Here is a 1,153,433-nt window from a genome sequence, read left to right on the forward strand (position 1 = left end):
TTATAGAGCTACAGGGAACAATAAAAGTGCTGTGGCAGCCTCTTCCTTGGGCTGCTCACCGTCTCAACAAACTCTTCTTTTATAAGAATAGTCTAAGCTGATTTTTAAACATTCTATAAAATAGAAAATTTCTTAAGTTTCATAAAGTCCACACTTTTCCCTTTGTAGTTTTTCCTTTCTAGGTCCTGTCTAATAAAACTGTAGTTACTCAATAGTCAAGATTTTCTCCAAAAATTTCTTCAAACATATGATCCATTTTGTGAAACTGTTTTGCACATAGTGTAAGGTCCAAAGCTGTGCCCCTCCTAAAGGACATCCATTTGTTCTATGCATATTTTATGAAAAGATTGCCTTTTTTCACACTGCATTCTATTGGCACTTTGGTAAATCACACACACACACACACACACACACACACTATTCTGGTCTCATTGTTCTACTCAATTGATCTATAGATTTATTTTAGTGCAAATATAAAATCACCTTTACTACTGTATATTTGCAATGTTGAAATCAGGTAGTATAGCTCCTCAAACTTGTTCTTTTCAAGATTACTTTTTATATCTTAAATGTTTTTAATTTTATGAAGGGTTAGTATCATATCTGCTTTTTTAAATGCTGTTCAGATTTTTGACAATGAATCTAATCTATAGATACATTTTGACAGAACTGACATTTTAAAAATATATTAAGTCTTCCAAATCATGACTATGGCATATATCCCCATTTATTTAACTCTCTTCAGATGTCTCACAGAAATTTCAGCTTTAGCTACTAGCTTTCAATCTATGCTCCATGCAATATTTTGTTCTAGTCACTCTATTTATATCTACTTTGTATTTTGATGTTATTATAAATGTTCTTGCTTTTGTAAGTTTATTTTAATTATTTATTTCTCATACATAGAAGTACAATACCAAATAGAAGAACTGAGAATATGTAATGTTGCCTTACTTACAATGAGGCATTATAGTATTCATTCTTTTAACTTTAAGTATAATTTTAGCTGAGGAGTTTTCATAAATGCTGTTTATCAATTTGAAGGAAATTCCTTCTTATTCCTTGTTTGCTTAGTTTGTATCATAAATGCAGAGTTATTTGTCAGATAATACCTCAGCATTTATTGAGATAATCATATGGGTTTTTTCCTTCATTTTATTAACATGGTAAATAAAATTGATTCTTGCTCAAATGTTAAAATAACTTGCATTCTTAGTATAAATCCCAATCAGTCACATATTATCAATTTTACATATTTTAGGTTCAATTTTCTATAATACTGTCTTAGAGATGTTTTGTCTATATTCATGAGGAAAATGGCTTGTAACTTTTATTCCTTAGAATTTGGAGGCTACTTAAAAAGCTGGACATCGATCTACCATTTGATCCAGTAATACCACTCTTGGGGATATACCCAAAAGACTGTTACTCCAGAGGCACCTGCACATCCATGTTTATTGCGGCACTATTCACAATAGCCAAGTTATGGAAACAGCCAAGATGCCCCACCACTGACGAATGGATTAAGAAAATGTGGTATCTATACACAATGGAATTTTATGCAGCCATGAAGAAGAACGAAATGTTATCATTCGCTGGTAAATGGATGGAATTGGAGAACATCATTCTGAGTGAGGTTAGCCTGGCTCAAAAAACCAAAAATCGTATGTTCTCCCTCATATGTGGACATTAGATCAAGGGCAAACACAACAAGGGGATTGGACTATGAGCACATGATAAAAGCGAGAGCACACAAGGAAGGGGTGAGGATAGGTAAGACACCTAAAAAATTAGCTAGTATTTGTTGCCCTTAACACAGAGAAACTAAAGCAGATACCTTAAAGCAACTGAGGCCAATAGGAAAAGGGGAACAGGTACTAGAGAAAAGGTTAGATCAAAAAGAATTAACCTAGAAGGTAACACCCACGCACAGGAAATCAATGTGAGTCAATGCCCTGTATAGCTATCCTTATCTCAACCAGCAAAAACACTTGTTCCTTCCTATTATTGCTTATACTCTCTCTACAACAAAATTAGAGATAAGGGCAAAATAGTTTCTGCTGGGTATTGAGCGGGGGGAGAGGGAGGGGGCGGAGTGGGTGGTAAGGGAGGGGGTGGGGGCAGGGGGGAGAAATGAACCAAGCCTTGTATGCACATATGAATAATAAAAGAAAAATGAAAAAAAAACTTTTATTCCTTAGAGATTGTTTGCTCTTGGGATAAATTTTGAGTCATAAAATGTGTTTGTGGATGTTTATTTCTCCATGTTCTGAATGAGTTAGTGTAGAATTCATAGTATTTTACCCTATGTGCTTGATAGACTTGACCAGCAAACCCAACTTCACCTATAGTTTTTCTTGAAAGTGAATAATTAATTCTGTACATTTACTATATATTGGGCTATTTGGATGTTGTTTTCTTCTTGTCCTCATTTGGGTCATTTGTGTCTTTTATGAAATTTTTACATGTAAACTAAGTTGTAGGTTTTTATTGTTGCTTGTTTTCTTTTTAGTTTTAGGTTTTTTGTGTGTGGCAGGGGTGAGGGGGTAATAGGGATCTAACCAGGCCCTTCCTCGTGCTAGGCAAGCACTCTGCCACTGAGCTACCTCCTCCTGCCCCTAAGTTATAATTTTGAGAGTACAAATACTGTGCTTCTCATATTGAATTTATTTCTTAGTATTTAATATTGTCAGAGTTATTATAAAGGAGTTGCTTTCTTAATTTCAATTTTGGATTGTTCATTAAAACTGCATAGAAAAGCAATTTCGATCTTGTATCTTCCAGTCTTACCAAACTTGTTCACTGGACCTAATAGGTTTTTAGGGAATTCCTTAGGAACTTCTGTATACAAGATGATAGTATTTGCAAATTAACATAATTTACTTCTCTCTCTGTTTTGACAGTACTGGGGTTTGAAGTCAGTGTTTGCAAAGCAAGCACTCTACCACTTGAGTCTTACCTCTACCCTTTATGCTTTAGGTTATTCTTCAGGCAGCATCTTCTGCTTTCTGCAAGGGGCTGAACTTGGGCCACAATCTTTCTGCCTACGCATGCCACATAACTGAGATAATAGCATATACCACGTTGTTCATCTTGTTTACTGAAATGGGATCCTCCTAATTTTTTGCCCAGGCTAGTCTTAAACTATGATCTTCCCAATTTTTGCTTCCCAAGTAGCTGTAATTACAGGCATAAGCCACTGTCCAAGCCCCTTGTTTACTTCTTTTCTGATCTGATGCTGTTCACTACAACCACCAGCATTTCCTTTTCCTTAGCAGTTACCTTTTAGATAACTAATTCAATCTCTTTAAACTTACAGATGTTATAGACTGAATTATGCATCTCCCCCAAAACCAAATTCATATAATGAATCCCTAAGCCTTAATAAAACTATTTAGAGATATGTTCTTTGAAGAAGTAATTAAAGGTAGTTGAAGTCAGAATATTTGTGCCCTATTGTTATAGGACTTGTGTAATTGTACAAGGAAGAAGCAATACTGTGGAACACATTCTCTGTCTCTCATTCTCTTTCTGTCTTCCCACCCCACGGAAAGACAATGTGAAGACATAGTAAGAAGGTAATTGTTACATTGTCTAATGAAAATTGTATCATGGACAATGTCCCATGTGCTTTTGAGAAAAATGTGTATTTTGCTGCAGGCAGTAGGAATGTTCTGTGCATTTTGGCTAAGTCTGCTTATTTACAGTGTTAGTCACATCTTCCACGTTCTTGTTGATTGTCTCCTTAGTTATTCTATTATTTAAAGTGAGGTACTGAACTTTGTCTGTTATTGCTAAATTATCTTCTTCCCTCTCCAATTCTGTAATTTTTAACTGTTACAAAATGTCGGAGTTCTCCTTTTATGAGTATACATTTGTAGTTGGTGTCTCTTCCTGTTGAATTGACTGTTTTATTATAAAGTTAGTACAGTCACTTCAACTTTCTTACGGCTGTAGCTTGCACATTTTTTCACTCTTTTCGTTTTCTAAGCTTAGAAACTAATGTGAGTCTTTTGTAAACAATGTTTAGTTTTATGTAAGTCAATGTTTAGATCTTTGGAATTTCTTCTTCATCCAGACAATCCAGACAAACAATCTCTGTTTTTTGATGAGATCAATGAATATGTATATTTACAGACATTGATATAATTGGATTTGTATGCCATTTTACTTTTGTTATCTATGTCTCATGTTTTTATGTTCTCCATTCCTTCATTTATTGTTCTCTTTTTTTGAGAGAGAGAGAGACAGAGAAACATAGCGAACAGACGGTACCATTCTGTAACCTAGATTGGCCCTGAACTCGCAATCCTCCTGCCTCAATGTCTATAGTGCTAGGATTACAAATGTGCACCACCACACCCAGACACATTTACTACTCTCTTTTTCATTAACTGAATAATTTTTAGGGTAGCACTTTAATTTTTTAAGTTTAAAATTGTTTTCTTAGTGTTTTTCTCTAGGGATTACCATGTATACTGTATCAGAAACTACTTCAAATTTACAATAAATTAATTACAGTGAACCATAGGCAGAAATGTTAGTACTACAGGTTTCTATACTATTTTCTCTACTTGTGTGCTATATTTATGTATCTTATATCTCTACAGGTTACAAACCCTACATATTGTTCTAACTACAACAATATAATTTTATGTGAATTAATGAAACTAACAGAAGAAAGAAGAGCAAGTATACGTTTATAAAGTTTTTCTTTAACTTTTTTATTTGCTGCTTCTTATTCTCTTTTATTCTTGAATTCAGGTTACACTATGGTGTCATTTCCTCACTCAAATATTATTCCTTTGTGTTTAAATGTAATATATTTCTACCTGTTATGGCCAAACAAAAGCTTGTTTTATATAATTGCTTTTAAAATTACTCAAGGGAAAAAGTATTTATTTCTATAACGATATAATTACCACACTGGTGCTCTATTGATTTTTTTCTTTGGTTTTTCTCTGTTTGTTTTTCATGTGTATTTGAGTTATTTCCTAGTGTCTTATGATTTCACTATGAAGAACTTCTTTTCTTGTAAGACAAGTTTGCAGTGAATTCTCCCAGTTATTATTTAATGGAATTGTCTTTATTTTGCTTTTTTTAATGCTAATTTTGTAGTATATAAGATTCTTTGTTGACATTTTTCTTATTTTGGCATTTTGAATATGTCCTCCCACTTCATTCTGGTTACCATTATTTCTGATGAGAAGAAACAATGTTGTTTTTGAGATTTGATTTTTTTGAGCCTGTTTGACTTTCAATATTTTTGCTATGATGAATCTTGTTATGGAATTCTTTATAATTATCTGCTTGGAGTTTCTTGAGTTTAAAGAATTAAATTTAATTTTTATCAAAATTAAAAACTTTTCATCTATTGTTTCACTTAATATTTTTTCTATTTTCTTCTCTCCTTCAGATATTCTCATAATGTATATACTGGTGCCCTTCATGGCATCTCATGTTTCTCTGAGGCTCTGCTTACTTTTATTCATTCTTTCCTCTTTCTGTTCTCCAAATTGCCCTATCTCCATTGATCTGTCTTCAAGGTTGTTAATGCTTCATTCTGTCAGTGTATTTAATTGTTTATCAGGAAAGTTTCCATTGTTTTCAGGAGTAACCTTACATTTTACTTTGAAGAGAGCTCTGGATCTCTTTGTTCTTAAGTAGCGCTTCCCTATGTAGGCAAAACTTCTGATTCATATCTCCAAAGCTGTGGACAAGGACAATCACCTGCTTCTCCCATCAGCACTTCTTTATGAGCAAGACACTGTGCAAGTCCAGCAGCTTCTGATCTTCCTGGCATATTTTTCCTCGCATGAAACCTCCAACTTACAAGCAAGCTGGTGCAAGGTCAATGAAGGTTCCATATTCTTAGCCTCATGCACCAAGGTAGAGCTCAACTCTATGATTGGAGTGGGTACAGAAAGAGATCTTTGACCTCTCAGTCTCACTTATCGGGTATTTAGGCTCTGAAACTTGCCTCTGGGGATTGGGTGTTGACAGGAATTCGGCCATCTTAGTGAGACACCATACCCTTTGACTAAAAACTGAGCAGAGAAGGAATGTTGTCTTCCTTACTATACCTATCCAGAGTGGTCTCACGCTGAACTAGGAAAGACAGAGAAATGGAATTTATTTTGGGTGAAGTATCACACATTCATTGTTCTTATTAAGATTTAGTAGATTTTCATGAGTAAAATTTTTTCATTTACTATATGCCCATTATGGTAATTTCCAAGAAATTTAAGTCATTGTTGATTTGTAATAATGTTCACAAGTTATGTTAGTTTCACTAGGAGAAGTATACAATTCTTGTCATGCAACTATTCCGGAAAAAGAACAATTCAACTTACTGTTTTATTAACAATTGTAGTATCTGTAATAATAGACCTCTTTTCATTCTGATATTGGTAATTTATGAATTCTTTTTTTCACTTCATCATTCTAGCTTTAAAATTGCTAATATTAATATTGTATTTTCAACAAGATAGCATTTTATATTACATTTTCTCTATATCTTAAATTTTTTCCTGTCTCACTAATTTCTTATTATATTGGTTTCTTCTTGCTGATTATTGTAGGTTTAATTTGTTTCTCTCCATTTTTATGGTTCAATGTCTCAATCATGGGTTTTTTGATGGCTGGTATCATCTAATGTAAGTATGCTATACATTTTCTTGTAAGCAATAACTAAGCAAGGTACTTAAAGCAGAGTTCTAAGATGAAACAGGAAAGAAAGTACATAGTTTGGCAAATTCTTTGTTAACTCAGCCTAAGAGCCAGTAAAAGGAAATGATCTGGTACCCCCAACCTGCCAGAGGAATATGGGTACTTCTAATTCTTTGGTGACAACAGAATTAGTTGATCAATGAGATGTCAGATTTGAGTAGGAGACCAAAACACCCTTCCAAAAGTATCTTCACTATCCACTTGCTCAATTTTCATTCAACCATTTTTTAATGTATACCAGTCTGTACCAGGTACTAGAGGGGGTTCAAGGCACTACACAATAAACAAGGCACTACTTTAAAAAGGATTTTTAAATACCCCAGCCACTAACTAAATTAAATTGCTGGATAGGATAACACTTAAAGCTCAGTATAAAAAAATCCTTATTTTTAAATCTATTTTTTTAATTATTAGCTGTATAAAAACAAAATCAATTATCTGTATGTGTCCAATTTTTTTGAAAGTGGATTAGAAATTCTATTTAGTTCATGTAGTTGCAGTCAAATTATTTACTACATAGATACTGAAGCATTGTCTACCTTCTATAGGTATTAGTTTGTATTTTCTATCATTATTACATCTATGGCAACCTTTGTGGAGGACATGGTAAAAAAGATTCACTGTGCAGGAATCTTAGAGAAACCAGTGGTGAAAATGTCTATATGGGTCAGATATGGGTGGGGTTTCAGGTACAAATTCATTTAGATTTTCAGGTTGTTGAGGAGATTACTTTTCATAGATGACACTAGGCATAGCACTGAAGAAATGATACAGTAATTCCTAAGAACTGTGAACATCTCAGGAATTCTGAGAGCCTAAGCAAGGACCTTTGTTAGAGTATCTGTCTGTCAGAAGATGAAGTCATGTATTTATATATCATTATGACACTTGGATTTTTTTCTCAATGCTTTATACTATGCTGACACACTTTACTGTTGAAGAATGAGTCCATCCTATGAAACTGGGAGTTAAAAATCTTAATTTACATTTCCATGAAGCTGGGGGTGCATCTTCCTTCAGAAGAACATGTCATATATTTGTGAGAATAATTGAGTCTTAAGAGAACATGGAAATGATGTGAATATTGTGGGCAGAAGTCACAGACAGATAATTCTCAAAGAGAGCACAATGTTGTAACCATCCATCTCTGGGAAAGACCTTACTGTTCACACTGATAACCATGATATTGGCTGCAACTTCTTGAAAGAGAGAAATAACTATCCAAAGGCTATTTGACATGCCAGGCCACATGGCTATGGGAGCCCATGGAAGTCTTCCTTCTTACTTTATGCCCACATAGAAAAAAACCTGATGCATGCATTGTAGGAAGAAAGAGGAGTTCAAATTTGTTCTATTCAAAATAGTAAACCAGAAGATTTTAAAAGACCAGCACCTATCAAATATCTTTATGTAAAATGTTGCCCAAAGATCATTTGCAGAATCACTATTTACCCATGCTAAGCTTATATGTTAGAAAGGGTTGGCCCTAGCCACAACTCCAAGGCTGCATAGCAAATTCCCAGAGTCAAGGTGTTGTCAAATCAGAATTAAAACTGGATTCTCAGTGGGAACTTAAAAAAAAATACTCACTCCAAGGTATTATAATTTAAGTTCTCTATGGTAGGGCACAACACAGATGTTTTCCAATGCTCCTCAGAAGATTCTAATGTGGATCCAGACCACAGAAGTTCTGGAATAAGCTTATAAGCAGATCAAACCTCACTGGTGATAGCATGGATCACAGATGGGAATTCAACCTAATTGGAGGTCATACACATCTGTCAAGGCCTAGAGAAGAGGGGTCTCACTCTGTTCAACTGGATCTCAAAGTAAGGTGAAATATGACATGGAACTTCTATATCATCATAAGGAGCATACCACCATAAAATAAAGCCATAGCAAAAGGAAAAGCAACATTGTGTTTACAGATGGAGAAAATGGACTCCTTGTGACATTTTTTGAGCAACATTTGAAATCAACCCTAAATCTAGAATTAAGAGTTCTAGGAGTTAGCACATTTCTTGGTTTTTGATAAACTTGGATTAGTCTCCTAACACTTGCAGTGGAAATTATCCTAAGTGAAATAATGTCATGGGAACTTAGACTAAAAGCTAATTTTCAAGTTTATCTCCAGAATGTGTAAGCCTATCATTCAAACACTATTATTAGGAGTTTTTCATCCAATGTGTTTAATTTAGAAAAGACTAAGATCAATAGTGATTAGTGATAGTTACATCAAATTCAAGGATATAGACAGAAAAACTAGTGCATTGTCCACCATTTTATATCACCCTAAATATATAAATATATAGTTAATTTTAGTTTTTGAGAGCTGACAATATTCTCAGTTGTATGAATTCTTTCTGGTAGTAGAGGAAGAATAAATAAATGGACTCACATAAAAACACCAAATATTGAATCAACTTTTGCTAAAAATCATCACTGTGTAGGAAATTTTAAGGTAATTAGGAAAAATACATGCACCACATTTCTATCTGCAATAAAGTTATATCAATTTAATAAACTAAGGAGGCATTAATTGGACATGCAATATATATATTCTCCAGCTTATAGAAGACAGGGGTGAAGCAATGCAGTATTAGTGGAATGCAGACTCAATGTCAAGCACACTCTCAATCCTGACTCTTCCATTGCTACTTTTTTGACCTTGTATAGTTAACTTTACCTCTCTTAAGGCCTCTATTAGGAGGTCTGGAAATTGGTGATAAAGATGTATAGCTTCCTAAAGTAAAGTTCAAATATAATACTATGGCTTTGAGTGCTCAACACATTGACAGATAAGGAATGCTCAATAAAAATGCTATTTTATGTACGTAAAAGATTACATAATAAAATGAATGATATAACTATCATAATGCTGCAGCATGCAAAAGATATCCCAAAGTGGCAGGTGCATGTTTTCAAAGGTTGAAAATTGACAGCTTGTGGGGTGAATGTGATTGGCAGGTGATTTTGTTTGTCCTATGCAGTGTTTTAAAAGCAGTCAAAGTATTTGAAAAATATCTAAAAATAAGGAATATTTTACATAAATATCCAAATTATTATCTTCTCCAAAATCAAAATATCTGAAGTTACTATAGTTAAATTTCTGCATGGCAAGAACCACTGGAGCAGAGAAATGGCTGCCTACTTTTAACAAATATGAACTTACCAATTTGCCAAAATCCCTGCATGTCTTCTTTAGTCATTTGCAATATATGCCCTGTCCTTATATCTTTCAAATTTGGGTGATTTGTAAATATATTTCAAATGTTATCAATTACAAGGTATGATAAATATGTGAGAGAGGGAAAGGGAAGAAGGAGAAGGAAGAGAGAAAGAGAATAGAGAGAGAGAATTACTCATTCAAAAATGTTTGAATTGTTCATAAAGGATGCTCCCCTTCTTGAAGCATTATAGTTGATTTAAGGCTCCAAGAAATGCTTAGGTACAGAAATCAGTTTTTCTAAACTTTTTTCCTCAAACAAGCAATAGTCAGAGCAGCATTTCTGAAAACAATTGTGGTTTGCTAGAATAGATTATAAGTAGACCTGTGACACCATAAGGGGAAGGACATTGCTTATATCACACATTTCTAAGATTTACATTCTCAAAAATAATATTGAGATTGAAATTAACAAATAGTCTAAAGCTAAGTATATTTGATGACGTGCAATGAAGAAATGCATGCTGGACTCTCATGAAAAGTAAAAAGATTATAGAAAATTAATTCAAGAAAAGTTTTGTCACTATTCATTGACATGAAAGGTCTCCACAGTAATTGCACAGCATTATAGTGGAATCTAGTCATAAACTGTTATTGTTTTTGTGCAGTTCTCCCTTTCCTCCATATTTCAAATTATGGTGATCACATGGTTCACATTAAAATTTCTCTGAAAGATTTCTTTACACTTTACTATGTGTAATAAAAAGAATTCAAAGATTGGGCAGATGAATCTTTGTTTTTTCTTTTCTGAACTAAGGCTGATCACTAAGCTTTTACTTAAATCTTGTGTCTGCTACCTCATTTTACTCTGTTCGCTTGTAGGCACACTACTCAGAGAAGCATGGTTTTGCTCTGCACCAATGGCTTTCCATGATAAAACTTTCAAACAGTGGATGTCAACAATCTATAAGAAGATAGATTGAGACATTCATTACAGATAGAAGAAAATTCCAAAAGCACAGAAGAGAATAAATGCAATGAAAAAGAAATCAACCAGCAATGGTGTTATCAGCCTATATTTTAATGATTTTTATGACTAGATGACTTGAATGTTCCTGCCCTTCAGCTTGACTAAACTTTAGGCAAGTTTCTGTCCTATTTTTTTTCAGAGAATTTTCTTTAGAAAACTTCCTATCATAAGTTCTTTCAATGAAAATACTCTTGTAGATTCTTGCCAGTTTAAAAAAAGAAAGGACTTTGCTAAGGAACTCAAAGTTTTTCTTTGTAATGCCACCATCGAGAAAGATAGCGAGGTCAGGCCTCTATATCTCTGACTCTGTTAGAAAGTGGGGGGTCTAGCTTTATTAAGAACTATTAACAAATACAAATGGTCTTATCCCACAGTCCAGCCTCCTCTCAATGTCTTCTGATATTTCTCTACTTGCTTACCCCAGGGATTAAAATTTCATTTGCCTTTTGCCTCAGTGGAGTTGACAACCATCTCTCTCACTTATTGCAATAATCCTGATTAAAGCCTTTGCCAATTTACTTCTGTCTGGTGCAATTTTTCTTTGACACATATTAGTTTGTTTCTTCCCCCTTCAAAAAACATTTTTACATGTTGTTTTGTGATCAATATAATAACTATTTCAACCACATGTTTATAAAAAGTTCATTCAAATGCCAATCAATAATAGAAAAAATAAATTGCAGCATATTTGCAAAATGGATATTACTCAAAAACTACTACGATAATGCTGCAGGAAAAGGCAGTTAAAAGAGAGTATATATTCTGTATTTCATTCACAAAAATTTCAAAAGAAAAAAGATTAACCCATGTTAATAGAAGTAATATTAATTGAAGTAGGAATAAGGGTTACCTTGGAGGTAATATAGATGGAAGAGTCTGGGTGACATTCTAGGGCGCAGGTAATGAACTGAAGTTTGATATTGGATGCTGAGCTGTATCCTGCAGATATGTACAAGCTTTCTTGCTTGTAACTTATGCGAATGAAATTCAGGTTCTCTCAGACCAATTTGTCTGAGTCTTGACATAAGTCACATGAAATATGTTTATTTATGCAAGTCATCAAGGAACAACAGAAGCCTAGGAATCATCACAAGTCAGTTCCCAAAGCTCGGGAAAGCTTTCCAGGGTAGATAAAGTCTTATCTATCTGCATGAAATCTACTTGTAGCACAGTTGAGGGGTCTTGAAAGCCTATCTGAGATTTCCACCCTCAGGTCCTATGACACATAGGCTAAAGTCCTGAAGGACATCTTGATTTCTGGAGAGGTCTGGAACAGAGCCCAAGCTGTTTCACACTGCTCCTCCCTATCTAGCCTTTATAGCTATTATTATAACTACAGAAAGAAATGGGGAACAACTGGATCAGTCTAAGGACATTCAGATAATTCTCATATATAGTAACTATTTTTATGCTATGTATCAATATATTCAATATATCATACATGCTTTATTATGAAAAGTATGTACAATATTAAGATACTATACCACACACTGTATTGTATATGTTATATTGATACCTTTTAAGTACATCCACCCAGAGGTGATGGAAATATTAGTTTTTAAACTTGCTTTAAAAACAAATGAATCATTTATTCTTTCTTTTGTTCCTCTTCTTCCCACTCTCTCCCTTCAGTCATTATCACCAACATTATCAGATAATACTTAACACTACTTCCTTCCTTAGGTTGTTATTTGTTCAGTGGTAATATTTAATGTCTATATGTACATATATGAATACGAACATTATACATATGCATGCACACATATCATATGTAAAATATGTGTGTGCTTTGTATATATGTATATGTATGTGTGTATATATGTGTGTATGTGTACATATATATAAATTTAAAATAGGATCCTAACTATAGTTTGAAGCAAACAACTTCCTTCTTGAAGATAACTTCATATTTTATTATCATTTTGGTGTAAATCCATAAATGAAATTAAAATTTCTATATTTAGAAAGATAATATAACCAAGAAGTTGTCACACTTCTCTCATTTAATTTTTAGATATAGTATTCTAACTTTTAAATCAGGGATAATAGATGCTTAGCTCATGTTTTTATTTAATTTCTTTTAGCTCCTACAAACAACAAATTATGCTGATTCAAAATGTCATTCCACTCAGCAATGGATATTGTACCCATGCATTTAGAATTCCTGGGTCAGCAGTGATCCATAAATACGGATTATGGTTACACGAGAATCATGTCAACTTTAGGGATCTATTTCAATATGTGTAATCATGGCAGGAACTGTCAAATGTAAACATAGAGTCACTTACAAAGTCAATACTACATTTCCCACTTCAAATTAATTCCTACGGCTCTGTGGAATTGTTTCTCTCAAAAGACAACATACTGTTTGTCCTTCTAAAAGTGAAAAATTGCTATCTATGACATCCAGTTGTCATATGTGATATATAAGAGATGTGCCCTTGAGATGGTCCTTCAAGCTGGGGATTGTATCCTATTATTAATAATTTTTAGCCAATTCACATACTTGGGATTCCTCCCTTCCTGTCTGAAGAGGTGAGATAGCTTTCTGATTTAAGGTTTCTGTAATTTTCATTATGAAATGCTTTCCACAGGGCTGCAAACTAGAATTTGTCTTCTCTGTCTAATAGGCTTTTGCCTATAAGACAGAACGAGAGGGAAAATTGGCAAAGTACCCCAGAAATTTTAGAATTAGAATGTATTATTTTGTTCATAATCTTGGCACTCGTCTTCATCTATTAATCCTCAGAAAGATGGACATTTTTCTTCAGTGGAAAGCACAGTTGTTTACTACTGCTGGAGAAAGCCTTGCAATTATAAACCTAATTACTATGAGAAAGAAACATAAAAAGAATTAATAAAAACTGTAAGTGAAGTTTTACAACAGCTAATTGTCAGAAATTAGACTGTCATAAACACTAATGTCCATGGCATTGTTTTTGAAAACTGGTGAACTTTTTCACTGAATGATGTCTAACTTTCTAGATATGGGGTAGAAATAAAGGCATGAGTTTAATAAATCAATAAAGATGCTTATCAAACTCAAAGTTATAATGATGAAACCTATATAAGTGTGCTGCCCCATATGGTAAAGAACCATTTTTCTACTCGAATATCATGGATTGGAAGATAAGAGATTTCTAGTCAATATGTTTTGGCAAGGAGATTGTTGTGTGCTTCAGTTTCAGGTACTTGTTTACTTTGTAGAAAGTCTGGCCTTGACTTCACCAACATTCAGGGTATATGATGATGCCAGTGGTTATTGGACATTAAAGATTAAAATTGACTTGGAGTGAATTTCATTCCCTTAGAAGTCTTTGTAAATAAACTTTATTTTATATTAAAACATATTTATGTGTTATAAATTCAATTGAGCAATTAGCTAAGAGATTTTCCTATCTAGTGTAGGCTTTTTCAGTTGTACTCCATCTTACAAGCACTTGCCTTCACTCCCCTCTACCATTAGAAAAGAGAAAAGAACAGCGTGAGTCACTTTTTCACCAATTTTGAGATGACAAAAAAAGAGGGCTTGGAAAACTAAAATAACTCATACAGACCACACAGTGTATATGGGAAAAGCTGGAGCTCAATCCCCTTTTTTTTCTCCCCCAGGAACAACTATCCACCCAAACTCACACCTGGGCATTAATGGGCAGATGCCTGACCTAACTTGCCCTAATCTGTATCTTGGGATAAAACTGATTCTTGGCTAAAATCAGCCCCTGGGTTAATAGTGCTGGGTCTTCATCTGCTAGCCAGTTCTATTCTGTTCTGTCCCCTGTCTTTATTCACCTATTAGCAATTCTCTTCCCCTAAAAAGAGTCAAGATAATAAGTACCAAAATGCAATTATTAAGGAAGAATAAGTCTGGCATTCTATAGCCCAGTAGAATGAATATAGCTTATAACAGGCTATTATATATTTTATGAAGAACTAGAAGAGAGGAGTTGAAGACTCCAAACATAAAATAATGATAAAAAGATAAAAATACTAATTACCCTAATTTAATCTTATAAATAGAATATATGTATTGAATTAATCACACTCTATCCTCCAAAGTTCAATTGAAAGAAAAAATTAACTAAGTTTTTAAGAGTCAAATTCCTTCTCTCTACCTGGGTCATCTTTAAGATCACTTATTTATTCATTTCCTCATTTATTTTATTAAACAAATGGTGTATCACATACCCTTTTATGTGTCATATACCCATCCATTCCTAAGTATATATCCATGAAAGATGGCACATATGACCACTAAAAGGACATGTAAATAGTCTTCACAGAATCTTTATTCATATTAAGACAATGTGAAAGAAGTTAAAAAAGTGTGTGTTGACAGATAAGGGGGACTAAGTAATCCCACCTTCATCTCTTCCATCTATGTAATTCAGGCTATGCTTGGAGGACAGCCATGTCTACTTCTCACATACTTACTCCATGAATCTCATCCCCCAATGTCCCATAGTTAATCACTCTTTAGATTTCTATAATTACATATTACTTTTGTCTATTCTTTAACTTCACTTGTGTGGAATCACTTTGGTATGTTTCTGTAAAGTACTGGCTTCTTTGCTTAATATTGTGTCTGTGAGTCACTCTAGTTATATCACTAGTGATAGTTCATTTTCATTGCTGAATGACACGTTTTTTTGCATATATGCCACTATCTTTTCCAGGCATTGTGGGTAACATTTAAGCAAGGGCTATATATCCTTTCTCTCCTCAGCTGACACCTTCATATGTGGGAAAGGAGTACATATGAAGCATTTCAGAGGCAAGCATGTTCAGCAAAGAAAATATCTATAAATAAGTGTGTAATGGGAATTTTTGTTAAAAATATAATATCATACTGCTATACCCTACATCTTTCCACAGTCTATATCTCCCTTGTAAATACCACACATAGACACTTCATACTTTTCTGTAACATAAGCTAGCCTATTCTTATTGAACAGCTAATTTTCACCATACCTAGATCCTAGCTGTATTCTTGGACAGCTTTGTGATTCCTCATACAAACTGTATTTGTCTATTTGGAAGATTATCATAATCTATATTTCAGTTGGTACAGAATTTTCATACACAGTATTTCATTTAATTCTCAAATAACTGTAAAAGGCAGAAAGCACAGATATCATTATCCTCATTTTACAGAGGTAGAAACTTAATTAATATTTATTGTCTGTTATGTTCCATCACTGTGCTAACAACTGAAAATATAAAGTTGAGTAAAGCACATTTTGCCCCCCTTATGAATTGCTCTTTTGCACAAAATTACATTATAAATATAAAAATGTAAATGTGAAATATTATAGGAATCTTAATACCACCTTGCAATCTTACATGCATGAAAAGAATAAATGTTAGAAGTTATCATAATATTCATGGATTTTTTAATAATTGAATTTATATGGGGAAATCAAAGAAAAAAGTCTATTAGATGGGAAAAAGAAAAATTCACCAGAAAAATCTTGAAGGAAAGGGATGGAAGCATTTTTGACAGAAATGATACCATGTGCAAATGCCTGGAAACAATGCAGTAATTTGCAATACAGTATCTTTCCACAGATATACAGGTATTTAAAGACAAAGCTTAAGTTCAAATTCACTGTTCTTTTTACAGAATCTTCCTACTCATTACTAAATGTTCAGTCTCTGAACAAACTGTTTTGAGCTTCCTAAATGAAACACTCACTGCCTGATGAATTGTGATATTCATGATTTTAAACCATATTAGTTGCAGGAAGAACTAGGTCTATACTGACAAATCACAACAGTTATGAACATAGCAGTAATGTGATAGGAATAATCAAATGCAATGGAAATGAATACACATCAGTGCAAGCCAGATTTTAGCTCTTGCTATGTTCATTCAAGTTTAATGTCCTTTATGATTTTTCTGGAATCTGTGATAGACTGACATCTGCAATTTAGCTTTGTTTTAGATGTGGTTGGTTCCCAACCACATCTTCAAACAATCCACATACTGTTATCTACTCATACACAAAACTAAGCTAGGCCTAGGTTAATGGATGTAGGGCAATTTATAATTATATTCAATCTATTATCATCATCAGAGTCAGATTAAACTATTGTAAATTTATGTATATGTAATATCTCAGAAAAAATTTGTTCAATAATTATATTATTTTGATAATTTTTTATTATCTTGATAAATTTTTTTCAGCTTGAAAGGCTGAAGGGAAAGATGACTGAGTTTGGTGGCAGCCAGAAATCTCCCAAGTCACCATGCTGAAGTCCAGGTTTCCTAGTTTTTGTTGCAAGTAGGGTGGGCTACTTACTAGGACTGTGTCAGTTGTGGACATATCCTATAAATAACCCAATGAAGACACTATGGCTGGAGCCAAACTCACATAAGAAAAGGAAGATATTTCCTTCCCTAGCTTCTCACCCATTACCTGTGTGTATAGAGAAAACAGCAAATCCCATCTCTCCTTTTCATTTAAGATTCAGTGGCCTAATCCTGGAAGACTGATTCAGTAACTGATTTTCTAACCAACCATTTTTCTTATGAAGAAACACAATCTGAAAACACTAGATTGACAAGCTGAAGTTAGTTATTGAATCCATTTATACTGGCTACATGTCCTAGGATGCCCTTGCAATTTACGACTTATTAACCTCTGTGCCAAGGATATATTTCTTGATATAACTAAGTCACCACTGTGTGGGGAAAGGTCAGGCCTCTCTAGAATTCCATCTGTCAGTTCTCGATGGAAAGAATAGTAAATTTACCATGATTCACCTACTACACTGTGACTGAATGCAAACTATACCTTCAATGAAAAAAATCAACCTAAGCACTTGCTTGTGTGTGTGTATGTTTCTGTGAAAGTGCATGTGTTGTTTATTTATCAAGCATTCATGTTTAGTTCATTATAAATATAGGGTGGTGCATCTTGGACACTGAACAGAAAATAAGTCTTTGAAAAGCATTCAAATGACATATTACTCAATGGTGAAGTTCACTAACTCAATGCTTTCCTGTGGTTTCACTTCCTCCAGTTCACTTCCTGTTTTTAAATAAAGTTTTATTGGAATAGAGTCATGTGCAGTCATTTATGTCTCAATTATAGAATGAATAGTTATGCCATAGGCCATCTGTTGTCATCCAAGCCAAAAAATGTTTACTATCTGATCCTTTATAAGAAAAAATTTTCTAGCTCCTGTACTAAGATTCAGGCACAATGATCTTAATCTCTTTTGTTATTTATAGAAATAAAATAATAACGGGAGTTTAAATATTAGAAATACCTTTTCCTTGCATTTCAAAGGAATCAAAAAAAATAGTTGAGGATGACTCCACTGAATTAACCTTAAAGTTACTGTCATGAGAGATAGGGGACAATTATTTGTATTACTGCTACTATTATTATTAAACATATGATTGATGTGGGTATTGCAAAAGATATTTTTAAGATGCTCTGCCTCAATTACAAGATAGATAATGTTATATCCATTTTATAAATGAGGAAATTGAAATTCAGCAATGTTGTATAATTTGTCCAAAATTCACATTCCTTTTACCTATATAATAGCAAAAACCAGAGATTTTTTGAACAAAACTTTATGACATAAACTACAAAGTCAAGCCACTATGTGAAGTGTGTTCCACGGAGCAACATTTATTAAGTTTAATTCCTCTTGATTGCATTAAACCAAAATTTATTTGAACTCCCTGCTTGCTCAAGGCCCTGTTGTGGATGCTGAGGGATACGGAACATAAATAAAATGTAGCAATGTCTTTAGGGAGCTCAGTCTTCTGCCAGTACGCACTCTCCTCTAAAAAAGTAAATATTCCATAAGTAATAAAACTACATTCTTCCCTTCAGCTGAATCTCTTACTAATTTTCTTTCCTGTAACTTATAGCTAGATAACCTTGTTTCAGTGGGGGTGTAACTGACTGATAGCATAGCACTCCCTGAACATTTGCAGGGAATATAAATTTGGTTGTTAGGACATTGAAGGAAAATAGTTCAGAAACACAGTATTAGTAGAACAGACGTGAGTCTGGGCTGGGGCTGTGGATGAGAGCATGAGTATCTTGAGAGTCTGTAAAAATGGGGAAATGAGAGGCAAGAGAAGACCAAGAAATTGAACAGGCGGCCATCAATAGAAAACTTGCCTAATGAATGATTTAATCCAAATCAAGCTGGATGGGTGATTTTGGATGAGAGTAAGTGCAGTGTCAGTTTTAAATATTTCTACTCTTTCTTGCTATATTTAAAAAGTTCAAATAATTACAGAGTTGTGTCAGCTCCTGAATCCATGAAACACTGATGTAGCTTGTGCAACTGAAATATGAAAAGTAACACAATCCTACCTCCACAGGCACCGTGGTACAGCAGTTCAGGGAGGTCACCTGGGTAAGTGAATCCTCATCCTGCCACCACCGCTGCCTGTTTGCTAAGACGATCCCTCCTATCTCTAGTCTGTTTGATATTATCCTGGGGCATAGCTCACTGGTCTGTCTCTCCACCTCACCTCTACCCCATCCCAACAACAATGAGGCCATCTCTGGGCCTAGAACTCTCTGAAGCTTTCTACTAAGAAAATTTTAAGTCAGTAAAGGGGAAGCATGATTTCTTTGACCTTTAGGCAGCCAGGCTTCATTTGTCCTGATGTCTTTGCCTCCAGTATCCTGAGCCTCATCTCAAGATGTCAGTCTGAAGACAAGGGCTTTGAATCCACTGAATCCTTCTTTAAAATTAATGAAAAGAAAAAAACCTCTTAGTTAGAAATGGATGCTGTACTGAAGCCATCAGGAGAAATGAAGACTGACAGTTTAATTTTACTAAATACTATAAGAGAAAGGATGTCAGCCAGGATGACTGGTAGTCCTGCCCTGGGTGACAGTAATGGACTATGCTGGAGAACATTATAGTTACTTTAAAGAAATATTTTTAAGACTTTACATGGAAGGAACTGGGAGTAGTCCCTGTGAGTGATACTTGAGGCTATGTTTTTCCTCTTTTCCCCTGATTTCCCCCCTCATAAGGTTGAAATGGGTGTGTTTATTTATAAAAGCATAAAACACAATTCCAAAATGCCTCCTTGTGTTCATCTTGCTCAGCTGGAATACCGCCTGTGCATACTCAGGTCATAGAATCTTTGAGAATGACATCTCAGCAGTGACAAGTGCATTTACCAGGCTTAGGTCTTCTCCATTCAGGTGCTTCTCAATTTAGAATCCATCAAACACATCAGGTGCAAGAGCTTTGACATTATTGGAACAGGCAAATAATACATACCCTGGTCTTACTTTCACTTGTACACTGGGATTACAACCTTGGAATTAATTGCAGAGGGCAAGTATATTGAAGGGTGTAGGACCAGCACCACAGATAGAAAATTAGTCTCCACATAGTGGAGCGGTAATGATAAAATTAGGAATTTCAGACAATTCAATCTGTATGCAGGTATGTTAAAGCATAGTAATAAAGTGAGTTTTAAGGTGGGAGTAGTATAGTTTGGTGGAGGCCAAATGTCAAAAGAACAGCTCAGCTCAGCGAGGCACCCAGGAAGTAAACTGTACATGTCATTTCTGAAGGTGGGTTCTCAAGATCGACACCTGGGGAAGAAGTGAAGGAAGCAGAAATGTCAGGGAGAAATAGAGTGTGATGTAGTCACATCTGAGAACTCAGCTGATTCTACAGGTAACCCTGAATCTGGGCTGACTCTATAGCATTGTTCCAAATTGAGATTTGAAGTTACTCAGCCTTTAAACTCTGCACATTTACACCCAGAAAAGAGGGCATGATGTTGGGCAAGAGAGGTTTCTGTTCAGCCAGTGGAAAGATCCAGCAAGCACTCAGCAACAAAACCTTAATCTCCAGAAACAGCATCAGCTGGAGAAATAAGGGCTTCATTCCGAAGTGGGAGAATCACACATGAATTTCAGCAGCCAGCAGTTTTCCCCATGAGTTCCTCAAATTTCTTTGCCTTATATAAGTTCTAGAAGCAACTCCTTAAGGATTCTGATGGCCTCTTTCATTAAAATAAAGTTGTAATGAAACTACAGTCTGTTTTCAGGATGTAGCCTCTCAATATACCACCTTATTTCAGAACTTACCTTACATTTCATGCTTCCTTATTAGCTGATCATAAGGGAATCCTCAAACAATCACCAGTGGGTACTGGTAAGAGGCACTGGTGAAAAGGCAATTGAGTCAGAAGGCTGAGCCACTTCTTCATGCAGCTTGCTTTCATCCTCTAACCTCATTTATGCCAATCCTGCATATACCACTTCCACCATAGGGTGTATTATTGCTGGCCCTTCCTCCCCTATGACATGGAAGGTTTGACTAAACCCAGCCCATGACAAACACTTCTGCCGCATGGACTTTAATGCTTCACCATTAGGTAACTCACCTCTGTGAGGGCTCAGAAGCCTTCCTATTTTTTTTTAATGTTAATGTACTACTGCAGATTGCATGGTCTCGTTCCAGAACGCTAGGCTACTGCATTGTGAATCTTCCACTTTGCCTTACCAGAAATTCCTCCTATGTCCATTCCTACCACAATCACCTCTAATTTGTAGGGTTGTTTGCAACAGAGCTTTGTTCTGCTATAGAGCCCTTTCCTGATGCCTTTCATGTGGTCCAATGTGTGTGTCAGTGCAGTATTCCTAAGGGTGGACTATACCAGAGAGGTCTGACAAGGCATTATGCTTTCTTCTTCGTGACAGACATTGTAAGATTTGATAGTGTCCTTTACCTTGGAGGTAAGTGGCATGCCTCACTGGATTCCTAAATAATTCACTGCTGTAGCAAGTTCCTGAATATTCATTGATTTTTTTTATCTCACAGTCACAAAAGTGTATGCCTTTTACTAAGTCCTCTAGTGAACTTGTCTGATTAGCATGAGTTCACCAATACGTTCATTACAATGATGCTCTGTGGGATGCCCAGATGTCCTGGATCTCTTCAGACTATCTAATTGCACAGAGCAGGACAGGGCAGGAACCTCACAGCCATTCAGTGAGACAGGCTGTCCACTCATCGCAACATTCCTTATCACTTTGATTAATGGATTGTCAATTCAAGTCTTCCCATGGAAAAAATGCTCATCTGGTAAATTTTCAAGACTTATATGATATGTAACTCTGAGACTCTCTAACTCTTAGTTTCTTTATATAGCTTTCCTCTGAAAAACTCAGACATATCTTCTTCACCCATTTAGTGGCTATTGTTTTATCTATCTCTGGAGAGAATACTCAGAATCATACACTTTATATATACATATATGTAATTTGCTACACCTTCAAACTCCTTTAGAACATATTCCTTAATAAACCTAGCATTTTCTGGATGGGTCATGGTGCACATTAACCCAGCTACTATCTAGTAGCCAAAAGAGAAATTGCTATCTAGAATAGCAGAGGTTTTTTCCATTATTTTCAAGTAAGGAAATGATGTGCGGATTGTACAGAGAACATGTGCATTTTGTAGGCATAGAAAATTTAGGAGAATCTATAGAATCAACACTTTTTAGTTCATCAACCCAATCCCATGTCTGAGAGTCTTATAGTCCCAAACATAATCCTGTACTTGGTTTAGCTGATTTACCACATCCAATAATACTCCACCCCTGAAATTGTGTTGGTCTTATGATAAATCCTAGAATTGACCTCATCTTTTTCTGCCCTCTAGCTTCAGGAGATGTGAATCTCTTTAAATAATGACAAAAAAGTTCTCTGGCTTCCATTCCCAGATTTTAGTTGAAGATTAACTGGCTCTCAACCTTTTATGATCTTGTTCAAAGAATCTACCACATCCAGTAACAATGCTCTTCCAATTCCAGTTTTCCAGTATTTCTCCCAAGTGTCTGATATGTGACATTTGCTAGTGCATTTCCTTTCATGTTATACAGTCTTAGTTTACCACCAGTAAATGTTTTAAAGATGTACTTCTGTCTTGGCCCAGTCTCCATTCTCCATATAGCACTAGTGATGTGGTCTTCATTATCAGCTTGCCAGTGGGTGCAACAGCTCCAAAACCCCATTTTAGGATTTTCCCTCTGAGACCACTCCTCAACACAAATCCTTGAGAGTCGGATTCTGGATCAGAGATCATGGTGCAGAAAATGTATTGGGAGTTTTCAGAATCAATTTCTGTGGGGAAGTGAAGGAAGTAAGCCTGGGCAGATGGAGAAGTGGGGCTGTATGGCAGTCACAACAAAGTCCTCAGACAACCCTGCAGAAAATTCTGATTGCCCTTTAGAATCTTCTCAAATTGAAGTAAAAGAATTGGTTGGACCTTTGCACCTCACTTCTATCAGTCATTTTATGTGGATGTCCCTAGGAAGGTTAATGTGATTTAGAACAGGCACCTGCCTGAGTCTCTCTGGAGGAGACTGCAGTAAGCTGCTGGCAGATCTCTTCCTCTGAGGGCATGGTTTCACCAGAAGATCTAGGCAGTACAGCCCTGCATCCAACATAAGAATGGCAACATCAATAAGATAATGATATAGTGCTTGTCTCAGGATCAAAATAATATCTTAATCCAATTTTTAAAAATTCAAAGTTAATGCAAAAACAATCTATCATGAACAATATACCAAATTTTAAATAAAGACAAGATCAGTATTACTGGCTTTTCTTTTTGACTCAGTACTAACATACAAGATTGGGTTTGTTTTATTTGTAGATAATAATTCCTTAAAATATACCCATAGTTCATTAACCCTGGAGATGGTGCAAATAATAATGAAACCACAATAAAAATTTATTAATGATCTTTGTTATACAGAGATTGAGTTAGGGACTTTAGATGAAGCACTGACCTGATATCTGTAAAATATTATAGTCCCATTTTACAGAAGAGGCAGGGAGATCATTGAAGAGGTTAAGAATTTTTTTGTGCACGAAAGACCCATTTTTATATGCATCGTGCTCTATGCTTTTAAATAAATGTCATAATCTCATACTCACATTGCAAACTCATGATAAAACTTCACACCATCTACTACAAAATATCAGTTGGATATAAGAACTCAATAAAACTTGTTTACTTGACATGTAATGAGTGTAAAACCATAGTTTTTAAGACCTTCTATACCTTTTCTGGTAAAAGGGATTCTTTGAGATTCAAGCCCACATTAAATTCCATAGTCCCAAGTATCTTCTAGGCAGCACATGCTGACCACCGTTTCTCCATATGCCAGGCACCAGAAAACTCTCACCTTCATTAGAACCCTTTTCACAGAGTGCTATGAATTAGAATCACCAAAGGTTAGATTATGAGCTTTCAAAAGGTACAGAATTATTCATTTATCATCATCCAACATATATGTTAAAAGGTCAATGAATACCTGTTGAAATGCAGTAAGTATGCGCCTTTCTGACTACTGATAGTCTGACCTCTCCCTCTTATTGTGTCTCTCTCCTTTCCTCTCCCTCTGTGTCTCTATCTCTTTATGTATACACACACACACAATATTTTTTACCTAACATTTCTTCAGAGAATAAATAATCCCAATCTTTCTGTACAGTCCCTCCAGAAATGTCTTGTTCAAAATGATGTGCTAAGACACCTCCAAAAGAGAAATTCTTTAAAAGCTAAATTCTTTTTAAAGCATGTGATATACCTCTCATTGATGGTGTTAAAGAGGAATGTGGAAAATAGATATTATGCATCTGGGTGTGTAACATTTGCCTCCCTGAAACAGTCTCTGAGATGAAGACTTGTGTGCACAAGATTTATTAAGGGTATACTCACAGAAAAAAATCAGGAAAAGAGTTGAGGAAATAGCAAGGTAAGAGAGAAAAGAAAGTAAGAAAAGTTGTGACTATTAGCCAAGACAAAAAATTAAAACAAACAAAAAACCCAGCATCAGCTTGATCCCATTGGGCATCCTAGGGCATAAATTTATAACTCAGATCCTCTTCTAGGCAAGAGACTATACCTGTCATTTAGTGGCTAATGACTGCTAAACAGATAAAAGTTCTCTGATTCTGAGCTTTCAGGTGAAGAAATTCCAATAGCCCAAAGTCAGTCCTCTGGAGAAAGTCAGTGGGTGAAGCATTGTGAAGCAAAACACAGAAAAGCTGAGAGTGGGTTCAGAGAATCAGTAACCTGCCTCTGAAGAAGCAGGAGTAAGACACCAATGGAGTCTACCACTGGCACTACTAAAGTGCATTCAGTTTTCACATCAGATTTGCACCCTGTGACACACTTTCAAAATTTTCTTTGGGCACAATATTTGAGAGAACATCTCTAGAGGAAGTTTAGCAAGATGAACTATAGCCCCTATTGTAATATTAATCTCTAGGGTGTGACTCTCTTCCCCCAGAATAGTTGACCCTCATTGTTCTTTCCTTCTGCTTGTATTTCTGTTGACAACATCATACTGGCCCTACTGAGGGGTCTGAATCTGGTTAGCGTCTATCTTTTAGGCAATTACTCATTTAGGGACAGACTTGACCTAGGACACATCAAGTAATCCTCAGTGGATCACCTGAATAATGTATTTTGCTCTAATCCCCAGAGAAAACAGTAACCCTTGCCAACCTAGCACCTGGCGATGATGAGGGTTATTTGCGTTTATCAGTACTTCCCTATTTGCCTCTGGCCCACTGTCCTAGGAGATCAAGATGACAATGCAGCAGCAACAGTTTGAAGTTTAGTGGGCTCAATAATGTACCTTTGGTGTAAATCCCTCCTCAGCCATGGAATGAGGACCTCTCTCTCAGTCTCCAATATGGCAATTCGTAGCCACCTATAGCTTCTAAGCACTTGAACTGGTTAGTGGTTAGTGTAACTGATGGACAGTATTTTTAATTTGAATTGATTTAAATTGAAAGTTAAATTTAACAACTTAAGCAAAATAATTTAATTTGTTTTTGTTATTGTTAAATACAACCAAATTGTTTCTGTGTGGTTGCATTCACTTTTATAGTGAAACAGGTGTTTTTGTTTTGTTTGTTTTGTTTTGTAATGGTGCTCATTGAAAGCATGTGTATATTTTCTAGTGTTATACATAAACACATCACCAATCTGGGCAATAGCAACAGTTTGATTTATGTAGAATTTTCTTTACTATGCACTAATGTAACATTGCAATGTACTTATTTGAATATTTTATGCAGATATCCTGAATTACAGGGATACCTATGTGAATCATTATTGGTAACTACATTGAAATACTTTTATTAGAAAATAAACTACTTTTCAAGTTTAAATAATCTGTATGAAGAAGACATTTGCATTTAAGTAGACATACAACTAGTGCAGAAAATATAAAAGGCATGAAAAATACCATACTACAGCCAGTACAGTATTTAGTTGTTGTTGTTGTTGTTGTTTTAAAGAAAGAGACTGGAAGAAATTGGGTCATAAATTTCATATTGAATTTCAATTATAATTTATTGAAGGTAAAGCAAAATGAAGCTGCTGTTTGTTCTTTGTATAAAAATTAAGATAATAAAGTGAGCACTATTAAAAGACATTCACAGCAAATATATACCGAACATGCTAGATACAGTGTAGGACCAGTGTATCCCATGATCATCACTGTAGCTACACTTTCCATGCCATAAAGTGACCACTCGGCTTGAGGCAATGATGTCCTCTATATATTGTTGAGTCAAAAGTTCCACAAATACTTAGACAATAACATGAGCTATTATAACCAAGAAATGCACACCCATTCTCACAATATGTATGAATTCAATTCAGAATAAATAGCTGCACTTTCCAAAGTGAAAGAGGACCCACATGACCAACCAGCTGACAAGTAGCTGGTTAATAACCTTGTGAGACAGTGTAAGACAATATTATGACTCAATAATAAAAATTTGCATTATTAATGAAGATGTGGACATTATGTGCCTTGAGATGTGATATGTGGAGAAAAAAACATAACTTCATCTACACACTATTCTGAGCAGAATGCATAACCTAATTGAACCATGGATATACATCAAATATAAAATGAGTAACAGTCTTAACAAAGGGTGTGTGCAATATTATTATTTAAAATTCCTGATGTTATAAACAACAAGAGCAACAACAAACATGGCTGTGGGAAAGTTTCAGATTAGAAGATGTTAAAAAAGTCCTCACAACTAAATGCACTACCTAACTGTTTTGGAGGAGTAAATGCTCTACATTATAGTCATTAGATGGATTGACACAATTGGAATATAAAAATATGAAAAAATATCGCACTTAGGTTAAATTTACTGAAATTGAGACCTATTGTGGTTATCAAACATAATTATAACCATCATTATATATTTTGTAATTATTCTTATCATGATCATTACTATTTATTGAACACACTATGTCAAAACCTTCATGTATTATTTTATTCAATTCTTACAAACCCCAAGAGGGAGCCAATCCAATAGATTCGTCCTTGTAAAGATTTTCCAGTGTGGATGTCTCTGGGATGCCAGCCAGATGCTTATTGAATCTGGACGAGTGAAAGTGTTTCAGTTGTGAAATGTATTTTAATTCTGCTTAAAAACAAATTCTGTTCCTCATCAAATCCAAGCACATCGAGGTGGACTTAATGAAACCAAAACTGGAGGCTCAATGAGAAGTGATTTGAGAGGGGGCCAGAAATCACAGAATGATGATGTCTTTACTTTATATCATGAAGGAAAGAGCATCACAAGATAGTCATGGCTAAACATGCAATATAAATCATGAGATGTGTGTGTTTTCAAGTCAGCTTGGGCATTAATCAGATTCGTTTTATCCCCCGTGGATGTCACTTAAATCTCAAGACTGACTTTCTTACACTTGTAATAGATAAAGTGAAAAAATGTCACAAAATCTGTGATGCATGACACTGCATACAAACTATAATCACCAGTACTTTCCAGAGTAAAATGGCATCTGGTCCCAAGGCAGACCAATTAAATAATTGTCCGGAGAATGGAGTATCAAGATCTGAAGATCCATGCTTAATATGGATAATATATACACACACATATGGATCACATATTTCTTACATATGTGCATATATATATCTTATCATTCTCTCATATATATGTGTGTGTAGTTAGATAGACAGACAGCTATAGATATATATACATACACATATCTTATTTATATGTATATGGCCTGGATCACTTTAGTCCATCAATACATTTTCATTGATCTGGCCTATAATTTCACAAAGACAAATAAAATGGTATTTTTTCACAACTCAAAAGCCTAAAATTGGGCTTAACACATAGTATGCTCTCACTATTTCTTTATTAAAGTAAATGTGTGGGAGATAACAGTATATTTATATATTATAAATTATACATATTTATCTTTATTCTATATACAAAACTTTTTCAAGTACATATTTGGCAAACATCTTCTCCCACGTGATTCACTTGCTCCTTTACTCTCTTAATAGGTTGGTGACAAAGATTTTTGTATTTGAATGACTTCTGACACAGTTTGTGCTATCCAGACAACAGGCTTTATGAGAGACTAGTGATCATGATGTTTATAGACACTTACCTTTGGATCAACAGTCATGAATGGAAAGGGGGTAAGGGAGAATTCAGGCAAAAATGCAGGCCAACATAAACAAGAAGAGTTCAGGACCGTGTAAATATATCCACATGTAGTTCTGCAGCCCTGGGCCAAAATGACAGAATGTTACCAGTTACTATGGTGGCTGCCCCTGTACATATGACTCTGAACCAAGGCCATCCCTAAAGCAGGATGAACACTGTATACCATGGCTGTCGTAGAAGCTGAGCAAGCCTGCTCCTGAGATCTCGGTGTCACATCTCTATGTGCAGCCAATATTTAATTCATAATTCTTTTTATAGTTAATGCTTTTTGTGTTATATTGATGAAATTTTTGTCTACTATTGTCTTTCTGTTTTCTTTCAAAAGTTTTAAATTTCTCTTTCATATTTAGGCTTTATAATATCACCAACTTTTGCATGTGGTATGAAGAAAAGTCAGTTATTTTCTTTCTTCAATATGGGAGTCTAATTAAACCAACACCGTTTACATAAAAGGCCATTGTTTGCCCACTGCATTTCTGAGGCACCTTTCATGGTTTTACAGCCAAGTATGAGAATTAATGATATGGGTAAATTTTAAGCTCATTGTTGGATCTAAGATTCTAGGTACAAAATGATAAGAATTTGAATTTGAATAAAAGGAAGTTATTGTTTAAACCAAAAGTGGTCAATGATAAAGACATGCAATAAATAATTGTTATGGCACCATAATAAATTTGGGAAAACATTTGCAAGGCTAACCCAAACGTGGTCAAATGTTATTTGAGTTTGAATGCATAAAGGTGAATTGGTAAATGAAGTTTATTTGGCTATGTATAAGTCATTAATTGTACCACAAACAGAAAATAAGGATACGCTACTAGCAAAGTCTTTACAGTATACTTAGAGAAATTTCAATATGCAAAAGAAAGACTACTAAGTTGTTCCATTGGACATCAGGAAATGTTTCTTGGAGAATATAGTATTTTACTCACTTATTTTAATAAATATTGAAGAATGAGGACTATGCATTTGGGAACTTTGGGAGTGAAGACACTCGACGTAGAAGAAACTCGGTGAGCAGAGTTTGGTACTCCACCAAGCAACATTAAACTCTAATTAGTCTTCCACTTCCTCAAGCTGCTTCAACTCTCCTTGCTCTTAGTATATATTTTGTTTTATCCTGCTGTTCTTTAAGAATCATATCATGGTTACTTCCTCCAGGAAGCCATCTATTTTCAGTCTGTCTTCCAACCCATCTCTGTTTATGATCATCATAACATTTATGTTGTCAAATAATCTGAGATTTTTAAAAGCAAGGACATGAATTATATACTCTATTGTCACGACATGGCCTGGATCACATGGCCTGAATCACTTTAATCCATCAGACCTATAATTTAATGATAAATGACATGGTGTCATTTCCCAACTCAAAAGCCTAAAATTTACCTTGACATATAGTAACCTCTCAATAGTTCTTTATTAAAGAAAAGTGTAATTAAGTATGTTGCACATGACAATTCATTCAATTTGATTAATTTAACAAGTTTGTGAAGTTACAGAAGTAAAAGGCCAAGTCTGACTGGTACCTTATTATGGCGTAAGGGTCTTTTCTTTAAATACCAAATCACTCCATCACCTATAGGCATTTTGTCTTTATAAGAAAAAAAGAGACCAGGCATGGTGGCTCAAGTCTGTAATCCTAGCTACTTGGGAAGTCGAGATTGGGAGGATTGTGGTTTGAGGCCAGATGGGGCAAAAAGTTTGCAAGGTCCCATCTCAAAAATGTCTTGGTGTGGTAACCAGCACCTGTCAGACCAGCAATGAAGGGAAGAACAAATAGGAAGATCACTATGTAGGCCAGCCTGGCAAGAGGGCCTGGCTCAAGTGGAAGGAAGGGAGGGAGAGAGGGAAGGAGGGAGGAAGAAAGGAAGGAGAGATAGATGAATTGGGATATACTTAGAAAATTTTGGAACTGACTCACCTTCTAGAAATACATATTTCACAAAAATTCTATCTTCCTCACACCCCTTGATTTTGAGCCATGAGTTAGCTGTGGCCTGGTATTTTAGCTGTCTAAGTCATCATTGTCTAAACAAGCAAGGTGTATTTTTAAACAACATGTTGGCTTTTGTTTGTTTTTGCAGAATTGGCATTTGAACTTAAGGCCTACACCTTGAGCCACTCTACCAGCCCTTTTTTTTTTTTGTGAAGGGTTTTTTAGAGATAGGGTCTTGCAGAACTATTTGCCCAGGCTGGCTTTGAATTGCAATCCTCCTGATCTCTGCCTCCTGAGTAGCTAGGATTACAAGCATGAGCCACCAGCGCTAAGCAACATGTTGGCTTTCAAAGCATATACTCAGAAGCTTTCAGTGACCCAGAGAAAGTAGTAAGTACCTCCTTCTTTGTCATTGAATCAGTAAGGAAATTAAGAACATTAACAAAAGTGATGGCTCTCAAAAGAAAACTGTTGGTTTTATTTTTGCCTTTACTGTTACTAATGACAAGACTTCCAATAGTCACTGAAAACAAAGGATTCTAGAATTAAAGTCATAGATAGATACAGAAAAGATATTGCTTTTGCCTGAATTCTGTGAAGCTGATATCAATCTTTTGTTTCATAAACTTCAGACCAGTTATTATCCTAAATGTAGGTTTGATGCATTAAAAGTGACCTTCACAGGAAAACAAATAGAGACATTCCTAGCTACACTAAGCAATGGAGCTAGGGAAGGACTTACTTCCCTTCAGTGCCTAGAAAATGGAACACAGAGAAGAAGGTCACAAAGAAGGTCTCCAGCCAGACCTGGAGATCACCTGAGATCACGCGACTCAATGAGAGACTCAGAGGTATAAGTTTTGCCATTATTTGTTTCTCAGAAAAAGGAAAAATATCAATGATTTTAATTGAGCCTCTGAACATGACTAGGGGTAGAGCAATTGAAAATGCCTAGCCTAAAGTCATTACTCAAGACCTAAGATTCATTTGACATTGGACAAGTCACTTAACTTTCTGGTCTTTAGAGGGATTTAAAAAAATTTTTGTTTTCTTAGGTTCCATTTGAGTTTTTTGGTTTTTGTTTTTCTTGATTTGTTAAATAACAACACTGAATAACTAATTTCTATAACCCCTGTCTGACTTAAAAACTTTTTTAAGGGTCTCTTACCAGCAATCCTTAATTGTTATGAAATACTTGACCACACTGAACCTGAGACAAATGAAGAGTAGATTATTATTATTATCCCAAATTCTAATTGAATAAATTGAAGCTAGCCTTGGTCAAAGGCATATAGCTGGCTAAAACCTAATGAATTTGATTTGAGATTTTGTAACCTAACCATGAATCTTTTCTACTCATAGTACCAGAAAATGTAAAAATAACTGTTGCAGAACTCCTACTAATAAGTGATTTCAAACCAAGAATCTGTGACTGCAAACCTCAGGTTAAGCAGAGGACAACAGGAACCACTAGTTGGAAATGACAGCTATTACTTTATTTCCTGTGATATGGATTGCCAGTGTTCACCAATGCAAGTTTGTTTGTCTTTTTTAAACACACTAGATGAAAGCTCTGCCATATGTAACATGTGGTTTTCCAGATTATCATGAGTTCTGTGGATCCCATAGAGCCAGAGGGGCACATCTGAGGGTTTCTTATGTGGGTCATTTACAGAAATATCTTACATCCCTGTTTATTTCATGATGAAAACTTGGCTATACCTAATGGCAAGGTGTGTGTCACACTCAGTCTAGCCCATACCCTTCTTCACCAGAGTCTTCTTCCTGACATAAATAAACCTGGCCTACAAGATTTTCTTTCTATAGCATTCAGTCTCTGGGCTGTATTACTTCTGTAAAGATGAGATGATCTAACTATTCTTTACCAGAGGTGGCTACTCCATTACACATAATTTAAGTAGATAATTTTAAGTGAGCATTCAAAAATATATAATAATATTTTAAATATATATGAAGTTGTTTTCCCAGAGGTATAACTACTATTTTGATGTGCTAAAAGTAGTTCTGGCTACATGAATGAGTGTATAGTTACTGGAAATCCTGGTGTTTATGACAATAGGCACTCAATAAAAAGAGAGAATTATGCCAGAAAAGTAGAGAAGGAGCCAAACAAGAAAAGCGAAAGTGGTAACATAATTGATTCAGATTTCAAAACCAGTGCTTTGGATTTCAAAAACAGTGTAGAAAGTTTTTGTTGGCATATATTCCTGTGACATACAGTATTATAATTCAATGCATTACTAAATGTATAAAATCAAATCAAGGTAACTAGCATTTCTATCTTCTCAAATACCATTTCTATGTGTTGAGAATCTTTGAAACTTTCTCCAGTTATTCTGAAATTTATAGTCATTACAGACTATAGTTGTCTTATTATGCTATATAACATTAGAAATATTTCCCTCTCCAATGGTGTTTTGTCACCCACAATCATCTTTACTTTCTATCTCTCTGTCCTTCCTAAACTCTAGGACCTCTATTCTGCTTTCTACTTCTATGTGATCAACTATTTTAGCTTCTAAAAATGAACACAGACATGTGATATTTGTCTTTCTCTGCCTGCCTTATTTCACTTAACATAATATCCTCTAGTTCTGTTCATGTTCCCACCAATAACAGGATTTCATCACTTTATGCCTGAATAGTATTGCATTGTATTTACCACCATTGTTTATACAATATGGAGATTTCTGAAGACCATGGTAAAAAGTAAGGAAAGTAGCAGAGCAGAACTGCATGGTCAGAAAAAGAAATATTAAGTCAAGGATATTAATAATATTGATACAGTCAGATTATTTTTTTCTGACTAGGTGCTAACCATTGTAAAAAACTGTCACAACTGATCCTAAAGAAAGATTCCACTTCAAATTTCAAATAATATTCCAACTTTGTCCTTGACAGCCCAACATCTACCTTGTCTTTCAGCCTACATATGTATCATCTTTTCAGTGAAATTAACAAAGAAAAATAATGGAGAAAAGATCACAATTATGTGGATATATGTTTAAAATATGACACTCATGTCAGTGGTCATTAATTATTTCATTCATCTTTAGCTGGAACTCAGAGGCCAGCTCTCAGGCAACTCCATGATTCCCTGGGCTTACCAGTTTCCCATTGTTTTTATACTCCAAACACCCTACTATGGTGACCATTTTGTGAATGTGGCTCATTGTCATGAGGCAACCAGCTGGCCTAGTGCCACCGCCTCTGCAGAATCTCAGAACATATGATTTATTGAGCATAGTACAATAGCATTATTGAAACCAGAGTTTTGGACCCTGGGTCCAAAGTCCTCTGAGATTCCATCTGTCAGGTCTGGCCACCCACTCCTAAATGCCAGATAAAGAGCCATGGTGAAGGCAGACAAAAGAGGTTTATTATATGACTCAGAACATGCTGTGGGAGGAGGCAGAGTAAGCACTCAGCTTGTCTTCAGCCATCTTTGAGGTACAGACATGAGTTATAGGTTTAAGTAGACAGAAGAACTGAGGTGAGCAGACAAAAGGTGTGCATAGCTAAACAGTTCAGTCACAGCTGTGATCTGGTTGGTCATTATCTCAGTCCTTGTTCTGGGAGAGGTTCCAGAGTTGTTATCTGAAGCCAGGCAGGTGGTCTATTGCTAGGTGTAGTTTCTGTTCCTTGTCATGAAGATGTTAAAAATCTGTCTTCCTGGAATCCAAGGTGATTGCAAAGTGACTGCAAAGAGAATGGCTTAGAGCAAAGGCAGATACAAAATGGAGGACAGGTGCCATGCTTCTCTCCTGCCATTAGTCAATTCATGGGCCCAAGAAAGAGTCAGTGCTTTTCAGCAAAAGCTGTTTGAGTGCCTCTTATGTTTGAACATACCTCAATCTTGAGGAAATTATGGTTTCTCGCCAGTGATAAATTAGCAGGAATACTCATTTTTTATGTAAATAGAAGGCCAAAAATAGATGTCAGATATATGTATTAATCCAGCTTTTTTCTCTTTGGAGTAAAATTTAGAATTTTTGACTAGATAAGATAATAGGTATATAGCACTGATAAAAGTCAAAACTTTTGAATCCTTATAAGATAAGGAGACAGTGCCTATGATCCCAAATAGCTTTATTTTCTAATATATAAGTGCATCTCATATGCACAGTAACACTCATCTAGTTAAGACAAATAATTTTAGGCCAGATTTTAAATAGGATGATTACCCAAATGGTAGGTTTTTTGAAGGTAATTGGTTGCAAACAGCAGAAATGCTAAAAGTTCTATTGCATTTTGATTTTACTTGGTTATTTTAATAAACTCATACATTTTTACTTCCATAAATGTTTGTACAATATTTAGATAAAGTATAGACTCACAGCTGTACATGTTTCTAGTCACAGATATATGGTGCACTAATTGTATTAGAATTACTTAGAATAATACTTGTTTTACCACACAGTATAAGGTGGTCATTTAAGAGACTTTTACAATAACTGATAACTTAAGTGAACTGCTTTAGTAAAGGCTTCATTTCCTAAGTAGTCTAAAGCTTGACAAGATGGACAGGAAACACAAGCAATTCCTTTGTCAGTTTCTTACAAATGTTACTAAGAGCAGAACAATATTAAGATAGCCTTGTTATTTTACACATAGAGAATTAGGTTCTAGTTTTATTTAGATACCAAATATTGACCTTAGAAAATCTTTAGGCAACTTTTAAATTATGGTTGACTCAATAACATATGTGAACTTTTGATAAACTTTAAGACTTTTTAAATTTGAAATGATTTTTACAAAATTTTAAATGTAGACAAAAATTTTTTTCAATAAAATAAAGTACTCTATTAGCCTTATATTTTAATATATAGTCTCAGGAAGAAAAGTAATGTTAAACTGTTTCTCTACATAAAAACAGCTTACAAGAGCACATTTGTTAATAGATCTGAGGCAGGATAGATAGATACATGAGAAGACAGCAAAATTATATTTGAATCAATATTTGAAGGGCCAGACTCTAACACTGGAATAAGGAGAGCTGGAGCAGCTGGCCCCCTCCCATCCTTTAGGTACTAAGTTGCAGAAACTGGTATACAAAGAGGAGCTACCTGCTTCTGCTTTCCTCATTGAAATGTTAAGGTACTGCAAGGATCCTTGGATAGGTGGAGAAATAATCATGTCTAAGAAAAGGAAGTTCTAAAGCATCCTGTTTTCTCTGATTTAGGGTGTGATTTGGGAGGGTGACCCCTCTCTGTCAGCCATCTCAGCTACCTGGACCCATTGTCTTTGATCATGTGTATTTCCACAGGTCTCTAGCATAAAACTAGGAGTTGGGGACCATCATTTTGAGTTTTCACTCCCATTTCCTGTGTGGGAACAGGAAATGTTCCTCTCTCTTTTCCTTTCCCCAACTGCCCCCTCCCCTGCCCCACCATCTATACATTATCCTGTTATACTAAAATAAAACCTTGCTAAAACTTTCACCTTGTGAGATTCCTTGTTGTGAGATACCTTGAAATGCTTTTCAATGTTTGTGGATCTCAAGGATTTGTGATTTTGTGTGGAAACTGGGAAGCTGTGGGAGCCCTTGAGCACTCTGATCCTCCGACAACAGGTCAAATTATAAAAGAAAGATGAATGCAAATTACACTTATGACAAAATGAATCAGATTAAGATTACTGTCCATAAAGTCCTTTTCTTCAATTCCAAGGCAGAGGATAATTCTTGAATATCTGCATTTTAGTTAGACCTGATTAAAATAAGAACTTTTGAAAATTGTTTTCTTAAAGTATCAGCAAAAGAGATGAGGAGAGAAAACTGAAGCACCAAATTTTTTACATTAATTCTACAATAAGAATCATCCTAATGATATTCATATACACATATGTGCATATGCAAGAAGTTCTAAATTAGGCATTCTATAAATGTCAATTTAAGCGTGCATACTCTCAAGAGCTCAAGAACATGCAAAAATGAATTTAGTGGACACAATACATTGGTCAGTTATTTCTCAAAATTCCAGGAGCAGATTTGAGATGTGCCCCATGTTCTCTTAGGGCTCATTTTGGGAGACTTGATAGCTGAAGCAAGAGTCAACACTAGAGAAGCTTTTTGAATGAGCCTCAGTTTCCAGTAAGACTGTTGCCACAGTTGCTAAAATTTTAGCCTCTAATAAGCCAGTCATCCTAGACATACAATAAGAGACACACAAAAAATACACACAAAACATATTCATTCTGATTGTACTCTTAGACACTATCTTTCTCTTTTTTAGTAGACAGCTAGAATTCTGTCTATGAGGCAAGAAGGACTTGGTGCTTCTCATTTGTAAGTTGTTATAGACTTAGTATTTCCCATGGTTACACAAATTACAAAAGAGACCCCCACACCTGGTCCTCATACTGTGTGTCCTTCCTTTACCTCGTGCTTCTGCATGTCTCTCTGTCTACAAACAAAAATGGCCTAAGCCTCAAACAGCCCAAAAGAGCTCAACCAACAGAGGAACAGGACAAAGGTCATAAAATTTCAGATTTCATGTCAAAACAACCGATCTGTACAAATTACGAGAAAAGTAAGGTCCAATTGTACACTATTGGAGAGGCCATCAGAGGTCCCAATTAAAAGGCCTTAATCTCAAGGTTCACTCATTTCTCCACTTCACCCAATATTGGTTAAAAGAAATAAAAAAGCAGCCAATGCTGGCTGAAGAAGAAGGATGAGAAAAGAAAAGTTCCCTGGAATAAAAGTAATTCCAGCATCTTCCAGTCTCCTTCCAAGATCAACAGGCTGCGGGGGGCTATTGCCTAAAAGACACATTTTCTACTGGCACATCTCACCAAGGCTGAAACTGGAGTTTTGGACCCAAGGCCCAAACTCCTGAGATCCCATATGCCAGGTCTGGCCACCCGCCCTAAATGCCAAATAAAGAGCCATGTGAAGGCAGAGAAAGGAGGTTCGTTACACAGTTTGGGACATAACATGGGAAGAGAAAGAGTAAGCACTAAGCTCATCTTCAGCCATATTTGGAGTACAGCCATGAGTTATAGGGTTAAGTAGACAGAAGAACTGGGGGGAGGGCACAAAAGGTATGCATTAACAGTTAAAGTCACAGATGTGGTCTGGTTAGTCATCATCTCAGTCCTTGTTCTGGGAGAGGTTCCAGAGTTATTATCTGGAGCCAGGTGGGTGGTCCATCCAAAGGAAGGTCTAGTGTTGGGTGTAGTTTCTGTACCTTGTCATGAAGTTACCATCTGTCTTCTTGGAATCCAAGGTGATTGCAAAGTGACTGCAAAGAGAATGGCTTAGAGGAAAGACAGACACAAAATGGAGGATCAAGGCCCTCCCTTTCTCCTGCTATTAGTTAACTCATGGGCCCAAGAAGGAGTCAGGGCTTTTTAGCAATAGCAGTTTGAGTACCTCTTACACTATTTTCTTAAAAAAAAAGAAAAACCCATTTGCTCACTTTGTGGAGCAATTAATGCCAATGATAGTGGTATTCTGAACTTCCAGTTCTTGTAGCAGAACTCTGTTATGTTATATAGCTTGATAAATAAGGATCTTACCTACTTGTGATTTTAATCAAGCGTTTTAGAGCTTGTGAGGTAGATGTTTAGATTATTATGAGTACTCTCTATGTACTAAAGGCATTCTAGTTAAATATTTGATTTGACTACTCTTAATTTCCATCTTCGTAATTAAACTGAACAGGTGCTCTTTTGAGGATGGAGTCTCATTGGTTACCAGCTCTAACATATTCATGAATCCAAACACAGCTCATTAGCTTTTCTTCAGTTAAAATCCCACCTAAATGTTAAGGTCACTCTTCCTGTAGTACCATATCTATTGAGTTGTTGCTGAAAACTAACCCTTAGGTGGTTCTGATGGTTTTCTCCTCTGAATCCTCTAATACTCGATATCTTGCCTACAAATTATGTCCTATATTGTTCTCTATAACAATCATCCATACATATTTGGTGCTATGTTCCTTAAAAAAGGAGATTTTTTTTTCCCTTCACAAGTACTTTAGGTAGCATGCTATACATGCATAATATAGAGTTTAACTTTAACAAATGTCAAGACATCCCTGAATTTGAGGCAGGGTCCTCCCACAACACCTGGATTTTGTAGGAAAATACACTTTTCATGTTAAAGCTAGGCCAGATCTCCTTCCTGCCAAACTAATAATAAACCTGAGCTTTTCGACTGAGAGAGGCTTTTTAGCCAAAAGGATTTCAATCCCATGTGTTAAAACATGAAAATAGCCAAAAATAACAATGAATGTCAATTACTGAGTATAAGGGATTTCTTTTTCATTTCTTTCCTTTTTTTTTTCAGCAGTTAGGTTTTTGTTCTTAGAGAAACACATTATAAAAGGGAGAGCTTTCTTTTGCTATTTGGTTATTGTTTTGTTTGTTTCATTATCTTAATAAGAAATGTTTAACTCTCTAGTATAATAGATGTTGTGAGGAGCTAATATAAAGAGGTTGTGATGTGGACTTGAAAATTACACAATACAGAGAAAAAGAACAATTATCTTCACCTATATTTTATATATATATACATATAATGAGCCAGGATTAACCTTAAATTAATCAGCCTATTAACAGGATATAATAGATATCTTTCTTTCTTTTTTTTTGCAGTACTAGGGGATGAACTCAGACCTCATCCTTGCTAGGTAGGCATTTTACAACTTGAACCAGCCCTTTTTGCTTTGTTATTTTTGAGATAGTGCCTCACTTAATACCCTGTCAGTCTGGACTACAACCCTCCAATTTGTGTTTTCCCATGTAGCCTGAATGACAGGCACGTGCCACCAGGCCCAGCCACTGGTTGAGATGAGGGTCTCAAAACCACTTTGCCCAGGCTGGCCTTGAACTACAGTCCTTCCCATCTCTGCATCCCAAGTAGCTAAGATTAAAAGCTTGAGCCCCCATGCCTGGCTAGATGGCTCTTTCTTATACCAGGACCTGCGACAGCTTTATTTAAAAAGAAATGCAAGTATTTCCATTGAACTTACTCTGTGAAGAGTACTGTTTTAAGTCCTTTCTGTTCATCATCTCATACATCAACTTTTTAAATCTTCCAATAAACTGTGAGCACAGATCTACATTTTGTAGATTTAACCAAGATACAAGATACTCCTTTTGGAGTTAGTCAACTTCCAAAAGGTCACAGAGATCATGAATTATGGAGCTGAGATACAACATCACACAGAACTAAAGATTTTACTAGATTATATCATAAAGCATCAGACTTTCCAAAGGAAAGTGGACAAAAGTACCTCCAATATATTTTAGACATGATACAGACACCGTATTAAAATTTTAAAGTCGAAAGATCAGTGCAATCTAAAGGAGAGAATTGGGAAGTCCTCTTGTTGCCAGCACCAATGCAATCTGTGATTAGAAGACTTCCAAATTTTGGCTCTCACTGGGAAGAATCCACTGCAGAACATATGGGTATAAAAGAAGTTTAGTAAAAGTTAGGGAAGGGAAATACAGAAGGGAGCATGGTGGGCACAGGTAGAATCTGCAGGCAGAGAGACCCTGCTTCTCTTCCCCAGGTATTTTTAAAACTTATTTAAAACTTATTTATGGAAAGGAAGGAACCAGATGATTTCCTTCCAATAATCAATGAGTAGGGAGGGGCTTGGGTGGTTCCCAACCAGGTGAGGGAGGTCCCTGAACCACAGCATGGTCAGTTTGAAATGTAATATTTTGCTATGGGTCCCAAACTCCCTAATTTTAGCCGGCTTCACACTTGAGCAGTGACAATAAAAAGGACTTAAGTTCATATTTGAAAATAAGGATTTAGATCATCAGGGGGAAGAGGAAAATTTGAAGAGAGCAAAATAGAGCCAATGAGCAGGGCATGGTGACCCACACCTATAATCTTAGCAATTTAGGAGACAGAGATTGAGAGGATCATGATTCAAAACAAGTCAGGCAAAAAACTCTGGAGATCCCATCTCAACCAATAAAAAAGTTGGGCATGTTGGTACACACCTGTCTCTCCAGCTATGCAGGAAGCATAGGAGGATCATAATTCAGGCTTGCCTGAATATAAATGGGAGCCTCAATAAGAATAAAACCTAAAACAAAAAGGGGTGGGTGTGTGGTTCAATGGGTCAAGTGGTAGAGTGCCTACCTGGCAAATCTCAAGGTCCTGAGTTCAAACCCCAGTACCACAAAAAAAGATAATTAAAAAAGACAAGAACAGCTCTAGGCATAGTCTCCAGTGAAGGGACTGCCCTTTGTGGAGGCAGAATAGAGAGGAAACCCTCCAGTGAAGGTAGTGGGAGACTACTCAGTTCAGTATTTACACTGTGCCAGACACTAGGGTCATTATTGTGATACAATTTTCAACTTAGAAAACATTGATATATATATATATATATATATATATATATATATATTTCAAGAAATTCCTCAGATTTTAACTTGTTGCCACATGTGCTCTCCTGCTCTATCTATTTACCTATCTGGATGTCTATCTGTATACATGCATATACATGATTCTCAAGAATCACTTAAAAACAAATTGGAACATTATGCCTCTTTATCCCAAATTCTTCAAGTTATATTTTTTCAGAAGCGCATTGCCTTACTATTATCAAAATTGTGGTGTAACATTAATTCAACATTATTATATAATCCACAGATGATATTCAAATTATACCATATTCTCCAATAATGTCCCCTATAGACATTTGTCACTAAGTCCAAGATCTAATGAAGAATCAAGCATTGTATTTATAATGTCCTGTCTCTTCCTATCTCTCTAGTCTTCCTCTTTTTTTTTTTTTTGGTAGTACTGGGTTTTGAACTCAGGGCTTGACACTTCTTAAGCAGTTTCTCTACTGCTTAGGCTGCACCTCCAACCACTTTTTTGCTTTAGTTATTTTGGAAATAGGGTCTTGCTTTTTCCCCAGGCTGGCCTGGATGGCATTCCTCCTATTTTAAGCTTCCTGCACTTGCTAGGATGACAGGAGCTTGCCCACATGCCTAGTTTTTTTCCATTGATATGGCATCTCACAAACTTTTTTAGCAAAGCTAGCCTTGAACCACAATCCTCCTGATCTCAGCTTCTCAAGTAGGTAGGATTACATGTATGAGCCACTGTTCCTGGCTTATTTTTCCTTAATATAGAAAAGTCCCTCAATCTGTCTTTTCCTTTCTTGATCTTACCATTTTTGAAAAGTAAAAGCTAATTATATTTTAGATTGCTCCTCAATTTGGAATTATCTGGTATTTTCTTCTAATCAGGTTCAGTCTGTATAATTTTAGCAGAATTATGTTATAAGACATTCTGGGTCTTTCTCAGTACAGCAAATCAAAGTTTAAAAATTGTAAATTTTCCCAAGTATCAGTAGTATTTATTTTGATCATCTAGTAATATGCATTCAATCCACAGAAAGAGAACACCAGGTATTAAACTCCAGAAGTATGACATAAAGAATTATTAACTAGGATGAAAGAGCAACTATAAGAGTAATGGAAACACCATGTGGTACACAAGGAAGCACCAACTCTGGAAAAGGTGTGGCTCAGCTCACCAGATAACAGGGAAGTCTGCTGCTTTTCCTGATTTGAAGCTGGGCTGGAGGAGCAAGTGACAGGCTGTTTTCTAGAGAGCTGGCGGAGTTATGAGGCCATCTGGGAGGCTACAGATACGTAGGACCTCTTTGGATACAGATAGCTGCTTGCAAGCAGCACCACAGGTGGCTTGGTTTCTACTATGAGAAAGCTACAGATTACTCCTGTAATCCTAGCTACTCAAGGAGGCCAAGATTGAGACAATCATGGTTCAAGATCAGACAGGGCAGAAAACTTTCGAAAGTCCATCTCACAACTGAGCATGGTGGCATACACCACACCTGTTATTCCATCTATGCAGGCAGCATAAGTAGCTGGTCACACAGGAATCACAGCTATCATTCTGGTCTCATCTACTAGATAGCTGTGCCTGTGTGTGTACTTCTTATACTGATATATATAGTTCTAATATAATGCAATGTAGTACCTTGGAGCTTTCCACCACTTTGATATTTGTAACTCCCTTCAACAATGAGACTCTAGGCTGCCATTATATTCAATATATTTACTCATTTGCTCAATACTAGATTATGTGAAGGAAGTCTCACAACACCAAACACATCATTAGCAAACATCTATCTACTAGAGTTCAATATTTGTGGTTTCCCTCCCCCCACTTTTTTTATAAAACACACATAAAATTGAATCCATAAATCTCAAGTGTGAGATCTAAGAATTTATAAAAGTGCTTATATTTTCATTACTCCAGAAAATTTAATTATGCCACTTATCACTCAAACATACTCCCTCTCTAACCAAAATTATATCCATATGTTATAAACATACTTGTTTTAGGATGACATGAAAATGATCTAATACTGCATGTGCTTTCCTATTTCCTACTTCTTTTGCTTAATATACCTGTGCTAGTCACTTTTCTCAACACTGTGACAAAATATTTAACATAAACAAATTAAAGGAGAAAAGATTTGTTTTGGTTCATGGTTTCAGAGGTTCAGCTCATGTGGCATCACACACTTGGGCAGAACATCATTCATGTGGCAGAGAAGGTGTGGCCTGACAGGAGTAGGAGAAGAAGACAAAGACTGGGGATCTGGTTATAACTTTCAAAACCGTGAGCTCAGTGACCTTCTTCTCCAGCTATGTCCCACCTCCAAAGTTTCCACAACCTCCCAAATAGTGCCACCAGCTGGGGACTAAGTGTTCAAAATATGAACATGTGTGGACCATTTCATATTCAAACCATAGTAATATTTTTTTAGGATTTATCATGCTGTATAGTATAATAATCCATACATCTTTATGGCTAAACAGCATTCTATTATTTTAATGCACAACAATTTGCTCACATAGCCTTCTATTTCTGTACCATTGGGTTTTCTCCATGTTTCTAGTTATTGACTCATGAATATGACTGTTAAAGATATTCTTGTTAAACTTGTTAGCGATATATATTTTATTTTTCTTGTATACTTACCTAGGAGTATATTCATGTTTGCCTTTATAAAAAAATTTCAAGAGTTCTCTTTTTTCCCTCCTGCCAGAAATTAATGACAGCATCAGTTTTACTACCTCAAAGCTAATAGTTGGTCTTGTAAGACTCACTTTAGTTTTGTTTTAGCCATCCTAGTCAGTATGACATTCTATGTCTTTGTGTTTTTAATTTGTATTTGCCTACAAAAGTCAGTATGATTTCTGTCATTTTGCTACCTGGCAAATTGGATACCTCTGATTTCCTCCATGACTATTCTCATTGTCCAGTGGAGGAGACCAGCATCCATTCATCATGGAAGTCTGGAGCAGCATAACAAGGAAAGAGCAATGAGTACTTTTTAAGTTTTTCTTGCTGATGGTTCATGTACAAAGGAGTTCATATGTCATGTTCAATTGCTGAGTAAATACATGAAAGACAAGAATACACCTCTTGATGACAGATGGGTATGTACCCAAGTCCCTATGACATTTTAATTTATAAAGGTGATAGAGTGATGTCACAGAAAGTCAATGTCATTCAAAGTACAGCTTATTGATACTCACAGGTCTCCCAGCAATAAGAAAAACAGGGAAAACCATCAGTGTCAGTCAGGAGACAGAGAGGACTAAAAGGAAGGTGTAGGCTACAGCCATAATTGGATTTTCTCTGAGAAACATGTGAGGCAGGTCAACATTTTAAGTTTGGATAGTTTTCATAATTCCAGAGAGCGTTAGGGCATTTTGTTCTGTCCCTAGTTACCTTGTACATAATCCTGGGTTCAATTTAAGGCAGAGGAAATATTGGCATAGTGTATGAGTTATATGAAGGAAAGACTGGGGTCAGGATACAAGATTGGTTGACTTACATATGAAAGGTGGACATTGACAAATGGTTTGCTGACTCCTGGAATTAGTTCCACCAGGGAATAGCCATCTTTCTCCAGCCAACAAGTCCCCCAAAGATGTAAAATATCACAAAATGTAGAAAGCAAAAAAATGCTACTAATACATTGGATGAGAGTCCATGCCCACTATTAATTCATCATATGTCTGGGTAACCCCAAGAGCATCAACATTCTGTGTAGCCCATGTTAAGAAGGAGCTAGGTAAGAATCCTCCTTTGAAAATAATAACAGTGACAGGTAATGTCTATTGAACTCTTACTAGGAGCCAAGCATATATAAATAGTCCATCCAGAATTAAAAGAATGATCACAATTAATTCTCATACAAAAATAATATAGGCACTACCATAATCTCTACTTGCAATATAAGTAAAACAGACTTATAATAAAAGGATATTTTTTGTCATGGATGTCAGGAGCAGAAATCTTAGTAGGTCATTTTTTTTTTTAGTACAGAACACATTATTATGATTGCCCTGTGCAATTAAAAGCAGGTTTTCAAATAAGAAGCAGTGCCTGGTGTCAAGGGTACTATCAAAGTCTTAACAATCATCACAGCAAAATAGGACACAGAAAAATGTTGAATAGGGACAACTATTTAAGAATTTGTGCTGAAATTCTCACCTTTGTTTGCCTGACTCTAAAGTTGAAGCATTGAACCACTTAACCCTGCTATCCTAAACAATGTGACGTGCAGAATATTTCTTGCCATTGCTCATTCTGTGCAATCTGCCTTCTACAGCAAATGTGGATAGTCTTATAGTTAAGTAGTTCCAATTCAACTTCCAACATCTGTTTCTCTTTACTACACTGAAATAGTCATTTCCAAGACACCGAGTGGGAAAAATAAATTGTGTGGAAAGTATATAAGACTACTTAGTTATTTGCCTATATGTAGATTCCTCTGTTACCCTTCCACTCTTTCTCTTTTTTTGAAATCAACATTTGTATATTTTACAAAATATGTGCATATACTCCTTCAGAGGCAAATCTGGAAAGAGAGGAAGAGTTTCTGAGTAACTGAGGCTGTTTTTGTTTTTGTTTGGCTTTTTTTGTTTTTTTGGTTGGGGGGTTAGAATTCAGGACTTCATGCTTTCTAGGCAGGCATTCTACCAATTGAGCCATGCCTTTAGCCCTTTTTTTTCCTGGTTACTTTTGAGATAGGGTCTCACTTTTTGCCCAGGGCCACCTGGTACACAATCCTGTTTTACACTTCCTGCATTAACTAGGATGACAGACACACCACCATGCCCAGCTTTTTTACCATTAAGATGGGGTTTCACTAATAATTTTTTCATGGTTATCCTAAAGCAGTGATCATCTTGATCTCAGACATACAAGCAGCTAAGATTACAGGCTTCAACCATGGGTGCCCATTTTGTTTTTGTTTTTTGAGGAAATTGAGTATCTCATTATATTTCTTTCTCATGAAAATGAAAACTCCTTGAATCAGGTGGTCCCAAGTGTGGTAATTACATTCATGAATGCTTTCGTAGAAATCCTGGGAATTATTCCCAGAATGTTTGGCACTGGTGGGAAAGAGAAGTAAACACAATTGTCTCCTTCGCACAGAGGCACAGGTCCTGGGAAATGCTACATTTCTGCTGGTGTCATGCTTTTCAGTGGGCAGCAGCATCTCCTCTCCATGAGAACCAAACAAATGAACCATGAACAAAACAAGGAAATTTGAAAATTATGAATATATTCTCATAGCTTATAAATCATACCACAGAGATGTTTCAAAATCTCCCAGAACGAATTTTTTAAAAAAATTACCAACTTCCAATCACTATTATCAACCCCTGAAATCTGTAACATCCTGAGATTGAATAAAATCTAGGACCTTCTGTGAGATAATCCTAAGCCTTACACAACAAAAGCATTTGCTAGAGCTATTTATTCCTCTAGCTAGGAAGTTACAATGGGACCATTCAAATGATGAGAATATTATTTGTTCTCTGGCTAAAAGTTTGAAGTCACAGATACAAGGGAGAATGTAGAACTAGATGAGCCCAAATTCAGAATACATTAGATTTCCAAATTTAGGAATTGATTAAGGAGATTTTATAGCAAAACAGAGGATCAAATAAAAATATCAAAGTTAACTGTGGCAGCTCTTTGTTTATTATTGTTGTACTGGCAGTGTACTGTGGCCTTTATAAAAGTTACACAATACATCATGGTTGAATTCACCCCGTCCATCGTTCTCCTCCTTCCATCATTCTCCATTATCCTCCCTCCCCCATTCCTGGAATACTTTCAACAGGTCTCATTTTTCCATTTACAGACATGTGTACATAATATTTCCACCATATTCACCCTCCTATCTAAGATGTTAAGTGAGAAAATTTTGTACATACAATATTATCATCATTCCTTTGATTCTTTTAACACTGTTAGTAGATAGTCATCCCACTTCGTTTGGAAATATTTCCATACTTCAGTTTAATTTTTAGGAAAAGATTAGGAAACCATTAGGAATCATTAGCAAATATATTTCCATTCAAGTGTCAATCATGTTCCAGCCAGAAGACAGAAACAAGACCAATTTTAATGAAGAGGATTTAATAGATTATATCATTAAACTGGTATTAGAAAATTGAAAAAAAAAAAAAGAAGAAGAATCTGAGGTGTTACAAAAGTAGTAGCTGAGGACACAGTTACCTACCCTAGAACTGAGTAAGCAAAAAGAAGATGAGTAGCCTCAGGGAGCTGGACCTCAGGTCTTTGAGAATGACCTGCTGCTTGACTGATACTGGTACTTTAAAAGGCCAGAGAAACGCCTGCAGAGCTGGGACTGAGACCACAGATGAGAAGTGACTGTTAGAGTAGTGATGGTAACTAATGAGTATGGAGGTCCAGTACCATGGACTAAAACTCAGATCACAAAAGAAGGGTACTTACTGGATAGCTGGTGTCTCTCCAGCCACAAGAGGTTTCTCAGTTAAAGGGTCAGTCTCACATTAACTGTTTAAGTAGCCAGCATTGTATCTAAAGGCTCATAAGCAATGTGTTATATTTAATAGTAATGGTGCATGATGAAGCAACTTGTCCTTCTCTTTGGACTTTAAAAAAGATCACAAAGATGAAGTGTCACTAAAATTTTCTAAGGTTATCTCCCATTATTGGGCTAACAGGTATCTTACAAAAGCAAATGAAGTAATGTTATTTTCTGCTCATATGGCTTGCAGGCCCAGTGTCATCAGCATGGTGTATATTAAGGCATTCTAGATCTCCACAGACTCTAGTATGAGTGACCAAAGATTCCATGCTTCCATGAGGCAACTTTGTGAACACAAATAGTGGGGTTCTATCAAACTGCCTCTGATAGATGTATCTCACAAAGGGGAGTAAAGGAAAAAACAATCCATGTTTTCTAGCTGAAGAGCAGTGCTCTGGATGCCAAGAGCTGGGTTGATTTACTTCTAAATTTACCTTATCATATCTGGAACACTAACTACAATCAGAGTTGCTACCTGATTGTCTTTATGATAATCAGTTATTTGTGAAGACCCATGTTGCTTTATCATAGGCTGAAAAGGATAAGAAATGAGATGTGACAAGTATTCACACTCACAAATATTTCAAGTTTAGAGTGGTGGCACTCACCTTTGTAATTCACATATGGATGTGGTATGGTCTTTCCTTTATTATGCTGTTAAGAGAAGGGAAATTTCAAGGGCTTCTACTTGTTTCTTCCTTTGATAGTGGTGGTCAATTTATGGGCCATAAAAATAGTATGTAGATTCTGATATTTTTCAAGTGTATTTATTACAATTGTGCCCTTGGAATTAGAGAACTATATGGTGTATTGACAAAATTATTGGGCATATTATAATTCAAACTCAGGTCAATATTTCATTTTTAATTGCCTAAACTCCATTGGCCCCTGAGTAACTTATAGACCACTATCATGTTGTGAATTCCCAGAAATCATTGTCAGATCAAACACAATCTGACAATGGCATTGACAAGTGCTAAATGCTTCCATTTGCCTTTAGTAAAGTGCTTCATGCTCCTTGGAGAAGGGTCAGAGGAATATGTATATTCTTATGGCAATGTGGTTGGGCTCATCCTTAAGGAAAAGAGTCTTCCATGTTAAATAAGTGAGTTCAGATCTGTGAACTGACTATGATGAAAAAGTTATGTTTGTGCCCATTTTTCACCATAATACCAATTAGGACACAGCAGACCTGGAAGTCTTTTTTGTTGATTTGTTTGTTTTATGTGAATCAAGTGATATTTATTAGGCCAGCCATCTTTTTTTATTCCTAGAAGCATCATAATCGGTAAACATCCTTAAAAGTTCCCTTAGTAACTGTCTAAATTCCACTACATCCTTACTGACTATTATGGTAAATATCTCTACTTAGTCAAAGGGAGTTCAAATGCTGTAAATTGTCTTTTCCCCTCTGGGATATTGTTATCTCCTTTGAATTCAAGGATTGATATCCAATCCTTACACCCAGCCTGGATAGAAAACCTACCTCTGAGCTTAGCAAGGGTACCAGTACTGGCATTACCAATGTAGATCTCAATGCAACATGATCTGATTGTCTTCTGAGTACTCCTAGAGAAAGAAATGTTGGAGTACAGAATATTCAGGTGATGGATACTAATTCCTTGTCACATTTGTATCTCTGAAGTTTTGGATTTCTTCTTTACTTTATTTCAGGGAAGTTCAGTATCTCTATGACGTTAAATAAGGTAAACCCTTAAATTTAAATTTTAGTCATTCAACAAAACTGTTATAAACTTGGCTGGATTAATAAAGGTGAAATAGAGAATTTCTTTAATGCACTTACATCATAACATTTGGCCTAATCAGGGTTATATTTTGTCTTGGTCAGTTTGGACTGTAATAACAAAAACTCAGTAGAATGAGTAGCTTTAAAAAAAATAGCCATTTTTTCTTGTACAGTCCTGAAGACTGGAAAGTCCAAGATATTCGGTGTTTCTTTAAGCACTTTGAGTACCTAGGAGTAATTATTCCACACCGAATCCTTATCATCAACTTCACTGAAATCTCATCCAAATCAACAAGCATTTACTTCAGAGGTCACCTAATTACAAACAAGAATGGAATTTAATTTAATTAATTATCATGTCACTAAATCTTATAGATTTAGCATTCCACTCCTATATCAAGAACTACAGCACTGTGAGTCCTAAGATATAGACAACACCATTCCAGAAGTCCATTTTTCATTTCCTGGGAAAACTCTGGTTGAAAATTTCTCTATCACTCAGATTCCAGTCAGGATACAGAGCAAGTAACCAAAATTTTAGCAAAGCAAATGTAACACATTAAGTCAGATTATTTGGTGAAGATTAAAAAAAAGAGATATCACTGAGGTGGTAACCAAAGCATGCAGATAAAACCCCAGGGGCTGGAAGAAGGAAGAAAAGAGATGGAGAAAAAGGGTCCCTTAAAGAAGAGAGCCCTCTGAGGTGTGGTACAAATAGGAAATGTCTAAGAATCTCAGAGAAGTGCACCATGAAGGTGGAACTCCAGATGCTAGGAAGGGACACTCATACTTCTGAGGGATACAAATGTTCTATATCTTTCACAAACAGCAAGCTGGAGCTAGCCACTGATACAGAAACCAGTAACCATGGTGGAGACAGAAGTTTTCACAGTGACACAGATAATAACAGCAAGTTTGTTAGTCATTCTCCATCTTAGAGTCCATCTTATTTTCTTTGCTAGTTGAGCTCAACAGCAACCCAGCTAGCAAAGAGAAATTAAATTCTCACAACCCCAGATTCAGCATCACAAAAGCAGAGTATTGAAGGGTGTTCTTCTCTCTTTTTTTGTGACCATATTGTAATTTAAATCAAATTTACTGTAACTGATAAAAAAAACATTAAACTTTAAATATTAATGAGGTAGCATATGATATTTTGATACATGTATACATTGTGTAATGCTTAAATTAGATTAAAGGCATCTATCTCCTCAAATGTTTGTCCTTTTTTTATAATAAAAATATTTAGCATCATGTCTTGTTGCTTTTTGAAATGCTTAGTATATTGTCATTATATAGTCACCCTATTTTGTAATTGCACATCATGACTTCATACTTTCTATGTAACTGTAGCTTAGTAAGAAGGGGGGATTCAAAAGAGATGGACTACCTTGATAACAGCCACAAATTAAATAATTTGAATACTCCCAGTATCCAAACAAATTGCAAGTGCTACCTAAAGGCTAGGATGAAGTAAAATACATTGTCATTATTAACTCACAACTCATTTAATGTGGGAACAGTTGTCCATATTGATATGTAAAGATGTTTTTCTCCATGGTAGCACAACTAAGAATAAAATAATTATGTGCTTTTTAAAAATCGGTCCTAATTAAATGAAATGAATTTTGCTGTAATAAAAATTGTGATATTCTGGAGTTGGTGACTAAGTATATTTGCTGAATTTCTGTGAGGGAGATATTTAAGAAAAGAATATACCATCTGGATGAGAAGAGTGGGCCTTGGAAGAAGAAGAAAGCTCTCTGGATACCTTTAGAATTTCTTCCCATTCTTGGTAGCATTCTGGTATGTTTTCTAAAAATCAGTGTTCACTTAACATCATTGTACAATATCTATCTTTACCAGCAGCGAAGCCTGCATTTGCCTAGGGTTTGACTATTTAGAAATGTCAAAAGTTGTATTAGTTTTCTGTGACTGTCATAGTAAATTACTACACACTCAGTGACTCAAAACAGTACAAGTTTATCTGGGGATCAAATGTCTATTCTGTCTCACCATACAAAAATCAATTCATTAAAAGGACAGTGCTCCTTTCTGGAAAATAAACTATTTTACTTACCATTTCTACTCTAGAAACCTAGAAGCCATCCCCATTCCTTGGCTCCTTTTCTCATCTTTCCATCTTTAAAACTTGCAAGTTTAGCAGGGCATAATCCCAGCCAGTAATTGCAGCCACCTGGGAAGCAGAAATAAGTACAAGATTCTATCTGGAAAATAACCAAAGCAAAAATGGATGGGGGCATGACTCAAGTGGTAGAGTACCCACCTAACAAGGGCTAGACCCTGAGTTCAAACCCCAATATGTTCAAAACTAAAACAAAAAAAAAACTGGCAGGTTTGAAATCTCTGTGGCTATTATTTTGTAGGTTGTTTCTCCCCACACCTATGAAGAGTTGCCTTATTTTAGAGAGCTCTGATTAAGATTAGGCCCACCCATCATGGACTGAAATTTTTAAAAAGCTAAGCCAACTTAAATCCTTCCTCCTTTTGAACTTTCTGTCCAGTATTTGTCACAGCAATGAAAAACTGGCTAATACACATAGAGAAATCAGAAAATTTGCCAAATATCACACTTCAAATTAATGATAAGAGCCTGAACTAAATGCATGTTTCATACATTAGTTTGCTTTTTGCACTGATGTCATAGAATCATAACTAGCAACAAGTAAAATTACCCATCAGCCCAGGCCTCTCTTACATGGAGGGAGGAAACTAAGGTCTTAGGTGTGTGATCACACATCAGTGAGTGGCACACCGAATACTTTAAGAACCAGAAGCAAAAGAACTTTTGTATTCATTGCATCACTTTGCCTCCATAAAATTGCCCCATCCTTTTATACATTATTTTAAATATAGAATTCACAGTCCATGTTTCTCTCTCATCTGGGCAGGTATCCACATGTAAACTCACTGTAGGACAAGCTTCATACACACAAAACTGCCTCAGCTCTATTTTTTTTAGAATTTTTGGACTTGACCCACATCATTTCAGGCTCAATATGTGTGTAACCAGTATGTTGAGCAAGCATGACTCTTGACATAATCAAAATACATATTTTTTGTCTCTCGACAGCTTTATAAAATGTGCTCAGTTCTGATAATGTTTTTCTACCCCAAAGTAAAAATTTGAAGTCCTTGAGCTCTTTTTTTTTTTTTTACTTCTTTTTTTAATTTAGTTTTATTTTTATGGCAGTCATGGAATTTAATTTCAGGGCCTTAAGCTTGCTAGGTAGGTACTGTACCACTTGAGCCACACCCTATTCTTTTTTTGCTTTAGGTTTTTTTTTTTTTTTGAACAGAGCATTGTATTTTTGCATAAGACCAGCCTCAGACCATGATCCTCCTATCAATGGCCACCTACATAGCTGACAATACAGATGTGCTCCACTATGCCAAGCTTGTTTGTTTAGATAGTGTCTCTTTTTGCCCAGGCTGGACTCAAACCATGATCCTCTCAATCTCTACCTCCTAAGTAGAAAGTAGCTGAAATTACAGGAATAAGCCAACATGCCTGGCTTCTTTATTCCCTTCTTTGTTAATAAAATAGTATAGAGTCACTTCATGTAATGAAACAGTACCAATTCAGAAATTAGAATATCCAGTTCAAGACATTAATGCAAATTTTGGCTTTGATTTAGCATTAAAACCCTCTTGTCTCCACAGTATCCAAAAGCCTACATTTTTTGGAAGGCTATGGTGGAAAAAAGGGGCATGGTTGACTTATGTTCTGCTTCATTAAGTTGTTCAATCACTCTCCCCCACCCTACCTGATTGCATAGTTGAAGCAAGGTGAGGGTGGAGTGGGAAGAAAAATGTGATCTGGTTTATTTATTTTTGTAGTGCTGAGGAACCAAACATGAGGGCCTCACACATGCTGAGCAAATGTGCTGCCACTGGGCTATCCCCTCAGCTCTGTAATCTTTTATTAAAAGGTAGTTCCTTAAGCCATTTCTCTGCTTCCTGAACTTGGCAGTTATTGAGAGCTGATCCATTTTCTTTGGATACTGTCAGAGATTCTGTGGTGTTTCTCCTAGGTCCCTCTGTCCACAGATTGCATACCCTGGGTAGTATGCTGTGAATAGTGTCTTGCACTAATTTCAGCAATCATTACCTATCTAGGATTGTAATTAGTGTTTGCTGCTAGGACCTGAAACTCTTGCTTCTGAAATCTCTTTGTTGCACAGTTAGACTGGAACCAAGATGACTCCAGCTGGATATTGTTCTCTGACATGACCCACCTCTGGTCCAAGAGATTGACCTACACATCCTTTGTGTCAGCCAATTCATGTACTGCAGGTTTACTGCAAGATAACCACAAAGCAACCATCCAGAAGATCTTACTAGTGGGAGTTAGACTGTGACCTTTGATCATCAAAGTCATATATTAAGATACCTTTGTTGTCTCAGGACTATCTTCTTCACAAAGATTGGTGTGACAAAATCCTTTTCCAGAGTTGCTGGATTTTTCTCACAAAGCTGTTACTTTGATATATTTGTTCTTGTCTGTGTACAAACACAAACATACATATGCAAACACACCTACAAAAATGCACATATTTTCCCACATGCGCACTTGTAAAGGATGAGTATGTATTTATACATACAATCTAGCTGAAAGTTCCAATATTTGTACAAATAGTTTAAAGAATTTCCTTGAACACTTGCTTATATTAATCTGGAGAGGCTAAAATTCTTAGTTTCTTGTACTTTGATGACTAGTGGTATGTCACTTTTAATTAACTTTCCCATGTGATTCATTGACAGGTTATTAAAATACATATCCTAGAACAGTGGTTCTCACATTATTGTGTGCATCAGAATCTCTGGGAAGTCCATTAGTTTCCTGATTCAGTGAATTTAAGTGAATACAAATAGTTTGCATTTATAACAAATGAAGAGGCGTCAGCTGCTGCTACTTGTGTGGAAAACATCATTGAGACTTACTACTATATGGCAACAGAATGCAAGGGTAGATCTGTCTTCTGTCGTACCATTTAGGAGTTGTGCAGCATTTGGGAACTGCAGAATATTTGTAACTGTTGATTTATTACATAAGATTCACTAAGTGTAACCCAAATTCCCATCGAGTGGTGTGTTTGGATTTCAGGACTCTGCTCCCAAACTGCAATCAGTTTAAAATAGCAGCACAAATAAATTTTGTCCATTAGTCCCATCTTTTAACTCAACTATTCAATAAACATCTATTAAACACCCACGGTGTGCCAGGTATTGTCCCTCTAGGACAGTGTTTGTCAAAGTGTGGTCTCTGGAACAGCAACATGAGCAAATGGTTCTCAGGCTTTGGCCAGTATCAGCATCAGCTGGAAGCTTCTGAAACAAGGGTGCTGGGCTGTGCCCCATGTCTAATCTGTGGGTACTGAATGGGTCATAAGAATTTATATCTCTAATAGTATCCCACTTATTGAACAAATATCAACAGATACTTCTAAATTACCTTACTGTAATAAACAGTTCTGCTCACTCCAGTTTTTTTTAACCACTTTGAGTACATCTTTTCTTTTTATTCACATGTGCATACATTATTTGGATCATTTCTCCCCCCTGTCCCCCTCCCCCAACCTCTTCCCCCCTCCCCCCTCAGTTCCAGGCAGGTCATGTTCTGCCTTTATCACTAGCTTTGTTGAAGAAAAGAGACAAGCCTAATAGGGAAGACAGTGTTTTTGCTAGTTGAGTTGAGGACAGCTATACAGAAATATTCCTAACATTGCTTTTGTGTACACGTGTTATGACCCATGTTGATTCATCTCTAACTGATCTTTACCTTGGTTACTGATCCCCTTCTCATGATAACTTCTGTTGCTTTAAGGCTTCTGTATTAGTTCTTTTGGAATGGGGACATCAAACTCCAGTGTTTTAAAGGAAAGAACAATGTATTTCTTTAAGATAAAAATATCCAGGTGACCCAAATAATGTATACACATGTAAGTAAATGTAAAATAAAATAAAAAATCCACCTGGGTCATTTTTTATCTGTTATATTATTAGTATGTATTAACTGTACAAAGTTTGCATTGTGATATTTCCATATATGCACACAATACACTTTGACCATGTTTACTCTACTATTACTCTTATCTCCCTTGCCCCACTTATACAATTTTAATGGGATTCACTATTTTCTTTTCATATAAGTATATAAAGTAACTCAATCAAATTTGGTCCCCCATCATTTTCCTCCTTCATCCTCCCCACTTCACAGTAGTTCCCCTGCAACAGTAACCATTTTACATTTCTGTCACTTTTTTTAAGATCTAGATTCCACATACAAGAGAAAACATCTTTCTCAGTCAACCTTATTTTGCTTAACATGATCTCCTGATCCACTCATCCTACAAATGACATAATTTCATTTCTTTATCCATTCATGGGTTGATGGGCATCTAAGCTGATTCCATAGTTTGACTATTGTAAACAGTGCTGCTATAAACCTAGGTGTATAGGTATCTCTATTGTATACTGATTTACATTCCTTCAGATACATACCAAAGAGTAGTATAGCAGTATCATATGGTAGTTATATTTTTTGAAGACTCTCAATACAGATTTCCATAGTGGCAACATTAATTAACATTTCCACTAACAGTGTGTAAGAGTTCTTTTTTCCCCTTCATCCTTGCTAGTATTTGATGTTTTCTTGATGCTAGCCACTCTGGGATGAGGTGGAGAGAATTTGATTGTATTTCTCTTATGGCTAAGTGTGTTGAACAATGTATTTATTGAGAATGTATTTTTGAGAAGTATATGCTCAATTAGTATGCCCATTTACTACGTGGATTATTTGTTCTTATGCTGTTTAATTTTTTGAGCTCTTTATATATTCTAGAAATAAATCGCTTGTCCAATGAACAGATGGCAAAGCTTTTTCACCCATTTGTTAGGCTATCTCTTCATTCTGGTAATTGTTTCCTTTTTGTGCAGAGACTTTTTGATCTGATGCAATCCCATTTGTCAATTCTTTCTCTTATTTCTTGAGCTAATGGAGTCCTATGAAGAAAGTTGTTTTCTGTTCCTATATCTTCAAGAGTTTTACCTATAATAGTTTCAAAGTTTCAAGATTTACATAAAGGTCTTTGATCCATTTTGAGTTGATTTTTGTATAAGGTGAGAGATGTGATTCTAATTTCAGTCTTCTACATGTGAATATCCAATTTTCCCAATACCATTTACTGAAGATACTGTCTTTTCTCCAATGTATGTTTTCAATACCTTTGCCAATAATAAGGTGGTCATAGCTGTGTTGGGTTATTCCTGGGTCTTTTATTCTGTTTCATTGGTCTATAGGTCAGTTTTTATGACACTTTCATGCTGTTTTGTTACTATGGTTCTATAGTATAATTTGAAATCAGGCATTGTGAAACCTCCAGCATTTCTTTTTTTGCTCAGGATTGCTTTGGCTATTTGGGGCCCTTCATGCTTCCATATGAATTTTAGGATTGGTTTTTCTATTTCTGTGAAGAATAATACTGGAATATTGATGGGAATTTCATTAACTTCTGAGTCATTTTAAAATTATTTCCCATTTAAAGAAAAAGTGATCATTTAGCAGCACAGACCATTCTATCTTTAAAAATAAAACTAAAAATAGAATACTAAAGTAATTATACTTGTAATTGTCTTTTCCTCATTATTCTTCCTACTTTAATTAGTTCTTTCAAAATCAAGTTAAGGGCTATAGGTGGTAGTGGCAAGCAAGAATTTCTGTTATCTTGTCAATAAAAATAAATCTTCAGCATAAAAAAAAGTCATAATCCTGTTGGCAATGACTAAACTCCATTGTGGTACTTAGAAGGGCCAATGAAGACATAAAACAGAAGAGCATTTACATTATTTTGGAATTCTGGTTATAGCCAAGATGTAATAGCTTGAATCTGACTAATCCCTCTGTTGAAAACAACTATAAAACTTAGGCTATAATATAAAATAACTGCTTAAAAGGGCTTGGAAATAAACTATGCATAGCAGACTCAAGAAGCTACAATTCACACAAAGAATTGAGGTCCACATTCCCAGGGTTTCATTCCTGAGTCCATTTGTCAAATCTGCTTAGGGGAATATTTTTACTAACAAAAAGTAGTAGTCATACAAGGCCCAAGAGAGAGAAGCTTGAGTATGTATAAAGTAAAGACTTTAAGAGCAGATAGCACAAATAATAAAGAAAACGCAGAGTAAAACAATCAAAAAATTTCTGTTTGTGTTGTTTTCAAACCATGATTTACACAGGTGTAGGGGGCATGGAAGAGACATGTAATCCCAGGTACTAATCAGGTAGAGATCAGGAGGATACCAGTTCAAGGCCAGCCTGGGGGGAAAATAAGTTAATAAACCCTATTTCAACCACTAAGTTGAGCACTGTAGTACACTCCAGTCATCTCACAGTAAGTGGGATGTATAAGTAAGAGGATGGCTGACCAAGGGCAGTCTGGATGAAAGCACAAAATTTTATCTGAAAAATAACTAAAGCAATAACTTTGGGTGTGATCAAGTGGTAGAGTGACTCCCAAGCAAGTTCAAAGCCATGAGTTTAAACCCCAGTACAAAAAAAGAAAAAAAGATTTGCACTGTGCAGGATAAAACTTCAAGGAAACCAATTGAAAGCAGCTTTGATTAATGAACTGAGATACACAGGGATTCCAGCCACCATGTTTTAATGGGGAAACAAATAGTTGGATTTCAAGACCCATCAAAATAAAGCAGTCATTTTCCAAGTTTTATTTGAGACCCCAGAGTGCTAGAAAACCTATGTCCGAGCAGTGAGGGCTAAGCAGACACAACAAATTCTAAAACTAAATCTTACTCAGATAAAGTTCATGTATTCAGTCAATCTTCCACAAGAAAATTTTAAGTAATTATAAGACGGTATCATTCAAATCCTCCAAATACTTGTTTATTGTCTGAGATTCTTTAGCCTTCTGACAGCAGTGAAGCAACATGCTCCTCTTCCTGTTGGGAAGAAGTAGATAAAACAGAATGTTTAACTAAGACTCAGATTCCCATAGGACAATATGCCAAATTTGAAGGTTTTAGTCAAGAATCTTTTTTTTATTCACTTATTCTTATGTGCAAACATTGTTTGAGCCATTTCTCCCCACTTCCCCCCGCCCCACGCCTCTCCCTTCCACCTTCCTTGCTTCCAGACAGAACCTGTTCTGTCTATTACCCAATTTTGTTAAAGAAAAGGCATAAGCAATAATAAGAAAGACAGTGTTTTTGCTAGTTTGAGATAAGCATAGCTATATAGGGAGATATATAGCTAGCATTGCTTCCATGCATGTGTGTACTACAACCCGAACTGATTCATCTCTACCAGACCTCTTCACTACTTCCCAGTCACCTTCCCATATTGGCCTTTGTCATTTTAAGGTTACTATATTAGCTCCTCTACAGTGGGCACATCAAACACTTTCAAGTTTTGGATTTCCTACCTTTCCCTATTCCTCATGTATGTGTTCTTCCCTTAGCATGTGACTCATGTCCAATAATATTACTGCATTTGTTTTAGGTCTAAAGATTTAGTCAAGAATCTGTCATCACTCCAAGAATCACTCTCAATGACAAAAAGACAAGCATTAGATGACTACACAAAGACAACAGAAAATAAAAATTTCTTACTGTTATAAAACAGTCATCAAAAAGCACATTGAGGAACAATTATGAACTACCTGAAATGAATATAAAAGAGAAATTCTTAACAAATAAACAGAAAATTGCCCAATGAATGGCACTGGGCAAAGGAATAGACAACATAAAGCACACACAAATGGAAATTTTAGAACTAAAAAATACAATAACTAAATAAAATAACTAAATTAAAACACAACAGATGTACTCAAGAATAATAGAGAGGACAGATGACACAAGCTGTTCCCTTAAGAGAAGCAATTGATATGACCCAACATGAGCAAAAAAGTAAAGGGCAACATGCATTGAGCCTAGGGATCTGAGCAACTACAATTAACAGTCTAGCATTTGTGACATCACAGTTACAGACTCATAGGAAAAGAAGGAACAACTGAAAACTCAAAGGAATAGCAGCTGAAAACTACAGATTTTTATTTGTTCTAAAAGAACAAATAAAAATAAGTTCCCATTTATCCAATTTGGCTTCTGTTAGCTAGGCTTTCAGTGTAAAGAAGGGTGAATCAAGTTGGTTTTCCTACCCATGTATGAATATGGACTATTGAAACCTGTCAGTTTAAGAAGGGTTTGGAGGAAGAGGGAGAAAAATGGAGGGGTGAACCAAACTATGGTACATTATATGCATATATGATAATGTCACAAAGAGCCCCCCTGTAAAACTATTATAAACAAATAAAAATGCTTAAAAATTATTAAAAATGAATAAATAAAAGAATACATTGAGATTCTATCTCACTCCAGATAGAGTAGTTATCATCAAGAAAACAAACAACAAATGCAAGCTGGATACAGGGGAAAAAGGAACACTTACATCCTATTAGTGGGAATATAAATTAATGCAGCCATTATGGAAATATATAGAGAGAATGCTCAAAAAACTAAAAACATAGCTGCCACAAGATCCTGTTATACTACCTCCAGGCATATATCTGAAGGAATGTAAATCAGTATACAATAGAGATACCTGCACTTCCACATTCATAGCTATACAATTCAAAATAGCCAACCATTAAAATCAGCTTAGATGCCCATCAACCCATGAACGGATAAAGAAAATGTTGTGTATATGTACATAATTGAGTGCCATTCAGCCATAAATAATGAAATCATGTCATTTGCAGGAAAATGGATAAAACTAGAAATCATCATGCTAAGCAAAATAAATCTGACTCAGAAAGACAAATATTTCAGGTACTTTCTCTTATGCAGAATCTAGGCCTAAAAAAAAAATAAGATGAGTATAAAATGGGACTGTTTTAAGGGGAGGACAAAAGAAGTGGGTGAAGAAGGTAGTGAATGTGATTGATGTACTTTATATACATGTATGAAAATAGAATACTGAATCTCATTAACATTATTTTAAAAACGAGGGATGGAGTATAAAAAGATTAATAGAGTGGATAAATTTGATCAAAATACATTATATGCATGCATAGATTTATCACAAGGAGACCACTCTATATAATTAATATATACTAATAAAAAATACCATATATAAGATAACAGTATTTGTCTTTCTGTGACTGGTTTGTCATTTAGAATAGTTTCCTTAAGCCTCTTCCAAGTTGTTACAATAGCAGGACTTCTTTTTTTTTATTTAGTTATATGAGTAACATATTTTGGATATTATCACATACATGGTTTGAAAATATTTTTTCCCATTTTGTAGGTTGCCTTTTCTCTATTTTGTTTCTTTTGCTTTTCCTAAGATCTTTAGTTTGATATCTTCTCATTTATTGAATTTGATTTCTAATATCTGGGCTTTCAGCGGAATTGGTAAGAAATGACACCATATCATGATTTTCCCCTATGTTTTGTTTACTAGTCTTACAAGTTAAGGATTTACATTTAAATTTTTAATTCATTTTCACTTAACTATTATGTATGTTGTAAGATAAGAGTATGCTTTACTTCTTTTGCATGTGTCTATCAAGTTTCCATTTATTAAGGAGAACATCTTTTCTGATTATTTTCTCTTTGCATCTTTGAAAAATAAGTTGAAAACATGAATTTATTTCTGCACTCTCTATTTTGTTCTATTAAATCTATTTATCTGTCTTTATGCCAGTATATACTCTGCACTGTTGTAATATGTTTTGAAATAGGGCTTCATGACACCTTCAACTTTGTTCTTTCTCAAGACTGTTTTGGTTTTTCAGGGCCCCTCACAGTTTGTAGGGTTTTTGTCTTTCTATAAAAATCATGACTTTAGTAAGATTTATTTTATTGTGGGGGGAGAGGTTGTTTTGCTTTGTGTTTTGGTGGTGCTGGGGTTTGAACAGAGGGATTTGTGCTTGCTGGGCAGGTACTTTACCACTTGAGTCACTTCTCCAGCCATTTTTTACCTGGTTTACACTGGAGATAGCATCTGAAATTTTGCTCAAGTCAGCCTAAATTGCAATACTCCTATTTTGCATCTTCTGCTGTCACTGAGTTGACAAAAGCATGGTACTACATCCAGCTTTTTCCATTGAGATAGGGACTCACAAACTTTTGCCAGATCTGCCTTGAAGCATAATCATCCTGATCTCAGCCTACTACATAGCTATTATTACAGGTGTGAGCCACTAGTGCCTGGTTGACTTTAGTGTTTTGATACACATTGCATTGAATCTGTAGATCATTTTGGATAGTATGGACATTTTAACAATGTTAAATATTTCAAACCATGAACATGGGATTGCTTTCATTTGTATCACTTTTTTTGTTTCTTTCATTTTTTTGCAGTTGTACTGGAGATTAACTCAGGACCTTGTGCTTGCCTGTTCCACTTGAACCATGTCCCAGTTATTTGAGTACTTTATTTTCTTTTATCTGTTCATTGCAGTCTTCAGTTAACAAGTCTTTCACCCCTTCATTGTTTATTCTTCAATATCTTATTATTTTTCATATTGTTATAAATGTTATAATCTTCTGAAATTTCTTTTTAGATAGTATTGTAAGAAATACTCTTGAAGTAGTAAGAGACAAAAGATACCTAATCAATAAGGTGAAAATAACAACAGACTTCTTAACAGAAATAAATTTAATGAGAGGACTAGATGAACTAATGAAAATTAGGAAAGAATGAAACATGTTGAACTCATAAACCCACAAATCCTAAAGTGAAGAAGGGAGAAAGAACAGAATAAACAGCACTCAAAAACAGTGGGAAAAAAGCCAACAAAATTATAAGAATCAATAAATACCTCTCAATAATAATTCTAAATGTAAGTGGTCTTAATTCTCTAATTTAAAGATGAAAAGGGACTGATTGGATTAAAAAGAAAAAACAAGATCCAACTGTGGTTGTCTGCAAGAAACAAATCTCACTGGCAAAGACACACACAGACTGAAAGTGAAAGGATGAAAAATGATATACAAAGCAAAAGAAGGCTAAAGCAAGCAAGAACAATCTATACTCACATATGATAAAATAGACTTCAAACCAAAATTAGTCAGAAGATATAAAGAAGGTCACTATATATTAATAAAGTGGGCAATATATCAAGAAGATATAACAATTGTGAAGATGCATATAGTAGATGTTGGTACACCCAGTTTAGTAAAACAAACACTACTGAGCCAAAAGGGATGGGTAGTTTCAGATAGAAAAAGAGTGGGTGATTTTAATTTGCCACTCTGGATAGATCATTCACACAAAAAGTCAACAAACTTCACCAAGTTAAACTGCAGCATAGATTTAAAACACTTAATATGCATCACTTCTCAGATTTTTTGCTAAGATCAAGTACTGAGAGACTTAACAGACCTCTATAGAGTATTCTATCCAAACAGCTATGGAGCATATTCTTCTCAGCAGCCCATGGAACTTTCTCCAAAATAGATCACCTTTTAGGCTATATATCAAATCTTAAGAAATGCAAAAAATTGAAATAATTCTATACCAATTAATAGAGAATAATGGAATAAAATTTGAAATTAATAGCAAGAGAAACAACAAAAACTATACAAGCACTTGTCAACTAAACATATACTTCTGGATGACCAGTGGACCATTGAAGAAATCATAAGGGAAATTCAAAATTTTCCTGAATCAAATGAAAATGAAAACACAATTTACAAGAACCATTCAAATACAGGAAAGGCAGTTCTAAGTGGTAAGTTTGTAGTTATAAGTGCCCACATTGAAAAAAATCTGAGGTATAGCAAATAAATAGTTCAAGATATTAGTGCTTGGTCCACAATAACTGATAGAATAACTAGTTGGGCAAGGGTATAGAAGAATTCAATCAATAGAATCAACTGTATATTTATGGAATTCTCTGCCCAATACCTGCAAGAATGCACATTATTTTTAAATGCTCAGTGGACATATACATAATTGTTCCTTGCTTTGGCCATAACAAACCTCAAATTAATAACATATAGATGTGTCCTCTGATCAGTATAGAATTAAACAAGAAATCAGTAATGGAACAATGACATGAAAAATTCCCCAATCATTAGACACTAAATAACCCACATTAAAGTTATCCATGAGTCAAAGAGGAAGGCAAAGCAGTATTTTAAAAATAATGTTGAATTGGAAAAAAATAAAAATACAACATATCAAAACTACACCTATAGCAATGCTGAGTACAAAATTTATAACAGTAAATCCATATATTAGAAAAGAGAGAAAGTCAGAAATTTGCAATCTAAACTGTCTCTCTAATCTAGAAATAAATCAAAGTAGACAAAATAAAAAATGACTAAAATTATATACAATATTAAATGAAGATTTGCTTCTCTAAAAATATTAAAAAATTAAGAAAACTTTAGCAAGACTGACAAAAAAGATACACTAAATATATATATTTATATATATATATAATATATATAATCAGTATTGGAAATGAAATATGTCAAAGCCTTTCAAGTAATGGTGTTAGAGCCATTGAACATAAACCAAGTAATAAAACAATTTCAACCTCAGTCTAACACCTTATATAAAAATTAATTTAAAATATATCACAGATTTAAATGCAAAATGATAATATTTGCAAATGACAAGACTATTTTGGGTACCTACAGAGTTCTTAAATTTAACAACAAAAGCATCATCTTTTGGGGTAAAGAAGCAATAAATTGGATTTTCACAAAAGTAGTTTTTTTTCTGTGAAAGACCTTGTAAGAGGGTGACAGAGTAGGAGAAAATATTTGAAAACCATGTATCTAATTGAGAACTAGTATCTAAAATATATAAAGAACCCCAAAGAAAAGCTCAATAGTGAAAAATTCAGACAATTTAAGCAGAATATGTACGAGTGAAGTTGTAATTCAATTCACTGGATAGATAGATAGATGACAGAGAGAGAGAGAGAGAGAGACAGATAGATAGATAAAAGGATTTCAAAACTGTTTAATGTTGTCAGTCATTAGGGAACTCCAAATATAAACCTCAAGGTGGCATCATAGTGCATGTATCATAATGGCCAAAATTAAAAATAGTGACAATACCAAATTCTGGCAAGGGCTGAGGAGAACTGAATTATATTGCTAAATGAGCTTAACAACCTAAATATATTTCCAGAGAAATACGCTGAATGAAAAAAGTCAGTCCCAAGAGGTTACGTACTTTATGATTTCCTTTCTACAATATTCTTGAAATAACAAAATAATACAAATAAAAAAAAGTTAGTATTTTTACTAGGAATTAATAAAGGTGTGAGGTGTGTAACAAAGGGCAACTTGACTCAGGTACACATTGTGAAATGATTAAAGTAGTTTATTTAGCATACACATTGCCTCTCTGCAGTGAGAATATTACAAATCAATTCTCATAGCAATATTGAAATAAACAGTACAGTTTTATTAAATATAGCCAGGAGTCTCAAAACACAAAAAAAGCAAAACAAAAACAAATAAATAAAATATTTTTTAAAGAGTAGTAAATAAAAATTTGAGGTGACAAAATGTTCTGTATCTTGACCTTATTAATGTCTATATCCTGCCAAGTCTGATGCCTTGGGGAAAATTGGCCAAAGAATATATGGAAATTGTTGGTGTTATTTCTTACAATTACTGTGAAACTATAATTATGTCAAAATAAAAGCTTTTACTTTTAGGAAAAGAAAAAAATGGCCAATAGAAAAAGGCTATATATTTCTTTAAAAGACACAATCAAGAAAGATTGAAAGTAAAAGATAGAAAATAAATATGTTACAAAAAATTTTAAAATAAGCAGAGCTAGATTAATACACAAAGTCAATTTGAAGGCAAGAAATAATACTAGAGACTGACAGGAGTATTTCATAATGATAAAAGTGGACTTTTGATGTTCATACGATGATCCTAAATGTAAATGGAAGTGATAATATGTCTTCAAAATATCTACAAGAACTGATTAAAATTCAAAAAGAACCACATAACTATAGCTGGAAAATTTGATGTACATCTTTTAGTAACTAAAATTTAAGCATAAAATTTACTAAAATCATGGAACATTTAAACACTATGCTTGATGAAATGAACATAAACAGAACAGTAGCTGTAAGTATTGCATAATATATATTTCTTCATATGTGCTTAGCACATTTACCAATATTCATCATAGAAGAAGTCATTAAGCTCATTTCAATACATCTCAAATAATTAAAATCATATAGCATTTTTTCTGATTGCAATGGAAACAATCTAGAAATTAATTAAAAAGTACTTAGAAAGTTCACAAACTTAAAAATTAAATATAATACTTGTTACAAGTTCACAAATCAAAGAATTTAAAATTGACCAATAAAAATGAGATAAATAAAAAACTATCAAATCCAGAATCAAAAAAGATGTAATTCTAGGCTTAATTTACAGCAAAAAGATGAGGAGAATGAAACAACATATATTAATAGATTTCAAAATTGACATGAAATGAATAAATTATTTGAAAACATATGATTAAGAGGAATATAAAATAAATGGACACCTAAATAGATTAATATACATTAAAGAAATTGTGTATGTAAATAATATTTCCCATAGTGTAAATTATGGAAAAGGTGACTTCTGGGGTGATTTCCTCCAAATGGAAGAGAAAGAAATAACACTAACATTACATGAACTCCTTGAAAATATAAAGAAAGTAGAAACCTGTACAAAATTGTTTTATAAAGCCAATATAACCTTGATTTCAAAATATGGTAAAGATACTATATCAAGAAAAATTAAAGTCAAAACATGATTATATTTGCAAAAGTCCAAAATACAACATAAGCAGATTCCCCAACATAATAGAATAATGAATTTGCTTAAGTGCAGTTTTTTCCAGGAATGCAAGATTAACTTAGCATTCAATAATCAATTAATATTAACAGAGTAAAGGGGGAAAATAGATGACCATCTTGAAAGATGTGGAAAAAGCAAAAAATGAAATTCAAAATCTTTTCATATATTTTAAAAGTCAAGAAATTAAGAATAAAAGAAAATTGATTAATATGATAAAGTCATTTTCAAAAGAATTCCCAGTGAGCAACAGACTTTATGGTGAAGTAATGAAAATTTACACCCATTTTGTTAGTTCATTCCCACCATACAACATTGTACATTATATTGTTCTATCTATACAAATAATAAGCAACCAATCACTCAATAAAAGATCAATACATTGAGAAAAAGTGAAATTTAATTTACCCATGATATCATTAGGTACATAGAAATTCAGAAAAAGTTGGAAAAAACAAATAAAATTATTTTGTAAAGTGATTAGATACCAAATCAATGTAAAGTTAAAGAATAGGTTTATTGAAAGTTATGCAGCATTTCCACATTGAAAAATAATAAATATCACTGAAAGAAACTAAAGATCAAAATAAATGCAGAAAAATATATATTTGTGGATGGGAGGAAGTAATATTTGGATGTTAATTTTCTCCTACTTTATATGTAGCACAATTCCAGTATTTTTTGACTATTTAGCACTTTATTTCTTTCTTTCTTTATTCATTTATTCACATGTGCATTCATTGTTTGGGTCATTTCTCCCCCCTGCCTCCCTCCCCAACCTCCTCCCTTCCCCCCACCTCAGTTCCAGGCAGGTCCTGTTCTGCCTTTATCACTAATTTTGTTGAAGAAAAGACTTAAGCATAATAAGGAAGACCAAGTGTTTTTGCTAGTTGAGTTAAGGATAGCTATACAGAAATATTCCTAGCATTGCTTTCGTGTACACATGTGTTACGACCCAAGTTGATTCATCTCTAACTGATCTTTACACTAGTTCCTGATCCCCTTCTCATGATAATCTCTGTTGCTTTAAGGTTTCTGTATTAGTTCCTCTGGAGTGAGGACAACAAACGCTTTCATGTTTTGGGTTTTCTACCTATTCTTATATCTCCCATTTGTGCTCTCCCCTTGTCATGTGATCCAAGTCCAACCACATTGCTGCATTTGCCCTAGATCTAAAGTCCACATATAAGGGAGAACATGCAATTTTTGGTCTTCTGAGCCTGGCTGACCTTGCTCAGAATGATGTTCTCAAGATCCATCCATTTACCTGCAAATGATAAGATTTCATTCTTCTGCATGGCTGAGTAAAATTCCATTGTGTACAAGTACCACATTTTCTTGATCCATTCGTCAATAGTGGGGCATCTTGGTTGTCTATAACTTGGCTATTGTGAATAGCGCTCCAATAAACATGGGTGTGCAGGTGCCTCTGGAGAAACTGTGTTGCATTCCTTTGGGTATATCCCCAGGAGTGGGATGGCTGGATCATATGGCAGGGCTATATTTAGATTTCTAAGAAGTCTCCAAATCTTTTTCCAGAGTGGTTGCACCAGCAGTGGACTACGGTTCCTTTTTCCCCACATCCTCACCAACACATGTTGTTGGTGGTGTTTTGATGATGGCTATTCTAACAGGGATGAGGTGGAATCTTTGTGAGGGTTTTAATTTGCATTTCCTTTATGGCTAGAGATGGTGAGCATTTTTTCATGTGCTTTTTGTCCATTTGAATTTCTTCTTTTGAGAAAGTTCTGTTTAGTTCAGTTGCCCATTTCTTAATTGGTTCATTGATTTTAGGAGAGTTTAGTTTCTTAAGTTCCCTGTATATTCTGGTTATCAGTCCCTTGTCTGATGTATGGCTGGCAAATATTTTCTCCCACTCTGTGGGTGTTCTCTTCAGTTTAGAGACCATTTCTTTTGATGAACAGAAGCTTTTTAATTTTATGAAGTCCCATTTGTCCATCCTTTCTCTTAGTTGCTGGGCTGCTGGGGTTGTATTGATGAAGTCTTTGCCTATGCCTATTAGTTCCAGAGTGTTTCCTGCTCCTTCCTGGAGTAACTTCAGAATTTCAGGTGTGATATTTAGATCCTTGATTCATTTTGAGTTGACACTGGTACAGGTAATTAACATGGATCTAGTTTCAGTTTCCTGCAGACAAGTAACCACTTCTCCCAGCAACATTTGTTGAAGAGGCTATCTTTTCTCCATCGTATATTTTTGGCAACTTTGTCAAAAATGAGGTGGATATAGTTGTGTGGATTCATATCCTGGTCCTCTATTCTGTTCCATTGGTCTTCATGTCTGTTTTTGTGCCAGTACCGTGCTGTTTTTATTGCTATTGCTTTGTAATATTTTTTGAAGTCAGGTATTGTGATACCTCCAGCATTGCTCTTTTTGCTGAGTATTTTTTCACAGTCTCTTGTGTTTCCAAATGAACTTTAGGATAGATTTTTCCATCTCTGTGATGAAAGTCATTGGATTTTGATGGGAATTGCATTAAACATGTAGATCGCTTTTTTACTATGCTTATTCTAACAATCCATGAGCATGGGAGATATTTCCATCTTCTGTAGTCTTCCTTAATTTCTTTCTTCGGGAGTTTGTAATGTTCCTTGTAGAGGTCATTCATGTACATTGCTAAATTTACTCCTAGGTATTTGATTTTTTTTTAAGCTATTGTTAGTGTAATTGTTTCCATATATTCCTTCTCAGTTTGGTCATTGTTGGTGTATAGAAAAGCTAATGATTTTTGTAGGTTGATTTTGTATCCTGCCACCTGACTGTAGCTGTTTATGATGTCTAAGAGTTTTTGGGTAGAGCTTTTTGGCTCTTTAAGGTATAGGATCATATCATCTGCAAAAAAGGATATTTTTGACAGTTTCTTTACCTATTTGTATTCCTTTTATTTCTTCTTCTTGCCTAATTGCTATGGCTAGAAATTCCAGTACTATGCTGAATAGGAGTGGGGATAGTGGGCACCCTTGTCTTGGTCCTGATTTTAGGGAGAATGGTTTCAGTTTTTCACCATTAAGTATGATGTTGACTGTAGGTTTGTCATATATAGCATTTACAATGTTGAGGTACATTCCTTCTATTCCTAGTTTTCTTAGATCTTTTATCATGAAGTGGTGTTGGATCTGGTCGAAGGCTTTTTCTTCATCTATTAAGATGATCAAGTGGTTTTTGTCTTTGCTTCTATTGATGTGCTGTTTTACATTTATAGATTTGTGCATGTTGAACCACCCACCCTGTATCCCTGGGATGAAGCCAACTTGGTCATGGTGTATGATCTTTCTGATGTGTTGTTGGATTTGGTTTGCCATTATTTTATTAAGTATTTTTGCATTGATATTCATTAAGGAAAGTGGCCTATAATTCTCCATTTTGGAGGTGTCTTTGTCTCGTTTGGGGATGACAGTAATATTTGCTTCATAAAATGAATTAGACAGTGTTCCTTTCCTTTCTATTCTGTGGAACAGTTTAAGGAGAGTTGGTATTAGTTCTTCTTTAAAGGTCTGATAGATTTCAGCAGAAAATCCATCAGGTCCTGGACTTTTCTTTTTTGGAAGACTCTTGAATGCTGCTTCAATTTCTTTTTGTATTATAGATCTATTCAGGTGATTAATGTCCTCTTGGTTCAGTTTTGGGTGGTTGTAAGTTTCTAGAAATCTGTCCATTTCTTCAATATTTTCAAATTTATTAGAATATAGGTTCTCATAGTAGACTCTGATGGGGGAATTTAGTCCATTAACATTCAGTATTAGTGTTGATAAGTACGTGGTGATCCCTGTCATGTAGTTGTCTTTGTTGATTAAGGGTTTGATTGTATGCAGCTTGAATCAGTGTTACTCTTTACTTTCTTGCCTTTTCTTCAACTGTGGATTTGGTATTGCCTGCCCTTTAATGATTTTGTTTGCTTTCATATCCTGTGTGCAGAATTCCTCGGAGAATCTTTTGTAGTGGTGTCTTGGTGGTCATATATTGTTTTAGTTTCTGCTTATCATGGAAGACTTTTATTGTTCCATCTATTTTGAATGATAGTTTTGCTGGATAGAGTATCCTAGGATTGAAGTTATTTTCATTCAGTGCTTGGAAGACCTCACTCCATGCTCTTTTTGTTTTTAATATTTCTGTTGAGAAGTCTGCTGTGATTTTGATGGGTTTACCTTGGTATGTTATTTGTTTTTTCTCTCTTACAGCCTTCAGTATTCTTTCTCTAGTCTCTGTACTTGTTGTTTTAATGATAATATGTCGTGGGGTAGTTCTATTTTGGTCAAGTCTGTCCGGTGTTCTGGAGGCTTCCTGTACCTGAATGGGCATATTTTTCTCTAGATTTGGGAAGATTTCTGTTACTATTTTGTTGAATATGCTATGCATTCCTTTTGCTTGCACCTCTTCTCCTTCTTCGATGCCCATGATTCTCAGGTTTGGTCTTTTGATGGAGTCAGTGAGTTCTTGCATTTTCTTTTCACAGGTCTTGAAAAGGTCTCCTATTGGCCTCCGTTACTTTTAAGGTTTCTGCTTTAGTTTCTCTGCATTGAGGGCAACAAATGCTAGCTAATTTTTTAGATGTCTTACCTATCCTCACCCCTCCCTTGTGTGCTCTCACTTTTATCATGTGCTCATAGTCCAATCCCCTTGTTGTGTTTGCCCTTGATCTAATGTCCACATATGAGGGAGAACATACGATTTTTGGTCTTTTGGGCCAGGCTAACCTTACTCAGAATGATGTTCTCCAATTCCATCCATTTACCAGAGAATGATAACATTTCATTCTTCTTCATGGCTGCATAAAATTCCACATTTTCTTGATCCACTCATCAGTAGTGGGGCATCTTGGCTGATTTCCATAACTTGGCTATTGTGAATAGTGCCACAATAAACATGGGTGTGCAGGTGCCTCTGGAGTAACCTGTGTCACAGTCTTTTGGGTATATCCCCAAGAGTGGTATTGCTGGATCAAATGGCAGATCAATGTTTAGCTTTTTAAGTAGCCTCTAAATTGTTTTTTAGAGTGGTTGTACTAGTTTACATTCCCACCAACAGTGTAAGAGGGTTCCTTTTTCCCTGCATTCTCACCAGCACCTGTTGTTGTTGGTGTTGCTAATGACGGCTATTCTAACAGGGGTGAGGTGGAATCTTAGCGTGGTTTTAATTTGCATTTCCCTTATTGCTAGAGATGGTGAGCATTTTTTCATGTGTTTTTTGGCCATTTGAATTTCTTCTTTTGAGAAAGTTCTGTTTAGTTCACTTGTGCATTTCTTTATTGGTTCATTAGTTTTGGGAGAATTTAGTTTTTCAACTTCCCTATATATTCTGGTTATCAGTCCTTTGTCTGATGTGTAGCTGGCAAATATTTTATCCCACTCTATGGGTGTTCTCTTCAGTTTAGAGACCATTTCTTTTGATGAGCAGAAGCTTTTTAGTTTTATGAGGTCCCATTTGTCTATGCTATCTCTTAGTTGCTGTGCTGCTGGGGTTCCATTGAGGAAGTTCTTACCTATACCTACTAATTCCAGAGTATTTCCTACACTTTCCTGTATCAACTTTAGAGTTTGTGGTCTGATATTAAGATCCTTGATCCACTTTGAGTTAATACTGGTGTAGGGTGATATACATGGATCTAGTTTCAGTTTTTTGCAGACTGCTAATTAGTTTTCTCAGCAGTTTTTGTTGAACAGGCTGCTATTTCTCCATCATATATTTTTAGCTCCTTTGTCAAAGACAAGTTGGTTGTAGTTGTGTGGCTTCATATCTGGGTCCTCTATTCTGTTCCACTGGTTTTCATGTCTGTTTTTGTGCCAGTACCATGCTGTTTTTATCGTTATTGCTTTGTAATATAGTTTGAAGTCAGGTATTGTGATACCTCCAGCATTGTTCTTTTGACTGAGTATTGCCTTGCCTATTCATGGCCTCTTGTGTTTCCATATAAACTTCACAGTAAATTTTTCAATCTGTTGAATGAACGTCATTGGAATTTTGATGGGAATTGCATTAAACATGTAGATTATTTTTGGGAGTATAGACATTTTTACTATGCTGATTCTACCACTCCATGAGCATGGGAGATCTCTCCATTTTCTATAGTCTTCCTCAATCTATTTCTTCAGAAGTTTATAGTTTTCTTGTAGAGGTCATTCACATCTTTTCTTAGGTTTACACCTAGGTATTTGATTTTTTTTTTTGAGGCTATTATAAATGGAATTGTTTTCATACATTCTTTTTCAGTTTGCTCATTATTAGTGTATAGAAATGCTAATGATTTTTCTATGTTGATTTTATATCCTGCTACCTTGCTGTAGCTGTTGATGGTGTCTAGAAGCTTCTGAGTAGAGTTTTTTGGGTCTTTAAGGTATAGGATCATGTCGTCTGCAAATAGGGATATTTTGACGGTTTTTTTGCCTATTTGTATTCCTTTTATTCCTTCTTCTTGCCTAATTGCTCTGGCTAGAAATTCCAGTACTATGCTGAATAGGAGTGGGGATAGTGGGCATCCTTGTCTGGTTCCTGATTTTAGAGTGAATGGTTTCAGTTTTTCTCCATTAAGTATAATGCTGGCTGTAGGTTTGTCATATATAGATTTTATAATGTTGAGGTACTTTCCTTCTATTCCTAGTTTTCTTAGAGATTTTATCATGAAATGGTGATGGATCTTATCAAAGGCTTTTCCTGCATCTCTTGAGATGATCAAGTGGTTTTTGTCTTTGCTTCTGTTGATGTGGTTTATTACGTTTATTGATTTTCGTATGTTGAACCACCCCTGCATTCCTGGGATGAAGCTTACTTGGTCGTGGTGAATAATCTTTTTGGTGTGTTGCTGAATTCGGTTTGCCATTATTTTGTTGAGGATTTTTGCATCGATGTTCATTAAGGAGATTGGCCTATAGTTCACCTTTTTGGAGGTGTCTTTGCCTGGTTTTGGGATAAGTGTAATACTGGCTTCATAAAATGTGTTTGGCAGTTTTCCTTCCCTTTCTATTTTGTGGAACAGTTTAAGGAGGGTTGCTGTCAGTTCTTCTTCAAAGGTCTGATAGAATTCAGCAGAGAATCCATCAGGTCCTGGACTTTTCTTTTCGGGGAGACTCTTGATTGCTGCTTCAATTTCATTTTGTGTTATAGATCTATTCAGGTAAGTAATTTCCTCTTGGTTCAGCTTTGGATGATCATATGTATCTAGAAATCTGTCTATTTCTTTAAGATTTTCAAATTTATTTGAATATAAGTTCTCAAAGTAGTCTCTGATGATTTCCTGGACTTCCATGGTGTTTGTTGTTATCTCCCTGTTTGCATTCCTGATTCTACTAATTTGGGTTTTTTCTCTCTTCATTTTGGTCAGGTTTGCCAGGGATCTATCGATCTCATTTATTTTTTCAAAGAACCAACTTTTTGTTTCATTAATGCTTTGTATGTTTTTTTTGGTTTCTATTTCGTTGATTTCAGCTCTTATTTTTATTATTTCTCTCTTTCTATTTGTTTTGGGATTTGCTTGTTCTTGTTTTTCTAGGAGTTTGAGATGTATCATTAGGTCATTGATTTGGGATCTTTCAGTCTTTTTAATATATGCACTCATGGCTATAAACTTTCCTCTCAGGACTGCCTTTACTGTGTCCCACGGGTTCTGGTAGGTTGTGTTTTCATTTTCATTGACTTCCAGGAACTTTTTAATTTCCTCTTTTATTTCATCAATGATCCATTCTTCATTAAGTAATGAGTTATTTAGTTTCTAGCTGTTTACATGTTTTTTGTCTTTACTTTTGTTGTTGAGTTCTACTTTTACTGCATTGTGATCAGATAGTATGCACGGTATAATTTCTATTTTCTTATATTTGCTGAGGCTTCCTTTGTGCCCTAGGACACGATCTATTTTGGAGAAGGTTCCATGGGGTGCTGAGAAGACTGTATATTGTGTAGAAGTTGGATGAAATGTTCTGTAGACATCAAGTAGGTCCATTTGATCTATTGTATATTTTAGATCTTGGATTTCTTTATTATTTTTTGTTTTGATGACCTATCTATTGATGATAATGGGGTGTTAAAGTCTGCCAGAACCACTGTGTTGGAGTTAATATATGCTTTTAGGTCTTTCAGGGTATGTTTGATGAAATTGGGTGTGTTGACATTGGGTGCATACAGGTTGATGATTATTATTTCCTTTTGGTCTATTTCTCCTTTTATTAGTATGGAATGTCCTTCTTTATCTCATTTGATCAATGTAGGTTTGAAGTCTACTTTGTCAGAGATAAGTATTGCTACTCCTGCCTGTTTTCGGGGGCCATTGGCTTGGTAAATCTTCTTCCAGCCTTTCATCCTTAGCCTATGCTTATTTCCGTCAGTGGGATGGGTCTCCTGTAAGCAACAAATTGCTGGATCTTCCTTTTTAATCCATTTCGTCAAGCGGTGCCTTTTGATGGGTGAATTAAGTCCGTTAACATTAAGTGTTAGTACTGATAGGTATGTGGTGATTCCTGTCATTTAGTTGTCTTAGTTGTTTGAAGGTTTGATTGTGTGTACCTAAGTTGAGGTTACTCTCTACTGTCTTGCTTTTCCTTTTCCTGTGGTTTGGTGCTGCCTGTCTTTTCATGGTTAAGTTGGATTTCACTTTCTGTGTGCAGAATCCCTTGCAGAATCTTTTGTAGTGGAGGCTTTGTTTTAGTTTCTGCTTATCATGGAAGACGTTTTTTGCTCCTTCTATTTTGAATGATAGTTTTCCTAGGTAGAGTATCCTGGGGTTGAAGTTATTTTCATTCAATGCCCGGAAGATCTCACCCCACACTCTTCTTGCTTTTAATGTTTCTGTTGAAAAGTCTGCTGTGATTTTGATGGGTTAACCTTTGTATGTTATTTGTTTTTTCTCTCTTACAGCCTTCAATATTCTTTCCCTAGTTTCTGAACTTGTTGTTTTAATGATGATACTTTGTGGGGTAGTTCTATTTTGATCTGGTCTATTTGGTGTCCTGGAGGCCTCTTGCATCTGTATGGGAGTATCTTTCTCTAGATTTGGCAATTTTTCTGTTATTATTTTGTTGAATATACTGTACATTCCCTTCACTTGCATCTCTTCTCCTTCTTTGATGCCCATGGTTCTCAAGTTTGGTCTTTTGATGGAGGTGGTGAGTTCTTGCATTTTCTTTTCACAGGTCTTGAGTTGTTTAATTAATAGTTCTTCAGTTTTTCCTTTAATTACCATTTCATCTTCAAGTTCTGAGATTCTGTCTTCTGTTTGTTCTGTTCTGCTGGATTGGCCTTCCGTTTTGTTTTGCAGTTCTGTTTCGTTCTTTTTTCTGAGGTTTTCCATATCCTGGGTGGTTTCTTCTTTAATGTTGTCTATTTTTGTCACGAGTCATTTATCTGTTTATTAATCATGTTCTCTCTTTCACTTTGGTGTTTATACAAAGCTTCTATGGTTTCCTTTATTTCTTCTTTTGCTTTTTCAAATTCTCTATTTTTGTTGTCTTAGAATTTCTTGAGTGTCTCCTGTACATTTTGGTTGACCATATCCAGTATCATCTCTATAAAATTCTCATTGAATACCTGTAGTATGTCTTCTTTTAAATTATTCTTGTGGGCTTCATTGTGTTGTTTGGCATAGTTTATCTTCATTTTGTTGGAGTCTGTATCTGAGTATCTGTTTTCTTCCTTTCCCTCTGGTTCCTGATCTAATTTTTTGCTGTTGGGAAACTGGTTTCCCTGTTTCTTCTGTCTTCCCGTCATTGCCCTTGGTGTTGTTACTGTCCCTGTACTGTGTGCTTGTAATAATAACAATGGTGATATTTAGAATGGAAGGGTGAGAGGAGATGGAAAGCAAAGAAGTTAAAGAAAAAGGAAAAAACAAATAAACAGACAAGTAGGAAAAAACAAAATAAAGAATCAAACAAAAAAGTTTCAAAAATATAAACAGGGAGCGTTAGTGTACTAATCGACAGTAAGCTGAGCAGGCATTAGAGAGACAGAGAGAGGATTGAAAATAAAAAATAAAAAGAGTAAAGATAAGAATAAAAATAAAAATAAGTAAACAAAAGAAATATGTATATATATAAAATAAAACCAAACGAAAAGTAGAAAATAAAAAAAAAAACCTCCAAGTTCAAATACAATGAAATTTCAGTCTTAATAATTTTAGTGTCCGTCTCAGCCTCCAATCCTGGAGATGGTGCCTCAGATGTTATTCTGTAGTTGTCTCATCAAAGGAAATGCATAAAGTAAAACAAAATTTGTCTTCCCAAGTGATCTGGGCGCGGGCGACTGGCTGCCCAGGGGCCCTCCTGGTTTCTCCATTTAACATGAAGTGGAGATTCTCTGTGCCGGCTTGAGGTGTGGAGGGGTCAAAGTTTTGCCTCTTCTCAGTGGTTTTGCCTGCAAGGTGTGTCTCCAGCTTCTCTCCAAGATTTCACTATAGGTGGCACACTTTCTGCTTCCTCCCTCTAGCCACCATCTTGGAATCCCCTCTTTTCACAGGTCTTGAGTTTTTTAACTAATACTTCCTCAGTTTTTCCTTTAATTGCCATTTCATCTTCAAGTTCTGAGATTCTGTCTTCTGTTTGTTCTATTCTGCTGGAATGACCTTCCATTTTGTTTTATATTTCTATTTCATTCTTTTTTCTGAGGTTTTCCATATTGTGGGTTACTTCTTTTTTAATAGTGTCAATTTTTGCCTTTAATTCATTTATCTTTCTGTTTATGGTGATCTCACTTTCAATTTGGTGTTTATTTAGGGATCCTATGATTTCATTTATTTGTTTCTCTGTTTTCTCATATTCTTTATTTTTGTTGTCTTGGAATTTCTGGAGTGCCTCCTATATGTTTTGGTTGACCAAGTCTAATAACATCTCTATGAAATTCTCATTAATTACTTGTAGGATTTCTTCTTTCAGAATGTTCTTGTAGGCTTCGTTGGGTTCCTTGGTATAGTTTATCTTTGTTTTGTTGGAGTATGGATCTGGGTGTCCGTTTTCTTCATTTCTCTCTAAATCTTGTACTACTTTATTTTTTGAGAGGAGAATTGTTTCCATCCCTTTTTCTTCTTTCCATATTTCCACTAGGTACCATTTCTGTCCCTGGGCTATGTGTAATTTAGTATTAGCTGTGTTATAATATTAATACTACAAAACCAAGTGAGAAGAATAGAAAAAGAGATACAGAAGGAAAGCTAAAAGGAAGAGAGAAGAGAGGAAAAGGAAATAAGAAAGGGAGAGATGGTAAGTGATTAAACAGCAAACCAGGCAGCCAAACCTTTAAAGAAGGGAAAAAAAATTACCAGTTCTGGAACAGTAGGATTTTTCTGATGTTACTCCTTTAACATCCAGTCCTGTCTGTGTGTGTCTCTTAAGCAGGTTTGAACCCCTCTAGTGGTGGTGGTCTGAGTGGAAGTCTGGTGGAGCAGTTACCTGGTAAGCCTGTAGAGCTGGGCCCGGTTCTGCCCCAGGGGCAGGGAACTGGTGTGTCAGGGATTTGGCAGGGCCCAAGGGGTAGGGATCCCAGTGGAGTGTGGTTCTGGTCGTTCCACATGGAGCTGGGGCACAGTAGGGCCTGAGGGCTGGGGGGTCAAAGGGTGAGGATCTCAGTGTTGCATGGATCCGGTGCAGAGCTGGGGCCCAGTGTGGCCTGAGTGGCGGGGATCCTGGTGGTGTGTGGCTCTGGCATGGGGATGGGGCCTGGCACAGCCTGAGGGGCAGAGAGCCCAGCATAGCAGAGCAGTGGCTCTGCAGGTCTACAGGGTGGGGACTTGACAGGCTGAATGTTCTTTTATTAGATTGTGGCATGGAGAAGCCTTCCACAGTCTAAGGGTTTAGAGTGCAGTATTTTTTGGCTCTCCTTGGTGCTTTGTCTCAGCCAAGTGTGTCTCCAGCGTCTCAGTAGCTTCCCTGGTTCAGGAGCTCACAAGGTCTGTGGCTCTGTCCCAGTTGCCATCTTGGATCTCCTCAATTCCAACATTTTTAGAAACAAGATATTGCCAAAGGAACTGGGAAAACTAATCAGGGGGATTCACATCAGATTTCAAGATTTGTTGTAATGCCAAAGTAATTAAGATGTGTTTGAGGAAAAAACACAAGAAGTGTTTGGGACTGAAGATGTAGCTAAGTGGTAGAGTGCTTGCCTAGCAGGTGGAAGGTACTGGATTTGATCTCTACCACCACAAAAACCAAACAAAACCAAAAGTGTTTAATCAGCACAAAGTTTACCAAACTGATCAATTGAGGATAGAAAACTTAGAAATAGACACACAACACAGTCACCTTATTTACAATAAACCTGCCATGGCAATGGAATGGGAAAAGGATGGTGTTTGTAACAAGCAATGTTGGGTTACGTAGTATCTGTATCATACAATACAAACCTTCAATTTCATGCTACATACCCAAAAAGGAATTCTGGATGACATATAGGCATAAAAATAACTAAAAGAATATAGCTTTAAAAATTAATATACCTGATATAGGAAAAGATTTCTTAAAACAGAAAATAAAAATTAGCCATAAAGAAAGGGTTTGAGGTAACTGTCAACTTGGATTATGTAATGTTAAGAATCTCTTTTACTTTTTAGCCTTCATTGTATGTATTTAAGATGTACAAAATGCTTTGATATACATAGTTAAGTGGTTACTACATTCAAGTAAATGAATATACCCCTCACCTTTGAAATGTTACACATGTACATGTGTATATGTGTGTGTGTGTGTGTGTGTGTGTGTGTATTGCTTAGGACACTTAAAATCTATTCTCATAGCAGATTGCCAGAATATAATACAACAGTATTAACTACAGTCCTCATGCAGTGTTTTAGAACTCTAGACTTATTTATCCTACATTACTATAACTTTGTGCCCTTTGACCTACTTCTCCCCATGTAACACCCCATGCCAGTAGATACAAGAGTATAAACTGAAATAAGTTCAAGAAGTAAACATTTAATTTACAGTTATAGAAGTCTGAATTATTATCATTATTACTGGGGTGGATGCACATGAATTTTATTGTCTGGCAAGGTACCTGCTGGGTTGCTGAAAGAAATTTCTATCTTCATTTTCGCATGTGTGTGTATGAGTGTGTGTGTGTGTGTGTGTGTGTGTGTGTGTGTGTGTGTGTGTGTGTGTGTTGTATAAAAATAAAATCACGAAGCAAATATATTGTTAAGATTTTGACAGTTTTGTGGATATAGATTAATTTCAATTGAATTTTTAAAATATTTTCATTGCTGACAAGCATGGTCTATGTTGTAGGGCAGGGGTTCTCTGACAAAGCTTTAGCTAATATCGATAATTTGGAAGACATGAGCACTCTCAGTTAGTGATGGTTTGCCTTAAATTGCTTTATTCATGGATTCAACTTTTCTCTTTGATGTAAATTTAGCTTCATGTGACATCTGTGGTGGGTGTCTATGATTCATACTAGTGCTGAATATCTGACCATATTAAGAAAGGCTATCAAAAATGTAAGAATGTTAGCTTTGCCGTTTTCATTCAACAAACACTTACTGAAGGTTTTCTCTATGCCTGCAATGAGTTATGAACTGAGGCTAGGAGACAGATATATGACATTACACCTAACCTACAGGAGTTTGCAGATGGATGAGTAAGACATAAAATAATAGAACTGCAATGCAATAGGTACCTAGTGCTAAGAGAACATAGGAAAGAGATAATGTTTACATATTAGCCTTGGTAAAGAAATATAGCACCAACTATTGCATTTAAAGATAACCTCTATAATTATAACTAATATTCTATGAATAAATTCCAAATGTTCCCACATATCATGCCATGATCTAGGTGATGATGTCACAGGACATGATAAGTAGAGGGATCAAGAAATAAGTTACATTGAAGAAGGGCCGGTAGAGTCGAGGAGGCCATGGATTCAGGGTTAAATCCATGTTCAGAAGACATCAAGGAAGTAAAAATAGGTAATGTAAATCTAAATAGGTAAGGGGTATCAAAATTTAGAAATATCTGTGAGTTGGTCTAGCAGATAGAGAAATATAATAAAAGGTTTTGACCTAAGGCCTCTGCAAAGTCTAGCATTTGGATAGCAGGTATATGGTACCAGCTTAATAATGAACCAATTGCCATTTTACACAGAGCTTGTTACACTACCTCTGTTGGGTCCACAGCTGATTTTTCTATTTTTTTTGCAGGACTGGGGTTTGAATTTAGGGCCTCACACTTGCTAGGCAGGTGCTCTACCACTTAAGCCACTCGTGCAGCTCCATAGCTGGCTTTTCAAAATGAACATACCTCAGCTAACAATATGATTCATATAGGCATATCTGATGATATAACTGAGCAGGTAAATGTAGCTTAGCACATCCTAATAACTTTTTCTTCATGGCAAACAATCATGGATTTGCATCCATGAATGTATCTAAACATATTCATGTTTTTAGACCCTGTAATGTGCCCACAGGACAAATTGCATATGTTCCATGATGTATTAAATAAAGGATTCCCCTTGACCTTTTCTAAAGTTGATTTTTCAAACCACAGAGAATAATTCAAGGACATAGTCAAAGGCTTTGTCTGTTGACCTCTGGGAAGCTTTGAGGTTCAGATTCTCTGTTGCAGAAGTTCACATAGAAGACAGTTGTGGCAAGAAATAACAAGGCAGTAATTTTTCTTACCCTTTCAATTTACTTCCAAAACAAAACCTCTCAGTTTCACCATCTCTTCTCTACTTTTTGTATATTCAGGAATATGGAAGTCTTTACAGGTTTTCTTTCTAGCAGAAAATAAAATGATTTTGGAAAATTTGAATGGGTTTTAAATTTTTTGTCTTTTAGAGAAGAATGCTGAAAACATATGATGAATGTCAAATTAAAGTTGCTATTTGACATGTGAAATAACTTTAAAAACAGTTAGCATGCACTGAGTAATTATTTGGTGCCATATAAAGAAACCTTAGTGTGAAAGTAATATAACTTCCATTGTATAGATTAGAAAATCTCAGATCAGAGATTCTGAAATCAAGGGATTATGTGCAGTTAGTAAGCAAAACCCAGTAGATTCAAAGGGATGATATTAACTTCAAAGTTTAGGATTTTAAGCCCTACATGGTAGTGCTTCTAAGTACTAGGAGCTGACAGATACAATAAACTTTATGCCTTTTATCACCTCTCTTCTCTTCTCCAGTGTCCCTACCTCTGAGCCACTACCAAAGATTGACATGCTGTTGAGGATATTTAGAGTTGGAGGCTGTAGCACTTCTGTCCCTTGTCCAGATTAAACAGAGAAATAGGAAGCAGCACAAAGTAGTTCATGTCTGCTCAATTGTTCTACCTATTTTTTTTCCCCTACCTTTTCTTTGCAAGATACTCCTGTGATCTCAAGGAGAAGTCCTCAAAACTTTGCTCTTCATTGGATCCTATACATTTTGTAGAGTAATATTCTTGTTGGGATATTTTGCCTAAGAAATCTATTGAATTGGTAGCAGAATTACCTCCATTCTTCTTTGGATCTGTTCTTTGTTTAAAAAAAAAAGGTATGTGTGTGTGTGTGCAAAATTAAAAGACTTGTCCTTGTGAGATGGAAGCTTTGGTTATGCTCTCATTGGCCCTTAAAGGATTTGAGTAGCTTCCTGTTTCTTTTACCTCCTCTCCCCCAGTCAACATTTCCAAAGAAACCAGAGGAAATGTAGTCTCAACTTTTGATATTTGACTTTATTTATTCTTATTTTTACTTTTAAGGAAGTTAGACTAGAAACAGTATTAAGAAGTTGGTTTTGTGATTTACAACATCAAAGCCTTTTTATGTAGGTTTTATACACTACAGAAGGACAGGAGAAAAAAAGAGTAAGCATTACTTTTTACAGTTTTTAGTTCGTTTTCATACTATAACAAAGCTATGTTAATGCATTCTAAGATTTTTTAGTGAAGGTATTTTTTTAAATCTAATAAAAACCAGCTCTAAATAACTTCCTTAGTCATAGTGAAAATTTTATCTGTTTCACACTCACATGTATAAATATTTAAATGGGAAAATACACATGTAAGAGTACACAAAGTGACAGTGACATTATTTCATGCCTTACTTTTTGTTTTAATTATAAAAAACATCCTTTGAAACCTGAAATAATTGTGTAAACAATACATAATAGCCAAATAAAAATAATGTAGAAATTTAATTCATGAATATATAAATTGGAGACAGAATAAGACTGAGGGAGAAAAGAATAACAAAATTATGTTGTACATTTTGTCTCTAACTCCATGACCTTGGATAAATGTCTATTTATTTTGTTAGATGCAGGCAAAAACTGCCCCCTACCTATCTTTCAGAGCTCCTGCAAGATTTATTAAACTACAAGAAGGAAAAAACATCTAAAACAAAAAAGTAGTTTAGAGATCTAGTGAAATAGAAGTTACTTAAATACAGGGCAGTATCATTATCTCCAAGAGGTATACAAAGTTGAATTAACTTTCATAACATCCTATAAGTCAAGCAGATAATCTAAGCCCTATTTTTACAGATAAGACAGCTTAAATTCTTCTGCAAAAGCCACTTAGATTGGGAACGTGAGAAGAGAAACAATGACTCATTTCAAGTTAAGGCCAGTATTTGTTGATACCCGAAAATATTTTAAAGGGCAATTAAAAAGATCTCATCATTCCCTTGGCAGGCAATGGGAATAGCCTGCATATTATTCTCTCTAGTTTTCTTTCTGTGGTTCTTCATGAAATTGATCTGAAATGCAAGACCCCTGTCCCAATAGTATCCAAGGGGAGCCAAGTCTTCAGAGCTATTAAAAAACATTGTTCTAATGATGAAGCATATAATGTGATTTAGTGCAAGCTGAAGCCAAAGTATACATCAGAAATGGAAAAACCTAGGAGAGGGAAAGAAAGAAAACCAGTAAGAGTTAACCTGTAACTCCTGCAGTGAGATCACTGAATATTCCACTCTCTTTAGCATTACTCACCACATACACCAAATAAAAGCAATTGGAAATAGAGTATGTGTACATATTTCCCCTCGCAAGCAAACTCGTTTACTTGTTTCCAACATTGCTTGTACAAATTAATAAAAGAACTCAAAATGCTAAATTCAGCCATAGTAAGTCACCAGCAAGTGTTATATGTTATAATTTGAAATTTCAGTAGAAAGAGCATTGCATAAAGTTAAGAACATATTAGGAAGAACAAATTTCTAAGTAGAAGTCTTGCCTCTTGCACTAAATTGCAGACCCTGGGTAGTTGCTTAACATAATCTGTAAAGTGGGGGAAATGATAATATTTGGCTGATATCAACACTATACAAAAACCATCAGTACATTTAAAAACTGTGACATACATTCTCACACACAATACACATCTGATTTACAGTGTTAGCTGCTAGGAGTAGTATACAGGTATTCTTGCTACAAGGCTGTGACTCAGCCAGTCAGCCATTTTTATTGAGCAATTAATGAGCTAGGCACTGAGGAGACACTGGGGAAATAGCAAATTAATAATGATGACATAGTCCTTATTTACATGTAGATTTGGGGAGAAGTTATTAACAAAAAAGCAGATGAAATATAGTAATTGAAAGCTGTAGATATTACTAAGAAAGAAGCAGTAGGAGAGTGACACAGAAAAATGTGAAAGGAATTTCTTGTTCAGGTAGAGAGTTGGGTAAAGTCTCTTTAATATTTTTTTTTAATTTTTATTATTCATTTATTCACATGTGCATACATTGTTTGGTCATTTCTCCCCCCTGCCCCCTTTTTCCACCCTCTTCCCCCTTACCTTCCCCATGTGTTCTTAAAGTGAGTGTCTCAAAGAAGAGTAGTCAGCCATGTGAAGCCAATGTGGTGGTGGGCATTCCAGGCAGGATAAATGACATGTGCAAAGGTTGCAATCTAGAGAAAACTAGGTACATTGGAAGAAGAGGTAGCTCTGGACAACTGAAACATATGGATGAGGAAAGAGAATACTGTAAAATGTTACTGAGAAATAGCCACTTAATAGGGCATGCCATGGAGTTAGCCTATTATTCTGTTTGCAATGGTAAATTGATGAAGGGTATTAAATATTGATGAGAAATTATTTACATTTCTGAAAGACAACTTTTTGCTTTTCTGTAACGTAAGGTGTCCAAATTTTTTTGATTATGAATACCAATCAGGCTATGGCTCTAAAACTTAATATTCCCTGAATCTCTCTATCAATATTTTTATCTGTGTATATGATTACACAGTCACACACACATATACTTATGCATGTATATATATGTATCTGTATATAAAAATTTTATGCTAATCTGTAATTAAATATTAGCAAGTCTAACATTTAGTTTTTTGATTAAATTAAAATTTCAAGTTCTTTTATTTTCTTTCTGAAAAAACATCAACTTTTGGTGATATTTGGACACTTATAACTTACTTTGGGGATTACTATTGGAGAGAAAGGATGGTACAATTGAGTGATAGGGAAGGCAAAAAAAAAAAGGCTGTTGTGCTCCTCCAGATGAGAAATGATGGTGATGCACACTAAACAATGGCATATTTTCATACACGTAATTTAAAAAAATTCTTAAAGAATTATTGATGTATTATCTCTGCTGGCTTTCAGTGTCAATTATTTTCCTAATAAATGGCTCATTCTTATTCTATTATACTGTAAAGCCTGTTGAGTTGCTTAATAGGTTCTTGAATGGAAAACACTGTGACACAGACCTTCCTCATCACTAACCTATTACTTGATGTCTTCTGAAAAGGGGAAAGGCTTAGGAAATTGCTGGTACTTTCCCTTTGTACTTGTTGATAAAAGTCAATGGAGTGTAGAGCTACAAGAAATAAAATGAACACACATGTATCCACAATATTACTTGGAGCCAATTTCATCCACATTTGTGTAATTTTGTTCTTAAATGGATAATTAAAATAAGGCATTAAAAATATTGCCTGGGCAGGATGCCGGTGGCTCACGCCTGTAATCCTAGCTACTCAGGAGGCAGAGATCAGGAGGATCATGGTACAAAGTCAGCCACGGCAGATAGTTCCTTGAGACATTATCAAAAAACAAAAACCTTCACAAAAAAGGACTGGTGGAGTGGTTCAAAGTATAAGCCCTGAGTTCAAGCCCCAGCACTGTTTAAAAAAAAAATTGCCTGTCCTCCATGAAGTCCCTTGTATGGACTGAGAATACGTTCACTTCAATGGAATCATTCTGACAGGTATGTGTGGGAGATGGAACTCTGGGAATGTATACTCTGGGGATGAAAAATCCACTCTACTTGAACCGATTTTCTTCAGGAACAGGTACATTTTAAAGCTAAAATAACCTAAATTTTGGTACAGAAATAATAGGCTGAGGCCAGAAAAATCTGAATCCACTATGATTTCTTCTTTTCCATTCTGCCTTTTCCAGTCCTCTGTTTGGAAAGGAATTTATTTGGGTTCTTATTCTTTAACTTGCTTTTTCTTTCTTGGAGGACTTCCCACACATTTACCCAGACTGGAAAGGAGGTTAGCAGGGCATAGAAAAAAAAGCATTAAGCAAATGATCCTGCAAAGCTCTAAAAAACTTTCTGAGGGGAGGAAAATAACCACAGTGGGTTTTGACTGAGAGTACTTGTAATTTGGGGAGGACAAGGGATCTGGGGCTCTCTTCTGTTTCTGTTTTAGGGGATCAGGGCTTGAGTAGTAAAGGTGTTTTTGGAATAACAGTCTATCCTTGTCCTCTAATTACAATAAGACATTCTTTTGTTCTTTCAAGTATTCATAGTTAATGGCTAAACCTTGCATCTTTGCATTTGTACTTTTCCTGCATTGGTCATAAGAACAATTTAGACTTGTATTTTTTATAACAGTTATCTGGAATGGATTGATAACATTGAAGTTTCTCTTCAGTGTTATTACAAAGAGTTTCGCTAATTGAAGAATAATTATCATGCTATGTTACTTTCAAGTGGGTCTCATCACAAACTCAGAATTCAAATTTTTTGGTGTGGTTACCATTCTAAGAGAAAATGAACAAAAATGTAATTAAAAACTAAAATTGGCACCATTTTGTAGTTTCATTCATTTATTCAATTAGTAAATATTCATTATATAGGTTAGTAATTACCATGAGCTTAAGAGAATGTTATTTGTTATTTTCAGAAATACCAAAGAAGTTTGAAGGCATTTCAAGTCTTAGAAGGGAGCTGTAAATTTGAAAAACCCTTGGGTTTTGAGAAATTCTTTGTAATTTTCAAAGCTCGTTCACCTACTATAAATCTCTACCTGAACTTTTGAACAGTAGAAGGAAAGTTGGGGTGGGTTGATATTATAATCATACAATTATAGAATTTTAGGAGTAGAAGGGATTTTAAAGGTCATCTAATGCAGCTACTTAATTTTAATGGCTAGGAAGCTCAGAGGTTGTGATTTGTCTGAGGTCCCACAATAAACTAGTGGCAAAGCATCCAGCACTGACTTGCTAATGGGGATCTCAAGGTATGTGTCACTGGGCAAGGCACCAAGTGACACAGAGTACACATGGCATTGTGCTGTCTTTCTTGCTTTTATTTGATACACAGATATATAAAATGAATATTTATTGAATTAATGACTGACAGTGTTCCTACCATCAGGGTACTGTGCCAAGCACTGAGGATAAAATGGCTAACTCAACAAACAGGTCACTTCTCCCAAGTTCGAAATTTGGTTTTCCTGTCCTCAGTGCGTTTTCAGTCTCTCGGGAAAGCCAAGATGTATATGCCTGCAAAAACACTTCTTGGAACATTGGGTTTAAGAAACATTGGGTTTAAGAAACTGTTTTCAAAAGTAATGGTATTCAGTAATATTGGGTTCAAATACAGCAAGTGCAGTAGGAGGTTAAGAAGGAAATGCAAGCTTAGTCATAGACAAAAAAAAATCTCCCAAACTACACACACACACACACACACACACACACACACACACACACACACACACACTTTAATTACATCACTCTCATGCTGCTTTTCTGGGATCTCCCTCTGGTCAGGACACTCTGGTTCTGCTCAGAGTGAGAGCTAGATGCCAACTCACTCAGAAAGAGCAAGAGCCCACCCATTCCTAGCTTCTAAACTGGAAGAGCCCAGAAAAAGAGAAAAAGGGAAACGGCAACAGAGGCTGATAGAAACCTAACAGGAATAGGGAAAAACTCCGACTCAGCGACAGCTCCAGGAGCCCCGGGCCAGGCGCCCCCACGGGAAGTGTGCTAGGGCTCCTCGCGGGGACTCGCTGCTGCGGGGGCGCAGAGCGGGCGGCGACAAGGAGCGGGCGGTGGCGGCGCCTGCGGGGCCAGGGTGGGTCGGCTGTTGTGCGTCCCGCGCCCACGGCATATCCAGTGCCCACGGAGCTTCCGTGCGCGCAGCCCCGGTGCGCAGCGCAGGGACGCGGCGCCTGGAGCCCAGGCAGCGCCCGCCCTCCTTCCCTCCCTCCCGCGTCGCCCGCCAGCGCCAGCGCCCGCTCCGCCTGTGACTTCAGTTCAGCTCCACCCCCGCGTGGCGGCGGCTAGCTCCGTCCGAACCCGCGCTCGGCACAAGCCCAGCCCGGGCGAGAGACCGCCACCTGCCCGGCGCCTCTGTCCCTCGCCCCACCGCGGCCCAACTTGGATGGAGTTGGGGTCCTGAGCGCCCACCTCGCCGCCGCCAGCAGAGAGCTCCGCGCCGCCACCTTCGGTCTGGGACCCCCCTCTCCTCTCAGCTCCGTTCCCGCGATGGGAAAAGTTGGCGCCGGCGGCGGCTCCCCAGCCGGGCTGAGCGCGCTCCTCGTCGGCGCGGGGCTTTTGGTCTTCTTAACCCCGGGCGTCTGCAGCGGCGGTTCTTGCTGCCCTTCGCCGCACCCCAGCTCGTCCTCACGCTGGACCACGACCCCAGGGGGCTTTTCTCACCAGGGATCACCAGAGAGGGGTCCTGCCACGCCCCTGCCCCTGCGTGTGCGCCCTCTGTTTGCAGTGGCCCCCGGAGACCGAGCGCTGTCCCTGGAGCGAGCCCGGGGCACCGGTATATCCATAGCGGGTGCTGCACGCTCTAGCCGAAGGAGAAGGAGGGGAGCTGAACAGGAGAAGGCAGATCGGGGAGAAGGTGGAAGTAGGAGCCCCAGGGGACTACTAAGGGATGGAGGGCAGCAGGAGCCAGGGACTCTGGAGCGGGACCCGGACAAAGCCACCCGCTTCCGGATGGAGGAACTAAGACTGACCAGCACCACGTTTGCGCTCACAGGCGACTCAGCACACAACCAAGCCATGGTCCACTGGTCTGGCCACAACAGCAGCGTGAGTAGAATGGGACTGGGGGCAAAGGGGTGAAGGTGGAAAGGGTTAAAGTCCACTGTGTGATCTGAGGGAGAAATCGGGTTTCTGGTTTTGGGAGATGCTGCAAACTGGTCTACCCTGCTTACCTCCCTCAGGAGTTAATATTACCTACTAAGAGACCAACACCATCAAAGTCCTCTGCAAATCTCTAATAAAGGTTTGAACTGGGCATACAAATCCGTCTTTTCTGTTTCTTCAGTCACATTGGTAGTGGAACTGAAGACCAAGCAAACAGAAGAGGGTTAAACTCTTCTTAGTGCAGAGAGTAAAGGGTTAAAATTCCAGACCAACTGACACTCCATCAGGTGACTTTCCCTTTACTTGCTAGACTTATGGACCAGATGAAGACTTAGTGGATGTAAGACTTTTTGTTTTATTTTATGCAGAGTTCCAAACCCATTCTTCCTCACAGAGAAGGAGAACTGCGGTGGAATATAAGATGCCCTTTAGTATAGCCTCTGTTTGTGGGGACCAAGTGGATGCAAGTTTCAGGGCAGGAACTCTCCAGCATCTTCTAACAGCACTAGCAAGTGTGTTTGAGAGCTGGGGCTTTCCAGTGCATGAAAGAGCAGTTGTTCTCTGGCATGATCAACGTCAGGAAGATCAGATATATCCCAGTGACAACAACTCCCTGTTCTCCCCCATTGCCTGACCTCCTCTAGTTAGGAGTAAAAATAAAGGCTTAGCATTCCCTTTATGAAGGCAGGAAAGGGATTTCTGGATTCCAGGAGGGAGTTCCATAGAACTCAGGGTACAAGTTCATGGTGGTATCAGCAAAGATTTTAGATTTTTGGAAAAGCCTTCATGTCTGGAATCTGAAAGAGTTGTTCCAGTTTAAATTGAATCTAGAAACTTCAATGAGCTGAAATAGTAAAGAACCAGCTTTGATGGCAATAACCGAAAACGATTTAAAAGTGTAGAAAGTTCTCCAGGCAGCTATTAAATAGACAAGAAGAACATAAAATCAAAGATTTATAAAATGAAAAAAATCCAAGTTGTGGCTGTAATCAGATAATAGAGATTGTAGTGTTTGTAATGTGCACACTTTAAGCAACCCGGTACCTTAGAAAATGTTTTCTGTTGTGGTATAACTGCCAGAGACCTTCTAGAGAAATGCCACTAGTGAGTTGTATCCATTTTCAGCCTTTTAATGAGAGTTGGGAGCATTTTTTAAAATATAGCCCGTCATTATGGATTCTTTGTATTACCTCAAATCATGACACATAGTACCTTATATTGATGTCTCTGTCTTGAGAGTACCAGCAGCGTTTTCCCTACAATGCAGATTTCTTAACAGAGACTGTGGTTTTATATAGTTCTCAGGAGTGGTTTAATCAAATAATTGAAGCTGAAATTCTTTCAATTCGAGTTCTGGACACCCATGCCCTCATCCCTTACCTTAGCTATTATACTGTTCATATCATAACCACTAAAATTAATCCTATAATTTGAACTTGAATCTTCTTAAGCTGATTGAATTACTTTCACACTGCTTTAAGTGATTAACTCAGAGCTCTGGCTTTAAGGGAGATTTTAAACACATCACATATGTTCCATCTTGTTGTATTAAGAACTAAAAACTTTGGACTCAAGATATTTCTAGCTTTTAATGTAATTTAGGCTGTAAAATATCACTTACCCATTAGACCTCTACTTCAGTTCATCTAGTGAAATATAAAAAGTACATATTTGGCAAATTTTAACCTTCATTGAAGAAATGGTGCCAGCTTTTTATGTACTTTATTTTTATTATAAAGGGTGCTTGTAAGTCCAGTGGGGCTTATTAGGGTTGGGGTTTAGGACAGGCAAGCAAGTCTGAGATAATGTGGGAAATAACCAAGGTGGTGAAGGTTGAAGATCTAAACACCCAAATCATGTTAACTGATAGCATGAAATTTCTACCCTTTGACAGTAGAAATCCGTAACATTTATACATAATTATTATTTTTTCTTTTTATGTATACATATTGCTAGTGGAGAAAGAGGAATAGTTTTTTATTCACCCCTCTCCCCAATAAAACCCATCCTAATTATCTGGACCAGACTCATAGGAAGTAAAGATTAATATATTTTGTAAAGGGAAGGGAGGCAGAAAGAAACTTTTTGGCAACTTTTGTGAAATGAAAACAGAGTGAAGAGATGAATTCTGGTTCTGCTTTTTTGTGATTTGATCATGGCAACTTGATCATGCTCTGGTCCTGGATTTTCCCAAATCTAATGGCAATGCCTGTCAGATTAATTAAAGAGTATTGAATGCCAGGATATACATATGTAGGCAGTACAACTATGAAGTCTTCTATAAGTATTTGGAATTCTCTCACATCTCCCTCCTCCATAGTGAGAAATCCACTAACCTACCTTGAGGGCAAAATTGGGGGCTCTCATCTTTTCATATTTCAATGTTCTTCTCCATAAATTCACCCTTTAGTCCATTCAGGATATGAATATCCTCTAAATCTGTCTCACCTTTAGCTAAAAACCTGTGCTAAGAAGAGCCTCTGATTACAATAACACCTGCATTCAAGGTGCAAATGTATGGTAATTATAGGCTGCCTGTCAAACTGGAGAGGAATTCTGGATTGTTCACTCATCTTTCCTTCTCTTTTCTGCCCCCTCAGCTGTTGGACTTAAGCAGTTGTGTAAAGACATGACTGTTTTGCTTCATCCGTGGGTGTGATGTGATTCTTCTATACTGCAGTCTTCTTGCTTGATGGAAACTGTTGCTAGAGTTGGTGGAACACCTGGGGGGATCTTCTGGCATGAAAGGTGCTGGGTATGAATCATTTGTCATGAGCTTGGTGTCGTAAGCAAGAACATATTGTTCCTACCCTACTCATCTCAGGCATGCTGTGCCCTGATCTAAATTTGTATAGTAATCCTTAGAGTGTTAAAAATATATTTGTCTGTATATGTATGCATGATAGTGTATGTGTTTTTTCCTTCATTCCAAGGAATTTCAAGTGCTATACTCACTAATCTTTACAAAGCCCTTGATAGTAGGTGACAAGTGTTAATATCCCTTTTTCATACTTTCATGCTGGAGTTAATTCAAATATTTCAATTCACCATACTGCCTCTTTTTCACTGGCAATAGTGTTAAAAGATTTGTTTGCAGAGACTTTTACTTGTCTTATATTTGCTATTAGAAGAATTTTATTGCTGCATTTGTCATGGAGCATGATGATTTAGGTGGTTTTGATATACCTCTTTGACTTTGGTTGTTCTGGGACTTGACATTTTCCATCCAACTTTGGTGAATAAACTGAGTCTCAGCTAAGGCCTGGTAGATGCCTTACAGTTATCAGCCCACTTAATTTTCATGAAAATATCATGAGTAAGTATTTTTTATTGCCATCACATAGAGGAGGAAGCTGAGGCTCCAGAAGGGCTAGAAGAACTGCCAAGAGGAAACTGGGGGTCTGTGGCAGAGCAGGGACTGGCACCCAGAGTGATCCAACTCCCAAAACCTTGTGAAGTTTTAAGTAGAACAGAAAAATTAAGACCTTTTAGAATCTGTATGATTAATAATCCTGTTTTGAGTTGAATTCTGACGATGGTGGGGAGGGTGTACTCTTAGCTGGAAGCTTCATCTCCTTGTAGTAAAGCAAGGATTTTACAATATGCCTGTCACAGTGCACTCTATCTTTAGTAGTGATTTGGTTTTCTCATCCATCTACCTCTTCATCTTTCACAAGATCAGGAATCTGTACATGGTGACTGAAGAAGGGTGGCCTGTGATCATTCAGCTATCAGGTCTGTTTTTTTTCAGGAACAGATTCCCTTTCTAATTTAATGACAAATCTGTTCCTATAGAGAGGTTACATATGAACATTTCATTTGTCTTTGTTTTGATATAGGTTTTATTTTTTTGACCTGAGTTTCTTTTTAAGGAACATGATAAAAAGATTTTACCTTTTTCTAGCGAGCTGACAAGATTACTTCTCTGACCAGTCCCTTATGCTTTTAAGTAATGCTAATGTGATGTGGCACAGAAGGCAGAAATATTGGAAGCAAACAGATTTGAGTTTGAATCTTCACTTTCCCACTTACCTGCATGTTGCCTTGAGTAAGACAGTTAAATTCTTTGAGCCTCAGTCTCCTCATTTAATATGTGAGGATAATATATGAAGGATTTTTCTTGAAGATTTGACATCGTGTATACAAAATATCTTGAATACAGTAAGTGCTGAATAAGTGATATTTACACTTTTGGGTGAAAAAAATGTTCTCCACTGGGAATTAAGAATTTGGGGCTATAGAACTGGCTCTATTCAAAAGATAGATATATAGTGTTAGTGAGCTGCAATTTTGTGGCCTCGATTCTATCCTCTGTGAAATAACTCTAATAGAGTACAACACCACTCAACTCCCTTAAAATAACTTTAATATTAGTTCAACCTGTAGGTATTGGGCACCTTTTAAATTTAACTAAAGGGGCTGGGAATGTTTGGGATGAAGAAATGACACAGCGACCTCATCTTTGACCTATAAGTGAGCAATCCTTTTATTTCACCTGATTCTTCCTTTTCCCACAGTTCATGTACATACTTACTTATAGGAGTTTAAGAACTTTGCGATCCAAGTAAGTAAGCAATCATTTCAATCTGGCACATAGATTCACAGCCAGAGTTTATTAAGTTTATTGTATGACATCTTCATGTTGAGTAATATTTGGACCCAAAGGCCAGAGAAGGGGCTGATGTGAAATTAGAGAGATGCATTTCTTAGATATTCAATGGGATTTTCTAGAGTAAATTGGCTTGAATGTCAACTCTGGAAATTATAGCCACATTCTTTTAAAGAAGAACATTAGAAACTTGCAGGCCAGGCTACAAAAGCTGGTATAAAAGTTGTATTTACATGTGTGAATAATAATTGCCCACATGTAAGGACTCGTTGCTATGTACTAGCAACGTTACTTACATCCTGGCAAGAACTTTAAATAAATTTTATTTGCTTTTAATTCAGCAAACACTTATTGAACTCTAATATTTGTCAGTCATCATGAAAAGAATCCCTGCCTTCAAAGAACTTTCATTCTTACACCTAAAGAATCCTCCTAAGAGATGGCGAGAGAAGCCTGTCCTCTGAAAGCAAAACATGCTGTAGGAGTTTAGAGGAAGATGACCATCTCCTGGCAAGGTCGACTTCACGATTTCTTGTAGAAATGGTACCTCAACTCACCCTTGAAATATAGAGGAAATTGTAGTTAACAGTTGGAGGTTATAACAAAGATATTTTGAGCTGAATGGACGGCATTAATAAAGGTCAAAAAAAGAGTCATACACATGACTATCTGTATCCAGGAAATTAACCTAATTTAGTTAAAAACTATGGTGAACTAAGGTTTTAATCTTATAAAGAGTTTTAAAATTATGATGTAAGCAAAAAATCACGCACAACAATCTTGTAGTAAGTTTGGGTATATTCCAGCATCAATCAGAAAATAGAAACTTATGTGGTCACTGAAAGCTGTGATTGCCTTTACTTGTACATTAAATCTCAGTTGAAGTCATCATTGTTTCAGTTTTACCTTGACATTTTTAACACACAGATTTTAACAAAAGGAGTTTCTTTTGTTTAAGTTCTGGATTGGGAAAATGATTGGCTGTGTCACCTAGATAATAAGTTAATTTGCCCCCTGCTAGCTTGTGTTAACTCACTAAACATATGTAAAAGATTTGTCCTGTCTTGTGTATGTCTCAATTCCCACCCTATATCCCTGGCTAGAAAGTGCGGATAATACACTTATTTCTTCTGGAAATGAAATTGTCCAAATGGCATCTCTGCAGTGGTCAAAGAGGATGATAGGTAAGAGATGTGGTCAGGGCAAGGTGGGGCCATTCATGGAAGTAGAATGGTTATTCTTGGGGAGCTCAAACTGTTCATTTGAGATGTATGGACTAGTTAAATGGATGGCATGAAAAGATGGTGGATTCTTAATTTGCACAGTCTTTGATAGAGCCTATTTGAAGATGCATGTAAGATTTTCTTTTTAAATAGGATGTGAATGCTATTTCTCTGTGAAAATTTACATGTGTATGAAAGATATTTTGTCTATTTCTATAGCTCTCCTGAATGTTGTTATACCACTTTAGTCCAGTTATAGCTCTTTTTTTATCTTTGCAAAATGCTTCAGTTTTCAGAGATTGGAACATTACTTCCATTACTTCAGTTTTATTCTCACCTCAATCCTATAAGATAGGAAAGACAAATATCATCTACATTTCTCACTTCAGGAAACCAAAGTGCTGTTAGCAGGCCAGTTAGTGTAACAAGAAGGGCAGAAGCAGTGCTCTCACTATATAACTAATGCTTGCTTTGGCCCACCACTGGCTTGCCACAGGCAGATGTTAGAACATAACTGCACCCTAGCCTCAGAGTTCAGTAAATTCTCTGCACTTGCAGTCATTGTCAGTGTGTGAAGAAATGTGCATATTGATCAAGGGACTCTTGAGTTCTAAGCTCAGCTATTCAAGTTATTTGTTCTGGGCTTCAGGACAAGTGGCCCCATCAAAGTCATTCTCTTGGTATGCTTCAAACCTTTAAAAAATGATCTTAGAGATGATGGGACTTTCCGGAAGAAATCTTCCTGGCAATAACCTATCTACCACATTCATTCCATTACTAATGGACTTCAGAGATGAGATTGCTTATGACTGGGTTTATTGCAAGAAGGAATGTGGGGTGTGGGAGTACAGCCATCTCTTCTTTTTTTGTATTATACAGGTGAAATCTAGTTAAAAATAATATTAAATATGGCTTCAGTCAAGAGAACCTAGAAAGGCACATTCTGGAGCAGCGGTAGTCAAATTGAAGGAGTTCAGATTGATGCTAATGGATTTTACTTGCTCAAAAATTAAACTGAGTCACTAACTATTACTTTTTTTTAACTTCTAACTTTCAGGGAGCAAAGGAAAATTTGCTAAATTCTAAGGAAGTTTTCTATATCCAGATGAAACAAACTGATGATCACAGAAGTCTGTCTTAATAGTAACATAAATAACCACTAGTTTAGTGAGCAGCTTACCTGAAAGTATGTTTGGGAGCATGACCATAGTATGTTACTCAATCTTCATGGAACCTTTACACACTAAGTCCAGTTGTCCCATTGCTAAATCTAGAAGTCTGGGCTTAGAGTATTTGGCCCCAATCGCCCAAATAGAAAGTGGCCAAGCTAAGATTTCTACTGGGTCATCCTATCCCTTTGTATGGGTTTATTTTTGATATCTTTAGTGAGAACTCCAGAAGTCAGGGGAGAGGCTTGATGAGGAAATGTTTTGGCATGAATGACACATTTGGGTCTATCCCCTCCACGTCACCCGTTTCTTATGTCACTGACCTATGACACTTTACTTGGAAATAAGCTCTCCGGCATGCACCTTGATCAAAGTCCCAACCTCTGCCCATCGCCATGAATGGCTCATCTGTCATCTTGTTATTCAGGGAGGATGTGTGGGATGTACTGTTTGGTTTCTCCCTGCTGGCTAATGACCCAAGAGTGAAAGTGTGGGCAACTTACATGCTTTTTAAAGAATGTACTAATAATAAGAATTATGTTATCAGACAAGCAACTAATCATGTGCTCTGGAGCTGATGGATTGATGCCTCCAGTCATCTTCCACTAACCAGAGTATCAGAGCTATTGAGACACAGTATTGTGAGTCATCAATCCTTAGGCTTCAGAGCCTGGGTGGAAATGTTTAGATGTAATGTTGTTAGAAGTGAGAGGTCTTCCCTTATCTCAGTAATTCCAGTATACTCTTGATTAGCATCCTTAAAGGGGAAAAGGCTATTTTAGGCACCTTCAACATCCTGGTTTAGAAACTTACCTCAAGCCATGCTTATCCTGAATTGCCTTTTGCTGAAATGATGGAAGGGATGCATACTGGGCATTCACACACTCTCTCATAGGTACCTAGGTCAGCATTTCTCAAAGACTGTGCTCTTGGGACTTGCTTTTGAATTCACTGATGAAAAGCAAGGCCAGGAGTCTTTCTGTTTTGCAAACTCCCTAGGAAATTCTTAGGTTCGCTTAAGTTTGAAAATCATTTCCTTAAGATTTTTACATGAGTTTTAGGGACTACGAAGTTTTTGCTCTATCTATACAACTTCAATTTGTGTTGATATGCTTTGTTCCCACGCAGAGTTGAGGCCCATAGCTTTCATCAATTCCTCAATGAAAACCCTGACTTTAAATGGTGGAGACCTGGTGGAAGGTTCTGTAAATCATATGGGCAGTACATGGTCCCCAGTGAATATTTTTGTCATTCTGTCTAGCCTAGGAAATTATCTTTCCTGGCTGTCCACACAACCAGTGGCAAAAAGAGTACATGATTTAAAATATAGCATAAAATTTGGTTTAATTTCTCACTTCATTATATAGCAGATATGTGAACCTGAGCAGAATTATGTGGCTCTGTGCCTTAGTTTCCTCGGTTGTAAAATGAGAAAATATGTACACTTTTTATATGGACGCTTGATAGTTCAAAGAGATAATAGCATAATAATCTTATGGTAGCATCTAGTGTCTAGTAAGTGTTGACTATCACTATTATTATCATTGTCATTCTTTTGTTAATATTAATTTTAATATTAATAGTGTTTAAGTATGGCTTATTAAAGGACGCTTGCAGTAGGTTCCTTGTGGCATTGCTCCTATTTCTGCATGAATCTTTTTTTCATTCCAGTTCTGTTATCTTATAATGAGGTCTTGTGATATAGTCCTAATCTTTTTGGCATCCCTTTCAACATCTCTAGCTCTTTACACATAATACCTGCATACTAAATATTTGTTGTTTTATTTGCTGTTACTTTGGGGAAAACTGACTTTTCATGTAATACAAACAGCCCATGACCTTATACAAGTATGCTGTAGAATACTGAGGCCGTTAAAAAAAGACTGATTGTATAAACATATTTTGAATTGGAAAACCTTTCACAAAGTAACAGAAATAGGTAAAGAAATAGATTAAAAACTAGTACAAATTGCAGCCCATGAGTTCAAGGATTCCTTTTGTTTGTGTTGCTCACTGCTATATTCCAAGTCCCTAGATATACATGCAGACATGTTAAAGGCTCAAATTATTTTCATTTATTATGTGTTATAAAATAGTTATGCTTTGCTGTATGTGGAGGTGCAGACCTGTAATTCCATTTACCTTGGAGATGGAAGCAGAAAGATTGTCAGTTCAAGGTCAGTTCAGGCAAAGTTAGTAAGACCCTGTTTCAAAACCAAACTGTAAAACAAAAGGACCGGTGTGTGGCATAAGTAGTAGAGTGCGTGCCTTGCATGTACAAGGCCCTTGTTACTAAAAAAAGTTTATGGTTTTATAAAAAATGTAGAAAGTAGACTCAAAATGTTTGCCTGTTATGATGATGAATGCTGAAACTGTATTTTTAAATAAAAACAATAAGAAAGAGCAAACAAATTTGTGAACTTGGCCTTATTGGTACTGAATCCAGGCAACTGAGTTAGACAAAGAGCTCACATTCAAGTTGCCTGTTTTGCTTCCAGTCACTCAGGGTATTGCAGCATCAAGAAGATCACCCCTTGTCTCTCTACTCTTTATGCAACAGTGTGTGTGTCAGCTTCCCTCCCCCCCTTTTTACATCCTCTTTGTTGATTCCAGGGAGAAAAAGATCTGGAAGTCATTTCACCAACCCAATTACATATTCCCCATAATAAAACACCATATATTTCTCTTTAAATCCCAGTCTCTTTTTTGATCTTAGCTTCTGTCTGTACATCATAAATGTGCATATGAATGCATACATAATAAATACATGCAGCCCTGTGTATTCCCATGTACACACAGCAACATAAGCATCGATGTGCAACATCAAAGTTTCTACTCTTGAAGATTAAATAGATTTGTCAGGCCATAGGATGGATGTTTACTGACTGAGAGAAATGGATTGAAGAAGATCTGTAGAACAAGGAGACAGAAAAAGAAACAGAGCACAAGAAAAAAGGGATTGAGACAATGGAGATAGATATGGACAGGAAGTGTATACAGAAAAATTGACACAGAGAAGGGAGATGGAGAAAGTTGGAAGGAAGCATATGGTAGAGAGAGAGAAGGAACATGAGTGAATGGCACAGGTAAATGAAGACAGAGATGAAGGTGGACAGTAGAGACAGGTTGAGAAAATAAAGGAAAAAGACAAAATACGAAACAGACACAGAAAGATAATAGTTAAAGAGATAGAGTTGCAGTAGAGGCACGTAGACAGATTGAAAAAATTCCTAAAAGAGAGTAAAAGACGAAAATAAGAGAGGAAAGGCATCACTGAGGGGAGGGAGTTGTGACATAATCAAGTCATAAAAGATGTAGAGAATATCTGGGTCCTAAGAATTTTGTGCTCTTCTTACTGTGCAAAGTTTCTTTGGCCTTTTGCTTTGTAGGATTATGCACCCAGCAATGTCAAGTGACTAGAAGGGGCAGCCATTCCTGCATGTGTGATGGGTTTGAGTGCCACCTGTATACTTAGCTGGGCATGGAGTGGAAGCAGTGCATGTGTGTATGCACTAAAAATTTCTTAAGAGTGGTTTGTTTTGGTGAGACTGTTGGTTTAGATGATGGAAAGACAACTTTTAAATTTTCTTTTCATTCTATGCTGTGCTGTTTTGAATGTTTAACATGTTCATGCATTTCTTTAATATTAAAAATGCTAAATCGTGTTTCAAGTGGCTATTTTGTCAGTGCTATGCTGAGTGCTGGAGATTTGAAGATGAGTAAGACCCGATCTTCACCCTTGAGAATGTACATCCTGACAGAAATAGGCAGATGTGTAAACAGATAAATTGCAATCTAGTGTGATAAGTGCATAATAACTATAATAGAGTTTTGCACAAAGTGCTATGGGAGCAAAGAGGAGTGAGGGACAAATAATTTTGCCTGAGAGCAGGACACAGGGTTTTAAAGGGAAGTGACATTTAAGTTGGGACTTTATTCAAGATTAGAACTTTTGCAGATAGAATAGGGATGGATAGTAGGAAAGGCCATTTGAGCTCATTTTTAACTCCCTATATCTGGGGCTTAAGTTCAACTTAGGTTATTCGCACAGTCAACAAGCTGTCGTTGGGATGGCACCCTTTCTTTATCATCTCAGTGCCCAAAATATTTAGGATCAAGACCAACAGTGTGTTTAAAATATAGGATTAGACTCCACATTTAATATTTTCTATTAATATTAGCCATGAATCAGACAAAGGAATCTGATTTTTTCCAAAGAGATAGATTGAAAAATTGCTCCCTGAACTCTTACACACACACACACGCATGCACTTATGCATACACATGTTTGTGCACAACAAAACATTTTTGACACATACGATCTCATCTTTTCACACTGAAGTTGGAGTAGCTAAACAATGATGGAATTTCTTTGTGGTTATTCCTGGTTTCTGATTTCAAGGAGTTAATGTTGAATGTTTATGTAATTTTTGTACTTCTTAAATAAACATGGCAGATAGGGAGCATTAGGAATAATTGGCTCATGCTTAATAATTGCCGACACTTAATATTGAAATGTAATTTTTTTATGGCAGTAAGACAGTGCAATAGAGTATTACACACAATGTTATGTAATTTAGTTGTCTCTTGAAAATAGGAGGCAAAATACAAATACATAAATTAAATGTATAGAAAATTCCCAGAAAACAAAATCAGCTTTTCATTGATTGGCCCCTTTTTCCTCTTGTTTACTTTCTAGACAAGAGGAAAATAAAAGAAAGAAAGGAGGAAACTGAGGATGGGAGGTAAAACCAGAGACAGAGGGAGTATGTACTCTTAAAACTGGTTCACCAGCTCATGTGAAGTTGAAGAGATACCTTTGTGGTGTTTCAGTTCCAATTTTTTTCTTGCACATAACTCTCAGAAAGACTGCTGCTTGAGATGATGTTACAAGGTCCGGATCTGACTTTGCGGTAAGGTGATTTTGGAATTTTAGCTTAAAATTTTGTGCTACAATATAGTAAAGAACCAGCTCAGAATCTCTTCATTCTAAGACAACCATAACTTGGAAATAAACTTTTCAGGTTTATTTCCCTGAGATATATAAATGACAATCCCCAAATAGTAGCAGTGAATTTCTTTTCAGTAAATTAAGCCCTGGCTTACATTCTTATGAAACTGTCCTCAATATTCATTTAATTTAGATTTAAAAGTTAGGGAAATGAGAATAAGAAAATTATATTTGTCTTAAAATCTCACTAACTTTACAAGTGCCCTAATATCTCTTACTCAACCTAAATCCATGTTGTGAATACTTCTAGAAATTCTAGACATTACTTTAGTTTCTCTGTTACAGATGGTATTTGAAGTATTTTAGAATGGGGTTTGACAAATTAGAATCTGTGGGTCAAATCTGCCCATCACCTGTTTTTGTATGGCTTACAAGTTAAGAATAGTTTCTGTACTTTTAAATATGACTGCAAAATCAAGAGAAGAATATTTTTGACGTATGAAATTATCTGATAAAATGTGCTCTTGGAAAACAGCCATGCTCATTCATTTACATATTGCTATGGCTGCATTTTTGTTATAACAACAATGTTGAGTAGTTGTGACAAAGACTATCAACTTAAAATATTTATTCTCTGACCCTTTACAGGAACATTTGCCAACTGCTGATTTAGGGATTTGTGCAGAATGTAAACAGTGAGGCACATTGGAGATCTTGTTGTCATCTGTATGCCAAATTGAGAGTGGTCCTTTGACCTTGGTTTTCTTGCCTATATACTCCGAACCATTGAAAATTCCTATTCACAAGTGGACCATTCATTCTGTTCCTGTCCCTTTGCTCATGCTGCTTCCTGTGTCTGGAAACTTAGTTTGCATGTTAAATCCTTTTCATAAGGATATCGCCTCTTTTCTGATAGTTTCTACAACACTCCTAAGAAAAGGAAACACCTAAATATTATGGAAAAAAAAGATCTGATGTGATGTGCTAGGTCACTCTCTTTATGTGTCCTTCTAAGCACTAAGCATCATTTGGTTTGTAGTTCATTAAGAGAGAGGTTCCATTTCATTCACTTCTATATATTCCTATGTGGCACATGGGAGGTGCTTAACAAGCATATATATATATATATATATATATATTTCCAGAACATTAAAGCAGTATAGGATAATTTTCTTTATCTTTCTTGGTATAGAAGATAAATGGTCGGCTTTGCTACACCATAAACATGGGCTGTCTATATTTTTCACTGTGTTGATTCATGAAGTGTAAACTCTCTGGTTTGGATCATCTAAATTATTATGGAAAAGGGCCCTAAAGTTAGACACAAAGGAATAGGAATAGAGAGAACAGTGGAGAGAGAGAAGCCTAGATTAGGGCCAAATATATACAGTTGCATTTGAAACCACAGCTTCCTTGTGGAAAAAGGAGTTGGAATGTGTTTTGATGATGCCTGGTGCTCTAGCTGTCAGGACAAGCTGATGGCTGGTAGGGGCTAGCATTGCCTCAGGCTTGAAGGAGAGAAAATGTATAAACTCCTCACTTAAGGAGCCAAATTGAGAACTGACTCCATGCTAGAAAGTTTCAGCAGGACTAGAATATTTGAGAAACGATGAGAACATAATGCATTATATAAGAGAAAACTGCATTTGTGATAGTGGACTGAAGTGAAAGCAGGGTGACCATGAGAAAAATAATTGTGGGTTAAACCTACATTTTCTTTCAAGCACAAGCTCAACAGGTAAATTCACAGTTACTGGGCTTTCCAACTGAATTTGGGAATAATAGGATTTGAACTAAAGGTGGAAAAGACTACTATTTGTTGTGCCTCTGGAAATAGTTAATATAATAATAACCAACACTCACTGAGTGTGTTCTATGTACCAGACACTAATTGGGCTGATACACACTTAAATTACAATAAGAGGTAAGTAATGTTATTATTTCCTAGAAATGACTACTATGAATTGTGCCATTCTTAGTATAATAGATAGTACACTTATATGGTCATTTTTAAATGCTTAACCAAGGTCATGTGGCTAGCAGACAATAACTAAGAATTGGGAAGTTGGGATATAAAACCCCAGTTAGACCTCAGGCAGTTAGAGTCTAGCAACCTTAGATTATATTTTACAGTATTTAGAGTTAGCCTGAGGTTGTTCCTGTATTTTGACTATTAATTGAGTGAGTAATTATGCCAGGCATGCCAGGCACTAAGGGTGATTCATGATCCAAACCAGCCCTGACTTCCATGAACTCAGAGCATGGTGGCCATCCTTTTAGAAGGTAGACGTTTTGGAATACCCCCTCTCCTGCCCCCAAGCTTATTCATTCTTTAGGAGTTAATTGACAAAGATTAGGAAAATTAATTTTTACAATAAGATGAACATTTTTAGGCAACAGGTAGAGTGCTAGTTATTTTGATTAAAGCAGTGTGAATCCATAAAGATCTATATCAATAGATATAAATGCTACAGTTTCTCTTTATCATGAACATTAATGAATTAGTATTTGTGGGTGTTGCTATGTATGAAGGACATTTGTATATACACATGTCTCTGCTTCTGCCTCTGCATCTATATCATCTGCTGAACTTACACCCATAACTGGATAATCTCATTTAATGTTTCTGCTTTGTATTCAAGTTTGGGGGCAAATTCTATTATATAAACATATAATAAAAATATAGAGTTACTTTTCTGTGAAAATGAGATTGCTTTTCCCCATTGTATGGTTAAACAAACATTTTGTTTGCATGTGAGGAAAAATGGTAAAACTATTTAAAATTCAGTAGTAGCTAAAGCACTAATTTAAACTTAGAACTGAAATGATAGTATTTTAGTAAAAATTTGTTGCAATAGCTCCTCTTTTTCTTGGATTCTGCTCCTTCCTGTGGAGCCATTGTTTTCTTTTTTCCAAGTTGCATACTGTTTAGGTTAGATTGTATAACCTGCAGTATTTCACCCCAAGAGCTAAATTGCTTTAATTCAAACTATTGAAGTTTGACCTTGATTTATTGTTTAAACTACCCTGTAGCCAACTCCTTTATATTTTTAATGGACTCTCTTATTTTTAGTCCTGCTTAAATTTTATTTATGTTAGATCATTTGCAAAATCATGAATTTATAATTAAGACCTATTCTCTTTCTTCATTAAAAACACATGCAGGTAAATTGTCCTACACAGTGATTTAGTGAAGGACAGAGTTTCTTAAAATGAAGTAGTTGGACTAATATCAAAACAGATAAACAGGATAATAAGTGAGTTTTCATCTTTTAGACAAGACCATTTCTGTAACCTGCCAGTCTAGGATCATTGGTGAAATGTTTCCTTCCCAGAAGTTGCTGGTCCCTGGCTTTTCTCCAGACTCCTCATTTTCTTCTTTAGATGATTCAATTCAACAACCATTTGCTTTTCCCAGTGTTCCGGGTAATTCAACTAACTTACAACATCAAGAAATACCTGATATGTTTGCCTAAGATTTGACCACCAAACAGTTTTATTATTGTTTATCACACTGATGGAAATGAGCAGAGTCTGAATACTTTCACACCTTCCTCTTCATCATTGGAAGATGTAGATTATTGCTACATTGCTGAAGAGGGAGATAAGTAAAGTAGCCACATGCATCCTGAAGGCTTAATTCCTTAAAAGAGGCACTGCAGAAAGCTTTGTTTTGACATAACCATTCTTTGTTCTTTCTTTTTTAAGAGATGGTGTGGCTGTTTGTCACATATATATCCTCATAATCTGTACAAAGAGCAGGCAAGTGAGTGAAGGCAAAATGCTTCTCTATCCCTATAGTAATCCTGTCATTTCTAAAAAATTGCAACTGCTTGAGCACTATATTGATTAGAAGCAACTTTACTGAAGGGATAGAGGAATGTCAAGGAATTCAGCAGGTGGAGCTGTTCCCTATGAGACAGTGCTGAACCTGGCTCCCCAATTGGGGCTCAGCTGTTCACTGTTGAGACCTGAGTAACTCAAGAGAAAGGCCTCTTGCTTGTTCAACAGAGGTTCTTAGCTGCAAGATCATGTTCTGTCTTTAAACCCAGGTGGTTTTTTTCCATAAATGTGTCTTGTATCTTGTGAGATGAGCACAGACATGTGCCTAACTCTGTGGCTGACCATTTAGTAGTCATGCATATCATCTATAGTAAGCCTCATGGTTTTGAGTTCTGTTTACTAACTCTGCACCTTCTAATTTATTATTACTAATTCTATTATGTATATAACTTTCTGTTAGGACTGAGAATAAATAAATAGTCCTCTTATCAGTTGGCTCACCATTTAAGCAGGGGTGGGGGACAGTGATGGGGGCAAACGAATAGTTGATATGTAATTTGCTAAGTGCAATACACAAGTACTTATAGAGGAGGAGAATCTAGTCAGAGGGCTAGTTAAGGGATAAGGTATTTTTTTGGATTTTTTTTTTCAGATGAAGAAATGAGGAAAACATGTTTTGGGTGAAAGGATTGGCGTATGTGGCAGACCAAAGCACAATTGGGACAGCTTATGAAAGGAAGAAGAGCATAGGATAGAAGGTAGGGAGGAAGGTGAGGCTGGAGAAGAGAAGTGACATCATATAATGAAGGACCTTGCCAAACAGACTGAATGGTTTGGACTTCATTCTGAAGGTGTTAGGGAGTGACATTGTCATCAACTCAGTTTGGAAGGAAAAATATATGTCAATCATGAGTTAGATGGGTGAAAGAGAGATGAATTAGAAAGCTACTTACAAATTTCATTCATCCTTGAGCCCATTTGCCAAGCATGTGCAAGCAACTGAGTGCTTGACCACAGATGCTGAAGTTCTCTTGTGATTTTCACAACACACTGTCAAGATCACACCATAGAGAGCAGGAACAATGCAAGTGGTCTGCCACGAAATGTGGACAATCGGTAGTGATATCTTTGGTATGTCACAAACCTCATCCGTTGCTTTTGGAACATAACACATGTAAAGTCAGCACTGCAGAAGCTAGGTAAAGGAAGGTCTGAGCTAGGAGTCAGGACACTAAGGCATTGGCCCCAGTTCCACCACGAACTTCCTGTGTCCCTAACAGTAATTATTTTAAGTCTCTGATCTTATTTTCTTCATTTCAGAATGAAAATGCCATAGCACACAATAGCTAAGGTGTTGCTCAATCTTTAATCTATAAATATGATACAACTTATGACCTGGTTATGAGAAGGATTTGAAATGGCATTTAAAAAGAGTTAGGGATAAAGCCACAGTTGAATCTGTGAAGTACATTGAAGTACTAGTGATTGCCGCAACTTTATAGGGGTAAATAGTATACATTTGCACCATACTAAACATTTTAATATAGATCAGTACACAAGTAAGGTATATAAATGCTGGATGTGGGCAAATCTACTAAGCATACCTGTGGAATTTAACAAACATTCGAAGTGAAAGTTAAGCAGCTATAAGGAACAGACAACATCTGTTTTCCTGTAGTCACCATGCCTAACACAGTGCCCTTCTCATGCTGGTGCATGACAGGTGTTGGTAAAGAAAGATGATTTAAATGCCTTCTGAGCACAGTGAACATTTATGCAAGAACAGCATGTGTGGCTTTAGCTTCGTTTTGCAGCCCAGCTTCTATATAACACAAAATCTAAGGTCCTACCCCAATCTAATGTTCATAAAATCAATCACCAATAGGAATTTTGCTAGTATCCATATCTCAGGGGTCTTATTTTAATATCTTTCCTCCTCCCATACCTTTGCCAAAGACCTCACTTGGAAACCGCAAGAAAATGGAGAATGGCCCCTGGGAGGCAGCAAATGAGAGACTAAAATAGGACCCATTTTCCAAGAATTAAATAGGAAAGAGTAAAGTAATGAAAGAGTAAAGTAATTAACTTGGTTGAGGATGATAATACAAGGTGTCCTCATCTCTTTTCCTCCTGTGCCATGCTTCTCTGTTCCTGAGGATGGAGGAACATCAAGTGTTTTCAGTTGACCACTGTTTTCCCATAGTTTTGTAAATCCAGGGGTGGGAGTGAAGAATGGTTTGCAAGAAGGTGAAAACTGGTGATTTTGATTGTATGGTATTCAGGGAAGTCAAAGGGTGGTGCTGCAGATAGGAAATGACCCTGCTGTCTCAGCATAGTTTCCTCAGTACAAGACACACCACTGGGACTGTGTTGGGGAAGCTCCTGTGTTCAGCATGAAGCCAGGCATCTGGGGAGTCATGATCAAAGGCAAAAACTCTTCTTTGCTACAACCAGCCTTTAAAACTAGACCCAATTAGGCCCTTAACTAGGAACCCCAGGGATTCCTCTGCCCCATGCTCCTCACCATTTCACACTACCTAGGATTTCTGCATGCACACAGCAAAGCAACAGTAATAATACTTTCTTTTTATTACATAATAAAAAGCCACAAGTAATTTTTAATTAATGTGTTGAGTGCTGCCCCAAAGCAAATATGCATAAGAAAAGTCCCACCTTCTTGAAAAATTGTTCATTAATTCCCACGGGCACACTGCATACTTTGTTGGAGAGTGGTCAGTGTTATCGGCTAGCTTTGGAGAGAAATGTCAAAGTTGGTTTTAAGCTGGAGAGAGAGATACAATTTTAATTTGTTTTAATGTTAAATAATATTTATGTGCTCTACAGTTTCATGGTGTCCATCTCTGGAAAAGTGGCCAAGATTAAACTTTGCCTAAGAGGATGCTCAGTACAGATTCTTATGAACTCATTTGGGTGCACATGGGATATTTTTACTTTTTGCTTTTCCACCAGTCCGATTTTTGTAATTGAGCATCACTAACTGTTGTGTCCCTTGTGAACCAGGAACATCTCTGAGGTCATTCTCTCCAATGTCCTCATTTTACAGATGAGAAATCTAAGGATTATAGATTCAGAACTAAATATGGTGAAGGAGTTGGGAATGTGGATGTCCTGGTATTTCATAAAGGGTTGCAAACACTGGTATTCTATTATGATGGATAAACATTGGGCTTGAGTTGCTCATTTCTGCCACTTACTAGTTGGGAACCATGGGACAAGTTATATAATTTTTCCAATATAGATTCTTCTTGCATAAAAAAGAAACTAATACTGTAACTGCCTAACAGAGGTAGCCTGAGAGTTGTAAGAGATCGTGTATGTAAAACATTTTGTCCAGTGCCCAACTCAAATTAAGTACAATGTATGCTACATGTCTGAATATTGAATGACCTATTAGTATGATTAAGCAGTGAGTCCTGAAAACATTTTTTACAAAAATACATATTTGATGCATAATACTGTATATATTCCTCATCACAAGCATATGTTTATACACAAATATATGTGTATATGTGTATATTCCTCATCATACGTGTTGGTAAGACATCTGGCCTGTGTAACAAGAATTTTCTACTAAAGGCAGGTTGTAGAATGCATTTCATTTAAAAAACATCATTATAGACTTTTGCTGAAAACATTCAGAGCTTTAGCTTTAGTTCTGTTTGTGACAGCATAGTCCAATAAGAACAAATGTTTGTTCATTTATTTGAAAACTCAGCACTTATAAGTCAACAACAAAGAAGCAAAGCACAAAATAGCGTGGAACTATTGCTGATAGTAAAACCACATGTCATGAAATTAGAAGTTTGAGTTTTAGCAACTTTTAACATAACACACTTTTTAAAGTGTTTTTTGTGACCCAGAATTGCTGGATGTTGATGGGAAACCTAACCTCACAGATTTTGCAAGGAAAATTTGGTTGTCCAAACTTGAGATACTTATCGTATATTCAGTTAAATATTGATATACCTTAATTTTCTTCTTGAATGGCAGACACATGAAAAATATGAATGACCATGAAATCAAGATCAGTATTGTTTAATTGCTGGATTTAATTTGATGCTTCTTCAGTGTTGGTTTTACTCATATGGAGGAATGGAATACAATGATTAGGAAAAATCATTAGGGGCTCAAACCTGGATTCGAGCCTTCTCTGTTGTACTAGTTAGATGACCTTGAACAAATTAGTTAAATATTGTAGACCTCAATTTCATTAAAGGCAAAAATGAGGCTGATAATAGTGACTCCACAAGAGTGTTACGACAGACAAATGAAAGAACATATATGAAGTACCTAGCGCTTGGCTGGATACATTGAGATGTAGGGATTGTGAAATCATTACAAACAGTCTATGAATAGCCTGCCAAAAGACTAGATGACCTGGATAGGTTTTATTTTGTTTTTTGACATATGGAGAGCATCATTAATATTTGACAATGAAACTACCTCATGTTTACAGGCTTCACTCAGCTTTAAGTTTTCAGTGTATGTCTTTGAGTGTCCACTCATCATTTTTCCCTCCAGCTTTTCTTTCTTTTTCCTCTTATCTTCTCTTTTCCCAGTCACCTCAGCATGCCCTAGGATTTTCCAGGAGTTCAGGGCTAAGTCACAAACTGATTTTTCCCTTTAATTTTCCAGATAAGCAGTCTTCTATCAATAAAGCTAAAACTAAGGGCCATTTTAGTCTGTTACTAGCTTGGTTTCTAATTTTAAAAACTGTGAGTATGTCTTTGTGAATGAGTGATTTGAATATCTTCCTTTCTACCTGGAATTTTGTTCTAAAGAAATAAAGATATACAGATGATTTAAGCAAATAGGAATTTAATTCATAAGATTTAATCTTATTTCTGTGCTTTGATTCATAACTTTCATCTGTAAACAAGCTCATCATTAGGGAAAAAGGTAATTACACAAATGAGATTGGAGAAACTTTTCGAGGAGAGATGGATTTTGTTTGCCCTCGTGTGTTTGGCACCAGAGGAATTTCTCACACAAACAGACTTCCATCTTTTGTGGCTACAGAAGAGAAAATAAATGGCACATCTTTGTCACCAGGACTAACACTTGTAGTGGTAAACTCTTGTTTTAGCCTGCTTTGGGGAGTCATCCCTGAGTGAAGGACAGCAGAGATGTGGAACACATTGAAACACTGAGTTTCCCATTTCCCCGGGCCTGGCACATACTCTTTGTTCAAAATATGTTCTTTGGCATAAATGCGAAGTCTCCTAAAATTTTAGATGTGCTCTGTTTATGCTGACATGCAGTCACGAACAACCAGGAAAATTGCCTTGAGAATCTTTAGTCTTAAAAGTAATATTTAAGTTTGAAAGAATATGTTTTCCTGAAACTGTACATAATCTACATGAAAAATAAAATGTAAATGGGAATGGATGTGTCCAACTGCACATCTTGAAAGTAAGACTGGGAAAAGATTAACAATTGGTTTCGACCATCAACTATGGGAAGAGTTCACAGGGAGACAGGGTTACTGGGTGTTAAGACAGACAGGGAAGAATCAAAGGGGGTATACAACATATGAAAAGGATATGGTAAGAAAATACACAGTTGGATCCACAGAGAAAAAATCAATAGTAAACATGGAAAATTACTTTGGACCCAGGTCAACAATTATTGCTCATCTTTTATGGGCACTAAGGACCCAGTAAATATTCTAAGAGTGAACCTAGTTAAGTTACCTGAAAATAGGAATGGTCAGGCATAAAGTTCAGAAGGGATTTGAGGGATGGAGAGAACATTTAGGATAATTCTTTTTATTTTAAAAATCTTAATTGAGCACCTAATGTGTGCTAGGTACCATACCAGGAACAGAGATTTCAATGGTAACAATGCAAATATGAATTTTTCTCTCAAAGATTACATTTTTATAAAGAGAGACCTAAGGGAGATGATTACAGTTGCAATTATTGTGGTGATAATGGGAAAATGGAAATAGAAAGGAAACTATTCATACATCCATCCAATAACTCATTTGACAAGCTCATAGAAATCTTTTTTCTATTCCAGGAACAAAATAATAATAGGTATCGTAAGTGTTTTAGTGAACAAGGTACACATGATTCTGCCTTCATGGAACACAGAGTAGAGATGATAAAGATATAAAATATAGGAGAATATTAATTTTTCCTTGATAAATATTTATAGAAGCTTAAGATACACATGGAAAATTAAAGCATAAGGCATAGATGGTACATTTTCATAAAATTAGCACACTTGCATAACCAGCAACTTGATCAGGTAGTAAAATATTATTATTACTTAGAAATACTCTTATGACCCCTTCCAGTCACTATCCACTGGGAGTAACTACTATCTTTCTGCTAAAGGCAAAAAATCCCCAATGTTTCCCAATACTTTTTACTGCATACACTGTTTTATAAGTACTTCTTTTATATATTTCATTCATGGCCCTCTTAGTTGTAGAATTTTTAATTCTTGTTGCTGTACAGTAGTCCAATGTATGTATGTTTCACAGAGTATGCTCTCTCCCAGTGATGAGTACTTGAGTAATTTTCAGTTTGGGGTCAAATATTGTTGCTAGGAATATTCTTATAACAGTATTGCAGTAATTGTGATAGTTAATGATATACATATTAAGGGGTTTAACCTACCCTAGCAAAGCAGAAAAATAATTTAGAGGAGATGAAATTTGAGTTACAGGGATTCAATGTGGCAGAAGGAAAAGAATATACCAAAATGCAGGATAGGAGGAGTTTGATTTAAATGCCCCTCTAGGGCTAGAATGGTTGGAACAGGAAGAGTCACTGCAGTGGGTCGTTAAATACCCCTAGAAACTGCATCATCTGCTGTTGACACATCATTTCACATCTACTCCATCCTCCCTGCCATTGCCATCTCTTGCTGTCTCCTTCTGTGCTGGTCTCAAGCTGGAGGAATAATGATGGTAATTAAAATATGAAGATTCTTTTGTGGTAGCCAACAAAGGGGAGGGGTTGTGGGAATCCGCATGACCACAAAGTCCCAAATTCTTTTGTTAGTGAAACACTTCCTTCCCAAAATGGAACAGCAGGCATGTTTTCATTAGAGGAGGGGTATACCATGGTCTTAGACTTTTCTAAATTAGAATGATATGAAAGAAATTTGTTCCTAAATAAAGTTAGGTAGAGATGACTTCTCCCAACTTGATTTTGTAAGGGAAGGGAGGGGAGGCTTTTGGGAGGTCGTTATTGTAGACTGGGTGAGCTAAGAATAAAACTCCTGAGATCAGAGGCCTACTCTTGAAACCTCTCACTCTCTTTCTTACTAGCTATTGATTGTGAGCATTTTAACTCTTTCTTGCTCCTTTTCCTCATATTTTACCTGGGTTTAATAATTAAGGTGGTTGTGAATATTAACTGGTGTATATGAGGCAGTTAGAACAGCATCTGCTATATCTAAGCATTTTGGGTTAGGTATTATTTTTAATTGGTCCCATAACCTATCAGCTGTGATTTTAGACAAGTCACTTCCCTCTCTGAACCTCAGTATTTCTCTGTATACAAATTCTGCAGGACTCTGTGGTTCCTTCCATCCATAATACTCACTGTTCTAAAGTAACAACAACAACAACAGCTGAACAGATAGTCTTGTACAGAAGTCTGTTTGGTATGATCTAATGTTGACAATTATGGCCCCAAAATTTTCTAGCAAAACTCATTGCTTTCAAACTTCGATAGCATGCATTCTGAATGTAATGCATTTTGTTTTATCACAGGTTGTGTGAAACTCTAGTTTGGCTCAGAAAAATAAAGATTTACTGCTTGTGTACTCTTTTTTTAAAAAAAACAAGATTTCAACAGATCATTGTGTGATGAGAAGCCAGGATGCTTCACCCTCTCTTGTGTATGCATTTGAAAGTTGATCCTGTGAAAAATCTTTGATGAAAAATATTCCCGTAAGTTTTGCATGAATGATTGCTGGATGTTGTCTCCTTGATTTGTCATTTCTATCCTATTAAAAGAAATTCTCACATGACTTCAGACTTTTCACTACTGAACAAGTGTTACCTTTTCCTTTCATCTTGATTAATGACTTAAAAGGATTACCAGAGGTTATTAATTTGAAAACAGGATTACAGTATGTAGTGGGGTGGAGAATAGAGGGAGATCATGGTGTGCTTTTGGTTGCTATAACAACCATTTGTAATATCTTATTTTTTTCTTTTTTCTTTACTTTTAGTACCTTCTCTAATCTATCTTCTGGTTTCTGATTGTAAAAATCACATTATGAGAGGTCATGTGATTTTAATACTTGAAAAAGAAACATAAATGGAACAATATCTATCAAGTACTTTGGGCCTTTTATCTGGCAAGTACTTTCCTAGGTATTTAATATATGCCAGTTCAGACTGTGCTGGGTGGCTCAAGCTTGTAATCACAGTGACTCAGGGAGCAAACATAGGGAGGATCAGTTTGAGGCCAGCCCTGGGTAAAAAGTTTGCATGACTCCATCTTAACTAATGGCTGGGCCTGGTGGCAGGTGTCTGTCATCCCGGCTATGGAGGAAAGCATAAATAGGTGGATCATAACCCAGACTGTCCCAAGCATAAGGTGAAACCCTATCTCAAAAATAAACAAAGCAAAAAAAAAAAAGACATGGCTCAAATAGCAGAGCACCTGCCTAGCAAGCATTACTCTCTTGAGTTCAAACCTCCGTACTGCCTCCCCAAAATGACTTGGGTTATTTTATTGTGTTGTCTTTCTTCTGCTGTAGAGAACATTGCCTGCACATACTTGTTTTCTGTATAATACAGTGTTAATCTGGTACGCTGGTAGATAACTGGAACTATTAGGAAACTTCTAAATGGAAGGCCTATCAGCTTCTCTAAGGAGCATCATCCACATGGGTAGACATTAGGCAGGAAACTAGTTTGGTTGATATCCATTCATAAATTTTCCAACAACATGTGTTCATTTCATACAATTAAAGTTGTGTTTTTCTGCCTCATGAACACTTAGTTAGAAGAGGATATGGACCATTGATATATTTCAGTGCATTAGTTTTGCACATACTATGCTTAGTGTTATGTGGGATAAGTAAACATAGCCTGTAAAATTCCAGAATTCATATTCTAATAGAGGAGAGAGGCACATATGTGAATAATGCAAATAGTTTTCCAATTTGATAAGTCAAGAAGAGATGAACACTGACGAAAGGAAGCTGGTGACCTTACTTTCTTTCAGAATAAATTTACTATGATAAAACTTACCTGTTGTATAATAACTCTTTTTCACAGTCCTATTTTTGCTATTTGGGTGTAGGTCATAAATATTTTGGGAACACCTAGTATGTGTTAGGCCTTGTGCTCAACATTAGGTTTATACTGGTAAACAGAACATGACACTCACTACATGGGGTGTAGAGGAAAGACCTATTTATACTTATTTACCTGTAGAATAACATGAGTCTGATTTCCACAGCATCTTCTCCCACTTCCCACATTTCTACCTTGTTGTGGTGCATATTATCTCATACAAAGCCAAAGTCATTCAACTAATAGCCCATGACATGCCCTTAGCTGGCAGAGTAAGGTTTTTCAAGATAAATTTGACTGTGTTACTCCACTTAAAATCTACAGAGCTGTCTGTGGCATATCTGGGAACAATAATGATCTTTCGTCCGCTGACCTTTCCATCTCCAACTCTGCCAGTCCTTGCATAGTGAGTCAGCTGCATTAAACTGCTGTAGAGTGATGGAATGTAAGTTTTAAATGACCAATTCTAGTCTAAGATGGAAGGAGGAAAGGTTGGTCAGTAGGAGTTAAGAAGGTGTAACTATTTGTAATAGAGTGGTAATTATTTCTTCATTGAATCAGTTATACCTACATAATTTCTGTTCTTCCTTTCTTAAACACATCTTTCACCCTGTGAGACTAAGAGCATGCCAGATATTATGCCCAAGACCAGTAAGACCCTTGACACTTATTAACTTACTATTAGTAATATGGTAATAGCAGTAGCAGCAGCAGAGTAACAGTGAGGGAGGGGAATCTCAATGACTCAGAAATGCTAGCAGTTTCTGGCAAAGGTGATTAGGATCTATTGTTCTAAATACATTTCTTTCTTTCAGCAGCCCCTTCACACTTGGCATAAAGGATTAGTCGAGTTACCTATTTATGTTTGCTAGAGACATAGACATAGGCAGAAGAAAATTATTTAACTGAAATGGAAAGCTAGGATCCATTTAAGATTACCATTATTTTTAAGGATGTGGCTATTTAAGTTTGCGAATTTCTAGAGTTCTGATTCATAGAGAATTGTTTCTGAATGCCAAAACCTGCAACCCAGGATAGTGAAAAAGACAAAGTGAAGTCTATAAGAAGGGCAATGAGGCTGAATTGAAGGGTTCTTTCCTTGAAGTCATTCCTGTGTTCTAGATGTTGAAATCCTTTAAAGACAATGCTCCCCTGACACCCTTCCAAAAGTTCGGTAGTTGTTTCAGTGCAAGGAAAAAGCCTGTGTGTGTGTGTGTTGAAGTAAAATGTACATGGACACATTTTTCTTGATTTTATTCTTAACATATACAAGAAAGGGAATAGTAGAAATATAATTACATGCATAGAGAACAACAGGACTGTTGAGCATGGTAATACCCACAATCAGCACATTGATTCAATGAAAGGAAGCAGGCACGGAAGTGGTGCTTAAAATAGTGTTGATTTTCACATTAAAGTAGGTCAAACTCTGTATGTGTATAGTATTAATTTGCTTAGCCAGCCCTTTATTTCATTTACAGTAGGGAGATAAGCGTTAGCCCAGCTGTGACTAAATTATCAATCAAGCAACAAGTATTTGTTTTCTACCGCCTGCTAAAGATTGCCAGGCACTAGAATGGATACATTATATAAATAGCATATAATAACTGCAGTTGTCAGGAAGCTTGAATCTAGAATCAAGAAGACTATGCTAATTTAAAAACTAAGTGCTTTGTTTGTTTAAATGAACACCTAGCATAGGAATGGAGAGTTGAATGTGTGGAATGAAGAGTTGAAAGTAGGGGCACATTGCCTTCAAAAACTAAGAAATTTTTCCTTGAATATTTAAGAATGATAGATTTGGATAGAAAATAATGTGAAGCTTCCTATCAATGGGTAAAGCTTAAGTAGAAGGATAAGTAATGGGATTGCCTGGAGTTTGTGCAAACTTGATTCTGAGGAGGAGGTAAACATGAGGTAAGCATGATGAGAGAGAGAAGAAGGGAGGAAGGAAAAGTGAAGAGGCAAAAAGTAGGAGGAAAAGGGGAAAAGAAACTCACCAGAATTAGAAACCTTTAAATGCTAGGCAAAAAAGAATGATCACAAATTCAACTGAGACAGAGATTTGATTTTAGGTTTTATCTTGCTGCTTTCTTCCTCTTAAAGGAAAATCACTGATGGAACACAAGTTTTCTGTATTGTTTTGTTTTTTAATTCACAGCGAGGTTTATGTTGGAAGGAGGTTGAGACAGTAGATAAGAAAGGAGTGGATAGAAGGATAAGTGATTTTTCTCATCTGGGATTGTGGCTTGGCTGCCCAGACTATAAAATGATGGAAAAAACTCAATCACAAAGGATGTTCATGATAGCATCCTTAAATAGCATAGCCTCTTATACAGAGCTCTCTCAAGCTCTGGTTCAGAGACCTAACTGGGGGAGACTGGAGATGCAGAAAGGACAATCAATAGAAGACAGACATGCAGAAAGTTGGGGCCAGGTGTGCGAGGCTCTCGGATGGAGATGCACAGCAGCCTCATTGCTTCTTTTCTCTAATAACTTTTCTTTTACTTTGCTTCTTTTCTCTTGTTCTTTAAAACCTTCCTTCTAAAGTCTTTCTTCTTTTCCATTCTTTAAAGTCTCTTTCCTTAGACTCACTCTGTCCCATGTTCTCTCTTAGCTTTTCTTTAGCATAATCACTCTTAAAGTCTTTGCCCTCAGACTTGCACTGTCCCATGTTCCCTTTAAAGCCTTGGTGCTCAGACTTGCAGACAAACAGCAGCTTTGTCTAAAAACTGCATTAGCATCTCTTAAAGTCTCAGTCCTTAGACTTGCACTGTCCTATGTTCTCTTTAGTTTTTCTTTAGCATAGCTTTTCTGAAGCCTATGTATAAAGTTCTTGGTGCAGAAAGCTGCTCTGGTGGAGACACACAACAGCCTGCAGCAGTGGCAGCCAATCAAAATCTCCCATCAAAACCCCCCTTTTTTTAAATCCCCCATCGAATAACCCCATGTCCTCCTTCAGTGAGTATTTTATATCAGTGTTAAACAAGGAAGTGGAGCAACAGTTCTTTGGGGGGGAAGGGCTGACATTGTAACAAGAGAAGCCTGCTCTGTACTTCTCTGAATGTAAACAACTTAGGAAAAGCAGCTGTGCTGCATTTTGCCTTCTCACTCTCTTTTGTGGCTGGGGCTGTGCTAAACTCAGCCTGTGGATCATAGAGCACAACTGTGCTTCTGTCAAGTTCTCATAGGCTTCTCATATTCTGCTCCACACAGACTCTGGTTAGAATTATTCCAAAGGGTAGAATACTTTTCTCCCAATACCAGGAAAGGCCCCACAGCCAGAGTGTGGGAGCAATTGCTTTTTTAGAGGGCTGTGTGGTTGGTATGTTACTCATAAGAGAGGAAGGCCAAACTTGAGGAAGTAGAACTTTACTACCTTACACTCAAGGATGTGGCTAGATTCCATTTAGGTTTGTAAATTTCTGAAGTCCTAATTCTTAAAGAATTTCAGAAGATGTTTCCAAGTGCCAGCACTTGAATGCTAGGATAATGAAAAAGACACACAGTGAATGACACACTATATGAAAAGCAATGGGGCTGAATTGAAAGATTCTTCTCACGCAGTCCTTCCTGCAGTCTAGATGTCAAATTCCTTTAAAGACATCTTATGTTCCTGACATGGGGGTAAATCCCAAAACTAAGGGAGGCAAAAGACCTGAAAGCTCAGGAGAGACCTGGGAAGGAAGCTAGTGCACAAATATTTTACAAAAAAAGAGGACAAATGTAAGAAAGTGTGCTTATAACTAGATTGTGCAGGGAGTAGAAGTGAGCAAATAAGGCCTAGGAACTGATGGGTGGTCTTTGCAACAAGGAAGCATCGAGAGTGAGCTCAAATTCTAGCCTTTTTGACTTTAATGAAGAACCTAGAAGAAGCAAATCAGGGAGACAGGAAATAGAAGTTACTAAGGGCTGGAGTAGGGAGGAATAAAGAGTTATTACTTAATGGTTCCTGTGGTTTTTTTTTTTTTAATGATAATGTAAAAGTTTCAGAAGCAGTGATCAATGTTGTGAATGTGTTTATTGTCACTAACATATAATTTAAAATGAATTAGATGTTAAATTTGGGATGTGTATATTTTATCACCATTAGAAGAAAACTCTAGTCCTTTTATGATAAAATAACTCCTTTCTGGGAAGGTGCTCTAGAGCTGAGTTCACAGGGAAGTCTGTCCACTTTCATATGATAAGGGCTGAAAGTGAGAGCAAAAGTTTATACCAGAGGTTTTCTAAGTCTTAAGATCTCTACATTTGCTACAATCATTGCCCAGTGCTGCATGGAAGCTCTTCTTGGCCATGTGTGGCCACTGTTATGGTTTTGAATTGTTCTGATGACTAATTGAATTGCCTCCAGCTTTCCCTCCTGGAGAGATTTTGTAAAGTTTTGAGTGTAATCATTTCATACACAGTTTAATGATTAAACTTATTTAACTTAGGTCACTACTTTGAGAATATTGGTGTTTTCTATTTTAAACATACAAGTATCAATCTTGATTTCAAGAAATGTGGATTGTTTGATATTAAGTAATAACAAATTCTACAGTCCAGTCACCGTGTTCCTTCTGCAATAAAAGTATCTGTTAGATGATTTAATAAATTATTGAAAAATTTACTCTGCCCTGAGGGCCCTTGACTGGCTAGGTTTTCCAGATTTTTCTATTTTTTGTTTCTACTCAAGATATTTGGGTTCTCTTAACACACAATGAAAAAAAGATATTGGGATTATTAAATAGCAATTCTTTCCAGTTGGATAGTCCTTTACTTTATGTGAAACTCATTCCTCCTCATTCCAGAGAGTTTGGCCTTTTTCTCTAGAATACATAGAAAACTTGAATGTATCTGAAAACAATATTAAGTTTGCATTAGTTATGGGTGATGGAAACCCTCTGTAATGTAAAACAACATAATACCACCTGTGGTAAATACACTGACAGGCACAGAAACTCCCACTTGAGCAATGCTAAGTTTTTGTGAAGTTAAGAAAAATGATCAATGGTCTCTAACATAGAACTCAACAATAGCAATAGTGTGAGTGATGGAGAAAGAAAAATCAATAAAGGAAAGTGACTTCAGCCAAGGCATCGAAGAGGTTATTAGGGCAGTGAGAAAGGAGAATTAGAAGAGCTGTTGGAAAGGGACTTTAAGATCTTACTTGGAAGGGTTTGTTCAGAGAAGCCTCTGGAATGTAAGATGACAAGAACATATTTCTGTTTTCAAATTAAATGGCAAAGTTTGGAAGAATGGGTAAAATTTTAAAAAGGAAATTGTGCTCAAGTGAATAATTTTCCTAATTAATAAGTTAATCCATCCCCACCTGGCTTCTCCTTAATGAACAAAGGCAATTGCATTTTTGTTCAGGCTTGTGTGGAGCCTTCGATAACAACGGAGTTATTTGTACATTCTTTTCCCTTCCTTCTTTTTATGCCAGTGAGCAATTGAGACCAATCATTGTATTTCTCTTAATGTTGAAAACTGGCAGCTCTTGCTTGAGCCTGACTGATTTATTCCATGTTCTTTCGTCCCACGGCAACTAAATTCCAGTTAAATTTATTTTTGAACAGAGGTAGTCAGCCTCCAAGAGATTCTCTTTTAAATGAATGACAGCAGACAGTTCTAAGACCATTCATTTGCTTATATCTATTTGCTGTATCTAGACAGCTATTATCATGCATGTGGCACTTCAGAACAATTTCAGCCAGTCTGCTGTCAGTAGCAACCAGCCAAGGAGCTGGATCCAGCAGGACTTGTGCTTGGTATCTTGAATCTGAAGCAAAACTTTGGATACTGTAATTGATACTTGTGCAAGTTCATGCTTGAACTGAGTTTGGGCATCCTTATTTGAAAATGATGTATCGATTCCAGGGGGCTTTAAGTATGTACTATATATGTTTAGGTAAGCATCTTGTTAACAGATTTGCAGAATTGAGATGTGTTCCTTCTCAGAGTCTTGTCACTAGAAATAGTGGAACTCTCTAGGTGTAAAACCCAAGAAACCTTATCAGATACAGATGATAGCTAAAAGGCAGTGAAGAAACATGCCAAAGAACTAATGCTGATCAACCACATGCATCAGCATTATCCAACAATAGAATAGAAGAAATGTTCCATCTCCAAGTGAATGAGATAATAGAATTAATGAAGTCCCAGCTAGGAAAATGTGGCCTGGGGAAACAATGTTGGCAATCATTCAATAACTCCCTATGCTGTGGCTAGGGGTTTTGTTTCTTTTTATGAAGCACATTGCACGGTTTTTGTCATTTGATTTAATCATCACAAAGAACTTTTCTTACTTCCATTTTATAGATGCAAAACCTAGGTCCCATAAGGTTCAGAAATTTATCCAAAGTCCAACAGCTGAGTGAGAGAGGGTACAGATAGAATCCAACACTTGTAGGCTTGGTGACTCCAAAATCATAACTGCACTGCAGTGCCTACTCTGCTTTTCCACCTTGTCCAATATCAGGAAAAGTTTAAGCTTAATTATCACAGTATTCCCTAAATCTGAAAAAAGATTGAGCAGAGTGTCAGACCCATGTCCAGTTCTCCCAAGGACACTTGAGTCTATTGATTCTCTAGTGTAAATGTTTTCTCATTTAGAGTATCATTTTGACTTATTTATACTTATTTAGAAGAAGGGTTTAATACTCCTGAGCAGAAATGGAAATTTTGTGGAATTTGCTTTATGCCTGTGAAGATTTGTAAGACTTTATGCTTGCAATCTAGTACAGCCTGCAATCTAAGAGTAACTAGAAGAGTTTACAATCTAGTGGAAACAATGGACAGAAAGTAATGTGTTGAGAATCTACTGATTTCCTGTCACTTTTGTAACTATTTTGCAGAAATGATTTTTAATTGATCCATGAAACAGCTAAACTCACTCTTAGTGTCCTCAATGTACAACAAGTAATGTGATGTTCTAAGATGATATGTTATTGTCCCAAGATCACACAACTAGTAAATGAGAGAGGCAAAATTTAAATCCAGGTATGCCAGACTCTAAAACCAGTTTTACTATCATATTTACTCAACTCCCTAGTCTATAAGACATTTCACCATCAAATCAAAAGCTGGAAGCAGGCTTTACCTATCAATTGAGAGCCGTCAGAGAGAAATCTATATACCCTTGGACAGAGCCATATGGAAAGGCAGAATTTACACATTAGATCACAGGGTGAGCAGTCCATGCAGAAAGGACAATTAACTGAGGTGAGGCAGATCCAGAAAGGTATGAGGTGCATACAGAGGACTTGATTAGAGTCCGTATTGTTGTCTAAGTTCCTTGGCTGTCTTTAGAAAATTATCCCATTTTCCTACTTTCTTGAGAATTAGCTAGACAGTAAGGATGGTTTGCCTTGTGAGAAAGATGCACAAAAAAACCTCAGAACACTTAAGGAAATGAACCTAAAGATATGTCAATTACATAGAAACATTACAAACAATATGTCTTCTAAGGAAATCAAAGTAATAGTGTGAACATAATCTATGTATGACCGGAGATCTATACTGGAGCATGGGAATTTTGAGATGACACTAATAGGAAGTTATATTTAAGTAAATGTGCATTCTTTGGTTCAAGCCACATAAGAAATACTGTAAATAGCAACATTGAATACCAAATCAGTTAATTTCACTCCAGAGTATCTCTCACTTGTTGGCAATACTTGGCTCATTATCATCCACATTCCTTGAAGAGCCAATGTAGCATGGACAATGTGGAGGGGGATAAGGAATTATACATCTCTTCTGAATAATCAGCCTGTCAAAAACAGGATTGTGGTTGGCATCTCATTTGCTGCCACAGTCACCAAACATCTATAAATCATGTTAATCACTGCTAGGCTCCCATGAGCAGGCAGGGGAGGAAAAACTACTTGCCCAAGGTGCTAACTTGTATTTCCTTTTCATTGCTATTTATGGCAAGTAGAGTGCTTACAAGTGTTCTCCCAATTTGCTCATTAGTCCCTAACAAATCTTTTTGACTCTTTTTTTCTGTCATGGGTAAACTGTGTCCCTTCTGCTTGGAATTGACTCATTAGTACAATTATATTGAGGTCACAGATCCTCTTTCATAACTGGGATGCAGGGAAATGCCCACAATTAGAGGAGATAAAATCCACATCCATCAAAAGAAGTGCCTTGGAGAGGAGCAAAATTGTTGTGTTCCCTCTGCTTGGTGTTTCATAATGAGCTGGAGATGTGGAGACAAAGCTCTTCACAGACATGCAGGGAAAGACTCCTACAGAAGATTTCTAAGTTCATTCCAGAGGCTGAAAGAGGTTTAAATCAAATTACTAAAATGCAGGATATCACAGGATCTTCTCCTTGAGTGGTGATCAGGAAGTTAAGATTTTTTTTTCTCATTAAAATTTGATTATAATCTGGAATTCAAGAATTTTAATAAAGTAGTTATCTGTCTATCTAAGATTGTGTTCATGTTTCTGGACCTAAGTTTTTTTGAGTGATGCAGGGAATTTCCAGAGATACTCACCATATGTCCTAGAAGTCTTGGAAGTCAGATTTTTTTGGCTAGTAATCTGTATGTTTTATTTAATTGAAAATTTTAAATTTAAGAACAGATATTGGAGGGTGTTTTATTGTTGTTCTTTGTTTTAGTAGGGATGAAATGATTGTTGGTTTCTTTGAAGGAAGTCAGGCTTAAAATGAGCTTAAAATAAAAAGGAATATTATCATCCAAACTCTTCCAAAGCAAAGACACATACAGGAAGGAAGGGAAACGGACATGTAGGTCAAAAGGATATAATGAAGTCAAGCAGAGATAAATGTGACTTTAAATAAGTATTTAATAAGATTGAATCATGTTTAATCGTGTGTTATGAACATTTATGCAACATGTTAGTTTATTGACAAATCACCTTAGGGACAAAGGAAGGAAGAACATTCCAATTTAAAAGCGTTAGTAGCATTTCTTCTGGGACTGAAGCATTTCCCATAATGATGGTTTAATATAATCTTGGTCAATTACCTCTTTTGAGAGAGCTAGGCATGTGTGCCACCTTGCTGGAAATGTTAAAATCCCATTAAACTTCAGTTATTAGTAGCAGAGGGAAAAAAGAAAAAGACCCGAGTGATTCAATTAAGACACAAATGACCAGGAGTCTGTGGCACTGCATTAGTTTTCTGGTTATGACTAAGAAATACCGATTTTTAAAGTTGGCTAAAAGCCTATTTTATTTACCTTTATTCTCCTTTATTTCACCTTTATTCTCAGCTTTTCAGTCTCCTAATATAGTTCCAATAGCCATATTTTCAGAGATTTAGCCCATGTTCAAGCACATTAAACAATCTCTTCTGTATGCAAAGATGATGTAGCCACGACCTGGGAGATAGGTGACAGTGACTGAGTGAATGTCTGCATTGCTTTTTCTTGCTTAGTTGTCAGAGTGGAAAGAAATTTCAAGGGTTTGAGATATTGCTTCCTGGAACTAGGATAATACATGCAGTTACCTGAATTATGTGTTTGGGACATTTGTTTATCACTCGCTAGCAATTTCTAAGAAACCAACAGATCATGTGTATCTTTAAGCTTTTAGAAACATAAGCCACTAATTGCAATGTTTGCTGGGAAAGGGAGAAAATCACCTCCAAAGAATGTTGAGTTTTATGACCAATTTTGCTAACATTCAATGGTGGGTAAAATGCAGAATTGCTGGGAGCCCTTTTGTTTGTTTGTTTCTTCCATTTTTCAAGTAGAAACTATAAATAATTTCAAAGTATCCTTTCAAGAACTGAACATAATTTTGCAAAATATGTCCACAAACACCAGGAAAGATAAAAATGAACAAATAAATAAAAATACACAAAAACCTTAGCATCTTCACAGTAGATATCATTAGGTTTTACCTTTGTAATTTATGTATCATTTTGTGTGTCTGTGTGTCCCTTAACATTATTTTTGTAAGAAATCTAATTGAACTTAATATTATTGTGATACTGATGAACTTTGGAGGATGGATTCATTCTGGCTAGTCATTACTTTGTAATTGATCTGCACTACATTGATAAAATAAAATCAGGCTGATTTAGGAAGATAAGATGAAGACCGATAATTATTAAAATGGATATCCAGAGAGGAAGCTCCTCCTGGTGTGACACTTCTAAGGAAGACTTTCTAATCAGAGTAGGCATCACCAGGCAGATGCTTCAAGTTAGTCCCAACTTCTATTTGTATAATCCTTGAAATTTGTAGCTGAGAAAACTGGTGAATTTTCTAGCCCTTTTTGAAATAAAGAAAAGATATTTTTGTTGTTGTTGTTTTTAAGAAAGTAGAGAGCAATGGGAAGTGAAGGAGAGAATTCACCCCTCAACAATTGCATTTTGCCATAAAAAGGCTGATACTTCTCTTGGTTATGTTGGAGAAAATGTATCTGCTTTGTGAATTTGGCTGGTTTACTTTTGTTTGTTTTGGCTTTGGTGTTTGATTTTGCTCTAACACAATTTCTTAAATTAATGGATTATTGACCTACAGTCTCAGATTACCTCTTTGCTATGTTTGTGTAGATTGTGTGTATGTGTGCATGTGTGCTGCTTCACTGACAACTATATCAATGTTCAGATTAAATTGACCACCTGTTCCCAAGAAAAAGTAGACAAGGAAGAATTGATGCTATGAATGGTTCCTTTTCCTTCCTTTTCAGTTGTCTGTGGTCAGTTATGGGCATTTTTCTGCTAACTTTATAATCACCAATTTAGGAGAAAAACTGAAATTTTAATAATGACCAGTTATGATTCTATTTTATGTCAGCCACCTGATAGTTTTCCCATTACATAATTGATCCTAATTTAATACAGAGTTGCAGAGGAAATTAGCCATAAACATACTTCAGAGGGTCTTCTCTCACTGCAAAGCATGGCCAGATTTTGAAACTGGTTTTTGAACTGCCAAGTGTGTTGATGTTTGCTGTATGCCTCTTCTGTCTTTTGAGGCTGCTGTGGTAAGTAATAACAATAGGCACACTAGCACTGAAGCATGGCACAAAGTAGTTTTCATACATTATTTAATTCTGACTTTGATCATAGTTTGTGTTGTCTCCATTTCTCAGTTGAGGAAACTGACACTGTAAAGTGTACACTAGTCACCTAAAGAGTAAATTGTTTTCCATTAGATTGAAATCCTAACTTCCTATCTTTGGAGCTAATTTAAACACTAAGCTATATCTAAGAAATTTCTCACATTTTAAGTTAAATTAAGCATTCTAAAACTTATCTAGTAATATCATCTTCAACTCTGGATACATGTCAGATTCTTGTTTATGATCCCAACATTAATTTATAATATATTTAAATGTATCACTTATGCTAGATACTGAGATAATTGCTGGGTATGTAAAAATTAATTTTGACACATTCCTGATCTCAGAATGTTCTGCCTTGTGACTCCATCTATCTACTTCAAAGTTTTCTACTTGAACTTATTTTCAATAATTGATTAAATTATTTTGGTCCTTTTAGTTTCTGTTTATTGAATGGTTGGGCTATCTGCTATGTCCTAGCTTCATTGCTTTGCACTAGTTCATTTTTTGCAAGCATTCCACACCAACTGTGGGTCAAGGAGTGAACACAAGTATCAATTACATCATTAATTAGAGAGATGTAACTTCCTTGAGAATGTTTTGCTGTGCACCTACCTGCTAGTGGGGACTGCTTTTAGTTCACCAAACATTTTGGGCCTCATTCAGTGTTATTGGTGTGTTGGCTTTGTCCTTTTTATTTTTTCCAATTTGTCTCTGCCTCTTCATTTTTACATGTTAGATGAAGAAAGAGAAAGAGAGAGAGGGAAATTGTGAGTAGAGTGGAACAAGTTTCTTGTCTTGAATGTGAATGAAACTGTCACACAGAAGCTATGTCAGTGAACAAAAGGACCTGTCAAAATGACTGATTTTGTCTGTGCCTCTCTAACAATGTCTAGGATGACAGCAGCAACACTGGTCATTTGCTTATCTACTCCAACTTGTGTTTTCTTTCCTGGTCTTCTTTATACCCAATTCGTAGCTTATGCCTAGCTGCAAATTCAGACTCTAAGAAGTGTTCAAATTGATACTTCACTTAAAAACATGAAGGTTTTTCTTCCCTTTTTTCCTTTTAATCCAAAGAGAGATGGTTGACATTGTATAATAGCACAAAGGTACCATCTTGCTATTGTGCCACTAATATCAGTTAAAGAAAATGAAAGGATAAAGCTATTTCATCCATAAAAATTATTAAATGCTACAAGTATTCATTATGTATCATTTAAGATTAGAGTCTTAAGCTCTTTCCTTCTTCAGATGTGTGTGCGCACACACACACACACATACACACACACACACGCTGCACTATTTTTTATCTATAATTAAAGTAGCTTCTGCCACACCTTCCTGTTTTAGCTCCTGGTTTAGAGGAGCTAGAGTAGTAGAACCCTACTGTTGAAGAACCCCAGCTCCTTTCTGCTCAGCAGCACTCTTTCTGAGTATAAGAATTAAGAATGGGAATGAAAAACAGATTTCTGGTGGTTTTGATTCAAGAAAAAAAAAACATGGAAAAATATCAGGCTTGATCAAGGTCAGGAAAGGCAAGCACTTGGTTGTATTGGGTTCTAGGAGTGAGGACAGAGGGATGGAAAAAGGATGTTATTTTGAAAGGATATTTTCCCTTATGAGGTGACCTCTTTGTGCCCCTTATAATAGTAGAGTCCAGAGTCAGGCTCTGTAGCACTTCTCAGGCCTGGCACGGAGTACAGACAGGCACATCTACATTCATAGAGGCATCTAATGGCTGCCTCCTTCCCCATGGGGCATGCCCTACCTACCAACCAGTTCCTGAATGTAGATATGCTTGCCTTCCTTTCTTTTTATTTTCCTATGTACTTACTATATGAACATATTTCTCTTGAGCTCAATAGACAAAAAAAAAATACCTCTTTAATGTAATATCTCCCCTCTTTATGTCCAAAACACAGTCCCCGTGTCAAAGAAAAGCACTGTGTATCCTTTCCATTATTTTACATTTGTTGTGCATGATGATGCAAATATATAGTGGAATAAAATGTGCATTATTTCATAACTATCTTCAAACTGTATGCTCTCTTCTTTAGTTTTGTCTTTTCTCTAAGTGACATTTTCTGAAGAATTGCCATGATGTCACCTAAGAATACCCTGCAGCTTTTACTGTAGAGTGGTGTTTTATAATGTAGTTAAATTGCAGTTAGCTATTTTCAGTGTATTTCCCTCTACTCTTCACAGTAATGTGCTAACAGGCACCATCTAACTTTCTTGTTGTACTTCTCATTAAATAACTTAAAAGCTAGATATGATGGTCTCATACACCTTTGTGTGAATTTTTCTCTTGAAATCTCAAGGCCTTGATTAAGAGCAGGGAGGATGCTTACATCCTCTGGTCAGTTCTGACCTCCTGCTTTGCCTGTGTCAATGCGTTTTGTGGAACTTTCCAACATTTTACTTGTTTTTTGCTTGATCCATAATGGCTGTTAGGATAAAGAGAAAGTGATTTCTATTTTACTGAGTTCCTGTTATATACCAGATACACCTGTGTATATCATCTTAGCATTATCACATAGCAATGCTGAGAAACAGGAGATTCTGTTCTCAGTCTATAAGGAAAATTGAAGCAGAAATTCAATAATCTGCCTGAGATTGTGCACATTAAGTAAGTGATGCATTGTAAATTTAAATATTCTGGCTACAAAGACACGTATGATTTCCACTGTCACCTTTGAAATTGAACTTCATTTTCAAAGTACTGTGTTTTTTCTCTCTCTGTCCTCTTCATTTTAGCATATAACCCTAAACAAAACCATTGTATCCCAGTCTTCCTCTGCATAAATGAATGCTTCTTGCTTTTTATTTTTGAGACCTGAAATAATGGAACCTAGGGATTTTGTTGCTGTGGTCTCCCCAACAGGAAACATGTTTCAAGGAAAGATGTTCTGTAGAAATTAAATGGTTTTATTTAATGCGTTATCCTGCTTTCCACATTTTCAGTTGTAGCAATTTGGTGCCAGTGATGCATGGCTGGTTTATGCAATCGTGCTTTGCCTCTCAAGTTAGTCATATCTAGTTTCATGGAAAGGATTCTCCCTTAGAGGAATAGCAGGTGGGAAGGACCTATTAGGTTATTGTGTGCAATATGAGATTACTTACTGCTGCGAATTTGCTGGGCCCTTGCTTTGTCCCTGTTTCGAGTGACCCTTGTTGTAAGTCTCTGGTCTCTTTCTATAAACTAATAAGTATTACTGCTGTGATTTGCTTAGTATGAATGTCCTCTTACTTTGAATCTGTTAGCTTCAAACTGATTCTTACTATAGTACTCTACAGGCAGTTCTTTCAGGCACTTACCTACAGGCACTAAGTTTTTAAAATTAGTTTCTTTTTTATTCATGTATTTATTTATTCATATAGAGAGAGGAGAGCACTGTAAGAGATACTTTTTGATGTATCAATGCATGATTATGATGATGCAAGGTATTTAATATTATTAAGTGTTGAAGATTACCTAACCTTCAAGAAGCGCTACTTCTAATTATTTCTGACATTAGATTTGCAAAGGTAAACTTTGAAGTTCAGTTAATAGTAAAGGATGATAACAACATAAAAGATACATTACACGTCAAATTATAATAGGGCCTGGTTGTCAATGTAGATGGTTCTGTGCTTTACGCCCTGAAAAGATAGATATCAGGATGAAGCAGAAGTCATGAAAAGGTTTGCTAACTGATCAGTCTTAACTCCAAACAGAAAATTCCACGCAGAGAGCGTTCCCAGCCTCCTTCATTTTCTACCACCACATTCCTTTCCTTCCTCCTTCCCTTCCTCCCTCCCTCCCTCCCTCCCTCCCTCCCTCCCTCCCTCCCTTCCTTCCTTCCTTCCTTCCTTCCTTCCTTCCTTCCTTCCTTCCTTCCTTCTTTCCTTCTTCTCTCCTCCATTTTTCTCTCTCTCTCTCCTTTTTTTTTTTAAACTCAGGGCCTGTGCCTGCTAGGCAGGAATTCTACCACTTGAGCGATACTCCCAGCCCCCACATCCCCCTTTGTTACTTTTCAGTAGCGTTTTGCTTTTTGCCTATATTGGCCGCAGACTGTAATCCTCCTACCTTTGCCTTCTGTGCAGATGGGATTACAACCATACATCAGCATCCCTGGCCCTCCATCACTGCATTTCCTTAATGATCAATACACTTACTCTTGTATCCTTCTGGACATTATTTTGGCTTAAATTGTGACAGATCTAATTCTTTGGTCTTTAAGAAATTTGAAAAATATTCAGCTTCTATGGATATATGAATACTTTTTCCTTACCATTTCTGACCAGCTATGAGACATAGACAAGTAGGTTAAACTCTTTGGATTAGAGTTTTCATTAGTAGAGAAAAAAAAAGCTTGAAGTATCTCCTAATAATTATCAATCTTCTTTCTTGGCCAAGATTTTTTTGTACTATTTAACCTGATTATTTCAACAATGCCATAAGGCAGGGGTGCTACCCTCCATTTTACTAATAAAAACAAAGGCCAAGAAATGCAAAGTAACTTTTTCAAGGACACAAACATGGTGAGATATTTCTGATTCAAAAATACCTACTTTTATTTTTCCTTTGAATTTTTAACTTTTTAATGGGTAGGGCCCTTGAAACACAAACCTTATAAGCCATACACATTCTTTTAACCAATTGCATGTGTCAGTTGAGTGCACCAAGCATCACAGTAGGTAAATAAATGATAAGTGTACCTTCAATATTTCTTTTCATTGTCTGCGTCCATCTTAACCACCTTTGTCATTCATCTCTAAACTTGTCTAAATTCTTCTGCACAGTTTTGAAAGCAGAGTTCAAAATGAGTAGTACAGTATAATTTTGATATTTTTCCTTTTTTCACTTTCTGTACTACCAGTTTAGCTACTTGGAGACTATTCTAGTATTTTTATTTCACTGGCTTTGTGCTGCATTTCATTAACTGATGCTGCAGCAACAAAATCCCCACATAATCAGCAGTTATAGAACAGCAAAGACTTATATCTAATTTACACCAATGACCAGTGTAGGTCATCTGGGAGCTCTGCTCTCAGGGCCCAAGTATTGAAGAGTCATCCTGCAATAACACTGAAGGTTGTTGAGGCTGGTAAAGGGGGACATGGAGGATCTCACATTGTTACTAACTGTTCTGATCTGGAAGCTGTATCATGTCTCGCCCAGATCAAGTTGCATGTCCTTTGTAGTCCCCAGAATTAGAGGGAACAACCAAGATTCTAGTGCATTGAATATTTTGACAATGGAAAAATATGATTGATATTGTAGGTATCCTAAAAAGACAAAAAAACAAAGAAGTGGAAGTGGATAAGGGAACCAAGACTTGAATAGGTATTATTTGTCTACCTATAAACCCATCTGTATAGTCCTTTCTGATTAGTTTATCTTTCATGGAAGATAACTTTTAGCTAAGTCCCCTTTATAAAGTTTGAAAAGATTTATTTTTAAACTAAATGACATTGGATTTTTAGGTATATCAGTACAGAAAAGTAATAAAGTCTAAGCATAATTTTGTCATTGGCATAAGCATATGATATAGTTCTACTGAATTGGTGAATTGTTCCCAAAATTCACTACAAACTCTCTAGCAGCTAAAGCAAACAACACACACACACACACACAAGTTCAGACAAATTATTGTCTTAGTTTATGCTGATATAACAAAATACTAAAATTTGATGGGTTAAAAAGAACAGAAATTTATTTCGTATAGTTTTGCCAGATGGTAAGTCCAAGATGAAGGCACCAGCACATTCAGTGTCTGGTGAGGAGAAGGCCACTTTCTGGTTTATAGATGGCTGTCTTCTTGCTAGGTCTTCACATGATGGAGGTTTTTTTTTTGATCTGGCCAAGAGATTCTTTATTGCCAAGTGGGAGAGGGAGAGAGGGACAAGGGCTTAAATACCCCTCAGTGAGGCTCAGCATGATCTGATTGGTTAGGATCTTATGGTTCATGCTGATTGGAGGTTGGAGCAGAAGGAAGATTCAAGCTAGACTTGAGGCAGGACCGTGACCCTGGGAAACAGAAGCTTCAAGGGTGCAGTAAGAGCTGAAACCTATTGGTGCCATTATTGCCAACATTCCTCCCTTTTTTTTTTTGTTAAGGAAGGGGGGGCGTTGTGTTCGCTCTGTCTTCTTCGAGCTGGCAAGGGGCGGCGTAGGGGAAGGGAGGGTTAGTTGGCAAACAATGTTGGGGTGCTGAGCCTCATGATGGCATACACCCAGGCTCTGAAAATGAAAATTTCTTCTTCCCTGAAGTTGATGAAGGTCCCTTGTAGCCATAGGTCGTAAAAAGTCTCGAGCCAATCCTCCGACCTCCGCATGGTGGTTATCAGCCAACTATCCTTGCGTTTTGGAGAGGTTGGTGTCCCTGGAGGTACAAGTGGTTAAATTTTTGATTAGCAGTAGCAGACATGCAGTAAGGGAGGAAGCTTAAGAATAGGAGAGCAAGAACACAGGCATTAGGATGGGCATTGGCCACGAGAACCACTGTGAAATGTTCCCGAGACAATTTCAAGAGTCCTCCAACCACAGAGAGAGAAATGGGTGGCCATACATTATCTAAGATCCAAATAGGAATATTAGGAGAAGCATAAAAAGGTGTCTGTTCAGGGACTACATACCTAGGGATCTAAATTCTGCAAAATCCTATAACTGCCAGGAAAGCTGTAAGCTGTCTAATGGTATGGGGGTTGGGAAACAGAAGATTGGGTTGATGCATTTATGACTCAGGGAGTGAGTCTGTCCCTTTAAGGCCACACCTAGGTAGGTGACCTGTGGGAGGCAGGGACTGTCAGGATTTAAATGTAACACTCTTGGATAAAAGAGAGCTTTAGCTCATTATTTTATATAAACTGACATTTTTAACTTTTAAATGTTTATACCATATTTAGATAAAGTATAACATAACACTCTTGCAAGGTGGTCATTTAAGACACATAAGCAAATATGTAAATGAACTGTGATTTAGTAGTACTTAAAGCTTGACAAGATCAGCAGAAAACACAAGTAATTTCTTTGATAAAATCTTTCTCTGTAACGGTTTTTTGTAGATGCTACTCAGAGCAGAACAATATTAAGATAACCTTGTTATTTCATAGACATAGAGAATTTTATTTTAGTTTGACATGACTCTAAAAATCTTTTAGGCAACTCTCAGACCACACTCAACTTTAACCTTATCACACACTGAAGCTTTTATTATACACTTTTCAAACTTAATCAGACCTTCATACAACATACTAAACCCTTTGGTGGTTTGTCCTTATCCTTCCTATTTGAAACAATCTTTAGGACAAATCCTTCTTTACAAAATCCCTTCTCATCCAAAAAAACATTCCTTTTTCCTTTAACTTCTCAAAAAATACATTTATTACCTATCTATATCCTTTGCAGTTGTTTACTTTGTAACTTGTATTTTAAAATTAACTTTTTATAAGAATTTTAAATTTATTATAGGGGCTGGAGCAACTAATTAGTAGCCCTTGTTGTTTTAAGGAATTTATGATTGGCATAAGGCCTCATCGTCCCTCAGGCTTGAGAGGATATTGTTTTGGGTGTGGAAACTGTGAGGGATTTTTGAGTTTTATTTGAATAGGGAGGGCCGGACTCTCTTTGTTCCTGAAGAAGGGGGCAGCAGAGATAGCTGCCTGGGGGGAGGGGAATTTGAGCTTTTAATTGAGATAGTAAATCCTGTCCCAGCAGGGACACTGGAGTTTTAGGTACTATGAGGAAAGAGTGACAGAAGAGGAGGTCTCCCCAAGAGCAGGCCAGAGGCCAGGTAAACTAGTGTTCTAGGGGCTGGCCAGATTTGCCCTGAACTATAATTTTGTCATTGGACCAGGGACCAGGAGAAAAAGGTAAAACAGAGAAATAGGCTCCACTGTCTAGGAGGAAAATGACCTTTTGTTTTTCTGCCATTATGGCTCCTCAACCTGATGCCAAGAAGTGGAGTGTGGACAGGAGGCCCCATGATGGAGTTTTGAGGAAGCTCTTTGAGGTCTCTTTCGTTGTGGCACTAATCCATTCGTGATGGTTTTGCCCTATGATCTAGTCACTTCCTCAAATCTCCACATTTAAATACCATTACATTTTAGATAACATTTCAACATATGGAATTTTGAGAGTCATAAATATTCATTCTATAGTACACATGTACTTATAATTTTTATTTGATTGAGAACATGGTAAAGAGAAGAATCTTTATTTCTGATTCTGAGAGTTCAGTGCAATTTTTCTTGGAACTCTGCATAAGCTATCCCAGGTATTTAGCAGATGCAATAGCTTTTACTCATAACATCATTCCATATTTAGATGGATGGTTTGTGGAAGAAAGTCATCTCTTTGGAAAATAAATCAATAAATGCAAAACAAATATGTGGTTTTCATATCTGATTTGATCCAAAATTCTAAGGCATTTAGTACTCATCTGTCCATAGCATCCTTTCAACAAACATTGAGTTTGTGATATCCCTGGCATTATGCTAGGTTTTGGAAATATTAAGATGATTACCACCTGATGAGAATTTGCTTGCATATAACCCAACAGCACAGAAAGCTGAGCTAAGAGATGGAGATGAGAATAAGTTTTAACAGCATCATTTGGTACCCAGAGGTAATCACATCTGTGGATTCATAAACTCAGGGCTTAGTTGGATTGGTTGACTACTGCATGATTACTATTGGGGAAAAGTGTCTTGCTCTTGTCAATTGTGGAAAAATGTACAAGTTTGTCCAATGTTATCTTAAAAGCTACTCTTGCTTATATCATCTGAACGTATGGGGAAAGTGCAGAAAATATTTGAAGAGAAGCTCCTACTCCTAATTTATTACTTTCACCTATCAGGAAAGGCATAGCTATTCATTACTTTCTTAAATTTTTTTAAGAGAGGATCTTGCTATATAGCCCAATCTGGCCTCTAACTCATGATCTTCTTGGGTCACCCTCCTGAATCCTGGGATTACAGTTGTGTGTCACCATGTCTGGATCTATCCATACTTTAGTCAGCTGTGGGGGTCCAAGAAAGTTCAAGTCCAGTACAGCTTGTTACTTTTCTAAAAGCTCCTCTAACATGTACTGTTTCTACTGTTCTTTCTCCTTTCTGATTTCCTCATGTGATGCTTCAGCAGCCATCAAGAGTATCTTCCCCGATCACTAACTTCTCAAACCTACCACAAGATTTTTGTATATTCCATGTTCAACTTCTAGATCAACTTCTCTCTATAATCTAAACTTTTCATGTCTTCATAACATCTATGCTAATGCTTTCCTGATCCTTCTAATTGGAGCCATCTATGTTTACTTCTCAATTCCCCATTTAGGCCAGATATATCAAGGGATAAGCACAGTTATTGGCACATAGCACTCTCTTAATGCATATTAACTGTTTGATTGGTATTATGAGATTATTATACTTTCAAAATATGTGCTAATTATTTCAAAATAAAATTGGGCTTTCTGACCAGTGTTTCTTTTCCTCATTGATTTTTCTGGATAATATGATTATCATTTAGGTCATTCTTGGCTCTACTATCTCTGCTCTTCCAGATTCATCTCCCGCACGCTTTAGGTTGCATCACACTTGACAGCTCCTTATGTATTAGCTCTGGACACAAACCTCTGGCTTGCCTATTCCTATCACCTAGACCTTCACACGTCTCTTAAAATGGAAAGCAATACCTGAGGATGCAGATGGAACTTCCCCACACTCAAGAGAACTTGGTGAAGAATGACTGAGTAAAGGAAGGGGCTCTTTCATATTAGGATCATGTGAGGCTATGGATTTTCTCCAAGTGCCAAATCCTGGAAGGCCTTTCAGCCTTCCCTCTCTGGAGTGGACATCTGTGGGTTTTTTTCCTGTTAAATATGCTTTTCTTTTGGGAACATCACACATGCCTTCGCCCTGGCCCCCTCCAGGTCCTTGTGTTTCCTTTAGAGAGGTTTCCACACTTCAAATCCTTAGTGACTCTGGTCTGTTTGTGAACATATAAGATGTCCCTTTTCAGGAAAAGCCACACCTTTTAATCCAGTGATACTTGATTTCCAAACTTCAGCTGAAACTAGGGGATAAGTAGAATTTGTTTCAAATTAGGGCTGCTAAGCAGGTGAGAAATGTCCAGTGCAAGATGATTACCACCTAATGAGAATTTGCTTGCATATAACCCAATAGTGCAGAAAGCTGAGGTAAGAGATGGAGAAGAGACTAATTTCTAGCAGCATCATTTGGTACCTGGAAGTAGTCTCACCTGTGGAATTAATTTTTCGAACTGCTCAGTTGTGCAGGCAACATTTCCTACTTGTTTAAGCTTTATAGAGTTGGGTTCCTGTCATTTGTGTCTGAAAGTTTTCTGACTAATCCACTAACCATTAAGGCAGAGGAAAAACTATGCCTGCAATTTTTTGTCCAAATAAAAGGGTGACCTTTGAGTTGACTCACAGTGAAATGATGGCCTGTTATACTTGAGTTTTCATTGTTCTAAAAGGGGCCCACGGCAGTGGCCACAGGTGGTGATAAGGATTTGTCTCTGAGTCATGCATGAAGGAGTACAACAGGGCTTTATCATAGCTAATGGATTCCTCATTGAGATTTCCTTCTTTGCTTCCTATCAAAATGCAAAAGCCTACACATGCAGATGGCATATTTCATTAATACAAACAGAAGTCCAGGCAACAGATGCTTCAGGGACTGAGGGGAAAGGAGATCTCTATATTTCTCCAACAGCAACAACTCCGATGACAAATTTCTCCCACTGAGCATATTGAACCAAGAGCAAGGAAACATGCAGTTTTCAAGCCTTAGGCACTTCATGGTATTTAAAAGTAGGAAGATCAAGAACAGTATTTTTGTACAAAGAATGCTTATGCAAAAGAAGTTATGGTTAAAAGAAATGAGCAAAAAAAAAAAAAAAAAAGCTGAGGCATGCTTTGTGAATTTCATAGGCCTTGGGGAATAGCAAGACTTGTAGAGTCTTATGGTCATCTAGAATGCATAGATGAATAGTCAGGAGCACTGCCCTTCACAAAGACAGAAGTCCAGCCAGATCAACTATTTGCACATCAAGGAGTCGGTTAGAATGACTCTTGATTCTTATGTTGTTCTGTGGAAAATGTAACTCAGAGATGTTTAATAAAAGAGCAGAACCCATTCTCTTTCTGCTTGTGATCAGTTTAAATGAAAATGCTGAGGTTGAAATTATGTAGTGATTTAAAAGCTGCTAAAAGTTATAGTATTTTTGATCACATTCTCCTGAGCTCATTGTGACTTCTGACAATTGCCTGGACAGTCTAGTGGAAAGAGAGTTATGGGGGCAGAAAGAAGACAGACAGAAAGTGCTTCTATACTATTTTGATGCTATTTTGCTGAAGAGAAACTATTTCCATCCTTTGCAAGCAATATTACTGCAAATTTGTATGATTCCTAAGTAGGGTAAGGATAATGCTAATAAAATGTTTTTGACAGTGGCTACAAGACATTTTTGTGTTCACGAAATGTAAAGATTTGACATTACTTTTCATAATACTTTTTAGCATGCTTGCCCTCTAATTATGTGTGCATTTGTAGTTGTTAGAAAAGTGTGAGTTAGGCTGAAAAACCACAATTCATAGTTTACGCCTAATAGGTAGATGCTCAGATTCTGCTGGCTTTGCAAGGCTTTTCCTTTCTCTCTTTTTTCTTTTTAGTGTTGAAGTAAAACCCTAATAAAATGCACACTGAACTGTAGGAAGTAAAATAAAGCATCTTTAACAAATCCCTGTTAGATCTGGTTTTTATGTGTAACTCAAACAGAGTGATACTGTTAAAAGTATCAACCACTGTTGATCTAAAACCACACTGCTGCTGGAAACCAGTTTTCAGTGGATGAAACTTGCTTGTCCCATGTGTCCTGACCTACATCTCTAACATTTCCATTGTCCTGGACTTCCCTGTAGTTAGAGGTCCCCTCAAATCCAGCTGGAGGAAGGTGAGGCATGCAACTTGGATTGCATGAGAAGAGCCACAAGCTTTCCTTTCTGTACTTTGAACCCTATTCTAGCAGAACAAGCGCCACAGTGATTTGAATAATAAAATAAAATAAGGAAGGTGCAACATCACGAGTCACTAAGTGCAGTGACTAATACTAACCATGCTTTTGTTCATTCTTCAATTGTGGATGAAACAAACACATGGTATGCATTGGACTATGCTAAAATAGTGGTAAACTGCAGTCTTTTAAGGCCAAGAAGGCTTTCTGTTTTATCTAATACATGTTGAAAATTCACACTGACTATTTCAGATCTATAAACAAAGGCAATGGGCAGTTACAGTTCTGGTATTGTAAACTCAAAAGACTGAAGGGGCCAGGGAGATTTCATATGTGTGCAGACTGGGTCAGTTGAGTTAATGGGGCCTGATAGAACTTATGGTTAATTGAATAATGTTTTACCTAAAGTCATTGCACTCATCTCTATTTCAAAGAGTATTGAGTAAACTTTCTACACACACACATGGGCACATATACATTTAGTTTATAGAAGACTTGTTTCTGGAAACATTTCATTTAACATTATTAAATTTAATGTTATTACCTTTTTGCCCATTATTTCTCAGTAGGAAAAAAAAAAAAAGAAACAATATTTTCTTAAGAAGGTAGAACTTTGATGTAACATTAAGAAACTTGGCAAATAAACTTTTGTTCTTATATGGGTATTTCCTTGTTCTTTCTCCTGAATTCTCTGTAGGAGTTAGAACTTAAAATAATGTCAGGAGAATAACCAGGATACAGCCCACTAACTGCCATAGTCCTGGGTTAGAACTGATGCTTGCTTCTCTGAGGAATATTTGGCTTCAATAGCTAAAGATAAGAACTCTTCTTCCACCAAGGAGGATGACTTGTGAGCCAATGCAACTAAAGGCTCATTTTTAAGCTCTTTCTTTGAGATTCTTACTAAATTCTGTTTTCTGTTGTGTCTTAGTCTCAGGATAGTTTTGACTGGATCATTAACCTGCCTAAGAGATGATTTACTTACTTATTATCACAATTTACAAAACACATCCACCTTTAAAAAACTCAAATATGAAAAATTTTGGAGTTAGGGTCTCACTTTTTGCCCAGAATGGCTTGGACTCAGATCCTTTTATTATAAGCTTCCTGCCAAATAGAATCCCAGCAGCCGAGCAACTAAGAGAAAGGGTGACTAAATGGGACTTTGTAAAATTAAAAAGCTTCTGTACAACAAAAGAAATTGGTCTCTAAACTGAAGAGACCACCCACAGAGTGGGAGAAAATATTTGCCAGCTATACATCAGACAAGGGACTGATAACCAGAATATACAGGGAACTTAAGAAACTAAACTCTCCTAAAATCAATGAACCAATTAAGAAATGGGCAACTGAACTAAACAGAACTTTCTCAAAAGAAGAAATTCAAATGGACAAAAAACACATGAAAAGCTCACCATCTCTAGCCATAAAGGAAATGTAAATCAAAACCCTCACTAAGATTCCACCTCACCCCTGCTAGAATAGCCTTCATCCAAAACACCACCAACAACATGTGTTGGTGAGGCTGTAGGGAAAAGGGAACCCTAGTCCACTGATGGTGGAAATGCAAGCTGGTACAACCACTTTGGAAAAACATTTGGAGACTTCTTAAAAATCTAAACACAGATCTGCCATATGATCCAGCAATTCCACTCCTGGGGATATACCCAAAGGAATACAACACAGGTTACTCCAGAAGCACCTGCACACCCATGTTTATTGAAGCACTATTCACAATAGCCAAGTTATGGAAACAACCAAGATGCCCCACTATTGATGAATGGATCAAGAAAATGTGGTACTTGTACACAATGGAATTTTACTCAGCCATGAAGAAGAATGAAATCTTATCATTTGCAGGTAAATGGATGCAACTGGAGAACATCAGCCAGGCTCAGAGGACCAAATATCATATGTTCTCCTTCATATGTGGACTTTAGATCTAGGGCAAATGCAGCAATGTTGTTGGACTTGGATCACATGACAAAGGGAGAGCACATACGGGAGGTATGGGGATAGGTAGGAAACCCGAAACATGAAAGTGTTTGATGTCCCCACTCCAGAGGAACTAATACAGAAACCTTAAAGTCACAGAGGTCAACATGAGCAGGGGATCAGGAATCAGTATAAAGATCAGTTAGAGACTAATCAACATGGGTTGTAACACATGGGTACACAAAAGCAGTATTAGGAATCTCTCTGTATAGCTATCCTTAACTCAACTAGCAAAAACACTTTATCTTCCTTACTATGCTGTGTCTTTTCTTCAACAAAATTAGTGATAAAGGCAGAACAGGACCTGCCTGGAACTGGGGGCGGGGTGGGGGGAGAGGATGGGCAAGGACAGCAGGGTGGAGAAATGACTCAAACAGTGTATGCATATGTGAATAAATGAATAAAAAAAAAGCTTCCTGCCATCACTGGGATGACAGGTGTGTGCCTTCATACCCAGCTTTTTTCCCTTGAGATGGGGTCTTATAAACTTTTATGCCTGGGCTGGCCTGGAAGCCTTATCCTCCATATCTCAGCCTCCCTCTAGTTTAGGATGACAGCCAACCAGCACTGTGCCCAGCTATTGGTTGAAATGGAGTCTCCCGATCAACTTGTCCCTCTGGACTTAAGCATCAATTTTTGTGGTCTCAGCCTTCCCATTAGCTAGGATAATAGCCATGAGAAACAGGTGACAATTTTTTATGCCTTTATTTTGCAAATAGAAATTTGAGGCCCAGAAAAAAAAATGAATGATTTGCTTAAAAGTATGAGACAGGGGAATCATAACAAAAGATTTCTGCTTCCAAAAATTGGTTTTTAAGTTCTCCTTTTCTGGCTTCTCTGTTTAAGGTAAAGTACAAATTGGGCTAAGCTCTCATTTCCATCCCCTGAGCTGATTCAGTTCCTTAACTAAAGAGTATGTCCTAACAATGGACAATCTTTCTCAGGATTTACAGCTCATCACAAATGGACACTGTGAGGGTGAGAGTGTGTTTCTATGGCTTTGAGCAAAGATATCAATACTGAGAGAGGTTATTCAGTTTGAAGTATGTTAATTGTTGTTTAAATCAATATGAAGGTTGTGGAAGTTAGCTTTGTGATAGCATAGAAAACAAGTGGAGGAAATGAGGTGAGCCCATCTCATCTTTCTAAATAGGAATCAGGAGCGAACGTTTATGGAGATAGTCTTGGGTTAAGAGTGAGTTTATGGTTGGTTATGTTATGAATTTGGGTTTTAAAATATTGATAGTTATCATGAACCTTCACTTAGTGCATATGATATGGCAAGTTGTTTTGCTAAAGTTAAGTCTTAATGTGCATAATATATATGTTGTTTGTAGTTAAATCTTTAACCATTTTCATGTGTTATAATGAAGGTATTAATTCATTAGTGTTACATCAATAATACTTGGTAAATAAAGAGAATTTGAACTTGGTCCATCTGGCTTACCTCAGAGTCAGTCCCTTCTACATTTTAACACTTATTAAAGCAAAGAACAAAGCCTTCAAGATCTTATTCCTCATTCATTAAATGCAGATATAGTATGACTTTATTTCTTTCTTCTGCTATGTAACAGTTACTTAAAGGTCTGCCTTTAAGGTGACTGAAACAGTGGATTAGATGTAATTCATCTATTAGTAAATCATGAGTAGCAGTGTCAACTTAGAATAATTTATAATGGATATATATATGGTTGTTTCCAGCTGTATGGGAGTGAAAATTAGGCAGTGAGGGTTTCATAAATGTAAGAGGAAAATTCCTAGGCAAGTTGTAATGTATGTCTTTATTCTTGGGCTTTTATGCAAATTGAATCCCACACACCATTTGGAAATAACTATGTTGAGGTTATATGGTTTATTGTAAGCAAGGCACAGAGTGTTTCCATATTTGGCTTTACAATATTTTAGCTGAATCACTTTTAATATGCTTCCTCTTGGCTGAGAGGTTAACTTTTTTTTCCATACTTCTCATGATTTCTGCCCTATACTTAGCTATTTGGTAAGTTTTTAAATTTTTATTTTACTGTGAAACTCAGTACTGATAAATCACTGCCCCTTACACAGAGTGGAATTAAAATTTATACACTGTGACTTAGGTGGGTAGGAATATAACTTTATTTCTCTATAACTGAAAACTGCTTGCTCACCAGCACACATTTCTACTTAAAGGAGGAATACTCATATACCATTTTAATTTATCTTACTCACTTCCAGTTAAAATCTATTGTTTTTAGGTTAAATCCAACTCTCTACAATACATACTCATGGGCTGGTGGAGGGGCTTAAGTGGCAGAGCTCCTGCCTAGCAAGCTGTGAGGCTCTGAGTTCAAACCCCAGTACCACAAAAAAAAATATATTTATATATTTGGGTTAAGAGTGAGTTTATGGTTGGTTATGTTATGAATTTGGGTTTTAAAATATTGATAGTTATCATGAACCTTCACTTAGTGCATATGATGTGGCAAGCTGTTTTGCTAAAGTTAAGTCTTAATGTGCATGATACCTATGTTGTCTGTACTTAAATCTTTAACCATTTTCATGTGTTATAATGAAGGTATTAATTCATTAATGTTTCATCAATAGTACTTGGTAAATAAAGAGAATTTGAACTTGGTCATCTGGCTTATAAATATATATATCATAGAATAGATAATCTTGCAGAGATTTTTTTTTTCCCTTACCTCTTCTCTTTCTTCTGCTTGGGTTTCAGGAGAATTCTGAGTTTAAGGGCTACATGTAGCAAGCTGAAGTCCAGGTGTGGTATCTGATCAATGTGTATTGTCTGGTTGTTGTAGGATTCCACTAAGGAATATTGCCTGTTGTACTTTCATATTGACTCTGTTTCTGCTGCAATTGCAGATGAGATAATTTGTCTTCTGTTATGAATTGGGACAACCCCACTGGAAGATTAAACTCCAACACAATGCTTGCTAGTCCTACATGTTTTCCTAAGACTGGCTATGTCAGTCTTTAAACCTTAGCTTGTACCATTTACCCCAACTCCATCTTCTCCACAGTCCCTTCTCCATACCCTAGCCTTACTGACCAGCCAGTGTCTTCATGTAACATGTGTATGCCACACTAGGCCAGGGGAAAGTTTCAGAACTTGTTAGCAACATGGTCTTATCTCATGTGTGAGACACCGACAAGCTGACTTCTCTCATGTTGTAGAAATAGATCAGCTAATGAGTCTTTCATGTCCACAGATCATCATCTCTGAGGCTTCTATTCCATGACGGATAATTTTCTTTCCAAAGTTTGCAGGACTAGCTTGCCAGGGCCTGTACTTGTATCTGCGGATGTTGCTTTTCAGATTCTTAGTGTTCTTCCCACCATTTCAAATGCTACACTTTATTTTGGTCAGCAAACGGATCCTGTATTTTTCCTACTCCATATTTTTTGTATTCTCTTATTCTACCAACCACTGACTAATACATGAAATCTTTAAAAAACAAAAATCAGTTATTTCTTGTGTTGTGTCTAGTTATTGCTTATCAAAATGTATCCAGATCTAAATTTCTTGTACAGTCTATAGTCCTGAAAAAAAAAAACCTAATTTTGGAAGTCATGATTGAATGATAACTTTCCCCCATGTTCCATTACCTATTGTCCCCACTTTTGGAGACTATGTGCCTTAGCCTCATCCTAAAGAGAATGAATTGCTTAAGGGAAAAACATCAAGTAAGAAAATGATTTATGTACTATTTAACAATATTATCAACTGCAATAATAGATTAGTGCTGATTAATGTCAATTTGAAAGAATACTTAACAGAAAGGATTTCCCAGTGAGTTAAGATTTCATATATGATTAGAAGATATTCCATAGACTATTAAGATTATATATTACATATTCATACATAAATACTATATGCTACTGTGTGAGGTGGTGGTGATGTGACAGAAAATAAAAGGAACAAAATGGCTGCCCTCACAGAGCTTATATTCTGAAGAAAAATAGAAGATATATACCTTTCAGCAAAATATTGAGGGCACTATGTGGACATCAGTGTTGTGGAGAAAACAAAGCAAGAAAGAAGGGCAGAAAGTTTGGGAGAAGCAGGATTTTTGCAGAAAATCTACACAGCAGTTTGAGGAGGCACAGGAGAAAGCCGTAAGTACAGCTTGATGGAGAGTAGTCCAGGCAGAAGGAACAATGAGTGAAAAATTTCTGAGGTGGGAAAGACCTTGCTTGTTCAAGAAAGAATAAGGAGATGAAGTGACAGTAGCTGAGGCAGAATAAGTGAGGGAGAGGATAGGAAGGATGATGCCAGAGAGATAGGAAGTTTGTGTAAGGTCGTAATAGGGAATGTAGCTTTTTTTTAAATTTAAGGGACATGAGGATCCAATAGAAGATTTTAAAAATGGAGTGACATAAAAACTCAATTTTTAACAGTGTTGCTCTAGTTGAGAACAGACTTGCAGAGGAAAGGGTAGGAGTCATGCAATTTTAGAGTCATTTCAGATATAGAAGCAAGTGATATTCATGGTTTATTCCAGGGATGTCTCATTCTAGGTAGAGGAAGGTGCATATCTGTTAGATACACAGGTGGAAATCACTCACATGTTTTGGAAGCCAGTACTGCATTGTGGTTTAAAAAATTGTGGCTCTGCAGACAGGCTGCTTGGGCTCAAGTTACAGTTAAAACACTTACTAGCTATGGGATCTCAGTGATGTCCACACAAACCTAAGCCATGTGAGACTTTTGTAAGAATTAAATGAGAAAGCAGAAGAGTAGTAAAGATAATTTCTAGCTTCTGAAATTTAAACCATTACCTGGCATTATTATTGTCATGGCTTCTTTGAATCTTGAGAAAAGAAAGTTGGAATCACAAAGGATTTAGAGAGCATTTTGTTGTTTTTTGGTTTGTTTTTAGGATCTCATTTCAGCCCATGAATCTGGGAAAATTTTCCAAAAAGCTGAAAATGCTTTCATGATTTATCCAGCACAAACTCACTTAGAAATAAAATGTAGAGCCTTTTGTTCCTCAAATCCTTCACTTGGTTCTCAAGTCAAAAGTCACAAAAGTATGCTCTTGGCATCTTATGGCTTTTGAGAAAAGAGAGGGTAAAAATAAGTTTGTAATGGCTCTGTCATCTCAAGTTGCTTAGTTCTTAAGCCAGCTTTTTGCTTACATGTAGTATACATGTGGTGGCAGAATGGAGCATGGTAAGAACGAAGAATATTGACATTAGGTTGGTAGATGTATTGGGCTGCAGCCTTCTCTTGTCCAAGGCTAGGAGAATGATATCATTGAGATCAGGACAGTAATAGCTGCCATGCATTCAGAGATCAGTGTGAGACAAGCCCTTATATACAGATTATATCTATTTTTCAGATATATGAGACTCAACAACTACTCAGCTTCCCTAGACATAAGCTACCATATCCTGAGGAACTTTTCTCTTTCCCATTCTGGTTTTCACTGCAGAGATAACTCACTTCTACCTTAGGTAACATCACCTTTTGAAGTGTTCTTTGCATTTTACAGCATAACATAGGATATCTAACAGTCAGTGAATCTTTATTTTCATAGCTAAAATATTTCCAGTTGCCTTTGTTATGGTTTCCAATCTTCCTATTTGAACATACATAAACTTCAGAAGTATGCACGTGCTCTTTTTTTTAATCACATTTCCAAAGTTGGCTTAAGAAAGAGATATTTTCACCTTCCTTCATAAATCAACTTTCAATATTCTTAAATTAGGTTTGCAGCTCTTCTTAGAATTCTCTTAGACTTACTGGCATTTTGTGGTCTTGCAGGTGCTCCCATATGTACTGATGTGCAGTGTTGTGCACTCTGATGGCATTACTTAGGGGTCATTCATACAAAATATGGGATCCTTAGACAGTGAGTGAGTGATAGGTCATGAAACTTTGTGGCAGATAGTTGGCATTTGGGGGCTACTAAGATTTTTCCATTTCATCATCTCAGTAGGGAGATGAGTTGAAGGAAATAAAATGTGGTTATATTAGCCCTTTAGGAGTGAACAAAAGGAACAAAATCCAGCTATTAAAGGCAGGTGAAGGCCTCTGGTAGTAACTATATCTTCAGCATTCAAAGCTTTTAGGCAAAGAACTCTCAGGTAAGTATTATTGCTGAAGGTGTTTGAATCTCAGTGACTATTTTCCACCTGACTCCCTTCATGTAGCAGCAAATGAACTCACTCAGAGTCTGGAATTTCAAGTCCATGCCCATGCATAAACTGTTAGAGATGACTTTAAAACCTACACTCTATTCATCTTCCTGAGTTTATAGGACTGTCCAAAGGCCATATGCATAGGTTTAGAAACATCAGAAATATTACCCTCCAGAAAATGGAAATCAATGTACCCTGTTAACTTCAGCCTCCCCTTCCTGCTTATAAGACCCTATTAAATGATGAAACAATGGATTGTGATCATCAGAAGGCTGAGTCCATAAAAAATGGAGTGAGAACTGATCATCAGAAGGCTGATTCCATAAAAAATGGAGTGAGAACAGGATCATTCACTGATATCCTAAGGTATTAGTCATCCTTGGTGCCATGGTCTCACAGGCAGGCAGAAAGGATTGTGGGATTCTCAGGGAAGGGTTGAATGGGGTCACTCACCAGCTCCATGTGCAAGCAGGAAACAATTAGTAGAGGAATTGTGTCAACAACAGCTGCAGGACAAGATTTTTGACAAAATGTAGCAAAGGACAGCTGCAAAAACTACTTTTGTTGGTGTTTCCCATGTTGTACCCTCACAGAAGGCTTGTAACCTTGCTTTTTCTTCCAGAAACCATATGGAAAACAGAGTTGGTTTGGATGTGCTCCACTCCTTTCCAGTTCACTATCTCTCCCTCCTTTCATTACATTCACTAGATTTTATGTATGTGTGTGTGTGTGTGTGTGTGTGTTTGTGTGTGTGTGTATACATTAGAATAAATTTCTGGCCAGGTAGATTTGGCCTATCAATCCTAGATCCAGCATTTTTTCTGACAGTGTCTGTCCATATCACTTCAGCTGCCAGCTCTGTAATGAAGGGCAGGAGAGCATAGAGTAAAAAGTTTGGCTTTCAAGCTTCACAGACCTGGATTCTGCATCTCATCCCAGCATCCTCCTGGCTAACTTTTTCAGGCCTTATTCATCAAAATAAAGACCTTGGTCTAAATTAAAAGTTCAGCCAGTGAGAAGATGATTGGTTATACTTTTACCATCTCTCCCATGCCTAGAATTGCCTAATGCCAGCTAAGCATCCAGGTTTAGTATGGAAAGATTCCACACTCTTAGAAAATAACAACTAACATGTACCCACAGCTTTATGTTTTATAAAATAATTACCTTCTCTCATTTAATACTCCCTAAAACATTGAAAGACAGAAATGATTATCATTGTCCTCAGTGGTTGTTACCATCATTCTTACTACCATTATTTTATACATGGGAAAGGGAAGGTCAGGGAAGTATTGATTCAGTCCATGTTACAAATCCTGTGCTGTCTTCCTACAGGGCCAATACTAAAAAGATAAGCCCCACCAAGGAAACTTATTTCTCCCCAGATTACTTGGTAACTGGAGGTTGACCCTTCCTCTCCATTTTTCCCTCTCCTTTGGTTCCTCCCTACTGGTATCATGCAGCTCATACTTCCACAGGGCTCTCTCTGGAAAGAGAGACTGGGGCAGACCACTGTTTGGTGAGGTATTCTCTGTGCTGGTGCTGCCCTTACCAGTAATTGTGAATGAGTGGGGAGCAGATCCACGAGGCTTATTTATCACAGAGAGAAGCCTGAGCCCCTTTGCGTGGAGCCATCGGGGCTACCCACCTCCTGTTACTTTTTTATGCCTCTGTGTCGTTGTCGGCAGAATTATGAAGTGAAATAAACAGACTTAAGGGATTTGGTGAATCTGTGAATAATTCTTTTTTCTTAGTTTCCTCTTCGGGATTTCAGGCCTAAAAAGAGCTTCAGCAATCTTAAAGCTCTTTAAAAATTGTAAAGATAGATGGAATGAGTACTGGTGGGTATATTTTAAGACTATAATAACTTACAGTAACTTTGTCTAGTTTTGTACTATTTTTCCTCAGTTCAGTGTTTTATGTGAGTAGAGATGGGGTTTGGAAGGATAGAGAGGTGATAAAAATCATGGTATCAATTTTATACTTGGAAGAACTGGTTTGTCCTCATCTGACAGCATCAGACTTAAATCCTGTTGTCTTTGTATTACTTACCTATTTTGCTCATTTATTATTCCCTCTCCTTCCCTTTCATCCTTCCTGCCTTCTTTGTATATGAGAACTAATTTGTGCCCCATCAAGATTTGACTTTGTGCTGTGATGTGGACTCAGCAGAGAGAAGGACAGACATTTCAACTTCTCAAAGATAGGTAGGTGACATTGTTGAAGGAAACAAAGTCACTGAGACCATTTTCACAGGAAGCAGGGAGTTTATTACGCTAGCTGACTCAGGGTAGATAGTTTCTCAAAGCCCTCAGCCCCAATCTGTGTCAGGAGCTGGGTTATATACTTACAGAGTTTGTCCCCCAACCCCCTACAGAATGTGGTCACAGTTACAGGAAACATTGCAACACTAGCTGGAGGCTTGCAACTTTGCAGAGCCAGTAGAAAGCTGCTTGTAGACTCAGAGTGGGGAAACCAAGGTGAATACCAGACACAATAAATCCCAGGAAAATAGCCAAACTGGCCCCAACAATATCTGTTGCATGATATTAAACCATGTAGAAGATACGTGTTGGTTTCTGAAAAATGTGTAACACAATAGGTTTTTGTATGTGTGGGATAACTTATGCTAGTATTTCCTGAAGGTCGAAGAATAAACTATGTACATTATTCGTATGACTTAAGTGGAAATCACATAAAAACTTGAATATTTATGCCATTTCTTAATTTATTACAGTAGGCCTTTTTGATAGTTCATGTGAAAGAATATCAGCTTTACTCTTTGTTAATTAATTTTATAAAACTCTTGAGTTTTTTTTTTTTTAGCAAAGTTGACAACCAAACAAACTTAAGAAGTTAATATTGTTTAAAAAATAATGAAGTTCATCATACACTTAAGAAAAATATAGGAATTTGATTTTGGATTTTTTTATTGGTATTGAATAATTTAACCATTGGTTGATCTAGTTTATTTTCCAGGAGTGACTTTTGCATGTAGCAAGAATATGTGATTCTAATTGCAATTTGAATAATATTAAAATAACTATTAATATCATTAAGAGAAACATCTTATAATAACAAATAATAGTAATAAGTAGTATAACATTGCTCAAATTAGCTTAGATAGAACACTGATTACAAACACATTTCTCTAAAATCCTGGGCTAAGCTGAGCAGGAAGCTTCCAGGAGAAGTGGGACAATGGCCACTGTAGGGGCTGCAGTAGAAGTTGTTCATGAAATTTGATTCTAAGGCTTTACCACTGATGTGACTCAAACTCTGTATCCAACTTATGAGTGAATAGGAGAGATTAGTTGTGTCACTTTAGTTCACCTGTCTATAACTTATGTATAGAGGTCAGAGGCAAAATCTGCTGATTTCCTAGTTGTTGCTCTGAGAGCCAATGTTCCAAGATAAGGTGGTTCAGACAATTGACCAATATGCCTACTTCATTGCCCCTTCTGGCCTGCCATGTCCATAAACACTACTTTCCTTATGCACCAAGAGTACCATACTATACTCCAACAGGAGAGCAACAGGCAACCAGAATGCTTGTCATCCCTTTTCCAACAGGGGAAACCCACAGTACCACCCAGAGGCAGAATCCAGATGCAACGTTGTAAGTAAAATCAGGCACTGAGTTTCCTGGCTGATGAGCTTGCCTCCCTCGTGTTTATCTCGATCTGTCTTCCAGTTCTAAGATCTGTGGATTCAGTGGTCACTTTAACTACCACCATTACAACCTGAACACATTATGTGAGAAAAAGTGTGGGGCATAACAGCAACAAAAATCAAACCATTAAGAAAAAATAAGAAATTCAGTTGCTGAGGCAATTACCTGACCCATAGCAACTGAGAAAGTCTAGCACCAAAAGAGAAATGAGCAGAGGCTATAGGAAGGTTTTTGTGGACATTTAAGAGGCTTTAGCTAATATATCTTTTTCTTCTCTAAAATTCATTCCATCTTTGTCACATTTTCACAGTAAGTGACATCTATATTCCTTAAGAAGTTGAATCCTTTATGTAAGGTTCTAGTAATCTTTTCCCTTAACTTTTACTTATTACTTTTACATGTTCCCTCCACTTAGCCCTGTTCCTTGACATATTCTTCATCATCACTATTGCTAAATGCTGAAAGTCTATCAGGAGCTAGAATATGAACTTAGTGTACGGTATATATTTTCTTATTCAGTCTTTATAACAACTTAAGAGATTGGTACTATAGAGGGGAGGAGTTAGGTTAAAACTTTGCTTCCTATTACTGTTAGGAAGCACTAGAACTAGTATTGAATTTGTACTAGAACTGATCTAATAATAGAAGTACTAGAACATAGTGTAGATGTAGCATGGTGTTTCCACTATACTATATTGACTTTTGTCCATGAAATAAAAACATCTTTCCTTTAGAAAAACTGCATGTATGGATCAAGGATAAAACTACTTAGTAAGACCAGACTGGCTGGTACTTTAAGTTTTCCAAAGAATTAATGGATGCCCTAAAGCCCCTGATAAACCCTCCAAGAGTGAGGAGCCAGTTGCCCACATGGTGGCAGGTTAAATGTAGAGGATTACTTCTTTATGTAGGGAACAGTTGTCTTTACAAAAGATAAAGCGAAGACTGACTTTAGGTAAAAGAGAGAAAGCCTCTGAAGAATTAAAATAAAATCCAAATTTTGTAACCATCAGTCTCATGCTCTTTTCATTTCTGGTACTATTTTCTAGGTGAAATTAAATAGTGTGACAGAGTGCTGTATTCCCAGTCCATGCTGACAGGTCACTTCATCCACCCAGTAACTATGATGGTGGTATTTGTTCTGTTCACTTTTTTAATGAGAAACTAAGAATCCAAGAGTTCTATTAGATTTGCCTAAAGTCATGCAGTTATCATTGGCAAAATTAAAATGTTGAAAATGTAGAATCTAGATCTACCTGATTCCTAATTCATGGTCCTTCACTCCATCATATTTTTTTCTTTTCAGTATTGGGGTTTGAACTCTTGAACTCAGGGCTTTGTATTTGCTAGGTAGGTACTCTACCACTTGACCCACCCTCCAAGCCTTTTTTGCTTTAGCTGTTTTTCAGACAGTTTCACATTTTTGCCTGGGCCCTATCCATGGGCTATGATCCTCCAATATATGGCTTCCATGTAGCTTGGATTAAGGTATGTGCCATCAAACCTGCTTGTTGGTTGAGAAAGAATCTTGCTAACTTTTACCCAGACTGGCTTCGAACCTCAATCCTCCCAGCCTCTGCTTCCTGAGTAGCTAGACTATAGGCATGAGCATGCCACTCAACTGCCATACTTTTAATGATTTGATAAATTTATTATTTGAAGAGATAAAATATCCAGGATAAAAATTCTAGAATATTCTAACTTAAAATAGCTGATGTATACTAACTTTTCTCAGTTATTAAAAACTAATCTCTTAATAAGTGTAGATATCCCCACATAACCTTCTCACCCCCAAAATAATCCATCTGTGGCATTAAATGCATGGAGAAGTAGATTAATTTTGCATCTGGATGTTTACATCTTGGACTTTTGTGGCCTTGGCAGGGTTTTACGACAATCTGCAGTAGATTAGGACTTCTGTGTGAACTGTGAGGCTATTCAATGACTGCAGCTCTGGAAAGCAATGAGCCCTCCAGGTATTGTGCTTAGGCAAGATTAGGCAGATGCTCCTCTGGTGCCTGAATTTTCTTCCCTGTGAAAAACGCTTTGAAAAATCCTTATTTTGACAACATCCGTGGAAGCTTTGAACTCTGAGTCACTTCCAGGCTTTGGACTTCTTTATTCAGCCGCATTCTTCTTGTGAACAATGCAGCTTAGAAATTTGTTTGGTAATAGAGAAAAGGCCTTGGTTTGTTTTATTGTAAAATTCCAATTGCTTTGTGAGTAATCGTAAAATGTAGAGCTAGTGTCTATAATGTGATTGCCTTGGCATAATACAAAATGCTCATTGTCAACTCCTCTTGAGGAAAAACAATGTGTAGCTGTTAAAAAGGATTCTGCTTATACTTCAACAATGTTCAGCCAAGTATGATCTTTAAAGATCAATCTTCAATGCATGACATACTTTTTGGTATCACCAAACTGGTATTTTCTGTGCTGGGAAATGAACTAACTGCTCTTGGGGACTTACTTTCCTTGCCCTATTTCTCTTCAAAAGAGTCACTGGCATTTTTTTTCTCTCACATTTCCCTGTAGTCACATTGTTTCTCCCTTATTGTAGCCTCTAATGAAGATGCTATTTGATAGGTAATAAATTATTTAAAGGTTTAGTAAAATAAAGCAGTGCATGAATTCTCCATAAAGGACAAATTACACAATGAACTTTAATCATGTTCATGTGTTTTGGAAATAAATTTCACTTTTATTTGCAGACCAGCCATTTTCAGTTTTCAGTATTCACTGAGGAGACCTGTGTTCAGTCCGTTCAGACATTGTATATTGATTCTATAACCAGTTTTTGTTGGCTGAGATTCAATAGGATTGCCAGAATCAAGCTTTCGTAAACACTAGAAAACTAGACAGTGTGGATTTTTAGAGTTCTTTAAACTCTAATGATTTCAAAGCTTAGAAGCAGAAAAGACCTTGAGTGACATCTCTGTCCCTCTGTCTCTGTTTCTGTCTCTTCAAATCTGACTAGACTAAGGAATTTGTGTCTTTTACCTCAAACATTTTATGAAAGTGGGGTTTATTTAAGAAGACACAATTTTGATGGCCTCATACCACTCCAAAGTTTTAACAAGACCTGTTATTAGTTCCAAAAGAAGTGCTTTTGAAATTTTGCATAACCTTCTTCTTATATCTTGCATCGTCACCATTTCAATAAACTTTGTAATTAGGATCTTGTGAACCACTGATTCCAGTGTTTTTCAGGGAGTTGAATAGATTAGAGCCCCCAAATAATTTTGGAGAGGAAGCTCAATTCCATTTTAGATAAATTCAGAAAGCCTTAAGAATTATTTGTATTTATGGTTTTGTACCATTTATTTAGTCTCATTATAGGCAAGTAATTAAGAAATAAAACAAAGAATACATTACTGTACTTCTATTTACATTTCAGATGAAGGGACCAAAGAGTGAATATGACTAGCTTACATTTGTAGCTCTCACAGACTATTCCTGATGATTAATAGATAAAATTGTATTTCAATTTTCTAAGTCTTATTTTTTACAATAGAAAATTCAATATTCTTTCTCTTCTCTCTTGATATATGTGTGCGAGTGTGCACACACACATACAAATGCACAAACTTGTGGCTGTTACACAGACTGTGACTTAAATGCACATTTGGCTTTTGACACCGAGAAAAAGTATAGCTTTTGTTCATTTCAGAATACTTTACCCAACTACGGACATTCACATTTGTTTTAGGTAATATTTTTCTTATACTTGTAAGTATTCACACTTTTAGAGAAGTCTTTTATTCTAATTAGGTAGAGTGTGGTAGCACATAACATAGTCATTCAATCCTGTATATGTATTCTAACACCTTTACTTATATAATAGCCTTAATGTCAGGACAACAGGTCACATTGCTAGTGCCCTACCATCTATCCAATTCCTTAAGATAAACCTTTTCCTGTCAGAATGTATATAGAATGAAATGGGTTTTTCATTCCTCTCAAAGGCTTCCTCTTGGAGTGCTCATGTGTAGCCCTCATTTATCTAACCCTCTTTCTTGTAAAGATGTAGATTCTTTGGTGAATAACAAAAAGTTTGAATAATTGACTCATCTTGAAGGCTAGTGGTAGATTTAAGCACCTTCTGAAGCTATTCTACTTTCCTGGAATTCTTTTGACAGGTTCTGTGAGTTCTGCAAAATGTTTATCAGTACATTTTAGCCTTCTGATGCTAAGAATTAGGAAAAAAAAAAAAAAAGAGTACGACCCCTCACGTTCTTGTAGTTTAAGTTGTCTTAGTAATAAAGCATATTTAGTAAGATGAGATTAGAAAAATGCAAATCAAAATATTTGCTAGCTATACATCAGACACAGGACTAATAATCAGAATATACAGAGAGCTCAGAAAACTAAACTCACCAAAAATCAATGAACCAATAAAGAAGTGGGCAACTGAACTAAACAGAACCTTTTCTAAGGAAGAAATACAAATGGCCAAAAAACACATGAAAAAATGCTCACTATCCCTGACCATAAAATAAATGTAAATCAAAACCACATTAAGATTACACCTCACTCCTGTTAGAATGGTTATCATCAAGAACGCCACCAACAACAAAAGCTGGTGAGGATGTGGGAAGAAGGATCCCTCATACACTGCTGGTGGGAATGTAAGCCAGTACAACAACTTTTCAAAACATTGTGGAGGCTCCTTAAAAAACTAAACATAGATCTGCCATATGATCCAGCAGTACCTCTCCTAGGGAAATACCAGAAGAAATGTGACTCAAGTTATTACAAAAGCACCTGCACACCCATGTTTATTGCAGCACTATTCACAATAGCCAAGGTATGGAAACAGCCAAGATGCCCCACAACTGACAAATGGCTCAAGAAAATGTGCTATTTATGCAGAATGGAATTTTACTCAGCCACAAAGAAGAATGAAATTTTGTCATTTGCAAGAAAATGGATGGAACTAGAGAACATCATCTTAAGTGAAGTTAGCCAGGCTCAGAAGGCCAAAAACCACATTTTCTCCCTCATATGCTGAATATACACATAAAACAAGTGCAGTAATATTATTGGACATGGGTCACACACTAGGGAACGAAAGCACACAGGAGGAAACTTAAAACTCGAATGTGATTGATGTTCTCCCTACTGAGGAGCAAATATAGTAATCCTAAACCGGCAGAGGCCACTATGGGAAGGGGACCAGGAAGTAGTGAAGAGGTCAGGTAGAAATGAACCAATGTGGGTTGCAGTACACAAATGCATGGAAGCAACGCTAGGAATCTCTCTGTATAACTATCTTTATCCCAAACTAGTAAAACTGATATGTCTTTATTATCTCTTATGTTTTCTTATCAACAAAATTGGAGAAGATGGCAGAACAGGTGTCTGGCAGTGTTGGGGGGGTTGGGGGTGGGAGAGAGGTGGCACAAACAATGTATACACATGTAAGTAAATGTAAAAATGATAAAATAAAAGGAGAAAAAGAACAAATGAAATCACTTGAAAATCTAATGAAAACAACTAAATCCAAAAGCAGAAATCCAGTTTGAAACATGGAAAATTGATAGTACTCTAAGACTTTACTTCAAAGAATGTTCCTGTAGCTTACATGTTCTCTTCAGACCCGGTCACCATCTTCTAGTTCACCTCAGTGATGGTGGGAAGGAGCCAAAAGAGAAAACCTCCACCTTCAGTTTTAGAATATGCCCTGCTCAAGGAGCACAGCACAAAACAATGCTGGTTTTGTTCAGTAGTATTCAGCCTTTCAGAGTCAGGCCACTGAGTCCATAGATCTCTTCCCACTTCAGAAAATGTAGCTTTTGGACTTCAGACTTCAAGGATTTTATCTGAAAACAAACTGCTTCTCTCTGTAGTGAAAGAAAACAAAAAATCCCAACTCTTTACTTCTGAACAGAATTATGTCCATGACAAACATGATAATTAAAAAGGGTAAACAAAAATGAATATATATGTTTAAAAATTATAAAAAATGATTGTATCATAAATAATAGAGAAAGTAAAGTCTAAACATGTGAGGCCATTTAATTTCTAACTCAGAGCCTTTGAGGGCAAACAAGGCCCTATTCTGACAGGACACCACACTTTTGACAAGAGGAAAATCTTTGGTCAGAGAGTTTCTAAAATACAGGTGTGGTTAAAACACAAACTCTGAAATTAAAACGGAGGAAAACTGTGATTCCATGATAAATTAGATAATTTAGAAATAGCACTACTGTTTTAATATGCCAAATGGGAAAGTGCTGCTATCTCTTTTGGGAAATTCTTTTACCAGTTTTAATGCAATTTTCTTTCTTTACAAACATGAAATTATAACTTTTTGCATGTTATCTTTGTTGTGAGTGGAAAAACAAAAAGATTTTTCTCTCTTTCCTACTGTCTATGTAGCTCACAGCAGTTTTACTTTGTGAATTTTTTCCTCTCCATGGTGTTCAGCTCTTGTTAATAAGCCATGACCTGGATAGCCACAGGAATGGACAATGACCGTTGATTTGATCTTGCTTTCTTTTTCAGTTGTTGATGTTGTTCATGTAGTTTCATGTTACTCTATTTTTATTTCTACCATATATTGGTATTTTGTTCTCTCTTTATGTCTTTGTATATTTACTGGCTCTAAAAATCTACTATAGCCATAAATGATTAAGTGATAGTGATGAACAGGCAAAATATGATATATGATTACTTTTCTGAAGGATCCATAACTTTACAATGTAAATAAAGAAAGCAGCTTTGAACAGGGTAAGTACTCAAATCTTCTATCCATAGATGACAGACTCGAGATCGGTGTGTTTTAGAATAGTTCTCTTTAATGAAAAGTCTTGTAGGTCAATGTTACAATAGTTTTGTGTAGTAGTGGATATGTTCACATCATATGAAAAAGCTAAATACACACATATATACATATATACACACATGCTACACATCTATATTTATGACATATTATATTATGACATATATATATATTTATATCAGTATAAAAAGCACTTAAGTCAGCTTCCTCTATTTTAATGAAAAATTTCTCATGAATAAACTCATAATGAATTCCTGTGAAATAATTGTATTTGGAGTCAGCCTGTGACTTGGTGACTTGAGACATGTTACAGGAAAAATTTCCAGGAGATGTTTTCTTACTTCAGCATGATCCACTGTATTTTGAAGTTATGAATGGACTGGATTTCTGTAGAAAAGATAGTGAAAGATAAAGAAATTGTTTAGCAGAGAGCTTAAGGGTGCAGGTTTTAGAAAGAGACAGACAAGAATATGAACTATATCTGTGGTATTTATTTGTTTTGTGACCAAGTTGATTGACTTTTTAAAATCTCTACTGATTTACTGATGAAATAGAAATGTCAATGATAATTCTCAACATGGTTGTATGAGTAAATGATATGATAAATATGCTTGTACACTTGTTTCTTAAGGAGTAATTATCTATAATCATGGAAAAAAATACTTGTGCAGAATAGTTAAAAGACTTCAAGTGAGATCTGCCATGCTGAGAACCAAGGGTGCTTTTTGAATTTCATGTAAGATTTTTTTTGAAATACAATTTTTAAAATCTTTGAGATCGGTCAACATGTTCAGGTTAAATTTGATTTAGGAGATTGTGTATTATTTCTACTATCTGAATAAAATATTTTAAGCATGAGTAAAGACCAGAACTTGCTGAAATTGATTTTCTAAATATCATGGCAGTGGAGCAAGTTCAGTTCCTACATTTAAAGTCCTTGTCATGGAAGCAAGACTCTCTCAGTGTTCTGTTTTAGGTCTTTCAGATGCAAAGTTCTTTATAAAATGGTATACTCTTATTAATACATACGTTGGTAACAGGATTTGTCGATGGTTGCTCAAAGAGTACATGGTTTTCTGATTTAAGGAAGCAAGTGGTCTTTAAATTTTAAACATTATTGGTATTGAAAATCACTTCTGGCCAATTCTGGAATGATTTTGGGTCAAGAGAGATAATCTTATTTAGTTGCCTATAGATTGCAGAAGAGAGCTCAGGGAGAGATTTAGTACAGGGGAACCTCTCAGAAAACTCTTACTTGGCATTAGGAAGACTCCACACTGAAAAACATTATATTTAATGTCAGCCACTTAGACAAAGCACTGGGGGTTTTGTCATTCTTTGGAAGACTTGAGGGAGCTAATAAAATACATTGGAAGCAGGTTGTTCAAAATGGTTCTAGAAATGGAAAAGAACCCAAATGTTTATTGCAGCAATTTTATTGCCAGAAAACATGGGCTTTATGACTAGCGTGTTGGTAATATATTCGGTTGGGTCTCTGAGGAATTTCAGACTGGTAAGAATTATTTGGATTGCATGAGCATAATTATGTTAGAATTTGAGAGCTAAATTTCTCTTTGTTTTTTATTATACATTATATTTTATTAATCTTTTAGATGCAAGCAACTCATGAGGAAAGTTGTAAGCAAGTCAAAGCCAGGAGCTGGGTGCTGTCCAAGATGCCTTCATTATTGGAGGGTAAATCCAGCTTCCTGTTTCTATTCTGAGTCCTCCTTTTGGTTCTGCTTGTATGGCATATGAATTGACTTCCACAGAGTTGTTCTTCACCAAGGGTTGAGTCAGATGGAGTGAGTTTCTCACACAGAGCCTCTCTGTTTGTTTCTAAAGAATTCCTTGCCTCAGGTTTTTTTTTTTTTTTTTTTGTTCATTTTCTGGAATGATGAGCAAAGTTTCATTAAGGGATTAATTAACAGACACTCCAGTACCTATGGCTTATCCCTGTCCTGCCTCTATATCAGACACTAGCAACATGGAGCAAATAATATTTGGTAGTGGTACAGCAAGTGGTTATTATTCACTTTCTGTCTCTTTCAAGACAAAGTACTAAGATCATGGAGATTATCAAAGCCATTCCTCCTCTATAAGCAATATTATAGAACGTGGCTGTTGAAAAGATGTACAGTTCTTAGAATTCCAGAGAGAGTCTGTGATGGCACACCTAAGGAATTCTTCCAAAAAATGGTGAAAATTCTATATTTAGTGATAGCTATATCTTTTGAATCTTCCCTTATGATATCATCATCATTTCTAATCAGTTAACTTCTTGCGTACCTTTTATGTAATTTGTGTGAGATACAGTAATATAAAATGTGGCAATTGGCCTCAGTGCATTTCAAGATACTTGCACAAATGCAAACACAGTGAAACAATCAATGCTTTACAGTTACTTAACTTATTGTTAAATGATAAATGATGAACTTTGGGATGTAGTTGCTTTGAAAGCTCAGAGGATAGGGATGTCAGTTACTCAAAGTCAAGGATGATCCAGGAAGAACAACCGAGTACAAATGCAAAGTTTTATGCAATTCGAAATGTGAGGACATCCTAGGCATAGCTGGGGGAGAAAAATGAAGAAGGAAGATTGTGTGTAGAAGATCTGATGGTGAGAGAATGCCAAGGAACTGGGATGCATGGGAAGGATGTGTTCAGACCAGATTCATTCACTATTTTTGGAGTTTTGATCACCAGAGGATCTAGGCAACTGCTATGCAGAAAGATTTCACACACAAAGTCCTTACCCCATAATTCAATGTCAAAGACAGGCTCCTCTCCCTTGTTGAGAGGAGCCTCAACAAGGCTCCTCTTTCTCATAAAAGTTAAAGTAGTTACAGTGGAAGATTTTGTTGGAGAAAGAGTGAGAATAGAGTCAATGTCCCAAAGTGTTTTACAATAGCATTTAATGTTGTACATCACACAGGAAAGCTATTTTGGAACTAACATTGAGTGTCCTTCAAATCTTAAATTTTTGTTTTCTCACAAAATAACTTTCTATTGACTTTATGTGATCAAGGAACTGTACTTCCACTTAACAGATAAGAACCGTGTGTTTCCCAGACATTATATGATATTTGGAATTGCAAAGTCAGTGAAGAATATTTTCCATATCTCCCAGATTTTTGACCTTAGTCTCTTAAATATTTACATAAGTTCCTCAGTGTTTGCTTCTGCTTAAATTGCCATATTCTTATGTAAATCTTTTATTTTTCCCTTTTCTCTGTGTAGTATAAATAAAGTGTCATTTTCTGGAGGAAGCAAAACATAGCAGTTAAGAGGAAAAGCTCTGGACCCAGAGAGATCCAGTGTTGAGAGCTGGTTCTATGTTTCTCAGTAGTCGCCTTAATCCTTTTACTTAACTATAAAATGAGTGGTATTTACAGGAGAGATTCTTGTGATGACTAAACAAAGTCTGTTACATGAAATGCTTATTCCAAGGTTATAATTGGTAAACAGACATCACTACTTAGTTATGACTGACTTTATAAACTACTATTTTTTGGTGGGACTGGGGTTTGAACTCAGGGCTTTGTTGTACTCTACTGCTTGAGCCATACCCCTACTCTTATAACCACCCTTACAAAATAAAGATCTATGTATATTTTCCTTAGGCTCATACTACACTTTTCTTCAAGTTAGAATCCAGAAAATATCTCAGTGAAATTGTGACTGTCGGCTTATAAATTTGATAATAATTGGTGGTAGGTATGTAGTAGCTATTTATAACAATAGGACAATTTTATAACATTTCTTAGACTTTTTAAGACTGAGTTTAGAACTTACATGATAAACTTAAATATGTCACCTAAATAAGCTAAAAAGTTTATGCAAATATTCTTCAATGTTGAGAAATGTATTACTCAATTAAATGCTTAATTGTTTTAAAAACTAGAAACATGGCTAAATCACATACAAAATCTCAGTGGTACCATAAAATCAACACCGTATTAGAGGGGAAACATAAAACAAGAACACATGAGACTCTAGGTCAATGGAGACAGTCAGAGTGTATAAAGGAAGAGGAGAATGATTAGATCAAAAACAGAGAAAATTCCTCACTTAGAGTCCTTAGAAGTCACAGAAGCAAATTATCAGCCAGCTGCTTTCATCATGAAAATATATAATAGGTAAAGGACACAAGTCAAATATGAGCTTGCAACAGAAGATTTTCACAAAGGAATTAAATGTACTGAATAAACACACTAACTGTTCTTATGATGGAACTGTTTCGTGTATCCCAGTGTCCCAGACACCTACAAAGTTTTGAGAAGTGACTTCAGGGATATGGATGGAATAATAGCCAGAAGTAGAACAATCAGAAAAGCAAACCCCAGGGAGAGTCCACCTCACTGTGATAATTACCTCAATGGGAGCTAAAATATAGTGTTTTCTGGGAGTGGTTTCACATGCTTATAGTTTCAGCTACTCAGGAAGATGAGGTAGGAGAATCACTTGAGCCGAACAGTGCTAGACCAGCTGGTCAACATGGAAAGACCCTGTATAAAAAAAAAAATGTTTAATTTACTCACAAAGAATTACACATTGTTCTCCTGAAAGCCCCATACTGGGCTCGTTAAGTGTTGACTCTGAGAACAGGAGAATGAACCATATGAATAAACAACTTGCCCTTATATATGACTAATTATTAATTATTATAAATGTTTGCTGGATGAGTGAATTAAAGTTTGTTCAAGTATCACATGATACACCAGATCCTGCTAGCTTTTTTTGTTGTGCTCCTTTGTACACTGAACTTATTGTTTAAAAGAGATTTTTATAAGGAGTACCAGTGCTGTATGATATTAACTGGTATTAACAAAAAATGTTAAAGTGGCTTCCATAGTCAGATAGTATTGGGTTACATTGCCTTAGGCAGTATTAAGTAGATTTCTAGATTGTAGGTCTTTGGAGACTTTAATATGCTTTATGAATCAACAAGAAGGTTATATTGCTAACTTATTTCACTACAGTATAAATATTTAAAGAGTATCTCATGGACCTGATGTTCTACCAAACAGAGCCTAGCAACAGTGTCACTTATTAAGGGCAGCCCTCAGAAGCAGAGGATCTGAGAAAATTTGTGATTTTGTCAATGTTCATGTGTAAATTTTAGGCACTGTCGAGCTATTCCTCATATCCTCAATGTTTCTTCCTGGTGGCATCACCTTTTTGAAGAAATAAAGCTTTGTATCTTTTTCTAAAAAAAAACCTGAGAGCATTGGAAAAAACTGATATGGCCAGTGACAGTCACAAAGTGAATGTCTTGAGAAAATCTTGCCATAAAATAGACACTGCAGATATACTGAAGAAGGGAAAATTGGATTAGGCTGTGACTTTTCTTTTTTTGTTTTGGTGTTACTGGGATTGGATTTGGACTTGACACTTGCTAAGCAGGTACACTACCGATTGAGTGATGCCTCCCAGCCCTTTTGCTCTGGTTATTTTGGAGATGGGGTCTTGCATTTTGTCCATGCGGATCTGGACAGTGATCCTCCTATTTTATACTTCCTACCATCACTGGGTTGACAGACCTGCATTACTACATCCAGCTTATACTGTGGATATGGAGATCCCTGAGCTTTTTCTTCTGCCCCTTCTGGCCTGGAACCACCATCCTCCCAATCTCAGCCTCCTGAGTAGCTAGGATTATAGGTATGAGCCACTGGCGCCCAGGGTAGCTGTGGCATTTTTTGATTGGAACACACTCACCATATGATTCATGTGGAAATGAGAAAGACTGATTCAAGAATAGATTTCACTAAGTATACCATCTAGTGAGAAGGCAGCTCTCCACATAAAAAAAATGTGCACACATGTAGTAAATGGAAAAATGATATCTGTTGAAACTATTCGAAGAGAATGGGGTGGGGGGATAATAAAGGAGAATGGTGAAGTGGGTGAATTCAAGTATGTTTAACATATTATAAGAACTTCTGTAAATGCCACAATGGACCTTCACCCAGAACAACAATGAAAAGTAACTTCACTGAAAAGTACAAAAGAAGCTAAAGGTGGATACTTTTCTGTAAAGGAGTGCACAGAAAGATTATGACTTTAGAGATTGATGAATGGGTAAATTCAGCATCCTGATGAAGTATCTATGTACTTATGAATTTGGGAATTCCTGGCAGTCTTCTGGATTTATGCTGTGAGAGTATTAACATTCCATGTCTGTGGCCATCCCCCTGAATGTGCCTAATACTTTGGTCTCAGAAACTGAGCAGGTTTCTGAGTATTACTGTGTATACACAGGCTACTGCTGAGTAGCCTGTGTATTACTTGGGAGAGAATTAATAATTTTGCCTGTATGACAGTGCTTTTTAATAAGTAAATAGCTTCATAAATTGGTATTAAGGTGTGAGACACAATTTTTGGCTAGTGGTATCAATACCTCAAGTCCTATATTTCAGCATATAAAACTCAATATATTCTGACTTATTATAAAACTAATCTACCCAGCTTACAAAACCCTCAATGATTATTTTGAGATTTCTTCTCTATGGATGTATTCAGTGAGATGACAAGTCAGTGAAACTGATTTGTATGAATCCAGAACACCCCATTTTTGGACAGGTATGCCTTTAATATGTACTGCCTAACAAGCATTAAACACTTGGTAAAGATGTGTTATCATACAATACTTCTTATTTAAGAGACACATCAAGAACACCTCAAACAATGAGAATAATTGCTTCATCAAGAGTAAAACAACCTGTTTAAAAATTGGGCCAAAGACTATAACAGATGCCTCACCAAAAAAGATATACAGATGGCAAGTAAGCATATGAAGAAAAGCTACTCCGTATCGTCTGCCATCAGGGAAATGCAAATTAAACAACATACTCTACATATATATTAGAATGGCCCTGATCCAGAGCACCGACAAAACCAAATCTAGCAAGGATGAGGAGCAATGGAAGCTCTCACTCACTCTTTTGTTGGTGGGAATGAAAAATGGTACAGCCACTTTGAAAACAGTTTGGTGGTTTCTTACAAAACAATACATACTGTTACCACACGATTCAGCAATTATGCTCCTTGGAATATACCCAAAGATTTGAAGCTTAAGTCCACACAAAAACCTAAAGTTTTATAGTAGCTTTATTCATAATTCTCCAAATTGGGAGCCATCAAGATGTTCTTTGCTACATGAATAGCCAAAAATAGCAATGGGATACTGCTTAGCACCAGAGAGAAATGAGATATCAGGCCATGAAAAGACATGGAGGGAACGTAAATATATTATTAAATGAGAGAATATCTGAAATGGCTGTATACTGTATGACTTCAAGTACATATGACATTTTGGGAAAGGAAAAACTATGGGATGTTAAAAAAATCAGTGATTGCTAGAGGTTGAGTGAGAGTGAAGGATGAAGAGGAGAAATTCAGACGATTCTTGGGGCAATGAAACTACTTGTAATATGGTACAATGATGGATACGCATTATTATAAATTTGCCCAAATGTACAAGAATGCACAAATCAAGAGTGAGCTTTCATGTAAATTATGTATTTTTGGTGTTAATGATGCATCAATATATAATCACTAATTGTAACAAGCATATCATTTTCATGGGTGATACTGATAACAAGGGAGGTTATAAATGTGTGGAAATGGTGAATATGTAGGAAATTGCTGTAATTTCTACTTAATTTTACTGTGAGCCTAAAATTGTTAGAAAAAAAGAAAATCTCTCTTTTTCTCCTCTCTGTCTCTATTTCTCTCTCTCTCTCTCTCTCTCTCTCTCTCTCTCCAAGCATCTCAATGTTAACTTCTCTGTTCTCCCATCTTAGATGACATCTCTTCAAACTCTAATAAAATTCTTAGTGCTATGTGACAATTTAGTAGTGCTATATAATATTTAGAATTTCTTTGTTATTCTAAGAGATAGTATCATATGACCTAGGTAAACCCAGATGATTGGCAGTTAGAATGCCTGGAATCAAATACTGCCTCCATTACTTATTAGCTTGTGGTTTAGGCAAAATAGCTTAAATTCTGTGTGTCTCAATTTCTTTTTCTGTAAAATGGAGATGCTAAGAATATTTGATGTATAGACTGTTCTATTTAGTGAGTTATTCTGTACTAGATACTTTGAACAGTGACTGGCCAGAACCAGTGTTGAAAACATGGTAGTTGTTACTCAATTCATATTGCCACCCACAGTTAGCCTGGAAGCTCCCTGAGGACAATAGCCGTATCTGATTCATGTCTGTCTAGAAAATTATAAGCACTGAATAAATATACTATTGAAAAATGCTTTGAATGAATGTCTATGCACATTTTTTCCTCACAAGAGCTTTGCTGAATTTTTATGTGTTTTTAAAGAACTGTAAGAGTCAGGTGAATGCTCCTCAGAAAATTGGTTGTATCTTTTTACCCTTTTATTAATAGACTTTATGCATTGGCTGATCTTCTCTCCAGAGCTTTTTCTCTGTTAAACTGGTGTCCTTGGGGAAGAATTATGTAAGAATATCTGCACCACATGCAATTGAAGCAACAGCTCACTGTAATTAAAACTATCTGAGACCATGCAGTGAGTGAGAGGGTTTTGGTAGAACACAGAAGGCAGCAGCTAGACAGAGTGTCTGGGTGTTTTCTTAGTTCAGCAAACTCCAGTGACTCCTGGTATTAGGGCACAAAATCTTTGTATTCGTGTCATTGTGAATTCATGAGTACCCTACTGACCAAGTGACCTTATAGATAGAGATCTGGTCTCTCACTGGCTCTCACTGGCTGTAGGTAATGTAGATAAAGAAATTAAGAGTACAAGCTTTGGGGTTATATCTGCAAGTGGGTACTGGGGCAAGCAGTTACTCATTTTCTTAGTCTAGTTTCTCAGTAGCTTCTTTTTGAAAAAGATTAGTTTGATTGGTTTACAAATACTGTATCTCTAGATTTGACCCAAATAATGTATGTGTTCTCATTCTCTTTTTCTTTACATAATATCTGTATGTATATATATATATATATGCACACTTATGTGTGTAGATATGTATATATATATGCACACTTATGTGTGTAGATATGTATATACATGCTTATGTAAACATTTATGTGTATATTAAGGGTTTAAGGTTATTGAGATTAAATGAAAGAGTAGTGATTAAATTAACTAAATCACCACATTTTTTAGCATTTAGCAAGTTCATATGTCAGAGTTAATGGACATTCCATTTGTATGGATTATATAGAAGGAAACTTTCAATTGCTGATTTCAGAATTTTTGAAAAATCAATAGAGTCTTATTGCAGGAATTGGGATGAGTTATCAATAGTTCCAAATTCACCACTGTGTATTCGGTCTTGGAAATCTGAAGTTGAGGCTTTGCTACATCTCTCCTTGGTTTGCTGGCTCTCTGCTGAATGGAAGACTGTAAGGTTAGAGGAGAAAGTAAGGACTAGCTCCTTCCTATTACCCTCACCATTCCCCCTGCAGTGTTCTTCAGCTGGGCAACAGGAGTTCTTTCCTGTAACTGTAGCTGAATCTAGTCTGCTGTCTTTCCAGTGGTCAGAGATCCCATCTCATCATGCCCCTCCTACTAGAGGAGCCAAGCATCAAACATCACCCCCTTTTCAGATGTTCAGTTTGAACAACATGGGTCCCTCCTCCAAATTTTTCTTTCACGTTTCTCCTCAGTTTTGGGGGATAGCTGTTTTCTATAGGTGTTACATCTATAATTATATATTAAACAATTTTATGACAGTTAATAATGCTTTCATTTAAATCTCCTCTTTTCAAATTAGTGATGGATATTATTTTTGTCTGCTTACTGGCCTGACTGATATGAGTCTTAGAGCAAGTCTTTGTTAATAAGGCCAGCATGAACACCAGTTGGCAAAATGCTAATTGGGTGGTGGTTTGCTAAGTATAGACCTTAGATCCAAGGATTGCCCACAGTGACACACTTAAGCAAAATAATAATAATAACAATGGCATTTATCTTCTGAGCAATTGTAGGAGGACATTGTCTCTCACATAGGAGGTGCCAACAGGTTCAAATGACCTGCCATAAAGGCTGGTGAGTGTCCTTGAAGAGGCTCACATCTGTGCAAAGTGAAGTGCATGATCACTATTCAGAGAAGCAGCTTTTCTTCCTAGTGGATTTTCAAAGGTGCTCTGACCCATGAGAAGGGAACACTACTGGAGTGGGGATTATTTGGAAAGGAAATATACCTTTATTAGAAAATAAGCCAGGGGATTATTTGGGGGAGTGAACATAAATAAATATAAGCACCTTTAAAGAAGAAATCAGTACTTTGCTTGCTCTAGAATCTGATGTTGGGAAGGACAGCCACCTTTCCTTGCCAAGGGCTCTGCTCCTTCCCTTGGCAACATGGTTCTGAGGCAGATGGCTGTGATTCTGCCTCAGGCTGGACATCCCAGCATGCCCAACCTCAGCTTGTTTATAGCCAAGAAAAATGTTTGCATTTTGTATTTTTATAATAGTTAGTGTGAAGCACCTAGGAGATGCCAAGGGAAAACTTCCTGGTCATTGGAATCAGGCCAATAGCAACCCTTACTTATGGGATAATTTTTTAAGTATCTTATCTTCTATTGGAGAGCTTTGTATCATTCTTTTTACATAGCATAAGTATTCATAGGAATATATATATATGTTTGTGTGTATGTGTTCTTCCATATATATATATATATATATATATATATATGTGAATTAAGTTATTCAGTATGTAATCATTAAGTGGTAATGGTAATTTTGAAATTTTTGTTGTAGACCATATACAACCATTATAAATCATATTTTACTTTTCTGTACTACTCATTGCCTTTGAGAGCCAGTAGAGTGAGTTAAAGAAGAAGAAATAGTGTATAAAAATGAAGAAAAAGTAAATTATTTGCCTTTCTCGAAACTCTGATTTGTTGTCACCAAATCTGAACCTAGTTCAGTTTCTGGGTGAAGATGCACTAAATGAAGGATAAGGGCTGGAAAGTAAGTTTTAAATTCAGCAATTCTGCAGTTATTTTTCATTAACTCTTATTTCTAACAGTCAGGGAAAAGGCATTTAAGAGTAGAAAATAGTTTGACAGTTTCTCAAAAAGTTCATCATAGAGTTAACACATGACTCAGCAGTTTTACCCCTCAGTACATGTATCAAAAAAATCTGGAAACATTTGTCCATACAAACTAATTGCATATGAATTGTCATAGCAGCATTATTTCTACTTAGGAAAATGTGAAAACAACCCAAATGTAAATCATCTGTAAATGGGTAAAGAGAATGTGGTCTACCTATACAATGGAATATTCAACCACAGAAGGGGATAAAGTACTCTGTGAAAAAAGTTGGACACAAAACTCTATGTGGTATATAATTCCATTTTTAGAAAAACTGCAGAATAAGGCATTCCGTAGAGAATATAGAAATTCAATTAAGAGGTCCCAGGGGTTGTAGCTAGGGACAATGGGGAATGACTGATAAAGACTATGGAGTTTGCTTTGTAGTGATAAAAATGTTCTGGAATTAGATTGTGAGCATGATTGCACAACTATGTGATTATATTGAAAAACCACTAAACCACGTTCACAAAATTGTGAATTTCATGATATGCAAATTATATCTCATTTCATTTTTTAGAGAAATGATTGATAAAATTAGTCCTTTGCACTGAAGCAAATGTTCATTACATAAGACATTGTTTGAGTTCTATACTCCTTTCAAACAAAGGTTAATTAATTTATCTAATTCAAAAAGTGATTTTTTTCCAATGAGTACAGGATATTTAACATCTCATCTGCAGTGGAATTTTAGAAACATGCAAGTAATGTAGATGCATAATGGTTCAGCATGGATGTCTAACAATTTTGTGGCCTCATCCTCTTCACCAGGTCATAGATCTCTCTCCATGCTCGTGCTGGAGGATCACCCTAGCTGTAGGGCATCTGTGCAAGTACTTAATCAATAGTTATTCCTATAATGTTAGATTATATCCATGACATGTTTTGGATTGAGAGCTCAGTTTATAGCTAGAAAGACAGGTTGGAATAACCAGCTACAACAACAGAAACAACCAGCAGGTATGTGCCTTAGGGATTATTGAGTACTGGTCAGCAGTGGGCTCTCTGCTCAGCGAGGTTCCATGTACAATTGCTTGTTGTATTTGGGTGATGCCTTACCCCCTTAAAGATTATAGAGAGCTTCTTAAGGTGGAAATAACCCTGGAGGTTTAGAGTCAGACAGACTTTTGTGGGAAATAATACTTATTCAAGTACTAGTCATTTAACACTCTGAAAAGTACTCATCACTGTAGTATCTGCTTCCTTGTGGTTAATTGGAAAGTTTAACTGGTAGAATGCCTGTGTGTCTTCATAATAACCTAGGAACTAATCTGTTCTCCCTCCTTGTTTCACTCCACTGATTGTTCAAATTCAAGCAGGTAGTGTGCTTGGTTATTCAGTTGCCTCAGTGAGGAAATTAGGAGGAAAAACAGTGGTTGTTGTTAAATACTCCAGGTCTTTTATTTTCCCAGAGCCCAACTCCAAAGTGGAATTGGTTTATGGTTAAAAAAAAAAAGGCTTTCTGAAGACAGATTAGAAAGAAATCCTCCTAAGTAAGGAGAGGAAAGAGGATTATGGTTATGTAAAGAGACCCTTCTGCCTTGTTTCTTCTCAATACTATTGTGGCAACAGCAAGCAAGACTTGGAGAAGGAAAGAGAGAAGAGGTTTTAAGAGGACTAGCAATGTTATTCTATAATATCAAGGTTGACAAGGAAGCAGCAGAGAGACAGCCTTTCCTCTTTTTCTTCTTTCTTTATCCTCTTAACAGCTTTATGAAATAGAGCCTTTGAATTATCATCAGTGGTAATACTTTACTTGGTGCTCTTAATGTGACAGGTTTTTGTAAGCACAAAAAAACCTTATGTGTTGTCCTTACAACAACTTATATCTATAGGCACTATTTATTATCTCCATTTTATTGATGATGAAACTGGAGAGATAGACTTATTCATCTTCCCACAGCTAATACTTAAAAAAATAGATATTTAAACCAAGATGGTCTGATTCCAGTTACTCTTATGCACCATGTTATATGCCTTTTTTAACAATGAATTGGTTCTTGTTGAGCTGGGGAGAGCTTATGGAAGACTACTTCCCTAGCATGTGTGACCTGGGCTCAATCCCAGCACTGCAAAAATAAAATTAAATAAATAAACAAAAAATCTTGTAACATAAAATAGTGAAAGCAGTAATTTCTAAAAATTTGTATTTATGGACTGAATTTCATTCCTGCTTTTCAAAAATAGCACGTGGCTTTCCATATATCTAAATGATGTAGTTATATGCATACAGATATTACACTAAGATATGCTGGAATGCTGGATTAATTCATTCCCCATCCCAGAAGAACTGTTCCTGCCAGGACTCTTGCAAAGGGACCAGTCTAGAAGGTCAGTGTGATCTTCTCCTAGACTACCATACCAGGGTCAGAAGTTGGTCATCCAGACATGCATCCAGGAATAGGCCAGCAGCCTGTTTCCTGGGGAAAAAACTTGAACTGACTAGCTAGCCTCCTATCTTCCCAGTATTTGGATTTGGATACAAGAAAACAGTATCAGTGAGTTGGAGGACAAAAGGCAATACACAACAGAGACTAGACGGGTCCATGATGGCAGAACTGAAGAAGAACAAGGTGAAATCTCCGGGGCTGCCTCACATCCAGAATGAGTTTGAGTTCCTAGCCAGCTTTTATGAAACCATGCTTCTCTGTCGGTTCTTTGTATGTTATTCTCCCTTACCCACACGCCCCATTTTTTAATTTTTGGGTTGAGTTTCTTTTCTAGCATAGCTGCGGATATTACAGTAGATACTAGAACTTTTTTGTGTTAGCCTTATCTCTAATATTAGGCAAGGCAAGATTACTGTACAGAAGGCCCAGCTACGGTCAGAAACGGGATTTTTTTATTTTCCAGTGGTGACAAATCAACACCTGTCAGTTCTCCTTTTCCTCTACTTGTATGATTGAGAACACACTGTTTATTCTCCCTTCTTTTATATCTCTTAATCTTTTTTAAAGAACCCACTCATGTTTTGAGTTTCTTCCCTAGAGGGATTTAAACAATGTTCGGGAAATAATAATAGAAAGGATTAAATTATTACCAAAAAGTAGGGATTTGAATCTTATGATATAAGAGTCAAGGCTTAATCAGAATCAACTAAAGGCCTCCCGATCATTGCACTTCATTCCCTTCTAGCCTTGGGTCTCCAATATGAGTGCAGTAGATTCATTTGAAGAGCCTTGTAGCAGCACATGGGTGGCTTCCCACTTTCATATAGGTATTATCTTTGAAAGGGAGGACTAAAGATACCAAGTAATATTTCCAGATTTCCTTTCAGCTTGCATAACACATTCTCGTTTCACTGGAAAATTTTTATTTGGTAAAGTGACTGAAGGATAATGAAAACAGTAGCAATGCACAGTAGTTTTCTGCCTGAAGGAATTTGAGGCTTTCAGATCCCAGTATCACACCAACTCCAAAGTGCAATGTGGGAGCAGTTTCAGGGCTAAATGGCTATAGAGCAGGTTCTTGGCACTTAGATCCAGGGATGAACTTAGAGCCACCAGTGCTCTTTCAATTCCAGACCAAATGAGAAAAAGAGCCATCTATTCTTATTTATTGCAACTTTAAGATTTGAAAGAAAATGATAAAAATCTTAATGAGCATTAGTATTTCTGCTGCTTTTCAAATCTCCCGTGGGACTGAGGACCTCTTTTATGATGGTTAAGGACTTTGTTTTCATTCTAATAAGGAGGTTAAGTTATGGGTCTTAGATTCAAACAGAATCTAAGGCTGGATTTCTTTCTTACAATACTCATATTTCATAAAATAATGGAGCTCCCTTCATGAGGGTTCTATAATCTGCTTTGTCACTATTTACATGGTATTCTTAGGTAAGAACCCTGACATTCACTTTCTCCCTCTGTAAAATGGGAATTACAGTAACTGGCCCTTTAAGTTTGTCATTAAGATGGATGGAGCTCATTAGGATGGAAACTGTTTTCAAAAATAACACTATGACAATACTATTTCCTTTAGTCTGAACCACCACTGGATATGTTTAACAGTCTTACAGACAGAGCTTGCAGAGATGCTATAAAATCACAAAAAAGCATAACATAGTGGAACTCCAAAACAAGTTGCTATTCACAGGAGAAGGGAAAATAATTGATATTTGGTAAGGATGGGTGGGAACTGGAAAGTTGATCCCACTTTTAGACAGGTTTTCAATAAGCAAATCTTCAGAAAATTAAGTATGAATCAAATTCCAGCATATAAAATGCAAATCAGGACACAAGGCTGCTCATATAAATTGAATCTAAATTGAAAGCAGGCTGGAGGAAAGGCTCAGAGAGCAGCCACCCAGTATCACCTCTTGCCCCAAGCTCTGTTTCCTTGGGAACAGCTGGGGCTATGAGTGGGAGTGGACTTCTCCTCACTGTTTCCCTCAGGTAGGAAAAGTATTTCTCTGAGTGACAGGCATGAAGATTTAGGATTAATCAAGGTAAATGTGTTAATTGATTGTGGGGGATGGGAGAAACAACAGATATGACTAAATTGTTTTAATATCTTCTCCAGTGCAGAGTTTGGGATTCTAAAACAGTAGGATCCAGCTGCTGGTAACTTAGTCAATCTTTTCTATTCTTAGCCAAGGTAATTGTTTAAATGCTAAAATAGAAGTGACTTTAACTCCTTAGGAGAGGGGAATTTAAAGTGACAGGCTTTTTTTCTAAAACTTTTTTAAACGTTTGTGAACAAAAACTCTTAGTAAAGATAGTAGGAATGGAGTACCGGTATCAATAATGAAGTCAGCTGGTGTCAGTGTTACTCAATTCAATGAAGTTTATCACATGTCAAATTCTGCTGAATATTTTAAGTCTGATATCTTTGCTGTTCTTCCATTCTATATTCATTTCAAGTATTTTAAAATTCAGTCACACATAATTTCAACCAGAAAGCTATTCTCATGAACTTGTAAAGACTCTGGTGACTTCCCATTTTTAATTGAGAATAGGAGGAAAAAGGAAGAAGTTACAAATTCATTGGTCTACTTAACTTGGATGTGAGAAAGTTAAGCCTTGATATCAAAATCTTACCCTCTACATTCACTTATGCTTGTAGTATATGACTGAGAAATGCATACATCTAAGTTCCTTCCATGAAGAATGCAAAAAAATGAAAATTCAAATATCCAAGGTTACTTTAGACTCAGGTCAATGACAATTTGTGTTTATTATTGTGACCACAAGGAACCATGAGATTTTGAATTGCCTTTCACAATATCAAAAGGTTATTAAATCATTGCTAAACATCTTTTAGTGTCACATATCTTAGCATTTCAAAATTGATTTTCTGGATATGGTACACATGGCTACTTTTTATTAACCAGAATTGAAAAAGCCACCAGCTTTTAAGTGGTTTTAAATGATTTGTTCTGCAGAACTTTGTCTGCAAACTGTAAAGTTTCAGTGTCCTCCTGTCACAGGAATAATAATCTAAAGGTGTTTAAGAATCCTTACTTCCTCTAAAAGTTTTCCTATGACAGCTTTATTATAAAACTACTACCTATTTATTTTGGAAAACATGGAAATAGAGAACAAAAAAGAAAACAAAAGCTCCTCTATTTTCCCTAACTGGAAATAACTTCATGTTGATGAATGTCCTTACATGCCCATATTTACTTTCTGCTTATTTATAGATGGGTTACATCCATGCATAAACATTATGTGGAGATACAACTCTACACGCACACTGTGCACACACATGCATGCATCCCTCTCCTAGCTGACTTTGTTCTGTCCAGCAGTCAGTTTTACTCAGTGAGGCTCTTAAGGGCCACGGTTAGGTCATCCACTTCCACTGCCTGACTGCCTGACTTTATGAGCCTGTTTTTTTCTGGGTAATTTGAAACAAATAGTATGGACTTTTTCTGCTGGCATAAGTAATTATTAGAAAAAAAAAAAACCAAAAACACTACACTGAGCCACTGTAGGACTCTTATGTCTTCATCAGTTGTAGATGTCTACATATCTTTACCATTGACTCCACATGTCAAGAGTTGAAATGTCATAATCTAGGTGCATTGCAAATCAGATCATAGGAGAGTGGTCACATTCTCTTTTGTGGCAAAATCTCTTTGGAATGTTAGGATGAATAACTTCTACTTTTTAAACTCTAAAATTCTGATCTTATGTCCCAGCAAGGCTGTTTTAATTATCCTGAGCAACACAGGTAGAATATCAATAGTTTTGGCTTCCTGTGGTGTTTCAACATTATAGCTTCTTTAGTTTTCATGAGTATTTTAATTAAAAAGGAGCCTTATGTTAACTGTAATTGCTACCTAAATGTGCCTCCACTCCAAGCTAATTTCACCCACCTCATACATCTGCAAAGTTGTAGTTGAAATAAAACAAAATACTATAGAATAAAATTTAAAATGCTAATATTTACAAAAATATGGTGAAGATTAAAGAGATGCCTTTTGATTTTTCCAGACTTTGGAAGAAATTAAATTTAATGTTCATTCAACTTACAAGTAAATATGGTTATCAATATAAGTTATTTTAAATTAAGCAAATACCTCTGCATGTTAACATTATATACATGTAACTTGCTAGTTGCATAGATTTGGACAGGTAACTTCTCTGAGCCTGTTTCCTCATCTAAGCATGAGTAAATAGGGGTGCTAATACAGGGTTTTATGAGTACATTGTGATTAAATGCATTTAATCACATGTAGTATAGAGTAAAATTCTCATTAAATGTTAACTACTAATATTATTACCCATTCAAATCAGCTTCTAATATTTGTTTCACATACATTATTTGTTCAAATTTGTTCTGTAAATTTATCTCTCTGTGGCAATGTAGTCACTGTGTTTGCACTTTTATTTTATTTTTGCTTGTATTTGCACTTTTAATGATTTATCCATGCATTTATTTTGCCCTCCTTATTCCCAAAATATTTTTAAGCTATCTCACACAATATGATACAGATAAAATGAAGCCAGAAATTATATGACTGAATAAAGCAAGCAAATAATTAAAGGGGTAAGAGAATAATTCTCACCAGGACATATTAGAACCTTAGATTTTGCTCTGAATTGTCCAAAACAAAGGCAACAAGGATGATATCATGCATTATGGAGCTTTTGCTATGTTATGAAAGCAAGCATGCTGGCCTTCAAAGCATAATTTTTCTCTTGTACTGTTGTCTAGAATGGATGTATTGCTGTTACATAGGAGGTGTTTAAAAAATGTAATAGATGATGTCTTCATTATCAACTTTTCTAAAAAGAAGCTCTGAATTTTAAATTTACTATAACATAATCATTGTCTTTTCCTGGCTCTCATAAGCTGAAAATAGTAATTTTAATTAGGTTTATACTATTTTGTTATGATGCCTTGCTGATGTTTACTTTTATTCATTTCATTTTCATGTTATAAGAATCCATTATGGATGTTTTAAAACAAATTATTTTTATCCTTTATTTATTTGAACATGTTCTTCCCAGAAATAGATTATAATGAGTGGTGAAATTGCTTGTTAAATGCTATCAGATTACTTTGCAGAGTATGAACTGGTTCATTTTTATGTCTAATTTTCTCTAAAGTTGTCTTTCCTTTTTCTTGATGGAATACATCACTAGAACAGCTCTTATTCTTGTCAAGCAAAATTACTGTTATTTTTTACTCATAAATGTATCTGACTGGAGTGGAGACAGAAGATAAATTTTCTTGATTTTACTTGAAAAGAGAAAGGGAAGGGATATTTGAGAATATGAGGACTTGATTCAGCATACATTTACTGAAAAGTTTAAAGGCATTGGTTTAGATGTTGGCAGGTCTATAAAATTAACAAAAGTTTGACTTTTGTAATCTTAAAATCTGGTGAAAAAGAAAGACATAATGCAAGGCAACAAATAAGGTACTAAAAAGACGGTACATTCATTATTTTTGCTTATGTTAGAAGAGTAAGTATAATTGCAAATATTAAGAGAGGGAAAAATTGTGAGTTGGGGCTTGTGGCCACAAACACCACAAAATAAATGAAAAAAGTTGTTAGCAAAGATACTGACTGGGAAGCTCCGTTTCCTGATCACAAGGCAATGCCATTGATCAAATCCAAGGACTGAGGATGTGTCGTGGCCATAAGGACAGAGCAATCCTGTTTGAGCAGAGGACAGAGAAAGTCTGGCAGCCTCCATTTTATGGTTTACTGTGTTTGAGACCTCACTAAGTACACGACAATAAAAATGATGGCTTTTCCCATCTATTTATTAATTTTAACTTCACAAGAATCCTCCTAATTACCATGATCCCGCTTTTACTGAAGAGGAAAAAGAGATTGTATCAGCTCTAAAATATTGAGAATAAGATAGATAAAATGTACAGATGACAGATGGAATGCAGGCTTTAAATCCTTATCACCATTTCCCATTCTTCTCTCTACATGTTAATATTCCAGTGTAGATGTGTGTGTCCATGGTGAGGTTTGGCATGGGGGTTGTTAAGTACAGTAGAACTGTGTGATATCACCAGTAAGTGTTCTGTGTATGAGGACAAATGACCCTATTAGAAGCATTCTTTAACCCTCATAATAATCAAATCTCTCGCATTGTAATGTACTTTATAATTGAGTTTTATTTAATTTGGCAGAACTCTTGAGTCTGTGAGTAGATTACTAAGTTGATTTTTTAATCAATATTTTATATTTATTTTTTGACCTACAAAATCATGAAGTAGAATAAGGTCTCAACCAGTTTCCTTTATGGAAGAATGAGCCAGATGGACGTTGAAGTCCCTTTCACTTTATAGATTTCATTATTATCTCATCTTTTCATCCAGTGTTCTTCCCACCCATAATAAAAGCTCGCAGTCAAAGCACAAAACAGGACCATATCCTTTATAGAGAGTATCCTGAATTTTTGGGAGCAACAGAACCTTCAATCTGACTTGCACAGTGTTTCAGTAACTTTTCGTTATTAGTTATGACTTCACAGAAAATCTGGGCTTCTTGCTTTAGTGGTATTTTGTACATCTTTTCTACTATCTAAGCAGTTACCAGGCTGTGTACATCCTTTGTCTCAACCAGAGATAAGGCCTTTAAACAGTGTAAAACATAGTAAAGTGATTGCTTTTGTTTTAACATCATTATCTAGAATAAAACACATTGAAAAATTAGATTATGTGGGAAAATGTAGCCTCATCGTATCACAGTTTCAGCAGAAATAAACTGCTTGCATTCACCACTTTTCCTGAAAGAGTGTCTTTATAATGCATGAGTGGGACTTGCTCTTGGCCTTATTATACAAGCTTGCTATCTGGAGTAAAGTCTCTTGTTTTGAGCTTATTGGCTGCCCTGCCTATAACCCTATGTTCCAATCTGAAAACAACAAACATAGGGTTTATGTTCTTTGTTAGAGAGATGATTTAGATTATGCTAAGGAATTTTTTATACTGACACTAATCATAGAAAACAAATTTAGATCAATGAAAATATAAAAATGGCTCATTGTTTTCCCATCACAATATACATTACAGGGTCACCACATTATAAAAAACCCATGAAAGTGCTATTAGCAATGTTCTTTTATGGTTGGTGATTTTCCTAGTTTTCTCCAAAAAGTTGCAAAATTGTCTTTATCTGAGTTCATTTGATATCAAATACACAGATTTTCACTGCTTTAAATTAAATTACTTGGAAGTAAAACCCTAAATGATTGACACTATAAACCAAAACTGTTTCAACTAGTAATTTAATGTAATGATATTTAATATTTGCAATATTTATGTTTGCTAAAATTTATTTTCTGATTACCTATTATTTCCATTTTAATGATAAGGACACTGAAGCATAAAGTTGACAAGGAACTCACTCTCATACCACACTGCTGAGTGATAGTCTCACATTCAAAGTGAGCCATTCTGAACTGGGAATTCTTACTTCCTCAGATAGTGTAGCCTGGCATACCTTTGGGATCATCAAAGAAAGTAACAGTCAAGGTAATTTCATTGTTAATATATCCTAACATACTATTTTTTTCTGAATGACATCTCATGTTAACTATTTACATAAAAGTTCTGTTACTCAAAAAATCTCCATTTCTCTCTCATGTTGAACAAAAGTTGACTTTAGTTCTCACAGATATCTTTACCACAATGCCAAAGGACTCATTTCCACTTTAGGAAGGTTGTGATTCTTGTCCTATGACAGCTACACTGCAAAAGGATATATGTGCTCTTGTTGTACCAAGAGCAATACAATATTCTGTGAATCAAAAGGATTTCTTTTTATGTAAGTTATAGTGAAGACTGTGGATAAACCAGGGCTCTGAGTGAGGAAAAGTCTCTGAAGTAGATCAACTTAGGACACAATTGCTCTAATGGATGGGGAAAGTTCAGTGGAATTAATTAATTAATGATCAAATTGTGTAACTTGTTATTTACCCTGGTATAATGTTCCTCATTTTAGATTGCATCCCTTATTGACTGAGAAGAATTAGTACTGGTGTGCTGATTGTAACATAAGTATATCATTTTTTTCAATATAAAATACTTTATTCTAAGTTTTAGGTGATAATGTAACTTCTGTTATAATTTTTTAAATTTTCCTTTATTCTGGAATTATGCACAAGTCTCTTTTTTTTCTTCATTTATTCATATGTGCATACATTGTTTGGGCCATTTCTCCCCTTGACCCCCCCACCCGTTCCCTCTTCCCCGACAAGTCTCTCTTACTGTCTGAATTTCTATAGTTCTTTTATTTTCAGCTGGGTGGGAATTTTTTTTGTTTGTTTGTACTTTCATTTTTCAATGGAGATATGTCAATCTTTATTTTTATTATATTATTGTTGTACTGGGGACACACTGTGACTTTTTTTTTATTGTTTTATTATTCATATGTGTATACAAGGCTTGGGTCATTTCTCCCTCCTGCCACCACCCCCTCCCTTACCACCCACTCTGCCCCCTCCTTCTCCTCCCCACCCCCTCAATACCCAGCAGAAACTATTTTGCCCTTATTTCTAATTTTGTTGAAGAGAGAATATAAGCAATAATAGGAAGGAACAAGGGTTTTTGCCGGTTGAGATAAGGATAGCTATACAGGGCATTGACTCACATTGATTTCCTGTGCGTGGGTGTTACCTTCTAGGTTAATTCTTTTTGATCTAACCTTTTCTCTAGTTCCTGTTCCCCTTTTCCTGTTGGCCTCAGTTGCTTTTAAGGTATCTGCTTTAGTTTCTCTGCGTTAAGGACAACAAATGTTAGCTAATTTTTTAGGTGTCTTACCTATCCTCACCCCTCCCTTGTGTGCTTTTGCTTTTATCATGTGCTCATAGTCCAATCCCCTTGTTGTGTTTGCCCTTGATCTAATGTCCACATATGAGGGAGAACATACGATTTTTGGTCTTTTGGGCCAGGCTAACCTCACTCAGAATGATGTTCTCCAGTTCCATCCATTTACTGGCGAATGATAACATTTCATTCTTCTTCATGGCTGCATAAAATTCCATTGTGTATAGATACCACATTTTCTTAATCCAAAAGTTTTTGCAGTATATCATAGTTGAATTCACCCCTCCCTCATTCTCCTTTATCCCTCCTCTCCCCATTCCTGCAGTAGTTTCAACATGCCTCACATTTCCATTTTCATATGTGAGTACATAATATTGCTACTATATTTGGCCTCCTTCACTCTTTGACTGACTACATCAGGTTTGGAGTTTCCAAATTGAAAACAAATCTCATCTAAAGTTCAGTATTTTTGCCACTATTGTGCCTTATTCAATGGTGGAATTTATTAGCAAAGGAAGATACTGCAGCACATTTCAGTTACTTTGTAAGATCTCAGGCTTAGCGAGGGAGTGAAAATGTGAGGGAAAGTAAAAGGAGAAAGGACCTAGGAAAGAGGAGAGGCAAAGACAGCACATGTGTAGCAACTCTGTACCTAACTTTAGTTTAACACTAGAAAGAATTATTTTGCTCAACTTTAGGAGTTGAGTGCAGTTGCACTCCTGTTGGGTGAGGTGCAATTTGAGAAAAGTGAGCCCTTGATTTGGGAGTATGTCTCCCATAAAATACAGACAGATAACATTTTATAATGCCAGGTCTATAAAGGGTAGGCATTATCTTTAATCAACTTCTTTCTATAGAAATTTAGCCTACTTACTGAGTTGTGTGTCTGAGTGTACACACAGTTGCTGAATTTACGAATGATAATTGCTTGAAAATAATATTTTATGAGCACTTATCTCTTTCATAAAGTGGATATCTGATTATTTAAGTAATACTGGTTTCATTCTTTTATTGTCTTTTGCGCTCTGGTGGTGTACTATTTACTTATCTTTGTGTCCCACTCATGTCTTTGAGGTGTTCATGGTGGTAACTGGAACATAGAAAAGTCTCAGCTAAGGATTTAGGAAGAGAAACCTGGTTGTCAGAACTAATGATGAAAATCTTTGTGTGATGACAGGAAAGTCACGTAGGTGGGTCAGAGAGAAAGGCATGAAAGAAAAATGAAATAAACTCAACTTTATTGTCTGATTTGAGGGAATATCAATTAACTGTGGCTTCCTGTGACATGAACCTTCCCTGCGTTACTGGGCTAGGGATAGTCACTATAAAAGCATAGTAACATTTGAGACAGAGCTCCAACTTGCTTTTCTTGAGAAAGATTTTGGGTGAGCAGAGACTAAATTTTACTCATGCATTAGCAAAGTTTATTAATTTATTCTCCCATTTCTTGCTCTCTTTTCTATTGTCACTTGTAAACTGAATGAAAAAGAGAACCATTATTTCACTTCCTATAATTCTTTGAATTAGCTATCAATGGTTATGTGGCATTTATAAGGTACAAGAAAATTTCCCGTCTTCATGAGCTGCTTCTTTTCAAAAAGCAAAAGTTTTGTGCCACTAAATTACATGCCACATATTTCTCCTTCTTAGAAGTTAGAAGAAAATGACTAAACATTAAAGAAAGGCTCAGGAGCAAAGAAGGATATTATATCTGTCTTGTAGATTGATGGCCCAGCATTCTCCTGTTATGTGGGGCTCTGGTCATGCCCCATGCTTTCCCAATGAGGCAAGAGAGCAGAATGCATTAAGTGACTTGTTCTTTCACGGTGTGGCTGTAGTTTGGAATCTCTTGAGTCCAGATCCATTGCTTGGGTCACTGAACCATACATGTACATTCCTTCATATAGGCTCCTTCTGAGGTCCTTTCTCATTCTGGAGCATATCTTTTGTAATGGTGGATAGGATGTTTGTCATGATTAAACCCCCCAGACATCTGTACTCTGTAACAACCAACGTCTACGTGAAACTAGTTCTACAACTTCTCACATTCTTTTTTGCCAAATGTCATAAAGAAGCTACTGGGTCCTGAAATTGAAGATCTTTGTTTTTCCATGTATGGAGTGTTGAAGGAGAGTAATCTCATTATACAATCCTCCTTGGATGACTTCAGTCTTCAGAAGAGAAATGTGATTACACATTGGCTATGAGAGAAAGCAACAGTGTTGAACAGAATATTTCTGCTTTTCTGTTTCCTGACATGCACCATGCTGAGGTACACTGCATTCATGGCACAGTGGTGCCTAACATGTCCTGATAGCATTTCTAATTTCTGAAGCAACCACAGGGTAACTCCAGGTGTTAATTAGAAATGTCTGACCACATCATCTTCTGGTTTCTTATCTCCCTGATAGGTCTCCCTTTCCTTTGACTCAAACTGCCATTGCTACTGCCTAGTATGTAGAAGGTACAGAACCTTTTGTATTAATGAACAGATTCTTCCACCTCCTCAGATCCTTCAGGGCATACTTACAATGGTGCTACTATGCTCAAGCAATACTCCCTGCCCACCAAGGAAGGGTGAAAATGTGTCATTGCTTTTTGAAAGTGTTTTTAGCTGGGCACAGTGGCTTAGGCCTATAATCCCAGGTACTCAGGAGGCTAAGATCAGGAGGATCACAGTTTGAGGACAGCACAAGCGTAAAAAGAAAGTTTTCTTAAAAATCATTTTTAGATGATATAAAAATATACCAGAGTCATCTAGCTTCACTGTAAGGAAATACCAAAAGAAATCTTTGAACATGTCTTAAGGACTCATCAGTATTAAATCATTCCTGTGCAACTTGAACTTGCTAACAATTCATTGTCTCTTTTCCTTGTACCAGATCTCAGCTTGTCTAAATTTTGGGTTAACATGTAGGTAATTAGTGCTCTGGTGTTGTTTAGAACTCAGAAAATAAAAGGATTGAAGAGTTGGTGGTAGAGGCAAAATAAACTAGCAGTGAATAGAAAGGCTCCTCTTCCTCCCACTGACATCTTTGCTAGTCCCTTGATTCAAAAGTAATCGCCTTTCACTCACGTTCTTAGGACATTTTAGTTTCCTGCCATTGTCCTCAGTGCATTCTGTGCAGGGTCAGAGGTAGCTGTGTTCATGTCTGTGTGTATATCCACGTAGGCCCTTTTGAGTTGTAATTATATTGGCTGGCACTTATTAGGCATCCCATATTGACAGAGGTTCAGCAAACATGATCTTACTCCATGCCTACCTACTCAGTCCAGAAAGAAGACTCCTCTATTTGTTGCATTTTATAGATACAATGAGAGATGGTAAATAATTTGCTCAAGTCAGATAGAAAATAAGTGCTGGCGCTGAATTTGACAGGTCTGAATTCACTCTGGTCAGTGCCTGGCATCGCTCGTGCTGTGCAGTTATTGCTTGGCTATTGATTAATAAATGTCTCAGGGAGTAGAGTTCTTGGCAGTTAGCTGACCAATGTCACTTTTTGCCACTTGCTGTCAAGTTAGTCTTTGAACAATGCTCTGAATGTGACATTTCCCTGGTTACCTTTGACTCCCAGTTAAAATCTCTTGAATTGTACTCAGTTCCAGCTAGAATTTCCATCTTCCATGCACAGAGTGTGCCCAGCTGTTTTTGTCACACAGATGATGTACACATTTGACCTCTCTGTCTGGAACTCTGACTGGAACCCTGCCCTCCTTGCCTGGATCATTTCTTCTCATCCTTCAGAGGTCAGCTGAATTTTCCTCAGAAAATCCGCAAATGAGTCTGGGCCCTGTGGCTCATGTCTGTATACTCAGCTACCTGGGAGGCAGATTCAGAGGATTGGGGTTCGAGGGCAGCCCAACAAAAAGTTAGTAAAACTCCACCTCATTCAATAAGCCAGGTGTGGTGAGGTGTACCTGCCATTACAGCTACATGAGAGGTAGTAGGTAGGATGCCCGTCTCAGGCAAAAAACATAAAACCTAACCTGAAAAATAGCTACAGCAAAAGAGCTGAAGGTGTGCCTCAAGTGGTAGAGTGCCTGTGTAGTAAACTTGATGCCCTGAGTTCAACCCCAGTGTCATCATCATCAAAAAAAAAAAAAAAAGACAAGAAAATCCCCCTAACAAAAGGTCCCAATTACGTGCTTTCACAACACTGTGCACCTTTTCCTTTATAAAAATTATTGTAGTAAGAAGTCTAAATTGTTCTAGGGTCCATGCCTGATTTTGTTCATCATTCAGTCCTTGCCACATATCAGAGTAAAAATATTAAACTTAAAGATATTTACGGTGTTGGTCACATTTCCACTTGCATGTTAACTGTTAGGAATTTTCCATTCTGTTTGCCCCCTCTCTGAATCATGTTTTATATCCTTCTCCAGCAATTTGTTGTTGAGGCATTTCAAAATAAGCTTCATCTAAATTCGTCACCTTGCTGCACATTAGCTCCACTTAGGGAGCTACTAAAAATTCTGGTAACTTGGTCTTGCTTTTGATCAGTTAAATCTGAATCTGTTTGGGGTATGTTCTGGGTATCAAAACTTTTTTTTATTCCTTTAGGAGATTCTAAAGTGCAACCAACATTGAGAACTAGTGACTTAAATGGTGAGTGTACCCTGTAGGGGCTCTACAGAAATGCTCTTTGACAAACAGGTGTGTGCATTTCAGAAATGCAAACAAGATTTGTACAGCAGCAGGTGAACTTGTTTGATTGAAGGAACTCTTGCAAATCCCCAGCAATGCAGGTAGGGAACTAAAATCTTTATGAGACTCCATGGGTTTCTGCTTATTTGTATTTTTAATGAAACCTGTTTGGTTTCTGAATTATTTGATTTGCCTCTTCATTTGACCTGGGAAGGTTTTGTAAGCATTTTTAGTGAACTCAGCAAGGGAATTTGTATTGCTGTACATGTGTGAGTTTCAAAGATTGTGACCTTTAAAAGTTATAGGTCACTTTTTTATCCAGCCACTTTAAAAAAATACACAATTAGTAAGGAATATTCATATTTAGCTCACTCTGCAGTTCATGTACCAATTCCTACCTAATCTTTGATTGCCTAACCTTGTTTACCTGTGGTAAAATGAGACCCACAATTTTTTGTTGTTATTTAGTATTAAAAGATATTAGAGCCTTTTGGCAATGGCAAAATGCCTGCTAAAAGCTGTCCTTATTTCAAATATAGTAAATCATGAATGTGTAAAGTGGATTTCCCTGGAAGTATGCTTTTAAATTTTTTTTAGGTGTGAGGGGGCACATTTTGAAAAGGCTAACGTATCAGCAGTCTGCTAGTGGAAATTCCAATTAGGATTTATATAAAAGAATTTGTCTTGGGTTTCTTAAGTGGTCAGGTGAATGATTGAGTGGATTTAAGTGAAGGAAAAGCAATGGTTTTGCCTGTATGTTTTTAATTTATACATAGAAAACGTACTCTTGAGTGTATCTCAAAGATTCTTCATTTCTTTTTGTAAACACTGAATGAATGTATCCGAAAATGTTTGACATAACTATGGAATCCAATACAAATTGGTTCACTCAGACTTAAAGAGCAACATCAAAACACCAAAAAAAATCACTCTATATTCCATGATAGAATACACGTGTAGATTTCAAGGGATCTACCCTCTGAGAAACCATACCAAATATTTGGTCTGTGCCTAGAACCATAACTTTCTGGGGAAAGTGTCAGCAACTTTCATTATATATTCAACAGTATTGACAGAAATGCATTAACACTGGACTGTGAGCTTCTTGCAAGTTTCTGTTCAGTACTGTAGGTACATATTGAGCTTCTGGCATCTTCAACATGCCAAGATGACTCTCTCAGTTCAGGTCGTGGACAATTGCTCATCTGCCAGGTGTTTTCGTGACTGGTAAAACTTCAACTCTTGGACAGGCCTAAAGTTTTATTTCAACTTTAGGCCCTCTTGATCACAGTGGCTTTTTCTGTATGTTCATAACACACAATATGAAATTTCTCATTATTTTTATTTTGTGTGTGTGTGTGCTAGACTATAAGCTTTTTTGAAGATGGCAAAAATTATTGACAGTATTTTGGATCTCTTATAGATTTGGAAGAGATAAATATAAGATTATGTTTCTCTTGTTCAAAAGAGCCTACTTAGAATTAAATGGTTGAAACATTTTTGTATAATATAATTGCTTGCAAAGCATAGTAGGAATACAAACAAATAAACAATTTAAACTACCTCAGGCTTCAAAGGTGAAGGAAGGTGGCTTTACATTTTACAGGGAAGTGATAAACTGCAGGTTTCCAAGAAGCCATTTCTTTAAGCAAATATTCCTTGACATAGTAAACCATAAGGAATGGTAGGAAATTGCCTTATTATTGTCAAAATATAAAGGTGTCATTGTGGCCTAACCAGGAGTTTGACATGAAGCAGTGAGGAATTACTGTTACTATCTATCAACTGCTTAGACCTAAGTGAAAGGTTTTTATGCTCATTGATGACTGACCATCCCATAAAATTTTAAAACTACATTTGGTGTGTTTGTAGTCCTATGGGCACTACTTTTTTCCCTTCCCTAAACCCCAAATGAAAGTCATATAGTAACTGTGGTGAAAGGGCAGGACTCTCCCAAAATTGTATTGATTCATAATATTCAGATATTAAAGAAAAAAAGCTATAATCTTGAGAAGAGTGTGTTTGATTTCTTGCTCACTGCTATATGTCTAAAAACTAAAACAGTGTCTGATATACAGTAGGTGCTTAATTGTTATTTGTGGAAGGAAAGGAGGAGGGAGTAAAGGAGGAAGAGAGGAAGGGAGGGAGTAGGGAAGGAAGGAATAAAGGATGGAAAGATAGAAGAAAAACCAAGGGAATAAAGGAACTATTTCACATGAAACCTGGCACAAACTATATAGTAAATAAATTGAATGAAGGACTAAGTGAAGGAATAAGTAAGACTTATCTAGATTGTTATAAAGATGAGAAAGAAAGGACAGTGCCTGAGCAATAGGAAATTTTACTCCACTCCTCTTTAGCCAAAAAGAGTTTCACTCTATGCCCTGAAAAGCCCTAATGTTTTGGTTTTTAGTAATTCTGGGTGGTGTTATTTATTCCAAAAAGAAATACTCACTCATATTTCCTCTGTACAATAAGAATGGAGTGGCCTCTCCATTGGTCTATTTCTTGGATACATATGTACACAGACTCTTGGTTTAACTGTGGACAAGATGAACTCCTGGTGTAATGAATTCTATCCAGAATTCAGTTTTGAGGTGAGGTTTCTCTAAAGCTATTTGATACCAGCTTTCCGCAGAACTAGAAGGTTCCAGAAATAAAGCCTAAATTGAGTGACATTCTTATCATTGGGTTTTCTATTGAACTACTCCACAACCAAAATAAATCCTTCAGAATCAGAAAGCAATGACTTAGATTCTTCTCACAAGACTCAACCTCTTTTGATTATAGAAAAGGAGCTTTCCTTATGGCTGAAGCCTACACTCCTATTCTTAGTTGATTGACTCATTTCTTACATTTAATTTTCTTTGTAAAATATTTAAAAGTGGCCATTTTCTCTGAAAGCCTGTCAGCTCTGGTTAAAAGACTGCAGAATGCATGGAAGGAAGGACAGAAGGAAGGGAGGAATGGAAAGAAGGAGGAGGGAGGGAGAAAGGGCGGAAAGAATGGAGGAGGAAGGAAGGAAGGGAGGGAGGGAGGAAGAAATAGGGAGAGGGAGGGAGGAAGGAAGGGAGGAAGGAAGGAAGGAAGGAAGGAAGGAAGGAAGGAAGGAAGGAAGGAAGGAAGGAAAGAAGGAAGGAAAGGGCCTGATCCTCATATGTAAGCATCATGTATTGAGTCAAATACACCAGTATTGAGAATTCAGAAAGATTAACTAATAAATACCTAAGTTTTGACTGAATCTCCCCCTTAGGCTAGTTTTTAAAATTAAGGTTTCTGATTGATTAATCTCTTCCTGCAATATCACATGTTAGTGGGCCAGGTTCCTTGAAACACTTGGGATTTGCATGTGCACCTTGAAACAACAACCTAATTCTATACACTTACATCCCTTATTAAATGAGCCTGAAGCCACAATCCTGAATGGAGGCATATTGCATTTGTTTATTGATTATTCCCTTCCCATAAGGCATTAGTCAAGCTGGAATTTTAGCAGCATTATAATATATATATATATATATATATATATATATATATATATATATATATATATATATATGTATGTGTATATGGTACGGGAAATTTTTATGTCCCTAAAAATCCACATTCATCTCTTCTAGACTGTTGTAATTTTTACTGCATAATTAATAATAATCCTCGACACTGTCATCCTCTTGACAGAATCTAACTTGGAGCATCTGGTGTTATTTAGCTGAGAGCCCAGTTCTATTCTCTCAGTACAAAAGGGTTCTGATTAATTAATCAGTACCCAACCTGAATAATACATTAAAGATAAAGTTCAATGCTTAGTTAAAGAAAAACAAAAGGAAAACTTTCCTTGAGTTATAGAGTATAGAATTTCCTATTAATAGAAATGTAAAAATGAGTAAGTTTCAACACTTTCACAAGTCCAGATATGTGCAGTGGACAGATGTTGTCTTACAAGACTGAAATTTCAGATTCTATCAGCAGAAGTTAGCCTCAGTGCTATGGTGCTTATGTCCCACTTCTTTTTCAGTCACATCTTCTTGCCCTTAGTGACATTGTTTCATCCTTATACATCCTTTTGTCACATGCCTTGTGAGGTATGAAAGACTCAAAGAGAAAGGAGTTCAGTGAAAATCTGGATTATAAATTCCATGTGAAGTTCATGTATTTGCTTCTCTAGTGTGCTCATATCGCCAAAGGAGTCCCTGATACCAGTAAGTGCTCAGCAAGTACATGCTCAGTTCACAGGGATCCCTTTATTATGCCAGCTCCTGGCCTCATGGATTACCAAGCTATCAGTGTCCTCTTCTTTCCAAAGGATAGACATTGGCATACTTTGTCAGCCCACCTGATTTTCTGTACTAATGTGTACAACAAGAAGCTCTATGACCCACAGAATTTATGTTCCCAGACTTCTACCATGCACTTTGTTAAATGAGAGTATAATTTGTTTATGACTTATATTGAAAATCCTTAACATACATTTCTTAAACACAAAGTCACTGCAACTGTCATTAAATGTGTGGTCTTTTTGTCATGTTGCCTAGTCAAAATAAGTCCTCCATAAAAGCTGTTCTTCATTTGTCCCTTCCACGACTTTTCCTTTGGGCCTAAAACAGATTGTTTTTCTCTCTCATCCAAAAAATATTTTCACCTACAGTATGAGTAGGTGTGTGAACTTACACTTAACTGAGCTAACATAGACACAATAGCTCAACTGTAAAGGTCATGAGACACTTTCTGTCTTCACATGCCCAATGAAATATTTACTTATAAATACTTATCAGTTACTAGTTTATTGAAAAATATTTACTTTGCAAATGTTATAGCTCAAGAAAGGTTCAGGCACTAGGAATACAGCAATGAGCAAAATAAAATAACATGCTGCAACTTTCATGGAGCCAACATCTTAATTGAAAAACAATTAAGCAAATAAATATAAGGAATATTATTTCAAGTGGTGCTAAGGGCCAGGAAGAAAAATAAGACAGGGTCAGCGGAAAGACAGTGAGATGATATGCTAAGGTTACTTGTGTTGTTAAGAAGAGGCTTGATGGGCATCACTGAACACCACTTACATGCAATGCTTTGTGCCAGCTCCCACCCTCTGTAATGAACTTTCAGTCTGGTAATGGAGACAGGCAATGCGAAATGATAACCAAAGCTCAAATATTGAAATACCTGATCAAATAAGAGAGGTAATAGACTAACAAAGAGGAAAAAATCCCCATACGGATAGCTGGAACTATAGTAATACCAGATGGCCTTTTCCCTGAAACCTTATAAAATCCAAATATGCAGTCACTATTGTGATTTAGAAACTGTTTGTGAGACACCACACCTTCCTTTCCTTTTATGTTCTTTCTTTTACTTTCTCTAAATGTTAGACCCAGTGTGCTGTGGGTCCTCAAAGGAAATTGATCATAATTAACAATTGCAGTTTCTTTAAAGTTTTTAAAATCCAACAAGTAATAAGAAATTTAGAAAGCCTAATGATCTCTTCCCTGGAATAAAAACTCTTCCTCTTTGCAGCTCCTTCACTTTCTCTTGGCATGATAAATATGTCTCCTTTCATACATGCTGTTGTGCATAATTCATGTGTCAATGCCCAAAGTAAAAGGTTTTTAATCCTTTGCATTTTTCACTCACCCTTTCTAGACTCCAGGTTGACTTCTGCAGACTATAAGCACTTTGCCTTTCGAGTCTCTTTCTCCACAAAAATATAATTGATAATATATTTATTAATGTATTGATATGGAGACAAATATATTGTTAGTTACTGAAATATTTTGTTCATTCTGAAGTTATTTTACTTCTTATGGCTGTAAGTCAAGGCATTGTCACAAGCCCCTCAAACGGTGGTGAACCTTAGGCACTGTGCACAATATACCTAGTAAGAAACCAACACTTTTCCTTCTCTGTAGAGAATTGATGATAAGTTGAATTGAAAACCAGAATGCATGAGTGGACCCAAAGTTGTTCATGCCCTATAAGATTCTACAAATGTGGACTTCAAGTCAGATACTGCATATTTGAAAAAACCTCCTGATTGTACAGTGGGAACATTGGGAAAGGTCAGATTCATTTAACTGACCTTTTCATTCTGGTTAGTAGTGGCAGCTGCAATTTCCTATTTGTAGCTAATTTAGGAAAAGTATGGACCTCAGACTACTTACATGAAAACCACCAGGGTCAATTAAAATTCAGTTTCCTGAACCTTTGTAATGAATTCAGGTGTTTGGGAATCTCAGTGTTTAAAGCCTAAGCATTTTATGCACACAAGCTTATAGTTATTGCTGTAAAGGAAAATCTGGTTGGGTTACGCTAGTAGTTCTCTATTGCAGGATAATGACCAACTCTTTAGCCTGGCACTGATGGTTCTGGCTCTTCATGAAGTGGTACTGTACCTTCAGTCATGTTGAAGTAGCTGAAATCACTCAAGTGTTCATTGTTCTCCTGTAGCCTAGAATACCCTCTCCCTGGGTTCATCAGTTTCATATGCATTCCACAATGCTCATAGCTAAGGCCTTCCTGTAACTGAAACTTGTGTTGACTCCTCCATATAAATGGAGTTCACTTTTGGGGAGCTGTTCCCATGTCTAAGATACCACCTGTGACACATGACTGCATTTGTTTAGTTGTCACTATTCCCTTACAAATTAGACAAATAATTGCTTTGAAGCTGTTCCTATTTCTTATTCATTTTACAAATCATACTTTAAAAGCAGAAAACATTTCATATGTATATATGAAGTGTGTGTATGTTTGTTTTTATTTCTATGTTTCATTGTTAAGGCTTAACATAAAATTAACCAGTGTTGGTCATGGAGGTTTCTTGATTCCTCTCCTCATCTTCTTTTCTTTTCTTTATTTCATTAATGAGGAGATGACTAGGTATGTGTTGGGTTAGGTAAGGTTGAGGTTGACAAGTGTGGTGTAAAGTACCAAATATTGAAAACAAATGGCTGAATGTGAAAGACCATCTAACTTCATTACACACAATTCTACCCTGTCACATGTATTACTTTTTCCCTCTAGTAAGATAGAAAAAAGAGCCATTAAAAATTGATAGTAACATGGCAATGATGTGCCCAACCAGTGAAGAGAACACAAAAATAAATGGACAAGCTATGGAATCCCTACTTTTGGAACTCAGAGACAAAGACGGACACCATTACAAAAGACTCAGTGAGCTTTTGGAGGGATAATTTGTTCAATTCAATACATATTTATTCATTGAATACTTGAATAAATAATTGAATATCAATTGAAACATTGACACAGACAAACACATCTTCCTTCATGGGGACTTCTACTTACTGTGATAGATAGGCATGGAGCATCAGATCCCACAATTAAAATACAGAATCATAAACTCTAGCAAGTATCATAGGCAACTTTCTATCTAAGTTCTGGGGCTGACAGCCTGATGGTAACAGATAGGGCTGGATTTGGAGGGTTCCTTGAAGTCCATGATAGTTAAAATAGTTGAAAGCAATGGAGAAAATAAGCGTCCAGCAAACTTTTGGGCCCTGAAAGGAAGAGATGAAGGCCTCCACAATGACCACTAAGAAAGACTTGTTAACTTGTTAAATAATTTTAAAGAAAATCAGAAAGACTTCATTGCTTTATATACTGCACTTGTTATAACCTCAGTGATGTATTTCTTTTTCCTTTATATCTGTGTGGCATGGGAATACATGAGTCATTTCAATGGCAAAATCAACATAATAAAAACTTTCCAACATGAATTTTCCTACAGGGTGAATGAAAACCTGTGTCAGAAAAGATAGTTAAAAATCCATTCCTATATCCTCCTCCCAGAGGACATGACAAAAAAACAAAACAATGACAATAACAAAAAAAGACTTTTTTCCCTTCTCTTTAGATTCTTTGCAGCCCTTGCCCACCCTACTCTTTAATGACTGAGTATCCAGATGTTTCAGTTTTTCTCTGGAAGTATTTTCTTGCTCTCAAATTGGCTTATCTTGAAAGATTCTTTTGCTTTCCCCATTCTGATAAAAATTTCTTTGCCTTATTTAGTCCTGTATTTGAAGGGTGACAGAAGATGAAGAGGACCAAATTAGAAACTTGGAATCTTATGAATGTTTGAAATCTAGTTCAAATGTTTTAACAAGTAAATTTTACTTAGCCACAGAATCTCTAATGGAATTCTTACCCACCATAGCTTTCCCACTGGTAAAAGGCGATTTCCTATAGACAGTGTGAATATGGCAACTCTACCTTCCCATGCTAAAGGTAGATATTGCCCATATAAGAGGAACTAGGATGGCCTGAACACTTCACCTGCATCAGTGCTAAGTTAGCATAAGAGAGAAAACTTATGTACTGCACTGATTGCAGATACTCCCCAGGATTTTTTTTCTACCTCTAGATCATGTCAGTCTCTGTGGAGACTTTGTTTTGGTAAATGTTGGACCTTATCTTGCTAATGTAAAAAACCTAATTATTATACTATCATTATCATTATCATTCATAATCCTTCTTTATATATAGTTACTGGGTAATTGTTCCCTGCACAATGAAAGAAATAATTACACCAGACACAAAGACAGAATGAAATTTATAGGTGCAATTTTTTGATTCACAAAGGGGATCTGTGGCTGCCTGGTAAGTCCATATATTTTATTTACTGTGGTTGTTCAAAGCATAATTATAGAGGATGTGCTTAAGAGTTAGCTGTACTTTCTGGTGGATAGCAATGGGAAGTTTTGAAAACTACCATATCTGTCTGAAATGGTGTGTTTTAAGGTTAATGAATTTTTATTATGGGCTCAGATTTGAAACTAGAGCAAGAAATTTTAATTTAAGAAAGCTTTACATTTTCTCCAAATGCTTTAAGAGATGTTCTTTTCTGTTTTAGCAAAGCCTAGAAGATAGATAAGGAAGATAAAGACTGATTGGTTTGTCTTTAGCACAAATACATACTCTGATACACAGATACACAGATACATACTCTGAAAATCCTATTTAAAAGGAGTGCCCTAGCCCCTCTGGGTAACTAAGGGTTCTGAGGTATGATCTCACCTTTCTATTTTCATTCCATAGCTGGATTTCCACACTGGTCTTCTGTATAAAATTCTATTTGAATGAAGAGCTAAACCATACTTTGAAACTATTAATTCAGAGGAAGGAGAAATGAACTGTGTTTAAGTGTATTTCATTGGTAAGTGAAAACCACAAAAGTCATACTGAAGTTTTAACAGGAAAAGATTATTGCTCCTGTAACTAAAATGTCAAAGGTTAGGGCCGGAATGCAGCTCAGTGACAGAACACTTGCCTGCATGTGCAAGGCCCTGGGTTCTAATTCCAGCACTGCAATTGCAAAAGAAAAAAAAAGAGAAAGTCAAAAGATAGATCCCCTTCCAAATTATCAGAAATTTCCCTTCACATCTTTCATCTTAGTGTTTTTATATATATGTTTCAGTTTGGGGTAGGATATTTCAGAAAGCACTAAACGCTGTGAAATATTTGACCTCAACAGAAAGTGAGACCCCTTTTCCCAAAGGCATTAACCAGAGGTCTGTGACTGCCCCTTCTTGCATTAAACAGGGCCAGGTACTGTCCTGAATGAATTACTACGTAGGATATGTGCAGATGCCCATCAAGGGATATGTGGATAAATAAAATAAGGCATATATACAAAATGCAGTATTATTTGGCCATTAAAAACTAAAATCATGGCCTTTGCTGGAAAATGAATGGAATTGGAGGTAATCATATGAAGTGAAATAAGTCAGACTTAGAAAGACAGAATTGCATGTTTTCTTTCATATATGGAATCTAAGAAAGGGAGAGAGAGAGAGGAAAAAAGAGAGAAAGAGGAGAAGAAGAAGAAGAGGAGGAGGAGAAGAAGAAAAGGAAGAAAGAAAAAGAACAGGGCATGATAGTAGAAGGGTAGAAGAGAGACTGTCAGCAGGCCAAGGGGTGGGTAAGTGTGGGGAATGGGGTGCGGGAACACAAATTACCTTAAATACGTGTATAAAAATGTCACAGTGAAACCCAACATTTTAGTGTAACAATGTGTTGTATTTTAGTTGATTTTTCCCTCTAACTACAAGTTATTTTATACTACACCTTTGTTCTGAATTTGTATTTTTCCTCCCACTTAACAATGATCTTATAGATATTTTTGTGTATGTCAATACATGTTGGTCTGCTTCATTCTTTTAAAGCATTGAATAGCATTGCACTGTGGAACTATAATTTTGATTATTTGACAATTTTATCAATAATGGGTTTTTAAGTTGATTTTTATGTGTTGTACTAAATAGTACATCTTGTTAACAATTTTTTCATGCCTCTTAGATTATCATGAGATTATTTCTTAAGATACATAATAAGAAGTAATCTGCTGAGTTAAAAGCTACAGGCATTTCTGACTTTGATAAGTCACACTTGACTGTCAAAAACTTTTACTAGTCTCTACTACTTTTTTAGGGCAAAATGCTGTCTTTGCTGCTGACAAATCCCTATTGAATACCCACTGTCTGCAAGGTACTACGCTAAGTACTCTTTATATAACATCTCTTTTAAGCCTCACATAAAAATTTAGAGTAAGGATACCCTATGAGGTCCATGCTGATATTGCTATTAGTTTTTTGTTGTTGTTGTCTACCTTTTGTTTTTTTTACAAAAGAGGTTGTATGTCTTAAAGAGTGCTATCATGTGCCCAAATTTTGAAGGAATTTGTCTTGTGTTTACTCATTATGGGTTTTCCATACTAAAGTAAGAAGGTATATTACTTGAACCATCTCAGCTGCTTAGGTAAGAAATTGATCCTCATGTTTTGAGCCAAATTTATAAGGAGCAAATTCACAAATGTTCTGCCTTGTATTCTGGTTATATGATTTGGATTCTATTCAGTATTTCTGTAGTTATTAGCTGGCATAATTAAGTGTGGAGTGAAAGATAAACTAATAAAAGAAAATTGGTACTGAGATTTTTACTGAGCTGAGTATAAGTACCCAGAGAAAATTAACATGGCAAGGAGAAAACTAAATTTCTGGGCAGGACACACATTTCATAGAGGTGAGCGTGCTTCTCAATGAATCATTGGCTCTTCTGCAGCATGGTTAATGTGGTGTCAATGACTTGGGAATTCTCTGTGGATGTCAACACTGCTCCTTTGTCACTGGCTTCCTAGATTCAGTTAGTATGCCTTATTTCATTGAATCCTGTGAGAAAATGCGGTAATTTCACCTTTAGTTCTTGTGGGCAGATGTTTAGCTCTATTTAGTAGAGATTGCAGTGATAGAAGATTATTTGGTCTCTTTAAAAGCTCTTAGGAGGTGGTTAATTGGTAGCTACTATGATGTAAAGGCACGGGGTATCTTCCAGCTGAACCAGAACAGAGCCAGAAAGATTGCTTCCAACCATTCCAGAAAGAATGGCCTGGACTCAGTGATTATGAGAGGAAGGAAAGAATCAAAACAGATGAATTTAAGTCACTTTGGCTCATGATAGAGACTGTTAAAATTCTTGGCTTATTTAAAAAATTTAAAGTTTCTGTAGAAGAAACAAGAGGGCAATATTTTATAGGACCGGAATTTTCAGTCAGCTTGACATACTTTCGGAAGTTTGGTGTCTTTTTTTTAATTCTTTGCATTACCTTCATATTTCTTCACTTAGTTCTGTTTCGTGGTTTATTTACATTATGCTTTTGTAAATGACTCCTCTTTGTTTTTCATTGACTTTTTTGTCGTATTGGAGTTTTTGAACCCAGGGCTTAGGGCTTGCTAGGCAGGTGCTCTACTACTTGAGGTACTCCAGCCCTTTTTGTTCTGGCTGTTTTGGAGATAGGCTCTCACTTTTTGGCAAGGCTGGCCTGGACTGCAATTCTTTTATTTCAAGCTTCCTGTTCTAGGTGAGATGACATGTGTATCCCACCATATCCGAACGTTTTCTACTGAGATGAGGTCTTGCAAGTGTTTTTGTCCTGGCTCCCAGGGAACCAGGATCTTCCCAATCTCAGCCTGGATTGCAGTAGTGAACCGGTCCCCAGCTTGCACAGACTCTTAAAAGGCATTTCTGTTTTTTTGTTTTTTTTTTTTTTTTAGCATTCTAGATGTAAAGCCCATCTTTGGTATCTTTTCTGCTTTTCTAAAAAAGGAACCAATTATTGCTGACCTGTTGCTAGGGATTAGAAAATAGAGCATAATATTGAATAATATAAATATCTTACTCAACTTACACTTGAGAGGGCCAACTCTCTTCCTGTGCGTGGTGTGAGATTTGTTAGAGCATATTAGTTGGTGTCTGTCATGTAGGTCTATGTCCATTTCTAACAGAATTACTAACATTGATAATCATCATTGCCCTTAAAATATATGTCATATACTGAGCAATGTTGAACATGCATTATTTCATTTTATTCTCACACTCCTCACCCTCACACAGGAAGGTTATTTTCATCCTTATCCCCCTTGTACCAGTTAAAAACAAACTAAAGTAATCAATCTCCCTGACACCACATAGTTATGAAGTAGCCAATTCAGAGTCAAATATACTTCTGACTTGTCCAGGAATCATTTACATAACATTGCTAAAATTTTGCTTTTCCTTCCCTCCTTTTTTCCCTATGCATTTTCCATGCTTTAGGAGAAAATTATTTTACTTTCTCTGATTTACTTTTCCAAATAGAGAAGACTATGATATTTCAAGTTCATATTCTTTAATGAATCTCCTTTTCTCTCTCTCTAGCTTTGTTTGGTGAGAGCTGGCTACAAAACACAAAGTGGAAGAATTAGCAAACAAATAATATGTCCTTAAAATGAAGCCCATAGAAAGTTCTCCCTTTTTAAATTTTCTTTGGGATTTGAGAAAGTTTCTCCTGTGAAATTCTCTAGCCAAAGAAATTTGGACTAATGATCCTTCTTAGGTATTTACCTCAAAAAGGCTGTTAAAAGAATTGGATGAGACATTTGCAGGAAAAAAAAATATAATGTTCAGTATTTTGAGAATTGTGAGTTTCCCTAAGATTTAGTCTGGAACTGATTTTATCTGAGAAAGACACTGGGTTTCCCCACTCCCATAGCTCATTTATAAAACATGCCAATATTTATTCAAGCTTCTGTGAGTCCGGGAGCCAGATAGCAAGGCAAACAGATTATGGCTGTTTAATTCTTATAGATCTACCACCAGGGCTTTATGCATCCCTGAAATAAGTACATAGGCTTCTTTCTTTTCTCTCTAGGAACTTGCATACTATTGTACCCTCATGCACTGTACAGTTAGATAACTCACATCACATAGAAGCATATTACCATTTTTGAGCCTTTTGGTTTCTAAATTAAAACATAAATGACTAGATAGAATGCAGCAAAAATGAGCCTTTTTATAAGTAGAACCCTGAATGATAAAGAGGGATGATTATAGCATGCAATTAAATGTTTCAGAACTTGGAAGTTTTCTTAACAAATATATTTCCTTCATCCTTATTAGACATAATGTCCAACCGAAGCTGTACATGCATTTAGAGTCTTAATTATTCATAATATCTAAACTATTCATGTTTTGCATTACGTTCCTTCAACTTGATGATTACATTGATTATATCACAATGATCCAGAGATCAGGTTAGCATTTTTATATGACTAATACAAGATGAGTAAATAGATTAAATCATTTTCATATTTAATTTTTTTTAAAAAGTAAAACATGGTGTCTTTGGGGTAAATCATGAAAGGAATTCTAGTGGAAAGAGGGTAGATGTCAGTGACTGAGTAACTCATCTACTTCAGGCTTTGGCTGGAGCTAAGAACAGCTCTCTTTCTTCTTTTAGCATTATAGGCAGTTCTCAGCCTACCATAGTTCAACTTCAGATTTCAGCCATATGGTGATGTTAAAGCAATAGGTATTCTATAGAAACTATGCCCCCTATTTTGAATTTTGATCTTTCCCTGCCTTGGTTTGCATTAGGATATTCTCTCCTGATGCAGGGCAGTGGCAGTGAGCACTGGCAGGTCTCAGTTATCACAAGGATAAACAACCAGTACTTTGTAGTATAATATGTTGATAAACTATGCTGCTTGGGAAGTTAGGTGTATTAATAGGATTTTTGACTTGGGATATTGTGATTTACTATGGGTTTATCAGGACATAGTCCCATCGTGAATTGAAAAACATCTGAATTAGCTGAATATGAAAGAGAGAAAGGCGAGAAGCTTACATATGCCTCTCACCACACTTCCTTCATCAAGCAGCCCATGTGCTCCTCACTCTCAAGTCTTTTCTGATACTTGGCTCATGGCCAGCGATATTGACTCAACAGCTTCTTGCTCCCTCTCTCCCCCTCCCCACTACTTCTGCTCAGGAGAACTTCTTTACTTCACAATCTAATTAGTACTCAACCAGGGTGCTTCCAGATGTGACAAGTAAAAGATTTTCCTGCTGAATTGATCTGTCTAATTCCCTTCAAGCTGTCCTTTGGAAATCTCTTTCCAAATGTGTTTATGATGCTGATTAACAGTTTCTCCACCCCACTACCAATGAACTAGGGGATTCACTGATTTATAATTGTATCTCACTTCTCCCAGAGCATCAGGAGTGATTAATGTGCCACATGCAGCTGCCTTGCTTAACTCTGTATTTCATTATCAGAAGCCTCTCCAGCTCAGGCTCCCATATCCACATGGCTGGAAGGTTCTCCAAGATGCTTAAAACATACTTATGACTGTAAACAACAGAACTCTGAAAATAAGGGAAAGAGAGTTAGGATTTAAGAAAAACTATAAAAATTTCAGAAACTGCAAAGAAGGAAAAATAATCAGCCAGCTAATCTTCAGAGTCTTTCTTCATGCTGTTGAAAGGAGTGTGTATATAATCTCCCTGATCTGTGCTTTTCCTTCCTATAAAAATGAAGGAATCTCTACCCTATTGAATTGTTTTATGATCATTTGCTAATTTAATTGGATCGAGAGCTTAACATCGTTCTTGTCATAGAGAAATCGGTATTTACTTTTGGATAACTCATTGTCTTTGTTCAAGGGCACCATCACCACCTGTTTGCTGCAGAACCCAAGCATTTTGCATACACATTCTGTGTTATGCCCCTAACAAGAGACATAAGAATGGCTTTTATAGCAGTGAGGCCAGGGATCTGTGGGAAATAAGATTTGCACTAGAGTGGTTCTTGGAAACCTGCCTTTCTTTAAAAAGGCGGGTGGTGAGCTTGTCCTGCAGGCAGACTTCAGGATGGGCAGGCTCGGTTGTGCTTGGGGTAAAACTTGTACTTAACTACTTTATTTCTATATGACATTGAGTGTGAGGTGTCATGCTGTCTGAGGTGAGTTGAGTAAGGAGGGAGGGAGGGGCCTTCAGTGTGTTATTTCTGCCTTGTCTGCCTGTGTCAGTGAGCAGATTCAGCAACAACAGCTCTGTTGTCACTTGTCTTTGTCACTATTGAGAACTTCCCACTTCACAAGTGCTCTCTTTTCTGGTGATGTGTTCACATATCTATGGGGCAACCAAAGGAAGTTTCTAGAGTGCTCATTTATACTAAGTGCCACATCTCTCTCAACACATTGCTGCTTGAACTTAATCAGATTTCCCAATGCAGGAATTTAAGATCAGTGGGAATGTCTACACCTGAAGGAAATGCTGTAAGGTTTATGATGGCCATTGTCTACCAGTGAGTGGACTAACAACAGAGAGAATATTTTTTAAAATGCAGAAAGTAATGAGAAATCAAGACAAGACATGGACAAAGGAGTACTCTTGGGAAGCTCATGGTTTTCATGTCCTGATTTCAACTCATAAGGCTTTCACCCATAGCATGCTACTTCATGCATATAACTTTCCTTTACTTCCCACAATTTTGCTTTAAGAAGTCCTGCTGATGCTTGGAACCACAAGAATCCTTACTAATAAACATATGAGCTTGGTGTCTGTTTAGGCATCTGGAATGCAGCTCAGGGAAACAGATGTAATTCAAAATGTGATCTACCAGAGTCTCAGTCCACAGAGGAGCAGTGAGGTTCTCTGTTCATGGCTCATCTGAAGGGTGTAAATGTGAATACTAAGTCCTGTGGACTCCCCTCTCCCTCCCAAAGTACCATGGCATTGTGCATTTATTGAGATTCTAAAAATGATAGAATGACATGAGAAAGAATAACATATCAGAGTTTGTTCAGATTCTTGACTCCAGAAAGTAAAAACACAAGGTCTTATTGAAGAAAAGTCAGAAAAGAAAGGTGAAGAGAAGCAAAAGAGATGCTAAGTTCAGAGTGGAACACAAATAAGGTTGACGTATCTGAAGGAAGCCCAGAGATGATGACATCTAAGGAGTTAAAAATAATGACCCAAAATCCAGGACTAGAGATATAGATTGAATGTCATTCACATTTTGAGGCTGTTAATGGAATGCTCTTCTTTCCTATCAACAGCACAGAAAACTTCCAGAAAAGTCTGTCATTTTTAATAAAAATGGAAATAAAGTTGTCTGAGGCAGTTTGCCAAATGATGCTACTCTGTATCTCCAGGCCCTAGCCATTGATTCTAAAAATGGTTATGGACATGATCGATTGCTTTGAGATTGCTAATTTGATGATTATTATGGGTCATGGCTAGAAAAATGCATTAGAAATGGAAAAAAGTATAGTAGGGGTTAGAAAGGATCGCTGGAAAGTTACTTTTTGATGATACCAAATGAAGCAGCTTAGCCATAAATGAAACAAGAAACTATTGACACCATGATAGTTCCCATGATCTCCAATTGCTGCAATTGTGAGGAAAAGTAGAGTTTATTATGTGTATTTTCAAATGAGGGGGGGACTTCTGAGTCCTGTCGTGAATTCACCTGTTAGACCTCTGCCTTAGCCTGGGTGACATCTTCCATGGAATGTAAGCTGTTCCCTTTGAAAATGAGTCAGTTTCTTGGAAAGGAACAGCTTGGGATGTGAGAAGTGGTTGTCTCTCTTGTTTCTCTGAGGACTCCGATGAGAGAAAGGAGATTCTGAGACTAAGGTGAGTGGCAGAAAATTCAGCATTCCCTGTGTCCTCTATAATGTGACACTTTTCACTCATTCTATTGTTGCCTCTTGTTTTCTTTTTGTGTTTGTGCTTTTGTCTTTTTCATTAGTTCATTGGCATACCATCTTTTTTCCCTTTCATAGAATTTTTACCCATTCTTTCCATTTCTCTTTCTGTATGCTTTTTAATCTTTCAGTTTTAAATTCAATGTACTTTAAAAATGAGGTCTGTTTTTAAAACACTGATTGTGGTAGTTGAGTGGCTTTGTTTCTGTCCAAAATCAAGTGAGTGTGGCCAGTACTATGCTTGTAATTCAACCTCAAAAGTAATACACTAAATAGTTAAAATTGCTTTTTCACTTCCTTGAAATTCAGTTTTAAGATATCTCACATGTGTGTTAACACCCGTATACGATCATCCTTTGTGCAAATGGCAGAGGTATGGGTCTAGGATGGGGTCTGTGTAAGTGCACAAGGACTTTTGAGCTATAAAAGTTTTTGTGGTTCAGTTACATAGTAATAATTGTTTGATTTCAAACAAGATATATAACCTCATTAATTATACATCACATAAGAATAAAAATAACGTTTACAGTGTTGATAGTAGATCAAGATCAAGATCTATGTGATGTCTTTTAAGTACTAAGTCCACTTCTTTAGACATTGTTAATAGATGATAGCTTTCTTCTTTATTTAGTGGTGCTGAGAGTTGAACTCAGGGCTTTGAGTTTGCTAGTCAAGCATTCTCCCACTTGAGCCATTCCCCCAGTCCTTTTGCTTTTATTAAATTGATTTTTGGATAGGGTCTTACACTAACTTTGCACAGGCTGGCCTTGAACTGTGATCCTCTTACCTCTGTCTCCTGAGTAGCTGCGACCACAGGCACACATCACCACAACAGGGTAATTAGTTTTAATATTGTTATTCTTATCCTTGCTTGAGGTCAGCTGGCACTTCAGTACTGATCATGGGTACTTGTACTTGATTAATATCCACAGATGTTCTTCTGAGTGAGAGAAACAATATAGAGTAGACCACTTTGGTACCCTTTACTTTTTCAAGTGGCAAAATGGCTAAAATGATCTTAAGCTCATGTATGACATAGCACTCTGTTGACCTGCCTACCCCTCTGTGACTCCCCTTAGTCTTGTCTGTGTTCCACTTACTGACTCCAAATGCACCTGTCATCTAGGGAGCCACGGTGTTCCTTTCTGCATCTGCATCAAATATGTCATTCAAACTGTTTCCTCTGCCTGGAATGTAGGTTTGTTTTCAACATTTGTAAGTTCCTAACAGAAGAAATGATAAAGAAAGAACTTGGGTAAGAGTGAGATAGAGGCAGAATGAGTTTTTACCTATAAATTAAACTATGTGTGCATGGGTAATTGATTGATGTCTGTTACCCTCCCTTAATTATAGTCTTGGGAAATTCAATGACTTTACTTTTTTTTATCTCTTCCTTATCCAGAATACCTAATTCTGGTCTGAAACAAAAGAAAGGTTTCAATACATATTTACTGGAAGGAATGAGTGACCCATTGAGAATTTAGGCAGTAAGCTTAAAAGGCGAGACTTTCCCTCCACATTGGGGGTTTAATTAGGAGTGACTGAGCTAACATTTATTGAATGTTTAGTACATATTGTATCTTTGGGGGATTTCAAGAGGAGAAACACCAAGACTTACTTTTGCTGTCAACAGCTTGAATGGACAGTGCACAGTGGTGAGCCTCTCAGTAGGAAGCTTAATTGAACTTACTCTGCTAATGTGCTCCCAAACTGCTAAACTTATGGTCTTGACCAGTGAAAGGAAGTATTGACCATAATGCAAGTATCGTTATGGTCCCCTCTCAGTATTACAGAAAAATACCAATTTGCTGTGAGTGATCCAGCATCCTCTTATAAAAACAAACAGAAAGTCAGGCTTGTCTTAGGGAATTTGACTTAATGTGGTATAAAATCATATATGAGAGTATGAGAGTACATAGCTCAGTGTCAGTACATCCTATATGCTTCATAGATACTGATCTTTTTCTTAAATTTGCATTACAGCAAAGTTAAGAAAGGTATTGGGCTACATTTTGCTTAATATTTTTAACTGGGTTGAGTTTTTGATTTGGTATCTAGGAACTAGGAATGTTCATTCACTAAGAACTGCAGACTATTGAGCTGGAAAGACTTTAGGGATTGACTAGTTCAATTCATTCATTTTAACTGTGAGCAAATGGAAGCCAAGGGCAGTGAAGTTACTTGCAAAGGTTACACTTCTGCTTCCTTGATTTAGAAGTAAACACATGTGATCTGTTGTACCTTTCAGTGGAAAGGAGAGAGTGAGAGAGAGAAGGTGAGGAAACAGAAGAGGACCAAAGAGGAAAAGAAAGGGAGAGAAAGAAAGGTATGCCACCAGATGTAGCACTGAATCTAAATCTTTTTTCCCGTGACTTGTTGGGGTTGGTTGGTTTCTACAACAGCACTGAGATTGTCATAAATGAGTTCCTGAGGATTTAGGTAACATAGACAAACACAGAAAGAAAACCTTGCTAATTGTGCTCAAGAAAATGCATCAACAAACAGTGGCACTTTCTATTTAATGAACATCTACATAAAGACCAGACAATATGTTTGAAACCTTAAAGTCAGTACTTCACTTAAAGTTGATAGTAATGGCTACTATTGCATGTGGTCTACATTACCACTATGGTTTTATAGGTGAGGAAACCGAGGCTCCATGGAAACTGAAAGGCTGCTAAGGTTCCAGAAGTAACCTTCTCCTTACAGAGGGGAGCCTAATCCAAGGGTATCTGAAAATGAACTTATTTTTGTTCTGGGTGTGTTGTTTTACAATAAGAAGGGATGGGAAATTCATCATTGAAGAATAGTCATTGAGGAAAATATTTAGTGCTTTCTTCCAATATATGTTAGCGCAAACATAAGTGAGCTGTGAGTGATTTTGCCAAATGAATATATAGCAGCTACTGACTCACCTGCCAGGAGTCACTGTGTCTAGAAAATAATTCCTGCCCATCAACTACTGCTAACTGGTTCAATTGTGAATGAGAAAATGAGAAAATGAGAGAAACAAACAACTCCAACTTCTTGCCTTTTGGCACAACAGCCATTTATCATATTCACTTAACTTATTTAATCTTTTATTCATTCTCCAGAAATATTTTAAAGATGTCTTTTGCAAAAATCAGCAGGTAGGGGACTGATGATACAATTGAAAAGGTCTGTTTTCCTTCCATCAAGCAGTTGGCTTCCTCATCAGGGGGAACAGGCCAGTGAGTGATTGTGATGCAGTGATATGGGCACTTTGACAGAAATCCATTGGCCACGGAGCTGGTGGGTTGTGACTGGGGTCTCGGGTAATTCTGTATATAAGAACCTGCCAGAGGAGCTGAGGATCAGTAGTTTTCCCTGCAGCACCTGGTGACTGAAACGTTTGCAGTGCCCTTGCCAGTCCTCTCATAAATCAGGCCAGATCCACTCTTCGGCTTTCTGTGCCTGTCCTTGAGGAAAAGTGTCATACAGCTGCACAGGGATGAAGGTAATGGTTTATGACTTTAGCACCTGAAGTCCTATCACACAGCAAGCTCCCTGGAGATGGTGATCATACAGAACGAATATTGCTTAGCTAGTGATAATGTCATACTGCCACGCTGAGTTACATGGGTTCCTGATTCCTGCAGCTAAAAACTCCTGGCTGATTAATCCTGATGCCATGTAAATAGAGCTGGTGTCAAGGAGATCATAAATGAGAAAATGGATGTTCGGATGGGGACATTAGTGAGGAATGGAGAGCCACTATCACCTCACTCATCCCTCAGTCAGACCCCGACAATATCATTATCCAGGTGAGAGGAGGCACATCACTCTACAGGATACTGGAAGGCTTCCAGATCTTTCTTCCCCATGCCATCCCCCAGCCCTATTTAAATAGTGAATGTTTTTCAAATCATGTTACCAGGCTTCTTCTTGCCTGCCATGTCTTTAGGGAGAAGTTACAGGACCATCCCAGTATGAGAAAATATAAGAGCCAAACAACTTAACTACCAACTAGATGAATTGGGACATGATTTTTCATGTTGTTAAAGGAGTCATTATAGAGTTCCTTGAAGAAATGTTCTTGCATTTGACTTATGAAAATTTAATTGCACATATAAGCCAGATTTCATGTTTGCTGACCTTTAATTGGCTTATACCCAGAGTCACACAAGTGGGCCCATATCAATTATCTTGTAAGTTTGAAAACTTTACTGCCATCATGAAGCATCATGGTGAGGTGTTACAACACACTTGGCCCCCTACTCCTGTCATTTCTCTTTCTCTTTCTCTCTTTCTTTTCCCTCTCTAATCTCTCTTATTTGTCCTTCTCTCCCTTGCTCTCCCCTCCTCTTCTTCTTTCTCCCTCTTTTGTTCCCCCCCCCAGTCCCCTCCTCTCTTTCTTCCTGTATTTTTTCTCTGTCCCTATCTCTTTCTGAAAAATATAAAATTCAAAAACCTCTCTTAGGTGCAGCTTCTATTACAAGTAATCAAGTAATCCCTTCCCAATAAATTTATTATTCTGATCCCTTAAGAAATTCAGGTGAATAACGGGTTTGCCCATCTTTTTACTCTTCGACTTTCAGAAACATTCCAGTGTGTGAAGAAAGTTTAACTCAAATTCATTTCACATTCTATGGAGATTAGGAGTCATTTCTTCCTCTTTATAATGCTTGAGCTTTCCTGTTCATGTGGGCGGTCTCATTCCTGTAGCAGATGGTGTATGTTCTGGTTGGCAACCATGAGGTCCTGGGTGGGAGAGAAGAGCTTTTGTAGAAGGCTGATGTAACTCTCAAGGATGGCATTCAGTTGACCTTCTTCAGCCATTCCACGGCTTATCTCTTCATACCAGGATTATTTCAGCAGTCCCTTCTCTGGTCCCCCCACTTGTGGAATCTTATTCTTGCTGACTGCTGTTGTCACATGTGCTTTCCTGAAGGGCTGCTTTAATCCCATCAGAGACTCTCATGTATTTCTACTGCCTGTGGAGTTAAGTTCTAGCTTCTCACTCTTAACATCTGGGGTCGTCCAGAAATTAGCGTTAACCTGAATTTATCTTCCTGAAATGTGTCAGTTTTTAGATTCCCTTTGCAGTACCTTTGAAACACAAAGATTGACCATTTTGTTATGCTCTATAATCAATTGATTTTGTTTTGAGTTGTGTCTGGTGTATCTAATTGTTTTCATTTTATCTATATTCAGATGTACTAAACATCAGTCATAATACCACCACACTCTTTCACCTAAATCTTCCAGATAGCTTCTGATAATTTAATTTATGATTAAGCTTAAATTGTAATTTTAGTCACCTGATTCAAGAAAAGGGGATTGATGGCTCCTGCGGTTAAAAGTCTGACTGGGGGCATGTTTAATCCTCAATGACTATTTATACCCAAACTTTTGTTCTTTGACTTTGATTCCTTCTTTCAGACAGAATTTTCCATGCTGATAGTTCTGAATCTCTATGTTTTAGCTATAATTTTCAGCTGGAGTGCTATAAAATTATTTTTCTTTGCAGACTAACTATTCACAGACTTTATTTTGTTCATATTTTGGTTTAACATTTTAAATACTTCTTACTGCTTTGGAAAAGCCATTTATAAGAATGCATTTCTTGTGTTATAGATTTTGATCTTGTGTTTCTTTATACCACATCTGACAAAATCATTTGACATAATATTATTGGTACCACACAGTGCTTCATTCCAGGTGATTTTGTGGGTGATTATTTAGTTTCAAAATTCTCCAATACTAACAACTAACTTCTTCGTCTCCAGGGTGGCTAGTTAAATATCTGCTGATTCTTCCAAATTAGAATCACCCTCTTCTTTATTACCTATTCTCATCCTTCCAAAATATTTAAAGATACTCAGAAATTGTTATGCTTTACATGTGATAAATGTCCTGCAGTTATTTTCAAAGGAGTCCATCTTTTAAAGATGCATTCTCTGAAACAATTACCATTTACATGATAGGACCTGTGGGATTTCCTTTAAAATAATCTAAAAGGGAGAAAATGGGCAACAGGTCAAGTAAAACATGATTGTCCCTATGATGCTAATTGTCTAAACTGGGTGATAGGTTTTTGTATGTTTATCTCTCAGCAAAATCACTCACAGATCTGTTAAAATAGAGTCTGACTAGAGGAGTCTGGGGTTGGGCATGGAACTCTGCATTTCTACAAACTTCCAGGTGACATTGACATAGCTGATTTTCTGACCCTTTGAGAGCTCTGGGAAGTACAATACTATTATAGTCTCTTTTCACTTGTAAGCATTTGGAATTTTCCAAAATAACAATAGATTCCTTCCATTCTTCCTTGCCATACTCAGGCTCCCTGAAGTCTTTTCCCCCATCTCTAGACAAACTGATTTCTTCTTGCTTTAAACTTCTGGTCTCTAACATATATTGATATATAACCATTTTGAATTGTTAGTTTAAATTTATATGTTATTATCTTTCTAAGACTACAAAAATTCTTATGTCACAAGCTATGTTTTTTTTTTTTTTATTCTTAGACACTGGAGCACATGTTAGTGGGGGTTAGATTTGACTCATAAAAAAAGAGATAGACATGGCCTAAATTCTAAAATGCTAAAATGGAATAGAACAAATTTAAAACTCCAAAGAGGTTGTTTGGGGACAGAAGATGGAAGAAAATGAAAGAAAAAGTTCTTGCTAAGCTGAGTGAGAGGACACCTGGTCACTTCAGTTTGATGTAGGAGTGTCAGCATTTCCTGGGAACCATTATATGTAGGTGAGAAAGCACAGTGTGTGGAATCAGAAGCCCTGAGTGAGGGTTGGGTTCTTAGTCTGCGATAGTGAACTGTGTTTCCAGTATCCAGTTGTAAAGCTTAGTAGATGATGCCTAGAATTGCATGTGAGGCCCTGGACTTGGTAATTTTCATGCATTATCTGATGTAACTCTCAAAATAATACTCTTTCTGCTGAATGCATACCATGAACCTGCACAGGTCAAATTAACCTCTCTGAACTTATCACATCAGAACTCAAGTTCAGACCTCCTACACGGGAGCCCCAAACCATTACTTGGGTCTCATGCTGCTAAAAAATGTCTCAGATGTGCTTTGCTGAAAATGAGGGTTGTTAATCTGGGACAAATCCGCTCTTCCCTTCCTGTGCTATGAATCAGAACATTGGAGGTAGGACCTAAGAAATATGCATTTTAACAAATTATTCAGTTGGATATTTTACCCTAAAGTATGAACCATGGTTATATTGTTGTTTTGACTGGTTGATTTGTTAGGCATTTCAATGATTTTCAGTTACCTCATAAGCAAAATGAAGGTGGGGCTGAACTATTTATTCACCAAGGTCTAACTTTGACTACTGCAGATAAATTAAGCAAGTCACTTGTTTGCTATTTATTTGTCACTTCTGTCCACTGCTTGACTATGTCCTTGGAGGTGTGAGACATGCCAAATACTTTAAATGATCTGTTCACTAGTTGTGAAATCCTTGAGTGAAAGGATCTCTACATTCCCAGTACTTAGGACTCAGCACAGTAAGGGGGCACAATGAGTGTTAATTCTAGTTCATTCTCAAGCAGGCATTTGGTAGGGTTCATCATTGCAAGTCTTGATGAGTCATTGGTCTGGACTGTGGAGCAAAACCTCATTGCTTGTGTTGTTCTGATGATTACATGGATTAGATAGCCATGCCTTCACCAGAACTACTCAATGAAGAAAGAATTGAACATCCCAAATAGGAAGAACCCTGAAGGTTTCATGTGACAGAGGGAAGACCAAGAAGCACTTGGTTTAGATTCTGAAACCTCTGTATTCATTCCTTTTGGCTTCTTTAATTCTCCTCCATCAAGAAAATGAAGTAGGGAGCCATTAAAATTACATCCAATTTTTCCCCTTGGAAAGAGAACTCACGTGCTAATTGTATAAATCAGGACTGTTTCCACAAGTGGGGCTGGACAGACCTGTTTTGCTTCTATGTTCATGAAAATGACATTTTTAAATCACTGCATCTCATGAAAAATATTCATATGAAATAATTTCCCCCAGCACATAAAATGGAAGATGATTTTTGCTTAAACTAAAGCAAAAGGCACTTAATGTGGAACCTCAGGAATCCACGTAACTAGTTTGATCAGGCTAATAAGTTTGTGACATTTATTTCTGATCATTTTTATTCTTAGGTAAGATGTTGGATTAGTTATCTATCAGAAGTTTGATGTGGTAACATTAGGTGTCAAGACAAAGCCTATATGACTCTAACACCTTTGTTCTCAACCAATTTTTAAAACAAGGAGATCACAAAGAAAAATGAAATCTTTAAAACTGCACAGCCTTTGTGGGGAAGAGTTGGAGTAAATATGTATATCCTTAAATCCATAGTCAGAGTTTTCCCATATACTCAGCCTTCTTCCCAAGGTCTCGTTATTGTAGAGACATACACAAAATTTGAATTTATGCCATGCTTTAACATTCAAGGCTATTGGTTCATGTTGCATATTTTTGTGAACTTTATTTATTTATTTATTTTTTGATGGGTCTTAGATTTGAATTTAGGACTTCACATTTGCAGAGCTTACTTAATTTGCAAAGCTTAATTGCTCAACTGCTTAAGCTACAGCTTCAGTCCATTTTTACTCTGGTTATTTTTGGAGATGGGGGGAGGGGTCTCACAAACTGTTTACCTGGACTGGCCTAAAATCTCAATTTTCCTGGTCTCAGCCTTCCAAGTAGCTGCAATTACAGGCATGAGCCACTGGTGCCAGGCTTAAACTCTGTAGTTTCTTCATGTGTGTGCACATGCACAAATCCACACCCTAGCTTTTAGATTCAAATCCTGGGGGCTTTAGACATGTCTTTTATTCTGTTTTCTTACCTTCACCTTCTTAATTGTGGTGAGATGTAAATGACATTTTCTATGCAAAATATCTGTCACATAACAACTACTAAATAAATAGCAAGATTTTCTACCTTTGACTTTTTTAAGTTATCTTAAGAACCAAATGAAAGTTTTGTATTTAAGTATGTAATATAGCACATGTGTAGAGACAGTTAAACTGGGAAAGATGAAGTAGGTTTAGTTGAGAAATTAGTTCTTTAGGAAAACAAAACAAAACAAAAAATCTTGTTTATGGAAAGTTTAGGGATTGCAGTGCTGTGAAGTCCAATCCAAAATTCCTTAACATAGTTTTTTTCTGATAATCACCCAAAGTTGTAAAATTTTAATGTACCCCCCCACCCGGCACAACAAGAAAAAAAAGAAAAGGTCTGGTTTGTTTGTTTGTTCCACTTCTAAGAACACAGGGCTACAAGTTCTCTACCATTGAGCTACATCTCTAGCCCCAGTAAAGTCTGTTTCTTGACATGTAGGGAAAGATGTAACAGGAAGAAAAACACGAATCCTGAAAAGGAATTTCCTTGAAGCACCTTTCGAGGAATGTAGATTTGATCAGTACTAATAGATTATGTTAACCACACCCCATTTAAGAATGTTAGATTAAACAGGTTTTCTCATTGACTGATTGCTCTGTTTTTAATATACTAACATCTATAGGAGCAGAAGTTAAATGTCCCAAAAACACAGACTCCAGATATCCCTCTCCCTCCTTCTAAAAACATTGCAAAGAACAAATAGTCCAGCGAACATTTTTGAGTATCAGTTTTGAACAAAATTCTACTGGCCAAGTCATTTTGAGATTGTTCTCATTCTGTACTATATTCAATTTACTACATGAAATTCTAAAGAAAGGAACATGTTTTTTAAAGCCAATTAGTGAAGTTTTTAGATTAAAGGCTGCACATTTAGTTAGCATAAAAGGTTAAGGGCATTTGTTCTATTCATATCTTATTTTCGTCATTCTTGTCTGGGCAAAGTGACTTGGATAATTTGAAGTAAAAGCACTTGTCTTAAATTGACTTCTATTCAGTGGTCATCACCATAAGGGACATGGGGTTACTCTTTCTAGGAAGAGGGAGCAGGATAGCCTTCAATCACTGAATTTTAGGTCAATATCTTCAATGATTTGATTACTTTTAAAAGCCTTTTTGGATTTTCTGTAGTTTAGTGATCGTTCCTTTCGTGGAACTCCATAGCCTTCACTCTGTTTGCAGCTGTTGTTCTGGCATTTATTTTCTTGTCTATCTAACAGACACCTGTGCTTGAGCTGTCTTCCTAAGTAGATTGTAAGTTTTGTAGGTTCCAAAAGGGCAGATAGTCATGCCCCATTGGGCTTAGAACAGCATACCACACATAGATAGATACCTGCTGTTGGAACTGAAAAGCACAGCCCATCTGCTCTTGCCTTTGGCAAATGCAAAGTTCCAGGGATGCATTTTGGTTAAATGGCATTTTCTCTGCTTCAGCTATTAGGGCTTTCAAATGGATGCCTTCCAGATGAGCTGGTAGAAACTGAAGTATGTAACACAGAAAAGGAATGGTAGAGTGAATAAGTTTTCTCATTCTCAGCACATCCTAAACTGAAGTTTTAGTCTGGAACTCTGCAATCTGATGCCTTTTCTTAGTTAGATAAGGTTTTGGTTTTTTTTAATCTTCATGAATCCCAAACTCATATTCAACCATTATGGTAATAAAAATACAAGTTTGGGAGAGTGGTGAGCCAAAGAACATATGGTGTCTTGAAAAAAAAATTCCTACTACTCAATTTCATTGTGTTGTTGAAAATTCAAGCCACAGTTTACATGATCTTTCAGTGTCAGAAAATGAAAAATAGTGATCTGAAAATCACTATGTATAATGATAAATGTCCTTATTTTTCAAAAATATTAATTTAAAAAACACAGGCCATATTTAATGTATCCCCTGTAGATCTGTAATCCACATATACAATTACCCAGTATGCTGCATCAATGATTTTATGACTTAGAGTTTACAAACAGTTCAAAATTGTTAACTTATTTAGAATTTGCAGCTACCCTATATAAAATAGGCTGGAATTCCCTTCTTGGATGAAGAACCTACTACAAAAGACAGATTAACAAGAGAAATGAACACAAATGTATTTGACATATGTTTTTCGAGGTGATAAAGGAGGCTTAAGAAATGAAGAGCCATAAAAACCTGTGTGTTTTTAAGCTTAGGTGTAATGAAGTGTGGATAGTCATGCTGAAGTATGATTAGATAAAGTAAGGTATAATCTCATGCAATAAGCTGATGGGGGGATACTTAGCAAGTTCTGTCTGTTCAGATTCTTCCTGTGTGCCTATCTCTTTAGAGATAAGGACATCATGTTTTCATTTACCTTTCGATATTTTGGGCATGCCTCACCTGAGGGTCTTATGACCTACTCCTCGGAAAGATCAGAAAATTCTCTTATGGCCTTTTTCAGAGTAGTAGGGCTTCTGCATTTTCCTAGATGCAAAAGTGCCGTATTTAGGGGTAGACTATCCTGAACCCCCTTGACGTCAGCCTTTTTCTTCAAAGCTAATTACCCTTCCTGACTTAAACTCAATAGATTAGTTTGCCTCTTTTGTTCTTTTTTTGTAATTAGAATTATATGTTTCATATCATTTTGTGTCTGTTTCTTTGCTCAGAATTATGATTCTGAGATTTATTCATGTTAATTATTACACGTAGCAGTAATGTGCTCGTTTCATGTCCTTATCATTTTCTTTTGTATAAATATTCCACAGTTAATTTATTAGTCTCTTCAATTATGGACATGTGAATGGTCTCTATTGCCACAAGTAATTCTGGTCCAGACATCCTTGCACATGTATTTAGTATCTCAATATAGGCATTTTGCTGGATATATCTAAAAGAAGAAATACTGAGTTACAAACACTGTTTACTTGTACTAGACACTGCCTAACATAGTTAAACCTACTTACATTCCCACCAGTAGTGTTAGAAAGTTCTGGTGGCTCCATATTCACCAAAACAATATTTCCATGTCTTTCTATTTTTGAATAGTCCAGTGGGTAACTGATTACACCTATAGTCTTAAGGTTTTAATTTGCATTTTCCTAACAAATGATGAAAGTAAACTTTTAAAAATGACTATAGCCATTTAGCTTTCATTGCCTGTGAATTTTTTGATGTCTTCCCTCTTTTTCTGTATTCAGCTATTTTTCTTTCGATTGAAGGGTTCTTTATGTCTTTTCGATAGGAGGACTTAGCAGTTTTTTGTGTTGCAAATACAAGGCACTCTGTGCCTTCCCTTTGCACTCTGATTTTCTTTTTTTTTTTGATGACTTGAGGTTTCACATTTTAACATAGTCAACTGGCTGTCCTTTGCCTTTATGGCTTGTGTTTTATTATCTTATTTAAGAACTCTTATCTACCTCAAGGTCACAAAGATGTTTTCTTATATTATCATATAGAAATTTAATTCTTTTGCCCTCTTACTCTTAGATCAGTAATCCACATAGGATTGATTGAAGTGAAGGGTCAGGATTCATTTTTTCCCTCCTGGATATCTCTAGTTGACCCAGAAAAGGCCATCTTTCCTGCACATTTTCCAGGGCAAACTGTGTCACACATAAGTCACACATCTTTATCTTATGAACCTATTTCTTTATTATCTGTTATTTCTTTTCAGGCTGTTTCTCTTATATTCTTATATTATTGTAATTATTGCATATTTATGAAACAAAATCTTCATAATTGGCAGTGTATATCCTTTCATTCTTCTTATATATGATGCTATTGCATCTTCTTAACCAATTATTTTCCATATTTCTTCATAAGTGACTGATAATAGTCTATTTTTGACTTAGGTATTTTCTGGTCCACAGTTGCTTCTTTGATTTGGGGATGTAACTCATTGGTAACACACTTGCCTATCCTCTGTGAGGCACTGGGGTTTGATCTCCAGCACCACAATCTTTTTTTTTTTTTTTAAAGTTGTAAACAGATCTTTACAAATTTTTCACCTTCAGTCAGAAATGTTAGAAATGAAACCCTTACTCATAAAAATGTTCTGAAGGAGATAGCCTTCATTGTTTAATAGCATAGTGTATTCAGACAGCCTGGAAACCATCTGTTACATGTTACTGTATTGCTTTAGTTACAGCTATAAGAATTATTTGGGAACCAGATATTGTTTTTAAACATAGAACCTCAATTCACAATTTTTTCTTTCTGGTGATAGTGGGACTTGAATTCTGGGCCTCATGCTTACTAGACAGGTACTTCACCACTTAAATCATGCCCCAATCCCTCCATTGCTTTAGTTATTTTTCAAGTATGTTCTTGTGTTTTTTCCCCAGGCCAGCCTCAGACTTTGATCCTTCCTACATAAGACCTCCCTCATAGGTGGAATTACAGATATGCCCTGCTTGTTTGTTGAAATGGGGTCTCTAAATGTTTGGCCTGGAACCGTGATCCTCTCAATCTTTGCCTTCTGAGCACCTAGGATTACAGTGTGAGTCATCACACATGGTCTTTTAAAAGCCTTTGACGCTTTGCACTGGCTGTGCTCCGTACCCTAAATGCTACACCCCCCATTACCGGAATATCTAACTTCTTCTTTGTCAAGTCCTTGCTCAGATGCTTCCTTCTCAGTGAAACCCAAGGAGGTAACTTTGAATCTCTTTGTGTGCTCTGCTTCTGAGTGTGTGATCACGATTATGAGTCACTTTCTGACTTACAGTGTACTTGCTGACTAGGGTCTGTTTGTTTTTTCTCTGCACAACAGCAGAGATCTAGGTTGTTGGTCAGTATATCCCACAAGAAATGCAATACTCTCATGTAATAGATGCTCAACAAATATTTGTAGAATGGATTCAATGCCTGGAAGATTTCCTCCATGAAATTATAGATGAGATATGCTGGCAAAAGGTGGAGGATGCACCATAGATGTCAACTGCTTTACATAGGAGAGTGTGAGGATCTTCTAGAAAGAACTAATTCTGACCCCAAGCACAACTTGATCTAGAAATACATTGTTATATTGGTGTTTTATGGGAGGGGGGATGTGATTCCACCTACATTCTAACATTGGATATTCTTTCTTTTAGGTATTTCTATGAACATCCGTCCTCTATGCGTGTGTTGAAACTTATCAAATTGTATATCATAAATATATGCAATTAAAAAGCAAATAAAATAAAATGAAACTGTTTTTCTGTCAAAATTCTGTAAAATATTAGTTCACAAACTTGAGTGTGTATCAGAATCACTTGGAGGACTTCTTTACACCTACATGCTAGGCTCTATCCTCATTATTTTTTCTTTAGTTTGGCTTTGTGCAAAATGACTTGCATTTCTAACAAGTTCTTAGGTTATACATGTGTTGCCATCCCTGGGCCACACTTTGAGACCCATTGCTATCAGATAAGAGAAAGCTCCACGTGAACTTAAAGAGGAAAGAAACATTTTGGTATTCCCCAGGCTCACTTTGTCACAGAAAACTTCACAAATGTTGACACTTTCACACATTTTAACAGCTCTCAAGCATCCACAGAAATGGACAGTGACATCCACCAGAGGGCCAGGGCCCGTAGCATTAAGCAAAGGCAGAGAAAAGGTGGAATATGTCTCCTTAGCCTCCTTTTTTTGTATTTTTTCTCCTTTCTCTGTCTTGCTTCTCCCCCCTTCCCCCCACCCCAAGGATAGCCAAAACAACTAGGTAGATCTTTTTGGATACCTACACATTCTGAATGACCAGAAGCTAGCACCAAGAGTTACATGGCCTACTCGTTTTCACAGACCTTTCAGCCATGATAACCTTGTTAGAAACAAATTCTTTACCATCCTGGACCTACGTCTTTGTAGCATGAGGAGGTCAGGCTCACGGGCAGGAAGAGATCTGGAGGGAATTTATAGTGTCATTGTGCAGCTGATGTTTTATTTAATTCTATCTTTAACCACTGGCCAAAGGTAGCCTGCAAGCTGAGGTGGTTCTGCAAGCCAATAAATATCCCTAAAGTGTTCTTAAGGTTTCACCTAAGCTTAATTAGAATGTGTAAATAGGAAGACAACCCCATTATTGACGTTAATCCTACCACTAATGCAAGAAGGGAGAGAATAGTAATGAAATAAAATGCAGTTGGGGAATGGCCTCTTATTAGCCTATCTAAGGTAAAAGTGAGTCCCCTACTAGCTACCTGTGATTTCAGGTTCCTTATATCCAATTACCTTCCACCCGGTATGAGGTTCCATCCGGGTACTTTGTGGATACTTAGAGAGATCTGAAACCTTCTCATGCCATTTAACTTCTGGATGGCTTTTTGTTGAATTTCAAGAAGTCTTGTGCTCTGGGTTAAATATGACCCAAGTTACTCAACTTTTGCTATGGTTGGTTTCCTTGCTTTCCCTCCTCCAAGCTTACCTATGGTAGATACACTTTGGTTTTGTGAAATGAGCTAGAGGGCACTGTCTAGACTTCTGTTTGTTCCATTTAACGTTAATTAGCTACTTACTGTGTACCAGATACTCTGAAAGCCCTTGTGGATATGGAACAGAGAATGCTATTTGTTGTCCCTAAAGGATCTCAATGAAGGGAGGAAATTGGTTGCATTGACAATACTGACAGAGACATGAAGGGGTATTAAGGGAATGTAGAAGAAAAGGGACAACTCAGCATGGGAGCAGAGCTCTTAATGGAGGCATTAACTTGAGATGCAGCCTACAAATTTAGAAGCAGTTAGAGAAATAGGGAGAAGTGCTTGTTAATAAATAAGATCAATTCAACTATGATATATTGTAAGAACTTTTGTAAATGTCACATTGTACCTCTAGTACAACAATAATAAAAAGAAAGAACAAGACCTTATAAACAAACATATGGATATGATAAACCACATAGTATTAGTGGGGAGCTATAATATTAAGAAAGTAATGAAAGAAAAGGATCTGTACCAGATTCTATGTGTAGTGTAGTGGTTGGTGGTACACATGGATATCAGAGGCAGATTGTCTGAGTTTAAGTTATGACTCTGGCATGAACTAGTTCTGAGACCCTGCGTAAATAACTTTTCTGTAAAGTTACTTAACCTCTGCAAAGTTACTTAACCTCTGCAATGGTCAATCATATTGTCAGCTTGATGGGCTTGAGAAACACCTAGAAGATTAGTAAAGCACAGCTTTGGTTGTGTCTCTAGAGGGTGTTTCTAGAGACAATTAGATTATGAGGATTCTAATCTAGTCAACGGATTAAACCCTTGATGGATTCATAACATGAAGGCGTTATGGGAGGTGCTGAAAGGTAGGAAGTGGAATCTATTTGGAGGAAGTAGGTTGCTGGAGGGGTGTCTTTGCTGGGAGAGGTGTTTGCTGTATCTTGCGTTGAACCCTTCTGTATCTCCTTTTTTCTGCTTTCTGGCTTGTGAGGGGAAGTACTTGCTTCACCATCCCCTGCTTGCCTTAAGGACTAAATTCTCTAAAACTGTGAGCCAAAACAATTCATTCCTCCTATAAGTTACCCTTTTTGGGTACTTGGACACAGTGACAAAGAATCTGATCAATAAAAACTCTGCATTTCAGTCTTCACCTGAAAAATGGGAATAATGATACTATTTTTCACAGTTGCTGTGAAAAACATAATGTGTTAATAAAAAGAAGGTAAAAAATAAGAGAAGTGAGAAATGAATACTAGCTGTTATTTTAACTTGTTAAATACTTAATATGCATCATCACCATCATTCCTCCCAACAACCTTATGAGCTGTAAATGTACCTGTTCAGATTTCTTCCCTCCCACCCCCCGCCCAAAACAATTTTTTTCTCCCCACACTTACCTAGATCCAGGATTGGGTCTTAATCATTATGCTACTCTACAGTTCCACAAGTTTCTGTTGGCATAACTCAAATGTCTAGTGAAAAAGTACAAAAGGGGTTACAGAAAATGAAACTAGATTGATAATCAAGGATTTTCCTTAGTACTAAATTACATCTTATAGAATGTAAGGCAGGTGTGAATGTCCTCATTTCAGTCTTAGACAAAGTTTTCCAAGAACTCATGAAATCAAAATCCATAGCAGTAACAGGCTACTCTATCTGTTGCCTGGCAAAATACACACAGTAAAGATGCTATCTTCAGGGAGTTGCTTCTGATGTTAAAAATTACTGAGAAAGAAGACATACTTACAGGTGTGTGTATAACTATGTGTTTCCTTAAAGAAGATTTCATCTCCCTAGTCCTTATAAATATAAAATAGGGATATATCAATATTTGAACAGTCTTTCAATTTAGTATTTTCTAACTCCAAATACTCCATGTGTGGAAAGTTAGCTGTTCATTACACTAGACTTCCATGTATGCTAAAAGAGGCTGGAGAGAGAGAAGTCAATGACTTGGTGTTTAGGGGAGTAAAAAGAAGTGAATGAGTGGGAGTTATGTAACTAGAGGTAGAACATTATGTTGTGTTCTGTTGTATTTTATTATATGACAGATGTCTAAATACCTCACTGGACCAGGTTTGCAAGATGTCAGGCTCTTCAGCGAAATGGAATTCTTCAGGACTTGTGGGTGGTTACAAGGCAAACCTTGTGGCTACAAATGTTGGATGAGAGTCTGCATAGCATCCAATGGATTGGCCATGAGGTGGCTTGCAGGACAAAAGCAATGACACAATTACAAGAGAGGAAGATCAGTTGTTTGAAGCTTGCATGATCTGTATTAAAGAGAAAATATGCAGTTCACTCTTCTGTACAGAAAGTCTTGTTTCCTGTGATCTGCTCCTCTGAGTTCCATCTCCTTATTCCCTAGAAGATTTCTTTCTATAAGTGCCAATATTAGAATTAGGAGTGAAAAGTGTTTGAGAAATACGAACTGCCAAAATTTTCCCACCATGGATAATGTACTGTGAAGTGACTGTAGGTCTAAACCAAACCTAAAAAGAGAAATTCATTTTGTCCATCCACAGACAAACAAGTAAAAAGGTCAATAAAAGGAGCTGCTATTCACCGGGTATCTGTCATTATCTGGTTTTTAGGACAGAATTAGTATTTTTTTTTTTCCCCCTAATGTTCCGTCCCTTTGCTCAGCCCAGCATGTGGGAATTGCCCTTGTCAGTCTAGGCAGATTTTACTGTGTGTTGAAGAAAAATAAGGCTCAACTCCATATGGCTCGATTGACTTATTCATTTTCTGGTGGGGTGTGTGAAAATTCATTGTGTTCCTGTCTCTGTCGGAGATATCTGATTTGAAAGCTCCAACGTGAGAGAAGCTAAAATTATCTGCAAGATATGTTCAATACTGTGGAAAAAAAACTGTGCTGCATTGTCTGTTATCTCCTTATGAAGCTGCTGTGAGCTCTGGCTTGGGAAAGAGAAGGGACAGCCAACTTATTCAGAGATAAAAGGTCTCCCCAGATGACCACAGCCCCAAGGTTAACTCAGTTATCGCATACCCTCCCACTCCACTTGCTTGAGCAGGGGGCTGATTTCCTAAGTTTTATGCTTTGTGGATCAGAGAAGAGCCTGCTAGTAACTGATGCCACTGTACTTGACATCAGAGAACTGTGGATAAACACGTCTGCAAGAGAGATGAACAGAGTGATGAATGTTCAGTGAAGCAGGATGTTTAACTGAATGGCATTTTCTTTTCAAGAGTCATTCAGAGAATCTAGAGGAAAAATATACTCAGCCTTGTGAGCAAGTAAGTAGGTCTCAGATCATTGGAGCATAAGCAAGTACGGCTGAGTTTTCTTTCATATTCTGCCCTGCAGAGGAATTGTGTAAAAAATAAAATTTCTGGTCCAGTGGGTTTTCAAACTTATTTAGCAGAGACCAGTTTTATAAATGAAATGCTTTGTGAAATCACCCCTACTTCACCTTTGGAAAAAAGATTAAAAGAACATTTCATTTAACAAATTTATAAGTTCAGATTTACATGTACTTAGGAAACCTGCATCTTCAAACACTTAGGTTATTTTGTTGAATAAAAATTACAGAATATGGTGATGGATATTGATTACTGACTTGAGAAATGTTTTATGCTGTGATTTTTTATTTTTAGTTTATTTTTCCATAATTGAGACTTTACTCACTCTCATAGTTAAGCAGTTACACATCATACATTTTTCAACTGTTTAAATCACAATTTCAAGTTTTTCTACTAACCCTCTTTCCAAATTGAATCCCTACCACCATATAATAATTGTTTTCCTTGCCAGAGAAAATCCAAATTTAAAGAAATTCAAAACACAGATTCCTCAGTAAGTTTAAAACTTTATTGTTAGAAAACACTTGTGTATATGAGATTGTGACATTTGCAATAATATTTAAAAAACTGCGCATCTTTTGGCATCTGACTCAGTGACTCAACATTCCAAAACAGGAAGGTGTATTTTGCTTTACACACTGAGTTCAGATGTTGAATTTGCATGTCATTCTAGTCAATTTAACTATAAACATAATCTCTATAACCTTATGCCTTTGTATTATGCTTATTGTGTTTAGTGGAAACTTCAAGATTCATAAGAATCTTATATGTATATTCTGTTTTAGAGAGAAACAGACAAAAAAAGTAATGATTTCTGGTCTCGGTTGAAACACATATACTTCAGTCTTGCATGCATCAGAGAAATTAAAGACATCTAGAATTCACTGCTCAAATAATTGTAAAATGCCTGTAATTAGTGAACAGTATATATTGTATCATCCAAGAAGTACTGAGAGAAGATGGCATTCATATCCTACATAAAGACTACCTGATCATATTTGGGAACTAACTTTAACAAGGACCACAACAGTTGGTTTTTCCTGCTGTCATTTTCTTGACAACTATATGCAGATGAAATTATATTTTTTTCCATACTTGATCATGTATTTAAAACACTAATTCAGATTCTAAGAAATTCTGTTGTATAAATGTGGAATAATTTAACTGAATAGTGAGTCTTCCTGGTATCTCTTTGCATGAGTATCATTTATCAAAGCAAGAAAAATAGAAATTCTCAATAATCATTTTCATATTCAGATTCCATATAATGCAGGATTCAGCATATTTATTCAGTATTCAGAATTTATTTCCTGAGCCCACTCTCTGGATTATATTATCAAATATTCTTTCTACTTGTACTTTGTTTTAACATAACTTACTTTACCAGTCTATTTATTGCAGTGTCCATATCAGTAGAATTAACTTTTTGTCTATGGTGGTTACATCTTCCTTTCTTGTGAAGGGAGCGATATATTTTGAACAATGCTATAGCTACATTCTCATCAACATTTTTGAATTATCTTTGCATACTTTTCTTTAATAACATTTACATGTGTAATTGTCCCAGAGAAAATCTAGGATGTGTGTAAAAATGACCTTGTGACTTGCTGGACATTATTTTGCAAAATGGGTACTATATAACTTATGTTGAGGGCTTGAACTCCTATTACCTTACAAAGTACAATTAATGAAAAGGACTTATTTAATAATCCTTTTTTGAGTAATTTTAAGAAAAATAAAGGGACAGTACTATTTTTATGCTAATCAAGTAGTCACTGGCACTGGTTGAAGAATGATATGATGTCCATACAATATAAGTTGCTATCTCATTTTGAAACTGATCAACATCATTATTACTTTTACAAAATTCTCTGTAAAAATAAGAGTCCAATTCTAATGTAATTACTTAACTTGAAACTAATGAATAGTTAAATTTAGATAACATGTAAAAGCTTTAAAATAATTATCACAGGAAGTATTATAATGTACATTAGCACTAACTTCTGTTATACTTTGTTGTGTATGCACTTGTTATTGCAGTAATCAGAGAAGCATGACAAAGGATTAAGCCTTGCATGGCACTTGATAAGATGTTGCACAGATGTGAAAGGTAGTATACTCACTACTAGTCTACTCCTGTGTAATGGACAAGCACTTGTCTGAATTTTAAAATAGTTTTTAAAAACACACACATAATGTTCCACTTACCTATTTCTGTGTTTCTTACCAACCAAAAACCATATGGCCTAAAACTTTTGGTCATGAGTCTGCAATTTGGGAAAGGTTGGAAGTGGTACATTCATGAGGTGTTGACTCATGAGGCTCCATGAAGCCTGGAGGAGTCATTTTCAAGATGGTTCACTTACTTGACTGGTGCTGGCTTTTACCTGGGCTGGGAGGTCAGCCAGGGCTGTCAGTAAGAGGTCTTCTTTCCTACTAGGGAGGATATTCTTGGGCTTCCTCAAAGCACAGACCTGGATGCACAGACCTTTGACCTCAGTTATTTCCTTAGAAATAACTGTAGAAAAACCCAGGGCTGTCACTACACTCCACCACATACGGGCATATTGTTTTTCAGTAGTTTGTGTTACAATATCTGCTCGGGTGATTGCCTTATTGGAAGGCAACCAGAGAAACTTTCTTCATGGTTTGACTTCTTGTTTTAGTTCTGCTTGTTAGGTCACTAGCATACTTATGGGAATTTATCTATTCTATCCTTTATAAATGCCTTGTCTACAGTAGGGATGACCTGTTTCACTTTTTTTTGGTGGTAATGAGGATTAAACTCAGGGCCTTGTGATTAGGCAAGCATGCCTTTTGTTTGGAGCTTGTTTTTCGGATAGGGTCTGGCATTTTACCTGGGATAGCCTCAGTATGAGATCCTGCTACTTCAGCCTCCCAAGTATCTGTGATTATGTATTTATGCCACCATGCCAACCTTATTTTGAGATAGGGTCTTGCTAACTTTTTCCTGGACTGGCCTCACACTGTGATTCTCTTTTCTCTACCTCCCAAGTAGCTGGGACTACAGTTTGTACCACTATGCCTAGTGTGTTTCACATTTTAAAATATGCCTTGCCAACACCCCAAATTATGAAGTGGAGTCTCAGGAGGGCTTTGCAGAGGAGTGAATGGTTCCCCCTAAGTCATGAAATACAATTAGAAATCAACCAAAGAATGATTTTAGAGACCTGGTCAAAAATCAAACTTGGATACTGAGAGTTATTACACATAATACCAAGTATCTGCTTTGAAAACAGATACACTATGGATTGCTTTTAAATTACAAGCTTCCATAGACACAATATTCCTCTATCTCCTTTCCTTCCTTTCTCCTAATTATTCAGGCCATGAAAATTATGTAACTAGAGGCAGAATAGTTCTGAGGCAGCAGTAGCTTCTTCTCTGAGGCAGACCCCCATCTCAAAGATCCTTGTTTACAACAGATCAGAGACTCCATCCAGAATCACAAAGACACTGCAGATAATATTACCTCAAGGATTGAAGTACAATGTGGTGACACATTTTCATACTTAGATTTTTAGATCTGAAAGTTACACTAAGAAAACTTTGGATCCAGTAATCTCCCTTAGGTATCTACTTAAATAATTAATATCCTTGTTTCATGAGATAGTCAACCAGAAAGTAAGCCTCTACCTTGTTACACATACCCACATAACACACACACACCTTACTTAAGCTAATCAGAAACAAAAATCATAGTCACATATTGCTAATTCCATTGGAAGAATGTAATGTAAGGTGCGGATATATAATTTATTATTTAAGGAACCTTTTGCAGTATAACTTGCTTAGAGTAATGATTGGGCCAAGTGATATAACCCAGAGCTGATTTCTGTCAGAATGTCAATCCTCTAATAGAATCTTGGTAACAGCCCCCACACTGAATGATGCATGTCAGCAAATATGAGGATAGAATCTATGCAGCACCTTTATGGTTTTGTTTAAAAATAGCCCATACCATTTCCTCTGGAATTAAAAAATATCAGACTTGTTCCATTATGGAGACACAGTAGTAGAATTTACTGGTGGAGCTCTTGATAGATACAAATGAAATTCTCTGGACAGAATAAATCTGAAATTTGCTAGACATAATTAACTTAGTTTTTGAGTAGGCAATTCCAGCATACATCCAATTCATGAAATATGGCATATTCAGGAATTTTATGCTGAAATTCTCTCAGGTTTTTCTGCTTTAGAAATAAGGACTCATTAGCTCTCATTTTTGCTTCACTGTGTGCTACCTGGGTTGCAGGCAGTTACACATAGTGAAAGAGACCAGGCATGTAATGGCCGCTAAAAGTGACTGTTTCTCAAAGCTTCCTAAATTAGTCTCAGGTAGGAGCTTTCATAGGTTTTGTTCTGACACAGTAATTAAAGGAAACTGGGAAGGTTCATTTCATCTACAATTATTTTTAGTTTCAATATAGTCTGACTTTACTTGTTCAAAATTATTGAAGGAGATATTAGTGCAGCTTAATGAGAAGCATGAAAAATGTAACATTTTAAATTGAAATATGGCTTTATTGCTTGGGGACATATTCAAAACCACATACTAATAGCTTAACACATCTTGTGGGGATGCTCCTGGGCTTGCTTTAATGATTAGATAAGGATGATTCTTAATTTGCTCGTATCCATTCTTTTCCTTGGCAAACAAATGTAGTGGTCTTCACTGTGTTCATTTGTAATGTAACACATTATTTTAAATTTATATATTCTTGGCTTTTTTCCCCTTCAAAATTATGAGTGTCACATCACCACTATAAGAAACCAAAGGAAAAGAAAGCCTATCATGAAAAAAAGTTAATAAATTCCTTTTCTCTTTCAATTCAAATCTTGAATATAACTGGTAATAAGTTTGACATGAATCCTTTTAGTTCCAGGCTTAAATACCTTAGTAACAGCACACCATCGATGTTCAGTAGGCAGCTGTCTAACTGATTTGAAGCAAGCCTCTGCTTGTAAACAGCTTATTTCTTACAATGACCCACTTCTCGTTTCCATTACCCCCACTCCAGGGTGAACTTCTATGGCTTTGCTTTTAAGGAAATAGTGAAAATGGCTTCTACCAGGTTTCCCTACCAGCAAACTTGTCCCTCTTCTGTTTTGCATATGATGTTGATGTAATTGTTTTGAACTGTGCCTCCTCCTGTATTTCCCTGCCCTGTGTCCTCCCAACTGTACTTCCACCCTATTGCCAGAAGATGATGAAATTCCATTTTAGACACCTCTGCATCTAGCCCAACAAAACCACATTTTGCTTCCTGTTTTTCCCCTCACACAGTTGAAACATCAGGAAAGCCATCCATACTGTTTGCAATGCCTGGTCTGTGTTCTACTCCTTCCTGACTCACTGCTTACACTTACACTGTCATTCTCAGAGTCAACAGAACATTGATTTTAAGGAACAACAGCTCCCAAGACAATGATCTAGTCCCTTCACAGACTGGACCAGCAAAAATTAGGAAAGCCTTCTTATTCTTCAGCTAATGAAGGAGGTATCAAGATCATACAAGGAGTTCTAATAAAATGATTTCTGCCCAACACCCACTATTTTTGCCTCTAGAATGATCCATCTTACAGTATCCTCCCAAAACAATCACTGACATCTTCCTTTCCTACTCTGCCCCAAACTGGCTTTGCTCCCTCTCCAATGCCTGCTCCCATACTTCATATTATGTCTTTATTACAATTGTGTGAGTCTATACCATATCTCACCCACTAGATTGTAAACTCCTTGAGGACAGTGACTGGGGTCACGCATTCCAAATGTCCTCTGAAGCATAGTAATGAAAAGAGCATTTTAAAACTACAATTATTTACTCAGTCTATTTGTTCAATTTTGCATATGCAAACTTACTGAAACATTTTTGGTTAAGCCAGATGTTAGATTAAGGCTCATGGGAATTTGAGCTTGAGGCAAAATTAGCTATTATAATGACCTTCCCAAGGCTTTTGTCAGTTTTGGGGGAATGTGGGAGCATTGGCTCATAATCTCAGGACCATACCCAGAAAATGAATGATAAAATTGTCCACGCAATAAGACACCAAGTAGAATCCTCTGGTTTCTACCGTAAAAAAACAAAAAAGAAAAAGTTAAAAAATTAGTATCTACCTTATTTCAAATCTTTCTTATTTTTGTGCACTTAATTGAAATTTGACCAGGCAAACAAGAGGGGTCGTGAGGTTTCTACTCCACAAGTTTTCTAACTCACAAGTAGATTCATTCTTCTCTCTCCCTATTTCTTCCCCTCCTTCTCTTCTGATCCTAGATTGCTGCAGGAACTCTAATTTTTCTCTCCTGTGATATCTGATCCAGCTGATGGCTGTTAAATCTTTCTCCAGCCAGCCAACACTGTCCCATGATGCATATGCATTTCACTCTAAGCAAGTTTTCTTAGGAGAAATTCCAGTGTCAGTTGTTAAGAAAAAATTTTCCCTGTCTTGTTACACTTGAGAAATCCCATTTTCGTCACACAGAAGTAAATATGACCTCAGCTCATAACTGAATTTGTAAGACCTAAATGAAGAAGGTGTAATCTCGAGGCTATAGCCTGAGATGGAAACAAGAATGGCTCAGATGTCCCTGAAGCTAAGTTATTGTTTGGAAGAGCTGAGCGTCTGCTGGTGCAAATGGAAACAGTTTGTCTTGCAAGTCCACTCAAAGTGATTTCTCTTCTGACAAAGGGATGAGATGGGAAAGTAAATATGTGCCCTGAACTCCACAATCCTGTTCCTGTTATGTAATTTAAGGCCACAGACTAAGCACATTTTCTTAAATAAAACAAATGGCACTATAAATAGTAATGGAAACAATGCATCTTCACTTTTTTATGTGACTCTGATGAGCTCCTGTTAATGAAACAAGACACAGCTGATGCAAAATGGTCATAATAGAAGAATGGAGATGGAATTGCATGTGAAATACAAACTTCAGTGGCCAGAGATCTGACCTTGAAGAAGAAAAATTTCTATTTCTATGTGTGTGTGTGTGCATGTGTGTACATAGGTATGTTTGGCAAAGGATATGTGCGTTTATTGGTATTTATGTCTGTGCATATGTTTATTTAGTGTTCTGAAAATGACGGGCATTTCTTTTAAATTTGAATATGTAAATCTAAAGCTGTAGTTTAACAAATCACTTGCTAACTTGACATTCCAAGAATTATTCAGCTCCAGAGTTCTACAGTCAGTAACAAATGGGAGAACTGAAAAACTGTACAAGGAGATGGTTTTTAATTGCTCATTTATTGTCTTCATAGTCTGATTCTACTCTAGAGACTGTTAGCTTTACTAACCACAAAAATTAGTTTTTGCAAAGTCTAAAACTTTAGGACCTCAATGTATCAAAGAAGATATTTTTAGAAGATATAAAACAACTCGTTTAAAATGAGGTAATGGTGTGTGGGGGGAGAGGACATGGTTTGGAAACATTTAGTACTAATGAATAATTCAATTTGATTTACTAGAGAAATGAAAGGGGATGGTATTCTGCCCTTCTGATAATGTAAAAAAGATAATGGCCATTTTGCTTTAATGGTATATCTGAAAGTATCTAATACAGCTTATTTTTATTCCAAGTCAAGTCATCAGCCATTAAAAGCAGTTTAAGACTGGCTATCATATTAAAGTACACTTTAAAAAATAAAAGAAATCTGACATGAAATTGTGTTCAGTTGTTCCTTGTCCCCACCCCTACCCAGGTCTCCTTGCAAAAACAAAATGTGTTTCTTAGTTGAACATAAAAACACTAGAATTTGAGAATTCTGATGACAGGAAAGACAAGGTGAATGATGCCAGCAGTTCAAGTGACTGTGGCAGCTTTATTAGTGCTGCTATGTTGGCACTACAAAGATATGGATTTTCAGAAGCTGAGTTTACTCTTGCAATCTGATATTTTGCATATGGTTCTGTACTATCCTTGGCACAGGTACATTTAAAGGAATGACTAACATCATGCATCAGCCATGGATACAAATATGTGTGAATGTGTGTGTTAAAATGTTCTGATGAAATTATTGGAACTGACATCTCCATACAAGGAGGTTCTGTACATTAAGCTTCTGTTCTTACTTCTAGCTTCAAAGCTATTTATATATTGCATTTAATTGAGGTCTTTTTATTAATTTCAAACAAAGTATCTGCCAAATTTCTATGAATCAACCAGAACAACGTCCTACTTCCCTCCTCTTCTCACCCATGCAGTCATGAATAAGGCAAGTGTGTTTATAAGAAGGGAGGGGGGGGAGCTTTGAGAGGGAGTGGAGAAAGAGCTTGGGTGACAGTAAAGAAAAAGTGTTGCATAGTGTAGTAGAGAGAGGTAGTTCACCAAACATAGGCACAGTTTTGAATTTATTTGCTGTTTCTTTTCTTTTTTTTTGCAAAATGGCCAAGTTGTACTTTTAAACCATAGTTTATATGTAGACATTTAGGGAAAGCCATTAGCAGAGTAGAACACATTTCTGTCACTTTTAATTCCCCTTTGGGAAGTTTCCTAAGCAAGTGAAACCTCAGTTATCATTTGTCTTTGGATGACTTGGCACATGGCTCCTATTTGCATGAGCATACAGTGATTAGTCAGCACATGAATTGGGATGGTTCTTTCACTAGGGCCAGAGTTTGGGAATTTTTCTGTGGCAGCAAAACCAGAACTGTGAAGCCCAGATACAGTTCAGGAGAAAAGCAGGAGTTTAAAATCAGAGAATTTATGCCAGCTGTCAAGTTGTAAGTATATCAAAGCTGCAGGCATGGGAAAATGAGGTGCAGGTTCACAAGCCATGCCCAACAGGAGCAGGGGAAAGGCCAGGGAGATGGTAGCAACTCAGCCTGAGCTCAATAACCATTGATCGCACAGTCAACAAGTGGCAGATACTGTGTTGAGCCTGAAGATAAACAATGCATAGGTCTTGTGCGTAGAGAAGTTGAAGTCACTAGGAGAGGAAATATCAGAGGACAATTTTATGTCCTCAGCTTTGTGGTTGGAGCGTTATATTCAACAACTGAAGGAAACAGGCTATTCTGGTGCAACCTGATAAAGAAAAGGATGTAAAAAAAAATTATGCATTCCTCCTACCTCTTTTCTTTTCCCTAAATAAGAAGAAAATCAAAGAAAAAAAAAACAGCAAAGAAAATCTAGTCTCATGTGCTTCTTTAGTGATTTTAAACATGTTTCTTTCATTTTTAGAAAACATTAGTGATATTCCTTTATAACTGCCATGGAAGGACGAGATGAGCTACCTTGAGCATTCAAGACAATGAGTTTAACTCCCTTACAAACTGGGCTTCATCATTTCCCCAGAGATGATAAGCACTAATCACATCATGTTGATGACATGCTCAGGTCAAATCATCCAGAATGATCACCACATGGCCTGCCTGCTATTATATCATTGGGATGCCTCATTTGCAAATGGGAAAATTGTAGCTCTGAAAACAATATCCTTCTGATTTCTTGGTATAAAGAAAGGAGAATGGTGGTCAGGGCAGTGTCTGAGACAAGTAAGGCAAGTGTCTTTAATGCGGAATTCAAACTGATTTCTAATACCATGAGGGTTACAGGTTGAACGCAAATAATTCACTGAAGTAGGGAGAAAATTATGCCTCAGTGGGAAACTATGTATTTTCTATAGCACACCCTTCTGGTAGCTATATGATTCTGATTTTATGAGAGCTATTTTTTAATTCTTTACATCTGATGATACCTTTGTAGGAAATTTTTTTGTCTATAGACAAGCAAATTCTGCCCCATCCTATAGAATCTCAGTTGACTCTGCAGGCCCCCTGAAGGTAGTTTTGCATACATTTACACATTCTTGTCAACATTCTTTTAATCTACACAAAGTGATGCCTTTTGTGTAGATTTAACCAAACTATTTCTTTGGTAAAACGTCTTCCTGGTTCCTTTATTACAAATAAAATAAAATACTTAACCCATGTTCTTTTCATATCTATACAAGAGTCATAATTTTACTTTTACTTGAATATGGATATTGCAGTTGTGAATCTCTGCATGTGAGTACTATTATGACTTCTTTCTACTTCTGCCACCACTGATTTTTTTGGAACATGTCAGTGCCCAGTTCAGCCCCAACTTAGGAAGAAAGGAGCAATTTGATGCCCCAGAAGAGCAGAACTTCAGATAACTTTGATTAGCGTACTTCATGTGAAGGATCAAAGTGGAATTCCATACCCATGCAGCCCTTGGTTTCCCCTGCCCCTTTCAGTCTTTCAAGATCACCATTTCACATTGGTACTTGGCACCAGAACATAGTAGAAAAAGTATTTCTTGTGCAATACATACCATTAGATTTCCTGCCTACCCAGATAGATACATAACTCCAAAACACAGTACCATTTCTGATTCCCACTTCACTGTAAGGCTGCTTTTTTCTTCTCTGTCCTGATCTTACTTTTTAAACTAGTATTTACTCCTTCTGCATGCACCATATTTTCCTCCTTTGAGTTGCTACTAATTGGCAGTCTATTGGCAAGGTTTCCAGTTAATTTTTATGAGTTAACTGGTAGATTCACTGTACTTCCTGTGCACAAAGGGTGGACGAGAAGGCAAAACACATTTTGCTGCCTGCCTCTAGGATATCTGTCAACTTTTGGCCAGATTGCTATCAATGAATTATTGCCTTTTCATCTTCTTCTCTTCAAAAATATTCAGCACCATTTCAGAATGCTATGTCCTGAGTTGTTAAACCTTCACAAGTATTTTCACATTGAACTAATGCTAAGTAGCATGTTTGCCAGCAAAATTTATATTAAAACTGAACCATTACTTTTACTTCAGGGCAAAAATAGCTCAGTGGTCTATACTTCTGACTGAAATAATTTTAATCAACAGCTAAAATCAAAATCACCTATTAAATTGGTAGCATTTTCAAGAAAAATGGTTTTAGAATCCTTTTCCTGCCTGCCAGCTTAAATCTGTGTCAATTGATATAATTATAACCCTGCAATGTTCATTTGCCACTTAAATGGTATAATCCTATTTTTTTATTTCCTGATTACTTAGAATTGAATCCCATATTGAATAGTAGCATGTATTGACAGAGAAACAACACCTAATAAATTTTTCTCTTACTCCTAATTTTTAACATATTTAGCAAATTTCCAAGCTATTTTTGTCATGCTGTGGTCATTTTAGATAAAGAGCTAACCTCAAAGAAGTCAATTCTGTAGGTAGGAGAATTTCAATATCATGCTGGTTGCCTGAAACCCCTTGGGACTAAATTTAATTAGAGTTTTAAAGGGGCTATATTAATAGCAATAATGGCTTCATTTTTCTTACCAAAACTATGAATAAAGACTATGCTCCTCATTTTCTCTTCTATATGTAAAACTTACCCTTTTTTATATCATATCCTTCCAAAAATAATTTTATTTGGCTGCTTTTTAATGTCTAAAAGTATTGTATTCTCATATATACATCCAAATATAGTACTAATAGTATCAGCTATGAACATTGGGTGATTATACTATGCCAGATTTAAGTTGATTTATTACAAAAGGAGAAAAAATACTCCTCAGTTCTTACTTACAAACATGCATGTTTAAAGTAGCAGTTCCTCTGAACTCCTGTAGAAATGAAAAATTCTCATTCAAAACTCAGCCTCTATCATTTTCCTTCTGTCCTTGATAGTTAAATCACTTTTTCCTTTGAGCCTCAATATTCTCATCTGTAAAATGAGGATGATAAATAGTAACAGGGCTGCTTTGAACTTTATATGAAGTGTATGAGTATAGTTTGTACTAAAATATGTCTGCACCAAAGCCTCCTGTAAAGCTGGTGTTGCAAACTGAACAATGTGAGAAGCCTATTGTCAGAGTCTGTGCCTTAACATGTCTAGAAGAGAAATGCATGGGGTCTCAAGATATAATAACTAAACCTGTCATAAAACCCCAATATGAAATTGGCTGTATTTTAGAGCTGGCCAGAAAACTTAGTAAGGGGGTCTGCAATACACATCATTAAGTAATGCTTTATAGATTTCTTATGTCGGCAAATACTATGATAAATGCATGCTGTTTTTCACTCTGTTGTAGCCCACTTATAGTAAGTCTGAAATTGGCCTCTGTTGTCCTAGCTTGAGCCTATACAGAAGACCACTACAGACCTTCATTATAATGGCTAGGAGAGGAAGTCTGAAAATTGTGACTGTTGAGGAAACACATAGAGAGACCAAGGGCTCCATTGTCAAAGTCTGTGCTTATTTTAAGCCCATGCAGACATGAGTTGTTGAGCGATATGCCAAATCAAGCAAGTTATAAATAAGCATCCAGCAGTCTGTCCATTGTGATCCTATGTTGATTGTTCATTCCTCACCTTTTTATTCCCTGTATCTCTCTTCACTCTAAGTTACTGAGACAGTATTCACACCAAGACACATTGTAATATACAATACTTAATTGCATAAAATATTTCTTCTCTTTCTGATCTGTCACTGAAAGAGATGAGGATAAAAAGACCCAAAAGAGTAATTTACTTTTACCCTCAGAATCAGATTCTAAATGCAGAAACTAATGAGACGTTTGCATAGATTCAAAATGAAACTACAAAAAGAAAAATGCAAAAATGACTTTATACAATCTCAAATTCATGGTTTCCTCTCTTCTTTTCCTCTCTTTTTTCTTCCTTCTTGTGATGTTTCTCTACATATTTATTTTTTCTTTGTCTCCCTTGCACTGTTTGTGTAACGTACCTCGGAGTTAAAATCCATCTCTGCTCCAGAAATAATGATTTTTTAATCAAAGAGATAATTATTAGTGATGTTCAGTGCTGAAAATCATGGATTCGCCCTTCCTTGGTTCTTTTGTCAGTGAGGCTGACAGGCATACATTGAAGACTCATACAGAGAAGATCTGCTCAGAGAAAATCAATTTTTAAGTAAGAATTGCCCACTATAATTGTGTTGTACTCTCAAACATTTCAGCCCAGTTCACCAGTGAAATCCGAATAAAATTTTTCTCGCTGTTTCAGGTTTTACTTTTGTATATTTGAGGACTGTAAGGACCAGGATGTGGGTGTCATCTCTTTCTTTAGCTTGTCAAATACGTCATTTTGGAGAGAATGATTGAACCATTTGGCTTCTGCAACCAGGGAACATGAAAGCCTGAAATAAGCTCTTGCTTCTAGATCACATGCTGAACAGGCATTGGTTTGGGTGGAAAGCTCTCTTTTATCCTGAGGGCCTTGCTTTTTAAAATATAAAACAGAAGTCAAAGGCAATGGAGCATCAAGTTCCATTGTATGTGGTATTTGACAAATGGCTGAACATAAGTATAAGTCAGATTAGTTGGTCTTATGGAATACTGAACAGGTGAGAAAGTGGCAGCTTGCTTTTTGACATGATGTGGAAGAACTCAACTTCAGTAGTCCATGGCTATGGATGACAGTCTCTTTAACCGAACTCATTTCTATAATAATAATAAGTGTGGAAATGCACATTAAAGAACATTGTTCAGATCAGGAACAGGCTAGTGTATGCCTGTAATTTTAGTACTTGGCATGAGGAGGCAGTAAGATTATGAATTCCAGGCCAGCCTGGTCTACAGAGGGAAACTCTGTCTCAAAGCAAATAAACAAAATCAACAATATATATGTGCATATATGAAAAAAGGTCATTATTCATTATTCATCAGGGCAATGTACCTCAACTAAAATAAGTGTTTATACACAATAAATATAAACTTTTATTAAAATTACAATCATTTTATTTTTAATTGATTATTTCTTTTTTGTCTATTCAATATAACTTTACAGAAGTGGAGGTTCTGTATTAACTACCTGTATGCCGAGAGGGAGAGGGTAAAAAAAGGAAGTTAAGAATGTGAATATGGTTGAGGTACTTCCTATACAAGAATGAATGTAGAGTTTTTAAACTTGTTGAAATCACTGTCAAAAGGGGACTAAGGTAGAAAGGAGAAAAATAGAGGAGATGAATCAGTTCAGGTTATAATACGTGTATACGTGGAAATCTCACAAGGAAACTCCCTGTATAGCTATGTTACACAAGCAAAAAATGTCATTTTTTTCTGTTTCAGAAATAGAGAACAAGAGGACAGGACATGTCCTGTCTAGGGGATTGGTATCAGTGGGAGGGTGGAGGATGTGTGGAGAGGGTGTAGGTGAATATGGTGCAAATACTGTGTACACATGTATGTAAATAGAAAAGTGAGACCTGTCCAAACTATTCTAGAAATGGAGATGGGGGAATAAAGAGAATGATGAAGGGGATAAAAATTATGCATGTAAAATAAATAGGAAAAGGCAGAAGTGGGAACAGGCAAATGAAAGTTTATGTTCTCTCTAATCTTAAATCCTGCCATTCTTAATCACATCCCTTTGGACCCACGTGCACTTTTGATTTTTACTAGCACACATTGTGACAAAATTAGCTGAGTTTGTTCTAAAGAAGGGAAAGTTTGAAGCTTGCAGTAGACTTCCAAAGCTGTGTAGGCTCTGAGAAGGATTTGTTTTCAGAATAGGATGAATGTTTGCTTTGCTCAGACATTTGGTAAATGGTATGCTTTAAGTTTGAAGGAACCTAACAAAATATCTCTTCCTGTTACTTGCTTCCTAACAGGCATTCTAAAAAAACAGCTTTATAGTATTGTTTAATCATTGCAAGAAAAATTTTTGCCAGGTCGCCCTTTTTTGCACCTACCTAATAAATAACCTTTAACATTAACAGCAACATAAAGGAGGCTGAATTAAGAAAATATGGGTACATGAAGAGAAATCCTGCTTTAGAATGGATTTTTAAATGAAGGAATAGCCAGTACTAGTTGCTCCAGCTCAGCAGTCCTATACAAAAAGAAAGGTGATATTGAATAATGAGAAGGAGTTTTGGTGAGAAATTGCATTATAGGTAAGCCTTACAATGCTTGGAATGTCCTACTGAATGCAAATAATGAGTAGACCATGGGTGGTGGTAGGAAGAGAGAGTTAACTTCCCATATGTCAAGGTTACTACTTATTATTAGTGAACTTGACAGAATGAGGGTACTGCCAAGGGAATTAGGCAGCCTCAAGGGGTGTTTTAGAGAAAGCACTTGTGATATTCCAACATCATTTCAATTAGAGGAAAAACCCCCTCCCAGGGACATTTGATCCTTGTCTCATCAGTACAAGACTGTATTTTATAGAACACTCTCCACCACTTTGCTTAGCATACTATAGTTTTAAGTGGTGAATCTTCTGGCTTTTTCCCCTGGGAGGTGATTGTAAATTCTAAAGATATTTCTATGTTACAGTTGTGTTAAAAAGGCACATTTTGAGATCTGATTTTATTTATTATAAAGCATTGCAGCCATTTATAGTGCTATATGAGTATTAAATATTAATGCACTTTCCTACTCTGCCGATACCCACATGTAATGTAAGTGTTTAATTACGAGAAAGCAGTCTAAAAGCTGCCAGGGAGCTGCCCTACTTTACCCTCAAACAACCATCCTCTTGCAGAGAATTCTAAAAACAAAATAAAATAATGATGTACTACTTTTCCATCCAGTGACTACCTATAAATGGGATTCTCTCCAGAAGTAGACAAATTGTGTTGGATACTGAAAACTGAGCTCAGTGCCTGATCTAATTCTCAAACTTCCATGTTCAAGTTACACTAAGCAGTTTTAACTTAGTCTGTGGTACTCAGAGACAATATATTTTTTTCATCCACCAGCCTTCCTGTTAACTGAAATACAAATGCTGTTCTTTCTCTGGTACCTGTTTTTAAAAAGAATATGATCCATTCCCCTTTTAGATTTTAAAGATAGGTGAATAGCTCCCTTTGCGGCAAGTGAAAGTGGATACTGTGGGACTTTGGTTTTATACAATAAAGGTGCATTCTAATGTTGGTATGTGAGATAGAGATCAGCTTCAGCCTTTCCCATTACTTCTTTTGATGGCTTAATTGGATGCAATACAAGAAAGTTACTGGGCATGGAAAGAAATGACAGATTGATAGCTTCCCATATTCTTCTATAATATAGTGAGGAAAGAGGAGGATGAGTCTGGTGAAATGGCCTTTTCTCTAACAGTATCTGTATATTTTCCTTTTTATCACTTTCTGTTAAAGTTGGTTCCAAAGGAAGTCACCTTGGTTAAAATAAGAAAAGAAAAATAAGTTTTATAATATAATTAAGCAAGTGATTTTGTAACATATTAGTGATGGTGATGATAATTATCTTCCAAATGTTATTTAAAATAGTGTTTTTTTAAAAAAGATGTGGTTTTTAAGAAGGAACACTAGGGTGATAGAAGAGTCACTTGTATTAGACTAGCCCTTCTGTGGATAATAATTACAAATTCTGAAGAAGAAAAAAGTTGAAGGCACTGGAGAAGAATCAGTAGGCAAAATCCAAAGAAAATTCAAATCATGGACCATGGGGATCGCATTGTGTAAGAACTATGTTTACAAAATTTCCCCTTTTCCTCTGTGGATACTTTCTGTTCCATAAGGCAGATGGTAGTTGAAACTCAAAAAAAGGAGTTAATGTGTACAAGTTGTCAGTGGGTGGAAAGGAAATAGGGGCTTCTACCATAGCTAGAGATTGTGGAAGAGTCTTAGAAATGGAAAAGACAGAAGTTGCAGACTCAAAAATCTGCATCAAATCCTCACTTATCTCCAGAAAAAAACAGCTTTAAGATTGCAAGGATAGAAAAAGATTGCAGATGCTAGTCATTGCAAGGAAACAGAATTTGGAATTTGAAATCTGACCACTAAAAAGGACATAGTAGATATCTGAGCCTTCCATTAAAACATGGAGGGGACACACATTAGTAATAAAGGCTATGTACCAGAATGAAGGAAGCTTCCAGAAGCCTAAGTGAAAGTCAAAATGTCTCAAAGTAGCAAAATATAAACTAATCCTCCACAAGTGACAGGTGATCTGCTAGTAATTTTTAAATAACCTAGTAGGAGTTAAAAAAAGAAGAAGTCTTCAGGAAAAGGTAAAATCCAGTTCCTAACATCTTCTACAATATTCAATGAACAACAAAAATTTGCTTGTCACCCACAAAATGGAAAATGGTCGAGGGAAAAAGTAATTAACCAAAGACGGCCCAGATATTAGAGTTCATAAAGAAGATTTAAAAACAAGTATTGTAAATGTTCAAGGACTTGAAAGAAAGATGGTCACATTAAGAGAACAGATGAGGATCTAAGAAAGGAAATGAGCAATAGAGAGGATTAATCTGATCAATGAACAGTATTTGCATGTGTGAAATTCCATGCCAAAATCCCTTTGTAAAATTAATATACACTAACAAAATTAAGAATAAGAAGCCGGGGTGTAGTGGCTCATGCCTATAATCTTAGCTACTCAGGAGGCAAGAAATCAGGAGGATCACAGTTCAAAGCCAGCCCAGGCAAATAGTTCATGAGACCCAATTTCGAAAAAAACCTATCACAAAAAGGGAGTAGTGGAGTGGCTCAAAGTGAAGACTCTGAGTTCAAACCCCATACTGCAAAAAAAAAAAAAAAAAAAGAAAAAGAAAGAAGAAAAGGAGAGAAATGGCAACTATTAAGAAAGAAACATGGCCCCAGAGGTAGTGGTTCATGCCTATAATCCCAGCACTGGAAAGGGAGAGGCAGGAAGATTGTGAATTTGAGACTAACCATGACTAAACACTGACATACTGTCTCAAAACAAAACACTCCACAAACAAAACAAACAAAAACTCACCACCACACAACAACATACTATCTGAAATAAAAATCAATTATTGGAAAGGTAGGTTGGAAATTATATAAGAAAAATCAGTAAGTTTAAAGGTGTAGAAATTACACAATCTGAAGAACAGAGGAATAATAAATGCCCAATATATAAATAAATAGGCAAATAGAGCTTTGGTGACCTTTAAGAAATTATCAAACAATTTATAATCTGTACATATTACATAGAGTACCCAAAGGAAAAATGACTTGTATATATATTTTTATGTAGTATGTATACACCTATATATGTGCTAAAACGTTTCCAGATCTTGGTTTGAAAAAATCTTTAAGAAACTAAGTAAACTCTAAGTAGAATAGATAAAAAGGAAACCACACTTAACTCTATCTAACTGCTGAAGAATAGTATTCATTGTCTCAAAACTCATTTTAGAAATGGCTGTTATTTAATATGAAGTTGATTTTTAAAAATCTTTTAACTGCTAACATTGTGATCATGAGGAGAACATAAGATGTGGAAGGAGTATTGTAAGTCTATGAAAAAGTAGACAAGCTTAGAATCCTTGTTCTTCTTATTCTTAGTGACTGAACCCTGGGGAAGGGGGCACTGGGTATCACATCTTTGTCATCTATAAGATTGTCACTAGCTGAAGACTACTCTGAACCTTAAGTGAGACAATACAAAGAAACTTCACGTAATGTCTAGCACATAGGTGGCACTCTGTAACTACACATCTTCCTTCTTTTCCAGGCATTCAGAGTGCCTCTGAATATAAATGATTCTGGCTCTCATATGTAATATAAGTCATAAAGGTATATTTTAGGAGAAAGAAAAATCTAGTTTCTAATTTTAAGACAAAGGCTTCTGGTCATTTCAACTGAGTTTTTAAAATATTTCACATAATAATTTCTGCTTGTAAGGCTTTGGAAGGCATGCATAGGAGGCATAGATCACTAAAAATATATTATTTACTTATCCATTTTTTTAAAGTTATTAAGATTGTTAATGCTCACTGGTGTTTTGGGGTAGTGGCTCTGCCACTTGAGCCACTCCACCAGCCCTTTACTAGTGTTTTTCAGTCATGTTTGGGTGTCTACAAGATTTTAAGATTGAAAACATTTGTGAAAAAATACATAAGCATGGATCTATGAGGATATAATCCACTTTGATGTCTTTACTGAATGTATAATGGTGACAATGGTAACTCTTAGGATTAAGAATGGTGAGCCCTATTTAATTTTTGAGAAATTGAATTTGTTACGCTCTGCCTAAAGCTTTGGAGCGGATGAATCTGAGAAATACACCAGACATTAATTAGGAAATTTACATGATAGTAACTAAGCTTGTGTCACTAGAAATATTTCTAAATTGGTTAAAAAAGATAAACTAGTTGCTTTCATCTATCAATTATCATTCTACTGTCTTGAAATCTAATTTCTTGATGATTGAAATAATGTTTCAGTGAGACTTCTTTGTCTTTCTGGTTCTGTTTTGTAATTGAATAAAATATATCATTCTGCTTAAATACGTGGTCCATGTCTTCCAATATATAAGGTGCATTTCTAATTCCCACAACCCAGGAATTGGTAAAAGCCATTAGCTCTTGCACTTACAATTTCTTAATAATTGTACCTTTAAAAAGTCCTTATTTTTCTTTTTATTAATTATCACTCTGTAATGAACACCAAGTTAGATAAGACTTTTTCAAACTGCCATCAGGAGTCTGGACACTCAAAGGTAATAAGAATTATTCCATTATTGGCCCCCAATAGACAATTCCTTACTGTTGGTGCTGTTTAGGTAAGTTATGCTTCTGTTTTGCTATTCCTTCTCTTTTGTACTAAGTTCTTCAATTTTGTAGTAAAATCAGATACAGAAGTGTCAATGTACTGCATGAACTCAAACAAATGTTGACCAGTGGAAACTATTCATAAGAATGGTTACTAATATGGGCACCATCTATTTTCAAGGAGTGTGGGCGGTGTTGTGTATGGGCACTGTAGTAGTGACAAATAGGAAAGTAAATCTTTGGGAAGTGAGAAGCAATCCTTGCTCTCATGGCCCACTACATTCAATTATTTCATCACCAAAAAGAGCACTGCTCTTTTTGGGTGAGGTGCCCATTGTCTGTGGAAAGAGAAGTACTGTCTCTGATATTTACAATTCTATTTTTCAATTTTTCCAGTACCTATAAGATAGAATATATAAGAAAATGATACCAGAGTTCAACTTTAATGCAGTTATATGAGGCAATAAATCATATGTTACCAAAGTAAATATTTAAAAATCAGCACTGGTTTGATTGTCTTTTAACACCTTTGGTACTTTATTCATTTGACCCACAGTTACTATGCCTCTGTTCTAGGAAGCTAGGCATGATGACATAAGGTAAATGCTTTAAGATCTCTGATATAAAAGGGCTCTTAATAGTCTGCTTTCAAGACTCATCAAATGTTCTTCATTTTATTATTTCTACTAACACTTAGGGGAACATCCTATTAATGGGTAAATTTTAGACAAACTCTGAAACAGTTCTAATACTGAAATGCAGTTCTCATAACTGCACCTGGCAAGCTAGATCCTTGTTTTCTTAGAATATTTTAACTCCCTGTCTGTATGCTTTACCTGTACTACAGTGGAACTGAGCAAAGTCAAACCTGTAAGAACAGAAGGCAAAGGACATTTTGCTTAATAGTGGAGTACATTGAAATTATTTTTTCTTAAATGTTGAGTTCAGATGATTCCTGGAAGTAGTAATAGTTTGATAAAAGACATGTGTCTCCTGCCCCACCCTTTCTGAAATCTAAGCTAGCTTGCTCATCCTTAAAACTGGGCACAGTTCTGTATTTACATTTCCACATTCCACGGACTCACACAGTGTGAAATCTCAAGCTGAGATGTCTTGGCTAATGAATACACAGTATGTTGAAAAAGTATGATCCTTACCTTGGAAGGCAGAAGCACAATTTTGTTAGCAATGACTCTATATCAATATTTATTTAGCTCTATTTATAAGTATGCACATATGCATATTAATATTATTCTTATAAAGCAGCACAGTGAGAATCACAGGCATTAAGCCATGGTTGAGCCTAAACATTATATATTCCTTGACTACTTTTCAGTAATGGCCCTTTTCTATGGTTGAAGAATCCAATTCAACATCTTAGTCACAATATAATTCAAGACTGTGTTCTACCGCTTTTAATTAAATCAGACCACTTCCAGATACCTAAATCCCTACAGGAATAATTACTGGGCCTTGATTAATGTGTTGATGTCTGATTCTTGTTGACCTGAGGCTTAGAACTGTGTAAAAATAATGAAAGCCAATAAGTCTGAAGGGTCTTGGAGCCAAAAACTCAGGGACCCTCAGTGGATGTTTGGTGTCTTTCACATTTTCTGAGTTTCTCAAGAAGTCAGTGAGGGCTTCAAGCCTTATGGATTGCAGAGGAATTGAGTAACTGAGAGGAAATTTACATGGAAGTAGGGATAAGGAGAACAAACAACAAAACAAATCATCTGTTACATGCTTCCTGATCTGTCACAAGAAGTCCTGAACTATGGGTCTTCAGGATACTTAGCTGTTTTTTTGAGCACTGCCATTTTTATATGCCTCAGTCCAATGGTGGAGACAGGGACAAAATTCAGAGGTGAAGGAGTTATGCTTTAGAATCCTCTGAGGTCATAAATACTCAAGGGAGTGATTATATTGTCCTTGTCTGTCCTATGTCTATTTTGAAAGTACATTGTTTGAAAGTATGTCACCTGCATCTCTGCAACCAATGTCTTTTACTTAGAATTAAGTACATTAATTTTGGGAAGTTGCTCCAAAATTATATTTATAGGTGTTGTTCATTAGAGGCGGTATATATGTAGCATACATAACTGTGATCAAATACTCAGATAAATTTATAACTTCCCAAAAGACTCACATGCAACAAATTCAGCAGCCAAATTTGTATCATAAATCAGATTTAATTATCCTCCTGGACAAAACGTTTGAGCAGACTCCTGGCAGCATACTACCTGTTTATTTATTTATATTTATTTATTTATTAATGGGAAAGTGTATGTTAACCTCTGAATACTGACATAAACACATTTCTTAGAATGCTGGATTTCCTGAAAATAGATTTTATGAATCATTCCGATAGAAATTGTGGTTTTATGATTGGTTCAGATTCCTTACAAACTTGTTAAGGAATAACTTACATTATATAACCCTGGCTTTTTTCCTTATAAACTAATGAAACCTTTAGTTCACAGGAAAAGGCATCAAGCTTAAATAAAGCTCTTAGGGAAATGAGTGTTGAAGGAGAAGAATGAAGAATGAATGCCCTATTAACAGCTGTAATTCTCCACCTTGAATTATTGAAAGCATGTGACATTACAACCTTACAAATTGCAATCTATATACAGCTTAAAAAATATGACCTTTGCATTCCAATTGGCCTTCCAAAGTCTTCAGCTTATTACATACAGCTGACACTAGCATATTTCCTTGTAAACTATAGAAAAGAGGCAATGTACATAACCAGAGAACTGGTTAGACAGAGTACAGCAAGGCTAGCTATAGGCAGAAATGATAGATGGTAAGTGGTATAAAACTCTGGAGCCAGGATGAAAGTATTAGAAGTTTGCTCATCATTGATTTACAGTCACTAACTACAAAGAACTCATTATCTGAAGGTGGTTGACTTAGCACTTTTTCTCCTCCACTTTTGAGACAGTATCTAAGAATTCATAAACATGACAGAGATACTCTAGCATATGTTTGCTTGTTTTTCTGCCTACCATTAGTATTCAGGATTGAATCAGCTAAAAGTCTACAAACTTTTGTTTGAGATATGGCTCAGGTTTTACTCTCTTTCACCAGTGATAAAAATAAATCTTTAGAATTTCATTACATTGCTTTGGTAAAAGAATAGGTGACAGACATGCAATTCTTATGTTTATTCCAGTTCGTTGCATTTTGGCAGAACTCGTGGAAATGTTTCAATATATAGGAAATTGTCATTTCTGACTTTTTTTTTCTCTTCTTGGTTCAGGGCATTTTTTTTTTTTTTTTTTTTTTTTTTGGTTTTTAAAGACATCTCGTTTGTATTTGTGGTAATCACATTCAGGGTGTTGGAAATAGCTCTGGATTCACAGTAGAAGGTACTATTACTAGAACTGCCATGAATGGGCAGTGTAGGCTTAGGCTACTCATGGGTTTCAGTTTCCTATAATGATAATAATCACAACATGTAACATTTGAGGGACTGCTGTGTGGTAGTGCTTTACATGTAATATGTCAGTTCATCCTCAGAATAGTCCTGTGAAGTAGGAGCAGAGAATAGTCTACACCATGTTGAGGAAGCTGAAGCTCACACAGGTTATTTCTCAGAGTCTGGACACCAGTCTGGAAATCTGAGTTCAAAGCCCAGAAGTTAAAATCAGGGTTCACAAACTCAAATGCCTGTGAGGGCCACACTAGTGATGTCAGTAAGTTTGCTCAGATGAGTGAATAGAGAGCTTCTGTCTGTAAGCAACATTAAGCTTGCTGCACCCCTTCAACTGACTGTGCACCATGGAAAGGCAAGCCCAATAGTTCCAGATTTCAAATACTTTTTAAGAGAACCACAATTTCACCTTGATATTTTTAAATATTGGCAACTGATTCCCTGTGTCTTAAAAACATATTGTGGGCCAGTATTGTCTAGGACAAACAAAACTGGATTTGGGGCTACAGTGGTTTTTTTCTGGTTTGATCATATGATTCATGATGTATGATTTAAACAGCCTTCTTTGTTCAAAACCACAAAAGTCATCCTACATTCTTCCTTAGTATTTAATTGGTCACCTTTTTCCCCCTATAATCTCTTTTCCCTTCAACCTTTTCTTTCCCTTTCTGTTTTACCTTGGAAAGAGCCTTCTAAAATTTTATAGCAGTATATTTGAATAGATGAGTGTCTATTCATGAGTATCTTCTTTACTTTTAGCAATTTAATTCTCTAATCCAAGAGTTGACAAGAGTTGCTACAGCAATAGCAACAAATTCAACTAATTGCTTGTTTTGTAAATAAAGTTTTATTGGAATACAGTCATGCCTACTTGTTTACATATTGTCTGTATGCTGCTTTTGTGATATTACTACAGAATTTAATAGTTATGATAAATATTTTGTGCCCCCAAAGCCAAAATATTTACTACTTGACCTTTTAAGAAAAAGTTTCATAATACTTTCTAATCCATTCAGAGCTATCAGACTGTACCAGTATTGTATAGAGACCATCCACAGATGACCCTCTTCTATCTTCCCAATTATTTTTTAACATCATTCAAACTCATTAGTTGGATTAAATAATGAATCACAAATGAACTAGGCTCACTCTAACTCTGACAATTTGATAATGTGCTGCTATTCTACTATATAATTTAAAGCACAACAGTTTTTAAAATATATTCAGAGGACATTTGTGATTCAGATTAAAATAATTATTATTGAGGACCTACTATGTGTCAGGATGTCCAGTGGGCTTGCATATACAAATAATCTCATTTGGCTCGTGTGTTAAAACATGCATATCTGAATATTGTGAAGTAATTTGTTGCCAGTATACTGCTGATTCCTTTATATCAGGCCAAGACCCAATATAGAACATGTATTTTAAAAACAATCAGTAGTGACAGATTTATAACAAAGGCAGGCAAATACAATAAAAATTAATGTACTTTGGCCATAGTGAAGCATAAATACAACAGAAGTGCAGATGAAGCAGCAAGCTAAGCAGGAAATGTCTTAAGTCTTCATAGAGGAAATAACACTTGAGCTGGGTATTAGAATTTGAGGAAGTCCCAGGGGCCTAAAATTCCATTGTGATTCCAAGAATGAAAGAAAGGCAGAAATGTAGGATTTCAGGATTATAAGAAGTGGCTGCACATAAAACTACAAAGGAGATATGTGCTACATTAAAAAAAAAAACAAAAACCTCAGTGGTCTTATTGAATAGGGCGTTAGTCCTATAAGTCAAAGGAGCATTGAGTGTTTCAAATAGGAGAATGACAAATAGATTTTACCTAGAATGAAAATTCGAGAGGGGCAGAAATTACATTTTGTGCATCTGTTTTTCTCCCACAGGGTTGACCAGCACTTCCTTGAACACAGAAAACATGCAGTAGATAGTTGTTCATTGTTTAATTTCTTCCTGAGGGTGAAACATTTCTGGCTGGCTGGTAGCCAACAACATTTCAGTTTTCTTTGAGGCTGATAAAATGCTTATACCAAGATTAAAAAAAAAAAAAGCAGCAAACATCATTAAGGTAACGTGAAGCATCAAATTCATGACATTTTGCAGTGCCTGTCACCATCACTCTAGTAGCCAGAAGTGCTGGTTTCAGCTTTTGGCAAAAGTTTGTCAAGTTTGAAACTACCTACAAGAGGCAGAAAGTTTATACTCACTTAAATCTGTTAAAGTAGTGTTCAGATATATTGACACGCTCTTATTGTTATTTTTTATTATTTAAAGTAGTGTTGGCATATATTGACATGGTCCTATTAATAAGAAGGAAACAAAACTCAGAAACTTTTCATCTTTTGTTGCAGTACTGGGGAGTACAAGAGAAGCTACTCTACCATTTGGCCTACACCCCAGCTTCTTTCTTTTTACTTCATGTTTAAGATAGGGTCTTACTACCTTTGCCCAGGTTGGCCTTGAACTGTGACACTTCTCCCTCTGCCTCCCAAGTAGCTGGGATTGCAGGCGCTTGCCACCATGACCTGCAGATTCTGGAAATTTATGATGCGGTTAATAGAACGATTTTTTCTCTTTTTCAATATGTTTAGAAAACAAGCCCTTGGTCTTCAAGTGCTTTTGTAATAGGGCTTAAAAGCTGTTTTTGCTGAAGAGCACTGACCCTTACTTGGGCCCCGAAATTAACTAAAGGCAGGAAACAGTTAATGATTGCAATGCCTCTTTTCCATAGAAATGGAAGGACTAAATTGACAGTGGGGAAAATATAACAGGGACCACAAAAGAAAAAAAAAAAACCCACAAATTTTTTGTAGAGTCAGCTTGCCTACTGCTCAGTTTTCTGTTTGTTGATTAAACTAACTTTCTTTCCCTCTTCATTTAATTGCTGGAGAGTCCAGAAACAAAGAATAATTATCTCTTTGACCACCACACCACCAGAGCAGTCAACCTGCTTCAGAGAAGTGGCACCAGATACCTGGAGAACCAAGGCCAGGGACCATGGTGAACATGCATCTGGCCACACAGCCAAGCTGACCCCTGAACTCCCCTTTAAAAGGTAGACATTTTCTCTCTGAAGTGGGACATCTGTGCTTTGAGAGGTGGCTCTCCCTGTCCTCCTCTTCATTGATGAATAATAAATCTTATTTCCTTTTCCTCAAAACCCTGCTCTGCTTTTTTGTAAATTGTGACTTGGCATTGAGGCCAGGAGACTGGTTTTCCGGGGACACTTTGAGTCCAGGAATTATCACCGTGCCCTAATTGTCAGGCTTTGCCCAGAATAATGTGGGCGGCAGGCATTGCTGCTGTGTTAGCTCTCAGGATTTGTTTGTTGAAGTGACACTTACAAAAAAGGAGACAGTTTTTGAATTTGTACTCTGAGGACCTGTGGCACTGTGGAACTGTTCTGTTTCTTTCCTAACCTTGGCTTGGTGAGTAACTCTGGACTGATGTATCCAGGGTGGTATGACTTCTGGGACCCATGAGGTCATCCTGTATCTCTGCTGATGCCCTTTCAGCTTCTTTGCCTGCTGCCCTTCTCCCATATCCTCTCCACTCTCACTGAGTATTACCACATCAACACAGTCACTCTGTACCCACACATCCCATGGCTTCACACTTAGATTCCATGCCAGATAGTCTTCTGTAGCAAATGCTTTTCTTAGCATCTTGGATAATCAACGCCTGGTTGTAATGACACCGTCTTTATGAAACTTTTCCAGATTCCCATGCTGCTAGTAGGCATGTCCCCACACCATTCTATATATATATATATATATATATATATGTATATACGTATATGTATATATATGTATATATGTATCTATATGTATATATATGTATATATCTGTAATAAACACATTATATAAACTTGTCTAAATTAAAGAGCATATTCATTTTATTTCAAGGGACTGTATACTTTGACCACAGGAATTGCAATCATAAACACTAAGAGCGATGATGGAATAACAAGTTACTCTGTGCTAGTCATAATACCAGATAGAGTAGTGCACACACAGTTGCTCACTTAACCCTTGTGAATAAAGGAGAGTCCCATACTCCATCCTCGCCTTCTCCAGATCCAGACAAAATCCGTGATGCAAGGACATCACCTTTATCTTTATTGTGCCTGCCTCCCTGCCATGCCATGTGGTATCTTTTCCTTGTGACAGCATGCTAAACAGTGATTTATTGCTTGAATACACATTGCTTTCATGGAAGTGATTTGTTTAAAACAACAGTAAGGCGCTAAATAAATTATTCATTCCATGCTAATTCTTCACTTTTATGTGCTGTAGTAAGTGTCAAAATAAGCAGCCTGTGGGGTATTTTATTTTTGCCACATTAATCTTGGACAGTTTAAAGAGAAAAAAAAATAAGAAGAAACCTAGAGAAGAAGTTCCATTTTCAAGAAAATAGATTTTTTTTTCCTGATAGCCTCCTACAGCAGCATCAGAGAGCTTTAGCAGACCCCTTGCTTCCTCTGCCCTCAATCACTTTTGAGTCATTTACTGAATCCCTGCTTCTGAGCCCAAGGACCTCCTCAGACTCCTGTTCAGTGTCCTCAAGCGTGAGACTCCTTTTCTTCACCAAGAGTCATTTACTTTAACCCAGTCCCTGTGACAAGGCCAGGAAGCAAGTGGGTTCTCTTCCTGCATATTTGCATTTCCTAGAGCAGACAGACTGTAGGGTTTCTAAATTTCACTAGTGTTGATTTAGAATTAAAGGCTTCTAAACTGAGAGAAGCAAAGTGACATACTTAGCTATTTTTGTGACTGATTTCCTGTGTGGAATAGAGATGTCACTCATTTCCAGCCTTCCTTAACCTTCTGTACTGGAAGCTTCGTTCTCTGTATTTGAGTTAGGGGCCACTGGGCAATTTTCAATTCATGAAATCTTCTGTTAGCAGAGGAGCAAATAGACGGTGGTGGTGTAGATTCTCAGCAAGTTTCACTCCTCTTTTTTGAACATGACCTCTTTGCATCTTTTTCTTAATAATGGACATAGCAGGGATGTGTGCTCTCTGCCTGTGGAATCCACAGAGGTCTCAGCGACTCTGTGATACAGATACCGATACAGTGATCATCCAGGCCAAGATAATAGAAATGCTCACACAGCTCATCTTTCTAGTCAGAATCCAGTTTTGTTTTTAATTGGTGGTACTGGGGTTTGAACTTAGGGCCTCACACTTGCTAGGCAGGTGCTCTTCCACTTGAGCCACTCCGCCAGCCCAGTTTTTTGTGTTGGGTATTTTCAAGATAGAGTCTCATGAATTATTTGCCCAGGCTGGCTTTGAACAGCAGTCCTACCAGTCTCTGCTTCCTGAGTAGCTAGGATTGCAGGTGTGAGCAACCAGTGCCCATCAAGAAGATCTTGATTTAAATATATACCACCCAGCCACAGCCCTTTCCAGACTCCTGCATATGGAAATAACAAAAAACATTTTGTCTGTTTGTGAAGTGGATTGAATGATATACTGTGTCTAAAGTGCCTAGCTTGCTGTAAGAGTTTGAAAAGGTCCCTAGGGATTGCTCCAGTCTCTATTCCTCTAGTGCTTAGTTTCTAAAACATTCAATTCAAACCTGTCAGCTGTGAGTCTATTAATGTGTAATATGTGTAGGTATCTACTTCATGTTAACTTGCATCCCTGATAACACTTAGTAGAACAAACAATACACTGAGATAATTGCTTCGATAAAGCGGAAGGGAGTGGGGGAGAAAGAGAGAGAAGAAAGGTAGAGAGAGCCTAACATTGTATTGGTTGAAAGCAAGAAGATTAATTTTAAACTTTCAATGTCTTGTCCTTCCCTCTCCAAAAAGACCAAGTAGTTGGTGGTTAAACATTTGAGCTCTGGGTTCAGACCATTCAATGCAAATCCCAGATCATTGGTCAAGTCACTAAAACTCACTAATCTGTGGCCAAGAAGAAAAAAGACAAGCACTGGCTTATAGTATAGTTGAGAAGAGAAGGTATCTTAGATTCTTCTTCTGAATATTTAGCAAAGTTACACACACATACACAAAAACTTAATAAAGTAAATTAGTAATAATAATCCAGTTAGAAAAGGGAATTCTATTTCATCAACCTTATTTAAAAAGGAAAATATGCTAAATGAATTAACTAAGGCATAAATGTTGGTTTTGTAACCAAAATCCAGCCCTTTTGACTACTAGACTTGGGCCTTCAACTCTGCAACCATACATACTCTATTTAACTTTTGCCCCATTATTCAAAAGATAGGATTTGAGGATTTTATAGGAAATAGATAAAAGACCTGGAATTTAGACTTTGATTCCACATCTGCACCCTGATATGTTTGCATTTACCCAAGGCTGTCCTTTCTTAGATAGAAGAAAACAGAATGGGAAGTGGATCTCTGCAGTGTCCTGGCCAGCCTTCAGAAATCCCACCGATTTGTGCATGGAAGCTTACATTCTTGAATGAAAGGACAGGAAAATCAATAAACCTTTGAATTAGATCATAGACATGTTTTACAACCACTCAGCCCTCACAAAAGAGATACACACCATTGAATTATCTGTGGCATTTAATCCTTTAATCAGCCTAAGCTTTCAAGAGGAAATCCAAGGTATTTAGGATATCATTCCTAAAATTAGAATTTGATAAAATGGCACTACTCTTGTCTTACAAAAAACTTAAGAGTTTTACTATCCAGTTCAACTCCGGACACTAGCTGCGATAATTGCTCATGTAACTAGAATGTGTTGTTAGTGTCTAGAGAAGCTCAACACCAATATACAGCCACACTCAGCCAGTCAGAGCACTGACAAATACTGACTTTCTCCAGGGTACCAGAAAGATGTTATGTGTAAGTTATGTGAGGTTGTAAGAATCAAAAGGGCATTGGATAGCATTGATTTGAATGTGGGGGCAGAAGTCAGATCATGCTTGGCTTTCTTGGTCATAGTAGAAAATTAAAGATTTATTTTAATAAATCTTTATATATATCAATGGGTGGCCATAGATATATTTTCAAGAGTGGGGAAGGCTTATCACATGTCACTTCAAATTTACATTGCAGCAGTGTAAACAGTGACATGGGAGAAGCAAGGTGAGATGCTGGCACAGTCTTCAAAGGTATCACAGTCTTGTAGGTGAGAACTGATGTAGCATGGCTGTGGTTGAGGTGAAGTTAGATGGGAGGAGTATATGAAATTTAATTGCTGGGTATATTTGGAGGTCAGAAGGGAATGATAGAATCAAGGAAGACTCAGAGTTCTTAGCTTGAACAAATGACAGTAGTATCATGAATACTGGCAAAACTGAAGGTAGAACAAGTCCGGGTGTTCACCACTGAATGCTACTATAGTAGCAAGGATCCTAGCAAACATACAGTGTAACTGTGGAGGAAACACAGTCCAAAGAGACATACTGACTAAATCAATGTCACAGTGTGTGGCAGCAGAGTCTGGGCTCAAGTCCATATCTCCTGATTCATGTCCTAGGATTGCTAAAATGGATAGCTCTGTTGAAAAGGTTTAATGAGCATCTAATGGAGAATTTGTCCAAAGGTGAATTTACAGTGAAGCTAATGAAGTTTAAGATCCAGAGACTTCATGTGCACAAGAGTTTATGAATTCTGGAAATTTGGTGGAATTTTAGATCATTATAAGTAAGGAGGGGGAAGCCAGGCTGCAATCAGAAACTATTTCTATTTACTAATTTCTGCTAATCCACCTGAAGTTTTCTCAGAAGAAAATAATATGAATATTTAAGAAGCAAGGCTTTTCTTGTGGTGTTTTGTTCTCATTCTAATAAATATTTATCTTTGAAGCTTATTTTATTCTTAATTTTGTATTATTTTCTTTAAAAAGAGGCCCCAAACTCTATAACTTGCATCCCCACAAAATCTGGGTCTATGCCTGATTATACCTGTTGCAGTTGTAGATTTACCTCTTATAGCTTCCTAGCTCAATGTGACCCCAATACTGTCCTTTCCTCTGTAATAGGAATTCTTTCTTCATGCATTAGGTCAGTCTGTTGTATGTTAAGATTATTCTTTACTGGAAGACATTCCTTATTCAATGGCTGGTCCTTCTAAAAGTACATGTCATGTCATTTCTCAGAAAGGTGATGGAACTTAGATGGCCTTTCCAGTCTTTCCAATTTTGTCTTGTTACTTGTAAGAAGATGGAAAAATGCTAATTTTTTATACTTGGCTATTAGCAATGCCAATGTAAAGCTTTAGAATTAAAATCTTAAATATTTTGATTCTGTGACTAAAAGGGAATATATAAAAATTGCTTATTCTTGATGGGCTGTTTCCTCAACAGAAAAATTTTTTATTTATTAATAGATTGTACTTGGGATTTTAAGATGTTCTTTAAATTTCAGTTGCATACTAGATTCAGTTTTTCCTTTTAGGCAAATTGTGTCCTAACTCAAACCTTAAAACTCAAAAAAGGTAAATAAGAAAACTTCTAATAGAGAAGTCCATCGTTACTATTCATTGGTTCTTCATTTAAGATGTCAAATTATTTTTTTCCTTCTTGGTTCACCTTAAATTTTTCTATAGGAAAGGTAAAGTTGTGATTTTACCTTGTTGACTAATCTGTAGTGTTTTATTCTTGTTGTTTTTCTTAATTTTGCTTTATAGTAAATGAGAGGAGAACTACGTACTCACATAAGCTTATTATGTCCTTTTCCTTTTTATTCCAGTGTCATACTGAGGTTCATGTTCTGACACTTGGATCACCATAGTATGTATATATTTTATTTACTAGCTTCCTGCAGTATCTAATGTTAACCTTGAAAAATAATATCTTTTAGAATTGAGTTGACCTCTTTAGCCCTATGTATAATAGCATAAAAACCAAGATGGAGAAGTCGAAAGGTAGAGACTTGCTTCATTTCTTTGTATTGAAGTTGTATAATAGGAAGCATATGAAAAAAAGGCCCCTTATCATTAACATGCAGTTTGCTGCTTAATGGTGTGTTCACTTTGTATGTGCATTCTCACACAGGAAGAGCCTTAATATTTAGAGAGTGTCTATGATTCAGACAGAGTGATTTCAGAGTGTGGAGATATGTCTTTCTCAGATCATCGCACCAGGAAGTTGGAAGGAAATATCTGTATTCCTCACATGCCTTCTTTCTCCTACCAAACCCAGGTTGCGGCCCTCTTACTCAAGCTTGTAGCACGTCTCTCTCTATGTTTTATAGACTATGAGAGAGAAAATAATGTAAGAAATATTTTCTTACTGTTTTAGAGATGCAGCATTCTCTACATAATCTCTGGAGGAGGGATGGTGAAGGAAATAGGACAGAGGTGTCACAGTCTGCCTGGCTTGGCCTTATAAGATGAATAGATTTTGGAGCGAGGACTTTTTTAAGTTGCTAGTATCTAGCTCAAATTAGTGAATAACAGAGCCTGTCAAAAAAGCAACTTAGCTTTAGTGGATTTACCAACTTTGGACTTACTGCTAAATACAAATGCCTGGCTCTAGGAGTAGAGTTTAATAGTTTATTATGGCAAGTATTCTTTTGATTGTTACTAACAAGAAAGAACTTGGCTTTCAGCAGACTAAGGAAGTTGCCTGATGAGAGCTGGTTTTTCCCACACAGCAGCTTGTGGGACAGGACTCCATAGCTCCTTTGTGGGCTGTTGCTTTAAGTCTTAGCTCACACGACCTCTAACTCTGCAAGGGAACAGATTCATAGGAAGGACACAGAAAATTCACTAAAAAGTTTTCTTCTTTCCACATGCTACAATTTGCTCCGTGTCTTGTGTTGATTCAGTTATCTATAGTTCCCTATCTCTGTCAGCATCACTGCTGGTTGTCTTGTCTTTTAAGTTCCCCAGAAGAGATGCAGTAGCTGTTTAGCTCCACTCAATTTCAGTGTCACATAGAGGATATAACACAGATAAACATTACATTAAATTACACGGGGGCTGCCATAAAACATGAAGGGTTTTGAAGGGTTAGATACTTTCCAGAGGCAAAAATGCAGTAACTGCTTTGTGGATGGTTACATGCCCCAGAAACCTACTCTTTGCTCTTTTTTAAAATTTTAATTTCCAGCTGTGATTCTTTCTGCTGGACTACTTCTACCTGAGGACTTCAAATGCACCTATGTGGTTGTGTGTGTGTGTCTACCTGTGTGCATAATACCAACATTTCAATTTCCCGCTGGGGCACCTTGATACATTTTAGCAATTATTTATTTCTCTCCCCCTTTGAAGACTCAAAAGTAATGCAGTCACACATTCACTAAACTCTTCCTAAGATAATACTATAAAATAGTGTGTTGGCAGGGGCACACATCTACATTAAAAAAACTCTCATGGCCCTAAGAGCACAGATAGATGCTAACACAGTGATAGTGGGAGAACTGAATACCCTACTGTCACCAATAGAGAGGTCATCCAGACAAAAGATCAACAATGAAACTTCAGGGCTACTCCACACGTTAGACCAAATAGACATGATTTATATTTACAGAGCATTTCACCATACACATTCTTTTCTGCAGCTCAAAGAACTTTCTCCAAAAGAGATCATATTTTAGGACACCAAGCAAGTCTCAACAAATTCAAGAAAATCAAAATAACACCCTACATCATATCAGATCACAATGGAATAAAACTAGCCCTCAACAACAAAAGAAACTCCAGAAAATATTCGAACACATGGAGACTAAAAAACACACTGATGAAAAAAATCAATGGGTGACCAAAATAATAAGGGAAGAAATAAAAAATTTCCTAGAATCCAATGAAAGTGAAAATACAACCTACCAGAATCTGTGGGACACAGCAAAGGCTGTGCTGAGGGGGAAGTTTATTGCTATAAGTGCCTACATTAAAAAAAGTGACCTCTCAAATAAACAATCTAATGATGCATCTTAAGCTTCTAGAAAAAACAAGAACAAACCAAACCCAAAGACAGCAGATGAAGAGCAATTATAATAAAGATCAGGGCCAAGATTAATAAGATTGAAATCCAAGAAGCTATACAAAGAATCAGTGAAACAAAAAGTTGGATTTTTGAAAAGATTAACAAGATCAACAAACCCTTAGCCAACATGATAAAACAGAAGAGGGAGAAGACCAAAATAAACAAAATCAGAGATGAAAAAGGGACATAACCACAAATACCAATGAAATACAGAGAATCATTAGTAAATACTTTGAAAACTTATATTCGAGTAAACTGGAAAATTTAGATGAAATGGATAAATTCCTAGACACGTAAAACCAATCAAAATTGAACCAAGAAGATATTAACCACCTAAATAGTCCTATTACATGCAACGAAATTAAAGCTGTAATAAAAAGTCTCCCTACGAGGAAGAGACCAGGACCTGATGGATGATGGCTGAATTTTACCAAACTTTTAAAGAAGAACTAACACCAATACGCCTCAAACTTTTCCAGGAAATAGAAAGGGAAGGAACATTACGGAACCCATTCTATGCAGCTAGTGTTCACTCATTCCTAAACCACACTAAGATGTAACCAGAAAAGAAAATTATAAACCAATATCTTTAATGAATATAGATGCAACAAAATACTGGCAAGCAGAATTCAACAACAGATCAGAAAGATCATATACCATGAGCAAGTCAGTTTTATCCCAGGATGGTTCAACATATATAAATCCATAAACAAAATACAGCAAATAAACAGAAGCAAGGACAAGAACCACATGATCCTCTCAATATATGAAGAAAGAGCCTTTGACAAAATCCAAAACTCTTTCATGATAAAAGCTGAAAGTTTTCCTGAAGAAACTAGGAATAGAGGGACTGCTCCTCAACACAATAAAGCTGCATGTGACAAACGTAGAGCCAATATCATACTAAATGGAGAACAACTGAAACTGTTCTTACAGTCAGGAACTAGACAGGGCTGTCTGCTTTCTGCACTCCTATTCAATACAGTTTTGGAATTCCTATCCAGAACAAGAAATAATAGGGATTCAAATAGGGAAGGAAGAAATCAAACTATCCCTCCTTGAAGGTGACATGACCCTATACATAAGAGATTCCAGAAACTCTATTAAAAAACTACTAGAAATCATAAACTCTTTCAGCAAAGTAACAGGATACAAAATTAACATACAAAAATCTGTAGCCTTTCTATATATCAACAATGCACAGACTGAGAAAGACATCAGGGATGCAATCCTATTTACGATAGCCTCAAAAACAATAAAATACCTTGGAATAAATTTAACCAAAGAAACCAAAAACCTTTTTAATGAAAACTATAAACCACTGAAGAGAGAAATAGAAGAAGACATCAGAAGATGGAAAGACCTTCCGTGCTTGTGGAGCAGTGGAATCACCATTGTGAAAATGGCCATACTACCAAAAGCAATTCACATGTTCAACTCAATCCCTTTCAAAATTCCAATGACATTCTGCACAGAAATAGAAAAAATAATTGTGAAATACATATGGAAACACAAAAGACCTCAAATAGCCAAAGCAATTCTGAGCAAAAAGTGAAATGCTACAGGCATCACAATACCAGACTTCAAACTATACTACAGAACAATAACAATAAAAACTGCATGGTATTGGCACAAAAACAGACAGGGAGACCAATGGATCAGAATAGAATATCCAGACATAAATCCACAGATCTATAGCCAACTGACCTTTAACAAAGCAGCCCAAAATGCATGATGGAGAAAAGGCAGCTTCTTCAACAAATGCTGCTGGGAAAACTGGATATCCAAGTGTAGGAGACTGAAATTAGATCCCTGTCTTTCACCCTGTATGAAAATCAATTCAAAGTGGATCAAAGACCTTAATATAAGGCCTGAAACTTTGAAACAACTCCAAGAAGCAGTAGGAAGTACACTGGAACAGATAGGTGTAGAGAATGACTTTCTAAACAGAACTCAAAAGGCTCAGCATCTAAGAGAAACAATGAGTAAATGGGACTGCATCAAACTAAAGAGCACAGCAAAGGAAACAGTCACTAGACTAAAGAGACAGCCCACAGAATGGGAAAAAATCTTTGCCAGCTACTCATCCAATAACAGTCTAATATCCAGAATCTTTAGGGAACTCAAAAAACTCAGCTCCCAAAAAATCCAACACCCCAATGAAGAAATGGGCACATTAATTAAACTGAGAATTCTCAAGAGAAGAGATACAAATAGCCAGTAAATACATGAGGAAATGTTCAACTCTCCTGGTTATAAAAGAGATGCAAATCAAAACAACACTTAGATTTCATGACCCCAGTTAGAATGGCCAGAATCAAGGGTAATAACAAATACTGGTGAGGATGATGTAATGAAATATGAACCCTTATACCCTGTTGGTGGGAATGGAAGTTAGTACAATCACTATGGAAAGCAGTATGGAGATTCCTCAAAACTGGATCATAACTGCCATATGATCCAGTGATAGGACTCCTGGACATCTGCTCAAAAGAAGGTAAGACAGCATACAGTAGCGACACCTGTACACCGATGTTTATCGCAACACTATTCACCATAGCCAAGTTCTGGAAACTACCCAGATGCCCTACAACTGATGAATGGATCATGAAATTGTGGTGCATATACACAATGGAGTATTACTCAGCCACAAGGAATAATAAGATGGGATTTGACGATAAATGGATGCAATTGGAGGACATCATGCAAAGTGAAGTTATCCAGGATCAGAAACAAAAAAGATGCATGTTTTCTCTCAGACATGGAAGATAGATCCAAAGGTAAGCATATATACAAAAGCAAGTATGATCATATACAAACTCAGTTGTAAAACATGTTTGTAATAGTGTAACTACTCTATGGAACTTGGGGAGAGAGGAAAATGAAAAGAGAATGATAGAGCATCAGTAATATCGCATACCATAAGATGTAAAGGTAGAGGATATAAGGATGTGTATTGAAAACTGCTCAAAAAAAGGGGTGGGAGGTAAAGAGGTAAGGGAGAGTATTTGAAGGGATTGAACAGACCAAAATAAACAACACTCACAGTGGGCATACATTGAGACACCCCTTTGAATGTCAACTTAAATATTAATAATGAAAACTAGGAATGTAAAATAGGCACAGTGTGTGTGTGGGGAGGGGGTACTAGTATGAGGAGGAAGAGTGAAGGAAGGAGATTAAGGTGATGATATAGGTTATATGGACTTCATATACCTATATGAAACAGAACTAATAAACCACTTGCAATTGCTTTAAGTGGGTAGGAAAGGAGTTGAAGGGGAGAGACAATGGGTGCAATGTAAATAATGTACAATATAAGTGTAATCAGAATTGCCTCTACGAATCTCCCCTGTACAATGAATATATCCTAATAAAAAATTTATAATAAAAAATTGTGTGTTGAATCTATAGATTAGTGTGTGTATATTTATCATCAGGATCCTCTGATAGGGGTTTAAATAAGAATTTAAATTTTTAAATAAAATAAAATTTAAAAGTGATCAAAAATGCCATTGACTTGTGGTCAATAAAGAGTTAAAACTCCCACTTGTTTATTTTAAAGAGAAAATTATCAAGGGCTGTCTTGAAGAATGAGAAAGTTTTATAACTAACACCCTGTATGACAGATAGTGAGTCTTTAATAAATGCTTTTGAAGTGAGCAAAGTGAGATCACTGCAGTGGTTCTTCCTTGCTTCTACTAAGAGTCCTACTTGCAAAGAATGGTACTCCACAAAGGATAGTTGAGCACAGTGAGTAGAATTCTGGATGTGATATCAGTTAGGCTTGTCCACCTCTTACTACCGTAAGAATTTAAATGTCTTAGCTTTCCTATGCCTAAATTTCCTTGTAAAATTTTTTTTAATGATGTAACTGCTTGATATACCATTGATAATAAAATTTGTCTGGGACACAGAGTAGACATCTAATAAATGTTATATATTATTAATAAAGAAATCAGTTCAGCATTCAAGTGGCTCCTTCAAGTTCACTTACTAGATGTTACTCAGCAGCCACTTCCACTTTCTCTTTGCTACACAGCCTACCTGCTACCACAGAAATGCCAAGTGAAAATGCATGTTCCTTATTTTCCCTGTTTCCATTGCAGATAGAGTGTGGGCTTGTGGCTTTATCTTGGTGAGTGAGGGTAAAGGGAATTTGAAAAGAGGACTTTGGGGAAAGACATTTCCTCCTTGTAATGGTTTGGATTTTAAGTGACCCCCCAAAGGCATGTGTGCTAGAGCCATAGTCCCTAGTCTACAATGCAGCTGAGAAGTGGTGAAAGGTTTAGGATTTGGGTCTTAGTGGTAGGAAGTTAGGTCATTGAGGTGTGTGACCTTGGAGGGGATATTGGGGCACCAGCCCCTCCTCTTTCTTTGCTTTCTTGTCTCTGTGATGTGAACAGTTTTGCTCTATTCTGTGCTCCCTGCCATGATGTTCTGCCTTCCCACAAGCCCAAGACACAAGGGGCCAACTAACTTTTGCTAAAATCTCTAAAGCCATGAGCCAAAATAAAACTTTTCTCCATTAGATTGATTATCTTTGGTATTTTATCACAGTGATAGAAAGCTATCACATTCCCTAACTTAAGAAAAAAAAATAGCAAAAACAGAATGTAAGCAGAGTATACTACAAGTGTTTTTTCCTCTGCCAGATGCAGCTCGGTCTGGGTGTGATGAAGAGACGTGTGATGGCCGCCTTGCAAACATGAAGGGAAGTCATACTGAGTGTTGATACTGTCAGAGAGGAAATGCACATTGCTTGGGTCCTTAATCACATGGGTTAGGCTAAGTAAGTCCTACAAATGCGCAAAATCTGGACTTCTTACTGTGTGAGAAAACAAAACCCTATTGTTTGAGTCACTTTTAGGTATTTATTTCTCACTGCTAAAGGCGTTCTAATGAGTGTTGTGGCTAAAGCAGAACTCAACATCTGGTCTTTTTCTTGCTTCCTAAAAGGTATAAACAATTTCCACCTGCTTCATACCTTTTTCTTCTTTGGTTTATAAAGATCTGTGTACACATCTGTCTCTCTCCCAGGCTGCGAGCATGTAAGAATTGGTACCAAGATACATTCTCCTCTTGTATTCTCAAGGCACATATATTTTTTTATTCCTGCATTTTAACAAGGCTTACTAAATGTTTATTGAAATAAATGTGCAGAACTTTCAAGATAAAAGTTCTTTCTTCTGAACAAAGCTTTTACTTTCTAGGAATTATAGTTCTTATTCTTGAATCATGACTCCTCTAGGATTTTAAAGATCTATGATATCGTTAAAGTTATATTCATGTTTTATGCTCATAGATTTTTATTGCATCAGATTCCTAAAGGGTTCATGACTCCCCAAATGAATGAAAACCTCTGTTTAAGTTAGAAAGTTGAAAAATACTTGCTGAGTCAAAGACCCAATCTGGAACCTGCATATTTTAAGGGAAATCACTATTGTGAGTTTGCTTCTTTTCTCTAAAATTAGAATGAAAATGAAGCAACCAAATCTTTTGGAGCTATAGTCCATTAGAAATGAAGGAGACTTTAATATTTTGCAGCAAAATTCTTCACTGCTTAGAAGCCTAAGGCACACTTAGTTTGCCCTGAGATTTGTTTCCACAGAGAGAGAGAGAGAGAGAGAGAGTAAAGAATGCAAATCATTAATACTTGAAAAATGAAGAAATATGTCTCCATTTTTATAAGATGAATTAAAGAGCAGTGGCCAGGCCAAGTGCCCTGATAAATACCTGAACACTCTTACAACCTTCTCTCCCTTCCTGTGGAGTGAATTCTTTAATTTAGCCATGATACAAGGAAAACTTATGAATTATGGTTTAAATATGAAATGTCCCCCACAGGCTTATGTGCTTAATAATTGGTCCAGAGCTGTTGGCACTATATTGGGAGGTGGTGGAATATTTAAAAAGGTGAGACTTAGCTAGCGGACATAGATCAGTCACTAAGGACCAGTCCTTAGGGGTATCTTGTCCTTGGTCCCTTCTTGCTTGCCTCTCTGCTTCCTGGATGCTATCATTTGAAGACCCTCCTCCACCACATGCTACTGCCTGCATGATGTTCTACCCAAGCACACGAGGCCAAGCAACCATGGGTGCCATGGAAACCATTAGCCAAAATAAGTCCACTTTTCTGTTCCTTATGTCAGGTATTTTGTCACAGTAGCAAGAAAAGTAACTAACACAATGTACACTGTGTGTTCTTAAGAAAATAAATGGAAAATTCATGTTCTACTTCTTAGAAAGTGCATAACAAAATTTGATTCTCTACATTCTATCACTTACTGTAGATGTTTTCACATATATATTATATAGAATCAGGTTCCAAGGAAGGTGTGCTAGGAGCCCCTTAAATGTTCAGGGTTTCATTTCTAAATTATGTTTTATATTAAGAATGAAAAATGCTGTTACCTCAAACATTGTTACATGACTAATACTTGGCATAATGGAGACTTCTTATTTATTACTTCATTTTATCAAATACCTAGAAAGAAGGGCTTGCCCTGCCATTTTAATATAATAGAACATTTTTCACTGGCTTTTGCTAATCTACAGTAGAACACACTGTTTAGTCATTTGTATACCAATGTCTTTATTTATCTCCTCAAATGCTTTTGTTGTGTAAACCACTGCAGAAAGAGGTTGGGCTAGAAAGGAAGAGTAAACTCGAATTTCCCTTTGTGACCATGTCTCACTCCCATACAGAGGAGGTGAGAGTGATAGTTGATGGAGTTATTCAGTATGGGTGGCAGAAGACTCTGGGAAAGATGTGATAGTTTGGGAGCCCAGTTTCTGAGACTTTGAATCAACACTGAGGAGGATTTCTTTGCTTTCTTCCTTTCTCATACATAACCTGGGTCTGACACCCACCAAAAAAAATGATTTGAAAACAGCAGCTTGGCATGTGGGTGTCAGCATTCTTTCTATAGGTATAGCCAAATTGAGTTTCCTCCTAGGTAAGACCTTTTAAGCCAGGAATGCAATAAGAGAAGCAACAGCAAAATACTGGGCAGGTTTCATGTGGTGACAGCAGTTCTGAGGCTAATGGGATAGGGCCCTTGAGAATTTCACTGTGGAAACTTCCAGAAATAACTGATGCTTAAGGTCCTGGTACAATATAAATGGAGGTGATCATGCCATAGATATGTGGATTACAGCTACTTGAAGATATCCTAAACTTCAGAGGGGAACCTAAAATTCCTGTCTTCATGTGGCCATGATTGTTTTGAATCAAGGGTATTCTGGCACTATATAATGAAAACAAGGTACAGAGATAAGTGGGAAGCTGATGGATATTCTCTTTTGTGTGAATATAGGAGTGTTTATCAAAACAGTCCTATTCTCATTCAGTTTATAATTAAGTGCTGCACACTTGAACTCATAAACTCTATACATGAAATTGTTTATGATACCAATAAAAAGAAATTTTTAATTATATATTATTTAAGTACATGCTACTCAATTAAGGTGTTCTGTGGATTTTTTTTAAGGTTGAAGGTACATGAAACTTAAGACCACATGACCAGAACAGGCAAGCGATTTCATTTCTTGCTTTTTCTCACTTATGAGCAAGGGTGTGGGCTGTGATTCCTGTAACAGGTGCTGGTTCTGTGAAATAGTATTGCTAATTAACCAGAACTGCAGAAACTGACACAATGAAACAGGCCTACTATAATGATTCATTATTACACTTACTCTCCATGAGTAAGTTGGTAAATAATGTACAAAGGCAGTAAAGGGAAAAATGAAGGGAAGAGAGAACTCAATCGATTGAACACATAACTGAAGGTTAGCAATTCCTTCATTCTTGCTTTGGTTCTGAAAACAGAAAGATTCCATTGATTCAAGCAGATATACTTTGAAATGCCATAAAGGATGCCTGTTCTGGTGCAGTATTGATAAACTGCCTGAGTGTATCACTGGTGTTTCAGTTTTATTAGCCCGGTAAGAAGAGGCAGAGAACAGATATCTACCTTCCTGTCTACCTGCCCTGGGAATTGCTTAAACAATTGTGTGTGTGTGTGTGTGTGTGTGTTGTGTGTATGTGTAGCTCCATACCAGTACATGCGAGGTTAAAGGGTTACTTCTCTGGGGTGCCTCTGAATTCCCTGGTCAGATGAATAGGGGCAAATGGCCTGTGACCAGCTGAACGTCATTATTTCTTTTACTGTCATGCTGTACCAAGAGAGCAACTACCTAGAAATGCTTTATGCCCACACCCCTATTTTCTTGGTGGGGAATTTATAGGTCTTGAAACAAACAGCCACGCTGCTGCCACTGATCAGTGTTCCTGGGATAGTGGTGATTGAAATTTAGCGCTCATAGTGACTTAATTGGCACACAGATCTGTTAAGCATATGCCATCACCACAGGCATGCCATCTGATGTGCTCATAGGGTGCCCTGCACCTCACTCATGCTCACATTTTGCTAAAGAAGCAAGTTTTGAACAGATCTTTGAAAGACATTCATGCTGTGGTTTAAGAGAGAAGTCACCTTAGAGGATAGGTCCTCGGGGATCTCGTCTTTAGGTTTCCTTAGTTCTTCATTTCCTTGAATTCAGAGTAAATCTGTGGTTACAGAGTTCCAGCTTGCTTGCTGTGAAAAGTGTTAAGAATCTACTCATTGAGGCTGCTGTCTTCAGTAAATGAAGTGTTGTGCCAGCAGTATGGAACTTGGAAGAATTCAGCATGCCTACATAGCATGCTGCCTTTGAATACAAGTTTAGAACGTTCTGTGCTTACCACAGCTAGAAGTGATCCCTTGGCCTTCAGAGAAAATGCAGGAAATCGTGTCAATATTTTCCTGCTGAGTTGGAAACAGTTGGGTGGGGCCAAAAGTTCTAGGATATGAGTACCAAAAGGAAAACATGAACTTGAACCTGGACATGACACTGAGCAGATCCAGTTCTTTCCATACAAAGGGTGAACAGGTGTGGGGAAATCAGTGGCTAGGGGCACAGGCTGCTGTATCCAAGGTCCTCATGTGTTCTGGGTCTTGTGTACATCACAGTACACCCATATCATTGCTGCAGGCACTCAACGAAGCCTCCTTATCCAGGTGCTGTGACACAAGACTTTAAGCAGCTCTGAAATCCAGTGCATCAGCTCTGAACACACTCTGTTGTAGTTGGATCACAAACTCCCAGGCCTCACTGTATTTTGTTGTGTTCTCTTCTGGCACCAGGAAAAATCCTATACTCTTAATAAATCTTTCCTGAATTTTGAAAGCATGAACTAAATAGTTTGATTTCCATTGATCAAGGGTGAAAATAATGACAGATTAAAAAATCAGAGGAGGCTTTGTTGTGAAGCTAATGAAGTGTAAGTTTCAATGTCCCTCAGTTTTATAAGTTCTTTCCCAGTAATTGTTCCTAAATTTTAACTTTATATTCTTTCTTATGGAGGCCTTTTCTCCATCCCCAAATTCTGTAAGCTTCAGGATACCATTATAAACTTAGATTTGCTCCTATTAAAACACTGTGGCTTAGCTCTTCCTTGGTGTTTAGTGGATTCTATCCAATGGCTTTCCTGGATATTGATAATTTCCAAGAAACTTAAAGCCAAGCTCACAAAAAAGGAGAAAGGGAAGGAACTAATATTTAAAAAAAAATCCCATGCTTAGTATGTAATTTTAGTCTTCACAGCAACTTTTCTGGGAGACAGTATTACCCTCTATGTCCTTTAATAGATGGTAATGTTGAGGTACAGAGAAGATAAGAAACTGGCTAGGTGCCCATGTTATGGGAGCTGGGAACTGCACCGGTGACATCTGTTGTAACCATCTACCTCAGTGCCTGCCTTGTTGGGTGAATGGGGTAGAGTATAACTCTTGCTACACAGTGGCAGGGAGACAAATGGGGAAGGCATCTGGCTTAATTTCTTCAGTGGAAGGCATGCCAGCCCTTCCTCAGTTAGTGCAGAAAATGCTGTAACAATTCATTCAATTATGTTAAACGCCCATTAAAGGAATCCTAAGCCCTCCCCTGGGCCATTTCAATTTTAAGAGATTGTAATTGTTTGAGACTAACCATGAGTTCTTCTTTGCCTTCAGGTGATTCTCATTTTGACAAAGCTCTATGACTATAACCTGGGGAGCATCACAGAGAGCTCGCTTTGGAGGTATGTAGATAAATTGAGCCAATAATTACTGTGTTATTTAAGCATGATGTCTGCTATTGCTCTCTCTCATGGCCTCATATCCTAGTGAGAAGGTTCTTGGTTATATGTACCCCTCCTTCCTCTGTTCATTCTTTTTCTCTTAGCAACGGCCTGGGCTTTGATTCCACACAAGCCAGAGAATTACCTTCCATAATTGGTCAGTCAGATCCTTATGCTACACTGTTCATTAACTAATGTGTGCTTATGCATTTTTGGATTTCCATGGTTCTCAATGATCTGGGAGCTGATAGAGCAGCTTTGTAGAAGGGATCAGCACAACTTCTAGGTCTGGAGTTAGGCTGCCTACTAATTCTCAGCTTGCTGTCCATGGTCCTGAAGCTCACCAGCCATACATAGGTATACACACACACAATTTACACATCCTAATCTCTGGGATTCATGATGTATCACCTCATAAACATAGACTGTGTAAAAAAAATACCCTTTCAATTGAATAGGTACAAATCCTTTAGGGACATTTGTCATTAGATATATATGTGTATATATATATATATATATATATATATATATATATATATTAGAAATAATTACTGTGGGTGCTTTATACTTCTAGAAACCTGTTGTGTTAATACTTTAATAAGAAGAGAATACAGGTTACAGAAAAGGTCATTTATAAAATAAAAGAGAGCGATAAGGAAAATATTTATACTACTTCACACAGACATTGGTAGAACTTACATTTCTGAGCAGTTCTTGATGCCCACACTCAGTGTATAGGAAACTTTTGGATGGGTGTTAGTACTGGGGAGGAGTGGGAAGAAGATGAGGATCAGGAAGACAGAATCTCATGGTTTTGCATTGTCTAGTTAAGTCTAGCCTTCAGGAAACTATATATCCTCCTGCACCAGCTCTTACATTTTATGCTGAAAACTCACCTATGCAAAAAAAAAATTCAATTATGACCCCAGAATAGATTTTAGACATCCTGAAGGCACCCATGTCTCTGAGCATAGGGCCTAGCACAAAGATGCTTCTTAGTAAGTTTATCTTTTTGAATAAACCAGTGAATGCAGCAATTTTATCTTTATTGCACAATCATCAACATATAATTTCTTTTTCATTCATTTATTTAACAAAGGTATATTGATTGACTACTTTATATTTTGTATTATTCTGGTCCAGAGAGGGGAAGGTGGTATATGCATAAACCAACAGCACTTAGGCTGTGTCCTATAAGTGTTCATTTCCTGGAGGGGCACAGAGTTCTGTGGACAGTAAAGGTGAGAGAGAAATGTAACCTGCCATATATAATTCTACTGAATAAGGTACTTAAGCTGCCACCCAGAACTGCCAGATCCCTGAAGAAGATAATTCTAATGTAAATAAACAAACTGTCCTACAACCATAAATGTGGTAATAAAAATATGAAGTAGGTTGCTTCTTTACTCTGCTCATGTGTATATTTTCTCTTCTCAGCTAGACTTTAAGTTTTTAACCCAGCACCTTGCTGGTTTAATGATAATAGTGATGATACTGGTGATAATAGTAATGCTGACAACAATAATAAAAAATTATTAAGCCTTTTCTGTGTGTCAGGCATGGTTCTTAGTGTTAGGGATGTGTTATTACATTCTCTTAAGTTGTCATTTATGGTGTGCTCAAGGTCACACAATAAGTAGTAGCCACAGATTTATGGAGTTCTTAGTTTGTAAACTTCATATGAGTTGTCTTCTGGTGAATTTTTCTATACCTGAACAAATAAAACCTAAAATATTGTAAGTGTTATATTAGATATGTATAAAATGGGTAAGGTTTTCAAAGTGCTGTGCTGTTCTAATCAGCATTTCTCCACTCATGGAAAATAACAAGCAGCAGAGAGATGGCTTCTTATCCAAAAATTAGATGCATGTACCATTCAATTGAGCCCTTATTCTTTGAAGGTTTTGCCAGAAGAATAGTCAAAAGCAGGCAAGTGGCAAATGCCCCTGGAGGCATTGGAGTAAGTGAGGAGTCAAGAGGCAATTGACCTTGTACTGAAGTCCTAGGGCTCAAACTTCTCTGGATCAGCAAGTCAGGGATGACAAAATGCCTGTACCAAATTAATAAGTTTTCTCTCCCAGTTGGTCTTGTCATTGATTGCACCTTAATCCTGGAGCAAGTTGTTGATTTTGTTGTGTTTTGTTGTTGTTCACTCAGGGAGTCAAACTGAGAGGAAAGGGATGATGCCATGCAGAACAATTAACTGCACCTGACAACCAACTCCACCTTATAATGGATTTAGCTTTGAGATTTGTGAAGCACTGTGGTTTTACCATTTAAAGCAAGATAAGTTTAAAGGTTGAGATAAATAAAATGTCAAAATCTAGATGCAGTATCTCTGAGAAGAAATATATTCATCTTTTTCCCTTGTATAGGGTAATTAGTGCACTGCTGAGAGAGGCTTAGCTTGTGAGGAAGCCTTAGGCGATTCTGAAGGAGCTGAAAGTATGCTTTCTTAAAGGGGCAAATACCCACAGTGTCTCTCTGTCTTAAAGGTTTACTGACAAGACAAACACGTCAAATTCAGTGTTCTTTTCTCAGATCCACATAAGACACAAGCAAGTTTCCAACTTGAACTCCAAAACTATGCACATCTCGAGTAGCACAATCTGCTTTTAGAGGTACAAATGACATAGGGTCATATGGTTAAAGTAGAATGAGCTAGGTTTTTTAAGTGATTCTGCACTGAGCCAGCCCTCTTTCCCATTTTTTCTGGTGATTCTCAGAGAAGTTCCCAGTTAATGAGCATGTGAAAACAATGCCATGGAATGTTTGAGGCAGCATGACAGTCCGTCAAGTGAGGAGCTCCAGGGTTGTGTCCTAAGGAAGATGATCAAAAGACTGTGACTCTTCCCCTTCCTACCCTTCCCAGCCTCTGGGTGATTCCCATCAGCTGGAATCCTCATTTGAAAGCCTCTTTTCTTTTCCTATTCCATGTCCTTCAAGGGAGCAAAGACTAGCTTGAGCCAAATTGTTAGTTGCTGCTATGAAGAATATCTTCCTCCAAACTCCAGTTCTGGTGCAGCTACAAACACAATGCCACTGAACAGAAATACATACCCCAAAATGATATGTGTGATAATTTGCCTGCATGAGAATTCTTCATGCTGCACAAATCAGATAATACAACCATGCCTGTGCTTGCTGATGTTTACTACCTTCCCCAGGCTGCATGCAGGAGGTAGCCAAGCTCTCATACAAGATGGCAGACATTTGGATTGTGGTCCTTTGCATTCTGGATTCTTGAGTTTTAATAACTTTTATTTCCATTCCAATTTGTGTCACATGGAGCTGTTTTTGGTTCCTAGACTTATATATTTTTATAACAATTTATTGTCATATCTTAAAATTATAAAAGTAATATATGCTCATTGTAATGAACCAAAAAATGCAGAGATAAGTAAAAACAATGTTGATAATTTCTGACTTCCTGAACAGATCTAGGTTTCCTGAGGTCAGTGGCATTAAAAGTTATTGATGATTCTGTCCATATGCCTAGTATCAAATTAGACAATGCAAGTAGTAGTAAGATGTCAGTTTGTTGAGGAAAATGGAAATGTACTGTTCACTGGGCTCTTTCTGTTCTATTTCATTTACCAATGAGTCATAGGTATCTGTCCAGATGAAAACATTTTAAAACAATGGATCGGGTTTACAAGTGCCCTAGAGTAGGAATATTGTATTTTAAATTAATATTCAATTAAATAATTGCATGTTTAATTAACTTATGTGGTGCTTTCTTTGTACCAGGAAGAGTTCTCAGTGCTTTTATCCTCCTAACAATTCTATAAAATAAGCACTATTAGTATGTTCAGCTTCCAGATGAGAGAAGTGGGGGGTTAAAGAACTAAGAAACATGTTCAACAGTCCTAAGTTGATTAAGGGCAGAGCTGGCTCCTGAGTCTATTCTGCTAATGCCTTTGCCACATATCCTGTTCTTCACCTTTGTGATGGCCTTTTGTCAAGCTCCTCAATATTTGTTGTTATATATAATGATTCGATAAAAATATTTGTACATATTTTATCACATTTTGATAACTTTGTCTCTATAATGTATTAAAATTTCCCAAGTATGACATTGATGAATCAAAATTATATGTATTTATAATATAAATAGGCACCTGAAATTACTTTTCAAGAAGCCTAGAATAATAATAGCAATAATAGATTGCTTTTAAGCTTTCACCAGGACTGAATATTTTTAATATGTATTTTTACTATTATCTTGGTTAAAAATGATGTGTGATCTTAGTGTGTTTTGATGAGTATTTCCCTGACCACTAGTGATATGGAGCATTTTTTCATGATTATTGGTCTGTGGCCAGTGCACATCCCTTGCACACACATACACACACACCCACACACACACTCTAGGCAAAGATAATTGCTTCTTCTTTATTATTCCTTTGGAGGGTTATGTATCTTTGTCTTCTTTTTTCATTTTTTTTGGTGGTACTGGGATTTGAACTCAGGGCTTCAGACTTGCTAAGCAGACACTCTACCACTTGAGCCACTCACCAGCCCTATCTTTGTCTTCTAATGATCATCAGATGTGTATTTATTTAGTTCAGTTCAACAAACATCTACTATACCACTTCTCTGTGTTTGGTAGTCAGTGGAAATAAACATGAGTATGAAATTATTGTTTTTCTTCAGAAATTCAAAATCTAGTAAAGGCCAAAAATTCAGTGGATAATTACAGAAGTGCAGTAAATACAGTGTAAAAGTTATACGTAAGTAATTGTGATATTTACCTGTTTCCATATTAGTCTGGAAAATACAGACTATCACCGTATGTTAGGGTTTAGATATAAAATGTCCCAGAGATTCGTGTGTTGAAGGTTTGGTTCAGCTGGGGATGTCATTGAGGAGTGATAGGATCATAAGAACACTAGCCTTATCAATGGATCAGTGGACTGATGAGCTCATTTCTGAATGGGCTATTAGGGGATGGGACCTAGTTGGAGGTCATGGAGAGGGAGGGTACCTTTGAAAGATGTATTTGTCCCCAGACCCTTCTTTCTTTGCTTCTCAGCCATCACAAGGTGAGCAGCTTTATTGTACTGTATGCTCCTAGATATGATGTTCTGCCTCACTACAGCATAAAAGCAATGAAGCCAGGTGACTGTGGTCTGAAATCTGTGAAACCATGAGCCAAAACAGGTCTTTCTTCCCTTAAGATGTTTATCTCATCTCAAGTATTTTGTCACAGCAACTTAAAGTTGACTAACACACTGTGTCTTAGTTTTCTCCACACTCAAACAAGAACCTGGCTGATATTAAGTATAATAAAATTCTTTTTTACTTGGAAGCAATATATTAAGAAATGGTTTAGGATTAGTGAAATCCAGGCTTTGAATCTAGGCAGTCTTGAAGAATATACTACATGATCTTGTGAAGCACAATCACATAGCACTGCAAAAACACAAACAATGTTAAGTGTGAAACGCCCAGATTCAAGTCGGGAAGTCTGGTTATGTACATTCATAGAGCCCTGGACAGCCCTCTTGGTTTTTACAGGTTCTTGCTGCCTATCACATGAAGGATGTTTTTATGAGAATCTGGCTGCATTCTGCCCAAAGATGCCACAGATCTTTCTGAGCTCTGTGAGACTATCTGTGCGAATCTGGTCTCAGCTTCTATACTTTTACTTCTCAGTGATTGGCACTCTGCTGAGATCTGTATTTCTCTTCTTAGCAAGTAATAGATGGCATACACAGTAAAAGCAAGCATCATCCTGACGGTCTAATAGCTTCATCAATATGAGATGAGGTAGCAAGTACAGACAATTTTGCTAGAGAAAACAAAGCAACTGGCATTCTGAAGTTAACTCTGGTGATAGATTCAGGAGGCATATGGGATGTTAATTCTCCTTTTCTTGCATTACCTCCGAACACTGTGTGGTGGAATCTTACGTCTATGGAATCCCTCAAGTTATAGATTATTACCATCCCATTTCTTGATAGATAAATGCTCTACATGTCCATAGCTCTTCAGAGTTTTTTCCTCTTCACTCCATGTTTTGGTTTGTCCTTTTCCATCACAATTTGAACTTATATTAATATGTAATCAAAGAATGAGGATTGAATGGTTTTTCAGATCTGGGCAGAAAAAATCAAGAGTCCCAAGACATAATTTCACATCTTCTAGATTATAAAGTGTCATTATTCAGTAAAATAGTCAGCCCCTCCTCATTTTTCAGGTCTTAGCCTGAATACTGACTTCTTTTTTAAATCTGTTTATATCTACACATGAAAAGTAAAACACTGTATGTTTCTTTCACAGCATGTCATGATCTGTAATGATTTCATTTATTACTTGTCTTTATATGATACCACCCCTAAAACATAAGTTTCCTGAAGGCAAGAGACCTTGTCTGTCTTTTATCAGGGCCCAGGAAAGTTCCTGACCCATAAGATCTCTAGTGAGATTTGGCAAATTAATTGAATGTAGTAATAAGTTTATACCTATGTGTCTTAACATTTATTCCAAAGAAAGTCATGCATTTTTCAAAGGTTAGAGACAGGAGAAAGAAGTGTTGACATATAAATTCCAGGGTAAAAATATCTGGTGTTAGCATGAAGTAATAGAGTATGGGAGACTGTGGATAATTTCAAGAACTCTTATAAATTAAAAATTAACAGGTCATGATGAATCAGTGAGAAGGTGAAAAGGTACCATGTATGGACAATGATGTTCTTACTTTTGTCTGTGGTAGTCCAGCAGATAGTGAGCCCATTTATCAAGAGAAGAAAATCAGGAAGAGAAGTTAGGGATAGGAGATGGGATGAGTTGAAGAGATTATGGGTTTATTCTCTAACATGTTGAGGTTGGGATAACTTTAGATAGCTCAAATAACAACTATTTTCAGAGAATTGCGGTATGTATGGCTTTGGACTCTAGACAAGAGGACTGGAGTGAAGACATATATTTAGAGGCATCAGTGAGAGCTATGCTAATAGAATGCTAAAGAGAGAGTTTAGAAGAAAAGTAAGGGAAGAACTGAAGAGAACATCAATGCCAAGCCAAACAGAAGAGTCTGAGGAAGTGGAGAAGTTGCTACTTTAGTTAGAAGATGAATTAGGTAGGCACAGGCACAAGTGAGAAGAACATTAAATATCACAGAACAGTCAAGTAAGGAAAATGTTTGTGAAGCGGCCACCAAACTAGTCACTGTAGAGGACATTGGCTCAGCAGAGGAGCTGGAGAGGTAAGTGGATTGCAGCGGGCTGAGAACATACACACATCTGCTCTGCTAACTTTCACTGAGTTCCTATGCTTGGTGAATGAGAAGTAAGGAAATGCGAAAGGATATGGTGACAACTCTTTCAAGGAGGAAGCTGTATAGGGAAGGGAATAGAAGAATTGTGTTTTTTAATGAAATCTGTCATAAACTAAATGAATATTTTTCCATTATTTAAAGACAAACCTAACTATTTTTAATTCTCAGGGGAAACATGAGTAGAAAGAGAAAATTTAGGAGCAAATGAGAAGCAGAAATTATCCAGCTATGGTAGGTAAGGGAGAGGAAAGGAATGGGCAGGGTAAGATGGGAGCATCCCTTTTACCAAGAAGGAGGGCCAGAGTAGGGTCACACAGATAAATTTTACTGAAAAATGGGGGTTTGGAGATGCCCTGTGCTTTGAGTATATTTTGGAGATGGACCAGAAAAGAGACTTGACAATTTAGAACAGTCACCGGGGAGACTTGGAGAAGAACTTCCCAGGGAGAGGTGATGTTGCACTGAGTAATGCTTAGATCCCAGCCGAGGTTATACACCGGGCTTGTCATTGCTGTGCTTTTGCTCCAGTGGGCATTGTGAAATACAAAAAGGTAGTTGGCTATACAGTTCTGGAAGGTGTTGAGAAAGGACAAGAGAGCATGTGTGCTGAAAATGTTCTACTGGTAGATAAGAGGCTCTGGACTCAACAGAAAAAGTGATAAAGGGAAGGAAGACAAGCAGTGAAAACTGTAGGACCTCCAATCCAAGCATGTTTAAAACTCAAGGAACATTTAAGCGTAATATCCAGAGGAGTCTGACATTTCATAACATAAAACTTGGAACATATCTCAGTGTCCAGTTGACTCTGTGAAAGGGAAAAACAGTCAGAGCAGATAGAATTAATCAGAAAAGCCTTTTATTAAAGCCACTGTTCTAAAATCTCAGCTCTGTTCAGCTCCGCAAGAGAAGGTGCTGTGTTTTTCTGAATGTATGTGGAACATCTGGAGACACTTGTCAGGTGCCTCCACATTCCCGGAATGCTAGTGAGTGAGTGAGGCCACCTCTATGTCTTTGGGGAACAGTAAGCAACGTTCCTTGTTTTGGTTAAGGTAGCTGTTCTCTAGACAGCTCTTATTCCAAGACCTGGGACTTACCTGTTAATCTCAGCTGATAGTCACCATGGCAGCTTTGCAAGGCAGATATCATATTGAAGCAGTATCAACTTCCTTTCTGATCACCACTTTTTTTACTCCATAACTTGTTCTGGAGCCCATGGCAACAAGCATTTTCTCTTTTTTCAATGTGAAAATCTATTTTACACAGTATAACTTTCTGAAATCTCAGTTGGCCTTGCTTTGGCTAGTACTGCTCTTCTCTTATTAGGTGACCACATTCCTTAATGGTGATCACTCCACTTATTAACCTCTCAGTAAAGTGCGAGTATCATATTTTTTGTCCATCGTGAACCACTTGTTTCTGCCAAAACAACATGTGCTTTTGGAAGGCTGTCCCTATAAGGGGCCCACACTTGGGCTCTGGAATTGGACTGTCTGCATCATGAATCCAGGCTCTGTCCAGTTACTTGCTCTGAGACCATAGGAGATTTTTTATTAAATCTCTATGCCCTTTTTCTCATGAGAATATATGTATTTTTCTCATAGGATTATGGCAATATGTTAAGTGTGTATCACCTACTAAACCCACAATAAATAATACAAAACAAGCAGACAAACAAAGACCTTGGATTTTATACTTCTGCAGCCTTTTCTTGAAATGTTTGTCTTCTATTTTATTTGCCTAATAAATAATAATGATAGTCATTTTATGCTCATTATTTACTCTGTGCCATGCCCTCCCCCAGGTGTTATACATGTATCAACTAAACTAATCCTCAAAATAAATCTGTGAGATTGGTACTTTCATTCTACACTTTCCACAGATAAGAAGGCTAAGGCATAGGGAAGTAGCCTGCATAGAGTTGTGAGGACACTAATCAATAGTGAAGAGAGTTAAATCCAAGCAGGCTAGCTCTAGAGCCCAGACTTTGAAACTTACAGAGAGCATTTCTTGTTGGATCCTTTTCTAACTACATCCTTTCACACACAGAGAATGAATTATTGTTCATATGTTAGTGCTTTCTGTTGTACATATTTTTTTCTTTTTGAATGTATTATCTTACACACACACATATATATTATATATGTGTGTGTACATATGTGTATACATATATGTATTACCTTTACAGAGAGCATTGTGAAAGCTGCATGCTATCTTTTTCACCTTTATATTCCCAGCACCAAGTACTGTTCTTGACCCATAGTAGGTAATAATCTGTGAATTTAATTAATTTATGTAAAATTGTCCCATACTATATATTATACATAATCAGAGGTTAACAGAACATTTCTTACTCATATGTCAGGTCTTATTCTAATTTATTATCATTGAACATGTAGGACGTAACAAATATTAATTTAATTTTAGCATGTTTTTGACACTGCTATGCCACATGTCTACAATGATGCTTCATGAGTGCTGGAAGCTAATACACTGGTAAAGTGGAGGTGAGTTTATTCCTATTGGTTTCTTTTCCTTTAGTTAACACTAAAGAGTTATTCAAGTACACATGTAATGTCTAGACCATTGATTCCTAATCCGACCACTGCACATTGTGCTGTCACCCGAGAATTAACTTTAGGAAGGGGGGTATTTAACACCATTAGAGACCTTGCTCAACTGTGAGTAAAGGCCAAGGGAGCCATGTGTGCTAGTGAAGCTGGCAACTTGGGATAGAGGGCCTTGCCCTGTGTGTTACAGGACAAGGGAGATGAAAGCAGCACTAATGAAGAACTTTAGAAAAACCTTTTTCTTATTTCAGGTGAAGTTTCCAAAATACTGTTCAGCCATAAATCAAGCCAGGGCACTTTCAGCTCTGCTCTCCTCTTTCCAAAGGGAAATAGTGTGCTGAAGAGTTATTCCTCAGCATGACTTTATTTCTTTCTCCTGCTGGGATGTATTAGCAAGGTCGTCACCTTTGGTTTATTGGCTTCAAACAATCTCTCATTGCTGAGGATTATGACTTCTTAGCTTGCAGAAGCAGGAGATGCAACCAATTCATGAAAGCACAGAGCTCTTTTTTTTTTTCTTTAAAAAATGTATATTTATTTCTGCCTGCATTTCTGGGGACTAAGACTTAAAAGAGCTCTTTGGAAGGAATTTATCTTTGACTGTCCTGCTTCACCACACCTTTCAAATGAGAACATTGAGTCAGATCCATGTGAGTGGAGCTTCAACTCTTTGGGTTTGCAAGAAGTAAGATGACATCACAAATGTGTGTTTTCTCCCACTCCCAAAGCTTATTATTAATTCCAAAATTAATTGGGAAATTTACACTCATAACATTATGTCAAATACCTACCTTTTGAAGTAACTGCACACTTGGATTAGTCATGTTTATAGGTGGAAGTTGACAAGAACTCTTCTGTGGGGCAAGAAAAATTTTGTCTGAAAATCTTTGGAACTTGGTCAGTATTTATTATGGTATCAATTTTCTCAATTATTTTGCCATCATTTCCAAACTTCTTGGGTCACTCTACCTCAATTTGTTATTGCCCTTCTCCCACCTGGGATTCTATCATTTTTTACTTCAAAGGAATGTCAAAATTTAAACTACCCTTTTCTGTCTACAACACATGGGACATTCCCTCTTTAGGGCTGCAGAAATAAGTCTAACCACCCAATTCTTCAAAACCTGCTAAATTAATGCTACAGCATGAAGACTGAATATACTTTCTGTCAGTCAGCAGTGGGACCTGACCTATTGTAACCTTGGCAATCAGAGTTTTGCTGACACAAAGTACATCTGGTTACTGCTCCTGTCTCGACAGGAGTCTGCCGCTGAGTGCCCTTTATAGGCAGCCCTCCAGAGACCACAGGTGAATGCTCTGGTGCTGAGATGGCCTATGAACCTGTGGACTGTGCTTATAGCATTACTTGTTTGTGTTTGTTTGAGCCAGGTATGTTGTATCTACAGAATTGGAAGACTGTTACTCAAGATGGTCCCTGCTTCCTTATTAATTGGTCATCAAAACATATTATGGAAGTCTCCCTCAGTCACTAGGAACATGGGGGTTAAGGAAGGAGACAATGAATTAAACTCATTGTCTCAAGCTCTATCTATGCAGCAGGGAACAGCTAAGGCAGCTACTTCTATGATTGTACTGATAGGCTTCAGTTTTAGACAGCATGGTGGGCTCAGGTATTTTGCTGTTGAATACTAATTTATCTTGATTCTCAGTCTCCTCCAGACATAACTGCAGGACATATTTAGACTGAAAGTTGGCACCATTTCTCTTATTAGATTCACTGCAGTAAAGCAAAGGTCAAGGTGTGTTACCAAGCTGGTTTTATACTGTCAGCTATGAAGCTGGTGGGTTAAGCTGGTGGGTAAGCCATAGTGTACTAGAGCAGGGAGATGCTCTGAATTTTGATTACTCTTCTCTGTGCTTGCTAAGCCTGCTTTCTTCATTGATTTGACATTTCATATCACCCCCTAGTCCCTAAACCATCTGGAAGTAATGCTGCCCTTCCTTTTCTTATGGAGTCTTTATCCTTAAGAAGAAGATGAAGATGGTTCCTGAATCCTGTAAACCTTGATTAATGTTGTCCTTTATGAGCCTCATTTTCCCAGTCTGGTAAATGGGTTGGATAATACTCTAGCACTTCATATTGGAAAAAAACTACATATGTGCTCATTTAAGATTAAATGGAGTTTTAGTCCAGGCATGGTAACTTATACTATAATCCCAGCTATTTGGGAGGCAGAGATGTGGAGAATTCCAATTCTAGTCCAACTCCAGGGCAAAAAATTAACAAGATACCATCTCAATAATCTGGATGTGGTGGTGTGCACCTGTGATACCAGCTATGTAGGAAACATAAGTAGGAGAGTATCAGTCTGAAGCCAGCTTTGGGTAAAAACACAAGATCTTACCATAAAAGTTGACTAAAGTAGAAAAAGAGCTGAGGGTATGATTCAAGAGGTAGAACACCTGCCTAGAAACTCCAAGGCCCTGAATTCAAACCCCAGTAGCACCAAAAAGAGAGAGAGGGAAAAAAAGAGAAAGATTAGATGGATTTTCTGTTCTATTTAACCAGCACACAAATTTATCAGAAACAAGTGATCACAAAACAACTGCTAGATGTTTTTTGTTTGTGAAGTTTGTGAAGCTAGTGTACTTGTGAAGAATAGTTCCTGAAATGTCTACTATTTTAAATTTCCATACTACTTTTAGAGTTGAGTCTTGCATTATATTCAAGAAAAAAAAGTTTTTTTGTTGTTCCTTGCTTTTAAGGGAATGACAATACAGCTTTCCCCTGGGGCTTTGCCTAACTTTTCATCTTGGAGGCAATATCTGATCTACAGAGGGAATCAGAGTTCAGGAAATCCTTGAACCAAAGCTGGAGAGCTTACTGTTGTTCATGAAAACCTTTTTCCCACACAACTAGATCTCATGTAGGTTTATTCTGTGGGAAAATATACTTGAAGCTCCAGATGAATAGTATGTTCTCATTAAATGTGCATTCTCTCCATATTAACATATTCGATACATTCTTCTTTTCTTAATACTGAAGTTATTGGTGCTGATCCACTACAATTTGAACTGGGATTAAGAGAAAGCATGCTCTGAAATTGTCTAACCAAATACAAGTGCTTAATTTGGATTTGAGTGGCTCTTCACTATATTTCATCTTAGTTTTCTGCTGTTTACTGGGTATAGAATTCTGGTGAAGAGCATTAACAACTGTCCTGTTGTTTTGTCTAAGAAAAGAATGCAACTGAGTGCTAATGAGATAATGGTTAGGACCCAAAAGAAAACTGGAAGGCCAAAGCCCTGTAAATGACTATGCACCAAAGACAAAGCACAAGGTTGCCTTGAGGCCAAGCCAAAAATTGGAGAAAAGGGAAAGTGTGATTTCCAACTACGAATCAGTACTTATGAATACTGAGCCTTCTGCACCCCATTGCAAGGATCACTTTTGCCATTTTTCAGCAGGCAAAGAAGAATGGCTGACATTCAGACATGCTCCCATCAGATGGCAATAGGAATTGTTTATTCAGAAGAATTGAGTTTACAGGCTGCTGGTTCTTCGATTTAATTCTTAAGTTTCACAGTATTTTCTGAAAGTGTTAGAAACTCTAAATGGAAATTGAAATAACTTCACCTATTTGAATTTTCCTTAAAGTTTTGCAAATGTGATCAAAACAGCACATCTATTGGAGAGATCATTACTTTGATGAGTTCTTGGAAAAGTAAAGAGTATGTTCTGTGCATACTGGGAATAGGTGTGAACATGTCCAATCCAAGCTTAGCACTACCACTAATTGTGTGATTTGGGGCAAATTATTTTATTTTATAGATTCTTGACTGCCCACTTATAAGAGGAAAAAATTGTACTAGAGTAACTCTGATTTTCAAACTAGCTCTGACATTCCAGATGTGTAATAGTTGTGACCCAAAGTACTTGTCTTGCTTCCAGCAAGTGCCTTCATCCATGTGTCCATTAGAACTCATAAATAGTTAATTAGGGTAGACAAAGGCAGATAAACTCACCGTGGCTGTGCAGGTAGAAATTCCAGTATTTTAGAACCAGTAGAGAGCCCATATCCAAAGTTGAACTAGTAGAGAGTAGAGTTACCTTGACTAAGTTACCTTATTTCTTTGAACAATGAATTCTATGCCATATATCAGGATAATATTAATTCTCCTAGGAGGTTGCAACAGAGTCAATAAAATATTTTAAGAACTTGCCAAAAGCAATATAAATTTTGTAAGTTAGAAACAACCGAAACTCAGATCTTCTGATTATAATGGTCAAATATGAAAATGCTAACTACTAATCATTGAAAAAAAAACCTGTAGGAGCCTCAGTTTTCTCATTTGTAAGTTAAGGGTGCTATAAACTTCTAGAAAGTTTAAAGTGATAAAGTGTTCCTTGGATGTTATTCTTAATTGGGAGTTAGAGCAGGAAAACTTGCCCTTTGCGTTTTCTTCTGCAGTAGCTATGGTAGGAACACCTGAATGTTACTGTCTGTTTAAGTATCTTTGTATTTCACTTGATATTGGACTGCTTGAGAGTGTTTAGTTTGCAACTTCTTTTCCTGGTTGCATCAGGCCAAAGAACAGTGCCTGTCACATAGTGAATACTCAATAACCAATACTTTCCTGGATCAGTGTCTTAATAAATCACTGATTTATTTTATCTCCTGTTTATTGATCATATGCCTGGAAATATGCTAAGTACATTTTATACTCAGTGGCTTTCCAACCTGGGCTTATATTAGAATCACCCAGACATCATTTTAAAATACAATATGTGTGTCCAATTGATTGACTCAGAATTTCTGAGACTAAGCCGAGGACATAGGTAGTTTATAAGCAATCTTGGTGATTTGAATATTCAAAAGACACCTAGAATCAATTAAACTCTTGGCTCCTGTTTTCCAGGATTTTGTTGACTGAGCTACTCACTAATGTGACTGATTACTTACTTCTGGGCATCCAAGTTCCAGTGAACGTGTTCTCCCATCTTTCCATTTGTCATGGCTAAAATATTCTACATTAACAAGTATGCAAATTTATCATCCACAGTAGAGTATAATCTCTTCTGCATCTTGTCCTGAAACACAGTCATGCTGTCCATGTAAATCATAAACATAGATCCTTTTGTGGTATTAGAAAAACATGCACATCAGGATGGGTAAAATTAATATTGACAAAGATCACTGATATGCATTAAATTTCAAAGGCTCGGGTTTTAGACTGGTTTTGGAATCATAACTATTAGTAATCACTCTATAATATTATGAAATGAAAGGGCAGTGCCTGAATGGTGGCTTAAGTCAGAGTCTAGTGCCTGCATGTGTGTTTGGTTTGCAATTGTGTTTTCACAAACCCACTAAACATTGTCACTGTTAGGAGGGAAATGCTCACCTGAAAGGGACTTCTGGTTCTATTATGAGCACAGAAGAAAGGTTCATTTTGTGTGTTTGTCAAGGGTGTCCTTAGAGCAAAAAACTTGTCCAGGTTCCTTGGAATTATATTGTTTTGTTTTTCTTTGATGATTAATATTTTCATTCTTCCTTAGTTCCTGAGTCCCATTAAGGTGTCATTTTTTTCTAAGAAGCAAACATATGTTGTATTGTAGAGAGGCATACCCATGTAGTGGGAATAGGGGAGAAAGATCTTTATCACTCCAAGGCAACAGCATATACCTTTGCTTTGTCACCAGTGACAATGTCAAATAACAAGTCAGGATTTCAGTAATAACCCAGGGTGACAGCAGTGCTGTGAGGTGCTTCAAGGAGGGGATTGAGATGCCAAATGAATGGTATTATGGGAGCTATCAGCAGCCATATGTGAAGTTGTTTTTACTCAAAGCAGTGATTTCGTCTCTATTTTTCTTTTAAACCTTAGGGTATTTCCAGATATTTTAAAGAACATCATGCAAAAAGTAATAATACACTTGTAGAGCATCTTAATACCTTAGTAGGTTTTTCCCAGTGAGGATACAGGTGGATGAAAATTCATATAACATCGGTGCTCCATAAATCAGGGGCCAAATGGACTATTCACGTGTGTGACACACCACTTCCCCGTGAAAACACTCCCAGTGTGTAACTGTTGTTGTTTGCAGGCCCTGTGCTTCTCTGAGTCTCCTGAAAGCTCAGAAACCTGTGAATATCCCTATTGTTTCAGAAGAACCTGCTTTTGATATTTTTCTTCCATTTTTTCTATCATAGGAGCACACAAGACTAGGATTTGCAGTGGATTTATCTCCTATCACCCTTTTGTTTTTCCTGTTGCACTCATCTTTGATTCTAAAAATGTTTTAAAAGTAATGGATGGTAATAAATAAGCACCATGGCAGGTAGGAAAAAATGAATAGTGATGTGCTCATTTTGATAGACTGTGCTGTACGCGGGTAATTTACCAGGGCACAGTGCTGACACACACAGCCCCACAAGAAGGACTTGTCCCTATTCTTCAACCAAAATCATTCTTGAAAGTTTCCATTATTCATAAGGCACCATCCATGAGCACTACAGGGAGGCTGTCTTGTGATGATGCCTTTGAGCTGGTGGCTCTCCGGTTCAGGAGCTAGAAACAAGGAAACATCTGTATTTGTGCACTTGAGGAGAGTGCCAACTTTCAGAGAAAGAACTTTACACTGGAGTCCGGCATGGTGAAAAGAGTTTTCTGCCCTTATTACCAAGTATTTTCCCTACCCCCTTCCATGGTATCCTCAATGAGTTCTGAGACCCTGCTCTTGCAGCTGGGTCTCAGATCCATCACTTTGAATATATTTCATCACTTTTTCTCTCTTGCCTTTACTGTAAATCCCTTGATGAGAGACAAGGTTTCTTTGTATATCCCTAGCCAAGTAGAGTGCCTGGCACATTAAGTAGGCTCATTAAAATTAATTAAATGAATGAACAAATCAATTAATGAAAATGATTCCAGGGAATATTTCTAGAATTCTCTAGATGGGATCTAAATAAAATTGCCTCTTATATATTACTGACCCATGAGAGCCTACTAGGAGAGTAAAGGGAGGCCAAGGATTTCTGAGTCTCTTCAAAATTAGGAAAGAAATTAGACAGCCAGTGTATACTTCCCAGGATTCCACTTCACAGCATATGGTGTTTCTAGAATCACATACCTGTAATTTGTGGAGTCCACAGAGCATCTGCATTAATACATGTCATAACTTGTCCTACCATTGGTATACTTTGGGAAAATTCTGATTGTAAAACTCCATTGAGATTGGTTCAAATTATCTTATCTGCAAAAGACATTTTATCCTTGGTTAAGAAGGCCTTTGAGAGAATGTGATTTCAGGAGGAATTAGTGGGGCAGCATTAGGACCCCAGAATTCCTGGAGTTTCATTAGAAATTTTACTGGAAGTCTTTCTTGAATAATCATATTAAAAAAAAAAAAAGATAAGTTCCTAACTCCTCGAAACTATCCTGTCTTCCTAGGCTCTACTAAGGAAGAAACAAAACAAAACAAAACAAAATGAGACAAGGTGCACCTGACCCAAGCATGCAACCTTTGGATCTTCTGTTGGTGCTGTGTTCATGAGCTGTTGATTTGTTTAATGCCAAAAAAATAAGAATTTATAGTGAGATGTACAAGTGTGCACACGCACACACACCTCAACATACATGTGCCAGCTTATACACACACAAATGCACCAGCATACATGTGCCTGCTTCTGTGTATCCCCAGTGGAAAAATGAAGTAAGGATAGAAGCAGGTCCTACAGATAATTTGTATTCAGATATACAGCAGCCCTGCCACTTATTCTGCAGGGTAAGTTGATGACTGTTTACTCTAAGCATAATGACTCTGTTAGGAGTGACCTTTCCTGGTGATTTTCTAACCAATCAATCGTACCCCTTTAATTAATTAATTTCCTTAAGCAAAAGGGCTCCTCCCACCCCTTCTCCCTTAGCAGTCATTCACTTTACAACATACTCAAAATTACTAATTTGGTAATTTTAATGCCTTTACATCATTAATTTCATCTTGCTTGTTGGCATCTCAGCAACTAAGTGCTCTGATTGTGTGTGTGTGTGTGTGTGTGCACACATACGCTCTCCCAATTCTTTGTGGTCATATGTTTATTATAGGGACCGTGCTGACTGCTCTAAAATTCAGCCAAGAACAGCAGCTTAAATGACAAAGTTTGATTTTCCATCTACTCGGTATGAAAGCCTGGGAGGGAAGATCCAGAAAGTCTGCAGTGTAGCCTTTTTTGGGGCAATCTCCTTTTCCTGAAGTTGATTATGATTCTAATCTGTCTCCATTATGAGGAAAGAGAAAGAAAAGAGACCCTTTCAAGTTTTCCTTGAATACAAAAGGCCATTTTGAATAGGGAGGGAAAGTAAACATAAGCCATATCTCTGTGGATCTCAGTTTTCTCTAATGGGTCACTTTATGTCTTTTCCTATTCAGATCGTTCCTTTTTCTTTCTTTTTGTGTTCTGAAATTTTCTATTAACCTACATGTGATGTATAGTAGAAAGGACATGGGAAAAGGATGAATAATGCACAGTTTCTAAGGATTTCAGGAATCATTTGTTCTAGAAAAATTCATTCCCTTCTGATCTCCAAGTATAATTCCTTTAAGGCTAAGCCACCCTTGAACATGAAGCAGTTTCTAACCACTGAAGTATATTCATAGAGACAGAGATACAGAAGGAGCCATTGGTTTACCTATGAGAGAGAGCATGTGTCTTCCTTCTGGATGCTTTAATGTGTCTTCTTATCTGCACACTTTACCAGTATGATCTAATTAGGTGTAACTACAATTTTTAAAAAGTTGTTCTTTATATGTATATGTGAGTGTGCATGTATGTATAATTATATGGAATTTTTTCTATCACTTTATATGTATTTATATGGAAGACAGAATACAAAGTGAAAAGTCTCATCCAGAGATATAGAAAGGTATGACTTTAACTCTTTTAATCTGAAGTAGGAGAATTATTAATGAATTTTAGTGCATAGGCTCTCACAGGTAAGAAATCAATTGTGTTCAGGACAGAGTCATGATCTCCCCTCCAGTCAATCTTTCTCATCCAAGTACTTAACTCTGAAGAACACTGGCTACAACCTTGAGCCATTTGTTAGTTTTAGTTTTCTTTCTATGTTCTACTCCTAGTATCTGCATGGATAAACTTTTATGACTAACCTCGTGTTTTGCCATTGTCTCTTGGATGTGTGTGTGTGTGTTTTTATCCTTAGGAAATTTTGGAGGACAGATTGCTATGGTTTGAGATCCTTACTCTAATATCATCTTTTTTTTTTTAATTATCATCTTAATAGTACAAAAATCCATTAAAACTTCTGTTACTTCAGAGTTAACAACTGCTGCATTTGTGCTGATTTATACATCTGAATGAAATTTTGTATTCTAGTTTATATTATTTTTCTTAGTATTTAACTGTATTTCAATATGTGATATTTTTAGATATTAACAATTTCTTAACTTAAAATGGTAATTCTGTGTGTCTCAGTTTAATAATAATGTGAAATGCTCAATAAAAGTCAATGCACTTCACATACATCATCTCATTTAATTCTCAGAACAACTCACTTGGGGAGTTACTTTTTGAGTCCCCATATTTCAGATGAAACAGTTGAATCAGAATGATTTAGAGGAGGTTTTTCTGTATGACCCATGCACTTTGCCCCCATACCTTTTGGAATGGCTCCTTGCTTAATATAAATTACATAGATACATAGGTAAGTGGAGAGAGAGAGAGAGAGAGAGAGAGAGAGAGAGAGAGAGATAGAGATGACAGATGTTAGGATTTTCATAATATGAACAAATGTCAATTTTGTTTTCTTTTGCTTTTATTTCTATGATGCTGTGCATTTTTATCATATCCACTAAGATCAAATATGTCTTTCAATTACTGAGCAATTCCTAAGATTCTTCCTTCATTTTGCATTTCTTAATAGACCAAATTGTTATTAATTAACAAATAGGTGATGATTTTAAAAGCCTTTGTCATGAGAATGAGGAGACAAGCAACAGACTGAGAAAAAAAAATTTGCAAAAGATATAGAGAAGTGTTACCCAAAATACAGTGTTCCTAAAATTCACTAATGATATGAAAACCAACAATTTTATTTTAAACAGGGTAAAAGATCTGAACACATAACTCATCAAAGAAGATATACTTATGACAAATAAGCATGTGGAAAGATGCTCAGCTTATGTATTATGAAAGGATTTTGATTTAAAATAATCATATGTCACTAACACTTATTGAAATAGCTGAAATCCAAAATACTGATAACACCAAATGCCTGCAAAGATGTGGGCCAGTAGCCACTCTCATTGCTTGCTTGTGGGAATGCACGATGGAATAGCCACTTTGGAAAACAATTTGGCAATTTTTTACAAACTAACTGAATCTTACAATAAGATCCAGCAATCATGCTGCCTGGTATTTACCCAAATGAACTGAAAATATATGCCTACAGAAAAACCTGCACATAGATGCATATAGCAGCTTTATTTATAATTGCCAAACTTCGATACAACCAAGATTTCCTTTACTTAACAAATTTAGTACATCTATACAATGTGATATTATTCAGCTTAAAAGCAATGAGCTATTAAGCCATGCGCTTACATGTAGGAAAATTAAATGCGTATTACTAAGCAAAGGAAACCAATCTAAAAAAAGCTGCATAATTTATTATCTCAAGTATATGATCTGAAAAAAGGCAAAATTATGGAGATAGTAAAAAGATCAGCAGTTGTCACAGGTTGAAGAAGGGAAGGGAAGAGGAATATGGACATAGCACAGAGGATTTCTCTGGCAGTGAAAGTATTCCATATGCTACTACAGTGGTAGACACATGTCATTATACATTTACCCAAATCCATTGAATGTACAACACCAAAAATGAATCTGAATGTAAACTGTAGATTTGAGTGATAATGATATGTCAGTGTTATGTCACCAACTGTAAAAAAATTTAAAAATGTACCATTTGGGGCAGATGTTATAGGAGAGGCTGTGGAGAGGAGGAATGGAAAGACAGAAAGTATACAGTAATTTTGTATGATAAGTATTATTTGGGTTGAATTTGTAACGGTAGGGGAGCTATGTCATCTTGCTAACCTGGTTTTACTGCTTGCTGTGAACCTAAAGTTTCCCTAAATGTTTTTTTAAAGCCTTTGAATGATTTCATTTGATGTTCTCAATATTTTGACTTTCTTATTTGATAGTTTTTTTGTTTATTTGTTCAGTTTGTTGTTATTTTGTTGTGATTTGTTTTAGCTGCGTGTTGTACACACTTCATAGGGTGTACAACACTGAAAATGTACCCAAGGTAATAGATTCTGCTGTGGTCTTTGTGTTGAACTGGAGCTAAGTAGCCGTCTCCCCCACATTCTTATTGAGACAGCACTGTAACTTCTTGTTCTGTTGAGGTTCTGATTAGTGCTCAGTGATAGTTGTATGTTTAACACATGGCACCTGGAACCTGCCTAATCATAATTTTCTCCTTGGCTCAAAATTAAAGTGCCCAAAGAAACTTATCCCCTTCATTCTTCCTTAAGCTCTAATGTAAGCTTTGTTCACTCCCTCAGAAGACCTGTCTACCCAATAAGACCATCCATTTACAAGTGGCATTTTCAGATTCTTGACCTTTTTATATATTTCTTGGTGTTTTCTACTTCTGGGACTTCAAAAGTTCAGCAGATCAGAGGGGATTTCTCAACTTAGTATTAGACATAACACACAGGAAAGCAATTTCTTAGATTTCCCTTGTGGGAGTAAGGTGCTTAAATTGTATGAGGTAGTACCACAGAGAGAGCTTTACTGGAAACCCAGGTAATTCAGGAAAGAAATAAGCATTGTTATGGTTGAATCTGTAATGCGTATAGGATGGATCTCATCTTGTTTACCTAGTTTTGCCTTTTTGAACACCAGACCAGGTTAACATTAATATTCACAGAGTTTATAGTTTCTTATAGCTACCACTGATTCCTCATCAGTTTTTCTGCTGAGGCACCTGTTACGACTTGGATCTGAAACACCCCCAAAGGCTCATTGTTGAAGATTTGGTTCCACAGCAGTGTTCAGAGATAGTTGAATCATGACAGCATTAATTGGTTTAGTGGAATCTTATCTTATTCCAATTGATTCATCCACTGACAGCTCATAGCTGAATGGGCTACTAGGGGGTGGGGCATAGTTGAGGGACATGGTTACAGGGAGTGTTACTTTGAAGGTTATAGTTTGTTCCTGGACTCTTCCTCTGTCTCCACTTCTTAGTCACCATGAACTGTGAAGCTCTGCTCTACTGTGTCATCTCTGCTGTGATTCTCTGTCTCAATACAGGCTCACAGCAATAGGTACAAGTGACAACTGACTAAAACTCTTGAAACTGTGAGTTAAAATAAATCTTCCTCTCTTAAGCTATCATTGGTATTTTGTCACAGCAATGAAAAGCTGACAGACATAGCACAATAGATATCAAGATTCCAAAGTAAGTGAGATGGATGTTCTCTTCCAGCCCAACCCCCAACTCCTGATTTCTTTGTATTGATTTATGATCAAATGGATTTTGATCCTTTTTCAGGATTTTTACCCTTCAGTTAAATAGAGGAGTCAAATAAACTGTACAAAGATCAATCAGGGAGAGAGGATAAGAAAATACTATATTCTAGTATTTGTAGAGAAAGTTATGCTCTGAACTCCATCTTCCAGATTTTGGGAGGTCAGTTACTATAACATCAGCCCACCCTGTAAGACCAGGGAGTCAGAGACTTTCTACAGGACTTGTGCATGAGAAGTTGAGGGAAGAGGATATATGGAGAAAGAAATCATGTTGGACTATTTCCTGTACCTACCACATGAGTCTGAGAGTAGTCTTGGCCTCACATTAAGAGGGAATGGGTTTTAAGCAAGTTTCACCCATGTCCCCCACATTTGGAGACAGAAGAACTTGAACTGACTCTTGAGTGAGACAACTAAAGTAGTTCCTGATTGAGGTTTGATTCCTGCTGAAGATGTCTCCTGGAAGAAGCAAGGACTGACCACCTACCAGATGGCAAATTAAGGCAGATACATTGCTATATTGGTTTCACCAGGACCATGCAAGAGAGTGTCGCTGAGATCCGTGTTTAGCAGAGCTGTCTAAAGAACTTACGAAAGAAAAAGTCACCTTTACTAGCTTCCAGGCTCAGCGTGCTGGAAATCCCCAGGACATAAGAACAGTCCTCTCTCCATACCCACTTCCTGGAACAAGGCCGAAGAGTCCAGAAGCTCAATGGGATACTTAGAGAGAAGACCACACACTCTGTTCACAATGCAGATGTCAGCCTGAATGCAGCCAGGCTGCACGAGTTCAGGGGCAGGGCAGGTAGGGGAGAGAAAGATAAGAAGGAGAAGGGATGTGCTAATACAATCAGATATGAGTTGTTTATTACTATCTTCAACTGGACATTTTATGTACTGAATTAAGACAGGGCATGCGATTTAAAATGACTTTGGGACTATCCATTACATAAGAATCAACAGAAAGCCAGAGACCTGGCAGAAAAATTATACTCAGAAGAAAGAGAAGATTGTTTTAGAGGATAAAATTTAAAGGAAGACAGAAACAAAGGCCCTGTTTTAAGTCACTAGTCATGTTTGTGTAACATAGCAGTTACAGATAGAGGTATGAATGGACCGTGACTCCCTGCAGCTTAGACTCCCTGTCTCCTTTTCTCTTTATAGAGGTCATTATTCTCTGCCATAAAGAGTGATGGGGGTAGCAATGGTACAGTCTAAAGTTCTTTTTCAGGATGTAATAATGTAGTATTGGAAGAGGGAGGAGAAATTTGCCACATACTCCCTAATTCCTTTCTAATATGATGAACAATGTATGGGAAGGAAATATATAGCCATTTTAAAATGTGATTAAATCTGAAACCTGATAATACATTAAACCAATCATGTACATTGTGAAACTCAAGACATATTTAGCATGCTATATAATTTATCTTTCAAACTGGAATTCTTTTGAGTGGGCTCAGTGAATAATCACATTGAGATAACAGGGGTAAATTAGGATTGTTGTGAGTGAACCAGAAAGTAGATGGTCACCACTCCCACATTCTGCTGCTACCCCTTTGTGGAAGAAAAGGGGATTTTCTTGTTTTTTGTCATTTTCTGAAAAGTAAGAACTGAAATCACATTCTGCTTTTGGGCAGCTTCATGGCATTTACTATGTAACTATTAAGTATGTCCTGAACCAAATTAGCTCAGGGAAGTTACTGCTTATTCTGTTCATACTGATGGTATTGTGAATTACACACACATCTATCAGAATCCAGCCAAAGCACTTAAACCCAGATATGGGATTATAATGCAATTTAATCTCCCCAGGGACTCTTACAAGTTCACAGACAGAGGTACCAGCAGAACACATTGAAGCATAAGAAAGAAAAAGTGACCCATGAGTGTCAGGTGGGAGAAGGGCATCAGTAGTAGTGTTAGGTGTGTTTCTTTCACAGTGGGATGCTGGGGGTTATAAAATTTAAAATCATAAGGGTTGAGTTTAAGTACCTCATCCATACTGCTTGAGGTTTAGCAAATATTTTACTTTTCTCTAGTGAAAGGACCATAGACATCATAATACCTCTTTGTAAAGAACATTTAAGTGGTCAATATTGTAGAAGACATCAAAATGTGTACTCTATTACACAGTTTTCATTATGAAAGCTCTTGTTCATTCCTTTCAAGTACCATTAAAATTAAGTTTAAAGCTTTTTCAACCTTGTCTCCTCTGCTGTCTATCTCCATGTATTGCAGCTTCTGCTAGGGACATAATTGCTTGTCTTTCATTCCTTCAGCCACTGGATATACTGGCTCTGTCTCTTTTCTCTCCCTCCCTCTAATGTACATACACACACACACACACACACACACACTGATGAGATAAGGTTTGTGAGCGTGCATAGCAAATGGCCATGTTCAGTCAGGATATTCATTACTAAGAATCTTCTTTGCTCAAGTGCTCATCTGCCTGGCAGAAGACACTGCAATAAAACAGGTGCAGATTCTTACCCCTCAGGAAGACATAACAGCCACCAGGAGAGAAAAAAAAGTTACAATGATGAAAATATAATTGGGGAGCTCAGGGAATAGTAAACAAGATATAAATTCACCTAGTGTTCCAAGGATGTTCTAAATGAGCTGCAGTTATGGAGAGAACAATTATAAGAAAGAAGTTAACATAGGCTTCTGGCCAATTTGGCTGGCATTTCTAGCATTTGAAGTGAGCACCACTCATGGGAGCCATCAGGTATTTTTACATGTTTGTTCTATGCATTGGTTGTAATAGGACAAATCTTCCAATGCTTTGGGAGAACTCCTTAGAATACAGAGATCTATAATCCATTTTGTAATCCATTTATCAACACTAATTGGATTAAGCACTTAACCCAGTGGTTATATCAGCAGAGTGTTGGGGTGGGGAACAGATTTTGCCCACAGAAGATATTTGGTAATGTCAGAGGCATTTTTGTTTGTCACTCTAGAGGCAGGGAATACTATGGGTTGATGCCAGGGATGCTGTTAAACACATTTTAGCACACAGGACATATGTGAGGAAAAATTATCTGGCCTCCAGATTTAGGACACCCCCACTTAATCTGAAAATTGTGGGTTCAGCACTCTGGACTTTATAAACCAGGCAAGAAATATAATCGCTGCCCTTAGGAGATGTGGAGCCTTAATATAGGGGAGATCAGAATATCATGCCAATAATCTGAGATAATTCCTCAGCCAAGAATATTTACTGAGTACCTACTTTGTGCCAAACACTCTGCAAGGATTTGTTATTAAGCATAATTATGGTAAAACAGACTCAAGAAGCTTAGAGTTTATTGAGGAAGTCATGTGTTAAAAAAAAAAAGGTTAGCACATACAGAATTCACTACATATTGGGATAACCATATTTGGAAGGGAAAGACAGAATTCACCTGTATGAGACTAATAGAAGGATTTCTGTTGAATGGGTAAGGAAGGGAAATGTCTGTGAGGACATATTTAAGCTAAGAAGGAGCTGTCCAAATGAGAACTGAAAGAAAAAAAGTGAAATGTTTGGAAAAGTAAATGCTTTTCATTGCAAAGGGAGTCATGCAGACAATTTTAGGTGAAAGATATCTCCAGTAGGGAAAAGAAATCATACAATTAGAAGCAAGGAATTGAACCTGAAATGGTGAATGGGATGAAAGGAAAAATAAAAGTTGTTGCCATCAGCAGTTTTCTACTTGATTCACTCCACAAATATGCCCTGTATGTCCTAAGACCTGGCATAGGTAGTGAGCATCATCAGAGATTGTTTCAGCTCTCAAGATACTTAGATTTTAGTGGGGAAGAGTCCACTAAAATAAAAAGTAGTGATAATTAATTCTGATTTCGCACAAGCAGTGGGATGAACAGATCTTTGTCTTTATTAAAGCCTATGATTAGAGGATTCTACCTAAGCAGGAATGACAGGGAAGATTTTTTAAGAAAGGGATGACAAAGTGTAGAAATTTATCAAGTGAAGTGGTATAGAAAGGAAGTTTCAGGAGCACAGTGGGAGAGTGCTTGCTTAATATGTGCAGGACCTGGGTTCGATCCTCATCACCACAAGAATGAAAAGAAAAAAAGAAAGGAAAGAAGGTATAGATTTCTAGACAGAGGTACTGGAACAGGGAGCCAATCAACATGGTAATAAAGATTTGCTGAAATGACTCCAGTGCTCCAATGTGACTAGAAAGGAGACAAGTAACAGGGAGAAGGGTGTCATTGAGGCCACACAGGTGGGGAGGAGTAGGCAGGAGCTGGACAGGATGGAAGGAGAAGAAAGAGTGGACAGATATGCATTTTGGAGGGTCCAAAAGAAATGCTGCCAGATCATGTAGGGGAATATTGCAGAAAAGGGAGAGGGATAATGTGAAGTCAGAGTGGTTTTGGTGGGAATGCATTGGTTTGTTCATATTCAAGAAATCCTCAACTGGGCACCAGTGGCTCACACCTGTAATCCTGGCTACCAGGAGGCAGAAATCATGAGGATCATCGTAGCCAGCTGGGCAAATAGTTCATGAGATAGGGATCTCAAAAAAAGCCATTCACAAAAAAGAATTGGTGGAGTGGCTCAAAGTGTAACCCCTGAGTTCAAACCCCAGTACGGGGAAAAAACAAAAGACAGAAAGAAAGAAATCGTAAGATTATAAAAGATAGGGCTTGGGGGATAAACCAGAGGGGATGGGTATCCAAGATGCAGACTAGACTTCTGGCATGTTGAAATAGGTCCCATTTAGTGAAGATCACAGATTCAATTTTATTTTTATTCACTTTTTTTTTTTTTTTGAACGTACTGGGCTTTGAACTTGGGGTCTTGTGCTTGCTAGACAAGTGCTGTACAGCTTGAGTCACACCCACTGACCCTTTTTTGCTTTGTTTTTCTGATCGGGTCTAGTGCTTTTTGCCTGGGCCTGACCTCACACTGAAATCCTCTTACTTGTGCTTCTGAGATTACAGATACGTACCACCATACATAGCTTGTTAAAATGGGGGGTCTCCTTAAATGTTTGCCTAGGCTGGCCTTGCACCTCCATCTTCTGATCTCTGCCTCCTGAGTAGATGGGTCTACACGCCTGCAACACCTTGCTGGCACACGTTCACTTTTAGAAAGTTTGATTTGAGGTGAGTTTGAGTTATCTAACTGTGGTTATCAAACTATGAACAAGATAAGCAACCACTCTGCTCCTGCTTAAGGAAAAGCAGACAGGCACCTCTCTGTTGAGGCTCATATCACCCTCCTTTCTCCATCTGCAACTTGAACATGGTACAGCCTTACCCCTGTAGGTTGACAGCACCAGGAGTTGACACCTGAGCAAGGATCAAATGAAAGCACAAGCCCAAGATTCATGCTGAGCAAGTGTTGAAAGAGGAAAGACAGAAAATAGTAAGAAATCAGATTAGCCAGCATGGAAAGAACAGAGATAGTTATATACCACAATTTGGAAAGAAGAAAGAATTGGGGTATCACATTTAGTTATCCATCTTAGCTCTGAAATAGTTGATTAATGTCCTGGGTAATGAGTTATTTGAATGATAGGATTATGGCATGGAAAGGGATTGTTAAAGTAATCTAGATCAGTCCCTGCCTTTTACAGTTGAAACTGAGGTCTAGGGAAGACTTTTCCAAGGTCATCCTGCCTGTTAATGACAGAGCATGGCTGCCATCTGTCTTGGTTTATGTCACTGTCCTACTTGGATCTGTCTTCCGGAATTTTGAATACAGTATTATTTCACTGCCTGACACTTTGAGTGTAGATGTTAGTCAAATAGCCATGGGCCTCCTTAGTTAAAGCAGAAAATGTTTACTGGCTTTTCCTAGCATAGACTTATAAATAGTTTGGATAATGATATGAGCCTTAACTATGAATTTAGCAGTTTGTCATGGTATCCAGCAGTTTTAGTTTATCAGTTCCCAAGGGGAGAAGAGGGAAAAAAAAAGCAGCATAAGAAATAAGCTAATAAATTTGTTTATAACCCAGCATCCTCCTCCCTCTGCTCAGCAAATGTTGTAAATTCTGACCGTTTATGGCTTGCGTGAAGAAGCAAGCTCAATGTCAAAAGTGTTTTAATAGCCTTTGATTTACTTTTTGAGTGCTTATTAGGATGACGGATGACAGTGTTTTGAAGCCAATCACAGACTTGGGACAGATGGGAACTTCACTGCCTTCCTCCCATTGCTGGGTTCCTTAGGTTTCGGAGGACTTATGCAGGAAGCAGGGATACTCCCTGCATTTTCTTTTCTCAGTGAGTGATGGTAGGCTCTTCATTATTCACTTTTGTTCCTTGAAAGAATATGGTGACACAGGACATTTCTGAGGCTTCACTTCTCAATGCCCAGCTCCAGTAGCCACTTGCTGAGTGGGAATAAAGTGGACTGTCCTAAAAACTTCCTTCACTCTACATTTAACATTTACAGGGAAAAAGTGATCTCTCTATGTTAAGTCATAAACTCATATAAGAATGGTTATTCCATTTTGCATGCCTCAAAGTTCTGCTGAAAAAAAAACAGGTGGTGGAAGCAGTAATTGGCTTGGGTTTGCATTTGTTCCGGCCATAATAACTGCCTCACCATGCACAGCACCCAGCAGAGCAAGCTGTGAAACCTTGCTCCCTAACAGACAGAATTAAGTTGCATTTCACCCTGTGTTCATTCTGGAATCCTCAATAGGCAGCCTCACTGGGAAGGATGTAGACTGGGCTTTTGAGATGTAAATACAAATGCCTGCCCATGAAAATCCATGAAGTCAGTTCTGGGGTCTTTCCTTAAAAGACATTTTCATGAACAATTGGTGTATTTCAACTTCAGCAGCATTTTTCTTCTTTTAAATCCAACCACAGTGTTCATCGATTTGTTTAATAATTCCTGGGGAGCTTTTGGATCCAGCATTGAATAATGAGCATTGAGAGTACCCCCCCACACACACTTTAAATACTTTCTGAGTTTGTGTTTCCTTTTAGGTACAAAAGACAAATCGACAGGAAAAGGGCTTTCTTTTGCTCATTCTGATGAGAACTGACATGAAGGAGTTTGATTTAGAAATGATATCTGGCCAAAGAAAAGATACTTTAGCAACATAGTCTCTACATTTTTATTATTATTATTTTATTTATTTATTTATTTTTTTACAGTCCAATGACATTGTATCACAGGCTCCCAATGTGATTGTCTTTAGAGTCCTGGATGAAACTTAAAAAGATAAAATCCAGCAATGTCAATACCACATCTGAATGCCTGGGGTAATACCCAAGAATCTATAGTTTATGTTTTTTTTATTGTGCAACCAGGTGGAGAACTCCAGAAAAACACATTGCCAAAAGAGGATTGTACAGATCTCTAATTAATGCTAAAGCAGTGGTCCTACACTTTTGTGTGCTTATATGCTCTCGGAAGCCTGTTGAAATGCAAATTCTCTGTTCAATAGGGGCTCTGATTCCTGTAGATTGGGGGTTAAGGATCAGGAAGCTACATTAATAAGATCTACAAAAGAAACAAAGGGTCCATCTGATGAGAAAGTGTGATACAGGCAGACTGTCAAGAGGTTGTTTCTATTGTGTTTTGCTTCTTGTTAAATTACTCTGTTTTAAGGGATTAAATCAGATTTAGCTTAATTTGGCCAAATCTATCTATTCAAATCTATTGAATCTAATTCCTACTTCTCTCCATTAGCAGTAGATACAGTCTTACTTTCTAGCCATGTTTTACCTAAAGCAGGTAGAGAACTCTAAAAACATTACACTTCCCAAAAAGATTACAGGGGGTCCCAAGCAGATTTCAGGTTTGAAGAGCTCTTAATATAACATGATGCCTGAGCCCCAACTCTACTGAAAGATCCTAACTAAATTAACTTGAGTTGGACCCAGATTGGTGTCTTTTAAATTTCCCCATGCAGGTCTAATGTGCAACCAGGATCGAAAACCTGCAAAGCCGCAGGAGCTTTCAGACTGGCTGTGAAATGCCAGGTGCTATGCTGTGGTCACAAGTATCGACTCGGGTCAGGTGTTCTGACTGTGGGAGAACATTTCAAAATGTTTAGGATCTTGGCTCCCTGGTACCACAGGGCTGCAGCAATGTGACCAAAACCAAAAACAAACAGAAGTACTTTTGCATGTTTTGTTCTCATCCTTTTACTCAGAAGGCAGTGTTAGCTATACCATCAGTGCCCCATTGCTATTAGAGTGGCAATTCCAGATGTGGTACTGCCTGCTAGTACACACCATTGTAGAACCCTGAGTGACATGTTGGCCTAGGAGTTTATGTATGAGGGAAGCTCACTTCCCTTTGAAGAGCTGGCTTCTGGGTTGTTGGTGCTCTTTTACAGAAAGTAGCAGCAGCAACAGGAGTTCTTGGACATCTTCTAAGAATTAACACTGTGCACTTGTGCTGTGCTTCAGAGTTTACAAATACCGTCAGATACATTTTCTCCTCTGATCTTTATAAGAAATCTGTAAGCTGGAGCAAATGAGTTTAAGTGATTTATCCAAGGGCAGACATGAAGAATATATCAGACCTGGAGCAGTAATTCAAGTCTTTGGATTCTGCTTCCAAATCCAGGTAATTATCATATTGAGAACATGGAAAGACAAATTTAAAATGTTAGTTATTACTAGTATTTTATGCATATTAAGCAATCATGTCACATTGACAGCACATAGACCTGTTATATCATGGTTAAGATAACTTAGAGAAAATCTAAGAGAAACATTGAGTTGATCCAAATGAAGAAATAAAAATACATATGTTGTGCTTCAAACCTGGTGGTAGCACTCAGATGATCACAGTTGGGCCGTACAGCTCCAGCCATATCATCAATGTACGTGCATCTATATTTACTGGATAATAATTTCATATGTTGGTGGTGAAAAACTGTGCTGTTTAAAAACTTACTACTTACTCTAGCTGTGTTAGCCTTCCACAGGAGACAGTTACATTAACTGAAATCATTGGTAATAATATCTCTGCATACTACGCACTTCTTCATTGATGGGATGAGACCTTGTGTTTGACCTTTTCACTCAGGTGGATGCTTAAGAGCATTCACTCCATGCTAAGCCATCCCATAATTTGCTGTTGTCATTATTGTCTATCTTTCATCTATCTATCTACCTGTCTGTCTTTCTGTATAAATGAAGAAGCAGAGGTGCAGAAATGTTAATAGTTTGCCTCAAATTTTACATAATGAAAAAAATCAGGCTCTTTGAATCCACAGCCCGATTCTCACTTACTTTTCTCCACTTCAATCATGTTAAAAAGCTCTTTGTGTGTGCATAAAAACATATAAAAAACAGAATTATTCTCCATTATATATTGAGAAAGATGTTTTTTGCTTTGTTAAATTTGAGAGGTATGGCTAGAAAAAAATACCAACACATAGGTGAGAGTGAGTTAGAATTGCTAAAGAATTTTAGACATTTTCCCTGCTATACAGTTTGGGTTTCTCCTCAACTGTGTCAAGTTCTGGAGTCTTAACCTACCTCTGCCTGCATAAAAATAAGCAACCACATGCAGATCAAGACCTGCAAATATATTGTGTGGGTTTATCTTCTTGGGACTGTGTATGTATGTGTATTGTGGTGTGATGTATGTGTGTGTTATGTGGTGTGTGTGTGTTATGTGTGTGTACATGATGATACCAAGAAAAGCAGACTCGTTCTAAAAGGGGGGAGGGAGATGAAGGAGAATGAGAGGAGGTGAATCTAGTTAAGATACATTGTAAGCACATATGTAAATGCCACAATGAAATGCCCCTGTACAACTATTATGTGCTAACTAAAAAAAAAAAAAGAAAAGTAGACTTACTTTCATGGACTGAATGGAAGGGAACAGCCCCTATAGGTGATTTATAAGGCATATGGACAAATCAGATTGGAGATGGAAGTAATTTTTAAGGTTAAGATATTTATACAATGCACAAAATTCTTGGAATGAATGTGGGATTACAGGAGTTTTAAGCTATTAACTAATGTAGATTAGCACAAACTACTTCTACTCCATACTGATGCAGCAGTGTGTAGTAACCAGGAAGGCATGCCCATATGGTGTTTGGCAGAGAAGTAGAAAAATGATTGTGTGGATTTCGGAGATAAAGGAAAAGGATCCCTCTTGCTGTGTGTGTGTGTGTGGGTGAGTGGGGGTCTGCATTTCTCTCTCTAAATTTCTATTTCTGAGAATATTGTTTTCTTCCTTTGATGTCATTTGTATTTTCTTACTCTTAAGACTATAGCCACTTTATAAGGAGAGGATAGGGACTTCTGACAAGAGAAAATGCATTCTTTTCACCCCAGTGAAATCAGTGAGGGGCCTCTCCAAGGGAGAGATGGATCAAGGGCAAGTGAGGTACCCAAGCAGCTGCATCATATTGAATGTGGTCATCAAAGACAGTGTGTTTTGTTGATTTCTATGTCAGAGCCTCCCTCCCAAACAGCAAGGGGGCTAGAATACTAAGGGAAGGAAGGAGAGGGAGGTTAAGGAACTGCTTGACTGGTGGCTGCTATGTGGTTAGCTGAGTTCTGGATCTCAGTGAAATTCATACATTTCTTCTGAAACATACGAAGGAACAAAGAAAACACACACTCTGTGGAACGAAGGACAACATGCACAATGAAGAAAGAAGTTGTACTGAATGGATTGTTTAAAGATGGTTGGAGGGACAAAAATTGTAGAGGTAGAATTTTGCTAAGTCAGGCTTCAGTGATGTCCATAGATGCCATTTGGGGATAGTTCTTGAGAAGTCACAAAAAAACAACTCAGGAGCTGACTGGAACATGAAGAACAATGAAGCTCCTCCTGTAGGATGGCCTCCATTGTCTCAAAGAGCAGATCTGCTGTGAGGTCCATTGTTTCCTTATTCTGGGCAGACTGTGCATAAGGGCTGGTGTACCTTTGGGAAAGAATGGTCAGAATGGAAAGTGCACAAATCCAGCATTAGAAGACACACTCACCCAAGCAGTGAACTTCCTCAACTATGCAGTTCACACAGAGAACCACTTCCCAAGTCCTCCAGACTAGCCCAGAGAAGGGACAGATTTGACATATGTATTCTACATAATTGTGTGTTCATGAAGTTTCTTAACACAACTCAACAATAAAAACACTTACCTTGTATTTAAATTGCCACAGTGGTGGGAAATTAGGGCAAGGGATCTGTCATGTCCACAGGTCATAACCCACGGAGAGAAAAGTGTAAATACTTAGGTGTCCATATGTAAGCTCCAGTGTAGGTACATGATGAAGCCAGGGATACAAATACACACAGAGGCTTATAAATATATACATAGTAATGATATATAGCTTTGATATCTACAGGGAGACTTCTACTCAGAGAAGATGGTTAATTACTATTCAAGGTATTACATCCTGAGAGACAATGGTGGATACTTTTAAGTCTTCAGTAAACACCATGGTCTGTGCTGGTTCATAGGCTTTCATAGGAAATTTAGAATTAAGACTGTACTTTCAATATCATTGGCGTTTCTGTTTATATGACATAATCTTTCTTTAAACCTTATTTATGGATAGTGATTTTTGTTATGAAAATGGAAATACATTTTTTACTTTGCTTGTTTCCAGAGAAACATTTACCTCTTTTTCTTAAGTTTTTCAGTACCGGGACTTGAGCTCAGGACCATTATTCTTACTAGGCAGGCGCCCTGTTACTTGAGCCACTCTACCAGTTCTGTTTTGTGTTGGGTTTTTTTGAGATTGGGTCTCATGAATTATTTGTCCGAAGCTGGCTTCCAACCACGGTCCTCCTGATCTTTGTTTCCTGAATAGTTAGGATCACAAGCATGAGCCACTGATGCCCCACACATTTACTTATTTAGTAAGTAATAATATTTATTATTATCAAAATGAAAGCATATAAAATTCTTTGTAATCTCTGCACCCTAGAATAGTAAGTGTTAATGTTTAGGTATATATGCTTCTTTTTTCTATATATGTAGATAAATAGCCACTTCAGTTATATTTGAATAGTAGCATTTTTCATATCAGTATGTGCTTATTATATTTGCATGTCAGTATCAATCTATATCATTTTAATGTGTGATAATATTCATTTAATTTATATATCATAAAATATCTACCAGTTCCTTTATTGTTAGGTATTAGGTTCTTTCTAATGTGTTACTATTTTGTTTGTTTGTTTGTTTTGAGAGAGGGTCTCCCAATATAGCCCAAACTTGTCTCCAACTTGAGGTCTTCCAAGGCTACAGATGAACATTCTATATTCTATTGATCAGAGATGCTTTGAAATCCAAACAGAACATTGAATTTCTTTGTTCTAGACTCTTGGGTTTGTATTTTAAACTAGAATCACCTATTAATATAACTTACAGTTGTTGAACCTAAATACTGCCCCAAAGGAAAGAGACATGTTGATATGAGATAGATGAGATTGAGATTATAAGAGGATAGAAATTTAGTTATGACTTCAGATATAGTACAAAGAGTTGGCAACAGGTTATAGAAGAGTCTGGTAATAAATTGTGAGATTGTTTTAAAGTATTTTAGAGCCTCTTAGCTTTAAAATTCAGTATTTCAGTGGTTGATAGCAGAGTTAGCAGACAACTGATACAACTCCTCCTTCCAAAGGACACACAAATGCACACATACACCCAATGATTTAGTTCAGAGAAAAAAAGATAGACTCAGAGAAGCAGAAGGATTTGATTAAAATCTAAGAATGTAGTACTGGAAAGACAAAAGCTCTAAGCACCTCAGCATACTTCCAAATACATTCCCCTTTCTACAGTAACTGAACATTTTAATACTAAAATTATTTTGAGTGACAACTGTATACATACACATATATGTAGAAACTTTTAAATACTAACAAAATAGCCATTTATAGCAATTTCTTGAAGAGAAAGGAGAAAATAGTTTGCTAATTTATCATAATATTGTTCCATGATTCTCATAAAATCAAAGTTTTTATTTTTTAAAGGCAAAGAAAAATTGTTTCTTTTACATTTTGATAATGTGTTTTATTACAAATGTATATATTTTCCCCAGATTTTGAAATATATGAACATCAAATTAAAGAAAGTAATTTATCTTTTCTTTTAATAGTGTACATTTATATTTTTTCCAATTTTATTTATTTTTCTATTAATAAATTCAACAGAGTAACATATTAACACTTAATATTAATATTCTGACTGTGTTTTCCTAAAAAACAAGTACTAGGCTTATTGAAAAATTTAATGTTTTGATTTTTATTTCTTTCCTAAGTCTACTTTTTCTGTCCTTATTTTTTTGGTTTCCTTCTTCCTGCTTCTGTTAGAATTACGGTGATTTTTCTTTTTCAAATTTAATGCTTTTTTTTTACTTTTCTTTGACTTTTGAATATAGTTGAGATTAAATATTTTATTTGCGGAGTAGAGTTGTGGTATGTTCCATTTTTAGATGATACTATTTGCATTTTCATTATTTTTGAATTAGTGTTTAATTACAGTTTTTATTTCTTCTTCCACTCAATACTTCTTTCTGAAGAGTGTTTTTGATTTCCTGGTCTAACATTGTTTTATTTAGAAATTAGTTTAGCGATCTAATTTTACTTCTTGAACTTAGCATTGACTTGACTCACTAGAGAAGTCCTGGGTCCTCCCTTACTCTTGAACAAATAAGTATCTTAATACCAATTGGCTAACAAGGTCTGTAATTCGAGTCTATCTTGTGGTATGATTAGGTAGAATTTTTCTAGACTTGGCATAGTGTAGATGAAATCCCTCCTCTGGTGGTGCATCTTTCTTTGACTTTATGGGTTTGCTCAAGAATAGCTTGGGAGTTCTGTGTATCATTAAAACCCTGGAGTTCCATCATAAATAGTTAATGATGTATTTTAAGTTCTAATTTAAGTACCCAGGCTACCTCTCCTCTATAATCCTCACTGACCCATGGGTGTGATTTGTCTCATTGATAAACTCCTGAGGTACTAAGATGTATTCCTTTCTGGGTCCTTTTGGTTTTCCTTATTCTTGAATCTCTTCACCCTTCACCTCTCCTCTTCACCTTTATAATGTAAGCTCCTGTAAAGTCCTTCCATGTTTTCATAGGTCTTGATATTGAGCTAACCAAATACCATGATAGTGGTAAGCACTGAATAAAAGTTTCATTGAATAAAGGTTTGTTGAGTAAACAAGACTTCAATCTGCTTGAGTTGGGAAATTCCTTGGCTACCTGTGAGACTGGTGGAAGTACACAAAGCTGTATCTTTGCAGGATGAAGCATTGCCATGGTGGAAATATTCAAGTATTTGTGTTTGAAATTTAAAGAATCTGGACTATATCCATGATTCCAATAGCAACTGTGTGAGTTTAGGCAATGTTGATTAACTTTCCTCTGCCTCATCTATAAGCACAAAGAAGCTATGCTTTCCCAGAGCAATGAGTCCTAATTTCTGGACTTTGAGTCAATGATGAGGAAATATAGATGATTCTTCTAAGTCAGTACAAGGCAAGCAATGGTAATGATGTGACCCAGCACTAATTTGAGAGAACCAACAATAAACAGGCAAATTACAGAGTCCCTTGCATACAAATCTGGACATAAATTTGCCATAGTTTACAGTCTAGTCCCTAAGGAAAAGAAAACAACAAAAGAAGGAATGAAACTTTTTCCCAAGTTAATGTGTAGGCTTGTAATAAGTAGGACTTCATCCCACTATCCCACTGAGAATGTTGTTATTAATGTAATTTAAAGGTAATTAAAAATACATTTGATTTAGTTGTTGCTTTCCTTCAAAATTTCCACTCTTCTCTATGAGAAAGTCCTGCTGAGTTAGTTTGGTCTTCCAAAACAAACATTGTTCATTAATTTACAAAATTTCAGACAAAACTGTTGAGATGATGGTATAAGGAATCAACACAGAGCCAAGTCATGATGACATTGCTTTGGATTGTAGTTTTATATTTTGTTTCTGCTGCAACTCTTGCAGATGACAAGAAGGAACTGGTACTCACACTGTACCTCATTTTTTTCAATTCAGGAAAGCAGTTCATTACTTGGTGTATGGCATGGCCTTGGCTTTACTAGTTTGTATGCTTGTCAGTTGCCACCATAATTGAAACCACAAAAACAAATGCGTTCATATTTGTCCACAAGCTCTTAGATTTAGCACATGCTTATCAACCACAATACTTTCCAATGGTGGATGTTATGGTTGAAGACATTAAAATTGAAAGGAAGATGTATGATTCAGATTTGGAGAGTGATTTAGATCAAAGGAAATGCTACATACATAATTCTGTTTATTTCAACTGCTAATTATCTATTCTCAGTTTGATTCCTCATAATTGTTTATGCAGGAAGAAACACCTATATGTGCTAGGCTTAGCCAATTCATATTTTAAAATAATTTCACATAATCATAAAAAGGACACATGCATATTGCAGAAATCTGGGAAATTTCAGAAATGTACATAAGAAAATAACTCACCCATAAAACTATCTTCATTTACAATAACCGTTAATCACTTGCTAAATTTTTCTTCTTGTCTTTTTTTCTAGATTTATTAACACTTAAAAGTAAGTTCATCCCACATATAAAAATATAAGCCCTACATGTTTTTAAGGTTTGTATATTATCTTCTCACAGCATTTTGTAGCTTTTAAAATCTCAAACCTTAATGTTTAATTATTCTAAATTGTAGTTAAGCAATATTTATTTTTCTTATCTTGGTGAGCATTAGGTCATTTCTTTTTAACTATCTGTTACAAATAATACTGGTATTATTTGTGGACATATCTTTGTTGAGTGTATATATATTTGTGGATGTGAATTGTATCTTTAAGGCAAATCCACAGGGAGGGAATACTGGATTAGAAGACTAATGGAGGCTATTTAAGATATTAGTGCTTCAAAATTTAGGTCTGTATTAACATATATATCATAAATGCTAAGTGAACTTTCAAAATTGATTCTCTACCATTTTATATGCACATTCATATTATACCTGAATACCTGATTTGTTAGTCACATAGGCATTGCATATAATCATGTTTGTCTTTGCTAATATTGTGATAAAATCTCCTTTTTAGCACTTGCATATCTTTGCTTAAAATGCTTGATCATTTTATTGTATTCTCCTCTCCATCTTTCATGTCATAGATAAATTTCCATCTTTTACATACTTTACCCTATAAGTTATCTATAGCGCTGGCCATTGCACTGAACTTTTATAATCTGAGCCCTAAGGAGGCTAAGGCAGGAGGATTCCAGGGCAGCCTTTGCTACAATAGTGAGACCCTGCCTCAAAACAAACAAACAAGACAACAACAACAAAACACCCAAGTGGGAGGGGGAAAGAGCAAAAAGTTCTTTATAGAATGGATCCTTTGTATCCTATTGGTCACCTTGAAGGCCATTCCCTTGTATAGTCTCATGTTCTCTTAGGGAAGGTTTAGTTTGGAACTCTGAGCTTCCAGACTCAGCTATTTAAGATGCTGACTTAAACTTTCCTGAGATGGCTGCTTTTTGAATTGAGGACACCATCAACAACTATTATATGAGTTAAAGAAGCTAAAGAAACCATAAGAAGAACTCGGATGGTGAGGAAAGGAAAACAAAACAAAGCATGCCCTCCTGCTTTTAATAGACTGCCCGTTCACCCTAAACTTATAGGCACCTCTCTGTGCCTGTTTCCAATCTGTGAACTGAGGATAATATTAGTTCCTACTTCATACAGTTATATAACTTTTTTAAACTTAAAAGCGTAGCTTTGGAAACTGTCTAAGTGGAGTTCCTTCAGAAACAAATGTTGGGGGTAGGGTTTTAGTGCAATCCATTATTCAAAAGATGATCCCTGAACAAAAGGTTGGAGAATGGGAAAATTAGCCAGGGATGGAAGTGAGCCAATGAAGGTCAGGTTACTGAATCCATCACCACTATGGGTGATTGGAGGTTAGTCTCTCTGGGAAAGCCTGGAAGTTAGATAACATCTCTATATAAGACGTAAAGGAAGTTAGGTTATTTATATACTAGTTCCTGTTGGTCATGGATTAGAGACACCCCTCAGGGGGAGTTAATTCTCTGGTACTTCCTGCTTGAATTTGTAATCACTGAGGAAGTGAGAGCCTCCTGCAACCATGGAAAAGCCACAGACAGAAGTAGGGTTCTTAATATATTCTGGGGTGAGGCCAAGGACTTATGGGTACAGGACAGACAGCTTTGCTACAATTCCACTACTAAGGAGACTAAAAATCCCTGGATAGTCCATATCTGCACATCACAGTGATTGCTATGCCCTATCTCAAAAACAAGCACAATAAGTTTTGATTTCAATTCCATTTAACAAACTTTGCTGTCAGACCCTGTGAAAGGAAACAAAGATGTGTTGACTAAAACGAGGCTCCTTAAGTCAAGTAACTCACAATTTTGTTTCTACAGAGGAATGAGTCAGCAAAAGGCATGATAAGTGCATACTGTTTCAAAAACAGGGTGCAATCAAAATTCTTAGGAGGAAAACCACAGAACTTCATGGGGGTAAGCTATGACCATCTAATGTGTGGTTCACGAAATAGAAAGGGAAGGAAAACTGCCAAACACATTTTATGAAGCCAGTATTACACTTATTCCAAAACCAGGCAAAGACACCTCCAAAAAGGAGAACTATAGGCCAATCTCCTTAATGAACATTGATGCAAAAATCCTCAACAAAATAATGGCAAACCGAATTCAGCAACACATCACAAAGATTATTCACCACGACCAAGTAGGCTTCATCCCAGGGATGCAGGGGTGGTTCAACATACAGAAATCAATAAACGTAATAAACCACATTAACAGAAGCAAAGACAAAAACCACTTAATATTCTCAATAGATGCAGAAAAAGCCTTTGATAAGATCCAACATCATTTCATGATAAAAGCTCTAAGAAAACTAGGAATAGAAGGAAAGTTCCTCAACATTATAAAAGCTATATATGACAAACCTACAGCCAGCATTATACTTAATGGAGAAAAACTAAAACCATTCTCTCTAAAATCAGGAACCAGACAAGGATGCCCACTATCTCCACTCCTATTCAACATAGTACTGGAATTCCTAGCCAGAGCAATTAGGCAAGAAGAAGGAATAAAAGGAATACAAATAGGTAAAGAAACTGTCAAAATATCCCTATTTGCAGACGACATGATCCTATACCTTAAAGACCCAAAAAACTCTACTCTGAAGCTTCTAGACATCATCAATAGCTATAACAAGGTAGCAGGATATAAAATCAACATAGAAAAATCATTAGCATTTCTATACACTAACAATGAGCAAACGGAAAAAGAATGTATGAAAACAATTCCATTTACAATTGCCTCTAACAAAATCAAATACCTAGGTGTAAACCTAACAAAAGATGTGAAAGACCTCTACAAGGAAAACTATACACTTCTGAAGAAAGAGATTGAGGAAGACTATAGAAAGTGGAGAGATCTCCCATGCTCATGGATTGGTAGAATCAACATAGTAAAAATGTCGATACTCCCAAAAGTAATCTACATGTTTAATGCAATTCCCATCAAAATTCCAATGACATTCATTAAAGAGATTGAAAAATCTACTGTTAAATTTATATGGAAACACAAGAGGCCACGAATAGCCAAGGCAATACTCAGTCAAAAGAACAGTGCAGGAGGTATCACAATACCTGACTTCAAACTATATTACAAAGCAATAACAATAAAAACAGCATGGTACTGGCACAAAAACAGACATGAAGACCAGTGGAACAGAATAGAGGACCCAGATATGAAGCCACACAACTATAAGCAACTTATCTTTGACAAAGGAGCTAAAAATATACGATGGAGAAATAGCAGCCTCTTCAACAAAAACTGCTGGGAAAACTGGTTAGCAGTCTGCAAAAAACTGAAACTAGATCCATGTATATCACCCTATACCAAGATTAACTCAAAATGGATCAAGGATCTTAATATCAGACCCCAAACTCTTAAGTTGATACAAGAAAGAGTAGGAAATACTCTGGAGTTAGTAGGTATAGGTAAGAACTTTCTCAATGAAACCCCAGCAGCACAGCAACTAAGAGATAGCATAGATAAATGGGACCTCATAAAACTAAAAAGCTTCTGTTCATCAAAAGAAATGGTCTCTAAACTGAAGAGAACACCCACAGAGTGGGAGAAAATATTTGCCAACTATACATCAGACAAAGGACTGATAACCAGAATATACAGGGAACTTAAAAAACTAAATTCTCCCAAAACTAATGAACCAATAAAGAAATGGGCACATGAACTAAACAGAACTTTCTCAAAAGAAGAAATTCAAATGGCCAGAAAACACATGAAAAAATGCTCACCATCTCTAGCAATAAAGGAAATGCAAATTAAAACCACGCTAAGATTCCACCTCACCCCTGTTAGAATAGCCATCATCAGCAACACCACCAACAACAGGTGTTTGCAAGGATGTGGGGAAAAAGGAACCCTCTTACACTGCTGGTGGGAATGTAGACTAGTACAACCACTCTGGAAAAAAATTTGGAGGCTACTTAAAAAGCTGGACATCGATTTACCATTTGATCCAGCAATACCACTCTTGGGGATATACCCAAAAGACTGTTACTCCAGAGGCACCTGCACATCTATGTTTATTGCAGCACTATTCACAATAGCCAAGTTATGGAAACAGCCAAGATGCCCCAGCACTGACGAATGGATTAAGAAAATGTGGTATCTATACACAATGGAATTTTATGCAGCCATGAAGAAGAACGAAATGTTATCATTCGCTGGTAAATGGATGGAATTGGAGAACATCATTCTGAGTGAGGTTATCCTGGCCCAAAAGACCAAAAATCATATGTTCTCCCTCATTGAAAAATCATTGAAAAACTTTACACAGAGAACTCTCTAAGTGCTGTTTGGAAGATACTTTGTAGAATGTGATTCTGTAAGTAAAAGTATAGAGGCCTACTGTAGTATTTTGGACAAAACAGTAGCAAGCCCAAGTGGCAGAATGGATTTAAGTAATAGTAGAGATGGAGTTAAAAGGATATGACGTAAGCTATTGGATTTGCAACTAATAAGATGACTAAGGTAGACCAGCCCCTGGGTAATTTTCAGGATTTCAGAGGAGGCAACTGCTGCAGGGTTGTACAGCTGATCCATGCTGAAGAAAGTGATTGACAGTTTGGGGGAAGGAGAACTGAGAGATGAAATAGAGCACTATTTTGCTTATTTACATTTTCTTAGTATTTGCTATTTCTTCCCTGCTCCTTCCTCCATTTGTGCCTGCTTGAGTCCTCATTTCAAATAGAGCATGTTTTACTATTGTTGTCGAACCTATGTTCTTAAATCCTCAGGGCTTAGTTAAGGGTGGAGACTGAGAAGGAACATCATGGTTACCAGTTAGGACCATGTGTAGCAAATGGGTTAGAATAAGGTTGTTGGTAACTATTACAGAAAAAGAAATTGGTTCTGGGTTATCATCTTATCAGGACAATGGTCCCTCACCACCTGAAAAGATTGTTGTGAGAAATGAATAATGCATAGAGTGAAACTGTGTCTGATAAACCATTACAAGCCATGTTCATCAATATCCAATAAATACACGAATTAAAGAAAGAAATTAAGTCAAAAACCAGCACAAATTTGACAACAGGAGATAAGACCAGACAGTAGTTCCCTGTACTTACAAGCTAAGGATAGAGTATAAGGAGTTCAGCATTAAGGTTTATGAGAAAGTGAGATAATAAAAGAAAAGAACCCTCAGAATTGATAAATGAAATTCGTAGCTATTTCTTTGGGAATAAATAAGAAATAACAGATATGAAAGAGGAATGATATCATCAGGCTGGCAGCCCCATGTGTCTCTCACTGCCCCACAAGTCTGGTTCTGACTCCTGTCAGCTACACCACCCACATTTTCTCAGCAGTGTAACCTAGATTTCCATCCTGACAACCATCCCCCAGCCCCTCATACAAAAATTTATCTTTTGATCAGTGATGGTGGCCATTTGTTTAACATTGGGAGATTGGCTTCCTGAGCCATGCTTGTTTTGGAATGGTTTTTTTTTTTCAGTGTAAACAGAGGGAAAACATTAGGAATGTGGAAGATTAACTTGTTCCTAATCTATTTGTAAAGCTTTTGCATGAAAACCCAGAAGGACAGCAATTCTGTAGAAGTTGGTGGTCAGACATCTACTTAGGTGGGATATGATTAGCAATCTCAGTGCTGTAGGAAGGTTATTTTAAGTGTTTGGGACATTGTTGAGCAGAACAACAACTGACCAGCATGGATTTAGATAAAACTGAAGAGCAGAATGGCAAGATAGGTAGTAGAAACAAGGACACAGTCTCAAAATCTTTTCATAGAGAGCCAAGGAAGAGAGAGGTTTTCATGTCCCTCAGAAGCTTGTGGATTGTGGCCACATCACTGCTCTCTAAACATTGTCAGGTAATGTTTTCTATTTGAAAGAAACAACAACCAACTTTGACTAATTTAATTGATGGGGAATTGTTCACAGGATAACTGGTAGCCACTGAATCAACATATGGAGAATGGCTAAAACTGCACTTGAGAACTGGAAGTGAAAGTGGTATGGAGGTATTAGAAAAACTCAACCATGAAGCTAATTGTTTTATAGTAGGATTATGAAATAGTAATGTCTCATGCTAAGGGGGAGTAAATAGAAATGATGCATCTTTTTTCCTGTGGAGCACACTTGAGGGATAAAATGAAAGATTAAAAAAAAAAAAAGAAAGGCAATAGAAGATTGATCATGGATACCTATTTAGCCTCCAAACCTCTGTCATTTCTGGATCCAGTCATGTAAATAAAACAGTATTCGAGATGAGAACAATGGAAATAGAGTGGCTCGTGCATAAATTCACCTGAATCTGTGAGCTCTTACTTTACCTTTCTGTGTGAACCCCAAGATCTCTGAGATCCAGCTATAATATACAAAACATGAATCTGTTCTGGTTGGTACTTCAGTTGGAGAAACTTTTCAGTGAAGGTAGATATAGTAGGTCTGCAAAGTTAATTTCAATCTTTTTGCAAAAAAAAATGGTGAAAAAAAACCACATGAAATTTACTATCTTAACCATTTCTTACTATACAGTTCTGTAGTATAAAGTATACTCACATTGTTGTGAAGCAAATCACCAAAAGTTTTCTGTCTTGCAAATCTGAATCTCTGTATCCATTAAACAACTACCCTTTTCTCTCTCCTACAAATCCTGATAATCTCCATTCTACTTTCTTTTTCTGTGAATGTGACTGCTGTAGCTACTTCTCATAAGTGGAATCATATAGTGTTTATCTCTTTGTATGGCTTATTTCTCTAGTCTAATGTCCTTAAGGTCCATTCATGTTTTGACATATTTCAGAATTCCTTCCCTTTGTAAGGGGACACAAGTTGTCCCTGATTTATGAAGGTTGGGCTTAATTTTTTTTAACTATATGATGATACGAAATTGATATGCATTAAGCAGAAATTATACTTCAAATTTTGAATTTTGATCTTTTTCTGCACTAGCAATTCCCATTACTTTTGCTGTCTTTCTCAATGCTCAACTATATATATGCTAATGAAAGTGTTCTGAGCAGATTTAAGATATGCTGTTTGGTAGCTTAGGTGTATTAAGTGCAATTTCAGTTCAGTTTATTATATTTCCAATTTATGATGGTTTGTAGGGATGTAACCTTGTTGTAACTTGTGGAGTATCCAAATATATATATATACAGTAACATGTGCTTATCCATTCATACAGTAACATTGATACAGTAACATTTGCTTATCCATTCTTCCACCAGAGACCATTTGAGTTAATCCACTTACTTGGCTGTTATGAATATTTCTGCCATGAACATGGATGTACAAATTTCTTATTAAGCCCTTGTTTTGAATTTTCTTGGGAAACTGAAATTCACCTAGAAGTGGCATTTCTAGATCACATTGTAATTCTATTATTAATCTTTTGAAGAAACTCCAGACTATTTTCCAAAGTAGTTGTACCGTTTTACAGTCACACCAAGTATTTAGTCTTTCTCATTTTTCCACATCCTCTCCCAGTTTATTTTTGTTTTTAAATAAAAGCTACTCTACCAAATGTCACAGATGATGAACAAAAAATTTGGTAAAAGTCTAAGGAAGGTGGAGAACCCTGAACAGCTGTGTCACATTTCTTGGGAGTTCCAGGTGTTTCAAACCCCAGCTATAAAGAGAGGGGCCAGAGAAAGCCCAAGACTTGAGGAAGATGGACAGGCAATCATCTAGCTTTGTGGTCAACAGTGAATTGACAAGTGAATTAAAGTGAGTGGAATCGGAAAGGTTAACTCATTAACATTCCCAACAGTCATACAGAATACATACTCTTGACTATCATGATTCTATGGATTGAGGAGGTTGAGCCTTGTGTCAAAATAATTTGCCCTAATTTCACTAATACTGTTTCTGAATCTATCCAAAGCTCTTGGCTTTCTTCCAGAGTTTGGGATCTTTTATAATGTCCTTATGTGATAAGATAAAACTCCCTTTTTATTTTACTAGCTTAGAAAGGTTTGCTTTGTTGGCATTGTATAGAGCTAAAACTAGATATAACTTTGAAACTCATAAACATCCGCTTTTCTTGGTGGAAACTATAGATTTATGGTTCCCTCAATTTTTATTCACCTCAGAGGCTATGCACATTTATTCCACACAATCTTGTTAACCTTGTCATGGAGGTCTCCAGAATGGTCATTATCAATCTTGTGGTTTATAAATCCATTTGTTTAAGGACTTGGCATGAGATCACCATATTTCATTTAATGAAGATGATCTTTCTAGTCCTTATAGTTGCTTCAGACTGTATTGGTTCAACATGGATTGAAATGAATGACTTAAAATAAAGGCTTCCTGTATATAACATGTAATAGCAATCTTCTTTCCTTACTTCTGCCATGGAATTTTTCTTGTTTCTCCTACACACATACACACACCCCACATACGCATTCACTCCATTGATATCCACATGGTGCTTTTTCTCAAATTGCTGTTCATTAAATTACATCAACTGTGGAAATAAATATGTGGAAATAAATATGTGCATGATCTAATGTTACTAGATAAAAATGAATTTGCCACCTGCTGCTTCCACCCGCCCATCTGGAAGATAAAAGGAATTGAATTTGCTAAAAATTCCCTTGATTTATACTTTATTTGCCTTTAAGAAGCTCCATATGTGAGGGACAGAGCCACAGCTGTAGTAAGTAGTTGAAAGTCCAACCCTGTTATTAATAAAAAAAGAAAAAACTATACAAATCAAAAGCTCTATTTTATAAGATAAACTTCCTGTTTACTCGCAAACTTGTTTTATATCAGAAGTGATGTAGTATTCAACCTCACGCTGCTGGTGTGAAGAGCTGGAGAGATAATTACACATTTTTAAAGACTATGAAACATTGAATAAAAATGTTTAGTTTGTCATTTAGGCTGTATGTTTCCTTTGCTCTTTCTTTTCTTATTTTTTTCCTCTACTCATATTTTTTGTCCCTATGAATCTTCAAAGGGTGAAAGAAGAATGACTTCCTGGCCCCCTAAAATTATTTTATTTTTGTTTACACCTTATCTAAAGGAAACTCCTTGAAAAGTGTGAGATAACTGGAATGAATGGATCAATGAATAAATAAATGAAAGAAAGAATCCTGGTATTTAATAAAGTACCATTGTATGTATAAATACAACCTCTGTTGCTCACATTTAAAGGCATTAGACTGTGAGAACACTTTGGTACGTGCTTGCATGGAAGAGTGAAGTTTGCCAGGTATTTTATAGAGCAGAAAGATGACACATTCCCCTGGGCTTCCCAGTTAATGCTATGCTGTGACTGAAGGTCCTGTCCTGGGAGATTTTGAAATGGGTAAACAGCCGCATCTGTTTAAGCTAAGTCTAACTCCAGGTGACTTACAATAACAGGTTATTTACAAATCAGAGAAGTTGAATGGAATTGTCATTCTAGTTGAACTGTTTCCTAATTCTAGAGTCACCAAGGAGTCACCTGATCAGTTGACAGGTATCCCAGGTGATTTAGCTACAGGGAAATCTTAGACCATCTCATTCAATTTCACATCTGCCAAACAATATGGTAGCAAACTCATTCAGGACATAAAATGTCAGGAACCTTTGCTTCATGTCCAGCATATTTAGGGTCACTCACAAATGTAGTGTGGCAGTGTAGAAAGTTATATTTGGAGTGAATTGTTCAGAAGAAAGACAGTGTTGAGACTTGCCAAATTAGGAAGGTTGTGGTGGAAGACATGGTTTATCCCAAAAGAAACTGAAATCATAAACATGTCCTAAGTGAAGTAGTCACAGGAGTAGATTGTCAAATGAAGCTAGAAGTCTTTTAATTCTCTTTTGCAACCTTAACAAAGAAGGATGGATTGGTTTACTTGCAGTCATAAACTAAGACAGAAGTCTTTGGTGTTGAGTTCTTTTTAGTCTATTTTAATCTTTTATTCCATGTAATTGTCAAAGAGGATCATTATCCTTTTTATTTTTAAAAGATCCCAATTCAAACTTCTGATTACTGTTTTTTGTAATGATGTTGGTCAAAAGAATAAGAAACTCAAATCTGTCTGCTCATACATCTGTTTTCCACATACTGTACACAAGATATTATTGTTCATTCTGATCACTGTGTCAACGTTGTGCTAGCTTATCTTTCACCTATAAATAACTTTTTCTTTAAAATTCTAAGGGACCATTGGTTAATAGCACAATTACCAGGTGCTCTGTAAAAGCAGCTTTCTACCCTCTTCAGACCAATCATCGGCTTGATTAATTAATTTAATCAAACACTCCAGTGTGACAGTTCATCCTAATTAGCTAATAATATTCTGTTTCTCAGCACTCTTGGGACCTAGATATTTTTGTTGTGTTAAGTAAAAGGGTTACCTACCATATTGCCTTATTCTTGAAGGCCTGGGGGGTTATCTAGACCCAGTTTGAAAATGTATTCCACTTGAGAGTGAGTCTGGAAAGAAAATGTATCATAAATAACATCAAAGGATTGATCACTGTTGAGTACTGGTCTTTTTGTTAGAGCAGTCATGCTTTCTATGATATGGCATTGATGCTCTGAACTCTGCACCCTAGGGTAGTTTACTCAATTCCTATTGAGATATGGACCAGTATGGTTGTCCAGGAAAAAAAATGTCATTCATATGACTGCAAATGCACAAGTAACTGGCATTGTACTTAGGTTCACAGTATTACAAGTGGAGCCGAGAATTGTATTCTCCCACCGTAAACCAAGAATGACTTTTGTTTATTTCAAAACTACTGGTGAGTCAAGAACTGGGAAAAGTAATTTTGTTCAGCATTTTTCCCTAGCAGTCCACTGATTTATTTGACCATCTTGTATTCCTTTGTCCTTCTAAGATGTCATTTAGAAAAGTTCCCCATCACTAATGCCTCTCAGGGCTGATTTCACACACTCATGGCTAGGGATCACATTTTAATTACATGGACCTTTGTTTTGTTTTCTTCTTTTTAATAAGACTCTGCTGAAGATACCTTCTCCTTCCTCTAAGTGGGTTGTCAGATCAATTAAGGTAATTGACAGCACGTTTATCACATTCCTTAATCAAGAGTGTAGCCATTTTATTAGAAGAAAACAGGTCCCAGATGATTTTGCAATAGAAAGCAAAAAAAAAAAAAAAAAAAAAAAACAAAAAAACCCCAAAACTTTGAAATGTCAGAGTTCCAAGTGAAGGAGGGAGACTAGAGGGAAATACAGCCAGGTCCTCAGAATTCTCTAAGAGTAATACAGTGATCCCCCAGAATTAAGCATGTGTCAGAATCACCTGGCATGATTATTTTAAAATACAGATTTCTGCTCTCCACTTTAAGAGGTGGTGAAGCCCAGAGATCTGTATTGTTACAAACGCCCCTTGGTGAGTCATCTTAGAAGGTGGTTCATTGCCTATTGCACTTTGAGAAACATCAGCGTTATTGGAAAAGCAGGATGTCCTGATAGCAAGCTGGGCTTAAAACAGTGAGTTTTTTGCTTTCCCTTTTCTTTACTGACAGTGATTGGAGTGAGATTCTTCACTGCAGGTCAGTGGATGCAATGTGCTGTCAAAAGCCCTGGAGCTGTGGTCTGTTTTCCATGATTCCCTCATACTGTGGTGAAAAGAAGAGTTGGCTGCGGCAGTGGCCAGGTTGTCTGTCCATTTACAGCAACTAAATGCCATGAGACAAGGAGGTCGGGCTTTCTGCCAATGTCTGAGCTGCCCAGGGAACCAGAAAACAGGTGGCCTTGGCTGACTGTTGCAGAATGTAACAACTTGCCTTCGTCATAATTCTCTGAAGTTCTACAGAATTACGTCTAATGATTGAATACATAACACCAAGATGACAACTACTCTGTAAAAATTTACCTCAATGAGGGGCAGGGAATTATTGAAATGACCTTAATACTTTGTAAATAATTATTTTTACATAGGCTTGTGATACATAAGACTGCCTAAAAACAGTGCACTATAATTTTCAATTCTTTCAGTTTTTCATATGCATTTATATTTGGGGTTAACTAATTTGTCTAACCCAAGCTTTGTCTCACTTCTGCAGTGTATGGTGCCGTAGTTCAAGGCCTGGACTCTTGAACCCTTAAAAGCTTATAATCTATTTGAGAAGATAAGACATCATTTCCATGCTTTATGTTGTTGGTTATATTTTACTTTTGATATGCAAATAGTATATTCAGTCCAGTGGATAGTAGATTATTTCTATTTGAGATGGTCATTGAAGTGACACTTGAATTGGTCATGGAATAAAAACATGCAAGGCCAACAAGACACACTGTTATTATTCTCATTTATGTAATATAGGCAAGGCTAACTGATTTGCTAAGATTAATTCAGGTGTATTTATTGGTCATCTACCATTTCCAGATACTAACACAACTGCTTTATCCATGTGGTAAAATAAGGCAGCCTTGGTTCCTTCGCTTGTGTTGTTTATGGTCTTGATAGCTCAACTTTTCTTTCAGTGCTATTTCTGCCATGAAAAAGAAAACTTAAAAGGCGCTAATCTCCTTGATGAGCAGGCACCAGTTCCAAACACATTCTAGTTATTGAGCAGATCTTGGCCAGTTTGATATTTTTAAGGCCAGTGATTTGACCACTTTATTAAGCCATTGATAATTTTTTCTTTCTTTTTCACCCATTGTATAATATATATAATAGCTCAAATCAGCCTCTAAATTTCATTGTATTCCAGGTGTTTTCCGGTAAGTATCCAAAGAATATTTTCAGATTCCATTTCACATATTCCTGTGACTCTGTGAGTCAGGGAATAAGAAACTTCTGTGCCACAAGCTTATGTAAAAATAATTATTTGCAAAATATCAAGGTCATTTCAATTATTCCTCACTCCCCATGGAGGTAAATTTTTTTTTGAAGACAGTTGTCATCTTTGTGTTATGTATTCAACAATTAGATAGAATTTTGTAGAGCTTCAGAGAATTATAACGAACACAAGCTTTATACTTGATAAAGCTAAGACCTGAGAGTTGGGTGACAATAAGTCACTGACTGAAGGAAGAATAGAAACTTGTCCAGGTGAGTGTGTAGTTTTCAGCTTTTCCTATACTTCACTCCATCATTACATAGGTTATCTATTGGTATGCCAGAGAAAGAACATAAAAGCCAGGGCATATCAAGAAATTGCCCATAATTTAAGAAATGATGCAGTTATAATGAAAATTATAATCATTTAAACATTGTATAATGTAGCTTATTCCTTATTTTAGAGTGATTCCATGGCTATCAAATGAACAAGTATTTTGTAAGCTTATTATTTGTCCTACTACTAATAATTATTATGTATTGAAAGTCTACTATTTATTGATAGCACCTTACAACTGTTTTTTTACTGAGAGATTATTGTCTCAAGAGTCAATAATAGTAAGATTTTTCATTTTCTAATAACTCTGTAACTCACCTAAGATTACTGAATGTTAGGTATAATGGAAACATCTTACTTTCCATTTTTTAATACTAAATGCCATAAAAATAATGTAAAATTATTGCAAGTTTACATAGTGACATTATCTCAAGGTAAAGTATAAATTAACACATTTCTGATTTCATCTTCATTTAAATTTATCAGCAATTGGAGTTTTAACATTAATTGCTATTGAATTTACTGAAATACTGTAATCATGGCTAATTGTTAATCTATATTAATTTGTATTAATTAGTATTAATACATTCCTCTGTCTTATGTGACTGATGTGTGTCCACTGGTACTTCATTTGCTTTAGGAATCTATTTGTAAGACATGTTGTAACTGACATTTATGCTCTGTTCCAGAAGACTAGCCTATCATCTGTGAAGACAATGGTATTTTTAAAGTTGTAGAATTCTGTGCTTCTTATCTTTTTTCTAAACTGTCTCTGTTTCCTCCCTGTACAGTCTTAAAACTCATGATATCTTAATAAATAACTGCTGGTTATTGAACTCAACTATTCCAGTCCTTGATTTGCTCCTTTATTTGTAATTTCTGATAAATTTGAGCCCATTTAATATATTTTAACTATAGATGCTTCCACCTAACTCTATGTGAACTTTGTGGCAATAGGCTCTAGGTTCCAAAATGGGGATGTGTATGCCACATAATCTTTCTGTACGCCTGAACTACATTTAGTTTATTCCTCATGACTGATACCTGCAGAGCAGGAATAACATCCATCCTTCTTTCACGAATAGCTTTATAAGGTTGAGTTACAATAAGCTGTACGGATCAATAGTAATCACAGGTGCTTGGAAAAGACCGCTTTCTCAATAATCTTAGGCTAGCTCAGTTAGCATTGCCAAACCAAGATGAGGTATGTGTTTGTGTGTGTGTGTGATATCTGATTGTGATAATTTCTAAGAAAAAATAATTTCTCATGGCAACCATAATGTCATCTTCTATATTAGTAGGTAAGCATGTAAATGATTCAGTGAGTATCCTTTCTTCCTTTGCTCAGAGGCTGTGTATCCCTTCACTTTGTCTCAGTGGTGCTTAGAGGTAGCCCTGTCAGTTGCTCAGATTTGCTAGAGCAATGATAGTCCTGCCAAATGTCTGTCCTTTGCTGCTGACCTCATGGGCAAAAAAACATTTTTAGATGTTTGGCCATGAATCTTTTTCTTTAAAGTAAATTATAAAGCATTTAATAATTGAGGACCAAAATGGAAAGAAACTAGGACATCCAGTACCTTTTGACTGGAGCTGACTAGAGGAAATTGAAAAATAATCTTTTCTCCTTTTTTCCAAGTGTTCTCTCTCTCTCTCTCTCTCTCTCTTCTTCCCAAACTTTATCTTTTAAATAAAATAATTCATATATGATGTAGAAAATTAAAAAACAGAAGCAACATGAGAAAATATGATTACTGTAACACTGTCTCTGTCTTTCTGTCTAAATTGATAGTTTATAATGTCCCTGTTTGTTTTATTAAGCTTTCCCAAGAAACCCAAAATAACATAGGTTTTATTCTTTTCAAAGCATAAACCTTCTTGAACATAACATGGGACCATTGTTTTTTTTTTTTTTAATCCTTGATGTTTATATGTTAATTTCCCATTGTTCAGGTAATTTTGTATCCCTAAGTGAGAATCATAATCTTCAATAAAGTATAAAACCTCAGCTAGTCATGGTGGCCCACACCTCTGTTTCTAGGACTCACTATAGAGGCAGAAATAGGAGGATCGGGAGTTCCAGGATGTACAGAGTTATGTAGTAAGGTCCTGTCCCCAAAAAAGTTAAAGTTAAATTAAATATGACTTTACTTCTTTCCTCAATAATAGATAGTCAAACACTTATAACATTAAAGAACTGATTTTTAATTACCCGATAAGACAGTGTTTTGCTTTGTTTTCCATTACCATCATGAAGCAGCTTTTTAGTAAGAACACTTAGCTCTTGAATAAATAAATATTCAGGTCTTCTTTAAAAACAAGACAGAAAAAGCTCTTAATTGTTATTTTGTTTTGGGTAGTTTCCCTAATTGACAACAACTGGTGATATTCAGAGTTGAAAGTGTTTGTGCTTCAGACAAGAAGAAAATGTAATTTGTCTGCTGTGGGCTTTAACTCACAAATGTTAGAAATTGACCTTTTCAACAGAAATTTACCCGGAAGTCCTAAGTGAAGCTCTGCTTTAAGCTAAATTTGTCACCAAGACATGATTCAATTCTCTTAAATGTAGGTGGATTGAACATATTATTAATGGGAATTGAGATCTCTCTAAATAGTGTCCATAAATTTTAAAAGAAAAAAAAAAAAGAATATGAAGGTTAAGGTGCCTCATCAATGAGTGGGAAAGTTTTTCCAAAACATAAGACAAGGCAACTTTTGGTATTTCCAAAGTAAGGCAGAGATAGCTGTATTATCTCAAAACTTTGAAAGAAAGTTCTTTCCACCATAGGCTATGGATATTCAAAATGCTGTATAATGGAGTTGAATGCTTAATTTTTCATATCAGTGGAATCTAAGAACTCCAGGGCTCATAGCATATGATAGGAGTTTCATAAATAAGTTTCAAATGAGAAAAAGAAAGAAAAGGAGTAGGAGGAGAGAGAGAATAAGGGAGTAGGGAGTATCTTTGTCAACAACCCTAGATGCAAAGCAGTTCACAGAGTTAGGAGAAGGAAGCAGTATTGTGGAGTTACATTGTGGCCCGAGAAATGACGGATGGTCTCAGCAGGGAAAAATAACAATTTATTGGCTCAGGATTTCCAGCTATGATCTATTATGAAGTTTGAGCAAGACTTTGTGCCTTGGTTACAGATGCCAGCATATAAAAATTGTGAACAAGCCAAGTTCTTCCTGCTGTGACACTGTATGAAAGGTCAGCTTACCTGAGCAAGGTCAGAAACATCATTATTTTCTTTACCCTGGTAAATCAGAGGAGCTTGAGTCAAAGAATTGAGTGGTGCTAGCTGGCAGCAACAGAGTTAGAACCAGATACATTGCATAATAGATTTGCTAATTATTATATTTTATAATTTTTGAACATTAACTCCTGTGTTTCCCATTCAATCTTTGACCATAGATAGCATGCAGTCTCCAAGATGAAAAGAGATGTGAAAACCCTTTTTCAGGGGTAAAGGAAAAAATATGAAGATGTTATTAATATATTAAGGATAAAATATTCTAGACTTAAGAACTTCATCTCTCATTCAGAAGCACTTTTATGGATTATAACATGCTTTATGCAGGATCAGATCAAATCAAATGGAAGGGTATCTGGTTACTCTGAAATGTCAGTGGCTTTCTACCTATGGTGAGGAGAGCAGGCTGTGTGGTGCTTCCCACAGATGCTTGGGCACTTTCTGTTGAACCTCTTCTGTGTACTTCAATAAGTATCTCTGCATATCATATTGCTTTTGGAATTGAAGTGATATCAATTGTAATGTTTATGTTGTGATAGTCCTTCTTCGGTATAATCAGAAAGGACCTTGATTTTATGAATGTTTTACCAGGTCTTTTTTTTGGCTGAGTCACTCAATTTCCTATATCAAAAATCACCAGGAGATAGTTTAGTACAGAGCTACAAATCCAGCCCTGGGCTACAGTTCCATCCAATAGAATTTGTTGTTTATCCAAATCTTACTAAATTTCTCTAAAGAAACTCTCTTTTATGACAACCATTTGTGTGTGTGTGTGTGTGTGTGTGTGTGTGTGTGTATGTATGTGTGTGCAATAAAGATAAAACTCAAAGGACCAACTAGGAGGTATTCTTGTCTAAAAAATTTAAACAAGGGTCTGAAAACTGTAGCCAAATTCTGTCTACTGTTGGTTTTTATAAATACAGTTTTATAAGAACATAGCTGCCCCTGTCTGTTTATATATTGCCTATGGCAGCTTTTGTGCTTCAATTGGAGAGTTGTATAGTTGCAAGAAGTGACTCTATGATACACAAGGCCAAGAATATTTAGTGTCTTGCCTTTTACAGAATAAAAATGTTTGCTAAATATTGATTTAAACTATCATCTTCAGATTCTGGTTAATAGAACCTGGTGAATTAATTACCAGCCATTCTGCAGGCATCCTGTTGATGATGCGATTGATAAATTGACAACTCCAGAAGCAACTGTATCAAATCCAGAGTTGGTAAATTTAGATATTTACTGCCACCATTGAGCATCTAAAAGAGGTAGACCTCTCTTTAGGCCAGCTTGCCCTCAGGGATTCAGAGGGCAGTTGTATTAATCCACCTTTCCTTATTGTGACAAAATATCTGAGGGACAGAACAACTTAAAGGAGGAAACATTTATTTTGGTTCATGGTTTCAGTCCATGAACCATTCATTGCTTTTAGTCCTAAGAACAGACAGAAGGGTCATGGAGGAAGGGCATAACTATGGAAAGCAACTCACTTCATTGCAGCTAGGAAGCAGAAAGAGCAAGAGGAATTGTCTAGTGACAAAATATTCTCTTCAAAGGCATGTCTTCAGTGACCTACTTCTTCCAACTAGGGCCCACCTCTTAATAGCCCATTGAGGTAGTAGGAGGGTTAACCCAGTGATGAGGTTAGCACCCTTACAGTCCAATCACCTCTCAATAGCACCACTAGCTGGGGTCTAGGCCTTCAAAACATGAACATTTTGGGGGTATACTTCATATCCAAACCATAACAGCAGTCAACCAATTTGTATTCATTTCCCTGTCCACTGTAGTTTATAGGGCCTGTGGTGTGCAAAAGAATGTTTTAGTACTTGTTGATTAAATGAATACAGGAGTATCAAAGGAAGATTATTATCATAATTATTGCCAATCTACTGGGGATAGATAGGAAACCAGGTTAAGAAATTTAGTCTGATGATGGCTAAGTAGGGTGGCAGCAAATTAATCTTCTCATTTTTTGCTGTTAAGTCCCTTGGTCTATAACTACATTAGCTATGTCATTTTAATTTATTCTCTTATCCTTGAGTACATGTGGTGGACAGATAACAGGTTTAAATTTTATTAGGTGGGATTTGAAGAAAGAATTCCTGGTATAAATGGTTTCACTGGGACAAATAACTAAGAGATGTTAATGAATTTCCTTTTTTGGCCTTTTAAAAAGTAATGGGATACAAGCTCTTTTCTCTGAAAAGGTTAAAGACCAGGGGTGGAATTAGTCAACTTGGAATATATTTATCACCCTTGAATCTTTTGTATCTAATAGAGAGCAGACATAGGGACTAGTATTTATTAAATAGGTGCAGTGTGCTAAAATCATGATAGTTCTTTTAATCTTCAGTGCTACTCTCAGTGTTAGGGACTATTGTTCCCATTTTGAGGAGAAATACTCTAATACCTAAAGAAGATGGAGAAGATACTTGAGGTCATTTTGCGAGTGAACCAGCCTTGATGAATGAAGGTCTAGCTGTCTCCAAAGCCCAAGGTCTTCTTACCGGCCCCCATATCCTTTCTGTTCAGAAGTAATTGGTCATTTTTATCATATCTTTTGGGGTGACATATTCAGCCTTTAAAACTGGGGTTAGTTTTTAGGATAACAACTGATTCTGCATCCTTCCACAAAAAGATGCTCTGGTATTTTTGTTCCATTGTCTTTCTTCTGCTTTGCTGTCTGCTTGTTTTCAACCTATTTCTTGTTCATTCTGTAGAATTTCAAACACCCTTCCCATGATTCTCTTTTCTCAAAGTAGATTGCCCGAACTGTAGAAAAATTATTAAATTGTAGACGTGTGAGCACTTTCAGAATGTGTTGGATTCAAAGTTTTGAGGACTTTAACTTTTTAACAGTTTCCATCCCCTCCCCATTCTGTAATGTCAGGCAAACTGTGCTCTAGAGAGTTAGCCTTCTTTTAATGACATTATATTTAGGAACCCTTCAGCTGAGAAATGTTGTTTTCCCAAGTATGTTTATAGATATTTTAGCTTTTTAACACAAAAAGATTGGTTTATAAATTCTTTAGTACTAAAGCTAGTTTTCATTTCACAATATTTTATGTAATATAGCTGAGGTGCACTAACTCTTCTCACAAGTTTGTGAGAAAGAACAGAGCATCTTTATCTAACAAGTAAAATGGAACATGCACAAAGGCTTTGTTTTGGACTGTGATTATAGCCTGATCAATATCTGACCCAGGTCCTCTGTGAGGACACTGACATACTTTGCATTCCAGCCACCTTAGTCTTCACCTGCCCAGTGCTGTCATTATCAGCTTTATCAAAACTAATATGGAACTGTATTAGTTTCCTCTTGCTGGCTGCAAATTACCACACACTGAACAATTTAAAAGAGCATCTGCACACAGTCTTACAGTTCTGCAGATTAGAAATCCAGGTAAATTTAGTTTGCTGCTTAGGGTTATCTGAGCTGAAATAAGGTATCAACTATCTGTCTCACACACGTTTTATACTCTCATTCAGATTATTGGCGAATCTAGTCCTGGTGTCTGAGGTCTTTGCTGTTGGTCAGCTAAGGCTTGTTCTCTGCTCCTGCGCACCACCTGCACCTCATCTTATCTGGTCCTCTCCATCTTTAATCCAACAATTGTTTGTAATGTCTTGCCCTCTGAATCACTCTAACTTCTTCCTCTGCCTTTAAGAGCACAGACACTATATGTTGGGTCTCTCCACATAATCCAGGTTAATGTCCTGATTTTAAGGACAACTGATTTGTAATCACAGTTACTAAATGCCTCTTGTCATTTAATTTAACATATTTACTAGGGAAGAATGTGTTTGTTAGGGGGTTTGGAAGAAAAATTCTCACCTGCACACATCATTGAAATACATAAATAAGTGAAAAATTTTTAACTGTAGAAGAGAGGTAAAAAGATTAAAATATAGAATACCTGCATACGTTAAAGTGTATTTTAATATATGTTTAAACATTACACTGTTAGAAATAACAAAGCTATGAGATAGTAAAGCTATGCTGAAGACTGCTACAAGTGAATGCTGTTTGTGACTTAGGTTCCCTAAGCTCTGTGGGTCATGTGATTTTAGAAATGACCTGCTCACTTCTGTTCACTCTTGATAAAGTTATCAGTAAAAGTCTTTGAAAAAGAGTATTCTTTCAGGTGATACATATTGCATGAAATTAATATATATTAAAATGGGTGAAATTAAGGTAAAATGAAGTTTCATTCTTGAAATATTTTTCTGACCACATGACAGCTTAGTGGACTATCTGAAATTCATGTGACTGTATTTAGCTTCTTTTCTTAATCTGTTCAGTGCTATAACAAAATACCAGAAAGAGGGTAGCTTATAAACAATAGAAATTTATTTCTCACCTCTTTGGAGGTTGGGAAATCCAAGATCCAGGTTCTGGCAGCTTCAATGTCTGGATAGGGTCTCTTTCCTGATTTGCATATGGTGCTTCTCACTGAGTAGGGCAGAGGTGAGACAGCTGACTGGGGTGTCTTTTATAAAGACACTAAGTACATTTGTGAGACTCCATTCTCATGACTTAATCACCTTCTGATGGCCACATCTCCTAGTACCATCATTTGATGATCATGTTACAACATTTGAATTTTTGGTAGTATATAAACATTTAGAACATAACACATCCTGAGGCTCCAGGCCTTATGTAACTCCAGTTACTATGACAACTTACAGTGGTCCACAATGTTACAAAGAGGTCTCTAGAGGAAGGTGGCACCCAACTGAGAAACACTGATAAGGAAAGGGGGTTTTACAACTTGGAAATTATGTTTGATACTTGGGATTGAACCCCCAAGACCTTGCACATAGTAGGCAAGCACTCACAACTTGAACTGTATCCCCAAGCTCTTTTGTTATTATTTTATTTTTGAGACAGTCATGCTATCTTTTCCCCAACAGGCCTCAAACTCATGATCCTCCTTCCTCTACCTCCCTAGTAGCTGAGATTATAAGCATACACCATTGTGCTCAGTTCAACTTGGAAATATTTTGATCAGATCTGGATCTTTAATGGAAGCCCTATTTTCTCCTGGTCTGCTCATAAAAGATAAAGTCTCTACATCACATATTCCCCGACCACTTATACCATGAGAAGATTCATTGTGTAGAAGTGAGAGTCCAGGAAACTGACAATATTCAGTTCATCCTTGGGTATTAGATTACTCTAATCTTAAGATAGCTTAAGGTAGAGGCTATGAGTCAGGACTTTGGAGTCAGACAACTAATATTTGACACCCCCTTCAATTCTTTGAGCACTGTTTTCACATCAGTAGAGTAAGAAATCATGCCTGTAAGAGTATCTTGCTGGGAGTTACATGAGAATCTTACTGTTCTCGGCTGGCTTCCTTCCATTGCTTTTTTCTGCACCACAGTACCAGCAGTATGGCTTTGCATTTTGAAGTTGACTCATCTTTAGAAGGGAGTTGCTCACTGAAGCTGGAGAGTGAGGGTGGCTTCTTAGAGGGACTGATTCTTTTAGGACCACCATATTCCCCAGTCCCACTCTAGAATCCCAACCCCTCACATCCTAGAGGGCTGCCATGATGGAACTCAAATATTCATTTTATTTCCTGCTGCTTACTGAACTTTGCCTCTGTTTTTTCCCTTGGGGTTGTGTCCATTTTTTTGTAGAAAGAATTCTACCTCTTCAAAAGTGGATAGATACTTGAATTTTCTTCTGAATGCCTTTAAGCACCCTGAGTTTTGTTCCCTAAATTTTAGGAAAGATTGAGTTTTATTCATATTTTCTATAAAAATCCAAATATGATCAAAACCCAAAGATTTCCCTAGGAATTTTCAAACACATATTAAAGCAGATGCCTTCAGAGTTATGTACCTAGTAAGTCACTCTCCTTAGACTTAAGGAGCATTAAGTCAGTGTGTAAGTATGGCATGACTTCTGCTGATCACTGCAATGGAAGTTATGCAGGCCAGTCTGTCCTGGGGAAGCTTGCTCTAGCAAAAGCTATTAATGGCATAAAGATACCCATATCTTCAGGTCCCAGGTTGGAAAGACTGATTAAGTCAGTGGTCATGGTGGTGGTATTTGCAAGAGACAAAGTTGCACTGTAACTTGGGAGAACAGTTTACAGCAGAGATGACCACACAAATGACATTCAATAAAGAGCTGAAGATTGATCAAATTAAACAATGAATCCTGGAGATTTTTCCCAAGGCAATCTTCGAGTAGGACTTTGGGACATCATAATTCATTTTGAGAAAATTAGGTTCATGTATTGTGATGCCAAAACAGTAGGGCATCTTGTCCATCATCCCTCAGCTAACCCTCTGGGTAGATTTGACACACTGTCCACATAACTGACCACTTTTTCTTCTGGGAAACTGCAAGAGAGTACATTCCCTTGAGCACATGAACTGGTATTAATCTCTAGCTATGTGGTTTCATTTCACTTTCTATAAAAATCCATCTCTAGATCCTGTGCTTGACCAAGGGTTACATGTCAGGGGAACAAAAAAGTGATTCTCCTTTCACATTGCAATTATTACCATAAATAGCAAGTGTTATAAGCTGGTAGACTCAAGGGCTGCACAGCGAAGGATGAGCTTCTCCTGATGAAAAGGAGAAGAGTCTATAACTCTCAAGCTATAGATCAAGCTGAAGTAAATGTTAATAATAAAACATAACTAATACATTGCTGAATTATTCATGTTGATTATAAAAACTGTACCCTCAATGTCAGAGAAGCCACACTCTTTACAGTATATCTTTAACCAGCATGTCTCAGATTTTCCAGTTCTAAGAGAAAAGAAAGGCTCAGGCAGTGAATCTGGATAGGCTAAAGAACTTAAATTGAAGAAATTATTGTAAGTTATAACTAGAAATTAATCTAAAAAAATAGAGATTATTAGGATTCATAAGTAGAAATAATTATAAATGGCTACATTTTGTGCAAATGATAACTTGATGATAACCTTTAAACACTAATCAAAAGATCAAGTCCAGGGATGATTGCAGGCATTGGTCCCTGGCCTAACACATCATTATCACTTGTCTGATCTCCCTGCTTTTCTCTTTCTAGTGTTCATACAGCAGCAAAAATGATCCTTCAAAAATATTGCCAGTTCCTGACACCTTTTCATTCCCTGTTATGCCTCCCACCTCACATGCAATAAAATTCAAACTTCTTTATCTGTAGTCCACCGATCTAGCCTCTGCCTGCCTCATTGTATTCATTGCCGCCTGAGTTATGAGGATGTGACGAAGACCTCTGCACTGCAGTTCTGCTTCTGATGCACAGCCCATCCCTCCAGCCACGCCCCTCTGCAGCACAGCCACAGCCCTCTAAGCACAGCCAAGCCCATTCCCAGCTTATGGCATCTGCTCAGATAGATCTTCTGTCTTCCAAAAACATCCAACATAAAGTAGCTCCCACACTGTCATTTTTAATGCAACATTGATATGTTCTAATCTGAATACCTATGAAAACAATTTTCTATTCGTAAGGCCAATTACTTCTTATAGTAAGGTTCAGGATCTTGAGAGCAGAATCCTGGCTTATTTTATTAAATATTTTATCCACAATATATGGAGAAGCATCTGCCATATGTTGTCCTCTATTCTTCTGGTTTGTTGAGTGGTAAGTTCCATGTACACATTTTATCATAAGAAATCTGTAATACTATTTTCCCCCCAGCATGCAATTTTACCACTTTTAATGATTTTTTTACTAGTAGGTGACTGTAAAACTTCACTCATCTGGTTCATTTCCCTCACTTATTGAGAAAACTAAACCAGCTTAGAATGCTGGTGATGTTTAGCAGAAAAGAATTGTTTTGGGTGTTCTATTAACGGTTACAGTGGGATTCAAGATTTCTGTGATTTAGCAAATGGCTTGGCTCTTAGATGCAGTGAGCTCATTGTATATTAGTAAATATTTATAAAGCATTCTGTATTGACTAAATGTTTCACAATCAGGTTGGTTAGTGATTCCTCCCAGCAGCTTTCTGAGGTCAATCAGCATTATTAAAGCATAGCTCAGAGAGGTTGGGCATCTTGCCCAAGGTCACTCAGCAGGTCATTGGCAAAGCCTACATTGGCGACTTCAGAGCCCATTACTGTGACAAGCCCTGGCACTGGCTCTTTTTGGAAGGGCGACCCTTATCACGTTTCTTGTACAGTAGGCATATAGACAATAAGTACAGAGGCCTTGAGTTGAAGGACTTATTGATACAATTAAGAATTGGAGCCAGCTATTGAAAATAGAAAATGCTGCTTAGTGGAGCAATGGTTTAGAGAATGTGCTGTTTTTCCAGAGAGTGGAAAAAATGCAGTTTGAAAGTAGGAATGTAGAAGCAGGAGAGCATGTAAAAATTAATGCAGGTGGCAAAACAATAAGTTATAGTGTCACAGTGTCTTAGGAAGAGTTTAGGGGGTCATAGTATCAGACAGTGTGAGCTTTCTAAAACAATACGCCACCATTTACTTTCACAGACAGCATTTCTGGTGCTTTATGAAGATGGAATCTGGTTTTCAGGTTTGTAGTATTTGTCGTGCTAGTAATATGTATATTGAGAAATGCTTTTAGCTTGAAGAAATCACAGTGCATCTTCATTTTCCATTTACTTTTTCTTTTCTATTTTGATGGAATTGGAGTTCAAACTCAGGGCTTCATGCTTGATAAAGCAGGTACTCTACCCCTTGAGCCACTCTTGCAGTCCATTTGCTCGGATTACTTTTGGAGATGGGGTCTTAAAAAACATTTGCCATGGCTAGCCTTGATCCTTCCCATCTTACCCTCCTAAATTGCTGGGATTACAGGCATGTACTGCCCATGGGTGGCTAATTTTTTTCTATGTATTTGTTTCTTCCTAAAAGATTTAAGGTCATAGAGAATGAAATGTTTGGATGTAGGACTGGAATCTTCTCCTGGATTACTTTTACTGTCTGAAAAATTTGGAAATACAAGGACATTGAAACCTAGCAAGTCTCCTAGGTAGTTGTGGACAATGGCCAGTGTGGCCTTATTAATGAAGCTTGGTAGAGTTCTATCCCCTGTTAGCTAAACCATCTATATTTTGTGAAATGGATGTCACCTGTGGATTGGTTAGCTATCACTGTGTGCTGACTGAAGGAGATAGAGATCAATAATTGAAGGATATCTTGGCTTTAAAAAATATTTCATGAAGGATGTTAGAATGCATTCTCTAAGCATTATATATTTTTTTGATTTTTTAATATTGTCTATCATGCTTACTTCTTGCTTTTTTTGCATAGATGACCATCATTTTCAATTTGATGTGGCTCCACGATGTAACAAGACAAAGACTTTTATACACATCTAGGCTTCTTTTTGGTGGCAATAACTTGTTCATATGTAGGATCATCTTCCTTTTATATAATATTAATTAATTCTGAGATGTCTAGACTTTATAAAATGTTTTTCCTGGATGAGATTAAGGTACTTTTGCATATTCACCAACTTACAATTCTGAGAAATATCTCAGCATGAAAACCAGAAAATCTGAGTATTTTTCATGAGTTAGGTCTCAACTAAATGCTCAGCTTACTGTAAGATAAGTCTCAGCTACCTCATCTGCAGAATCAGAATGTCAGACTTACCCTATTATGTAATAATTGTATATTTTATTGATACCAGAAGTTGTGTGAAGGAGTTAAACAATTGCTAAACAAGGTAAACTAGTGGGGGAAGGGAGAGTAGATTGGAGGGGAGAACAAGTGTTTCAATGAGAAGCACTCCATGTCTGTTTAATTTATAATTAGGCTTGGACTTGATTAATATCTAATTAGACTTGAACATTGAACAGAAGTAAAATCATTCCTCAATTATCATTGAGCCTCTAACTTTCTAGAAGTTTTAGCTCTCTTCACGGTAGTGGGTAGGAGAAAATGATATTAAAGGCACTAAAGTGATGTACACTAACAAACAAATTGTGTTTTTTAATCCATATCAGCCATTATACCCTAAAAAACAAGTAGAAAACAGACAGGATATAATAGAGAATATTCCTCCTCCATGATACTCCAACCTCTGTTTATCTCCAATAACTTTGGGACGATGTTTATCTGTTAGCTAAACTTCTCAGAATTACATTGTAAGCTCTAGTATGAATGATAAGTTTCTTAAAACTATCACTGATACTGAAATTGAGCCAGCAGAGTATCATGTGAGAGGACAGTGAAGTGCTCTGGCAGAAGTAGAACATGACAATGAGCCCTTGCAGCTCAAATTCATTTTCTAACAGGTGTCCTAAAACAAAAGATATTTATTCCATTTCATGTCTGGAACAGTGCATTTTTCTCAGCTACAGGGGAAATCTGCAATAGTCCCTATTACTGTCAATACAGGAGTCTTGGTTTATTAGATGTTTGGTCAGGGACTTCATTCTAATAAAAATTGACTTTAGCATAACTAGCATATCTTACAAACAGTAGTGGTTCATTTCTTTTTGGAGGCAGATAATGTAGGTTCTGAGAGGTCCATTTGGAAATTCCTTCTTTTCTCAGAATAATAATGCATCTGAATGGATGAGCCATTGTCTCTACAGTAAGCATGCTGGCTTTGATGCTGAAGTACCTGAGTTTAGATCCAGAACAAACTCATTGCTGTGTGGCACTGGGCAATTTGCTGATTTTTTTTATTAGTATATCATAGTTGTACAGGGTGTTTTGTTGTGATATTTCCATATATGTGTAAAATGTACCCAGCTTATACTTATCCCCTCCATTATTCTCCCTCTTCCACCTCCCCCTTCTTAAAATGACTTAACCAGTTTAGAGTTCCATATTCATACATGTATAGAAAGTACATCGACCATGTTCACCCTCCTTTACCTTCTTCATTTACCCTCCCCCTCCCACTAGTACCTTCCCCCTAACATGACCTGTTTTACATCCCTGTCTTTCAGTGTTCAGAAGGGCTTTGCCTTCTTATTAAGTTGGTGATCTTCTTATAATTTCTGTCTCCTCATCTGTAAAATGTGGATCATGCTAGCTAGCACCTATCTTATGAGATGTATGGTTATCACTGTATCATGCTCAGCCCAGAGTTTGGTATATGTTAAGTATTCAATAAATGTTCACTACTGATATTCATTCACTATTTATCATAGTAAGTTATGGGTACAGAGTAATGCAATCTATGCATATTTGGATGGTTTATGAGTTGGATCAGAAAAGCCTGGGGATTAGATAGAACATTTTATGAAGCTGAACAGATATACCCCTCCCAAATTTGTCCTTACCTGTGTAGCTAATAAATGTATATTCTGTTTTCCATATCTGTATTTTACATAGTGTTTAACAAATTAATAACCTAATGCATTTTACATACACATTTATTTGTGTTCTTCCTTAATGAGTCCTGAGTTTCTATCTCTGGATGGACATATTCAGCAAGGAGCCCTGAAGTTTTCTTGCTTCCCCACCCTCTAAAAGGAAACAGAAAAAGACAATGTAAAATTTCACCAGCTAAGTTTTCTGGTGATAGAGGATAGCATTTCAGAGTTGTGTGTTCAACTCAGTTCAGCAGCATCGTTTGAGCAACCTTGAAAGGAACAGCTGCGATGATAGAGAGATTCAGAGAAGTTAGCGTACATGTACCTTGTATTGCTTCTCAGCCTTCTGGCTAAGATCAGGTGTAAATGCACCCTGATTTCTAGTGGATAGCTATGTAGTTGGGAGATCAGAACCATGTTAAGTATAATACATGGCAGGATATAAAAAGATATGAGGAGAAGTTCAAATGGGATACAAAGTAGAATGTCATTCTATTAGGGGAAGGATGCAAGACAGTCCAATGGAGGAAGGATATTTGAGTCCAGCATTGAAATGTATATAAATGAGTTGTGACAGAAAGAAAGGAGAGTGAAAGGATAAATATGAAGTAGCTCTGCCTTTAGAGGATGTAGTCTACTAGGACAGAAAACTGTGGACATTGAAAATAATAGTACAATGTGCAAGGGGCTGAGGTATCAAAGAAGAACAAAGACCACTAGTTGATTGGCATGATCAGGGGAGGTATCACAGGAAGATGACTGTAAAGTGAAACCTCAAAAGGTAAGAAGGAGCATGTATCTTCTGCTCTTTCCAGAAGTACCACTTTGTCTGCTGGATATTGCATTCACAGAGACATTGAAGTGTGAGAGGCTGCATCTCTAAGAAAGAGCTAGCAGTAAATTTACCTGTGCTACTGTAAATAATCCAGCAGAAGTAGCAATTTCTTATCGTAGATGTTGGGAATAGGACTGGAGTGGAAAGTACATGTAGGAGACAATGGGAATAGACAGATGTATGTGTGTATGTGTTGTTGTTGTTTGTAAGGAAGAATAGACATTAACCTAGTTAAAGGTAGTATTTTGCCACCACCTGCTTCTAAAAAGCTGAACAGGGAATCTTTCCTTAAATTCCTTTCCTTCCCTTTTGCAAGCAAAATTGTCAGAGATCCAGGTATCAGTGCCAGTGTTATTTTTATACATATGAATAAACTAGCAGACAGGGAAGAGATAAGGGTAGCCCTTATCTTAATGCTCTCTGTATTATGTTCTCTACATCAATGTTCTCTGTGGACAAAAATTTTACATAGAGCAGAAAAATTGCTTCTGTTGAACTGTATACTCTCTAGCCATCTTTTCATCTAAGCAGTATGCATAAAACCCCAATAAAATGCACCCAAGTTTCTTGTCTCAACTGCTTTATATAACTAGAAACATCAAGAACACAGCAAAAAGATACAACTAGAAGTTAGAAAAATGCACAAGAAGACCATAAAGGGGAGAATTGTAAAAACGTATGAACATATAAGTACTTGTTCTTTTCATTTAACAAAAAAAGATAGCTTTTTAAATGTGGAATAACAAAATCTGTAGAAAATGGCATAACAGAAATATCTTTATATCAAATTTGAATGACTATTCTTCATTCCAGTGTATAATCCCATGAGCTAATACTGAAAGTTAACCAAAAAACTCAGGGAGTCTAGGAAGCAGGGAGAATCTTGTTCAGCTCAGGATGTATCATAACTTCTGAGCAGGGCATTTAAATTACATGTTTAAACTGACAGCAAATATATCTCAGGGCAGAATCCTTAGAAGGCAGGAGACAATTTCCTGCAGCTCCACGTCATCGTTTGATGTAGATTACCTATTATATTCTCAAGGTTTTATGAAAAATGAATTTGGAGATATTTTCTTGACAGGGGTAGACTAATGGAATCTGGTGACTGTATTTAAAATGTGCTGGGGTTTGTTATAACATGGTAATAGAAATATCAATTGCACTGACAGGTTAAAAAAATCTGTCAATGAATGATAATGAAGTTATTTAAATGTCGACTCACTTGCAAACATTTTCCAAACCCTAAATTATTCTCACTGCTTTAACCTCATGCATCCTAAGTTATTAAGAAGCAGAATCTGTGCGGCAGCCAATGCACCCTTGGCTTTGGAAGCTATTTTTATGCCACCAAATGAATAAGGAGCAATGAAAGTGGCTGTTCTTAATGATTTTAGGAAAGAAACAAAACACAGATGCCACAGCTGCATGATTTAGAGGTGAGCACTGTTCTACTTTCAGGACATCTCATTGGTGTTGATTTGAATAACACCCAGATGCTTCCTGTCCTCAAACTTTATTCTGTCATCCAAGTCTTTGTTTTGTGACCTTCACAGTATGACAATATATGTCTACAATAAGCATCTTCCTTCTCAGGGGATTTGGTGTGAAAAAGTTCAGGTTATTGGTATACTCTCTAAAGCCATATTGAAGGAGCAGCTCAGCCCATCCCTGTCTCATAGTATGTCAATTAAGCTTTATGTATCTTTCATCCATTACGTGGAGAAGGCACCTGATATGTGCCAGCACTGGTCTGGGGACTGGAGACTTAGGGGTGAGCAAAAATATATATACTGACCTTGTAGCATTTAGTTCCAGGCAGAGGTCTTTTTATTTAGAAGTAGAGTGGTGAACTACTAGTTTCTGGTCTGGCATATAAAGGGCTTAGAAGTTGCCATTCCTTTCTAATAAAAAGTAAAAATCTGAATAAGCTGAAAAGTCAACAATTCTTTTGATATCCTTCAAAGAAGTGAGATCTCATGGCAAATGCTGCACCCAAGTTAGAGAGACAAACAAGCAGACACAGGGAATCACAGTTCATCAGAGTAGAAACCCACAATGAGAAATTTTCACAGAAAGCAGTGCTAAATTGTGAAAGTCTGAATCAAAGTTGACAAATTTCTGGACAATCAGTGTGGATAAATATGAGAATTAAAACTGAGTTATGGGGAGAAGGGAGGGTTATATTTTTGTGAGTTTTACCTCCAATGGCTCTAACATCTCTTCATAGTGAATATAAAAGAAAGATTCCCCCATACTTGTAAGAAGTGGAGGGAAAATAACCAACTTGAAATGTGTCAGAGCATTCTATTCTTTTTTTTGAAAAATCATTGCATATGTTTTTATTATTTGGATCAGTAATAATTTTAATTTTACCTCATAATTGGTCTCATTATGATATTTTTATATATGTGCAGTTTTCTTAACAAGACCTGATCTTAGGAGAAACTAGTGAAGCAGAACTAAACCTGCTGGGGATTTATGAGGGTCTGTCAAGTGACGGGAAGAAGAATACAAAACCATGAAACCCTCAAGTCGTGTATCTCACCTAAACAGGGGTAAGAAAACTGAGAAATGTTAGTAAAGTCCACAATACAGGGCATAGTCTCGCCAAATCCCGAGATCCAATCATAGCTTATCAAATGCCTGTCCTTTTCCACATTCCCACCTATTTGAGGCCTACTGACTACAGTTCCTTTCACTAGTACTTCATGTCAGCCTTGCAGGCATAGTAAGAGATACAAACAAAAAAAAGACAAAAACAAAGAACACCACAGTTGAAAAAACTAAATGAACACTACAGCCAGTGTCAGAGATAACAGGAACACTGGCGTTATAAGACTCATATGTTAAAATATGTAAATGTATATGTATACATGATTAATATTCTAAGAGCTTTAATGGAAAAAAGCAGACAGCAGGCAACAAGAGACAGATAATGCCAGCAAAGAGACTGAAATTCAGTAAAGAATCTTAAAAAAAACCCCAACTGCTTGAGATCTAAAACTGTAACAGAATGAAGATTGCCTTTGATGGACTCATTAATATACCAGACATGGCTGAGGAGAGTCTCTAGGCTTGCAGATATCTCAGTAGAAACTCCCAAAACTTAAGACTAAATGGAAAAATCAAGAGTAGAAAAAAAACAAAACCTTGACTGCGTAAGAACTGTAGGGCAACTAGGAACATATAACAAAGTGCCATGGGAATTCTAGAAGGAGAAGAAGGCGAGAAAGTAACAGAAAAACGTATCAAACAAAGACGATTGAGGCGTCTATAAATTAACATCAGATGTCAAACCACGAGTCCAAAATTTCACAGAACACCAAGCAGGATAAATTTAAAACAAATAAACAAAAACTGTACCAACTACATCATTTTCAAACTTTAGAAAGCCAAAGATGAGGAAAAAATGAGATAAAATTGAGATGAGGAAAACCTTACCTATAGAGGAACAAAGATAGTAATTACATCAACTTCTCAAATCCATGCAAGAAGAGAGTACAGAGAAATATTTATTATTTAGAGAGTAATACCAACAACTTTGATATCCGCCTACAAATTATCCTTTAAAAGTGAAGAAGAAACAAGGACTTTCTCAGACAAAAATTGATGGATTTGCTGCCAGTAGAACTGCCTTCAAAGAAATGTTAAGAGAATTTCTTCAGAAAGAAGGAAAATGGTATAGCTCAGAATCTCAGATCTACAGAAAGGAAGAGCATCCGAGAATAAATACGTGAAGGTACAATTTTCTATTTCTTAAATGATCTAACAGATATCAGTTTGTTCAAAATAATAATTACAGCAATATATTTGAGTATAGTTGCTTATCTGTGTGTGTGCAATTATGTATTAGTGAAGTGATATCAATGATATAAGGGATAAGAGAAGAATTAAGAGTATTTTCCTGTCATATAATAATTGTACTACTTATGAAGCAGTGTAGTGTTTTATTTGAAAATGAACTAGGATTAGTTGTCAATGTATATTTGAAAGTGGACTAGGATTAGTTGTCAACATATATTGAGAACTCTAAGTACAAAAATAAGAAATATAACTGATAGGCTAAGAAAGGAGAAAAATAAAATCATATAAATCACATGATAGAAAAATCATAAATCAAATGATAGAAAACATGGAAAGAGAATAGAAAATAAAAAACAATGGCAACAGATTAAAAACAGAAATAAATATAGCAGTTGTTAATTGAATTTTATAAAAAAATCACTTCACATGCTAATATTATGAATATGCCAATTAAAAAAGACTGTCAGAATGTATGGAAAAAAGCAAATCCCAACTACATTCTGTCTAGAAAACACTCAGTTCAAATATAAAAACATATAACAGATTAAAAGTAAACTTCCTTTCCTCCTAGATCCTTGGGAGAGTTTCTGCTTGTATCTCTCCTCAAATCTATTCTCACTGGCAGACCCTCTGTCCTTTCAATGTGTATAGGAAAAGCCAGGATTTGATCTGTGTGTTGTCCTTTAAGTGATTTCAATTCATACTCAATTTACTAAGAAATGTTAAGCTTGGTTTTCTGAATATACCTGCTTTTCTCCCTGTAGACTACATCTTGTAGCTTGTGATAGAAACACTGCAGTAAGTGGCTTCTGAGATCTTTGGCCTTAACTGCATTGGTTATCCTTTCTGGGCAGACTGTATTTACAACATTTGATTGGTATTAATGTTAATCTTACAAAAGAGCTTTGATCACATTGTAAGCACGCAAAAAAAGACTGACTTTTACTACTGTTAGATTGTTTAAGCATGACAGCCTATTCAGCAATGGAATTCAGGGAAGATTGCTATAGAAACAGAGTTTATAGTCTTCAGCTCCCCTATTCTGGTTCTTACTGTTAACTCTGATCTGAGTTTCACATAAAACTACTAGCACATTTGCCCCAAAATGTGATGGGCTAAATTCAGCCACATTAAAAAATGTTGTAATTGAATCATGAATGTCTTCTCAGCAAAACAAACTGAAGTAATTTTTTAATGATTAAGATTTTCCTTTTATTTTAGGAGGTAACACATATGTACAGGAAAGCAATGCAAGTCAACTCCCTGTATAGATATCTTTATCTCAACTAGCAAAAACCCTTGATCCTTCCTATTATTGCTTTTACTCTCTCTTCAACAAAACTAGAGATAAGGACAAAATAGTTTCTGCCTGGTAGCAAGGGGGTAGAGTGGAAGGGGGGGTAAGGGAGGGGCAGGGGGCAGGGGGGAGAAATGACCCAAACATTGTATGCACATATGAAGAAAAATAAAAAATAAAAGATTTTCCTTAAGGGTTCACATTATGGGTTTTAGTAAGTGTTGGGCAAAGAATACAAAAACTAATCAAGAGAAATGAGTTATAAAATGAAAATCAAAAACTGTCATTTATGGGTTGCTTATTATGTGACAGTCATTGTTCCAAGCACGTTTATGGATTAATTATTGACAAATGATTCTGTGCCTCTTTTGTACTTCATTTGCTCATGTAAGATTATAGTAGAGGAAATTCAATTGCATATTTTAGTCCTGCAGCTTCTTGTTGAAAGTAGTCATGTCCTACATTGATCTTTTTTTTTCAAGTGAAATAGGAGATTTTTTTCCATCTCAAGGAGACCATAAGCTCTTGGAAGGTAGGTGGGATGTTTCTGATGTGGCTTCTCCATTCCTCAGAGCAACTCAGCTCAGCTCCATGTATTTAGTGAATACTTAAATAAGGACAAGCTTTCCAATGTTCTAAAAGCCACAGCTTAAGAAACGCTTGTAGAAGCACAGAGGAAGGATTAAGGATCAAAATCAAAAGGGGCAGCTTTGATTTAATAACTTGCATATTTATTTTCCTGGAATGCTTACTTTCCTTATGCTTTCTGCTTCTTCTTCCATATTGTAAGTATTGACAGAAGTTCTGTTTTTTAATCTATAGATAAGCCAATCTGTGAACAAATACTGAAGATAAAAATGCTTGCTTCAGAACAGCTTTTAAAATGCTACAAATTCAATTAAACACCACATATTGCATCTTAAATATATTTATGCATGATACATATTTTTAAAATCCTTTTTTATTTTGTTTTTATTTTTTCTTTTTAGTAACAGTCACTTCATAGCATTATAAATATTATAAATAATATAGGCTGCCATTTGTTTTGGCAAATTTTGTTTTTAAAATATTTTTATTATTACCCTTTCCTTACAAAACTAATATTCTTGTCTTTCTTTTGCTTTTTTTTTGATCTTTGATATTGTGTTTCTAAAAGTGTGTTGTTCAGAACCCTAATCTCATTTGATAGTACTCAAGAATGGATTTTATAATTAAATATGTTTGGAAAATATTACCATATATATGTCAATATATATTCAAATAATATAATTTGAGAAAAAGTTATTAAAGTAAATGAATATTAAATTTTGTCTAATCAAGCAGTTCCCAATATTCTGACTTTGGAAAATAGCCCCTTCTTCCATACCTAGGGATGATATGCATATTTAACAACCAGTACCTAGGCTCACCAGTCAGCCTTCTGTTTGACCTATCTGTCACCTCTGTTCCTTCAGAACAAGAGACTACAGTTTCCACAGTTGGCCACATGGGGATAACCGGAAGCATGTGATCACTGCAAATTTGATGTACACCCAAAAAATTGCCTACCAGAGTATAGTGCAACCCTAACGTTACTGTCTTCCCAAACGTGAGTGCAGGCTGATTGGCACAGACACTGTCCAAATAGCAACTCTGCTGGTCTTGATGGTAGGACAAGTTTTTTGAGGACCTTCACTGTGTCAGTCCTAAATCTTTTGTTTGGCAGACTGTGAGGAATCCCAGTAGGTGTGCAGTGGAGAGGACATGGTGGTGAAGCTGGATAGTCAGTGACTATCTACCAGCTAATTTACAGACATGTAACATTTTCACTCTATACCACCATACCAGTGTATGCCAGCCAATTGTGAGTTCTAACCATGATATCTACCAACACTTTCATTCTAGTTGTGAGACATTCTGGGAAAACTGCCACTGCATACCATTTGGGTATATGAAAATGCATTGTTTTTTCTCTTTTCATCAATTTCTTATAAAAGTAATTATATTTAGACTTATAGCTTTAGTTGAATGGAGAATTACTAAATTTGGGTTGTTTTTGAATTTTGTAAAAATAAGACTTTAGAGATGGGGACAAAAAATAATGACAGATAATCAAAGGAAATGTACCAATGAAGAAGTAATGTTATAATAAGAGCAAAGTATCCAATAATATAGCATAAACTCTGGAAAATATCAATAAAGTAACTGTGAGTCATTCACTTCATTATCATCTTGCCACATTGGAACTGAACATATGCATATAAACAAGTGTGTGCACATACACACATACACAATGAGAATGATTTCCTATAGAATATTTACAGACTAACCCTCATTTGCCTTTCTAGGGTATAAGTTTTAGTGGGTTTTCTTTTTGGTGGGACTGGGATTTGAACTCAGGGTTCATGTTTGCAAAGCAGGCAGTTTACTACTTGAACCACACCTCCACCCAAGGGTATATTTTAAGTAAAAGCATTCACTGAGTAACCAGAGATCATGTTCCTAGAAATTATAAGAAACTCATGGTTATGTCCATTTTAACCTGGCTCCTACTTCTTAGCCTCCTTTCCCATTCTATAGAAAATTTGAAACATTCTCTCATCTCTAATGAAGTCCTACTATTTTCACATGTCACTAATCAAAGTTTATTAATGTAGCAGCATTAACACATTTCATCTGTCTCCCACCAACCCAGAGGTAGATTTCCCATCTGCTATTTTCTTCTTGAACTTTTAAGTAGTGTTCAAATAATAAATAGAAAAAAAACCCTATACAATAAAAGAAGCTAGAAAAATAGCTATTTTTTTGGAGCAAAGCAAGCTCTAGTAGAAAGAGAATGCTGGCTCAGGAAAACTAATACACAGTGGAAAAAGCCAAATATGAAGAGTGGACTGAGTGAGGAAAAAAATTAGATAATTCTTAGAAAGTAGCAGGAAATTTCTTCACATTCACTGTGAATTTGAGGGGAAAAAACATGGATATGGGAGCAGGGTTTTAAGAAGTTTTGCTATGGTTTGTGAATAGGATCTGTGAAAGAGTTCTGGAAGGTTGATACAATAGTCTTGACTGTCAAGCCAATGTTTGTACGATTGTGGCAGTGCAGACACTGGTCCTAAAGAAATCTAATTATACAACTCCTTCACACAAGGTAACTTCTAGTCTATGAGGCTCTTCCTGCTTCCCTTTTCTAAACTCCTCTCTATTGGCAAGGTTCATAATCCTTTCAAGACATTTTATATAATTCTCAATTCTTTAATAATTTACAAATCTAAGTCCTAAAATATTGTTTTAGTATTTACCATTTGTGCATAATGCTTTTGATCGAATATTCTGACTTCTGTGTAGATTTCTTTCTCCAGAGCCTGGTCCAGAGTAGGATCTTAATAAATGGTAGTGGAGTGGTTTAGTCTTTATGTCCTGTCAGACTTTGTAAGTTTTATCATTATCAGACTGGGATTTTGGTTCAAGTGGTAGAGCACTTGCATAGCATGAATGAGAACCTGGGTTTGATACCCAGCACAAAAAAAAGAAAGAAATGCGTTAATAAGATTTTCTATTTCTTGCTTTTCTGATTAAACCAACTTTGCTTTCTGAGTATTGTCGGTTATACCTCTATCATTGTATCTAGCATAGCACAACAATTTGTTTGTATTTGTGTCTCTCAGATAAAGCAGTTAGATACATGAGAAGAGGTCCTGAGTATTACATCCTGGCACTGAGCACAGAACCTGGCACATTTTTGGAGCTCCTCATATGTGGGTGATAGAATGAATTTCATTGGAAGCCTCCTCTGTGAAAAAAAGAGCCTGACAGGAAATTTTTAGCTATCTTCTTTAAATTTAAAAAAAAAAGCTGAGGTAAAGGAAAACAACCGATACCTAGGTCAAATTCTAGTTGGCCTATTTTTCAACTCTTTGAACAGAGTACTAAGGTTCTGTCAATCACTTTCTTCCAAACACAGATAATATCCCCTGCTGTACATGGTTGCACGATGAAAGTAAAACTTCATAAAGAACATGATTAAAACCTGTTTATTTAATCTGATCTAATAAGTTATTGACCAGTGGTTAAATAATGATAGAGAATCTGTCAGAAAGATAACATTAGTGCCAAGAAGATCCGTCCACCTGACTCTGGACTGCTTAACACTAGAAAAGGCCATGGAGATGATTATGAAATTTCACTTGCTATGAAGACATTTTCTTGATCTTAAATAATAAGAAAAGACTGAATGACCTTTGAAGGGACTAACTGACTGTATATTCCATGACTCATGAATGAAAACACAATTTGTAGATAAATCAAGAGAACTTGCTTTTACACTGTGCCCAAGATAAAGCAAAAGTTTAGAAATGTTATATCTAACTAAAAACTCTTTTATTTCTTTGGTCAATTCAAGGTACACCCTCATCTCTTCATCTTTTTAAATTAATCATGTTGTTTATGCAAAGTGCATACATTAAGGAGCAGTAGAGAGAGGGAGTTTTAATTTTTACCAATTCAATTTAAATGCAAATGTTAACCACTGACATGATGCTACTGTGTACATAATTAAGCATCATTATATACTAGATGAATCATTTAGAAACCTCCAGAGAGCCATTCTAGTATGTAAAACATGCATTATACTGACAAGCAGCCAAATGACATATACTCTGTCCTCATTAAAGCTTCTTTTGAATTATAGGTCAACCGATTATGGGACAACCTATGAGAAGCTGAATGATAAAGTCGGTTTGAAGACCATTTTGAGCTATCTCTATGTGTGTCCTACCAACAAACGTAAGGTAAGAAATGTATATTCAGTATTGTACCGCTTCATGATGTAACTTCTGTCTTAGTTGGCTAACCTCCTGTGCTACCTAAAAATCCATTACAGTTAAGCTGGGATAAGAGATGTAAAGAAGAGTTGATGGGTGTTAAAGTGGTGAAATGTCTGACACATCATAATTTTCAGATCAGTATCTGTGAATGCAGGGGCACAGGAGTAGGTGCATCATTACCATTTTGGAAAGGCAATTGTAAAGAATGAGTCTCACTGAGTGTATGCTGCTGCTTATTTTGTAAAAGCTCTGACAGTCAGTCACAGGAATTAAAATAAACCTTGACAAGACAGAAGAAAGATGGGCTTTCATCCGATGCCCCTGCTTTCCCTTGACATGGAATAAATAGATAAATTAGAATTTAAGTGAATGTATTGTCCTACAACAGGCAGAGAGTTTGTTCAGACAGAACAATAAGGTCAGAATGGAGGCACTGCATTTGACAGAAGAGTGTAGTTTAGAAAAATTGGTGAGGTCAGCCTCTCTTGATCATGGATCTTATCTACAAGGAGTCTTGGATATATCATAAATAATACTTTTATTTTGCAGATGAGAAAACGGGTTGGGAGAAAAGAAATAGTTTGTCTCCATTGCAGGGTTATAGGTGCTATTGGGACTAGAATTCAGGTTTCTTCCTTAGTGATCTTAAATTTTCTACCATAGTATTCCTCTCCTGCTAAGAGGGACTATCTACTCCTCAGGGATGCTTTTTTCTCAAAAAGAAAAGGTTTGTTTTTAAGTGAGAATGAAAAAGTCTCAAGAGGAGAGTACTGTGACATCCATACATTTGTTTTTATAAATTTGCATTACCAAGTTCTGGATTTTGACATATAACATTCAAAAATCACATTTATTGCCTAGACTAATAGTATCCATTGGGAAAACAAAAAGTGTTGCTCATTATTACATCATACCCTGTACTCACTCTGTTATCATGATATCACAGATATGTATGACCTCATCTCAGATTTGTCATTAGATACTGTTAGAGACCTTGAGTAGCTATTGCATTTTGTTTTCTGGACTGTGGAAGGTACCTGAGACTATCTCTCAAGCAATCATCCCAAACTCTGACTGCAAATCAAAAGCATTAAGTGGTCCTCAAATGTGCCAGCCTTGGTCCCACCTCTGTGACTATAGATTAGGGCTCAGGTAATGGTGTCTTGAGAATATTACTCAGATATTTCTTATGTATCTATAGTTGTGAACAAGTGATATAAAGTTTTATGTTCTCTCTGCTCTACACATTTCAAGTTCTTCAGTAGACACAACATAACTTAATAGTTGAGCACAGAACTTAATTTAGGTGACTTGAGTTAAAACTTATCTAGGCTAATTACCAAATGCATAACTACAGTGATTTACTTGATATCTTCAAGCACAGTGTCCTCAAATTTAAAATAGGATAATTATAGTACCTACCTCATGAGGGACATTTCAAGTGCTTCGCCAGAACAGTAAAGACTTAATCAGTGTTTTCTCTTCACGTTATTCTCCTTTCTTTTCATCCTACTCCTCCTGCTTCATATAATTATCGGAAGTAATAGTAGTGATTATCCCTATAAATAGCAGTATCCAATAGAACTTTCTGTGATGAGAGAAATGTTCTTTCAAACTGTCCAATACTCTAGACATTAAAAACTTGTGCCTGTTGAGTATTTGAAATAAGGCTAGTGTAACTGAGTAACTGAATTTTAAAGTTCACTTAATTTAATTAATTGAAATTTATATAGCCACACATGACTAATAGCCACAGTATCAAACAGCCCTATAATGTCAACTCCACAGACTTAGAGCTACATCCTGAATATTCTTTACTGGCTAGTTACTGGTCCATCAATAATAATTACATTTCAATAATTTTGATCAGTCGCATACAGCCTCAAATTGTGGAACTGAGCTTAAATTCTTTATTTTTATAATGAGATTTAGTTGTTTGTTAGCTTTGAATTGATTCTTGTAATCTCTATTGATTTTTCCTCTAGTTCACATTTTTAGTAAATTTAATTTAACAATCAACAAACTGTATGCTAGGCAAGGTGCTTTGCCCCTTGAGATAGAAAGAGAATTAAGCCAGAATCCCACCCTTCAAGATTTTATATCCTAGTAGCAATTGCAATATCTGTAATCTTCTAATTAAAGATTCTTGAACTAAGATTCAGAAAGACGGTTCCTTTGAATCTGTTTTCACATACCAGTTGACTTTGTGAGTCGTTTACATTTGTAAAGTGTTACAGGCAAGACAAAAGGATTTACATCCAGGAAGGAAATCCTGTAGAATGGCTATACTACAGTGACAGCCTCTATTGTATTGATGCTGCTGAAGAGGACATGATTTAAAAAAAAATGAGGCCAAATATTGAATGTCATGCTAGGTTTTACTACAGCTGCACAGTATGTGATGATAATACCCAAACCAAGACTGCAAGGAGCTGGATTTGCATGTGACTCTTAAGAATGAAGGCAGGCTAGAAGTAGGAAAAGTTTGGGGCTCATGTAGGTTGCCTGGAGATGGCCCAGACCACTGTCACCTGGCTGGGAACCACCTATGTCCCTCCCCACTGGTTCATTATTGTGTGGGAATCCCCTGGTCTGCCCTCCTATTGGTAAGTGTAGGGTTTAAAAGCACTTGAAGAGCAAAAACACGCTTTTTCCACCTGCAGACTGTATCCCCTTTGTATTTCCTTTCCTAACTTTTAATAAACTTCGTTTACACCCAGTATTCTGCTTGCATTCTTCTGTTTGAAGCGCAAGAACCAAGCTCTTCTAAGAACAACAATTGCCTACAACACTTAGGTCTAGGTACCACTCCTAGGATGGGAAGGAAAGCTTAGAGGAGACTTAAGAGAGTCCTACAGTGGAATCTACTCACTTCAATGTGCTAATACCGATCAGGCTGCAAGAGTAGTTGTAGTTATATGGAGGATTTTAAAAAGGGCATTTGGCCCTGGGCATTTAGCTGATTTGAATTAAGTAAGACTTGGCAGATCCTAGTTCCAAAAAAGGAAATGTCATTGTTTGTGACTAAGAGAACAGCTTTCTCTGGGCCTGTTCCTTTCCAGATGCTGAGGTGGTTCTGAGCTGTTTAAATCATATTGTTTGAGTGAACCTAAACCAAGGGGTTTTCTCCTCTACAGATAAATGACGCCTTCAGGGTCACTTTCTGAGATGCTGATAGATTTAAGATATATTGGAGGACAATGAAGCTCTTTACAATGCTACAAAAATCAATGAAGTTGACATAGCAGTATATTTGTGTACAGTTTTTCTACTTATGAGGTAGATTTATCACCATGAAACATGTGCCTCCCCTCACCAATAGGACATATTTAAACCAAAGAGATAGTACTGCAAAACATTTTAAAGTGTGAATATATTTTCCCCAATCAATAGGAGTCTATCTAAAAATTAAAAGAAAAAAAAACAGAAAAGAAGGTGTAGAAGAAAGAATTATCAGGCCCTCTTAATTACACAGGACAAAGGCACTCAAGTTCACTTTAGTTCTCCTAGGATATCTACTATACCTCAATAAAAATGGGTAGCATCCTATAAAGGGTTGTATTAATTCTTTCAAGTCTCTAGGGTGCTATGTAGCAAGTTAACATCTTTTGTACCAGGTATTTCTCTTTGCTTTTCACATCAGTGGGAGCGACTGGATTAACACTGACAATACCCACATAACTATCTGTGTTCCCAGAAACTTGTTTGTCTTCATGTTCTTGTGGCTATTTTAAGCTGTTTGTAAGGACAAGCTCAGTTCTTTAATCATTAGGTTTCCAACAGGGGGTGTCATGCCCTGGCTTTTCAGGCAGCTTATTAAGGGTGTTACTGGGATCAGAGTCCAGAATAAAACAAGCCCTTATTTACAGTTTAAATGGATGAGCATCCAGTGGTCATTTGCAAGCCTGCTTTAAATTACAAGAGCTTTCCTTGGATGGGGCTGATACAGTAAAGACTATCACCTCATACTTTTGTCAGTCTAGAAAATTTGGCTAAGAGACATAGAAAGCCTGCTCCTAATTACTATCCTAGCTCATTCATCCTTTCTTACAGAAGGAATCTTGTACCTGGCCTCTGATAGATAAGGTAGTCTCAAAAGAGCAAAGCTGAGTGGATCCTACTGCCCCAGGAAAGTCAGGTTAGTTATCTGTCACCATGTCTATGAGTGAGAATACTTCCTCTGACTTATGAGAAATCCTGAGGTTTGTTTGTGTCTGCAGAGGCATACTAGCTACATACATACAGTCCCCTATGAGAAAACATGATTTAACTCATACCTAAAAAGAGCCAACTGTGATGCAGAGAGTGAGGAGGAACACTAACATAAATGTAGCAAAGAAAAAACCTCAGTCTACTCTTAAATTGTCTTCAAGTTTATTTGTATTCTGCCTAAAAAGGAAACGTCTTTTTATTCTGAGTGCCTGTCGGCAATAACTGTCCCATCACTCCCACCCCAACTTTGCTGTTCTGCCTTCACAAGGTGTTGTATTAAATCTTCAAGAATTTGAGCATATAAAACCACATGTGGAGTTCATCCAGGAAGAAAAGCAAAAAAAAAATTTTTTTTTACTTCCAATAGCCAATTCATTTAGTTGTTATATTCTTATGGTCTCTGTACACTATGTTCTCACCAAAGAAAAAAACCTAGACAGTATTCACTTTTTGCATTTCTTGTGCCCCTTTTGTATCTCTCCTCTCTCATTTCTATGTTATCACTTCTTAATTAATATGATTCCTGCTGAGAAAGTCTTCTAAGGCTTTCATCCTATAAATAGGACCCTTGCTTCACAGAACACATTGATCATTCTTGCAGATCTCTTGGTACCTGCCAGCGTTGAACACTGTTTGCATTTTCTCCAGATGTTTAGGTTTTAATTACCACACTGTATGTGACACTTTCTAAATAAGTGCTTGATTATTGACTCTCTTTCTCTTTTTATCTTGGACATACTTAATTCTCGTTATTTATTTGGATGGCCTATATACCAAGTATGACTTTGGAAATAGGAAAGAGGTAAGGTATGTAAGGTCTGCCAACTTCTATTTGAAGGAATTTTGGAGTCTTTGATCCTAAAAGATCCTAAAAGAAGAAGTGGATTTTCAAATTCTACTCACTCATTTAACAGCTATGAACTGAAACACTTGCCTGAAGTTATGTGCAACTAGTGAAAGAAGAGCAAATATTTTGAGACCTTGAGAGAAAAACTTAAGTGCCACTTCTTGTATGAGGTCATACTATACTGTTCTTTTGAGTATATCTGATCTCTTCTTGAGAATACAAGATCTTAAATGGAATAAAACACCTCAATCAGCTCTTGTCGCCTTGAACATGCTGAGCACAGGATTTTGGCATATGTAGTAGGTGCCCAACAAATAACTGAGTATTTGAATTGTACATAAGTTGGGTTTTGGACTCCCAGACTGGGAATTGGAAAAGAAGGTGCCATGTGGAACCAGCTTTGACTCATTAATATTTCTTTCAAGTGAATAAACAAGAACAGTAAAGAATCCCCATAGGTTTTAGTCATTTCTAGGCCGTAATGTATAATTGTATCTTTTCTAACTCAGAAGAACATGATTAATATTTAAAATTCCAGGGACTGTGCATAGCACTCACTCATTTGACATACTCTACAGAGGCCAAGGGGAACTGGTGTATTGTATAATACATCAAAGGGGATGCATGACATTTCCCTTGGCGAGCACGCAACACTTGCTCATTCCACCTAACTCTTTTATCTGTCCCTTTGTACACAAGATCATCCGTTTGCCTCTAATCTTTTAAAAAGGATGTATGTTTCATTCATACAGAAGTGCCATGCATGAACTCAAAGACAGAGTGGAAGTGGCATTTTCCAAACTTCAATGAAAGTGACTTTTTTAAAAAAGTGAACAAATGCTTGCTATCCTATGCTTGACCTGGGCAACCACAGCTAAAGGAAAAAAATCATCTTTTTTGATCCTTTTTGATATAGCTGAGTATTTAGACTGTTCGGTCCATTGAGCATTTTAAAGTTTTTTTCCTGAGTATTAAAAATATAACATCCAAGAAAGCATGCCACATTTATATATTTTCTGAGGATGATTTTTCCAATAGTTATCTAAGCCTCTGAGTTTCAAAGGATCTACAAAATAGTGACAGTGTTCTGTTTGAAGTAGGGGCAGAGTGCCAGGAGCAGTGTCCCCTAGACACTAGCCTTGTCACCCCAAAGTGGCCCTGGGGAACCCTCTGGCATTCCTGGGCTCTACAGAGCACAGTTGGCAGAAAAACAGATTGATCTACGATACTCTCCTGACTCTGTACCTGAAAGAGTCATGTGCCCTATATTATTTTACATAAGTCAAAGAACTTATGATAACATTCATAAAGAAATGTGAATAAAACAATACTTTTCAATTTCAGCACAATGTTTTATTTTATGTAGTTGCTTTTTAGTGGGTATTTGCTCTAAAACATGTCATATGCTTATTCAGATTTAGGCAATAAATTGCAGTCAATGCATGGATTTTAAACACATTTTTCTCTTCCTTCCATCTGTCTCTACTCCCATCACCTAATTAGCCTGACTTCACAGAACTCATCAGACAAACTAGCATTAAGTAGTATTTAGTACTTGTTTGTTGGAAGTTTCTTGGATAATTAGCATCATATTTCTTGTTGTTGATTTATAAGGAATTATGTCTTTCAAATGTAATAAATAGATAATACATTAAATATGAATCATGAATCAGTGATTTTAAAAAATAACTAATTTATATCTGTACGAGGAACAAGTTTATGGATTATTAAGTTTAAAACACAGAATTTTAGTTCCCACATTTATGTTTTAAAGAAAAAGATTAGGTAGCTAGCTAGATTTAAAAAAAAATAGAAAGAAAGGTGATAGGTCCACAAAATAATCCTTCCTGAGTTTAGATAACTTTTTTATCAAAAAATTAGAACTCTATATTTTTGTTTTATACACTTTTAACAAATGAAATTAATCAAGATAGAGATAGCTTAGATTAGTCTCCAAATATTGTAAATTAAGTTTATCTAGAAGCTTCATGTTTTATATTGCTGACTGGTTTTCAGAAGACAGGTTGCCCCTGTGGTCAGGTGTTCACAAATCCTCATATATGAAAGGATATCTCTCAGAACCTGACTATTTTTCAAATATATATAATAGACTCTGCTTAACTTTTTTGTGAACCAGACTTTTTTTTTCTATTATTTCTCTACTTTCCCACTTATTTATTTTTGCCTCATCATCTGTCCTTATTAGAGCTCCAGTTCACTGAATTCTGGCTGCCCTAATGTTAAATGCCCATCTATTACCCTTTTATTTAGGTCAAATGCATTATTTCAAGTTGGTTCCAAGTTTTGCTCTGCTGTGGAAAATGGTCAGAGGTCCTTTCAACATTCTGGTCTGTTTGCTCCCAGCAGACTCCCTGTGGTTTCTCAGGGGTTTCCATCATCTTGTGTTTGACATACTGTATCTAGAACATTTGTTTCCAGTGAATAGCCGGCACTGCTCTCATGATGGATGGGGATGGATGTCTGCTGCTACAGGAAATTTGCCATATTTACAAAGGTGGGGATATTTCACTCCAATATATCAGATCTGCCCCAGGCTTACTCTTGGTGCTGTCAGGAAAACAAAGTCAGTGTGGATGAATCTTTAATAAAACTATGTTTTTTTTCTAGCCTGGAGAAATTAAAGAGTACCACCAGCCTCAGGGGCTAAATCCCTTTCACCCAGACATTGCTTTTGTTGATCCGGCCTTTCCCTCGATGAAATAATGTGAGGTTTTGTCCCTCTGTTCCTCTAAGCATTCACTTGGCTGAATTACTGGATTCCTAACTTCTAGTATGCATCTCATTTTATGACCTTTCAACTACTTACATAAGTTACACAGAATGACAATCTATAGTTTGCAGCTCATAAGGTGGGCATAGATACTCATCTGTGAGTATCTCCTATCTGCTCAGGTACAAAGACCTGAAGTATGGGGTATCCTATGCAATGCTTGAGAGATCTCTACTTTTTTTGTTTGGGGCTGTGTGTGTTTGGGGACTAGAGTACTAAATGGTGCCATGATTGACAGCATTGGCCACTAGGAAATGAACATGCCTATAATGGAGAGGACAATGTGGATGAATCAGAAAAATGCAGAATAGGGAAGAAGGAAACATCCCAAATGCACAGCCTCTCACAGGTAAGAGACCTAGGAGGGAAGTACAGATGTGAGGCCAGGAAGGGAGATGGCAGAGATGCTGCCAAGAATTTAAAGTAACACAGTAGTGATGAAAGAAAGCTGATACAAAGCACACAAAGAAGACAGTAGGTAGAAGAAAAAGAAATGATAAAATCGTAAATATTTCCAGCAGTTACAAGTTTAAGAATCTCTTGAGATCTCAAAGAGATAAGGCTAATTTACCAGGAACTTATTAAGACTTTTAGAAGGAGTACAATTTACTCTTATCTTTCTGTTCTTCCTGAGTGATTTCAAATGGGTAAAAGATGTTGATGGTTGTGGCTGAAATTGGTTTTGCCAGGAAGGAAAACACAATTATGACTCAAGTGTGGGGGTGTGGCGGGCCTAGATCTAGGGCCCCCTGCTCCCCAGCAGGAGATTCAAATATCATCGCTGCTGCTGGGACTTTATGAACCTCTGTCCTTTGAATGCTATCTCTCTTAGGTACACTCCCATTCCTCCACTGAATAACCTCCTGTATTTACGTGTACATCTTATATTTTCTGCACTTGTCAGGTACACTAACCTAACACCTATTTCCTGTCACTCTGGTGCTGTACTTTATTTGAAGAGTTTGTCACTGTGAATTTTTGCTCGCTAAAGTCATAAGTTGTGGGGTAATCGTTAATGTAATGGACTCTGGAACCAGTCTGCCTGGCTTTACATTCTAGCTAAGCCGAATCTTAGGTGTGTGCCATCAAATGAAGTTGTGTTTGTTGGTTGGTTTATTGTGAGTCTCTGTGAAAACATTTCCTCCTCTTTAAAGTAAAATAAAATGATTGTGCCAACATCAGAAGGCAGTTTTAAGAACTAAAGAGTCAAAACAAGTGACAAACAGGGCTTAGACATGACAAACATTTAGTGAATGTTAGTCTCATTGTTATTATTGTCTATTTCAAATTATATGGTCATGCCTTATACTGTCATTTATCAACCCAACCAAAGTTATAACATGCCCATTTTGTACCAGATCATTTTTAAGAACTAGGAAGTAGAATAGAAATATAAGACATTGTTCTTGTTCTTTAGGATTGTTCAGCCTGGTAGAAGATATGAATATATAAACAATCAATTATCGTACAGAACTTATGTATCATAGTAGCTATGTACATAGAAGTCTATCTTTGGGGACTCTACAAAGCTTTCACAAAGAAGCAAATATTTGTCAGAGAAGGGGAAAGAAGATGAAAACTCTCTTTTAGTTTATGTGCTGTGAGAAACCAGTGTTCACAGAGCACAGTACATAGGGTGGAATGATTTGCAGTTGAGTGAGTATGTGTCTACTTTAAGTCTTAAAGCATATTTATTTCTGTTAATATCTAACTATAATGACTAATTAGGTCACCAAAATTTTCTCAATGACCCATCTGAATTTTAATTCTAACAAAATAATGAAATTTATATTCAATTTTATAAGCTTTTTTCCTGTCTTGCATAAAAAACAATCAGTAAATGAGCAGTGGTGACATTACTAGTATTGAATTAAATTCACCTTATTATAAGATTTCATATATTCAGCATTTGTCTTAAGTAATCAGCCAGTTAGAACTATTGATGAGCTTTGAAGGAACAACATTAAAAATAAATTGGGACATATTTTATCAAATGCCAGGCTGTTACTTAGTTCTTAAGAAGCATAATAAAAATAAATATAAACATAAACTATGCATGACCCCCCCATTACCTTTATGGAGGTTACCATCCCATTGCAAGGATGAAATTAAATAACACAAGGAGATGAATTCCCTGATGAAGGCTTTAAGAGTTTGTAGAAGACTGTAAGGTGGAATTGTCAAGAAAGCAGCACGAAAGGGCTTCAGTTGGCCAATGAAGCAGACTGGTGTGACACACTGTCATGACATTCACAACAGAAAAATATAATTTAGTAGAACTGACACCTTTTGGCTGTTAGGCAGTAGAGATACTAACATGAACGACACAGGGCCCTATTAGCAAAGAGCTCACAAACTGAGGTGGAGGAATGCTGGTAGAAACAACCGTAGGGTTTACGTTGACACAGTACTATGTTCTCCCATATTCTGAAATCTGAGTAATTTTATACCGTCACCAGAGAAAGGAAAGGGATAATGATGATTCCTCAATAAGAGAAGAAAATCCTCAACTCCAGTTCACCATTTCCACACAAGTCACAGAAACTTGAAATCCACAAGAGAATACATTTTGAGGTTTTCACAAAAAAAGGAAACTCACAAAGTGGAAGTGTAGCAAGGATTTATTTAGTACAGCAGAAAAGAGAAATAGAAATGGAGACAGGAACACCCCCAACACACAGTGAAGTGGGAACAGAGAAGCTCAAAATGTCAGGTCTTCATCCTGCATGTGTTTATACCCACTAAAGTAAGATGGGGAATCTGTTTTAAACTTTTCCTAGGTAAGTGGTCACATCACCTTATTCCAAACATGCAACCAGTGAGATTGAGGTTGGGTCTATACTCATAGGGTTTTGTGACATGGGCTTCTGCTTTATTGTGATCTTGAGCATTCCTTTTTGGTTAAAAAATTACCTTGCCTTCTCAGACTAAGTTACTCATCAAGGGAGATTGCAACTCACTTAGCGTCCAAAGAGATGGGTGTGATAGATGCATGTGCTTTCTTAAAATGGTTAATTTAACTTTTGCAGACAACATCTTAATCATTTGTGTGTGGCTTCTATTTAGAATTTAGAACATCTGTGAAGGAGAGGGGAAGCAAACCTCGCTCTGCCAAGGGACAACTCCCAATGCAGTGGCCACTGCTACAGTATGACATTTTATTCATATATGCAACATTTCAATCTTTTAGTGATTTTGTTAGTCTTAGTTCCTGACTCTGGCTTATTTTTAGATGTTTTCTGATTTCTCTGTCATCTTGGGTATCTACTCTGCCTCAGTCATATATTTTACACATCCTGTTCTTTTACTAAAGGTTTTGAAGTACAGCAATGGCAGATTGTTTTTGTATTGTTTTGTTTCATTTGTTATTTTTATATTTGGGGTTTGAACTCGAGGCCTCATCTTTGCTAGGCAGGTTCTCTATCACTTGAGCCATGCACTCCTCCTTTTTTTTGTTTTTTGCTTTAGTAATTTTTCTAATAGGGCCTCACTTTTTTGCCTAGGCTGGTTTCAGACTGCAATCCTCCTATCTGTGACCTCCTGAGTAGCTGGGATTATAGATGTAAACAACCATGCCTAGCTAATTTTTTGAGATAGGGTGTCTCACTAACTTTTTGCCTGGACTGGCCTCTAAAAGTAATCCTCCTAATCTCTGTTTCCCAAGTAGCTAGAATTACAGGCATGAGTCACCACTCCTGGCCATTTATCCTAATTGTTGATTTAGAAAATATAGTCCTTAAAAACTTATTTATTCATTTTACTTATTTTTTTGGTAGTACTTGGGATTTGAACTCAGGGTCTCATATTTACTCTACAACTCGAGTCACTTCCCCAGCCCTTTTGGGTTTATTTTTCATAAATGGTCTTGTGCTTGTTGCTCAGGGCTGGCCTCAGACTGTGATCCTCCTACCTCTGCCTCCTGCATAACTGGGCATGTGCTACTATGTCCAGCTTGTTCTTTGAGATAGGGTCTCAAAGAACCTGGCTGACTTTTCACCCAGGCTGGTCTTGAAGCCTAATCTTTCTATGTCCACCTCCCAAATAGCTGGAATTCTGATGTGAGCCAGTGAATTCTAATGGCTCCCTTGTAAAGGTATTAGATGCTGAGGAGACCTCTAGGATCACAATAGTGGGTAAATATTGGGAAGGTGAGGAAATGAGAAGGATTGAAACATGGCAATAAGAGAAGCAGCCAGTGACTTGTGGGGAACCAGAAGGGGCTTTGGGTGTTACAGAGACCAGTACTTGATCTTTGTCTCCATTACTTCCTATAAAGAGCCCAAATTCCCTTGAAAGAGACAACAGCTATTACTTAATCATCAAATTTCACTGGGATGGATATAACTTGATTCCAATAATTATAGTATTTTAATTCCAGAAACTGTATAGGAAAAGAGCCAGACTTGTGCTGGGGAAAGAGCTGTTGGATCTTAGGAAAACACTTACCTGATTTTAAAAACCGCATACTCAGTTTTGAATTTAGGTCAACCTCTCATGCTTTTGAAGGGTGGACTGCGGGAGGCCTATGTGATTAGCCAAGGACAAAGACGGAGATTAGCCAGGGAGAAATGCCCCTTCTCCTAGCCAAGAAATACCTGTTTGTGCCAAAATCTTCACACCAAAACATACTCCTCCAACTGGCAATAAAAACTATAAAGCCTGACATCCAACTAGACTCAGAAGACTACCAGTTTCTGGGTCCCGCTGCATGTCCCCCCATGCGGCTGTTCCTTTCTCTTCTCTACAAATAAAACTTCTCTGATGCTTGCTGTTCGAGTTTCTGCCTCTGATTTTAATCTAATCCTAGAAAGAAGGACCCTCACCATCCGAGAATCCCAGTGTATCCTGTGGCAACCACACAAAGGGACACTTCTTCTTCATCTGAGGTCAGTACAGATTGTGCCAAATTGGAGGGGACTGCCTAGGAAGTGGCCATGATTGTCCAGCACTCCAGTGGAGTCTGCCTCCAGGAGAGCTGCCCCCCCACGACTTAGTTACAGTGGAACTCTCAGGTCAACTTCTCTCTCTGTCTCTACATAAGGAGGGCTTCTCCCTTGGGAATCTGGGGAAAAAGCTCCAAGCCCACTACAGCTGTTAAGACAGGCAACCTGAGAGACTGGAGCCAGTTGGGGGCTTATACCAGACTGCCAGTGGTACCTAGGTGGAACTAAAACCTCAGTGCACAGAGGCTTTTCTCTCAACTTTCAGTTTCCTCCTGTTTTTCTTTCCCAAGTAGATCAGAATGAGTGGCCATCCCTTCTTCCCTAAGCAACAGTTAGATTTGGGTCAAAACCTCCCAGAGGAAAGAATTTATCTGCAATATCTCCTTGGCAAACATTATGTGCCCCACCTACATTCTCCCTCTCTTGATACAAGCCTCCTGGGGCTTAGACAAAGATACCATACTCTATGAAAAAAACAAAAAAGCTTCTGCCTCACCAGCATCTTTAACTTTTCAGGCAGATGTAGCTGTTTTAGGACCCTCAGGCACATAACTAGTGACCCCCCCACCAGAAACAAATGGGAGCAGGGTTTCTCTCCCTTAGAGTTAACAATTCCAGCCTTCTGGCTAGGACAAAGGTGAAATCCTCAAAAAGGCTTGATAAAAAAATTTACAAAATTACATATTAACACAGTGGGTGCTATGTACAGCACTTTGCAGAAAACATTCCTGTGGTTCCCCCCTTTCGGGAGGAATTCTTCCCCTATCTGTGCTAGCCCTCCTGGCCATTCTGGGACCCTTTTTAATACTAAAATTCAATATTAAACTAGAGGCTCTTAATAATTAGAAAATGGCTAGATATACAAGATTATTAAATAAATAAAGAGTTGGTCAAAAGTCATGCTGGTAAGGGTGGTCGCAGTCCAGGCAGACCCACATATCTTCCCTAAGACCCTGGCCATGGGTGGTGGTAGTGGTGGAAGAAGACAGGAGATGGGACACCTTCTCCCCAAAGGAATATAGTTCCTGGTGGGGCAACCAGGTCTCTGGCCCTGGGTATGCCTAAGCACATGAGATCCTCCTTGAAGTGACCAGTTTCCCTTATTCCTCCTTTAGATGGGACCTCAAATTTCCTGAATTTTCAAAGGATCTTACCTTTACTTGCTTAATAAGACATTGGAAGAATATTAACCCTAAGAGCCTAAGGAAAAAGATCTTCATTTCTACTGCACCAAGGCTTGGTCTAAATATCCTTTGGTAGACCAGGAGTGCTGACCAGAAGGGGAAAACATTGACTATATCACCATCCTACAACTAGACTTCTTCTGCAAAAATGAGGGAAGAACCTAAACTTTGTAAAAAAAAAAAAAAAGTTATATAGGTGTGGTGTCATTAACTACTCTACAAGCTTTAGCTCCTAGAAAAAACTTAAATAGATAAATAAAAACAAAAAGCCAGAAATGACAGTTAAACAGATAGCAAAGATTTTTTGACTCTTGGCCCATTCTTCCTGTCTGTGATTTTTTTCTCTTTCTTGCTTGTACTGAAAGTTTTGCTGTTCAAGGTCATTTTAAAGTCTTGTTATTTTACCCAGTGTTAGTTAAAATATAACATTCTGTAAGTCTTAGTAAAATATCCCAGCAGCAGTTCACTAAAAGCAGAGGATGTCATTGTCTTGTTACCCTCCCCAGTCCAGGAAAGATTATAAATCTATGGCTAAATTGGAGAAGGCTACTCTAAGTTAATATAACTATATAAATGTATGTATTGGTCTGTAGAGCATTGGGCAAAAACTTCTTTTGCCCCTTGAACTCCAGAAAACCAATGATTAATTATGAAGGCCAATTTTCAGGGTTTTTTCATTTTTATGAGCACTTCAGCTTAGGCAAGCCTAAAACTTTTTATGTGTATATAAAACTGATAGATAAAAACCTTTGTTGCTTTAAAAACTGGGTTCTAAAACTGACATATAAAATCGCAGGAGTTTGGGTCATGGTCCCCAAAATTACGGTTTTAACTTTGGAGAAAATGTACCCTTTAGGTTCTGGTCACTCACAGCTGTGATTGATCCTGGAAAGGGAGAGAAGATAAAATCAGCTCCCCACAGTTGCTGGAAATTGCTTTTATTCCAGGGACCTCCTTTTTGTCTTTTCACTCCTGCCAGCATTAGTTTTTTTGCCATCATCTGGTAAAATAGAGTAATGAGCATCTAAACTTTTGTTTTAAATTCTTTGTTTAAAGACTTTTTCTGAGTATTTGGAATCATTTAAGATTTTGTATACTAACAATTTTACAACAAAAATATAAGGTAACAAAAAAATCTCAGGGTATTTACATTGGAGATCTCTATGGTAAACTGCTTATGTGTTTTTTTTTTTAACATATATAAACATCTTGAGATGGTTCTTATTATAGAGTTAATGTAAAAAAATTGTTACTTCTACTCTGTTCTACTGCTTAAAAAAAAAAGTTTTCAAACTTTTTTCAATCAGGTTTCACTAACATGGAGGCATTCAGGGTTAAACACTCCAGCTCAGAGGAGAAAAGAAAGTGCCATTTTTAAACCCTGGTCACAAGCCTACAACAAAAGTCTTAAAATTTGGGTAAAGAAATGACCTTAGCCTCTTTCATTCTGGTGTAAATAAAATCTGGGATTTAATTCTGTCTTTTACAATACATGGGTCTATCAACAATTGAGCTTTTTATAAATTGTTTTTGTATAAAAAATAATTTTAAGATTGCTTTCTTTCTGGTTTTTTTTCAGACAAATATAAGGCTGTATGCTAAAAGTTATTTTCAGCAAGTAACAAAAAATATAAAAGGATGTAGGAGGATATTGAAAAATGTTAAAACTTAAAGGTACAAAATAAGTTGTCATAAAACGATGGATCTTATAAATGCTTATGTAAGTGACTAAGTTGGCTAAAATCTTAGAGTTACATTAAAGGTTTTATAAGGTTAAAATTTAACATATTGATATTAAACTAAAACTTAATACTCTAAGCTTATAACAATAAGGCTGTCTAAAAATATTGTTCTGTTCTTTATTAGAGTCAACAAAATAGAGATAGTTCAAATAAAAAAAATAGGTTGTGTGTCATTAACTCTCAAACACTGAGCTATACATTATCAACTCCTTCCACATGTCAGGTGGAGGAAATTCTTGGCGTGGGATGGTCAGATTGAGCCTGTTAACTTTGGGGGCCTCCATTGGCTATAGGTTAGCAAAACCCTGCTGTATGTCCTAAGCCACCTATTCATGTCAGCCATCAGGTTTCTGGACTTGACACTTAGTCCTCATAAATATTCACTTGTGTTCTCTGCAGAATTTTGTGAGGGCTTTGACTACGGAGATAACTGAGTCAAAACTAAATAAAAATTCATTTAAGAGTTGGTTTATGTAAAATCTTCTAGATGACCTCATCATTGTAGATAAACAACTGTTGTCTTAGGTGATTCTAATGCAGTTTGTACCCTATATGTGCCTGTGATTAGGCCATTTGGGGTCACTGACACTGCCCCCTGAACTAATGGGAAATCTAAGGTTTTACTTCAAGGGTAACAACTTCTATGTATATATAACCTCTAGAGAGCTGTGATGCTGTTGCTGGCTCCTGTATATTAAATATATTTGCATTTTCCGAAAATATATATTTGCTCCTAAAATATATAAATAAATAAATAAATATATATATATATATAATATACATTTCCTCCTAAAATACAAAATTTAGATAAACACTATAACAAAACGTTAATGGTACTGACACACTGTTCTTTCAGTTGCTAAGTTATCCATCAAAATTTTAACCATGGCTCTTTTGAGTTTTTGTCATTACAATTCTGATCCTTCTGGAACATTTACAATCAAGTCCATAAAAAAAAAAAAAAAAGGCTCTAACATGTACCTGTCTGTCAACCAAGTTAGCTTTAGATTTTGGTTTGTATTGTTGTTATTTAGAAGCCACTGCCTAAGAGCAACTCCTTCTAAGCCTCTTTGTTGCTTAAATTTGGCCAAAGGGCCTAGTTAGCATTGATTTCCACCTGACCTGACCTGCTTATTGCTTCCCCCACCTTCTTTGATGTGGAATACTTAAAAAAAAAAGCTAATCCTCACAAGAAAGGATCAAAATGACCAATCGAAAAAAAGCTTCAAAAGTGACTGCTCAGAGACAAACTGTTTGGAGACAAGGGGGAAATGCAAACTAAAGCAGATACCTTAAAAGCAACTGAGGCCAATAGGAAAAGGGGACCAGGAACTAGAGAAAAGGTTAGATCAAAAAGAATTAACCTAGAAGGTAACACACGTGCCCAGGAAATCAATGTGAGTCAATGCCCTGTATAGCTATCCTTATCTTAACCAGCAAAAACCCTTGTTCCTTCCTATTATTGCTTATTCGCTCTCTACAACAAAATTAGAAATAAGGGCAAAATAGTTTCTGCTGGGTATTGAGGCGGTGGGGGGGAGAGGGAGGGGGCGGAGTGGGTGGTAAGGGAGGGGGTGGGGGCAGGGGGGAGAAATGACCCAAGCCTTGTATGCACATATGAATAATAAAAGGAAAAAAAAAAGTTCAAATGGAGTCACTCATGCCAGACCTCTCAAAAAATTAATCAAAGCCGAGAGGGTTACAGATGTTTCTTATGCATATGTGGCATTAAAGCCCTTCTAGGCACAAACTCATATTTTTGGCCAGGGCCTCTACTTTAATAGGGACAAAGTGACTATTTCTTCTGGCTCAAGACATGGTATATGGTACTTAAAGGTGGTATTTTTAGTTTTGGACTAAAACATGGGTTTTTTTCTTAGACTCCTGGACCACAGCCTTGGATTTTCTTTTGGCTTAACAAAAAGGGTATGTACAATTGCCAATATTTCCTGTTGTACATATAAATACTTCAGGCATTGTAGAAATACATACAAAGTACATTCTCCAACAGGCTAAGTCGCTCCGGAAACAGTCCCTCAAAATTCAGGAATCCACATAGATATGGGATAAAATAAAATCCTCTCTACAACATGGTTCCTACCCTTTCTGGGTCCTATACTTGCCATCATTCTCTTACTTATGTTTGGACCTTGCATTCTAAACTTACTTGACAAGTTTGTTTCCTCCCACCTAAAATGCATCAAACTACAGCTGCTAATGGAAATAAAGATGACCTACTAATATGGTCCCCTCGATAACCCATCTCATGATCGGCCCTGATGCCTCAGGCCCCTTTGTTGCCCCCTTTCAACAGGAATCAGTTATTGAATAGACCTCATCCTCCTGGTTCCTAATGGCAGTCAGGGTGATCATTGAGAGGGGGACTTGAAGGGTGGACTGCAGGAGGCCCATGTGTTCCCCAAAGATGGAGATTAGCCAGGGAGAAATGCCCCCTCCTTCCCAAGAAATACCTGTTTGTGCCAAAATCTTCACACTGAAAGGTACTCCTCCCACTGGCAATAAAAAACTATGAAACCTGACATCCACCCAGACTCAGAGGACTACCAGTTTCCAGGTCCCATTGCGTGTCTCCCCCATGTGGCCTTTCCTTTCTCTTTTATACAAACAAAACTTCTCTGATTCTTGCTGTTCGAGTTTCTGTCTCTGATTTTAATCTAAGCACAGCAAAAAAGGAGAATCCCAGCACTTTACTACTGCATTATTTAACCAACAGATTTACACATTTTCTCCACTTCCTAATGCTGGCTTTGTTTCTTGAGCCCAAGTCTTTTATGCTTCCATTTGAAAGTACATTACTGACATTTACAAACTCCCACAGAGGACTAGGTCAATTACTACCATAGATGTCCATTGTTCCAAGAGAGTTGACCTTTACCCTTAGGCACCAATTAAAATCTATTGCTTCTCACCCCTACAGGGCCTGCTGTAATTCTGGCTCCATGCCTAGTTTAACTGGTGGGATGCATTCTTCCCAGTTATCTTCCATTTTTCTTCCTCAAGTTAGAAGAAATTGACCTGTAAAAGAAAATGTAAGCTTTTCCTAAAGGAAGAAGGGGCAGATCACTGGTGTGAACAGTGGTTTTCAATTAAATGAGTTTTTGTGTTAGCATAAATGAAGACCCCCTCCAAATTTAAAATAATAATAATAATTAGGAAAAATTGGGCCATTTCACATATCACAACTCTTCAATTACTTTGTGATGTTGTGTTGCTAATTGGAGGGCCCTAGGCATAGCAGGGCCTACTCTATGGCAAGCTGGTAAAGACCAATCCCAGAGTGTGAGAAATCAGGCACAGAGCTCTCTACCTGTCAAACTGTTTGAGTTAAGGTCATTTGCTAAAATGGCAGCCTTTGGATAAGCTAAGTTCCTTCCATGTTGTTAAATTTAGTATCAGGATATTTAGAGCTTGAAGTAATTTGTCTGAGATTACAGAATTTGATGGTAGGAAGATTAGTTTCTGACTACCAAATAGCTTTAAAATATGCTAATTTGGGGAAACAAAAATGGATAAAAGGCATATTATCCCCTTTGTAATCTGTCTACTCTTTAGCACTATTTCTCCTACCTTCTGTTCCTGGGGGTTCGATGCTGCTGACGTTTTAATGGGGTTTGAAGCCAAATTCTTCTAACCCAGTTATTTTGGTAGAAATGTCATAGTATAAACACAGTGGCCCAGGAATAAATCTGCCTATACTCAGATGGAGACAAGAAATCCCAATTTGTTAAACTAGAATGTTGCCTGGATTTTCCATTCACTGGTTCATTTCCAGATTTCAACAAATTAAATGTTGACAGAAATTACTGTCTTCTTCTTCTGGAAAGAGCCTCTTCCATCTTCTTCCTGCACTGTTCAATCTATACCTGGACTGAGAGCATGCATGTGATTAATCTGCACAGAAAATGGTTCCTGCAGTTATATTATCCCCCTTTCTTTACAATTTGAAAATTTTATGGACTTGTGGAGATTATGTTTGTATGAGGACTTAAAATTTCCCACGGGCCTCAAACATTTTGCTTTTCCTACCCCTCAGGCCTTTGGTAGCAGGGACTAGGAGTGTAATAGTGAGTGGGAAGCTGCCTGGATCCCTGGAGATGCAGGCTAGTGTTCCATTACCCAGTAACCAATGGAAACTGGTCAGGCGAATGTGATAAAGCCCAGAAGATTATGGAGCCCAAACTATTTAGTTCCATTTATTATTAAATACAAAGTTTTGCCCATGGTTCATTATGTTCTTCCCATATAAACCCAACTCAGGGGAATTTCAAAGAATTTTGAAATAAATATGTGGGAGAGAGCTGTGTTAAAATTGTGTATTTCCTATCTACAACTGCTTAGTTTTTTGCTTCTTTCATTTCTTTTCCTTCCCTCTTTCTCTCCCTCTCTTTTTTTATTCCTTCTTTATGTGACAGATATAAAAACAAGACTACCTTATTTATTAGCAACATATTATCTTTTCAAAATAATTAGTGAAATCATATGGGTAAATATGAGTGTAATCATTTCATCCTTACAAAAGTACAGTGAGGTGGGAGAAGAGTTCATGGCATTGCTGTTTTGTAACTGTGACCTAATTAGTGATGTGTGGCCTTTAACTAGAACCTGTGTCTTTTCCTTTCTGGTCTATGTTTCTTCTATCATAATTTATTCTTTTTCCTAACACTGCTCCAGTTTTCTTATCTGGCATGGTTATTTCTTACAAGTGCTCTTGAGGCTAAGTGCTGATCCTCTATACAGCTTTAATAAATTTCATGTTTTAAATATGAATTACATAATTTAGATAAAATGCAAAGCACAGAGAAAATGTAAAGGGAAACCATATGTCATATTTTAAGTCTGCTTATATAAAATCATTCTGTCTCCTACTTATCATTTCATGATATCTTTGACAACTTTACAGAATTAGTCTGATGCTTTAAAAAATTGGAAAACGACTCCAATCCAGGGGCCAGGAAATCTCATTTTTACCCCAGGTCCCAGAACCGATCCAGGAAGTACTTGATAAATATTTGCTAATAAATGAATGAAGAAATATAAGGAAAATTTCTTGTTCTGACTTTGAGTTTACATGGTGAACCAGTGGGCTATCTCTGTTTACTTATAGTATAAATTTGTATACTCTGGGTTGTTTTATTTTTTTCATCTCCACTGGAGAATTGTACCTATTTTATTTACCATACGTGTGCCCAAAAGTATGAGGAACAATACAACTGGCCAAAGGTACAAAGATCTTAGAGAAAGATTCCATTGTTTTGAATAATGCTCCTTAGAGAGTTACAACTGAGAAATGGTTGTTCCATCATTGTGTCTACACACCGGGCAGAGCTTGCTTTCCCTTGTATAACTTTATTCACGGACTCAGATTAGATCTTGTGGTTCCACCATTACCTTTAATCTTTGATATAGAAATCGATAAGTACCTGTTTTTTTCTGTAGAAGCTACAACTCTCATATAATTTTCTATAAAAGAGATCTGAGAGAGAGAGAGAGAGAGAGAGAGAGAGAGAGAGGTTCCTCTGTTAAAGATAGACACATGGGCCCTGATGAATGTATTTGCCCACTTCTCATTTTTCTTTTATCTATATCAAATGTATGATGGAAATGATTAAAATTATGGGAGCAAGAGACATGAATAAAAATCACCTTGCCTCTTGGCCTAAGAAACCCAGATCCCCAGTTCTCAAAGAGGACATAAAGCAGCAATTTTTCTGGCTTCTCAAATCCATGACAATAATAAACTGTAAACTGTAAGATGTGTGTATGTGAGATGTGCTGAGAGTATTGACAAACATGACCACAGCTGATTCAGAGACAAAACAAAACTGAAATCATCAGTTCCATTGTAATGTTCAGGAAAACTAAGGCTCAGAAAGTGAATTGTCTAGGTCATATAGCTGAGAACTGCACAAAAGGTCATGATAATGTGGAGATTTCTCTAAGCTTCTTGGTCACCTACATTCTCTACACATTCACTAAAGATTATAGTTTCCCTTAGGCCTCAGTCATTCCCTCTAAGGATGTATGGCAGATAATGGCATCTGTTCAATGAAACAAGCAGTAGCATTCTATTTTTTAGCCATTTATAGCAGAGTAATATAGCTCAAATGTTTTGATATCTTTGGCCCTTTCTAGTATGCATGAAAATCCTAAGGAAATGCCCACCTTCCTTGCAGGGAGAAGTGAAAGGAAGTGGCCAAATTACCACAGAGGTTCTTGAGCGACACCATATATGAAAACCCTCTAGGGAGCTTGTAAAGAGGTAGATCCTAAGAGCCTATTTCTAATTAATCCTGGTATAGTAACTCTGAGGACCTGAATTCTGTGGTGCCACCTTCCCATTTCAGTTTTGCTCTACATAGACCAAGGACTACACTTTGGTTAATTGAAGTGAGTATACTAACCAGAAGGTACCATTTTTCTATGAAACTCTTGGTTGCACTTTTTTTTATAAAAATGAAAAAAGTAGGTGAGGCCCTTGGTGCTGGCGATAAAAGTATAAAATATTGAAGCTGTGTGTTTGGGACCAACTTCCCTCTACTGGACAGTGTAATATTTGATGTGAAATCATAGTATTTCTCTCCATGTGTCCCTTTGACGTAAAAACTGGGGTTCATTATTTCTCTCCCAGAAAGACAACTCTATTTTGCATTTGACTTCCGGGTTGAGCAAAGTACAGAGAGCACTTAGATGTGCTCATAACATTTTGCAGCTTTAAGAAAACGGAGTCACAGCCCATAGGGGTGGTTTTGGAAAGCGCAGGGTGTGGGTAGCTGTTGACTCTCTGCTCTTCTACCTAGGAAGGAAGGAAGTAGGCGCTGGAATTAACAATTCTTTGGCACTTCAGGCAAAGAATGCTTACCAGCAATTGAACTGTGCAGAGCTCTAGGAGGCTATTACAGTGTTTTCAAAGACATTTGTTAAGCTCAAGGAGGAGAGCTTCTTGGAATTTTGTTTTTTTGAAAGTTCCACTCCATTATTCCAGGGTTCTAACTTCATTCCTTTGCACAGCAAGTGACTCTGTCTTGGTATGAAATACAGGCATCCCACACAAGCTTTATTAGATACAAACTACTACTCAAAGAGTCCTTGTTGGCAATAATGGCGCCGATAGATTTCAGTTCTTACTGCACCCTTAAGCTCCTGTTTTCCAGGGTCACAGTCCTGCCTCCCAGGGTCACAGTCCTGCCTCAAGTCTAGCTTGAATCCTCCTTCTGCCCCAACCTCCAATCAGCATGAACCATATGATCCTAACCAATCAGATCATGCCAAGTCCCACTGAAGGGTATTTAAGCCCCTGCCCCTCTCTCCCTCTCCCACCCGGCAATAAAGAATCTCTTGACCAGATCACTCCTCTCCACTTGGTCACTTGGGGCCCACATTTCTAACAGTCCTTGGGAGAGAAACATGAACAAAACAACAACCAAAAAGTATAGGATTTAAAAAAAAAAAACCAGATTAAGTAATAAATTCTAAAATGTGTCCCTGTCTGTAGGATGAGTAAAGGGGGGTATTGTGGCTTTGAGTTTGGACTGATTAAAGAGTAGCTTTTGTTTTTGTTTGTTTTGGTTTGGCTTAGTTTTGAAGTGCTAGAGAACAAGCTCAGGCCTTCCCCCAAGCCCCTGAAATGGTAATTAGGTAGCTAGCATGTTAGCTATTGCCTACCACTAAATTTGAACCTTTCCCACCTCTCCCAAAAGAGAAATTTGGTGTTAAATATCTACAACCATAATGGCTCCCCTCTCCACCAACAAACTGTAGATGTGTGTTAAATTAAACACACACACACACACACACACACACACACACAGCTCTTGTGTAAAAAGAGATAAACATGAATGAAAAAGAGGGTTCTCTCCCTTCAGCAGAGGGCCTATCACAGATTCTGGGGATGTTTACAGTGGAGGAGTCTAAAAGCTGTGGAACTAGTAGAAGAATGAATGTCTCAGATACACCAGATGCCCCTTTTCCAGATCCATTCTTTATACTCAACAGCTCAGCCTTCCTCTGCTTCAGTGCTGCCAAAGCTGGCCTGTCACTCATCTCCATTTTGCAATTTGGCTGTCCTGTCTTTCAAGCTCCTGCAGTGACAAGTGGAATTAAACAGGGCTAGCAGGGGATCCTGGCATGATGAGAGGGCCTTCCTGGGAGAGCAGTACAGTTTGGATCATGCTGTCTTCTCGAAAGAGCAGCCTGGCTGCTGAGCATCTCAGCCAAGAGAAGAACAAGTTCCTTCATCATTGGCACCTTCTGTCTCTGTGCCAAGGCCAAGGTCAAGAACTTGGAGGAGCCATTTAGTCTAGAAGTTTTGTTTTTTTTAATTGTGTGTCTGTGGAAGCCCCCCTTCTGAGAGAGGAAGACAGAGATAGAGGGAGAGAGAGAGAGAAGAGAGAGAGAGAGAGAGAGAGAGAGAGAGAGAGAGAGAGAGAGAGATGTTGGCTAGAAAAAAGTTAAAGATCATGCAAAGACTGAATCTAAGTCTCATGACTTGACTTGAATCCAACATCTTGTTTTCTTTATAACTGGCAGTGAAACGGACCACTGCTTTGAGACCCTCTCAGCTTTTCTCTGAACAAGTTCACTGTACTTTTTAGTTCATTTTCCTCTTCTGGATTAGCTTTAATGTTTTGCAAAAAACCAGAGGCAGCGGCATAATCACTGTTAGGTGGCAAGGGAAAGGAACTGAATGAATCAGGGAAATGGGAACTTCCTTCTACCTACTTTGGGGCAAGGCTGAAGATTGGTCAAGATGCAGCACGGGAGGCAGTGCATCTTCACTCAAATCCCAGCCCCCATGCATGAGTTGGAGGATTTATTTCTCTACGCAGTGAGAAAGACAGCATGGATTAGTGGTGTGGTGCACATTTAATGCAATAACACACACAAATGATATGGCTATTATTCTTGAGTACTAACTATGCACTAGATACTGAGATTGTTATCTGGTACAAGATTTTGCCTTTTCCAAGTTCAAACTCCACTGGATATTTCATTCCAGTGTATCTTTTTAAAGTAAAATTCAAAGTAAAATAGCAAAAGAGAATCATTTTCTACTTTTTTCCTTTGGAAGATAGTCTATTCTTGCTATTGTAAGAATCTTCTGATGCAGTAGGTATGTGGTATTTTATTAGTCTAGTGGATCAATACTACCGAGCCCATCTTACAGAAAGTGAAAGCAAAGGAATTTGAACTGCTTTGTTTTGTTTTTTAGTTGCATAGTAGGTTGTGTTTCATTTCAGAACCAGTAATGGAATCTCGATCTCCTCATTCCATCTGGAAAAGGGTAAGGTTCAAGCTTTCCTACCTCTTAGGATTATTAAAAGAATAAAGTTCAATCATATTTGAAAAGACAATTTGTCACTTGAAAAATAAGGCTCAAATGCACAAGATAAATTTAATTATATTTCCAAGACAAGTCTTTTGGGAAAAAGTTCCAACAGGGAAGGAAGCTGTTTTTATATGGAAAGGATATTATTTGAGATATGGAGAAACACATGTACAAAGAAAAAAATACTATAGGAAGCAGATTCCTTAAGGCTTGTATCTTGTAGTCACTGTTTTCTCTTGGTTTCCCCAAACATGAGCAAGGGAATTGCCACCTGTACAATGAAGGGAATTTCAGAAAGAAAACAAAGATCTCTAGCTGGAATGAAGACAACAGTCTTTGATTTCATTTCTACTCCAGTTAGCAAAAGATATTCACTCATTTTGCATTAACTTCCTCTTCTCTGATACATACACAAAACCATAAACTTTGGACACCACTCTTTCTTTATTTATGAAGGCAGATAACTTACTCTCATCCTGTTCCTTCACTCATTGCCCAGGAGTGAGGACCAGAAAATTGCAAACACATAATAATGTGCATTTATTGAGCTGAAATCAATATTTTAAAACTACACATACTGCATGTAGAGGAATCTTAGAAAGGGAAGTGATTGATCCCAAATAGATGGGCTTTTGGAGGACTCTGGGAGAGCAGATGTTTGAGCTGGACCTTAGAAAAAGAGAAGAGTTAAAGAATGTTTTGACATTGTAAACCAGTGGGGGAGTTTGCCAATCACAAAGAAGCCTGTGGCATTTGGGAGTCCCTGTATGTGTTCTCCAAATGACTTCACTGCAGAGACTGTTTTGACCCAAAAGTAGTTGGAACTCAGCTGCCAGAGTATTACTGGCAAAGATGCTGAAGAAGACTGCATGGGAAGAGGCTTTTGTTACAAACTGCCTGGTGGAATGAAATTACTTGGAATGGAATCTGGCCAGGGCAGTTGCTGTTAATATCACTACCCCTGCAGAAAGTTTCCAGGGAACCTTAATGACTCTGAGTGGTCAGGACCTCCATTTAATGTCTCAGTGAAAAGACTGCAAAATCACAGCCAGAAATCACCAACCAAGAGAAATCATTTTCTCTTATGGATGTGCAAACTCAACATCTGAGCTCAAAGGGAGGGGTAAGCAGTAGGACCTTGGGGCTCTTGGAGGAACAGTGTAATCCAGAGTCCCAGTGTTTAGTCAATGAAATCGTTCATTGTATCATGTCTAGTAAGTGTCATTTAAGCAGGAGTGTATATTTTTAAAAGAGGCACCTTCACATTCAGTGCTGCTACTTGGTCTCCATCCAGACACAAACATTAGGAGATGAAACTTCTTTATCTGTGGTCTCTGCACTCTCCTAACTGATGGAATTCCTCTCCTTGCTTCTTTCTTTCTTTAAAGCAGTTCCTTATGCTAGCAGAAAACCTTTTGATGGTGTCATTGACCTACATTGCAGGACAAGCTAAGTAGCTATAGAAGTTACCTAAAGAGAAAGATGAGAAACAAAAGGAAAACTAGTTGGTCTTCCCTGAGTTAACCAGAGAAATAGGGTGGCATGTATGTGTTCTTCTCCCATGCCTTTATTGATATTCTGTTCAGGCCTGTGGGAATTAAAATACAGAGCCTTAGCTTCACTTATAGCCTGATAGTAAGTGAGTGGGACAGGATGTTGAAAAGAGCCAAGCAATTATGCATTTGTCATGGGTAATAGGGAAGGTGGAGTTTTCTCTTTTATTTGAAAGGCATCCTTTCTAATCAAGTAGGTTTTAGTCCCCAAGGATTTTGTTGCTGTCTAATTTGTAGCTTTAACATTATTCCAAATACCCAAGGGTAGAAGTTGCTTCACAAAACACTTTTTTTTTCCTGTTTTCTTCAGATCTTTGTGATATATATATCCAGAAAAAAATTAATAAATACCATACCCATATGCCACATGGCTGTATAAATCTGTTCCCTGTTGGCACAAGCTCAGAATTGGAAACTCTGAATGGCAAGTCATTCAACAGGTTGAGTGCCCTTGAGCAACTTGTTTAATCTTCCTGGCATGTGGGATAAAATACTTAGCATCATAGGATCGTTTTGAAAAATGAGTTAAATTGATAGTAACCTTAAGATCTCATATAAATGCCATGGGGTTGTTTCTACTTAACATATTCTACTTCCTTTGATGTCTACTGCAATCTGCTCTCTTTACCTGACCTTTACTGTGTAAAACTAAGTGGTAATTTGCAGCTGCTGGATTTCTGCATGGGGGCCCTCAAGGTAATAGATTCCAAGCCTCCCAAGATCAGAGGTACCTTTTTAAGGAGTAAGTTAATCTCCCTAGTTAGTTCCTTATTATCCTTATCAGACTTTCTGATATGTTTTTGATAATATCCTTTAATCTAACCAATTGATTTGTTATCTCTGAACACCATTTTGGTATAATTTGCAGCTATGATATCTACTAGCAAGTGATTACAGTGAATAAGCTAAACTGCTGTATATGAGATAAAGTATATAAGATAAAGTCCTTTGGAAGGCTTAGGGAATGATAAATCTGTACTACTCAAGAATGCTTAAGAGGCTAAGACAGTTGGGTCCGATGTTGTTACAAATAGTTTTGAAATTCAATTTCTCATATTCATAGTTTCCATATAATCTTAGGATATAATGACCAGTGAAGGGACATTCTGGAAATAACTGTATAACCAGGAGTTAGTTTGCCAAAATACAGATGAATAAATAGCTTTTTTGTAGTGCACTTATATCCTGAATAATGGGTTATCTATCTTTGGAAATGATGGCATTCTTTCCTAAAGTACCATTTTTAATTCTGAGTACACCTCTGAGTTAGGGGTTGCTATCATGCATGTTTATTAAGAGATCAATAAATTTCAGCATGGCTTGTGAGTGAAACATGCTAGAGGAGTTCTGTGCTCTAGGTAAATTTTCTAGATAATTAAAGCTTATCAATTTTTAAATTTTCTAATTATACTGTATTTTAACTTTTATATTAGAATGTCCTATATTTGGCACTTCTTTCATTATGTGAATTTTTAATATTATTATTCTTTGCAAAAGTTGTTGTATAGAGATGGTATATATTTTCTTTATTGATAGAATTTAAGTTTGTTTTTAATTTTTCTTGTAGCTAACCTCCTTTTCTTACTTTTATTTATCAAGTGGAAGAATTTGTCCTTGGTCACATATTTTACTATAGCTACATTATTAATGTCTTTATTTGGGAATATTTAATAAGGAATTTTCAAATCTGAAATGTGGAATCAATAAATGTTTTATAAAGACTTACTTTGAAACAATTACATTTTGACTTGGCCTCTGGTGAAAATGATAGACTTCTGTGGCCCTCTGAACCAGTGCCTTCTACACTAACTGCAGTGTCTCTCTTCTAAAGAGGCTCATTCTTATCAAACATATTAATTCTCTCTGCCTTTCTCTTGATTCCCATCTCATAGCACTTTCAGGTGGTGTTTTCTCATCATGACTTTTCTCACCAAGGAAACCCTAGCTCAATTCACCCAAATCTCTAGGATGCAGCTCTATTGGAGTGGTATTCATATTTGAATCTTACCATAGATATACCTACATACCTGAAGCAGAGAAAGAATGGGTACCTTCTCATTTCTGGCAAAAACATATAAAGGATCTTTCTATGTTCCTATGCTTATCTCTATATCCCCTTTTACTTCCAAAGTGAATGACAGAGCCCCACAGAGATGGGCCTTGCTTCTATCAATGTGGCATTCCTAGGTTGGGTAGAAGCCTTTTATTGAAGGAGAAACACCCAAATTCACACCCTATCCTCCTCCTGCCCCCCATGAATTTGGTTTCTGTTCTTGGGTGGGCATAATGAAAATGAAAGGGCAGAACAAAATATATCTGAAGAGTCAAATCCTACTAGTTTTTTTTTTTAGTAGTATCAGGGACTTGGCTTGTTAGACAGGCATTCTACCACTTGAGCCACACGCCCAACCCTCTTTTGCTTTAGTTATTTTTCATATAGGGCTTCACAACACATTCCTTCTACCTTGGGCCTCCCAAGTGTCCGGGATCACAGATGTGTTACCACACCTAGTTTTATGTTGAGATGCATTCTTGCTAACATTTTTTTTTTGCCCAGGCTGGCTTCAAACCATGGCTGTCCTGAGTACCTGAGATTATTGGTGGGAGCCTCTGCTCCTGGGCCACAAAAGGTTTTTCAAATTGTATTCAGACCATTCAACAATATTTGTCAACATTACTGTGCTAGGACTGCCAGCTGTGTCTCCAATAAAGGAGCACTCTTAAATTGATTCCACCAGGACTGATTGAACCTCTACTATATTCTAAACATGGGATAAGACAAACAGTAAATCTTCTCTGTAATTTCTAGTGAAAAGTACACATATTATATAGCAAATTTTAATTTCTAAAGATCTAAATATTATAACAGGTAAGATGCAAGTTTTTTTTTAAAAGCCCCTGAGTAGAGGACCTGTTCCAGACCGACAGTTGACAGAGTTGGGAAAGACATTCCAGAGGAGTGACCGCTAAATAGGATTATGAAAATAATGAATTTGCCTGTGGCTAGAGAGTATGAAAAGTACCTCTGGCTGAGGAAACAGCAATAAGAAAGAGAATCTACAGGCTCACAGGTTGTTCATGAAGGTAACTTAGAGTTGTGGATAAGGAAAATTGAGCTATGGGAGGCTGAAGATGGAGGCAGGAGTCAGATCAAGAGAAGTTTTTTCTAACATGCTAAGGTGTTTGAATATTATGCTGAAAGGGACAGGAATGCATTGGAAACCTAAATGACAAAGGGAAACAATCACAAGTCTGTTTTGGAGAGTGTGGCAGGAGTGAAGGCAGTGGAAATATTTAGGAGTCTGACACAACAAACTTTGTAAGACAAAATACATTTCTAATTATCAGGAGATTAACTTTAAGAGAATTCAATTTGCAATGAAACCTACTACCTAGTGGAAATACCAGGACTATGTTTTATATATGTATTTCGGCAGTACTTGGGTTAGAATTTGGGACCACATGCTTGCCAAGTAGGCTCTCTACCACTTGAGCCACTCCGTTAGCCCAGGACTTTGTTTTTCATGGGTGAGACATGAAGACTTCCTGTAAAGAAGCCATAGGATCAGAAACACGGACTTGATCGAAGAGTGTGAGTCTGAACATTTTGAAATCTAAAAATTCGAGGTTCAGGAAAATCAGAAATATTAAAATTATTTTCAGTAAAGTTTTGATATAAAAAGCTAAGAGGCAGGTGGAGTCCATACCCTAGAGAATTCCAAGAATTCCTACATTCATACATTACCACTCAGAGATGAACATTCATTTGCTACAGACAAAACTCTTTAAATACCTACAGTTCACTCAGAGACTTCTGTGGAAGGATTTTGCTTTAAATTTCTGAGGGATATCAATGGATGTTTTACTTTTTTGGAACAGACCTCTTTCATAGATTTTGGATGTGTATAGCTAGCATAATCCTATTTTGTCCAGCAGACACCTAAGAAACATGGGAACTGGATCCATGATCTCACTGATTTAGAAGTTTCTCCTTATCAAGCAGTGTTTACAGATATCTAAATCCCAAAACACAGTCCCCCATTGTCTCTTCTGAAAAACAACATTTCACTATAAATTTTCCCCAAGAGCAAAAGATTAATTATTTCTATACACGGTTGTTAATTTTGTTTCCAAACTGCAGCTGATGTGGCAACTAGCCAAATTAGTCCCCAAGCATACTGTCCTCTTTTTGAAATATGAAAAGATATTCTTTGATGTAACAATTATGACAAGTACTTTCTTTTTCTCTCTCATGCATTTATTTAGATTATCCATGTCTGCCTAACTGACTTCCTCTTTCTAATGAAATACTCAAGCATTGAAATACCTACCTTTCTTTTGATGTGATTCCCCACATTGGCCCAGATCCTCAACAAATTTAACCTGTGAAATAGGCTGATTGTTAAATGGTTGCATGTCAGTTTTACTAACAGGCGTCATCTGTACAGTAGATGTTTGGAGATTTTGATATGAAAAATATCCTTGAAGAAATCAGCCGTAATAGGAAACTTTCCCCAGCACTTCTCTCCCGCAAGCCAAATTGGGAGCCAGGGAGAAGATGCACGGTAATCTATCTCATTGCATCCCTTGGTTGTTAGGATTCCGACAGCCACTACATTCCGAACCTCTTTTATCAGCTGTTCATAACTTTCAGAGAATGTTCTACTCTCCCTACATTATTCGCATCAATCAATAAACAATATCCGAGGTGGAGAGAGGCCAAGATGTGTCACTGAGATACGGAGGCCTAAAGAGCTGATAGATGGGGAGAGAAAACCCTGAGCATCACCAGTAAAAGAACAACTTGGGCTCGGACTAACAAACTTCAACCATGTTATCAAGGGGACACGTCTAAATCGCACAGATGTGCAGGGTATTGTGAGAATAAAAACTGTGTAGGACTCAAGATTATGTGTGTTTCCATGTGTGCCTGTGTAGATAAATGATTTGGGATTAAAACTCTAGTTTCTTACAATAAATATGCTAATAAATATGGTTAGATGCTCTTCTTTCATGTATTTACCCACTGTTCTTTGTTTTTTTCAAACAAGTATATGTTGCTTTTATAATCTAAAGTGTACTTTTTTTAATGAAGGCATGAGGCTTTAGAGGAATGTTTTTCTCATCATAAATTTGTTTCATCAAGAACAATATTGAGTCATGATTTAATGTACATTGGTTAAGTTTCTTCTTTTAAATCATGCAAGCTGGCTGATTCTGCTTTGGTGAGTGCAGGTGTTGGCCTAAGGTCTGACCTCCAGGTTGTTTCCACATAGACTGTAGATATTAATGGCTTTGCATGTGATCAGGTGGAAAGAAAAGTTGCACCAGTCTTCCTAATCAGAAGGGAGATGAGATTATTCCTGTTCGAAGGATAGGTCTTTTCTTCCTATTATGATTTGCATCAAATCAGCACTTTAATGCATTTTTTAGAAAAATCTTACAAAGTCAAATTTTGCAAACACCAAATCCATTGTACATTTTTTTTTAAACTTGTAGATCTTCCCTGAATGCCATGGTCCCTCATAATAGTTTTGTGAGGAAACTATCTTCAAGCATTTCTTCTGACTCTGCACAGTTCTGCAGTGTCTAAGACCTATTTGGACTTTGTATACTCAAGATGCTCACTTTATATTCTAGAAAATACTGAGTAGTAAGGAGCTCACAATATAAGGCAATGGTATAAACTAATGAATCCCTCGTATGTCTGACCAAGTGATGTGAACTTTGAAAATGAAAGTGCTTAATAAATGCTTACAAAATAATTATATTTACATATAGAATAATGGGTGATAACATTGGCATTGGAGCTAAGCTTCCTTCATGAAATGTTGGTTTGACCACTTATTATCTGTGTGATCTTGATCTAGCCATGGAAGATTTCTGTGCCTTGGTGTATTAATCTGCAAAATGATAATACTTGTAGTATCTGCCCCATAGAATACTTGCAGAAATGAATTAATTTACACAAAGTTCTTAAAATGGGGCCTAGCACATGATAAGGGCTGTTTGCTATTAATTTGATGTTTTATGAATTAAAAAAGAAAATTATGGACTAATTAACACATAAAACACATAAGGGATTTAGTTTAGTGCTGCAAACAATGCTATTTAGAGACTCTCTCCTTTCTTTCTTTCCTTTCTTCCCTGAGTTTTTTCCCTTCTTCTCACCCCTGTGTTCACTGAAATTATGAACACTAACATCTATTTAATGTGAATATTAAATGCTCTTCTAAATATTTAATGAATTAATTTATGAATAAATTGACATAAAAATTTAAACATTATTTTGTCATTATCCATTCAGACAACAAACACTGAGTTACAACTTTGTACATAAAAGATCTTAGAGATTGGAAAACAAAGAAGGAAGAATCAAATACTCACGTGTCTGGTATCAATACTCCAATATGATAGAGAAGATAAATTCATAAAGACAAAATAACAACGTGGAGCAATTGGTTTAGGGAGAGCATTATACCAAATGTAGCTCTGAAGGACAGAGGAAGTTCACTAACCGAGTCAGCCCAAGGCAGGAGAGACTCCTTATTTCTTCTCAGAACCTGCATACTTTTGACCCACCCATTGTTCTGTTGTTATACCACAACATGTAGGCACAGTGACACTCATGTATTGTTTTGTGCAGAATCCCAGAAATGTTCTGCATAACATTGATATTTGCTTTTAAAGAAGTCTCATATTCATATGTTGGTTTTATGTGAATATGGTTAGAATGCTGTTTATTGTTCAAAATGATTTATGGAGGCGAGCAATTGCTTTATATGGGGGGTGAGAGTCTTGCTGTTGCATTTCATTATTTACTAATAGAGCATTATTCCTTGCTTAGAAGATGAGAACTATAACTTAGAGCTGAAGTGTTAGAAGACACAACCATTACAGGTCAATTACAAATGAGTCATTGTTTCCAATTGTGTTGGCACATCCAAATCAAAAGCCTGATCTGTATACATCATTGCAAAGCAGGGCAGGCAGATAATTCTGTTTCCTATAATAGGTCCTGCTTGATCCTTTTAGCTAAATGCTGCATTTGTGAATGCATATAGTAGTTCTGCTTTCTGTCTTAGATCCCCTGCTGAATCTAAGACTCCTAGACTTTCTAATAGCAAATGGAAGAATAAAGTGACAGAAAGCAATTTCCCTTTTTAGGACCATTAAGAAATGCTTCCTCATATTTCAAAGAAAGGTCAAGTAAAGATAGCTTTACTTCTTAGCCCATGTGTGCCTACTGCTTTTTTAAAAAATTTTATTTTGGAAGATTGTAAGTCAGCTTTACTTTCTACATCCTGTGTCACTCTGGAGATCTGCTGGCCCCTGGGTGCCCAGACTGTACAAGCTGAGTCCCAGACTTCAAAACCCTTCAGCTGGGAGTGGCTGGCTGTATAGACGGAAAGTGGTAAAAGCAAATTGGCCATCTGTCTGGGGCTAGTGTAGACATGTAGCAGAGATAATACTGGATGATATTAAGACTGATGTTTTACCCAAAGGGTGGTTGGAGGGTTTTGTTTTGCATGTTTTTCTGCAGACCTGGTTTAAAAATTCATGGATGCACCTGGTTGTTTGTTCCTACCCTCTGTTTTTCATATATCTGGCACAGCCAAAAACCTCAGCAAGAGGCTAAATTGGAAAAGGGTTGTATTCAAAGCTTAGAAGAAAAGCTGTGCAGTTTTCATGAGAATTGCTAAAGTATAGATGCTGAGCTTAAAAGAAGGGGTGTTTATGAGGTCAAGACTGCCAAGACTTAATAGCATCATGCAGTTTACTATTCAATTAGTATATATAGAAAAGAAAAAAAAATCTTTTAGCCAAATGATAGAGTTTTTAAAAATGGGCATTTGGGTTAGATCCATTGCTTATGAATTCCAGGATGCTCAGAGGCGTTTGAAGCACTGGATATAAACAAAAAGAGGCAGAACAAAATGACACTGTTGTCCCCAGTAGATAGTCTGACTGAATCTCTTAGAGTAAAGATGATAGATCAGTGAGAAAAGTGGTTGTTATCCTAGCTGAGAAAGGTTCCGTCTCTTCTAGGTAAGATTTATTCTTGTTTTGAAGTGGAAGTTCTAGTTTAACTATGGATGAGCCAAAATAAATTTAGTGAGGATCCAGGGAGCTCAGTTTCAGATCAGTTAATCAGTAAAAATTTCTATTTTTCTGTTCTCTCTTTCTCTTTTTGCCAGAAACAGTGAGAAAAGATACTTAGCTTCAAAGTTAGCTTTAATAAGCTAGGTGACCTTTACATTATAGCTCATGGAAGTAAATATAATCATATCTGTGTCTTTGCCAATTGAGTGTTGGTGGGATAGCACACTAGAAGACTTTACCTTCAGGGAAAAACCAGATTTGATAACGGGACTGGTAAGAAATGCTATGTGTCAGGAAGATCTACATCTTCTCGAAAATGTGTGGCATTAGATTTAGGAGTATGCCGATGTTTCTATAATTTGAAACTTCCATTTAGCACAGACTTTCTGTCTGCTGTGCCCTTATTATTGGCATAACCTTGATTTCAGAAAATTTGAATTGTCCACATGTAAATGAAAAAATTCTTTACTCAAAGAAACATCACAGGCTTCTTTTCACATAGCAAGCAATCCTTGTACATTTTGCTAAATAAGGGCAAAATTTAGGATTCAAATGCCAGCATCCAGTGCCAGGAGAAGATCAGCTAAAGGTAAAGAATGGCATTTTTGGAAAATGTAATATTCATAGGTATATAGGATTCTCTAAAAGTTCATTTTCCTATAATGTTTTTAGAATATATCTTTTACCCCAGAAAAATCATGTAATGTTTGAACTGAGAGGTACCCAAGAAAAATCACATGATGTTTGAACCCAGTATTTTAAGATGATGTAATTTGGGTTCATAAAGATTAACTGATTTCCCCAATGTAGTAGAACTAGACAGTGACAGAATTAGATCCTGTCTCCCATTCTCTGTACATTGTTTTGCCTCTGTAGAATCCAGCTCTCCTTTATCTGTATTACATTTGGAACACTGAATCTCTTTCCTAATCCTATTTAAAAAAACTTAAATCCTACACATTCTTAAAATTTAATGTTATATTTGACATCAGTATATGTGGCAAACACCTTACCTTGGTCCACATAAATATCAATGACAACAAAAAGTCTGTGATTCCAAGGGCTCAGAATGAGTCTTCACACCCAGGAAGGCTCATTAGTTCCTCAGCTTCTGACCAGTTTGTTGCTAGCAACACCACATCACCTGGTCTGTCCTTCAGTGTTCCCACTCTTAATATTTTGTGTCTTGTTCTCACAGATTAACTTGAAAATACTGGTCTTGATATAAAGTCACAGAACTTCTAGGTTTAAAGCTAAGAGTGATGTAACAACTGATTAAGTACTTGCTTTGAGCCAGAAGTGTATTTAGTTGTCTATTAGTTCCCAGATGTTTTCTTCAGATCCTTAGTTCTCTAGAAGCTTCTTGAACACAAATAGATTCTTTGAATATATTTGACAAGTATGTCTCCTTCTTTTTGCTTGAGGACACACTTTTTCAGAAACTTGGGAAACACCAAAGTAATCTTTTTAAAATTTTTCTTTGTTCTGGCACTCTTCAAATTTCCGTGACTATTCAGTATTTATGGTGTTACAATCAATCACTCATTTTACTTAGAAAATGCTAAGAACCTTGACTTGCTAAATTTAATTACAATAAAAACCTATTCTGTGAATGGAATATCGTTAGCCTCATTTCATAGATACTAAAATAAAAGATCAAACATGATAAGTGATTTCCCAAGGATGCATGACTATGGCCACAACTGGGAATTAAAGGTAAGTCCCAGATCTGAGTCCCAGAACTCAGATCTTGTAGGCATCTCACTTCATGTACCTCTGCTTGAACAGGTAATTTCAGGTGAAAAAATTGACTAGGGATTCTTTGGGCATAGGAATTCATCTCAAGAAAAAGAAAACATGAGAGCAAGTTATGAGTTGTGGGACGTGAGGGAGATCACCAGTGTTTAATGTGTTCTCTGCTCAATCTACTGTTTGTTATCCTATTCTGAACAGCAACAAGGATAAAGTACTTATCTTTATTTTAGCTCAGAATTCATGGTTTTTTTCCCTTTGCATTAGTGAAAGAAGCCAGCTTTTAGAGTTGGGAAGGTAAATAGAGGAGGACATGCACTGTGTGAAGAAGAAAGCATATTAACACTCCATTGGGCATAGGAGCTCCAGAGCTTATGGGTTGTGACCACATGGGACATGTGTGGACATGGTAGAAAATCTTGGGCTGCCAGAGTGATTCAAGTGGTAGAGCACTTGCCTAGCAAGCATGAGGCCCTGAGTTCAAACCCCCATGCCACACACAAAAGATCTGCTGATGAACAGGGTTCCATGGGCCAACATTACCTACATCAGAAAGCCAGCCTGGGACCATGGGATTTTGGTGTTTGTGTTTCACCATGCTACTTGCCAAGGAAGAACATGTCTTAGTGAAATCATTGTTTTTAGTTTGAAAATTTTTATATATATATTTGGGCAAAATTTTTTATGGGTCAATAGTTGTGCAGTATAATTCTCCCACTGATTTTATACCTCTGATTGTAGGTCATTCAGAGTCATGTCTTTTAATCCCCAGTCTTCAACACAGGGACTGTCACTTGGTGCTGAAAATATCTGAAATAAATTAGAGAAAACAAAAACTAAAAAGAAATAAGTGGTTGGATGAACATCTGGCCATCCCACAAGGAGTGAAAAATTTTTGTCAAAAAGCCATGCTTACCCTAAAAGTCATAATTTTCTATCTTCTTGAAATGCCTGAAAAGAGATTCTAAGAATTTTTATTTGTCTGAGATATCTTTAATTTTATTGTTGCATCTTATAGATAAGGCAGATTATAAAGTTTCATGAAGTGCCCAAATTATGAAATGAGTGTCAGTTCTGTCAATAAGTAAATTTCTATTTATTTTACAAATTCCCCATGTGTTTTAGTCAAATTTAAAAATGCTGGCTAGCTCCCCATTCTTAGCCCATGTCTCATTTAATGGTTAGGTTACAGGCCTGGGTAACAGTTCTTGGGTACTAACCCTAAAATTGCCCAGTAATGCTCTGGAATTTTCACTGAGAAATAATTATGCCCCTAATTTTACTGTCATGAGCTTTGTTTGCTTCAGTTTCCAGTTGGAATATCCTAATTAACATTTGTGATGTGCTGTGTAATGCTTAAATGAAAAATGTCATGAGTACAAAATCTTCTTACATAGCACTTTAAAAAATTTGAGTTTCTTTTGGAATGAACTATTTTAACATATTACAATTTGTGATAAATGAATGACAAGAAATGTTTGACTCTGAATTGATGATATAGTAAAATTAGAGAAAGTGTTTTTCTGAAACTTTTTCACTCATAGAGCACAATTACTGAAAAGTGTGCAGTTGAGAGCTTCTGATCTCTTTATTGTCCTCAAGCTTCAAGTATTCACTTGGGGTTACCCATGTGTATATGTGTCTGAGGTACACCCATGCATGCATGTATATATGTGTCACCCAGGTGTATATGTGTCTAATATCTACAGAACACTGCTTTATTGCCTTTTTTTCAGAAAATGTTCACAGATAGTATTACAAATAAGAAAAGAGAAATAACTGTAATTTAATATGGAGAAAAAAATGTGATCTGCCAATCTATCAAATGAGGATATTCAAGGACACAAATAACCTAAAAGAAAGGATGGGAAAGAAGAAGGAAAGAAAAAATTTACTACCTTAAGGAATTAATTCAATGTGCATTCATACAAAGAACAGGTTTCCTCAGTTACCTTAGAAATCATTATTTTAGAAAAAGAGATAAAACCTAATGATAGGTAATTTAAAGTCCTGACCAAGGAACTATAAATTAGTACTTTCTTTTCTGAAAGAGATTTGGTAATATATCTCAAAAGTAGTTACAAAAGTCATATTATTTTATGCATAAATTCTACTTCCAAGAAATTACTTGAAGAAATAATAATTGATATTAATTTACATTAAGTCATAAATTTATGCTGGTGAAAATCAGAAACTTCTAATAATAGGTTAATTGCATAGTGACCTATTCATGTAATCAAATTCAATATAACCCATAAAAACTGATATGCACAGAATATTTAATAGCCTGGAAAGTGTTTACAGTGTTATTTTAAAGTAGGAAAAGCAAGTTAAAAAGCAGAAAGTGTGAGGGTTGGTCTGGTGGCATATGCCTGTAATCCTAGCTATAAGGGAAACAAAGGTAGGAGGATCTCAGTCTTAGGCCAGCCATGGGCAATAAGACAGACCCTATCTGGAAAATAAGTAAAGGGAAAATGAGCTGGGGTTATGTTGAAGTGTTAGATTGATTGCCTTCCTAGGAAGTATAAAGCCCTGAGTTCAAACCCTAGTATGAAAACAAAGGGAGGAAAGTGCCATGGTGCCATGGAACACTCCCTTACTGTATGAATCTCAATCCCTACCCCCTGTCTCTCCAGGAACAAAAATAGGAAAAGCAAATGTTAAAATATTAGTGATGATTTTCTTAATCATTCTATGTAGTGATGTTTGAATGATTTTTCTTTTCTTTTTCTGAGTACATTTGTAAGGGATCTTTTTCAAAAATTTCTGTAATGATTACATGTGAATTCTTGCTCATAGTGGAACATACTAAACTTTAAAGTAAATAAAATAAATAAATTATTGTATTTTGATCTAGATGTTCTTGTTTAGCATCATTTTGGAGATAAAAAAATTCATGTAAGGTTTTTTGAAAAATACAGTGATGTTAAAAATAAACACAGGGTTTGTTTTGAAAATATCTTAATTTAATAAGTTATATTACCAGAAGAATTACTTAGATGTAAGGTGGGAAGGAGTTTCTGTTGTGTTTATGGGAGCCTTTTTGACAGTGCAAAGATATGAGGGCTGGGTTGGGAAGGGGCAGGGAGAATCTGAGCTGAAAAGTCCGCTTCATGTAAAGAAGACACTTCTGTAGTTCCTTCTTAGAAAGTATTGCTGTGTTGTAGTAAAAGGAATTAGTTCTGATGTAGTTTGTGGTTGTCAGTTTCAGCAAAAGGTAAACGATTGTAGTCTATTCCGGAAAGCCGTGGATTTGTGCATGAGTTTGACAGATGTTTCTTTAATTAAACACGTTACTATTTCTTAAAACTTTGCTCAGTCATCTGGAAAGTTCACTTTTGGAAACAATTTTATGAGGGCTTCATATGAAGAAGTCTTCCTATTATTAGGAGGACAATTTACCATCCAAGTCATAACTGTCTGAGTGTCAGTAATAATGTTCATGAAGATGCAATGAAAGTAAACCAGAACTTCCCAGGGCAGCGTAAGACATACATTTACCTTGGCTGTGATGAGTTCAGACAAAACCAACTCATCTGTGAACTGTCTTTCATATCATCAAGACCAGCCAAGTTTTTAAATCTTTATGGCTTTACTCAACTGATCATGAAAGTAAACTTTGGTCTGAAAAAACTTTTGTATAGTAAAAAAATAGATTGGTGCTTTTCTAACTGAATTGCATGGTATTTTATAATTGAATTGCCTTGATTGGAAATTATTCTAATTGTCAAGGACCTTAACCTTTGAACAATTGTGACTAGCTACATAAAAGATATTAGCCCAGATATATAAAACATCATGTTCTTCACAAAGGTTTGATGAAAGCAACATTTTTGTTCCTTTTGAACACAAAATACTTCTATCAGAGTACTGAGAAATACCACTAAAGCTGAAAACAACTGTTTTTGTAGTCATTTTCTTGTAAGTGTAGGTTCGCCATTGGTAATAACATGGAGCAGATGAGTGTTTTACAGGGTTGACATAGCAAGCACCAATAGGGTTTGAATTATGCAGGCAAATGCAAATAAAGTAAAATAACATGCAGTAAAATTGTGGGATAGTTTTGGATGGGTCTGGGCATGATAAAAATTGAACTTTCTATGTGTTTCTAGATGTGTTTGCCATTCACTCACTCACTCTCAGACCTAAATAGTCTTTTTCTGTTGCTGTTGGCCCAGTCAGTGATACCTAAAACCCATAAGTTTGTTTTAAGATACACCGTTTTCAATTGCTGGGTTGTGCTGGCATTGATAATTGATGTTTTTGTTGTGAATATAAAGGAACAGAACTATTGTGTTATTAAGAAACTAATTGTGTGAGATATGAGGATAGATAAGACACCCAAAAAACTAGATAACATTTGCCCTCAATGCAGAGAAACTAATGCAGATACTTTAAAGCGACAGAGGCCGATAGGAGAAGGGAACCAGAACTAGAGAAAAGGTTAGTTCGAGAAGAATTAATTTAGAAGGTAACATACATGTACAGGAAAGCAATGCAAGTCAACTCCCTATATAGCTATCCTTATCTCAGCTAGCAAAAACCCTTGTTCCTTCCTATTATTGCTTATACTCTCTCTTCAACAAAATTAGAGATAAGGGCAAAATAGTTTCTGCCTGGTAGCGAGGGGGTAGGAGGGGAGAGGGAGGGGGCAGGAGGGTAAGGAAGACGATAGGGGGAAAGGGGGAGAAATGACCCAAACATTGTATGCACAGATGAAAAAGAAAGAAAAAAAAACAAAACTTCAGGTTCATGCCTGTAATCTCAGCTACTCAGGGAAATCAAGGTTCAAGATTGGCCAGGGCAAAAGCAGGAAACCCTATTGGAAAAATTTACCAAAGCAAAAAGGGCTGGACATGTGGATCAAGTATTGGGTGCTTGCCTTGCAAGTGTGAGGCCCTGAATTAAATATTCACACACTACCAAAAGAAAAAAGAAAAAAAGAAACCAGTGACTTGTAATGCCTATATATGGCTCTTTTATTGGAGAGTTATTTAGCCATGCTTTAATGAATATTGAACATATCCATCCCTTTATATTTTAATCTGGGTAATTTGTGCACCCTAAAAATCCACAGGTTAGAATTTCTTAACTTTGTGTCCCTTAATGTCTCCAAGACTGACTGACAACAAAGTTTATTTGGTTTTCAATAAATATATTCACTTTGAATTGATACAGTATAGGAAATTCAGTTTTCAAAAGTATAAAGTAACTACTTTTTCACAACTGAAACCCAACGAAGACTCTGACAACATTAAGATATCTATATCCTAGGTATGCTATGCTTGTGATAACTGAGCCAGTCATGTTGAAAGTAACACAAAATCCACTTTCACTTATGCCATGGGAGTTTTAATTCAGAGCCTGGTACTTTCTAGGCAGCTGCTCTTCCATTTGAGTCACAGCCTTAGCCCTCTTTTGCTTTAGTTATTTTTTGGACATGCTCTCACACTTTTGGACCATGATCCTCCTGATCTCTACCTTATAACAGCTGGAATTACAGGCCTGAGCCACCACATCTGACTAATAATAATAACTTTTCATCATATATTTTTAAAAAATTATAACTGACAAATTGTACAGAAAATATTGTGGTCACCTATTTTCAATACAGCTGTCATCAATTCTTGTACTCACTGTTTACAGGTGTGTATCTTCCTTTCCTTAAAAGAGTTTATTTTTTTGACGGTACTGGGATTTAAATTCATGGCTTCATGCTTGGTAGGCAGACACTACTTCCTCAGTCTCTGTTTCTTGATGGGTTTTTTTGAGATAGGGTCTCAAGAACTATTTGCTCGAGCTGGCTTTAAACCAGAATACTCCTGATCTCTACCTCCTGAGTAGCTAGAATTACAGATGTGAGCCAACGAGCAGTGCCCAGATGAAATAGTCTAATTTTTAAATTCCCACTAAAATGGCACAGAACTGCTGACCAAAAGATTGTGGCAAAATTGATTCCCTGAGATTTCTGAAGGTCAGTTGTAAGAAACCTGGCACCTTCCACTTGAGTCCCTTAAAATATTTCATCTTGAAATACTTACACTGAAAGAATCCAGCCACCATTTAAAAAGTATGACTACCGTGAAACTATTGTGGTGTGATGTTCAGACCACATGGAGAGGACCTAGAGCCACAGATGCCACCTGGGGGCAAAGAAAGGTTAAGGCCAGATGTGAGTGAAGAAACCATCTTGGAGGTAGAACATCCATTTCTAGCCACCACAATTGACTTCGTGTGCACCTGAATCTAACTACCCTGCTGAGCTCTTCCCAAATTTCTGAGCCACACGATCATGGGTAAAACAAAATGCTTGTAGTAAGCCCTGTTCTGAGGTTGCTTGTTATGCTGTAATATATAAGTAGAGCAGAGATCCTTTCTCTTTAATATACCATGCCAGTTCTGCTTCTGGGAGATGTATTTTGAGATGGAATTAGCCCAAGGTACAGAAATGTCTAGAAAATGCAATCATGGAAAAAAACCATTTTCAGAAATCACTGCACTACTATATTGCCTGCTCTGATTGAAAGAAAAGAAGAGAAGAAACATGATAATATGATTATGCTCAGAAGTATATCCATTAAGTACAGTCACCCTTTTTCGCCTCTCAAAAGCAACTTAAGATGATCAAAGTCTTCGATTAAATAATTGAATAAAGAAGGAAAATTTCATGTGAAGCAGATCTCCTTGTTAACCCAAAGTACCCCTTCCTGGATGGTCATCGTCACCCCATGTTCCCGAAGGCTCAGTGATTCTCAGCCCACTAATCTGCAGATCCTCTTTGAGAGAAACCCCAGTGCTCTTCATAGTCTTTTTGGAAAGCCTTAATAGCCAGGTCTCCTGTGGCTGAGACCATATTAATTTTCCCCAGTACTCCCCAGTATTTTTGCCAGTTTACCACAAAGCATTAGTGTAAGTAAAACTAAAACCTACCTGTCAGGACGATGATACAACAGAGCAAAGGAGGAAGAATGTGGGTACATTCTAGTCCCTAATTTTTAGAAAAGATTTATTCCTATGATAAAGCTTTCATTTTCTTTACGTTTTCATGATCTTCAACTTGATACTTATCCAGACTCTAAATCGAGTACACATCTTAAGAGAGTTTACCACAAAATGGTATTGCCCTCACCGAAATCAATGTTAAAATATACTGATAACTTCTCTTTCTTGCTCTCTTTTCCTCTCTACCTTCTTTCCTTTATCATTTCTGGTGAAATAAAGTGATTTCTTATCATTAAATGAACATCATTTCCTATAAAGTTTCCTGTGAGCAAAGAAGATAAATGTCCATTTCTCACAGCATCATGGCTGCCTCTGATAGCAGTGAACATTTTAAAATGATGTAACATTTTGGCATTTATAGATCATTGGGGATTTAAGGGAGAAGTGACTCTGAAACTTGTAATGACTATGGAAGTGGCTTCTGATTATGTTTAACCAGAGGCTGTGTGTAATGCTAGGTGTTTGAAGGTAGCTCAAATATTCTCAAAATATTTAATCAGCTTCCATAGTGACTGCAGTAATAAAATTGTCCCTTGAATTTGTACATCATTCTTTTCCTCTAAAATACCATGTTTAGGTTTTTAAACAAGATGACTCAATGATAACCATTAATCAATATTACATATTGCCTACTATCACTTTTCTATAATAATAGCTATTTCTGTAGCAAAAATGAGCCTATATTTTTAGATGTCAATTATACATAGGATATATTTATTAAGAACAATTACACTGAAATGATTCTTATTGGTTTTAGCACCAACCTCTTTTGAGAGCTAGATGTGGGGAAATATTTGTTTCACCATGTATGCTATCATTAGATCAGAGCTTTTTTGCCCGTTTCATCACTTTCTTACCCATTTTTATGATAAAGCATAAACTCAGTCATAAGGAGAGTAGTGCTTAAAGGACAAGGAAAAGAAAGGCAAGGCCATTGTGAAAAACCTAGTGTGAATGAGGACCTAGTATCATGGTTTGATAGATTTGTATTTAAAGCCAAGAAATTATATTTAGTTCTTTAAGAATATCTTACTAATATTTTGTTACTGCAAGTCTCCATTATCTCATATCTAGTTCCTTTTTACCTATTCTGTTTCCTGTCTAGGCAATTTTTTTAAATAAGATTTGCAATGTAAGGTTTCTCTCTCTCTCTTTCTCTCTCTCATTTCTCTCTCTCTCTCTGTATGTTTGTGTCTCCTACTCTCCCTTCCTCTTTTTCTTTCCCTCCTTCTCTTTTGAGTTCTAGAACATGTACTACTAAATGTGCCATCCTTTTCGGGTTGATCCTATTGATCTTCACATAAACCATAACAGTATATGACATAGGCAACTTTACAACTCACTAGCTGTATGACCTTGAACAAGTTGCTTCATTTCTCTAAGCCTCATTTCATTATCTGTCAAATGGACATAATGTCTTTCTGAAGTAGTTTTCAATACAATTAAATGGAAAAATATATTGTCAAGGTTTGGAAGGGAGTTGGTTCAAAACAGATGCTAAATAAATATTGACTTGTCTAGAGTGTCACTGCCTTCATTAAGGAAACTGAGGCTTAAAAAAAGTGAGCTACAAGATATTTCCAGTGACTCAGCTCATACACAGCTGAGTAAAAACTCAAATTCAATTTTTTTTAGTTAAGCACATGCTGTTACATGTGATTGTAGTGTATACTTTGGGTTTTGTTTTCCTTCTTCCCATGGTACAAATGTCCTTCACAAAACACATTGTCTTCCTTTCTCTTTAGTGAGGAAGAGCACGCATCGTTAAGACACTGATGAGAGTCAAGTTTAGGTTTGGGTCATGGCTATTCTCCTAGAATATACATGCACTACCTTGAACATTACCCTATTTGCACATGAACACATATCTCCTTTATTGAGGATTATGTAAATGGGAAAAGAGTCTCACTGGGAAGTGCTGTTTTTAAATTTGAGATTCTCTAGTTTACTCAAAGGATTGTGTTTTATCATCCCAAAATAAATAAGCAAAGAAGTCCCATAAACTTTCTTGGGTCATCTTTCAAGAAGTACTCTTACGTTGTCATTTCTGGTCTGGTTACATGTGTCCTATGTAGTATATAAGATTGGACAAAGGAGTATTGATTGATTGAATTTTTATTATTGTTATAAATAATGACAAGTTAATTAAGACACATGTTGAAGGACTGAATTATATGATACCATATACTCCTTGAGGATTCTTTTACTTCCCTAAAAGTTTAAGTGTTTGAGCCCTTACTAAAAAGAAAAAAAACAGTTTAAAGGTAAACTCAGAATAAAATCTTTGGCATATAATTCCAAAGTTTCCCAGCAATTTCACTGAATCATTTCTCAGGTCACAAGTAGATGGTCTGCTGCCCAAATGTTCTCTTCATCTCTTAGTATTGAATTTTGTGTTAATGAACAAAGATGGTACATTAGGCGAGCTTCACTGAATTTGTTAGGATGGGGTTTAAGACAAGGGTTCTGTTGCATCACTCTTTCCATAGACTCTTTTCTGTGTATATGTGATTGAAACTTTTTCCTTTTAATCACCTTCCTATCCTTTCTCTATTATTAATACATTCAATAATTTCCTTTCTGGGGTCAGATTGTAATTTTTCCTAATACTGTCCTCCAAACAGTTGTCAATTGATAAACATTTACTGTTCTTACCCTCAGCCCTTCTGGGAAAGAAAAATGCTCAGCTCACAATAGGAACAGGCAGATTTTCCACCCACATTGGTCAGAAAATTACTTCCTTGCTCTGATTACATTTTGCTTAATTTGTTTTAAATTTTGAGACCAGAGGTTTGCAAATAGCCTTCTCTTCTGTTTATAGATAGAAATGTTTCTGTTTGAACAAAGTGGGTAGATAACTGGAGTGCCCAATTGCTGCTATTGTCATTGTCATTAGCACTATCAAAAACCTTCATTAGGCACCTGTGATATAGGCACTGGAGCTGACTTAAGCCTTGAGCAAAGCAAGAGAGAAATTTGTAGCACTAGTACATTACCTTTGTGATCCCAACCCATGAATGAAAAGGAATAGACAAACAAGAAAACAACTGATAACACATAAAATAAATACTTTTTACACTAGGACCGAAGAAATGCTGGAGGAAAGTCTATGCCCAGAGGTGATAAAATGTTCCTTATTAACTCAATCCCATGTAATCAGGTAGAAGGTGGAATTCCAAGAATTCTACACCTAGCAAAAGAATTTGGAAAACTAAAAAGTAACAGCATTCCTCTGGGAAGAAGCTCCACAGTAGATACCCGTAAGGATCAGAAGGTCACGTGCCCAGTTATTATAGAATTGCAACTTATAGCCATATATTGAATCTGGAGCAAGTCAAAGAATGAAGACACATTTAATTTTTGACTTCACCAAGCTGTCAGAAGGAATACTACTGAAAGAAGGGAGAAGTGACGTATTTGAAATCTATAAGTTGCATTTCATGTTCATTTGTCACCTCTAGGAAAAGCAAATAAAGTTTCTTCCTCCTCCCAAACTGGATGATGAATGATTACTCAGAGCTAGATGGTGGGAGCCCGTGTCGCCTTTATTGACTTTCTATGGAAAACAGTTCATCTGCAGGTGCACTCAGTGCAGAGTTGCACACCCTGCAAGGCATAAGTAAACAGGTGCTAATCACGCCTGGGCTGATCTGAGCACAGAATAATTATTCCTGTTCAAGGCAGTTTCTTCCTCTTGTCTTCACACTTCTTGTTTCCAAGCAGAGCAGCAGAGAGCAAGAGGACTTGTACTTCAGCTGCAGCAGGGCTTCCTGGGCTGTATTCAGCAGAAGGCAAGAACGAAAGTATTCATTCATCCATTTTCTCATTCATTTATTCTTTCACAAAGATATATGGACCTATTATGGAATAAGCTTTGTTCCAGGTAAACAAAAAGCCCTTTATTAGAGAGTTCAATTTGGGAATGTGTGATGCTTTAGATTCATGCCTTTTCCAAAGTTCTCCTAAAATTCTGTTACTCAAGTCATACTCCAGAAATAGAGGATTAAAACTCAGCAAAACACCATTTATTCAAGTTCACATGAAGAGACTGACAGGGTAGGCAGACATCCCAAAGTAGCAAAACAGGGGTCATTGGCATTTTAAAGAAATGCAGTGTGTTTTGTTTGAAGAGCAGTCATTAAATTTAATTTAACCATGAAACATTTGCCTTTGAAATACTTTCTGATCAGATAGGACTTGTTTATGTGTAAGCAGCACCATCTATGTCTGAAGGCAGGATTACATTCCTTATTTTCACTTTGCCCGTGTAAGTTACACCTTTTCTGTTTAATCATGTTAAATGATTTACTGACATTAATTTATTTACTTTTTGTAACCTACAGAATAACAGGACAAACTTCAATTCATTTGCAGTAAAGCCATGAAAGAATTTAAATTTAAGACTGAAAAAACAAAGTTTTACTTTATAGTCAACAATTCATTAACTATGAATTACATCTCAATCGCTGGACCAATTATAACCTAATTAATTTGAAGGTTGTGATTATCTATTTGGAGTACATGTACACAGCATTGTGTGTCAATGTGTATGTATTTATTTATTTTCCTGTAATTCAGTTGGCTAAGCAAAAGTCAATCCATATTGACCTGTTAGTTTTGAGCACAAATCTGAGAGAAGACCCATTGGGATGTTTGTGTTGAACAGACAGACATTCCTATAAAACTCTCAGCGGGGTGTTTCCTACTTTCTTTTATCATTTCCAGAATACAAGATTCCCAAATGGAGAGTTTCAGGTGAATGTTGTATAGAGAAGGTGGGACTTTGGTCTGCCTATTTTCAGCACCAAGGGAAAAAAAGTCAAGGGCTGGCAAAGTGTCTCAAGTGGTAGAGTGCCTGCCTAGCAAGTGTGAAGCCCTGAGTTCAAACTCTAGTACTACCACCAAAAGAGAGGGAGAGAGAGAGAGAGAGAGAGAGAGAGAGAAGAAAAAAAAAATCAAGAAAACTAGGGTTTTTTTTTTTCTATATGTGGGAAAATATTTCTACATTTCATCATTTCACCACGGCCAAATATCTCATGCAGTCTGATGACTCTGATGACTTTATAGTAAAATGAGTATTTAAAATTTAACTCAAAGATAAATAAAAATCAGTTTGATGTTTGATTTGGGGAGAGTCTGTGCCCAACTTTATTTTATTTTATTTTATATTTTATTTCTATGAAGCAGTCTGTCAGAAAAAGCAGGTAGTGAGAGACAGATAGAGAAGAAAGCATATTCTGGTTAACAGACAACTAGGAAATGGGGTGGGAGGGAACGTGGCTTTGCCTGAAATAATAGGTGCTCTGTAAAATTGGGCTTCTTCATATTATCATGGAAATTACTTCTTGGTGGTAGGACAAAAGGTTGTTATACATTATTGTTAATTCTGGTTAGAGACACAAAGCAATATGATCATTTGATAGCTTATTTGTTATTTGGGAAATGACAGCTTTTTTTTTTAATGTGCCAGTCAATATGAAATCATCTAGAAATATTTTTGTGAAATTAGGAGCCATCTAAATATCCTTGCTTAATACATGCATTAGATTTTACTGAAGCCATGTGAGTTTGTATTTAGCAGATAACCTGATTGCTCTGTGTCAGTCATCCAATGAAGGAAGCTGTCTGGTGAACTTGAGACAGACAAGCCCATAACTTTATCAGAATTTGTGTCTGATGGCAGTGTCTTTGCTGGAACATGGCCTGAGAAGCAATGAGTCTCCAGTTTTGTGTGTGCTTCCTATCTTGACCAGAGCACAGTTCATAGCCACAGCATTCTCCTCAGCCCACTATATCTCTTTTGTCTTCTTCAAGAAGAGGAGGGTAGAAGACATACAGCAAGGCACATTAAATTCATTCTGGTTAACTAGTGTCTAGTCAGTGTGTGTCTAATACACAATCCTTACGACCAGACACTACCTTGAAAGGTGACACTAACTATGATGAGGATTTCATATGATTGCCTCCAAATTGTTGAGAACTCCTGTGTGTTTGACTGGCACTTTGCTCTTTTATGTCATGGTGTTATTCTCTCTCTCTGGTTTTCTTCTTCTCAATTTGGCATATACATCTTCCACTAGTAATCTTTAAACCCTATGCTGTGGTTATTTTTCTTTATATAGCCACATATTAAATACAACTTTCCTGCTTCTCTGAGCCAAACTCATAAAAAGACAATTAATAAATTTATGAGGAAGAAGACAATGGGTAGCATTGAGCCCACCTGTCTGGAGATGTTGGGTACACACTTTGAGCAAAAGAAGACCTACAGAGAGTGGAGAATGAGGTACTTTATCACACATTCCCATAGGCATAAATGAGAGACTAAAAGCCAGCTTTCAGGGTAGCTCTTTTCTCTTATTCCTATTGTGGATTATTCAGAATGCTCTGGCAAAGATTAGACATCCCAAAGAGAAAGGGCAAGGCATCTGAAACTGTGAGGTTTTACATATTTATAGACCACAGGTTAAAGATGGTGAAAATCATCCAAATATGCTTTTTTATGGATTCACATTCAAATCTTTGCAAGCTATTCTAGACAGATTTCTAAGTCTGCATGGCCACTCTAAAAACTTTCTCCATTCATTCATTTATTTGACAAGCATTTATTGTGTGTATAATACATGCATAGCCTTAATCTAGCTGCTGGGAATGCATCTGTGAAAAAATAGACAAATATCTCTCTTCTCATGCAATTTATACTAGAGGGTTTATAGATGAGAAACAAAATAGAAATAAATTATATAGTAGGTTACAAGGTAGTAAAGTTGGTGGGATAAAATAACCTATGTAATATTTCTAGAAAACGCTTTTAAGAGTCCAGACTTTGACTCAAGGTTAATAAAATCAGGCTAAAAGGGATATTACTGATGTGAAGCCAAAGGGTGTGTGATAGGAATGAAAAATAATAGGTTCCATGCTCTTTATGTTCTATGTCCTTCCCACAACAGACAGCAACCAGTCTTGCTTTTTTATTTCCCCCAAATGGATTGTAGGCAAGGCTACACTATGAAGTAAGTTTGAGGTTAAGGGAATAGCAAGAAATGTTCCAGGTTAAGGAAATAACTTTAAAAAAAAAACAAAAATAAAAAAGGAGTCCTATAGAATAAGAGAATGCAGTGCTCTGTTTCCTCTTGCCTCCTTACAAATTGTCTTGCCCATTTCACTTCTTGGTGAAAATGGTTTTGTGGCATTCGTACAAGATAGGAGAATACAGATAACTGAGTGAAGATCCTTTTTGTGTGAATATCCTCTGCCTGCTCCTTGTGCTTCTCTTGTCAAAATTGTAGTTCAAGTTTTATAAATTTGTAAACCTAACTTTCTGTTGTTTTCTTTCCCCAAAATTCTTTCCTGCAGATCATGTTACTCACAGACCCTGAAATTGAGAGTAGTTTATTGATCAGCTCAGATGAAGGGGCCACCTATCAAAAGTACCGACTGAACTTTTACATCCAGAGCCTGCTTTTCCACCCCAAGCAAGAAGACTGGATTCTGGCATATAGTCAAGACCAAAAGGTGAGCATGTTTACCTTGTTTTGGACAACAGTGCATAGTTCTCCAAGGGAAAGACCACTGGTTAATCACCTCTACAATTCACCTTAATGATCATTTTTGTTCTCTGCAGTAGCTTGAACTATGTGCCAGTGAGATGTACGAGAGCTGCAAGGATCTCAGTTTGCTTCAACTATGTGAACATAGTTCATACAGAATAAAGGTTAGAACCAAGTAAGACATAGTGGAGAGGCAGTTGTTAACTTGGATGCTATGATATCTCAAATACCTGAGATAATCAGCTTATAAAGAGACAAGGTTTAATTGGGCTCATACCTTTAAGGGTTCCAGTTCATGATTGAATGGCCCATGTGTTGGGCCCCTGGTGAGGCAGCACATCAGGTACGTGCATATGGCAGAACAAAACCACTCACTTTATCGACCAAGAAACAAAGGCAAGACAGAGGATGGGCATGGATCCCATAGCCCCATTCAGGGGCATGTTCCAGATGACCTAAAGACCTTCCAATAGGCTGCAATTCTTATAGGTCCACAGCACCTCCTAATAGTGCTACTCTGGAAACAAAACTTTTAACACGCAGACCTTTGTGCGACATTATTGACCTCCATGGAATTTGAGACGTTAAGGATGTAGACAGATGGTCATTTTTCTTGGTAAAGGACCCATAGCTTTGCTCAGACTCTCAAAAGGAAACCTAGTGCCAAAAAGGTAAAGTACATTGAGTGTTTGCTAAAATAATGAGAGAAATGGTTAGAGGATAAGAATAATGGACATAGTTATCTCAGGACTTTTTTTTTCGCATAGTGGCAAAGTTGAAGGGAAGTCTGCTATTTAAGAAAGCACTAGATGAGCCGAGCATGTTGGCACACATCTGTAATCCCAGCACTTGGGAAGTGAAAATAGGAAGACCATGATTTGAAGCCAAATGGGCCTGCATAGTGAGTCTTTACATCAAAAAACCAAAGCAAACAAAAAAGAAAGTATTATTCTGTTACATGTGTGTGCATATATGGTGTGTCCTATAAATACTATACTATAGCTTATGTGCTCTATATTACATACATACTTTTAAAAACACATAGCCCTTGCATTTAAGGAGCTCACATTCTCAGGTATGGTATGAGGATAGCAATGGCAAATAAAATTAAATTAGAATAAAAATAAAGAACATTTGCATGGGTAAATATGAGAGAAACTCTAAGCATGAAAGCTAATGGGAAAACAGGTGAAATAGTGGGATGTCTTCTGTGCAATGCTTTTTCAGTGAAGTCACTCTGAGAACACTTCTTAGAGAAATCATCTTATAAATTACATATATTTAAAGAAATATTGGACTTTCATGAGTTAAAGGTTCTTCGAGGTTTTTTTGTTTTGTTTTGTTTTTTTCTGGGCTGTATCAACGTGTAGGGTTCTCCCTGAAGGCAAAGGAATGGTGTAAGCAATTTCCCAAGGTCTTTACTGACATGAGCACATTTTGGAGGAAGCAAATTAACATCTTAGGATTGGAGTTTTATTCATGCTGCCCCTTACTGCCAAATAAAATGCACATTAAGCCTAAAAATAGAAAAGATATACAATTAATAGTCTTTTCCCTCTTGAGCAGTCTGCCTACCCTTTTAGCAGAATATTTAATTTTGTTCCTGGAGTCAAGCCACAGTGCATCTGGTCCAGGATGGTACAGTTAACAAAGGTAAGGGCTGTGCAACTCAGGACACAGAATATCAGTCATTTAGTCTGCTGGGTTATTGTATTTTGTTCGACAGTTGGTTAATTTTTTCCCTTAGTGCCAGAAGTACAGTGAAAGCCATATTTACCTGGCAAAATGAAAACTATGCACCTTTACAATTACATTGGAAGAAATGCCCAGTAATATAACCCTTTGTGTCTCAGCACTTCACAAGTGCCTCCTGTGATTGGTGTGGCAGAGTGGATAATCTGGAGGAGTTAGAACACCTGAACTGTGGTCCCAGCTCAGCTATTTATGGTAAACCATATTCTGTCCTGGCTTCCTTTGCCTTAAAATGTGTTTCTATGAATAATTATAATTGCAAGTGCACTTCCAATGTGATATTAAACTCCATATCTGTTTTAGTTATTCTGTGTGGATGCATGGTTGATATAAAATAACAAATAGCTTTCAATCCACATGGAGATAGAAGATAAATATGCACCATTTTACAGATAATTTGAGAGAGGACAAAAAAGGCAGTGCTCTTACTGATGTGCTATGGATACACAATCAAAGTGGCTGGATGAATTACATCCAGAGTTCAGAAGATGGAGCTCTAGTGATCTATTAATTCTGGAGTTCCTATGTAGTGGTTTCACTTGGGGCTTAATGAATATGCCATGTCTCTGTTGAAATGGGTCAGATTTTTTACAAGAGAAATGTCATAACTAACTGTAAAGAGTTAGTAAACCAGTATGTGGAATTTTTTCTATTTGTCTAAAGTTGAAATTTAGTAAAGCTGATTATAATACACATTCTTTTGGAACCTAATCCCGATTACTTTTCTAAGCTTTGACTGATTTTTAGGCAAAAATGAATTTTGTTTTCCTAATTAAGAGCCTTTGGGAAGTTTGGTCAGAAATGATGCATTCTGAGCTATTTATTATAAGGGCTAAGTAGTCACAATGTAAGTGTGGACAGTGTATGGGGACAAAAGCTAGAAAAGCAGTTAGGCTGATACTATAGTACTCCTACATCATGGGCTGAGGAGTCAGGTCCAAAAAGTATCTTTTATGATCATAGATTCAGTGACTCCTGTCATCTTGGAGCTGGAGGAAGCCTTATCAATCATTGTTTTACACAATGCTAAGGATCCAAAACTCTAAGAGGTTAATAAAATTTCTCAAAGGAGAAAAACAGTTGATACCATGTGTGATGTCGTAGGAATGGAGTAAATCCTTCCATGAAATTTGGTAGGACTTTCATTTTTAAGGATGATATTTTGATTTGAGTAGGTGGACAGAAGACAATATGACCTTTCTGTTTCTCCATTGAAGGATTAATCATCCTGGGTGGGAGGAGGGGAGGAACTTCTTGGTCTTAAGGTTTATATCACAGAATGAGAAAGAGTCCAATAGCGGAGGGGAGTGGACTGTAGCGATGAGCTGAGCTATTAGCTGATGATACTGTCTAAAGTCAGTTTGCGAGAGGGCTGTGTCCACTCAAATATGGAAATCATAGCTGGCAATCACTCATAGATCATGGGATTTTTAGAGTTGATGAATTTGTGTTTATGGGCACCACGGAAGGCTGTATGTTGGTGTTGGCTGGCTGGTGACTGAATATGCCTAGGAAAAGGAATCATTTCTTCTTCCATGTAAGTATCGTCCACTGGTTTTTCTGTGACAGTTGCTAAGGCTGCTGCTGCAGAGCTCCAGCTAAGATCTTAGTCTCAGAGGAGCATTCAGTCTGCTGGATTTTGTTGCACATCAAACTCCAGAGAACAGAATTCTCAGAAGGTGCTACCTCTTAGAAAGCACTTTGCTTAAGTGGCAACACCTCCATAGCTTAGCCAAAAGACAGTAATCCTCTCCTTTCTTTCCTAATTTTGCTAATTTTTATACTTTAAGACAATCTCCCTCTTTTAAACACATAGCCACATTTACTTTTTCTTCTATTCCCTGATATTGTTTTTTTTCAGCTTCAGTGAATGAGACTTTTAAGGCCCTGAAGACAAAATTTGAATTTCTGGCCTGAAGAGTACCCATGTGGGCTGCAATAGTCAGCTCTGACTGTTTCATCTTAGATGCCTGGAAACCCAGTGGAAGCTTTTTGATGTGAGCATTATAAGGGACTCAAAGAGTTTCATTGAGCAGATTGTCCTTGCTGGACCAAAATATTGTACTGGTTTATTGGCCAACAGTTCTATGGAAGGCAAGACCAGAGTTTTAAAAGAAAAAATTGTGGATTTTGATCAAGGATAAATTTGTATGGCCAAATGTCCTCAGATTTCACAAAACTGGGACTCTTTGATGTTTTACTCTTTTTTCTTAAAAAGTGAAATCCATAAGTGATGTTCAGTCAGAATGATCCAAAGGAACTGAATAGGATAATAAGAGGAGAGAGAGTGAGAGAGAGAGAGAGAGAGAGAGAGAGAGAGAGAGAGAGAGAGAGAGAGAGGGAGGAGAGAGAGAGAGGAAAGACAGAGAGAGAGAGAGATGATGGAAAATGACTCATGCATTATGAAAGCTGAAAAGTTCTCAGGTTGCCACCTGCAACCTGGAAAACCAAGAAAACCAGTAGTGTATTTCTGCCTAAATCGGAATCCTTGCAAATTAGAGATCAGAGGCAGTGGTCAGGTAATGTCTGCTCCAAGTTCAAAGGCTTGTGAACTATGAATGTTAATGTCTGAGGGCAGAAGGAGAAAGAGATCTCATCTCAAAAGGACTCTCTCCAGTCAGGCCTGGTGGTATAAATCTGTAATCTCAGCACTTAGGAGGTGGAGACTATAAGACACCAAGTTCATGGCCATCCTGATCTAAGTAAGGTATTCCAGGCCAGCCTGGGGTTACATCTCAAAACCAAAACACAAACAAATAAAACAAGACAAAAAAGAGAAAATTCATACTTGCAGGACTACAGATGATTAAATGTTGCCTGTGTACTTTAGGGAGGGCAGACCATCTTGGCCTACTGATTCAAATCCTAATGTATTCTGAAAACAGCTTTCTGGATATACCTAGAGATAATGTTTACGTCAGCTCTCAGCCCTTCAGTTTGACACATATAGTTAAGGGGGTTGTGTAAAGGAAAATGTTGTCCTGAATGAACTTGTGGCTATGCAAGCACCCCAAGAATGACTGAAAAGGAAAAGGTATGGATTCTCTTTCCCTTTGAGGTTTTTAAAGTACTAGCCTGAGTATTTAGAAATCCTGACCTAAGATTATCCAGTGTAGAAATAGCAAGACTCTTTGGCTTCTGAAGGGTCTATGAGATGATGTGCCTTTACAATACCCTGGATTTCCAAAAGAAGGAATGTTAGAGACATTTTAGAAATTCCATGCCAAATGGTCAGAGGACCACTCCCTCCAACAGTGAACCATTGTGGACTGTCTGATAAATTTCATGGCATGAGAATTTTGCTCTCTTTTATTTATTGTTTTTGTAAGTTAAACAGTAAAAAGCAAAACAAAACACATTCTTCTCTTTTAGTTATTGTTGTTTGTTTCTTTTTATTTTGAAATGGAGCAAACAGGAGAAGAGACATATAGTCCTTTACTTCATCACTGGTTTTCTCCAACTTTCTTGTCTCAATACAGGAAACCACCCAAGGAAGGCTAAGCTGCAGGCTGAGTCTGCCAGATTCCATCTTTATTTTAATTTGCCAATAAACTAGTGTACAAACTGTGCTATAAAACATTGCCTCCAACAGCATCTCTCAGTCTGTCTTAAACACCTCACTAAACATGATGTGTTGAGAAACATTTTAAATGAGAGAAAACAAAGAGCAGATGTGATTGTAAGAAAAAAAAAGAAGGAAAGTGAAGAACTGCATATACCTCAGCTTTGTGGAGCATGCTAGATACTGAGCAGTTGGCATCTCTCTTAGGGTTTGCATTGAAGGAGCGATTTGTAAAGGGGAGAATGCCATGTTGTAAAGTCAACATGAATGCTGCCAGGACTTGGGCTACTAGGTAGACCTGGACCAGAGGCCCCTCCTCCTCATCTAAATTGGCAAGGCTCCCTTCTTCCTCCTTCATGTAGCTCTAGAGCAGAGCCTGCTGTCATTGACATCAGTGGAGGACCTGCTCTTCTGACTTAGGTAAAGTCTTGCTTCTCCCCATCCTCTGGCTGTCCATGACTGTGTAGGCTAAAAGCTCAGTTCCTTCTCAGTGGGCAAGAAGTATAACTGAATAAAGCAGGCTGGAGCTGAGGCACAGACATTGGAAAGCAGGTGTTCATTTAGGCAGAGGGATGGGCAATGCCAGGCTCTAGCGTCTGCTTCTGCTGTGGAGGATGGCTCCTCCATACCCAGCCCTTCAGATTTATTTGAGAGAAGTAAACAGGCTTAATTTGCATTGATATGTTTTCCTATTTTTAAATGTCTGCAAATAACTCAAAATTTTTAAAAAGGACATTATAGAGGTTAAAGAAACCTCATTAGCTGCCCAATAATGGTCACTAAATCACTTTTTTCTTTCCCTTTGACCTTTCTTATCATCTTTGTTTTTCTTTGTATGATTTTATTTCAGAGGATGCTGAATTGTTTTATGATTTAAGAAAATTACATTCAAACAAGTGACCATGTCCATGAATGGATAGTTTGGTTGGTGTATTACTTAGTTTTATTGTAGTTGTGACCAAAACAACTAAGAGAACAACTTAAAGGAAGAAAGATTTATTTTGGCTAATGGTTTCAGGGTTTTCAGGCTGTGGTTGTTTGTCCCTGTGCACTTGGGTAGAACATCATGGCAGTGGGAACATGTAGCAGGGGAGCTTCTTCATCTCATATGAATAGGAAGCAGAGACCAAGGAAGAAGCTGGGGACCAAGTATAACCTTCAAAGACACATCCCCAGTGACCCTCCTTCCTCCAGCTAGGCTGTTTTAAAGTTTTAGGAGCATCCAAAATATTGTTACAGTTGGGGACCAAACATTTATCACATGAGCCTGCAGGGAACATTTCATACTCACACCATAACAGTGGGCCACCCTGTGTTTTGTTCTAGAATGTTCACAAACATATATTGTTTCATTTATTTTGAGGGTGGACTAGACAGGAATCCAAATGATACCATGTTGATTAGGTGCTTCATTAGTGATTTCCTGTAAATTGCAAAGAATCACAGTTCATGAGAGAAATGGGTAATCCTAAATTCTACATAATGACTTCACCTTTAACATTTTGGTCCATATGTAGCAGATACATGCAAAACCAATAGTGATTTTAAAGGGAGAAAACAGGTTTTATTAAGGGAAGTTCTATCCACAAATAATGGAAACCCTAAATATTAATAGCATTCTCAATACACATGAAGGCTGACTTTGAGTTAAAATCAGATATTGGTAGAAAAGGAAAAATGTATTGCCAATGTGTTTGATGAACAATGATTGAATTTTAGTTATATTAGTAAAAGTAAAAATTTTTTAAAAACTTTTTCTTCTCTCTTTTTACAATTCCTAAGATCTTATTAAGTGGTTTTATATTTATTATTATTATTTTTAATGCAATATATCTTCGTACCTTCTTATCATTCTTTTTTTTTCCTAATTGCCCCTATGCAGAGGCAAGACTTACCACAATTGCTTTGAGTATTTCCCTAGGAAATGACTGCTTGAAATGTTAGCATTTCAGAAATCTCAGCTACAGTAGTTTTTCACTGCAGAGAGACAATGGAGTAAGCTGGTTAAGAGTGTCAGCACTGTACACCTGTCAGGCCCTACTGCTGGTTGTGGGACAGAATCGATCCTTTAACGTTGTAGTGTTTTCAGCTGCAAAGTAGAAGGGATAATAACAGCACCTGTGCCAGGGGACTGTTTGAAGATGCAGAGATAACGTACGATAAACAGCACAAGGTCTGGCCTAAAGCAAGCATTGTATAGATGCCAGCCAACATATTGTCCAAAGAGCTGACAGACAGCAGATCTGGGGTGCTGCTGCTGGAATTAGACATGAGTCTTAGGTGGAAGATGCCTCAGTCCAGTATCTTTCCAGTATGGGAGGTATAGGCCCTTAAACCATTATTAGTCATTTAAGTCATTTCAGTTAGTCACTAAAAGCCTCTGTTGCATCAGAATGAATGGACAAGAAAGAACTGGTGTACCGTGCTTAGAAACTATTATTGATTATGATAACATCAAACCATTAAATATTAAGGTATTCATCTTCATAGTAATTTTATTGGTTTTGAATAGGCCTAGCAGTCCCTTAATTTTAAAAGGGTGAGATTGAGATAAAAGACAAATGGATCCCTGAAATTCAGTCCCTGGGGATATTTGAATGATTTCTGCACGAGCCCAAACACTTAAGAAGCTGATAGCTACCTAACACCATCACATTTCCCCTAGGCACTGCCTTAAGTAAAAAGGCATTCAGTTATTTATACGAAATGTGCTGAGCAGTATATACCATGCTGGTTTGGCAGAATTTCTATGTGCTTGAAATTTCCCAATGTTAGAGCTTGTTTCTAATCTTATGAATATGTAAATAATTTAAGTATCCAAGTACAAAACTGGCAATTAGAGTGGAAACCAGGGAGCTGGCTAAGTGTCAGTCTTGATCCTTGTTTGTAAAACAAATTCTCAAAGCTGAAATGCCATCATAAGCAAACAAAAAAGGCCTGCATTCAACTTAGATAACATGTTTAAACAGGTTATATCATTATATTTCAATTGCTACCTAGAACAGTTTGATCTACCTATTTCTAATAATTTGAAAGAAGTGGGTTACAAGACTAAGGAGAAATGGGCATTCTGCAGTAAGTGATTACAATTAAGCCTTGAGCAGGCACAATTACTCTATTTGATGGCTATATAGGTTTTGAAGTAGACACGTTTGTATGTGCAACTTTTTAGTCAGCTCTTGAGCTGTCCTAAGCTACCAACACTTGTCTTTACCTCATTTAAGTCCAAGATTCCATCTCACTATTTTTCTATATACCTTCAGATCTAGGTTCATAGGAAGTATCTGTATCAGCCAAATCAAAATGGCCCATGGTCACATATTGATCTTTCCTTCCAAGCTAACTCCAGTTCCATATGTCTAATCCTTCAACTCTCAAAGTGTGAAGCCCATCTGTGACACACTTCAGTGACAGCTGAGGAATGACCAGTGACAGATTTGATAAATCCAGCCACAGTAGAGATTGATGGAGCCAGCAACATGTCATCACTCCTGCTCACTCTTCATCAGCAAAGCCTGAGTGTGCAGCCTTGGTGCTCTTGTCTTTTGACCTTGCTGATATTTGGATCCAATCTTCATTAACTCCCTCCCCACAAGTTTTGATAGGATGGTACTTATCCAGCCCTGGTCCCAGACTTCATCTGTAGTTTCAGTTCCCACTTCACTTTTTCTTTGTGTAGCCCAAACATACTGGGTGGCTTGCTATTGCCCATAGAATAAAAACAAACATGACTGTGAGCTTCACTTGTGTTTATTTGCTCAGGCTGACCCATTCCCAATGAATACTCTTTGTACACATCCTTGTATCTAGACATTCTAATTATCCTCCCAAACCTACCTTGAAAGCTTCTGCAAATTTTCATTTTTTTCCCTCTTCAATAAGCAACCATAGCACTTTGATCAAGAGTATTTATTACTATACAGTGTCTGTGATATCTTTCATAATCTATTTCTTTTTCTTGGAGAAACACCAATTTGGGATGGGGTTGAAGGTGGTATCAGTGGTGTTCATCGTGGTCGTCTCACTATCTATTCACTGTACCAATCATCCAAGGTAAAGTTTTGTGGAACAGCTTTAGCTGTTGCAGATGTTGGTTTGCTCTTAGCATGAGTTCAGACTTCTTCTTGTGCTATGGAACCAGAGCATGGGAACATACTTCTGAAAACTGTTTCTCTGGACTGATTCTCTGTCTTCCTATTGCATCTACTAGAAGAAAAAAGAGCTAGATATTTGCAATGCCTCAGGCCTGGCATTAGGAATTTATTTGAAGTCCTTAAGGTACAATCTCTTTTTTGCTAAAAAGAATGCAAGAACAGCAGTGAGAACTGGAGAGCCATGAGGTGGATGAGTGCTTTGTACCAAGGCCATCCCTAGGGCAGTATTAGGATGAGGCAAATAAATAAAACTGGCAGGGTTTTCTGCCAGCCTTTTCAAGAAATGCAATTTGCAGGCCCCCTGCCTCCAAAATGTTAAGGGCAAAGAAGGAAAAGGGAGCAAGCAGGCAACCTTGAAAAGGGCCCACAGCAGGAAGCATTCTGCCAAAGGAAGCCTCTCAAGTTGTTGTGTGGAGGAGACCCAGGAAACTGCCCTCCCAACTGGGGAAGTCACCCAGAAAGCTTTCTGGTGAACAGCATCTGATCCCACCATGCAAGGACTTAAAACATGTTATCACAAGTCTTAGCTTCAGTGCAATTGTCCTTGCACCAATTTCTATGGGCTTGGTGTCCTGCCACCAATTTCCTGGCAGCAAATGAAAGTTTATAATGTATACATAACAATCTTTTTTTTAAAATTTTTTTATTTTTTTGCTTCTTTGTCCCTCTCTTTATTTTTTATTTTTTTATTGTTTTATTATTCATATGTGCATACAAGGCTTGGTTCATTTCTCCCCCCTGCCCCCACCCCCTCCCTTACCACCCACTGCACCTCCTCTCTCTCCCCCCCACCCCCTCAATACCCAGCAGAAACTATTTTGCCCTTATCTCTAATTTTGTTGAAGAGAGAGTATAGGCAATAATAGGAAGGAACAAGGGTTTTTGCTGGTTGAGATAAGGATAGCTATACAGGGAGTTGACTCACATTAATTTCCTGTGCGTGTGTGTTACCTTCTAGGTTAATTCTTTTTGATCTCACCTTTTCTCTAGTTCCTGGTCCCCTTTTCCTATTGGCCTCAGTTGCTTTTAAGGTATCTGCTTTAGTTTCTCTGCGTTAAGGGCAACAAATGCTAGCTAATTTTTTAGGTGTCTTACCTATCCTCACCCCTCCCTTGTGTGCTCTCGCTTTTATCATGTGCTCAAAGTCCAATCCCCTTGTTGTGTTTGCCCTTGATCTAATGTCCACATATGAGGGAGAACATACGATTTTTGTATACCTAACAATCTGTAAAGAGAATATATCCTAATCTAATTTAAGAATATTAAAGACTTACAATTGCAAACTTTTGCATCAAGACAAGGAAGTTGAATTTCCCTTCTGTTTGTATAAAGGTGTTATTCTTCGTATTGATTTAACCAATAGAAATTTGGTAAATGGTGGAAAATGACAATAGGTAACCACTGTTGCTATACTCTCCTTCTCTCACCCCATCATTTTGCTGTTAAATCAGCACACCCTAGGTATTTGACACCCCTGGGACATTCCTCTGTTATCCCTACCTGGTGCCCATCAACTTGCAGCACTCCATGATGCCTGAGGAGGGCGCCATGGTGCCAGTAGGTCCCCAGCTCACAACAAAACTAACCCTTGAAATTACATCTTTTACAATTAAGTGTATTTTTATCTGCACCCTTTTTATAGTAGACAAAGACAGACAACAAGAAAACAAGGCAATGTGACATTTTTCTTTTAATACGCAGGAGAGGAATATGGCAGGGAAGAGAAGAGTTGACACCCCTAGACCAGCATATTGACAGTGTGGAGGGTTAGGCCCTGAGGCTGCTAACAGATCTTCAGATGGAAGGACTGTTAGGTTTGTGCTCATTAAATTATATTTATTAAGGCAAGCAAGTAGTCTCAGATATTGTAGAATGATTTTAGACAGGAAGGATTTTCTGTCTTGCATTCATAGTTAATCATAATTCTCTGTGGTCCCTTTCCAAAATTTCTGCTCCTTCTAGTCTTTCATCATATTTTGTACCAATGGTGGCAGAGGAAAAACAACTTCTGTCTAAGAGTGGCGTTTCTGGGTAGATGAACACTGCCCTCCTAAAACTCGCTCAAATGTTCTTTCTTTCTCTCCCAATTCTTTTTCTGTAGGCTTGGCGCTGCTGGAGAAAGCTGCTGCTGTTTTCTCTGATGTGACAGATAGTAATGATAGTTCTCAGTTCTGTGTTCTGACAGTCAAAAGAAACCTTGGAGCTGGAGACAGACAGAGAGGGAAATAAATCTTATTTAGGTGCTGCCAATACTATGAATTTTATTAAAGGACATAGACTTGTTCTCCAGGAAAAGCCTTCCATTGGCAGCTGAAACGGAATCAGTGGGTAAAATGCTTTGATACCATTCCCTTCTTTGTGCGGGAGAACTTTGCTGTCAGACTCTGTAGGTTTAATTAACACATTAACTTGAATGGCTGAGAGTTGTTGTTTTCTCCCTTTCTTGGTAGAACATGGGCTGGACAATTAACTTCTTAGGGAGAAAATGTTTGAAATAGTAGGTGGGCTTTAGAAAGCAACTTTTCTCAGGGTAAGTATTCAAGACCCCACTTGCAAATCCTTGAGAGTTTCAAATGTACAGATATTTATAGATTTTCTTTTAAGAGGCTGGCCTCTAGCTATGTATCCATGGAAGCAAAATGCATTCCTCTATTAAATTACCAGTTTCAATCTATTGGGAAGCCTAGCTCTTTACTATGTAGATTCTCATAAATAGGGGATTTGATTTTGCAAAATCAGTACTTTTTCCCTTGATAACTTTCTATGTTCTAGGTACCTGTAGATGGGGCTCATCTTAAAACTTTGTAATATCATTAAAGAAACAGGAAATAGTCTCAGATATTTTGGAGTGATTATAAATAGAAAGGAGTTTCTGAATTCCCATTTTAGAAGATGCTCTGGAAAAACTACCAAAAAGTTAAATATAGATATGTGGTCAGTAGTTAGATAATATGAGTTCTTGTACCATAAATCATTAGAGAGGATGCCAGTGGGAATCTTAGTGAGTAGGGAAAGGTTTACAGAGAAGTGACCTTTGATATGGGCCAGAAAGGAGGACTGGCACTGAGGTAGGAAAGCCCTGAAGCAGCTTTCAACAGAGTGGGTAGCATCAGTGAAAGCACAGTAGGGGAGTGTGCCCATGTGAGAGTGGGAAGGCGAGAAGGTGAGAAGGCCAGTCCACCAAGACCAAAGTGTGACTTTCCCAGAGATGGAATTGAAAAGAATGTCTGAATGAGAGAAACTTGGTTTATTGGATTGGTTTGTATATCCACTGCTTGAGGGATCTCCAAAGACTCACAAATAACAAAGCAGCCTTTTGAAGATATAAACAAATATCATGGGACATACCTGAGTAGTTCACAGGCTTGAATCTGAGCCTAGGGGATAAGTTTTAAAAGATTCAGAAAAACCAAAAAGCAACAGATGCTGGCACCCAGCAATTCTTCACAGCAATGATTTCTCAGTGGGAACAGTGATGGCACTCCCATGGCGTAGTGTTAATATATGAGTCTTATAGGACCTATGTTAGTCCAGCCTTCACACACAGGATTTTTATTTTGATCCATCTTGACTCTGTTATAATACATTAATCTTGGTATAAAAATATAGATAGCAACATATATTTGCATATAGACATAGGCACACCACAATGGTGTGAACTCTGTTCTCTCTATGTTCATCAAAGAAGTATGGTTCTGGGTTTAGACAATAAGTAGAGAAAGTGAAGAGGAAGGTTAGCCACTTGCTGTTGTTATGTGTTAAAATGTGAGATATTGTGGGCATGCAGGGAACAAGAACCACAAAGTACATACACTAGCTGCATGGGATCTGAGTCAAGAAGGAGTGATGAGTTGCTCCATCCTCCCTTATCTCCATGAGGGGAACTATCTCCCTCTCTCTCCTTGGTACTCTTGAAATATATCAAACATGAAGTATTTCTAGGAAAATTTTTTTTTCTCTCAGACATGATGGGTATGTTGGTCAGCTTCCTGTGTTTATAAAAAATAACTGAGATAATAGGTTTATAAACAAAAGGGTTTATTTGAATCTATGATGAGTTGGCTGTTTTGCTTTGGGCCCATGGTGAGGCAACACATCGTGATAGGAGAGTGTGGCAGAGTAAAACTATTCACCTTATTGTCCAGAAACATAAAAGAGAAAGAAAGGGCCAGGATCCCACAATCACCTTCAGAGCATGCTGTCAGTGACCTAAGGACCTCCTTCAGTGCCCTACTGCTCAAAGGTTCCAGTACCACACTGGGACCAAGCCCTTAAAAGAGGGGATTTTGGAGTCATTCAAGATCCAAACTTCGGCAATAGGCAAAGGAAAAATTGTTTAAAAATATTTTGAAATAAAAAGTTACAAATTCTCCCTGGTTGGATGCTCAAATACTGTTGGAGCCAATTGAACTGCTTGCTTTAGCAGCCAAGTTCATCCATTTTGGGATTCAGGATGTGTTTTGATCAAATGGACACAGTGTCATAACAGGTTCTTTCAAGTGTCAGGAAACATTCACAAGAGATGAGTTGTTCCTTGGACATGCCCAGAATGTGGACAGCCTTGGTGAATCGCTCAGTTAGTCCTTAGGCCCTTCATTATGTGTTCTGGCTAGGGAGAGAGAAGTCAGGGTGATCATTGTGCTCACTGCAGAGTGACTCACCATCCATTCAGAACAGGAGTTGACAAATGCCGTGGTGGAATTTTGAGGGGCAGGTGGGTTTCAGACCAGGCGCATGGCAGACAGGAGATGTTCCAAATGATACTTTTCAAATCAGTAGCCAAGTGCCCATGGTAACCAGAGTACCTAGAATAAGATTCTCTTGGCTGCCATCAAAGGACACTTTGGGGACAGAAGAAGGTCATAGATGACCTGATTTTATCAGAAAAGTAATGACAAGAAGCAGTCAGGAAAAAGTCACAGAAAAAAAAAAAGATAGTTGGAGGAATAGAGTGTATGGAGAGTCATTCCCCTCCTCATGAGCAGTGATTCTTTGTAGTTTCCCATGGAGAACACTAAAGTAGTATAGCAAATAGATATGAAATCTGACTAACTGTGTAGCCATCTATTAAATGGCCATAAAAACATGTATCATGTGGATGGTGTGTGGGATAAGTGACATAATGCATGAAACAGTTCATGGATTTTAGAAAGAGCTTGGTCAATGTGGACTGCTGTTTTGTACCTTGAGTTTCCTTTGCTTACTTTTACAGAGCCTAGCATTGGCTCCTCGAAGTCTACAGAATCAATTCTATTCTCCTTAACTTTCTTTCTAGTTGCCCTAGACGTATTCATCTATACTTTTTTTTTTTTAGATAAGTCAGGTTTATTCTTGTCTTGCCCCTGTCTATCTCACAATTTTGACCCACGTTGTTCGTTTTTGGAATAATGTCATTTTTATCAATTTGAATCCTGTCGCTTGTTTAGGTTTCAAGTGGTTTTCTATAACATCTGTGAAGCATCCCTGGTAGACTCCTGACTCCTGACTCCTCTCCATTTCTTTATCATTGGCTATCGCATATGTTCCTCATTGTTTTTAGTCAGGGCCACATTACACTGTGCAGTGTTCCAGAGATAATTCTAGATTTTACTCTATACTTTCTACAATGCTCTGCTCATGCCAAGTCAAGTAGGACAGAAGACTTTGTCACCGGGCAAAACAGTGTATAACTTCCAGCTCACTGTACTATCGATGAGGCATGTGATTTCCAACAAATCAGCTAATCCTTAGAATCTCAGTTTCCTTATTTATAAAATGGAGATCTTAATCTCTCCCTTGAAGAATTCAGATGAGAAATAGAGATGATATAAATGGAGTGCTCACCTGTCAAGTGGCAGGTGCTCTATAAATGGCAGGTATTATTATTATTGATTTAAAGAACTGGTGTTTGTGAATTCCATTTGTCATAGGGCCATGGAGCTAATTAATTTCTTATCTCTACAGTTATACAGCTCTGCTGAATTTGGGAGAAGATGGCAGCTTATCCAGGAAGGAGTGGTACCAAACAGGTTTTACTGGTGAGTGTCTCCTTAGCTTCTAGCACATGCAGACACTACATAATAAATGAGCATTTGAATCTCCTCTTCCCAAAGAGTAAGACATGACACTGGAGCAGCAAACACTTTTTAAGGGAATTTTAAAAGTATGTCACAAATTTCTTCATTGAGCTTAATGAACTACAGTGGTGTTGTAAATGTTACTTTTATATTTTGATAAACCTGTGAGACAGTTTTAAAGAAATTAATAGTAATTTTTATTAGTAATAGTAGAAATATTTATACACATAAATTGCTTACTCAAGTGAAATTTTCAGTATAAATGAATGGGTGTTATTTAGTCTGAAAGTAGATCTTCCTCTTATTCCTGATTTTAGGTCTTCTAGACCTTCTCCTTGTCATGTGGGTTACAACTAGCAGTCCTAGTTTCTTACTAAGCCTTCTAAAAATATTCTGCAAATTACCAAACATTTATACATATATAGTCTTGCTTTGTTCATGCTGCTATAATAAAATGCATTAGACTTGCAACCTAACAACAGATATTTATCCACCTGAGGCTGGGTCCTGGGAAGCTCAGATCAAGATGTCAGTAGATTTGGTTTCCTTTTGGTTTTATCCTCACTTGGTAGAAAGAAAGAGAGTTTGGGTCTCTTTTCCTATTTTATAAGGACATTAATTTCCTAGTGGGGACCTCACTCTTATGACTTTATCTAAATCTAATTATCTTCTGATGCTGTGCCTTCAAATATCATCTTAACATTAGATATTAGTGCTTTAACTTATGAATTTTGGAAGGACACAAACATTTGGTCCATAACATATTACATATAGATATTAACATTTGCATAAATGTTAGTTATGTACACTTGTCTATATCTTTTTGAGTATGCCAGTAGTATGCATATATCATCCTGCTTTAAATAGTTACATATCATTTTACTCTAACAATTATAGAGTACAGGTAAATCTTAACATCTATTTAATATAAACAATAAACTGTGTATGTTGGTGAGATATGTATGTGGAAAAATCGAAATATTGGAGGAAGAAGAAGAAGATGGGGGAGAGAGAACAAGAGAAAACAGGAAGCAAAGAAAATAATATTCTTTGGTTTTGTTAATCATCCCCTAATTAAATTAGAGGTGGCCTCTGTCTATAGGAGTGGGTGCCTAAACTTGAAAATAAGGGAAATAACAGAAGTTAATTTTGGCCTATGTAATTTCAAGAGACTAAATCTTAGCAAAGTAAGAACAAAGTTTGGAATCTTCTAATGTAATTTTGATATTACTTATTAATACCTTTTGAATTTACATTCTAACCTCTGCCAAAAAGTGTAATTTACTGCACTCTAAATTATCTATTCTGTCTGTGGGAAAAAAACGTGTAGATTTTTTGCTACTATAAATAGTGCTACAAAGAACTAGCTCATACAAGAGCTTACATATGCCTTACTCAGGGCAGGGATCATCTTTTAGGAGCCAATGAGCTTCCTGCAATGAGGGCAGTAAAGGTATAGTCCCTTTATTTTCATGAAGTCACTTACTCTTGAAATCCTACTGCCTCTCACCAGCCTGGAAGGCACATAATGGCTTCCCACCTCCACTCCAATTCTCTCACTTCTATATAAACTAAGAGGAATGCATTTTTATCTTTCTCATTTTCAAACACTGCCCTCAAATTCCTGTGGGAGGTGAAAGTCAGATTAGTGAAATCTGTTAAAGATGGAATGAAACTGCCTGAAAAATTTAAAGACAAGCCATTTGCAAACAAACCAACTCAAAATACTCATGAGACTTCTGTATGGCATCGTTTCTTCTCCTATAATAATGATACCTTTTTGTGTGTGTGTGGCATTACTGGTGATTTAACTTAGGACTTTGCACTTGCTAGGCAAGCACTCTACCACTTGAGCAATGCCTCCAGCCCAATAATATATTCCGTACTGAAGAAGGATTTTGTTATATGGAAACTTACTCAAATCTGTTCTGGCTGTTGCTCTTACTAAGAGTAACCTGAGACTTGATTTCAAATCCCAAATGGACCTACGTCCAGAAATTCAAATGGTCCCCTTCCTCACTCTCCCTTCTTGCTTGTATCAGCATTTTTTCCTCTTTTGCTCATTTTATACCTTATTCACAAACACTTTCATGTCTATGTATTTTGTCTAAAACTTATAGAGGCAAATTTTAAAAGAGGAGAGCTCATGTCTTTTCTTTCCTTTTTTAGTGTTATATGTGCATAGAAAGGCCTCAAAATAAATAAATGACAGAAATAAATGAATATTCCCCTTTATCCTGGAAATGATATAGATGTTCTGCCAATAAGAAAGTTATGGGGAACCAATGGTTTCTCAAGTCAGGCCTCCAAGTGATTACAAATACCTGTACCTGTACGTGGTACCCAGGACTAGATAGTAGACAGTAGTAATTCAGAAGACTGGCAGACTTTTCTTCCTGGCAATAGGAAAAAAAAAAGAAAAAGAAAAACATCACCTAAAAAAGATGAACAAAGAAAAGGAATTGAGATGAGAGTATTTAGAGTGTTTGAGTGTTTTGCATATAAATAGTGCATGATACACAATGCTTTCTTTTTTTGTGTGATATTGGGCTTTGAACTCAGGGTCTACGCCTTGAACCACTTCACCATTTTTTTGTACATAGGGTCTCCTGAATTGTTTGCCCAGGCTGGCTTCGAACTGCAATCCTCCTGTTCTCTGCCTCCTGAGTAGCTAGGATTACAGGCATGAGCCACCTGCGCTTGGCCACAATGTTTTCTAGCTCACTGGAGGTCTTTGACATTATTACTTTATTGTTGTGGTTACTATTATTACTTTGGTGGTACTGGGGTTTGAACTCAGGGCCTTAACTTGCTAAGCAGAGACTCACCTTGAGTCATGCTCCCAGAGCTTTTTGCTTTTAGTTATTTTTCAGGTAGGATCTCCTACTTTTGCTTGGCGTGAGACCTCTATCCTTCTACCTCAGCCTCCTGGATAGATGTGTGCCACCATGCTTGACCTGTTGTTTGAGATAGAGTCTCATTAACTTTTTGCCCAGACTGTCCTTGAACCGTATTCCTTCTATTTCTGTTTCTCAAGTAGCTGGGATTATAGGCATGAGTATTGCCCCTGGCTCCACATGGCATTACTGTAAGGTGAGTGGCCTCATTCCTGCTTCACCCATTCTAGTTACTGTCCTTCCTTATCTATTCCTTGAAGAGGGATCTTCTATCTGAAAGTTTGATTAGCAAAGTCCTGGTAGCCAAACGTCATAAAATTAGCATCTTTATAAAAGCAGAACACATTATTGTGCATGAATTCTAATTAATCTGTCTGTTAAGTAGAATAAATAAAACTTCATCCCTCTTCCTTTAGGGGAAGAGAGACACATCTTTCCCAATCAAGCAGTGAGAGAAGTGTTATTCAGACTTAAGCTACTTAATCCTCATAATAATCTTCAGAAAGAAGCTGTTCATTACCATCATTAACAGATGGGAAATCCATGGCACATAGGGGTTAATTAATTTGGCCAAGGTCATACAGCTGGAAAGTGTCACATTTGGGGTTTAAATACAGGCTATTTCCAAAGTCTGTGCTCTACTAAATCAATGGACATTATTGCTTTTGCCCTTTGGCTTTCTTCTCCAGGCCAGAGCTGTGTGCCCTGAAAATCTAGCCTGTTCAGACAGACGAGTGGAGAAAACTCAAAGGTCTTTTGGCCATAGTGCCTGCCTATGTATCTCTCCAAGTGGGCTTGGTAAGTGGCCCCAATGAATTCTTTAAGCTTGATAGCTTTTCCAGAGAAGGCATGAGATGCTGTAACTGTACAGTGCCATGGCTATTGATGAAAGTCTCCTGATCTCTGCTCACATGGTCTGTATTTTCTGACTCAGAGCTACTTTCTGAGGCTAGCAGAAAAGTTGTCAATCAAAGCAATGTTTATTATTAGAGTCACCGCTGGAAGCCAGTTGCTTCAAAGTACATAGAAACTATGAGGCTATTTAAGATTTTTCAACAAGCTTAATTAGAAGAAACTCCTTTTCATCATTGCTGCTTGGAGCCTGGCTGTGGAGGTGTGGTTGGGACTCAAAGGGATTTCTCTAGCACTAAATTGAACCATTCAGTGACTATGGGTAATAGCAAAGCACTTTCCATTTTAAAAAAAATGAAGATGAAATCATAGCTTTTCCACATCACCTAGCACACTTCAGAATTGTCTTTATTTTATGTGGCAGTACTCATGCCACTCCAGAAGCAATCAGTGGCCATTGTAAAATAATTATGGGATGTAGCATCTTACTCTTGGCTTATGATTATGATTGCTATTAATACTACCATACTACTAAAAATACAAACTTTCTTCTAAGGAGTTCAGATTGTTTTCAAAGTTGACATAGGGCATCAAATAAAATGCATCTTGCACAATATTATCCTTAATGTCCTTTTTATTTAACCAACAGCATTCCTGGTCTTGTTCTTTCCTATGTGAGAAATGCATGATATTGGGAGACAGAACAGCCTGGAGATTAAGGGCCTTAGGAGCACTGAAGTCTGAGTTACTAAATAAGGGATTATGAAATTAAATCACTTGTACTTGCTCAAGAATGGTGTCAAGTGCCTGCTGGCATTATTAATAATGACTGACTTTTTATCTCTATTAATCTCTTTTTTTCCCTGTGTTGGTGTGTGGGTTTCATGCCCAGCATGGCTTTCCCCATTTTGTGGCATGGATAGATGCTAGGCTTCTAATCTAACAACTCAGAAGTGGCATCACCAAGCTTGGCATGCTCTATTTTTTAAGATTGAATCTGGGCTACCTGGCTTGGATCAGAGACATAGAACATGATACATTACTTGTGGACATCAGAACATATCTACCCTGGGAACTGAAATGGTGGGTGGATTCAAGATCTAATCAAACTTCATGATTCATGATTGGAAGGTATGTGACTCCTAAATAGGAACATAGAGTTGTAAAAACAAACAAACAAAAAACACTGTTGTTAAAGAAGGGAGGATGGGAAAAATGAAGATGGGAGATCTGAGTGTCAGCAAGATAAAGTTCCATAGGTGGTATGTGTTTGTTAAGTAACTATAATGATCTGTGGACCCAAATAAATCACCCTCATAACACCGTTGTGAGGTAGTGATTATTATCCCCATTTTAATGAATTTGAAAAGTAATATAGTCTATTTAACATAGGAAACATATAAAAACCAGGTTTTGAAACAGTCCATTTGGTTTTGTGGCCCTTGGTAGCACTAGTAAAGATTGAACCAAAATTCAAAATGTATTTCCCACTTCCAACCCTAAATAAAAGAAGGGAAAAGACTCGTTTGAGATCTAACATGATGTAATCTTTATTTTAACTTAAGAGTTTAATAAGTAAAAGCCATAGTGCTAATTTGACATTGAAGAAAAACATGGAGTTAGAAGGTGGTGGTACCCATAGGCCTTGAATAAGTGACGCTTCTACCAATAGCCAAATTCTCTATTAGAGGTTTAAAAACATGGTTTGCTGGGATATGAGTTAAGTTTAGAAAAAGCAATGAAAAATAGTTCTCATTATAAACTATCCAGCAATCTATTAAGTCTGTATAGAAAATATTAGGACTATTTCACTTAATTAAAAATAAGCTTAAAATTACCTTTTTGATTATGTTGGTCTAATATACATGACACTGGCTAAAAAATGTGGACAGTTACACAGTGATTGTGTATGTTCTGTGACTAATTTCCATATGGAAAGTTAAGAGTTAGCTGAACCATGATCATTTATTATTTTGAAATACCAACCTTGTTTCAATGATATGTGCTAACATGCAAATAATAACTATATTACATGGCAAAGAGATAACTTACAACTCCATACTTAATGTGTTCAAATATGTACACACATTCTCATTGTTTCCCATAGTTTAATGCCAACCAGTATGAATGGCTTCCTATTTCACATCTTTAACAACAAATTCCACTTGTTGAACATTTACTGTGTATCAAACTTAGTGCTAAGTATTTTGTGTGCATTATTTATATCAGTCCTCAAATCAATACTGAAAAATAGTTTCTTGGTCAAGACTCTGTTAAGACGTATAATAGGAAAAAATGGAACCAGTTTTAAGAAAAAGGAAATTAAAGCTATGTTGGCACATAGATCTGAAACATCAGATTGTCTAGCTTTATCTATACTCCACCAAATCCAGAGGCTCATTAAGATTTTATTCTCTCTCCATCAGCCAGCCCCCTCACCCACCTTTCTGTGCTAACTTAATTCTCAAGAAGATTCTCTCTTGCAAGTGGCCTCTGGCAGCTTACATTTTCTTTTTTTTTTTTCTTTTATTATTCATATGTGCATACAAGGCTTGGTTCATTTCTACCCCCTGCCCCCACCCCTCCCTTACAACCCATTCCACCCCCTCCCTCTCCCCTCCACCCCCTCAATACCCAGCAGAAACTATTTTGCCCTTATTTCTAATTTTGTTGTAGAGAGAGTATAAGCAATAATAGGAAGGAACAAGGGTTTTTGCTGGTTGAGATAAGGATAGCTATCCTGGGCATTGACTCAAATTGATTTCCTGTGCATGTGTGTTACCTTCTAGGTTAATTCTTTTTGATCTAACCTTTTCTCTAGTTCTGGTTCCCTTTTCCTATTGGCCTCAGTTGCTTTTAAGGTATCTGCGTTAGTTTCTCTGCGTTAAGGGCAACAAATGCTAGCTAACTTTTTAGGTGTCTTACCTATCCTCACCCCTCCCTTGTGTGCTCTCGCTTTTATCATGTGCTCAAAGTCCAATCCCACTGTTGTGTTTGCCCTTGATCTAATGTCCACATATGAGGGAGAACATACGATTTTTGGTCTTTTGGGCCAGGCTAACCTCACTGAGAATGATGTTCTCCAATTCCATCCATTTACCAGCAAATGATAACATTTCGTTCTTCTTCATGGCTGTATAAAATTCCATTGTGTATAGATACCACATTTTCTTAATCCATTCGTCAGTGGTGGGGCATCTTGGCTGTTTCCATAACTTGGCTATTGTGAATAGTGCCGCAATAAACAGGTGTTGGCGAGGATGCAGGGAAAAAGGAACCCTCTTACATTTTCTAAGAAAAGAAAATACCTTCTTACTTCTTCCAGTGAAACTACTGGAATTAAATCTTATGGGCCTGATTAGGAAACATGCCCATAGACAGACCTGGGGATAGATTCAATGTTAGTAAACTACATCAACAGAGAGTAAGGCACCATGATGTCCCAGAAATACTGAGCTGCTTTTACCAAAGAAAGGGGAAGACATCAACAAGAGGTGCCCATTATCTATACATGTTTTAATTCTCATTTCAGATGAGAGATAAATACAAAAGTAAATATAAAAACAAAATCCCATAGATGTTAAATAACTTTTACTAATGTCATACAATAGTAGGTAATAGTGATAGAATTTAGACCTAGTTATGTCTGGCTAAAGAACCTGTGATTATTCCTCCATACTATAATTTGATCCCAAGCACACCTTGGAGATCCTCATGATGCTTGGACCAATAAAACTTTTCTGAATTTCTCTTCTTACTTAGAAATCCTACAGTAGCCAATATCCTGTATTCTGGGCTTATTGTTCCTACCTGGGATTATCTCCTCTAGCTTCAGGTGTCAAGTCTTTAGGAAAGAGGCAATCCTGTAAGCCTTCAGTCATACACCTGTCTATGGGTAGAAAACACCCTGGCAAATAAAAACACTTTCTCTCTGATTCTGACTCATATCACTACCATTCATTCTTGAGTCCTTGTTGAGTATTGCTATTGAGCCAATTTCAGGGACCCTTCCTCATTTCTATTGTTTCTTAGTTGGTGTGCTTTATATACACTATGTCACCATAGCCCTTCCTCTTCCTCATTCAGATATACTGACCATTCAACAAACACATCAAAGGGACTTGGAATGTATGGCATGAGATGGTTGTAACTCCTTTTCCTTTTCTCAGATGAATTTAGTGGACTCAATAACAAGAAGCTGGACCTCTGCATTTTTTCCTCTCCCAGGTACCACAAACTGGAAATGAGGTAAAGTCTAATAATGTTACGGAAAAAAGGGAAGAAAAAAGTAAAGTTCTAGTCTATCAAAATAATCATATATATTGGTAATATATTAGGAAGAAAGGGTGGCTTTGCTTCATCCTTAAAGATATGAAGCAGGCCACAGAGGACTTCAAAATTAACACTATTACTCGACTTCCAATTTTATGGTGAAATGCCAGTGAGGTAGCTTACTGTTAAGTATTTTTCTTTGAAACAGGCTTCTGTATTTCTATATTCCTCATTTCCCATTCTTAGTACTTCAGAGTTATATTCAACTCACACTCTTACCTCCTTTTAAACTATTGAATTTCCAAGTCCCCTTAGTTCAACCTTCTTATTACTATTTGTCACTGCCTCTTCCACTGTCCCTAGCATGAACACACTAGAAATAGTGACAAAGCTTTCCACTTATCTCCCTATGTCATGTTAATGCCTGAGGAATCCTCAGTTTTCCTAGTCAAGTCTTTGCCTCCTTCTTTATTATTGACGGACCTGTCTATAATTTTTATATCTACAGGTTTCTTCAAATAAATAGGATTGTATTCTTTGAGATCAATATCATATATTATATGTCTTTGGTTATCCTCCAAGGAATATGGGAATGCAATGTTTGTCTATGCAAAAAACAAAACTGTGTACATAGTGGTTGGGGCTGCAATGTGGTCAAGAAAATAGTGAAATCATCAGAATACTCATGACAAAGAGAATGTTATAGGGAAGAACAGAATAATGTGTCAATGGCAAAAGAATTTTCAGAATAATTTTCAATTTCAGTGTCCAACAGTACAGTATTTACTCAATTATAATAATGCAGAATACCAAATAGTGTGTAAAATATTGAAAAAGGATATTTGATAACTTGGAATTTTCAAGACCTTAAGTGAAAGAAGCAAAATACACAACTCTATGTAAAGAAAAAGTTCATTTTTCTAAAACGAAAAGCAAGGAATAGATATAATACATATATATGAAAAATATCTGAAAGGATAAACAGCAAGATTTTTATGAGGGATTGATTCTTTAGCTTGTTTTACCACTTTTAAAATGTTTTTTCCCATAATTTTGTAATACTTCAGATGTAAGGGAAAGTTCTTGGAAAAGGTGTCCCTGAGAGCTATAAAATTGTCCAATATGGAGATCTTTGAACTAGGGTCCTGTTGAGGTCAGTGTTATAGCACAGGAACACTGTGGAACCCCTGAAGGAACCCCTGAAGGAGGGGTTGAGAGCATTTTCTTTCTGAGCTTCTGTTAGGATCTGTGGGTCAAAAAAGAGGAAAGGAAGCAATGTCTCTATGATATCCATCTTCCTTTAACTACTCCTATTGCTTTTTCTAAATGCAGGGCAGAACCCCTATAAGAAGGGCCATGCTTTTCTGCCTCTGGAGGACAAAGTGCCATGAGAAGGTTGCAAGGATGCAGGAAGTGCATCACTCAGGCTTGGGGACACTCTGGCTCACAGTTTTACAAGATGTACTCTGGAAAACTTAATTTGATATTTTCCTTTTAAAAACAGCACCATTATTTTATTCTCCACATCCACCACTTCTTGTTCAAACTACAGCTGGGGTCACTGCTGGGTGCTGGGGTGCTGGGGTGCCCAGCACTCAGAGCATTCCCTAAATCCTGGAGCTTCGGTTCCCAGTAGATGCATCCCTATTTACAAATCATCACAATGTTACCAAGGAGCAAGCATTCAGGAGCAGGAGGGCCCAGGACCCCCGACCCCTAAATACAGAGTTATCACTGTGGGGCACTGAATCCAGTCTCCTCAGACTGTTCTTGTTTCAAATGGTTCGGTCCATGGTTGCTTGGTCCCATGCACTTGGACAGAACATCATGGCAGCAGGAGCCTACCACAGAGGCTGTTCTTCACTTCTTGGTGGACAGGAAGCAGAGCATATCTATAGTTTTATACATATTCCTGTCTAGGTATACTATGTCCTTATTTATTTTAGCAGTGATTGCCTATTGCCACCTAATACGTGCCAGGACAGTTTTTAGTCTTTTTATACAAATATGTGTGAAATTTGTGTCATTATTAGGATCAAAATATTGGACTTTATTGGCCTTATATCGATGCCTACTTCTACCATGGAGCTTTATTTGGTTCTTTCTACTCTTCTGAGCAAGAGGAATCTGTTTCTCCTCTGAATTTTACTGTGATTTTGTTCCAAACAAAATGCAATGCATCATAACATGTATTGCAGGCCTGTATGTGTGATTCATAGGAAGAGCATAGGTTTAGGACCAATAAGTCCAGGTTCAAATCCCAGCTTTACTCTTTAGTAACTTGGTGATCCTAAGAAACTGTTTCACCTGCCCAACCTTCAGTTTTTTTCTTATGGTCTTATTTTGAGAACAAAAATGACATAATATCATTATTACCACCAGTAATTTGGTGTTTATTATGCTCTCCAAAGCTATCTTTTTTATTACTTCTTCTTTTCTCTCTCCTGCTAAAAGATAAGTCCCCTAAGGGCCAAGATTCTGCCTTTCACGTTTTTCTGTCTACCTTGTATGTTAGAGTAGCTGCATCAGCAGAAACTTACACACACACACACACACACACACACACACACACACACACACACAGTACTGATGTTCCTCACTTTCATACAGACATATGCATGCATGTACATATGAACCCATGAGCACACACAGGTTGCAGTATATCTTAAATAAACATCTTTTGTTAAATTGGGCAGCTATCTTAGGTGCCCTCTGTTCTTTCTTTCTATCATGAAAATTTTAGAATTCAAAGACACTGGAGCATATATTGTAAGGAGGAATATTCTAGACTAGCAGAGGCACAGTTTTCTATGCATTATGTTATTTATTAGCTGAACAGACTGCTCTAAGGAGTATGAGGTCCATGTCAATAAAGGAATTCAAGCAGACAGAATGACTTCACTGAAGACCTTTCTCATAGGAAGAGTATGCCCTAGATTAGATTGCTGATAATGACAGTTCCTGCACAAATTTCAGAATATGGATTTCTTGGGAAGAAAACAGAACCCCTTTTCTTTGGACTGTGGATTTTATTTTGTCTTCTTGTGCATCCTTTCATACAGTCTTGGCTGGGTCTGAGGCCCCTACCCTCCAAACTAACCATGTGTGGTTTGGTAAAAAGCAAGGTGCAGAGGCAGCAAACCATTTCTGAGATCACATTGCAGGGGCTGTGCTGGGCATTTCTCACACCTGCACTAGGAGAGTTAGATAAGTGCATTTCATTATCCTTGAGAGGCCTAGTGTTTTATAGGTTTTTCTTTCCCACTAATGATCTCCACATGAGTACTGTCTTCCAAGCCTCTTGCACCTTCCTCCACTTCTTAATCTTTTTTCCTTTGTTTTGCAAGTTTTCCCTACAAATTAAGCATACTACAGTGTGAATCCATTAATTATGTAGCCTCATTTATTCCTGTTCCCTTATCATGATTTCCTGCATATTTTCTATCTTTGAACAACAGAGATTCAATCATTGCTCTAGATTCCCACTATGAATTCTTGTGACTACAGAATGGAAACCATTGCCATGACTGAGAGTAAAAGATGGGATGGGGGAACGTGAGGAGGAGGGGCTTCATAATTATGGCTTCCTAATTTGAAATTATATTAAAAGAAATTGACTTGATATGAATGATCACATCTCACTACAAATTCAAGGGCTTCTGGGGTTTTACCATGTTTTTGTGTGTAGTTTCCCTTGCTCATTCAGTCATGGTTCAGTTTTGAATGTTACCTTTTAGTCAATGAGAGATGACAGGTATTGTTCAAGAATGACAGTGCTGAGTCAATGCCTTGGCTAGAATCCTGTTTGCAAGGAACAGGACAGGGAGCTTCACAGTATTCATTAGTAAAATCATCAAAATAAGAGTATCTTCCTAATATACTTGTGGTCAGAATTAAAATAGAATAATTCAGGTGAAATACATATCATATTGGTGAATAAATATAACTACTATCAAAAAGAACAGGGAAGAATTGGGTATTAATATGTTTCTTAAATGTGACTATCTCATTTTGATTCAGTTTAATAATTGGCATTTTTGGTGGGAATTGTCAATATGTTCAGAATCAGGAACATTAAGATTCCTATTTTATTTGTATCTTCTCATTTTTATTATTTCCCAATTCACATCAGCTGAGTTATTTTAAAAGTTACATCCTGGCTACAAAGGCATAGGGAACCCAGTCATTTTCCTCAATGGGCTTGCAGGATCTCTCTTAGGACAGTAAAGGGAGTTTGTCCTTAGCCTATGAAAGGATGGTGCCCCTGTAAGTTTGCAGTCAGGCAAGTTTGGAGCCTAGGGTTACAAGGCTGGCAGTCTGAAGGAAAAGTAGCTTGGATTTGGGAAAGGAAGAGCAAGGATAAAGTAAACCTATCAGCCCCTCTGCATCTGCCTCTCATTACCTTAAACCAAAATGACCTTCAGAAGAAAATATCTACTGTTTCTTTCCTGTCATCTAAACATCACACATGTTTCCGTTTGGTCAATTCTAGCATGAAACCATGCACAGTCATTGAAAAGTAGTGTTCCAAGTTAGTCAAGTAGATGCAGTATAAAATTACCTCAATATACCCCATGAAACTTGCCACCTGTGCAAATTTTTAAACCATCTATACCTTCCAAATAAGAAGAAAAACAAAATTATGCTTCAACCTAACATGATGAAATTCCCCCATACAACTTAAAACATGATAAGTATCTCCCCAAAAAGATGATAAAATTTGTATATGCCACATTCTCATTTTTGGATGATAATCCTTTCTGCTTGAGTCATACTTCCTTTTCTATATCCTGTAACAAAATACACTGAGATGTGGGATTTACCAATATTAACATGCCTTATGCTTGAACATGGCAATGGGAGAGAGGAAAAGAGAAGAAAAGATACACACATATACACCCCCCCACACACACACAAAATGAGAAGAAACTGACTAAAGACCTTGTTCACTGAAGTGCTTAGAGCAGTGCTGACACATACCACATGTCATCAAATCCAAATTTTAATCTAATGAAGATGCTCCATTATTTTATGAATCAGTCAAAAAATGTTGTCAATTAAACTATAACATTATGTTTATCATATGACATCTAGTGATTTAAGAGATATTAAAATGGAAGCATGAGCATTTTGTAATGAATGAAATAGGCACTCAATAAATATTTGTTTAATGGGTAAAAATGAGGAATGGATGTTGGGAATGAGATAGCCCTGGGTAGGTATTTCTCAAATCAAAGGATACAGAGGGTTGTCTTAGCAGATAATTATTAAGATGCAAAATGATACATTCAGGATGATAATACAGGATGATAGAGAAGAGCCCCAAACTGGGAAGTTGCCTCTTTTTTTGGGTAAAAAACAAAGGCAGAATGGATAAAGGAAAATCCTAAAACCAAGTGTAGTTAATAGATGTAGGTGACCAGCCTGATGTGTTTATGCATCAGAATCTCAGGACTCAAGGACAATCTAGAAACCATTCCATCTGGGCTTCTGTGACTTGCAGGAATTGCTTCTAAAAAGTGTTAGAGAAATGGATGAAAAGAGCCTTCTAAAAAGAGAATGGAACTTTGTCTATCAGGATCTATCTCCCTCTAAAGAGAATAAAAACAGGAAATGGACCTGTCCTGCTGTTTTTTATTGTTGGCTTTGGCACTTAAAACATCAACAGAACAATTCCATAATTTAGAGAAAGCTGTCAAGGTTTTCACAAGCATGGCAAGATGTGCCCCTGGGCAGGGACAGAACCTGCATTTAGGAGATTTATGGTAAAGGGTTTTACATGGCTGCCCAAGTTTGAGGCAGATAAATCCCAGAAGACAAATACTACCAATAATTGAATTACAAAGCCATTATCATGTACTGAACAGAGCAACTTTATGACTCTATTGTGACAAGATGAAACTTGTTAGAATATTTATGTACCTAAGATAGTTTCTGCATCACTATCCTACAGAACACACCAGCTCTTTCTTGTGCTTCCTGTGAGCATTAGCTTTCCTGCGTAATTCCATGGCCAAGGACAGCAAGATGCCTGAGAGAGAGGAATCCAAAACAGACATAGCATACAGCCTATCAGGTACAAGCCTCACATCTGACCTGCATTTTAACAACTCCTCGGTTATCATATTTATACTGTCCCCGGAATTTGGGTTCTTCTCATATTAACCAGGAAACCCCCAGAATAAATAAGACTTTGGCTGTCAGCATTGTTTTTCTACTTCTGAACAAACTGAGAATAAGAACATCCCAGTAATAAAAGGCATTATTCTAACTGTATCACCTTCTTTTCTTTTGTTTGAGCCCAGGCTGACTTTGACTTTATCACTTTTGTAGAAAATAAGGTTACTTTATTTTTATGGTTGTTGAAGGTTATGAATAATAAAGTTATAAAACCTGAAATAATGCAGCTGTTTACTTGCTTTACAAGATGGACGCAATGGATCAGTCCATTCCATGTGATGACACTGATTTTGTAAAATTCTTATGATATTTGGATATAGTTTCTCATCCCGTGACTTCTTATTTTTAAATAATTTTAGTATAAGAAATTACAAAGGTACTAGGAGAGCCCCATGTATTCTTCATCCAGCTTCACCTAATGTTAATACCTTGAGTAACAATGGGCGATGTTTACAACTAAGATATTTATACTAGTAGAATGCTGTCAACTCAAAAAGAGATTTTATTTTCAATTTTGCTGAGTTTTCTGCTAATTTTTTTTCTTCATTCAGGATCTAATCTAAAGCCTCATTTTGCATTTATTCTTCATGGGTTTTTAGTCTCCTCAAATCCATGACAGTTCCTCAGCCTTTCCTTGTTTCTGATGACCTGGACAGTGTTGAAAGTACCTGTGAGACATTTTGTAGAATGTCCCTCAAATTGATTTAGTCTGATTTTTTCTTATGATTACAGGGTTGTAGATTGTTGGAAAGGATTTTACAGAAATGATATGCCTTTCTCATCAGATCATAGCAAAAAAATATCAACCTGTCTTATACCTGATGTTGTTAACCTTGGTTATTAGGTTAGGGAAGTATCTGCCACATTTCCCCATTGCAAAGTAACAATTTTTCCAAGTTCCTATATCCAGTGGACCATCAAGGAAAGGAAAATTAAAGCTGCAACTCCTGGAAGGAGAAGTGTTAAGCATTCTGTGAACATATGTTAAAATGTTCACAATAATTAACAAATATTTTAGAAGAGATACTTTGAGGCTATTCATTAGAGCCACTAATGTTAGTATTCATCAGTTAATTTCACCTGTACCAGTTTTTATTGTAGGTGTACATATGATGATTTTCTTAATTTTGTTCATTTCTTGTATATTATACACTGGAATTCTCCTGGAAGGAATAATTCTTTCTCCAGTTTTTAAAAACATCATTTAATTATTCAGCCAATGAAGTGATGAGAACATATGGTAAACAAGCCTAATTTTGGATTATGTTTTGTTTCTTTACTTATGGTTCTTTCCCATTTCAGGTATCTCTTTGCCCTGCTCTGAGTTGGTGGCAAATGATCTCTGTTAGGCTTTAATGTACCATTAATGTGCCACCTGCTAATTGGCACACATGGGCAAGACTCTCCTGCTTATTAAGATCTTTTTTGTTGAAGGAACACTTTTTTGTGTCTAACCTAGAATGGAGACATCAAAAGAAAGTGCTATTCCCCTGTGACAGAATTGCTTGGATGATCATGGAAGTATGGAATTTTCCAGTACTTCTGGTCTTTCGTTCTGCTGTTCAGTTAGACACCTCACACCTCTTATAAAAGGAGGGTGATTCTCTCTCTCTCTCTCTCTTTCTCTCTCTCTCTCTCTCTCTCACACACACACACACACACACACACACACACACACACACACTAACTTCTTCCTTTCCCTCTCTTTACTCTGTCCTAGCCAAGCGAAAAAAGTGCAAGGTTGTATGCTTCTCCTGCAAAACAAAACAAATCTCTATGAATGATGGTGACCTCTGTTGTTCAACAATATTTTAAATTCCAAAACAAACAATACCAGTTCCAAATTAGCCAATTAAAAAAATGTCAAAATATAGTATGGAAAATGAGTAAATATCCTCCACATTTTAGGCATTCTTGTAAATGACAAACTTGAATAAGAATATAGCTACAGTCACTAAAAATATGAACAAAAAAATTAAAAGAAAAAAGGAGACAATTATCATAAGAATGTTTAATCTCACAAATAGGAAATAAAAATTGAAGCAGAAGGGTACCATTTGTTAATCTATCAAATGGGTAGAATTTTTGAAGATACTATATAGACTTGCTGAAAATTTGAGAAGTTGATACTCTTACATGTTGATCCTACAAATGTAATATTTATAAACTTTCTAAAAGACAGAGAATATATATCAGGAAGCTTAAACAAGTGTCCATTCTTCATGAGCCAGTATTCCTTCATTTAATAGTATGTTCTATTGAATAACCAGAAAGACTACAAACATGCAAATACCTACCTGCAAAGGTAATCAGTGCAGCAACATCTACAAAAGTTTACTATAAAGTAAAATTTAGACACTACCAATACCCTGTGATCAGAAAATTAATTAGGTAAATTAGAGAATATTTTATACTGACAAAACAGTATGTTCTGTTACATCAAATTATAGTAATGATATGATGCAAAAATTGTACTAAATAGTACCAAAAGTTCTGAAGGAGCAATGACAAAATGTTAAAGGTGGCCATTTGTAGATGGAGGGGTTGGTTGTTTTTATTATTTTCCAGTTTATACTTGGATACATTTTGCGATTTATTTTAAATGAATATATATTACTTTTACAATTGATTTTTTAAAAAACATTGCTGTTTAAGCAAATTATACCAATGATAATCATGCTGATACCGTCAAGTGTATTTCCAAATGGTGGAAGCTATGAAATCAGTGGAAGACAAAAAACCATGAAGTGACTGTGTCTGCTATAGAATGGCCAGGTGAATAAAATCTCTGCTCTTCCTGTCTCCTGTTGTCATCTCATCATGTGTCCAGCCCGGTCTTCTGCCCCTCATATTCTCCTATCCCCTCTAACCCATGTCCTTTTCACTCCCTCTTTTCCCATCCCCTCTCTTTTCTTTCTATGATACTGAGATGCAAAATCACATCTTTAGGAATTCACATCTATAGTAAAATACTGAATTTTTAAAAAAAGTGATAAATTAAGAGGTATGCTTTTATTTTCTATTCTCACACTGGCTTCCTTTGCCAAGCAGTTAATATGAGTTCTGAAGCAAACTAGCAGGGTCTTTAAAGTCTTCACAGAAGAGCATCACTGTCTTTGCTTGGTGCCAAATCCTTTCACACCTTGTATTTGGAACTCCAGAAATTCTTTATAAATAAGCAAAGTACTCAGAAGAAAAGCTGCCACTTGACACTACAAGGACTTTTGTCTTCACGATGAAGATAAATCTACCTCTGACTAAGCCAATTCTACTTTGCTACCTTATAAGTTTTACTGAGTGACTCTCTTTCCTCTCTCAATTGAGATAATTGTGGGCAATAACTCTGAGGGTATTTTTCTAAAAGTACCAATACATGGCAATAAAGCAAAAGAACACTTTTGCATCACAATAGGCTGACAAAGTATGAACAAGCAACTATAAGGATGGTTAAACCAACCTTGCAATGGCCAGGAATCTGCCCATACAGATAGAGGTTACTATGTTTCTGAGAAGTGTCTTCCTACTTGTTCAAACAATGTTATTTTTAGGTACTATTATTATTATCATTATCCTTTTTATACCTGGTATAATGAGATGTGAAGAAATTAGAAAGCCTAGTTTCCTATCTGATTGTATCATTTACTAGCTGTGGGACCTCAGACAAGTAATTATTGCTTTCAGAACCAGCACTACCGTTCTCTTATCTTGTCATTATTTTTCCTGAATTTGTGTCATATGTTAATTTTCTAGGAGTACAACATGCATTGTTATCCACGTTGTGACAAATGATGAGCAGGGTACTGACAGAGGCATAGCTTCACCTTCCTGTCTGACATCAGTCCCACACTTAGTAGATGGACACTGGCCATTGAGCTACACCCCACCAAAATGGGTTTGTTTTGTTTTATTCTTAGATGTAGTTAAATCTCTTATCATTTTTATATTGTATTTCATAGACAGCTTTCCAGAGATGTGGTTATCACCACATATAATACTATATACATAAAAGAATACCTACATACATATATATATATGTAATACCTACACACACACACACACACACAATTCCCTATTGAAATGTAAATTGCATGAGGTTCAGAGATTTTCCTTTTATTCACAATTAAAACCCTAATGCCTAAAACTACACCTACCACATGGTAGATATCCATCAAACTGTTTTAATTCATTAATTTCTCCATTGAAGTTATAACTGAGGAAATTCATGACCAACCATGTATTCCATGTGATGTTAAGTGTGAAGGGCACCCAGGAATCCCTAGCTTAGAGCAATAGCCTGCATGGTGAGTCACCTGTACCAGCACACTGGTAGTGTACAGGGTGATTCATGGAGGTATCAGAAGATACTAGAATATCTAATTACTTTTTCTGCTTTTTTAGTTTCTGTTTTGTGCATATTTTTCTAAAGTTGAAATATAAGTACTCTAGTGCATTCTGCAACTTATAACTAACAAATCATGATATATTGGGAGTCTGCTAATTTTCCCCTTTGCTTAATATGTTTCAACAACAAAAAATGGAGCTAGCTGTCCCCAGACATAAGAAAACTGTATTTCTTCTGGAATATAATCTCCAAAGGTTAGATATCTCCAGCAATAAAATGCTCATGTTTCAACTCTCTTAGACTTTTATATGCTTCTTCCTCTACTTTATTAGTACATAAGTCTTTTTTTTCTTTTATTATTTATATGTGCATACAAGGCTTGGGTCATTTCTCCCCCCTGCCCCCACCCCCTGCCTTACCTAAGTCTTTAACAGAAATGGAAAGAAAGGAGAAGTGCTTGGGTTCTCTTCTTCTCTGGTCTTTTGTTAATATGGCCCCGCTTATCCCAGCAGGATCTCCAGCCTCCCCCCCATTCTTACTCTGAATTTAACATCAAAGTAGACACTGCCCACTTGGGGCTTTGTGCACTGTTTTCAGGCCACAAGCGTTTTAGCCTTCTAGCACCTTTAGTGAGATGGTGTCAGAATTTAAGTATTTTGAGACTTGAGAAATTTCTTGTCTCCCTTTTACTTCACTCATTCCTTCTGTTTCTGACCTTTTGTGATTTGCACACATTGACTATACTTTCTCCTAGGCTTAATTTTCTAGATTAAAGAAAATTAACAAAAATTAATAAATCATATTAATTAAATTAAAATTAATAAATTTATTAATTTATTAAAATTCATAAAATTTTGTTTTTAAGATAGTACAGAATTATTAACATTAATTATAAGACTATTGCACACACATAAATACATATATATCTTCTTTAGAGAGATTTAACTATCATTGATAGACATAAGGATTTCTTTGTTACCTACAACCCAGGAACTCTCTCACAGCTGACTACCATTATACATTTTCAGATGTATTTTTTCCATTTATATACATGTTTGCTTTGAGTCCATTAACAGACAATAGCTGAGTAAATTGAATATTTTTAGTTAATAGATTAACATACTTATGATTTATCCTATTAATTTTATGTTTTAATATGGAACCATCTCCTAGGTATATTATTGAGTAAAATTAAGAAGTTTGATACCATCAAAGTATAAAATGAAGCCAGGTGCTAGTGGCTCATGCCTGTAATCCTAGCTACTCAGAGGCGGAGATCAGGAGGATCATAGTTCAAAGCCAACCCAAGCAAATAGTTCATGGTACCCTACCTCAAAAATACCCAGCACACAAAATATAGGGCTGGCAGAGTGTCTCAAGTGGTAGAGTGCCTGCTTAGCAAGCATGAGGTGCTGAGTTCAAACCCTAGTACAGCCAAAAACAAAATTATATATATATATATGTACATGTTGATAAAAAGAAACTTTAATAAAAGTATTTATAAGCTCCTCATTGACCACAGTGATTGATCATTTAAAATCCATTTCTCTGTATCTCATCGGCACTATAATTTCTGCTTGGGGATACCTGTGAAGGACTCTACACCCTCATGTCCCTATTCAGGTACCAACAAAGGCAAAGAAGGGGAGGAGGTATAAAAGTGGGAAATATGAAGGAAATAAGAAATGCAAATAATGATGTAAAAGCAAGCTCATTCAATTAGAAAAAGAGAAAGTGGGGAGGAAGAGGAGAATGTCAGCAGAAAGATTTGCCTTGGCCTATTAGGTCTGGTAACTGTGATGCTCCAGAGATATGATGCTTCTTTCTAGCATATTCTTTAAATTTTCAGCTTTATTTCTACTGAGCACATTGTGCAATTAGCATCCTCACCCTGTCACTGCCTTCCTGAACTGTATGTATTCCTCTCTTCTGTGTCAGACACTCATTCCTCACTTTGCTACCCTCACATTCACACTCACATGTGCACACAGACATGCACACACACACACACACACACACACACACGTATTTAGTGACACATTATGTTGATTTTATGGCTAGAGAAGTAAGGATGACAAAATACAGAACTTGAACTTGATGGGTTATGATTGTTGGCCATGCTAGTTCACATTATAGAGGCAGGAAATCTATTTCTTTGTTATTCATAGGAGGTACCTTTGGTGCTGGGAAACCAGTGAAGCACCCTGGGAGCCAGAAGAAAAGAAGCAAAAAGCAAACATGTTTCTTATGCTAAGGAGACATGTTAAAATCTTACCTTTAGGCTACTTTTAATTTTATCTAGCCCATTTGCTCTAGGTGGGCAGCAGGTGAGACCTTAGGCTGAACTGCTTTGTTCAAGAATAAAACTTGTAGCCAGGTGTTCATTGCTCACATCTATAATCCTAGCTATTCAGGAGGCAGAGATCAGAGGATTGTGGTTCCAAGCCAGGATGGGCAAATAATTCACGAGACCCTGTCTCAAAAATATCCAAAACAAGCAATCAAACAAAAAAGGTAGAGTGCTTGCCTAGCAATTATGACACCCTGAGTTCAAACCCCAGTACTACTACCTAGAAGAAAGAATAAAACTTACAACTTTTAGTTAGGGTTTTCCTAATGATGTTTGTTTGAGAGTCTGACTAGGGTGACAGGTAGCTATAGCTACAGCTTAGAAGGAATCCAAGTGCTAATACCTGCCAGGCATTTTGTTTCTTCTCTGGATTGCTGACAGGGCTGCTTGTTTCCATGGCTCCTTTATAAGAGACATCCTGTGGCCACGCAAGTGCTACATCTAAAGCAAAGGAGAGAATGGCAGGGTCTCCATCCTCCCAGCCTCTCTTCCTGTGCAGAACCCCTCCTCATTCCCCCATGTGCCATTAACTGCAATTCTAAATCTGAATAAATATGTGCTATACCATCACAGTGTTTATTTTTTAATACTTGCTCTGCACTTATCTACATCAGGACATTTTGTGGCTCTGCAGCATTTATTGAGCACTATATTAAACTAGTATAAACTCAGACAAAATGCCAGGAGAATGACAAACTAGTGACGTTTCTGAGTTCCTCTGTAGAAAGTGTCTGCAAAGGCTGCACTGGGTTGATTGTGTTTTAGAAGGTTGATTCGGCACTGCTAATAACCCCAATGCACTATCTCAGTCTGTATTGCTTCATATTCTTCACTTTGATAATCCTTTGGTTTTATTTCAAAATGGCACATCAATGCAAACATTAGCTTGAGACACTGGAAACACAGAGGGTTAAGGCTGCAGTAGGCTCAGTCTTGATTTCGTCAATGGCGCTGATCTGGCTGGAGTGGCCTGGGGGCTATCACGTAATGGATTCCCTCGATAGGGATGCCCATCATAGACAGGGAATGAAGTTCTTCCATTTAGTTACATGTGCCTTTCAACTTGTCAAACTTTCTGATTTGTCAGCCCATAGTTTTTTGGATCAAATGTAAGACCTTACCATTAAGCAAAATGTGTTTCATGACTGGATGTCTGCTAACTTTTCATTTTATCTTCTACTTCTGTACTTTACAAACACTGGGTGTAGCCTATTAAGTTACTAATTGATATCCACATGGATCATGCTGTCTCTGACCTAGGGCTTTAGGCCTAGGTCAATTTATATTTTAATAGAATCATAAAAAAGAATGATCTTCCTTCACCTGGAAGATTCAATCCATTTTTCTCCAAAGAGTTTCCAGAACTTTCTTCTGTCCCAGATCTCTATTTGGAAGTGAAAAGTTTTTTCTTCCTATGTCTTCAAATATCACAGTAGGCAAGATATAGCTACCTATTGTCTTTTTCTATAATTAAAAGATCCTGAACCAAATTGTTCATCTTCTCATTGGAAAATCCTTTCTGAATCTTAAAATTGAATAACCTCATATATTGGACCTAATAGTAAATATTGGCCAGTGTAAATATGTTGCTCATATATTTATTGAAGAAACATCCTTCTCCATGTTTTGCTAAGCACAGAGAATTCAGTATTAAAAGATACTCTCCTTTTGAATTCAGTGTAGTAAGAGAGTCACTAATGCCAAGGTATATAACAAACCATGACAGGGTGATCTAGACGCATAAAGCAATGGCAGCCAACCCTTCATGTTTAATACTAGAGATCATACTTACAAACAGGTTTATATAGAGATGCTCAAAATCTGTCTTGAGATAATATTCTTCAATTAAGACCTCCAAGAGTTCATTTTTGCTTCAGTACTATTTGTGTTGTTTTACTCTGATGATAAGGATTATAGTGATGATGACAATGATGACGGTTATGATGGTGATGAAGAAGAAAAATGACGGTTGATCTTAAAACACACAGGAAACTGCCTGACTCCATAGTTCCAACTAAAACATTGGGGAGTACAAACACTAGAATAATGATACCAGGTGGTTAGCTGCAGTGACGTGCTTCCCCAAGGTGTCTAGGCAATGCCTTGACCATTAAAAACAGTACCTGCACAGACAGTTTGCATTGTTTGCAAACACTTCAGAATTTGCCTGAGCCACAGCTAAAGCAGAAATAATTGTGAAGTTTTATTGTTGTAGTAGCTGTTTTACTAAAGATAGAAGAACATTTAGGCATTGTAAGGGGGTTGGATAGCCACAGTAGATTTTGGAAAAACCATGGACTCTATTTTGCTCTTACATCTTTTTCCTTAGTTGATAAGAGGAAAATGTTACTTGAAACAAGATTTTTTTTCCTTTAAAGATAATACAGAGTTCTTAAGTAACGACTGTAACTAGTTTTTAAAATTGTGTTTCTGGGATGCCAAATTTCTGGAAATAAAAATTCACGGTCGTTTCATGGAAGAAGTAGGTTAGGGGGCCAATGAACAACATGTAACTACCTATTAATAGTTTGAAAACCACACTTGTATTCCCAGTTCTCAGGAGGCAAAGATGGCATTGTTAATTTGAGAATGGCCTGAGCTACACATAGTGAGTTCCAAGCCAAACTTGGCTACTATAGAAAGACCCTGTCTCAAAACACAAGATTTTTGGGGAAAAAAAAATCTAGTTTGACTGTTGTTAGACAGCTCACTTTCTCTTTTAATGCTCATTATTTGAGACCTTCTCAGAAAAGTTTACCTATGGGTCCAGTCAACAGTTCAGTGTATGGAAGTAGATTGAGAACCAGCCCCAACCGACACTGCAGTGCTTAACTAAGATGCTCATAGAAGTGTCACCTCTGTGTTCAGGAAAATTTAAAAAATATGAAATGTCCAAATGCATGTGACATATCTCTTTGGGAAAATTTGTAAAACCCTTATTAGGGCATGTCTGCTTCAAGGTAGAAGAAAGCAGGATTTAATGTTTAGAGTAGACTGATTTTAGGGCCATGTATCAATCAGAGAAAACTTACCGACAGCAGTGATAATAGGGCCTTCAGGAGACTTCTTTTGTAAAGATGAAGAGCAACTGAGCTAACGAGGCCTCAGATTCTTTGAGTCGGGAAAATGAATTCAAATATGAAGAGTTCTGGGAATGCCCCCAAGGGCAACGATTAATTTACTTATTTCAAAGAATTCACAGACTTTATACCCTTCTCTCTCCTTTTGGCTATTCCTCCTCCCCTCCCTCTCTCCGTTCTTTACTTTCTTCCTTCTTTCCTTTAATCTTTCCTTGGCTTTCTCCTTCTTTCATTTCACATTTGACTATTTATTATATGCCAAGTACTGTGAATCTGAAGTGCTTAAAACAAAGCTCCTCAGTAGCTCTGTTTGGTGTGTGAGTGTGCATATTTGTGTGGGTCTGTACACAGGCATGTTGAGGGAAGGGGTTGATCTCACATTTGGAAAATCAGACAAAAATAATTATTTATAATAAACTAATAAACATCTCACAAGGTTTGTATCAAAATAAATATTTGTAAGTGGAATAAATATTTGTAAATGCTTTCTTGTTGTAAATGGGTCATATTTAACAGAAGTGACTTTTCATTGTGTGTTAAAATAAGAGTCAGAACCTCACAGAGGCTCACAGGGGAGCAGGGAGATGAATGTGGCACTTTCAATAATAGCAAAATCTTCGAGTGTGGCAGGTGGTGAGGCAGTGAAAGTGAGATGGGGCCTGTCATGTAGGGTCTTGTATACCATACTAAGTCCTGAAGGTAATGTGTACTTTTCAGATCTGCATTTTCTAGTATGGATTTGTTGGCTGGACTGAAGGGCTGGGGGCAGGCAGAAGGAGCAGTTTGGAGACTTTTGACAATATAGAAGTGGAACTAATTAAAGTTCTTCAAGTACTGATTTATAAAAAATAAGCACAGATAATCCCAGTTTTGAGTAATCTCACATATAAAAATATCTGGAGATACAGTATGATTTCCCTTATTTATATAACGAAATAATTATTTCTATTCAGTATGACTCACTGCAAAATTATACAAAATAATACGTGCCTCTGAGGACTTTTAAATAGGCTTTTATTTTACTTACACATATGGCTTTAGGACACATCAGAAATTGAGATCCATCTGCATTTTTTGGGTCACATGGATTCAACAATGCAGAGAATGTTCTCTCGTAGTTATTGCTACATTGGTTGGGTCATGTCATTTGTTCATAGATCAGAGGGCAGTCAAAGATATTGCTGCAAATTTCAAGTGAAAAATTTAATTAGATCAGTTTGCCATGTAAATCACTGTTCAAGTCAACCAGCTAAAAAGCAGCATGCCTGGCATCTGTGCAATAAATCTTGAAAGTTTAATATGTTGTCAGTGGGGTTATTATTGAAATACAAGTATGTCACATGGAGGACTTAGTCTGAGCTAATAACACAATATCCTTGCTAGAATTCAGTCTGGCCTTCAACAAATAAAGGTTCATTATCATTTTATTTGAAGTGGAAATTTTACTGTCATGCTATACACATAAATAGAGTAGATCTAGTCCTAGGATTGTGGTTTTAGAAGTCTATGGATATTAATAGTCTGTGGGCTTCACTGAGGCACACGTATAGTTATTAATGTGGATATTCCATTTTATGTTTCTCCATTTTTCAGGTCTGTGATGGGGTCAAACAAGGAACCAGACCTCGTGCATCTCGAGGCCAGAACTGTGGATGGTCGTAAGTAAATCAACTGTGTCCCAATGTTCATAGTAATACTAGTTTTAGCAATCTGTCATTAACCAAGTCTATGCAGATACAGTGGCAATAATCTAAGTCATTTGGGGATAGAGACTTTTCCTGTCCTCAGTAATCCTGAATGTCTGCATAATTTTCATAAGTGCATATATTTACATATGTACTATAATATATATGGTCCAGATTTATTTATATTTGGATAATGACAATACTAGAACCATTTTTCATACAATCAAGGTTTTTTTTCCAGGTAAAGAGAAAATTAAAAAACTTCTGATTTCTAAAGCCTTCTGTTGTTGCTACTGCTGTTTTGTTTTGATTTATGTTTTTTCAGCTTCCTCATTTTGACAGACAATGCCTCACTGTCTTGTTCAGAAATTCATAAAACACTTGGAAAGAACAAGAAAAAGGAATCAACTCATGTGTACCCCATGATAGGCAGCAAGACGGGGAAGTCATTTGAATCAATGGCTTACCCTTCGGTGGTTCTTAATCAGCCTAAGTTAGGTATGTTAGTGAGGGGCTACACTTTGTGGAGATTGTGGCTTCAGGTACAAGACGTCTGCAGAAGTAGGTTGTAGATTCAGGATTCATATCCATGTATGAATGTCTCAAAAAACTGCCTACTAATTGTGTCACCTTGAAAAATCAACTTAAAGCTTTTATAGCTCACTTTCTTTGTAAAATAAAAGTCAGAACTAGCAGTTCTTGCAGTAGCTAACCGTGATTCAGTGCAATTATGCTGTACTAGGAATTGTGCCAGGCAGTTTATATACTTTATCACAATTAATCCTCATGGCAACTTTGTAGGTTGTCATTCCCATTTTACAGATTAGAAAACCAAAACGTAGAAAGTTAAGTAATAATAGCTGCAGGGCATATGGTAAATATGCGTAGAGAATAAAAGTGTTATTTCACAAAACTCAGTCAGGAGAAAACAATGTAGGTTGAGCACTTACTTATTATGGAAGCCTTTCTTAAAGTCCCAATCTAACCTGGTTTATTTCTCTCTCTCTTGCTCTTTTTTTCTTTCTTTCCTTTCTTCATTCCCTCCTTCATTCCTTCCTTTCCCTGTTTCTTTCTTTAGGATCTTTGCTTCCATCTCAGTTGGAAATTATCACAATCATTTGATTGATTACAATGATGACAACGTAATTATGTCATCATAACCTTTCCTGCCTACCAGTCTATAAGTGCTATGAGAGCAAGGACTACATATCTTGGTTCAGTCTTCTATCTCCAGCACATACCACATCTACATATACAAGGAGCTTCCCAAATGTATGCTGAATCAATGAATGCATAGAGCTATATTGCCTCACTAAGAAGGTTGCCTAAAAATTTTAAAGCCTCACCTGTCAAATGTTAACCTCCTTGCAATCCATCTAAGGATCTTATTAAGATGTGAATCAGTATTCAGTAGGGGCCTAAGATTCTTCATTCTTAACAAATTCCCTGACGAAACCTATGCTGCTGATCTGTGGAACTTATAAAATCTCACAACAGAAAACTAATGAAAGAGCTTTAAGGTCTGTTTCCCATGACTACACCCCTTGTTTGGGAAGCTCTGGATGGAATTGGTAGTAGCACAGATTGCTCTCATTTTCAAGCTTTTGAGGATAATGCTGCTTTTTGGTTTGTGTCATCTAATGCACACAACCTCACATCCTAAAAAGAATATGGCCATTGCTGTCACTGACCTGCACATTTTCATAAACCTAATGTTATTTCTGTGTTCCCCAAAAGCATGGTGGTTGATAATGCCAACATGTCATCTCAGGCTCAGCTTTCACAAGGCATGAAATACATCAGTTCTAATTTTATTTATTTATTTAATTTTACATTTATGTATTTATTTATTTACTCATTTATTTAGCAAGAGCAGCATCTCTAGAAACTATCCAAGGGTGAAAAATCAATAAAGGGATTTCATTTGAAACGTTATCCCTGTCAAAACAAACCAGAAAAAAAAATTACCTATCAATTGAAATAAAGGGTCTAGGTATAACACGACTCATCTCAGTGTGAAAAAAAACTGACATTGTCTTGGTACCAAAATATATCTCTTTCCCTCCTTGTCTAACCCTCTCCTTCATCCTACCCTTCTTCCTCCCCTGTTCTCTATCTCTAAGACAGTCAATAACCATAGCTCCAAGTAAAAGGAACAGAGAGTATGAGGAACAAAGGACGGAACACAAAGGTCAGGGTAGCAAAGAGTAAGCAAATGTAGCTGGCAAGATTGGAAAGTACATTAATCAAAACCAGGCTCCAGATTGGTCAGTTGCTCCAAAAATGTATCTACATTATCTCTTCCCATTCCCTGGTTAAAATAGTTTCCTGTTTTCCATCCCTTCTTTATTGTTTTGTTCAAAATTTAAGTATAGGGAATCCATTGTTTATATTCCAGGTTTCATATTTTATATAGTATATGCCAGTTTTATATATATATATATATATATATATATATACGTACATATATACACACATATATGAGTGTATATATATATATTCTTTAAGTGAACAATTTGTTTTTATTTTTATGATGTGTTCAGAAGTTATAGAAGATACTGAGATATATGACACATGATAAACACTTCACTTATGGCTCATCTGCATGAAGTGGGATACATATGCATATCTGGGTGTGTTATTCAGATTGTCCCCTTGATCTTATTTCAGATGTCCTTAGATTATAATTTATAATTAATCTGTGCTTGAACTGGAGTCCCTAAGTTTAAATGGATGTGAAATCCAGAAAGCTTTTGTTCTGTGAGGTCCAATAACTGATCTGTATCAGTTTCTTACCAATTCTGCTCTGAAATGTGCGTGTCTTATAATTTACATATGTGATAAGGATACTTTTCTTTGTACATTCCTGCCTTGGGAGTCAAGCTGAAAAGAGCAAGTTTAATCACAATCAATCACAGGAAGTACTACTGGAAAAAATGTTAACATATTTATCAGACGTGGCATTTGTTATTAGCTCCCACATTCGACTGAGAACAAATTGATCGGTTTTCATTCAGGATACAAATTTTTATTTTTTTAATATCTCTGTGTGGGTTTGGGTATGGATGTGTGAGGTTTGCACACTATATGGTACCTCATATAGTAAAATCCTAAAAGAAAAAATCTATATTCTATTGGTTTATCAAACGTGGGTGTATTTGTGACTATGTGTGTCATATATATCATTAGACAGTTTATGTTGGCCAAACTGTTGGATTGAAAACTTTGTAGAAAGTCATTTCTTATTTTATGTTTATTTTAGAGATCTCAAACACATCTCAGAACCTAAAGCGTTTAAGATTTATTGAAGAAATTAGTCCTGTGAGTGGCACTGTATAGGTGGATCTTCTTAAGAAAAAGGCTACAGCCACCATGTCTGTGGAGCCCCATGGGACTAATAGATGAGTACAAGAAACCTAACTCCCTGAAATTGTATATCACTTTTCATGTCCATGTGTGATTCTCTATATCAGAATGCTTCAGATGGCAATTTTACACATACACATAGTTCTGTATTTATGCTCCTCAGTAAGGATGCATCATGTAAGATAATCTGTACTACCAAGTTTGGCCATTATTGTTCCTCTCTTTAACTTCTGGGACTAAAGTCCCAGCCAGTGACCTGAATGTTTCCATACTTGTGGTGATCCGTGCAAGCAGGGACAGGGAACAGGGGACAATTACTGATCTCAGTGTTTATTTGCATGAGTAAGTAACCTTGTAACAATTCCCCAAGGTCTAATCTCTTTCACTTGGGGAAAACAAGCCTTAGTCCTTAAGCCAATGTGAAAATGACTTCCCAAAAATCTGTGAAATGAACCTCAAACTAGTACATTACATGCTTAAATAAAAAAAATGAAACCCACAACTTTTATCACCTTTTACCCCACTTAGTTCTATCTTGGGGTAAGAATTGGAAATCTCTTTTCTAGCTCTGTTCTCCAGCCTTCCCCTCTCTTTTTCATATTGAACAGCTGTGTGTTGATACCTGGATGAGATAGGTGCTGTAGAGCCAGTCCTTGAAGTCCTCCATAGCAGAGCTACCAAGTGTTTTGAGGGAAGGGGAGTTCACTATGAGTTTAATTTACTTTTATGCCAATATCAACTACTTTTATATTAAAAACAGCAACTATGACAACTAAAAGGGTAAGCAGTATTCAAACACCAATTGAAAAGTCAGATCCACTCTGACATTCAGTCCATTCCCAGAAGTGGCAATTTATGCATGTTCTGTGTAATACATCTTTCTTCTTTCTGAAATACCCTCTTCTCTTCCCTTTCTCTGACCAACTGAATGTGATTAGTCATCTTGGATGTTGTAGCTACCATTTCAGCACCCATTTTGTAGGGCAACTTTTCCTAAACTCTCAATCTAACCCAGCTTCTCATTTTGCTTGCTTTTATCAAATGATTTTTTTCCCTTTTGTTTTCATGTCAGCTTAAAATTTTACATTATACTTATGTAATTATTGGACCACAACTTTTTCTCTTCACCAGCCCATAAGTTCTGTGATAAGCAGGGACTATGTATTTCATTAGATAGATAGATGATAGATAGATAGACGGATAGATAGATAGACAGATAGATAAATGGGTATAAATTAATATGTGCATATACACACCTATATACTCACACAAATGTTCATGTTGTAAAACTATTGTGCCAAATTTAGTGTTGGTAAATACAATAACAACTTAAAAATCTGTCCACATCAACACATTCAAATTACTGATTTCAGGACTAGGCATTATACAAAAATCCACTATATAGTTACCTATAATTTAACAATCACTTATTAAAATATATAGAATTTGCATATTTCAAACAATGTTGGTATTCACACATACGTATACATATTCATTTAGTTAATAAGCATTCGTGCTTGTGTAAACAGCAAGCACTATGAAAGAGATACTGTTGAAGGGAGATCCTTGGTCAGAGAGTATACACATTTTGAATTTTCCTAGATATTGTTGTTTCATTGCCTCTGAAATAGTTACACTGATGTGTAGTCCTGTAATATGAGAATTCTGTATTGGTTTCAAGCCCTCAGCAATCTAGGACATTATGAAAGTTTTTAAGCATTATCTATCTGATAAGCAATAAAACTTCATTACTGTTTTCACATGTTTTTAATTAGGAGTGAACACAAGGATTTTTATTTGTTCTACTTGGTTATTTTGATTTCTTCTTCAATGAACTTAAAAAGCTCTCCAATCTCTTTCATATTTTAGAGAAGATTAATGCTTTTGGCATTTTTAGACAGAAGCTAAAACTATCCATATGGCTACCTTCGCTCCAGCTAAAATCCCACCACTAGAAGGCAGTTGGCATTATTGGATCCCACATTTCTTCATCTCCATTTACCTTGTCTTTCAGTGAACTTAACAGCTTCAGGACAGGGCCTTAGAAGACATTGTGGGTTTCTACTTGTGGTCAGCCTACGATTGTGATAAATTCTCACCACTTCCCAACATGCTGAATGAACACATTCTCACCTCTCTTCCATTCCCAAATTGAGCATCAAGGTTTAGACAGTACTGAGACATTGAGATCTGCCTTTCTAGTGCTGTCGATTTGACCCAATTTTTCACATTGCTGAAGTCTCTCGATTTCAACTACTAGTGATTTCAACGTGGCCTCTCTGATTTAGTAACAAACTTAAAAACAAACCAGAAAAGTATGAAATAAGATAACACAGGCCTCTCCACACAGCCTTGAAAAGTGTGATAATGATGGCACCTTAATAAGCTCAACTAGATAACTTTTAAGGTGGCTTCTTTGTAGCCATTCTGCATTAGTCATTCTGCCTCCAGTGTGCCGCCTCTCTGTGAGGAGATCTGTGCCCTTACCTCCCATCCCGAGGATGAGGAAACAGAGGTGGGCCAGAAAAGCTTGTCACTCTCTGGCCTTTACTCTAGGACAAAGGTCTGGATTTTAGTTAGTTCTCAGGCTCTCAGAGTACAGCAACAATATTTTTGACTCTTAAAAATAAAAAGTAAGATCATGAAGACGTTAACACTTGGACACGCATCTCTTTTTGTCCTGTACGTTCTCACACAGCATAATGCTAGTATTATGCATTGTATTTCTATTATTTTCTTGATTCTGCTACCCTAGATAATTTTTAGCTGTTGTAAGTACAACAGGCCTTTGTGTTAGGTACTATTGTTATTTTCTGCATTTTAATGATGTGGAAAGTAAGGCTTATGATGATTGTTTTCCATTGTCTCAGAGCTAAGACTTAAAGCCAGGTCTGGTTCTCTCTAGCTCTGTTATTTATTCATTTGACAAAAATTGTTGGGCATCGATACTATACCAAATGCTCTCTTAGGCATGAATGAGGGATGGAGAGAATGCTGCAAAGGCCCTGCACTTATAAGGGTTACCTTCTAGTTGGTGAAAACAGATTATAATCAAATGCATAATGCATTTGTATGAGAATTGTGTCTATAAATATATAAGAAGAATGAAGAGAGAATAGAGAGGCCTTGAAGGGGAATAGAATGAAAAGCATATAGTCTCTATCTCAAGATTACTCTAGTCTATAAGGGATGTGAGTTCACAATTCTATGCAGTACAAAGTAAAATGATTGTGACATCTCTATAGAACTTTCTGGAACAGAGTAGAACATCAGTGCAGAGGTATGAAGGTTAGATGTCTCTCATTGGACTCATACATCTCAGAGGATACCCTTAACACACTGTATTGTAATTGATCACTGACTCTTCTATATTTCCATATGTGTGTTTATGTTTTTGGTTCTCTCTTATATATACAATTGCTACTATCACTCTTGGGAAAAGTGTTGTGATATCCAAAAACCTCCTTATATTCATCAAGGCCTCCCAAATGTCCAAAGACTAATAATAAAAGACAACATCCAGAAAGTTACATGAGTCCCAAACCAATAGATTTTAGAGAAGAAAACAAGGTCAAGTCCCAAGCTCTTCATGCCAGAGGAGAGCATTTGAAAATTTTTCATTTTCACAGGAATGTCTTGACTTTGAAATGGACATTCAGGAGCCAAATTTAGAGTGGGTAGGTGGGAACATTTAAAAAAGATTTCAAGAGAAGTAATAAAGCAACAGAAAGAACAAAAGAAAAATTCATACGGGTACTAGAAACTCTTCTGTTTTAAAGTTGAAAATTAATGAGGGGGGTGAAAAAATATTTTTAAAGTGCTATACTTGCTTATAGTTTTGTTTATGGTTACACTTCTACAATATTAAGACATATTAAACTAGTTGTGCTAAATAAATATTCTTAAAAAACAGGATGAGTGGATAAGAGTCCTAAAGTTTATGATATATATTTTTGCCATGTCATTAATTAGCATAAGAATTTGCACAACTGTCACCCCTATATCTGTGTTTCTTCAACTATAAAATGTACCTCTTTCTGGACTTTTTTGAAAGTTTAAAAGAGAAAAAAATCCAAAACATGCGATCCACTTTGCCCAGTTCCTGACCCAGAGGAGAGGTTGCTGTGGTAATTTTGGAGGTTAATGCTGCTGCTGCCATCACTGGAGTTGTTCTGCAAAGAGAGAAGTCTGCCTGAACATCAGGAAAAGCTCCACCGAAGGGCCAGGAAGTATTTGGACTGAGTAACAGGAGAAGAACAGGCAGTTCATGCCAGCAGAACTCTGAATGAGTACAGAGAGTTTGACAAGAATAAGTGCACCATTTAGAAATAGCAGAACTCCTCAAGACATAAACTTGTTAGGAATATCAGAGCTTTATTTTGTTTCAGTGGGACTGGGAAGAAGCCAGGTTTCACTGGGTAAAGGTCTGTTGGATCTGAAAGTAACAGTTTGATTTTTGACATCTCTTTTGGTTCTAGAATACTAATAACTCCCATCATAGAGAAAAAGTCTGAAGTTTAACTTAGTAAATGACATTATCACAGTCATACAGCATGTTGAAAATGGAGCTAAGACCTAAGAGATTGCTCCATCAGAAGGAGGGAACACCCACAAAACAAGGAGACTCTAGGCTGTCTGACCCTGTGTGCTGAGTGCCAAGGTGACTCACAGTTTCTTCCAAACCTTACTTATTTTCAGGGTCCGCCTGCTGACCACTGTTTCACACCACCTATGCACAACTTCTGCTGATTATTAACTGTGCAAGGAGATTAGTTTTTATGGTGTATAAAATTATACCTTTAAAAATTTTTTGTTGGCGAATAATAGTTGCATGTATTTATATGGTACATTGTGATATTTTGATACATACTTGTAATATATAATGATTAATTAAGAGTAATAAATGAATATATTATCTCACGTACTTTTTGTTTTTGTTGCGAAAACATTTGAATATATCCTCTTAGTAATTTTCAAAGGATTATATTTATTGTAGTCACCATTCTGTCCAGTAGATCACTAAATCTTCTTCCTCCTGTCTAACTAAAACATTATATCTTTTCATTGTTATCTTCCCTGTCCCTCTCCATTCTCTGTCCATTGCCTCTGGCGACCATTATTTTACTCTCTACTTCTATGAGTTCAACTTTTTAGATTCCACATATAAGATCGTGCAGTATGTGTCTTTCCAGACCTAGCTTATTTCTCCTTGTATCATGTCTTCCAAGTCCATCCATTTTGTTACAAATTCCTTTTAAAGGCTGAGTCATATTCTATTGTGTACATATGCCACATTTTCTTTAGCCATTCATCTGTTACAGATATTTAGACTAATTGCATATTTTGGCTGTTGTGAATAATATAGTAAGGAAGATAGGAGTGCAGATTATCTCTCTGATATTCCAATTTTTATTCCTTTGGATATGGATCCAGAGTGGGATTGCTGAATTACATGATAGTTCTAGTTTTATTTTTCTGAAGGACTTCCATACTGTTTTCCATAATGGCTGTGCTAATTTACATTTCCGTTAACAGTGCATAACCCTTTTATCTAGACCCTTGATGACAGTTTTCTCTTGCCTTTTTGATAATAGTCATTCTAATGGGAGTGAGGTATTTTAATTTGCACTTATTTGATGGTTCATGGTGAAGAGCATTTTGTCACATATCTGTTGGCCATTCATCTGTTTCCTTCTGAAGTGTCTTTTAGGTCCTTTGCTCAATATTTAAGTGGGTTATTTGTTTTGCTGTTATTGAGATGAGTTCCTTATACATTTTGGTTATTAGCCCCTTACCAAATTCATGGTTTGCAAATATTTTCTCTTAATTGTTGGTTTGTCTCTTTATTGTATTGTTTGCTGTACTGAAGCTTTTTTAGTTTGATTCACTCTCATGCTTACTTTTGCTTTAATAGCCTGTGCTTTGGGGGTCAGATCCAGGCAGTCTTTGCCCAGACAATGTTGTGGAGCATTTCTCCTTGTAGTTTTACAGTTTCAGTGCTTACATTCAAATCTTTAACCCATTTGGTTTGATTTTTGTACATGATGTGGGATAAATGTCTAATTTCATTCTTCTGCTTGTGAATACTTATTTTCCCTTCATTTTCTCTCAATATGGTATTCTTATTCTTGGTGCTTTTGTTAGAAATCAGTTGCCCATAAGTTGTGGGTTTGTTTCTGGGCTCTCTATTCAGTTTCATTGGTCAGTGTGACTTTTTTTTTTATCCCAATGCCATGCTGTTTTGATTATAGTAACTTTGAAATAGATTTGGAAATCAGGTAGTGACACCCCCATCTTTGCTACTTTTGCTCACTATTGCTTTGGGTACTATCAAACTCTTGTTCCATATGGAAGAAAAAACATCATTGGAATAAAAAAATTGAATGTACAGAAAAATACTTGTCACAATGTCTATAGTAATTTATAGGTGGTTTCCTTGAGACACATTGAATAATACTGGTTATTAAAGAGACAGGACTTAAAATAACAATTACAGTTACCATAATCTGAGCACAGTTTAACTAGACACTACCCTAAATACTTTGTAGGAACAAAGTCTTCTTTTGTCACAACACTGGCAAGATGGGTACCATTTATTCTCATGTTATGGATCGAATTTTAGAGCGGCTGAGTGATTTGCTCAGGTTCACCAAGTCAGCAGCTGTTGGATCTTTATTTAAACCCCTGTTCCTAGACTCAAACCCTGGCTTTTTGAAGGCAGCTTCTCTCATTGAATCAGCACAGGCTTGGGATGGATGGAGATTGTACTATTCCAAGCAGCAGCCGTTGCAGAGGGAGAATGCTTGAAAAGAGCAGCACACTGTCCTAATTACCTGTGGCAAGGAAAACATCTGTGTAAGAAAAGTAATGAGATTAATTCTAATGTCTAGCAGTTGCATACATTAATTGACATTAATTAATGGCAAATTACAAGACAGTTCCTATGGAATCGCATCATACACTTACCAGAATTGAATATTGAAAGAGTTCATCATATTTAATGCTATTACAGCGAGTCCCTAGAGGAATAAGAGTGATTGGTCCCTCATTATGAACTGCAGCCAATCTCTTTCTATTTCCATTAGGAGGAGAAAGGGAACAAACCAAGAACACTTTACCAGGCAGGCAGCTCAAAATTGATCATTTACCCTTCAGCTTCTAAATTTCACTTTGAGTCATTCTGAGCAAGAATTGGTTTGAAGACTGCTTCCAAGGGCTTTTATTATGTCACCTAACTGTATATTCAGAATTCTCAGCCTAAAGACATGTTCATTTTACAGCTTAATCACAGTATACAACATAGAAAATGGAGGAATACAGAACATGCAGAAGAGTTAGACACAGTTGACCTCAAAGCTCACAATGACTCCCATTCACCCACTGAGAGGTGTTGGACCAACTCTCTCACATTACTGCCTTCCCACTAAGTGTTGGCATTCCATATATGTTTTATTCATTTTTTCCTATGCAGGCTCATATATATTGATGTCTATATATACAACTTTCAAAACAGTGAGCCCATAATGCAATATTTTGGTAACCTACTTCTAAAAAGCTTCTATTTGGGAATAATTTTAGGTAAACCAAAAAGTTACCAAGATAGTTTAAGTCACATGTACTCTCTACCCAGTTTCCTCTAGTGCTAACATTTTCATAATCAAGGTATACATTTCAAGACTAAGAAATTGACATTAGTGCAATATTACCATTTACTAACCTTCTTTTGTAATATAAACTTTAAACATTCCTTTTAGAAGCAGGATTTTAATAGTAATCAGTACATGTTCTACATTTTAGTTATTCCTCTGTTGCCGGCCATTTTGTTTTCTCCAATTTATTATTATTATTATTAAACACTGATGAACATCCAAATGGATAAAACCTTGCATAGATTATTATTTCCTTAGATAGAATTCTCAGAAATTAACCTGAGATTGAAGGATATAATTTCAAGTATATTGATCCATATTGACAATTATCTCATAACGTCTTAATTTATGGGTGTTTTCATTTTGTATCTAGGCATATCCATTAATAATTATATAGAAACTGAAATATATTGAACAAATATTGACTCAAACTCACTGAGCTTTTTCATGCAATATGGTATAACAGAAATAAACCAAAGTTGGAGTTAGGCCAGCCAATTCAAAACCCCATACTGTCATTTCTACAAATCACAATCTCTTTGAGCTCCATTCTTGGTTTATAGACCATAGTCTATAGTGTTATGAAGACAAATTGTAATAAGTAAGTATGAGAATTCTTTGGAATGTCTGATGCATAGATGCTCAACAAATGTGACATTCCATGTTCCTTTATTTCCTCCCCAAATCTCTCAGGTTTATAATTTCTGTATAGAAGAGTTATAAATATAAATGTATGTTTATATTTTCTATCTTATTTTTGTTCAGGAATTTATGAACAGGAGATTGAGATCTTAAGAAAGAAATTATCAGATATTGTTACAATAAAATAAAAATTATGCAGTTCATCAAGAAGTCCTCATTAGGTGTAAACTTCAGAAATTATAATGAAAGTTGTAATTGTTAGAAGCTAAGAACTCCTAATCAAGAAGCTGACTTTCTGTAGTCATAATTTTTTTCTTTTCATTATCTTATATAACAAGACTCACAGAGATATGGCAGCTCTAGACTCAGAACAATCGATAGTTCATTGATGTTATTGGGAAACAGTTCCTTTCCATCTATTTTTCACACTCATTATGCAATCTTGGCTACAAGATGGACTGCTTCAGATAACAAGAAGTCTAGAGTAGTTTCAAGCATCATATGAGACACAGTGCTGTGCATTGATAGGGGGAGAGTCTTCTACTACAAATCCTCACTTCTCATTTGCCCATGCTGGGTTTAAATACCCTCTTCTAAACCAACCAGTGTTGGGGACCAGGAAGCCCCTGAGTGGACTTAGACCCATATGTAATTCTTTACATTTGTGAACTTCTAAGTCACCTGGAAAAAGAATAAGCTAATAGATTCAATATTGGTTTCCTGAGAAAATAGACAGAGAAGAAAGGATGTTAAAAGTAGGCCATTTACAGTACCTGATGCAGAAACATGACTGGAGACCAAAGTTCAGTTTAAGCAGTCTTCTTAATGGTCAACTATATGCCCTAACGTGATCTCATCATTGTAAAAGATAACGAAAGAGAAAGCAAGAACATTATTCTCAATAATGACAACTAGCATTTGAATAAGTCTGGGTATGAAAACACTATATGTATGTATTTTCAATTAATTCTTACAGAATTATATCTAGTAGGTAATCTACCAGATAGTTGATATTGTTGTCTCTGATTAACAGATGAAGGAAGCTAAATTCAAGAAATATGAAGTGATTTCTTCTAAACTATGCAGCTAGTAAATGACTATGCTATAACTCAAGCCCAGGTCTCAGAGTCACAAATCTTTATTGTTTTATGGCCCCAAACTACCTTTGAAAAAGGTGAAGTAACTTAAAAGCTGCAAAATGGTCTAGTGAAGTGTGAAATTTTGAGGTAAAGGTTTTGTGTGCTACAGAGAAGACAATTCTTGGAAGAGATGAGTCCCAGAAATTGTTTTTAATGTGAAAGATCTTGAGGTGTGCTCTATTGGAACTACAAGAATTTCTAAAAAAGGAGATGGGAAAAGATGAGTAGAGGACCTTTGCTTAGTTCAACTTTGGAGGTGTTTTCACCAAGACTAAATAGGGTAAAGTACTAGATAACTATTTGATGTCCACTGAAGACTGAAGGGTCAAGGAAGATTGTAAGTAGAGCTCATCTTTCTCCTGAGTGTACTAACTACAGCAGTCATTGGAGAGTTGGCATAAATGTGCATGCCGCCCCCTAATGACCCTTCTTGAAGAGCACAGGATACCCAAGTTCCTTATTTGCAGATGGTCCTTCAAAGCTCTGCCTTGCTAATTTCCTTAACAGAAATCTTCCTTACATCCATCTCTGCATACTATTGCTAACCCTCACTTTATGTAAATAATCATCTTCTGATTTTTTTCATTTTGAAGACATGCCTTCATAATGTTTTTGATGTCTTAAAATGGTTACTTAGTCATTAACCATCACAAACAAGTAAAATAATTTTTTATTCAAAAATATATATTCAAATAAATAAAGATGCATGTTCCAAAAATAACCATTTATTATTTGCTATCTTGCTATGTTCCAGGATCATAATTAGAACCTAAGGATACAGGAGAGAAAGAGAAAGGAGAGAGAGAGAGAGAGAGAGAGAGAAGAATGCAATAAAAATAAAACAAGAATCTGTCTTCATGGAGACTACATTCATTACATTCTAATTGGGGAAGGTTATAGAAATAAATAATTAACAAGTATTGTTTTATTGTCCTAAATTCCACAGTGGGAATTAACTTGGAGGAATGTGATAGACAGCAATTATAGAACATCCCCAGAAATGACAATGACCTGAAATCTAGATCTTTTCTGGTAACAGACTGGGAAGAAGCATTTTAGGCAGAAGGAATAGCAATGAAAAGTATATGACATGGTAGAATATTTGGCCAATTTACCGACCCTTAGGCAGGCCAGATTAGAAGAATTATAGGAAGAGTAAAAGAGATGAACGTGGGAAGAAGAGGGAGATTGGAGTGGTGAGTAGTGGAGGTTTTGAATTTATTCTAAGTGCAATGAGAACAAAGTCATTTTATGTAAAGACTTACCCAATCTAATTAAGCAGAGGGCAGAATAGTTCTTATTGAAGAACAAGAATAGCCTTCCATACTTCTAGCAATAGAGACTGAATTGATGTAAGAGTTATTATTACTGATAACTCTGTTTATTGGCTGGTACAGAGTCTCAGATGAGATCCAAGGTCTCTGTTCACTCATCTGTAAAATCAGAACAAAGTTGTTTTTCCTTTTTGTTTTGACTCAGGAATCTCCCAATTCTGTTTCACTTCTAATTCATTTTTATCTTAATAAAAATGTTATTATTTATAATAGCAGCCTGAGATTTTTAATAATTGCATGTGATTCCCTATCTGTGAATTAAAGGTCAAAATGTAGAGGTGAATTCTACTAAAGGGAAAAAATGTAACATGAAATCACTTTAATTTTGAATATATATTCATTTGGGAGAAAAAAATTTAAAGAACAAGAATTTAGAATTGAGGATGCAAGAATTGATGAGTGCATCAGGAGAAGGTAGTGTTGATAGCCAGGGAGTGAAGTAATGACAATAATTTTAACTATAATATCCACAACAGTGATGTACTTAAAGATTGTGAGGTTTGTGTAAAGCCTTGGATCTAGCAAGGGAAATTCAGAATGGTTTCTGTTTCTTTCTGTAACCCACTCCATCCCCTCCCTCCTTCTTTTTTCCAGATTCACAGTACCTAACTTGCCGAATGCAGAACTGTACAGAAGCCAACAGAAATAAGCCTTTCTCAGGCTACATTGACCCAGATTCTTTGATTGTCCAGGATGATTATGTGTTTGTTCAGGTATGAAAGAGCCACTTCTACTCATTGTCTCAGAGACCTTTCTTTTCCTGTTTCTGTCCCTGCTGCAGCCCTTTCTGCCTGCTCCTGTGGCCTTAAGAGTAAAAATTCAAGGAAGACAGGAAGGAAGGGAAGAAGGAAGGGAGAGAGGGAAGGAGAGGGAGAGAAATGGACCATTACTAAGTGTGGTGGCTTCCATACTTACAGAATACTAATTGATCAGCAGTATCTGCAGGACCTTATCAACAGGTCCACCTTAAAAGTGAAGGAAAGGGTGAGCAGGGGAAGCTGTGGTGACTGGAGATGGGGAAAGGCAGAGGTCAGAATAAGAGTAATCAGCTTTTATTGTCAGGCACTGACTGTGATTAGGAGAAAGAGACTTGTTTGAGATGTATTCAACCAGACTTTTCACCTCCCAACAGAGTGGGAAATAGTTTGATTTCATGAGTAATCATGAAAAGGCAAGGATAAGTATGCATTGCTTCTTTTCAGCACTTAAGAAAAATTTCAGTGTTATTTGGACAATGTATTTAAAAATTTTGTTATTGCTTTCCATGTTACAAATGACAAAATTACATTCCTAAATAGCTGATCTATGTGTGCGTTTATATAGATACATAGACATATGTATGACTGTACTACAACTGAGACACATTCAAGACACGTCTATATTTAGAATAATCTTAAGCCTTTAGAAAGTAATTTTAAAAGAAAATAAGTGCCCAATTCAGCCTACCTAATTTTTAAGTGTTTCACAAATGATTATACAAGCACACTATTTCCTTTTTCTTTAAGGAAATAAGTAAAGAATACCCTGATGATTTCAGTTGACATACATCACGTACTGGTTCTAATTCATTTCTCTATCAATGCTGTTCCCAGGAATCTTTTCAAGTCTCTAGCAAAGGTTTACAATCCACACACATGGATTCTGCCTTCAGCATTTCACATATCACTATGAATGTGATCAGGTAACCCACACTAGGACTAAGGGGTGATGTGCTACATACTGGTGAAAATAGTCACTTTCTAGTCACATTCCGAAGTGTCTGGTTCCATGTGTTTGTTGACATTATGAGTATGAAAATTCCACTGACATTCGGAGTCCAGGTTTATATAGGTTAAGAGTGGTTAGCAAGGTGGGACTGGCAGGAGAACACACTACACTATACCCAGCATGGTACTCCTGCCTAGGTAGAAGCTGTACCCCTTCTCCCTTTCCTTCACACCCTCCAGGATTCATTCACCTATATGCCCTGGACAAAACTGGGTTGGTTTTCACAATTTTCTCTTAAAAGATAGAAACCTGATATGAATTTGGACCACAATCTTGGACTGGCTTTCTGTGTGACATGCCAGTACCGTCAGTGGGACATATCTACAACTATCAGTATGACACCATCAAACTGGAACTCAGTGCCCAGAGACAAGAGAGTCTCCTTCCACTGTTGGACTAGAACAGTTTCCTTTTGATCCAGCATGGGCATCTGTTTGTATGGCTATAGATTTAGAACTGGAGAGTTGGGCTGCCTATGGACAATGCACCAGTGTACCGGAGACTTATATGATTGGGGAAAAATAACTGAGAATGTTCTCTAGCCTCTAAAAACAAATTAACTGCATTTTTGTCTAGTAAGTTCAGTTTGGACCTCTAACCAATGTCTCTACAGTGTGTAAGTTGTTTTTGAACTAACTGCCTCTGCTTCCCAGTTGTCTATGACAGGCATCTGTGCTGTTGTGTGGCAGTGATACTCTTCCATTCAAGCAGCCATTCTGTAACCTGAAATCATTTTAGCAATTCTTCTCACAATCTTCTTCTTATGATCCAGCTAACATCAGGAGGAAGACCTCATTACTATGTGTCATACCGAAGGAATGCCTTTGCCCAAATGAAGCTTCCAAAATATGCTTTGCCCAAGGTATAGTCTGAATTGCTTTTTTCAAGTCTCTACTCTCCTCTGGTCATCATAGTTCTAGGTCTACCCATTCCCAAGCATCCTGTCAGTCTCCCATAGTCCTCTCTTTTCATCCCTCATCGCTACTTCTCAAGTTCCCACTTCTTTCCTTTCTTTTTTGCCAGCCTCATTGCTTCCTTTCTCTCAGTCCTGTCTCTCACACATACTGCCTCTTTTTTTCTTTCTCTCTCTTTAGAATTCTTACTATGGAAGCACCTGAATAAATTACTAATTGATTTGCTTTTGCTTTTAATATTAACATTTTCAAAGAGTATATATTGGCTTTTTAGCAAGACAAAAAAATTGGGGGACTGAGTTGTTTAACAGTGCTACAGATGTGACCCATTATATTGTTATTGTTTATTGAGAGGTGTTACAACCACATGGCTCCAACCTTGACTTTCTTTCTCAAAGGGACAACTAATTTTTTAGACTTTCCAGACATTCCCTTTCCTAAAATAGAGGCAAACAAAAGTTAAGACTCTCAATTCTTGACATCCCTGGGCTATCTTTCCAGAAATACTGGAAAACTGTGTTGATATGGAGTGCCACCTAGTGGATACCAGACTGATGTGTGCGCTCAAATCTGCCTGTTTGCATGGGATTTTTGGTGCCATCATAGGGCATTTTAAGTGACCGGAATTTGTGAATGCATTGTGGCTTACTCTTTGAACACAACAGGTGATTGTGGGGGGAGGTGATAGAAGGGATTCTACAGGTTTAAATAGAATTATAGGTCAACTTTGAAGTTTTTACTTTGAACAACTACATAATGAACTTTAAAAACAAATTAAGTGTTCATGTCTCTTTCTCTTGTATTTTTATTCTTGGCTTTGTAGTATGCTATCTTGGACCAACACCACCTATCTAGATACCCAGGAAACTAGGTGATAGACATAGCACAAAAGTACAGCAGGTCTCCTCTCCCACATGACCCAATCATAATAGACTGCTCTGCTTCTCCAAGCAGAATTTTCTTACTTGGCCACCACTCTACCCCTTACCCTAACATTGACAGTGGGCTGTGAACCTCAGCCCATTAGATGTAATAGCACACATTGAACTGCCCTATTAACTCCAAAGAACTATATCCATGTTAGTTATATATTTTCACCTTCTAAAAGACTACTGACAATGGTACTGCCCAGAACCATATGCCTGTGAGAATATATACATTTAAAAGGTTCTTACTGTTGATTTGCCTTAAGATTTTTTTTTTTGGTCCCAATAAGATAGAACTTATAATACTAAAGTTGAACCTTAGATGAGAATTGGATAAAGTTAATATGTAAGAGGCAAACTGAGTGTTATTAAAATTACTCTTCATAATCTACTGGGAAGTTTCCTAAGGAAGATGAAAGTATTACTTCAGTAAATAAGAGGGTTGCCCTCCCACTGTTAGTAGTGAAATGTGATTTCTTTGACCAGAAAATGAAGTAGCTGACTTTCCAGATACGCACCTTTAAAAACAAGAGTTATACTCAATGCCATGAGATGCTCTGATTCAAGAGACTTGTGGAAGGCTAGAGGTGTGCCTTAAGTGATAGAATGCCTACCTAGCAAATGCAAGGCCCTGAGTTCAAACCCCAGTACTGCCAATGAGATAAAGTTACATTTAATCTTAAAAAGAGGCATGTGGAATTGAGAACAAATCAGGAAACAGCAGATTTAAGTCTTCATCACCTGCTCATTCAATGTACTCTTTCAGTGGAATAAGTCTCCACCAGACCAATGCTGTTCGCCACAGAATTGAAGCTAGAACGTAAAATCTTCTGATACTCAAGCTGTCTTTTTTATATAGTAATATCTATTGTTAAAACTTAGCATCACCATCCAACCCTTAAAACTGATGTACTATGAGGAACTGGGAGGGAAGTCCCGTTAACCTAAGGAGCTCCGGAAATGGTAGTTTAAAACACTAAATGTTGGCAAGGATGCAGGGAAAAAGGAACCATCATACACTGCTGGTGGGAATGTAAGCTAGTACAACCACTATGGAGGTTTCTTTAAAAATCTAAACATAGATCTGCCATATGACCCAGCAATACCACTCCTAAGGATATACTCAAAGGAATGTGCCTCAGGTTACTACAAAGACACCTGCACACTCATATTTATTGCAGCACTATTCACAATAGCCAAGCTATGGAAACAGCCAAGATGGTGCACTACCAATGAAAATGTGGTATTTATACACAATGGAATTTTAGTAACAAAGAAGAATGAAGTTTTGTCATTCACATGTAAATGGATGGAACTGGAGAACATCATCTTAAGGGAAGTTAGCCATGCTCAGAAGGCCAAAAATCACATGTTCTTCCCATATGCAGATTATAGAACCAAAACAACTGCAGTAATATTATTGGACATGGGTCACACACTAAGGGAAGAATGCGCACAAGAGGAATAGGGCAAGGGAAGGAAACCTAAATCTTGAATGTGGTTGATGTGCTCACTGTAGAGGAACTAAGAAAGTAATCTTAAACTGGCAGAGGTCACTATGGGAAAGGGACCAGGAGACAGTGAAGAGTTCTGGCAGAGATGAACCAATATGGGTTGTAATACACAAGTGCATGGAAGCAATGCTAGGAATCCCTCTGTATAGCTATCCTTATCTCAAACTAGCAAAAACACAGTGTCTTTCTTATTATCTCCTATGTTTTCTCTTCAACAAAATCAGAGAACAAGAGGGCAGAATAGGTTTCTGGCTGGAAGGGATGGGGAGGAAGGGGAGAGTGGCTCAAACAATGTATACACATGTAAGTAAATATAAAAATGATAAAATAAAAGAAAGAAAAAAATAAAATCAAAGAAGTTTTCGTGAACCTGTTCTAGAGATCTGGGAGACAGGTACTTTGCATTGCTTATCCACAGCCATCACAAAGATCTCTGCTGACAGCTGTCCACCTAGCCATCTAGCCACTCTGGAAGTAAAAGTTCTACTTTGAACCTGAATAGACTGTCTATCCCCTTCCTTCTGCTCCCCAAAGAGCATGTTTCATGAATCAGGCTCATTTGAGCTCTGAGGTTAGAGTGAATACAGTGATTAGTTTATCTTGTTACCACAAAAATGGGAAGTAGGACAGCAAATGAATGGATTATTTGGTCCATGTGGGTGTTTATTTTATAAAGCAATGAGATGCTTCATTACAATCCCATTACACCTTCAAAGAGAATCCCCAGCTTGGATGGAGTGATTTGCAGAAAAGGTGCACACATTCCATGGCCTTCTGTCAGAGCCAGGGCTGCTACAACAGGAAAAAAACAGAGCTTCAGCTGAGCAAAGGAAATCAAGACAAACCAGCATCTTCATGCTCACATGTTCTTTAATCATCTACTGCCATTTTATCAGCTTTTGAAAGACCAGAGTCACCCTGAGCCATATTTTTAAAAATAATATAATGGTAAAGAAAATCAGGAAGGAGATGGGTAAATTTTAATGCTGCCATTGCCTCTAATGCAGCCCTATAGACAGAAAGATGTAGTAACAGTATTCCTTCCCTTAACTTACTTGGAGCTCATTCTGAGCTACTCAAGTGAGATAAATGAGGCAATACATATGGAAGTGCTTGGAGCATTTTGGAGGACATGAAAGCAAGGTAATATTATTATTAGTATGGATCTAGTTGTCTCCATGGTGGAAGATTGATGTGCACTGGATGCCAGTGGTGTGAAGGCATTTTGATTCACAACAGGAGACCCGGATGTGGACCTGGATCTGTCAATAACTTGTTTTGAAACTCTGGATAACTGGTTTATCAATTTTTCCTTTCATATGCATTTTTAAAAATAAAGAGCTTATTTAAAATAATATTTTCTCAAATCTGTTACTCAGAATAAAATATCCTAGTGTTGTTCTATAAAAATTTGGTCCTGTGATCAAGTAAGTTTTAAAAAGAAATAAACTCCATTACATGTTCCTTCCCTGAAGATAAACAATAGCTCACTGGTATGTTGAAGATTCTTGAATGTCTTATTGGCAAGAAAGCACTTTAATTCAGCATGAATTAAACAATTTATCACAGGCACACACCTGTGATCCCAGTGCTCTGGATGCTGAGACAAGGAGGATCACAAGTTTGAGACCAGCCTGGACTACATAGTAGACCCTCTCTCAAATAACAGAAAAAATATTTTAGCAAACGAGTGCCCACCCCCCCCTCACCATTTTAATCTGTAAAAACCCAACTATACTGGTATCCTATAGAACAGATTTTTAAAAAGACTCCAACAGAAGAGCTATCTAATCTCATCTTGCTCTAAAATTCTGTAATTTAGTAAACAGAAAGAACACATTTTCCTGATAGAGAAAGAGGATTTGGACAAGAAGGAAAAAGAAAGGTGGTATTTAAATATGTCATCTTTTTCAATTAAAATAAATATTTAAGTTCAGTATCTTTTTTAAAAAAAATTCTGTTTAATATAATTAAATTATGTGAAGAAAAAGAGATTGTATCTCACCCCTTTATCTTGAGATAACATAATATATTATCATTATGTGACTAGTTTCTAAGTGCCCTAAATCAAAACACTTGATGGGTCTGTGTTTGTAATTCAAAATCTAAATCTAAAGTTTGTGCAAGGTAGTATAAATGATATGCTATCTAGCCCCTGCCTAGGAGTATTTAACCAAATACGTATTCTCAGGCACAGTGGTGGGAATTACCTATGATGAGGCATTTTGCTGTTGAAATAGTTTAACTTGAATTCAAGATTGTATTGCAGTGGGCTGAAAGAAGGAAACACTCATTTGGAGTAGTTATTTGATAGTTCTAAACTCCATTGTAAATAAAGATTTGGTAATAAATGGGAGCAATGGAAGAATAGAGCTAGTTTCCACAGCTAATTCTTTCCATTGGAAATAAATCATTTGAGTGAACTACCTTTTGTTGAGGACTCTAACTTTTACAAAACAGAAAAGCCAAGTCAACCTGGCTTAACTAAGGAAGGTGATATAAGGGCTCCCTTAACTGGTGAAAGCTAACATGCATGGAGCTCTGCTACAAGTGTTTAACACTTACTGATTTTTATCTTCACCACTCTATGGGGAGCATGCTATTGTTACCTCTAGTTTGAAAGTAGAAATTCTAAGAATAGAGTTTCATTTTCATGACTGAATAACAAAGCCAAGATTTGAACTCAAGTTACATTGAAAAATTTAGATGTTAGGAGTAATTTTCTAACACTGGAATTGTTACCAGGAAAGACTACCAGATCTCCTGAAGCTTCTCAAGGATAGAGAATAATCCAGTAATGAAGATTTGTATGGTAAACTACACAAAGGCCAAGCGTATGTCAACATTGTTCTTCTGCATTTATGATTATATGCAACTCAGTTTTGGCAGTGTTTTTCTGTTCTGCTTTGTTTTGATTTATGGTTTTTGGAAGTTATACTTTGTATACTGTTTTGACTAAAGGATAAAAGGCAGCAGAAAATATATCAACAGACATTCCCTAACAGAGTCAGCAAGCATTGCTTGGAGACAGTCAATTTTGGTCTATGTTAGACTCCACTCCTCCAGAGTTCTGAATGGGAAAGACATGAGTTAGGATTCCCACCTCAGGAAGAATGCCTCCTGCTTCCCTGTTGCCTTCACTTTGTTTCCTTCTTCCAGGACCACTAGAAATATTATAACTATGCTTTCTCTTTTACTTAAGGTTTCTTATAAAACAGCTGAGAGTAACGACTAAGTCCTTAATTACTCACTAACATGAACATTAGTGCTTTGGGGTTTGTGGGTGAACATTTTTTGTCTGGGGTCTCACTGGGAGTTGTTGAACTCTTGGGCACTGCTTCTGAAACTTTAATGTGCATGCTATTTTCATCTAGAGATCCTAGTAAGATTCATAGCTTAATTCAATCAATGGGACCTGGCAAGTTTGCAGATAAGACCCATGCTGCTGGTCCATGATAGATGCAGGTTTTCTTTCTGTCTCTGAGGCTCATTCTCTTATTTGCCCCATATAAGCTTGCTGAGCAAGTACCATGTTTGAACTTGGCAAATTTATCAGAATGATTAGTTTTCTACATTTTTAAGAAAGCATTCTTCAAATTATTAATAAGACAATTAAATTGTAACTGGACTGCCAAGCACCTCTCTATCCTGTTTTCTCATGACCTTGCTGACAAACTCTACAAATGACAAATAAAATAGGTGAACACTTAAGCAATTAATTATTATTTATCCTATGTGCGATAGGAAGCTCTCTGTCTTCCATCATAATGCTCCAGTTTATTCCACCCTTTTCAGATGCATTCCATGTGAACATGTAAAACCGCTCTTCTCTCTTCACTTCCTTGTGTCTTATACAGGACATGCATGTCATCAGTACAGATGAGAACCAAGTGTTCGCAGCAGTGCAAGAATGGAACCAGAACGACACATACAACCTCTACATCTCGGACGCGCGTGGTGTTTACTTCACCCTGGCCTTGGAGAATGTCCAGAGCAGCAGGGGCCCTGAGGGCAACATCATGATTGACCTCTATGAGGTATGTCACCAGGCACATATTGTGGTCCTAAGCCACAGCAGTCCCTGGACTGACTGGCGAAATACGAGCCATCTGATCGCTTTAATGCTGCTTTCTGTTGCAGACTCAATCCACTTGGTAGTTGGAGGGATTTCCAGAACATTTTAGTACCTGATTTGCAATTCACAGAACTCTCTGGGAGGGATAATTTTTTGACCAAGTCCAAGGAATATGAAGCCTCAGAGGACTTAGAAAGTACCTGGGGAGGCAGTCAATTAAAGGGTTTGCACAAGAGTGATCTTCGTATGATATTTGAAAATCATTCTCAAGAGCAGATAGGGTGCTGTATAATGGAGCAATGGGCAGCACTTCCTTATTTCTCTTGAAGAAGAGTGAAGGGGATTGAGACATCCTTGCATGCCGTCAGAGGTAAGACCCATGCTCCTGGCCCATGGACCACAGTGAGAGATGCAGGTTTGTCTGTTTTCTTTCTGTCTATGAAGATTGTTCTCATATTTGCCCACATAAGCTTGCTGAGCAAGTGCCATGTCTGAACTTCGCAAATATATCAAGATGATTAGTTCTCTAAAATCATACATGTGTAAGAAAATATTATTCAAATTATCTAATACAACAATTAAATAATAACTGAGCTACTAAACATCTATCTTATTTTCTCACCATTTTGCCAACTAACCCACAATTGACAAAGAAAATATGATGACTACTTAAGAAATTTATTTTTCATATATACAGAAGAGAGTTCTCTGTCTGTTGGCCTCGAAGACTTCTGTAACTCAATAACCTCCCTTAGTTAATGGCCTTCCTATACCTGGGCCAGGGAGTGAGATAAGAATAAGAGGTCCTTTTTTTTTCTTTTAACTGAACCTGGAAAAATAAATTAACAAGCAACAACAACAAAAGCAGCTTACCAGACTTCCTAAGGGAACTATGGGTTTTGGTTTCTCAAAATATCCCAGATTCAAAATAAAAAAGTATATGTTGGATCAGTCAGCTTTCATGACAAACACCAAAGCTTTAATTGCCCTTTAAGGCACGATTAGGTGGAAAGAAAGCTACTGTTTCCAGATGTTAGCCATTTGTCAGTCTTATCATGCACTATGAAGGATTTATAATGGGTTATAATGAGCCACTTAAAAACATATTCAGAATTCTAGAAGTGCAATCATGTACCTATATTCCATGTGAATAAAATCTAAAATGGATTCAAATATGTATAGTCATAATGACACTATCATTTGGTTGAGGATAAGTTCAGGGAGTCAAGTGGTTGTTTGTGTAACAAGAAGCAAGGGAGTTATATCCAGTATGAAAGAAACCGATTTCACTTAAGAAATTCAGACCTATCATTGTAATTCTTCTTAGTGTTTTCTATCTTCTTATCCTTCAGGGGTTCATAAGAATGTTCTAGTATATAAACTTTTCTCGGTGGGAAAAGGTATGTTAATAAACTACAGGTCCAATTCAGAGTCCATGTATTTGTAATATGACAAACTTACATAGGACATAGAGTGTATTTTTTTTTTTGTCCTTTTTGCTGCTGAGGATTGAACTGAGGGCCTCGTGCATGCCAGTCAAGCACTCTAACACTGAGCTGCATACAGTAAACTGTATGTTTGTATTTAGGAACATGCAGAGCAAATTTTCTCATAATTTCCCAAGACATTTTTTTTCCTCCATTTCTGTCCCTCATGTGGTTCAGATAGCAGATCAAACATCTCACCCTCAACTATATTCTGGAAAACATTTACATATTCTGATGATTTAGATTAAAATTCATTTTGGGTAAAATTTGATTTAGAGTATTGATTTTGGATTTGGGTTACCTAGATTTAAATCCTCACTGTGCTGTTTGTAAAGATTCTTAAGACAAATTTATACTTTCTGAGCTATAGCTTCCTTGTTTAAAATATAAAGATGAATGTGACACCTGTTGGATCTCTCTGAAGATGAACTGAGTTAATACTTGTACAGTACTGAACACAATGCCTGAAATGCAGTATTGTTCAACATATTATAGGCAGCATAATTAATATCATCTTCTGATGTGTCTAAACAAAATACAATATTCTACTGTTTTATAGACTTAAGACCCACATGATTTAAATTGCCTATACATTTCGGTTATTTAGAATTTCCACTTCATTCCATATTGCAATTGGCATAGCCATATGACATTCTTTAACACCAACTAGCTGTCTTATTATAATAAAGGGTAAATTGGCACATTTCTTTCCTCCTTTGTAAATGCCCTATAAATATTTAAACTTGCAGTATGTTGTATTGAAAAGCTAGATCAAGGCTTGACTTAATCCAGCACTTAAAATGGAAGTACTTTGTCCAAGTGTCCAGCTAGTGCTAAGTCATAGCAGCTGTTCCAATTTAATCACTCAATTTTCTTTCCTGGGCCTAGTTCTGTCCTCAGTCTCTCAAAGTTTTTCTAGTTCCCTTTTCTCCTTTCTTGATTATTCTCATCCTTCTTTTCAAGTCAATTCAGAACAGATTTTCTGGATAAATTTTATTTTCTGAAAGAAATGGAGACCATTTTAGTTGACCCTTGATGGTGGGAAAAATGAAAGTTCTGGACAGGAATGACTTTGCAATGCCTGGTTATTTGCAACTATTTTCACAAATGGTTTTATGAATTCAAACATCAGTATCAGGAATGGAATGAGAAGAGGGAGCAGGGTGACCACCCAGACCTGACAATTATTTCTTTGTTAATTCTGCGTTTCCCCTTTGTGCTTTCTTGCAGTTGACTCTGTAGGCAACTGCTATCTCCTGTTATCATCACTTTGAGCAGTGGCATGACTGCATTATGGAAAGGTGTTCTGGATGCTGAGGTTGGGAGAGAAGTGCCTTTGTTTTATTAGCCTGACAGTTCACAGCAACTTGAATTGAAATTGATGTGATCAGAACGGCAGTGCCGTATCTGCTGATTACCTAGATAGAAAGAATATTGGCGGACACGAAGCCTGGCACAAATGTTCCCTTAAATCTGATTGTTTTGGCTAGCAGGAAGCTGAAAGGCATCCAGCATGAATTTCCCAGTAGAATTGCAATGAATGATGAGAGCTTAGAGGTAAATGAAAAGTAAGAAAATCCATAAATGAATTAATCAGAAACAGTTATGAGCAACATCTGAGGTGAAGGGGACAGGAATGAAATACATGTGGTGCATGTCAGCTCACATGTGGGGCTGACTGGGGAGGATGCCATTTGTTGTTTGTAAGTTTCTGCAATTCTACCAATTACCTGCTATTTCTGTATTTGTAAGCTCTTTAGGCAATTTTAGCAGAGGTGAACTGTAAAAAATGTAAGTGTATGGATGGGTCTGTGTATCAAACATACACACAGTTGATGTGTCTTTGTAGAAAATGCAGAAGGAAGCACAATTCTTATTAAAACCAACTGTTTTGTTCATAAACACATCAAATCTTGCTACAATTTCTGTGCTGTCTGCTCTAGAACTATATATGTATATGGAAGAAGGCAAGAAAATGTTGAGGATAAACTGTTGGGGGAAAGTCTCCTTGTTTAGTTGTTGAAATACCAGAATTTTCTCTTATGTGAATTGGTCATTGAACAGATACCTTATTCAAGATGATCATGAAATGTGAGTCAGGAAAGTTGGCTACAGAGGAAACATATTAAAAATGGAGTATGTTATTTTGGGTGCCATTATGTGTAAAGCACTGAGTAAAGAACTTTTCATAGTCCTTTCATTTAATTCATATATTAACTTTAGGATATAGCACTATAATTATGTTTCTTTCATTAAGTAAATAGAGGTTGAGAGAAGACAACTGCCACTTTCGCAAGATTGCAAAGCAGACTTAGCACCTAAATCTAAGCATATGCAAAATCTCAACTAGAAAGTACCATGTCATCTCTGAAAGATCAATATCTGGGCTTGTATTTGATTGTGAATGAGTAATAGTGTCAATATTGAAGTACACTGCAGGGCAGGACAAGTAGTGTTAGACTTTGCTTAGCAGTGGAAGAACAAAACTGGGGGAAAAGTCAATGTAAAGAGAATTAGTAAGTGATGTCTCTCAAGTATACACCACCTTCTGATCAAGTCCTGAGTTATAGCTAAATTCAAGTAGTAATTATTCCTGGCTCCTAATTTTGACTGGTAGATGTATATATGTAAGAAAAGGCTGGAAGCAAGTTAAAATTCTGTTATTCCTGAACAACACAAATATTCTGGTGGCATAATGTGACTTGAATAACAGAAGACAGCATACTTGATGGTGGTCAGAGAAGACAAGACGTGTTGTTTGTGTATGAGAAACATGGTTCCTAGTGTATTTGTGTAGTGTGTGTGATGAAAAGGAGTTTGACAGCTTGGGACAATATCTTCCTTCCTTTGGGATGGGAATATTAATTAATGATGTTGAGGATCAGTTTGGCTTAATGGACAATGACAGTTCACCCCAGCTGAGAGGAAAAGACTATGTTGGGAATGAAACCACCTGGCTGACAAGTTCAGAAAGTACAGAATGTGTGTATACATAAGAACCATGATGTGCATCAGGAAAGAATATGTTCTGCTGCACATACAGTATCTTCTACATGTTATGTGTGCCCTCTCTCTAAAAGAAAACTCAGTAGTTCTGATGATATAGCTTATACCATGATTTCTTGGCAAAAAGCTGCCTCTTCTAAGCCAGGTTAGGAAGCTGGGAATAAAAATACTCTTTAACCCAATACATATTTATCACATGATTTAGAATAGGCTACTATCTTTTCAAGAGGAAAGTCTGTTTGATCAGGTAAAGGGGAAAGAAAGAAGATTTAGACATTTTCTTATCAAGTGGGTTCCCCATTGCAGAACCAGCCTGGGCTTCTTCTCTGTGTGTGTATTTCCTGGCTGGGACCTTTCCTTTATAAGATCAAAATATCCCATCCAACAGCCAAAGAAAATATGGTCATGAAAATATTGTCTTTCTTGTCATGGTTGTTTCATCTTCATTATTCTCTTTGAATGTAGCTGTGTAAAATTTGTGATTTAGTATTAAGAGGATTGTAGTTATCATCTCACCATCAGCATCAGAGGCAGAAATGAGTGAAAACTCCAGCACAGGGTACATGTACCTCCATGTGAGACATTTGAAAGATTGGTACAGGAGAGAACTATCTAGAGAGAAATCACGAAAAACAAGGGCAATATCTAAGGTTCTTCCTTTAATCATATAGGAAATCCCAATTCCTAGCACCTACTACATTCTCATCTTCAAAAACCATTTGTTGAATTAAGGTATAGTTGCTTAGATATTCCAGGTCTTACATCTCGGTGCTTAAAAAGAGTTCATGAAAGCCAGGAGTGGTGGTACATGCTATAATCTCAGCATTTGGGAGGCTGAAGACAGAAAGATTGCAAATTCAAAGCCAGCCCAGGCTACACATGGAGTTTAAGGCCAACCAGGGCTACACAGGAAGATCCTCTCTCAAAATAAAATGAAAGGGTGCATGATACATAATATATACTGAGAAATGTGTATTAAATGACTATTGAGGAAATATATTGAAAAACAATTAAATAATAGGTTTCTGTAAGCACGACATCCCAATATGGTATTTCTCTCATGATAATGAGAGAGAAGTTTGCAAAAATAATACAACCATAGGGTTAAGTCTGGAGCTAATCAGACTGACTTGAAGTACAGATCCAAGGTTCACTAGATGAATGACCTTATGCAAGTGATTGGCTGCATCTGAACCTTGGTTTATTAATCTGCAAAATGAAGCTAATATTGACTTTACCCTTTAGAGTACATGGAAAGATTCATGTGCTCAGTTTGTAAAAGTCTTTCATACAGTGCCTGACCCTTCATAAGCAAACAATAAATTTAGGTGACTATTATTTGTTGTTATATCTTAAAATACAGAATTCTCATGACCTATTTTATTTAAAACAAAATTGGGGCCCCTGCACAAAGTAACTTTACTATTTTTAATTTTGAAGATACAATATGGTGAAGTAATGACAATCCAAGGGTTGTATGCATTAGGGTTGGAAACCATGATGTGAGAGATCACAAGAGAAGACAAAATTTGAGTTAACTTATGATAAGGATAGTTAAGAGTATAAGAGAAATTTATGGGAAGATTGCTACCAATGAGAAGATTCCACTGTTTTTGAAACCAAGATGTAGGTACAATGAATATGAGGGTAAATTGAAGAAAAGAGAAGTGTTGGTGATAATCAACCAGGACAAAAACAGATTCTAGTTTCTGGTAAAAGCTAATTGAGCTCAACCTTGAGGGATGAGTAAGTAGAGACATATCAGTAGGCTGTCCAAGGGATTCAGAAGTGGCCTTTTGAACAGACAGCAAGATATGAGAAGGAAGGTAGCATTTTGAGACTGTCATCTGGTCCATAAATATGTTGACATGCTTCCTGTTACATTTGAGGTTTGAGCTATAGTACTTCATATTTAAAGTATAATCAAAATTGTATCTTGGCTTCATTGATAGTAAGTAATAATAAATAACTATGAATTGCCTTTGCAACTTCTAGTATTAAATTTTGCCATATGAGAAGAAAACAAAAGTAGCTTATCAGCACACTCATCATTCTCAGAGATATTTATGCAGAATTCAACAGGCATAAAATTTAACAGGTCTTTTCCCAATGGAAGACAAACTTCCAAGAGCAAGATGAATCATTTTCATGAGAATAGCTTTATTAGAATTCCAGTGTATGTGAAGGCATTACTTCCATTGGCATTAATACTTTGCTCCACCCTGCGCCATCCCTCAGCCCCACTCCATTCCTCAAATATGCATGTAGTATAGACACAGAGCAAGGCTTTCTGAGAACCTATACATACTCTCTCATCCACATTGGGAACCCACCACACCTTACACACACACACACACGCACACACAAAACACATGTGTGTGCATGCAAACAAAAACACACATGCATACATGAACACTCACAATTTCCATATTTGGGGCACTAATTATATCATTTAAATAGAGATTTTGTAAAGATTTCAAGAATCTGATGAGCCTTTACAAAATAGCATTGGACAAAGTGCCTCATGTATAGGGGCTACAGTGAAACATAGAAAGATGGATGCAGCAAGCTCACAGTGAAAGCAACAATGAAGGGCAAGGGTGACCATCTTTGCAGACCAACCCAAAGGAGCAAAACAGTAAAAAGACACCTCAAATGGATAAAGTGCCTTGGCTGCAAGAGGAAAATAAGCAGAACCTTTCCAACTCTATCCCCTGTTGACACACATTTCCTCTACTTTGCCAAGTTTTTATTCCTCAAGATAAACCTGAAGGCCAGGCTGCCAAACATGAATTACAAAGCACAGCTCTCTGTTCAAGTGGCATTTGATAATGCCAAGCAGTCGGGGGCCAATAAAGTCACCACTTGTGCAAATCAAATGAACCAGCTCCTAAACATGCATAACCCTGCTCTGACACCTCTTCCAAAAGAAAGAGAGGGCAGGAAGGAAAACAGAGAATGAAACTACTGGAATAGGTAACATTTTTATTCCTTCTGCACTTATTGTAACCCCCTAGAGTACTGAATGGCTAAGACAGAGTCGTTTCTCATTTCTGTGTATGGTAAAAAAGGAACACCAGCATAACTTTGTGAAAATTCTGACTTATACAATTTAATTTTTAAAGAACTGGCAGTTTGGTCATATTGAAGTATATAACAGCCTCTTGATCTCACGCAAAAGTAATATGGAGGTTCCTGGTAAGTTGTGCTTATTTAGCTGGTATAGTGAACAACTAAAATACTAGTTGTAATTAACACAGTATTGTTGGGAGGCAGAATGCTCCTGGAGTTTATGCCTTCCACATTTCTTGAGGATCGACAATGCACAAGAAATGGTTTTGGCTGCTGTTGATTGCCCTGAATGTGGCTTGTTTTCCTAAATACTTCAAAGCATTCCTCTCAGCAACTCGTTTAAACCATTTATTTGTTTAACAAACTTGTTCCAAAGGAGTACAAATTTGGCTCAGCTCTAAATTATCCCAGATGCTAAATCAGCAGGTACAAACTAATGAGGTCTGACTCTGTCAAAAGCAAAGGCAAAACATGTGTCTTCTACTGATTGAAACCCAACTTCTTTGAATTGACAAATTCAGAGCTATATTGGTTGAAAGAATTTTGGAGGGCAGAGAGATTTGAGTTAATCCAACACTTTGCGATCTTAGACAATTAAGTTTTTTCTATACCTCAGTTTCCTCATCCATATAATTTGGATAAAGGCTGTTATAGAGATTTGTAATGAGTATTGGAAGGTTTATGTATGAGGATCTGGGCATAGTGTTTGGTATTAAAAAGATGACAGCTATTGTTTTAATCTTGTGCCTTATCATATTAGTAATTTACAGGGCCTGAGCTAAATTAAGTGGTTTCAAATACTTTTACTAGCTTATTCACTTACTCCTTGTGTGTGTTACTGATAGCTACATAACCTAAGTCTCTATTTTCTTGTCCTCAAAATGTGGCTAATGAAAATTCTATCTCACAGTTATTGTGAGCATCAAAAGATGGAAAACACTATCCACACATTTTCATCCTTTTCTTCACTGTCCTCCAGTTTTCTTGGGTGATGGTCATTTCACACAAGGTAAAATATGTGTTTGACAAACTCTAGAACACCTGGAAATATAATGTACTATTTGATGACTTATTATTGCACAGTTTAGACAATTTGCCAATTACTACCTCTTTCCTAACATATAGAAGTGAGGAAGAAATTATTTTTGATAAAAATAACACTGTTTTAAGAATGGGGTAGGGATTATTTGATGACTTAGAGAAACTACTGCTTATTTAAAAGGTCTTCACTAATGTTTAGTGAATTGGGTGGTTTAACAGGGAGACCTTTAACAGGAAAAAAAGAATACAGTAATTATATAAGAGTCTTTAACTGACCTCATTCATTTCCTAATGCTGCATATAGCTCAATAATTTTGATATGAACTTTGAAGCCACAGAATTCTGCATTAAAATCCCAGATCTGACACTTATTGTGTGTCCTTGGATATCATGACTATAGTGCAAATCACATTATCTAAATTTGCCTCAAATTTCCTCACATGTGAAATAGAATAAGCAATTCTTATCCAAGAGGAACGTTAAAGGATTAAATGAGTTAAAGTATTTAGGATTCTAGGTACTAGTCTAATGTACAATAATAGTAGCCCCTATTTATTTTTTTACTTGCCAAGTAATGGAATTATAAGCTCCAGAGATTACTTCTTGGAAACTGAAGGCTGCTACAAACCTATCTTAGGGTAATTATAAGCCTTTACCAAACTTCTGTTATGACTCCTGTACAATAGGTGCGCCAACCTTTTGCTTTCTATCCAACAGTCTGGGAAGTTACTATATCTAAGAATCTACCCTCCTCCATTCTGACCCTGTCTTTCCTCCAAGAAAAGTGCTCTTGGCTGAATTTGACATTTTTTAATGTAAACAAATATGTCCCTGCTCCTCAAATTGATGTATTTTTCAGCCATGTCAATTTTTCCCAGGTAGCAGGGATAAAGGGAATGTTCTTGGCTAACAAGAAGATTGAAAACCAAGTGAAGACTTTCATCACATACAACAAAGGCAGAGACTGGCGCTTGCTGCAGGCACCAGACACAGATCTGAGGGGGGACCCCGTGCACTGTTTGCTGGTAAGTCTTCATGATGGAGCAAATAATGGTGTTCAATGAGAAGAAAAAATAGTTCTTGGACTTCTGCTCAGTTAAAGAACAAAATGTGTAGGGCAGGGTGTGAAGGCAGAATAAGAGTTACAGCCTGTCTTTTGTGATGTGCCAGAAAGATAAGGAACATGGCTAAAACTCGTGATTACTTTCAGGATCCTTTCTTTCTCTCTGTGTGTTGGGCTCTGTGTGTGTGTGTGTGTGTATATGTTAGGAATTGAATGTAGGACTTCTTTTCTGCTAAGAACAAATATTACCATGGAGCTATATTTCCAGCTCTTCAGTCCATGTTCTGATGAAGCCCTCCAATGGCAATTTGAGGAATGACATGCTAGAATATGATAGTTTATATCTTCACTGAGGATATTCCCTAAATCCTCTTTCTCATGAAAATCACCTGATACAGATCTCATGATCTCATACATTTAGCTATAGAATTGGTGAACTGAATGCACAATAGTGTATTTCCCTGTGAAAATGTTTCATCACGCTTTGAGAGAAATTTATGACTCAACAAAGGGTTAAGGATGACTGACTTAAACCTCCATTTGTTTTCTTGGTAATATGTTCTATTCACTTGTCTTGCTGTGTACGGCTTGAGTTGGCAAAAATTGTGGCCTGTGGGTAAAATATAACCCACCCCTTGTTTTTCTGCATAATGCTTTACTGAAACGTGGTCATATTTATTCTTTTGTGTATTGTCTTCAGCTGCTTTCACTCTACAATGACATAATCAAGTAGTAATATATAATCAACAAAGCCTGAGGTATTTATTTTCTGGTCCTTTAAACAAGTTTGCTGATGCGTGCTTTTAGTTATGGCTTCCTTTTAGTTATCTTACTTGGTCAGTGAGTACATTGGCATGAAATTATTTAATATATTCAATGATACAATGATATCCAAGAGAAGGATCAAAGATGGATCTTGCCTTTAAGAGATGCTTAGTCTTCTTATCTATTTGAGTGAGTCTATATTAATAAATTAAAGATTTCAGGGTCACATCTTACTTTTCTTATTAGCTCTGATGCTCTGTACATGACAATAATAGATATGGAGAAAATGCAGAAGACATTAATTGTGAACCAGAATATTATTAAATTAATGCTATTATTTTATGTAAAATAGTTCAGAAGTATGTAAGTTCATAAAAAAATGGCAAGTATGTAAGCTTAGAGGGAAAACCACTTAACTTTAAGAAGTGGTAAGAAGGTCTTAGTATACATGTATGTATATATACAGTCTTTATCTATCTATCTATCTGTCTGTCTGTCTGTCTATCTATCTATCTCTACCTGCCTGACTACCTACCTATCCAACAATCATCATTTACACTCTTCACTCAACTCTGACTTTGATGTTATCCTTACTCTGCTTCCTTCTGTCCTGTGAAGCCTGGAAAGTCACCTTGCAGGTTTGTTTCACACAGCTGTAGGTGGGTCACATTCCTACCAGAGAAGATGCCAACAGATATAGCTTAACCTTATTAGTTGCAGATGATATTTCAGTTGTCACCGGGCATCAGAAAAGCACTGTAAAATTCAACCTCCCACTCTGCTTCCATCCTTATTACTGGCAACTCGCAGGGAAAGAAACAGCCAGTTGTGATGAGGAGTGCACAAAATCAGTCAGACTAAATAAATGTAACAGCTACTTATTGAATACCTCCACTATTTGAGGCACAGTTACGTAGCACTGAGGACAAAAGGCTACATTTTTGCTAAGGTATTCGAGGTTGAACCATTATGATATTTAACCAAGGATGCATGGAACGTGCCAGTACCTAAATAGCATCCACCATTCCACTTTGGAGATCAATGCCTATGACAGAGAATTAACCATGTCACCTAAGCAGGCTTGCCTGGGATCTTTGGCACCATAAATGGACTTTTGAAAGTGGCTCTTAAACAAAAACACTTAGCACGGTGTTCCTTGTTCCACCCCCAACTCAGAATCATGAAATCATATTGTAATGCCTCCAAAATGCAGTATCAGATTCCTTCCCTATCTCCACTGAGACTGTCCTAACAATTATTACCCACCTGACCCATACTGATAATCTCCTAATGGGTGCCGCCATTTCAATATGGCAATTAGTTTTCACAAGGTAGCCAATGTGACCTTTTTGTAAATCATACATACGTGTATATAAATCTTATATACATATATACATATCATCCATTTTAAGAATATACTTCAATGAATGTTGAGAACTATGTATAACCATGTATCCACTACCACAGTCAAGATAGCGCTTTTTTGTCATGCTGAACAGTTCGTCTGTGTTCCTTTGTAGTTAGAACCACATTTCCAGACTTAGACAACACCACTTTTCTTTCCTTTATTGTATATTATATCTCTTCTCTCCAATTTTATGAAAGCCTATCAACTTGAACTTTTGAAAAAAACAGATCATACCCCTTGTTTACTTTAGCTTCTAATGGTTTTCTACTGTAGGTAGAATGAGTCCAATACTTTATTATGAACTGGTAAGGTCCTATATTTTCTGGCCTTTGTCTACTTCTACATGGTCTGCAGTATTTCCCTCCTGTTTTCCTTACACACAAGACATTGTGGAGTAGGATATGTTTCTTTGTACACCTTAAACTTGCTATGTTCGTTTATATATTAGGGTATTTGAATTTCCTATTATTTCTTCCCAGGTGCAGTGGCTCACATCTATAATCCCAGCTCCTTGGGAGGCAGAGATCTGGAGGACTGTACTGTGAGGCCAATTCAGGCAATTAGTGAGACTCTATGTCCACAAATAAGCCAGGCATGCTTATGCATCCTATTGTCCCAGCTACATGGAGGTATAGGTAGGAGGATCACAGTTCAGGTATCCCAGGGTAAAAACAAGAGATCCTATATACAAAATAATCTTAAAGCAAAAAAGGCTGGAGGTGTGGCTCAAATGGCAGAGCCCTTGCTTAGAAGCACAAAATCCTGAGTTCAAACCCCAGTACCTCTAAATAAAAGAAAAATCCTATTTGTTTTCTTAAAATGGCCTTCTCCTAGTAAGGCTTTTTCTTGGTCCTTTTTTCTGAGATAGCTTTCTTGAGAAAGTTAAATTTGGTCCCAACAAATCTTTTTCTTTATGACCCTCATAGGTCTCTGAAATCAGTGACTGCATTTGTTGATGTTCTTGCCATCTTTATCTTAAATGTGTTCCATGTGAGTCACAGAGGAACTGTGACTGTCTTTGTGGCCATTCCTGTGGAGCTAGCTGACCTTCAACATGTGTGTAGCACGTGAGTGTTCCCTGTGTTTGAAATAGGCACTCCATTGAAAGATGCTTGAACTTTACATTTGGACTTTAGTGGAAGCCATGTATTGCTTCTGAGAGTTACACTGAGGATTTGTTGTAACACACACCTTCTGAAGCTCATGGACTCAAGTTGACCCCATAGTTAACACAATCAAGAGGCTCATTAAACTTAAGGAAAGATGAGTTATTCAGATGTGGATGGTAGATGTATGGTACCCAGGAGTCTGTGGTCCTTCCCCCCTCATTAACCATGTTGCTTAACACAGTTTCAATATGACCGTTAAAAAACAGGCAGCAGGGTGAGGAGGGGAAAATGACAAAGGGAGTAAAGAAGAAAGACCAAAATCACTTTATAAAAATCTGCCCAAAGCTCAAAATAGGAAAGAAAATCTTTGAGCTACAGTAGATCCAGACTGTTAAAAACCTTCTTTAGGCTTGGGAGCTGGTGGCAGAGAAGAGATAAAAAGTGATTTTAGATTGTGAGTACTTGGAAAGTGACAGTGTCACCAAAAGCACAGCCTAGTGATTAGAAAAGAGATTTTCCAGCAGGGCTGTTACAAATGTGGAACAAGTTCAGAATTACAGCACCAAATGGAATGTCCCTGGTAAAATGTATTCTATAGAAATAAGACATTCAGGGTAATTTGGGGCTATATTTTTAGGACTTTCAGACTGATTGCCCGGAGGGCTCAGCTGGGATTTCTTTCCTCTGAAGACGGCATTGTGCAGTTAGATAGGGTATTACAGGTCATGGTCCAACTGCCTCCAAAGCCTCCGGATTGGTTCCCAAGAGGCAACATGTGAGCTGAGCTGAGCCTGTGACAAATCCTTGAGCCCTGGGGAAAGCACCGTGTTCATGGAGAGAGGTCCTGACTTCTTTATGGATTCATGTAGCAGAATTTTTTTTTTCTTACCTGAGCTGAGCAGACAGCTGCACCCAGGAGATTCATGACTCCACATCCCCTGCTCTAGCTGTGATTCTACACATTGTATTGGATTGGAGTGGGGCCAAATACCCAATTCTCCAGCAATTGGTCTGATGGCCTCCCTCTTCTTTGCCATCTCTTCTCTCTGTGTCTCTCTGTCTCTCTGTCTCTCTGTCTCTCTCTCTCCCTCTCTTCTCTCTGTCTTTGGTGGTACTAGGGTTTGAACTACTCAGGGCCTTATGCTTGCTGCTTGTACTTGCTCTACTACTTGAGCTATGCCCTCAGCCCTTTTTCCTTTATTATTTTTTTAATAGGGTCTCACATTTATGTTGGGACCAGCCTAGACTACAATTCTCCTATTTATGCTTCCTGCATAGCTGCAATGACAGGCATGCACCAGTATGTCCAGCTTTTTATTGGTTGACATGGGGTCTCATGCACTTTTTTCCCAGGCTGGCCTCAAACTGCCATCCTCCTGATCTCTGTCTGTGGAGTAGCTAGGATTAGACATGAGTATTATGTTTGAATTTCCACTGACTCTTTACTGAAGGCCTATTTGATTCCTAGCTTCAACTCAGAATCAAAACTGTGAAAAGTATGTGTGTAGAGGGAGTGGGGGTAAAGGGATCTTATTTAAGGACATGCCTTCTACCTTGTTATTTTTGAAAGTTCTGATCTGTCTTTTCAGTTCAATTTTGAGATTAGTAGTTAAAGGGTAAAGATACTATGGAGATAAGCTTTAAAGACTGTAGTTAAGGGAAGGGGCGGAGGGAAGGAGGGAGAAATGACCCAAACATTGTATTGCACATATGAATAAAAGAAAAAAAAAGACTAGTTAACAGACATTTGGGAGAAAGAATGGAATCTGAAACTGGTTGGCTCTCAAATAATCTCTCTAACAGTTTGTCAAATTTATTTATTTCATGGTGAGAAATGTCTTCTACTATTTAATGATTCCCCAAGATTATCCACAGAGCTTGAAACATAGTAGGTAACCAATAGGTCACCTGGACAGCATTATGCTAACTGAAATACAGCAGAAAGACAAGAATCCCATGTTCTCACTTTTTTTTTTGAAAAATAAAACAACTAGACTCATAGGAGGGGAAAGCAGAGTGGCTGGGAGTTGGAGGAATGGAGAGATGTTGGTCAATCCAATGTTTCAGTTAGGCAGGAAGAATACATGGTAAGTATCTGAGTTGAAAAAATTAATGAATCAATTAAATGCAGCCAACATTTATGGAATACTTGCAATGGTCAATAGATTTTGCTGGTTAAAATAAAAGATAAAAATGAACATGTCAAAAGAAAGGTAATTAGGACCTAGAGGTATACTGATGGACTCCAGCACTTTTGAACTCCCTAGATAGAATGAAATTGTGCACTTGTCTTGTGCACTTTATTATTATCTTTAATTTGTACCAGATTTTCAAACTATGTTCTGGTCCTCTAAAGATTAAAGAGTAAGAATCTAATTGCTCCTACAAATGGACAGTTGATGTTATGCTATTTCCTATGACTACATAAATACACAAAGGAAAACTTCTCAAAATATGCATACTGGTCCCTCCATCCTCTGTAAGTTAGACTGTACATCATTGGTGGAATCAGTGTTCATTGCTATGTTTTCTTAAGGATATAAAGAACTGCCCCTGAAACACACTGCACTTTGGCTTTATTGTGTTGCTGACAACCCTGAAAAGGTAAAAGCAATAGCTGTGAGTATGAGCATGTCATTGATGCTCAGCACCTGTTTGCTAGTGAGAGAAAAGAAAGCAGAAAGGCAGGAAGAATGGAAGAGAAGGTCTACAAAGTGTCTCTACTTGAGCATAATGTGCACAAAAATCCAGGTGGCTTGTCCTGTGTCCCCCAGGAACTTGGAGCAGCTCAGTGTTCATTACTATAATAAACCTTTTTATCAATCTTTGGTGATGTAACATTAATGCATGTCTAAAACTGGTCAAGTACAAAAGTTTAATTTTAAAAAAAAGCAAAGATCAGTCATCTAATCAAACATTCATGTCACCTATGTAAACTGAAAAAAATGAAAGAAAGGAAAAAACACCCCACAGAATATTCTCCGTGTACCAGCTGGGGGCAATCCAGTACTACAAATATAAGAGTGGAGAAAAAGTGCACTGAAAAGATCATTTCTAATGTTGCTGCTACTGCATGAACTGGTGCCTTTTCTTCTCAAATTCCTATGTCATGACCCTCCAAAAACCATAGCAACAGAGCAGCGCTGAGATAACCAATTGGAAATACCCTCTTTCCTTTGCTATGGCAAGTTTCTCATACCAAATAATGCTTGGCTTAGGTGGCAGCTGAGCTTCACAGTCTTGCAGCTGTGGCAATCAGCTGGCTCAAGATTGCAGACTTGGTCTCTAGTGTCCAGTAGTGTCCTGTTCTGTGAGGTGATACTAATGGTTTCGTTAAGCCTTTATGTCTAGGAATAATCTCCAAGCTGTAGGGCACTTCTGGACGGCCATGGAGATGGTCACTACATTAGTTTGTTTAATGCAATTTGTAATCAAGTCCCTATACTGCCAGCATTGTTCTGAGTAAAATAGTAATGCTTTCCAGCCCCTAATCAAAAAGCATCACTTGATATTGTAAGTTTTTATTATTTTTTTTAGTTCTATGCAAGATTCTAAAGAAAATGCAAGACAGTACTTGATGTGTTCTCTTCATTTGTAGAGTGTACCTCGTAAGGGGATAAAACTGTGCCACCCTTGATATAGATAGTACAAGATGTGTATGGTAAAATAAACTGTGGTAGATCTTAGAAGGGGAGATGTCAAAATGATGCAGGAAAACTTTCATGGAAAAAGTTTTGTTTTCATGGAGAAACCATTGTTTGACATCCCCACTTCATTCTCTCTTAACATTTTCTGAGTGTCCTGGAGCCTCTGAAACATTGAACAATACCTGTTCTACTCTCTCTCCCACCAAAGGAGGCCAAGTGTTTAGCTCTAGTGTTTCTACTTTCCCGAGCTGTCTTCCTTAGTCTTACAGAACACTATAAAGTGAAAACTTTTTTGGAAAGCTTTACATGAAATTTTCATACAAAACCAATAATTTACTGGTCCTTGAGAGTTCTGCTTTTTGTGTTGGCAGTGAAGAAAAGATCCTATTGTAATCGCCTGGTTTATTTTGTCTGTGTTTGGCTGTTTTTATTCCTGAGTTTCAATTTTAGTTTGTCATTTACTCCATCCTATATAAATTTAATCACTGTATCTCCATAGTTCTCTGAATATCTGCTGGCTGAGACTTACAGAGCAGAATAAAAGTAATAACAGAGATACACTGGTGATTCAAAAAACTCAAGTCGATAAGATTAGAATGTAATCTTCCTGAGAGATGAAAAAGAAATGTGGGTTCAAACACAAACTTGTTTTTTTTGACAGCTCAGTACGAGGACTATTTAAAGCAAAATTCATATAAGATTTATTCTTTTTTTCTCTCAAAAAACTATTGATATCTTAATTAGAAAATTTGGTCAAGGTTTTGAAGCACAGATAAACTATTTCCCTAAACTTTCATTTAAAATTTTATTGCTAATGCATTTTGTCTACAAGTATAAGTTTTATACTGAATAAAACTGAGAGGGGCTAAGACAGGGCAAAAGGATGAATATTGTTAATATGCATACATAAAAATCTCAAATGAAACCTATTACTTTATACAATTAATGTGCACCAATATGAACAAACTGGTTCTGATAATATCCTGATCGAGACTCTATGTCCACTGCTTGATGGATATTTGGACAGTTTCACATGTTGTACAACTTTTTTTATACTGAGACTAAGACCTGAAATAGAGGATGACTAAGAGATACCAACTGACTTCTTCACAGCCCTTCCAGCTTGAGTCAGCCTTCTTTCCTGGCTCATATCCTATTTATCATCATTAATCTTACCTGCCTACTCAGCTCTTGTATTTGCACCTCTTGACCATCTCCTCTGCATTCATAGCCTATCTATGTTTGCCTCAGACACCATTTTCTCCTGGGAGCCTTCACTAATCCAGAGGTAGACCATATCTCTTCACCTTCTAGGATCTCATAATATTTTGTCTTTTATAGTTGTTAAAATACTCTCTTTTTACAGTAATCAATAAAATCTTGTGTTATCTATTTTAATTGTAAATTTTGTAATGTATAATTCTTTCATAAACTTCATCTAGTGTTTTACAGGTAAGGTAATAAAATCATTATCAAATCATAAAATGATATTTAAGTCAGTAGATTAGATCTAAAATTAAGATTTCTTTTTTCACCAACTTTAAAGCTGTCTTACATTTAGTAGACACTAGATTTGTGGGATGAAGGATGGTGGATGGGTAGATGGATGTGTGCAACTCATGGATAGAAGAATGCAAGGATGGAAGGATAGATGGGATGATTTGTTGGTTGTTTGGTTGGAGGGATGAATGCTCTGAATCTGAGCATTAAATGACCATTTAGATTATGTGCATTTATGACACTCATTTCTGCTCTTCTTAGCCCTATTGCTCATTGCATCTTCACCTGAAGGTCTCTGAGAACCCCTACACATCAGGGATCATTGCCAGCAGAGACACAGCTCCAAGTATCATAGTTGCTTCAGGTAAGAAATTTGCCCACTTTGCTTACTGTTATAAATGCTATTTATTTTTAAGATGCTAGATATCTGTGCTTGGAATTTAATGAACAAGCTAAAAATGTTTTTTGAAAGGCACCTAAACCATTGACCCTGAAGCAAGTATGCTGAAAACCCCTGCTCAGACAGAATGTTTGCAATGAAAATCCTCACACAATGCAGACTGCTAAAGTGGTCCATTGTTAGCTTTTGCAGAAAATTCCTCCACTAATTCTAATGTGCTTCTCTAGGTAATATAGGTTCTGAATTATCAGACAGTGACATCAGCATGTTTGTCTCTTCAGATGCAGGGAACACTTGGAGGCAGGTAAGAAAATACCCTGGTTGTGCTGCTGAAGTCAAATAATATGAGAATTGTCCATCTTGTTTCAAAGCTAGGAACTTATTCAGTAGTACTACATTTAACTCTAAAGCTACTAATGTGGTTCTATTTCTTTTTTTTAGTGAAAGTTTCAAACAAGTCTTTGATTTAGTAAATATTTACGCAATTGGATTTTTTTTGACATTTAAAGGGCCTATCCATAAGAACATTTATAAGTGACAATGAACCAAATGAAATCTGATGGATTTTTCCTATAAAAGAAAAAACCAGAACCCTTAGCAGTTTATCATATAGGAAACCTAGAGCTTAAAGGGTACATTGCGTCCCTAAGGCTGCATTGCCTCTATAAATTCTCCTTGCTATGAAGTCAGAACAGAGAGATATGCAGTGATATAGAAATAACCATTACCCAGGTGGTGTTCTGAGATATTTAAATCACATGTGCAAAAGACAAAGTAATAACCATCAGGTTGCATATGTTAGATAAAGTACAAATGAAATCACTTTAAACCAATGTGTTTAGCTTAAATGCTTCCTGCATTTTTGAATGAAAATTAGATACCCATGGCTTATAAAACAGGCGTTTAATGAGGTTTAGCAATCATAACAAGATAGGAGCCTAATGCATAGTTGTTACACTTCAATAAATATGTTTTAATAACACACTGATGTTTAATTATCATATAATAACTGGTACTGTAGATTGAAATCTAATGCACAGGTAATCACACTTAGCAATGAGAGCATTCTGCTTTAAATTTTAGAAAAAGAAGCTAACACGATGGTCCATTTGCCATCTCTTACCTTCAAACCCTTTGTGCCTCCTCAGTGGGATTTTCATATTTTGAGAAAAGCAGGGCAGGAAAGTAATTTGCTTAAGAAACACCATAGTAATTGATTATGGAGGTACATAGGAAGAGAGACTATTCTAAGGAAGATTCCTCTGGAAAATAGAAAGCCAGGATTCCATCTTCTTTCTTCTAGCACCCCCAAACAAGGCATAAACATCTGTACTTCTGCATTCCTGGGGAAAATCCTAGATATAAGAATTAAACAAGTGGAGATTATGTCTGTAGTGTAACTTCAGACAAGTCTATAGTAGCAGTTTGAGAAAACCACATGCATCTTATATAGAAAGGATTTAGTCTGTACCCAAAGTGTCTCTTTGACTTCAAATTCGTTTCTGTACATTTGGAGAAAGACACATGTAACCACAGGTGACAATTCTCTTATGACTTGGTAGAATATCTATGAATTAAACAAGAATATGTTTCTTTGTTAATACTTGGAAATTTGTAAATAATCAGATCTGAAAGCTGGCATTGCAGTGCATCAAGTTCCACTTCCATCAACTATTATTTGCATAGCCTGAGGCAAATCACTACATCTCTCTCAGTATCCTCATCTGTAAAAAGGAGGACATTGATGTAAACTATCCCTAAGATTTCTTCCATCTAGAGATGCATAATATGATAGTTACTTAAAGTTCTGACATCAGAAATGGGAATCCATAGACATTACTATAAATATAAGGGAATATAAACATGAGTATGTACTATTCACTTTTAAATTTTATTTCATGTATACCTAAAATAATTTTATAGAACACCAATGATACATATAGCCCATGCTGGCAAACATTATTTTATAACATATTTTTCTCAAAGATTTACAGAACCCTATGTCTATCATGGGGTAGATTTTTGTCCTTATGAAAACTGGTTTCTATGTACACTGGTATGTTTAGGTGTAGTTTTGTTTCCACGTGTGTTTATTTTCCTCTTTCAGATCTTTGAAGAAGAACACAGTGTTTTGTACCTGGATCAAGGTGGAGTCCTGGTTGCTATGAAACACACGTCACTCCCAATTCGACATCTTTGGTAAGGGCATCTGTGTCCTGGAGACATGTGTCTGTTAATTCTTCTAGGACCAGTCTAGGAGTCTGGCTTTACTTGTAGTCAAATGCCAGGATCTACTAGAGCCTAATTTACACATTTGTTTAAAATAAGATTGCTGCCTACAGTTTTGAAAAAGGAAGGGTAGAGTTGAAAAAGAAGGGATGATAACTTTTGCCCCTAAGAAAATAATTGCCTTATGATTTCCAAATGTGACAATACTCTCTCTGTAACTTATTCTCCCAGCACCACCACTGGTAGAACCATGTTCACTATTAGTCATAGTCTCGAGTAGCTTACCTACTTATTGTCACCCAATCCAAATAACAAATATTCACATTATTGTGTGCATTCTGCACAAAGATTAACAATTCATGACAATTCTGCTCCTATCTTGCTTCTGTAAAACCTTCTTAGTTTCCTTTTATGAGGTGATATTCTACAACTCCACCTGTGTCTTCCACCTATGGATGTGCAAGGTCTGACTTCTAGGACTGTTTACAAGAAGCTCCTTCACATTTGTTTTAAAGAAGCTCTTAAATTTGGCAGGGTGGTACATGCCTGTAATCCCAATACTTTGGAATTCGAGGCAAGAGGATCACAAGTTCAAGGACAGCCTGAGATACATAGTGAGTTCCAGGTCAGCCTGAGCTATATAGTGAGACCCTGTCTCAAAAAAAAAGTGGCTCTCTCCACATATGAACTAGTTCAAACTCAGAAACCTGGTTTTTCCCTCTACTGTTAGTTTGATATCCTCAGAAGAAAAACAAAAGTTTAGCTTGGGGAAAGGCATCCGTTAAGAAAGATAGTCAAAGAAAGTCTTAGTCAACTTGGGTCACTATAACAAAAATATCATAAACTGGCTAACTCATAAATAAGAAAAATTTATTTCTCACAGTTCTGGAAGCTGCAAGTCCAGTTCAAGGTGCTAACAGATTCAGTGATCCTCTTTCTGACTTACAATTAATGTCTTCTTGCTGTTTTCCTACAGTGAAAGGGGCAAGGTCAGTTCCTCTTTTTATGCGGCACTAATCCCATTCATGAGGGGTTTATCCTTATGACCCAATCACCTCCTAAATAATCTACCTCCTAAGATCATGGTGGCTGGTGATTAAATTTTCAAAAATATGGATTTGGGGGAGGACAAAAACATTTGGAAAATAAAAGTGATCATCAGATCGGCAGACTTCTTTTACTCTCAAGAGACCACCCTTCCATACCCATTCATTCATTCACTGAGGTCAATCAGGATTTATAATAACATAAAAATATGATTAGGACTTGGTCACTTAGAAATGGGTTTGTTGGCATCCATCTAAGTCAATCTTGCAAGTTTGTTACTCTTCAAAATAAGGTTTTCTGCTAGACAGCAGTGAGAATTTGGAGATACTCATATTAAGGCTAAGAACTAACAAAATTTCCAAGTTTAAAATTTTTCTATTAGATACTTATTGTAATTCACATCTCATATTGCTCTCTCACTTATTGATGCCTTAGCACATCTGGGTCCCTATTACTTGGCTAATTGTGTTTCTACCTTTTGATATAATTAAGAACATTTATTTACAGGAAAGGCTTTCTTTGACAATGCCCTAGGTATTATTAGAAGGTATTCTTTCAATTGCTACTCTCTTTCCTAAACAGCTCTTTTTTTTCTTCTTTTGAAATGTGAGGACTCTTATTTTGTTATATCATTAGGTTGAGTTTTGATGAAGGGAGATCTTGGAGCAAATACAGTTTCACATCTATTCCACTTTTTGTGGATGGGGTTCTGGGTGAGCCTGGAGAAGAGACTCTAATCATGACGTAAGTGGAATACTATAACGTGTTTCATTCTTAATGGTATTTTTTTGATAATACTGGGGTTTGAACTCAGGGCCTCATACTTACTGGGCAGGCACTGTACCATTTGAGCCACACCTTCAGCCCTTTCATTCTTCATAGAGAGAGCAAATCCAGAATGATGTTTTGCAGCTAAGCCTATTTGATGTGCTGCTGTTAGGTTTGAGATGATTAGCAAAATCCTTACCCCCTACTCAGCAGTTCCCCACCAAGAGAAAGGAGAAGAAACATACGAGCAACCACTTTTTTGGGTCTTTGGTAGTTTTTAGGAGACTCACCGAAGGGTAGTAGCAGAAGGATTAAGCTCTTCTCTTTCTATATTCAATAAATTTAGGGAAATTTGAAGGAATCATCTCAATAGAAATAAAGCTATTGACTTAAAACTTTAGTAATAAGCAAACTGAATATGCAGAAAATCTCAGTTACACAAGAATGATCTGTCTTTCAATTAGAACACAGCATTTGACAAAGCCCACAAAGGACTTGATTTTTCCCTTGGCTCTTTACCTAACCCAATTGTGAAGTATATTAGGAAAACCTTGAGAACAATCTGTTCTTCTGAAATTGCATTTACATTCATTCTTGTATGAAAAGTCATGATCATTAATTTAAGAAAGACTTGATTAATGACCTGGTTGCCTATGACTTTCAAAACATGGGCTTTCAGTTTGAAGCATAAAACTGTGTTATTTCCTTCTAGAAAATTTGCCATGGAAAATAGAAAGAGAAAGTTTGAAAGCAGTTGATCCTGTCATCAATAAAAATTTCAAGGTTGAAGTAAATAATTGGCAAATTTTCTAACCTCCTCCCCTCTTTTTTCAATGGTAGAAAATAAAAAGAACAATGTAATAGGCCTAACAGCTACATTTTTATTATTGGACATGGGAAATATGGATACATTTTTATTATTGGACATGGGAAATATGGATAAATTAAATCTAATAAAATTAGATTTTTATATTCGTGAAACACAGATTAAAAATAGGTTATTTAAAAGGCCACTTTGTGTCTTTTACTCATACCTATGATTAGTGATTCAAAAACTACATTAAATACCCAGTCTCTCTGGAAGAGTAGTACAATGTAGGAACAGTTATTACTACTTGGCTCTGTTGCCTACTTCCAAAGGCACTGGTGGGAAGATAAAATGCCATGGAAACAATGGGAACCAGGTATATTAGCAAAAGAACCTAGAATTATACCTTGGACCACCTAAAATTAAGTATTTTTGTTGCCTTAGTCATTTTTTTTTCAGCTGTTCTGTGGCAAAATATACATAAATGGGTTATTGAGTCTAATACCTTGAAGTTAAGCTATGTCAGTTATTAGTGATCTAACTTCGGTGTTTCCATGTTGTAAAACCACTTTGAGCCACTGTTTATCCATCTGCAAAGTGGAACCAGTGTTAGTATTCCCTCACAAATGTATTTTAAAGATTAAATGGTATGATCCATGTAATGTACTTAGCATTATACCATTCTCACAGTAAATACTCAACAGATGTAAGCTGTTAATACTGTTGTAACTGTTACTGTGATTATATGTGTATTTTTATCATCATGAATCATTGCAGAGTGTTTGGACACTTTAGCCACCGCTCTGAATGGCAGCTGGTCAAAGTGGACTACAAGTCCATTTTCGATAGACGGTGTGCTGAGGAGGACTACAGGCCTTGGCAGTTACACAGTCAGGTAGGATCAAAAAGACTGAGATTAACCCTGGGAAGTAGGCAGGGAAAGTTTGAACGAAAGCTACTCCATAAGGCTTAAGACCTGAAGGCCAGAATGTCCATGTCATTCTTACACATTTTATGCTCCATAGCAGTGAACAAAATCAACATTTATATCTTGTTATAAAGTTATTTCTGTTTTATTATGCTAAGATATAATGAGATAAAATTCAAATATGCTTTGCTCAATCTTGCACCTCAAAATGAAATACCAAGTCAGCACTGAGATCCAAGCATAATTTATCTGAACACATATGGATGTGTGGTGGGGGCAGAGCGAGGAAAAGAGCTTCAGTTTCATCTGGGAATGCAAACAGAGGTGAGGCATAAGATAACAAAGTAATGCTGGGTGAGTCATGCCAGAAGAATTCTTCCTCCCCATTTTAAGTTCCCCAGGAGGAAATAGTACTTCTTGCCTCCTCCAAAGTACTCATGGTACCAGATTGCAGAATTGCTAATGGGAAACCTTCCAACATCCTAGCCTCTTGGTTTTTCAGCTCATATCAAAATGCTTGCATGAGAACATCTATTTTTGATTTCCCAAGACAGAAGTCATTCTGCAGCTTCTCAGAGGATATGATGGAATTTCTTGCTGCAAAGCCATCACCATATTCAGGCAGTAAAACATAATATACTCCAAACGCAGACTAAGTAATATATCTATATGTAGCTGTGTAATGGAACCAGTTAAAATGAGTTTCTGTGTAATGGAACCAGTTAAAGACAGTGTGTGTTAGACAAAAAAAAAAAAAAATTCTGCTCTGGTCTTTCAGAAACACAAAAGGAGCTATGTTTGATAGAGCGCTGCATTACCTTGAAACTCCCACTCTATTCAGAGGTTCAACAATAAAATTATCACTCATTTACATTGCTGCTATTTTCCCCTTTGGGATGCATAAGCATTCAAAGCTTTTATTTATCTCATGGAAAAACACTGAATTTAGCTCTCTCACTTGTCTGGTAGATGAACATAAAACCAGTTATAAAGTTGTGTGGGCAGAGCTGTAATAAATTGGGACAAAATGGATCCTTTTATTTCTTAGCAACATTCTTCTTTCATATGCTCATAAATGACCAACTGAATAAATCTTTTGTTATGGGAGAATTGAACTTGATTAGTGCAGGTTTGCTGGCAATATACTAGTCATAGGTATCTTCCTTATCTGTGCATCCTTTGTGGCTCTGAACATAACACTTTGCCAAATAAAAGTTTGCTAAGTAGGAATTAAAGATGTTATTAGATAAATGCCTTATGCTTCTAAGGGTTGCCTTTGTAGCCACGTCACCAAGTGGGATAACAAAGTCTGTACTCCACTAAAGATTGTGGATATCTCTCTAAGCTGCCCTGATGTGCAGCAGAGGAAGTCCAAGCTATGTGCTCAACTGTGTCAATGTCTTTATAGGGTGAAGCATGCATCATGGGAGCCAAAAGGATATATAAGAAGCGAAAATCTGAGCGGAAGTGTATGCAAGGAAAATATGCAGGAGCTATGGAGTCTGAGCCCTGTGTCTGTACTGAGGCTGACTTTGACTGGTGAGCTCACACAGTTATCCCAAGAGCTGTTCAATGTATCACATCCACATGGCCCTTGACAAAAGCTTAGATTTGAAAAAGTAGCGACATGTATAGTGCTGTGTGGCCTCATGCTACACGCATGTGCGAATGGCAAAACTAGGAGTTTCTTTGCATTTAAAGAGCGCTCAGAAGATTGCTGGTAATTATCTTCCTGTAGTTGATAAATCCTCAAAACAAAAAGATACCAAACTTATTCTTTCTGTGCTACTTAAAATAGCAATACTGAAAACAATAAGTGGACTTTTTGGAGAACAAACATATTTGTGCTCTATATCTAAAGTTTCTAGAATCTAGAGTCTAGAATCTAGAACGAATGATGTCCTTATAAGACATTAAATTCTCTGTTCCTGAAAGGTTTCAATCAGTGGACAGCTGACCACAGTGTATGAGAGCTATGGAAGACATTTGTGAAGTCAAAGCAAGGGTACGTTCAGTAACCACACAAATATTTGACTCTGTGAACCTAGTGATAAAGGAGCTAGTTTAAACTGGACAAGTACTGAGATACTGGGAGGTTTAAACTAAATGTTCCTGAAACATTTGCTAAGCAGGAAGCTAACTTGTGGGTCCAACAATGTCCTTGCCTGACCCATGTGAGGTTTACAAATTATTGATGATAAATACTAATTACCCCCTTATTAATTCCCATCACATTTTCTGTTACATTTTTTCTCTTCTTTCATATTTTTCTTTTTCCTCTTAATTTAGAAAAAGCAGTTACTAAATATGTGTTTAAATACTGAACAATTAAGACGATCTGCTTAAGAACTAGTCATTCTTTAAGAATTTGTTTTTAACAGCATAGCAATTACAGGTCATATATCTGACCATCAAAATATCAGTGAATGAGCTACACTGTGTATGCACCCATCCATATTTTAGAAAACAGTCAACCTTCTCTAACGATAGACTGCTGGAGGTGTTCTCTGAACAAATAATGCTGGGAAAGACCTGGCAAAATTGGGTGCTAGTAATCAGACAATGACTCTTCCCCTCTTGGTGGACAAGGCAAGCCAGGAGCCAGTGCTATAGCTCTTTGGGCTCAGCCTGACGGCAACAGAACTTCACTTACACTGGAGCTCAGAAGGAGTTCTGCAGGGGCCACTCCAACTATGACTCTTATTTTTGTAAGTGCAACATTACTCTACTGCAATGATGCAAATATTTTATCCCTGTCTTACCCTTCAGGATTGACACTCTGAAATACATTCACAGAAACAACTACCATGAGGTTTTAAGTCATTCATTGCAATCCTACCTTCTGAATCCTAGCTGCTTCTGCATCATCTTCTCTATTCACGTAGGGTTTGCAAAGGAAGTCAGCATTCTATATTATTGGCTTAGTTTTGGCCTATGAAGCAGTCATTCTTTTGCAGAGGGCAAATTTATTATCCAGAGAAAAACTAGGAGCAATAATGAGGCGAGATATCTGAATATCTTGATTTCTCTTGGAAACATTTGTTTCTTTGGGGGATGTTTTCCATAAGGTTCCAAAATAAGCCAATGTTGTTGTTGTTTTTCATTCTTTTTCAATTGTAACCTAGTCCAGAGCAAAGAGGCATAGATTAAGGAAAGAAACTGGGCTTCTATCCTTCCCCATCCTCTACATCCCTGTCTTGGCCCAATCCTTGCATCCATTTGTGTTTGGAAACTGCTACTCATCCTACCAGCTGAACTGCATTCCAAGAAGTGCAAAATTAATCATAAACAAGGCTATTGTAAGGTTTTTTCTGGTCAAATGAGATTTTTGTGACTGCATGATTTCTGAAAATATTTTGGAAGGCTCACCATGACCTTGTTGGGTTTCTACCAGTAGCTGTAGGTTTTTTTTAGTGATTTTACCTGAATGGAGTGTAATGACAGATGTTGTCATTGAATTTTCCCTAACCTGGATCCCTGGACATTCCTTCCCCGCTCTCCTCTGCAATGACCTTGCCCATCATTCTCCAGCATTTGTATAAAGTAATTCCCTGATATGAACACTGGGTATTCTAAAGGCATCAGTTCTGAAGTCTTCCTACCCATGCTGTGTTGAACCAGCACCAAATTCAGCTGGTGTGTGCAGAATTCTAAGTACCAGCTGCCTGGTGGCAGGCCCCTGAGCTGAGCCTATTTCTCCCACCCCACTCATCATGTGCCAGCATCTCACCTCCTTTACACAGATGGGCCAATTCATACTAATGCTTGCTGATTGCTGCCTGTGAGTTGTCTATGCATGTGGAAGCACAATTTGTTGCACTCTCTGCCCAGTTTCATCTCCCAGAAGCCAAGAATGTCAGGCTACTTGCCTCTAGAAGCAAATGAGAAGAGTCTGAGACAAAAGTCTCTGACTATTCCCAAAGCAGACAGAGGCTGTAAAGCAGTCCCAAGTGGCAGCACTCATAACTAGGACAAAACTTTTCCTTAGGGGAATGCATAAGATACTCCTGAAGGACATTTTCTTTTTAGCTGGAACTTCATTGGAAGCACATGGCTTGAGCACACAGAGACCTGGCTTGGCTCTGCTTGGTGGATCCAGATGTCTTGGAAGAGCATCCCAAAGACATCATCAGTAATGAGGACTGGGCCACATGTGGCTGTGCTAAACTCTGTAGTGAAATTGTCGCTAGGGCTTCAGCTTCCGTCACTGACTATTTTCTAATTACAATCAGTAAATTGTATCCTGCTAATGAGAACAGAGTCTACTCTTATAGCTCACAGACATTTGAATGGTTATTATTGGTTCTGTAGGATATTTTCCTGGATAATTGATGTCTATTAAAAAACAGTTCAAAAAATGCAAAAAGGATAGAAAGGGGTGAGGGAGGGAGAGTAAGAAAGAGTAATAGAGTGGGTGAATGTGATCAAAGTATATTATATACATGTATGGAAATATCACAATGAAACTCCTCCATGTTGTACAATTAATATGTGGTAATAAAAATGCAAAAAATGTGTACATTTCAAAAAACAACAGTTCCATTTTTGAGAAGTCATTGACTCTGGGAATGCTTTTTTTTTTTGGAATGATTATAGTAGAAGTTGGCGGTGGACTAGCATGGAATAGTTCTGAGTCATTTTACCACCTACTGAAAGGTTTCTCTTGGCTCTTTCCCCAACAGTGACTATGGCTATGAGAGACACAGCAATGGGCAGTGCCTGCCAGCTTTTTGGTTCAATCCATCCTCTTTGTCAAAGGACTGCAGCTTGGGACAGAGCTACCTCAATAGTACTGGGTGAGTGGCTGTGGTATTGACCTTGATAAGCCAACCTTGATGCCTATGAACATGTGTTATACTGACAGTTTACTTCTGATCAGAGACTGGGCTTATTTCCTTATAGAACAGTGCATTTGCATTTTTCACCTTAATAATTGCATGAGCTTTGCACCAATAGTGTAAGTTGTATCTGGAAGAAGGACCCTGTTGCAAATAAAGAAATGAGAAAGGTTCCTTGGATTAAGAGGATAATAACATTAATATATAAATTTCTTCTTTTTTTGGCTTTTCAGTAGTATGTAAGTGTTAATAAGAATATGGTAAGCTCTCTGTCTATGCCCAGTCTTGACACATTGGAAGTGTGTATTCTTTTACAAGCACAAATCCCTGAGTTCAAACCCCAGTATCACCAAAAATGTGTGTGTTCTGATCTTTATAAATCTGTGATCAGCCTCTAAAATTTGGTATTAAATATGCTGTGCCCCAGAGGCTATCCAATATTATTTAAGTAATGCTATAGAAGGGAAACATTCCATTACATTGCCATAAACATGATTTATGTTTACAGGTTTGAAAATAAATAGTTTCTGGAACCCATTTGGTTTCTGCTTTAAAGAAATTGTAAGAAGGTATTTTTGAGCCATTAAGGGAAATTGAACATGTACAAATTCAGGTGATATATTAGTGCTCTCCAGAGAAACAGAACCAATTTTATATATATATATATATATATATATATATATAGAGAGAGAGAGAGAGAGAGAGAGAGAGAGAGAGAAATATTTAATATGAGGAATTCACTCATTTGATTATAAGACAGGCAAACACCAAGATCTGAAGGGTAAGACACCAGGCTGAGACCCAATGAAGTTGATGGCCCAAGTCTAAAGCCCCCAAAACTATGAGACAAAATGGTATAGTTCTAGACACCAGGAAGCTTGAGACTCAAGACAAGTCAAACTTTCAGTTCAGCTATGAAGCAAGGAGAAAAACCAAAGTCCCCATTTGAGTATCATCAAGCATAAAGAATTCTCTCTTATTTGAGGGACAAACTGTCAAACTCTTTGCTCTATTTAAGTCTTCAACTGATTGAATTAGGCTCACCACATTAGGGAGGTCCATCTTGTCTATCAATTAAAATGTTAATCACATCTAAAAAAATCCTCATATGATTGGGGTTCATAGTCAACCATGGGCAAAAGTTAGTGAGACACCCCCCCTTACCAATAGCTGGAGAGGGTGGCATACACCTATCACCTCAAGCTATGCAGGTAGCTAATATCAGGAGACCTGCAGTTCTAGGCCAGCTGGGGCAAAAGAGTTTGCAAGATACATCTCAGTGGAAGAAACTGGGAATAGTGGCATGCACCAGTCATCCCATTGACAGAGGGAAGCTTAAATAGGATGATTGCAGGTCCTCATTAGCAAAAAGTGAGATATTTCCAAGAGAAGCAGAGCTAAAAGGGCAGAAAGCCTCACTCAAGCAGTTAGAGCACCTGCCTAACAAGTGCAAAACCCTGAGTTCAAACCCCAGTACTGTCAAAAAGAAAACAAGTATAGAATTCCTGAATGTACTTAAAAATTCTAAAATTATATACATATAAATTTATAAACATTAAAATGTAAAATAGTGCAAATATGTAATTAACTTTATACAAATGTACAAAATTATTTATAATTACATATAATATATTCATATTGAATAAAAGACAATTGCTTGTAGCAAAAAAAATAAGTAAATGCAAATAAAAACATCCTCATAGAAATGGCCTACATAACATTTGACCAAATATTTGGACAACCCATGGCCCACTCAAGCGACATACAAAATTAATAATTCCAAGTGATTTAAAGGAATTGTATTTATATATTTAGATGTGATGAAGACATATGATTAGATTAAGGCAATAAGGGACCTTGTGCTTATATTATGGGTGAGTTTTGTTTTAAAATATTGAAAAATATAGTGTTATACTTATTAGATATGAGTTGATGAGTGCATAGGGGTTTTTTATACTACTTTCTCTTATTCATCAATACTTGAGAATTCTGATATTAAAAAGTTAAAAATAAAGGAAGAAAAGGGTAAGGGAAGGAAGGAAGGGTAAGTTAGGATTTCATCAGTAAACCAGTTCTGTTTTACCAAGCCTTTTACTCATTTCTCATGTCAACTATAATACAGAATACACTGTAAAAGGTGAAATTTCTAAGCTAGGTATGTAGCTTAGAAGTAGAGTGCTTGCCTAACATAAGCCTAGGCTCTAGGTTCAATCCCAAGCTATGCAAAGAAGAAGATGAAGAAAAAAAAATGGAAGCAAAATTTCCATTTATGTACTTCTATTGTTGAAATTTTTAATCTTTTTAATTAAAAAGAATTACTAAATAATATGCACTTTTTTTAAAGAGATAAAAGACATAGAAATAGACTTCTACACTCCTGTCTCTGATGTTAGGAACTTCTAGAACCTTTGAGTGATGGAATGAGCTATGATGTTTTTGAACAATGACATAAAATCTGAAGAAAGTAAAAATAACATTTTTGCAGCAATGGGTCAGTGAGGTCTTCAACATGTACTACCATGGGGGTGGGAAATAAAAAGATCTGATAAACCTAATGGAGAAGAAATGAAAAAATAAGGGTTTTATTATTTACTATGTACCAACATAGATAGACATTGTAAATGTAACTGCACACCTCTAAAACTAGTTTAAGAGTTGATTTTTTTCCCACCAATTAAGACTAGGAAGTTGTACTGTTCTCTCTTTGGCATTGATGAGAGGAAGATGAAGCACAAATGGTCAAAATTATTCACACAAATCACAGGAATAAGACAGAATGCCCCTCACTTTTCAGTTTATTGGGATTTAGTAGCAGGGCACGATGGTGTGTGCCTGTAGACCCAGATAATTGAGTGGCTGAGAGAGGAGGACTGACTGAGTCCCAGAGTTCGTCAACATAGTGAGGAGGCTTGGTCAACATAGTGAGAGCCCCCCAAATCAAAACAAGAGAGAAACAAAAAAATGAGAGAGAAGATTTTGTAAATCCTAATATAAAAAAAACATTGGATGATCAATTCATAATTTTCTATTCAGAATGACTTATCATCTATGCTCTATAAAATTAAAATTACAATAGAAAACGTGACATGCATTTCTTATGCTCAGAAATCACAATATCACAACACTTCCTGCTAGACTTGAACTCCACTCAGCAGTGTGTTCATATCACTAGGTATCATGACAGCATCTGACTCCAAACGAGGTTTGTGGAAATTTTTATCACATTTTTGTCCATACCCTTCACACATTTTGCACAAAAGTATTAGTATCAGTTTATGAGTTTGTGTAGAAAAAAATATGTTACAAACACCATCTATGGGCAAGTATGATAACTGTTCTGAACTCATAAGAAAGGTTAATAGGTGGAAGAGTGACCAACCAAATAGGGTCCTACAGGCAAAAGTCAGAAGGAGAGGTGTAAATAGTAACTCCAATGGTCAGCACATTGTCTGAACCACACGTTTTGCATTAGGAACAAGAAAACCTGTGGCTGGGACAAGGGCCTAAAATTGTCTCAAAGAAGGCCTCACACCATAACCACTGAATTGACATTTACAGTGTCTGCAGCCAACTCAAGAACTGGCAATAGGTGAAATGTAGTTGAAGAACTTTCTGCTTTTCTTAGTGTCACTCCAGTGTGTCAAACTTGCTGTCCTTTGACTATGTGTTGACTCAGTGGTATTTCATAAGCACAGATTCAGAATTTAATGTTGTCACTACAATGCTGCCATTTAACATTTATCTTTTTGCATAAAATATTTAGTAGCAAAAAAAATATGTAGATATGTTTTATATGTTTAAAATCCCAATCTAGACAATCACCCCAGTTATGACACTTTTGTCAACACAACTATAATCTGTTTTGTATGTATGCTACCAAACCCTTTTCTTTGCATTTTCCAGGGATTATTTATGCCAAGAAAAAATATATAAAGTTAATCTGGAAGTTTGCTTTGTATGTTTAATAATCACAATATCTCAACACTTCCTCATAGAGTCTACTGTTCTAATTGCCTTTTCACTCAAAAGTATATCTTAAGCATCTTTCCAAGTCAAAATATATAAGACTACTTTCCATCTCATTTCCTTTTATTCCATAGCATTAAGTTTTATGGAATTATTTAATCATCCTCTTTCTTGGACATTTTGATTATTCTGGGATGTTTTCTGCCACTATAAACAAAGCTACAATTAGCATTCTCATAGCATATTGCTAATTATTAAAAACACACAAAGATAATTAGACTTTCTTTTGGCAGTTGTGGAGGTGTTTCTACTTGCTTAGAAAAGCAAATTCCACTCTGCTACTGGTTTCTTCTTAGACTTGTGTATCAGCTATTGCCAGTATCTCCTCCAAAAGGGTTACAACACAAGCCTCCTGCTCACTCAGTGAAATGGGGCCCACAAAGTAGGGATTCGCTTGAATTAACTGCTATCTTATTTAAAACAAAATGTCAATGGAGTCTGTAAGGGCAAACTGATGGGAAGGGGAAGTAGGATTTTTTTCCAAATTAAAAAGGTGAGAAAGTTCATTTCAAGCAAAAAGAAGAAGAAATGACATTGGCGACAGGGGCACACTGGTTGTTTTGTCAAGGACAAGCCCGGCCAAAGCTTAAGTAACCAAATTGTACCCTAAATCTCTCCAGTGCCAACTTTAACCCATTCATGGGCACCTCACTCTAAGTCAGAATAGAACCTGCTTCAGCCTCAGGACTGGGATAAAGTTCAGAGGCAAGTCACAACTGTCAGGATGGCTGGTGAGTGAGTGCATGCCTGTATGCTTCTCTGTATGTGTCTCGCTTGCCTGACTATCCTTATGCATAACACATGTTGCAACCTGCATCAGAATACAGGTTGAATAGGGTCTACCAAACAAAGGTTTATGTCAGTCAAGGTAGCTAGCAGACTAGGCAGCATGACCTTTCTAGGAGCTTAGGTGGAAGCAGACAGAAACACCTTCCTTCCTTTTACTTATTTACTTTAAAATGACTCACTGTATAAATGGTTGTATTTGCTTTTATAATCAGCTTGTTATTCCGTGTCTGTAGCAGTATTCTCAGGTTTACCTACTTTACCATGATGGAAAAATTCTAGCATGGGCTACTATCATGCCAAACAGAAATGTGATTTTTTGAGGAGGTACCAAAATATTTTTATCTGCTTCACTGTGTAGAAGTGAATGGTTTCACAGTTTTTGTTTTGGTTGTTTAGTACGATTTAGAGAAGATGGTTGGAATAAGAAATAAGTATGTGCAGAATGAGTCTCTCGGTGTCCTCCACCCTTGCTCCTTAGTTCAGAGATGTCAGGGTTTCTGTTGCCCACACCTGGAGCAGCTGTGAGCAGAGTCTTGCTGTGTTTTCCTCTGGCAGCTCTCTGCCTCTTTCACCTTTTGCCTTTCATGTCCAAATGAAAAGCAAGGAGGCTAATATTGGTGTATGTGTGTGTGTGTGTGTGTGTGTGTGTGTGTGTGGTGTGTATGCACCTGCATGTGCACCTATCATGGATCAAGAATGAAGTGCAATTGAGGATGTTTTGTTTGCTGAAAAGGAGAAGTATTTTGAAATGGAACAAATAAGAGTTTCCAATACAATGTTTGCCATTTACCATTATCTTTAGCGAGAGACTTTGTCTCTTTGAGCCCCAGTTTCTTACCCTATAAAATTTTGCTATTTGCCTTCAGGATGTGAATGCATATAGTACCATGCCCAGAACTTGCTGATTTCTTTACAACAATAGATACTATTGACAGTTATTATTTAAGGGCTTCTTAGAGTGAAGAAAAGAGAGGAAAACTTTCTTTTATTATGAATCTATAATCTAGACATTCATTGGTAGTCATATGATTAATAGTCACTGAAATTTTAGATGCTATAATTATCCTGGATGGTATCTATAACATATTTAATCTCAGCCCCTGTTTTCTCATCTATAAGACAGAAATAATAACCTCTATAGTCTCATAAAGTCAAATAATTAGAAAGTAACAGAAGCACGTCTCCCACTTTATGCCACTTAACCTGGGTAAGTTATTTACCTGACTACTGAACAAGTTCCTTTTGCACAGATAAAATAAAAACAATGTGCATTTGTATATTTTATTGCATGTTAATGCTAAAAGAACCCCAAATTCCACTCTCTGGTTCTCCATCAGTATCTATACATATCTCAGTTTACAAAAACACAAATCTATTGAGTTATGCTTATATATGATTATATTTTGTTTATGCTTTTTCAGAACCAGTGGACATACTGCAAATTTAAGTTGCCTAATTAAGTAGGACATTGCTTCAGTAAAATATTCTGTAGGTATAAAATCAAGTGACTTTGGGTTGGTTTATTCTAAAAAAAAAAAACCCAGATAATTTTCTCAAGAGGCAGATTTCTTCTTGCTATTAAGTTAGACATTTCTAGATGTGTTTTTAAAAATGTGTATAGCAATTTCTATCTATGGAGTTTCTTTTCAAGTGCCATTAGTCCCTCATGGAAGAATGTTAAAAGACAACTCTTACTATTCTTCAGGGTTAGTTTCCTAATATAAAATAGGAATTTTTACTCAAGTAGCACAATTATTTTAAAAACAGCATAAGTTCACTATCTATATAAAATTATGTAGTGTGTACAAACATAAAATACATATATAAAATCTGGAAAAATAATAATTCACCTATTAACAACATACATTTTTGAGTGTTTTAAAACAGCTTTTTATAGCTATGTTCCTTTCTTCATCAGCCATAGAAACACAGACGTTGACTAACCTGTGATTCCCCCAGAATTGCTATTTCTAGAATGTTTGGGGGCTGTAAGCTTTTCCCAGGTGATTGTATTTTAGGTGCCCCATGTGGATTTTCATGTTCTGCCTGACTCCTCTCAATGACATCTGTCAGTAGGCATCAAGGAAAATAATTGGCCTTAAAAGTGGTGCATGTGTTTAAAGTCCACAGAAAGGAAACCACTTGCATTATTTACAGACTCATCACTGCAGGGTCCTGTATAGCTGTTTCCTAGCCAAGAATCGTGCAGTTTCACAGCAGACATACAATAATTGTCTGTTGCTGTGAAGTTGACTCTTAGATAAAGTTTTTCATCTTTTCATACAATGGCATACGTATTTGGTAATGAAGAAGATGCATATTACTGCCTGGAGACTCACTTCCTCACATGGCTGTTCCTATCCACATTAACAGCATGAAGTTAGTGATTCCCATACAGGTGTTCTGATATTGTTGCAAGAGAAAAAATTAGTCCAGACACTACAAATGGTGAATCATTCCTTGTGTGACATTGGGCAACTCTGTAAACTGCGTCTCCTTTTCCTGCTGTGCAAAATGAAAGGATTGCATGGAATCAGTCTTTAAGATATCTTCAAGCTCTGACATTGCCATGATCAACTGATATGATTCAATATAGGATTTCTTAGACTGCAGGTGCTCAAAAGAAGGGAAAAAATCTTCACATAATTTAGTTGTACAATGAGTGGACTCAAATTGTGGATTGTATGAGCCATTGTCATAATACTTTATATTAAGTCATTTAGTTAAGTGTGACCATATGTCCCATTTCATCAAGCTTGTTTTCAATATGAAAACATATTCAATTTACTATTCAAATTAAGTGACTTGTGCTTACATTCTGATTAATGGAAGAAAAGCTTTATTCTCTCTACCTGGTTCTGGTCTTCTGTCTCATGCCAACCCCCCACCCCACCACGAAACCCTTAGTCTGCCTACCCAAATTAAGAGAAAAGTCTAGAGAACTCTTGTCTTGAAGAGAAAACCTCCTTTGTCAGCCACAAAATCCCATTCTTTCTGAATACTGAGGTGATGGTTGCTACATAAGATTATTGTTGATTTATGGGCACATTGCTGCCTTTAAGTATACCTTGCCCATGGGATCCCAATTAGAGCATAAGTGACCATTTTGGGTTGCATGTTCCTAGTGATAAAGAGTCCTAATTGCTCATGTATATCCAGCCACCAGTGAAATCTGTCAGCTTGAATGTTTGGAACAATTTCTGTTCACTGAGGATGAGTCATTCTTAACCCACAACACACACACATGCACCCTGCTTTCCTAGAAACAATTTCTCTGGAAATTGTGCTGAAATGATTTTTCTGTCCCAAATGTTAAATAACGTTACTATAGCCCTGGATCTCTGATGCCAGATATCTGTAGTTATGTAGGTCTTTCAACTTACAACCATGAACATGCACACATGCTGTTTTCCCACTGCATACTGCATTGCTAAGGTAATAGGTCTAAGAATATTTTAAGTCTTAGCAAGAAACTGTACTCAGAACCCAGAACTGGCCTATTTCTCTGTCCCTAAAGCTTGCTCCATTTCCTGCTTCCTTAAATCCAGTATCACTGTTAAAAAACAGAAAGCAGCTGGGTTTTCCTTTGAAAGCAAAGCAGATAGTACAATCCAATAAATAAAACTACTTTTTCTCATTGTAAGTGTTTTTCTCATCATCGGCGATAATAATACCCACCTGAGGTATAATAAGAACTAGCGTTCCAGTTCTTCCTTGGCCATTACATTTGATAACCACCGAGAAGAAAGAAACAGCAAGTTGCTAGAAAAGCATGACATTTCAAAAGATGATTCACAGTGTGACAGGAGAAAAAAACATCCCACATAGAACGAACAGCACAGGCAAAAGAAGACAAGCAGTGTTCAGAATCACCTGAGCTCGAGAAGCACATTGAGGATAAAGAGCTGAGACTAAAAGAATGCATAGAGGCCAGGTCATAGACCTTTACGTTAAACCTGAGTTTAACAGGAAGTTCTCAATTACCTTGAGAAAGAGATTGAGATAATTGCATTTGATCTTAAGATAATGTGGGCAATAGCATGAAGCTTCCATTTGCAGGAAATAGTTAATATTTAGTGCTTAAGTTTGAAGTTTTTATTAACTTTTGATATTTCAGTGTTTAAGTTCTTAAACAATGTGCCAAACTCTGTGCTAAGCCTTTTTTAAATGCACCATCTCATTTAGTTCTTTTAAAAACTTTACAAAAATATTCTGTAATTATCTTCATTTCACAGGCAGAGTCCAGAGATCAGAGAGGCTAGGTAAATTGTACACGTTTATATTCATGAGAGCATGAATTTAAACTCAGGCAATTTATTTTCAGATTTCGAGTTTTAACTTCTGCAAGCAATAATCACCAGGGGAACTCAAAACAAATACACTTGTGCCCAAAGTTCTCCATTAAATTAGAACTCTGAGGGACAGGGCAGATCATCCACATATTTTTAAAGTTTCTCAAAGTGTTTCAAAAGGCCATGGAAAAATGCGATTACTTAATCATGATGCAATGCTCACTGCAGCAGTATTCACAGTGACCAAAATGTGGAAGCAACCTAAGTGTCCTTCAATCAGTGAATGAATTAATGAGTTATTGTATACATACATATGCATGATGGAGCACTATAAAATCTTTAAAAAGAATGAAATCCTGTCATTCGTGATAACACGGATGGAACTGGAGACCATTATGCCAAATGAAATAATGCAGACACAAAAGACAAACTCTAAGTGATTGCACTTACAAGTGGAATCTTTAAAAATTGATTTGTTGGAGTACAAAGATGGTTACCAGAGGCTGAGCTGGTAAGGGAAAGGAGGTGAAGTGAGAGATGCTGACTGAAGGATACAAAGTTTTGGTTAGTCTGGAGGAATATGTTTATAACAATCTGTTGTACTACATGGTGATCACAGTAATAACATTTTATATTTTAAATTTTCTTTAAAATGCATTTTAATATTTTCCCTCTTACAAAAAATAAATTGGTCATGTGATGGATATGCTAATTCACTTGATTAAGTCTTTCTGCAATATATATGTAGATCAAAACATACATAAATATACAGTTTTTGTTTGTCAATTAACAATAAATTTTAAAAACAAAGGACAGACAGGTTTGAGATCTATTGAGCTTAGGACATACAGTAAATGATTATAAATTCTGTATCCCAACACTGCTACCCTCACATCACAATACCTGGTGGGAGTGTGGCAAATAACTGTTACATAGAAAATCACAGAATATAAAGACTTTTAATGCTTCTTTCCAATTTTACTCTCACAAAGAAAAAAATATGGCCTTCATCTTTTTATAAGATTTCCAGGCAGTACAGAAACAAAATCAAAGATGGTATGGGTAAAAAAGGAAGAGGTGGCAGAGGCATATCAAGATAGGAAAGAAGAGAATAGCTGAAATCTGGGTTGTTGGAGTAATAAGGCACTGTCTACTGATGAGCTGTAGGTAATATCAAAGGCACATTTGCAGAATGTTTCCTTTTCAGTAATTGTACAAAGACTCCCTTGCCATTACAAAGCACTTTTCTTCTTGGCAGATTGAAGAATGCTTTACCAACTAAATGCATCCAGTAATATTCAGAGCTCAGGTCCAACATAATCATAAGTTGCCTTGTTATTACAGAGGTAGCAGCTCCATTTAATAACATATTAAATGCATTATTCATTTATGTAACTCAGACCTAGGGACAGCTGCTGAGATGAAAATAGAACCATTCTGTAATGCAAAAAGCAGGTGTGTTCCTACTTGAGTAAATTAACTCTGTCTTTCTGCACAATTTTCTTCTAAATTTCAGGGATAGGTCTGGTAGGGCTAATGTGATGCCATTTTCATCCAAGAAATAAAATGGATTCAGAATTGTTTTTAATGAGCATTTTTAAAAAATCACCAACAGTCTTCTCTGTGGCAGAATACCAGGGGTATAGATTTGTGCTTTGGATTTAAGCAGAATCCTGTTGCTGCAGAATTCAGGAAAGCCTGAGGTGATGATTGGTTAGAACAGAGGCAAACAAAAGGGATGCTCTGGAGCTGATGATGCAAGTAGTGGTTGTGAGCCCAGCTTCTATAGTTGTATGCCAAGACAGATCCACAGGTGTGCTTGGATGTTAAGTGATTAAAAATCACAACCCACTTTTCATTTGCACAGTGCTTCACCTCTGAAACACACAGGCAGTTTCTGATGCACAGTTCAACTCACTGAGATGCTATAATTATCCTGGATGGTATCGCTGTCATTTTCTTACTACCCTTGCTGGTACCAGAATGCTACCATTCTCTAATGCCTGCACCTTGAGCAATTTTTTCTCTCTCCTATCTGCCCTTATTTTTCTCTTTTAAACAGCCTACCCTCATGAACACCATTTAAAAAAGAGATTTTTCTAAAACTGTTTCAAATGCACAGGCATGACAATGACAAATAAGATTGGGCAGTGGTCTTGGTGCTAAAGCAGGGTTTTAAAGGCCCACCTTAAAGCTGGGTGCTAACTCCTTAGTTGCTGGAATGTGGGGAGAAATGAGGACTCCAAGCATAGGAATCACCAACACAGATAGGGTTTGGAGTGTTTGGAGAGTGGTAATAACAAACTGCCATGCAGGTCTTTCAACATATAAACTGACATGGGTCTACAAATGTGGGCCTTCTGATTCCTAACTTTGCTTTCCTGGGGCACAAGGAATCCCTTAAGAATTTTAAGTTCACATAGTCACACACAGGAAGTAAATCATACAAGGCAAACGATTCCTGTGAAATAAATCATAAAGACTCAGGAGTTTAGAGGAGAGCCAGTGGTATTCCATTTAAAAGGGGCACTGCAATATAGTGATAAAGAAAGGATTTATTCCAAGATAAATAGTATAGGGCCCTGGCTATAGGATCTTGAGAAACCTAATCAACATCTATATGTCTCAACTTCCTTCTCTGTATATTGGGAATAATAACAATATCTTCCTTATTAGGAATATTTTTGAAATAATTCAGGCAATTCATGTAAAGAAATTAGTGCTATAACTAGAATACAGGAAGCACTCTCAAAATAATGATTTTTTTTTTTACTGCCTTACTATCATAGTCAGGGAAAATGTCTTAGAGAAGGCAGGAAGTAAACTGTACCTTAAAGGGTGGATAAGTTTTATGTGGCTGATGGGGAATGCAAGAGGACATAGAAGGAGATAGAGCAGAAGAAAAGAAGTACTTCCAAAGGTATTAAAAGAAGATTTGGCTAGAATAAAATGAGTTTGTTGATGAGGAAGAATTTAGAGAAGTAGAATGAGCTAGCAGGGGGAGGGTTTTATGTGAAGGATCAGAGGATTTGCAACTTATCTTGAGAGCATTTGGAAGCCATGAAGATTGTGAACAAGGAAGAGAAATAATACTGTTAAAGAGAGATGACTGACAGTGTTTCACATGCACTTGCTAAGTAATAGGGTATTTTTAAGTAATTCACCCACATTAACCCTTTTAATCCTTGCACCTACCCTATTAGATGACTTTGAACTGATCCATAGTGTTCACAGCACTTTTTTAGGATCTTTTCTGACTTTCTCAATTCTACTTTTATGTAGTCAGTCTTGAAATTCAGCATCAGAGGAAAAGACAATGGCTAGATTTCAATAAATTGGAAAAGTATCTGCAGACCAAAAGCAACCCACTGCCAATGTTGTAAGTAAGGTTTTATAGGAATCTAGCCTTACCCATTTTATATGTATTGTCTGTCCACTTTCATGGTACAGTCACAGAATTGAGTTGATATGGCAAAGGTGTATATCCTGCATAGCTAAAAAATTCACCATCTGGCCCTTTATATTAAATATTTGCCCACCTCTCATCTAGAATAGAGGAAAATGGAGCTTTGCCTCCAATTTGAGCTCTATTACTACCTCTAGGCAAGTGGATTTGAGAAATCAATTACATAAATACATAAAGTAGTTCCTGTGGATTCCAGAGTAAAAAATTGAAAAGGTAGTACTGAACTTCTCAAAAAAGTTTTTTTTTTTTTTGGCAGTAGTGGGCTTTGTACTCATGTCTTCACACTTGCTATGGGGGCACTCTACCATTTGACCGGTGCTCCCTGCCCTCTGAACTTCAAAATTCTTAGTGGCTGGTCATAATAAAACCAGATTCTAATTTACTATGCATTGCTAAATTATATTAGGACAGTTTTCTATCAAAGTTAATACAAGAAATAAGCACAAGAGTAAGAAGGATTTACTCAGTTTGTTGAAACTAGACCATCCTTAATGTAAGGTTTCAATAATTTTATCAGGATGGCCTTTCATGAAATAATGAATGAAAACTATCAAATATAGCCAACTTTTTCTTCAATACTCCATTATTATAGCACTCTATAGCCACTGCCCCTTTGGTTACTTTTGAGATATAGACACATGTTTATGTCCAGGCTGGCCTGGACAGCTATACCTTCTCATGTATCTGCGATGGCAGGCACACACCACGGCTCATAGCATTTGTTGGTTGAGGTGAGGTCTCCCAAGCTTTTTCCCTGCATTGCCTCAAACTGCAGTCCTTCTAATATGTGCCTTTTGAGTAGGTGGGATTACAGGCATGAGCCACTGTGCCTGATTTGCATTCTGTAGATTTAACATAGAGTTACATATCCAAAATAATTTCTTCTTTCTTTGAATTGCAAATTCCCTTGCAATATATAAAGAAGTCCCTAGTTTCACATTCCAACAGTTTCAGTTACACATGGTCAACTTCAGTCTGATAATATTAGGTGTAAAAATTCCATAAGTGAATGATTCATACGTTGTAAAGTGTCTTCCATCCTGAACAGTGAGATGAAATCTTGCCCGACCCAATGCTTGTCATTCACCTGACTACATCTCATCATACAGACATTGCATCATCTCATGTCATTGCAAGGTGAATACTTAGATACTTTCAGAGAGAGAGAGAGAGAGAGACCACATTCACATCACTGCAGAATATTGTTATAAGTATTCTATTTTATATTAGTTGTTATTAATTTCTTACTCTGGCTAACTTATAATGTATGTATAGGAAATATACATATGTATGTATAGGAAATAGCAGCATTTGTAGGGTTCATTACTCTCTCCCATTTCCTGCATCAACTGTGTGTCTTTAAATACATACCCTGTGGGCAACAGGGACTACTGTGTTACTCGCTCTAGTTCTTAATTATATTTTCTTTGAATTATTGCCTAAATTATCTAGGTCTCTTCAACTAAATCATTAACTTCATGAGAATAGATACAAAGTCTTTTACCTCTGTGTATTTCCTATAGCTCCAAGACGAAGAAATGATTCATCAGTTGATTAAATGAATAAATGAAGTCAATTAAAATGCTATGTGTAAATACAATGTGTTGCTCTGATAATTTGTCTCCCTGTTAGATGTTTTATATGAATTAACCTTAATTTTCCTAAAAGCATAGAAACTGGGTGACTATGAGATTGTTGATGATCCTCAGGGCGAGGCATTGGCTATAGTTTGAAAACTTGGGAGCAATCTACATTGTAATGAGCTTGTGACTTGAGCTTTTTTCCACATAGGTATAGGAAGGTGGTCTCCAACAACTGCACTGATGGGGTGAGAGAACGGTACACTGCTAAATCACAGAAGTGTCCAGGGAAGGCCCCTCGTGGACTCCGGATTGTCACAGCTGATGGAAAGCTGACAGCAGAACAAGGGCACAATGTCACTCTCATGGTGCAATTAGAAGAGGTAAGAATGACTCTATCTTACATCTGCTTTCTAGCCCAAGTGATTTCTTCTAATAAATCATGATTTTGTTTGCATATCTTTTTTAACTTTCTCAATTTTAGATCCAACTACTTTTGTTATTTTATTCTACTTTTAGTTCAATGTTTTCTATTATTATTTCACCTTCCCTGAGACATATCTTCAATTACTTTCATTCTACTGCAAGTTGTTCCTCTCTTCTACTTTCTTACTCCTCAGGGATTCTCTTTAGATTTAGCATTGCTTTGCTGGCACGTTTAGCAAAATATTTTCTCAGAATACATTAAAGGTATTACTAGAGTAATTTAGCAAACATACAAACTCAACCAACCTAAAAGATGCTAATCTTTTTGTCCTCTCTCAGACTGACATCTTGACTTTTCTTGTTCAAAGCCAATAGGACAAGCATTAATGCCAATCTAAACACACAGAGCAAAATATCTTTGGCAGTTGAGAGCTTGTATCTTGGTATCACTTCAGGAATATTATCATAAGCATCAGTTATTGTTTTCAAATTTTTTCTTGTCTGAAATTTCTGACTAGTTAGAGAATGGAGAAAATGAAATATATACTATATATTTTAGAATGTGCAAAGGCATTGTATTAAATGAATCAGGCAATCCTCTCCTCAACTCAATTTTTATGGTTATCTAATATATGGCCAACACTACACTGGATCCTGTGAAAACAGGGATTTTGAAAGTTAATAATAATACCTGGATTAAAATACATATCATTAGCTTCCAATCTCCTTTTCTGAGTGGCTCTCAGTCCTTAACATGCATAACCATCACCTGGAGAGCAGCTAAAACACAGTGCTTTTGACCATACCCCCAAAGATACTTATTATCTGAGTTGAGGTAGAGCCCAAGAATATTCATTTCTAAAAAATTCACAGGTTAGGCATTGTGGTTTAAAGAAAACAAACAAAAAGCAAAAACTAGGTCAATGGTAAGGAGAAAGAAAAGTCAGGCTCAGGAGTTTGCCTTAAAGGGAAAAGATGAAGCAATTAGGATTGTTTTGTTCCATTTGATTAAAAATATTAGTATTTTATTTCCTATTACTTCTGAATGAGTGCCTTTAACCATACCCAATCTTCCAAATACTAAGATTCCCCAAAGTTCTTCAGTTGGAACTTGAAAGATACAAGTCAATTTAGACCAATTGGAATTGCTCACATCTGACATACATAAACTCTGCGGGGATTTCTACCTCGGGTTATGACAGGTTTGCTTGCAGAAAACCAAATATATATAGAAAGAGAGTGAGAGTGAGAACATGAGATAGTATGTGTGTGTGTGTGTGTGTGTGTGTGTGTGTGTGTGTGAGAGAGAGAGAGAGAGAGAGAGAGAGAGACAGAGAGAGAGAGAGAGACAGAGAGAGAGAGAGAAATGAAGAAAAAGGAGGAGGAGAGAAGAGAAGAGATTAGGAAAAGTGGTAGTTACGTTGTTACATTTTGTGTAATAAAAGGATTACTTGTTGAAATCTGTGTGTAATCCAAATCATAAAGCTATCATACCACAAGTTTTCTCTTTAGCTTTCATATTAACATATATGATCCATCTTGAATAAAATTGTTTCAAATAGGACCACACTTTATGTATTATTCTGTGGTATACCCAGTCAGCATCACTGAAAGTTGATGCTTTCACACCTAACTGCTATGATCTTTTATCATAAATCCACTGACCCTATAAATGTGGTTCTGTTTCCAGATACTATCTTAGTCCATTGGTATGATTTTCAAACTATGTTAATTACTAATTTTAAATATGTACTAATTTCTTTGTGGCATGTACAAAATGATACGTATTTTTGATATGTATCAAAAATAGCATACTTGAATTCATTCCCTCCACCTTTCTCCATTATCCCCTCCTCCCCCATTCCTGGAATGGTTTCAACAGGTACCATTTTTGCATTTACATACATGTGTAAACAATTTTTATACTTTATTCACCCTCGTATCCTCTTTCCCCACCACCTTCCCCCTCCCACTGGTACCCACACCCCCAACTGGGCAGCACTTGTTCTGCCCTCCTATTCTCTGATTTTGTAGAAGAAAAAAGAAAGAAAGAATGACATTTTTGCTTGTTTGGGATAAAGGTAGCTACACAGGGAGTTTCCTTGTGATATTTTCATGTATATGTGTATTATAACCCCAATTGTTTCATCCCTTCTATTTTTTTACATTCTACCTTCATCCCTTTCTTATAAAGAATTCTAGATTCGTTCTGGTTTAGAGATAATATCAACCATATTCATCTTCATAGTACTCTTCTTTTACCCTCTTGTATGTGACCTCCCTCTTAGTATGACCTGTTTTTCATAATATTACTACATTTGTATTAGGTCTGTATTCCACATATGAGAGAAAACACATATGTGGCTTTTGGCCTTCTGAGCCTGTATGCCCATATAATTTCAGTAGAGAAATTGTAATCTCAATAAGTGATGCTGAAATGTTGAATACTGATAAGGGAATATTTGAATGATAAGCTCACATAGTATACAAAATAATTCTAATTGGATTATCAATCTAATTTTGAATGATAACACTAAAATTTCTAGAAAAATACAGAAGGGTATCTTCATGACCTTGAGGATGGTCAACATTTTTTTAAAGAGTAAACAAAACCCAGTAAATAAAAGGAAACATACAATTGAGTTAGATGACATTAAAATTAAGAATTTTTTTCTTCAAGACACTATTTAGAAAATAAAAGGCAATCCCTAGAAGAAAAGAAGATATTATTAACACATAATTTCAATAAAGGACTCATAACTAGAAAAGAAGCATTAAATTCTACAAACCAATAAAAACTACTGGCAATTCAATAGAAAATGCACAAATGACTTGAATAGGGGCTTCTCAAAGAACATAGCAAAATAGCCAACAAGCATGTGCAACACTTCTCAACATCACTATACATCAAGGTAATGCAATTTAAAACTATAAGAAAATATTACTGCATGCCATCAGATTTTCTTTCAAAAGACTAATAATATCAAGTGTACTTGAGAATGTCGAGCAACTAATCACCCAAATAATACTCTTTGATGTGTACATTGGACACCTACTTGACATTAAGTATGATAGTGGGATATATACAACCTATGACATCACTTTTCACTCCAGAGTATATACAGTAGTGTTTTACTTTCCATCACTTTAGTTACTCATGGTCAAGCAAAGTTCAAAAATATTAAATGGAAAATTCCAGAAATAAATCCTCAGTATTATATAACTTTTATTATAGCATATTATGGCAGTTGATTTAGCTTATTATTAGTCATTGTTAATCTCTTCCTGTACCTAAGTTATAATTAAATGTTATCATAAATATGTGTGTATAGCAGAAAGAATAGTATGTATATAAACCACATAAATATTGTTTATTTCTATCTGTGGTTTGAAGCATCCACGGGAGGTCTTGGAATGTATCCCCTGCCATTAAGCAGAGGTTACTATATTTATCATAGATGCATATATAAATAATAAAATAAGTTAAAAATAAATATATGCATACATACATATACAAGAATACACATAAAATGATACATGTAACTATTTATAAGAGTCCTATGCTAAAAACAACTTAAACATAAATAATGAAATGTTCGTAGTATATTTATAGAATAGAAAATCATACCACAATGAGAGAGAACAAAGTGAAGCTACATACAAAAAGTCAGGTATGAGTCTCCCCTCCAATATTGAGCTAAAGAAGGCAGATTGAACATGAAAGCAATGCGAAGAATCTCCCTGTATAGCTATCCTTATCTCAACTAGCAAAAACCCTTGGTCCTTCTTATAATTGTTTATACTCTCTCTTCAACAAAATTAAAGATAAGGGCAAAACAGTTTCTGCCTGGAAGTGAGGGGGTTGGGGGAGAGAAGGAGGGGATGGGGGGGAAAGGGGAAAAATGACCCAAACATTGTATGCACATATGAATAAAAGATATTTAAAAAAAAGAAGTCAGATTGAAAAAAATACATAATGTATGATTCACTTAATTGAACTACAAAAATAGGAATGTTAATTTATGGTAAAAGAACCTAACATAATTATTACCTTTGGAGGGGGAATGATAGAGAACTGTGGGAGTCTTGACAATTTTCAATTACTTGATTTGGGTGGTGGTTAACAGATCTGTTTACTTTGTAAAAATGAAGCTTATATTTATATTTAAATGTATATTTTATTCAAAATAAAAGCTTAAATATTATAGGTATTCATATAAAATACAGTGCTTTACATTTAGGTCTTTGGGAAAAAAAAAAAACCAGAAAATCTTTCTTGGATGTTTAGAGGATGTATTCTAGACCAGTTCTTTTTTCCCTATACTTACCTGCATGGTAAATGTGGAGGCCACTTTCACTGAGACCTAAGGAACCCAGTTATGACACCTAGAAGATTCTCCTTTTTTGAAGTAGTAAATGTTTATCACAGGACAAAATTTAAATTATTTCTTTTCTAAAAACAAAACAGAGGTAAGCTCTGAGAAAAGAACCTTTACCCCTGGGCAGCTCCAATCTTTGCACAAATGACGAAGAACACATTTCAGTGACCCAGGCCAGGCCTTCAGCTGATCCACTTTGCTTTCCATGTAACAAAGATCATCAGGAGGCTCACAAGAGGCCAAATGATATAGAAACAGATTAAGGAATCTGGTTCAAAGATATGTGAATTCTTGCCCTCTGGGATCAAGAAGGAAAAAAATATCAAGTAAGTTCATTTCACTTGGATGAGCAAAACTACAAGAGCATGGATGGAATCCGCTGTCTTCAGCTGTCAGGCCTGGTCCCTTGGCGTTCTTGTCTCCTAAGGCAGAGTATGGAGCCAAGATGACTATCCTCTCCTCAGGAAACCCGAGGGACCTCACATTTGATGCTTGGATTCTGTGCTAATGATCAGCTGACTCCTTGAAAAACAGCCTCAGTTTCTCTGTTACTCTCCAGATTATACAAGTAGGCATGGATGCTGTGTGTGATGAACAATGAGAAATAAGGAAAAGGAATGTCTCTGAGAAGCTGGGGAGCAGTGAAATTTTACACATGATAATAGCAACATTAATATCCAGCAATTATTAAGCTTTCACTGCTTTGTGAGTGCATTACATAGCCCATCTCATTTAGGTCTCACAGTAGTCTTACACAAGTAGGTATTATCATTGTCATTTCATAGACGACAAAGTCAAAGTACAGAAAGGCAAGAGATAATTTACCTACTAAGTAGTGAAGCCAGGAGTCAAATTCAAGCTTTGTAGTACTGCTTCTCTATGGTGGAAAGAAACATTTTCTGGGTATGAGCTTCATGTAGTTTCTAAATACGTGTACAAAGCCTTGGCTGCAGGCAGACAGTAACAAAAATCAAGGAGCAAAAAGAAAAGCCAAAATCATCTATGCCCAAGACAGTTTGGCCTATAGCTGCTTCTGTATTCATAGACACTAGTCAACAAATCTACCAAAATTTATCTTCTGGCATTTCTGAGAATGTTCATGACTTGTGATCAACTCATTGAAAAACATTTCAGCAAAGAGAGATGCTAAATCCTCTCCTGGGTTTCCCCCTCTTTGCAAAATTATGCTTTTCTTAAATTCCTACTATTTATATATAAAACACTATTTTATATATCCTAAAGAGTATTGCAAAACACAAGATATAAGTATAGGACCCAGGAGTTTAGAATCTATGTATAGTTACTAAATTTCTCCAGAGGCTTGGATATGAATTAAGCTATATGTTTTTTTATTATTAATATGTGCATACAATGCTTGGGTCATTTCTCCCCCCTGCCCCCACCCCCTCCCTTACCACCCACTCCGGCCCCTCCTTCTCACCCCCACCCCCTCGATACCTGGCAGAAACTATTTTGCCCTTATTTCTAATTTTGTTGAAGAGAGAGTATAAGCAATAATAGGAAGGAACAAGGATTTTTGCTAGTTCAGCTAAGGATAGCTATACAGGGAGTTGACTCACATTAATTTCCTGTGCATGTGTGTTACCTTATAGGTTAATTCTTCTTGATCTAACCTTTTCTCTAGTTCCTGGTCCCCTTCTCCTATTGGCCTCAGTTGCTTTTAAGGTGTCTGCTTTACTTTGTCTGTGTTGAGGGCAACAAACACTAACTAATTTTTTAAGTGTCTTACCTATCCTCACCCCTCCCTTGTGTGCTCTCGCTTTTATCTTGTGGTCAAAGTTCAATCACCCTGATGTGTTTCCCTTGATCTAATGTCCACATATGAGGGAGAACATACGATTTTTGGTCTTTTGGGCCAGGCTAACCTCACTCAGAATGATGTTCTCTAATTCCATCCATTTACCAGCGAATGATAACATTTCGTTCTTCTTCATGGCTGCATAAAATTCCATTGTGTATAGATACCACATTTTCTTGGTCCATTTGTCAGTAGTGGGGCATCTTGGCTGTTTCCATAACTTGGCTATTGTGAATAGTGCTGAAATAAATATGGGTGTGAAGGTGCCTCTGGAGTAACCTGTGTCACAGTCTTTTGGGTATATCCCCAAGAGTGGTATTGATGGATCATATGGTAGATCAATGTTTAGCTTTTAAGTAGCCTCCAAATTTTTTTCCAGAGTGGTTGTACTAGTTTACATTCCACCAACAGTGTAAGAGGGTTCCTTTTTCCCCGCATCCTCGCCAACACCTGTTGGTGGTGGTGTTGCTAATGATGGCTATTCTAACAGGGGTGAGGTGGAATCTTAGTGTGGTTTTAATTTGCATTTCCTTTATTGCTAGAGATAGTGAGCATTTTTTTATGTATTTTTTTGGCCATTTGAATTTCTTCTTTTGAGAAAGTTCTGTTTAGTTCACTTGCCCATTTCTTTATTGGTTCATTAGTTTTGGGAGAATTTAGATTTTTAAGTTCCCTATATATTCTGGTTATCAGATTTGTCTGATGTGTAGCTGGCAAATACTTTCTCTCACTCTGTGGGTGTTCTCTTCAGTTTAGAGACCATTTCTTTTGATGAACAGAAGCTTTTTAGTTTTATGAAGTCCCACTTATCTATGCTGTCTCTTAGTGCTGCTGGGGTTCCATTGAGAAAGTTCTTACCTATACCTACTAATTCCAGAGTATTTCCTACTCTTTCCTGTATCAACTTTAGAGTTTGTGGTCTGATATTAAGATCCTTGATTCATTTTGAGTTAATATAGGTATAGGGTGATATACATGGATCTAGTTTCAGTTTTTTGCAGACTGCTAACCAGTTTTCCCAGCAGTTTTTGTTGAAGAGGCTGTTTTTTCACCATCATATATTTTTAGCTCCTTTGTCAAAGACAAGTTGGTTATAGTTGTGTGGCTTCATATCTGGGTCCTCTATTCTGTTCCACTGGTCTTCATGTCTGTTTTTGTGCCAGTACCATGGTGTTTTTATTGTTATTGCTTTGTAATATAGTTTGAAGTCAGGTATTGTGATACCTCCTGCATTGTTCTTTTGACTGAGTAATGCCTTGGCTGTTCGTGGCCTCTTGCGTTTCCATATAAATTTCATGGTAGATTTTTCAATCTCTTTAATGAATGTCATTGGAATTTTGATGGGAATTGCATTAAACATGTAGATTACTTTTGGGAGTATAGACATTTTTACTGTGTTGATTCTACCAATCCATGAGCATGGGAGATCTCTCCACTTTCTATAGTCTTCCTCAATCTTTTTCTTCAGAAGTTTATAGTTTTCCTTGTAAAGGTCGTTCACATCCTTTGTTAGGTTTACACCTAGGTATTTGAATTTTTTTTGAGGCTATTGTAAATGAATTGTTTTCATATATTCTTTTTCAGTTTGTTCATTATTAGTGTATAGAAATGCTAATGATTTTTCTATGTTGATTTTATATCCTGCTACCTTGCTATAGCTATTGATGATGTCTAGGAGCTTCTGAGTAGAGTTTTTTGGGTCTTTAAGGTATAGGATCATGTCGTCTGCAAATAGGGATATTTTCACAGTTTCTTGACCTATTTATATTCCTTTTATTCCTTCTTCTTGCCTAATTGCTCTGGCTAGGAATTCCAGTACTAAGTTGAATAGGAGTGGAGATAGTGGGTATCCTTGTCTGGTTCCTGATTTTAGAGGGAATGGTTTCAGTTTTTCTCTGTTAAGTACAATGCTGGTGGTAGGTTTGTCATATATAGCTTTTATAATATTGAGGGACTTTCCTTCTATTCCTAGTTTTCTTAGAGCTTTTATCCTGAAATGGTATTGGATCTTATCAAAGGCTTTTTCTGCATCTATTGAGATGATCAAGTGGTATTTGTTTTTTCTTCTGTTAATGTGGTTTATTATGTTTATTGATTTTCATATGTTGAACCACCCCTGCATTCCTGGGATGAAGCCTACTTGGTCATGGTGAATAATCTTTTTGATGTGTTGTTGAATTCAGTTTGCCATTATTTTGTTGAGGATTTTTGCATCAATGTTCATTAAGGAGATTGGCCTATAGTTCTCCTTTTTGGAGGTGTCTTTGCCTGGTTTTGGGATAAGTGTAATACTGGCTTCATAAAATGTGTTAGGCAGTTTTCCTTCCCTTTCTATCTCAAGGAACAGTTTAAGAAGGGTTGGTATCAGTTCTTCTTTAAAGGTCTGATAGAATTCAGCAGTGAACCCATCAGGTCCTGGACTTTTCTTTTTTGGGGAGACTCTCGATTGCTGCTTCAATTTCATTTTGTGTTATAGATCTATTTGGGTGATTAATATCCTCTTGGTTCAGTTTTGGATGACCATATGTGTCTAGAAATCTGTCCGTTTCTTTAAGATTTTCAAATTTATTTGAATATAGGTTCTCGAAGTAGTCTCTGATGATTTCCTGGACTTCTATGGTGTTTGTTGTTATCTCCCCTTTTGCATTCCTGATTCTACTAATTTGGGTTTTTTTCTCTCCTCATTTTAGTCAGGTTTGCCAGGGGTCTGTCAATCTTGTTTATTTTTTCAAAGAACCAACTTTTTGTTCCATTAATACTTTATATGCTTTTTTTGGATTCTATTTCATTGATTTCAGCTCTTATTTTTATTATTGCTCTCCTTCTATTTGTTTTGGGATTTGCTTGTTCTTGTTTTTCTAGGAGTTTGAGATGTATCATTAGGTCATTGATTTGGGATCTTTCAGTCTTTTTAATATATGCACTCATGCCTATAAACTTTCCTCTCAGGACTGCCTTTTCTGTGTCCCATAGGTTCCGGTAGGTTGTGTTTTCATTTTCATTGACTTCCAGGAACTTTTCAATTTCCTCTTTTATTTCATCGATGATCCATTCTTCATTAAGTAATGAGTTATTCAGTTTCCAGCTGTTTGCATGTTTTTTGTCTTTACTTTTGTTGTTGAGTTCTAGTTTTATTGCATTGTGATCAGATAGTATGCATGTTATAATTTCTATTTTCTTATATTTGCTGAGACTTGCTTTGTGCCCTAGGATATGATCTGTTTTGGAGAAGGTTCCATGGGCTGCTGAGAAGAATGTATATTGTGTAGAAGTTGGATGAAATGTTCTGTAGACATCAAGTAGTTCCATTTGATCTATTGCATATTTTAGATCTTGGATTTCTTTATTGATTTTTTGTTTTGATGACCTATCTATTGATGATAATGGGGTGTTGAAGTCTCCCATGACCACTGTCTTGGAGTTAATGTATGCTTTTAGGTCTTTCAGGGTATGTTTGATGAAATTGGATGCATTGACATTGGGTGCATATAGGTTGATAATTGTTATTTCCTTTTGGTCTATTTCCCCTTTTATTAGTATGGAATGTCCTTCTTTATCTCATTTTATCAATGTAGGTTTGAAATCTACTTTGTCAGAGATAAGTATTGCTACTCCTGCCTGTTTTCGAGGGCCGCTGGCTTGGTAAATCTTCTTCCAGCCTTTCATCCTAAGCCTATGCTTATTTCTGTTGGTGAGATGGGTCTCCTGTAAGTAACGAATTGTTGGATCTTCCTTTTTAATCCATTTTGTAAATGTGCCTTTTGATGGGGGAATTAAGTCCATTAACATTAAGTGTTAGTACTGTTAGGTATGTGGTGATTTCTGTCATTTAGTTGTCTTAGTTGTTTGAAGGTTTGATTGTGTGCACCTAAGTTGAGGTTACTCTCTACTTTCTTGCTTTTTCTTTTCCTGTAGTTTGGTGCTGCCTGTCCTTTCGTGGCTTTGTTGGGTTTCACTTTCTGTGGGCAGAATCCCTTGAAGAATCTTTTGTAGTGGTGGCTTTGTGGTCACATGTTGTTTTAGTTTCTGCTTATCATGGAAGACTTTTATTGCTCCATCTATTTTAAATGATAGTTTTGCTGGGTAGAGTATCCTGGGGTTGAAGTTATTTTCATTCTGTGCTTGGTAGATCTCTCCCCAAGCTCTTCTTGCTTTTAATGTTTCTGTTGAGAAGTCTGCTGTGATTTTGATGGGTTTACCTTTGTATGTTATTTGTTTTTTCTCTCTTACAGCCTTCAATATTCCTTCCCTAGTTTCTGAACTTGTTGTTTTAATGATGATATGCCGTAAGGTACTTCTATTTTGATCTGGTCTGTTTGGTGTCCTGGAGGCCTCTTGCATCTGTATGGGAATAGATTTCTCTAGATTTGGGAAATTTTCTGTTATTATTTTGTTGAATATATTACACATTCCCTTTGCTTGCACCTCTTCTCCTTCTTCAGTGCCCATGATTCTCAGGTTTGGTCTTTTGATGGAGTCGGTGAGTTCTTGCATTTTCTTTTCACAGGTCTTGAGTTGTTTAACTAATAGTTCTTCAGTTTTTCCTTTAATTACCATTTCATCTTCGAGTTCTGAGATTCTGTCTTCTGTTTGTTTTATTCTGCTGGATTGGCCTTCCGTTTTGTTTTGTGATTTTGTTTCATTCTTTTTTCTGAGGTTTTCCACATCCTGGGTCATTTCCTCTTTAATGTTGGCTATTTTTGTCCTGAGTTCATTTATCTCTTTATTAATTGTGTTCTTTGTTTCACTTTGGTGTTTATACAGTGCTTCTATGGTTTCCTTTATTTCTTCTTTTGCTTTTTCAAATTCTCTATTTTTATTGTCTTGGAATTTCTTGAATGTCTCCTGTACATTTTGGTTGACCCTATCCAGTATCATCTCTATAAAATTGTCATTGAGTACCTGTAGTATTTCTTCTTTTAGATTATTTTTGTGGGCTTCATTGGGTTCTTTGGCATAGTTTATCTTCGTTTTGTTAGAGTCTGGGTCTGAGTATCTGTTTTCTTCATTTCTCCCTGGTTCCTGTACTAATTTTTTGCTGTGGGGAAACTGGTTTTCCTGTTTTTTCTGTCTTCCCATCATTGCCCTTGGTGTTGTTATTGTCCCTGTAATGTGTGCAATTAAGTATTTTCTGGCTTATAATAATAGCACTAGTGATATTTAGAATGGAAGGGTGAGAGGAGATGGAAAGCAAAGAAGTTAAAGGAAAAGGGAAAAACAAATAAACAAATAGAAAAAAACAAACAAAAGAAGTTTCAAAGATATAAACAAGGAGAGACAGTGTACTAGTCAACTGTAAGCTGAAAAGGCATTAGAGAGACAGAGAGAAGATTGAAAATAAAAAATAAAGAAAATAAAAATAAAAAATAAATGAATATATATATATATTTTATATTATTTTATATAAATATATATAAATATATATTATATAAATATATATATATATTATATAAATATATATATATTTATATAATATATATATAAATAATATAAATATTTTATATTATTTTATATATATATATTATATATATATATAAAATCTCCAAGTTCAAATGAAATAAAGTTTCAGTCTTAATCATTTTGGTGTTTGTCCCTCAGCCTCCAGTCCTGGAGATGGTGCCTCAGATGTTGTTCTGTAGTTGTCTCATCAAAGGGGAAAAATAAAATAAAACAAAACTGCACAAAACAACAAAAAAAAACCCACATAGGGTCCCAAGTTCAAATGCAATACAATTTCAGTAAGTTTTCAGCATGCAGGTGTAGTTTGGTTGTTGTCTCATCAAAGGTAGGGAGAGAGAAAAGAAAAGAAAAAAAAAAGAGTCTGGATACAGTTCTGTGAATGGTATCTGTGGCTGTGGCTTGCCTTCCTGCTGCTGTCAGCCTGCTGTTGCTGGAGGCATTATTTATGCAGATCTCAGGGGTGAACTTAGCACTCACCTGGTCCCCGCAGGCTTTGTTTACTCAGAGTTCTCCTGTGGGTGAGCCTCTGCTACAAGCTTTCCCCTTTCCAAGCACACTGGGGGAGGTGACACTGCACCTGCTTTCTCAGGCTGGCTTGTTTATTTACAGCTCACGTGGGAAGTGGGTCTTCCCCCTTCTCTTGTGGAGTTTTCCCCCCTCTGCCACTTTTACAAGCTTTCCAGCTCCTGGTTGCTGGGCATGTGCTGCTGCTCCTGCCTTCTCCTGCCTGGCTTGTTTATTTACAGCTCTGTGAGGGATTCCCCTCCCCCCTCTTTGGCACTCAGGGCACCCCACTTTCTTTGCAAAGTGTCTTTTTTGTTCTTATTGCTTATTACAAAGTTTCTCTTTTTTCCCCTGGGTGGGGCTTGGTCTCTCCAGGGGGCTATGCTGATCTGGCCCAGGGCTGTCTGTGGGAGGACTGCGTATCGCTTAGCTCACCTTGTGCTCCACGTCTTCCCAAGCCATCTGGGCGCCAGCATCTGGTGGCAGCCCGGGGCCCCTCCTGGTTTCTCCATTTAATGTGAAGTGGAGATGCTCTGCACAGGCTGGAGGTGTGGAGGTGTCAAAGTTTTGCCTCTTCTCAGTGGTTTTGCCTGTAAGGTGTATCTCCAGTGTCTCTCCAAGATTTTACTTTAGGAGGCACACTTTCTGCTTCCTCCCTCTAGCCACCATCTTGGAATCTGAGGATTGCTGGGGCTTGTAATTCACCATGTTCCCTTCTGGGATGCCCGCTCAGTCAAGCTATATGTTTTTAAAATGAATTCCCAAGCAAAAAAGTAACCTTGATATTTGCCCCACTGGCAATACATGGGGCCTTTCTATCCTTTCAGAATCTCTAAGTACACTTATCACTTGAATTTGATGTACATAATTTATTTTCAAAATACTGTCTGACTCTTATCCCATACCTAGTACCAAGATTTATGACAAGACGAATATTTATGTCATGCCTTTGATGCCTGAAAAACAGTAAGTCTTCTGGGAACCAAAGGGACTCTGAGGATCCTTCAACCTTCAGATATGATATTACCAGTTATGATTACTGCAGAAGTAAGCAAAAGATTTGCATCCCAAAGTTGATATTTTTCACTGCACAGAAGTTTGGGCCTCTGTCATACAGTTGATTCAGGGTTCAACTTTTCCCTCTATGGAATAGGTGGAGCTATTGACTGATGCACCCCTCTTTTGTCCTCCATTACTTGAGTACAGATCTTCCATTTAGTGCATGAAGAGAAGCACTGAAGAGTTGAGGAACTGCTGCCTTCCCAAATATATGTGCTAATTTATTTGTTCTTTATCAAATATTTTGCTGAGCATCAATTTTATATCACATATTTTTCCTTCATGAGTAGACTTACTTTAGTTTTTCAGAGTACATGATTTGAGTAGGATCTTTGTTATATTGAGTTTTACATAAAAATCCAACATAAAGTAGAAAATACTAAAAACCAGAACAAAAATATAATTTATTGCATTTTATTGTAATCATATTTTTGGCATCTCATCATAAACTAAGAATATCATTAAGGTAAAAAGTGTGTTACTTCTGGTTGCAACTTAAGCATCTCTGCTCAGCATGCCTAACATATATTGGTGGCAAAGTAGCTTAATAAACATAAGTGGATTTGGATAGGCTTCCCCTAGGAGAGTAGAGATAAAGCCCAAACATGAAAGGAAAAGACTCTTAAAATTTAAATACCATCCAAAACACATTAAAGTCTTCATCTGAGCACTAAATCTCTTCCTTTATCCTCTACTAGTACATGTCCTAATTCTAACATAAGAACATCAATGAAAACATTGCTAAAACCAGAGAAAGAAGAGAACTTCTGACTGATAGAAGAAACTCAAAGGCATCATGGACTGATGCTAACTTGTAATTTCATGCACAATAGTATGTATCAAATCCAAAAATCAACAGATTTGACATCTGTTAGAAATGAAATCCCATTCTTGAAAATAACATATGAATTCACCCTCAAAATCTAGGTGACAAAATGACACTGTAACACAATTCCAAAAACCCCACAACTTGGTTCACCTGGAATGTTACTAAGAGGACTAAATAACTATATTGAGGCTAATGAAAAATTCCACTGGTGGCTGCCTGATCCCTGCTGTTTTTAGGATTCTCTGAATATAGGATAAGAGAAACCTTCATTAGAAGCAACAAGACAATGTAGCAGTCCTGTTTCCATATGAGACTCATTGTGGCATTACCAAGAATACTTACACCCACACACATATACATACACATCCATCCCTACACCCCACAAACATACCATTGCATTTATGCATTATTGTTTCCTTAAGAACAAAGAACTGAAACCAGTAACCAAGAGAGGAATGGAAAAATCCAAGAATTTATGTCTAAAAAGCCAAACATGTTCCAACTTTGCCTGAATATTAAGAAGCCAATCAAAAGTGTTTTGTACTGAGACCCAAGTGTGCAATGAGAGGTGACATCTCTGTTTAAAGACTCACTCAAATGGATGTCCTGTGAACCACTAACGAGCAACTAATAACCCTATAGACTTTCCACACTATCGTTCAGCTTTTCACAGAAACTCCATGCAAGAGCCAGCAGGCATAGGATGACGGTGAAAGACCTAATCAGTCTTAAGAATGCAGAAAGACTGATGTGGAAGACATTCATTTGAGAGAACTGCTAGCCAAAAGTAGTGACTGCATGTTACAGAAGATAATTAAATCTGTTTTAAACAGATGTAAGAATAAAGAGATGCCATTCTCTGCATATTTTAAGACTTTAAAATTAAATCTGAGACAAGAGACTAAAATTAAAACTTTTCTCTGTATCTCATTGTTTTAATACTTCAGTTTACATACAAAGACTGAACTTAATAAGGAAAATACATGGTTATAACTTTTGTGAGCTTTAACTCTGGAACTTGAGGGCTGGGCCCTCATTAGATAGATTTATATCATCTTTAATTTCCAACACTTTGAAAGACTTAGGGGGGCATAAAAGTACCCACATGTAATAACATTTCCTAAATATCAAGGGGTGCTGCCAGCTATCAGATGATAGAGAAGATGACCTTGATAAAACTTTCTGTGAGACTCCATTGTTTGAATTCATGACAGAATTTGATCCACTTTTCATCTGGAGGAAAGCCTATTTGGAGCCTTTAGAAGTAGCACAAAGAGTTAGCAGGCACTGTCAAGTTGGGGCAGGTATCAGATTCTAAGCCAGCTTAGTTCTGTCATAGAAGCCTCAGCTGTTTTCTCCTTCCACACAAAGGAGTGGGAGCTGATTTCAGTGAGCCATGAGATTTGAGACTTTCTCATGTATTATTCCTTAGTCCATTCAACTTTATTCTCTTTGACTCTAACAAGATAATTGAGCCACTCACTTCTTTTCCCTTGATGTTTAAGGTTGAAAGGGAAAGAGGAAAAGAGGTGGGAAATATGGGTTGTCTTTAGCTAGAGACCTAGTGTCTGAAGTTCAGGCTGGTTAGCAACTCTTTCTCCTCTTGAAAGTATAGACCACTTTCTTTTGGGTATTGATCTTTTTTAGGGCATAAGAGGAAATGTTAGCTAAGAATGTGAGTCTGCCTTGATAGGCAAAGAGAGATGCCTGACCCATTATTGAGAACTCCATTTCGGTGAGCATCCCTGGGACTGGAGTCATGAAAGTCTTGGGTTTACATTTTTTAGTCTCCTATCCTGCTTGCTTGAGGCCAAACCATACCAACATCCCACTACATCCACATGAGTGACAACCATTCAAGGACCAGGACTTCACCATACCATGGAATCCTTGCCTTCAAATAACTTCCTCAGGCTTCTGACTTTCTGGTTTACCATTTGTTATCCCATGCTTCTGCCTCAGCACCCAGTCCTCATCTCAATCCACCACTGATGTGAAATGGAAAATCTCTACCATGTGGCAGCAGCACTTGAAATGAACTTTATTATCTTTACCTAGAGTTGAGATTCCTCCAACAGCCAGAAAGGATATTGGAGTATGTATAGATGGCTATTCAGTAACTCAAATGTCAAGAAAAATAGAACAATCACAGTTTACCTGAAGTAGAAATGACAATGAGGACCACTGGTTCTACCTATTTTTAATTTACAGGTAAAGACACTGAGACTTTAAATGCACAATGTAAGGATGTGAAGGTGATCAGGCTGTAACATCTATCAACCCAAGGATTGCCAGAATTGACTTGACTGATTTGGCTAGCTAGGCAGGTTTCCTTTTCCTCCAACATTGCTATGTGTGCATCCCTCCCAAAGATGCATGCTCTATTTAAGAGGATGACTTTCCTCAGTAGAGGAGGATCATTCTTTGTCAAAGGTATAGGAGTAGTTACCTTCCCCTTCTAAAGCCTCCAAACAAGCTCTCAATTACACAGTTTATTTTAAGGAGAATTTAATAGGTCACCTAACTTCCAAATTACTACCTTTCACAGGGTAGCACCCCGTAGTCCTCTTTAAACTCACTTTAGTTCACAGTGGTCTAATAATTTGGAAAGGGGATGAAGCAACTCCAAGTAAAGAAATCACATATTCATTTAGTAGCAAGTATTGTGTAACTTGGTTAAATCCATCAAATGATACTAAGTATAAAAAATTGAAAGCTATTTAAAAATGTTAATAGCAAAATGCTAAAACAACATGATTCTAGAGCTACTGTGTTTGTGGTTGTGTGTGTGAGTGTGTTGCAGTCTCGCTGATTAAAATGGTATTCATCAATCTGTTAGCAATGTAATTTCTGAGTAGTAAATTTATGTGCAATTTTAATTTTTCATTATTATATATATTTCCAATTTCTCCAATGAACATAGCTTGCCTTCTCTCTTTTTCTTCTTCTTTCTTTTAATAAAGTTAACATACTTCTTTTACATATTTTACTAGTAGGAAAAACTAGTTGCACAGGTTTATTCCTGAAGGAATCTTCCTACAACTCATTTTTTTAAAATGTAATTTTGTTCTTATTCCATAGCTGAATATTTTACTTTATGAGGGATCTTAAAAAGTCATTCAAAAACATTTATCAGATTTATGTCATTTGATAATCCCATCTTTTTCCTGCCAAAGCTTGCTGAGGTAATGCTTAAAACCACCATGTACTGGTAATAATACAGGAAAAGTCCTTAATCATCTAAATCTGTGGTTTATAGCCATCTATCTGCTTATATAAGCCAGGTGTTCCTCCTGCCCTGTGTGCTCTGTTCTACAGTATACCAGACTCCCAAGTTCAGAAGGTACAAAAGGAAATTTGGAAAGTTGTTCAGCCAAACATATGGTGCTATGCGCATTTGCAAGTGAAGGATTAAAGTATCTTGTGAGGTTTCTATTGGTGGTTCTCACTCTGTGCATTAGATCTATAAATATTTATGTTTAGTTAGGGAAATCCCAAGCATCAGAGACCTTAAAGAAGGCCTGGAAAGCTGGTTATTTTATTCTGTCCAATGATTTGGTGGTCCATATTCTCTCTGCCACCCTTGGTGTTGACAGACCTCAGTTTTTTGATGAAATCACAAAATCCTATGCACTGTATTCCTCATTGTGTAACTGTTCATCCTCCAAGTCAGACTACTCAAGTTCATAGTTTACATTGCTTGAGGAGATGCTCTGAATGTCTGTACGTTAAGAGAGACACCTGTGCTTTAGAGAATGATCTCTGAACAAACAAGGGTAGGAAGCTGACTATATTCTGCAGTTATGCAGGTATCTAGAAATTTTAGAGTTCTCCAGAGCTCAGGTTTGAAACTGAAGAGAAGTCAGCAGGGCAGGATTCAAGTCAGATCTGCTAGGCACATTCCCCCCCTGCTGACCTGGTGAAGCAACTGCAGCTGCTTTCAGTTATAGAGCACCTCTTGAAAGGAAAACCAGAGAGGACAGAAAACTTGCTTAGGAACAGAAGATAAGGCAGGTGGTACTGCCTATCATATATTGGTTTATTCCCTGCAAGAAGGGCTCAGTTTACCATTATAAAATTCTCACAGAAATTTCCAGCACAGTTACTGCAGTATCTTCATCGTTACAATATCTCATTCTTTGTCAAACACTCACACTGCCAGAGGCCCCTCAAAAATAGGCTTTTCAGCTTCCATATTTGTTTGTTTGTTTTCTAAGCGTAGCTTGGTATGTTACACTTAGATCTTCTTACATCACTATTTTCTGAAGAATTAGACCCATGCTAATGTGGGTTTTAGTTCGTAACTGATTCTGTTTTGTGCTGCAGTAACAGTGACTGAGCCAGGATGATTTATTCTTTACACTTCTGGAGTCTGGGAAGTTTAAGATCAAGATGCTTACATTTGGTGACAGTCTTCTTGGTGCATCATCTCGTGGTGGAAGTGAGGCAGGCAAGAGCACATGTCCACGCTACGAGACATGACCCCCTACGAGTTCTGCAGTAACTGACCAGATCCTGTGATAATGGTATTAATCCATTCCTGAGGTGAAGACCCCACCTGTTGATGGTGTTGAATTAAAGATTAACTTTCCAACACAGCAGTTAGTGAAAACTTATCAAAACTCTCTGGTTTTAAATATGAGTGAGACCATTCTTCCCCACCCCTCTGAAAGTGGAACAGTTTGGGCGTCTTCTGTGAAGGAGTAGTAAAAGCGTTGGGCTTGGATTTAAAAAGAGCTGGGTTCAAACTAGTTTTGTGATTTTAGGGAAATTTGTACAGTTCTGAGTGTTGAAGATAATAAGATAATGCACTGACAGCTATTGATATTATTTCTGGCACAGAAAACCTCCAAGAAATATCTCTCTTCTCCTTTATTGACTACAGGGTAGGTTCTAGTACAGTCCTATGTGCAAACTAATGTTATGTGTAAGTCACATGCCAGAGTTCACTCTTACTGAATAAGCAGAGTGTTGGTAGCCCTTCTCTCTATGCACTCATTCTGATGGTTAGTTAAATGTTTTTTAAAGTCCAGGACATGTTGTACCATGGCTACCTCCTTTCCCACTTCTCAAGGCCTCATTCAGCTAAGTTTGTTTACCTAGAGTAGGTATGCCAAGCAATGGTGGGTCTCTCCATCTTCCCTAAATATCCCCAGCCATAAGATGAAAGGGCTGAAATATCTGAATTTTTTCGTTTACCTCACTCAGTGCTTTTTACTGACTTTTGTTTTAATTTGTGGCTAAATCAATAGGTATCCCAAACCAAAGTTGATTGTGTCCCATCACCAATCAACATATCCTTTACCTTCTGGTTATTTATGATATGTTTAAGCAATATTTAAATACATATGGATATTAATAGTAGAGAAACAACAATGTGTTCAGTCCTGCTGATATTGTCCTTTCTTCCTGCCTCATGCTACTCCCGTGGTTATCAATATTAACAGCCTGGTTATATCTGTCAGCATCAGTCTCTATTCTCACCAATACACACAGACTTAGACTGTATAGTCTGTTTGGCTGTCATTTATTTTAAATAAAACTGGGTTATACTAGTTATTTTTCTACAATGTGTTGTCTATTGGATGGCTCTTTAAACTCCTTTCTAAGACCAAAATTGGTGAAGTCTGAATCAGGCCCATAGTAGACCTTGGCATGGCTTCCTCTAATGTAGGAGCCTGGCTTCTGTCCGCAGTGGGTCTGATTCTCTCAGGGGCATCTCAGTGTCTCCCTTCTGGATTAGGTTGTCAGTGTTGAGTTACCGTGGCATTTGTTTTCCCATTCTTCTGTGAGTCCCTGTTACAGTAACTGATGGGTTCACACACCTTTCATTGCTCAGGTTAATCTTGGCTTCATTGTGGCCATTTGATAGATTTGTTTTTCAATTACAGAAGTCAGTGAAGCTCTTGGAGAATCCCCTGTGCATCCCATGTGGCTTTTGTGCCTTTCTCAGGCATTTATTTAGAGCTTTTTTTCTCAGTTCTGTGACTATATTAAGACATGTGACTAAAGGACAATAGATCTGAAGAATCTTGTGTTGTCAGCCTGGGTTTGGTTACAGAAATGATAACTTTTGCTTTCTTAAAGTAACTCGATTATACATGAGACTTCCATGAGTACTGACTACAAATACCAAACATTTCTTATATTCTGCACCTTCTTTTTGGCTTAAATGTCATACTGCTTCACCAAAGGGCAGATGGAAGATGTTGGAGGATGGAGTTCGTGGCAATTCATCTTTAATTAGAAGCATCTAAGTTAAAATGTTGACAGAGGAGAAAATAAACTCAAATTCAGTTATAGAGTCAAGCAAGAAAAGAAAGTAAGTTCTTATCTTTGTTACTGCCTTTCTCTCGTTCTGAAAGATACAAACAACTTCCAACTAAAGAAACTCAATGAGGACTGAACTAGATGTATAAGTTAAACTACAAATTTATTTACTTTTGCAAGTCTGTAGCTGTGTGATTTTAGCTCTCTTATGTTGCCTCTCTGGTACCAGTTTTTCTCATATACCAAATAGACATCATACCTGATCTTCCTGTCACCTAAGTGTCTTCACAGTAATATAAGAACTATTTTGATGAGCACATGCATTAGAAATGCATAATATTAGGGCTGACAGAGTGGCTCATATGGTAGAGCTCCTGCCTAGCAAGTGTGAGGACTAGAGTTTAAGCCCCAGTGCTGCCAAGAAAAAAAAAGGTAACAATTCAGGAAGATCTGGAGCCCTGAGTTCAAGCCCCAGTACTACCAAAAAAAAATGTGTAATATTCAAATTGTGCTGAACAAAAAATAATTATCTGCCAACATTTTGTTAGGCATCTAAGATACAACCATTTACAAAACACATCCCAGTCCTTAGGAGTTTACATAAACTAATGTAGTATCTCCAGCAACTTATTTTTCTAGAGCAGGTAACTAATCTTGACTGCTTGTACCATGGAACATCTGTTATTTGTTATGTTCCAGTGTAGTTCTTCTGTTTCCAGTTTAGCACCCTGAACTTAGAATCCTAAACAATCCCAGTAAAACGTTGTAATTGCATTACATCTGAGTGAGAATAGCATTAGCTTGAGCTGTATTGTATTCAACTTTAGATGAGTCTAATTAAAAAAAAAACACCCTAACATTCAGCATTCTGAAACAGAGGGTCTCAACCTTTGGTCAGCCCCAAATCAGCTGTGGTCCTTCCGGGACTGCAACATGACTGAGCATCCTCCCCAGGGGCCCCGAAACATGTGGGTCTTGCATGGTAGTTGGGCATCAGCATTAAAATAATTCTATAAATGCTGAGATAAAAAGCTCAAAATAGCTGATTTCACAAGCAATAAGCTATTAGAGTTAATTTTCACACAGAGGCACATTTATTTTTCTGTTGTAGCTTTTGTCAGTCTACAATCACCTACCTGGATTTATCCCTTCATTAGCTTCCCTGAAAGCATACATTTCATTCATCCCCCATACAGTAATCAGAGTGATCGTTTTGAATTGAAAACATCACCACATCATCTTCCCAAAAAGTACTGCTTAACACATGTTAATGACAATCCATTGCTTTTTAGAAGAAAGATCAAAATTAATAACTTGGCCCATGAGTCCTAAAAGCCTCTTCTCCTCTCTCATTTTATATGCCCTTGTTATCACTTTTTCTCTCTCCTATCTTGTTTACTTCTTCAACTGTACTTTCTGCCACAGAGCTTCTGCACATTTGTTTCCCTCTGTTCCTGTCACTGGACTCTGTTATTTCCACCTTGTTTATGCTTCTCCTTCATCTGGTTAATTTGTTTTCTTTCTTTCAGGGCCTTCTCAGATCAGACATCAGTTCTTCTGGGAAGCCTTCCTTGATGTACCCAATCAAATTAGCTTCCCAGCTCCCCTATTGTACAAGCCTTAAAGACTGTGTGCCTCTCCTTCATATCACCTTCTGTAATAAGTTTTAAATTATTTGTATGACTATTCAAAGTGCAACTATTTCGTTAGTGATCCATAAGCAAACAGAAGCTCAGACTATATTTGTTGTTAGTTGGGTTATTACTTACTTACTTACTTACTTGTATTTTCCTATTTGATGCTTAATATCAAATAGACACCCAATAACTACCTGCCAGTTGATTGAATGAATAAATGATTAATGAATGATCCAATAGGGCAAGCATGCCAACACAAGTGAGAATCTAGAAGTTGGGCTGTCATCACTTTGCTCTGCTTCTTTTTCTCTGCATTCTTGCCTCAGAAGTAACTGAACTTACGGAAGCCAGAAGCTGATGAGCCCCAAAATCATCAGTTACAGGGGTGTTAGGTTTACCACTCACCTAAGAGTTGCTGCAGGCAATGCTTGGGGTCCAGTTTGTTCTACTTGAGTGGGCAAAACAACAGTAGTGATGTAATCTACTGCCTTCATAGTCAGACACAGCACTTTGAAATTTGAATCTGCAATGCAAAGTTCAAGCCCATAGAGGCCTGTCATGTGAGAGGTTCTAGGGACTGCATATTTGATTGGAATATACCATACCTTTTGCCTTCAGGGGCTCTCAGGTGTGTGACATATATGCTAAAACCTGGCTTTATAATGGGAGCCTTACTAAAGCATGAGTCCAAACACTGAGTCACTCCCTTTTATTGCCTATCACATGCATAGAGAGCATAGTCAAGAGTAGAAAATTAAGAGTGCTCTCAAACCAAAAGATAACATGATACCTCGAAAGAACTTGGGAGGGGGTTTATGTAACTGACAAGAAGTCTAAATCCAGACACAAAGGGAAATGGTGAACACCAGACAGAAAGGAGGAGGCAAGGTAGATTCAAGCAATAGCAGCTAATGTTTTCCTCTTCCCAGTTGAGTGGCTGCTGTCTCTCAATGGCAGTCAGAGCGGTGTTGGCTGAAGATGTGAAACTTGCCTGAGTCCCCTTGCAAATGATGGTCTCTGCCTAATGCCCACTCTGTCCCCATAAAATATCTTAAACCTATCTACTCCTCTTTTCTTCTGTCTCCAGTGGAGTATCCTGCTTGTTTTATGGCATGGATCACTGCATTTATGCCTGTTTTCCTCTGAGACTTGTTTCAAAAAACGGGTTCTTCCCCACGGTCTATGCAAGGGGTTGACTTCCCATCAACTTCTTGGAAAAGCCAGAAAACCTGAAAGTGAAAATCCACAGGAAACAGAATGAGACAACACATTGGTTGTCCAAATGAAGGACAAGTTATCAAAATCAGTTGACATTTTTATTTATTAGAGAAGGGAATTCAGTTAATTGCACAATGTCTGAGTTTTTGGGTATTTGTTTTCCACCCTAGGAGATATTTTTGCCTATGTGCTTGCTGAGAGCTCCACCAGGTTCTTACTAAGAATCGGCAGCTGTGCTCACTCCCCTGTACACACACCCACACAAACACACAGTGCTTGTCTGGGCATAGATCAGAGGAGCAGGTCACCTAGATTCATGGGATTTGAACTGCTTTTCCTTTTCCTGTGAATTAATCTTTTAAATGTCAGCATTTTAAACTTGGCCTTTTCAAAAAATATGATACCATATAAACCTTACTTAATCGAAAACACATTTCTAGTTCAAAGGTTTTTTGGGGTTTTTTTCACCTGAAAATGGGAAAGGCTATTTAAAAAACAAACAAACAAAAAGCTTGTTAAAGGATGGACTGTGTGAGAGGGAAACTTGATTTAGATTTCGCCAATTGCGTCCAAGCAACTTTGTTCCTTGACAATCTAAACATTCCAAAGGCCATTTCTCTTGTTTACACGTCTAAGATTTTATAATACAGACTTTATCTTGTTCTGCCTACTCACAGGAAACTTAGAATCATACAATTCCAATCCTGCTTTAAGAGAACATTGTAGGTCTTTCACAGCTACATTTTTGGGGGATTGGTGGGTAGTTCCTGGGGTTTGGACTCAGGGCTTCGTACATGCAAGGCAGGGGCTCTACTGCTTGAACCATACCTCCAACTCCTTTTGCCCTGGCTGTTTTAGAAATGGGTTCTCACTTTTTGACTAGGCTGGCCTGGATGTGAGTCTCCCTGTCTTACATTCTCTCTATTGCTGGAGGGCCACCATGCCCATCTTTTTTTCTATTGATGTAAGGTCTTGCAAACTTTTTTCCCTTGGAGGGCCTGGAACTGTGATCCTCCTGATCTCAGCCTCCAGCATAGCTAGGATGACAAGAGTGGGCCACTGCACTTGTTTGAGTGGGGTCTCAACTCAAACTATTGTTTGAGATGGGGTCTCATGAACTTTTTATTTGCCTAGGCTGCCCTTAAACCATGATCCTCCATCTCAGCCTCCCAAGTAGCTAAGATTACAGGTAAGAGCCACCAGCTCTAGCTAGCTTCATTGTTCTTACAGTCATTTATGTTTGTATAGAATTTTAGAGATGACTAATTGCTTGCCTGTTTTTATAGCAACACTTTGAATTAAGATGACATGGTATTATTACGCCCATTTCAAAGATTTGGTACCTGAGGCCAAATGAGGATGAATGACTTGCATAAAGCCATCCAGTTTGTTACTGGAACACACTAGGATTCAAGTTCCTTCAATGCTTTACCCATAGTGCTAACTTCCATCTGTAATGAATGAGCTGGAAGTTTAGAGAAATGGGTTAGGATCCCAGGTCTGCAGCTAATTAGCTGTGCTAACCTTAACAAATAATGAAACCTTTCTAGACTTCAAGTTCCTCCTCTATAGGAACTTAGTCCTTTCTCTGGACTAAGATTCTATGAAGATTCTTTGATTGTGAGAAATACTGAAATATAAAGGAATTAACCACTATAATCATAATGATAATAGTGCTTAACTCCATGTCTTATCAGGTGTTAGGTATGGTGTGTTTCTTGCTTCTTTCAACATGGTTAGGGAACCAGAGATAAAGAAGATGATTCAGGTGTCTTGAAGACACTGGAAGACCATGTCAGGTAGGCTAAACATTTAAAGCCTTTTATTCATGTGGGTAATAAGACTGTTAACAAACCCTTCAAAGGAACTGAAGATCAAATTGAAGCTGATGACAAAACACTGAAAATTTGGGAGTTGGTGCATTCTAATTTGGAGAGTATTCATCTTAGCAAACTCCTGCTTGCCAAAGAGTGTCATGGGGATTTTGTCAAAACAGACATATGCTCCCAGCTCTAGGAAGGATGCAGGGACCAGGAGAGGCTCCAGATCTCTAGGTAGGAGCAGCCAAACACTGACTCTTTCTGATGTTGGGCTGTTTTTCAGGGTGATGTGCAGCGGACACTCATCCAAGTGGACTTTGGCGATGGCATTGCAGTGTCGTACGTCAACCTCAGCTCCATGGAAGATGGGATCAAACACGTGTATCAGAATGTGGGCATTTTCCGAGTGACCGTGCAGGTGGACAACAGTCTGGGGTCTGACAGCGCCGTCCTGTACTTACATGTAACTTGTATGTTATTACTGTTGTTGGCTTATGACATATCGTAAATATTGTATCCCTTAAAAATCTAATCCAGTATTTCCTATCTAGCAGAAATACAGTAGATATTTTTTAGCAAAAGGGGAAGGGGAAATAAGACAGTGAGAGACAACAAAGGAGAGAAGAAAATCAGCAACTGGGATTTGAACAATCTTACACTATGCATTGCTTCACGTTGTTCTCATTACCCCTACATGCCTCTTCCAGGCATCTCAGGTATATAACACTTGAGTCTGGAGGCTGGGTTCAAGCAATTTGCAGAGCACTGTTAGGCAGAAGCATGAATTTGACTTTGTTTTCTTTTTTTGTCCAAAAGTGGTTAAAAGAAATGCACATGCACAGCTTAATCAAAGTAGCACAAGTAAAGGAAATTCTTAGATATTTTTCTTAGAAAATTATTTCTATGTTCCCATGTTAGGTCTTGCTATCAATAATCCTTGTTGATATTGTCTCACTTTAAAAACTAGATCATATGTGGATGATTTGGCATTTGAGAGAAGGTTGTATAGAAAGAAAGAGTGCAAATAACATTAAAGGAGGTACACTAGAAAACAGTTCCAAGAGATGCTGAAGCTTTTCCCTCTTTGAGGAATCTCACAGTGTGGGTAAATATGGTGAGGTAATAATAACCTCTAAGTTGTGCTTGTTAAACTGAGTGTCAAAAATGTGATAGCTACAAGGGTTTCTGGGACTTACTTTGGTTGCTAGGAAAATAGTTTACTTGAAAATGAAACTAAGTCCTTTATGAATGGCTTTGTTCATATGATAAATTCTAGGCCAAGCATATGAAGGTTGGGAATTACTCCATGTCTTTCCCATGCACCTTGCCCATTGAAGAAACTTGAGTACAGAAAGTACCAACTAGAACATTTTTTAAAAGCTTCTGTAGTCCAGTGAAAAGACAAGACTGTTTAGGGATGCTCAAGTTGTGTTGTATCAAGAATTCCTAACATATTAGTCATTCTTGATCTTTGTCTGCTTTACTCTCATGACTGAGATGCTCTGAAGAAACACATACTCCATTCTTTGAATCTAAACAGTGAGGCATGATTTCTAGTTTGCCAACTCAATCTCCCTTTTTGGGTATAATTTCTTCAGCACTTGCTGTATATGCCGGCCAGGCTTTGCACTAAACATGCTCTTTGTGTATATTATCAAAATTCTCAAAAAATCCTATGAAGTTGGAAAAGTTAAAAACCCTACTTCACAATGCTTTGGACAGCTAAAGTAAGTGAGTTGAAGTGTCAGGCTTATTACCAGTGTAATCGGACTCCACACTCAGATGTGCCTGTCTCAGCAATTCTAGCTCTTGATGTAAATACTAACCTTAGAGATCAAGGGTGACCTGGGGTAGAGGAACTCAGTCTCCATCAGCATTTACTCTGCCTGCACATCTTTGTAACACATTCAGAAGAAACATGAGCATTTAGGTTAGAAGTAGTGTCCTTGCTATTGAACTACGTAAGTTCAAGACACATTGCAGTCCATGACTGCCACCCATAAGCTGTTGTGTAGTCTAAGATATCATAAATAACCTTCTATCTATCAATATTTAGGGCAAAAAAAGTGATAATATCATGGGAACAACCTTGAAATCTTTTAAAAAAATCACAACCATTAATAATCAGTAGCAAGACAATTTGCAACATGTTTGCTGAGAATGGTTGTCTGTCTAACACTGTCATTTCCCACAACTGAATTTGTGGGGGAGATTTTGCCTAAAGAGCCACTCCCCTTAGGATTTATAACTGTTTTCCATATCTGATGTGTTTAGTATACATCTGTTATACCCCAACCACATGTAAATATGGATTTAAAATTCCATAGCAACTTCTGGTCTAAATGAATTTTCTATTGAGTCTTCCATGGCTCAACCTCCTTGTCACCCTGTGGGCTCTTCCTCATTCCTACAAGTGATCATATCCCTCTCAGGGTTCATGACATCACTCTAAGAACTCTTCCAGGTATATTAATCCTGGGAAGGAAATCTTGAGCCTCTGCTCAAGATTAAGGACCACTAAAGCCCATGACTTCTAAAAGAAATGAGTTTCTTTGTTCTTATGCAATTTTCTTATCTATTCAGCCTAATGGATTTGGTAAAATATTTGACCTTAAACTTAGTGGGAAATAATTTGTAATGGAATACTTATGTTCTAACTTTAATCTTTTAGAGTCATCTTGTGGATTTGCTAGATAAGTATGTGGAATAAGTAGAATCCTCTCTTAGCCTGGCATCTAAGACAACAATTAGCTCTTTTGCACTAATTTTATTAAAGCAGAATCCTGTTTTAAGCTGTTAGCTCACATTCATCAAAACTCCATGCCATTAGAGTCTCAGCAAATTATGACATGGTTGTTCAAAGCTCCTCTCCTGAAGGACCCATGTACTTTCCTGTATACATAAACTCACTTTGCTTATTTTTCCATTGCACCATAATAGATCACTTATGCCCCTTCTTTCCAATGGAGAAAACAATGATTGGATAAGCATTATGATTTTTGTATCATTTTACACTAAGAAGAATCTAGAATAAGAGCAACACTGAGTCACACTCCCAAACATACTTAGAGGGTGTCATGAATGACTTGGGATACATAACTGACAGGATATATAAGTGGAGGATTGGCTTACTTTCTAGAAGGGAAAAAACACTGGACAAATTCAGGTATTCTAATCCAGTTCAGATCCTGGGTAAGTCACTCCACTCCCTGAACCTAAATTTTCTCTTCTGTCAAAGGGATGCATGTCTTGTACCCTAAGATCCCATGAAGCAAACTATGAACACCCTGACAAGTAGTAAGATTAGGTTTTCCCATCATCAAAAAATAGCATATGCATTTGGACTAATGGATTATGAAGTAGAGGAGAATTAGTGGCATTCTTAGCTTGCCAAGCTTCCCCTCTGCTCCTTTCTGGGCCTCTTTGTATTGGGGCTGTCCCAGAAAACCCACTATTTGTCTTACATATACATTCCCTTCACTCTTCAGTACAGAAAGGTGATTTGAGTCCAAATCAGAGGTTTTTCAATAAGGCTTTGCAAAGGTCATCAGAAACAAATGGAGCTGATGCTCCTGCTAGCTCCAGGAGTGGGCTAGCAGCTCTTGCAGGGCGTCTGGATAATCTGTTGAAGCCTGACAGTTGGAAATTCCTTGGGAACTGCATTCACTGTAGTCTGCTACTTTGCAAACTAATGAGACACATGGTGCAGCCAGCATTGCCTTCAGCTGGATGGGGCACAGAATTCAGAAGGCAGGCAGATTTCTACTCAGAAAGCTGCCCTATCACAGCCACCTTACACGAACAAATGTCACTGAAGAGACTGCAAATTTGCAGAATAATAGGTGAAAAAAGAGGTGGATGTTCTGGCCCTTCCTAGACACATCTTCTTAATTACTCCCCTATATAGGAGCAATTTACAAGTATTAAAGTGATCTGTGTAACTTGGAAAACCATGTGGCTTTGCAACTTTCCATACCATCATTATGCTGATCAGCAAACATCAGACCAGAGTTTTGTGTGGCTTAGTAATCCACATGCTCCAGAATTAAATGTATTATTATAGGTCCTGTCTCAGACAGATGCCTGGAAATAGGGCATCATCGTGTGCTCTGAACAGTTCATATGATTCTTAAGCAAACTGAAGTTTGAGGAGCGCTGTTTTAGGATCTCTGCCTTATAATTTGAATCACCTTTACTTCTGGCTTTTTCCAGAGAAATAGCAATATAGTATAATATATCCGCAATATTTAATTTAGGTGCTCAGAATTCTCAAGAGCATAATGTTGAAGGCAGGACGGAGAAGTCAGTAAACACACACACACACACACACACACGCAAAGACAGTGTCCAGTCTTACTGATGTCTGCTGTTCCCTGCAGCATGGGAAGGCTGTACAAGACAAGAGAAGGGAAATCCAATTCACAAAAGCATCTCCCAGGTTCTCTGAGTCAAGTTGCCAAGATTCATACGGAGTGATACAGCGCCACCTGCTGTCCCTCTTGTGCATTGCAGGCACTTGTGTGAGCCGCATCTGCTGGTTTATTAAGCTCTCTGCTTAGAGCAGCCAGTTGGGAGTCTCCTGCAGCTTGATTTTCAGCCTGTGGCCCCTTTAGTGTAGGCTGAACCCTCTGTTAAGAACAAAGATGCTTAAAGGAGAGAATTCTGGGCAGCAGGAGCTAGGTATTTTACACCTATGAAGATAAATTTTGTATCTTTATACAGGTACAATGTATACAAGGATAAACTCACACAACACATATATACATGTTTCAGGCACTGTAAGAGTAAAATGCTATGTGTCCTCAATACTTTTCAGACCTCCATGGCTCACTCTTTCTCTCCATTTCTTTACTGCAGACATTTTAGCTTTCTTGCCATTCATCTAACAGGGCTGGTACACTTCTTTCTCAAAATCTTTGCACGGGCTACCCTCACCCTGGACCATTCAAAAGAGATATTTGTTGCAGACTTTCACCAGCTTGCTATATATTTTTTTCTTTTATTATTCATATGTGCATACAAGGCAGGGGTCATTTCTCCCCCCTGCCCCCACCCCCTCCCTTACCACCCACTCTGCCCCCTCCCTCTCCCCCCTACCCCCTCAATACCCAGCAGAAACTATTTTGCCCTTATCTCTAATTTTGTTGTAGAGAGAGTATAAGCAATAATAGGAAGGAACAAGGGTTTTTGCTGGTTGAGATAAGGATAGCTATACAGGGCATTGACTCACATTGATTTCCTGTGTGTGTGTGTTACCTTCTAGGTTAATTCTTTTTCATCTCACCTTTTCTCTAGTTCCTGGTCCCCTTTTCCTATTGGCCTCAGTTGCTTTTAAGGTATCTGCTTTAGTTTCTCTGCGTTAAGGGCAACAAATGCTAACTAATTTTTTAGGTGTCTTACCTATCCTCACCCCTCCCTTGTGTGCTCTCACTTTTATCATGTGCTCAAAGTCCAATCCCATTGTTGTGTTTGCCCTTGATCTAATGTCCACATATGAGGGAGAACATATGATTTTTGGTCTTTTTGGGCCAGGCTAACCTCACTCAGAATGATGTTCTCCAATTCCATCCATTTACCAGCGAATGATAACATTTTGTTCTTCTTCATGGCTGCATAAAATTCCATTGTGTATAGATACCACATTTTCTTAATCTATCCGTCAGTGGTGGGGCATCTTGGCTGTTTCCATAACTTGGCTATTGTGAATAGTGCCGCAGTAAACATGGGTGTGCAGGTGCCTCTGGAGTAACCTGTGTCACAGTCTTTTGGGTATATCCCCAGGAGTGGTATTGCTGGATCATATGGTAGATCAATGTTTAGCTTTTTAAGTAGCCTCCAAATTTCTTTCCAGAACACTCTGTCTCTTAACCCTGATTTATGTGTTCAATACTTTTTTTCCATAAAAGTACCAAAAGTCCAGTAAGTATAGGTGTCCCTAGCATCTAAAATAATATCCAACACCTAGTAGCACTCAGAAACTACATAATGAATGAATAACCATAACACACCAATGATTCCATTTTTGTTATTGATATAATCATAAGTAGACATTGTCTTTCCTCTTATGGTCTGAATTGAAAAAAAATCATATATGAAAGAGACAAAGATAAGGAATTCCTAGGGACTGAAACTAGGACTTCTATCATAGCATATCTAGTTCTATCTTCTAGCTGATTCATTTAACTCAGATAAGGGAAGTCAGAGACAGTGTCACAAAGGAGAAGATGCTGGATATGAGATCTGAAGACTGACAGGTACCATGAGACAAGTGTAGAAAGAAAGGTCCCAGATAGGTGACAGCATAGCCTGAAGTGAAAAGCTGTGTGATAGGTGGAGGGCAAGAGTTGTACAGTAAGTGGAACCAAAAGCAAAGTGTATTTCCCAATGTCTGGAACATGTTTGCACAAAGCTCTCTCTCCAGTCATGTGCATCTCTGTCCTGGACAAGCTTAGGCCAACCCCCAATACAGGATGTATGTTCCATGGTTACCTAGCCAGGTGGCTTTACACTCACGTGCAGATACAACCATTTATAAATATGCATATCTTTAAATGCAATAAATAGTAAATAATAATCACTTGTGGAATGGTTTGGTGATTTGTCCCCCCTCACCTGCAACATGAATTCTATGAGGCCTTCAAGATCCTCATTTATCACCAAGGATTAAATCTCTTGGAAATTTGCATCTCCCTGGGAAATCATATGTCGGTTCATTTAAGGGCTTCATAAATTACTTGTAAAAAACATAATTAACTATCAGTGGAAGAATTACAGGATGGAAACTTTGGGGGAGAAGGAGGCAATGTATTCGTTTCTCCAAAGTGCAGAACGTGGCTGAGATGTTTGGAGGCTTCAAAAGGGCGCATATGTGTTCTTTCAGCGGGGAAGGTAGAGCCAAGGAAGCCCTTCTCTCTCTATGGCCCCTCTCTCTCTTGTGTCTCAGGTCCTCTGGAGCACGTGCATCTGTCTCTTCCCTTTGTCACCACAAAAAACAAAGAGGTCAACGCTACCGCAGTACTGTGGCCCAGCCAAGTGGGCACCCTCACATATGTGTGGTGGTATGGAAACAACACAGAGGTGAGTTGGCCTTCTGTGTGGCCCCCAGGGACGAAAGCTTAGCTCATGCTGGCTGGAAAAAAAAACAAAATGAAATGAGGAACTCAAGAGCCCAGGGGTAACCCTAGCTTCAGGGAGTGTAACCTCTCCCTCACTTTCTCCCTCTCCTTCTCCTCATCTTTGCTTTTCTCTATTTGTGTTCTCTACTTTGACCTTTAGCAACTGTGGCTTAGCAGAAAAGTTGAGCTCTTTCCCTATAGTTCTAACAGAAGTCCTGGAATTGAGTCTTCCTGACCTAGCCTTGATCACAATGTCAGAGATGGAGAGGGAACTGCTGAAGTCACCCTTCTTGGAATCACATGAACAAGAGAAGGGAGGAAGTGGTTACAAAAAAAAAAAGAGAGAGACAAAGGGATACTGGACAGACTAAAGCAATCTGTATCTATTCCAACTGACATCCCTGCCCCAGTTCCACATGTGTATGCCCAAACATACACACACACACACACACACACACACACACACACACACACACACACACACACACACACACACATTGGTCTCTCCTTACCCTAAATTAGATATGATCATTTCTTTAGGTCAATACCTTTTATGTTTCCCCAAATATTACCTATGCTTCAAGTTTAACAATTTTTTTTTTTTTTGGTGGTACTGGGGTTTGAACTAAGGGCCTCACACTTGCTAGGTAGGCACTCTACCATTTGAGCCACTCCACCAGCCAGGTTTAACAATTTTTTTAAATGAATGGAGGCCTGAAATCTCATTTAGTCTAAGGCCTTTGTGCTGTAGATGAGAAAAATGAAGATGGTGCAACAGAAGTAACTTCTCCAATCTCTCTTAGAGGCGAAATCCAAGGCCTTTCAGTCCCTATGTTATGTTTTCTCTACTGCACACCAGGCTGCACTGTATGCTTCAGTTTCCAACTCACTCCGTTCTCAGAAGGTAAAATGCTTCCAAATGTCAGGTAGGCAGTAGGACTAAAGCTTCCCTCCCCAAAGTATGCAGGATGAACTTCTCTGGACTGGAAAGCTACATCTTCTCCCATAAGTTGCTTTCACTTAGTGACTTTGCTCCTCCAGTGCACTGCATCTCACTATAATATGACACTTTTGTATTCTGAAGCTGAATTTTGGCTTTAACTGGAGACACAGTTTTGCACATGTAGGGGAAAGAAACCTCTCCTGCACCTAGGCCTGCTGCAAGTCTGACAATAGAGGCTCTCACCTCCACTGCTGACACAACTGAAACCATGCATACAAATCCAGCCTGTGTGGGGCACACTATACACAGTAGCAGAGGAGAAATCCATGTTCTCTGCCTGCAAGCTAGTACTAGGTGGTGAAAGTACTAAACAGGTTTCTTCTGTGCATCTATTGTTTGTTTGTTTTTTCCTTTAAAAATAAAAATTTCACCAGTCCCTATTGAGAAGCCTAATTATGCAGAACTTCAGCCTTTCCTCTTCCATACAGGGAATTAAATGAATTTTGATTTTAAAATTAATTAAGAAAAGATGGGAAGGAAATATTCCTGCAGAGTGAGTTGAGGGAAGTCAGTTGGGCAATATTTTTTTCTTATAGGACCACAGCATCTGATTTTATTACAAACACTACCCCTCCAACACTGTTTATCTTTTCTTTCTTTTTTTTTTTGTTTGATACCTCAAACCACAAGCCAATTAGTGTTTCTTTTTATAACAGCTACTTCAGGAAACTATTGACAGTACTTTTCAGAAGAAGCCAACCCTCAAGGCCACTCCTGTTTAATTTGCATTCAGTTTTGTGTCCAGGTTTGCTGTGTGCCATTGTAATTTTGTATAAATTGTACACCCTATAGAAGAACCTTTGGTAGTTTATAGATTTTCACTAGCTGTTGTTAAATTTGGATTAACATGAGTCCACTGTTCTCCTTTGAATCAGGTGGTTCTTTGGATTAAAGGATCTATTTGAAATGAGGAGGTTATGCAAAAGGGAGACATGTATCCTACAAACATGCAAGACCCACCAGACCTATTTATTTCCCCAAACCTGAATCAGAATGATGAATCAGATTCTTAAGGAATGGGCAGAATAATTTAGGGTCATTGCTGCAATAGCCAGCTTCCTTTCTAGCATAGACTTCAGCTGCTAGAAAATTCCATTGTGGTGAAGCAGGAAGAGCCTCCCTCTGCTGAGCTATTGAGGAACTGATGACTCAGAGCTGTCAGCCATCTCAACTGTTAACTACAAGGCTTTCTTCTCATCCTGGGCCTTTATTTGTTTTAGCCCTTGATCACCTTAGAAGGAAGCATATCATTCAAGTTCACTTCTGAAGGAATGAATACCATCACAGTGCAGGTCTCGGCTGGGAATGCCATCCTACAAGACACAAAGACCATCGCTGTGTATGGTGAGTGCCTATTTTGCTGATCCATCATCTTTTTTTTTATTATTGTTTTATTATTCATATGTGCATACAACGCTTGGGTCATTTCTCCTCCCTGCCCCCACCCCCTCCCTTACCACCCACTCCGCCCTCTCCCTCTGCCCCCCACCCTCTCAATACCCAGCAGAAACTATTTTGCCCTTATCTCTAATTTTGTTAAAGAGAGGGTATAAGCAATAATAGGAAGGAACAGGTGTTTTTGCTAGTTGAGATAAGGATAGCTATACAGGGCATTGACTCACATTGATTTCCTGTGCATGTGTGTTACCTTCTAGGTTAATTCTTTTTGATCTAACCTTTTCTCTAGTTCCTGGTCCCCTTTTCCTATTGGCCTCAGTTGCTTTTAAGGTATCTGCTTTAGTTTCTCTGCGTTAAGGGCAACAAATGCTAGCTAATTTTTTAGATGTCTTACCTATCCTCACCCCTCCCTTGTGTGCTCTCGCTTTTATCATGTGCTCAAAGTCCAATCCCATTGTTGTGTTTGCCCTTGATCTAATGTCCACATATGAGGGAGAACATACGATTTTTGGTCACATTCCCACCAACAGTGTAAGAGGGTTCCTTTTTCCCCACATCCTCGCCAACACCTATTGTTGGTGGTGTTGCTAATGATGGCTATTCTAACAGGGGTGAGGTGGAATCTTAGTGTGGTTTTAATTTGCATTTCCTTTATTGCTAGAGATGGTGAACATTTTTTCATGTGTTTTTTAGCCATTTGAATTTCTTCTTTTGAGAAAGTTCTGTTTAGTTCACTTGCCTATTTCTTTATTGGTTCATTAGTTTTGGGAGAATTTAGATTTTTAAGTTCCCTATATATTCTGGTTATCAGTCCTTTGTCTAATGTGTAGCTGGCAAATATTTTCTCCCACTCTGTGGGTGTTCTTTTCAGTTTAGAGACCACACCTGGTGCTCAGATGAAGTTATCTGGTACTGTGGTACTAGAGGTCATCCTGGCTTATGACCCTCACATAAACAATAATGGGCAGTAGCTAAGGAAGAATTGAGCCAAGTCTAGTCCCTTCCTTTAAAGAAATGTGATTCCCCAGCAAAACAGTCACAGAACCCTGAAATGGTTTGTTTTGTTTGGTTTGGTTACTAGGGATTAAACCCAGGGCCTTGTGCATGCAAGAACTCTACTACTTGAGCTATACCCCAGCCCTGGTTTGTCTTTTTGAAGTCAGTCTGGTTCATGTAGAGTGAATATTTCTCACACATCTTAAGTAGGGTAAGCTTGATTTCATTATGAATAAGGCTGACTCATTCCACTTGGGATTTTGGAAATATTTGAGTAGATAAAACCAATTATAAAAAATGGCTAATCTTGAGGGTTTTTTTTAAAAAGTGTAACTTGAAGGGAAATATTCATTATGTGAATTATCTCTTCCACAAATCTATATTTTTAAAAACTTACCCAAAACAGCTTGTACTAGACTAAAAGCTATATTGGGTATCAGTTTGAACAAATGGCTGTACAAAATACTTTGTGATCAACTTGGGAAATTGAATATTGGTGGAGTACTACTAGGAATGAAAATTTACTAAAATAGAAAGGTGGGATCATTGCTAGAAAATGGGATAGAAAAAACAGTTTATACAGACTGATCCCATTTTGGTAAATTTTTTTCTACATAAAAAGCTATTCAGATGGGTATGAACTAAGTATTACCAGCAGATGGTAAAAATGTAAGTGTTTATTATTAATATGGAAATGGTACATATGTATCATGGGAAATTAAAATTTGAAAAACAGGAATTTAAAATTAGATTGGGAAAGTTTATGCAGTATAGAAGGAAAGAACCAGAAAGTAAGAGAAATAACAGGAGAATGAGAAAGTTGTTAACTTTTATTCCAAACAACATTAGTTATCCCAATTTCAGAATTAATTGACTCTGATGAGATAGTTTATGTTTAGAATTTCCTGTGGGATAACAGGGTCTGTTTTTCATTCTTCATCTTGTCAACTTGCCTTCCAAAACCAGAGAATAATTTTTAAACAACTTTGACCATGTCTAAGGACCAAACAGGGCTAAGAATACTGTTCTATGTGTGACTGGCTCTGTGTCAGATTTCACAATTTACTTCTTCCTCTTCCCTCGTAAAGAGGGTTGAGCAGCCCAAATAGGAACAAGAAGTAACCAGGGCAGTTAGTTCTCTAACTAGGTACATTCAGCGAGGTGACCACTAACTACCTTGCCACACAGGGACCGTGAATAGTAGAGAAAGCTTTTGCTTTTCTTTTCTTCCCCACCTCTTTTCTATGTGCTTGAAATGCATTGAATCTTCATAGCAATCCTAAAATAAGGCAGGTGACACTAGTAAATGGTTTTGGTGGTATTGAGGATTGAATTTAGTACTTTGTGCTTGCTAGGCAATCACTTTACCACTTGAGTCACATCTCTAGTCCTTTTCTCTTCCTTCCTTCCTTCCTTCCTTTCTTCCTTCCTTCCTTCCTTCTTTACTTCCTTCCTTCCTTCCTTTTTTCTTTCCTTCCTTCCTTCCTTCCTTCTTTCCTTACTTTTTATTTCAGATAGGGTCTTCTGCTTTTGCCCAGGTCAACCTTGGACTATAATTTTTCTACCTCTACCTCCAGAGTAGCTTGGATTTACCATGCCTGGAAATATTTTTTCACAGATGTAAATAACTTGCCCCAGCTGGTAAGTGGTAGAGATGGGGTTCCAACCCAGCCCATCAGCCCCAGAGTCTGTGATCTGAAATTAACTTGACTCTCGTTTCTTATCCACTGGATACTCTTTTCCCTCCTGGATGTATTCATCTACCTTCCTTCTGGTTCTTATAAGTTGCCTGACCTGTCCTCTTGTCTAAGTGTATGGGTGACCTCTTCATTGGAATCACAGAGAGAACAGTAAGTCTGGAACGTTTTTGGGCTTTTCTGGTCCAGCCCCTCATTTTACAGATACAATATTGTGACTCAGACATGGAAAATTACTGGCTAAAAATCACTCTGCTATTTAGTGATGGATCCAGTAATAGCAATGATGGTAGTGATAATAACTAACATTGATGGAGTCTTTACTAAAACCAGCATTTTTTTCCAATCACTTGATACATGCAATCTGCTTTATTGAATCCTCTCAACAGATTTATGAGAAAAATTCTATAGCTTTCTCTTTTACAGATGAGAAAACATGAGGTAAGTATAATGAACAGAAAGCAAAAATTCTGACTCCAGAAGAATGTTTCTATGCACCTGTACCTATTGCTCTTTATTCTTCTTGGTGATATTTTTTCTGATTTTTGAGACAAATTTTTTATATAAAAATTCTAGTTATACATCCCAGGCTAACCATAAACTTAGAATCTCCGGCCTTAGCTTTCTAAATACTGCAATTATGGGCATGTATCACCATGCCCAGCTGTTTTTCTTCTTTTTGCAGTTTCCTTAAAGTCATCAGTCAAGGGAGGGTCAGCCTATATAAAATGATTGACCCCTGTATCCTCACTGAAAGTTTTATCAAGGAAAGTGTTCTTCCCCTCTCCTAACCAAATTCCCAAGCTATTTGCCATTCTTCATTCATCTTCAGTCACATGCATGTCCAGGGTGTCATAAATGTGATTTGAAACTTTTAATGACAGGTGTGATTATAAAAGAAAAAACTCATACCAGACAGTGTCAGACTGTAAGGATTGAGCTCAACTGAAAAGAAAGGTAGGAGGTTTTTAAATGCTGGGGTTAGCTAGTGGGAAAGCACTGGAGGACCCCATATAGTATGTGGGATCATCAGTGTGACTGGACCAGCTGTGTTAGTTAATCTGCTTAGGGAAGTCAGTTTCTCACTCTCCCAAGGAGTCAGAGAGGCAGAGGCCCTATGTTTCTTGATGATTATATTTCAGACAAATAGCTCCCAGTTCCTTATAGAGTTTGTAGAAGATTTACATCTCAAAGGGACACTGAATTTACACCTGCAAGTTTTCTAAGAAAAGGGAGGTCATGAACCTTCCCATGGCCAAACAGAAGACACCTTCTAAAGCTTAGCAAAAGTGAGGGAACATGAAGGCCATGAGAATCAGGCTCAATAGGAGGCATCTTACTAAGAAGCTGATGGAGGAATGCTTCTCTAACCAAAGCCACTAGTAGACTGGAAGAAAGAAAATCTGGTTTGTGTTGTTACCCTAAATTCATTCCAGGACACAAGTTTGCCTTTAAGTTTAAAAAAAAATGTACATGTGTAGAATTCACTTCCTTTAGGAACTGAACTGAAGAGTAAACTGTTGTTTACCCTTTCCAGTACCCTATTTGTGGGTTAAACTTAAGTAGCATTTCTAGGTCATTCTCCCTCCTGGCCATGCTGTTTCCTTTGCTGACCATGGAGGGATCTACTTCATTTGCATCCTTTTATGAAGATAAACATCTTCCTTTATACATGAGGCCACTACATTTTAGTGAGAGGTGCAGAGAAAAGAATAATATAAACTGCTACCTTCAGAGGGGAAAAGTTAGGAGTCCATGAGTGTATCTTTGGTGCTGCCATTTACCACCCTGCTAATTAACATTCAATTCATTATTCCCCATCTCCATCAGACTGAATCAGTGGTATTCCCCATGAGTGACCAGTGACTCAAAATACTCAATTTTACTTTGAAAAATACACCTTTGGTATTGAGTAACTGCCATAAGAGTACATCTTATAGTGCAAGATTCTTCAATGCATGTGTTTGATAACTCTTTAGTGTTTGGAAATGCACAAATGGGCTTTTAGGCTCCCTGAATATATAATTAGCATTGCTGATGTCACTTAGGCCCTACTGAAACACCAGGACATACCTAAACCATGAAATGTTTATTGAATAAATAAATGCATAAACAACTGAGTGTCTTCGCTGCAATTTAATTATTCAGCTATTCAATGCATATTTGCTAATTAAATGACTCATACTTAGTAACTGAAAACCTACCATGTACTAGGCATTATCCCAAGGGCTCAGGAGTGCAGAGCCCTTGTCCTCACTGAGCTTGTATTTCTAATCTCATATACACAATGAAAAAAAACTATTTTAGTAAAAATATGTATATAGAGGTTTGGGAGTGGGAGGGAGGCTACATGAGGTTGGAAGTTCAGAAAGGCTTCTCCAAAGAGACTGATTAGAAGTAGCCATCCATGCTGCAGTCTGCAGAAGGAGAAGTGAGCTGATATGGCAGGAGGATAGCATGATGGAGGAGCAGAGGGAAGAACAGGGCCCTAGAGCACAAGGTGTATAGGGATCCCATAGGATATGAAGTAGGAATGGAAGTCTACACTAGTTAATGCAGGACCAGGAAAGCTGTGATAAGACTCTATATTTTATTCTAAATGCAATGTAAAGCCACTAACAGGTTTTAGAACAGAGGGAGATGATCTATTTCCTGTGCCAAACATTATGCTGAACACTTCCAACTATAGGAGCATAATTAACCAAGACCCCAGCACTGGGCTCCATAACCCATCAGCATGCTAGGGCCAGAGCTGCACCTTCTAGAGACTGATCCAGTCAGTGGGGAAGTGCTGCAGGGGATACAGCTGACACATTCCTAGGACACAGGGGACTTCTCTGTTGACAGCCTGTGACTCATTTCTCCCAGCAGTCTTTCTGAACTTGCCTCAGACTGCATTGAATTCACCCAAACTTCCTCCCCTCTCTTTCACTGTCTTGTAAGCCTTGCACTCTGATTTTTCTCCATATCCTCTCTAGGTCCCTTCCCATTATTTCCCACCAGGAATTTTGCTCAGAAAATCTTTGCTTATTTAATCACCATCCTATTTTCTGGGGGATCGGGACCAATTTAGGAGCTATAGGAAAACTAACAAAATCTCTGACTTCAGGAGGGAAAAATTCCATTCAATGAAGTTTTATGCAAACAAAAGATAATAGAATAATTATAATAATAAATATAAATATGTGATAATATAATTATTATACAATTATATAATGATAAAAGCATACACAAAACACAGTAGTGCCATAGAAAAAGAAAATTGAAACATCCATGGTGGGGACTGGGGACGAATAGTTAGTCAGTGAGAGTTTGAACTATATGTGGAATATTTTGTGGATAGGCAGTGGGCTGAGTGGACATTCTAGGCAGAGGAACAGTGTAGACAAAGGACTGGGGTCATAAACCTGTCCTGTATTCAAGGCCTTCAGATCATTTAGTGTCCAGGAGTACAAAGTCTAGAACTGGATATTAGGAAAAGGCTACAGAGATAGGCATGGGCCAGAGTGTAGGGCCTTGGTTTAGAAAATGAGGACCTAGTGAGACACCAAGAGCGGGATGTGAATTTGCCTTCTTGAAGGGTCTCTCTGGTGAGTATGAAGGTAAAAGAGTGTCTGTGAAGGTTTTGCATAAAATTTAAAGTTCTGACTGCTTGATAGAACTGTTTGACTTATAGTAACCCACCTATTCTGTCTTCAGAGGAATTCAGGTCTCTTCGCTTATCCTTTTCTCCAAACCTGGATGACTATAACCCGGATATCCCCGAGTGGAGGAGAGACATCAGTCGGGTCATCAAAAAGTCCTTGGTGGAAGTGAGTGCAAACAGTTCCTTCTCTTGCTCAGATACATTGTCTGTCTATCCTTAAAGAGCTTCATGGAGAGGTGACTCTTGTGCAAAGAAGGGCACACAAGAGCTGGGACCTGTGGAAAGTGTGATTAACCAGTTTGGTATCTTCACAGCTGAGCCCCAAACATGTAGGCCTGAGGTAGGCAATATGTGGGGAGGGCAACCCTAAGAAACATTATCCTTGCACTGATAACCTTATTCTGCTTGGAGAAGAAGGGCATGGCGACATGATAGGTACCTACCTGAGTTCACAATTAGGTCATTGCTAAGTATAAAATCAGCTACTGTGAATGATAATGAAGGAACACAGCATACAAGAATCCTCAAGTGCGAGTTTAATTAGTAAGAGACCAGGTTCCAACTCCACAACTGTGAACACAAGAGGTCAGTGAGAACTCTGTATATGATACTTACTCATAAATTTCTGTCCCACTTCTTTGAAAAACATTCCTCTCTCATAAAAGCTCCACAAGGTGGTTATTATTATCCTCATTTTTTTTATAAGGAAACTGAGATTCCCAAACCCCCATAGCTACTAGTTGATAGGGCTACAAAATTGAATTGAAGGTCCTGAATGTAATATCTGGGTCTTTTTTTTTTTTTCATTTTTCTTTTATTATTCATATGTGCATACAAGGCTTGGTTCATTTCTCCCCTCTGCCCCCACCCCCTCCCTTACCACCCACTCCGCCCCCTTCTTCTCCCCCCCCAATACCCAGCAGAAACTATTTTGCCCTTATTTCTAATTTTGTTGTAGAGAGAGTATAAGCAATAATAGGAAGGAAAAAGGGTTTTTGCTGGTTGAGATAAGGATAGCTATACAGGGCATTGACTCACATTGATTTCCTGTGCGTGGGTGTTACCTTCTAGGTTAATTCTTTTTGATCTAACCTTTTCTCTAGTACCTGTTCCCCTTTTCCTATTGGCCTCAGTTGCTTTAAGGTATCTGCTTTAGTTTCTCTGCGTTAAGGGCAACAAATGCTAGCTAGTTTTTTAGGTGTCTTACCTATCCTCACCCCTCCCTTGTGTGCTCTCGCTTTTATCATGTGCTCAAAGTCCAATCCCCTTGTTGTGTTTGCCCTTGATCTAATGTCCACATATGAGGGAGAACATACGTATCTGGGTCTTTACAATATGACACAGTCTTTAAGTTATATAAGAATTCTGGGAGAAGACAAAGGTGGTGCATTTTATTCTTTCCTTGTAGATGTCATTGAAAATTACCGATGTATTTTAGTCACATGTGTCCCATCTACTCCACATTCATGAGTGAGCAGAGAAGTGGGATAGCTGCTCATGGCACTGCTTAGACTTAGTTCACACACCCAGGAAATCAGACATGAGCTGCCTTTCCTAGAATGCCCAAGAGAAAAATCAATCTAGTTTTGTTCACATGTTTTTCTTGCTCCCAAAATATGGTACCACTTGATACAAAACAATGATGGCATAAAGGCATTGAGATAACCTCTGTTCAGGAAGGAGATCTTATTCAACTCTAGCCTCCCAGCAGACCCTTCACCATACCATCATCTCTGTGATCCTTATTTATCATCTATAATATTCTAGACACTGTTCTCAGCACTTTATATTATTTAACCACATTTTAGTATAAAAATGAGCTATGATATTTGTACTATATTTATACCCATTTTACAGGCAAAAAACTCAACTAAGAGACATTAGGTAACTTGCCCAAAGTCATGTAGTTTTAGCTCAGGTTTGGAAGTCAGACCATCAAAGTTAGAATCCTGATTTTATGGCTTCCACACCATTCCAGTCTACTGCTATTCTTTGCCTTTTTTACAAAGATCGACAGAGACAGATGGAAGATTAGGGTGGCTAAGGAGTATCTTCAGGTGCTGTGAGTAATTACCATGTCATCTCTACCTTCATGATCCTCAGCATCCACTATATTATTGATGGTTAAACATTGTGGCCACCAGGAGGCATAACTGCTTGTCCATTGGCCTGAATGCAGTTAGATTTTTTGCCCTTGGAGTTGTCCATCCCTGATGCAACAACTGATTTCTCTTCCCTGCTATCTAAGAGAGATTGACTTATACCCCTCAATGTACTCACTGCCCGCCTCTTTCAGTCTGTAGTGTTCTACAGGTTTTCCAGACAGCTGCCTGTTTTCTCCCACTGACTCATAATCCAGACATTAGTTCAGCAATGACCAGCCTTCTAGGCTGTCCAATAGGTTAGAAATTACTGGTCATCACTGTTTCTAGGCTGCTGCACATTATAGTCTGCTAAATGCATAATAAATGTGTTGGCTCAACATCTCTCAGGACAGGGTGCTGGTGATGATGTGGGGAGGGGGGAACAGTTAATACCTTTTGGTTTCCAAGGTTCCCTAGTTACCCAATCCCAAAAAAGCATTTCATCCAGCCTCTGGTCCCCAGCATCCCACCTTGTCTTTGAGATGAATAATTATACTTGGCCACTTTCTTAAGTCCTAAGGGATCACATTGCCAATTAAGTGTATGCTGATAACCTCTACAAGAGATTCACCAACTTAGCATCAGTTTATTTGCAATTTTCTTCCTATTGATTTTGTGACAGAATTTGGTGAAAGAAAAAATTGGTTGCCTTTTTGTCCTCAAATTGGCTTTTGATATTAACATATCAGAATGAAATTTTTAATTAAATTTCATTCAGTGAACATTTTTGTGTATAATCAGGATGATTTGAACTTAATCTCTGAGTTTGCAATCTAGGGGCATAAGATAATATAGGTCAGCTATAACATGGGCCAACTTGTGTCATCAGGGTAAAGGAGGCATAGAGCTTGGGTTACCATTGCAGGCTTCACAGTCAGACCAACACTCATAAGCGTAGTCAGTTTATTCCTAGATGATCTTGAACCACTGTTTAACCTTCATGCACCTCCCATTTTTCCTGAAGTTGAAATAAAGATGCACCACCCAGATCCCTTTTCAGTAAGAGACTTGTCTTAGCTTCTGGGGATTGTGTGGGCAGTGGTTCCAGGTCATATCATTTTCTAGAGTGGTTCAAGTCCAATGATGGACTAATGTGATTATATAAAAGTTTGGTCTTTTCTGTTCAATTTAAGACAACCCTGAAGGTCAGTCTGTCTCCCAGAGTCTTTTGAGACTATCACTTCTCTACCTGCCTATGCCTGCTTCTTTTTCTTCATTCCCATAGATGCTGTTCCTGAGAGTACTTCTTAATAAACACACTGCACATTAAATTCAGAGTCCCGTTCCTGAGGCCCTGAACCTGTGATTTGCCTTTACCTGCAAAGTGAGGCACAACAATTGTTGTGGAAGGTTTTAGAAAATCATATTACTAATTTATTTGACACAATGCCAGGCACACAGTAAGTACCAGTACATGTAATTATTGCTGCTTCAAAAAAGATAGTTCAGAAACAATCACCTAATAAGGAAATTGTGAAAAATGTACTGAAATAATGTGACTTGAAGATGACTCCTGAAAGATAGGGAGGATTCCAAGAGCAAAGACATTCTGAGGAAAATGGCAGGCAGGCACAAAAAACTTGTAGGAAAAGGCTGAAATATTGAGAAATTATGTATCATTCCATTTAGATGTAGCATAAAAGGCCTAAGTTGTAGATTGTTAGTTCGGATGGAAAGGATACAGTCGTGTTCTACAAACCCTTGAATATCTACTTAATATAAGTATCAACAGGAGTGATTGTGAGCATTTTGAACAAGGGAACGTGATTGAAGTTGGACGATAAGAAAGTAAGTCCAGAAGGAGTGGCCTGCCTCCTGGAGATGGGGTGGCCATTGCCAAACTTGAGGGGAGTGCTCATGGAGGCTGGGTCAAGATAGCAACAGCAGATGTTTAAGCAGGAAGGAGCCAAGGAAGGCTCATTAGTGTAGGAACTGACGTGTCTAGGTGTCACAAAATGATTAGACATAACAGGAAAAGGAGAGCACACTATCAGAGGTAAATGTATGGCTTCAAGCTAGGACAGGCCTTCTTTGGGTCAAATAAATGCAGAATTAAGATTTTGGGTGTGACACTCTTGGGGATATACCCAAAAGACTGTTACTCCAGAGGCACCCTGCACATCCATGTTTATTGCGGCATTATTCACAATAGCCAAGTTATGGAAACAGCCAAGATGCCCCACCACTGATGAATGGATTAAGAAAATGTGGTATCTATACACAATGGAATTTTATGCAGCCATGAAGAAGAACGAAATGTTATCATTCGCTGGTAAATGGATGGAATTGGAGAACATCATTCTGAGTGAGGTTAGCCTGGCCCAAAAGACCAAAAATCGTATGTTCTCCCTCATATGTGGACATTAGATCAAGGGCAAACACAACAAGGTGATTGGACTTTGAGTACATGATAAAAGCGAGAGCACACAAGGGAGGGGTGAAAATAGGTAAGACACCTGAAAAATTAGTTAGCATTTGTTGCCCTTAACACAGAGAAACTAAAGCAGATACCTTAAAAGCAACTGAGACCAATAGGAAAAGGGGACCAGGAACTAGAGAAAAGTTTAGATCAAGAAGAATTAACCTAGAAGGTAACACACATGCACAGGAAATCAATGTGAGTCAATGCCCTGTATAGCTGTCCTTATCTCAACCAGCAAAAACCCTTGTTCCTTCCTATTATGGCTTATACTCTCTCTACAACAAAATTAGAAATAAGGGCAAAATAGTTTCTGCTGGGTATTGAGGGGGTTGGGGGGAGAGGGAGGGGGCGGAGTGGGTGGTAAGGGAGGGGGTGGGGGCAGAGGGGAGAAATGAACCAAGCCTTGTATGCACATATGAATAATAAAAGAAAAATGAAAAATAAATAAATAAATTAATTAATTAAAAAAAAAGATTTGGGGTGTGAAAATGAAAACGTCTGTTTCTTTTTTTTTTTCTTGGACATGTTTGTTGGAAGTCCTAGTGAAATAATCAAGTGGTATTCTGAGTGGTCACAAAGATAGAAGTTAGGATTATAGCTATTTTGTTCTAGATGATATAGCGAAAGGGCTCAGGAACATAAGCTTGGAGCAGAGTAAGTGAAAAGACAAAGAGGAAGTTCTGGAGGGATACCTGTAGTTTTAACAGGAGGGTTAGCATGACCATGAGCAGAGCTCAGAGTACTTCAGGAAGCAGAGCTGGACATCAGGTTCTGAGGCTGTGGCAAAGTCACCAGGTACCACCTAGGGGCTGAGATATGGAGAACTTTCAGGTGATTGCATCAATTTGAACCCTAGTGGAGTGATGAAGAAAAGGGCTAAGGCATGGGGAGCAGATGATAGAGGTTTTTAAGTCAGGGTCTTCTCACTGGTCTGGTCCATTTACTGGAAATGACCATTAGGAAGAAGAGCTAATATCCCAGCAGAAATGATTCATGTGTAACTCATTTTATTCTCAAAATTGCTCATTAACAAGTCAGGCATGCTATTGTCCATATATTGTATTTAAGGAAATGTAACAAAGAAAAGATAAACATCTAGTTATGATCTCTTACAGTGAGACTGGGATAAAACTTTGGACAGTCTGACTCCAGAGCCTGCACTTGTAACCAGGTGCCGCCTCTCACATACATTCATGCTATGAACACCCAGACCCCTGCTTTCATATTCCTTTGTGTCTTTTGTTCTCACCCCACCTCTGCCAGATACCTGGCCCCTTGTTGTAATTCCAGAACTCACTGGGTCTCTTTGTCTCTCCTTCAGGCCACAGGGGTTCCTAGCCCACACATCCTGGTGGCAGTACTGCCTGGCTTACCCACTGCAGCAGAGCTCTTTGTTTTGCCCTATCAGGATCCAACAGGGGAAAACAAAAGGTCATTGGAGGATCTAGAGCAGGTGAGTCCCCTGGAAGGCATTTTCAGTTTCTTCCTGCAGCTTGAGCTAATGTGACCACCACAGCAGCAGAGGGATTTCGGGGAGTCTGGGCTCAAGAGTAAGGGCACCACCTGTTGGTGGAGTCTTCTGTTTTCTGCTCTTTTGTTTTTCATACACACACTGGTGACCCTAACTGCAGCTTCTCCAGAACACACATACCAGAGTGTATATTAAGCATGCGTTATTCACACTGTGGAATACTGCAGACTGTTTAGGATGAATTCAGTAAATCCATATATGCACACATTAAAAAGTGTCTAAGATATTAAGTAAAAAAAGAAGTAGCTGAACAATGCCCAGACAAGGAACCCACTTATAGCTTACTTTACTTATTTTTACCACAAGCATCATAATACTCAAATGACATGACATTTTTTTAAAAGGTACAACTTTTACACAAATCATTAATCCCTTTATCACTTTATTAAGATGATCTGATTTGTTTCATAATGAATGAGTAACATTGGATTCACCTCTATTGACTATGGTAGAAACCCATTTCTCATATAATATTACTCTTCATCCATTTCAGTTACAATGATCATCAGTCTCAGTCTTTTGTTCTTTTAGAAACCTAATGATTTTAGTTTCTCAATTACTTCCCGTGAGTTCATGGAACTTTTTGATTTACTTTGCACAAACCCATAATCCAATTTCATGATCTACTGTCCTCCAAGATGGCCTGAGAACCTTTTGCAACAGCCTTATTAACCTCAAATTATGGCATGGCTCACTTCCTAGCATGCCTTCTTCTTTCAACTGCCACTTTTTCACTGGTCAGAAAACTCACGCTCTTAATTTTCTCTGCATGCAAGTAATGAAGAACACAGCTATCATGGAAAACCCTCTTGGAGACCCATTTCCTAGTGAAGTGCATTTGAGGGACAGGTAGCAGACAACCCTTCAAATCTGCATCTGATTTGAGTCTGCCCTGCCCAATGTTCATCTTCTCATTATATTCTACAAATTATTATTTGTACCATAATCTATTAAGAGAATAAGTGTTATTTCTTGTTATGGCAGGGCTAAAAATCTAGGAGAAAGTAGACATTTAGGTATGAACATTTAGAGTTGCTCCTCCTTTGGAAATCTTAGGACTTTTCCATGAAATCCACATTATAATCAATTCTGTTATAGACGGTATCCAGGTTTAGAAACAGTTATTTTACCAGGCATACATCATCTGGGCATCTTTATTTCTACCAGTTTCATTTTTTCTAAAAATGTGCAACATTTTCTACATTATTCCTTGTGGGGAAATGTGGAAAGATATTTCTATGAAATCATTTATACTTATGCTTTGACTGCCTATGTTGCCTGGACTTCTTTCCCTTCATTCTCTGTTTCTTCTGGGTATTTTCCTCATCGTCACAGTCACGGGGCTACATGAAAGTCCCAGCAGCCTGATGTTAGTCATCAATGAACCATTTAATCAAAGATCTGAAGGCAACTGGCTTTTTCTTTTTCTTTTTTTTTTTGTTGAACGGCTATGTGACTATGTGACTTAGCATTTGGCACACATGTAGGGAGTTCGACCATTTTGGTAGAAAGATCACACAAGTTTAGAGATCACAGGTTTAGAAAATTGTAAATCATGTTTTTAAGTTTCAGCTCTGGCATCCATGTATCTCTTATAGATGAGGAAAGCAAGGATGTAAAAAGTTAAATAATTTAGCCCAGGTCAGGACAATCCCACAGGGTGTTTGAGAGGGTTAAAACATGATATAACAAATCACTTGACCTATAATAAATGCCCAATAAGTGGTAAGTAGATAATAGTTACATTAATGATTATCTTATGATAAATACAGAAAGAAAAAAGTTTCATTAGGCCTATTAAATGGACTATTTGGACTACAGTCAAGAACATGTGGTAGAAGGGAGGATGCTGAGAGAAAGGGAAGAGAAGATTAATGAAAGAAATTGCACAAAATGGAAAAGAACACAAGGGCAATAGAAAGAAGAATATATATTACTGGCATGAGCTGATGTATGTTATGCAGATTTATAGCAGACGACTTCTATAATTTTAAAGGAAAATAAGACACCATGCTAGAGATCGTAACTCTGATTAAGGAAATTGCCTATATATCAGCCTATTTCAGGACTCAAACCTAAGTAAACACCATGACTTCACAAAACCCATGAAAGATTAGTGCCTCTGTTTTTGAGAACATTATCACCCTGATTGAAAGGCAGAGAAATGAAATCAACTTGTAAGACCAAGATATATATGGACATCCTGTGAAATAAGCTGCCCACTGAAGACCTGTGTTTTTCAGTCCAGGTGGGACCTTTTGATCCATTTTACCTGACTCACTCACTTAAATAGCTTTATGATAAAGAAGTGAGTTTAGGAGCTCATTTAATTTAAAAGTCTGGAGATATAGCTCAGGCATGGAAGAATTCAGAGCCACTCAAAATGTCTCTAAATTACTTTCCTCTCTCCATCCCTCTCTGTTTTCCTTGCTACCATCTGCAAAGCCTGTCCAAGAATGAAGCCAACACAAAAAAGCCAGGATGGCCATAACAAACCATCTAAACAGGCAGTGTCTTCTCTGATAGTACCAGTAAAAGCCCTAGATTTACAGTCCTCACCAGTCCAATGTGTGTGAATGGATACCTCTTAGCCAGTCCCTGCAGTCATGGTGATAGACAACTGTCAGATGACAACTCAGATGTTTCGTACCCTCTGTGGATCAGGGAGCGGAGGGTAGCCCTTCCTGAACTAAATGGAGTGAGGTCAGAGAAGGCCATCGCTCTTCACGGAAAAATGAGAGAGAGGGGAAAGAAACACAGGGAAGGCAAAACCAACTGACTTCTACTGTAATAAAATACAAAGGAATTAAAGAAAAATGCAAACCAAACAAGCAACAGGAATGAAGCCCTTGATTGAAGGCTGAACTCCAAAGGACTGATCACTTCCCCTCTCTTCATGCTCTGACTCCTTTCCTATAAAGAATAGTGCAAACCTCCAGCATTGGAACTGGGATCCTTGCCATGGGGCAGTGAAGAATGGGAGGCCAAAGTCCAGCAAAGAGCTCTTGGCTCACCTCCCTGATCTTGCTCTGAGAGCATTCCCAGGACAGCAGAAATTCTGGCTGGATCAAGCTATTTTGTCTGTGAAATAAATTGAGAATTCCTTCATGAGAAGTACTTGACCCTGTTATCAGGATGAAGCAGCTGGGTTAATTAAGTGACCTCTTTCTGGGGGGGCTTTACTAGTACTACTTTCAGGTCTCCAGTGAGTGAGAAAAAAGCTCTCTTGCCCTTAGTTACCTCATCAGAGAGAGCACATACAACTATCCTGAGGCCAGCTGCTCAAGTATGGAGCAACTCTGCCTGCCAGGCACTGCCCCTCCCTTGCTTCTCTACTCCTGAGGGGTGACAGATAGGATCTGTCTCTCCTGGATAAGAGAAAGGTCACCATACTCTGTGAAAATTTTGATGTTGTGCTGGAGAGATAGGGAACTTATGTGTGTTATCTTTCAGAATCCAGAAAGGGCGTAAGAATATTTAAAAAGAATAAAAAGGACTATGGAAAAATGTGGACCACAAACAGTAGTTTCTTCCTTGTCTGTTTGTATTACATTGGACACTTGACAGATACATAATTCTAAATCTAAGGAAGAAAGGAAATGCACTTCTGAAAATTGAATAGTCTGCTTATAGAATTTTAAGATATTAAAGATACACTATGAAATTTAATTAAAAATTTCAGACTATTTTCTGTAAGCCCACATGGTCTGCCCTGTCATTTCTGAATTTTTAACATGGGGATTGGTTATAGACATTCTGGAGCTCACAAGGAAGGTCATAGAAATAGGAAAACCACAACTGAAAGAAGAATAGGTAAGATTTGGACCAAAGGTGTATGTCAGAATGAGATAAGCTTAATGCTGACGAAGAGCAATAAAAGGGAAGGAAGCATTTATGGACAATTTGTTCTTCTTGTACATCATCCAGAATATTCTTTTAGCACTTTAATCAAGCTGAATTTCTTGTGATACAAAAGAATGGGATTCGGTGGACCAGTGTAAGCTAGAATTTAGTATTAGACTCCATTGCTTCCCCATGACTTAATCTAGAAATTGTGTTGTATGAATTGGGAAAAGTCCTCCTCTGATGACAAGAAGCTTTCTCAATTGCTGTCTTAGTTATGTGACAGAACCAGGATAGAGTAACTGGGTCAGCTCCAAGGTCATCCCTGACCTAGTTCTTTCTAAACATGGCTAGGTTTGCATTCCTCATAACAGCTTTCATGGATAAGTTGTTCGTATTTTGCCTTTGAGTAGGCTTGTCATTGGTAAATTTGCCAGAGCCCATTTTGAATCTATATCTTCATCTTGTACCCCTTCTTTGGGTTGTACATTTTATATCTTCAGTCTAACACTCTCCTGACAGAGCTATTTCGGCAAGCTGGGTTGTACATTTTATTAGTTTACCAACTTTTCTGTGGATCATGAACTTCCATTTTTTTTTTCATTTTTCAGAAATTGACATGTTCATTCTAATATTCAGAGTGAGGTTTCCCCTAATGATTTCATTAAAATGATTTAGATGTTGAATATGTTCTTTGTATGGTAGCAATCACTTCTGTTGACTAAATATTTCTAGCCCACTGCGTTCTGGGTATATGATAGTGTTGTACCTCTTCTGGGTAGGCAGAGCCACAAGACTCCCATGCAGGCTAATGAGTTGGGAGCAGTGATCTATGTTCTTTCCAACCTAAACTCATGAGTTCATAAAACTTTGAGAATTCTTTTTCCCTCCCATGCAGTACTAAATGGAAATGCTTGAGATGATTGTTCTACCAGCCTGGCTCCCATGTGATCATAATGAGTGCCTACCTGCAGTGGTTATGAGGTGTGAACAAGAAATATGCCTTTGTTGATTCCAGTCCCTGATAATTTTCCATTGTTACCTCAGTCAAACCTAGTTGATTCTGACTGCTGCAGTCAATCTTCATCTCTTGTGAAGAAGACAAGGAGGAGAATTGGGGTTTTTCCTAAAACAGGTCCCTCTCACAAGATCCTTTTGATCATACCTTTTCTAGCATTTGCATTGAGTCCTCACAGTCCTTTTAAGTGGCATTTTAAATGAAGTGTGGGTTGCATCTGAATCACAGGCATATTCTACCAAACACGCAGATACCAAGAATAATATGTTGTTTCTTTGGAACATGACTGTTTAGCTTAAGTAGAATAGGAAATGGCCTGTGTAAAAGAGCAACAGGATAGGGATGACAGTATAAAGGATAAATGAAATTTGCTAAGCAAACACAGTTTTCACTAGACAGAAAAAAGAAACTCAAGTCGCTTCAGCAGGTTCAGTCTCCCTGTGATCACACGTTATTTCACTTGAGTCTTTATCAGGCAAGATGTCTGTTCTTCTCATTTAAGCTCTTGCCATAGTTTTCTGTAGATTGCAGTTTATTTTTCTCTTTTCATATCCAAGACTCTCTCAACTATTTACAAACTTTATAAACTGATAGAGACAATGTCCTGAGGGTAGTGTTAGGGATTGTCTATTTCTGTGGCCTGTATTGTCAGAGACATTGATAATGGTGGATTATAACTTGTGTGCTTTACAGAGAAATCAGAAATGGCAGTATGATTACTAAAATGCTGCCTTAAAAAAACTCTCCAATACTCATTCAGCCAGATCTCTCTTATATATCTTCCTCTCTATCCATTTGTCAGCTGGTTCAAGGAACATATTTTCAATGGAAATATCCTAGGATTAGAAGTCAAACAAAGCTGAAGTCTAGTCTCAACTCTTCAAATATTAACTGGGTAAACTAGGTATGTCCTTTAAACTATGTTCCATTCTATGGACATACCAGCACTAACACATAAGACATGTAGTATTAGGAAAATAACCAAAAATGAGGAGCTTTACCAAAGTAAAGTTATCAATGCAAATATAATATACTTAAATACACATAAAACTCCTGATCTATGGACACAATACAGGATAAGCTCTACTACAAGTAACATAATGAACATTTAAAATATTGTTAAAATTTGTCAATAGTTTCATACCAACTTCTTTGTGTAGAAAAGTACATGGCTATAATTGAGTTAATTCTTGTGTGGAATATAAATTTCATTTACTTTTGTCTCCTATGTATAATTTCTTTTCTACAAAGTAGAGATTCTTTATTGAATGTCCTGATGCAAATTAAACACATGAAACATTTGTTTTGCTGCCAGATTATTTTTCCATAGCCTGTTTAGTATTGTAAATGGTACAGATAAAGCCAATGAAGCAATGCTATAAACCAAAACATAGCTAGAAAGTTAATTATTCTTAGAAGGACTTGGCTGGAGATCATAAATTAGGAGTATGTTGTTCTGACGAATTTTTTCCCCTGGTTATTTATATCTCTCACTTGAGTAAAAATATTTGCATGGATAAACAGTAAATATCACTTCACCTGGTTGGAAAGAGGAAGTCTTTCTCTTTCAAATACATAGTTATCTTTCTGAGAAGTCTTTCATGTTTGAGAAAAATATTTTTCAGCCAATATATATGGGCGTGTGTTTGTATGTGTATGTGCATATACATGTATATTAACATGTGTATGTGTATGTGTGCATTTCATAGGCTTTGTGGTAGACTTTTGCTGAAAATCCATTCTCAAGTTCCTATCAAGACCCTATCAATTGAATAATATTGTTAGAGAACACAGTGAAATCCCATTGATGCAGTCTTTGTTAAAAATCCATTCCTCCTATATACATGGACCAGTCTACATGGTTTCCAGTGCTCAAAAGGAGAGTCTTAATAGAGAGAACCAAGTTGTTTCCAAAATAATTTTTACAGTCTTGTTTTTCTATGTGGTTTGCCAAAAAACAGCATTTGAGAGGCTGGGCTTGGTCTGGACCAGGTGCTCACCCACGGGGCATGGAAGGTCATCCTGTATCTTCTTGCTCAATGAAGAAGTTCATCTGCAGGGCAGTTTGCTTCCATCACCTGCCAGGAACTGCCACCAGAGACCCTGCTTCAAAACCAGGCCATCAGACCCTGCTTAATTATTAAAGGCTCAAAAGTGCCATTTTGTCAACTCAGTGGAGAAAAATGAAATTCAGCAAGTAGAAGAGGGGAAACAATGAAGAATTTAACTAGCAGAATGATAGTCAGAAAACATGTAATTTGACTTAAATAACATGAAAAAAGCATGAAATTGACAACTATAACAGTAAAACAAAGGATACTAGCTAAAAATAAATACGAGTGTGGTTAACCCTCATGGCGTTTCATAAATTACTCAAAAGTATAAGGAAAACAAAATAAATTTCAACAGAAGAACAGAATTTTACAATGCTCATAAAATCATATCTTATTATCTTTCTACTCAAACTAAGTTCTGTGCCCCATGGTCAGGTTAAATATTCCATAGTCCAGAATTTCTTAGGTCTGTCCTGTATATATGTACCAGCCAGAGGACCAGAGTTTAGTTAATACCAACATATATGAGACAAGGACTAGCCAATTCATTACTTAAATTGTGGCTACTCTTTCTTTCAACTGTATAATTTATTATTTTAGCAGAACAATACTTAGAATTCAATAAATAGTTATTAAGTCCTGAATAAGTGAAAGCCATAGGGTATGGTTTTAAGAAAGGAAGAAAAGTAAAATAAATACGTAAGAATTTCACCAGAACATTTGAGTAGCATTTATTTATTTCTTTTAAGTCCTTATGTATATTCTCCCTCAAAAATGAAGGTGGCTTTCTTAAGGTAATACAGGATAAGTTTTAAGAGTAGAAATTATCTTATTTACTAGCAATTTGTGTTGTCTTATAGCAGTAAGTACGTAAAGTTAGGTCATGCTTTATAATAATTACACCTGCCTACTCTGGAATCAAATCAAATCATATAAAACTCATTTATAGAATTCACAGATATAGTATGAGGATGCCTTGGTAAGAATAATAGACATTTCTCAACATGTTTGTTCATGGTCAGAATAACAATTTTGATGGCACTAACTGTAACATTTTTTCTTGCAGCTATCAGAAGTACTGATCCACAAGCTCAACCAAAACTCTGTACACTTTGAGCTAAAGCCTGGAGTCCAAGTTCTTGTCCATGCTGCTCACTTAACAGCAGGTCAGTTTCCATGTCCCAGGGTTCTAGATGGTGACTCCTGAAAAGGGAAAACCCCCGTTGTGTTTCCTTCATTATATCAAAGCTAAACGGCACCACTGAGAGTCATAAATTGGGTATCAGATCTTGGAAGTTTACTTGCTTTATATTTCTGCCTTAATAGGGAATCATTTGAGCAAGAAAATATGATGATATTTCCTACTTAGTCTCTGTCAAAACCTGTCAATAAACCACTAAGACACATCTCCTCACATTATAGCATGCACATCTCACCAGAAGTCTTGAAACTAACATGAACTTACATAATATTTTTTTCAGGTCTTTCTAAAAAACCTTTGTTTCAAAGCATTTGTCAAAGGTTTTGCTTTCTTTACATTTCAAGAAAATGTGGTGCAGGAAAAATAGCAGGGATTTAGATCCTAGATGGGGCCACACCCAGGAAGGAACCTTGATATGGTTATGATTTTGCACTTACTTAGTATCATTGAGCTTCATCCTTTACCTGTAAAACGTGGGGAAAGTTTTCAATAACAAAACAAGTAATTACAAACCTTTATAAGTAGATATACTAATAAATTGTACTAATAAATTAGATGAATAATATTTGTCAATTACTTATTTTTGCACAGTACTGTACTGGTGCTTTATGGAATGCAAGTATTAGTGGGCAATGATCTTTGCTCTCAAAAAACTTATAATCTGGTTGTTATGTAGTGAAGTTTGATAGTAGCAGTGGTGGTGGTGCTGTGGGGTAGGGGGAGTGGGTGGTGGAGATTATCTTAATGAGAAAAGTGCACACTTGCTTATATAGCGAGGTAACAGCATACTAAAGCAATTGGTGTTTTTTAAATTTTTATTTTGTTTTGTTTTTGCAGCTAAGTCATTGGTTTCAAACTTTGTTCTCATAGTCACTTTACAGACCTAGAAAATAAATTTAAATGTTGTGTGCCTCAGAGATAATAATGGCACCTATATCAGTGGGATTGTAAGAAAATTAGGTTACTACAGATAGTGCACTTAGAATAGTGCCTGGAACATAAGCTATTATTTTTCTTCTTATTTTTTACTGCTAAAAACCAAAGTTGAATAGGAAATTAAAAGTAGAGATGAATTTTATCACAATATTTTGACCAGATATTTGACCACAGGAGATTTTATAGGATATTTTATAAAGGAAATGCTATTTGGGAAACATCTAAAAGGTTGGATAGGAATGAAATCCAGAGATCATTCCAAGAATCAAAGCACCAAGGAAAGAAAACTTCAGCGGCTTTAAATATACCAAGTAAGTGAGACAAAGAACAGCCATTTCCAGTTCTGTTCTCTGGTTTTGTGGAGATTCCTGGAGGTGCCCTCAGGTCCAGAGGAAGGCCAAGTAAATTGGCCACTGAATTTGCTTCCTCTTGGCTTTCACCTTTTTTCTTTATTAGAATTTCATAGAAAAATTGTTTTTAAAACTCTCAGTGCCTTAAAAATTAAATATTCATAAGTCATTAACTCTAAATATAGGATAAGGAGATAGAGCATGGAAAATGTCAAGGTAAGCCATTCATACTTAACTTTAGTGAGCTCCTTTTAGTAGCACACTGGGTCTCATAATCTCCATGGTAGGCAGAGCCACTTGTTCCCTTTGAGTTTACAGGCTGAACATAGCAGACTAATATTCTATGTTGATTTCTGCACTTGAAGTTATGTGGCCAACTACTCTGTCCTTTGCTTTACAGTCTACTGAGCTTCTAAACAAATACTGTTTAAGGCAGCAGATTATGCTATAAAACTGCTTGATTTACCAATTACCAGAAGCTTCTAGTGGAAGGAAGGGATACATCCTCGGTCACATTAGGGCAGGAATCTAGCTTCACTTCTTCAATTTTGAAGGCCACCAACATTTCACCTTTCTTTCTCCTGTCATTCTTCTCTACCAGTTAGTATTTGTATCTACTTTTCATTTAACTTATTATTGTATTATACTCCAAATATGGCTCACATTATTGTGGTGAATTTGAAATCTTACTTCAAATGTTACTTTAAGAAGCCTTCTTGAGCCTACGAGTATGAGGTAGCTCATACTTGTAATATAATTCTGGCATTCACTCAGGAGGCCAAGGCAGAAGAGTCGAGTCCAAGGGCCAATCTGGGATATAGTGGGTTCACGGCCCTAGTGGTATACATAGAAAATAGCAGGACCCTGTCTTTAAAAAGAAAAAAAAAAGGAAAAGAAGAAAGGAAAAAGGAAACAAGGGAAGGGAAGGCAGAGGAATTGAAGCAATACTGAGGAGAGAAGTGGAGGGGAGGAAAGGGGAAGGGAAAGAAACTCTCCTTCTTATAAAGAGAATTGGTTTACAGCTGAGACCAAGTTGAAGGGTGGGTAATTAGATGACTAAGACTGGCTTGGCCCCTGGCATGGCCATGAAACTCATCCAGCAAGGGCATGCCAAGGCATCCATGTATCGGTAGTTCCATGTGGAAAGCCCCTTCATGGTAGAGTAAACTCCAGATGGCAAGAAATAATGTATAGTTGGGGAGACCTGAAAATTTCTCCAAATCGAGTTCATAGTTCATTCATAGCTGGGAGTTCGAGAACAGGATTAGATTCCTGGGAAGAAGGGCTGCAGAATGGAGATTTTGTTATTGACAATCCAGATAACCACACTAAGATTTGAAGTGAGAGATCTCTGTAACAGATGTGTATGAGTCAAGGTTACCAAGATGACAAAAGGAAAAATGCAATTCCAGGCAAACGTATAATCTTACAGTGGGCCAATTTGGAAAAAGTGAGAAAATTCTTTGCCAAATATTGCATTTATTTGAGATTCTTTCCTACTGGATTTGATAATAGAGTCTTTTGGCAGTCAAATTTCGAACCTAATCAATTGGCATTGTTGAACTGTTTGTCATGGCTGGCTCAGCAGCCAGTCTAGATTTAAACTTATATGTGGATAATTAGTTCTGAGTAAAGAAAGAGAAAGCTGACAGAGTAAGTCTTGGTAACTGTTGATGTATTGAGTTTGTCCGTGTTTTTTTTTTCCAGGTTCATAATTTATTGTACAAATTGAGTATTAGATGATGATTGACATTAGCTTCTCCAAATATGGGTACTTAACAGATGAGATCAGGCATTTCAGAATCCATTTATGTTGCTTTCACAGCTGGAGTTTTTTTAGACCTTAATTTGAAGTATAAGATCATCAAACCAATGCCTCTGTAAGTGGCCAGTACAGAGTTCATTCTACCTGTGAGAGTATAAGAGTGGAAATACTTTTTAATACCAGTGAACTGGAATTGGGCATCACTTTCTGGGCCTGCCATGATCTCAACCTCTGCCAAAGTCACAAATTCCGCAGCGGGTGTCCTTCAGCGTCCACAGCTACCACCTAAGCCGGGCCGGAAGAATGCCACCTCCCCCACCCGTGTCCAACGAGCTTGTCCATGTTTTTTTAATAACAGTATTTTTACTGAGAGTATCCTCAGATACACAGTGACTCTAGACTGGGCTTTCATAGCATAAAACAAGGTTTGTGTCAAGATTGGTACTTTTCAACAATTGTGATAATGAAATAAAATGTGTGAGGCATCAGTTTCTGGTTTAAGATTGGTCTTAAGTTAGCTCTAGCTACCTGATTTAGAAAAAACAAAACAAAACTACTTGAACGTTGAGGTGTTAGACTCTATATTTACTGTGGAGATGTTAGACTTTGTCTTTCATGGAAACCTTAGTAAGTTAAAGGATTGGTGGACTGAGATACTTACTAAAATTTCTTTTACTAAGTTGAAATTAACATATTCATAGTAGGTGACTAGGAAGAGGAAGAGGAAGTTGAATAAATGATAAATAGTCAAGCCAACTTTGATGCAAACTTTAACCTCAACTCCCTTTTCCTTCTGCTACCCCTATCAGGAAGGGAATTTTTTTTTTTTTAAATAGAAAAGGACCATTGTTTGCAACATTTCATGTCTCATAAGCAGGATTGCTAAAACCTTCCCAGGGATCATTATAGCACACTCCTGCATTCCATTAATTGCTCAGCAGATGTTCAGCAACCTTCTTTTAAAAATGTTCAAGCCAGAGTATGTTGCTGGTGAGAGAGGCAATGCATAATTTGGTTTGTCTCCAAGGGAAAAGAACTGTCTCCTTTCAGTAATTTACTAGCCTTATTTTGGTTTTCAAATTCAGTTCTCTGTTTTCTTTCATGGGAACACAAGGTAAGCATTTGCAGATACCTGGATATCAGTAGAGACTGGATTTTGCTTGTTTCCCCCTACATGGTCTGTTAGGGAATTCATTAACTTTGTTATCTAAGCTGAGCTAAACTTTGAACATACTCCTTATTTTGTTCTTGCCCATTCCTATGCTCCTTAGATACCTTATAATTCCTCTTGAGGGTCTACCCACTCTTGCCAGCTATGTTTCTGAAATTCTCTTTGCAGAAATGATAGATTTGAATTGTATGAAAATCAGGAGACAATGAGAAGCATAGTATCGAGCAGGCTGAAAGACGGTCATGGCCTGGGTAACAACCTTTGGCTCTTAGTCCCTCATGGCTACTTCATGTTTAGAAAACAAAGGCTGTGGCATTATAGAACAATCCATAAAGTTGGAAAAAGGAGTAGAAATCAATCAGGCTGGGAATGGGACTGGAAGCACTGGTGTTTTGACTGAAGTATACTTTTGCTCATACTGTTACTGATTGTGACATTTCCCCACCATTTGTCTCTTCTATATCCTTAGCCTGTTTGTATTTTGTTGCTCAACTCAATGCCAATATTTGTGTGGTATCTTTGCCTAAATGACATGTTCCTCTTGTCTGAACTTCCATGTATTTTTAAGTCTGTATCTATCGGAGGACGGTGATCGTGACCGTCATTGTCATCTTTTTGAAATCTGTGTCTGTCTTATGGTGATCGTAGTCATCACTATCACCAACTTCATCACCACTGTTTAACTTCTTGTAGGGATGGTTCATTGTATCTTTTTATTATCTCCATCACTGTACAGAGCAGAGAACTTGTACATATAAGATACAGATATTGCTTTTACAAATAATGAGATGCATTATTGATGTGGAGTTATATTCAAAATCTCATTCTTCCAGTTAGACTTCAAATCCAGCTTATTCAACTATGAACCATTCACAAACTGCATTTAACCAACTTGTTAGTTGAGCCTTGCATTCTTTATAAGCACCCAGGGAAAACTAATCTCTGTCTTTTTTCCCCCTTATTGTATGTATTATTGTTATTCATATAGGTATTAGGAATGTGCCAAGGAAAATTGAACCCATGCTTCCTGAAGTTCTGTGTCCCTGAACAAGAGATCTAAGAAAGAATGGGAGAGGGACTGGTATGAGGCTGTTACTGAAAAAGCTGAATCAACTAAAACTTATTGACCTTTATTTTATACTCTTGTTCCAGAGTATAAAATAAAGCAGTCTCACTTTATGGTGGAGCTCCAGGTTACACACTTTGGGTTGCACCATCTCACTTTACCAAACCAACAGACCTTCACATCATTTGTAACATCTTTCTCACCTATGAATTTACCCTGCCCTTCTGTAGGAATGGTGATATCATATTAAAGAGACTTTCCCAATAACTCAGAAAGGCTCTAAATTTGACAAACTGTTTTAATTTCTGTAGATATTTGTGGAAGAATCACCTTGAGTAAATATCCCTAAAATGTCAATAGTTTTCTCATTGCTCCTGGTAACCTGGAATTTACTCAAGGGCATGTCATTTCATTTGATGTTATTCCTCACCTGCTATATGCCTTGTTTTGCAATTATTTATTTAAACCTATGGCTTTTTAGGGAATATGAGATGAATTAGGACCCTCTCATTCCTAACTAGATCTAAAGTACAAACACTAGTACATGAATATTTGTTAATTCTAACTAAAGGTAATAAAAATCTTACATGAAGAAGTTTCAATCCAATAGGTTGAATAGTTTACCAGAATGAGAAGAAATAAACATGCTAAGTTGAAAGGCTTTGTTCAGCAAAGTTGTAGCCAGAATACATTTTATGGTTAATATGTATAAAGATGAATTCTCTGACATAGCTTGGGCCATCTACATATATATCCTCAAATGTTCATGACTGATATGCTAACTAAAGGTAAAATTTATGAACAAAAGTAGAGGGATAAAATTTAAGGAAAACAAATATGACAGTATATCACGATTTTTATTGTCCATCATCCATGTGGGATAGTGAGGAAGCTGTCATTAATGCAGATTTGAAATAATAAAGTATGATAAGCATAGAAAAGAGAAAAAGAGTAAGATGAAAAGATTTTTTTAAATAGTGAATTTGGGAAATAGTCCATAATTATTTTGCTTTATAAAAAAGAAGATTTTTACCCATGTGTCAAGAGATGGTAATTTTCTTTCTTTTTTATTATTTTTGTTAGCATACATTAAAAGTACCAAGGCCTAATTGTGATACTTTCTTAGATTTCATAGATGCATACACTATACATAGAACAAATTCTGCCTCCCTCTATTATATTCCCTCAGCCCCCTTCCTCCCTTCCCCCCCTTTTAAAACAATGCTTGATAGATTTCATTATTCTGTCTTCATATATATGTAATATTCTTTGACACTCTTCACATAGTAATTGATGGAGATAAAGACCTTTCTTGTTTGTCAAAAAAGTTAATTTTGGTGGTTTATGTTGGGTCTGATACCAAAAAACATATAATTGTAAAATCTCAACAGTAAGCCAGAAGTAAGAGGTTGAAACTTCCTGGTATGAAGACCAGCAGCAGAATATACATTAAACTATAAACTTTAACTACCAGATTCTCACATAAGGGGATTCCACTGACAGATGACAAATTAAAGTTCTAATTTCTGGTGCAAATCCTTCAAGCTTCATCAAATTTTGTGTCTTTCCTCCTATGAGCAGACGTGGCCATAACTAAACTCAGTCCTTTTTTGGCTGAAGTGGGGCAAGTAGAAAGAGTCATAAAATTTGTTGATTTTTCTATGGTAAATTAGATAAAGTTTGACACGAGAATAGGAGGTAAGGAGAGAGCAAGCAAGGGGCCACACTGACATTTTATCTGAGATAACAAAAGCCTAACTAGATTATTTAAATGCCCACAATAACCTTTCAGGGGTTATTTGCATTTTACCAGTTATTTACTGGGCATATAAGTTGAAACATGGGTAGTGGTATTTCTGTGCAGAGGGACTAGAAAAACTGGGGCTGACTGATTCCTTCAAGCCATTTGGGATAAAAGAAAGCCTCTTCTGTATTTGGGAAAACTGTTTCCACCTAAGGTAGGTGATTTCTGCTTATATAAGCACTTGTTCGCACATCCAACCACATTACAGTTAACCTAGGAAGCATCAAGAAAATAAATTTTTCTGTCCTCACCACAAACAGTGAAGAATCCTAGGGAGATATCAGAGGATGCTATCCAGGAATCTGCATCTTCAGCAACTTCCGTAAATGACTCTTCTAGAGTTAACCCCTTCATGTCCCAATATCCACTGTCAGAGAGCATCCAAAGACAGAAATCCATCTGCATATCAAGGGCAGGTGTAAGACCAACTTCAGCAATAAATCTGATTTACAACTCAGGGTACCCACTAAAACAGAGAAATAAGAAGGGCCTGTGATATTCAATATAGAAGGAAAGTAGTAATAATCATTAAAACTAATTTCTTGCATAGTAGTAGACAATCTGCTTGGCAGAATGGGTAAGTAACAGTGGGAAGAAGTGGGAAAAAATGAAACATGGCTCCAAATCTTGAATATATTCTATCTATAATCTAAATGAATGACCAAGAGCTGTGGCCATGAAGCTGTTAAAAAAATGATTAACGTGTGAACTAAAATCTTAGTGGCAGAAGTAGTGAATAGGCATGCGTTTTATGAGAGTTAAATAAATGATATGAGGTAGATGCTGTTCATGTGCTAGTTGGAGCAGAAAATAATATATCCACGTCTCTACTTCTGTACATACATCAGCATCAGGATGCTGATCTGCCCTTAGCTTTACAGTTAAGTTACTGTTGTCCTGGAGGTTTGAGCATTCATGATAAAAGGTGAGATGTTAATATCTCCCTCTAGGAAAAACTTCCAATTTCAGGTTAAATAGAAATAGGAAAAATGCAAAGTAATATTGTTCCTACCGCTTCCTGTCTATCAGTTTCCTTGTTTAAGCAGCTACATTTGGAAAACTGTCCTTTTTCAAGGGTATGTATGGGTTTTTTAATAAAACTGTTATCTTGGCCTCCATATTCTTGCTGACTGGTTTAATTTCTTTTGTAGGTGAAATGAAAAGATATTATCACAGAGATATTAGACAATTAATATTTCCAGGCTTCAGTTGCTACCACTGGATGTGCTAGGAGCAAAGTAGGGGTGAGAAAGCTCCAAATTTCAGCCCAGATCACATTCTGTCATGAACTCTGCCCTCCAGCTTCACACTGAGAAAGGCACTTTGCATTTGAAGGTAGAATTAGCATTACTCTGGAAATTTAGAAACTACAATATAATCTAAGCCACAATGTTACAGAGGCACATGCCAAATTGTTTTGTGGAGCTCTGAACTGTAAAATGAAATAAATTGTCACAATAACATTTTCCATTTAGGGATGAAATTAGTACCTGTGAAATTCTTCCAGAGCCAATAAAATTTATTTGTCTTTTTAGTCTCCAGTGGCCTAGTTATCATTTTGCAAGTCTTTTGTAAGTAAAGACATAGTGATGTTATTTTTCTTTTCTCCTGTTTTCCCTAAAATTGACTATTTTTTCCTCTTCAAATAATTAGGTTGCTTCACAGATACAGGAATTCAGGGGCTTTTGAATGTTATTAAATCATTATGGTGTTATGGTAAGTAATCACAGGTGCCAAGAGATCTAAATATATCCCTCCACCCAGTACGATTAAGTGCCTGTGATGCTTTCATACATTTACCAAGGACCAATAATTGAGTTACTCTAGCTTCTAGCAGATTCTTTCTTCATCAGTATTTTTTTTAAAAGACTACCTGAGCCCGTAAAAGGGGTTAAATTACCACAGTATGACTGATCCGAATTGGCCAGGACTGAGGATGTCCCCTGACAATTCTCTTGAGAGAATTATTCAGTTCTCTCTGGGTCAGAAGAACTGTCAGGGGGCAGAGATAAGAAAGAAGATACACATATGCGTCAGACTGGAAATAAGTGGTAGTTAGGGCATAAAAATGCATTTTCCCAGCAGATGTAGTAGCTCATGCCTGTAATCCCAGCTTCTCAGGATGCAGAGATTGGAAGGATCATGGATTGAGGACAGTATAGGCAAAAAGTTAGCGAGACCCTCCCCCTCCAACAAACAAGCTGGGCATGCTGTTTTATACTTGCAACCCCAGTTACTGGGAGTCATGCGTGGGAAGATAGTGGTTCAAGAACACCCTACCACAAAATAAAAGTAAAGCAAAAAGTGGTGGGGACTTTTCTCAACTGGTAGAGCACATGCCTAGCAAGTATGAATCTCTTAGTTCAAAACTCAGTGCCACCAGAAAGAAGGAAGGAAGGAAGGAAGGAAAAGAAAAAAAAATGGAGGGAAGGAGAGAGGGAAGGAAGGAAAGAAAGAAGGGGGGGAAGGGGAGGGAAGGAAGAGGGGAAGGAAGGAAGGAAAAGGAAGATGAAGAGGGTGATAAAAAGACAGGAGAGCACATAAATAATTACAGAGAAGATTCCAGAGCTTGGGAAAAACTACCCTTCAGACACCAGTTTCCTTATGACCAGGACTATCCTGGCCTATGGATCTGTTATGTTAGTGTGAGCTTTCACAGCCCATTCTGAGTGCCCTGTTGTAGAAGAGAACCTTTATGATCATCTTACTTTTATCCTGTCACCTTGACAGTTAAGTTTTAAGCTTTGTTTTTCTAGAATGTGACTTTTTATATAGGGTTTATTAGCTTACATTGGATCCCAGGGAACTAGAGCTCCCACTTAAGTACTTTGACCAAATCTTCCCTAGCAATTCCCATCTTATGTGGCCTACAGTTCCATGACTTTATTCCAGTAAGTAGTATCCCATAATGGGGACCCACCCTGATGACCTTATCTGATCTTAGTCACCTCTCAAAAGTCACACCTTTGTTTAAGACTCTCATGATTGGGTTTTAATATGAACCAGAGAGAAGGTCCATGGGCCAAGTGAGGGTTCTTTACAAGTGGAAGCCTTTGTGCACATTTACAGTCTACAAAAGCATTCTCTGTACTGTTGCCACATCACCCCAATCCCCCCAAAAGATTTCAGACCACAAAAACTTTTATATTCAAAGACTATAACTATAGCTTGACTTGAGAGGCAGTAGAAGGAAAAAGAAAATCATGATAAGGTGAACCTCCTGCTGCAACTTTTTGACAGCAGTACCTTTTGGGTTAGTATGTGTGTCGAAGTTCAGAGATTTGGCCTCATAGTGCAGGTTGATGCTCTCTAAGAAAGTCCAAATGAGTTTGTGAAACACTATAACAAAACTAAGTGAATTTCTCTCCTATGAGATTATGAATTTTTAATATACTCATCTGGGTCATGAATCTCCATACGGGGAGTGCCAAATGTACCACTTTCCCAAGCTATTTCACCATGGAACTCTTTTACCTATCTTTCAGGACTCTTTTCCTATAGAATGCAGAAATGTGGTAGTAATAATATGATAATGTAAAAAGTACTATGACAATGCTTTATAAATTTCTACTCTTTATTCTCACAACTTACTAAACATTGGTTTTATCTCCATTTTTCAGATGAGGACACTCAGCTCTAGTGAAGTCCATTAGCCCTTAAATGGCAGAGCCAGGATCTTGTTCCAAAAAGGAACCAACTACGTTAGTTACTAAATCCCAAATATGAAGTTTTGAATTTACATTCACATACACATCTAGAAGCAGTTAGCACTGTCAGTCACTTTTCACAAGCTGTGGCTATTCCTGTAAGCATTCCTATTATTACAATCAATCTCGTGAAGAGAATACAGAATTTGAAGCATTTCCAAGATCCTCAGGAGGTTTTAGAAATGGTGTACTAGGCCTGTACCATAGAAATGTCGAGTCACTGGAGTGCTGCTTGTGTTCATGTTTTACTTTGCATCCGTAATGGTGAAAAACTGCTCAGCCCTTTTCTCCCATACATCTACCTTGTTGAGGCTGGAATTGGAGAGGGATTAATTTATGCTTATTCCACATAATGAGCCAAAACCCATTTATTACCAGTATCCATTCCTTAGCAAAGCATGCACACACACATCTAAGTGCTGAGCAAACTAAGACATGCAGCTGCTGTTGAGTGGAGCAATAATAGACCCGTTTATATTCGGGTGCGGATCAGCAGGCAGAAGCCACCCACGGAACACAGAGGGCAGTGGCACTCAATTGCTCCCCACTGTCTGCTGCATCCTGCATGCCTGCCTTGGGGAAGTGACTAAGTGATGCAGAGGTGGGGAGGGGAGTGGATGACATGAATTTTAGAACTCTGAGTACAGAAACTTATTTTCCCCAAAGAATGTGCTAATTACCCAACAAAGTCAATGCTGATTCTTTAGGAATAATGATTTGAGTGTGAATGATTTAAGTTTGAATTATTTAACCTTGTGATGGAAGAGAAATGGGCAGAGAAAGGGAAAACAAGGAAATAGAATTCATTCAGGTGTGTGTGGAGGGGTGCATGTGTGTGCATATGTATGTTTTCATGTTAGTGAGAACCTGGCTAAGGTAATTTCCTCTTGTAATTTTTCAATTATTTTAAATGCCACCTCTCTAAGCAAACTCTTTATTTTTCTTGTTTGCATTATAACGTTGTGATTTTGGTTGTATTAAAAGAGCACTCAGCGAGGTAAGAGAAGTTTAACTTTATTCCTGCCTCTAGCATCCCAACCATCTCTTGCCTCTCTGGGCCTTCCTTTATTCCCTAACACATGGATGCTTGTATTAGAGGATTACCTTTACCATAGAGAGAAAGACAGACAAATAGAAGGAAAGAGACTTTATCATTTAGAGTTGCAGATGATAAAATTACACGTGTCATCTAAATTTGAGTGTATGATATTGGATTCTAACTGCTCTTTTAAAGTGTAATATTTTAACTTGTGTCACTCATTTGTTTTCTTCCTGTGCTGTAGTCTTTTGTTTTCTTTTGAGACAAAATCTGACTATATAACCCAGACTGGCCTTGCAGTCATTTACCTTTCTACCTCAGCCTCCCAAGTGCCCAACTATCCTGTGCTATCGTCTTAACTTTAATCTTCATCCTCATAAATATGTTTATAAATTTCTTATTATTTCCCACTTGGTTGAGCATAGGGAAATTGTGTGTGTGTGTGTGTGTGTGTGTGTGTGTGTGTGTATCATGGCATAGGTTCAGGTCTCTGTTTTTCCATTTACTAGTTCAAGTCCTTTAGAATGATATTAAATGATGAGAATATCACTGCTCTTATCTGTGTAGTGGGGATCATAGCTCTAGCTTTCCATTTACTAAAATCAGTTGAACTAATATTTATGACAAATGGAAGGTGTCCTTTTCCCAGGATGAAATCCTACCAATTGCAGTGTGAGTTATCAAATATTTCTAGACTTTGCTGATGGCACTGAGGGCTTCATTTTCTTATTTTGGGTAGAAAGCAAATTTTCCTTGAATGTTGCACTACAGCGGGGTGGCACCTGTCCCCTCTTGCACAGATAACACACTCTCACTCCACAGCTTAAGGACTATTTGACTTGAGGGGAGAGAGAATTACATAAGATGTTTTGTGCCTCTGAAAAGCTGACTCTGCTATACTGACTAAGCCTCTTTCATTTTATTCCAAAACTATTTGATTATATGAGATATACTTTCTAGTACAAGCCATTACATGGCTGGGATGTAAGCCTTCAAAAACTAGACAGGGCAGAAGCAGCTAAGGGTTTTACCTGAGGCCACCAATATTATAGTCACTAATTGTTAGCTTTTCTACCTGGATGGCCACAATGTTACCCTTTCCACTCTCAACAGAGAAAAGCCACAGAAGATGGTGCTTAAAGGTCACCTGCATTTCTAGGTATCAGACTTTGCTTAAATTGATGGAATGTAAAGGGTAGGCTTCCGTGAGGTACATGTGAATTGTTTTTTTAGTCAGCATGTCAGTTATTGAGAGCATAGAAATTAATTACAAACAAAGTCCTACAAGACAACAGGTGTAACCCTGAGGTGAAAGGAGATTTGGAGGTAGAGAGAACTCAGAGAACTCAGAGAAGGAAACTCATGTATGCAGAAGTTTCTGCTTTGTCTGAAAGGAAGTTTGTACATATAAGAGATTGGTGTGGGACATCAGGACTTCAGGAAGTTGTGGAGACAACTGGATGGCATACCTCTTCCCCTGTATCAGAGTGCTTGCCCTTTAAAAATAGTCACTTAACCATCAGCTTCCAGGGCTAGGAGTATGTCTCAAGTGGTAAAGCAGCTACCTAATAAGTGCACAGCCCTGAGTTTAAACCCTAGTACTCTCAAAATAAAACTGTCAGTTTTCAGTCTGCTCCATGACTTTCCAGTTCTTTCTCTTCCAGTGACTGGGATAGGGTTGACAGGGATTGGATAATCCATAAAAATAAAAATTCCTGTTTGCTGTTCTAGTGATTATTCACTTTTTAATGGGAAAAGCTTGCATGTGGAGTATAGGAAAATTGAATAACAATTAGTATTGCATTATTATAAATGCAGACTTTCATTCTTGACTTAGGATGACGAATGATGTTTCAACTTTATCAGGTGCAAAAGCATGTCAAAACAACCATTCTGTTTTTCACTTTCAGTAAAATCAAGACTATATTATAAAATAGGCTTTTGTTAGATTATTTTAACCCACTGTAGGCTAACAAGTGTTCTGAGCACGTTTAAGGTATGACATTTGGTAGATTACAGGTGTGAAGTGCATTTTTGACTTATGATATTTTCAACTTGCAAAGAGTTTATCAGGATGTAAGTGTCATTAAGTCAAGAAGCACATGTATTGGTTTGGTTAATAATAATAGTAGTAGCACTGATAGGATAAAAGTTAATACTTATAAAGAGTTTAATAAATGGATACATGAACTCATTTAATCCTCAAAGCCATCCAGTGAGTTATGCATTATTATTCTCTTCTACTCACATATGACATATTAGGTGAAATAAGTTATCCAGGTGCACACAGCCAAGAAGTGGTAGAGTAGGGTTTGAAACAAAACAGTTTGGCTTTGAGGTCCTGTTTTTTTGTTGCTCCATTGTAGCATTTGAACAGGCCAGCTGGAGCACTGTTGGGGCTGGGTCAGGCTCAGATATATGCACATGTCAGCTATGTAACCTGCATCTTGTATGCATACCCCACATAATTCTCTAGGACTCACCCAGCTTGTGTGAATCATATGAATCTCTCATAGAGTCTCACCTGACCAAGTTTTTACTCATGACTGTGTCTTATTTCCTCCCCCAGCTCCACTGGTGGACCTCACTCCAACTCACAGTGGATCCGCCATGCTAATGCTACTCTCCGTGGTGTTTGTGGGGCTAGCTGTGTTTGTCATCTACAAGTTTAAAAGGTGCGTGTCCCTCCATCCACATGTCCCCTACCCTACCTCTTCTTTTCTTCTGACAGGTTCAGAAGCACACATTGCAGTGATGTGCACCTCCCATACAGAGCAGTGATGGTTTCTGTTAATGTTTTAGGAAGATCCCGGGGATTAATGTTTATGCCCAGATGCAGAATGAGAAAGAACAAGAGATGATCAGTCCAGTCAGTCACACTGAAAGCAGGCCCAGTATCCCTCACACTGAACTCAGGAGGCCTGGCCAGCTTATAGATGAGAAGGTGGAATCACAGCTCATAGGTAAATGATTCCCAGTAGCCATCGGCTGCCCAGCCTGAGTAGTCAATGATTGACTCTCCCTCTAACCCCTTTCTGGCTTCACATAACCACTTTTTTCTGCTCTAACATCCCTGATAGACACAGCTAAGATGTCTTTTTCTTGCTCCTATCTAGCTTTTATTCTCTCATTAATTTATTCCTCTTTTTGCAAAAACCTTCCCTAAAACACCAAACTTCTAATATTTACAAGCAAAGAATATAGCATTTGCTCAAACAATATATGAGAAAGAAAGGCCTCAGAATCTGGGGCCGATGGGTGGAGGGCTAGGCAGTGTTTAGGGACAGCAATGTGTTGACCAAAATAAAGCATGGCGGTCTCAACTAGAGATAGCTCCAAGGAGGGAAAGTGCTTCTGAACACCAGCAGAGGGACAGTGGCCAGCTTAAACACCTGGGAATATTTTTTGATATAGTAATTATCTAGAAGCTATCTCCCAGGAAACATTGAATCTGAAATCTTGAGGGCAAAGACTTACAGTTTGTAGAACATCCAGGGCACGAGGATGCTGAGACAGACCAAGCACAGAGTTAGCCTACTAAAATCAAATTGGCAAATGCCCTTCTCTTGGAATTTCCCTTAGGGAACGTCTTAAAATGGACTTCATCATATTTCAGTACAGCTCTGCCTGTGAGTAACTGTGGAAATCCCACAGCTAGGTATAGTAAGCGTGAAGTTCAATTGCTAAGTCCTCCTATTTATTGCAGAAGAAATTTACCAGGAACTTAGACAAACCCATGGACCCACCATGACTGATCCATTTCTGTCCTTGGTTCCTCCTGTCTGTGGCCTCAGGAGTTGAAGCTGTAAATGCTCACAACTAGATCCTGCATTGCTGGCTGCGATGGATAAATTATTATATAACCGTTCATGCTTCACTCTAATGTCATAATGCAAACCATCTAGAAGACCTTTACATAAGATTTTTAATCTGATACTTGGAGAAAAATGAGTATGTAAATGGAAACAGAACCTTCTCTTTAAATGGATAGGGGAAAATTCTGTGATTGTATAAAGGGGAAATTTAAATGCAATGACCTGACCAGCTCATATTGGATATAGTAGTAACAACTGCAGCCACATCTGGTGTGTAATTTTCACAGTGCATTTTCTTGCACTGAGGAAGACAGGGTGATAAATACTCAATAGCTTTGGGTTAAAATGGAAATGGCTTTTCTGTCTTCATGTCAAGAGTAGCATACACCCTATCTGTTCTCTTCTGAAACTTCTAAGATGCTGCCTTTATTTTTGTTGTTGTTTTGGGGTCATTTGGTTCTAAGTTGCATTTCCACGGGGTATGAAGCACAGTGGCTGTTTACTTTATTAAAGTAGCAATTCCTCCTCCACCAGGAACATCTCACAGCACATTGCAAAGTCTCTGACACCTTTCCATTTACAGTGTCATTAAATGAGTAAGTGTTACACGTTTTCTCTTAGGAGAGTAGCTTTACCCTCCCCTCCCTCCCCTTCTACTCAACCTGGTGACTCATCTCTCCGATTGCAAAGAGCAAGACACGCCACTCCACCTTCAACGCCAAAGAGGGGATCTGCTGGGGCACAATTTGCAATTTAAGAAAAACCCCTAAAGGCTACAGGCGACCTGCTGATCAGGAAAGAATTTCGCTCTTGTCAAGTGCATCATCCTTCATGACCACTAACTTTATGTTTTTTTCTTTCCTTTGTTGTTCTGTTTCCTATTTTGCCAGGAAGTATTTCCATAGTTGCTGAGAATCAAAGCACAAAAGAAATCCCTACCTATGTAAATGTTTGAATGGAGGACGCCAGTAAAAAAAAAACAAAAAAATAAAATAAAAACAATCAAAATACAAACAAACAAACAAACATTCACTGCATCGGGACTTTTTAATTCTTCAGTCACAGACAACAAGGGTTTTTAGCTTTAAGCCTGTGCATGTGGACAATATCTTGAGAACGTGTTTGGAGGGGCAGTGTACAGGTGCTCTATTTTAATGGAAAACACTCCCCTCCCCTTTTCTTCTCTTTTTTCTGATCGGTCGTGTTTGTAGAAAATTCATAACATATATAGGCCAAGGAAATCTGCATGTATTTTTGGAAATATTCTTGGCTCTAGATTTAAAAGCTATTTTAGCACTATAGGCTGATGGATGGATTAGCCATCCTAAGCCTTTTCATAAGACACAAAGACATGCACAGGAGTTTGAAACCCTGAGCTGTTTCTCTGTTCCACTTTCTTTATTGTGATTTTCCCTTCTAAGTTAGTTTTGGTAGCTCTGTTGGTCAACAGTGACCACAAGGCTGCTTTCTCTCCATTCTCTGTGGCCACAGAGACAAAGATGCAAGTTGAAGATTCATATATGCAGGTACAATAGGAAAGGAAGGGAGGCAGGGAAGTAAAGCATGTCAATCTGGACCTTTGTTTCCTGTTCAACTTTTCTTCTTGCAGCTTTCCCTACTCAAGCCCCAACTGATGTAGAAAATGGATTTTTTGCAGTAGCTACCCATTGTGTTTCCTTTCTATTTTTTATTGCCATTCATGTGTGGCCATGATTGGTTGATGTCTTTGAACCTCTTCCTTCCAACCCCAAGTTATCCTTCAACTGCTCCCATTTTTTCTTCCCAAATATGTTGCCAGATTTGGGACACTAACCCTGAAAATTCCTAAATACTGGCCTAGCCTCTGCCAACCTTGACCTCACCATTCACAAGTCTCTAATCTCTGTCACTTTGTACATTCCCAAGCATGCCAGCTTCTGTGCACACTGACCAGACTGCATCCTGCTTAGCAGGGTTCAGCTTCATGGATCCTTTGTCCTTCCTCCAGAACCTACCTTTTTCAAATATCCCTGTGTTTTCCCTCCTGGAAACATATAATGTGTATAAAAGAGTTGATATATGCAAAGCAATCCAATCCTGGCCAGGTACTTTGGAAAAGACAAGATACAGATGAATAATGGCATTATTCACACGTTAACAAAAATCTTTTAAGGTTAGAGTCTAGAAAACTCTTGTGAGAAATGTTTGAACATGTGACTATATTGCAAAGCAATTTCTTCCTGTGATTGTTGATATTATCCAATATTTCCTGTCTCACAACAGAATAAACATATTGGAAAGGTAAAACTGATTTTAACCAGGAGAAGCAAGTTAATGGACTTAATGTTTAAGAGTGTCAAAGAGTCTGAGAAAATAAGTCTTGTCTTACATTAGGATGAGATTTTGATTACTTAGGATGATCCCAGTAATTTCATATGTGCTCTCTGTTCTCTGCTTATTGTGGTACCAATAAAGGAAAAAATAACTCAGTATAAAGGGAAGGAGTTAGTTTACTATGGCAAAGCAAAGCAAGTCTCCACAATCCTCAGATCCTCAAAGCATAAAGAAACTTTGGTTTTCCCAGAGTGATGATGAAACAAGGCCCAGGGAAAGAAGGAAACAAGAACCTGTACCTACTAAAGCCCCTTTAGTATTGTAGACTGGACAAAGCCAACTCAAAAATTCAGGAGAAAGCAGTTCTGATAAACCATTCAGAGAACCCAGCCTCCTTCTTGGTTGTGTCCCCAAACCAACAACAGGGTATAACAGGGGGCCTGGTGATAATGAAGATGTCCTAATGATTATAATGATCCCTAACCTTGTGTATCTCAGGCAGGGGAAGAGTAGAAAAGTTGTTGTCAGAAATTAATCAAGCAGAAAGTTTTGTGGTTGAGATGTCCCATGTGAAGCCAAGCAGTGGATTATGCCTGGGGCAACCACCTCTTTGTAGAACTCAATTCCCAACCTTGCAGGTTCCCAGTCTCATAAGAAACATCCTCATTGATTCTCTTCAGTTAGAGCCTTCCAAATTTAACCTGGAAGACAAAGTGTTTAGAACCAAAAGAGGCTCACTCAAGCCAGCACAGGGAATCCTCAGAGTTGTGGTTCAATTCATCCTAATTAGAAAATTATGAAAAAAGGGAATAACCTCAGTCTAGCACAGTGCCTTGCCTAGAATAGTATTACGAAAATTATTTATCAGTGAAATAAATTAGTAAACAAACATAGGGAGGAAGGGGCTGGAAGTTCTTATTTAAAATAGAGGTGTACATGAGATGCCTGGCCTTTTGGAAAGAGACCAAAAGTGGCCAGCTATACATTCAGCCTCTCCCGTGTCCTCATGTGCCTCTCCTCAAAGCTCCCTCCCACCTGTAGGTGATTAGTGAGGCAAGGTACTGCTTAGAGGGGACCTTATAGTTCCTATGACCTTGACTAGCAGTTCCCAAAGTGTGGTACCCTATCCAGCAGCAGTATCAGCTGCTAGACTTGTTAGAAATGCAGATTCTGGGCCTGTTCCCCTGACCTACTGAGTCGGAAACTATAGGAGATGAATAGCATTGCCCTCTAATGATGACAGTAGGCCCAGAAATCTGTTTTTCTAAGCCATTTAGGTGATTATAATGCATGCTCAAGTTTGAGAACCACAGTATAGGCCATCCCAGCTGAATCCTAAAGAGAAGGTAGTAGTGAAAGCCTACAAATGGGAGGGACCCAAGTGCCTACCTACTCACTAATAGCAGGTGCAATTACAATGAGGAGATTGGTGGGCTTAAGACCAGAGGAGTATGGGGAGGGAGGGATGTGGAAGGTAAGATTCAGGGCAAGCTAAAAATATGATACTGCAACACTTTCTAAAGTCCCAGAAGGCAAACTGTGCATGCTCTACCCTGAACTACCCAACTAACATTTTCTCCCTTGCCTTATTCCTAATTGGATTCACTGTCCAAAATGCAGAGGTCTGCTTTGCTTTTGTTCAGAAGTTCCAAACAGCAACTATGAGCGCAAAGGGGTGCTTGGCAGCTGTTCTGTGTTTTCCAGGATTCCAACTGAGCATTTAAATCCCTCATTTGCCAACTTATTTTTATAGGAAGCCAATTTAAAAAAAAAGTTTCTTATAGTATGGGAACTACTTCTAATTTTAAAATGACTTTTTTGATGTATTTTTTGTTAAATACTATGTAGTGTAATGTATAATTGCTCTTGTTTATTGCTTTTACAATCATATTTATTAAACAGATAATGTCTCTAAAGTCTTTGCCTCCTGTGTTTATTTTATTCCCAAATTTGTTCTAGAGGTGAAAGTGATGCACTTATAAGATTTCATAAAGGATAATTGCCGAAGAATAGTTAACACCATGAGCACAAAGTTTTTTTTACTAACAAAGTAGGCTATATTCTACTACATAGTCCTTTCAGTTCACTATACAACACCTACCACTTTATTAAATTATATTATTCTATTTTAAGAAGTCACTCTAGACTGGTTACTTTGGAAAAAGTAATGTGCCCCTCATTATTAGTTCAAAATTATAAATTATTAATAGGGCACAAATCCATTCAAATTTGTTCACAAGCAAAGGATCAAACGTATGTAATGAACAGAAACCTGAGGAGTGCTGAAGTCTCATATGGTAGAATGAAACCACTCTAGGACCTGGAATCAGAGAAGGAGTTCTCCTTCTGGCTGAGCCATCTGTGTGACCTTGAGCAAATCACTTTGACATACAAAAGCTGAAGTGTCTTCATGCATATAATGTGAAGAAGGGAGACATCTTTTAGCTCTAGCATTCTGAGTGGGTGAGTCATTCCCAAGAGTCTCAAGTAGATTATTAAAGTTAGTGGAAAATAAAGAAGTGGACTGAGTCCAAATCTTTTTAGCCATATGGCTTGTCTACATAAATGCCATCTCTCTGGGCATATTTTGGTCCTTAGATTTGGCCAAAACATTTATGCAGGTACTAAACCCTCCTTAACCTTCCCAAAGACGCACCAGGGTCAGAATATTGCTGCATCATTAGCCTAGTCTCAGCATGCATGAAAATTGACTGTTTTTAGGTTACTTTTAACCTTTCCTTTCCTTTCCCACAAGCTAAGTCCTCTGACCCTTCATTCCTTTCCAGGCAGCAGTCTATGCTGTTCTTCCCCATCAGAAGCACTTTATTTCCTGTGTCAGTCAGGGATGTGTCAGGCAAAGAGAAAGCACCCCTAGATATTTCACCTAGAGGGTATTCATACAAGGAATTTGGTGCTTTAATAGTGGAAAAAACAAAGATGCCAAGTAACAGCAGATAAGGCAACCCCAGAGATTAATCTCAAAAGGAAGTTTTCCCCTAGGCTAACTTGACACAGGTATTACCAGAGCCCTGGAAACTAGGTTGGAGTTGGAGCTGGAACTGTGGATTAGACACCTTTTCTTTTGCTCTGGTTCTCTAACCCCTAAACCGTGAAGCCAACAGGAAATGTAGCCTCAGAAATGTCATTTACTAAAACAGTGAACAGAGACAAGAGGGTGAGTGGGAAATGCCACTAAGATATCACAGGCAGGTGACTGGCACAACACTCATTTGCAGTTCAGCTACTCAGGTCAAATCAACCACTCTCCCTCTTCCCCACTTTCCAAAGGCCCTCATTAAACAGAGTGTTCCTTTCTCTGTGACTTAACGTATTAAGAACAACATGTATTTAGAACTTGGCATTGTGTTTACGTGTTGCACTTTGTGCCTTCTTTGCTGAATTCTGTGCTCATTTAGGGAAAGATATTTATTTTTATTTTTTCATTCCTTCAGCATCTAGAATAGGACATTACCATTAGGGGGCACTAGATAAATGTTTGATGAAACCCAACCCCTGATTTTCAGCTTAGCTTTGTGAACAAGTCCATTTTATTTAGCACTGATCTCTGAGGTGGCTTCAAGGGTCAAGCCTCGCCCTGCTAGCACCTCTAATTACATGTCCAATTGCTGTTTGTCAAGAATCAACACACCCCTGCCCTTGCATTCTGTTACCACTCAAGCTGCAGTATTCAGGGAGCTATTCTTTGACACTAATTTAAGAGAAATAATTGTAGTTTAGAAAAGAGGGGGAAAAATCTAGCTAAAAAGAGGAGTGAAAGTCAAAGGACTGCTTGGATTCTGAATCATTAATAATTTGTTTACTTATTTCCTAAAGGGTCAGTAGAAATACAAGTTTAAAAATGCATGTTGGGCTGATGCTTTCATAATAAGGGAATCCCCAAAAAGTACCAATGGACCCATGCAAGGAAATGGTTATTATAAACTTTTAGTATTAAATACATGAAAAGGAATCTGTAATTTATAGAATATACTTATTGATCTGTATGTGTCGTGGATATTATAGGTGGTTATAACACACCTGCAACAAGGTAGATAAAATACTTCCCTTTATGAAACATATATTCTAATAAGAACAGTGAACAAATAATGTAATATAACATATACAATGCAATCATACATGTAATTTCAAGATTTTAAAATGTAAATTAAACATAATAGGAGCAGGGTGACGGGGTTAGGGAAGGTGGTGTTGGTCCTCAGAAGCAAAAATTTCTGGACAGCAAAGGACAGCCTCTGTTGGCACCAGCCATTTGGAGACACATGCCTTAGCCCAATGTGTTCAAGGTCAACCACCTCACCTAAAAAACAGAAAATTTTGAATCTAAGCAGCATCAGAAATGCTTCTGAAGTTAAGGGGAAATGGTCTTACTTGGTACCTGCGAAGGGTTTTCAGAGCATTGAAGATTCAGTCAGTTTTCCTCTCCTATGACAGGTGTGTTCTGAAAACTCACCTCACTATGCAAAATCAAAGCTTAGGAAACAAAGTGGGACTGAGGCACCACACAAAAACATTTCTCATATCTCAGGCTAGTGTTGTCTCTGAACACATTTTAAAAAGATAAAAACCTGGGACACCCTCTCATGGGAGCTTCCCCAACTCTGAGGGCTCTACTCTTCCACTTCACACTTTTTTATCTCAATAAACTCTCCCACTTTGCACTTTTCTTTTTTTTTTTTCATTTTTTTATTATTCATTTATTCACATGTGTGTACACTGTTTGGGTCATTTCCCCCCTGCCTCCCTCCCCCACCCTTTCCTCCCACCCCACCCCACCCCACTTCCAGGCAGAACCTGTTCTGCCCTTATCTCTAATTTTGTTGAAGAGAAGACATAAGCATAATAAGGAAGACAAAGCATTTTTGCTAGTAGAGATAAGGATAGCTATACAGAGATATTCCTAGTGTTGCTTCCATGTACAAATGTGTTACAATGCAAATTGACTCATCTCTAACTGGTCTTTACACTTGTTCCTGATCCCCTTCTCATGTTGACCTCTGTCACTTTTTTCTGTATTAGTTCCTCTGGAGTGGGGACATCAAATGTTTTCATGTTTTGTGTTTTTCTTGTTGTCCACAAAGCCCATGCTTTGTAGGACAAGAACCTGGTCTTGAATCTTCTGTTTCATATTTAGTGCAAGGGCCAGGAAATGCAGCATGAATTGGCAACTCCCTGCTTCTGTCCCTGGATTATTGGAGCTGTGACCTTAGCCATCTTGGCAGGCCCCAATGTCACAGGGTGATTTTGATTTCATCTTTGGAGGTCCCACAAAGATTTCAAAACTTCTCAGAAGTGGGAAGATATTGGAGGTCTGACTGCCCCCAGCGATGAAGGACTCTGGTGCCAGACTCATCCATGATGACTCAGCAACAGTTTTGAGTGGCCTTAAGGTGTCCTCAATTAGCTCCCATCCTTTGGACTGGCATCTCTGAACTGAATGTAAAAAATAACTGGATGACTCCTGGTCCTGAACTTGGCAACCTGTCAACTAAAGTTCCCTGCCAACTAAATTTCACTTGTCATTTCTTAAGATAAAAATGGGAGCCTCAAATAAAGGCCTCCATCTACCAGGGACCTTTAGATAGGTCTCTGCTGTCCCCTGCTGAGGCCCCTTTCTGTCTGTAAGCAGCCAAAAAAATAGTCCCTAATGGCAGTTTGGGGAACTTCAGAGAGGTGAATGAAATAGAGAAGGGCCCCTGGGTATCTCCCAGTGACCTTGGAGGGTGGAAAGAAGGAAAGGCAGGTGAGGATCAGGGTTGACTAATCAAAGCATTGCAGGCACAGCCAATGAAAATGCTGCTTTCTGCACACCAATTAACATAGAGATTGAGCAGCACCCTGGAGAGAACAGATAAAAACCTCAGAAGACCTCACTTCTTGGGTACCCACTTTTGGGACTACCCCCAACTCTGGAAGCTCTACTCTTCCATTTTACACTTTTCTAACTCAATAAGCTCTCCCACTTTACACTTTAAAAAATAAAAAACCTAATTGAAATGGTATACAGTCTTACATATATTACGTAGTTAAGAAATACACAAATAAAACATACATCTTGGAAAAAAAAAAAACCCTGCAGTTTCCTTTTGAGAGTGAGCATTGGAATACTTTAAGCCTATGAATTATTGCAAAATGGTGAAAAGAGAGTTACCTGAAATCAGACAGAAAATTTTAACATAAAATATGGGCAGTTGGACTGGGTGTCGTTCAAGCAGTAGAGCACCTCCTTTGTAAGTGTGAAGCTCTGAGTTCAAATCATCAGTCCCACCAAAAAAAAAAAAGTGGATGATATGGCTGGTAACACACAAGGAGAATGAAGATAGATGGTAAATGTTTGATGAATCTGTGTGCATGTTCCTTACATTTTAACACTGGTAGTTTCAGCCGAGTTCAGTTTTCCTGTGTACCTAGTGGTTCTCATTTACAAAGTATGTTTAAACAAACACATCTGAATTTTTCCCAAACTCTCCTCTAATACATCAGTTGTATTAGAACAAATTTACATTTTCAAAAAAACATTTTATAGCAAAACAGACTGGACTAATGTAAGTGGTAGTTTAATTTGTGATGGGCATGGTGGTACAAAGCTCTAATCCCAGAATTCAGGAGGTTGAGGAAGGAAGATGAAGAAATTGAGGTTAACATAAGTTACCCAGTGAGTTTGAGGCCAGCCTGACTACATAGTGAGACCCGTTTCAAAGATTAAGCAAATAAAAATAAATACTAAAGTAATTTGGATATACTGGTAGAAGGAAGATGTGCTACTTGACAACAGAGGGGAAAGATAAGAAAATAGTGCAGTCCTCGTTATATTCATCATCATCTCAGCCTGAAGCCTGCAGGTGTGGGGACCAGCAGCGCTGGCCAGGTTCATAGATCTTGGAGACACACAGGTTTTCTACCTCCCACCTGCCACTCTTATTCGTAAATATGACCCCAGCCCCAACAATTTAAAACCCCTTGCTGAAGATTATGTGGAAAACAAAAAGCAAAACAGGTAAAGAAGGCTTTGAAATGTTTAAAGGTAACCATAAGATTTTAGATAATAATAAACACACTTCATGAATAATATTAAGACATTTCATTAAACGCATAAGTGTGTACTTTCGTAAAATCTTCTTGTAAAGATATTAATAAATGTTTGTAGATGCAGAGGCTTCAATAAACATTATGTGTAAGATAATAAGAAATCAGAATATATATATATCCATATAATGAAATAGAAGGCTTCATTAAAACTCTTTATCTAAAAATATTAATGGCATAGGAAAATTCTCATATATTAAGAGCAAAAATTAGAACTTTACATAACATGATAATTTGTACAGAAAATGTAAGACTAAGGGATGAAGCTCAGTGGTAGAGGGCTTGCCTAGCATGCAGAAGGTCCTCAGTTCAATTCCCAGAACCATATATATATATATATATATGTATATATATATATATATATATATATATACACACACACACACATACACACACACACACAGAATGAGAAACTGAAAAATAGTAGTACTTATGTGTAACTTGTAACAGTATGGATGGTTTAATTCTATTCCTCTCTTGTTGCCATACTTTCTAAGTTCTTCTAAATGAACATATAATTAATGAATACTCAGAAAAAAATCAATTTTAAGTATAATTTACAAGAAGTGAGTCCAAGATATATTTGCTTATTGAATTAATCATACAATTGTAATTAATATATGAGATTTATATGAAAATTCACAATTGTTAACAATATATTTAAATTCCTTTAATAAATTCAAAAGAGCTCCTCTAGGCCTGGAAGCAGGGCTCAAATGATAGATTTCCTGCCTAACAAACTCAAAGCCCTGAGTTCAAACCTCAGTGCCACCAAATAAAAAAGCTCCTCTAGATAAAAAGACAATATGTCATTGTCAATTTAAATTCATCGTGAGATGAAAAATATTATCTTATAATTATGATATATGCAGTTCATGAACTTTCAAATGTTTAAATTGTGTAACTATCCATGTGTATATATAATATATGTATATACACTTACAAATATATACACATATATACATGTAAATAATAAAATTTTATAGCATAAACATTAGACATGTAGATTAAATAAAATTTTGTAGCATAATAGTAAATATTAATGCCTATTTGCACATTTCATTATATGTACATAAACAGAAATAAAATCTCAGATTAAAACAAATAAGGAGATAACTAGTTTTTATGGGCCATAAATATACAGCAATGTGTATTATTAATGGATTCAGTGTTGAATATCTCAACCTAGTGCTACCTGAAGATTTTGTTATTCTGCAGTGAGCCCAGTCAACATCGGATTGCATTAGGGAGGGGAGGTAAAAACAAAAAGCTATTCCTAGCAGGAAAGATGCAGAGCTGCTGAGGATACCTTCCATTTTATCTTGTAGAGTTATCTTGTTAATTACCCAGCCAGCAGTTTCCTTCTTTTCTTACCACCTTTTGACCATGAAAAGGATATTAACTTTACTTAGTAATGGCAACAAAGTATAATTCTTCACATGCTTAAGCACACACATACACAGAGAGACACACAGACACACTTGGCCTGGCCTGGTCAAGTGCTGCTAAAGAACTGGCGGCAGAAAGTTCTCATTGAACAATGTTAGGGCACAGAGGCAAAGCTGATAATCAAGATGTAAGTAAATTGAATTCATGGAGAAAGTTCTAGTCCAGACTGTTGTGAGAGTTTGTGACCACTACACCCAAAGGGCCAAAGATTAGCAAGATTTTAGTTCCTAAGCCAAGAGCCAAGAGTTATGAATGATATTTTATATATATATAATATATAATATAAAAATAATATATATATGAAGCAATAATGTAGAAATTGTGAATTGAAAATATAAAAATGATGGTAGATATAGGAGAGCAACTACCATTTTAAATATTTCATGTCATCATATACCTAATATTTTATGTCATTGTATATCTAATATTTAATCTACACCAGTTTCCTAAGTAAGAATGGTTTCTTTCTTTTAAATTTAGTGAGATAGTAGCTGAGAGAACTGAAATAACTCAGTAGTGATCACAATTATGAAGCTTAGAAACCTTACTAGATTTGTTCCCTCTAAAGCCCAGTTGTGTGCAAGGTTAAATAAGAGAGGGGTGTTCAATTCATTGTGGATTGTTTTTCAACTTCTCCAGTGAGCTGCATTTCAGATGGTTCAAAAGCAAAGAAGATACAGTTGTTCAGTTGCCTGGCCAAGTTTCTATCTGGAAGAATGCCTGAAAGATTCAACTTTTCCTCCTTGCTCTTCAGAGATTCTCTTCTGGTTAAGATTGAATAGATGTTCCTAAGGATTTATGGAATCAAATCCTTGGTGTATCCAGAGAGGGAGAGGGTAGACATAATCTGTCTCTCTCTCTCTCCTCTCTCTATCGCTCTTTATCTCTCTCTTTTTCTCTCTCTCCCCCCCCCCCAAGCATAAGAGAAATAAGTAACATGATATAGGATTTTCCCATAGAAATAGTCTGAGAATGCTCTCAGGAAATTGGAAGGATTTGATAGAAGGATGGGGCAGTGAGCTACAGAAAAGAAGAGGTGAAAATGCTATCGTGTGGCATATTTTGCTATTTTCTAAGAAACAGAAATGAGGGGATAAATGATTTAAGACATACAAGTATTTTAAAGTAGATGTGCTCATTTAATGATGTTGAAAATCATCCTGAAGATTGCATCATTCATCTAAGTTCACATAGCCAGTAAAATGGTAAAGTCAGAATTTCAACCAAGAATTATTAATCTAAATGCCCACTCCTCTTCCATTCCATCCACCATCCCCTATAGTCTCTCTACAAGGAAGCCACAAGTATGAGATGGTTCAAAACAAGAAAACTGCATGTTCAGGTACTTCTCTGTTGTAAATATGGGTTTCAGAGAGAGTTTACACAAGGGAAGAGCTATCATTCTCCTGAAAGTGTACACCAAATCCTATCTTAACCCTTATTGTTGACTTACAAAAATAAAGGCTTCTATTTTTTACCTTACTTGATGTGATGCTCAGGGGAAGTGGGCCATCTAAGCCCTCCTAGAGGAAAGGATTGATATTTGCTACTAACTTTGGTAAACAAGTGGATATAGAGAAAGTGTTTTCCAAATACCAACACCAAGAAATTTGAAAGCTATCATCTCATACAGCTTACATAAGGCATACATATATAGACATGGCTTAACCTATTAGAGACAAGATCCCTTAGTGTAATCCTCATCCTCATGCGTGAGGCTGTAGTACAAGACTAGACTTTTTGCCCACAGAGTAGGAAATTTATAAAATCTCAGAATGAAGGCTTATGGCTCTATTATATATGAGCACATTTGATGAAGCAGTTTTGATTGATTGTTTGGTTTTGTTCTGTCTTTGGTTTTATTTATAACGATGAGAACCTACAGTGTCAATGAAATTAGAAAACACCAGGTTTGGAACATTTTAGTGATCCATGACACACCTCGGGACTTAAATGGGAAGAATTAAGACAGCAGATTGTAAAAGACTGCTAAGGCAGGAAAGACATAGCTAAGTTTCTGCCTGTTGAATTTAACACAGTATCAAAAGAGGTGCAAAAAACTCAAATTTTGCTACAGCCAAACCCACAGACAGATTATGTTACCTCAAGATTGCAATCAGTAATTATACCAGAAATCAAACTGTTGGCCATAAAACAGATAGCCCCTAGGTATCCAACATAATCAGTATCTCTCTGTGATGAATAAGACCTGACTAAGGAACCTGGGCTATAGAGATAGGCAGTGCTAATTCTATAGGACAGGATGGTAGAAGCAAATATAAGCAAGTAGATTCAGGTGCACCAGACGAGGACATACCAGGAATGTGGAGTCCTAGCCAAAAAAAAACCCTGAAGTAAAGGCTAAATGTTCACATCTGAGCCATGTGGTAGAGACAGGAGAATAGCTGAAATTCAATAAATATTCAAGGTTTCAGAGCTAATCTCAGGCAAACTAGACTTATATTTAAAAGCATCTCAACTTGCTCCTGATTGAGTGATCTGCGGACCCTAATATACTCTTCATTCTTAGTTGAAGGATGGTTCTGGAACACTGTGGATTCTACTTTCTCTAAACACCCTTGGGATCAATTATCTGATATTTTCAGAGCTTCTTTGACAGTCCCTCAGGAAATGACATAAAGAAGCAACAAGCCAGAAGTAGTGGTACATGCCTATAACCCAAATACTCAGAAAGCTGAGAAACAATGACAAAGAGTCTAAGGCCAGCTTGAGCTACATAGTGAGACCCTGTTTCAAAACAAGCAAACAAGGTATCCACATAAATAAGAGTAAGTACCATTTATTATCAAGTTCAAATAGATTCTATCTGTACTTTCTTTACTACCATGTTCTCCATACTGTTCCATTTCCTTTGTTATCAGCACTGACTTGGGTCCTAACACTGTATAGTTTTAAGGAACAACAAAGACAGCCAGTTGTATCCAACTCACCTTGAATTCTTTGACAGCAAAATTTTTAGTGAACCAGCATGTATGTGAATGTGCATATGCAGAAGTAATGTTTTTGGTAGAATGTATGGTGGGAAGTTTTTTGGAACAAAGTAAAAAGCAATTCCAAGATGGTGTATTAAGCATATTACAGTTGCTCAGTCTGCATAATTTCAGAGTAGGACTTCCATGCACTCCTGGGAAGCAGAAGAAGAAAGTAACTCAGCATTAAGTACCAATTTTCAGAGAAGAGAATATCTCTGTTAAGAATCAAGAATGCTAAAATTACTTTATTTGAATCATAGACTTAGAATTCTTGAGCTTAAAGGGAAATCAGGAGTCATTCAGCATCATGCATCATATTCAACCATGAACTTGATCAATCACCTCATCTGGCAAAGTTCAGCTATTTTCTCACAGACACATAGCAAATTCTCAGCAGAGCAAAGACTTATGCATCCAAACTTAATCTTCTTTCCTATATCATTTTGCTAGTTTTGGTTCTTTTCTCTGGGACACTTACCTTTGCTCCATCTATGTGATCACTACCAAGACCCTTGAATGAATAGAAAATGGTCGAGGAATATGAGAAAAATAATTGCCACAAAATTCATACTTTGAAGGAATGGAGTGTCCTTGAGGCTGACTCCTACCAAACCATTCTGTTCCCTTGGGAGGGCTGAGCAAGAGGCTTAAATGGACAAGTCTGCAAAAGGAGTAGATATGTGCCGTTATTAACCCCAAACACCAGCAGAAGTCAACACACTGCCTTTGCTGTGTGAGAACCTGAGGACAGGGTTAGTTTTCTTTTGTTTTTGTCTTTTTTAATAGAAATATTAATTCATAGTTTTAAATTATAATTAAAAATAAGCACATTGTTTGCATGTGTCCCCCAAAATTTCCTGTGTGGGAAACATAATCTACAAATTCATATGTTAATTACTTCCTTTGGGAAGTAATTAGGATTCAATGAGGTCCTAAAAATGGGGTCCTCATGATAGCACTAGACTAGTGGACTTCCCAGTCACCAGAAGTAGGAGCTAAATAAACGTCTACTCCTTTTTGCTCTCTTTTTTATATTTTTATATTAATTGTACAAATGGGTTTTATTGTGATATTTCCATATGTCATATAGTGTACTTTGATCAAATTCACCCCTTCTGTTACTCTTTCTTATTTCTCTCCTTTAAAGAAATTTTAATGGACTTCATTTTACATTTTCATACCTGAGTATGAAGTACTTTTATTATATTTCCCCCACAACTTTACCTTTCCTTTCACTCTCTTCCCTTCCTACTCTGGAATAGTCCCCCTATTGTACACTCATGTTATTCATTTTTTAGGTCTAGATTCCACATATAAGAAAGAACATTTGACATTTGTCTTTCTCAGTGTCTCATTTCACTTAAAATGATGATTTCCAGCTCTATCCATTTTCCTGCAAATAAGATAAGATACATAGTTTTGTCAGAGTGAATGCATAAAAAATAGGACTTAAGTGTAGAGGGAAGGAAGAGACAGAGAACAAACATTTAAAAACTGAAAACAAGAAGAGAAGAGAGAGAAAGAAAAATATTGGAGAGAAATTTTTCAAGACAAGTGTTGCAAAATAGAGCAATTTTCTAATAATAGGGAGGTTAAGAGTTCTATGATTAAGCATAATGGCCAAGTAGAAGCCAAGAAAGTGGATATTGGATGCTTCTGAAAGAAACAAGCAGCTCAGAAGGAATAAGGCCCAAGGTCAATAAAAGATATAGTCGTATTCCTGCTCAGTCAAAACAGTTATTCTAGTGTTTTCCTCACGCAGTGGAAATACCAAATGATCTGAAACATACTCTTATCTCTACCTTCATCTAATGCTCCCTCGATATTTCCTTCCACTCTACTTAAAAGAAGCAATTATGTCTGCATTTCCTTAAGGAGGAGGGTTTAAAATGACACTGAAGGTTAAAGTCTTTATGATCAGTATGAAAAGTTTAAATTATATTTTTCATTCGGAAAAGAAATAAAACAGGAAATACAGAGCATAACAAATGGAACAGATAATCTTCCAGATTGGCTGAAATCTGACCTGCACTGGAAAGTATTCTGGGATGTAAAACTGAAGAAATGATGATATATGTAAAGGACCTTGAATATCTGACTAATACGGTGGGACTTTATAGAACTGAAAATTAATTTCAAAGTCCTTTAAAAACATTTAGTATTGACAAGTAATGCTCAGAAATCCACTTTAATGTTTACTTTAGAGGAGGGTATAAGACAGGTAGTATATTAGTTTTATATTACTGCATAAGATAATACCCACCCCCCAATTTGGCAGCTTAAAATAACAAACATCTCATAGATTCCAAGAGGTGAGAATCCAAGAATGAGTCATAAGGTAGTTCTGACTCAGGAGGCAGCGGTCAAGCTACTGGCCAGGACCACAGTCAAATGACAATGTCCAGGATAGCTTGATCTCATGGCCTTTATGGGAATCCTTTACCACATGGGACTCTCTAAAGGCTGCTTAAGTTTCTTCACCAGATACAGGTCAGTTTCCCTAAGAGTGTTCCAATACAAAGTGAATAAGAAGGAAGCTGAGTATTTTTAATGATCTAGTCTCTGAAATTGCATAGTCACTTCTACTTTATGCCTTTCATTATTAGCAGGTCCCTAAGTCCAGTCTTCACTTAACTGGGGATGGGTTAGAGATTGGATTCTATCTTTTGAAGGGAGAAATAGCAAAGAAAGAAAGCACCTTAATTAAAAACCAACACAGATGGTTTAACTTTGGCATGTTCCAGGGATGTTCTACTTTATATATTCTTGCTGTTCCAATAGTTATTTGGATAGGAAAATATGTTAGTAGTGTCATGGTCAAAAGGACAAACAAGTAGACCTTCACTAAAGTGGTATGGTAACAAAAAGGATGTCAGAGCTACTCTGTGATGATATATTTTAACAATATGTTAGTAAATTAGATGTTAAGTAAGAGTTGTACAAATTTTTTTATTCATAAGTTATATTCAGAGTACTTCCTACACGTGTATGAAAGTAAGATAATGAAACCTATTAAAATTGTTTTTAAAATGGATGAGGGAGATAAGAAAGAGTAATGGAGTGGATTGTTTTGAATGACTTTATTGGTATGTGATAGTTGTACAGGAGTTTTCATTGTGACATTTCCATATATGTGTTCCATATTCATACATGTATAGAAAGTACCTCAGCCATATTCACCCTCTTTTTTACCCTCTTCATTGCCCCTCCCCATCCCACTATTACCCTCCCCAAAAGGGGATGAATTTGATCAAGGTACAGTGTATACATGTATATGCAAGGTACAGTATATGTATGAATTTGATTGAGGTACAGTATATGTACATATGGAAATATCACAATGAAACTCATTTGTGCACTTAATATATGCTAATAAAAGGAGAAAAAAATAACAATAAATAAAAAATTTTCTGTGATCATCGGATGTAGTGGTAGGACTGGTTAGATGATGTCATTGGCAAAACTCAGGAAATCAGAGGGTATGCTGATAAGAGACGTGGAGATAATGTGTTTGCTTCAGGGAAGATTAAGTTTGAGAAAGCAGTGGGCCTATCATATGCAAAACCTTATCAGGCTGTTGAATTGCTAACCTGGAACTAAACTGTGAGTATACAAAGCAGGAGTTGAACAATAAACAAAGGAATAATTGCATAAACCAGGCAATGAATGGGTTGGCCAAAAAAGGAAGAGTGAAGGTAGTTTTGTTCAGTCTTGAGAAACAGCTACACTTAAGGAAAGAAGAAGAAAAGTCTGGAAACTGACCAAGGAACAGTTCAGAATTGTAAGGAACTCTTCAGAATTGTAAGGAACTCAAAAAGTAATACTATTATGGAAAGAAAGGGAAGATAGACAAGTTTACAGTTAATGCTATGAGTGGTAAAGAAGGATGTGGACTGCATGGGAATAATTATATAACTAGATTTGGGAAATTTTGCTGTTCATGTCACTATAACGGGATAGGGAATGAGTTGATGAGCAAGTGGAAAACTCAGTGATGTGCTATAAAGGTTTAAAAACTGGATCTCTGAGTGGGTAAGTGGATACTTCCACTACCACCAGGTTTAAGCTAACAATGCTTTAATAACCGCTTCATAAGATTCTTGGAAAAAATAGTCATGCACATACACATACACATATGAAAAAAGAGAGAGAGAGAGAGAGAGAGGGAGGGCATTCTTTTGAACTATTTGGAAATAAATATACTGACTGAACACCTATATCTTATAAATGTGGAAAGACATAGTGCACTGTCAGAAAACTTCCAGTAAACATGCACAGTATAGAAGAATTTTTGCTTTTTGGGTCACCCTCGTGCCCCTTCCTATCAGTGATATGTGAGCACTTGGAGTTCACATGTCCACCCAGAGTTTACTTTTCCTTAGTTTTTCTCTTTCTTTCTATCATTCCTCCCTGGGGAATTACTTCACTTTCCAGCAGCAGCATATTTTCCAATATGAATCTGTTGCATTAAACTTTAAATTCTTCATGGATGAAATGTCTCAAAAATAAGTAAACTTCTTACCTTCTACTATTCGCTATGTCTCATACAAAATTTTGATACGGCATGCTTAAAGCCTCTTCCACAACAGGTATGAATTCAGAGAGGCACTACAGGACAAAATTAAAAGAGCATGATGTCTTTCCACACTGAGAATCTGTGAAATGGATTTTATATTTAAAAAAAATCAGTTTCCAAGGACCTCTCCCTGAGAGAACCCCCTCTCCCCCCACCACAGTGATTCTGGTCAGTGCTGTCCTTGGTGATGAGCCACCTTTCTCGATAAAGGAATCCGTATAGAGACAATTCAAAGACAAGGGTTCCCTATTACCCTGTAAGTCTTTCTTCTGTGCCAGAGGAAGAAAACTCAGTGCCAACATTTATTCATGATATGGGTTCTCCCAAACCTAAAATTACCAGACTTAAAGCTGTGTCACTTGAAAGCAAATTGATTAAGACCACAGCTGTTAACAAAATGCATGACTACAGTCTGTATATTAAGTATGATCTCTGAGGAAATACACACCAATATTTTGCACTTGAGTTTAGACCCCTCATTTTTTAAATGAAACTTTATTGTGATTATTGACATGCAGAAATTTTAATTATCCTTTGAAAGCTTAAATAATGCTTGAATGCTTCATAATGGAAAGGTGCCAGAAAAAAATCCCACTGCTAATTAAATCCAACTGAATATTTCCTTTACCTGAAGATATTGAAGTGCTTCTTGTTTTTCAAATCCCTTTTGTCCAAATAACCACTTAACTATTCTCAAATTGAATATCTTATTTAAGATTTTGAATTATTCTTTTTTTCTCCAGGGAGCTTCTGTTGAGTATTGTAATAGCATCATCCAGGGAAATAGTTCTTATCCTCCTGACTGGAGGAACTTTAAAATAAAAAAAAAATTAAAAAAAACATGTTTCTTTGTATCATTGAGTAGATTGGAGTCTTGGAGAATGAACAAGCTGACATTTTAAAGCAAAAGAGCATTACTGGGAGATAGAAGTGACTTCCATTACTGCATACAAATCCTATTCCTGAGCTATAAAAAAAAGAAAAGTCATATTTTTGCTACATAAACTATTTGATTCTCCTTGCTGTGAATTCAAAATTATGGTCCCTGAAATCATGAGTATACATCACCAAATAATGACCAGAAGGTACTACAGATCATAGGAAAGAGGCACAGCAACCTGGATGTCAGCCTGTTGTATGAGAACAAAAAGAATTTTATCTGGTTCCTTTGCTTCTGAGTTTTGTGACCTTGGACAATTCACTTAAATTCTTTGAATATCCATTCAAATGGCACCAAAGACGTGAAATCAAGGGAATTTCCCAGCAAACTACCTTCAGACAGGAACTACACCTTTTGCTGTCTTAGGTCTTGAGCTGTTGGCTTACATTGCAGATTTTGGACTATGCAGCAAATGTATGAGCCAGTTATTTATAATAAATCATCTATACATATCCTATTGGTTCTGCTTCATTGGAAAAACCTGACAAATACAACAGCAAATTAATAAGTGCCAAATATTTTATTAAGCCATAATTTAATGAGTGAACCAGAAAGATGAAAGGACAGATTCTAATAAAAATTGCACTTACAGTTTTTATGGGTCAGGAGTGTGGATATGGTTTAAATGGGGCCTCTGCTTAGTGTCTCACCTGACTGCAATCAAAGCATTGGCTGGGGCTAGGTTGTGAACTGGGGAAGAATCTTCAGATTGTGTGCAGAATTATTCTTCTGTAATGGTAGAACTCAGGACCTTGACTTCTTGCTGGATTGTCAGCTAGAGACTTTCCTCAGCTCCCCCAGACCACCTGCAGTTCCTAGAGACTGATTTCAGTTTCTTGCCATGTGGGTTTCAATAATATGGTCTCTTACTACATTAAGTATGAATAAAAGCCTCTACTGCAGGTTGGTTAGCAAGTCAGAAACTTATATAACAAAGTAATCTGGGAAGATACATACCATTACTGTGTCATATTCTCTTGGCGAAATGTGAGTCACAAATCCTGTTCACACTCAAGGGAAGGGGATAATTCAAGAGCATTTGTAGCAGAGGTGTGGACCATTGAACTAAAGTTAATCAAAGTCTCAGACTCCTATATAATCCCCAAGGACCTAAAATATCACAGTCATTAGGAAGACAGTGTTCCAGTTTTCTGCAAAGCTTGACATAATCTTACCATACGTCCAGCATTCACACTCTCAAGTATTTAATTATGAGTTGAACCTGCACAAAAACATTTATAGTAGCTTATTTTATCTTCATCAAATCTGGTTACAAGGATTTCTGAGGAAGGGGAGAGAAGGATGAATAGGGTAGTGAATCTATTCTATGATATCATAAATGTGGATATAATTTTACACATTTTAAAAAGACTGAAATTTACAGATGAGAAAGTGAAACGATGTGCTTAAATTTAAAACTACTTCATTTAGAATTGAGACTCCTAGGATGAAAATGCAGAATGTGGAGAGGATTAAATTTATCTTCAGGTAAATTATTATCTGTTTTACCTATGAGAAAATAGGCGAGGAAGTGGGGGAAGGAAAGGTACATTGTTATTTGCCTAGCAAGTCACAAATTCTTCACATGTTAACACATTTGGTAACCAAAGTCTTCCTTCCTAATGCTCTTTATCCATCCTAATTTTATCAATCAGGAGTTTGAAACTCAAGAAAGCTAAGGCATCCTGAAAAGGCTGAAATGAGCAGAGCTATGATTTGAGCTTTGCCCTAACTTCTCCCTGCCATTCTGGTAAAGATTTCTCATATTAGATCTTTTTTTTTCTTTATTGATTTATTCATACGTGCATACATTGTTTGGGTCATTTCTACCCCTGCCCCCAACACCCTCCTCTCCCCACCAGCCCCCCCTCACTTCTAGGCAGAACATGTTCTGCTCTTTTCTCCAATTTTGTTGAAGAGTAGAGATAAGCAATAAGAAGAAAGATAATAGTGTTTTTGCTCGTTTGAGATAAGGATAGCTATGCAGAGAGATTCCTAGCATTGCTTCCATGCACAAGTATATTACAACCCAGATTGTTTCATCTCTACCTGACCTCTTCACTACTTCCCTGTCACCTTCCCATATTGACCTCTGTCATTTTCAGGTTACTGTATTAGCTCCTCTGCAGTAGGGACATCAAACACTTTCAAGTTTTGGGTTTCCTACCTTTCCTTATTCCTCCTGTAGTGTGTTCTCCCCTTAGCATGTTCTCCCCTTAGCATGTGACCCAAGTCTAATAATATTAATCCATTTGTTTTAGATCTAAAGTCTGCATGGTAAACATTTTCTCACTTAATAATAAACAGAGGTCCATTTTTAACTTAAGTTTGAATGATACTTCACTATTCTAGATTTTCTCCTAGAAAAATCTTAATTTCAATTAAAAATTTTTTATTGTTATGCTGGGTAAGAGTACATTGTGGAATTTACAAAAGTTCTTACAATATGTCAAATATGTCGTACTTTAATTCACCCCTTCCACTATTCTCCTTCATCCTCCTTTCCCCCCCATTCCTGGAACAGTTTCAACAGATATCATTTATTCATTTACATACATGTAGACAGTATTTCCACCATATTCACCCTCCTTTATGGTTTTTCCACCTCCTCCCCCCTCCCACTGGTACCAATCTTCCCAGGAAGGACCTGTTCCGCCCTCCTATTCTCCAATTCTGTATTAAAAAAAGGAAAAAATTACATATACCCCAAAACCTTAATTTCTATCTTCACTTTTAAAATGATTCCTCACCCATTAAAACAGAAAAAGGGAGCAGTGAAGAGCAAGATGTAAATGCAGTCACTGGCTCTGAAAATAAATAGCATGATAAAAAAGAAGAAGAGACAAGAAATGCTAATGAGCTTAACTTGTTAAGGGCAAAAATGGATTCCATTGTGGTGAGTTGGTCAGGGCATGAGAAGCTATCCTACCTAAGTACACTGCCCACTTTCTTAATTGACCCCTTATCACTGGTATATAAAGTCAAAAGAAAAGAGTCTGGCTTTCTGTAGCCCCTAGTGAATAGCATTTTACTACCAAAGCAATGAGAAAGATGTGTGCTTTTCACCAGTAATAACTTTGCTATTTTTTTAAGTTATAAGCAGAGAAAAATGAACATGGCCTGACAGGATGGATGTGAAAAAATATTCCCCAGTCTGGGGCATTACCATTAGTGTTCTTAGCAACCAGGGAAGATGCAGGTAGAAGATACAAAGAAATTTTTCTTGCTCATTTATTTTTGGAGTTGCTTTGCTTTTCTTCAGCCTGAGAGAGAGAGGAGGGAACTTTCCTTTGGAGGAAACAAGCATGTTTTTGTTTGTCTTTGTGTTTTTTTCTATCAATCTCTCATTTAGGAAGATTTTATTTCCCTATGAAAAGAGTTTTTATTCACATTTATGTTTTTACACAATGCAAAGCTGGGAAATTTACTTAGCATTCACTTCATGAAGCATTTAAAATATTTTATATGTATTGGACTACTTGATTCACATAATTACCTGAGGAGATCAGTTCTATTATGAATCCACTTTACATATGAGATAACTAAGTCACAAGAAGGTGGCATACTTTATTGAAGGTCACATAGCTGATAAGTGGTCATTCAAACCCAAGAAGCTTGCAATTAAACATTACTAAATGCACCACTGGACTAGAATAGAACTACATTTATTGCCTACTCCCATCCTCATCTTCACTGATATTGCTTAAATCACCTAGTAACCTAAAAACAACTAGCATGGTGTTTTTCCTTTGGACCTTAAAATATCAACCTATCACTTCCTACTTATTTCCAGAGATGCAAGAAAACAAAGTGTGCTAATCTTAAACATTCTAAAGCATTTGATGGAAACATTCAGCACATTTGAAGTAATCTGGACTTGGTTTCTCCTTGTCATGGCTCCTTGGATTCTTGTTACAGAAGATAATGTTTAGGCCATGTCTTCAGTAGGGGGTCTGGAACCTGAAGTCTGAGGGTTTTAATGGAGAGTGTTTTGAACTACAGAGGTATCTATAGAAATTGCTGTTGTTCATGTATTTCTCTCTTTATTGCTCTCTCACCTATCTTCTCTCTCTCTCTCTCTCTCTCTCTCTCTCTCTGTGTGTGTGTGTGTGTGTGTGTGTGTGTGTGTGTGTGTATGTTTTGGGTAGGTAGGTGTTAGTTTTAAAACAAGAAAAAAACTTAATATATATTTTTGAAAAAAGTCACATACTCAGAATTTCACTTCCATGAGAAAGAAAACTAACTAACTAACTAACTAACTAACTAACTAACTAACTAACTAAAGTTACAAGCCAGGAGAGGACATGAGATATAGACATATAACAGAGAATAAAAATCTATGGAACTTTTAATCCTGGTATAGTATTGTTTTTATAATTCTATTGTAAGTTACAATTCAAATCAATGAGGAATAAAGAGGATTTATGGATACCCCCACATTCAGCATTTTAAGTAGTGTCACATAGAAACTCCCTCTGTCTCACTTCTGTTCCACTTGGTGTCTCAAGAACGTCTTCTAGAAGCTTATTTTCTTCCAGCTTAGTAACTAGCAGAAGGAATGTATCTTCCTTGGTGATTTCAGAAAATGTGAATCTAAAAATCTTGCTTTGGGCTATGCATAATTCCTGACTCCATCTTTTTGGCTCATATGAAGAAATTATCTGATTGTTAAGGCATAGGTTGTTTGTCTAGACCAGTACTGGGGTGTGTTCGAACCATCCAGACCACATAGACTAGAATTGACAATTATCCAAAGTGAAAGTCAGATACTCTAACTAGGTGAGAGAAAAATGGATTTTCTATGGGCATAAATAGCAGAGTCCTCTTATATGACAATAGAACTATGGGGTTTACCATTATGTGGTCACACTCAGTGACCTTTGGGCATGTGGCAGCAACATTAGGCTCACAAATTATGGCTCACTTTGTGAATGACATCCATTTTGTGGAAGAATCTAGTGTGCAGCTTCTTCTGGAGCCACTTGGGTGATTTCCAGGACATTTACTTTTTAATTTACTCTAACTCTTGGTCAGCTTCCAAATTCAAGTCAAGGTGTTGACTTTAAACCAATCTAAAAACATCTTAATTTCTCACAAAAAGAAGAGTTTACATGTTTCATTCTGCAGATTGAGCTGCTTCAGTGTGAAGGCTAAATTATAGTCACATACAGTTGTCCTGACTCCTCCCTCTGTACTCTATGCTCACCCAATCGATCTAAAAAAACAATAGATTTATGACATTTCATTTTTAAGAACACCTAGCACAGGTGTCAAAAAAAAGAAAACTTCTCATGAGCTCTAGATGAGACCTCTGTTTTTACTTACTGCTTTAACTCTCTTTATTATGTGCATTCATGTATTTTTAATTGTGGAAACAACATAAAATTTATCATCTTAGTAATTTTTCAGGGTACTGCACAGCAGTGTTGACTCTATGCTCATCATTGTGCAACAGATCTCAAGAACATTTTTATCTTGCAAAACTGAAATACTATACTCACTGAACAACAATTTCTCTTTTCCTACTCCCTTAACCCCTGGCCAAGGACCATTCGACTTTCTGTTTATAAGAGTTTGACAACTTTAGCTACCTCATGTAAATGTTATCAGGCAGCATTTTTCTTTCTGTGATTGGCTATTTCACTTAGCAACAATCTCCTTAAGTTTCACCTATAAAGCTGAATAATATTTCATTATATTCATAGATTATATTTTCTTTACCATTCATGTATATATATATAGGTTGCTTCTACCTCTTAACTATTGCAAGTGATGCTGTAATGAACAAGAGTGTATTAGTGAGTCTGGGCTGCCATAGCAAAATACCATAGACTGAGTGGCTAAAAATACAAATTTCTTTTCTCACACTGGAAGTCCAAGGGAGACTCTCAGTGTGGTCAGATTATATCCCAAAAAACTTATCTTCAAATATCACAGTGGTGATAGAGCCTCAACATATGAATTTTGGAAGCATACAGTTCATATCAGAAGGTGCGCAACTATCTCTCTGAGATCCTATTTTCAATTCTTTTGTGTATATTTCAAAAGTAAGATTGCTGGATCATGTAGTGAATTTTTCTCATGAACATCGACATTCATTTCTTGATCTTTAGTTGTTTTTTTTTTTTCTTTTCTTTTCTTTTCCTTTCTAATAGAAGTCATTCTTGTGGAGGAGAGGTGATATTTCATTGTGGTTTTTATTTGCATTTTCCCTCCTGATTAGTGATGTTAAGTATCTTTTCATTTGCTTATTGGGAGCTCTCTCTGTCTCTCTCTTTGTGTGTGTGTCTCTCTCTCTCTATTTTTGGTGGTTCTGGAGATGACCTGAGCATGCTAGGTATGTGTTCTATCTCTGAGCCTCAGCTCCAGCCTCATAATCCATTGAATGTTTGTTTGTAGGTATTACATTTTGTTCTACTTTTTAACCTTTCTCCTAAATCAGTCAGCTTATCTTTCTGCACAATTAAGATATGGCACAGCAGAAACAAAAATGGAAAGAGTCTTCAAAGGAACGGTAAGAATTTATAGATAAGAGTTTTGGGATTTGGAAAAAAGAGGAGTCAAATGGAACAAAAGACCTGAAAAAATGGACATGAACATAAATGGAGAACTATTTGGGGGAAGAACCAGCAGGAGGTAGGAGGGAGAAAGGGGAGGGTGGTGGTAGGGAATGTGATTGAAGTATATTATATACACATATGAAAATGTTATAGTGAAACCCATTTTAAAAAATTGCAAGAAAGATCAAAATGGGGTTCTGGAAAAAGGATAAGACAGAGTAATAGAAGGGATGAATATGATTCTAGTATATTATATGCATATATGGATAGAAACCCTCTACCTTGTACAATTAATATGTATTAATAAAAATCTTGAGACAAACAGGGCAGTGGGACTGAAGGCTTGCTTGAAGATTGGGCCTGAAGGGAATACATAGAGCTGAGAAAGGTTAACAGCCAAGGTTCCTAACTATGTTACAATGGGGGGGTAGAGCCATGTTGTCTCCAGATGCATTGTTGACTTCCCACATCTGAGACATTAAGATCCAGCAAAGACCACTCATGCGCCTTATCTGCAATGCCATTAATTTGTTACCCAGAAAGAGTAATTCCCATCTATGATCCTTATTAAGCTAGGTCTTCAATGGTTTGCTTAATGTGAATAATCTCCCTGATCCCCTCCTCCTTTTAATGTTCAAAGACCCAAGTGTCTTGGAAACTTGGAGGTTGTAGAACCCAAGCCTACGGTTTTGTGGAACTAACTGGAATGGGCTGCAATGCATCCTGATCTGAGTTTGGAACAAAAGTTACACCTGATTTGGATTATGGAAAGATATACTATTGGTTTGATGAGCAATAGCTCTATGAACACTTGTTGAGGATTAGGTGTCGTGACTCAGAACTATAATCCTAGGTACTCAGAAGGCAAAGATCAGAATTCCAGTTCAAAGTCAGCCTGGGCAAAAAGTGAGACTCCTTCTCAATCAATCATCCTGGCATGGTGGCACATACTTGTCACCTCAGCTGTGCAGGAGACCGTAGGTAGGAGAACTGTGGTCTTAGGCTTGCCACACACAAGTATAAGCCTCTATGTGAAAAATAATTAATGCAAAAAGGGCTGGAGGCATGGATAAAGTGATAGAAACTTGCCTAACAAGCTCAAGGGCCTGAGTTCAAATGCTAGAACAACAACAACAAAAATTAGTGACTGTGAGTAATAGTACACTTAGACAGATGGAGAAATTAGTAACTTTCACAAGGTGTGTCTAAAAAAAGAGCAGTCAGTGTGTCTAGAACACACTAAGCCCTGTCATACAAGAAATAATTGAGAGACCAGGAATGCTTGGTTCAGATGAGAATATGCCCAGGGGACTTGGGATCTGCACTCATGCATCAAATATGCCATGCATGTCTCTTGCATAGACTGCTTCCAATTGGATTTGGAAGTAAATAGGATGTGATTCATTAAAGATAAATAAATTCTGAATAATTCCAGTAGGTGGTATAAGAGTCAGACATTGAAAAGCACAAAAAGAAAGAATTTAGGTCAATATAAGGAAGTCCTTTGTGACAGAGCTCTGATTATGAAGTGAAATTCCTCTAGGGGGACTGAACTCTATGCCATTGTAGATGCTGAATGTAAGCTGCTAATAAAACAAAAGAATTTTCAGAAGGTCACTCAGATATAGTTCAAGGATTAACTTACATGTTCTTATATTCTCTTAATAATGAAATTTTTCTGCAAGTTTGCAGAAGAAAGTCACTATGGTTTGTTAGCTCTTCAGCATGTAAAATGTAAAATTCAATGCCTTATATGAAATTCAGAAAGTTCAAAATTCAAGCTTTCTTATGAACCTACTTTATCAAAAGTTAATACACATATGAGAGAGATGGGACTTCTTTCCCTTCCTAGCCAAAATGGAATACAAAGAACCACCATAAAAACCTATAAAACTGGGAAAAAATATATTAACTGACTGTATTCAGGCCTTGAACTCTAGGAGATGCTAGAGAATGCTATGTGAGAAAAGGGAAATAAATCATGTGAATACTACAATTTCTAAGACCATCTGCCCAGGGACAATTTTTGAATCATGGATATAGGAAAAAGAAAAGCAAACTGGATTTGATGATCTTGCTGAATGAAGGGGACAGAATCAAGTGCAAGGAGACCAGGACTTAGAAAACATGTGGTAAGCTCTACAAAAGAGTGTCTGATAGAAAGAAAGAGACCAATAAATCTGCATAAGAATCATTGCACATCAAAACTGTAGAAGCATGAACAAATATGGATCACAAAAAGTGATAAATAAGACATAAAGCTAACAGAAGCTAGAGATATTCAAGCTTCAGCCAACCACAGCAGAGATTTCACTGTAGTTCAGCAATTAGTATCTAGGGACACTGTTCCCTTTGGGAGTGAGTCTGAATTGTTCTGAATGAAAGTTCCTCTAGTTTAAGAAAAGCTTTAAGGAAAGCTTTTCTAACCTAAGAAACCTAAGAAAACCTAAGAAAAGCTTTAAAGCATGCCACAAGAGAATCATACTGATCCACATATTTTTTAACTGCCTGACAAAACAAAGCCTAGTGCTCTTTAATGGAAGATGACAGCATCTAGGCACTCCAGAATGCAATATTCACAATACTGAGCTATAGCCAGTCGTGACAAGAAAAAAGTGTATTCCTTAACCAAGAGAAAGACCTGTCATTAAAGATGGAACCAAAAACGACAGAGATAATCGAAGCAGCAAGATGGATGTTAAAACAACATTTAGGTATGTAAAAAAATTCTAAGATTAACAGGAAAGGAAAATATGTAAAAGAATCAATGGAGCATCAAAATATTAAAAATAAATAAACATTTACATTTAAAATTCAAATTGTAAGTTAATACAGGATTAGTAATTGTAGAAGAAAATATAATAAAACTTGAACATGGCACAGTAGAGTTGATCAAAACAATAAAACAAAGTCCAGTTTTAAAAAAAACAGTGTCAGAGATGTTCTACTTCCTTGCAGACAAAATCCATCCAAGTCTTTGTTGCTAAATATTTAATTCTGAGAAATGTCTCTGCCAGAAGGCCAAATCTATACCAGTATGAAATATCTAAGTAACAAGTCTTATGATTAATTAAACACATTCCACAGAGTGTGATTCACAAGAAAGTCCTTCACAACTTAATTTTGATCCAAGATATGTTTATAATATTTTTGCTAACTTTTGATCTCTCTCTACTTTCCAAGGAAAAAAGTCTTAGGTTGATTTCCCTTCTCTCAATAGTCTAAAACAGTAAATTGATGATATTGTTCTGTGTTGCTATGTTTTCTTTCCAGTCACAAAGCATTTTCTTTTGGTTTAACTAATATATCCTAATATATCCTATTTGTCCTGTATCTATTACAGTTACTTCCCAGCTGAAGTTCCTGGAAGTTCCTTGTAAGTATGAGTTTTTCAGCACATACCAGCAGTGCTTTATTCACAAAGACATCCTCATCAAGAACTTGGGATTTCTTTGTACTAGTTCACAGACCTTCAATGTCACTCATGGTAAATCCTTTATTTTTTTAGGGCGGAGGTACTGGTAGAATTTTGAACTCAGAGTCTCATGTTCTACCACTTCAGCCATGCCTTAATCCCTTTTTGCTCTGTTTATTTGGAGATAGGGTCTCCTTTTTTGCCTAGGCTGGTCTGGACTGTGTTCTGCCCTGTCCCTAGCCTCAAGCATAGCTTGGGATGACAAGTGCATGCCACCATGCCCAGCTATTGTTTGAGATGGAGTCTTATAAACTACCCTGGATGATCTCAGCCTTCCAAGTGATTAGGATGTCAGGTATAAGGCATCAGCATTGGTTTCTCATGGTGAATCTTATAGAGGTATATTATACAATTTACTAATGATACACTATTTCAATGCCACACATATTAAAAAAAGCTTTTACTAATTCTGTGTTTATTTTAGCATGCATTTAAAAATATATTAGCAGAACATAAATCCTATGTATCTATGAATTTTTTTAAGACAAGACTTAAGATGCAAGTAAAAATTTTAATTAACATAATATGGAGCATGTAGATGTGTGTGACAAATAGCCTGATATAGAAATGCCTGAATTTTGTGGATAGAGGAAAAATCTTTAAGATACATGTTGGATTTATTACCTATTCCTAAGCACTTTGATTTTCACTGGTATGTAACATGGCCACCCTTCTTTACTTCCCTTCCTCTCTCCTGCTACAAGCACAAACACACGCCTCCTGGCCACAGCTACAGACTTGTACATGGACACAAACATGCCCACATGTGCGTACACACACACATTTCCACTGGTAAACAGCCTCATGCCAGTGTTGGATGATCAAAATGACTTGTGCAACTAAGATGGTAACAGAGTAGTTAATGGGCTAAGAGTGGAGCCCAAATCTCAGAGCTGAACCTCTGACCCCTGGCAAGGCACCCTACTTGGTTTATCAAGAGAAAGCTCAAACAAATGAATATCAGGGAGATTCCTATGATTTATGAGCTTACAAACTAAGTCATGAGTAGGAAATAAGGGCCATTTATCAACTCTCCAGAGCTAATGGCAGAGTTAGAATACCAGCTGGCCACTAAACCCTGTGAGAAAATAGCTCCCATTACCGAGGAGGGGTGAGGGACACTGCTCTTCTTTAGCCAGAAGCAGAGACTCCATCATATTTCTCACAAATACTACTTGCCAAGTAATTTTTCAATTCAAGTTGGAAATCTTGAAAAAAAAGAACATGTCAAGATTAATGTTGTGAATTGATGTTATGAATAAAAATTGTGCCAAATTAGCACTTCAGATTTAATTTTATATCTAGCACACTGCCAAGTAACTTGGAACATTTGTAGGTTGTTGGGAAATAATTACAAATGGCACACAGTTTCCCTTACCACCTTCTCCTCTCCATAGCATCTCCTCTAGGACAGACACTAACACTGTGTATTTGTGCCCATGTGTATGTGTGCATGAGTATGTGAGGGGAGAAAGAGAGACAGAGAGAGGGGAGAGAGAAGATAGAAAATTTAAGATTGTTTCTTATCTATATTTCTCATGAAGGACTTTTACTTCCCATACTTTGAACAAAGGAATTGCTTAAATTCTATCCCTTAAATTTAAAATTCATCTTCCATTGGACAAAAAAAGCAGAAAAGAAATCAGCCCATTTTCAGAACTGCTTTTCCCCAAGAATCTGTAAAGGCACATTTCTCTCATTTGGTCAACAAACAAAATTAAACAAAAATTTTGCTTTTTAAAATAATATCATTTTTCAAAAAAAATTATGAAATAATTTGTTTTGCTTTTTTGCTCGTGTTGAACACTGTTCTGAAATGGACACTGAGCTGTTTCATATGAGATTTAACTTCTACTTCTGTTTGCAGTCTGACTCAACTCAAGTGATTATCTGTGATAACATCAAACCATGGAAGAATTATATGAGCTTGCTCCATTGAAATGGGACTTTTATTTATACCAAAGTGGACATTGAAATGGTTCTCTAACTTTTAAGTACCTCTTCATGCTGATATGTTTTGTTATGCTATATATCACCCTGTGAATTACACATTCAATATTCGTATAATTGCACATCTGAAAAACATCTAAGAGAACATACAGTTCCTTCTCTTTTGCACAAAGGGAACTTAGAGCCCTAAAGAAATTGTGTACCCAAACTGTCACAGACAGTGATAGAATCTGGTCCTTCTTGTTTCCACTCTTAGGCCAGGATGTTTTCAGTGGCATTCCTCTGTCTTATACAGCAAGGTTGTATTCTCTCTTTGTTCTCTCTACAAAGAATATCTTGAGTGTTTGGTAAGTACATTTTTACACACTTGTCCTCAAAGCTGTTCTTGAAATTTTAATGTGTTTTCTTGTCAGTCATCCAAATATCCAGACTCCTGTTCTGCTTGTGTGTCCTCAAGTCAACTGCCATTAGCATTGCTAGTATGAGTTTTGTCCTTTCTTAATGGGCCACAGTGGTATGGAAAACTGAATGCTGGCTGCTGTGCATGCAGTAGAATATGAAAAGAGAAGAAGCTATCCACAGGCTGGGAGCTAATGCAAATACCAGACTCCTTTGAGGGGCAGAAAAACAAACAAGTGAAATATTCAGAGGAAGCTAGTTACCCCAGAAACCAAGCAAGTCATCCATTTATTTATTTATTCACACAACAAGTATAACTGAGTGCCCATTACCTGAACACATCCTGCAAAGTGTGATGGAAAATGCAAAAGCAAACAGCTCATGTATTCTTATCTCCAAAATTGAATTAGAAGGGGAAGGATTTACTGGAGGTCATTCAGCTGAGCGAGATGAGCCAAGCTCAAAAGGGCAGATATCACATGCTTTTGTTCATTTGTAGAACCTAAACTAAAATGATAAAGATGATGATGACTGTGATGATGCTAATGGGATATGAATACTTATGAGGAACTGTCTGGGGTGGACCAGTGGGAGCAAGGAGATGAAAGGAAAGGATACTGAAGGTGAAGATGTTGGAAGCACACTACATATATACATATGAAGATAGCATAACGAAAACCACCAAACACTCTTTGAAAGAGGTGAGAAGAGGGATGTGGGGAATGGAAATATAATGGAGGAAGTGAATTTGTTCAAGGTACACTGTACAGATCTATGGAATTATTATAATGAAATTCCCTCATATTATTAATGCATGATAACTCAAAAATAAAATAATTGAATTAGAAAGCCATACCTGAAAAATAATTCCAAAAGAGGATCTGTCAAAGAAAATTTTATGCCAATAACCAAATGAGAGATACAGGTAAAAAGTGTTGTAAAATTTCTACATAGAGTATGAGTTTATTTAAGTCCTTGAGTATTACAAATTGCAACACTAGTCAATAGTTTTCATTAACTTATTATTTGCCAAGTACTGTGCTAAATGTTTTATATACTTTAGTTTATTTAAATTCTCACAGTTGGCTCAATTTGGGTAAATTTTAAATGATTAGTCCAAAGTAGTATGGCTGAAAAATATTGGAACCAAGAGTCAATATCAGGGATTTTAATTAAACAGCCAAACTTTCGCTAAGGAAGTCTATATAGAAAGTACACCAGTGAACCAATGATGGTTTGCAATTTGAGTACATAAGGATGAGAGAGGAGAACAAATCATGGAAGGGAATAAGGAAGAAGGGCTGAGCATTCATGGGTTAGGAATTGTGATTTACACCAAATCCTATCTTCTGAGGTCCACTGGCTAGCATGCTGGTGCTGTGTTGTTGTGGGGTCAGCAGGGGGTCGCTTGGAATATTGTGACCTGGAAGCAGAGAAATGAATTACATTCCATTATTGGGACAGATGACTTCTGGAGCTACTCTCCATTTGTCACTATAACTAAAAGAAAAGAAAGACAAGCTTCTTGCCCCCTATTTGTCATTTATTTCCTAATTTCCTCTGCCATAGCTCTGGGTAACATCACTCATAAAACCCTTCGAACTGATGAAAAAACAGCCTTGAGAAAAGAAAAATACGAAAGAAAGACGTTAGACTTGTACGCTAATACAGATGCTCTCTATCAGAAAACAACAAAAACCCCCAAATAAATTGGCTTTACAGCTTTTACAAAGTAATTCTTATACTGTATAACAGAAGACAGAGATGAAATGGGTCATGTAGCCAAAAGTAGACATAGAATTATTTAACATTTGAATAAGTGCCTTAGTATTTCCCTTAAGTGGCTTCTGTGGTTTTTTTTTTTATCTTATCTTTGATGTGGTAATCTATCCTCTTGTTTATCAAAGGAGACACTGAAACAAGAGTCAAAGATTTAGCCAAAGTTAAAGTAGATGTCAGTGACAGAATCATGTGGGATCGTGGATCTTACAGATTCTCCTTGATCCACCTAGATATTATAGGCCGTTAGCATTTTTTCCATTTAATTTCCAAGGTAACTCTTATTTGAAGTAAAAATAAATTTTCTTCATAATTTCTACTTTCGTTACCCATAATAAAATCATGTATTTCCTAACTATTTCTACCTCTTACATAAGGCATTTCTTAAACAAGGAGAATGTTTTAACCAGGTTAGTAATTTTCACAGCAGGTCCCTATGTAAAAATATCTTACTATATATGTTAAATGAATAACTAACACATATGAACTGTTGAACCAGACAGGCAGCATAATGATTGTTAATTACATTAGGGTTAATTGGTAAACAGCCCTCAATGTCTTATTTACTATTTGTGATATATGGGGCAAGTTACTACATCTTTTTAATTTTTGAGTTTTTTTAAATTTTTAAAATGGAGATTTTACTGGAACTTATTTCATAAGATTCTCTGAGACTTGAAATGGATTAATGTATCTGAAATGCTTAGTGCCATTTGTGGTATTTTGTTTTCTGATTAATTGTAGCTGTTATTATCTCATCCAACTTGAGTCTGGGAATAAGAGTCGAAAAGGTCTCAGTTTTCCACTATGGGTTACTAACAAGTTTGACTGTGCAATGTTTCTAGTTAGTCAAAAACACACTCTTCTGGGAAACAACCATTTGACTCAGCTCACAGAAAAGTGAACACGATGGAAGACCATCGTGTGCTCAAAAGAAACATCCTAGAGCTTTCTGCAGCATTGTGAGACAATGTGATGACTGGTTTAATACAGGGGAGAAGGCTCTCTGACTTTTTGTCCTTGTACTATGGATCTCAATGGCCAAAGGATGGTAGCATGAAACAGAACCATTAAGGTGGTTTTACCAACAAGCTTCTCTCCCTGTAGCTCTGAGGTTCTGCTTTTTGTTCAGATCAGTGGGTAGAAGGCTTCACTGCTCTCCAGAATGACATATACATTGCTGGTAATTGCTTTCCTAAAATGGAAGTAGAATTAAAATAAAAGCCTGAATGTAGAAGGAGGTGGCAGGTTCTTGGAAAAGTGTATTGGCAATTTGAAACATGAATAATTAATTTTGTCTTCAGATTAAGTTCAGCCTGTGTTTATGATCTGTTGAAAAAAAAAACCTCTAATGGGTTCTAAATAAATTCAGTATCAATTTAAACTATTAGAGGAAGCTAAATCAAAATAATTAGGATATTAAAATACTTTGTGCATTTCCAATCACTGCCTTATTGAGGCTCTGGATCTTTTCCAAGGAACAATAATAGCATGCATATGTTAGGATGCTTGCTTCCTTTAGAATGGCTGTTTGCTCTTGTAAAGATGATTGAGAACGTGTAGGAGACAGAAAGCCAGATTGATGTGTTGACATAATCAAGGAAGCTGGTGCTATATAAATAATGAATTATTTTGTACATATAGATTAAAAACAGCCTAGTGGCAGTTCACCACTATAAAATAGTTGAGCTTGAATATTCTTTATTGATAGGAATTGCTAACTTCATGCTAAAATAAAGGAGGTACTATTTCTATGACATTTTCAATTACTGTAGAATGAGTTGGTAAATCTGAATAAGATTAAGATGAATTCCAATAGAGCTCAGAGCTTGGTCATTTGTCTGTTTTGCTTATGGCTCTCAAAACTTGATGTAATTTTAGTGGAGATCCAGGAAATCTTCCACCATCTGTTATTTACAAAGGTATCTACCTCTAATTCCCTCCCTTTTGTGCTTGTTTGGGGCTTAACAAGGGTGGAAATCAGAACAAATACAAAAGTTTTTGAGATATATCTTTCCACTTTTCTGAAGCAATGGCTCATTTTCTTATAAATAATTTTGGTAAGTCTATATAGTGACTCCCATGTTGGAAGGTCCGTGAACATTTGAGGGCTCATGAACTCTGCATTTAATTGTGAGATTTGACAGAATTAGTCTCTAAGAGATTCATCCACAATATTTTGATGTTCCCCATTGTTTTTAGTGGTACTGGGGCTAAAACTCAGGGCCTCGTGCTTGCTAAGCAAGCATTCCACCACTTGAATCACATACCCAGCTCTGTTTTAATATTCTTTATTTGCTTTTTTTCTCTTAAGCATTATCTAGCTTACACATATTAGTATTGTCTCTTGAGAAAATTAATTAGTAAAACATAAATGTAATAGCATAAATGGTTATCAGAGCTGCCTGATAATTATTATGGAAATTTATGACTTCCTTTCTTATTATTTTTCCAGAGGAAAAAAACAAGACAGAATTTCAGGGAATTCAAAGTAATTTATTCTGAAACTGAAGTATTAGAATGAATGCTTCTTGGAGAATCAGAAGAAGATAATGAGGACTTGTAAAATAGGATCTTGCCTCCCTAATAGACATCATAAAGTATAATTCTAGTAAAATTATAAATGATTCAGCAAAATAATAGTAGTTTGAGTTCCAAGGAGCTCAATGAAATGATGAAAAATTAACAAGCAACTACAAAATTATTCTTAGTAAAATTTTGAAAATGCTCGTTATGCATCCTTAAAAAAGTGAGCAAAAGACACCTAATTCACTCTACATCTACAGTGAATTCTCCCTTGCTTGAAATATACTTACCAGTTTGCAATGCTAATGGAAACACATGACTTTATGCCTCATTAGAAAGGGGTTGTTATGCTTTCAAAACATACAAATTTATATTTCCTAAAATAGTGCTGAGTACCAGCAGTTGGAAATTATATTTTAAAGGCTTTTGTCTCATTTCAGAGGACTAAATAGAGTGGCTATACTATTTTGGTGGTAAGATTTTTTTGCTTTTTTTGGTGGTATGGAGTTTGAACTCGGCCTTGCACTTGTAAGCAGGTGCTCTACCATGTAAGTCACACGTCCTAACCCATTATTTGCTTGTTTTTTGGATAGGGTCTCATGTTTGGGCCCATGACTGGCCTTGGACTACAGTATACCTACACTTCCCCCATGGCTGGGATTATAGATGTACGTCACTATACCTGGCTTTGGTGGAAAGATTTTTTTATGAGTTATTTTTCATAGTATTTCTAATCGCAAAATGTCCCAGCACTATGCTTGCTTTCCTTGGTCATTTCCCATTGTGTGTGTGGGTCGTCCTGTAATTTAATTGCTCAGATGTAAAACACAGCTAAAATCATTCTCTTTTAGGCTCCTTCAGAATGGGTATATAGGTGTGAGAGAAGCCAGAACAGTTGACAAGGTGAAGGCATGTCAGTATGATGGACCAGGATAGTATTGGGATTTGTTGTTGACACTATAACTAACTGATCTGGGGCAAGTAACTGGATTTCAGTGAGTCTCTCTTTTTTCAGTTATAAAAATAAGTAAATTAATAATATCTACCTTTTATTTTCCAAATTGGAAGTAGAGATAGCGCATATATATCTATTACAGTGCCTAGTAAATAACACATAATCAATGCTAGCTAGTTGGTGTAGAAATAACGACATTAACATTCAAGTGGTATCACTTTGCTATAGGTGATAATTAGTCATATGTTCATGAACTATTTTCTTTTTGATTTCAGTTTTGTCTGATTCGAATGCTTAGATGTGCTGAGGAGATGGCATGGGTGAGTGCCTTGGGTAAGGTGTGATGTGAAGAGTATCATGTGGCATTCAGGCTTTGGATCAGGAAGGCAGAAAGCAGCAGTGGAGCCCAGAATTCTGTAGAACACAAATCTTATCAAAACAGGAACAGGGCAAGAGCTACTAGCTTCTGGGTAATTTTTTTTTCCATCAGGAAACAAAGTTTTCAGTCTTAACAAATTTTTTTTCTAAGAGAATCTAGAAATCTGAATTCAGTGCAAAATATCTCCTTTTGCTCACAACAGTTTCAAAAGTATTGTGCATGCCAACAGCTACAGGCTAGAATGTAACATGCTTGCAGGATAGGGTGAGCCTGTGGAGCTGGCTTGGAATCTCTCATTGATCTAGCAAAGAGCAGTTGAGTTGTTACATAGCATACAGCATTTGCTAGGTAAGCATCAAGTTTGCTTTCATATATGCATTCCTAAGCCTCTCAAGGACCCTAGAAGACAGGTGCTGATGAACAGTATTATTATCAAATCCATTTTTGTATCTGAGGAAACTGAGAGAAAGTGAAGGTAATCAACTTATTTAGTGGAACTGACATCTGAGCTATGGTCATCTGATTGCAAAGTGTTTGTGTTTAAATTTAAGGTTTAGAGTCAAGTAGTGAATTCTTATATATAGGAAGCTTTAAAAAAAAATTGCAGAAGCCATTTTAAATGGGGTTTTGGAAAAGAAAATTCTATGTCAGTCTTAAATTTCATTCCAGGCATAAATCAATCAATTACATTAATTGAATATGTCAAAATACAGAGCCAACAATAAGCAGTGATAAAAACAGATATCTACAACGTGTATCTTGTCTTTTCAGAAGAAATGCATGACTACCAAAGTATCACAATATGTAAAGCAATTCCATTTGAGTTTTCCAAAGATTCTAGTATTATGGGGGACTTTATAGTGTGTTAATGGATGACTTTACAAATGCAGTGGTATTTTAGCTAAATTATAAAAAAAATAGGTTAGATTTCAGCAGATAGAGGCACTATGGGTCATAGAAGCAAACATGTTGTGGTGGGAGACAATCCTTTAACAAACATAAGGAAAGATGAGAAACAGCCTAGTTATTCTCCAGTTGGGATTTGTAGCGGTTAGAGAAAAAAGATGGAACAATATCTAAGGGTTAGAATATGTCTACTAGTGTGTTACCTATTTTTCCTGGTTGTAGTTACGAGTTCATTTCCTTTTCTTTTTTTGCAGCATTGGAGATTAAACTCAGGGTCTCATGCATGCTAGACAAGTACTCTACCACTTGAGTCTTGCCCCCAGCAAACCTGCCACTCCCTCCTCAGTAGCTGGCATTACAGGCAAACGCTACCACACACGGCTAAGAATTCATTTCTTAATCATCATGTATGTGAATGCTTGTGTGCACTTGCCCCTCCCTCTCCACTTTAAGGAGACATAAAAACAATACTACTAAACAAGTGTCAAGTTTTCAGAAGGGCAAAAATATGTCAAACAATTCAGTAGGACCAGTTTTTTAAATGTTTTACTATAACAGAATTGTAAACAATCAAACACACAGTCATAAAAAGTTATTTCATATTTCAGTTGAAAAATAAAAATTGTAGAAAGTAGAGGTATTTCAGAATGAGACTGAAAGGAAAGGAAGATATATTTTAGCAAAAGGAAGGGAGATTATGGATGGCTATGAGTGGGAGCTGAAACTGAACCACTAACTGGACTGAATTAGAATTCTTGCTCCACTACAATCTCAGGCAGAATGCTGTCTCCATAATCACAGTGATTTAATGTCTGTGCTTAATGAGTACCACCAAGTACACAGAGGTCATTCCTTTCCTTTTCTTATTTTAAAAATATTAATTATTATTTTAAAATATAAATGCATTTCTATTATGACATAATACACAATACTTCACAGAAATAAAGACTGAAGCAAATTTCTCTTTAGTTTTGACTGTTAAATCTCTTTATTAATTCATCTCTTTGAGTAAATATTTTTATGTATATAAAGTGTTTAGCACAGTGCACAGCATGGAAAACTGCCTTAATGCATTTGAGGATGATGGCAATATTACTTCTTGTTATCATTTCTATCATTGCTAGCAGCAGATCTCCTCCCAGGGTGCACTGGAAAACCCATACTCTCAATTTATCTTGGTCATTAACCTCTCTGAGATGGAGCTGGATTCATGAAGTCTGACAAGGCAGACTTTGGACCATAACCTGTGGAAGGCCATTGTATTTCAGCACTAATCACTGTGAATCTATTTATTTCCTGCCAAAGCCTTTAATTTACTGTGTTAAATCACAACTGTAAAAATTGTCAAACCAAATTTTTTCCATCAGCTATAAAGCATTAAAATACAAATTACATTTTTAAAGCACACATCTATTATTCTTTCTTATTTCTTTTCTTTTCACTTCATTTTCCCATAGGGGGTAAGAGAAGTGGTTCAAGGCACCTGTCTTTGAAGTTATTCTAATCTTTATTCTATCTAGTTCTTTCCTAGACTCATTTAATCTACTTGATTTTTAAGTCATGATTATATCCTCCAGATACCAATTCATGACATCCTTCCAAAGAATTGTTCATTAAAATCTAATTTTTACCTTCTAATGCTGGCTTTTTAGCTAATGAAATCTGCAGTAATTATAAATATCCATCTTACAAAACCTCAGCATTATTGGCATTTATATATAAAGTCAAGCAGTGAGTGAATGATACTAACATTGACATTTCAGCTCTTTTCATTTCAATGAAGTGAAGTTAGTACATATATAGTTATGTATATTTAAGTAAAAGAATCTCGTTTAGCTTCTTTCAATATTTTTATACTGTCATTAGAACTCTTCTGAGTTGTACCCAAGGGTTGCCACATCCAATTTAAACTTCATGGCAGGAAAGACATCAGGAAACTTCAGATTCATTATTTAGCTCGATGATCTGAAAAGACTGAGGAAAAGTTTCTGTGATATTGGGCTCTGATCTATCCAAGGTGCCCTGTAGTGATAGCTTCTGTTCATTTTTTTCTGAAGTATCAGGTGAAATTTTATCAAAGGGACAAATTATTTATGAAAAACTGGAACGCTTCCCTGACTCCTGAGTTTAAGTCATGCCTAAGCAAAGCAATTAACTCTAAATTCTTTTGGCACTAACAATAGGAAAGCAAGAGTGTGTATCACACTGTCACAGGACTTGCAGAAAGCTTAATGCTGAACGGTGTCCAGGCTGCATAGTCCAAGAATAAAGATCAGATCATGGATAAGGAAGTTCCACAAAATATTAGTTCTGTAGAAAGTTGACCCTTGGAGGGAAGAAGAGGCATATTGTGAAATGGAAAGAGGACATGATCCAAGCATATAGAGTTGGAAAGTAACAAAGCCATGATTCAAATCCTGTTCTGCTTGATACCAAATTTATTTAATGTATACAAGTCTTCATTTCATTATCTGTGAAATGAGAAGAATAATGTGTACCTCTAGAGGACTGAATCAAAGGTTAGATAAGACATTAGTCATGATTTATTGAATGCTTTCTATATGCCAGTTTATTGTTTTCATTTAATACCAAGTGTGCCCTGGGGACTGGAATGAAAAATTAGATACTGCTCTGCAGTGATAGAATAAAGCCAATTGCCCACTGGAACAAAACATGAAATGAAGTCTATTGTGCACAAGCAGATAGGCCTCAGTTTCTTTCCTTAGTTTGTTGCTTTAAACTCATATAGATGTCTTCCTTAGAGAATACCAAACAGGAAATACAAACCTCTGGATCCTTGCTACAAAATTCTGTTTGGGAAAGGTGATAGAGCTGTCATCAATATCAGTAAACCAGCACTACAAGAATTAATTTTGATAAAAACTTTTTATTCTCTTATCACAAAATAGGAAAAGACTGAACCAGGTAAATGTACTTCCTCTTATACCCATATCAAACTTAATTTCAAGCACCTCTTGACTAAATCTGACAGTGTTCTATACAATATATAATGAAAGTTTATATCAGCTAACCATTTTGATCCTCACAACCAGAAACTCACTGTTCTTTACAAATTGAGTACATTCTACTATCATTTGACTTATTTCTTTCTATTTTTAGATTTAATAAAGAATTATTTTCTAAGAATATCTATACAGTTTATTAAATTCACAAATAAGTCAGAATCCACAGATTTAGGACTACTTGCGCTTGCCAGGTGCTGGTAGCTCATGCCTAGCTACTCAGGAAGCCAATGTCAGGAAGATATGGTTCCAAGCTGCCTTGGAAAATAGTTCTGGAGACAACCCTATCTTGAAAACACCCATCACAAAAAGGGCTGGTTGAGTGGCTCAACATGAAGGCCCTGAGTTCAAGCCCCCAGTACTGAAAAAAAAAGATATTTGAGGCTTAATGTTATCTTTTTATCATATCTGCAAGGAGGGTCCATAGCAAACACTGTATTTACTTATTAATTTAGCAAACAGTAGTATTGATTTGAAAAAATCCACTAGCATACATTAATTGTACAAAGGAATTTTATTATATTTCTATACATGCATATATATAATATAATTAGATTGTTTACCCCATCTATATTACTTTATTTTTGGTGGTATTGGGTTGGAACTCAAGGCTCATGCTTGTTAGACAAGTATGCCCCCAATTCCTTCCCATTTATTTTTTTTCTGGGGTCTCAGATTTACTCCCAGGTCAGCCTGTACTGTGATCGTCCTATAAGTGCTTCCTGTGTAGCTAGAATGAAAGGCACATGCTACTACACCCAGCTTTTTATTGGTTGAGATGGAGTCTCATGAACTTTTTTCCCCAGGCTGGCCTCAAACCATAATCCTCCCAATCTCCTCCTCTCTAGTAGCTATGATTACAGGCATAAAACACCACACCCAGATGTATTACTCTGATTAATATTCATTAACATGCACTCATAAATTTATAGGATAAAAAAGATAATGAAACAGTTTTTATGTTTCTTTTCCTCTAATCTGTTCAAGCTAATTCAGGAAAACAATACATGAAACTAAGTTGCTAGAGAACAGAGCAAATGTAGATATAAATGCAATGTATTATTTAAAATGATTGGTATCATTTAATGATACCTCAAGGCCGGTACTGTGAACTTATTACACATATGATCTTCAACTACATAGACGCAATTAATTTTCTTCTAAAGGGATACAAGAGAAGACATGAATAATCATGTGCCCTGCCAAGTTAGGGGTAAAGAGACAAAACTGGAAGCAATCAAAGCCTACGGTCTCTCCACTCTTCCAAGGGGTCTCATTCAAATCATGTCAAATCTGAAGCCAAGAAGAAGCAAGCATGGAGTAAGATTAACCAGGAAAAACTCCATGAAGATGAATATTTTCTCTTTGTCTTAATGTATATTTCTGTGTAGATTGTAAGCTAATAGCCATGTAACATTCGACAATTGATTTAAACTTTCTAAATTAGCACTGTGACACCATTGGTTGACTAAAGCCATTTTCCTTCTTTTTCCTGCTAACAAAAGAATGATTTAATTTGGATCTGAAGCTGGGTAATGTGCTTAGGAGAAGTTAACTCTGTTCAGCTCCAGAGGCTTAATGATTTTATTTTATTTTAATTTAGTTTAATCATTTTATTTTAACCATTTTTTATCACAATTCCACCCTCTTCATCTCAGTCATTGGCTTAGGGGAGCATATGTGACTTATTACTGCCCCCCAAATAACAGGGGATGCTGGCTGTGATGGTTTAGATATTACTTGAGCATATCCCCCAAGGGTTCATGTTATGAGACTTAATCTGCATTATGAGGTATTAAGATGGTAGAAACTTCCTCCAACTATGGTATTTGGAAATGGGGCCATTGTGAGGTGTTTGGGATTGAGTTAATCGGATGGAGGCCCCATGATTGAATCCTGTGTAGTAGCTTTGTAAAAAGAGAGAGACATGAAAAGCTACACCTGCAAGCTCCTTGCCCCTTGTTTTGTGATGCCCGGTACTGTCTCAGAACTACAGCAAGCAAGAGGGCCATTGTTAGGTGTCGCATCTAGACCTGCAACCTTCAGATCCATAAGTCAAAGCAAACATATTTTCTTCATAACTCACCTACATAGGCAACAGAAAGTGGAGAAATACTTGGCTGAGTAATCTGGGGGAAATATTTTCATCCCAATGAAAACAGAAAACATTAAGAGGAGAGTAATTTCCACAGTTTACTCTTATCCTTCCTGTTCTACCATATGACTATGATATTATTGTAGCCATCTTGTGAATGTGAACAGAGATATTGTTAACCACTAATTTCCTATGGAAAGATAAAAACTACCAGGCTTTCTTTGTTTCTCACAACCCTAAACTATCTGTTTCATCTTGCCTTATTGTTCTTCATAAAAGTTATCTGCACTAACATGAATATGTATGTGTACATATGCAAGGAATAAAAGTTTAAGATAATAATGACTATTTTGTTCAATACTAAATTGCCTGTGGGACTCTGATGATATTGTTGAATTAGTATACATCTAGATTTCTTATAAGGTGAGATGAATAAACTTTTATTATTTACATGTCTTTTACTCATGTTGTTATTTACTTATAAATTTATAATTTATATAAGATACAACCAAGAATTTTCCAAAACTGTACAATTTTGTATAAAATAAACCAGTTTATTTATTTTACACTACTTTTACAATTGGTGAGGTCAAACATTTTTTACTCTTATACTTTCTACTTGCATTTTCCTTGAATTAGCTATTTACTCTCTTTGTGTAAAATAATGATTTTTTTTAAAGAAGACATATTGAAGAACAATTTCAAAATTATGCAATAATTTGGTTTTTCCCAGAAATCTAGACATCCACAGGAGGAAAGAAAAATCAACTAATAAAAATTACTATGATAGGCAAAGTGAGAAGAACATACAAACAGTATAATGAGACATTTTTCTTTTCTTCAAGATGGTCATCTTCAACTAGAAAACAAGTTGAATACCTATACAGCATCAGGACGCAACAGACAAGAAATACACAATGCATTAAATATGTGATGAATGCAAGTTATAAATATATTCTGATAGAAATCTGTAAACATTCAGGTTTGTGCTTGTCTCTCTTCATTAAAATAATTTATTTACACATTGGTTTTTTTTACCCCTGGGATAGAAGATTTAAAACCAACACATAGTATTTGAATCTCTTGCTGCAGGTAAATTTGTGTCTCAACACACTGTAAGTTAATCATGAATGAAAAAATGATCAAAGAGTGATCACTGGTTTGAAAAGATTTCACAGAGAACCTACATCTAGATATTGAAACCCAAGTGGATTAAAAAGGTCAGAAAGGAGCAAAGAATACATGCCTCATGGAGAACTTGACCATTCCCAGAATTGGGAATGATTCTTGAATGTTTATGAATCAGGAAGACATGAGAACTCAGGCAAGGAAAAGATACAGGTATGGACAAAAGAAAAAAAGGGAATGAAGTTCAGCAGGCCACAGAGCACAGAAATTCTTGAAAGTCAGGATAATAAATTGAAACCTACAGGGATTGCTAAAGTGATGAAGAGCTCTGAGCAGAGGAAGGAGATGGAGAAACAATGATTGAGCATATGGAATAGACAGAGATGTGCAAAATGAATAGGAAGACCATAGAGTATGCAAATGTGATCATATGAAATTGACATGAAACTACCATGTCATGAGACTACCATAACAGTAATAAAAAAATTTAATTTTGGTTATTGGTCTTTGTTCTGTTTACCTACAAGAACACCACTTCCTTCTAATTCTTCTTGATTTTTAGGTAACAAGTGAATTATATTTATATACTTAATTTCTGGCTTCTCTATTTTTTTCTGCACCATTACTTATAACATTAGAAGAAAAGTTACAACAATGTAGCTCAACCCAAACACTGAACTCTTAAAGGGATGTCTGATAGTCTCATGAATTTATGCTTATTTTTTATTTATTTTGCTTTCATTTCTTTTTCATTGCATTGTTTTCTGCTGAGGACATAGCGAACTCAATATGCTCCATTTTTCTCTGATCTGTATGTTTGGTCACACTATCTTCTGTTTTTCAAATTTTCCAATACACAGTTGCCAGGAAAGATATTTCACTCCTCTACTTTCAATTGATTCTGTCATCCAGGTTAAAAGTAAAACTATCTCATATCCTAAAAGTTTTAAAAATTTGGTAAGGCAGCTCTTTTATTTTTACTGATTTTTTAAAATTCCAATAAATCTACTCAACTGCCAAACCAAAATTCATGGCAGTTGGATACACAGCTATGAATGATAAACATTCCCCTCTATTTAAGACTACTCTTCCTCTTCAGTACTATTCTGTTGTTCTTGGACCAACCTATCAGTCCTCAACTCTTCCTGAGATGAGTTATTTCTCAGAAAACTGGATCTATCCTGCACAACAGGCTTCTGAAGGATCTGACACACTCATCTTCAGGCTTGGCAAGACAAATGTGAAACCTTGGAAAGATATAGTTTAACTTCCAGATTGGGAGCGTACACTTTAATGTAATAATACACCATTATTAGCACATTTTATATTCACCACATTTTCATTGTGTACTATCAATATGCAAATTTCATTTATAATATTGATAGAAAAATATAGCCCTGACTATAGTTTCCTGATAAAATGCATGTAATAGCCAATTTTGAACAGAATGGGATCAAATTTGGGTTATTACTTTCATTATTCATATTTTAATAATTTGAGCATTTATGTTGAATGATTTTATGAGTTGTGTCTAACTATCCTGGTATATCTCTCCATTGAGATTATAATCAATATCTTCTTATCTAAGTGGAAAATGGGGAGAACAGAATGATATAAGCAAAGACATACCATTTCTGCACTTGAGTTTGAGTTGGGAGAAGACTTTATATCCATAACACCCTAATATGGTATCCAATCTTGAAAATAGGTGTATCAGATATTGTGTAGTGGCATTATGTCATTGATAGAGCCATTTACTTTGACACTAAATAGCTGAAATGTCCATATTAAAAGAGGCCTCATACAAGGGAGATATGAGGATAGGTAAGAAACCCAAAAAACATGATAGTATTTGATATCCTCAATGCAAAGGAAATAATGCAGAAACTTTAAAGTGACAGAGGCCAATAGAAGGGGATCAGGAACTAGAGAAAATGTCAGTTCGAGAAGAATTAACTTAGAATGTAACACGTATGTACATGGAAGAAATGCTAGGAATCTCCTTGTATAGCTATCCTTATCTCAACTAGCAAAAACGCTTTGTCCTTCTTATTGTTTATATTCTCTCTTCAACAAAATTAGAGATAAGGGCAGAACAGTTTCTGCCTGGAAGCAAGGGGGTAAGGGGAGAGAGGGAGAGTGTGGGAGGGGAAGGAAGGGGCAGGGTGTAGGGAGGAGAAATGACCCAAACACTGTATGCACATATGAATAAATGAAAACTAAATAAATAAATAAAAAGAGATCCCATATTCTTGAAGATCCATTTTTAATTTCAGCACGAGTAAACCTTGTATTCCCTTAACATTATTTTAATTTAAAAATTAAGAAGAAGGTTGAAGGCACAACTTGTTAGATGCTGTAACTAGTGCTCAATGACCCACAGTGCAGGTCTGATTTATTATGCAAATAAGAAGGCAGAATAATATATTCCATTTAATCATGCAGATTTTTTTGTTTGATGGAGTGTCCAGGCACACAAATGAATATTCTGTGACTCCAAAACTTGCCTCAGAAAGGAAGGTACTTATATGGAGTTAAAATATCAAGGTTTCAGAAGTGTGATTTACGGAATTTCCTCAGTCAGTTTATCTTTAAACAACTGAATTTTATAATGAGAAAATTATCAAAAGCTTTTAGCCACTTAGGTTATTTAAGTGAAAGGTAAATTCATCTCTTATGGGCTATAAAACTCATTGATGCTTTGACATGGTTATGGAAAACTTTCAGCTTGAAAATCTTGTCTAACTGATATATCCCCCCTTCAACCAGAATGTATTATTAAAGAATCATTTTATGATACTGCAGCATTTCAGGTAAGTACTGTTCTCCCAACAAATAAGAGGATATAATTCACACAGGCAAATGGTAATATATTTAGACCACAGCAGCAGATCCTTGGGAACTATTTACCATTCTCACACCAGTGCCATAACTCATGTCTTAAAGCCAAACCCCGCACTCAATGGGAGAATTATCCATGGATAGTTTTGTTCTAGCATCTTCTCACAGTCCAAATATATACCTTTCAGAAAAACAATGTTTCTTTATATAAGGACCAATACAAATGTTAGAAAACAGTAATTGGGAAAATAATGACTATGGGTATCATAGCAAGGACTAGGTTTCTGTGTGTTGCTTAAAGAATTAAAAACAAATATTATAAAAATCCTTCATTTCTTTAAGCTATTCTTTAGATATGGAACATTGTGCTCCTTTTATACGTGTGAAATCTTCAGGGAGTTTCAATAACTTTTCCAGGACATTTATCTGAGACATTGCAGGGTTATGATTTGAACATTGATTCTTTTTCTCTTTGGCATACTCCTGGAAATGGAGCAGTAATGATTTCAGACCTTGAGTTTTGAAAATCATAAGAAGAGAATCACAGTATTATATGTTGGAAATGGCCACCAAAATATAAATCTTTTCTAACACATTTAAAATATTAGACTGTAAACCTCTATAATTTTGCAGCTGCTTTTTAGCTCATTTTAAAAATCAGATCAGTGATGAAGACTAAGTAATGATTGTAAAGGTGCATTGCAATTACCTAATACTCACACTGAGCAGGGTTTTTCCAGACTATCTTCTATCTCTCCAGACCATGAGAGATTGATGAATTATTTCCAGAAGAAAAATTTTTGAGTACATTTTTTTGAAAAAAAAAAAGAACATAAAAAGATACAATTTGCACTCAAACTGGCAGAGATTAAGGATATGTAATTTGTGATGTCTGAAGGAAACCGAGGCCAAGATTAACTCATGATGTTAAAATGATGATGACCTTCCAGTATGTAAATGTAGAACAAATCTCTGAAAAATGCTCCTCATTACTAAAATAATAATAATGTAGACTGTTGTGCACATTTTGTTCATTTGATTGCTGAATCTTAAGTAGCCCTCTATGCTTCAGGGCCATTTAAAAAATGTTTTATAGTATTTTGAAACAATTTTGGTTAATTTCTACATCCAATCTTTTTCACATACTCCATTTTTTTTTTGGTAATTTCTCTTTAAGGTAGTTGAATGGAAAATATAATCTTTGCTTTTAAAAGTTCGTCTATTTCTATGACCCAATTCTCACCTGAATTTATAAATTCTGTTTTTATCATGACTTGTCATAGGGATGAATGACCTGCTTTGATATATATGATATGTAGTTTTCTGATACTGTGGTTTTGGGAAGAAGATATCAGATTTCACAAAACCCATTTCATATCTATTTTAAAAATGAAACTAAGAATAGGGATGAGAAATAGACCCTCTGATTTTATGGTTGCTCAAATGGCTTTTCTTTGCATTTGCATTTCTCCTTTGTAGCTGTACTAGTATAAGCATATCCTTCTTGCATGGAGCTTCATGTACCGGATGGGGACAGCACCAGATATCAGGAAACAAAAACATTGTAGAACTGCAATACCCAATGGTTTGTCAAGGTTTTGAGTGGCCAAGCTTTGAACATTGGACTATAGATTTCTGAAAACAAAAACCACTGTTTTGCTATTGTACTTCCTGTGCTTAGCAGGTCAGTACTGACCTTAGAAAGTCAGTAATTTTTTTAATAGAATGAGACTGACAATGTCACTCTTTTCTATGTTCTATTTCTTGCTGTGTCAAGTCAAAAGGTTTATGACTCCTTATGTTTGTTCAAGGGACTAAGAAGTCAGGAGTGATTATTAGATTACTTTTGGGGATAAAGTTTGGGATAATCATGTGTGTTGCCTAAATGGAAAATTTGATTGAGTTTTTGGTAGATGAATGGACAGGGGAATAAATAAATTTCAATACAGAAATTTATAACACTATGGATGCAATAGGGGAGAATCAGAGACTTTCAAAAGAGATGTGAAGCAAGTAGTAATTTCATTCACTTCACAGGCTCCTTATGAAGGGTACATGCTTTGAATCATATGAAAACATGATAAATATACTAGAATCTATGGTTGGAAGTTTGAAATTGGTGGTTAATCACACACACCTGCCCTCCAGATTCTGAGTCAATGGAGAAGGCCTGATTTCTGCTTATTTAGATTAAAGACCATAGCAGGAATGAGAATTTAGAATAAACTTCCTACCATCTTTCCTGTTTAAATCTAAAATTCAGATGGGGAGTGTGGATCAGCAGAGCATACACTCACCCGCCAACTGCTTGAAAGACAGTGGCCAACCTCATACCTTATCAAGTTCAGAAAGGTCAAGAATCCAAGATTCAAATGGCAGAACAAGCCTTTAATATATTAGTTCTACCCAAAACAGAATTAAGGATCAATGACTGTTGTACTTTAATAATGTGACAAACCAGTAAATCATTTTTCCTCTCATGGGGAGAAGCTACTAAGATAGATAATCTAAACTAATCCACTTATTCTTAGATTTTTTGTCCCAATTACCTCTGAGAGATAGAAGTTCTTCATAGACAGATTAGCAGGAATTTGTGAAAAAAATCATTATTTCTATTAACATTATTTTCTGCATTATCATTGTGGCCTCTGCTCTCTTTTCGGTGAAACAGATTCAATTCTCTGTGATGATATTAATGGGCATAGGTTTCATGAACTGGAGGATCAATATTTTTTTCACAGACTTACTTACAGGAGCAGCAATGATATCTTCAGCATGATTCCTCTCTGGCAACCACACCACCTCCTAGGACACCAGATAGTAAACTTAAACCCTGGATACTCCATATTCTGTGTATTCTTTTTTTAGCAGTTACTTCCCTAGGAACTTATCACATCCTGTATGAAGTATTGTGTGCAAGTATTTTTCCATGAGTTGGGTTAGGAAGAAAATTCTGGAGACAACTTCGTCACAGACAGTCCTTCTTTGGACCTCTTTCATAATTCCTAGAGACCACCACATTGCTAGAAAATTAGAAGGACACAAGCTTATGCTTTGCTTGTACTTAGTAGTGTACTTAGCACTTAGTAGTGCTTAGGAAAACTAGCCCCTCTCTGTCACTCATACACACACAGCCATAAACATGTCATCTCATGATTTATAAACATTACTGGGCTGGAGTGTGTGTGTGTGTGTGTGTGTGTGTGTGTGTGTATGTGTGTATGTGTATGAGACAGGGTGAGAGAGGATCTATTCAAGGATTACTATTTTATTATGAGACATGCCTACCGTGTCTATAATTATAAGGTGATTAGGTAGATAATTGAAAGCACAAGTGCACTGAAATGGTGTTTCACTTGTTTCAATTGTGTTTAATATAAATGACATTTGGCATTTTTCAGCAAGTGAGGCTTTTAAATCAGGGTACAAATAATCTTCTAATTAATGACTTTTGTCTGATCCTCCAGAATAAAATGTGGTTTTGTTTAGGGAAATTAAATAGGTGTTAGAATCATCCTAGCCTTTACCAGGAATCCTCTTTCCTCTTTCCAATGGCTTTGTTATCAGAGCCAGAAAATTAGTATTTATACATTGCAAGCCTCATGCAGTCACAGAGTAAATTGGGCCAGTATCTTTACCAACCAGGTTTATTACAAAATTCTGGATTGTGACTTGGCCATATTTTCTAATTTTTATCTCATGTGGTTACAATAGTAATCACAATCAGTTTGTGAAAGCCTTTCCTAGCCTGCATTTCTTAAACCTGAGTGGATATTAGAATCATCTGAAAGGTTTTTATATCCCATAAATACTTAAATTCCTATTATAGATCAATTTAGTAAGAATCTCAAGAGATAGGACCTCATAGTATGTAATTCTAATGTCCACCAGAATTAAGAATTACTGACATAGAGCTAATGCAGTTTTTTTTTTCTATACAGGTCCATATTGGAAATATTTTAGGCTATGTGAGTGTCTGTCACAATGTCTCAACTTTTCCATTAAGGCAACCACTGCTATTATATAAACAAATGGGCATGAATATGTCCTAATAAAATTTTATTTAAAACCACAGGTACTATATGAGACTTTATGTGACATTAAGGATTTGAAGTGACAACTCATTGATCCTGGTTTTAACCTCAAGATCCAATAATTCACTAAATGAGCACCACTGTGTTAACTTATTTACATATACTAAATATAACATAGCCTTACAATAAAAAGGATATGAATTTAAAACCTTGCTTGGGTCACTACTTCTTGCAATATAAAAATATGAAAATCTCATTTAGTCTATCTGAGATAAAGCTTCTTCACTTCCAAAATATCAGTGATGCCAGAGATTGAAAAATCTATCCTTAAGTTCATTTGGAAACACAGAGACCTTGAATAGCCAAGGTAATACTCAGCAAAAAGTGCAATGCTGAACATATTACAATACCTGACTTCAAACTATATTAGAAAGCAGTAGCAATAAAAACAGCATGGTACTGGCACAAAAACAGATATGAAGACCAGTGGAACAGAATAGAGGACCTGCATATGAATCCACACAACTATACCCACCTCATTTTTGACAAAGGTGCCAAAAACATACGATGGAGAAAAGACAGCCTCTTCAACAAATGCTGCTGGGAAAAGTGGTTACCCATCTGTGAGAAACTAAAACTAGATCCATGTCTATCACCCTGTACTAGTATCAACTCAAAGTGGATCAAGAACCTTAATATCAGACCCAAAACTCTGAAGTTAGTACAGGAAGGAGTAGGGAATACTCTGGAAGCAATAGGTATAGGCAAGGACTTCCTCAATAGAACCCCAGCAGCCCAGCAACTAAGAGAAAGGATGGACAAATGGGACTTCATAAAATTAAAAAGCTTCTGCACAACAAAAGAAATGGTCTCTAAATTAAGAGACCACCCACAAAGTGGGAGAAAATATTTGCCAGCTATACATCAGACAAAGGACTGATAACCAGAATATACATGGAACTTAAGAAAATAAACTCTTCCAAAATCAATGAACCAATTACAAAATGGGCAACTGAACTAAATAGAACTTTCTCAAAAGAAGAAATTCAAATGTTCAAAAAACACATGAGAAAATGCTCACCATCTCTAGCCATAAAGGAAATTCCACTAAGATTCCACCTCACCCCTGTTAGAATAGCCATCATCAAAAACACCACCAACAACATGTGTTGGTGAGGATGTGGGGAAAATGGAACCCTCATACACTGCTGGTGGGAATGCAAGCTGTACAACCACTCTGGAAAAAAATTTGGAGGCTTCTTAAAAATCTAAACATAGATCTGCCATGTGATCCAGCAATCCCACTCCTGGGGATATACCCAAAGGAATGTAACACATGTTACTCCAAAAGCACCTGCACACCCCTGTTTATTGCAGTGCTATTCACAATAGCCAAGTCATGGAAACAACCAAGATGCCCCACTACTGACGAATGGATCAAGAAAATGTGGTATTTATACACAATGGAATTTTACTCAGCCATGAAGAAAAATGAAATATTATAATTTGCAACTAAATGATGGAACTGGAGAACATCATTCTGAGTGAGGTTAGCCAGACTCAGAAGACCAAAAATCGTATGTTCTCCCTCATATGCAGTCTTTAGATCTAGGGCAAATATACAATGTTGTAGGATTTGGGTTACATGACAAGGGAAGAACATGTTCAGGAGCTACGGGGTTAGATAGAAAACATAAAACATGAAAGCACTTGATGTCCCCACTGCAGAGGAACTAATACAGAAACCTTAAAGCGACAGAGGTCAACACGAGAAGAGGATCAGGAACCAGTGTAAAGGTCAGTTAGAGATAAATCAACTTGGATTGTAACACATTTGTACATGAAAGCAATGCTAGGAATCTCTCTGTATACCTGTTCTTAACTCAACTAGCAAAAACACTTTGTCTTTCTTATTATTGCTTATTTCTACTCTTCAATGGAACTGTAGAAAAGTGCAGAACAAGTTCTGCCTGGAAGGGGGCGGGGAAAGGGCAGGGGTGGGGGCGGGAGGGAGAAATGACCCAAACAATGTATGCACATGTGAATAAATGAATAATAAAAACAATAGCAGTGACGCTACTCAAGTCATAGGACCATGGTGTTTCTTGATTTCTCATGGAAATACAGTGGTTTCTCTCGTTAATATTGCTTCATATTTATTGAGCATTTACCATGCTGTAGGCACTATTCTAGTCATTTTATATTCATCAATTTTTTTCCTGCTATAGAAAGAAAAAATGAAAATAGCAATATTGTCTTCAAAGAAATTCTACCACAATGGAGAAAATGTATTCATAAATTGCTAAAATTCAAGAGGAGGTGTGGTAAATGGTAGGTGATTTGCAATGCTACATTAGGTATTGAAAATGGAGAGATCACATATAGGTAAAATCTTCTAAAATATAACCAATAGCAAAAACTGGTAATCTAAGACTGTGCATATTTAATTTTGCAGTGTTAGGGGAGGTGGAAGGACGCTTATAGACCAAAAGTGTGGAAGAAGGAAAGCATGGGCTATGCTGAGGTATGGGAGTCTGCAGTATAGAGTGAGAATAGAGGAGCAGAGAAAAGTTAGAGTAGGACATGAAGGGCTCTAAATTTCAGGTTAGGAAATTGTACTTATTTGTAAATCAACAGAAGACTATTTAAGTTATTAGAAATAAGTGTTTGGGCTCACTGTTTAATCTGAAAGTGATTTATGTACTGGAGAGTACTGTAGTATTTCCCTGTTTTTTATACTCATTACATTGAGTTGCTGAAATTATTAAAAGTTAATAAAGAAGAGAATGATAGAGATGGAATAATATTGAAATACAATGCATCTGTGTAAGAACGAGACACAACACAATGTATTGAAAACTGTTGAACAATACGGGGTATGGGAGAGGAAAGGGTAAGGAAGAGTAAGAGAGGAGGTTAGGGTGATTAAAGTACAGCAGATTTACAGGTAAAATTCCAAGGCAGATCACTGAACAATAAACAGACACTTAAACAATAAAGGACAAAAATGTAAAGAGGGTCCTGTTAAGGGGAGGGCACTAGTAAGAGGGGGAGGTAAGTGAAGAATGTAAATGAGGGTGAATATTAATTGATGTATTTTCTACACATGTATAAATATGGAACATTAAAAAAAATTAATAAAGATAAAATTCTTAAAGCATTGTTCAGAAAGAGTTGGGATTATGTAATGCTAGGAATTACTATGGCTCTAAAACAGGCTCAGAGATTTTCTTGTTTTTATTCTGGATTTGTGTAGTAAACATTCCTCCAGAAGGGGGTTATAGTTGTTTGTGCATCTTAAATTCTCTACTGATTTTAGGAAATACATCAAAATTAAAAATAAGTCAAAGGTGGTAATGAGTCTGTCAGTGTCATACTGATATATTGATTAATAGACCTGTCCACTCATTATTTAACTTAGACTTAACATCTATGCAGATGGAGCTACAGCAACTTTTAAGCACAGGCAAGCTCTGAGTACTATGGGAGTAGATTGGAGTTCTGAATGGATTCAGGAAGAACAAATAGGACGCCTGAGCTCAGTTAAACTTTCTAGCTAAGACACTATAAGAATCTGACCTATTCTGAGGATTAGGATGGGGATGGGGTATTAATTCAAGAGAGATTCTAAGTCTGAAGCTATAAAGAAGAGACAGTGATTGAATGGAAATCTAAGCAAGAAGTCTGAATTCAATATTTTTCAATAGTGGTATTATCATCAAAACTAGGGAAGTCTCAAGGAAGACCTGATTAATGGTTTAGATGTCGTAGATTTGTGGTAGACTCAGTTTTACTATGGGGAGGACTGTTTTGCAGGCAAATGAAAATATGGGAGTGAAATTGGGTAACTGTAAAAATCATGTGTAAATTTTTATGTAGAAAACTATCCTCCCTTTCATGTTAGCTCAAAATTTTCTCCTAAGAAGTTAAATGATAAAGGATATACTTGATTGTACACAAAGCCTAATTTACTCTGCAAAGTTACTAACTCAAAATTTTATCTACTATTGGAAAAAATCTCTATAATAATGAAAAAGACTCAGGAGTCATTCAGAAAAACAGTTTTACTTCTGCAGAAAAGTGTAAAACCCACAAAGTTCTGGTAAATAATCACACCTGCTGGGGTTTTATCCCTGAGGCAACACTGCCCCCTTTTCCTATTGGTAGGAGTCAGGGTTCACAATCTTTTTCCCTTAAGTATAGATGAAGTAAAGGGCAAGGTTAACATTTGACATTCCCAGAAGCTGCGAGTTAAGCAAGCATAAAAGGCTGCTGCTTTTAAGTGGGTTTACCTGGGTTGCTATTTCTTTGAAGGAAAAGACAAGTTATCCTTCACATCTACATCTTTTTTTTTTTTTCAACTTGTCACTGTTTAGAAGACTTTGACTCAACACATTTCTGATAAGATCTGTGTTTCATAGTAAGCTAGTTATTTTCCTATTTTCTAATTTCATGGTTGATATATTCAGTACAATATATCAACTTTTATTTACTTAAGGATAATGGACACCAAACATTTGAAGAAGTCAAAGTAATCAATCACAAAATATGAAAAGCAAATGTGAAAAAAGCCCACATAGCTTCCTGTTCTTTTTCCCAGAGAATAGTGGACTCATCATTATGTGTTGAATCAAGTTTCATAACAAACAGTACAGATATATGAGACACAGTTAAAGTGGCTAGCCAAAATTTGGAGGTTATTGGGAACCAGAAAAAGTTTCTTAGATGTGTATTTGCCAACCAGATTTTTAATGTATGATATATCCCATAAAAGAGACAGGTGAATTAGGAATCTCTTGAAGGAGACCGCGAATAATGGAAAAAATGTATGAAAGACACTGCAGTAGTAGAATTGATAATGCTTATCAAGTGATTAGATGAAAGGAAATTATAGTGAGCTATATGAGTCAAAGGCAATGGCATTGTTTAAAGTCTGAGTGGCCTTAGGAATGATAATACTATAAAACATGTTAGGGAAGCTGGCAGGAGGCTTGACTTTGTTCTTTGTTCTAGAGTGAGACAAATTTTGAACATGAACATTTTTATTACAGGTTAACATTTAGAGAAAGAAGAGATGATCATTAAGTGATGATTAAGGAAGGGAAGAGGGCTCGGGTTGGATTTCAACAGGAGAAGAGGTTGTCTTTCCTGAGACACTAATTATGTGACCTGCCTGTGGACTCCAAGCTCCTGCTTCTTGAGAAAATTTCCAGAATCTCATTACAAGGGACAGTACCTCCTTAATAAGTCCTTGTCCCCATAGGAATGGCATATAGTTGATGGGTCACCACCTAGGATTATCAAGGGGAAGGCACTGGAATGTGTCTGTGAAGGAGTGGGGACTTGTATACCCATTAGAGCTGTCAGAAAACTGTGGGCTCTTTATTCAATGTGTTACCATCTCCTAATATTGTTTGAGAACTTCTTGTTTATTTTTCATTTTCATTTTGATTTTTCTTCTTAGACAATTGAAGACTTCCTACAATATACCCAACAATTTTTTTGAACAAATACCTTATAATGTCACTACAGTGGTCCTAGTAAGGTTTAGAAAGGTTTAGAATGCTTCTTTGTAAAAACACCTGTAAGGGTCAACCCTCTGCTTTTCACTTACTTGTCTTACTGAGAAATTTGCTTTGTTGTTTGGGAAAAGCTACAATTTAGCTAAACTTTGTGATACATATGCAGCTAGCCTAGAAAATGCAATGGGCAGCTGACTACAGATTGTGGTAAAACTAGATGCTGGATGGTGTTGCAGCATGACCAGTGTATTAAGGGTGATTAAACTAAACCCTCCATTGTTCTGAGACTGTGATCGAATAACCTTGCTCTAAAAAAAAACTTCATGAAAACCAAGAGAAAATCACAGCAGTCAGTTGAATGCATACATTCTTACACAATCAACTTTACACAACTAGTTAGTACTCAGTTGTTGCCCTAAGCTCAACTGTTATTGTTAGAATTTTTAGGCTGTAATTTATTTTGTAGCCTTATTTACAACGAGCATGTCTCTGACTTGTGAAAATGAAGGTGATGCTGGTATAATTTTTTTCCAGTTAAACTCAATTCTGCTTCATTCTCTGGGCCTTTTGAAGAAATCACCCTTCAAGTGAATAATTTCAAAAATCCTGCACTGACAACCTATTACAACTATGTGTTGTACCGATTTCATTTTAATGGTGGCTGTTGATCTGGTTTTTAAAAAAAACTATGAATTATTTAATTGAATTAACCAGATTTGTGTTGGTAGCTAATGGCACTTTCATACTCCCCCAGGAGGATTTATTGTCAGGTGAAAGAAAATCATTCTATTTGATAGCAACAAATACCTTCTATTATCTTCTGTGCTTACTTTTTAAAAAAAAACAGTATTGTTACTTTCTAGTAGGTTTCCACATCAGTAGAAATTTACAGCTTTAATATCACTCAAACATGCAAATCCTTTTTTAGCTGTGGCTTTATCTTGTTCCCTTAAAGAAATTTAGCTTCCAGATTCTATGAGGAGAAAAATAGCCTGCTGAAGAGGGAGATTAAATAAACCCATCTCCATTTTGCTGTAACCAGCAAGTCCACAACCAGGTGCTTTCTCACTAGTAATTATTATGTGGCAGCTTTCATTTCAGAAGGTAACAATGAATAGAATCACACCAGTACATTTCTAACACTGCTGGCATGTCAATGAAAACAAGAGAAATTACAAGGAAGAAAAATCCTGTATCTAAAACAAAACAAAGTATAGAGGCTTCCCAAGAGGGTTTTATCCACACAAACAATGTCAGTTTAGTGATGAGGACTAACAGAAGCAGGAATAAAGAGGGTCTTGTTCTTGCCAGGTGTGTTATAAAAACAAAATATACAGCCTCATGTGAGTTGTTGGTAGTGACAGTATTTTATACATATAGGTTCTCTCCTAGAACATTTTATTATTTATTTACTTGGGGCTAACTTTGTTATCTCTTTATGTTTTTAAACTCCATTGAGATTAAGATGCTCATCGTTAACACCTTATGGCACTCAGCATTTCCTACTTTTCAATCAAATTCAACCTAACTGGAAAGGGACTAAGTGAAAGAAAATTTCTGGCACCTCCCCTTCTCAAAGTCATGCCATTAAAAACCCCAGTTACAGAGTTTGCTTTACTCACAGCTACATTCAGGACCTCAAGTAATATCATTATAGTTTAATCTATTTGTCTGATATTACTTCTGTCCTCTTCTTTGGTTATATTGTTAAACAGGTTTGTGACAGTTTGTGTAGCTCCAGGCTTTTTTTTGTGATGGTTTGTGTAGCTCCAGGCTTTTATCAGCCAAACCAAATCAGTAATTCCCATGCCTTTATTTCATTAGCTTGGGTCCTAATGTCTTCTGTAATAAATCAGTTACTCTAACTGAATTGCATGGAATATGCATCTAATTGCCAGGTCTGTGTCATTTGTCAAAACATGGGATGAAGGTCGAAAAGGGGCAGTCCTCATTGGAAAATCAGGGTGTACTTATTTGCATATTGTTAGGTGGATGCCAACGACACATAAACAAATAATTTCCAAAATATACCAGCCTTTGACTTCTAAGTGAATATTTGGACTTCATAGTGAATATTTCATCCTAGAACAGAGAAAAACACTTATTACCTGGAATTTTATCAGCACTCAAGTATGTTTGACAATAGAGTTTAATACATTGCCACATATTTGTAGTTGACATTCCTCTTTCCTTAACCGTTTCTATCTGTCCCACAGAAATGGATCTTAATTCATGAAGACAGAAAAAAAGTACTTTATGTGTTCTTTTAAGTTGTATATAAATTCTAGTACTGTTCATATAGTAGAGCCTCAATAAATGTTCATTGCCCAGTGATAGTTAATTCCCATGTAGTCAATTCATTGGACTTTGCTTGTCTTTTTTTTTTTTTTTTTGTCCTTGAGTAAGTTCAGGTGTCTCCTCCTTCCCTGGGAAGTCCTCAGTAATAGTTTTTACTTTATATTCTCAACAATATATCTGTAAGAGAGGCTTCATGCCATTTTTCCATGAACTCGCATATCATCCATGTTAATTAGTATCCTTTCTGGCTAACTTAATACTGTTTTTGGTGTATTTTTAAAAATCATGTCTACCCAACTATATTGAAATGTTATCTTACCTCATATTCTTCTCTAGTTCTTCAATGGCATTATACGATTGCTTGGTTACTAGATGTCACATTGAGAAGAGTGAAACTTAAGAAAGAAAAGAGGAGAAAATAGATCATTAAGTTTGAAATGGCTGAAAAGACCTCAGCCAAATATTTGTTAATGGTAGAAACTTAAGTCAAATTTGTCTGAGGGTGAATGCAGGTGATGTTCTTTCATTTCCTAATTTTCTACCATGGATATAATTTATACAGTTAGAAAAATCAGGTTTTTAAAAAATCAAAATAGATTTATTTGGTTTTGTATTGTTCGTGTTATTCTAAATAACAAGCTTAACGTCACTTATCCTGTTGTGTGTGTGTGTGTGTGTGTGTGTGTGTGTGTGTATGTGATTATATATGGTTTGTAAAACTAAAGGTTTCTGACCCTAGTCATTACAAATTCTGGTTTAGTGATTCCAAATTAATCGAGACCTCTACTCTTGGATTTACTATTATATTAATTACCATAGGCATTTTAATAGTTGAAAATATATTTGCCTATATCTCTCCAAAGAGAAAATATTATTTGAATAAAATTCAAATAATATAGCAACTGTCTTAAAAACACCATAACTCAAGAACTAAAAATTGGGTTGAATTTTATAGGTTAAATGTTATGCAAGGAATGTGTGATGGTAAGTTTGTGGTACTCATATCTGATGAGTGTTTCAAGTGCCCTAAATCCTTCAGTTTTTGTTTGTTTGTTTTTGGCAGTACTGGGGCTTGAACTCAGGGGCTCATGTTTGCTAGGCTTGCTAGGCTGATGTGCTACCATTTAAGCCACTCCTCCAGCCCTTTAAATCTTTCAATTTTGAGTAAGGGGGGTATCTGCATGCTTTCAATTACTACATATACAAGTTAAATGATTTTATCTTCTAATCACTATATCCTACTAGTCTTTATTGACTATAAAGTGCCAAAAGGATATGCTTAAATTTTCTTGGGTAATTATTTATTTGAGACTTCCAGGATATTTGATATTTAATACAGGAAAGACAGTTCATGGGTTATAATATTAATAGTAGGTATTTCAAGCAAGCTCTTGTGACTATATAGATGTCTGTAGCTAACTTAATCACTGAATAAATTGGCCAATTTCCTATTGTTTGTTAGGCTCTAATCAGGATGCTTAGGACAGGTGAGGCATAATGTACACTGTCATCAAAACTATGAAAATGTGGTAGAGGGATATAATAAATTGTGTCGACATGTAATTATGACCATGGAGTCAAAATTGGTGGCTTTGATGGAGTTCAATGGACAACTAGTTGATTCTTTTTTAGTGCAAAATGCAAACTTTATTTAACAAAAGTAACAGATAAAGTCAAACAGGCACTGATACTAAGAGAAAAACTACTAGAAGAAATTTAAACACCTTAAAGAACTTACTTATAGTTGCATTTAACTGAGCTCTGTTGCTATGAAGAATACAGCTCATAACAGGTGTGGATGAATGATTTCTATATTTTTCAAGTATTCATTGAGTACTACCTTACATACACACATAGATTAAATTTAAAAAAGATTTGATGATAACAGATATACTTCATTTTTGTTGTTATTTTGTAAGAAGTCATTTAAAAAAGAAGAATATGAGGTCCTAGCTCATGAACCATGTATGAACATAGCCTAGACTCGGACACCATGTTTCCTCTACTCCTCTCCAGCTGTCAGATGAATTTTGGGTACTTGTTTAGAAATTTCTCTTGGTAACATGGCATGCCAGTACTCATAGTGCTCATCAAAGTCTTTTTACATAAATAATTCCTAATCACAAGCAAATATAAAATTAAAATTAGTTAATAGTGGTTACTTACTTTTCAGAGAATGCCTACTAAATACAGTGAATTTTTATTCAAGATAAATAATGTTAATGTCTTCCATTCTGCTATAATTTACTTGAGTCAAACATGTTAAGACATTTTGAAATTTACTAATTTCAAAGTGCTGCCTTACATATTAATGGATTCTACATTTTCCGAACATGTGTGCCAGGAATGTGTTTGATATTTTCTTCTGTGTAGGTCAATATCAACTAGTACAATTTCCCTCAGTTCTCTTATCCTCATTACTCTCTCTGCTCTAGGGAAATAGGAGATATGTGATTGTAAGGTTGAAGGGAAACTTGGTAGGTAGAACCCAGTCCATTTCATCCACTCTATCTGGGCAATATACCACAGTCTCATGATTTCTCTTCTACTCTCCTTGGCATGTGTTTGTATCAGGCTCAGTCCCTCATCTTGGAGGGGCAAGAGAGGCACTTTCCAGAGCTAGCTAAAACTAAATGAGTAAATGCAGTTTTGAAAGTCACTGATTGGATAGGCACTTATCCACAGATAGTTACCAGATTTATTAATAATAAAGATATTTTTGGTTCTTTTATGCTTTAATTCAATAAACAATATCTAGTTGATTTAGAGCAATAGTAAGAAAAGTGGGGCATTTATTTGGTATGCTCAAGTTGAAAGAACATGATTGTATAAAAGGATTTGCCTTATTTTACAGTATCTTAATGGCAGACCCCCAAAACAAAGTTTTGGTTTTTTCTTTGCAGTACTAGGGCTTGAACTCCAGGGCCTTCACCTTGAGCCACTCCACTAGCCCTATTTTTTGTGAAAGTTTTTTCCAGATAAGGTCTTGTGAACTATTTGCCTAGGCTGGCTTCGAGCTGTGATCCTGATCTCTGCCTCCTAAGTAGCTAAGATTACTGGTGTGAGCCAAGGGCACCTGGCCAAAACAAAGTTTGAATGTGATTAGCTTAGTGGAGAAATGAGGTGACAGACAGAAAAGAGAAAGAGGTGAGTAAAGGGTGTGTTATCAAGCCACTTTCCGGGATGATGATGTGTAGGATATTCAGCTGGAGAACTCTGGGAAACAGTAGAGCATGGCTTCAGAGTTATCCCAACTGAGAGGTGAAGGATTATGGCTATTTATACACCAATTGCCAGCAGTTAATATTTTGGGGCTGAAACTGAGGGACATTAATTACCTGACACTTTAGGCTGCATTGCATGAGGGTTGAGCTACGCTGGAGCTGAAATTCTAGCCTGTATGCACTGAAATGTAATGAGTGAGGATCACCTCACTCTATAGAGACAGGCATGAGAATTCATTAGAATAAACTTTTGACATAAACATAATCCCTCAATGAAAACAGAATTTCTGTAATTCTCATGTTCAGATCTCCTACAAAATGTGTGACTAATAGACATTTTTAATTGATTATGATACTAAGTCTCTGCTTTGAAGAACCAATGTATAAAATCTGTAACATTTTTTGTGAAGTCAAGACAATATCTCTGCTTATGTCATGTTGAATGCTTACCAGGTATAAGTTATAATATTACTTTTCTTACACATTTTTGCATTTAAAACTCAAAATTCCATGAGATGGTCCTAGTTTATTTTTTTTAGAAGCCAGTATGATATGGCTGAAATCAAAAAGATCTTAAAGTCAAGTGGAATTAGATTCCAATTATAGCTATGCCACTGAAATGCTGTTGTCTCTGTTCAAGTCACTTAATCTCTTTGACCTCCAAGTTCTCATCCAATATGTTGGACATAATATTAAACATACAACAGTAAACATATAACATATAACATCTGACAAGTAGCATCAAAACAGAGCCAGTCGTATTCCAGACATTCAGAAAAATGTTAGTTCCCAAAACTATTTTCACATGGGTAAATGAAGGTTTAGAAATGTGAATTTTTAAAGGTCATGCACCTTTAGAGCCAACATTAAATCTATATCCCCTAAACTAGTTTCCATATGCATTCCACGATACCAGACATCAATATAAATCTATAGTTCTGCTTTTTCTCTTGTAGGTGCCATATTGCTGGTGGCTGTGATTATTATCTCATGCATGAAGCTAAGACCTCCCATTGAGATCTGTTATAATCCAAGTTATGTTTCAGATTGTATTTAAATGGTGTAACTAGGAATTTGATCTCTGAAATTAGGGTATTTAAGTTTGAATCCTGTTCTACCACTTACCAATTGCACTTGTGCTTCAATTTCTTTATTTAGACATGATACAAAAAAGCTTTCCCCATAATTACTATAAAGATGAAAGGAGCAAATACATATACAATGCTTAAAATGGAACTTGGCTTCATAGTGAAAGCTCAATAAATGTTAGTTATCATTTGGGGAAAGTTCCCTTAAAAATACTGTATGATGATACTATAAGATTAACCCATAAAGAAATGTGAGATTAGGAGGTTTGACTAGAATTTAATTATCTGGAATTGAAGTCTAGAAAAAAAGGAACAAAGTTATCATGGCTGGAGTGGACTCTCCAATAATCAAGAGGAAACCAAATAGAATGTGAACAAGATAGAAACCACAGCTTAGGGAGCTCAAACTGTTGTCTCCTGGTGGTGGAAAGGACTGAATGAGGATAAGAAACTAGCTATTGATGTCAGGATTTGACCTAAGGGATGCATCAGTACTGGAGATGGTAGCTCCATCAGAGGTATCCACACTCATAATCATGTGCCATCATTAGTGTATGAACCATCTCTTTAGCCATGGACTGGGGCTTATTATCCATTGCTGTTTAGTAGTGTGACTGAAATGAAATAAGTATTTGATCCTTGATAATGGATAGCTTACAGATTATGATTTTGCCAAATTTATATGATTAATTCAAGAACAACTACACAATCATAAAGTAACAAACACTATCTGGAAATGTTATCTTTGGAAAGGAAAAACTCTATTCCACTAAATTTTCTCTCTCTGTAAGGGAAAAGCCTATTTATATTATTTATTTGTGACCAGACTATGGGGCCATATATTTATGTACAAAATCTCAGAACAGAATATTTAAACCCTAAACATATTGTTTTGTGGTTTTGATGAAGTTATCAAAAGTAGAAAGTATTTTGGATGGATTCCAAATAAATGCAATAAAATGAAAATAAGGAAACGCTTATTATACAGTGATATTAACTTAATTACTTCTGAATGGGTATAATCAACATACAAATAGTAAAACTGGTAATTTTGAGAAGAAGAAAGTGTTTTTTTTCTTCATGGAGCTAAGGCTCAAACTAGAGTCAGTTCTGCTTGGGAAATCTTGCAGTCAGAGTCAGTATAAGCAGATACATAACTTATGCATTAGAGTGATGAAGGATTCTCGACCCAATTTACACACTGTTTTTGTGCCAAAATATGTAACTTGGTTACTGCAAATACTAAACACACTGTACTTAGAATGATAGATCTTTCATCAGGCTAAGACCCAAAACCAATTTAACTTGTACTACAACTGAATACATGAATACTGGTTTGGTGGCTGAATCTGTTAATCAAAGAACTGAGAGAGGCAGACAAAAGAGAAGAAAGGCTGAAGTGAAAGTGAAGGTGAAAAAAGGTTGGAAAATGAATAAAGAGCAGGAAAGGAGAGTTATACAAAGAGGAAACACAATTTCTCCTCAATTCCAAAACATACAGCTTATTCTGGGCAAATTATGAATAACATTTGTCTTGGGAGCCTCCTTTGTCTCTACACCCCTCTTATCTTCTGCTTGTCATCCCTGACTTTCTTATATTCCTAAATAACCCACTCTTGCTTGACTTCCACCCAAGTTTCTTTATGTTGCTGGAGTGACCCTCCTTTCTCATCTCCTTGATACTTATGGCCTTACTATATTTGTAAAAGAAATATAAACTGAATAATTTACACAAAATTCAGAAGTACTAATACAATGAAAACACTCCCAATGGCGCTTACTTCTAGATTTTAAAATCTGTTTTATTTAATCTAGAGTATATTAATTAATACAATTTCTGGTGTTTTGATATTAAATGAACAAATTCAAGGAACAAGGAGTAAAGATATTGTAAGTGTTGATGGCTTTGTAAGCAAATAGACTAGTTTCTCTCTGGAGAATATTAACAAGCTAGCTACCCTTGCATTTAATGATTTCACCCAAGAAGTTTCTAAAAATTCCAAGGTTTTCAAGAGAACTTGCAATGCAACTGATTTTTCTTTTTTGTCTGATAGACTGTTGGTGCCATTGAACTTAGGAAACTGTTAAATCACCTTTGTATGGAAGGAAGGATAACATCCCTCCATCTTGCTGCCTCTACTGTGGAATAAGTGCTCAATATCCAAAATCTTTAAATGTGTACTCTACTTCCTTTCAAAAGGCCAAGTAATTAAAAATATTCTTACTATTGCTTTTCAAAGAAAAGAACCATGGTTTTTATTTTCTTCCTCCTAATAATAGAAAATCATGGCATATTGCCATTTATCTGTACTATAAAAAAAAGCAGCTTCCAATGAAATTATATACAGAGATCTGCTTTAATAACATGGATTATTTTTCCTTCTTTCTAATGGAGACAACTTGAAATCTACTCCCAAACTGAAGCCACCTTTGTCTCTTTACAATGAAGGGAACCTTATGGGCTGAAGGTGTGACCCTGAGTTCAAACTGCAGTATTGTCAGTCAGTCAATGGAACTTTTTGAGCAGGTCTCTTTAAATAATCAAACGCATTGGATTTTCAAAAAAGACCTCCATCATTCTCCTGGTTTTGATATAAGAGAGTCTGAGGTGGAAAAATTTCTAGTCATTGAAAAGATCTGCATCCTGAAATAATCTGGGAGGGACTCAGCAAAGAGGGAGATAAAAAGAGCATAACTCTCAAGCACAGAGGGGTTTTGATTATTTCAGCATGTGGGCTAATAGGCAACAAATTCAGCAAGATGAGGATTAGCATAATGTAATGAAATCAGAATTAAGGAACTAAGAAATAAAAAGATGCTAGTGAAAAGGTTCTACACTGAGGCAGGCAAATCAGGGTGAAGCATGAGTGATGAGGCAGAATATTTCTGTCAACAAGACACTGTTTTTCATAGATATTCCTCTGGTTATCAGGATGTTTTCTCTTCTAACGTGGACACCTTAGAGAAAATAGTACTTTTAAAAAGACAATTTCCATTTGCAAATGAATCAGTAACAATGACAAAGTTGTCAGAATTTTACAACCTTGAGGAAAGATGGAAGATATTTGCTTCATAATTACTGGATTTGGTGATGTCACTGGGTGCAAATTGCCTCTTCACAATTGAAGAAGAGGTTTGTTAAAATTGATTTTGTTGGATTTAACTAACACACAGTCCAAGAGCAGGTAAATGGAAGTGATATGCTCTATTGAGGAGGTGCTATTAAAAGAAGCAGACTGCTGTTCATGAGGGGACTCCATAATATAGACAAGAGAAGAGATAAATTACAATGTCTTATGTAACCCACTTCCCTAGAGAAGGACAAAGAGGAGCCATTCAAAAGGGAAACAAAGATCAAATGGGAAATGTAGAGCATCAAATGAAAAGGGCAGATAGGATTAAATGCATATGCAAATTCCTTCTTATCCCCAGGCAGCCTCTGTTCAGTGGCCAAACCTTTTGGGAAGGGCCACAAGGGGCGGGCCCTCCATTTCAGGCCATTTGCTAATCCCAACCTACAAAATAAAACCAAGCCCTTGAAGCTTCCAAGCATCGAGCACTTATCCAACCATCTACTTCACCTCCTGAGATATACTGTCCTTGTTTGGGCAGTTGACTCATTCAACTGGTACCTCTTGATTTGAAGTGTACTTTTGTTTTCCTAAAAAATATTATCTTCTTAATCTGCATGGTTCTTTTCCCATACTAGGGACAGCATCTTATTTAAGACACTGTAACTAAAGACTGAGGAATATTTGGAATATCCCAAATCACAGGAAATAGGCTCATATAAGAAGAACCTACTCCTCTTTATCTAAAAATATGCAAAGGGAAACAGTCATGTGTTTTATCTTGCCTGTGAAATCTTTAGGAATATTTGGCCACCTCTACAACATCACAGAAAAAGTCACCAGAAATCTGTCTTGCATTTTCATTTTGTGTAAGAGCCATACACACATCATTCAATGAGTTGTTCCAAATTCCTTATCCTCAAAATAAAGAAAGGACATAAAGTCTGAGAAACATTGCTAATAAAAATAACTTTCCTTTTGACTTCAATTCCTAGTCTCTACTGCTAGGCCTTGCACAAGAGTTATTGTAAATGTGTGCCAGATAACCCCCAGAGTATCTGGTGGGCACACTTCACTATAGAGCAAAAAGTAAAGACCACTTAATATATTCTCTTCCTTGGAAGAAAGTGTATCACAGTATAGCATCTTCACTGAAAAGAGTAAGAATATGAAAAGCTCATCTTCACTCCTTTGACCATCATGTTGATGTCCTTATATTATAGCAAATTGTCAGCAAAGAGTATTTAAAGAACCAACATGAAGTCAATAATTTTAAAAATAAACAACAATAAAAAAATTTTGTTTCTTCGATAGAGCTTTTGTCTAGCAAACATGGGGCCCTGAGTTCAATCCCTAGTACTGTCACACACACAAAAAGAAGTTTCTACAGAGTAATAATCTAGACACGTGTCAGAAGTGTTATTTGCAATGAAGCAGTGGGAAACTAACAATATATTGCTTCACTGTGTGACCTTCAAAATTACTGATTTTTTTTTTAAAGTTAACTAAGAGAAAATGTTGTGATTCTGGTCTGACAGATTGACATCTTAATTCATTTTGGGGGCTTGCTGGAGGCATTTTATGGGATGAGGTTTTTTTCCCCTCAGTAACGATTCCCTTTGCCTTTGTTATTTGTGTAGATATTTCAAACCCCATTAGTTGTAGCTTGATTTAGTCAGAAAATGCTCTTAGTATGTAAGCATTCAGGACTTGTAACCTACTCTGGTATTTTTATGGCAAAGCTGTTGATAGCATGCTTTTATTTATTTATTTATTTTTATTATTCATATGTGCATACAAGGCTTGGGTCATTTCTCCCCCCTGCCCCCACCCCCTCCCTTACCACTCACTCCGCCCCCTCCCTCTCCCTTACCCCCTTAATACCCAGCAGAAACTATTTTGCCCTTATTTCAAATTTTGTTGTAGAGAGAATATAAGCCATAATAGGAAGGAACAAGGGTTTTTGCTGGTTGAGATAAGGACAGCTATACAGAGAGTTGACTCACATTAATTTCCTGTGCATGTGTGTTACCTTCTAGGTTAATTCTTCTTGATCTAACCTTTTCTCTAGTTCCTGGTCCCCTTTTCTTATTGGCCTCAGTTGCTTTTAAGGTATCTGCTTTAGTCTCTCTGCGTTAAGGGCAACAAATGCTAACTAATTTTTTAGGTGTCTTACCTATCCTCACCCCTCCCTTGTGTGCTCTCGCTTTTATCATGTGCTCGCTCATAGTCCAATCCCCTTATTGTGTTTGCCCTTGATCTAATGTCCACATATGAGGGAGAACATACAATTTTTGGGCTTTTGGGCCAGGCTAACCTCACTCAGAATGATGTTCTCCAATTCCATCCATTTACCAGCGAATGATAACATTTCATTCTTCTTCATGGCTGCATAAAATTCCATTGTGTATAGATACCACATTTTCTTAATCCATTCGTCAGTGGTGGGGCATCTTGGCTGTTTCCATAACTAAGCTATTGTGAATAGTGCTGCAATAAACATGGGTGTGCAGGTGCCTCTGGAGTAACCCGTGTCACAGTCTTTTGGGTATATCCCCAAGAGTGTTATTGCTGGATCAAATGGTAGATCAATGTCTAGCTTTTTAAGTAGCCTCCAAATTTTTTTCCAGAGTGGTTGTACTAGTTTACATTCCCACCAACAGTGTAAGAGGGTTCCTTTTTCCCCTGTATCCTCGCCAACACCTGTTGCTCGTGGTGTTGCTGATGATGGCTATTCTAACAGGGGTAAGGTGGAATCTTAGTGTGGTTTTAATTTGCATTTCCTTTATTGTTAGAGATGGTGAGCATTTTTTCATGTGTTTTTTGGCCATTTGAATTTCTTCTTTTGAGAAAGTTCTGTTTAGTTCACATGCCCATTTCTTTATTGGTTCATTAGTTTTGGGAGAATTTAGTTTTTTAAGTTCCCTATATATTCTGGTTATCAGTCCTTTGTCTGATGTATAGCTGGCAAATATTTTCTCCCACTCTGTGGGTATTCTCTTCAGTTTAGAGACCATTTCTTTTGATGAACAGAAGCTTTTTAGTTTTATGAGGTCCCATTTATCTATGCTATCTCTTAGTTGCTGTGCTGCTGGGGTTCCATTGAGAAAGTTCTTGCCTATACCTACTAACTCCAGAGTATTTCCTACTCTTTCCTGTATCAACTTTAGAGTTTGTGGCCTGATATTAAGATCCTTGATCCATTTTGAGTTAGTCTTGTTATAGGGTGATATACATGGATCTAGTTTCAGTTTTTTGCAGACTGCTAACCAGTTTTCCCAGCAGTTTTTGTTGAAGAGGCTGCTATTTCTCCATCGTATATTTTTAGCTCCTTTGTCAAAGACAAGTTGGTTATAGTTGTGTGGCTTCATATCTGGGTCTTCTATTCTGTTCCACTGGTCTTCATGTCTGTTAATGTGCCAGTGCCATGCTGTTTTTATTGTTATTGCTTTGTAATATAGTTTGAAGTCAGGTATTGTGATACCTCCTGCATTGTTCTTTTGACTGAGTATTGCCTTGGCTATTCGTGGCTTCCTGCATTTCCATATAAATTTCACGGTAGATTTTTTGATCTCTTTAACGGATGTCATTGGAATTTTGATGGGAATTGCATTAAACATGTAGATTACTTTTGGGAGTATCTACATTTTTACTATGTTGATTCTATCAATCCATGAGCATGGGAGATCTCTCTTCTTTCTATAGTCTTTCTCAATCTCTTTCTTCAGAAGTGTATAGTTTTCCTTGTAGAGGTCTTTCACATCTTTTGTTAGGTTTACACCTAGGTATTTGATTTTTTTTGAGGCTATTGTAAATGGAATTGTTTTCATAAATTCTTTTTCAGTTTGCTCATTGTTAGTGTATAGAAATGCTAATGATTTTTCTATGTTGATTTTATATCCTGCTACCTTGCTATAGCTATTGATGATGTCTAGAAGCTTCTGAGTAGAGTTTTTTGGGTCTTTAAGGTATAGGATCATGTCATTTGCAAATAGGGATATTTTGACAGTCTCTTTACCTATTTACATTCCTTTTATTCCTTCTTCTTGCCTAATTGCTCTGGCTAGGAATTCCAGTACTATGTTGAATAGGAGTGGAGATAGTGGACATCCTTGTGTGGTTCCTGATTTTAGAGGGAATGGTTTCAGTTTTTCTCCGTTAAGTATAATGCTGGCTGTAGGTTTGTCATATATAGCTTTTATAATGTTGAGGTACTTTCCTTCTATTCCTAGTTTTCTTAGAGCTTTTATCCTGAAATGGTGTTGGATCTTATCAAAGGCTTTTTTTGCGTCTATTGAGATGATCAAGTGGTTTTTGTCTTTGCTTCTGTTAATGTGGTTTATTAAGTTTATTGATTTTCATATGTTGAACCACCCCTGCATCCCTGGGATGAAGCTTACTTGGTCATGGTGAATAATCTTTTTGATGTGTTGTTGAATTTGGTTTGCCATTATTTTGTTGAGGATTTTTGCATCAATGTTCATTAAGGAGATTGGCCTATAGTTCTCCTTTTTGGAGATGTCTTTGCCTGGTTTTGGGATAAGTGTAATAGTGGCTTCATGAAATGTGTTAGGCAGTTTTCCTTCCCTTTCTATTTTGTGGAACAGTTTAAGGAGGGTTGGTATCAGTTCTTCTTTAAAGGTCTGATAGAATTCAGCATAGAATCCATCAGGTCCTAGACTTTTCTTTTTGGGGAGACTCTTGATTGCTGCTTCAATTTCATTTTGTGTTATAGATCTATTCAGGTGATTAATTTCCTCTTGGTTCAGTTTTGGATGGTCATATGTATTAGAAATCTGTCCATTTCTTTAAGATTTTCAAATTTATTTGAATATAGGTTCTCAAAGTAGTCTCTGATGATTTCCTGGACTTCCATGGTGTTTGTTGTTATCTCCCCTTTTGCATTCCTGATTTTACTAATTTGGGTTTTTTTCTCTCCTCATTTTAGTCAGGTTTGCCATGGGTCTATCGATCTTGTTTATTTTTTCAAAGAACCAACTTTTTGTTTCATTAATTCTTTGTATGGTTTTTTTGGTTTCTATTTCATTGATTTCAGCTCTTATTTTTATTATTTCTCTCCTTCTATTTGTTTTGGGATTTGCTTGTTCTTGTTTTTCTAGGAGTTTGAGATGTATCATTAGGTCATTGATTTGGGATCTTTCAGTCTTTTTAATATATGCACTCATGGCTATAAACTTTCCTCTCAGGACTGCCTTAGCTGTGTCCCATAGGTTCTGGTAGGTTGTGTTTTCATTTCATTGACTTCCAGGAACTTTTTAATTTCTTCTTTTATTTCATCGATGATCCATTCTTCATTAAGTAATGAGTTATTTAGTTTCCAGCTGTTTGCATGTTTTTTTGTCTTTACTTTTGTTGTTGAGTTCTACTTTTACTGCATTGTGATCAGATAGTATGCACGGTATAATTTCTATTTTCTTATATTTGCTGAGACTTGCTTTGTGCCCTAGGATATGATCTATTTTGGAGAAGGTTCCATGGGCTGCTGAGAAGAATGTATATTGTGTAGAAGTTGGATGAAATGTTCTGTAGACATCAAGTAGGTCCATTTGATCTATTGCATATTTTAGATCTTGGATTTCTTTATTGATTTTTTGTTTGGATGACCTATGTATTGCTGATAATGGGGTGTTAAAGTCTCCCACAACCACTGTGTTGGCATTTATATATGCTTTTATGTCTTTCAGGGTATGTTTGATGAAATTGGGTGCGTTGACATTGGGTGCATACAGGTTGATAATTATTATTTCCTTTTGGTCTATTTTCCCTTTTATTAGCATGGAATGTCCTTCTTTATCTCATTTGATCAATGTAGGTTTGAAGTCTACTTTGTCAGAGATAAGTATTGCTACTCCTGCCTGTTTTGGGGGGCCATTGGCTTGGTAAATCTTCTTCCAGCCTTTCATCCTTAGCCTGTGCTTATTTCTGTCAGTGAGATGGGTCTCCTGTAAGCTAAAAATTGTTGGATCTTCCTTTTTAATCCATTTTGTCAAGTGGTGCCTTTTGATGGGTGAATTAAGTCTGCTAACATTAAGTGTTAGTACTGATAGGTATGTGGTGATTCCTGTCATTTAGTTGTCTTAGTTGTTTGAAGGTTTAATTGTGTGTACCTAAGTTGAGGTTACTCTCTACTGTCTTGCTTTTCCTTTTCCTGTGGTTTGGTGCTGCCTGTCTTTTCATAGTTGGGTTTCACTTTCTGTGTGCAGAATCCCTTGAAGAATCCTTTGTAGTGGTGGCTTTGTGGTCACATATTGTTTTAGTTTCTGCTTATCATGGAAGACTTTTATTGCTCCATCTATTTTGAATGATAGTTTTGCTGGGTAGAGTATCCTGGGGTTGAAGTTATTTTCATTCAGTGCCCGGAAGATCTCACCCCACTCTCTTCTTGCTTTTAATGTTTCTGTTGAGAAGTCTGCTGTGATTTTGATGGGCTTATCTTTGTATGTTACTTGTTTTTTCTCTCTTACAGCCTTCAATATTCTTTCCTTAGTTTCTGAACTTGTTGTTTTAATGATGATATGTCGTGGGGTAGTTCTATTTTGATCTGGTCTGTTTGGTTTCCTGGAGGCCTCTTGCATCTGTATGGGAATATCTTTCTCTAGATTTGGGAAATTTTCCGTATTATTTTGTTAAATATATTACGCATACCCTTCGCTTGCACCTCTTCTCCTTCTTCGATGCCCATGATTCTCAAGTTTGGTCTTTTGATAGAGTCGGTGTGTTCTTGCATTTTCTTTTCACAGGTCTTGAGTTGTTTAATTAATAGTTCTTCAGTTTTTCCTTTATTTACCATTTCATCTTCAAGTTCTGAGATTCTGTCTTCTGTTTGTTCTATTCTGCTGGATTGGCCTTCTGTTTTTTTTTTTTTGCAGTTCTGTTTCATTCTTTTTTCTGAGGTTTTCCACATCCTGGCTGGTTTCCTCTTTAATGTTGTCTATTTTTGTCCTGAGTTCATTTATCTGTTTATCCATCGTGTTTTCTCTTTCACTTTGGTGTTTATACAGTGCTTCTATGGTTTCCTTTATTTCTTCTTTTGCTTTTTCAAATTCTCTATTTTTGTTGTCTTGGAATTTCTTGAGTGTCTCCTGTACATTTTGGTTGACCCTATCCAGTATCATCTCTATAAAATTCTCATTGAGTACCTGTAGTACTCTTTTAAATTATTCTTGGGTCCTTTGGCATAGTTTATCTTCATTTTTTTGGAGTCTGGATCTGAGTACCTGTTTTCTTCATTCCCCTCTGGTTCCTGTACTAATTTTTTGCTGTGGGGAAACTGGTTTCCCTGTTTTTTCTGTCTTCCCATCATTGTCTTTGGTGTTGTTACTGTCCCTGTACTGTGTGCAATTAAGTATTTTCTAGCTTATAATAATAACAATGGTAATATTTAGAATGGAAGGGTGAGCTGAGATTGAAAGCAAGAAGTTAAAGAAATGGGAAAAACAAATACACAGACTGGAAGGAGAAAACAGAACAAGGTATCGTACAAGAAGGTTTCAAAGGTATAAACAGGGAGCTTTAGTGTACTAATTGACAGTAAGCTGAACAGACATTAGAGAGACAGTGAGAGGATCGAAAATCAAAAATAAAAAAAAGATAAGAATAAAAATAAAAAATAAGTAAATGAAAGAAAAATGTATATATAAAAATGTATTAAAATAAAATGGAAAAATAGAAAATTAAAAAAAACCTAAAAAACCAAAAAACCAAAAAACGTCCAAGTTCAAATGCAATGAAGATTCAGTCTTAATAATTTGGGTGTCCATCTCATTCTCCAATCCTGGAGATGGTGCCTCAGATGTTGTTCTGTAGTTGTCTCATCAAAGGGAACGCATAAAGTAGAACAAAACTACACACACACACACACACGCACAAAAAAACCCCTACCAATTGTCCCAAGTTCAAATGGAATACAGTTTCCGTAAATTTTTCAGCTTGCAGGTGTAATTCGGTTGTTCTCTCATCAAAGGTAGGGAGATAAAGAAAAAAAAAGAGTCTGGAGACAGTTCTGAGAATGGTATCTGAGCTGTGGCTTACCTGCCCACTGCTGTCAGCCTGATGTTGCTGGAGGCGTTATTTATGCAGATCTCAGGGGTGAGTTTAGCACTCACCTGGCCCTGCAGGCTTTGTTTGCTCAGATTTGTCCTGTGTGGGAGCCTCTGCTACAGGCTTTCCCCTTTCCAAGCACTGGGAAAGGTGACACTGCACCCGCATTGTCAGGCCTGGGTGTTTATTTACAGTTCATGTGGGAAGTGTGTCTTCTTGCAGTTTTCCTCCCACCGCCACTTTCACAAGCTTTCCTGCTCCTGATTACTGGGTGGTGCTGCTGCTCCTGCCAGCCGCCATGTTTGTTTACAGTTCACGTGGGAAGTGGGTCTTCTCCCTTCTCCTATGGAGTTTTCCTCCCTCCGCCACTCTCACAAGTTTTCCCGCTGCTGGTTAGTGGGTGCACGTCCCTGCTCCCACCAGAGGCTCTCCGGCCAAGCTGGCTTGTTTATTTACAGTGCCAAGAAGGGTTCTCTTCCCCCAATCTTTGGAGCTCAGTGTGCAACACCTTCTTTCCCATGTGTCTTTATTGCTCTTATTGCTTATTACTCAGTTTCTCTTTTTTTTCCCCAGGTGGAGGTTGGTCTGTCCAGGGGGCTATTCTGTTCTGGCCCAGGCTTGTCTGTGGGAGTACTGCATACCACGAAGCTCACCTGGTCCACGTCTTCCCAAGCCATCTGGGCGCCGGCGACTGGCGGCCCAGGGCCCCTCCTGGTTTCTCCATTTAATGTGAAGTGGAGATTCTCTGCACCAGCTGGGGGTGTGGAGGGGTCAAAGTTATGCCTCTTCTCAGTGATTATGCCTGCAAAGTGTGTCTCCAGCGTCTCTCCAAGATTTCACTATAGGAGGCTCACTTTCTGCTTCCTCCCTCTAGCTGCCAACTTGGAATCTCTGGATAGCATGCTTTTAAAGGGTAACAAACAGATTAGGCCCCACCCCCAGTTCATTTGCCCTTTGACCCCTTGTGGTGTTCTCTATCTGTTTCAATCTGACACAAGCCACCAAAGAAAATATGAAAAACTTCCAACTGGAAATTGTACCATATCTTATGCATCTGGAAAGAAGTTAAGTTGTTCCTAAAAGGAAAAGTAATTAATATCAGTGCATAAAAAGTCAACAGGGGTTTATGGCAGGTATGGTATTTACCTGCTGTAAGTAAGTTTGGCACATGATAGTTTTCTACAAAACCCAAAAATGTGTGAGAACTGCAGATTTGAGATTCATGCAGCTGTGGCTCTGTGCCAGAAATTTTCATGTCTAATCTGCAAAGTAGCCACTTGGTGTCACTTTGATATATGTGTTTTCATTCTTTGTAAAACAGAAATAACAGATTTAATAGTCATAGCTATGTGATATAATTCTTCTAGATAATTATGGTACATGTGTATGTGTCTGGGGAGGGCAGCCTGTGCTACAGCTCATCAGAGGGACAGTAATTACTATGCAGGTGACTGTTATTCATGTGTAATTTGTATGTGTGCATAAACAGACATTAAATCCTACAGAAATTCCCTTACAATATTTAGCTTTATAAACAGCTGTACAGAGTTACTTCTCTGTTTTATATCTTCTGTCCTTTATTTTGGCGATATACTGTCATGGGTTAAATTACAGTTACTTTTTATTCAATAGGCATGTTACATTTTCAGTATTTAATAAATAAGATTGACTTTGGTCTGTAGGACTAAACTCAGTTTTTCAAGTTACTTTATAATAGTTGTACAGGGGGATACATTATGAAATTTACATATGTGCTTGCAATACATCTCAGTTAGATTTACCTCCTCCATCCCCTGAGGGGACTATGGGAGGTGGTAGAGGGAAAGACGATGATAGAAACTGAAAATTATGTGGAAACAACTCATCTAAATATAAATATAATGTAACATAAAGCATCATAAGCTGTTGAATTTTAGAGGAGAATAGTGATAGAGAAAGAATAAGTAATGGGGTGTTAACTTGATTAAAGAATGATATATTCAGGTTTGAAGTGCCAAGGTGAAACCCCCTGGAACTATCAATATACACTTTAAGCCCAATTCTTTAAATCAAAAAGCAAGACACTTAGAAAATTCCTGTGGGAATTTAAGTCTGTGTTTGCATGTGTGTGTGAGAGAGATAAAGACATGGTGAGAAAAAAAAAAACTCAGAGAGACAGAGAGATTAATTCATTGAGAAAAACTACAATGATTTTCACAAGGGTCAGATTGTCACTAAGATTTGCTTATACAGCAACCTGTCTTATTTAAAGATTTAGCACATGATTTTGACCAAGCATAGTCAAAAAAATGATAATTTTTTTAAAAAATCAAAAGAAATTTTAAAACAAAAATTGTAAATTACCATGTGTGTGTTATGCAGTTCAGTAGATGTGAGAAAATCTCAGTCAGTTCTGCATTATTGGCAGTTGTGTAACTTTGTAGGATCTGCTGAAGGCTACTTTGCCCTTACTTTTGAGAAAATCTGCCTCCCAAAAAGCAAGTGGTGCTCCAAAAGCAAGGTAAAAGTTAATGTACTTAATTGAAGTGAAAAAGTGATATTTTAGATTTGTTGAAAGGCAGCATGTCTTCTTTAGCAGAAGTTATGGGAAAATGAATCAAGTTATGGGAAAAAAATTCATAGTTTTTCAACAACTGTCTCCTTTGACAGATCTGGGGGTTTTGGTTGCTGCCCAGGATGGGAAAGAATTCACTAAAGCTCAGAATGACAAGCAAGGAAGCAAAGATTTATTCACTTTCCAAGGGAAGAAAGGGACCAAGTGTCAAGGGAGGAGAGGGCCCTGAGTGAGAGGTTTACAGGGATTTTTAAGGAGTATATAAGGAGTTGTCCATCTTAAGGAGATCTTGTGGAGGAGTTTGGGGCAAAGGGGATTGATTGTGGGAGAATATATTAATTTCTCGTGATATATCTTGTTATAATTAGATGTATGAGATGCATTGCATGTTTATACATCAATTAGCATTTTTTTCCCAAAATATCACTTGATGTTGGCGTGTGTCCCCGTTGAGCATCCCTCACTTTAGGAAATCTCCCTTCATAGTTTCTGGTCTCTGTTTTTTACTTTAGGAGGGCCTGAACATCCTGTTGGCATAGGTGCAAGTCAAGGGTTATTGTGTTTTCAGCCTACAAAATAAGAAACAAAGGCAAGTCCTTATTAGTAGAAGGAAAACATGGAGGTAAGTCACAACAGGGAATTGTCTTAGTTACTGGGCTAAACATTACATTTTTGGAACAATATACCTGTGGATGTCAAGGGTCTACTGAACATAATTTTAATCAGGGCAGTTATTAGGGCCCAATGGTTATCTCAAAGCCAGGACTGAAATGTGAGTCACAGGGTAAATGTTCACTTCGGAAGTGCATTATGGCAGGAGACAAAAGAGGTCAGCTCAGTTGATTCACAGATCAAGGGTTTGCAATATCTTACTCAGCAAACTTGTGGATAGAATGATGAGGAAAATAGAATAAAATAGCAAAACAAAACAAAGCACTACTACCAAGTCTCATGCAAAGACTTAGACTAAAAGGAACTAACCAAGGGTCAGAAAAAGGTCACCTTATGGATGGGGCTTCAGAAGGTGGTAAGCTGACTAACATACACCGTAGAGACTCAATGTACTCTTCCACCTTGGTTGAGATCAGATCTTGCATATCTGACTGATATTACCATAATTTTTTCTGCAATATAGACCCAGAATCTAGACTTACTAGTTCAAATTGTGGTTCCACCATTGACTCATTGTATAACCTCAGTTATGTTACTTAAAATCCCCATCTGATGGACCAGATGTGGTGACACATTTCTGTAATCCTAAACTACTCTTGAGGTGGAAATAGGAAGAAAGAATTTCAAGGATAGCCCTGGCAAAAAGTTAGTGAGACCCTATTTCAAAAACACAAGTTGGGTGTGGTGGTACTTCAATCTCAGCTATTTGGGAGGTGGGGTTAGGATGATCTCAGTCTCAGAAGAGCCTGGACAAAAACATGAGACCCTATCTGAAAAATAAACTAAAGCAAAAAGGTCTAGGGGCATGGCCCAAGTGGTTCAGCACTTGCTTAGCAAGTAGGAGTTCCTGAGTTCCATCCACAGTACTGAAAAAAAAAAAATCCATACCTGAGATTGCTCTCTTGAGAAATGCGGGTAATAAGAGTAGCTAATACATAGTTTGTTTCTCAGATTAGATGTATTACTATATTCCAAAGTGTTTGAAAGAGTGTCAGATAGTAAATACCACTAAGTGCTACTATCATCATCATCATTATTGCATAGATACAGGTAACAATAATTAAGTTTGTGCTTTGGTAAATTCAGAGAGGTTCTCTGAACCCTTATTATTTATCTTATTAAATAAAAATGTGTTAGTCATTGATCTTTATATTATCATTTCTAATTTATATGACCATTTCAAAAAGATGGTGTCATGTAGCACTAACAACCTGAGGAAGTAGACAGGGCAGGTAAGATTATTTTATGTTTTATGGGTGAAACAAGGGAGTCCAGAGAGATTAACTTGCCAAAAGTCACTGTATCTCTAGGACTTAATGCAATGTTTGTGGTATAACATCCTGTATATGTCTTACTATGCTTTTTCTAGGATCTCATCAAGCATAAAGATGCTTACAGAATTTCAGTCTTACTGATGCATGAAGTTGGCAGGCAGGTAGTCATTCATTAAGGTCTCTCTCTGTTTCTGTAGGAGCTGCAGCACTGTATAATAAGGCTATTGTGTTAGAATCTTCTCAAGTCTATTTGGGTGTAATAGCTTGATGTATTGCTGACAGCAGTGGACTCATTCGATTCTACTTCTGTGGTTTATGAAGATCCATGTGTTTTTGTATACATGCCACAAGGATTATTTTGCCAAAGGCTCTGGTCTCAACTGATCTTGTATGAAGTCACAGCATGCCTCAGAGTCACCTGCAACTGTAACTGCTGTGAGATAAAACCAGCATGAGATCCTTAAGAAACCTGTTCAGCCTAATTTCTAATGTCATGTTTCTTCTTAATAGCATGACCTGCAATGACAAACCTTTTTCAGTAGTTTATTAACCTGTCAGAAGCTTATCTATGAATAATAATGAAGTCAAGGAGATGATATTACTTTGCAGCTCAAAGAGTGTACTGGAGAGCTTTTCTTGCCCTCAATTTCATCTTAGAGAATGTAATAAAATACAGCGATAGCACTCCTCCTACTTCTAAGCCTTCTGCTGCCTTGTATTCTGTTAACAACTCAGTATCATGTCCAGCAACCAAACAAATAGTAGCATTATATTAGCACCAATAACTTGGTGCAACCCAGAAAAGATTCCTTCAATTCCCTCAACGGCTCAGGTATGCACTCTATCAGCAGGAATTTCAAGAACAGTGTCAATTTTCCTGACAGAACAAACCCAGATTGACAGTCAGTGTCACACATCTGCTTCTCAAGGCTCTATGGGAGCTTTTATGTGTCATTATTCACCTTTAAATAAAATACAGCAAATGCTGGCACTTAGGTTTGTAATGAGATGAGTGCCATTGATGTTTTCTCTATAGTTAGACAGGCAACATATTCTGAAAATTCCCAGAGAAGAAGACTCATCATTTTTAATGGGAAATCACTGTCATCCAGTATTTATTGGGCATTTCCTTTACACAGCTCTTAGACACTGTGAGGGATCCATAGAATAAGGAAACGAAGTAAAGTTTTCCCTTTAGGAATTCATGGCTTCTCTAGGGAGGTAAAAAGTTACAGTATAGTGATTTTTTTTCTAAATCATGAAAGAATCCAGTGCTAAACTGAGCATAGGAGGAAAGTACATACATGTGATGATAAAGGAAATAAGTGTTTGAATGATCAGGAAAGGAACAGCTACCCTGAAGAAACAAAGTATGGTCATCTGACCATCTAACCCAGAGAAGGAAAAGTGCTAAACAGTTGTTTATATCCAGTGAGGGCAGGGTAAAGGAATCATCATGAGAAATATTTAGGTACATTAAATTAAAGTCACCAATTATTCACACTCTTAGAAAGGATCTATACCTTACACTTTCGCCATGGTCTGTGGTGGGTAGAAATATCCTCCCTTCACTTTGACCTTGGCCATGCAAATGAGGTGCTAGCAGATGTGATGGGAGCAGAAGTTTGTAATACGGCTTGCATGGTTAGACTTGCCATCTTACATCTTCTGATTTCTCATGTAAAGCAGATTGCTTGTGCTCTCCCTTTCTACCTATACAGAAGGAGGAAAAAACATGGAGCACACCAGAGCCCAAACCTTAGACTAACTCCAAGCACAGCTGGACTGCCATTCTGTTGCAAACTGTCCAGCACAGTTCAAATTAGATCAGACAATTTGTGCTTAGCCTGCAGATCAAAAGCAGTAGAATTGTAAGACACGAAGTTATTGGAGGGGAGTTGTCTGCACAGTAAAAGCTGGTCAACATAGAAATTAAGGTTCTTCTTCATAAATTTTATTCTAGAAGGGAGATGATAGTTTGTGCTTAAGTAATTATAGTGCTTAGTAAACAAGAAAAGTTTTTTGAAAGAAATACAAAGTATTCTGGGGAGCAGAGAACTCAAAGGAGGTGAGAAGTCTCAGTTCTATAAATACTTTATAAATCTGGTAGCAATGGTTGTACCTCAAGGTCAAGGTAGGGTTTAAGTAAATTGTGGAAGGGCAAGGAAAAGAAGAAGAGACATCCCAGCTTTAAAAAGTGGAGTACACTGATAGATAAAATAGGATATAAATGGACATGGCATATTCAAATTCTTTTGCTGCCAAAACAAATAACCACAAATGTAATTTAAAACAATATTCATTTGTGCTCCCACAGTTGTATAGGTCACAAGTCCAGGTACAGCATGAATACAGGTACTCTGGTTAAAATCTTACAGGCCAATAGCAAGATGTGGACAGGGTTGTGTTCTTCTGGAGGCTCTGAGAACATATATACTTTCAGGCTTACTCAGAATGTTGGTCAGATTTAGTTCCTTGTGGTTGTAGGATGGAGGCCCCCTTTTTCCTTGCTGGCTATCAGTTGGGGTTAGTTTTTGCCCTTGGTAGCTGCTTGCATTCTTTTGAGACCTTCCATGTAGCCTCTTGTCAGCAATGGTGGGTTAGTGGGTTGAATCTGTCTTATGCTTTGGATTCTTCCTTCTTCCTCTTCTACAATATCTCCCTGGCTGATACTTTTGCTTGTCTGTTCTGCTTTTAAGAGCTCATTTGATTACATTGTACCCACCAGATAATCCAAGATATTTTAAAGTCATCTGATTAGTAATTTTAATTCCATCTGCAAAGTCTTTTCACAGCAGTACCTAGATTAGTGTTTGAATGAATAATCAGGAGGCAAGAGTCTGGGGTGGAGGGAAGACCATCCTTAGAATTTTCTTACCACAGGTGGTACTTAAAGAAATTAGTCTTATTTGAATAAAATTAGCTTCAACAGATAAATTCATCATGAAATTGGAAATCTTCATATTCCAGAATAAAAGCAATAGGGAACTAACTGGTGTAGGGAGATCAAGAAATACAGAATTATACACCTGGTTAAGGGATTGCAGAATATCAGAATCTCATTTTGTTTTTGAGAAGTTTCAGAAAGTAGACATTCCAATTTGCAAGACTATTGCAATAGTCTATGAACACTTTAATAAGATTTTAATTTTCTTTTTGCTACTAAATACGGTAGCAAGGGACAAACATGAAGCCTATCAGGGTCAAATCCAAAAGACTTTGGCTCCTGAGAAATTAAAATGGACATAAATGGAGGAGAGAGAGGTCATAGATGGGTATGATTTCAAGCATCAGTGATTAGAAGAAAGAAATGCTATTAATCAAAATATAAAATAAAATTCATGAGGTTAAAAGTTCATTTGAATGGTTTCTGAAAGGAGTTGCCAATCAGGCATTTGAAAATGAACGAATCTGGGCTAGCAATGCAGGTTTGGCAGTTATCTGCAAAGACATGAATGCCAAAGTTTGAGGCCAGGAAAGATCACAGAGAGAGATTTAGGAAGAGACTGGAGGAAGAATATGAGAGATTGAGAACAAAACTGTAATGAATCCATGTCTTCCAAATAGAAATAAAACATTGCTTCATGAAGAAAACTAAGAGTAAAAAAAGTTATAGAAAAGATACAAGGGAATTTATGTAAGGAAATTTCAGTACCACAAAAGTGAAGAGGAGAGAATTTACAGAAAGAAGTTATTGGCAACAATGTATACTGCTGAAAGTTTAATTTAGTCATGTTTTGACAAGAATTAGAAGTTGACCAGAAATCAATTTTCTTGAGTAGACAGAAAAAAATCCTCAAAAAGCCCATTATGATCTGAACATTGTAGAAAATATAGTTTTCCATATTTTTAACTCTGCTACTTATTTGTAGGAAAAAAACTAAATATTGCCCATGAGCAAGAGGCCCTAATGTATAAATATATTTTGACTTAAAAATACCTATATTATGTAGGAAATTGTGAGAAAGAGGAAATTGTATTACAGTTTCCATTTCTTTGGATTTTTAGGTGCCCAACATTCTTTTACCCACCAGAGTGAGATGTGGGTCTGTCCCTAGAAAGAATATTTTGAAAAGACACAGATTAGTATTTGTCAAATATTTCTTATATAAAAAAATGACTTTTAATTTGAATTCTCCTCACAAGTGAGAAAGTACGTGACTCCTCTTCAAAATCTTACAAAACTGAAAAGCCATCCTCTTTCACCCAAACCAAACACACATTTTAGTTTTTTGGCTGTTGAACAAAAACTAAAAATTTTTCCCTTGAATACTAAGGGGGAACTTCTTTTTGCCTAATTTGAATGTGTATTATATAGAATAGAATTGTCTTAATGAAATGTCGAACACTTTCTTTCTCATACACAAAAGATTCTGTGGGTTCACACAATACTAATTTCTTCTGTATAGCATTTATGTTAGGACCTTGCTTTCCTGCATTTGGATTTTTCATAGTCTTTCCTTCTTTTTCCCAGATCTTCAAAAAGTATTTTATTTTCACTGTAGTCAATGAGTTTGAATATAAACAGAGAGATGAGAATACCATTCCTTACAAAATGAAAAAGAGAATTACTCCTTTCAACTCTTTTTTTGTTTAATTTTTTTTTAACTGTTGTGCTAGTACAACCACTTTGGAAAACAGTATGAAGGCTCCTTAAAAAACTAAAAATAGATCTGCTATAAGATCCAGCAATATCACTCCTAGGGATATACCCAAAGGAATACAACTCAGTTTATTAAACCCGATACCCATGTTTATTGCATCACTATTCACAATAGCCAAGCTATGGAAACAGCCAAGATGCTCCACTACTGATGAATGGATTAAGAAAATATAGTACTTATACACAATAGAATTTGCTCAGCCACAAAGAAGAATGAAAATTTGTCATTTGCCAGTAAATGTGTATAACTGGAGAACATCATCTTAAGCAAAGTTAGCCAGGCTCAGAAGGACAAAATCTTCATGTTCTCCATCATATGCAGATTATAGACCTTCTTTTTCTTTTTTTTATGATTAGGAGAGTTTGGGATTTAAGAAGTTCAATAACTATTTACTGGGTCAGTACTTGAAGGTGTTGGCCAATACAGAAGAAACACTCATTCCTCTCAAATCATTGTAGTTTGAAAGGGCACCATGGAAGCATGATGTTCATGTAGGCTAGGGATCAGTAGCCTGTCTGTTCACATGGGGCTAAACTAACTCACACTTTGGTGACTTTTGTTCCTCCCTGTCTACATAGGAACTATAAGTCCTAGAAGAATCTTACTATACTGGTCTGATAGTCATACACACAGCATTTGTTCACAAGCCCATTATTCATTTGCAGACTCCATGGGTGTCCTCTTATCTTCCTCCCCATGTCAGTACTTCCTTCCCCACAACCAGAGACTGATGATAAATAATTCACTGATTATTCTTTCTATAGTCTTTTGCAAGAATGCCAATGTACTTATCAAGGGAACTGCCTCCTTATAGTCCTAAAGTGCTAGCTCTCCAGGTACCAGAGGCTGCAAACCATGCAGTAAGGGAACAGCATCCCTGTTCTCTAAAGGAAATTTCACCTGCACTCACATAGCTCAGGACAAGACTTATGAGTGAATAGAGCTTTCTATTGTTTCTTCCAATTCTTTCCTTCATGGGACTCAGAGACTTGGGTCATCTGACTAGAGATGTCAACACACTATGTTGTCTTAATTGATTTCTCCTGTCATTCCAAATACTAGTATATTTCCTTCCTTATTATACAAATGAATAATTTTCAGCCTATTAGCCTGTCTTTTATGTTTCAATCTCGGTTTGTGGTATCAAGATATCTTTAATAGCAATTGAAATAAAAATGTGAAATAAATACTTGTATCTATTATGGAAAATATAATATTTGACACCATTATACAGAAAATTTTTGCCTTCTAAAGTGTAAGTTGAAAGGCAAGTAAAATGACAGAAAAATAAAATTCACAAACATTTTAAATGTAAGGTTAGTACCTGTGTACAATAATACACAAAAAGTTCTTGCATAAACAAACCTAAATGATAAATTCAAATATTACTTCAAAGAAGAAATATAATCATCTGTAAGTTTATGAACATATATCCAAGTATGCCAGTAATGAAAAGAGTCCAAATTCTAATATCAGGCTATCTGTCTTCTACTGGTATGTAAAGTTATAGTAAGATATATAGATATAGATATAGATATAGATATGTAGGCAAAGTTATAGTGAAAGGGAAGCAACACAATGACTTATGGGAATATAATTGCAACAGCTTCCCTGGAAATCAACTTAAATTGCTCACACTATTTCTATCTAGTAATTACATACTTATCCAGTGAGAATTAGAGATGAGCACAGGTCCATTATAGAGTTATTCAGAAAGGAAACCAATGCAGCTGTCTAACAATACTAGACTAGTATTGTATTTGTTTCCTAGGCTGCTGTAACAAATTGCCACCAAATTGTTGGCAAGAAAAAAGAAATTTATTTTCTTACACTTGGAGGCCAGAAATCTTTAATCAAAGTATTGACAGTGTAATAGTTGCTCCGGATGTGCTAGAGGAGACTCTGTTCTTTGCTTTTTCCAACTTCTGTTGACTTTCAGCATTCTTTGACTATACCCATCATTTTAATCTCTATTGCTGCTTTAATCTCTATTGCATTTCTTTGTCCTCTGCTATGCTACCTCCTCTGGATTCTTCTTGCAAGACACTTACCATCCAGGTTGCTCTACTTCTCTCAAGATCTTTAATTACATTCATAAAAGCCATTTTGACAAATAAGTTAGGATTCACAGGACTCAGAATTTACATACAGACCTAAATTGTTTTTGAGGCAACTGTTCAACCTACTTTAGATAGTTTCTCTTTTACGATAGCTTGACTAAGAATTTTGAATTCATGCTGGGTGCCAGTAACCCATGCTTGTATTCCTAGCTCCTTGGCAGGTTAAGATCAGAAGGATCTCAGTTCGAGGCCAGCCTGGGCAAATAGTTTTCAAGAGCCCATCTCCAAAAAAAAAATCAAAGTAAAATGAACTGGAGGTGTGGTTCAATTGGTAAAGTACCTGCTTTGCAAACACAAAGCCCTGAGTTCAAACTCCTGCCCCACCATTTAAAAAAAATTTTTAGTTTATGATGGTTAGAAAACAATATGCATTCAATAGAAGTCATGCTTCAAATTCTGAATTTTTACCTTTTCCCAGGGCTAAAGATACTGTGATATGATTATCTCTTGTGATAGTAGGCAGCTGCAGCCAGCCACAGCTCCCTGTAAGATATGATCATGAGGATAAACAACCAATATTTTTCCATGTGCTGTGTTGCTAAGTTGTGATGTTTGGTAGGATTGTTATTAAATGCATTTTCAACTTACCATATTTTAAACTTGGGTATATTGGGATGTAACCCTGTTTTAAGTTGAGGAGTATCTGCAAAGCTATTATGTTTTGGTGTATTTGTGTGTTGTCATATACAACCATTAAAATTACATTCAAGTGGCATGGGAAAATGAGCCTCAAAATGTTTAAGTATAGGAAGACACAGTTGTATTTGCTACACGATCATAATAATAGAGAAAGAAATTAAAGGAAAAGAAAGAAAATAAGCATTCCACAAACACACAAAAAGAAGTACGTGAATTTAGATCATGACACACCATAACAATTTTCAAGTTCACCTCTTTCTGGATGGTGGGATTTAAGTTTGCTTTATTTCAGTAATTTCTCTTACTCCAAAAGCAGGTATTTATTTATAACAAAAATTTTGTTTTATTCTGTTTTTAATCACAGTGTAGAATAAATTAAAGTCAAATTTTTTTAAAAAAAATTCATCATAATGAAGTAAATTAAATAAACAGATAAGAACAAAAAGTTCATGAAATCATGAATAAACAAAACACGAGTTTTCCACTACTTGTACTAAATTAGAAAATACAATGGATAAAAAAGCATAATACTTTAAAAATGTTTAGATATGAGCTAATATATTGAATTGACATGGAGAAACATACAAAACTACTGAGGAACAAGACAAAACAAAAAAATGGAAACAGCTTCATTATGTGAGGAGAAGCTACCGTAAAATGTCAAATTCTATAAATGATTTAGCAAACAAAGCGGGTTCAGAGAATGGTTAGAGCCCAGTCCAGGGCTACATACATGCTCCATCATCATAATAAGGATAGGTGAAACTTGATCTTATGATTGTGCTGAAATGGGGGAAATTCTAAACCCTGGTTTCAAATTACTAGCTTTCAACCTGAGCCAAGTTTACTCATCTGTAAAAGGGGAATGGTAATAACCACTTACCTTGCAGGCTGGCTGTGGGATTCCATCAAAATAGCAAACATAAAAAGTATTTGGTAAAACTGTGAAGAACTCTCTAAATGATGCCTGCTATACGTGTGTTTAAATGATAGTCTCTGGGGGCTAGAGGATATCAACTACAGAGAATTTCCTGAGGATATTTTTTGTGATTTCCTTTATTTTCATTATTGTAAGTTGTTTTCATTATCTTTTATGAAACCAATTTGATTCATTGACAAAATCATTTTTGGGCATTTAATAATTGTTGATTATCAAGTTTTAGAGGTAAGGGAGACCTTTGAAGTTACTGACTGCAATTCTTTTATTGTATAGATGAGGAAATCTGCCCCCAAGTGTTAGGCAATTTTCCCAAGTTCTCCCAGCTTAGCACTAGTGCATATAGCAATGGTTGTGCTATGACTTGGCACCTACTTTCTGAGCACTAATATTAGACTTCTACTTACAGTGAGTGAAGTTACTCTGTATATCAATAACATTAAGTAATATTTCATTGAATAAATGTTGGGGAGCATTTATCTGGCTTCCTGAAATGGATTTTGGTGTCTCTGTTTCCCAAATAAAAGCGACTTTTAACCAGTGTAGTACTCATGCCTGCAATCCCAGCACTGGGAAGGATGAGGCAGGAGAATAGTGAGTTCAAATCTAGCATGGACTATATAGTGAGACCTTGTTTCAAATAAAAATCTGACTCTTATTGTCTAAATAATAAGATTGTAACAGTTATGAGCCTAATGTGGTAGGTTTTTAATTTGAAATTTGACTTTTAGGGGAGATTTAGGAATAGATTTTCCCATTTAGGAAATGGACCTTGTTTGTCAGAGTTGTTCCTTGCCCTGAAAATCAGCTAGGAAAACAAAGATCTGGTTTAACAACAGTAGAAAAACCAATAGCACGTAGGATATTAAAATTTGAAACTAAAAGATACGTTGTGATGAGTAATCCTGAGATTGGCCTTGAGAATAATAAACAATAAAAGTTGAAGATTTTTTTGTCTAGGTCATCTCATGCCCCTTAGGAAAGATGTTGGAGCCACTCAAGTAAATGGACTGAAGCATGAATTCTAGAGGGCTTTGTCAACTTTAACCCATTCTTGCTGATGGCTCACTAAGACCACGTAGATTATTAAAATGTAATAATTTTCCACACTCTTACTACAAAAGAATATGGACTTCCCACAATTGCTCTGTTACCTCATACAACCATTTAAGAAATTTTGCTTCTGATAAATCTGAAGACAAATTGAAATGAGGTGAAAGATGAAAAATCGTTTCCTTTGTGTGACAGATTGTTAGGTTATTTGTCAACTTTTCCTTCTACAGGAGCAAAATGACATAAAGAGAAGTGAGTTTTTGCAGTGCTTTGTGTCCAGAATCCCTTTGCTGATAGAAGCTCTAGTCATAACCTGGGAATCTAGGAGTATGAAGCAATTTTGCGATGTGTTACTATGGAGGAGGTAGACATCTCCAGAAGTTCATAGTCATATTTGTGTTTTGTTTTTAATTTTCCATCTTCATAAAAATATTCTACTGCTGAAGAACTAATAAACCCTGACGCATTGCAAATGCTCTTTAGATGGGTCTATAACATTTGTAAAAACCACATTTTCCTCTCATCCTTCATATTAAAAAGCATATTGAAAATTTATTAAAACTTTAGAAGCAGAGGACAATAAAATGTTAGGCAGATACAAAATAAAGGGCGAAGCTCTTCTCTGAGTCTGACACTACGTACGTTTGCAAATATCATATTTACATTTTAGTAGAAATCTTGAGTTCCAGAAGGTCAATATTTTAGGGACTATGCTTGCTCTGAAAGACATATGCACTGTTCTTTGGATCATGAGTGAAATTACTCTCTGCAGCTTTTTCCTCAGAGCAATTTTGAACACTTGGCATCTTTATCCAGATTTCACTTCTAATAGCATTAGGAGAATTTTGACTATTATCCTTCCAGATCTAAAATTCATTACCTTCTCCCACCTTTCTTAGACTGTCCTGTTATTGCCCTAATTAAACAGAAGCATTTTAATGAGGTTTTAAATATTGGTTAGATTTATTTGTTTCTACTGGGCTCATTTGTTTCTTTGTTTGTTATTTATTTTATTGGTGTTTGCAATAAAATATCAATTCTGCACTAGTGAAAGCATGGTGCCTAAATTTACTGTCTCATAATGCAATAGAAATATGGGCATAGCCAATTAACTAACCAATGAATTCCAATAGAATTATGCTTTTGCTGGGAAATCCATTCTCTTCAGCATGGTCAAACATCTCATTAAGTCAGTCTCAGAATCTTATCACCTTCTCCCTGTGACTGCTTGGGGAATAGATGTATGATGTAATTTTTGCCTAGGCAGGCAAAAGAAAAGATGCAGGAGACTTTTGGGAACTATACCCTAATTGTAAGAAGAGATACAAGAAATGAATTGTTCCTCTTTTTTCAACTGGAAATTTTTACATCTGAACATTATATCTATTGTGAAAACTATTTTGAAACTGTGAAGGCAAAGTCAACAATCTGAAAATGGTTAACAGGAAAGAGAGATGTTATGTGTGAGTGATGAATAATTTTATCAAGTAGACTAGACTAACACATGCCTAGCTAACTGGTAAAACACTTTTTAGCATGTCTCCATAGGGTGTTTCCAGAAGAGATTAGCACTTGAATCAGTAGACTGAGTGAAGAAGATAACCCTCTTTAATATGGCAAGCATTATCCCATTTGTTGAAAACCTGAAAGAACAGGAAGTCAGAGGAAGGACAGATTTTCTCTGCTTGAGCTGAAAACTCTATGCTTTCCTGGCTTTCAACATTGGTGTTCCTGGTTCTCCTGACTCTGAACTCAGACACTTCTGGACCACCACCTGGAAGATAACAAATCATGAGATTTCTCAGCTTCCCCAATCACCTAAACCAGTCTCTCATAATAAATCTGCTTCTCTGTATCCATGTATCTGCTGTGTTTGTTCTGTTTCTCTGAAAAATCCTGACGAATACAATGTGTTCTTAATGCTGTTGAACTGTGAATGAACTACTTTGGAGGTGCCTTATTTTGAGATTGCTTGTGAGGTTCTTTTTCCTTAATATTAAGGACATTTTGAGTTAGATATTTTGCTACTCAGTCAATTGTATTGACTGATCATCTGTCTTCGCAGTCTTTTCAAGAAGACAGTAATTTGTGCTTGGGAATCATTAAGCTAGAAAGAAAAGATGAAATTCTATATCATGGGATCATCTTAGCAGTGGTCCAAGACAGTTCTGCATTTCCAGAGAACTAAAAGCAGTGAAAAATAGTCTTGTCATTACCTGATGACATACTGAACTTCTAAGGAACAATTTATAAATGAGAAAGTATACAGAAAAATTCTTTGAAAACTAAAGTGCAATAGGTCCAGTAACTGGAGTTATTTAAATTAGACCTCAGGAACTGAATGAAGCAGGATCTTGAATGTGGTCATTGCCTCAAAGGAGAAGGTTCTGAGCATGGAGATCTCAGCAAAGGGGCCAAAGTAGAATTAGTATGTAGGACTGAAAACTATGAGTAATAAAATTGTCTAGACTGGTGTGCCTTCAACCAATTCATTGAATTGCTTTTTTGACCAGGGATGTTAGCATGAGTTGTTTTTACATCCTTAATTATACTAAGGTATAGTTTAGCACACACATGCACACATTAATCCTGAAGACTGCTATCTCCTGAACAAGTAGTGCAAGTTAGAAATTAACACAAAATGATGTGCAAAATTTTGATATAAGCTCAACAAGATAATTTGACATAATAACTGGCTATAATGCAATTGAATTGCAAAACAACTAGACTTCTGATAAATTTCTTAGACTTTAATGAAGGGTCAAAAAGATACATACCCTTAGATATAACACTAATAAAGAATGCATATGGAAAGCACCTGCTTTCTCCAGATTTATGTTAGAAACTTCTAAACAGGCACCACACATTATTCATGGCAAAGAATGAACAAAGCATGCTATGATATCGACATGAAGATGCAAGTTAAGATGAGAATCAGTCCTTGTATGAACTGAGTAATGGTGAGAGAAAATTTTACATTTCCTCATTTGCTTTTGTGACAATGCTTACAACTGAGGTTCAGAATTCAAGTGCTAGCTGGATGTGGTAGTTCAGGCATATAATCCCAGCACTTGGGAGGCTAAGGTAGGAAGATTATAAATTCGGATCAGTTTGGGCTAAATAGTGAGACCTTATATCAAAACCAAACCAAAACAACAGAAAGAAACTCAAATGCTAACTAGTCTTTCCCTTTAAAACTTTAGCTGCTCCCTTGGCAAAGAAAGAGAGTAAAGATGTCAAACTCATGGTGCGTATGTGTGTGTTTGGATGTGCTGTTGGGTTTCAGGAAAAAGTGGAGCTCTTTTCGTTTATGTTAAAGCTGGTGTTCAGTTTGGCCCAATGTGTCTTGCACACATACAGGGGATCCAGGCTACTACAGTTGATGGGTTTAGAAGTCAAATAAACTAGCATGCTTTTGATGGGATTTCAGAAGATCTCAGAACAACCTGAGATGAAAAAGAAATACAGAGGTGTGGTGTTTTTGGGAAGGTTCCCCCACATCATTACAGGCTCAAGTTCTTTCTACCCTTTGGTTCTGTATTCTTCAACAAGTTAACTTTGTAGTAGAGGCCACTCTAAAGAGCAGCAAGAATTCTACTGAACATGGATTTAATAACTTCTGAACAAGCTGTATTTTTATGTTTTATAAGTTTTAAAATTCTGATTTACCCTAACCAAATATACTGCAGAAAATAAGCCATATGCCTTTTGTCTGGACTCTCCCCAACATGCCTTGTGAAACAAGCTGTGATACTGCAGCTTTACATTCTAATATAAAGAAGATATGTTTGGTGGAAATGGGAGGCTAAGCATCAATTTAGTAGCATTTTAATGTTAGTTCACAAAAGGTATATGGAAAAATAAAGTAAATTAAATTCATTTAAACAATTACAAAATAAAATGTTATAGATGAATTTAAGATATCTGCTTATAATTTATAAAACCGATGTATGTTGGCAAGTTTTAGACTTCATGTACCTACTAACAAAATGGCCAGTAATAAAACCTTTCAATTCCATGGCTAAAGGTCCCAAACCAGAACATCAAAGGAGACAGTTATAATTTCATGAACCCATCCATCATTAAAGTTGAAGTGTAAAAACTCTTTGTATTCTTGGGCCTGGACCAGTGGCTTCTGCCTATAATCCTAGCCAATCATGAAGCAGAGATTGAGAGGACCTGCAGTTGGAGGCCAGCCCAGGCAAAAACTTAGTAAGATCCCATCTCCATGAAAAAATTGTGTAGGGCAGTGCTTCTATCATCCCAGCTGCATAGTCCAGGCCAGCCTGAGCAAAAACAATGAGACCCTACATGAGAAATAACTAGAGCAAAAAGGACTGGTGATATGGCTTAAGTGATGGAGCACCATCCTAGCAGCCATGGGGCCCTGTATTCAAATTCTAGTACTGTAAAAAAAAAAAAAAGCAAAAGAAAATGTTACATTCTTTAGATAAACTGGTAACGATAGACAAAAAACTATATATTTTTTGTATTGTATTTTAAATTTCATTCACTACAGTTTGGAAGAGGCTTTAGTGCATTTTAGTTCAAGGTCACAGACTTAAAGACCTTGAACTTATGCAATCTATCTGTATCACACTGGTAAATTCTAACAAACTATCACAGGTGACTGTAAACAACAACTTACACTGTTTATTGAACAGGAGTAAGACATGTCAAGTGACTCATAGTTCTAGTCAGTATCAAGACCATCTGCTCCAACAGGATTTTTGCTCATCTGGCTTCTGTCAAAACTCAGAGCTGGAGACACAGCTCTGAAAATGGGAGGCAAGGGGAAGCTTCAAGAGTAAAAAGGAGTTCAAATCTTAAAAGAGCTCACAGTGACTGTATCAGAAGACAGGTTTTTTCCCTCTATTCCTAAGACAAGCCATTCAATGTCTTTTGTAAATAGGATGGACATAATTTATAACTCTATGAAAAATCTCACCATTATGAAGCGTGGGTTTTCTGTATTCTTTCCGGTTCTTTCACTGTGAAGGAGGTAAGAGAGAGATGACACCCGTCAGAAGTAGGCAGAGGCAGTAGGCATACTGAAGAAGCATTTGGGCTTTAACCTTAGGTTCAATTCTGGTTCTGCTGCTACTGGAAAAGTAGTGTTGGGCAGGTTGTTTAAACCTCTGAGACTAGGGAAAAAAAGGAGTCTGGTGAAGATGCCCTCTCCCTGGGGTTATCATGGCTAACACATGCAAAGGACAGTGTTTGGCATATAATAAATGCTCTGCACCATTGAGTGACTCTGTTAATTTAGTTTCTTAATAAGAAATCTCTGTTAACTCTCACCTTATTCATATTTTAATTTCTCTGATTATTTAATAGCTAACATTCACTTCTGTAGTACTTGGAGCATCGAGGTTTTAGTCTTCACAATCTTGATGACATTTCAGTCTTAAGTGGATGGGAGTCCACAAATCCCCTGTGGAGAGCTCTTCAGCATCCTCTATCAAGAGATAAATACACCACCTGAGAGAGCGAGAGGAGCCAGCTTGCTGAGCTAGAGTTTGACAAAAGTTTTTGAAGTAGTTGTGAAGTTTGTAGTTATGGAGCCAACATGTCCTTTTGCTGGACTTTAATCTTCCATCAGTGTTACAGTCGTTTCTAGAGACATTTTCACTTCTTACAAGATGACTCATTTTATTTTGGACACAGAGATATTGCTATAGCTCCTGATTCTCTTAAATTCTTTGGCTATGAAATTCCTCTCAGATAAAACCCCTGGCCCTGAGTAAGTACCAGGTGATTTGTTAACATGATAAAAGTAGTAAACCTCTGGACACACAGTAGTCCTCTGGGACCTGGGATTTCTCATGGTACTTTCACTTTATGGCTATATCTTTCATCCAGGGAATAAATTTGATTATCTTCACATCTTTTAAAGGTAGAGAATGTATGGGGAATTTAAGATATGGGAGCTAGCAGTTTGGTCAAGACAAGGTCAGATTTCTTTTTTGATGTTGTATTATCTGAACCTAATGCTTTTCTGTTTTGCTTCTGGTTCTTTTGTATTGAGGCTGAAAACAGATTCTGTTAAAAATCTTAACTACAATCATCTTGAGAAACATACTATTATATAGCTATTTAGAAATGGGAGGTATTAACTGGCATTAAATATATGATTTTTCACAAGCTCCATGAATTCAGCTATACTTTTCTTTTAAGAAGAGTTACTAAAGTGACCTTAGATTAGCTTCTTAGTCATAGCCCTATGAAATGTAATTAAGTAATGAGAATCAGAATTTTAGATTTTGTATTATATTAGAGGTGGAAGTAGTGATTTAGCCAGGATCTGATTAAAGAAAGTAAATATGTGTGACAGGAAGACAGTCACATAGATGGAATGACTAATGAACCTACCCTTGTTTTAAATTATAGCATTATACCTTGAAAGGAGTGAAAAATAACAGCCAGTAGCATTGTTGCATTTTTATGTTGTCGATTGTATTGTAAAGCCTATAGCAAGTATTTTCTGATTTTAATGTGCATAGGTATCATTCTTGATGTCTATTAAAATGGCAGATTTCCTTTCCTACTTCAGAACTACTAAATGAGAAATATGAATTTTATGAACAGTGCAGTTTGAGATTAGATGTTGTAAAGTATCATTCAATTTTTCCCTCTTGTTCAATGTGTCTTAGTATAACTGTAAGTCATTCTCATTTTCCTGATTACACTATTAGCGTTTGCATTTATATATATATATATATGCATATACACACATGCATACACACATTATACACATTATGTATAATGTGTATTTATATATGTGCATATATGTATATATATTGCATGGTACTATTTAGAAGCTATTTTTTTCCATTACTAGGGATTGATTCCCAAATCTCTTGCATGCTAGGTAAGTGTTTTACCATTGAACTACAACCTTAGTCCAATAAATTCATTCTTAGATATTCAAACATGCTAGGGTCAATAGGAATTTAAGTTGAGTCTAATTTTTTTGACATTTATTGAACAATGACTTCCAGCTATGTTCAGAACATCTAGTCCTTGGGTCCACATGTGGACTTCACCCTCAAAATGATTGTGATTGACTACAAGATGCAGATAAGCTAACAGATATCTGAATCTAGTAATAAACATTGAGAAGTGCTTTGATAAGTCTCTGAGGAAGGGCACCTATCTTAGCTTTTTGGAGTCAGGAGATTCATTCTGGATGCAAGAGCTCCAACGGTGATTCTTAAATGATGTGCAGGTATTATCTATGACTGAGTAATGTCATGTCAAAAGGACAACATGATGTTTATGGAGATCACACATATTAGGTGGTGATTGAGATGAGCCCAAAAAACAAGGCCAATAATTGGATACAATGTTTGACCTTGCAATTTGTCCTGAAAGTAAAGGAGAGATTAGTAAGAGATGTTTTGTTAGATACACCCATGTCAGAGATAACTCACTGTTGCTGTTTCACACTATTATTGTACAAAGTGGGAAAAATTTGTGCCCATCAAATCAGTTTGTCTTAGAGATAAGGCATCATGCTTCATCCTATGGTGGACAATGAGAGAGACCCTGTGGGTAGTAGTCACCCAAGACTCATCTGTAAAATAAATAATGAAGACTGATTGGTGGTATCTAGCTTAGCTGGAGATATATGCAATTTGGATAGAGACATCGTGGCATGGTGCTACCAATGCTACAATAGAGACTGTCTACCAGCACAGCTGTTAGAGAGTTAAAGGTAGCTATACAGAGAGGCAACAGAGCATGGTGACTGGGGACTGAAGCAATGATTCATATACTCTGGGCTCAAATGTGAGTCCTGCTCTATCTGTGTGACCTTTGATAAGGTACTTAACCTGTCTTAGACTCAACATTTTATCTATTTATGTTTTGAAAATAGATGATAATACACCGACTTCTCAACAGTATCAAATAAGATAATTCATTGTTATGAGTTGAATTGAAAACATATGCTGTAGTTCTAACCAATTTAGAATGTGACACCTCAGAATGTGGCTACCTTATTTAGAAATAGGGTCCTGACAGAGATCATCAAATTACAATGCATTTATTAAAGTTGTAATCCAATATAACTGGTGTCCTTCTAAAAGGGGGATTTAGACAAAAAGATAGGCACACAGGAGACTATGGAACATGAAGGCAGAGATTAGGGTGATGTAATCAAAGCCAAAGAATACCATAGATGATCATCACACTAGGACAGAGACATGGAACAGACTCTCTGACCCAGCTACAGAGAGAACCAACCCATTAATATCAAACTTCTAGTTTCTGAACTATGAGTCAAAAAGTAGTTTATATTTAGTTACTTGGTATGTAATGCTTATGGCATCCCTAACAAAGTAATATATCTGCTTAATCACCCTGGCACATAGCAAGTATTCATCCATTCCTCAACTGTCTTATTATTTTTGTTGATACTATGTTTTGTCATTGTCCCAGTTTTATTCTTAGACTCTTTTTTATTCAACCTTGCTCATTTGGTAAGAGATATTGTTCTGTGAGTCATGGGCACTGAAACCACAGGTAAAAAGAAGTGTGTGATGCAAGATATCTCACATCTATGTATATGGAGTAGTACATTCTGGACATATCAGAACCAGTTATCAACCAATCCTAAATAAAGTTGGAAATCACTATCTCAACAGAGCAGCAGTGAAAAGCAAGGATTTTGGAAATGAACAGACTAGGCTCTATATTTTCAGAAAACCAATCTAGTCAACAAATGAAACAAAATGCAAAACATAAAAACCAAACAACTTAATGATTTGATTAAGGGTGAAGGAAAAGTTGAGCATATTCTGGTAAGAAAATGAACTGCATTTATGATAGCATATCTTTATTTTCCCCTGAATTAATGATATATACTTATTATATAGGATTTCCCAGAGCTAAATGCAGTTATAAGATGAAGAATAAGAAGAAAAGAAAATGAAAGAAGAACAGGGGAGAAGAGGAGAAGGAGAAAAAGGATGACTTTGGGATCAGCCCTGTAGAGCCAGGTAACTCTTTCCATTGTGAATTATATGCTTGAGCAAATTTCTTACAAAGGTATGATCCTGACTTTAACAGTATAGTTTCTACTGAAGGAGGTGTTCTTTCTTTGAGATTTGAGTCCATTCATTTTGGACTTAATGTAACTAGACTCTGCCAGTGTACCCAACCAAAGGGCAAGGGGAAGATAACTGGGATTATGTGTGTGTTGTGGTGGGTGAGAGTAGAGAGCAGAAATGAAAGGAGCAAAAACAAGGAAAGTCAGAGAGAAAGTAAACAAAAAAAAACCAAAAGAAAAGATAAACAGACATCATGGTTAAGTACACAGGTCTTACAAACTATCTCTGTGACTTTGAAAAATTACTAACCTTTCTTCAGACTGTGCTTCTCCTGTAAAATGAACTTAATAGCAGCACCTTTATAGTTGCAATATCATGACACTTATACTAGCTAATATGCAAAACATTTGTTTCTATTCTTGTGTGATTATGGTGGTGGGCATCCATCAACAAAAGTTGATTAAATAACTAGTGGTGATATCTATAACATATAATCTATGATGTCTATAAAAAGAATTTGGGAGGATTTTGTGTGCCAATAAAGCAAGATGTCCAATATGATCAGTTAATATAAAAAATAAGCACCAGTAAAAAAAGTCACATAGTACTATATTCCTTTTTTTAGTTAGGGTTTTGTCATTTTCAGGTATTAATTTTTGAATTAAAATGAAATTAAATAAAATGAAAAAATAAAATATGAGGGAGCAATAAATAACTCCTGTCTAATTAATTGAGAAAATTAATGAAATAATATATAAAAATAGCATTCTCTCTGGCAAATAAAAAGTCCTCAAAAACATTATCCAGTATTATCATTGTTAATGATAATGATTAATCATTATTAAAAGGAGTCTATTTTAGACTTCAGTGTTACTATTGAATGGATTAAGACAAGGAGAAATTATAGAAGGATGGGGCATTGGAACCATGAATGACATCGCCTGTGTTGCTTAGCTGTCCTTTTTGACATGAGGTTAAGCACATTTTGCATGGTATGGTTTACATGCATGGTGTGGTTTACATGCATGGTGATGGTTGTCTTGTCCCTATGGCTTTCTAATTTTTAAATGATTTGCAATCATACCAGAACATCCATTTTCATGTTAACAGTCTAGAAAGAGTTTGGAAAATGGTCTCCAAGTGCTTCCCAGACTTTTCACTTCCAGGTTTCTTGACCCCAAGCTGTACAACTTAGCTCTTATGGGAAGCTTTGATCCCATTTCATGCTTGAGTAAAAGTTTTTAATTTCAAAAGGAAATCACAGAGGAAGGATGTATGTTTTGAAGTAATAATGCAAAAGTTATCTGTGGACTTTTAAGCTAGAATGCTCAAAAGAGAAGATTCATCTAAGCCTTAGATTATTGCTATTAGATAATTTAGGCAAACTTCTAAGAAGTTTGCTAGAAGTTTGTGTGAGCTGCACACACACACACACACACACACACACACACACACACACACACACACACATTGAAGCAGCGATCTTTATCTATATGGCTAATTTAGGCCATTCTTCTCATCTTTGGCTTTTTCAGATATCTTTTATTTGTGGATTTATTCTAGTAGACACTATGAACCAATATATGTTCCAGTTAGTTTTAGCACACCAGTGTTGGCAAACCTGTTTTGTTTTCTTCTGCTGTACCTAGACCAATGAGAGGCTACCTTTAATTGGTGATTTGTGAAAAAGCAACTAGACTATAGTTCATTAGTGACTGAACTGGTGACTCAAAGACCACTCACTGGAAATGAGCTAAGGAACTTGCTGTCCATTGCAAACTTGCAAAATGGCTCTCACAGCACATTCTAACCTCAGGCCACACGAAAACACGCAAACATCTAGGGCAAATCTTTGTTTTTCTTACTTTTTTTCTATATGCAATTATATTGACTGCTGCAGTATATATGCAGTAGAACATGACATCTATTTTACTTTGATGGAAAAAATCTCTTATCTTCTTTGGCAAGATACTGTTTTCCAAGAGCACAGAAGTCTATGGAATAGTAATAGTTCCAAGTTTCTTTCCCTATTTCTTTCTTTTATTACTTTGGTTCTACTTTCCAGTATATACAGAATGACAAATAAGAGAAGCATTTAGTTGAAAACCATGTGTCAGATGTTGCTATTGGTAAAACACTGAAGACATTACTCACCTTGGAAAGAATAGTGCAAAGAATAGTAGGTTTGGCTGTTCCCTTCATTGCTTTGAGAAACAGATGTGGTGGCAAGATAATTATTAAGTTTCATTTTCTGAAGGTCCTACAGCTCAGGTAATCTTCACTGTTTCCTAGATAAGTCTGTCTGTGTCCTTACATGTCAGTTAAAAAATGAAACTCGAGTTCCTTAAATTGTAGCTTAAGGTTTTCTTGGTTCAATGCTCCTTTTGTAACCATATTTTCATGCATTTATTCATATATGCATTTGTTTTCAGCCAGCATTTATTAAGGACTTATATTCTAAGTGCTAGCTGAGGTGCTGAAAAAGATGGATGAGAAAGAATGTAATGTCTGAGTTTGAAGGTCCTTTGGTTTAGGAAAGAGATGTGTAAATAGCCAATTTCACCACAATGTCTCAGTACTAAGTATAGAATGCTCTAGAAACAAAGGATAGAAACCTAATTTAGATTGGAATGCACTGAAGGATAGGGAAAGATTCCAGGAAAAGTTGATACTTAATTGAGTGACAAAAGATAAGTGGATGTTGTCTTGGTAATAAATTGTATAAATATATGTCTATGGGGCTTAAAATGACTTCTCACTTTTCAAGGGAATGTGATAGAATTAAGATCCATTGGAAAAACTCAGCAAGAACAATAAGCCTATATTTATAAAGAAAACATGAAGGATAGAGCACTTGGCAGTGGAGAATCTATATTGAGACACTAAGTATTAAGGGAGGATGATGTAGGTGATACTTTTAAGTTGTGACTTCCCTTAGCAAAAGGATTATCTTTTAAAGACCTTAAAAAATTACTCGTCACACTTTTTAGAAACAATGATTTCTGGTTTATTTTCTTTAAATTCTGACTTAGCACATCTCGAGGGAAGCTCAGGAACATGAATTTAAAACAAACCGACCAAATAGATATGTCTTCCCTCCTTTTGATTCTCCTCATTATCTTTGGAGGGTGATTAGGAATGTACAAATGGTAAAGTCTATGCAATTATGCCCAGACTCCAAAACTCAGAAATCTAAAAACACTTGGGTCCCAAACATTTCTGGTAGGAAATACTGAACTTATATGTGGTTTCAAGATACATGCATTTGAGAAACATTTCAGGTAGTGTTCTGCCATGAGAGCTAAAAGCAGAGGATGAAATAATGTCCACTAACAGCTTATAAGTGGATAAAATTCACATAATGTAAGCACAGTTGATTTTAAAAAAAGAACTTGCATTAAGCTAAAAGAAAATTAGCAAAGCTTTGGCATAGATCTCCATGGGCCTGGAGAAATAACTCAGTGACATTAGGAGATCTGAATTAGAAATGACTTATTACATGAAAGTCTAGATTATGCTGTAGAGTTTCCAGATGCTGAAGCAAACTTGGAGACTAGGATAGAGAGAGTTATAATTTCAATTTCAATTTGAATCTTCAATATAACACCTACTTTTATATTTGAAATTTTAGATCTCCAGTATGTGCAGTACAATAGAAGAGCCTGTCTTGCTACCACGAGACCTTGTGCTGCCTTGTCTCTTTTATTTTTCCTTTTGATGTCTCTGAGACTGTCTAATGATAAATCAGATGGGCTCATTCTCCTGAGAAGGTTGCTCAATTAGGGAGCTAAGATAACCTTTGAAAGAGACAGATGAAATGCTGATGAGCCAGCATCAGAATTAACATTTAAAAATTGCTCTGTACCAGCTCACAACATCAGTAACAACAACAGTAATTATCCTTGTTATTTCAGAAAGCTGTTAGTCTAAGAGTAGGTGTACAAAGTCAAACCCAAGAATAAACTTCCTCTGCTTGATTGATGTTTTAGAAGAAATACTTTTTTTAACTTAATCGTCAGCTTAGATTTACAGAAATCTGAAAAATCACAAGCCAGTTCTAAGAAGATACAATTTCTGTTTAAGTATAGTTAAATAAGAAAAAATCAAACACAGAATAGTTACCTATACATTCTTTCTGGCTCTTTAGACACATGGAAAACAGATTTAAAAGTTAATTGGAATAAAAGTTGTATTCTCAAAAAGAATTCCACATTATTTATTGAAGATATTATTGTTCACACACTGAGAATGATCCTCGGTTTATATGGATCCATAAGACAAATGTGATCTCTGACATTTTGAAACGTACATGTCATTGTTCTGAACTCTTCACATCTCCCCTTTTAGTTACTTGGTAGTTAATGATATCAGGCTTATGGTTTAGTATCAAGGAGACAGTATTGATTCCTAAATTACCTTTAGCCTGGTCCTGTCCTTTGAATTTCAGATTCTTGTAACCAATTTCTAACTAATATTCTCATCAAGATGATCACTTAAGACCTCAAATAGCTATCTAAAATAGAACTCTTATTCTCTCATCACCCATGACTCTGGAAATATGTTATTCATCTTCTCTTCTCTGTCTTACAGATTCTAGCTTCATCCTTCAATGTGTTTAAAATTTTTAGAGTCATCCAAAATCTATCTGTCTATGTGTCTATCATCTACCATCTATCTAGATATCTAGCTATCCATCTATCTATCTATCATCTATCTGTCATGCACTTGGTCATATCTAATCTGTAACAAGCTCTATTAATGGCAATCCTGAAATTTATCCCTAATTCTATGACCTCTAAAGATTTTCTCTACTGTTACCCAACTCTAAACCACCAAATTTTATTATCTGGAATATTGCAATTATTCCCAATCATTTTCTTAGCCTCCAATGCAGACCTTTACATTCTCTTTCCTTAAAGTAGCCAGAGGGAACTTTTTATAAATGTTACATTCTGCAACAACTCTGCTGGAAAGGCTTCAATGACTTTCCTTCTCGTTCTCAGTAACAACTAAAGCCAGAAGAATGAATCCCAAGGCAGTGCATGGTCTGCCCATCCCCCCACTATCAATTGCATCTTCTACTGTCTACCTCTTTCTACTCCAAGCCCAGTTTCTCCTCAAGATTTTCGTTCCTTACAAATCCAGGCAAAACTCTTTATTTTATTTAATCTTTATTTAAATGTCACTTTATCAGAGTGGTTTTCCCTGACCAAATATTAATAATAATTTGTTTACCTTCCTTATTCTGTTTTAAAATCTTTATTCTTAGGATTTCTCATGCTTCTGATTATGTGTCATTATGGTTATCTGGGTGGTTGCTTGAGATTGAACTCAGGACCTCAAATATGCTAAGCAAGTGCTCTATTAATGAGCTACAAGCCCAACCCTGTTACTTTTAATATAACCCACAAGCCAGAAAGGAACCCAAAGAACATACTACTCATTTCATTACTGGTAGAGAAATCACTTGTGTTGGGAATTTCCAGTTGGAGTGTCCCCTCAGATCGCTATGAGAGAAAGATGCTGATACAGAATGTGGATTCAAAGAGTTCTGTGATCAGCTACCAACGTCTGCTCTAGGATTATGAGATGGGAACTATAATATGCTACAATATGACCATGGCTAGTTAAACTATCCTGTAAAATTATGTCTCATAGAGCAATTCATTGTATAAGATTGATGTCACACACAATTGGCTTCAAATTCTTACAACATCATTTTAACAGTATGTGCTTTAAAAAGTACATCAACACCACTTCCATTATACAGGAGTGTAATAATATCTACCTTCCATGTGTTTAAAATGAAGACCAAATTAGGTAATGGATGTAAGTATATAGATTGAACTTGGTAAGCATTACCTCTCTTTAAATTCCCATTTTTCTATTATCTCTAGAATAACATTTTGAATGAAGGACTCAACAGCTGTTTTTCATATGATGCTCTTTTAATGGACCATCCATAGAATTTGAGATATACTTCTGTTACTACCTTCTTTCATGGTTTAATAATACATGCCTGTCTTTTCTCTTAATTCAGTTCATATCATATTTTTTTTGTTGTTGCTCACCACAGCTACTACTTAGTGTTGAAATCAAGAGGCATTTGTATTTAGAGCCTGCACTCTGCCTTTTGTCAAACCCAGTCCCCTACAAGTGTATCTGAAAATTGAAAGTTTTGTCAAAAAACAGGAACTTGAGAAATGTAAAATAAGAGGAACTTAATCCATTGTCCTCCTGAGATAACTGTACTTTTAATGTTTGTGTGTACGTGTAGTGTATGCAAGAGAAATATTGTTCAAACAAAGATAAAATTATCTAATAAAAGCATTTTTAGGTGCTTGGAAATAAATAATATACACTACAAGGCAGATTTCTTATTCCATCACTCAGTAGGTTTTTACTGAATGCTTTCTGTGGACCATCTATGGCACCCCATACACTCTAGGAAAAAGAGTGTGCTCTTTATCACTGCTAAAGGTGATAGGACAATAATCAGATTTTGTGCAGTATTTGGCCAGATATTACCACAGAACATAGATGGCAATTAAGGAAGTTCTAAAACCTGCAAGAATTCCTTTGCATGTGAAATAATCAATAGCTCCATGGAGGAAGACATGTTTGGGAATGGAAGGATCTAAATACATAGAAGGAAGAGAACTTTACAGTATAGTAGCAACATTCCCAATGCACAAAATATGTTCAGCAAATGATAAAGAGTTCAATGTGGCCAGATTTAGATATATGTATATATGGGAAAAGCTTGGACAAAACTACAGAGGATTTTGAATATTATGCTTTGTTGTTTGTGATTGATTAAAAATAATATAGAGAAGAATCAACTGGGGAAAAGTGGCAAGATGTGGATTGTTGAAATCCATAAATCACAGTGCCTAGCAACCCCAAAGAAGGAAGACACTGGGGACTCTAAAGGACACCCACGAGGTCCCATAACCAGCGAGAAGTGCAGCTCCTTCGAACCCACAAAGAGAAAAGTAACTAAGTATGTGAAAAAACAGCTAGCTGGTCAGCACTCCTGATCCCCCTTCCCACCAAAGCTCCAAAGTTCCACTTCTTTGCTTCCTGGAACACAAAGAGACTCTGAGCTCCACGCTACACCCTGCTCCATGACCTGTCACCCCACACCCTGAAACGTCCCTACACAATTAGGTCCCAGGACTCCCATGCTCCATGGGTACCAGAAGGCACACACCCACTGATTTTGTTTTAACATATCCCTGCAATACTGCTCAGCATTGGGAAGCCTGCTCCCCCACACAAGCAGACACAGGGCCCTGCTGCCCCACTGGCACTAGAAGGTACACACTCGCCCACTGTGTTGCCCCACAGGCACACAGAAATGCTACTCAGCACTGGGAAATCTGAGGCTACATGCAAGCAGACTCCAAGTTCCACAGTCCACTACTTTGTGGGTACCAGGAGGCCTTCTTCCCCACCAGGCACAGAGGGCCAGTGCTCCCCACTGTGCCCTCTTGGGAGTCCCCATGCTGCCTTCAAAGAGCAGAAATGACAGCTCCTCCCCTAAGAGGAGGAAAACTTTAATCTGTACCACAAAAACCTTGCATGATTCATGGTTTATGGTATGCCTCTCCCTGATCCCTGGGTTAGGTGGACACAGGACCCTTGGCAGTGAAGGCCTTCAAGAAATTGCTGGCACCTGAGTCTTCTGTCAGTGACAACACCTGGCAAAAGCCTTCCTCCGAGCATAGCTATAGGCTGTAAGTTCTGCAGAGCTGGAAGAAGGGAAAGCTGCAAGAGGTGATGGCATGAGAGTGGCAAACTGACAATGGACCCAGCTAAGAGCTCCAAACATCCCCTCCTCCCCATCATCAGACACTATTCCAGAGACAGGTATCCAATTAGACTGTTATTTAGTGAATTGAAAGACTCAGTCACAAAGGTGAGGGGAAGATAAGTTGCTCTCAAGAAAACTAGAAAATTTACAACATTTTATGTAAAATCCGTGTTTATGGCTGTTAAGACTATGATGTAGATTTTACATTCATCTACCTATATCTTCTTGTGCTGTGTACTCCAACAGCAGCTTTGCGTTCTCACCTCCCAATTTTCTCTCAAGCCCTATCCTCTACCATTCCCACTCTGGGCCATCATCACAGGAGAGTTCTATAACTTGCATTTTAGTCTTTAACCTTAAACCATTTCTTCTTCTCTCCCTTTCTTGAACTCTCTCCAACTTACACTTTCTACCTAACAACAATCACAACCTCTCCTAGGTCTTAATTTTCCCTTTTACTGTTCACCCACCCATACTCCTCCCTCACTATTAATACTGTTAGTGGTTAAATGGATTCTCAGATCAATTTTGCATTTTTTTGTATCCATATCTGTCTCTCTATCTGTTCACCTTTCTCTATTGTTATCCCCTCCTTCTCACCCATTTGAACATTTACAGACTTTCTTCATTACATCCCAATCTTCTTAATCATCCCGTTCTAATACCTAAGCTACCATCCCTTCTTGCTACATAAATTTCTCACCTCATATAATCCATTAAAGCCATTCCTCTATCTCCTTCCCATCATAACCCTGACTACCTTTAGCCTTTCAGGACCATGAAGATACATACTTTCTCCAATAAACAACCAAGATACTGGAACAGTAGCAATAACTGATCTTCATGAAGGATTACTGTAATTTCAAGGCTGCAGTTTAACAACTTGCAGTTTTAATAGCTAAACCTATTAAGTAGAACAAGGGGTAGAATCCAGCACTCCAAGAATAAAAAGCAGAAGGGAGCACCATTGAGCCACTTCCCCACCACCTAGAGACAAGAAAACACATATAAGAGCTCAACCACCATCTAGTCTTATATAATCCTTCATAAAATCATAACCACAGGGCACCCAAACCAAAACCAATCCTAGATGTGTAAATCATAATGCAGAAACATGAAGTAACAAGACAACAGCTCTCCCTTAAAAGTCAACTCCACCAATAAGGATCTAAATACTGAATTCCAAAAAATAATATTAAGAATGATTAATAAGCTCAAAGAAGGGACACAAAAGCTAGTGTCTGATCTCAAAGAGGATGTGAATAAACAGCTAAATGAGCTCAAAGAGAATACAAACAAACAGATGAATGAAACTAAAAAGACCACCCCAGATATGAAAGAGAAAAATCCATAAAGATATGGAAATTCTGAAAAATAATTAATCTGAAGATTAAAAGCACAATATCCCAAATAAAAACCTCAGTCAAACTTGGCAAACAGAGTGGAACAAGTTGAAAATAGAGTATCAGGAACAGAAGACAAAGTAGAGGAATTAGATCAAACAATAAAAGATCATGAAAAAATGTTAAGAAAATATGAATGGAACATGCAGCATCTGGGACACCATGAAAAGACCAAACCTATGAATCATGAGTATAGAAGAAGGAGAAGAGACACAAACTAAAAGCATAGATAACCTATTCAATAAAATGATAACTGAAAATTTCCCTAACCTTGAGAAAGATAGGGTCATTCAGGCGCATAACACCAAATTGTCAGGAGAAAAAAAGAAACACCCCTAGACATATAATCAAAACACTCAACATACAGAAGAAAGAAATAATATTGAAAGCTGCAAAAAAAGAAAACACAAGTCATATATAAAAAGCAAGCCCATTAAAACAACATATTTCTCAACACAAGCTCTAAGCAGAGGAAGGTCACGGAAAGACATATTTCAGACTCTGAAAGAAAATAACTGTCAACCTAGACTAGTCTATCCAGCAAAACTGTCCTTCCTAATTGAAGGAGAGATTAAAACTTTCCACAACAAGGAAAAACTAAAGGAATTCATGACTACCAAGCCAATATTGCCAAAAATACTTAAAGGACTCTTATACACAGAAGAAGAAACTAGAGGGATACAACAAGATGCAAGAAAGAATAAACCCTTTTGACCAAGCAACCAGTAAACAAGGAATAGGTAAAAAGTAAACAGCAGGGGAATAAAAATTACTGGAAACACCATGTAACTCTCAATACTAATGTTGAATGTCAATGGCCTCAATGCCTTAATCAAAGAACAGCAAACTGAGTTAGAAAACAAAATCCAACCCTATGTTGCTCATAATAATCTTGTCTCACTGAAAAAACAAACAAACAAACAAACAAACAAAAAACATTGGCTTAGAGTTAAAGAAGGGAAAAGGTTTTCTAAGCAAATAAATCCTATAAGTAATCAGGGTTAGCTATACTCATATCTGAAAAGTAGACTTCAGACTAAAATCAGTCAGAAGAGACAATGAAGGTCACTTCATACTAATTAAAGGAACAATTCATCAAAAGGAAATATCAGTTCTTAGCATATATTTACCAAACATAGGGGCACTCAAATACATTAAAAAAAAAAAAAACCAATGGACCTAAGAGCACAGATAGATCCTAACTCAATGATAGTGGGAGACCTGAACACCCCACTGTCACCAGTAGATAGGTCAGTCAGGCAAAAGATCAACAAAGAACTTCAGAACTACTACACACATTAGACCAAATGGATATAACAGACATCTACAGAGAATTTCACCCAACAACCATGGAATACACACTCTTTTCTGCAGCTCATGAAACTTTCTCTAAAACAGATCATATTTTAAGATACAAAGCAAGTATCAGCAAATTTAAGCAGATTGAGGTAACCCCCTGTATCATATCAGATTGCAACAGTATAAAACTTGACCTTGTAACAAAGGAGATCACAGAAAATATTCAAACATGTGGAGACTGAACAACACATTGCCAAATAACTTGTGAGTGACTGAAAAAAGAAGGGAAGAAATAAAAAAATTCCTAGAATCTAATGTAAATGAAAATACAACCTACTAGAATCCGTGGGACACAGCAACTGTGGTGCTAAGGAGAAACTTTATAGTTGCAAATGCTTACATTTAAAAACAGAGACTTCTCAAAAAAACCCAAGCCTAAATATACACCTTAAGTTTATAGAAAAACAGGGACAAACTAGACCCCAAACTATTAGATAGAGAGAAATAATAAAGACTAGGGCTCAGGTGAACGAGATCAAGATCTTATAGACCTATAACAAGTAATGACATTGAAGCAGTAATAAAGAGCCTTTCTATAAAGGTGAGCACAGGACCTGATGGATACATAACCAAATTTTACCAAATCCTTAAAGCAGAACTAATACTATTATTCCTCAAACTTTTCCAGGAAGGACAAAGGGAAGGAACACTACCAAACTCATTTTATGAAGCCAGCATTATGCTCAATCCAAAGCCCAATAAAGATGCAACCAAAAAAGAAAATTACAGACCAGTATCTTTAATGAATATAGACACAAAGATTCTTAACAAAATACTGGCAAAGAGAACTCAACAACACAGCAAAAATATCATCTAACAGTCACTTTTCTCCAATTTTGTAGAAGAAAAAGAAAAAAGAAAAAAAATGGCATTTTTCTTGTTTGAGATAAAGACCGTACACAGGGAGTGTTCTTGTGATATTTCCATGTATATATGTTTTATAACCCTATTTAGTTCATCTCCTGTATTTTTCTTCATTCTATCTTAGTCCCATTCTTATGGTGTGTTCAGCCAGTTTAAGAATTCAATATTCATTCTTGTATAGAGAATATAACAACCATATTCCTCTTCTTAGTTTCCTTCTTTCACCCTAGCCCTCTCATATGTGACCTCCCCTTAGTATATGACCTGTTTTCATAATATTGTAGTATTTGTATTAGGTCTATATTGGAGGATGAATACAGTGCAAAAAAATGTGTACACATGTATGTAAATGCACAAATGATACCTATTGAAACTACTCCAGGAATGGGGGGTTGGGAGCAATAAAGGAGAATGGTAGAGGGGTGAATTCAGGTATGATATATTTGATACATTGTAAGAACTTTTGTAAGTGCCACAATGTATCCCCACCCAGAACTACAGTTAAAAAAAAAGATCATTCACCATGACCAAGTCAGCTTCATTCCAGGGATGCAAGTATGGTTCAACATACATAAATCTATCCGCATATAAACAGAAGCAAACACAATAATCACAAGAACCCCTCAATAGATGCAGAAAAAGCCTTTGAGAAAATCCAACACACTTTCATTATAAATACTCCGAAGAAAACAGGAACAAAATGAATGTTTTTCAATGTAATAAAGGCTATATATGACAAACCTATAGCCAATATTATACTAAACAGAGAACAACTGAAACCACTCCCATTAAACTCTGGAATGAAATAGGAATGCCAGCTTTCCCCACTCATATTCAATATAGTTTTGGAATTCCTAGCTAGAATAATAAGACAAGATCAAGAAATAAAAGGGATTTAATCAGGAAAAGAAGAAGCCAAATTGTCACTATTTTCAGATGATATGATCCTATACCTAAAAGACCCCAAAACTATTGGAAATCATAAACTCTTTTGGCAAAGTAACAGGATATAAAATTAATGTATAGAAATCAGTAGCCTTTCTATATACCAACAATAAACAGACTGAAAAAGAAATCAGACAAACAATCTCATTTATAATGGCCTCAAAAAGAATAAAGTAACTTGGAATAAATTTAACAAAGGAAACCAAAGATCTTTTTAATGAAAACTGTAAAACACTGAAGAGAGAAATAGAAGAAGACATCAGAAGATTGAAAAATCTCTTATGCTTGCGGATTGGTAGAATCAACATTGTGAAAATGGCCATACTACCAAAAGCAATCTACATGTTCAATGCAATTTCTGTCAAAATTCCAATGACATTCTTCCCAGAGATAGAAATATCAATCATAAAATACTTATGGAAACACAAAATACCTCAAATAGCCAAAGCAATTCTAAGCAAAATGTCCAATGATGGAGGCATCACAATACCTGACTAAAAACTATACTACAGAGCCATAACAATAAAGACAGCATGATATTGTCACAAAAACAGGTATGAAGACCAATGAGTAAGAATAGAAGACCCAGACATAAATCCATGCAGTTACAGCCAACTGATCTTCAACAAAGGAGTCCAAAGCACATAATGGAGAAAAGATAGCCTCTTCAACAAATGTTGCTGGAAAAACTGGATATCTATATTTAGAAAACTGAAACTAGATCCCTGTCCCTTACCCTGTACCAAAATCAACTCAAAGTGTATCAAAGACTTTAACACAAGGCCTGAAACTTTGAAATAACTACAGAAAGTAGTAGAAATTATTCTGGAACAGATAGGCATTGGGAATAACTCCCTAAGCAGAACTCAAAAGGCTCAATATCTAAGAGAAAGAATGAAAAAATGGAGCTGCATCAAACTAAAAAGCTTCTGCACAGCAAAAGAAACAGTCACTTGACTCAACAGAAGCCCACAGAATGGGTGAAATCTTTTCCAGCTACTCATCCAATCAGGAGCTAATATCAAGAATCTAAAGGGAACACAAAAAACTCAACCCCCAAAGAATCAACAATCCAATGAAGAAATGGGCACATGAATTAAACAGGAAATTCTCAAAGGAAGATGTACAAATGGCCAGTAAATACATGAATTGTTCAACTTCCTTGGCTATAAAAGAGATGCAAATCAAAACTACACTAAGATTTCTTCTCATCCCAGTTAGAATGACTATATTCAAGGTCAATAACAACAATACATGTTGGTGTGTTGGTGAGGATGCATAGAAACATTACTTATACACTGTTGGTGGGAATGCAAATTAGTACAACCATTATGGAAAGTAGTATGGAGATTGCATCTACCCAAAGGAAAGAAAGTCAGGATACAATAGATACACCTGTACACCAATGTTCAGCACAGCACTACTCACAATAGCCAAGCTACAAAAACAACCCAGGTGTCCTACAACTGAAGAATGGATCAAGAAAATGTGGTATATATACACAATGGAGTTTTATTCAGCCATAACGAAAACTGGGAGGTACCCCCCAGCACCACAAAGTGAAGAAAGCCTACATTACTGCTCTGTGCATGTTCAGTTCAAGGTGATATGAGCCAAGTTTACTATTGGTGCCTAAAAGAATGAGTGGCTTGGTGCCTGTTCCTGGTTCTTTGTAAGTTTCTCCAAAAGGTTTAGCTGAAACAAAAAGAAAGGACATTTCAAAGGTGCATTAATATAGTTTACCCCTAAAATTGGCTGCCTGACTTAGGTAGCTAGCACATCCCAGGACCCAAATGAGGCAGTAAGGTTTGGAATGTAAAGGACATTATAAATGTGAGTTATATTGTGAAAATAGACTATATTAGAGTTTTAAAATTACATTATTGCAGAAATACTTTATATTTCTACTTACATGTTAAAAACTAAGTCCTGGAATGAATGTGCATGAACTTTTTACTGAGGTATGGGACAAGCTCACTGGAAGTGCATTGCTCTTACCAAATGAAAAAAACAAACAATTTATTAATATTTAAATTTTTCAACATGGTTGAATTGTAAATACATGACATCTGATTCCCATATCTGAAGTAGTATTTACATTTATGTCACAGATGAATGAAAAAAACCTGGCCTGTCACCCATGTAAAATATGTATGTCAAGAGAATGTATACTCAGTACCATTTTGTGACATATTCTCTATACCTATACTTTAGGTCAAACGCAATGATTTATCAGCTGGTGCGAAATTGCCAATTTTCATATTCTGTAGACCTCTAAGTCATTGCATTTGAAAGAATTTACCTCTTGGCTGTGGAACACTCCATACAAAATGGCATTGTTTTTCTTTCATGACTTTGCTTGCAAAGCACACAGACACTAAATACACAAAACTATTGACTTTTTTTTTCACAGTGCTTCTAAACTTGACCTTATCCAACCAGCAGCACCATTTTCTATTGCTGATGGTCCTAAGTTATTTCAGAACACTTTGTCCGTGGTGAATCTTTTCCTTTGGCCTTTTCTTTTTTCTTGGGTGATCAGAACTTGAGTTTGGATTGGAGTCAGAGAAAACAGACTAGGAAACTGGGTTTCAAATATCTAGAACCAAACATTTGTAAATTTTCTCAAGATTTTGTAATTTTTTTTATTTTAACTTAATTAAACCCAAATAATACCTCTTCATTTTTATTTTCATTGAAATAATTATACATATATCATAATGCATGAAAAATAATTAAAGGGTACATCTAATAAAAAATAAACTTTATCCTATTCAAAAACAACCAGTAAAGAGAGTTAACATTTTCATGTGCCTTTCCAGAATGCTTACTTGCTTGTATGTTATCTTTGTTCTATTAAAATGTTCATTTGTTTTTGATTCAGAACAAAATTTAGTTTGCATTGTTGTGGTGTATGTATTCATGAATTTTAGCATGCTTCTAGTTTTATATAAACACCATCACCATGAGGAAAGAACAATTTATTTACCACTAATAATTTCCTCATTCTTTCTCTTTGTAGCTGTACCTTCTTTTTACTCCTGTGGCTGGTAACCACTCTTTATCATTGCTATAGTTTTGTCTTCTTTGTAAAGTCATCTAAAGGAAATAAAGCATACTGCAAACTTTCATCCTTTTTCTCTGAGCATAATACCTTTGAGATTTATCCAAGTTGTTACATGTATGAACAGCTCATTTGCTTTTTACTCCTGAGTATAATTTCAGTGTAAGGCTATGTCACAATTTGTTTTTCCATTGAGCCATTGAAGGGAGTTGAGTTTATTTCCAGTTTCCAATCTTAGACAATTATGAATGGATCTGCTATGAACATTTATGCAGAGATCTTGTGTGAACTGAAGTTTTTCTTTCTGAAAGTTAAATATCTAGGATTATAACTACAGGGGCTATACAGTAAATGCAGAAAGCCATAGGAAATTAGAAAAACGTTTTCCTAAGGGTCTGATTCCTGGAAGGGGGTAAGAGAATTCCAGTTGTTTCTTATCCTCTCTTGGTAGTATTTTTTACTTTATCCATTCTAATATGTTTGTAGTCATCTCTCATTGTGGTTTTAATTGTCATTCTATTGTGGCTACCTATATTTATCATCCTTCCTTGTGCTTATATGTAACATTCACATAGCCTCTCTGGTAAAGTGATTGTTCAAATCTTCTGCCCATTGTTTGTGTTTCTTTTTTCTTTCTTGTGGATAATTTGCAATTTTTTTAAATCTGTTGATTTGTCATTTCATTCCCTTTTCTCTTTTTGCAAAGTGCTGTGGTTCTCATCAGTGTCCCCCAAAACTCCATATGTTAAATAATTGGGCCTTTAGTGTATTGATTCTACTGGGAGGTGGTAGCCCTTAAGAGGTGGGGCCTTCTAGGAGTCACTAGGCCATTGAGGGGGAATGGCTGTGTAGGAGCCTGACCCATTTTCTTTTCTTTTTTTTTTTCTTCATGCATGAGGTGAGTGATTTGCTCTGCCAAATGCTCCTGCCATGTTATGTTGCCTTGCCAAAGGCCAAAATTATGGGGCCACTTAATCATACAGTGGAACTTCCAAAATCATGAGGTAAGTAAATACTTTCTCTTTTAAGTTAATTTCCTTGGGTATTTCATTTTATTGATGGAAAGCTGACTAATACTCAGAGAAAAAGGTTTTATTTTTGTTCAAGTACAATTTATGAAAGTTTAGTTCAAAATAATATGCTTTTGGAATCATGCCTGAGTATATTTTTGCCTGAACAACAAAAATTGAAAGAACTGAAGAGAGAATAGACAAATTCATAATTATAATTGAAGTTTTCAGTAACCCCCTCCTAATAATCAATAGAACTGTCAGTAGATAGAAAATCAGCAAGGATATAGAAGATCTAAGCAACATCAACCAGCTGACTCCATTGATATTTATAGAGCACTCTAGTTAACAGGAGAATGTGCTTGCCCTGCAAGAGGACCTGAACCATTCACCAGGATAAACCATATCGGAGTCATAAACAAACTTTAACAAGTACAAAAAATTAACAAATTTTGAACTCATACAAAATATGACTATAATGAAATTAATCTAGAAATCGATAGTAAAAGACAAAAGGAAAATAAGGCAATGCTTGGAAATTAAACAATAGTTTTACATAACATGCAGGTAAATGAAGACTCGTGAAATTAGAAAATATTTTAACTTAAAAGATATGAAAGTACAAAATATACATAGTCTTGAGATGCTGCTGAGGCAGTGAATGAGACAATTTACAGTAATGACTCCTACACTTATAGCAATAAAGCTATCAAATCAATCACACATTTGTTTTAAATGTACTTTGATATTAATATAGTTATTCCAGGTATCTCCATATTTGAAATTTTATAATTTACTGTTTCTCATTTATACTGCTATGTTGGTATTTCAAACTATGATGTTTAGAATAGGCTCTAGCTGCTTAGAGACATTGTGCACTTATTATTGTGGTGAAATTTTGACTTATAAGAAGAGGTTTTGTGGGTGGGAGCAGGGGAAAGGGGAAGAAATGACCCAAACAATGAATGCACATATGAATAAATGAATAATAAAAAAAAATTAATAAATAAAAAATTTAAAGAGTAATGTATATTTCACTAAAAGAAAGAAGAAATTTTGTTTTCTATCATTTAATACTACATTTTAATTGTACTGAATATTATTCAGATGCTGAAATTTTTATTATTTCTATCTGATAAAATCCATTAATTTTTTCTTGATAAATATATGGTCAGTTTTAGTAAATGATCTATACATGTTTGAAGCAATATTTTCTATTTGCTCAATTTAAAAAAAATTTTTCTACTATATAACGATTTGATGAACCAATGGTTTCTTAAAATGAAGACACTATATTTAGTACACTTGTAAAGCTAAATTCTGGGTGAGAATTTCTAGGAATTTCCTTAAGAGATAGATGCCAGACATTGTTGGTCTCCTTTTCTCAGCATTTTCTTTCTTCAGTGTAGTGTCCAAATATGAATGACAGAGTTCCATCTTGTGTCACAGAATGCATATACATATCTATCTATCTATCTATCTATCTATCTATCTATCTATCTATCTGTCTATGGCTTTTATTTCACTCACAACACTATTATTTTTTACTTTGTTTCCTGTAGGAGCATAATTCTAATTATGGCATTGTACTATATTCTTTCTATATCATTATTGTTAGTGTATTGATATGCCAGGGTGATAGGCATCACTACCATTAATTTCTTTGTGATTTTACATTTGTAAATTTTATTTTTGCTAGGACTGAGGTTTGAACTCAAAGCTTCATACTTGCAAAACAGGTTCTCACAAAGCCGTCGTTCTGTTGCTTGAGCTTCACCTCCAGTCCATTTTACTCTGGTTATTTTGGAGATGGGATCTCACAAAGTATTTGCTCAGGCTGGCCTAAAACCATGATCCTCCTGATCTCAGTCTCCTGAGCAGCTAGGATTATAGGTGTGAGCCACTGGTACCCAGCGTATGTGTGTCATTTTATTAAATATTTCTAGAGGTCTCTTATTTTCTTCACTTAAGTGTTTATAAATGATAGGGGGCATTATGTCTTACCCATTACCGTCCTCTCTTTCTCACAGATCATTTAAAGTCTATTCCATGGTTTCCCATTTAGCTCTGTCATCACCCTTTCATCACTTCCATGCTCTGATTGGTCCTGTTTCCTTACCCCTTGTTGTCACTGAATATTATCATTTAGTTTTATTTGATAATCTCCATTCGTTTGAGCATGATTTCTAAACCATAATGAGAATACAAAGAGTTTGCTCAGAGGAAGCACTTGACTTTGAAGTCAGTCATATGATTTTATCTGTCATGGTGCAATAAATGAACTGTGATAAATGAAGGGCAGATTTTAGAAGGGATTGTAGCCACTATGTTTTAAAGACCTAGAAGAAGAGTTTTGGATGACTTGCTTTACGACTTTGCAGTAAAACAAGTGCAACTCATGCATGATCTATGAATATTTTAGTTTCTTCATAGTGTAATAATTTTCAACAGGAGTCTTCAATTTTTCCCCATCTCATTACTTTTAAAATTTACAAGTATTTTCATCACTTATAGTCAATCTCTATTAAAACCTATGGCCTAGGAATCAGAATTGTGCCAATATCTAGTGAGGGGAACAAACAGCTAAATGCATAAATTCTTCACTAATTTATATTATGGTTAAAGTAATTGTCTCTGAACAAATAAAGTTAAGCAGTACATTATTAGTGAAAGATCCACTTTTTCAACTCACGTTCTAGGCAAATTTACTGGATTTTAGATAAAAGACTATGACTCAGAGAAATTAAAAGCTGACATCATAAACATCACAGTTTTGGGCAGATTGTGGTTAAAATTTCACATTTTTCCTTGAACACAAAAGGGTGAAAAGCAGAGGATTTGTATGTGTAAATATTATTGACTGAAGTTTTACCCCACCCCCAAAGTATCAGTATTAGTTTCCTATGGCAACCTGTAACAAAGTATCACAAACTAGGTAGCTTGAAAAAACAGGAGAAAAATTTTTTTCCATGGTTTTAGAGGTCAGAAGTCCAGGACCAAGGTCGAAGCAGGATTGGCTCCTTCTTGAGTCTTTGAGGGAATGTCCATTCCTGGGGCTTTCTTAACTGCGGGTGATCTGAAATCCTTCCTGTTCCTTGTTTGTAGCAGCTTAACTGTGTGCCTGTATCAAGTGTCCCTCCATCTTTCTCTTGTAAGGCCAGATATATCAAGATGATCTCATTTCAAGACATTTAACTTACTAACATTTGCGATGATTCTTTTTCTACATACGATCACATTCACTGGTTTTGGACATTGGCACATCTTTTTTAGGAGGTATCCTTACACCGTGTGTTACCAAACCATATGTGTATCTCCTTAGACTATTTCCATTCTCATTGTATGGTGTGAATATAGGAATTATATTTCACTCAAAGAAATTGCTTTACGCAAAATCATTTCACTCTAGGATTTCAATTTAACATAATATTTTCAAAAATAGCTCTTGATTAAAAACAGTTAAGTATATACTTGGGCAAAATAAGAGTGCAAGGTTTGAAGGATCTAACATCTAAAGTGTTAATGGATTTTGTTGAAAAGCTTACTGAACCACTGTTGATGGTTAGTTATGAAAATTTACTGAGAACTGGGAAATGACAGGATTGAATGCTAACATAGTATCCATTTTTTTTTAGAATAGAAAGAACTGCTATCATGGCAATTATGGTTCAGTGAATGTAACATATCCTTCAGTAATGGGACAACTATTAAAAAGAAAAACCTGTAAAAACTCTCAAAGGTAACAAAATCATGAACAATAAATAGAATTGGTTTATAAAGAAAAAAATTGTGACAGATGGAATTTAACAGCTTTTTGATAGAATTACCAAATTAATGAACTATGGAAAAGAAGTGATTTTAATATTGTTTTACTTTATTATATGTGATGGTCTCCAGTGAAATTTACATCAATTCAAATTTTCTGGAAAATGAGTAGTGCCTTGCGGTTTGAAAACTACTTAAGGTCTCAATCAGTAAAAAATCAACAGCAAAGTATCTGGTTGGGGGAAGAATAGACTAATCTAATCCATTTGGGTTTAAAGTGAAGCTAAATTCTAATAACTCATTTGAGGTCTCAAAAAGACAATTTTGTTGAGAGAAACTTTTATCAGTTTAGAAGAATGAAAAATATAATATATTAATGCATGCCAATAGGACTAGCACATGATAACCATTTTTCCTTACTATTTTTTAAAGGAGAAGAAAGAAGTTGATGTGATTAGAAAGAAAAGTGAATTAGTAGGTAAAATTAAGTCAAGGAATTTGGACCCAAGCTTAAAATTTTGCAATAGATGTTCCATTTGGGTCTGAAATATCTTTAGTGTTTTGTTTTCCCTCATTCCTTTTTTTTAAAGGAGAGATATTTTTATAAAGATATTTCCCTGCTTTAGGGTATATTTGATCCTTAAGAGAATTTACTTTGAGAACATTTTATCCAAAGGAGAATAAAGGTTTTTAAGCTTGAAAGGATATGAGTTATATTGGCATGGGGAGGAGAAAATGATATAAGATCATAGACCTGAAGAATTGCCAAGGGAGAAGAATTGTGTCAGAGCTGTTGCCAGCAAGAGCTAGCATGTGGCATGATACACAATAAATACCAAAAAGGCATTATAAAATCACAAAATATATAAAATAAAAGAGAAAAATCCAAAATTTTACTTATAGAATGAGCCCATCTATGTGTAAAATATGCAGAAAAATTGGAAAGATGTTAAAATTATAGAAATTGTTATTGTATGTTAAGTGTAAAAGCAATCTCGATTTTCTGTTTTCTGAGGACTTTGTCAGATTTTTTACAATGAAAATGCAATTCGGCACTAATTGGCAAAAAAGAGAGAAATTTTATGCTAAAAAAGTTTCCCTAGGACAGGAAATGATGGAGTTACTAATATGTGATTTTTAAAGTATTTATCACATGTTAAAATGTATCTTACCTTCATCTTTAAAACAACTATTTGAGATGTCAATTCTAATTGTCCATTTGCAACATGGCTTTGGGTTTTAGGGAATATATCTCCAAAAAATGTCAAAGAATGAATCAGAGGCAGTTTAGAAAAGAAGATAATGATTAAAGACTTTCAGGTGCTGATTCATGATGTGAGATAGTGTAAACAGAATTCTGTCAGGCATAAATGTGGAAGAGATTGCGAGGACCAGGGTTGGAGGCCACAAAAAGTTAGTGGGACTTCATTCCAAACAATATTCTGGGCATGGTGGTGCACACCTGTCATCCTTGCTGTGTAGTAGGAGCATCACGTGCCAAGCTGACCAGGGAAAAACTATTTGAAAAATAACTAAAGCAAAAAGGACTGAGGACTAAATTCAAGTGGTTCAGTGCCTGCTTAGTGTGAGGTCCTAAATTCAACCCCCAGTACCACCAAAAAAAAAAAATACACGAAGAGATAAAATACTGGCATAATTATTTGAAGAGTAGAAAGCAGATAGAATTGAGAAAAAATATTGAATTATCAGGTAATTGTAGGGCATAGTTATGGAGTCTTCTGTGTTTAATGATGGTTTATAGTTGGAAAAAAGTTGGTATTTAAAAATAAATTTTTGTGAGCAAAGATATTGCTTTGGCAAGAGTAATGAGAAATCTTAAGAACAAGTAAGGAAATAATAGAAGACAGAGTGATCTCTTTTGGTTAAAAGTGAGAGACAATCTCTGTTAAAGTATTTATAATATATGTCATATTCGTTAGAAGACACCCTGATACAAACAGTTACAAATGATGATTCAAACTGACCACACAGAAGCTACTTGACATGCTGAAGGGCACAAAAGGGAGTCAAACAGCAGTTATGTGTCACTGAATGGGATTAGATAGGTACAGTTCTAAACCTATGCAGGGGAACATACTGAACTATGAAATTTTCTTACAGCTAGAAAAAAGGAAACCTAAATCTGATCTTCCTTATAGATCTTTCAGTTGCAAGCAATATAGATGACAGAGAAAGGTGAAGAGGAAGTTTTAAAAAATCCAGAATATAGAAAACTCCAAAGAACAAAGATTCATTTTCTTTAACATACTGACAGCAAGGAAAGAAGTGAGAAGGGGATCAAATAGATTAAAAGACAATTAAAAGGGGAAATACTAATTTCTGGTGAGGATGTGAAGCAACAGGAATTAATTTCCTTCTTTCTTTTCTTTCTTCTTCCTGCCTTCCTCCTTCTTTCTTTTCTTCCTTCTAGCTTTTCTTTCTCTTAATTGTCTAAAGAAAATTTATATACTTATTGTGTACAATATGATGCTTTTAAACATGTATGTAATATGAGTGGATACATCAAACTAATTAGCCAATTCATCCTATAACAGGGTTATCAATATTTGTGGAGAAATACTTAAAACCCATTCTCAGCACTTTTCAAGATTACATTATTAACTATAGTTACCATGTGGTGCAGGGAATGTCTTGAACTTAGTCCTCGTATCTAACTGAAATTTTGAATCCTTTGTTCAACACCTTCCCAATTCCACCCCCCAACCCAGCATCTGGAAACCATCATTCTTCTATAAATTCAACTTTTTAGACTCCACATATATGTGAAACCCTACAGTATTTGCCTTTCTGTGACTGATGCATTTCATTTAACCTAATTGGTGAAATTCGAAATGATGCATCCATTTTGGAAGGCAGTTAGTCACCTTCTTACAAAGCTAAATAACTTTTTAGCATACAAAAGAGTGATTGGGCTTTTAATATTCGTTTATTCATCTGATTTTAACTAATTAGAAAACTTACGTGCGCACATAAACCTACTTTCAGTGTTTATACGAGCAACCTAGACATTCTTAAATAGATGAATGTAGAAATAAATTGTGGTTCATCCATACAATGGAGTATTGTACATTGCTAAAAAAAAATGAATTACCACACCATGAAATACCTGGAACTAATCTTGGATGTTTCTAAGTTAAAAAAGGAACTATAAAAAAGTTACATGATTCCTAAATACAATTATGAGACATGCTGGAAAAAAATTTGGATATATTAAAAAGATCAAGAATTGCTAGAAATTTATGGAAATGAGAAGAGTTGAGTAGGTGAAATATGAAGGATTTTTTTAGAGTGGTTAAATTATTCTGTATTCTATAATTACGAACATATGACAGTCCACATTTTTCAAAAGCCATTAAACTTTATAACACAAAGGATTATGTGTTATAATGTATGTAAATTAAAAAAATTAGGAATTTGGGAAAATCCTATGGTGAAATGCAGTATATGACAAAAAGTATAACTGTATTAAAACTTGTAAAAATAGTTAACTGAAGTGGAAGGAGAAATGCTGATATAAGTAACTTTGGAAAAGAGTATAGTATGGGAAAACAAAGCAAATGAAGCTATGCACAAGTACTGTGTTCCAGTTGAGAACTTGTTTCCTCTGGGAAAAAGTGTCAACAAATCTGACATCGCACATGCCTACTTTAATTGAAAAGTTAAATGGGGGGGTGGGGGCAGGGGGGAGAAATGACCCAAGCCTTGTATGCACATATGAATAATAAAATAAATAAAAAAAAAAGAAAAGTTAAATGGTGGGTAGAACTGGGTTTCCCACTGGTGTAGTGAGATTTCATATAAGCAGGGTATAGTTAGAATGATTTATTTATGAAGTGCTGGGTGTGGTGATGAACAGCTACAATCCCAGCACTTGGGAAGTTGAGGCAGGAAGTTCATGAGTTTGAGGCCAACCTAGTCTATATAAGTGAGACCTGTTCTCAAAAAAAAAAAAAACTTATATGGTAATTTAGTATTAAAGACATCGATATGAATTTGTGTTTAGCTTAGTATAGATACAGATAGCTACTTATAAATATATTAGACATGTGAATGTACAGTTATAGATATATATATTTATATATGTATATAGATATATACACATATGTACATATATCTATCTTTGCTTTTATCACCCTAATAGTGATGAGAAAACCTAGGGCTCGGATCTTGGTTTTTCATACTACTAAAGAAGGAACAACAATACTTGGAGAAATGACTGAGACTGGAGCAGCAAACATACAACATCAGAACAGAGTGTCTTGTAGTCTGAAAGCAACAAAGTGCTCAAAAACAAAATGAAATTCAATGATGAGGGTATGAAAATATAATGATAAGCATATATTAAAGGCAAATAGAAACCTACCAGAAGAGCTCCTTAGGGCCTCAGATAAAACACCTTGAGCACAAAAATATAATACTATTATAAATATTATATATTCATATTATAAATATGAAACAGTATACTTAATTATAACACAATACACAAAATAAATATCTAAGTTCAGAGTGATCTAAGTCAATAATTTAATGGCTATATGAATAATGAAGAAGTGACAAGTTTCCAAGCAAAAAATTTCAAATAATTTTTATATATAGTATGTCCTCAAGAATATGGAATTTTCTTGACTCCTTAGATTTCTGCTCAGAAAGCCACATATAATCTAATAGAGATTCCCCTATATTTAATATGACAATTTATTGGTACTTTTAAAATTTGTTGTGTGTTTGCCTTTTGGCTATTTGATTATGATATGCCTTGGGAAGAAACCTGTTTGCGTTGAATCTTTTGGGAACTTTTCAGCTTCATGGATCTGAATACCTGTCTTCCATGACTTGGGAAACTTTCAGCAATTATCATATTAATCTTTTTTGTCTACCTGTCTATTTCTGAAACTGCCACAATGTGAATATTTATGCATTTAACTGAGTTTTATAAGTTACCAAAGTCACCTTCACTATTTTTAAGGGTTTTTTTCCCTCTGAATAATTTAAAAGAACTTTCCTTAAATTTGTAGGTTCTTTCTTCTACGTGAACTTTTCTGCTATTGAAGCTTTCAGTTGTATCTTTGTTATCTTAAATCTTAAATTCTTGAGCTCTGAGATTTCTGCTCAAGTCTTTTTTTAATGATATTTCTTTATTGAATTTATCATTCAGATTATGAATGATTTCCCTGAATTATCTATTTGTATTCTCTTGTATCTCACTGAATTTCCTTAAGATCACTGTGATTTCCTTAAGATACTGTGATTTTTTTAAAGACAGATATCTTGATATGTAGCCCATGCTGACCTAGAACTCACAATACTCCTGGCTTTAACTTCCCAAGTGCTGGTACAAATATACCATAGTAGTGCATGTTGTTAATTCTTGGGGAGTCTGGATATAGCATATATGAGAACTTTTTTGTTATTTTCTGTACATCAAAAATTGTTCAAAAATAAACTTCATAGTAAAAGACACTTAAACTAAATTTATAGTACCTGTTTGGATCAAGAGTTAAAGAAGTCGACTATAAATTTTTTTTAAAAAACAAGTAAATTTCTATAGGGACTAAATATTAGATAATATACTAGACTATTTAAGATTGATTTAATGCTTGATAATAATATTAAGGTTTTTGTTAGTGAATAAAGTCTTTTTATTTATTTTATAGTATTTATATAAATGTATTTTTATTGTTGTTCTGGTTGGGGATACATTGTGATGTTTATTAAATTTCTTACAAAATATCAAATATATTGTACTTGAATTCATCCCCTCTACTATTCTCCTTCATCTGCCCTCTCCCAATTCCTGGAATGGTTTCCACAGGTATCATTTTTCCATTTACATACATGTGTATGCAATATTTACACTATATTTACCCTCCCACACCCTTTTTCCATGTCTTCATCCCTCCCTCTGTTACCAACTCCACCAGGCAGGATCTATTCTGCCCTCCTGTTCTCTGATTTTGTAAAAGGGAAACAAATGATATTTTTGCTTGTTTAAGGTAGCTACACAGGGAATTACGTTGTGCCACATCCATGTATATATGTATTATAGACTGAGTTGGTTCATGTCCTCTATTTTTCTTCATTTTACCTTAACCCCCTTCTTAGGGTGATTTCAGCATGTTTAAACATTTTATATTCAATCTTATATAGAGAGTTCACCAACCATATTCATCTTCTTAATTTCCTTCTTTTACCCTCCTCTCGCATGTGACCTCCCCTTAGTGTGACCTATTTTTCATGATATTGCTATATTTGTATTAAGTTTTTGGTACCTTGTCAAAACTCAGGTGGGCGTAGCTGTGTGGATTCATATCTGGGTCCTCTATTCTATTCCACTGGTCTTCATATCGGTTTTTGTGCCAGTACCATGCTGTTTTTATTGGTATGGCTCCGTGGTGTAGTTTGAAGTCAGGTATTGTTGATAGCTAAGCTGTTGTAATATTTCTTTTCCATGACCTAAAGGTATGAGTTAGCAATAACACATTCACAAATTCAATTCCAAATCAGTTAAAAAAAAACAAAACCTTGCCAATATTACCTATAAACAGTAGGTATTGGGGAGATAACAGTTGTTTGAATAGAGATTGATACTTAGGCAACAAAAAAGATGGCACTAGAAGAGGGGGCAGGGAGAGGGAATGGGGAGAAGGAGAGAAAAGATGTGAGGTGTGGGGGCTATAGATTAATAAGGCCCAAATATGTGTAAAGGTATGGTTTAGTCCTTGTGGGGAAGGGTGCTATTGTCAGGGATTGCAAAGGTATGGGAAGGATGGGGTAACATGTAAACTTGGTAGACTATTCAGTGAGTGGTGAGTATGGGGGAGGTAGAGGCAGTGGAGAGAAAGGGAGGGGAGGAGAGAAAAGGAGAAGAAGAAAAGAGAAAAATGTGGGAGAAAAAGGAAAATGGAGCAAGAGAGGGCTATGCAAATTGATATTTGGACAGAATGGAAAAGGGGGATAGATAACAATAAATTGAAAAAAATTTTAAAAAGGTAAAAATACTAAATTAAAAAAACCCCAATTCAATGAGTGTTCTGGGCTCTTTCCTCTTATTTCAAATCCAGGTGCTGACAGTTTTGACAAGGGATTTCTCTATGTCTCTACCCTTTCTTAAGGGTGGTATGCTGGACTATGTGGCAATGGATATTGACCCTCCTTATCAGACAGCCAGCTTAGGGAAGGATCAACTTAGGTGTTTGATCCCAGGCTTTCCTTGGTGGGATGGGCCATCTGGTGCAGGTGGGTTCTCTGAAGTGTTGCTGCTGGTATGTGAATAGTCACCAGCCCCTTCCATTCTCAGGGCAAGCCTGGGAGCTAGAATTGAGCTTTTTGGTCCATCGCTTTTCTCTAGGAAGTCTATCAGTTTCACCTCACTACCATTTTCCCCAAGGTGGTTAAATGTGTAGTTTTCACAACTGTGGCTGGGCAGTCCACCCCCACACAGGCTGTATCAGCTCGGTATTCTGCCCCACCCAAGCCAGGTAGAGGAATGTCCCCTCCATTTATTTGGTCACCAGTTTTGTGTGTGTGTGTGTGGGGGGGAGTGTGTAATATGCCCCCTAGCTGCACTGGACTATGTGGTTCCCTCCAGAGCAGATGCTACATTGCACTCACTGGCATGGTTGCAGTTACACTAGATGGAATTAGGTCAGCTCCAAGATGGTGCAGGCAGGCAGGAGTCCGAGGTTTGGGTCCATGTATTATGGCAGGTCCAGAATGTCCCAGTTGCTTGCAGACCCTTTTTCTGCAGTTCTTTGGTTGTGATTTTGCTTTTCCAAGAAAGAAGAAATGAAGCCAAAAAAGGGGGGTTGGGGTGGAGTGGAAATGGCTTCCCAGCAGGTGGCTGACAGCTGCAGCTGGTCCCAGATCCTAGGCTTCTGGGGTTGTAATGTGCCATAAAAAGCTAATTTAAGCATCAGTAGTTGAACATTAGGTGCACCCTATGTATTGGCAGTATCTTAGTTGTCAAAAAATAAGAAAGCAAGGTTACTAGATCCTTGCTACCACAAATCTGAAGTACACTTCTGGAATCATTTAGCTCAGGCTCCCAGGGTTTGTCAGCTATTTGTCATCTTGATCTTCCTTCAAAAAAGTCCTTTTAAAGAAGTTACATACTGAAATCGTCACAGAGGAAATTATATAATAATTAAGATTTGCTTTGAGTTTTATTCTAAAGTATTTACGGTATTGAGGGAGTTTGTGTCTCAAATGCTTTTAGATGTCTAGAAAGAAATTTATTGCTCACATTTCATGATTTCTGAGGACAAAGGCAAGTTTAGTCTATGGAAAATATTTGATTTCATTGATTTTGGATCATTTCATTAGAAACACTTTTGTCTCAAAATCATCCATTTTACTGGTATACTAACCAATTTAGAATCCATTGAATAAATTCATAGAGATGGCTGCAATAAGGGTTTTTGTTTCATTAATGAGCCTTAAGGTATTTCTTCAAAAACAGACATATCCCTTTTTCTTATTCATTGATGCCTACATAAGATCATGTATTTGTCCATATGTGAATAAAGATCCCCTTCTCTGACAGTTTCCTTTGAGGAATACAATTATTTTTAAAACTCTTAATCCCAACACTTGAGAGGCTGAGGAAGGAGGACTGCAAGCTCAAAATCAGCCTTGGCTACATGGCGGGAACTTGTCTTAAAAATCCTAAAATAAAACAATAATAAAACACCTAGTTTACAAAAGATTTGAAAGAAAGTAGCAACTTTTGCTCAAATTTAAGGTAAATATATAGAAATCACTAATGCTCTTTTTTCTCAGTTTGGTAGTAAGTGTGATTTCCTGTAGATGAATGAGTGATGATCAATTATGTGTAATTAATATTTGCTTATTTCTTTCCCTTTTTCTTCACACTTGTGCTTTGTACAGTACTAGGGAAAGTTGTGAGAAAAAAGGTTGAATTTTTACAAGCTCCAAATAATCACGATGCCATCCAGATAATCCCAAACATTATAATAAATCATTTTAAGATAGACATTTTACTAATTTATCCTCAAGAGAAGATAAAGTTTTTTTCATTGAAAATTGTGCAACTATGTTTCCTAAAATATAAAAAGCATGCTATGTAATTCTGGAAATATTAATGACTTAATTCTCTCTCTCATCTTCTTCTCGCTACTGTTTCCCTACTCCTTTTCTTTCCCATATCTTGAGAAATTTAATCCTTGGGTTGGAAGTAATTTTTCTATTGAATTTCAAATATCTTTGTCACATCCTCTTAGCATAATCCCCTTTAGATAATAAATGACATGTAGAAAGATAAACAAATTTCACTTCAAAAAGAGTATATATGCTGTATTTTTGCATGTGTGCATTCACATTTGCATGTGTGTAATTGCTTTGCAAAAATAGAGAAAGTGCTAGTAAATTGAAAAAAACTGAATTATGAGTAATGTCCAGCTCATTCATACTGAGTATTTGATGTTCATTTTACCTCTGACTGATTCTTCCATCAGTGGTTGATCACCAAATGTGCCTGGTTGTAGTTAGAGTTGTCCACCTTCATGAACAGAAAATATATTTATAAATTTGTTAGCTAGCACCATAATCTCTTGCCTCTAGCATAAAACTCTTCTCTCTTTGCCTCCATTCCATATCTCCCACTATTCCTCAGCATGAATCATGTTTCCTGTTTTTCAAATATGTCCTCAACCTACATTCTTCTGTTTATGTCAGTTTTATAAATATCTCCCTCCATACTCATTTCTTTCTCTCGTCGTTGTAATCCTGGAAACAGTTTATAGGTACAGAAGCACTGAAGTTTTCTCTGTCTTCAAATTCTCCCCATAATTTCTTCCTTTTTTGAACCCCTAGGCAGTAACTTATACTAATGTGTGGCTTTCCAGACTGCCAGCAATATGTGGACAAGGACCCCAAGTTATGTACTTTGTATATGTAAGCCCAAAGCCGATCAAGATAAATGGTTGTGAGTCTAGTAAACAATGGGCAACTTTTTCAAAAAACGATGTTACATCCTGATTTCCTTCAGCAGTTAGTGGATAAAAAAAAAAAAAAAAAAAAAAAAAGCAAAACCACTAGCCTGGAGCAGTGGTTTCTAAAAGTTTGTGGATCATGGATCAGGCAAGATAGCTACATCAAAGCTACTCTGACAGTATAAATATTGGTCAGAGGATGACCCCCAGAGAGCGGATGCTGGTGTGTGGTTGTGTCCCACAATTCCAAAGTGGAGGCCAACAGGCTAAGTGCTGAGGAGGGCATTTGCACTCATATAGATTTGCCATAGATTTAAAGAGGGTTTTTTAATATAGCAATACATTACAGTCACCCAGAATGCTTTCAAATCCAGCTCATGCTGTACCTCTAAAAATGCAGATAAAATTAGTCAAGATTGAGTTTTGCTATCAGCATTTTTTTAAAGCCCTTCAAAATTATTCTACTGGGCAGACAGGATAGTGAACCACCATATAGACACTCTTTTCAAGTTCAACGCATTGGAACCACTGGAATCGCCTCATTGTAGTTTCTATTCTAAGCATTTTCCCATGCTTTTTCTTTGCCTTTTCTTACCCCACTGCATTTGCCACCCGGGCCAGAAGACACTTTCTGCTATACTGGAGTGATTTTTTTTTCCCACTTGGTTTTGAAGAGTGTGTCTTTTATGGTAATGCCTATTATCATAGCTCACTGGAATGAGTTCATCTCTGAAGGCTGCCAGATGTGGGTGCAGGGAGTGGTTTATAGGATATTTGCTGCCTGACTCCACCATCCTATTTGATCTTCTCAATGAGCAAAGGAGATTACATTTTTAGAAACTGCTTTATGTTACCAAGATAACTAAGTGCCTGAGTTTAAATAGTGGTGGAATTAAGTCTTTGAATGTATCAAGTGGTCACTGTAGAAGATAGCTTCAAGAATTCAAAGGAAAATAAATACTTATGGATCATGTTGCCAGTTTCCTGGCAACCTATTCTCCCTTGTCTTCTGAATCCAAAATTGTTTTCATTCCCCATGAGACTTTCATGATTTCTTTCCTAGGAATTTATCTCTTTTGCCAGAAATGAACATTGTCGTAGGAAGTGTTTCAATGCTAGATCAAAAGCACCAGCAAACACTTGCTTTGGAATCATTATGTTATCAGTTTGAAACCTGAGTTTGATGCATAATTTATTATCTGAAAATGAAAGAGAACAGAGTAGATATCTATTTTTCATACCCAAGCATTTGTGGGGATCTCTACATGTTTTCCTTCTTGTAGAAATGTACAGGTGATAGAAATGGTTGTGCCCCACCCTAGGATATTACAGATGCTTGCATTTTCAGCCTCAGATAATTGCAGCTGAAAAAAAGAGAAACATTCTATTTTGGCTTTTGATTAATTGGGTCCTCAAGGTACCAAAAGCTGAGACTACTAGTTTTAGAAGCAAAAGAAAGTTATGTCCAGAATACAAAAGCATAAAGGTGCACACACCTCTTTCCATGGGAGATTGTAATGTGCCTTGTGCATCCTCTCTTAAATTGGCCTCTGTAGGGATTGCATTTGTATTCCTATTACAGGGGTTTGGGATGTGAGGGACATGATTATAATCTTTGAGGTGTTGGTGAGGAATCTGCTTGTAGAGATCCTGCATGTCAGCATCAATTACTTGGTTGTTACTGCATCGATTTCTGAAGGAAGCAATGCCCATTAATTATTGCAGCACAAAATTAGTCCTAGAAAATATCTGCCTTATTTTGAGAAAAGTTTTCAGACTTTTAGGTCTTTGCTATTAGTTTCTTAATGTGGAAAGGCTACTGTGATAGGCAGATCTCAGTCATCCCCCAGTGGTTTCTAACTCTGGAATACATGCTTTTGTGTTATTCCTTACTCCTTGAGTGTAGGCAGGATTTACGGTTTTCTTCTAAACAAGATCAACTGAACATGACAAAGGCGATGAGAGGTGACTTTCCTAATTAGTTTAAGGTACATGGAAACAATTCCATCCTTGTCAACTGAGATTCTCTGTGAGATTCATGAAGAAAATGGTCATACTGGATAAGCCCCTGTAGCAAGGAATGACAGGGGCCTTTAGGAACGGTGTGTGGTGTCTAGGAGATGAGAATGGCCACCAGCTGACAGCTGGAGAAAGCTTGTTTCCACTCCCGAATCAAGTCATGCAACCAGGATGAATTTTCCAACAACCTAAATGAGCTGGGAAGTTGATTCTTCCCCAATCAAGCCTTCAGCTGATAATAAAACCCCTCTGACTTGTTGATGGTAGCCTCATGAGTCCTAAGGCAATGACCAAGTTAATTCATGTCTAAGCTTCTTATCTGCACAAACTGTAAAAAAATAAATGTGCTATGTTTGAACTCATTAAACACATAATTTCTTATGCAGCAATAGATAATATAAGCAGAGATCTCCTGGGCTTTTATCCTACCTGGCATTTGCTTGTCTGATCCAAATAATTAAGGAATAGCAATTTAAATATACAACAATTTCATGATCTGAGTAAAATTAAACTTTTCTGTTATGTCCTTACCTGCTCTCACAGTAACACATTGACATTATGCTACTCCTTTTTGCTATTTGTTCTCATAAATTTTCATCACAAGGAAGAGAGGGTAATCTTCATTTCTCATCAATGAAAGTATTGTTTCCCATTTGCATTTCCCAAGGATCACTTCTGAAAAGTAACAAAGGATTTCATTACAGAAGCGAGGCTTCTGGGGCTTGATAATTTATTCTCCTTGTTACTCAGTGTTCAGGTGTTACAGCTGAAGGCAGGTCTCTTGATCTTTAGAGTTGGACAATGATATAATATAATTCCAATCAGTGGCTAGAAGGAAGGTTGCATTCCACACAATGCAGAATTTACTTAAATATATTGGTTGGTGAAGAAGGTTTGCATTATTGCATACAAATTGTCTAGCTTTTAGAAAGACATGGATCCATTGCTTTCTCTGTTCATCACTTCTTCTGTTTATTTTGGCACTATCAAAGTAAAATTTAATTAGTTTTTCTTTATACATTTACCAGCATGTTCCTAATTTTATTTTCCACAATTATCTGGGAAATAAGAATGGAAAAGTTAATAAACACACTTCAAACTGTCACATGATACAAAGACAGAAAAAAATGTGATTGCATAAATAATTGCATTTGGGTCAGTAACCTGGTTGATTTTTATCAAGTGCAGAGAGGCATGTGTAGCCTCCAGGAAGTCTGGTCCCTTTCATATTAAATAACTAATCTTGAAATTTAAATGCATGTATCTCCCAGATGACCATCACTCCTTAGTCAGAGAGTACATCTGTGCTTAAAAAATAATATGTATTTTTTAAAAAATAGGTAGTGACACACAATACTAGTACATATGTTAGTGGGGTATGACTGAGTGAATGAATGTGTGAAGACACACTCACACACATTCTCAGTCTTTTCTATTGACTTATGCTTCTTTGTCCATGCCAGGACTAGTGCTGTGCAAATTACTGTAGTTTTATATAATAAATTTTGAAAACTGAGAAAAATGACTCCTCTAACTTTGTCATCTTTAACAATCAATTTAACTATTTTGGGTGCATTGCATTTCTAAATGAATTCTAGGTTCTACTAGTCATTTCTGCAAATAGGTATTTGGAATTTGTGAAAGATTATATTTGTACATAAATGTGTGAAGTATTATCTTAACAATATTAGACCTTGTAATTCATGAAAACAGGAGGTCTTCTCATTTATTTAGGTTTTCATTACTTTCAATAACATTTATTTATAGTTTTCAAAGTATAAATTCTTCCCTTTTCTTGATAAATTATAGAAAAGTATTTTGTCTCTAGTGTTATTAGAGATGAAATTTTCTTAATTTTATTTTCAGATTCTTCATTCCAATGTTTAGAATTACAGTTGAATTTTGTGTTTTGTGTATGAATTGTGTTTTCTTCACAATTTACACACAATTAAAAAAATTTTTGATGAATTTCTCAGGATTTTCTATATATAAGTTCATGTCATTAACAAATGGAGATAATTTTCTTTTTCAGTATGGATGTCTTTTTACTTTTCTTTCTTGCTCAGTTTTCTCAATAGGCTCTCTAACACAATGTTGAACAGAAGTGGTGAGAATGAATATCTGTACTTCATGTCTGATCTTGACCGGTTTTCAGTCTGTCCTCATTTATTATGAGGTTAGATGTTTTTTCAAAGACAGCTTTATCATCTTGGGGAAGTTCTGTTTCATTCCCAGTGTGTTGAGTGTCTTTCTTGTGAAGATATGTTAGATTTTTCTGCATCTGTTTATATAGCCATCTTTTCCTTCACACTAATAAGGTGGTTTTGTCCTTGATTCTATTAACATGGCATGTTATATCGATTAATTTCCAAATGGTGAATAAAGTTCAGAAACTTGAGATAAACCCCACATAGTCATGAAGTATAATTTTTAGATAGCTGGATTTAATTTGTTCTATTGCTGAAAATTCTCAAGCTAATATTCTATTTCTTTTATCTTCTTTTGAATTCTTTGGTGTTTTTATCAGGACAACAGAGGCTTCACAACATCAGTTAGATAGTATTTTCTCCTGGTTAATTTTTGGCAGAATTTGTGAAGGATTTGTGTTAACATTTGCTTAAACATATGGTAGAATCCACCAGTGAAATCTGTTACTGGAGTTTTCCTTATGACAATTTTTTCTTTTTTAAAAATTATTAATTCAAATTTTAAATATGTCTACTTAGAATTTCAATTTTGAAAGATCAGTTTCAGTGTCTTATATATTTCTAAAACTTTGTCCATTTTGTACAAGTTATCAAATTGTTGATACATAATTTTCTATAGCATTTATTTAGCATCTTTTTTTTTTTATTTCTTTAAGGTAAGTAGTAATTTCCTCTCTTTCATTCCTGATTTTAGTAATTTGAGTCTTCTCTCTTTTTTTTTTTGGTCAGTTTATTTAAGTGGTTTGCAAATTTTGTTGATCTTTCAAAACATCTTCTGTTATGTTAATATTCTCTATTGGTTATTTTATTTCTTATTATATTTTTGTTCTCCCTGATATTTATCATTTCTTACCTCTGCTTGCCTTGGGTTTTAGTCTGCTCTCTCTTCACTTTCTAGTTTCCTAAAGTCGAAGAATAAGTCATTTATTTGAGATCTTTCTTCGTTTTTTAGTAACTACAATTTTTCTCTTAAATACTGCTTTGCTAGGTAAAATAAATTTTTGTTTTCATTGTCTTAAAATATTTTTTAATTTTATTGTGATCTCTTATTTGAACCATTGCTTACTTAGGACTGAATTGATTCCACATTTTTGTGAATTTCCTAAATTCGTTTTTTTTTGTTTAACTTTTAATTTGTAATTATGTTGTAGTCTAGAAAACATACTTTGTAGGCTTCCATCCTTTTAAATATATTGTGACTCATTTTGTGCCATAATATCTATCCTGGAAAATGCTATATGTACAATTGAAAACTATGCATTCTGTTCTCATGGAATGGATTATTCTATAAATAACTGTTAAGTCTGGTTGTTTTAGTTTCTTTAAAGTCATCTATTTCATTGATTATCTCTTATTTGTTCCACATGCTGTTGAAATTGTGCTATTATCACTGAAGTGTCCACTTTTCCCTTTGGTTCTGCAATTTAGTCAATGTTTGGTTCATGTACATTGGGACTTTCTTATTAGGAGCTTATATGTTTATATGTTATGCCTTCCTGTTAGTTTGACAAATTTATCACTGTAAAACACCTTTCTTTATCGATAATAAAATATACTTTTAAGTTGATTTCTCTAATATTATTATACAGATGTCAGTGTCTTTGTTATTACTTCATGGTATATTTTTTCATCCTTTTATTTGTAACATTTTTTGTCTTTGAATACAAAATATAACATGTTTTTATCTTTCTATCATTCTCTTTACATTATTGTAATATTTGATTCATATAAATTAAATATAATTACTGATAAGGTAAGATTCACATCTGCTACTGTTTGTTTTTTATTTGTCATACATTTTTGTCTGCTTTTACATTGCTACCTTATTTTGTATTAAATGCATACATTCCAATGTACCATATTAAATTCTTTTTATTTCCTGTACTACATTATTTTTAAAAACCTATTTCATGGTTTCTCTGAGTATTAAAATTAATGTTATAATTTAAAACAATCTATTTTAGATTCATACCAACTTAAATGCAATTATATACAAAAAATTTACTCCTTTGTTCCACTGTCCCCTTCCCTTTAATTGTGCTGTAACTTCTATGTAAATTGCATATTGATAAGCAATGTATGCTTATCAACCCAGCATTATAAATAGGACTTTTTGGAGTTGCCTTTCAAATCATAGAAAATAATCATTGTAATTGTAAATTACTTATCATTTGTAGTTTAGATATTTATTTACATAATTATTTTAATGGTGTTCTTTGATTCTTCATGCTTCTTTCATTTTATGATTAAGGATTCTCTTAGATAAAGGGAATCTTTCCCATAAATATACTATGGGGAAAAAAAATCTTTCATGGTTGTTTATTTCAGAATGTCTTATTTTTACCTTCATTTTTATCCTTGATATAGGGAATTCTTGATTGATCATCTTTATTTTCATCTGTTTGAAAAAAATATATTCCATTGTCTTTTGTTCTCCATGATGTCTGACTTTAAAACAGTTGTTAATCATATTGAGAAATATGTGTATACAAAAAGATAGTTCTTTTTTGCTGCTTTCAAGATTCTTTTTCTTGGTCTTTTAGAGTTTAGTTATGATATTACTAAATGAAGATGTCACTGCATTAATGCAGTTAGAATTTGTTGTGCTTCCTGCATGTTATTCATAAAGTTTGGTAAGTTTTTGATTATCCTCTTTGAATATCCTTTTTCTCCATTTCTTTCTCTTCTGAGATTCCCCAGACTGTTCATACATATTTGGCAAGCTTGATGGGATCTTAGAGGTCTTTAAGACTCTATGCACTCTTTTTCATTTTTTTTCTTTTTGTCTTTCAGGCCAGGTGATATTATTAATTGACCTATATTTATTTTGCTGATTCATCTTTGTGTTTTTTCAAATCACATTTGTGTCCCTCTAGTGATTTTATTGTACTTCTAAATATCCAGTAAATCTTCAAATGGTACTTGTGATCCCTTTAATTTTAGCTTATGACAATGTCAGAATATCCTTGATGTGTCTTTATTGTAATATTTTTAACTATTCTTACAAAGCATTGAACCAACTTGGGTAAGTGTATTGAAGTAAAAATGGACTTACATTGTCATCCTTGGATATTATGTCTCACTTGCTGATGGAGAGACATTTTGAGGCATGTGTCGTTAGGTAATGTCATCATGAAAGCATGAAGACATGATGAAATACTCACACAAGCTAAGATGTTCCTGGGAGATATAATGTCATGAGACCACAGTTATATGTGTGGTCCATTATTGACTAAAACAACATTATACAGCTCAGCACTGTATTCACACATTGGAAAAGTGCTAACTACAGAAGATGTGTTACCTCAGAGCAGCATCCATACTTTTTAACACCTCCATACTTAAAGCAGGTAATTTATATTTTACACCTGTAGTGTAAATAATTCTTCATTATTTATTAATAATTTATGGAAAATAATAAACCACAACACCGTGTTTCTCATGTAGAATAGTTTTTTAAGAAATTGTTACAGATTAACCTTTATGGAAAAATCATGTGTAATAACTAATCAGTGGATAGAAAGAAATATTGATATGTAAAATGAAAACAAAATTAAAACCATTTCATATTTCATTACCAGGAAATCATTAGTCCTAAAAGTTTGTTATGTGTACTTCCAGATTTTTCCTCTGTAAATACATATGCAACTATGTGAAGCATATTAACTATATATAAAAATTATTTGTTCAAATTCATTGTACTATAACTCACTTTATTATTGTTTTAAAAGTAAAGTTCACAGTGACATATTCTGTCATCTTTAATAGTTGCCTATTATTTTGTTTAGAATCCTATGATGTAAAGAATCACAGCTTTTATCTCTGTGGACTATCTATGATAATTCCAGTCTTTAACTACATGGCAATAAATGAAGTTGAATACATCTTTGTATATTTGAAAATTTCTTTTTAGTGACAATTAATAGAACTGGATTGATATATCAAATGTCTTCTCTTAGACACTTGATATACATATTCTAAGAGAAGACGTTTGATACATACGTATATTTACATTATATATATAAATTTCTATGGAATGAAGCATAGCAATTTATACTATCAACAGTAGATTAAGAATATTTATATCCCTATACTAAATAATGAGACTTCCTATTTTTTTAATCTTTGCTAGTATTTTTATTCTACTCTTTTAAATAATATTTTTTGAAACTACACCACCAGTACTCATTTTTATTTTATTTTAATGTGTACTTGCTTTTTTCCCCTCAATATCTCCTACTCGTGTTTCAGGTATATTTGTTTGTTTTTTATTGATTTGCAAGAATTTCTATGTATTCAGGACATATCTCTTTTCATCCAACGTGTTATAGGGTATTTGGTCTTACAATGACATATTAGTTTTGAGTTCTCTAGGGAATTAGAACCGTATACATGTATATATACGTATATAAAGACATTTATCTCAGGAATTGGCTAATATGTTAAAGGAGACTGACAAGTTCAAAATATGAATGGTGTCCTGGCAGGCTGAAGATTCAGTAACAGTCAGTGTTGCACTTCCAACTTAAAGGCTGTCTGATGGCAGAATTAATTCTTTCTAGGACAGACTGATCTTTTATTCTATCTAGGCCTTGAATTGTTTGGGTGAGACCCACTCTCATGATGGAGGTCAATCTGTTTTTTTTCAAATTCTATCCATTTAAGTGTAATCTGATCTAAAAACACCCTCATAGAAACAGAATGATTTTTACCATGTAATTAGCACTGTGCCTCAGCCAGGTTGATATATAAAATTAAATATCACAAATTACTGTGTTTTTTTAATCCTTCGGTAATGTTTAGTGAGGTCACTTCCAGTAACAAAAACTATATAAATGCTGCTCTAATGATTAACATTTACATTTTAATCTGTATAATATCCTAAATTGCATAATATAAGATTTAGATATAATTCATAGTATTTTTAAAAATGTTTTAGAATTTTTTTGACATTATATGATAAACAGAAAAATTGACAACCAAACATATTTGGTTCCTAATGTTCTGAAATTGAGAGTATGTTGCCTTACATGGCAAAAGCTGTTATGCTGGTGTGATTACGTTATGGATTTTAGATGAAACCTTGCCCTGGATTATTGGGTGGGCCCAAGGTAATCAAGAGTTATTGCAACAGAGAGGCGAGAACATCAATGTCAGCAGAAGGTGAAGGCTTGCACTCTGGAGATAGAGAAAAAGGCCATCAAGTAAGAAATGTGGCAACTTCTAGATGCTATAAAGGCAGGAAGCATGTTCCTAGTGCTTCTAGAAGGAACACTGCTCTGTAAACCCTTGAACTTAGACAACTGAGGCTGGTCGTGGACCTCTGACATCTGGAACTGCAAGAAAATAAATTTGTGTTGGGCTTAGCCATGAAGTTTGTGGTGATTTGTTAAAGAAGCAATAGGAAACCAATACACACCATTTATTGAACAATTCATCATTTTCTTCACTGGCTTAATATTTAACATTTATCATGGCTGTTCCAGGAATAATAATTAGCAAATGATACACTTATATATTTGTATGTTCCCTGTAGATTAAAAATGTTCTCTCACAGATGGAAATACATTTTGGAGGCCTAATTACCAGAATTTTTGTTCTCAAAATAAGGAAAATAAGGTACTAGATTGTTTTGGTAAGATACATTCAGTTTGATAACCAAATTTTTCTAAATTCCTTTAGTCTGTAAATAACAAAGCCTGAATCTGACTTTCTTCTCTGTTAAAAGGAAGGTATCATTTTGCCTATTACAACTAGACAAAGTCTGAGAAAGAATAGAACACACATTCATCAGCTACCACTGGTCCCAGCTACAGTATTTTGCATGTGAATCATTTCACTCAACTCTTTCTGTTATTATCCCTTACTCCTATTCCCTATTTCTTTTGTTTCCCCTCACAGTACATTCTCTGAACAATGGTCAGTTTTACTCAAAACACTCTAATTTTTTTTATCTCACTAAGAGTAAAAGCTAATGTACAACACTGTCTAACCGCTGCCATCTCTCTTATCTCTCCCAGTAACCGTGGCCCTTTCAATAAATCGTCTTCAACTACCCTGGCCTCCTTTTTTGCTCTCTAACATGCCAAGCTTACTCCTATACTTACCTTTTCCTTTCCTACAATGTTCTTATCCCAGACACATTCCCTCATTTCCTTCCAACTTCTGTATAACCATCACCCTGTTAGAGAGTTATTTACCCTGACTTTATATAAAATAGGATGCAGGTGATGCCTCATTCTTCATTGTCCTTTCTCATCACTTGACATACCATATATTTGTTTCATTATTATTGTTTTTATTCCAATAGAATATGGTAAGAACAATGTCTAGGATACGGCAAAGACATGATATACATTTGAATAGATTAGCCTTAGCCAACAGGACTATAGTACAGTGGTGAGTATATCTCTGCTCTTTAATATTGCACAAAGTAATACATTCATTTGGGATAACTGTTTTTCAGTTAAATTTCTGACTAACCTAAAATGCCATATCTGCCTTTTCCAAATTTTATCCTTGACCTTGATATTTAGGCAACAATCTTCACTTAAGAACTAAGGAGAGATTAAATTGTAAAATTCTACTTTAAACTCAGAGGACTTAGGTAAAATAAAGGTAAGAGAAACTGGTTCTGTGGACTTCATAGAAAAGAGATGCTCATATCATTTCATTCTTCTTAAAATCTCCATGTCATTTCTGAAGAATAATGCATGGATGATCACCACTTTTACATTGTGTTTTATTTTGCTTCTAGTAGAATTAAACATTATGTAAAAATGTATGGATGTCAACACCCCCCAAGAATGTTATTACGTCTGGAAATTTTTCTAATATCACAGTGTATCTTATTTTTTCCCATTACCCTAAAAGTTATGTGCTTGTGACATGAGAAGTGTTTATCTGTTTTTGGTGTATTGGAAGACATATTTTGACTCTTTTATTCAATGTATTCATGTTAGAAGTAATTAAAATAACTAATGCTACATGAGGTAAGGCTATCCCCAAAAGGTATTTCCCCTAAGTCCTTAGAATCTCAAGTCATTGATTGAACTCAGTGTATCTTCAAACAAATAATTTCAATTTGATGTAGTAATTCTATTTGATGTAATGGTGATATAAATATAAAATAACTTTTAGGGAAAATGTCACTTATGACATTAAGGCAAAGTTACTTATTAAACCAATGGAACCATAACTTTCAAAATTCATTCACGAAGTCAAACATCTACCTAAAGCAGTATTTTGAAATTATTTGTCAATATTTTCTCTTATTTGTTATTAAAATCCAGAAATAAAATGGTAAAGATAAAAATGAAGAATTCATTTTTTTCCTTTGAACTTTATTAAGTGACAAGTTTTGAGGTCAAGTTCAAAGTTTAAATATCTCATCATTTTATAATGGTGAGTAATGTACTTTTTAAGATTAGTTTCTGCTTTTCAGATAACAGCAGATTCCTGCTGTTCTATTAATTAAAATCAACTATACTGCTGTGAATATGATGATAAAAGAATAATGTCCATTGACTCATGGATTTATTGGGAATGGTTTGTTTCACTTAGTTTTAGATTGTCAGCATCTATTCTGCTGAAAGCATTGGATTTCTATTTGCAATACATTGTATTTGTCTTGAAAACAAATGAGCATTGAAGGCTATCAATGTCCTAGACAATCTTCCTCATTCTTGCCTTTTATACTGCATTTGCCTACAATTTATTTCTTCTCTGTAGAGTTTAAACAACTTTCTGTACTCCAGGTGTCTCAGACCATGCCTTTCTTGAGCCATAAGTGAAGTGTTGGCTGTATCACATAATAAAATTTTGCACCCAAAGTGAGCTAAGAATGTTTTGTAGTGTTCTACATCAAATTTCAAAAAAGAGTTTTTCAGTTGTTCAGAATGAATATTATTTTATGCTTATGCAATATTGCTTCAGAAAAAGAACAAATGATACATTTATGTATGAAAGTTAATTTTCAAGGGCACACTTCGTCCTAATAACAAATTTAAAATGCTCTTTGAGAAGCCTCTTGAAACTGAAAAAATAAAAAATCAAAGACCCTCAAGTACATGAGGTTTATATTGGTACTCTGCAGAAATTTTTCTAAGGAAAAGTTATGGTCCTCAAGAAATAGTTTTTCAGAAGACAGCTCTGTAATTCTAAGGAGGACATACTTTATGAGAAGTCAGGTACAGGAAAGAAACCAGCTGGCTAAAATATGAACAAAGTTGTGCATTTTCCTCTTTGTACAGAAAGCTATTTTTAGAGCAGGTATTATCTGAGGGAAGGAGCTCCTTACACTGACAGCTTTGGAATGGAGAACACGTTAAGAGAGTGGGATGATGAGAATCTGGTTGTAATGAATGATGGTTACTAATTCTACAGTGTCATCACATTAAATATGAAGAGTAATTAGACTTGGAGTTCTTCTGTTGCAGATTCCAGACTAACACTTCCACTAAGACAAGAATAAAAGCTAAATGCAATACTCAAAAAGAATGGATCTCTAAAGAAATGAGAGAATTCCTAAAGGCATTGAAAATTTGCTGAGGCAATATCTGGAAGAGGAAGGAATTAAAAAGAAGTAAGCTTGATGTTTAGGGAGGTTTGTCCACTTGAGATCATTTCTGAATGTTAGTTATGTCTTTCATTTTTGAAAGTATAAGTGATAGCTGAGAAATGAAATAGAGCATTATATAATCTTACAATAGTAAGGAGAATAAAGCACTGGAATTCATGGTTTACTAATGAGGAGGTGCCCTAACAAGAGCTTTACTTAGAACTCTGATGTGCTACATCCTACAAATGAAAGTAAACTCAAAATTTCATTTGAGTTTCAAGGACTGAAGCCAAGCTTTGAATTATCTCAAATCCTTATTGGATTAAAATAATCAGTTTCTGGCCTTACTACCTACACAGGAGCAAGTTAAATTATTTCATCCAGAGACTGAGATTATCCTTCAAAGTCTCCATACAAAATTTCCTGTTCTCAACAACACAAAAATGTGAGCAAGAGAACACAATTTGATTGAAAACCGAAACAAAAATATAGAATCAGGCATCTTGAAGACACCAATATTGTAATTATTAATTTACTGTCATCAAAATGTGTATAGTCAATATTTTATGACAAGGTAGAGAATCTAGGCATGGGTTTGAAAACCATTAATGATGCATATTCACAAAAGTAAGACCAAAATAGTCAAATGCCATGTGAAAAGTTACTTATTCATCATAGTAAAAGTTAAAATATAAACTAAATATCTGCTTACCTGACCAATTGGCAAAACAATGAAAACTCCTTTTTTTGGCAGCAGCTCAAAGCAAAAAAAGAACTTTAAATAATCTTGGTGGGAATGTGAATTGTGACAGCATTTTAGAGAAATAATCTAGTATTGCTTTTGTGTTCTTTCAAAATCATGTGTATTTTGACATAGCATTACTACCATTGCAAACATATAAGAAAAAGGTTTAAATGTATTGTATTTAATGACATGCATCGATATTTTGAATAATATATATACTACTCAATTCTGGAAAATAAGCAATAGCAAATACAGCCTACAGTATCTTCCAGGGATTGGTTCCTGGAATTGAATACAGTTATCTGCATAAATTCAAGTTCTTTAAGTAAAATGCATAATATTTGCATATGACCTGTGTAATCCTCCTTTATATCATCTATATAACTTATAATACCTACTATCATATAAATGCTATATAAATAACTGGCATACTGTATTGTTTAGGGAATAAGAACAAGAAAAAATGTCTGCACATATTCAGTACACATTCATTTTTTAAAATGTTTTTGATATGTGGGTGATTGAATCTGTGGATGCAGAGCCCAGGGATCTAGAGGACCCTTTTAGCTAATCACTAACTGTTATACACAGACATATCTCATTTTTAAAATAACTTTTATTTTGTTGATATATCCACAATATGTTGATGCAATCCCATTCCTTGGGCTTATCATTAGCCTAGGGTAAATAAGGGAACTTCCCTTGATTTCCTACAGAGGTAGGGGTGTAAGAGGGAGAGAGAGAGAGAGAGAGAGAGAGAGAGAGAGAGATTCTGCATGCATTTGGAACCATGGCAGCATTTTGACCAAGAGTAGCATGAATAGGATTGGTGTACACTGAGAATAGCTGATGAATGAGTTTGGGTTCTATATCAATTAGTTCTGAGATCAGCCTCCTTCTTAATACCTGAAAGGATTAATTTAGTTTATTATTATGGCTAGCTCATTAAAGTAAAATACTAAGTCAAAATCGCCACGGAACAATATACAGACATCTAAACAACGAACAAAAGGAACATAAAATAGGTCATGTTAAGGGGAGCCCAACGAGTGGGAGAGGAAGGGTAAATGAAGAAAGTAAAGGAGGGTGAATATGGTTGATGTATTTTCTATACAAGTATGAATATGGAACATTGAAATTTACTGAAGTCACGTTAAGAGAAATGGGACAGGAGGGAGAATAATGGAAGGGATGAACCAATTAGGGGTATAATACATGTATATATGGAAATGTCACAATGAAGTATCCTGTATAACTACAAAATTAAGATTTTCTGTTTTGTGGAGAAATATATCTTAGATAACAAACTTGAAACACAAATGATGACATCTTGTAATGAATGCATATATATTTTTCATGATTATTTGTATGTTTTGTATGAGTTTGGGGAAATACCATGTTGTTGACTTTGGCTTTGAGGTGAACAAAAACACAAAAGGAATCAGAGTGTAAAGAGAGGAGGGAGAGCTATAAGCAAAAGAAAGGATCAGGGGCTGGCAAAATGGCTCAAGTGGTGCAGTGCCTGCTTAGCCAGTGCAAGGCCCTGAGTACAGTCCCCAGAAAGAACCAGATAAAAAGAAAGAAGTCTATCTACATGTACATAAGAATTATCATGAAATGAAAGGATGCTATCTTAGGTTGGTAGTATTTTAGATAATTTTAAATTGCTTTTTAATGTTTTATTCTTATATTTGGTATCATAAATGATCACATAACATTTACATAAATAGGAAAAATAGTAAATCTTATTTCAATGGGTTAAACAATTTTTTAAAAGACAGAAACTTTTATGGTTGAAAATCCCAGAACATTGCTGGCCAAAGTGAAACAAAAGTTTGAGCCTGAAAAGGGTGTGAAAAATTTTGAAAAGAGCCTAACCGGCAAACAAAATTCTTGTCATTTTTTCATATTGCTGTTTGAGCCCAAGGCTAATTTAGACAACTAGGTCAAGTTGTCGAGTGTGTATTCACAAAAGCTTTCTCTACAGCTGTCTATTGTGAATATATGTATAATCTGTCCAAAGAGTTACCCTGGTGTTAAGTATAGGATGCCTTTACTGTTTTTCTTCCTCAGAGCGATAAAGCTGTTAGCAGCCACAACAGGACTATGCATAATGCTTTGTAAAACGATGAGCTGTGAACTGAAGAAGAAACAATCATAATTTGCTAATTTTCCTGAAACGCATTTAAAAATCTTTTCACATTAATCTCTGTGATTCATAAGGATGGAGGCAGGCTGGCAAAGTTTAAGTGATTGAAAATGATGCCGGTGGCCTTCTGCAAAATCTGATTACAGCTTTGATGATTGATAGTTTGCCATTAGCACAGAGGGGGGAAAAGCCTAGAAATTGAACCAAGTAAATCAAGTAATATCTTTCTAGCTTATAGGGAACACTTAGACATGATTCAAAAATGTTTTAAGCAAGATTTCATTTTTCTTTAAATACATATTGCCTTCGAATATGAAGTATTCATTTCAGTGACTTTTGCCTGAACTGCACTTTAATCTTGTCTTCAAGAAAGTCCAACTTGCCCTGTCACCTTACCCAAGCTTCAAGGCCAGTATGATTTACTTAAGTGACAGTGTACCACTCTATTTGTATTCCTGTTTTCATTTGGCAGCTTTTAAAGAATGCATTTTGCTGTTGCTGGAAGAAATGGACGTTGAAAAAAATCAGAGATAAGCAAAGTATAGGACCTGCTCTTTGCTTGAAAACTTCCTTGCACTTGCAAAATGCCCATGTCAATTTGACATAGAGGACAAGTTGCCACAGACCATTAGCTTGAATGTTTGTACATTGATTATATATTCATACCTCTCCATAACATCTGGGACCAGAAAAGACAATTGATAATATCCTTCATCTAGATAGGAATTCTTCCAAAGGGCTGTAAACAGAGAATTACTATCATGCTAGGATATATTATCAGCTGAGACATTGCACAGGCCAGCTTGTACAGAATTTCTAACATTTGGTCAGGTGAGTTACATACAGTTATGGGGGAAATACAAACACACATAACATACTTAACACTGTTTTAAAAATGTATCAAGCAGTCCACCATGTCTTTATTAGCTAAATATATCTTTACTGACATTTACTGAATGCTAATGTCATAAGAACTGATGTCATCTGTACTGAGAGTTTACTGTGTCAACACTTCCTAAGAACCTTTGATGTGAGGCGGACTGTGCCCTTCTTCAAGCTAGAGGCCATGTCCATATTATTTATCTTGAGAGTTTGACAAAAGTCCTGGAACAGAGGAATTACATTTTCTGTAAACATTTGTTTTGAATGAATGAACATATTAAGTTATACAGTTCTTATTTAAGGCTAACTCCATCTCCATCTCCCCCATTAAAAGTCTCTTATTGAAGTATGGTGTTGGTGACTCGCCTGTAATCCTAGCTACTCAGGAGGTGAGAGATCAGAAAGATCGTGGTTCAAAGCCAGCTGGGACAAATACTTTGTGAGACCCTATCTCAAAAATACCCATCACTAAAAGGGCTGTCAGAGTGGCCCCAGGTGAAGGCCCTGAGGTCAAGCCCCAGTACCACACACATTCAAAAAGTCTTTTACTGGCCCTGTTTTATAGAATTTGAAACTGAGTCCTGGAGATGCCTAGTAACATTCCATGAATACAGAACTGATTGATGTCTTAGAGTAGTGTTCTCAGGATGATTAGAGAACATGAGGATATAGCAAATCACTGAGAAATTTTAAGAGAAGCAAGATGGCCAAAAGAACCATATTCTAAGAACAAACTCTATGAATGGATTGATGAGCCTGTTTTACCTTTGAGATGCTCACTGTAGTTCTTGATCTTTCTATGGCTGCAGTAGGAAATTATTTCAAGTTTGATGGCTTAACACAAAACAAATACTTTATCTTACAGCTGTAAAGATCAAAAGACCAAAATGGATTTTCCTAGGTTAAAATGTAAAGAGTTAGCAGGGCTGTATTCCTTCTGGAGGCTCCAGAAAAGGTTATCTTTACATTTTCCAGATTCTGGAAAGATACCTGTAACAGGGTTCTTTTGAAACTATCTCTTCCTCCTTACACACCTTCTTTTATGACTTTAGATCCCCATTCCATTTTTTTTGTTTTGCTGAAGAGAGGCCCTTCCTTAGGTTTTGGTTAACTAGTTGCAGGTGGTCCAAGTCCATTTAGATTTTTCTGACAGAGAAAAGAAAAGAAGACACATTATGAATGAGGAAGAATCCACACAGTGCTGCCTGCTCATTTTTTCACTATATCCCTTTTCCTATAAAAATCTCTTTATGGGCATGAAGCCCCCTGAGATAGAGGTTTTAGATGCAAAGTCTCTGTCTTCTTCAGGGTCAACTATGAATGAACCTGTTTCCTTCCAGAAACTGTTGTGTCTTGGGCATTAGACAGAGTGGCAGGCTGTATGAACCTTAGATTCTAGTACTGTTCACATTGTTTGACTAATGACTTCTTTCCATTTTCAGAAACAGCAATGGCAAGTGAAGTCTTCATCACATAGTATTACTTCAAATACAGGCTTTGTCTTCACATCATCCCTGACTCTTCCTTTCTTTCATGTTCCATTGGATCATCCAGGTAATCCAGGATAATCTATTTTCAAATCTTAGGTTCACGTCATCTGTAAAGTTCCTTTTGCTATATAAGGTCACATTTTCAGAAATTCCAGGGATTAGGTCATGAATGCCTTTGGGGGATCATAATTCTACTTACCACACGGTCTAAGCAGAATAGTAAAAAGAAATTGGGAAAACTCAAAAGAAGTTTTATTGGGAGCATTTTTAAGATGTGAGTTGATCTGCATTATTAATCTAAAGGAAAATTAAGATAGTTCTGTGAGATATGTTTTGAATCAAATCCTCATTTACTGAGTGCAAATTTTCCATGTTTGGAATTCTGAGTTAAAGATATAGTAAACAATGTAGTTTCACTTCGTCCTAGACATGAGGAAACTACTAGAAAAGAAAAATCACATATTTTTGATTTTATACACAAAAGTGTTCACATTTGTAAAACTGACGGAGTGTAGAAGAGCTGTATTTCCTTCTCTTTTGAAGGGGACACGCAGAGTGATACACAAATTTGTGGTTAAGTCTTTATTGTAGCTTGAACCATATTAGTTTCTGCACAAGAATCTTTGAAGAGCACTGTAACTCAGCTGCAGTTATATCCATTTAACCACCTTGTAAGCAATATTTTAGTCTCCCAAACCAGACAGTTAATCTAATTCATATTATTTTTCTTCAGTCTATCTTAAATTATGTTATTTCCAGCTCAAATTGCTCATTCAATTTTCATTGTACATTTATCTCTCAATTTTCATAGTGGTTTGGTTTCAGGATTCCCCTCATCTACCAAAAATTTGCAGATGCTCAAGTCCTATGTGTAAAATGGCATGCTATTTGCATATAACCTATGCATACTTTCCTATGTACTTTAAATCCTCTATAGGTTACTTCTAACACATAGTAAATGTCAGCTCTGTTAAAATAGGTGTTATAATGTATTGTTGATGTACTATTGACAAGAAAAATTCTGTACATGTTTGATACAGACTCGTTTTTCTCCTAAACAATTGTGACCTGTGATTGGTTGGGTGTGATAGATGTATGCATAGCCTGTGATAGACAGCATATGTATTCAATATTTTCTTAGGCTGTTCCCAGTGGAATTTTTATTTATTTATGTATTTATTTTATTGTTTTTACATTTACTCACATGAGTATACATTCCCTGCCAGTGGAATTTTTAAACTTTAACTATTATTTTAACATAAATGTTGTTTCTGTTTGTTTTGTGTTTTACTCCTCAGTGTGTGAAGACATCTCTGTCAATGTCTGGAACACACAATGGAATTTTACTCAGCCACAAAGAAGAATGAAATTTTGTCATTTGCAAGTAAATGGATGGAACTGGAGAACATCATCTTAAGCGAAGTTGACCAGGCTCTGAAGACCAAAAATCGCATGTACTCCCTCATAGGATTATAGACCTAAAATAAGTGCTATAATATTATTGGAAAAGTGTCGATCACACACTAAGGGGAGAATGCACACGGGAGGAATAGGGAAAGGGAAGGAAACCTAAAACTTGAATGTGGTTGATGTAGCCAATGTAGAGCAGTGAATAGAGTAATCTTAAACTGTCAGAGGCCACTATGGGAAGGGGACCAGGAAGTAGTGAAGAGGTCTGGCAGAGATGAACCAATGTGGGTTACAATACACAAGTGCATGGAAGCAACACTAGGAATCTCTCTGTATAGCTATCTTTACCTCAAACTAGCAAAAATACTGTCTTTCTTATTATCTCTTCTGTTTTCTGTCTAAGAAAATCGGAGAGCAAGAGGGTAGAACAGGTTCTGCTTGGAAGCAGGGTGGTGTGGGGGAGCAGAAGGAGGGGGAGGTGGCCCAAACAATGTATACACATATAAGTAAATGTAAAAACAATAAAAGAAAAAGAGAGAACCAAATTAGGATGATCCTGAAACTCTTTCAGATTTATCTGATTCATGCATTGGTGTTTATTTCAAAGTTATTAAGGAAAAATATCCATAGAGGTGTGTGTGTGTGTGTGGGGGGGGTGATTAGTGAAAATGGCTGCTCTCTGTGAACAGTTTTATTTAGCCAAATGATACTCTTTACTGAGGATCAAATCTCTCACACATTCTAGTTTCTGCTCTTCCTCTATCCTAGATTCTTATACCCTACACACATTCTCTGATCTCAAGAGCTGGCTCTGTTTCTTCTATGTCAGACTTCGCCTTCAGCTCATCAGTTTAGCAAATTTGATCTTGCCCTCTGGAAGATTATGTATTGCACTTAATTATTTATTATTTGGTGTTTTTTATTAAAAGATTGACATATAGTGGGTATACAGTACATGAGATGTAATGGAAGACGGGAAAGAAGAAAGATGGTTGGAAGGAAATTTGATATTGTCTACATTTTGTTATGGTGTCACTGAACTGTTCGTTTCTGTTTGCTTAACTTTTTGTATGTAAATAAAAATTAACCAACTAGTTTAATGGGAAGAGAGAAAGGTGGCAAGTTTAGCATTTATTAAACACTAAATACTCTATGGCATGCTGTCCTTTTTAATGGTCACAGTAATCCTACAAAATATCACTGACAAAGAAATTGAAGTGCAGGGAGTTAGGCAGTAACCCCCCTCAAATTCCAGCCCCTTGGCTTGCTATCATATTTCCTCAGGCTCTGGAAGCCAGACATTGGTTTTTAAATCTCATACCAACCAAGAAACTAATACTCATTTCATATTTTGTGAATACACATATGAAATAGTTGATACTTTATTAAGAAAGATGGCACTAATCCCTTTTAATACTCCACTAGACTTTCATAATTCTGCTACTTCCTAGCTCTCGTACTGGAGCCATTGACTCGATTCAGCTCTAATTCTACCCCACACCAGTTGTATATTCATAGTCAGTTTACTTCTTCTGTGCCTCATTTTCAGTTTTTACAGAAAGAAAATAATTACACTTATCTCATAGGGTTTTTATGAGGGCGCAGTGCATTCATTCCAGTTCCTAAAACATATAACAACTACCATTTATTGGTCACTGCCTCTCCCTGATCCACTATGGTTTTTCTTTTGTGTTAGTGGCTTAGTGCACAGTGCTTGCAAAATTCATGTTAGATGGGGCAAATCCCTCTGTCAGGTCCGTTATTGTCTGTGCTCCATTGCTTATTTAGCTGTGCTCAGTGTGTGTCCCTGTAACTCCACCACTTTTTGAGGGATTAATATCAGATGTGAAGTCCCACCAAATTAGGAAGATGATTGTATGTTGTCATTGCTTCCTTGATCAGCATTCCACACACACAGGTCTACTCTAGGTACCCTCATGAAAATGATCTGTCATTACTAAAGAATACTTAATTAGTTTCTGTAATCACACCCACATAGGTAAGACTATACATATTTAATACAGGGTGTTATCTCTGTATGGATTTCTTTAAGCATTCCATGGGTCAGGATACCCTTGTCTAAAATAATGCTCCCAGGACAGTCCCATTCGGCTTGCCTTTGAGAAAGCAACTTACCATCATCACTGTTAGGTGGGGGCTCTAGGCCAAGAACATTAATCTAACTCCTGGAAAGTGCTTCTGACTAAGACAGGCTGCTCTCCTCCACTCTGGAATGCTGTGGTCTTCTTAGGGAGCTTCCCGTGAGCTGAGCCTAACACAAATATTTGACTTAGGAGGCTTGTTCTTTGCAAGGTAAAGTAACAATCTCCTTACCTTTCTTTATCATCTCTTTTCTTCAAGGTAAAGACATAAAACAGATTCTTTTGCTGAATCCCAAGGTCAATGAGGCAGTTGTTTTGTAAGAGTGCCTATTATGTGCTATTCATTCAACAGGAACACACACACACATATATATATATATGATTTTTTACCAAAAGTACAGTGCTAGGATCTTGTAATATAAATAAAAAATAGATTTTCTATTTCAAGGGAATGGGGAATCTAGTCATAACTGATACAATACTACATAAGTTAGCACATAATAATCCTGAAGGAAACAAATTTTTATTTCAGTTTTTACACAAGAACAATTAGAGGTTCAGAGAAATTTGCTGATATTTAAATCAAAGATTACTTTACATGGAAACCCATCAGCATTTTACTATACCACTTTCCTTGCCAGTCTCCACAGCTGAAAATCTCTGGGAACTTCTGTGTTAGCATAGTGCTTAAAATGGCAATTTTAGCATCAGGAGACTCTCAGTTCAGTATCAGTAGTATGTTTTAGTTTTTGGTGGTACTGGGGATTGAAACTCAAGCCTTTAGGCTCTACTATGCCTCCATCTCTATTTGCTATAACTTTTTTTAAGGATCTCCTGCTATTTCTCCAGGGTAACCCTTGGACCTCCATCCTTCTCCCTATGCCTCCTGTGAGTTCAGTTACAAACCACCATGCCCAGCTTGTCTGTTCAGATAAGGGTCTCATTAACTGTTTACCTAGGATAGCCTCGAAACATGATCCTCCTGATTTCTACCTCCAAAGTACCTAGGATTACAGGTATAAGCTACCTCGTCCAACCTAATATCAAATTTTTCACATATAACTTTTGTGACCCTGTGCGTGCATGTGTAAGTATGCATGGGCCCCCTATATTTTGGGGTTGCCTTGGGGACTAACTGTGAAGCTATGTCAATTCAAGTATTGGTACTGTATAGATACTAATTCAATGGCAGCTCCCATTATATCATTATTAGCAAAAGAAATTTCTATTTGGTTTCATACAGTGTAACTTCATTCTTCCACAGATTCAAGAAAAAGCAGAAGCTTTTGAATAAAATGGAATTTTGTCAGCAGGGCAACTATCATCAATGCTGATTCATAAGCCCCCATCTCTGCCTTTGAAGGCCTTCCAAGTTATTGTTACTTTTATGGAATGGTCTTTTTGAAAATGACAAGAACAAAGAAAGTACATTCTGAGCATTTATGGCTACTTGACATTGGAGCAAATTATTGAATGTTCAGTGTCAAACAACAAAAGTTTGGCAAAGTTCCCTTATAATACTATGATTTTATTGAAATGAATTGAGTCATGGGGAACCTGTTAAGAAAATGGATAGTCTTCTTTTGTCTTGCATGACTTTGTGGTTCATTTGCCCAAGAAAGGAAGACATGCCATCCCAATAATACTCCTAAGGAGTTTGAATGACTACAGGAGCAATTTTGACCCTTTTCTCCCTAGTGATTCATAAATACAATTTTTGGCTTGGAAACTAGATATAAAAGACTACTATTTATTCACTACTTCATTCAGCAAGTATTTATTGTGTCCTCCTTTGTGGTCCCTTCCTTCCATTACAGGGAAATTGTACTCTTGGGTGATCCTTTCTCTTTTGTCCCTTACTTATTTGCAGTTTTCTACCATTTGTTTATGACAAATATTTAAGTAATATAAGGCTATGTATACTATTTTTATAGTTTTGTGTTAAACAATAAAGCAAAGGACAATGCAAAAAGTGAAGATTGTTTTGTTCTGGTGAGATTTGGGGGAATTTTTGGTTGTGATTTATATGTATTTTCATGTGTGTTCAGGTATGTGTGTGTATGTATCTTCCATCATATCAAATATTATTAAACCTCAGATCACAATTTTGTCTATGACAAGAAAATCATCTTTGGCTCTACTTTTGATACATGTTATAATTTAAACTTTTACTCATTATTCTTTATTTTTATTCTATATTCATTCTCTAGGTGACTTAATTCAGTCTCATGGCTTTAAATACTACACACTTGCTGATGACTCTCCAATTTTTCTCTAGCCTAGCTTCTTTCTTGAGTTCCATTTGTGAAAATCCATTTGTTTTCTGATGTTTTCTATTGAATATCTAACAGGCATCTTGATAGTAACACAAACCAAGTGGAACTTCTGATACACTAATCACAGGTAGTCCTTAGTGATTTTCTTATTGTTTAGCTATCTTAAACAAACAAAATGTCTTTTTTCAAAAACAGAGAACAGGAAGGTAAAACAGGTCTTGCCTGAGGGGTTGGTACCAGTGGGAAGGGGGGAGGATTTAAAGAAAGGGTGTAGGAGGGTGAATGTAGTGGAAGTAAAATATCCCTTTCTTTACAGTTGCAGGTGCCACTTACAGAAACCTTAAAGCAGCAGAGGTCAATATGGGAAGGTGATCAGGAACTAGTGAAAAGGTCAGGTAAAGATGAATCAACTTGGGTTGTAACACACTTATGCATGGAATCAATGTTAGGAATCTCTCTGTATAGCTGTCCTTTTCTCAACTAGAAAAAACGCTTTGTCTTTCATATTATTGCTTATGTCTTCTCTTTAACAAAATTGGAGAAAAGGGCAGAACAGGTTCTATCTGGAAACAAGGGAGGGTTGAGGGGAGGGGGAGGGCAGGGGGATAGAAATGGCCCAAACAATGTATGCACATATGAATAAATGAATAAAAAAATCCATTCTCTTTTTTTAATATCCTAAATCTAATCTGTAAATTCTATGAGCTTTATTTTCAAAACTTATCTTCAGTCTGACCACTTCTACTAATACCATCTTAATCCAAGGTGACATTCTCTCTGGCCTGGTTGACTCTGCTGGTCTCTGATCTGGTCTTCCTCTTTCTTCCCTAGCCCTTCTCACATCAGTTCTCCACACAGCAGACAGAATGACATTTTTAAAAAGCATAAATCAGATTATGTCACCTACCTTCCCAGAACCATTCAATGGTTTCCCATATTCTCATTATGGGATGAGAATGAGATCCTGACTATGACTTACAAGGGTCTCTTATTGGTCACCAGTTAACTCTTTAACCTCACCTTACATTATCATCTCAGTCACATTGCCTCAGCACACTGGCCTTCCTATGGTTTCCTTTGCACAGCAGACTTATTTCCAATGAGCAGCCGGCTATCAGGATGCCTAGAACACTACTCTACATCTTCTTGTAACTCAGGCCCCTCATTTGACTAATATACTTTTAAAAAATCACCTCCACAGAGAATCCTTAGATTACTAACCTAGCTATAACACCCATCCATTACTCACCAACTTTGTACCACTCTTTATCTTCACCTGAAATTATACATAATATGCATTTGTATATTACACATATATCCCCATATATGCAAATAAATACCTACCAATATACTAATTTAGTATTCAAATTATTCATAATATTTTCTTAGTGTTCTTTTCTTATAAAACATGCTCTGTGTAAGGTTGTAAACATGCCAAGATATGAAATCATGTCATAGTTTGCACATATTGCAGGAATCAGCACATAATAATTACTCAATAAATGCTTGTCAAATTAGATTGGATCAATACAGTGCCCTTCACCTTTATTACTCATTTGTTTGCATAGATTTTTTAATTGACTAAACAATTAAACAGACATCTTTGCAAACTCATATACAACATTAAAACATTTAAAATAGAAATATAGGTTTAGTTTTCTGCATTCAGTTTAATGCCAGTCCTTGCTTGGAATACTCATCCTAGTAACTTCCACATCGAGTAACTTTTTGAGGTGGGCAGAAGATAACAATTTTTATTACTAACTTTAAGTTAAGGAAATTGAAAATCTGCATTGATTTTAATATCACAAACTCTAGAAGCACAAATGAATATTAGAGCATAACTAGTAAATTAGCATAGAAAGAACAAGTATCAGTTAATGGTGCACATTGGCAACATTGACAATGACTTTGGTTCCTCACCCCTCTTGCAAGATGCAAGCGTTTATCATAATATTTAATTATAATATAAGGCTACTTAAAATGCATCTAGATTGATTTAAGCTGTGATTAAATCAATGTTTTTCCATATGTGTTGTTTATTTCATTTTACTCACCATGATTATAAGAATTGTGTCTAAAATAGCTGGCTTTGGCATCAGTTCAGTTATTGATCTTTAATATTATTGGGAAGGGATTATAAATTTGTAAATTTATAAAAATTAAAAAGATTAAAAATAAATGGACATGCACTATAGATTAAGTATATTAACTGCTACATAATTTATATTATAATTAAGTACAATTTATAGAACACTTAAATATGGCAGCTCTCACTATTATACATAGGGATGCTGCTATCCATTTTTCTTCCTAATTAGGAGCTGGTGAAATTACTTAGCTGGACACATCTGAGGAATGTCTCTGGTTTTTAAACCTAATTTATACCTCTTTTCTTTCTCATATATGATAGCACTGCATATAGTATTCTACATAGAACTATTACTCCCTCATATCATTTTCATAATTGATAACAGATTCCTGCTATTGCTTAGATACTGACTCAAAGTTCACAGTAAACCTTGTGAGAATATCTTTGTCTATTGATTCAAAAACAGTCCTCAAAATACTTAGGCCACAGCACAGGTTTTATTATAAAGATATAAGACTTTTTGCTCGAACTCTATGTTGGAAAGTAGAATCAAGTGTTAGGGAAGTTTGAAACCTGTGACTATAAAGCTCTCAAGAATCAAAGAAAGTTTAAAGACACATGATTTCATCACTACTTGTCTTGGTTCATCTCCTCAATTCCCCAGTTCCTGAGTTTACAAATATTGATAAAATAACCAGTAGAGATTGACTAGTACCAATTAATCCCAATTCAAATAACGAAGGCAAAATGAATTGAGTCACTTGAATGAGATACTTGTCTTTCCATATCAGTTCTGGCCATGGAAGAATTCTTAGATTGAGCATGGAGGGAAGATATCACAAGAGGGAAAATGTGGATGATGCAGACACTGAAAAAGTTGTGTACTTCTTGTACAAGTGCCACCTATCAATAGACGTGCAAAGCTCCAATGTATACTTGGTCCTACATGTGGATATCTACTTATTTTGGAAGGTTAAGCTCCATGTATAGTCTAGCTTCCTGATTTTCTCTCTTTGAATATTTAGTGTTCCCTCATTGGCACATTTATTTCTTCATAGTCAATGTTTGGACCTTTTTTTTCCATTATTAAGCAGACATCACTTGATTGTTCATAGCTCATATCTCTATTTTGTAACAGTCTTCCCTCAAAATACTGCTTTTTTTACTGCTTACATGAAAATGCCAAGCATTGATGTAAAACAATCAAGCATAGTAATTTTGTTTGTGTTTATTCCCTATCTCAAAAGGAGTCATGGTATCTTCCAGCAGTCCTATACACATGCCTATAATTATGTGCAGCCTTATTGTCTCTCCTCAAATTTGCTGTAAGATCTCTCATAGTTTGTTGAGATAATAGGAACAGCCAGTAGGCTTTTACTCCTCTTTCCAACTTCATATCTACCAACCCACTTGCATTTATATGGAAACTCAGTCCTTATTTTATGGTGGTTGAATGTATTCTCACTCCTACATAAGGCTGATTCTTCCTTTTGGCTCTAAGTCTATCCACCTGCTCAAAGACCTCACTCCTGCTTCTGCTTCTCAAATTCTCTAGAACCATCAGTCTCTCTCTCTCTCTCTCTCTCTCTCTGACAATTCCCTTATCACTATAAAAACATGTCAGACAACACTATTTTTCTATGCTTCACTTCTATAAGAGTCTTTGAAGTGTAGTCTATGGTTGCTTTCTCAGTTTTATCATCTTCCATTCTCTTTTCAACCCACTATAACTGTGTTTCTGTCTCTGACACACCATCAAGATCATTCTTGTGTAAAAGTTGTCTGTGTCATTCATGCTGCTAACACAATGATTATTTCTCTGTTCTTATCTTCACTTCTGATGTTGAAGATTCCATGACTTCAAACTCTCTTCTCTTGGTTTCTCTGACAGTACTTTACTGGCTTTTCTCACACTTTGGTGGCCATTTGGCCTTTTTGTGCAGTCCTGGGGCTTCAACTCAGGGCCTACATCTTGAACCATTACATAGTCCTTTTTTGTGATGGATTTTTTTTGAGATTGGGGGTGGTCATGAACTATTTGCCCAGGCTGACTTCAAACTGTGATCCTTCTGATCTCTGCCTCCTGAGTAGCTAACATTGCAGGCATGAGCCACCAGTGCTCAGCTCCATTTGTCCTTTGATAATTGGTCTTCCTTTGCTTAGCTTTTAAATGTTGCATGAGCCCATCATTCAGTTCAAAACCCCCTTCTCTTCCTTTAGCATTCGTTCTCCTCAGGTGAACTCACTCAGCATCCTAGTTATAAACACCATGCATATACCTGTCATCTTCAAATTAACTTCTCACAATGTGATCTCATTTCACAAATGTAAACCAGTATATAAAACTATTTACTTTCCCCATTCCTTAAATTTCTAATATATATCACAAACTCAAATCTGAACTAGAACTTTGGCTGCTGCTCATTCTCAATTAACTCCTCCTGTATTCTTTCCCATTTTAGTAACTAGTAAAAGCATCCCCACCTTTGCTTATGTCAGAAATCTAAGAGTAACCCTCAACTGTATCCTTCTTTCTCTTTGACATATAAGATCCACTAGCATTTTTTAATTTTAATTCATATCTAATATGAACAAACTTATCTAATATGCAGATATTTCACTATCTCTCTACTATAGCATCTCTCATTCAAATCACCATCCTATCTTGCCTAGACTTCTTTAACAAACACTTGACTTCAACATAGCTCTTTATCCATATGCTGCCTATGTTAATTCTTTAAAAAATTGAAGTAGATAACTTGACGTATTCTATTGAAAATAAAACCCTATAAGGAAACTTGGATTTTAATCTAACTTCTCATTCCGATTTACAAAGTTCTACATGACTAGGTCTCTGACCAACTCTAAATTCATTTTTTACAACTCTTTCCTAAAGTTTTTGTAATCAAGAAAATCAAAAGCAAACACACACGCACACACACACACACACACACACACACACACACACACACACTCACACAGAGGCTTCTTTCTGTTCGCATCACACCAAGCTTGCTCACACACTTCAGGTATCTTTGCTTGGGCTTGTGTCACAAAATACCATGAACTAGGTGGTTTAAATAATATATGTTTTTCACTCTGCGTTTTAACTCTTGGAAGTCCATGGTCAAGGTATGGGCAGTTTCATGTCTGATGTAGGCCTTTCTCTTGGTTTTTAGATAGTCACCTTCTTGCTATATTTTCAGGGGGGGGGGGGAGGTAGGGTTGGCTTTTGCTGTTCTTTTTTTTTTTTTTTGTAGTTACTGGAGATTGAGCCCATCTCCTTGTGCTTACTAGGCAAGCACTCTGCCACTCAAGCCATGCCTCCAGCCTCTTTTTTGCTTTAGTCATTTTTCATATAGGGTCTCTCACTTTTTGCCTGGTCCACCCTTGGACTGTGATCCTCCTACCTCTGCCTCCCATATAGCTGGGATTATAGGCATATAACACCACACGAAACTTGTTTGTTGAGATAGATAACACCCCTGCCCAGTCCCCATGATAACCTGGAACAATGACTTTCCTATCTCCATATCCTAAGTAGATGTGATTACAGGTATGACCCACTGCATCTGGCCATTAATCCCATTATGTGACTCCACCCACATGACCTTATCTAAAATAATTATACCTTAATTATATCCCAAATAAATGTATCCCAATAGTTTTATATTAAGCCCATAATTCCCAATACTGTTGAACTAGAGATTAAGATTTCAACATCTGAATTCTACACGGAATAAATCAACCTATTTCAGGATTTCAGGGTCTTGGAACCAGTGCTCTGAAATGTTCTTCCCTTGATTTTGCTTGGCTACATTTCTTGTCATTCAGATTTCAACTTTACCACTATCTTCTTAAAGACATCCATTCCTTTTTTTTTTGTCACATTGCTCCACTTTCAGCACCTGAAGTGTATTTAATTACTTGAGACTGAAACAGTTTTTGTCTTATCTATATGTGCTCAATAAATATTTGTTATTACTGTTTTTGCACCATTTACATTTTGTAGGGCACAAATTTATGTTGTTTTGTTTTCGAAAGAAATAAAAGAGCAACATCTAATTTAATTTGAATTATAGTAATTAAGACACAATATAGAAGTGCAATTGAATATAAAGCAAGGAGCAGATTGAAGCTGAAATTGAATATTTTTGAGGCAACATGTAATTAACCAGAGTGGAACAAATCTGCTTTTGAGAAAATGGGTGGGTGATAAAAGAATACATAATGATTGTAGGTCTCAAGCTTCTGTTTTTACATTTTATGGATAAGAATTATATTGACAAATTAACTTTACTCTTTGTTGTTCATGAACTTCCAAAGGTCTGTGGCGTATTCTTGTCAGAAGAGTGAAACTAGACCTGTGCTTTGCCCATATCATCTCATGTCTGGCCCTAATAGAAACCCAGGAAGATAGAATTTGGGAATGCTAGTCCTACTACTGAATGATCTAGTTAAGACAATATATAATACATGGTGGCAAAACTCAGTTATAACTATGGTCCTCCAAAGACTTGTTCTTAATTTTACACACTGTGCTCATGGATATAGCCTTTAAGAACTTAAAAAATGATCTAGGTGATTTCCATATCCATAGATGTAGATATCTATCAACTTGTTACTTTATTTATATTGTCTGGTAATCATTCAGCAGTGTAAGATGACAGCATTTCGTGTTTCTTCTGGGGAACATCTTCTTTCTCCTCCTTTCAGCTTGCAGGTTTTCTATGGAGTCAGTTGTCACCAGCTCCAGGAATATATTTCTTCTCCTACCAGTCAGAATACCTCATGCTCCAGTCATAGTAATTGGTTCTCAGGGCTAGGCATATAATCATAATCACTAAAATAAAAAGGGAATTTGTTGAGGTTACTGAGAGAAAAGCACTCTTCTTTTTTCCCCTCTTGATTATGACAGAATGGAAGCTTGGGTCTGTTATGCCATATTGCTACACAAGCACGATGAGAATGCAGCTGAATGGGTCCAAAGGACAGACAGTGAGCAGATTATGATATCCAGTTGGCTCAACTCCTTTCCTTTTAGTTATAGGAACCAGAAAGTTTTAATTTTGAGTCATTCCTTTGTTATTTGCTATTAAAAGTGCTTCCTGACATTTTCCTGTTTGCACATACATTCACAAATATGCACACACACACATACACATCTTTTTCAAACTTACCTTATAAATTAGATTCAAGGAAAACAGATATACTCTCCTCCTCACTTTGATGCCACAATTTATGTTGACTTGTATTGATTTCCAAGTGGTATTTATGGTTGTCCTTACAGCAGTGTTGCCATGTCACACTATATTTTTGCGAGCACTGAGCATAACATAAGTACTTTTAAATCATGGATATATTATTGGGAATTGTCTCTGCACCTTACTGCAGAGATCATGATAGTGGTTTTGAAATGAATTATAGAGAGGTTTAAAAACAAGGTCTTTTCATCCCAAGCCCTCATTTCTGATATTAAACATAGGATTGTTTATGTGAGACACTTGAGCAAGGAAACAACTCTATGTGGTTGTCAAAATGAGAGGTTCCATTCAATTTGATAGTTTAGACAAGAGGTACATGACAGTGGTTTGGGGTGTCCACAGAAGGATTCATGATATCCTTGAACTAGAACTGATAAGATAGGTAGGCTATGTGTGGTTGCAGAGGCAAATAGCAAAACCTTTATGCCTTTGGAAAATAATGTAAATTGAAATGGAGGATGTTACTTAGTAACACAAGCTATTCTTATTATCATGTGCTACCTTAATCTTTTTTTAAGAGTGTGGTTTTGTAAAGACTCCAAACACTACCTTAGAAGGCCTTATGATCCAAAAAATTAGTTTTGTGCAATTATGTAACTTGCCTAAACTACCCACTTAGAGGTGGCATAGCAACCAATGAAACACACCACAGATCTTATTGTAGAGTGTGTGCTTCTGGAGGTTGCACAGGGGTCAGTTTATAGCCTCCAAAGCCAGGCTGGAGAATTTGAGGGGAATTCTCTAAAAAGAACTTTAAGGAAATTAGAGTTGCCCAAACAGTGAGAGTTTCATATTGAATCAGGATTTTGGTGTAATTTGATATCATGTATGTAATGAGGCATCTTCTTTTGGGTCCATGATGGCACACATGAAAAAGCATACTCTAAGTTTAAAGAAGGCTTTTTTTCCTTCATTTCATCCCAGTTTCCTTGGGAGCATTTTATCTTATCCCTGGATTCATTCCCCAGCTGGTTTCCACAGGTTAGAGGGAAATTAGAATTGGAACAAGAAAGTTAAAACCTATTTTGCATTCTATGTATTTAAAGTTTGTTTGTAAATTTTTCTAACAGCTGCAAAGTGGCTTTTTAACGCATCTGGTAATTGAAATTATTTTGTAATGCAAGTCTTGTCATACATCATTAAGATCATCCTCCTACCTCTTGGTCGATTTAGGAGTGGCTCAGACATTTGGACTGCCCTGCTGAATAAATCTAATTTGTTTATAGCTATCAGGAATGCAACATTAAGTTTGTTGATTCCAGAGTGGTTGCTTTATTCAGATGTTCACAGCCCTACCAGCTTTACAGTTATTTTGCAGAATACCTCCTTGTCTTGGTTACCAGGGTGTGGGAATGCCTGACACTTATTATTTATTGTAGTCGATAATCATTTCCCCTGAGATCTGTGTCTATGTCTCTCACCATTAAATTTAGAAATGGAGAGTTGCTCAAAATGTTTTCCTATGTTGCTACCAATACAGCTGCCTTTAAAACTCCTTTCCAGTATGGCTTTTGTTTTTCTGCTGATGCTGTAGTGAGTTTTGCACCCCTATATTTCTTGGTGGTACCAAGGAATGAGTAAGTCACAAATACAGTATTTCAGTTTTGTTCTTTTTATTAGAAATACTCATATAAATACTTTTCAGTATAACTATTCTAGAATTAAGGCAAAACACAGAATTCAGCTAAAGAGCAACCACATCATAAGCTAGAAGCAGGTATGAGGATACTTACTTGAGAATTCCAAAGCAGACAATAATGCAGTATAGCCAGTTGATAGGTGGGTGTGATAATAAGGAAACAGGAACAAAGTCAAGAAAAGCCAGAGGTGGAGAGTTGGACTAATTCAGGGCAACAGAGAAGCAGATGCTAAAAAGCCAACTCAGTTCAAAACTCAGCACATATCAGATATTTCCTTGGAAGCAAAGAAATGACACTGAGGTAGAATTCCATTGGCTGGGCCCTGATGCTTCTGGCTTTTAGTTTTACTTGTTGTTTAAATCTGTTCCACATTCAAAAGCTTCTACTCCCAGAAATGCTTTAAACATCAAGCAATTTATACCACCCTTGATTGAGAACTGATGCACGGTGCTTTACATACATTATCTCTAATCCTTCTAAGAACTCTCAAGGTAAGTATTTTTACTTCAATTTCACTGATGAGGAATTTATAACTCAGAGCGAGTTAGTAAATGTATCTAGGGTTCTACAGCTATGATATAGCAGAGCCAGGATTCATAGCCAGTTGTGTCTGAATCCAAAGCTGGTTTGGTTTTCTCCCAACTCTCTCACCTTGATTTCCTTTAGTCTAATGGAATTCCAAGTCAGAGTGTCACCTCTCCCATTGAAATCATGGCTAAACATGGGGAGAAAAGAGGCAGCTGAAAATAAAATGTAGAGCCCAAGTAGTCTAATACTTTGCAGGTAAACTCAGAGAAGTTACATAACAGGTTATTCATAGTAGTAATACCAAAGCAGAACTGAGATACCCTGGGAGTCTCTAGATTCTTATACCAGTATTAAGCCCCTAGAACTTCACACCATGCCACTGAATGTTGACACTATTAGATTCCGTAGGGCTTTTTTTTAAATCATTTACATTGTTTTCTCTCTCATCTTGGCAGCTTGGTACCTTGAATCCTGAGATGCATTTGCAGATTGACCAAATACTTTGGCCTTCTTAAGGGTCAAGGAAAGTTTTCTTTCAAGTGAATAATAAATCACATCAGGGAGATCATAGATGAGTGCCTGGTGTCAAAATTGACCTATCATACATGAATGGGCAGCATGTGATTGCAGCTTTTGGTGATTGATGTTAGGTAATAATAAATTCCTTTAGCCTCAAGGGATTTGTTGAAGCTTAAGTTCTGTCATGGAAAACTCCATCAGTCTAGTAGCAATGAAGTACTACTCTAAAAGATATGTGTAAATGATTTCTGAAATTGAGAAAACAACCCACAGATTTAGTCATTTACATGGAAATTAGATAAAGCCCTGGAGCTTGAGCCTGCCTTTGTTTTGGACCTCAAGAAAAAAGAGAAACATTTATAGGATGCCAGAAAGACAAAATAACATTTCATTGAATCAGACATAATTTTGAAACTGATAAGAACAACAAAAGTAATATAATTCTGCTTGCTAGAATTCTTTTACTGATGAAATTGATGTTTAAATGATCATTCTTAAGTAGTAGTTCTCAAAATATGGTCCCTGGAGCAGTAGCATGAACCACTTCAGCATCAGATGTGAACTTGCTAGAAATGTCACGATCAGGAAGAATCCGAAATCTTCTGAATCAGAACCCTGAGGATGGGGGTCAGCAATTGTTTTTTGGTAGTATTAAAACTGAATTTTTGATCCCCAGTTCATGTCCTGATGAAGGTGATGACTGAAGATGCTGAACCAGGATTTAAGAGTAAAGCAAACACAAAGTTTATTGAAAGGATAGCAAAGCACCCTGATGGGTGGGACTTAGTGAAAGATCTAAGTCAAAGAAAGGCTGAAGTCTAGGAGGTGACATAGGACTCTGCCTGACTAAGGTCCTCCTAGTCTACTTTGAAATTAGTTTGTGATTGGATGTCATTTTAGTTGACTTCTCACTGAACCTGACCACTTGGCCACACCATCCTTATTAAACTGGACATTCCAGGAGGGCTTGGAGAGCTCATCCTGGACTTGAGGCCCATCATTTACACTTTATAGCTACCTTTTGCTATCTTGGTAAGACATTTGCTGGTTTACTTTCTTTTAGGAACCTGTTTCTCATCCGTTTGAATGTTTGTTTTCAAAGATGCTTCCCTTATCTGAAGAATGCTGTTATTTTATTATCTTTGTGAGTGGCCTACTCCTCACATCTCCTTAGATGTTTATGTTTAAGGATACCATCCTGCTCCTCTTACCTAAGACAAAGTAACTTTTTCCATTTGCTCCCCACATTTTTCTGTTATTTTCTCCCATAAAATTCCCAAAGTCACTTCTGCCATTTGCTCCCCTCACAGTACAAAGGTCTGAGCCACAATCAGTATTGTAGTTCAAGCCTTTAAGATGATTCTGATGCCAACTGAACTTTAAAAGCCAATGCTCTAAATATACACCTATTTGTGTCACACTAGATATAGATATCAGGATTATGACATTTGTGTTAGAAACTTAACTTAACTTAGTTTAAACTCAGAGGATTCATGTTAGCTCTCATAAGTAGTAAGTCAAAAGGAAGAGCTCACTATACCAGAACTCAAATGAAACCATCATGGCCTTGTTTCTCTCTAGTTCTTGAGTCTGTTTTCCTCAGGCTTCTTTACTTCTTAGGTAGTTTCTTCATATTTAAAAGGGGAAGTGGCAGCTCTAAGCTTAATTCTCACCAGCCTTTATCCTGATAGCTTCAGTCAAAGTATGATGGGATTACTCTCATTGCCTTCTCTTGGGTCTCTTGACAACCCCCAGATGAACTGTATCAATTCTGGCCAATTAGATGGATTGTCTTCTCCATCTGGAACCAGTGAGTGGTGTCAGAACCACATCTACTGAGTGTCTGGGATGATCATTTCACAAAGAAAGGGGTAAGATAACACCACCAACAACACAGAAGGATCAGGAGTTCATTAGGAAATAATTTCACCATGTTGTGGGTTGACCTGTGCTCTCTCAAAATCCCTACTTATGTAACCTTTTTTGGAAGTAAAGTCATTGCAGATGTAATTACTTAAGATGAAGCCATTCTTCATCTGAAGGTTAGAGTAGGTTGGGCCTCTAATCCACTGTAACTGTTGTTTTTACAAAAGGGAAAATTTGACACAGACACACACATGGAGAATGTCATGTGAAGATGGAAGTTGGGCTACCACAAGCCAAGGAACTACCAGAAGTTAGAGAAGCTGCTATGATCAGGACCAAGTACCTTCAGAGGGAGCATGGTATTTACATTATTTAAGTGGCATTTTATTACTGCAGCCTTATGAAACTAACACAAAGATCATCTGCTGTTTACTTCTACTGGCACATAAGATATCTATCAATGCTGTTTAACCATGCTCGTATATTAGAACTACTTAGGTAGTGTGTTGGTCAGGCTCTCAGAACATATGGAAGATTTAATAGGAATCCTCCTGAGCAAGCTACCATTTACAGAGGTGGGGGGAAGATGATGAGAACACCAGAAGATACTGAAGTTTCCAGGACTTTCAGCAGCAAGATGATGTCAGGAATTCAGCTGAGCTGGGAGAGGGAGAGCTGAGTGCCAGGTGTTGGAGTATGTGATAAAAGTAAACACACCAAAAATGAAAAAGTTGAATATTAGATGACTTGTAACAATAATAAAGGCAAGATTCAAAAGAGTGAACACTGGTTCTTTCATTCCATTTTCTTCATGGAATAGCACCCTGGTTAAGAGTTAAAAGGATAAGCACAGAGGCAGGGATCTTCTTTCTGTTGAGGGAGCCCTGAATAGGAGGTGGAAGATAAAGGAGAAAGAAGAGCTGGGGGAAGGTCTACCAAGCAAAAATAGTGGACATTGAATCAGAGTGGAGAAAACTATCATCAAGCTTTCTCTGTCCTCCCTGTATAAGGAGGTCTCTGCAGAGGTAATTAAAGATGTCTATCCAAGGCATCAGATAATAACCTAGATATGAAAGCACCAGGCTAGAAACACAGACCTGTGTAAGAGCATGCTATCCAGAGGGACCTGAGTTGCCTCCTGCTTCATAACTGCAATGCATTGATGGTGCACTAAGTCTGGTGTGGAAAATGTAATGACCTATCCTCAGGCCTGGAAAATCTCCTATTTGTTAACCAAGGGCTAGGTTCTTGGATGTCATTAATGCCACAGGAGAAATGAGTTAAAAGCTAAAGAGGAGTCATAGTAGTGACCACCAGGGGAAATATTTTCACTTAGAACCATGACCATGCAAACAGAGAGTAGGGTGGGGGAGCAAAGACTCAATCCTCTCCATTTGCTCTCCTTGTCCAAATCCAGCGGCAAGGCTCTACTTTGTAAAAGGACTAGTGCTTAGCCATACCCCTCAAAATTCTGATTGAATTGGTTGGAGGTAGCCTTAGGCATTAGTGTGTATACTTTAATTGACATCTCATCTTTTTGAAAAAGAAGTTAACACATTATAAGTGTAAGCCTCAGTGAACTATTAAACAATGAGTACATCTTTGTAACCACCATGAGGATAAGAAGACAGACCTTCTGGGTGCATCTTTCAATCACCAACTTCTAGCTTCACCCCAAAGGCAACCACTATCCTGATGCTGGCACTAGAGGTTAGTTCACTTATTTTTAACTTTATATACAAAGAATCACATAGCATGTATTTTTGTGTTACTGATATCATGTGTATAGAATTTATTACATCTAGGTATCTATAACAGTTCTACAGAATGGGGCTTGGAGCACTGCTTCCCATGGCCCATCTAGGATGTCAGTACTTGCCAATGAGAGTTTCCTTTTGGAATCTTTCTGCAAAGTCATTTTGCACTTGGGAATTAAGTAAAAATGGAGATCTCAATTCATCATTCTTTAGAAGTTAGATAGTTACTGGTACCAATAGCACTACATAGCTATATCTTAGTGTAAGTGTAGTGTCAACCATATAAGAAATTTAAGCCAACGTTCCTAAAACAAGATGAATTGGAACCATGCATGAAAACCAGCCAACTCTGTTTTTATATCAAGAATTAAGGAACTGGCATGATGACTCACATTTGTAATCTTTGCTACTTGGAAGGCAGAGACTGGGAAGATCCCAGTTCAAAGACAGACTGGGCAAAAATGTGACAGCCTATCCAAGAAGTAACCAACAAACAAAATGGCTGAGGGTATAGCTTATAGTGGTAGAGCAAGCAGAAGATTCTGAGTTCAAATGCTAGTCCTGCCAAAAATAAAGGAAGGAAAAAAGGAAGGAAGGAAGGAAGGAAGGATAGCATGTGTGTGAAAGGAGCTGTACTGTTTACAGAGGCTGTAAGTCTTGTAAAGATCTTACTTTCAGAAGAGAAGCATGGTCCCTTCATCTCTGGTTTCCAAGGAATTTTCTGCATAGTGGTAAGGACAAGTTGTTCAAGGGAAGTTTAAGGGATTGGGTTAATGAATACTAGTTAATATTCTAGTAGGTTGAAACATAAAGCAATAGATGTGACTTTGTGGAAAACAAAAAAAACGTCATAAATGCAGGATTGGAATAGCGATTTCTAGTCATATGTAGTAGCTATTTAGACCTTAACAGACTATAAAATCCACCTCTATATTAAAAAGTGTGGCAAGGAAAACAGAAGTTCTGTAATAAAGAAAGACAGCTAATTAATACACTGAGCATGAAGGATGGAAATGTAACGCATAACTCAATCAAATCTTACTTAATTTCAAGTGATGGACAGCAATTTCAAGTTTACAATCCAAATGAGACTTAGTTGACTCTTTTTTACAAAGTTAGTGCTGTGTGACTAAGGGCATAATGTCATACTCGGTGGCAAAAATTCAGTTAGTGCCTTTTTGCAGATAGCAAATATATTTAGAACTTAGTTTGAAGAGAATGATGTATGACAGGGACTTCTCTAGAGAGACCCTTATTTTTTTCAGGAAAGAAATATTTATGAAATGGTATCTATTCTCTCCACATAATTCTATATAAATGCCAGAAATGCAATGGCAAGATTGGATGGGGATTGCTAATGCCTCCCTGGTAGAGACCTTTAAACCAGCAAATCATCACCAAACCTTTCCTGTAAGTGGTTGTTCATAAAGTACCTTGTTCTAGTCACCACATAAAGCTGTGGTGATGAAGTCAATTGCTAACTCATGCTGTAGCTAGAAAATTATCCAGTTAATACTTTGATTGAAATAGTAGACCTGGAAAGCATTGTTTTGAATTGCACAATTTGCTATAAATATTTCTTAATGCAAATATTTTCCTTTGTAATTATTTTTTTGAGTTTGAAGTATCTTAATACATTTTGTGTTTCATAATAAAATATCTTAGAATAGGTAAAGAAATTTATTTGACTCAATTTTAGTGCCTGAAAGGTACCCATCTCCTGGCCAATACCCCCTAGTCATAACATGGCAGAAAAGTAAAAAAGGACCCTACCACATTGCAGAAAGGGCATATGTGCCAGCAAGACAGCAAGAGTCCAAGGAGAAAATAGGTTTGCTTTTTTTAAGACAACTATATTCTTTGAGAACTAATCCACTCCTGAGAGACCTAACCTACTCCAGACTCTAGTGTTACTTTCTTCATGAGAACAGTCTTTACCCAGTCAGTTCCCACTTGGTTCCACATCTTAACAGTTCTACTGCCTCAGCACTACTACTGAGGACTAAGATTCAAGCACATGCATCTTTGGGGGATACATTCAAACCATATCTAAGAAATAGTAAGAAGTTTTAGTGATGTCATGTAACATAAAACTTCCTCTTTCTACTTGAAAACTGTTTGAAGTTTATTAATCTGAGCAAATTTGCTACCTTTGTAGCTAATATGATATTCTCTATTTTTGTACTGTGGAAAATATTCCAATGTTGACAAAAATAAAGGTTTCAATACTGAAATATTTCTAGTGGATCACGAAGGCAGGCACATTCCCAAAAATCTTCCTCACACTAAGGTCCATGTCCTTGTGTACCAACCATGTTTACTCACATTGAGTGTTGGGGAGGGAAGGTTTAAAGACCTTTACAAGATGCAAATGAGAGGAGGTGAATCTGCCAATGCAATAAATGTTCCAAGTACTGGCTTTGAATAAACAGTCCCCTCTTCTGAAAACAGAATAATGTGCCAGTTTCTCTTATGTCCCCTATAGGTTAGGAAATGAATTTTTCAGATTCTTAAGATGCTTGTTCTAAACAGTTTGAGTCTGAGGAAGTTAACATGAAGCTTACTGAGTGGTTTTCCCCAAATATCCATCCTTGGACCCATGCAAGTCTGTGATGCTACTTTGAATGATCTTTAGCCAAGTATGAAAACTGTTTATCTACTTAATGTATTAATTATTCATTTAAAGAGGGGCATTCTTCAATATTTCATAGTTCTTTGGTTTCAGTCTTAAAATTATGACTTCTTTAATGAAATATCATGATGCTACTTGTTAGAGATGTTATTGACACTGTTGAGTTCCTTACTTAAAAACATTTTTTTTCTGTTGAGTGTCACTAACTTTTTAGAAGTCTATTTTTATGAGCAAATACCAAAAATTTCTATTTTATTGGGTGATATTCTTGATCAGATAAAGGTAGGGATTTTGTTTTGTTTTGTTTTTTGCATTACTGAAAGTTAAACCCAGAGCAATGCTAGGTAGGTAAGCACTCTACACTTGAGTTATGCCCCCATCCCTTTTAAAATTTTTGTTTTTGAGATAGGATCTCACTAACTTTTTCTGGCTGGCCTCAAACCTGGGATCCTTCTGCCTCAGCCTCCCAAGTAGCTGTAATTACATATGTGGATCACCCTGCTTAGCATAGGTGGGCATTCTTTATATTTTTACTCTGCAGACTATATTATGTAAGTACATTGTAAAATGAAGCATAAGTAGAATGTGCTTGTAAGTTGTACCCTCAATTGTCAACTTAGGTCAAATGTCATCCTTTTAACAATCACAGTTTCCCTTAAGAAAACAGTTTCTAGGAAGATATCCTCCAGTTTCTTACTCCTGACCTGACAAGACTCTACAATGGGGAGTTACTATGAATTTGTCTGATTTATCTTTATTTATTCACTTTTATTTTTATTTTTAAATTTTATTTTGTAGTTTTTATATTTACATTATTTGGGCCACATTCCCCTCTGCCCACCCCCCCCAGTCCACCCCGCTTCTGGGCAGAACCTGTTCTGCCCCCTTGTTCTCCGATTTTGTTGAAGAGAAAAAATAAAAGATAATAAGAGAAAGAGTTTTTACTAGTTTGAAATAAAGACAGCTACACAGAGAGATTCCTTGTGTTGTTTCCATGTGTATGTGTATTGTAATCCACACTGGTTCATTTCTGCCAAACCTCTTCACTATGTCCTAGTCCCCTTCCCATAGTGGCCTCTGCCAGTTTAAGATTACTATACTTGCTCCTATACAGTGAGCCTATCAACCACATTAAGGTTTTAGTTTCCTCCCTTTCCCTATCCCTCCCATGTACAGTCTCCCTTTAGTGTGTGACCCATGTCCAATAACATCACTGCATTTGTTTTAAGTCTATAATCCGCATATGAGGGAGAACATGTGATTTTTGTCCTTCTGAACCTGGCTAAGTTCACTTAAAATGATGTTCTCCAGTTCCATCCATTTACCTGTGAATGACAAAACTTCATTCTTCTTTGTGGCTGAATAAAATTCCATTGTGTATAAATACCACATTTTCTTAATCCAAACATCAGTAGTGGGGCATTTTAGCTGTTTCCACAGCTTGGCTATTGTGAATAGTACAGCAATAAACATAGGTGTGCAGGTGCCTTTGTAGGAATGAGTCTATTCCTCAAGTATATCCCTAGGAGTCGTAATGCTGGATCATATGGCAAATCTATGTTTACTTTTTAAAGAAGCCTTCATATTGTTTTCCAAAGTGGTTGTACTGGCTAATATTCCTACCAGCAGTGTATGAAGGGTCCTTTTGCCCCACATCCTTGTCAACATTTGTTGTTGGTGGTATTCTTAATGGTAGCAATTCTAACAGGAGAGAGGTGGAATCTTAGTGTGGTTCTGATTTCCATTTCCTTTATGGCCAGGGATGGTGAGCATGTTTTCATGTGTTTTTGGCAATTTGGACTTCTTCCTTTGAAAAAGTTCTGTTTAGTTCAGTTGTACACTTCTTCATCAGTTCATTAATTTTTGGAGAGTTTAGTATTTTGAGCTCCCTATATGTTCTGATTATCAGTCCCTTGTCTGATGTATAGCTAGCAATGATTTTCTCCCATTCTTTGGATGGTCTCTTCAGTTTAGAGACAATTTCTTTTGTTGTACGAGGATTTTTAATTTCATGTGGTCCTATTTGTCAATCCTTTCTCTTAGTTGCTGAGGTGCTTGAGTTCTACTGAAGAAGCCCTTGCCTATACCTATTGCTTCCACTGTGTTCCTTGCTCTTTCCTATATTAACTTCAAGGTCTTGGGCCTAAAATTAAGGTCCTTAATCCACTTTGAGTTGATACTTGTACAGGGTGACAGGCATGGATCTAGTCTGTTTCTGCAGGCAGATAACCACTTTTCCCAGTAACATTTGTTGAAGAGGCTTGTCTTTTCTCCATTGTATAATTTTTGGCACCTTTGTCAAAAATTAGGTGGGTGTAGCTGCACGGATTCATATCCATGTCCTCTATTCTGTTCCACTGGTCTTCATTCATACCTGTTTTTGTGCCAGTACCCTGTTTTTATTGCTGTGTCTCTGTAGTATAGTTTGAAATCGAGTATTGGGATACTTTCAGTGTTGCTCTTTTTGCTCAGAATTGAGTTGCTTATTTGTGGTCTTTTGTATTTCCAAATGTACTTTAGGGTAGATTTTTAATCTCTGTGATAAATGTCATTGAGATTTTCATGGAAATTGCATTAAACATGTAGATTACTTTTGGTAGTATAGCCATTTTTACTGTGTTGATTTGCCAATCCATGAGCATGGGAGATCTTTCAATTTCTGTAATCTTGAATCTCTTTCTTCAATAGTTTGTAGTTCTCCTTGTAGAAGATATTTATGTATTTTGTTAAGTTTATTTCTGGGTATTTGATTTTTTTGAGGCTATTGCAAGTGGAATTGTTTTCCTATATTTTTTCTTAATTTGTTCATTGTTGGTGATAGAAAGGATACTAATTTTTGTAAGTTGATTTTGTATCATGCTACTTTGCTGAAGCTGTCTATGACATCTAGAAGTATTTGAGTGGAGATTTTTGGGTCTTTAAGGTATAAAATCATGTAGGGATAGTTTGACTACTTCTTTACCTATTTATACTCCTTTTATTTCTTCTTCTTGCCCTATTCCTCTGGCTAGGAATTCCAGGAGTATGCTGAATAGGAGGGAAAGTGGGCACCCTTGTCTTTAGGGGAAATGGTTTCAGTTTTTCCCCATTAAGTATGATGCTGTCTATAGGTTTGTATTATATATAGCCCTTATAATATTGAGATACATTCATTCTATTTCTAGTTTCCTTAGAGCTGTTACCTTGAAAAGATGTTGAATCTTACCGAAGTCTTTTTCTGTGATTATTGAAATGATCAAGTGGTTTTGTCTTTGCTTATATTAATGTGCTATATTACATTTAATGATCTGCATATATTGAAACATCCTTGCAACCCTGGGATGAAGCTGACTTTATCATAGTGAATGATCTTTCTGATATGTCTTTGGATTTGGTTTGCCATTATTTTATTGAGGATTTTTGCATCAATGTTCATTAAGAAGGTGGCCTGTAGTTCTCCTTTTTGGATGTGTCCTTTTCTGGTTTTGGGATGAGTGTAATACTGGCTTCATAGAATGAGTTAGGCAGTGTTCCTTCTCTTTCTATTTCATGGAACAGTTTAAGGAGGGTTGGTATTAATTCTTCTTTAAAAGGCTGGTAGAATTTAGCAGAAAATCAATCAGGTCCTGGAGTTTTCTTTTTTGGGAGACTATTGCTGCTTCAATTTCATTTTGTGTAATAGATCTGATTAGGTGGTTAATATCCTCTTGGTTCAGTTTTGGATTGTCATAAATATCTAGAAATTGACCCATTTCTTTAAGATTTTCCAAATTATTTGAATATAGGTTCTCTAAGTAGTCCCTGATGTTTCCCTGGATTTCCTTGCTGATTGTTGTTATCGCCCCTTTTTCATTTCTGATTTTACCAAATAGGTCTTTTCTCTCCTCATTTTAGTCAGATTTGCCACGGGCTTGTCAATCTTGTTTATTTTTTTTCAGAGAACCAGCTTTTTGTTTCATTGAGTCTTCAGATTTTTTTTTTTTTTTGGTCTCTATTCCATTAATTTTGGCCCTTACTTTCATTATCTCTCTCCTTCTGCTTGTTTTGTGTTCTGCTTGTCCTTGTTTTTCTAGGAGTCTGAATGTAGCACTAGGTCATTTATTTGAGATCATTCTGTCCTTTTAATATTTGCACTCATGGTCATAAACTTTGTTAGGACTGCCTTTTCTATGTTCTATAGGTTCTGATAGATTGTGTTTTCATTTTCATTAAATTCCAGAAAACTTTTGATTTCTACTTTTGTTTCTTCTGTGACCCACTGATCTTTGAGCAATGTGCTGCTCAACCTCTAATTATTTGCATATTTTCTGCTGTTGCTTTTGTTGTTGAGTTCTAGTTTTAATGCATTGTGATCACATAGAATGCAAGGGGTTATTTCAATTTTCTTATATTTGTTAAGGCTTGCTTTGTGTGCTAAGATATGATCTATTTTGGAAAAAGTTCCATAGACTGTTGAAAAGAATGTATATTGTGCTATTGCCAGATGAAATATTCTGTAGATATCATTTAGGTCCATTTTATCTATGGGGTCATTGAGGTCTAGGATTTCTTTGTTGATTTTTGTTTGGATGACCTACCTATTGGTGATAGAGGGGTATTAAAGTCTCCCACTACAACTGTGTTGGAGTCTATATATGCTTTTAATTCCTTTAGTGTATGTTTGATGACATTGTGTGCACCAACACTGGGTTCATATAGGTTGATAATTGTTATTTCCTTTTGATTTATTGCCCCTTTTATTAGTATGAAGCAACCTTCTTTGTCTCGTGTGACCAACGCAAGTTTGAAGTCTACTTTGCCTAATATAATTATTGCTATTCCTGCCTGTTTCAGGTGCCATTAGTGTGGTAAATCATTTTCTAGCCTTTTACCCTAAGCCAATGTTTATTTCTGTCAATAAGGTGGGTCTCTTATAAACAACATATTGTCATATCTCTCTTTTTAATCCAGTTTGTCTAATGGTGTCTTTTGATGAGGGAGTTGAGTCCATTGACATTCAGTATTAATATTGACAGATATATAGTGATTCCTACCATTTAGTTGTTTTTGTTGTATAAGGATTTGATTGTGTGTGGCCAAATCAATGCTACTCTCTGATTAGTTGTCTTTTCTTCTCCTGCTGTTTAATACTTTCTGTCCTCTGGTGGTTTTGTTTGCTTTCATCTTCTGTGTACATAATTACTTGTAGAATCTTCTGTAGTGGTGGCTTGGTTTTTGTAATTGTTTTAGCTTCTGTTTATCATGGAAGACTTTTATTGTTCCATCAATTTTGAATGGCAGTTTTGCTGGGTAGAGTATCCTAGGACTGAAATTATCTTCTTTCAGTGCATGAAATATCTCACTCCATGCCCTTCTTGATTTTAAGGTGTCTGTTGAGAAATCTACTGTTATTTTGATGGGTTTACCTTTTTACATTATTTGTTTTTTCTCTCTTATAGCTTTTAATATTCTTTCTCTGTTCTCTGTGCTAGCTTTTTTTAGAACCATTTTTTAAAAATTTTTATTTTTTTATTCATATGTGCATCAATGCTTGGGTCATTTCTCCCCCCTGCCCCCACCCCCTCCCTTCCCACCCACTCTGCCCCCTTCCTCTCCCCCCTACCCCCCCCAATACCCGGCAGAAATTATTTTGCCCTTATCTCTAATTTTGTTGAAGAGAGAGTATAAGGAATAGTAGGAAGGAACAAGTGTTCCTTGTTGAGATAAGGATATCTATACAGGGAGTTGACTCACATCAATTTCCTGTGCATGGGAAATCAATGTGAGTCAATGCCCTGTATAGCTATCCTTATCTCAACCAGCAAAACCCCTTGTTCCTTCCTATTAATGCTTATACTGTCTCTACAACAAAATTAGAGATAAGGGGAAAATAGTTTCTGCTGGGTATTGAGGGGGGGGGAGCGGGAGGGGGTGGAGTGGGTGGTAAGGGAGGGGGTGGGGGCAGGGGGGAGAAATGAACCAAGCCTTGTATGCACATATGAATAATAAAAGAAAAAAAAAAAAGGGTAAAAAAAAAAAAAATAAAGACTTTATTTTGCTATGTTCAAAAAAAAAAAAAAAAAAAAAATTTCCTGTGCATGTGTGTTACCTTCTAGGTTAATTCTTTTTGATCTAACCTTTTCTCTAGTTCCTGGTCCCCTTCTCCTATTGGCCTCAGTTGCTTTTAAGGTATCTAATTTAGTTTCTCTGTGTTGAGGGCAACAAATGCTAGCTAATTTTTTAGGTGTCTTACCTATCCTTATATCTCCCTTGCATGTACTCGCTTTTATCTTATGATCAAAGTTCAATCCCCTTGTTGTGTTTGCCCTTGATCTAATGTCCACATATGAGGGAGAACATACGATTTTTGGTCTTTTGGGCCAGGCTAACCTCACTCAGAATGATGTTCTCCAATTCCATCCATTTACCAGCAAATGATAACATTTCGTTCTTCTTCATGGCTGCATAAAATTCCATTATGTATAGATACCACATTTTCTTAATCCATTCGTCAGTGGTGGGGCATCTTGGCTGTTTCCATAACTTGGCTATTGTGAATAGTGCTGCAATAAACATGGGTATGCAGGTGCCTCTGGAGTAACCTGTGTCACAGTCTTTTGGGTATATCTCCAAGAGTGGTATTGCAGGATCAAATGGTAGATCAATGTTTAGCTTTTTAAGTAGCCTCCAAATTGTTTTCCAGAGTGGTTGTAATAGTTTACATTCCCACCAGCAGTGTAAGAGGGTTCCTTTTTCCCCGCATTCTCGCCAACACCTGTTGTTGGTTGTGCTAGTTGTTTTAATGATAATATGCTGTGGAGAGGTTCTTTTTTGGTCTAGTCTGTTTGGTGTTCTGAAGACTTCCTGTACCTGAATGGACAAATCTTTCTTAAGATTTGGGAAATTTTCTGTTATTATTTTATTGAATATATTACAGTTACCTTTGGCTTGCATCTCTTCTCCTTCTTCAATGCCCGTGATTTTTTTTATAGCATCCTTTATTTCACTTTGGTATTTGTTGAAGTCCTCTCTCAGTTTATTTAGTTGTTTCTGTGTCTTCTCATGTTCTCTATTTGTGGTGTCTTGGAATTTCTTGAATGCATCTTGTATATCTCCTCCATGAATTTCTCATCTTTTCCCTGATTTCCCCCTCTAGGGATTTTTTTGTGGTATAAATGGGCTCATTAGTGACATTTATCATTGTTTTGTTGGAGTCAGGAACTGAGTATCCATTTTCTTCATTTCCCAGTACATCCTCTATTGAATTGCTTTTTTGAGGAATGTAGTTTCTTTCCATTCTTCTTTTTCCCATTGTTCCAGTTGGTGCTGTGCAACTCTGTTCTTGATTGGGTCATTGGTGGTTTTAATTGCCTATTTTGTTTCCCTTGATTTAATTTTTGTGTTGTGGCTAACTTGGTTATTAGCTAGGTTGATATGCTATTTCTGTTCCTGGCCTGGAGGTATAAATTAACAATAACAAATTCATAGGTTCAGTGCTAGGCCAGTTGTTTACATATTATTTAGAAAATCCCTTGGTGATAGTATCTATAAACAGTGGGAAGTGGAGGTGGTGGTTAATGGTTATTTGGCTAGAGATAGAAACTTGGGTAATTGGTAAAGGTAGCACTAAAAGGGGAGGCAGAAAGGGAGCTGGGTGGGAGAAGAGGTATGGGTTTTGTGGCCCTTGTGTGTGTTAGTGTATATATCTGCTGTTGTAGTGGATGGTGCTTGTGTCAATGATTGTAGGGGGTTGGGGGTGTGTACAGTTGGTACAGTAATCGTTAATGGGTGTAATTGTGTAGGATGGAGGAGTAGTGTGGTGGCAGGTTGGGGAAGGATTGGAAGGGGAAAGGGTAGATGAGAAGGGGCAGAAAGAGTAGCTGGGAATGGATTTTAGCACAAGAAAAAGATGAGATGGAAAGTGAAGGGGGTAAGAACATGGATAAGAAAATAGTGATGGTAAAGTTAACAGTACAAAAGAAAGAAGAAAAAAGATAAACCAGGCACAGCAAAAATAAAAATTTCAGTCTACTTAATAAAAGTTCTGGAGTTATTCCTTTGACATCCAATCCTGGTGTTGGTGCTTGGTATTCTGGGCTTTGTGGAGAAGAGTACTGCCCCTCTTGTCAGAGAGCTTGTAGTGGAGACACCTGGAGGGCTCTTTTCTTTTTTCCCCACTATACTTGGTCTTATAGGCCATCCATTACAAATGGGAGCTCTGAAATTTTCTCATCATTTGACTGGCTTGTGAGCAGTATTTGGTTCCTTCTGTCCAGAGGGCAGGTTGCAATTGGTGCCTGAGGTAACTCACTGCCAGTTTGTGCAAAGTTGTCAGAGCTGTTGTTTTTGCCAGGCGGCAGCCCTACAGCTGCAACTCTGGTTGGTCAGCTCATCCCCCCAGCAAAGTAGGACAGTTCAGTGTTGAGTACTGCTCTAAGTCCTGGGAGACTAGCTCAGAGATCCACCACAGCCCTGCTTTGGGAGGTTGGCTTGTCGCCCCTCCCTTGCTCTCAGCCTTTGTTAATTTTCCTGCCTTCACTCGCTGAATGTTCAGCTCCTTGCTCCACCCCCATTCAGGGCAGGGTCAGTGTTCCACACCCCACCACTGTTGCTGTTAGATTAAAACTTGCAGCTTTTCCTTTTCAGATATGTTCAGAGGGGTGGAGGAAGGGTGATTCAATTTCCCAGGGGTTGCACTGGATTATATTCCTGGTGACAGGGTGAGAGGGCTGCATGTGGTGTGTGTTGCTCACCTGTTATGTCTGCAGGTTAATGCGGGCAGCTTTGAAACCAGATGGCAGGGAGAAATGGCGAGCCACTTTTCTCAAGGTAGACACTTACTGGGACTGGGTTCAGCTTACCAGGGAATAGGGAGGCTTTCCACAGGTTAGGAGACTAGGATGTTGCAGAGTTCTATTCTGATTGATTCTCTATCTTCTACTGATTGAGAGGAAAAAAAAAAAGAGAAACAGGCAAGGGGCTTTTCTCCCAGGGCAAATACATCATGTTGGCAATGCCTTGTTGGGATTTTCCAACTGTTAGGTGCAATTAAAAGTTGCTTTAAGGGTCAATCCTTAAATTTCATGTGCACCTAATGTATTGGTAGTTATTATTTTGGCTAGAAGCAATCAGAATTACCCAATTGTAGCTCTCAAATCTTGAAATGGTTTCTGGAGTCATAGAGCTCAGGAATTCTGATCCCCTATACTAACCACCATCTTGGATCTCCCTTGATTTGTTTTTACTTTTGTGCTGGGTAGGGAGTACATTGTGGCATTTACAAAGTTCTTACAAAATATCAAATACATCATACTTAAGTTTACCCCTACATCATATTTCTTTATCCTCCCCTCCCCTATTCCTGGAATAGTTTTAATGGGAAGCCTTTCTATTCAGCAACAATGAACAGATTGAGAAAGAATATAGGAAAATAATTCTATTTATAATAGCCTTAACAAAAAATTACCTAGGAATAAAGAAAGGATGTGAAACATTTGTTTGTGGTGGTGTTCTTGATGATAGCTATTCTAACAGGAGTGAGATGGAGTCTTAGTATGGTTTGCATTTGAATTTCCTTTATGGCCAGGGATGGTGAACATATTTTCATGTTTTTTTTTTAGCCACGTGGACTTCTTCCTTTGAAAAACTTCTGTTCAGTCTAGTTGCCCATTTTTTTATTAGGTCATTGATTTTGGGGGAGCTTAGTTTTTCGAACTGCCTATATATTCTGGTATCAGTCCCTTGTCTGACATATAAGTAGCAAAGATTTTCTCCCATTTTGTGGGTGGCCTCTTCAATTTAGAGGCCTTTTCTTTTGTTGTGCAGAAGCTTTTTAATTTCATGTCGTCCCATTTGTCCATCATTTGTCTTAGTTGCTGAGCCTCTTGTGTTCTACTGAGGAAGTCCTTGCCTATTCCTGTTGCTTCCAGAGTATTCCCTGCTCTTCCCTCTACAAGTTTTAAGGTTTTGAGTGTGATATTAAGAACCTTAACCAACTTTGAGTTGATACTTTTGCAGGGTGAAAAACATGGATGTAGTTTCAGTTTTCTGCAGGCAGATATCTAGTTTTCCCAGGAACATTTCTTGAAGAGGCTGTATTTTCTCCATCAGGTGTTTTTAGCAAGTTTGTCAAAACTTAGGTGTGCTTAGCTGTGTGGATTCATATCTGGGCCCTCTATTCTGTTCCACTGGTCTTCACATCTGTTTTGTGCCAGTACCATGCTGATTTTATTGCTATGACTCTGTAGTATAGTTTGAAGTTGGATATTGTGACTTCCAACATTGCTTTTTTTGCTAAGTATTGACTTGGTTACTCTGTCTTTTGTTTTCCCAAATGAAATTTAGGGTTGATTTTTCTTTTTTTTTTTTCTTCAGGTTTTTAAAATAACCTTTATTAAGTTAACGTGCATTACAGGAAACAAACACATAAAGCAAAGAACAAAATCATCCATAGCCACAAGCAGTACAGTTGGACTGTCCTAAATCCTGTGTACACATAACGATCCATTTTAGGTAACTGAGATCGTATGGTCTGTATCATGCTTTTCCACACATTGTGAATACTCACCAACTCAATCCCAAACTACATGAATATTTTGATAGCCAAGAATACACTACACCAACTCAATCTGTTATGAAAAAATTATAATCCTGCCTTCCTTGGGGACAAAAATTTCACTGAAGACAGAAATGGCAACAGGCCTCTCTCTAGACAGAATTATTGGCAGAGTTACAATACTGCATTCCCTTAATGCTCCATTTACAATGAGACATAAAGCAAGAGTACACTAAGCATAGTTTCTGAGAGTTCATTATCATATCTACACTATTAAAATATTAGCAAGCAGGCATGTTCCCACTGAATTAATGTATCTCTATAATACAGCCAGAAGATACATACACATCAGTGGCTCTCATCAAACTGTTAATCTGAGCACACCTGCACATAACTCTCCCTATAGGCTTCCTTTGGCCTCTCTGCTACCAGCCTAATGAACAAGTACTACTCACAATGCCAGAGGCGTGACAATTTCAGGTCAAAGATGCATCTTTTCTGTTGATTATAACCTATTTACAAGTTGGCTAATTCACTAGCTCTACTTTTTACCATACACTGTTACCTCAGGATTTCTATAAAGCTTAGATGTTGCACAACAATGAACTTTGTGCATAATAAACACAAGTACTTTACCAAAAATGCACATATGGGATTTTGGTTATAATTAAGATCCATCTTCTAGATGTGGAGATTATTAGCAAAGAGACCTCCCTCACCTGTCCAGTGACTAACTTCAAGAAGACACTGGCTCTAAGAGGTGGGTTAATAAGTCACTCTTCCTAAAACAAAAGGACATTTATGTAGGGATTATTCCCTACTTCTAACATACTTGGGGCATTAGGACTTATCCTTTAATACCCATCAGTACTAACTGAAATGCATATAGAACAATGGCTAGACAACCTGAACCAACCTAACAGGCACAAAGCATACTCTCTGCATACTCCCTTCCCCCACCCCACCCCTGCCACCTCCCAGTGAACAGTCAGCATACTCTCCAAGACATCAAGTTTAACAATTCCATTCCCAAAATGTAGCCATTCCTACGAAGTCACAAAAAATACTTCAGTGGCACTAAGCCCTCTATTTTTACATTATGCACTTCTAAATGTCTAAAAAGACTAGGCGTTTCCCCAAGGGATTCAGTTTCCCACTATACACACAGTAGCATTGAATAAACTGCACACACCTAACAAAGGCTGTAATTGGAAAGGAACAATACCCTTCCCATCTCTATCAACCCAGTGGTCAGATTTATGTATCTGTAATGTTTCCTGGGGACTTAATTTCACTTCCTAAGTGGTTTTAAGAACAGTTTTTCTTACTAATTTTAACACAAAGTGTACTAACTCTACTTTTGTCATCACTGGCAACCTCTTTTAACATCTAGAAGTCAGACTAGATGTTGTACATTAGGACTTGTCTGTCCTCTATATACACTATATACATAGAAAAATAAAACACAACGCATAGACAAAAGGGACAATCAATCTTGCTTCACCAAACACACATTGATATAAAGCCCTTTGTACTTTTCTCCCTCCCTTCCTGAGCCAGCACAAATTAATGTGTACTGCTCAGAGAAGTAGTTTCATCATTCCAGTTCCAAAAGATAATATTAGGAATTTAACAAAAGTATATCTACAAAATGTGTTATTTACTACCTCTACTTTTAACATACTTTGTGCACTTCTAAACATCTAGAAAGACTAAATGTTTCAAATAAGGACTTAAGTTTATCCACTATATACACAGTAGTGCTGAATAACTACACATATATAACAACAGTTATACATCTGAAGGTGTCTTCTAAGTAGGAGCATTCTGGTCTACACCCTTCATTTCTTCCACCTCCTCCTCTCCTACATCACGTGTGGTACAAATCTGTTAAAAGATGTTACAGTTTCACTTACAAAAAGTTCTTTCCAGAAGACAGCCTTTCTATGAATTTTAACACAAAGTACATGTGTTAGTTTACCAACTCTACTTTTGTCATACATTGGCAACCTCTTTAATATCTAGAGACTAGATATTATAAAATTAGGACTCATTTGTCCAGTATATACACAATATATACAGTACAGCAGAGTTAAATGAAGTACACAACATATAGGGTAATGGATATTCTGAAATTCTCTAACACACACTAACAAAATACTTTTTTGTAGTCTCTTCCTTCCCACCTCCCTCAACCCAATAAACAAGTCCAGACAGTACACTGTTCAGAGGTGGTTTTACAACTCCATTTCCAAACACAGTATCTCCCTAGTTTTCAAAAGCTATTTACATATATTACTACTTTTAAATGCATCAAGCAATTCTAAATATCTAGGACTAGATATTTCTTATATGAATTTGTCTGTTATGCACACAGCACTGGTAAATAAAATTGCACACACAGCAATGATTATAATCTGAGGTATCTTCTAAACGTGACCATTTTGGCTTTGAACCATTCCCTCCTCACTTCCTTCTCTCTGCCTTCAAACCAGTGGACAAGTACAAGCATAATATGTAATGCTTAGAGATAGTTGAAAAATTCATATCTAAAAGTCATTTATAGAGGACAAGCCTTCCTATGAATTTCAACACAAAGTGTACAAAATGCGCTAATTTTACTACTTTGTCATACACTGGCAACCTCTTTAACATCTAGAGACTAGATGTTGCAAAATTTGGACTTATTTGACCATTATATACACTATATACACAGCAAAACAAAATACATAAAACAGAAAAAAATGGCATCTGAAAATGTCCAAGTATGAGCACACTAGCATACTCCCTTTTGCAACTGCTTCCCTCCCACCTCCTCCAGACCCACTGAACAAGACAGCACCTACAGAACCGCTGAGGTGGTTTCACAATTCTATTCCCCAAAGACAGTATTTTCATATGAACTTTTGCAAAAAAGCTATTTACAAAGTGTTATTTTACTATCTCTACATTTAACATACGTTGGGCACTTCTACACATCTAGATAGACTAGATGCTTCAAGTAAGAACTCAATTTGTCCACTAGATACACTGCAGTCCTCAATGACTGCATACACCTAACAACTAATCATTTCAAAGTGTCTTCAAAATACGAGCATTGTGGCCGAGAACCTTTCTCCACCAACCCAGTGGGCTGCAATGCTCAGATTTTTGAAAGACCTTTTTAGCACAAAATGTACAAAATCTTTTAGCTTACTAACTCTACTTTTGTCATACAATGGCAACCTCTCTAACATCTAGAAAGACTAGATGGACATTAGGACTCCTTTGTTCTTTATACTATCTGCACAGCAAAGTGGAACAGATGGGGCCATGTGTACTCTTCCTCACTACACACACTAGCTTTGCTCTGGGCATTTCCTCCTCCTGGGAGCCAGGGCCCCAACAATGCGGAGGACCCCAAAATAACAGATGAATTTTAACAAAGAGATATTTACAAAATATGTGATTTTACTACTACTTGAAAAATACATCAGGCACTTCAAAACATCTAGAAAGGCTAGATATTTCAAAAAACCACATAGCACGGTCAACTACATGTACAGTCGTGAGGACGAAGATCCACACACAAAACAATGATTGTCATTCGAAAAACGTCGTCTGCAGCTGACCAGTCGGGCACAGGACCTCTTCTTTTCTTTCTCACCGTCTTCTGCTCCACATCTGCTGATGCACTGGACACACGGGGACGTGGACACACGGGGACGTGTCGCTCCTGCTGTCACTCCTAAAAGTTGTCTCACGACTCCAAAGAGTCACTTCCAGAAGACATTTTTTTTTAAATCGCCTTTCCCAAGACGTGTGGTTCTCTACCTCTACTGTATCATACGCCAGCAACCTCTTCCCATCCAGAACGTCCAGATGTTGCAAGTTTCTTTTACAAGGTTGGGTGTGGGGGGCAGTTGAGAGCAGCTTTTTCATATTATTTACACGGGCCTTCCCTATAGGCCGCTAAATCTCGGGTGGGCGCTTCCAGCTGACAAACGTGGCCTGACACTCCTTTCTCTGCGGTGGAACCAACACCAACCGTCCATGGCCGCCAGCCGTTGTACCCGCCGTCGTCCCGGGCTCCGCTCACCTTCCAGGACCGTTGGGCCTTCATTGGTAGCTGCACGGATGGGGTGAGGTCTCGTCCAACTGGACCAGAGCGGCCATACCAGGACCCAGATCTGCGCTGCTCGATGGCCTAAAGGGATGGCGAACCTTAGTGCAGCGCAGATCGCTTTCTCCCGGCCTCCGCAGCGCTCGGGCGGCCGCCATTCTTCTCGCCACGCCACACCCGCTGCCACCCAAAGGCGCCACGTCCTCCTCAGTGGCCTGACCGGAGCTTCGCCAAGGCCCAGCAGGGTTGGGCTGGGAGACCCGGCAGCCCGCAGGGTCCAGGCTCAGAGAGGTCTCCGCCGCCATCAGGTCATCGCGGTGGGGCGGAGGGGTTCGTCGATGCTTCGAAGCTGGGTCCCCGGACACTGGGCAGCCGCAGCGAGGGCTCCGGTGTCAGCAGAGCAGAAGCCGCGGCCTGTCCCCGGGACCCCCCGGGACCCCCAGCTCATCCTGCGGCCTGAGGCGGGGGATGGGGTGGGGGTGGGGGTGTGCTGAGTGCGGAGGGTCCCTGGGGAGCAGGCCGCGCTCCGTTCCTCACTGCACTCTCTGCCAGAACTAGGGTGATTTTTCAATCTCTGTGATGAATGTCATTGGAATTCTGATGAGAACTGCATTGAACATGTAGATTGTTTTGGTAGTATAGCCATTTTTATTGCTTTTTTTCTGCCAATCCATGAGTACAGAAGAGCTTTCCATTTCTGTAATGTTCTTCAATTTCTTTCTTCAGTGGTTTGTAGTTTTTCTTGTAGAGGTCATTTATATCCTTTGTTAAGATTATTCCTAGATATTTGATTTTTTTTGAGGCTATTTTAAATGGAATTGTTTTCCTATATTCTTTCTCAATTTATTCATTGTTGGTATATAGAAAGACTACTGATTTTTATAAGTTGATTTTATATCCTGCTACTTTGCTGAAGCTGTTTATGATGTCTAGGAGGTTTTTGGATCTTCTAACTATCAGATCATGTCATCTGTGGATAGGGGTAGTTTGAATTCTTCTTTACCTATTTGTATTCCTTTTATTTCTTCTTCTTACCTTTTTGCTCTGGCTAGGAATTCCAAGACTATGTTGAGTAGGAGTGGAGAGAGTTGTCACCATTGTCTCAGTCCTGACTTCAGGGGAAATTGTTTTCCTTGTTAAGTATGTTGTTGGCTATAAGCTTCTCATATATATCAGCCTTTATTATGCTTAGGTACATTCCTTGTGTTCCTAGTCTCATCAGAGCTTTTATCATGAAAGGATGTTGAATTTTATTGAAGGCTTTGTCTGCATCTATTGAGATGATCAGGTGGTTTTTGTTTTTGCTTCTGTTAATATGCTGTATTACATTTAATGATTTGCATATGTTGAACCATCCCTGCATCTCTGGGATGAAGCCAACTTGGTCTTGGTGAATGATCTTTCTGATATGTTGTTGGATTCGGTTTGCCATTATTTTATTGAAGATTTTTGCATCAATATTCATTAAGGATATTGGTCTATAATTCTCTTTTTTGGGTGTGTTCTTATCTGGTTTAGGGATGAGTGTGATACTGCTTCATAGAATAAGTTAGGCAGTGTTCCTTTCCTTTCTACTTTGTGGAGAAGTTTAAGGACTGTTAATATTAGATCTTTTTTAAAGGTCTGGTAGAATTCAGTGGAGAATCCATCAGGTTCTGGACTTTTCTTTTTATGGAGGCTTTCTATCACTGCTTGAATTTCATTGTGTGTTATAGATCTGTTTAGGTGATTTACGTCCTCTTGGTTCAGTTTCGAATGGTTGTACGTATCTAGAATTTGTCCATTTGTTCTAGATTTTCCAATTTATTTGAATATAAGTTTCAAAGTAGTCTCAGATGATTCCCTGGATTTCTTTGGTGTTTGTTATCTCCCCTTTTTCCTTTCTAATATTATTAATTTGTGTCTTTTCCTTCTGCATTTTAGTCAGAATTGCCAGGGGTTTGTCCATCTTGTTTATTTTTTTTTTAAAGAACTATCTTTTGGTTTTGTTGATTTTTTTTTTTTTGGTCTCTATTTCATTAGTTTTGGCCCTTATTTTTATTATTTCTGTCCTTCTGTCTGCTTATTTTGGGTTTAGCTTGTTCTTGCTTATCTAGGAATTTGAGATGTAGCATTAGGTTGTTTATTTGAGATCTTTCTGTGTTTTCAATATATGCACTCATGGCTATAAACTTTCCCCTTAGGACTTCCTTTGCTTTATCCCATAGGTTCTGATAGCTTGTGTTTTATTTTCATTAAATTCCAGAAATGTGTTGTTCAGCCTTCAGTTGTTTGAGTATTTTCTCTGCTGTTTATATTGTTGAGTTCCAGTTTTACTACATTGTAATCAGATAGTATGCAGGGGGTTGTTTCAGTTTTCTTATATTTGTTGAGACTTGCTTTGTGCCATAAGATATCATCTATTTTGGAGGAAGTTCCATGGGCTGCTGAGAACACTGTATATTGTGCTGTTGCTGGAAGAAATACTCTATAGATATCTGACAGTTCCATTAGAACTATTGTCATTGAGGTCTAGGATTTCTTTGTTGATTTTTTGTCTGGATGACATATCTATTGCTGATAGATGGGTACTCAAGGCTCCCACTACTACTGTGTTTGGGTGTATATGTGGTTTTAAGTCATTTGATGTATGTTTATTGAAGTTGGGTGTACTGACATTGGGTACCCGTAAGTTGATAATTGTTCCTTCTTCTTGATGTATTGCTTCCTTAATTAGTATTTATTACCTTTCTTTATCTCTTTTGAGTAATCTATGCTTGAAGTCTGCTTTATCTGATACAAGTATTGCTTCTTCTGCTTGTTTTTGGGGGCCATTAGCTTGGTAAATCATCTTCCAGCCTTTCACCCTAAACCACTGTTTGTTTCTGTCAATAAGGTGGGTCTCTTGTGAACAACAGATTGTGGATCTCCCATTTTCATCCAGTTTCCAAACAGTGTCTTTTGATGGGGACAGTTGAGTCCATTAACATTCAGTGTTAATATTGATAGATATGTGGTGATTCCTGCCATTTAGTTGTTTTTGTTGTCTAAGGATTTGATTGTGTGCAGCTGAGTCAATGCTTTACTCTCCCATTGCTTGTCTTTTCTTCTCCTGTGGTTTAACACTTCCCATGCTCTCATGGTTTTGTTTGCTTTCATCTTCTGTGTGTATAATTCCTTGCAGAATCTTCTGTAGTGGTGGTTTGGTGGTGATATATTGTTTTAATTTCTGTTTATTGTGGAAGTCTTTTATTCCTCCATCAAATCTGAATGATATTTTTGCTGGATAGAGAATCCTAGGACTGAAATTATTTTCTTTCAGTGCTCAAAATGCCTCACTCTATGCCCTTCTTGCTTTTAAGGTTTCAGTTGAGAAGTCTGCTGTTATTTTGATGGCTTTACATTGATATGTTATTTGGTTTTTTTCTATCTTACAGCCTTCAATATTCTTTCTCTGTTCTCTGTGCTAATTGTTTTAACAATTGTATGCCATGGAGAGGTTTTATTTTGGTTAAATCTGTTTGGTGTCCTAGAAGCTTCCTGTACCTGAATGGACAACTTTTTCTTGAGATTTGGGAAACTTTCTGTTAATATTTTGTTGAGTATATTACGTATCCCTTTGGCTTTCACCTGTTCTCCTTTCCATGCCCATGATTCACAGGTTTTGTCTTTTGATGGAGTTGCTGAGTTCTTGTGTATTCCTTTTGCAGCTTTTGAGTTTTTCATCTAAGAGTTCTTCTGTTTTTTCTTTAATATCTATTTTGTCTTCAAATCCTGAGAGTCTATCTTCCACTTGTTCTTATATGCTGTAGTGGATTTCCACTGAATTTATTATTTGATTTAAGGAATGTTTTATTTCCAGCATTTATGTTTGATTCTTTTTTCTGAGGTTTTTCATATTTGTTAAATTCCTTTTTCATATCTTGTGTTGGCTTCTTTATTTCATATATCTCTTTTTTATAGTCTCCTTTGTTTCACTTTGGAGTTTGTCAAAGTCCTCTCTCTTCTGTGTCTTCTCAAGTTTTCTATTTGTGGTATGTTGATATTTTTGAGTTCATCATGTACTTTCTGTTTAACCATGTCTTGTATCTTCTGCATGACTATCTTAATGGTCTGAATCATTATTTCCTCTGAGAGATCTTTTTAATAGATGTCATTTGGCTCATTGGTCATCACTCTGTTGGGGTCAGGAACCATTCATTTCTCCCTAAATCCTCTATTGAATTGTTTGTCTTTTGGGGAGTAGAATTTCCTGGACTTCTCCCCATGCTTCTATGAAGTGTTGTGCTCCTATGCTGTTGAGTGGCTAATTGTGAATTTTAATCACCTGTTATCTCCCCCTTGACTCAATTACTGTGCTATAACTGGCTTAGTCATTCACTAGATTGATGTGCTATTGCAGTTCCCTGACTAGGTGGTATAAATTAGCAATAACAAATTCACTGATTCAATGTTGGATCAGTTATTTACAAAATATGTAGGGAACTCCTTGGTGGTATTATCTATAAGCCATGGAGATTAGGGGGGATAATGGTTGTTTGGATAGAGGTTGATACTTTGGCATTGAAAGAGCTGGAGGAAAAAACAAAAAATGGGGATTGGGTTTGGGGGAGGGATGTGGGGTGTGGGGATTCTAAGCTATATTTAGTCCCTAGTATGTATTGAAGTATAATTCAGTCATTGTGGTAGAAGATGCTATTATCAGGGATTGCTGAGGATTAGGAAGGATGGGTTAATGTGTAAAGTTGGTATAACAGACTATTCAGCGGTTGTTATGTTTTCAGGAAGTCAAGGTAGTGGGGGAGAGGAAAGGGTTGGAGAAGCAGATGAGGAGGAGGAAAGGAAGGTGGAGAAGATGGAAAGATGAGAAAGACAAAATTGGGGTTGGGAAAGGAAAGTGTGGTAATAGAGGCCTGAGCAAGACAGAATGGAAAAGGGAGGTAGGTAATCATAAGATGGAGAAAAAAAAATGAAGAAAGTAAAGATTAAAATTAAAAATTTAAAAAGAATATAAAAATAAATAAAATAAAAATAAAAGTAAAATAAAATAAAAATAAGAAAAAACTATATATACATATACATATATCTATCTAATATATATATATATGTTCAATGAATGTTCTGGAGTCTTTCCTGTGATTTCAGGTTGAGATGGTGATGCTTTTACTTTTTTTTTATAGGGTCTTTGGTCAAGACTGTGCCTTCTTAAGGTTGGTATGTTGGATTGAGGGGCAATGAGTGATGATCTTCCCTATTGGACAGCTTTATGGGTGCTCACCTCTGCATGTTTGAGCCTGGGCTTCCTTAGTGGTGTGGGCACCTCTGAAGCAGGTGGGTTCTCAGATGTGGTCCCATGAGGAGTGTGAGGGGTTGGTAAATAAGCAGTTGTCACTCCCTTCCACTCACAGGGCAAGCCTGTGAGTTAGAGATGAGCTTTTCTCTTGATAAGACTTTCAGTTGCAGCTTGCCCCCACCTGTGTAACTATCTTAAATAAGCAAAAATGCCATTTCTTTTTCTTTTACAAAGTCAAAGAATTAGGAGGGCAGAACAGGTCCTGCCTGTGGTGATTGGTACCAATGGAAATGGGGATGAGGTGGGAAAAGGGTGGGGGAGTGTGAATATAGTGCAAATACTGTTTGATTCTCTCATGGCAATGATTATTATGCATAATAATAATAATTGAAGTAGATCTGCCCTTCATGCCCTTGTCTCTCTTCTAGGGTTATCTACTCAAATGTTTATGTAGAGTACAGTAATATCTGAGACTCATGTTTCTATTCAACAGGAAAAAGAAAACTCTTATGCTGGGTTACAGTGACTTTGGAATCTGGGGTCCATAATATCAATGTTTCTTATTTATACAATTTTAAGAAAATTGAGTGTGGTGATGTATTCTGATAGGATTTGGGTATTTCTAGACTTTTCTAATGCTGGCTTCACTTAATAAAAACTCAGTTGTACATAAACAACTATCATTTCATTCTAGAAAAAGTGTCAACTCAGGTCTTTTTTTTCAAGCAGAGATTTCTAAAAACCTTAGAACGAATTTCTGTGATTATTAAGGGCTAGGTTTGTGTCCCTACTCCTTAATAAACTCTTTCTTTACTCCATTAATCTGTTTAAATCCCTCTCTCCATTAGATTACCATGTTCTTAATGAAATTGATTCTCATAGCATGTATTATGTTCCATTGCAAAATGTTGGTGGAGATTTATGTGTCTCCTAAAACCTGTAAATCCTTGGCTGTGAAGGCTGAACTTCATTTATCTTTGTATCTCCAGCTCTTAACATTGCAGATGACATGTGGTAAACATTCAATGGAATTGTTCAATGAAGTCAGGAAGAAAAAAATGAATGATTTAATAAATTTCATCAAGTTTGATGCCAATGCAATTGCAATAAATATTTAATTTGCATCAATGGATATAATCACACTTGTCCCTTCAATTTTAGTCCTATGAACTGTTTGCAGATAGAGATTTCTTTGATTTGAGCTTCTCTGAGATAGCCATGAACATGTCAGTAATTTCCTTTGAGTGAGTCTGTAACCCTTGCCATCTCTTATCCTTATGATGATATCAAATAACATGTTCTTTTGCATTCTGATGCAACTAAATTAACATTCTCATTTCATTTGGCATTATTTGATACTAACTACAAGTTCACGTGCCAGTGCATATTGTCTTAGAAACTCAGAATTGCAATGTGTTTCACTTCTATAGTATATATTGCAGACATGAAAATCTCACCGTTTTACAGCACATCTATTTACTTTATAATGTGCTTAGTTGGTCCCATGAGGGTCACTTTTCAGAGACAAACTTCAGCAGAGAGAGAGAGAGGTGATTTTTATTTTTAGGTCCCACAAATAACATTATTATACTTTTAAATATACCAAAAGTAAGGAGAATAAATGTGGAACTGGTTACCTCCTTGTCATCAATAACTACGTCTTTACTGATTTAGAATGAGATGATTTTAGGTCATTTTGTTTCTGATAATTTGATTTATTTCTACTACATTTACCAGTGCTACAATTTATTGAAGTTTAAACAATTTCTTTAGATAATCAACCCTGTGTCATTATATTTTCTTTCCCATAAACCTATATGTGAGCCACATAAAGTTACTTCTCTGTAACATAGTTTCCTGAGCTACAAAATGAAGGTTTAGTCTAAAATTTCCTCCAACTGCAGTAGAATGAATATATGAATATTTGCTTTTTCTATATAACCACAGCTAGTTAATTTAAGTGTATAATTTTTATGTATATTATCTAACATCATTGTCAGATTTACGTTACCATAAATTTCACAAATCTGATTGCTGACACCTTCAGCTGTCCCTTCCTGCAGGACACATCAGCGTGGGTAGCGAACCTAGAAGGGGAAGAATGAAGGGACAAGAGACACGAAGGAGACAGCAAGACAGGAGTTCTGATCAAGCTGCAAAATTTTATTGTTCACACAGGGGTATTTATGTGCTGAGGGAGTGAGGGGTATGAGGAGGTGCAGGCTGGTTGGCTGGTTCTGCTATAGGGTGCCCGTTCGCGCCAGCGGCAAGGTAAACTCCCGGAAGAGAAGCAGGGACGGCGCCATCTTGTGCTGGAGATGCAGAAGTTGGGACAAACAACCGCAAAATGTTCCAGGGCAAGGTCAAGACAGAATGGCTCACAAAGGGAGCCTTGTCTCCGACATTTCCCCCTTATTCTTATACAAACATGACCAGAATATGTCGGCTTATTGAGAGGGGATGACAGAGGCCCAGTTCCTCAGGGTGGAGATCATTTTTGCTTTGTAAGCAAGCGTCCTTGCTAAGTTCTCAAGAGAATCTCCTCGGCATGTTTTTTGAGGAGGCAGATTTTTTAGGAGCATGCCAACCGCCATGCACCAGGGCATGTCATACAGAGGTCTTGGGTCTGGGGATCCTAGGATCCACCCTCCTGCAGTCTTACCTGCACCCTCTTTTAGAAAAGCCTTTATGATCACTCTTCCTGGGTGCTGCCTCCCCCAAGCAGAGGGGCCCAGTGGAGGAGGGCCCAATGGGCGATGAGTGGGCAAGAATGTTATATAAGAAGAGGGGGTGGCAGAGAGAAAATTTGGAAACCCAGATGGAGCATTTAGCGAGTTTCTATTGAAAGGAAGGTCTCAGGAGCACGGTCTTCCATATCCAGGCGATGATAATGGACCTGTATAGGCTTAGAGGCTAAGGTGTTAATTTGTTCTTTAATGAATTGTATCAGCCTGTTTGTAATGCAGGGCCCTATGATCACAATTAAAAGTAGACCTAGCAAGGGGCCTAATAGAGGAAGAAGGTAGGGTAGAATTCCATTAAGCCCAGTCCAGAGGGGGTTTTCAAATAGCTCCCTTCGTCTCTTTTCTAAATCTTCTTGAAGCTGTTTAATTTTGGTGCATACTATGCCTGATTTATTGGCATAAAAGCAGCATCTTTCCCCTAAGGCCAAGCAGATACCTCCCTGGTTGGCTGTTAGCAGATCTAAGCCTCGCCTGTTCTGAAGGACCACTTCTGCCAGGGAGTCTATTTGGTCCTGTAAATCCTTAATGGTTCCAGATAGAGTTTGTACATCATCAATAAGTTGTTGAGATAGGCGACGGTAAGAGTGTACAGCCGTGCCTAAGCCAGCTGTACCTGTGCCTATAGCTGCTGTTATTCCAAAGCTGGCAAGGAGCGGTAAGGCTTGTATTGCCCGTTTATGTCTTTTAATTAAGGTGTCTAAGCTAGGAATGGGCAGAGGTTCATCTCCTGAGACAACAGTAATATCTGGGAGTAATAAGGCAACAACACAGCCACCAGTCCAATTTGCTGGAAGCCTGGGGAAGGCTGAGTTTCCTCCACACAAAAAAACTGTACCATTGGGGGGACAAAGAGCTGGGGTGGGTGAGGAATAATTTAGAACTGATGAGCAATTTCCAAAAGAACTAACCCCAACGTCAATATCATAAGAATTATTTTGCATCCTGCCTTGAAGGCATACTGTAGGTGCATCCATAGGCTGTACTTTAAAGGGAAGTCCAGATTGGCAGGTATCCTGATTATTTACGGTGGAGTTAACAGGTATTGCCATGGGCATTATTGCTCCTGTGGTCATGCAAAGCCAGCAATCCTTAGCAAGGGTGGGGTTGGAAGTGTTAAGCAAGGAGAAGGTACTTCCCAAAATATCTAATGTATTGGGATCTAAATCTGGAATCTGAGATTTAGGCAACATTAAGGGGTGATATGTGAGTTCAGGGATTTGGGGTTTTAAAAGCTCGATTATTTGAAGATGTTTGACAGCATCCGTGGGTCCTCCACCGTCAGAGACCCCTGTAGGAGGGCGGGAAGCCGTCTGCATAGCATTTTGCCCAATTTTAACAAGTTTTAAAGTACCATTATCAAAGGGTGCACTTTTGAGAATGTCATTAATCAAGTTCCAATAAGAAAAGGCGGTCACAGGGACCTTTTCGGGGCCAAAAGATTCATAATAGTCTTTTAAACAGTCTCCGACCCGGAGCCATCTTTTACCATCAATGGTTCCTTCGAGAGGAAACCAAGGACATAAATCTCCTATGTAACAAAATAATGACCTCAAGTCTTTTTTCTTAACACGCGCCCCTCGTGTCTTGAGGGCCTCCTTGAGGCCTGAAAGAAACAAATCATGCGACGACACTGCTTGTCCCAGGGTGGGTCACTCACCTTTTGCCGTCCTCACTCTCCTCCTGGATCTGTCTCTCGGTTGCGTTTGCCGAGGCGATCGCGAACTCTGCTTGGGCCCAAGCCTTCCCGGAGGACGGTGTTCTCCCCGCAATCAAAGGAATAGCTACAGCCACGTTGGGCGCCAGATGTCCCGTCCTGCAGGACACATCAGCGTGGGTAGCGAACCTAGAAGGGGAAGAATGAAGGGACAAGAGACACGAAGGAGACAGCAAGACAGGAGTTCTGATCAAGCTGCAAAATTTTATTGTTCACACAGGGGTATTTATGTGCTGAGGGAGTGAGGGGTATGAGGAGGTGCAGGCTGGTTGGCTGGTTCTGCTATAGGGTGCCTGTTCGCGCCGGCGGCAAGGTAAACTCCCGGAAGAGAAGCAGGGACGGCGCCATCTTGTGCTGGAGATGGAGAAGTTGGGACAAACAACCGCAAAATGTTCCAGGGCAAGGTCAAGACAGAATGGCTCACAAAGGGAGCCTTGTCTCCGACATTCAGCAAAGGCACTGAGAAGAATATTGATCAAGATGACTGGGGACCAAGCCCTTTAAGGTATCAGTTCATCAATTGATGCTTTTTGGACATGTCGCTTCAGACAGATATGACTATGTTAAATTTTACTAGTCTCTTAAACTTATTTTTTGTACTTTTTATATAGGCATCAAGAAAGAATTTTCAAATTATTACTTTTAACCATCATATGTGTACATCATTGTCTGACATAGTCATCTTTTAACTCTACAAAAAAAGAATGTGGGTTAAGTTCTTATGAATTCTCTCAGGAGCCCCTGCTGTTCCTCTTCCTGTAAGTGGCCAGAGGTGACCTGTGAAAACTGTTTACTACTCTTTTAACACAGAAAACTCTATAAAATCAAAAGGGTCAAATCTTCATGTTCACTTTAAGAACACAAGAGAAACTGCCCAGGTCAGCAAGGGTATGCATATTCAAAAAGCCATCAAATATCTGAAAAATGTCACTTTGAAGAAGCAGTGTGTGCCATTCCGGCATTACAGTGGTAGAGCTGGTAGGTGTGTCCTGGCCAGATAGTGGAGCTGAACACAGGGTCGATGGCTTAAAAAGAGTGCTGAATATTTGCTGCACATGCTTAAAAATGCAGAGAGCAATGCTGAACTTAAGAGTTTAGATGTATGTTCTCTGGTAATTGAACATATCCAGGTGAACAAAGCACCCAAAATGTGCTGCTACACTGACAGAGCTCATGGTCAGATCAACCCATGCATGAGCTCTCCCTGTTGAAGAGGAACAAATTGTTCCTAGACCAGAAGAGGAAGGTGCACAGAAGAAAAGTATCTGAGAAGAAACTTAAAAAAACTTAAGGCATGGGAATAAATTAAACATAAAAAAATGCAAATTAAAGTTGAAAAAAGGAATGTGATTAGTTTAATATTGCTAATTTTTAATTATTCACGTTTTTAATAAACCCATTTTTGCCTCTTAATAGCCACAAACTACTCTTTAATAAAGTATGCTAGAAGCCTTCCTAGAAATTATAAAGCTTGGCACTGAGAATTTTATAAAATCTGCCATTTTCATTTTGAGTCTAGGTAAAACATTAACTAGCTCATCTCCAATTTACTTTTATCATTCTCATTCCATTTGAGTCTTCCAGGAACAGAGACATACCTCATATAGCTCATTTGTTTCCCTCAGCATCCCAGGATGCAGTCTTTGAAAGCTGAGCATGGAAATTTTACATCTCTATTTTTCAATCACCTTGCTCTCCTGTAACTATGTTACATAATTGATGCATATCATTTTCTTCATCTGAGAAGGCTAAAAATTTAGGAATTGGATAGTTTAAATTAGTATTTGTTCTTAGAAGGCAGCTATGCTCGCTACTGTACCACCAACGCCCACCCTATTATTTGTTCTTAACCAGCATTAAACAACTGGCTCTTTATGGAGCTCTCATTTCCTTAATAATTTATACAATGAAGCTGTAGTTTGGCTGACAATGATGGCACTCTACATCTTTTTCATTCCCTTGACCTCATCACAAACCATTATATGCAATCATCCTGCTTTCTATTTTCCATCTAAATGAGGTGCCTCATAATTGTATGGGCAAAAATACATTTCTTAGAGCTGGACATGGTGGTGCAGCCCTGTAATCCTAGCAACTTGGGAGATTGACACAAGAGGATCAAGAGTTCAAGGCCAGACCAGGGAAAGTTAGTGACATCCTGCCTCAAAACACAAAATAAAAGTAATTAGTTAATTAATTATTAAAAGACTTGAGGCATAGCTTAAGTGATAGAGTATTTGTCTAGCAACTGAGACCATTGGATTCCATCCTTAGTATACAATGAGTAAATAAATAATTAAAAAAAAAATAAAACCAAGAAAATAATTACTGCATTTCTGAGAACCTTACAATCCTCTCAAGCAAAATTCTTTCCAGTGTTACCTGCTGTGGAGTCTCTCCTATGACTTGAATATTTAAAAATTTAACTGCCTAAAATTCCATGCTAATTATCTTACTGCCAACTTTTGCATCTTTTTATATTGTAGTTTAATAAGTAAAAATTTTTATTTTATTCATAAGTGTCACTTCAAAATCTATTTAAGATTCTATTTTATTTTTAACCATCAAGGCTTAAGTGATTTTAAGTCCAAATCACTTGCAACAGGGTTTCAATCCAGAGTCTTGAGCTTCCTCTGTAAGCATTTTACCGCTGCAGCTCCACCTCCTGCCCTTTTGGCTTTAGTTATTTAGTTGAATAGGGTCTTACACTTATGCCCATTTATGTCAGGGCTGGTGTGGACTGGGATTCTTCTATTTATACTTCCCATGTAGTTGGAGTTATAGGAACACATCACCATACTGAAATTTTATTGGTTGGGAAAGGCTCTAGCCTGGGCTATCCTGGAACTGAGATATTCTCAATCTTTGCCTCCCAAGCAGCTAGGATTACAAGCATGAGCCACCATGCTTGTCTTTTTAGCCTCAACACTACTGAGTTTTAGGCTGAATAAATTATGCTGTGGGGTGCTGGTCTGTGTACTGCAGGGTTCTCGGTGACATCAAGGGTTCTCTCCAGCAGATGCCAGTAGCATACCTCAATTATAACAGTGTCACCACATGTTATTGGATGACCTTTAGTGGTAAAAGCACCCTGGTTGAGAACCACCATTCTCAGCTTGATTCTTTCTTGGTAATGAATTTCCCAGGCATGATCGTGTCATTGCCTTTTCTCCTATAATTCTTCTAACCACCATTCCTGCCTTCACTGACTAAAGCATGATTTACAGCCATAATTCATCATCCCCTTCTCCTTTGGCCAAGAAACTATCATAAAATATTTTTCCTCTCATCTTTTATCTTTAAATACTTCTCCATTAGACTTCTGCCTTCAAGTGAGTGGGTTTTATAGTAATGTACACATTATTTAAACACAGAGCTACTCTCCCTCTTCAGGGCCTAGTTGGGATTTTAAATTGTTATACAATATTGTTTGGTTTTGAAAAATCAGTCCTTTAAAGAGTTAAAAACTGAGAAAATATTAATGACACTTGCAAATAAAGATGAAGTAAGTGATAAGTACAATGCTATCTAAGTTTGAACAATCTGTACACAACCTTTGGTGTGACATGAATAAGCTTTCTAGACAAAGCAGGACTCTGCCTGGACCTTAAAGGAAATGTATTTTCAGTTAAAAAGAAGGAGAGAGTGGGTAAGTCATGAGTGGTAAAACTGAGAACTAAAACATAAAATTTCAGAAAGCAAATATATTTGGGGAAGGGGTTATAGTCTGAGAACTATATATAGTTCACCAAGAGAAAACGTTTCAGGGAAAGTTGGTGAATATTTTTCTTGAGTGGTGTATAGTTTTCTATTGTAGCCACAATAAATTACCTCAAAGTTAATGGCTTGAAATAACGCAAATTTAATATTATCACCATTGTGTGGGTTAGAAGTCCTCACTGGGTCAAATCAAGTCATTGGCAGGTTTGTCTATGTTCTTGAAATACTGAGGGAATGTCTCTCTGTCCCTTTGCAGCTTTTAAAGACAGTGACATCCCTTTGCTCATGTCCTCTTTTTTTCATTTCCAAAGCTATCAACGGTGGACATAGTACTTCCCTTGCCACCATCGCTCTCATTCTTGTTCTCTTTTTCCTGACTTTTAAGGACCCCAGCAATTAGGACACATCTCTCCAGGCAAATCTCCCTATGTTCCTTAATCTAATCCCATCATCAAAGTCCCTTTTGCTATATTAAGTAAAATAATTATAAGTTCTAGAATTATGATACAGATGTTTTGGCATGGTGGCTATTTTTCTCTTTGCCATAGATTACTGGTCTAAATGTAGAATGCCTTGAATAACTGCTTAAATATTACATTTAAATCTCTAGGGAAGGGAAGAAAGAGCTACTAAAGGGGATTGAGTTTCATAAAGCCACTCATATCATCATCATAATCACATGAAAAAATGACTCAATTATTTTATTAGCCTCCAGATTTATTCTGACTTATTTGCTCTAACATTTTTGCATCATGCACTCATTTCCTCAGCACCTGGACCATCGTTTGTCACTATGCTACCACTCATACAGCAACTAATAAGCGACCAGGGCCAAATAAATTTTCTAATGGGAGTTTCAGCAACCTCTTGGTTTATGTGTTGTAAAACAGAGTTGAATATTAACTGGAACTAGAGTAACCAGGAGCGGGCCTGGAGCAAAGGTATCAGCTCTAGGTCACAAGGAATATATGGCCATGGGTAAAGCAGAAGACTATAGTAAACATTCTTCCATAAAAATAAGAATGAGAACTGGCCAGATGTTAAGGAAGTGAAATATGTACAGAAGCAGAGTGTAACACACCATAAGCCAGGAAAGTTGATGTAAAGTGTGACTCAGACAGAGATCCTCTTGGATTCTCCCTATTATTAGTAAGAGCCAACAACTTACTTCTTTAAGCCGGGTTAAGCTAAGACTCAAGTGCTTATGATTAGCACTTCTCCCTAAGACTAATAAGACCAGGAGTTCTGCTGATAGGAGAAACGGAGTATTACACAGAAAATAAACTTTACAATCAGCAGTTTCTAAACCTACTTTGTAATCTCCTGGGAAAAAAATTAAAAATGCATAGTTCCAGATCAATCCAACATACTGTATTAGAATCTCCAAAGACAGGGATAAGGGAATTTTTACTTTTATATAAGTTTTCCAGTATCTTTAAAGAGAGCTTGGACCATTATGTTGTGTTTTAGACATACATGGAAACAATAGACATGTATCTGTGCTCTCTTTTTATACCAAATGAAATTGGAGTCTAAAGGAGTTAGTTTTTCTTTTGAAGGCACATGCTTAATGAACTAGAAGTCCTTAGCATCAGTACCTGCAGTCCAATTACCTGGGCACAACAATTTGGAGTCTAGGAAGACATGCAGACATCTACCTTCTAGCTATGGAAAGGTGTTGTGCAAAAGTTTCTCCCTTGCCTCAGACAATTTTTATTTTAACATAAAATATGGAAAAATGAAAGTGTTGCTCAAAAGTTTATGTTAAATCTCTAAGTAATTTATGCTTTCATTTTCAGTGAAGCATATATGGAAAATTTCCTGCCTCCATCATGAGGAACTTAAAGGTATCCAATCTAAAACCCCTGGCTTCTTGTTTTCCTCTGTACTTCTCCTTCCAAGTTGGTCTATCGTACTTGAAATGTTAGACATTCATGACTTTGCTTAGGTCTGTAATACATTCTCTGAAATCATCTGAGAGAATGGAGATTTGATTAGAGTGCTGCATTTGAAATGTCAGAGGTCTTTCTACCTCATCTAAAGGAAATCAAGAACGTTGACAGATGTGCTCAGAGATAATGAGAATTGAAGCAGATCTTCAGAAGAATGTATTAACTACCTGAGTTACTCTTTCACTTTCTATACTGCTCTTTGAATTAAAGAAATACCAATAAATATGTAAGGAAATATAATCTTTATTGATCAAAAACATTCTATTTTTTTAATGCCTCCCCTTTTCCTCCTCAGACTTTGAGTATTATGAATAGAAAATTTACCTCATTTTACTTTTCCATTGGGGGACTGACTGGTTAATGCCAAAGTTCTTTGTGGAATTACTAATACAATTTATTCAACAAATATTTACTCTGCCTCTATGTAGCAGACATTAGGTGGCCCCATGATCTTCATCTCGCCCTGTTCATGCCCTTATGTGATCCCTTCTTGAGTGTGGGAAGAATCTGTAACTTGCTTCTAATCGATTGAATATAGAAAGGAGATGGAATACATGTGATTCCAGATCCCCAGCAAGTCACTTTGAAAGTCTCCAGTTATGATCTGCCAACAGATATAGACAAAAAAAAATGCTCTCAGAAAAACCCCTGGCCAAAAATAGAAAACAATTTTCATAATACTTGCCCCAGTATAGCCAAATGTGTAGGAAAATTATACCCCCACCTCTGTGGTTTCGGTGGAACTGAACAGGTTACAGATCTTCTATACCCAGTCTTGACCTAGTAGGAGTCACTGTTATTCCTCTGTCAGGGTAGCATTGGTGGGTCTGATAAGACAGTTATTCTCCATCTAGTAGTAGGCAATATTTGAAGCTCTGATCAATAAGATATGCAACTTACCAATCTCATAATGTAGTATCAGTAGCATCTACAGAAACCTGAACTTATATCACCACCAAGCAGATGAAATTACAATGATTGTATAAGTTTAGGTTGATTCCTACACTCTACTCTTTGCCTCCTTATGTCAGAGAGAATCATAGATTGCTGATCCTCCATCTTCACCCACTCAGTGAGACTGAACAAGGATGTATGAATTAGGGTTGCTCAGCACTCTACATTATTTTTGTTCCTGCTGCTTATGGGGTCCAATTGGGAGGTGAATCTCCTCATCTTTCCAGCAAAATGAGACTGAACAATGTGATCAAAATTAGAACAATTTGGCATTGTCTTCCTGAAAGATTCTGTGAGCAGGACCTAATGGAGAGTTGAGCCCCCAACTCCACGTGGCATTACTACGTGCAAGATGATGGGATCAGGTTAGTTGCTTCTCTGGTTGCTCCATCTCTTTATTGGTACCATTGAGGATCACCAGGGAACTGAAGACCAAGAGGGAACTGAGTTGCTGCCCCTACTGGAAGCAACTAAGCAGTATGAGTCATTCCTTGGATCACATTCTTATGGGAGTCTGTGGGGCCTACAGGAAGATCAACTACCATTCCCTTTCAGGGACAATGAATTAGTATAAGCTGATATCTCATTCCTACTGAAAAGACATCTGCAAAACAGAGAGAAACTGAGCTTCCATCTCACCTATCTACAATGAGGCTATCTGCCTCAGTACTGGACTTTTACTAGTGTAGTGTTGGAGGACCGAATAGGAACTTAAATATACATAACTATTCAGTGTTCATAGTACATCTCAACAGGGCAAATAAAAATATTAAGGAAGAAACATAGTCTCATATATAATATCCAATTAGTCCAAGATACAATCAAGAATAACTCATTACAATTAAGTACCAAGAAAATAAAAATCTGAATGAGCAATGAAAATCACTGCATGTTGACACTGAAATGAAGTTGGAATTATCAAACAAATATCTTAGAGTAGTCATAAAAAATTATGTTTCAACAAGCAATTACAAATTCCCTTGAAACATGAGAAAATAAAAATATACCAGAATAGAAACAGAAGTCATTAAAAATGGAAACTATAGAAATGAAAAATGTAACAACTGAAAATTTAAAAATTATAGGATAAGCTCAACAGTAGAGTGCAGGTGATAGAGGATAGGATCAGTGAACTTGAAGATATATCAATGGAATTTACTGAATCCAAACAACAGAGAGAAAATACATTAAAAATAGAGTCCCAAAAACCAATGGGACAATTATGATAGAGCTGTTACTTACTTGTATCATCAAAGTTCTGAAGCAGACAAGGAGACATGTCACTGAGAAAGTACTTGAAGTCATAAAGGGTTGAAAACTTCCTGTGTTCTGTGAAAGATATAAACCTAAAGATTCAAGTAGTAGAATTAGCCCAAAGCCAGGCATGGTGGTTCATTGCTGTAATCTCAGCACTTAGGAAGCAGAGACAGGAGGATTCAGAGTTTGAGGCCACCTTGAGGTATATAGTGAGTTCAGAGCCATTCTAAATTACATAGTTAGGCCCTGTCTCATAACACCAAGGGCTGGGGCCAGAGCTCTGAGGCAAAGTGCTTGCTTAGCATGCTTAAGGCCTTAGGCTCAATCCCCAGTACTGCAACAATATTTAAATAAAGGGTTGGATAATTGAGTGCAATAAGAGAAACATAAAGAAATCTTATCAGAAGATTTCATAATCAAAATTTTAATAACTAGACAAGGAAAAGATGTTAAAAGCCACACAGATATGATTATATGCAGATAAAGACCAATTCCAGTGACAGTAGATTTCTTATCTGAAATCATGGAGGCCAGGAGGAAGAAGTGTAACTTTTCCAAGTTTTGGAAGAACAGAATTATCAACCATGAATTCTGTCCTTCAGCAAAATAGGAAAACTAAAAATATTCTCAAATAAAGGAAATCTCAGAAAACATGTTACCGGAAACATCTATCCTAAAAATAATGACTAAAGGAAGCATTCTAAAAAGAAAGGTTACAGAGGGCTTGGAAATTTAAAAAGGAAAAAAGCAAGAACATTGTAATGGGTAATAACAGAGGCTATTATCCTTATAAGTTTTAAAATCATAATTGATGGTTGAAGCAAAATTATAACATCATCTGATACAGTATTTAGTGTATTTAGGGGAAACACTTTAAAAAATTGTATTTTAACAGTTGGAGAGGTTAAGAGACCTAAATGTGAGTAAGATTTTTACATTTTAAATGCTAAGATATTAACACCAATAGATTGTGATAATTTATGCATATTTATATGCAAAAGGCATATTGCCTAAGAAAGCTATATAAAGTGACATATTAAAAAAACACATAAATAAATTAAAATGGAGCCCTAAAAAGGGTTCCAGTAAGAAACAGGAAAGAAATAAAACAAAAGCCAAGGAAGCAAACCAGAACTAAGTATTAAAATGGCTCTGTTAAGCTTTAACAGATCAATTATTACCTATCTGATAAGTAATATAAATATGTTAACTAAAAGACAGAGATAGCATATAGAATTAACACCCATACACAGACACAGATAAAGAAAAGTTTCATCTAACAATATGTTGTCTATAAGAATGCCACTTCAAGCACAAGAGCAAAGATAGGCCAAAGGTAAAATGATAGAAAAGGATGTAACATGAACATTATCTGTCTCAAAAGCAGGAATAATTATTATCAAACAGAAATTACTGTAGAGCAAAGAAAAAAGAAGACAATACACACTAGTCAAAGGTCCAATCCTTCAAGAATACTTAACGATTCTAAAGGTATATGCACTAAACAACAAAACCTAAAAATACAAAATCTGAGAGTGCTAGCAGGAGACAAAAGGTTTCTGTTCTCTTATTCCTTCAATTAATGGTCAATAGATGATCATTGTTTTCATCCCTCCCTACTACTATTTGTTCCAATATTAGTAGTATTAGTAGTATTGTTTTTATTGTCATTTAATTTTTTCTAAAAATGATACCTAAATGGAATAATTTACTACAATGTGCATATCTTTGACAATTGTTGGATTTATTTATTTTCTGTTAACTCAACAAACTATCCAAATGTCCCAGTTGCTATAAACATCCTCAACTCTGGTTTGTTTAGTAGATGAATTATTTCATAGTCAACTTTCATTCTGATGTGAGGAGGAATGTGGAGCTTTGTTTCTGATTATTCATTAATTGTTTAAACAGAGTTTTATGATGTCCGTTATATTCTCATTATATTCTTTATATTCTCATTAATTTCCTACATTATTCAAATTTGTGGTGTTAGGAATAGTCGGAGGATTGATGTAAGTTTTTCTCATAGGCCAGTGATTTAGAGGTTCAGACGGTTAGAAATGAAGAGGACGCTGGGGCTAGAGGAACTTATATCAAAATACCACAATGAACCCTGACTCTGGTCAACTTAATATATCTGGTGCCTGTTCTTTGCCTAACATGAGATTCTGTCCAGTGTATTTCATAGATAATTTAGACATGACTCCTACTCCCTCAGAATACATCCTGTCACCTGCTGGCTTTGTACTTGATGGGAGCTTAACAGCCCTCCATCCTTCCACAGCAGACACTTAGGCAGTTGATGAATAGTGGTAAATGGACTTCTGCATATATGCCCCCTGTTTCATCTAAGGCTCCCCTTTTTGCCTTTTCCATTCCAAATTAGAATGTATTAGTTGGGTTTTGTCAGACCCTCTTCCATATATTTTACCAGATCTGGGCCGTTTTTTAGAAAGACTACACAGGAAGCACACTTAATATCTTTAGGGCTGGAGATATGGTTGAAGTGGTAGAACATCTGTCTATCAAGTGCAAAGCCCTGGGTTTAAACCCTAGTACCACCACAAAAATCTTTCTTTGATCTTGCTTCAACATCATCCATCACATGAAGAAATTCTTCAATTTCTTCTGAGTTGCAACGGCCATATAGAGGCCCATGGTAAACTTTGCATCTAATCTTTAATTTCTTAAAGGAAATCTCATCTATTTCTTTTAAATTTCTCATACATTAAATGCCCCATGTCTCTATCATATTCTCCTAATACCTCCATATATATACTGCTATGAAGTATTATACTGTCTTTGTGAATGTGTTTCCTTTAGTCTTCCTCTTCTTTTCACCATACACTAGTGGCTTTCACTTCAGTAATTGTTATAAACATCATCCTCACTATCACACCAATTACACAACAATGCTGGTCATAATTCAATTATTGCCAACCTTTTTTTCATTATTGTCCTGCTGTGAAGCCTGAGCACTTCAGATGTTGCTTTCTAAAGGCATCTCCAACACGATGTTTAATACAATGGATATATTGTATATTTGATTATACACTCTGACCCTTTGGAGGGCCACATTCTATTGTAATTTCTATTTTTTAACTGTGATAAAGCAATTTTAACCCTTTTGGGTATATTATTGTCCACATTGACAACTAAGTATACTCTATGTGCTGGAAATTTCACTGCAAATTTTATACTAATCTTTATAATACTTATTAATTGTTTCTCTATGTATGTCTGTTCATTTCCCTGATTACAAATTAACATAAAACTATTTTCACTTATACAAAGTGCTGGCAATTGTGTATTCCAAATGCATAGACAACAAATACTGTCCTATTCTTCCTTCTTTTAATTTATTTCCCTTGCCGCCTCCTCCACCACACACCTCCTACACTCCTAAACCATGAGAAATGTGTAATGTCAGAATATTGAAGGACTGATACCACATCATACCAAATGGCAAGAGCAGTGCCTGCAAGATCAATGGAATTTTCAAACGTTAACTACATTTTATTTTATTTTTTGTATTAACTACAGAATGCCTCTAAAACCTGTCTCATGAAGATACAAAGCTACTTGTCTCTTTTGGAGTGGATGGGGTAGGGATCCTATCTGTCATGTGTTCTACAGAAATCCTGTTTTCTGTGTATAATAAAGGACCAGTTCTGCCAAATTTTCCCTTTTATTATCATGTCTGAGCTCAAGAAGTTTTGGATTAAAAGACATTTCAGATTTCTGGATTATGGAGGCTCAACCTTTATTTCAAAACCTGAGACACAGATAGATGTAAGAACCAATTCTTTTATTCTTACCTTGCTTTGACTGAGGTCAACTAATTCCAGCAACAAGCGATGATTTCACACAGATGAACTGTGTGGATTGGTAATTCCATGTGCTTTTGTAAAAGCAATAGTCATCTTAAAGATTACTGAATAAATACCACTTAGTTGATTGACACAGTCTTTCAAAACATGGGACTCACGAGAGAAATTGCTGTCATTTTCATTTGATTATTTAAAAAACCCCTGGCAAGCAGCATTGGAAGTGAAGTCACCACTAACAGAGTTAAAGGAGCTAAGTTCAGTCTCATTTACCTTTATCTCCTTGAAAAGTACATCCTACAGCGGTGACCCAGTCATACTACAAGAAAGTACTGCTTTTGGAGGAAAAACAGGTCTACATCAAGAATGACATTATGCACATGCATCTGCACTTCTGTATCCTTAATTAAATGTTTTTTCTATCCTTAGCTTTCACTATGTTTACATAAAGGAAAACTCATGACAAATTATGTTACATACCTCTCAAGATAAATTATAATAACCCACAAAAAGTCCAATCTAGGAAAAGTCAATACTAAACAAGTTTATTCTTAGGTTTTTCTTCTTTTAAGGATCAAACACAGTGGAAGTTGAGATTTGACTGAACTGCTTTTTTCAAAAGTTTTAATCAAGTGTTACCTCAGCAGGCAGCAGATGGAGAAAAATCCATTTGATATCAGTTCAGTAGCAATGTGCCCAATACTCTATATGAAGCACAGATGTTTATCTGGAATGGCCATGAAGTTAGAAAATGAAAACTTGGAAGAGAGCTATTGAGTTCCAAATCTTCTCCAATGCCATATTGTAAACAGTGAGGACAGCCTCCAAGGGGTGGTGTTAATACCTGACTCTCTTATGGTTTTCTAGTAATATTGGATACAGAAGTGTGCTTGCACACAGCTCTAAAACTTCAAGTCAAAGATGTATTCTTTTCATCTTCTGAACAATATTTTTAATTCATCTATTTTCATGAGGAAATTCATTTCTTTTCCTGTGCCTGTGTTGAGTTTTACATTCAACATTTTATTGTACTTCTCATGCATTACATGATGAAAATCCAAATTGATTGCCATGTATCTTTTGATTCCCTTTAAAAATATAGTTTAGGTCTGGCAGAGTGGCTCAAGTGGTAGAGTGACTGGTTAGCAAGTGTGAGGACCTGAGTTCAAACCCCAGTATCACCCAGGGAAATTTTTCCCCTATATTATGGTGAATAGTTTTCATTTACTTGTATTAATGAGATATCATTATGTATTCTATCTTCTCCAGAGAGTCTCTCACTCAGCAAAGAGGAAAAATAGTGAGTGACACTCAGGCATAAACGAAAGTATCTGTTCCAAGTGAGATTTCTATTTTCTCTATGTAGATGCTAACATTTGTGGGGCTTGAGAAAAAAAGATAAGTGGAGAATCCTCACTCTGACTCTCACCTCCATTTATTCCCTTCCATCGATCCAGCCTCTCTACGAAGATCCAGGATTAAGTTTGTGACTACCTCAGTTTATAATGTCCAACACAGACAGTGAGCACCTTGAAGAGAGCTACCCCTTGAGGTACTCCCAGGACTTAAGATTTTCACAACACAGTTACTTGTCCTGCCTTGGGGGACAAATTGAGGAAAAGGGGAATAGAAAGTTATTGAGGAGGGAGTTCTGCAGATTTGGGTACCTGGAGGGCAGCATAATACAATGTGGGCTTGTTTTAGTTCAGATGCTGTGATGAAATATAGACTGGGTGATTCCAGAGGGTGGAATTCTGATTCAGTACGGCAGTATGGTCCCTTTCTTGGTGAGGATCCTCTTCCTGGTTGTTAACACATGGTCTTTCTTTGTTAGGGTAGAAGAGTAGCTCCTGTTTTTTCTTTTTTATAAGAGTATGAATCCCATCATGAATGTTCCACCCTCATAATCCAATCTAACCACAATTTTCTCCCAAGCTGCCCTATTTACAAATATCATAATACAGGAAATATGGTTTCAACAACACATTGCTTATGATAATTTCTTACACAATAAGAAAAATAATTTGACAGTTCTTTGGAGATGGGTCATGTGTTCTTTCTTAGTTTGTCACTTTGTATGTAATCTTTCTGCAGTTTGTATGCTCTGGTAATCACTTTATTCCCGTACATAGATTCTTTTTACTGTTTTTGGTATCAACAGCCCTTGGGAATATCAAATTCTATAAATGATTTTTATAAAGTTTTAAAAATAATCTATTTGTTTGGTTTAATATAACTATGAAAAAATGATTATTTGGGGATATTATTTGAAGTTCAATGACATCCCAAATATTTTGAAGATTTTCAGTTTTTAATTAGTGTATATTAATTGTACAAAACAGTGGATTTTTTGACATTTTTATATATGTATAAAAAAACTTTGATTATACTTTTCCCCCCATTACCCATACTTATCTTCCTCCCTCTCCCAAAGGTCTCTTTCTTGTTCCCTAATAATGACCCTTCTGTGTTCCTGTCTACTTTTTTTAGATACCACCTATGAGAGAAAACATGCACTATTTGGCTTCCAATTTTTTAAATTTTTGATTTACTTTTTAATTAACATACATTGATAATACAAGGGGGTTTCATTGTGATAATTCCATAGATGTATACAGTGTATTTTGAGCAAGGTCAACCCTTCTCTTGCTTATTCTTTTGAAGACCTTGCATACGATTTACCCACTTTCTTTCCTAATCTATTTTCCAAGTTACACACTTATTCTTGTGACATTTTCCTGATTTTGTATTTGGGTCTTTGACACAGACAAAATACTTTCTCTTCCTGCTTTGATAAATAAACCATTTTCCATAGTCTCCTTTTAAGATTTTTTTTAATTTAGTCTCTTATTTAGTGAATTTATGTGAGTGCTTTCTTTACTGATTAAATTATACATTCCTGGAGTGGAGGGAGTTATAGGGGCAGAGTTAAAATCTTTTATGCCTTTATAGCGCTCAAATCCAGCAGTTCTTTGGATGGACTGAACACATTCAAATACTGTTCAACTATACAGTTTAGCACAGATTCTTCTGCAAGACAACCAACTTGCTTTTTCTTTTTAATGTAGCAAAAAATACCATATGATAAATGCCTTGTTCAGGCTCAAATGAGTTTTTTAATCCTGAGTCTGACATCATGTGATTGACAGAGTTGGAAGATTTGATTCAGCAAATCTTTGTTTGCTTGAAGATTTGGGTGCCATGAAAAATATGGCAGGCTTAGAGAATGGTTAAAAATCAATGATGGGTTTGATCCATAATTCTCTTATGAAAGAATTCTACAAGTATGTTTAGATAAGGACTGAAATCAAGTAGGTAAGTTTGGTGATTAGCTCATTTTTCTGCTCCAGTTCTTCCTTAGGCTGGCTTCCTTAGACAAATGCAGCCTTCCATGGGTTCCTGTCATTCTTGGTTGGAGTCTTGAACGTTGGCTGACTGTCCCTATAGGCAAAATAAAACAATGAACTGGGACAACAATGAGGGTAATTCAGACAATGTTTGTGTCAATAAAGAAGATAGATGCTTGGGGTTTGACTAACCCTGCATGGAATGAATACCCTGGATAAATGCCTTCACACTGCTTCTGTCACATGACTAGAGGCAACTTGAAATCTCTGCCCTCTTAATACCCCTGGAAGTAAAGCCTATGTCTCCTTAAGGAAATGTCTAATTGCTCCAAAGCTCAACCTACTTACAAAGAGATTTTAAAACTCAACCATAATTTCAACATCTTCCCTCATAATGTAGGTATTTGCTTTAAATAATACTGATAATCTAAGATTGAACAATTGCACAAAAAATGGTTTAAGGGCTCAAATGTCTTGTAACAACAGAGAACCTTACAGAGAAGCTTTGTGTTACAACCAATTTGACTTGAAGTTTTAAGAGCCTTCTAATTTTTGGATTAAGAATCCCACTAAAGCTTGGGGGTAGGGAGAACATGGGACAGGACAGGAAGGAAGTATGTTTTACTCTAGCTTGCTGGTCATAAGGAGAAGAAAGGGTGACTGATTGCACATACCACATTTATAAATAGCAGATAAATTCACACCTTTTTGATGCTGATGGCAACATACACCCTGGGGTTAATGAAGATAGGTGAACCGAGCAGAAGTTTAAGGGAATATCCAAAGCTTCCATGTAATAGCCTCATTTGTTAACACATGTTTACTTAAGCGTGGTCACAAAACAACATACAGAGGCAGAGCTCATAGAGTTCATTTTTAGAGCTAGCAAATGGAAAACTTCTTGGAGGAAGGAGAAACAGATTGCCCAAGATCTGTCTGCAGTCAGCATTTAATACGTAATAGAATTGTAGGTTGACTCTATGTTGAGACTGCTATAAGATAACAATGGATATATCATGAAGATCCATGTCAGAATCACTATGAGTCTATTCACTCTCTGTGATAATTTCTGGTTAAATTTGAGACCACAAGCCAAAATTTTGTTCCCTTTAACTTTTAATTTTCTTTTAATGTAAGAGTGAATTTTATTTGGTTTTCTAACTTCCATGAGCCCAACTTCCAAGAGTTAGTGTTCAGGAAATTTCTCTTATTTCTTAAAAATGAATTTTCATATTATAATTGAAGATAATATGTGGCATTTCATATATTAATATAAATTGAATATCAATATAAATTGAAAGGAATATAAAGAATTTAATAACATATGCATTCCAATTCTGGCAAATCTATTTGTTCAGAAGTAGTTAATGTTTTGATTTTGTTTTTTTTTCAGTACTGAGGTTTGAACTCAAGGCCTCATGCTTCCTAGGCAGATACTCTACCACTTGAGCCACTCCACCAACTAGTTAATGTTTTTTATATGCATATCTCCCCTGCTTTTTTATAACCATATTGATATTTAGGTATACAGTACAAAGAAATATAATCTACTCCACCTCTCTTTAACCATATGAAATTGTTCTGTAAATAGCTAATTAATTCATTAAATAATTGATACATATACCATACTTTGGATATACCATATTTTGTTAAACCATTTTCTTACAGGTAAACACCACTTCTTAAAATTTAGTTTTGACTTTATAGAAATGTTTATAATTATCCAACTAATATAATTATTCTTGATATATTAGAATATACACATATCCATATATCTTAGAAGATTTTATGTAAATATATATTTTAGAAGACTTTATATATATATCTTATCTATCAGTTTATCAATATGTTCTAATTTTTCCCTGTATGATTGACTATTTTTTTTTTTTTGGCAGTACTGGGGTTTGAACTCGGGGCCCTGTCAAGCTTGCTAAGCAAACGCTTTACTACTTGAGCCACTCCACTAGCTCTTAAATAGGAGCTTGCAAGGTCAAAGATTATGTACTCATTTGTAAATAAATTTCAATAGATACACAAACAAACTCTAAAATAAGTACTTATTAGCTTCAAAAAGAAAAGATTGGGCTACTTGTCTATAATGAAAATGAGACTAAAAGTCTTTACTCCTTCCAGTGAAAGGCAATACTATTATTTTCTTTGAAAATGAGACAAAAATCTTTTTTAAAGTACTATTTTATTTATTCTAGTAGCCTTAGTTATGTTTCTGTATCCTTCAAACTTAAAAAAAATTCCAGTTTAATTCTACCATACCATTCTAACTAATAAAATATGACAAAAGTGGCAGGGTTCATATGACTACTCTCACAGTCATGTCACTTAATAATGGGGATACTTTATGAGAAATTTGTCCCTAGGTAATTTTGTCCTGATATGAACACCACAGAGTCACTTACACAAACCTAGATGGCATAGGTCAGTCATTCCACATGGCCTCTTGATGCAAACAAGGGAGACGGTACACATGAGATGTGTAAGACTGCTTCAGGAATAACATGACATACTGTTTTGCAATAAAAGTTTTCTTTATAAGTAGGGGTAACCCTAAAATAACCATTAAATGTATAGTATAGAACATGCATAAGCCAGTAACATGCTTATTTATTATGACATATTACATACTGTACATAATTGCATATACTCTATTTTTATGTGATTGTCAGAGATGTAGTTTGGTTTATACCAGCATCTCCACAAACATATGAGTAATGTACCACCTTCAATGTTAAGATGTCTATGGTTCCATCAAGTAATAGGAATTTTTCAATTCCTTTATAATTGTATTACAGCACCATTGTACTTGGGCTCCATCATTGATTTGAAATCTCGTATAACACATGGCTATATTTGACTGCATGATTAAGTTACATAAATTATAATGCTTTTTTTGCTGGAGTCACTCACCCTCACTCATTTTAGGAAATAAGTGACCATATGGGGAACCACACATTGTAAGGAACTCTAAGTAACCTCCTAGAGCTGAGAGTTCGTTTCAGGCAACAGTCAGCAAAAACTGATTCCCTGGGTACTATAACTCCAGGAGACAAATTCTGCCCCATGAGTGAGCTTGGAAAGCAGAAGTTTTCACACTTCAGTCTCAGGAAAGACTGCAAGCCATGTAAATCATCCTTAATTGAAGTCTTCAGTGCACAAGTCAGGGGCTCTACTTAAGCCACTGCAAGATAATAAATACATGTTGTTTTAAATTGTTAACGGTGTGATATTACTATTATTCAGTCATATGTAATTAATACAATAACATCAAAATTGTACTGCATAAGGCAAAGTATCTTCATTCAATATTTGAAATATTGCTGGGCAGTCAATACATGGAAAATTGAATTCAGCCTAGCGTACTTGGTTTAGGAATATTTGTATCTTTCTCTTAAAAAGTTTATTTTCAAAAAGTCAACTTTATGAATACAGACAATCACCTATTACCTTGGATAAATCACAAATTCCCTGTTCTTATTTTTTCTAATCCGTATCATATCTGTCCTTCATACAAGAAGTATTTTTATAAGATGAAATTGAGATTAATCCACCCACTAACTTCTCACTTGTGCAAACCTTTATATGTTATACATAAAGACAAATGCTAACTCTAGATTGGTAGCTATTTAAGTGGAAGTGTTAGTACAATGCCAAAACATTCCACATTTACTGTGGCCCACATTTATTCATTGAACTTGGACAGATTCTTCAGTCAGAGTTATTCATTTTTCTCCTGTTGGAGTTAAGAAGAGAGCGTTGTTAATATCTATTGAATCCTCATAGTGTGGTCCTTCATTTTACCAGTGGCAGGTGTATTATTCCAATCTAAGTTACAGGAATTCATGTAGATGAGTTAACTGCTGAACCCTTAAGCCCTGTTCTTGAGCACAGTGAAATTATCTTTTGCAAAAATAGGTGCTTTCCATTTGTGCAAACCTTGATGTTAGTATTTGCCTTTACATTTGCAATCTTGTCACAAAGTATGAATTTATTTTCAGTCTTTTACCATTTGTGCAAATGCTGTTGCCACCGAAGGGTGACGATATAGACAGAATTTAAATGCATAATATCACAAATGCTTTTAAACCATTTTACTTATGCAGTTCACAGCACAATTAACATAAATAATATTGTTTTTAGTCCACTGGTTCTCAAAAGCATTAAGATGCAAAAGCAGATCACAGGGGAAAGTATTCTCATATGGTTAGGAAAAAAAATGTCAGTGACCGGGTACAAAATATGTTTCAGCTGCTCCTGTAAAACTAAATAATAACAACAAAAACAGAAGCTCTGAATTATGAGAGACCTTTTTATTATTGTTGTGTGTTTTCCCTATTGACTAATTTTTCAGCTCATAAAATATCCTTCCTGTCTGGGTGAACCATCTGTGATGATTTGGGTGATTTTCTTTTTCATGTCAATGACCAGCTTACACAGGAAGGACTAAGCATCATAGATGAGAGTTCAATTCAATGGTTATCAACATTTCTTTAAAACAAGGAGCCTAGGAAGGCACTTTATTTAAATTAAGAAATGTCTCTGAAAATTGTGGTTTTTGGGAAATCATTTCTTTTAAGTTTTATACCCAACGAATACAAAATGAATCATCTATGAAGCCAGTCATGAGTGAGAAAAAAACAGTCATTGGAAATATCCTAACTATATTTTCAACATTCAGCTGTCTCAATAGATGGGAATTAGTGATGAAGGAAATGTATACTTATTTAATGTAAACATCTTATTTCCTTAAATGTATAATAAAATGCAATACAATTTAAATAGCTTCTGAGAAATGATACAAAGGAAAATCAGGTTGTGGCTAACATCTATTGAGTATTCATTATGCATCAGGTTATAGTATATGAGTCTCTATGCAGATTACAGTTTATTCCTTATGACTAAACCTACCAGATGTGCATTATTGTCATAATCTCCTCTTACTGATGAGGAATAGGAGACAATAAGATATTAGGCAATTTAGACAGAGGTTAGATTTTGGATTGAAATTTAGATAGTGAGGAAAGGGAAGTTGAATTCAGGTCGGTAAATTGTAACCTGAACAATTCATGAATCTATAATGTAGTACAGAGAGAACAGGAATTAAGAACTGCCAACAACCTTGGGAACTTGTATACATATATTTACATACTGTGGCAACTGAGAGCGACTAGAAGCAAACACACAGCAGAGCAACTAGCAGCCAAGAATATATACCTTTGTTTCTAGTACCATTGTCCACTGAAAGGATCAATACCATTTCCATATATATACTAATCCATATACAAACACTTATCAATAAATTGATCCACATGAATCTACATACACTTAGATCTATGTCTATCTACAGATTTATATCTATATCTATTTTAAGCTGAATATGAGTTCAAATGGTTTTCTTTCTCTCTCTCTAACATACTACCACATGGCATGAATGACTATAACTCATTTCCTTTACTTTTCTATAATTTCTCAATCCTAGGGTGAGAAACCTAATTCCTACCATCTAAGTTCACTCACTTAGTTCTTCAAATCCAGTATTCATTGTGTGCTAGTTTTCTAATACCACAAAATGGATGACTTGAAACAACAGAAATGTATTGTCTCAAAGTTCTGGAAACTTTAAATGGGAAATACATGTGATATTCAGCCCATGATCTCCCCAAAGCCGTAGGGTTTATCCAGCTTCTAATATCCCTGGGTATTCCTTGGTTTGTGACAGTGTAGCTCCAATCACTGTCTGTCTTCATTGGCTGTCTCTCTCTGTGCCTCTTACCTTTTTCCTACCACTTGGAGGCTGAGGCAGGAGAAGCATGGTACAGGTTATATAGCAGAACTTGTTTCCCAGATCCCCTCAAAAAAGACATGCAGGACGTGGGAAAAAAAAAACCCTTGCTGGATAAAAGTCTCTCCTTCATTATAAGCACTGAGGTATTATTTTTCTGGCATATCTTCATTCACTGTGACTATCAAGGGCATATTTCAGATTTTCTTAATGTCCTCTTATTCTAAAGCCACATACATTAAATATTCTAGTTTCTAATATGTACTTTGAGGCTTCTTATGGCAGGCCAAGTTATAAACTTCAGGTATATTCAAAAATATTTTGCAAATTTTAATTAATAGCAATAGCAATGCTGCAAACAAGTGAAGTATAGAGCTTAAATCTGTCTAAATCATGGCTTTGAATCAAATGGATCTTGTTTTAGATAGCAGAGGAGCATTAATGAAAAATCTATAAATACATTAGACAGAATAAAGTCATATACTTCAGATTTGAAAAAAATTGGCCCCAAATACTTAAAATCACCCTTCCCAGTTCTGCCTCATGAGCCGCACAGCTTTAGTATCCCAAAAGTATAGGCTATAAAAAGGCATTTTTCTCATTTTAATCAGCATTCACTAATTTTCTAGTTGTTAAAAAGTATGGCAGGTGGACACCTGTACAATCAAAGGAGGGCCTCTTCTTTCAACTTTTTAAAGTACGTTGATTAAGGGAATGCATCATTCACAATATTCACAAGGCAGTGTGCCCTTGTCATCTTTAAATTTATCTGTATTTTGTTGCCATCAAATTATATTTTTATCCTGGACTACCTTTTGTGGTCATGCTTTTGACAGATTTATTTTCTGTTCTTCCAAACAAGTCTTGTGTTTATTGGTCCTTAATTCTCTCTCTTCCTTTTTAAGAGGAATGTTTATTATATTAGCCCTACAGACTGGAAGAGAAGTTGATAGTGTTCCAGGATTTTGAGACAGAGCAAGATAAAGATATATATAAATGACCACCAGGTGGTAGTAGAACATACAGGTTTTGTTTGGGTGACCCTTTGACAAGTTTGCCTGCAGCAAAAGTCACAGTAGATCAACTAGAGATTAGGCAGAGGGAAAGGATGTCACCTAGAAGAGGAGGATGACAGGGAGCTCCTGGGAGAGAGGAAGGCAAGAAAGGAGTCAGGTTTCCAGGTGATGTCACTCAACAGCATGGTGGGGAGTCTGTGACTCAGAGGAAAGCAAAAGACAGTAGAAGCTTGGGGCTTTTATTTATTGTCAGCAGACGTTGGGCATGGTTTCATGGTGTACGTAAAGCAAGCAGGATCATAAGGGCTAAAGTCTGCTTATTATGGTGACGTTTAAAGTAATTGGATACCTCAAAGGTGAATTTGGTGCCAGAGAGCTTTTTTTGTTTGTCTTTTGAGACAAGGTCTCCCAATGTAGCCCAAGCTAGCCTTCAATGTGTGCCAGGGAGGTTCTGAAACAACGGTTTTCATCCAGTTATTAAGAAATAAACAACTGAGGGACCAATGTACGAAGGCTCTTTTATGTAACAGGAAGTCTCCAGGGAAAGGTGAAAAGGAAACGAATTTGAAAGCAGAGAATCAGATTTTGAAACCCTTGTTTTGTCTCTTATTGCCTATGTGAACTCTGTTAATTCTATTATTTTTAACAACATTGGAAAACTAATGGGGAGCAAAGCAGTCACAATACCCAAAGTATGACTGGGACAAAGGATAAATGCCATACACCTGCTCGGCATCAGGTTCATAATCTATGTTCAATAAATACTATCTGCTTTTGTGATTCTTTTCCATATTTTGGGTAATGTTGTAATTTGAGTACCTCTTGGACAATTTGAGTCTTGCATAACTGGACTTTTCTCAAGAGCTTGCATTCAAGTATTTTATTTTGAGAAGCTGTCTCACAGAACAAAAGAAGGCTGGACAGAAAAAATTCAGAGAAAAGAAAACAGATATATAGGAGTGTTATGTGGTCTATTTTTGCAGTGGATACCTGTGTTCTGAGGAGAATATTGAATGTGCTTCAGGATTAACCATCAGAGAAACAGAGGGAAAGAGATTATTCCTGTGGGTACCTCTCTCCATCCTGCCCAACTGATTAAGGCTTACTCATTGGAATATTAACTCCTGATTTCTAGTTTGCACATGTGTGAGTTCGGGGTGGTTTCCAGCAGCCTTCCAATAATACCATTATCACAAAGCCAGAGATGCACAAGATAGAAAGCTCTTTCACTGGATTGAGATGTTTTATGGTCAGACCTCTGTGTAGTTGGTTGTAACAAATGGTTGGAATACAACGTAGGTCAAGGGATGGTTGAAGGGAAAGCATGTGGTGTGTTGAACAGAACATAATTCTGAGAGAAACAGAAGAAAGATAGTCCAGAATGGCAAAACCATTTTGGGAAGAATGGTTTATTTTTAGTAAAACCATGAGCTTTCTCACTGATTTTCACTTCTGAAGTATAACAGTTTTGGAAGCTTGCATGATCTACAATTCTCCTTGATGATTTTTGTGCAGGGCTAATTTTAGAGCTTTCCAATTATATATTTCTCTGTAAGTGGATAAAGTTATAAGGCACATGATTTTCCAATTCTGTTTAGATATCTTGGGTTGCAAGAGAGTAATGACTTCTTACTTAATTAAAGAATCCATTATTATTTAGAGCATACACATGTACCAGAACCCGAACACATCTTGAGACAGACACATTTAATTTGTGCAGATTTCATTTTACTGGTTTTTCTGAGAAGCAAAAGGAGTGCAACATTTAATATTTGGGACCTTCCTGTGACTATTCCACTCAATTAGCATATGCATAGGAGTAAGTATGATCCGGAAAATAGGAATTTGTTGTTTCCTTGGGTAATATTCTAAATGAAAACATTATATGAAATCCTAGGGGATAACAGTGTTTAAAGAAGCAGATTTTTCACACAAAATTTCTTTCAAGACAAGGTAGCCACTTCATCTAATACTCAATGAAACTATGAATTCAATCAAAGCAAGAAAAAAGGTGATATTTCAATGTGTAGTCCATTCTCCCAACGATTTTCAAGAGAAATAACTATATTCAATTTTGTTTCATGTACTCACTGTATATTTTGAATTCTGAGTAAAATGTGATGCCATTGACAAGCCTGACCACCATGATGAAAGGACCACTTACATATTTCAACTCTCTCCTCTTTTGTTATTTTATCCTTTCCATGCTCTTGGTTTCTTTCCCTTGAAGCTTCTTTCCCATAACTTTGGTTTGCTTATAGTTTTGGGATATCATGGATCAAATTTTACTTAAGGTATTTGTGATCATCTCTCCTTCTGATAATAGCCTGACTTCCTGGGTTTTATTTGTTTGTTTTAATTTGATTTCCTGAGACTCTATTTGACTCAGCCAATGTTTTTGTTTGTTTTCAGGTTGTATCACCTCAACTTTGTCTGACCACCCTAAACATTTGCCTTTGTGGATGATTGTCTTTGAATCTCTGGGGATAAGGAATGGACATAAACTCTGCATAGAGTTTTGCAAACAATAAACAGAGACTGAACAATAGAAAAACAGTCTTACACAGAAAGGGGCTGTAGCTTTCCAGACAATCCAAGAATTGGTTTATTTCCCATCAGTTATTTAGTAGAATATTCTCCATCTTATGGCCAATAGTCAGTTAATACCCTGTGTAACATTCAGATAAAACCACAAGTGGAATTGAAGCTTCCTATGAAGAATCTTATATCCAAATTTGTATTTGTATTTTCTTTTTGAATTTTTCTAATTGTTTTCAGCACAAAAGATGGTGGTATTTATTCTCCGACATTCTTACTTAACTCTGTCTTGCTTAATAATAAACATATAACAAAGCTCTTATTTGAAATTTCTTTGAGTACTAATGGAGAAAGCATAACTTGAAGCTTGCAGGTATTACAATTAAAGTTCCTTCTGTCATTTCAAGAACTTCCCAGAACAAGGGCTTAGCCTTAATCAAAGGCAAGAAAGAAATTTTATGTGGCAACAACATTAAGATCAACACCAGCCATTTCGGATATTTTATTGGCTTTAATTAAAATGCATTTGTTCTATTAGAGCAATGTTTAAAGATTTTCTCTTAAAATTATTTTTCCCAAATAGTGAGAGGGAGAATATTATTTATTATTACATAATAGACAATTTCTTCAGTAATTTTAGAAAAATTTAAAATGAATCAGGTATAAAAGATAAAAGAATGAATTAGTGGTATGTAATGTAAAAGAATATGAGATAAAAATCCATCAAAATTTAATTCTTATGATTTTTTTTACTCATTATGCATAACTGAGCAAGTTTTTATGGAATATAAAATACATTCTAGTATGAAGCTATATGCCTTTTGGGATTTGTATCAATATTTTCGTTCTGTAAGTATTTTAGGATGCTATTGCTCATTCTCTGAGACAAATATAACAGTATGTTCAGATATTTTAAAAAATATCTATTAATTAAATTTTACTTATCTTTTCAGCCTGATACTATATACATAATCAAATTCAGAGCATATTAATGTCATTGTGAAGTATAATGAAGCAAACTTTGCATCATTGAGATAAAATTTAAAATTCATTCATCCAATCATACATTCTCCCTTAAATGTTTTATAGTGCTCATAATTGAGGGGAAATAACCTGTTTTGTTTTGCTAAGATATAAAGGTGAGTAAAACAATAACATCAAAGAGGAAGAAAGACTCATTTAGACTCTTATACTGCAAAAGAGTCTAAGTTAAATTTCATTACAAAGGCAGCAATAGCATGTTTTTTTGAGTTGAATAGGAAAGAAATTTGTTGGATGCATAATGGAGAAACCATGAGAAAATAAATATTCAGGATTGTTCTTGAGGAAAGGTAGGAGATTACAGGCTATTGAGCAAGAAGGAAGAGACCTATACATGAGGGAAATGGTATATTGAAGGGTAAAACATGGAAACTAGAGGAAGTTTATGGTAATTACTGAGTTAATAGTAGAGAATTCTGGAAAATAGGGCTAAAAAGAAAGAATGAGTTAATTGTGTGGGTACTTCGAATATCATGGTAAGGAGTTTTAGTCATTTCTTTTGTTCAATGGTTGGAGTATGAATGGATTGCTAGATATATTAGCAATTAATCTACTATAAAAAGACATGTAACACCTTTCTATGGTATAGTTCAGCTACATATTCAATTATGTTATAAGAATTAATAAAATTTCACTCTATATTCAGGAAATTACTTTTTGAGAGGTACAATATAGCTTCAAAGATGGAAAAAATGAACTATTATAAACTGCCTCATATTTTTTATATTCATTTTTCTTTACAAATTAATTGGAATAGGACTTTTACCTTATTGTCTAAGATGGTGAACCACTGCAGGGAAAAACTACATGTTATCCCTTACTTTCAGCTCAACTGAAAGGAACATCTTTGTGAATCTGTGAGATTCTTGTATTTTCATGTTTTGGTTTTAAGCACAATAGAGATAGATAAGAGCATGGAAAAAGAGGGTATTCCATGGGCAGTACAATATGTCTCCCTGTTGGGTGCTCAGAGACATCTGATGCTAAATATAAGTGGAAAATTATTAGCTGCCATTAACCAGAAGACATGGCATCAACAGGACACTACCATTAGTTGTCTGGGTTTACTGATGAAGAAGTATAGATGGAGAGATACAAAGAATATTAGAAGCTTCAACAAAAGAGAATTGAGCACATCAGACTTGCATATTAAATGCTTATGAAGCTGGGGAGAGTAGCTTTGGTACATAACTTTGGACTCAGAAAGGTAATCAATAAATATTCATTGATGATGATGAAATCAGAAGGTGGCTTAAGACTTGCACAATGAAACATGTTTTGCTATTTTTTTCTTTAGACCTGCGCAGTTCTAGCTATTGGTTTTAGGTTCAGATGGAAAAGCAAAATTATTCTCTCTGGGCCTTAGTAAAACAAAAGGTTTACATAGGGGTCAGAAAACTATATTCCAAGAGTCAAGCTAACGTGTTGTCAATCTTTGTAAGTGAAGTTTTATTAAACACAGTCATCCTATTTGTTTATCTATTAGCTGCAGTCATTTTCAACTACCACAGCAGAGCTATACAGATGCAACAGAGACTAAATGGCTGGTAAAACCAAAAATATTAACCTTCTGGTACTTAATGAGAGTTTGAGCACACTTGTGTCACAAACTAGCTGGCTGGGGTACTTGTTTTTTCTTTTTTAATTTTTTAAAAATTTTTATTGTTTTAGGATTCATATGTGCATACAATGCTTGGGTCATTTCTCCCCCCTGCCCCCTCCCTTACCACCCACTCCACCCCCTCCCTCTCCCCCCCACACCCTCAATACCCAGCAGAAACTATTTTGCCCTTATTTCTAATTTTGTTGAAGAGAGAATATAAGCAATAATAGGAAGGAACAAGGGTTTTTGCTAGTTGAGATAAGGATAGCTATACAGGGAGTTGACTCACATTAATTTCCTGTGCATGTGTGTTACCTTCTAGGTTAATTCTTTTTGATCTCACCTTTTCTCTAGTTCCTGGTCCCCTTCTCCTATTGGCCTCAGTTGCTTTTAAGGTTTCTGCTTTACTTTCTCTGCGTTGATGGCAACAAATTCTAGCTAATTTTTAAGGTGTCTTACCTATCCTCATATCTCTCTTGTGTGCTCTCACTTTTATCTTGTGATCAAAGTTCAATACCCTTGTTGTGTTTGCCCGTGATCTAATGTGTGCATATGAGGGAGAACATACGATTTTTGGTCTTTTGGGCCAGGCTAACCTCACTTAGAATTTTGTTCTCCAATTCCATACATTTACCAGTGAATGATAACATTTCATTCTTCTTCATGGCTGCATAAAATTCCATTGTGTATAGATACCACATTTTCTTGATCCATTCGTCAGTGGTGGGGCATCTTGGCTGTTCCATAACTTGGCTATTGTGAATAGTGCTGCAATAAACATGGGTATGCAGGTGCCTCTGGAGTAACCCGTGTCACAGTCTTTTGGGTATATCCCCAAGAGTGGTATTGCGGATCAAATGGTAGATCAATGTTTAGCTTATTAAGTAGCCTCCAAATTTTTTTCCAGAGTGGTTGTACTAGTTTACATTCCCACCAACAGTGTAAGAGGGTTCCTTTTTCCCTGCATCCTCACCAACACCTGTTGTTCGTGGTGTTGCTAATGATGGCTATTCTAACAGGGGTGAGGTGAAATCTTAGTGTGGTTTTAACTTGCATTTCCTTTATTGCTAGAGATGGTGAGCATTTTTTCATGTGTTTTTTGGCCATTTGAATTTCTTCTTTTGAGAAAGTTCTGTTTAGTTCACTTGCCCATTTCTTTATTGGTTCATTAGTTTTGGAAGAATTTAGTTCTTTAAGTTCCCTATATATTCTGGTTATCAGTCCTTTGTCTGATGTGTAGCTGGCAAATAATTTCTCCCACTCTGTGGTTGTTCTCTTCAGTTTAGAGACCATTTCTTTTGATGAGCAGAAGCTTTTTAGTTTTATGAAGTCCCATTTATCTATGCTATCTCTTAGTTGCTGTGCTGCTGGGGTTCCATTGAGAAAGTTCTTACCTATACCTACTAACTCCAGAGTATTTCCTACTCTTTTCTGTATCAACTTTAGAGTTTGTGGTCTGATATTAAGATCCTTGATCCATTTTGAGTTAATATTGGTATAGGGTGATATACACGGATCTAGTTTCAGTTTTTTGCAGACTGCTAACCAGTTTTCCCAGCATTTTTTGTTGAAGAGGCTGCTTTTTCTCCATCATATATTTTTAGCACCTTTGTCAAAGACAAGTTGGTTATAGTTGTGTGGCTTCATATCTGGGTCCTCTATTCTGTTCCACTGGTCTTCATGTCTGTTTTTGTGCCAGTACCATGCTGTTTTTGTTATTGCTTTGTAATATAGTTTGAAGTCAGGTATCGTGATACCTCCTGCATTGTTCTTTTGACTGAGTATTGCCTTGGCTATTCGTGGCCTCTTGTGTTTCCATATAAATTTAAAAGTAGATTTTTCAATCTCTTTAATGAATGTCATTGGAATTTTGATGGGAATTGCATTAAACATGTAGATTACTTTGGGGAGTATCGACATTTTTACTATGTTGATTCTACCAATCCATGAGCATGGGAGATCTCTCCACTCTCTATAGTCTTCCTCAATCTCTTTCTTCAGAAGTTTATAGTTTTCCTTGTAGAGGTCATTCACATCTTTTGTTAGGTTTACACCTAGGTATTTGATTTTGTTTGAGGCTATTGTAAATGGAATTGTTTTCATACATTCTTTTTCACTTTGTTCATTATTAGTGTATAGAAATGCTAATGATTTTTCTATGTTGATTTTATATCCTGCTACCTTGCTATAGCTATTGATGATGTCTAGAAGCTTCTGAGTAGAGTTTTTTGGGTCTTTAAGGTATAGGATCATGTCGTCTGCAAATAGGGATATTTTGACAGTTTCTTTACCTATTTATATTCCTTTTATTCCTTCTTCTTGCCTAATTGCTCTGGCTAGGAATTCCAGTACTATGTTGAATAGGAGTGGAGATAGTGGGCATCCTTGTCTGGTTCCTGATTTTGGAGGAAATGGTTTCAGTTTTTCTCTGTTAAGTATAATGCTGGCTGTAGGTTTGTCATATATAGCTTTTATAATGTTGAGGTACTTTCCTTCTATTCCTAGTTTTCTTAGAGCTTTTATCATGGTGTTGGATCTTATCAAAGGCTTTTCTGCATCTTTTGAGATGATCAAGTGGTTTTTGTCTTTGCTTCTGTTAATGTGGTTTATTACATTTATTAATTTTCATATGTTGAACCACCCCTGCATTCCTGGGATGAAGTCTACTTGGTCGTGGTGAATTATTTTTTTGATGTGTTGTTGAATTTGGTTTGCCATTATTTTATTGAGGATTTTTGCATCAATGTTCATTAAGGAGATTGGCCTATAGTTCTCCTTTTTGGAGGTGTCTTTGCCTGGTTTTGGGGTAAGTGTAATACTGGCTTCATAAAATGTGTTAGGCAGTTTTCCTTCCCTTTCTATTTCGTGGAACAGTTTAAGGAGGGTTGGTATCAGTTCTTCTTTAAAGGTCTGATAGAATTCAGCAGAGAATCCATCAGGTCCTGGACTTTTCTTTTTGGGGAGACTCTTGATTGCTGCTTCAATTTCATTTTGTTATAGGTCTATTCAGGTGATTAATTTCCTCTTGGTTCAGTTTTGGATGATCATATGTATCTAGAAATCTGTCCATTTCTTTAGGATTTTCAAATTTATTTGAATATAGGCTCTCAAAGTAGTCTGATACTTTCCTGAACTTCCATGGTGTTTGTTGTTATCTCCCCTTTTGCATTCTGATTCTACTAATTTGGGTTTTTTCTCTCCTAATTTTAGTTAGGTTTGCTAGGGGTCTGTTGATTTTGTTTATTTTTTCAATGAACCAACTTTTTGTTTCATTAATTCTTTGTATGGTTTTTTGGTTTCTATTTTGTTGATTTCAGCTCTTATTTTTATTATTTCTCTCCTTCTATTTGTTTTGGGATTTGCTTGTTCTTGTTTTTCTAGGAGTTTGAGATGTATCATTAGGTCATTGATTTGGGATCTTTCAGTCTTTTTAATATATGCACTCATGGCTATACTTTCCTCTCAGGAGTGCCTTTGCTGTGTCCCATAGATTCTGGTAGGTTGTGTTTTCATTTTCATTGACTTCCACGAACTTTTTAATTTCCTCTTTTATTTCATCAGTGACCTATTGTTCATTAAGTAATGAGTTATTCAGTTTCCAGCTGTTTGCATGATTTTTGTTGTTGAGTTGTAGTTTTATTGTGTTGTGATCAGATAGTACACATGTTATAATTTCTATTTTCTTATATTTGCTGAGGCTTGCTTTGTGCCCTAGGATATGATCTATTTTGTAGAAGGTTCCATGGGCTGCTGAGAAGAATGTATATTGTGTAGAGGTTGGATGAAATGTTCTGTAGACATCTACTAGGTCCATTTGATCTATTGCATATTTTAGATCTTGGATTTCTTTATTGATTTTTTGTTTGGATGACCTATCTATTAATGATAATGGAGTGTTAAAGTCTTCCATAATCACTGTGTTGGAGTTAATATATTCTTTTAGGTCTTTCAGGGTATGTTTGATGAAATTGCATTGACATTGGGTATATATAGGTTGATAATTATTATTTCCTTTTGGTCTATTTCCCCTTTTATTAGTATGGAATGTCCTTCTTTATCTCATTTGATCAATGTAAGTTTGAAGTCTACTTTGTCAGAGATAAGTATTGCTACTCCTGCCTGTTTTCGGGAGCTTGGTAAATCTTCCAGCCTTTCATCCTAAGCCTATGCTTATTTCTGTTGGTGAGATGGGTCTCCTGTAAGCAACAAATTGCTGGATCTTCCTTTTTAATCCATTTCATCAGGTGGTGCCTTTTGATGGGTGAATTAAGTCCATGAACATTAAGTGTTAGTACTGATAGGTATGTGGTGATTACTGTCATTTAGTTTTCTTAGTTGTTTGAAGGTTTGATTGTGTGTACCTAAGTTGAGGTTACTGTCTACTTTCTTGCTTTTTCTTTTCCTGCAGTTTGCTGCTGCCTGTCCTTTCATGGTTATGTTGGGTTTCACTTTTGTGTTCAGAATCCCTTGAAGAATCCTTTGTAGTGGTGGCTTTGTGGTCACATATTGTTTTAGTTTCTGCTTATCATGGGAGACTTTTATTGCTCCATCTATTTTGAATGATAGTTTTGCTGGGTAGAGTATCCTGGGGTTGAAGCTATTTTCATTCAGTGCCCAGAAGATCTTACCCCACTCTCTTCTTGCTTTTAATGTTTCTGTTGAGAAGTCTGCTGTGATTTTGATGGGTTTACCTTTGTATGTTATTTGTTTTTTCTCTCTTACAGCCTTCAATATTCTTTCCTTAGTTTCTGAACATGTTGTTTTAATGATGATATTTCATGGGGTAGTTCTATTTTGATCTGGTGTGTTTGGTGTTCTGGAGGCCTCTTGCATCTATATGGGAATAATTTTCTCTAGATTTGGGAAATTTTCCGTTATTATTTTGTTGAATATATTACGCATTCCCTTTGCTTGCACCTCTTCTCCTTCTTCAATGCCCATGATTCTCAAGTTTGGTCTTTTGATGGAGTCAGTGAGTTCTTGCATTTTCTTTTCACAGGTCTTGAGTTGTTCAATTAATAGTTCTTTGGTTTTTCCTTTAATTACCATTTCATCTTCGAGTTCTGAGATTCTGTATTGTGTTTGTTCTATTCTGCTGGATTGGCCTTCCATTTTGTTTTGTAGTTCTGTTTCATTCTTTTTTCTGAGGTTTTCCATATCCTGGCTGGTTTTCTATTTAATGTTGTCTATTTTTGTCCTAAGTTCATTTATCTCTTTATTAATCATGTTCTGTGCTTCATTTTGGTGTTTATACAGTGCTTCTATGGTTTCCTTTATTTCTTCTTTTGCTTTTTCAAATTCTCTATTTTTATTGTCTTGGAATTTCTTGAGTGTCTCCTGTACATTTTGGTTGACCCTATCCAGTATCATCTCTATAAAATTCTCATTGAGTACCTGTAGAATTTCTTCTTTTAAATTATTCTTGTGGGCTTCACTGGGTTCTTTGGCATAGTTTATCTTCATTTTGTTGGAGTCTGGATCTGAGTATCTGTTTTCTTCATTCCCCTCTGGTTCCTGTACTAATTTTTTTGCTGTGGGGAAACTGGTTTCCCTGCTTTTTCTGTCTTCCCATCATTGCCCTTGGTGTTGTTATTGTCCCTGTACTGTGTGCAATTAAGTATTTTCTGGCTTGTAATAATAGCACTAGTGATATTTAGAATGGAAGAGTGAGAGGGGATGGAAAGCAAAGAAGTTAAAGGAAAAGGGAAAAACAAATAATCAAGTAGAAAAAAAACAAAACAAAGAAACAAAAAGAGTTTCAAAGACATAAACAGGGAGAGACAGTGTACTTATCAACTTTAAGCTGAAAAGGCATTAGAGAGACAGAGAGAGGGTTGAAAATAAAAAATAAAAAGAATAAAGATAAAAATAAAAATAAAAAATAAGTAAATGAATGAAAAAAAATATATAAAAAATAAAACCTCCAAGTTCAAATCCAATGAAGTTTCAGTCTTAATAATTTTGGTGTTCATCCCTCAGCCTCCATTCCTGGAGATGGTGCCTCTGATGTTGTTCTGTAGTTGTCTCATCAAAGAGGAAACATAAAGTAGAACAAAACTTGTCCGCTTCTTCCCTAGCCATCTGGGAGCAGGTGACTGGTGGTGACCCCGGGGGCCCTCCTGGTTTCTCTGTTCAACGTGAAGTGGAGATGCTCTGTGCAGGCTGGAGGTGTGGGAGGTCAAAGTTTTGCCTCTTCTTGGTGGCCTTGCCTGCAAGGTGTGTCTCCAGCATCTCTCCAAGATTTCACTTTAGAAGGCACACTTTCTGCTTCCTTCCTCTAGCCGCCATCTTGGTATCCCTCTGGCTGGGGTACTTGTAACAAGATAGAAATTTTGAGTGAGCAAAGAGAAATTCCTGAAATTATTCCAGGCTTTGGGTGCATGTTGTAAGTAGCAGCAGTACATGACAGTAGGCAAAGGCAGTCATCCCTGGGCCTTTAATAGGTAGGGTGACACCATGGAGTTCCATGTTTTGGAGTCTTTAACAAAAGCATGGGATTGTGACAGAGGTTTCACACCAATCATGTCACAGTCCTTATGCAAATGATGGTAGTTCCTTATGCAATTGAAGGACTTTGTTTGTACCAGTCCCAGGTCCTCTGCTGGTCCACAAAGGGAAGGAAGTGATTTCCCTTGGCCTGGGTAGAAGTGGCTGCTGTTATGCCAAAAGTCCAGTATAATCTGAAAGTCCAGTATGAGCTACTTGCTAGGGCAGTGCCTTCTGGAACTTGAGTTGTGCTTTGAGTGCTGTCATGAGAGTAGTCTGGCTGCCTGTTTGGTAGTCCTTCCTTCACTCAAGGCAGCCTGTATGCCAGAGAAAGGTCTAATAGCTGTCTAGCCTCAACATCTCAGCACATTTAAAGGGGGAAAAACAATAAAAAACAGTCTAAAAGATGCTTAAGACAAAGGTTTTATCATTAACAATGTTTTAACAATATTCAATAGTGCTTTAATAATGATTTATTCCTGCCCCAGGGAGAGGTGAGTCCCTACCATCTGTTTTACCTGGACTGAATAATTGCTTAAGTAGGTTAAAACAGTCTACAAGTCTAGGAGGAGAATCCAATATTAGAACTAATATGGATATGTGTTTTCTATGTCTAGCCATATTAGAATATTACTATGTGTATTCTTGACAAATAGTGGTTGAGGGGTTTGTGTGCATACATGCCCAGAAAATTAGCAAGTACCAAGAAAACCATAGCTTTTTATTCTGAAGCAAAACAGAATTCAAGTAAACACTGTCTTTTCTCTCACTGGGACTGTGTAATTATGGCTGCTTTCAACTTTATTAGTTCAGATTTCATTAACTTGAAATTTGTTATAATTCAGGCAGACTATAATGCAATATATCCTTTTTTTTCTTTTAAGGATGTTTGAAGATGTATATAGTGACAAAAAATTATAGAAAAATATTTTACCTTAAAAATGGAGCCCCTTTAAAATGTAAGTTAGATTGCTCATTTCTAAGTTATCTCAACATTTTTTTTGGTGTTTTGTTTGTTGAGAGGCCAAAGAATCTCCTCCACAAAAACCTTAGTTTGCCATCTAAATTGGATGGAGACCTGATGACCTGTGCTTTAGATTCAAAAGGCCTTGATCATAATTCCAGGTCTGGAACCTGGAATTTAGAATGTTGTAGCCTTCGAATTCTTTCACCCTCCTCCTATCAAGTGGTGGGGATTATGTACCATTATTTCATTCTTGGTGGCCTGACACTTCAACCAGTACAGTATGTCAGATTTCATTTAGCATAGTATTCTTCTGGTTCATTCATGTCATCACAAATGGCAAGACTTGCTGGACGTGTAATAGCAATCCTGCAATCAGAGCACTCAAGAGACTGAGGCAGGAAGATCACAAGTTAGAGGCCAGGCTGTGTTACAAAACAAGATTATGTCTCAAAAAACAACAACAAAAAAAGTCAAAACCAAAACGAAAAACTTTTTTCCTTTTATAGGTGATATTGATTTGATTGTTGTAACTATTACAACCTGTGTGCCTATATCAAATCATCACATTGTACACCTTGAATGTATATAACTTTATTTTAAATTATATCCTGGTAGAGCTCAGAAAAAGTACAGTATGACAGAAATAAGCTTGGTCACATTTACTGCCTTGTTTTCTGCAACACTTGCACATGGAGTGTAAGACTTTGGACAGTCAGAGGCAAAGTGCTGTGAGAAAGACCTTCCCCCTCCCCAGTGGCCTTGACTTTCAATTCATCTCTTCAGGAGACTGACACAGAGTGCAGGAGACAGAGCCTCTGATTTACCCTAGACTTTCGGTTCCCAGAAAAGATTTCAGGCATTTTTGATACAAGAAAAGTCATCCTTATATGCTAAATAACACATATAAAATAAATGAAATGATTGTAATTTAAAGGCATTTAATTTGGGGGTAGTTTATTTAACAATAACAATAATAAAGCTATTCTCTCACCTTCAAAATGGAAACGTTAAATGTGCTATAACTGTGTTGGGAAGACTAAGTGAAATAATCATTTAAAACATGCTAAAATGACTACTTTATTATGAGTAAATTGTAGCTATTAGTACATAATTCCTGAAAATGATTACTTAACTCTGACTTTTTTATCACTGTGATTAGGTTCTATATATTCCTTTTACCAATTCTCTGAAGTACTCACAGATCCAGCCTAACTACCACACAAACAGAATGTATGATTTAAAAATATCAAGCCCAGGTACTCAATAAGACAGGATAGCTGATAAGAGATGTATGTACTATTCCAGAAAACTAAAATCCAGATGAGAAATTATTATTTGTTGATTTACCCATATATTCAAATAAATATTAAATGTCTGCAATGTGTCAGATGTAGACTATGATAAATAGTCATAGGAAAAAACATCTACTTTGCTCAACAAAATAGTTACTGCAATTCCTGATTTGGTAACACTACTCTTCTAGCAAGAAGTTTGTGATCTGTTTTGTATCTCCGTAGGTCAGACAGACACTTTCATACACTGCAAGGCAATAAGCAATGTCTAAATCTCAGGATTCCTTACATTTAAGATTCAGAATCAAGTGTTTCCTGCAAGTTTACCCTGCTCTCTTGAATTGTCGGTAAACAAGGAATTGTAAAGTTTGTGAGACAGAGACTATGGTCAAGCAGTGTGAGATTTAGTGGCACAGTGAACCAAAGTGACATTTTTTTATTCCAAGCAATTCCATTCAAAACCAAATCATCTGAAAAGGGCAACAGTACTGATGAGAACAACTGTGTATTGAGACCACTTTGGGTAGAAAAATTGTCCTGCATTTAAGCCTGCAAAGTATCTTTCTGGTAACCAATTCTTTGCTTCAGGATCATAACTCAACTTCTATTTTTTTTTTCTTTTTGAAGGTAATCATACCAGGTTTGTTAATTAGGCAACGCATCTTTGATGATGTGGTTGTGATCACTTGCTGAACTCTTCACAGATTACAATGGGAGAGGAGTGCCCAGAGGTGTGAGAGCCTGGAAGGAAGTTGGAATTCAGCAGCAATATATTGGCCAAGAGGACTTCATCTGTTTGTTTGTTTGTTTGTAGTAAAAATCATAGTTAAGTTTATTAGGAAAGAAATTTAGTATAACAGGATAAAATTGGGACAAAATGGAAAAAAGAGAGAAGCATTTGCTACTCCCATGCAGGAAATGGGAGTAGAGACTCAAAATGGTGGCATCCATCTCTTAGTCTTATACTGAAATGCTAGGGAAAACATCTGATCAATGATAATAGATCTGGGTGGCTGAGACGGCTGTTAAAATAGGAAAGGATCATCTTGACCCACACAAAACACAAAGACAATAGATGTGCCTTAGAAAATTCCTCTGCCAGACATGGTATTTTCCACTAATCTGAAGAGCCTAAGTACTTGCTAACAACTCAAGGAGAAAAGCAGATGCAGGAAGCTCCTTTAAGTCTCCCTATTCCTATAACTCTGTATCTAAAAGGAGATGGAAGGGGGCTAACTGCTCTTGCTTTTCAGGCTTTACTTCCTCATTCCAGTGTCTGAGTCTGGCCCTTTAAATATTTATTATAAAAATATAATTTCCCTGTCTCTTTGTGTATCTATAATTTCCCTATCTGCCTCATTTCCCCCCAAATGACTCTGGTCCCTTTTAATCTTAAAAAGGGTGAAGAGGGGTGACATCCAGTCTTCTATAGCTTCTTCCAGCTGACTTTGGGCACTGGCCTTACCTAGAAAGGGAACCAAAATGTAGTTTCCCTATCTTAAATTTAGGTGGTGACAAGGGAAATTTAGTTAGCAGAAGATTTAGTTGACAAGCTGCCAGGCTCAGTACCAAAATGGCAGCCCCGCCCTTAAACAAATTCCCGCACTCTAAGACAGCCCCACCCCTACCAGAGACTACTGCACCTGTACTAGCTTCCTTATCTTCCCCCTTCTGTAAAAGCCACTGCTTGCCCAGACTTGGGGCTGCGCCATCTTTTCCCTGGCCAGCCTGGCAGTTTGGGACTGCCATTAAACTTTGCTCTATGGACGTGAGACTTTTCTCGTGAGCTTTCTTTGAGAGCGGCGTTTTTCCTAACACCAGGATGCATTAAGTTATTTTTTTACTAAAAGAGAAATCAAAGAAAAATTAGTGAAAACCATCCTTTAAAGTAAAACTTTAAGTTTTGAGAGGCTTTTTGCTGTTTCTTAGTTTACTCCAGGTATTTATCAGATATTTTCATCAGGTTCTGGGTTGAGGCCTCCATCTTCATCCTGCAGATGTTAGTAGAGATGAAAGAATATGTCAAATTGGGGAAGAGGGATGTGGTTTGGGGTTGATTAAGCCCCAAGCATTGTTGTAGGCATTTAATGTACATTTTTCCACTTAATCTTTACAATATCCCTGCAAGGGAAATACTTGTCTTTCATCATTCAGAAGGGGAAAGTGAGGCCTAAATTAAATAACTTGCTCAATGTCACATAATTCATCACCTCTGGTGGGAGACGGTGCAGTTTTCTCTCAGCTGCAGCTGTTTAAGGCCATAAATCAAATAGCTAAACAGTAGGCAGAAACTTCTCTAACATATTCATTTAGAGCATTTACCTGTGGGTTTAAATAATATTTAAACACATTAAAAATAGTGCAGGGAGGGGTGAGGATAGGTAAGACACCTAAAAAACTAGCTAGCATTTGTTACCCTTAACGCAGAGAAACTAAAGCAGATACCTTAAAGCAACTGAGGCCAATAGGAAAAGGGGAACAGGTACTAGAGAAAAGGCTAGATCAAAAAGAATTAACCTAGAAGATAACACCCACACACAGGAAATCAATGTGAGTCAATGCCCTGTATAGCTATCCTTATCTCAACCAGCAAAAACCCTTTTTCCTTCCTATTATTGCTTATACTCTCTCTACAACAAAATTAGAAATAAGGGCAAAATAGTTTCTGCTGGGTATTGGGGGGGGAGAAGAAGGGGGCGGAGTGGGTGGTAAGGGAGGGGGTGGGGGCAGGGGGGAGAAATGAACCAAGCCTTGTATGCACATATGAATAATAAAAGAAAAATGGAAAAAAAAATAGTGCATACTCACATAAAAAATTTTGAAGAGTAGTCGATGAAGAGTTAAATACTTCTGTGGTAGGAAGGCAGGGAGGGGGCAGGGAGATAGAGAGTGATAGTGAGAGATAATGTCTGTAACAGTGAAACAAAGAAAAAACTGGTTTTGAGGAATGATATCTAGCACCTGGGGTGAGATCAGAGAAGGGTCACCTTGCCTCAGAGGTTAAAATGGCCAATGAAATAGCATGTGACCATGTATGGGACAAGCTGTACCCCCCATTTCTGTAACCTGCTCTAAATGGCATGTAAGGAAGGCCCCCTTTGCTCTCAGGGCTCAGCCTTTGGATGCAAATCACTGCTGGCCTGCTTCCTGAAAGCTTTGGTGCCCCATCTCTTTGTCTGACCTGTCCTATAGGAGCACCTTTGATTCTATTCCTTAGAAAGAAACTTTGTTTAGATTCAGATATATTACATTTCCTTACAATCTTTTTGCTAAGATTTTATTGGCTTTAAAACTCTCCCCCACTGTACACTGAAAGTTATGCACACTTGTGTATAAAAGGTATAAATTTATAAAGAAAATAGTAAAAGTCACCAATAATTCTGTAATCCAGATATGTTAATGTTTGCAGTAACTTACATACTAAACATACACATTCATATGCATAAATGCATCTATAAATACATAATTGACATATGTTAATATATATTTTCCACCAAACTGGCCTCTTATCCTCTATGTTGTTTTGTTTTCTTACAAAGGCATTGTTATGGTGTTGCTAAGGAAATCATCCATTTAAATCAGATTCATTAAGAGAGAGAGAAAAAAAGGAAGAAGTTAGAAAAAGGAGGACAGGAGGAAGGAATTGGAACAGAGGCAGGAAGGAGAAAGAGAAATTAGTCAACATTAGACACATGACTGATGGTTCTATTAGCTCTAAGAACAATGGAAATACTTTATCTTCTTTAACTTTTGTTTTAATTTTACTGCCTATGGCATGTTATTATAAAAGAGTATAAAAGATATATAAAGAACACATTCGTGTTGCACTTAACAGTACAGACCAGTTTACAAGACTTGTAGCCACAGGACATATGCCAATACGACCATTACCTTTGCTTTTGCCATCATTGTCATCTGACATGGCTTAGTGCTTATCCCTGCCAGTACTTCAGAATCTGTGAGATGTCATTTAATCCTCACCACCCTCTAAAGTAGGGACAAAATTTTTCACTTCACTTTATATTTTAGAGATCTGATATTTAGAACTTTTTTACAAATTTCCCAAAGTCTCACAACCAAAAATGGTGAACCTAGGCTTTCTGACCCTTATGGCCATGATTACAGTTCTGGGAATCATACCACACTGATAAGTTGGATCCAAGTAGCTTAGATATTTTATATATATATAAAAGCAGTAGCATAAGTGGCTACATAAATATAAAATTGTCACACTTTAGAAATAGAGTATTGGTGAGCCTAATGTCTTAATATTAAACATGAAGAAAATGGAAACCAGCAGCTGATTCTTCCAAAGTCACTTAGAAGGTGGTAGACTTGTAGCATATGACTTTCATGTGAATGTCCTACAAACCTAAAAAAAATAGCAACTAAAACATACTATACTTTTATAAAGATATACTGGAATTAAAGTTCTGTGAATATGGTCTCACTCTCAAAATGTTTTATTATACTGTACTCACTCTTCTTGTGATGGTGTAAAATGATTCTTATATATGATGAGATGGAGTCATGAGAATGATGTAGAATTTGTAAAGTTTCATTAGGAGATTACAAAAATGTTACTTGAAAATAAGCGTGGCAATACCACAATAGTCAATGTGACTAACCATCTCATAACAGAGAAATCTACTGAAGTGAATAACAGGTATGTAGCATGCACACCATGGATACATTGGACAAAGGATGATTCACATCCCAGGCTGGATGGAGCAGGGTGACACAGATGTTTTCATGCTACTCAGAACGGTGTACAATTTTTTTTGTGTGTGTGTGGTACTGGGATTTTAAGCTTGAGCCATTCCACCAGCCCCTTTTTATGATGGATCTTTTGAGATAGGGTCTTGTGAACTATTTGCCAGGGCTGGCTTCAAACCATAATCCTCCTGATCTCTGCTTCATGAGTAGCTAGGATTACAGGTGTGAGCCAACAGCACCCAGCTAGGTGTACAATTTCAAATGTATGAATTTTAAACAACACAAAGAATCTCCTTGTATAGATATCTTTATCTCAAAGTGGCAAAAATTCCATGGTTTTCTAATTATCTTTTATGTTTTTTCTTCTACAATATCAGAGAACAAGAGGGTGGAACAGGTTCTGCCCAAAGATGGGGGCGGGGCAGGGAGAAGGCTGCAGGGGAGGTATCTCAAATAGTGTATATACATATTAAGTAAATGTAAAAACAATAAAATAAAATAAATAAATAAGTAAAACGTATGAATTTCATATTTCTTGAATTTTTCCACTTAATATTATTTGGACTGTAGACAATCAAATCTGAAAAGTTAACCTGTGAATAAGGGAAGACTCCTGTAATACCACTGAGGGCTTTTATAGGTATAACTATGTCATGCGTGTGTCATGTGATCTCTGTCTTGATATGTAATCTCTCAAAATATAAGATTTTTTTCCTTATAAAAACAAGTGGGGGCAGTGTGAAATAAATGATACCCAGAGGCAAAGACTCAGAGAACAGGCTTTTAAGCCTAAACATGGAGTTCAACTAGAGCAGTTTTGGAACACAAAATCTTTTCTTGGGTAAGTCTCTTGGCCTTCTTGACCCTCATTTATTCTGTCTTTAAAATAAACAGTGATAAGAATAGTTCTCATTTTAGGGTTGATGTGAGGATAAAATGAGATAATCTAAATAAAATGCCTGGGTCATCATATGCACTAAACAAATGATAGCTGTCTAAAGTTCATTCAGGTTCCGAAATTAAGTGTAGCAAATCAGGAAATTCTCACTGAATATCTGCCATGTCTCCAAGGTCACTTAATACCAACTCTGAAACACACATTGCTTACAGATATTCTTCATTTCAACTTCCATGAATCTTAGGTCTTAATTTATAGTTCATGATTTTGTAGACTCATGGGTCTTGGTGGGGGAGGGAGAAAGAGAGAGAGAGAGAATGCCCAGGGACAATTTCAGTGTGTGCCCTCTGCAAGGTTAAATCCCTTAAGTTTATACTAGCTCCTCTCTCTCTAGAATTTGTGTTTGAAACCTCCTCTTTGTAGGCACTATGTCCAGATTTATAGGTTACTTTATTGTCCTAGGTCTCTTCTAGTTCATTTTCACTTTCTCAAGGTATGAAGAAAGTAGAGCATCCATTGTCTTCATCACTATACTCAGAAGCTACAATATAGTGCTTTTAACTGATGTCATCATGACAGTCCACCACTTGGATACATTTGAAGGTATGGTGTAACCTTCAAGTGGCATTATCCTGCTTTTCTCAGTTACATAAATTATTGGCACATGTTGATGTATTGTCCATGACTAATTGTTACTTTTAGCTTTGTCCACAAATATTGAAAGAAGAAAAATGGTGTAGTGGCTATTTCCATGTACATCTGAAAACGGCAGTCAATATTTAAGTCTGAGTCTTATGTCTTTCCTAAGCCTTTCATTTTCTCTCAAATTATGCATTGGTGATTCAGACATATTCGCAGTGTGGCAGGTACATGAGGATGTGTGACCTCCCTGAATAAGGTATGCTTCTTTGTATGAGCAGTTTATGAAGAGAAATTCATTAGTCTCTGTTATGTCAAAGTGGTTAACCAAATAAGGTAAAGGGACAGAAAGCTGACAGTGTGACACTAACCACTCTGCGCACAAAGTGGTTTCTACTACATATGATAAGACTTTCAGTGCTTGTAAACACTTTGGTAGAGTATAGGCTCTCTCAGTGGTGATGAGAGAGACCAAATATGAAGGAGGGTTTTATTTTGAGGTTATGAAATGTAGTCAGGTTGCTCAGGAAGATACCTCAGTACCTCTTCAGTGATTTCTGATGGAGAAATGAAAATTCATGCAGAATATTCCTGTAGTGCAAAAGCAATTCTGACACGTCACGCTCATTATTCACCTTTTCTTCACCTCTGCAATATCCGCATCTGGTTCTAAAGCCATTCCTAAAACCAGTTTTATTTATTACTACTCAACTTGTCCCAGGTGTCATGCATTTAAAGTGCATCTCTAATCTTGCTTTCATATACCCTAAAACAGAACTTCTGATGGGTTTGGTAATTGTTTAACAGTATGCCATATCGAAGGTCTTTGGGGGCTGAGTTCTTGTCCTAAGTCATCTCATAAGCTAATGCCACATTCATGGATGACTTCTCATTCAGAATTTGAATCAATAGGTAACTATATACATAATATTAAACATTTCATCCCTTAGTCATGGAAACTCCTCAGCTGTTTCATTGGACATGAGCCACATGAAAATGAGGCACAACAAAGCTTCTTTCTGATGATGACAAAACCAAAACTCATAGCTACTATTATGGGTAGTTCTAGTGCTATTATTATAATAATTACCAACTGGAGATTAAATAAATAACTTTCCTATATATTAAACTTTATGTCCCTTATAGAGGTAGTACTTATTTCACTATATCTTTATTGGAAACATTGAAGGGAAATATCTGTTTGCTCTTACATGTAATTAGAAAGATTGGAATTTTGGGACCGACTTTTCTTTGGGGGGAGGCTCATTGTAAGTAACCTGTCCTAATTTGGGTCAACCAGAAGGAAGAATGGCTACAACTGCACTTGAAGATAATCTATTAGGGGAGCATTAGTGCCAGGGTTTTTATTCTGTAATTTGTTTGCTTTGAGATTAGCACAAAAAATTCTTCTTTCTAAAAGGCACATGAGTGTTCTTTAAATATGTAGAATTTTTATTTTTTATTTTTTGAATGCTCTACTCCTTTGGATGTCAAATTCACCTGATTAGTATAAGTTGATGTGTGAATCTTATTCAGTTTCTTCAGATGAAAGGAAAAGTCCAATTTACATAAAGTTTAGAGTTGCAAATTTCAAGGCATAGTAATAAATAAATCATCATATTTTAATTAAACTAAGAAGTTTATTTGTAAAATGACAGATAAAATTGAGGCTTTCTTTTTTGTAAATATGACTATCTGTGTGATGTAATGGAAAGTATTTTGAATACTAGTGAGGATAGCTGAATGCTGGTTTAATCTCTGCCATTAAATATTTCTGCAATATTGGGCAGTTTATTAATATTTGCACATTTGTGATTTCAAGATTCCTTATCTTCAAAATTATGTTTTTCTTTTTGTTTTGTTGATATTGAAGTTTGATCTCAGCATCTCTTGTTGGCAACTTGAGCCTTATAAGGCCTCACCCACCCCTGTTTTTGGCTTCAGTTATTTTTTTGATAAGTTCTCGTGTTTTTGCCTGGGGCAAACCTCAGACCACTATCCTCCTACCTATACCTCCTATATAGCTGGAATTACAAACATATACCATCAAGTCCTTGCCTTTTTGTTGAGAAGGGTTTTCACTAGTTTTTTGCCTATACTGGCCTCAAACCACAATCCTCCTGATCTTTGCTTCCCAAATAGCTTTATTATAGGTGTGAGTCAATGTGCCCAGACTAAAATGATGTGTTTTGCTAAAATGATTTCTATTTCTTCTAAAAGGGATTTGTGAACCATCACAAAATTATCATGGAAAATCTTAAAATAATTGAAAAGACTTGGTTTCCTAATCAAGAATATTAAGTTTATAACAGGATTGTATATATTTGTATATTCACAGGATTTGGAGAAATATTTAATGAATGATATCTGCTAGTATCTTTCCAACACTTTCACATTTATTTTTGATAGCTCCTCTACAAGTTCTATCCCAATTTCACTTCTGACCTTTCAACCCTCACTCCACAGTACCCCTGCCACCCATACAATTCTTAGTCCTATAGGGTGATATGTAACAACACTGAATGATGAAGTAAGCTCTCACAGGACAAATTTTCAAACATTTTGCAGATTCTATTAGCCAGAAGGGAAAAAAAAAAAAAAAACCAAAACTGAAACTTTAGCAATTGCTGTGATCCCTTAGGGGTGAACATGACAGCTGCTTTAACAGCTGGAAAGTCACATCACCTGACAGCTCAGCAAAAGTGCTATAGACTGCTGAATGTATCAGAAAGAAAGTGTGCATGGCAAACTGTCTTAGAACTTCTACAAGACAAATTGATTTAACATCTTTGCTCCTCTGAATAGTTTATAACCATGAACTATCAGCAGGTTAGATCTAAGACCTGGGAATGTTTCCAGCTCTCCATTGTTCTGAAATCCTTCCTGGAGTCTCAGATTAGGAATACTTTAAGGGAGATGAAAGCTCCTACTTGATAATTAGTATTACTGATTTGGGGAAAAAAAGATAATCAATTGCTTTTAATGAAAATTGATAAAAAGTACATGGGCAACAGGAGAGGAAATGCTCTCAAAAGCTTTCACAGAAAGATGAATAGACCAGGCAGGAAGAATATACATAGCTAACCACTGATAAGAGTAATATGAATAATTTGTGCATATTCTCATCACTGAAGCATGATGCATTTTCATCAGATATCTAAATATAGCTTCCAGAATATCATTCGTTTCCTTCTTCCTTCATTCATAAATGCTTTTCATACACTTATGAACAACCTATTTTATCAGTAATTTACTGCATGCAACACCTGAGTTAGATGCTGACATAAATATTATGTTCCATCATGAAACCTGATGTGGAGCCAATGATTAGACAAAAAATTCCAAGCAAAGTGAGCAATACCTGCAAACATCCTGACGAAAAAGGAATATGATGAACTGGAGGAAAAAAAGAGTAGCATGCCAAAGTGTACAGGCAAGACAGAGCCGAGAATTTGTAGGCCATGTAGACTTTAGACTTAACCCTAAATGTAGTCAGTAGCTTTGGAAACTTTAAGTAAGAGAAGTGAGCTATGCTTAGTTTTATACTTTCAAAGATATTTGGGGATGAATAGGGACTTGGAAGAGTGCTTACAGGACACTTTGGAAATGGCCTTGGGATACAAGTTAGGAAAATATTGATGTGATCCAAAAAGGAGAGGATGATGGTGACATGATCAGTTGCAGGACAGAGAGGAGTAAACAGATTGCAAAGACTGAAAAAATGGAATGGTTGAGGTTTGGCTATACATTTGGTCCATTGTGCATAAAGAACAATCTAAATTACTAAATTTCTCCAATCTGCAATAATTTTTAAAGTAATACTTTTACTAAGAGTTAATATAAATGGTTATAAAGTAGTACAAATTTAATTTGCTATTTGCTTTTATATGTGTGTATATTCACATATGTACATGGATATATAATTATTTAATATATAGTAATTGAATTTATGTATTTATATGTAAAATAATATTTCTTTATAAATAAAATTATATCTAAAATTAAATGATGCATTTAATTAAAACTTCAAAAAGGGCTATCTATACCTAAATAATTATATATACAAATAGATATAATATGTATGTATGTACATAAATATTATAATACATATAATTAATTATTTATGGGTCATTTGAAGCTTGAAAGAAAACTGATGATTTCAACATACTAACAAAATAAGTATCTTTAGAACACATATCTAATATCAACTCTCTCATTACTCTATAGTAGTAGATGGCAAACTGATCTATGGGCAAATCAGCTAATTCCATTCTTTTGTAAATAAAATTTAATCAGAATACAAACACAGTCTTTTCTTTACATATTACCTGTGGTTGCTTTTGAGCTGTAACAGCAAAATTGAGTAGTTGTGATGGAGAATGTATGGACTACAAAAACTGAAACTCTATATGGTCTTTTATAGAAAAATGTTTGCCAATTCAGCTCTATTCATACACAAACTGCTTCTATAATATTCACTTGGGTGACTTGAACACTTGTCACTGGATAATTTTTTACAGAATAGGAAATTAATCACACTGTGACACTGAAACTTTTTAACGTTCATCAAAATCCTCATTGTATTACACAATTTAAAATGATGTATTTACCACTGAGAAATAATTAGTACAAAGGAAAGACTTGCTTTAGCTAGATCAAGTTTTAAAAACATAATTCCTGTCAAATTTCTAAAGTAGAGAATTTGTATAGAATATGGTATTACTTTTAGATGTCAAATTTGGTGAAGAGATCTATCCATCCCATTTTAAGAATTTCAAAGAATATCTGAAATGTAGCAAATTGAAATGTTAATATAGTTGTAAGATCAATAAATAAAGTAGAACAAATATAGGTGTTCTACATGTACAACAGTGAGCAGGGTACAAGATACCTCAATTATACTATTTTAATTATATAAATACAAGGTTTTTTTCTCCTACACATACTAGCATAGATTGAGTTACATATTTTCTTTGTGGTCTTTCTAATGCCGTCTAGATATCATAAAGCAAAAAAAAGGCTTTAAAATTTTTCCCTGAAGGCTACCCATCCTGATTGCTTGTTATAAAACCATTAGCCAATGTTGAGTCAATTTGAGTGGATTCATACAAAAATAAAGTTTAGGTTTGAATTAACTTTTCACCACACGGTTTTCACAAAGTATGAAATTATCTCCATGTTGAGAATCATCAGTTGAAATTATAACCTTGTCAAAAACTTTCTAATTAGTCATTACTTGTGGCAACTGGTTCTTTTTTACCTTTGCACAACTGGAGCTATTTGCATGGAAAGAGGATGATACTTTCACTCCCCGAGTGCTACTGGAGTCTAGTTCTGTGAAAAGACTCTTCTTATAGCTGAGAAATTCTTTGTGGGATGTGTTAAACATACTTTTGACAATGACAGCAGAGATAGACACATTCCTATTGCCAGTAAGTATTTTGACAGCATCATTTAAAAACTCTGGCAGCATACAGACTATACTCTATGTATCAATGACCCCATTAATAGTTAAAAGTCAGTTGTCTTCACAAAGAAGTAGAGTCCAAAAATTCACTGTCTCTATATCTTCTTTGGTATTTTCCTTCAATCTCCTTGGTGACCTAGCCTAAAATGACTTATTACTTCATATTATTTAATTGAAACATACACATGCACACACAGACACAGAGACATGATTTGAGTGACAGATCAGAGAATTAAGATCAAAATGTGAATGTTAAAATTCTCGGTATAACACGTAAAGAATTGCATACAGTACTTTGTATATCTTCAAGGGAGGCAGGGAGCTTCCTTCTTTGAATTTGAAAGGGTTCATTCTCTCTTGTTCTATCAAATCTCATTTTTGTTTGCTATGTTTTCACTGAAATCCAAGAGAAATTGTGCCTCAGTAAAGCACAATGTATCAAAATCCTTACTGAGCAAAAAGATGGTCTCCATACTTTTATTATGTTCTTTAGTTATAAGACTTAATATAAGCTAGTCTTGAGGATGCAAAAGTGAATTGAGACCTGGCTCTATGTTAATGATTAACAATTGGCCAAACAAAGAAGTCAGGAGAGTGGATCAGACAGATGGGACAGATGTGCAAATCCTTAAGTTGAAAAAGAGAGGCCAATGGTTTTATTTGTGCCTCAAATGAGATCTGAATTCTTAATGGGGCCCCTCCCTTCTTCCTGATTTGATACTATTACTTTTCTGCACATAATAAACTACCTTGCATCTTATAGCCTTTGTATTAGTGACTCCTACAGCCTGGAATACTTTTCAAGACTTTTGGTAAGATAAGTTCCTTCTTAAAATTTAGGTCTCTGCTTTAATATCTCTTCTTTGGTAATCCCTATCACTACTTTATTATTGTGTTATCTTATTTTTTAATTTATTTCATTTCTCCTACCATATACCATAATTTAGTTGAGGTAGTAATTAATTTACTTGTTTATTTACTTACCTTCCTCCCTCACCAGTAGTAAATATGTCTCTTTCATTCATCACTGCTTTATTGGCATAGCACAATGTCTGGTTCATGGTAAAAAGATAATAAATACTATTATTTTTTATTTTATTTATTTTTGTTGTGCTGGGTGGGTGCACATTGTGGCATTTACAAAAGTTCTTACAATATATCATATTTGAATTCACCCCCTCTATTATTATCCTTTCCCTCTCCCCCATTCCTAGAATAATTTCAATAGTAATAAATACTTTTAAATGCATATTCTAAATATCTTGTGGATAAAATCCAGTGATAATGCAGGACAATTCATCAGAAATCAAATCTGGTAGACCACAAAGACCTTTTTAATAAGGATTAAAGTTTATCTTAAGATTAATAGGGAACTATAGAGGATTTTAAGCTGTAAAGTTAAGCTACTGCACTTTATGTGCCATCCTTTATTCTCTCTCCTTCAACTTATAAATACACTTTTTTGCAAGTCCTGTTTTGAACTTCTCCATGAGTTTCTAACCGGAATTGGCCATTTTCTTGTGAGTGCATCTGTTATAAGTTTTCTATTGATATGATTATTTTTCTCTAGATGTGTGTATTATGAAATTCTGAGCAACAGAAGAGTAAAGATAATTTTATTTTCTGTTTTGTAGTGTTTAACTAGAGTTGTTCAAAAAAAGTTTATGAAATGATGATTGAATACAAAATGAAAGGTGGAGAGCATATGGGTAAGAGAGAAGAGTGCTGATTTTGGCTAAGTTGCCTTGGGTAATAGATTTTAGAAACTTTGGCACAGTCATGGCATAATTTTAACTGTTTGTAGACTATTGAATTGGTAATAGCTAGCTCAAAGGACAAGTTCATTGCTAAGGAAGTCAAAGCTTTGTAGGGAAAGAAAGTACCAGTTTATTCGTTTCATATCTTGGTAGATGTATTAAAAATAAATATTCTACTTCTTTTATTTCTCTCTGTTTTGAGGGGGATGGTACTGGGGTTTGAACTCAGGGCTTATAGACTTTTGAGGCAGGTGTTCTACAGCCTGTGTCATGTGTCTGTTCTGGTTAATTTGAACATAGTGTCTCTCTTTTTGCCCAGGTGGGCCTGGACCATGAACCTTCTATTGTAAATTTCCCACCATCACTGGGAAGACAGACAAGAGCCACCACACTTTTACCACACCCAGTTTTTTTCCATTGAGATGGGGTCTCACAACTTTTTGCCCTAGTTATCCTGGACCCACAATCTTCCCCAATTCAGCCTCCCATGTAGCTTGGGATGACATGGGAAGGAGAGGTTGGGGGAGTTGGGAGTGTGGGAGGTGCACACATCACCTAGCTGTTGGCTGTGATGGGGTCTGGAGAACTCCCTACCTAGGGCCTAGGCTGGAACCATTCCAGTCTCAAGCTCCCAAGTAGCTGGGATTATAGGCATGAGGCACCAGGACCCAGCTTCTTTTATAATTTTTGCACCAATAAAATTCTTCAATTTTTCTAACATTTGCTGATATATCCAAAATCTTTAGATGAAGTAGGACTGGTTCCCCCTAATGCACTGGTAGAATCATCATGCACACTGATTTCTCACCTTTAGATGGAAGAGGATGAAGTGCTCCTTGTTTGTATAGGTATTTATGACTTGGCATATATGAGTGCTAAAATGATAGAAAAAAAAATCCCTCAATTTTGATTTGGTCAGTGTTGTTCAATCTCACAAAGCTGATCTCATATAAGACAAAGATTGGAAACTGGAAGGCTCTTTAGCTAGCTTGGAAGGGTCTGTGGTTTCAATCACATTGTCTGATTATAGCACAAAGGGCAAACTTTATAGCTGAAATATTTATGGTGTACATATACATTCATGAACCCTTAGCCAAAGGAAATCAATTTCATGTGGCTCAAATCTTAAATATCACAAAGAACACATTAGAAAACATACATCAATTCTCCTTTCCTGATTAACACTTAAAAATCCACTGAAGTGTCTATTTTCAATATTTTTATTTTATTTAAATAGAAAGCCACCAGAAAATTTCCATATATCTTTTCAGAGGATTTCTTCCAATGAGCTATGCTGTTCAGCAATCCAAAGGGGAATGTGATTTTTAAAATAATGCCTCTCCCCTGCCCCATAGTTGGAAGACATAATCACTTAAGGAGTGCAACTAATTTTATTTCTTTTTTTGTTTTATAGACTGCATTTACTACATTCAGCCCTAGGGTAATTACAGTCATGCAAACCTTAAAAACAATTTCAGTATGACTTTTAAGGACAATTTCTATCTACTTTCATTATAGAAACAGAATAGTATTCTTCCTCCTTTAAATTGCTCCTGTGTTTCCATGGTGAGTTTTGTGACATAATTTGCAAAATGCTGGCATTTTGGACTGAGGAGACAATTATTTCTTGTCCTTAATTATGTTAAAGTCATCTCTATAAAACTCTATTCTCAGATCCATGGTGATTAGAATGCTGGAATAGCTTGCTTTTTTATCTAAAGACGCTAAGTCATTAAAGCCCCTTTTTTCCCTAAATAAACACAATTTCTGGTCTTAGAGATGAACAATAATCAAGTAAATTTTGAAAGTGCATTTATTGAACGCCTCTGGTCACAATGTATCAGGCCTTGACAGTGTGGGTAAAGCAAAGATAAAAGAAAGGTGACATCCGAGAGATTGGTATCAGGTTGGAAAAAAGCAAAGACGAAAATAATTCTGAAATAATGTCTTTGCTAATCTGTACTTCAATAAAGGAACAAACATGTATCTGCATATTGGAATAGGAATGAAAACCAATGTAATGTTTCATATATAAACTTGTACTGGGCAAATAAAGAGTTTTAAAAAGTGAAACAAATTTCTGCATTTGCTTCATATGTTTTTATTTATAAATTTTCTTGCAAGAAAAGTAAGAATAGGTCCTTTCAAAAATAGAACCTTTATTACCTGCTCAGAACAGGTACCAAGCGTAGTTCAAATGCCTCCCTGCACATCTGGGCACTGTGAGAGGTCTTTAGCTACCCAAACCATAGAATGTGTTGTGCTGTCTGATTCAGCGACCACAGAAGCTTGACAAACTCCTGACAACCTCTCTTTCCCTCAACAGAGTAGGTACAATTTCAGATAATGTCCTAGGAGCTTTGAGGGTAGAGACAATTTTTTTAATTTGTAAGTTTATTATTTATAATAAGGGAGAAAAAGATATATAACAGTTGCCTAGGGGTTAGGGATTTAGTTCAGTTGTAGAACACTTCCTTAGCATGCAGGAGGCCCTGGGTTTGATTCCCAGCATTGAAAAACAAATAAATAAGTAAATAAATAGTGCATATTTGTGTGAATCAAGTTATTTCATGGTCAGTGGTGATTACATTGCAAATTCTCTCCTCACCCATAATTAACAGGAATTTTTTTGAAGTTTGCAAATGGAATCTCTACGCAGAAAATTAAGCAAAGTTACTAAAAACTAAAATGTGCTATGAAACATTTTAAAGCATCATTGCTTTAATAGAATGATTTAATCCAACCTTTCTTTTGTGAGATTTAATTTTCTTCATGGGAATGTTCACTGAAAAGAGGAGAATTGTGCTTATACAAATTAAAGTTAAGAACTGGTATTTTTTTTTAATCTAAGCCCTGAATAAATTGGTCCAGTAGAAGGATAAAAGACTATTGGTGATTTTTGTATTATTTGAAAATTTATCAGTAACCCTTGTGGGTGATAAGTAGGGGAAAGTGTTTTGAGTTACTTATGGTTGGAACTCCATCATTTTGTTACCATGCAAATCTAAAATCTTATTTATTGTCTTATACCAGGGATAGGGGACTAGCATTCTATTCCTAAAACAAAACAAAACAAACACTAGCATTTAAAAGAAAAACCACAAAACAACCCATTCCCTATCCATTTAAGCTAATCTAATTATTAAAAACCGATCTGGGTTGAGCAGGATTTTATATAGAGGATATACCTTGAGAAGATATATCAAATGTTCTATTGGATATCTAATACCTTTACTTGAGTAGGGGTATCATAACACTGAACCCAAGTTTGAGCAACAATTGAAAAAGTCAATGACTCAAGGACAAGCTGTTGGAATGAGAAAAAAAATTTGTAAAACTAGTAAACCATAGAACCATCAACAAAGACCATCTTTTCTAGGAGTTTCTTGTGCAAAGCTTACACAGGGAATTGTGGGGAGACATATCAGACAGGTGGGCACCAAGGCAGTTAGAAATTTCAGGTGATCTGCTTTGCTGACACATAAGTTGCTGTTATCTGTGGTCACTGGATGTTCTGGTTTCTGTAAATCTAAACAAAAGCTATTGATTAGAAAGTTTAGTGACTTACCTTTTTAGTTACTTTCCACAAGAATTGTTAATTATGCAGTTAATTATTAGGATAAAATAGTGCCTTTTCCTTAGAGAAAAGAGGAAGATACCAAAAGGCTACTTTTACCCAGAGCACCAAGGGAGATAGAGAAAAGCAACTTTCTGGAGGACAAGGGAAAGGACATTCATTGGAAAATAGTTTTTAATACATTAGGTGGCTTCAGTTGGAAGGACATTTTCAAAAAGCCAATGCACAGCTAACAACAAATTGTTCAGCTCTGTGATGTCCAAAATTAATGACTTTTAAAACCAACTAAACACAAGTGGAGCTAGAGGGTTTACTTCACTCTAGCTCCTCCTTAGGTAACATTATGATCAGGATAAAAATTTTAAAACAACTTTTTAAACATTTACTCTGACCCAGATAATTTTGTTTTCTTTATACATAATAATTATTAGCATGTAATACAACATTGTTCTCATATTATGGCTGAATAAACAATTTAGATGCTCTTTAATTTCCCAAACTCCTATATCTACCAAGTGGCAGAGCCAGGATTCACATAAGACAGTTGCTACAAAACTTACGCTTTTAACCAGTATAATGTAGCGCTTACAACAGAATTAAGCAGTCAGTGATTATCAATGAGAAACAATTAAGAAGTATTTGGGATGTTTATACTGTCTCTTCCGTGGTTTACTTAAAATATATGCTTCTATATTTCTTTTTTCTTAACAAGGCTGTTCGTCAAGTTTTGTTGATACGGAAAGCTTACCTTTGAAAAAAAAAATATTCTGACAGATGTTTCAGTTGTCAGGGAGACTTTATTCAGGACTATTACAGTAAGGGTATTGTAATAGGCTATGGAAACTGGGCTCAACTCTGAGTACAATAAAGATGGCCAGGGATTTACAGTCAAGGAGCTAAGTGAGGGAGTCAGAGGATGGAAATTACTAAGAGGAGATTCTTGTTAATCTGACCTTACTAGTTTCTTGCTAAACAAAGGCCAAGGATATAGACATCAAAAGTGGGGGATGAGGAACTTGATCAGACAACAGGCTAGGAGGCTTACTAAACTGATTTAGGAGATTTCTTCCTAAGGATAGGCAGGTGGAAGACAGATCAGGGGAAAGGTCATGGCCTAACCAAGAAAGAGGCTTGGTGGAGTTTGACTAAGGTTTGGCAAAAGAGAGAACATTTGCCAGTATCTCCTTTTGTTCAAGAGATGTTTTCCTTTCCTTGGAACATTGCTTATTTGGTTATATTTTGTTCATAAGATACACCTGAGCCATCTGTTGAGACTTGATAGTAGAGGATATTGGCTGAATGTTACAAGCCATCAGACATTTAATGAGTAGGATTTCAAGGAAAACAAAGATTAATGGTTGTAGTAGACTTTGAACCCATTTTTTGAGTTTGGAGGGCAGCCAGTTGAGAAGATTGCCAGATGTTTGGCTCAAGACATTTTTATGTGGGAGAGTGAGGACAGACATGGCCATTTGATGGATTTCCTGGTTTGATGTTTGAATGTCTTTGGTGATGTCACACATGTGGATGACACAGGTCAGTCATTTCCTGGAGGAAATCATGGGAAGTGTGGATGTTTTGAGTGCATCCACAATAGTGGGCACAAAAGTTTGTTCAATCTGCTGTGGTGATGAGGTCTTTGAGGTTTCTATAAAGTCATCAAGCTTTGGCTTCAAAGAGTCTTTAAATTTTTGGATGTTAGGTCAGCTACTACACAACACAGAGTTCAAATAAACACTTGGACAGTCAGGCTTCAGGTCTTAGTGCTTCTATGTTAGGAGACAAAACGGAAATGTTGATTTGGAATGTTGTAAGCTGATGCTGAAGGAAACTAGAAAAATCCATAGTTTGGCAAGGACTGACAAAATATACTGGGATCCAGTCCAATTTATAGGTAAATTACAAAATAAAAGTAAAATGAAGGTAGGTTACCAATGGGTGAAAAATAACTGAAAGACCATGAACAGGACTAAATCCAACAACTTACAAAGGCGTGTGATTTTCTGTTGATGTAATACATTTCTCTGAATAGTCATTCCCCTTTTTGATAAATGATAACAAGGTAATATTATTTTCATTTACAAAATAAACTCAGCCTGATTAGATTTGGCCTGATGAGTTATATAAGCTCAGAAAGAATGTTAATTGACCACAAGAACTTTTTAAAGTTTGCTTTGCTCTAATTTTTCATAAGGAATCTCAGTTTAGACCTTTAAAAGTTTCTCTATGCTCAGAAGGCTGATTTTATATACAATACCTACATATTTTGGTGAATTTCTGTCCTTGAAATTGTGAAAACATCCTTAATTTTCTGGGGTGCTAGAAAGAACATTTTTTTCCCTACCTGCTAAGTTGGGGAAGCTGTAACTGACAATTTTCCCCAGTGGTGCTTTATAACCATTAGATTCATAAAACCAACCTTAGTTCTGTAAAACCGTCTGGTCATACCTGATTCTATGCATTATCATTCCCAAATATGACATGCCCATCAAATGCTTGCTTCTGTAAACAAATTTTCCATTTATGTTTTGTTACTAATAGGACAGATTCTTTTTGAACTTACGCAAATAACTATATTGTCATGAAAATTTGAATATTCAATAAGAGTTTCTGAATTCTGGAGAAATCACTCAGAGAGAAAAATGAATGTATTATATCCACTTTCAAAAGTACAATCTGTTAATTGCTATAAATTATATATTGTTTAAGAGAAAAGACAAAGAAGTTCCTTATATCCAAAAACTAGAACAGTACAAAAACAAAAGTGTTTCCCCTCAAAAGCCATGAAACATCATAGAAATTCTTTATCAGTTCATGCATTCTCATGTTATTAATGCATGTCATGATCTTGGTTTATGACTTTTAAGAACCTGTAAGTTTTCACCCAGAGGTCTGGAAATCTTTGTTTCAGTCCAACTACATGGTTTCAGGCTTATTTAAGCAATTTCATCAGGAGTTTGTATGTATTTTCTATACATATGTGAATATGGAACATTAAATCCTGTCAAGGGCATTTTAAGAAGGGGAAGAGAAAAAGGGAAAATAGTGAAGGGGATGAACCAACCTGGGCTACATTGTATGTACATATGGTAATGTCACAATGAAACCTCTTGTACAACTATTATATCTTAATAAAAACATTAAATAAGAAGTCTGTACTCCAGAGTAACTGTCATAATTTTATGAAGTCAACAATATTAACCAGGTCTTATTTACCAAAGATTTTCCAAAACTACAAAAACTTAAAAAGCATTTGGATTAGTTTCTGTGTTTTACTACCAAATTAGAAATATTTGTTTTATATAAGCCCTTATTCAAAACCAGTTAGACTAGAGCTCCTTTATAGGATTTTGTGAATTAATTTGATAATACCATATGCAGGTAGAAAAATAATACATTACTTAACATTTGTACATATGTACATAAACATATAAACAAATGCAAGCAGAGACATCTATAGCATTCATTTTAGAATTTTAGCCATAAACAAGGCAGACACAATAATTTAAACTCACTGGTTTATAAAAAGTAATTGCCTCTTGTCATTCTGCCTCAATCTATTGTTATACAAATTACATTTTTGACAAATGTAGCCTGAAAACTGTGCATAATTAGGTGAGTTATGAAATTGAGAATAAGCATTTATATTATTTTATAGAAATTTGCCAGTGTAATTTTATGCCTATTGAATTTAATAATAAAAAAGGGCAGGCATTTCATATGATTTGATTTTTCATTTCATTTGTCTATTAGTCCATATTTACTGTATCTTACATAAATGTCCATATGTGGTAGGTTGAAGGAAAACAAAATAAAGCAACAACTGTCCTTTATCATGAATGGTTTAAGAAATGCTGCTCTAGACCAGAGATAGATCAAGGGATCATTTGCATTAGGCAAAGAATTTGGTGGTCAAGTCTTAAAAATCACAGTAGCATAACTAAAGTTCATCCTTTCTTGGCCACTGTTGGTTTTTATTCTCTTTTTACAATGTTTGTTTTTATATAGTCTATCTATCTATGCCAAGGGTAGAAAGTAAACAATTTTCTGTGCTTTTAAAGCATATTTAAGATCATATAATTTATTTTATTTTTGATTTATCATACATTAATAATACAAGGGGATTTTATTGTAATAATTCCATACAAGCATACAGTGTACCTTGGGTAAGTTTACACCTAAATTTTAAATTTCATCAAAAAGTTTGCATTTGCCCTACACACTCAATATTACTGGTGAAGTATTACAAATCTTTTATTGTTGACCTGACTTGCACTGTAGGATATTTTTTGCAACCTTAAACTCACTTCATAGAGTACATTTGTGACAAAGAAATTATTACTTTCCATATCTTAAGCAGGTAAGTGAAGATATTGAGAAGTTACTTAAGTCTACCTACACAATCATTGAAAATAAAATTCCAAGTCAGTCCACTGTTACTTCTTCTCTACAGCACCGTGAGTTTGCTTTTTCTCCACTCTCAGTCAAGTGGTAGTTATGATACTCTGTAGATGGAGTCTTAATAACTAGTTCATGGGTATAAGCAATCAAAACAACATATTGATTAAATTTCAATTATAATAAAACAAGATTTTAAGAAAGCTAAGAGGAAGGTACCCTGAATCAAGCCAATTAAGGGTTTTATTGAAGTTAGTGGATTTACAATATTCTACTATGCTTCTTTCCTCTGAGTGATTGATGTGCCCTATAATTTGAAGAGGAAACATGATTTTCCAATGTGTGCAATAAACTACAATTTTATTTGTACTAAATTTTCTCTTTTTATGAAGAGTTTTATTTTTTTTCTAACTATGAGCTTGTAGTTGATCCGGTGTGTTACTTTAATGTCTTTACAGTTTGCATTTTCTTTTTTTTTTCATTTTTCTTTTATTATTTATATGTGCATACAAGGCTTGGTTCATTTCTCCCCCCTGCCCCCACCCCCTCCCTTACCACCCACACCGCCCCCTCCCTCTCCCCCCACCCAATACCCAGAAGAAACTATTTTGCCCTTATTTCTAATTTTGTTATAGAGAGAGTATAAGCAATAATAGGAAGGAACAAGGGTTTTTGCTGGTTGAGATAAGGATAGCTATACAGGGCATTGACTCACATTGATTTCCTGTGCGTGGGTGTTACCTTCTAGGTTAATTCTTTTTGATCTAACTTTTTCTCTAGTACCTGTTCCCCTTTTCCTATTGGCCTCAGTTGCTTTAAGGTATCTGCTTTAGTTTCTCTGCGTTAAGGGCAACAAATGCTAGCTAGTTTTTTAGGTGTCTTACCTATCCTCACCCCTCCCTTGTGTGCTCTCGCTTTTATCATGTGCTCATAGTCCAATCCCCTTGTTGTGTTTGCCCTTGATCTAATGTCCACATATGAGGGAGAACATATGATTTTTGGTCTTTTGGGCCAGGCTAACCTCACTCAGAATGATGTTCTCCAATTCCATCCATTTACCAGCAAATGATAACATTTCGTTCTTCTTCATGGCTGCATAAAATTCCACTGTGTATAGATACCACATTTTCTTAATCCATTCGTCAGTGGTGGGGCATCTTGGCTGTTTCCATAACTTGGCTATTGTGAATAGTGCCGCAATAAACATGGATGTGCAGGTGCCTCTGGAGTAACAGTCTTTTGGGTATATCCCCAAGAGTGGTATTGCTGGATCAAATGGTAGATTGATGTCCAGCTTTTTAAGTAGCCTCCAAATTTTTTTCAAGAGTGGTTGTACTAGTCTACATTCCCACCAACAGTGTAAGAGGGTTCCTTTTTCCCCCGCATCCTCGCCAACACCTGTTGTTGGTGGTGTTGCTAATGATGGCTATTCTAACAGGGGTGAGGTGGAATCTTAGCGTGGTTTTAATTTGCATTTCCTTTATTGCTAGAGATGGTGAGCATTTTTCCATGTGTTTTCTGGCCATTTGAATTTCTTCTTTTGAGAAAGTTCTGTTTAGTTCACTTGCCCATTTCTTTATTGGTTCATTAGTTTTGGGAGAATTTAGTTTTTTAAATTCCCTGTATATTCTGGTTATCAGTCCTTTGTCTGATGTATAGTTGGCAAATATTTTCTCCCACTCTGTGGGTGTTCTCTTCAGTTTAGAGACCATTTCTTTTGATGAACAGAAGCTTTTTAGTTTTATGAGGTCCCATTGATCTATGCTATCTCTTAGTTGCTGTGCTGCTGGGGTTTCATTGAGAAAGTTCTTACCTATACCTACTAACTCCAGAGTATTTCCTACTCTTTCTTGTATCAACTTAAGAGTTTGGGGTCTGATATTAAGATCCTTGATCCATTTTGAGTTAATCTTGGTATAGGGTGATATACATGGATCTAGTTCCAGTTTTTTGCAGACTGCTAACCAGTTTTCCCAGCAGTTTTTGTTGAAGAGGCTGCTATTTCTCCATCGTATATTTTTAGCTCCTTTGTCAAAGATAAGTTGCTTATAGTTGTGTGGCTTCATATCTGGATCATCTATTCTGTTCCACTGGTCTTCATGTCTGTTTTTGTGCCAGTACCATGCTGTTTTTATTGTTATTGCTTTGTAATATAGTTTGAAGTCAGGTATCGTGATACCTCCTGCATTGTTCTTTTGACTGAGTATTGCCTTGGCTATTCGTGGCCTCTTGTTTTTCCATATAAATTTAACAGTAGATTTTTCAATCTCTTTAATGAATGTCATTGGAATTTTGATGGGAATTGCATTAAACATGTAGATTACTTTTGGGAGTATCGACATTTTTACTATGTTGATTCTACCAATCCATGAGCATGGGAGATCTCTCCACTTTCTATAGTCTTCCTCAATCTCTTTCTTCAAAAGTGTATAGTTTTCCTTGTAGAGGTCATTCACATCTTTTGTTAGGTTACACCTAGGTATTTGATTTTTTTTGAGGCTATTGTAAATGGAATTGTTCTCATACATTTTTTTTCAGTTTGCTCATTGTTAGTGTATAGAAATGCTAATGATTTTTCTATGTTGATTTTATATCCTGCTACCTTGCTATAGCTATTGATGATGTCTAGAAGCTTCTGAGTAGAATTTTTTGGGTCTTTAAGGTATAGGATCATGTTGTCTGCAAATAGGGATATTTTGACAGTTTCTTTACCTATTTGTATTCCTTTTATTCCTTCTTCTTGCCTAATTGCTCTGGCTAGGAATTCCAGTACTATGTTGAATAGGAGTGGAGATAGTGGGCATCCTTGTCTGGTTCCTGATTGTAGAGGAAATGGTTTCAGTTTTTCTCCATTAAGTATAATGCTGGCTGTAGGTTTGTCATATATAGCTTTTATAATGTTGAGGAACTTTCCTTCTATTCCTAGTTTTCTTAGAGCTTTTATCATGAAATGATGTTGGATCTTATCAAAGGCTTTTTCTGCATCTATTGCGATGATCAAGTGGTTTTTGTCTTTGCTTCTGTTAATGTGGTTTATTACGTTTATTGATTTTTGTATGTTGAACCACCCCTGCATCCCTGGGATGAAGCCTACTTGGTTGTGGTGAATAACCTTTTTGATGTGTTGTTGAATTCGGTTTGCCATTATTTTGTTGAGGATTTTTGCATCAATGTTCATTAAGGATTTTGGCCTACAGTTCTCCTTTTTGGAGGTGTCTTTGCCTGGTTTTGGGATAAGTGTAATACTGGCTTCATAAAATGTGTTTGGCAGTTTTCCTTCCCTTTCTATTTCGTGGAACAGTTTAAGGAGGGTTGGTATCAGTTCTTCTTTAAAGGTCTGATAGAATTCAGCAGAGAATCCATCAGGTCCTGGACTTTTCTTTTTGGGGAGACTCTTGATTGCTGCTTCAATTTCATTTTGTGTTATAGGTCTATTCAGGTGATTAATTTCCTCTTGGTTCAGTTTTGGATGATCGTATGTATCTAGAAATCTGTCCATTTCTTTTAGATTTTCAAATTTATTTGAATATAGGTTCTCAAAGTAGTCTCTGATGATTTCCTGGACTTCCATGGTGTTTGTTGTTATCTCCCCTTTTGCATTCCTAATTCTACTAATTTGGGTTTTTTCTCTCCTCATTTTAGTCAGATTTGCCAGGGGTCTATCGATCTTGTTTATGTTTTCAACGAACCAAGTTTTTGTTTCATTAATTCTTTGTATGGTTTTTTTGATTTTTATTTCGTTGATTTCAGCTCTTATTTTTATTATTTCTCTCCTTCTATTTGTTTTGGGATTTCCTTGTTCTTGTTTTTCTAGGAGTTTGAGATGTATCATTAGGTCATTGATTTGGGATCTTTCAATCTTTTTAATATATGCACTCATGGCTATAAACTTTCCTCTCAAGACGGCCTTAGCTGTGTCCCATAGGTTCCGGTAGGTTGTGTTTTCATTTTCATTGACTTCCAGGAACTTTTTAATTTCCTCTTTTATTGCATCGATGATCCATTCTTCATTAAGTAATGAGTTATTTAGTTTCCAGCTGTTTGCATGTTTTTTGTCTTTACTTTTGTTGTTGAGTTCTACTTTTACTGCATTGTGGTCAGATAGTATGCACGGTATTATTTCTATTTTCTTATATTTGCTGAGACTTGCTTTGTGCCCTAGGATATGATCTATTTTGGAGAAGGTTCCATGGGCTGCTGAGAAGAATGTATATTGTGTAGAGGTTGGATGAAATGTTCTGTAGACATCTACTAGGTCCATTTGATCTATTGCATATTTTAGATCTTGGGTTTCTTTATTGAGTTTTTGTTTGGATGACCTATCTATTGATGATAATGGGGTGTTAAAGTCTCCCACAACCACTGTGTTGGCATTTATATATGCTTTTAGGTCTTTCAGGGTATGTTTGATGAAATTGGGTGCGTTGACATTGGTTGCATACAGATTGATGATTATTATTTCCTTTTGGTCTATTTCCCCTTTTATTAGTATGGAATGTCCTTTTTTATCTCGTTTGATCAATGTAGGCTTGAAGTCTACTTTGTCAGAGATAAGTATTGCTACTCCTGCCTTGTTTTCAGGGGCCATTGGCTTGGTAAATCTCCTTCCAGCCTTTCATCCTAAGCATATGCTTATTTCTGTCAGTGAGATGAGTTTCCTGTAAGCAACAAATTGTTGGATCTTCTTTTTTAATCCATTTTGTCAAAAGGTGTCTTTTGATGGGTGAATTAAGTCCACTAACATTAAGCGTTAGTACTGATAGGTATGTGGTGATTCCTGCCATTTAGTTGTCTTAATTGTTTGAAGGTTTGATTGTGTGCACCTAACTTGATGCTACTCTCTTCTGTCTTGCTTTTTCTTATCCTGTGGTTTGGTGCTGCCTGCCTTTTCATGGTTAAGTTGGGTGTCACTTTCTGTGTGCAGGATCCCTTGCAGAATCTTTTGTAATTGTGGCTTTGTGGTCACATATTGTTTTAGTTTCTGCTTATCATGGAAGACGTTTATTGCTCCATCTATTTTGAATGATTGCTTTGCTAGGTAGAGTATCCTGGGGTTGAAGTTATTTTCATTCAGTGCCCGGAAGAGCTCACCCCACGCTCTTCTTGCTTTTAATGTTTCTGTTGAGAAGTCTGCTGTGATTTTGATGGGTTTACCTTTGTATGTTACTTGTTTTTTCTCTCTTACAGCCTTCAATATTCTTTCCTTAGTTTCTGAACTTGTTGTTTTAATGATGATATGTTGTGGAGTAGTTCTATTTTGATCTGGTCTGTTTGGTGTCCTGGAGGCCTCTTGCATTTGTATGGGAATATCTTTCTCTAGATTTGGGAAATTTTCCGTTATTATTTTGTTGAATATATTATGCATTCCTTTCGCTTGCACCTCTTCTCCTTCTTCGATGCTCATGATTCTCAAGTTTGGTCTTTTGATGGAGTCAGTGAGTTCTTGCATTTTCTTTTCACAGGTCTTGAGTTGTTTAATTAATAGTTCTTCAGTTTTTCCTTTAATTACCATTTCATCTTCAAATTCTGAGATTCTGTCTTCTGTTTGTTCTATTCTGCTGGATTGGCCTTCCGTTTTGTTTTGCAGTTCTGTTTCATTCTTTTTTCTGAGGTTTTCCATATCCTGGCAGTTTTCTTGTTTAATGTTGTCTATTTTTGTCCTGAGTTCATTTATCCATTTATTCATTGTGTTCTCTCTTTCACTTTGGTGTTTATACAGTACTTCTATGGTTTCCTTTATTTCTTCTTTTGCTTTTTCAAATTCTCTATTTTTATTGTCTTGGAATTTCTGGAGTGTCTCCTGTACATTTTGGTTGACCCTATCCAGTATCATCTCTATAAAATTCTCATTGAGTACTTGTAGTATGTCTTCTTTTAAATTATTCTTGTGGGCTTCATTGGGTCCTTTGGCATAGTTTATCTTCATTTTGTTGGAGTCTGGATCTGAGTTTCTGTTCTCTTCATTCCCCTCTGGTTCCTGTACTAATTTTTTGCTGTGGGGAAACTGGTTTCCCTGTTTTTTCTGTCTTCCCATCATTGTCCTTGGTGTTGTTACTGTCCCTGTACTGTGTGCAATTAAGTATTTTCTAGCTTGTAATAATAACAGTGGTAATATTTAGAATGGAAGGGTGAGCTGAGATGGAAAGCAAGAAGTTAAAGAAAAGGGGAAAACAAATATACAGACAAGAGGGAGAAAGCAGAACAAGGTATCAGACAAGAGAGTTTCAAAGGTATAAACAGGGAGTGTTAGTGTACTAATCGACAGTAAGCTGAACAGACATTAGAGAGACAGAGAGAGGATTGAAAATCAAAGATAAAAAAATAAGTAAATGAAAGAAATATCTATATATAAAATTGAATTAAAATAAAATGGAAAATAGAAAATTGAAAAAAAAAAAAAAAAGAAAACCAAAAAGCTTCCAAGTTTATATGCAATGCAGTTTCAGTCTTAATAATTTGGGTGTCCATCTCAATCTCCAGTCCTGGAGTTGGTGCCTCAGATGTTGTTCTGTAGTTGTCTCATCAAAGGGGATGCATAAAGTAGAACAAAACTACACACTCACACACACACACACACACACACTCACACACACACAAAAGCCCCACCCAGTGTCCCAAGTTCAAATGCAATACAGTTTCAGTTTTTCGGCTTGCAGGTGTAATTCAGTTGTTCTCTCATCAAAGGTAGGGAGAAAAAGAAAAAAAAGCGTCTGGAGGCAGTTCTGAGAGTGGTATCTGCAACTGTGGCTTGCCTGCCTGCTGCTCTCAGCCTGTAGCTGGCAGTGTTATTTATGCAGATCTCTGGGGTGAGCTAGCACTCACCTGGTCCCTCAGGCTTTGTTTGCTCAGAGTTCTCCTATGCGGGAGCCTCTGCCACAGGCTTTCCCCTTTCCAAGCACTGGGAAAGGTGACACTGCCGCTGCATTGTCTGGCCTGCATGTTTATTTATAGTTCATGTGGGAGGTGGGTCTTCCCCCTCTCCTCTGAAGTTTTCCTCCCACTGCCACTTTCAGAAGCTTTCCTGCTCCTGCTTACTGGGCAGTGCTGCTGCTCCTGCCGGCCGCCATGTTTATTTACAGCTCACGTGGGAAGTGGGTCTTCCCTCCTCTCCTGTGGAGTTTTTCTCCCTCCTCCACTCTCACAAGCGTCCCCTCTCCTGGTTGCTGGGTGCGTGCCCCACTCCCGCCAGAGGCTCTCCGGCCAGGCCGGCTTGTTTATTTACAGTCCCGGGAAGGATTCCCTTCCCCCAATCTTCAGCGCTCAGGGCGCCCCACCCTCTTTCCAGCGTGTCTTAACTGTTCTTATTGCTTATTACTCAGTTTCTCTTTTTTTTCCGGGTGGAGGTCAGTCTGTCCAGGGGGCTATGCTGCTCTGGCCGAGGCTTGTCTGTGGGAGTACCGTGGTACCGCAAAGCTCACCTGGTCTGCGTCTTCCCAAGCCGTATGGGCGCCGGCCACTGGCAGCCCCGGGGGCCCTCCTTGTTTCTCCGTTTAATGTGAAGTGGAGATTCTCTGCACCGGCTGGAGATGTGGAGGGGTCAAAGTTACGCCTTTTCTCAGTGATTATGCCTGCAAAGTGTGTCTCCAGCGTCTCTCCAAGATTTCACTATAGGAGGGTCACTTTCTGCTTCCTACCTCTAGCCGCCATCTTGGATCTTCTCCAGTTTGCATTTTCTTAATAGAACTTTTCTGACACAAACTTGAAAACACCTTTTGATCTCAGATTCATAATTATCTATTGAAGCCTCTTAGTCCAGTAGGAACAGTAAAGCATGATATATTTAGTAAAAAGATTCAAAGTCCTTGATAAATTTATTGTGCTCTTAGGTTATTAAACAAAGGCAGTGTGTTTGACTATCCTTTTATGCCATGTGGGAATAATATTGGTCCTATTCATTTCACTGGTGGCTTAGTGTGAAGATGATGTGAGATAATGGATCTGATGTAGTTTGAACATATATTAATGCATTCAAAATGTATAATATTAATATTTTCTCATCAAAAAGACTCTGGGGAGGTACTTTTTCTAACAAAGATATATAAGTTAATGCTGAGGAGTCAATGTAGATTTGGATGACCTTGTATCCTATAACAAATAAGTCATATATTAAAATGAGGGTACTGTTCAAAGGTTATATTACAATTCATTACATTTATACAACCTGGAAGCTACTGTCATTCTTTGCTTCAGTCCTCATGCCCATGGTTATAATCTGGACTCTTCCTCAAAATTAAACTTTCTCCACCTACCTCACATACCTGGGGATGAAGGGGGGTGGTGGTGATTCTTATTTATTAAAAAAAATTGGCCTTACTTAAAAAACAAAAATCTCATTTAGGGATCTATGACTATTCACCTTCTTGGGAGTGTTGTGGTTCGACTATGATATAATTGCAGCAGAAGCACAAAAGATCATGTAAGAAGTGCTAGGGCTAGGTGACCTGTCAGAGTTCTTCCAATTGAGGCAAAGGGCCTGGAACTTTGTTCTACTGAGTTGGCCAGTCACTGGAGGAAAGCTGCCTCTGGGAAGAGTATATAACCATGGGTGATGCAGCTTTCTGCGGCCAAGGGCAGTTATTGGAAAATAACTCAGCTATGTAATTAGCAGCCAGTAGCTGGGGTGTGAGTATCCTTTCACTGCAGGGGCCATTGGAATGACTCATAGCATTCACTACAAAGAGGTATGGGGGGATGCCAAGCAAACTGCTGAAATTATCTTTCTCATCTCAAAAACACCATGCATCCATATAAGTACATAGTATATCAACAACAGAAATAGAGGGACTGTTTTCTGGGCCATCTGAATAACCTAGGCAAGAGAGATGGTGGTTAGAATGGAGATGGTAATGTAAGTGTTGAGGAATGATACAAACCTGGGTAAATTATAATGTAGAGTCAGTAGGATTTGGAGATAACTGCACGTGGCAAATGAAAAATAATATTATGGTTTACTCAAAGTTTTATAAAGCAGCTAGAAGGATGGAGCAATTATTATCTGAGAATGGGAAAATGACAGGAATAGCATATTTTAAAGGATGTTCAGGAACCTCATATGAGACATTTAGACTGCATACACAAATGGAGATGTGAAGAAAGTTATATATGCAACTTTGAGAAACAGGTCATGATTGATCATGTTTATTTGCAGCAGCTGAGGTCTTATTGCTGCTAAGATGAAGAAACTGGATCTTTATTTTACTACTCCATGATTTAAAAACTTTCAAATGCTCCCATTTAAGTAGTTCAAGTTCAAACTTTTTGGGCTAGAATTTCTTAATAATTTTGAGTTGACTTAACAACTATTATTGTAAACAATTTTAAATGTAATGAAAATATAGACATCACTTACACCATAGAATTTTAAGATATATTTGCTATTTCAAATTTAATTTGCATTTTTGTTCTTATTCTCTTTTTACATGTAGAGTTGGTTTTGCTTTTGATGCTTTCCTAATCTCATTCTCCTTTTTAATCCAAAGATAATTTATAGTTTGGATTTATTGTTTATTATTCTTATTAACATTTGTCAATAATATATCTCTACAAAAATAAACTCTATAATACAGTATATAAAATATAGTACTGCAATATAATATTCTCCATACTATTATATTTATGAGTGACAGCACAATGTATATTTTAATCTGTAATTTCCTTTATTTAACATTATTTTCACTGTTTTTCTAGGTCAATAAGCAATGATACAGGCATAAGTATGGATTTACTGTACGTCATTTACATTACTGATTTATGGCAACTCATTTTGTGACTTTTCCATAACATAATCCATTCTCCTATGATAGGTACTGAAATGTTTCCAGTTTTTCACCTTTGTAAACTTTGCTGTGAAAAATGTTCTTTAACGGTTTCCTTGCTTATTTCTCTGAATTTGTTTTTTGATTGAAGCAGGATCTCACTATGTTGGCCAGGCTGTTCACAAACTCCTGAACTCAAGGGATCATCCCATCTTAGCTTCCTGACTATGGTGCCTACAGGTGTCCACCATTAGGCCTGGAAATCCTCTCATCTTTTAGGAGTTTTTACTTGCTGCTTAGTGGAATGGCATTGTAAATTATCTGCTCTACAAGTCATTACAAAATATTGTTTAATATTTGTTATACCAATTTGCAACTCCCAATATAGTATGTGAATTCCATTTTCTCAATAATTTTTCCAACACAAAGACTTTTCAAACTTTAAAAGTCTTTGGGGTATGATGCGATATATTATATTGATTATATTTTCATTTCTCAAATATAAGTGAAATTGAGCTTATGTTCTTTTTTACTTCATTGGCTATTTGTGTTCTGTCTTCTGTGAATAGTTTATAGTTTTTGCTCACTTAATTTATTTCTTTTTATTAGTGTATATTAATTATACAAAGTAATGAGCTTCATTATGACATTTCCATGCGTGCATATACCATACTTTAACCATTTTCACCCCTCCTTTCACCTTTCTTATTCTCCTCATCCTTTTTCCTGTTCCATATCCCTAACAGTCCTCCTTTTACTTTCCTATACTTATGTTTTCCTAAATTCCACATGTGAGAGAAAATGTGCTACTTGTCTTTTTAAGTCTGGCTTATTTTGCTTAACATGACAATTTCCAGTTCTATCCATTTTCCTGAAAACAACATAGTTTCCTCCCTCTTGGACTGAATTGTACATATATAACACATTTTCTTTATCCACTCACTCATTAGTTGATGAGAACTTAGTCTTCTTCCTTAACTTGGCTATTGTGAATAGTGTTACAATAAACATGGGTACATAGGTATCTTTATAGTAAGCTTATTTTGATTCTTTTTGGTATATACCCAAATGTGGTATAGCTGGATCACATGGCAGTATTATTTTTAATTTTTTTTTTTTTGAGGAGCTCCATAGTGATTTCCATAGTAACTGGGGTAATTTACATTCACATGAACAGTGTATAAGCGCCTCTCTCCCAGCCCCCACCCTCTGCCTCCATGCATCCTTGCTAACATTTGTTTTTGCTGTTGATGTTTTCTCAATGACACTTATTCTGACTGTGGCAAGAGGAATCTCAATGCAGTTTTGATTTGCATTTCACTGGTGGCTAAGGATATTTAAACTTTTTTTTTTATATTTATTTTGAGATACTATTTTTTTCTTTCATCATTGAGCTTTCTGGGGGTTGTGTTTGGGATCGGTATGCAGACATTTCAATCTGTTCACAATTCTAAACATGTACTGAAAATATAAAAAGTCTTGTAGTGGTAGAGGATATAATGATATGTATTGAAAGCTGTTGAATAATGGGCAGTTGGAGGGAAAGGGTAAGGAAGAGTAATGGAAGGGGTTGAACTGATAAAATGAAGTATACTCAGTGGGGATACATCAAGAAACCACTTTGAGCATTGAATAAGGAATTAATAAGGAAAGATAGCACTGTAAGATGTGTGTGTGGGGGGGTACCTGTAGGAGGGCAGAGGGTAAATGAAGGAGATGAAAGTGAGGATATATGGTTGAAGGGCATCATATACATATATGAACTAGAACAAGGAATCCTCTTGCAATTGCTTTAAGTGGGGTGGGGAGGGGATCAAAGGGTGGGGGGCAGATGTTTAGGGTGATCTAACCAATGTACAATATAAGCCTATTCATAATTGTCGCAACGAATCCCCCCTGTACAATGAAAATATCCTAATAAAAATGAAGGAAAAATATTCTTGTATTGTGTTTCTTTTTTAAAGTTATTCCAGAGATATTACAGCTTCAAACTTGGGAGCACATTTTCCTTAAGAGGATATCATGTATCAATATTTCAAATGCTAAACATCTGTTATTTAACTCCCACCAATTCACAATTTTATATGAATTTGCTGCATACTCACATTTTTTATTTTTCATAATTCATTAACAAATTAGGAAAACTGGACTACCATGATAAAAGATGTTACAGAGTATATGCAATTATGACAAAGCAAAAATCAAAGAGTGCTTTTCTTTAGGAAATAATTCTACTAAAATACAATATGGGACTAGAATTTAAAATATTTGACACATTAAATGCATGACCATGACTCCAAATTGTATGTTTTGTATCATATGATATCAAACAATCTCTCCATTTATGGATTTTTAAGTATGTATCCAAAACAACCACAGCCTCCCACAATTCTATATCCCACTATTTTTCTGGTTTTACCAAAACAATAAACAATGAGCTAATGATTTGTCTGAAAAAAATCATTACACTTAAAAAATGGGATGAGGTGGAATTCTTTCATATATTTATTGGCCACTTGTAATTCTTCATTTAAAAAGTGTCTGTTCAGTTGGGGAAGAAAAACAAGGAAACTCCCTGTAGAGCTATCTTAAACAAACAAAAATACCTTTTTTCAAAAACAGAGAAAAAAGGAAGGTAAAATGGGTCCTTTCTGAGGGTTGGCAGTAGTGGGAGGGGAAAGATATAAGGGTTAAGGAAGCAGAGTGTAGTGGAATTATTATGTACTCATGTATAAAAATGGAAAAATGAGACCTCTTGAAACTATTCCAGGAATGGAGGGAAGGGAGGATAAAGAGAACAGTGGAGGGGTGAATTCAATCATGATATATTATAAGAACTAAGGTACAACATTCACAAAATGTTGTAAGGTACCCCCAATACAATAATAATATAACAAAAAAAAGAACATCACAGATTTCTAAATAAAAAAACATTGAAAGTTTAGTGCTTTGTTATTATTGCTTTTAATAGCACTTTTAGTCTTTTATTTAAGTATATATTTATTTATTAAAATAAAGTTCTACCTTTAGATAACCACTTTTTATGAATCAGTTTTTGCTCTTATAGTTTTTTTTTCTATCCTTCTAATTCTTTCTCAACATTCCAGTTTTTCAATGTGCTTCTATGTTGTTTTTTAAAAATGTTTAATAAGTTTGCTTTTTCAGATATTTGTTATGACTGTAAATTATTTTTATGTGAAGATATTTATTATGACTGTAAATTATTTTTCTGTGTACTATAAAGCACAGATCCATCTAAATGATCAATTAATTACCTCATCATTATTAAATAATTTTGTTTTTGCTATATTATCAAACTTGACGTATTCATGAGTCTTTTTTATTGTTCTTACTTGTCTCATTACTTGCCAATTTGTATATCTCTGTGACTGTGCCAACTATTTTAATTACAAGCATGTTGCAAACTTTGATATAGTAGGATTTTCTCCTTCCACTCTTATTCTTTAAATTTTTCTTTACAGTTATTAGTCTTGGGTGATGGATATATAGATAGACATATAGAAAGATAGAAATATGCATAGATGATATTTTTGTTAGAATTTTTTCTGGGTACCTTAATTTTTTTTGTTGTTTTGTTGACGGGACTGGTGTTTGAGTTTACAGCTTCACAGTTACAAAACAGGTGCTCTACCACTTGAGCCACACCTCTAGCCCATTTTGCTCTAGTTATTGTGGAGATGGGGGTTTCATGAACTACTCTGCCAGGCTGGCCTCCTAAGTAGCTAGAATTATAGGAATGAGTCATTAGCACCCAATCTTAATTTTATTTTTTAAACATCATTATGAATGTGCTTTTTTTTAAAAATTGGAAGCCATAACCATAGCTCTTTCTATCTGTCAATTTATAATTATATGTGCAAAAAACTTCTTTACATTATAATTGGATGTTTACAAATCTGTCCTCCAATAGATTATAACTCTGTATGAAGCCATACCATTGTAGGACTTCAATAACTGTCAGGTTGAATGAATGACTGAATGACTATATTTCAATTACTTTTTTTATGTATCATCAAGAGCTCCTTTGTGGTCCAGTTCTCTGTGCTGTTACCTAATCTGTCAAATGTAGTTGGTGAGAAATTAAAGCTCTCAGGGACTGTGAAAGGCTATAGATTCTCTTGCCTTTGCAGTGTGGATTTGACTGTCGGAACTGGAGGGTAGTATATAGATTTCTTCCCCAACACAGGATTTACTGTTTGAACCTTTTTCAGGTCCCCAGTTCTGCAGTATTAAAAGTAACTGCCGCCTTGATGGATTTCTTATGCTGACTTATATGTTCCCGAGATGAACGTGTTCAAAGGTGGTCACACTGCCAATCAAGGACAAGTTGTGAAACAGAAATGATCTGAACCTGCACATGCTAACACTAAATCTTTAAATGTTTCTCTAGATCTTTTCCACAAATGGATTGTTTCTAGATTTATTTCACACTGGCTCTGTTGCAAGTAACCTCTGGGGAGGTCTGTCTACCTGTCAGGTACAGCTTTTGACTCATGAATGTTCCTTCCAGAGCAAGAAATAACATTAACAAAGGAAAAAAAGGTGAAGAGGGATTTGAATTTGCAATTTAAATAAAATTGCAAGAACAGGCATTGATACATGCTGAATGTCTTTTCAAGTCTGGACAAAGACTTTCTTAAGTTTGAGGAGTTTTGATTTTTTTATAGGGCCTCTGTATTATGAATAAAATATTCTCTGGTATATCCTTAACAATCTACAGACTACTTAGTAAGACTTCACAGCATTTTTTGAAGAAGACTCTTTTCTTCTTCTTGATATTCTCTGTCTTGGGAAGATGAAGGTGCAACCCATAATTTTTGCAGACTATGTCACTGAGACTGATGAGCATGAATTTGATCTGTATATCCCTCATTTTATTCTTCTATTCCACCTTAAGAGATAATTTAAAGTGTTCAAATGCAGATATGGAAAAAGTCATAATACAAAAATTCCCTGTCCAAACATGAATATTTTCTTTTCTAACCAAGACAGAAGGAGAACATATTATAGTAGTTATGGTGCATGGGTCTGAAGCTATGGATGCCTATATTTTCCTTAAAGAGTCTAATATACTTACCCCAGCAAACAGAATGAACTTGCTGTGGGAACTAATATAATAAATGATGATCGGAAAGGATGATATCAATTCCATTATAAACACCATCCTAATAAGAATAACAAGTGATACTGGATACATATATTCCAGGAACTACTTACATTATTTCACTTAATACAAATATTTTTAGATCCTTTTATCACTGAGAAACTAAGTTGTTAAAAAAAAGCCCTAAATTATCTCCCTAAAATTACATAGCTAGAAACAGTTGTTTCCAGTATCAAACCGATGCTTTTCTGAGTTTTGAGCCAATATTTATCATCACTGCACTACATTTTCATTCCTCATTAGTGATAAAACTATTGGAAAAGCATCACAAAAAATATTATTATATATTTCATCTTATGGATGAAACAGAAGATTGAATAAACCATACTTATTTCTATAAAATAATTAGAGCAATTTGAATTCATGTGATATTTAGGGTTTTTGTCATTCTATTTTGTTTTGAGGGATTTATTGTTTGGTTGGTTGGATTTTGTGGAGAGTGACACTCAGTTACATACTGTACACAAGATATCATTATAGCCGAGTGGGAATTCTCCATTGAGGGTGTCTTAAGATGAAAAACAGCATCTTGAGTTATCACAAATGCCATTTATAATTATTTTGACCGGTGAGCCTTTTTCAGAATTTCCCTTCCTCCCTCTCTTCCTTCCTTCCTCCTTTCCTTTCTTCGTCCCTCCCTCCTTCTTCCCTTCTTTTGTATTTCTTTCACCTTTTCTTTTATAAAAACAAGAACTATTGTAGATGTATCTTATCTTCCAAGTGATTGTTATTCTGTTCATTAAAATACATAAAAAGTGAAATTGCCTGGTTAAGATCACTTATCTAGCAATAGACCATTTAATCATCAAATTGATGCCTTTCTGATTGTGCTCTAAAGTAGTATGATTCCATTCTTGATCTACTAAAGGAAAGTTCTTTGTGGTGTCTGAAATTGCCTACTTATCATCTTGCTTGTCTCTTTCTATGTTTACTGTTTACAAAGCTTGTCATGTTTGCTATTGATAAGCTCTTCATTTACTGAGCTGTTTGGCTTTGTACTGAGCTGGATGCCTACATTATCCTGGCTCCTCCAGAGGGCTCAAAGTGCACAGCAAAAAGCAGCTATGCAAGAAAGGATCAGTATATCTGGAGTGCAGGAACTATCCTCTAAGATCTTTTTCTTTCTTGCTTCCCTTTGTCTGGGAAGACTATTTACTATAGCTAAAAGGGATATTGAAGCTTGATTTGATGAAAGGGTTTAACACAAATCTTCCCTTTGGTAGGATTAGTTGCACTTAGAATACTGGCAGGAAAATAACCCTGAGATAACTGCGCTAGTGTAGTAGAGCACAGAGGGAGGAAAACTCAAATTTTCAACTGAGTACCTAAAAAGATTTCTTCCAGCTATAAATCATGCTTAGAATTTTCTAGATAAGCAAATAATTTCAACAAATATTTCAAGATAAGAATTAGCGTTGTTAACTCCAGTTATAACCTCAACCAGTTAAAAAAAACCCCAAAGCCGTCTTTCTACTTGGTTGAGTTGGATTGCTTTGGTAAGCACAACAAAACGAACACAGCCATCATATCCAATGTTCACTGTTGGATAGAGACAATGACACTGAGATTCATGTGTGTGTAATATTTTGGAAATAGGCCTTTCATGAGGTACTAATAGTTTAGTATGAGGTCATAGTTTCTGAAGTGAAATTACAAAGCCTTTGGAAAAGCATTAAGCAAAAATTCAGAATATTGCCTATTTCCAAGGTAGAACCAAATTCTCATTGTGTAACTGTTTTGGTCATGGAATAGGGAAATTTATATTTAATATAAAATCCTCAATTCATTATTTTCCACAATCTCCATCACATTTTCAGGATTCTAACATATTAAGCATATACGTAAATGATTTAAAACAACAGAAATGAATTTTTTTTTTCTTGGTTGAAATGGTGTTTGAATCTAGGGCTTTGTGCTTGCAAAGCAGGCACTCTACTACTTGAATCACACCCCCAGTTCACTGTGCTCTTGTTATTTTGGAGATGAGGCCCTGTGAATCACTTGCCTGTGCTGGCCTTGAACTGCAATCCTCCTTATCTCAGCCTTCCAAGTAGAGCAGAAAAATATTTTAAACACTCAAACAATTAGAAAATAAAATTATTATCTTCTGCAAATTTCTTGTTAGAATAAAAATGAAAAGCCAAAGAAATTAAGACTGGGAAACAGATTCACCAAGTTCCAGGCATGAAAAACTATATAATTAAAAAAGCATGATAATCTCTCTAAATATTTCTTTCAACATCTCACTTTAAAAAATTCTTATCTGATGGAAAATATACTTAAAAATAATGTTTCTCTAATTAATATGATAAAATTTCTCCAAAAAATTAAAAATTCACCTGTAAAAATCCTGATCTCTTTTTAGGTTGAGTTATAATGGAGGGTGGCCTCAGAAACTTGAGGTTAGGAAGTTGTGTCTCTGTGGAACTCTTTGAGCTGAAAAGGAGGAAGGGGACTTTGTTTCTTTTCTCAAGTCTTTGGGTAAGAAGTTTTCAGGATCACCAAAGTGCTATTTTCCTTTCCAGTTGTTTTTAACCTTTGGTGAATAGATATTTAATTCTAATTTGATTGTAAAAGAAGTTCTATGAGCATGAAAAGTAACTTGCTCTAACATTGAATATTTCTCCTTTTGTAAGGGCTTACTGATATTTATGTTTATGTTTTTTCTTTGTATACTAATACATCTGTCTTTATTTTCTTATAGAGTAGTTAAACTCACACATGCTTTAAAATTCATGAATACAATACCCAGTTGACAAGAACACTAAGACAGCCTTGAAGAGATAGACATTAGTTTTACCAAGATTCTTTATTTACTCTCTAAAACATCACCAGTTATTTAGTCTTTGCAGAATTTGCAGTGTCAAATTAAATCTAAGGCCAGCGACTTAATAATACACACACACACACACACATATGTACACACACACGGATCACAAAATATAAATATATGCATTTGTGTCATGGTCCTTGTTTATCTTTCACTTGTTTCTTACAAAAGAAATAATAGCCCAAATGATTTTTTTACTATTATTGGAATTAAGCATTGAAGTGTTCAGTTATTTGCAGTTGCTAGGCTGTTTAGATGATCAGCAAGTATGTATTTTTAATTATTCTGCAAAAGGTTTATTAAATTAGAAAGAAGTATCCAGCTTGGCATGCATGATGTGGTCTGTTTCAGCCTCATTACCTGGACTATTAGATTTCAAGTAAAGAATATTTTAAAACCTATTTATTATCTAATTGTTAAAGAAGCCTGATAAATTTAAGTTGCTGGCTCTCTGAAAATATAAGATAAATTGAGAAGTAACTGAATGATTGATTCATCTCCTCCAGGGGGAGAAAATAAAACATAAATGTGTCAAATTCAGTTATAGAGAATTAATGTTTTATGTAACTCTTTTTGAAGTTGAAATTAAATTTCCTTAGAAGGTTGTATTTAAAAAGAGATGGAATGAAGCCATGAACCAACACACCATTACTCTAATAAATTTTGGGGAAAATACATTTTGAAAACTTTTCTGAAGTGTGATATTAAATTGATTTATTCAGTCCTAAGCAGTAATTATGGAACGTGCTTATCTAGAAACCCTCTGCTTCTATTGATCCTCATGTCTTCTGATGAAAAGCTCATAATTCATTACATTTTTGAAGTTTAGAGTTGTTAGAATTATTTATGACCCATGAACTTTGGAGCTGGCAACTCAGGTTGTTGAAGTGATAATTTTATAATGAGCATGGTGGTTATTACCAGAGGCCAAAGGAATATCAGCTGGGTCTTGACAATGTACACAAAATATAAGGATTTCCTTTAGGATTTGGGGGAGCCATTATTGTACAGATTAAGAAATTTTTAAGAATACTAAACTTTTCTGACCCAGTTTTCCTCTGGGGCACTTTATTGGTTAAGAAGGAACAATCTTTGTATCTGCTTCCTTAAGTTAGCAAAATACTCTGAATTTATAATCCAATATAAACATCACTCTAAAGATTTCTGTTCCTAATTGACCTAGACAAGCATATGTCTAAGTGAAATTAGAAGGGGACTACTTTTGAAGAGAGAGACCAGCAGAACAGGGAAGGGGTGACAAGGGATAGTACTGGGGAGATAAAGATGATCAAAACACATTATGTATATGTATTAAAATGTTATAACAACATCTATTATTTTTGTACAACAAAAAGATTCTAAGACATACAAGTTTTAAACTTAATTTGAAAGGAGGAAGAAACGGAATAGATAGGTCATGGAGTCAGCTTCATTTTTCAGTGACCATATACTATGACTACTATGACTTAAATCTAAAGTATTTACTCTTCTTCATTTTAAAATTAATTTTGCATCTTTTGGTCCCTCTTTCACTGTTTCCTGTCTGTCGATGGCACCCAAGTCTGTCAAGTTACCTAGCACAAAATGATGGAAACTTCTTTGGCTCCTTCTGCTCTCTCACCACTTCTGTCCAATTAGCCACAATATCCTTTTAAGTCTGACACTACAGTGTCTCCCATCTGTTTATTTCTTTCAATTCCCATGGACACTCCATTTCGGGACATCATAGCTATCATTTGGACATAAAAATCTTACCCTAAATGATCTCCCAACTTCCAGTCCTTCTCCAGCCAATCTTCCCTGCTGTCAAATTAATCTTCCTAAAGCACAGCTCAAATTATGTCATTTTCTAGCTCAAAAATTTTTAATGGTCTCTTTTGATTCATAAATTAAATTTAAATTCTTCCAGTTGGCAATCATAATTCTGGATAATTTGAATATACCAACCTCACTTATGAACTTTCCGAATCATTAAACTACTACTTGGTTTTGTCAACCAGACTATACTTTACAAACTGAAATTTAATATGTACTATTTTTACTATTTTAATTTAAGACTTCCCTTTAATAAATAAGATTAATTAAAAAAACACAAATAAATAAAATGCCACCTACTCTAATTATGTTATCCTCATTTTATTTAAAAATAAACAGCTTACAAATTTGGACAGAGTGGTTGTTTTTAAAATGAATCAATTTGTCATTATAAAAAATTAACAAGTCTGTGCTTACTTGCCTCAGGTTATGTAGAATATATGAATAAATTCCATAATTGTATAGAAACCACAGAACCAGATTACTTCGCAAACACATATCATGCTTTCTACGCTAGATTGTGTTCTTCTACATGTTGAAAGCTTTTTGAGGACAGGAACTGTTAGGCCCTGCACTTGGGAAAAACTAGATAATTTCCTCACACAGCTCATATTAGGTATGCAGTTATTGAAGGGGAACTCAATTGTATATTGTCCCTAAAAATGCTTTTGTTATTCAATGTTGAAACGCATGAATCAAAATCTGGACTCTTCACTGTACTGTGACTGAAAACAAGAACAGGAAGAACAATACATTACTGTTCCAATAGTTATTTCATTCCATGGTCTTGATTATTTTATACTGTTTTGATGGACAGTCATAGTTAGAGAGTACATGTTTTTCAAATGATTAAGATACATGTATTTACAATTTGAAATTGGTATGGCCCTAGAAGTCCAGAATTGTTATAAATTTAGGATCCATAATTTTTTTCTGAAAAGACCCAGATAATAAATATTTTAATGAACCATGCACTGTTTGTTGTAACTACTTAGCTTGGTGAGATAGCTTTGTTCTGACAAAATTTTATGTAGGGACACTTTCATATAATTTTTACACTTAAAATATTATTTTTGGTTGTACTGGAGTTTGAACTCACCAGGCAGGTTCGAGTCATGCCAACAGCCCTTATTTTTCTTTTAAATAGTTTTCAACCATTTAAAAATGTAAAAGCCATTTCTATCTCATGGTCTATGTAAATACAGTGGTCAATTTATAGATGTATCTTGAGCTTAGATAGACAAATACATTGATGCCATCGGGGGGAAAAGAAGGCTTACATAAGGGATATGTTAAGAAGTTGAAAATGTAACTCAGTGGTACCATGTTTGCCTACTATGGGTTTGATCTCCAGAACAGGATTAAAAAAAGGTTTACATTAGTTTCAATATAACCAGTTTTAAATGAAAGAGTTATCTTCATTCTTTGGTACCAGGGTTAAAACTGAACATTTCGCTACCTGTAACTATTTCTGAAATGGTCCTTATATATAGCAACTCCATTCAGGAATCCACTATTTATAGGTTAGAGTGGAGGGAAATCAATTTTCTGCTTGTTAGTCAATATTTAGATATCTGATTAGGTTAGGTTGGAGATTTGGGAAGACCCACATGGGTTATAGAGGAAGACTTTGTCTTACATTATGATTTGGAATTGTTTGGTTCTGTAGTTTATATTCTAAGCCTTTCAAGTGATTTTCAATAGTCCATCTCCAAAAGGAATGCACTATGTCTAGATTTTAAATATTCACAGAGGCAGAAGGGATCTGCCAGGAATTTCTACTACATTTTTCAGGAAAAGAATTAGTAGTGCTTTCCATAGGTTTCCAAGGTACATTTTCAGGCAGCATCTCATCTTTTAATTTACGCTTCTCCTGACAATGTTTTCCTTGGTGTCTTCTGTTCAATCTTAGGCTAGAGAGTCTAATTTGGCCTTCAAATATTAATTGTTGTCTTCAGTGAGGTGATAAAGTCTTATGCCTGAAGGATATCTATAAAAATACATGCACAAAATGTTAGCCTCATTAATTTCTCACAGAATTATCTCCCACTGCTTCTAAATTCTTCAAAGCCAAGGGAATAGTGATCTTTGGTTTTAGATTATGGTTTGAGCTAACATTTTTCTACCACTAAATGTTTAAATCCTTGGCCTATATAAAAGCTTTGTGGGCCATTTCTTATTGTAGAGCACATGCATTTAATAAAACAAGCAGTAAGTTGCATAAAGAAAAGAAATCACTTCAGTCATAGCTTGTCATTTTTTTCTCATAGTACTTTCTCTTCCATTATAGCTTTTCTCCCTTTCTCTAAATCTTTCTTCTTCTTCTTGTCTGTATTCTTGAAGGTAGAACAGCCATCCTCCTATTTCTTTCTCTTCAAGAAGTATTGAGAATTCAACTTCTTAATGTTTCCTAACTTGATGTAGAAAAGGAAAGATTCAACTACAACCATAGACCTGAAACATTCTAACTTTCATTATGAATACCCTTTTAAAAGTCTAGTTTTGAATGTATGATGAGGAAAACACCAGCATGACGCAGACTTTACTAACACTTGAGATTACTATAACTATTAATTTATTATTTCAACAAGCATTGACTAAGCACATAATATAAGCTAATCATTTTGCAACCTCTGCCAAATACAAAACTAAATAGGAGGAGGGCTCTGCTTCTAATAAATATATTATCTAAGTATTGGGAAAGACAAAATTTTAAAAAGAAGACTCTCTTGCAACTAAATGTATTTGACTTCGCATTCCAAATTCAGCCACTGAATAGTTTCATAAACAAGGGGACATTACTAAATTTCAAAACACTTCAGTTTCCTTATCTAAAAGTTAATGATGATAATACGTTCATGCAATGCTCTGCAGAATGAACAAGAAGATAGATGGAATATTTAATACAGAGTCCATCATAGAGTAGATACTGAAACATTAATTCTTTTTATTTCTATTATAATTATTATTACTGTTGGTGTAAAGAAAGAACAGTAGCAAAAGAAGACCCTAACTTAGTTTGAAGCTTCATAGTAGATTTTGGAAAAGTTTTTTGGACAGGTTAATGCATGTTTTATGCCCAAATTTATAGCAATTGAGACAAGTCACTTAAGTTCTTTACCTGTAAGGAAAGGGCTAATGAATCCCATCTTGTCATATATTGTGCAGATCAATGCTCATTTCCTTCCCTAAATCATCCCAACAGCTGAATGAATATGGCTCACACCTGTACCCGATGTCATTTTCCCATGTTCTCTATCAGGTAAGATTGTAAATGTATGTCCCTAATCTTCTTGTGTAGACATTTAGAATTCTGAATTAAAACAGAAATGTCAAAATAAACTGGAAATGATACTTCTTACAGAGTCCATAGTCTTTTCAAGTTTAAAGACTGTTACAAAATTCTAAGGTCTCATGAAGATTAATAGCCTGGGGAAACAAAGATGTAGTTTCTGATAACAGACAGAATGCAGATGATAACAGGTCTTGATAACTTTCAGCATGCAGATTACCCAAAAGGACAGTCTAGAAATCAAACATTCATGGTGAATTTTCTCATCAAGATACAGCTTTGCACAAGGTACAAGATCCTCGGACGTCTATGAATAACAGAGTTTAGCTACATACTGAACATCTTTGATTCCCCATTCATATTGGCAAATGTTATTTTTGTCTGCTGAAAATCATAGAAGGATACTTCCCACTGGGATAGGTGAGATGATTCTAAATGAAACCTATAATTCATATGATTATAGTCACTGCATATGAAAGAATCTGATTTGCCAGGAAACCTAATAATAGGCAAGACCATGGGGGCAAAATAGCAATCAGAGATTAGTCAAACATTTTTTACATTTATGGAGAGAAATATGTATCTCTTTTAATTCTGCTCAGAGCCATGTGGAGAAGCTAATGCTTCCACTCAGTCTGTGAAGCCCACATCCCATGCTCAGATACATATTTGCATAGATGTGGCTCTCTCTTTCCTGAAGCCTGATTGTGTTGATGGATCTGATGTTTTTTCTATTCTCAGCATTGTCTTTGATTCAGATTTGTTTTCTTTAGCTTTAATGTATTAATTACTTTTTGCTGCTTTCTTTTTTTGTCCTGAATAACTATACAAGAGGACAATTTACCTCTGGGCTTCAGTGACCTCATCTTTAATACATAAGTGTCAAAGATCCCTTATAAACTAACACCCTGTGGTTCTTTTCTGCAGTTCTCAAAGCAGCATCACAAATTTCACTTTTACACTTAAAACCACTGCATTTTTTAAAAAAGGCCAAAATTGTTTCATATTCTAAATTTATTTTTTCTACAACAGAATACTTAATACAGGAGCAAATGTAGATTTTTAGTAGCTTGATAAACATGAGACAGCAGGACTTGTTTTTGGAGAACCACTTTTAAATGATTCATTTGAGATTAAAAACAACAATATATGATTTTTTTCATTATAAGTGACTTGTAAAGAAAATGTAATGAACTCTGTTCTACAAGTTCTTAATTTTAGAAAAAGTCCTAGAAATTTAAGTGAATATTTGTTATTATAATTTGCAAGTCTTTTTCAAATGTTTGATTAAAAACTCTGAGTTGTTTTAGCTATGCCATTTTTTTTTCCTGATTTTCTTTTTCTTAGCCCTTTTTTGAAATGAAGCTGTTATGTTTCCATTTATCTGTTTCTTCTTTTTTCTAATTTGTATTGCAGTTCTCCTAGACATTATAGAATTTCTTTGTTTTCTTTCTCTAAAACATCATAAGTAGGATGTGTTGCTCTCAGTATAAGACTTGAAGAAAGCTTTTATTTATTTATTTTTAATTTTCCCTGAATCTTAAAAAGATCAACAACCAAAACAGCTATCATTGCTTTTGTCTGGTAATGCTTGTCTCCGTATCTTCTTATATTAGTGCCTTTTGTCCAAATGGTTTTGTTTAAAATCAACTGAAGTATTTTTAGTTTATAAAAATTAAGATTCAATGTTAGTGGATATATTATTGAACTGCTAGTATGTGTCAGGTCATCTCCTTGGTGGGCAAAGTTACCTTTGTCATCACATGTAGGAGTATTATTTTTTTTTGAGACAAGCATTGTTATCTTCATTTTACAGGAAAAAAAAATACATAGATTTTGAGTACTGTGCCCAAGTGAAGTAATTAGTTAGCAGAGGCTGGAATAGAGGAGAGATGTAATTTTAAACATAGATGTAGGAAATCCCAAGCACATCCTGTTCCTTAGTATCAGTGATCCTATAATTTCAAGTATTATATTAATGCCAGCAGAAAAAGATTTCTTAAATTCTAAAGCAAAATATTCACAGTGACTAAAAATCATATTTTGAAAGTCTAAAAAACTGCCTTAAACCACCCCTCCCCTTTTCATCAGCAGTGATGGTGATTCTTTTGTTAACAGACAGAACTGTTAACTTACTAATTGGACTCTCCCAAGAAGATACCGGCACAGGTGATGTCCTGATAGTGGTTTCAACTTAATGACTCCACCCAGGGACTACATCTTCTTCTTTTTGTTGTTTTTGTGCTGAGTGTGGGTACATTGTAGCATTTACAAAGATTCTTAACAATGTTTCAAATATATCATACTTGAAAGCCCCCTCCCCTGATTCCTGGAACACTTTCAACAGGTACCATTTTTAAATTTACATACCTGTGTACACATCATTGGTACCATATTCATCCTCCTACCCCTTTCCTAGCCACCTTTCCTTCCCATCCGTGCCAATCCCGCTGTCACCCCAGAACCTGTTCTCTGATTTTGTAGAAGAAAAAACATAAAAGATAAAACAAGAAACATGACACTTTACTTATTTGAGATAAAGATAGCTACATAGGGACTTTCCTTGTGTTGTTCTCATGTATACGTGTATTACAGCTCCAGTAGATTTGCCTCTTCCAGCCCTCTTCACTCCTCCCTAGTCCGCTTCCCATGGTGGTCCTGGCCAGTTTAAAATTCTATATTCACTGCTGTACATCTTCGTAAGACAAACATGTGCACTTTCCTGAGGCATGTACACTTAAGTCTTGTATTACTAAGCTTCCAGCAAACATTCTAGTTCCCCTCCTTGTATTGTAAAAGGATTATTTTACTAATCCAGTTGTAACTCAGTCTAGTTGGAACTCTGCCTATTCCACGTTGCAGTATGCCCACCCACCATCTAAGAAACATCTAAAAATTTGCCTTTCCCCCAGCTTCACAGATTTTGTTAAATTTGAATTTCTGTAGTTTGTAAACTACTGCTATTGGTTTTCTTTTAGAACACAAACAAAATACTGTATTTTGATATTTTATTATTTGCTTTATAAAATCCATCCCTTAATTTCTTCAGAAGCAGAGAGAATAATTGCTACATGTCAGCACATGGAATTCAAGTGCCATGGAAAAATGCATGAGTTTTTTTTTTTTTTTTTGACTAAGACTATGATGGAAAGGCATTACAGGAAGCATGTGAGACTACTAAAAAAGTACTTAAAAGGTTGCTGATAGGCAAGCCAGGATGGAAGATCTGTGGCTTCTCCTTCCCAGCATGAATGTCTTCCTTCCATACAAAAATAAGAACACATATAAAAGGTAGGTTAGTGTGAATCTGCCTTCATAAACAACAAAGATGTGCAGTCAGGTGCATTAAGTAGACTGGATTAATGTCTGGTTAGATGAATAGTGTGAAGAATTGGATGAAGCTTGTTTGTAGAGTTTCAGTAGTGCTTGTTTCTGTTTAGTACAGTTTCTTTTAACTTCTCTTCTAAGACTGAGTCCCCAAGAGCATGGACACTTATAAAGTAAAACCCATCATAAATATCTGAATTTTGTTCCTCAGAAAGTCTTCCAGTTCTCCACTTCTTCTGGTCCACACTTTATGCCTATCCACTACTTGTCTTCTAATTCATCACTATCCTCACTTTCTCACCCTCATGGCTACACATTTAGGCTCCTTCCTATATCCTGTTCTGGTTTAGACAACTAGATACTCGGATCCAGATTATTATAGACTAAAATCCCTAAAGCTTAGTGGAAGAGCAGAGATTTTACCTTATTTCATTTATTGACCATGGTATACTTTGGATCTAGATCAGTGAAATAATAAAATACCCTACAGGAGAATTAGATCAAAATAATACCATTACCTTTTGTATATGCAAGTAATGAATATGCATATATATAAACACATTATATATTTTATCTATAAATATATATTAATGGCAGTGGCCCCACAAAACTTCAGGAAAGGAAATCCAATTATCACTAAATAAAAACAGAGGGTAGCTCACTGTTAATAAAGCATGTTGGCCAATGTAAACTACAGGAGCATCAGACATTTGTACAGTCTCTTTTCAGGGAAGCAATTTTTCCAGAAGGAAAAACATGCCCCAATTTTTATTAATTAAAAAGTAAATACTCTCCAGATTATAAGAGGGATAATTTTATTAAAGTCCTACTTCCATATGATCAAGTGGAGAACAAATAAGTATTTTATTTTCTGTAAAACAGTATAATATGTACTTGAAATTTTCATAGTTTGATCTTAGAATCAGAAACATATACATGGTTTCTTAAAACAAATATAGTAGACCCTTGATATCTGTGGGTACATAGTTCCAAGATGACCATCATTGAGGATAAAGTGCAAATTCTCAAGATGCATAGGGTTCAGTGCTGTACTAATTCATTTTCCCTAAACGCTGTCCAACTTCTGCTAAAGACATGCCACTTTTTAATGAGTCTAAAATTTATCACTTAAGCACTTTTAGCTTGATTTTGTGGCACCATTTGCTTTTTGAGAGGCATATGTTCACAAAATTGAGGGTGGGAAAACACTGAGCAGATCACACATGATTTAAATACAACTGATGACATCACTGGACTGACTGAGAGTGTCTCTGCATCAACTGAGCTATATAATGTACACCTAGAAATTTAAGTTTTTGTTTTGAAATTTTTTATTGATCGATTTTTTTGACCATACTTGGTCAAAACCACATGTAATAAGTCCACGAGTATGGAATGCTTATGGATTCATGAGATATACATAAAACATATATACATATATCTCAAGAAATGACACATACACATGAAACTCAAGAAACTATGTGGACATTTAATATTTAAATAAAATGCAGCCTTTATATCTATAAGAAAACTGGGATACAGAAATTAAGCAATACAGATAAAGAATTAGACTGATACTTTAAAATTAAACTAGAATGTGAACTCAGGTCTGTAGTACTCCAGAGCCTTTGTATGATCTCACTGTTCTGAGGCTTCCAGACACAAACATTTTGATGGAGAGTCTGTCAGAAATTTCCACGTAGTTAAGACATGTTGGGAAAAGAACAGAATAGTAAATCTTGGCTATAAAAATAACTTCTGAAAGTAAGCAAAGGTTTATCATCAATGAACCATCTAAATGGCTCCCAACAGTATGGATGTACTTAATTGAGAAGGAAAGTCCAAAATGGCAAAGTGGTGAAGTGTGTTTAAGACTCTCTGAACCAGTTGAGTAGGCTCAAATGCTTAAAGTATTTCATCCAAAAAAAATTTTTTTTGTACCTACAAAGCAAATGCAAAAAGATTTGCTCTCCCTTGAAATTAAATGTTCTTTATTGGCATCCTGGTATTCTCTCATATTATTTAACTTCATGCTGTTAAAATTAATAATGATGATGATTTGGCCCTCTGTGCTCCAGGGTGGAGAGAAATATGTAAGCTGGTCTGGAATGGTTTGAAATCATTCAATTTGGGGCATGGAAAGCTATCTCCAAAACACCCTAGGAACAGATGGTAATAATAAAATCAGTTTTCTGAATTGGTTGCATATAATTTCAGATCAGAAATCATTACTGTTTTGAGGGCAATAGGAAAGATATTTAGTAAGTTTTGCATATTAAAACTTAAAAGTTAGTACTGCAAGCTTCAACTTCACTGTTTCACTTCACCAACATTAATGGATAATCTGATTGAAACTGGCTTGTTTTGCTTTCCTCATAGAAATGGCCTGATCTCAACACAGAGATGCAAACAAAGGACCACCCAACAATAATAAAAGCTGTGTACAGCTTTACTGACAGTTTTCTTAAGGGGCATCTGAGAAATTACACCATGCAGTACAAAGTAAAAAGTCCTAAAAATCCTCTCTAAGCAGTAACCCTCCCAAAGTTGTGAAACAACTGTCTTGCAAGACAAGACTGTAACTAAATTCCCCAACTTGCACACCAGGCTTTACTTATCACACTCTGTAGAGATGGCAGGTCTCTTGATCCTTTCAATGAAAGGATCCTTTCAATGTTACATAAAAATAGCACCAACTAACTATGCAAGCACCAATAAAAGAACTTCTTCATTTCATTTCCTTTTAACTTTCATGATTGTATACTTACAGGTCTTTTTTAATAGGAATAGATTGCCAGAATGTGGCATTGTGGCATATCGTTCCTTTCTTTCCTCCCTCCCTTCCTTTCTCTTTCTTTTTTAACCTTCCTTCCTTTTTCCTTTTTTCTTTCCTTCCCTCCCTCCCTCCCTTCTTTCTTCCCTTCTTTCCTTCCTTCCTTCCTTTCAATTCTTCCCTTCATTCCCTAACTTGTTCAACATCTTAACAGCTCAGACTAATAACATGATCCCTTGAGATATGTGTTTATGACCACATACCCCTAACACTGCAACACAGGCAGTCTGGCCCTGTTAATGAAATTCCTAGTGAAGAGAAACTCATTTAATGACCTATGTGGGAACCATAGTTTCAATCATGTAGACATTCAGAGCAATAAAAATGGGAAGTTCTATGTAAGAGTGTGAACAGAAGATAAACAGAGTTTTAGGTCTCCTCTGTATAATTCAAGGTGTGTAATCTTGTACTCTGGAATACAAGGGCAGTTGCACAAATGTAATATATATTAAGTGGTCTCATTTCTGGATATCATTAGCCATCTTTTCTAGCCAGACACCAAATAATATATGACATTTTTTACTTTTTAACTCCATTCAATAACAGTTATTAACAGAAAAATATCATTGGCACTGCTGCATTTTTTTCCTGGAGATAGTAATGGAGCATCACAAGGCAAAGAGCAGTATTGAAACAGTTGTTAATATTCCACTTCCCATTCTCTCTTCTCTAAAACCTTTTTTTCTTTGTTTGCTTTAAGGTGAGTACAGGTTCCTGAGTTAATAAAATGGAAACAAGTTGTAAATCCAGAAATATATCACTAACGAGGATCTCTGATAGTTTCTCACACCCTTCAACTATCAGAAGAGAGAGCTAAAAGTGAAAAAAGTGAAATGGCTTACTCATGGTCAAATAATGGGGCAGAGATTTTGTCTTTTCCCCTGATGACCATATCCCTGATACCTAGAATATGCCATATCTTTCACTGGAACTCTGTAAATGTTAATTTAGTGAATAAGTGATGAATGATTTGATAATGGCATCGATGTTATTAGCCTTAGAAACCCCAACTCCTTGTATTGTTTCCTTGTTCTAGTTCCTTGTACTAAATTTCATTTGGGATCTGATCCTCTTTGCATTGTCCAGGATGAAGGGATTGACTACTATATGAGGTGAAGGAGAGCAGACAGTCAAATCCTTTATGATGTTGGTCTTGGTTGACGGTATCTAAGGCCCCAGGAGAAGAAAACTGTCTTTAAGATGAATAACCAGAAACTATTTGAGATTCAGAGGCCTGATAGACTAGAAATTGTGGCAAAGAGTTTTAAAAATGGTAAATCTGTGATCTATCAAGACATTTCTGCTTCATCATGATGCTGAAATTACAAGGATAACTGCTATTGTGCAATAAGCATCTATGTAAACCTCATTTAGGTCTGTGTCTAAGGTGTTCATGTTTGAAATTCAGAGCATAAATGACATGCAACATATCAGATTATCTAAAATCATTTAGAACATGTATACATGCATTCATTATTTTATTTTTATGAGTGTTTTCATTACACATGCAAAATATATTCAATTTTTATAATTTAGTTCACTTGAAATTTATGAACATGTTGAAAGAACTATTAGAAATGCTGCAGTCTAGATAAAATTACTGTTAACATTTCATGTGTATACATTCAAAGTTTCCTATGCCAATATATACATCCTTGTATTTTGCTTTTGGAAAATCAAAACGATAACTATTAAATGCCATTTACCTCTTGTTCCTGGTGGCATTTTCCTTCCTTTATCTAATTTCACTGGTATACAAACTTGTTTGGAGAGTAACCAAATGTGTAGGAATAAAAATATAGATATCATTCTTATCCTGAAAAAAGGCCAAGATATTCTGAACTACATCATATGTTCATTAGAAATATGTTTTGAGTGAAAGTCTATGTGTTGCTGTTTCATATTTTTACTTCCAACTAAGCATTTCTAATGAGATAGACATTAAAGTGGCTTTGCAAGTTCAACAGATGAAGAATGAAAAAGCCAGGATTAGGAGTGAAAAGAGTTTATAACTAAACATTCTTCCCTAGATTATCTATCTAGTGAAAAATTTAGAGTTAAACATGGTAGAATAATCCTGAAAAAATAAGATTTCTTGTTCCTAACCTATTCAGTGACTTGGCAGCTAAGCAAATTTCAAGTAAGTAAATAAATTCACTAATAAGTGGTGTCAGACTTTAAATAGCCACTGTGACTTGGGGGATAATGGCAGCAGTGTCCTTGTCTTTAGAAGCAAAGGAGGAAAAATGAATACTGTATTCAGGAGACCATGTCAGATGTACTAGAGCAGGGCTGTGCAATCTGGCATCATTAGAGACATGCATGCCTTTAAACTTCAGTTATTTAAAATAAAATAAAATGCAATGAAAAATTCAGTTGCTCAATTACTCTAGTCACTTGTGTCCTAGCATTTAATTACTACTTGTGACCAGTGGCTAGCCTACAGGACAACACAAATCTAAAACAGTTCCTTCAGTGCAGAAAGGTCTACTGGAAAGAATTTTCTGTATTGGAGAGGGCAAAGTATATATGCTGCAGAGCACAACTGTAGAACAAAGACACAGATACTTAAGGTTCAATAGTATGAATATTTGCCAAATAAATCAGAACGAGGATGATAGTGATTTATGTTCAGTTCAGGTACCATGAACAACATTAACCTGAAGTGGACTTCAAAGAAAGTTTAAATATGGAATGTATATAATGAGGTAAAAGTTTAGTTTTTTTCTTCAGTTTTCAGCTCTGTGGATAAAAGGGGTAATAGCTTCTTTTAAAGAATCTTGTAACCTTATAGTCCACTAGCCATGGGACTCATTGATAAGTTACTCATTGATTGTTCAACTTGTGGTTTATATGATATAAGATTTATCCCTTGCTCTTGATGTTCAAACTTTAAACTTCAATTCAATTCTATCAAGCTTTGTGCCTAGGGAACCACAGTTCTACCTCATATAAACCACTTCCACTAGCAGCTTCACTTGATGGCATTCCGTATGCTTGATTTTTTTTTTTTTCAGTGCTGAGAGTGGTGTGGTCTGCTCAAAATTTTCTACTTAAGTTACAAATAGAAATTAAAACTTCATTTCTTTTTCTCTTTTATAATAGTCATTGCTATTTTTTAAAAGTGGGACTAAATCAGGAAGAAAAGGGTGATTGTTTTTAGAATACTAGATTCTTAGGGATTTAAGGGTTGGAGGCATAGCAAGGGTGATTTGACAGTTGTTAACGTTCAGGAGTTTCATGGCTTATATTCAGATAGAACTAACATGATACACTCTCTGAAATAAATATATGTATACCACCGTGGACAATCACAGATTAGGAATTTAAAATATAAATTGCTCTAAAAAGAAGGTATGTATTAATACACAGATGGAGGAGAAGAAAATAGAAGTACAATTTTAGAGGGCACATGAGAATCAGAATTGTGATTAGAAGCATTGAAATGAAAATGGAAATTCAGATTGGGATATATAGGGAAAAAATTGACTATTTCCCTCCCTCCTACCCTCTGTCCTACTCTTCTTGCCTTCCTTCTTTTTTTGCTTTCTAATAAGAGGGAAGAGTTCTTTGGATGATACATCAGAGATTTTTTTCCCTCCAAATATGCTTTTTGCATGAACTGGCAACCTCTACTTGAGGTATCTCTGCTTATTCTAAATTTCTTATTAGCATGTGCAGAGACTATTCTAGGTACACCAGTGAAAGTCTGGCATTTCATGAATTAATGTTTTTTCAAAGAGAAGCACCTTTAAAACTGAAGCTAGAATTTCTTTCTGATGCAGAGGTCAAACCTAAAGAACTGTAACATATCTGGAAGGGACACTTAGAATTTAGGATAGCCTGTCAGGGCTACAGGACAGTTAGCAGGAGTCTCTCACATGTCATTTTGTTTCTCTGCATTTGATAACATCCCAATTATACTTGCCTTTTCTGAATCACAAATGCGCTGTCTCTTGCAGGACTCTGCTGCTTGCCCTTAAATGCAAACATAGATCTGTACACCTGTTTGTGTATCTTGTGTCTGCTGCATAAATATAAATGTACTATTTATATAGTCTTAAGAATAATAATCAGCTGGTTGCTGTGGGGCACACCTGAATTCTTAGCTTTTTGGAAAGCTGAGGTAAGGGAATCCCAAGTTGGAGGTGAGAGAAGAATTGTATCAAGAGAAAACTTAAAAAACAAAGCAAAATGTGAACATAGAGCCATAAAAGTCTTTAGCTTTGAGGAATCTCTCCAATCTGTCATCTTACATGAGTTTACTTTGCAGTTAAGATAAAACACTTGAACCAAATCAGTGGTTCTTGGCTCTAACTACACATTAAAATCATTTAAAAGATTATATGCTTGGTCCCATTGCAAGTCATGTAAAATTTTAAAAATCTGATGAGATGGAGTTTCAATATCATATTTTAAAGCTCTTCATTTGTTGGGAGTGGTGGCACATGCCTATAATCTCAACACTTGGGGCCAATTTTGGCTACATAGTGACACCTTGTTCTCAAAAAACAAAAATAAAACAAAACAAAATAACCCTCTTCAGTCATGTTAATAAATTACCAAAATTTGAGACCTGTACTGTTATAATATTAGATTTTTTTAAACTTCCCATGCATCTTCAAAACATTCTGTGATAGCCCTGCCAGATTTAGTGAATTTCATAAAAACAATAAATAATGTCTTTAACATCTACTTATTTACTTTGCATTGAAAATACAGTAAAGAAATAAAACCATGGTGTTTATCGGAATCAATTTTAAGTGGGTGTCTTGTATCATATTTGACCAAACTTGTGATAGTTCTTCACACAACAAATATTTACTGAGGAGCTGTGATTTTACAGCTGCCAAGGTACTGAGGATTTACCTGTAAACAAGACAGATGTAAGCTTTAGTCCTGTGGAGATTGTTTTAGGTGAGACTCATTTTTAGTCCCACTCGCCACCCTAATTATTTCTCTTCTTCCCCAAAATTTATTTAGTAAATTTTTACTATGTTAACTGTTAATTCCTCTAAGCTAATAAAAAGTGGATTGTTTTAAACGATTGTTCTAAATGCATTGAATCTGATTTGAGTATTTTTACAAGGGTCAGTTTTTTCACTTTTCAAATACTATACAGAAGAGGAATTATATCTGTAACACATATTTGTTTTAAAAAGAGAATTATAAAACAATGAATACTTTTCTAATCTTCTCTTCTTTCATACATGACAATGAAAATATTTCTAAATATCCATGTTTAAAAGGCCATCTCAACAGAATACTATTATATCAACCATATTTTATATTTTAATAATTAGCTTTAAATATTTTTAAATATTATTAAATCATAGTTTCTGTAATATGTACTAGTTTAACTGTACATATTACAGAATGTTTACATATTTCTTCTTGAAGGTATCACTAAATATAAGGCAACTATTTTGCCATTTTCTTGTTGTCTTCTTATGCTTACTTTATGAAAATTTTCTTTAATCCATATGGCTATCAATGAATTTTAAGGCCATATATATATTCTGTGATGGCTAGCAAAACTAGTTAATATTTTCTATGACTTGTTTTAACTGGACACGCATTAATGTATTAATTTGTAGAAAGCTGAAATAAATAACTTTTTAAGTTAAAAAGTCCTTATTAAAGTTTTCCCTATTACACCCCATTTTTTATACAGCATTATTTATTGAGAATATTTTTACATGTTAAAAATTTTAATTATTAACAATTATTTGTGAGCATATAATTTACAATATACTTGCTTAAAAATAATGTGGGTAACAGTTTTGGTTAAAAAACATTTGAAATTTTAAAATTTATTTGGGTCCTTGATGCATGTGTGGTTTTCTTTAGTTTATTATTCATAATGCCTTACTAGTATATTCACCAATACTTGCATGAGATTAATTTATTCATTATTTTTATCTTTAGTACAAGATAAGCAGGCCCTCTAACATTTGAGCCATCCCCTCCTTTTTTTGACTTGATTATTTTTGAGGTAGTATTTCAAATTTATGCCCCTGACGGGCTGGACTGTTATCCTCCTATCCTATTTATACTTCCCACATAGCTGAGATGACAGATATGCACCACTATGGCCAACTTTTTTTTTTTTTTGCTTGATGTGAGGTCTCATGGACTTTTTGCTGGGCTGGCTTCCAACCACGATCCTTGCAATCTCCACCTCCCAAGTAGCTAGGATTATAGGCATGAACCCATGTGCCCTGTCTTATTATGATGATGAAAATAAGACATATAACAACAGATCCAACAAATTTTAAAGTGTATGATACAGTAGTACTAACTGCAGGCATGATAATGTACAAAATGATCTAAAACTTAGCCATCCTTACAGCTCCTTGGCATATATCTAAAAGAACATAAGTTAGTATACAATAGAGACACTTGCACACTGGTGTTCATTGCAGCACACTTCACAATAGCCAAGCTATGGGAACAACCCAGATGCCCTGAAACTGATGAATGAATCAAGAAATTGTGGTAAAAATATACAATGAGCTTTTACTCAGCCGTAAAAATAATGACAACATGTGGTTTGAAGATTAACAGATACAATTGGAGGACATCATATTAAGTGAAGTTAGCTAAATTCAGAAAGACAAAGGCCACGTTTTCTCTCATATGTGGAAGATAGATCCAAAAGATAAACATGCACTAAAACAAATATGATCATATACAAACATATATTTGGAACATGTTTGTAATAGTAGAACTATACTGCAGAACTTGGGGAAGGAGGGGAAGGAAAAGGAAATGATGGAGCCTCAACAATATAATACATAACATCTGTGAAGATAGAGGATACCAGGGTATGTATTGTAAGCTGTTGAAAAATGGGGGTTGAAGGAAAGGGGTAAGGGAGAGCAACAGAAGGGATTGAACTGAGCAAAGTAAAGTATACTAAAAAAATGATTTTAATTAAATAAAAAATAATTCAGTTAAAAAAGCAAAAGCAAAAATTAAATCTTAATCATCTTGAAATTTTAGTTATTAATTCCATTGACTTTTTATATGCTATTTAATTAGCACATCTTAGTTGTATAAAATGATAGGTTTCATTATAATGTTTTAATATATGCATATAACATGCTTTGATAGTATTTATTGTCTCTATTACTCGCTCATCTCCCTCTCTTTCCCCCTTTTCCCTTTCTACTTCCCTAGTATTCTTCCTTTTCCTTTCATGTCTTTTATTTTTCTTTAGTCCCCCATTTGAGAGAAAACATTCGGTACCCCTATGTGAGAATCTGACTTATTTTGCTTAACATAATGATGTCTAGTCCCATCTATTTTCCTTCAGAGGACATATTTTTGTTCTTTATCCTTTGACTTTTAAGTCACTACTTTTATCATGCTCTCTCTTACTAAATGTTCACAAGAGCTGCTATGGAAGCAACTGAAATCTTAAAAAAGTTTACTTTTGTTTTTATGCAAAAATAAATACAAATACAATTTCATCATTTAATGATGGTGACATGTTTTGAGAAAGTAATCATTATCATTAATTAATTTCATCATTATACAAATATCATTGTGTACTTGCACAGACCTAGATACTATAGCCTACTGCAAGCCTAGGACATATGTTATAGACTATTTCTCCTAGACTATGAAGCTGGTATTGTAATGAATGCTGTAAGCAATTGTGACACAATGGTATTTGTGTATCTAAGTATATCTAAACATAGAAATAGTATAGGAAAAATGCTAGATGATAGAAATTTTTCAGGTCTGTTATAGTATGGAACCACCATTGTATAATTAGTCCATCATAGACTGAAATAACATTTTGTGGTTGAGGGCCATCACTATAGAAATAAAATTGAGCCATTGTCCCCATGCATAACTCAGTTCATCATTTGTTGTAGTGAATTGGTGTGTGCCATCAATATTACAGTAAAATTTAATTCCCTCATAGGATAGTAAAGAAACCCTGGCATGAATTAGCTTTCCTCTCAGCTCAGAAAAGCCAATGGAAAATATGATGAAATTACCACATGTGAAACCTTTCTTTCAAGAGTCCCAATGACTGTAATTGAAACATCTCACAATATTTGATTTGCTTTTGCCCTATAACCAAATGTTTCAATTAAACTCATTTGTATTAGCATGGCTGAGATCATTTCCAACACTTTGTTTAAATTACCACAGGCTTATAGTCTAGAATTTCAAGCACACACTTCAGAGGACACAGGCTCTGGGTAGCTTGTGGACTGAATGTAAAAGGGATCTTTATCATTGCCTCATGGGACTTCTCATTAGTGACTGTAAGCATTTTTTCTTATACTTGAAACAAAACTTCTTCCACAGAGAGCTAATCAGCATCCACAGCCAGCAAACAGGATTCCAAAGCAGTTTTCTATTTAAAGAGGTGTCTGGTTTCACACATGGAAATAGAAGACGAAAATACTCTTTTTGGTTGCATTTTAGATCTATTCAAAAAATTAAAATGTTGCATACACAGAGCTGAAGTTGAAGGTTAGCTCTCCTTTGGAATCCCTTGTCTGTGCTTCTCCTAAAAAATAATGAAACGAAGTTCTGATGTGTTTATCCAGTTATTTTTGAGATCAGGAATTTAAAAAACTAATACTAACTAATATCTAACCAACTGGGAATATTTGGAACACAAGAGGATACTAAAGTGCATCCAAATTGTGAAGGAATAGTCTACCTCTCATGATAAAAGTCCTCATTGGGGAAGAAGCTTATCAACAACACAAAAAGATCTTAGAAAATGGTAGCCTGGATATTGATTGAACCTCACTGTACTCTGGTACCAAAAATCACACATATTGAGAATTGAAAGGAAACAAAAATGCACATATGGCCCTGTGGGTGACAGTTTGAGGGTAAGGAATGAGAAGTGGCTTGGTCCAATGTCACATAGCTGTTTGGGACAGAGCCAACACTAGAATTAAGACTGAATGTTCCAATCTTGTTCTCCGCCTTATTGATTCTCTGCCTAGCTAAAAAATAGTGATTTTTTCCCTCAATATATACCTTGATTTAAGTCCAGTCATTTAAATATAAAATAACTTGTTTGTAAATTACTTTTGTATTTAATTGGGAGGAAAACCAAGCCTAAAACATGCATATGTACACTCTCCAAAGAATAATAAACTCCATGAGGTCAAGGACTGAGTGGTCTCATATGCTTCTTCCCAGGTGCAAGTCTTTCCTCAACACAAATGCTCAGCCGTTGCTAAGAAAGAGGATAGGTGCAGGATGAATGAGGTATCTACCACCCTCTTCTATGCCTTTGCCCACAAGATAATGAGAAAACAATTATGTACTTGGCATAGAATTTCTAAGTACTTCAACATAAATCTACTTCTTAAGGTGTACTTTTGAAATTGTTCTTCTTTCTTCTTTTCCTCTCCTGTCCAGTGCTGTGAACTTTCATAGAGGGTTTTGAAGCTTTTACATATCTTTAGTTCTCTGAGGGAAGGAAGAGTTTGTGGATCTAATCCTCTTCTATAGTGCCATGAAATTAACCAGCAAAGACCAATGTTGTCTTTGAGGCTTTTGGGGATTCTTTGAATCAGCCAGAGTTTTTTGCCTTTAATAATAGATCTGAAGGGTAGCAAAGTCCTTTCAGGCTTAGAGCTACTTATCTACTTAGCTATAATCTCAGGATGATTTGTTGTTTTCTAAGACAGGATGGGCTCTTCAACCTGGCCTCTCTTCTAGCAAACAATAATTTTGTTATGCTCAATTCTTCCCTGATTTCAGAGTTTTTTATAATTTTCACCATCGTTGGAAAGAAGAGAAACAGGAGTAGACTATTCTCGAGTATCATTTTCACCTGAGCAAACAAAATAGGAAGGTAATTCGTTCCTGAACATGAAGAAAAACCAAGAATACAGGAAAAGCTATTATTAAAATAAAGAACAAATGAATAACATATAAGGTGTAGTTTGTTGTTGTTTTTGTTATTCCCCCTTAAGTTTCTGTGTTTAGTTGACTCATACAATGTGAAGGCATGGTTGACCACCAAAATACATTTAACCACCAAAGATTAGCAAAAGTTCTCTTTAAAAAAAGAATCGAGAGGCCAGTAAGCTAGAAAGTCTTGGCATGTTGAGTTGCCAATTAAGCACACTGGAGCCTTATGCAAATGGTAAAACTCAATCAGAAACTGCAACTGGCCTATAAAAGGAATCTTCCACTTTAGGCAATCCAGTATATTTCATTTGTCTTGCCTCTGCAAACACCTTATAAAAGTTTACTGTCTCACAGTCCTCCAGCCCTCCTGGGGTGAGCAATGTAGTGCTGCCCACTCATGAATCAACATGGTCACAAATAAAGTCCTTAGATTTTTAAGATGCCAAAGTTTATCTTTTAACAAATCAAAACCTAAAGGTTGACAAATATGGTAGGTGAAACTATAGGTGAAATAGTCCCAGGTCACACTAAAACATTGAATGAGATTGTTTAAAAAGATACTTCTAATCTCTATATTGGTATTTTGCTTTAAAGGAAAACATACCTTTTTTCCATCCCTGTTGGAAATAGCTTTAACATTAAAATGAACCTTATCAAGACCATCAATTTATATCATGGTTTTATAAATCTAATTACCTGTCCCAGAACTAACATTACAAAAATGTTCTCCCAAAGTATAATGAAAGTTGACATGAAAGAGACCTTGGGTTCTCAAAGTCTTTGATGCAGCAGGGATCAGCATATGAAGTCTTTCTTGCAAGTCAAATACTTTATTTAGGAGGCAAAACCCTATGTAGAACTCTGGTGTGAAATAGTAGTAATGACCTTATTGGTCTGTAATTTTGGCTCAATAGATGTCAATGGAAAGAAAACTCAGCTACTAGAGTTTTTAGAATTAATATTGTCCAACGTTGTAAGAAAATCTAAGTATTCTAGCCATGTTAGCCAAGTACAAAATTGGTAGGAAAATGAAGGACAACATTGAGGGAAAAAGTTTTCCCCAAGGCTTTTTTTGATATTCAGAAATCATTGCTGCAATCACATCAATGGATATGGAAAATAAAACAAAGAAACAAAGCCCCAGGAATATAATGGACAGAAAAATACTAATTAAACCTAATAACTGCACTATACTCTTTTCCCATCTGTTGTCTTATTTAATGTTCTGCATTGTAAGGAAAACCAGAAATGTCTGCAACCTTTAAAAGACAAGAAACTGAGGTCTAGGAGACATTAAGGCCAGATAGAGACTGGATGTTGTAAATGTAAATAAATATCATGAAAAATCCTTCAGTCTGATACAACCTAATATCACCTCTTCTAATTTGAATTTCAATTTAACTCCAATTCATTCACTGCTAGTCATATTTAATCATGACATGTTTATTGGGAGCTTCCAATTGTCTAGCCCAATCCTAGGGACTAAAAGTGAACTAAGAGACAGCTCTGTCTTCAGTAACCACACAGTTCAGGGAAGGAGATGGTGAGAAAAGCAGCAATTACAAAATGAAAGAGTATGAGTATTAAACAAATAGTGCTAGTGGGCACTCGAGGGACCCTAAATTTAAGATCACACTATATTCCAGTATACCTGGGACAGTTCTGGTTAACGTTTGTTGTTTGGAATAATTTTTGTTTTGTCTGTTTTGTTTTTTGAGAAAAGATCTCACTGTGGAGTTCAGGAGCCTGGCCTCGAACTCACAATCCTCTTGCTTCAGGCCACTGAGCAATTATAGTTGGCACATAGTTTCACCCTAGAAAAAATTCTGGTTGTATTATAAATTGTATGATTATCTTACACAATCTATACTAGAAGAGAAAAGGCTTTCTGGATAGTTGCCTTATTCCTCTCTCATACAGTTGTCTAATGAACTTCTCAAACTCCTGTCTGTCCTAAATCTTATCTACATAGTCACCAAATGATTTTTCTAACATCCAAAACTAGCAATTTCAGACATAAGGAATTGGATATCTGGCCTCAGCTTATCTGTTTACATTCATTTAAAAACAAACAAAACAAATCACTTAGTTCTTTAGTCATAGTAAACTATGTGGGATTCTCAAATGTACCGTGCTATTTCAGGCCTCTGTGCCTTGACACATGCCAGTCACAATGCCAGTCACAATGCCTGTATTACTCTTCTCCCAACATTGGTCCACCTGGTTCATCTTTAGTTTTTTCTTCTAAAAACAGCCTCCCAAACTGCAATGTCCCCTGCATTCCACCATTGTACCATCTCTAGTCAAGGTTCATCATACCATATTACAGGTCTTGTTTATATGTCTTCTGAATTTAACTGCAATTCTTTGAGGGGAGCAACCAGCTTTCATCTGTGCCTCACCATGTCTGTGCATATGGAACGGGATTCCTAAGATTTAGGTGGGCAAGAAAGAGGGTGTATTTGAAGTTTTCCAAACAAAGAAGATAAAATTTGCAAAGGTCTAGGTCACCAAAAATATCATAGAATCTCTGGGAATTGCAAATTGTTTAATTTATCTGGATCATGGGGTAATTAGGGGGAAGACTCTAAGGAAAGAAAACTTATCTGTATAGTTTTAATACAGAAAAGCATATCCTGTGGATTATTGATTTTGTAAGAAAGTGTATAGGTGCTCCTCAATTTACAATGAGATTATGTAGCAATAAACTCATCAGAAATTAAAAATATCAAAGTAGGCATGGTGGCACATGCCTGTGAGCCAAACACTAGGAGGTGGAGACAAGTGAATCATAAGTTTGAGACCAGGCTAGGCTTCATAGCAAGATCTTGTTCCTCCCCAACCCCCCAAAAGACACTGAAAATATCACAACTGGGAAATCCATGTAATACATCTAACCTCCTAAACATTATAAGTTAGCAAGTGTACCTTAAATGTGCTCAGAGGTCTTATATTAGCCCACAGAAGGGCAAGATCATCTAACACAAAGCCTATTTATTATATATAAAGTATTTGAATATTTCATGTAATTTATTGTCTATTGTACTGAAAGTGAAAAACACAATGGTTGTAGGGGTATTCACCAGTAACATATATGGTAGAAGAAATGATGGGACACAAAAACTCAGAACAAAATATCCCCCAAATGCTTACAATGCCTTGGCTTCCCAACATCATAAGACAGGATCATAGAATATATTAGAATATAGAGATCAAAATTCAAAATCCAAAGTACAGCTTCCACTGAATTCTGAACTGCTTTCATATCATGGTGTAGTCAAACGCTTCTAAGCTGAACTCTTGTAAATTGAAGACTGTATTTTAAAGGGGGCAAACAGACTAAAATTTTTATTCATGTACTTCCTTAATGGTTATGAGTGAGTAGCTGCCATGTGGTAGGCATTGTGCAAGGCAGCTCTGTGTACTCCAGTGCTGAGTATACCCATTAATATCAGTTCCCCACTTAGTGCTCTTTTCAGTGTGCTATTTAGAGAACCTTACAGGTAAATAGGACTCAATTTGGATAGCAACATTTAATGACTACTCTGTGCACTCCTCATTCCACACAAAAGAAAACCAAGGATAAGGTCACAGAGGACAATAGTGGCAAAATGTGCTCACAGGCATGACCCTCATTCTTGAAGGTCCTGGGCTCAGTCAACCAGTTTGAAAAACAACAGAAAAAGCAACTTAACTGGTTACTGAAAAACACCCATTGACACCTGCCTGGGAATAGACATGTGTACCCTTATTCCAGCACTGATGAGATTCTAGTGAATTTCAGAAAGAAATTAGAGAATCAAGAAACTGTTGAAGAAAATGATTGCTCAATCAAACGAAACACGTCGTGAATTCTCCTGTACAGACTTCAAACACATTAAGGGATTGCTTGCTATCCACAGGGTGACTTCTGACATTAGGTTCTTTACATTCCTGAGGCCACTATGAACTATTAGGTCTACACCTAAGTTTGATGAGGAGGCAGGTGGGCCTGGGAAGAGAAGTACGCACTTCAGGAGATCTTTATTTTCTGGTTGACTACACTGGGAAATTTACTATGATTGACTTTGGTGAGGAAAGAGAATTAAGATAAAACATTTCAAGAGGCTTTTTTGTTTCATATTGTTCATTTAAAAAATGAAGAACACTGGAGTTAAGATAATGTATTACTTAATTAATGTCTTTCATAAAATCTGATATTTTACTTTCCAGAGAGATGACTATGCATTTCAATGTGAATATTTTTTATAGAAAACGAACACTACAAAGTATCAATCTGTATTTTTATTCTGATGGAGTGATCCAGGAATCAATAATTATTCAGAACCTGATGCAAAATTATTTTTAGCTATGTATGTTTTTGCATTTCAGAGTTTAAAAGACTCTCTAAAACAAAAGACCAACTACTAGACACTGTGTTTTTCAAGACAGACTACTGAGAAATTTTTATTTTATAATCTGGCAGGAAAAAAATGGCTTTCCAAAATAACATAACTAGTCAATGAAAAAGTATTCCTAGATTGTTAAATCCAGGCACACACCAATGAAGACTATATGAGGTAAATTTATTGTTTCAGCATAGAACAATGATAAAATGAGTAGGGGTATATCTAATTGGCAGAGCATTTGCATTACACATGCAAGGACCTGGGACTGATTCCCTATCACTGCAAACAAACAAACACAAAAGTGATATATCCCATGTAATTGAGTCTTGCATTGTCAAGATATGCTTTGTTTAAAGTCTTACACTCATCTTTCAAGATGATGTCTCTTCATTCATTTAAGGCAAGCTCCTTTCTGGGTGATGGGCTTCTTCAATTTAGTTTGAACAAAGCTGAACTATAAGACCTCCTATGAGCAATTTTAGAATTTCATGTGTACATATTTTATATATGTTCTCTTTGTAAGTGCAGGATAAGTTCTTTACCAGTGTGGACCATGTTTTTCTGCATGCAGATATGCAAAAAAGTTCTCTAGGTGTTTACGACTGGTGTACAAGAAAGCATTACTACTTACTTGCTTCAGCTCATCATTCCATTTTGCCTTTGATCGAGAAGTAAAGGTGCTTGAACTAGATTTTATTGAGGAAACCATGTAAATGCCATGCTTGAAGCAGTTACTTATATAATCTTTCCTTTTTTGATTCTCCAAGTTTATTTCTCAAGTTTTGTTCTAGCTTTACTTCAAAGGTCAGACACACATGGAAATACCTGATGAGATAACTATATGGAAAATTATTTTTCAATTGTTCTTTTCTTCTTAGTTTTCCCTTTTTAATTCTAATAATTGAAATTTTAAAGCCCAAGGCATAAATTCTAAGAAAAACCTGCAAGAAATTTTCCTCTTGTGGTAAGGTCATTTTGAATATGAGCCTATTTTATTTTTCCTCTTCATAGCTTCAGATACAATTTTTTTTTTTAAAGTAGGTTCACAGCTTTACTAAGTTAATGCTATCTTTGATTCTCACATTTAAACCTGAGTTTAGGAAAATATAATACCTAGAAAGACTCTTGAGAGTTTTCTCATCAGCAGTGCTACCTATTTTTCTGCAAAGTAACAGCTTTGTAACAAAGGCATTTGCAATAGGCATCTTTGATACAAATTGCAGATTACTTCCTTACCATTCCTGGCTGTGTCCTCCCAAATCAATAGAAATTCATGGGATCTGAAAATTAAATCTTGCAGTGCATTTTTTTTATTCTGACATTATTGATAAGGTTATAATCCTTCTGCACCATTTTAACAAGTTCAGGTGGAAAAGTATTAACATTGACATGGGAAATTGAATGTGTTAGGTAAGAAAGGGGGAGGACATGTAAATTCTCCTATTTAAATTTCATGGACTACACTAAGTGTATCATCAGAGATATATTGCTGAAATGCCCCGTTTTTCCCTTTGCATTATCCAGATGTAAGAGACTAGAATTATCCTAAAATGGAAAAGGTAAAGCTTGATCTCTTCTAATTAAGGAAATGCCTTTCTAGATCATCAAGACTGAGAGGTGTTTTCTTAATAAAATCCAAGGTGCTTGTCTAAATACAGTAGCCACAGACTCACATTTTTTTTTGTCTTCTGTGTCAGTCTCCAGGGCCTTAGCACTTGAACTATTCTGCAGCCTTTTTGTTCTTTTATTTGCTTTTTGTTTTTGAAATAGTGTCTCATGAACTTTGTTTGACCTAGCCTTGAACAGGTGATCCTTCTGTCTCCACCTCCCAAGTAGCTGGGATTACATTAGTATGCCAGCACACTCAGCTACAGACTTACTTCTAAGGGTAAACATTTGGTTTTCTGTGAAAAATAAATAGATTTGAAACTTAAGCAGAGACTTTAGAATTCCACATCTTCTCCTTGATTATAATTCATTATAGGCCAAGAAACAAGTTATTTTCTTAGTTCTCCTATTTGGGCAAGTTTGGCTATTTTCCTGGGATTTACTGTGTCTGGTACTCACCTTGGTTTCTCCACTCTGAGTCTATAAGCAGCTTTCTGGTAGCTCTGCAAAGTTGCAAGCCTCCAGCTAGCTCTGCACTGTTTCCTGTAACTGTGACCACATTCTGTAGGAGGTTGGGGGACAAACTCTGTAAGTATTTAACCCAGCTCCTGACACAGATCGGAGCTCAAGTCTTTGAGAAATTATCTACCCTAAGTCCACTAGCATAATAAACTCCCTGCTTCTTGTAAAAATGGTCTCAGTGACTTTTTTTTCCCTTGCTCTTTCCTGCAACATTTCTGGTGCATTGGCCTAGAGCGGGAGAGACCAAAGTTGGCATTTTTGCATCCCTGGCTACTGGGCTGTGGCCCAACTCCTGGGGATGCACCCCAACTGAGGCACTGCTGGACACTTAGTTCAGACTGCTAGAGAAGCCTCCATGGAGTCTGAGGGCTCAAGTCTGTACATGCCAATGGAACCTGGGTAAAGACCACAGGAACCAGGAAAATTTGAAGCAGTGCCCACCTGGGTCCATCAGAATAGGCCTGTCCATGAGAGTATGGAAGAGGGGCATGATCAATCCCTAAAGTTCCCACCAGTACTCCTGAATCTGTTTTTTTGGGTTTTGTGATTATTTAGGAGGAAGCTGGGATACCTTCCAGACTAGGTTTGTTGGGTTGGATGAATGTATGATGGGTAACTGAGAGCATGAAAAGAGTGTGACCTTGGTTACCACATGGTGTGTGGAGTCCATTTCCAGAGCCCAGAGATATTCTCATTTGGTGTAGGGAAACCCCCCTTGGGGGGTTTATATTCAGGGTTTATATGGACTTGCTATGACTACGAGATGTCTTAAATATCTCTGTGAAGAGAATAGCTAGGGATGGACTAAGCTAAAGTTTTTTTTATCTTCCCTTTGTGTTGAAACTGAGGACCCGTACCCGTACCTCATTTCCAAACTCCCTGATCTTCTTGTACCTTGTCTTAATATGGGTGGGAGCCAAAGTAAAAAGACTTTTTTACAATGTATGCTTGACAACTTCAAAAGAGGGTACAGAGATGATTACAGTGTGGAGCTCACACTGCAGAAACTTTGGAAATTCTATCAAATAGATTGGGTGTCCTTTGAGGTTGGATGGCCTTCTGAGAAGGATCTCTAGATCAAGAAACCATTTGTAGGGTCTATCAGGTAGTGACAAGAACTCCAGGTCATCCTGAAGAGTTCCCCTACATAGACATATGGCAGACATTGGCAGCTTATCCTCCTCCTTGGCTTAAGAAATGCTTTGAAGACAATTGTAAGATTATGATGGCAAGGGCAACAAATATTAAAAAAAAAAAAGAGAGAGAGAAAGAACAGGGCTCCTTTCCCAGTGCTCTAAATGCTCCTCAGTATGGAGGAATGGAGACAAGTCATCCAGGGAGCCCTACACTGGTTTGAGGCTCACGCTCCCAATGGGACAAATGATGTACAAGCCTATGCCAAAAACAGCTTTTCCAGAAGCTGAACCTTCATGGGACGTAAATGAAGCAGAAGGCTGAGAAAATTTACATAGCTATAGAGAGTCTCTGGTGGCAGGTCTAAGAGAAGAAAGAAGAAAGGTCATAAACAAAAACAAAGTCTCAGAGATCTTACAGAAGTCTGATGAGAGCCCAGCACAGTTCTATGAGAGACTATGTGAAGCATACCATCTATATTCTCCCTTTGATCCTGAGGCCCCTGAAAATCAGCAAATGATCAATGCTGCCTTTGTGGGACAGGCCCAGAGGGACATTAGAAGAAAGTTACAAAGATTAGAAGGATTTGCAGGTATGAATGCATCCCAGCTCCTGGAAGTGGCCTCTAAGGTGTTTGCCAACTGAGAGTAGGAAGCCCAAAAGGAGGCAGAATGAAAAATGAAGAAAAAGGTAGATCTCCTGACAGCAGCTTTGAACTGATGGGGAGGACACAGTACCAGTCAGGGTAGAAGCCAAGGAAGAAGCAAAGGTGGGGCCCCAGGAAACTCCCCACAAGCATGGCCCCAGGGATCAGAGCCCCTAAAGAAGAATCAATGTGCCTTCTGTCACCAAGAGGGACACTGGAGAAATCAGTGCCCACACTCCAGCCCAAGCAAAGGGAGACAAAAGAGAAAGGACTTGGTGGGGTTCACAGGCATTGAATAGGCCTATGAGGAGGCTCTTTCCTCCTTGGCCCCAAGAGCCTGTGGTCTGTATGGCAGTAAGGGGCCGACCTATAGATTCCATGGTTGTCATTGGCGCTGGGCAGTCAGTGGGGACCCGCACCAATCTCAAAAAGACACCAGACAATTGTGGGTGCTATGGGGACCCAGATCCCCTGCCCATTTCTCCAGCTCTGTAAATGTAGTCTGAGAGGGCTTCTTATGACTTATGAGTTTCTCTATATACCAGAATTTCCAGTGGCACTGATGGGCTCAGATCTGCTAAGTAAGAAGCAGGCCCAAATCAGTTTTCAGGAGAATGGACAAGTGGCTTTGAGCTTTGGCTCAGGTCCCCTAGGGTCTTAGCTCTCATCACTCTCCAGGAAGAAGAATGGGGATTACATTCAGAAAAGACTGCCTTAAAGGGGCCAGAGATGCCCTTTGAGGTCCTGGGAATATGGCGGAAGACAATCCTCCAGGGCTAGCCATCAACATTCCTCCAGTGGTAATAGAGAAAGCCAGGAGTCACCCCAATAAGAATGAGGCAATACCCAATCCTGCTGAGGGCACAAGAAGGGATATCTCATCACTTCCAGAGACTCTTAAACTATGAAATCCTGAGTCCTTGTCAATCTGCCTGGAACGCTCCCTTGCTGCCAGTTCAGTCAGGCACCAATGATTACCGCCCAATGCATGATCTCCAATAGTCAATCAAGCAGCAGTGACTTTGTACCCAGTGGTTCCAAAGCCGTACACTTTGCTGGCCCTGATACCAGCAGAACCTGCTTCTCATGTTTGGACTTAAAAGATGCATTCTTTTGTATCCAATTGACACCTGTGAGCCAACCCATCTTTGCTTTCTAATGGGAGGACCCCCAGTCAGGGGGACTAATCTCCCACGGCGTTTCAAAACCTCCCCAACCATCTTTAGAACTTCCCTGGCATCAGATTTGTAGGCATACCCAGCAGAGGAAGCTGGGTGCACTCTCCTCAGGGCTGCTAACCACTAAGACTGTCTTAAAGAGACAGAGCTCTTACTTTGTCTCTTATGGGACGCTGGATACAAAGTATCTCAAAAGAAGGCTCAAATCTGCCAAGACCAAGTCAAATCTCTCCACATCTCCCAAGGCCAGTGGAATCTCAGTGCAGAAAGACAACAAGCTGTAAAGACAGATTTGTGAGTTCTTGGGAAGGGCTGGGTTCTGGTGGATTTGGATACCTAATTTCTCATTGCTAGCAAAGTCTTTGTATGAAGCCACAAAGGGGGGCAAAACGGAGCCCTTAATATGAGAGTCTAAACAACAACAGGCTTTCTATGCCATCAAGGAGGCATTAGTCTGTGCCCCTGCTCTGGGACTCCCAGATATGAGAAAGCGTTTCTTCCTCTGTGTGTGTGAGAGAACCAGCATGACAATTGGACTCCTGACCCAATACCTGGGCTTATGGCATTGGCCGGTGGCTTATCTCTCTGAGAAATTGGATTCAGTGGCAAAGGGGTGGCCTCCCTGCCTGTAAGCTCTCACAGCCACAGTCTTGCTGGTATCAGAGGCAGAAAAGTTAACACTGGGAGGGAAATCACTGTCAGGGGACTCACCTAACTTGGAAACAGATCTTGCCATTAGCTTTACCAGATGCAGCCCCACCAAACAAACTGGGTTCTTGCCCTATGAGATTCTCTACAGAAGGCCACCTCCACTAGTAAAAGGCATTAAGAGAGATTTTTAAAAAATGATAATCTAACCTGGCTCTAACAGAGACACAGTTTGGGAGAAGTGCTCAATGTCTTATACTGCCATGTTCGAGAAAAACTCCCTATCAGCTTCAAGCCAGGTGACCAGGTTTAGATAAAAGAGTGGAATCTTCAGCCTCTCCAGCCTCAGTGGAGAGGGCCTTATTTAGTGAACCCGAATACCCCCACAGCAATCAAGATGGCAAAAATCACCCCGTGGATCCATCACACCCAAGTAAAGAAAGCAACTCCCAAGTAAGAGTCAGCTGGACTCTAACAATCTGCTGAAACTAACTGTAGGGAGGGGACCTTCTGTTTTGCTGACTAGTCAATGCACGGCAGAAGCTTGAGGGATCAACTAAACAATTAATGGACTATGGTTTCTCATAGTTGGTATCCTGTGGTGATACTTAAGTTCTGCCAAATACTTCTCTACCCAATGTATTGGAGTTGATGATGCATAAGCTCAGTCTCCAGAAATTAATGACACATTAATTCAGTTTTCCAGGGCTGACCACCCCCATGTCTGCAGACCCCAGTAAAAGTGGAGGTCTTTGAACCTCTAGCTCAGTGCTCCTTCTGAGCCTGCCCACTCTTCCATCTGGGGAGTACATTTCTGCTTTGCTTTCATTTTGTTTTGTGTTAATAAACCTGTCACTGCTTAAGTCTCCTCTGTGTCCTTGAATTCTTTCTTTGATGAGACCAAGAACTTTCTGACCTCAGATGTGCTAGTAACATTACTATTCCAACCAACCTGAAGGAAGAGATATTATTATAACTTGATTATATTTCCCTGGTAAGTAGTTTGGAGCCAATCATTCCTTATAGCCTTGTTTGCCTTGATCACCATTAGAAGTCGAACATTTCCTGTTCCTACACCAAAATTGATTTTTCCCTATCTGAATATGTATATAGTATTCCTTATTTTGATTCAATTCCATGTTTTCTTAGTCCCCCTAATCCCACAACACCCTTAATGGATCTTATAAACTGTCATCATCAAAATCCTCTGTCTCTTTAACCTTGTCACTTATCATTCCATTTTGTCCTTGATCTAGAACTGTATACTTTCCTTCTAACTGCATTCACTGCTTCCCTTGAGGTTTTGTGAAGTCATCACTATTTTTTATACCCATCTTACACTACAACTACCAGATACAAGATCATGTCTTGATTCTCATTGTCATTTCTAGAACTTCCTCCATCAAAACACCCTGCTTTTCTGATGTGATATCACACTTGACCACCTTACCCTTTCTCATTGCTGCTATTTACCAAGCTTCCAATTTTATCATTGGGGTCACTTTTTCTTTTGATCCCCAATTTGGAATCTTTCTTGGTGTCATTAGCAGTCATGTGCAATCCATTGTAAACCCTGGGCTTGCATATTTTTACTACTGTATCTCAATCACCTATTCCTGTATTCATTGCTTAGTCAATATTACCAGCAATAACTGTGACATTTCTCTAAAACCTCTATTTAAAATCTCTTTAGCAACCAACAACTCCTTTATTTTGTACTTGTTTACTCTATTTCATGCATAACAACAACTTAACTCCACTTGAACTTGCATTCCACTTATCCTGCCATTTCCCCTCCCTTTTCCTAGTCCACTTATTTTCCCTTTTACTCAACTTATGTACCATAGTACATCACTACAGCAGGATTTTAAAATTTTCTTTCAATTCCCTTGTACCTTCACCACTAACAATTTCATAAAATACAAACATTGCTTAAATCCAGCTCCTCTCTAGTCTGTTCTGGTTCCCATTGCAGCTCTTTGACCCTGATCCCAAGGTCTAGAGAATTCACACAACCTGACAGGTATGACTCAATTTTAATTTATACTGCTGATTTTAAGTGAGCTTTTAGCACTTCTCAGAAATGTCCAGACACCCTTGTACATTTCCACCAGTAAATTCACTTTCCCTCTCTCCAGAGTAGTTCTGTGGCACAAAGTTAATAAAAAGAATTGGCTAATCAAATTAGGCTTTGTGGATAGCACAAAGGATGACTTAACAATGACAAGCTGAACTCACAGCATGCTGGGTCCTAATGTCTTGGTATTCACTCAATACAGACAGAAAAAGCAGGGCAGGGAAAATAAATTGAAATAGATTTAATATTCCAGTATTTTGGCAGAGGAGGGGCTTGAAGCAGAAATCTACTTATGACACAGACAAGTAAAGAACATCTTATTTTCAACACTGTTCAATTTGTGACCTAAGACTCATTCTAATTAAAGGTGATTTTTCTACTGTTATTTATCCAATTTTCCTCCTATTTTCAGTATTATATTTGGGTGCATGGCAAAGGAAAAGACTGCTTTTACCTAAAAAGAGCCAAAAGGATGCATTTTTTCCTTATTTGAGGTGTTCTTTTTCCAAAACTCCATCATCTTTGGCAAAATTTGCATACTTTTAGAGCCTTTGCCATGACCAGTAACCAAGTTCATGACTCCACTGAATTCCTGATAAATTACACCCGGATGAGAACATCATGGGACCAGGTGGCTGAGGCTATTTCAGGCAGCTTGATAAACTCTTTGGAATCAAGTTCTCTCTATTTTGTCTTTTAATTATTTTTATCTGTCTTTGTTTATTCTCTTATTCTCTTTCCTGCTTCCTCCAGTCCATCCTAAACTTTAATGTTTTCTTTTTTTCTCTCTTTCTGTGTTTCTTTTGGGTTTCTCTTCCTTTCCTTTCTTCTGTCCTTCCTTCTTTCCTCTCCTTCTCCCCTTTCCTCTTCTCTCCCCTTTCTTCTCTCCCCCCTTCTCTTCCCTCCCCTCTCTCTCTTTCTTTCCTTTCTCTTGATCTTATGTTTGAATGGCACAGGTAGTCCTGGAGGATAAAATATGTTGGGCACAAACTAAATAACAAGATCTAATGCTTTTAAAAAATTGTCCTTCATATTATACAGAAAGAACATTTGAATATTGTTAATAGTATTACTTCATGTAGAGTGTAAATTTATTGAATAGGCATTTGTATTGCTTTCAAATTCTTGCCATTACAAGTTGGATAACCACATGCTGAATTTCTATTTATCGTTCTATCTCTCTATCTTAGTCTATATCACTATTTATTAGGAGAGTAAATACAGCTAAAAATCTTGTTTAATTCATACTGCTAACTAGTTCACTGGTAATGTTGTCTTTCTAATGGTGGTAGAATCACTCTTTAAAACTGAGAAATCTTTCTAGACTTAAAGGCTAGAAGTAAAGAGTCAAAGCAGGCTGTGGTTGAAGATGCTCCTATAAAGAGCTTCTGAGGAATGGGGTCTGGGAATTGAAAACACAGACTGCAACTCCTGGGCTAATCTCAGAGGTAGAGAACATTGTTGTAATAACAGGGTGGCAAGCATATCAAGAGAGATACAAGTACCCAGAAACCAAACAAGCAATTTAAAATAAAGAAATTTTGTAAATAGGAGAGGATAAAGAGCTGGTGGAAAATCTAGGCTTTGATTGGGAAGACTGGAAAGAGGGACAGTTAGTGAAAAATTCTTTCTGGAAGGTCTATAAAATACCTGTCAAACATTAGCATATCTAATCCTCACTTGGGTCCAGAAGGTCTGTGGGAGGCTGGGCAGATGGGGGTTGGGGTACTTTGGGCTCCAGCCAAAGGTTATCATTCAGTCAGTGGAGTTGAGTTGGGATCCAAGTGATTCTGGTGGAGACATTAGAGGCACACATTTTAAACATATTCATTTTAAGGGGAGCTGATTTGAATAACTCTTACAGTCCTTCAACAAGCAGAGGAATTTAGTTTAGATCCTTTCAAATATTTTGAGGACCTTTTAACGCTCACTTTCATAGTTTGGGGATACACAGTATATAAAATATCTTTTTCTCTCTTCACAAAGAACTGATCCTGTAGGCAGCTGCCTATTTTCTGCCCATTTTTAAAATCTCATCTGGCAATAGGCAGATGCTGTGTACTGAGTCTGAGAGCTGTTCTTATTCTTTAGTCTGTTTCTCTTCTACTGCCTTTCTCTACCTTCCCTTCTTTGTACCCTCCACAAGCACGCTCATTTAAACATATTCTGTGGCTGAGAAGATAAAGTTGGATTTCTCAGAGGCGAAAGCTGTCTCCCTTCTATGGAAACAAGTTCAGAATCATCGAACACAGACAAGAAGCATTAGCATCTGATCTGCTTTATCCAGCGGCAGCAGGAGCCCCAGCACTGCATGGCAGAAAGCTAGTCCTTGGTGTACACATGGAGATAGGAGCTTCTCCTTGCTTGGCTTGTTCTACGATCAGTGTGTATGCTTTGTTTCCAGTAGTGTTGTCTGTTCCAAATGTCTCCCCAAAGCCAGGCTGCATCTGTTGACTGACACCCAGCCCCTGTCCTCCAGATTTCAATTACCATGCTCCTTTTAGCGATCTTCTAAAAGAAAGGCTTGTTGCAATAGAATTAGAAATGGACTCCATTACTCATTCCAAACTTTCTTTGGAAGAAAATTATTATATGTGTCATATTATGCAGATTTACTCTTTTTCCGTGCTGTGGTTCTGCTATGGACTAAACGAAGGAAAAAGAGAAAATAGCTGTTTCTCCTGAATGCCTTTGAGTTGAGTGAAGAGGAAACTCATATGTTAACTAATTGCAAAGCAAGCACAGGAAGAAATACTGGTTTGAGCTGCAGGTGGTCACTTGGAAGCAGAGAGGTCTGAGATACATCACATCTTTGCCAGAAGAAATGACTGGATATGATATCATCCAACAGAGCCTTTGGCAATAAAGCATGCTGTACAAACTTCTCATGAAAACTGAAACGCACAGTCACCTAAATTTGCGTAAGCGAAAGAACTGTTAGGCGTTTCCCAGATTTCCTCCCCATGATTGCCAGGCACTGTCAAAATGTACCCTGCCCTTTGGTCTTTAACTCTTCTTCTCAGCAGCATTCAGGTGCTAATAGCTGCACCTGAATGGAAATCTATTAACCAGTTCTCATTAGGAAAGCAGAGACAGTGGCATTTTAAAAGAACATTATCAACTACTAAGAAAGCATGAACAGAAAATACAAACAAAATTGAAACAAGTTTCCAAAGAACATGTGGTGATTATAATTAGGGTCTCTCTTGACCCAAGAGAGACCATGGAACAGACCATCCATTTTTAAAAAAAAAATTTTCACTACATAATCAAATGAGAAGATGTTTGTACAAACTGTATATTTAAAAAAAAACTTCATAAGAGCTATGCTTTGGGGCTGTGCTTAATTCCCAGTACACAAAAATTTGTATTTAATACATTAATATTCAATTTTAATTTTAACCTAATTTCCACTTTATAAATGACACTTTTAGTAAATTTCTAATGGCTGTATGTAACCTTAACGTGTGAAGACAAAATCAAAAGTCTAAATCCGAGGAGTGCTTCTGAGACAATAAGGCTTCAGCCAAGTCCCCCTGCCCTCTATCACACTATGTCCCAAACATTGTTACTTTGGGTACTAAATGGTTCCATAAGTATTGGGCATTGTCCTGGGCAGCTTTCTCAGCATCTTAGTCCTTTGCACAAGAGGATGCTGCATGTTTTTCCCCACAGAGTGGTGGAATTTTCTCATATCAGAACCCATTCAATGTTCTTAAGAAGAAAGGAGACCGGTTTTAAATCACCCAGCACCCTAAGACATTGACCTCCAGAGTGAGGGCTGTGTGTACACAGGAGAGATCTCTTTTTTCACTTACCTCCCCACAACACACACACACAGATGAATTGCAGAGTCATCACACTAAGAGGCTAACCATGAAGCTGTACAAGAACGAACTATGTACCAAGCAAAGGGAGTCAGTCTCTCACTGTAATACCTAAAAATCCTCTGCCTATCTGCAGCAGGATTATTGGTGTCCAGTAAAGGTGGACTTCTCATCCATTGCTCTACTTACATCTGGGCTGACAGTCAGTCTTCTAATTGGCTACTTGCAGAAAGCACTGTGTTGCAGCACTGGGTTTGAAATCCTTCTTTTGATTTTTTTGTATACTCTCGCTGAATAATCACATAGTAGCATAGGAAACAATGCGATTCCTTCATAAAACACGGGCTTTTCATAACATAGTGCTTCTACAATCCAGTATCATACATAACTTCCTGAGTCACCCCAAACTGATAGACAGTAACAAAGAAATAGGTGTTGTTTCATACAATTTTCATTTTTTTCATGCAACTAGCATACAATTCTGGGAAGAACTTAGAGATGAACTTGGATAAGTGGACTCCTAAGAATGGAAGAGGGATGTGATAGATATTATTTCCTTTTCTTGATTTTTTATGAATAATATGAATGGTATTATCTAGCTTGAAAGATAACTCTTACCTATTGCAAGAAAGATAATAGAACATTTGTTGGCAACTGTCAATAATTTATTTTTTTTGGACACTATGTTAAACACTTTACAGAAGTTATGTCATTTAATCCTTATGAGCTCCTCCGAATCAGATACTGTTATTATCCTTATATTAAAAATGAGAAAAGAAGCTTGAAAAAAAAATCAAATTTCTAGTTTCTTGATTTAAGTGTGATAATCAGGACTTGAAACCAGATTTAATCTGATGTTGGATATTATCTTCCTATTGCACTTTTCTTACCAAGACAGGCAAAACCATCCTGAGTTTTGATCTCAAGGTTTTGACTCTTTAATCTGTCCCCATAAAATTGATGGCATTCATAAAAATGATAGCCAAGTTCGAAGAAGTAAAAAAAAAAAAAATTGGATTTCCCTTTTGAACATCTCATCATTTTTAAAGGGTAATAAACATATCTTAAGCCTTATTATTAAAAGCTAACTAAGAATTTGAACTTATACTCTCCTAGCTATATATATTATGCTTGATGAATGGCTATTTGACCACTGGCAAAGGAAATGTTATGATAGTTTGTTATTGAGTCTTTTGAAAAACCAATATATAGCTGTCTCCACACCTTCTTGGTCCTGGAGTTATCAATAGATTTTAAACTAAACTTTTAAAAATACTTTTATGGACATAAGAATAAAAGAGTTACAAACTAACTAAATAAATTAATGAATAAAAAATAAATGCAAAACATGCCCATACTTCAAAAAATGTCCCTTAACGCAGAGAAACTAAAGCAGATACCTTAAAGCAACTGAGGCCAATAGGAAAAGGGGAACAGGTACTAGAGAAAAGGTGAGATCAAAAAGAATTAACCTAGAAGGTAACACCCACGCACAGGAAATCAATGTGAGTCAATGCCCTGTATAGCTATCCTTATCTCAACCAGCAAAAATCCTTGTTCCTTCCTATTATTGCTTATACTCTCTCTACAACAAAATTAGAGATAAGGGCAAAATAGTTTCTGCTGGGTATTGGGGGGGGAGAGGGAGGGGGCGGAGTGGGTGGTAAGGGAGGGGGTGGGGGCAGGGGGGAGAAATGAACCAAGCCTTGTATGCACATATGAATAATTAAAAAAATAAAATAAAAAAAAAAGAACCACTGCATTTTTACCTTCTGAATAGTAACCACTTATAGTGTAAAGAGAAAACTATCTGAAGGTTTGTAGAGCTATTGCAAACACTTTATGCAGTGCTGAAAAGCATACAAATAAATGAATCTATGCTTTAAAAATACCCTTTATAAAATCTAGCTTCCAATATTTTCACCTAGAGATTTATAAATTATGATTCATGATGTAGACTTTGAAGTAATAATTATGTACTTAACTCTCTGATAAGTGAAAGTATATATCAGAAAGTTATTCTGTGTTTGTGACTGTGAGAAAGATACAGTTACTCTTCGGTATATCAGTAACATAGAGGTTAGGCAGGGAGTTAGGAAACATAGTTACTGAGAATGAGGATGTGGGTGTTGATGAAGAATCACACCCTGGCTTGTTGACATTAATGGAAAATCTCATGATGGGTCTTGCTGACCTGCACCCTGTATAGCCCAAGATAACGACAGTCCCAGTTTGACCATCCAAGGCCCCAAACTCCCTCACTTGCTGTGTTGTGTGAGAGGGGTTAATGATATAAAACCCAGTCTCTAGGAGTTAATGACCCATAACCCAATTTCCCATGATGCTTACAGTCCTCAATAAAAGCTTAAAGTCTTGGTAGTTCAAGGCAGCCACTCCTTAAGATTGCCCACTCTCCCTCTCAAGAGAATGCGTTCACTTTGCTTTGCATTAATAAACCTGCTCCTGTTAAGTCTCCTCTGTGTCTGTTCTTGAATTCTTTCTCCGGTAAGGCCAAGAATTTTCTGGCCTCAACTGTTAGTAGGCCACCCGAATTGGTAATTTTCTTTTTTTTTTTTTTTTTTTTTTTTTATTTTATTTATTTTATTTTTTTTATTTTTTCATTTTTCTTTTATTATTCATGTGTGCATACAAGGCTTGGTTCATTTCTCCCCCCTGCCCCCACCCCCTCCCTTACCACCCACTCCGCCCCCTCCCGCTCCCCCCCTCAATACCCAGCAGAAACTATTTTGCCCTTATCTCTAATTTTGTTGTAGAGAGAGTATAAGCAATAATAGGAAGGAACAAGGGGTTTTGCTGGTTGAGATAAGGATAGCTATACAGGGCATTGACTCACATTGATTTCCTGTGTGTGGGTGTTACCTTCTAGGTTAATTCTTTTTGATCTAACCTTTTCTCTAGTTCCTGGTCCCCTTTTCCTATTGGCCTCAGTTGCTTTAAGGTATCTGCTTTAGTTTCTCTGCGTTAAGGGCAACAAATGCTAGCTAGTTTTTTAGGTGTCTTACCTATCCTCACCCCTCCCTTGTGTGCTCTCGCTTTTATCATGTGCTCATAGTCCAATCCCCTTGTTGTGTTTGCCCTTGATCTAATGTCCACATATGAGGGAGAACATACGATTTTTGGTCTTTTGAGCCAGGCTAACCTCACTCAGAATGATGTTCTCCAATTCCATCCATTTACCAGCGAATGATAACATTTCGTTCTTCTTCATGGCTGCATAAAATTCCATTGTGTATAGATACCACATTTTCTTAATCCACCGAATTGGTAATTTTCATCTTGCTCTAGAGCAAGAAAGAGAAGAAGTGTACAGGATGGACATAAGCAAGAGAACTTGTCATGGTTGGGATGGAAAGCATTTGACCAGTGCACTGATTTAAACAAGAAGATGAAGAAGGAAGACTTCCCCAACAGTTCATCAATTGTTTAATGAGCTCTAACCAATAACCTGGATCTGGTAATTTTAGGATATCGGTTTACATTGTGCAATTTAATAAATTAAGCTTATTATTCTTTCTCAGAAAATGTGTCTAGAATTCGAACGTGTTTTATATCAGTGTCCTAATGACAGTTTGGGGAGAGATCTCAATTTAATTACAAACATGAAGCAATTTTAATGTTTAATTTCTCTTTTTCATGTTCTGTGGACTTTTCCTTTCAATATTCAGGACACATTGCTTATGAGAAGGGCCACTTTAAATTTAACTCAATTAAAGTTTTATGTCTTATTCAAATTAAAGTCCTTCCCTCTCTTGGGTTAAGGACTTGTTCTGAGGACAAGACTAGTCCATCTTTCATTCATTCTCCAACTTGAATTTGAGTCTGTACTTGGGTTCTTAGCTTACATTTGGTTCAGCACTAAGTTATTTATGAAGAATTTTTCTCTAGGGTAGCATTAAAGATAGAGAAATAAAACAATGTTATCTCTTACTTTAAAGTGACCAAAGTTTGGTGGAAAATGAAGATAATAAGAAATTGAATTATAATGCCATGTGGTAAGAGCAACAATAAGTAAAATAATAATAATATGAAAGTTAATTCATCTCAGAGTGTTTTTATAGAGAAGAGATTGAATTTAGGTTTTTACACATACTCTGAGGGTCAGATAGAGAAAAAAACTCAGGGACTAAGTAAGCACATATGCAAAGTGCACAGAAACTGTCCAATTATTCAGAGAATGACAGAGTATTACATAAACTAAATGATGACCAATATTAGAGAAGAAACCAAAGCAGGTCCTCAATGATTTGGGCCCAAACTCTGATTTAAGTACTAAGTACCAATGGTTTCTCTGCAATATATTAAACAGATCCTATATTTTCTATTAGCCTAAAAGAGAACTTTGGACATTCACAAACAAAAAATGCTCATAGCATAGGAGTTCTTAAAGGAAACTTGAAAATATATTGAGGTGAATATATTCATTCACTCATTCTACTATTATTTATTATTTCTATTTATAAGCTCTTTGATACAGAGAGAAGATTCAAAGATTAATGACAGTCACTTTTTTTAAGAAACTTGTAAAGTCAGGGATGTAAATATGTGGGAAATTCCTTAAGAAGCAACACCATGTATGGATTTCAGAGTAATGGGTCATTATTCCCAAGGAAGAGTTCAAGTACAGCTTCATTTATGCTGTTGCAAATGACACTTGAATGAAGTCTCAAAAAAAGTGAGCATAATTTTGAGAGGTTAGGGCAAGACCCAAAGCAAAGGCACAGAATTGAGGAAACATAGTCATACCAAGGACCAAAAGCAGTTTACCCCATGTAGGAGTCTAGGAGAAATACTAGATGAAAATATGTTGCAAGTAGAAAACAGATGGCCTTGAACACCAGGCAGAACATTTTCATTAGTAAGCAGTGAAGAATCACTGCTGATTTTTGTATAGAAAAATAATATAAGCAGAATTCTTATCAAGGAACTCTCCATGGCAACAGTGTGATGGTGCATAAAAGAGACTGTGCACTCAGAAAGCAGTTTAGAAGGTTATTTCAAGAGCCCAGGAGAGGAGTAACAGAAAACTGCATAGGTAGAATAGGAAGAATTTGGAAAATATTACATGGTAGAGGAAGGTGGCAGTAAAAGATAAAATTAAGAGAAATCAGAGTTGGGACTTGTGTGTGGAGAAGATGAGAGTTGCCTACATATAACTGTATCCTTTATCCATGGTAAGATTCGGTTGACCAGATGTGTGCAGATGTATACAGCTTCCTTGCATGTGTTGTCAGTTAAGAATGAATTCTATGCAACAACCTCTTGATCAATTAGTCTCTCAGTGAGTATACTACTTGAAAAAGAGACAATTAAAAGGTAGAGGCAAACCTTTGTCTCTAGACAGGTGTGCACCAGATTTGAACTGCATGAGCAGACTCAGAGACAAAGGTTCTGACATTCACACACTGCATGCAGTATGTTTTTTAAGAAGATTGGCAATGGGGAGTATTGCTTTGCCAAAATTGCTGACTCTTCAGTCAAAACAAAGTTTATCCTAACTTATTTATCCCTTATTTCATCATTAGAGAGCATAGTAGCTTTATAGAAAAAAAGAATTCATGTCATTCTCATGCATGAGCTTGAACTGTAAGAAAATTAATATTGTAGAGAACAACAGGGCCAGATTTTATAATAGTTTAACTTCTATATTCACAGGTAAGAATTGACACAGGAGAAAGAACAATGAGTACAGAACAAAGAAAACCTGACTTCTAGTTTTGATTTTCCCACTTGCTAGATAAGTGATCATTATCAGTCAGACCAATTTCAAAGCTTGGACTATGTCCAGAAACAGAATCACAGAGCTAGAAAAGACTTATGAGGGAAGTTCACTTTATTAGAATGAGCAGCTTTTGTTAACAGGAGTACTGTCACTCATTCAGTATCAGTTGTAGGGACTCTACATTATACTGGTGAAGAACAGATTCTGAAACTAAATTACTTTGGTTTGGATTCTGGCTCTATCACAATTACTACCTGAATGAATTGGACAATTAACCTCTCCATTTCTCAGCTTCCTTATTTGCAAAATGGAGATTTATGAGTACCACTTTGTTAAATTTTTCTGGAAATAAAAAATTAACACAAAAATATATAAAATTATAAAGTTTACAGAATAACATCTGTGTCCATAGTTGCTATTATCACTACTATGAGGAAGTTCTTTGCAGAAGATTCTCACTGCCCTCATTTTCCATTTAGCCACAATGGACCAATGCTACACTGTCAGTGGTCAACTTTGAAGCCATATACAGATCAGTGGGGATGGGAATCAATAGTGACAGTAGCTAATTGTGATGCTTGAACATGGGGAATCTTAATTGAAATAAATCAATGGCATCAAGGAACAAGATAAATGCTCTAATAGAGAAGCTTAAAATGGAAAATAACAAGGGCTAAATTACACTTTAAAACTTTCGATAGAGTCATCAGCCAGTAGAGAACAGAGTGTTTTATTACAGAAAAGTAATCAAGCAACTACTGTATAGAAAGGCAGCCATGTTTCAGGAGTTACCAATGGTGTCAAAAGCACTTAGCTGACATTAAACCTAATTAACAACTGAGTGTACTTTGCAGCCACTTTAGCCAAGGGGAAATAAAAAGAAGCCATTGAAATCTGAGAATATAAGAGTAACAAGAGAAACCAGCTTCAAGGCTAACTGCTGGTAATGAAAAAAATTCAGTTTTGCTTTTCAGTCTTTTACCTTTTTTATTTATTGCCTGCCCTTTTCAATGCCCTTACTTCACAGAGTAACTTCCAGCTCTTCCAGCCACCATGTCTACAAATTGCTGCAAAATAGAAATTGCTTGTGATTCTTGGTGCACAGCAGACAATGAGAGGTAACATTAAATACCGAATTTCTCTCCACAAAGAAAGTTTTCATAAAGAAAAGCTTTAGGCAGGATATCTCAAAAGCAAAAAAACAACTTTATTTTAAATTTTGAAGATCTGCATTTGCTTTCTTGTCATTTGGGTTTCTGATGCTGGTGGTAGCATTGAGGTCAACAATCAATAAACTCATTAGGACTTACAAGCATCTTTGATTAATAGTCCTTGTCTAATTCCCTGAGAAATGTGCTATATCTTGGAGCTTAATGAAGACAAGCCTCAGTTATTTAGGTGATCGTTAGTGAGGCTTATTTGCATATAATTAACTAGATTCTCTGTTTATAGCAAACAATAAAAACTTTGTAACAATAGATGTACTTTCAAACAAGTTCTATACAGTTAACAAAATGCTGTTTCACTAGAAACTCCTTGGTAAAGGGACATGTTTCTACCTGTCAATTAAAAAGCAGACATATTCATGTGAAAATTGGTTGGAATATTTATAAGAATAATTTTCAGTTACTAAGGTTTAATTTTAGAGAAGTTTCGGGTTCACAGCAAAATCCAAATGAAAGCACAGAGTGCCTATGTAGCTCCCTATCCCCAGGGACAACTTCCCCCCCAGTATCAGCATTCCATACCAACAGCACATTTGTTCTAGCAGATGAACCTACATTGACATGTCATTAACAATTAATGTCCATGGTTTACCTTAGTGTTTAGTCTTGGTGTTGTATATCTCATGGATTTTGACAAAAGTAAAATGACATGTATCCATCACTGTGACATCATGTAGAATAGGCTCACTACCATACAAAATTCTCTGTCTTTGCTTATTCAGCCTTTCCTCCCCACAAGCCCCTGGCAACCAATAATACTTTCATATCACCATAGTTTTGCCTTTTTGGTTATGACATATACTTGGAATCATACAAAAAGTAGGAATTTAAGATTCTTTCTTTCACTTAGAAATATGCATTTGAGTTTCTGCCATTGCTTTTCATGGTTTAATAGTTCAATTCTTTTTAGCACTCAAAAAAATTCTATTGTCTGAATATACCGCAATTTATTTATGTCCTCATCTACTAAAGGATAACTTAGTAAGCTTACAGGTTTTGGCAATTGTGAATAAATTTTCTATACTTTTTTATGTGTTGGGTTTGTATGAGCATTTTGTATTACAAAATGAATGAACAATTCGTTTTCTAAATAGTAAGGAGCACAATTGAGTAGTTTTGTAAGAAACTATCAAATTGTCTTCAATGTGTTTCTACTATTTTTGCATTCCCATCGGCAATGAGATTTACAGATGCTCCACATTCTTTCCAAATATTTGGTCATATTACTATTTGGAATTTTGGCAAATCTAATGGGTATGTAGAGGTTGCTCATTACTTTAAATTGTAATTACCTCATGAAAACACTGTTGAACGTGTTTTCATATTCTCAGTTGATATCTATATATCTTATTTTGTGGGGTATCCAGATAGTTTGCCTGTACTTTATTTTAAATTGGGCTGTCTTACTGTTGAGTTTTAAGACTTCTTTGCATATTTTAGATAATGGTCCTTTATTAGATGTCGTTTCACTGTCTTTCTCCCAGTCTGTAGCTTGTCTTCATTCTCCTGACATTTCCTTTGTAGAACAAAAGTTTTAAATTTTAGTGAAGTCCAGCTTATCAATTATTTATTTTAGGGATCATGCCCTTTATATTATATCTAAAAAGCCTTCACCATATCCAAGGTCATTTATTTTTCTCATATTTACTTCTTGAGGTTTTATGGTTTTTCATTTTAAGTTTAGGTTATGATCCATTTTGAGTTAATTGTCATGAAGGGTATAAGGTTTGTATCTAAATTTTTGTATGAATTTGTATGCAGTTGGTCCAGCATCATTCATTGAAAAGATTATCTTTGCTCCATTGTCTCATCCTTTTGTGAAAGATCAGTTGAGTATGTTGGTCTGTTTCTGGGCTCTCTATTCTTCTATTGATCTATGCAGCTGCTCTTTTTGCCAATACCACACTGTCATGATTACTATAGCTTCATAGCAAGTCTTGAGGACAGTCAGTGTCAGTCTCATGACTTTACTCTTTTCCTTCTGTATTTAGTTGGCTATTATGGATCTGTTGCTTCTCCATAAAACTTTAGCATCAGTTTACTTACAATCATAAGCTAAATTGTTAGGATTTGGGTTGATATTATTTTGAATCTGTAGACCAAATGCTGAAGACTTGAAATCTTAACAATATTTAATCATCTAATCCATGAGCATGAAATATCTCTACATTTGTTTTGTTCTGTTTTATGTCTTTCATCATATTTTTGTAATTCCTTCATAAATATCACATATATATTTTTAGATTTATAACAAAGTACTTTGTTTTTCAGACTGTTAAAGCAAATAGTAATGAGATGTTAACTTCATATTCTACTAGTTCATTACTGGTATGTGAGAAAATGATTGATTTTATATATTAATTTGTTTTGAATACTTACTATAATTGCTTATTTGTTCCAGAAAAATTTTTGTTGATTCTTTTGAATATTCAATATAAATAATAATGTATGTGCAAAACCAATTTCATTTCTCCCAGTTTCATGTGTATACTTTTGTTTCCTTTTCTTGACTTATTGGATTATCTAGGACTTCTAGTATAATGTTGAAAAGTATGGGTAAGAGAGGACATTCTTGCCTTGGTCCTAAGCTTAACAGAAACTCTTTCAGTTTCTCTCTACTAAGTGTTACATTAGCTATAGTTTTATTTCTTTGTTTTTTGTAGATGTTCTTAAGTTTAGGAATTTATTTTCTACTGATTTGTTGAAGTTTTTGTGTTGCAAAGAATATTGGATTTTGTCAAATGTTTTTGCTATTTTTATTGATATTCTTGTGTGATTTTTCTTCTTTAAAATTTAAATGTGCTAGTTTACAATAATATCTTCAAATGTGAAGCCATCCTTATATACATGGAACAGATCCCATTTCATCATGGTTCATGATAATTTTTATATTATTGAATTTAATTTGCTAACAGTTTGCATTTATGTTTGTGAAAGATACTGATTTTCACTTTTACTTTCTTTTAATATAATAGCTGGGTTTTTTTTCATTTCTCTTGTTTGTTTTTATTTTTTATAGTTATTACATTCACTTACAGATGTACACATTGTTTGGGCCACTTGCCCCCCAAGACCTCCCCCACTTTCAGGCAGAATCTGTCCTTGTTCTCTAATTTTGTTGAAGAGAAAACCTAAGAGATAATAAGAAAGACAGCATTCTGCTAATTTGAAACACAGATAGCTATAAAGAGAGATTCCTAGCATTGCTTCCATGTACTTGTGTATTGCAACCCACATTGGTTCATCTCTACCAGACCTCTTCACTACCTCTGAGTCCCCTTCCCATAGTGGCCTTTGCCAGTTTAAGATTACTTTATTCACTCCTCTACACTGAGCACATCAACCACATTCAAGTTTTAGGTTTCCTTCCCTTTCCCTATTCCTCCCATATGTGTTCTCCCCTTAGTGTGTGACCCATGTCCAATAACATTACTGCATTTGTTTTAGGTCTATAATCCACATATGAGGGAAAATGTGATTTTTGGCCTTCTGAGCCTGACTAACTTCACTTAAGGTGATGTTCTCCAATTCCATCCATTTACTTGTGAATGACAAAATTTCATTCTTCTTTGTGGTTGAATAAAATTCCATTGTGTAAAAATACATTTTTTTTATCCATTTCTCAGTAGTGGGGCATCTTGGCTGTTTCCATAGCTTGGCTATTATGAGATATGCTGCAATAAACATAGGTATGCAGGTGCTTTTGTAATAACTTTAGCTGCATTCCTTCAGATATATCCCTAGAAGTGGTAATGCTGGATCATATGGCAGATCTATGTTTAGTTTTTTAAGAAGCCTCCATATTGTTTTCCAAAGTGGTTGTACTAGCTAATATTCCCTCCAGCAGTGTATGAGGGTTCCTTTTTCCTATGTCCTTGCCAACATTTGTTATTGATGTTGTTCTTGGTGATAGCTATTCTAACAGGAGTGAGGTGGAATCTTAGCGAGGTTTTGATTTGCATTTTCTTTATGGCCAGGGATGGTGAGCATTTTTTCATGTGTTTTTTTGGCCATTTGGTCTTTTTCCTTTGAAAAAGTTCAGTTTAGTTCTATTGCCCACTTCTTTATTGTTTCATTGATTTTTGGGGAATTTAGTTTTTTGAGCTCCCAGTATATTCCGGTTATCAGTCCTTTGTCTGATGTATAGCTAGCAAAGATTTTCTCCCACTCTGTGGGTGGTCTTTCCAGTTTAAAGATCATATCTTTTGTTGTGCAGAAGCTTTTTAATTCCATGTAGTCCCATTTGTCCATCGTTTCTCTTAGTTGCAGGGTTCCTGGAGTTCTACTGAGGAAGTCCTGGCTTATACTATTGCTTCCAGAGTATTCCATGCTCTTTCCTGTACTAACTACAAGGTTTTGGCTCTGATATTAAGGTCTTTGTCCACTTTGAGTTGATACTAGTATAGGATGATAGGCATGGATCTAGTTTCAGTTTTCTGCAGGAAGATAACCACTTTTCCTAGCAACATTTGTTAAAGAGGCTGTCTTTTTTCCATCATATGTTTTTTTCACTTTTGTCAAAAATAAGGTGGGCATAGTTGTGTGGATTCATATCCTGGTTCTCTATTCTGTTCCACTGGTCTTCATATCTGTTTTTGTGCCACTACCATGCTGTTTTTATTGCTATTGCTCTGTAATATAGTTTGAAGTCTGGTATTGTGATACTTCCAGTGTTGCTCTTTTGCTGAGTATTGCCTTGGCTATTCACGGTCTTTTGTGTTTCCAAATGAACTTTAAGGCAGATTTTTCAATCTCTGTGATGAATGTAATTGGAATTTTGATGGGAATTGTGTTGAACTTGTAGATTGCTTTTGGTAGTGTAGCCATTTTTACCAGTTGATTCTACCAATTCATGAGCATGAGAGATGTCTCCATTTTCTGTAGTCTTCTTTGATCCCTTTCTTCAGTAGTTTGTAGTTCTCCATGTACAAGTCATTAACATCCTTTGTTAAGTTTATTCCCTAGTATTTTATTTTTTTTGAGGCTATTGTAAATGGAATTGTTTTCCTATATTCTTTCTCAATTTTTTCATTGTTGGCATATAGAAAGGCTACTGATTTTGTAAATTGATTTTGTATCCTGCTACATTGCTGGAGCTGTTTATGGTGTCTAGGGTTTTGGGGTGGAGTTTTTTGGGTCTTTGAAGTATAGGATCATGTATGCAAATAGGGATCCTTTGACTATTTCTTTACCTATTTTTTTCCTTTTATTTCTTCGTCTTGCCTAATTGCTCTGGCTAGGAATTCCAGGACTATGTTGAATAGGAGTGGGGAGAATGGTCACCCTTGTCTCGTTCCTAATTTTAGAGGAAATGGTTTCAGTTTTTCTCCATTAAGTATGATGTTGGCTATAGGTTTGTCATATATAGCCTTTACAATGTTGAGGTACATTCCTTCTATTCCTAGTTTTCTTAGCGCTGTTATCATGAAGTGGTTTGGATCTTATCAAAGGCTTTTCCTCCATCTAATGAGATGATCAAGTGGTTTTTGTCTTTGCTTCCATTATGTGCTGTATTACATTTATTGATTTGCGTATGTTGAACTATACCTGCATCCCTGAGATGAAACAGACATGGTCATGGTAAATGATCTTTCTGATATGTTGTTGGATTCATTTTGCCATTATTTTATTAAGGATTTTTGCATCAATTCTCATTAAAGAGATTAGCCTGTAACTCACCTTTTTGGATGTGTCATTGTCTGGTTTTGGAATGAATGTAATACTGGCTTCATAGAATGATTTAGGCAGTGTTCCTTCCCTTTCTGTTTCATGGATAAGTTTAAGGAGTGTTGGTATTAGTTTTTCTTTAAAGGTCTGGTAGAATTCAGCAGAGAATCTGTCAGGTCCTGGACTTTTGTTTTTTGGGAGATTCTGTTGCTGCTTCAATTTCAGTATGTGTTATAAATCTGTTTAGGTTGTTAATATCCTTTTGGTTCAGTTCTGGAGGGTAATAATTACCTAGAAATTTTTCTATTTCTTCAAGATTTTCCAAATTATTGGAATATTGGTTCTCAAATTAGTCTCTGATGATTGCTTGGATTTCCTTTGTGTTTGTTGTTATTGTCCCTTTTTTTTTTTCTGACTGTACTATTTTGGGTCTTTTCCCTCATTTTAATCAGATTTGCTAGAAGCTTGTCAATCTTGCTTATTTTTTCAAAGAACCAATTCAATTATAATTGAATCTGATTTTGTCTTTTGATTGCTTTTAATTTAAAAACCAGTTGTGATAAGTTATTTAACTCAAGACTTGAATTAAAATATCTAGTATGGTCATTAGAAGGAAATATGATATCTGGATTAGAATGTTGGTTCCAGGAGGACCAGAAATTTGTATATCTGTGGTAACTACTAATCCCTCTAGTGTTAAATGAAGGAAGGAAAAAAAAGAATAAAGAAATATAAATGCATTGTGACTTGTTAAAAATTGGTAAATTAAGCATTTTCAAATATTTCCATAAAATTATTACACGAAGAAAATGCAAATTATGAAAGCCCGGAGGTTATATCCAAGGACTGGATTCTTTATTGAAGCACAAAACATTTTTATCTCAAGAGTTATATCAAAAATAAATTTACATATTTCATGATCAGTCTAACTTTGTTCTACTACCAAATAAAATTTTACAATTTCTTAGTAAAACAGGTACTGCAAAAAGGTGTTTTATATTTGTTTTGTGCCTCAAGGAATCTCTAGCCAGCTGGAAAGTAGCAAAGAGCTCTATTTCCTCATTTGAAAAGCACAGGATAAAGTATCACTGTTATAAATTCATACCACACAACTATGAAATCAGATTACAGGCCATAGTATTCACTAAAAAAAGATGAATATTTATCACTCTGCCAAGCAAACACGTCACATGGCTTTTTTATCAAATAATATTGTATGTAATCTAAGAAATTGACAAAATTTAGCAAAAGCTTTTTATAAAGGCTACCTAGGCAGAACAGTAGTTCTCAAACTTTTGGGTTCTTAAATTTTTTGAGAATCTGATGACAACTCTGAACGCTCTCCTGAGAGAAATGGATATAAACAGATATACTCAAATTTTTTTATTAAATTTTCATGAATCCTCTCTAGACCTAGACCTCAGATTGAAAACCTCTACTGTGTGAATAAAATGAAATCATTGTAAAAATAGCATGCATTACACATTCTAGAACAAAAGTGTGATGCATGGTCTCTGTTTCCTTCTACCTATTCCTCTTTGTTTTGAGAAGAAATGTAGTTTTTGAGTCTAAATAGGATGTGCTTATTTTTAATATAAGCACATGGTAAAAATTACTAATATTACAAAAGTTTATATGGTAAATTTTTTTCTTTTCCAGAGGTTATAATTATTATCATTTTCTTTGTGACTGCCAGATTACTATGCATGTAAGCACATGTTGTACACACACATTCACACATACACAAACATTAAATACACAAAAATGCTTACAGATTTTGCAGAGTGCTGTCACATTTAAATACATTCAACTCTTCTTAATACTGTAGAATATTCTATTTAATGTGCCATTGTTTATTTATCCTGTCTCTGACTGATAGACAGTTAGGTTGCTTGTGGCCCTTTGCTACTGAAACAAAAGAAGCAATCAACATCCTGTCTGAGTGCACATAGATGTCTCTTTATTTTAAAAAAGAATGAAAGAGCTAGGGCAGTCATGGAATGACTGGCACTTGTTCTCAGGCTCACCACATTCATCATAGCACCTTTAGTCTTAAGAATGCGGTGGGGAAATTAATTTATTATATGCATGCCACCTCAGGGTACCGATCATCCTTTCTATTCTTGCTTCTGTGTCTCTCATTGTAACTTGATTCTGTAAAGGAACAGAAATGAGGCTGAACCTTAATTATGTTCCACCATCCAGTTTGCCTGAATTACAGAAGGACAGAAAAGCTTTCAAGGCTCTGTTCCACCCTGCCAGCACATCCCTCCCAGAGCAGGATAGTGGTTGGCAGTGCCTCATACTGAGAGTCTCTGTGGGTATGATAACAGTGAATTCCCGTGTCTCTGGATTTCTGGAACATGAATTTTTTTTAATGTGGAAAAAAAATGACAGAATATAAGGATATAAAGATATAATTGTCATGTTTCTCTAATAATTTGTGTTAAGGCATTGAATCTATACAGCTAGGCCAACAACTTACTGCATGATAAGAGATTGTCCTTGTTTTAGAAGGGCGCAGACACTTATGTTACTTTCAAACCTAAACCATAGAAGTATTATCTTCATATTAACACCTTTCTTTTACCAGTGTTAGCACTCTTAGACATCTTTGTACATTACCAGTAAAAGCAAAATTTTGTTCAAATGGAAACTAATCCTTTTGGCATGTGCTGATTTTTCCATTTTTATATCAACTAAAAACCATTTCCCCTAATTTGCACACTGGTACTGGTTCACCTCTGGTGTTTTACAACCTGTTTAATATGACTTTATTGCTGCTTTGAGACTCTATGGTTTAGAAAACAGGATTCTTTGTACTTCTAGATGTATCTTCAAGTCCAACTGTTTCCTTGCATGACCTTTGCTTTTGTGCCGATTCTCATGGTGTCATGTGTATTCACAGATGATTGGGGTGTCAGAACAGAAGACAGAACTGGGACACAAAAAGCAAAGTACAGAGAAATCACATAGGGCAGAGCAGGATATGGGTCAGGTAAAACAGAGATTCGAAATAGACTGATGGCAGGCAGTTCCAGAAATCAGTCAGATAACTTGCAACAGAAAAGAACCCCAAATCAATGTTGAGCAGAGAGTTAGCATCCAGACAAACAGACATGAACCAATAGAGCTATTGATATTAATGGGGAAGTCACAAGGGAAAAGAATAGATTAGGAGCCAATGATAATAAGGAGCTTATAACCATGCAGTGAACACTTGTGATATGACTACCACATCTTGAAGACTCCTCTAGGCACTGAAGATGTAATAAATACTGGAGCATATAAAAATACCAAGTTCCCCATTGTAATGGAGTTTTCTGCATAAAGATGTCTTTTCATACAATTAAAGGGATGTTAGAATAGCCATCATCAGCAACACCACCAACACAGGTGTTGGCGAGGATGCGGGGAAAAAGGAACCCTCTTACAACCACTCTGGAAAAAAAATTTGGAGGCTACTTAAAAATCTAGACATTGATCTACCATTTGATCCAGTAATACCACTCTTGGGGATATACCCAAAAGACTGTTACTCCAGAGGCACCTGCACACCCATGTTTATTGCGGCACTATTCACAATAGCCAAGTTATGGAAACAGCCAAGATGCCCCACCACTGACAAATGGATTAAGAAAATGTGGTATCTATACACACTGGAATTCTATGCAGCCATGAAGAAGAATGAAATGTTATCATTCGCTGGTTAATGGATGGAATTGGAGGTTAGCCTGGGCCAAAAGACCAAAAATCGTATGTTCTCTCTCATATGTGGACATTAGATCAAGGGCAAACACAAGGGGATTGGACTATGAGCACATGATAAAAGCGAGAGCACACAAGGGAGGGGTGAGGATAGGTAAGACACCTAAAAAATTAGCTAGCATTTGTTGCCCTCAACACAGGGAAACTAAAGCAGATACCTTAAAAGCAACTGAGGTCAATAGGAAAAGGGGAACAGGTACTAGAGAAAAGGTTAGTTCAAGAAGAATTAACCTAGAAGGTAACACCCACGCACAGGAAATCAATGTGAGTCAATGCCCTGTATAGCTATCCTTATCTCAACCAGCAAAAACCCTTGTTCCTTCCTATTATTGCTTATACTCTTTCTACAACAAAATTAGAAATAAGGGCAAAATAGTTTCTGCTGGGTATTTGGGGGGGGAGAGGAAGGGGGCGGACTGGGTGGTAAGGGAGGGGGTGGGGGCAGGGGGGAGAAATGAACCAAGCCTTGTATGCACATATGAATAAAAAAAAAAAAATTAAAGGGAAGGATCAAATTCCCTTGGGTAACTGTTTAATATGACCCTATTAAACATATAAATTTAATCTGAGATTTGTATCTAGAAATAATTTATAACATTTGGGTTTTATGGATGATATTTTTGAAGCATCTTTGGTGAAAAATAATTATATAGGCTTTAAAAATAAGATTTTTTTGAAACTCATGAATTCTCTGTACCTTTAATAGTCTAGTGTGCTATATGTGTTTAAAGAATGTTTTGAGTTGTGTTTCTCAAAGCTACATATTCATGGAACCCTTCTTAAATCCAATGTTAATAAAAACCCATTTGTGCTACTGTTGATGTAGGGATAAATAAGTAGGATTCAAAAAGATAATTCCTGTCATCTGATGTCAGTAATAATTCCATTGGTTTTCCCTGTTCCTCCACTTTCAGACTTCCTTGTGATGACACCAACATTGCAGGGGGACAACTTCAGGCTAACTACACTCCCTTCGTCTGGCATGAGAGCCATTGGGCCCATGATGAAAGTCTGTGAGTTCTGTTCCGTAACATACGGCGATGTCAGTGGTAGATGTTAGCAGAAAAGATGGCAGGTGCCTTCCTTCTAGCTGGAATGGCTGCTGGCTTTGTACATGATAAAAGTGTTACCATCTGTACTTGAAATCAGCTGTCACCCTAAATGTGAAAATGTGTGAAGTGGTTATCCCAATTGCCATTCCGTTTTGACAGGTGGAATAGTGGGTAGTATTTTTGTCTCTATCTGCATTATGGGCAATCCTTTCTGATCTCAGTCAATATCATCTCATTGCTTCCAAATAGCATTTCTGTCTGTTTCTCATAAATATCCTCATTTGGAACTAATTTTGAGGAGTCCTAATAATTGTTTTTGATTATCTTCTGAGTTTCCCTTTACTTCATTTAAGAATTTAATTTGTGGTGTTTAAATATATACACTCATGTGAAAAATCAATTACTTGATTTGCTTTGGTTATTGAGAGAGAAAAAGAATACCATGTTTTAATGGTTGTTTTTATTTTGTAAAATATATTGTTTATAACCATTAGAAAAGTATATTTTTCACTGTTTTCATAATTTCAAGAACAATTCATCTACCCAATGGCCCTGCTATATAATAGAACCTGAGCACTCTATCTATATGCTCATAATAATAACAGAGAAGTCCTTCAATAAAGTACCCAAAGTACGAAAGACAACAACACGAATTATGTCTGATATGGAAAGGAAAGAGGGAGTATACTTATTGCTAGTTTCACTGAAGCAAAAATGCTTTTGAAAATCATTAAGAGGTAAAAATGCCTTTCTTTGGAGAACAAGGTGCCATGTTGGATAGTTACTTTAAATTAGTACATTTTTCATTCTAGTAAGTGTTGATGGAATGTTGTTAACCTCATTGTTCAATAGACTAAAAGTAAAATAAGGTGTTGATTAGCCTTGGTATCCGTGTAATTCATACAGGTATTTTGACAATCTGTATCTAGTCTGACACTAATTAATGTATGATTCACAGGAGATGAGAGCTCAGTAGTTAAATGTCCTAATTGTCACAAAAGTTTTCTGTTTGGTATGACAGAAGCAGAAACATAGGCAAAATCACTTGTCTGTGATGATAAAAATCATGGTGCATTAAAGGGCAAAGATCAAAACGTGTATACGAAAAGTTAACTGAAATAGACAGCACCTTGTCTCTCAATATCTTTTCTTTCCTTTTGGAGATGATTTGGAAAAAGGCGAGGCAGAGATGCATGGACCAAAACCAATTGGTGATAACTGGATATGCTTTTTGGAAAGACATATAGCCAGACAGAAAAACCTGGCCCTCAACTTCCGATGAACCTAGGTTCATATCTGAGCTCTCCCATCATTTACTATAATAGCTCTGTAGCTCTAGGAATGCCTCTTCCTCATCGTTTATAAATATATATTTGTTGAGAGGATAAACTGAGATGATACATAAAACATGTCTATTATAATAATATTATCAAGTAGTAAATGTTTAATAAGAAGTGTTTCCCCATCCCTCACACCATCATTTTATATTTAAAGCATATGCCTAGTCCATACCTACAATTTTTTTGTTACCAGAATCTCACTTTTGTGTGACTCAGATTCAATTTTGATTTCATGTGTTGAGAATTATGATATACACACATACACACACACACACATACATATGTATCATATATATGTATATATACAACAACAGCTTAATATTTTCTAGAAATGCAAAGCAATAGGGATACTTTTGCTTTGCATACTCAGGGGCACCCTATCAGAATAATAGACATAGCAGTATGGTAAAAATTATTTCTGATGATTAAAACAGGTAAAACACAAAACAGAAATGTCTGCCTTAGGAAAAATAAGATGTAGATTCCCTGATCCCATGTCTCTATTTCTGAGTGATTCCTTCTTTCCATCTTTAGACTCGTGGCTACAACATGTACCATTTTAGTGTGTCATTGTATTCTCTTTCCACAACCTTAGCCCATACAGGATAGGACAGGTTAAAGTACTACTCTCTACAGATTTTAAGAGTGTCATTATTAGTGCAGAAAGGCCACAGCTCTTTTAAAGAATGCAAGAGTTTTTCTATTTATTTCTCATTATGTCATCCTTGAGTACCTCTTTTCTTACAAATTGTGATGACATAACCATCTGGACAGATGAAGACCCAAAGGCCTAGAAATATATTAAGTATTATAAAAGAATTTATAAACCAAGCAGGGAAAAGCAGGGTGTAAGTCAAGCCTCCTGATTCCCTCATATTCTTTTTACTACTCCATCTTGCCTTGTTGGTCACCTTATTTCCCCTTCAAACTATTCCCTCAATTGCTTGTAGTAAAATCCAAAGCCCATTCAAAATTCTAATGGAATTCTAGCAAGAAGACTCTGGAGAGGGAGTACATGCTAAAATTCTTATGTCTGTGCCTCTTGATGTCTATTGACTTTAAACACATGTAATTGAATTGGTTGACAGGCCAATTAAAATATAATTTGGCTTTTTCCCTAGCAAAATCTCACCTTTGAGACTCATTTGTTGATACCAACCAAGCAATGAGGCAAGACTTTTCAATCCCATCAAGCAGACTATTATAAACTGAAGTCTATGTTTTTTTTTTAAACCATAACCTACACCAAGGCTCTGGTAATTGGCAGGATAGGTTAGGAAAAGACATTCAGTCTTAGAAATAGCATGAAATTGCAGGCTTCTCTTGTTCATTCCACCCTTTGTTGTATATGCTATTTAAATACAGATAATAGTGGAATTTCATGATAGAAGAATGACTTAATTATTAGGCTACTGAAACCCATCATTTCACACAGGAACTTGTTTCAGAAAGTGAATTGAGTTGCCCTATGATGATTTTAGGACCACAATCTAGACAATTTGATTCCTTGACTCTTGGTTCAATATTCTTTTGTCCTTTTACTGAATCTCCCTGTCAGCTTAACCTAGCAGCTTTTTTAACCCTATGTAATACTATAAATTTCCTCATAATCTACAACTTTTAATGTCATATTCTGATAAGTGTTAAGTTTCACAAAGTATATAAGAATTCTGATTACTTAAAATCATTTTGAAAATTCCTGACATCTGAATTAGCCTTTAAGAAGTCATATGATCTTTTAGAAATAGAGAGTTTAGCATCTCCTTCAGAAAAACATAGTTAACAAGTGTCTCCTCACATAAAAAAGAAAGATACATGAGTTTTTTAAAGGTACACATTCCAAGTTCTAGTTTAGAATTAGTGTCTCTTCCATTGCTCTGCTAGAACAGTGGGGTGGGGGATAGGTTGCCTAGAGACCCAGAAAACACCCGCAGGCTGTATGCAAGATGTAAGGTCTATTGTAACTTACTAATAAGAAAGCTGGGGGTGGAGAGAGGATCATTAGTGTCCATACAGCACTGCTAAGGTCCAGTAGCAACAGATTGGGCAAATAGCATTTCCATTCTTCACTGTGTCTGACCAGTAACACTTCCCCTCTTCACAGTGCTGTTGTGGAGCTTCAGTGACATCATACTGAAAGAGTAGCACTTCTGTGCCTCATTGTACCTTGCCAGTAATACTTCTCCTATCCACAGTGTTACCTTGTAGTCCAGTGGCAGCCAGCAAGACCGGGAGCACTTGTCCTGTTGTGGTGCTCATTTACTATACTGTTTACCACATGGAAAGGGGATCTACAGGTTGAACTACATAAGAATGACATCTTTAGCTTAGCTTGCTTTGTCCTTGTATGACCAGCATTCCAAAGGATACTCGACTTACCAAATGGTCAGCAAGCAGTTTCTCTGCTAGATAACATTAGTTTGCCCATCTCTAATATAAATGAGAGGGGGTCAGTGGCCCTCCAGAAAGCCCTTATCTGAACTACTGTTCTCATCTCAGCCCACTTTCATTGTACCCTTGACTTGGCAAGAGTCTTGGGAATAGAATGGGTCATTTCAGGGCCATGATACTTAACTGACACTCTATTTTTCTTAGAGTCAATAGACTTAATGAATGTCTAAAAGTAAAACCAAACAACAAAAACCTTAGGATGATTGTGTTATACAACACAAAGTAACCTCCTTAACCCTAGATTCAATAAAATAAAAGCTTATACTGAAGCCTACCAAAAATTGGTAAAAAGGGAGAAGGAGGGTAGTTAAGAAAGAGTAATATAGATGGGATGAATTTGATCAAAATACATTGTATGCATATTGTAAGTATAACAATGAAACTACTTTGTACAATGAATTATGTTAATAAAATTTTTAGAAACTTAAAGCTTAATGGTTCATAAGTGATGTCTCTTAGGGTTTCCAACTAATCTTACTGGGGACACCTGATCTAAGCAATGTCCTTATATACAAGGCCTTGGTGCCCTTGTCCTAGACACAGTGCTTCATAGGGCCTGCTCTTGCCCTTCCTTAGCTGTACCCTACATCTTTCTGGAACAAGGAATCTATGGAGTTAGTGGGATATGTAAATGGTGTGTAAATTCATGCTCTTTTCCATATCATTTTCTAAATGCCAGGGATTCAAGAATTCCCCCATCCAACCTGTGTAGATTCTATTTCAGGAGCTGGAAGGAGCGCTTTCTTAAGTTCATCCTTTAGATAGTAGCTCATCCCTGTAGTGAGAACCACTGCTGGCCCCATTATAGTTGGGGATGGAGCCGGGATATATAAATGGTTGTCCATACACACCAGCTAGGCCTGGTGCAGGATGGGGTGGAGGTGAAGAGAGAATGATAGGAACTGCTCATTTATTGACTCTTGTTCCAATGTTCTTAGATTTTCAGATGTTAGAAACAATGTGCTTGGGATTATTTGGTATCATAAAGTATATAGTAAGTTTGTAAAGGCTAAGATTTCTCAAAACATCATGTTTTCTTTTTAATGATAAGTCTAAAATGCAATGAAAAGCTAGTATACTGATTATGGTAAAATAAGTGAATTTGGTGAAATTCTTTTACTGTTTCCCAAAACTCAAAGTGCTAGATGTCTCCTACAATTGTGAAAGGCCACCCCAATGCCATCTTTTTAAACCAGTGACTTAGGCTTAAAGCAATGAGTACAATTAAAAGTATACCTTTCTTTATTTATCAAATGTCTGCTTTTCCTGTTGGAAGCTCATCGGCCATATTCCATAGTACTAGGCACCATGTAATTCTGAGCAGTAACCTCTTAAAACCTCTTACATTGTGTGGTACATCACTCTGCACAAAACACTTTTCCTTTTTCAGCATTATACGAGTCACCGTAAAGTCTTGTGATATAGGTTTATAAGTAAAATATTACATTTTATAAATGAGGACACTCAGCTTGGTAGTATTCCATACTCTTAGCCAAAGTCACAGTCTAACAATTGGAAGAACTAAGACTAATTAGGGAGAATGATTCAATTCAAAATTCTACATGTGGTATGGTGGAGAAAGGACAATAAGGACAAGGGGACTGAAGGAGAAATTATGTCAGGTCCTTGTCTGGTGTTGTAACTTGACTGTAGACTGTCTTTAAGATTAGAAAGAGATAATAGGGACTGCTTTTTACTATGATCCATAAGTATAAGGAATCGTACAGGCTTTACAAAAAGAGTAACTTTTAAATATACGGAAGCAAAGCTAGAACATTTTCTTAAAAGGAAAGAAAAGGCTATAAAGATACAAAAGGAAAATATGGAAAGCAGAAAACACAAAACAAGATTCAGAAATAAATCCAAATACATCAATAATTACAACATAGGTACATAAATTAAATTCATTGATCAAATGATAGACTAGGAATAAAAATCAAAATTCTCTAATCTAGTTATACAAAAGATGCTTTTATAACAATTTTTGTTTGTTTGAAAAAATGTATAATCTAAAAAATGTCCAGGTTAGAAATTTTAACATCAAACCAAATTTAATATAAGAGTAGATAAAAGGGAAATGTATGAGAAATATAAAAATGATAATTAGAATATTTGTGTTGAAATTAGCCTAGCTGTCCATTAGCTGATGAACAGATGAAGAAAATGTGGAATATATACACAATGACATTTTACTCAGCCATAAAGAATAATGAAATTATACCATTTGCATGAAAATGGGTGGAACAGGAAATCATAATTGCAAGTGAAATAAGCCAGACTGAGAAAGGGAAATATTGTATGTTCTCTCTCATATGGGGAATCTAGGCCTAAAAATCAAAATAAATGACACAAGTGTGCAAGGAGGGAACCGGATAGCAGTGGAAACCAGTGGGAAGAAAGAGTGATGGGCGGTGAATATAATTGTAGTACCTCACACTCATGTATATAGGTAGAATAATGAAACCTGTTAAAATTATTTGAAATATAGGGGCAGGGGATAAGAAAGAGTGATGAGGTGAATTTAATCACAGTACATTATGTGTATGCATGTAAATATATCTTCTTAAAACAAAAAACCCATAGAAGAATTGAAAACATTCTAGGTGTAAAGAGTTACACAATGGACATAAATTTTTTCATTATTCTAGATTTTTTTCTATTTGAATTTTCTTCTGTTTTAAATATGTATTATAGATTTAAAAAATTAACATTATTAGCAGCAATTTTTCAATAAATATAAAATACCTCATAAGTTCATAGAGACATGTGTTACTCATTTCCTTTTATAGTTAATTATAATTTGATACCCAAACAGATTAAGGGTAGTGTAAGCCATAGGCCAATTTCATTTCTTCATATAGATGCAAAAATTCTAAGCAAGTCTAACAGAAACTAATAATAATGCATTTAAAACAGTTTATCATGAACCAATGTATTTATGTCAGAAATGCAATCATGTTTAATATTAGGAAATAAATTTGTAGATAATAATGGGGCATAGGGATATAAATACATTAGAATATGAAGAAATGTGATGATGTTCTGTGTAACTTCATGATGAAAATAGAAAATTTTGAATGAAAGATAAACCCTTAATTTTAAAAATCAGCAAGATTTCAAATACTAATGAACTTAAAAGAAATATGAATCCCCGTTCATTGCTGAAGTATGAACAGACTATTAATCCAGTGTGAAGAACAGATCATTAGTGCATAGCATATATGCTCATATCATTTCTTTAAGACCAAGAAACCCATTGTAAAGTTTATATCCAGAGAAATCTTTCATAAATTCACAGAGGCTGTAGAAAAATTTTAATAACAACATATTGAACAACGAAAGTGAACTGTTGGAGTCAACTTATGTGTCCATTCTCAGGGGAATGATTAAATAAAAATATGGCATGTGGTGTATGCATAAGATAAAATATAATGTTGAGTCAGAAGCAAAAAGTCAGATTTATATATTGCAATTAGGCTCTCACAAAAATGTTGTTAAGTAAGAAAAGTAAATGAGAATAAGATTTATAGCATCATTTATGCAAACTAAAAACACATGTTAAACAACACTATATATATATTTTAAGGGATACACATATATTTAAATAAGTACACAGAAGGGAAATTGGAAAGATATGTACTAAAAGTACTACTATGAGTATCTTTCAGAAGGGGAGGAATAGTAGTAATGAAGAGAAATAAAGGGAAAAATATTGCAATGAAATAAAAGCATTGTGAAGGTGAATGGTGAGAATGAGCACGGATAACTTAATTCTATGCACCTAGTACACAGAATATAAGAATGCGGGAAGGGAGATGGCAGTAATAGAGTGGGTGGATTTAATTGGGGTACATTGTATGTATATATGGAAATGTCACAATGAAATCCTTTTGTACAACTAATATATGCTAATAAAAATGGGAAATAAATAAAAGTAAAATTAACTATATGATATACTTGTATACTTGTGTTCCTTACCAGATTTTCTTAAATACTTTGAAATATGATCAAATTGTATACCTTTACCCTTCCCCCAAGATGAAGACATCCATAACACAAGGTGAGTTTCACCTGTTATGCTCTACACAGTGTTTACTTTGTGGAGAATAGTACATTTCTCCCTTTCTTTTCCCAGAGGAAACAGGACTAATAATTTTTCATATTTCCTTTGTCTTTTCAGACACTAAGAGTAAAAGGAAAGCTGGTTTTTAAATATCCTTTGAGTTGACATGCTGCCTCCTTGGATCTGAATCAAATCTTCCAAGGGTCAGGCTGACAATGTGAGTTATTCTATGAATATTCTTTTCTGAAAATATTTTTATTAGTATAGAATAGTTTAATACAGGGGGTTTCACTGTGACATTTCCATATATGCATGCAATGCACCCTGGTTTAGTTCATCCCTCTTTCTTAATGTTCAGTTGAGTTGAATTGAAGACCCAGTTCTAAGGCAAAGTCCAACTCCTATTGCCAGCATATGTAAATGAGCAAATACAGAAAAATGAAATAACAAAAAGACACAGAAGCTTTTTCTAGAGCAAGTCCTATTTCACTTTACTGGTGAATGAACTGGGGCCATGAAGATTTATTTCGAAACACACCATGAATCAGATAAAAGCCAAGCCAGAACTAGAAGCACAATGGCTAACTCTAAGGCAGTACTGTTTCCACTTCCTGCTGCCTTTATGGAGTACTGAAGTGCATGTGATTCAGGTATGTTACAATAACAAAATCCATCATCAATATTTATCACTCTGTTTATGACACTTTTCATAGTTTGTAAGTTTATAGGAAGATACAAAGTAACAGTTTATGTCTCAAGTAGAGACATTTTAAACTACTGAAGTTTTAATTAACTGAGAATTTTTTTCTTCCTGTGATGTGCACAGTAAACTTTATCTGTTTGCTGTCTGAAGCCCTGTGTTTGCAAATTAGGAGCTCCTGCCTCTTTCCATTTTAATTAAAAATTGTGAGCTTGACATAATCAACTTCTTTCCTTTTTTAGTTGTTTAATGAACATTAATGAAACAAAATTAAAGTGCTATTTAGCATTCAGCCAATTTATTAGTGGTTAGGTAGGATAACTTTGTTTTCAGGAACTTGAGTTGAACTGGAATAACTTAGGGAAATTAACTTTCCCAATAGCATTTAATAAAATCTCAGCAGGGCATGGGGCCTGCAAAGTCAGGTCAACACATTATTTGTGTTATTGTTTGTATTGAGATGCATCTTGAAATTAGAGAAACTATGAGAAGTTTAATCAACATTTGATTTCCTCTTGATTAGAATTCTGGCATTTCTGATGAGCTCTGACTCCCATTTTCCCATGATGGTACCTGTTGTCCACATCATTCATGCATGTTATCCAAGTGCATTATTTACACACTTGCTTGCCAGCTATCTTTTTCAGGTATTCTGTTTATATAGTCACTGTCTTCTATATGCTTAGTACTAGCTCAAATTTTATATATTACACCCAGAAATTAACTTTTAAAATTTCCTAAGAGGTAACATAAGAGTGTTTTATGGTAAGTGTTCAAACCGTGACACCAAGTTATGGTAATTTGAATCCTAGTTCTTTCTCTTACCAGAGGTGTGATCTTGAGAAAGTTATTATCTTCTTTGAATCTCAGAGTTCTCTCATCTGTGTTTGCCTCATAGAATTTGTCATTTAATCAATACATATTTTAAGACAGCTTGTGTTCTAGGCCTTGTTTCATAAGGACAAGCAAAGCAAACATGTCTTCACTCTCATGAAACTCAGCCATGAAACAGACGTAACATGAAATCTCACACAATGATTATTTACTTAGAATTTTACCAAGTTCTAATGATATGCTTAGGAGTCTGGAATTTGTGATGATTTTTCCTATGGAAAAAACATGTTGAAGTAGAATTTGAAAGAGAAAAAGAGAGGACGTAGCCAGGAGAAGGGCCGGCGGGGAAGGGGTAGTATTCCATGGAAAGGAAAGCATATAAGCAAAAGCTGTTAAAAAGGAAAGTTTAGCTCCCATGAGTATCTGAGAAGGCAGTATAGCCAGGCCAGAGCAGAAACAGAAAGAGGAAAGGATACCATAGGAGGCACTGAACTGATCACATATAACTTTGCAAGCCAAATTGGGAAAACTAGACTTGAAGTACAATGGTAAGCCACAGGATGTTTTTAAACAGGTCAGGGACGGAGACTGTTAGTGTCTATGACTGCTGTTGTGAAATACCAAAAACCTGGTGCCTTAAAACAGCAAAAATCTATTTTCTTAAGTGCTGTAGATCCATAAGTCCAGTGTAGGTCACATTGGGTTAAAAATCAGATGTTGGCAGGACTGTGTTCCTTTGCAGATGAGCTAAAAAAAGAGTACCATTCTTTGCTCTTTCCAGTTGTAGGATGGCTACATTTCTTGGCTCATGTTTCCTTCCCCCTCCTTCAAAACCAGCTATAATGACTGGAGTATTTTTCACTTTTGGTAACTCTGACTTCCTCTTCTGTCTTCTCCTACTTTTAAGAAAGCTTGTGATTATATTGGCCCTACCTGGATAATCTAGGATAAACTCCCTAAAGTCACTGCCAAACAATTTAATCCCTACTCCCATCCACAACTTTAATTTTCCTTTTCTATGTGACATAATTATTTGTAGGTTCTGGGGTTTAAGATATGGAATCCTTTTTTTTTCTCTTTGATGGGGGAATGTTGGGTAGGGGGCAGGGAGTCATTCTGCTAACCATGGGAAGAAAGCCAAACAAGGACATGATCCCAGAAAATATCCTGTAGGAAATCTCTGATGTGTACATTTAGATCAGAGTTTTTTCTTAAGTTTGCTCTAGGGAGATGTCAATTTCTAAATATTCCAGCTCTAGTAGGATCCTGAGAACAGTTTCCTAAAGAAATAGTGGCAGCTATTGGAAAAGAAAGTAAGTCAAGGTATAAACATTACTAATTTATGTAACACTAAGAAAAATAGCTATGCTGGTGTCTAAAATTCATCCATTGTGAGATGTTTCCTGATTTCAGAAATGATTATATATATATATGTATGTATGTGAATGCTTCCTTTTATCTTCAAGTTAAACACATATTTGCATTTAGCTCTTACACTATCATGGATATGACAAACTATTCTATACTGCCCTTCCTCCTGCTCAGGTGTTGAATCTACTCATAACCCTGGGGAGACATTACCAATCAATAAAAATCGAGACCTCTGTGGGTCCAAGTGAAAGGTAATAATAAACATGCTTGAGTAAAATGGCAACATCTAGTTAAAGTGGAATGTATTGTTTGTCTATTGACAAAAGTTCCATAATTCATAGTCAATTGATTAAAGTTAGCAAGCAAGCTGCCTGCAACTGAAAACAACTGATACAACTGGAAGCAATAAAGAAAGCTGGACACAGATGTGGCTTCACAATCCCTTTGAGGAATCCTGACTGTGTTCTCCAGCCAACACTGTGGCCCATCTGCTCCCTCTCCTGTGTGTTTTCTCTCTGACCTTTATTAAGTGTGTAACTTCACTCTGGCCTTGTCATTTTGGGACTCTGAGCACTTGCTGGCTGGGACTGCTGCTTGAATTTTCTTTGTGCCTAACTCTTTCAAGGTCAATGTCGCTTTATTGACTGCTGCAGCTTAGGAGTCTCCCCAAACACAGTGTGATTTTTACAATTAATGTGACAGATAAACATGGAAGAGAGACATTAAAGGACAATGAACCACAGAATAGACACCATTTGTGAGGGAGGCATTTGTGAAGGAAGACTGAAAATTAAACATTTGTCATTTGTAAAAAAACATGACTATATTGCCTTTTGACTAGGTATTTCTGAAAAGTTTAAGAGGTCTATAAATACTCTAAAGGAGATGCAAAAACATTAAAGTGAAGTGAAGAAAGAATTCTGTTAAATATTCTGATGTTTTGGCAATGTAACACAAATGATGTAAACAAATGGAAAACACAAAGTATCTGGTTATGTTGCATTCTATGATACATAGCACACAATTAAATATCCACACACATATACAAATATAAGAATTAGTTCCATGTGTTCTTTCCTCATTAAAAAATGTTCTATCATAAATTAGGTTGATTCAACTCTCTTCTGACTATAAGGTAAAAAAAAAATAAAGACCATGTGGCTTAGAAAAACTGCTGCTATATTCTTTTTCATAGCATGACTTTTTGCTTTGAAAAGAATAATTTGAGCATAAATATTTCTATCATAAATATTAAAGCTTCTATTTTAATCATATAATATAGCCTAAAGGTGGAAATTTGGAAGAAGAGACAAATGGTTAGAATGAAGGGACAGGAAAAGAAAGATAATGCCTTTTAAGAACAATTTAAGTAACTGAAGACAAAGGCAGTTATCTCCCTATCCAAATTTTTCACCCCAAAACAATACAGAACAACAAGAAGAATATGTAGCATGCCCTCTGCACAATTTAAAGGTTGCATGTGTCTAATTTTTAACATAACAAGTAAAAACATGAAAATCACCAGGCTCCTGCTGTGATCTCTTGTGCTCCTGCTCTACCCTGGCTGCCTGCAAAACTCTGTGGCAAAAGACAGATGGAAAATAATTGAGGAGAAAACAGAAGACAGATGGAAAATAATTGTAAGGTCTAAGCTTATATATAAAGGCACCACCATTACTATGAAATTACTATAAAAGTGCCTGGATAGATCAGAACATGGGATACAAGAAGAGATTTAAAATACATATGTTTTAAAGGAGTAGTTTCTACATGCAGAGTTGTGAAGAAGGAGAAAGGAATAAAAGGAAAAAAAATTTTCTTTCTGTAGATGATGAAAGGGAAAAGAAAAAAAAAAGGAGGAAAATTCGAGGCATATAAGACAAAAATTTAAAATACAAGGATTTAAAATCCTTTCCCACCACCAAAAATAAACAAAAACCATTAAATTACCTGCACTGAGAATAGACTGACTTTAGCCCAAGAATCCTATCAGAGATCACCAATCAACTAAAATCCACAAAAGAAAAATTAATACACACATGCAGAGACGTAATGATTCACAAAACAAAATTCTAAACACAGGAATTGCAGAAAATTCTCCAGAATAAACAACCAGGATGTAAAATAAAGCTGTCATGTCTCTAGATAAAACTAAATATACTCAAACAAGCATTTGAAAAACCTCCTTAAATGAGAAATTAAACAAAAAATCAAAATGAACAAAATTCAGAACAAATAAAAATATCTTGATTGGACTCAAGAAAGATCTAGAAGAAAAAGTTAAAATTATCTCTTGAGTGAAACATAAATGACAATGTGTCCAAGGGAGAACAGATTGAAATGAGAATTTAACCTGGGCTTTGAAGAAACTCAGAGAACCAACCAAAAGAAAGCAAAGGAGATAACTGAAGAGCTAATAAATGGTAAAAGTAAGGAAACAAGACAGGCAAAGAAAGAGTAGTAACAGTAATATTAAAAGAATCCATCCCCCAAAAAATAACTGCAAAGAATTGATAAAATTAGCATCAGTACCAAGAACTTTAGCAGTGAACCATTGATGAATGCTAAAATTATTATGGGAAAGCACAATAAGAAACAGAAAATGTACGTAGTCTCAAATTGTTTCCCCACAATATACTTATTAATTTCAAGAGGAAAGAAAATTTGCAATGGCTAAACATGCAGGAACCACCTGACCTGATCCAGGTGATTGAGGTTTAACATTATCAGTGCTACAAAGAATCATGCTGGAATCTTGGGCCCCAGTAGAATATCGAAAAGTGGTGGGATCTTTGAGAAAGAGGGCCTTATAGAAGGTAATTAGATCTTAACTTCCTACATTAAGGTTAATTAATTGTGGTCTCTTTAAGTGTGTTAGATCTCACTGGAATTGATTAGTCCCAAGAGAGGGAGCGCAGCAAGCCAGCCTCTCCCCAGTCTTTTGCTTCTTCTCTCGCCATGCTCTGTCTTCTAGATGCACTGCTCACCAGATGTAAGTGCAATGCTTTTTGGACTTTCCCACCACCAGAATGATGAACTAAGTAAACATTTTTTCTTATCCCCAGTCAGTTATTCTGTTACAGAAACACAAAATGGACTAAGAAAACCAGTCACAAATTACACTAATGTGTGTTCTGATGTGATGCACTGAGGCATTACATCTTTAAAACTTTAAAACTGCAAAACCTCAATCTAACCATGAGAAAACATCATATGAATACAATTCAAGGACATTCAATAAAAAATAGGTACAGTTATGTGTGAAGATCATGAAAGACCAAGAAAGTGGAATTGTCATAGACTGGAGCAGACTAAGGTAACAAGTCAACTTCATGCAATGTGGCAATAAAGAGTGCATCTTAGACCAGAAAAATCTTACGTGAAAAAATGATGAGATTTAACAAGGATCTTCAAATTAGTTAATAATTTTTACATAATTGTTAATTTCCTGCTTTCTATAACTTAAGTATGATTATGTCAGAGGTTAATATCAGGGCAAACTGAGTAAAGAGTATAAAGCAATTCTACTACTTTTGAAACGTTTCTTTGTCTACTGTTATCTCAAAAAATGGAAAGAATTGTAGTGATGATTGCCACTATATTTACTCTGTGATATTATGTTCTATAAGAATGTCATAATATTTTATGTATAAATACTATACATTTTGTTTTATAAATATAAGTATATAGTAGATAATTATTTATATATTTGTATATGTAAAAATCACATCAAATAAAAGTTTTCCCCAGTGGAGAAGATTCTTCAAAAAGTTTTCCTCTTGTTTGCAAATGTTAAAATTTAAACTTTTATAATAGATATCTACTTACTAATTAATTTGGATGTCAATATATGTTTAAAGCAACATGTAATAAATTTTTTCACCTATTTCATTAAACATAATTTGGATTCTTTCAATCATCTATGCTATAAGTATTTTCATTCTCAATATAGTCAAACACTATGGGTCATCTAACACAACCATCTAGAAATACCACCTTTATTTTTTAAATCTAAATTATGTAATATATAATACTTTTGAATTTATCTCTGAGTCTGTCTCTAAAAATTTTATTCTGAGACATATGAAGTTGCAAAATTTTGGACAGTTTTCCTTCTTTAAAATTCAACTTAAAGTAGGAAAGTTTAGTTGAATAGTAAAAGCACTTATTTTTTTGGATTGGTCTTCAACTACTTTCTAGTTTGCTTATTAGCAATATTTAGTACTTGTTATAAAGAATGATTAATAATCTATACTAAGTTTTGTCTTATTTACAGTGTTCTATCACATGAGTTTTTAATCAGTCAATATTAATATTGTTTACTATGTCTCTAACCTAATGTGCATTCCTCAAATAGTTCTTTCACACACAAAATGAATTAAGAATCCTCCTTATAGGGTCAATGAGGTGACTTTAAAACTGAAGGATAAATAGAGCATATCCTATGTTTCTGGCATATTCTTACTTTAAAGGAAAATGCCAATAATCTAACAGACTTCTAAAACAAGTTTTCATGGCAGTGTCTCAGAACTGTGTACACACTTCCAAAGTGGGATTATTGCTTGAAATCATGCCTTTTGCATCTAGCTTGCTAAACGACATAGATCAAAACCATCCTGTGTCCTTTCTCTCTATTCTATAGTTCTGATAAAAGCAGAATGTCTTCAGGGAAACTTTATAGTAGCAGATAAAAGTCTACCTGTTTTTGTAGAAATGAAATAATGTCTGACAACTGGTCAGAGATAAAAAGAGATGGACCTGCTTCCTGATGTGGCCAGGTCCCATGGATACTACTCTGCAGCAACAGAAGATAAATCTGTCAGAATTTTATTTTTCCTTGTTGCTATGTCCATACAACTACCTTCACAAATATTTTGTTCTCTTTCACAGAGATGCAAGTCAGCATTTACTTTGGTTGAAGAAATGCATGTGGTAAATGTGACTTAGTCCCCAAACCCAGATGTGCAAGAGAAAACTAATTGCAAATTTTCCCTCATTCATTCATGAGAGGTCTATGCACATCTAGGGAAATCCAGTAAGTTCTGCTTTCCAGCCTGTTGCTGCTTATCTATTAATCACATCCACATGCTTCTTGAAAGTCCGTTGGCTCTAGCATTCCATGCCACATGTTGGCATGTGATTCTTTACCAAAGCAAGAATAGTCAGGAGTCAGGAGCTAGGTGCCAACCTCTCATGATTATCCAAACTTCATTCTCTAGAGGTTTCCCCAGCACAATGGTGTGTAGTCTAGAAACAGAGAATGTGTTGTTGCTATTGCAACAGAGACCTCAAAATTCTACTCAGTCACAGGGTAGTATATCAGTTTCTCCTTTTACAAATTACAAAGGAAGAGATTCTTCTTTCTCTACAACACACCAAGAATGTTCTTTTCCTTAAGCTTAAGCTTTTACTAAAGATAGAAAAATACATTTCATCTTGAAGTTTTTGCTTAGTCCTATAAAATTCCTAAGACATGCATGGTAGTAATGGAGTAATAACATACAACAGGATAGAAGGGGAAAATGACCTCAGCAAAGCCAACCTGCTGTATCAACAGTCATTTTGCTGCAGCTAGGCAAGTTACAAAAATTTGACTGAATGATGTCAGTAAAACATATTCTTAAAAGAAAAGTCATGACTATTTTGCTAATGGTAGAAACCTGATTATTTGCATCCAGAGAGGAGAAAGCTCTCTCATCATCTCAATATATCATCTCATTGATTTATCTCAGAAGCAGTTATGGTTTAAATCTGAAATGTCCCCTGAAGGCTCATGTATTGAAGGCTTGGTTCCTAGCTGGTGATTAGACAAGAGTGATAAATTCATCAGTGGGCTAGTAGGAAGTAGGGTTTGGATGAAGAAAGTAGGTCACTGGTGACATGTCTTTGAAGGAAAAATTTCCCTAGTCTCTTCCTGGTGCAGAGCAGCTCTGCACCACCATACCTTTCTGCCATGATGCTCTGCTTCATCACAGTTCCAAAAAAATGGAGCCAGTAGATCATGAATTGAAACCATAAACAAAAATAATTATTTCTTCCTATAAGTCATTTTCCTATGGTATTTTTGCATAGGAAAGAAAAAATGACTAACAGAAAATTGGTACCAAAGAATTTGGTATATCGATGTGACCATGAAGCTTAGAAATCTTGGGACCTAGATTTTGGGGGGAAGGATTTGGGGAAGTTTGGAGATACAAATTAGAGAAGCTCTAGAATGCTGTAAGCAGAACTTATTGGACAATTCCAGTGGGAGCCCAGAAGGCCAGAATGCTGATAAGAATGTGAATAGAAAAGATTGTGCTCATGAGGTTTCAGATAAGAGAAAGAACTATGTTTGGAATTGGACTAGAGGTCATTTCTGTTAAATTGTGGCAAAAAACTTGTCTATATTTTGTCTAGGTCCTGAGACTTTATGGGAAGGTGTGTTTAAATAAGGTGACAGAATAATCAATCTGCTGGAGGAAATTTCAAGGCAGCCCAGAATTCAAGGTGTAGTGTTATTATTGCTGGTCATTTTTAGACAGGTGTATAGTGAGAATTAGAAGCAAAAATATTCTTAAAAACATGCAGTTTGCCAGAAAAAGAGCATGTTGAATGTTGTGGACAAGGAAATTATAGTTGGTAAAGAGATTAAAACCATTACAAAGAAATCAAGTACTTTGCATTGAGACAATAGGAAAGCTGCCTTGAGAACATCCCAGGAATTATCCAGACTGATCCATCACAGTCTCCAGGGTATAAAACCATAAATTCATGTGAAAGACTCACCCTTGAGAAAAGAGCACTTCCTTGGTGCCTTATTTGTAGAGGGCCTCCTAGGAAATTGTTTCCCTAGGATTCATTTTCCAATAGGTAACTGCTCAGACTCTCAGAGACCACTAAAGCCATGGTTCAAGACTGCCTGGCTACTACTTAAGCTGGTGGCAGGCCTTGGTGCCATCCACATGCTTTTGGTATGGCAGTTATATAGATTCATCACTCCCTGAAGGTATCATCCATGTTTACTGCACATCTATAATGTTCACAGTACTGAGCATGGTACAAGTTTCACATAATACACTTAATAAGTTCACAAGAGTTTCACTAGATAAGCATTTAGAGTATGAAAACATGACATTAAACCTGATAATTTTTTTAAAAAATACATTTTTTTAAAAACAAATTTTCCTGGTATTTCACTTGGGTTTGGGGACTTATTGGCTGTATTCTTTATTTGTGTGTCAGCATTCCATTTACCTGACTGTTTTTTTTCTAATGATTGGAAAATCCTTGTCTCTAAACATAAGCCAAGTGCAAAACAAGAGTATAGCAGTCTGATCAACACTATAAGTAAAACTGGCCATACTAAAATCTAGGATGGATAATATAATACTGTTCTTTGACAGGAATTTATGGGATACTCAGTGCTGGTATTCATCATAAGCAATTTTGACAGTATGCCATATGTGTTAGACTTAAACACCATTGTGGAAGGTCATTGGAGAGACTGAGTACTTAAAACCACCTGAACCTTAACAGATGGGTCAAGATCTGTGTCTGTCTTGCCTTTTTAGAAGGGCACATTCTCCTATGTAATAGACCTGTGAATAATTCAAATCAGAGGCCATCATACTTCCTGGGGCCACTGGAGGTATTTACAAGAGCTGAATGTATCACTCTAGTGTATAGTTTTCAGAATTGTGGTGGTGGGTATGATGCAAATACAATGCATCAATAGGAGTATTGTGCTGGACACTGGTGGCTCATGCCTGTAATCCTAGCTACTCAAGAGGCAGAGATCAGGAGGATCGCAGTTTGAAGCCAGCCTGGGCAAATAGTTTGTAAGACCCTATCTCCAAAAACCCTTCACAAAAATCGGGCTGGTGCAGTGGCTCAAGGTGAAGGCCCCAAGTTCAAGCCCCAGTGCCACAAAAAAAAAAAAAAAAGGAGTATTGATTAAGTTTTAAGATAACCAGTAATACTATTTGAATGGTATTATTTGCAAAGTACCAATCGTTTAGGGTATTATATAAGTACTAACATTTTATTAACAGGGTAACTTGGAAAAGTTTCTTTACTTCTCTGTCTATGGCTCAGTCATGCGTAAAGTGGGACTAACACAAGAACTATGAACTAGGACTTTCATGAATGTAAATTTATGCCCATGCATATCAAAGCAATTTTTTTATAATCTACATGAATTCCTGAATTGATCTAGTAACACTAGGATTGCAAACACTAGGAACATAAAAATAAAGCACTCTTGGAAAAAACATTGGTTTTCTCATGATTAGTAGAAGCAGCTGTGAGACTTCTCCAAGCAGCTATTAAGACAATTAGAGTTTTGAAGAAGGGAAAACAAATAGGGCAGAGCCCTTATGGTGACTGTAGCTGGGAGAAGGTGTATATGCATGTTGGAGCATCCTATTGCAGACCTGCAGATTTGTCTAGGAAATACTTTTAGGACATTTCTTTCTTTGCCTGGAAGAATAGGTGTTATCAAGATAATATATTTTAATAATAAATTTAAAAACCTGAATAGCAGAGTAGTTAGCATCTCTTGTGCACTAAATATTTTTATACCATCCCTGCACATTTACTGTATTGTCTTTCTAAGGAAAGAAGTTTTTATCGCTTCACCAAGAGAAAAAGTACTTTGCACAACCAGTTCCTTTCATTTGAAGAGCTCTACAAAACTCAGCAATGGCTAGATTAGGAGATGTCATAGTCCTGAGATGATTAAAGATCCAAAGGAAGTCATTTGCATCACTCACTAAAAGACAAAATTAGGGGCTATATATTTTGTAAGAGATCCAGGCACAGACATTGATTTTCCAGTGGACCACCAGAATCCATACTCTGTCCTGGAGAAGCGAAATTTAGTGTTACTTTAAAAAGTTAATTAAACCCACTGATGTATGACCAGTAAAAGTGTGAGCATGTCGCAATGCTGGTATTGCAAGAAGGTACTTGGAGAGAGTAGACTGCAAGACTAAAAAGAATGATGACAGCCTCCGCCTTCATCTTTCCAAAGAAGTTATATATATATAATTTATTTATATATGAGACAGAAGGAGGGAAGGAAAGAGACAGAGAGAAATAATTGAGAAATTCAGTGGCATATGATAGAAAGAACACCAAAGATCCCTATGTCCCCTGTCTCCATTATTTTAAAAAACATTTTTAGATACATGAAATATGCAAGGCACCATGGTAGCTCGGACAGATGTAGAACCAAACAAGATAAAGCAATGCCTTCAATGAACAGATATTCAATAGTTCTACTCACTAGATACCATTCAGCAGGTTAATTTTCATCTCTGTGGCTCAGTTTCCTTATCTATCAGTTGACTACTGATGATCTATCATCCTCTTTGTCAGACACTGGGAAATGAAACACCCAAGATGACAGATTTGGAAGAAGGCAGCAAAGAGGTGGTAGGTCTGATTTGGGACACAGTGAGTGTGAAGGTTACTAAATATTGGAGAATTCTGAATTTTAATTAGGAATGGAAATAGAGATTTAACAGATTGATGAGGAAATGAATTTACAGGGTAAAGCTTTATCAGCTTATTACAAAGGGGGATTCACAAAAGATGTAGGGAAGGATAGAAAGAAGATGCATGGAAAGTGCTTTGTTAGGACCTTATCATATTACTTATGCTCAATTCTCAAAAAACTCTCTGAGTCAGAGGCTCTTCCCATTCCTATTGCAAAGATGAGGAGGTTGACATGCAGCATGATTAAAATGTCCAAGATTATATATCTAGTACCTGGAGGGCTCTCCAACGCAACTTATTATAGCTATGTGCAGAGAATCAGCAAAGAAAGAAAATTTTGTGGATGAGGTAATATGTAAGCTAGAACATATGGCAAAGAGGAACAGCATTGGTACTATAGGTCATAATGCCAGTTGAGTAAAGAAATGGTATAAAAACATTAAGACTAAAGCAAATTTAATGAAGCAAAGAGAAGAAAACTAAAAGAGTGGAAATGTAAGTTGAAACCACTTTGTCAAGCTCTGAATGTCAGGACAAGTATTTACACTAATAGCCAAATGGCAAAGAGTCCAAAATTGAAGGTTTCTGTACAAGAGCTGAGGTTGGAAAGCTTAATATTCCACAGCTTTTGAATTGATTGAAGTCTTTGCTTGACATTACCAAAGAATCTGGGAGTTTGGAGGAATGTTTAATTTTAGTGAGTCGCTCATTTTTTTTTCCTCAAGGTTGGTTTATAGGCTAATCCTATTGAGTTAGTTCTAACTTTTGTCAAAGTAAATTATAATGAAGACAAGACCTGAAGAATCCCTGGGCACACAAAGCCAGTTAGGTTTCATAAGTGACTTTCGTATTTACAAAATTAAACTTAACTTGGTCTGTCTTTTGCAAATGCATATATTAAAGAACTATGTAAGCAGCATACAATTCTGTAAGTAGGGATAAACTAAATAAGGCAAACCAAATATGGCAAGTATCTAACTCTAAGCAGCCATATTTTTCTTTGATTTCCTCCTAAATTCATCGTATAAAAACCTCTCCTTTGTGTTTCCTCCACGGAGTTCCTGAGCCAGTTCTCTTTTGGAGCATCAAATAAACATTTTGTATGTTTATTTTGTTTCAGTTTACCTCCTGTCCATGATGCAGAGGCTCTCAGGCTCAGTCTTTTAGATACATGAAAAGAAATACTATTTAAATTTCTTTCATTTTGCCCTCTTTTCTATCCTGAAGCCTATCCCAGCAAAATACAACCTCTAAGTTATTTGATGTAGAAAAGTTTTCTCTGGAGATCTTAGTAGATGCCTCCAGGAGTAAATCTAGTCTGTTGGTTTTACCATCATTTTCATTGTCACGTAAAGGTATAGAAAATAGAAGGAGGATAAATTAAAAAAAAGTCCTTAATTTTGTGTCCTTCTGGAATTATTCTATTACAATGATATCCAAACACCAGTGGGTCCTGGATACCTTTTCAAGGGAAGCAATTAGTCTTTCATCACCAAGAACATATTGTGGGTCCAGACAGAAAAACTGCTATACAATGAACATATATTTCTGTAAGCAATGCCATAAGAGTACTTCTAATTGGTCTCAAATTGATCTCTCTCCAAATGAGAAAGCATTTGCCATCAAATCTTGAAGTCTAAGTTGTTCCTATATTGTTTATTTTATTATTTCTTTGGTTTTTAAATCAATTTATGTCTTATATTAAAATGTTCTATAAGACTATTTGTTGCCTGGGTGTGGTGGTGTATACCTGTAAACCCAGAATTTGAGAGGTTGAGGTAGGAAGATCATGAGTTCCAAGGCCAGCAAGGGTTACTAGTGAGACGCTGTGTTAACATACAAACAAATAAACAGAAACAAACAAAAGAGCTGAACAACTGAAACAGTGAATATTCTTTCTTATTTTCAAGATGAATATGAAGGTGGTTATTTATCTTCTTATTGATAGCTGGGCACTAGATTCTGTGACTACCTAATTAGATATCTTTTATCAGAAGTCTAAATGATAGCCATTAATGATTCTGAACCATTATATTTTAAAATAAAGCTTAAAGAATAGTGGGGTTTTTTTGGGAGGATGGAAGACTACTCATCAGTGAATTTGTAGATTTCCTGCAGTTACAAGCATTTGTAATACAAAATATTCTAAGAATGTAGTTACATTGAACACTTACTTCACTATAAAATATTCTGCATCTCAATATTGAGAAAGAGAGAGAGAGAGACAGACAGAGAGAGAGAGAGAGAGAGAGAGAGAAAGAGAGAGAGAGAGAGACTATTCTAGCCTGAGCCAACTGTTGCTTTAGTGGAAGATCCAATCTAAAATTGTATATTAAGACTATCCAGACTGTTAGAATTAATTTTTATTAAAATGTAGTGTAAGTTGCTTGCCGCTTTTGTCTTTGTTCATGGACAATTTGTACTAAAAGTCTGCTAAAATGAAGGCTTCCTGTCATTCATTAGAAAGCAAACAGAGAATAATATGTAACGTTAAGTTCAGGGAGACAGATGCAAATTATGATGACAAACGCAAAGAGAAAACAGCTTTTTAACAACTACAAAATACCCTTCGAACCCTCTCCCCACAGCTTCCTACTTTCAAAATCAACTTCATGTTCAGCATTTCTCTAAGATGAAACTGGAAGTATTTCCTTCACTAGAGAAATCTGAGGTCTCGTTTATTTTACAGAGACTAAGTATCTTGAACAAAGATGGTTTCATTCTGAATAGATTCTATACACACAAAGAAAGAATGCTCCTAAGAGAAATTGCCCTTATGCAAAGTCCAGAGAAAATCAGTTTCCAAAAGAATTGTATTAATTCTTCCCCCTGCTTATCTGTAAACCCAAATGCAAATACTCCCAAGGATTTTATATCAAGTCACTTTTATTATGCCCATAATATGACCCTCTTGGGTTGACTTGCAGCACCTCTTCATTTTATTTCCTTTGATTATTTAATCATTCATGAAAGCCTCTCTCTCCTCTGGTACTCTCCAATTCTATAGAACCTGAAAATAGAAAGATATATTTTTAAAGCATCCAGTGAGGGACTTCATAAATTCCACCCACTCTCAAGACAGCACCTACTTAAAGAAGATCAAGTTACTTTGCCAACACATACACACTCCTGCTTCTTGTTTGTTGAAGGTCATTTGACTGAAAGTGATTCCCCATATCTTTTGTTTACTTTAATCCTAATTCTTACCAATTTTTTTTTTAAATCAGATCTCAGCCATTGTTCAAATCCTGCCACAAATTATTAAAGAAACATTTTGTTGGCAGGAAGTATGGAAATCCAGGCAAGAATACTTGCATTTGAAGTATGGATTTCATATTTCATATTTCTTGTACTCTTGACTATAATGTTCCCAGATTTGTTTGGGGACAAGTTTTGTTCTCTAAAACAAAACTGATTCTCGGAACTTAGAATATCCACTCAGATGCTGTTATTTATGAGTGCCTACTTCTGCTTCCACATTTCTCTCTGCTTTCTCCCTTCCATCTTCTCTTACTTTCTCTTCATAAGTCCCGTACTGTCTTTGTCACTTTTACAATGATCATGTCACAGAAAATTAGATTTGCAAAAACATTAGGATGCAATTGTAAAGTGAATGAAAGTTAAATCTCATAATTTGAGATAACATCTGGCTATTATTTACACATATTTTTAAATAGGAAAAAATATTAAAATTACATGATAGCAAATAACTGGCTATTTTCTTAACCATATATTTTTTGTTTATTTTAACTAAGGACTTTACATTTATAAGGCAAGTGCTCTAGCATTCACAGCCCAACAATGCATTTTTTTAATTTATAAGGGCGTTGTTTGCAACAACTTCTGTAAAGCGAGCCCCCTAATCTGGTTACTATCCTACTTCAGGAATGCCAATGGAGATCAGACCTTGGCTTGGCTCCTTTCTCATGCTGGGCATCATAAGAAGTTGTGCTGAGCTTTAAATCTGTGGCTGTTTCCTGAGGCACAAGCCTAGAAGTGCTGATCATATAAGATGGAACTGTCTTATAACAGCAATACATGTTTATGACAGATAAGACCTTCATTGCACTGTAATTCTAGCATTAATCCTTTACCAAGTAATGTGGGCTATGCATTATAATGATAAGTAGTAAAAATTGAAAGTCTACATACAATAAATGGTTTATATACTTATTTTTCAGAAACCAAGCTGCTATATATCAGTAAATACATAGTATTTATATGTGTATGTGTGTATTTGAAGAAGGGGAAAGAGAAAGAAAAATCAGGGGAGAGAAGTAAAATCTAGTAATATAATACTATTAACAAAAATAACAATAAGGATATATGCAGTATTTATTTAGTGCTTAGCATATTATAAATCATGGAAGGCATGACTGGACTGGACTAGAATGATCCAAGTCAAGTATTCATTTCAGAAGGAAAATTTAAGAAAGTGCCAAACAATAATCAGGATAATATTTTTAAAAATATTTTAAAAATCAAGATTAATACAAAAATGCATGATGGAAAAATATTAAATAAAGACAGACTCAGTAGAAAGGCATTATATTTTTGGCCTACATTGTCTGGTTTAATATCCAAACAATCATACTATGCATCTTTTACTGATAAGTAACCTCCCCAGGCTTAGAGTAATAGCACAAAAAGAGAGCAAATCACACAACAGATCAGAAATGCTCGAGTTTAGATGAAAGATTTATTTGGAGAAAATTGTTGGTGAAGGAGTTTCCTCCATCCATGCTGAGGTGGGCTATCTTTCTCTCCGCTTAAAGCTTCCTCTAAAGGAGGGCAACAAATGTACCTCCTATGAGATACCTGGAGCAGTAAAGAAAAGAGTTGTGTACAGGATGGAATCTCATTCCTATAAATGGCAGACCAAATGAAGATTTCACTTGACTAGATACGAACTGTGTGTGAGAGAAAGAGTTGGTCTGGCGTTTGAGAAAGCCACCTAGATGAGAAAAGACCCCAGATAAAAGAGTTGGGAGTGTGCCACCAAGTGCCCAAGGGTGAAAGCAAGTCTGAAATTGCTCACAGGTGGAGACACATTTCTGTGAGTGAACAGAACTGTACATAGAGATCCTTGGTGGTAGATATTTCTGAAGAGCTTACAAAGTACACCAGAAAGGAAAGAACGTTAAACATGTCACTGGTTCAGAGGAAACAAATGATAGATTTTATTAATACTGGTCAGTAAGACCTTTGTGACTTGTATCTACCCTCCTGCTTTGATAAAGGGAAATGGGGATAACAACAGCATTCCTAGCTGATTGTGTATTGACATGGAAGCATTTATGTAAAATATATTGCAGGATATGAGGACAATCTGCACCTAATTCTATTTCACTAAGTGGTGTGTGTGTGTGTGTGTGTGTGTGTGTGTGTGTGTGTGTGTGTGATCTCATAGATTGATCAAATGGGACACCAGGTGCAATAAGAAAACAGTTGAATTTCTTTCTTCCTGTCTCCCTCTCAAATCCTACTAGTTAGTAAGATTCAAAGTCAAAGAGGAGGTCATTGAACTGCAGAGATTCAAACAATACTGTCTTATTCCATAGCCTTCGTTCTTCTTTATTGTTCTATATTTGTAAGCTGTGTAGAGTCCAAATTTGGAAGCTATAAAAGGCGCATTGATGAGGGAGCAATATGTACACATATAAGATTACTCTTTTATCAAAACAGACAATAACTTAGTTAACAACCTGCACATCTGGATGCACAATTTTGACTGTTGCAATTCTTGGAGAACTTTGTTAATGCTTGCTGCTAGGTAACTTTAAAAGTGGAATCCCAGGTGGTGTGCAGGGATATGTGTCACTACATGGAGCTGAGAATTGAGGCTATTAATGTATATCAGATTCTGAACTTGGCTCAGCACTTACCATGTGACTACAGACAAGTTGCTTCATCCCTCTGTGCCTCATTTTCTTCATTTTTGAAACTGGGTTAAGAACATATTCCTCTTTGGTTTATTCTCTGTTCAAGGAGATTCTGGGTTTCTTTTGGAAATTCTTTTGTATTTCTCTGATGTTTTAAAATTTCTTTTATTCATATGTGCATACAATGTTGTTGGGGTCATTTATCTCCCCTTTCCCCATCCCCTCCCTTTCCCCCTGCCCCCTCCCTTACCCCCACTACCCCTTGCTACCAGGCAGAAACTATTTTACCCTTATCTCCAATTTTGTTGAAGAAAGAGTATAAGCAGTAATAGGAAGGACCAAGGGTTTTTGCTAGTTGAGATAAGGATAGCTATACAGGGAGTTTATTCACATTGCTTTCCTGTACATGTGTGTTACATTCTAAATTAATTCTTCTCAAACTAACCTTTTCTCTAGTTCCTGGTCCCCTTCTCCTATTGGCCTCTGTCACTTTAAAGTTTCTGCATTAGTTCCTTTGCATTGAGGATATCAAATGCTATCTTGTGTTTTTTTGGGTTTCTTACCTATCCTCATATCTCCCTTGTGTGCTCTCACCTCATCATGTGATCAAAGTCCAATCCCCTTGTTGTGTTTGCCCTTGATCTAAAGTCTGCATGTAAGGGAGAACATATGATTTTTGGTCTTCTGGGCCTGGCTAACCTCTCTCAGGATGATGTTCTCCAGTTCCATCCATTTACCAGCAAATAATAAGATTTCATTCTTCTTCATGGCTGAGTAGTATTCCATTGTGTATAAATACCACATTTTCTTAATCTGTTCATCAATGGTGGGGCATTTTGGCTGTTTCCATAACTTGGCTATTGTGAATAGTGATGCAATAAACATGGGTGTACAGGTGCCTTTGGAGTAACCTGTGTCACATTCCTTTGGCTATATCCCCAAGAGTGGTATTGCTGGATCATATGGCAGATCTATGTTTAGATTTTTAAGATGCCTCCACATTTTTTTCCAGAGTGATTGTACTAGTTTACATTCCCACCAGCAGTGTAAGAGGGTTCCTTTTTCCCCGCATCCTCGCCAACACCTGTTATTAGTGGTGTTGCTAATGATGGCTACTCTAACAGAGGTGCAGTGGAATCTTAGAGTGGTTTTGATTTGCATTTCCTTAATGGCTAAAGATGGTGAGCATTTTTTCATGTGTTTTCTAGCCATCTGAATTTCTTCTTTTGAGAAAGTTCTGTTTAGTTCCTTTGACCATTTCTTTATTGGCTCATTAATTTTGGGAGAGTTTAGTTTCTTGAGTTCCCTATATATTCTGGTTATCAGTCCTTTGTCTGATGTGTAGCTGGCAAATACTTTCTCCCACTCTGTGGGTGGTCTCTTCAGTTTAGAGAACATTTCTTTTGTTGAGCAGAAGCTTTTTAGTTTTATGAGGTCCCATTTATCTATGCTATCTCTTAGTTGCTGTGCTGCTGGGGTTTCGTTGAGAAAGTTCTTACCTATACCTACTAACTCCAGAGTATTTCCTACTCTTTCCTGTACCAACTTTAGAGTTTGTGGTCTGATATTAAGATCCTTGATCCATTTTGAGTTAATACTGGTACAGGGTGACAAACATGAATCTAGTTTCAGTTTTTTGCAGACTGCTAACCAGTTTTCCCAGCAGTTTTGTTGAAGAGGCTGTCTTTTCTCCATTGTATATTTTTAGCACCTTTGTCAAAGACAAGTTGGTTATAGTTGTGTGGCTTCATATCTGGGTCCTCTATTCTGTTCCACTGGTATTCATGTCTGTTTTTGTGCCAGTACCATGCTGTTTTTATTGCTATTGCTTTGCAATATAGCTTGAAGTCTAGTATTTTTATACCTCCAGGATTATTCTTTTGACTGAGTATTGCCTTGGCTATTCGTGGTCTCTTGTGTTTCCAAATAAATTTAACAGTAGATTTTTCAATCTCTTTGATGAATGTCATTGGAATTTTGATGGGAATTGCATTAAACATGTAGACTGCTTTTGGGAGTATAGCCATTTTTACTATGTTGATTCTACTGGTACATTGATCTTAGACTTGTATTCTTTGCAATTTTGAGAAAATAAATTTGTTTAAGCCACCTGGTCTTTGGTTTTCTATTATGACAATCTTAGAGTCTTAAAGGTTTCTAATATCTATAAATTTACTTCAAAATAAAATCCAATCTTCTTAACATGACATCTGAAACACTGAAACTGGTCTTCACTGTCCTATCTGTCCTATCTTATCCCCAGTTGTTTCTTTTCACTACTTTCCATTTGTACTGAATTGTGATCCTTTGGAATACAAAATTTGCTGGAAAAGTAATAGTCATTGTGGTAACTATACTTAGAGCTTCTCTTTTCAGAGAAGTTTGCAAGGGCAGACTCCTCTTAATTCTATCAGTCCAAATACCCCCTCCTCAGAGGTGTTATGTCTGACTAAGTATTTCCACTCATCAAATATCCCCACTACTTTTCTGCCATCTTATTAAACTTAATTCTCAACAACTTATCACTGTCAGATATTATCTTCACACACACACACAAATATATATATATACAGGTTTTTTGAGACAGGGTCTCACTGTGTAGCCCAGGCTAGTCATCAAAGTCATGATCCTCCTGTCTCCCCTCCTGAGGGTTGGGATTGCAAGCACTATGCCGTTATCTTCTTTATTTACAATTTGTTTCTTGTATGTCTCTTCTTGCTGTAATGAAAGCTTTGTGAGGACAAATACCCATTTTGCTGCATGTTCTCTATTTCAGTGTCCAGTCAGTAGTGGCTGACAATTGAACTGCTTAAGAATGAGCATGTTTAATATTAAATGAACATTTCTGTCCTTTCCCCATCCCCTTTTCCAACTATTGCTACGTTTAAATCATTTAATCTTCTCACAGGGGCCGTTGTACTTCCTTTGAAATGAAATGTTCTGTATTGGGACTTTAACCAAAAGGATATGGTATATTGAATGATGCCATAACCTGTTCAATGCCCCTCCTATATACTTTATGAGACTATGATTGTATTATTCCATTTTTCATTGCTTATAAGGAAATACCTGAAGATGGGTACTTACAAATAAAAAAAAGTCTATTTAGTTCACAGTTTTAGAGAATGTAATTCTAAGATCATGCAGTCCCATTGCTGTAACTTCTGGTAAGGGCCTACTAGTGCATGGCCCTAAGGTGTTTATATAAGAAGAAGAGAGCATATTGCTAGATAGGAAGCCAGAGGGGTCATTGAAGTCAGGCTCAAGCTTTTACAACATACTATTCCATCTTGTGAGAATTAATTCAGGTTTCTACCAGAACTACCTTAATCCCTTCCTCATGTAGGTCCCAATGACCTATGGACCTCTCACTAGGTTCCATATTCATAAATGTTCCACACTGTTTTCCAGCACCACCATCCTGGGATCAAGTTTTGAACTCATGAACCCGTGGAAGACAAACCACATCCAAATGCTAGCCGTGATCTTAAATGAGAAAGGACATGGGTGATTTTGAAGGTTTTTCATTACACCAAGTCTTCAACCAAAGAGAAACCCCACCGCTCTGAAGTTCTCATAAGGCTGCAGAGCCCAGTGGCATTGAAATAAAGTCTTCAGTGGGCTAAACCATGAAATCAAGGCTAGATGGCCTCACAGCAACTCTACCACTTCATTTGCTAAGACAGGTAAGAACTGTGCTTAAAACTCAAAATAATTTCAAACCACCAGTCTCTTTGTTTTAAGATACCTGAATCTATTATCAAACTCTTTATCTCTATTCCTAGAAGTTGTTCAAACTACAGCCTGCTGACTAATTCTGAGATGATGTAGCTTGTCATTTTTTTTGCAGGTGTTTATGCAAGAAACACTATCCATTTTTCATGAAGGAAAACTTGAAGTTCATCTCTTCATTCAGTGCATCACCCTGAGCCTAAGGTCAATTTCAATATGGAACACAGAAAGAATGATCTGAATGTAATGGAGTAGAAATTGGTCATAGAGAAGAATTATTCAGGCCTCTGTAAACAAACACATTTTCTCCACTTATATCCTCTAACAACTTCTTCTTCATGTTTTATTAAAATAACAGGACACAATTAAAATTGTTCTAGATTTTTCTCATCAGCATCCAGTATATACAGTCAGTACTTGACAAAAGATTCTATTAGGATGTATTATATAGTTAGCATTGAATGTGTAGTTATTTTTTTCCCAACTGTGCATAAGAGGAAAAAGCTACTTTAGTTCACAGAATTCTTAGCACACAAATGGCTTACTAGTTCATTTAACTGGTCCAAAAAAAAAAAAACCAGTCTTTGTAAATTTAAATGCTACCTTCAATTTATCCCATTTGGCATAATCCCCCTTGCCTGTGTATGAAGAACCTTGTCTCTATTTAATTTTAAATTTGATTTGATTAAAGAGAAGATATTTGTATTTTCTTTATTCAAAATACAAAAAACAAAGGGAAATATCCTAAGAACATCCCTCCCCTTTAACAAAAGAGAATAACAATGGCATCCCACGTTTATCTTTAAAAAGAATTCCCTGGAAATGGGACATTTGGGGTTTCTTTTCTCTATTAAATAGAAAATTATTACAGTACTAGAGAAACAAACCAGCAGTGATGTTTGCTCTGGCATTTATTTCTACTTATAGGGACTTTTTTCTAAAGTAAGTTGTTGATAATATTCAGTATTGCTTATTAAAATAGATACCAAGGCTGTTAAAGGACTTGCATCTTATCTGTTTATAAGGAAAGAAAAAATCCTAATAAAGAAAAATTCTAGTATTTATATCATTACATGCTATGGCTTACTCATTTAAATGCATGGGGTATAGGATGAAACATAAAGCCATAGTATCAGTATTTTTCATGATCACTTGTTTTTCCCCCTCACAAATAATGATGTTATTATTCATTGTGCTAACTTTCCTCCAGTTCTTAAATAAGAAAAATGAAAAGCTCAGCATCCACTTATTTTCATAATCCTTTCTCTTGATAAGGTTTCTAAGTTAGTTGGTATATATCACCAGGCAATTAGACTGGATTTTAAACTTATTTGGTATTTGTGTATTTCTCCTATGACTGCTGTGAACTTGTAGAGCAGGATATATCCTAATGCTTCTTAAAGTGGTTAAAAAAATAAATAAGAACTTACTCTACTCTAAATAACCTGTCTTCTAAATAATATGGTATATTTTTAAATATACTATTTTTACTTCCTCATTTAAGTGTATATTTTGTTCCTCGTGTGTCTTATATTTCACATGAAATATAAGTGGTGATTTTTAAATTTAGCAGAGCACTTATTTTTTTTTTTACTCAGCTGTTCTCATTTACTGAGTATCATGATAGTTGTTACTTGTCTTCTTTTTACACCTAGCAATCTCCTGAGCACTGTTTCTAGAATGCAGTAGTAAGTAGTCTGGCTCTCTTGAATTTTTGAATTATAATTTTGCTCTTGAAGAGTTTATGTTTATTTTTTCTTATAGTGATTGTTGTTCTTGTCAGAAAAGATATCTCTGCAATTTCTCCACTCGGTAACATTTATTTAAAGTATACAGCTTGAGGGATACTCTTCCAAACATGCAAGACCCCAGAGGAAAGAGGTGGTATAAGCAAAACAGGAGATTCAAGAGTATAACTTAGGAAATATTTACACATTAAGGAAAGCCAACAGAGGATAGTGAGGTCTCCCTAAGTTAGTAATAGAGGTTGCTACTACCCTTAAGCTGGAAGAAACAAAAGGTGGGAACTTAGCAAAACAGCAGCTATGAAAGAGTGCCACTTGGTATCAACTTGTCTTTTGTTAGATGACTACAGGACTACCTATCTGTGGCCTGGCAAAGAGCTATGGGCACACAGATCTCCATTTCCCCATGCCCACTAACATCTTGCAAGGATCTTGCATTTGCCAAAGGAGAGAGACACTGAATCTTACAGAATATATACAAGTCTGCCTCCCAGGAAATCAAGGTGAAGGAAGAAAAGAGGAATATAAATCTAAGGCATTAAAAGACCTGCTTTACAAGTGAGGCAAGTGACTCAGATGATTTGCCTATGAGTCATACACCTCAGCAGAGTCAAGATTTGAAACTCTCAGAGAGTCTTACCCACTAACTGTACTATGTATCATGTAATGTGCTACCCAGTGGCTAGCTTCTATTGTTCCAAGAACAGATCTAACAAGAAGAGCATGGATTTTTCTTCATGGATGTCTGTTTTCATTTCCTTCTCTTCCATTTTTGTATCCATATGGTTGATTTGAAAGCCATAGCAGCTCTGGAACTAGTGTGATCTTTGTCACATATCTTAGAATGTAGATTGACATAGAGGGACTTTTCTCTTGAATAGAACAGCTATATTTTCTGAATCAATATCTATTTTAAGAAAGCTAATACAATGCTAATTCTGTTTGCAGACCTTTGAACACTTACTTCAAGGAATCTAATATGATTGACACTCTTTTGATTAGGAAGAAGATAAAAACATATTCTAAGGAGTGACGCAGTGGTATAAAGGTGAAATGCATGCTAAATATTTAGATAAATATGAAAAACATTCTGAAATTTTCTGGCTTCTTTTGTTCTGGAAATGACATTCAGGTCAGATTTCTGCTATTATGGAGTATGTCAGAAATCTTATTAGAATGCATTCTTTATACCTGCATAATAGTCAAGACTTTTTGTTTTGCAAAACAAAAACCCAGCCCATCCTTATTGGTTCATACAGTTAAAAAGACACTGGAGAAGAAGCAGAGTGAAGAGAATCTGAAGGAATTAGTGCCAGCTGGCTTGCAGTCAAAGACACCACCCCCAAAAGGATCTGTCTCTGTATCCCTAACTCCATCCATCTCATGTTTCATTTCTAAGTTTCTAGATGCTTTGGTGACCTTCCTTTCTAGCTAGATATACACTGTCTAACCATGATGGGATAGATGGTCATCAGCAGTTCCAGAAGAAAGGTTTTGTTTCCACCATTGGAGTCACAGTAAGTCCAATGGATAAACTCAGTTTGTGTCTTAGATTCAGAGGACTATACCACATCCTAATTATTGTTCCCAGGAAGATGCGTGCTTTGAACCCACAGAATTGATTCAATTACCAATTAATGTGATAGTACCATGTGTGCTTCCATAAGAATGGAGGCAGGGAAAACATAAATGAATCCTTAAATGTGGTCCAATGAAGCCAACCAGATCCCTGATGGCTTGATGGGTTGTTTGCTTTCTTCCTCACTTCGTTCTCTTCTTCCTCTACCATCCAAGAGACAATGATATTTCAATTTAAATTATTACTTTGTTTTAAAATGTCATGAATTTTAAAGATACAAAAACTGATTTGAATTTTTTAACTAACATATTTAAGAGTATTGTATATCATGCAAATATGCAGCATTCAAAACTTGCCTTTGATATATGATTCACATATTTTTCTTCTCATTTGAAAGTAGGAGGTTGGTGGTAAATATACTTCTTAGTCAAGTGTTCACAATTCACTGACTTGTTTATATAGAATATTGGCATTTTGTTTTGTTCCCACTCAGCAAATAAATCCCATTCCCATTATCCCTACTATCAATATTTAAAAATCTATTGGAATCTTTCAATTTTGACAGTAATAGCATGCCAGTTTATTTCTGTTTCATACTCTCATTTTGTCTTGAACTTCTAAAAATCAAGAGAAAAGCCACAGGTATTCATGTTTGTCTAGGATTTCTTTAGGGTTCTGAAAATTTTAAGGTGAAAGTAAACTAAACACAAAATAGAATGCTTATTCTGTCTATCTATAATTTTATTTTTTCATTCAATTGTGGTGGTAATCACATATTTTCTTCAAATTGTAAATAATATGATGAAAGAAAGTAGCTTGTACTTTTTTATTTCCACAGTATAATTTGGAGAGGACATGTACATTATAGACACTTATTATGAATTAGAATACTGCTTTTCATATTGTCTAGATAAGATTCAACAGGAAATTAAAATGCTACATTCCATTTTCCCATTGAATGGGATTTTGAATATATTTTTCTTTTAGGTTTTTTCAGAGAATGCTTGATTGAACACCTTCTTCTATAGAATCTCCAGCTTTGGATAATCTGAGTTTCTGGAAGAATTATTTCTTAACTAAGATAAGAATGACATACAGGGAAAGGTGACAAAGAGACAAGCAGAAAGGGCCTCAGTATTGAGTATATGAAATGGTAGATATTTTCATAGGATAATAATGGATAACCTTTATTGAACATTTACTAAGCACCAGGCTTTGGATTAATGCTTTTTGTGTCCTGTGTTACTTAAGTCTTCATGGCAATAAAAAAAAATCTAGATATTAGCGTGTTCCTATTATACAAGAGAAGTTAAATGGGATGAAGGCAGTCACTAATGGGCATATTTGCAAATGTTGGAGCTTTAACTCAAACAGAGAGTATCAAAAATCCTGTCTTTTTCAAACTTTGTTACAAGATTATCATGTAAGGGTTACCACCAGCACAGTACTGTATTACATGGCTCACCCAGTTTCCCACAGTTAATAAAGGGCAAAACTAGAATCAGAACCCTTCAGTGGGATTCCACACCACTTCTTTTTTTGTGCTGAGGATTGTACCCATGTCCTTCTGCATGTGTGGTAAGTGCTCTATCACTTGAGCTTCAACTCTAGCCTTCAGAACTACTTTTAATAAGAAAGGCACAAAGGCAGCAATTGTGTAATATCACCTTCTGATACAATGAAGTTCCCCAGAAAAAATCAGCTGCTATTTTCATTTTGCTCAGTTTAAGAAGTCTTCAAGGTTTAAAGTATATCTCCTGGAATACTTCCACTTTTGATAAATCAAAAGTGACACCAAGGGAATCAACTGAATGAGTGGACATTTAACTGGATAGTTTGTTTCTTTTGTCGCTTCCTCACTGCTGCTATTTACTATCTAACCAGGCCTAGTGATTTAGTTTTCAAATTAGTTATTGATCCACACTCTAGGAAGAAAAAGGTTTTTTTTTTAATAAAAAGAAAAAATTTTTGCATGTATTCAGGATAATCCAAAGGCAAAAAATATCCAGATTATGGTGAACAAATATCTTTATGTACTTTGTGTAGCTCTGAAATTTCTACCTTACGAAGATAACATGCTGGAATCATCCATAAGGAATAGCTCAAAGAAATATGATAAGGCAGAGTCTAACACTCTATTATACTTCTCTAAAAAGTTTCAGGTCACAATGTGATGCTACATTTGAATACTTTGGTAATCCCTATCCATGTGTATTAGATTTTTCTTGCTGCCAACAATGTATCAAATATACAGAAATAACACATATTCATTATTTGTAGTTCTGTGATTTGATTCTTGGCACACTTGGGCAGGTTCTTTGCTCAGGGTCTCATAAGCTTATAATCAAGGTGCACCTAATTTACTTCTTATTTGGAGTTTAACTTGAAGAAGACACTACTTTTCAACCTACTTGGGGTACTGGCAGAATTCATTTGTTTGAGGCTAAAGGATGTATGTCCCTCACTTCTTGCTAACAAGGTCACAGGCTGATCTCTGCTTCTAAAAGACAATTGCATATCTTTGTCACTTGACTTTCTCCAAAGGTACTCCTAAACAAGGGAGAAGGAAAGAGTCTAACAGCATAGTTACTGAACACTTCTGTAATCACCATAACCTTTGACAGACTCCATTGGTTAGATGGAATTTCCAGTCCCACTTAGGGTGAGGACATAAGGCATGGATGACAGAAAGGAATGAATCGAGGAGACGGATTTTAATGTGGCTTCTTGATTATTTCTTTCTGTCATCCATGCCTCTTTCTCATACTATGCTAAGATGGAAACCAGCTCACTCAAAGGTGCTTAAAGTAGTTTCAAATGTATCCTGTCCTTCAAAGGGCCAAAGTCCAGAGTTTCCCAGGAGACAGCCTTTAGTCATGAGTAGTGAATACATGATTATGGCCTTTCTTTTCTTGTATCAGAGTCTCACTAAACTTAAATTAAGCAACAAAAGTAATTTATAGACATAATTATTATTCATAGCATCTGGATATTATGCACAGTTAAGAATCAGGGCTCAGGTCTTGGTAGGAAAGAAGAATTCATCCATCTCCATCTCTTGTTTTTGTTTCATTCTGAAATTATACCATATTTTTTCCTAACTACAGACTGCATTTTCTTCTTGTAATAACCTATATACAGGAAAATGGTTGGCGTTGAGGGAAGGCTTTGAAAAAGTGACAATTGATGCACTTGGGGCAAGAACTCAACAATGAATCATACTCTCATGATCAAGAGACAGAATTAAGTGACATAAATCTAACTGTGCCTAACTTAACCATGCTGTAGATCAAGATGAAAAAAAGTGAAAGACTTTTCCATCTAGTAAAGTAGTAGATGTTCTCTCTCTCTCTCTCTTTCTCTCTCTCTCTCTTCCTCTTTCTCTCTCTCTGCTGGTGAGCTAGCCTCAAGCTGATGTAGTTGGGCCTTTAAGTTTCCAACAGAATGGAATTTCTTAGCACTATACTTTGTACATTTAAGGCCACCCACACTTTTTAAATTATTTTATTTGGACTAAGATTGTGGGAAAATTATTTTGGGCCTTTCTTTTCAGCAATGTGTGGAAGCATATTCCTAGGGTATGCATAGAATGTTAGATGGAAAGAGAAGGCATTGTTAAAAAATCGAAAGTAGGGGTTTGAGCTGCAGTGTGATGTAATTCTATGGCCTCTGAAATTCTTTGTTTTATAATATTATTGCTTATTAATACTTTATAATGTACTTTAGTAGCTCAGTTTTCTGGTCAGTAAGAGGTGTGCTCTTTGTTTCTACAGCTTTCTAATTTAAACATTGACTAGAATATTCATGCAACTATCACATAAAAAGAGTATTGTCACTGTCAAAATTATATTCAGTCAAAATGACAATAAAATAGCAGTCTTTTGGTTGTGCAAGTGATGTTATACCTTGTTTTATTAGCTCTGAAACAATTTTGTAAATTGGATTTATACTTCCTAATTTCTATTAGTTTGCCTTTTTCATTATTCTCAGCTTGGACAATCAAAAAGAGTCATTTTTTTATGTTTCTCTGCTGTGTTTGCACTTCTATCTAGGCAATAAACAGGAGAGCTGGCTATATACACAAATCAGATTAGAGGAGAAAATCTACCTAGCACTTGAGGGTTAAGAATAAGAACTTTTAGCTTAGTTGTGTTTCTTTTCACTAGAAAGTTTGGGGCAAATCCAATTCTTTAATTAGAGGGAGTGATAAAATAGGTTGGATAACTATCTAAGACAAAATGATTTCAGGAGTAGAAGGAGCCCATAATATATCATAAATGTATTACTTGTTAACATCTTATTCATTGCACTGGGAATTATTTATACATTATTTTGAACCTTCTTTTGAGGGGTTCTGGGGAGTGAACTTAGGGTCTTGAACATGATAAGCATGTACTCTACCACTGAGTTAGGCTCCTAACCCCAAAGGTTCTTGGTCTCATCTGGGTCTGATTTCAATTGAGACCATAGTGATGTACTCTGAATGGCCTCCAACTGGCTTCACTTGGGCCTGATTTGGCTGGACCACTTCTTGAATGTGCCATTTACTTCTTTACTCCTACGCTGGATCTTATGTGTGACATGGAGCCACTGAATGCCAGGGATGGTACTTTATAACAGTATTTGTGAGATATACTCTCTCTACTAAGTTACCCTTACTCTACTCCCTGGGGTAGTACTCCTGAATGTAGCAGCAGCTTATACATTTTTGCATTAGATCTTGCTTTGTGGTTCAAGACAATTAAAAACAACTGATATCAAGAGTAGTTCTAGAAAGGAGATTTGAACTGGGTCTGGATTACTCCTTAATCTAATAACAATAAGGACTCCATTGCTGGTGAAAGTAAGGTGGCTATAATCATTGAGTCTTTCAACTGGGAGTCACAAGAGTGAAGTACAGATAAAAGGTGAGATACTGGGTATTTAGTGACTGATGCTTTGAATGCTCTGGGGTAAATGATAGATATAAAGTATATGTATGTTTGTTTCTTCATTGGGAAATTTGAAGTGAGAACATGACAGGTTTAGAATGACCAATTCAACACACTCAGAAAGCCAGAGAACCTCTGGCACAGCTTTTAGGATAATCATCTTCTGAAGCCATAGCACAGGCTGTGCTAAAAATTAGTCCCATTTTAAGGATGAGGCCTCCGTATGGCATCATTTCTCCAAAAGATCAAGTCATATTATAGCAGGTCAATTACATTGAATGCCTTCTAATAAAGAAAGGAAAAAATTCCTTTTTGTATGGACTGACACCTACCATTTCCTTCTGTACCATCAGTGATTCTACCATAACTTCTTAAGTACTTGAAAAATGCCTGGTTGATCCACTGTCATGGTAGCTAGCCTATACACCATTATTTCTGAAAGTCTTTGACAGCAAAGGAGTGATATATATCAATAGGTGCATGATAACAGGAACCAAAAAAATCTACCATCTATACAGAGCAGTAGAGTCCACTGTTAAAGATGCAGATAAGGAAGCAGTTTAGACACAGTGTGCTGAGCATTTAGGGCACTGATCACCAAATGCAGTGTGTTTGGTGGTTAACAGTGTTCATAATAGCTAGAACATACAGCTACAGGAACTAAGGACTAGAGGAAAGACTGTTCTCACTTTATTCCTCAATGAATTGCCTCTAGAACTTGTGTTTTCAGTCCCCCTGACCATAGGCTTGGCCATGTTAGTCCTGTCAGGTCCTGGGACAAAGAATGCTTCTCTTAGAAACTCTAGCAATTCTGTTGTACTATGAGATCTAACTCCTTGTGGTTGTTTTGTGTTTATTAACTCAGTAGGACAGTCAGAGAAAAGAATTATTATACTGATGGGAACAGAATACCCTGATTATCACAATAAACTAGTGCTGGTTCTATATAGTAGGTTCTGGGAGGAGTTTGACTTGAAACTATAGGATCCACTGTGGCACCTCATGGTTCTGTACCGTAGTAAGTGTGAATGAACACTTGCAAAACCTTGACTTTAAAAGGGTTAAAATAATTAAGGGCATAGATGTATCAGGAATAAATGCTTGGGTCACTCATCTAGGTAACATATTTAAATCAGTTGTAATAATGATCAAGAATTTTGGTGTTTACCTTACTTGTTTATTTCTGTTTTACTTCACTAAGTTTCTAGTGGCCTCTTATTACTTGTCTTTTATGGCTTTAAGATGAATCATATATCATGACAGAAACAGTAGAATGGAAAGATTGGGGCCTACAAATTTTGTAAACTCCAAAAAGACTGGGTAACTTTCTTTAAGTACCTGAAGGACTAAGGAAGAGCTATTCTACCTTCTGAATATCTCCAAGTGAGAGTAGTGACACCAATATAGGTATAAGTTTTAGGGAGAAAGATTTAAGCTTAATGTATGCAATGCACACATCACACACACACGCACACACACACACACACACACACACACACACACAAATAACAAAAACATTATCAGTTTCAGAAACACTTAAAAATGGAATGATTTGCTTTGGCCTGTGGTGAGTTTTCTGTCGTAAGCATTTTAAAGCACAAATGAATTACTGAATGACCACAGATGACCCAGAGGGATAACATGACCTTCAGAGCTTCTTTTCACCCTGAGGCTCAATGTTTGGAGATGTTCAAAGATTCAAATTTATATTAGAATCTATTTAGCATCTACTTGTTTTGATCCATTCCTTAATTCCATTTGGGTACTGTTTTTATTTATCCTGATAAATATATAGCAGCTTGATTCCCCTACAAAACCTGTTCATCATGATATATCAGGTGCATAGAAAACAAGAAAAACAAAGTTCTCAAGTAATGCCTAAGATGATAATTGGGTGATGATTAACTCTCAGGTTCAAAAATACATACACTTCACATACAGCAAGCTGGTGTTTAAGCAAAAGCTTTTTCATAAGAAGTGCAAATAAGGAGCTGGTTATCATTTTTTTAGGGTAAAAGGGAAAAAAAATCCTTAATCAGTGAAGGTGAGAAACCAAATTGATAAGCTAATGAGATCTTAGGCCTCGATAAAGAGGTTTCAGAAAAGAGGTACTGCCAATGTCAGATGCTGCACCACTGTGTTAGGAAGTCAAGGAGCAAAGAATTGGGAAGAATAGTTGAATTTCCTGTGCCAGATCTGAATTATGTGGAATCCAGATTTTGAGAACCTGTGGTAGTCCCTCTCCTTCCACTGTTCTGCTCAGCTCCCTTCCTTCCTTCCTTCTTTCTTTCTCTTTTTTAATAGGGGTAGTCTTCAAAATTTCTCTTTGTAGCATTGAACAAATCAGTTATCCTTTCAGATACTATACATTAATGGCAATGGTTAACTCTTTTATAAGTTTGTTTAATTATCATGATTTAAACACCTGAATCTAGGCTAGGTATTATCAATGCCTTTGTGAAACAGAACTATTAGCTCTATAAAAGCAATATATGTCTTTCTAAAATACTAAATAAACAATCTTCTATGTAGGCAATATTCTTCGCCTACTCCCTTTCTATGTGCTGAAAATTAATACTGAACTGAATGCTTTCCTCCCAGATCAAAATTTGAGGAGATCATTTAAAACAACTTCTTCCAGCAAGCTTCTCAAATGGATGCTGTCTCCTTTATTCTTGAAGATGGGCAGCCTTCATCATTCATTATACTCTATTCCTTAACTCAGGTAAATAAATAAAATGTTCTTAAAGGCCCATGAAAATCTTCCTTGGTTTATAGTAGCTTTATTTTCTGTGGCTTTTATCTTTGAAACAATTTCCCAAGATTCTCATATAAAACACTTGAACATAGTCTTTAAGCCCTGAGGAGAAATGTCCCATTAAAATGATACTGCTGTTTATGACTGTGACATACAGGTTCAAGTATGTATCAACACTGCAAAAGATGCTACGTAAGACACAGAAGAGCAGAAGTGGCCCTTTACTAGAATTATACCAGGACAGAGATCCAAGGAAAGAATGAGTGGTCCTTGTTTAACAGATAAAGACTTCTTTCGGTGACTTGCCTGTGGTTTAAGCCAGCAGTTTGACTTTGTTTGGTTTTATCTTAGAGTCTCAATGGCTATTAGATATAGGGAGATTTTTTTTTTATGCATGGACTTTGGGGAATCAGGCACCTGAAGCTAATGATCAAAAATGTGGGCTAATACAAAGTTGTCCATGAATGCTGACAGAATGCTACCCTTGAACACTTTCCCATTCTACTAAACATATCTTAATTTGAAATTGCAATTATTTTTATTATAATACTTTTAAAACAGCTTGTAAGAAAAATTATTATGACCTTTCTTTCCCATTTGAAAAAACTTCCTTGAGATTAGCAGAAGGCTTTAGAGAAATAACTGCTTTTTTCATATGTAATTCTGCAAAGACAGAATGGTTGTGTGTTTAGACAACTTCATCAAAGTAATTATAGCTCTCTTTAAAAATTTGGGCTTATTTAGCTGTTCTGAGCCAATTATAAAGGCTACCATATTTTTCTTGGTGATATTCCAAAGTTGAAGCAAAATTCTCACCTGAGAAATACAGATGAATTATTTTATCAGGCAGTAATAATATCTATCTCTCATGAGTTAACCAGTAGATAATGAAATAATATTACATATACGAATCATTTTCTTAACTACAAAATGAAGTGTGATTTTTTTAAAAAAAGATTCTTATGCATTCACTTCTTTTTTAAATGAGAAAAATAGTTGGTAAAATTATGTTTGTTTCTTTTTTGTTAGACTCCATCTGGATATTTTTACCACTTATTTGAACATATGAATGTACTTGGTAGTTAGACTCTCATAGTAAAAGATGAAAATTTAGAAATATTCACTGGAACCTGAGACACACAGATACTACTGCAAAGGGACAGAAAGCAAATAAACTCTGGGCCCTTAACCTGTTACCTGTGAAAACATCTGTGTGCTCTCTTCTGCCTCTAACCTTGTACTGTCTCAATAGCTTTGTCATAAACCATCAGATTAGGACACAAGGCCTTAATATTTATAGACTGGGAGCCCTTTATCACTAATCAAAGCTGAAATAAGAGACTTTCAAAATGGATACACACATGACAAATAAAGACAAGGGGAAATTATACAAGGAAAAACTTCATCCCATAAGATGTCCTCAGTAAGGAACCCAGAATCAGCTCAAACGTCAGGCAACTTGTCAGAGCAGAATCACCATCTGCTATAAGATAAGACCTCTGATGTGTGGCTATTTGTAACAATTGCCTAGGCTATTCTGCAGAAACTTGAAGGCTGTTTTTGCTATGAATTCTACTCTTTACTGTACAACATATGGGTATTTAGTAGATGATGAACATGAGATAAAAAACTTGACATCTCTGTCTTCATATTGGGTCTGTCCTCTTTGTTGCTGAACCTTTGAGTCAGATTCTACTTACCTCTTCATGTAGACTGGTCAGTCATTTGAGAAGTGTTTTGTCTAATAAATAACACAGTTAATTGGTCTATTGACCATTGGAACAGATATATGTCTCATCAACCTTACCCTGTGCTTTCTCAGCAGTGCAGCATTGAAAGTCCTTTATCTCTATCACGAGGCCTGGATGTTTATATAAAATGATGACACCAACTGTAACTCAGCAGATTCTGAGTGGAGTTGACACCAATTAACCCATGAAATACAAGGCCAGGATATTTGTGAACAAGAAGAACATCTTTTGAAACTATGCCCAACTTTAGATGACCTGCCAAAAAAGTCAATGAAAACCCCTTGCATCCTTTGTTCAAGTGAGCAGCCTTGTTACCTCTGTTCAATGCTATCTTCTCTTGGCTTGAGTCAATGAACTTGAGTTGAAGTCCCAATAAGGTAGCCTTGTCTGGCTTGGTTTCATTTCTATTGTTTCCATTCCTTAAGATCTTGTTGTTCATTGTTAGGACCTAGTTACAGACGAGGTCCCATATGATAAGTTACTTCTCTTTACCTGGCATCATTTCAATCTGAATGACATGCCATCACATTTACTATATTCTTTTGGTGGAAGAAAGTCAAATGTCCTACCTATAATCAATGGAATAGGATTATACAAAGGCCTGAGGACAAGGAAGCAAGGTTTCTACTTAGGTTGAGGAAAATGTCTTAATTAGATTTTCATTAATAAACCTTCTCTGTATAGTATCTAAGGTTTTAGTTGTCTCTACCAGATCATCTGATCATTCATCTCACCTGTTATAATTATTAATATTACTTAACTAAAGAAGAAATCCAGTCCAGAAGATTGAAGTTATCTATGCAAGATACACAGCTTTCCTTGTGATGATAGAGCCAGGATAGAATTTAGATTTAATTCCGTGTTTAAGATATAAAGAAAATTTCTTTGCTTGAGTCTGCCCAACTTTGAAATATTAAATAGATGAGATTAAATCCCAGTTTATGAGAAAAAAAGCTGGTAATAATAGATGATTGATCCTTAAAAATCAAATGCTGAGATTTGATCACAAGACTAAATGAAGTGTAATGGAATATGAAAGTAGTCTTTATGCATGGAGCAGAATAGCACAGAGCTGTCATTGGTGCCTAGTGTTATCTCCAAGTGGTCCTTCTTCTACACAACTCTAGGTCATACCCTTTTCAAGGCAATTTCTATTTGAAATGTTTTATTATTTATCAAGAGCATCTTAATATAGTTCTCATTGCTCTCTCAGCCTAGAGGCCTGAAACCCCCAAATTAAATCCCTGAAATGATGCCACCAAGCTGAACCTATTTAATTTTGTCTGGTTGTATTCATTTGCATAATGAATATTGAGCTCATTTACAGATCTATGAGAACACTCCATATTAGCTAGTGGCAAAATAAAACTTTTTATAACCAGGATTTTCTAAGTAACATTTGCTCAAAATAGCTTGGGAAAAATATTAAAATTGTGAATTGAATTATAGATAAATTTGTCTATATAATTTTGAACTTAAATAAAAACTCATAAATAAAAGGTATAATTTGTTATTTGGCATAAGTTACTAATAAAATGAAATAAGAGGAATCAGGGATGATGGCCATTAAATATGGTTCACTCATTGTGCACTTTTTGTCAGCCTGCTACTTGGCATTCTAACTCCTGAAATAACTAGGTCTGGCTGCATTTGCCTAGTAGAGATCCAGATATACAGGCCAAGACACTCATAAAAACAAATGGAGAAAGGTAGAAGACACCAAAGAGCTGCAATAGTAACATGCTGTTGGGTTAAAGAAGCTAAATGCAAATGACCAAACACTTAATGATTCTATTTATCTAAAGTTCTAAACAGCCAAACATATGACTATGGAATTCAGAGTAGGGATTATTAGTTATGTATATGTAACAAAGTATCCCAAATTTAGAGGCTTAAAACAATGTTTATTATCTTGTGATTTCTATGGGTTCAGAGGCCGGACATGGCTTAATTAGGGCATTGCAAAATAGCAATCAAAAGTTGAATTGTCATCTGAAAGCTTGACTGAGAATCTGCTTCCAATTGTTCTCAAGTTGTTAGCAGAACATACTGCCATTGTAGTTATAGGAATGAGAGACCCAGCTTTCTGCTGGCTGCAAACTGGAAGCAGTCATCACTGTATTGAGGCTTCCTGAAGTTCCTAGTGATTGCTTTCAATTCCTTGCCATGTGGATTACCCAACATCGTTACTTACTTCACTAAATCAGCAGTCATATTCTTAGAGTCAATCTCTTAGCAAGATGAAGTTATATATAGCATACTGTATGCACGGAGGCTGTTTGCCACCTTTACTGCGTTGTTTTGTTAGAATAAAGTTACAGTTCCTAGTCAAAATTAACATGGGGTATGCAAAGGCATGAACACAGGAAGGCAGGGTTTGGGCTGGGGTGTGATTCAAGTTGTAGATGACTTATCTAGCAAGCGTGAGACCCCAAGTTCAATTCCTAGTTCCACCAAAACAAAAGGTAAAAGAATAAAGCAGGGTTCATAGTGGAGGTGGGAATAAAGTCTATCATTAAGTATATATTTACAAAGGAACACGGGTAAGTTACTGCAATGGGGCACAAAGAAGTTTTCTTTGATGCAGAGGATATTGTATTAATCTCATTAGTGGTTGTAGCACAATGATCACTTCATCATCATATACCAGACAATGTGAACTTATAATCTGTGGCCTTTAAGAATGTTATGAGTAAAAAATAATTTAAAATAAAAGGAAAAATAAATATATATCTATGTTTACACATACACACTTATGATGTATACTTTGTATCTAGTATATCAATAATATAAATACAAAATATTTGGCTTTATTAATATGAATGTTTCAGTGAATGTCAGCTGAATTTATAAATAAATAAATATATTATGAATATATAAATATATTATGAATAAATATATTATGAATATATAAATATATTATGAATAAATAAATAAATTTTATTTATTCTTTATGTTCTATTCTAAAGATAACATTTCATAGTAATGTCTTAGTCATTGCTTTCTTTTACCAAACTTCATAGTAACAAAATGCATAAGAGGTAGTCCTATGTTTGTGTAGAATTTTATAAATCCAGTAAGAAGTCAAATAATATTCTATTGCATTAGAATAATACAATCAAGCAATTGCAGAGAGATCACATATATACTTGCTCTTTTCTTAATTAATGAAATGTTTTTAGAAAAAAAATTAAGAAATATAATTAGCCACAAAGAAAATTTTGACTGGTAAATATTAGGTACTTGACAGCCAAATTCTTTGATAATAGTCCAATCAGAGTAGATAACAAAAATAAAGAAACAAGCACATAAGCTCAATATATTGAAAGACACAAATGCTACTCCTTAAGAATCAAAAGAAATACAAAATTTCTTAATCCCAAATAGGAAATCTAAGTAAAATATTATAAAATTTCTGATTGTGAATAAAAGTAAGAAACTTTAATAAAATATGAGCTAAAATGAAATCAAGACCCTGAGGACTATTTGTACTTCTATTTTTTTAAGTTAAAAAGGAATAAAATTTAGCTCCTTCCTTCCCATATTTATGCCTTTTATTTCTTTCTCTTGCCTGATTGCTCTGGCTTAAACTGCTAATATGGTATTGAATAAGACTGATGAGGGCAAACACCTGTCTTGCTCTTGATCTTAGTAGGAAATGCTTTCTATCTTTTCTGCACTGAGCATGATGTTGACTGGGGGTTTGTCATACATAGTTTTAATTATGTAGCAGCATGATAATCTTAAAACTAATTTGGTGATGGCTTGTATCATGAGGGGATATTGGGCTTTATCAAATGCTTTAATGCATAGATTGAAAGATCATATTATTATTATTGTCTGTTCTGTCAGTGTATCACATTTATTGAATCATCCTTGCATCCCAGGGATGAAATCAGAATGATCATGGTAAAGAATGTTTTTGATGTACTGTTGAACTCAGTTTGCTAGCATTTTGTTGAGAATTGTTGCATCTATGTTCATTTTGGATATTGGTCAACTGTTTCATTTTTGTGTGTGTGTTTGTCTGGTTTTGGTAACAGGGTAGTTCTGGCCTCATAGAATGACTTTAGGACTCCCTATTTTTTGATTCTATGGTATAATTTGAGAAGAATTGGCATGAATTTTTCTTAAAAATTTTGATAAAGCAGTGATGCCATGTCTTCCCGGAATTTTCTTTGTTGCAAAGCTTTTTTTATTGATTCAAACTCATTACTTGTGATTGATCCATTTTGAGTGTTTTTGTCTTCATGGTTCAATTTTGGGAAGTCATATGTGTTCAAAAGTTTTTCCATTTCTTCCAAGTTTTCTAATTGAAGAAGACACAAAAAATTAGAAAGACCTCCTATGTTCATAGATTGGAAGAATTAGTCTTGCCAATTGTCTATACTACCCAAAATCATCTAAATGACTCAATGGAATTCCCGTAAAAATGCCAAAGAAATTCTTCACAAAACCAGAATAAACAATTCTATAGTTCCTGTGGAGGCACAAAAGACTTTGAATTCAGGAGGCAATGAAATAACTGATTCTAAAACATACTGCAGAATCTTAACAACTGAAAAGATATGGCATTGTCATAAAAATACTCACAGGACCAATGAAACAAAGTAGAGATCACAGAAATTAAACCCATGGCTGGATTTGAGCAGTGATTGACAGCCAACTGATTCTTTTCAAACCTTTCCAAAACATACATTGGAGAAATGAAAGCCTCTCCAACAAATGGTACTGGGAAAATTGGGTAATCACACACAGAATACTGAAAAATGACCCTATCTCTCACTGTATAAAAAAATCATCTTAAAATAGATGAAACTCAATCTTAGACATGAAAATCTGAAACTAAAAAATATAAATATGAAAAAATTTGCACCTTAATAAGGTAATGTTTTTCTGGACAGTTCTGGAAAAAATGTAAGAATTGAGAAGTGAGATTGCATAATACTAAAAAGCTTTTGCACAGCAAAAACACAAAATCAACAAAGTAAAAATATAACTACAGAGTGGGATAAAATAAGTGCCTATTATCTGACAAATAGTTAATATCCAAAATATGTAAATAGCTCAAAGAGATTAATAATAAAACCTGTAATCCAATTAAAAGTGGACAAATTATTTGAATAGCCAAGAATGGCCCACAAATACATGAAAATAGGCTCAATACTATTAGCCACCAGAGAAATGCAAATCAAAATCACAAGAAGGAACCATCTTATCCTAGTCAGATTGACTATTATCAAAACACAAAAAGAATAGCCAATACTGACAAGAACGTGCATAAAAAGAAATTTTTATACAGTGTTAATTGGAATGTAAAAATAGTCCAACCATATGAAAACAGTACAAAGGTTCTAAATAAACTAAAAATACTAAAAATAGAACAATCATATGATCTAGCCATCTCCTTTATGGATAGAAATGTAGGCATACACACATACACACATATAGTGAAATCAGCATACCAAAGACATACCTGTCTATTCATTTACCCATGTTTACTGTGAATAGTGTCACAGTAGTTAAGATATGGCATCACTCTAGGTGCCCATCAGCAAATGAATGGGATCATGTTCAAAGCCAGCACCAGCAAAAAGTACATGAGACCCAAGGTCAGCCAACAAAGCTTGATATGGAGATGTGCACGAGACCTTATTCAATAAAATAACTAAAATGAAAAGGAGCTAAAGGGGCCTGGCTCAAGTGGAAGAGAATCTTCTTAGAAAGACTAAGGCCCTGAGCTCAAACCCCAGTCCCTCATCCTATCTGCATACAAACAAAACAAAGGATAAAGAAAATGTGATACATATACACAATGGAGTATTATTTAGTCATAAAGAATGCAATCCTGTCATCTGTAGCAAAGTAGAGGAAGTAAAGACCTTATGCTCAGAGAAATAAGCCAGGCATAGAAACATAGCTACCAAAGATTTTCTTTCACATTGGAAATGGTAGGAAAAGGTGGTTGAATTTGATCAATGAACATTGTATGCATATATTGAAATACTACTGTGATCCTCATTAGTATAAACAATTAGCACGTTTTAATAAAGTAAAATTTAAAAATATTTTGTAAGTTTGCACAAGTTGTATTAACTCTAGAAACAATAGTACACAACTGTACATAAAATGAATTTCTAAATATAGTGGTGAAAGTTCAAAATAAAATACATATAAGTCATATGCCAGAATGGGATACTATGAGCAATTGAGATTTTACTAAGAATGCCAAGATTTTAATGTTAATTAATCTATCAAAGTGTAAACAATTTTTTAAAATTAAAGTAAAAATAAAACTTCCACAACTTATTAAATAAGGAACATATCAATAAGCTAAAGGAAAAGAAAAATTCATTCTAAGTAAAATTTAATGTGGATAAAACTACATACACACAATCTTATTTACTTACCCCAAACTAATAGCAAACACATTTAAAATGTGACATACTAAAGACACACTCATTAAAATCTGAATCAGAACATGGATGATTGCTATCATCAACTATTAAGCAACATTTTAATAGATATTTATCTAATTGATGCAATTTAAAATAGGTCATAACATGAGAAAAACAAAATTAACTGTGAATTTTAGTTTTAAATGCCTGCATTAAAAAAAATCCACATGTGAACCTAATAAATAGGAATTAGTATGTTAACTTGATGTTTATTGTAAAGTAAATACATATATAAATACCATTAGTTTTCTATAGTCAAATAACAAGTCAAAATAAAAAGAGGATAAATCATTTGGGATAATGATTAAAAACTACAAAATACCTAGAAATGACCTTAAGAAGAATATATAGCACCTTTGGTAGGGTATATAGCTCAGAGTCAGAGCATGAGCAAGGCTGTGGGTTTTATCCTCAGCATCACACACACACACACACATACACGTACAACTAACTGTATAACACCTAATATGAATGTCTATAAGATGTTGCCGAAAAACACAAACAAGATTTTGATAAATGTAATAAGAAAATATTTCACAACATGGTCACCCCCGCAATCATTCTCCTTTATCTCTTTCCCTCCATACTTAAAACAATTTCAACAGGTTTCATTGTTCTCTTTTAATACTCGCATATGAAGTATATTGACTATATTCACCCTCCCTTACCATATCCATTCACCCTCTCTCCGTCTACTAGTACCCACCCACTGACAAGACCTGTTTCACATTTGTGTCTTTCAGTTTTTAAGGGTGTATTCATTATCAAAAGTGGTTTCCTCAAGGTATTTCGCCTATGAATACATTGTACTTTGCCCACTTGAGCTCTTTTGTGTTTCCATGTGAACTTTAGGACTGATTTTTATATCACTGTGAAGAAAGTCATTAGAATTTTGATGAGGATTGCATTGGACACCTAGATTGCTTTTGGTAATACAGGATTTTCAAAGTAGTGATTATGAAGATCCATGAGCAAGGAAGATCTTGATTTATAGTTTTTGTTGTAGAGGTCTTTCGCTCCCCTTATTAAAATTTATTCCTACTTATTTTATTTTTTAATGCTATTGTAAATGGATTTCTTTCTCAGTCTGTTCACTGTTGATATATAGAAAAACTACTGATTCTCATATAATGATTTGTAATCTCTTACTTTTCTGAACGTGCTTATGATATATCTAACGGTTTTTTTGTGGAGTTTTAGAGTCTTTTTGGTATGAGAGCATATAATCTGCAAATTGAGATAATTTGACTTTTTTCTTACCTGAATTCCTTTTGTTTCTTATTGCTCTGGTTCATAATTCCAACAATATATTGAATAAGAATGAGAAGAGTGGTCACTCTGTCTTGTTCCTGACTTTAGAGGAAATGGTTTCAGTTAGCGTGAGGAGTTAGTATGATATTGGCTATTGGGCTGTCATATGTAGTATTTATTATGTTGATGCACATTCCTTCTATTCCTAGTTTCTTCAGAGCTTTTTTCATGACAGTATGTTAAAATTTGCAAAGGCCTTTTCTGCTTCTGTTGAGATGATCATGTGATTTTTGACCTTGATTCTGTTTATATGGTATCCTGCATGCCGTATTGATTTCCATGTATTGAACCATACTTGCATCCTTGAAATGAAACCCACCTGATCATGACATATGATTTTTTTTTATCTGCTGAATTTTCGCTGTTGAATTTTGTTTTCATGTATTTTATGGACAATTTTTGTTCCTATGTTCATAAAAGAGATTGGTCTATAATGTTCTTTTATTTGTCGTGTCCTTATCCAGTTTTGTAATGAGTGTAACACCAGCTTTTTAGAATGAGTTTGGTGTAATCTTCCTTCCCTGTCTTTTCAGGGAAAAGTTTAAGCTGTATTAGTGTTAGTCCTTCAAAGTTCTGGTAGAATGAGGCAATAAATCAATTAGGTGCTGGGATTTTCTTTGTTGATAGACGTTTTCTTAATTTCATTGCTTGTTATTGATCTATTTAAATAGTTTTTACCATCTTGGTTCAATTTTGGTTGGTCAGATGCATCTAGAAATTTATTCATTTCTGTTAGATTCCAGTTTATTTAAACATAGCTTTTCAAATTATTCCCTCAGGATCCTCAGAATTTCATTTGGATTTTTTTTTATGTCTCCTTTATAACCTTTTATTTTATTAATTTGAGTCTGTTCCTTCCTTCTTCTAGTCAGATAGGTAAAGATTTGTCAATCTTGTTTTTCTTTTTGAAGAACCAACTTTTTGTTTCATAGATTCTTTTTATTGCTATTTTGGTTTCTATTTCATTTATTTTTGCTCTAATTTTTATTACTTCTTTCTCTTTGCTAATTTTGGTTTTGACTTGTTCATGTCTTTCCAGGAGTTTCAGATGCAACATTAGGCTATTTATTTGAGATCTCTTTTGTTTGTTTGTTTGTTTAGATGTAGGTGTCATAGTTATATACTTCTCACTGCCTTTGTTGTATCCCATATGTTCTAGTAGGTTGTGTTTTTATTTTCATTGGGTTTTGGAGCTTTTTGCTTTCTCTCCTTATTTCTTCAGTGATCAATTTGTCATTTAAAAACATGTTGTTCAGTCTCCATGTGTTTCAATATTTTTGTAGTTTCTTTTGTTATTGAGTTCTAGTTTGCTCCATTGTGGTCTGAAAAAACACAGGGAGTTATTTCAACTTTCTAATATTTGTTTAAAATGTAATAATTTTTTAAGAAATACAAATATAAAAACAAATACAAATAATCAAAATAAAGTGGCCTGTTTCCAGGAACTAGAGAAAAAGTTAGATCAAAAAGAATGAACCTAGAAGGTAACACACATGCACAGGAAATTAATGTGAGTCAACTCCCTGTATAGCTATCCTTATCTCAACCAGCAAAAACACTTGTTCCTTCCTATTATTGCTTATACTCTCTCTTCAACAAAATTAGAGATAAGGGCAAAATAGTTTCTGCCGGGTATTGAGGGGGTTGGGGGGAGAGGGAGGGGGTGTAGTGTGTGGTAAGGGAGGGGGGCAGGGGGGAGAAATGACCCAAGCCTTGTATGCACATATGAATAATAAAACAATTTAAAAAAATAAAAAAATAAAGTGGCCTGTGAAACAAAACATTCTCTGTATTAGTTAGGGCTCTCAAGAGAAACAAAACCAATAATATAGATATATCTGTTAATAATAATAATGATAATGATAAATGAGAGTATAACATATGGAGATCTAGGGAAGCCCAGTTCATTTCTAAAGGCCTGAAAACCAGAAAATACAATGATGTAACTCCCAGACTGACTGATAACATGAGAATCAGGGGTGGGACACTGATGTTAAGTTTTAGTATCCAAAGAACAAGGAACTCTAGTCACTAAAGGGGAGAATGAAAAGGGAGGAGGGTAGAAGGGATAGAGACAGAGAGAGAATAGAGAGAGTGAGAGAGAGAGAGAAAGAAAGACACATTGATTCACCTTACTCCCTTTTCCTTCTATTGGGTCCCTCAGTGGATCGGATAAAACCCACCCATATGGGTGATCAGCCCACTAATTTAAATGTTAATCTATTCTCTCTTCCGAAAATGTTCTCATGGACACATGCAGAAATAATGTCTTACCAGCTATGTGGGCATTACTTAACCCAGTCAAATTGACAGATAAACGTAACCATTACATCCTTATAATGCAAAATCAGAAAGTAACAGACTTATAGTTAGCAGTTTTGACTGGTTAGTATCTGGGAGACTACCAAGCATATCTGATTTTATTTTTCTAGGATTCCATAAAAATGTGATTAATAATATTCACTGATCTGCAATTCCTTCTAGTTGGTGCACCAACTACTTTCCTACCAAGGATGACATCATATTTTGCTTTTTTCCCAATAATTTCTTTAATGACATTGTTGGAATTTGAATTCCTTATCTCTCATCTAACACTGTCTTGTACTAGCAGTGTACTTTACTTACCCTAACTCTCAGTAGCAGTTATTAAAAGTTTGTACAAATTACTTATCCAATTTATTTTTATAAGGAAAATGTTCAAGATGAAAAGATTTTCTATCATATTTATACCAAATAAAGTAATTCCTTAAAAACATTTCAATCTGGATGCTTTAGGGAATTGCAGACCCAGTCCAAGTTTCATTACAGAAACTAATATGAGTCAGAAAGTAGGAAAAGACAGTCTGCTGGTTCTGTTTGTATTTTATAATACTTTTGAGACCAAACAATATTGGAATCAGGAGATTTATAAAACATTAGTCCTCCAGCTTTCCAATGTTTGATTTTCCAGATGGTACATTGCATATTGTGAGTATTCGTACAATACAGAGAAGATTAATCAAAAGAGCAAAACATGTAAGTGTCTTTTTAAATCATAATTTTAATTCTCTACTATCTCTACCTCCAAAAATTTAGATAAAATATTTTCCCATAGTGGCAGTATTTTTCTTTGAATGCAAATTTCTAGTGTGAAATAATCACATGTTCATTCCAGGCCAGATATCTCTAAAATGGTTAACATATGCTAAGCATGTAAATAAGAATTTGTGGTATGTTTTCAAAACCTCATAATTTTATATAACACAAAAACAGAACCCAAATGAAAAATATTTATTTATTTTAGAAAAATATAGCTTGAAAGACTGGTATAAACTTTCATTTCATTATAAAAAATTTATTCATCCTTGCATCTGACTGTTCTTATACACACTTCCATGCAAAAATGTGCTCTTCTACTCATGGTCATTTGTTATATTCATTAACTTCCATCTCAAAACTAGTTTTCTCCAAGTTACCATTCAAAATACTCCTACTCTGATAAGGCCTTTTTTCTAGATTTCCATTTAGTACATATATAATTACAATATATTTATTAAATTGTACATATGTTCTAAATTGTTGGCATGTTATTTTGCCATTATTCTTGGATAAGATTATTTTATTTTACTTGGAGGATAAGCTTATTAATATTAGATATTTTATCCCAACATGTTTCTACTTCAAGCTTAAAGAATGATGACAGGAAAAAATATCAATAAATTACATGACAGACATTTCAAAACATTGGAATCATGGATCTTTACTGGTGAGGTAAAATTAAATTTTGGTAATTTTAAATTACTACATTTTGTCCACAGAAACTACTGTGCAAGTATATATTAGGGTTCTGTCTTAGAGTAGAAATATATATGAAAGAACTGCAATGTTTGATTTGGCTATAAAGTAAGTCATGAAAGAAAAAATCTGCATGTTACAGAGAATGGTTGGAGTTCATGATTAGTAAGCTTGAGAAGGTACACAGAAGTCCAGTCAGAAAGTCCCAGCATGTCATCATTTTTAAGCCAAGATTTTTTGAACATTTCAAAAGTGCCATATAGTGAACTAATCAGTTTGTATCTGTCTCATTTAATCTTTGCACCATCACTAAGATGTAGGTGGTGTTATTCACATAGTATAAATGTAGAAAAGAAATTTTAGTGAACCAGAAGAGCTAAAAATAAGTAGAGAAGGGAAGTTTATATTAACATGCTAAGAAGTTATAAATACCCACAAAGGGAATAGTCTATGAAGAAATTAGACTTTAGGATTGATGGTGTAAGATCTACATTGCAAAATATATTTAAACTTCTTTGATGGTCAATCAAATAGTAGTAATCATACGGAATGGGAGAGGGATATGAAATTTGGGGAAAAAAAGAACTTCCTCAGGAGATTTTGGCAACCTCTCTCTTACCAGTTGAGGCTCAGTGTTTCATAAGTATTTGTTGGCAGCAATATGGAAAGTATACTTCTGTTATACTGAATTCAATCTAATATTCTGAGAAAGAGAATATTTGGTGTGTTATCTGCATGGGTAATATCACACATGTGCTACATTATCCATTTGTGTGGCACTAATTAGGAGAAAATTTTAAAGTGCCAAATATTCAGGTCAAGCAATTAGGATGGTAAAGGTGTTCAAAATCATTTTATATGGAAAAGGAAACTGGATGCCTACTTAAAGAAGAGAGACATCAGATATACATTTAAAGGTTTGCGGGATTATTATGTGGTACGGGAAACTGAGTATTTTGGGTGACTACAAAATATAACTTTCTGCAGTTCAATGCAAGTAGGGAATTTCTAATAATTACCTTCAAATTAATATTATATTAATGAATATTAAGATAATTAATTGACATTGAAGTAGGTGAATTTCTAATCATTTGAGGGCTGAACACAGATCATTCAACCTCTCATCAGAAGCATTGTCCTCTTTTAATTTTTCCTCAAAATCAGAGTTTCTGTGTTTCAAAGAAAAGATAAGCCTACTCAAACCAGCTAAGTTTACAAGAGAACTCGTTAGCTTATGAAGCTAGAAGTCAAAAGATAAGACATGATTCAGGAATAGTTAGGATCCAGATATTCATGCACCCTTGCCTCCAAATTATAATTTCCCAGGCTGTCTTCACTCATGTTGACTGATAGTGAGCAATGTTCTTGAGATACAGACCCCTTGGTTCACAAGAGAAATCTTTGCTTCTATACATTGTCCTGTGTTTGGCTTCATACATATCCCTGATTGTTCTCATGGTATAGGTCTGCATGATAAGCTTGTCTCTGACCCATAACCTTTAGGAATTATGTTGTAGTATTTTGATAAATTGGGAATATCCACCTGAGCAAAGATTGTTCAATCTTTAGCATCAGCAGAAATCCCTTATTTCTTATTAAAACATAAATTACTGGGCTTCACTCCCAATTTTTCTGATTTAGTAGGTCTAGGGTAATTATTTATTTTTCTTTATTGTACATATTTATATAATAATATATAGTATGATGGTTTGAAATATATATATGTATATACACTGTGAAACAGCTAAGATGAGCTAATTAACATGCATTATCTCACAGAAATTGCATTCTAAACTCTCCCCAGCTTTTGCTGATGCTATTTGTCAGACCAGATTTTGAGAATCAAAACAAAAGCCTCATCTAAAAAAAATTAAGATATTTTGATGATGGGGCCAATTGTCTGTACTTTTTTAATGCCTATGTAATTCACCTAAAAATCTTGTTAAATTGCATATTCTGATTCAGTTGTCTGCAATGGGGTTTGGGACCCTGAATTTCTAATAAGCTCACAGCTGATAGTTATGCTTTTCCCTCATGATTCTGACTTTGTTTTTTTTTTGTTTATTCGTTTATTCAAATGTGCATACATTGGGCCATTTCTCACCCTCTGCCCCTCGTCCCTTTCCTCTCCTCCCCCAACCCTCTCACTTCCAGGCAGAATCTTTTCTACCCTTTTCTCCAATTTTGTTGAAGAATAGTCATAAGCAATAATAAGAATGTCATAACATTTTTGCTAGTTGAGATAAGGAGACCTATACAGAGATTCCTAGCATTGCTATCATGCACAAGTGTATTACAAGTGTATAGTCTTCTTCACTACTTCCTGGTCACCTTCCCATATTGACCTCTGTCATTTTAAGTTTACTATATTAGCTCATCTACAGTGGGCACATCAAACACTTTCAAGTTTTGGGTTTCCTACCTTTCCCTATTTCTCCTGTATGTGTCCTCCTCCCCTTAGCGTGTGACCCAAGTCTAATAATATTACTGCATTTGTTTTAGGACTAAACTCTGCATATGAGGGAGAACATACGATTTTTGGCTTTCTGAGCCTGGTTAACTTCACCTAAGATGATGTTCTCCAGCTCCATCCATTCACTTGAGAATGATAAGATTTCATTCTTCTTCATGGCTGAGTAAAATTCCATTTGTCAGTAGTGGGGCATCTTGGCTGTTTCCATAACTTGGCTATTGTGAATAAAACTACAATAAACATGGGTGTGCAGGTGCCTCTGGAGTAACCTGAGTCACATTCCTTTGGGCATATCCCTAGGAGTGGGATTGATGGATCATATGGCAGATCTATGTTTAATTTTTTAAGAAGCCTCCATAGTGTTTTCCAAAGTGGTTGCACTAGCTTGCATTCCCACCAGCAGTGTCTAAGGGTTCCATTTTCCCCACATCCTTACCAACATTTTCTGATGGTGGTGTTTTTGATGATAGCTATTCTAACAGGGGTGAGGTGGAATCTTAGGGAGGTTTTGATTTGCATTTCCTTTATGGCTAGAGATGGTGAACATTTTTTCATGCGTTTTTTTGGCCATTTGAATTTCTTCTTTTGAGAAAGTTCTGTTTAGTTCAGTTGCCCATTTATTTAGTGGTTCATTGATTTTGGGGGAGTTTAGTTTCTTAAGTTCCCTGTATATTCTGGTTATCAGTCCTTTGTCTGATATATAGCTAGCAAATATTTTCTCCAACTTTGTAGGTGGTCTCTATAATTTAGAGACCATTTCTTTTGTTGTGCAGAAGCTTTTTAATTTTATGCAGTCACATTTGTCCATCTTTTCTCTTAGTTGCTGAGCTGCTGGGGTTCCATTAAGGCAGTCCTTGCCTATACCTATTGCTTTTAGAGTAGTCCCTGATCTTTTCTGTGCAAGCTTCAGAGTTTTGGATCTGGTATTAAGGTCCTTGATCCATTTTGAGTTGATACTAGTACAGAATGATAAACATGGATCTAGTTTCAGTTTTCTGCAGGCAGATAACCACTTTTCCCAGCAACATTTGTTAAAGAGGCTGTCTTTTCTCTATCGTATGTTTTTGGCACTTTTGTCAAAAATAAGATGCACATAGCTGTGTGGATTCATATCTGGGTCTTCTATTCTGTTCTACTGGTCTTTATATCTGTATTTGTGCCAGTACCATGATGTTTTTATTGCTATTCCTTTGTAATATAGTTTGAAGTCGGGTGTTGTGATATCTCCAGCATTGCTCTCTTTGCTGAGTATTGCCTTGGCTATTCGCGGTCTCCTGTGTTTCCAAATGAACTTTAGGGTAGATTTTTTTTTATCTCTGAGATGACTGTCATTGGCATTTTGATGGGAATTTCATTGAACATGTAGATTGCTTTTGGTAGTATAGCCATTTTTACTATGTTCATTCTACTAATCTGTGAGCATGGGAGATCTTTCTACCTTCTGTAGTCTTCCCCGATTTCTTTCTTCAGGGGTTTGTAGTTTTCTGTGTAGATGTCACTCACATCCTTTGTTAAGTTTACTCCTAGGTATTTAATGTTTTTTTGAGGCTATTGTAAAGTGAATTGTTTCCATATATTATTTCTCAATTTGTTCGTTGTGGTATATAGAAAAGCTAATGATTTTTGTAAGTTGATTTTGTATCCTTCCACCTTGCCGTAGCTGTTTATGGTGTCTAGGAGTTTTTGGGTAGAGTTTTTTGGGTCTTTAAGATATAGGATCATGTCATCTGCAAATAGGGATGTTTTGACAGTTTTTTTTTTACTTATTTGTATTATTTTTATTTCTTCTTGCCTAATTGCTCTGGCTAAGAACTCCAGGACTATGTTGAATAGGAGTGGGAATAGGAACACTTGTCTCCTTCTTGAGTTTAGGGGAAATGGTTTCAGTTTTTCACCATTAAGTATGATGCTGGCTATAGATTTGGCATAGATAGCCTCTACAATGTTGAGGTACATTCCTTCTATTCCTAGTTTTCTTAGAGCTTTTATCACGAAGTGGTGTTGTATCTTATCAAGACTTTTTCTTCATCTATTGAGATGATCAAGTGGTTTTTGTCTTTGCTTTTATTAATGTGCTGTATTACATTTATGAATTTGGGTATGTTGAACCACTCCTGCACCCCTGGGATGAAGCTGACTTGGTCGTGTTGAATGATCTTCCTGATATGTTGTTGGATTCAGTTTGCCATTACTTTATTGAGTATTTTTGCAATGATGTCCACTAAGGAGTTTAGCCTATAGTTTACCTTTTTGGAAGTGTCTTTGTCTGGTTTTGGGATGCGTATAATACTGGTTTTATAGAAGGAGTTAGGCAGGGCTCCTTCCATTTCTATTTTGTGGAAAAATTTAAGGAGAGTTGGTAATAATTCTTCTTTAAAGATCTGATAGAATTCAGCAGAGAATCCATGAAGTCCTGGACTTTTCTTTTTTGGGAGACTATTGCTGCTTCAATTTCATTTCATGTTATACATGTATTTAGGTGGTTAATATCCTCTTGGTTCAGTTTTGGATGGTCATAAGTATGTAGAAATTTGCCCATTTTTTCAAGAGTTTCAAATTTATTGGCATATCAGTTCTCAACATAGTCTTTGATGATTCTCTGGATTTCCTTGCTATTTGTTGTTATCACTCCTTTTGCATTTCTGATTTTACTGATTTAGGTTTTTTCTCTTCTCACTTTAGTTAGACTTGCCAGGGGTCTGTTGATCTTGTTTATTTTTCAAAGAACCAACTTTTTGTTTCATTGATTCTTTGTATGGATTTTTGTTTGTTTGTTTGCTTTTATTTCATTAATTTTGGGCCTTATTTTTATTATTTCTCTCCCTCTGCTTGTTTTGGATTTTGCTTGTCCTTGTTTTTCTAGGAGTTTGAGATGTAGTATTAGGACATTGATTTGAGATCTTTCTGTCCTTTTAATATGTGCACTCATGGCTATACACTTTCCTCTTAGGGCAGCCTTTGCTGTGTCCCATAGTTTCTAGTAGGTTGTGTTTTCATTTTCATTAACTTCCAGGAACCTTTTAATTTCCTCTTTTATTTCATGAATGACTCACTGATCATTGAGCAATGTGTTGTTCAGCTTCCAATTGTTCGCATGTTTTTTAACTGTTGTTTTTGCTGTTTAGTTCTAGTTTTAATGCATTATGATCAGATAGAATGCATGGGATTAGTTCTATTTTCTCATATTTGCTGAGGCTTGCTTTATGCCCTAAGTATGATCAATTTTGGAGAAAGTTCCATGGGCTGCTGAGAAGAATGTATATTGTGTGGATGTTGGATGAAATACTCTGTAGACATCAGCTAGGTCCATTTGATCTATGGTGTGATTTCATTCTAGAATTTCTTTTTATTGATTTTTTTTGTTTGGATGAACTATCTATTGGTGATAGGTGGGTACTAAAGTCTTCTACTACCACTGTGTTGGAGTCCATATATGCTTTTAGGTCCTTCAGATTATGTTTGATGAAATTGGGTGCACTGATGTTGGGTGCATGTAGGTTGATAATTGTTATTTCCTTTTTGTGTATTTCTCCTCCTATTAGTATGGAATGTCTTTCTTTATCTCACTGATCAATGTATGTTTGATGTCTACTTTGTCTGAGATATGTATTGCTACTCCTGCTTGGTTTTGGGGGCCATTGTCTTGGTAAATCTTCTTCCAGCCTTTCACCCTGTGCCAGTGCTTATTTCTGTCAATGAGATGGATCTCCTGTAAACAACAGATTATTGGATCTTCCTTTTTGATCCAGTTTGCCAAATGCTGCCTCTTGATGGGGGAGTGAAGTCTGTTGACATGCAGTGTTAATATTGATAAGTATGTATGATTGCTGTCACTTAGTTATTTTTGTTGTTTAAGGGTTTGATTGTGTGCAACTGAATCAATGTTACTCTCTTGATTCCTTGTCTTTTCTTCTCCTTTGGTTTGGTACTGCCTGTCCTCTCATGGTTTTGTTTGCTTTCATTTTTTGTGTGCAGAATTCTGTGGAGAATCTTTTGTAGTTATGGCTTGGTGGTTATATATTGTTTTTGTTTCTGCTTATTGTGGACAACTTTTATTTTTCCATCTATTTTGGATGACAGTTTTGCTGGGTAGAGTATCCTATGGTTGAAGTTATTTTCATTCAGCGTCCAAAATACCTCACTCCATGCCCTTTTGCTTTTAAGTTTTCACCCATGTGATTTTGATGGGTTTACCTTTGTATGTTACTTATTTTTTCTCTCTTATAGCCTTCAATAATCTTTATCTATTCTCTGTGCTTGTTGTTTTAATGATAATATGTCATGGAAAGACCTGTTTTGGTCAGGTCTGTTTGGTGTCCAAGAGGCTTCCTGTACCTGAATGGGCATAACTTTCTCTATATTTGGGAAATTTTCTGTTATTATTTTATTGAACATATTACAAATCCCTTTAGGTTGGACCTCTTCTCCTTCTTCAATGCCCATGATTCTCAGGTTTGTTCTTTTCATGGAGTCTGTGAGTTCTTACATATTCCTTTCACAGGGCTTGAATTGTTTGAGCAATTGTTCTTTGGTTTCTCCTTTAATTTCCATTTTATCTTCAAGTTCTGAGATTCTGTCTTCTTATTCTAGTCTGCTGGAGTGGCCTTTGACTGTGTTTTGTGTTTCTGTTTCATCCTTTTTTTCTGAGGTTTTCCATGTCATTGATCATTTCCTCTTTAATATTGTCTATTTTTGTCTCTAATTCATTTATCTCTCTATAGTGTTCTCTGTTTCACTTTGGTGTTTATTTAGGGCTCCTATGAGTTTTTTTATTTGTTTCTGTGTCTTCTTGTATCCTTTATTTTTGGTGTCTTAAAATTTCTTGAGTGCCTCTTGTATGTTTTAGTTAATTGTGTCTAGTATCATCTCCATGAAATTCTCAGTGATTACTTGCAGGATTTCTTCCTTAAGGTGATTCTTATGAACATCATTGGATTCCTTGCTGTCATTTATCTTTTTGTTGGAGTCCCAAACTGGGTATCTGTTTTCTTCATTTCTCTCCGAATCCTTATTAAATTATTTTTTGGGGGAGAATGGTTTTCATCCCTTTTCTTCTTCCCATTGCTCCATTTGCAACTGTGCAACTATGTTCTTGATAGGCTAGTTGGTGGTTTCAGTCACCTGTTTTCTCTCCCTTGATTTAATTTTTATTTTGTGGCTGTCTTGGGTTTTTAGCTAAGGTGGTGTGCTATTTCTGTCCCTGTGTGGGTATAATTTAGTATTATCTAATTCATAGGTTTAATACCTCACCAGTAGTTTATGTGTTATATAGAAGATCCCTTGGTGGCAGTATCTACAAGCAGTGGGATTGGGGGGGGGTTAATATTTGTAATGCTGGCTATAGAAATTTGGGGAGTTGGATAGAGTGGCACTAAATGTGGAGATGGGAAATGGGGTGGGTACGTGGGGAAAGCAGTGTGGGGGCTACTGTTTTTGTGGTCCTTGTGTGTGTTTGGGTATATTTCTGTTTTTGGAGAAGAGGGTGCTTGTGTTAGAGATTACAGGGGTTTGGGGTTGTGTGAAGTTGGTATGGTAGTTTGTTCAGTGGGTGATGAGTGTGAAGGAGGGGGGAGTAGTCTGCTGATAAGGTAGCAGAGAATGGGAGGGGAAGGTGAGGACTGGGGGAAGAGAGTGGGTGAGAGTGGGCAAAACGAGTTGTTGGAGAGGGGAGCAATGGGTTTTAGCACAGGAGAAGGATGGAGAGTGAAGGGGTGAGAGTAGGAATGAGAGACTGATTATGGTTAATTTGATATTATAGAAAGAGAAAAGAAAAAAGATAATAGGAGTGAAAGTAAAAGTAGAAAACCCACAATATTAAAACTAACAACAACAACAAACCCCAAAGAAATCAATGGGGAGAGGTGATCAAACAAACAAGAAAGAAACAAACAAAACATTCCAGGTTCAGGAACAATAGAATTTCAGTCTTAGTTTAAGTTCTGGTGTTACTCCTCCAGCATCCAGTCCTGGTGTTGGTATTTAAGCAGAAGCTCTGTCTAGTCTCACCAGGTGTTTGGCTTGTGAGGTAATGTTTTTTAATTCTGTCTTCAGCTGCAGCTGCTTGTCATCTCCTCCCCCAGTGAGGTGTGGCAGTTTAACTTTGCATGCTGTCCTCAGGAGATCATTTCTGTAGTCCACCAGCTGTCCTGCTTTGGAGGTGGCTTTTTTCTGCACTTCTTTGCTGGTGACTTGTTTCTTTGCCTTGCCTGTTTTCTCTGGGGCAGGGTCAGTGTTCTTCAGCTGCCTCCCTGCTGTCAGCATATTGTGATGGCTTTCTGTTTGTTTTTCTATTTTACAGAACCATTTGAATTTAGGTATTGCTCACTAGCTTAGGAGATGAGCTTTGTGGTCTGCTACTTGCCCTGCTTCAAGCAATGGCTTATCACTTGCCTGCTGTTGGCCTTCCTGCCTTTCCAGTGTTGTTTGTTGATAGTTCCCAAAGATTAGCTCCTTGCTCCTCCCCTATTCTTTGGTTGGCTTTCAGCAATCCCTCCCCTCCTGCTGTGTGCTAGTTTTCAGTTTGTTGTTTATTGTTTAGGGTTTTTTTTGTTTTATTTTTGAAGGGTGGGGGGCTATGCTGGTGTTGAAGTCTGCCCAGGGGGCTATGCTTGTTTATCCCAGGGGTGGCTGTGGGAATATCACACGATACTTGTGCTCATCTGTTTGAGCTGCTGAATGTCTCACAGGCAAGTTTGGAGCAGGTAGTAGTGGTGGCCACTGTGGCAATGGCGGCAGCCCACCTGTTTTCTCAGTGTAATGTGGCATAGATAAACTTTCTACAGACTAGGGGTTCAGGGTGTCAAAGTTTTGATTTTTCTTGCTGCTTTATTTCTGGCAAGTGTGGCTGCAGTGTCTCAGCAAGGTTTTGGAATCATGGAGCTCAGGCTGTCTGGTTCTGCACCCTGGTCACTGTCTTGGATCCTCTGGTTCTGACTTTGAATACAAGGATTGAGACTAGTTCCTTTTGAATTAATCTGATGAAGAGCCCGGTGTTCTTAATAGATAGATGTTTTTTGGTGACTCATTGTCTTGGACAATCAAGACTCATGGGTTAAAACCAAATCAAAAGCAAGAGAAGTGGGTTTTTTCTAAAAGGGTAGTCTCTTGGCAAGAAAGTGGAGGATTGGATTGATTGACTAATCTTCATTTTGTTTTTTTTTTTGGCTGTTCTGGTGTTGAACTCAGGCCTGGGGAATGGTTGATTTATAAGTTATCTTGTAAATTTCAGTTTCTAGTAATTGTATTTGGCTCCTTTGTGTTATTCCACAAACAAGAAATTTTATCTTCAGAGGCAATTAATAGTTGAGAAATAAACTTAAGTTTATGTTTTTACTTGCTTTGTTCTGTCAATTCAAAAGGAGTCGAAAATCATGCATATCTTCTGGTATTAGGTTTCAAGTCATCCTGTATGTTAAGTTAGAACCATTATAATCTTCACATAGACCCTGGGGAACCTACATAGCTGTCATCAGGAAAAGCAATGTTGGAAAATACTTACAGATAGGGAGGAATTTGGATAAGCACATCAATTATTATTTGTTTGACTCATCTGCAGCATTAAGTTTACTATGACCCATGTGTCTTCCTTACTAATAGCTCCTGATGTGACCTGCATGAATAGATTTCCTTAAAGGAAAGATTTGCATGATAGAGGATCAATAGGATGAGTTTAAATCTCCAGGCTATATAGAGACAGTAAATAGGATAAATTTGGTGATTGCTGGTGATTTAATTGTCAACAGACAGGTGAAAAACTCTGTTTGGTGGGGGAAGAGAAGAAATTCTGTGATGTGAAAGGCAAAAATACCAGAAAATGCAACTATAGGGGTTTAGGGATTTTTGTTCTTTTCTTTAGCTCACACTCTTCAAAACTGACTTGATCTAGTATTTTTAGAGTCAGGCCATAAGAGAACACTGCAAGCATGCCCATCATGTCCTGAATCTGCTGGGGAATTGGAGGAGCTACAACCCAAGGAATGTATTGCAGAGCTGGACTGTCATCCCTCTTAAAACAAGAAGGTCTAGAGATAAACCAAAGATTGTTATGTGAGAGCCCAAAGAGGGCTGGAAGATGAGAATAAGGATGTGGGGGCAACAGAGTGGACTTCCTGGATTGGGTGTGCTCCCATCTACATCAGAAAGAGAGGAAATGAGAGAACAGCAGAGGGCATTCTTGTGTAAGACAACCTGGCAAAATTTCGGGGGAGAAGAAAAGTGTCAATGGAGAGTCTGGTGACTAGATTAATGGCCTAATTTAATTTTAATTAAATTTAAAATAAAAAATCATGAAAAAATAATAAAACCCAATTTGAGCTGATGGTAGACTCTATCCATTATTGATAGCAGAAAATGCTTTTGACAATTAACTCATTATGTGCACTTTGTCTTACTCAATGTAAAGTGATATATCTCTGTGGTATTTGCGAATATTTATATGAAGCTACATTAGTAAAGTCTTAAAACATACAAGAAAGAAGAGAGGAGAAAGGTGACACTTCTGAAAATGTTCTTATAGGTGTTATTCTTGTTTCTGAAGCCTGGTTGGTGGAGTTGAGCTGGGTTTGTCAGGGTTATATTTTATAATCCTCAGGTAACACTTTCTCCAGCTATTCACTCTTTCCACACATATTTTATAGCTTGGATCTGCAGGGTAAGCCTCATAAAAATTACAAATTTTATCACCCCCCATTAAAGTGACCTGTATGATGATGTGGATGAGTTAAGAGCGTGGCTAATTATCCACCTCTTATCATTTACAAGGTCAGTGTATCAACTACTGAGAAGGTCAGTACTGGGTGAAGGGCTGACAAGAATTTGGGAGGTTTTGTGAAAAGATCAGTGACCTTCATTTGTCATAGTTGGCAAAACAGCCTCAAATAATTCCTAAAGAGGACAGTAATGTCTACATAAGCATGTCATTATAACACCAGCCAAAACCAGATGGAAATGTGGTCATTATGGCAATAATGAGAATGACCAATTGGATATTATTTTATGTTGGACATTTTGCCTATATCCTTTCATTTAATTTTCAAAATAACCACATAACATTTTTTTTGGTAGTGCAGGGTTTGAACTCAGGGCCTCACACTTCCTAGAAAGAAACTCTTCTACTTGAGCCATAATTCTAGTCCTTTTTGCTTTAGCTATTTTTCAGATAGGGTTTCAAGTTATTTCCCAGGTCAGCCTGTACAGCCATCCTCTTATTTATGCTTCTTGCAAAGGAGGGATGAGAGGCATGCACCATCACTGCCCAACCTTATTGTATGACTTTTCCTCTACCCAAGTAACTGAGATTACAGAATTCAGCCACTGTGCTTGGCTTTTGTTTGTTTGTTTTTTGTTTGGTAAGACTGGTGTTTGCACTCAGGGTTTTGTCCTTGCAATGCAGATGCTCAACTGTGAGCCACACCTCCATTCCATTTTTCTCTGGATATTTTGGAGATGAACTATTTACTCTGGCTGGCCTCCAACTGAGATCCTTCTGATCTCAGCCTCCCAAGTAACTAAAATTACAAGCATGAGCCACCAGCACTTAGCCACATACTGTTTTCATGATCCTTATTTTGTTGATAAAAAGAAGCAAGCTATGGGAGTTTATGTGCCATACTAGAATGAGTTGGCCAAATTTGTTTATAACAAAAACAAGCCTTTTAGATTCAGAACTAGCAGCCAAGTAGGTTCTTTGGAAAACATCAGGATTATAACTTACATCTTATAACTATTTTTTGCAGTGCTAGGGATTGAATTGAGAGCCTTGCATATGCTATGTGTGTGGTCTACCACTGACCTACATCCTTAGTTCCTACTAGCCTTTAATTCTTGGTACTGTGGTCATGGTCAATGTGACTTCCTGCAACTGTGCACCAATGACACTGTATTTCTGTTAAGATGTTACTATGTGTTCTTGGGAAGGAGAGTTTTCTAAGTGGGTAGGAATGAAATAGGATTCATGAAAAAGTTACTCTACATAATTTTAAGTAAGGTTATTTCTTGTATTACTTCTCTAAGAGGGGTACATCTGATGAAACATGATCAATATACAATGAACTATTATCTCTAATGGAACATAATTTGAGAAAAGCTGGGCCAAGGAAACAAGATAAGACCAAGAGTTAAAAGCCTACTGTCATAGTCCATTTGAGCAGCTATAACAGAATATCATAGATTGGGTGTCTTAGAAGTAGTAGAAATTTTTCCCACAGGTTCTAGAGGGTAGGAAGTCCACTGTCAAGACAACAGCAGATTTGGTGTCAGGTGAGGGCCCAATCACCTAGAGGATTAAGATTTTTTCAGCTTATAAGACCATATATTCATTAAAGTTCCATCTCAACTTGATTCTAAACTTCCTAGTGGCTAAAAAAGGCTTGCAATTACGTGTTCCCATCTAGTGACCTTGTTGTATCACATGGAATTGAAATTTGTTGTGAGAGTACAAGAACGGATCCAAAGAATGGGAGCGAATAATAAAATTAGGGGAAAGAAGAGACAAAACCACAGAAGATTACAGGACAAAGTTAGAGAATTTTCTCTGCTTGATCTAAAATATCTTCTTAACTCCTACAATCTGGATACCTCATTTGAAATTTATACCTTTCCTTACCCCCAAGACTCTATTATGCTAGTGCCATACTTTGGTAAGGATTGTAAACATCAAAATCAAATCATGATATGTGTTCTTTTTCTGTGGGTTCAAGGTGAGTCTGCCACCTAAAACATGTATAATATAAAAAAGAAAATTTTAAAGATAAGCACATATGGCTTGAATGGAAATTTGCTTACTTTTGGAGCCAGATAAAACACCAGATCACAGAGATCCTTAAGCCAATAGGAATAGAAGGGCCTCATATTTGGCCTCTTTCTTATTAAAATTTTTAAAAAGTGGTTTTTGTTGACTAAGGTCTGCTTCTATAATTGCTTGAATTTTTTAGAATTAATTTGAATCATAACTGCTTGAATTTATAGAGTAGTAGGTCATAGACTCAAGGAAGTTATTGAAGGTGAAAGGGCCCTTGAAAGGAGCAACATTTTTGAAATAAGGAGACTGAGGTCCAGTAAAGATCTCTAAGTTTCTCAAAGCAAGTGATAACAGAGTCAGGGCTTCAGATCTCTGTTTGTGTTTTGTGCAACCCATTCAGAGACTGTCCACACTTCAGTTTATATCTCAGTCTTCAAAGCTGTAATGCATTTTGTAACTCAAGGAGTATCAGACCTAATTAGAAGTCAAAAGAAGAAAACTTCTCTTGAACACACAAAAGAAAACAGGTTTCAAGTGAGCTTAGAGAGGGAAGAATGGACTGTGTTTCAGCTTTAGAAGATGCTTTGGGAATGAGGCTAAGCACTTAGAGTGAGTTAATATTTACCATGATGTGTAATTACAAGAATTTGAGCTGATGCACTTGAGTAAAAACTGTCTTTATCTTTTCAGAAAGCAGTTTCTGCTAGCCATGGGGATGGAACAAACAAGACCACTGAGAGATGTGGCTGAATAATTAAAAGCCTAGTCTGTTCATAATGATTAATTGTGAGTTCTCAATGAATATTTTATCATTTTAGCTAGTGAAAAATATATGAGACAGCCCCCTTTTCCTACAAGTGCCCCAGTATATTGAAAAATATCCAGCTCTCTAATTGGCTTGTCCGTCTGCTTATACCTGTATAGCATTGATAAGCTAGGCTCTGCTCAAACAAGGCACAATCTTTCAGGCACTCATTTTATGCATAACTTGCAAACACACAATAGCTTAATTTATGAATTTATTCACTTATTGAGAAACCATATGGGAACAGGTGGCATGGGGAGAAGGATACATAGTCCAGGCCCACCAACAAAACAGACATATCACTATAATTAAACAGCCACATATAACCATGCATCTTAGCTTTCTTTAGGTTGCATCATTATTTATATACATGGATGATGTTTATTTGTGTATGAGTATTTGCAATGAATCTAATTTTTTATAATAATAAAACAAAAGTCTTAAATAATTTTGTCTCCTACTTCAAATCATATATGTGTGTATGTACTTATATGTATATGTGTTTGTGTTAAAGTTTCCCCAGCCACAACTTCTTTTTGAAGTTCTCAGGAATCTCACATGGAAGCAGGATAAACAGATGGATATAAGCATAAATTTTTTATAACCTTGGACAACTTTCTTAACCATAGGTTTATCATTTGCAAAATGGAAATAAAATACTAACCTATATGTGTTGTAAAGATTAATGACTGTAAAAGCATTTGGTACAGTGTCTGATATAAAAGAAGTACTCCAGTTATTTATTATAATCATATATAATTATGTGCATTATTATACATGTTATTTTCTCTGAGTTAAATTTTTTATGTTAATATTTCTGAAATTGGAATGTGAATTAGAACCTTCAACATCTTACATGTCCGAAAGAGATAATTATATAAAATTCATATTTATATAACAATGATGTCTATTAGCTTGGGCTCATGAACAGACCTATGAGCTACCTTAATATTACCACCCCCATCTTTCTTCTTGACCCAGGTCAATGTGTTGACCTTATGTTCAGGTCCTTAGTCTCATAACACAAGCATTATAGATGAGACCTAATATGGCTGTGGGGTTGCTACTATTACAACCTGCTGGCACCTGCATTGGAGTAGTCAACAGGGAAGGGGTGGGGCACTAAGATAACCATAGAATCCATTAACTTCTACTCCTACAGAGTGATTGATGTTATGTCACCACTTTACTTTCTGCTGTTTTGGGAATACTGTCTTGGATATATCTATGTGTAATTCCGTATTATTTTTAACTCAAGGCAGTACTGCTTGGGACTGCTTTTACTTAGTTAGTCAGTTCTTTTAGGTTTGATTAGTCGATGGCCCTTCCTAGGACTGAAGCTGTTGTCCTGTACAGTTTAGGCTGGAAAGGGCAGATGTGTGTCTAGCAGTGTTCAGCAATCACAAAATTACACCCCTTTTCTCAGGAAAAAAATGAAAACCTAACTGTTGTTTACAGACTTATTATGTCCTATGGAATAATTCTAAAGTGCCTGTGCGTGCTGCACAAAAGCCACAGAAGAATGGTCAAGTTGTGATGTGCAGGGTGTCATATGGCAGTCCTAGGGTCTGCTCCTGCACTGTTGATTTCACTTGTTTGTGAACAGATACATTTCCTGCCTTTCCCTGACTCTGTTCACTATCATAGAGAATTAATCCTCATATCTAGGTCTCCAAGGTTCCTTTTCCATCTGACTTCCATCTAAACTTGATGAAGGGTATGTGTTAGCAAGAGCTTTGGATGAAGGAAGAAAGGAAAACCAGTTGTTTCTCATTTTGTCTGTTTTTAACAGTATTTTAAGCAGAGACTAAAAGTTTTCTATGATTTCTGTTCCTGATGGACAATTAACCCTACCTCTAGCCATTTACACCCAACCATCATAATCAACCTCTTGGTCACTAGAAACTCCCTTTTCTCCTTTTATCTGTATGGCCTAAGAGTGATAGCAATTTTCTGCTCTTACTCATTTTGGAGTTTCCCCTCCATCTACTGTTTGATTTTTCAGCTCCTCCAATGTCATTGTTATGCATCTTCTAATTTAAAATCTTACTGATTAACTGCATTAACAGAAAATGTGCTTCGATTTGCAGTAATGTATCTGAACCCTGGTAAACACAAGGTAGACTTAATTTGGGATCTGTAATACGTAGAAAAATCTGAAGAGAAAGTCATTCCAGAGTTGTTAAGAATGGTGGAACTTCCAAGCAGGCTGAAGGAAAACATAGTGAAGGTGGTTCAGGAAAACAGACAGCATTTCAGAAAAAAGAAGTAGCACCAGGCATTGTGGCACACCTTGTAATCCCAGCACTCAGGAGACTGAGGCAGAAGGATCACAAGTTGGAGGCTAGCCTAAACTATAGAGTGATACTCTGCCTGTCCCTTTAATTAAAACCTGAAAAAGAAGTATCACATTCATGGAATGGTGATTCAGTTTGGAGTATACTATATTGTAGGACACAAAGGAAAATATTCCAAATTAATGATAACATCAGAAGCAAGATCATTTAATTTAATTCCAATACATTCTGTAATTTAACCTCACAAAACATTGTAAGGTTTTTGATATAGAAACTGAAGGTGAGAGAAATGAAGTAACTCTTTCACACAGTTGGTAGACACTGCTGTGTGGTGGAGCAAAGCTGTCACACACAAAGCTAGAGCCACCTTTATTTTCCATCCTTCAATAAGCCACGCTGGTTCCAACTTCAGGTCATTTTTATATTCTCTTTTATCTCCTTGGAATGCCCTGTCTCTGGATCTTCACAGTTCTTTCTTTAATCACCAAGGAATAGCGTGTCAATGTAATTCATTTTAATAATTTTCTACTGTTTCTCCTTCTCTGGCTAGAATATGAACTTCATAAGAACAAGGACTTTGCCTTCTCACTGCTGTATTCCTGGTGCCTAGAACAGTACCTACTACAAAATCAATTCCTAATAACTGTTCATTGAAAAAAAATGGCATATCCTTTCCCAACTCTCTGGATGGCCAGAACCCAACCTTTTGGCCATTGACAATGGCTTTATACTATAGATACATTAAGATCAATGCATTTGCTTTAATGAAAAAAATTAGGGCAATCTATAAGTGGCAGGATTTGGACCATCTCACCCAGCCACTATTATCATTTAGGCTGAGGAATGAGATACTTACACTGCCAAACTATTTGTATTTTTTAGGTAATTAAACTAATGAAGTTGTCTGGGAGCACAACACATTGTATGCTATCCCCTCAGGTCCAATTCGTCTGCTTAAGTTTTGACTCTAGTTAACAATTTTATGGCAGAAAATCACATAGAATGGTGGGAACTCATTCAGAGCCTCATGGAGGAACAAGCTATTTGGTATTTGTTAGAGAGAAATGGATGAAGAAGAGAGAGGACTCTGCCTTTTCTGTTTAAAGCAAGAAGTTTGCATTTTCAAAAGGTCTCCTAATAAGACATATAGGATTTTAGCACATGCCAAGCAAGACCATATTGTATGACTCATTGCATTATTTAAATGTATACACATAGAAGGTAAGTGGACAGAGACATGGTTTATTTCACCACTGATCTGGATAGCACAAAGGGTGTGGATATTGTTATGGAAATATGGTTTCAAACAAGAAGTGCTGCTTTTTTTGCAAGACAAACGTTTGAGGGACAAATTGCCTCTGGAGGCATAACTTGAGCTTCTGCAAATTTTTTTTTTTATTTTTAATGTTTTGGACATTGTGCTATTACTATATATACACATACAGTACCCTGATTTGGTTCATCCCCTCCATTATTCTCTGCTTTTCACACTCTCCTTCTTGAAATCATTTTGACAGCTTTCAATGTTCTATATTCATCCATGTGTAGAAAGTACCTCAACCATATTCACCACCTTTACCTCTTCATTTACCTGCTCCCTCCTGCTGTTACCCTCTCCTTAACATGACCACTTTTACTTTCCTATCTTCATTACTTCAGTGTCTGTTCGTTGTTCACTGGGGTTTTGCCTTGGTATTTCACCTGCAAATATATTGTATTTACTCAGTCAAACTCCCTTTAATACTCATCTTTTTCCACTTACTCTGTATTCAACAGCTTTAAGGGCATTTTAATTGTGTCTTGTTTCTGCACAGATGTGATGCGTTTCAATATTATTCACTTCTGGTCATTCTTTTCTTCTTTTCCTCCTCTCTTAGTCTTCTCTAAAAGTTCCACTTTTGGAAATGTGTTCTGCATATAAATATGTATGTATGTATGATTAATGTTTATATTTGTATGAGAAAAAGCATGCAATCCTTCTTTTTCTGAACCTGACTTACTTCACTTAACTTGATATTCTCCAGTTCTATACATTTACTAGAAAACAACAAAAATTCTATATTCTTTATAGCAGAATAATATTCCATTGTATATATGTACCACATTTTCTTAATCATTCATCTGTTGTAGGGCATCTGGACTATATCCATAACTTGGCTATTGTGAATAGTGCTGCAATAAACATGGGCGTGCAAGTGTTTCTCTTGTATCCTAACTTATGTTGCTTTGGATATATGCCTAGGAGTGGCATTGCTGGATCTTATGGTAGTTCTATTTTTAGTTTTTTGAGGAGCCTCCATACTGCCTTCCATAGTGGTTGTACAAATTTATATTCCCACCAACAATGCATGTGGGTTCCTTTTTATCCCCCACATCCTCACCAACATTTTTTATTGTTTGTGTTATTGATGAGTCATTCTAACAGGAGTGAGGTGGATTCTTAAGGTGGTTTGATTTTCATTTCTTTATGGCCTGGAATAGTGAGCATTTCTTCATGGTTTTTCTTGTCTATTTGTACATCTTGCTTTGAAAAACTTCTGTTCAGTTTATTTGCCCATTTCTTTCTTGATTCTTTGGGAGTTTAGTTTTTTGAGCTCCCTGTAAATTCTGACTATTAATCCCTTGTTAGATATGTAGCTGGCAAAGGTTTTCTCACATTCTTGGGCTGCCTCTTCAGTCTGGAAACTATTTTCTTTGCAGGAGCTCTTTAGTTTCATGTAGTCCCATTTGTCAATCCTTTCTCTTAATTGCTGAGCCTTTGGAGTTATCACCTATGCCTATATATTCCAGTGTATTCCCTACTCTTTCCTGCAGTGGTTTCAAAGTTTCAAGCCTTATATTAAGGTCTTTGATATCTTTTGAATTAATATTTGTTCAGGGTGAAAGACATAGATCTAATTTCAGTTTTCTACATGCAGATAATCCAGTTTTCCTAGCAACATTTGTTGAAGAGGCTGTTTTCTCCATCGTAGGTCTTGGGCAACTTTATGAAAAATTAGGGGACTGTAGCTGCATGGATTTATGTCTGGGTCTTCTGTTCTGTCCATTGGTCTTCAACATCCTCTTCCTACTCCAAGTTCAGCTCAGAAGCAGAAGTCTTAAGGAAAGCTGTCAGGTCTGGGCTTCCCTAGTTCCTCAGTTCTTTGCAGAGACTTTGGATATAGTCAAATAGAGGCACAGAAATTTCTGCCAGAGTTGTGTTTCTAATAAGTCACTGCCAGTATATGGGACGTTGTCTTTCTTTTTTCTATCTATTTTCCCCATTAATTTCATTATGCAGGTGGTCTTCCATTGTGAATTTTCCACACCATTCCAATACTCACATGGAGGAGAGTGAAAAACACTGCTGGAGATTCACAAAGCTGCACCTCACCTTGTGCCTGTCAGTACTGGAAAGCAAGTAAGAGAAATCTGCATATGAGCACTGGAAACCACACCTGAGCACAAATTTTGCTATTTTTTTTCCTGCTTGACATGTATCACTAGGATTATTTTTGCAACCATGCCATCAAATCTCGCTTCCCATCCCGATCTAACATTTAGTCGTATGAACTAGAAGAAACAAAAAAGAAAATGCATAAATATTTCCATACTAGTTGGTAAGTAGCCATTTCCTGAGTCCCTGGTTTCTCCATCTGCCCTGTCCACCTTGGTCCCTTCCTGTGGATTTCCCAGAACCCAAGTTTGTATCTAGCCCCACAGTTGGTCTTCAAACCTCAGTTTCATCACTTTGACCAAGTATTAGAGATTACGAATATCATTCATGCTTCTAGTGAAAACACTGTTCATCTTTATTGTATCCTCCAGTCTCTCCTAACTTGTGGAATCTTTAGATTCCAGGAGAGGCCTCTGAGAAAAGCCTGAAGGCAGTGTTAGGAGGCTCCTTGCTAGTTGGTGAGTTTGGGCAGTTGTCCAATCCAAATACTCAACAGTAACTTTCTTTACTGAACCTCAGTAGCCTCATCTATGTATTGGAAGGTAGTGATTTGAATGAATGCAAGCAACAGAGATTACAATGTAGTCACTTTGTTGGAAAAATTGTGTTTTAAAGATGCAGTGAAAAATAGTTTTACTGTATCTCACAAAGGAAGAAATGAGCAATTCTGCATTGTTGGAAAGCAAGAGTCGGGGATTTCTGAACAGATGATTGAGCTCCAACTGTTAATGGTGCTAGTGCAGTCTGTGATCAGAAGATCCTGGTTTTTGTGCTCCAAATGGAAAATCCAAGCAGAGCACGTGGATGAGGTGAAGTAAGATAGCTTTATAGAAAAAAGGGGAGTCACCTTTTCTGCTAGGTGAGGAAAGGGGAGAAAAGGCAGAGGGCATAGTGGGCACAGGTGGAGTCTGCTGGTAGAGAGAGCATGCTTTTCTTTTTCGGATGCCTTTAAAACCTACACTACCCAACAAGAGGGCAGGGCCAGGAGAATTCCACCCAATAATCAACAAGTGGGAAGGGGTCTGGTCAGTTCCCAGCCAGGTGAGGGTGGTCTGGCCCATCCTCAGGCAACCTGCATGAGCCCCAAATTTCTCCCACTTCTAGTCTGCCTCACAACTATGTGGCTTCTTCCTGGGTTTGTTACCAAGATTCATATTTCTTTGAGGGAGAATCAGGTTGTGCTAGGTTGTGTCTCATGCCTGTCCCTATATTAAAGTGAGCAGATACTTTTGATTGGCAGCCCTACAGAAACTGCGTGAAAAGGGAAAGTGGAAGTTTCCTTAAGAAAAGAAAAATAATCAAGAAAGTATCAAAAATTAAACAAGAGATATCTATTGGAACTGAGTCATAGGGCACCACAGAGATTTAAAAGGATAGGATATATTAGAGCTTAGCCTACGTAGAGCAAACACTCACTAAAGATGTTAATTATGCAATAGTGATAATGATACAGTGGTTAAGGATAAACATAGGATCAGCGCTATTACAAGTAGCAGCAGCACAGCAGCAACACAGTTGCAACTGTGTTGAGAACATGACTTTAGCTTTAGATAGGCTGAGTATAAGATCAATTGCAAATCTTGAATTAATTTTCTTTATTGGAGAAAGAGGGATATGATAAGCTTCCTTGGGTTACTAAATTAAATGACATAATGTACATAAAACACTTAATACATTTTTAGCTTGTGGCTAAGCACTCAATTTTTTTATGTGATGTTCATATCTATATATCTATCTTTATATATCTTTATCTGACATATAAAAGATTATATCTTAGGACTTGAGAGGAATCATAAAATCTGTTAAAATTCTGGGAATACATGTATGTGTAACTTTTTATTGACTCCCTTCCATCAATAAATATGCACTCTTAGCATCAACAGAGAGAGAGAGAGCTGATATTTCATTCCAGATGAAGAATCTGCCCCAAGCATATTTTGTTAATATTGTTAGCATAGTGTACTCCTGACATATTATATTATTATTTTTCCCTTATCAGTTTTATGGGTGAGTTGTTTATGTTATTTGTTATTATTGATTTATAAATACCACATCAATTTATTCAAAGTGAATATTAGCTGAATTTTATGAATGAACACTATTTATTTACTAATTTACTTATTTATTTATATTTGAGATGTGTCTCTCATGTAGCCCAGGCTGGTTTAGAACTCGTAATCATCCTGCCTCAGTCTGCCAACTGCTGAGATTTCAGGCATGTGTTTTCACACTTGGCTTTCATTGTATAAACAAGAGGAAGACAGAGTTTAGGGATCCTGTTCAAGGAGTACAGCACAGGGTCGAGTGGTTCCCATTCCACTCCCTGCATCTTGAGAGTGCTTCCTGCTAAAGGAAAGCTGGGAAGAGGGAGGTTGATACCATTCTAGTGACCACCTTGGCAATTATTTCTTTGCCTTTCTATCTATGGTCCATCTTGGTAAAGCAGCTAGTAGTACTGAAATATGGTGATATCTCTTCTTAGACAAGTCTCTGATTTAAGCTACTTGCCTTTGAGGATAAGTGAATTAACAAATTTGTTTTACTGCAGAAAGATCCATACTCCATCAGCCACATTCCAGTGATGTGTTAGAATACCAATGAAAGGACGAGGCAAAAATATTCTCATTAACACTAAAATACCTTGAGGTACATTTGTGTCGGCACTATGTAATTGTGATGTGGTTCCCCCAACAGTCACTTTCAGTTTAATCAAATTTAGAAAAAAACAGATGATTGCTTACCCCATGCTTTAAAGCTGAAAGTACTTAAAAGTGGTGCTGTTCCATTAGTTAAATAAGTTACAGTACATAGGTAGCTTATAGAACATATATAGGTAACATACAGTACATAAAACCATGATTTTTGTTAAAAAAAAAAAAAACTAATAGAATGGGGGAGAGATTTTCCATACATTGCTTGGTGAAAAAAAAAGTCAAGATTCAAACACCATGTAACATAATCTCAAATTATATGATCATAAGACATTTTAAAATTCTATATTGGCATTTTCTCAGTTTTCCAAATTTTCTACAATAAATATGTGCTTTTTCATAAGCATAGAGAAAATCAGTAACACTGGGCATAGCCACTTCTGGAAGGCTAAGATGTCCCTCATACATTTCCATCAAATATATTCTTGTACATATGATTGCCCAGGAAATCTCTTTAGTCCACTGACCAGAACTTTGAAATAATTGTCTAAAATCCGCACCATAGTATATTATTTCAATTTGGATGGTGACATCTTACTACTTCTACACTGCACTCACCCTTAATAATTCCTTCAGCATCCTTTACCCCGTTTCATTATATGAATATTCTCTAAACTCTCTTTCTATAGATTGTAGGCTCAGTTGTGGGTATAGAGTCAGATTCCGCTGTTCATTTTTAGTGTCAGCGTGTCGCATCATGATCAAAGAAAAACAGCATAATATTTGTACAACAGCTAAAAATTGTCAAGACAAAGTTGTGTGCCAACTACTTTAGGGTCTACAAACTTGACTATAATCCACACTTTTTTTCTCAAGGAGAAAACGAGGTGAGATAGATAAAGTGACCATGTAGGGACAAGACTACAAATAACCATTATATAGTTATAGGAGAAAAGATGTATGTCATGTTCCCATAGGTATAAACAAAGACAGGGGAGAGACAAAGGTAGCAAAACTTACCTAGAAAGCAGAAGGCCTGAGTACAAACATCAGCATCAAAACAAACAAGTAAACAAAGGCAGCAGAAATGACATGGTTTAATGAGTTTTGTTGCATTAGTATTTGCACATTTGAGGCCAAGTCATTTTTTAATCAAGGTAAGTCAAAGTTTAATCGCCTGTAGGTCTTCCAGTTGACATTTTCTCAATGTTTAGGCAAGACAGCATTGAGGCAGAGTTGAGGTGCTATTTCTTACCATTGGACTGGGAGTACGGCTCAGTAGCCAAGCACTCACTAATGTGCTTAGGACAGTGGTGCTGATCTTTAGCACTGCTCAGTTTGAGAGTCTTTTATAGAAGGGGGTCAGTTTTCCTTTTTTAAGTTGCTTTCACTATAGAAGCTTTCCTTCTTTGTGTACTGGGAGCCACTACTGGCCATAGTGAGCTTTACAACCTTTTTTGGCAACCCTTCCCTAATTTGTGTCCTTAGGGACAGCAAACACACAAGCCTAGAGGTGACCCCTGAATGTGTTTGAAAGTAGGGTAAAAAACAAAGCACTGAGTTCTGCACTGACTGGAGAAGAACTGAGGGACCTCCACTCTACCTGGTGGTTTTGATGCTGACAGACCCTGTCTAACAGTTTATTTCCCATTGGGAAGGAGAAGGCAGTGAAAGGCTTATGATCCAGAGGTGTTCACCCCACCTGGCCGCAAACATGCTTCAGGATGCAATTCTCAGAGGTGGGTCTTAAACCCCATCCAATAATTCACTTCCCTATGTGGGAGTGGAGGATGTGGAAGTCACAGGATTGGGAGGATCTCAGACTTACCTACTGGCCACCACATGCAGCCTGGCGATCCTAAGCCAGTCACAGCCTCAGTACTTTGTTTCCATCTTAACCCTCAGGCAATAAGACTGGCTCCTAACCAGGGAGGTGGGGACTTCCAACCACAAACACATTCACTGCCAGAGCTCCCCACTGTTTGACCAGACCCTGTTCCTTTCCACAAACACCCAGACACTATGGCAGACTATCCCAAGACTCCCTGAGCTGTGATGCTTCCTTATTTTCAAGTCCCAAGAGTATCTTAATCACAAACAATAGACCTTGTCTCTAGCTCTTAGAGATGAGAGGAGTGACACATATCTTTCATCATCGAGGTTAGCCTTTCACACCACAGCAATCACTTTCTTTCTAAATCCTCTCACTGGGTTTAAGACTTATAGGAAGTGTTGTAGTTAGAATTGCAAGTCTTACATCAGGGTCTCCTGGCTTACCTTGTGATTGTGTCTTCAGCTTCCCTTCTCCTCCCTGGGAGTAAGGACAGGAACTTGTAACTGTTTGCTGTTTTTTCCATTGCCTAGATTTCTCCTTGCTTTTCTGTTGTCCTTTCACTTCTTTCATGATTCCCCTGCCCCACCCTGCTCTCTTTTCAGAATATAGTCTCAGCTGGTTACCTAAACCTTCTCATTCATGGAGTCAAAATGCTGCATGTTTCTAATCTGCCACCTTGCCTCATCTTCTAAATTTCTTGATAGTATTTTTATATCTTGATAGTATTACCATACATGATAATTTAATTAAATGCATATTTTTCTTCCCATTAAATTCAGATATTTTATTCTGAGCTCAAGGATGTCTGTAAATTCACAAAGCATTTCTTTTAGGTCTCCTAAGTCATTTGCCTAAATATTTCACAGAACAAGTGCAAGGTCCTGCTGTGTTCTAAATTCCTCCTACTTAAAATATTTATGGAGCATAAGATGTGTTAATACCTATATAGGGTAATGTGCAGGACTTGGGAAAAGTAAACTATTTAATTCTTGTTCCCAGGTTGTCTAACATAAAGTGGAGAAACAACACCAACAACTGTAAAGCCATTTAAGGGGAAACACAATATTATATAATTAATACAATTATATATAAGTGTATATATATATTTTTATATATATTATATAATTATAATTATATCATATATAAACAAAAGAGAAATTGTAAGGACACTGGGAAGTGTTTCCTAACTAAGTCACCTCCTCTGGCACTTCCATGTGACATGTACCTCTGAATTTGTCCAGAACAGATGGAAACATCAATATGCAATGGCTTCAAGTCAGGATATCTGTCTAGATAAGACACAGATGCACACATTTTGAAGACAATAGGTTCCTCAGACTTATGCAGTATCCTTTGAATCAGGAACCACAAAATAGTTCATAAGATAGAATTATATTGATTCATTTATAATTACTAAAGACTCCTTATATCCAAATCATTTTTCCACTGAAGAGCTTAAGTAGTCATAAATTACAAGCTAAATATAGGATGTCCAAGTGGGGCAAATGTTAAGCAATTATAGATATTTGGAAGGATTTGTTTTGATATGATTTATTGTCAGTTTATCATTTTAGGGTCAAAAACATTACATGGCTTGCACATTTAAAAAACCTGTGTCAAACTAAGTAATTTTAGAATTGAGGTGTGTTCCATCTCAGCCTTACAGCTGCGTAACCTCAACACTGTGCATTGAATGAGTTTGCCATCAGCAGTAAACTAATGCAGTCCTGTATTTTGTCCATACTCATGCTTCTTTCTAATAAAAATGAATCAATTATGCTGAATTTAGAGATCTATACATCTGAGAATTAATAATTGTGTGAGATTGAAGATGGACTGAATAGCCAAAATGTGAAGGTAGAAGTAAAACTAAGTATTTATAACTTGAAGAATATTTCATGTTTTTAATATCTTTGTATTTTATAAGCATCATCAAAGAGATTATGTATGTAATACATGTTATATTTATGTTTATATATGACAGTATATGTATATATACATATATATCATATAACATATTTTTTCTTGTTTAATCATTACATCAATTTACACTGCTTTCTTTTATATTATCATCTCTCTGTATGATTGAAGAAATATTTGGATTGTCAGGATTAGTATAAAGAGAGTTATCAGTCACAAAGACAAGGATGTACATATAAAATACCCATTTTTCTCCACCTATCTTTATGACTTTTTACCACAAGGTGGCACTCTCCAAATATGTCTAAATTTGAGTCTTTTAAGTAATGATTCTTCAAAACAAAATTTTCTTCAGACAACCTCCATTGTTAACAACCTTCTGAGGAAGTCAAGTTCAGAAACTAGCATGGTTAAAAGTATCACATAGATCACTAACAAAGTGCTACTGTTTATATTGTAGAAGTATAAATTCCTTAATTCAGGAAAGCACATTTTCCACACCAAATCTGATTAGTCTTGAAGTTCCTCAATTTAAGATTGCTTGTTAGGACATCCATAGTTATATCCCAGAAAATGGACTTTGTGGACAGAAAAAGGACTCATGAACTATGATTGCAGAGACCATATATTCCTAATTTTCCTGGGTAAATAATGTTCATTAGACTATTTTAATAACTTCATTTAAATGTTCCTACATCTGGACATTATGTTCCAATTTTGGGCAGTCTTGATTTATTTCTCACCCAAGTGTGTGTGTGATTTGTTAGCAGCCTAACAGCAGATAAGCAGGCACTGTTAAAATTCAATACTGTCTCTGGGAGATGTCCTATTCATAGGCCAGAGGATAATACAAATATGTCTGGCAGTTGGATCTTTCTGACAAGTCCTCCCTATCAACTTTCACTACCTCTTTTATAGCTGTCTTGGGCAAGAGATATGCTCTTTGCTCGAGACATTTCCTTTGAAATTGAACTCTCAAAATCAGAGAGCAACCACCAAAAACAATCCTATAGCTCTTCATTCTGTTTCTTCCAGTTGGACTGTTATAAATTCTCTTTTCTTCCATTGAATAATTATGAATTAAGCAGTTTTTCAGTAGAGAAAACTGTGTCTTTTCTATACCATCCAAGTGACAAAGTAGGTAGTGTTTGAATGATGCCTACAAATTAAAGACACTGGAAATCCTCTAGTCCTTGCTCTACTCCCTTATGTACACAACAGAAACACTGTACAGTAACTGGTTGTCACTATGGCAAGGAAGTCTAAGGTAGCAAGTTAGTTACAGTTTCCTGTTGCAATCTTTGCTTTTTACTTAAGTAGCAATAAAATGAGGCAGCCTGTTTATGTTTCAGAATGTTCTCTTGGCACATAGAGAAGCTCATTACAATGTTGATGAGGAGCTCATGTCTAACAAATGAACTGAATTTAAATTAAAAGAGGAGGAGCCTATAAAAATTCCAAATACAGAGGTATGTGGAATGGGTAATGATTACTGGGGCCTAGCAAAAACATTAAATAAAATGAATGATTAACTTTAAAAAATGTACTAGACAGAGAAGTGTCCTGTAAAATTTTCAAACCCAAAGTCCTCCCTGAGTTAATGTGGAAATGATAACAGGGAGGAGTTGTGGGCTTGAAAGATTGAGTAGGTGCAATAAAATGAGAAGAGTTTTGCACTGGGAAGCATCTTTGATACATATGGTATTGTGAAATGCATTACAGTCCCATCATAAATAATCTCAGTATAAGTATATCTGATAGACATTTGCAGGTAGTAATGTAAATGGAAAGTAAACAGAAGGACTTGATTTGATTTAAAGTGGAGAGGGAATTTGATAAAACAGAGACTATGATGGAGAGGTCAAATTGGATTACAAACAGATTACGGGGTAGAAACAAATTAGCATGAAGAGAGGAGATGGGTTTATAGATGAGTGAAAAAGATCCGCCAAACACTAAATATATTATACATTGAGATCCTGCTGTGCATAAAATATGTGCTACATGATTTCAGGGTCTAAAGAGAAACAGTGTAAGACACCACTTTTTAACAAGGATTTTATGGTTTTACTGGGGAGAGAAGACTTAAGTAGAGTAAAAAGCTCAATTTTAATACAAATATTAAACGAAATGACTATGCAACAAAAGTGTTACTTTATAATACATGGAGAAAGACAGATAAAAATCACACGACTATAGCTGAATATCCTCACCATGATTAAAAAGAAAAATTATATAACTCATACCTATTTCTTGGACAAACTTTTTTGGCAATAATGGGAATGGAACTCAGCATTGTGCTCTACCACTTGAGCCATACTACCAACCCAATTCCTTGGACAAATTTTATCCTAGACAATTACTTGAGTTATGATTATAAGAACTGAATTAACATAATTTAAGGTAAAGTGAGATATAAGTGACATCATTTTAGCATCTGAATTTCCAAAGTTTAGAGTTGAGCCTTGGGCAAATTGATTTAAAAACATAACAGCTATATTAGATAGCTCAAAAAAATAAGGTTTACTTGATTAAAGAAAAGGAGAAGCTGCTGAAGGAATCATAGAAAAGTCACTGTAAGTAAATGAATTTACTTTGAGTACCAACCTTTTTTAAATTAATTTTTGGATCCCAGGAAAAATTACTTATTTGACTTTTATAAAAATATTTTCACCATCGTAATTATGTACAATAACTTGTACCATTTAAAAACTTCAATTTTCTTTGTAATTTTGCTGTAGTAATTTTATTTTTTAAGAATGTAGTGTCTTAAAACCCATTTATTAAAAGTTTTCTGAAATATGTCAATGAAGATTAGTTATTCATAATTATGATTATTATCATTTCCATATTTGAATACTTAGGTCAGGGACTCTCTCTATGTATATGTTCTATAATAACTGACAAATTTTCAGTTTAACAAAATCATTCAACTGTGAATATGGTTCAAGTGGTAGAATACCTGCCTTGTGAGCATGAGGCGCTGAGTACAACCCCCACTGCTTAAAAATTTAAATTCAAAATATAGAAACACACAAGCTCAGAAATGTAAAGTGATTTGTTATCCAAATTGAAAATGGTCTGATCATTCCCAAATCTGGCTATTTCCCAAATTATTGCTCTTTTTTCCAAGTTATACAGTCTCCTCATAGGGAATCATACTGAATTGCTGTCATATCGCAGATGCTTGTGTGTGCAGGGGTGTGTGTGTGTGTGTGTGTGTGTGTGTGTGTGTGTGTGTTTAAAACTCTAACCAATTTGAAATGCAAGTTAGAATTGGATTATTTTCTCTTTCCTGATCCCAGCCTATATTACCTTCATCCCACTCGATAAAAGGAACTTCATTTGATGGCATGCAATTTGAAATTGATCACTGCCAGGCATATTTTTGTTCCCATTTGTTTGGGAGATATTTTAATGGCTACCCAGTACCTTACGTAGAGCAAATATTCAATAACATGTGTTGTCGAGGATGTGGGGAAAAAGGAATCCTCATACACTGCTGGTGGGAATGCAAGCTGTTGCAACCACTCTGGGAAAAAATTTGGAGACTTCTTAAAAATCTAAACATAGATCTGCCATATGATCCAGCAATCCCATTCCTGGGGATATACCCAAAGGAAAGCAACACAGGTTACTCCAGAGGCACTTGCACACCCATATTTATTGCGGCACTATTCACAATAGCCAAGTTATGGAAACAGCCAAGATGCCCCACTATTGATGAATGGGTCAAGAAAATGTGGTACTTGTCACAATGTAATTTTACTCAGCCACGAAAAAGAATGAAATCTTATCATTTGCAGATAAATGGATGGAACTGGAGAACATCATTCTGAGTGAGGTCAGCCAGGCTCAGAAGACCAAAAATCGTATGTTCTCCCTCATATGCAGACTTTAGATCTAGGGCAAATGCAGCAATGTGGTTGGACTTGGATCACATGACAAGGGGAGAGCACATATGGGAGATATAGGAATAAGTAAAAAACCAAAAACATGAAAGCATTTGATGTCTCCACTCCAAAGGAGCTAATACAGAAACCTTAGATCTATCTAATTTTATTAGATCTAATTGTTTCACAAATAGCCTTTTTTTCTCTCAAGACCTAGAAAGCCCCAAATGCACATTGCAATTTTACTTGTTTAAAAAATCTATTCGAAGATATACTTACACATGGAATTTTAGAACTCACTCATACTTCTGTCTGGCAAATATGTAATCTAAAATTTATTTGGGTCCTTAAAGACTATATGGTCTAGCTCTTTCATCTTACCAAATAATGAAAGGGATACTTTCAAAGTTAGAACATCCTTATTTTAAATTCAACCGTACTATAAACTCAACTAAGAAATGCAGAGAATATTTCTTTCAGTTATAAAAGTGTCTCCTTATATTGGTGACTGCTTTATCCCTTCCTTAGTTACCTGTTGTGAACAGATATGAGGAGTTGTATACAGGGTATTAGAATCAGAAGTTACACAATTTTCTGTACTCAGGGCTGTTTTCCTATTTAATTAGGTAATATAATAACTATCTTAACGGAATAGTTTAAAGATTAAATGAGATAATACATAAGAAATTTTTAGTTCAGTCCTCCTTGTAGTAAAGGTTCAAAACATAGCAATTTTCAGTTCTGTTGTTTCACAACCACCAGTGAATAGTTGTTTGACTTTGAAGATATATTTTAAACTCTATATAATACCTGAAAACTTCAGCAACCTTAAGAAAGGGAGGGACATCCAGGTGTAGGAGGCTCGAACACCAAACCATCAGGACCAGAAAAGAAATACATCCAGACACATCATAATCAAAACACTCAATGTACAGAAGAAAGAAAGAATACTGAAAGGTGCAAAAGAGAAAAGACAATTCACATAAAAGGCAAACACATTAAAATAAGAGCAGATTTTCTCAACACAAACCTAAATGCAAGATGGTCATGAGAAGACATATTCAAGGCCTTCAAAGAAAACAACTCAACCTAGACCAGTCTATGCCACAAAACTATCCTTCCTAACTGAAGGAGAAATGAAAACCTTCCACAACAAGCAAAAACTAAAGAAATTCATAACACCTATACCAGCACTACAGAAAATACTTAAAGGACTTTTACACACAGAAGATACAAGAAAGAATAACCCTTTTGACCAAGCAGACTAGTAAACAAGGACTAAGGTGAAAAGTAAACACCAGGGGAATAAAAATGACTGGAAACATCATACACCTCACAATACTAACACTGATTGTTAATGGTCTCAATGCCCCAGTCAAAAGACATAGACTAGAAAACTGGGTTAAAAAACAAGACCCAACTGTACGTTGTTTACAAGACATACATCTCATAGAGAAAAAAAACCCAGAACACTGACTAAGAGCCAAAGAGTAGAAAAAGGTTTTCCAAGCAAATGCACCCTATAAACAGGCAGGAGTAGCTATACTAATATCTGACAAAGTAGATTTCAGACTCAAATCGTTCAGAAGAGATAATTCTGAGGCAAATCCTCAGAGTCCCTGGGACTTTATTTCTTGCTATTCATAATAGTAACCCATCCAGCACCACTCTTTTTACTGCCTTTTCTGCTTCCCTGAATTCTCTCTCTCTCTCTTTCTCTCTTTCTCTCTCTCTTTGTCTACTGAATTTTATCTTTATTATTTCTTTTTTTTTGCTGCACTGGAATTTAAACTGAAAGCCTTATACTTGCTCTTGCTAGGCAGGTGCTCTTATTGATTGATCCACTCTACCTGACCTTTCTTGGGTTGGTTATTTTTGAGATAGGCCTCAGAAAATATTTGTCTATACTGCAATCCTCCTGATCTCTGACTCCTGAGTAGCTAGGATTACAGGTATGATACACCAGTTCCCAGCAAATTTATCTTAAATGAACTACCTGCATTCAATTTTTTGCCTCAGCCTCCGTAGTTAAATTACATCATCAAAGGCAGTCCCTCCCCCTACTTATTAGGTCATTTTCAGATGTTAAGTAACCAAAAACTAAATCTAAGTTGATTACACAATAAAAGAAAGTAATTTAATTAATTCAGACAAGTAAAACAAGAGGAAAGACTTGGTTTCATATGAATTTTGATCCTTACACACTTTTACTATATTCCAAAGATCTAATTTCTCTCCATCAGTCTGTTTGGCCTTCCAAATGCATCAGCTTCATCCTATGGTGATTTCCTTCATGGTCTCAAGATAGGTCACAGCAGCTTCCAAAGTCAGACTGCCATTTACATGTGGTATGAAAGAAGCAACATGTTCATCCAAGGATATTTCAAAAACGTTTTGAGATTCCACCTGATTAGATCAGCAGATATTCCATGCTGATGGCTGTACCAGTCACAGTGACAAGAAAAATTAAATATCCTGATGGGCTTAGATTTGGTCATGGGTTTTGTACTGGAGTTCATAAAGGAATCATGTTCCTTGCACCTAAATATTTTCCCCAGCAGATATCGAAGCTGTGGGAAAGGCTAAACAATTAGGTAGATGTGAGGAGGGAGCCAAAACTGTCTACTGCTTTACCACATGTAATTGTGGTAAAACTAAAATGAATGGTACTGTGAATACCCTCTACACATCTATAAGATGCTGCACAGATGCCAATGTTATTATCAACATTTGATTTTCCTTGCCAAGAGCATCTCCTGAAAATCTATCTCTTCGTGTTTAGCTCAGAGCAAGACTCTGTATGCAAAACAGTATCAAAGTTACTTTTGTTTCCTCTCGGCGCTCAGAGTTGTTGCTGCCTTTCTGAGCCATGACAATCCAGCAGATGTGCATGGGTAGGAAAGCAAAGAGAAATTTCTATATATGCAGAAGGAGCCGTGGATGGTGTTCCTGTGGGCAAGAATTGATGCTCATTGAAACAGCTGCCAACTCTCAACTTCTGCACAAAAGGTTAAAGAGAATAGGATATGGTTAGTACAGGCTCAAGCAGTTTTTATTTTAGTAATAGAACCATACCACATACAGGTACATCTGTCATTAATGAAACTTTTCAATTTTGTCCTTCATAGTGGGAGAGAAACAACTTGAGTCCACAGAAAACATTATCATCTAATATCTAAATAAATCTAATATCTAAATAAAGCATGCATCCTGACCCTAAACAATTCAGAAAGAATCTGACTTCTAGGCCATCAACTATGGTTTGTTTAAGGATGAGATTCCTAAACTCAAGTTTCAGCAACAACTAAATTTAAAGGATGAAACACATTTGTTTAAAGTATGGGTTGGTGTTTAGACCAAGGTATCTCAGATGGTACAAAAACATCCTTCTAAATGGTACCATGGGCATGTCATAGATAAGTAAGCGATGCTCAGGGCACAGGTAGAATACTTGAAAGAATTGGCACTTAATCTACAATGAAGTTGGCCAATGTAAATATTTCTTCCCCCTTTTCCTTAACAATAGAGCATAAAGTTTGTGTGCTGAGACACAAATAAGAGGAAAATTGCACTAATCTAGGAAAAAGAAATAGGTCAGCATTAATCCTAGCCCTGCTTTATCATGACAAGTGTAGTTTTTTTTTTAAAGACTAATTGAATACATGAGAAGAAAAGACATTCCTGGAAAATAACTAGCAATTGAGACAATATCACTACTTTACAGAAACCAAGGCTCATAGTAGCTTATACTGAAACACAAAGACAAACAGAATAAGGATTAGTAAACCATAGGAATAACTCAGAGCATTGTGAAATGAAAAAATACCCTGTATACTCTACAAACTTCTTGCCACAAAGTTTCTTCTTTGCTTCCACTCATTTTTGAGGCAATCCATGTTGGCTCCATGAATTGGCTCCATACCATGACAATTTCAAGTAATAGCAATCAATTAAGTACAAGCAGGGAAGATATGGTAGTAGGAAATAACTTAAATTGATTGTTGGCAATGTGTATTTCTTGATGATATTTACACCTTCCTCAAAGCATCACTCTTGTCATGACTTTTAACCTGCTACCTAATGCCACAAATTTACTCTAGTGGCATGACAAAATGGGCTCAAAATGTCACCACATAAAAGACATATTCTATGCAACATTGCAATGTAAGTAAGTAAGACAGGAATTCAGAGCAAGAGGCTCTACCAGTTTATTCTCTATGGCTCCAGAAGGCGCATTCCAAATCATGCTGCAAAGTAACAAAGAGCTTAATTTCATCAAACCTCAAAGAAAAACTTCCTCCAATGAGAGTATCCAAGAGTGGAAGGTCCAATCAGATTCTTGTCAATGAATGTGGTCATCAGAGACCCTCTCCACCCCCAGATATATTGTTCAGCATCCTGTTCAGATATGAAATAAATAACTGAGGATGGAAAGACTCTGGGAGGAAATAATTTTCCTTTCCACCTATTACAAATGTTCTTTTTATTTCTTTGGGACTTTGGAAATGAGGAGGGAATTTCTGCAGCATTTAAGAAGCATATTTGATATGGGAGATGAGAAAGCAAGGGAATTCATTGCAGTTCTTAGAATTTTTAAATTAGAGGATGGCGTTCCTGAGTTTGATTTAGTTGGAATTAAATTTTCTTTGAAATGAGAATGTGTGTGTGTGCTGTAAGAGAAAGTGAAAGCCCAAGTTGGTATTACAGAGATGTGATGAAGTCAAATGAGAACACTCATGTTAAAGGTATATCATATCAATATTGCTTCCCTATCTTTTCATGGGAAATTCATAAGACATTCTTATAGACAGGTGATGGAAATGTGCAAATTCGGAAGTACTCTAACTTGATAGTAATAACTTGGAGCCCAAAAAACCATCCATACCAAGGATACAGTCTCTTTCTGTTATTTCTTCAGAGGGCCCATAATATATATGAATATCTGAAATTGAAATGTTCAGGTTCGTTCTATCTTGAATTTTACCTAAATTGAAAATGACCTTTGCATATCCTGTCTAAAGTTTAGCAGATAATTCAAGTCTGGCTGTGGGCACTAAAATGGTTTTATCCCCTATAGCAGCTAAGGTTCCCAGTCTTCAAGGCCAGAATTTTTGAAATGATAGTTCAGTAAGCTAATTGACTCTTAGTGATGGAGTTTCCATACACAATAGTGACATTTCTGCTACCTCCTGGGAGCAAAATGATAAGATGACAGAGAGCTGACTATGGTGTTCTGGTTCTGTTGCACATAAAGGCATAGCCCACTGGGCCTGAGTACATTCAGAAATGTTGTTCATCTGTGTCTCCCAGGAAGAAAACAAGAACTTCTCAAATACAAGCTGGAGAGGAATCTTACCCATGAAAGACTTGAGTTAAAAGGGATTAAGTATAATACTGCTAGGGAAACTGTTTTAAGAGTTGGGCCTGCATTAAAGCAGCAGAGTTTAGGTTCTTGTTGTACTTGTTACCTTTGGTGTTGATGAGAGCACTTTGGGGTGTTTCTTTGAGGGAATAAATTGTGTCAGTGTCTTGGTTACTCGTCAGGCCCATAGTGTGAGAAGTTTTAACCAGTATGCAGCCACCTATTAGATGCAAGCCATCCATGGGTTTTGTGTGACCCTACTAGATTTATCATCAACCTGTTACCAGCCAAGAACCCATCTTTACCATACCTGCATTGTTTAATCCCACAAACATGAGTCACCTTCTTTATTATATTTATTATATTCTTCTCTCTGAACAATTAGAGGCTAATGCACTGTAATTTCTCTTTCAAGGGAGGTGGTACTGAATTCAAGGTGACCTTTCAATATGTACTCACTAAAAAGCCATTGTCTCTACTCATGAAAGAAGAAACACACATTTCTGCTAGTGTATAATATTGCAGAAAATTTGTAATATTACTCATATCTGTTAAGAAAGACATCCCTGTGCTATTTTAAGCTTTCCATTGCTGTGACAAAATGCCTGAGAAAACAACTTCAAAGGAGGAAAGATTTATTTTGGTTCATAGTTTCAGAGGTTTGAATCCATGGTTGGCTGGCTCCATATTTTGGGCCCAGGGCTGGACAAAATATCGTGATAATGTCTGTGGCATAGAAAGCTGTTCACCTCATGGTAGCTAGTAAGGAAGATAGAGAGAAAGGGACTGGAGATAAAATATATGTTTCAATGTAATGCCCCTTTTTACCTGCTTCTTGCAATGAAGCCTTACACCCTAATACCATTCAGCTATGAAGTCATCAGTGAGATAATCTGTTGACGAAGTTAGAGCCCTCATGAACCAATGACCTTTCAAGGTCCTACCTCGGAATACTGCTGCATTGAGGACCAAGCCTTTAATATATGAATCTTAGAAGGCATTTCATAGCCAAGCCAAAATAATTCTCTTGGTATTTATTTTAAAAATAATCTTTAGCATTCACAGGCCAATTTTTTTAAAAAAAATACACTGGACCATAACTTTTCCAAAAGTGTCCAAGGATTTTAGTTACTTTGGGTAAAAATATACACTGTCTTGGTAATTATGAAAATATTAAATATTTGTTTCTTTCCATCAGATGAATGTTACATTATTCAACTTATTGGAGCTGCTTTAATGTTTTCTGGTGGAGCTTTATAGATTCTCAATTTATGTTTAGATTTTGTTTTAAAATGATGTGGGAATTTTAAAAGGCTAACTGGTTTTATATTTACTTTATATTCTCATTCTTTATAATCTCTTAATTTTACAACAATTTGAAAATTAGTTTTTTTATATTTCTAGAGATAGTGATACCATTTTGAAATAATGGCCACATCTTGCTTTTCATCGTTATACTTTCATTTGATATTTTTTCTTATTCTCAATTTTAGGGTAAAAAAAAATCTAGGCTTTTACCATTAAGCATAATGCTACATGTGGATTTTCATAGCTTTTTTTTATAAGGTTGAGGAAGTTCTCTTATATTTTATCTTGTTGAATTTTTTTAAAATCATAAAATGGTCTTGGATGTTTTTTCCAAATACCTTCTCTGCAATAATTGTGATGGTCATAAAGTTTCATTTTATCATATTAATATGGTATTTCACATTCTTTATATTGGATATTAAACCAACCTTACAATCTGGGATGAATTCTATTTATTTATAGTACATAATCCTTGTGTGTGCATGTGTGTGTGTGTGCTGTTTGACTTGGTTGGGCAATATTTTGTGGAATATTCTATATTCATAAGAGGTATTCAACTATAATTTTCTTGTGCTTTGTCTGATTTTAGTATCAAGGTAATGCATTTTTCATAGAGAGAGTTGAGGACTGTTTTCTCTTTAAAAAGAATTCATAGAGACATTGTTTTTCTAAGTATTTTGTAGAAATTATCAGTGAGGCCATCTGCTCTTGGACTTTTCTTTGTGAAAAATTTTATAATTAATAACTCAATCTTTGTATTTTTATACTTCTACTAATATTTTCTATTTCCTCTCAAACTGATTTTCATTGTTTGTGACTTTCTCAGAATTTACTCATTTGATCCAGATTATCTGATTTCTTGGTATACAATTCTTAAGCTCCTCACAATCCTTTCTATTTCTGTGAGATTAATAGTGATATTTCCTCATCCATTCCTGATTTAAGAATTTGACATGGCCTGTATTTCAGGAAATATCCTCAAATTTGTCCTTCAGTCTCTCTTCAGCTATCTGCCTTGCCATTTATCATCATCTGTTTTAAATTTCTAAAACATTTTAGTGTCTCCTCTTCATTTATAGAAATTCTATTTGTTCTGAATACCTACTGTTTACTTTTACTGTGACATATTTTTTTTATTTTTTGATCTTCCTTTATCTCATTTTACCATGCTTATTTTAAAGTCTCTTTCAGATAGTCCCACTGTGTCACATTCTGTGATGCTAATTTTTTTTGTTGTGCCAAGAGACTCTCCATTAGATAGGATTATTTTCTCATGTGCTTGGTTACTTTTCACATGACATCCTTCCAAAGAATTACTTACCCAGAGGAGTTTTGCTCATACTGAGTTACAGTAATTTTTGTCTAATTGATGGAATCTGGAGTATTAATTTTGCCAAGATCTTGAACTGTTTAATAAGCCTGGGCTTATTTCAATAATAAATTCTCATCACATAATTCATACACAGAATGAGTGGTATAAAATTTGATACCAATTCTGGGTTCCATGGAGGATATTTTCTTAATTATATATTTCAGTCCCAGGATAAATAGGCAGGTGATAAGAGTTTTCTAGTCCCCCTTGTTTTGAATGTTTGATTTGTGCATGTTTGTATGGATATGTGTAAGGGGTTCTTTCTTTCTACTTTTGCTACTATGTAAAGTTAAGATTTCAGAATCATAGCATTATATGTAGAACTGGCCATTATCAGTGTCTTAAACTGAGTTACTACCTACAGGATAATTACTCTTTCTCAGAGAATGTTCTTTATTTCTGGTTCTGAGATTTTCTTGCCATTTGTTACTTTTAAAAAATGGAATTAATTATCTTTAGAGTTGTGTTTCTTTATTTTTGTGTATGAAATCTTGGACAGTAATGTAAACTCTTGTTAGTTTACATTAATTTACAACAAGAAAATGATACCTCAAAATAATTAAAGATAAGGTGCTAATCATCCCATATTACATGTGTGCTTATTGAATGTGTGGATTTAAGTAAGTGGCACAGTGATTGTTTACAAACAATATTGCCCTGTGTTTAAACTCTATAGCTTCTGGTTTTATTAACTTCCTCCCTCTTTCATCTGTTGCACAAGTCATTGTTGCAGTAGAAATGCCCAATTCCAAACATTTCTGATTTCCTGACAGCCAAACATGAGTTGAATTCACTATTATTTTTAAGGAACAATTGAACTGACAAGCAATTGGACTGATAAGTGCATGCTCTGGTGCCATTATGATGGACAGTTTCCCAGTTCTACAGAAACAATCACTGTGCAAGCAATCCTAGCTGTCTTACTTTCTGATATATTCCAGAATATAGAATGGTGTTGGCATAATGTGGGTGCTCAATAAATTGTTGAACAATGGCATGAAACTGTTAAGCTGACCTAAAACAAGGTAATGGCTATAGTTTCTGGAATCAACATTTAGCATTCCATATATTAATTCCCAATAAGAGCCCTAGCTTCTAAGCTATAGTAGGTTCTACATCCTCTCTGAATAAGAGGAAATGGAAGTGAGAGGGGACATTCTTTAGGACCACAGCTATTTGTGAAATATACCGCCATTCAAACCTTATCTTTACTGAGATATATGTTCTTTCTAGTTTAGCAAGTGCCCTTTCCATAAAAATAATAATTATCCTATTGTTCCAATGTCAGGTAGTTAGACTATTTTTAATAAACCCATAAAGAGGAAAAGTGAACTCTGCACAGAGTTCGGTTAATTTGCTAATTACTAAGCTCATGACCTGAATAGAAGACAGAATGAGAGCCAGCACTGTTAGAAATGTTCATTCAGCCTCACTAACATCCCGAGTTTTCCTTCCTTTGCCTCTTAGGGAGATGAACAGGGAACTTATGCATAGAAAATCAGCCTTCTTCAAGTGTTCTCTACATATTTGTTTGTAAGGTCACATCTGGTGTTTGATCAATGTAAATTCCCTGCAGAATCCTAGACGTTTTAATAATCATGTCTAGAGTGTAATCATTTGTATCCCTTTAATAGGTTGCTCAATGGAAAGTGAAGAAAGACCAGACAAGATTTTGCTATTTGTCTGCTAACTTAAAATCAAAGCTTTTAGATGCCTGTTATTCTTTAACTTACAGAGTTTTCCGTTCCAATCAATTTGTCCATCAGTTGTTGTCTCCTCAGGGATTTCGTTCCTTTTAGCCCTAGCCTGACCTCAGTACTGCTTGATAGGCTAATATAGCACAAAGAGGATACCTACAGCATTGCATTTATTGCAATTTATTCTAGTAACTAATTAATACATCAATATTTCCTCCTAGACTACATGCTTCAGGAGAACAAGGTACAAACATTTTCATATCATTGGTAGCTGATATGGTGTCTGGCATAGTACTTTCTCAATACATATTTGCTAAAGGATTATATATGACCTCTCTTTTTCACTTGATGTTATCTAGAAATTCCTTTGAGGATTCAATATTGTGAAAAAAAAAAAAACCCACCTTTTCTCATGAGATCATCCCTCCCCTATACTATGGAAACCTTTGAAGATCTTTCTGTTTGAGCTTAATGGATTCAAATTAATATAGCTGGAATAATAACAGAGAGTATCTAATAAAAAGTTAAAATTGAAATACCAAAAGAAAACTAAATTGTTAAGACACTCATTCATTTTCTTCCTTAAAGTACTAAAATATTCTATTAGAGAAAGAATATTGTAATGCTCAACATTTAATTTGGTAATAGTTTTGTTTTTTCTTATTCTAATTTTCTTACAAGGGATGACAGGAAAGTAAATGTGCTATATTGGAATTTGTTTCATTTGATCAGTTAGTGATACAGATTTCTTCCCCTTTCCCAAAGTAGAGCTCCTTGGTTAGTAAATCTCTTCTCTGCTGCTTTCTGCTTGGCATTACTAAAAGTTCTAGAGATGCAGGATGGGTTTGGGTGTACAAAAAAGAGCACAAAAGCGACAGGACCTTAGGTTTTTAGTAAATCTAGACTTGGGCCAGCCACACTGCTTCTCTGGCTTCATCGTTCCTCTGCTATCAAGCAAATGTCTTAATATAGAACATTCTTTCAATTTAACATTCTGTCCTCTCTGATTTGTAACACAATTCTGCCCCCTTTCTCACCATCATCATATGGTGAGATGCAACAGGATCTCACTGCAATAGGATCACTACAAGGGATCCACTAGGCTTGAGATAGAGAAAGAGAGTAACAGACAAATGTTGGGTTATTAAACCGGCACATAATTTGGTGCCTTTGGGATTCTCAGTGTCTATGTATTTCAAGGATATGCAGGATTCTCAAATGCTAGCATGTTTTCAAAGTATGTTTGTTTAAATTGGTAGGTGTTACAAAGTTGAGAAGTGGTACACAGCAGGAATGGAGAAATAGAAGAGAAGGATATAATTTGATAATCACCATGTCTACTAGTTAGTAATATAACCAACATTAAGTGCTCACTTATTGACACATTGTGTTCCCTGGGCTTGCCCCTCCAAATTTATTCAAATTTAGAAATTATTTTGGAGAAATCAAAGCACAAGAAGGTAAAACAACTTGTCAAGTTTCATGTGTGGATGTACAGGAAGTCTGACTCCAAAGGCCATGCTCATAACCATTACCTGTAAAGATTTCTCACTTTTATTACTGAAAAAGAAAAGCACAGAAGAGTGGGAGAGGAACTGACAAACTCCTGCATTTTCCATGTGAGCAGTAAGACCAGTTCCAAAGAAGAACCCTTGTTTCCATGGTTTTGGGGGTAGTATCTCCACCAAAGAAGAGTCATGGATGTGAAAAAGGGTACAGGGTTTTCTTTGCTTCACACCTTTCCCGATACTGTTATCACTTCTCTTTTTGATAGTGACCATCGTAGCAGATTTTAGGTGAAATATCATAGTCGCTCTGATTTGTACTACCCTGATGATTAGTGACATGGAGCATTTTTCCATTTACCTATTGGTAACTTATACGTCTTCTTTAGGAAAATGTTTATTGAGGTTCTTTGCCTGTTTTTAAATGAGATTATTTGTTCTTTTGCTACTGAATTATGTGAGCTTGTTACATACTTTGGATATTAACACCTTATTAGATGTGTGGCTTACAACTATTTTCTTCCATTGTACGGTTGCCTTTTCATTTTACTCATTGCTTCCTTTGCTATACAATAGCATTATAGTTTGATATAGTCCCACTTGTTTATTTATATTTGCTTTATTGTTTATTTTGCTTCATTGCCTGTACTCTTAGTATCATATCCAAAAAGTCATTACCAGGACCAATATCAAGCAATTGTTTTCCTTATGGATTCTTCTAGGAATTTTAGCTTTAGGACTATATTTAAGTCCTTAATAAATTTTAAGTTAATCTTTGTATATTCCATATGAATAAGGGTCACATTTCATTCTTTTGCATGTAGATATCTAATTTTCACAACATCAGTTATTGAAGAGACTATCTTTTACACATTGTCTATTCTTGGCATCTTTCTGAAAGATTAATCAAGTGTGGATGAGTTCATTCTATTCTACTTCATTGATCTATGTGTCAATTTTTGTTCTAGTATCATTTGGTTTATTACTATAGCTTGGTACAATAGTGTGAAATGAAAGAGTGTTTTTTTATCTAGCTTTATTCTTTCTCAGGTTTCTATTGGCAATTTGGGGTCTTTGGTGGTACCATATGATTTTTAGGATTGCCTTTTCTATTTCTATGAAAAATGCCATTGGAAATTTGATAGGGATTGTGTTGAATATAGAGATTACCTTGTGTAGTAGAACATTTTAGCAATATTAAGTCTGCCAATCCAAGAACATGAAAAATCTCTTATTTATTACTATTTTAAATTTCTTTCATCATGTTTTCAGTGCACAGATCTTTCATCTCCTTTGCTAGCTTTATTCCTAAATGTTTTATTCTTTTTGTTGCTTTATAAATGAAATTGTTTTCTTAATTTCTTATAGTTCATTTATTGTTAGGGTATATGCTGATTTTGTATTGTACAACTTGTTGAATTCATTTATTAGTTTAACAGTTTCTTGGTAGTCTTTAGATTTTTTTGTACATAAAAAGTTATGTCATCTGAAAATGGAAACAATTTAATGTCTTTCTGATTTGCTTGTCTTCGATTTCTTTTTCTTGACTAAGCATCGTGGCTGGGATTTCCAACGCAATGCTGGATAAAAGTGCCAAGGCACCTTTGTCTTTTTCCTGATCATAAGAGAAAAGCGTAATGTTGTGGCTGGATTATTTCCTCGCATGTTTGTTTTTGCTTCTCTTGCAGTGCTGGGGATCAAACTCTGGTCCTCTAAAATGGTAGACAAGCATTCTACTATGGAGCTACATCTCAACCATAAGGTTTATTAAGTGAACACATCTTCTGTCAACCTGGAGACAAAGAGTTTGAGAAGAAAGTGATAAGTGAGTCCTAAAGAAAGGAATTTGTCCCTTGCTTTAGTCTCCTAGAGCTGCTACAACAAAACATCACACCCTGTGTTGTTTTTGAATAGAAATTTACTCCCTCAGAGTTCTGGAGGCCAGCAGTCTGAAATCATGGTATCAGCAGGGTAATACTTGCTCTGATAGAATAATCGTTCCATGCCTCTTCCATATCGTGGTGGTTTCTGGCAGTCCTTGGTAGTCCTTGGCCTACAGCTTCATCTCTCCAACATCTGCCTCCATTGGCACGTGTCTCCTCTGTGTCTGTCTTCATGTGGTCTTCATGTGGGCACCACACTCACTGAATATAAGGTCCACTCTCTCCAGTAGGATTTTCTGTAATTACATGTGCAAAGACCCTATCTCCAATTATGGTCACATTTATAGGTAGGTAACAGAAATTAGGATTTTAGCTTAGCTTTTATGGAGGACACATTTAACTACTAATACTAACCTCCTATTTTCCTGTCAGTCATTGTTTCTCAAAGATTATGCTTGGGATCTAGGATACAAAGTGGGCCAACATAATTATTCTACCACCTAATCCAAAGGATTTTAATTGCCACATGCTTCTCTAAGACAATCCTATGAAGAAATTCATGATCTATTCATAAAAATAAAGCTGTACAGCAAGGAGGGTTTCATTATGCGTAACTATACTCCACTATTGGAGAAAGAAAGAAAAGGGAATAAATATGACAACCTAAAAGCATATGGAATTTTGAGAGTATGAGAGAATATTGTCTTTCAACCAAGACAGTGCACAGTGCTAATACATAATGATTGTTAAATGAACAAGTACCAGCCTATCTTTAGAAAGTCTCAGCATGATTTGAGGATGTCTGATTAATATCATTCATTCACTATTTATAACACTATTCATTTATTTATAATCTGCCTTGTTCCAACAATGATTTACAATGAGATAAAATGCAGACAATAAACTATAATAAGTGTAAACTAAAGAAAATAAAGAGATTTAGAAAAAAATATTTGGGGAAGTGAGACTGGTCTCTCAAAATATGTTGTGCTCTTTACTTAGTTATCTTGATATCCCACATATTAGTTGAAATTTGTGTTCTTTAAGAATGCAGTTGGCTGATACAACTTGAGTACCATGGTACTCTGACTTTCGGTGAAAGTATTTATGCTTTAATAAGGGAAGTGAAAAATCTGGGAAGGATTGGTGAGTTATTTTTGCCTAGTCACTGCATAGGCCCTAAATACTTGATTGTTTACAATAAGAACTGGTCCTCAGAAAGTGAAGACCTGATTACCATCTCTTCTTGGCAACTGAGAGACCTGCCTGAGCTGCAGGACTGCCATGGATCTGCCAAACCTTGCTGTCAGAAGCACTGACCATCCTGTGATTGTCCAAATGAAGATCTGGTTTACGTGCTAACCAAGAAACAGAAGAAATTAGAAGTTTCCTTTCATGTTAATATTTGACATATCTGTTTAGAATGGAAAGAGAAATGGATCATTCTCTTTCTTCTCAATTGGTTTAAGGAAAATAACAGAGCATTAAAGTTTGACTTTTCTTTACCCTTTCCTTGTGATTTTTTTAATAAAAGGCTTAAATGGTTAACTTCCCTTCATTTATAGAAAAAAGAGTGTGAAAAGGAATTATTAGTCATTTTGCTGGGACCATAGGAATAACTCTAATTGTTCCACACAAAAACCCAAGTACACGGGCACGCTGCATAGAAGGATCCTCAATTTTTGTTATAGCTTCACAGTTAAATGTCATTCAGTAAAATTAGCTCTATGGTGGAACAGGTGGAAGAGGTGGATTGAACAATGAGACGAATCTTAGAAGTTTGTTTCTCTGCTGTCCCAATATATCCTTCACATATTTCTCCATCAATACTTTCTCTCTGGTGAGGCTTGAAAGCTGAGCTTTTGGATGGTTGAGATAATATTTCTTGGAAATTAATTGGATTGAGATTATTTGAGATTAACAGTTAAATGAAGTATCATATCCTTTAATAAGCAAATATTATAAAATATAATTTTACATTTACAAAAAAGGAAATGCAAAGCTACTGAGACACCCTGCTATAGGAAGTTATGCTAAATTGGCCCTCACACGAACCACTTTTGCTTCTGCTTTGCAAGCAATTCAGTGTTTTGCAAAGCAGAATGCTTCAGCTTCCTGGCAATTGGTTCCCCTTTACATTTTTCACCCTCTGCATTTGCCTACTGGTTATCTGAGTATTGACTGACAATCTGGAATGTACAGCATGTCTTCTACGAGGAATTCTATCCTCTTGCTATAATCATAATTTAAAAAGTCTGTGGCAACCGAGCCTCTCAATGTTCACAGCAAGTTAGCCTGATGGAGCTCCTATTCTCTTAGGTACCATTGACTTTCCCTACAGTGATTTCTTAATATTAATGATATCATCATATTCCATTTTATTCATAGTATCATCAGCTTTTCTAGTTTGAGAAAATTTCAAAGTTCACTAAATTTCTATGTTTCTTCCTTTTTTAAGGTCATGAAAGCAAACAGGGAGCTACTAGGGAGGTAGTCAGGGAAGGAAAAAGATGGCAGGAGGATGGATGATAAGGAAGAATAATAGAGGGGGTGGGATACAATCAAAGTTCTTTATATGTGTTATGTAAATGCCATGATAAAACCACTTACTGTGTATAATTTAATATATGCTAATAATTTTTTTTGAAAAAAAGAATTGCTGGGCATCAGTGGCTCACACCTATAATCCTACCTACTCAGGAGTCAGAGATCAGGAGGATTGTGGTTGGAAGCCAGCCCAGGCAAATAGTTTATGAGACTCTATCTCAAAAATACCTAACACACAAAAAAGGGCTGGTAAACTGGCTCAAGATGTAGGCTCTAAATTCAAACCCCAGTACAGCAAAAAAAAAAAAAAAAGTTAGGGAAATTGAAATTGAAGTATTTAGATCATGAACTTTTAGGTGTAAAACCTGAAATAGAATCTAGACATCTTGATTTCTGCTTTTATCTATCTTCTACTTCTGTGAATTTCAGGATATTCCGTTAAAAAAGACAAAAATTGCTTGATTCATGCATTCTTTTTCTTCAGACATCTTTTTATGGTCTAATTTTTATCACCAGAAAAAGTTTTTTCTGCTGTCTTCCCAAGTGTGTCAATTGTGGGTAAGTTCTGTTACCAGTTTTGAGGTGTTCTGATGTTTATAGTTCTTGGGTACAACATCTGAGATTCGTATTCTGTCCCAGGTGCAGCAAAAGAACCACAAAGAATAGGAAGAGAGCAAAGGGTGATTTATCAACAAAGCAGAAGTACACCAATAAGGGTGAGGTAGGCAGTTTCAGGTAAGGACTGGATGCCTAACCGTCAGTAGTATATCTCAAGGCGTGGGACAGGCAGTTAGATAAGGACCAATTTTGTGGAAGTTGTTAGGACTTGGGGTTTTATCCAATAGGATGAGTTTACTTGGTGATGTGAAAACTGAGGCCTTCCCTTTGTGGCCCCTCCCTAAATGGTTTGACACCACACAGAGGCTGCCCAGGAGTGGGCAGGGACATGCCTATTCATTTGATCTTTGCCCTTTCCATTTGATCCTCTTTGCCCTTCCCACGTTAGGGCCAGAGAATGATCATAAAGGAGTAATGAAAGTGCTGTTAAAGTGCATGCCCAACCTTGAAATAGAGAATTTGCTCTGTAAGGAGTATATAGGGCCATTATCTTGATAGTTGGTTCAAGTTATTATTCATCCAGGGTTTTAGAATGGAATCTTATATTGAGCATTTCCTAATTCCTGATCATGCCTACCTAGATATCTATGCTAACAGTTCAAGTTAGGTTTTTCATTTAGGATTTTAGTTGATTCACATAAGTAGGAATTATTCACCAGACTTGAAACCACTGGCAATACTATAGCATTCAAAGTTTTGGAATATCTGTTTGAGATCAGATCTTGAATCTCTAAAACAAATCAAGTCTTCTGCCTGGTTATAATAACATTTGTTAACCATGCCCATTTGTTTGGAACTGCAAGGGTAGAGCTGGGTAGCCATGACAGAGAATGTTTGGCCTGAACAGCTTGAAATCTTTATATTCTGACCTTTTATGGAAAAAACTTGCCAAATCTTGTTCTAGAAACTATATACATTGGTCCTTACAACCAAGATTTTGTAGGTTAGAGTCTACTTCTTTTTTAATCTTCTGTAAGAAAAGCATTAGGTAATTTTAGATTTATTTTAAGGTTTGCAAATAGACAACTTATTCAATACCTTCCAGAACAATCAATGACATTTTATTTTTGTGTATATGATTCTTACTTTGGCTCTGAATATTCATTTTTCCTGAAAGCTGACAGATACTTACAAAGTGAGACGACATATCCTACATAAACGTAGATGCATTTCTCCTTTTAAATGTAAGAACCTGGAGATACAAATGTGTCTTTGATTCTCAAATTGACACTTGCAAGCCTTTAATGAATTATCAATGAGAAGAATATGAGGGAAATCAACACGTGCTTTGAAACTACTTTTGAGTTTTTATGTCTATTGTTCTGAGTAAAGATGCTGAGGAAATAGATTTTTTTAGTATATTCATAGAACTTGCTTTGTAGTAAAATGCAAAATCTTAGGTTATTTTTTTGAGAAATTTCCAAACAGATCCAATTAACTTCCTGGCTTCATTGTATAAGCTGACTTAATTTTGTTAGGTGCATTTCACCATTTGGCCTAATTGTGTTCTAAACAAGTAAAAAGTATCTGCAACTTGTACTCTTAGTCATTTCCTTCCAATTTTCTCCAAGAATACCAATCAGAATTTCACTGGCTTGTTCATGTTGTTTTGTTATACAGTCATCTTGTTACTAATTTCTCCAATGAGTAATCATCAAACTATGAAACAAGCCGTCCTTCATCTTACTTATGAGTAAATACTATAATCATTTATCTAAAAATCATTCTTCCACATAACTGTAAATTCCATAAAATTAGCCAACAATTATGTACTTTTCACCATTGCATTGCCACTTATTAATACATTGTTTATTCAGTACATGTTATTGATTGACTACTTACACCAGCAGCTGTGATAATCCTGAAAAGAGCAGCATGAAACAATCTTGTCCCAAGCCTCCTGGAGTTCAGTGTACTTCCTATATAAAATGGGTCTAAAGAAATTGTTTAGAGATATCCATTGAATAAATGAATTAAAGATATTATTGCTTAGGACTAAATCAGCAACAATCACAGTTAATTTTCTTTTATTTTATGCAAATCTCTAATCTCACCAAGTAAGATTTTTGGCAATAAAGAGAATTGAATAAGAAATCGTGGTTATTTCAAATCTCTCCCACTATAGGAAAAATAATATATGACAAATAATAATGAGTACTAAAGAAAGGTTAAACTTTATTTTCCTCCCTTATTATCATGTATTAAGGTAAAAGATTGTATTTATTGATACAAAGTCCAAGGTCTTTACAGTGACCTACAAAAGCCCATGCAAACTGGCTCCTTTGTAACTAGAATCTACATGCTGTATCTCTCCCCTTCCTTCATCCCTCTCTATCACATTATCTTGTTTGTTCTTCAGTCATGTGAGATATGTTTCTGCCTTTGGACCTTTATTCTTCTCTTCTCTTAGCTGAAAAAAATATTTCTCCCTTCAGAAATCTATATGGCTCACCCTCTCTGCTCCTTTGGCCAGACCTTACTTACTCTTGCTTTGAAAGCATCAGAGATACTTTCTTAGACTTGTCTACCATAAAATGGACACCCTTATCCAAATAATAACCATGTTTTCTTTCTGATTGCTTTATTCGTATTTGTGTATTTTGTTACTGATGCACTTATTTGTTTTTATTCATTTATTTATTGATATATACCGAGTTTTTAAATTTTCTTCAAGCAATGTTGTTAAAGATTTAAGAAGAGACTTTTTAATGTGGAAAGCAAAGTTAAATCAACAGGGGTAAGACAATGGAAGATGCCTTGGCAAAATGCAAATTTAATGCTATAACATTAACAAAGGGTGGAGATTATAGGATATTTCAGTAATATCAGAAAGAGATAGTCTTTGTTTCTTGCTAAAAAACTACTCCAGATAAAAGTCACTGCCTGCAAAGTCCATACAGTAGTATGGACATTCTCTATGCAATATTTTAGCAATGGTGTGAGCAAATGATTCGTGAACTTATTTGGAGTTTCCAATCTCCTAAAGAATAACCTTTTCCCCTAATTCCAAAATTTCAAATGGTTATGCTCACTGGAGTGCTGGCAGAATATTGTCAAGTTTTAAAATAGGTAAAAGTGGGTAGCTACAGTCTGTTAGCTTGTACCTGTCTCATTGCAGAAGTCACTGTAAGCATTTTTTTAATTTTATCAACCCATATACTATAACTCTTGCTCTCCCCCTTGGAAAATGTTCTGAAAATCCTTAACCCACACTGCCAACCCTAAGGCCAACAGCTCAGACATACAAGTAAAAGACAATGTGCTGTTCATATAGGGGCTTAGATTGGATAAATACACCCTAGTACACAAATCTCATTATCTGTGTGGACTTATGTGACTTATGTTATATAAAATTCAAACTCACTACTTTGGCAATGATAGCAACGATGTTAGAGGAAATATGTGCAGACACAAGCTGACACTTATCCAGGAATTATCTTCTACTCTTCAGACCAGATAAGCCTCTTGACTTTCAGTAGATGAGAAAACATGACACTCAGAATGGAGGGGAAATTGGGCTTTATTGTTAGAAATTAGCCATTGGAAAATGGTATTGGTATCATACATCTTAAAGGACTGTGCTATTTGTCCAGGATGATATTTTTAAATAAAAAGTAAATTGCAATTTTTGTTCATAGAAGTGAAAGTCAAAATGTTTGAGGAGGTTGTTTTAGAGGGTTTTTTTGAGGAGTGAAGGGGATGGGAAACAAAATCTTAAGAATTTCTTTGTAAATCGAATCTTATTTTTTTGAGAATGTGGGCCTTTTCTGGATTTCAGATGCATGTGGAAGCAGATTTCATTTCCTGTGCACGTATAGATTTATAACGATTAACATTCACACGCATCTACCATTGTTTATTGCATATTCTGAGGGTACCGTATAATTTCTGAACATGCCACAGAATGTTTTCCTTTTCCTGGCCCAGTTGTTAACCTCTTTACTGTTCTCAGGCATCCCATGAAGCCTTTGGTTGTGGCTGGAGCCTCCGGTTGATGCTAGAGCCCGTCAACAGACCTTGCTACCCAGGGAATTCACTATGTTTGTTCTCAGAGGACTACAGTTCACAATCACAGGTCTCCCTAAGATTTTTCTCTGGCTCTGTGGAAGGCAGAAAGTAGAGTGATGTGGATAGGGATTCCTCTGATTTTCATATTCCAAGTCTTAGTTCTGAGAATAAATCAGTCAGGGGATCCTTAGGGCAGCTTGTTTCTTTGTCTAGTGTAGAATTTTGGCTCTGTCATATGTTTTCTATTCAAAGTTTAAAGACCTGCTTGAATCCGTTCTCAGCAATTTTTCCCTTTTAGAGATTGACTCAGCATTTTGTGTTTTACCTTGAGGCTATCTCTCTCTTATCATACAAATGTGTAATTGTACTTTGTTAAAAGCTGCGAACTTCTTCAGTGACTTATTTTTGCTTTGGATCACGAAATTCAAAATGTTGGCAGTTTTTCCCAAAGGCATTTTAAAACCCTCATGACCTAATCAGTACAGAAACATATGATCAATGATCAAACCAAGAATAAAGACAGTCACCTCAAATCAGCAAATACAAGATAATGTGATTTCTTATCTTTAGTGAGAGCCTGAGCAGTAGCCCAGGATTCACTTTAGAGAGGTTACTAATGTTTTCTCCAGGATCTTATAAAACTATTTGTCTATGCCTCATCAAGGTCTGTGATAGCCCTATCAGGAAATAAGAACATCCTACTCCAATATTATTATTATTGAGTTGTAGATAGAAGTCATTGAAATTGTACATGGATAAAATTTTTAATAGGAAACCAAATTCCTGGGCTTAGTTTTAAGAAAATACCGCACATAAGTTGAAGCTATCATTTATTATTTGGGTTACCTTTTTATAAAACCATCTGTGTCTCTGCCTGCAGAACTCAGCCCCAAATTCTTACACCCATAGGGAAGGGCTGAAACACAGGGAAACAGCTGGTTAGCTAATATTGACTTGAGGAAAACAAGTGCCATCTCATTTGCTTTCTCAGATCTGCTGAGTGTGAATGATGAAATATAACAAACAAAATTGCAAGGAACAGAATCAAGATAGCCACAGAAATAGGAAAGTAAGGTTTATTGTATTAGATCCCAGAACAAAATTTTGTTTGTGCCTCCAGAAAACAGGATTAATAAGGAGCTAGAAGAACTTCATTCCAAGTCTATCTAGAGATCATCTCATATGCTTGATCAATTTGAATAGATTATGACAACTTGGAAAATATAAAAATATGGCAATCTAAACTGTAGGCACTTCGGTTTTGTGTGTCATGAGGAATCATGACATAGGTTTGGAAGAAGTGCATTGAAGAGACTGACAAGTTCATGACTATTATAAGGAATGTTAGGCTAAACAAGATTTCCAGAATCTTGGAGAGAACTGTTTCTTATAAATTACTATTTTTAGAACTAATGCTGTTTATGTTTCTCTTTTTACATCATGGTAGGAAGTGAAAGTTAGCTGTGTAGCAACTGATTTGATTGGCTTCTATCAAGTAGCTAATTTGTTTGTTGACATCAGGACTGGGTACCTGGCACATTAGCCCTTGAGGTTTTGTGAGTTCATTTTCAATGTGGTCTTCGTGATATTATCTTTTCTGGCAAACAATTAGAATTTCACCTGTTTGTTTGGGTTTATATTTGAAAGGTTTGTTCCCAAAAGCTGTGTGTGTGTGTGTGTGCACAAGCATGTATGTGTGTATGTGTTTAGAGACAGACAGACACACAGTTGTGTATAATTTCTTTACATGTTTTAATAAATCCTTTCTGTAAACTTTATATTCTCATTCAACTTCATGATCCTTGTTTAGTACCTAGGATCATTGCTTTTATCCTACATACAGATCTTCCATGATGGATTTGCAACTTTCAGAGTACCTGTAAGAGTCTCATCACTGGGCACACATTATGTTACCATTTCCACAGCCCCTACATCCTGTAGAGATCCCTGCCTGAAAAGCACCTGTTTCATAGTCTGTGCCTTGGAGGAAATTATGTCAATCATGATCAGCCTCGTTACCACATCTCAGTAGCCCTAGTCATTGCACTGGGTCAGCCCTCATATAACATTAATATTCTTCATAGAACTTTAGCTATCTCTAACTGTTCTGTACAACTAATCTATCAAACTTTTTAAACAGTTTGTTCAAATACAGAAACCTCTGCTCTAGGCAATGAAGACCTAAGCCCATGAAGCTCATCATTTTTATATAGCAAAATATGTTCCCTGACCTCATCTGTTTAGTTTGCTGTAACTAAATGCCAGAGACTGGGTAGTTTATAAATGAAGCTTTGCTTCTCACAGTTTTAGAAAATGAGAAGACAAATATAAAAAGCACTGACAGATTTCGTATCTGTGAAAGGCCTGCTTTCTCATAAAGGGCCATGTTCTGGCTATAAGCTCACAGGGCAGAAATGGTGAGCCAGAAGCCTCTATTGTACGGGCACAAATCCCATTTGTCAGGGCTCAGCCCTCATGCCATTATCACCTCCTTACACCATCTCTTTGAGGAGTAGAATTTCAGCATAATAATTTGGAGAGAAACTACACATTGAAACATTTAGCACACTCGTATTTGGGAGATTTTTCCAAAACAGTAAAAACATAATTACTGGCCATTTCATATCTGGATATATACTCCACAAGTTTAAAATCAGAGTCTTAAAAACATGTATACAATCCATTATCATAACAATATTATTTATAACACAGCATCCATATCATATCCGTAATAGGGAGTATGCTCCAAGACCGGCAGTGGTTGTTTGAAACCACACATAGTACCAAACCCTCTCTGTATAAAGTTTTTCTTATACATGCATACCTATGATAAAATGTAATTTATAAATTAGTTACATTAAGAGGTTAAGGGCAACAACTAATAATAAAATAAAATAATTATAGCAATATTCTGTAGTGAAAGTAATTTAAACTTATGAATTGTTTGTCTTTGGAATTTTCCATTCAATAGTTTTAGACCATGGTTGACCAGCAAAAACTGAAACTGTGAAGAATGAAATTATAATTAATGGGACTACTGTAGTTAAAAGGTAGAAACAACACATCTGTGCATGGACCAGTGAGTGTGAAGTAAAATGTGGCATATGCATACAGTGGAATTTTATTCAACCTTAAGTAGGAAGGAAATTCTCACACAGGCTACAAGGATGAACTTTGCAGACATTATGCTTTTACAAAACACAAATACTTTGTTTTTTCCAGTTTTTAGGATACCTAAAGTTGTCAAATTCATAGGGATAAGAAGTAAAATGGTAGTTATGGGAGGATGGAAGGGAATTTGTTTAGCGAATATAGTGTTTTAGTTAGTCAAAATGAAAGAATTTTGGAAAGTGTTTGCATAACAATATGAACTAACACCATTGAACTATACACTTAAAACTGGTTACTAGGTTGAATTTTATCTTAGGTTTATTTTACCAAAACTAAAAATTAAAAATTAATATATATTTACATTTTAATGGCACACTTTATATTTTCTCAAAAAATCCACTTGGTAACCTTCAAAACAATTTTCTTCACTTCAAGGGCTGTAGTTCTGAGCAGAAGGCTCATTGAGAGTCATTTCTATTTATTTGTGCTGTAGCTTGGATCGTGAATGTTTCCCAAATACCCATGTGTTGAAGGCTTTGTTCCTGGCACATGGTGCTATTGGAAGGTGGTATAGCCTTTAGGAGGTAGGTCCTCAGGGTCTTAGAGGGTCTTGAGATTCAGGCCCCTCTGCCTCTTCCTAGTCTGCCTCTCCTCCTCTTACTCACCTCACCTCCTTTCCCCTCCTCCTTTTACTTCTCCTCCTTCTTTCCATTGACCAACTTCCAAAACTATCAGCCAACATATACCTTTCAATTCTTTAAGTTGATGATCTCAGACATTTTTTTCACAGCAACAGGAAACCAACACAGTTTGTTTTTCTGGGATTCAGGCCTCGACCTGTATGGGGAACATTTGCTTCTTCTGGTGCCTAAAACATATTTAATAAGACCCCAGGCAGAGTGACATCATGCAGAGCTTGTCCTGAACTTCCTCCCAAGAAACTCAAGCACAATTGGCGTGCAGTTGTGAGGTGCTCACCACCAATCTGTAGTCAGTAGCCAGCAGGTTTTGCATCGACATCAGCACTTGAACACAAAATTGTCTGAAAGGTGCTTTGAAATTACTAAGAGAGTAGATTTTAATTTTTCTCACTGCAAAAATGGCAAGTATGTGAGGTAGGGAATATGTTCTTTAGCTCAATTCTGGCATATGTTGACATTTTTCAAAACAGCATGCTATAGCAATAAATAAAATTTTTACTTTTTTGTTGATTGGACTGTGATTTTAACTCAATGATTTGTGCTTGCAAAGCAGGCACTCTACTACTTGAGCCACACCTTCAATCCAATTTTTGCTTATCAGTTACAAATAAATAATTAATTGAAAAAAGTGTGGGGCACCAATGACTTGATTTGGAAATAATTCATCTATAAAGCCCTGTAGGACTGGTAGCCACTCCAGGAAAGAGACCAAGATATACCCACTGAGAACAACTCTCACCAGATGGCAGAGGCTCAGAGGCTATTGGACTGAGACTGAGGCCAAGTAGGAAGCTGAATGAGCACTGAGACCATGTGGTGTAAACTCTAATTCCTTTGAACTTTAATATACAAGAACAAGAGAATTTGACTTTGGACTTCAAGTTTCTTTGAATTTTAACCTATAAGGAAGGAAATTATTTCCCTGGGAATTTGATAGCATGTCATTTTATCTTTTACATGTTATATTTATTACTGGAGAATTCTAATATTCTTGTGAAGTTTAATTGCAGAAATTCTGATAGACTATGTTAGACATATAGTCTACTCTCTTGTGTGCTCATATCACAAGAAAGTAGGAGCAGCAAGAAAATCACCAGACTGGAAGAAGGTCAAAATACACAACTCAAAGTATATGTTCTACTGAATACTTGTCACTTTTAACCGTCTTAAAGCCAAACAATTGCAAGTAAACCATCTTAAGTTGAGGACCATCTGTATTTTCATAGGTCAATGTTACTTAGCATCTCTGGGAAAAGAATAACTCATTCTACAGAACAAAGTAATCACAAATTAAAATATTTACATAATCTACAAGGTCAATAGATACGTTATTTAATCTCAGATGGTAACAAGAGTCCTCGAAATTTTAAAAGACCACCAACTAGTAAACCATCGAACAACTGTGATTAAATTTTTTCCATAAAGAGCCAGATCAAAACAAATGAGTAGATTTAAAGGAAACAAATGCATTAAGAAATCAATACACAATTACAAATGCTTCTCAGCCACCCTTCCATCCAAAAAGTGAAACATTTTCTACAAGTATTCTATCAATATGTGGTAAATAATATCTTGAGATTTGTGTATGGATTGTTCTTACTTGAATCTATTGTCTGTTCTTGGAAATTATGCTTTAAAAAGATTATTGTTATGTGTAATAGTCACTGCAATTCTTATAGTTTCAAAATGCAAGACATTAACTGGGTATGGTGGTACATGCTGTAATCTCAGTACTCAGGAGACCAAAGCAGCAGAATTGAGAGTTGGAGACCAGTCTGGATTACAAAACAAATTCTAGGCCAGCCTGAACTTCATAGAGAGATCTTGTATTCAAAAAAGTTCGAATGCATGGCAATGATGGAAGGAATTCACGAGTATTAGCTGAGAGTAGACGGTAACAGTGCACTTTGTGTTTTAATTAACTTTATTTACGTAAGTGACATAAATTGTTGTTCTGTGAAACATCAAGCATGAAAAAGAAAAATGTTTTAAAAATGCAATGTTCCTTGAACCAATGAGTTTTGTAAATGGTGTCTGGCCTTTGTCTGGTGCTGCTTTTCTCATGATTAGTTTGGGGTTATTATTTGTCATGGAAAACTACTGCTTTCCACCATTGAAGTTGATCTTGATCACCTGGATTAGGTGTTGTTTGTCAAGTTTCTACAGCATAGCTAGTTTGTTTGCTGCCAATCTACAACTTTATTATGTATAGTTGTACCTAGTATGTACTCATACCTACTCTGCATAGTTGTACATAGTATGCACATACATACATATCTACTAGGTATGTGCAGGTCATGCTGAAGAGGGGGGGTTCATGTCCCCTTCTTCAGAGTAGAGGGTCTGCAAAAGTTATTTGTAACAATTCTGTACAGGAACTTTTTCTCTTTTACCCAAGATGAATATTTCTAAATTATTTATATCAAATGGACTCATGGATATTTATTTTGTACTTTGGGCTGTAGCCCCAAACTGCTACATTATCAATGTTGGTCAAATTGCCCTAGCTTTGACAACTTTTTCAGTTGGCATCTTCATCACTTTGATGTGTCCCCATCATCTCCATCAATGTAGAATTTTTTTTAGTATGTGTTGGTATGTCTTTACTTCCTGTCACTATAAAACATTCCTGCCCCACCAAGAGAACCATCCAATTTACTGTGAAGTCCCATTTCCTTGATTCAGAGAGAATAACATCAGGAACCAAGACCTAGACTCTAAGATTTCTTAATCTATTGGAAAGTAAGGGATTCAAAGGATTATAAAAGAGTCAAATTTCAAAGAGGTACCTAACATTTTAGCTGGGAAATCTATGCTACATTTGCACTGTGGGCATTAGTTCCCTCTGGGAATGGACAGACCAGATAAGGAAAGAAAGAGTGAAGGAGGCTTTGGTTGGCTGTCTATGGACCATCATGCAGAAGTGAACCTGTAAGAGAAGAAAGCACAGATTAGGTTTTCTTATCTGCTACTTTGATTCTGCCCAAGAGATAAGGATTGATGAGGAATAGTATAGAAAATGTATTACTTCCAGATCCAAAAGTTAGTAGAATCATGGTACAAGGTTATTATGAACAAAGCTATGCCTGAAAATAAATTGAACAACATTGATGAAGTTGCCATCTTGCTTTGCAAATGAAACTTAATGAAAGTGAGAGTAAATTAGAAAAAAAAGGATTGACCTACATCTGTTAAAAAAAATGAACCCATATTAAACACCATCTTAACAAAACAAAATAAACACACACACACAATTCCAAGTAACAACAGCTGTATAGAAAATTCCACCAAATATTTAAAGTGTAACATGATTGTTTCTAGAGAGTAGAGAAATATAAACTTTTTTTATCATTCTATAAGGCTTCTATAATTACTATATGACCTCCTAAATAATGCATAGTAAAAATTATCATTCATAAGTAGGAACATGAAATATTTGACAAGGTATCAGTAAATCGAATCATATAACATACTGTATAACCAAGTGGGATTTATTCAGGTAGGAAAATTTAGTTTAATATTCAAAACATATTATTAAATGGCTTTTTCAATAGATAAAGAATAAAAAGCATTTAATAGAATTTTTAAAACACACATGATAAACATTCTCAAAATACTTTCTCAGTCTGATAGGGTTTCAACACAAAGGCATCAGGCAGCATGATTCTTCATGGTTAAATAAATATTGAATACTGTCCCTGATTGGAAAGTAGAGAAGGTTATCTAATCTCATGCCTTTGGGGGATGCATCTGTCTTCTTTAATTGGCATAATGTTTTTGAGATTCATCCATATTGTTTCATGTTTCAGAAATCCATTGCCTTTATTGCTGAATACTAGTTTGTTGTATGAATACAGCATAACTAGATTGCACATTAACCAATGGATGGACATTTATATTGTATAGCTCCCACATACATTTGCAAGTAGTGTTCCTATGGATGTTTCATTTCTATTGGGTAATTATCTAGAAGGGGAATGTATGGGTAATGTAGAGTTTGTATAACTTCATGGGAAACTGACAAGCTCTTTTTCCAATGTGATTGCTCTATTTTTTTCTGAGACTTTTTTTTTTCCAAAAGAAGCATCTAGACCAGAATATTTCCTACTAAGGGAATGCTTTAGCAACATTGCACATTTTTAATGTTATATCATTATTTTCTTCCTGTTGAGGGTATTTCCTAATTTCTCTTGATCCTCTAGTATCACGGACTATTCAAAAGTTCCCATGGACTCCATGGAAGTCTGTTGTTTAATTTCTAAGGACTTAGAGATTTCCCAGTTTATCCTTGTGCTATTGGTTTATAGTTAACTCAGTATGGTTAGAGAACATGTCTTGTATGATGACAATTTCTTTTACATTGTTAAGGCTTACTTTATAAATCAGGATATTTCTCTTTTGAGGAATGTTGTGTGTATACTAGAAAAGAATGAGTTCTTGGCTGTAAAAATCAAGTAGAACCCAATGTTTGATGGTATGGTTTAGTTCTTTTATATCTTTGATGTTTTTCTGTCTACTAATTCTATGACTAATAAGGAAAACAACCATTAAAGTTATGGATTTTTCTACCTCTCCATTCAGTTATTTCAGTTTTTGTTTGTTGTTCTGACACTTGTTGTGTTCATACACAATTAGAATCATTATTGCTTCTTTTAGTGGAATGTAATATCTCTATTTCTAACTTTCTTTGCTCTGGTCTATTTTGTCTGATATTAATGTGGCAATTTCACCTTCTTTTGATTAGTGTTTCTCTGGTGATTATTTTTCCATCTATTTAATTTTATCATAAATCTAACATGATATTTGCCATGAGTTCTTATAGATAGCATAAAATTAAGTCCATTTTGAAAATCCATTCTGTCAAATCCTCTCTTTTAGTGAATGTATTTAGATAACTTAGGGCCCATTAGCTTATGAACACTTTCATTGATTTGCCTTCTGAACTCTTTCCTATGCAAAACCTCTCATGTTCTTCCAGTTCCCTGGTGCCTACCTTTTTGTCCTCTAGCCACAAAGCTGGAATGTTAGCTACTTTACTCTGCCATAGTCTTTCCATGACTGTGCCAACCTTACCAACCTTAGGGTCACCAAAGTTCTGGCTTTGTTGCTTGTGGGAGAACTGAGAGAAAGCATATTATTAGGATTTTCCCCTCTCTCTTCAGACCACAGATTCTCATACTAGAAAGATAGACTCTTCCTTCTCGAAGTTTATATGCTCCTAGGTAGATGGCATTTCAAACCTCATTTTGGAGGACAATATGCAAGACAATATCTAACAAATTTGAATATCCATACCCCTGTAACCCGTTTCTTTCTTTGATGTGTACATATATATATTTATATTTCACCATAATTAATTTTTAATGAAAAATTTTTCATTCTTTTAAGAACTTTTTTTTATTATATTATTGTTGTACTGGGGGAGACGGTATCATTTCAAAAAGTGCTGATACTATGTCTTAGTTAAATTCACCCCATCCATCGTTCTCCTTATCCTCCTCCCCATTCTTAGGACAGTTTCAACAGGTTTCATTGCTCCATTTTCATACGCGACTATATAATATTTACACCATATCCATTCTCCCTCACCCTTTGCTTATATCCTCCCCCGTCCTGTTTCTTACCATGTATTCTCAGTAAACTCCTCAGTGTGCTCACAGGGAGAAAAAGAACAGTGATTATTCTATGTTTTCTTTCTTTTAGGAAAAAAATTAAAAATGAGTTACATTTTCAGGAGTGGACAGTTTGCTTCCTCACTTCATTCACAAATCTGCTCTACTGTAGCCCCTTAAAAAGAGCCTTTATTGCCCACTATATAAAAATGACTTTCCTCTATCAACTCCTCCATTATCCCTCTATCTCCTTATTCTGTTTTATTCCTCTTAATCATTTTATTATTACTTGATACTGTATTATTGGTCTCTCTCTAGAATCCCACAAATATGTGGATTCTTTATTATTCCTGTTACTATCTCACATTTGTGTTTGTGTGTGTGTGTGCAGTACTGAGGGTTGAATTCAAGGCCTCTCACATGTGGGCTCTATCACTTTATGCATGGCACCTGCTTTTTTTTCTTAACTTTATTTTTTGCTTCTTACTTTATGCTTGTGCCTTCCTGGGCCACAGTCTTCCTATTTATGCTTCCTATGTAGCTGGGATGCCAGGTACCTGTCACTATGCCTAGCCATTGTTTGAGTGGGGTCTTGTGAACTTTTTGCCTGGGGCTGGCCTCGAATCACTATTCTCCTGATCCCCTCATCCCAAATAGCTAGGACTACAGACTTGAGCCACTGTGCCCAGCTCTCACATTATATTTTTAAAATATATGCTTATTGTCTTTCTATCTCACTAGAACACAAGTTCCAGAAGGATTAGAAAATTTGTCACAGTCAGGGATATATTCCCAATATCTAAGGTACTCATAACATTTGTAGTATATATGTATGAATGAACCGTGTAAGTCTGAGTCAAGATTGCATACCATTTTAGAATTCTTTGAATTATTCTCTACTTTTTATGTTATAATTTTGAAAGAGAAAATTAAAATTGATTTAAAAAGTCATGTTATTTTTGAGTGATCAATTTATAAATGATTCTGTTCCTTATTATGTTTCATTTTTCAAAACTTTTTTATAAGTAGAATAATGATTATTATTTTGCTGTTAATATTATATTTATAATTTAGTAATGACTACTTTGATTAGCATTAAAGGCCTATCTACTCCTCTACCAACTTACATTTTTAGCACTCATGAGCAAGTATTCTATAGGCAAAACAAATGGAAATTTTTTCTACTTTGTATACTGCTTCTCTCACTCCTAACCCCTGCTAATTCATGTTACTATCTTCATCTAAAAAGAAATCTCTTTGTCCCACCCTGTCGCCCTCTCCTATCAAAATTGCACTTGCTCTTCAATGGTATTTTGAGTGGCTTTCCAATTTTCCTGATGCAATAAATGTATGCAACAGAGTTGCCATTTTTGTGCCTTTTTGTCTTAATGTCTTTTGTGACTAAGTTCATTTTCCAAAACACATTTCTCAAAACTCTAGTTTCCCAAGATAATAAGTCCAGGTCAGGTGGAAAGAAGAAAAAACAGATTCCATGGTAACAAAATTTTTAAATGACTGTATTTTTAAAAGTTTAAATATATTCTTTTAATTTCAAGCTCATCAAGAATATTTTATTTGCTAATGTGCATTATGGATCTCGGAAAGAGATCCATAATATGCAGAGTTTCAACTTGTTGCCCACAAATCTCCTTTTAAAATTTTAATTGCTTTCCTATAAGCATTTTTTGTTTGAGTTTTCTACAATGTGGGCAAGTATATTTTGTTATAGTTCATGTTTTGTGCAAGCAAGTAATTTCACATTTTACTTTCAAAGCCCATTCAGTGTAACTTATTAGCATAACAGATAATACATCATCACTTGACAAACACATAATTAATCTTTCTCTTAGGAACTTTTATAGAATGTTCAGTACTTTGTCTACTGTTGCCATTTAAGAACAATCTTTTCCTTTCCTAGACTTTTTGACAAGGAAACACAGCCCATGAAATTGACTCCCACCCTTAATCTTCCTCTATTCTCTGAGGGAGCAGTGAGTTGATAAGACATCCGTGCAGAATTTTTCATCTCTTGTTACTCCTGAATAGTTCACTGCATGCACTTGTTCTACACAAATGAGTCAAAATCAACTTGACAGGTGGCAGAGGCCTCCAAACTTGATGAGTGTGAGAAGAGAGAAAGCAAGCTGAATATCTGCCCATCCTTTCAATGTTTGTTGATAGTGTAAATTTTTACGGGTCAGAGTTAAAGACAGAGGTTTTAGAAAAAGTATAGGTTGGAATTTCATGTGGCTTCATGGTCAAAAAAATTGACTAATTTGGATTAAGACTGAGCTCTGAGAGGAGGCTTTCTTTCTGTCTTTTTTTTTTTCATGGAATTCCAGTGCTTGTCTACTTCAAAATGTATTCAGACTGAACCATTGTTATTTGCTGTAACAATGCATCTGAAAGCATAATTCTTTCAGAAATGTTTCATCTGAAATCAAATATAAGCTAAAAAAGCCCATAGTGACCATACTGAATTTGGGAAACCCATCTGTCCCTTAAGAATTATTTTAACAGAGCAGAAGAAAGACCCATTAAAAAATTCTAACTAGAACTTCATAATTCATACTATTGACTTACTATCAAAATTATTCTGTCTACCAATAGACACCCATTTTTCAAGGATTGTGGTAAATTCCTAAATTTTTGTAGCAGTGTTATTTTTGTGGCTAAATCTGAATTTGCATTAACCAGTTACTAAATACCAGGTATATTTCAAAGTATTTTACATAATTTCACTTAAACATCATCACAGTTCTATATAGTTAGTAGGACTTTCATCCCTTTAGTTATCCTCTACCAATAGGAAGGCTGGCATGGCAGGAATATTATTTCTTTTGCTCAAGGTCACAGAGGTACAAGAGATCAAGATGGAATTCCAATTCACTTAGTCATTTTCTAGAATCTAAATGTCCAATCATGGCCACATGAAAGTAACTATACTGCTCAATAGAAATAAATAAGCTCTGAATGAAAAGTATCCCAAATTCTAGGCACTGATTTGTGTTAATTGTGTGCGTTAGGAAAAATTGTTCAATCTATTTAAACCTCAGTGTACTCACTTGTAAATTAAGGATAAAAAAGACATTCGTTTAATAAAGCATTTGTAAGGATTAAACTTGTTTATTCGTAAGCATGGTAGAACAGGATAAATGGTGAGCAATTATCACCCGTTACTGTGAGACCAATCATTATTATTCTGAATATAGTAGAAAAAGTTTTTCAAATAAACTTATGATTTCCTACTAAGAAGTAGGCAAGTCTTACCTGGAAAAAAATGTATCAATGCAATAAGAGTTTAGTGTGTTTCAAGTCACAGACAAAATTTCCTGCAAGAACACATTATTTTAAATCTATTGTGAGTTAATCTTTCCTTTTTCAAAAGAAGAGCAGCTCAATACCATCATCACAATCTTCGTCACCAACTATCATATTCATGACAATAAAGACATAAAGAAGTACTTAAAAATGTGTGTGCTGGCTGCATGCTGGTGGCTCACTCCTGTGATGCTAGCTACTTGAGAGATTGGTATTGTGAAGATTATGGATGGAAACCAGCCTGGGCAAAAAGTTTTCAAGACCCATCTCAATCAATAGTTGGGTGCCATGGCTTCTGCTTGTCATCCTAACCTAAGCAATGTGAGAAGCTGAGATAAGGAAGATTGTAGTTCCAGGCTAGCCCAGGCCAAAAAACAAAAGTAATAATAATAATAACAACTTGGTGAGAACCTATCTCAGTAGGAAAAAGATGATTGTCGTTGCATGAGTCTGTCCATCCTAGCTATGACAGAAAGGGTAAAATAAGAGGATCATGGTCCAGGCCAGACTGGGCAAAAAAAAAAAAAAAGCAAGAACTTATCTCCAGAATAACCAGAGCAAAAAGGGCTGGAGGCCTGACTCAAGCTATAGACTTTCTACCTGAGTTCAAGCTTCAGTACCACCAAAACCAAAGCATGCATTGATCAGCACAGAACTAGCACCTCTGTCTTCTCAACAACTGAGATAACTTCAAGGCTATATTCTTCAGTGGTTTATGTGATTTCTAATCAGCTTCATAATCCATAACATTAAGTCAAAGATTCTCCTTATAGAATGTATTGTCTGATGATTCTTGAAAAGAGAAAATATAGATTTATTTAGAATTCACTAAAGGGCAAATGGCTGATTTACCTTCCTTAAAAGACCTAGGAAATAATAAATTCCTAAAAAATATTCCTGAATTTGAAAATCTTCTCATTGTACCTCCTATATAGAAAATGGCTTTCCATTTTAAAAAGGTTCATAAATTTGTTTTTTTTTCTAGCTTTTTTTTGTAATCCAAGTAATTTTTAAGTAAATTAATTTATTTTCCAAACTTCAGATTTAATGATAATCTGCCTAAAAGCTCAACTCAAATTGCAGTGTTCTGCAGGCCATATGTTAGTTTCATACACTGAATTCCCTTGGCAGACTCTAATAAAGTAAAATACATTATTGCACATTTCAGTCATTGTCTACAATTTCTTTTATTATTAGGTACTTTTCTGTGGTACCTAAATCTGCTAGTTTGTGTGTTGTTGAATTGCCTTGGTCTGACCCTCATACCTATTTAGCCTGCAGCTTTGGTCTAAATGAATCATTACGCATCAGGAAAAGGGATTTTTGCTTTATAAAGGTAAAGCAATGATAAACCCTCTTGCTTCTGCAAAACTAAAAGTCTGATTTCAGAGGCTTTCTGCAGGTGGATACCACACCGTTGTTCCAGCAAAATAATGTCATAAACAACTGAGCAGATCATACTGAAATCTGCCACACTCACTTTTTTGCTCATTTGAACAGACATTTTAATAGAAGATTCCATGTGGTTTTTGTTTGTTTTTTGTTTTTGTTTTGTTGAATACAACATGAGGTCTTCATTATATATTGACTATGTATAGTTGTAAGTAACTTCCCATGAATGCCAGTGGCAAGGAATTTCTTGGATTAGTTATTGATGAGCTATCGCTTCATTCCAAGAGAATTTCACATTTTATCATAGCAAGTCTCCACTCTGCCACACTTTTCACATTGTAGCCATCAGACAAAAAAGCTTTGGTGGCTCCAGACCCTGTGCAGAAGCTCTTAAGATCAAGGATTTAGCATGTATGGCTTTTTGTTGCTATTGTTTTGCTGTGCTTAGCTTTTTTCTGGGATGGATGAAGAAAAAGGATGAGTTTATCCTTTTGATTTTGAAAATATCCTGCAAATTATGGACATCTTCTAGCAAATCCCTACTCTTTCTGTTCCATTTATTTTCCATCCAATCTTTAGTTTCCTCCATTTTTCTCCAATTCTCAAGTAAATTGATCCTTTCAATGATTACATCCATATGGTCATTTCTCTGTAGTCACCACAAACAGCTGCCTGAGAGTCCTTTTGCCCTATTTGGATGGAAATTGAAAATTGGTAAGAAACAGCTACCTTAGTGTTTGGCTTTCAAATCCAAGTGTTTATAGCTCTAGAACCTCAAAACTAGAGGATTATGGGTCAGATTTTCAAGGGCAGACTTAGAACCCTGGGTGGTCAGGCTAGAGGCCATTGCTCTGTGTTTTTAGTGGCAATGGCCCAGCATCCAGCAGCTAATGTTACAATTCTCTAGTGTAGGGTGTTAGTGAAACTGAAGTTCTGGACTGAAGGCCCAAACTCCTTGGATTTCACATTCCAGGTCTAGCTACTAGCTCCTATATGTCAAATACAGTGGAAGAGGAAGGAGATTTATTACATGGCTCTGGACATGCCATGGGAAGAGGCAGAGCAAGTATTCAGCCCATCTTCAGCCCATTCACAAGTGTGCTCTGGTTGTGGGGGAGCAATCCTGGTTCCCATGAGGTGGTTCAGCTTCATCACACAGGTTAATTGTCCTCATTTGGAGGGGCAGTCTGACCTGCAAACCTCCTCTGTTCCTTAGGGGAAGTTTCACTCCCTGTCATAAAAATGTTATCAAGGATGTCCTTCCTTTTTCCCAAGATGGTTCTAGGAGCGAATGACTTGGAGCAGAGGACAACAGGTACAGAATGGAGATGGAGGTGCCAAGCTTTTCTCCTGTGTTTATGTAATTCATGGGCCCAAATAAGGAGTCAGTGCTTTTCAGCAAAAGCAATTTAAGCACCTCTTACTTTCGGACCCTTGGTGACTCTCTGGAACACTTCCACTAACCAGGGCTTTCCCTGTCTCAGCTTTTCACAACTTCTCACCTGCTACAGTCTCAGCTCTGTAGTTTTCTTCTCCTAGCTGCTCTGTGGAGCTCTTCAGCCACTTTCACTGCTGGTGCTGCTGCTGGGGCTGAAAGCCCAGAGGTTTGTTTGCTCTTTATGCAACCAACTCAGTCCACTCTACCAATGATAAAGACCACAACTAAGGAAATAATGGACCACTGTGGAGAGAGTTTATGTTGCAACAATGAGGCAGGGGGCTGTAGGGTGTAGGATGGTAGAAGTGTAGAATACTGAAATGATTGACCCAAAGAGACTGAGAAACACACTGCATATATAACTAAAAAAGGGGCATGACATGCTCGTGCACAGCCTCCAGTTCCACCAACCACAATCTCCCTGCATATGCACAACATTTAGATAAATAAATCACTAGCCTTGGATATGCACCAATAATAAGCCTTGAATGTGCACCAATCAAGGACTTTTTGTTGAGTTACCTGGAGAAGTGCCCCACCCCTCCTGCTACCACCCAGCTTGAGTGAGAATAGCTATAAGATATGTAGTGTCATCAAGAAGTCACCGAGGCTTTCCCCAGCTGAAGTGGATTCTCAAGGGGGCTAGTGCAACCTGTCTGTAGAAGTTGTGACTGAAGCAAGATTTCTGGAACTAGAGGTCATGGCCTCAGCAGTAGCCATGGTTGCAGTGGTTTTTGGCAGTTAGGATGGAGTTTCCTTGGAGCATCTGTAGAGTATTCAATGCAGCAGGGCTGCCAGGATGACAGTCTAACCCATTCTCAAAGAAGCAGCTGCCTAATTGACAGATCCCTGCTCAAGGCAGTCAGGCCTAAGAGAAGGTCTGACAGCTGTCTATCAAATGGCTAAATAGCTTGGCCATGACAATTTCAATCATTTAAAAAGGAAAAACATCAAAGGGTGCTTACAATAGAGACCTATCATAGAATTGACATTTTCAACATCTCTTAACAGTGCTCAATGCCTAGCCAAATACTCTTAGAAAGAGTTGAGTCCCTCTGATTTGTCTATTTATCTTGCTTTACATCTCTGAAGCATCTTTTAAATTTAATATTAAATTTAGTATCTTTCTCTCTCTCTCTCACTCTCTCTCTAAACTGCTCTTGAGTTGTGGGAGATCACACTCTCTTAGTTTTTAAGTATCTCTTCCTTCTCAGTTTCTTTCTCTATCTTCCCTGTGGATGCTAGCAAGTTTAGTCACCTTATTTAGATACATTATTATTATTATCTTCAAGCAGCTAAATAAAGTTCTAAGGCTTGAAGTGCTATCTGTGTTCTGATGTCTCCCAGATTTAAATACAGAAGGATGAACTTTCTCTTGAGCTTTATACTTTGACATCAAAATGAAGACTAAAATTTTAAGCAAAATATACAACAAAGACCTTAAATTTTGTAGGTACCCCAATTCCCATAGTACCATGTTTCTCTATTTTTAACCCTAATTAGGTAAATGAACCCACATTTACCTCTTTTTTTCACTTCAAGATATAGACAATTATGCTTACCAGCTTTTTGCCTTTGATTCTGCATTTCCTCAGAGACCCTCAGTTTTACTACTCAAATATGCTTTTCATGCTCCTTCCATCTCCACTGTAACTGCTACCTGCCACCATCAGTTCTTCCTGATTTATAGCAGTAGCCTTTTAACTGGTCATCAGTTTTCTTTTCTTAACTTTCTATAATCAGAATTCCATGTAGCTCCTGAGGAATATTTGGAAAACTGAAATCTTATTGTGCTGGTCCCCTTTTGTCAACCCTTTACTGAATTACTTCACTTAGAATAAACTCCAAAATATTTACCATTGAGAGCATAGCAAAGTCTGACTCTTTGCTTAAGGTCTGACCTCAGCTCTTACCACAGCCTCTGAGATGCAACTATGGTAGCATACGCTTGCAATAACACTGGCTGCTCTCCCCTTCATTAAATAGATATTATCTCAAATATCTTTTTCTAAGAGGCTAATTTTTTCCTGACAATGCTACAGTTTCTAAATTTCTGTCCCAATCACTGTCATAGCACATATTTTCTTTGTCTTTCTAACACTTCTCACTATCTAAAATTATCTAATGTGTGTTTAATTATTTATTTTAGTTGTCTTTTCCATTGGAATGTAAACTCCTCGGGAACAAAGACTTCTTCCATTTTCTTGTTGCTTTACCAGATGTCCAGGGACAGTGCCAGATACACAGCACTTTGTCTTAATTTGTTTTGGGTCGCTAAAACAAAATATCCAAGACTGTGTATAAAGAAAAGAGAAGTTAATTTCACGAGAACTCATAGGAAATGCCAAGCATGCATATGAAAACCCTTTTGCATGGTACTAATCCAGTCCCATGTGAACTAGCGCTTCAAAGTGACAGCATTTATCTGTTCATCAGAGTGGGGCCAGTATGGCCTAATTACCTCCCAGTAGGCCCCACTTATTAAAGTTTATAGCACCTCTGAACACCAGCACATGAACCTTTGTGGAGAAAACCACATTAAACCTAGCAGGATTCCTCAAAAGATATTTGAAGAATGAAAGAGGGAGTGAATTTTATATCAACGCTTTCTTCATCCCTGTTGAGTCCTGACCTAGGTGTTCTGAAAATATAGTCTATGCTTTCCTTTTTTTCCCGTTGCTAATTTCTTGCTGCTAAGGACATACTATATATTCAAACCCTTACTGATGTCTGTGGCTGTGCCATATGGATTTTCAATTTAAGAATCCTGGCACATTTCTTCAGGGAGATAGAGGTTTTAAGTGCTTGTTCAAAGACTCCAAATCCACATTCATCTGGAAGCCAATCCTCTTCTTCTTTTACTTTGCATGTATCTGAGTAGTTGTGGACTTTAAAAAACATCCAGTCTCCACTAATCCCTGAAAGCAATTCCTCCATTGCTCTCAGATCTGAAGGATGACCTAGGAGTCACTGAGCCCTGCACTCCAAATCCCTGATCTACTCAGCTTGAACTCTACATCTCTATCTTTAGAAATGCAACCAGCAGGAGGGAGCAGAGCAATAAACTACAAGTCCTGATGAAAATAGTCTTGGATGTGCTTATTCATCATGCCCACAGAAAGACAATACATAAATGGATTTACCACCAACATTGGTCCTGGTATTGATTGATTCAAAGTGTACACTGGCCTAGAATCTGTACCCTGGAAAGTACAGTTATTTAGAATTAAGACTAAAATGAGAGGAAAGAGTCACCAGCAAGTCGTGTGTGTGTGTGTGTGTGTGTAAGGAGTTATGACAATGATGATCAGTGGAGTGGTAGCCCAAAAAACTGGGATAGATACTGTCATTCATATTTAACTTTTATAAATATATTAATTTCCATCTGAAAGGAGTAGAGAGCTATAGAATTTCAGAGAAGAAAGACAAATGTCCAGTTTCATTTATCAGGAAAGACTGTGGTAACAACATTGTTTAAAATGGAACTTTAAATATAAATAAAATGTTCAAAGTGTAATTTTGTTCAGAATGTTAGATTTGTATAGGAGAGAATGAGTGATAGACTGCTAATACAATACTCTGTGTGGACAAATCTCTTTTATTGCCTTACCTTTTGTCTCGTTTTTCTCATTTTCTTGATCATCTTACCTAAAAGTCTTCTGGATTCTTAATTTTTACTACATTTTATGTTGCATGTTTAATGATGAAATCATGAGCAGAATATAATGGCATTGTAATAATATCCTAAAATGTGTCTAATGTACATTTTTGATAGAAATAAAAGAATAAATTTTGAAACTTTTCTTAATAACAATGTCACAAATGTTATAAAAAGGGACATTTAATCTTTTATCTCTAGACAACTACATTAATGGTTGTGGTTTTAATTTATGAAGAGCTGAAAACTGATTTCATAGATGTAGCATTAAACTTCTACAACTCTCACAGAAAGTGAAGTCAAAGGTAGTATGACTGGTTTGATCTAGCACATAGAACCAGAGGAACAGCATCTATATTACCATCACTTATATTCTATACTATCTTTTTCAAATGAAACATTGGATTCATATTTTTTTTACATTTTCTTAGCATATATTAGATATACAGGGGTTTTTATTATGATATTTATGTATATCTTATAAATGTATCTTAATTAGATTACCCTCTCCATCATTCACTCTCACCCCTCATCTCCTCTCCTTGGAAAAATTTCAATAGTTTCCATTGTTCTATTCTCACACACATGTACAAAGTACATCTACCATATTTGCACTTCTTTACCCTCTCCATATACCCTCCCCCCTTCCACTGATGGCTATCTCTGGATAAGACCTGTTTACCTTCCTGCCCTTCATTTCCCTAAAGTGTATATTGATTGCTACAGGGAGATTCAACAAAGTATTTCACACATGTATATTTTGTACTTTAACCAGATTAATACCTTCTGCTGTTTTCTCTTTCTGTATTACCTTGAACTATTATTCAACAGCTTTCAGTGCATTTCACTGTGCTATTTTCATAAACAGATGCAATGAATTTTGATATGTTTCACTCTCTGTAATTCTCTTTTCCTCTCCTTCTCCTCCTACTCCCTCAGACAGACCCACTATTACAATAATGTTCTCTCTGTCTCTCTATCTGTTTTTGAGATCCCCTCAAAGTATCTCAGACTTGATCAGGAGGCCCTCTTTCAAAATGACACCTTGCTACAACTCTCTGAGATACGGGGAATGAAAGGTTGCCTTGTCTGATGCTGGCCTATGCTGGGGAAGTCACTCTTCCATCAAATCTGTGGGTGTGTTTTTTGTCTCACAGCTGGGTCTGCCAATCTGTTGTGAAGGCCATCTGGTTTACCTTGGGTATAGAGTCATTCTTATGTAAGAAAATGAAGCAGTGATGCATAGAATCCCTACTATGTTTATAGATGAAGAAAGATATGTTGAGTCACCAAAATTCATGAATGCAGATGAATAAGCTAGTGTCTGAGTCAAAAAATTCATTTTAAATACAATTTTGAACTTGACAGAAAATACAAGGGTTTGAAAAGCAAGAGTTTAATAAAATTGGAGTTCTGAGACAGAAAAATTTGGGGCACATGGAATCATATACTTGTCAATGAAGGGTATATTTTAGCAAAGACAATGTTTGTCTTCTTAGACATTAACAAGTCTAGAGGGGAAATCAAAAAAGTATGACAACCATTGTATGAATTAGGAGAAGAACTTTTGATGTCAGAGGTAAATTACAAGTACCGTGTAAAATACAGGAGTCCCAGAAAAGGTCATCAAAATAACTATTTTCTGCTTATACCAACAACTTCTGAAAATGTGTGTGGTCACAAAACTACAGGGACAAAGAAAAAGAAAAATAACATGTCTGCTTATCAGGTAGCAAAGGAATGGCAATTTTTCTCTCCTTTCTTCCTGCTTTTCTCATGGAAAAGTATGATCACAAGAGGAGAAGAAAGTCTTCCATTTTTTGGCATATCTCATTTGATGTTTTTTGAGACATTTATAGATATTAGAAAGAAGATGGAACTTTTTGAGTAGGTGCTCTTACTTTGAATAAAATTATTGAAACCAGGAGTAGGCAACATTTTCTGGAATGAGACTGCTGGCAAATATTTTAAGTTGCCTGTACCATATGGTCTTTGCCACTGTGTAACTCTGCCATTACAGGATGAAAGCACCTATGCAAGAAAATGGATTTGACCTGCAGGTCTTATGTTGTCTATCACTGTCTCACTGTTTCAACTATTGAAGATTTTTTACCAAGAGAATCTTGCAGTCTACCAGACCCATTGCTTAAGGAGGCACAGGACACTCAGTTCACATTTTTAAAAAGAACATCAAAAAAGAACATTTGTGCCAGGTGTGGTGACATACACCAGTTATCCCAACCCTCAGAGGCAAAGGTAGGAGAGATCACAGGTTTGAGGCCAACCTAGGCTGCATAAAGTGTTCAAAGCCAACTTAGCTACATAGTAAGACTTTGACTCAAAACTCACCAAAAAAAAAAAAAAAAAGACTTGAAAATTATTTTGTCTGTTTGTTTGGCAGCATGAGGGTTTAAAATCAGGGCTGTCACTAGGCAGGCACTCTACCACTTGGGTCATGCCCCCCACACTCTTTTTCAGAAGGTCTTCCACTTTTTGTTTGGGAGTCTTGAACAACTACACTCCAACCTATACCTTCCATGTAGCTGGGATTATAGACATGTACTATCACAACCAGCTTATTTGTTTTTTTTTTCTTTTATTCATATATGCATACAATGTTTGGGTCATTTCTCCCCCTTTCCCCCCACCCCCTCCCTTACCAACCCTCCCCTCCTACTCCCCTCCTCCTCCTCGCTATCAGGCAGAAACTATTTGGCCCTTATCTCTAATTTTCTTGAAGAGAGAGTATAAGCAGTAATAGGAAGGACCAAGGGTTTTTGCTACTTGAGATAAGGATAGCTATATAGGGAGTTGACTCACATTGCTTTCCTGTACATGTGTGTTACCTTCTAAATTAATTCTTCTTGATCTAACCTTTTCTCTAGTTCCTGGTCCCTTTCCCTATTAGCCTCTGTCACTATAAAGTCTCTGCTTTAGTTTCTCTGCATTGAGGGCAACAAAAGCTAGTTAGTTTGTTGGGTATCTTACCTATCCTCATCCCTCCCTTGTGTGCTCTCGCTTTTATCATGTGCTCATAGTCCAATCCCCTTGTTGTATTTACCCTTGATCTAATGTCCACATATGAGGGAGAACATACTATTTTTGGTCTTTTGAACCAGGCTAACCTCACTCAGAATGATGTTCTCCAGTTCCATCCATTTACCTGCGAATGATAACACTTCATTCTTCTTCATGGCTGCATAAAATTCCATTGTGTATAAATACCACATTTTCTTAATCCATTCGCCAGTAGTAGGGCATCTTGGCTATTTCCATAACTTGGCTATTGTGAATAGTGCTGCAAAACATGGGTGTGCAGGTGCCTCTGGAGTAATCTGTGTCACATTCTTTTGGGTATATCCCCAAGAGTAGTATTGCTGGATCATATGGTAGATCTATGTTTAGATTTTTAAGAAGCCTTCAAATTTTTTTCCAGAGTGGTTGTACTAGCTTGCATTCCCACCAGCAGTGTATAAGGGTTCCTTTTCCCCCACATCCTCACCAACACCTGTTGTTGGTGGTGTTGCTAATGATGGCTATCTAACAGGGGTGAGGTGGAATCTTAGTGTGGTTTTAATTTGCATTTCCTTTATTGCTAGAGATGGTGAGCATTTTTTCATGTGTTTTTTGGACATTTGAATTTCTTCTTTTGAGAAAGAAATGTTCACTTGCACATTTCTTTATTGGTTCATTAATTTTGGGAGAATTTAGTTTTTTGAATTCCCTATATATTCTGGTTATCAGTCCTTTGTCTGATGTGTAGCTGGCAAATATTTTCTCCCTCTCTGTGGGTGTTCTCTTCAGTTTGGAGACCATTTCTTTTGATGAACAGAAGCTTTTTAGCTTTATGAAGTCCCATTTATCTATGCTATCTCTTAGTTGCTGTGCTGCTGGGTTCCATTGAGAAAGTCCTTGCCTATATCTATTAGTTACAAAGTATTTCCTTCTCTTTCCTGTACCAACTTTAGAGTTTGGGGTCTGATATTAAGATCCTTGATCCGTTTTGAGCTAATCTTGGTATAGGATGATAAACATGGATCTAGTTTCAGTTTTTTGCAGACTGCTAACCAGTTTTCCCAGCAGTTTTTGTTGAAGAGGCTGTCTTTTCTCCATCGTATATTTTTAGCACTTTTGTCAAAGACAAGTTGGTTATAGTTGTGTGGCTTCATATCTGGGTCCTCTATTCTGTTCCACTGGTATTCATGTCTGTTTTTGTGCCAGTGCCATGCTGTTTTTATTGCTATTGCTTTGTAATATAGTTTAAAGTCAGGTATCGTGATACCTCCAGCATTGTTCTTTTTACTGAGTATTGCCTTGGCTATTTGTGGCCTCTTGTGTTTCCAAATAAATTTAACTGTTGATTTTTCAATCTCTTTAATGAATGTCATTGGGATTTTGATGGGAACTGCATTAAACATGTAGATTGCTTTTGGGAGTATAGACATTTTTACTATGTTGAGTCTACCAATCCATGAGCATGGGAGATCTCTCCACTTTCTATAATCTTCCTCAATCTCTTTCTTCAGAAGTTTATAGTTTTCCTTGTAGAGCTCACTCACATCTTTTGCTAAGTTTACACTTAGGTATTTAACTTTTTTGAGGCTACTGTAAATGGAATTGTTTTCATATATTCTTTCTCAGTTTTTTCATTATTAGTGTATAGAAATGCTAATGATTTTTCTATGTTGATTTTATATCCTGTTTCTTTGCTATGGCTGTTGCTGGTGTCTAGGAACTTTTGAGTAGAGTTTTTTGGGTCTTTAAGGTATAGGATCATATCATCTGCAAGTAGGGATATTTTGACAGTTTCTTTACCTATTTGTATTCCTTTTATTCCTTCTTCTTGTCTAATTGCTTTGACTAGGAATTCCAGTACTATGTTGAATAGGAGTGGAGATAGTGGGCATCCTTGTCTGGTTCCGATTTTAGAGGGAATGTTTTCAGTTTTTTCACTGTTCAGTTTGTCATATTGGGAGACTCTTGATTGCTGCTTCAATTTTATTTTGTGTTATAGATCTATTCAGGTGATTAATGTCCTCTTGGTTCAGTTTTGGATGATCATAATTATTTAGAAATCTGTCCATTTCTTCAAGATTTTCAAATTTATTTGAATATAGGTTCTCAGAGTAGTCTCTGATGATTTCCTGGGCTTCCATGGTGTTTGTTGCTATCGCCCCTTCTGCATTCCTGATTTTAGTGATTTGGGTTTTTTCTCACCTCATTTTCATCAGGTTTGCCAGGGGTCTATCCATCTTGTTTATTTTTTCAAAGATCCGATTTTTTGTTTCATTAATTCTTTGTATTTTTTTTTTGGTTTTTATTTCATTGATTTCAGCTCCTATTTTTTATTATTTCTCTCCTAATTGTTTTGGGAATTTCTTGTTCCTGTTTTTCTAGGAGTTTGAGATGTACCATTAGGTCATTGATTTGAGATCTTTCAGTCTTTTTAATATATGTACTCATGGCTATAAACTTTCCTCTCAGGACTGCCTTTGCTGTGTCCTAAAGGTTCTGGTAGGTTGTGTTTTCATTTTTATTGACTTCCTGGAACCTTTCAATTTTGTCTTTTATTTCATCAATGACCCATTGTTCAGTAAGCAATGAGTTATTCAGTTTCCAGCTGTTTGCATGTTTTTTGTCTTTATTTTTGTTGTTGAGTTCTAGTTTCATTGCATTGTGTTCAGGTAGAATGCATGGTGTAATTTCTATTTTCTTATATTTGCTGAGGTTTGTTTTGTGCCCTAGGATATGAACTATTTTGGAGAAGGTTCTGTGGGCTGCTGAGAAGAATGTATATTGTGTAGAAGTTGGATGAAATGTTCTGTAAACATCAACTAGGCCCATTTGATCTATGATATGTTTTAGATCTAGGATTTCTTTATTGATTTTTTGTTTGGATGACTTATCTATTGATGATAGTGGGGTGTTAAAGTCTCCCACGACCACTGTGTTGGAGTTAATATATGGTTTTAGGTCCTTCAGAGTATGTTTGATGATATTGGGTGCGTTGACACTGGCTTGATAATTGTTATTTCCTTTTGGTCTATTTCCCCTTTTATTAGTATGGAATGTCCTTCTTTATCTCGTTTGATCTATGTAGGTTTGAAGTCTACTTTGTCAGAGATAAGTAGTGCTACTCCTGCCTGGGGGATCCATTGGCTTGGTAAATCTTCCAGCCATTCATTCTAAGCCTATGCTTATTTCTATCAATGAGATGGGTCTCCTGTAATCAAAAAATTGTTGGATCTTCCTTTTTAATCCAGTTTCTCAGACAGTTCCTTTTGATGGGGAAATTAAGTCCATTAACATTAAATGTTAGTATTGATAGGTATGTGGTGATTCCTGTCATTTAGTTGTCTTAGTTGTTTGATGGTTTGATTGTGTGTACTTAAGTTGAGGTTACTCTCTACTTTCTTGCTTTTTTTTTTCCTGTAGTTTGGTGCTGCCTGCCCTTTCATGGTTATGTTGGGTTTCACTTTCTGTGTGCAGAATCCCTTGAAGAATCTTTTGTAGTGGTGGCTTTGAGGTCACATATTGTTTTAGTTTCTGCTTATCATGGAAGACTTTTATTGCTCCATCTATTTTGAATGATAGTTTGCTGGGTAGAGTATCCTAGGGTTGAAGCTATTTTCATTCATTGCCTGGAAGATCTCACCCCAAGCTCTTCTTTTTACTTTTTCTGTTGAGAAGTCTGCTGTGATTTTTATGGGTTTACCTTAGTATGCTATTTGTTTTTTCTCTCTTACAGCCTTCAATATTGTTTCTCTAGTCTCTGTACTTGTTGTTTTAATGATAATATGCTGTGGGGTAGTTCTATTTTGGTCAGGTTTATTTGTTGTTCTGGACACTCTCTGTACCTGTATGGGCATAGTTTTCTCTAGATTTGGAAAATTTTCTGTGATTATTTTGTTGAATATATTATGCATTCCTTTTGCTTGCACCTCTTCTCCTTATTCAATGCCCATGATTCTCAGATTTGGTCTTCTGATGTAGTCAGTAAGTTCTTGCATTTCCTTTTCACAGGTCTTGAGTTATTGAACTAATTGTTCTTCGGTTTTTCCTTTAATTACTATTTCATCTTCAAGTTCTGAGATTCTGTCTTCTTCTTGTTCTAGTCTGCTGGATTGGCCTTCCATTTTGTTTTGCATTTCTGTTTCATTCTTTTTTCTGAGGTTTTCCACATCCTGAATCACTTCCTCTTTAATATTGCCTATTTTTGTCCTGAATTCATTTATCTCTTTATTTATCATGTTCTTTGTTTCCCTCTGGTGTTTATATAGTGCTTCTATAGTTTCTTTTATTTGTTTTTGTGCTTTCTCAAATTCTCTATTTTTGTTGTCTTGGTATTTCTTGAGTGTCTCCTGTATATTTTGGTTGACCATATCCAGTATCATCTCTATAAAATTCTCATTGACTACTTGCAGGATTTCTTCTTTCAGATTGTTCTTGTGGGCTTCATTCTTTGGCAGAGTTTATCTTTGTTTTGCTGGAGTGTGGATCTGGGTATCTGTTTTTTTCATTTCCCTCTGGTTCCTTGCTAATTTGTTTTTTGGGGGAAAATGGTTTCCCTCTTTTTTCTTTCTTCCCATCACTGCTCTTTCTATTGTTACTGTCCCTGTACTGTATATAATTCAGTATTGTCTAGCTTGTAATAATAACAATGGTGATATCTAAAGTGGAAGGGTGAGAGGAGAGGGAAAGCAAAGAAGGCAAAGAAAAAGGAAAAATAATCAAAACACACACATGCACACACACACACACAAACAGAACCAAAGAAATAAACAGGGAGAGATAGTGTACTAATCAACAGTGAGCTAAGCAGGCATTCAAAAGACAGAGAGAGGATAATAATAAAAAATATCAAAATTAGCATATAAAAATAAAAAATATCAAATATAGCATTTGACCAAGTCAAATGCTATAAAATTTTAGTCTTAATAATTTTGGTGTTAGTACTTCAGCCTCCAATCCTGGTGTTGGTGTCTGAGAAGAAGTTCTGCCATTGTCTCATCAAAGGGGAAAAAACAAAAACAAAACAAAACAAAACAAAACAAATCCTAAATTCAAATGCAATGCAGTTTCAGTTAATCCTTCAACATCCAGTCCTACTTCTGTCATTGTCTCATCAAAGGAAGAGAAAAACAAACAAACAAAAAAGAGTCTGGACTCAGCTTTGTGAATGTCTATCTGAGGTTGCCTCTCACTTGCCACCTACTGTCAGCCATCTGCTGCTGCAGGCTTTATTTATGCAGATCTCAGGAATGAGCTTTACAGTCACCAAGCCCTGCAGCCTTTGTTTATTTAGAGTTCTCCTAGATACATGCCCCTTTTGTTTTCTCCAGTATGCAGCCCTACCCAACTGTTGCAATTGCAGTCTTTTATATTATTTAGAATTTGCGTGTGTAGTGTCCCTCCCCCACTCTCCTGTGGAGCGTGCCATACTTTAGCCACCATTGGACGCCTTCCCCTCTCCAAGCACACTGGGGGAGGTGGCACCACACCTGCCTTCTCTGGCTGGCTTGTTTATTTACAGTTCACCTGAAGGAGTGCAACTCTCCCACTCCCCGGTGAAGCATGCCACACTTTAGTTGCTGTTACAAGCTTTCCCCTCTCCAAAGTTGCTGGGCAGGTGCCGCTGCTCCTGCCTTCACCTGCCGGCTTATTTGAGTGGGCAGTGCCCCTCCCCCACTCTCTGGACCTCATGGTACCCCACCCTCTTTGCTACTGTCTTTTTTATTTTTTTCAGCTGCTTGTTTATTATTCAGTTTGTTTTTTTCTCTTTTTTTCCCTGAGTGGGGGTCAGTCTCTCCAGGGGACTATGCTGATTTGGCCCAGGGTTGTCTGTGGGAGTACTGTGTGCCGCTTAGCTCACCTGGAGGTCTGCTTCTTCCAAGCAGGTTAGGAGCTGGCATTTGGTGGTGGGGGAGCCATCCTGGTTTCTGCGTGTAACTTGGAGTGGGGATGCTATGCATGGGCTGGGGGTGTGGAGGTGTCAGTGTTTTGCCTCTTCTTGGTGGTTTTTTTCCTGCCAGGTGTATCTCCAGCATTTCTCCAAAAGTTTACTTTAGGAAGCAAGCTTTCTGCTTCCTTCCTCTAGTCGCTATCTTGGAATCCCTCACAACCAGCTTATTTGTTGAGAGGGAGTGTTGATACCTTTTTGTCCAGGCTAGCTGCAAACCGAGATCTTTCTAGTCTTTGCTTCAAGCATTCTGTGATTATTGCTATGAACCACTTGACCTAGCCTGCACTTTTCTTGAAGTGTTTAGATTTAGCTTAAAAAATGAGATTGTTTATTAAAACATACATTAATGTGTTATTCACATGATTTGAGGGAATAGTAAATAGATTTCCAAGATCTGAACTCCAATTTTTAGAGCTGTACTGAAATGAAATATAGAAAAAAATGGCTCAGTTTGCTATTCTCTTTGTTGAAGAAATTAAGATAAATTTGGCAATTTTCCAGGCAATTGGCTCTTTGGAAAGTAGATGTTTGTCTTCAAACTTGCTGAGGGTTCCTAGGTTATGTCTAAAATCTTAAAAGCTTGAGTATGATACATAAATATATTTGAAATACGTAGCTAAAATATGGGGTACAACTCCAACTTTTAATAGTTTAATCATTATCTTTTAAATCAAGTCCTTACAATATATTGTAACTATATCCTAAATAGCTTTCACCAAAGTATCAGCTTTGTGATTATTGTAGATCGGAAAAGGAACGATTTGTAAATCACGCTACTGTTAGCAATGCTGAGAAGTAGGCAAGATTCTGAAACAGATATTAAACATATAGTATGAGCAACCAGTTTTGGAGACAAATAGCCAAGGCTCTGTTTCAGTAGAATTAAAATAACAAATTTTTTAAATGGCACCAAAATAAGTGCCATCTTCGGGAGTTGCTAAGATTTTAATTTGAAAATAAAGATTTATGAGACATTGGGCACCATGAAGGTACTGTTATCATTAGATAGCAATGAAAAGGACTTGAAGCTCACTTGTTAAGCAAGTGGGTTAAGGCCAAACCATTGTAAGATTATTGAATGAGGGATTCATAGAAAGACTGAGGGAATTTTTAGAATCTAAAAATTGGAGGATACAAACAACCTTCCTTCAGAATTGACAGAAAGACTTTAAAATTCAGTGCTGTGTTGGGTGTGATCAAAGCATTCACTTATCTAGTATTAAGAAAAAGTCCAAAGATTCACAAAGATGTATTAAAGAACACTTTTGTTTTGTTTGTAAATTCTATTTCCCACTGTAGAAGTTGGAACATGGGTGGTCCCATAAGTAAAACATGATTTTAAGATTATAAAAGCTAATTATCCTCTCATTAGGATTTGGAGAAAGAAAGGGAAAGCAGCAGTTTTTTTGTTTTTTTTTTTTGGTTAGAGTAGGCAGCTTTTCATGTTCACCAGGAGCCTATAGAATTGCTTCAATTAGTCACTGAATGCTAGCACCAAACCTCTTGCCAGCTGTCTAAAACATACGTGGACAAGCCACATAATCACAGAGCAGCTGCACGTGCTTCTGAATTATGCACTGTGGCTTTAAAGTCTTTGGTTTCTTGCTTTCCACAGCAATCTTTGTGAGGATGAAAAAGCACATTTTTATAACACATACCATGATGTGAATAATGATTTCTCTCCAGTCCCTGTATCACAGAAGGCACAATTTCTGTGACATATAGCATAAGATGTAAATTAACAGTAGAGTAACAAATTAAAACGCTTTTATAGAAACCTCTAATTGCCATTTACAACACCCTCAATATTATCTAAACTGGTGACTGTTCAAATAATTACAAGTTCCCAAATGAACATGGGGTGCACATGGTTAACTAAAAACAGGCAGAGTGATGTATTATCACATGAGAAGCCATCCAAGTAGTGTTTATTATTCCCTTTCTGGGCACTGCCAGGAAGACAATGGAAAGGACATTTGAAAAGCTGGCTGTGTACTTGTTCTTCCTAGGGAAGAACTTCTCAGCCCTGTTGTTTTCCTTAGGCACAATATTGATATAATTTATTATTTTTATTTATTTTTTTATTATTCATATGTGCATACAAGGCTTGGGTCATTTCTCCCCCCTGCCTCCACCCCCTCCCTTACCACCCACTCCTTCCCCTGCCTCTCCCCCCCACCCCCTCAATACCCAGCAGAAACTATTTTGCCCTTATTTCTAATTTTGTTGTAGAGAGAGTATAAGCCATAATAGGAAGGAACAAGGGTTTTTGCTGGTTGAGATAAGGATAGCTATACAGGGAGTTGACTCACATTAATTTCCTGTGCGTGTGTGTTACCTTCTAGGTTAATTCTTTTTGATCTCACCTTTTCTCTAGTTCCTGGTCCCCTTTTCCTATTGGCCTCAGTTCCTTTTAAGGTATCTGCTTTAGTTTGTCTGCGTTAAGGGCAACAAATGCTAACTAATTTTTTAGGTGTCTTACCTATCCTCACCCCTCCCTTGTGTGCTAAAGCTTTACTCACCCACATGTCATACAGTGGTTTAAGGTCATGAAAGTTTAGAGGGAAGCTATATAATTAATAAATTAAAATGCAACTTCTCATAGACAGAGCACAATGCTGTTGCCTTGCTAAAACCATAAAAAAAAGTGGTCTTTGTCCTCAAGGGTTCATTATCTAGCAAATGGTTATTTCTTTGGTACATGTTACTATTTTGAAAAAATGACAAAGAAAATTGAATTTGATTCACTATTTATTGACTATCTACTGATGAGTAGATGCTATGGCTACATTGGGAAACTCAAAAACTGATAATCCTGGTGTCTCTGTGTTTATGATCTCATGAAGGACAGAGAAAAGTAGCATAAATTACATTGCTGGATGATAGAGAGGGGTAAGTGGTCTGAGTTCCATCAATGCAGTCTTGAAACAAGGTGATTAAGATTCTGAATGGATCTGAAAGAAAGACACCTGAGATAAGCTAAGGACTGAACAGGAAAATCTAAGACATAGACCCAGAGCAACAGGGCTTTTTAGGTAAGAATAATGATTTTTTTTAAAAATGAAGAAGATAACATTGGAAGAAATGTAGCTTATCCAAGCCTAAAAGTCAACCAGAATTAGTATTTTGACATTTGTGGATGGAATGATATTGAGGTAAAATTAAAAGAAAAGAGATAATTATTGTTTCCATGATGCTTGCAGTTGAGCTGGAGAATGAAAGCTTCCCTTTTGCAGGATCAAATATATTTCCATTAAGTTTATGCAATAACAAGAGTTGGATTTTGAAACATAACAATTTTTCCTGCCATTTCTAACTACACTTGGAGTTGCCTCAGAAATGTCAATATTCTGGCATGATTTAGACACCTAACTACCACTTTTCCTCAAGTATTACAGTTTACTTCCCAGTTAACTCAAAGAGCTGTGTTGGACAGTGCAGACAGTGCTGGCCATTTAGCCTTGACTGGCAGTGACAAAATACTGTCAGTCATAATTGCTGCCTTGTTGGAAGGTAAGATAGAGTCATATTTCGCCACACGGTAGACACTGTTTTCTGTGACTGACAATCAAGAAGTATGGGTAGAAGCTTGCTGTCATTTACCAGAATGTGTTCATGCAGTAAATAGTCCATGGTTTTCAGGTTGGAAGCCTCAGCCCTGCCTCCATCAGTGAGGTGAGAGAGACTGAAGGGACTTACAAACATCAGCAATGGACACCACAGGGACAGCAATAGCATTAAGGGCCACGAATTCCACACTTGAGTTCCTGACTTAAATGACAGACTTGTGGCGGTTGTTGTGGTGTTTTTCTGGTATTCTGCTTTTTCCATTTAGATGAGACCATGCTGCATATGGGTGGTCAGAAAGTCCTGTGAAATGTGAATTTTGAGGGTTAGGTGGCAGAGAAATAAGAAAACACTGTAGAGGAGAATTTGAAGTTAACTTTCACTGATTATATAAAGACCAGATCCTTGTGCAGCCCCTAATTACCTGCCTCACTCACTACACACACTTTGTTTTAAAAATATCTCATTTTTACCTTTACATATGAATTATATTGATTAAGTGCTCTCCCCTCTTTAGCTCTCAAACATCTCTGAGAAGTGAATGAGCACTGCATTTGATCTCCTGCACACTTCACATACATTCCTTTCTTGACCCAGGCTCTTTCAGTACTGTTTTATACATTTTTTTTTCTGAAGGCTGTCATATGGCTTTGCTCAGTTTCTGATTTTCCCTATTTCTGTCTTTGGACAGATAAATCTAATGTTGTTATCTTACCACTGTATCATGTTTTTTTAGAGCTGTAACTATGATGACCACTGACATTTACTCTGACTTCTTGACAATTGCCAGTCTGGAACAGGAGTTGGTACATGAGAACGATACTGGTATCTTTCTCTCATAGTTGTAGCTTGTTCAAGACTCCAGTAGATTGTAAGTCCTTAGAAAACTGTCAGTATGTCTCTCTGTTCTCCCATTTCTTTGTAATCTTTAGGCAGAATTTATTCAAGTTGATGCATTAGTTTCAAAGATGGATGAGTAAAAATGCCAATGAGATGAGCACACATAACTCATTTCCCCAATTTGTAATACTAGAAGCTTAGTGAATATTACTTTAAACTTGAACCAATTGCTTTTATCCCATTTTAAAATGACTCAAAAAATACATGCAATTGGAAAGTCCAATTATTCCAGTTAGATGTGTGTATAGCAGAAGATCCCTAAGACCTAACAAAAATCTTTCTATTTATGCATGTTAAAAGATTTTGCATTTTCCCATTTTTCGTGATTGGGTATGTATTTTAAATATTAAAGGATTAAGAAGCTTTAAAATGATTGTCAAGGGCTGACCTGCAAAGATAAATAAAAGTGTTAATCAGAAAAAAGGAAGTTAATATTAGAAATGAGATAATTAGAAGTGAAGATATAATGGAACAAATAAGTAGGCAAGAATGGAAGACTGGAAGATTTAGGTCCACCAATGGGAAGAGTCTTAATAAGGTTGCCATTCTATCTCACTGATGAAGTTGGTGTCTGCAGATTGTATATTCATAGTGGAAACAGTAGAAAGTCCATCAGTAATGCTGTGTAAAATGAAAAAGCAAACCAGAACTTTACTCGATACAATATAATGTTTAATGACCAATGAACCATGACAGCAGAAATCACATTTAAAAATTAATGAATGAATGAATTGCATGTCCTTTAATTGACCCTTCGTGTCTTTGATATTACTTCATGGTTCTTTACATCCAAGCTGTTGATGGCTTTTTAGAGTTTTCCTAATATATATGAGTGTTCATTGCTTAACTTGTATGCACAAGATGCAATCCTTGTAGCAAAGCAACCTGGGAAACAATTTCTAATCTCTGATGTGGCTTCTTTAGAATGAGGTCCTGGGTGCACGTGGAGAACTATAATGTTTTTTGACTGGATCTAATAAAATTTCAGTATATGTTATGTTGAAATGCCAAAATTGTGATTATTTTATCTAGTAGCCATGTGATATTTTAGGAGTTATAAAATTAATTAGTTCATGTTAGTTAAAGAATATTTCAAATTATTTTAAAATATTACCCACTATCCTAAAATATGCTTATTTTTTCTCACCGAAAGATTTTATTTTTGAAACTCTTTCAACATCTTTTATTTATTTCAAGCTATTTAGACAGGGACCCAAGTAACAAACTCATATTTGATCACAATGTGGTGAAATTTATTTATTATTTTTAAATTTGACCTATAAATACTTTTTCAAAAGAACTTAAATGTTTTTCAAGGGTTTTTGAATACTCTCTAGCTGTACCAAAACTTTGTGGCTCTTATACAAATAAAATTCCACATAAATTTGGATGGCTGCTTTTTTATCCTGTTTTTAGTGGCTTGAGTGAAGTTTCTGAAAAGTTGATCCCAAAATAACAGCTGAAAAAATTCTGCATCCCCTGGATGATTCAATTGTGGTGGAAAGAAGCTATCCCTGTCCCTGACTACTGTGCCCTACCCCAGGTGACTTGTCTTACAAAGACAAAGTACAGGTGGCAGGTTCTACCTGTGTGCCTGCACCTGACAGTGAAGCTGCAAGAATGAGAAAATATCTGTGAAGTGTTTTTGAGATCTCTAGGTGAAAAGAAATCTTTAAGTGAAAGGCAACTTTGTTAACATAAATGGAAATATCACATTTCCAGATCATTTTCCAAAACAATACAGTGACCTTTTCCTACCACCACCCTGGCCAAACAAAGAAAATACTCTCATATTTTCTAAAATGGGTGTAAGGAAAACATTATATCGTTACAGAAATCACTAGACATCTCCAACTGGCTGTTTATAAATTAGCATTTACTTTGACAGGTTGTGCGATATGTCCCATGCTGTCCAGCCAACATAAAGTATGGAATGAAATTGAAGAGCAGGCAATTTCTGTCAGCAAGAATATATAACAACAATGTATGTACCAAGTATATACCTGGGAACTTTATTAAATTACTATGTAATTAAAAGGCAGTCTGTTCTTTACTAAAACCCACTACTTTGTCCCAGCACATGTAGAAGGTTCCTATAATAGTTAAAATAATTCTGATTTTTTGTGGAGCATTTCAGAACACTGATAAATAACTTCAAAGTAAGTGGATGCAAGTTGCTTTCTTAACCATTCAGCATACTTCAATTAATTCTTGTTTTTATTTCTTTTTCATTATTTCAGACAGAAGAAGCCATTGCTCTTTCTGGTGGCCAAACACTTACGTAGTAAATAGTTTATATCGAGAGAACTCCTTCCACTTTTTTTCATTTGCTAGAAAGAATGGGGTACCTTTGAAAAACTTGTTCCTGAAAATGCCAGCCTTATAGTCTGCTCACTTCAATGATTCAGCTCAGTGGTAAAAGCAGAATGGCAACTTGTTATTCTGTATTTAAATAAACAGTTAGTAAGGAGAGAAATGGCAGACGGTAGCAAGAGGGCATTCAGTAATGAAATCAAACCATAATTTTCTGATTATTTTCCCCCCACATTTAGTTACTACATGCTATAGGGCAGGGATAATGAAATGCTTCTTAACTGTGTTTCAAGGTGCCTGTGACGCAGGGTGATGTATTTCAACTGGAAATCTTGAAACAGTCCAAATTCCAAGTCACCCTAGAAAATATTAGGGGGAAACAAATGACTGCAGCAAAAATTTGCAGTTCAACTTACAGTCATTTACTCCCTTGTGCAACACAGTTTGCCTCCATTCAGAAAGAAAAACACAAAAAATTCTACTGCTGGGAGCCCCTACCACACAGAATAAAGTTGAAATAGGTGTTAGTAGTTACACATACCATCACTGTTGTTTTTCATGTAATTGTATCCATGGTTCTCAAGATGCTTCTAATATTTTAAAGTATTTTAAATTTATTCATAATTTCCAGAACAGTTCTCAGACTCTTTTGCAATTCTGTCTGTTAAGGATTTGTATATAATAAAATTTTTGTATGTTAACATTCACTGAATATTGCTTCTTTCCATTTTTTCTGTAGTCCTAATTGGTCCTCTAGTTAAGGAGTGCAAGAGAACTAGAACTGTGAAAAATCTTCTTGGGGATTTTTTTTTCAGATATATTTTTAAGATTCCCATCAAAGCATATTGAAAATGCCACCTATAGATGATACTGCAGTATCCCAAGTTCACTGAATAAATGGTCAAGTCATCCCCTACACACATATGAACATGGTGTGCAAGTACAGGAAGTCACTGAGTGTTGTCTCATGGTTCCACAGAAGAGGATGCAGGGAATCCTGGAGTTCTGCACATGAGCTATAATTTATTTTCCAGGCATCCTTCAAGATTCATCCTGTGATGAAAACCGATCTGTCAGGCACAAAGAAACTTTGGCAGAGAGGAAAATAAGTGCTATAAAGAAGATGAAAACATAAGTTTTCATAACTCTAAAAGAAATTTAAAAGTAAAGATCATGGTAGCCAGATATCATGGAATATATATTGAATTAACCAGAGTTATTTGATTAATTTTATAAATTAATGTGTTCTTTTGGGATTATATACACTGAGTCTGAGTAAATTATATGCAAAGGTAACGCCTCACTTTTGCTTGTGAGACAGACACAAAGTTGCACACACACACTCACACACATGCACAAAGACATAGGCACATAGCTCTTTTCTGCTACAAAACAATTTACTTTTAAAGAGTGGCTGAAAAGTTTGGAAACATACCAAATGTTTTCTCTTTGGTTGGGCTCTAGTGAAAAATCAACACATAAAACACTAATGAGTATTTCATGTACATTCTTTGAGATTTTAACCTATGTATTCTCCCTTCCCCACCAAATTTCCCCTTTTATTTTCCCCCACTTCATACTAGTTTGTGTTTATTGCTTCAGAGGAGGGATGGAAAGTAGAAAATGTATAGAATCCTCCTGGCTTTTGTTTCAAAAAACCTATAAGCCCTTGCATAAGTAGCCTTCAGAACCTCAGTGAGATGATGAGGAAAAACAGAGTATAAAAAGTCCTGCTGTTTTAGACAAAAAAAAAAAAAAAGTCGTTCCCTTAGTCAATGAAGAAGACAGAGAAAAGTAATGCAATATTGGTTCCACAGTGTGATGGTGAGCACTCGGGAATCTGAAGCTGGAGAAAAGTAATACAAGAAAAGATGTTGATGTGTTGAAGAAAAGAAGTTCCTTGCCTTTCTTATACAAAGCCCCCTGAAAATTCTGTCCAGTAAAATAGGCAGACAGAACCACAGAAAGCCTTTAAGAGTTTCCTAGCTCTCTGGTGTGATGAGGTAGCAGTAGAGATAATCCCATCAAGTCAGTGTTTCCAGGTAAGCATTAGAGTGAGTTGATAGACAGTAAGGGACCATGAGCACCAATGTGGCCAGTGGAACACTGTCAATCTGTGTAGCTTAATGACTAGAAAAATAAAAATTCACTCTCATCAATGCCTTAGTACCATATATCCTTCTGAAACTCTAAAAGTGCTTTGAAAAAAGCTATTGTTCGATTTTCCCATCAATGCTCATTTGCTGATCTCAGTAGATGTAAAGAACTTTGTTTTTGTAGAGCTCAGTGAAATACCTGAGATCATAAAATGCTGATTTTGAATTTAGTGGGCTCAGTTCTCATGTGATGCATTTTCTTCAATTGGTTTCCTATGAGAAGTCTGAGACATGGAAATGTTTGCAGACAGTTTACTTAGGAAGTCATCCCAAGAAAAGTGGGTGACAAGGAAGGAAAAGTGAGACAGAAATGGAGGAAAAATAAAGGTGTGTTATTTTGGTGGTTGTTGTAGATAGTAAGGGTTTTATTCTTCTAGGATCTCCGAGAAGCATGGTGAAAGTCACCCAGAATTGTGTACTGGCTCTTGTATCCTTCTGTTTGAAGGTGGCTTAGTTCTCATATCTCCTTCAAATGAAAGAACCTTAGGTCTCTCTCTCATATGTATGTTATATTTTTATTTGAGCCAATTGAATTACGGGGGCTTGAGGAAGGGCTCAAAGCAGAAAAAGACACACAGAATTCATTTAGGTTACCTTTTATCAGCATGCACAGAAACATTCACTGCCACGGCATCAAAAATTAGAGTTGGGCCTAACAAAAAGGATAAAGAACATAAACAGCATCTGACATAGCCTCTCTCTAGCAATGGCTCAGATCTACTTTTGCCCAACTTTCTGCACATTTTTTGCTGAGTCATGAAAATTGGGCCAGATAACGGTTTATTAGAAAGGGCCCATGGAGCACACAATGGGCTCTGCTGCTACCAATGGTGCTGAAACCATGTATGTCCACTGTTCTTCCTCTTCTACGTTCCTATGCCTTTTGCCAGCTCTTTGACTATGCTATATAAGTTGTCTACAGAGGGATCTGAGCACATGGTACCTTGCTTTAGTAGACAGTAAGTTGATGACATAAAATAACAAAGAAAAATCCCCCAATGAACCCCTTGAGTTCAGAAATATGTTATCTGGTTGACCCTCATTATGTGGCAGTAATTATTGCTCTTATGAAATTTAAGGATTACAAAAAGTATGAATAGTCCAAAGTGATTAGGAGGTAATTTTAGATTTAAGGAAATTTTGCTGTATTCTTTGTTGGAACATGTCTTACCCCAAACAGCTGAGAACCAAGGCCACTAATCCAAAAGAAGATGAGATACCACAAATTCTCTAAGCAACACACTAGAAGTGATGGTGAAAGAGGTCAATCTTTCTTTCTCTTGGTCCACAGATCTGTATATTCTAGCTATGAGAGATTTTGCACCATATATTGACTACTAGTTGATTATGTATACTATATCTAAACCTTCAGTATGCTATTCTTAAACCTTAGTGGAATCTTTAATGGCTACACTCTGTTGGACTGATTTGATGTGATACTGCACAAGGTAAGGTCAGTGTTAGTGAGTTATGTGAATGCAACAACTGCTCTTCTTCCTTCACTGCAAACTTGGTCAATGGGTATGAAGTGCTGTTATATAACAGTCCATACCAGTATATCAGATGTACTTTGCATAGTATAATAGTATTTATGGAATTGCTATAAAAGGCATTTAGAGAAAAGAAGAAGAACCTATATCTAGAGCAGGCATCAAGTCTAATAAGGATCCAGAACTGCTCCATCCAGAGTAAAAGGAATTCAATTTCTTCAACTTGACACGAAGTGGCATGGTAGTCTCCTTAAGGAATTATAGCATATGGAGGTCCCAGAGTTGGATTGCATTGCTAATAAATCTAGTGTTTAGCAGTCTCAGTGGCTGTATTGGGTTACTTAGAGGACCACCTTGGTTTTGGGATCATGCACAGACTTTTTGTGAACCGATTGGGACAGTAGAGTGACATAATCCAGAAGCAGATGGCCATCTATTGAATGAGTACCCTCAGCTTTTCATTGATCTAATGCAAAAACATTTTGTGCCCATAAGCATAAACTCGCATATGTTTATGTACATATGTACATTTACACCAAAGCTCCTTGGATTGGCTTTTCAATATTTTTTCCAGTTAATTGACCACCAAGTGAAGCTATGTGAAATATTTTAGGAGTTCATATACATTTCTATTTTACTCTCTCTTCATATAAAGTGGACAAGTAAGTGTGCTTCTAGACATGTCCCAATCACAGTGGTTCCTGCCACTACTGTCTTTTAGGGTCATTCCTGAAACAAGATGTTAGAGACAGAATAACATTTACAGCCTTCACTGATATAGCTGAAAAAGGCATCACACAGCAGATCTGTGATTCCCTCACTTATTCAAGTTTAGGGAATCCTGCACAAAGGCAAAACCGACTACTGGCCCAACATAGGTAAGTATCATGAGTGTCCAGTTGATGAGTTCATGAAACTGACTTGTACTTATTAAGATGATGCTACCAATAATATATAATAATAATAAATAATAATATATTATCAGTTATAGCTCAAGTATAGTGTTCTAGAATGTGAGGATGATTTAACATTTTGGTAAGCCAGGTAATGACTGAGAGGACAGTTAACTTGGAATCAAAGCAGTGGACATGTGTTACTATTTTTCCCACACAAAAGCAAACTGTGTAGTATCCTTTTTATTGATGGGGTTTGAAAATAACACATTTGTCAGATAAATAGCTACTTACTAAGGTACAGAGGCTGTGTTGACATAATCCAAGAAATAAGCTTTATCTATCAGAACAATTATGATTATGGATATTACATAGTTAAATATATTTTGCTCACTAGTCATCCAAAATAATTCTCTAATTTTTGTAAACATTAAATATTGCTTATATTTTTGATACTGCTATTTAACTTTGTGATGCATTATGAAGTGCTATAATACTCTGCATTTCTCTCTTTGTTAGGATGGTGACAATTTAGGTGCTTACATTTAGTTCTAACCTACCATAAAATTAACCTATGGACTATGAGACCATTGTGAAAGTTCTGGTAGCTGCTAAGTAAACCAATTCTAGGTATGGACAATTATTTTAAAGAATATTTTAGACACAGGAAAGAGTTAAAGCAGGACGGATTCTAAGGAATATGATTATTGCAAAAAGAGATGCACTAGAGACATGTACATTTACCTGACTTTCACTTATTCACTAGTCCACGACAGCATGGGAATGAAGCCCAAATAAAAAGGGGTGATCTTAGTTGATAGACAAGAGTAATTGTGCTTTAGGAGACCTATAAATTTTCTACATGAATGGCATCCAATTAAAAATTCTGAAACACAATCCTTTCTCATAAAGGATTAGTTGTTTGAAAACTAAACAAAAAAAACAATGAATAAGCAAGCTGTGTATAGAAACATACATCAGTAATCCAGATTCTCTGGAGGCAAAGAATTACAAATTTTAGTCCAATTGAGGTAAAGGTAGTATGGAAACCCTTTCTCAAAAAAAAAAAAAAAAAAAAACCAAAGGGCTGAGGGCTTGGCTCAAATGGTAAAGTCATTTACCTTGCATATGTGAAACCCTACTTTTAACCCCCCAGTATTACCAAGAAAAAACAAACAAACAAAAAGGATAAAAGTAAACAAAAAACAGTTAATTCAGATATTAGAGTTGAATCAGGATTTTCAAATATGTGTTACAAAACTGTTAACACAGAGAAAATAATGCTTAACTTGGAAGGAGACACATAGGATTCCAACAGAGAATTTGTCTTGTAAACATTTTAAGACTAGCAATTTAGAACATAAAACACAATAAACAAAAATTTAAAATACACAATGAATCTAAAAGAATCAGGGCTCAGTACATGACAGAATCAGTGAATTCAGTGTCAACAGAAAGGCATCTAAACTAAAGCTCAGAGAGGAATAAAATGTACACAATAGAGCAGAGTAAGAAGGACATCTATGATGCAGTCTAATATTCTAGCATTTATAATTGGAGTCCTGTAAAGAGAAGAGTGAGAGAAGGAGAAGAAGTAGCGATAAGGATTATGAATATATCAAAATTGTTAAAAGACCACAATCCACATATTCTAGAAGATCAGTGAAACCCAAACAGGATAAATACACATACAATTCATACTTAGACGCATCATAGCAGAATCTCTTAGCATCAAAGTTAAAGAAAAAACCCTGAAAATCAATATATTATTGTGAAAGGAACAATGATAAAACTGATCTTGGCTTTGTTGCAGAAACTATGGCATCCAGAAAACAATAAAATTGACATTTTTTAAAGAATTGAGAGAAAAAAAAAGAATTCCAAACCTTGAACGTTATTCCTAGTGAAAATACTCTTCAATAGTGAAGGCAACATGAAAACTGTTTTTAGACAGACAAAAGCTGAGATAATTTATCAGAAGATGCACCCTGCATGATATGCATGAAATGCTAAAGGTTTTCAGATATAAAGAAAATATTTCAGGTGGAAGCATTGAACCACATGAAAGAATGGATTACAAAAAGAATGAAGACATGGGTAAGTTTGTTTTAGGTATCCCCAATTGAAACCTTAGAAGAAGAGAATTTGTGAAGGGAACTGTGAAAGAGAAAATGAAGAAAAATGTATGGATCAGTGTTCAAATAAACTGCTGAAGACAACAGGGGCTCCATTCTACAGGTACTTCTGAAAATCGTTCACAATCCCTCCCAGTACTTGATGTATCTCCCATGAGCACAAGAGCTTCCACTTGTTAAGAGATGCCTCTAGGGGGAATTAACTCCTGTGCATTTTAGGGCTTTGCAAAATTATGTGAACTGAACCAATTCTCTAGATTTAGGAAAATGCCCTGCGGTTGAAAAAGAGAGACATGTTAATCATTAAAAATGGAAGTCTTTCTATATGCATTAAACTATCTTCCAAAGTTGAGGTTGAAATCAAAACTCGGCCAAGAAATGAAAATTATGCAGGACACAAGCAAATGTGCAACATAGGATTTAGGCTCTGTCTTAGCCAGGTCCTCTAGCAGAGTTGGGATTAAAATTTGCATACTAATAGTGTGTGTTTGTGGGGGTGCAGGAGGAAAGAGAAGTTGTGAAGTGTGTATTCCCACACTCATTAAAAAAGAATTAAATTTGGCCACGGTTTGACACAAAACCACAGTGGCCTGTTCAGTCATGTCCTTCTCTTGGGATAGCCTGTGTAAAACAACCACACATGGAAGAATCTGTTGAGGAGAGGAAAAGGAATGTTTTTGCAAGCCCTGTCCTACCTCTTCTCTCATCAATTGTCCACAGGGTTTCACTTTCCAGTTTGTGTTTCCAGGCCTCTCTGGTTATGTGTTATGAGAAATAGAAATCCTGGATTACTAAAGTTGTCTCACCTTCCACCCTGCTGGATGTGATTACCATGCCAGAAATGGACTCCCAACTTCAGGGAGCAAACCAGTTGGGAATATTAGATGGTACAACAGCAATGATCAAGGTTGTTTAAAAACCAAAGTCAGCTTGGGAGGCAAGTTGTGCCAGGTACATGTAAGGATGACAGAAAATTTGCTTCTACAGGGGTCTGCATATTGATACAGTCAGCACATACAATACATATATGTCACTGATATCATAAATTGTCTTTTAATTTATAGTTATATATCAACTCTGTTTTCCCACCAAGGAGCAAATACAAAACCTTTGAAACAGAGTAAGGCTGGTGTTTTCTCCTTTGTGTTTTATCTATTTAATTTACTTTTGCTATGTAGTAAGCACTTTTTCCTGAACCTTTGTGGCTATTCACACAGGAAATGCCTAAATGATACCCTTCATAAACGATCTATGTCAAACTGTTGTAAGATATCTCTAGTCATTCACATTATTCAGTATTCCAACAGAATGTTTCTTCCTCTAAAAAGGCAAACACACCATACTATTTGAGTAATATCATGGTCAATGTGAAAGTCACACTGGAAACTTGTTGAAGAATGGAAGCCTTTTACATCTACTTGGTGATCTGTAAGATTGATATTTTACCCCTTTTCTTTCTGTATTTTATTTACTGTGGATTTAATCCTAGTTTTCCTCATGCTAAGCAAATGCTGTACTACTGAGCAACACTCCAGTCCCCTTTTCTTATTTTTAATAGGTAGCAAGATGAATTCTATTTACTCAGGAACTTAAGAAAATTTTAATTGTGATAATATTACAATTCTATGTGTTACTTCAAGGACTAGTTTATATTAGTTTACTCAATCTATAGTCTCCAGACAATAATTTGAAATCCTCGCAAAGGGCCATCCATGGTAAATAAAGGTGGTACTTAGAAGCATATATCCTTGATGAAGAAAAACTATACCAAGTAGAAATTTTTACACATGTCAAATTCTGATTAAACTTGACATTAGTTCTGTTTCTTACAAAGAGACATATCTGAGTCCTGTCAGAGATGAAGGTTTCTAGTTTCTGATACAGAAAATATATGGACCTTTAGTTGGCCTCACGACAATTCTTCTTTGTTCTAACTTAGTGCAAACCAAATTCAGCCTGACATTTTATCAGAAAATTTTATTTCAGGAATATGCATGAAACCATTCTAATGGCTCCTCAAGATCTGCCATGCTTTTGCTTTCTTTTTATTAAATCAATAGAACCTTGATCCAATTGTTATTTTCAATAGAAATGAAGTAATGATTGATTAGCAGTAAGGAAATAGACTTTGATACCTGGTGACCGTGGTGATATTACCAACCCTGAGCCTCATTGTGACAGTTTGCTTAAGATTCTTAAAGATGGATGGACTGATGCATCCTCCAATTCCAGTTCTCATTCCAAACCCAGGTGACTGCTACAGTGACCATGTGTGGCATATTTGTCACTGAAATCTTCAGACAGGCAAAAGTTTTCTTTGCATTTGCAAATGTCCCAAATGTGATATAATTAAGATCAATGTATAAAAATTGTAAGTCCTAATGGTAGCACTTTAGAATGGGGGAATTGAAGAACTTTGTAAATGAGCTCTAACATATAGACAACTAAATTTATTGCAAAATTGTCAAAATCAAGTTTTTCAAAAGTGAAAATTAACTGACAAAGCAGTCAAAAAAAATTGTCTCAGAGGGATATTAAACATAGTATCCCTCAGAGGGATTCTAAACATAGTTTACAAAAAGTTTTCCTATAGATAGGCACAAAGAGTTGAAGGAAATATTATCTAAAATATGACAATGATGGCTCACAAAAAGTATTGATTAAGGGATAAAATTTTTTAAAGAACCAAATTGAAATAATGGTGAAAAATGAAGTTGGAATATTTTATCAACTACGTATTGCCTGGGAAATAATAAAAGAAATGAAGCTTACCTACGTCTTAAGAAGCTTTGATGTAATTTCTGGGACTCCTGTGTAAGAAGTAATAGGAAAGCATTAATAATAAGAAAAGAAAGGGGGTAATGGATTAGTAAAATGCTTTATTATCTGCAAACCTTCTTTAGAAAAGAAAGAAAAGGGAAGCATAATGGGACAAGTAAAAAGCAGTGGATGATAGTTGTATAGCCAAATATATTAGTAATTGTGTAACATGTATATGAGCCATTTTATTAAAAGATTATTAGACTAAATAAAATATAAAACCCAATAATATAAGGATTACAAGACACACTATTAATAAAAAGACGCAGATGCTTTGAAATGAAATGAGTGGAGAAAAACACAAACCGTGCAAACACTGATCAAGACAGGATAGATTCAAAGGCATTAAGTATTGCTATGGATACAAAGAGGCATGTCATAATGATAAAAGAATAAATTCATCTATCAGATCTAAAGTTTTGTGCACCTCATAGCAAGCTTCAAAATATTTAAGCAAAACTTACCAAATTTTTATTTTTTATTCATTTATTCACATATGCATACATTATTTGTGTCATTTCTCTCCCCTGCCCTCCTTCCCTTCCCTCTCCCCTCCACCCCCCCTCACTTTCAGGCAGAACCTGTTCTGCTCTTATCTCTAATTTTGTTGAAGAGAAAACATAAGCAATAATAAGAAAGACAAAGTGTTTTTGCTACTTGATATAAGGATAGCTACACAGAGAGATTCTTATCATTGGTTCCATGCACAAGTGTGTTACATCCTAAGTTGATTCATCTCTAGCTGACCTTTTTTTGTGATAGCTTTTTTTCGAGATAGTATCTCGTGAACTATTTGCCTGGGCTGGCTTTGAACCCAATACTTCTGATCTCTGCCTCCTGAGTAGCTAGGATTATAGACGTGAGCCACCCTGGCAAAATTACCGAATTTTTTAATGAAGTAACTTGAACACATTTTTCTCAGTAAAAAAATGACATAAAAACATGTATACCTCAATGAATTGAAAGAACTATACCACAAACCAGTGTGACAAATTAGACACCAAAAGTAGAGTCAAGGAGCTGCTAATACATGCTTAGATGATATGAAAATATTCTTAATAGTATTTAGATTTAAGTATATTTTCTTTTAAATTTAAAGCCTGGTCAAGGAACTGACAGACACAAAGCCACTTGTGTTACTTGCAGCCATTTTGCTTATAAACCTCAAGAGGGTGTTATCATGGTTTTATTGTTTCAGAATAGAAGTCTAAACACACAACAATTTCCCTACTGAAGTCCCCAGCTTATGAACATGAGTAGAATAATCAACCCAGGAAACTAGTACCACTGTCCTATTGGTATTCACATTAATTTAAAGTCAGAACAAGTACCTGACTCATGGAAATTATTAAATAAACATAACTTCTTTGTTTGATTTTTATCTCATTCCCTGCAATAACACTAAAATATTATCATCTCAATTATAAAAATAAAGAAACTAGGGCACAGAGTAGACACTTGACAGTCATGTAGCTAGTGATCTTGATCTGAGATCAAACTCAGCTCCTCTGAGCATCTCTCTCTTAATCACCGTACTCTATTGCCTCATAATTATTTTTCCAAATTCAAGTGCTCATTCTGTGATGATCATCAGGATCAGGATAATAGTTAACAAATATTAAGAGCTTACCATGTGTCAGCGATACCATAACTTTTTTTCTTATATTATCTTATTATAGTATGAATATTAAAGGCAATATTCAACATTTTCTACTTTTATCTATCAATAATACAATTTTTCTCCATTTTGAATATCGTGCATATTATTATTCATATTATGCAGCAATTTTTCAGTTGAAGGCACAGGGATTTCTTATTCACATGAAAATCATTTGGATTGTAATATTCCAAATTGGCTTATTTTGAAATAATCAGTTCCCACATAAGAATATACATATGTAAAGTATGAAAGATAATAAAATGGTTACATGTATTCCACCACCAAGCCATTAAAAATGAATGCTATTGAAATCCTGCTTGCTTTCCTGATCATAACCTCACTGTCTTCCCCACAGAGATAACCACTATTTGCAATGTGCATTTATTAAGGTTACTTGAAAAAAGTGGTTATAAAATATAGGCAGGTATTCTCATATGAAATTGTTTTTAGCTTTATGTTTTGAGTTTTATATAATTGGTTTTAGAACATGCCTTCTTTATTGTAGCTTCATTTTATCAAGAAACATTGACAATGTGATTCATTCCTGTTGATACAATTCATTTGTTCCCAAAGCTATAACAAAATATATCTCAATTCATTATCTGTTCTCCTATCAGTGGATATTTTGTATGTATCTAGATTTTTGTTATTATAAACAATGCTGCTGCAAATATTTCCCATTTTCATGTCTTTTATTGTATCGATTCAAGTTTTTCCAGAGGATAGCTTGAGTGAAATGATGAGTGGTAAGATATGTGCATTTTCAACACTACAAAATAATGACAAATTATTTTCCAAAACCTTTGTCTTTTTTTTTTCCTTTTTCTTTTATTATTCATATGTGCATACAAGGCTTGGTTCATTTCTCCCCCCTGCCCCCACCCCCTCCCTTACCACCCACTCCGCCCCCTCCCTCTCCTCCCCCCTCAATACCCAGCAGAAACTATCTTGCCCTTATTTCTAATTTTGTTGTAGAGAGAGTATAAGCAATAATAGGAAGGAACAAGGGTTTTTGCTGGTTGAGATAAGGATAGCTATATAGGGCGTTGACTCACATTGATTTCCTGTGCGTGGGTGTTACCTTCTAGGTTAATTCTTCTTGAACTAACCTTTTCTCTAGTACCTGTTCCCCTTTTCCTATTGGCCTCAGTTGCTTTTAAGGTATCTGCTTTAGTTTCTCTTTTTTAAGGGCAACAAATGCTAGCTAGTTTTTTAGGTGTCTTACCTATCCTCACCCCTCCCTTGTGTGCTCTCGCTTTTATCATGTGCTCATAGTCCAATCCCCTTGTTGTGTTTGCCCTTGATCTAATGTCCACATATGAGGGAGAACATACGATTTTTGGTCTTTTGGGCCAGGCTAACCTCACTCAGAATGATGTTCTCCAATTCCATCCATTTACCAGCGAATGATAACATTTCGTTCTTCTTCATGGCTGCATAGAATTCCATTGTGTATAGATACCACATTTTCTTAATCCATTCGTCAGTGCTGGGGCATCTTGGCTGTTTCCATAACTTGGCTATTGTGAATAGTGCCGCAATAAACGTGGGTGTGCAGGTGCCTCTGGAGTAACAGTCTTTTGGGTATATCCCCAAGAGTGGTATTGCTGGATCAAATGGTAGATCGATGTCTAGCTTTTTAAGTAGCCTCCAAATTTTTTTCCAGAGTGGTTGTACTAGGTCTACATTCCCACCAACAGTGTAAGAGGGTTCCTTTTTCCCCTCATCCTCGCCAACAACTATTATTGGTGGTGTTGCTAATGATGGCTATTCTAACAGGGGAGAGGTGGAATCTTAGCGTGAAAACCTTTGTATTAATTTATATCTCTCCTTATATAATACTTCTTATTACTTCATGTCTTTATCTATACTTGTTATTATTCAATTGTTTGGTAGCTATCTAGTCACCTAGCTATGTGATTTGATTAATAAAAATAATTTATTAAAGTATAATAAGTTATTTTGTATTTGTCTAACAATATGAATATTGTTATGGCTTGGATACAGTTTGAATTTTTCCTTGAAAGTTTCATATGATGCCAGCTAGACAGCAGTGTGGCAGTTTTGGTAGGTGGTATGAAACCTTTAAGAAGCGAGGTCTAGTGGAAGTTTCTTAGGTATGGAGGTCATACCCTTGGCTTGATAAATTACTTTCATATCTGCATCTCTCTGTAACTTTGAAGAAAACATCATAAAAACTGGTGGGATTTCATGGCATTGTGACAAGCGAAAAGTAGTGGTGGGATTTCAGGCACTGTAATAGGTAGAGGCAAAACAAGGTAACCTTCTAACACCATTGAAGAATAAGGTTTAGTTCCTTGTGTTTCATATGGAACCAGCCTTCTATGTGAGCCTTTATTTTTGAAAAGCAAATGAAACAAGTATCATCTAGAGATTCACTCAAATATAATGGACATGAGAAAAAGAATTTATGCAAAAATATTTTTTAAAAAACCTATCTCTACCTTAATCTGGATAACATTGCCAGAAATTTCAAGGAGTCCTTGGAATGAGGGGCTTATAATTTTCTCAGGCTTTTAACTGTCTTAAGTTTAGATAAGATCACTACCTGTATTTTGACTCCTTTATCAAGTAATGAATTAGACTACCTATGCTTGAACCTCTCTTGCAAAAAATAACCTTACATTTTATTAATGTGGTTTTGATGAAAATCACACAATATGGGGCTGCTCTGTCTTTATTTAGAGGTGAATAGAAAGCACTGACATTCCAAGGTCTCTTTGTTCCATTCTCAGCTTTTTTGCATTCATTAAAAAGAATTCTTATGTAAAAATGAATTATATCAAAAATTCATACATTAAAGCTTTTGGATGATTTGATGATTATAAAGAAGTCTAGAAACTTCTCAGTGAAAGGGAAAGTTTGATTGAATCTGTCCCCTTTTGGCCACATTGGAATGAGCCTTCAATTTGAATCTAAAGACAAATCATTGAATAACTGTACAGATATAGAAATGTTACAATGTTTCCACTTCTAGAACCCTTGATTTTCCTTTATTGAACTTGCTTTTCAAGCCCTTCAGTGTTCCTAAACATTGTTTGGACAAAACTGACCCATTGACAGTGCTCAAACATCTTGGGTTTTACTTTGTAATAATGTCAGTAGCATGCTCCAGCCACTATTCTTCCACCAAATATTACACACACACACACACACACACACACACACAGAATATATATCTCTGTTAAGGAGTTTTCATTTTATGAATCACTTTGTCTACTCTTTAACCTCCTATCCAGTAACATGAATTCCATGATCTTTACTCAAAGTCAAGAGAATAAACTAAATGAAATTATTGTGCATTAGTGACCTGTTTGTCCTTCAGGAGACTTTAAGGTAAATGGTGATTACAGGAGATCAAATTTTCCACCTCTGTTGATAGCCACAGCAGTTAATAACTACCTGGAAAACCTCTGTTCTTCAGAAGTAACTTAGAGATGGTTATTGTGTGTGTTTGTGTGTGTGTGTGTGTGTGTGTGTGTGTGAGAGAGAGAGAGAGAGAGAAAGAGGCAGAGACAGAAATAAAGACAGAGATGTTGGTATTTGAAATATTGCTGTTGTTATTTTTTGGAGGTGCCACTGGAGTCAGGACTATTACTTATCAAAATTTCTAACTACAGTTTCTCAGGACAAAAGAAACCCAAAGAACATTTTCAAACCTATTTGGGTTTTCTTTATGTACTTTTCTTTAAGTAAACGATTAGTTTTTTGTAACGTCTAATTTGCTAGATAGAAAAAAATATTTAATTGCATTCTGGAGCACACTGCCAGACACAGGTACCCCTTATTTGACTATTCTCTGGGAACATCATCTGTTCAACAACAGATCTGAGAACAGATCTAAGATTATTCAATTGCAAGAATCAGGTTATTAAATCTTCAAATGTCTTAGTAGCTCCAATCTCCTCTTCATATGACTTTATAATTGAGTAATTTTAGGGCCATGTATAATCAGAATTATCAGTGACAAATGATTTACTGTATCTGATTTGTTTGTATTGTAAATATCATGAACTTTTAGATGACCAATCTGAGGTCTGACTTTTATGCCAATGTTTCTCAAGGTGTTTTCCTTCAACCCTTGTGTCCAGTCACTCAGTGTGATTACGAAAATTCCAGATTCCCAGATTGTATCCCAAACTCATTAAACCAGATTCTTGGAAGTACGGTATAGAAATGAGCATTTTAGGGCTAAAAAATTTCATACCGTGCCTGGTTCTATTCTGAAACGAAGAAAAGCTGACCATTTAGGATTTGTCAATCGTGTCAATTCTGCCATTCTTTTGCTTGCGTAATTTGTTAAGTTGAACTAAATTTGGTTTAAGGCTATTTCTAAATCTTGAGTCCTGAAATAAGAAGCTGCTCCATAACTTAGTAGCAAACAAACTAAATGCCTAATTTAGGAGTGTATTTGTAACAAATAGATGAGTATCAGCTGATTATAGCGGAGAAAACTGTCAGTCACAGACTGTGAACTGATCAGACAATTTGGACGATGTCCAAGTAAGGTAATCATGGAGCTACAACCAATTGAACAATTTTGGCACCTCAGTTCCTTTTTTCTAAAATTATTCCCAGCCTGCCTTGAAGATAAAAGTTCTTTGGACATCATTTTCTGGTTTTGAGGGCTGCCAGGATTTGTTGTTCAACAAAACAGTAACATTTAATTTGTTGAAAGTTTAATTTGTTGAATGTGTGTGCAGATCTGTATGGTTATCTGGAACTACATATGGACTCTTTATGGATATAAATATTTAGGCACTTTTTGTGTGCATGCAATGTTGTGATTTCAAATGAAGAAATACCATTCTAAAGTTGAAATATAAAATTTATAAAATATTTTTGAGCTTACTACTCAGTAAGCTAAAGTAATAAAGATAACAGTAATAGTATTTATTTTATTTTATTTGTTTCCTTGGCTAAGATTGATAATTGGATTATTTGCTGGCAGTCCCTTTCTGTGTATGTATTAATCCTTGTTGCTCATTACAAGGCATATTTTACTTTAACCCTGGCTTTAATAGATGATTAATGAACATAATCATTAATAATTAATAATAAATAATTAATAATTAATTAATTAATAATAATTAATGAACATTCTTAGTTAAAGAATGTTATTATGGCTATCAATGTCTAAGGGGAAGGAATGTAGGGGATTGGACAAAGGAACATTTTGTTCTTTAATTTTTAGTCTTCTTAAATGTCTAGAAATGCACATGGGTTTCTGAAGCTGTTTAATTCCATGTAACTAAGAAATCTCAACATAGTTCAAAGACTGTTTTGAAAACTCTATCATATAGAATTTTGTCACAATGTTACTGAGTTTACAGTTCTTTGATTTGTAGTTAAGGTCAATGGAAGTGGTATAAGAATTTGTTTTGCATCTACTAATTAAAGTTATGGAAGGAATGTTGTCTTTCCATCTTTGTCTCTAGAAAAGCTGCTCTTGCTTGTAGCATATGTGGGCCACAAAAGAACCTGTGGTAATAAAGTTTGAAAAAACTTTTCTTTAAGAGCAAGATAGCAGTTTTGAGTTCGTGTGTATGGCAACCTTACTCTCACACCTTGGTTTATAATATACTTTCCTAAGGAGAAGGAAAGAGTAAATCCTTGTCTTGTGCAAGTATTATCCTTACACAGTGCAGCATTCTGAGTAGAACATGTGACTATCATATGTTGTATATCTCATACCAAGAAAAAAATGTACCTGTACATATGATCTGTGACTTATGATGGAGTTTTTCCTGATAAACTCATTATAAATTGAAAATATCTTAAGTTAAAAATGCATTTAAAGGTTGATGGTGTGGTTCAACTGGTAGAGTGCCTGTCTTGAAAGCTCAGGCCCTGAGTTCAAACCACAGTACTACCAAAAATGCATTTAATACACCTATTATGCAAAACAGCATAGCTTAGGAACATAGCACATGAGAGCCTATCAGACGTGTAACCTCATAATTGTGTGGACAATTAGGGTTGACGTCTGACTGCTCAGCAGCTCAAGAGAGAAACCTATTGCGTATTGCTGGCCAGGAGAAAAGATTAAAATCCAAAATTCGAACCTCAGTTTCTACTAAATACATATCATTTCTACTACTATTATTATTGTAGCAATTTCTACTTATATTGTTGTAAAGTTGAAAAATCACAAATTGAAGCATCACAAGTCAGGGACCATTTGTATGTTACATTTTTCTTTGTTCAAGTAAAGAAAAGAAGAATAGCAGCTAGTGATAAATCCTAAGTAATGTTTCTTTCTTGAGGAATAATGCACTGTACCTTAGAATAACCAAAATCAAGAACGTTTTATGTTTTCTTGGGCTATTGGATTGAAACTTTTGTCTGTTTCCTTCTGGAACCCTTACTGACATACTGGTTCTCAAGGGCAATATTAAGAGAAGTTTTACAGAGATATGGGTATGGTTAATTAAACCGTAAGAAATGGTGATTCACACAAGGACTAACAACAGAGGAATGCCATTACCATGCCTAGCTTGATGTGGGAAAGACAGAGGCTGTACAATAAGAACATTTAGGAAATGTTAACCTATCAACAAGGACCGTCCCATAGGAGCTGTAAATGTTTACTGCATCCACCTAAAACTGCAGACGATAAGTGGTGCAGGATGGGAAATAACATGCCAATCTCAACCTCTTCCTGCCTTTCAATTCCTGCCAGTGTAGGCATTCTCTACAAGTCAACATCCCAGGGCACAGAGCAGGATAAGAAGGGCAAAGGGTGGGTCTGGAGGAAAGGGATCCTAGCCAGTCCAAGTATTCCTTATGTGAAGGAAAAATAAAATGAGCAAAACCAGCTTGTTTCTCTCTCGGTGACTTTATCAACTACCAATTTCTATATACTCAGTGGGAACGACGTTAACTGAGATATTCTGGCCAGAAAATCTGGAAAATATCTATTTTAAACAAACTTATGACATGCTTTGATAGTGATGACTCTTGGTAAGTGAAATGTCCACCGAGGGTGTTCATACTTTCATCAGGGGGTTGGTACCATGTGAGTTCTATGATATTTCTGGTTTAATATCCAGATGGGAGTAGCTCTTTCCTTTGTTGGCTGATAGTTTGTTGATTCTATGGAAGATAGAGAGATTGTCAGATGATACATTACTTTATCTGCTCATGACAAGTGTGATCCTCTATTTCAATGCGTGTTATGACTACTGTTCCTAGAAACAAAGGAAGAAAAATTATTAAACCATTATAAAAACCTTCTGAATATTCATAACAATATGCCTGTGCATGATTATTTAGAATAGGAAGTCACTATCAGAAAAATAAGTTAGAAATGTATCATTTTTCTTCCTTTAGCCTTATTCAGTCAGTTTTGAGGCAACTACTTACAGTTAATCTTCATTATTGCTAAATTATTTTTGCTTTGGGATGTCTACTAGCAAAAGTGCATAGACTATGAGGAGCTGTCGACATCAAAATTAGCACTTGAACAAATAAAGTGCTTTACTTGTTGTGTATTAATCATGTATTAATGGGGGATGGAAATACAATTGTCTCAGTAAGTACTCAAATTTTTCTTAATCAGAAATGTGCTTGAGGAATGCTTTTTAAGAGATGAAAATCGATTAATAGCAAACTTCCTAAATGCAATGAAGGAAGAATGTGCCTGAAGAGTTTGTCAGAATTTTATGGGTTTATACTATGATGATTTAGCCAAGAGAAATTACAGACATAATTTTCCATACTCACATTGAAGACAACAATAATAGATCCATGATCAGAAAAATTTAACCTAGAGCATGTTTGGAAATTTTAATTATGTATTTAATGTAGATGAACTATATCATACCCATGTATGGAGAAAGACAATGAAGTAAAGAAGATTTGGTGGTTCTAACTTACAAATTAAAATATTGGTATAGTTATTATTTTATGTATTACATATATACTCAACATTTGTAGTTTTAAAGTTTATTTTTTGAAAAATTAAAGTTTTCCCAAATGTTGTAGTTAATATACAAACATATTTTATTATCCATATTTTTGAATATCCCACTATTCCTCATAAAACTATGACACTCGACTTTTTTTTTTCCATTTTTCTTTTATTATTCATATGTGCATACAAGACTTGGTTTATTTCTCCCCCCTGCCCCCACCCCCTCCCTTACCACCCACTCCGCCCCCTCCCTCTCCCCCCCCTCAATACCCAGCAGAAACTATTTTGCCCTTATTTCTAATTTTGTTGTAGAGAGAGTATAAGCAATAATAGGGAGGAACAAGGGGTTTTGCTGGTTGAGATAAGGATAGCTATACAGGGCATTGACTCACATTGATTTCCTGTGTGTGGGTGTTACATTCTAGGTTAATTCTTTTTGATCTAACCTTTTTTCTAGTACCTGTTCCCCTTTTCCTATTGGCCTCAGTTGCTTTAAGGTATCTGCTTTAGTTTCTCTGCTTTAAGGGCAACAAATGCTAGCTAGTTTTTTAGGTGTCTTACCTATCCTCACCCCTCCCTTGTGTGCTCTCGCTTTTATCATGTGCTCATAGTCCAATCCCCTTGTTGTGTTTGCCCTTGATCTAATGTCCACATATGAGGGAGAACATACGATTTTTGGTCTTTTGGGCCAGGCTAACCTCACTCAGAATGATGTTCTCCAATTCCATCCATTTACCAGCGAATGATAACATTTCGTTCTTCTTCATGGCTGCATAGAATTCCATTGTGTATAGATACCACATTTTCTTAATCCATTCGTCAGTGCTGGGGCATCTTGGCTGTTTCCATAACTTGGCTATTGTGAATAGTGCCGCAATAAACATGGATGTGCAGGTGCCTCTGGAGTAACAGTCTTTTGGGTATATCCCCAAGAGTGGTATTGCTGGATCAAATGGTAGATCGATGTCCAGCTTTTTAAGTAGCCTCCAAATTTTTTTCCAGAGTGGTTGTACTAGTCTACATTCCCACCAACAGTGTAAGAGGGTTCCTTTTTCCCCGCATCCTCGCCAACACCTGTTGTTGGTGGTGTTGCTGATGATGGCTATTCTAACGGGTGAGGTGGAATCTTAGCGTGGTTTTAATTTGCATTTCCTTTATTGCTAGAGATGGTGAGCATTTTTTCATGTGTTTTCTGGCCATTTGAATTTCTTCTTTTGAGAAAGTTCTGTTTAGTTCACGTGCCCATTTCTTTATTGGTTCATTAGTTTTGGGAGAATTTAGTTTTTTAAGTTCCCTGTATATTCTAGTTGTCAGTCTTTTGTCTGATGTATAGTTGGCAAATATTTTCTCCCACTCTGTGGGTGTTCTCTTCAGTTTAGAGACCATTTCTTTTGATGAACAGAAGCTTTTTAGTTTTATGAGGTCCCATTTATCTATGCTATCTCTTAGTTGCTGTGCTGCTGGGGTTTCATTGAGAAAGTTCTTACCTATACCTACTAACTCCAGAGTATTTCCTACTCTTTCTTGTATCAACTTAAGAGTTTGGGGTCTGATATTAAGATCCTTGATCCATTTTGAGTTAATCTTGGTATAGGGTGATATACATGGATCTAGTTTCAGTTTTTTGCAGACTGCTAACCAGTTTTCCCAGCAGTTTTTGTTGAAGAGGCTGCTATTTCTCCATCGTATATTTTTAGCTCCTTTGTCAAAGATAAGTTGCTTATAGTTGTGTGGCTTCATATCTGGGTCCTCTATTCTGTTCCACTGGTCTTCATGTCTGTTTTTGTGCCAGTACCATGCTGTTTTTATTGTTATTGCTTTGTAATATAGTTTGAAGTCAGGTATTGTGATACCTCCTGCATTGTTCTTTTGACTGAGTATTGCCTTGGCTATTCATGGCCTCTTGTGCTTCCATATAAATTTAACAGTAGATTTTTCAATCTCTTTAATGAATGTCATTGGAATTTTGATGGGAATTGCATTAAACATGTAGATTACTTTGGGGAGTATCGACATTTTTACTATGTTGATTCTACCAATCCATGAGCATGGGAGATCTCTCCACTTTCTATAGTCTTCCTCAATCTCTTTCTTCAGAAGTGTATAGTTTTCCTTGTAGAGGTCGTTCACATCTTTTGTTAGGTTTACACCTAGGTATTTGATTTTTTTTGAGGCTATTGTAAATGGAATTGTTTTCATACATTCTTTTTTCGTTTGCTCATTGTTAGTGTATAGAAATGCTAATGATTTTTCTATGTTGATTTTATATCCTGCTACCTTGCTATAGCTATTGATGATGTCTAGAAGCTTCTGAGTAGAGTTTTTTGGGTCTTTAAGGTATAGGATCATGTCATCTGCAAATAGGGATATTTTGACAGTTTCTTTACCTATTTGTATTCCTTTTATTCCTTCTTCTTGCCTAATTGCTCTGGCTAGGAATTCCAGTACTATGTTGAATAGGAGTGGAGATAGTGGGCATCCTTGTCTGGTTCCTGATTTTAGAGGGAATGGTTTTAATTTTTCTCCGTTAAGTATAATGCTGGCTGTAGGTTTGACACTCGACTTTAACAATAACTTCTCAGCATATAGGATGAATTCTGGATCATATAAATACTTTAAAATATTGAAATAAGTACATAAATGCTTTGAATTAAAAAAGTTGCCACTTAAAATTGAACCAGTTCATATATTTATGATATTTCAAGTTTTAATTCAAAACAGAAGTAGGTGACATATAACCTCTGTGACTTTTATTTTTCTTATAAACAACTTACTAATATATCAAGCACTGATAACATCTTCTCCTAGTATAGTAGCCCTTTGGAAAGATGAAAACTCAATAGAAATATTGGTTCTTGTCAGTTAGAAATGTGTTAGTTTCTAAATAATACAATAACAACCAAAACTTGAATTGTTACCATTTAAACTTTAGAAATCATTATCAATAATCAGCCAAGAATGTCAATATTCAAGACAGCTCCTCTTTTGCTTAATGAAGTTGGAAAGGCAAATATATTACCTCATAGTCACAGGAGAGCTGCAACAGTGCCTGACATCCTCTTGTGTTCAAGGTAGAAGTACGAAAGGAAGGAACAGCACCAATTGCCTCCATACCCTTTGATTAGGATTACATACGCTTTCTCTGACACCTCTGTACAAAATTTTGCTTGGTTGGCACTGATTATACTTGGACAAATGGGTTATTTGGACAAAATTTAACTGAAAAGAGACTTAGAATGCTGAAAAAAATAAAAGTATGATATGGTAAGCCTAGGCAAGAGTGATTCATCTCTGGGGTATGGGTTTTTCACTGTGGATGCTATCAGTTTTCTATTTGCTGTCCATCGATAATACCCACTTCCTCATTCCTAACTGAACCCTGAACTCAAAGGCCAGTGCTTAAGTCATACAACAGGAATTTACTGGAATCACTCAGTCAACAAAGCAGTATTATGTGAGTGAATAAAAAGTGGCTTAGCTGCTGAGATATCTGTACCCTGTTCTCAATATTTCAATGGCTAGCCTATTAAAATTAGCCTTCTTTGCCCTGTTAATTCATCTATAAAATTTAATAGATTGGAAGAGATAGCAGATTACAAACTATGTTTTTCCAGATCTGAAGTGTTGCAAAAATATTTAGTGTTCCCCACAGAAAAATAAGTAAGGAAAATACTGAGAAGGAAGGACCATGACCCCTACTTAGCAGATGAAAATGTAATTGCTTTGGTTTACTTGTTGAGGTTCCCTCAATGTATCATTTGAAAATGTATTATGTTATAAAAAAGTTTTAAAAATCAATAAATGAGATACTCTGAAGACTTTCTCATCAATGTCACAATGAAACCTCTATGTACAACTAATACATTCTAATAAAAATGTAAAACAGATGAAAGAGTTTCTCATGTATGACATGCTTAATATGATATGTTGCAATATGAAAAAGAAATGAAATTATTTATCTCCCAAGTCCAAAAACTCACCACATTCTAACTGTGTTTAACATGAAAACATCCTACAGACATTATATACCATTTGGATAGGAAACTTATTAAAAGTGTCTGTGGTTCTGAGGAAAGACAACTCAAACTCTTGCTATTAGATTTCAACACAATTTAAGACTCAATTCCACACCTAAAAGAGAGTTATTAAAATAATCCAAGAGAATGAAGTATGTTTCACAGAAGACAGGTGAAAAGGGTTAGGTTTTCCAAAGTTTAGATAGATAGATTGGTAGATGATGGTGATGATAGATGATAGATAGATAGATAGATAGACAGATAGATAGATAGACAGATGTTACATAGATAGATAGATGACAGATAGTCATGAGTAAAAATGATTACAATCTATAAAATTAGGAAAAGGGCTAATAGAAGTTGAAATATCAAAATGGGGGAACTTTTGCTCAGGTCAAATGAAACATCTACTTTATGTAGATGAAAACTAAGTAAAAATGAGTTTCTTTACATTTTGCAAATATTACAGAGATTATGTAAGCTTCAGCTGTTTATCAGCTGAAGCTACAACTATGGTAGATGGCAAAGGGAAGTTAGTGTTTTTGACGTTGCCATAAAATGAAATCCATACTAGATGTTTTTACAAACCGGTACCCTGCTTCTGATAAAAATTCTTTGATATTATTTACTCAAATAGAATACAATCATTAACAAGAATAACTCAAAATATATTCTCAATGTTATTATGAATACAAAAATATCTATATCGTTAATTCTGAACAGTTCTCCCTGCTAAGCACAGTTTAGCATACAAAAAGAATAAGATACACAGTTTCTTCCTTTCTAGATGCTTAAATTCGACTTAGGAAATTAAAATACAGAAATGTACTTACATCTCTGAAGTACATATTAATACAATATTAAGTATTCCCAGGAGATTGTATTCAATACATTTTAGGTTCTATCTCACGGAACCATGAACTATGAACTCTGAACCATGACGTATGCTGCAACCTTGCAACATAGGTGTTATTATTACCCCTGCTGTACAGATGGGATTGGTTGGGTTGGGAGGTAACTAGATCCGGATTGCACAACGGGTAAGCAGCATGTTGGGGCTGAGGGACTATCACTCCCTGCTCACTTCGTGAGATGTTTGTGTTCTCAACAGCAGCCTTGTAATACATTTCAGACGACAGTCTCAAGCGTTGCTGTTTACTCGAGCCTCTGCTCCAGCAATGACATTGTCCCCTCCCAGCAAAGGAAATGGAGCTTGAATTAAAACTCTGCTGTCTGTAATTTTTCCTTCCTGAAGACAATAATGAAGGAAACAAGATGAGTATAGAAGCAAATAAGTCTTCTCAATAATTCTTTTACCACTATCTTGAGACCAGTGATTTTAACATTCAAAGATTCTTAAAATTGTGTGTATAAACTATTCAATCTTCCTCCCTTTCTCTCTCTCTCTCCTCCTTCATCCTTCTCTTCCTCCCTCTCCATCCCCAATCCTTCCAATTCTTCCCTGCTATGACTTCTTGCTCCATTTAAAGAAGCAATCTACTTTTCTATTTCAGTGTCAAGTTTTTCCATCATGACAACATTCAGTAAAGAAACATTTACTAAAAGAAACCCTTTTAGATTTTTTCTATCACTTCTTCCTCCTCCACCAAGAATCAGGATTCTGTTCTAGCACTCCATTAAGAAGAGCTTTGCAGAGGCAAAAAGAAGGAGTTGTTCAGCAAAGAGTTAAAGTGTCAGAGAGAAGGAGTAAGTTTTTAGAGCTACTGCACAGCAGGGTGATTACAGTCAATAAAATATTTGTATATTTCTAAATCACTAAAAGTAAATTTCAAATATGTTAGCATAAGATGATAGGTAAATGAGGTGACAGATATGATTATTAGTTTGATTTGATCATTCCATGGCATATACAATATCAAAATATAATATTATGTACTGTAAATGTATATAATCCCAAATTGCCAATTAAAATAATACTAAATATACAAAAGGCAAAAAGTGCTAACAAAGTCCTCCTCCCAAAAGAATGACCTTCTAAGTGTATCAATGGCCTTGACTATGTGTTTGGCACATAGTAAGTGCTCACTAGAAGTCGAATAAACCAATACATTTTTTAAAAAATCCTCTCAGTTCCTTGTATCACTACTTTCACATTCAATTAATTCAAAGTCCCTCCACAATAGCTTCTGAACTGAGATTTTCTCCCTGTTTCAATTGCAAGATACTCATTGACTTCATTGCAGTAGTTTTCTACCTGATTTAACAGCCATTAGTCTCACTACATTTTATATACCCTTGATAGGTTTATACGACTGAAGTACAGCTCTATGTCTTTTCCTAGGTTCAATTTTTTAAAAATAATTTTGTGTTTCTCTGTGGCCTGGACACAATACACATTTCTATGTCTCTACTTCCATTAGTATTACTTAAGCTCTATTTCTACAGATTGATAAGTAAATAGTTAGAGCTATTCCCTTTGTCTCCTTTATGCCTTGTGCTCGGTGTTGTCACTTGTTGTCATCTCAGCTAAACTGCTTCGAGACATAGCCAACATTTTGTATGCATTGCCTTTATTGTGGTGACAGAATCACAGGTGCTTGCATATGCCCAACCTTCGGCTGTATATATCAAATAACCCACAGTTCTTTGTATATCATTGCACTTTAATAAATATGTTTTAGAAGTGCTTCATGAAAAATTTCCTGACCTATTTAGTCACAGGCAATACTTTTCTCCCACATATTCCCAGTTTGTGCTAACATCACAAGTACAAATGCATATCATTTTTATAATTTTATTAATTTAGTTTTAAAAATCATGTATCGAGTAGTTACTATTTGCCAGGCAATTCGAGAAGGGTGTAATGGTGAAACAAATAGATTCAAAGCATGGCTACATAAGACTCATGAGCCAGTGGGTGAGAGAGAGCACAACCATCAAAAGTTGTCTGAACAATAAACGCTAGTGAGAACTAATATGGAAGTCAGTCTTCAGGAAATTGCTTTTGTATCAAGACATGAAGAATGAGTAAATACAAATATTTTCTCTGATCTTTGTACAGGCAAGAACTTTATGTGTTGTGTCTTTTTATATCTGATAGCTTCTGATTATGATTTTCACATGATAAACAAGATATAGTTGTTGAACGAAAGCCTCTAAATGTTACCATAATACATATCCTAGTATTCTGAAACCTCTCATTTTGGAGGAGTACTTGAGAGATGACCCCAAATGAAAATATCACTTCCACTCATGCAAATAAGGGGTTACCTATGCTAAGGCGACAGCACCTGTTTCTGATTAGTCACGGCATTGTTTCTGTTGTGGGAGTTGATGGTGACCCATGCTGTGTCTGGAAAGCTACAGCATCTTAGTTGACATGATTGAGGGGAAACAATACCATAGGTGTCACTTTAAGTCACAAGTCCAAAGGAACTTTTCTTCAGGAAGCTAAATAAGCTGGTGTTTCAGAGTCTGACACACCACCAAGTATGTTCCTGACAGTGAAAAAAAATGTTGTCACAATGTAGAATGTAGAAGGTTCCTGCTGATTTCTAAATGCCACAGTCTTGATTTTCACTGGTCTGATGGTGATGTTGTTTTCTCTCATATAAGGCAGTTGATGCAGATATAATCATTCCAGTCCTTAAATGCCATTGCTTGACATCCACTGCTGAGAAATGACTCAATATATTGCCCTGAAAAGCAGGGGACTTAGCCATCCAAGAATCTAAGTTCAAAAATGGAAACCAAATCATTTTTTCATCTCAATCTCACACTTGTATCAATCAGGACTGTCTGCCAGGAGCACTCTTTGGAGAAGGATTTTAAGTTTGTGCCAGCTCAGTAACACAAGGATATGTAACTCTCTTCCAGCCCTCAAAACCCTCATTTCTTTGCCTTAAAAAAATTGTTTCCTAACTTTACACTTTTCAATATCTCATTCTGATATCTCAACTCTAGCTTCATTTAGTTTCACATTCAATTTGGACCCTGAATAGTCCATCATTCCAACTGTTTTCTTAAGTCCCTTTCCTCTTTATCCTTCCCTCACTCCTGCTCACTCTGACTCCCAGTAGATACATTCTGTCATCTATCTGGATCAGCTGAACTGTATTCACTTATGCCTTGCTCATCTACATTAAGAGTAGAATTCCCATGATTCTTACAAAAGTTAAAATCAAAGTTTAAATCCGTTATGACAGGAAGTACCTATAAAGTTCCTACAATGCTTAAAGCATTAGAAGAAGAAGAAGAAGAAGGAGAAGGAGAAGGAGAAGGAGAAGGAGAAGGAGAAAGTAGAAGAAGGAGAAGAAGAAGGAGAAAGTAGAAAGAAGAAAGAAATGAGCAGAGCCAGGAGAAATTTATTGGATCATACAATGTGTACATCACATTTTTTGGGAAATTTGCTTTCAGTAAAAATGGGAGCTCTCATGAGTTTCAAGCATTCTGCCTTTAGAGATCAGCTAAGACAATATCATTCATCTTATTTTGTCTTTTATGTGATATTATACAAATACCATAGTCCTGAAATGGCTCATTAAAAAATCAACTATGTTAATGTTCTTGAATGAATCTTTTAGTTTTAACGCTTTTTATTTTATGTATTCATAATGACTCATTAAAAAACAACTATATTAATGCTCTTAGATGAATTTTCTAGGTTTATCACTTTTTATTTTATCTATTCATAAGATTGGATATTATTTTATTCAGATTAAAGGTGGATAAACATTCAACTGGTGATTTTTGACAGGTAAAGATTTATCAGAATATTTTTAATAGACATAATAATTGTACATATTTACAGAGCACAGTGTAATAATTTAATACATGTTTAAAATATACAATGATCAAATCAGGATAATTAACATTTCCATCTCAAATATTAATCATTTCTTTATGTTGGAATGTTTCAAACCCCTCACTTGTATTATTTTAAATATGTAATAAAACTTTATAAGTTGTACTCACTCTATTGTGCCAAAGATGTACATTCATATGCAGAATCATGTTATACCTAGGATAAAGGAATCAAAGTTTTATTTTTTATAGGGTGAAAAAACATTCAGAAAGAAGATAACCTTCCTAAGGATCTATGATCAGTTAATATGTAACAGATCCTATAGGACACTAAACTACTAGAATGGATTGGTATAAAAGAATGTAAAATGATTGTTTTTAAGACTGGACATTTTGAAAAAGGACTCTTTAAATGCAGGAAAGACATTTGCCCAGATTCTACAGCCCAGACAGCTCTATGTCTCCTAATGACCTTTTGGTCATTATCTTCTATTGAATTGCCAGTGTGCTGTCAGAACTTTCATGGTTCTGAATTTAGGAGATTGAAAGATGACTAGTAAATACTCAATCTAAATTTCACTAGGTTTCAAGTATTATGCTAGTAAATCATCTCCTAGTCACATTAATAACAAAATTTTACCTCAGCTGCATTATTTCATGAAAGAAATAATGAGTATGAGTTAAGGAAGACTTAAGTATGTCAGTATTTAAATGAAAGATGTTTGGAAAGTTTCAAGGGGAGAGCACATATGGCAGGTATGGGGATAGTATTTGATGCTCCCACTGCAGAGGAACTAATACAGAAACCTTAAAGCAACAGAGGTCAATATGAAAAAGGGGATCAGAAACTAATGAAAAGGTCAGTTAGAGATGAATCGACTTGGGATATAACACATTTTGTACATGGAAGCAATGCTAGGAACCTCTCTGTATAGCTATCCTTATCTCAACTGGCAAAAACGCTTTGTCTTTCTTATTACTGCTTATGTCTTCTCTTCAACAAAATTAGAGATAAGGGCAGAACAGATTCTGCCTGGAAGCGAGGAGGGGTGGGGGTGGGGGAAATGGAGGGGATGAGGGTTAGGGGGAAGAAATGGCCCAAACAATGTTATGCACATATGAATAAATGAATAAAAATAAATAAAGTACCTTTAAAATGTGAAAAAGAAGTTTCAGTATAGATGTTCAATAGGTGTGAAAAGAGCTATTAAGTTCTGACAAATACTGTGAGGACAGTTGCCAACAATTCCTTCTCACATTCGGCTACTTCCATGATTTTAAATACTGGAATTCGCATCTCTACTGGTACCCTTTATGTAGACATATTGAAAGGTTCTACAATCTCCGTTTTTCTCAGCCTCCTGGTGATTTTTAAAATGTTTCTCAAATGTGGAAACTGGGGGAGGTTAATTGGCTTTCCATCGCAATGAAAGGTGAGTCAGTGCCAGAGCCAGAAATAGATCCAGGGTGTCATCTCTTCTCATCTTGATTCCCATCATGAGAAAGTTTTCTGCTTATAAATACACTTAATGACATGGTTCCCGGGACTGTTAATTAAGAAAGTCTTTAAACCCCACCTGGTTTCAGTGCAGGACAGACATTTCCTAAATTGGGCATATTTTCATGAAAAGTTTGGGAGATTTCTGTTAATTTTTTGAGAATTAAGAATTAGTTCCCCAATAGGGAAACTTAAAGAATTTTTCATATAGTTCATCTCTGCTTATTCAGTGTGCTCCAAACTGTTCTGCTGCTAGAGAGTTATAAAAGTTGCTTATACCAATACCACATTTATTTTATGCAAAACATGTATACATGAAAGGACTAAACATGTAAAATGGGAATAAATCTACACAAAATGAAATGAAATCAGAATTGTACCAGTCTTTTTTAGTGAATTCTTTGATCCACATTTATCTATCAATAATGAATTTATTGGAATAGTAAATGTATAACATTATCAGAAGACAGTGGCTGATATTATTATGATAATATTACAAGTCACAATAATGATATTGTGACTTTAAACTTTATTAAATCCAAGTATGAGGAAATTGATTTCTTTCAATTAAATTGGATAGAAAATGCTTACAGAACTGGTTTCATTTGGGGTGTTGCTTTTTCTTTTTATTTATTTATGTATTTATGTTTATTGGTCCTGGGGTTTTGAACTCAGGGTCTTGTACCTGATAGTCAGACACTCTATTAACTAAGCCAGTCCCCCAGACCTTTTTGCTTTGTGTTTCAATCTAGAAGCCAGAAGAGAGAAAAGCTTTGAAAATCGTTGATTAAAGTGAAGATATCAGGATGGAGGAGGCAGAACACTTGCCTTTCATGCAGGAGAACCCAGGCTTAATACTTGGTACTGCACGGAGAAAGAGAGGGAGAACTTGAGTTGGGAGCACGTGGTTCACACCTGTAATCCTCCAAGTCTTCACAATTTCTTACAAATTGGAGGCTGAAATTGGGGGAATTGAGATTCAAAGCCAGCCTGGGCAAATAGTTTGTGAGACCCCCATCTCACAGACTAAAATTCATATCCTAGTTAAATAATCTCCATGTCTAAACTAGTCAAATTCACAGAAACAGGATGGTGACTACCAGAGTCATGTGAAAGGGGAAAAGGGGAGCTGTCATTTAACAGGTGTAGAGTTTTCAATTTGTAAGATGAAGAAGTTTTGTAGGTCTGCTTAACCACAATGTGAATGTATTTAACACTATTGAACTGTACACTTGAAATAGAGTTAAGGTGCTAAGCTTTACAGTATGTATATTTTGCCACGCCAAAACAATACCAAGAAAAATTCCCCAAACATGTATTTAAGCTCTTTGAAAACTGAGTTTTATCCTTTAAAATGACTCTGCACATTTGCTGGGAGTATGGAGTCTTCTTACGTGAGACCATAGCTATAGAGAATCGCATGTTTGAAGATATCCAAAATGTTTTCCATGTCTTCTTAACTAGTTATGAATTTTATCTAGGAAAACATGGGGACTGATCATATAAAATTATATTTGTGTGCATGATGATAGTAGTGTCAGTTCCTAAGGCAAACATTGTATATAGTCAGCAGTGCCTTAAAAGTCATTTTAACTTTTCATAAAGTGAAGACCAATGTCTTTTTTCAGGGAGTGTGTACCATTATTTGGTCAGCAGACTATACCACACTTAGATAACCACTGTTGCAACTTATACACACACTGTGAGAATAGAAGAAAATATCATCCAAAATATTATATTAAATCTCAATCTCTCTTACTCTCTTCCTGTCCCTCCTCTCTCACTTCTTTCTATAAATAAAGTAGGTAAGCAACCTTATAATATGAATCCATTGTGTTCAACTGCTAAGTAAGTAAATACAAAAAAATGGGGTAAGGCATTTAAATTGAATAAAACATAAGTAAAATGAACACAACCTGATGAATGTAGTGTTTCTAGAACATTGGATAGAAGCTCATTGATTCCTCATTCCTTTCCCAGTGAAAGAAAAATTGTCCAATCAAAATCAGTCTCTTCACCTATGTGGGATTTAAAAAAAGCGAAGTGAAGGAAAAAGAACAAAAATTGCATGAAAGTAGAAAGAGGATTGTTAAGGCAGAAGAAGGGGACCGGTTGGAGTGAGGAGCAGAGGACAGTGTGGGTTGTATGGAGGATGTCAAAGTACATGTACTTATATACATGTATGAAAATGTCATAATGAAACCCACTATTTTGTACAGTTATATATGCTAAAAATTACCAGTCCCTTGCTGGTGTAACTCACTGTTAAATTTTGAGTACTGCCAGTTCTGTACTGCTGAATGAGAAGGACAATGCTGGAACTGGGGATAAAGAGAAGCTATACTTCAACTCAATTTGTAGGTCATATTATATGCTAGGATTGTTCCCCAACATTTTAAATACCTTTTGCTATCATCATGGAAAAGGTTCTAAGAGATATCTGTTTCCATTAATGACCACACTACATAGTCAAACATATTCAAAACACTGGCTGAGCCCTGAAGTGAACTTTGAAATAAAAAAAAATTCACCTTACTCATCCTTTAAGAAAGAAATGAAAACTGAAACTACAGGTGCAATTATATTGCACTTGTGTAATAACTAATTTATCTGTGCTGATATCTCTTCTCTTTTCATTATTTTGTGGAACACAATATCCATTTTTCTAACTACTCTTTTCAAGTTGCTTCTATAAAATTCAATTAAAGCTTTGTTTTAAGTTGCTTTTAGTGTACACTGCTCTGAATTGTTACTCCATTCCATTTGATTCAAAGCTTTCCTTTATCTTTTCAGCCTCTTCACTCCTCTATCCAACATTCACACTTTTTTCCCTAAAGTGTCCTCTGCTGAGCAATTATCATTTCTCATAAAGGTATAGTTAAGGTGTGTCAAAGGTAAATGTGTATTGTAAAATTAGCTACTCTTTTCTTAATTTGATGAATTCAGAGCAATCATTTCTGGTTACAGCTGTATCATAGTGACTCTAATGAAAAATGAAAATATTCAAATTAACTGATAGAGAGAACTTGGCCTAGGCAAGCAGGCAAGTAACAGAAAAAAAGCTGAATCTTATCTAAATGTTACAGTTAGTTAACTCCAAAAGTAGATCTTGGGAGATGATTAGTTTCTATGTTTGCAGAAAGATAAAATGCCTTTCTTGCATTTCATGTTTGTGAAGTCATTAAAAAGTCATTAATGAATTCCATCAGTGCATCTGAGATGGATAATTAAGGATAAAGAGAAATAGAGAGGAAGATGACTTTTTCAGGCTTTCTGGAGCTACCATAAACCCCCAGATTTCAGGGTCAGGATGTTGGTATTGAGTACATTAAGAACCTTGTTGGCTTGAGCAAAAGAGAAGAAGGTTGTGTCTAATTTACATTTTACCATTATCACTGCTTTCCAAATTGCAAAATGAGACAAATATTCACTTCAGGCAGCAAAGATTAAAAGTGAGAGCCTGAGTTTACTATTTTCACACCAAAAGAACAATTTTCTAAGACTGAGTTGACTGATGACACAAGTGCTCAATGTCCCACAGGCATATATACACACACACACACATGCACGCACACACATTTACGCACGCACGCACACACACACACACACAAACATGCACACACACGCACACACACACACGCACACATCTTTACAATATGTAGAGGGCAGTACAATAATATTCAGGCAAGACAAGAATACCTATCTATACCTTTCTTTTTCTATTACTTTTTAAAAAATAAATTAACATATAATTGTGCATGGTTGTGGATTACTTTGTGATGTTTAAACACATGTATGCATTTTTTAAAGACAAGATCTCACCATGTTGCCCAGGCTGGGCATCAAACTCACAGTCCTCCTGCTTCAGACTCACTTCTGGGATTATAGGAATGTACAACCGTGCCTAGCTACCCATGTTTAGAGTGTGTAAAGTTCAAATTGGGGTAAGTATACCTATCTCTTCATACATTTATCCTTTATTGTAGGAAAAAACCCTCTAAACCTTCAAAATTCATTCTTCTAGTACATTATCACCCTACCAGGGGATAGAACAGAAATTATTTCCCCTATCTAATTCTGAGTACACTTTGAGCAAACCTTTCCCATTCCCCTCCCTACTACTTTCTCCAGTCTCTGGTAAACCACCATTGTACTCACAACTTCTACTTTTAAAGATTCTACATAAGGTAAACAAGGCATTATTTGTTTTTCTGTATCTAGTTTATTTCACTTAATTTTCACTTAACATTATGCTTTCCAATTAAATCAGTACTGTCATGAACGACAGTATTTTATCATTTTTGTGACTGAATAGTACTCCCTCCTCTATATAGCTTTATTTGTTCATCTATTAATGGATGCTTAGGTTCATCCTATTTTTGGCTACTATCAATAGTAAAGCAATAGTGAAGGGAGTGCACTCTTCAACATGGTGATTTCATTTCCTTTAGCTATGTCCCTAGGAGTAAGAACACTGATTCATATGGTGTTCTACTTTCCGTTTTTGAGGTAACTTTGTCTTGTTTTACAAGACAAATGCACTAATTTACATTCCTACCAATAGTGTGCAAGTATTCTTTTTGTCTCCACACCCTCACCAACACTACTTATCTTTTTGTCTCTTTGACAGATGAACAAAATATTGTGAGTAACTAAAGCAATTTTGATCAAAAAGACCAAAACAGGTACCACTCTAGTAACTGGATTCAAAATATACCACAAAGCTAAAAGAAGCAAAGCAGTGGTATAGCATGAAAACTGATGCATGACCGATGGAATGTGATATGAAGTGTGGAAGTAGCACCAGGCACCTGTAGCAAAGTATTCTTTGACAAAGATGCTGAGTACATGCATTGCTGAAAGGACAGTGTTTACAACAATTGGTGTGAGGAAGACTGGATGCCCACATGCAGAAGCATGAAACCAAACCCCTACATCTCACTGCTTACAAAAATCAATTCAAAGGGATCGAAGATTTAACTGTAAGACCTGAAACTATTGAAGAACATATAAGAGAAATGCTTACAGACACTCCAAAAGCACAGAAAACAGCAAAAAATAGACAAAATGGATTACATAAAGCTTCTGCATAGCAAAGGAACCAAACTTCAGAGCATTGAGATCACTACACAGTGTGTGTGTGTGTGTGTTCTTCTATTAGAAGCCTAGAAGAAATAAACAAATTCCTGGAGACATACACTTTGCCAAGATTGATATGAAGAAAATATGAAAAACGAATAATAAGTGACAACAATGAATCAATGAGAAAAACATTCCCATAAAATCACAGAACCAGGTGTCTTCACTACTAAATTTTATCAGTCACTTAAGGAAGAATTAATATCAACTTTTTTCCAATTATTCAAAAAATTTGAAGCAGAAGGAATTCTTCCAAATTCATTCAACAAATCCATCATTACCTTGATATCAAAACTAGACAAGGTTACAACAAAAAACGGAAGCTACAATCCAACATTCCTGATAAACATCAAGAATGTTTATTGAGTTTGTTTATCAAGTTTGCTGATGTATACTTGTTCACCATAGTCTCTAGTGATCCTTTGTATATCTGTGGTGTCAGTGCAGTGTCTGTTTTTAATTCTCTGATTTTATTTATTTGAATGTTTTCTATTTTTTCATACTCTGGGTAAGGATTTGTCGATTTTATTTATATTCTCAAAGGACCAGCACTTTGTTTTTGTTGGTATATTTTGTCTCCATTTAATTTATTTCCCCTGTGATATTTATTATTCCTTTCCTTCTACCAATTTAGTTCTTGTTTTTCTTATTTCCTTCAGTTGCAAATATTTGCAGGTTGTTTGAGTTTTTTTATGCTTTTTTATAGAGGCATTGATGATATAAACTTTCTTCTTAAAACTACTTTTGTTGTGCTCCATAGGTTTTGTTATGTTATGTTTTAATTATCATTTATTTCAAAATATTTTTTATGGAGTCATTGGTTGCTTAGAAATCCACTGTTTAATTTCTGTGTATTTGTATAATTTCCAAGGTTTTTCTTCTCATTGATTTTTAGTTTTATTGCATTGTGATCAGAAAACACTCTTAATAGGATTTCAATTTTTTTTAATTTGTTGAGACTTATTTTGTGGCTATCTTAAGAATGTGACTTCTGCAGTTGTTTGGATGGAATACTCTATAGATATTTGTTAAGTCCATTTGGTTCATGGCACAATTTAACATTACTGTTTCTATTTTGTTTTTCTGTCTAAATGTTCTGTCCATTGCTGAATGTAGGGTGTCAAAGACCCCTATTATTATTGTGCTAGAGTCTCTCTCTCCCTTTAGGTCTATTAGTATTTGATTTATATATTTAATGTCTGAATATTGGATGCATGTATGTTTGAAATGGCCATTTTTCCTCTTCATGAACTAAACCTTTTTATCAACGTACAATGATTTTCCCTATTTCTTTATTGCTCTCAATTTAAAGTCTATTTTATCTAATATAATCATGGCTACTCGAAATTTCCCGTGGATTCAATTTGCATAGCTATCTTTTTCCATTTATTTACTTTTAGTGTATGTGTTACTTAGAAGTGAAGTGATGTTTTGTAAACAGAGTATATTTGGGGCTTGGTTGTATTTTTAATCCATTCAGCCAAAGTGTTTAATTAGAGAATGTAATCCATTTATATTTATAGAATCAGGAATCATTGACAGGGAAGGTTTTACTAGTGCATTTTTTGGTACTTACATCCTAGATTTTTATATTTTTTGTAGGTCTTTTCTTTCTCTTGCTGTTATAGTCTTCCTTTGTTGTTAAGTGATTGTCTCTAAAAGTGTATTTGATTCCTTGCTTATTATTTGTGATGTGTTTATTGTGGCTTTTATTTTACATTGTGATTACAATAACATCTTTGTTTATGATAAACTATTTAAAAATTATAACAATTTAACATTAATCATAAAGTCGGGACAAGAAACGCATAAAGAAAGAACAATATTAGTTAAAAATTACAGTTTTACTCTACATTTGTCCTTATTTTGAGTTTTTGGTGTCTATTTTACATTTTCTATCTTTTAGTATATTAATGTAGTTATGTATTAATTGTCTTATGCACTAATCTTCATTCTAGAGATATAAATGGTTTATGTACTTTGTTTAAAATGTTAAAATATGCTGAATTTTTCTGTATAATTACTCTTCCCAGTGAGTTTTGCACTTATGATTTTTTTCTTCCCAAGTACATCTTTCTTTTTGTGTGAAGATCTCTGTTTGTTATTTCTTATAAGGTAGGTCTGATGTTCATAAATTCTGTTCCTGTTTGTCTTATCTTCATCTCTGCAAGATAGTCTTGTGGGGTACAATATTCTTGATTGATTGTCAGTTTTTTTTTAACCTTCATCAGTGTGAGTAGTCCTTGTCATTCTCTTCTGGAATATAATGTTTCTGTGGAGAAATCTATTGTTAGGCAAATTGCAGCACCCTTTGTGTGACTTTTTGCCTTTTATTTTGCTGCTTCAAGCATCCATTCTTTGTCTTTAAATTTTAAGAGTTTGATTATAGTATGCCATGGAATAGACCAAGTAGAGTTGAATCTGACAGTGACCTTTGATGTTCTTTTACCTGGATATTTGCATTCTTCTCTAGGATTGGGAAGCTTTCTGTTATTATTTCTTTAAATAAGTTTTATGTCCTATTGGCACCAAGTCACACTTGAACCCCGATGTTTGTTTTTTCTTAATGTTGTTCCATAGTTCCCATAAGCTTTCTTTATTCTGCCTTGACTCTCTCCTGAGTATTATTAAATAGCCTATCTTTGAGCCAATTGATTCTGTTTTTTGGATTGATCTAGTCTGCTAATAAATCCTTATACCAAGTTTTCCCATTCATTCCATGCACTTTTCTAGCTCTAGGATTTCTGTTTGATTTTTAAAAAATTAATTCAATCTCCCTTAAGTTTCTTTGATAAATTATAGTATTGTTTCTCTGTGTTTTCTTGAAATTTATTTAATTTCCTCAAAATAGTTTTTTTCTTTTCCACTTTTATTTAATCATTTTTACATTTAATTACATGTGTATACATTATTTGTGCAAACCCTCCCAGCCCCCCACTTCCAGGCAGAACCTGTTTGCCTAGAAATTTTGTTGAAGAGAAAACATATAAGAAAGAAATAGCATTTTTGCTAGTTTGAGGTAAAGATAGCTGTACAGAGAGATTCCTAGCATTGCTTCCATGCACTTGTGAATTTCAACCCACATTGGTTCATCTCTACCAGACCTGTTTGCTACTTCTGGTCCCCTTCCTATAGTGGCCTCGGCCAGTTTAAGATTACTATATTCTCTCCTCTACAGTGAGCACATCAACCACATTCAAGTTTTATGTTTCCTTCCCTTTCCCTTTTTCTCCCATGTGCATTCTTCCCTTAGTGTGTGACCCATGTCCAGTAACATTACTGCATTTGTTTTAGGTCTATAATCCGCATATGAGGGAAAACATGATTTTTGGCCTTCTGAGTCTAGAAAACTTTGCTTAAGATGATGTTTTCTAGTTCCATCCATTTACTTGCAAATGACAAAATTTCATTCATCTTTATGACTGAGTGAAATTCCATTGTGTATAAATACCTTATTTTCTTCATTTGTTCATCAGTTGTGGGGCATCTTGTCTATTTCCATAGCTTGGCTATTGTGAATAGTCCTGCAATAAACATGGATATAGAGGTGCCTTTATAATAACTTGAGTCACATTCCTTCAGGTATGTCCCTAAGAGTGGTATTGCTGGATCGTATGGCAGATCTATGTTTAGTTTTTTAAAGAGCCTCCATATTGTTTTCCAAAGTGGTTGCACTAGCTTACATTTCCACAAGCAGTGTGTGAGAGTTCCTTTTTCCCCTGCATCCTTGCCAACATTTGTTGTTGGTGGTATTTTTGATGATAGCTATTCTAACAGAGATGAGATGAAATCTTAGTGAGGTTTTGATTTGCATTTCCTTTATGGCCAGGGATGGTGAGCACTTTTTCATGTGGTTTTTGGCCATTTGGATTTGTTTCTTAGAAAAAGTTCTGTTTAGTTCAGTTGCACACTTCTTTATTGGTTCATTGATTTGGGGGGAGTTTAGTTTTTTGAGCTCCCTGTATATTCTGGTTATCAGTCCTTTATCTGTTGTATAGCTGGCAAATATTTTCTCCCACTCTGTGTGTGATATCTTCAATTTAGAGACCATTTATTTTGTTGTGTAGAAGATTTTAAATTTCATATTGTCCCATTTGTCCATCCTTTCTCTTAGTTACTGTGCTGCTGGAGTTCTACTGAGGAAGTCCTTGCCTATACCTATTGTTTCTAGGGTATTCCCTGCTCTGTTGTGTACTAACTGCAAGGTTTTGGGTCTGATATTAAGGTCCTTAATCCACTTTGAGTTGACACTAGTAGTACAGGGTGATAGGCATGGATCTAGTTTCAGTTTTCTATAGGCAGATAGCCACTTTTCCCAGTAATATTGAAGACAGAGAGGCTGTCTTTCTTCCATCATATATTTTTGGCAACTTTGTCAAAAATAAGTGGACATAGCTATGTGGGTTCATATCCAGGTCCTCTATTCTGTTCCACTGGTCTTCATATCTGTTTTTGTTCCAGTACCATACAGTTTTTATTGCAATGGCTCTGTAGTACAGTTTGAAGTTGGTTATTGTGACACTTCCAGCATTGCTCATTTTGCTCAGTATTGCCTTGGATATTTGTGGTCTTTTGTGTTTCCAAGTGAACTTTAGGGTAGATTTTTCAATCTCTGCGATGAATGTAATTGGAATTTGGATGGGAATTGTGTTGAACATGTAGATTGCTTTTGGTAATATAGCCATTTTTACTATGTTGATTCTGCCAATCTATGAGCATGGGAGATCTTTCCATCTGTAGTCTTCCTCAGTCTCTTTCTTCAGTGGTTTGTAGTTCTCCTTGCAGAGGTCATTTACATCTTTCATTAAGTTTACTTTTAGGTATTAAGTCATTTTTGAGGCTATTATAACTGGAATTGTTTTCTTATTATTCTTTCTCAATTTTTTCATTGTTGGTGTATAGAAAGGCTATTGATTTTGGTAATTTGATTTTGTATCCTGCTACATTGCTGAAGCTGTTTATGGTGTCTAGAAGTTTTTGGGTAGAGTTTTCTGAGTATTTGAGTTATAGGGTCATATCATCTGCAAATAAGGATATTTTGACTGTTTCTTTACCTATTTGTATTCCTTTTATTTCTTCTTCTTGCCTGATTGCTCTGGCTAGGAATTCCAGGACTATGTTGAATAAGAATGTTGAAGGAGATTGGGCACACTTATCTTGTTCCTGAGTTTAGGGGGAATAGTTTTAGTTTTTCCTCATTAAGTATGATGCTGGCTGTAGGTTTATCATATATAACCTTTATAGTGTTGAGGTACATTCCTTCTATTCCTAGTTTTCTTAGAGCTTTTATCATGAAATGGTGTTGAATCTTATGAAGGGCTTTTCCTGCATCTATTGAGATGATCAAGTGGTTTTTGTCTGTGCTTTTATTAATGTGCTGTATTACATCTATTGATTTGCATATGTTGAACCATCCCTGCATCCCTGGGATGAAGCCAACTTGGTTGTGGTAAATGATCTTTCTGATATGTTGCTGGATTTGGTTTGCCATAATTTTATTGAGGATTTTTGCATCAATGTTTGTTAAGGAGATTGGCCTGTTAATTCTCCTTTCTGGATGTGTCCTTGTCCAGTTTGGGGATGACTGTAGTATTAGCTTCATAGAATGAGTTTCAAAACAGATTTTTAAATTTTCTCTCTAAAAGTTCTTACATATCATTTACTTTATGATCAGTTTATGGAACCTTATTTTGTTTTTCAGATGAGCTCATACTTCTCTGTAAGTTCTTGATGTTTTTTGGTTTATAATGACATCTATGTAGTAGAAGACGGTATTTTTTTTCTACCTCTATATTATGTCTTTATGCACATTCTTCCAGAAATTCTAAACAGGTTGTCGATTATTTTTTCTTGATCCTATGGACATTGTTATTATTTCAGCATAAATTGCATCATGAGTACAAAGTTGCTGCAAGACTCCAGTTGGTATGTTGTCACTGTGTTAGCACTAGAGAGCCACCCAAACTCAAGTTTGTCACAGATCCACAGCCTGTTGTTGAAGTTGAACTGGGAGAGGAACTTGAAAGGATAAAACATTCCAACAAGCCCCACTGGGGCTGTAGTAACCCCACATTTATCATCCACAGTTACCAGCCTGAAGTCAGGCACTGGGCTCTACTGCAGACTATCTAACTCTATACTTTAAAGAAACAACTTGTGCTTACCTTTCTCCTGTTTCCTCAAGCTAACAGCAACTCTCTCTGTGTGTCTCACTGCATGAGTTCAAAGGAAGGGATTGGGCAATCCCTTGGCCAGTGTGACTGCTAAACACGGGGCAACACATGAAACCCACAACTTACCAAGACCAGAGCAGTACAGGGGCAGGATCAAGGCCCAGTGTCCCACCTACTGTTTGGTTTATTCATAGCTCAGGACTGCTTCATCTGGTCAGTGGTGATGTAACCTAGAATACAAATCACTATTACCAAGACTGTGGGTTACTATATAGTATTGGGGCAGATCCAAAGATTCTGTCCATGAATACTGACCTGGGACAGGGGTTTTGAATTCTGTCTGGTGCTCAGTTTTACCATGCATGTTTAGCACTGAGCTCTAAGGCAAATAACTGTGCTTATTGTCCTTATGTAACACCTACTGAATGCATGATTTTGTTGTTTTCTGAATTGTGCTATCTGAGGTTGAGGGAAGGCTGGTGGCAGTAGTTTATTTGGTTGCTAAGACTAAAGTGGGTCAAGAGTACCCATCCTTGGGTACTAACCTGGGGACAGGTATTGGGGGAGATCTCTGTTGCAACCCTGGTGCTGGGTTCCAAGTTCCTGGCTGCCCTTAATTTTCTCCCTTCACCACATGGGTAGCATTATTTTTAGTTGGAGAAGGAGTGACACAGGCAACTCTTTTTTTTACCCAACTTCTTGAATTTATCTTTGTTATTATTCTAAAACCAGATATGGTGATATCTTATCTGTTTTTCTTACTTGTTGTGAAGACATTCATGTGTGTGCCTAGTTGCTCAAATCAATGTTTTTCTGAGGAGATAATCACTGGAGGGTCTTACTCCACTGTTATCTTGTTCTTCATTCTATATCTATTTCTTAACAAAGAAAAATTGTTTGAGTTGCCAAGAATTCAGTTTTAACAGTTCAGGTTCTTGTAATGAAAGCTCTCTTTGTCACAATGAAAGGAACTCAAGTTCCCTTTAAAATTTACATAAGTTGTAGTGCTTTATCTAGCAATATCTATATAATTTCCTTCTTGTATTAATATTCATGTTTTTAGATCTTAATGCAAAAAAAAATCCACTACTTGATATTTGACTGCTCTAATTCTTCTGTATAATATTTGCTTCATGGAAATGTTAAAAATCTCTATAATCACACAACTAGCAATGACATAAAAAAAACAAGTAGGAGACCTTGCTGTTTAGGAATGTTTCATATATTCAAATTAATTTAATACACGTAACCAGTCCAGTTCAAGTTAAAGTACATCAGGAGTGTCGGCACTTGTGAAGATACAGTACTGTAGACTCTAGGGAACAGCAGGATTAATGCTCTTGCCTTCAGTGAACACATGATCTGGTAGCAAAGTGGATGCGATTTAGGCTTTTGCTGGTGGTCAGTGGAGTGTGAAATGCATCATTTTAATTTGGCCAAAAATGATAGGTAGTTATAGGAATAGAAATGATTGATAATGACAAAGAAGCATTTAAAGAAATGTGTTGGTGAAGTTTGACACTTGAGATCAACCTTAAAAGGTGGGCTTTTTCCTGATTACCTGAATGGAATATCATCTGTCATGTCTTGGCATGTCAAAAGGATGGAAGAAAGATATGCTGATCTGTACAGAGGCAATATTGAGTATTCAATTGCAATTAGAAAATGTATGACAAAAATGTAGTTGCAAAAGTGCTCAGAAAAGCAAGCTGGGTGATTGAAAACATAGTTGAATTTAATTTTAATATAAAATAACCTTATGAATCAGTTATAATATAGCACTGAATTATTAAAATTATTTAAATTTTCTCCTTAAAAATTAGCCTTAACATATTCTAGGTAAATAATCCACTAACATTCTCTCTCCATCCTTTCATTTTGCTCTTTCCCTTCCAATTTCTTTCTTTTTTTTTTCTTTTTGTCCATCTTTTCTCCCACTGTTCACCAAGTTTATGCCAAACATAGTGCTGCACTCTGGAGACCCAGAATGGAATAACCCTATGTTCTCAAGAGGTCTACTTTGGAAGACAGACAAGTTTATAAGCTGTTTCAGTGTGATGTGAGGACCTCTGAGGCAGAATTATATGCAGGACACTGAGAAAAGCAAAGTAGAGGGATGGGCATTTCTAGAAAATTAGGGGAGTAAAGGTGTGTTGTATCTGTACCACTTTCATAAAGAAATATAAATAACACAGTTAGTTCATCTTGTCTCATGTAGCTTCATCTTTAAGTTATGGTTCTTTACTGTAAATTCTCTTTAAGGAAGTAGGGGGCAGAGAATGTTTTTACCATAATCATAATTCACATTACAGAGTTTTCCCACTTATTTTTAAAAGTACCCTATAGATAGATATTTGAAAAATTAATTTGGTCATGATTAAGACAATAGTGACAGAATCATGCTTACCTTACACTCTAGATCAGTGAGATGAAAGCTGGGGAAAACGGGTAGCTTTCAACTGATAAGAGATTTGTTAAGTATCAAAATGACTTCAGCATTAGCACTTAGATCAAGTCTTGTTTAAAAAGAAAGTCCTTTGTGCTGTACTTTTAAACCACATTTGATGAAGCTTATTGATTTATGAAGCAGAGAAAAATAAAATCCTCAAGGGAAACACATAAAATGAATTAAAAAACCAAGAATGATTAATATACTATGTCTGTGGGTCATGCATATTTTATTTCTTTCATGGTTCATACAATGATCATTGAAAACATAATGCCTTCACACATGTTTGAAATAAAATTCCCCTCTGACTTCTTCAGGCAAAGCATGCCTGATAACAAATGCATTTAGCCTTTAAATGAACCCAACTCATTAAGAGTGATGGGTGCTTTAAAACTAGTGATGGAAAGACCTGGGGAATTTGGGGAGGTTGGTACAAGTTTCAGCAGTCTATCTGAAGCTATTTAATTCAGCACTGTGGGGCTGAAAATCTCTTAAGAGCAGAAATTACCACATTCAGCAACATTGCAATATTATAGAAGTTAACATTTGTTGGACAGATAAATTTTTTATGTCAAACATAAAAATAGGGTTTTGTGCCTATAACCTACTGTAGAGATCCATGTGGAAACATAAATCTGAAATATTGTGAATTTTGAGAAAAGAATGTCAAAGATTAATTACTTTTAAAAGAACAGCACAGACCATTTGCGTGATTCACACCGACAGAGAGGGGATTATCTCCTGCAATTTGAAAGGGGAAAAACATGTGTTTCTTTCCATAGTCTGGAGAAAAATCTTAAAAAGTAAAGTTATCATCCTATTAGATTAACTTATTTTTCTTATTGTTATTGTTGCAGTACTGGGTTTTGAACTCAGGACCTCATGCTTGTTAGACAGACGTTCTATCCTTGAGCCACGCCCTGAGTCTTTGTTTATTTTAGTTATGTTTCAGATGGGGTTGTGTTTTGGAAAGAACAGTCCTCTGACCATGATTTTTCTATCTATGTCTCCCACATAGCTGGGATTAGAGCTATCTACCACCAGGCCGGGCCTGTTTTTCTGATTTTTTGAGATAGGGTTTTGCTACATAGTCGTGGATGGCCTGAAACTTGATATGTAACCCAGGCTAACTTCAGACTCACAATCCACCTGCATCAGCCTTTTGAGTGTTGGGATTACAGGCATGTCCCACAATATCTGGCTTTATTTAAAAATTTTAAAGAATATTTATCTTTTGATGCCATAAATCTAGATACTCTCATAACTTTCATCTTCACATGCATTCTTTAAATTAAGATTTTGGAAATGTAACTATTTCAGTTTTCACTCACAAAATGTATATATTCAGTGAATATGGTTTCTCTGTAGTTCTACCTTTCATGTTGTCAATATCTCAAAATACAAACCACACAAAGTCTCACTTTGCCAAATTGTTGGACCAACAGAAGAATGTTACATTTACTTCTGCATCTTCATACCTCTTATGCCTATAGCAACGATGAATTAGGAAAAATGAGGGAGTACAAAGAATGTGAAATAAGAATTTTCCTCAGTCCCAAACAAGAAAATTGGCTTTCATATCCCATCTACACTATTACTTTTTCTCAGCCATGAGGTAAAGTTTGCTGTAATGACACCCAGCCCCTTGTCCTGGTTCATTCCTACCCAGTTGTTGTTACACTAGGATTTGGTCTTACAGGGATTTCTGTGGGTTCTTGGGTCAAGCCTGGATGAACTTATAAAGAAACAAGGTACTTTGTGAGTTATTAGAAAAAGGTAAGCGATTTCTTCATTGCATAGAATAACTGTGGGATGACTAACTGCACAGTTCATTCAGAAAATAGACTACATTCTGAAATCTCACTCAACACAGGCATGGTGTAAACTAGGAGAGGGAACCAAGGTAAGGAGGGCAATCAGCCTTTACTTTGTGACTGCTAAGTATTGGATTCTGGAGAGTACTTTGTAGAACTTGATGGAGAAACAAAAGAGAAGGAAAAAGGCAAAAAGAAAATAGGGGGTGGTCAGTGATTGAGGATGGGGCCAGAGCTTAAGTCCTGTTCCCCAACCCTCACTATCACTCTGTTTGTGGGGCTTTAGAAAGTGTTCTGAGTTTCAGGATTTTATTTTCTGTGCACATACTTGATACATTTATAGAATCTATTTCAAATGATTGTAGAAAGGTTTGAAATGAAAGAACAATGATAATGACTATATATTTAATATGGTTAACACAGTCCATAGCAAATAATATTATCCTTAACATCATTACTTTTATTAGGCTGCTTCTCTGATTTTTATATAAGCTCTACTTTTATCTTTTATCTTTGGAATACTGGTCAGATTAATTTTCCAAATTCTTCAGACCTTTGTTTCCTTATCTAAGAAATTCCAGAGTTGACTCAAGTACTCTCCCAGACCACTCTTGGTCCAATAATCTATGACTTGATCTTCCTTTACAGACATCTCTTCTGAGAATCACTGACTATATGTGCATATTCTCACAGGAGTTCCAAATTGGGAGAATTTATGCAGGGAAAAGAACAGGGAAAAAGTCCAAGAAAATAATTACAGAAAGAACATAATGACAGAAAGAGCCCATAAAATCCCTACTATTTCCAAAGTGTGTTTTTATACTTATGCATTTCCCAGGAGATTGCCCAAAATGCAATTTAGAGAGACACTGAATTGGATTCAGAAAGTTGAGTGTTTTATGAATTTTTGTCTCTAAGTGACATATGCCTTTCTGTGAAATCAGAAAATAGATTTGTTCAGTGCACGGAGTGGAGTATTACTGATGTAATTGGGTAAGGCTGGCAAAATGTGTTCGGTTTTAGTTGATGACACTGAATAAATCTCTTGTCAGGAATAAATTGAGTATTCATGGAAACTTCAGTGTACCTATGAACACAGACCAGCACAGAAATCTGAGAACTTGATCAGATTTTCTCCTTTGGACTCAAAAGCATTATGAAAATAGACTTAAATGTGGAGGAAAATTCAGCTGCTGAAATCTAGCTAAACTGTGGTTTAGTATATAAAATAACGGCTTCCCTCTGGAGATGAAATAGAAGCCCATCAGAACTTTGTGTGTGCTTAAGCTTGTGTGCCTTGCTAGAACACAATAGTTTACATTGAACCTCATTTCCTATGGATCTCACGTTAAAACTATTTTGAGAAACTTGGAGTACTGTTGCCATGAGTATAGAAGCAGCATTAAAATCTGTAAATCATTCTAGGGATAACTACAAGCACAAGCTAGGAAGTTATCTTCAATAGTTATCATTATACTTGAAACCATGATCACAGTTTTGTTTTATCTTGTTTTAGTTTTCAAAAACTACAAAATAATCTAAATATCAGAGGAACAGATGAATAAATACAGAAACTGAAATATTTAAGGACTTTTCTATCTTTTCCTTACTCAAAGTGACAGAAATCCCAATTCATTTATTTTGACTATGTTTATAGCGATTGCAATTTCACAGACTTCCAGTGAAGAGGACCTTGGATGAGCTAGGATTTAGGACTAACACAATAATCATCCCACTAAAAAGAATGTTTAAATGTCCCCTCAAAGGTCCTTATACCGACTCCTAGAATGCAAGGCAAGCAGCAGTAACTCATTGAGGGTTTATGTATCTATGTCAACCATTTTTATTTCAGTCTCTCCCTTCTCTTCCCAAATCATCATAATTGTTACTAAAAGAGAAATTCAGATCATCTTTCAATCCCAAACAGTATCAATTTGTATTAGTGACATCATGGAGAAGTAGCTCTGGAGCCAATGTCTAATTTCCTCAAAGAAGGGACCATAGCCTCTGTGGGACTCATGTTGACAGGTGTTTTTACATTTGAAATCAGAGGCTTTTTCTCTCTAATTTCCAAAATCTGAAATGGAAAAAAATGCGGACTGTGAAGTATAAATATTTGGATTTATATTAAGGGTTGTTGTTTATTAGACTCATGCTTTGGCCTAATCAATTTGCCTCAATTAGCTGTGGTTACCTTAGTTATAAAGAGTAAAATTCAAATATACTTAGCAATGTACATGAAAGTTCTTTGCAAGGCATACAGCAAGGCATAGGTGCAATTGCATGACACCTAACAACAAAACTCACCGATGCAAAACCAAGCTTGGAGCCTTAGAAGCAGTGTAAGTGGAGCATTTTTTTCACGTGCTCATGATAGAAGTAATGAGTCCCTATCTCATAGCATCATGGAATGAATTCAAAATAATCTCTGATTAAAATCATTAGAAAACCTGTGGCAGAGGTTAAGTACTCAGTAAATTTTAGTTATCATTTTGACGTTGATTACAGACATGTGCTTTCTCTCCTGTTCTTTTCCTTTTAGTCTCCTTGTTTCTTTTATCTTCCTGTTATTTAATTTTTTTAAATTGTCATATTCCTTTCCAGAGAATCTTCTATATTCCTTTCTGCTGATATGTGGGATAAGTGGGTACTTGTGTCTTTCAGACACATGAAATTCATCCAGGACTTAAGCCTGCTAAAGAGTCTTGGGGCTGTACAGATATCTGACGGCAGGATGAGGCGTTTAATGCCTTGAACTTTGTCTTATGAAAAGGACAGATTAATACAGAACAATCTACAAGTCTCAACTTATTTGACTAATATAAATGTTGCTAATACTTCAGAACAAAATTCTCTTTTTGTTTTTATTCAAACAATATTCATAAGGCAGGCAATATGATCATCACAGGGTGTGCAAGGGGTGCTTACTTGACTAATATTCTGCAATAAGTACCAAAACATAAAATCCCAGATAACTCTCTGTCCAAGGCAGGAACAAATTCTGAGATGGGCTACTGCCTATAGACACTACTTTAATCAGTTTCTTCACTTTTTTTCATTCTGCTTCTCCTCTCTTCATGTTTTCTGGGAACTCTGCCTTACTAAAGCAATTAACATAGGAACTCACAATTTGGGGTCTATTTCTTGGGAATTTAACTTAAGAAGGTATCCAAGAGAAAAGGAAAACAATTTTGGAGGGTATAAAGTCACCACTTTCTGGGTCAATGTGTCAACAATTGCTTATCTTAATATGTTATGAAATTCTTTGGTTCTATACCACTAATTAAAGGAGATGTTTGGGAAATCAAAAACAATGCACACATAGTGATGTTATATATGGTGGCAGTAGGATGACTCCTATATTTAGATTTAATTCAGTTATAGAGCTGAACATATGAATAAGAATAGTAATGCCAAATATTATACCAATTCCCATAGTTTTTTTCCTAGGCACATCACTTATATTTTTAAAAAACTTCAAGATCCTAGTCATCATTCTCACTTTACAAATGGAGAAACCTAGATAGAAACAGATAAACCAACGTATGCACAGTCACATGGCTAGCAAGCGGCAAAACTGATACTTGAAAACAGATACTCTGGTTTTAGAATCTGTGCTCTTATTCTTATGTAATACAGCCTTTCATGGAATTAAATAGTGAAATGAGAACCAAGATTTTCACCATCACCAGAAAGAAGCAGAACAGCTACACTGAGTGTGTACTATGTTAACAAGGCCAGGCACTGTTTTAGACTTTGCATATATTATCGTAGCCAAACTCCAGAGCGAATTATATGGTAATATTACACCCATCTTCCAAAACTGAACCAGAAAGAGTTGAAGTGATTTACTCAAAGTCACAGTTAGGTGGAGGCATCAGGATGGAAGTAAAATATACTGCATTCTAAACACAGAATGGGACATTGTAATGCAAATCTCTCTCTCTTTGTTTTGTACTAGCTGAATTATCAGAGTTAGGTATAGGGCATTTTGAAGTTTTGCTTACAAATAAGTTGTATTATATGAAACTTTTCACCACCTTTGTTTACAAAGAAGAATATGGCACATTTAAGAAATCACTTTATTTTTACTGCAAAGATTTCTACTATGTTCGCCCAGACGTTTTATAGTTTTGTTATTTATATTTAAGTTTATGATGCATTTCAGCTATTTTAATACATGGTATGAGTTAGAAGTGAAGGTCCATGTTTTTTCTGGTGTAGATATTCAGTAGTCCAGCACTATTTGTTGAAATTTTATGATTCCCCATTGATTTCTTTGACTGCACATGTCTAGATATATTTCTATATTCCTTATTTCAGTGTGACTCTATCTTTATTATTGTGCCTTTATAGTAAGACATGAAATCCAGATAATAGCTCCCCCAAATTTGTTCTTTATTTTCAAAATTCTTTTGGCAACTCTATGTGCTTTTCTATGTGCATTTTAGAAAACCTTGCCAATTTATTATAAAATACCTTCTCCGATTATAAGTGAGAGTGTGTTGTTTGGGAAGAATGGAAATCATAATGCTATTGTTTGTCTTTGTAGAAACTTATATATCATTTCATTTATTTATGTTTCTTTTAACCTCTCACATTAGTATTTTGTAGTTTATGCATCTCTAATTAAGTACTGTACACCTCAGTACTTTATATTTTTTAAATCATTTCTTCTATTAAAATTGGCCCATTTGGACCAGATCCCATATCACTAGCAATTGAATATATGCGTGTGTGTGTGTGTGTGTGTGTGTGTGCGTGTGTGTGTAGGAGGAGGATCTCAATTTTTAAAGCACAATGCCATCTTTCTGCCAACATGAATGAAAAGACACCGATGTCCCTATTATGGAAGAGGAAGTATCTTTCCTTTCCTCATTCTTGGGATTTTTTTTCATTTGAAGATAACTATGACAATAACCACAAAAAACAAGTGCCACCATATGAACATTAGGTTGAATGTTTACATTTTCCTAGAAAACATTTACATTTATCTAATTAAATAAATGTGATTTTTCCTTAGATACAATTGAGTAAGGAAAGTTTAAGGCATCCTTTTTGTGATTTTTCAATTTTAACTTGGATTTAAGCTCTCTAGAATGCTTTGCATACAGCTCACTAAGAATAAGCAAACTATACTTGATGATTTTTCATTTTTCTTTCAACTTTAAAAGTCCTAAATATAGAATAAAACTATTAAGCTGTTTTAAAGATCATTGATAGAAACAATAGAAAGAATAGAATATCGTTCAGGGCCTGGGAAGTCCTGGATAAGGTAAACAATTTCCTGCATAAATTGAAGTCTCCTATAGATCATCCTGGAGTACATTATAATTTTAATTCAAGTGCACTTACAGCATGTGGCAATCTGAATAAGGCCCAATTTGGGGAAGAAATGACACAGTTGTCAGTATCATTTCAGTGATAAATAAATTGATCCCTAGGAAAACCTTTGCAGGAAGAGGTCTGAGTTAAAAAAATATATTATCTCCTGGAACAGATCCTTTAAGTGAAGGACCTGACAAATGTAAAAAGAAGTAAAGTTTTTAAGGGAGAAATATATTATTTCTTTGATGAAAACTGTTCCAGATTGTCTTAGCTTGGGGTTGCCCAAAGCAAAATCTGAGTCAAAAATATGCATGCAATATTTTTTCCTCTTGAAAGAAGAGGACTGGTTCCAGGAACATAAGTAAGGGACAAAGTTTCACTGGGAAAACAATAAGCCAAGTTTGAAATATGATGCTCAGTTTGTTCGAACTATGGGCAACTTGTGCTTGCTCTTCAAAAACATTTGACACAAGCTTATAAAATACATCTTGAAACTATTTAATCAGGGAACAAAAGGCAGAAATATTTATCCATTCATTTTCATTCTCCATAGGTCAAAAGTGGTTCCACAATTATTATTCTTCAAACAGTACTGAGTGATACATGTCTGAGTAAGAGGAGAATCTCCAGAATCATTCAATTGTTCAGTGTCAGAGAAACTACTGGTGAAAGCAAAAGGCACACAAAGAAGATTCCAGATGAGACATTTTAGGTTGCACCTGTAGAAATTCAATAAAACCTCCATGAAACTGGTTGCAGAAACAGTGACTGGAATTAAAGGGGATGCTGATATTTGAAGTGATGCAAGAAAATGTTCAATATACTAGGATTTTCCCCAGAACAAATGGTACTGTTTCCAATCTCTGCAAATGGAGTTTGTTAATTAGTTGCCCTTTTGAAACTGAAAGTCAGCCTAAAGGGAAGTAAATAAATCTAGACCCAATCTTTTGGCTCTAGTTGTACCAGGTGGATTATTTTTTTATGATGCCTCAGAATATGTGCCATCACACTGATGTAGGGTTGCCTATTTTCTCCATTTCTTTCTTGTGCTTCTGTTTTAAAACTATTACTTCTCAAGAGACATAATACTAGAATTGGTTGTTAAATAGAGTAGCAGGCTAAGAAAAGAGCCCTCTGGCAATGAGAAGAACTGAAGTCTCCCAATAGTACTGTTGAATGCATTTTTTAAATTTGTGCATCTCATCTTTAGAAATATTATATATTTACTTGACAATATAATCATCTATATTCTGTACTCTCTGCCTAGAGTGGTACTTGGGTTGTACAGACAAAAGGCTCTAGAACAATAGCACTGGCAATAAGTTCTTGGTTTCTCTATTGCCTCCTTGTAGTACATAAAGAATCCAGATATGACCCAGAAAGAATTATGGAAGTACTAATAAGATAAAACAACAATATCTCCTATACCTAGATATCCACACACCATTTTTTGAAGAACATGGGAAGAGGAGTAACTCTTAAAAACTGAAAATAATTTTATCAAAAGAATAATATATTGGAGTAAGAGAACTACAGAGAAAGAATGTTAGTTATTATTAGTTGGCACTTTGTAGTTCCCCATTTCTTTCCAAAAAGTATAATGAGCAGGTTGAGAGTTCATTAAGAAGCTATGTTCAGTTCTGGAAAATGGGAATGCTACATTATCTTTGTGATTGTGTTCAATAGCATATTAAAAAAAAACTTAGTATATGGACTGGTAAGTTATAGTCCATTTAGAGATGAGTTCCAGGCAGTTTAGCTAGAGGGAAGAGGAAGAGTCTAGAAAAATTAAGTGCCTACCAAGGGCTCTCAAAAATGTTCCTACAGAAGAAGATGTAGGTAACTTAGAAGTTGAAGTGAATAAAGAGCACGTAAGAGATACATATGCAGTCCCCTCATTATCTGTTTTCTATGGTTTGGGTAAGTACCCCGTGTTAAAAGGTCTGGAGTCCACAGTGGCACTATTAGGAGATGGTGGAAACTTTAGGAGAGGGATCAGGTAGGAAGTCCTTAAGTCAGTGGGGTGTTCTTGCAAAAAGGATGATAGGACCCCTGTCATCTTTCTCTTCCTTGTTTTGTTTCCTACTCATGAGTAGTCTGCTCTCACATGCATTCCCCAACATTGCCACCTAGCATTCATACTACAGACTCAAAGCAATGGGCTTTCCAATTGTGAACTGGAAACTCAAAAACCAGGAGCGCAAATAGACCTTCTATATGTTAATTATCTCAGGTATTCCATTACACTGTCTTTTAGAATCAAACATAATTTACTAATTTTCCCCTGTCAACAATGTAGGAATGTTGATATTTTGTATATGCCATTGGGGAAGTTGACTTTTATTTCTTTGGTGTACAGCACAATTGTTCTGTTTCCATCCTAAATTGTAACACATTGTCTTTCCTCTTAAAGTTTGGGCAAATCTAACAGTGTATTTGTTTGTTTTATAATTGCTTAACTAAGAAGAGGTTTCCAATAGCACAAGAGGCATTTAAAATATTTCAATGTAAGCATCCTTCATGTTAGACTATTCGATGTTCTGTGAATGTATCTTTGTTGTCAGGAATTTGGACCTCAGTTTTTTATGAAATACTGTAAATTATACACCCAATATATTTCATATCCTTATAGCCAGAAAGTAAACCTGCCACTATGCAATTGAAAATAGGTCTCTGATTGATATAGTACATTGTCGTGTAGCCTCTGTGAAGTGACTGACCCTCATGTGACTTAAAAATTCTTGCATCTCGGCCATGATTAATCTGTCTATGCATCCTTTTTATAGGACATTATTGTTTTTGTGACCGATTTAATTCAGCAATCCCATATTGAATACATTTTGTGCATTAGGAACAGTGCTTTGCTCTGGGGATCAGAGATTGCTACTGTCCTTGCAGAGCCCACAAGCTCAAAAGAATCAGAGAGGTACAAATTACTGTAATGTAATGAAAGTTAAGATAGACATAATTTAAAATTTTCAGGAAAACCCACTATGGTTTAAATCAAGTTTACCTGAAGATGAGGAAGAATGGGATGTATTATAGAAGAAGAATAGGAGATGACACTGAACTGGGTATTAAGGAATGTGTAGAAGTTTGCCAGGTGGACATAAGGCAGACAAAGTGAAGAGGATTCATATTTTTCTAAGACAGAGAGGTATAAATACAGTGAGAAGTGAAAAACCTGCTATGTTGGGAGAATGGCAAATTGACTGAACGAATAAAAAACTTGAGTGAGTATGAAAGGGAAAAAAGAAAACCTAGTTATAAAGGGCACTGGAGTCGATGCCAGGGAATTTGGAATGTTTTTTCTTAAGATGCCAAAAAGATGTTATAAGTAACACCTTGCCAGCCAAACATGAAACTAAAATTAGATGTTTTCCTCCTGTAGCCTAAAATGCTAAAATTCAAGAATAAACCACAAAATCTCTGGATTTGACTTTTGGGAAGCAAAGTAAAATCTTCCTGAGTTTGGAGGAGTCTTGATATGATTCTTTTTGTTGAACAATACCATTTTGGCATTGGAGAAACTAATTTACCCTGCCCAATTGCCTTAGAGTAGCAAACCTTGCCATTAATCATTTTCTATATCTATGTAAACAAAAGTAAATGAAAAGAAGATTCCAGTACTTGCCAATTGGCACCCTGGGCCTAACTCTAGTTCTTGAAGAGGAGAGATTATGGCTAGATTTACCCAAAAGGGGTAGGAGAGAGAGAGAAAATGAAGACACAAAAATCAGCAAACAAATATATGCGGTCTGCCAAATAATTCTGTTCCCCTTGAATGCTGTATCCACATTAAACACACACTGATGACAAATGGAATGCCTCCATTTACTGGAAGGTCGATCCAGAGAGCCCACAATTTCTGATGTATAGCTCCAATTTCTGTACTCTGAGATGACTTTCTTCTTCTTACAAAGCTTTTTAGAATTCCCCCTTGGGGTCTTGTTGCCTGCAATGTTCAAAAGACAAGCAAAAAAAAGGAAGCATCGAATGGAACCAAAATGAGGAGAATAAACATAAAAGGAATTTCCAAAGGCTATTTGTTGCTAAACGAGTGCCGTTGTGTGCTATTGTGCATATGTCATTCGATCCATGTTCAATACAGTCACAGAGATCAATATGCATTACTAATCAAAATGGTACAAGAATCATAGTACTACAATCACCCTAAGTGATATCAAATGACTGTAGTTTCAACACTCACAACCAAATATGTTATTTTGAAAGGCTGCAAAGGAAGGAACAGATGAAATGAATAATTATCAAATAGTGTTTGGAGTATATTCTTATTCTCAAAACTAATGTTTCCATGTGTAGGATTCTCCCAAGACTGAGAATGGCCTAGCAATCTGTACCCACCTCACTTCCCCACATGTAACTGTCTATTGTGATTGGTAGATTTTTTTCTCAGTTAGGAAGACCTAGTCTCTTAAAAGATAAAGCAGTGAGTATTGAAAATCCCATCTCTTTTCTTCTTGTTCTCACCTGGAGCCCCAAAGGGTAGTGACGGAGGATGCAGGCCCTACACTGCATTTTTTATCATGAGGTGTTCTAAATGTAGACTAATGATCAAAACCAGGGGATGTTTTAGAAAGTTCATTTGTCCCAAAGGTCTAAGCCACATTTTTGAACCAGCATTATGTATCATGTAACTGATATATCAGTTTTCATTTTCTACCTTTATTTCCACTATATCAAAACAAATGCAGATACAGAAGTTAGTCATAGAAGATATAAGATTCTGGGCTGTGAATCACCAATATGGCAAAGTAGAAGAAACTGACTTCACTCCTCCAACCCCCTCCAAAATATAGACAGCTATTCACAGCTATTCACTATTCAGCCTAGAAAACTCTGGGGCAGATTAAAAAATATGCAGCAACATAGTGGGGGGAAAATGTGAATATCCACATGGAAAACATCTTGGATAAGATTGGCATTCTCAAGATGCTAGGAGGAAGGCAGGAACAAAAGAGAAGGGTTAAACACTATTAGTATCAGCTCGTACTCCTTCCCCAAGAAGTGATCTCTTTGGAGTCAGTTTGGAAAATGAGCTGCCAACTTTCCCAACCCTGTGAATGTCATGATGCTGAAGCCAAGGATAATCTGAGAGAACCTATGCCCAGTCCCAAGTTCTGTAGCTATACTGGGTATGCTTACATCTTAATCATTGGAGTCATTGCCATGATAATCTAGTGGGCATTCTGGCCCAGAAGCCAAGCTCTTACTGTGCATGTTCATGGTCCTAGCACCATCTCAGCCACCATAAAGAGGTAAGCCTTACCCTCATTCTGAAGCTATTGTAGTTCTACATAGTCTTACCTTCAGAACCCTTCTTCAAGTCTGCATTATACCTTCCCACATCTCAGATAATGGAACCATCATCACACTTTGTTCACCAGCTCATCTGTACCATGCCCCTACCCCTGGAGCTGCTCTTAATCTACACACATTTGTCCTCCCATTCCCTGCTTCAGATACTACAACCAATATGACATTGGGAGTGCTTGTGCCCCAGGTGCCAGATGCATCACTGCTTCAGATCTCATAGACACAGTCCATTTACTCCTGTCTCAGCTCTGTGGCTATTCCACAAGGACAGAGAATTATAGGCCCAGTACTCCAGATGACTACAGAGGCAAATATTCCTCAAAAAAGTACTAGCAAACTAGATTCCACAGCATATTAAAAGATTAATTCATCATCTGAGCGCTGGTGTCTCACAACTGTAATCCTAATGACTCAAGAGGCAGAGAGCAGGATGATAATGGTTTAAAAACAACTAAGGCAAATAGTTTGTGAGACCCAATATCAAAAATACCAAACAGATTAGTGGAGTGGCTCAAGCAGTAAAGCACCTGCCTAGCAAGTATAAGGCCCTGAGTTAAAATCCCAGTACAGCCAAAAAAAAAAGATAAATGGATAAAAATACCCAACACACACACACACACACACGCACACAGGCTGGTGGAGTGGCTGAAGTGGTAGAGTGCATGCCTATAAAGAATAGGTCCCTGAGTTAGCCCACTGTACCACAAAGAAAGAAAGAAAGAAAGAAGAAAGACTCATTCACCACGATCAAACAGGATTTATCCTTAGGCTGCAAGGAGAGTTCAACATATGCAAGTCTATAAATGTGGTGCAATACATTCAAAGAATAAACAACAAAAACCTACAATCATCTCAATATATGCAGAAGATGCTTTTGGCAAAATTCAACATGCCTTCATGATAAAACTGAACAAATGAAGGACAGAATGAATATAGGCCATATCTGACAAATTCACAGGAAACATTATATTCAATGATGAAAATTTGAAAGCTTTTCTTCTCACATGTGAATAAGACAAGATGCCCATTCTCATCAACTCTACTCGACGTAGTACTGGAAAACAAATTCCTAACCATTAAGTGAGACAAAGAAGTTAAAAGACATTCAAACTGGCAAAGAAGCAGGATGTGGTTGTACATCTCTATAATCTCAGATACTCATGAGTCCCTGGGCTCAATCCCCAGGACCAAAACAAAAACAGGAATGAGTTAAATTTTCTCTTATATCTGACAATTATGTGATCATATAATATATATATATAAAATCCTCCACCAAAAACTATTATAATAAGCAATTTCAGTATAGTTGAGGATACAAAGTCAACATACAAAAATCAAGTGTTTCTATATGCCAATACTAAGTCAAGACAGTAATACTATTTCCAATAGCTACCAAGAAAAAAAAAGCCTTAGAAATAATGTTAATCAAGGAACTATTTGTATACTGAATAGTCTAAAACACTGGTGAGAATATTTGAGGAAGACCTAAAGAAGTAAATGGAAATATATCTCCTGTTACTGACTGGAAGAATTAGTGTTGGTAAAATATACATACTACCCAAAGTAATCAACAGATTCAATACAATCCCTATTAAAATTCCACTAACAGTTTTCAGAGAAAGAAATTAAAACAAACCTTTAATTTTTTATGGAACCACAAAAGACTCTAAATGGCCACAGCTATTTTTTAGCAAAAAAAAAAAAAATTAAGTTGGAAGCATTCTACTTCCTGATTTCAAAATCTACTGTAAACTGATTATAAGCAAAACATGTGATACTGGAATACAATAGATACATAGACCTATGGCAGACAGAAAGTCCAGAAATAAATTCTTGCATTTACATTCAATTGATTTTTTCAGTGAAGATGAGAAGAACACATAATGGAGCAAAAACACTAAGAAAAACTGCATATTCACGTTCAAAAACTTGAATTAAAACCTAATCTCTCACCATATACAAAAATGAACTAAGAATGGATTGAATATTGAAATATGAGGCCCAGAACTAGTACAAGAAAACATAGAGGAAATTCTCCCTTGCATTGATTTGGGAAAATGATTTTTGTATAAGGCTCCTAAACCATAGAAAATTGGAGCAAACAATAGGCAAATCAGATCATACCAAAATTGTCCTCAGAGAAGGAAATAATCAAAAGAGTGAAAAGATAACCTACAGAGGTTGCAAGAATATATGCAAACCATGCATCTGATATGGGCTAATATTCAAAATATAGAAAAACCACAAATAACTCAAGAAAATACACAAAATAATTTTTAAAATAGGCTGATCTGGTCATGATGGAGCAGGCTTGGAAACCCAACACTCAGGAGGCAGCTTGGGCTGCACAATGAGGTTATATAGAAGGCCCTGTCTCAAAAAACAACTGAACAAATAGATATAATAGATGAATAAATAAAAAAATAGGCACAGTACCTAAATACTTTCCTTAAAAGAAGACATACAAATGGCCATCAGATATACAAAAATTTTTCAACAGTGGTCATAAGGGAAATAAAAAGACAACCTTTCACACCTGTTAGAATGCCTACTATGGAAAAGACAAAAGATAAGTTTTTGTGAGGATGTGAAGAAAAGCGAGCTCTTGTCCATTGTGGGTAGCAATTACATTAGTGCCGTAATTCTGCAAAAGAGTATGGTGGTTCCTCAAAAATTACTGATAGAACCACTATCTGATCCAGCAGTCCTGCTACTAGGAACACATCAGGGGATATGAAATCAGTATGTGGAAGAGATATATATATATATATACTACTTTTTTCAAAATATCCAAGATATGAAATCAAACTCTGTCCAACAAAAGATAAGTGGATATAAAAATATGATTATATACATATATATATACTATAGAATATCATTAACTTTTAAAAAAAGGAAATCCTGTCACTTCCAACAATATGGATAAATCTGGAGGACATTATAAGATGAATACTACATAATCTTATTTATATAGGAAGGACAAAAGAAGTTGAACCTATAGAAAAAAGAAAGTAAATGGTGGTTGCTAGGATTATGAAGATATTTATCAACACCAAAAATTTTGGTTGTTCAGGGAGATAAATTCATGAAATGAGTTGATGGTCATGATAAATACTATGATGTGTGTACCATCATGCTTGGTGGTGAAATTTTAAAGCGTCTTTCTTACCACAAAGTTATAAGTATGTGAGTTAATGCAAATGTTGAATACTTTGATGTTTATCCACCCCACAATATTTGTGTGTATGTATCAAACATTATATTTTACCTCATAAATAAAATTTTTACTTGTCAATTAAAAAATAAGCAAAAAATGAGGTATAGGATCCAAAAAATGTCATTCAAATTTAGAAGCTTTTCTACTTGTTTCCTTTTTAATACCTTGAATCATGTGTGTATATGTGTGTATATGTGCACATGTGTTTATATAGAAGTAAATAGAAAATTTCTAAGTCCACAAAGGTCACAGAAGCCTATCATTGTGGAGAAGGTAATAAATTGGAACATGGTAATGCTATTAATTAGCTGAATAACTTGGATAAATGGCTTATACTCTAAGTTTGCCAGGTTGTTCCTTTCTAGTGCTCATTGAGTATAATGACTTTATTTCAAAACATGCAGCATTCTATGATTTCAGAATTCTAGTTCTCTGTTTACTGTTCACAAAGCTCACCCTGCTTTTCCTTGATCACTGATGGCTGTGACTCCATACAATGATCTTTGAGAATGGAAGGGCCTAATGGTGAATATTTATATTAGCAATTAATTAAAACTACTGATTTTGTTGATTCATTTGTTTGACAAGAGCAGCAAATCAAAGTGATCCTGTCATCAACATCTGAGTAGTGGAGACTAAACAGAACTGTACTGAAAAAAGATTAGATTATTAGTGAATAAATATTCACTCTTCCTTTCAACCATCAAAGGAAGTATATGCCTCCCCATACTCTAAATTTTGAATATAACAGTATGACTGATTTGGGGCAAAGGAATGTAGGTGATAATAAAAGTTGAAAGTACCCAGTTGAAACCTTAATAGATGCAACAGCTTCCTTCTAACACTCTCTTTTCTTCCTGTCTTTCTACCAAGAGAAGAACATGCTTTCAATAGTTGCTTGCCAAGAACAAGGAAGACACATGGAGGAGAGGTGGACCCAACTTGGAACCTGGAGCAAAGACAAGCTGAACCTAGTCTAGAGCAATCAACATCCAGATGACCCAAAGACACTGAATTAGGAAAACAATGCCCTTTACTTTATACACTCATATAGTGTGGTTGGTTGTCATGCAGTATTAAATGGCTAATTTATGCCAATATTCAGCAAGTTCAATCGAATACTTCACTTTTTAATAAAAGTCTGTCACAGTAGCATCAGTGGTGCATTTCAAGGCTTTTAATATGTTCAGGTAACTCTGTTCATCAAAGAAGAAGCCATCTGAGTCTGGGGAGTGCACTCTTCCATGACACTCTTATTAGACAGAATGGCAGAATTAGCTTCAGTCTCTTTTGTATCCAATAACCATGGTGTTTGAAACCACTATTTGAAAAAAATTCAACTGTGCCTCCTGGACCCTACGACCTGACACTAAGGCTTAGAGGAGAAAGTCGACATAGCCAAATATATCCTTCATTGCTTTTTCATGACATGATGAGTCTTGATAAGGACTTAAACGTTGCAGAAAGAGTTTTACCAAAATAGAAAGGGAATTGATTTTCAAAGAGTGGTCAGAGAGAATTCATATTTTTAGCAAAATTAAAGTGTCTGCTGCTATTATTAACCACTTAGAGCTCTAAGTTACTTCTATGAAACAAGAGTCTGGAATTTTTTTTCCTGCATAAGCATTAAAACTCTCCACAGGAATTCTTTTCCAGAATGGAAACTTCAAATTGTAACATGAATCCTACTTCAAGAACCTACAGATCATAGGGTCATACAAATGTGCATCTTGCAGAATAGTTTTTCCTAGAACTATTCTAACTAGTGAAAATTTTCATACATCACATTTTGTAAGGACAGCTAAGTCACATCAATATTTGGAGCCAAATGAAAACCACTTAATTAGAAATTTATGTGCTTTCATTTTTATAGTGAAGAGAATAAATGGGCATATTTCAAAGGCCAGGCAACTTTAGCTTGTATCTTAGCTCTAATGTTTCCTAGTTACATCTTTGGATAAGTTGTGCCTTTTCCCTTCCTTCCTTCCTTTCTTCCTTCATTCCTTCCTCCCTTCTTTCCTTCTTTCTTTCCTTTTCCTTTCTTCCTTCCTTTTCTTTCCTTCCTTACTTCATCTCTTTCCTTTTTTTTTTTGAGTCAAGTTTTCAGTATGTAGTGCAGGCTTCCTGTCTCCTCCTCCCAGGTGTTGGGACTATAGCCAGTTACCACCTGTGCCACCAATGTCCACCTAAGTGTTTTCATTTCTTCAACCTCAGTTTTTTCATCTGTTAATGAACTATATTAGAATCTATATCTCATTAACATGTTGAGAGGATGAACTAAGTTGATGGACATGAGGAGGTAAACATATAACAAGCCCTTGATAAATCTGTGCTAAAGTAAATGTTATTATTTCAGAATAGAAATGCTGTTCCCTCAAGGGCCATTTTCAATTTCAGCTGACAGTTTTGGAGGATAGAAACTATTTCTCCATGATTAGAAATCAAACTAAATGAGAGCTAATCTTATAAAGTAAGTTTTAATGCATTACATTATAATTTTCTTCTCCATACAATTCTGCTGTTATTACCCATGAAAGAAGAGAAGACTGCCATGGGTTGAGATACTGTAGAGTTTCCAGCCAAGTTTCTAGGAATTTACATAAAATCATTCATTAACTTTCATAGCAGATCTCAGACCTAATAAATGACTAGACTGGGATTGGGTTTAAACTCTACTTTTACAGCATGCTGTTATTGTAAAATTCTTCATTTTCACAAGGTTTTGTTGACCACTTCACCCTTTTATTTATTTCTCTCTGCTCCTTTCATATTAAACTCCTGTTAGTATGGATTTGGAGAACCAAATGGAGGATATTCAATTACCCAGTAATTGGTAGAACTTCTTAGGGGAAAAAGATAAAGTAAAAATCACTCAAGTACTTGAAGAAATTATGGATAGGACTCATTGGACAATAAGCCTTTTATACTAAAAAATGTATGGCTGCTAAAATAGACCACTTCAGGTCACTGATTTCATGGTAGATAAACAGAGCGATGGATGAGAGAAATCCAGTCGTAATGTAACTCCCATGACCACAAAAGCCACGTGAGAAAGAAGCATAAATGTATTTAAACAAGTGGAGCACAACATCCAACTGAGAACCTGACGCTACTTACAATGACCATGATTGTGGGAATCCCTCCTTGTGTTAACCAAGTTACAATCAGATGAACAAACGAATAAAATTAGGAAAAAATAAACACGTTAGAGAAGTTGCTACTAAAAATGTTCCCTGCAAACTATTATCATTCACATCACCTAGAAGTTCAAAAATCAAAAACTTGGATGTCAACCTAAGAATTATTGAACCTGAGTCCATACTTTAACAAATTCATAAAAGATTCATCTACATTAAAGTTTGAGAATTACTGATCTAGTTGTTTCTTCCTTGGTAAGTTGTGGGAGGTGGTTGTAAAATGAATGAGATGGAATGAGATTTCAGTGATGTGCTCCTGACCTGTAAATTGAAGTGAAATCATTGAGTATGCAGTCTGAGATCTGAGGCATTGAGGACTTCTAATATAACCCTCTGACTTGATGAAGTCAATATAATTACATCAGGAGTGCATGAACATACCTTGCCTCACTCTGTCCAATCGACTGTTATTGAATCAAGGGAGAACGTCCAGGGTAAAGACAAGGTTGTGATTTGTCCCCTTGCTGCATTGACAGATTATCCTCCCTATTGCTGCAATTTAAGAGTGATGAGACTTCTTTAAAAGAACTAAGGTAAATAGACTGGCAGCAGCATTGGTCCAGTATATTTATAAATCTATCAACTATGCAAAATTACTTATGTTTCAGAACCTGCTTTCAGAAATTATGTTCACTTGGCCAGAGATAATGGAGGAAATACATAGAAATGTTAGAAGATTTTATGGATGCCACATTTATAGAACCATGAAATACAAGTTGAGAAGGGTTTAGCCCAAAAAGATATATTTTGACCAATGCTAAACTATGATCTTCATGATAATAGGAAGTTTTCCTTTTGTATTTTCTACTGCATCTCTGGCACCTGGAAAAAAACCTGGCATAGTTCTTGAATTTCTGGAATAATTTACCCTATCCTAAAACTTATCCAGTTGTGGGCCAAATCTTACCTTCACCATTGGCAAGATGATAAGGTATCATATCAGGTCAGAAGATATTATATCCCATATTCAGAACTTCTTAAGTTTCCTAGAAGCTGGAGAAATGTTGTGACAAATAACACCTACCTATGAAAACTCAACTATTCAAGTTTAAGTTAATTTCTTGTAGCCATTCGGATATTAGGATAATATTAGGGTGCCCATATCCCCTAAGAAGAGAATCAATTCTTCTGTTTTGTGTACTGAGAATTGAGCCCTGGGCTTCACGCATGTAGACAAGTACTCTATTCCTCACGCTACTCCCCACCCAGCTCTTTCATTTTCATTTTTGTTTTCGAGACAGGGTCTTTTTTTCTATTATTTATTTATTTACTGTTGTATGGGGGTACGATGTGACATGTACAAAAGTTCTTACAAAATATCGTGGTTGAATTCACTGAGCTGGCCTTGAACTTGAAATCCTCCTGCTTCCACCTCCTGAGATGCTAGGACCCAGGCATGTGTCACTTTGCCCAGAGTGAGGATCAATACATTTTTTAAAGACAGATACATGAAAATTGAACAGATCTTGCATACGATGAATATTGTCAGAATCAAAATGAAATCGCTTGTTTCAATCTTAACAAACTCACGAGGTTATAAAGGAAGGGTTTTCCTGTTACTCTCACAAAAGGCTCTATCAGAATGATAGCCTTGTGCAAAACCACCTGTTTATCAACTGTCTGCTAAAATTCAATCTGGTATGCTAAAACCTTTCTTATTTGACCTGTGGTCAAGAATTATTGTTTTAAAATATTTTATGTAATCCTTCTCATTTTTGCCTTCTAAATCTTCCCCTGGCCTCAACCTCTTTGAACACATACTTGAATATGTCATGAATATTCCCGTGACAATACTCTGCTATCCCCAAATAAATATCATTATTCTTTGGAAAATACATCTGATTATTATTTAGGTTGACAATATCAATTAAAAGGAAAAACATCAAATTGAAAGGGGCTGTAGATTACAACATTGAAAATTCAGAAAAACATGCTGATTCTATTCCAGAACACTTTAAGAACTTAAGAGGAAGTGTTTACAATATGCTTCCATACTGGGACTGAAGCCACTTTTAACAGAGAATCACAGTAATTTGAACATAATTAGGTCTTAATAATACTTGCTAAATACTACACAGAGTGAGGAGAAAGTTGGACTTGAAATAAGGTACACATTTTTTCTAGAAGGAGTGTAAAGGACAGTAATATGTTGGAGAGCGGTGCAGGAATTAAAAACTCAGAGAGGAGAATACCATGCTCGGTGATTATTAGAAGTGCACCGTGAGTTGTTACAGCAGTAGACCTCAAGTGAGGTCCTCAGACCAGGAGGAAAAACATCCCTTAAGAATTTGGTAGCAATGAACATTCTTAGGTACCACCAAGACCAAGTGAATCAGCAATTGTTAGGTGAGTCCCAGAAATTTGTTTTAACGTGTCCTCAAGGTGATTCCAATGCACTGAAGTTTGAGAACCACTGCTGTTTGGGCTATCGGTTTGGATAAAACACTAAGCTGGGCTGTGGAGATACTGTGGACAACCCATAAAGCTTGATCAGGATATAACTATGGGGCATTGGGGATTCTATTACTGCAGATGCAGCACTGTCTTAAGTGATTTTCCTAACTAATCCTTTCATCATTGAAATGTTTCTGAAGGCTTGGTATTCTTTCCTTTTTGAACTGTGCATTTGTATGTTAACTTTATCATACTTTTGAAAAATTGAGGCTTTGCCATAGATTGTTGTCTTTTACTTTGGAATTGGTAAAAATTCAAGATATGGTATTGTTTTTAGTGGGTTAACCTTGAAGAGAAATAATCTAATATTTTTGTCCTTGAAATAAAAAAGAAAGTGTTTTCATTGAGATGACATCTTATTTTCAGAATTTCTCTGTGAGTTACATTCTTTTGTAGCTTGAATTGATTCATCATGTTTGTTTCTTTCTACTGAAATGGACTTCCTCAAGGGGGATCCTAAGAGGATGTTGTCTAGAAAACATAACTGAACTTTATTAGCTTCTTATCAGAATTCTCTCATAGAGAACAGTCCAATCCATATTTCAAAATAAAGTAATCAAAGCCCATACTCCCCAACGATAAAGGGCACTAATGAAATTTTCTGGAAAGATTTTTTAAGTATGACAATGAGGACAAAAAATCAAATACTCTCAATCAGAGATTTTGTTTAAAGAAGACACAGATGCTTTCCCAAATGGAGAGTCTTTAAAATCAGTGTGTATTTATTTTTGTAGCATACAGCATGTTAGCCTCTGCTTTAGGAACGGTGATGCAAATATTCCACCACTCATCCACATTTCACCCCATAAGAATGTTTTTAGTTAAGCACATTTACTGCCAAGAGACCTATGCTGTTGATAGAGTGAGCCTCCAAAGCATGGGGGCTATTTTTCTTCAATCCATACTATCTTTGTCTTATATGAATAGTATGTATGTATGTATCTATGTATTTATCTGCTTTTTCATCCTTTTGTGCATTCATGTATTTACTCATTTAATGGAGGTGACCGATGTGCATTTTCTGATTTCTTTTTCTCTGTTTTCCTTCTCATCCTTTCTTTAGCATCCAGTCTCTTCTTCCAAAGGGAGATACCCATGAATAGGACTAATACAAATTATAAAACACCTCATTGACAAACTAGATTAATGTAATGCTAGGAAAATATAATTAAAAGCAAACCTCCCCCTTACCTAGAAAAATCACTTCACAAACAGGTTCCCCCCAAAAAGAAAGCAATTTTACTATTAAATACTAAGACAAATATGGTACAAATCACAGACTATCCATTAAACAGATTAAGACAAATAAATTTTACTCAAGCAGATTCAACTCACTACATATATACTCTCAAGTTAAACAGTAGCTAGTCTTAAGTAAGAGGACATGATGTCTCCATTTCCTACATCATTTATTCTAGATCCACTTAGTAATTGGGGAGGCCATTTGTGTTTCCTAATCAGCTTTGACCAAAGGAAAAAAAACAAACTTCTCATATGTTTATGACAGGAAGTAGTTTGGGAGCAAAGCATTTACCTTGCTTAAGTTAGGCCACTACCTGGCTGAGAACTAGGTAATAGGAGCAGTAACCTCTTTGATGATTACACTTGAGAAAGCTATTCCTTAGTCCTAAAGGTGCCTAAAGACTTATTTATCTTATAAAAAGATTTTAAAACATTTCAATAGTCAACTTACAATTACAGCTGGGTATGATGGCTCATGCCTGTAATCTAACTAGTTTGGAAAGCAAAAATAGGAGGATCTCAGTCTAAGGCCAGCTGACACAAAAATGCAAGAAGACCTCATTTTAAAATAACTAACTCAAAAGGGAAGGAGGGCCTGAGTTCAAGCCCTAGAACCACCAAAAATTGTCTTTTTTAAAATTTTCAATTTTATTTTGGTGCCATGCACCACCACACACAGCCTTAATTTTTAGTTTTTATTTATCCTTATATAATCAAACACATCTTTCACCTGGAGTTAAGTCACAGCATTGTGTGAATCTTAGTTTCTATCTTTGGACAATTCAGTCTAAGAACTACAAATTGAGTAAGGACTTATACTTAATGTGTTGTCCATGGACCAAAAGCAGTAGACCTGGCTGGAGAAACAATTTCAGTTTCCCCTCTCAGACTAAGTTGGAGTACATACTTTATCAGTACCTCTGGTGACTAAACATACATTTAATCCTAAGGCTGAGGAAAGAATAAGTGAACTTGGAGAAAAACAGTATTTTGAAAAATAGAAGAGAATATTCAAGAATGGTGGACCCATTAGAGACAATGCAATGTGCACATAATTCAAATGTCTTAAGGAGAAGAAAGAAACAGAACACTTTGTTGTAAAAATGAGCTAAGAATTTTCCAAAAGTACGACAGAAATTGAACCACAGTTTCAAGAATCTCCAGGAACATTCAACAAGATAATTACCGATATCATATTCAAACTAAAGAAAATAAAAGATAGAGAAAAGTTTGAAATAAGTCAAATAATAATAAAACACACTAATGACATTGGACTTGTCTTCAGAAGCCATGTAAGTAAAAAAAGTGGAGTGAAATATTTAACATGGTGAAGGAAAAAAATATACTGATGTAGAATTCTGAATCCAGACAATTATCTTTCCAAAGTTTTAGAGAAATAAAGAACTTAGATGAATAAAACTGAGGTCATGTTCTACCATTAGACATGCGTTGCAAAAAAATGTTAAAAATTCTGAGAGAGAAGAAAAATTATTCAGGTCAGAAAACTGAAAATACGTACAGAAAGAAATGGAATAAATGAAGGTAAAGTAAAATATTTAATTTTTTCTTTGTTAAGTGATATAACTGATTGAAAATTATTTAAAACCATGTCACCAAGGTAGTCAGTGATTTTAGTTTACAGATAAGTGAGATAATTACGTAAATGCAATGAGAGATTGGATAGAGGAATAAAAAATAGAATGTTCCAAGGTACTTGCACAACTTCTAAGACAAGTAGCAAAAAAAGATACTTTAAAAGTATAATTGATGTTGGCTGTAAGAGAAAGTGGAAGCATATAAAACATTCAATTAAAACTGGAGAAGATAGGAAAGGAATACAAGACAAAAAGATGAAAATTAAAAAGGAGAACACCGTGGTACTAAATCATCTTTACCACTGGATCAGTATAAATATTATTGATATAAATATATTGATTAAAAGACAAAGACATCAGAGTGGATTTTAAAAAGGCCTAAATGTATTTGGTCTATAGGAAACACATTTTAATTATAATGACAAAGAAAATTAAAAGAAAAGTAATAAGAAAACATATAACATGTAAAAGAAATCCAAATTAACCAACATTATTTTCACATGATACAGACTTCAAACCAAGGGAAATTATCAGAAAATGTCAATTATCAAAGAAATAAAATCCATAGGCAAAAGCTGAGAAAACTACAAGAAACTGACAAATCTACTATTGCAATTGGTGTCTTCAAAACTTATCAGTACTTAACAAATCAGCAAAAAATCAGTTATAGTTGAAGCAAGGAGTCCCATATTTAACTCAATCTAAACAGCATTTACAGAATATTTTACACAATACCAGCAGAATACATATTCTTCTCAAGATTCTACAGTATTTCCCAAGTTACACCACAATCTAGATCATAAGACATGTGCATGCTAACATTTTTAATAGATAAATTATACAATGTACATTCTCAGTCTATAGTGGAGTTAAACTAGAAATCATTAACACAAGCATAGCTGGAAAATTCCAAGCTATTTGGAGAAGAACCAATGCTCTTGGAAATGTCACATGATTCAAATAAAGAGTCTCAAGAGAAAGTAAAATATTTTGAACTAAATGAAAATGAAACAAACCTTAATATTTGTGAGATTTAAAGAAAGCAGTAATTGAAAGTAAATTTATAACCTTGAACTCGTATGTTAGAAAAGAAAAAAGGTATAAGATGTGTAATTCAAACTTGTGCTGTAGTAAACTAAAAAAGTTTTTGAAAATCAAATTTCAAATAAGAAGAATAAAATATTGTAAGATATTTTCTTATCTAGCTCAGAAATCAATATGACCAATAAAAGAAAACCAATAGAGAAAATCAATGAAGCTAAAAGATATTTCCTTGAAAAGATCAATAAAATCAAAAAACCTCTAGTTATGAGGGGGTGGGGAAAGCAAGTAAGAGAGAGAGAGAGAGAGAGAGAGAAATTAATGAGAGGGGCCATCACTATTGATATAATGGACATTAAAAAATAATGAAGGAATATTATGAACAATTCCACCAAAGTTTGGTAACTTAGATGAAATAGCTCAATTATTGAAAGACACAATCTTTCACAACTCTCACAACTTAAACAAGAAATAGATAACCTAAATGAGCCTACATCTACTTTAAAAACTGAATTACTAGTTAAGTGCTGCAAAACATTATACACCAAGTCCAGAAGAGTTTACTGGTGGATTCTGTTAAATATTTGTCAAGAAATGATACTAGTTATCTATAGTCTGCTCCAGTAAAACAAGCAGAGAGACACTTTGTCATTCATCCTATGAAGCCCTTATTACCTCATACCAAAAGCAAACAAAGACATTACAAGGTAAGTAAAGTACAGTCTATCGTATGAATAGAGTTGCAAATATTCTCAAAAATATTAAAAAATAACCATAATTCTTAGCCAAATATGATTTATTCCTGTTATACATCTGGTTCAGTATTTTAAAATTAATTAGCATAATGTACCACATCAATGGGCTGAAAAAAAACAATTTGTAATCATATCAATGAATGCATAAACAGCATGTGACAAAATCCAATGATTAATTCTCACAAGAACATTCAGAAAACTGGGAAGGGGAGGGAGCAAGGAAAGAAGGTAGGAGGGTGAATACGATGCAAATACTGTGTACACATATATGTAAATGTAAAAATGATACCTGTTGAAACTATTCTAGGAATGAGGGGAGGGGGGAATTCAAGTATGATATATCCGGTATCTTAAGAATTTTAATAAATCACACAATGTACCCCCACCCAACATAATAATAAAAGAAAAGATCTGCTACCTGCCAGAAAAGGTAAATTTGGCATTACAAATTTGGAAGCACTGATTATACAAAAATAAATCCTTCTTAAGCTGGTACCATACAAAATACAGCCTCTCCCATAAACCTGTTATACTAAATTGAGCTCTAAAGAGCTCTGACATTCAAGAAGCAGACTATGACCCTCAAATTGCTCAGGTTGGAAAAACTTTCTACAAATTAAATCTAATATTGACCGCTAAGAAAAAGAAAATTAGGAATAGTGAGGAGGAATTTCTTCAAATTGATAGAGAATATGTACAAAAACCTAACAGCTAAAATCTAGTTTATAGCAAAAAATTACTTGTATTCCTGCTAAGGACTAGAAAAGAATGTTTGTTGCCATTGTTATACTGGAAGTTCTAGGGAAGGAAGAAACAAAAGCGTTTTTGTTCACAGATGCAATGATTGTCTAAGCACAAAATCTCAAGGAATCAACAAAGAAAACTTCCTGGAACAAGGATTCAAGATTAATATGTAAAAGCCAGTTGCTTTCTTATGTACCAGCAATGAACAACTCTAATTATAATTTTAGGACACCATACAATTGAAATTTACATTATTCTGTCTCCAATAAGCATTTAGGTATAAAATGAGGAAAATGTGTACAAGATCTCAATGAGAGAAACTATAAAACTCTTGTGAGAAAATTAGAGATCTAAATAAATTCAGACAAATGCCATGTTCGTGGGCAGGGACGCTCAGTAGATTCAATGTCAGTTCTTACCAGTTTTAGCTACAGATTCATCAAAATGTCACTGAAATCTCAGTTATATCCCTTTCTTTATTACTGATAATAATTTATATGATTCATTTGTCTCCTTCCCGCATTTTTTCTCTCTCCCCCCCACCAATATCTCCCCATTTATATCAATTTTGTGTTCTGTCTCTTTTTTCTGGTATTTCAAATTAGGCAAATTTTATTGACTTATTTTCTAGCTCACTGTCTTTCCTTCATCTATGTTGGGTATACTGGTGAAATTTCTCTATTTGGTATTATATATACATATTTATTTAATTGGTGAGATTTTCATTTGGCCCTTAGTTTGTATTTCTCTTACTCAATTTCCATGTCCCCAGACATATTTTGCACTTTTACCATTTGCTTTTCAAAAATTTTTGATTAATTATCACTTATTTTAAAATTTCCTTCTGATAGTTCCAAGGAGCAGCTCGTCTTTGAGTTTGGGATTTTTGGTTCATCTGTTTGGTTCTGGGATTGAGTCCCGGACCTTAACATGGTAACCACATGTTCTGTCACTAAACTACACCCCAGACACTGGGCCTTTGCAATGTGTTTCTTTTGTCAATTCTTGGCAAATGGTCCTGCTTTTGTTAATTTCTCTATGACTTTTAATTTTTAATTCAATCCCAGATATCATTATGTATTAGAAAATGAGGTAATAGTTTGTCTGAAAATTTTCCTTGTCTCTTCTCAATCAAAGAGTATGGAGGATTGAGTGAATCTCATCAGAATAGAGCAAGGTAGGTTTTATTTTTATTCTGTTTAATCTACTTGTGTGTGTGTGTGTTTTGTAATGTTGCACATACTAGGCAACACTCTACCACTGAGCCACATCCCCAGGTCTTAGTTTCTTGAGACAGAAACTCATTATGTAACCCAGGCTGACCTACACTCCTGCTCCTCCTGCCTGTGCCTCCTGAGTGCTGGGATTATAGCTTTCCCCAACCACACTCTGGCTTATTGTTACTCTGTTTATTTTAAATTCAGCAAAAACTTAAAATTCCTTTAATGTACCTAGTGTAAAAGGGAATTTCAGTGCTGAAAAGTTTTTCCTTTTGTTAAAGTTTGTACTCCACCCTCACATGTATTTCCACTACAGAAAATGTATCTTTCAAATCGCTGGACTATTCTTATTGCTTGCTGTCCAATGCTGGAGAGAGGAGCAATTTTGTCCTGTCTCCATGGTCTCAGGTAGACAGTCCCTGTGTCTTGGAAGTGGAGTTCTCAGCATTCCTGACCCCTTCCATGTGGTGGAAAGCCAACCTCTGCCTTGTGGCTGTAGTGAGTACTAGCAAAGGAGTTTGTTGTTCCCTTTATCCCTTAGTGTTAAGAGACCTCAAATAGCATTATTATAGAATCCTGAGCTCAGTATATTTCTGTGATTTTAATAATGAAGTAAGAGTTTCATATTGATAACTGGCTCCAATTTAAAATACTGTACATTTTTAAGGTAAATTTTCATTTAGTTCTTTCTACTTTTGAGATCTTTAGAAATCATACTGAGTGAGAATATTCAGTAACACAGAGGCCAAACCATCAGAACTAAATACACATTCCTTTTTTATATAAATTGTTGAGAGTCAGCATTTGCTTTTCAATTTCTTCTAATTTCTGCTTTATAATTTCTATGAAACAACTTTTCTAGAGCCTGGACATTATTCTTAAATTTTAATTGGAGAACTAATTTGCTTTATTGAATCCCACTCCAGTTGAGATCAGTTAATTATCAGAACAGCTACTGTGACAGGCAATTCCTGGAGTATGTTTGATGTTTTCCAAATCATACACATGAATGGCTTGTTCTTTGAGGGGCAAAAGAAATCAATCAAGCGGGACAATATATATGGATAATCTAGAAATTATATATGAGAAAGAGGGTTCCATACACAACTACAATTCAAGGTCTTCCTGTCAAGGGTCTAGTCTAATCAATCATTCCTCCTGATCTCACAGAGTCTATTTATCTTTTGTGCTGAAGTGCTGAAAGCCAAGATTAACGATGGCAATGGGAGCTGTAGCTTTTGAAAAGATGGTGACAAAATATCCTTGGAGAATCTTCTAAGTGTTCTCCAAAGTTCCATAGATTGGTATGAAGGTAGAAGCATTTGGTTACTTATCTCTCTAATTCTGGTGTAAATGTTAAAGTTATGTAAATTATTTAGATAGATTATGTCATGTTATTTGCCCATTAGTTAAATGGTTCATTAATTTGTATCTAATCTGTTTATTTTTGTGTGCTAGCGACAGCAATATATTAACTATAACAAATTCAATTGACTTTTCCTGGTCATTTCCATAATCTTTCATTATAAATTTGCTCCATCTCATTTGAACCCAAAATTTTAGTTGACATTAAATTTTATGATATCAGGTAATAAACAGTGATCATAATTAATGTACTGATATAAATACAATTTTGGCTAGTCTGAGTTGTTTAAAGAGTGGTGATGCTGAAGTTGTCATTTGGGTAACATAACGGGTAATATAACCAAATACAGCCAAAATAAAACTTCTGTTTCTTTTCTTGTATATGCCTCTGCTTGATCAGTTATAACATGTACACAAAAGAAAAAAGACAATGATATGGACAGTATTTTAAAAAGTATTGTCAGGTACACCAAAGACTGTGGTAAGGTGCACTTTCTTAGCATGTAAAAACCCATGTGACTATAACTCCCATCTATCATTCTAGGCTCCCCTGATGTTGCCTCCTGAAAATGAAGTACTCTAAGACTATGAGCTTAGTACTGAATCCTACCTTGTGGTACACTTTCAGAAATCTGGGTTCTAGGTTTATGTCACTTCCTTATGCTGGAATATTCTTCCTACTGCTGCACCATAGTCACTCTTAATGTCTAGTTTGAATGTCATTTCTTGTTTCTGCCTTTTCTTTATTTTTTATAATAGTAAATGCATTCAATTACAGACTTTATCCTACTGTGTTGCAATTTGATTTTTATCGTTATATTTTATACATATTAGGCTTTTTTTTGTAGAGGAGCAGAATTACATTGTTATTTTTATATTCTCAACATAAAAATTGAGAATTAGGCTATGACTTCTCATTTAATGTGTATGCTTTAAATGATAAATGACTAAGTTACATATGTGACGATGGGCTGACTGAACTAATAAATAAAAGGATGAACTCCATTTTTATTAGGTAGTTTATTCAGAAAGTATGTTGAGAGCTGCACAGTTTCATTTCTACTTCAAGAGGGAAACCTTACCACATTCACATTTGGCAGTGATCCTGTTGTTTAATTGTAGAATTCTTTATTAAAAGAAACAGGAAAAGTAGATACAAATGTCTTTGCAATCTTTTAACTCCTTAACTTCAATTCAAAGAACATCTTTATTTTTAAAATTCAGGTATTTTATCATTAGTGCATTGTTGTTTATCCACACTGTGGGGTTTTATCACTCTTAGTTATAGTAACATTAATAGTAATAAATGATTACTGTGCTATGTGTTTTGAAGCATTTGATTCTTACAACAATCTATGAACAGAGTTCTATTAACGCAAAAAATAATCAATAATTTATAGGTGCCAGAGCTCAGTTGACTCAGGTTGATGGTACTTAGATCTAGCTGTTCCCATTGACAGCTTCATCAGACTACCAGAAGTTTCTTGGATTCAAAGGTAGTGGTTTATGCTAACCATGACACTAATTCAAAATCAATATGTGGAACTAGAATGACAATTTGCTAATTTTACATGAGACATTTAATACTCTGGATAAATCAACAGCAATGACAGTCTCACTGGGACCGTCTCCTTATAAGCTAGTTACATAGAAACACAAGTATCAGAAGTATGCTTGCTAATCAGAATCAGATAAAGGAAAAATCAGTTGTAATATGCACTGTATAATTAATGGCATTGGGTTCTAATGGCCTGTCAGGTAGCCCAGCTATTAATGTCACTCTGACAGGGCATCTTCTCCCACTGGTCAGTGAGAATATGCTATGCCAATGCTTTGCTTTGTCATTCCTGTCTATATTTATGCCTTCACTGATCTACTCTCCTTATGATTGATACAGCCCTTCCTTCAGTATATCTCCAGCCATTCTACCCTCAAACATTTTTCTGTTCAGGAATCTCCTTAAGACAGTTTATTAAAACAATATGAGTTGGTATTTATTGCAGTTATAAACCAGACACTGCACCAAGTATTTTCCTTTTTAAAATTTAATTTTCACAACACTTGAGCCAGGGTTGTTGATAGATACTTTTTTGTTAATCCATGTTTTACAAATAGGAAAATAATTCTTGAAGAATTTGTATAACCACCTAAAGAACAGAGTATTGTGTGGAGGAGTTAGGAAAATAATATAGCTCTATCTGACCTTATAACTTGATTTCATTACTTGAATCTCAAAGAGAAAGTATATTTTTATTTCTGTATTCTTGAGGACATGTTACTGTTGACACCATGTCCCTCTCATAGCAGATATTATAAGATCCTTTTTATAAAGGAGGACAGTGGTGCCTAGAGAGAGTAGGTGAGCTGCCCAAAATCACATGCCTAAAAAGTAGCTTAACAGACTTCAGCGTGAAGACTTACCTGGTCCAACATCGTTATCACTTCACTCCATCATTTAGAGGTAAAATTTGCCTGCCTACTCACATTCTCCAGAGAAAAGGGAATATTTTTTAGCCCTCAGTTGGAGGCAAAGTTGTTTCCTTAAAATGCAGTACTTAAAGACTCTGAGCTTATTATTAAATTCAAGCATTCGATTCCCTTTCAAAAATATGTGCCTAGGTTTATGCCATGTCCTTCTGCTACTACTTATGCTGAAATAGTCTTCCTACTACTCCAAACTCAGGCTGTTTTCTAGGAGCTGGGTTGTACAGGGCTATGCTACCCCAGATTCTAAACCATAGGTTCTTGACATTGTGATGCTGGATTTCTCACTCACTGTAGATACTGACATTTAAGGACTTCATTTCCTTCAGAGAAAGGTATGAGAGCTTGCTTATTGAAACAGTATCTGCTTACATTGGTAGTATTCCCCACACAAACTCCATACTCCTCCCCACAAGTGACAGGTCTCAATTAGACTTTCCTATTCAGAACACATACATGAGTTAGACTGTTTCCTTCAAAGTCAAATTATCTACAAATAAATATTTTCAAATATTCAAGACCTGCAGATGACTTCATTCATTGAGAAAAAAAAAAACATGAACAGTCTTTCCAGCTTGGATTGTTTTTCACTGAGATTTCAAATGGTAATGGTTGGAAAAACAGTTTTGTTTCTTTAGCCCAAACAGTGGTATGACAAGGTGAAAAAACACTATGTAGAGAGGTAAATGTATTGATATTCATTCTAGTAACAACAACAGCATATATAGCAAGCTAAACTAATACCATCTCAGCAACATTCACAAGTAACGTTCCACTTATGTAGAGAGATAATTACTTCCACCTTAACAGAAAGCCCACAGGCAAATATTTTGGTCAGCTTAGATTGCTATAACAAAATACCATAATCCGGGAGGGTTATACACTATAGAAATTTAGTATTTATAGGTCTGGAGGCTGGAAGTCTGAGATCAAGTTGCCAGCATGGTTGGGTTCTGTTTAGTGCCCTCTTCCAGATGATTGTGTCTTCACGTGGCAGAAAAAAATCAACACAGCTCTCAGGAGCATAGCTTAGGCCAGAGGGATAAAAGAAATAGACAGTGTTACACTCAAGTTCCTTGGTGGGAGCCAGAGGGCTGACTACAAGAAGCTGAGCCAGGAAGGTGTATCTGCTTCTCCAGATGTTGTCTGAGGCAATGTAGAGAGGATTTGCTTCAGCTCTGAGGGCAAATGAACCTAACAGAATATGGGCTAAGGGAGGATAGTGATTAGTTTTAAGCCTTGTGTTCTTTCTAGATAATCATGATAGCTTTGTATAATAAAAATACTTATTATGAGATTTGGAGAAAAACATTTAATGCTCTAGGACTTTAGTTTCTTGTTCTGAAGAACTTTCATGAAGTTAACTGGTGATGCAAATGGCCTAGAACTTAGAGCTTCTGAAGCTGTCAGTGTAGGATCATCTTGTCACATTTACCTATGAGTATAAAATTAAGAGAACTAAGGTTTTTTCTTTTTCCTCCTTGTGGGGTTGTGGGGTTTTTTGTTTTGTTTTGTTTGAGACAGAGTCTCTCTATGTAGCCCAGGATGGCCTGGAGTTCCAAGTGCTAGAATTGTAGAAGTACATCAACCATATCCAGCTCCAGGTTCTTTATTTTAGTGGAAACAAATTTCTTCCCAATGTGTAAATTTCCTGATTAAACATTATCTTGTATATGGATGGCACATTTGTTCAAAGTTTAAAAAACCATTAACTATAGGCTGAAGGATTTATAATGGCTTGTTCATCTTAAAAGACTGATAGATCAGTTTCATCACAGCTGTAGCACAAAGTAATACCTATGGCTTTTGGAGTATATTCACCAAGTTAATGGGCTGGCAGAGTAGGATGATGACATCCTAACTCATGAAAGTGCCATGACCACAAAACTTTAGTAGCTGGGAGAACAAGAGTCATACTCCAGGATGAACAAGATCTGGCTGATCTGATACAAATGCTAAGAATTTTTGCTGAGATATAGCTCACCAGCAATGGTGCGAGTGCCTGTAAGAATACAGGTATGATCCATTTTTTATAGAAGACAGGGAGGAACAAAATATAGCTTACTTTCTGTCAGGGCTAGCTCAAGTGAACTCTTCAACACTACCTCAATTTGAATTCTGGCAAGATGAGGATTTGCAGATTTTCAGATCCAACTCTTTCATATATACATACATATATTTCACAGAGATACATATATTCACATATATACATATATATGTATGTAATTTTTTTACTCAAGCACAACTGCTAACAGCTTCCTGACAGATGGCATGCTAAAAATGCAATCATGACAAGATCAGTTGTGCAAACTAGGCAATAGACCATTGGTATTCAAAGAGGAGAAGCTGGGAATTGCTTGGCTGTTCACTCCAATCTGAATCCATAGACCCCTTCCTTTAGCCAGCATACAAGAAAAACCTAACTGTCCCTAAGAACAGACCAAACTAAATTCCAAAATATTTTTCTCCTCTTGGTGGGTGATAGTGGAGAAAGTGAGATATGGAATTTGAAGTACATGGGAGAGAGGAAAGTCATGCTATTTAATCATCTCTGGTAAGTTATTAATGCATCAGTGCACAGGAAAGACAAGGTATTGATGAAATATGACAATAAAACAAACACCAAGGGAATCAACCAAGACTACTTTTAGAACATCTATTCCAATAAATTGGATAATCTTGAAGAAATGGACAGATTTCTAGATACTTAGGACCATCTGAAACTGAACCAATAGGACATTAACCACCTAAACAGACCTATAACACATAATGAAATTGAAGCAGCAATGAAGTCTCTCCAAAAAGAAGAAAAATCCAGGACCTGATGGATTCTCTGCTGAATTCTAACAAACCTTTAAAGAAGAACTATTACCAACACTCCTTAAAATTACCCACAAAATAGAAAGGGGAGGAGCACTGCCCAACTCATTCTATGAAGCCAGTATTATACTCATCCCAAAACCAGACAAGGACACATCCAAAAAGGAGAACTACAGGCCAATCTCCTTAATGAACATTGATGTAAAAATTCTCAATAAAATACTGGCAAACTGAATAAGAAAGATCATTTATCATGACCAAGTAGCCTTCATCACAGGGATTCAGGGATGGTTCAATATATGCAAATCAATAAATGTAATACAGCACATTAATAGAAGCAAAGACAAAAACCACTTGATCATCTCAATAGATGCAGAAAAAGCCTTCAATAAGATTCAGCACCTTTATTGTGGCACTATTCACAATAGCCACGTTATGGAAACAACCAAGATGCCCCACCACTGATGAATGGATTAAGAAAATGTGGTATCTATACACAATGGAATTTTATGCAGCCATGAAGAAGAATGAAATATTATAATTCACTGGTAAATGGATGGAATTGGAGAACATCATTCTGAGTGAGGTTAGTTAGCCTGGCCCAAAAGACCAAAAATCATATGTTCTCTCTCATATGTGGACATTAGAACAAGGGCAAACACAACAAGGGGATTGGACTATGAGCACATGATAAAAGCGAGAGCACACAAGGGAGGGGTGAGGATAGATAAGACACCTAAAAAATTAGCTAGCATTTGTTGCCCTTAACACAGAGAAACTAAAGCAGATACCTTAAAAACAACTGAGGCCAATAGGAAAAGGGGACCAGAAACTAGAGAAAAGGTTAGTTCAAGAAGAATTAACCTAGAAGGTAACACACATGCACAGGAAATTAATGTGAGTCAACTCCCTGTATAGCTATCCTTATCTCAACCAGGAACACTTGTTCCTTCCTATTATTGCCTATACTCTCTCTTCAACAAAATTAGAGATAAGGGCAAAATAGTTTCTGCTGGGTATTGAGGGGGTAGGGGGGAGAGGGAGGGGGCGGAGTGGGTGGTAAGGGAGGGGGTGGGGGCAGGGGGGAGAAATGACCCAAGCCTTGTATGCACATAAGAATAATAAACCAATTAAAAAAAAAGATTCAACACCATTTCATGATAAAAGCTCTAAGAAAACTAGGAATAGAAGGAATGTACCTCAACATTATAAAAATTATATGTGATAAACCTATAGCCAACATAATACTTAATGGGGAGAAAGTGAAACGATTTCCCCTAAAGTGAGGAATGAGACAAGGAAGCCCACTCTTTCCACTTTATTCAACATAGTCCTGGAATAGGACTAGCCAGAGCAATAAGCCAAGAAGAATAAAGGGAATACAAATAAGTAAAGAAATAGTCAAAGTACTTCTGTTTGCAAATGACATGATCCTATATCTTAAAGACCCAAAAAACTCCACCCCAAAACTCCTAGACACCATAAACAAGCTTCAGCAATGTAGCAGTATACAAAATCAACTTGCAAAAATCAGTAGCCTTCCTATATGCCAACAAGGAACAAATTGAGAAAGAATACAGGAAAACAGTTCCATTTATAATAGTGTCAAAAAAAATTAAATACCTAGGAATAAACTTAAGAAAGGATGCAAATGACTGCTACAAGGAGAACTAAAAACCATGGAAAAAAGAGATCGAAGAAGACTACAGAAGTGGAAAGATCTCTCATACTCATGATTGACAGAATCAACATAGTAAAAATGGCTATACTACGAAAAGCAATCTACACATCCAGTGCAATTCCTATCAAAATTCCAATGGCATTCATCACAGAGGTTAAAAAATCAACACTAAATTTCATTTGGAAACACAAAAGACTGCAAATAGCTGAGGTAATACTGAGTAAAATGAGCAATGCTTGGAGATATCACAATACCAGACTTCAAACCAAACTACAGAGCCATAGCAATAAAAACAGTATGGTACTGCCACAAAAACAGATATGAAAATCAATGGAACAGAATAGAGGACACAGAAATGAATCCACACATCTACACCCACCCTATTTTTGACAAAGGGACCATAAACGTACAGTGGAGAACAGACAGCCTCTTCAACAAATGTTTCTGGGAAAAGTGGTTATCTGCCTGCAGAAAACTGAAACTAGATCCATGCCTGTCATCCTATCCTACTATCAACTCAGAATGGATTAAGGACCTTAATATCAGACCCAAAACCTTTCATTTAGTGCAGGAAAATGCAGGGAATACTCTGGAAACAATAGGTATAGGCAAGGATTTCCTCAGTAGAACTTAAGCATCTCAGCAATTAAGAGAAAGGATGAACAAATGGGACTGCATGAAATTAAAAAGCTTCTGCACAACAAAAGAAGTGGTTTATAAATTGAAGCGTCCATCCACAGAGTGGGAGAAAATCATTGCTAGCTATATGTCAGATAAAGGACTGGTAACCAGAATATACAGGGAGATCAAAAAACTAAACTCCCACAAATCAATGAACCAATAAAGAAGTGTGCAACTGAACTAAACAGAACTTTTTATAAGGAAGAAATCCAAATGGCCAGAAAACACATGAAAAAATGTTTACTATCTCTAGCAATAAAGGAAATGCAAATTAAAACCACACTAAGATTCCACCTCACTCCTGTTAGAATAGCTAATTATCAAGAACACCACCAACAACAAATGTTGGTGAGGATGAAGGGAAAAAAGACTCCTCATGCTGGTGGGAAGGTAAGCTAGTGCAACCACTCTGGAAAACAATATGGAGACTTCTTTAAAAAGTGAACATAGATCTGCCATATGATCCAGCAATACCACTCCTAGGGATATATGCAAAGGAATGTGACTCAAGTTATTACATAGGCACCTGTATATACATGTTTATTACAGCACTATTCACAATAGCCAAGCTATGGAAACAGCCAAGATGCCCCACTACTGACAAAAGGATCAAGAAAATGTGATATTTTTACACAATGGAATTTTACTCAGCCACAAAGAAGAATGAAATTTTGTTATTTGTAAGTAAATGGATGGAACTAGAGAACATACTCTTTTTTTTTTTTTTCTGTTTGGAAACTTTTTTTTCCCTTTTTCTTTTATTATTCATATGTGCATACAAGGCTTGGGTCATTTCTCCCCCCTGCCCCCACCCCCTCCCTTACCACCCATTCCGCCCCCTCCCTCCCCCCTTTTCAATACCCAGCAGAAACTATTTTGCCCTTATTTCTAATTTTGTTGTAGAGAGAGTATAAGCAATAATAGGAAGGAACAAGGGTTTTTGCTGGTTGAGATAAGGATAGCTATACAGGGATCTTAAGCGAAGTTAACCAGGCTCAGAAGGTCAAAAATTGCATGTTCTCCCTGATATGTGGACTTAAGACCTAAAATAAATGCAGTAGTATTATTGGACATGGGCCACACACTAAGGGGAGAATGCACATAGGAGGAATAGGGCAAGAGAAGGAAACCTAAAACTTGAATGTGGTTGATGTGCTCACTGTAGAGAAGTGAATATAGTAATCTTAAACTGGCAGAGGCCACAATTGGAAGGGGACCAGGAAGTACTGAAGAGATCAGGCAGAGATGAACCAATGTGTGTTGCAATACCCAAGTTAATGGAAACAACACTAGGAATCTCTCTGTACAGCTATCTTTATCTCAAACTAGCAAAAACAGTAAGTCTTTCTTATCTCATATTTTCTCTTCAACAAAATAGAAGAAGAGGGCAGAACAGGTTCTGCCTGGAACTGGGGCGGGGGAGGATGATAGCCTCAAACAATGTATGTACATGTTAGTAAATGTAAAAATGATGAAAAAAAACCATCCTCTTCTTGGGACTTTTTCTACAGTAGGCATGATAGTTCTTTGGTACAGTAGTTCACTGCAGTCATTTGTTTCCTAGCATATTAGTCAACTTTTATTTTCTTGTCTCTGAAAAAAAAAAGAATGAACAAGGTGTTGATCCATTTAACAGACTATTAGCAATTCATATAATCATTAATGCATAACTACTAAAGAATGTGTGAATGGCAACGTGGTAGTTCACTTCAAATACAGTTTATCCATAAAAATAAAATGCCTCATCATGTGAACTCTTGTTTTTCTCTGCAGCTGCAGTTATGAAGATCTGACTTGAGGCAATTTGGAGATTTTGACTCTGCAACAAGTATAAAGGTGGGGAGTGGCTGTTTATTAAAGAATCTTTGCATAGCTGTGGGCAAGGATATTGCTCTTACTATGTTGTTTATTTTCTTTATAGGGCCTCAAATAGGTGACATACATTTTCCACCTTTACTGAAAAGAATATTAGACTAAAAGATAACTAGAGTTACCTTGAGTGTAACATTAATATCAGTGTACTTTATAGGCCATTTCCTCTCTATAACTCTCTTTCCGATTTTTATTTGATGCCAGATGCATAAATTACAGTCAATCTATTTGGAACTCTTAGAGCTAAGGGAGCTGAAAAATATGTTTTGAAACAGTATTATATTAAGCAGAAAAAAGCCACTAATTTATTAAGGGGGGATTTTATTATTACCATATTAAAATAATTTAATTCTACTCAATAGTTTACATTTTGTTTAAAACATTTATTAAAAAGATTGCTTACTTAGCAATGTATGGACTTTTGAAATCTATGTTGCTTTTGTGGCTTATATTTTCTAAAATACTAAATGATTTTGATTGTAGAATGTGAGATCCCAAAAAGTTCAATTCCATCTTGTGTGTTTGTTTTGGTGGTACTAGGGTTTGAACTCAGGGCCCTGAACTTGCTAGGCAGATGTTCTACCTTCTGGGCCATCATGCCCCCTCACCTCTTTTTGCTTTGGTGTCTCAAGTTTTTCTCTGGGGCCAGCCTGGGGCTGTGACCTTTCCACATATGTTTCCTACCATGTAACTGGGACCACAGCACTGAACCACCATGCCTCACTTCTTTGTTGAGATGGAATCTCACTAACTTTTTGCCGAGGTCGGCCTTTAACTGTGACTCTCCCAATCTCTACCTCCTGAATGTCTGAGATTACAGACATAAGCTCCCATGCCCAGCTCCAATTCAGTCAATTTTTGATAAGGGGATAGGGGCATCTTTCTCCAAATTTGTTCACCAGTTAGAAGTCAAGAAGATTTCTACATGTCCCTGAGTTTTGAAATGTCACTACAGTGATAATATTCAGAAAGATTAATATGAAAGAATAGAAACTAGTAATTCCACTAGCATATGAGAAAAATCAGACATGTCCTGAGAGTCATGGTTTCAGGGTTTAGGGGAGTTAATATTGCAGGGGGAATCATTGATCAGTCAGAATGCACCAGGTACTGTAAGACTATCAAGTCCTGAACCTTTCCTCCACTACTGAGTGGGATACTGCCTGTTTATTTTCCTGTTCTTTCAGCCGTGACTTTAAACTCCCTATGACCTCTGATGTTTCTGATTGTGACTTCCCAGAGCCCAATTTGTCAAATTCAGAGTAGAAACTCCCTTCAGTTGACAGTGTAAGAAAGGTCAAAAAAGTTTAAACAAAACTGTCTAACTCATTCCCAGCATTCACATGCAGGGTTTATTCTCCTGCAGCCAAATGTCTTCTTCCTAAACTAACCAAATCCTTCTCGCCCATATATGCCCTGCGGAAAACTCTGCAGTATTCTTAGGTCCTCTGTGATCTTGACTTGGGAGAAGATTTTCTATTTGGAGACAACAAGGTGAGCTGTCATTTGGGAGTCCTGAACGTGTACAATGCTTAGCACTTGTTCCTTTCTCATTTTATCTAGGCATCCAGTTAGGTGAATGGCCCAGCTCGTTCATTATCCTGTCCCCTGAGCCTCCCCAGTGCTGGATTGACCACTGGACAACAAAGAAAGCTTCTCTCCTTCCCTCATTCCCCTTGATAATTGCCAACTATTATGTTTGTATTTCCAACTAGGAATGATACTTCGGCTTGCCATCAGCTGAAAGTCAAATATGAAGTTCACCCAAAAGCAAAACAGGCAGTTAGCTAGGCAATTGTTTCATTTTCAAAAGTTCGACATTAAATTCAAATGTTATTCGAGGTTCACTGCCATTCAGATTAAATTGACATTTAGAAAGAAAATAAGCATTCTTCCCTAACCTTTAGAAATAACATAGGATTTAGACATTTCAATCTTGTTTTTTTCTCCGTTACTTGTGTTTCTTATCCGTTTATTCAGGGCCCAAACAATTATTTCTTAACCTTTGATAGAAAGTGATGAGCTGGTCCAAGAACAGCAACTAATAGAGACACTTCAGTATTGCAATAGAGATGCAGAGAAAGCTTCATGTCATTGTTTCTGTAGTTTTATCTCAGCTCTTGAAAATAAATTAAAATGCAAAAAAAAAGCAAAGTTTTTTTTTTTTAACTTTTCTTTTGGAAGGTGAAAGTCAACATTATCTTAGACCACACAGAAATCTTTTTTGAGTAAATAAAAAATAAGGCAGATATTTTTAACATGTGTAGTATTATCAATTGCTCTAACCAGCCTTTAATCAAGGATAAAATCGAAACCAACTTCTTTTTACTTGAAATGTTACCACTTGCTCATAATATTCCCTATGCAAAAAAGTGAGGCCATAAAATTAATGATGGAGAATGCTGGCCAAGTATTTCTTTCAGAATTAGCACGAAGCCCTGATAAGGTCAGCAGTCAGTCCTCCTGTGAAGTTCATTCATGGATTATTCATACACAGAAAAGAGAACATTGCAATTTGATGACCAAAGAAACTTATAAGAAGAAAGGGGTATTTGCTCTTTAGGAGTCAGTGATAAGGTAATTATGTAACTATGGAGCTGAGACAGACATGTGCAATGATTAAAGTTGTTTTTCAATAACTTTAAAGCATAAAGGTATATGATTTAAAAGTATAATTCATAAAGGGTGGAGTAGTTTGATGGAAAGTTCTCCAAAGGATATCCTGTTGACCAGTTTCTTTTTTGACCAAATATATGAACAGAAGATGGCTAGATTGGCACAATATTAAAGTAGAAAGTGGAAATTCAGGGGACCTGGACTATGAGCCCTTATCCCATTACTGACTGTGCCCTTTAGCAACTCATGTGATTCTAGATGGCTCCACTCAATACATGAATATTGGTTCCTAATACCATTTTCTAATGAAAAAATCAGGATAATTTTGGAGGAAAGACTAACACTGAGATATGGGCAGGAAATATACAAGATGAACTAAAACACCTTATAGGGCCACGGAGAAAGGAAGTGCTAAAATCTTCCAAGTGATGGAGGCAAGTCACTAAGGGGCACAGAAGCCAAAGAAAGAACTCCCAATTACAGGAGCTGGAACAATTTGACCAATAAAATAGGAAAAGTAGCAGTTTACTATAACTCACAGTAAAATGGGAATATTCACATGACCATTCTGATACAAACAAATAATGGAATAAATATTAAGTTGGAGACAACAGACAAACCTTTCACATTGAAGGATTTCAAATAATTTATATAGGTACTTTCCTTTCCAGGAGATGGAGCACAACTCTTCATGGTAGACCCCACTTATGGACTTCCAAAGAGTATGGTATAAACCTGAGGTGAAATGACTTTACAATGGGCACACGTAACAAACACCAGCCCTAGGCAGATGCACTAATTCAACATCATTAGGGATGAATCATGCTGGCTGTGCCCTTGATAGGATATGATTAGTGAAGTACTTTACATCTGTGTTCTTTCTCCCAACAGCCAACATTCTATCATGAGAAAATCATCAGAAAAACCTAAAGTGAGGAATATTATGCAAAATATCTCACTGTTGTTCTCAAAACTGTTGATATTATAAAAAACATGGAATGTCTATGAGAATATCACAACCCAGAAAAATTCTAAGGAGACAATTATATGTAATATCATATCCTGGATAAAATCTTAAAACAGAATAAAGGTTATTAGGGAAAAATTATGAAATTTGAATAGATTTAGTTAATAAGAAGGCATAAGTATTGGCTTCTTAGTTGTAACAAATGTATCACAGTAATGAAAGACATTAATAAATGAAATTGATTACAGGGGTTTAAGAATTATTTGTACCATCTTTACAACTTTCCTGCACTTTATTTTAAACTAAAAATGCATTTAAATGTTTTAAAAAGTAGTTTCACTGCATGTCAGTTAAGGCTCTTTCCAGTTCTAATATACATGGTGCCCTGAAATGCTCAGTTGGCTTCCAGATTGTTGTGACCTGTATTAAGAAAGATATTATTGAAACAGGGTATTTCTGTGGATATATCATGTTTTTGCATCAACTAAATAAGGAAACCTTATGATTTCTTACATAAAAATATCCTGAAATAGTGCCGGGTATGGTGGTACACATCTGTAATCCAAGGTGTACTAATAGGCAGAAATAGAGGGATCATGGTGCAAAGCTGCCCCCTGGCAAAAAAAAGTGAGAACCCCTACCTGAAAAATAAAGTAAAGCAAAAAGACTGGAGATGTGGTTCAAGTAGTAGAGCACTTGTCTAGCAAATATGAGGCCCTGAGTTCAAACCCCAGTACTACCAAAAGAATAAAAAGAAGAAAACCCACTACCAACCCCCATATATGTATAAATATAAATAATAAAACTGGAAAAGTCTGAAATAACTCTTAAACACACCATTCTAGATCAGTACTTTATTTTAATTTTTGTTTGTAAATGTATTTTTACATTTTAGCCATTGATATTATGGCAAGAATCTTCCATATCACAATTTGAATGTTGATGGACTGCTAAAATACTGAAATTTAACTAATTACAGTTTTTCACTTGTAGGTGTCACCTCAAAAATTAGTATGGTTAATATGAATTATATGAACAATTCTTAAATTATTACCATAGAAGGAAAAGAGCTGAATTGATATGTTTGAGTATGTTAATTATATTTGCTATTTTTATATTTTTTCAAAATAATTTGCAATTAATTTTCATCAGAGCTGAAAATGTGTAGAAATTTCACCAAAAAATTTTTCCAGGGCTGTGTTTTACTTGTAAAGGAAAGATTAACAAATAACATTTGAAATTTTAATTATAGCTTGAATTGTTCAATGTCTGTGTGGCCCTGGGAAAGCTGCTTCTCTGCTCCCAAGTTCTTTCATATGCAACATAAGGACAGGTTTCATAGTGTTCAAACAGGACTGTTAGGAGAATTGAATAAAAGTATGAAAAAGTCTTTAAAACAAGTCTTGGTGTGTAGAAAACAATAAGTAATGTCTATTATAACCATAATTATTTCATTGATGATAAATATGAAATATCCTGCTATTTTTATGCAGACATTTTTATTGTTCTTTGTGGTGCTAAGAATGAAACCCAGAGCACCACGCATGCTTTACCACTGAGCTACCTCCCCAGATCCTCCTATGTTCTTTTTCTGAATTTAATTCTCATCTTCATTCCCCCACACAGCTACTATCCTATATTTGGTAAAAATTCCTTCTAGATCATGTTCTGGTATTTTTAACTCATGTATATAGGGTATAAAAACTATGACATAGTATAGCAATTAATATACTATTTCATTTGTATTAATTTCCCACATTTCTCCTCGTATAATTTAACTACATCTATAGTACCCATTATCTTATCTTTATATACATGTCTTCCTATTGATTTTGGATATGTTTAATGGAAATATTTTCCCTATACTGTTACTGTCCATATTTTTCTTTAGTTTGTTAGTTTATATTTAAACATTTTTAAATGCAGTGCATTAAAAATCTATAAATTCTTTGTGGTTTCTCTTTTACTTCAAATATTTTTATTCCTCTATAGTTTTGGTAAACATCTCACTTTATATTTTATTCATTTTTGTCATTTGGGTTTTTTGAAAATTAATGTTTTAATCCTTTTGACATTATAAGGGTTTGAGGTAAGATGATGAATTAAATCTCATAATTTATTTACGTCACTTTATCTAATTATTAATTTGTTAGCTGGTGTATATATAATCAACCTGAATTCTCAATGGTGTTTTCCCATTTCTCAGAACTGGTTTGCAGTTTCAGTATAAGATATGGAAAATTTCTTGATGGTTATAATTCTGAAATGAACTTTAATTTGCATGAAGGTTTGATTTGTTCAAGCTTGACTAGATCTTAGGGCAGACATTGCAGTTGAACTTATAGACATTTTGCTTCTTATAATAATAAAAAAAAGAGGAAAATCATGGTCTTCAAGAACACATATGCAAGAGTGCCTGATCCTTATTGACATTTTACTTGTTTTCTCACTAAAAGTTGGTTTACGAAGGAGAATACTGTATAAGCAACTTCCAAAATTCTCATAAGCTTTAGACTGGCATTAGAAACAAACAAATAAACCACCCTAAATATTGTTTTCCTGGGACCCAATCACCACTATCACAGATGGATTTAGTAACAAATTCTATATGGATTTTATCTTCAATTCAATTAAGAAACTCTGTAAATGGAAAATTAATTCATATTTATTTTTTAAGGTTGTTAAATGAAGAGAGATATCAAAACCTAGAAATTAGGGCTCAAACAGATTTTTAAAATAAGCTATCCACAAATCACCTGAAACCTTCTTATTTTAAATTACATACTACTTTGTAAATTACATTTATATGTATTAAGGAATATAAGGCAAATTTCAAATGAAAAGAATAACACCACACAATATATTTAACATAGTTTTCATAGAGAAACAATTAAACAAAGTTATAAAAACACACATAAAGTTGCCTAATTGATAATTTAATGAGCATTGATGTCTGTTCCCATTCGCTTTACAGCCCAAATTATGTTTCCTGCTCATATTAGAAATACTTTAATTATCAGGGCTGATGTCAGGTTTTATCCTTCAAAAATGAGGAGGGTTGAGAATAATGTTTGGGTCACTTATTGATATCTTTCACTTTAACTCTGTGGGTTCTGAGCCATCCTCAGCTCTCCCTGATGATGTGTCTGCATAACATTTCATTGTGGGTTACACACTTTCTGCCTTAGCCAAGGAATCTGCTGCATCGTAGTGGGCTGTTTTTCAGATGTGGTAACTTCCATGTACTGGCTAACACGCCACCTGCCATGGCCACACTTATGCATGAAATGTGCTTTGTCATTGAGCAAAAGAGAGATGGTGCAGTAAACAAATAGTTGAAAGAGATCCTCATTTGTGGCTTAATACATAGATGCCACTTTTATGCAACTGGGTGAAATAGACAACAGACTTAGTAAAAATTCTGTGAGGAAAAACTCTAAGGCTTGAACATTCATAAAGTTTGTGAGCTACAGGGGGTAATTTACATAATTGATGTAGACAGGGAGAAAAGGAGACAAAGTTAAACTTAGATTGGAGATAGGTTGAGAGGATCTTTCATATGTTTCATGGTTAGGAGTATGTGAGTGAATTATTGAATATTTTAATATAGGAAGGAGAATTTTAAGGTTATTTGTGGTAGCAGGTTTTGAACTCAGGGCCTCATGCTTGCTAAGCAGGTTCTCTACCACTTGAGTCATTCCCTCAACCCTGTTTTGTTTTGGTTATTTTTCAAGTAGGGTCGACATTCTTGCCTGGAGTCAGTTCTTGTCCATGATTCTCCTGATCTCTGCCTCCTGAGTAGTTGGGATTACAGCCATGAGCCATTTTGTCTGGCCCTTAGTATATATTTTTAAAAATTTTTATTGTATTCATATGTGCATACAAGGCTTGGGTCATTTCTCCCCCCTGCCTCCACCCACTCCCTTACCACCCACTCCACCCCCTTCCTTTCCCTCTGACCCCCTCACTACCCAGCAGAAACTATTTTGCCCTTATCTAATTTTGTTGAAGAAAGAGTATAAGCAATAATAGGAAGGAACAAGGGTTTTTGCCAGTTGAGATAAGGATAGCTATACAGGGAGTTGACTCACATTAATTTCCTGTGCGTGTGTGTTAACCTTCTAGGTTAATTCTTCTAGATCTCACCTTTTCTCTAGTTCCCGGTCCCCTTCTCCTATTGGCCTCAGTTGTTTTTAAGTATCTGCTTTAGTTTCTCTGCATTGAGGGCAACAAATGCCATCCAGTTTCTTAGGTGTCTTACCTATCCTCACCCCTCCCTTGTGTGCTCTCACTTTTATCATGTGCTCAAAGTCAAATCCCCTTGTTGTGTTTGCCCTTGATCTAATGTCCGCATATGAGGGAGAACATAGATTTTTTTGTCTTTTGGGCCAGGCTAACCTCACTCGGAATGATGTTCTCCAATTCCATCCATTTACCAGTGAATGATAACATTTCATTCTTCTTCGTGGCTGCATAAAATTCCATTGTGTATAAATACCACATTTTCTTGATCCATTCGTCAGTAGTGGGGCATCTTGGCTGTTTCTATAACTTGGCTATTGTGAATAATGCCACAATAAACATGGGTGTGCAGGTGCCTCTAGAGTAACCTGTGTCACAGTCTTTTGGGTATATCCCCAAGAGTGGTATTGCTGGATCAAATGGTAGATCAATGTTTAGCTTTTTAAGTAGCCTCCAAATTTTTTTTCCAGAGTGGTTGTACTAGTTTACATTCCCACCAACAGTGTAAAGAGGGTTCCTTTTTCCCCCACATCCTTGCCAACACCTGTTGATGGTGGTGTTGCTGATGATGGCTATTCTAACAGAGGTGAGGTGGAATCTTAGTGTGGTTTTAATTTGCATTTCCTTTATTACTAGAGATGGTGAGCATTGTTTCATGTGTTTTTTGGACATTTGAATTTCTTCTTTTGAGAAAGTTCTGTTTAGTTCACGTGCCCATTTCTTTATTGGTTCATTAATTTTGGAGAATTTAGTTTTTTAAGTACCCTATATATTCTGGTTATCAGTCCTTTGTCTGATGTGTAGCTGGCAAATATTTTCTCCCACTCTGTGGGTGGTCTCTTCAGTTTAGAGACCATTTCTTTTGTTGAGCAGAAGCTTTTTAGTTTTATGAAGTCCCATTTATCTATGCTATCTCTTAGTAGCTGTGCTGCTAGGGTTCCATGAGAAAGTTTTTGCCTACACCTACTAACTCCAGAGTATTTCCTATTCTTTCCTGTATTAACTTTAGAGTTTGGTATCTGATATTAAGATCCTTGATCCATTTTGAGCTAATATTGTTGTTGGGTTATAAACATAGATCTGGTTTCAGGTTTTTGCAGACTGCTAACCAGTTTTCCCAGCAGTTTTTGTTGAAGAGGCTGTCTTTTCTCCATCATATATTTTTACCTCCTTTGTCAAAGACAAAGTTGTGTGGCTTCACATCTGGGTCCTCTATTCTGTTCCACTGGTCTTCATGTCTGTTTTTGTGCCAGTACCATGCTGTTTTTATTGTTATTATTCTTTTGACTGAGTATTGCCTTGGCTATTTGTGGCCTCTTGTGTTTCCATATAAACTTAATGGTAGATTTTTCAATCTCTTTAATGAATGTCTTTGGAATTTTGATGGGAATTGCATTAAGCATGTAGATTGCTTTTGGGAGTATAGATATTTTTACTATGTTGATTCTAAAAACCCATGAGCATGGGAGATCTCTATACTTTCTATAGTCTTCCTCAATCTCTTTCTTCAGAAGTATATAGTTTCCTTGTAGAGGTCGTTCAAATCCTTTGTTAGGTTTATACTTAGGTATTTGATTTGTTTTGAGGCTGTTGTAAATGGAATTGTTTTCATATACTCTTTCTCAGTTTGTTCATTATTAGTGTATAGAAATGCTAATGATTTTTCTATATTGATTTTATATCCTGCTACCTTGCTGTAGCTATTGATGGTGTCTAGGAGGTTTTGAGTAGAGTTTTTGAGTCTTTAAAGTATAGGATCATGTCATCTGCAAATAGGGATATTTTGACAGTTTCTTTACCTTTTCCTTTCATTCCTCCTTCTTGCCTAGTTGTTCTGTCTAAGAATTCCAGTACTATGTTGAATAGAAGTGGAGCTAGTGGGCATCCTTGTCTAATTCCTGATTTTAGAGGGAATGGTTTCAGGTTTTCTACATTAGGTATATTGCTGGCTGTAGGTTTGTCATATATAGCTTTTATAATGTTAGGGTACTTTCCTTCTATTCTTAGTTTTCTTAGAGCTTTTATCATGAAATGGTGTTGGATCTTATCAAAGGCTTTTTCTGCATCTATTGAGATGATCAAGTGGTTTTTGTCTTTGATTCTGTCAATGTGGTGTATTACGTTTATTGATTTTCATATGTTGAACCATCCATGCATTCCTGGGATGAAGCCTACTTGGTCATGGTGAATGATCTTTTTGATGTGTTGTTGAATTCAGTTTACCATTATTTTGTTGAGGATTTTCGCATCAATGTTCATTAAGGAGATTGGCCTATAGTTCTCCTTTTTGGAGGTGTCTTTGCCTGGTTTTGGGATAAGTGTAATACTGGCTTCATGAAATGTGTTAGGCAGTTTTCCTTCCCTTTCTGTTTCATGGAACAGTTTAAGGAGGGTTGGTATCAGGTCTTCTTTAAAGGTCTGATAGAATTCAGCAGAGAATCCATCAGGTCCTGGTCTTTTCTCTTTGGGGAGACTCTTGATTGCTGCTTCAATTTCCTTTTGTGTTATAGATCTATTCAGGTGATTAATATCCTCTTGGTTCAGTTTTGGATGATCATATATGTCTAGAAATGTGTCCATTTCTTTAAGATTTTCAAATTTCTTTGAATATAGGTTCTCAAAGTAGTCTCTGATGATTTCCTGGACTTCCATGGTGTTTGTTGTTATCTCTCCTTTTGCATTCCAGATTCTACTAATTTGGTTTTTTTTCTCTCCTCATTTTAGTCAGATTTGCTAGGGGTCTGTTGATCTTGTTTATTTTTTCAAAGAACCAACTTTTTGTTTCATTAATTCTTTGTATGGTTTTTTTTGGTTTCTATTTCATTGATTTCAGCACTTATTTTTATTATTTCTCTCCTTCTATTTGTTTTGGGATTTGCTTTTTCTTGTTTTTCTAGGAGTTTGAGATGTATCATTAGGTCATTGATTTGGGATCTTTAGTCATCTTTGGGAGTCTTTTTAATATATGCACTCATGGCTATAAACTTTCCTCTCAGGATTGCCTTTGCTGTGTCCCATAGATTCTAGTAGGTTGTGTTTTCATTTTCATTGACTTCCAGGAACTTTTTAATTTCCTCTTTTATTTCATCAATGACCCATTGTTCATTAAGTAATGAATTATTCAGTTTACAGCTGTTTGCATGGTTTTTGTCTTTATTTTTGTTGTTGAGTTCTAGTTTCATTGCATTGTGATCAGGTAGAATGTATGGTATAATTTCTATTTTCTTACATTTGCTGAGGCTTGCTTTGTGCCCTAGGATATGATCTATTTTGGAGAAGGTTCCATGGGTTGCTGAGAAGAATGCATATTGTGTAAAAGTTGGATGAAATGTTCTGTAGACATCAAGTAGGTCCATTTGATCTACTGTATATTTTAGATCTAGGATTTTGTTTGGATGACCTATCTATTGATGATAATGGGGTGTAAAAGTCTCCCACGACCACTGTGTTGGAGTTAATATATGCTTTTAGGTCTTTCAGGGTATGTTTGATGAAACTGGGTGCATATAGGTTGATAATTATATTTCCTTTTGGTCTATTTCCCCTTTTATTAGTATGGAATGTCCTTCTTTATCTCAATGTAGGTTTGAAGTTTACTTTGTCAGGAGTATTGCTACTCCTGCCTGTTTTCGGGGGCCATTGGCTTGGTAAATCTTCTTCCAGCCTTTCATCTTAAGCCTATGCTTATTTCTGTTGGTGAGATGGGTCTCCTGTAAGCAACAAATTGTTGTATCTTCCTTTTTAATCCAGTTCATCAAATGGTGCCTTTTGATGGAGGAATTAAGTCCATTAACATTAAATTTTAGTACTGATAGTTATGTGGTGATTCTGTCATTTAGTTGTCTTAGTTGTTTGAAGGTTTGATTTGTGTACCTAAGTTGAGGTTACTCTCTACTTTCTTGCTTTTCTTTTCCTGTAGTTTGGTGCTGCCTGCCCTTTCATGGTTGTGTTGGGTTTCACTTTCTGTGTGCAGAATCCCTTGAAGAATCTTTTGTAGTGGTGGCTTTGTGGTCACATATTGTTTTAGTTTCTACTGGAAGACTTTCATTGCTCCATCTGTTTTGAATGATAGTTTGCTGGGTAGAGTATCCTAGGGTTGAAGTTATTTTCATTCAGTGCCCAGAAGATCTCACCCCAAGCTCTTCTTGATTTTAATGTTTCTGTTTAGAAGTGTTCTGTGATTTTGATGGGTTTACCTTTGTATGTTATTAGTTTTTTCTCTCTTTCAGCCTTCAATATTCTTTCTCAGGTCTCTGTATTTGTTGTTTTAATGATAATATGCCATGGGATGGATCTATTTTGGTCTGGTCTGTTTGGTGTTCTGGAGGCCTCTTGCATCTGTATGGGAATAGATTTCTCTAGATTTGGGAAATTTTCTGTTATTATTTTATTGAATATATTACGCCTTCCCTTTGCTTGCACCTCTTCTCCTTCTTCAATGCCTATGATTCTCAGGTTTGCTCTTTTGATGGGATCAGTGTGTTCTTGCATTTTCTTTTCACAGGTCTTGAGTTGTTTAACTAATAGTTCTTTGGTTTTTCCTTTAATTACCATTTCATCTTTGAGTTCTGAGATTCTGTCTTCTGTTTGTTCTATTCTGCTGGATTGGTCTTCCATTTTGTTTTGCAATTCTGTTTTGTTCTTTTTTCTGAGTTATTTCCTCTTTAATGTTATCTATTTTCATCCTGAGTTTATTTATCTCTTTATTAATCATGTTCTTTGTTTCTTTTTGGTGTTTATACAGTGCTTCTATGGTTTCTTTTATTTCTTTTTGTGCTTTTTCAAATTCTGTATTTTTGTGTCTTGGAATTTCTTGAGTGTCTCCTGTACATTTTGGTTGACCATATCCAGTACCATATCTATAAAATTCTCATTGATTACCTGTAGTATTTCTTCTTTTAGATTATTCTTTGGGCTTCATTGGGTTCTTTGGCATAGTTTATCTTCATTGTGTTGGAGTCTGGATCTGAGTATCTGTTTTCTTCATTTCCCTCTGGTTCCTGTACTAATTTTTTGCTGTGGGGAAACTGGTTTCCCTGTTTTTTCTGTCTTCCCATCGTTGTCCTTGGTGTTGTTATTGTCCCTGTACTGTGTGCAATTAAGTATTTTCTAGCTTGTAATAATAACAATGCTGATATTTAGAATGGAAGTTTGAGAGGAGAAGGAAAGCAAAGAAGTTAAAGAAAGAGGGAAAAACAAGCAAACAAACAAAAAACCCAAAACAAACAAACAAACAAACAAAAGTTTGAAAGATATAAACAGAGAGAGATAGTGTACTAATCAACAGTAAGCTGAACAGGCATTAGAGAGACAAAGAGAGGATTGAGAAAAAAATAAAAATAAATAAAAATAAAAATAATAAATGAATAAAATAAAATAAAAAATAAAAAAATAAAAAAAATCTCCAAGTTCAATGCAATAAAGTTTCAGTCTTAATAATTTTGGTGGTAGTCCCTCAGCCTCCAATCCTGGAGATGGTGTCTCAGAAGTAGTTCCATCATTGTCTCATCAAAGGGGAAAAAAAACCAAACCAAACCCACCAAAACAAAACAAAAAAAACACCACAAAGTGTTCCAAGTTCAAATGCAATACAGTTTCAGTAAGTTTTTCAGCATGCAGGTGTAGTTCGGTTGTTGTCTCATCAAAGGAAGAGAGAAAAAAAAGAGTCTCGAGACAGTTCGGTGAATGGCTATCTGTGGCTGTGGCTCACCCGCCTGTTGCTGTCAGCCTGCTGTTGCTGGAGGCTTTATTGATTGCAGATCTCAGGAGTGAGCTTAGCACTCACCTAGCCCCGCAGGCTTTGTTTACTTATTGTTCTCCTGGGCATGACTGTCACTGCTACAAGCTTTCCCCTTTCCAAGCACACTGGGGGAGGTGACACTGCACCTGCTTTCTCAGGCCTGGGTGCTTATTTACAGTTCATGAAAGAAGTGGGTTTTCACTCCGCTCCTGTGGAATTTTCCTCCCACCGCCACTTTTAGAAGTTTTCCCACTCCTGGTTGCTGGATGTGTGCCACTCCTGCCTTTTCTAGCCAGCTTGTTGTGAGGGATTTCCCTCCCCCCTTCAGCACTCAGGGCGCCCCACCCTCTTTGCTACATGTCTTTTTTGTTGTTATTGCTTATTATTCAGTTTTTTTTCTTTTTTCCCTGGGTGGGGGGTCTGTCTGTCCAGGAGGCTGTGCTGATCTGGCCTAGGGTTGTCTGTGGGAGTACTGCATGCCAGTTAGCTCACCTTGTGGTCTGCGTCTTCCCAAGCAGTCTGGGCACTGGCATCTGGTAGTGGCATGGGAGCCCTCCTGGTTTCTCCATTTAATGTGAAGTGGAGATGCTGTGAGTGGGCTGGAGGTGTGGAGGAGTCAAAGTTTTGCCTCTTCTCAGTGGTTTTTCCTGTAAGGTGTATCTCCAGCATCTCTCCAAGATTTTACTTTAGGAGGCACGCTTTCTGTTCCCTCCCTCTAGCCGCCATCTTGGAATCTCCTCAGGATATTTTTAAAGATACAATGTCAGGCTTACCATGAATAGTGGATTATGAGCGGACAAAAACAGGGTAATAAACTGGAGGTTATTCTGTTCATTGAAGAGAAGAGACGGTGAGACCTGAATACTTGATATTGAATGCAGAGAAGAATAGTTCTGAGCAAATGTTCAGGAAAATAATCTCAGCTTTCACTCTGATTTATTGTGAGAAAGAAAGAGATTCTGTGTAAGGGTAGGAGTAATGGTGCCAGGGAAAACAAAAAGAGAAGGCAGTGAACGATAGTTCAGCTGTGGGAGGATTACATTTGAAGTTACATAGGAATATATGAAGGAAAATACAGTTCAAGCCACTAGAAATTTGGGTATGGAACTCTGGAGAGCTCTAGGAGCTAATGTTAGAGAAACATATGAATGTTACTGGTTTTTAGGTGCCCAGAGAAGGAAATGAGGTTCCTCATGAAGAAGAGAGGGAAAGAACATCTTCAGTATCACTTGAATGAGAAAGCTTAGGTTTGAATGCCAGATCCTGCCATTAGCGACTCTCTGAACTTGGCCTCAGAATTTCCATAGACAGAGGCAACAATGGCTGCCTCCCTGACTGCTCAGCTACTTAAAACATGCACTGAAACAAAATGCAATTGTTCTCATAGCATTTTCTGTGCTCATGATTATGATATATACCCAGCAGGACCTATATATTAAGATGGTCATTGCAGCATTTCAGTGATAAATTGGAAATGACCTAAATAACTGAAGCTAGAGGTCATTTATACAAAAATAACATATCCATTTTGCATGCATTTTTATGCTGCCAGAAACTTGTGTGCTATTGAAATTGTAAAAACATGGTAATTATTTACACTATTACATCAACTGAAAAGGGGTAACAAAATTACAAGTATAACATATTTATTACTATCAAAAATCCACACAGAGAATAAAAAGCTACAAAGAGGTGTTCCAAAATCTTTGCAAATTTTTCTTGAAGGAGATGATACTATGGGGGTACTATATCTTTCCACTTTAGCGTTACAACAGTAATTATTACAATGATATTATCATCATAAATGTTTCTTTAAAGAATTTATTTACTTATGAAGTAAATTCACTTTTAACATGTAATACCTTACTTACATTTGATAACTTGTAGAATCTTAACCCTGACAATAAATTTAAAATTATCTGCCTGGTCCATTTGTCTCATATGGATCAAATATGGATAGATCACTGAAAACCCCAAGAAAGAATATATTGCTTGAATCACAGATCTTATGGCAGAACCAATGACAATAATGATGATGAGGAGGAGGATGAAGAGCCTTTTCAAGTGACAATGGCACTGCATTTTAATTGCGTGCATCTATGGCTCTCCTGTCCTGCTTAACCTTCATGAGTACAGGGTTCTTTTTTCCTCTTATTCACTCTGCTCACTGACAAATGAATGAACTGTAGTAACTCACAGCTGCTTGTATATATTACAGTAGATGAAAAGGAAAGCTGCTTTCTGCAAGAGGCCATTTCATTTTTTCCTGTAGGGGACAGATGGGGAAACACTATATTTAATTTATCTGGCTGCTTCTGATTTCTTTTTCATGGATTTTTTTTTGAGAGGAAAAATGATTTCCTTTTATATTTCTTTGATAAATTCATTTTGGTTCTCTCTTTAAGGATTTTTAAACTTGGTTTGAGATACAATTGAATTGCCCTCTAGACATGTTAAGGAGGTTTTCAGATAAGATTTAGGGATAGCTGCCATTCTGCATTTTGACAAAAACTGACTGATATTTAGTAAATATGAAGGTGGTGGTCAGAGGATTAATATTAAAAAATATGTTTCAAGTGCTCTTGGCAACATATATGATGTATGTTACCACAGCTTGGTGCCAGGTGCTTGCTGAAGTGAATTTAGGTCTGTTTTCACGTTCACAGATCTGTAAAGAAATAGGAATCATAAGAATTGCATTTATAATTGTTGTATAATTTATTATTATGGCTGTAGCTCCCAAGAGGTTGGTATTCAATAAAATAAAGAATTTCCTGGAAGAAGTATAATTCTATTCCTACTACCGTTATGACATGGATATGTGACAAGCAAAAAGGCACCTGGATTGCAGAGTTTCTGCATTAGTACCCAGGAGGGACTCAGGTTTACTTCAGCCTAACAAGACCATGCCTGAAAACTGTGCTCCAAAGCAGTGCTTTTACTGTGGTGGCTCTTGGTTTATGAGACTTAAGTCACAGCATGAAATAGAAAATTGAAAAACAGGACACCAAGTCTCAAATTTTGTACTGTATACGTTTATAAACGATAACTTTAGAGTAGGTAAAGTGAAACTACCATGCAGTTCTCAGATAAGTAGCATGTTTTCCTAACATCTCTTCAATAGAGAAAGAACAAGTCCCATTTTACAGGTGAACCAACTGAGAAGATGACTACAGTCTGTTGTGGGAAGTTATAAGGAGGGATAAAAGAGCAATTCTGCAATTCTCAATATCCAGAATAATATGAAATTTGTCTTCATTACTTCAAAATTCTATATTTCAGTCATTCTTTATTTAAACAAGTAATTATTGAAGCTTTGGTATGTGTAAATTACTTAGCCTTGTAGGGGAGTTGGATATTTATGATCTTACTAGTAGTCTCATTTACAAATCTCATTATTGTTTCACATTTAAATGTTATGGTTAAAATAATATGTTTCTTGTTAAAAAATCAAGTAACACATTATTATGAAATTAAAAATAGGAGCACTCTGTGCATCTCTACTCCCAGAAGTAATCTTTATTAAAATGCTTACATAATTGCCTTTATACTAACAATATCATATGATACATATAATTTTGCATCTTTCATTCCTCTCAATAGTAAATTATAAATTTCTTTATGTCAGTAAATGCAGAAAGATTTTCCTTGCTATCTTGAATGGCTAACTAGTGTTCCTTCCCATGATAATAACTACTTTTATATTGGTATATCCGTATCTTTTCCACATTGCTCATTGATAAGTTTTTGTATGCATTAATACCTCCAGATCTACTTCCCTGATTTATCCTTTAATTCAGAACAGCATTATTTCAAGATCAGATGATTTCACCTTGTGTGGACTCATCATTGCTAATCTATTAACCTCCAATATCTTACCTTCCATCCTACCTGCACATGGCTACCAATATTATCAGAGTAGAGCATCATACTAACCAATGGGTCTTCATTCATCCTTAAGCAAAACAAACATGTATCAATTGATGTTCTATCTCTTTTCCGCGTAAGACGTTTCTATATTTTAGTTAGACCTGCTGCAGGGGCCCACACCTGCCATCCAAGCACTTGGGTGGCTGAGGCAGTAGGTTTGTGAGTTCAAGCCATCCTGGGCTACATAGTAAGACCCTGTCTCAAAACAGCAACCACAAAAGGGATTTTGCTGCTCCTGTATTTTAAAACATTATGATTTTCCCTGTTAATTCTTCTCTTTGTCTTGAATGGTCTCGGAAACTTTTGCTGTCTTTCTATTCACAGTTCAAAGTCTAACCCCTTTTGGGATTTTTTCTCCCCTTGCTTCTCATTTTCTGGCAATATGCCAAAAACTCAGTCACTTTACTGGACAATCCTAGCAAACTGGTGGTACATTACCTCGGCCATCTACAAAGGAACATAAAACTGTAGTAGAGAGAACAGCCATGCCACATATAAATATAACTCAGAATGTGACATGCAATTTGTGTTACTTCATGTACTTGTGCATATAAGTGGTAAGTATTGCAATAATAAAAATTACACTTTACTGAAAGTTTATTATATGTATTAGACATCATGCCAAATATTTTAAACACTCATTTCATTGAATCCTTACAACCAACGCACAAGATAGTTTCTACTGTTTTTCTTATTTTATAAATGAGAAGATAAACATTAAGATTTTAGCTACTGACAGAATATGACACAGCTATTATATAATAAAGCCAATATTTGACTTCAGGTTTTCTGAATTCCTAACCTGAATTATGTTTCTTCCCTTGGAATTTGTATTTTAATCAATAAAATAATCTTTGGAAGAACTAAATGGTCATGGGTCATGACCCATGAACTATGACCCAAGAAGACATATGGGAGTTTCATTAAAGTCAAGCCATGAGAAAACATTATCTTTTAGAGGCTGATTATTAACTAACAATGACAAAGAATTTCTTAATAGCTAATTAAAAGAAGATGTCAGGTAAAACTTTCTTATTAATTTATTAAAAGAAATTTTCTTCTAAGCCTCAAAGGTCTAGAGTGCTTGTCATTTTTGCCCTGCTGCTCTATTCATTCTGGATGTAAAAGGGTATTGCTTTCCATTGAAAGATATTGACTGCCAATGGGTAATTCATTTTTGTTCAAAGCAAATTATGTTTCATGTCTTTCTGGAAATTTAATCATTAGGGCAAATTCTGCCTGTATTTACTCTTTCTAGGGAAACTACATTTGTCAGAATGAGTGACCTCTTTCCATGAAATATTTTCTTTGATATGGATTGCAGTAGCTTCTTCATTTATCTCTCTGCCAGCACTTTAACAATTTGTATTACTTGCCTACAGCTATTGTAACAAATTACCACAAACTTAGTGCAAATTTATTTTCTTACAGTTCTGGAGATTAAAACTCCAGCATGGGTCTCACTTGGCTAAATCAGTGTCCCAGGGTTTCTTCCTGTAGATTGTATGAGGTAAATCTGTTGCCTTGACTTTCCCAGATTCCACAGGCCATCCACATTCCTTTGCTGGTAACTTATTTCTACCATTTTAAATTCCAGCAAGAGTGGGCCAAGCTCTTCTCATAGGAATTCACTCTGAGAACCTCTTCTACCCACATGAATAAATCCAGTATCATTTCCCCAACATTCTTTTTGCCATTTAAGGCAACATATTCACAGCTCAGTGGATTGGGGGCATTGGAATTTTTTTGGGCCATTATTCTCCCCACCATACTATACTTCACACTTACTATTCTCTAAACCATTATCAAAGTTGCCTTTGTCAAATATTAATGTTTATGTCTAAATGCAAGACTCCTCAACAGCTTACTATTGCATTCATGGCATAGAAGGCATTTCATAATGTAGTTGTGGCTTTCTTTGTCAATCTCATATTCTACCACTCTTACTAAACTGCTTTCGCTTTTGTTCAACTCTGCTACTGAGATTTTCATTTACTGCCCCTTTGCCAAGAATTTGTCTCTCTCTTGAAGACATTAAAACTCAATTCATATGTATATTTCCCTGACTCTCTGCAGGGAGTATTCTTTGCTTTTTTTCTCCATGATCCATCCTGAATGCTTTAGAGCCATTAGCGTCCAGGACCAAAGATCAGTATTTCCTCCTGCCATCCAGTGCTAAGATGTCCTAACTGTTGTATCAGCTGTCCCAGGCAAGATATAGACAAAAACCTGTAAGAAACACATATTCTCAACATGCCTATGTTTATTAGCTGTCACTACAAGAGGGATCTACATTGCAAATACAACAGCTAATTAGACCTATCCAATGACATTTCCTTGGGTTATTTATTCCTGTTCCTGCCCTCACAATACTGGCTTAGTACCTATTTAAAGAAGCCCTTACCACATTCACAAGCCAACTTATTACAGCATTGAAGATGGGAGTCATAATTGAGGTCAGGATAATTATTTGAGTCATCAGGACACCAACTACCTTTCCTATGGGCCCAGAGTCTTTTCTCTTTGGACCTTTGAATACTCAGAACAAGTATTTCACTGTCTTTAGTCTCAATGTTTTCCTTTCTTAAACCTTAGCCTAAAAGGTATGATTAGACTCCATTTTCTAGACAATAGTGAATACATATTCTCACTGCTTTCCAACATAATTATGGAATCAGGACCGCCACTAATAGCTAGGAGTTAAGGTTATGGTTGTGTTTTTCATAATTATGGAATCAGGACTGCCACTAATGGCTAGGAGTTAAGGTTATGGTTGTATTTTTCATTAGACCAAGGCAAATTTCTGGTAATCATCTGACTACAGGAAAAAGTAAAAACAGTAATAAAAGTGAACTCAGTTTCTTGCAGTCTCTCACTGTGATATCAGCTATATGTTTTTCAATAACTAGTGAACTGTGAGCCCCTTAAGATAATAGAATTTATCTTCAATAGGAATCTGATTTATTTAATTCTATTGCTTACAGGAAATTTGTATTCTAGCTAACTATAAGCTAACGTGCTATCTTTATCCAAGGAGTAAGGTAGAGAAATAAGAATGAAAAATAATCATAATGTATATTAGAAAGCATATGGACAAAAGTAGCCAAGCAAATCCTGGTGGAGTATGAGGTATAAGTACTTATCTTTTAAATACCAAATCTTATTATAGATTTTAAGGATCAACATGCATTGAGCAAAATACAAGCACATTTCAAGTCACCATTTGCATCACTTTTATACTCTTCACATTGGCCAAAACAAGTTAAGTCACCAAGCTAAAGATCAAGAGAAGATAACAGCCTTCTTACCAAGCAGCTAAATCAACCACTTACATGAACAGGAATTTTACAAAATCATGAACCCAAAGGAAAAATAAATTGAATAAATTCTGGGCAAATTGATCAAACTCATTAACAACAAGAAAATAATAAATTAAAAAATCAAAATAGCATAACAATTTACATGTATCAATTTGGCAAAAACAGAAAAGTTAAATATCAAGTCTAGCAAAGATAAAGCATGGTGGAAATTCTTACACATTGCTGGTGAGTGTGTAAAGTTTGTCAACATCTTGGGAAGACAATTGTTTATTATCTACTAAAGCTGAAGTTCCTTATATCCACATTTCAGTATTTTTAATCCTTGCTTTTTATGCTGGGGAGGGTCTTGGCATATACATCCAGCAACATTTTATAGCAGTTACATTTATAAAAACACATATACACATGCACACAAGACAAAGGAATACCTAAAGTAAAATATTTCACACACACACACACACATCTTTCATAAGGAGAATAAAATATAATAAGATACATATATGACATCAAATGTGTATGGCAATTTTTAAGTTTGAAAACAATAAACACATAAATGGTAACTGGGACAAAATTAGGAAAAACATTAGAGAATTCTACATTTTGGTTATGTTCTTTTTCATTAAATAGGTGGTAGGGATACAAGCTTATTTTTATCATTTTGATTTAATTATATGCAACTCACATATATATTAAAAACTTTCATTTAAAATTATTTTATAATTTAAAATATGCAAATAATATGAGGTGCTAATTAAAGATGTCTAATCCATGTATCCCTTTAAAAGAAATTGAAAAGATATTTTTAAAGTGTACTTGTGAATTTGTTTATATTTGTGCTGATTATTCTAGGTAAGATGAAATTTAAAAATGAAATGTAAGTATTCATCTTGTACAATAATGGTCAAAGGGTTAGAATCTCCATCCTTATTGAAATTAATTAATTATGAGCATCAACTCTCTGTTCACTGTGTTTAAATTATGTATAATAATTATTTTTTATTTAAAAATATTTAACTGAAAGACTGACTACATTCAAGGTATACAATGTGTTGATTTTATATATGTATAAATAGTGTGCAATGATTCCCAGAATGAAATTAGCTAACACATCTACCACTACCCATGCAGTTCTTTAAGGTGTTCTACTCTCTCCTCTGTGCCTCATTTCCATAGTCCCCAATTTCAGTGACCTCTTCCAGTTTTTTAAGGTTCTTTTGAGATTTTTAGCTCAGATGTGCCCTTTCATCCTTTCCCAATAGAGCTTTCTGGCTTATGGGTGGGTTACTTCAACTATATGAACTACATTTTCAGGGACTACATGGTACTTGATGGGCTAGCAGAACAAGCCATTTCATTAGAGGGCACCAAGCTCATTAAGGAAGGAGAACTGTTCCCACAGTGGTGTTGATGACCAAAATTTATAGTCTGCTTTGCAGGTCACAGCTCCATCATCTCATATACACACTATCCTGTCTCCCAAGGGTTTTAATACTCCAGAGCATTTTGCTGATAGCTTCAGTCTTCCAAAGTGTATTTGTCACATCATGTCTTGATGCTGGAGAGCAGATTTCTAGTCACATATAATGTGAGATTCACCTGGGGTACCCTGCTTATTCTTACTGGGTAATCACCATAAGTAAACTTTAATGTGGAAGGAAAGCAATTATTGTTCTTTTGCATTGCTCAGATGGAAAGAAATTTTTGAGCAACTTATATGGACCTGCTTGTGATGAATACTCATCAAAAAGTGTTTGCACACAAACCAAAAAAAGAAAACAATTTTAGTGTTTACTTTAGATCTTTCTTAACAATGAAAAGGAGTTAACAACACAAGGGTGCATTTTGATTTACTAAGCTGTAACTTTCTTGTTCTGATGATTCCCTATTACATGAAGCTAGAAATTCTTGATTGTTAAGACATCATCAAAACACATTAATGAGCATGAATGCATATTGTTTAAAAATGAGAGTCATATGACTCAATTATCAATTACAGAAATGGAAGAACTAATTATTCTCATTCACCTGATAAAGTTCAGCTCTCCAGCCCAATTTTGAGGAAGAAAGTTACTCAGGATCCAGGTAAAAAAAGGTTTTTTTTCTTTCTTTTTTATTACTATATATTTATTATATAGGGAGGATTCATTGTGTAATTTCTAATATTCTTACATTGTACATTGGTTAGATTACCCCCACCATCTCCCCCAAAACCCCCTCCCCTATCCACTTAAAGCAATTGCAAGAGGTTTCATCCTTCTAGGTAACTGCCTTTAATTATCATAATAAATGTTCTTTTTACTTCAGATAATTGCAGGTGGACCATTCCAGAAAAAGGGATTTATTGTAGTATCTTATGAGCTCTCCTAAAGCTATGGATGATTAAATAATTTTATTAGATGTTTATTGTCATTAGTGTATGTATTTTTGTCTTGTTTTCTTTTTCTATTAGTAAAACATCAATACAAAGTTATCACATGGTTATTGTTGCTGTTGTTGCTTGAACTGGAGAGCAAGCTCTTAATTTTCCTTTTATGTATGCCTCATGAAGAGTGGTGAGGAAAGGAAGTTAAGTTCCTCTAATTTGCTACTGTCAGTGTAAGATTCAAGAGTCTAACTTTGTTGGGCACCAGTAACCCATGCTTGTAATGTTAGCTACTTGCAAGGCTGAGATTGGGAGGATGATGGTTCGAGGACAGCCCTGGCAAAAAAAAGTTTGTGAGACTCCCATCTCAACCAATAGCTGGGGGCAATGTTTCATACCTGTCATTCCAGCATGGTAGGAAGCATAAAATAACAGGATTGCAACCCAAACCAGCCTAGGCAAAAAAAACCAAGAATGTATCTCCAAAACAACCACAGAGTCAAAAAAAAAAGGGCTGGAGGTATACTTTAAGTGGTAGAGCATCTGCCTTGCAAGTGCAAAGCCCTGAGTTCAAACCCCAGTACTACCAAAAATAAAAAAAAGAGCCCTGCCTTCATATGGAAAATCAGTGTCTACAGCTGCATTGGTTTCTTGGTCTATTAGAAGAAATCTGCTTACTATTAATCCAGGTATCTCCTCTTCTCTGTGTTATATATAATAAGAACACTTGCATTTTTGCTTTAAAAACACTATGAAGAAGATCAAATATCATTTATAAAATTATACAGACCGTAGTATCTAGTTGTTTTTATTTTTAATTTAATGTGACATATGAGGTAATTGGAGCGCATACATGGATTTTCAAAATATCATTCTCAATGTGTATTTTTAAAAACTTAAACCAACTCATCAAACCCATTTTTCATTAGTATTTCTTCAAGTGAAGTTTAAGTTTAGTATTTGAAATGTACCTTTAAATGAACCAGTTTAAAGATGAATGTTACTTAAATTTAAGTTCATGGCATTTGCTATAGAAAAAAATAAGATAATTTAACAATAATGCCATTTAAGAAACACTGGTATAAGAAATGTTAATGATTAGCTTGGTCCAACATATTTTTTGTATTGAGATATAGATGCTTAGAGATATGAAACAAATTCTTAAGGTCACAGATCAAAGAACAGATTATGTAGTGTTTGAGAAGGCAGTCAGAGTATCCATACTACACTACAAGTCACACACACCCAACAGCAAATGAAGACAACCCTATTATTTAGAGAAATTGATCTTCTATATAACAGATTAATATCCCTGCCTAAATAAACATGGGAAGGAATTCCTGCAATTTTCTTTAGTCCTCTTCCACAGTAACATCTTATTCAATAACTTTGGGCATAACCTTTGGCTTTATATATCTACATGTGGAAAAATTAAAGTTGAATAGATAAAAGCAGATTGAAGTACTCAAATTGCTAGGTCAAGAGGACAAGAGACAAAGTTTGCTACAACTACCTCCAAATGAACTTTTGGCACTGTGCAACTTGCGGCATCTTATAATTTACAGGCAAAGCTATAGTTTTCACTACAGAAGAATATTCAGTGTCATCTACTCCGCCCCCCCCTCCAGACTCACTTTCCCAAGAATTTCTTTGTTCTTGTCCTTTCTTCCTTCCATTTCTAAAAGTTGCTTTAGGCACATTCTTAAAGTTACCTGTCCATTTTCTACAAGATAGCTTACTACCCTGTCTGCACCAATCTAAATACTTCACAAACAACTAATGTAATCCTCCTCCCCATTTGTGATTTTTGCTTTTCAGACTTACATGAAATCTGTAAGCTCCCAGAGCAGATTGTAGCCTGCCTAAAATGTGTGATTTCTAACTATAAGAAGTTCAAGTAAAGCTACTTTGTTTTTTAATATGTGCTTTGATTTCTCTTAAGGGTTTACATGTGCCCAATGAATTAATGTTTTCTCTTTCCTCTTATAGAATATGTCATTTGATGAATTTAAGTTGCTCTTATGTTATCTTAAATAAAGCAATGAATGCTTCATGGATTTCAAAGTATTTACATTGCAAGGACATCCTTTAAATCTTTCTTACTCAAGGAATGACAATTTTCCTCCACATTCTAACAATGCAAATGGATTCTGGCTCAAGGCCAGAGAGGGCAATGGAAACCCGTTTCTGCTACTGTCTTGAGTATGAGCAAGTCTGGAAACACTTTAATCACAAAATAGTACAGCATGTTTGGGGAGAGTTAACTCCCCAGACTCTTGTAAAGTTGCAAAGCTAGTCAACTAGGTTGTTCCAATTCAGTCCCTGGTGTGTGGAGAAAATCCCTTTGGAAAGGAAGGTTATTGCTTCTAATTAGACCTTACAAATTGGGAAGCCAGCAAATGTGGACTAGTAGGCAGTTTTAATATTGGTAATTGTCGTCTGCTTCTGTGTTGAGCACTAAATACCAACTACATAACAGAACGAAGTATAATTTCCAAAATAATAAAATAGAGAAAGGAAATATGAAAACATCATAAACTTAAATATATTTTGCAGTCCTGTTCTGACTGGCTCAATATAGGTACTGATCTTTTGAACCACTCATGTATGAGTGAAGTATTTCTCTATTGAAGGAACAATGAAAGAAATACTCCTTTCTCTTTTGTTTTTTTCCTCATAAAGAACTTTGGGGACTTCTCTGAAACCAAGAAGATGGTTGAGGAACTGGAATATAATCCTAAATCATTTGTCCACTCCTGGGCCTTGGTCAGTCCACACATCAGTGTGAAACAACCACTTGCTGTTTCCATATACCTGAGATCCCCTCTGTGCAAACTGAGGGTTGGAGAGAGAAGTAAGGATGCTTAGAAGGGTCTTTCTATGCATGAAACAGTAATTTTTTTTTTTATTTCTGGGCTATAACACTCTAGGGGAGCATATTGGGCCTCTGCATTGAGGTCTTGTAAGAGCCAGATGGAGACAGAAATGTCTCACCCTGAGGAAGGAGAGCAACTCCCGGTGTCGGAGGAGGATCATTTAAGAGTGCTGACCTGAAATCACAATGGTTTGTTCAATCTTATGCCAGCTATTCTGGAACACACAGCTGCCTGAAAATGATTACTGACAAAAATGAATAAATAATTCAATAAACAGACATTTTTAAAGCACTCACTTGGATCAATTATGGTTTTTTCTCCATGTGGCTTAATTGAGAATGGCAGAGGATCCTAGTTATTTGTTTAAATAATTTTCTGAGCAATTACCAGATGAAAATGTGGAGAAGCATGCTAGATGTTCTAAGAGTCACATTGAAGCTGAGTTTATAGGCATGAACATCTTCCAATGTTTGGCCCTCTCTTTTTCTACTCTTGCTTCCATTTTCATATCAAAGAGACATTTTTGGGTCTCTGTGTGCTCCTGTGTCTCAATGTGTTTCTTTATCAAGATCAAAGACTGAGCAATATGTTGCATGTGCTGGACAGCACAATGCAGTTGAGAAGCTGTTACTCTGTCCAAACTGGTTCAGATCTCTCCAAATGCCATGAAATTGAGCCTTGGTTCTTATAAACAGAGAAAGGATTGGGTCCTTCACTTCTGGAAGGTGCACATTTTTAGCAAAACAATACTCTCCCCAGGCATCTGGGCAACAGACTGGCCTTCCCCAGTCAAGATGGGTGATGTGAATATCATAACTATGTCCGGGAGACCCAGAGGATTGCCCTGTTAGGCACAGTTACTAATAGTTTAACGTGCCTGCCTCTCCAAGTGACATCTATTTTGCTAAATTTTCTAATTTTAGTGCCTAGGAAGGTTCATAAGCTGCGTTCCCTATGACTAAAAAAGAGGACCATCAGAGTTTCACAGAAATTAGTGCTGCAGACAAAGGGCTTAGAAAGTCAAGATTGAGCAACAGTGGGACTCCATTTTTGTTGGGCTTATTTGGCCTATGGGATTCCTTTCCTCTTCTATCATTTAATCCTGTTGTGGAAATTCCCTATTTAGGTAATTTGCATTGTAGAAAAGGAAAACCTCTGTTCTTCAGGGAGAAAGAAGTTTTCAGGTTTGTGTACCACACTTAGTGTTTTCAAAGGATATAAAATATCTCTTAAGAATTCAAGCCGGGTACCGGTGGCTCAATCATGTCATCCTAGGTACTCAGGAGGCAGAGATCATGAAGATCATGATTCAAAGCCATCCCAGGGAACGAGTTCTGTGAGACTGTATCTCAAAAACACCCTTCACAAAAATAGGGCTCATGGAGTAGCTCAAGGTGAAAGCCCTGAGTTCAAGCCCCAGTTCCACAAAAAACAAAAAAATTTCAAGCACAGCATGTATTATTCAAGAAACTTTGTAGGCCGCTTAATTGAGGACAGGAATCCCGAAACTATGACCTATGGGCCACACATAGTTTACCACCTAATTTTGTGAATAATTTTATTGGAACCTAGTTATGTCCAGTTGGTTACATGTTGTCTTGATTACATTCACACTGCAACAGTAGAGTCCCGTGGTTGACAGAAACTCTCTTACCTGTAAATGCTAACTATTTACTATATGGCCCATTTCACAAAGAAGTTTGCAGACCCCTCATGTAGGAATTTTATTCAAATATCGAAGTCTCTAAGTTGTCTAAATGCAGGAAAATGCTATTAATAGCATTCGGCCAGTCCTTGAAAAGTATTGCTATAATTATCCCTTCTTTTGTGGTTTGACTTGAGGAACGGTTTAAGATCAGATTTGTCCTGTTCCCTAATGGATTTGGAGATTGAATAGGGGTTAGTAGCTGACCGTTTGGTAAGGTATAAGAAAGAATGGTAGCCAACTCATAACACTTGTTAAAATGGTGCCAAAAATGTACTAAATATTCAGTATATTTTGGGTTTCTCACTACAACTCCTTACTTAGAATTGTACTATAAGCCTCAAAAAATAAAACACCTAAGAATAAATTTAACAAAGGATGTGAACAATCTTTACAAGGAAAACTATAAACTATTGAAGAAAGAAATTGAAGAAGACTACAGAAGATGGAAAGATCTTCAATGCTCATGGATTGGTAGAATCAACATATTGAAAATGGCTATACTACCAAAAGCAATGTTAAGTTGCTTTTGGTAAAATGTTCAATGCTATTCCCATCAAAATTTTCAAGAGATTGAAAAATCTACCCTAAAGTTCATTTGGAAGCACAAAAGACCACAAATAGCCAAGGCAATACTGAGCAAAAAGAGCAATGCTGGAGGTATCACAATACCCAACTTCAAACTATATTACAGAGCCATAGCAATAAAAGCAGCATGGTACTGGCACAGAAATAGACACGAAGACCAGTGGAACAGAACAGAGGACCAAATATGAATCCACATGGTTACTACTTACACCTGGTTTTTGATGAAGGTGCCAAAAATATACAGTGGAGAAATGACAGCCTCTTTAACAAATGCTGCTAGGAAAACTGGATGTTTGCATGCAGAAAACTGAAACTAGATCTATGTTTGTCACCCTGTACAAGTATCAACTTGAAGTGCATTAAGGACCTTAACTAAGACCTGAAACTTTGAAGATCATACAGGAAAAAGCAGGGAATACACTGTAATTAATAGGCCTAGGCAACGACTTCCACAATAGAACTCAAATTCTCAGCAATTAAGAAAAGGATTGACAAATGGAGCTACATGAATTTACAAAGCCTCTGAACAAGAAAAGAAATGGTCTCTAAATTGAAGTGGCTACCACAAAATTGAAGAAAATCTTCACTAGCTATACATCAGACAAGAGTTTGATAAGCAGAATATACAGAGAAATCAAAATCTACACTCCCTAAAATTCAATGACCTAATGAAGAAATGAGCAAAAGAACTGAACAGTACCTTCTCAAAGGGAGAAATACAAATGGCTAAAAAACACATGAATAAATGTTCAACATCCCTGGTCATAAAGGAAATGCAAATCAAAACCATGCTAAGATTCCACCTCACTACTATTAGAATGGCTACCATCAAAAAGGCAAACAACAATAAATGTTGGTGAGGATGCAGAGAAAAAGGAACCCTTTTATACTGCTGGTGGGAATGTAAGCTAGCACAACCACTATGGAAAACAAGACAGAGGCTCCTCAAAAAACAAGAAATAGAACTGCCATATGATCCAGCAATACCACTCCTAGGGATATACCCAAAGGAATGTAAGTCAGGTTACAACAAAAGCACCTTTACACCCATGTTTACTGCAATATTACTCACAATAACTAAACCATGGAAACAGCCAAGATGCCCCAAAAATGTGGTACTTACATACAGTGGAGTTCTATTCAGCCTCAAAGAAGAATGAAATTTTGTTGTTTGCAGGTTTATGGATGGAAATGGAGAACATCATCTTAAGTGAGGTTAGCCAGGTTCAGAAGGCCAAAAAACTGCATGTTTTCTCTCATATGCAGAATATAGAACTAATACAAATGTAACAATATTATGAATAACAGGGCATGCCAAGGATTGGCCACACATGAGAAGGGTAGGGTAATAGAAGTAAGTTAAGATGAATATAGTTGAAGTACTCTTTATACAAGAATGAATGTAGAACATTTAAACTGGTTGAAATGACCATAACAAAGGCCACAAGGAAACTCCTTCTGTAGCTAACTTAAGCAAGCAAAAATATTATTTCTTTTTCCTTATTTTACAAAACCAGATAATAGGAGGCTGAACAGGTTCTGCCTGGGGGATTGCCATCAGTGGCAGAGGGGAGAAGGTAGGGGAAGGATATAAGAAGGTGAATATGGTGCAAATACTGTGTACAACTGAATGTAAATGGAAAAAAATACCTGTTGAAACTAGTTCTTGAATGGGAGTGGGGGTATAAATGAGAATGGCAGAGGAGGTGAATTCAAATATCATATATCTGCTATATTGTAATAAGCTTTGTAAATGCCACAATGTACCCCTACCCAGCACAACAATAAAATTAAAGAAATAAAGTTAAAAGAAAAAAAGAAAGTTAAAAAAAAGACTAAGTATCTTTGAAAATTTGCTTTTTCATGGATTTGAAGGTTTTTTGTCTCCTCTGATTATGCAGTCTATGCTATAAACAGTATTTAGCTCTTTGGGAAATAAAAGGATTTGTTCCTTAGAGGAAAGATGCAAAAGAAACTTAGATGCAAATCAAAAGTATTGAGTCTAGAAGGACAGAATAGATTTCAGTTAGAGATGAGTAACATTTTGGATATAGAGGCATATCCTATAATGTTTAAAAGAGATAACATGAACAGATGTCTAACGATAGAAAAGCACTTGTTCTGTTGCTACTGTAACATAGAAAACATAGGCATACCCACTTAAAAATTCCCTCAAGAAAAGAAAGTTCAAGATTCCCACTGGGCTAGTACAGTTCCTCAAAACCAAAATTTCAATCTGCAGAAGAGTCCAGTAAAAAAAATCTATTTTGATCAAAGTCCAATCCCCTTGTTGTGTTTGCCCTTGATCTAAAGTCCGCATATGAGGGAGAACATATGATTTTTGGTCTTCTGGGCCTGGCTAACCTAGCTCAGGATGATATTCTCCAGTGCCATTCATTTACCTGCAAATGATAAGATTTCCTTCTTCTTCATGGCTGAGTAGTATTCCATTGTGTATAAATACCACATTTTCTTAATCCATTCGTCTGTAGTGGGGCATCTTGGCTGTTTCCATAACTTGGCTATTGTGAATAGTGCTGCAATAAACATGGGTATGCAAGTGCCTTTGGAGTAACCTGTGTTGCGTTCCTTTGGGCATATCTCCAAGAGTGGTATTGCTGGATCACATAGCAGATCAATGTTTAGATTTTTAAGAAGCCTCCAAATTTTCTTCCAGAGTGAGTGTACTAGTTTGCATTCCCACCAGCAGTGTAGGAGGGTTCTTTTTTCCCTGCATCTTCACCAACACCTGTTGTGGTGGTGTTTCTAATGATGGCTATTCTAACAGGGGTGAGGTGGAATCTTAGTGTGGTTTTAATTTGCATTTCCTTTATGGCTGGAGATAGTGAGCATTTTTTCATGTGTTTTTTTGCCATTTGAATTTCTTCTTTTGAGAGCACACAAGAAAGGTATGAGGATAGGCAAGAAATCTCCCCCCAAAAAAACAAGATAGCATTTGATGTCCTCAGCGCAAAGGAACTAATGCAGAAACGTTAAAGTGACAGAGGCCAATAGGAGAAGGGGACCAGGAACTACAGAAAAGTTTAATTTGAGAAGAATTAACTTAGAAGGTAACACACATGCACAGGAAATCAATGTGAATCAGCTCCCTGTATAGCTATCCTTATCTCAACTAGCAGAAACCATTGGTCCTTCCTATTATTGCTTATACTCTCTCTTCAACAAAATTAGAGATAAGGGCAAAATAGTTTCTGCCTGGTAGTGAGGGGGTAGGGGGGTGAAAGGGTGGGGGTAGTGGGAAAGGGAGGAGGTGGAGGGAAGTGGTGAGAAATGACCCAAACATTGTATGCACATATAAATAAAAGAAATTTTAAAAATCCATTTTGAGAAACATGAATATTATTCTGAAATATAATAATATTCTTTTATTTTAACCCCAAATGGAAGTGTTCTCTTTGACCAGTCCATCAGTCATTAACCCTTATTATGTAACTTGACTTGAATAAAAGTTTAAAAGCAGATTAGAGATCAAATAGGATTTAGGAGTTGACCAAACTGTTTCACCAGTCCTAACATTTGCCATTTCATAGAAAGTCCACAGTGATTTAGGATGACTGAGTCATTCATTTTAGAACAGAATAGCCCCTGGGAGATCTAGTTTTTAACTTTTTATAGATGAAGTTATTATAATATAAACTTTGGGTTCAGACTGGGTGAAATTGGGTTTGCTACTTTTTTCATATAACCTTGGGAAAATTATATAGACTCTTTGTATCTCAATCTTTTCATCTATAAAATGGATAAAATAATATATCACTGAAGGCCAAGCATTTTTCACACAATAGATATTTAGTGTAGAGTGGGTTTATTCTCCGTTTTCTCTATCATTGCATTTGTAAACAAACAGAAACATAGTGAGCCAGGTTAAGTAACTCATACCAGTTAATGAAGCTAATTAGTGGGAGAATTAAAATCTGAAAGCAGGTTATCTAGTCCTGAGATGACATGTCTTCTTCTTCAATATGAAGGAAAGAAACAAGAAATGTGAACCATATTTTCATCAAAGTATCCTTTCTCAGCATGGCAGAGATCAAATGAAATTTATCATCTACTTGTCTCTAGAAAATTAAGAAAAAGGCATCTTTACCTATGACACCAGGTTAAAGGCAAATCAATGAAAGCCTTTTTGTTATTCAAAGTAAAAGTAACACCAGAGTGGTCTAATTCTTACCCATACTTCAAGTATTTCCTGTGTTCCTCAATGATTAATATGGATATGATAAGAATGTATCTGTCTGGGTAGATCTAGTTTATCCTTGATCAGATTTCTTCTTAATTTGCAAATTCAAATAGGAACCACAGTAGCTGTCTGAAGTTGGATTTTTTTTAAATACATGCAGCTTCAAGTGCCAATCTCAGGCACAAAGGCAGCTGCCAAGATCCACACAGTACAAGGATAACCAGGGTTAACAGCAACTCACAGAATCAATCACTTTTATTGTCCCCAAGGCAGGGTTCCTATTATTTATGCTGCTGGGTGATCTGCTATATTTACGGTACAGCTAGTTGTCATGGTTTTAAAAATATGATGGATTCCTAAATTAATCCTGTATTCCTTGTCTTGGGCTTGAAACATGAATAGTCACAAGGAGTACAAGGGCATCAATAATCACAAAATTAAACACCCATGGGTCATGATGAAGAAAAGACTGCCCATTATGTCTCAAAAGGTTTTTTGTGAATAATGCTAAAGCTCCCTACCTTATGCTTACAGAATGAGTATTGAAATTTATAGTACCAATATTTTAAATTGCACTAATATTTCCAACTTCTTTGGGGGGGATTAAACCAGGAATAAGACATGGATTTCTCTCAAATATGTCATGTCCAGTTACAGTAAATATTTGATAGCACAGGATCTAAAGAGAATTAAAACAAAGGTGCCGGGTATTTGGGGAAAGTCAGACTTCTTGTTGATATTAGAGGTGAGGATTAGGTGACTGCAGGATTTGGGAGATCTGAAAAATGGGTAAGTATTGACCAGGGAAGAGCAGAAAATTCATATATAGATAGTGGCATGAGCAAAGACAGAGATTGGAGGAAAAGTTAGAAGGTGCACAGAAAAGGATTAAGTTGAAGAGTACACAGAAGCCAAGTCCTGCAAGATTAATTCAAGTGCTTTGACTTAATTTAAGAAGCAATGACAAGCTTTGGTGATTTTTTTTTTAGGGAAAATGTTCCTAGGTAAACAAATTTTCCCCCAGAATTAGTATGAGTTGGAATAAGCTAGGATATAAATAAGGGAGTTTCTTTCAGGAGTACAGGTAGGAGTAGGACACAGTGGTATGGAAATTAGAAACATTAGAAAAGGTAATGTAGAAAAGAATGGACACTAAAATTACTTCAAAATTTGACCCTTTGTCAGGTAGCCAAGGTCCTTCCTATATCCTACAGTAACCTACATGATCTGAACCTCTATTATTTTGATAAACTCACACCCTATAATGTTACCTATACACTCTATACTGGATGCACTGTTTCACTGTTGGATGTAACAACAGGAAAGAAAAAGCTCTCTCCCAAGATAGCCATATGGCTCATTCCCTCATCCTTTCAGTCTTAGCTCAAATGTTTCTTCTCAATGAGATGCTATGATGCCCTAATTAGGATTGAAACTCATCTCACTCCCATCCCACCTCCCAACCAGTACTCTCCTTCTTCTGACTATAGAATGTATCATCTTCCTATACATAATATAAGCTACTTATTTGTTTTACTATACCATTTATAATTTATTTGTATCTGCTTGTATATGAATACCACAAGGGCAGGAATCTTCTTTCATTACATTTACTGATATATGCCAAGTGCATAGAAGTGTACCAGGCATGTAATAAACACTTGATGAATGAATAAAACATGCAGCTCATTTACAGTATTTTCCTGTTGATTAGTCTTAGCTCCCATGTACCCTTGTTTTGTTCTACTAGTCACTTGTTGTGTTTTTGCACAGCACATGGGGCTTTATCAGTTTCTTGTATCACTAGTAGCAGTTCCAAGTTTGACTTTGCTGGATTTACAACTAACAGAGGTATCGGAGATCATTTTAAAAATGGACCTCTTTTTCTGCGCACTTGGGAATCCTACTCCTGCTTTGACACCTTATTGGCTTTTCGAAAGAAATCTGCTGTGTTGCCTCATCATTCAGGCCTTACATTATATTTAAGATACTTTGAAATTTAATTAGGAAAATCCCTTTGAATTTGGTCCTTGATAATTAATAGCTGTGACTACAAAGTGTTTTCCATTTTCATATGTCCTTTAAATCAAGTTCAACATATTGGCAGAAACAAAAGAAGCAATATTTAATGTGATTTGCAGCTCCTTCAAGTAATTTCCATCTTTATTCTTATGTCTTCTCCAGAAAAAGAGCATCATTTAACTTGTCATACCAGAAGCCACTCAGTGCCAGCACACCAATCCCAGACCAGTCAGAATTATGAATGTTTCTAAGTGGGCAGGCTGTTGAGTTAAGGAATGAAAAGTTGAGTAATAGCCACTAATTTTCTAAGGGGAGGTACTTTTGAGACAAGGTCTCACTGTGTAGTTCAGGCTGACCTCAAACTCATGATTCTCCTACCAAGTAGTGGGATTACAGGTGTACACCACTTCACCAAGCCCAGATTTTTCTATTGGTATGCTGCCAAGCATTTTCTCTGGGATGTACTAAGCTATAGGACCACGACCTTGTTTAAAACATAAACTTCTGTAACTACATAAAATTCAGCGATGAAATCAGAAATGCAGTGATTTCAAGTAGACATTTGGGTTACTTAACTGCCTTCCATATAATCTGAGTGGAAATTCAATGAAGATAGTGAATTGAAAATCAGTCAACAAGTAGATCCTGAGTACCTATCACGTGCCTTAATAAGTGCTAAGAAATGTGGTGGTAAAAATGCCCCTTGGTAAGGACTGCTAGAGAGACAAGCAAAATGTCACATATGACAGGAGAACAAAGAATCAGAAATCATGGCTTAATAGCCAAGTTTTAAGTATCTTCCATGAGTTAAAAAGCAAAACCAAAAAGATATGTTTTCCTAATTTTTGAAAGTTCTTAAACATTATTTGTAATAAAAAGTAATTCATGTGATTTCTAAATCATTTTTTAAAAAGCAGAAACTCAAAAAAAAAAAGGAAAGTAGAAATTGCTGTTGTAACACCATCAGAAATATTCAGTTTGAACTTTCGGGTGGCTGTCAGTTTCGTGAATTCTCTCTCATGCTGTTATCTTTCATAGTGTCATGAGTATTTATCCATGCTTACAAAATATTTTATCAAATAAATAACATTAATAATAATGTTATTCCAAAAATTCCTAGAAGACAAAGATTTGGTACATGTGCTGTACTGACCCTCTTCAAACATCAAAACATGATTACACAATGCTTTCTTGGGATTTTTTTTTATATTAAAAAGTGTTTTAGCTGAGCGCCAATGGCTCACACCTATAATCCTAGCTACTCAGGAGGAAGAGATCAGGAAGATCAAGGAGCAAAGCCAGCCCCAGCAAATAGCTCTGAGAGATGATATCTTGAAAAAACCCATCACAAAAATGGGCTGTATTTGAAGGAATGAAGTCAACTACAGTTAAGATACCTGCACTTCCATGTCTATAGCAGCTTAATTCACAATAGCCAAAATATGGAATCAGCCTATGTGCCCATCAGCCAATGAATGGTGAAGCAAATATAGTATAGATATGCATGCATATGTGTTTGTATGTATATATATACATATATATATATATATATATATATACACACAATAGGGCATTATTTAGCCATAAAGCAGAATGAAATTATGTCATTTTCAGGAAAATGGATGGAACTACAGAATAACTTAGACTGAGAAAGTCAAATAAAATATCACATTTGTGGAATCTCATCCTTAAAAATGTAAAACAGACTGGGAGTGAGTACAAGCTGAGCTGGAGAGGGCAAAAGGAGAAGGTTGGGAGGATGTATGCTCACTCAGCACAAAAATAAAAAATAAATTAATGAAATAAAACAATTTAAAAAATAAAAAGAAGTAGTCTATACACATGTGTAAACATAGAAGAATGTAATGTGTTGAGTTTGTTCTAAGAAATGGGAGGGTATATGAGGGTTAGTCAGAGAGAGGATGGGTTTTGCTTTGGGTACAGTGTAGGCATGTATAGAAACATCATAATGAAACCTCTTTGTATGACTAATTTATCCTAATAAAAAGAAGGAAAAAATGATTTAATGGCTTACAAACAGATACGGATAATAAAATGAGAATTGAGAAGTTTATCCATTATTGTATTTTTCTGCACCTTTTGGGAAAATGTAGTCTAAAAACAATATTAAAGTGGAAATTACTACCCAAAGATCATCTTTGAGAAACATCAGTTTATGTCAGGAATTGAAAATAAATTTCTTGTACCACATGTTGGAAATTTTCCAATTCTATGTCAACTAATTTCCATCAGAGAGAGAATCAATCAAAATGCACGAAACCAGGCAAAGGAAAGAAGACTACTACAACAGTTGAAAATATAATATCTTACAAATTATTGAGTATGCATTAAGAAAATTGTGTAATTTTTGCATTTATATTAGTGTTTCTACTGCCTAATATTCATGATATTATAAAAGTTTGTTTACATGGTAAATACATTATTGGGAGGTTCATATTTAAAGTGTTTTATCAATGTACTGATCACACAATTGTATTATTGATTTTAATATACCATATATTTAATATATTTTGATCATGGTCTTATATTATAATCATGTCCCTCCCCCCAAAAAATTACGAATACTTTACTTCTTGATTAAATCTGTGAGATAGTAATATATTTTTTGCACTTTTATTTAGGAGAAGTTTGAGTCTCCTGGTGAAACCAATTGCTTTTTTAAAAGATTCTATGAGAAATTTTCACTGGCATATTATGCCAATAATCCTTGTTCTTACCTTATGCAATAAGAACACAAAATTACCATTTTACAAGACAGAGCAATAGGAACCAAGGAGAAAGTATAAGCAAGTGAATATCTCAGAACAGCTATATGCACATTTTGTTTTGAACACAGTTGTCCCTAAATAAATATTGCTTTGTCGATGGGCTAATAGCTTAAGTAATTGCTTGCTTCCAAACACAATGGGTAACAGTAGGTTTTAAATCACTGTTCCTCAAAATGTGGTTCTCAGTACCTGCATCAGATCATACTAGTGTTTTTAAAATATTATGTGGCCCTGAGACCAAGCCTACTTGATCAAAATCTCTATAGATAGAATTCAGTGCATATTTGCCTAAATGCACTACAGATGATTCTCATGCATCTACCTGGAAGCAAGTGGGGAGGGGGGCGAGGGTGGGGGAAGGGGGCAGGGGGGAGAAATGGCCCAAACTATGTACACACAGTGAATAAATGAATAATAAAAAATTTAAAAAATAATCTTTTTTGTAAGTTTGGGGGTTTAGTATATTAAATCTTGAAGATTCTAGACTTTTATCTTGACATGAATGGTGATTTCTCATTGGGACAAAAATTATAGCACAAAATTGCCTTTATTTCTGATATTTCCATACTTTTATAACACCATTTTGATTATTGATAGCTTGTTTTGGTAGTTTTCCAGTTATCAAGATGTATTGTAGCATGAGGTAAATATTGACCTTTGCATTGGCCTATAATTTATCAATTAACTGTGCTCATCTTCTTTGCCATGTCAGGAGACATCTGATACATCTTTAACTGTGACCACACCGCTTTAACCATTTACCTGAAATAAATCAGAGGAATTGAAAAGCAACAGAATTGATGAAGAGAAGAGGAGAAAAAAATTGATTTATGTAGCAAGATAAATGGCCAGCATTTAAAAGAATCAAATGGTACTTGCACTTTAAGAAAGCAGCTTGAATCATAAAACTCAAATGCAAAGAAAAAAATAGCTATAAGAAAAATCTGAATGTAGACAGTTGGCCTTTATGATGGACGTATACTGGTCTTCACAACAGAGGTCAGTGAATCTTTGTGGAATCGGCGAATCCATTTTCAAAGGAAATGTTATATGTTCACATTGCCAAACACATGCTTTCTGGGAGACAGTCGTATATGGGGAAACTTAAAAATAAAGGAAAACCATGAAGATGATGGATGCTGTAGGCTTCTAGTAGAGTCTCCCAGGAAACTAAAGAAAATGGTACTTCATATTAAGTAAATCTGAGCAGAAAACTAGGAGGCTTTGTGTGAGGATTAATAGGCTGCAGCCCCTGAGGGTCCGGCAGGGCCAGTGGAGTGGAAAGACATAGAACTTGGCTTTGGACAATACAAAGTCCCCAGCTCATTCTTATCCACCCTCAGGTAAGGTAATTTCATCAACTACATAGAGCCATCCATTCTGAAGAGATAGAAACCCTGCAGAGAGGTGGGGGAAACTGTTTGTTTGTATTTTTTCAAAACTTTCTTTGCTGTTGATATACTTTAGTCCTTTCTACATTACAATCAGCAAAACAGTCTAGATAGTGTATAAAAACTTTCAAACAAGCTTTCTTTGAAAACTTACAGTATCCGTCTCAAAAGTACATTGAAGACCTTATAAGGAGAGCATTTTCCTTTTTGTTTTCTGCAGCAAAAGCCCAACAATATTTGTAACAGCCTGATTTATCCTAATGGTTCTTGAAAGGCATTTGAGAAATCTGACATCATCTCTGTGTAAAGCTGCCACCAAGAAAGTCACCTGCATGTGCCATGGCAGAAAGATGTGAAGCTTAAGAAAAGTATCTGCCATGTCCTTCTGAAGTTTCCTCAGTGGCATTTGCAAACTTTTTGTGAGCTGCTCCTAATTATCAGCTTTTAAGAAATATGTTCCTGGCTGTCAAGCCCCAATGCTGCCTAATTTACACAGATAGGGAATTCCAATAAGATGCTTTAGAAAGTCACTTACGCCATAAGGTATTCACATTACCTCAAGACATTTCTATTTGGCTAATTGGAAATGAAAGTGTGGATTAATGCCTTTTGCATGCCATTAAAAGACAGAGAAAGAGAAGCCTCACTTTGGCCACCAGAGGCCTCCTCCCCATTTCTGAGCTCTGCTGTCTCAGCTAATCGCTTTCAGTGCTTTCAAAAGCCAAGGATGAGTTTTGACTTCATAGAAAATGAGTTTAAACCAAAAAAGTTCATGTGGCCTCCAAACCTTGGATTATTGCCATGGCACGTTGCATTTCACCTTTGATTTAAAGTTAGAGAACATGTGGCTTCCTAAAAATGAAAAACTCTTTTGCTCAATTCCCAAAAGGCTAATGCTAGCAGTTGTTAAAGGAGAAACGGAAAGACAGACACCAGAATTCCAAATAAGCAAAACTTAGTGAAACTGGAGCACCAATCACCTCTCTGTAACCCTGAAGGATCCAGGATGGCAAAGATATCTTTATTTGACCCATGATCCGTTACTTAATTGTTCAATAATACTATAAGTAAATTTTAAATTGTTAAATTTATACCATAAATACAAATTCCATCAGATGTGAGCTTGGTGAAATAATAACAATCATAGCTATTATTATCATTAGCTGATATTTTTGAAAAATTAAGCATCTGGTACTGTGCTAAGTGTCTTACATATATGTATATGTATATACACACACATATAGAGATAGAAGTTAATATTATGATCCCTTTTTAAAGATAAGGAAAATAAAGTAGCTAAGTTTCTGTTACTAGTGAATGAGATATGAGATACTAGAGAAAAAAATTCTGATACTTTAACCCACAGCTTATACTTCAATAAAGGGATAAGTAATTAATTTTTTTAAAAAGGTACTTCTTGCATATGGAAAAGTTGTCAGCATATCCTCAAATAAGGGATTTTTGCAAACACCACTGAGAAACTTGAATGATGTGATAAGGAACCTGTTGCAGCCCTTACAAGCCCGTTTCTATAGATAGTAAGAACAGCTACCTCTCAGAGGAGCCCAGCCCCCTCTCTATGAAAACCAAAAGTTCATTGAAAGACACTCTGATGTTCCTCCATTGAAATAAAACAAGGAGTCATGGCAAGTAGGAACATGCCATTTTGATAGGCACAGGGATGGGGCTGAAAGGTAACATGGAAATATTAACCTCTTCGAAAGGTCGTTTTTTGGTTGGTGGCTCCAGAGGTGAGCTTCACTATGTGAAAACCTGCCCTGCTCTTCCTAGAAGTTAAATTAATGCCTGCTCCTTCCCCGAAACCTGTTTTATGGACTCCAAAGGACTGGAGATTTGTAGACCATCTGCCACAAGGGGAATTTAGTCTCTACCCCAAGATCCATTTTCCTCTTTTTCCCATCTTAGAGCTCCGCCAACTTCTAGAAGCCATCCCAGCAACAGAATTGTCACACTGACTTCTCAGAGAAAGAAAGGGATTGGAGTTAGGCTGTGAGGAAAAGGATGCTATAAAGTTACCAGTTTAATTAAGCCATTACAGTTTTTAGGGGTTTTTAAATACAGGCAATTTGAGTGTATAATTGAGCCTGAGCACAGCCTCATTCTGTGTTTTCCTTAGTCTGTTCAGAACCAGATTGTGAATAGAAAGCATCTGGGATATCATCCTGTGGTAGGAGAGCCAATTCTAGTCCTTCCCCCACCAGCAGTCTCCACAATGAATTTATGAATCATTTTTTCTCCCAGGGTGGTCTGGAAGTGAAGGCTTGGGCATTTGATATGCCAACTTCAGAGGCCAACCCCAGGAAGAGTATTTTGTTTGACTGTGACCCTATCCCTGATGATTTTAGGAATAATATCCCACACATGCTTCAGTAGAGAAGGCTATAGAATGTGCATGGAGGATGTTCTTTTTGGAAGAATGATTCTGAACTTCAGCCCTGAGTTTAGAGAGAGGACAGATTGCAACTCAATGTTCTTTAAGTTTGACTAGCAGAGGATAAGTTCAATTTAAGTCTCCCCTTGGGGGGAAGTGCACTTTTGGGGAAACTGCAACAAGCCAAGTACATATGCTGTGTACATAACTGAGAACTTTGCAGAGTGGGCAACTTTCCTAGCTGCTTACTTTATTGTTTAGAAGTGCTTTTAGCAGATTAGGCTGTATCTCAGGTTAGTTATATTCCCCAACCCTCCTCCTACATGCACACGTGTAAACAAATGCACGTATACATTGAGATGCTAAGGAAACTGCTAGATATGAACTGGAAATACAATACTGAGTCTCATTCAGGATCGAATGTGCATTTGCATCTCCTCTCCTTAAAACTAGTTCAGCATGAGAGAGGTGATGCAGGGTGGGGAAAATGACTTGTAAGGAGTCACAAGGGAAATGTTGAGTATCAGTGGTTTAAGGAGGATTTCTTTTGATTCTAGTAATCCTTTCCAGCAGCAAATACTTCCACAATGTCGAAATTGTTGTTGTTATCCTAATAATCCATCGTGGTTGATATGGGATCATGTGCTTAATTTGTCAATGAAGAAGAAAAACTCAGGAAAGAAAATATATATTTTTTTCTGTTTATATATAAATGCTATATAGATTTTTCTTGTGATTAGAATCCAAGTCCTCTGCTTCCTAATACAAGGCTAGATTAACTTGAATTTCAATTTCACTTATGCTTGCAGATAGGACTATATGCAGACTTCTCAGAAAATGCTTCCTTAAACCCCAAACCACATGCCCATCTACCATACCTTTTGCCTACTTAATGTTAACTTGATTAAATCCTACTTTATGTTAACTTGGTTGTGGAAAAACTTATATTTGTTAAAATAAAATAAAGCATACACCATCAAGTCCACTTCAAACAGTATCCAAAAATTTTCATTAAAGAGTGACTTCCTCTGATAAGCTTAAATGCTTGGATTAAAAGAAACCAAGATGGATGCACAGAACGCACCCTCCTACCATATGTGGCAATAAC

General features: G+C 36.3%; 1 protein-coding gene and 1 pseudogene across 5 annotated transcripts; one reads left to right on the forward strand and one right to left on the reverse strand.

Annotated features, from left to right (window-relative positions):
- The first annotated feature begins 87,283 nt into the window (after positions 1 to 87,283).
- Positions 87,284 to 571,949, forward strand: Sorcs1 (sortilin related VPS10 domain containing receptor 1). Of its 5 annotated transcripts, none has more exons than XM_074078345.1 (27): positions 87,284 to 88,162; positions 261,405 to 261,472; positions 337,645 to 337,744; positions 388,612 to 388,770; positions 404,217 to 404,290; positions 429,896 to 429,960; positions 444,712 to 444,830; positions 446,657 to 446,746; positions 453,096 to 453,275; positions 462,798 to 462,944; positions 471,673 to 471,775; positions 472,039 to 472,115; positions 473,919 to 474,010; positions 475,724 to 475,831; positions 477,441 to 477,558; positions 479,000 to 479,130; positions 482,274 to 482,387; positions 496,794 to 496,965; positions 522,287 to 522,473; positions 528,947 to 529,080; positions 531,342 to 531,465; positions 537,912 to 538,024; positions 543,746 to 543,877; positions 551,937 to 552,036; positions 566,479 to 566,584; positions 566,712 to 566,872; positions 568,615 to 571,948. In XM_074078345.1, the coding sequence occupies exons 1-27, from the start codon at positions 87,605 to 87,607 to the stop codon at positions 568,677 to 568,679; spliced, it is 3,597 nt and encodes a 1,198-aa protein (XP_073934446.1). In that variant the 5' UTR covers positions 87,284 to 87,604; the 3' UTR covers positions 568,680 to 571,948. The 5 variants fall into 5 exon arrangements, with proteins under 5 accessions (XP_073934446.1, XP_073934445.1, XP_073934447.1 ...); XM_074078344.1 differs by lacking the exon at positions 568,615 to 571,948 and adding an exon at positions 567,616 to 568,328; XM_074078346.1 differs by lacking the exon at positions 568,615 to 571,948 and adding an exon at positions 568,346 to 568,459 and having other exon boundaries at positions 87,285 to 88,162.
- LOC109701579 (ATP synthase F(0) complex subunit k, mitochondrial pseudogene) lies at positions 555,032 to 555,451 on the reverse strand (annotated as a pseudogene).
- Positions 571,950 to 1,153,433: the final 581,484 nt, after the last annotated feature.

The sequence above is a fragment of the Castor canadensis genome, chromosome 7, assembly GCF_047511655.1.
Source record: "Castor canadensis chromosome 7, mCasCan1.hap1v2, whole genome shotgun sequence".
Lineage (NCBI taxonomy): Eukaryota > Metazoa > Chordata > Mammalia > Rodentia > Castoridae > Castor > Castor canadensis.

Bases quoted from the DNA above. Each gene is read 5' to 3' on its own strand.
- Sorcs1 (XM_074078344.1), top strand. From the start codon at position 87,605: ATGGGAAAAGTTGGCGCCGGCGGCGGCTCCCCAGCCGGGCTGAGCGCG. The intron at 444,831-446,656 runs GTATGAAAGAGC...CTTATGATCCAG, and splicing joins ATGATTATGTGTTTGTTCAG to CTAACATCAGGAGGAAGACC. The intron at 482,388-496,793 runs GTGAGTGGCTGT...TTTTCCACATAG, and splicing joins AGCTACCTCAATAGTACTGG to GTATAGGAAGGTGGTCTCCA.